General features: G+C 37.5%; 2 pseudogenes; both read left to right on the top strand.

The window, feature by feature from the left end:
* The first annotated feature begins 13,016 nt into the window (after positions 1-13,016).
* LOC133769625 (protein GOLM2-like) lies at positions 13,017-14,116 on the top strand (annotated as a pseudogene).
* Positions 14,117-597,337: 583,221 nt separating this feature from the next.
* On the top strand, positions 597,338-598,437 carry LOC133769624 (protein GOLM2-like; annotated as a pseudogene).
* Positions 598,438-1,153,433: the final 554,996 nt, after the last annotated feature.

Genomic DNA, 1,153,433 nt, shown 5'->3' with positions numbered 1-1,153,433 from the left:
TGATATTACTGTTTGTACATATGACATTTTATGCACTTGCTTGACGAAAAGACTTTGCTTTCCTCCAAAACCATTTTTACTGTGATTTTCTTAGTGCATTGCATACGAATTCTACACCAGTTTGTCCGGATATGACTGGATGAAACTGGAAATATCCGTTATTTTTTGGGTAACTGAATCCCAGATATTGCTACAGACTCTGTGTTTCTGTTTTCTGGATATTATCAGTGGACTTTATTGTTTTGAAAATTTTTTATCAGGGAACATTTAATTTTGTGCTGGGATACACTAGTTGGTTCCACATGGAGACACCAGCTGTACACATTTGTATTTTGCAGGGAGAAAGCTAGAGGAACTGCAGCAAACAAACATGATATTTCTGTTTGTATAGATGACATTTTATCCACTTCCCTAATGAAAACACTTTGCTTTTCTCCAAAACCATTTTTACTGTGATTTTCTCAGTCCATTGCATATGAATTCCTCCCCACTTTGTCCGCATAGCCCTGGATGAAAATAGAAATATCGGGTTGTGTTTTGGCTAACTCAATACGAAATATTGTGGAAGCCACTGTGTTTGTGTTTTCTGGAAATTATCAATGGACTTTATTGTTTTGAATATTTTTATCAGGGAAGATTTAATTTTGTTCCGCAAAAATACTAATTGGTTACACATGGAGACACCAGATGTACACATTTGTATTTTCTAGGGAGAAAGCTATAGGAACTGCGGCAAACAAACATGAAATTTCTGTTTGTATCGATGCCATTTTATGCACTTGCCTAATGAAAAGACTTTGCTTTTCTCCAAAACCATTTTTATTGTGATTTTCTCGATGCATTGCATACTAGTTCCACACCACTTTGTCCAGATATGCCTGGATGAAACCAGAACTATCCGGTTGTGTTTTCGCAACTGAATCCCAGATATTGCTACAGCCTCTGTGTTTTTTGTTTTCCGGATATTATCAACGGACTTTATGGTTTTGAATGCTTTTTTTTTTTAATCAGGGAACATTTAATATCGGGCTGGGAAACACTAATTGGTTCCACATGGAGACACCAGCTCTACACATTCGTATTTTCTAGGGAGAAAGATAGAGGAACTATGGCAAACAAACATGATATTTCTGTTTGTATAGATGACATTTTATGCACTTGCCTAAGTTAAAGACATTGCATTTCTCCAAAACCATTTTTACTGTGATTTTCTGGGTCCATTACATCTGAATTCCACCAAACTTTGTCTGGATATGACTGGATGAAACCAGAAATATACGGTTCTGTTTTGGATAACTCAATCCCAGATATTGCTACAACCTCTGTGTTTGTCATTTCTGGATATTATCGATGGACTTTATGGTTTTGAATGTTTTTTATCAGGGAACATTTAATTTTATGCTGGGAAACACTAACTGGATCCAGCTCTACATATTCGTTTTTTCTAGGGAGAAATCTAGAGGAAATGCGGCAAACAAACATGATATTTCTGTGTGTATAGATGACATTTTATTCACTGGCCGAAGGAAAAGTCTTTGCTTTTCTCCAAAACCATTTTTGCTGTGATTTTCTTGGTCCATTGCATACGAATTCCACCCCACTTTGTCCGGATATGACTGGATGAAACCAGAAATATCCGGTTGTGTTGTGGCTTACTATATCCCAGAGATTGCTACAGCCTTAGTTTCTGTGTTTTCTGGATATTATCAATGGATTATACAGTTTTGAATGTTTTTATCGGGGAATATTTAATTTTGTGCTGGGAAACACTATTTGGTTCCACATGGAGACACCAGCTCTACACATTCGTATTTTCTAGGGAGAAAGCTAGAAGAACTGTGACAAACAAACATGATATTTCTGTTTGTATAGATGACATTTTATGCACTTGCCTAACGAAAAGATTTTGCTTTTCTCCAAAACCATTTTTATTGTGATTTTCTCGGTGCATTGTATGCAAATTCCACCCCAGTTTACCGAATATGACTGGATGAAACTGGAAATATCCGGTTGTGTTTTGGCTAACTCAATCCCAGATATTGCTACAGCCTCTGTGTTTGTGTTTTCTGGATGTTATCAACGGACTTATTGTTTGGAATGTTTTTATCAGGGAACATGTAATTTTCTGCTTGGAAACACTAATTGGTTCCACAAGGAGACACCAGCTCTACACATTCGTATTTTCTAGGGAGAAAGCTAGAGGAACTGCGGCAAACAAACATGATATTTCCGTTTGTATACATGACATTTTATGCACTTGTCTAACGAAAAGACTTTGCTTTTTTTCCAAAACCATTTTACTGTGATTTTCTGGGTCCATTTCATACGAATTCCACACCACTTTGTCCGGATATGACTGGATGAAACCAGAAATATCCGGTTGTGTTTTGGCTTACTCAATCTGAAATATTGTGAAAGCGTCTTCGTTTGTGTTTTATGGATATTATCAATGGACTTTATGGTTTTGAATGTTTTTATCAGGGAATATTTAATTTTGTGCTTGGTAACACTAACTGGTTCCACATGCAGACACCAGCTCTACACATTCGTATTTTCTAGGGAGAAAACTAGAGGAGCTGCGGCAAACAAACACGATATTTCTGTTTGTATACATGACATTTTATGCACCTGCCTAAAGAAAAGCCTTTGCTTTTCTCCAATACCATTGTTACTGTGATTTTCTCGGTCCATTACAAACGATTTCCACACCACTTTGTCCGGATATGACTGGATGAAACCAGAAACATCCAGTTGTGTTTTTGTTAACTCATTCCCAGATATTGCTACAGCCTCTGTGTTTGTGTTTTCTGGATTTTATCGATATGCTTTATTGTTTGGAATGTTTTTATCAGGGAACATTTAATTTTGTACCACAGAAACACTAATTGGTTCCACAGGGAGACACCAGTCTACACATTTGTATTTTCTAGGGAGAAAGCTAGATGAACTGCGGCAAACAAACATGATATTTCTGTTTTTGTAGATGACATTTTATGCACCTACCTACTGAAACGACTTTGCTTTTCTCCAAAACCATTTTTACTGTGATTTTCTCATTCCATTACATCCGAATTCCACCAAACTTTGTCTGGATATGATTGGATGATACCAAAAGTATCCGGTTGTGTTTTGGGTAACTCAATCCCAGATATTGCTACAGCCTCAGTGTCTGAATTTTCTGGATATTTTCAATGGACTTTATTGTTTTGAACATTTTTATCAGGGAACATTTAATTTTGTGCTTGGAAACACTAATTGGTTCCACATGGAGACACCAGCTCTACACATTCGTATTTTCTAGGGAGAAAGCTAGAGGAACTGCGGCAAACAAACATGATATTTCTGTTTGTATAGATGACATTTTATGCAATGTCCAAAGGAAAAGTCTTTGCTTTTCTCCAAAACCATTTTTGCTGTGATTTTCTTGGTCAATTACATACAAATTCCACACCACTTTGTCCGGATATGACTGAATGAAACCAGAAATATCCGGTTGTGCTGTGGCTTACTATATCCTAGATATTGCTACAGACTCAGTTTCTGAGTTTTCTGGATATTATCAATGGACTTTATTGTTTTGAATGTGTTTATCAGCAAACAATTAATTTCATGCTGGGAAACACTAATTGGTTCCACATGGAGAAACCAGCTCTACACATTCGTATTTTCTAGGGAGAAAGCTAGATGAACTGCGGCAAACAAACATGATATTTCTGTTTGTATAGATTACATTTTATGCACTTGCCGAACAAAAGACTTTGCTTTTCTCCAAAAGCATTTTTACTGTGATTTTCTTGGTCTATTGCACAAGAATTCCACCCAACTTTGTCCGGATATGACTGGATGAAACCAGAAATATCTGGTTGTATTTTGGCTAACTCAATCCCAGCTATTGCTACAGCCTCTGTGTTTGTGTTTCCTGGATATTATCGATGGACTTTATTGTTTTGAATGTTTTTATCAGGGAACATTTAATTTTGTGCTGGGAAACACTAATTGGTTCCACACGGAGATACCAGCTCTACACATTCCTGTATTCTATGGAGAAATCTAGAGGAACTGCAGCAAACAAACATGATATTTCTGTTTGTATAGATGACATTTTATGCACTTGCCTAACGAAAAGACTTTGCTTTTCTCCAAAACCATTTTTACTGTGATTTTCTCGGTCCATTACATAGGAATTCCACAGCAGTTTGTACGGATATGACTGGATGAAACCAGAAATATCTGGTTGTTTTTTCTTACTATATCCCAGATATTGCTACAGCCTTAGTTTCTGTGTTTTCTGGATATTATCGATGGATTATACTGTTTTGAATGTTTTTATCGGGGAATATTTAATTTTGTGCTGGGAAACACTATTTGGTTCCACATGGAGACACCAGCTCTACACATTCGTATTTTCTAGGGAGAAAGCTAGAGGAACTGTGACAAACAAACATGATATTTCTGTTTGTATAGATGACATTTTATGCACTTGCCTAACGAAAAGATTTTGCTTTTCTCCAAAACCATTTTTATTGTGATTTTCTCGGTGCATTGTATGCAAATTCCACCCCAGTTTACCGAATATGACTGGATGAAACTGGAAATATCCGGTTGTGTTTTGGCTAACTCAATCCCAGATATTGCTACAGCCTCTGTGTTTGTGTTTTCTGGATGTTATCAACGGACTTTATTTTTTTGAATGTTTTTATCAGGGAACATGTAATTTTCTGCTTGGAAACACTAATTGGTTCCACAAGGAGACACCAGCTCTACACATTCGTATTTTCTAGGGAGAAAGCTAGAGGAACTGCGGCAAACAAACATGATATTTCCGTTTGTATACATGACATTTTTTGCACTTGTCTAACGAAAAGACTTTGCTTTTTTTCCAAAACCATTTTTACTGTGATTTTCTGGGTCCATTTCATACGAATTCCACACCACTTTGTCCGGATATGCCTGGATGAAACCAGAAATATCTGGTTGTGTTTTGGCTAACTCAATCCCAGCTATTGCTACAGCCTCTGTGTTTGTGTTTTATGGATATTATCAATGGACTTTATGGTTTTGAATGTTTTTTTTTATCAGGGAACATTTAATTTGTACCGTAGATACAATAATTGGTTCCGTATGGAGACACCAGCTCTACACATTCATAATTTCTAGCGAGAAAGCTAGAGGAACTGCCCCAAACAAACATGATATGTCTGTTTGTATAGATGACATTTTATGCACTTGCCTAACGAAAAGACATTGCTTTTCTCTTCCAGGATCCAGAGCAGGAGGAGCAGGTCCTGATTTGCTCCAAGCAGAGGCAGTTCTTGATTCCCTGTGTAGTAGGAGTCAAACCTTGTTAGGTTGTCGCATCCAGAAGCCATCACAGAGGGACTGTGGGTGCTGCAGAGTAACCTGCAGAGGCATGTAACCAAAGGTTGAGAGGACTGGGTGGCCGTCAAGCTATATAGACACTTCACTTGAGGACTAATGAGGCCATGATTTCCAGGGAAGGCAAAACAGCTGATAAAATCTTAAACAGCATCCAGTTTCTTTCATTCTCTCCACACAAGAATCTGCACTGCTCTCACACCATATCCATTAACACATGTGGCATTAGAGCTCTGCTAATGCTTTTTCCTGAACACAGAGTAACAAAATAATAGTAAAAAACTTTCTATCCTGGAAACCAATACTGGGCCTAAAATGAATGATTTTTGTAGTGTCATCCAGGGCAGAACCAGGGGCTAAGCACAGTGCTGGTCAGCTACAAAGGTCTTTTGTTAGAAGTGACAACCAGTTTAGAACAAAAAGTTAAAAAATATATCCCTTACATAAAACATCCCATCTGTATTTCAGAGCTTTCTGTAGAAGTCCTAACTCAGTGTGTAAAAATGGGTAAGACCTTGATTAACAAGCCAGCTTGCATAATTTTCTATTAGTTTCATTGAAGACAAAGGATCATCTCTTGTGTACCTAAACTTGTTCAGCCAGTTCTCTATTTTGTTTTTATGTGTTTGTCAGAAGAGAACAAACTGTTAGTGTGTCACCAAAAAAACCAATATACTTAGTGTAAATGAAAGCTTAACCCCAATCTTATCAGAGATGCTCATGTTCAAGCACTATTCCTTCTGCATGGTCCTTCCTGTCCCTTTTCAAGAGTCAAAGGAACATACCCTCCTTTGAAAGTTGTTTTTGTATCTGAAGTGATGAGAGTTTTAGGCAGGTAAATATAGGATTATAAGAACCAGTTATCTCATGATCCCTTTTCTCTTTCCTTCCTCCAGCTGAATCTTCACACTTATGTATATTCTTCTAGGGGAAAAAATGAGCACATACCAGGTGAGTTCACCTTTTAATAACCAGTGTGTTTTACAGTAAATTTCATAAGAGTTTCTATGTCAGTATATTTACATGGACAAGTAGAATAGAAATGGACCAGACACATACATAGAAGATACTCTTATAGAAACACACAGGTGACTAGAAGAGCAAGGGTGGCATGCAAGTAGATGCAGGGTTTTATATCTGCATTACAAATTTTACCAAATCAAACTCCAAATTATTTCTGACATTTTTGATAGTCTTAGCAGAATGGCAGACTGGAAATGATATGGGAAAAAGTTAAAAGGTTTACATTGATGAGAAAGTTAAAGCAAACCTCTTCCTCATGAGATATAATCATGAACACAAACGTGTTTGTTGTTCTTCAAGTGGTTGTTTAAATTAACTTGCTGAAATAACAGAATGTAACATCTACTTGTTCTTCATAGAAATAGAAAATGTAATGTTAAATGCAAACTTGCTCAGTACTGTTTTTCAAGAACTGAAACACAGTAATTAAATTAGATTTGTTTCCTACGAATCAACTGACTGTCCTGAAAATTACTCTCCATAAACATTTTTCTTTTTGACAGGCAGAGTGGACAGTGAGAGAGAGAGACAGAGAGAAAGGTCTCCCTTTGCCATTGGTTCACCCTCCAATGGCCGCCGCGGCTGGCGCACTGCGGCTGGTGCAGCACGCTGATCCGATGGCAGGAGCCAGGTGCTTCTCCTGGTCTCCCATGGGGTGCAGGGCCCAAGGACTTGGGCCATCCTCCACTGCACTCCCTGGCCATAGCAGAGAGCTGGCCTGGAAGAAGGGCAACCAGGACAGAATCCAGCGCCCCGACCGGGACTAGAACCTGGTGTGCTGGAGCCGCTAGGCAGAGGATTAGCCTAGTGAGCCGCGGCGCCGGCCATAAACATTTTGAGTACCCATGATACTCAGACTGTTCAGCAGATGATCTATAATTCTGGCTTTTTCAAATGTTCCCACAATTTTCATTCAACTTCAAATATCTCTGATGCCTTGGTGTCTTTTCACACTTGCCTAGAATCTCCAGTGACCCAAACTAGATTACAATCAAATCAAATGAATGTTGTCTTGTCCTTTCTTTACTTGACTTTACTATAACACTAGCCTGTACTTCTCACTCTGCCCTTCTGGAAAGTTCTCTGAGAGTGACACTATCAGTCCTTATCTTCTTTTATCATTTCACTTAAATCATCCTGTTTTCATCCTTGGCCCTTTGTCTTCTTTACTTTGACTGATTTCATCCTCTCACTTTTTTTCTACAGCTTTATTGGGTTTCAATTCACCCATTTAAAGTATAAATTTCAGTGATATTTTTTAGTATATTCACAAATATGGGCAAAAATCATCAGAGTCAAATCTAGAACATTTTTATTTCCTTAAAAAGAAACTATATACTTTAACTAACATTCCATTGTGTTGTAGCTCCAAGAAGTCAATAAACTCCTTCTTTAGATTTGCTGAACCATTTCATTAGTTCTTGTAGGACAGTTTTCTTGTGATTAATTGTCTATATTTTCCTTCATCTGAGAAGGTATTAATTTCTCTGTTCTTGCTGAATATAGAGGATTGTGGGCTAATAATCCTTTTCTTTCAGCACTTTGAATATGTCATCCCGCTGCCTTCTACTTTCTATGCTTTTTCATTAGAAACCATTTTTTTAATTTTAATTTTATTTTTTTAACTTTTATTTAATGAATAAAAATTTCCAGTGTACAGCTTATGGATTACAATGGCTTCCCCCTCCCATAACTTCCCTCCCACCCGCAACACTCCCCTCTCCCTCTCCTTCTCCCCTTCCATTTGCATCAAGATTCATTTTCAATTCTCTTTATATACAGAAGATCAATTTAGTATAAAGATTTCAACAGTTTGCACCCACATAGAAACACAAAGTGAAACATACTGTTTGAGTACTAGTTATAGCATTAAATCAAAATGTACAGCACATTAAGGACAGAGATCCCACATGAGGAGCAAGTGCACAGTGGCTCTTGTTGTTGACCCAACAAATTGACACTCTAGTTTATGGTACCAGTAACCACCCTAGGGTGTCGTCATGAGTTGCCAAAGCTATGGAAGCCTTCCAAGTTTGCCGACTCTGATCATATTTAGACAAGGTCCTAAAAGACAGGGTGAGGATAGTAACCAATGATCCTAAGAGTGGCATTTACCAGGTTTGAACAATTATACAGCATTAAGTGGGGAAGAGGACCATCAGTACACACAGGTTGGGAGTAGAGCCATTGGTGGTAGAGTAGAGGTTATGATTACAAAGGAATGAGGCCCAAGTACGCTAGACAGGGTCTAGAACAAAGGACAGAGTCATTATTAGAGGAGCTAAGAAAGGTGCTGTCTAAGCTACAATTAAGTTTTCTGATTGAGAGGCAAGTAGAACCTGATAGAAGGGGCTTGATAATAATCTGGTGGGCTTTAGGCTTTGTAAGTTAAGAGGCCCAGACCTATCTATCTCTTCACATGGGGTATATCCTAAGGGAGGTGTGAACCTCCTAGGGGAAGGCACTCTGTTGACTTTCATTACTTGGCTGGGCTAGGAGGAGAGCTGGCCAGGTAAAGGCAGGTGGCATCTCTAGCAAGAAATTTACAGTTCTGCCTGCAATGTTGCTTACCCTACTTGACCATCCCCTCAGCTGCAGTGGTCACTTTGGAAGTTGGGCTGAGTGAAGGGCTTTTCAGCTTAGAGCCAATAAGATCTGTGGCTCTGACCTGGGCATCCTTCGACTCCAGGGCAGGTCCATTTCCAGTGATCCAACTCTTGGCAGAGCTGCCAGCGCTCTTCACAAGCTGACTTCTGCTGAAGCCCAGGCTTACCACATTGAAAGCACTGCAGTGGACTGGCCTGTTGGATCTTCTTGAAGGCAGATCACTGTACAGAACAGCCATTAATAGGCCTGCCACCCATTGCTTCTGATGCCTAGCTTTCTTTTCCTCCTGGTTTGTGTTAAAGCAGACCAGAGGATGCAAGTCAAGGGAGTGCCCGTGTCCCATCTCTAATCTTCTGTGGCCTGAACTACAAGTCTATAGTCACAGGCATGTTCTGTAGTAGTTTTTCTAAGGCAGACAATGCCCATGAGGAAAATTATATTCTCACTTTAAAATTTTCTTTCCCTTTGGTCTGAAAGGGAGGTTTTTTCTACTTACTGTATACTTCACTGATGGCAAAGTAAATCTAGCTATGAGATTATTATTTAAGTTCTTATTTTGGCTATGCTATTACAGAAAAATGTTAGCCATCTCTTTTATAAGGTCTAAAGATTAAATTGGGCATCCTACAGATTCCTGCATAATAGAATTAGTTTCCTACCTTGAAGAGAATAGAGAAATGAAAGAACAAGTTGGGCTTAGAATAGAGAAATGAGGGAGCAAGTCCTAGATCGCTTCCTGAAAATAGCAATATGACATGAATACTTAGCAAACAGTTAGAAACCATTTTTTAAAAATATGATGTCATTTCTCTCTTGCTGCTTTTAAGAGTATCTGTTTGCCTTTGACTTTTTAACACTTTATCATGTGCCTAATTGTAGTTATCTTAACTCCAGGATTATCCCACTAGAGATTTATTGAGCTTTGTGAGTATATAATCATGTTCATCAAATTTAGGAACTTCTTTTTTTTAATCTAAAGATTTTTTTAAAACTTTTATTTAGTACATATAAATTTCCAAAGTACAGTTTATGGATTACAATGGCTTCCCCCCTCCCCATAACTTCCCTCCCACTTGTACCCCTTCCATCTCCCGCTCCCTCTCCCATTCCATTTACATCAAGATTCATTTTCAATTATCTTTATATACAGAAGATCGATTTAGTATATATTAAGTAAAGATTTCATCAGTTTGCACCCACACAGAACATAAAGTGTAAAATACTATTTCAGTACTAGTTATAGCATTAATTCACATTGGACAAATAATTAAGGACAGAGATCCCACATGAGGAGTAAGTGCACAGTGACTCCTGTTGTTGACTTAACAATTTGACACTCTTGTTTATGGCGTCTGTAATCTCCCTAGGCTCTAGTCATGAGTTGCCAAAGCTATGAAGCCTTTAGGGTTCACCGACTTCGATCATATTCAGACAAGGTCACAGTCAAAGTGGAAGTTCTCTCCTCCCTTCAGAGAAAGGTACCTCCTTCTTTCATGGCCCCATTCTTTCTATTGGGATCTCACTCACAGAGATCTTTCATTTATGTCCTCTTTCTTTTTTTTTTTGCCAGAGTTTCTTGACTTTCCATGCCTAAAATACTCTCATGGGCTCTTCAGCCAGATCCAAATGCCTTAAGGGCTGATTCTGAGGCCAGAGTGCTGTTTAGGACATCTGCCATTCTATGAGTCTGCTGTGTATCCCGCTTCCCATGTTGGATCATTCTCTCCCTTTTTAATTCTATCAGTTAGTATTAGCAGACACTAGTCATGTTTGTGTGATTCCTTTGACTCTTAGACCTATCAGTGTGATCAATTCTTAACCATTATTTGCCCACTGCCAGACCTTTTCTCACTCCCTCTCCAATGTGCTCATTATGCTATCCACAGCTCTTTTTTTTTTTTACCTTTTTTTTCCCAATCTGTTTCTCAGGCTGCATAATCTCACTGACTGTTTTATCTAGTTATTCATCCTTTTAGTACTCAAACCTGTTGACAGATTTTTTTGTTGTATGAGATTTTTTTTGTTTCAGTTATTATCCTTTTCAACTCTAAATTTTCTGTTTAGTTCCTTTATATAATTTCTGTCTGCTAATTGATACCTTTTATTGAATGAAATACTGATCTCATACTGTGCTTTAGCCCTGACATATCATTTCCTCTAAGTCTTTGAGCAATATAAAAGAGCTGAATTAAAGTCCTTGTATAGTTAAGTCTATTGTCTGCTTCTTCAGAAGCAGTGTCTATTGATTACCCTTTCTTTTCCTGCATGTAGGTTATAATTACTTATTTACTTTTAAAATAATTAAGTTGCAAACTAGATATTTTAAATAAAATCATGTGGCTATAGTCACCATACTGTGCAACAGAATATCAGAACTTATTTATTCTTTTTAATTTTCTTAGATTTATTTTATTTATTTGAAAGACAGCAAGACAGAGAGAAGGAGAGACAGAGAGAAGAGATCTTCCTTCTGCTGGTTCACTCTCCAAATGGCTGCAATGCCCAGGTGGGCTAGATCAAGGCCAGGAGCCAAGAATTCTATCCAGGTCTCCCATGTGGGTGGCAGGGGCCCAAGTGCTTAGGCTATCCTCTTTCCCAGCTGTATTAGCAGGGAGCTGGATTGAAAATGAAGCAACCAGGACTCAAACTGTTATTCTTATATGGGATGCTGGCATCGCAGGTTGCGATGTAACCTGTTGTGCCACAATGCCTGACTTTATTTCCCTTTTCCAACTGTAACAGTATCCTCATTGACCAGAAAGGTTGTTGTTGAATAATTTTTAAAACTAACTCTGTAGAACCTATATTTCTTGTTATTTTTAGTAGCTGAAGTCTCTATAGAAATTTCCTGAAATGCTTGAACCAGTAAGTCTCCTAGTCTATGCTAGGGGGCTTTCTGCAAGTTGGGCATTCCTTCAGCAGTCATCCAGGCAATTTACTACTTTGCTGGCCTTGATTTCCTGCTTACTTCAAACCTTGAGGTCACCCAGAGGTGACAGCTTCAAGCTTTCTCACATCTTTCCTGAGCAAGCTGACAGCTCTGGGCGTTATGTTCAGTGCTGTTCATTTAGGTGGCCATCTACAGTCTCAGGAGTGTATCAGAACTATTCAGAACCTTTATGAATATCTCACTCCTCAGATTTTCCTTTTAGTTTTTTTTTTGGACAGGCAGAATGGATAGAGAGACAGAGAGAAAGGTCTTCATTTTCACCGTTGGTTCACCCTCCAATGGCTGCTGCAGCCGGCGCATCGTGCTGATCCAAAGCCAGGAGCCAGGTGCTTTTCCTGGTCTCTCATGCGGGTGCAGGGCCCAAGGACTTGGGCCATCCTCCACTGCCTTCCCGGGCCATAGCAGAGAACTGGCCTGGAAGAGGGGCAACTGGGATAGAATCCAGTGCCCCAACCGGGACTAGAACCCTGTGTGCCAGCGCTGCAAGGCGGAGGATTAGCCTGTTAAGCCACGGCACCGGCCCCTTTTAGATTTTGATGAGCTGTTTTTTGTTATCCACCACCTCAGGTTGCTGGTTGCTCAGTTAAACAATTACCTTTAAATGTTTTGAACAAATGCCTCTAAGGAATGGGCCTCTTCATACCAAGTGAGCTCTGATTAGTTCAAATAGTCTTATAGGTAAAGTCCTCCAAAGAACCATCATCCACGTCAGATAATGACAGTGTTCTGGGGCTAAAGCTTTGACAGAACCATAACCCAGTTGACTTATTTCACAGTGTGGATTTTCAAAGCTACCATGCAGTTGGAGAGAGAGGGAAGGGTATAGGACAAGTTAAAATGCCATTGAGGCACTTTGACCATTTTGAGTAGCTATTTTTCTGGTGTATATATGTTCCATAGATTGTACAGGCCTTTAGTTAGCTTCATGTGTTCTGAAAAAGTTGATTCTATAATTATTGTAAATTTTTCACTGATATGTGGGACAGAGAATTTTCTCAGAGACCTGAGCTTCTGCTTGCAAATTGCTGTGAAGCCTTAGGGTACAGCCCAGTTTGACCCCATGCTGGGTTTTGAGGCCAACCCAAGGGCTGGCTGTCTGCCCTCCTTTATGCTGCTGGTGCTTCTGGTAGTGATTGTTTTCCTGGCCTTTACTACTAGAGCACTTCTTCCTGACACATCTTGCTTCCAGAGAAGGAGACGGAGCCGCAGGGCCAGGTTCAGTGCACAGAGATGGCCCGCAGGCATCTGAAGAAGTATATCTGAATATCTCTTGCTCTTGGTGGGCAGGCATAAGAAACAGATGTACCAGAGGGGCCAAATTATGGTCACCTCACCAGCAACCTACTGGCTGGGAGGGTCTGGGGAAGAGATGCGAAGATGACAAGGTTAAACTACAGAACAGCATTTCATATCAGGTAGCAGACCTACATCATTTAAAGGGGTAACTTGTTGAGCTTAATCAGGAGTTTCTTCCACAAGAAGATCAGCTTCAGCACTACAGACAGAAAAGTACTTTCCTTGTGCAGTGGTTAGCATATGAGACTTTTCAGTGTGGACAGCAGGTCAAGGAATTAAGAGCATGATATGAAGAAAAATTAGCAGACCAATTTTTTCAACAAAATCAAGAGACTCACAAAGTTCAAGCAAATGATGGAGAATAATCAGGTGTGAATGATTATGTAGTAGCTAAAAATATTCCAAAAGTAGCTGAGAATGAAGAACCCCCAAGTTATACTACATATGGGAAAGAACAAATCAATGAGGTGGTGATGTGGGATGGCTGGAATAGAAGAGAATGACCTAGTGATGATCTTCCCACTGCTTTAAAGAGGACTTCTATTTCAGTTTCTGAACATGGAACTCATCAAACAATTTCCCATCTTCCAAGTAGACAACCTCTGTCCACAAATTTGGCTGAAGATGCACAGGTGAACCACAGTGCAACCCTTGGTACTCAAAACAGAACCCTTCTAACATTCTTCAGCATTTAACTAGAGGCCCAAACTTGGAGAGTGAACCCAGAATTCTAACAGCTGTACTAAACAGACTTCCAAGGATAAATTTGGTGTCTTCCATAAATTGAAGCAAAACGATGAAGAATGAAAGCTTCAGGTGGACTTTGCAAACTGTGAAAAGCAGCATTTCAATGATGTCCTTTAAATCCTAAGGAAAAACTTAAAAAAACATAAAGTACTGTAAAATGAAATTTCTACTCCATCATTTTTACTTTTTTAAAATAAAGATCAGTTCTATGGGTTGTAAAGATACATTGAGATAGATTTAAGGAATATTTTAATGAATCAATATATCCATGTATATATGTGAACCTTTTCCTATTATATTCTCTAAGTAGACACTTTATTTGTTATGTTACGGTTGAGCCAAAACAGTTAATCTTTGCATTTAAAGCAAACTACTGTGTTTTTCACATTTTATTGAGCCCAATAATTCTTTCCACAAGTAGACAAGCAAGGAAAAATTGTTGTACATTTTATGTTTCACATAGTTTAATCAGAGTGAGAACAGTTACTCAGTTGAAAATTTTTTATGTAGTAATGTATTGTTAGCCCAACAGATGTTCTATATCTATCCCTTATTTCATGATCTTCAAGGAGTTATACCTATAATAATTACATAAAAAAGGGGAAATGGAAAACAAACACTGGACAACATGTGTACAAAATTCCCTCCCTACTCCTGTTATTTTACATGAGTGCTAATGTGTTTTGGCAAATAAGTTTTCAGTTGGGGCCTGCTAAGACATGACAGTATTCATGAGTTATATCTTATATCTTACTTGGTTCTTGAACTTGTGGAATGCAGGATTCATATGTATTTTCAGTTTTTATTTTTTCCTCAAGTAACACCAGTACTGCTTCACTATGGCCATCACTAGCTAATTTTTTTATATTTTCATAGTTCAGACTGGTGAAGATATTTGTGATTGAAATGCCAGATCCTGAAAGGGGCTAAATCTACTTTGAAATGAATCTGCAATCAGGATTTCAAAGCTTTTCTGATCATTTTACTGATCTTTTATGACTAGACTTTTTCAGAAGTACTACATAAAGAATTTTAGCATGTTTTTATAAATGCACAAATAAATGTAAGTACAGTGAGGTCCCCTACTATTTTATTAAAATAGCTTAAAATTTATAACAAAAATGAATCATTGTCATTAATATGTTAGTTAAGAACACATAAAGCTCATATTTGTTAGACTTACAAAATTATTTAAATGTATTTGCCTTTTATTTAACTCTATTTAATAAAATGTATAAGCTAGCTAATCCCTGTTCTCTGATTTATATCATTTTAAAAATCTTATCCCACCTCCTAAAACAAAAAGTTTTAATCATAAATAGAAATTTAAGATTGTCAACCCTGTTTTTCAGAAGGATGACTGTTAATTGCACACAAACAACATGAAATGCATTTCCCCCTAGTACTAATATTTCAGTCAAAATTCAGACTAACAGTGGCTAAGAGATAGGTCATTCACTTGCTGAGGTGCTCCAATTCTTAAACTTCAGCTTCAAATTAATTAATGACCATGAAAAGATGCAATAATCTACTGTTTTTCCCACATTGTCAAACAATCCATGACTTTATCGTAATTAGAATCAGGCCATATTTAAGAAGTATTATGGTTCACAGAATTTTTAAAATATAATTAAAGGGAAGTGACATACATCTTTTGGGCCTTAGTGTGAGGAGATGAATCTAAAAATACTCCTAGTTGTACTTCTTTCTATTTAATTTTGTAAAATCTGTACAAAAGAAAATCATGAAATTACCTTAGTTGCTTTGTCATAAAAACCATTTGGTTGTATGGTAGCTATTACATAGCAAAATTTCTTCAATTAACAACTAAGAATTTTTTAAGTTTTATTTATTTATTTGAAAGGCAGAGTTACAGAGAGAATGGAAGAGACACACAGAGAGAGAGGTCTTCCATTTACTGGTTCACTCCCCAAATGGCCACAATGGCCAGAGCAAGGCTGAGCCAGGCTAAAGCTAGGAGCCAGGAGCTTCATCCTGCACTACCATTTGGCTGTCAAGGGCCCAAGTACATGAGCCATCTTATGTTGCATTTCACAGACCATTAGCAAGGAGTTAGATTGGAGCTAGAGCTGCTGCCAGGGGGTTGAATTGGTGGCCATGTGGGTGCTGGTGTCACAGGTGGCAGCTTTACTACACTACAACACCAGCACCAGCAGCCTAGACATTTCATAACTGGAGAAATCCCAGACTAATTGATAATATTTTTGACCGTATTAACTATGTGAATCTTTTAAAAAAATATTTGTTTATTTGAAAAGCAGAGTTAGAGATGGAGGAGGCAGAGAAAGATCTTCCATCTGTTCACTCCCCATTTGGCCACAACCACTGGGGCTGGGCCAGGCCAAAGCCAAGAGCTTCTTCTAGGTCTCCCATATGGGTGTCAGGGGCCTGGATCAGAAGTAGAGCAGCTGGGACACTTACTGGCACCATATGGGATGCCAGTGTCACAGAGGATTGCTTAATCTCCTATGCGACAACAACTACCCTATGTGAATCAACATTCTACAATCTGTTTTAGACATACTGTTTTTATGTTTTACTTCTGCCTTAAGCTTTCAGGTTTTCTTGATGTATTTTTTGCCCTAATTTAGTGTTAAGTTGATGGAAATCATCTCTTGCTGGGTTCTGATAAATTAAAAATTGAAAAAAGAGGCTATTTATCTCTTTATGAAAGACAGAATCTTCCATCCACTGGTTCATTCCTCAAATGGTTGCAACAGCCAGGAGCCAGGAACTCCATCCTGGTTGCCCACATGGATGGCAGGGACCCAAGTGCTTGAGCCATTGTCTTCTCTCTTCTAGGTGCATTAGCAGGAAGCTGGATCAGAAGCAGAATACCCAGCACTCAAACCTGAACTCTAGTATGGAGTGTAGGCATCCTAAGTAGCGGCTTAACCTGATGGACCACAACATCCACCCCTGAAGTCATCTGGAATCTTTTCCTTTTATCAGTTTCCAAGTCTACTAGTTTTCATAGAATTTTTCTTTAATTTGTGGCTTGTAATTTTTTCTTCCAGCGTCTTTAATATTCATGATTCCTTGAATGGTGTTTTGCTACTTTTCTTTTCTCAATCCCCTTGTGTTCAAGGAAGTTTCTGTATCTAATAACTTCAATTTCCACCCAGATGGGCAATGATTCTCAAATTCTGTCCTCATCCTAGAGCTTCCTTCTGCATTCTGAAATAATGTTTCCTGGCAATTCTGCCTTATTTTCCAGAGAATCTTAATGTTTCCACATGAACAGTTCTGTCTCACTAAAACTTTAAAAAAAATGTAAAATGTCATCCTACTTTAAAACATATTTTATTTACTTAAAAGGCAGGGTGACAAAGAGAAAGGGAGAGACAAAGAGAGAAAGAGATCTTCTGTTCACTGGTTCACTCTCTCAAATGGCTGCTACAGCCAGGGATAGGCCAGGCTGAAGCCAGGAGCCTCAGACTGAGTCTCCCGTGTCGGTGGCAAGAGTCCAACCAAGTATGTGGGCCATCATCTAGTGCTTTTCCAGGCACATTAGTAGGGAGCTGGATTAGAAGCAGAACTAGGCCGGCACCGTGGCTTAACAGGCTAATCCTCCACCTTGAGGCACTGGCACACCAGGTTCTAGTCCCGGTTGGGGCGCCGGATTCTATCCCGGTTGCCCCTCTTCCAGGCCAGCTCTCTGCTATGGCCCGGGAAGGCCTTGGAGGATGGCCCAAGTCCTTGGACCCTGCACCCGCATGGGAGACCAGGAGAAGCACCTGGCTCCTGGCTTCGGATAAGCGAGATGCGCCGGCCTCAGAAGCCATTGGAGGGTGAACCAACGGTAAAGGAAGACCTTTCTCCCTCCCTCTCTCTCTCTCTCACTGTCTAACTCTGTCTGTCAAAAAAAAAAGAGTACATAGGAAAAGTAGTGATTTTTCAAAGATTTCTAATTCTAAATGTTTGAAATAAATTTTGTTGTCACAGGGATTGGTGTCATTTGAGGATGTGAGTGTGGACTTCAGTCAGGAAGAATGGCATAAAATGAACCCTGCTCAGAAGACCCTGTACAGAGATTTCATGCTGGAGACCTACAGCCATCTCGTCTCAGTAGGTAAGCAGACCTTATTACGTGTCTCCTTGTAGAATATATATCCTTTCTTTTTCTGTTAACTTTTTTTAAAAAATATTATTTATTTATTCGAAAGGTAAAATTCGAGAGAGGGAGAGGCAGAGGCAGAGAGCAAGAAGTCTTCCATCTGCTGATTCACTCCTAAAATGGCCACAAAGGCCAGGGCTGGGCCAGTGCAAAGCCAGGAGTCAAGATCTTTGTCCTAGCATCACACATGGGTGCAGGGGCCCAAGCACTTTTCCAGGCACATTAGCACAGAGCTGGATCAGAAGTGGAGCAGCCAGGACTAGTTCTAGTACCCATATGGGATGCCAGCACTTTAAGCGACAGCTTAACCTGCTATGCCACAATGTTGGCCCCAATATACATCCTTTTTAAAAATTATCATGACATATGGGCCCTTATAGAGATTAATATTGTACTGGCTTTGAATTAAGAGGTCTAAGGTTAAGAGACAAAAATGATGGTTTTATCCCATTGAAAACTTTGCCATGTTTTTGAATCTTCAGAATCCCAAAAGCCCATGAATCTCATCTATATATATTCTCAATTATTCTGTTTATAGGATATTGTGTTACCAAACCTGATGTGATATTCAAATTGGAACAAGGTGAAAAGCTGTGGTCCTTGGAGGACAAATTGCTAAACCAGCAGGAACCAGGTGAGTGAACACTGACAGAAAGAGATCTGGGGTTGTTTGACCTTAGAAGAACACTTTTGTTAGTTTATTTTTTAATTATTGAAATAGTTATTGAAATATAATGCATGTATCATATAATTCCTTATTTAAAGTACAAAGTTCAGTGACTTGGCATATGCACAAATTTATACAAACATCACCACAGTCAATTTTCATCACTTCAGAAAGAAACCTGTATCTTTCAGTTATCACCCTTCTAACCCCTAGCCTCTCTGGTCCTAAGCAATTACTAATATCCTTCTGTCTCTACATTTGCCTATTCTGGACATTTCATATAAATGGAATTATATAACATTTGATCATTTATTACTGGTTTCTTTTGCTTAGTTTACAAGATTGATATGTATCAGTACTTCATCCTTTTGTGGCCAGATAATATAACACTGTATGGACATACCACATTTTGTTTGCCTATTCATTAGTGATTTGCCTTTTGGCTGTTGTGAATAAAGCTGATATAAACATTCATTTACATGTTTCTATATGGATATATGTTTTTATTTTTCTTAAGTATATACTTAGGATGAAACTGCTGGGTGATACAGCACCTCTTTGTTTATATCTTTGAGGACCTAATTTTTCTGATTTATACACATCCTCACCATAGTAGGAGATTTTATTCTAACCATTCTTATGGATATGAAGTGGTCCCCTTGTGGTTTTGATTTATATTTCTGTTAGTCTGCTGGAGCTTTCATAATAAAATACCATAAGCTGAGTGGCTTAAACAACAGAAATGTATTTCTTACAGTTGTATAGGCTGGAATTCCAAGATTAGGGTGCCAGTAGGTTGATTTCTGATAAGGCCTCTCTTTTTCTTTTCTTTTTGAAAGATTTTATTTATATATTTGAGAGGCAGAGTTACAGATGGTGAGAGGGAGAGACAGAGAGGAAGGTCCTCCATCCATTGGTTCACTCCCCAAGGGGCTGCAATGGCCAGAGCTGAGCCAATCCAAAGCCAAGAACCAGGATCTTCCTCCAGGTTTCCCATGTAGGTGCAAGGGCCCAAGTGCTTGGGCCATCTCCCACTGCTTTTCCAGGCCATAGCAGGGAGCTGGATCAGAAGAGGAGCAGCTGGGACTAGATCCGGCGCCCATATGGGATGCTGATGCTGCAGGTGGAGGATTAACCTACTGTACCATAGCACCAGCCCCAGGCCTCTTTTTCAATTCTACAGTCACCTTCAGACTGTGCCTTCATATGGCCTTTCCCTTATGCACATGCAGTTGAAGAGAAAGAATATCCTAGTGTTTCTTCCTTTACTTACAAGAACTCCTGTCCTGTAAGATAAAGCCCCACGCTTATGACCTCATTTAAAACCATACTTCCTCATTACACTTGAGGGTTAGGGCAATAACATGAAATTGGGGAGGAGACATAGTTCAGTCCATAAAAATCTACTGGATCAGCCAGTGCCATGGCTCACTTGGCTAGTCCTCTGCCTGCGACACCAGCACCCTGGGTTCTAGTCCCGGTTGGGGCGCCGGATTCTGTCCTGGTTGCTCCTCTTCCAGTCCAGCTCTCTGCTATGGCCCAGGAAGGCAGTGGAGGATGGCCCAAGTGCTTGGGCCCTGCACCTGCATGGGAGACCAGGAGGAAGCACCTGGCTCCTGGCTCGGATCAGCGCAGCACATTGGCCGTAATGGCCATTTGGGGAGTGAACCAACGGAAGGAAGACCTTTTTCTCTGTCTCTCTCTCTCTCTCACTGTCTAACTATGCCTGTCAAAAAAAAAATCTACCTGATCACTTAGGACAGCAGTGACCTTTTTATATGCATATTAGCCTTTGTCTATGCTATTAAGCAATCTTGGGAATTTTCAAGTTACATTTTTAAATTATTTATTAAAAGAAAGTAAAATTATCAGAATTATTAGGAATAAAGCATACTTACCAAACATTTTTGTTATGGAGAAATATAAATAAAGGGCATAACATAAAGGTTGACATAATTTACATCAAGTCTATCTTCCAGTCAATGCAAATAATTGGATTAGTTGAAAACAATATCTCTAAATAAGTGACTTAGAAAAATTGTAATGAAAGATGTTGAATTAATAAAATAATTTAGGACTCATGTCCTGTTATTAAGATTTTAACTTAGGGAATAAGTGCATTAAATGAAAAGAGTCCCTTTTAGCTCAAGAGCACAGATTATAGAAAACCTTTAAGTATTTTAATGACTAAACCAAAAAGTATGTCAGTGTTCATAAGATAATGGAAAGAGAATTGGAAATGAAAAAAAAAAACTGGTGTTAAATTGGAAATGGCATAGAAAATTAATTAATTAAAAAATTATGTAGGATCTCTGTCTTTAATGTGCTGCACACTGTTATTTAATGCTATAACTAGTACTCCAACAGTATTTTTTAAATTTTGTGTTGCTATATGGGGGCAAACTGTTGAAATCTTTACCTAATATATACTAAACTGATCTTCTGATATAAAGAGAATTGAAAATGAATCTTGATGTGAATGGAAGGGGAGAGGGAGCGGGAAAGGGGAGGGTTGCCGGTGGGAGGGAAGTTATGGGAGGGGGGGAGCCATTGTAACCCATAAGCTGTACTTTGGAAATTTGTATTCATTAAATAAAAGTTTAATAAATAAAAAAAATGGAATTCTAATGACCTAAAGCTCAGTAGAATTAGGAACTCATACTGTCTCCTCAAATAAGGAACTCATAACTCTGTCTCACCTGAACATTAAATAAACACCCCTACAGAAGGTATTAGTGACATTTTTATTAAAGTGGACCATACATTCCATTGTATGCCATCTGCAAAAAACAAACCTTTCAAGTTCCTACAAAATAATCATACAATATTGAAAATATAAATTTTAAAGAGAATCACCACAAATCTTACTTGAACATAGTTTGTAAAATCTAGAAATTAATAATTGAGTAAACAAAAACACATGAAAAATTTTCTAAGTTATCTTTTAAACATTGTATAAAAGGAAATCAAAACCAAATTTATATAATACTTAAGAAATTATAAATGTAACTGCAAATTAGAAACCTTCAAATGCAGCCAAATTAGTGAGCATTGATTAAGCAGGAACAGTAACAAAAGTACATTGATGAAAACAGAAGACTTTGAAAGTAGAATCAGAAATTATTACATTGTAAACTGAGAAACAGAATGTTCTTAGAATAAAAAATGAGCTGACATTGTTGTGCAGCAGTAAAAGCCACCACCTGCAAAACTGGCATCCCATACAGGTGCTGGTTCATTTCTCAGCTGCTCCTCTTCCAAACCAACTCCCTACTGATAGCTTGGGAAAAGCAGTGGAAGATGGCCCAAGTGTTTGAGCCTCTGCTACCCATCCAGGTGGGAAACCCAGATGAACCTCCTGGCTCTGAGCTTCCACCTGGCCCAGCCGTCACCACTGAAACCATCTGGGGAGTGAGCCAGCAGATGGAACATGTCTCTTTCTCTGTCTCTCCCCCTTTCCTTGTAATTCTGAATTTCAAATCAGTAAATGTGTTCAAAAAAGAATAAAAAACAAAAAATAGATGACAGACAAAAAAAGGAATCATCTACATATCTATCCTTAAACTATAACCTTGATTAACTTATTAATTAGAATTAGGTTTTGGAATTAGGCAGTTTTCTTATCTTCTTTATTGATTTTAAAATGACCTTTTTAATCCTCACAAAACAAGTATTGAAGCATTTTAAGGGACTGTGTTGAATTTATAAATCAAATTAAGGAGAATTGTCATCTTAGAATTTAGAATTTAGTTTCCCAGTCCATAAACAAAATATACCTCCCACTTATTTAGGATTTCTTTCATTAATGTCTTGTGGTTTTCAGTATACTATACCAAGGCTTTGGTGCTATGATAAATGATACTGTTTCTCTCATTTCAGATTCCAGTTGATTTGTTCACAGGTGTAAGATTGTTTGTAGACCACATATTCTGCCCTTGTTAAAAATTCTTACTAGGGAGTAAGCATTTGACATAGCAGACCATATTAGAGACCTGCTTCTGATTCCAGCCTCCTACTCATGTATACCTGGGAAGCACCAAGTGATGCCTCAAGTAGTTGAGTCTCTGCTTCCTTTATGGCAGACCTGAGTTGAGTTCTAGGCCCTTGGCTTCAGCCTGGGCCAGTCCTCGGAGCACATCAGAGAATTCACACTGGAGAGAAACCCTTTGAGTGTAATGAATGTGGGAGACCTTTTGCCCATATTTCTGTACTTAGAGCACATCAAAGAATTCACACAGAGGAGAAACCATACAAATGTAATGAGTGTGGGAGATCTTTTACATATAATTCAGCCTTCAGAGCACATCTGAGAACTCACACAGGTGAGAAGCCTTATGAATGCAATAGCTGTGAGAAAACTTTTGCCCACAATTCAGCCCTAAGAGTACATCAGTGAAAACACACAGGACAGAAGCCCTATGAATGTAATGACTGTGAGAAAACATTTGCACATAATTCAACCCTCAGAGCACATCAGAAAATTCACACTAGAGAGAAACTCTATGAATGTGGTGAATGTGGAAAAACATTTTCCCAGAAGACACACATCAAAGAATTCACACAGGGGAGAAACCCTATAAATGTAATTAAAGTGTGGGAAAACTTTCTCACAGAAGTCATACCTCACTGGACATGAGAGAATTCATGCAGGGGGAAAAAACCTTATGAATGTAACATATGTGGGAAAACTTGTGTCTATAAGGCTGCTCTCATAGTGCATCAAAGAATTCACAAAGGGCAGAAACCCTATGAATGTAATGCATGTGGGGAAAGTTTCTCCCAAAGAATATACCTTTGTGCACATCAGAGAATTCATTCAGGGGAGAAACCCTATGAATGTAATGTCTTTGGGAAAACTTGAACAGATAATTTGGCCCTCAGGGGACATCACAGAATTCACACAGGGGAGAAACTGTATGAATGTAATGAATGTGGAAAGACTTTCTCAAAGACATCACATCTCAGCGCATCTGAGAACTCGCAGAGGGGAGAAAACCTACAAATGTAATCAATGTGGCAAAACTTTCTCAGAAAAGTCATATATTAGTGCACATTAAAGAATTCACACAGGGGAGAAACCCTATGAGTGTACTATATTTGGAAAAACATCTGCCCATAATTCAACACTCAGAGTACATCAGCGAATTCACACAGGTGTAAAGTCCTATGAATGTAGCGAGTGTGGAAAAACATTCTTCCAGAATTCACACCTTAGTGCACACCAGAGAATTCACACAGGGGAGAAACCTTATGACTGTATGAATGCAGGAAAGCTTTTGCTCAAAATTCAACTCTCAGAATAAACCAGAGAAATCACACAGGAGAGAAAGCTTATGAATGTGACAGATGTGGGAAAGCCTTTGTCCATAAGGCAGCTCTCAGAATACATTGCACCAGATGCACACCAGAGAGAAAACTAATGTGTAAAGAATTTGGGAAGTCCTGAATTAGTTCAAGTGTTATTAGGTAACAGAGAGTGGGGGAATTCATGTCATGAAGATGGATAAATGGTGCTACATAACAAACATGGTAGAATGCACAGTGAAAGAAGCTTGAGCACAGAACTGGATTCTCCATTTTACATCTTTACAAGTTGGTTTTCTTTTTTCCCATGCATTAAGTTTGTAGTCTGTTGAGCTCTTACAGCTGTAGTCTATTAAATGCATATATTTGATCAATTCTTTGTCCAAGTAGGTTGAAATCTTATGCATATATGTCCAAAAACTAGAAGGGATCAACTTATTGTATGTGAGAGACTTAACATGAGGAGAAAACTTTGTATTAACATCTTGAATAGTCAGAAGCCTTCTTTAAAAATCAGGGAGGTCTAGGGGTAGGCCTTGTCATGCAGTGGGTTAAGCCACTGCGTGGGATCCTGGCACCCCATATAATAGCCTGCTCAAGTCCTGTCTGCTTGCAATCCTGCTCCCTTCTAATTCTCCTGGGAAAGCAGCAGAAGATGGCCCAAGTGTTGGGCTGCTTTCTCCTACACAGGAGACCCAGATGGAGTTCCCAGCTCCTGCCTTTGGCCTTGCCTATCCCTGGCCATTGCAGCCATCTGGGGAGTAATCCAGTGGATGGAAAAAATGTTCAATAAATATATCTTTTAAAGAATCAGGTAGGACTCAGGGAGAACAGAAGACTTTATAAAAGTGAGCTGCATTAGACATCAAGTAATTATAGTAAAATTCTATATGTTGTATAAATGACTTTTTTCCACCTGTTTTCAGAAAATAATTTTCTGAGAAGATTTGTCAATCTCAGAATCAGGGATAAAATTACTAAGAACTGATGTACTAAAATAAGTACTTTCATATAATATCAAAAATTCTATATAAAATTACAAGAAAATACTTACAGACAAATTCACTGTAAAAAGTCTTTAAAGTGAAAAAAAATCACTTGAGGGGGTGGAGCCAAGATGGCGGTAAGTGCTTTAGTGCTTTAGTGTGCCTTAGTTTGGGAAAATAAAGTTTCATAAAAGTGGAATTACTGTAGCCTCAGGAAAAGACTCAAGAAAAAAACTGCAGATGAAACACTTCCGGATCTAGTGGATGTGAAACAGAGGACTTACAGGGAGCCCACCGCGTGGAAAACCAACCAAGACGAGCCAAGCGGCGGGAGACGAGCCAGAGCCACAGAATCTCGCCAGCGTGGGAACTGGAGGGGGGTAAGACAAAGACCTCAGAAACCCGAGACATTGGGGGGGGGACAGAGGCCTCTCCCTTCACTCACCAAGCAAAACAAAGAGCACCGCGATTTTACATATGTAAAGCGCAGCCAAACTCAGTAACTTTAGTGAAACTGGAGAACACAGTGAGGGCTGCATAAACTCTTTGTGTGGTCCCAGGGGTAGATCAAACGAATACTCACAGAGGCCAGATTTCAACTACCCTCAACTCCACTCCCAACTGAGTCAAAAAAAAAAAAAGAGAGAGCGAGCGAGCCAGCAAGGAGCAAGTGAGTGAGCAATCTGGGAGAGTGTCTCTTTACACAGCCTTAAACCTGAAGAATCAAGCATAGCTTTCTGGCCACACCCATCACAGCCCCTAAGGCTCCAACAAAGCAGACAGCTCACTTAGAGGAATAGTATAACGAGAAAAAAACACCACAGCAAAAAAAAAAAAAAAAACACCATAAATTATCTCCAACATGCCAAACAACAAACATAGAAGCTGAGGTAACAAGAGCAAGGAAGACACTATGACGCCCCCAAGTGAACAAGACACGCCAATGCAAGATTATGAAGATAAAGATATAGAGGAAATGCAAGAAGCAGATCTCAAAAAATTGATAAGAACATTAAGAAGTTCTCAAAAACAAATTCTTGAACTACAGAAACCCTTAATGGACAAGATAGAAAATCTCCCGTGAAAATGAAATATTAAGGAGGAATCAAAATGAACTGAAACAACTAGTAGAACAGGAAACTGAGATAGTGACAAAAAAACACAATGAAATGAAGAACTCAATAGATCAAATGGCAAACACATTAGAGAGCCTTAAAAACAGAATGGGTGAAGCAGAAGAGAGAATATCGGAATTAGAAGACAGAGAACAGGAAAGGAAACAGTCAAATCAAAGAAAAGAAGAAGAAATCAGAAATCTAAAAAATACTGTCAGGAATCTACAGGATACTATTAAAAAACCCAATATTCGGGTTCTAGGAGTTCCTGAAGGCATGGAGAGGGAGAAAGGATTAGAAGGCCTTTTTAGTGAGATACTAGCAGAAAATTTCCCAGGTTTGGAGAAGGACAGAGACATCCTAGTACAGGAAGCTCATAGAACTCCTAATATACGTGACCAAAAGAGATCCCCACCACGGCACGTCGTAATCAAACTCACCACAGTGAAACACAAAGAAAAGATCCTAAAATGTGCAAGAGAGAAACTCCAGATTACTCTCAGAGGATCTCCAATTAGACTTACAGCTGACTTCTCATCAGAAACCCCACAAGCTAGGAGAGAATGGCGAGATATAGCCCCGGTACTAAGAGAGAAAAACTGACAGCCCAGAATATTATATCCTGCAAAGCTCTCATTTATGAATGAAGGTGAAATAAAGACCTTTCACAGCAAACAGAAATTGAAATAATTTGTCGCCACTCGTCCAGCCCTGCAAAAGATGCTTAAAGATGTGTTACATACAGAAACACAGAAACACGGTCACCAATATGAAAGAAGGTAAAGGAAGGAAACCTCACAGCAAAAGACCACAAGAATCTCAAATCAGATATTAGAAAATATCTTTGGCAAATGGCAGGGCAAAGTTACTCCTTCTCAATAGTCACATTGAATGTTAATGGCTTGAACTGTCCAGTTAAAAGACACCGATTGGCTGATTGGGTTAAGGAACAAAACCCATCTATTTGCTACTTACAAGAAACTCATCTTTCCAACAATGATCCATACAGGCTGAAAGTGAAAGGCTGGAAAAAGATATACCATGCCAACAGAAATGAAAAAAGAGCGGGCGTAGCCATCTTAATATCGGACAACATAAACTTTACCACAAAAACTGTCAGGAGAGACAAAGAGGGGCACTATATAATGATTAAGGGATCCATTCAACAGGAAGATATAACAATTATCAATGAATATGCACCTAATTACAGGGCACCAGCTTATTTAAAAGACTTGTTAAGGGACTTAAAGGGAGACTTAGACCACAATACAGTAGTACTGCGGGACTTCAATACTCCACTCTCAGAGATAGACAGATCAACAGGACAGAAGATCAACAAGGAGACAGCAGATTTAAATGACACTATAGCCCAAATGGATCTAACAGATATCTACAGAACATTTCACCCTATATCTAAGGCCTTTACATTCTTCTCAGCAGTACATGGAACGTTCTCTAGGATTGACCACATACTAGGCCATAAATCAAGTCTCAGCAAATTCAAAAGAATTAGAATCATACCATGCAGCTTCTCAGACCACAAAGGAATGAAATTGGAAATTAGCAACTCGGGAATCCACAGAGCACGTGCAAACACATGGAGATTGAACAACATGCTCCTGAATGAACAATGGGTCATAGAAGAAATTAAAAGAGAGATCAAAAATTTTCTGGAAGTAAATGAGGATAACAGCACAACATACCAAAACCTATGGGATACAACAAAAGCAGTGTTAAGAGGAAAGTTTATATCAATAGGGGCCTACATCAAGAAATTGGAAAGGCACCAAATAGATGAGCTTTCAAGTCATCTCAAGGATCTAGAAAATCTGCAGCAAACCAAACCCAAACCCAGTAGGAGAAGAGAAATTATTAAAATCAAAGAAGAAATCAACAGGATTGAATCCAAAAAAAACATTTCAAAAAATAAGCCAAACGAGGAGATGGTTTTTTGAAAAAATAAACAAAATTGACACCCCATTGGCTCAACTAACTAAAAAAAGAAGAGAAAAGACCCAAATCAATAGGATCAGAGATGAAAAAGGAAACATAACAACAGACACCAGAGAAATAAAAAGAATCATCAGAAATTACTACAAGGACTTGCATGCCAGCAAACAGGGAAATCTATCAGAAATGGACAGATTCTTGGACACATACAACCTACCTAAATTGAGCCAGGAAGATATAGAAAACCTAAACAGACCCATAACTGACACAGAAATTGAAACAGTAATAAAGGCCCTCCCAACAAAGAAAAGCCCAGGACCAGATGGATTCACTGCTGAGTTCTACCAGACATTTAGAGAAGAACTAACTCCAATTCTTCTCAAACTATTCAGAGCAATCGAAAAAGAGGGAATCCTCCCAAATTCTTTCTATGAAGCCAGCATCACCTTAATTCCTAAGCCGGAAAAAGATGCAGCATTGAAAGAGAATTACAGCCCAATATCCCCGATGAACATAGATGCAAAAATACTCAATAAAATTCTGGCCAATAGAATGCAACAACACATCAGAAAGATCATCCACCCAGACCAAGTGGGATTTATCCCTGGTATGCAAGGATGGTTCAACGTTCACAAACAATCAACGTAATACACTACATTAACAGGCTGCAGAAGAGAAACCATATGATTCTCTCAATAGACACAGAGAAAGCATTTGATAAAATAGAACACCCTTTCATGATGAAAACTCTAAGCAAACTGGGTATGGAAGGAACATTCCTCAAAGCAATATATGAAAAGCCCACGGCCATAATCCTATTGAGTGGGGAAAAGTTGGAAGCATTTCCACTGAGATCTGGTACCAGACAGGGATGCCCACTCTCACCACTGCTATTCAATATAGTTCTGGAAGTTTTGGCCAGAGCTATTAGGCAAGAAAAAGAAATTAAATGGATACAAATTGGGAAGGAAGAACTCAAACTATCCCTGAGGAAGAACTGCTAAGATCAATCCCATTCACAATAGCTACAAAAACAATCAAATACCTTGGAATAAACTTAACCAAGGACGTTAAAGATCTCTACGATGAGAATTACAAAACCTTAAAGAAAGAAATAGAAGAGGATACCAAAAAATGGAGAAATCTTCCATGCTCATGGAATGGGAGGATCAATATCATCAAAATGTCCATTCTCCCAAAATCAATTTATACATTCAATGCAATACCAATCAAGATACTGAAGACATTCTTCTCAGATCTGGAAAAATTGATGCTGAAATCATATGGGGAGACAGAAGACCTCGAAGAGCCAAAGCATTCTTGTACAACAAAAACAAATCCGGAGGCATCACAATACCTGATTTCAGGACATACTACAGGGCAGTTGTTATCAAAACAGCATGGTACTGGTACAGAAACAAACGGATAGACCAATGGAACAGAATAGAAACACCAGAAATCAATCCAAACATCTACAGCCAACTTATATTTGATCCAAGATCCAAAACTAATCCCTGGAATAAGGACAGCCTATTCAATAAATGGTGCTGGGAAAATTAGATTTCCACGTGCAGAAGCTTGAAGCAAGACCCCTACTTTCCACCTTACACAAAAATTCACTCAACATGGATTAAAGACTTAAATCTACAAACCGAAACCATCAAATTATTAGAGAGCATTGGAGAAACCCTGGAAGATATAGGTACTTGCAAAGACTTCTTGGACAATAACCTGGAAGCACAGGCAGTCAAAACCAAAATTAACATTTGGGATTGCATCAAATTGAGAAGTTTCTGTACTTCAAAAGAAACAGTCAGGAAAGTGAAGAGGCAACCGACAGAATGGGAAAAAATATTTGCAAACTATACTACAGATAAAGGGTTGATAACCAGAATCTACAAAGAAATCAAGAAAATCCACAACAACAGAACAAACAACCCACTGAAGAGATGGGCCAAGGACCTCAATAGACATTTTTAGAAAGAGGAAATCCAAATGACCAACAGACACATGAAAAAATGTCCAGCATCCCTAGCAATCAGAGAAATGCAAATCAAGACCTCAATGAGGTTTCAACTCACCCCAGTTAGAATGGCTCACATTCTGAAATCCACCAACAATAGATGCTGGAGAGGAGGTGGGGAAAAATGGACAGTAACCTACTGTTGGTGGGAAGTCAAACTGGTTAAGCCACTATGGAAGTCAGTCTGGAGATTCCTCAGAAACCTGAACATAACCCTACCATACAACCCAGCCATCCCACTCCTTGGAATTTACCCAAAGGAAATTAATTTGGCTAATAAAAAATCCATCTGCACATTAATGTTTATTGCAGCTCAATTCACAATAGCTAAGACTTGGAATCCACTCAAATGCCCATCAACAGTAGACTGGATAATGAGATTATGGGACATGTACTCCATAGAATACTATACAGCAGTAGGAAACAATGAAACCCGGTCATTTGCAACAAGATGGAGGAATCTGGAAAACATCATGCTGAGTGAATTAAGCCAGTCCCAAAGAGACAAATATCATTTGTTTTCCCTGATTGGCGACAACTGAGCACCAAAGGGGAAACCTGTTGAAGTGAAATGGATACTATAAGAAACAATGACCTGATCAGCTCTTGTCCTGACTCTAGATGTACAATGTAATACTTTATCCTTTTTAGTATTTGTTGTTGTTGTTGTTGTTGTTCTAGTACTAGTGGTTGAACTCTGTAATTAACACACAATTATTCTTAGGTGTTTAAATCTTAACTGAAAAGTGATCCCTGTTAAATATAAGAGTGGAAAAAGAGAGGGAGGAGATGTACAATTTGGGACATGCTCAATCAGACTTGCCCAAATGGTGGAGTTATAAATATGCCAGAGGATTCCAATGCTGTCCACTCAGGGTGGCATGTACCGATACCATCTCACTGGTCCAAGTGATGGGTTTCAGTTCACAATTGATGGCTCTGATAGGTCTGGGAGTCAAAGGGATCACACAGGCAAGACAAGTGTCTGCTAATACTAACTGATAGAATCAAAAAGGGAGAGAAGGATCCAGCATGGGAAGTGGGATACACAGCAGACTCATAGAATGGCAGATGTCCTAAGCAGCACTCTGGCCTCAGAATCAGCCCTTAAGGCATTTGGATCTGGCTGAAGAGCCCATGAGAGTATTGTAGGCATGGAAAGCTAAGATACCATGAAAAAGAAAAAAAAAGAAGACCTAAATGAAAGATCTCTGCGAGTGAGATCCCAGTGGAAAGAATGGGGCCATCAAAGAAGGAGGTACCTTTCTCTGAAGGGAGGAGAGAACTTCCATTTTGACTATGACCCTGTCAGAATAAGATCAAAGTCAGCGAATTCTAAAGGCTTCCATAGCCTTGGCAACTCATGACTAGAGCCTAGGGAGATTACAGACGCCATAAACAAGAGTGTCAAATTGTTAAGTCAGCAACAGGAGTCATTGTGTACTTACATCTCATATGGGAGCTGTCCTTAATGTGTTGTCTAATGTGCAGTGATGCTATAACTAGTACTGAAACAGTATTTTTACACTTTGTGTTTCTCTGTGGGTGCAAACTGATGAAATCTTTACTAATTATATACAGAATCGATCTTCTGTATATAAAGATAATTGGAAATGAAAAAACAAACAAACAAACCTGGTGTTAAATTAGAAATGGCATAGAAAATTAATTAATTTAAAAAATATTATGTAGGATCTCTGTCTTTAATGTGCTGTACACTGTTATTTAATGCTATAACTAGTACTCCAACAGTATTTTTTTCACTTTGTGTTGCTATATGGGGCAAACTGTTGAAATCTTTACTTAATATGTACTAAACTGATCTTCTGTATATAAAGAGAATTGAAAATGAATCTTGATGTGAATGGAAGGGGAGAGGGAGCAGGAAAGGGGAGGGTTGCACGTGGGAGGGAGGTTACTTTGGAAATTTATATTCATTAAATAAAAGTTTAATAAATGAAAAGAAAAAAAAAAAACCTGAGTCTTGATGGACAGTATCCCTGGACAATAAGAAGTTTTGAAGATGACACAGCTGTGCACTTAACTCTAAGTCAGGCTCATACACTCAGAGAAGACCAGGGTGACAGTTACACTGGACACTGCAGCCTTCGTGCCAGGCCTAAATAAATGGGCAGAGCAGCAAAGAAACAGGCCCTTGAAGGGAAAAGACAGAATGTGGCACCAAGGTGGCAGCCTAGGGGCAGTGTGGGATGCAGGGCTAAGGAAGTGCTAGGTGAGGGCTGAGCGACTTTCCCAGGAAGACCAGGCCTTGGGAAGCCCTGGGCTCCTCCATGTGTTTTGAGCAGGGGAAAACTCATCGCTGAGGAGCCATGTATCTGATCCCAGGCTGTGGATGGGTCTTAGGTTGTTGCTGCCATGGCCAGGGTGGAACGGGCAAGAGAGGCATATCCTGGAGCCTGAGGCAGGGAGGGGCTGTAGGGGCAGGCACATCTTCTGTTCTTCCTTGTTCACCTCCCGGGTCACAGCAGATGGCAGAGTTGGAAAGAACTGATAGGTGGGGCCACCACCTAACACGGAGGGAAGAAGCCATTTCCCAGAGAGTCTTTGCTCTCCCAGGCTTCCTCAAACCCAGACCAGGTCATTAGGGGCTGTATAGCCAGCTGCCTTGTGATCCAGAGCAGGGGTTAATCCGGGCTACTTCTGTCCCCATCATCATGGGGCCATTGTCTCAACCTCACCCATGAGTGCTGCACTGAGGGCCACAAGAGTACATGAAGGGGTGTGGATTCCTGTCCTGCCAGGCCCACACACCTCATGTAACCTATGTGCCTGCTAGTATGAGTGAGCTGCCCCATGGGGCTGGGCTCTCTGCATTCTTCCACTCTCACCACCAAAACAGCCCAGCAATGTATGGTGGGAAAATTGAGGGACACCTGGTGGCATCTCAGTGCAGCAGGCATGCCATGAGGTGACAGTGACAAAGACACGAACTAGTATTTTGTGCTTCAGACGAGGAGTTTCTAGTCCTGGGGGTCTTGGAGCATGTGCATCTTGGGCACACAAGTGTAATGCAACAGAAGAACACGTGAGCATCCTAAAGCAGAAGAGAGCTCACCCTCCCCTGTGTGTGCAGTGAGGAGGCAGCCTGAGCTGGAGCCCATGAGTCTGGGCATAAGCTGCTGGGTCCCTAACTTCTGCTGAGCCAGTGGTGACCACAACAGGCCAAGGTGCTGGAAGGGCTGAGCTGCTGCTAAGAGTGACCCCTGCATCCCTCAGGAGTGGGTGTCCTTGCGATTGGCACTATGGGCAGCTGCAGGCTCCTGACCCACATGTGCTGTCCCTGTACTTTTTGTCAGCAGCAGCCGGTGTTACCAGCATGTGGACCAGGTGCCGGTGCAGAGGATTTCCCAGTGCTTTGTGCCTGAACCTCTTGTCAGTGGCCAGGACAGAGTCCTTGTTCCTGCTCTGGACAGTCTGGGTTCTGACAACTTAGACTCCTACACTGGTGGTGGTCAGCTGTGCTCCACTGCCCACTGGCAAGGATGACTGCCTGTGCCTGACACCTAAAGCACCATTGAGGAGTAGCAGGAACAGAGCAAGAAGGGACAGCTGGGTCAGCAATGCTGGTATGGGGCCTGTCAAAGGACAGGAGGTTGCACCCCCAGGAGTCCCAGTTCAAGTCATTGCAGGGGCGGCAGTGGACTTGGGGACCTCAGGAAGATGGACAGGCAGGTAGGGGGTTCCCTGTGCCATCTTGTATTCAAATAAAGAGGCCTTCACAGCTGTTCTATAATAAAATTACATCGTAGGAAAAGGAGGAGGGACAGGAAGTACAGGTTTCCTGGGACTTTGGACCTTTCCAGTAAGTGGTAGAAGGCACCTGCACCACTGGTTCATGGCACCCCTCCAAGCCCTGCCATCTCTACCTGGGCCCCAGCCCCACTTCTGGTGCCCTTTAATGAAGCCAGGGCTGACTACCCTGACTTCTCCCACAGCAGAGCACTAATTATGACTGGTTGGCAGGATTCTGTGATGTCACAGTCACTGAGGACTGCACATCTGGGGTGTGGGGCAACCAGTGGCCAGTAGTGCATCTACTGCCAAACTGACTTGTTGTTGGTAGCATAGGCAAGAGGCATGTTTGGTAGAAGTGGACGGATTTGCAACAGAGGTCAGTGGGACTTATTCTCTGCTTGTGCTGTAATGTGGGGAAGGTTGTTCCCAAGAGGATGGCACTGGTTTCAACCAACTGTTTTCCATGTGTGATGTCACTGAGCTCTCAGTGGTACCCCTGTATGCACAACATGTACAGTCATCTCAGTCCTCACCATCTGCTGGTCACGAGTTGTGAATGTGCCTTTGTGTGAGTCCATGTTGACAACAGGTCAAAGAGTAGGTGTTCTGATTAGCTGTTATCTATGGTAGGGACAATGAGGCTGGATCTAAGAGCTCCAGAGATGTGGGAGCCACGAATGGGGCAGGCAGACCCCTGTGCTTGTGCTCCCTGGAGGAGCATCCTTCTTAAAAGCAGGGGAGGTGAGACAGGGATTATCCCTACCTCATCTTCCCTAGTCCTTGTGCTCTGTTTGAGTCATCCTCCTAGGACCTGGCCACCAGGTTCTCACCTGTCTGTGGGGCTGTCTCCCCCACCCATGGGGAAGGATCTCGGGGGCAGCACTTCCTGTGGGCTCTCCTGTACTGAGGCACTATCATGTCTGTGTTTGACAGGAAGGATGTGAATGCCCTGAGGATCCAGAGGGCCCAGAATTAGCACTGATCATCGTCCAGTATGAGCAGGGTGCTGGGAAAAGGCAGGTCTCTGCCTTGGGTGTTGTGCTTGTGAGAGCAGGACCCATCCCTCCCTGGAAACTAAGAGGAGGGAGGGTGGCTCAGCTCTCCCAGTGACTGAGCACCCTGGGCTTCTCACATGGGTCCGCTGGTGGCTCAGGGATGCATAGAAGCGGCACTGTTTGAACCTCATGTAGAGGACAATGAGAGCTGTTGCCTCGTCCCAGACAGGCTTGGATTCCTGCAGTGAGTCCTCCACATCCCAGCTCACCCAAGGGCAGAGATTGGTTTTAGAAACCCTCACCATGAGGCAGCACACCTGTACCCAGGTCCTGCCCTGAGCCAAGCAGCTTTCACAAGTAAGGTAAGCATTTGCTAGAACTGAATGACCCAGCGAGTGACTTAGGACAACAGGCAAGGATGGAGTTGGATGTGGGGTTGGCACTGGGCATTCATTCTGAGGCCTGCTTCTGTTAAGTAGAGGAGGCGGTCTGAGGGTCTGGCCCTGCTCCAGGGGATACAACCTGGACAGAGCTGTGTCCACAGGGTCAGAGCACCAGCCTGGCAGGTGAGCCATTGTCCAGCAGGTGTGTGAATCTCAATGGCTGTGGTAAAGGCTTATTGAGGCTGGGCCTGAGGGACAGCCAGGGGTGTGGCCCCTGGGGTTATGATCCCACAGTACAGACTAGGGTAGGGTGGATTGTAGCTATGGGCCCTCCCCCTAGGTCATTGCAGGGTGGAGTGGGACCTGGGGGCAGAGGCCAGGCTTGAAGACTGTTCCCACAGTGGTCTAGAACAGCAGAGATGCCCTGTGGTTGGAAGGTGGGCTTCAGTGACCAGGAAAGAAGAAGCTCCGGACTGTCTCTGGTCATGTCTCAGCAGTATGCCTTAGAACTGGGATTAGGGGGTTCTGGCTCCACATTGTGACAGAACCGGGAGATAAAGAAGGGACCAACTGATGAAGAGATGGCCACGATCTCAGCTGACAGAGGGGTGAGGTGGGGAGCAGGCACCTCAGGAGGCTGTGCACAGGGGAAGAGGGTGGGTGAGGGGGAATTCTGGGGCAAGGGTGTTGGTCCCAGATGCCATGAACCAGAGTGCAAGCTCACAGAACTAAGCAGCCCTCAGGCAGGCCAGCCAGGCTCAGTTAATTCCAGGGTGACCTTTTTGGAGAGCTGATGTCAGAAGACAGCTTCCTCACCCCTGGGCAGCCTGTCTCTTCTCAGGAGAGCAACCGCACAGTAGCTGCTACACACCCAGGAAGATGTGCCTATGACAGGCCTGGAGACCCCTACTGACAGGGAAGTCATGTGCCTGGCCCTGGGCTCCCTGTGCTCAATGTCACCAGCCCCTTCTAGGTGTCTGCTGGCTTGATGGCCACAGCCTCCTTTCCCTTCTCAATCCCCTGGGCTGAGATGATCTTGTTGGTTTTACCCACTAGGGAGGTAGAAATATCTGATCTTGTCACCTGTCCTCAAGTCTACTGCCCTTGCTTTCCAGTGAGCAAAAGCTGCCTGGGACAGCACCCAGGAGGCAAACGTAAGACCAAATCCTTTCTGTGGGACAGTCATCCTGGAAGCAGAGCTGGGCAGGGGGAACGTGGGTCTCAGCAGTTGTTACATGAAGAGACATAAGATCCTGTACATGCAGAATTTACACAGCCCCTGCTGAAATCTTAACACACTCATCTGTCCCTAAACTGAGCCACAGCTCTGGGTTCTCTGCCTGTTGACTACCATAACCAATTAACATGATTGGGATTGCCTGACTGTAGCTCAGGGGCTCTGCCCTGAGGACAAGGTGTGCTTGGGTCAGAGTTCAGGGCACTGCTGTACTCCCAGAAGATCTGGGGCTCATGGCTTGTGCCTTTTCCAGTTCCTTCCATTTGAGTGCCCACACATTCCTGAGCTTCATCCAAAGGCCACTCTCAGAGGCCTGCACCTGAAATCACACTATTTTCTTTCCTTTTCCAGTGTAAACGTTATGAGTTCTACAGACTCCAAATGTAGGTGAAAATGCTGAAAAATTATAGCAAATATTGCAGCAGTGAGAAGGTACCATGGAGATGAAGGCCCCTTGGGACCACTGTGAGCAGAGTTGAGATAACTGGTGCTATTGCCGTGCTAGGCACCTCCTGCATCTCAGATGCCCAGAGGAAACTGTCCAGCCCCTAAGTACACAGGTCATCCACACCCCTTTCCCATACATGAAGGACATGGTAAAAAATCTGATGTCACTGCTGAAGACAGTTCTAGATGCAGGGCCTTGTGCCTGGTATGGAGCAGTCAGTGCACCGCAGAGCCTGTGCCTCTGAGACTTCAGCCCTCTTGTCACTATAGGTCTCACAGATCCCCTGGCTGCTAAGACAGCATGGAGCTCCTGGCTTCCCACTCCTAATGCCACATCCTGTACAGCCTCCTCAGAGAGGGCATGTCACCACCCACCAGAGGTTCCTCTTTCCTCTACTTTCATCATAGATTCTACAAAGGAATCCCTGCCCAGGCTGGAGGGAAGGTGTGGGTCCTGATTTTGGATGTGCACAACAACAAGGCCCAGAATTTGGGCAAATACATGGTATGGCTCTGACTCACCTTAGGGAGCCCAGTCTGCTCAGGCCTTGTCAGGAGTCTGTGTCTCCCATGGTGGTGGTGGGGGTCTCTCATTAAGATCTTGGAGGCCTTCTCCCCATCCTGCCTACCTCTCCCTGGACACTCCTCAAGGTCTCTTCCATGTCGCCCCAGACCCAGCTGGGCCTGGACATCTGTGCTTCCTGTCTTTCTCCCTATTTGGCTTACCAGGGCAGCTTGGTGCAAGGCGGGCTGGGAGAAATTGCTAGGTTCATGATGGGCAATGGTCTCTTGGCAGGATATCACAGTAGTGTGTGCTATAGACCCTCCCCATACTCTGTGCTAAGAAGGTCTGCACACACCTGGCCTGCCCTCCCCTAGGTCTGCTCTCACCTGGGCCTGCCCATATCTGGCCCTGCCTTCATGTGGCCCTTGCCATTGCTATTGCCAGGAGTGGCTGGTCCAATTGTCAGACTCAGTTCTCAGCTGCTGCTGGGATTTGTGGGTGCTAAGGCCTGAGTGAGCAGAGGGTTGGCAACTGCAGCTGGCTCTCATATTCACTGGCTACCATCAGGTAGCAGGGCACAACTGGCATGGCCAACTGCACCCTCCACCAAATCTCAAGTTTGGTGCTGGCCCTGGAGGCTGGACCTGGAGATAGTCATTGCCCAGGATCAGCTCAAAGACAAGGGCAGCTTCTTGTGTCTTGATGGGCCCCTCCAGCAGGGGCAGCATTGAGGAGTGTCAGGGCGTGACTTACTCCTGTAGGGCAGGGCCTGGGGTGCCCATGAGGAAGATCTGAGGCCTGATTGGGTCCAGGCTGAGTCTTGCAGGGAAGTATAGTATGCAGGCAGGGGGTAGTGCACAGGGCACTTACAGAGCCCCTGAATGATGCTGACCACAGGGGGTCCTCAGTGGTCTTCTCCGCCGTGATGCTGGCACATTGTGGGGGGGGGTTTGTAGGCACTAAGGTGAGTGAGGACCCATGAACCTCTCTCCTCTTGAGACCCTGAAGGGAATGAGCTTCCTGCAGAGATCTCTCTCACCAGGAAGAGCTGATGTGGATTTGGGATACATGTGTGGCAGAAGGGGTTTTATAGTTTTAAAGGTGGTTCCTCCCTCTTGGACCTGCCCTGCAGGAGATGAAGGAGCAGGCCAGGCTGTGATCAAACCAGATCCAGAAGACTGACTTGGCCATGACATCGACATTTAGAAATTACCTGATGTTCAAAAAAGATATGGAATCAAGTGATGGTATGAGTTGGAAGGGCCCCAGAGGATGGGGAGGAGCAAGAGTCCTGGGGTACGTGGGGTTCCTGGGAGAGACTTGGTTACAACCCTAAGCACAGTTCATTTAAGACAGAAAATAATGGATCCATGGGCCTCTTTTTTATTATGTATTCTTTACAAAAGACACTTTGGAGAGAATGAAATGAAAAGAAACACAATGAGAGACAATATTAAAAATGATATCTAATAAAAAGTTATATTTCTAGAATATACAAAGAATCCTCAAACTCAATAACAAGAAAGCAGTGGACAGCCTCCCAGCACCCTAGGGATACAGGCTCAGGAGGGACACTTCGTGAAAGCACACACAATTCATCCAATCGACATATGAACACACGCTTAGTACCTAAATCACAATCGGTACCAGTACACAGCTATTAGAAGCGATGAAATGTAACCACTGAGGATACCGGGTGCTCTTGGGAATGTGTGGTGAGCACTACTCTGGTTCATTGCTAGGAGCAGCACACAATGGTCCAGGCACTCAGCAGCACAGCAGGGCGGTTTCTCACAGATAAACACAAGCCTTCCACATTAACCCACAACACACATGTACATTTACCTGACCATTAGAAAACAGGTGCACAGAAAACCCTCATGCAAGAATCAGTGTTGTACTCACAATCAGTGCTCACAATCACAAAACACGGGAAGCAGCCTGGATGATGTTCAGCAGGAAATTGTTAAGTAATCTCTGTTACATCTAAATCTTAGAATAGCATTCAGGACAAGGCACAGGGCTCTGGGCCAACCTGAATGAATCTCAAGTACATCCTGCTAGGAGAGAAGTGTCCCTCAAAGTCTACACAGGCTGCAATCCACCCATAGGACATCTGCAAGGAGCCAAGCCCAGGGCAGAGAACAAGGCATTGGTGGCCACAGGCTTGTAGGATGTGCAGAATTTGGCCACAGAGGGCCCAGAGGAACTGGTAGGCCAGATGAACTTCTCTCTGCATGACTGAACTGGCTCTTGGAAGGCTAACTCTCCATGGCACTGAGACCCGTGGAACCCTGACACTCCCACAACAGGACACTCCCCTGTGCACCTAAAGGAAATGAAATTTCACGCAAATGCACCCCTGAGATTTGTGCGTATCATTGTAGACAGCTCTCACCTAAACAGTAGACTAACATGCAGGTGCCTTGAGGACATCATTGCTTATTTTTCAGAGAATTTCATGGACCCTGCATGTTGCTATCAGATCTTTTAGGCAGAGCTGCACTGAGAGCTTCAGCAGGAAAGCAAGAAGCATAACCTTTGTCTTCTCTCTTCCAGGCGATGGACTTTGTTTGAAATTCTAATGGCCTTCTCTGTGTACAACACTGTCAGTATTCCAGGATAATAATCCCAGGTCCTTTCTCAGGCTGAGTACCCAGGATGTCCCTTTTGAGAGAGTTCCCAGCCTGGGTTGAAGGTGCTTCTCCCAACCAAAACTCAGAGTCAGAAGCCCTAATGACTTCCTTGGACTCAACCTCAAGTTCTGGGAAGAGAGTGAAATCTGTGCTAGTCTCCAAACCTAGGAGCTTAGCAGCATTGGGATGCTCCTTGAAGTACAGGCATTCCACAAATGGAAGGATGAGATGTACAATTTGCTGTAGTCATCAAAGTTGAGTCTGGGTCCTGCTGATGCCATTGCACCCATCAGACATGTGGCAGGTGCCAAGGGCTTGAATACCACTCCACATAGTACCACTGCCATGCTGACCCACTCAGACCTTTCCAATGAGGGGAGCAGGTTCAGAACACCATGGGTGACCCCAGCAAGGCCTGTGTACCCCATCCTTCTGACCTGCCACTGTCAACCTTGCCTGGTGTCCTGGGGGATGGCACTCAGAAAGCCCAGGACTGTATACATAACAGACTCATGGCTCCCTGAACAGGCCCTTGGTAGCACTTCCTGAGTTACTTTCTCCTCACATGAGACCACCAGGACATCATCTGTAGAGCACAGGGATCCAGGGGCTGCCATGGAAATGGAGCCTGGATTTCCATAGCAGACTTACCCATGCTGACATCTTGGGGGTGCATAAGTGTCCTTGCCTCTGGTCTTCCCCTTGCAATCTCTAAGCTTAGACCCTGTGGGATTCTCTCCAAGAATTTTGTTAACTGGTATGGGCTCCAATTCTTGAAGTCCTGATACCCAAGGCATCAGTGAGGCACAGTGTCTGCATTCTCAGTATTAATGGACCCTTCAGGCTGTGACAAGTCCTGCCAGAGAGCCTGGACATCCCACGTGTGACTCATCCTAGGTAGGCAGACATCACTAAAAGGTATTCTAGGTTCTTGCAGGTGGTGGACTATAGCCATGGCCTGAGCCATGTGGTGGCCCTATTGTTGATGTGGCTGAATGCAGAAGAGGCTTTTTGGGCCCTGGTCCAGCTTATGGAGAATCACAAGCATGCAATGCATGGTAGGTGGGTGGTAGTGGTGGGTCAAGTGCATATAAGTCCACAGGTGGCCACGAAGCCAAGTGACTGGGCTTTGTCCATCATTTGTTCCAGTAGGATAATCTCTCTTTGGGAGGGTTCCCTAGAAGGAATGGCTGGCAGATACCTCCTATACCGAGCCATACTCCTAATATTCCCATCATCCAAAGGCCCCATATTCTGTATGTGGAAAACTACAGGCCAATGGGTCCTGTCCTTGTCTGGTTACTGATGTCCCTACTGGCCCTTCTGCCTCATTTCTCTCTACCTAGACTACCACCTACAAAGCCACTCCCAAGGAACTTCCTGAAGGCTACAGCCCCCTGTCCAGTCACACCCTCCTTACAACAGAGTGTTGGAATGGCCATGAAGCACCCAGTCTGGCTGTAGTCACCCCAGCAGTCACGAGGGGGCAGCCTGGACTGGACTGGACCCCATATATTATCCCACCTGTACCCAGCTTCAAATGTGGCCCCTCTGCCATGACCAGGTATATTCCCACATGCCCTTGTTAGTATCTCCCCTGACCTGAATTCTTGGGAAGACTCTGCACTATGCATTTGGTTCTCTAGCCTCCCTGGAAGAGGCTCTGATGTGAGTAGGGGAGGGAGCTGATATTCCTCAGGTTTATACAAACTGGGTTCACCAAAACTGGAGAGATTACAGAAACATGTAAAATATCGTACACTATGCATTCCCCTCACTAGAGAAACATTTGGTAAGTAAAGCATCTTCTTGCCTCCTCCCAGGGGCTGGATAAACATGGATGCAGAGGTGGGGAACGGGAGGTACACAAATGTGTCCTTATTCCTTCTTGGGTCGTGTGAGGCCATAGCCTCAACAAGGCTTTCCCTGGTTTTATTAGAGCCTACAGCAGCGTGGGCCTTTGGTTTGCTTTTCCACCACTTGGTCTGCCAGAGTTTGCATAGATTTAAGGGAGACACTCTTTCCATGGAAGAGCGGATTGATGGACATGTGTCCCTTCAGGAATCTGCATGGCTGTGAGAGTAGATGCACCTGCTGCTTGGCTTCCTACACCCTGGAGATTTTACTATAGGACTCAGATTAGTGGGAGTTCTAGGCAGGTCCTAGGCCCTGAGCTCCTCTGTCTCTTCTATAGAAGGAGGAAGTATGCCTTAGGGACTCCACTGCCCACTGGTTTACTCAGTGCCTTGTGGATGTAGTAAGTGTCCCCAGGGACTCATCGCACAGAGAAGTTCTTGCCCTAGTTCCTGGCTCTCCTGCCCTGGTGTCCTGTGGCCCTCAGGAGGACTGAGATCTCGCAGCCCCAGCAGACACAGAAGGGTCCCTGCTGTGTAGACAAGGCAGGCCCTGCCCAGCAGGGGGTGGACCAAGCTGAGACTGAGTCCTGGGGCCAGCAAGGATGTGACAGGTCCCATCAGGACATGTCTGGAGGCCTGGCAAAGCCCAGAGCCTTCCAGGAAGAGGCAGGAGATCCATAAGGCCCTGAGTGTCACAGGGTGGTGTCAGGGCAACCTGAGAATTGACTCTTTGCCCAGGTCACAGGGGAGTCTGGCATCTCCAGAGTGGTTTCTAAAGTGCACAATGCAGTTTTAGTGGCCTCCAGGGTCCTGGATGTCCTGAACAGACCTCAGTGCTCCTGCTTTCTGGGTCTGTGGCACCCTGAGTGGACTAGGATGTGGCCATTACACATGGCCCCACTGACCAATGAAATGAGTCCCCCACCCCCACCCCAAGTAGGAGCTCAGGAATTCTTATTGATGCAGCCTCTGGAAAGTCCCCTTGTGCTAGGGGCAGTGACACTGCACACCCACCCCACTGTGGGCTCTGCAGAGGCCTGGGTCAGTGGAATCCTCCAATGCCTGCTCTCCCCCAGATGCTGCTCCCCATGGCAATAAGAATATGGGATATTTACATCCTGGAAGGTGAGCATGTGCTCACTACCATGGCCTGCATGGCCCTCAAGTTTCATAGAAGTAAATCTTCAGGGCCCACAGAGGCCAGGGTACTGAGAATGGAAGAGCTGGGGGTTCCCTTCATGTCTCTAGTGAGCAGGGCTTGAGGGAAGGACAAGGAGTTTTGCAAGTGCTGTGTCCCCTTGGGGAGAGTGCTGTGAATTGCCCTGTTGAATCCCCACCCCAGCAACCCACAATCCACAGGGAGGAATGGACAGGGATCCTTCCCCAGGAAGGAGCACCTAGAAACCCCTACCAGTGCTTTGCTTGACATCCAAGTGTGTCCAAGGTGGGCCTGCAGACTCTGTCCAGTGCAAGGAAAGGGATTGGAGCAGCTGTAGTTGCTGTGTCATCCCTGGGGCCCCTGCCAGCCTGACACCCACAATTATGTCTAGAGTGCTTGCTGAAGATACCTGGGGACAACCTCCAGGAGTTCCTCTGGGTGACCCTGAAGCAGACCTGGGCCCTGGATGAGGATATGACTCTCAGGCAGCTCCAGGTCTCCACATGTGAGCTGGGGAAGCTCCAGTGCCTCCTTCCTCCCCAAGGTGGGCCTAGCAAACAGTTGTGAGTAATTGAATTACCCCAGCCCTGGCAGCCCCACTCCAGGGCCTTCACCTCTTCCTCATCCTCCTTGTTTTACCTCTGCTCCACAGTTCTGCTTTAAGAAGCTTCTGATAGCAAGGCCAGGTGGGGCCTTGGGCAACTTCCAGACCTGCTCCTGTTGTGGGGTTCGGGGGTGGTTTGTGGGGATGACAGCCCTCCCACCACAACTCTGGGGGCAGCACTGTGGAGCTATCCTCAAACCCCTGCTTGTGGCCATCACTCCTCAACTGACCTCCACTCTGAGTTGGAGTCCAATCCTGCCTTGAGTTTCCCCACCTGGGACTGGAGCAGGGGTTCTTGGCTCAGTGCACCCAGGAGCCCTAGCACATCTTGACCCCATTCTCCACCAAGATGAGAAATGTCTCTGCCTGCCTCAGGGACCCTTTCCCTATTGACCCAACACAGTTTCTGTGCCTGATTACCACAGCTGTCTTCAGACAGAACCCTCATACAGCTGTCTTCAGACAGAACCCTCATAGGACAGGTATGGGCAGGGTTCCTGCCTGTGTGTGGGTAGGTCTAGCGGAAGGTGGGCAGTGGAAGATCCTGTGCTGTGAGTGCCAAAGTCAGTTGGGAATTCAATGCTTTGTAGCCATCTGAGGAGAACCTGGAAGCCCCAGGTACTCTGACCCCATTTGTGGGGGCCAAATTTCACCCTAGTGAATAGGGGTGGGCACAGAGGCAAGGACCCATGGCAGAATCTAGTTAGCTGAGTGTAAGCGTTTGCAGTCCTAGCCTTGTGCCATCAGCTTTGAGGGCACATAGAGCAGCAGGAACTGGAGCATCACCCACCTGTGGGCTCTGGCGATGAGTACCCTGTGCTCATCCCCTGCTGGGACTGCCATAAATGACTTGAGCCTGGTTCACCATGTGGAAGAGAAATTCATTTGTCAGTGTTATAGAGGCTGGCTGTGGGGACCTCAGTTGTAGGCTATTCAGGCACTGGTGAGGCACAACTCTGCTTCCAACTGTGCCTTCCACTGGGTCATCACGGGAAGAAGCAGGGAAGGCTGAGCCTCACAGTGGAAAGGGCCAGGGTTGTGCAATCAAGTAGTAGAGGCACAGGGGCAGAGGACACAGGGTATCTCTGTCACCTCTGTATAAAAAGCACTCCCCTGTCCCTGAGGGTCTGACCCAGACTTCATGTCTTCTCAAGACTCTCAGCTCATCACCTTAGTCTCAGTTCTATTCTAGCCTTTTAGGAGGGAATCAGGCACTGGTTACTCAGCCATTCCACTGTTAGGGTACAGGGAAGTCAGGTGGAGTAGGTTATGGAAACACCTCTGGGTCTTGAGTTTGATTCAGATGTCCCCAGAGATGAGGGTGTGAAGCACAAATGGTCAGGACCTGACATCTCTACTGGGCTGTCCCAAGGAGCCAGAGGTGTCTCCATGTTCCCATGACCCAGGTTGCACAAACACTTCCCTCTGGGGTCAGCAGCCTAGAGATGTCCTTAGCATCATACTGGGTGGTAAGGATCCCAGATCAGGATGGGGCAGGCCACCCTGCAGACCAGACAGTGTCTGTGGCAAAGCAAACCATTTCTGTTCTCTTTCAGTTAAGGTGAGTGAGTATTGCACAAGATCCGTGAGGCTGGCACTTGTTTCCCAGAAGCACATTCCTGCACCCAGAGCTCTGAAGGACAAGAAGACCACTCAGGACATGGGGATCCTGTGGGAGTAGACCAGGGGTCTAGCTTCCCACCCAGAGGGATACATCCTCTAGAAAGTTCTAGAATCTAAGATTCCTTGAAAAAAGACACAAAGGGGGATGACAGGAGCTGTGATGGAGGCAGTCCAGAGTCCCCTTGGCCTCGGCTCTTCTATGGGGTTCTCAGCGTATCCACATGTGGCCAGTCCCTCCAAGACGCCAAGGAGTTCATGGGGGAAAGGAGGGCTGTGCCATTGGGCAAGTTTCCCAAATATCAGAATGCCTGTCAAAGATGAAGATTGCCAGCCTCCAGAGCTGGGAAACCAGCACCACCTCCGGACCCCTTCCCCACCTGCCCTGGCATCCCTGGGACCAGGTCCCATGCAGGCTGCTCCAGCCCTGGGCTAGGGCTGAAGACTCCCCACCTGCATGATATTGTCCCTGGAAGTCACCTGCACTTTAGGGACAGTCTGTGGCTGGGGCCTGCAGGAACCAGCCCTATGCTGAGAGAACAGTACCGGGTGCTGTCTTTTGCTAGAGACCTCCTTGCCTCCCACTGCATGGGGCAACTGGATGTTTGGAGGCTCCTGGAAGAGAGGCCAAGTCCATCATGTTCTCAGCACAGGCTGGGCAGCAGCCTGCCATGTCTCCACACTGCAACTTCTATGTTAGTCTAATCTACACAAGATTAGACTCTTCTTGGAGGCTCATTTCCCCCTTCCTGAGCAGCCCTTCCCAGACTCTTCCTGGAGCACAGGACAGAGCGACATTAGTAGTGCTGTGGGTACACCCAGAATGGAATATGACAGAGCACAGACCCATGATCCAGTGGGCTGTTCCCACCTCCACCCTCAAATCTTTAAGCCTTTATCTCTCTTTTACTAAAATTTTTATTTAGTAGATATAAATTTCCAAAGTACAGTTTATGGATTACAATGGCTTCCCCCTCCCCCATAACTTCCCACCCACCCACAACCCTCCCAGCTCCCACTCCCTCTCCCATTCCATTCACATTAAGATTCATTTTCGATTATCTTTATATACAGAAGATCAATTTAGTATACATTAAGTAAAGATTTCATCAGTTTGCCACACACGGAAGACAAATTGCCAACTACTCTTTGAGCACTAGTCATTTCATTAATTCGCATTGAATTAAGGACAGAGATCCCACATGAGCAGTAAGTGCACAGTGACTCCTGCTGTTGACTTAACAAATTGACACTCTTATTTAAGGCATCAGCAATCTCCCCAGGCTCTAGTCATGAGTTACCAAGGCCATGGAAGCCCTCTGAGCTCACAGACTTTGATCTTATTTAGACAAGCCCATAGTCAAAGTGAAAGTTCTCTCCTCCCTTCAGAGAAAGGTACCTCCTTCTTTCATGGCCCATTCTTTCCACTGGAATCTCACTCATAGAGACCTTTCATTTAGGTCCTTTTTTGCCAGAGTGTCTTGGCTTTCCATGCCTAAACTACTCGCATGGGCTCTTCAACTCTTCAGCCAGATCTGAATGCCTCAAGGGCCGATTCCGAGGCCAGAGTGCTGTTCAGGACATCTGCCATTCTATGAGTCTGCTGTGTATGCCACTTCCCATGTTGGATCATTCTTTCCATTTTTTATTCTATATTTTAGTATTAGCAGACACAAGTCTTGTTAATGTGATCCCTTTGACTTTTAGACCTATCATTATGGTCTATTGTGACCTGAAATTGATCACTTGGACTAGTGAGGTGGCATTGGTACATGCAACATTGAAGAGATTGTATTGGAATCCCCTGGCATATTTATAACTCCACCACTTGGGGAAAGTCAGCTTAAGCATGTCCCAAATTGTACATCCCCTCCCTCTCTTATTCCCACTCTTATATTTAATAGATATCACTTTTCAGTTAACTTTAAACACCTAAGAGTAATTGTGTGTTAATTACATAGCTCAACCTATCGTATTAAGTAGAACAAACAAAAGTACTAAAAGGGGTATAGTATTAAATTATACATCAACAGTGATGATAAGGGATGATTAAGTCAATGTTACTCATTGTGTCCATTTCACTTCATCAGATTTCCTTTTTGATGCTCAGTTGGGCACTGGCTTATTTCACTCAACATGTTTTGCAGATTCCTCCATTTTGTTGCAAATGACCGGATTTCATTGTGTTTTACTGCTACATAGTATTCTATAGAGTACATGTCCCATAATTTCTTTATCCAGTCTACTGTTGATGGGCATTTGAGTTGATTCCAGGTCTTAGCTATTGTGAATTGAGCTGCAATAAACATTAAAGTGCAGACAGCTTTTGTGTTTGCCAATTTAATTTCCTTTGGGTAAATTCCAAGAAGTGGTATGGCTGGGTTGTGTGGAAGGCTTATATTCAGGTTTCTGAGGAATCTCCAGACTGAATTCCATAGTGGCTTAACCAGTTTGCCTTCCCACCAACAGTAGGTTAGTGTCCTTTTTCCCCCACCTCCTCTCCAGCATCTATTGTTGGTAGATTTCAGAATGTGAGCCATTCTAACTGGGGTGAGGTGAAACCTCATTGTGGTTTTGATTTGCATTTCCCTGATTGCTAGGGATGCTGAACATTTTATCATGTGTCTGTTGGTCATTTGGATTTCCTCTTTCTAAAAATGTCTATTGAGGTCCTTGTCCCATCTCTTAAGTGGGTTGTTTGTTTTGATTTTGTGGAGTATCTTGATCTCTTAGTAGATTCTTGTTATTAACCCTTTATCTGTTGCATAGATTGCAAATATTTTTTTTCCCATTCTGTTGGTTGCCTCTTCACTTTCCTAACTGTTTCTTTTGAAGTACAGAAACTTCTCAATTTGATGCAATCCCAGTAGTTAATTTTGGCTTTGACTACCGGTGCTTCCAGGGTCTTTTCCAAGAAGTCTTTGCCTATGCCTATATCTTGCAGGGTTTCTCCAATATTCTCTAATAATTTGATGGCGTCAGGTCATAGATTTAAGTCTTTAATCCATGTTGAGTGGATTTTTGTGTAAGGTGAATGGTAGGGGTCTTGCTTCAAGCTTCTGCACGTGGAAATCCAATTTTCCCAGCGACATTTATTGAATAGACTATCCTCTTCAGGGATTGGTTTTAGATCCTTGATCAAATATAAGTTGGCTGTAGATGTTTGGATTGATTTCTGGTGTTTCTATTCTGTTCCATTGGTCAATCCGTTTGTTTCTGTACCAGTACCATGCTGTTTTGATAACAACTGCCCTGTAGTATGTCCTGAAATCTGGTATTGTGATGCCTCCAGATTTGTTTTTGTTGTACAGGATTGCTTTAGCTCTTCAAGGTCTCCTGTTTCTCCATATGATTTCAGCATCATATTTTTCCAGATCTGAGAAGAATGTCTTCGGTATCTTGATTGGTATTGCAATGAATGTATAAATTGCTTTTGGGAGAATGGACATTTTGATGATGTTGATTCTTCCAATCCATGAGCATGGAAGATTTCTCCATTTTTTGGTATCCTCTTCTATTTCTTTCTTTAAGGTTTTGTAATTCTCATCGTAGAGATCTTTAACGTCCTTGGTTAAGTTTATTCCAAGGTATTTGATTGTTTTTGTAGCTATTGTGAATGGCATTGATTTTAGAAGTTCTTCCTCAGCCGTGGCATTGCCTGTGTATACAAAGGCTGTTGATTTTTGTGCATTGATTTTATATCCTGCTACTTTGCCAAACTCTACGATGAGTTCCAGCAGTCTCTTAGTAGAGTTCTTTGGGTCCCCTAAATAAAGAATCATATCATCTGCAAAGAGGGATAGTTTGAGTTCGTCCTTCCCGATTTGTATCCCTTTAATTTCTTTTTCTTGCCTAATAGCTCTGGCCAAAACTTCCAGAACTATATTGAATAGCAGTGGTGAGAGAGGGCATCCCTGTCTGGTACCAGATTTCAGTGGAAATGCTTCCAACTTTTCCCCATTCAATAGGATGTTGGCCGTGGGTTTTTCATATATTGCTTTGATTGTATTAAGGAATGTTCCTTCCATACCCAGTTTGCTTAGAGTTTTCATCATGAAAGGGTGTTGTATTTTATCAAATGCTTTCTCTGCGTCTATTGAGAGAATCATATGGTTTTTCTTCAGCAGTCTGTTAATGTAGTGTATTACGTTGATTGTTTTGCGAATGTTGAACCATCCCTGCATACCGGGGATGAATCCCACTTGGTCTGGGTGGATGATCTTTCTGATGTGTTGTTGCATTCTATTGGCCAGAATTTTATTGAGTATTTTTGCATCTATGTTCATCAGGGATATTGGTCTGTAATTCTCTTTCAATGCTGCATCTTTTTCCGGCTTAGGAATTAAGGTGATGCTGGCTTCATAGAAAGAATTTGGGAGGATTCCCTCTTTTTCGATTGCTCTGAATAGTTTGAGAAGAATTGGAGTTAGTTCTTCTCTAAATGTCTGGTAGAACTCAGCAGTGAATCGATCTGGTCCTGGGCTTTTCTTTGTTGGGAGGGCCTTTATTACTGTTTCAATTTCTGTGTCAGTTATGGGTCTGTTTAGGTTTTCTATATCTTCCTGGTTCAATTTAGGTAGGTTGCATGTGTCCAGGAATGTATCTATTTCTGATAGATTTTAGTGTGCTATCATAGAAGTCCTTGTAGTAATTTCTGATGCTTCTTTTTTATGTCTGTGGTGTCTGTTGTTACATTTCCTTTTTCATCTCTGATTTTATTGATTTGGGTCTTTTCTCTTCTTTTTTTAGTTAGTTGGGCCAATGGGGTGTCAATTTTGTTTATTTTTTCAAAAAACCAACTCCTCATTTGGCTGATTTTTTGTAATGTTTATTTGGATTCAATCCTGTTGATTTCTTCTTTGATTTTAATTATTTCTTTCCTCCTACTAGCTTTGGGTCTGGTTTGTTACAGTTTTTCTAGATCCTTGAGATGACTTGAAAGCTCATTTATTTGGTGCATTTCCAATTTCTTCATGTAGGCACCCATTACTATAAACGTTCCTCTTACGCTGCTTTTACTGTATCCCATAAGTTTTGGTATGATGTGCTGTTATCCTCATTTACTTCCAGAAAATTTTTGATTTCTCTTTTGATTTCTTCTATGACCCAGTGTTCATTCAGGAGCATGTTGTTCAATCTGCATGTGTTTGCTTATGCTCTAGGGATTCCTGAGTTGCTAATTTCCACCTTCATTCCTTTATGGTCTGAGAAGCTGCATGGTGTGATTCTAATTCTTTTGAATTTGCTGAGACTTGCTTTATGTGTTCAATCCTAGAGAAGGTTCCATGTACTACTGAGAAGAATGCAAATTCTTTATGTGTAGGATGAAAAGTTCTGTAGATAATTGTTAGATCTATTTGGGCTAGAGTGTCGTTTAAATCTGCTGTCTCATAGTTGATCTTCTGTCCTGTTAATCTGTCTGTTTCTTAGAGTGGAGTATTGAAGTCCTGCATAACTATTGTATTGGAGTCTAAGTCTCCCTTTAAGTCCCTTAACAAGTCTTTGAAATAAACTGGTGCCCTGTAATTAGGTGCATATTCATTGATAATTGCTATATCTTCCTGTGGAGTTGATCCCTTAATCATTATATAGTGCCCCTCTTTGTCTCTCCTAACAGTTTTTGTGGTAAAGTTTATGTTGTCCGATATTAAGATGGCTACGCCTGCTCTTTTTTCATTTCTGTTGGCATGGTATATCTTTTTCCAGCCTTTCACTTTCAGTCTGCATGCATCGTTGTTGGAAAGATGAGTTTCTTGTAAGCAGCAAATAGATGGGTTTTATTCCTTAACCCATTCAGCCAATCTGTGTCTTTTAACTGGACAGTTCAAGCCATTAATGTTCAATGTGACTATTGAGAAGGAGTAAATTTGCCCTGCCATTTGCCAAAGATATTTCCTAATATATGCTTTGAACTTCCTGTGATCTTTTGCTGTGAGGTTTCCTTCCTTTACCTTCTTTCATATTGATGACCGTGTTTCTGTGTTTCTGTGTGTAACACATCTTTTGCAGGACTGGACGAGTGGCGACAAATCCTTTCAATTTCTGTTTGCTGTGAAAGGTCTTTATTTCTCCTTCATTCACAAATGAGAGCTTTGCAGGATATAATATTCTGGGCTGGCAGTTTTTCTCTCTTAGTACCTGGGCTATGTCTCGCCATTCCCTCCTAGCCTGTATGGTTTCTGATGAGAATTCTGCTATGAGTCTAATTGGAGATCCTCTGAGAGTAATCTGACATTTCTCTGTTGCACATTTTAGAATCTTTTCTTTGTGTTTCACTGTGGTGAGTTGTTTTTACAACGTGTTGTGGTGAGGATCTCTTTTGTTCATGGTTACTAGGGGCTCTAATAGCTTCCTGTACTAGGATGTCTCTGTCCTTCCCCAAACCCGGGAATTTCTCTGCTAGTATCTCACTAAAAAGGCCTTCTAATCCTTTCTCTCTTTCCATGCCTTCAGGAACTCGTAGAACCCGAATGTTGGGTTTTTAAATAGTATCCTGTAGATTCCCAACAATATTTTTTAGATTTCTAATTTCCTCTTCTTTTTTTTTTTTTTTGGTTTGACTCTATACTTTCCTGTGCTCTGTCTTCTAAGTCCGATATTCTCTCTTCTGTTTCACTGACTCTGTTTTTAAGGCTCTCTAGTGTGCTTGTCATTGGATCTATTGAGTTCTTCATTTCATTTTGATTTCTCTCCACTATCACACTTTCCTGTTCTACTAGTTTCTGCGTTTCATTTTGATTCCTCCTTAAGATTTCATTTTCATGAGAGAGATTTTCTATCCTGTCCAGAAAGGATTTCTTGAGTTCAAGAAATTGGTTTTGAAAACTTCTAAATGTTCTTATCATAATTTTTTTTGAAATCTGTATCTTGCATTTCTTCCATCTCATCATCTTCATAATCTTGGCTTGTGTCTTGTTCATTTGGGGTGTCATAATATCTTCCTTGATCTTGTTCCTTTGGTTTCAGTGTTTGTTGCTTGGCATTGTGGAGATATTCTTTGAATTCTTCTTCCCTCGCTGTTGTGTTTTTTTCTTGTTATACTATGACTGTGTTAAGTGGACTTTTTGCTTTTGGAGAAGCCTTAGAGGCTTGAGGCTTGAGATGAGTGTGGCCAGGGAGCTTGGCTTGGTTCTTCAGGGTTAAGGATGTGCCAAAGGTGACACACTCAGGTTAGGCATGGTAAATCTCTCTCTCTCTCTCTCTCTCTCTCTCTCTCTCTCTCTCTCTCTATTTATTTATAATTTTTTTATTCAGGAGGGAAGTAACACCGCACAGCTGAGCTGAGTTTAAGTTAGTCAGCTTCCGATCTCTGCCTTCTGTGGGTATATCATTTGTCTGCTTTTTCCTCAGGACCACACAAAGAATCTGTGCTGCCTTCAGTATGGGCTCAAAATCTCCTGCAGTCTCCCACTGGGTTGCCAAGTTTATCGAATTGTAGCATTCTGGAGGGTACTCACATGAACTCTGTGAGTTCTCTCACCCACTGTTTCTTTTTTCACCACCTCAGTTCATTAGCTCCACCCTTTCACTAAGTCCTAACCTCCTGTTATTCACCCCCCCACACCCAGAGTCAGGTTTTTCTGTTTGATTGGGGGTGGGCATAGCTCTCAAGTTGTGCACAGCCCTGAGGTCACTTTTTACATAAGTCCAAAATGGCTCCTCTCTTTGTCTCCTGCTAGCCTTTGTGAGGTGGGTGGAGATAGACCATACTGGTCCCTTTTTTTCTCTCTCTCTCCTGTAGTTAGTCTGGTGAACTTTCCCCAGCGGGGCTTCAAGCCAGTTTCCCCGCCGATGTTTTGGGTTACAGAGCTCACCTCCCCTTCCAGCGCAGATGTGTAGACTCCGCTATTTGGCTTCCGTGGGTGTCCTCGCTCTCCCCACAAATCATCCGTGTCACATCCACTAGATCTGGGAGAGTTTCCTCTGCAATTTTTTCCCTGAGCCTTTCCTGAGATTACTGTAATTCCACTTTTATTAACCTATCTTTTCCCGGACTATCAGTGTGTGTCCTCTCTATTCCGCCATCTTGGCTCCACCCCCAATCCTTTATCTCTTAATATTCCCTATTTATTGAATTGTTTGCTTTGAATGTAGTTGCTCCAATTTGTGGACCCCAGAGCGCAGACCTGGTGAGTGGCCAGTGACTCCACAGCACCTAACTCCAGGCTGAGCCCTGCTCAGGACACTGCAGGCAATAGCTGAAATTCACCTGTGCCCTACAATGATGCAGACAGGAATGGGAGAGCTGCAATCACGTGTGTCTGTTACCTTTGGGACACATCAGAACAATAGGGACAATTGTGGTGGGAGGGCCTGTGGTCCCTACTGTGCTTTCCCCTGGACCTGGGCTGCCATGACTCCAGCATCCATTGTTGGTCCTCATGTGTCTCTCCCAATCAACTATTCAAAAACATTCTCATTTGCAGGACAGTCAAGAAATAAATGAATGTTCTTTGGATATTGGATGATAAAGAGGAATTTTCCATTGTTGGCACTATAGTTATTTTTATCCCTATCATTTAGAAGTGTACTAGATGAGATGATCTGAAGTCAGTACATGGTTTAGAGGACAAACCATGGGTGCATATAACACATGCCTTTGGGTTTGTTAAAAACTGATGCCATCATGGCGGACATTCTATTGCATACTCTCTGTCTTTGGATGAAAGGCCGTGGAAGCCATGAGGTTCTTGTCTTCATGCAAGAAAGAATTCAAGTATGAGACACAGAGCAGAGTGATAAGGCTTTATTGGGGATAGGGCATCCATCAGAATGGAAGGGACAGAGAGAGAGTGCCCAGTCACTCAGACTGAGGGAGAGCAAGCTTACATGGTTGAATGGAGAGAATACACCTGGCAGGCCAGGTGGGCGGCTGAGCTGAGAGGCAGAGAGCTGAGCAGTCTGTTTGGAATCCTAGTTTTCAAAGGGAGTCTGTTTGCCCACCTCCCCCTCTCCTCAGGACAAAGGATGGAGAATTCTGGTGGAAGGGTTTTTTGGATGAAAATTAGAAAGTTCCTCCCCAGATTTGCTGGCACCATGCAGAGCAGAGGGGCTTCCCTTAGGGCATCTTGAGAAGGTTTTATTGCCCCATGTTGTCAGGTCATGTCCTGAGGAGAGAATTCTCCTGGGAGCTTTCCTTGTGAGAAGGGCTGGGACCATCTGGAAAGTTATCAGGATCTGAGCAGGACTTTGAAGTGCAAAATGCTGGGTTTCTGGAGTTTCCACAGTAGGTGCTGGTCTTTAGGCCTGTCTCATACACACATAGACTAAATTTCTGATTTCATACCTAACACTTCTATAGCATAAGATTTTGAGATTCTCTAGTAGCTCATTTTGTTACTGGTGAATGGCAGGGTTCTTGTCTTCATGCAAGAAAGAATTCAGGAGTGAGAGAGTAGTGGAAAGTAAAGTAACAACGTTTATTAGGGAAGGGACATCCATAAGAATGCATGGGCACCTCTCCTGACAGGACCTGAGAGAGTGCTCAGTTGCTCAGACTGGGGGGGGAGGAGCGAGGTTACATGGTTGAGTGGAGAGATTACACCTGGGCAGGCAGGCGGGCGACTCAGCATAGAGGCAGAGAGCTGAGCGTGCAGTCCAGTTAAGGCCAGGAGTTTTTAAGGAGATGGGTCTTTGTCTTCACACATCTCCTCCTGAAACAAAGAATTTTATGGATGTAAATATTATGAAGCTCCTATCTGAGTTTTCCCCTGAAGGTATCAGACAGGAGGAAACCTAGCTGGTGCTATCCTGATCTGGAGCAGGTCCAGAGCAGGGTATTTGAAATGTAGATACTGGGCTGCATCTGGAAGATTGTCAGAAGACTGTGGAAGATTGTCAGGCAGAAGGGGCAGGGACCCCCACCTAGCAGGTTATTGGGTAGAGGGGGCAGGGTAGGATGTGAATACTGAGCTGCCCCTGAAACGTTATCAGGATGACTTTGAGATGCAGATGCATATTCTGAACATAGATGTCTTTTTTTTAATTAAATTTTATTTAGTTTTAATTTAAACTTAATTTAATTTATTTAATTAAATACCCGTGGTTTGTCCTCTAAACCATGTACTGACTTCAGATCATCTCATTTAATTAAACTTAATTTAATTTAAATTTAATTAATTTTTATTTAGTAAATATAAATTTCTAAAGTACAGCTTATGGATTACAACAGCTTTTTCCCCCCATAACTTCCCTCCCACCCACAACCCTCCTGTCTCCCACTCCCTCTCCCATTCCATTCAGATCAAGATTCATTTTCAATTATCTTTATATACAGAAGATCAATTTAGTATATATTAAGTAAAGATTTCATCAGTTTGCACCCACACAGAACATAAAGTGTAAAAGACTGTTTCAGTACTAGTTATAGCATTACTTCACATTGGACAACACATTAAGGACAGAGATCCCACACGAGGAGTAAGTACACAGTGACCCCTGTTGTTGACTTAACAATTTGACAGTTGTTTGTGGCGTCAGTAATGTCCCTAGGCTCTAGTCATGATTTGCCAAGGCTATGGAAGTCTTTTGAGTTCGCCGACTTTGATCTTATTTACACAAGGTCACAGTCAAAGTGGAAGTACTCTCCTCCCTTCAGAGAAAGGCCCGTTCTTTCCACTGGGATCTCACTCACAGAGACCTTTCATTTAGGTCTTTTTTGCCATAGTGTCTTGGCTTTCCATGCCTACAATACTCTCATGGGCTCTTCAGCCAGATCCGAATGTCTTAAGGGCTGATTCTGAGGCCAGAGTGCTGTTGAGGACACATCTGCCATTCTATGAGTCTGCTGTGTATCTGGCTTCCCATTTTGTATTGTTCTTTCCCTTTTTAATTCTATCAGTTAGAGCATTTGGGAAATGCTCAATCAGACTTTCCCCAAATGGTGGAGTTAGAAATGTGCCAAGGGATTCCTAATACAATCCAATCAAGGTTGCATGTAACAATGCCATCTCACTAGTCCAAGTGATCAGTTTCAGTTCATAATTGATCATACTGATAGATGTCTTTTCTTTAGACCTTTGTCACACACACATAAGCTCATATCTGACTTCCTACCTAACAATTTCCTCCAACAACGAGGATGTATTTGTCCTCCCTAAGGTAGGTTGTTGGGGACCAATAGACATTTGAGACTCAAGTTTACATCAACATTTCTACGGAAGAGAAAATAACATCCTTTGGGTGATGCAGTAGCCATTGTAAAGGTCACTTCTAAAGGCAGAGGACAAAGCAACTTTGCTTTGAAAGGTTGTACAGTAGACCAAAGATCCAGGCAACTGGCACTTTGATAGCCTAACTATTCTTGAAAGTCATCCTGCTTCCTCACACTATATTTCCAAGCCAATGCAGTACTGATTTCAGAGTGAATTCCAAGTGTGATTTTGAAGGCTGACATCCTTGACCAAGCAGCCAGGTTGTCACTAGAACTTAAGTCTATTATGTGGTCCATGTCAGGTAAGGGGACTCCCATAAGCTCGTCTCCAGCACTCAGGTTACAGGAATCCCGTATGAGGTGAGGGCAAAAATCCCAAGGTAAAGAACTCTTGTACACTGCTTCTCACTCCACCCAGGATACAGATTTGACATAAACTGCATCTTCCTAACCCAGGTTACAGAACTCCCGTAAACTGGGGCTCCCACAATCAGGATACAGCACACTACTAAGCTGCGACTCCTACACTCAGGATACAGAAATCCCATGTATTGTGTATGCATACTCCTAGGCTAGAAAACACTTGTAAACTACTTCTCACTCCACCCAGGATACTGATTTGCCACAAACTGTGTCTCTACACCCAGCTTACAGAAACCCATAAACTATGGCTCCCACAATTAGGATAAAGAATGCTAGTAAGCTATGACTCCTACACTCAGGTTATGGAAATCCCGTATATTGTGTATGCCTACTCCCAGGATAGAAAACTCTTGTATGCTGCTTTCCATACACCCAGGATAAAGAACTGCCTTAACTTCTGTCTCTCTACACCCAGGTAACACAACTCCTGTAAACTGTATTTCCTATACTCTGGCTACAGAAGTCCTGTATATTGCGTATGCCTAATCCTTGGCTACAGAACTCTTGTAAATTGCTACTCTCTACGCCCAGGATACAGAATCCCTTTAAAGTGCATCACTCTACACCCAGGTGAGGGAAAACCCATAAGCTCGTCTGCAGCACTCAGGCTACAGGAATCCCGTATGTGGCGAATGCCAACTCCCAGGCTACAGAACTCTTATACACTGCTTCTCACTCCACCCAGAATACAGATTTGCCATAAACTGCGGCTTCCTAGCCCAGGTTACAGAACTCCAGTAAACTGGGGCTCCCACAATCAGGATACAGAACGTTACTAAGCTGCGACTTAGGCTTAAATTGTGTCTCCTACGCTCAGGCTTACGGAGGTCCCGTATATAGCGTATGCCTACTCCCAGGCTACAGAACTCTTGTACACTGCTTCTCTCTACTTCAGGACATAGAACTCCAGTAAACTGCATATCTCTACACCGAGGTTAAGGAACTCCCATAAACCTCGAATCCCACACTCAGGCTACAAAAAACCCTTATGTGGTGAATGCCAACTCCCAGGCTACAGAACTCTTGTACACTGCTTCTCACTCTACCCAGGATACTGATTTGCCACAAACTGCGTCTCTCTACACCCAGCTTATGGCAGCTTACAGAAACCCATAAACTGCAGGTCCCACAATCAGGGTAAAGAACGCTACTGACCTGCGACTCCTACACTCAGGCTAGAGAAATCCCATATATTGTGTCTGCATACTCCCAGGGTAGAAAACTCTTGTAAACTGCTTCTCACTACACCTAGGGCACAGAACTGCCGTTAATTGTGTATCTCTACACCCAGGTTACACAACTCCTATAAATTGCGTCTAATATGCTCAGGCTACAGAAGTCCCAATATAGCGTATGCCTACTCAGAGGCTACAGAACTCTTGTAAACTGCTTCTCTCTACATCAGGATATAGAACTCCAGTAACCGGCATATATCTACACTCAGGTTAAGGAACTCCAAAAAGCCTCGAATCCCACATTCAGGCTACAAAAATCACGTCAACTCCCAGGGTACAGAACTCTTGTACAAAGCTTCTCATTTCACCCAGGACACAGAACTGCCACAAAAGCATCTCTCTACACACAGCTTACAGAACTCCCATAAACTACGTCTCCCACAAACAGGATACAGAATGCTACTAGGCTTATACTCCTACACAATGCTACAGAAATACGGCAAATAGCATATGCCTACTCCCAGCCTTCAGAGCACATGTAACCTGCCTCGCTACACCCAGGATACAGAACTCCCTTAAAGAGCGTCTCTCTCCACCCAGGTGAGGGGAATCCCATAAGCTCATCTCCAGCACTCAGGCTACAGGAATCCTGCATGTGGTGAATGCCAACTCCCAGGCTACAGAACTCTTATACACTGCTTCTCACTCCACCCAGAATACAGAACTGCCATAAATTGTGTCTCTCTACACCCAGGTTACAGAAATCCCATAAACTGCGTCTCCCACGAGCAGGACACAGAACGCTACCAAGCTGCGACTCCTACTCTCAGGCTACAGAAATCCCATGTATTGTGTATGCATACTCCCAGGTAAGAAAACACTTGTAAACTGCTTCTCACTACACCCAGGATACAGAAATTCCATAAATCATGTCTCTCTACACCCAGAATACACAACTCCTATAAACTGCATCTCCTACGCTCAGGCTACAGAAGTCCCGGATATAGCGTATGCCTACTCCCAGGCTACAGAACTCTTGTAAACTGCTTCTCTCTATTTCAGGATATAGAACTCCAGTAAACTGCATATCTCTACACCCGGGTTAGGGATCTCCCATAAACCTCGAATCCCACACTCAGGCTATAAAAATCCCTTATGTGGTGAATGCCAAATCCCAGGGTACAGAACTGGTGTACACTGCTTCTCAATCTACCCAGGATACAGAACTGCCGCAAACTGCATCTCTCTACACACAGCTTAGAGAACTCCCGTAAACTGCGTCTCCCACAATCAGGATACAGAACGATACTAAGCTGGGACTCCTACACTGATGCTAGAGAAATCTTCTATATTGTGTATGCATGCATACTCCCAGGCTAGAAAACTTTTGGAAACTGCTTCTCCATACACCCAGCATACAGAACTGCCATAAATTGTGTCTCTCTACACCCAGGTTACAGAATTCCCTTAAACTGCATCTCCTATGTGCATGCTACAAAAATCCCGCACATAGCGTATGCCTACTCCCAGATTTCAGAACACTTTTAAACTGCTTCACGCTACACCCAGGATAAAGAACCCCCTTAAAGAGCATCTCTCTCCACCCAGGTGAGGGGAATCCCATAAGCTCATCTCCAGTACTCAGGTTACAGGAATACCGTATGTGGAGAATGCCAACTCCCAGGCTACAGCACTCTTGTACACTGCTTCTCACTCCACCCAGGATACTGATTGACATAAGCTGCGTCTTCCTAACCCAGGTTATAGAAATCCCATCAACTACAGCTCCCACAATCAGGATACAGAACACTACTAGCTGCGATCCTACACTCAGGCTACAGAAATCTCGTGTATTGTGTATTTATACTCCCAGGCTAGAAAACTCTTGTAAACTGCTTCTCACTCCACCCAGGATACTGATTTGCCACAAACTGCGTCTCTCTACACCCAGCTTACAGAACTCCTGTAAACTGCAGCTCCCACAATCAGGATACAGAATGCTACTAAGCTATGACTCCTACACGCAGGCAATGAAAATCCCGTATATTGTGTATGCCTATTCCCAGCCTCGAAAACTCATGTATACTGCTTTCCATACACACAGGATAAAAAACTGCCATAACTTCTCTTTCTCCACACCCAGGTAACACAACTCCTGTAAACTGTGTCTCCTATACTCTGGCTACAGAAGTTCTAGATATTGGGTATGCCTAATCCTTGGCTACAGAACTCTTGTAAACTGCTTCTCACTCCATCAAGGATACAGATTTGCCATAAACTGCGTCTTCCTAACACAGGTTACAGAACTCCCGTAAACTGTGGCTCCCACAATCAGGAAACAGAACGTTACTAAGCTGCGATTCCTACACTCTAGCTATAGAAATCCCGTGTATTGAGTATGCATACTCCCACACCACTTTGTCGGATATGCCTGGATGAAGCCAGAAATATCCGGCTGTGTTTTGGCTAACTCATTCGAAATATTGTGAAAGCTTCTGTGTTTGTGTTTTCTGAATATTATCGATGGACTATATTGTTTCGAATGCTTTTATCGGGGAACATTTACTTTTGTACCATAGAAACACTAAATGGTTGCACATGGAGACACCAGCTCTACACATTCCTATTTTCTAGGTAGAATTCTAGAGGAACTGCAGCAAACAAACATGATATTTCTGTTTGAATAGATGACATTTTATACACTTGCCTAACGAAAAGACTATGCTTTTCTCCAAAACCATTTTTACTGTGAATTTCTCGGTCCATTGCATATGAATTCCACACCACTTTGTCCGGATATGACTGGATGAAACCAGAAATATCCGGTTGTGTTTTGGCTAACTCAATCCCAGATATTGCTGCCACCTCTGTGTTCGTGTTTTCTGGACATTATCGACGGACTTTACTGTTTAGAATGTGTTTATCAGGGAACATTTAATTTTGTACCATAGAAACACTAATTGGTTCCACATGGAGACACCAGTCTCCACATTCGTATTTTCTAGGGAATAAGCTAGAGGAACTGCGGCAAACAAACATGATATTTCTGTTTGTATAGATGACATTTTATGCACTTGCCTAAAGAAAAGACATTGCTTTTTTCTAAAACCATTTTTACTGTGATTTTCAGGGTCCATTGCATAGGAATTCCACCCCAGTTTGTCCGGATATGACTGGATGAAACCAGAAATATCCGGTTGTGTTTTAGCTAACTCAATCCCAGATATTGCTACAGACTCTCTGTATGTGTTTTCCGGATGTTATCAATGGACTTTATTGTTTTGAATGTTTTTATCAGGGAACATTTAATTTTGTACGGTAGAAACACTAATTAGTTCCAAATGGAAACACCAGTTCTACACATGCGTATTTTCTAGGGAGAAAGCTAGAGGAACTGTGGCAAACAAACATATTTCTGTTTGTATGATAACATTTTATGCACTTGCCTAACGAAAAGACTTTGCTTTTTTCAAAAACCATTTTTACTGTGAATTTCAGGGTCCATTGCATACGAGTTAGACACCACATAATCAGGATATGACTGGATACAACCAGAAATATCCGGTTGTGTTTTTGCTTACCATATCCCAGGTATTGCTACATCCTTTGTGTTTGTGTTTTCCGGATATTATCAACGGACTTTATGGTTTTGAATGTTTTTTATCAGGGAACATTTAATTTTGTGCTGGGAAACACGAATTGGTTCCACATGGAGACACCAGCTCTACACATTCGTAATTTCTAGGGAGAAAGCTAGAGGAACTGCAGCAAACAAACATGACACTTCTGTATGTATAGGTGACATTTTATGCACTTGCCTAATGAAAAGACTTTGCTTTCCTCAAAATCATTTTTACTGTGAGTTTCTCGGTCCATTGCATACGAATTCCACCCCATTTTGTGCGGATATGACTGGATGATACTAGAAACATCCGGTTGTGTTTTGGCTAACACCCATCCCAGATATTGCTACAGCCACTGAGTTTGTATTTTTTGGATATTATCGACAAACTTTATTGTTTTGAATGTTTTTTATCAGGGAGCATTTAATTTTGTGCTGGGAAACTCAAATTTTTTCCACATGGAGACACCAGTCTACACATTCGTATTTTCTAGGGAGAAAGATAGATGACTGCGGCAAACAAACATGATATTTCTGTTTGTATAGATGACATTTTATTCACTTGCCTAACGAAAAGACTTTGCTTTTCTCTAAAACCATTTTTACTGTGATTTTCTGGGTCCATTACATACGAATTCCATACAACTTTGTCCGGATATGACTGGATGAAACCAGAAATATCCGGTTGTGTTTTGGCTTACTATATCCCAGATATTGCTACAGACTCTGTGTTTGTGTTTTCTGGATATTATCGACGGACATTATTGTTTAGAGTGTTTTTATCATGGAACATTTAATTTTGTACCGTATAGACACTAATTGGTTCCACATGGAGACTCCAGGTCTACACATTCATATTTTCTAGGGAGAAAGATGAGGAACTGCAGCAAACAAACATGATATTTCTGTTTGTATAGATGACATTTTATGCACAGGCCCAAGGAAAAGAGGTTCGTTTTCTCCAAAACCATTTTACTGTCATTTTCTGGGTCCATTGCATACGAATTCCACCCCACTTTGTCCTGATATGCCTGGATGAAACCAGAAATATCCGGTTCTGTTTTGGCTAACTCAATCCCAGATATTGCTACAGACTCTGTGTTTGTGGTTTCCGGATGTTATCAACGGACTTTATGGTTTTGAATGTTTTTTATCAGGGAACATTTAATTTTGTGCTGGGAAACACTAATTGGTTTCACATGGAGACACCAGTTCTACATATTCGTATTTTCTAGGGAGAAAGCTAGAGGAACTGCAGCAAACAAACATTACTTTTCTGTTTGTATAGATGACATTTTATGCACTGGCCGAAGGAAAAGACTTTGCTTTTCTCTAAAACCATTTTTACTGTGATTTTCTCGGTCCATTGCATAGGAATTCCACCCCACTTTGACTGGATATGACTGGATGAAACCAGAAATATCTGGTTGTGTTTTGGCTTACTCAATCCCAGATATTGCTACCGTCTCTGTGTTTGTGTTTTCTGGATATTATCTACGGATTTTATTGTTTTGAATGTTATTAACAGGGAACATTTAAGTTTGTACCACAGAAACACTAATTGGTTCCAAATGGAGACACCAGCTCTACACATTCGTATTTTCAAGGGAGAAGGCTAGAGGAACTGCGGCAAAGAAACATGATATTTCTGTTTGTATAGATGACATTTTATGCACTTGCCTAACGGAAAGACTTTGCTTTTCTCCAATACCATATGTACTGTGATTTTCTGGGTCTATTACGTACGAATTCCACCCCACTTTGACCGGATATGACTGGATGAAACCAGAAATATCCGGTTGTGTTTTGGCTTACTATACCCAGATATTGCTACAGGCTCTGTGTTTCTGTTTTCTGGATATTATCGACGAACTTTATTGTTTTGAATGTTTTTATCAGGGAACATTTAATATTGTACCGTAGAAACACTAATTGGTCCCACATGGAGACACCAGTGTACACATTCATATTTTCTAGGGATAAAGCTAGAGGAACTGCGGCAAACAAACATGATATTTCTGTTTGTATAACATTTTATGCACTTGCCTAACGAAAAGACTTTGCTTTTCTCCAAAATAATTTTTACTGTGATTTTCTTGGTCCATTGCATACGAATTCCACCCCACATTGTCCGGACATGACTGGATGCAACCAGAAATATCCGGTTGTGTTTTGCCTATGTCAGTCCCAGATATTGCTACAGCTACTGTGTTTGTGTTTTCTGGATATTATCTACGGACTTTATTGTTTTGAATGTTATTATCAGGGAACACTTAATTTTGTACCGTAGAAACACTAATTGGTTCCACATGGAGACACCAGTGTACACATTTGTATTTTCTAGGGATAAAGTTGAGGAACTGTGGCAAACAAACATGATATTTCTGTTTGTATGATAACATTTTATGCACTTGCCTAACGAAAAGACTTTGCTTTTTTCAAAAACCATTTTTACTGTGATTTTCAGGGTCCATTGCATACGAATTCCACCCTACATTGTCTGGATATGACTGGATACCACCAGAAATATCCGGTTGTGTATTTGCTTACTATATCCCAGATATTGCTACATCCTCTGTGTTTGTTTTTTCCGGATATTATCAACGGTCTTTATGGTTTTGAATGTTTTTTATCAGGGAACATTTAATTTTGTGCTGGGAAACACGAATTGGTTCCACATGGAGACACCAGCTCTACACATTCGTATTTTCTAGGGAGAAATCTAGAGGAACTGCGGCAAACAAACATGACCCTTCTGTATGTATAGGTGACATTTTATGCACTTGCCTAATGGAAAGACTTTCCTTTTCTCCAAAACTATTTTTACTGTGATTTTCTCGGTACATTGCATACGAATTCCACAGCAGTTTGTTCGGATATTACTGGATGAAACCAGAAATATCCCATTGTGTTTTGCCTAACTCAATCCCATATATTGCTAGAGCAACTGTGTTTGTGTTACCCGATATTATCAACGGACTTTAAGGTTTTGAAGGTTTTTTATCAGGGAACATTTAACTTTGTGCTGGGAAACACTAATTGTTTCCACATGGAGACACCAGCTCTACACATTCGTATTTTCTTGGGAGAAAGCTAGAGGAACTGCGGCAAACAAACATGATATTTCTGTTTGTATAGATGATATTTTAAGCATGGCTGAAGGAAAAGACTTTGCTTTTCTCTAAAACCATTTTTACAGTGATTTTTTCGGTCCCTTGCATACGAATTCCACCCCCTTTGTCCGGATATGACTGGATGAAACCAGAAATATCTGGTTGTGTTTTGGCTAACTCAATCCCAGATATTGCTACCGCCTGTGTGTTTGTGTTTTGTGGATATTATCAATGGACTTTATTGTTTTGAATATTTTTATCAGGGAACTTTTAATTTTGTACTGTAGAAACACTAACTGGTTCCACATGGAGACACCAGCTCTACACATTCGTATTTTCTAGGGAGAAAGCTAGAGGAACTGAGGCAAACAAACATGACATTTCTGTTTGTATAGATGACATTTTAAGCACTTGCCTAACGAAAGACTTTGCTTTTCTCCAAAACCATTTTTACTGTGATTTTCTCGTTCCATTGCATATGAATTCCACACCATTTTGTCCGGATACGACTAGATGAAACCAGAAATATCCGGTTTTTTTTTTTTTTGCTAACTCAATCCCAGATATTGCTACAGCTACTGTGTTTGTGTTTTCTGGATATGATCGACGGACTTTATTGTTTTGAATATTTTTATCAGGAAACATTTAATTTTGTACCGTAGAAACACTAATTGGTTCAACATGGAGACACCAGCTCTACACATTCGTATTTTCTAGGGAGAAATCTAGAGGAACTGAGGCAAACAAACATGATATTTCTGTTTGTATAGATGCCATTTTATGCAATGGCCTATGAATAGATTTTGCTTTTATCCAAAACCATTTTTCCTGGGATTTTTTCAGTCCATTACATACGAATTCCACACCACTTTGTTGGATATGACTTGATGAAACTAGAAATATCCGGTTGTGTTTTGGCTTACTATATCCGAGATATTGCTACAGCCTCAGTGTCTGTGTTATCTGCATATAATCGATGGATTTTATTGTTTTGAATGGTTTTATCGGGGAACACTTAATTTTGTGCTGGTATACACTAATTTGTTCCAAATGGAGACAGCAGCTCTACACATTCGTAATTTCTAGGGAGAAAGCTAGAGGAACTGGGCAAACAAACATGATATTTCTGTTTGTATAGATGACATTTTGTGCACTTGCCTAAAGAAATGATTTTGCTTTTTTTCCAAAACCATTTTTCCTCTGATTTTCTCGTTCCATTGCCTACGAATTCTACCCCATTTTGTCCGGATATGACTGGATGTAACCAGAAATAAATGGTTGTGTTTTGCCTTACTATATCCCAGATATTGCTACAGCCTTAGTGTCTGTGTTTTCTGGATATTATCGATAGATTTTATTGTTTTGAATGTTTTTTATCGGGGATCCTTTAATTTTGTGCTGGGAAACACTAATTGGTTCCACATGGAGACACCAGCTCTACACATTCGTATTTTCTAGGGAGAAAGCTAGAGGAACTCTGGCACACAAACATGATATTTCTGTTTGAAGAGATGACATTTTAAGCACTTGCCTAATGAAAAGACTTTGCTTTTCTCCAAAACCATTTTTACTCTGATTTTCTCGGTCCATTGCATACGAATTCCACACCATTTGTCCGGGTATGACTGGATGAAACCAGAAATATCCGGTTGTGTTTTGGCTAACTCAATCCCAGATATTGCTACAGCCTCTGTGTTTGTGTATTCCTGATATTATCTACGGACTTTATTGTTTTGAATATTTTTTATCAGGAAACATTTAATTTTCTACCGTTGAAACACTAATTGGTTCATCATGGGGACACCAGCTGCACACATTCATATTTTCTATGGAGCAAGCTAGAGGAACTGCGGCAAAGAAACATGATATATCTGTTTGTATAGATGACATTTTTTGCAGTTGCCTAGCGATATCACTTTGCTTTTCTCCAAAACCATTTTTACTATGATTTATTTGGTCCATTGCATAAGAATTCCAGAGCAGTTTGTACGGATATGACTGGATGAAACCAGAAATATCCGGTTGCATTTTGGCTAACTCAATCGCATATATTGCTACAGCCTCTGTGTTTGTGTTTTCTGCATATTATCGATGGACGTTATTGTTTTGAATGTTTTTTTTTTATGAGGGGACATTTAATTTTGTGCTTGGAAACACTAATTGGTTCCACATGGAGACACCAGCTCTACACAATCGTTTTTTCTAGGGAGAAAGCTAGAGGAACTGCGACAAACTAACATGATATTTCGGTTTGTATAGATGACATTTTATGCACTTGCCTAACGAAAAGACTTTGCTTTTCTCCAAAACCATTTTTACTCTGATTTTCTCACCCCATTGCATACGAATTCCTCGCCACTTTGTCCAGATATGACTGGATGAAACCAGAAATATCCAGTTGTGTTTTGGCTAACTCAATCAGAAAAATTGTGATAGCTTCTGGGTTTGTGTTTTCTGGATATTATCGATGGAATTTATTGTTTCGAATATTTTTGTCAGGGAACATTTCATTTTGTACCGTTGAAATACTAATTGGTTCATCATGGACGAATCAGCTCCAAACATTCTTATTTTCTAGGAAGAAATCTGGAATAACTGCAGCAAACAAACAGGATATTTCTGTTTTTATAGATGATATTTTTTGCACTTACCTAACGAAAAGATTTGCTTTTCTCCAAAACCATTTTTACTGTGATTTTCGCGGTCCATTGCATATGAATTCCACACCACTTTGTCCGGATACGACTGGATGAAACCAGAAATATCTGGTTTTGTTTGGTTAACTCAATCCCAGATATTGCTACAGCCTCTGTGTTTGTGTATTCCTGATATTATCAACGGACTTTATTGTTTTGAATGTTTTTTATTAGGGAATATTTTATTTTAAGCTTAGATACAGCAATTGGTTCCACATGCAGACACGAGCTCTACATATTCGTATTTTCTAGGGAGACAGCTAGAGGAACTGTGGCAAACAAACATGATATTTCTGTTTGTATAGATGACATTTTATGCACTTGCCTAACAAAAAGACTTTGCTTTTTTTCCAAAACCATTTTTACTGTGATTTTCTCAGTCCATTGGATACGAATTCCACCCCAGTTTGTCCGGATATGACTGGATGAAACTGGAAATATCCGGTTTTGCTTTGGCTAACTCAATCCCAGCTATTGCTACAGCCTCTGTGTTTTCCGGATATTATCAACGGACGTTATTGGTTTGAATGTTTTTTATCCGGGAACATTTTATTTTGAGCTTGGATACAGTAATTGGTTCCACATGGAGACACCAGCTCTACACATTCGTATTTTCTAGGGAGAAAGTTAGAGGAAGTGTAGAAAACAAACATGATATTTCTGTTTGTATATATGATATTTTATGCACTTGCCTAATGAAAAGATTTTGCTTTTCTCCAAAACCATTTGTACTGTGATTTTCTCGGTCCCTTGCATATGAATTCCACACCACTTTGTCCATATATGACTGGATGAAACCAGGACTATTGGGTTATGTTTTGGCGAACTCAATCCTAAATATTGTGAAAGCCTCTGTGTTTGTGTTTTCTGGATATTATCTATGGACTTTATTGTTTGGAATGTTTTTTATCAGGGAACATTTAATTTTGTGCTTGGAATCACTGATTGGTTCCTCATGGAGACACCAGGTCTACACATTCGTATTTTCTAGGGAGAAAGCTAGAGGAACTGCGACAAACAAACATGATATTTCTGTTTGTATAGATGACATTTTATGCACTTGCCTAACGGAAAGACTTTGCTTTTCTCCAAAACCATTTGTACTGTGATTTTCTCGGTCCATTGCATAGAAATTCCACACCACTTTGTCCCGATAGGACTGGATGAAACCGGGAATATCGGGTTATGTTTTGGCTAACTCAGTCCGAAATATTGTGAAAGCCTCTGTGTTTGTGTTTTCTGATTATTAGCGATGGACGTTATGGTTTTGAATGTTTTTATCAGGGAACATTTAATTTTGTACCGTTGAAACACTCTTTGGTTCATCATGGGGACACCAGCTCCACACATTCATATTTTCTAGGGAGAAAGCTAGAGGAACTGTGGCTAACAAACATGATATTTCTGTTTGTATAGATGACATTTTATGAACTTGCCTAATGCAAAGACTTCGCTTTTCTCCAGTACCATTTGTACTGTGATTTTCTCGGTCCATTGCATACGAATTCTACACCAGGTCGTCCGGATATGACTGGATGAAACCGGAAATATCCGGTTTTGTTTTGGCTAACTGAATCAGAAATATTGTGATAGCTTCTGTGTTTGTGTTTTCTGGATATTATCCATGGACTTATTGTTTCGAATGCTTTTATCAGGGAACATTTCATTTTGTACCATAGAAACACTAATTTTTTCACCTTGGGGATGCCAGCTCTACACATTCGTATTTTCTAGGGAGAAATCTAGAAGAAATACGGCAAACAAACATGATATTTCTGTTTGTATTGATGACATTTTATTACTTGCCTAACGAAAAAACTTTGCTTTTCTTCAAAACTATTTTTACTGTGATTTTCTCGGTCCATTGCATATGAAGTCTCCACCAGTTCACCGGATATGACTGGATGAAATCGGAAATCTGCGATTTTGTTTTCTCTAACTCAATCCCAGTTATTGCTACAGCCTCTGTGTTGGTGTTTTCTGGATATTATCGATGGACTTTATTGGTTTCAATGTTTTTTATCAGGGAACATTTAATTTATTGCTTGGATACAGTAATTGGTTCCACATGGAGACACCAGCTCTACACATTCGTATTTTCTAGGCAGAAAGTTAGAGGAACTGAGACAAACAAACATGATATTTCGGTTTGTATAGATGACATTTTATGCACTTGCCTAACGAAAAGACTTTGCTTTTCTCCAAAATCATTTGTACTGTGATTTTCTCAGGGCATTGCATACGAATTGAACACCAGTTTGTCTGGATATGACTGGATGAATCCGGACAATTCCGGTTTTGTTTTGGGTAACTCAATCCCAGATATTGCTACAGCCTCTGTGTTTGTGTATTCCTGATATTATCCATGGACGTTATTGTTTCGAATGTTTTTATCAGGTAACATTTAATTTTGTGCTTGGAAACACTAATTGGTTCCACATGGAGACACCAGCTTTACACATTCATATTTTCTAGGGAGAAAGCTAGAGGAACTGTGGCAAATAAACATGATATTTCTGTTTGTATAGATGACATTTTATGTACTGGCCGAAGGAAAAGACTTGGCTTTTCTCCACAACCATTTTTACTCTGATTTTCTCAGACCATTGCATACTAAATCCAAACCAGTTGTCCAGATATGACTGGATGAAACAAGGAATATCCGGTTGTGATTTTCTTAACTCAATCAGAAATATTGTGGTAGCTTCTGTGTTTGTTTTTTCTGGATATTATCGATGCACTTTATTGTTTTAAATGTTTTTACAGGGAACATTTCATTTTGTACCATAGATACACTAAATGGTTCATCATGGGGATGCCAGCTCTACACATTCATATTTTCTAGGGAGAAATCTAGAGGAACTGTGACAAACAAACATAATATTTTGGTTTGTATAGATGACATTATATGCACTTGCCAAACGAAAAGACTTTGCTTTTCTCCAAAATCATTTGTACTGTTATTTTCTCTGACCATTGCATACGAATTCCACACCAGTTTGTCCGGATATGACTGGATGAAACCGGAAGTATCCGGTTGTGTTTGGCTTACTCAATCCCAGATATTGCTACGGCCTCTGTGTTTGTGTTTTCCGGATATTATCGATGGACTTTATTGTTTTGAATGTTTTTTATCAGGGAACATTTAATTTTGTGCTTGGAATCACAGATTGGTTCCACATTGAGACACGAGCACAACACATTCGTATTTTCTAGGGAGAAAGCCAGAGGAACAGCGAAAAACAAACATGATATTTCTCTTTGTATAGATGACATTTTATGCACTGGCCTAACAAAAAGACTTTACTTTTCTTTAAAACCATTTGTACTGTGATTTTCTCACCCCATTGCATACGAATTCCACACCAGTTTGTCCAGATATGACTGGATGAAACCGGAAATATCTGGTTATCTTTTGGCTAACTCAATCCCAGATATTGGTACAGACTCTGAGTTTGTGTTTTTGGATATTTTCGATGGACTTTTTTGTTTTGAATGTTTGTTATCGGGGAACATTTAATTTTGGGCTTGGACACAGTAATTGGTTCCACATGGAGACACCAGATCTACATATTCGTATTTTCTAGGGAGAAAGCTAGAGGAACTGCGACAAACAAACATGATATTTCTGTTTGTATAGATGACATTTTATGCACTTACCTAACGAAAAGACTTTGCTTTTCTCCAAAATCATTTGTACTCTGTTTTTCTCAGTCCATTACATACGAATTCCACACCAGTTTGTCTGGATATGACTGGATAACACCAGAAATATCCGGTTTTCTTTTGGGTAACTGAATCCCAGATATTGCTACAGCCTCTGTGTTTGTGTTTTCTGCACATAATCAACGGGCTTTATTGTTTTGAAGGTTTGTTATTGAGGAACATTTAATTTTGGGATTGGATACAGTAATTCTTTCCACATGGAGACACCAGCTCTACACATTCGTATTTTCTAGGAAAAAGCTAGTTAACTGGGGCAAACAAACATGGTATTTCTGTTTGTATTGATGACATTTTATGCACTTGCCTAACGAAAAGACTTTGCTTTTCTCCAAAACCTTTTTTACTGTGATTTTCTCTGTCCATTGCATACGAATTCCACACCAGTTTGTTCGGATATGACTGGATGAAACCTGACATATCCGGTTGTGTTTTGGCTAACTCACTCCGAAATATCGTGAAAGACTCTGTGTTTTTGTTTTCTGGATATTATCCATGGACGTTATTGTTTTGAATGTTTTATCAGGGAACATTTAATTTTTTGCTTGGAATCACTGATTGTTTCCATATGGAAACACCAGCTCTACACATTCGTATTTTGTAGGGAGAAAGCTAGAGGAACTGCGGTAAACAAACATGATATTTCTGTTTGTTTCGATGACATTTTATGCACTTGCCTAACGAAAAGACTTTGCTTTTCTCCAAAACCATTTGTACTGTGATTTTCTCAGGTCCATTGCCTACGAATTCCATACCAGTTTGTCCGGATATGACTGGATGAAACCGGAAATATCCTTTTGTGTTTTGGCTAACTCAATCCCAGATATTGCTCCAGCCTCTTTGTTTGTGTAGTCCTTATATTATCCATGGACTTTATTATTTTGCATGTTCGTTATTCGGGAACATTTGATTTTGGGCTTGGATACAGTAATTGGTTCCACGTGGAGACACCAGCGCTACATATTCGTATTTTGTAGGGAGAAAGCTAGAGGAACTGCGGCAAACAAACATGATATTTCTGTTTGTATAGGTGACATTTTATGCACTTGCCTAACAAAAATACGTTGCTTTTCTCCAAAACCATTTGTACTGTGATATTTCTCGGTCCATTGCATACGAATTCCACAGCAGTTTGTTCGGATATGACTGGATGAAAACAGAAATATCCGGTTTTGTTTTGGCTAACTCAATCCCAGATATTGCTACAGGCACTGTGTTTGTGTTTTCCGGATATTATCAACGGACTTTATGGTTTTGAATGTTTTTTATCAGGGAACATTTAATTTTGTGCTTGGAATCACTGATTGGTTCCACATGCAGACACCAGCTCTACATATTCGTAATTTCTAGGGAGAAAGCCAGAGGAACAGCGACATACAAACATGATATTTCTGTTTGTATCGATGACAATTTATGCATTTGCCTAACAAAAAGACTTTGCTTTACTCCAAAAACATTTGTACTGTGATTTTCTCAGACCATTGCATACGAATTCCACAGCAGTTGTTCCGTCTATGACTGGACGCAAGAGGAAATATCTGGTTATGTTTTGGGTAACTCAATCCCAGATATTTCTACAGCCTCTGTGTTTGTGTTTTCTGGATATTATCCACGGACTTTATTGTTTTGAATGTTTGTTATCGGGGAACATTTAATTTTGGGCTTGGATACAGTAATTGGTTCCACATGGAGACACCAGATCTACATATTCGTATTTTGTAGGGAGAAAGCTAGAGGAACTGCGGCAAAGAAATATAATATTTCTGTTTGTATAGATGACATTTTATGCACTTGCCTAGCGATAAGACTTTGCTTTTCTCCAAAACCACTTTTACTGTGATTTTCTTGGTCCAGTGCATACGAGTCCCACAGCAGTTTGTACGGATATGACTGGATGCAACCGGAAATATCCGGTTTTGTTTAGGCTAAATCAATCGCAGATATTGCTACAGCCTCTGTGTTTGTGTATTCCTGATATTACACACGGACTTTATGGTTTTGAATGTTTTTTATCAGGAAACATTTAATTTTGTGCTTGGAATCACTGATTGGTTCCACATGCAGACACCAGCTCTACATATTCGTAATTTCTAGGGAGAAAGCCAGAGGAACAGCGACATACAAACATGATATTTCTGTTTGTATCGATGACAATTTATGCATTTGCCTAACAAAAAGACTTTGCTTTACTCCAAAAACATTTGTACTGTGATTTTCTCAGACCATTGCATACGAATTCCACAGCAGTTGTTCCGTCTATGACTGGACGCAAGAGGAAATATCTGGTTATGTTTTGGGTAACTCAATCCCAGATATTTCTACAGCCTCTGTGTTTGTGTTTTCTGGATATTATCCACGGACTTTATTGTTTTGAATGTTTGTTATCGGGGAACATTTAATTTTGGGCTTGGATACAGTAATTGGTTCCACATGGAGACACCAGATCTACATATTCGTATTTTGTAGGGAGAAAGCTAGAGGAACTGCGGCAAAGAAATATAATATTTCTGTTTGTATAGATGACATTTTATGCACTTGCCTAGCGATAAGACTTTGCTTTTCTCCAAAACCACTTTTACTGTGATTTTCTTGGTCCAGTGCATACGAGTCCCACAGCAGTTTGTACGGATATGACTGGATGCAACCGGAAATATCCGGTTTTGTTTAGGCTAAATCAATCGCAGATATTGCTACAGCCTCTGTGTTTGTGTATTCCTGATATTACACACGGACTTTATGGTTTTGAATGTTTTTTATCAGGAAACATTTAATTTTGTGCTTGGAATCACTGATTGGTTCCACATGGAGACACAAGCTCTACACATTCGTATTTTCTAGGGAAAAAGCTAGAAAACTACGGCAAACAAACTTGATATTTCTGTTTGTATAGATGACATTTTATGCACTTGCCTAAAGAAAAGACATTGCTTTTCTACAAAACCAATTTTGCTCTGATTTTCTCGGTCCCTTGCATACGAATTCCACACCAGTTCACCGGATATGACTGGATGAAACCGGAAATATCAGGTTGTGTTTTGGCTAACTCAATCCCTGATATTGCCACAGCCTCTGTGTTTGTGTTTTCTGGATATTATCGATGGACTTTATTGTTTTGAATGTTTTATCAGGGAACATATAATTTTGTGCTTGGAATCACTAATTGGTTCCACATGGAGAAACAACCTCTACACATTGGTATTTTCTAGGGAGAAAGCTAGAGGAGCTGTGACAAACAATCATGATATTACTGTTTGTATATATGACATTTTATGCACTTGCCTAACGAAAAGACTTTGCTTTTCTCCAAAACCATTTTTACTGTGATTTTCTCGGTCCATTGCATAGGAATTCCACACCAGTTTGTCCAGATATGACTGGATGAAACCAGAAATATCTAGTTTTGTTTTCGCTAACACAATCCCAGATATTGCTACAGGCTCTGTGTTTGTGTTTTACGAATATTATCGATGGACTTTATTGTTTTGAATGTTTTGATCAGGGAACATTTAAATTTGTACCATTGATACACTAATTGGTTCATCATGGAGACACCAGCCCTACATATTCGTATTTTCTAGGAAAAAGCTAGAGGAACTGCGACAAACAAACATGATATTTCTGTTTGTATAGATGACATTTTATGCACTTGCCTAATATAAAGACTTTGCTTTTCTCCAAAACCATTTGTACTCTGTTTTTCTCAGTCCATTACATATGATTCCACACCAGTTGGTCCGGATATGACTGGATAACACCAGATATATCCGGTTTTCTTTTGGGTAACTGTATCCCAGATATTGCTACAGCCTCTGTGTTTGTGTTTTCTGCACATAATCAATGGGCTTTATTGTTTTGAAGGTTTGTTATTGAGGAACATTTAATTTTGGGATTGGATACAGTAATTCTTTCCACATGGAGACACCAGCTCTACACATTCGTATTTTCTAGGAAAAAGCTAGAGGAACTGGGGCAAACAAACATGGTATTTCTTTTTGTATTGATGACATTTTATGCACTTGCCTAACGAAAAGACTTTGCTTTTCTCCAAAACCTTTTTTACTGTGATTTTCTCTGTCCATTGCATACGAATTCCACACCAGTTTGTTCGGATATGACTGGATGAAACCTGACATATCCAGTTGTGTTTTGGCTAACTCACTCCGAAATATCGTGAAAGACTCTGTGTTTGTGTTTTCTGGATATTATCCATGGACGTTATTGTTTTGAATGTTTTATCAGGGAACATTTAATTTTTTGCTTGGAATCACTGATTGTTTCCATATGGAAACACACGCTCTACACATTCGTATTTTGTAGGGAGAAAGCTAGAGGAACTGCGGTAAACAAACATGATATTTCTGTTTGTTTCGATGACATTTTATGCACTTGCCTAACGAAAAGACTTTGCTTTTCTCCAAAACCATTTGTACTGTGATTTTCTTGGTCCATTGCTTACTAATTCCACACCAGTTTGTCCGGATATGATGGATGAAACCGGAAATATCCTTTTGTGTTTTGGCTAACTCAATCCCAGATATTGCTACAGCCTCTTTGTGTGTAGTCCTGATATTATCCACGGACTTTATATTTTGCATGTTCGTTATCGGGGAACATTTGATTTTGGGCTTGGATACAGTAATTGGTTCCACGTGGAGACACCAGCACTACTGTAGTGGAATGAGAAGGCCATGCCAAGGTGGCCACTGGCAAGCGAGCGTCAGTTAGTCAGGAATGGCTTTGAAACTGCCTGGCGACAGGCTGTGATTGGATGGCTCTGGAAACTGCCTGGCGACAGGCTGTGATTGGATGGATTTGAAACTGCCTGGCGACAGGCTGTGATTGGATGGCTCTGGAAACTGCCTGGCAACAGGCTGTGATTGGTTGGGGTATAGACCGCCCCTTGACCAGATTGGCTGGTCTTGGCTATATAAGCTTTGTATCAACTGTAATAAACGAGTCTGCAGGCTGCTCGCCTCAAGCCTGCTCTCACCGGACTCCCGGGGTCTGTGTGTTGACTCCGCGCCTCTTGCCCCCACCACGCTGCTCTTCTCAGAAACGAACCCACTGCAACATTGTGGAGAAATCAACGGCAACATCTGGCGCGCCAACGTGACTGAGAAAGAAACAGCGTGTCGGACTCGGCGAGGTCCCCCCGGATTTCGGCAAGTAGGCCCCTCAGTGTTTTGTGTGCTGTTCGGTTCTGTGAGGGTGAGCACAGAACCCCCTCCTACACCCCTTTCCTTGTCCTTGTCCTCGGTCTAAGTGACCCCAGGTTAGCACACACCGCCCTGAAGCGTACGTCGCTTCTCGGCTCCTCCTTTTACTTTCGGTTCGCCCGGCGAATTCACATAAGGGACTGATCATCCCAGAATTCGGAACCAAGTCATCTTCCCTCATTCGAGAGAGGTGATGCTCCGGAGACACCGTGTGGGCATACGGCCTTGACCTAACGAATCAAGGAAGTCCCCCACTAAGCACAGGACATACGTACGATCTGATACACCACTATCTGTTTGTCTAGCATAGGAAAACCTCCCACAAAATGCCATCCACAGTTGAGGTGCTAGGAATTTGCTTTGTTACGGTAGCAGTGCTGTACGTGTCTTTCCTCTGGCTAGAGTTGGCATACCGTGCCGCTCTTAAGCGCTCAGATATGGGAAAGATACCCCCCTCTCAGAATCCTGTGCAGATTATCAAAGATCGTGAATCTGTGAGTGATAGGAGCCTGACACTCCAGGTCCCTGTCTCACAGACAACGGTTGCTGACTTAGGGAGAGGGAACTCCGACAGTGAAAAAAACAACGTAGCAAACAAGGTAGCAGTGCCTAGTCAGCTACCCCCCACATACCCGTGGGATGAACTAAGAGGACCTCTACACAATAACTCATGCGAGGTCATCCCATCCGCACCCAGTGAGGATCCCCACATTTGTGGCAGTACTCGGACACCCCAAGCTCTCAGGGCAGCCACTAGATCCCATGCCATCAGCATGTTTGCTGCTAATGTTGAAGTGTACACAAAATTCAGACCCTGGATTCCAACGCCTATAAAAAGGCTTCTGTTAACCAAGGGTCGAGGATATGCTTGTGTCTTTCCAGAGAATGCAGAACAGCCCATTTGGGTACCAGCCAGAAACATCAAGCCTGCAACTGACAGCCAACCAGAACCAGCTGTACAAGACCGAGACTCCGCCTTGTTAGCAGACGCACCTGCCCTATCATCCTACCCTAAGAAACTGCCCATAGCCACATCTGTTACCATTGTGTACCCCACTAGCTCTGGTCAGCCACTCCAATGGCCCACAGCCTGTGTGCCGTTATGCCATTCCTGATAACCATTATTCCTCATTCCTACCCCTATCTGAGCAAACAATCCTGTGGTCTCTCGATTTGAGCGCTGGTTAGTCAATGACGGGTAAGATCCCCTGGGGGACAACCTAAGACAGGCACAGCTGCGTACGGAGACCACATGGAAACGGGGTCAACAATGGTATGGCCAAGAATCATGCCTCCCGTTGCTCAAAAATAAACGAAAAGGGTGAAATGTAGTGGAATGAGAAGGCCATGCCCAGGTGGCCACTGGCAAGCGAGCGTCAGTTAGTCAGGAATGGCTTTGAAACTGCCTGGCGACAGGCTGTGATTGGATGGCTCTGGAAACTGCCTGGCAACAGGCTGTGATTGGTTGGGGTATAGACCGCCCCTTGACCAGATCGGCTGGTCTTGGCTATATAAGCTTTGTATCAACTGTAATAAACGAGTCTGCAGGCTGCTCGCCTCAAGCCTGCTCTCACCGGACTCCCGGGGTCTGTGTGTTGACTCCGCGCCTCTTGCCCCCACCACGCTGCTCTTCTCAGAAACGAACCCACTGCAACATTGTGGAGAAATCAACGGCAACACACTACATATTCGTATTTTGTAGGGAGAAAGCTAGAGGAACTAAGAGAAACAAACATGATATTTCTGTTTGTATAGGTGACATTTTATGCACTTGCCTAACAAAAAGACTTTGCTTTTCTCCAAAACCATTTTTACTGTGATTTTCTCGGTCCATTGCATATGAATTCCACACCACTTTGTCCGGATATGACTGGATGAAACCAGAAATATCGGGTTGTGTTTTGGCTAACTCAATCCCAGATATTGCTACAGCATCTGTGTTTGTGTTTTCCGGATATTATCCACGGACTTTAATTTTTTTGAATGTTTTTTATCTGGGAACATTTAATTTGTACCGTGGAAACACTAATTGGGTCATAATGTGGACACCAGCTCTACACATTCGTATTTTCTAGGGAGAAAGCTAGAGGAACTGCGACAAACAAAAATGATATTTCTGTTTGTATCAATGACATTTTATGCACTTGCCTAACGAAAAGACTTTGCTTTTCTACAAAACCATTTGTACTGTGATTTTCTCGGACCATTGCATGCGAATTCCACACCACTTTGTCCGGATATGACTGGATGAAACCAGAAATATCCGGTTTTGTTTTGGCTAACTCAATCCCAGATATTGCTACAGCCTCTGTGTTTGTGTTTTCCTGATATTATCTTCGGACTTTATTGCTTTGAATGTTTTTTATCAGGGAACAATTAATTTTGTGCTTGGAAACACTAATTTGTTCCACATGGAGACACCAGCTCTACACATTCGTATTTTCTAGGGAGAATGCTAGAGGAACTGCGGCAAACAAACCTGATATTTCTGTTTGTATCGATGACATTTTATGCTCTTGCCTAATACAAAGACTTTGCTTTTCTCCAAAACCATTTGTACTGTGATTTTCTCAGTCCATTGGATACAAATTTCACACCACTTTGTCCGGATATGACTTGATGAAACCAAAATATCCGGTTGTGTTTTGGCTAACTCAATCCGAAATATTGTGAAACACTCTGTGTTTGTGTTTTCTGGATATTATCGATAGACTTTATTGTTTTGAATGTTTTTATCAGGGAACATTTAATTTTGTACCGTTGTAACACTAATTGGTTCATCATGGGGGCACCGGCTCTACACATTCGTATTTTCTAGTGGAAAAGCTAGAGGAACTGTGGCAAAGAAACATGATATTTCTGTTTGTATCGATGACATTTTATGCAGTTCCCTAATGCAAAGATTTGCTTTTCTCCACAACCATTTTACTGTGATTTTCTCGATCCATTGCATACAAATTCCACACCACTTTGTCCAGATATGACTTGATGAAACCAGAAATATCCGGTTGTGTTTTGGCTAACTCAATCCGAAATATTCTGAAACATTCTTTGTGAGTGTTTTCTGGATATTATCAATAGACTTTATTATTTTGAATGTTTTTTATCGGGAATATTTTATTCTGAGCTTGGATACAGTAATTGGTTCCACATGGATACACCAGCTCTACATATTCGTATTTTCTAGGTAGAAAGCAAGAGGAACTGCGAAAAACAAACATGATATTTCTGTTTGTATAGATGACATTTTATGCACTTGCCTAACGAAAAGACTTTGCTTTTCTCCAAAACCATTTGTACTGTCATTTTCTCGGTACATTGCATATGAATTAAACAACACTTTGTCCGGATATGACTGGATGAAACCAGAAATATCCGGTTGTGTTTTGGCTAACTCAATCCGAAATATTCTGAAACACTCTGTGTTTGTGTTTTTTGGGTATTATCGATGGACTTTATTGTTTTGAATGTTTTTATCAGGGAACATTTAATTTTGTGCCGTAGAAACACTAATTGGTTCCACATGGAGACACCAGCTCTACACATTCGTATTTTCTAAGGAGAAAGCTAGAGGAATTATGGCAAACAAAGATGATATTTCTGTTTGTATAGATGACATTTTATGCACTTGCCTAACGAAAAGACTTTGCTTTTCTCCAAAATTTTTTACTGTGATTTTCTCGGTCCAACGCATACGAATTCCACACCAGTTTGTCTGGATATGACTGGATGAAACTGGACATATCCGGTTGTGTTTTGGCTAACTCAATCCCAGATATTGCTAAACCTCTATGTTTGTGTATTCCTGATATTATCCATGGACGTTATTGTTTTGAATGTTTTTATCAGGGAACATTTAATTTTTTGCTTGGAATCACTGATTGTTTCCATATGGAAACACCAGCTCTACACATTCGTATTTTGTAGGGAGAAAGCTAGAGGAACTGCGGCAAACAAACATGATATTTCTGTTTGTTTCGATGACATTTTAAGCACTTGCCTTACGAAAATTCTTTGCTTTTCTCCAAAACCATTTGTACTGTGATTTTTTCGGCCATTGCACATGAATTCCACACCAGTTTGTCCGGATATGACTGGATGAAACCGGAAATATCCTTTTGTGTTTTGGCTAACTCAATCCCAGATATTGCTACCGCCTCTCTTTGTGTAGTCCTGATATTATCTACGGACTTTATTATTTTGCATGTTCGTTATCGGGGAACATTTAATTTTGGGCTTGGATACAGTAATTGGTTCCACGTGGAGACACCAGCGCTACATATTCGTATTTTGTAGGGAGAAAGCTAGAGGAACTGCGGCAAACAAACATGATATTTCTGTTTGTATAAATAACATTTTATGCACTTGCCTAACAAAAATACGTTGCTTTTCTCCAAAACCATTTGTACTGTGATATTTCTCGGTCCATTCCATACGAATTCCACAGTAGTTTGTACCGATATGACTGGATGAAAGCAGAAATATCCGGTTTTGTTTTGGCTAACTCAATCCCAGATATTGCTACAGGCACTGTGTTTGTGTTTTCTGGATATTATCAACGGACTTTATTGTTTTGAATGTTTTTTATCGGGGAACATTTAATTTGTGCTTGGAATCACTGAATGGTTCCACATGCAGACACCAGCTCTACACATTCGTAATTTCTAGGGAGAAAGCCAGAGTAACTGCGACAAACAAACATGATATTTCTGTTTGTATAGATGACATTTTATGCACTTCCCAAACGAAAAAACTTTGCTTTTTTCCAAAACCATTTTTACTGTGATTTTCTCGGTCCATTGCATACGAATTCCAAACCAGTTTGTCCGGATATGACTGGATGAAACCAGAAATATCGGGTTGTGTTTTGGCTAACTCAATCCCATATATTGCTACAGCCTCTGTGTTTGTGTTTTCCGGATATTATCCACTGACTTTATTTTTTTTGAATGTTTTTTATCTGGGAACATTTAAATTTGTACCGTGGAAACACTAATTGGGTCATCATGTGGACACCAGCTCTACACATTCGTTTTTTCTAGGGAGAAAGCTAGAGGAACTGCGACAAACAAAAATGATATTTCTGTTTGTATCGATGACATTTTATGCACTTGCCTCATGAAAAGACTTTGCTTTTCTGCAAAACCATTTGTACTGTGATTTTCTCGGACCATTGCATACGAATTCCACACCACTTTGTCCGGATATGACTGGATGAAACCAGAAATATCCGTTTTTTTTTTGTTTGTTTTGTTTTTTTTTTTTTTTTTTTTGGCTAACTCAATCCCAGATATTGCTACGGCCACTGTGTTTTTTTTTTTTTTTTTTGGATATTATGGATGGACTTTTTTGTTTTGAATGTTTTTTATCAGAGAACATTTAATTTTGTGCTTGGAATCACAGATTGGTTCCACATGGAGATATCAGCGCAACACATTCGTATTTTCTAGGGAGAAAGCCAGAGGAACAGCGACAAACAAACATGATATTTCTGTTTGTATCGATGGCAATTTATGCACTTGCCTAACAAAAAGACTTTGCTTTACTCCAAAAACATTTGTACTGTGATTTTCGCGGACCATTGCATACGAATTCCACACCACTTTGTCTGGATATGACTGGACGAAACAGGAAATATCTGGTTATGTTTTAGCTAACTCAATCCCAGATATTTCTACAGCCTCTGTGTTTGTGTTTTCTGGATATTATCCACGGACTTTATTGTTTTGAATGTTTGTTATCGGGGAACATTTAATTTTGGGATTGGATACAGTAATTGTTTCCATATGGAGACACCAGCACTACACATTCGTATTTTCTAGGAAAAAGCTAGTTAACTGGGGCAAACAAACATGGTATTTCTGTTTGTATTGATGACATTTTATGCACTTGCCTAACAAAAAGACTTTGCTTTTCTCCAAAACCTTTTTTACTGTGATTTTCTCTGTCCATTGCATACGAATTCCACACCAGTTTGTTCGGATATGACTGGATGAAACCTGACATATCCGGTTGTGTTTTGGCTAACTCACTCCGAAATATTGTGAAAGACTCTGTGTTTGTGTTTTCTGGATATTATCCATGGGCATTATTGTTTTGAATGTTTTTATCAGGGAACATTTAATTTTTTGCTTGGAATCACTGATTGTTTCCATATGGAAACACCAGCTCTACACATTCGTATTTTGTAGGGAGAAAGCTAGAGGAACTGCGGTAAACAAACATGATATTTCTGTTTGTTTCGATGACATTTTATGCACTTGCCTAACGAAAAGACTTTGCTTTTCTCCAAAACCATTTCTACTGTGATTTTCTCGGTCCATTGCACATGAATTCCACACCAGTTTGTTCGGATATGACTGGATGAAACCGGAAATATCCTTTTGTGTTTTGGCTAACTCAATCCCAGATATTGCTCCAGCCTCTTTGTTTGTGTAGTCCTGATATTATCCACGGACTTTATTATTTTGCATGTTCGTTATTGGGGAACATTTGATTTTGGGCTTGGATACAGTAATTGGTTCCACGTGGAGACACCAGCGCTACATATTCGTATTTTGTAGGGAGAAAGCTAGAGGAACTGCGGCAAACAAACCTGATATTTCTGTTTGTATCGATGACATTTTAGGCTCTTTCCTAATGCAAAGACTTTGCTTTTCTCCAAAACCATTTGTACTGTGATTTTCTCGGTCCATTGCATACGAATTCCACACCACTTTGTCCGGATATGACTTGATGAAACCAGAAATATCGGGTTGTGTTTTGGCTAACTCAATCCCAGATATTGCTACAGGCACTGTGTTTGTGTTTTCCGGATATTATCCACGGACTTTTTTTTTTTTTAATGTTTTTTATCTGGGAACATTTAATTGTGTACCGTGGAAACACTAATTGGGTCATCATGTGGACACCAGCTCTACACATTCATTTTTTCTAGGGAGAAAGCTAGAGGAACTGCGACAAACAAAAATGATATTTCTGTTTGTATCGATGACATTTTATGCACTTGCCTCACGAAAAGACTTTGCTTTTCTGCAAAACCATTTGTACTGTGATTTTCTTGGACCATTGCATACGAATTCCACACCACTTTGTCCGGATATGACTGGATGAAACCAGAAATATCCGTTTTTTTTTTTTTTTGGCTAACTCAATCCCAGATATTTCTATGGCCACTGTGTTTTTTTTTTTTTTTGGATATTATGGATGGACTTTTTTGTTTTGAATGTTTTTTATCAGAGAACATTTAATTTTGTGCTTGGAATCACAGATTGGTTCCACATGGAGATATCAGTGCAACACATTCGTATTTTCTAGGGAGAAAGCCAGAGGAACAGCGACAAACAAACATGATATTTCTGTTTGTATCGATGACAATTTATGCACTTGCCTAACGAAAAGACTTTCCTTTACTCCAAAAACATTTGTACTGTGATTTTCTCAGACCATTGCATACGAATTCCACACCAGTTGGTCCGGATATGACTGGACGATACAGGAAATATCTGGTTATGTTTTAGCTAACTCAATCCCAGATATTTCTACAGCCTCTGTGTTTGTGTTTTCTGGATATTATCCACGGACTTTATTGTTTTGAATGTTTGTTATCGGGGAACATTTAATTTTGGGCTTGGATACAGTAATTGGTTCCACATGGAGACACCAGCTCTACATATTCGTATTTTGTAGGGAGAAAGCTAGAGGAACTGTGGCAAAGAATCATATTTCTGTTTGTATAGATGACATTTTATGCACTTGCCTAGCGATAAGTCTTTGCTTTTCTCCAAAACCACTTTTACTGTGATTTTATTGGTCCAGTGCATACGAATTCCAGAGCAGTTTTTACGGATATGACTGGATGCAACCGGAAATATCTGGTTTTGTTTTGGCTAAATCAATCGCAGATATTGCTACAGCCTCTGTGTTTGTGTATTCCTGATATTACACACGGATTTTATGGTTTTGAATGCTTTTTATCAGGAAACATTTAATTTTGTGCTTGGAATCACTGATTGGTTCCACATGGAGACACCAGCTCTACACATTCGTATTTTCTAGGGAGAAAGCTAGAGGAACTGCGAAAAACAAACATGATATTTCTGTTAGTATAGATGACATTTTATGCACTTGCCTAAAGAAAAGACTTTGCTTTTCTACAAAACCATTTGTACTGTGATTTTCTCGGTCCATTGCATAAGATTTCCACAACAGTTTGTCTGGATATGACTGGATGAAAGCAGAAATATCCGGTTTTGTTTTGGCTAACTCAATCCCAGGTATTGCTACAGGCACTGTGTTTGTGTTTTCCGGATATTATCAACGGACTATATTGTTTTGAATATTTTTATCAGGGGACATTTAATTTTGTGCTTGTAATCACTGATTGGTTCCACATGCAGACACCAGCTCTACACATTCGTAATTTCTAGGGAGAAAGCCAGAGTAACTGCGACAAACAAACATGATATTTCTGTTTGTAAAGATGACATTTTATGCACTTGCCTAACGAAAAAAACTTTGCTTTTCTCCAAAACCATTTTTACTCTGATTTTCTCAGTCCATTGCATACGAATTGCACACCAGTTTTTCCGGATATGACTGGATGAAACCGGAAATATCAGGTTTTGTTTTGGCTAACTCAATCCCAGATATTGCTGCAGCCTCTCTCTTTGTGTTTTCCGGATATTATCCACGGAATTTATTGTTTTGAATGTTTTTATCGGGGAACATTTAATTTTGTGCTTGGAAACACTAATTTGTTCCACATGGAGACACCAGCTCTACACATTCATATTTTCTAGGGGAAAAGCTAGAGGAACTGCGGCAAAGAAACATGATATTTCTGTTTGTATCGATGACATTTTATGCACTTGCCTAAAAAAAAGACTTTGCTTTTCTCCAAAACCATTTTTACTCTGATTTTCTCAGTCCATTGCATACGAATTCCACACCAGTTTGTCTGGATATGACTGGATGAAACCAGAAATATCGGGTTTTGTTTTGGCTAACTCAATCTCAGATATTGCCACAACCTCTGTGTTTGTGCATTCCTGATATTATCCATGGACTTTATTGTTTTGAATGTTTTTTATCAGGGAACATTTAATTTTGTGCTTGGAATCACTAACTGGATCGACATGGAGACACCGGCTCTATACATTCGTATTTTCTAGGGAGAAAGCTAGAGGAACTGCAGCAAAGAAACATGATATTTCTGTTTGTATAGATCACATTTTATGCACTTTCCTAACGAAAAGACTTTGCTTTTCTCCAAAACCATTTGTACTGTGATTTTCTCAGTCCATTGCATACTAATTCCACACCACTTTATCCACATGTGACTGGTTGAAACTGGAAAATCCGGTTTTATTTGGCTAACTAAATCCCAGATATTGCTACGGTCTCTGGTGTGTGTTTTCTGGATATTATCAATGGACTTATTGTTTTGAATGTTTTTTATCGGGGAACATTTTCTTTTGAGATCGATACAGTAATTGGTTCCATATGGAGACACCAGCTCTACACATTCGTATTTTCTAGGGAGAAAGCTAGAGGAACTCGGCAAACAAACATGATATTTCTGTTTGTACAGATGACATTTTATGCACTTTCCTAACGAAAAGACTTTGCTTTTCTCCAAAAACATTTTTACTGTGATTTTCTCGGTCCATTGCATACAAATTCCACACCAGTTTGTCCGGATATGCCTGGATGGAACCAGAAATATCCGGTTGTGTTTTGGCTAACTCAATACGAAATATTGTGAAAGCCTCTGTGTTTGTGTTTTCTGGATAGTATCGATGGACTTTATTGTTTTGAATATTTTTATGAGGGAATATTTCATTTTGTACCGTTGAAACACTAATTGGTTCATCATGGGGACAGCAGCTCTACACATTCGTATTTTCTAGGGAGAAAGCTACAGGAACTGCAGCAAACAAACATGATATTTCTGTTTGTATTGATGACATTTTATGCACTTGCCTAACGAAAAGACTTAGCTTTTCTCCAAAAGAATTTGTACTGTGTTTTTCTCGGTCCATTGTATGCGAATACCACACCAGATTGTGCGGATATGTCTGCATGAAACAGGAAATATCCCGTTTTGTTTGGCTAACTCAATAACAGATATTGCTACACCCTCTCTGTTTGTGTTTTCTGGATTTTATCGATGGAATTTATTGTTTTGAATGTTTTTAATCAGGGAACATTAAATTTTGTGCTTGGAAACACTAATTGGTTACACATGGAGACACCAGCTCTACATATTCTTATTTTCTAGGGAGAAAGCTAGAGGATCTGAGGCAAACAAACATGATATTTCTGTTTGTATAGGTGACATTTTATGCACATGCCTAACGGAAAGACTTTGCTTTTCTCCAAAACTATTTTTACTGTGATTTTCTCGGTCCATTTTATACGAATGCCACACCACTTTGTCCGGTTATGACTGGATGTAACCAGAAATATCCGGATTTGTTTTGTCTAACTCAATCCCAGATATTGCTACAGCCTCTGTGTTTGTGTTTTCTGGATATTATCGATAGACTTTATTGTTTTGAATGTTTTTATCAGGAAACATTTCATTTTGTACCGTTGAAACACTAATTGGTTCATCTTGGAGACACCAGCTCCACACATTCATATTTTCTAGGGAGAAAGCTAGAGGAACTGTGGCAAAGAAACATGATATTTCTGTTTGTATAGATGATATTTTAAGCACTTGCATAATGAAAAGACTTTGCTTTTCTCCAAAACCATTTGTACTGTGATTTTCTCGGTCCATTGCATACGAATTCCACACCACTTTGTCTGGATATGACTGGCTGAAACCAGAAATATCCGGTTGTTTTGGCTAACTTAATCCCAAATATAGTGAAAGCCTCTGAGTTCGTGTTTTCCGGATATTATCAATGGACTTTATTGTTTTGAATGTTTTTTATCAGGGAACATTTAATTTTGTGTTTGGAATCACTAATTGGTTCCACATGGTGATACTATATCTACACATTCGTATTTTCTCGGGAGAAAGCTAGAAGAACTGCAGCAAACACACATGATATTTCTATTTGTATAGATGACATTTTGTGCACTTGCCTAATGAAAGACTTTGGTATTCTCCAAAACAATTCTTACTGTGATTTTCTCGGTCCATTGCATACGAATTCCACACTACTTTCTCAGGATATGACTGCATGAAACCAGAAATATCCGTTTTTTTTTTTTTTTTTGACTAACTCAATTTGAAATATTGTAAAAGCCTCTGTGTTTGCGTTTTCTGGATATTATCGATGGAGATTATTGTTTTGAATGTTTTTATCAGGGAACATTTAATATCTTACCATTGAAGATGTAATGGGTTCATCATGGGAACACCAGTTCTACATATTCCTATTTTCTAGGGAGAAAGCTAGAGGAACTAAGAGAAACAAACATGATATTTCTGTTTGTATAGATGACAGTTTATGCACTTGCAAAATGAAAAGTCTTTGCTTTTCTCCAAAACCATTTTTACTGTGATTTTCTCAGTCCAATGCATACAAATTCCACACCACTTTGTGCGGATATGACTGGATGAAACCAGAAATATCCGGTTATGTTTTGGCTAACTAAATCCCAGATATTGCTACAGCCTCTCTGTTTGCGTTTTCCGGATATTATCAATGGATTTTATTGTTTTAGATATTTTTTATCAGGGGACATTTAATTTTCAGATTAGATACACTAATGGGTTCCACATGGAGACACCAGCTCTACACATTCGTATTTTCTAGGGAGAAAGCTAGAGGAACTGCGAAAAACAAACATGATATTTCTGTTTGTATAGATGACATTTTACCTACTTGCCTAATGAAAAGACTTTGCTTTTCTCCAAAATCATTTGTACTGTGATTTTCTAGGTCCATTGCACACAAATTCCACACCAGTTTGTTCGGATATGACTGGATTTAACCAGAAATATCGGGTTTTGTTTTGGCTAACTCAATCTGAAATATTGTGAAAGCCTCTGTGTTTGTGTTTTCTGGATATTATCGATGGACTTTATTGTTTTGAATGTTTTCATCAGGGAACACTTATTTTTGTACCGTAGAAACACTAAATGGTTCATCATGGGGACACCAGCTCTCATCATTCTTACACTGTAGGGAGAAAGCTAGAGGAACTGCGACAAACAAACCTGGTATTTCTGTTTGTATAGATGACATTTTATGCACTTTCATAATGAAAAGACTTTGCTTTTCTCCAAAACAATTTTTACTGTGATTTTCTCGGTCCATTGCATACGAATGCCACACCACTTTGTCCGCATAAGACTGGATGAAATCAGAAATATCCGGTTGTATTTTGGCTAACTCAATCCAAAATATTGCTAGAGCCTCTGTGTTTGTGTTTTCCGGATATCATCGATGGACTTTATTGTTTTGAATGTTTTTATCAGGAAACATTTATTTTTCTACCATAGAAACACTAATTGGTTCATCATGGAGACACCCGCTCTACACATTTGTATTTTCTAGGGAGAAAGCTAGAGGAACTGCGGCAAACAAACATGATATTTCTGTTTTTATAGATGATATTTTATGCACTTACCTAAGGAAAAGAATTTTCGTTTCTCAAAAAACATTTTTACTGTGATTTTCTCGGTCCATTGCATATGACTTCCACACTAGTTTGTCCGGATATGACTGGATGAAACCAGAAATATCTGGTTGTGTTTTGGCAAACTCAATCCGAAATATTGCTACAGCCTCTGTGTTTGTGTTTTCTGGATATTATCAACGGACTTTATTGCTTTCAATGTTTTTTTTTATCAGGGAACATTTAATTTTGTGCTTGGAAACACTGATTGGTTCCACATGGAGACACCAGCTCTACACATTTGTATTTTCTAGGGAGAAAGCTAGAGGAACTGCGGCAAACAAACATGATATTTCTGTTCGTATAGATGACATTTTGTGCACTGGCCGAAGGAAAAGACTTTGCTTTTCTCCAAAATCCTTTTTACTGTGATTTTCTTGGTCCATTGCATGCGAATTCCACACCAGTTTACCGGATATGACTGGATGAAACCAGGAATATCCAGTTGTGTCTTGGCTAACTCAATCCCAGATATTGCTACAGCCTCTGTGTTTGCGTTTTCTGGATATTATCGATGCAGTTTATTGTTTTGAATGTTTTTTCAGGGAACATTTATTTTTGTACCGTAGAAACACTAATTGGTTCTTCATGGGGACACCAGCTCTACACATTCGTATTTTCTAGGGAGAAAGCTAGAGGAACTGCGACAAACAAACATGATATTTCTGTTTCTACAGATGACATTTTATGCACTTTCCTAACGAAAAACTTTGCGTTTCCCCAAAACCATTTTTACTGTGATTTTCTCGGTCCATTGTATATGAATTCCACACCAGTTTACCGGATATGACTGGATGTAACCGGAAATATCAGGTTTTCTTTTGGCTAACTCAATCCCAGATATTGCTACAGCCTCTATGTTTGTGTTTTCTGGATATTATCAACGGACTTTATTGTTTTCAATATTTTTTATTGGGGAGCATTGAATTTTGAGCTTAGGTACACTGATTGGTTCCACAGGGAGACACCCGCTCTACATACTTGTATTTTCTACATACTTGGTATCGATGACATTTTATGCACTTCCCTAACAAAAAGACACTGCTTTTCTCCAAAACCATTTTTTCTGATTTTCTCGGTCCATTGCATACGAATTCCAAACCACTTTTTCATGATATGACTGGATGAAACCAGAAATATCCGGTTGTGTTTTGGCAAACTCAGTCCCAGATATTGCTACAACCTCAGTTTTTGTGTTTTCTGGATATTATCGATGGACTTTATTGTTTTGATTTTTTTTTATCAGGGAACATTTAATTTTGTGCTTGGAAACATTAAAAGGTTCCACATGGAGACACCAGCTCTACACAACCTTATTTTCTAGGGAGAAAGCTAGAGGGACTGCGGCAAAAAAACATGATATTTCTGTTTGTATCGATGATATTTTATGCACTTGCCTAATGAAAAGACTTTGCTTTTCTCCAAAACCATTGTTACTGTGATTTTCTCAGTCCATTGCATACGAATTCCACACCAGTTTGTCTGGATATGACTGGCTGAAACCAGAAATATCCGGTTGAGTTTTGGCTAACTGAATGCGAAATATTGCTACAGACACTGTGTTTGTGTATTTCTGATATTAACCACGGACTTTATTGTTTTTGAATGTTTTTTATCGAGGAACATTTAATTTTGTGCTTGGAAACACTAACTGGTTCCACATGGAATCACCAGCTCTACACATTCGTATTTTCTAGGGAGAAAGCTACAGGAACTGCGACAAACAAACATGATATTTCTGTTTGTATCGATGACATTTTATGCACTTGCCTAACGAAAAGACTTAGCTTTTCTCCAAAAGAATTTGTACTGTGATTTTCTCGGTCCATTGTATGCGAATGCCACACCAGATTGTGCGGATATGTCTGCATGAAACCGGAAATATCCCGTTTTGTTTGGCTAACTCAATAACAGATATTGCTACAGCCTCTCTGTTTGTGTTTTCTGGATTTTATCGATGGAATTTATTGTTTTGAATGTTTTTAATCAGGGAACATTAAATTTTGTGCTTGGAAACACTAATTGGTTACACATGGAGACACCAGCTCTACATATTCTTATTTTCTAGGGAGAAAGCTAGAGGATCTGAGGCAAACAAACATGATATTTCTGTTTGTATAGGTGACATTTTATGCACATGCCTAACGGAAAGACTTTGCTTTTCTCCAAAACTATTTTTACTGTGATTTTCTCGGTCCATTTTATACGAATGCCACACCACTTTGTCCGGTTATGACTGGATGTAACCAGAAATATCCAGATTTGTTTTGTCTAACTCAATCCCAGATATTGCTACAGCCTCTGTGTTTGTGTTTTCTGGATATTATCGATAGACTTTATTGTTTTGAATGTTTTTATCAGGGAACATTTCATTTTGTACCGTTGAAACACTAATTGGTTCATCTTGGAGACACCAGCTCCACACATTCATATTTTCTAGGGAAAGCTAGAGGAACTGTGGCAAAGAAACATGATATTTCTGTTTGTATAGATGATATTTTAAGCACTTGCATAATGAAAAGACTTTGCTTTTCTCCAAAACCATTTGTACTGTGATTTTCTCGGTCCATTGCATACGAATTCCACACCACTTTGTCTGGATATGACTGGCTGAAACCAGAAATATCCGGTTGTTTTGGCTAACTTAATCCCAAATATAGTGAAAGCCTCTGAGTTCGTGTTTTCCGGATATTATCAATGGACTTTATTGTTTTGAATGTTTTTTATCAGGGAACATTTAATTTTGTGTTTGGAATCACTAATTGGTTCCACATGGTGATACTATATCTACACATTCGTATTTTCTCGGGAGAAAGCTAGAAGAACTGCAGCAAACACACATGATATTTCTATTTGTATAGATGACATTTTGTGCACTTGCCTAATGAAAGACTTTGGTATTCTCCAAAACAATTCTTACTGTGATTTTCTCGGTCCATTGCATACGAATTCCACACTACTTTCTCAGGATATGACTGCATGAAACCAGAAATATCCGTTTTTTTTTTTTTTTTTGACTAACTCAATTTGAAATATTGTAAAAGCCTCTGTGTTTGCGTTTTCTGGATATTATCGATGGAGATTATTGTTTTGAATGTTTTTATCAGGGAACATTTAATATCTTACCATTGAAGATGTAATGGGTTCATCATGGGAACACCAGTTCTACATATTCCTATTTTCTAGGGAGAAAGCTAGAGGAACTAAGAGAAACAAACATGATATTTCTGTTTGTATAGATGACAGTTTATGCACTTGCAAAATGAAAAGTCTTTGCTTTTCTCCAAAACCATTTTTACTGTGATTTTCTCAGTCCAATGCATACAAATTCCACACCACTTTGTGCGGATATGACTGGATGAAACCAGAAATATCCGGTTATGTTTTGGCTAACTAAATCCCAGATATTGCTACAGCCTCTCTGTTTGCGTTTTCCGGATATTATCAATGGATTTTATTGTTTTAGATATTTTTTATCAGGGGACATTTAATTTTCAGATTAGATACACTAATGGGTTCCACATGGAGACACCAGCTCTACACATTCGTATTTTCTAGGGAGAAAGCTAGAGGAACTGCGAAAAACAAACATGATATTTCTGTTTGTATAGATGACATTTTACCTACTTGCCTAATGAAAAGACTTTGCTTTTCTCCAAAATCATTTGTACTGTGATTTTCTAGGTCCATTGCACACGAATTCCACACCAGTTTGTTCGGATATGACTGGATTTAACCAGAAATATCGGGTTTTGTTTTGGCTAACTCAATCTGAAATATTGTGAAAGCCTCTGTGTTTGTGTTTTCTGGATATTATCGATGGACTTTATTGTTTTGAATGTTTTCATCAGGGAACATTTATTTTTGTACCGTAGAAACACTAAATGGTTCATCATGGGGACACCAGCTCTCATCATTCTTACACTGTAGGGAGAAAGCTAGAGGAACTGCGACAAACAAACCTGGTATTTCTGTTTGTATAGATGACATTTTATGCACTTTCATAATGAAAAGACTTTGCTTTTCTCCAAAACAATTTTTACTGTGATTTTCTCGGTCCATTGCATACGAATGCCACACCACTTTGTCCGCATAAGACTGGATGAAATCAGAAATATCCGGTTGTATTTTGGCTAACTCAATCCAAAATATTGCTAGAGCCTCTGTGTTTGTGTTTTCCGGATATCATCGATGGACTTTATTGTTTTGAATGTTTTTATCAGGAAACATTTATTTTTCTACCATAGAAACACTAATTGGTTCATCATGGAGACACCCGCTCTACACATTTGTATTTTCTAGGGAGAAAGCTAGAGGAACTGCGGCAAACAAACATGATATTTCTGTTTTATAGATGATATTTTATGCACTTACCTAAGGAAAAGAATTTTCGTTTCTCAAAAAACATTTTTACTGTGATTTTCTCGGTCCATTGCATATGACTTCCACACTAGTTTGTCCGGATATGACTGGATGAAACCAGAAATATCTGGTTGTGTTTTGGCAAACTCAATCCGAAATATTGCTACAGCCTCTGTGTTTGTGTTTTCTGGATATTATCAACGGACTTTATTGTTTTCAATGTTTTTTTTTATCAGGGAACATTTAATTTTGTGCTTGGAAACACTGATTGGTTCCACATGGAGACACCAGCTCTACACATTTGTATTTTCTAGGGAGAAAGCTAGAGGAACTGCGGCAAACAAACATGATATTTCTGTTCGTATAGATGACATTTTGTGCACTGGCCGAAGGAAAAGACTTTGCTTTTCTCTAAAATCCTTTTTACTGTGATTTTCTTGGTCCATTGCATGCGAATTCCACACCAGTTTACCGGATATGACTGGATGAAACCAGGAATATCCAGTTGTGTCTTGGCTAACTCAATCCCAGATATTGCTACAGCCTCTGTGTTTGCGTTTTCTGGATATTATCGATGCAGTTTATTGTTTTGAATGTTTTTTCAGGGAACATTTATTTTTGTACCGTAGAAACACTAATTGGTTCTTCATGGGGACACCAGCTCTACACATTCGTATTTTCTAGGGAGAAAGCTAGAGGAACTGCGACAAACAAACATGATATTTCTGTTTCTACAGATGACATTTTATGCACTTGCCTAACGAAAAACTTTGCGTTTCCCCAAAACCATTTTTACTGTGATTTTCTCGGTCCATTGTATATGAATTCCACACCAGTTTACCGGATATGACTGGATGTAACCGGAAATATCAGGTTTTCTTTTGGCTAACTCAATCCCAGATATTGCTACAGCCTCTATGTTTGTGTTTTTTGGATATTATCAACGGACTTTATTGTTTTCAATATTTTTTATTGGGGAGCATTGAATTTTGCGCTTAGGTACACTGATTGGTTCCACAGGGAGACACCCACTCTACATACTTGTATTTTCTACATACTTGGTATCGATGACATTTTATGCACTTCCCTAACAAAAAGACACTGCTTTTCTCCAAAACCATTTTTTCTGATTTTCTCGGTCCATTGCATACGAATTCCAAACCACTTTTTCATGATATGACTGGATGAAACCAGAAATATCCGGTTGTGTTTTGGCAAACTCAGTCCCAGATATTGCTACAACCTCAGTTTTTGTGTTTTCTGGATATTATCGATGGACTTTATTGTTTTGATTTTTTTTTATCAGGGAACATTTAATTTTGTGCTTGGAAACATTAAAAGGTTCCACATGGAGACACCAGCTCTACACAACCTTATTTTCTAGGGAGAAAGCTAGAGGGACTGCGGCAAACAAACATGATATTTCTGTTTGTATCGATGATATTTTATGCACTTGCCTAACGAAAAGACTTTGCTTTTCTCCAAAACCATTGTTACTGTGATTTTCTCGGTCCATTGCATACGAATTCCACACCAGTTTGTCTGGATATGACTGGCTGAAACCAGAAATATCCGGTTGAGTTTTGGCTAACTGAATGCGAAATATTGCTACAGACACTGTGTTTGTGTATTTCTGATATTAACCACGGACTTTATTGTTTTTGAATGTTTTTTATCGAGGAACATTTAATTTTGTGCTTGGAAACACTAACTGGTTCCACATGGAATCACCAGCTCTACACATTCGTATTTTCTAGGGAGAAAGCTACAGGAACTGCGACAAACAAACATGATATTTCTGTTTGTATCGATGACATTTTATGCACTTGCCTAACGAAAAGACTTAGCTTTTCTCCAAAAGAATTTGTACTGTGATTTTCTCGGTCCATTGTATGCGAATGCCACACCAGATTGTGCGGATATGTCTGCATGAAACCGGAAATATCCCGTTTTGTTTGGCTAACTCAATAACAGATATTGCTACAGCCTCTCTGTTTGTGTTTTCTGGATTTTATCGATGGAATTTATTGTTTTGAATGTTTTTAATCAGGGAACATTAAATTTTGTGCTTGGAAACACTAATTGGTTACACATGGAGACACCAGCTCTACATATTCTTATTTTCTAGGGAGAAAGCTAGAGGATCTGAGGCAAACAAACATGATATTTCTGTTTGTATAGGTGACATTTTATGCACATGCCTAACGGAAAGACTTTGCTTTTCTCCAAAACTATTTTTACTGTGATTTTCTCGGTCCATTTTATACGAATGCCACACCACTTTGTCCGGTTATGACTGGATGTAACCAGAAATATCCAGATTTGTTTTGTCTAACTCAATCCCAGATATTGCTACAGCCTCTGTGTTTGTGTTTTCTGGATATTATCGATAGACTTTATTGTTTTGAATGTTTTTATCAGGGAACATTTCATTTTGTACCGTTGAAACACTAATTGGTTCATCTTGGAGACACCAGCTCCACACATTCATATTTTCTAGGGAAAGCTAGAGGAACTGTGGCAAAGAAACATGATATTTCTGTTTGTATAGATGATATTTTAAGCACTTGCATAATGAAAAGACTTTGCTTTTCTCCAAAACCATTTGTACTGTGATTTTCTCGGTCCATTGCATACGAATTCCACACCACTTTGTCTGGATATGACTGGCTGAAACCAGAAATATCCGGTTGTTTTGGCTAACTTAATCCCAAATATAGTGAAAGCCTCTGAGTTCGTGTTTTCCGGATATTATCAATGGACTTTATTGTTTTGAATGTTTTTTATCAGGGAACATTTAATTTTGTGTTTGGAATCACTAATTGGTTCCACATGGTGATACTATATCTACACATTCGTATTTTCTCGGGAGAAAGCTAGAAGAACTGCAGCAAACACACATGATATTTCTATTTGTATAGATGACATTTTGTGCACTTGCCTAATGAAAGACTTTGGTATTCTCCAAAACAATTCTTACTGTGATTTTCTCGGTCCATTGCATACGAATTCCACACTACTTTCTCAGGATATGACTGCATGAAACCAGAAATATCCGTTTTTTTTTTTTTTTTTGACTAACTCAATTTGAAATATTGTAAAAGCCTCTGTGTTTGCGTTTTCTGGATATTATCGATGGAGATTATTGTTTTGAATGTTTTTATCAGGGAACATTTAATATCTTACCATTGAAGATGTAATGGGTTCATCATGGGAACACCAGTTCTACATATTCCTATTTTCTAGGGAGAAAGCTAGAGGAACTAAGAGAAACAAACATGATATTTCTGTTTGTATAGATGACAGTTTATGCACTTGCAAAATGAAAAGTCTTTGCTTTTCTCCAAAACCATTTTTACTGTGATTTTCTCAGTCCAATGCATACAAATTCCACACCACTTTGTGCGGATATGACTGGATGAAACCAGAAATATCCGGTTATGTTTTGGCTAACTAAATCCCAGATATTGCTACAGCCTCTCTGTTTGCGTTTTCCGGATATTATCAATGGATTTTATTGTTTTAGATATTTTTTATCAGGGGACATTTAATTTTCAGATTACATACACTAATGGGTTCCACATGGAGACACCAGCTCTACACATTCGTATTTTCTAGGGAGAAAGCTAGAGGAACTGCGAAAAACAAACATGATATTTCTGTTTGTATAGATGACATTTTACCTACTTGCCTAATGAAAAGACTTTGCTTTTCTCCAAAATCATTTGTACTGTGATTTTCTAGGTCCATTGCACACGAATTCCACACCAGTTTGTTCGGATATGACTGGATTTAACCAGAAATATCGGGTTTTGTTTTGGCTAACTCAATCTGAAATATTGTGAAAGCCTCTGTGTTTGTGTTTTCTGGATATTATCGATGGACTTTATTGTTTTGAATGTTTTCATCAGGGAACATTTATTTTTGTACCATAGAAACACTAAATGGTTCATCATGGGGACACCAGCTCTCATCATTCTTACACTGTAGGGAGAAAGCTAGAGGAACTGCGACAAACAAACCTGGTATTTCTGTTTGTATAGATGACATTTTATGCACTTTCATAATGAAAAGACTTTGCTTTTCTCCAAAACAATTTTTACTGTGATTTTCTCGGTCCATTGCATACGAATGCCACACCACTTTGTCCACATAAGACTGGATGAAATCAGAAATATCCGGTTGTATTTTGGCTAACTCAATCCAAAATATTGCTAGAGCCTCTGTGTTTGTGTTTTCCGGATATCATCGATGGACTTTATTGTTTTGAATGTTTTTATCAGGAAACATTTATTTTTCTACCATAGAAACACTAATTGGTTCATCATGGAGACACCCGCTCTACACATTTGTATTTTCTAGGGAGAAAGCTAGAGGAACTGCGGCAAACAAACATGATATTTCTGTTTTTATAGATGATATTTTATGCACTTACCTAAGGAAAAGAATTTTCGTTTCTCAAAAAACATTTTTACTGTGATTTTCTCGGTCCATTGCATATGACTTCCACACTAGTTTGTCCGGATATGACTGGATGAAACCAGAAATATCTGGTTGTGTTTTGGCAAACTCAATCCGAAATATTGCTACAGCATCTGTGTTTGTGTTTTCTGGATATTATCAACGGACTTTATTGCTTTCAATGTTTTTTTTTATCAGGGAACATTTAATTTTGTGCTTGGAAACACTGATTGGTTCCACATGGAGACACCAGCTCTACACATTTGTATTTTCTAGGGAGAAAGCTAGAGGAACTGCGGCAAACAAACATGATATTTCTGTTCGTATAGATGACATTTTGTGCACTGGCCGAAGGAAAAGACTTTGCTTTTCTCCAAAATCCTTTTTACTGTGATTTTCTTGGTCCATTGCATACGAATTCCACACCAGTTTATCGGATATGACTGGATGAAACCAGGAATATCCAGTTGTGTCTTGGCTAACTCAATCCCAGATATTGCTACAGCCTCTGTGTTTGCGTTTTCTGGATATTATCGATGCAGTTTATTGTTTTGAATGTTTTTTCAGGGAACATTTATTTTTGTACCGTAGAAACACTAATTGGTTCTTCATGGGGACACCAGCTCTACACATTCGTATTTTCTAGGGAGAAAGCTAGAGGAACTGCGACAAACAAACATGATATTTCTGTTTCTACAGATGACATTTTATGCACTTGCCTAACGAAAAACTTTGCGTTTCCCCAAAACCATTTTTACTGTGATTTTCTCGGTCCATTGTTATATGAATTCCACACCAGTTTACCGGATATGACTGGATGTAACCGGAAATATCAGGTTTTCTTTTGGCTAACTCAATCCCAGATATTGCTACAGCCTCTATGTTTGTGTTTTCTGGATATTATCAACGGACTTTATTGTTTTCAATATTTTTTATTGGGGAGCATTGAATTTTGAGCTTAGGTACACTGATTGGTTCCACAGGGAGACACCCGCTCTACATACTTGTATTTTCTACATACTTGGTATCGATGACATTTTATGCACTTCCCTAACAAAAAGACACTGCTTTTCTCCAAAACCATTTTTTCTGATTTTCTCGGTCCATTGCATACGAATTCCAAACCACTTTTTCATGATATGACTGGATGAAACCAGAAATATCCGGTTGTGTTTTGGCAAACTCAGTCCCAGATATTGCTACAACCTCAGTTTTTGTGTTTTCTGGATATTATCGATGGACTTTATTGTTTTGATTTTTTTTTATCAGGGAACATTTAATTTTGTGCTTGGAAACATTAAAAGGTTCCACATGGAGACACCAGCTCTACACAACCTTATTTTCTAGGGAGAAAGCTAGAGGGACTGCGGCAAACAAACATGATATTTCTGTTTGTATCGATGATATTTTATGCACTTGCCTAACGAAAAGACTTTGCTTTTCTCCAAAACCATTGTTACTGTGATTTTCTCGGTCCATTGCATACGAATTCCACACCAGTTTGTCTGGATATGACTGGCTGAAACCAGAAATATCCGGTTGAGTTTTGGCTAACTGAATGCGAAATATTGCTACAGACACTGTGTTTGTGTATTTCTGATATTAACCACGGACTTTATTGTTTTTGAATGTTTTTTATCGAGGAACATTTAATTTTGTGCTTGGAAACACTAACTGGTTCCACATGGAATCACCAGCTCTACACATTCGTATTTTCTAGGGAGAAAGCTACAGGAACTGCGACAAACAAACATGATATTTCTGTTTGTATCGATGACATTTTATGCACTTGCCTAACGAAAAGACTTAGCTTTTCTCCAAAAGAATTTGTACTGTGATTTTCTCGGTCCATTGTATGCGAATGCCACACCAGATTGTGCGGATATGTCTGCATGAAACCGGAAATATCCCGTTTTGTTTGGCTAACTCAATAACAGATATTGCTACAGCCTCTCTGTTTGTGTTTTCTGGATTTTATCGATGGAATTTATTGTTTTGAATGTTTTTAATCAGGGAACATTAAATTTTGTGCTTGGAAACACTAATTGGTTACACATGGAGACACCAGCTCTACATATTCTTATTTTCTAGGGAGAAAGCTAGAGGATCTGAGGCAAACAAACATGATATTTCTGTTTGTATAGGTGACATTTTATGCACATGCCTAACGGAAAGACTTTGCTTTTCTCCAAAACTATTTTTACTGTGATTTTCTCGGTCCATTTTATACGAATGCCACACCACTTTGTCCGGTTATGACTGGATGTAACCAGAAATATCCGGATTTGTTTTGTCTAACTCAATCCCAGATATTGCTACAGCCTCTGTGTTTGTGTTTTCTGGATATTATCGATAGACTTTATTGTTTTGAATGTTTTTATCAGGGAACATTTCATTTTGTACCGTTGAAACACTAATTGGTTCATCTTGGAGACACCAGCTCCACACATTCATATTTTCTAGGGAGAAAGCTAGAGGAACTGTGGCAAAGAAACATGATATTTCTGTTTGTATAGATGATATTTTAAGCACTTGCATAATGAAAAGACTTTGCTTTTCTCCAAAACCATTTGTACTGTGATTTTCTCGGTCCATTGCATACGAATTCCACACCACTTTGTCTGGATATGACTGGCTGAAACCAGAAATATCCGGTTGTTTTGGCTAACTTAATCCCAAATATAGTGAAAGCCTCTGAGTTCGTGTTTTCCGGATATTATCAATGGACTTTATTGTTTTGAATGTTTTTTATCAGGGAACATTTAATTTTGTGTTTGGAATCACTAATTGGTTCCACATGGTGATACTATATCTACACATTCGTATTTTCTCGGGAGAAAGCTAGAAGAACTGCAGCAAACACACATGATATTTCTATTTGTATAGATGACATTTTGTGCACTTGCCTAATGAAAGACTTTGGTATTCTCCAAAACAATTCTTACTGTGATTTTCTCGGTCCATTGCATACGAATTCCACACTACTTTCTCAGGATATGACTGCATGAAACCAGAAATATCCGTTTTTTTTTTTTTTTTGACTAACTCAATTTGAAATATTGTAAAAGCCTCTGTGTTTGCGTTTTCTGGATATTATCGATGGAGATTATTGTTTTGAATGTTTTTATCAGGGAACATTTAATATCTTACCATTGAAGATGTAATGGGTTCATCATGGGAACACCAGTTCTACATATTCCTATTTTCTAGGGAGAAAGCTAGAGGAACTAAGAGAAACAAACATGATATTTCTGTTTGTATAGATGACAGTTTATGCACTTGCAAAATGAAAAGTCTTTGCTTTTCTCCAAAACCATTTTTACTGTGATTTTCTCAGTCCAATGCATACAAATTCCACACCACTTTGTGCGGATATGACTGGATGAAACCAGAAATATCCGGTTATGTTTTGGCTAACTAAATCCCAGATATTGCTACAGCCTCTCTGTTTGCGTTTTCCGGATATTATCAATGGATTTTATTGTTTTAGATATTTTTTATCAGGGGACATTTAATTTTCAGATTAGATACACTAATGGGTTCCACATGGAGACACCAGCTCTACACATTCGTATTTTCTAGGGAGAAAGCTAGAGGAACTGCGAAAAACAAACATGATATTTCTGTTTGTATAGATGACATTTTACCTACTTGCCTAATGAAAAGACTTTGCTTTTCTCCAAAATCATTTGTACTGTGATTTTCTAGGTCCATTGCACACGAATTCCACACCAGTTTGTTCGGATATGACTGGATTTAACCAGAAATATCGGGTTTTGTTTTGGCTAACTCAATCTGAAATATTGTGAAAGCCTCTGTGTTTGTGTTTTCTGGATATTATCGATGGACTTTATTGTTTTGAATGTTTTCATCAGGGAACACTTATTTTTGTACCGTAGAAACACTAAATGGTTCATCATGGGGACACCAGCTCTCATCATTCTTACACTGTAGGGAGAAAGCTAGAGGAACTGCGACAAACAAACCTGGTATTTCTGTTTGTATAGATGACATTTTATGCACTTTCATAATGAAAAGACTTTGCTTTTCTCCAAAACAATTTTTACTGTGATTTTCTCGGTCCATTGCATACGAATGCCACACCACTTTGTCCGCATAAGACTGGATGAAATCAGAAATATCCGGTTGTATTTTGGCTAACTCAATCCAAAATATTGCTAGAGCCTCTGTGTTTGTGTTTTCCGGATATCATCGATGGACTTTATTGTTTTGAATGTTTTTATCAGGAAACATTTATTTTTCTACCATAGAAACACTAATTGGTTCATCATGGAGACACCCGCTCTACACATTTGTATTTTCTAGGGAGAAAGCTAGAGGAACTGCGGCAAACAAACATGATATTTCTGTTTTTATAGATGATATTTTATGCACTTACCTAAGGAAAAGAATTTTCGTTTCTCAAAAAACATTTTTACTGTGATTTTCTCGGTCCATTGCATATGACTTCCACACTAGTTTGTCCGGATATGACTGGATGAAACCAGAAATATCTGGTTGTGTTTTGGCAAACTCAATCCGAAATATTGCTACAGCCTCTGTGTTTGTGTTTTCTGGATATTATCAACGGACTTTATTGCTTTCAATGTTTTTTTTTATCAGGGAACATTTAATTTTGTGCTTGGAAACACTGATTGGTTCCACATGGAGACACCAGCTCTACACATTTGTATTTTCTAGGGAGAAAGCTAGAGGAACTGCGGCAAACAAACATGATATTTCTGTTCGTATAGATGACATTTTGTGCACTGGCCGAAGGAAAAGACTTTGCTTTTCTCCAAAATCCTTTTTACTATGATTTTCTTGGTCCATTGCATACGAATTCCACACCAGTTTATCGGATATGACTGGATGAAACCAGGAATATCCAGTTGTGTCTTGGCTAACTCAATCCCAGATATTGCTACAGCCTCTGTGTTTGCGTTTTCTGGATATTATCGATGCAGTTTATTGTTTTGAATGTTTTTTCAGGGAACATTTATTTTTGTACCGTAGAAACACTAATTGGTTCTTCATGGGGACACCAGCTCTACACATTCGTATTTTCTAGGGAGAAAGCTAGAGGAACTGCGACAAACAAACATGATATTTCTGTTTCTACAGATGACATTTTATGCACTTGCCTAACGAAAAACTTTGCGTTTCCCCAAAACCATTTTTACTGTGATTTTCTCGGTCCATTGTATATGAATTCCACACCAGTTTACCGGATATGACTGGATGTAACCGGAAATATCAGGTTTTCTTTTGGCTAACTCAATCCCAGATATTGCTACAGCCTCTATGTGTTTTCTGGATATTATCAACGGACTTTATTGTTTTCAATATTTTTTATTGGGGAGCATTGAATTTTGAGCTTAGGTACACTGATTGGTTCCACAGGGAGACACCTGCTCTACATACTTGTATTTTCTACATACTTGGTATCGATGACATTTTATGCACTTCCCTAACAAAAAGACACTGCTTTTCTCCAAAACCATTTTTTCTGATTTTCTCGGTCCATTGCATACGAATTCCAAACCACTTTTTCATGATATGACTGGATGAAACCAGAAATATCCGGTTGTGTTTTGGCAAACTCAGTCCCAGATATTGCTACAACCTCAGTTTTTGTGTTTTCTGGATATTATCGATGGACTTTATTGTTTTGATTTTTTTTTTATCAGGGAACATTTAATTTTGTGCTTGGAAACATTAAAAGGTTCCACATGGAGACACCAGCTCTACACAACCTTATTTTCTAGGGAGAAAGCTAGAGGGACTGCGGCAAACAAACATGATATTTCTGTTTGTATCGATGATATTTTATGCACTTGCCTAACGAAAAGACTTTGCTTTTCTCCAAAACCATTGTTACTGTGATTTTCTCGGTCCATTGCATACGAATTCCACACCAGTTTGTCTGGATATGACTGGCTGAAACCAGAAATATCCGGTTGAGTTTTGGCTAACTGAATGCGAAATATTGCTACAGACACTGTGTTTGTGTATTTCTGATATTAACCACGGACTTTATTGTTTTTGAATGTTTTTTATCGAGGAACATTTAATTTTGTGCTTGGAAACACTAACTGGTTCCACATGGAATCACCAGCTCTACACATTCGTATTTTCTAGGGAGAAAGCTACAGGAACTGCGACAAACAAACATGATATTTCTGTTTGTATCGATGACATTTTATGCACTTGCCTAACGAAAAGACTTAGCTTTTCTCCAAAAGAATTTGTACTGTGATTTTCTCGGTCCATTGTATGCGAATGCCACACCAGATTGTGCGGATATGTCTGCATGAAACCGGAAATATCCCGTTTTGTTTGGCTAACTCAATAACAGATATTGCTACAGCCTCTCTGTTTGTGTTTTCTGGATTTTATCGATGGAATTTATTGTTTTGAATGTTTTTAATCAGGGAACATTAAATTTTGTGCTTGGAAACACTAATTGGTTACACATGGAGACACCAGCTCTACATATTCTTATTTTCTAGGGAGAAAGCTAGAGGATCTGAGGCAAACAAGCATGATATTTCTGTTTGTATAGGTGACATTTTATGCACATGCCTAACGGAAAGACTTTGCTTTTCTCCAAAACTATTTTTACTGTGATTTTCTCGGTCCATTTTATACGAATGCCACACCACTTTGTCCGGTTATGACTGGATGTAACCAGAAATATCCGTATTTGTTTTGTCTAACTCAATCCCAGATATTGCTACAGCCTCTGTGTTTGTGTTTTCTGGATATTATCGATAGACTTTATTGTTTTGAATGTTTTTATCAGGGAACATTTCATTTTGTACCGTTGAAACACTAATTGGTTCATCTTGGAGACACCAGCTCCACACATTCATATTTTCTAGGGAGAAAGCTAGAGGAACTGTGGCAAAGAAACATGATATTTCTGTTTGTATAGATGATATTTTAAGCACTTGCATAATGAAAAGACTTTGCTTTTCTCCAAAACCATTTGTACTGTGATTTTCTCGGTCCATTGCATACGAATTCCACACCACTTTGTCTGGATATGACTGGCTGAAACCAGAAATATCCGGTTGTTTTGGCTAACTTAATCCCAAATATAGTGAAAGCCTCTGAGTTCGTGTTTTCCGGATATTATCAATGGACTTTATTGTTTTGAATGTTTTTTATCAGGGAACATTTAATTTTGTGTTTGGAATCACTAATTGGTTCCACATGGTGATACTATATCTACACATTCGTATTTTCTCGGGAGAAAGCTAGAAGAACTGCAGCAAACACACATGATATTTCTATTTGTATAGATGACATTTTGTGCACTTGCCTAATGAAAGACTTTGGTATTCTCCAAAACAATTCTTACTGTGATTTTCTCGGTCCATTGCATACGAATTCCACACTACTTTCTCAGGATATGACTGCATGAAACCAGAAATATCCGTTTTTTTTTTTTTTGACTAACTCAATTTGAAATATTGTAAAAGCCTCTGTGTTTGCGTTTTCTGGATATTATCGATGGAGATTATTGTTTTGAATGTTTTTATCAGGGAACATTTAATATCTTACCATTGAAGATGTAATGGGTTCATCATGGGAACACCAGTTCTACATATTCCTATTTTCTAGGGAGAAAGCTAGAGGAACTAAGAGAAACAAACATGATATTTCTGTTTGTATAGATGACAGTTTATGCACTTGCAAAATGAAAAGTCTTTGCTTTTCTCCAAAACCATTTTTACTGTGATTTTCTCAGTCCAATGCATACAAATTCCACACCACTTTGTGCGGATATGACTGGATGAAACCAGAAATATCCGGTTATGTTTTGGCTAACTAAATCCCAGATATTGCTACAGCCTCTCTGTTTGCGTTTTCCGGATATTATCAATGGATTTTATTGTTTTAGATATTTTTTATCAGGGGACATTTAATTTTCAGATTAGATACACTAATGGGTTCCACATGGAGACACCAGCTCTACACATTCGTATTTTCTAGGGAGAAAGCTAGAGGAACTGCGAAAAACAAACATGATATTTCTGTTTGTATAGATGACATTTTACCTACTTGCCTAATGAAAAGACTTTGCTTTTCTCCAAAATCATTTGTACTGTGATTTTCTAGGTCCATTGCACACGAATTCCACACCAGTTTGTTTGGATATGACTGGATTTAACCAGAAATATCGGGTTTTGTTTTGGCTAACTCAATCTGAAATATTGTGAAAGCCTCTGTGTTTGTGTTTTCTGGATATTATCGATGGACTTTATTGTTTTGAATGTTTTCATCAGGGAACACTTATTTTTGTACCGTAGAAACACTAAATGGTTCATCATGGGGACACCAGCTCTCATCATTCTTACACTGTAGGGAGAAAGCTAGAGGAACTGCGACAAACAAACCTGGTATTTCTGTTTGTATAGATGACATTTTATGCACTTTCATAATGAAAAGACTTTGCTTTTCTCCAAAACAATTTTTACTGTGATTTTCTAGGTCCATTGCACACGAATTCCACACCAGTTTGTTCGGATATGACTGGATTTAACCAGAAATATCGGGTTTTGTTTTGGCTAACTCAATCTGAAATATTGTGAAAGCCTCTGTGTTTGTGTTTTCTGGATATTATCGATGGACTTTATTGTTTTGAATGTTTTCATCAGGGAACACTTATTTTTGTACCGTAGAAACACTAAATGGTTCATCATGGGGACACCAGCTCTCATCATTCTTACACTGTAGGGAGAAAGCTAGAGGAACTGCGACAAACAAACCTGGTATTTCTGTTTGTATAGATGACATTTTATGCACTTTCATAATGAAAAGACTTTGCTTTTCTCCAAAACAATTTTTACTGTGATTTTCTCGGTCCATTGCATACGAATGCCACACCACTTTGTCCGCATAAGACTGGATGAAATCAGAAATATCCGGTTGTATTTTGGCTAACTCAATCCAAAATATTGCTAGAGCCTCTGTGTTTGTGTTTTCCGGATATCATCGATGGACTTTATTGTTTTGAATGTTTTTATCAGGAAACATTTATTTTTCTACCATAGAAACACTAATTGGTTCATCATGGAGACACCCGCTCTACACATTTGTATTTTCTAGGGAGAAAGCTAGAGGAACTGCGGCAAACAAACATGATATTTCTGTTTTTATAGATGATATTTTATGCACTTACCTAAGGAAAAGAATTTTCGTTTCTCAAAAAACATTTTTACTGTGATTTTCTCGGTCCATTGCATATGACTTCCACACTAGTTTGTCCGGATATGACTGGATGAAACCAGAAATATCTGGTTGTGTTTTGGCAAACTCAATCCGAAATATTGCTACAGCCTCTGTGTTTGTGTTTTCTGGATATTATCAACGGACTTTATTGCTTTCAATGTTTTTTTTTATCAGGGAACATTTAATTTTGTGCTTGGAAACACTGATTGGTTCCACATGGAGACACCAGCTCTACACATTTGTATTTTCTAGGGAGAAAGCTAGAGGAACTGCGGCAAACAAACATGATATTTCTGTTCGTATAGATGACATTTTGTGCACTGGCCGAAGGAAAAGACTTTGCTTTTCTCCAAAATCCTTTTTACTATGATTTTCTTGGTCCATTGCATACGAATTCCACACCAGTTTATCGGATATGACTGGATGAAACCAGGAATATCCAGTTGTGTCTTGGCTAACTCAATCCCAGATATTGCTACAGCCTCTGTGTTTGCGTTTTCTGGATATTATCGATGCAGTTTATTGTTTTGAATGTTTTTTCAGGGAACATTTATTTTTGTACCGTAGAAACACTAATTGGTTCTTCATGGGGACACCAGCTCTACACATTCGTATTTTCTAGGGAGAAAGCTAGAGGAACTGCGACAAACAAACATGATATTTCTGTTTCTACAGATGACATTTTATGCACTTGCCTAACGAAAAACTTTGCGTTTCCCCAAAACCATTTTTACTGTGATTTTCTCGGTCCATTGTATATGAATTCCACACCAGTTTACTGGATATGACTGGATGTAACCGGAAATATCAGGTTTTCTTTTGGCTAACTCAATCCCAGATATTGCTACAGCCTCTATGTTTGTGTTTTCTGGATATTATCAACGGACTTTATTGTTTTCAATATTTTTTATTGGGGAGCATTGAATTTTGAGCTTAGGTACACTGATTGGTTCCACAGGGAGACACCCGCTCTACATACTTGTATTTTCTACATACTTGGTATCGATGACATTTTATGCACTTCCCTAACAAAAAGACACTGCTTTTCTCCAAAACCATTTTTTCTGATTTTCTCGGTCCATTGCATACGAATTCCAAACCACTTTTTCATGATATGACTGGATGAAACCAGAAATATCCGGTTGTGTTTTGGCAAACTCAGTCCCAGATATTGCTACAACCTCAGTTTTTGTGTTTTCTGGATATTATCGATGGACTTTATTGTTTTGATTTTTTTTTTATCAGGGAACATTTAATTTTGTGCTTGGAAACATTAAAAGGTTCCACATGGAGACACCAGCTCTACACAACCTTATTTTCTATGGAGAAAGCTAGAGGGACTGCGGCAAACAAACATGATATTTCTGTTTGTATCGATGATATTTTATGCACTTGCCTAACGAAAAGACTTTGCTTTTCTCCAAAACAATTGTTACTGTGATTTTCTCGGTCCATTGCATACGAATTCCACACCAGTTTGTCTGGATATGACTGGCTGAAACCAGAAATATCCGGTTGAGTTTTGGCTAACTGAATGCGAAATATTGCTACAGACACTGTGTTTGTGTATTTCTGATATTAACCACGGACTTTATTGTTTTTGAATGTTTTTTATCGAGGAACATTTAATTTTGTGCTTGGAAACACTAACTGGTTCCACATGGAATCACCAGCTCTACACATTCGTATTTTCTAGGGAGAAAGCTACAGGAACTGCGACAAACAAACATGATATTTCTGTTTGTATCGATGACATTTTATGCACTTGCCTAACGAAAAGACTTAGCTTTTCTCCAAAAGAATTTGTACTGTGATTTTCTCGGTCCATTGTATGCGAATGCCACACCAGATTGTGCGGATATGTCTGCATGAAACCAGAAATATCCCGTTTTGTTTGGCTAACTCAATAACAGATATTGCTACAGCCTCTCTGTTTGTGTTTTCTGGATTTTATCGATGGAATTTATTGTTTTGAATGTTTTTAATCAGGGAACATTAAATTTTGTGCTTGGAAACACTAATTGGTTACACATGGAGACACCAGCTCTACATATTCTTATTTTCTAGGGAGAAAGCTAGAGGATCTGAGGCAAACAAGCATGATATTTCTGTTTGTATAGGTGACATTTTATGCACATGCCTAACGGAAAGACTTTGCTTTTCTCCAAAACTATTTTTACTGTGATTTTCTCGGTCCATTTTATACGAATGCCACACCACTTTGTCCGGTTATGACTGGATGTAACCAGAAATATCCGTATTTGTTTTGTCTAACTCAATCCCAGATATTGCTACAGCCTCTGTGTTTGTGTTTTCTGGATATTATCGATAGACTTTATTGTTTTGAATGTTTTTATCAGGGAACATTTCATTTTGTACCGTTGAAACACTAATTGGTTCATCTTGGAGACACCAGCTCCACACATTCATATTTTCTAGGGAGAAAGCTAGAGGAACTGTGGCAAAGAAACATGATATTTCTGTTTGTATAGATGATATTTTAAGCACTTGCATAATGAAAAGACTTTGCTTTTCTCCAAAACCATTTGTACTGTGATTTTCTCGGTCCATTGCATACGAATTCCACACCACTTTGTCTGGATATGACTGGCTGAAACCAGAAATATCCGGTTGTTTTGGCTAACTTAATCCCAAATATAGTGAAAGCCTCTGAGTTCGTGTTTTCCGGATATTATCAATGGACTTTATTGTTTTGAATGTTTTTTATCAGGGAACATTTAATTTTGTGTTTGGAATCACTAATTGGTTCCACATGGTGATACTATATCTACACATTCGTATTTTCTCGGGAGAAAGCTAGAAGAACTGCAGCAAACACACATGATATTTCTATTTGTATAGATGACATTTTGTGCACTTGCCTAATGAAAGACTTTGGTATTCTCCAAAACAATTCTTACTGTGATTTTCTCGGTCCATTGCATACGAATTCCACACTACTTTCTCAGGATATGACTGCATGAAACCAGAAATATCCGTTTTTTTTTTTTTTTTGACTAACTCAATTTGAAATATTGTAAAAGCCTCTGTGTTTGCGTTTTCTGGATATTATCGATGGAGATTATTGTTTTGAATGTTTTTATCAGGGAACATTTAATATCTTACCATTGAAGATGTAATGGGTTCATCATGGGAACACCAGTTCTACATATTCCTATTTTCTAGGGAGAAAGCTAGAGGAACTAAGAGAAACAAACATGATATTTCTGTTTGTATAGATGACAGTTTATGCACTTGCAAAATGAAAAGTCTTTGCTTTTCTCCAAAACCATTTTTACTGTGATTTTCTCAGTCCAATGCATACAAATTCCACACCACTTTGTGCGGATATGACTGGATGAAACCAGAAATATCCGGTTATGTTTTGGCTAACTAAATCCCAGATATTGCTACAGCCTCTCTGTTTGCGTTTTCCGGATATTATCAATGGATTTTATTGTTTTAGATATTTTTTATCAGGGGACATTTAATTTTCAGATTAGATACACTAATGGGTTCCACATGGAGACACCAGCTCTACACATTCGTATTTTCTAGGGAGAAAGCTAGAGGAACTGCGAAAAACAAACATGATATTTCTGTTTGTATAGATGACATTTTACCTACTTGCCTAATGAAAAGACTTTGCTTTTCTCCAAAATCATTTGTACTGTGATTTTCTAGGTCCATTGCACACGAATTCCACACCAGTTTGTTCGGATATGACTGGATTTAACCAGAAATATCGGGTTTTGTTTTGGCTAACTCAATCTGAAATATTGTGAAAGCCTCTGTGTTTGTGTTTTCTGGATATTATCGATGGACTTTATTGTTTTGAATGTTTTCATCAGGGAACACTTATTTTTGTACCGTAGAAACACTAAATGGTTCATCATGGGGACACCAGCTCTCATCATTCTTACACTGTAGGGAGAAAGCTAGAGGAACTGCGACAAACAAACCTGGTATTTCTGTTTGTATAGATGACATTTTATGCACTTTCATAATGAAAAGACTTTGCTTTTCTCCAAAACAATTTTTACTGTGATTTTCTCGGTCCATTGCATACGAATGCCACACCACTTTGTCCGCATAAGACTGGATGAAATCAGAAATATCCGGTTGTATTTTGGCTAACTCAATCCAAAATATTGCTAGAGCCTCTGTGTTTGTGTTTTCCGGATATCATCGATGGACTTTATTGTTTTGAATGTTTTTATCAGGAAACATTTATTTTTCTACCATAGAAACACTAATTGGTTCATCATGGAGACACCCGCTCTACACATTTGTATTTTCTAGGGAGAAAGCTAGAGGAACTGCGGCAAACAAACATGATATTTCTGTTTTTATAGATGATATTTTATGCACTTACCTAAGGAAAAGAATTTTCGTTTCTCAAAAAACATTTTTACTGTGATTTTCTCGGTCCATTGCATATGACTTCCACACTAGTTTGTCCGGATATGACTGGATGAAACCAGAAATATCTGGTTGTGTTTTGGCAAACTCAATCCGAAATATTGCTACAGCCTCTGTGTTTGTGTTTTCTGGATATTATCAACGGACTTTATTGCTTTCAATGTTTTTTTTTATCAGGGAACATTTAATTTTGTGCTTGGAAACACTGATTGGTTCCACATGGAGACACCAGCTCTACACATTTGTATTTTCTAGGGAGAAAGCTAGAGGAACTGCGGCAAACAAACATGATATTTCTGTTCGTATAGATGACATTTTGTGCACTGGCCGAAGGAAAAGACTTTGCTTTTCTCCAAAATCCTTTTTACTGTGATTTTCTTGGTCCATTGCATACGAATTCCACACCAGTTTACCGGATATGACTGGATGAAACCAGGAATATCCAGTTGTGTCTTGGCTAACTCAATCCCAGATATTGCTACAGCCTCTGTGTTTGCGTTTTCTGGATATTATCGATGCAGTTTATTGTTTTGAATGTTTTTTCAGGGAACATTTATTTTTGTACCGTAGAAACACTAATTGGTTCTTCATGGGGACACCAGCTCTACACATTCGTATTTTCTAGGGAGAAAGCTAGAGGAACTGCGACAAACAAACATGATATTTCTGTTTCTACAGATGACATTTTATGCACTTGCCTAACGAAAAACTTTGCGTTTCCCCAAAACCATTTTTACTGTGATTTTCTCGGTCCATTGTATATGAATTCCACACCAGTTTACTGGATATGACTGGATGTAACCGGAAATATCAGGTTTTCTTTTGGCTAACTCAATCCCAGATATTGCTACAGCCTCTATGTTTGTGTTTTCTGGATATTATCAACGGACTTTATTGTTTTCAATATTTTTTATTGGGGAGCATTGAATTTTGAGCTTAGGTACACTGATTGGTTCCACAGGGAGACACCCGCTCTACATACTTGTATTTTCTACATACTTGGTATCGATGACATTTTATGCACTTCCCTAACAAAAAGACACTGCTTTTCTCCAAAACCATTTTTTCTGATTTTCTCGGTCCATTGCATACGAATTCCAAACCACTTTTTCATGATATGACTGGATGAAACCAGAAATATCCGGTTGTGTTTTGGCAAACTCAGTCCCAGATATTGCTACAACCTCAGTTTTTGTGTTTTCTGGATATTATCGATGGACTTTATTGTTTTGATTTTTTTTTTATCAGGGAACATTTAATTTTGTGCTTGGAAACATTAAAAGGTTCCACATGGAGACACCAGCTCTACACAACCTTATTTTCTATGGAGAAAGCTAGAGGGACTGCGGCAAACAAACATGATATTTCTGTTTGTATCGATGATATTTTATGCACTTGCCTAACGAAAAGACTTTGCTTTTCTCCAAAACAATTGTTACTGTGATTTTCTCGGTCCATTGCATACGAATTCCACACCAGTTTGTCTGGATATGACTGGCTGAAACCAGAAATATCCGGTTGAGTTTTGGCTAACTGAATGCGAAATATTGCTACAGACACTGTGTTTGTGTATTTCTGATATTAACCACGGACTTTATTGTTTTTGAATGTTTTTTATCGAGGAACATTTAATTTTGTGCTTGGAAACACTAACTGGTTCCACATGGAATCACCAGCTCTACACATTCGTATTTTCTAGGGAGAAAGCTACAGGAACTGCGACAAACAAACATGATATTTCTGTTTGTATCGATGACATTTTATGCACTTGCCTAACGAAAAGACTTAGCTTTTCTCCAAAAGAATTTGTACTGTGATTTTCTCGGTCCATTGTATGCGAATGCCACACCAGATTGTGCGGATATGTCTGCATGAAACCAGAAATATCCCGTTTTGTTTGGCTAACTCAATAACAGATATTGCTACAGCCTCTCTGTTTGTGTTTTCTGGATTTTATCGATGGAATTTATTGTTTTGAATGTTTTTAATCAGGGAACATTAAATTTTGTGCTTGGAAACACTAATTGGTTACACATGGAGACACCAGCTCTACATATTCTTATTTTCTAGGGAGAAAGCTAGAGGATCTGAGGCAAACAAGCATGATATTTCTGTTTGTATAGGTGACATTTTATGCACATGCCTAACGGAAAGACTTTGCTTTTCTCCAAAACTATTTTTACTGTGATTTTCTCGGTCCATTTTATACGAATGCCACACCACTTTGTCCGGTTATGACTGGATGTAACCAGAAATATCCGTATTTGTTTTGTCTAACTCAATCCCAGATATTGCTACAGCCTCTGTGTTTGTGTTTTCTGGATATTATCGATAGACTTTATTGTTTTGAATGTTTTTATCAGGGAACATTTCATTTTGTACCGTTGAAACACTAATTGGTTCATCTTGGAGACACCAGCTCCACACATTCATATTTTCTAGGGAGAAAGCTAGAGGAACTGTGGCAAAGAAACATGATATTTCTGTTTGTATAGATGATATTTTAAGCACTTGCATAATGAAAAGACTTTGCTTTTCTCCAAAACCATTTGTACTGTGATTTTCTCAGTCCATTGCATACGAATTCCACACCACTTTGTCTGGATATGACTGGCTGAAACCAGAAATATCCGGTTGTTTTGGCTAACTTAATCCCAAATATAGTGAAAGCCTCTGAGTTCGTGTTTTCCGGATATTATCAATGGACTTTATTGTTTTGAATGTTTTTTATCAGGGAACATTTAATTTTGTGTTTGGAATCACTAATTGGTTCCACATGGTGATACTATATCTACACATTCGTATTTTCTCGGGAGAAAGCTAGAAGAACTGCAGCAAACACACATGATATTTCTATTTGTATAGATGACATTTTGTGCACTTGCCTAATGAAAGACTTTGGTATTCTCCAAAACAATTCTTACTGTGATTTTCTCGGTCCATTGCATACGAATTCCACACTACTTTCTCAGGATATGACTGCATGAAACCAGAAATATCCGTTTTTTTTTTTTTTGACTAACTCAATTTGAAATATTGTAAAAGCCTCTGTGTTTGCGTTTTCTGGATATTATCGATGGAGATTATTGTTTTGAATGTTTTTATCAGGGAACATTTAATATCTTACCATTGAAGATGTAATGGGTTCATCATGGGAACACCAGTTCTACATATTCCTATTTTCTAGGGAGAAAGCTAGAGGAACTAAGAGAAACAAACATGATATTTCTGTTTGTATAGATGACAGTTTATGCACTTGCAAAATGAAAAGTCTTTGCTTTTCTCCAAAACCATTTTTACTGTGATTTTCTCAGTCCAATGCATACAAATTCCACACCACTTTGTGCGGATATGACTGGATGAAACCAGAAATATCCGGTTATGTTTTGGCTAACTAAATCCCAGATATTGCTACAGCCTCTCTGTTTGCGTTTTCCGGATATTATCAATGGATTTTATTGTTTTAGATATTTTTTATCAGGGGACATTTAATTTTCAGATTAGATACACTAATGGGTTCCACATGGAGACACCAGCTCTACACATTCGTATTTTCTAGGGAGAAAGCTAGAGGAACTGCGAAAAACAAACATGATATTTCTGTTTGTATAGATGACATTTTACCTACTTGCCTAATGAAAAGACTTTGCTTTTCTCCAAAATCATTTGTACTGTGATTTTCTAGGTCCATTGCACACGAATTCCACACCAGTTTGTTCGGATATGACTGGATTTAACCAGAAATATCGGGTTTTGTTTTGGCTAACTCAATCTGAAATATTGTGAAAGCCTCTGTGTTTGTGTTTTCTGGATATTATCGATGGACTTTATTGTTTTGAATGTTTTCATCAGGGAACACTTATTTTTGTACCGTAGAAACACTAAATGGTTCATCATGGGGACACCAGCTCTCATCATTCTTACACTGTAGGGAGAAAGCTAGAGGAACTGCGACAAACAAACCTGGTATTTCTGTTTGTATAGATGACATTTTATGCACTTTCATAATGAAAAGACTTTGCTTTTCTCCAAAACAATTTTTACTGTGATTTTCTCGGTCCATTGCATACGAATGCCACACCACTTTGTCCGCATAAGACTGGATGAAATCAGAAATATCCGGTTGTATTTTGGCTAACTCAATCCAAAATATTGCTAGAGCCTCTGTGTTTGTGTTTTCCGGATATCATCGATGGACTTTATTGTTTTGAATGTTTTTATCAGGAAACATTTATTTTTCTACCATAGAAACACTAATTGGTTCATCATGGAGACACCCGCTCTACACATTTGTATTTTCTAGGGAGAAAGCTAGAGGAACTGCGGCAAACAAACATGATATTTCTGTTTTTATAGATGATATTTTATGCACTTACCTAAGGAAAAGAATTTTCGTTTCTCAAAAAACATTTTTACTGTGATTTTCTCGGTCCATTGCATATGACTTCCACACTAGTTTGTCCGGATATGACTGGATGAAACCAGAAATATCTGGTTGTGTTTTGGCAAACTCAATCCGAAATATTGCTACAGCCTCTGTGTTTGTGTTTTCTGGATATTATCAACGGACTTTATTGCTTTCAATGTTTTTTTTTATCAGGGAACATTTAATTTTGTGCTTGGAAACACTGATTGGTTCCACATGGAGACACCAGCTCTACACATTTGTATTTTCTAGGGAGAAAGCTAGAGGAACTGCGGCAAACAAACATGATATTTCTGTTCGTATAGATGACATTTTGTGCACTGGCCGAAGGAAAAGACTTTGCTTTTCTCCAAAATCCTTTTTACTGTGATTTTCTTGGTCCATTGCATACGAATTCCACACCAGTTTACCGGATATGACTGGATGAAACCAGGAATATCCAGTTGTGTCTTGGCTAACTCAATCCCAGATATTGCTACAGCCTCTGTGTTTGCGTTTTCTGGATATTATCGATGCAGTTTATTGTTTTGAATGTTTTTTCAGGGAACATTTATTTTTGTACCGTAGAAACACTAATTGGTTCTTCATGGGGACACCAGCTCTACACATTCGTATTTTCTAGGGAGAAAGCTAGAGGAACTGCGACAAACAAACATGATATTTCTGTTTCTACAGATGACATTTTATGCACTTGCCTAACGAAAAACTTTGCGTTTCCCCAAAACCATTTTTACTGTGATTTTCTCGGTCCATTGTATATGAATTCCACACCAGTTTACCGGATATGACTGGATGTAACCGGAAATATCAGGTTTTCTTTTGGCTAACTCAATCCCAGATATTGCTACAGCCTCTATGTTTGTGTTTTCTGGATATTATCAACGGACTTTATTGTTTTCAATATTTTTTATCGGGGAGCATTGAATTTTGCGCTTAGGTACACTGATTGGTTCCACAGGGAGACACCCGCTCTACATACTTGTATTTTCTACATACTTGGTATCGATGACATTTTATGCACTTCCCTAACAAAAAGACACTGCTTTTCTCCAAATCCATTTTTACTGTGATTTTCTGAGTCCATTGCATACGATTTCCACACCACTTTTCCTGATAAGACTGGATGAAACCGGAAATATTCGGTTTTATTGTGGATAACACAATCCCAGATATTGCTACATCATCTGTATTTGTGTATTCCTGATATTATCCACAGACTTTATTGTTTTGAATGTTTTTATCAGGGAACATTTAATTTTGTATCGTTGAAACACTACTTGGTTCATCATGGGAACACCAGCTCTACACATTCGTATTTTCTAGGGGGAAAGCTAGAGGAACTGCGGAAAACAAACATGATATTTCTGTTTGTAAAGATGACATTTTATGCACTTGCCTAACGAAAAAACTTTGCTGTTCTCCAAAACCATTTTTACTGTGATTTTCTCGGTCCATTGCATACGAATTCCACACCACATTGTCCGGATATGACTGGATGAAACCAGAAATATCCGGTTGTGTTTTGGCTAACTCAATCTGAAATATTGTGAAAGCCTCTGTGTTTGTGTATTCCTCTTATTACACCCGGACTTTATTGTTTTGAATGTTTTTAATCGGGGGACATTTAATTTTGTGCTTAGAAACATTAATTGGTTCCACATGGAGACACCAGCTCTACACATTGATATTTAATAGGGAGAAATCTAGAGGACCTGCGGCAAACAAACATGATATTTCTGTTTGTATCGATGACATTTTATGCACTTGCCTAATGAAAAGACTTTGCTTTTCTCCAAAAGCATTTTTACTGTGATTTTCTCGGTCCATTGCATACGAATTCCACACCACTTTGTCTGGATATGACTGGATGAAACGGGAAATATCCAGTTTTATTTTGGCTAACTGAATCCCAGATACTGCTACAGCCTCTGTGTCTGTGTTTTCCGGATATTGTCGATGTACTTTATTGTTTTGAATGTTTGTATCAGGGAACATTTAATTTTGTACCGTTCAAACACTAATTGCTTCATCATGGGGACACCAGTTCTACACATTCCTATTTTCCATGGAAAAAGCTAGAGGAACTGCGGCAAACAAACATGATATTTCTGTTTGTATAGGTAACATTTTATGCAGTTGCCTAAGGAAAAGACTTTGCTTTTCTCCAAAACCATTTGTACTGTGATTTTCTCGGTCCATTGCATATAATTTCCACACCACTTTGTCCGGATATGAGTAGATGAAACCAGAAATATCCGGTTTTATTTTGGCTAACTCCCTCCGAAATATTGTGAATGCCTATGTGTTTGTTTTTTCTGGATATTATCAACGGACTTTATTGTTTTGAATGTTTTTTATCGGGGAACATTTAATTTTGTGCTTGGAAACATTTATTGGTTCTACATGGAGACACCAGCTCTACATATTTGTATTTTCTAGGGAGAAAGCTAGAGGAACTGCCACAAAGAAACATGATATTTGTGTTCGTATAGATGAGATTTTATGCACTTGCCTAATGAAAAGACGTTGCTTTTCTACAAAACCATTTTTACTGTGATTTTCTCGGTCTGTTGCATAGGAATTCCACACCACTTTATCCAGATATCACTGGATGAAACCAGAAATATGCGGTTGTGTTTTGGCTATCTGAATGCGAAATATTGTGAAATCCTCGGTTTTTCTGTTTTCTGGATATTATCGATGGACTTTATTGTTTTGAATGTTTTTATCAGGGAACATTGATTTTTGTACCGTAGAAACACTAATTGGTTCATCATGGGGACACCAGCTCTACACATTCCTATTTTCTAGTGAGAAATCTAGAGGAACTGGGGCAAACAAATGTGATATTTCTGTTTGTATAGATGACATTTTATGCACTTGCCTAACGAAAACAATTTGCTTTTCTCCAAAACCATTCTTACTGTGATTTTCTCGGTCCATTGCATACAAATTCCACACCAATTTGTCCGGGTATGACTGGATGAAACCAGAAATATCTGGTTTTGTTTTGGCTAACTCAATCCCAGATACTGCTACAGCCTCTGTGTTTGTGTTTTCCTGATATTATCAATGGACTTTATTGTTTTGAAAGTTTTTTATCGGGGAATATTTTATTTTGAGCTTGGATATAGTAATTGGTTGCACATGGAGACACCAGCGCTACATATTCGTGTTTTCTAGGGAGAAAGCTAGAGGGAATTCAGCAAACAAACATGATATTTCTGTTTGAATCGATGACATTTTATGCACTTGCCTAACGACAAGACTTTGCTTTTCTCCAAAACCATTTTACTGTGAGTTTCTTGGTCCATTGCATACGAATTCCACACTGGTTTGTCCGGATATGACTGGATGAACCCAGAAATATCCGGTTGTGTTTTGAGTGACACAATCCCAAATATTGCTACAGTATCTGTGTTTGTGTATTCCGGATATTATCCACGGAATTTATTGTTTTGAATGTTTTTTATCGGGGAACATTTAATTTGGGCTTAGATACACTAATTGGTTCCACATGAAGACACCAGCTCTACATATTTCTATTTTCTAGGGAGAAAGCTAGAGGAAATTCAGCAAACAAACATGATATTTCTGTTTGTATCGATGACATTTTATGCACTTGCCTAGCGAAAAGAATTTGCTTTTCTCCAAAACCATTTTTACTGTGAGTTTCTTGGTCCATTGCATACTAATTCCACACCAGTTTGTCCGGATATGACTGGACGAAACCAGAAATATCCGGTTGTGTTTTGCCTAACTGAATCCGAAATATTGTGAAAGCCTCTGTGTTTGTGTTTTCTGGATATTATCCATGGACTGTATTGTTTTGTATGTTTTATCAGGGAACATTTAATTTTGTACCGTTGAAACACTAATTGGTTCATCATGGGGACTTCAGCTCCACACAATCGTATTTTCTAGGGAGAAAGCTAGAGGAACTGCAGCAATCAAACATGATATTTCTGTTTTTATCGATGATATTTTATGCACTTGAATAATGAAAAACTTTGCTTTTCTCCAAAACCATATTTGCTCTGATTTTCTCCGTCCATTGCATATGAATTCCACACCACTTTTTCCGGATATAACTGGATGAAACTGGAAATATCCGGTTGTGTTTTGGCTAACGCAATCCCAGATTCTGCTACAGCCTCTGTGTTTGTGTTTTCCGAGATTATCAACGGACTTTATTGTTTTGAATGTTTGTTATCAGGGAACATTTAATTTTGGGCTTGGATACCGTAATTGTTTCCATATGAAGACACCACTTCTACATATTCATATTTTCTAGGGAGAAAGCTAGAGGAACTATGGCAAACAAACATGATATTTCTGTTTGTATCGATGACATTTTATGCACTTGCCTAACGACAAGACTTTGCTTTTCTCGAAAACCATTTTCCTGTGAGTTTCTTGGTCCATTGCATATGAATTCCAAATTGTTTTGTCTGGATATGACTGTATAACCCAGAAATATCCGGTTGTGTTTTGAGTAACACAATCCCAAATATTGCTACAGCATCTGTGTTTGTGTATTCCGGATATTATCCACGGAATTTATTGTTTTGAATGTTTTTTATCGGGGAACATTTAATTTTTAGCTTAGATACACTAATTGGTTCCACATGAAGACACCAGCTCTACATATTTCTATTTTCTAGGGAGAAAGCTAGAGGAACTTCGACAAAGAAACATCATATTTCTGTTTGTATTGATGACATTTTATGCACTTGCCTAACAAAAAGACTTTGCTTTTCTCCAAAACCATTTATACTGTGATTATCTCGGTCCATTGCATATGAATTCCACACCACTTTGTACGGATATGACTGGATGAAACCAGAAATATCCGGTTTTGTTTTGGCTAACTCGATCCCAGATATTGTAACAGGCTCTGTGTTTGTGTTTTCCTGATATTGTCAATGCACTTTATTGTTTTGGATGCTTTTTTATGAAGGAACATTTTATTTTGAGCTAGGATACAGTAATTGGTTCCACATGGAGACACCAGCTCTACACATTCGTATTTTCTAGGGAGAAAGCTAGAGGAACTGCGGCAAACAAACATGATATTTCTGTTTGTATCGATGACATTTTATGCACTTGCCTAACAAAAAGAATTTGCTTTTCTCCAAAACCATTTTTACTGTGAGTTTCTTGGTCCATTGCATACTAATTCCACACCAGTTTGTCCGGATATGACTGGACGAAACCAGAAATATCCGGTTGTGTTTTGCCTAACTGAATCCGAAATATTGTGAAAGCCTCTGTGTTTGTGTTTTCTGGATATTATCCATGGACTGTATTGTTTTGAATGTTTTATCAGGGAACATTTAATTTTGTACCGTAGAAACACTAATTGGTTCATCATGGGGACTTCAGCTCCACACAATCGTATTTTCTAGGGAGAAAGCTAGAGGAACTGCGGCAAACAAACATGATATTTCTGTTTTTATCGATGATATTTTATGCACTTGAATAATGAAAATCTTTGCTTTTCTCCAAAACCATATTTGCTCTGATTTTCTCCGTCCATTGCATATGAATTCCACACCACTTTGTCCGGATATAACTGGATGAAACTGGAAATATCCGGTTGTGTTTTGGCTAATGCAATCCCTGATTCTGCTACAGCCTCTGTGTTTGTGTTTTCCGACATTATCAACGGACTTTATTGTTTTGAATGTTTGTTATCAGGGAACATTTAATTTTGGGCTTGGATACCGTAATTGTTTCCATATGAAGACACCACTTCTACATATTTGTATTTTCTAGGGAGAAAGCTAGAGGAACTATGGCAAACAAACATGATATTTCTGTTTGTATCGATGACATTTTATGCACTTGCCTAACAAAAAGACCTTGGTTTTCTCCAAAACCATTTTACTGTGATTTTTCGGTCCATTGCTTATGAATTCCATACCAGTTTGTCCTGATATGACTGGATGAAAATGGAAATATCCGGTTTTGTTTTCGCTAACTCAATCCCAGAAATTGCTACAGACTCTGTGTTTGTGTTTTCCGGATATTATCAATGGACTTAATTGATTTGAATGTTTTTTATCGGGGGACAATTAATTTTCAGCTTAGATACACTAATTGGTTCCACATTGAGACAGCAGCTCTAGATATTTGTATTTTCTAGGGAGAAAGCTAGAGGAACTGCGACAAACATGACATTTCTGTTTGTATAGATGACATTTTGTGCACTTGCCTAAATAAAAGACTTTGCTTTTCTCCAAAACAATTTTTACTGTGATTTTCTCGGTCCATTGTATACGACTTCCACACCACTTTGTCCGGATATGACTGGATGAAACAAGAAATATTCGGTTGTGTTTTGCCTAACTCAATCCAAAATATTGTGAAAGCCTGTGTGTTTGTGTTTTCTTATATTATTGTCGAACTAAATGGTTTTGAATGTTTTTATCAGGGAACATTTAATTTTGTGCTTGGAAAAAGTAATTTCTTCCTCATGGGGACACCAGCTCTACACATTCGTATTTTCTAGGGAGAAAGCTAGAGGAACTGGGGCAAACAAACATGATATTTCGGTTTGTATAGATGACATTTTATGTGCTTGCCCAATGAAAAGACTTTGCTTTTCTCCAAAACCATTTTACTGTGATTTTCTCGGTCCATTTCATACGAATTCCCCACCAGTTTACCGGATATGACTGGATGAAGCTGGAAATTTGCGCTTGTGTTTTGGCTAACTCAATCCAAAATTTTGAAATGCCAATGTGTTTGTAAGCATTTTCTTTTGAGCTTGGATACAGTAATTGGTTCCACAGGGAGACTGCTTTTCTACAAAACTTTTTTACTGTGATTTCCTCGGTGCATTGCATATGAATTCCACACCACTTTGTCCGGATATGCCTGGATGATACCAGAAATATCCGGTTGTGTTTAGGCTAACTCAATCCAAAATATTGTGAAAGCCTATGTGTTTGTGTTTTCTGGATATTATCAACGGACTTTTTCTTTTGAATGTTTTTTATCAGGGAACATTTAATTTTGTGCTGGGAAACAGTAATTGGTTCCACATGCAGACACCAGCTGTACATACTTGTATTTTCTAGGGAGCAAGCTCGAGGAACTTCGGCAGACAACATGATATGGCTGTTTGCATAGATGACATTTTATGCACTTGCCTAACGAAAAGATTTGCATTCTTCCAAAACTATTTTTACTGTGAATTTTTCTTTCTATTACATATGAATTCCACACCACTTTGACCGGATACACCTGGACGGAACCAGAAGTATCCGGTTGTGTTTTGGCTAATTCAATCCCAGATATTGCTTAGAGCCTCTGTGTTTGTGTTTTCCGAATATTATCAACGGACCTTATTGTTTTTAATTTTTTTTATCAGTGAACATTTAATTTTGTGCTGGGAAACACTAATTGGTTCCACATGGAGACACCAGCTCTACACATTTTTATTTTCTAGGGAGAACGCTACAGGAACTGCAGCAAAGAAACATGATATTTTTCTATCTATAGATGACATTTTATGCACCTGCCTAAAGAAAAAACTTAGCTTTTGTCCAAAACCATATTTACTGTGATTTTCTCAGTCCATTGCATAGGCATTCCAGAGCAGTTTGTCCGGATATGACTGGATGAAACCAGAAATATCCGGTTGTGTTTTGACTAACTCAATCGAAATATTGTGAAAGACTTTGTGTTTGTGTTTTCAGGATATTATCAATGGACTTTATTGTTTTGAATGTTTTTTATCAGGGAACATTTAATTTTGTGTTGGGAAACACTAATTGGTCCACAGGGAGACACCAGCTCTACACATTCGTATTTTCTAGGGAGAAAGCTTGAGGAACTGCGGCAAACAAACATGATATTTTCGTTTGTATAGCTGATATTTAATGCACTTTCCTAATGAAAAGACTTTGCTTTTTTCCGAAACCATTTCTATTCTTATGTTCTCAGTCTATTGCATACGAATTCCACACCACTTCCTCTGCATATGGCTGGATGAAACCAGAAATATCCGGTTGTTTTTTGGCTAACTCAATCCCAGATATTGCTACAGACTCTGTGTTTGTGTTTTCCGGACATTTTCCATGGACTTTATTGTTTTGAATGTTTTTTATCAGGGAACATATAATTTTGTGCTGGGAAACACTAATTGGATCCACATGGAGAAACCAGCTCTACACATTCGTATTTTCAATGCAGAAAGCTAGAGGAACTGCGGCAAAGAAACATGATATTTCTGTTTGTATAGATGACATTTTATGCAATTGCCTAACAAAAAGTCTTTGCTTTTCTCCAAAACCATTTTTACTGTGATTTTCTCGTTCCATTTCATACGAATTCCACACCAGTTTCTCCGGATATGACTGGATGAAAGCCGAAATATCCGGTTGTGTTGTGCCTTCTATATCTCAATTATTGCTACAGCCTCAGTGTCTGAGTTTTCTGGATATTTTCAATGGACTTTATTGTTTTGAATGTTTTTTATCAGAGAACATTCAATTTTGTATGGGAAACACTAATTGGTTCCACATGGAGACACCAGCTCTACACATTCGTATTTTCTAGGGAGAAATCTAGAGGAACAGCGGCAAACAAACATGATATATCTGTTTGCATAGATGACATTTTATGCCCTTGCCTAAAAAAAAAAAAACTTTGCTTTTCTCCAAAACCATTTTTATTGTGATTTTCTTGGTCCATTGCATACGAATTCCATACCACTTTGTCCAGATAGGCCTGGATGAAACCAGAAGTATCCGGTTGTGTTTTGGTTAATTCAATCCAAAATATAGTGAAAGCCTCTGGATTTGTGTTTTATGGATATTATTGATGGACTTTATTGTTTGAAAATTTTTATCAGAGAACATTTAATTTCTACGTAGAAACACTAATTAGTTCAACAGGGAGACACCAGCTTTACACATTCGTATTTCCTAGATATAAAGCTAGAGGAACTGCGGTATAAAAACATGGCATTTCTGTTTGTATAGATGACACTTTATGCACTTGCCGAAGGAAAGACTTTGCTTTTCTCCAAAACCATTTTTACTGTGATTTTCTCAGTCCATTGCATACGAATTCCACCCCACTTTGTCCGGATACACCTGGATGAAACAAGAAATATCCAGTTGTGTTTTGGCTAACTCAATCCCAAATATTGTGAAACCTCTGTGTTTGTGTTTTAAGGATATTATCAACGGACTTTATTGTTTTGAATGTTTATTATCAGGGAACATTTAATTTTGTGCTGGGAAACAGTAATTGGTTCCACATGGAGACACCAGCTGTACATATTTGTATTTTCTAGGGAGCAAGCTAGAGGAACTTCGTCAGACAAACATGATATGTCTGTTTGCATAGATGACATTATATGCACTTGCCTATCGAAAAGATTTGCTTTTCTCCAAAACCATTTTTGCTGTGATTTTCTCTTTCCATTGCATATGAATTCCATACCACTTTGACTTGATATGCCTGGACAAAACCAGAAGTATCCGGTTGTGTTTTGGCTAATTCAATCCCAGATATTGCTAGAGCCTCTGTGTTTGTGTTTTTCGAATATTATCAATGGACCTTATTGTTTTCAATTTTTTTATCGGTGAACATTTAATTTTGAGCTGGGAAACACTAATTGGTTCCACATAGAGACACCAGCTCTACACATTTTTTTTTCTAGTGAGAAAGCTACAGGAACTGCAGCAAAGAAACATGATATTTTTCTTTCTATTGATGACATTTTATGCACCTGCCTAAAGAAAAGACTTTGCTTCTTCCAAACCCATTCTTACTGTGATTTTCTCGGTCCATTGCATACAAATTCCACACCAATTTTAGGGATATGACTGTATGAAACCAAAAATATCCAGTTGTGTTTTGGCTAACTCAATCCCAGTTATTGCTAGTGCCTCTGTGTATGTGTTTTCCTGATATTATCAATGGACTTTATTGTGTTGAATATTTTTTATCAGGGAAGATTAAATTTTGTGCTGGGAAACAATAGTTGGTTCCACTTGGAGAAATCAGCATATATATGTATATATATATATATATATATATTCTTATATTCCAGTGAGAAAGCTAGAGGAACTGCGGCAAACAAACATGATATTTCTGTTTGTATAGATGACTTTTTAAGCATTTGCCTAAGAGATAAACTTGCTTTACAGCTAAACCATTTTTACTGTGATTTTCTCGGTCTATTGCATGCGAATTCCACACCACTTTGTCCGGATATGACTGGATGAAACCAGAAATATCCGGTTGTGTTGTGGCTAATTCAATCCCAGATATTGCTACCGCCTCTGTGTTTGTTTTTTCTGGATATTATAAACGGGCTTTATTGTTTTGAATTTTTTTATCAGGGAACATTTAATTTTGTACCATAGAAACACTAATTGGTTCCACATGGAGACACCAGCTATACATATCCATATTTTCTAGGGAGAAACCTTGAGTCACTAGGGCAAAAAACATGATATTTCTGTTTGTATAGATGGCATTTTATGCACTTGCCTAAGAGAAATACTTGCTTTCCTCCAATACTATTTGTACTGTGATTTTCTCAGTCCATTGCATCTGAAATCCACTCCAGTTTGTCCGGATATCACTGTATGAAACCAGAAATATCCGGTTGTGTTTTGGCTAACTCAATTCTAAATATTGTGAAAGCATCTGTGTTTGTGTTTTCTGGATATTATCGATGTACTTTATTGTTTTGAATGTTTTGAACAGGGAACATTTGTACTGTAGGAACACTAATTGGTTCCACATGGAGACATAATCTCTACACATTCGAATTTCCTATGAGAAAGCTAGAGGAACTGCGGAAAACAAACATGATATTTCTGTTTGCATAGATGACATTTTATGCACTTGACTAACGAAAAGACTTTCCTTTTCTCCAAAACCATTTTTACTGTGATTCTCTCTGTCCATTGCATACGAATTCCACACCAGTTTACCGGATATGACTGGATGAAACCGAAGTATCCGGTTGTGTTTTGGCTAACTCAATCCCAGATATTGCTACAGCTTCTGTGTTTGTGTTTTCTGGATGTTATAGATGGACTTTATTGTTTTGAATATTTTTATCAGGGAAAATTTAATTTTGTACCGTGGAAACCCAAATTGGTTCAACATTGAGACACCAGCTCTACACATTACTGTATTCTAGGGAGAAAGCTAGAGGAACTGCGGCAAACAAACATGATATTTCTGTTTGTATAGATGACATTTTATGCACTTGTCAACGAAAAGACGTTTAATTTTGTGCTGGGAAACACTAATTCTTCCGCATGGAGACACCATCTATACACATCCGTATTTTCTAGGGAGAAAGCTAGAGGAACTGTAGCAAACAAACACGATATTTCTGTTTGTATAGATGACATTTTAAGCATTTGCCTAACGAAAAGACTTTTCTTTTCTTCAAAACCATTTTTATTGTGATTTTCTCGGTCCATTGCATAGGAATTCCAACCCATTTTGTACGGATATGACTGGATGATACCAGAAAAAACCGGTTGTGTTTTGGCTTCCTATATCCCAGATATTGCTACAGCCTCTGTGTTGCATTATTTGGGTATTATCGACGTGCTTTATTGTTTTGAATGTTTTTATCGGGGGACATTTAATTTTGTACCATTGATACACTAATTAGTTCATCACGGGAACACCAGCTCTACACATTCGTATTTTCTAGGGAGAAAGCTAGAGGAACTGCAGAAAACAAACATGATATTTCAGTTTGTATCGATGACATTTTATGCAGTTGCCTAACAAAAAGACTTTTCTTTTCTCCAAAACCTTTTTTACTGTGATTTTCTCGGTCCATTGCATACAAATTCCACAACAGTTTGTCCGGATATGACTGGATGAACCCGGAAATATCCGGTTTTGTTTTGGCTAACTCAATCCCAGATATTGCTGCAGCCTCTGTGTTTGTGTTTTCTGGATATTATCCACAGACTTTATTGTTTTGAATGATTTATATCTGGGAATATTTAATTTTGTGCTTCGAAACACTAATTGGTTCCACATGGAGATACCAGCTCTACACATTCTTGTATTCTAGGGAGAAATCTAGAGGAACTGCGACAAAGAAACACGATATTTCTTTTTGTATCGATGACATTTTATGCACTTGCCTAATGAAATGACTTTACTTTTCTCCAAAACCATTTTTAATGTTCTCTCAGTCCATTGTATGCAAATTCCACACCAGTTTGTCCGGATATGACTGGATAAAACTGGAAATATCCGGGTATGTTTTGGCTAACTCAATCCCAGATATTGCTACAGCCTTTGTGTTTTGTTTTCTGGATATTATCAGTTGACATTATTGTTTTGAATGTTTTTTATCAGGGAACATTTTATTTTTTGCTTGGAAACACTAATTGGTTCCACATGGGGACACAATCTCTACAGGTTCGTATTTTCTAGGGAGAAAGCGAGAGGAGCTTTGGGAAACAAACATGATATTTCTGTTTGCATAGATGACATTTTATGCACTTGCCTAACGAAAAGACTTAGCTTTTCTCCAAAACCATATTTACTGTGATTTCTCGGTCCATTGCATAGGCATTCCAGAGCAGTTTGTCCGGATATGACTGGATGAAACCGGAAATATCCGGTGGTGTTTTCGTTAACTCAATCCCAGATAGTGCTAGAGCCTCTGTGTTTGTGTTTTCCGGATATTATCCACGGACTTTATTGTTTTGAAAGTTTTTTATCAGGGAACATTTAATTTTGAGCTTGGAAACACTAATTGGTTCCACATGGAGACACCAGCTCTACACATTCGTATTTTCTAGAAAGAAAGCTCGAGGAACTGCGACAAACAAACATGATATTTCTGTTTGCATCGATGACATTTTATGCACTTGCCTAACGAAAAGACTTTGCTTTTCTCCAAAACCATTTGTACTGTGATTTTCTCGGTCCATTGCATAAGAATTCCACACCAGTTTATCCGGATCTGACTGGATGAAACCAGAAATATCCGGTTTTGTTTTGGCTAACTCAATCGCAGATATTGCTACAGCCTCTGTGTTTGTGTGTTTCTGATATTATATACGGAATTTGTTATTGTGAATGTTCGTTATCGGGGAACATTTAATTTTGGGCTTGGATACAGTAATTGGTTCCACCTGGAGACACCAGCTCTACATATTCGTATTTTGTAGGGAGAAAGCAAGAGGAACTGTGAAAAACAAACATGATACTTCTGTTTGTATCGATGACATTTTATGCACTTGCCTAACAAAAAGACTTTGCTTTTCTTCAAATCTTTTGCACTATTATGTTCTAGGTCCATTGCGTACGAATTAAACACCAGTATGTCTAGATACGACTGGATGAAAACAGAAATATAAGGTTCTGTTTTGGCTAACTCATTCCGAAATATTCTGAAAGCCTCTGTGTTTGTGTTTTCTGGATATTATGGATGGACTTTATTGTTTTGAATGTTTTTATCAGGGAGCATTTAATTTTGTGCTTGGAAACACTAATTGGTTCCACATGAAGACACCTGCTCTGCACGTTCGTATTTTCTAGGTACAAAGCTAGAGAAACTGCGACAAACAAACATGATATTTCTGTTTTTTTGGATGACAATTTGTGCACTTGCCTAACGAAAAGACTTTGCTTTTCTCCAAAACCAATTGTAATGTGATTTTCTCGGTCCATTGCATACGAATTCCACACCTGTTTGTCCGGATATGACTGGATGAAACCCGAAATATCCAGTTGTGTTTTGGCTAACTCAATCCCAGATATTGCTACAGCCTCTGAGTTTATGTTTTCTGGATATTGTCAACGGGCTTCATTGTTTTCTATTTTTTTTTAATCAGGGAACATTTTATTTTGAGCTTGGAATCACTTCCTGGTTCCACATGCAGACACCAATTCTACACATTCTTGTATTCTAGGGAGAAATCTAGAGGAACTGCAGCAAACAAAGACGATATTTCTCTTTGAATAGATGGCATTTTATACACTTGCCTAATGAAAAGACTTTGCTTTTCTCCAAAATCATTGTTACTGTGATTTTCTCGGTCCATTGCATATGAACTCCACACTACTTTGTCCGGATATGACTGGATGAAACCGGAAATATCTTGTTTTGTTTTGGCTAACTCAATCCCAGATATTGCTACAGCCTCTGTGTTTGTGTTTTCCTGATATTTTCCATGGACTTTATTCTTTTGAATGTTTTTTATCAGGGAATATTTTATTTTGAGCTTCGATACAGTAATTGGTTCCACATGGAGACACCAGCTCTACACATTGGTATTTTCTAGGGAGAAAGCTAGAGGAACTTCGGCAAACAAACATGATATTTCTGTTTGTATAGATGATATTGTAAGCACTTGCCTAACGAAAAGACTGCTTTTCTCCAAAACCATCTTTACTGTGTTTTTCTTAGTGCATTGCATACGAATTCCAAACCAGTTCGTCTGGATATCACTGGTGAAACCAGAACTATCCGGTTGTGTTTTGGCTAACTCAATCTGAAATATTGTGAAAGCCTCTGTGTTTGTGTTTTCTGGATATTATCGATGGACTTTATAGTTTTGAATGTTTTTATCAAGGAACATTTAATTTTGTACCGTTGAAACACTAATTGGTTCATCAAGGGGACACCAGTTTCACAAATTCGTATATTCTTCAGAGAAAGCTAGAGGAACTTCGGCAAACAAACATGATATTTCTGTTTGTATTGATGATATTTTATTACTTGCCTAACGAAAAGACTTTGCTTTTCTTCAAAACCTTTTGCACTATTATTTTCTCGGTCCATTGCATACGAATTCCACACCAGTTTGTCCAGATATGACTGGATGAAAACAGAAATATTCAGTTCTGTTTTGGCTAACTCATTCTGAATTATTGTGAAAGCCTCTCTGTTTGTGTTTTCTGGATATTATCCATGGACTTTATTGTTTTGAATGTTTTTATCAGGGAGCATTTAATTTTGTGCTTGGAAACACTAATTGGTTCCACATGAAGACACCTGCTCTGCACGTTCGTATTTTCTAGGTAGAAAGCTAGAGGAACTGCGACAAACAAACATGATATTACTGTTTGTATCAATGACATTTTATGCACTTGCCTAACGAAAAGACTTTGCTTTTCTCCAAAACCATTTCTACTGTTATTTTCTCGGTCCATTGCATACGAATTCCACACCAGTTTGTCCGAATATGACTGGATTAAACCGGAAATATCCGATTGTGTTTTGGTAAACTCAATCGCAGATGTTGCTAGAGCCTCTGTGTTTGTGTTTTCCGGATATTATCCACGGACTTTATTGTTTTGAATGTTTTTATCAGGGAACATATAATTTTTTGCTTGGAAACACTAATTGGTTCCACATGGAGACACCAGCTCTACACATTCGTATTTTCTAGGGAGAAAGCTTGAGGAACTGCGACAAACAAACATGATATTTCTCTTTGTATCGATGACATTTTTTGCACTTGCCTAACGAAAAGACTTTGCTTTTCTCCAAAACCATTTTTACTGTGATTTTCTCCGTCCATTGCATATGAATTCCACACTAGTTTGTCCGGATATGACTGGATGAAACCAGAAGTATCTGGTTTTGTTTTGGCTAACTTAATCAATAATATTGTTAAAGCCTCTGTGTTTGTGTTTTCTGGATATCATCGATGGACTTTATAGTTTTGAATATTTTTATCAAGGAACATTTAATTTTGTAATGTTGAAACAATAATTGATTCATCAAGGAGACACCAGCTCTACACATTCATATTTTCTAGGGAGAATACTATACAAACTGCAGCAAACAAACATGATAATTCTTTTTGGATAGATGACATTTTATGCACTTGCAAAACGAAAAGACGTTGCTTTTCTCCAAAACCATTTTTACTCTGATTTTCTTGGTCCACTGCATACGAATTCCACACCAGTGTGTCCGGATATGACTGGATAAAACCAGAAATATCCGGTTGTGTTTTGGCTAACTCAATCCCAGATATTGCTACAATCTCTGTGTTTGTGTTTTCTGGATATTATCGATGGAAGTTATTGTTTGAAAGTTTTTCATGGAACATTTAATTGTGTGCTTGAATCAATAATTGGTTCCACAGGGAGACACCAGCTCTACACATTCATATTTTCTAGGGAGAAAGCTAGTTGAAATGTGGAAAACAAACATGATATTTCTCTTTGTATAGGTGACATTTTATGAACTTGCCTAATGAAAAAACTTTGCTTTTCTCCAAAACCATTTTTACTGTTATTTTCTCGGTCCATTGCATACGAATTCCACACCAGTTTACCGGATATGACTGGATGAAACCCGAAATATCCAGTTGTGTTTTGGCTAACTCAATCCCAGATATTGCTACAACTTCTGATTTTGTGTTTTTTGGATATTATCAACTGACTTTATTGTTTTGAATGTTTTTTATCGGGCGACATTTTATTTTTAGCTTGGATACAGTAATTGGTTCCACATGGAGACACCAGCTCTACACATTCGTATTTTCTAGGGAGAAAGCTAGATGAACTGCGACAAACAAACATGTGATTTCTGTTTGTATAGGTGACATTTTATGTACTTGCCTAATGAAAAGACTTTGCTTTTCTCCAAAATCATTGTTACTGTGATTTTCTCGGTCCATTGCATATGAACTCCACACTACTTTGTCCGGATATGACTGGATGAAACCGGAAATATCTTGTTTTGTTTTGGCTAACTCAATCCCAGATATTCCTACAGCCTCTGTGTTTGTCTTTTGCTGATATTTTCCATGAACTTTATTCTTTTGAATGTTTTTTATCGGGGAATATTTTATTTTGAGCTTCGATACAGTAATTGGTTCCACATGGAGACACCAGCTCTACACATTCGTATTTTCTAGGGAGAAAGCTAGAGGAACTTCGGCAAACAAACATGATATTTCCTTTTGTATAGATGATATTTTAAGCACTTGCCTAACGAAAAGACTTTGCTTTTCTCCAAAACCATTTTACTGTGATTTTCTCAGTGCATTGCATACGAATTCCACACTAGTTCTTCCGGATATGATTGGTGAAACCAGAACTATCCGGTTGTGTTTTGGCTAACTCAATCCGAAATATTGTGAAAGCCTCTGTGTTTGTGTTTTCTGGATATTATCGATGGATTTTATAGTTTTGAATGTTTTTATCAAGGAACATTTAATTTTTTACCGTTGAAACACTAATTGGTTCATCATGGGGACACCAGTTTAACAATTTCGTATATTTTTCAGAGAAAGCTAGAGGAACTGCAGAAAACATACATGATATTTCAGTTTGTATTGATGACATTTTATGCACTTGCCTAACGAAAAGACTTTGCTTTTCTTCAAAACCTTTTGCACTATTATTTTCTCGGTCCATTGCATACGAATTCCACACCAGTTTGTCCAGATATGACTGGATGAAAACAGAAATATATGGTTCTGTTTTGGCTAACTCATTCTGAAATATTGTGAAAGCCTCTCTGTTTGTGTTTTCTGGATATTATCCATGGACTTTATTGTTTTGAATGTTTTTATCAGGGAGCATTTAATTCTGTGCTTGGAAACACTAATTGGTTCCAAATGAAGACACCTGCTCTGCACGTTCGTATTTTCTAGAGAGAAAGTTAGAGGAACTGCGACAAACAAACATGATATTTCTGTTTGTATAGATGACATTTTATGCAATTGCAAAACGAAAATACGTTGCTTTATCCAAAATCATTTGTAGTGTGATTTTCTCGGTCTGTTGCATATGAATTCGACACCATTTTGTCCATATGACTGGATGATACCAGAAATATCCGGTTTTTTGTTGGCTAACTCAATCCCAGATATGGCTACAGACTCTGTGTTTTTGTTTTCTGGATATTATCCATGGACTTTATTGTTTTGAATGTTTTTTTTATCAGGGAACATTTAATTTTTTGCTTGGAAACACTAATTGTTTCCACATGGAGACACCAGAACTACACATTCGTATTTTCTAGGGAGAAAGCTAGAGGAACTGCGACAAACAAACATGATATTTCTGTTTGTATAGATGACATTTTATGCAATTGCCTTACAAGATGACTCTGCTTTTCTCCAAAACCATTTTTACTGTGATTTTCTCGGTCCATTACATACAAACTCAACCCCACTTTTTCTGACTTTGACTGGATGAAACCAGAAATATCCGGTTGTGTTTTGGCTAACTCAATCCCAGATATTGCTACAGCCTCTGTGTTTGTGTTTTCCGGATATTATCGATGGAGTTTATTGTTTTGAAAGTTTTTATCATGGAACATTTAATTTTGTACCGCTGAAACACTAATTGGTTCATCAAGGGGACTCCAGCTCTTCACATTCGTATTTTCTAGGGAGAAAACTAGAGGAACTGCAGCAAACAAACATGATATTTCTGTTGTATAGATGACATTTTATGCACTTGCCCAATGAAAAGACTTTGCTTTTCTCCAAAACCATTTTTACTGTTATTCTCTCATTCCATTGCATACAAATTCCGCCTCACATTGTCCGGATATTACTGGATGAAACCAGAAATATCCGGTTCTCTTTTGGCTTACTCAATCCGAAATATTGTGAAAGCTTCTGTGTTTGTGTTTTCTGGATATTATCGATGGACTTTATTGTTTTGAATGTTTTTATCAGGGATCATTTAATTTTGTAGCGTTGTAACACTAATTTTTCATCAAGGGGACACCAGCTCTACACATTAGTATTTTCTAGGGAGAAAGCTAGAGGAAATGCAAAAAACAAACATGATATTTCTGTTTGTATAGATGACATTCTATGCACTTGCCTAACAAAAAGACATTTCTTTTCTCCAAAACCATTTTTACAGTGATTTTCTCGGTCCATTTCATACAGATTCCACACCACTTTTCTGGATATGACTGGATGAAACCGGAAATATCTGGTTTTGTTTTGGCTAACTCAATTCGAAATATTGTGAAAGCCTCGGTGTTTGTGTTTTGTGGATATTATCGATGGACTTTATTGTTTTGAATGTTTTTATCAGGGAACATTTTATTTTGTGCTTGCAAACACTAATTGGTTCCACATGGAGATACCAGCTCTACACATTCGTATTTTCTAAGGAGAAAGCTAGAGGAAATGCGAAAAACAAACATGATATTGCTTTTTGTATCGATGACATTTTTTGCACTTTTCTAAGGAAATCTTTGCTTTTCTCCAAAATCATTTTTACTGTGATTCTCTCAGTCCATTGCATAGGAATTCCACACCACTTTGTCCGGATATGACTGGATGGAAACAGAAATATCCGGTTGTGTTTTGGCTAACTCAATCTGAAATATGGTGAAATCCTCTGTTTGTGTTTTCTGGATTTTATGAACGGATTTTATTGTTTGCAATGTTTTGTATCAGGGAACACTTAATTTTGTGCTTGGATACAGTAATTGGTTCCAGATGGAGACATCAGCTCTATGTATTCGTATTATCTAGTGAGAAAGCTAGAGGAACTTTCGCAAACAAACATGATATTTCTGTTTGTATAGATGACATTTTATGCATTTCTCTAATGAAAATACTTTGCTTTTCTCTAAAACCATTTTCACTGTGATTTTCTCGGTCCATTGCATACGAATTCTACACCACTTTGTCCGGATATAACTGGAGGAAACCGGAAATATGCGGTATTGTTTTAGATTATTCAATCCCAGATATTGCTACAGACCCTGTGTTTGTGTTTTCTGGATATTATCAACGGACTTTTTTGTTTTGAATGTTTTTTATCGGGGAACATTTTATTTTGAGCTTAGATATAGTAATTGGTTCCACATGGAGACACCAGCTCTACATATTCATATTTTCTAGGTAGAAATCTAGAGGAACTGCGACAAACAAACAAGATATTTCTGTTTGTATAGATGACATTTTATGCACTTGCCTAACGAAAAGACAGCTTTTCTCCAAAACCATTTTTACTGTGATTTTCTCGGTCCATTGCATATGGATTCCATAACAGTTTGTCCAGATATCACTGGATGAAACCAGAAATATCCGGTTCTGTTTTGGCTAACTCAATCTGAAATATTGTGAAAGCCTCTGTGTTTGTGTTTTCTGGATATTATCGATGGAGTTTATTGTTTTGAATATTTTTATCAGGGAACATTTAATTTTGTACCGTGAAACACTAATTGGCTCATTATGGGGACACCACCTCCAAACATTCGTATTTTCTAGGGAGAAAGCTAGAGGAACTACGGCAAACAAACATGCTATTTCTGTTTGTACCGATGACATTTTATGCACTTGCCTAACGAATAGACTTTGCTTTTCTCCAAAATCATTTTTACTGAGATTTTCTCAGTCCATTGCATATGAATTCCTCCCCACTTTTTCCGCATAGTCCTGGATGAAAACAGAAATATACGGTTTTGTTTTGGCTAACTCAATCCCAGATATGGCTACAGCCTCTGTGTTTGTGTTTTCTGGATATTTCGATGGACTTTATTGTTTTGAATGTATTTTGTCGGGGAACATTTAATTTTGTGCTTGGAATCACTAATTGGTTCCACATGGAGACACCAGCTCTACACATTCCTATCTTCTAGGGGGAAAGCTAGAAGAACTGCGACAAACAAACATGATATTTCTGTTTGTATAGATGACATTTTGTGCACTGGCCGAAGGAAAAGACTTTGCTTTTCTCCAAAACCATTTTTACTGAGATTTTCTTGGTTCATTGCATATGAATTCCACACCAGTTTGTCCGGATATGACTGGATGAAACCAGAAATATCCGGTTGTGTTTTGGCTAACTCAATCCCAGATATTGCTACAGCCTCTGTGTGTATATTCCTGATATTATCCATGGACTTTATTGTTTTGACTGTTTTTTTCAGGGAACATTTAATTTTGTACCGTAGAAACACTAATTGCTTCATCATGGGGACACCAGCTCTACACATTCGTATTTTCTAGGGAGAAAGCTAGAGGAACTGCGACAAACAAACATGGTATCTCTGTTTGTATAGAGGACATTTTATGCAATTGCAAAATGAAAATACGTTGCTTTGATTCAAAACCATTTGTACTGTGATTTTCTCGGTCCATTGCATATGAATTCCACACCAGTTTGTCCCAATATGACTGGATGTATCCAGAAATATCCAGTTGTGTTTTCGCTAACTCAATCGGAAAAATTTCTACAGCCTCTCTGTTTGTGTATTCCTGATATTATCCATGGACTTTATTATTTTGAATGCTTTTTTATCAGGGAACATTTAATTTTGTGCTGGGAAACACTAATTCGTTCCACATGGAGACACCAGCTGTACATATTCGTATTTTCTAGGGAGAAAGCTAGAGGAAGTTCGGCAAACAAACATGATATTTCTGTTTGTATAGATGACATTTTATGGACTTGCCTAAAGAAAAGAGTTTGCTTTTCTCCACAACCATTTTTACTGTGATTTTCTCGGTCCATTGCATACAAATTCCACACCAGTTTGTCCAGATATGACTGGATGAAACCGGAAATATCCGGTTGTGTTTTGGCTAACTCAATGCCAGATATTGCTACAGCCTCTGTGTTTTTGTATTCCTGATATTATCCACGGACTTTATTGTTTTGAATGTTTTTTATCGGGGAACATTTAATTTTGTGCTTGGAATCGGTAATTGGTTCCACATGGAGACACCAGCACTACACATTCGTATTTTCTAGGGAGAAAGCTAGAGGAACTGTTGCAAACAAACATGATATTTCTGTTTGTATAGATGACATTTTATGCACTTGCCTAACGAAAAGACTTTGCTTTTCTCCAAAACCATTTTACTGTGATTTTCTCGGTCCATTGCATACGAATTCCACACCAGTTTGTCCGGATATGACTGGATGAAACAAGAAATATCCGGTTGTGTTTTGGCTAACTCAATCCAAAATATTGTGAAAGCCTCTGTGTTTGTGTTTTCTTGATATTATCGATGGACTTTATTGTTTTGAATGTTTTTTTATCAGGGAACATTTAATTTTCTACCGTTGAAACACTCATTGGTTCATCAAGGGGACACCAGCTCCACACATTCGTATTTTCTAGATAGAAAGCTAGAGGAAGTTCGGCAAACAAACATGATATTTCTGTTTGTATAGATGACATTTTATGCAATGTCTGAAGGAAAAGTCTTTGCTTCACTCTAAACCCATTTTTACTGTGATTTTCTCGGTCATTTACATACAAATTCCACACCATTTTGTCCGGATATGACTGGATGAAACCAGAAATATCCGGTTGTGCTGTGGCTTACTATATCCTAGATATTGCTACAGACTCAGTGTCTGAGTTTTCTGGATATTATCAATGGACTTTATTGTTTTTAATATGTTTATCAGCGAACATTTAATTTTGTGCTGGGAAACACTAATTGGTTGCACATGGAGTACCAGCTCTACACATTCGTATTTTCTAGGGAGAAAGTGAGAGGAACTGCGGCAAACAAACACGATATTTCTGTTTGTATAGATGACATTGTATGCTCTTGCCTAACAAAAGACTTTGCTTTTCTCCAAAACCATTTTTACTGTGATTTTCTTGGTCCATTGCAGAAGAATTCTACCCCACTTTGTCCGGATATGACTGGATGAAACCAGAAATATCCAGTTGTGTTATGGCTAACTCAATCCCAGATATTGCTACAGCCTCTGTGTTTGTGTTTTCTGGATATTATCAATGGACTTTATTGTTTTGAATGTTTTTATCAGGGAACATTTAATTTTGTGCTGGGATACACTAGTTGATTCCACATGGAGACACCAGCTCTACACATTCGTATTTTGCACGGAGAAAGCTTGAGGAACTGCGGCAAACAAACATGATATTTCTGTTTGTATAGATGACATTTTATGCACTTCCCTAACGAAAAGAATTTGCTTTTCTCCAAAACCATTTTTTCTGTGATTTTCTCAGTCCATTGCATAGTTTATGGATTACAATGCCTTCCCCTTCCCATAACTTCCCTCCCACCCACAACCCTCCCCTCTCCCGCTCCCTCTCCCCTTCCATTCACATCAAGATTAATTTGCAATTCGCTTTATATACTGAAGATCAATTTAGTATAAAGTTTTCATCAGTTTGCACCCACATAGAAACACAAAGTGAAACATACTGTTTGAGAAGTAGTTATAGCATTAAATCAAAATGTACAGCACATTATGGACAGAGATCCCACATGAGGAGCAAGTGCACAGTGACTCCTGTTGTTAACCCAACAAATTGACACTCTAGTTTATGGTGCCAGTAACCACCCTACGGTGTCGTCATGTGTTGCCAAGGCTATGGAAGCCTTCTAAGTTTGCCAACTCTGATCATATTTAGACAAGGTCATAAAAGACAGGGTGAGGATAGTAACCAATGATCCTAAGAGTGGTATTAACCAGGTTTGAACAATTATACAGTATTAAGTGGGGAAGAGGACCATCAGTACACACAGGTTGGGAGTAGAGCCATTGGTAGTAGAGTAGAGGTTATGATTACAAAGGAATGAGGCCCAAGTACGCTAGACAGCGTCTAGAACAAAGGATAGAGTCATTATTAGAGGAGCTAAGAAAGGTGCTGTCTAAGCTACAATTAAGTTTTCTGATTGAGAGGCAAGTAGAACCTGATAGAAGGGGCTTGATAATAATCTGGTGGGCTTTAGGCTTTGTAAGTTAAGAGGCCCAGACCTATCTATCTCTTCACTTGGGGTATATCCTAAGGGAGGTGTGAACCTCCTAGGGGAAGGCACTCTGTTGACTTTCATTACTTGGCTGGCCTGGGAGGAGAGCTGGCCAGGTAAAGGCAGGTGGCATCTCTAACAGGAAATTTACAGTTCTGCCTTCAATGTTGCTGACCCTACTTGGCTGTCCCCTCTGCTGCAGTAGTCACTTTGGAAGTTGGGCTGAGTGAAGGGCTTTTCAGCTTAGAGCCAATAAGTTCTCCAGGGCAGGTCCATTTCCAGTGATCCAACTCTTGGCAGAGCTGCCAGGGCTCTTCACAAGCTGATTTCTGCTGAAGCCCAGGCTTACCACCTTGAAAGCCACTGCATTGGACTGGCCTGTTGGGTCTCCTTGAGGGCAGATCACTGTACGGATCAGCCATTTATATGCCTGCCACCCATTGCTTCTGATGCCTAGCTTTCTTTTCCTCCTGGTTTTTGTTAAAGCAGACCAGAGGATGCAAGTCAAGTCCCATCTCTAATCTTCGGTGGCCTGAACTACAAGTCTATAGTCACAGGCATGTTCTGTAGTAGTTTTTCTAAGGTAGACAATGCCCATGAGGAAAATTATATTCTCACTTTAAAACTTTCTTTCCCTTTGGTCTGAAAGGGAGGTTTTTTTTCTACTTACTGTATACTTCACTGATGGCGAAGTAAATCTAGCTATGAGATTATTATTTAAGTTCTTATTTTGGCTATGCTATTACAGAAAAATGTTAGCCATCTCTTTTATAAGGTCTAAAGATGAAATTGTGCATCCTACAGATTCCTTCATAATAGAATTAGTTTCCTACCTTGAGAATAGAGAAATGAAAGAACAAGTTGGGCTTAGAATAGAGAAGTGAGGGAGCAAGTCCTAGATCACTTGCTGACATTAGCAATATCACATGAATACTTAGCAGTTTCAACCATTAGATAACAACTTAAGAAAACATTTACCATAAAGTCCAATGCCTTCTATAAATTTTAAGAATCATATATTTGAAAACACCTCTTAAATATCTAACATGGTGTAGTTTGTTTAACCAGTAAACTTAAGCACATTCATCTAAAATGCTTTTAGTTTCTTTCTACCAACAAGTTTAAAACATATGATACACAGATTCACGTCACACAAATTCAAATGTATCTTTGATTGATTTTAGCAGCTTAAATTTATGGACAATCTTATCTATAAGTCATTTAAAATAAAACTCTTAATAAAATTTCCCCATGTGGACATACAATATGTACACACATATAACATAGCATAGTAGTCCAATATAGCAATTTTAATAATAGCTTTTAAAATCTTTAACTCTTTTTGTAAATTGCCAATTGATTTGAATTGCTTTTTGTTTTTAGTAACCTCAGTTAACCATACTTTCTCTCAGTTGGTACTGTCAATACATTATTGGCTTCATCTGTTTACAGAGCCATCCCAAAGTACTGAATACAATAGAAGTGGCTGGAAAAAGTCCATAGGAACCTATAGGAGGACAGCTAAACACAGAACCAACAAGGCTTTAGTTTTATGAGCAGCAAATCATATATAACTGTGGATGACAAAAAACTTTAAGTCGCCATGTTTAAAATTATAAACTCATCAACCAACAAGAGGCACTTGCTTACTTGACAGTATTTTTGAAAGCACCTGCAGGATTTTACAAGTATTTAACCCTTTAGGCCTCTGGGGCTTTCTCATTAAGATAACTATCATGTCTAGTAACACAAGATCATTAGACTTTTTAATTCTCAATCATTTGTATTAATAGCATTTTCCATTATAGAAACTTAAAATTTGGTACCATGTCACATCTTGACAGTCCTTCTAATATAATCCAAATAGCCTGATTAGTTGGTGTCTCTATAAGATGAGAGACATAGGTCCTTCGATTTTTTTTCAGTTGGGCCCAAACTGGAAAAACCAAAGTCCAAGATTTACTGGAAATTTTAGAGTCCAGATTGTTTGGAACTTTCATTTTTTGAATGCCCGTCAAGAATGCCAAGAAGGCTCAAAATCCAAAATATCTGGTTGAAATAAGATTCCTTAAACTCATGACATAACATAGACCAAATTTGATCATTGTTACAAGGTGATTATTCAAATCTTTGAAAAGAAGCACATATTTAAATAACCCATAGCTCTTAATAAAAATTCAGCTGTTTTTGAACAATTAGAATTGAACAGACATCAAGAGAACATACTAGATTACTATAACACATTGCTCTAACAGAGCATCAGAGTTTAATTCTATGTCAAATAGAAATTGAGCTTCCTGTGATCTTTTGCTGTGAGGTTTCCTTCCTTTACCTTCTTTCATATTGATGACCATGTTTCTGTGTTTCTGTGTGTAACACATCTTTAAGCATCTTTTGCAGGGCTGGATGAGTGGCGACAAATTCTTTCAGGTTCTGTTTGCTATGAAAAGTCTTAATTTCACCTTCATTCACAAATGAGAGCTTTGCAGGATATAATATTCTGGGCTGACAGTTTTTCTCTCTTAGTACCTGGGCTATGTCTCGCCATTCCCTTCTAGCTTGTAGGGTTTCTGATGAGAAGTCTGCTGTGAGTCTAATTGGAGATCCTCTAAGAGTAATCTGACGTTTCTCTCTTGCACCTTTTAGAATCTTTTCTTTATGTTTCACTGTGGTGAGTTTGATTACAACATGTCGTGGCGAGGATCTCTTTTGATCATGTTTATTAGGGGTTCTATGAGCTTCCTGTACTAAGATGCCTCTTTCCTTCTCCAAACCTGGGAAATTTTCTGCTAGTATCTCACTGAAAATGCCTTCTAATCCTTTCTCCTTCTCCATGCCTTCAGGAACTCCTAGAACCCGGATGTTAGGTTTTTTAATAGTATCCTGTAGATTCCCGACAATATTTTTTAGATTTCTAAGTTCCTCTTCTTTTCTTTCGTTTGCCTGTTTCCTTTCCTGTTCTCTGTCTTCTAAGTCTGATATTCTCTCTTCTGCTTCACCCATTCTGTTTTTAAGGCTCTCTAATATGTTTGCCATTTGATCTATTGAGTTCTTCATTTCATTGTGGTTTTTTGTCACTATCTCAGTTTCCTGTTCTACTAGTTGTTTCATTTCATTTTGATTCCTCCTTAATATTTCATTTTCATGGGAGAGATTTTCTATCTTGTCCATTAAGGATTTCTGTAGTTCAAGAATTTGTTTTTGAGAACTTCTTAATGTTCTTATCAATTTTTTGAGATCCGCTTCTTGCATTTCTTCTATCTCATCATCTTCATAATCTTGAATTGGGGTGTCTTTTTCATTTGGGAGCGTCATAGTGTCTTCCTTGTTCTTGTTACCTTGGTTTTTGCGTTTGTTGTTTGGCATGTTGGAGATATTTGGTTTCTTCACTGTGGTGTTTTTTCTTGTTACACTATGGCTCTATATTAAGTGGACTGCCTGCTTTCGGTGGAGCCTTAGAGGCTTGAAATGAGTGTGGCCTGAGAGCTGTGTTTCTTCCTCAGGGTTGAGGGTGTGTCAAAGAGGACACTCCCAGGTTAGGCGTGGTAAATCTTTCTTTCTTTTTTTTTTTTTTGATTCAAAAGGGAAGTAATTCCACACAGCTGAACGTAATTGGAGGTAGTTAGCAGGTGAATGATATACCCACAGGAGCCAGAAATCAGAAGCTCTTTCCCAAGAACCACACAGGGAATCTCTGCTGCCCTCAGTGTGGGCTCAACTCTCCTGCAGTCTCCCACTGGGTTGCCAAGCCAGATGCCAATCTCCTGTTATTTCACCCCTCCCCCCAGAGTCAGGCTTCTCTGCTAGGCTCAGGGCCAGCGCAGACCCGAGGTCGCCCTGCTTATGACGTATGTCCAAAATGGGGACTGCTCTTTGTCTTGTTAGCCTTTGAGGGGTGAGTGGAGAGAGAGAAACTCGTGTCCGTATCGGTCACTTTTTTTTTTTCCTCTCTCTCTTCTAGTTAGCCTGGTGAACTTTTCCCCACGGAGTTTCAAGCCTCATTCCCTCTAGTCTCCTCTTTCTGCTTGCCCGCTGGTGTCTCGGGCTATTAAGGTTCGGCTCACCTCGCGTTCCAGCACTGGTGCGTTGATTCTGCCGCTGGTGTTCCGAACCTGGGCTCCCACGCTCTCCACGCAGGTCCACTGTGAATCACTAGTTCCAGAAGAGTTTCCTCTGCTGTTTCTTCCCCTACTCTTCCTTGACCCTGCAGTAACTCCACTGTTATTAACTTGTGTGTTTCCGAACTATCAATGTGATCACTTCCTATTCCACCATCTTGCCGCTCTCTCTGTTTTGAATGTTTTTATCAGGGAACATTTCATTTTGTACCGTAGAAACACTAATTGGTTCATCATGGGGACACCAGCTCTACACATTCGTATTTTCTAGGGAGAAAGCTAGAAGAACTACGGCAAACAAACATGATATTTCTGTTTGTATAGATGACATTTTATGCACTTTCCAAACGAAAAGACTTTGCTTTTCTTCAAAACCATTTTTACTGTGATTTTCTCGGTCCATCGCATACAAATTCCACACAAGTTTGTCCAGATATGACTGGATGAAACTGGAAATATCTGGTTTTGTTTTGGCTAACTCAATCGCTGATATTGCTACAGCCACTGTGTGTGTTTTCTGGATATTATCAATAGACTTTATTTTTTTTAATGTTTTTTATCGGGGAACATTTTATTCTGAGCTTGGATACAGTAATTGCTTCCACATGGATACACCAGCTCTACATATTCGTATTTTCTAGGGAGAAAGGAAGAGGAACTGCGACAAACAAACAGAATATTTCTGTTTGTATCGATGACATTTTATGCACTTGCCTAACGAAAAGACTTTGCTTTTCTCCAAAACCATTTGTACTGTGATTTTCTCGGTCCATTGCATACAAATTCCACACCAGTTTGTCCAGATATGACTGGATGAAACCGGAAATATCTGATTATGTTTTGGCTAACTCAATCCCAGATATTGCTGCAGCCTCTGTGTTTGTGTATTCCTGATATTATCGATGGACTTTACTGTTTTGAATGTTTTTTATCAGGGAACATTTAATTTTTTGCTTGGAATCACTGATTGGTTCCACATGGAGACACCAGCACTACACATTCATATTTTCTAGGGAGAAAGCTAGAGGAACTTCCACAAAACAAACATGATATTTCTGTTTTTATAGATGACATTTTGTCTACTTGCCTAATGAAAAGACTTTGCTTTTCTCCAAAACCATTTTTACTCTGATTTTCTTGGTCCATTGTATACGACTTCCACACCACTTTGTCCGGATATGACTGGATGAAACAAGAAATATACGGTTGTGTTTTGGCTAACTCAACCTGAAATATTGTGAAAGCCTCTGTGTTTGTGTTTTCTGGATATTATCCATGGACTTTATTGTTTTGAATGATTTTATCAGGGAACATTCAATTTTTTACCGTAGAAACACTAATTGGTTCATCATGGGGACACTAGCTCTACACATTCGTATTTTCTAGGGAGAAAGATAGAGGAACTGCGGCAAAGAAACATCATATTTCAGTTTGTATAGATGACATTTTATGAACTTGCCTATCGAAAAGACTTTGCTTTTCTCCAAAACCATTTTACTGTGATTTTCTCGGACCATTTCATACGAATTCCACACCAGTTTACCGGATATGACTGGATGAAACCGGAAATATCCGGTTGTGTTTTGGCTAACTCAATCCGAAGTATTGTGAAAGCCCATGTTTTTGTAAGCATTTTCTTTTGAGCTTGGATACAGTAATCGGTTCCTCATGGAGACACGAGCTCTACATACTCATATTTTCTAGGAAGAAAGCTAGAGGAACTGCGGCAAAGAAACATGATATTTCTGTTTCTATAGATGACAATTTATGCACTTGCCTAACGAAAAGACTTTGCTTTTCTGCAGAACCATTTTTACAGTGTTTTCTCAGTGCATTGCATATGAATTCCACACCAGTTTGTCCGGGTATAACTGCATGAAACTGGAAATATCGGGTTTTGTTTTGGCTAAGCAATCTCAGATATTGCCACAGCCTCTGTGTTTGTGCATTCCTCATATTATCCATGGACTTTATTGTTTTGAATGTTTTTTTATCAGGGAACATTTAATTTTGGGCTTGGAATCACTAACTGGTTCCACATGGAGACACCAGTGCTACACATTCGTATTTTCTAGGGAGAAAGCTAGAGGAACTGCGGCAAACAAACATGATATTTCTGTTTGTATAGATGACATTTTATGCACTTGCCTAACAAAAAGACTTTGCTTTTCTCCAAAACCATTTTTACTGTGATTTCCTCGTTCCATTGCAAACGAATTTCACACCAGTTTGTCCTTATATGACTGGATGAAACCAGAAATCTCTGGATTTGTTTTGGCTAACTCAATCCGAAATATTGTGAAAGCTTTTGTATTTGAGTTTTCAGGATATTATCGATGGACTTTATTGTTTTAATTGTTTTTATCAGGGAACATTTTATTTTGTATCGTAGAAATACTAATTGGTTCCACATGGAGACACCAGCTCTACACATTCGTATTTTCTAAGGAGAAAGCTAGAGGAACTGCAGCAAACAAACATATTTCTGTTTGTATCTATGACATTTTATGCACTTGCCTAATGAAAAGCCTTTACCTTTCTTCAAAACCATTTTTACTGTGATTTTCTCGGTCCATTGCATAGGAATTCCAGACCAGTTTGTGCGGATATGACTGGATGAAACCAGACATATCCAGTTGTGTTTTGGCTAACTCAATCCGAAGTATTGTGAAAGCCTATGTTTTTGTAAGGATTTTCTTTTGAGCTTGAATACAGTAATTGGTTCCTCATGGAGACACGAGCGCTATATACTCGTATTTTCTAGGGAGAAAGCTAGAGGAACTGCGGCAAAGAAACATGATATTTCTGTTTCTATAGATGACAATTTATGCACTTGCCTAACGAAAAGACTTTGCTTTTCTGCAGAACCATTTTTACAGTGATTTCTCAGTGCATTGCATATGAATTCCACACCAGTTTGTCCAGGTATAACTGCATGAAACTGGAAATATCGGGTTTTGTTTTGGCTAACTCAATCTCAGATATTACCACAGCCTCTGTGTTTGTGCATTCCTCATATTATCCATGGACTTTATTGTTTTGAATGTTTTTTTTTCAGGGAACATTTAATTTTGTGCTTGGAATCACTAACTGGTTCCACATGGAGACACCAGCGCTACACATTCGTATTTTCTAGGGAGAAAGCTAGAGGAACTGCGACAAACAAACATGATATTTCTGTTTGTATAGATGACATTTTATGCACTTGTCTAACAAAAAGACTTTGCTTATCTCCAAAACAATTTTTACTGTGATTTCCTCGTTCCATTGCAAATGAATTTCACACCAGTTTGTCCGGATATGACTGGATGAAACGAAAAATATCTGGATTTCTTTTGGCTAACTCAATCCAAAATATTGTGAAAGCTTTTGTATTTGAGTTTTCTGGATATTATCGATGGACTTTATTGTTTTAATTGTTTTTATCAGGGAACATTTAATTTTGTATCGTAGAAACACTAATTGGTTCATCATGGGGACACCAGCTCCACACATTTGTATTTTCTAAGGAGAAAGCTGGAGGAACTGCGGCAAACAAACATATTTCTGTTTGTATCGATGACATTTTATGCACTTGCCTAACAAAAAAGACTTTGCTTTTCTCCAAAACCATTGTTACTGTGCTTTTCTCAGTCCATTACATACGAATTCCACACCTGTTTGTCGAGATATGACATGATATTTCTGTTTGTATACATGAAATTTTTTGCACTTGTCTAACGAAAAGACTTTGCTTTTCTCCAAAACCATTTTTACTGTTATTTTCTGGGTCCATTGCATACGAATTACACCCCACTTTTTCTGGATATTACTGGATGAAACCAGAAATATCCGGTTTTTTTTTTTTTTTGGCTAACTCCATTACAGATATTGCTACAGCCTCTGTGTTTCTGTTTTCAGAATATTATTGATGGAGTTTATTGTTTTGAATGGTTTTTATCAGGGAACTTTTAAATTTGTACCTTAGAAACACTAATTGGTTCCACATGGAGACACAAGCTCTACACATTCGTATTTTCTAGGGAGAAAGGTAGAGGAACTAGGGCAAACAAACATGATATTTCTGTTTGTATAGATGATATTTTATGCACTTGCCTAATTAAAAGACTTTGCTTTTCTCCAAAACCATTTTTATGTTATTTTCTCGGTCCATTACCTATTAATTCCACACCACTTTGTCTGGAAATGGATGGATGAAACCAGAAATATCCAGCTGTGTTTTGGCTAACTCCATCCCAGATATTGGTTCAGCCTCTGTGTTTGTGATTTCTGGATATTATCGACGGACTTTATTGTTTTGATAATTTTTGTCAGGGAACATTTAATTTTGTACCGTAGAAACACTTATTGGTTCCACATGGAGACAAAAGCTCTTCACATTCGTATTTTCTAGGGAAAGCTAGAGGAACTGCGGCAAACAAACATGATATTTCTGTTTGTATAGATGACATTTTATGCACTTGCCTAACGAAAAGACTTTGCTTTTCTCCAAAACCATTTTTACTGTGATTTTCTGGGTCCATTTCATACGAATTCCACACCACTTTTTCCAGATACGACTGGATGAAACCAGAAATAAATGGTTGTGTTTTGGCTTGCTATATCTCAGATATATGTTTTTATCGGGGAACATTTAATTTTGTGCTGGGAAACACTAATTGGTTCCACATGGGGACACCAGATCCACACATTCGTATTTTCTAGGGAGAAAGCTAGAGGAACTGCTGCAAACAAACATGATATTTCTGTTTGTATAGATGCCATTCTATGCACTTACCTAATGAAAAGAATTTGCTTTTCTCAAAAACCATTTGTACTGTGATTTTCTCCGTCCATTGCATACGAATTCCACACCAGTTTGTCCAGATATGACTGGATGAAACCGCAAATATCCGGTTGTGTTTTGGCTAACTCAATCCCAGATATTGCTACAGCCTCTGTGTTTGTGTTTTCTGGATATTATCCACGGACTTTATTGTTTTGAATGTGTTTTATCGGGGAACATTTTATTTAGAGCTTGGATACAGTAAATGGTTCCACATGGAGACACCAGCTCTACACATTCGTATTTTCTAGGGAGAAAGCTAGAGGAACTGTGGCAAACAAACACGATATGTCTGTCTGTATCGATGACATTTTATGCACTTGCCTAACGAAAAGACTTTGCTTTTCTCCAAAACCATTTTTATGGTGATTTTCCCGGTCCACTACATACGAATTCCACACCAGTTTGTCCGGATACAACTGGATGAAACTGGAAATATCCGGTTGTTTTTTCGCTAACTCAACCCCAAATATTACTACAGCTTCTGTTTTTGTGTTTTCTGGATATTATGAACAGAGTTTATTGTTTTGAATGTTTTTTATCGGGAGACATTTTATTTTGAACTTGGGTGCAGTAATTGGTTCCACATGGAGACACCAGCTATACACATTCGTATTTTCTAGGGAGAAAGATAGAGGAACTGCAACAAACAAACATGATATTTCTGTTTGTGTAGATGACATTTTATGCACTTGCCTAACGAAAAGCCTTTGCTTTTCTCCAAAACTATTTTTACTGTGATTTTCTCGGTCCATTGCATACGAATTCCACACCAGTTTGTCCGGATATCACTGGATGAAACCAGAAATATCCGGTTGTGTTTTGGCTAACTCAGTCCGAAACATTGTGAATGCCTCTGTGTTTGTGTTTTCTGGATATTATCGATGGACTGTATTGTTTTGAATGTATTTATCAGGGAACATTTAATTTTGTACCGTAGAAACAATAATGGGTTCATCATGGGGGTACCAGCTCTACACATTCGTATTTTCTAGGGAGAAAGCTAGAGGAACTGCGGCAAACAAACCTGATATTTCTGTTTGTATCGATGACATTTTATGCACTTGCCTAACGAAAAGACTTTGCTTTTCTCCAAAACCATTTGTACTGTGATTTTCTCGGTCCATTGCATACGAATTCCACACCACTCTGTCCGGATATGAATGGATGAACCCGGAAATATTCGGTTGTGTTTTAGCTATCTCAATCCGAAATATTGTGAAAGACTCTGTGTTTGTGCACTTGCTTAACGAAAAAACTTCAAAACCATTTTATTCTGATTTTCTCAGCCCGTTGCATATGAATTCCACACCAGTTTTTCTAGATATGACTGGATGAAACCAGAAATATCCGGTTGTGTTTTGGCAAACTCAATCAGAACTATTGTGATAGCTTCTGTGTTTGTGTTTTCTGGATATTATCGATGGACTTTAATGTTTTGAATGTTTTTATCAGGGAATATTTCATTTTGTACCGTAGAACACTATTTGGTTCATCATGGGGACACCAGCTGTATACATTCGTGTTTTCTAGGTAGAAAGCTAGAGGAGCTGCGGCAAACAAACATGATATTTCTGTTTGTATAGATGACGTTTTATGCTCTTGCCTAAAGAAAATACGTTGCTTTTCTCCAAAACCATTTGTACTCTGATTTTCTCGGTCCATTGCATGCGAATTCCACAGCAGTTTGTCCGGATATGACTGGATGAAACCGGAAATATACGGATTTGTTTTGTCTAACTCAATCCCATATATTGCTACAGCCTTTGTGTTTGTGTTTTCCGGATATTATCCACGGACTTTATTGTTTTGAATGTTTTTATCAGGGAACATTAATTTTGTACCGTTGAAACACTAATTGGTTCATCATGGAGACACCAGCTCCACACATTCATATTTTCTAGGGAGAAAGCTGGAGGAACTGCGGCAAACAAACATTATACTTCTGTTTGTATAGATGACATTTTATGAACTTGCCTAATGAAAAGACTTCGCTTTTCTCCAAAACCATTTGTACTGTGATTTTCTTGGTCCACTGCATACGAATTCTACACCAGTTTGTCCGGATATGACTGGATGAAACCGGAAATATCCGGTTTTGTTTTGGCTAACAGAATCCCAGTTATTGCTGCAGCCTCTGTCCTTGTGTATTCCTGATATTATCCATGGACTTTATTGTTGTGAATGTTTTTTAACAGGGAAAATTTAATTTTGTGCTTGGAAACACTAATTAGTTCCACGTGGAGACACCAGCTCTACACATTCATATTTTCTAGGGAGAAAGCTAGAGGAACTGAACAAACAAACATGATAGTTCTTTTGGTATAGATGACATTTTATGCACTTGGCTAACGTAAATACTTTGCTTTTCCCCAAACTGTTTGTACTGTGATTTTCTCGGACCATTGCATACGAATTTACATCAGTTTGTATGGATATGATGGAACGAAATCGGAAATATCCAGTTATATTTTGGCTAACTCAATCCCTGATATTGCTGCAGCCTCTGTGTTTGTGTTTTCTGGACATTATCAATGGACTTTATTGTTTTGAATGTTTTTTATCGTGGAACATTTTATTTTGAGCTTGGATACAGTAAATGGTTCCACATGGAGACACCAGCTCTACACATTCGTATTTTCTAGGGAGAAAGCTAGAGGAACTGCGGCAAACAAACATGATATTTCTCTTTATATAGAAGACATTTTATGCACTTGCCTAACGAAAAGACTTTGCTTTTCTCCAAAACCATTTTACTGTGATTTTCTCAGTCCATTGCATACGAATTCCACACCAGTTTGTCCGGATATGACTGCATGAAACTGAAAAACTATCCGGATTTGTTTTGGCTAACTCAGTCCCAGCTATTGCTACAGCCTCTGTGTTAGTGTTTTCTGGATATTATCAATGGACTTTATTGCTTTGAATGTTTTTTATCAGGGAACATTTAGTTTTGTACTTGAATCACTAATTGGTTCCACATAGAGACACCAGCGCTACACATTCGTATTTTTTAGGGAGAAAACTAGAGGAACTGCGACAAACAAACACGATATGTCTGTCTGTATCGATGATATTCTATGCACTTGCCTAATGAAAAGACTGCTTTTCTCCAAAACCATTTTACTGTGATTTTCTCGGTCCATTGCATACGAATTCCACACCAGTTTGTCCGGATATGACTGGATGAATACAGAAATATTCGGTTGTGTTTTGGCTAACTCAATCCCAGATATTGCTACAGCCTCTGTGTTTGTGTATTCCTGATAATATCCACGCACTTTATTGTTTTGAATGTTTTTTATTAGGGAACATTTAGTTTTGTACTTGGAATCACTAATTGGTTCCACATAGAGACACCAGCTCTAAACATTCGTATTTTGCATGGAGAAAGCTAGAGGAACTGTGGCAAACAAACATGATATTTCTGTTTGTATAGAAGACATTTTATGCACTTGCCTATCGAAAAGACTTTGCTTTTTTCCAAAACCATTTTTACTGTGATTTTCTCTGACCAGTGCATACGAATTCCACACCACTTTGTCCGGATATGACTGGATGAAACTGGAAATATCCGGTTTTGTATTGGCTAACTCAATCCCAGATACTGCTACAGCCTCTGTGTTTGTGTTTTCTGGATATTATCGATGCTCTTTATTGTTTTGAATATTTTTATCAGGGAACATTATTTTTGTACCGTTGAAACACTAATTGGTTCATCATGGGGACACCAGCTCCACACATTCGTATTTTCTTGGGAGAAATCTAGAGGAACTGCGGCAAACAAACATGATATTTCTGTTTTTATAGATGATATTTTATGCACTTTGGTTTTCTCAAAAAACACTTTTGCTGTGATTTTCTCGGTCCATTGCATACGAATTCCAGACCAGTTTGTCCGGATATCACTGGATGAATACAGAAATATCCGGTTGTGTTTTGGCTAACTCAATCCAAAACATTGTGAAACCCTCTGTGATTGTGTTTTCTGTATATTATCGATGGACTGTATTGTTTTCAATGTTTTTATCAGGGAACATTTCATATTGTATTGTAGAAACACTAATTGGTTCATCATGGGGACACCAGCTCTACACATTCGTATTTCCTAGGGAGAAAGCTAGAGGAACTGCGGCAACAAACATGATATTTCTGTTTGTATAGATGACATTTTATGCACTTGCCTGACAAAAAGACTTTGCTTTTCTCCAAAACCATTTTTACTGTAATTTTCTGGTCCATTGCATACGAATTCCACACCACTTTGTCCGGATATGACTGGATGGAAACAGAAATATCCGGTTGTGTTTTGGCTAACTCAATTTGAAATATTGTGAAAGACTCTGCGTTTGTGTTTTCTGGATATTATCGATGGACTTTATTGTTTTGAATATTTTTATCAGGGAAAATTTAATTTTGTACCCTTGTAACACTAATTGGTTCATCATGGGTACACCAGCGCAACACATTCGTATTTTCTAGGGAGAAATCTAGAGGAACTGTGGCAAACAAACATGATATTTCTGTTTTTATAGATGATATTTTATGCACTTACCTAACAAAAAATTCGATTTTCTCCAAAACCATTTTTACTGTGATTTTCTTGGTCCATTGCGTACGAATTCCACACCAGTTTGTCCCGATATCACTGGATGAAACCAGAAATATCCGGTTGTGTTTTGGCTAACTCAATCCTAATCATTGTGAAACCCTCTGTGTTTGTGTTTTCTGGATATTATCAATGGACTGTATTGTTTTGAATGTTTTTATCAGGGAACATTTCATATTGTATTGTAGAAACACTCATTGGTTCATCATGGGGACACCAGCTCTACACATTCTTATTTTTAGGGAGAAAGCTAGAGGAACTGTGGCAAACAAACATGATATTTCTGTTTGTATAGATGGCATTTTATGCACTTGCCTAACGAAAAGACTTTTCTTTTCTCCAAAACCATTTTTACTGTGATTTTCACGGTCCATTGCATACGAATTCCACACCAGCTTGTCTAGATATGACTGGATGGAAACAGAAATATCCGGTTGTGTTTTGGCTAACTCAGTTCGAAATATTGTGAAAGCCTCTGTGTTTGTGTTTTCTGGATATTATCGAAGACTTTATTGTTTTCAATATTTTTATCAGGGAACATTATTTTTGTACCATTGAATCACTAGTTGGTACATCATGGGGACACCAGTTCCACACATTCGTATTTTCTAGGGAGAAATCTAGAGGAACTGCGGCAAACAAACATGATATTTCTGTTTTTATAGATGATATTTTATACTTACCTAACAAAAAGACTTTTCTTTTCTCCACAACCATTTTTACTGTGATTTTCTCGGTCCATTGCATACGAATTCCACACCAGTTTGTCCGGATATCACTGGATAAAACCAGAAATATCCGGTTGTGTTTTGGCTAACTCAATCCGAAACATTGTGAAAGCCTCTGTGTTTGTGTTTTCTGTATATTATCGATGGACTGTATTGTTTTCAATGTTTTTATCAGGGAACATTTCATATTGTATTGTAGAAACACTAATTGGTTCATCATGGGGACACCAGCTCTACACATTCGTATTTCCTAGGGAGAAAGCTAGAGGAACTTCGGCAAACAAACATGATATTTCTGTTTGTATAGATGACATATTATGCACTTGCTAAACGAAAAGACTTTGTTTTTCTCCACAACCGTTTTTACTCTGATTTTCTCAGTCCATGGCATACGAATTCCACACCAGTTTGTCCGGATATGACTGGATGAAAACGGAAATATCCAGTTGTGTTTTGGCTAACTCAATTCGAAATATTGTGAAAGCCTCTGTGTTTGTGTTTTCTGGATAATATCGATGGGCTTTATTGTTTTGAATGTTTTTTATCAGGGAACAGTTAATATTGTGCTTTGAACCACTAATTGGTTCCACATGCTGAAACCAGCTCCTCACATTCTCATTTTCTAGGGAGAAAGCTAGAGGAACTGCGGCAAACAAACATGATATTTCTGTTTGTATAGATCACATTTTATGCACTTGCCTAACGAAAAGTCTTTGCTTTTCTCCAAAACCATTTGTACTGTGATTTTCTCGGTCCATTGCATACGAATTCCACACCACTCTGTCTGGATATGACTGGATGAAACCAGAAATATTCGGTTGTGTTTTAGATATCTCAATCTGAAATATTGTGAAAGCCTCTGTGTTTGTGCACTTGCTTAATGAAAAGACTTTGCCTTTCTCCAAAACAATTTTTTCTGGTTTTCTCAGCCCGTTGCATACGAATTCCACACCAGTTAGTTCGAATATGACTGGATGAAAACAGAAATATCTGGTTGTGTTTTGGCTAACTCAATCAGAAATATAGTGATAGCTTCTGTGTTTGTGTTTTCTGGATATTATCGATGGACTTTAATGTTTTGAATGTTTTTATCAGGGAATATTTCATTTTGTACCGTAGAAACACTAATTGGTTCATCATGGGGACACCAGCTGTATACATTCGTCTTTTCTAGGTAGAAAGCTAGAGGAGCTGCGGCAAACAAACATGATATTTCTGTGTGTATAGATGACGTTTTATGCTCTTGCCTAAAGAAAATACGTTGCTTTTCTCCAAAACCATTTGTACTCTGATTTTCTCGGTCCATTGCATGCGAATTCCACAGCAGTTTGTCCGGATATGACTGGATGAAACCGGAAATATACGGATTTGTTTTGTATAACTCAATCCCAGATATTGCTACAGCCTTTGTGTTTGTGTTTTCCGGATATTATCCACGGACTTTATTGTTTTGAATGTTTTTATCAGGGAACATTTAATTTTGTACCGTTGAAACACTAATTGGTTCATCATGGAGTCACCAGCTCCACACATTCATATTTTCTAGGGAGAAAGCTGGAGGAACTGCGGCAAACAAACATTATACTTCTGTTTGTATAGATGACATTTTATGAACTTGCCTAATGAAAAGACTTCGCTTTTCTCCAAAACCATTTGTACTGTGATTTTCTTGGTCCACTGCATACGAAATCTACACCAGTTTGTCCGGATATGACTGGATGAAACCGGAAATATCCGGTTTTGTTTTGGCTAACAGAATCCCAGTTATTTCTGCAGCTTCTGTCCTTGTGGATTCCTGATATTATCCATGGACTTTATTGTTGTGAATGTTTTTTAACAGGGAAAATTTAATTTTGTGCTTGGAAACACTAATTGGTTCCACGTGGAGACACCAGCTCTACACATTCATATTTTCTAGGGAGAAAGCTAGAGGAACTGAACAAACAAACATGATAGTTCTTTTGGTATAGATGACATTTTATGCACTTGGCTAACGTAAATACTTTGCTTTTCCCCAAACTGTTTGTACTGTGATTTTCTCGGACCATTGCATACGAATTTACATCAGTTTGTATGGATATGATGGAACGAAATCGGAAATATCCGGTTATATTTTGGCTAACTCAATCCCTGATATTGCTTCAGCCTCTGTGTTTGTGTTTTCTGGACATTATCAATGGACTTTATTGTTTTGAATGTTTTTTATCGTGGAACATTTTATTTTGAGCTTGGATACAGTAAATGGTTCCACATGGAGACACCAGCTCTACACATTCGTATTTTCTAGGGAGAAAGCTAGAGGAACTGCGGCAAACAAACATGATATTTCTCTTTATATAGAAGACATTTTATGCACTTGCCTAACGAAAAGACTTTGCTTTTCTCCAAAACCATTTTACTGTGATTTTCTCAGTCCATTGCATACGAATTCCACACCAGTTTGTCCGGATATGACTGCATGAAACTGAAAAACTATCCGGATTTGTTTTGGCTAACTCAGTCCCAGCTATTGCTACAGCCTCAGTGTTAGTGTTTTCTGGATATTATCAATGGACTTTATTGCTTTGAATGTTTTTTATCAGGGAACATTTGGTTTTGTACTTGGAATCACTAATTGGTTCCACATAGAGACACCAGCGCTACACATTCGTATTTTTTAGGGAGAAAACTAGAGGAACTGCGACAAACAAACACGATAAGTCTGTCTGTATCGATGATATTCTATGCACTTGCCTAATGAAAAGACTGCTTTTCTCCAAAACCATTTTACTGTGATTTTCTCGGTCCATTGCATACGAATTCCACACCAGTTTGTCCGGATATGACTGGATGAATACAGAAATATTCGGTTGTGTTTTGGCTAACTCAATCCCAGATATTGCTACAGCCTCTGTGTTTGTGTATTCCTGATAATATCCACGCACTTTATTGTTTTGAATGTTTTTTATCAGGGAACATTTAGTTTTGTATTTGGAATCACTAATTGGTTCCACATAGAGACACCAGCGCTAAACATTCGTATTTTGCACGGAGAAAGCTAGAGGAACTGTGGCCAACAAACATGATATTTCTGTTTGTATAGAAGACATTTTATGCACTTGCCTATCGAAAAGACTTTGCTTTTTTCCAAAACCATTTGTACTCTGATTTTCTCGGACCATTGCATACGAATTCCACACCACTTTGTCGGATATGACTGGATGAAACTGGAAATATCCGGTTTTGTATTGGCTAACTCAATCCCAGATACTGCTACAGCCTCTGTGTTTGTGTTTTCTGGATATTATCGATGCTCTTTATTGTTTTGAATATTTTTATCAGGGAACATTATTTTTGTACCGTTGAAACACTAATTGGTTCATCATGGGGACACCAGCTCCACACATTCGTATTTTCTTGGGAGAAATCTAGAGGAACTGCGGCAAACAAACATGATATTTCTGTTTTTATAGATGATATTTTATGCACTTTGGTTTTGTCAAAAAACACTTTTGCTGTGATTTTCTCGGTCCATTGCATACGAATTCCACACCAGCTTGTCTAGATATGACTGGATGGAAACAGAAATATCCGGTTGTGTTTTGGCTAACTCAGTTCGAAATATTGTGAAAGCCTCTGTGTTTGTGTTTTCTGGATATTATCGAAGACTTTATTGTTTTCAATATTTTTATCAGGGAACATTATTTTTGTACCGTTGAATCACTAGTTGGTTCATCATGGGGACACCAGTTCCACACATTCGTATTTTCTAGGGAGAAATCTAGAGGAACTGCGGCAAACAAACATGATATTTCTGTTTTTATAGATGATATTTTATACTTACCTAACAAAAAGACTTTTCTTTTCTCCACAACCATTTTTACTGTGATTTTCTCGGTCCATTGCATACGAATTCCACACCAGTTTGTCCGGATATCACTGGATAAAACCAGAAATATCCGGTTGTGTTTTGGCTAACTCAATCCGAAACATTGTGAAAGCCTCTGTGTTTGTGTTTTCTGTATATTATCGATGGACTGTATTGTTTTCAATGTTTTTATCAGGGAACATTTCATATTGTATTGTAGAAACACTAATTGGTTCATCATGGGGACACCAGCTCTACACATTCGTATTTCCTAGGGAGAAAGCTAGAGGAACTTCGGCAAACAAACATGATATTTCTGTTTGTATAGATGACATATTATGCACTTGCTAAACGAAAAGACTTTGTTTTTCTCCACAACCGTTTTTACTCTGATTTTCTCAGTCCATGGCCTACGAATTCCACACCAGTTTGTCCGGATATGACTGGATGAAAACGGAAATATCCGGTTGTGTTTTGGCTAACTCAATTCGAAATATTGTGAAAGCCTCTGTGTTTGTGTTTTCTGGATAATATCGATGGGCTTTATTGTTTTGAATGTTTTTTATCAGGGAACAGTTAATATTGTGCTTTGAACCACTAATTGGTTCCACATGCTGAAACCAGCTCCTCACATTCTCAATTTCTAGGGAGAAAGCTAGAGGAACTGCGGCAAACAAACATGATATTTCTGTTTGTATAGATCACATTTTATGCACTTGCCTAACGAAAAGTCTTTGCTTTTCTCCAAAACCATTTGTACTGTGATTTTCTCGGTCCATTGCATACGAATTCCACACCACTCTGTCTGGATATGACTGGATGAAACCAGAAATATTCGGTTGTGTTTTAGATATCTCAATCTGAAATATTGTGAAAGCCTCTGTGTTTGTGCACTTGCTTAATGAAAAGACTTTGCCTTTCTCCAAAACAATTTTTTCTGGTTTTCTCAGCCCGTTGCATACGAATTCCACACCAGTTCGTTCGAATATGACTGGATGAAAACAGAAATATCTGGTTGTGTTTTGGCTAACTCAATCAGAAATATAGTGATAGCTTCTGTGTTTGTGTTTTCTGGATATTATCGATGGACTTTAATGTTTTGAATGTTTTTATCAGGGAATATTTCATTTTGTACCGTAGAAACACTAATTGGTTCATCATGGGGACACCAGCTGTATACATTCGTCTTTTCTAGGTAGAAAGCTAGAGGAGCTGCGGCAAACAAACATGATATTTCTGTGTGTATAGATGACGTTTTATGCTCTTGCCTAAAGAAAATACGTTGCTTTTCTCCAAAACCATTTGTACTCTGATTTTCTCGGTCCATTGCATGCGAATTCCACAGCAGTTTGTCCGGATATGACTGGATGAAACCGGAAATATACGGATTTGTTTTGTATAACTCAATCCCAGATATTGCTACAGCCTTTGTGTTTGTGTTTTCCGGATATTATCCACGGACTTTATTGTTTTGAATGTTTTTATCAGGGAACATTTAATTTTGTACCGTTGAAACACTAATTGGTTCATCATGGAGTCACCAGCTCCACACATTCATATTTTCTAGGGAGAAAGCTGGAGGAACTGCGGCAAACAAACATTATACTTCTGTTTGTATAGATGACATTTTATGAACTTGCCTAATGAAAAGACTTCGCTTTTCTCCAAAACCATTTGTACTGTGATTTTCTTGGTCCACTGCATACGAAATCTACACCAGTTTGTCCGGATATGACTGGATGAAACCGGAAATATCCGGTTTTGTTTTGGCTAACAGAATCCCAGTTATTTCTGCAGCTTCTGTCCTTGTGGATTCCTGATATTATCCATGGACTTTATTGTTGTGAATGTTTTTTAACAGGGAAAATTTAATTTTGTGCTTGGAAACACTAATTGGTTCCACGTGGAGACACCAGCTCTACACATTCATATTTTCTAGGGAGAAAGCTAGAGGAACTGAACAAACAAACATGATAGTTCTTTTGGTATAGATGACATTTTATGCACTTGGCTAACGTAAATACTTTGCTTTTCCCCAAACTGTTTGTACTGTGATTTTCTCGGACCATTGCATACGAATTTACATCAGTTTGTATGGATATGATGGAACGAAATCGGAAATATCCGGTTATATTTTGGCTAACTCAATCCCTGATATTGCTTCAGCCTCTGTGTTTGTGTTTTCTGGACATTATCAATGGACTTTATTGTTTTGAATGTTTTTTATCGTGGAACATTTTATTTTGAGCTTGGATACAGTAAATGGTTCCACATGGAGACACCAGCTCTACACATTCGTATTTTCTAGGGAGAAAGCTAGAGGAACTGCGGCAAACAAACATGATATTTCTCTTTATATAGAAGACATTTTATGCACTTGCCTAACGAAAAGACTTTGCTTTTCTCCAAAACCATTTTACTGTGATTTTCTCAGTCCATTGCATACGAATTCCACACCAGTTTGTCCGGATATGACTGCATGAAACTGAAAAACTATCCGGATTTGTTTTGGCTAACTCAGTCCCAGCTATTGCTACAGCCTCTGTGTTAGTGTTTTCTGGATATTATCAATGGACTTTATTGCTTTGAATGTTTTTTATCAGGGAACATTTAGTTTTGTACTTGGAATCACTAATTGGTTCCACATAGAGACACTAGCGCTACACATTCGTATTTTTTAGGGAGAAAACTAGAGGAACTGCGACAAACAAACACGATATGTCTGTCTGTATCGATGATATTCTATGCACTTGCCTAATGAAAAGACTGCTTTTCTCCAAAACCATTTTACTGTGATTTTCTCGGTCCATTGCATACGAATTCCACACCAGTTTGTCCGGATATGACTGGATGAATACAGAAATATTCGGTTGTGTTTTGGCTAACTCAATCCCAGATATTGCTACAGCCTCTGTGTTTGTGTATTCCTGATAATATCCACGCACTTTATTGTTTTGAATGTTTTTTATCAGGGAACATTTAGTTTTGTATTTGGAATCACTAATTGGTTCCACATAGAGACACCAGCGCTAAACATTCGTATTTTGCACGGAGAAAGCTAGAGGAACTGTGACCAACAAACATGATATTTCTGTTTGTATAGAAGACATTTTATGCACTTGCCTATCGAAAAGACTTTGCTTTTTTCCAAAACCATTTGTACTCTGATTTTCTCGGACCATTGCATACGAATTCCACACCACTTTGTCGGATATGACTGGATGAAACTGGAAATATCCGGTTTTGTATTGGCTAACTCAATCCCAGATACTGCTACAGCCTCTGTGTTTGTGTTTTCTGGATATTATCGATGCTCTTTATTGTTTTGAATATTTTTATCAGGGAACATTATTTTTGTACCGTTGAAACACTAATTGGTTCATCATGGGGACACCAGCTCCACACATTCGTATTTTCTTGGGAGAAATCTAGAGGAACTGCGGCAAACAAACATGATATTTCTGTTTTTATAGATGATATTTTATGCACTTTGGTTTTGTCAAAAAACACTTTTGCTGTGACTTTCTCGGTCCATTGCATACGAATTCCACACCAGCTTGTCTAGATATGACTGGATGGAAACAGAAATATCCGGTTGTGTTTTGGCTAATTCAATTCGAAATATTGTGAAAGACTCTGTGTTTGTGTTTTCTGGATATTATCGATGGACTTTATTGTTTTGAATATTTTTATCAGGGAACATTTAATTTTGTACCCTTGAAACACTAATTGGTTCATCATGGGGACACCAGCGCTACACATTCATATTTTCTAGGGAGAAAGCTAGAGGAACTGAACAAACAAACATGATAGTTCTTTTGGTATAGATGACATTTTATGCACTTGGCTAACGTAAATACTTTGCTTTTCCCCAAACTGTTTGTACTGTGATTTTCTCGGACCATTGTATACGAATTTATATCAGTTTGTACGGATATGATGGAACGAAATCGGAAATATCCAGTTATATTTTGGCTAACTCAATCCCTGATATTGCTTCAGCCTCTGTGTTTGTGTTTTCTGGACATTATCAATGGACTTTATTGTTTTGAATGTTTTTTATCGTGGAACATTTTATTTTGAGCTTGGATACAGTAAATGGTTCCACATGGAGACACCAGCTCTACACATTCATATTTTCTAGGGAGAAAGCTAGAGGAACTGCGGCAAACAAACATGATATTTCTCTTTATATAGAAGACATTTTATGCACTTGCCTAACGAGAAGACTTTGCTTTTCTCCAAAACCATTTTACCTTGATTTTCTCAGTCCATTGCATACGAATTCCACACCAGTTTGTCCGGATATGACTGCATGAAACTGAAAAACTATCCGGATTTGTTTTGGCTAACTCAATCCCAGCTATTGCTACAGCCTCTGTGTTAGTGTTTTCTGGATATTATCAACGGACTTTATTGCTTTGAATGTTTTTTTATCGCGGAACATTTTATTTTGAGCTTGGATACAGTAATTGGTTCCACATGAGACTCCAGCTCTAGACATTCGTATTTTCTAGGGAGAAAGCTATAGGATCTGCGACAAACAAAAATGATATGTCTGTCTGTATCAATGACATTTTATGCACTTGCCTAACGAAAAGACTTTGCTTTTCTCCAAAACCATTTGTACTCTGATTTTCCCGGTCCACTACATACGAATTCCACACCACTTTGTCCGGATACGACTGGATGAAACTGGAAATATCCGGTTGTGTTTTCGCTAACTCAACCCCAAATATTACTACAGCTTCTGTTTTTGTGTTTTCTGGATATTATGAACAGAGTTTATTGTTTTGAATGTTTTTTACCGGGAGACATTTTATTTTGAACTTGGGTACAGTAATTGGTTCCACATGGAGACACCAGCTATACACATTCGTATTTTCTAGGGAGAAAGATAGAGGAACTGTGGCAAAGAAACATGATATTTCTGTGTGTATAGATGACATTTTATGCACTTGCCTAAAGAAAAGACTTTGCTTTTCTCCAAAACCATTTTTATGTGATTTTCTCAGTCCATTACTTATGAATTCCACACCACTTTGTGTTTTGGCTAACTCAATCAGAAATATAGTGATAGCTTCTGTGTTTGTGTTTTCTGGATATTATCGATGGACTTTAATGTTTTGAATATTTTTATCAGGGAATATTTCATTTTGTACCGTAGAAACACTAATTGGTTCATCATGGGGACACCAGCTCTACACATTCGTATTTACTAGGGAGAAAGCTAGAGGAGCTGCGGCAAACAAACATGATATTTCTGTTTGTATCGATGACATTTTATGCAATTGCCTAACGAAAATAATTTGCTTTTCTCCAAAACCATTTGTACTGTAATTTTCTTTGTCCATTGCATACGAATTCCACAGCACTTTGTTCGGATATGACTGGATGATACTGGAAATATCCGGTTTTGTTTTGGCTCACTCAATCCCAGATATTGCTACAGCCTCTGTGTTTGTGTATTCCTGATATTATCCACGGAATTTTTGTTTTAAATGTTTTTTCTCAGGGAACATTTAATTTTGTGTTTGAAACCACTGATTTCTTCCACATGGAGAAACCAGCTCTACACATTCGTAATTTCTAGCGAGAAAGCTAGAGGAACTGTGACAAACAAACATGATATTTCTGTATGTATCGATGACATTTTATGCACTTGCCTAACGAAAACACTTTGCTTTTCTCCAAAACAATTTTAACTGTGATTTTCTTGGTCCATTGCATATGAATTCCACACCAGTTTGTCGAGATATGACAGGATGGAAACAGAAATATCCGGTTGTGGTTTAGCTAACTAAATCCGAAATATTGTGAAATACTCTTTGTTTGTTTGGACTTTATTGCTTTGAATGTTTTTTATCAGGGAACATTTAGTTTTGTACTTGGAATCACTAATTGGTTCCACATAGAGACACCAGCGCTACACATTCGTATTTTTTAGGGAGAAAACTAGAGGAACTGCGACAAACAAACACGATATGTCTGTCTGTATCGATGATATTCTATGCACTTGCCTAATGAAAAGACTGCTTTTCTCCAAAACCATTTTTACTGTGATTTTCTCGGTCCATTGCATACGAATTCCACACCAGTTTGTCCGGATATGACTGGATGAATACAGAAATATTCGGTTGTGTTTTGGCTAACTCAATCCCAGATATTGCTACAGCCTCTGTGTTTGTGTATTCCTGATAATATCCACGCACTTTATTGTTTTGAATGTTTTTTATCAGGGAACATTTAGTTTTGTATTTGGAATCACTAATTGGTTCCACATAGAGACACCAGCGCTAAACATTCGTATTTTGCACGGAGAAAGCTAGAGGAACTGTGACCAACAAACATGATATTTCTGTTTGTATAGAAGACATTTTATGCACTTGCCTATCGAAAAGACTTTGCTTTTTTCCAAAACCATTTGTACTCTGATTTTCTCGGACCATTGCATACGAATTCCACACCACTTTGTCGGATATGACTGGATGAAACTGGAAATATCCGGTTTTGTATTGGCTAACTCAATCCCAGATACTGCTACAGCCTCTGTGTTTGTGTTTTCTGGATATTATCGATGCTCTTTATTGTTTTGAATATTTTTATCAGGGAACATTATTTTTGTACCGTTGAAACACTAATTGGTTCATCATGGGGACACCAGCTCCACACATTCGTATTTTCTTGGGAGAAATCTAGAGGAACTGCGGCAAACAAACATGATATTTCTGTTTTTATAGATGATATTTTATGCACTTTGGTTTTGTCAAAAAACACTTTTGCTGTGATTTTCTCGGTCCATTGCATACGAATTCCACACCAGCTTGTCTAGATATGACTGGATGGAAACAGAAATATCCGGTTGTGTTTTGCTTAATTCAATTCGAAATATTGTGAAAGACTCTGTGTTTGTGTTTTCTGGATATTATCGATGGACTTTATTGTTTTGAATATTTTTATCAGGGAACATTTAATTTTGTACCCTTGAAACACTAATTGGTTCATCATGGGGACACCAGCTCCACACATTCGTATTTTCTAGGGAGAAAGCTAGAGGAACTGAACAAACAAACATGATAGTTCTTTTGGTATAGATGACATTTTATGCACTTGGCTAACGTAAATACTTTGCTTTTCCCCAAACTGTTTGTACTGTGATTTTCTCGGACCATTGTATACGAATTTATATCAGTTTGTACGGATATGATGGAACGAAATCGGAAATATCCAGTTATATTTTGGCTAACTCAATCCCTGATATTGCTGCAGCCTCTGTGTTTGTGTTTTCTGGACATTATCAATGGACTTTATTGTTTTGAATGTTTTTTATCGTGGAACATTTTATTTTGAGCTTGGATACAGTAAATGGTTCCACATGGAGACACCAGCTCTACACATTCATATTTTCTAGGGAGAAAGCTAGAGGAACTGCGGCAAACAAACATGATATTTCTCTTTATATAGAAGACATTTTATGCACTTGCCTAACGAAAAGACTTTGCTTTTCTCCAAAACCATTTTACTGTGATTTTCTCAGTCCATTGCATACGAATTCCACACCAGTATGTCCGGATATGACTGCATGAAACTGAAAAACTATCCGGATTTGTTTTGGCTAACTCAATCCCAGCTATTGCTACAGCCTCTGTGTTAGTGTTTTCTGGATATTATCAACGGACTTTATTGCTTTGAATGTTTTTTTATCGGGGAACATTTTATTTTGAGCTTAGATACAGTAATTGGTTCCACATGGAGACTCCAGCTCTACACATTCGTATTTTCTAGGGAGAAAGCTATAGGATCTGCGACAAACAAAAATGATATGTCTGTCTGTATCGATGACATTTTATGCACTTGCCTAACGAAAAGACTTTGCTTTTCTCCAAAACCATTTGTACTCTGATTTTCTCGGACCATTGCATACGAATTCCACACCACTTTGTCGGATATGACTGGATGAAACTGGAAATATCCGGTTTTGTATTGGCTAACTCAATCCCAGATACTGCTACAGCCTCTGTGTTTGTGTTTTCTGGATATTATCGATGCTCTTTATTGTTGTGAATATTTTTATCAGGGAACATTATTTTTGTACCGTTGAAACACTAATTGGTTCATCATGGGGACACCAGCTCTACACATTCGTATTTTCTTGGGAGAAATCTAGAGGAACTGCGGCAAACAAACATGATATTTCTGTTTTTATAGATGATATTTTATGCACTTTGGTTTTGTCAAAAAACACTTTTGCTGTGATTTTCTCGGTCCATTGCATACGAATTCCACACCAGCTTGTCTAGATATGACTGGATGGAAACAGAAATATCCGGTTGTGTTTTGGCTAATTCAATTCGAAATATTGTGAAAGACTCTGTGTTTGTGTTTTCTGGATATCATCGATGGACTTTATTGTTTTGAATATTTTTATCAGGGAACATTTAATTTTGTACCCTTGAAACACTAATTGGTTCATCATGGGGACACCAGCTCCACACATTCGTATTTTCTAGGGAGAAATATAGTGGAACTGCGGTAAACAAACATGATATTTCTGTTTTTATAGATGATATTTGATGCACTTACCGAACGAAAAAATATCCTTTTCTCAAAAAACAATATTACTGTGATTTTCTCGGTCCATTGCATATGAATTCCACACCAGTTTGTCCGGATATGACTGGATGGAAACAGAAATATCCGGTTGTGTTTTGGCTAACTCAATTCGAAATATTGTGAAAGCCTCTGTGTTTGTGTTTTCTGGATATTATCGATGGACTTTATTGTTTTCAATATTTTTATCAGGGAAAATTTAATTTTGTACCGTTGAAACACTAATTGGTTCATCATGGGGACACCAGCGCAACACATTCGTATTTTCTAGGGAGAAATCTAGAGGAACTGTGGCAAACAAACATGATATTTCTGTTTTTATAGATGATATTTTATGCACTTACCTAAGAAAAAATTCGATTTTCTCCAAAACCATTTTTACTGTGATTTTCATGGTCCATTGCCTACGAATTCCACACCAGTTTGTCCCGATATCACTGGATGAAACCAGAAATATCCGGTTGTGTTTTGGCTAACTCAATCTGAATCATTGTGAAACCCTCTGTGTTTGTGTTTTCTGGATATTATCGATGGACTGTATTGTTTTGAATGTTTTTATCAGGGAACATTTCACATTGTATTGTAGAAACACTCATTGGTTCATCATGGGAACACCAGCTCTACACATTCTTATTTTTAGGGAGAAAGCTAGAGGAACTGTGGCAAACAAACATGATATTTCTGTTTGTATAGATGGCATTTTATGCACTTGCCTAACGAAAAGACTTTTCTTTTCTCCAAAACCATTTTTACTGTGATTTTCACGGTCCATTGCATATGAATTCCACACCAGCTTGTCTAGATATGACTGGATGGAAACAGAAATATCCAGTTGTGTTTTGGCTAATTCAATTCGAAATATTGTGAAAGACTCTGTGTTTCTGTTTTCTGGATATTATCGATGGACTTTATTGTTTTGAATATTTTTATCAGGGAACATTTAATTTTGTACCCTTGAAACACTAATTGGTTCATCATGGGGACACCAGCTCCACACATTCGTATTTTCTAGGGAGAAATATAGTGGAACTGCGGTAAACAAACATGATATTTCTGTTTTTATAGATGATATTTGATGCACTTACCGAACGAAAAGAATTTCCTTTTCTCAAAAAACAATATTACTGTGATTTTCTCGGTCCATTGCATATGAATTCCACACCAGTTTGTCCGGATATGACTGGATGGAAACAGAAATATCCGGTTGTGTTTTGGCTAACTCAATTCGAAATATTGTGAATGCCTCTGTGTTTGTGTTTTCTGGATATTATCGATGGACTTTATTGTTTTCAATATTTTTATCAGGGAACATTATTTTTGTACCGTTGAAACACTAGTTCGTTCATCATGAGGACACCAGTTCCACACATTCGTATTTTCTAGGGAGAAATCTAGAGGAACTGCGGCAAACAAACATGATATTTCTGTTTTTATACATGATATTTTATACTTACCTAACAAAAAGACTTTTCTTTTCTCCACAACCATTTTTACTGTGATTTTCTCGGTCCATTGCATACGAATTCCACACCAGTTTGTCCGGATATCACTGGATAAAACCAGAAATATCCGGTTGTGTTTTGGCTAACTCAATCCGAAACATTGTGAAAGCCTCTGTGTTTGTGTTTTCTGTATATTATCGATGGACTGTATTGTTTTCAATGTTTTTATCAGGGAACATTTCATATTGTATTGTAGAAACACTAATTGGTTCATCATGGGGACACCAGCTCTACACATTCGTATTTTCTAGGGAGAAAGCTAGAGGAACTTCGGCAAACAAACATGATATTTCTGTTTGTATAGATGACATATTATGCACTTGCTAAACGAAAAGACTTTGTTTTTCTCCACAACCATTTTTACTCTGATTTTCTCAGTCCATGGCATACGAATTCCACACCAGTTTGTCCGGATATGACTGGATGAAAACGGAAATATCCGGTTGTGTTTTGGCTAACTCAATTCGAAATATTGTGAAAGCCTCTGTGTTTGTGTTTTCTGGATAATATCGATGGGCTTTATTGTTTTGAATGTTTTTTATCAGGGAACAGTTAATATTGTGCTTTGAACCACTAATTGGTTCCACATGCTGAAACCAGCTCCTCACATTCTCATTTTCTAGGGAGAAAGCTAGAGGAACTGCGGCAAACAAACATGATATTTCTGCTTGTATAGATGACATTTTATGCACTTGCCTAACAAAAAGTCTTTCCTTTTCTCCAAAACCATTTGTACTGTGATTTTCTCGGTCCATTGCATACGAATTCCACACCACTCTGTCCGGATATGACTGGATGAAACCAGAAATATTCGGTTGTGTTTTAGATCTCAATCTGAAATATTGTGAAAGCCTCTGTGTTTGTGCACTTGCTTAATGAAAAGACTTTGCCTTTCTCCAAAACCATTTTTTCTGGTTTTCTCAGCCCGTTGCATACGAATTCCACACCAGTTTGTTCGAATATGACTGGATGAAAACAGAAATATCTGGTTGTGTTTTGGCTAACTCAATCAGAAATATTGTGATAGCTTCTGTGTTTGTGTTTTCTGGATATTATCGATGGACTTTAATGTTTTGAATGTTTTTATCAGGGAATATTTCATTTTGTACCGTAGAAACACTAATTGGTTCATCATGGGGACACCAGCTGTATACATTCGTATTTTCTAGGTAGAAAGCTAGAGGAGCTGCGGCAAACAAACATGATATTTCTGTTTGTATAGATGACGTTTTATGCTCTTGCCTAAAGAAAATACGTTGCTTTTCTCCAAAACCATTTGTACTCTGATTTTCTCGGTCCATTGCATGCGAATTCCACAGCAGTTTGTCCGGATATGACTGGATGAAAACAGAAATATCCGGATTTGTTTTGTCTAACTCAATCCCAGATATTGCTACAGCCTTTGTGTTTGTGTTTTCCGGATATTATCCACGGACTTTATTGTTTTGAATGTTTTTATCAGGGAACATTTAATTTTGTACCGTTGAAACACTAATTGGTTCATCATGGAGACACTAGCTCCACACATTCATATTTTCTAGGGAGAAAGCTGGAGGAACTGCGGCAAACAAACATTATACTTCTGTTTGTATAGATGACATTTAATGAACTTGCCTAATGAAAAGACTTCGCTTTTCTCCAAAACCATTTGTACTGTGATTTTCTTGGTCCACTGCATACGAATTCTACACCAGTCTTTCCGGATATGACTGTATGAAACCGGAAATAGCCGGTTTTGTTTTGGCTAACTGAATCCCAGTTATTTCTGCAGCCTCTGTCCTTGTGTATTCCTGATATTATCCATGGACTTTATTGTTGTGAATGTTTTTTAACAGAGAAAATTTCATTTTGTGCGTGGAAACACTAATTGGTTCCACGTGGAGACACCAGCGCTACACATTCATATTTTCTAGGGAGAAAGCTAGAGGAACTGAACAAACAAACATGATAGTTCTTTTGGTATAGATGACATTTTATGCACTTGCCTAACGTAAATTCTTTGCTTTTCCCCAAACTATTTGTACTGTGATTTTCTCAGACCATTGCATAAAAATTTACACCAGTTTGTACGGATATGATGGAACGAAACCGGAAATATCCAGTTATGTTTTGGCTAACTCAATCCCTGATATTGCTACAGCCTCTGTGTTTGTGTTTAATGGACATTATCAACGGACTTTATTGTTTTGAATGTTTTTATCAGGGAACATTTAATTTAGTACCGTTGAAACACTAATTGGTTCATCATGGGAACACCAGCACTACACAGTCGTATTTTCTAGGGAGAAAGCTAGAGGAACTGCGGCAAACAAACATGATATTTCTCTTTGTAAAATGACAGTTTATGCAATTGCCTAATGAAAATACTTTGCATTTCTCCAAATCCATTCTTACTGTGATTTTCTCGGTGCATTGCATACAAATTCCACACCAGTTTGTCCGGATATGACAGGATGAAACCAGAAATATCCGGTTTTGTTTTGGCTAACTCATTCCCAGATATTGCTACAGTCTCTGTTTTTGTGTTTTCTGGATGTTATCAATGGACTTTATTGTTTTGAATGTTTTTTGACAGGGAACATTTCATTTTGTGCTTGGAAACACTAATTGGTTCCACATGGAGACACCAGCTCTACACATTCGTATTTTCTAGGGAGAAAGCTAGAGGAACTGGGCAAACAAACATGATATTTCTGTTTGTATAGATGACATTTTATGCACTGGCCTAACGAAAAGATTTTGCATTTCTCCAAAATTATTTTACTGTGATTTTCTTGGGCCATTGCTTACGAATTCCATACCAGATTGTCCTAATATGACTGCATGACACCGGAAATATCCGGTTGTGTTTTGGCTAACTCAATCCCAGATATTGCTACAGCCTCTGTGTTTGTGTTTTCTGGATATTATCATTGGACTTTATTGTTTTGGAAGTTTTTTATCAGGGAACATTTATTTTTGTGCTTGGAAACGCTAATTGGTTCCACATGGAGACACCAGTGCTACACATTGGTATTTTCTAGGGAGAAAGCTAGAGAAACTGTGGCAATCAAACATGATATTTCTGTTTGTATAGATGACATTTTATCTACTTGCCTAATGAAAAGACTTTGCTTTTTCCAAAACCATATTTACTGTGATTTTCTCGGTCCATTGCATACGAATTCCACACCACTTTCCAGAAATGACTGGATGAAACAAGAAAGATCCGGTTGTGTTTTGGCTAATTCAGTCTGAAATATCGTGAAAGCCTATGTGTTTGCTTTTTTCTTATATTATCGATGGACTTTATTGTTTTGAATGTTTTTATCAGAGAACATTTATTTTTGTACCGTAGAAACAGTAATTGGTTCATCAGGGGGACACCAGCTCTACACAATCGTATTTTCTAGGGAGAAACCTAGAGGAACTGCGGCAAACAAACATGATATTTCTGTTCGTATAGATGACATTTTATGCACTTGCCTAACGAAAAGACTTTGCTTTTCTCTAAAACCATTTTTACTGTGATTTTCTCAGACCATTGCATACGAATTCCACCCCACGTTTTCTGGATATGACTGGATGAAACCGCAAATATCGGGTTATGTTTTGGCGAACTCTACGGACTTATAGTTTTGAATGTTTTTATCAGGAAACATTTAATTTTGTATCGTAGAAACACTAATTGTCCACATGGGGACACCAGCTCTACACATTCGTATTTTCTACGGAGAAAGCTAGAGGATCTGCGGCAAACAAACATGATATTTCTGGTTGTATAGACGACATTTTATGCACTTGACTAAGGAATAGACTATATTTTTCCCTAAACAATTTTTATTGTGATTTTCTCAGTCCATTGCATACGAATTCCACTCTACTTTGTCTGTATTTGACTGAATGAAACCAGAAATATCCGATTCCCTTTTGGCTAACTATATCCCAGATATTGCTACAGCCTCAGTGTTTGTTTTTTCTGGATATTATGAACGGACTTTATTGTTTTGAATATCTTTATCAGGGAACATTTAATTTTGTGCTGAGAATCACAAATTTGTTCCACATGGAGACCCCAGCTCTACATATTCGTATTTTCTAGGGAGAAAGTTAGAGGAAATGCGGGAAAGAAACATGATATTTCTCTTTGTATAGATGATATTTTATGTATTTTCCTAACAAAAAGACTTTGCTTTTCTCCAAAACCATTTTTACTGTGATTTTCTCGGTCCGTTGCATACGAATTCCACAGCAGTTTGTCCGGATATGACTGGATGAAACCGGAAATATCCAGTTTTGTTTTGGCTAACTCAATTCCAGATATAGCTACAGGATCTGTGTTTGTGTTTTCCGGATATTATCAATGGACTTTATTGGTTGGAATCTTTTTTATCAGGGAACACGTAATTTTGTGCTTGGAAACACTAATTGGTTCTACATGGAGACACAAGCTCTACATATTTGTCTTTTCTTGGGAGAAAGCTAGAGGAACTGCGGCAAACAAACATGATATTTCTGTTTGTATAAATGACAGTTTATGCACTTGCCTAACGTAAAGACATTGCTTTTCTCCAAAACCATTTTTACTGTGATTTTCTTGGTCCATTGCATACGAATTCCACACCGTTTTTTTCCGAGTATGACTGGATGAAACCGGAAATGTCCAGTTTTTTTTTTTTTTTTTTTGGCTAACTCAAACTCAAATATTCCTACATCCTCTGTGTTTGTGTATTCCTGATATTATCCACGGAATTTATTGTTTTGAATGTTTTTTATGGGGGGACATTTAATTCTGTGTTTGGTACAGTAATTGGTTCCACATGGAGACACCAGCTCTACACATTCGTATTTTCTAGGGAGAAAGCTAGAGGAACTGCAGCAATCGAACATGATATTTCTGTTTGTATAGATGACATTTTATGCTCTTGCCTAACAAAAGACTTTGCTTTTCTCCAAAACCATTTTTACTGTGATTTTCTCGGTCCATTGCACAAGAATTCTACCCCACTTTGTCCAGATATGACTGGATGAAACCAGAAATATCCAGTTGTGTTATGGCTAACTCAATCCCAGATATTGCTACAGCCTCTGTGTTTGTGTTTTCTGGATATTATCAATGGACTTTATTGTTTTGAATGTTTTTATCAGGGAACATTTAATTTTGTGCTGGGATACACTAGTTGATTCCACATGGAGACACCAGCTCTACACATTCGTATTTTGCACGGAGAAAGCTTGAGGAACTGCGGCAAACAAACATGATATTTCTGTTTGTATAGATGACATTTTATGCACTTCCCTAACGAAAAGAATTTGCTTTTCTCCAAAACCATTTTTTCTGTGATTTTCTCAGTCCATTGCATAGTTTATGGATTACAATGCCTTCCCCTTCCCATAACTTCCCTCCCACCCACAACCCTCCCCTCTCCCGCTCCCTCTCCCCTTCCATTCACATCAAGATTCATTTGCAATTCGCTTTATATACTGAAGATCAATTTAGTATAAAGTTTTCATCAGTTTGCACCCACATAGAAACACAAAGTGAAACATACTGTTTGAGAAGTAGTTATAGCATTAAATCAAAATGTACAGCACATTATGGACAGAGATCCCACATGAGGAGCAAGTGCACAGTGACTCCTGTTGTTAACCCAACAAATTGACACTCTAGTTTATGGTGCCAGTAACCACCCTACGGTGTCGTCATGTGTTGCCAAGGCTATGGAAGCCTTCTAAGTTTGCCAACTCTGATCATATTTAGACAAGGTCATAAAAGACAGGGTGAGGATAGTAACCAATGATCCTAAGAGTGGTATTAACCAGGTTTGAACAATTATACAGCATTAAGTGGGGAAGAGGACCATCAGTACACACAGGTTGGGAGTAGAGCCATTGGTAGTAGAGTAGAGGTTATGATTACAAAGGAATGAGGCCCAAGTACGCTAGACAGCGTCTAGAACAAAGGATAGAGTCATTATTAGAGGAGCTAAGAAAGGTGCTGTCTAAGCTACAATTAAGTTTTCTGATTGAGAGGCAAGTAGAACCTGATAGAAGGGGCTTGATAATAATCTGGTGGGCTTTAGGCTTTGTAAGTTAAGAGGCCCAGACCTATCTATCTCTTCACTTGGGGTATATCCTAAGGGAGGTGTGAACCTCCTAGGGGAAGGCACTCTGTTGACTTTCATTACTTGGCTGGCCTGGGAGGAGAGCTGGCCAGGTAAAGGCAGGTGGCATCTCTAACAGGAAATTTACAGTTCTGCCTTCAATGTTGCTGACCCTACTTGGCTGTCCCCTCTGCTGCAGTAGTCACTTTGGAAGTTGGGCTGAGTGAAGGGCTTTTCAGCTTAGAGCCAATAAGTTCTCCAGGGCAGGTCCATTTCCAGTGATCCAACTCTTGGCAGAGCTGCCAGGGCTCTTCACAAGCTGATTTCTGCTGAAGCCCAGGCTTACCACCTTGAAAGCCACTGCATTGGACTGGCCTGTTGGGTCTCCTTGAGGGCAGATCACTGTACGGATCAGCCATTTATATGCCTGCCACCCATTGCTTCTGATGCCTAGCTTTCTTTTCCTCCTGGTTTTTGTTAAAGCAGACCAGAGGATGCAAGTCAAGTCCCATCTCTAATCTTCGGTGGCCTGAACTACAAGTCTATAGTCACAGGCATGTTCTGTAGTAGTTTTTCTAAGGTAGACAATGCCCATGAGGAAAATTATATTCTCACTTTAAAACTTTCTTTCCCTTTGGTCTGAAAGGGAGGTTTTTTTTCTACTTACTGTATACTTCACTGATGGCGAAGTAAATCTAGCTATGAGATTATTATTTAAGTTCTTATTTTGGCTATGCTATTACAGAAAAATGTTAGCCATCTCTTTTATAAGGTCTAAAGATGAAATTGTGCATCCTACAGATTCCTTCATAATAGAATTAGTTTCCTACCTTGAGAATAGAGAAATGAAAGAACAAGTTGGGCTTAGAATAGAGAAGTGAGGGAGCAAGTCCTAGATCACTTGCTGACATTAGCAATATCACATGAATACTTAGCAGTTTCAACCATTAGATAACAACTTAAGAAAACATTTACCATAAAGTCCAATGCCTTCTATAAATTTTAAGAATCATATATTTGAAAACACCTCTTAAATATCTAACATGGTGTAGTTTGTTTAACCAGTAAACTTAAGCACATTCATCTAAAATGCTTTTAGTTTCTTTCTACCAACAAGTTTAAAACATATGATACACAGATTCACGTCACACAAATTCAAATGTATCTTTGATTGATTTTAGCAGCTTAAATTTATGGACAATCTTATCTATAAGTCATTTAAAATAAAACTCTTAATAAAATTTCCCCATGTGGACATACAATATGTACACACATATAACATAGCATAGTAGTCCAATATAGCAATTTTAATAATAGCTTTTAAAATCTTTAACTCTTTTTGTAAATTGCCAATTGATTTGAATTGCTTTTTGTTTTTAGTAACCTCAGTTAACCATACTTTCTCTCAGTTGGTACTGTCAATACATTATTGGCTTCATCTGTTTACAGAGCCATCCCAAAGTACTGAATACAATAGAAGTGGCTGGAAAAAGTCCATAGGAACCTATAGGAGGACAGCTAAACACAGAACCAACAAGGCTTTAGTTTTATGAGCAGCAAATCATATATAACTGTGGATGACAAAAAACTTTAAGTCGCCATGTTTAAAATTATAAACTCATCAACCAACAAGAGGCACTTGCTTACTTGACAGTATTTTTGAAAGCACCTGCAGGATTTTACAAGTATTTAACCCTTTAGGCCTCTGGGGCTTTCTCATTAAGATAACTATCATGTCTAGTAACACAAGATCATTAGACTTTTTAATTCTCAATCATTTGTATTAATAGCATTTTCCATTATAGAAACTTAAAATTTGGTACCATGTCACATCTTGACAGTCCTTCTAATATAATCCAAATAGCCTGATTAGTTGGTGTCTCTATAAGATGAGAGACATAGGTCCTTCGATTTTTTTCAGTTGGGCCCAAACTGGAAAAACCAAAGTCCAAGATTTACTGGAAATTTTAGAGTCCAGATTGTTTGGAACTTTCATTTTTTGAATGCCCGTCAAGAATGCCAAGAAGGCTCAAAATCCAAAATATCTGGTTGAAATAAGATTCCTTAAACTCATGACATAACATAGACCAAATTTGATCATTGTTACAAGGTGATTATTCAAATCTTTGAAAAGAAGCACATATTTAAATAACCCATAGCTCTTAATAAAAATTCAGCTGTTTTTGAACAATTAGAATTGAACAGACATCAAGAGAACATACTAGATTACTATAACACATTGCTCTAACAGAGCATCAGAGTTTAATTCTATGTCAAATAGAAATTGAGCTTCCTGTGATCTTTTGCTGTGAGGTTTCCTTCCTTTACCTTCTTTCATATTGATGACCATGTTTCTGTGTTTCTGTGTGTAACACATCTTTAAGCATCTTTTGCAGGGCTGGATGAGTGGCGACAAATTCTTTCAGGTTCTGTTTGCTATGAAAAGTCTTAATTTCACCTTCATTCACAAATGAGAGCTTTGCAGGATATAATATTCTGGGCTGACAGTTTTTCTCTCTTAGTACCTGGGCTATGTCTCGCCATTCCCTTCTAGCTTGTAGGGTTTCTGATGAGAAGTCTGCTGTGAGTCTAATTGGAGATCCTCTAAGAGTAATCTGACGTTTCTCTCTTGCACCTTTTAGAATCTTTTCTTTATGTTTCACTGTGGTGAGTTTGATTACAACATGTCGTGGCGAGGATCTCTTTTGATCATGTTTATTAGGGGTTCTATGAGCTTCCTGTACTAAGATGCCTCTTTCCTTCTCCAAACCTGGGAAATTTTCTGCTAGTATCTCACTGAAAATGCCTTCTAATCCTTTCTCCTTCTCCATGCCTTCAGGAACTCCTAGAACCCGGATGTTAGGTTTTTTAATAGTATCCTGTAGATTCCCGACAATATTTTTTAGATTTCTAAGTTCCTCTTCTTTTCTTTCGTTTGCCTGTTTCCTTTCCTGTTCTCTGTCTTCTAAGTCTGATATTCTCTCTTCTGCTTCACCCATTCTGTTTTTAAGGCTCTCTAATATGTTTGCCATTTGATCTATTGAGTTCTTCATTTCATTGTGGTTTTTTGTCACTATCTCAGTTTCCTGTTCTACTAGTTGTTTCATTTCATTTTGATTCCTCCTTAATATTTCATTTTCATGGGAGAGATTTTCTATCTTGTCCATTAAGGATTTCTGTAGTTCAAGAATTTGTTTTTGAGAACTTCTTAATGTTCTTATCAATTTTTTGAGATCCGCTTCTTGCATTTCTTCTATCTCATCATCTTCATAATCTTGAATTGGGGTGTCTTTTTCATTTGGGAGCGTCATAGTGTCTTCCTTGTTCTTGTTACCTTGGTTTTTGCGTTTGTTGTTTGGCATGTTGGAGATATTTGGTTTCTTCACTGTGGTGTTTTTTCTTGTTACACTATGGCTCTATATTAAGTGGACTGCCTGCTTTCGGTGGAGCCTTAGAGGCTTGAAATGAGTGTGGCCTGAGAGCTGTGTTTCTTCCTCAGGGTTGAGGGTGTGTCAAAGAGGACACTCCCAGGTTAGGCGTGGTAAATCTTTCTTTCTTTTTTTTTTTTTTGATTCAAAAGGGAAGTAATTCCACACAGCTGAACGTAATTGGAGGTAGTTAGCAGGTGAATGATATACCCACAGGAGCCAGAAATCAGAAGCTCTTTCCCAAGAACCACACAGGGAATCTCTGCTGCCCTCAGTGTGGGCTCAACTCTCCTGCAGTCTCCCACTGGGTTGCCAAGCCAGATGCCAATCTCCTGTTATTTCACCCCTCCCCCCAGAGTCAGGCTTCTCTGCTAGGCTCAGGGCCAGCGCAGACCCGAGGTCGCCCTGCTTATGACGTATGTCCAAAATGGGGACTGCTCTTTGTCTTGTTAGCCTTTGAGGGGTGAGTGGAGAGAGAGAAACTCGTGTCCGTATCGGTCACTTTTTTTTTTTCCTCTCTCTCTTCTAGTTAGCCTGGTGAACTTTTCCCCACGGAGTTTCAAGCCTCATTCCCTCTAGTCTCCTCTTTCTGCTTGCCCGCTGGTGTCTCGGGCTATTAAGGTTCGGCTCACCTCGCGTTCCAGCGCTGGTGCGTTGATTCTGCCGCTGGTGTTCCGAACCTGGGCTCCCACGCTCTCCACGCAGGTCCACTGTGAATCACTAGTTCCGGAAGAGTTTCCTCTGCTGTTTCTTCCCCTACTCTTCCTTGACCCTGCAGTAACTCCACTGTTATTAACTTGTGTGTTTCCGAACTATCAAAGTGCACACTTCCTATTCCGCCATCTTGCCGCTCTCTCTGTTTTGAATGTTTTTATCAGGGAACATTTCATTTTGTACCGTAGAAACACTAATTGGTTCATCATGGGGACACCAGCTCTACAAATTCGTATTTTCTAGGGAGAAAGCTAGAAGAACTACGGCAAACAAACATGATATTTCTGTTTGTATAGATGACATTTTATGCACTTTCCAAATGAAAAGACTTTGCTTTTCTTCAAAACCATTTTTACTGTGATTTTCTCGGTCCATTGCATACAAATTCCACACAAGTTTGTCCAGATATGACTGGATGAAACTGGAAATATCCGGTTTTGTTTTGGCTAACTCAATCCCTGATATTGCTACAGCCACTGTGTGTGTGTTTTCTGGATATTATCAATAGACTTTATTTTTTTTAATGTTTTTTATCGGGGAACATTTTATTCTGAGCTTGGATACAGTAATTGCTTCCACATGGATACACCAGCTCTACATATTCGTATTTTCTAGGGAGAAAGGAAGAGGAACTGCGACAAACAAACAGAATATTTCTGTTTGTATCGATGAGATTTTATGCACTTGCCTAACGAAAAGACTTTGCTTTTCTCCAAAACCATTTGTACTGTGATTTTCTCGGTCCATTGCATACAAATTCCACACCAGTTTGTCCAGATATGACTGGATGAAACCGGAAATATCTGATTATGTTTTGGCTAACTCAATCCCAGATATTGCTGCAGCCTCTGTGTTTGTGTATTCCTGATATTATCGATGGACTTTACTGTTTTGAATGTTTTTTTATCAGGGAACATTTAATTTTGTGCTTGGAATCGGTAATTGGTTCCACATGGAGACACCAGCACTACATATTCGTATTTTCTAGGGAGAAAGCTAGAGGAACTTCCACAAAACAAACATGATATTAATGTTTTTATAGATGACATTTTGTCTACTTGCCTAATGAAAAGACTTTGCTTTTCTCCAAAACCATTTTTACTCTGATTTTCTTGGTCCATTGTATACGACTTCCACACCACTTTGTCCGGATATGACTGGATGAAACAAGAAATATACGGTTGTGTTTTGGCTAACTCAACCTGAAATATTGTGAAAGCCTCTGTGTTTGTGTTTTCTGGATATTATCCATGGACTTTATTGTTTTGAATGATTTTATCAGGGAACATTCAATTTTTTACCGTAGAAACACTAATTGGTTCATCATGGGGACACCAGCTCTACACATTCGTATTTTCTAGGGAGAAAGATAGAGGAACTGCGGCAAAGAAACATCATATTTCAGTTTGTATAGATGACATTTTATGAACTTGCCTATCGAAAAGACTTTGCTTTTCTCCAAAACCATTTTACTGTGATTTTCTCGGACCATTTCATACGAATTCCACACCAGTTTACCGGATATGACTGGATGAAACCGGAAATATCCGGTTGTGTTTTGGCTAACTCAATCCGAAGTATTGTGAAAGCCCATGTTTTTGTAAGCATTTTCTTTTGAGCTTGGATACAGTAATCGGTTCCTCATGGAGACACGAGCTCTACATACTCGTATTTTCTAGGAAGAAAGCTAGAGGAACTGCGGCAAAGAAACATGATATTTCTGTTTCTATAGATGACAATTTATGCACTTGCCTAACGAAAAGACTTTGCTTTTCTGCAGAACCATTTTTACAGTGATTTCTCAGTGCATTGCATATGAATTCCACACCAGTTTGTCCGGGTATAACTGCACGAAACTGGAAATATCGTGTTTTGTTTTGGCTAAGCAATCTCAGATATTGCCACAGCCTCTGTGTTTGTGCATTCCTCATATTATCCATGGACTTTATTGTTTTGAATGTTTTTTTATCAGGGAACATTTAATTTTGGGCTTGGAATCACTAACTGGTTCCACATGGAGACATCAGCGCTACACATTCGTATTTTCTAGGGAGAAAGCTAGAGGAACTGCGGCAAACAAACATGATATTTCTGTTTGTATAGATGACATTTTATGCACTTGCCTAACAAAAAGACTTTGCTTTTCTCCAAAACCATTTTTACTGTGATTTCCTCGTTCCATTAAAAACGAATTTCACACCAGTTTGTCCGGATATGACTGGATGAAACCAGAAATATCTGGATTTGTTTTGGCTAACTCAATCCGAAATATTGTGAAAGCTTTTGTATTTGAGTTTTCAGGATATTATCGATGGACTTTATTGTTTTAATTGTTTTTATCAGGGAACATTTTATTTTGTATCGTAGAAATACTAATTGGTTCCACATGGAGACCAGCTCTACACATTCGTATTTTCTAAGGAGAAAGCTAGAGGAACTGCAGCAAACAAACATATTTCTGTTTGTATCGATGACATTTTATGCACTTGCCTAATGAAAAGCCTTTACCTTTCTTCAAAACCATTTTTACTGTGATTTTCTCGGTCCATTGCATACGAATTCCAGACCAGTTTGTGCGTATATGACTGGATGAAACCAGACATATCCAATTGTGTTTTGGCTAACTCAATCCGAAGTATTGTGAAAGCCTATGTTTTTGTAAGGATTTTCTTTTGAGCTTGAATACAGTAATTGGTTCCTCATGGAGACACGAGCTCTATATACTCGTATTTTCTAGGGAGAAAGCTAGAGGAACTGCGGCAAAGAAACATGATATTTCTGTTTGTATAGATGACAATTTATGCACTTGCCTAACGAAAAGACTTTGCTTTTCTGCAGAACCATTTTTACAGTGATTTCTCAGTTCATTGCATATGAGTTCCACACCAGTTTGTCCGGATATGACTGCATGAAACTGGAAATATCGGGTTTTCTTTTGGCTAACTCAATCTCAGATATTACCACAGCCTCTGTGTTTGTGCATTCCTCATATTATCCATGGACTTTATTGTTTTGAATGTTTTTTATCGGGGAACATTTTATTTTGTATCGTAGAAATACTAATTGGTTCCACATGGAGACACCAGCGCTACACATTCGTATTTTCTAGGGAGAAAGCTAGAGGAACTGCGACAAACAAACATGATATTTCTGTTTGTATAGATGACATTTTATGCACTTGTCTAACAAAAAGACTTTGCTTATCTCCAAAACAATTTTTACTGTGGTTTCCTCGTTCCATTGCAAATGAATTTCACACCAGTTTGTCCGGATATGACTGGATGAAACGAGAAATATCTGGATTTCTTTTGGCTAACTCAATCCGAAATATTGTGAAAGCTTTTGTATTTGATTTTTCTGGATATTATCGATGGACTTTATTGTTTTAATTGTTTTTATCAGGGAACATTTAATTTTGTATCGTAGAAACACTAATTGGTTCATCATGGGGACACCAGCTCCACACATTCGTATTTTCTAAGGAGAAAGCTAGAGGAACTGCGGCAAACAAACATATTTCTGTTTGTATCGATGACATTTTATGCACTTGCCTAACAAAAAAGACTTTGCTTTTCTCCAAAACCATTGTTACTGTGCTTTTCTCAGTCCATTGCATACGAATTCCACACCTGTTTGTCGAGATATGACTGGATGCAACCAGAAATATCCGGTGGTGTTTTGGCTAACTCAATCACAGATATCGCTGCAGGCTCTGTGTTTATGTATTCCTGATATTATCCATGGACTTTATTGTTTTGAATGTTTTTTATCAGGGAACATTTAATTTTGTGCTTGGAATCACTAATTGGTTCCACATGGAGACAAAGCTCTAAACATTCATATTTTCTAGGGAGAAAGCTAGAGGAACTGCGGCAAACAAACATGATATTTCTGTTTGTATAGATGACATTTTATGCACTTGCCTAACGAAAAGACTTTGCTTTTCTCCACAACCATTTTTACTGTGATTTTTTCGGTCGATTGCAGAAGAATTTCACACCACTTTGTCCAGATATGACTGGATGAAACCAGAAATATCCGGTTCTGTTTTGGCTAACTCAATCCCAGTTATTGCTACAGCCTCTGTGTTTGTGTTTTCTGGATATTAACAACGGACTTTATTGTTTTGAATGTTTTTTATCAGGGAACATTTAATTTTGTACCGTGAAACACTAATTGGCTCATCATGGGGACACCAGCTCCAAACATTCGTATTTTCTAGGGAGAAAGCTAGAGGAACTGTGGCAAACTAACATGATATTTCTGTTTGTATAGATGACATTTTATGCACTGGCCTAACGAAAAACTTTGCTTTTCTCCAAAATCATTTTTACTGTGATTTTCTCATTCCATTGTATACGAATTCCATAACAGTTTGTCCTGATATGACTGGATGAAACCGGAAATATCCGGTTTTGTTTTGGCTAACTCAATCCCAGAAATTGCTGCAGCCTCTGTGCTTGTGTTTTCCGGATATTATCAACGGACTTTATTGTTTTCAATGTTTTTTATCAGGGAACATTTAATTTTGAGCTTGGAAACATTAATTGGTTCCACATGGAGACACCAGGTCTACATATTTGTATTTTGTAGGGAAAAATCTAGAGGAACTGCGACAAACAAACATGATATTTCTGTTTGTATAGATGACATTTTTCTACTTGCCTAATGAAAAGACTTTGCTTTTTAACAAAACCATTTTCACTGTGATTTTCTCGGTCCATTCTAGACGACTTCCACAACACTTTGTCCAGATATGACTGGATGAAACAAGAAATATACGGTTTTGTTTTGGCTAACTCAATCCGAAATATTGTGAAAGCCTCTGTGTTTGTGTTTTCTGGATATTATCCACGGACTTTATTGTTTTGAATGTTTTTTATCAGGGAACATTTAATTTTGAGCTTAGATAACTAATTGGTTCCACATGGAGACAACAGCTCTTCACATTTGTATTTTCTAGGGAGAAAGCTATAGGAACTGTGGCTAACACACATGATATTTCTGTTAGTTTCGATGACATTTTATGCACTTGCCTAACTAAAAGACTTTGCTTTTCTCCAAAACCATTTTTACTCTAATTTTCATGGTCCATTGCATACGAATTCCACACCACTTTGTCCCGATATGACTGGATGAACTCGGAAATATCCGGTTGTGTTTTGGCTCACTCAATCCCAAATATTGCTACAGCCTCTGTGTTTGTGTTTTCTGGATATTATCAATGGACTTTACTGTTTTGATTGTTTTTTATCGGGTAAAATTTTATTTTGAGCTTGGAAACACTAACTGGTTCCACATGGAGACACCAGCTCTACATATTCATATTTTCTAGGGAGAAAGCTAGAGGAACTGCGACAAACAAACATGATATTTCTGTTTGTATAGATGACATTTTATGCACTTGTCTAACAAAAAGACTTTGCTTATCTCCAAAACAATTTTTACTGTGATTTCCTCGTTCCATTGCAAATGAATTTCACACCAGTTTGTCCGGATATGACTGGATGAAACGAGAAATATCTGGATTTCTTTTGGCTAACTCAATCCGAAATATTGTGAAAGCTTTTGTATTTGATTTTTCTGGATATTATCGATGGACTTTATTGTTTTAATTGTTTTTATCAGGGAACATTTAATTTTGTATCGTAGAAACACTAATTGGTTCATCATGGGGACACCAGCTCCACACATTCGTATTTTCTAAGGAGAAAGCTAGAGGAACTGCGGCAAACAAACATATTTCTGTTTGTATCGATGACATTTTATGCACTTGCCTAACAAAAAAGACTTTGCTTTTCTCCAAAACCATTGTTACTGTGCTTTTCTCAGTCCATTGCATACGAATTCCACACCTGTTTGTCGAGATATGACTGGATGCAACCAGAAATATCCGGTGGTGTTTTGGCTAACTCAATCACAGATATCGCTGCAGGCTCTGTGTTTATGTATTCCTGATATTATCCATGGACTTTATTGTTTTGAATGTTTTTTATCAGGGAACATTTAATTTTGTGCTTGGAATCACTAATTGGTTCCACATGGAGACACCAGCTCTACACATTCATATTTTCTAGGGAGAAATGTAGAGGAACTGCGACAAACAAACATGATATTTCTGTTTGTATCGATGACATTTTATGCTCTTGCCTAACGAAAAGACTTTGCTTTTCTCCAAAACCATTTTTACTGTGATTTCTCGGTGCTTTACGTATGAATCCCACAACAGTTCTTATGGATATGAGTGGATGAAACCAGAAATATCCGCTTCTGTTTTGGCTAACTCAATCCCAGATATTGCTATAGCCTCTGTGTTTGTGATTTCCTCACATTATCCACGGAATTTATTGATTTCCTCGGTCCATTGCATACGATTTCCACACCACTTTGTCCGGATATGACTGAATGAAAACAGAAATATACGGTTGTGTTTTGGCTAACTCAGTCCTAAATATTGCCACAGCCTCTGGGCTTTAGTTACTGGATATTATCCGTGGTCTTTATTTTTTTGAATGTTTTTTATCAGGGAACATTTAATTTTGTACCGTTGAAGAACTAATTCGTTCATCATGGGAACACCAGCTCTACACATTCGTATTTTCTAGGGAGAAGCTAAAGGAACCGCAGCAAACAAACATGATATTTCTGTTTGCATCGATGACATTTTATGCACTTGCCTAACAAAAAGACTTTGCTTTTCTGCAAAACCATTTGTACTGTGATTTTCTCGGTCCATTGCATACGAATTCCACACCACTTTTCGGATATGACTGGATGAAACCAGATATATACGGTTGTGTTTTGGCTAACTCAAAATGAAATATTGTGAAAGCCTCTGTGTTTGTGTTTTCTGGATATTATAGATAGAGTTTATTGTTTGAATGTTTTTTATCAGGGAACATTTAATTGGGGACACCAGCTCCAAACATTCGTATTTTCTAGTGAGAAAGCTAGAGGAACTGCGGCAAACAAACATGCTATTTCTGTTTGTATAGATGACATTTTATGCACTTGCCTATCGAAAAGACTTTGCTTTTCTCCAAAACCATTTGTACTGTGATTTTATCGGTCAATTGCATTTGAATTCCACACCAGTTTGTCCCGATATGACTGGAAATCCTTAAATATCCAGTTTTGTTTTGGCTAACTCAATCCCAGATATTGCTGCAGCGTTTGTGTTTGTATATTCCTGATATCATCCATGGACTTTATTGTTTTGAATGTTTTTTATCACAGAACATTTAATTTTGTGTTTGGAAACACTAATTGGTTCCACATGGAGACACCAGCTCTACACATTCCTATTTTCTAGGGAGAAAGCTAGAGGAACTGTGACAAACAACATATTACTGTTTGTATTGATGACATTTTATGCACTTGCCTAACGAAAAGACTTTGCTTTTCTCCAAAACCATTTTTAATGTGATTTTCTCAGTCCATTGCGTACGAATTCCACAACAGTTTGTCCGGATATGACTGGATGAAACCGGAAATATCCGGTTTTGTTTTGGCTAACTCAATACCAGATATTGCTACAGCCTCTGTGTTTGTGTTTTCTGGACATTATCGATGGGCTTTATTGTTTTGAATGTTTTTTTATCGGGGAACATTTAATTTTGTGCTTGGAATCGGTAATTGGTTCCACATGGAGACACCAGCACTACACATTCGTATTTTCTAGGGAGAAACCTTAGAGGAACTGCGGCAAACAAACATGCTATTTCTCTTTGTATAGATGACATTTTATGCACTTCCCTAACGAAAAGACTTTGCTTTTCTCCAAAACCATTTTTACTGTGATTTTCTCGGTCCATTGCATACGAATTCCACACAAGTTTACCGGATATGACAGAATGAAACCAGAAATATCCAGTTGAGTTGTGGCTATCTCAATCAGGATATTGCTACAGCCTCTGTGTTTATGTTTCTGGATATTATCCATGGACTTTATTGTTTTGAATGTTTTTTTATCGGGGAACATTTAATTTTGAGCTTAGATACACTAATTGGTTCCACATGGAGACACCAGCTCTACATATTTCTATTTTCTAGGGAGAAAGCTAGAGGAACTCTGACAAACAAACATGATATTTCTGTTTTTGCAGATGACATTTTGTCTACCTGCCTAATGAAAAGACTTTGCTTTTCTCCAAAAGCATTTGTACTATGATTTTCTCGGTCCATTGCATATGAATTCCACACGAGTTTATCTGGATATGACTGAATGAAACCAGAAATATCCGGTTGTATTTTGGCTAACTGACTCCGAAATATTGTGAAAGCCTCTGTGTTTGTGTTTTCTGAATATTATCGATGGGGTTTATTGTTTTGAATGTTTCTATCAGGGAACATTTAATTTCATACCATTGAAACACTAATGGGTTCCACATGGAGACACCAGCTCTACACATTCGTATTTTCTAGGGAGAAAGCTAGAGGAACTGCGGCAAGCAAACATGATATTTCTGTTTGTATAGATGACATTATATGCACTTGCCTAACGAAAAGACTTTGCTTTTCTGCAAAACCATTTGGACTGTGATTTTCTCGGTGCATTGCATACGAATTCCACACCACTTTGTCCGGATATGACTGGATGAAACCAGAAATATCCGGTTGTGTTTTGGCTAACTCAAAACGAAATATTGTGAAAGCCTCTGTGTTTTTGTTTTCTGGATATTATAGATGGAGTTTATTGTTTTGAATGTTTTTATCAGGGAACATTTAATTTTGTACCGTAGAAACACAAATAGGTTCAACATGGGGACACCAGCTCTACACATTCGTATTTTCTAGTGAGAAAGCTAGAGGAACTGCGGCAAACAAACATGCTATTTCTGTTTGTATAGATGACATTTTATGCACTTGCCTAACGAAAAGACTTTGCCTTTCTCCAAAACCATTTGTACTGTGATTTTGTCGGTCAATTGCATTTGAATTCCACACCAGTTTGTCCGGATATGACTGGAAATCCTTAAATATCCAGTTTTGTTTTGGCTAACTCAATCCCAGATTTTGCTGCAGCGTTTGTGTTTGTATATTCCTGATATGATCCATGGACTTTATTGTTTTCAATGTTTTTTATCAGGGAACATATAATTTTGTGTTTGGAAAAACTAATTGGTTCCACATGGAGACACCAGCTCTACACATTCCTATTTTCTAGGGAGAAAGCTAGAGGAACTGTGACAAACAACATGATATTACTGTTTGTATTGATGACATTTTATGCACTTGCCTAATGAAAAGACTTTGCTTTTCTCCAAAACCATTTTTAATGTGATTTTGTCGGTCAATTGCATTTGAATTCCACACCAGTTTGTCCGGATATGACTGGATGAAACCGGAAATATCCGGTTTTTTTGGCTAACTCAATACCAGATACTGCTACAGCCTCTGTGTTTGTGTATTCCTTATATTAGATTGACTTTATTGTTTTGAATTTTTTTTATCTGGGAACATTTAATTTTGTGCTTGAAACTACTAATTGGTTCATCATGGAGACACTAGCTCTACATATTCACATTTTCTAAGTAGAAAGCTAGAGGAACTGTGACAAACAAACATGATATTTCTGTTTCTATAGATGACATTTTATGCACTTTCCTAACAAATAGAAAAGACATTGCTTTTCTCCAAAACCATTTTTACTGTGATTTTCTCGGTCCATTGCATATGAATTCCACACCACTTTGTCCAGATATGCCTGGACGAAAACAGAAATATCCGGTTGTGTTTTGGCTAACTCAATCTGAAATATTGTGAAAGTCTCTGTGTTTGTGTTTTTTGGATATTATGGATGGACTTTACTTTTTTAAATGTTCTTATCAGGGAACAATTAATTTTGTACCATGTAAACACTAATTAGTTCCACATGGTGACACCATCTATACACATTCCTATTTTCTAGGGACAAAGCTAGAGGAACTGGGCAAAGAAACATGATATTTCTGTTTTGTATAGATGACATTTTATGCACTTGCCTAAAGGAAAACTTTGTTTTTCTCCAAAACCATTTTTACTATGATTTTCTCGGTCCATTGCATATGAATTCCACACCACTTTTCCGGATATGACTGGATGAGAACAGAAATACCCGGTTGAGTTTTGGCTAACTCAATGCGAAATATTGTGAAAGCCTCTGTGTTACTCCTTTTTGGATATTATCGACGGACTTTATTCTGTTGAATGTTTTTTATCAGGGAACATTTAATTTTGTACCGTAGAAACACTAATTGGTTCCACATTGAGACACCAGCTATACACTTTCGTATTATCTAAGGAGAAAGCTAGATTAACTGCGGAAACAAACATGATATTTCTGTTTTTATAGATGACATTTTATGCACTTGCCTAACTAAAAAACTTCACTTTTCTCCAAAATCATTTTTATTCTGATTTTCTCGGTCCATTGCATACGAATTCCACACCACTTTGTCAGGATATGACTGGATGAAACCAGAAATATCCGGTTGTGTTTTGGCTAACTCAATCTGAAATATTGTGAAAGCTTCTGTGTTTGTGTTTTGTGGATATTATCAATGGACTTTTTTGTTTTGAATGTTTTATCAGGGAACATTTAATTCTGTACCATAGAAACACTAATTCTACCAAAAGGAGACACCAGCTCTACACTTTCGTATTTTCTAGGGAGAAATCAAAGGAAGTGTGGCAAACAAACATGGTATTTCTGTTTGTATAGATGACATTTTATGCACTTTCTGAAGGAAAAGACTTTGCTTTTCTTCAAAACCATTTTTACTGTGAATTTCTCGGTTAATTGCATACGAATTACACACCACTTTGTCCGGATATGCCTGGCTGAAAACTGATATATCCGGTTGTGTTTTGGCTAAGTCAATCTGAAATATTGTGAAAGACTCTGTGTTTGTGATTCCTGGATATTATCAATGGACTTTATTGTTTTAAATGTTTTTATCAGGGAACAACTAATTTTGTACCGTGTAAACACTAATTAGTTCCACATGGAGACACCATCTATACACATTCGTATTTTCTAGGGAGAAAACTAGAGGAACTGGCAAACAAACATGATATTTCTGTTTGTATAAATGACATTTTATGCACTTGCCTAATGAAAAGACTTTGCTTTTCTACAAAACCATTTTTATTGTGATTTTCTCGGTTCATTGCATACGAATTTCACACCAGATTGTCCGGATGTGACTGGATGAAACCAGAAATATCCGGTTGTGTTTTGGCTAACTCAATCCCAGATATTGCTACCGACTCTGTGTATGTGTTTTCCGGATACTATAAACGGACTTTATTATTTTGAATGCTTTTTATCAGGGAACATTGAATTTTGTGCTGGGAAACCCTAGTTGATTCCACATGCATGAACCAGCTCTATGCATTCGTATTTTCTAGTGAGAAAGCTAGAGGAACTGCGGCAAACAAACATGATATTTCTGTTTATAAAGATGACATTTTATGCCCTTGCCTAGCGAAAAGTCTTTGCATTTCTTGAAAACCGTTTTTCCTGTGATTTTTGGGTCCATTGTATACGAATTCCAGACCTCTTTGTCCGGATATGGATGGATGAAAATAGAAATATCCGTTGAGTTTTGGCTTACTATAATCCAGGTATTGCTATAGCATCTGTGTTTGTGTTTTCTGGATATTATCGATGGACTTTATTGTTTTGAATATTTTTATCGTGGAACATTTATTTTTGTACCGTAGAAACACTAATTGGTTCAACATGGAGACACCAACTCTACACATTCGTGTTTTCTAGGGAGAATGCTAGAAGAACTGCGGCAAATAAACATGATATTACTGTTGGTATAGATGACGTCTTATGCACTTGCCTAACAAAAGACTTTGCTTTTCGCCAAAACCATTTTTACTGTCATTTTCTCAGTCCATTGCACACGAATTCCACACCACTTTGTCTGTATATGACAAGATGAAATCAGAAATATCCGGTTGTGTTTTGGCTAACTCAATCCAAGATATTTCTACACGCTCTGTGTTAATGTTTTCTGGATATTATCGACAGACTTTATTGTTTTGAATATTTTTTATCAGGGAATATTTAATTTTTTGCTCGGAATCACTAGTTGTCTTTACATGAAGACACCAGCTCTACACATTCGTATCCTCTAGGGATAATCCTAGAGGAACTGCGGCAAACAAACATGATATTTCTGTTTGTATACATGACATTGTATTCACTTGCCTAATGAAAAGACTTGGCTTTTCTCCAAAACCGTCTTTACTGTTATTTTCTAGGTCCATTGCATACATATTCCACACCAGTTTGTCCGGATATGACTGGATGAAACCAGAAATATCCGGTTGGTTTTTTGCTAACTCTATCCCAGATATTGCTACAGCCTCTTTGTTTTTGTTTTCTGGATAATATCGACAGACTTTATTGTTTTGAATGTTTTTTCAGGGTACATTGAATTTTGTGCTGGGAAACACTAGTTGATTCCACATGGAGACACCAGCTCTACACATTCGTATTTTCTAGTGAGAATGCTAGAGCAACTGCGACAAACAAACATGATATTTCTGTTTGTATAGATGACATTTTATGCACTTGCCTAACGAAAATAATTTACTTTTCTCCAAAACCATTTTTACTGTGATTTTCTCGGTCCATTGCATACGAATTCCACACCACTTTGTCCAGATGACTGGATGAAACCAGAAGTATCCGGTTGTGTTTTGGCTAACTCAATCTGAAATATTGTTAAAGCCTCTGTATTTGTGTTTTCTGGATATTATCGATGGATTTTATGGTTTTGAGTGTTTTTATCAGGAAACATTTAATTTTGTGCTGGTACATAAAAATTGGTTCCACATGGAGACACCATCTCTACACATTCGTGTTTCCTAGCGAGAAAGTCGGAGGAACTGCTGCAAAGAAACATGATATTTCTGTCTCTATAGATGACATTTTATGCACTTGCCTAACGAAAAGACTTTGCTTTTCCCCGAAACCATATTTACTCCGATTGTCTTGGTTGATTGCATGCGAAATCCAAACAACTTTGTCCGGATATGCCTGGATGAAACCAGAAATATCCGGTTGTGTTTTGGCAAACTCAATCCAGATATTGCTACAAATTCTCTGTTTGTATTTTCTGGATATTATCGATGAACTATATTGTTTCGAATGTTTTTATCGGGGAATATTTACTTTTGTACCATAGAAACACTAATTTGATGCACATGGAGACACCAGCTCTACACATTCGTATTTTCTAGGTAGAATGCTAGAGGGACTGCAACAAACAAAAATGATATTTCTGTTTGAATAGATGACATTTTATACACTTGCCTAACGAAAAGACTTTGCTTTCCTCCAAAACCATTTTTAGTGTGATTTCCTCGGTCCATTGCATACTAATTCCACACCAGTTTGTCCGGATATGACTGGATGAAACCAGAAATATCCGGTTGTGTTTAGGCTAACTCAAAACGAAATATTGTGAAAGCCTCTGTGTTTGTGTTTTCTGGATATTATCAGTGGACTTTTCTTTTGAATGTTTTTTATCAGGGAACATTTAATTTTGTGCTGGGAAACACTAGTTGACTGCACATGGTGACACCAGCTATGCACATTCGTATTTTTTAGGGAGAAAGCTAGAGGAACTGCGGCAAACAAACATGATATTTCTGTTTGTATAGATGACATTTTATGCACTTGCCTAATGAAAAGACATTGCTTTTCTCCAAAACCATTTTTAATGTGATTTTCTCGGTCCATTGCATGCGAATTCCACACCATTTGTTCGGATATTACTGGATGAAACCGGAAATATCCGGTTTTGTTTTGTCTAACTCAATACCAGATATTGCTACAGCCTCTGTGTTTGTGTTTTCTGGATATTATCGATGGACTTTATTGTTTTGAATTTTTTTTATCTGGGAACATTTAATTTTGTACCGTTGAAACACTAATTGGTTCCACATGGAGACACCACCTCTACACATTCGTATTTTCTAGGGAGAAAGCAGGAGGAATTGCGGCAAACAAACATGATATTTCTGCTTGTATAGATGACATTTTATGCACTTGCCTAACGAAAAGACTTTGCTTTTGTCCAAAACCATTTTTACTGTGATTTCCTCGGTCCATTGCATACGATTTCCACACCACTTTTTCTGGATATGATTGCATGATACCAGAAATATCCGGTTGTGTTTTGGCTAACTCAATCTGAAATATTGTGAAAGCCTCTGTGCTTCTGTTCTGGATATTATACATGGACTTTATTGTTTAGAATGTTTTTTATCAGGGAACATTTAATTTTGTACCGTTGAAACACTAATTGGTTCATCATGGGGACACAAGCTCTACACATTCGTATTTTCTAGGGAGAAAGCTTGAGGAACTGCCGCAAACAAACATGATATTTCTGTTTGTATAGATGACATTTTATGCACTTGCGTAACGAAAAGACTTTGCTTTTCTCCAAAACCATTTTTACTGTGATTTTCTCGGTCCATTGCATACGAATTCTACACAAGTTTGTCCGGATTGACTGGATATAACCAGAAATATCCGGTTGTGTATTGGCTATCAATCCGAAAGATTTTTAAAGACTCTGTGTTTGTGTTTTCTGGATATTGTCAACAGACTTTATTGTTTTGAATGTTTTTATCGGGGAATATTAATTTTGTACCGTTGAAACGCTAATTGTTTCATAATGCGAACACCAGCTCTGCACATTCCTATTTTCTAGGAAGAATGCTAGAGGAACTGCGACAAACAAACATGATATATATGTTTGTACTGATGACATTTTATGCACTTGCCTAACGAAAAGACTTTGCTTTTCTCCACAACCATTTTTACTCTGATTTTCTCCTCAAATTGCATAAGAACTCCACACCACTTTTTGGATATGACTTGATGCAACCCGAAATATCCGATTGTGTTTAGGCTAACTCAATCTGAAATATTGTGAAAGACTCCGTCTTTGTGTTTTCTGGATATTATCGATGGACGTTATTGTTTTGAATGTTTTATTAGGCAACATTTAATTGTGTACCATTGAAACACTTACTAGTTCAACATGGGGACACAAGCTCCACACATTCGTATTTTCTAGTGAGAAAACTGGAGGAATTGCGGCAAACTAACATGATATTTCTGTTTGTATCGATGACATTTTATTCACTTGCCTAAAGAAAAGACTGTGCTTTTCTCCAAATCCATTTTTACTGTGATTTTCTCGATCCATTGCATACGAATTCCACAGCACTTTGTCCGGATATGACTGGATGAAACCAGAAGTATCCTGCTCTGTTTTGGCTAACTCAATCACAGATATTGCTACAGCCTCGGTGTTTGTGTTTTCCGAATATTATCGATGGACTTTATTGTTTTGATTGATTTTTTATCAGGGAACATTGAATTTTGTGCTTGGAAACACTAATTGGTCCCACATGGGGACACCAACTCTAAACATTCGTATTTTCTAGGCAGAAAGCTAGAGGAACTGCGGCAAACAAAAATGATATTTCTGTTTGTATAGATGACATTTTATGCACTTGGCTAACGAAAAGACTTTGCTTTTCTCCAAAACCATTTTTACTGTGATTTTCTCGGTCCATTGCATACGGATTCCATACCAGTTTGTCCGGATATGACTGCATGAAACTAGAAATACCCAGTTGTGTTTTGACTAACTCAAAACGAAATATTGTGAAAGCCTCTGTGTTTGTGATTTCCGCATATTATCAATGGACTTATTGTTATGAATGTTTTTCTCAGGGAACATTTAATTTTGTGCTGGGAAACACCAATTCTTTCCACATGGAGACACCAGCTCTACACATTGGTATTTTCTAGGGAGAAAGCTAGAGGAACTGCGGCAAACAAACATGATATTTCTGTTTGTATAGATGACATTTTATGCACTTGGCTAACGAAAAGACTTTGCTTTTGTCCAAAACCATTTTTACTGTGATTTTGTCGGTGAATTGCATACGAATTCCACACCAGTTTGTCCGGATATGACTGGAAAACCTTAAATATCCAGTTTTGTTTTGGCTAACTCAATCCCAGATATTGCTGCAGCGTTTCTGTTTGTATATTCCTGATATTATCCATGGACTTTATTGTTTTGAATGTTTTTTATCAGGGAACATTTAATTTTGTGTTTGGAAACACTAATTGGTTCCACATGGAGACTCCAGCTCTACACATTCCTATTTTCTAGGGAGAAAGCTAGAGGAACTGTGACAAACAACATGATATTACTGTTTGTATTGATGACATTTTATGCACTTGCCTAACGAAAAGACTTTGCTTTTCTCCAAAACCATTTTTACTGTGATTTTCTTGGTCCGTCCCATACGAATTCCACAGCGCTTTGTCCAGATATGCCTGGAGGAAAAGAGATTTTTTCCGTGTATTGCATACGAATTCCACACGAGTTTACCAGATATGACTGGATGAAACCAGAAATATCCGGTTGTGTTTTGGCTAACTCAAAACGAAATATTGAGAAAGCCTCTGTGTTTGTGATTCCTGGATATTATCGATGGACTTTATTGTTTTGAATGTTTTTATCAGGGAACATTTAATTTTGTACCGTAGAAACACTAATTAATTCACCATGGAGAAACCAGCTCTACAAATTCTTAATTTCTAAGAAGAAATCTAGAGGAACTGGGAAAAACAAACATGATATTTCTCTTTCTATAGATGATATTTTATGCACTTACCTAACGAAAAGACTTTGCTTTTCTCCAGAACGATTTTTACTCTGATTTACTCGGTCCATTGCATACGAATTCCACCCCAGTTTGCCCGGATATGAATGGATGAAACCTGAAATATCCGGTTGTGTTTTGGCTAACTCAATCCCAGATATTGCTACAGCCTCTGCGTTTGTGTTTTTTGGATATTATCAATGGACTTTATGGTTTTGAATGTTTTTTATCAGGGAACATTTAATTTTGTGCTTGTAAACACTAATTGGTTGCATATGGAGACACCAGGTCTACACATTGGTATTTTCTAGGGAGAAAGCTAGAGGAACTGCTGCAAACAAACATGATATTTCTGTTTGAATAGATGACATTTTAATGAAAAGACTTTACTTTTCTCCAAAACCATTTTTACTGTGATTTTCTCGGTCCATTGCATACGCATTCCACCACACTTTGCCGGATATTACTGGATGAAACCAGAAATATCCAGTTGTATGTTGGCTAACTCAATCTGATATTGTGAAAGCCTGTGTGTTTGTGATTTCAGGATATTATCAGCGGACTTTATTGATTTGAAATTTTTTTTTCTCAGGGAACATTTAACTTTGTGCTGGGAAACACTAGTTGACTCCACATTGTGACACCAGCTCTGCACATTCGTATTTTCTAGGGAGAAAGCTAGAGGAACTGCTGCAAACAAACATGACATTTCTGTTTATATAGATGACATTTTATGCACTTGCCTAATGAAAAGACTTTGCTTTTCTCCAAAACCATTTTTACTGTGATTTTCTCGGTCCATTGCATACGAATTCCACACCAGTTTTTCCGGATATGACTGGATGTAACCAGAAATATCCGGTTGTGTTTTGGCTAACTAAATCCAAGATATTTCTACACGCTCTGTGTTTTTGTTATCTGGATATTATCAATGGACTTTATTGTTTTGAATTTTAGTTATCAGGGAACATTTAATTCTGTGCTGGGAAACACTAGCTGACTCCACATGGAGACACCAGGCCTACACATTCGCATTTCTAGGGAGAAAGCTCGAGGAACTGCGACTAACAAACATGATATTTCTGTTTGTATCAATGACATTTTATGCACTTGCCTAATGAAAAGACTTTGCTTTTCTCCAAAACCATTTTTACTGTGATTTTCTCGGTCCATTGCATATGAATTCCACACCAGTTTGTCAGGATATGACTGGATGAAAACAGAAGTATCCGGTTGTGTTTTGGCTAACTCAATACGAAATATTGTGAAAGCCTCTGCTTTTGTATTTTCTGGATATTATCGATGGACTTTATTGTTTGAAATTTTTTACCAGAGAACATTTAATTTTGTACCACAGAAACACTAATTAGTTCAACAGGGAGACACCAGCTCTACACATTCGTATTTTCTAGGGAGAAAGCTAGAGGAACTGCGGCAAAGAAACATGGCATTTCTGTTGCTATAGATGACACTTTATGCAATTGCTGAAGGAAAAGACTTTGCTTTTCTCCAAAACCATTTTTACTCTGATTTTCTCACTCCTTTGCATACGAATTCCACCCCACTTTGTCCGGATATGCCTGTATGAAAGCAGAAATATCCGCTTTTGTTTTGGTTACTCAATCCAAAATATTCTGAAACCTCTGTGTTTGTGTTTTCTGGATATTGTCAACGGACTTTATTTTTTTCAATATTTATTATCAGGGAACATTTAATTTTGTGCTGGGAAACACTAATTTGTTCCACTTGGAGACACCAGCTGTACACATTCATATTTTCTAGGGAGAAAGCTAGAGGAACTGCGTCAGACAAACATGATATATCTGTTTGCATAGATGACATTTTATGCAATTGCCTAACGAAAAGACTTTGCTTTCCTCCAAAACCATTTTTACTGTGATTTTCTCTTTCCATTACATACGAATTCCACACCACTTGGACCAGATATGCCTGGATGAAACCAGAATTATCCTGTTGTGTTTTGGCTAATTCAATCCCAGATATTGCTAGAGCCTCTGTGTTTGTGTTTTCCGGATATTATCAACGGACCTTATTGTTTTTACTTTTTTTATCAGTGAACATTTAATTTTGTGCTGGGAAACACTAATTGGTTCCACATGGAGACACCAGCTCTACACATTTTTATTTTTTAGGGAGAAACTAGAAGAACTGCAGCAAAGAAACATGATATTTTTCTTTCTATAGATGACATTTTATGCACCTGCATAAAGAAAAGACTTTGCTTTTCTCCAAAACCATTTTTACTGTGATTTTCTTGGTCCATTGCATATGAATTCCACACCAATTTGTCCAGATATGGATGGATGAAACCAGAATTATCCGGTTGTGTTTTGGATAACTCAATCGCAGATATAGCTGTAGCCTCTGTGTATGTGTTTTCCGGATATTATCAATGGACTTTATTCTGTTGAATGTTTTTTATCAGGGAACATTTAATTTTGTGCTAGGAAATAATAGTTGGTTCCACTTGGAGAAACCAGCTCTAAACATTCGTATATTCTAGGGAGAAATCTAGAGGAACTGCGGCAAACAAACATGATATTTCTGTTTGTATAGATGAACTTTTAAGCATTTCCCTAAGAGAAAAACTTGCTTTACTGCAAAACCATTTTTACTGTGATTTTCTCGGTCCATTGCATACGAAGTCCACACCAGTTTGCAACCAGAAATATCCTGTTTTGTTTTGGCTAACTCAATGCTAAATATTGTGAAAGCCTCTGTGTTTGTGTTTTCTCCATATTATCCATGGACTTTATTGTTTTGAATGTTTTGATCAGGGAACATTTAATTTTGTACTGTAGGAACATAAAATGTTTCCACATGGTGACACAATCCCTACACATTCGTATATTCTAGGGAGAAAGGTAGAGGAACTGCGGCAAACAAACATGATATTTCTGTTTGTATAGATGACATTTTATGCACTTGCCTAACAAAAAGACTTTGCTTTTGTCCAAAACCGTTTTTCCTGTGATTTTCTCGGTTCATTGCATACTATCTCCAGAGCTGTTTGTCCGGATATGACTGGATGAAACCAGAAATATCCAGTTGTCTTTTGGCTAACTCAATCCGAAATATTGTGAAAGCCTTTGTGTTTGTGTATTCAGGATATTATTAACGGACTTTATTGTTTTGAATGTTTTTTATCAGGGAACATTTAATTTTGTGCTGGGAAACACTAATTGGTTCCACAGGGAGACACCAGCTCTACACATTCGTATTTTCTAGGGAGAAAGCTTGAGGTACTGTGGCAAAAAACATATTTCTGTTTGTATATCTTATATTTAATGCAATTTCCAAATGAAAAGACTTTGCTTTTCTCCAAAACCATTTTTACTCTTAAGTTCTCAGACTATTGCATACGAATTCCACACCACTTCCTCTGGATATGACGGGATGAAACCAGAAATATCCGGTTTTGTTTTGGCTAACTCAATCCCAGATATTGCTACAGCCTCTGTGTTTTCCGGATATTATCAATGGACTTTATTGTTCTGAATTTTTTTTCAGTGAACATTTAATTTTGTGCTGGTAAACACTAATTGGTTCCACATGGAGAAACAAGCTCTACACATTTGTATTTTCCTGGCTGAAAGCTAGAGGAACTTCGGCAGACAAACATGATATGTCTGTTTGCATAGATCACATTTTATGCACTTGCCTAACGAAAAGACTTTGCTTTTCTTCAAATCCATTTTTACTGTGATTTTCTCGGTCCATTGCATATGAATTCCACACCACTTTGTCCAAATATGACTGGAGGAAACCAGAAATATCCGGTTGTGTTTTGGGTAACTCAATCCCAGATATTGCGACTGCCTCTGTGTTTGTGTTTTTTGGATATTATCAACGGACTTTATGGTTTTGAATGTTTTTTATCAGGAAACATTTAATTTTCTGCGGAAACACTAATTGGTTCCACATGGAGACACCAGCTCTACACATTCGTATTTTCTAGGGAGAAAGCTAGAGGAACTGTGGCAAACAAACATGATATTTCTGTTTGTATACATGGCATTTTATGCACTTGCCTAACGAAAAGACTTTGCTCTTCTCCAGAACCATTTTTACTCTGATTTTCTCGGCCCATTGAATACGAATTCCACCCCACTTTGTCCAGATAGGCCTGGACGAAACCAGAAATATCCAGTTGTGTTTTGGTTAACTCAATCCCAGATATTGCTATAGCCTCATTGTTTGTGTTTTCTGGATATTAGCGATGGACTTTATTGTTTTGAAAGTTTTTATTAGGGAACATTTAATTTTCTACCATAGAAACACTAATTGGTTCCACATGGAGACAGCAGCTCTACACATTCGTATTTTCTAGGATGAAATCTAGAGGAACTGCGGCAAACAAACATGATATTTCTGTTTGTATAGATGACATTTTATGCACTTGCCTAATGAAAAGACTTTGCTTTTCTCCAAAACCATTTTTACTCTGATTTTCTCAGTCCATTACATATGTATTCCACCCCACTTTGTCCGGATATGACTGGATGAAACCAGATGTATCCGGTTGTGTTTTGGCTAACTCAATCTCAGATATTCATACAGCCTCTGTGTTTGTGTTTATAGGATATTATAAATGGACTTTTATTTTTGAATGTTTTCTATCAGGGAACATTTAATTTTGTGCTGCAAGCACTAGTTGACTCCACATGGAGACACCAGCTCTACACATTCGTATTTTCTAGGGAGAAAGCTAGAGGAACTGAGCAAACAAATATGATATACCTCTTTCTACAGATGACATTTTATGCACTTGCCTAACGAAAAGACTTTGCTCTTCTCCAGAACCATTTTTACTCTGGTTTTCTCGGCCCATTGCATACGAATTCCACACCACTTTGTCCGGATAGGCCTGGATGAAACCAGAAGTATCCGGTTGTGTTTTGGCTAACTCAATCCAAAATATTGTGAAAGCCTCTGCATTTGTGTTTTATGGATATCGTTGGACTTTATTGTTTGAAATTTTTTACCAGAGAACATTTAATTTTTACGGTAGAAACACTAATTAATTCAACAGGGAGACACCAGCTTTATACATTCGTATTCTCTAGATAGAAAGTTAGAGGAACTGTGGCAAAGAAACATGGCATTTCTGTTTGTATAGATGACAGTTTATAAACTTGCCTAACAAAAACATTTTGCTTTTCTCCAAAACCATTTTTACTCTGATTTTCTCATACCATTGCATTCGAATTCCACCCCACTTTGACCAGATATGCCTGGATGAAACCAGAAGTATCCGGTTTGGTTTTGGCTAATTCAATCCAAGATATTGCTAGAGCCTCAGTGTTTGTTTTTCAGATATTATCAACGGACCTTATTGTTTTCAATTTTTTTATCAGTGAACATTTAATTTTGTGCTGGGAAACACTAATTGGTTCCACATGGAGACACCAGCTGTTCATATTTGTATTTTCTAGGGAGCAAGCTAGAGGAACTTTGGCAGATAAACATGATATGTCTGTTTGCATAGATGACATTTTATGCACTTGCCTAACAAAAAGATTTGCTTTCCTCCAAAACCATTTTTACTGTGAATTTCTCTTTCCATTACATATGAATTCCACACCACTTTGACCAGATACGCCTGGACAAAACCAGAGTATCCGGTTGTGTTTTGGCTAATTCAATCCCAGATATTGCTAGAGCCTCTGTGTTTGTGTTTTTCGGATATTATCAATTGACCTTATTGTTTTCAATTTTTTTATCAGTGAACATTTAATTTTGTGCTGGGAAACACTAATTGGTTCCACATGGAGACACCAGCTCTACACATTTTTATTTTCTAGGGAGAAAGCTAGAGGAACTGCAGTAAAGAAACATGATATTTTTCTTTCTATAGATGACATTTTATGCACCTGCCTAAAGAAACGACTTTGCTTTTTCCAAAACCATTCTTACTGTGATTTTCTCGGTCCATTGCATACGAATTCCACACCAATTTTAGGGATATGACTGTATGAAACAAAAAATATCCAGTTGTGTTTTGGCTTACTCCATCCCATATTTTGATAAACCTCTGTGTATGTGTTTTCCGGATATTCTCCATGGACTTTATTGTTTTGAATGTTTTTTTTTATCAGGGAACATTAAATTTTGTGCTTGGAAACAGTAATTGTTTCCACATGGAGACACCAGCTCTACACATTTGTATTTTCTAGGTAGAATGCTAGAGGAACTGCGGCAAACAAGCATGATATATCTGTTTGCATAGATGACATTTTATGCCCTTGCCTAAAGAAAAGACTTTGCTTTTCTCCAAAACCATTTTTATTGTGATTTTCTCAGTCCGTTGCATACGAATTCCACACCACTTTGTGCGAATAGGCCTGGATGAAACCAGAAGTATCCGGTTGTGTTTTGGCTAACTCAATCCAAAATATTGTGAAAGCCTCTGCGTTTTTGTTTTATGGATATTATCGATGGACTTTATTGTTTGAAATTTTTTACAAGAGAACATTTAATTTTTACGGTAGAAACACTAATTAATTCAACAGGGAGACACCAGCTTTACACATTCGTATTTTCTAGATAGAAAGCTAGAGGAACTGCGGTAAAGAATCATGGCATTATTGTTTGTATAGATGACACTTTATGCACTTGCCGAAGGAAAAGACTTTGTTTTTCTCCAAAACCATATTTACTGTGATTTTCTCAGACCATTGCATACGGATTCCACCCCACTTTGTCCGCATATGCCTGGATGAAACCAGAAATATCCAGTTGTGTTTTGGCTAACTCAATCTTAAATATTGTGAAACCACTGTGTTTGTGTTTTCTGGATGTTATCAACTGACTTTATTTTTTTGAATGTTTATTATCAGGGAAAATTTAATTTTGTGCTGGGAAACAGTAATTGGTTCCACATGTAGACACCAGCTGTACATATTTGTATTTTCTAGGGAGCAAGCTAGAGGAACTTCGGCAGACAAACATGATATGTCTGTTTGCATAGATAACATTTTATGCACTGTCCGAAGGAAAAGACTTTGCTTTTCTCCAAAACCATTTTTACTCTGATTTTCTCTTTCCATTGCATATGAATTCCACACCACTTTGACCAGATATGCCTGGATGAAACAAGAAATATCCGGTTGTGTTTTGGCTAACTCAATCGAAATATTGCTACAGCTTCTGTGTTTGTGTTTTCTGGATATTATCAATGGACTTTATTGTTTTGAATGTTTTTTATCAGGGAACATTTAATTTTGTGCTGGGAAACACTAATTGGTTCCACAGGGAGACACCAGCCCTACACATTCGTATTTTCTAGGGCGAAAGCTTGAGGAACTGCGGCAAACAAACATGATATTTTTGTTTGTATAGCTGATATATAATGCAGTTTCCTAATGAAAAGACTTTGCTTTTCTCCAAAACCATTTTTACTCTTATGTTCACATCTATTGCATACGAATTCCACACCTCTTCATCTGCATATGGCTGGTTGAAACCAGAAATATCCGGTTGTGTTTTGCCTAACTCAATCCCAGATATTGCTACTGCCTCTGTGTTTGTGTTTTCCGGATATTATCAATGGACTTTATTGTTTTGCGTGTTTTTTATCAGGGAACATTTAATTTTGTGCTGGGAAACACTAATTGGATCCACATGGAGAAACCAGCTCTACACATTTGCATTTTCCAGGCAGAAAGCTAGAGGAACTGCGGCAAACAAACATGATATTTCTGTTTGTATAGATGACATTTAATGCACTTGCCTAAAGAAAAGACTTTGGTTTTCTCCAAAACCATTTTTACTGTGATTTTCTCGGTCCATTGCATATGAATTCCACCCCACTTTGTCTGGATATGACTGGATGAAACCAGAAATATCCGGTTTTGTTTTGGCTAACTCAATACCAGATATTGCTACAGCCTCTGTGTTTGTGATTTCCGGATATTATCGACGGACTTTATTGTTTTGAATATTTTTATCGGGGAACATTTAATATTGTACCGTAGAAACACTAATTGGATCCACATGGAGACATCAGGCTAGACAAGTGTATTTTCTAGGGAGAAACCTAGATGAACTGCGGCAAAGATACATGATATGTCTTTTTGTATAGATGAGATTTTATGCACATGCCTAACGAAAAGACTTTGCTTTTCTCTAAAACTATTTTTACTATGATTTTCTCGGTCCACTGCATCTGAATTGCACCCCACTTTGTCCAGATATGACTGGATGAAACCAGAAATATCCGGTAGTTTTTTGGCTTACTATATCCCAGATATTGCTACAGCCTCTGTGTTTGTGTTTTCTGGAGATTATCGAGGGACTTTATTGTTTTGAATGTTTTTATCAGGGAACATTTAATTTTGTACCGTAGATACACTAATTGGTTCCACATGGAGACACCAGCTCTACACATTCTTATTTTCTAGGGAGAAAGCGAGAGGAACTGCGGCAAAGAAACATGATATTTCCATTTATACATGACATTTTTTGCACTTGTCTAACAAAAAGACTTTGCTTTTTTCTAAAACATTTTTTTTTAATTTTTGACAGGCAGAGTGGACAGTGAGAGAGAGACAGAGAGAAAGGTCTTCCTTTTGCCGTTGGGTCACCCTCCAATGGCCGCCGCGGTAGCGCGCTGCGGCCGGCGCACCGCGCTGTTCCGATGGCAGGAGCCAGGTGCTTCTCCTGGTCTCCCATGGGGTGCAGAGCCCAAGCACTTGGGCCATCCTCCACTGCACTCCCTGGCAACAGCAGAGAGCTGGCCTGGAAGAGGGGCAACCAGGACAGGATCGGTGCCCTGACCAGGACTAGAACCCGGTGTGCCGGCGCCGCAAGGCGGAGGATTAGCCTGTTGAGCCACGGCGCCGGCCAAAACAATTTTTGCTGTGATTTTCTGTGTCCATTACATACGAATTCCACACGACTTTGTCTGGATATGACTGGATGAAACCAGAAATATCCGGTTCTAATTTGGATAACTCAATCCCAAATATTGCTACAGAACCTGTGTTTTTTTTTTTTTCCGGATATTATCAACAACTTTATGGTTTTGCATGTTTTTATCAGGGAACATTTAATTTTGTGCTGGGAAACACTAATTGGTTCCACATGGAGACACCAGCTCTACACATTCGTATTTTCTAGGGAGAAAGCTAGAGGAACTGCGGCAAACAAATATGATATTTCTGTTTATACTATGAAATTTTATGCACTTGCCTAACGAAATGACTTTGCTTTTCTCCAAAACCATTTTTAATGTGATTTTTTCGGTCCATTGCATACAAATTCCACCACATTTTGTGCAGATATGACTGGATGAAACCAGAAATATCCGGTTGGTTTTGGCTAACTCAATCCGAGATATTGCTACAGCCTCTGTGTTTGTGTTTTCTGGATATTATCGAGGGACTTCATTGTTTTGAGTGTTTTATCAGGGAACATTTAATATTGTACCGTAGAAACACTAATTGGATCCACATGGAGACATCAGGCAACACAAGTGTATTTTCTAGGGAGAAACCTAGATGAACTGCCGCAAAGATACATGATATGTACCGTAAAAACTCTAATGGTTCCACATGGAGACACCAGTCTACACATTCATATTTTCTATGGAGAAAGCTCGAGGAACTCTGCCAAATAAACATGATATTTCTGTTTGTATAGATGACATTTTATGCACTGCCTGAAGGAAAATACTTTTCTTTTCTCCAAAACCGTTTTTACTGTGATTTTCTCGGTCCATTGCATATGAATTCCACCAAACTTTGTCCCGATATGACTGCATGTAACCAGAAATATCCGGTTGTGTTTTGGCTATCAATCCGAAAGATTGTGAAAGCCTCTGTGTTTCTGTTTTCTGGATATTATCGACGTGCTTTATTGTTTTGAATATGTTTATAAGGGAACGTTTAATTTTCTGTTGGGAAACACTAATTGGTTCCACATGGAGACACCAGCTCTACACATTTATATATTCTAGCAAGAATGCTACAGGAACTGCGGCAAACAAACAAGATATTTCTGTTTGTACAGATGATATTTTATTCACTGGCCGAAGGAAAAGACTTTGCTTTTCTCCAATACCATTTTTACTGTGATTTTCTCGGTCCATTGCCTATGAATTCTACCCCACTTTTTCCGGATATGACTGGATGAAACCAGAAATATCCGGTTGTGTTTTGGCTACCTCCATCCCAGATATTGCTACAGCCTCTGTGTTTGTGTTTCCTGGATATTATCAATGGACTTTATTGTTTTGAATGTTTTTATCAGGGAACATTTAATTTTGTGCTGGAAAACACTAATTGGATCCTCATGGAGACAACACCTCTACATATTCCTTTTTTCTTGGGAGAAATCTAGATGAACTGAGGCAAACAAACATGATATTTCTGTTTGTATAGATGATATTTAATGCACTTTCCTAAAGAAAAGACTTTGCTTTTCTCCAAAACCATTTTTACTGTGATTTTCTCAGACCATTGCATACGAATTCCACCAAACTTTGTCCTGATATGACTGGATGAAACCAGAAATATCCGGTTGTGTTTTGACTAATTTAATACCAGATATTGGTACAGCCTCTGTGTTTGTGTTTTCTGGATATTATCGACGGACTTTATTGTTTTGAATGCTTTTATCAGGGAACATTTAATTTTGTACCGTAGAAACATTAAGTGGTTCAAATGGAGACACCAGTCTACACATTTGTATTTTCTAGGGAGAAAGCTAGATATAAAGCGGCAAAAAAACATGATATTGCTGTTTGTATAGATGACATTTTATGCACTTGCCTAATGAAAAGACTTTGCTTTTCTCCAAAACCATTTTTACTGTGATTTTCTCGGTCCACTGCAGAGGAATTCCACCCCATTTTGTCCGGATATGAATGGATGAAACCAGAAATATCCGGTTGTGTTTTGGCTAACTCAATCCGAAATATTGTGAAAGTTTCTGTGTTTTTGTTTTCTGGATATTATCGATGGATTTTATTGTTTTGAATGTTTTCTTCAGGGAACATTTAATTTTATACTGTAAAATACTAATTGGTTCCACATGGAGAAACCAGCTCTACACATTCGTATTTTCTAGGGAGAAAGCTAGAGGAACTGCGGCAAACTAACATGATATTTCTGTTTGTATAGATGACATTTTGTTCACTGCCCAAAGGAAATGACTTTGCTTTTCTCCAAAACCATTTTTACTGTGATTTTCTCAGACCATTGCATACGAATTCCACCAAACTTTGTCCTGATATGACTGGATGAAACCAGAAATATCCAGTTGTGTTTTGGATAACTCAATCCCAGATATTGCTATAGCCTCTGTGTTTGTGTTTTCTGGATATTATCGATGTGCTTTATTGTTTTGAATGTTTTTATCAGGGAACATTTAATTTTGTGCTGGGAAACACTAATTGGTTCCACATGGAGACACCAGCTCTACACATTTGTATTTTCTAGCAGAAAGCTAGATTAACTGCGGGAAACAAACATGATATTTCTGTTTTTATAGAAGACATTTTATGCACTTGCCTAACGAAAAAACTTCACTTTTCTCTAAAACAATTTTTACTGTGATTTTCTCGGTCCACTGCAGAGGAATTCCACCCCATTTTGTGGGTATATGACTGGATGATACCAGAAATTTCCGGTTGTGTTTTGGCTTCCTATATCCCAGATATTGCTACAGCCTCTGCGTTTGCATTTTTTGTATATTATCGATGTGCTTTATTGTTCTGAATGTTTTTATAAGAGAATATTTAATTTTGGGTTGGGAAACACTAATTCGTTCCACATGGAGACACCAGTGTACACATTCATATTTTCTAGGGAGAAACCTAGTGTAACTGCGAAAAAAAAACATGATATTTCTGTTTGTATCGATGACATTTTATGCACTTGCTTAACGAAAAGACTTTGCTTTTCCCCAACACCATTTTTACTCTGATTTTCTTGGTCCATTGCATACGAATTCCACACCAGTTTGTCCGGAAATGACTGGATGAAACCAGAAATGTCCTGTTGTGTTTTGGCTTACTCAATGTGAAAGATTGTGAAAGACTCTGTGTTTGTGTTTTCTGGATACCATCGATGGACTTTATGGTTTTGAATGTTTTTATCAGGGATCATTTAATTTTGTACCATTGAAACAATAACTGGTTCATCAAGGGGACACCAGCTCTACACATTCATATTTTCTATGTAGAAAGCTAGAGGAACTGCTACAAACAAACATGATATTTCTGTTTGTATAGATGACATTTTATGGACTTGCAAAACGAAAATATGTTGCTTTTCTCCAAAACCATTTTTACTGTGATTTTCTCGGTCCACTGCATACGAATTCCACACCACTTTGTCCGGATATGACTGGATGAAGCCGGAAATATCCGGTTTTGTTTTGGCTAACTCAATCTCAGATATTGCCACAGCCTCTGTGTTTGTGTTTTCCGGATATTATCAACGGATTTTATGGTTTTGAATGTTTTTTATCAGGGGACATTTAATTTTCTGCTTGGAAACACTAATTGGTTCAACACGGAGACAGCAGCTCTACACACTCGTATTTTCTAGGGAGAAAGCTAGAGGAACTGCGGCAAACAAACATGATATTTCTGTTTGTATAGATGACATTTTATGCACTTGCCTAACAAAAAGACTTTGCTTTTCTACAAAACCATTTTTACAGTGATTTTCACATTCCAAGGCATATGAACTCCACACCACTTTGTCCGGATATGACTGGATGAAACCAGAAATATCCGGTTGTGTTTTGGCTAACTCAATCCGAAATATTGTGAAACACTCTGTGTTTGTTTTTTCTGCATATTATGAACGGATTTTATTGTTTTGAGGGTTTTTATCAGGGAACATTTAATTTTGTACCGTTGAAACACTAATTGGTTCCACATGGAGACACCAGCTCTACACATTCGTATTTTCTAGGGAGAAAGCTAGAGGAACTGCGGCAAACAAACATGATATTTCTGTAAATATAGATGACAATTTAAGCGCTTGTCTAACGAAAAGACTTTGCTTTTCTCCAAATCCATTTTTAGTGTGATTTTCTCCGTCCATTGCATACGAATTCCACACCACTTTGTCCGGATATGACTGGTTGAAACCAGAAATAAATGGTTGCGTTTTGGCTTACTATATCCCAGATATTGCTACAGCCTCAGTGTCTGTGTTTTCTGGATATTATCAATGGATTTTATTGTTTTGAATGTTTTTATCATGAAACATTTAATTTTGTACCGTAGAAACACTAATTGGATCCACATGGAGACACCAGTTTACACATTCGTATGTTCTAGGGAGAAAGCTAGAGGAACTGCGGCAAACAAACATGATATTTCTGTTTGTATAGATGGCATTTTATGCACTTGCCTAACGAAAAGACTTTGCTTTTCTCCAAAACCATTTTTACTGCAATTTTCTTGGTCCCTTGCATACGAATTCCACACCATTTCACCGGATATGACTAGATGAAACCGGAAATATCCGGTTTTGTTTTTGCTAACTCAATCCCAGATATTGCTACAGCCTCAGTGTATGTGTTTTCTTGATATTATCAATGGATTTTATTGTTTTGAGTGTTTTTATCAGGGAACATTTAATTTTGTACCGTAGAAACACTGATTGAATCCATATGGAGACACCAGTTTACACATTCGTATGTTGTAGGGAGAAAGCTAGAGGAACTGCGGCAATCAATCATGATATTTCTGTTTGTATAGATGAAATTTAAGGACTTGGCTAACAAAAAGACTTTGCTTTTCTCCAAAACCATTTTTACTGCGATTTTCACGGTCCATTGCATATGAATTCCTCACCAGTTTCTCCGGATATGACTGCATGAAACCAGAAATATCCGGTTGTGTTTTGGCTCACTCAATCCGAAATATTGTAAAAGCCTCTGTGTTTGTGTATTCCTGATATTATCCATGGACTTTATTGTTTTGAATGTTTTTTTTTTTTGGGAACAATTAATTTTGTGCTTGGAAACACTTATTGGTTCCACATGGAGACCCCAGCTCTACACTTTCGTATTTTCTAGTGAGAAAGCTAGAGGAACTGCGACAAACAAACATGATATTTCTGTTTGTATAGATGACATTTTACCCACTTACCTAATGAAAATATGTTGCTTTTCTTCAAAACCATTTTTACTGTGATTTTCTCGGTCCATTGCATGCGAATCCCACACCACTTTGTTCGTATATGACTGGATATAACTGGAAATATCCGGTTTTGTTTTGGCTAACTCAATCCCAGATATTACTAGAGCCTCCGTGTTTGTGTTTTCTGGATATTATCAACGGACTTTATTGTTTTAATATTTGTTATCAATGAACATTTTATTTTGAGCTTAGATACAGTAATTGGTTCCACATCGGGACAGCAGCTCTACATATTTGTATTTTCTAGGGAGAAAACTAGTGTAACGGCGACAAACAAACATGATATTTCTGTTTGTATAGATGACATTTTATGAACTTGCCTAATGAAAGGACTTTGCTTTTGTACAAAACCATTTTTACTGTGATTTTCTCAGTCCATTGCATACGAATTCCACACCACTTTGTCCGGATATGACTGGATGAAACCGGAAATATCCGGTTTTGCTTTGGCTAACTCAATCCCAGATATTGTGAAAGCTTTTTGTTTGTGTTTTCTGGATATTATCAACCTACTTTATTGTTTTGAATGTTTTTTATCAGGGAACATTTAATTTTGAACTTGGATACAGTAATTGGTTCCACATGGAGACACCAGCTATACATATTCGTATTTTCTAGGGAGAAACGACAGGAAATTCGGCAAACAAACATGACATTTCTATTTGTATCGATGACATTTTATGCACTTGCTTAACGAAAAGACTTTGCTTTTCCCCAACACCATTTTTACTCTGATTTTCTCGGTCCATTGCATACGAATTCCACACCAGTTTGTCCGGAAATGACTGGATGAAACCAGAAATGTCCTGTTGTGTTTTGGCTTACTCAATGTGAAAGATTGTGAAAGACTCTGTGTTTGTGTTTTCTGGATACCATCGATGGACTTTATGGTTTTGAATGTTTTTATCAGGGATCATTTAATTTTGTACCATTGAAACAATAACTGGTTCATCAAGGGGACACCAGCTCTACACATTCATATTTTCTATGTAGAAAGCTAGAGGAACTGCTACAAACAAACATGATATTTCTGTTTGTATAGATGACATTTTATGGACTTGCAAAACGAAAATATGTTGCTTTTCTCCAAAACCATTTTTACTGTGATTTTCTCGGTCCACTGCATACGAATTCCACACCACTTTGTCCGGATATGACTGGATGAAGCCGGAAATATCCGGTTTTGTTTTGGCTAACTCAATCTCAGATATTGCCACAGCCTCTGTGTTTGTGTTTTCCGGATATTATCAACGGATTTTATGGTTTTGAATGTTTTTTATCAGGGGACATTTAATTTTCTGCTTGGAAACACTAATTGGTTCAACACGGAGACAGCAGCTCTACACACTCGTATTTTCTAGGGAGAAAGCTAGAGGAACTGCGGCAAACAAACATGATATTTCTGTTTGTATAGATGACATTTTATGCACTTGCCTAACAAAAAGACTTTGCTTTTCTACAAAACCATTTTTACAGTGATTTTCACATTCCAAGGCATATGAACTCCACACCACTTTGTCCGGATATGACTGGATGAAACCAGAAATATCCGGTTGTGTTTTGGCTAACTCAATCCGAAATATTGTGAAACACTCTGTGTTTGTTTTTTCTGCATATTATGAACGGATTTTATTGTTTTGAGGGTTTTTATCAGGGAACATTTAATTTTGTACCGTTGAAACACTAATTGGTTCCACATGGAGACACCAGCTCTACACATTCGTATTTTCTAGGGAGAAAGCTAGAGGAACTGCGGCAAACAAACATGATATTTCTGTAAATATAGATGACAATTTAAGCGCTTGTCTAACGAAAAGACTTTGCTTTTCTCCAAATCCATTTTTAGTGTGATTTTCTCCGTCCATTGCATACGAATTCCACACCACTTTGTCCGGATATGACTGGTTGAAACCAGAAATAAATGGTTGCGTTTTGGCTTACTATATCCCAGATATTGCTACAGCCTCAGTGTCTGTGTTTTCTGGATATTATCAATGGATTTTATTGTTTTGAATGTTTTTATCATGAAACATTTAATTTTGTACCGTAGAAACACTAATTGGATCCACATGGAGACACCAGTTTACACATTCGTATGTTCTAGGGAGAAAGCTAGAGGAACTGCGGCAAACAAACATGATATTTCTGTTTGTATAGATGGCATTTTATGCACTTGCCTAACGAAAAGACTTTGCTTTTCTCCAAAACCATTTTTACTGCAATTTTCTTGGTCCCTTGCATACGAATTCCACACCATTTCACCGGATATGACTAGATGAAACCGGAAATATCCGGTTTTGTTTTTGCTAACTCAATCCCAGATATTGCTACAGCCTCAGTGTATGTGTTTTCTTGATATTATCAATGGATTTTATTGTTTTGAGTGTTTTTATCAGGGAACATTTAATTTTGTACCGTAGAAACACTGATTGAATCCATATGGAGACACCAGTTTACACATTCGTATGTTGTAGGGAGAAAGCTAGAGGAACTGCGGCAATCAATCATGATATTTCTGTTTGTATAGATGAAATTTAAGGACTTGGCTAACAAAAAGACTTTGCTTTTCTCCAAAACCATTTTTACTGCGATTTTCACGGTCCATTGCATATGAATTCCTCACCAGTTTCTCCGGATATGACTGCATGAAACCAGAAATATCCGGTTGTGTTTTGGCTCACTCAATCCGAAATATTGTAAAAGCCTCTGTGTTTGTGTATTCCTGATATTATCCATGGACTTTATTGTTTTGAATGTTTTTTTTTTGGGAACAATTAATTTTGTGCTTGGAAACACTTATTGGTTCCACATGGAGACCCCAGCTCTACACTTTCGTATTTTCTAGTGAGAAAGCTAGAGGAACTGCGACAAACAAACATGATATTTCTGTTTGTATAGATGACATTTTACCCACTTACCTAATGAAAATATGTTGCTTTTCTTCAAAACCATTTTTACTGTGATTTTCTCGGTCCATTGCATGCGAATCCCACACCACTTTGTTCGTATATGACTGGATATAACTGGAAATATCCGGTTTTGTTTTGGCTAACTCAATCCCAGATATTACTAGAGCCTCCGTGTTTGTGTTTTCTGGATATTATCAACGGACTTTATTGTTTTAATATTTGTTATCAATGAACATTTTATTTTGAGCTTAGATACAGTAATTGGTTCCACATCGGGACAGCAGCTCTACATATTTGTATTTTCTAGGGAGAAAACTAGTGTAACGGCGACAAACAAACATGATATTTCTGTTTGTATAGATGACATTTTATGAACTTGCCTAATGAAAGGACTTTGCTTTTGTACAAAACCATTTTTACTGTGATTTTCTCAGTCCATTGCATACGAATTCCACACCACTTTGTCCGGATATGACTGGATGAAACCGGAAATATCCGGTTTTGCTTTGGCTAACTCAATCCCAGATATTGTGAAAGCTTTTTGTTTGTGTTTTCTGGATATTATCAACCTACTTTATTGTTTTGAATGTTTTTTATCAGGGAACATTTAATTTTGAACTTGGATACAGTAATTGGTTCCACATGGAGACACCAGCTATACATATTCGTATTTTCTAGGGAGAAACGACAGGAAATTCGGCAAACAAACATGACATTTCTATTTGTATCGATGACATTTTATGCACTTGCTTAACGAAAAGACTTTGCTTTTCCCCAACACCATTTTTACTCTGATTTTCTCGGTCCATTGCATACGAATTCCACACCAGTTTGTCCGGAAATGACTGGATGAAACCAGAAATGTCCTGTTGTGTTTTGGCTTACTCAATGTGAAAGATTGTGAAAGACTCTGTGTTTGTGTTTTCTGGATACCATCGATGGACTTTATGGTTTTGAATGTTTTTATCAGGGATCATTTAATTTTGTACCATTGAAACAATAACTGGTTCATCAAGGGGACACCAGCTCTACACATTCATATTTTCTATGTAGAAAGCTAGAGGAACTGCTACAAACAAACATGATATTTCTGTTTGTATAGATGACATTTTATGGACTTGCAAAACGAAAATATGTTGCTTTTCTCCAAAACCATTTTTACTGTGATTTTCTCGGTCCACTGCATACGAATTCCACACCACTTTGTCCGGATATGACTGGATGAAGCCGGAAATATCCGGTTTTGTTTTGGCTAACTCAATCTCAGATATTGCCACAGCCTCTGTGTTTGTGTTTTCCGGATATTATCAACGGATTTTATGGTTTTGAATGTTTTTTATCAGGGGACATTTAATTTTCTGCTTGGAAACACTAATTGGTTCAACACGGAGACAGCAGCTCTACACACTCGTATTTTCTAGGGAGAAAGCTAGAGGAACTGCGGCAAACAAACATGATATTTCTGTTTGTATAGATGACATTTTATGCACTTGCCTAACAAAAAGACTTTGCTTTTCTACAAAACCATTTTTACAGTGATTTTCACATTCCAAGGCATATGAACTCCACACCACTTTGTCCGGATATGACTGGATGAAACCAGAAATATCCGGTTGTGTTTTGGCTAACTCAATCCGAAATATTGTGAAACACTCTGTGTTTGTTTTTTCTGCATATTATGAACGGATTTTATTGTTTTGAGGGTTTTTATCAGGGAACATTTAATTTTGTACCGTTGAAACACTAATTGGTTCCACATGGAGACACCAGCTCTACACATTCGTATTTTCTAGGGAGAAAGCTAGAGGAACTGCGGCAAACAAACATGATATTTCTGTAAATATAGATGACAATTTAAGCGCTTGTCTAACGAAAAGACTTTGCTTTTCTCCAAATCCATTTTTAGTGTGATTTTCTCCGTCCATTGCATACGAATTCCACACCACTTTGTCCGGATATGACTGGTTGAAACCAGAAATAAATGGTTGCGTTTTGGCTTACTATATCCCAGATATTGCTACAGCCTCAGTGTCTGTGTTTTCTGGATATTATCAATGGATTTTATTGTTTTGAATGTTTTTATCATGAAACATTTAATTTTGTACCGTAGAAACACTAATTGGATCCACATGGAGACACCAGTTTACACATTCGTATGTTCTAGGGAGAAAGCTAGAGGAACTGCGGCAAACAAACATGATATTTCTGTTTGTATAGATGGCATTTTATGCACTTGCCTAACGAAAAGACTTTGCTTTTCTCCAAAACCATTTTTACTGCAATTTTCTTGGTCCCTTGCATACGAATTCCACACCATTTCACCGGATATGACTAGATGAAACCGGAAATATCCGGTTTTGTTTTTGCTAACTCAATCCCAGATATTGCTACAGCCTCAGTGTATGTGTTTTCTTGATATTATCAATGGATTTTATTGTTTTGAGTGTTTTTATCAGGGAACATTTAATTTTGTACCGTAGAAACACTGATTGAATCCATATGGAGACACCAGTTTACACATTCGTATGTTGTAGGGAGAAAGCTAGAGGAACTGCGGCAATCAATCATGATATTTCTGTTTGTATAGATGAAATTTAAGGACTTGGCTAACAAAAAGACTTTGCTTTTCTCCAAAACCATTTTTACTGCGATTTTCACGGTCCATTGCATATGAATTCCTCACCAGTTTCTCCGGATATGACTGCATGAAACCAGAAATATCCGGTTGTGTTTTGGCTCACTCAATCCGAAATATTGTAAAAGCCTCTGTGTTTGTGTATTCCTGATATTATCCATGGACTTTATTGTTTTGAATGTTTTTTTTTTTGGGAACAATTAATTTTGTGCTTGGAAACACTTATTGGTTCCACATGGAGACCCCAGCTCTACACTTTCGTATTTTATAGTGAGAAAGCTAGAGGAACTGCGACAAACAAACATGATATTTCTGTTTGTATAGATGACATTTTACCCACTTACCTAATGAAAATATGTTGCTTTTCTTCAAAACCATTTTTACTGTGATTTTCTCGGTCCATTGCATGCGAATCCCACACCACTTTGTTCGTATATGACTGGATATAACTGGAAATATCCGGTTTTGTTTTGGCTAACTCAATCCCAGATATTACTAGAGCCTCCGTGTTTGTGTTTTCTGGATATTATCAACGGACTTTATTGTTTTAATATTTGTTATCAATGAACATTTTATTTTGAGCTTAGATACAGTAATTGGTTCCACATCGGGACAGCAGCTCTACATATTTGTATTTTCTAGGGAGAAAACTAGTGTAACGGCGACAAACAAACATGATATTTCTGTTTGTATAGATGACATTTTATGAACTTGCCTAATGAAAGGACTTTGCTTTTGTACAAAACCATTTTTACTGTGATTTTCTCAGTCCATTGCATACGAATTCCACACCACTTTGTCCGGATATGACTGGATGAAACCGGAAATATCCGGTTTTGCTTTGGCTAACTCAATCCCAGATATTGTGAAAGCTTTTTGTTTGTGTTTTCTGGATATTATCAACCTACTTTATTGTTTTGAATGTTTTTTATCAGGGAACATTTAATTTTGAACTTGGATACAGTAATTGGTTCCACATGGAGACACCAGCTATACATATTCGTATTTTCTAGGGAGAAACGACAGGAAATTCGGCAAACAAACATGACATTTCTATTTGTATCGATGACATTTTATGCACTTGCTTAACGAAAAGACTTTGCTTTTCCCCAACACCATTTTTACTCTGATTTTCTCGGTCCATTGCATACGAATTCCACACCAGTTTGTCCGGAAATGACTGGATGAAACCAGAAATGTCCTGTTGTGTTTTGGCTTACTCAATGTGAAAGATTGTGAAAGACTCTGTGTTTGTGTTTTCTGGATACCATCGATGGACTTTATGGTTTTGAATGTTTTTATCAGGGATCATTTAATTTTGTACCATTGAAACAATAACTGGTTCATCAAGGGAACACCAGCTCTACACATTCATATTTTCTATGTAGAAAGCTAGAGGAACTGCTACAAACAAACATGATATTTCTGTTTGTATAGATGACATTTTATGGACTTGCAAAACGAAAATATGTTGCTTTTCTCCAAAACCATTTTTACTGTGATTTTCTCGGTCCACTGCATACGAATTCCACACCACTTTGTCCGGATATGACTGGATGAAGCCGGAAATATCCGGTTTTGTTTTGGCTAACTCAATCTCAGATATTGCCACAGCCTCTGTGTTTGTGTTTTCCGGATATTATCAACGGATTTTATGGTTTTGAATGTTTTTTATCAGGGGACATTTAATTTTCTGCTTGGAAACACTAATTGGTTCAACACGGAGACAGCAGCTCTACACACTCGTATTTTCTAGGGAGAAAGCTAGAGGAACTGCGGCAAACAAACATGATATTTCTGTTTGTATAGATGACATTTTATGCACTTGCCTAACAAAAAGACTTTGCTTTTCTACAAAACCATTTTTACAGTGATTTTCACATTCCAAGGCATATGAACTCCACACCACTTTGTCCGGATATGACTGGATGAAACCAGAAATATCCGGTTGTGTTTTGGCTAACTCAATCCGAAATATTGTGAAACACTCTGTGTTTGTTTTTTCTGCATATTATGAACGGATTTTATTGTTTTGAGGGTTTTTATCAGGGAACATTTAATTTTGTACCGTTGAAACACTAATTGGTTCCACATGGAGACACCAGCTCTACACATTCGTATTTTCTAGGGAGAAAGCTAGAGGAACTGCGGCAAACAAACATGATATTTCTGTAAATATAGATGACAATTTAAGCGCTTGTCTAACGAAAAGACTTTGCTTTTCTCCAAATCCATTTTTAGTGTGATTTTCTCCGTCCATTGCATACGAATTCCACACCACTTTGTCCGGATATGACTGGTTGAAACCAGAAATAAATGGTTGCGTTTTGGCTTACTATATCCCAGATATTGCTACAGCCTCAGTGTCTGTGTTTTCTGGATATTATCAATGGATTTTATTGTTTTGAATGTTTTTATCATGAAACATTTAATTTTGTACCGTAGAAACACTAATTGGATCCACATGGAGACACCAGTTTACACATTCGTATGTTCTAGGGAGAAAGCTAGAGGAACTGCGGCAAACAAACATGATATTTCTGTTTGTATAGATGGCATTTTATGCACTTGCCTAACGAAAAGACTTTGCTTTTCTCCAAAACCATTTTTACTGCAATTTTCTTGGTCCCTTGCATACGAATTCCACACCATTTCACCGGATATGACTAGATGAAACCGGAAATATCCGGTTTTGTTTTTGCTAACTCAATCCCAGATATTGCTACAGCCTCAGTGTATGTGTTTTCTTGATATTATCAATGGATTTTATTGTTTTGAGTGTTTTTATCAGGGAACATTTAATTTTGTACCGTAGAAACACTGATTGAATCCATATGGAGACACCAGTTTACACATTCGTATGTTGTAGGGAGAAAGCTAGAGGAACTGCGGCAATCAATCATGATATTTCTGTTTGTATAGATGAAATTTAAGGACTTGGCTAACAAAAAGACTTTGCTTTTCTCCAAAACCATTTTTACTGCGATTTTCACGGTCCATTGCATATGAATTCCTCACCAGTTTCTCCGGATATGACTGCATGAAACCAGAAATATCCGGTTGTGTTTTGGCTCACTCAATCCGAAATATTGTAAAAGCCTCTGTGTTTGTGTATTCCTGATATTATCCATGGACTTTATTGTTTTGAATGTTTTTTTTTTTTTGGGAACAATTAATTTTGTGCTTGGAAACACTTATTGGTTCCACATGGAGACCCCAGCTCTACACTTTCGTATTTTCTAGTGAGAAAGCTAGAGGAACTGCGACAAACAAACATGATATTTCTGTTTGTATAGATGACATTTTACCCACTTACCTAATGAAAATATGTTGCTTTTCTTCAAAACCATTTTTACTGTGATTTTCTCGGTCCATTGCATGCGAATCCCACACCACTTTGTTCGTATATGACTGGATATAACTGGAAATATCCGGTTTTGTTTTGGCTAACTCAATCCCAGATATTACTAGAGCCTCCGTGTTTGTGTTTTCTGGATATTATCAACGGACTTTATTGTTTTAATATTTGTTATCAATGAACATTTTATTTTGAGCTTAGATACAGTAATTGGTTCCACATCGGGACAGCAGCTCTACATATTTGTATTTTCTAGGGAGAAAACTAGTGTAACGGCGACAAACAAACATGATATTTCTGTTTGTATAGATGACATTTTATGAACTTGCCTAATGAAAGGACTTTGCTTTTGTACAAAACCATTTTTACTGTGATTTTCTCAGTCCATTGCATACGAATTCCACACCACTTTGTCCGGATATGACTGGATGAAACCGGAAATATCCGGTTTTGCTTTGGCTAACTCAATCCCAGATATTGTGAAAGCTTTTTGTTTGTGTTTTCTGGATATTATCAACCTACTTTATTGTTTTGAATGTTTTTTATCAGGGAACATTTAATTTTGAACTTGGATACAGTAATTGGTTCCACATGGAGACACCAGCTATACATATTCGTATTTTCTAGGGAGAAACGACAGGAAATTCGGCAAACAAACATGACATTTCTATTTGTATCGATGACATTTTATGCACTTGCTTAACGAAAAGACTTTGCTTTTCCCCAACACCATTTTTACTCTGATTTTCTCGGTCCATTGCATACGAATTCCACACCAGTTTGTCCGGAAATGACTGGATGAAACCAGAAATGTCCTGTTGTGTTTTGGCTTACTCAATGTGAAAGATTGTGAAAGACTCTGTGTTTGTGTTTTCTGGATACCATCGATGGACTTTATGGTTTTGAATGTTTTTATCAGGGATCATTTAATTTTGTACCATTGAAACAATAACTGGTTCATCAAGGGGACACCAGCTCTACACATTCATATTTTCTATGTAGAAAGCTAGAGGAACTGCTACAAACAAACATGATATTTCTGTTTGTATAGATGACATTTTATGGACTTGCAAAACGAAAATATGTTGCTTTTCTCCAAAACCATTTTTACTGTGATTTTCTCGGTCCACTGCATACGAATTCCACACCACTTTGTCCGGATATGACTGGATGAAGCCGGAAATATCCGGTTTTGTTTTGGCTAACTCAATCTCAGATATTGCCACAGCCTCTGTGTTTGTGTTTTCCGGATATTATCAACGGATTTTATGGTTTTGAATGTTTTTTATCAGGGGACATTTAATTTTCTGCTTGGAAACACTAATTGGTTCAACACGGAGACAGCAGCTCTACACACTCGTATTTTCTAGGGAGAAAGCTAGAGGAACTGCGGCAAACAAACATGATATTTCTGTTTGTATAGATGACATTTTATGCACTTGCCTAACAAAAAGACTTTGCTTTTCTACAAAACCATTTTTACAGTGATTTTCACATTCCAAGGCATATGAACTCCACACCACTTTGTCCGGATATGACTGGATGAAACCAGAAATATCCGGTTGTGTTTTGGCTAACTCAATCCGAAATATTGTGAAACACTCTGTGTTTGTTTTTTCTGCATATTATGAACGGATTTTATTGTTTTGAGGGTTTTTATCAGGGAACATTTAATTTTGTACCGTTGAAACACTAATTGGTTCCACATGGAGACACCAGCTCTACACATTCGTATTTTCTAGGGAGAAAGCTAGAGGAACTGCGGCAAACAAACATGATATTTCTGTAAATATAGATGACAATTTAAGCGCTTGTCTAACGAAAAGACTTTGCTTTTCTCCAAATCCATTTTTAGTGTGATTTTCTCCGTCCATTGCATACGAATTCCACACCACTTTGTCTGGATATGACTGGTTGAAACCAGAAATAAATGGTTGCGTTTTGGCTTACTATATCCCAGATATTGCTACAGCCTCAGTGTCTGTGTTTTCTGGATATTATCAATGGATTTTATTGTTTTGAATGTTTTTATCATGAAACATTTAATTTTGTACCGTAGAAACACTAATTGGATCCACATGGAGACACCAGTTTACACATTCGTATGTTCTAGGGAGAAAGCTAGAGGAACTGCGGCAAACAAACATGATATTTCTGTTTGTATAGATGGCATTTTATGCACTTGCCTAACGAAAAGACTTTGCTTTTCTCCAAAACCATTTTTACTGCAATTTTCTTGGTCCCTTGCATACGAATTCCACACCATTTCACCGGATATGACTAGATGAAACCGGAAATATCCGGTTTTGTTTTTGCTAACTCAATCCCAGATATTGCTACAGCCTCAGTGTATGTGTTTTCTTGATATTATCAATGGATTTTATTGTTTTGAGTGTTTTTATCAGGGAACATTTAATTTTGTACCGTAGAAACACTGATTGAATCCATATGGAGACACCAGTTTACACATTCGTATGTTGTAGGGAGAAAGCTAGAGGAACTGCGGCAATCAATCATGATATTTCTGTTTGTATAGATGAAATTTAAGGACTTGGCTAACAAAAAGACTTTGCTTTTCTCCAAAACCATTTTTACTGCGATTTTCACGGTCCATTGCATATGAATTCCTCACCAGTTCCTCCGGATATGACTGCATGAAACCAGAAATATCCGGTTGTGTTTTGGCTCACTCAATCCGAAATATTGTAAAAGCCTCTGTGTTTGTGTATTCCTGATATTATCCATGGACTTTATTGTTTTGAATGTTTTTTTTTGGGAACAATTAATTTTGTGCTTGGAAACACTTATTGGTTCCACATGGAGACCCCAGCTCTACACTTTCGTATTTTATAGTGAGAAAGCTAGAGGAACTGCGACAAACAAACATGATATTTCTGTTTGTATAGATGACATTTTACCCACTTACCTAATGAAAATATGTTGCTTTTCTTCAAAACCATTTTTACTGTGATTTTCTCGGTCCATTGCATGCGAATCCCACACCACTTTGTTCGTATATGACTGGATATAACTGGAAATATCCGGTTTTGTTTTGGCTAACTCAATCCCAGATATTACTAGAGCCTCCGTGTTTGTGTTTTCTGGATATTATCAACGGACCCTATTGTTTTAATATTTGTTATCAATGAACATTTTATTTTGAGCTTAGATACAGTAATTGGTTCCACATCGGGACAGCAGCTCTACATATTTGTATTTTCTAGGGAGAAAACTAGTGTAACGGCGACAAACAAACATGATATTTCTGTTTGTATAGATGACATTTTATGAACTTGCCTAATGAAAGGACTTTACTTTTGTACAAAACCATTTTTACTGTGATTTTCTCAGTCCATTGCATACGAATTCCACACCACTTTGTCCAGATATGACTGGATGAAACCGGAAATATCCGGTTTTGCTTTGGCTAACTCAATCCCAGATATTGTGAAAGCCTTTTTGTTTGTGTTTTCTGGATATTATCAACCTACTTTATTGTTTTGAATGTTTTTTATCAGGGAACATTTAATTTCGAACTTGGATACAGTAATTGGTTCCACATGGAGACACCAGCTATACATATTCGTATTTTCTAGGGAGAAACGACAGGAAATTCGGCAAACAAACATGACATTTCTATTTGTATCGATGACATTTTATGCACTTGCTTAACGAAAAGACTTTGCTTTTCCCCAAAACCATTTTTACTCTGATTTTCTCAGTCCATTGCATACGAATTCCACACCAGTTTGTCCGGAAATGACTGGATGAAACCAGAAATGTCCTGTTGTGTTTTGGCTTACTCAATGTGAAAGATTGTGAAAGACTCTGTGTTTGTGTTTTCTGGATACCATCGATGGACTTTATGGTTTTGAATGTTTTTATCAGGGATCATTTAATTTTGTACCATTGAAACAATAACTGGTTCATCAAGGGGACACCAGCTCTACACATTCATATTTTCTATGTAGAAAGCTAGAGGAACTGCTACAAACAAACATGATATTTCTGTTTGTATAGATGACATTTTATGGACTTGCAAAACGAAAATATGTTGCTTTTCTCCAAAACCATTTTTACTGTGATTTTCTCGGTCCACTGCATACGAATTCCACACCACTTTGTCCGGATATGACTGGATGAAGCCGGAAATATCCGGTTTTGTTTTGGCTAACTCAATCTCAGATATTGCCACAGCCTCTGTGTTTGTGTTTTCCGGATATTATCAACGGATTTTATGGTTTTGAATGTTTTTTATCAGGGGACATTTAATTTTCTGCTTGGAAACACTAATTGGTTCAACACGGAGACAGCAGCTCTACACACTCGTATTTTCTAGGGAGAAAGCTAGAGGAACTGCGGCAAACAAACATGATATTTCTGTTTGTATAGATGACATTTTATGCACTTGCCTAACAAAAAGACTTTGCTTTTCTACAAAACCATTTTTACAGTGATTTTCACATTCCAAGGCATATGAACTCCACACCACTTTGTCCGGATATGACTGGATGAAACCAGAAATATCCGGTTGTGTTTTGGCTAACTCAATCCGAAATATTGTGAAACACTCTGTGTTTGTTTTTTCTGCATATTATGAACGGATTTTATTGTTTTGAGGGTTTTTATCAGGGAACATTTAATTTTGTACCGTTGAAACACTAATTGGTTCCACATGGAGACACCAGCTCTACACATTCGTATTTTCTAGGGAGAAAGCTAGAGGAACTGCGGCAAACAAACATGATATTTCTGTAAATATAGATGACAATTTAAGCACTTGTCTAACGAAAAGACTTTGCTTTTCTCCAAATCCATTTTTAGTGTGATTTTCTCCGTCCATTGCATACGAATTCCACACCACTAGGTCCGGAAATGACTAGATGAAACCGGAAATATCCGGTTGTGTTTTGGCTAACTCAATCCCAGATATTGCTACAGCCTCTGTGTTTGTGTTTTCCGGATATTATCAATGGACTTTATTGTTTTGAATTTTTTTATCACTGAACATTTAATTTTGTGCTGGGAAACACTAACTCGTTCCACATGGAGAAACTAGCTCTACACATTTGTATTTTCCAGGCAGAAAGCTAGAGGAACTTCGGCAGACAAACATTATATGTCTGTTTGCATAGATGACATTTTATGCACTTGCCTAAAGAAAAGAGTTTGCTTTTCTTCAAATCCATTTTTACTACGATTTTCTCGGTCCATTGCATATGAATTCCACACCACTTTGTCCAGATATGACTGGAGGAACCCAGAAATATCCAGTTGTGTTTTGGGTAACTCAATCCCAGATATTGCTACTGCCTCTGTGTTTGTGTTTTCCGGATAATATCAACGGACTTTATGGTTTTGAATGTTTTTTATCAGGAAACATTTAATTTTGTGCTTGGAAACATTAATTGGTTCCACATGGAGACACCAGCTCTACATATTCGTATTTTCTAGGGAGAAAGCTAGAGGAACTGTGGCAAACAAACATGATATTTCTGTTTGTATAGATGACATTTTATGCACTTGCCTAACGAAAAGACTTTGCTCTTTTCCAGTACCATTTTTAATCTGATTTTCTCGGCCCATGAATACGAATTCCACCCCACTTTGTCCGGATAGGCCTGGGTGTAACCAGAAATATCCAGTTGTGTTTCGGTTAACTCAAACCAGATATTGCTACAGCCTCAGTGTTTGAGTTTTCTGGATATTATCGATGGACTTTATTGTTTTGAAACTTTTTATTAGGGAACATTTAATTTTGTACCATAGAAACACCAATTGGTTCCACATGGAGACACCAGCTCTACACATTCATATTTTCTAGTGAGAAAGCTAGAGGAACTGCCACACACAAACAGGATATATCGGTTTGTGTAGATGACATTTTATGCACTGTCCGAAGGAAAAGACTTTGCTTTTCTCCCAAACCATTTTTACTGTGAATTTCTCCGACCATTGCTTACGAATTCCACCCCACTTTGTCCAGATATGACTGGATGAAACCAGAAATATCCGGTTGTGTTTTGGCTAACTCAATCCCAGATATTGCTACAGCCTCTGTGTTTCAGTTTACCGGATATTATCAATGGACTGTATTGTTTTGAATGTTTTTTTTAACTTTTATTTAATGAATATAAATTTCCAGTATACAGCTTATGGATTACAATGGCTTCCCCTTCCCATAATTTCCCTCCCACCTGCAACCCTCCCCTTTCCCGCTCCCTCTCCCCCTCCCCTTCCATTCATATGAAGATTCATTTTCAATTCTCTTTATATACAGAAGATCAATTTAGTATAAAGATTTTAACAGTTTGCACCCACATAGAAACACAAAGTGAAACATACTGTTTGAGTACTAGTTATAGCATTAAATCAAAATGTACAGTACATTAAAGACAGAGATCCCACATCAGGAGCAAGTGCACAGTGACTCCTGTTGTTGACCCAACAAATTGACACTCTAGTTTATTGCACCAGTAACCACCCTAGGCTGTCATCATGAGTTGCCAAGGCTATGGAAGCCTTCCAAGTTCGCCAACTCTGATCATATTTAGACAAGGTCATAAAAGACAGGGTGAGGATAGTAACCAATGATCCTAAGAGTGGCATTAACCAGGTTTGAACAATTATACAGCATTAAGTGGGGAAGAGGACCATCGGTACACACAGGTTGGGAGTAGAGCCATTGGTGGTAGAGTAGAGGCTATGATTACAAAGGAATGAGACCCAAGTGCACTAGACAGGGTCTAGAACAAAGGACAGAGTCATTATTAGAGGAGCTAAGAAAGGTGCTGTCTAAGTTACAATTAAGTTTTCTGATTGAGAGGCAAATAGAACCTGATAGAAGGGGCTTGATAATAATCTGTTGGGCTTTAGGCCTTGTAAGTTAAGAGGCCCAGAACTATCTATCTCTTCACATGGGGTATATCCTAAGGGAGGCGTGAACCTCCTAGGGGAAGGCACTCTGTTGACTTTCATTACTTGGCTGGGCTGGGAGGAGAGCTGGCCAGGTAAAGGCAGGTGGCATCTCTAACAAGAAATTTACAGTTCTGCCTGCAATGTTGCTGACCCTACTTGATCATACCCTCAGCTGCAGTGGTCACTTTGGAAGTTGGGCTGAGTGGAGGGCTTTTCAGCTTGGAGCCAATAAGATCTGTGGCTCTGACCTGGGCATCCTTCGCCTCCAGGGCAGGTCCATTTCCAGTGATCCAACTCTTGGCAGAGCTGCCAGGGCTCTTCACAAGCTGACTTCTGCTGAAGCCCAGGCTTACCACATTGAACGCCACTGCATTGGACTGGCCTGTTGGGTCTCCTTGAGGGCAGATCGCCATTCACATCAGCCATTAATAGGCCTGCCACCCATTGCTTCTGATGCCTAGCTTTCTTTTCCTCCTGGTTTGTGTTAAAGCAGACCAGAGGATGCAAGTCAAGGGAGTGCCCAAGTCCCATCTCTAATCTTCGGTGGCCTGAACTACAAGTCTATAGTCACAGGCATGTTCTGTAGTAGTTTTTCTAAGGTAGACAATGCCCATAAGGAAAATTGTATTCTCACTTTAAAACTTTCTTTCCCTTTGGTCTGATAGGGAGGTTTTTTTTCTACTTACTGTATACTTCGCTGATGGCGATGTGAATCTAGCTATGAGATTATTAGTTAAGTTCTTATTTTGGCTATGCTATTACAGAAAAATGTTAGCCATCTCTTTTGTAAGGTCTAAAGATGAAATTGTGCGTCCTACAGATTCCTTCATAATAGAATTAGTTCCCTACCTTGAAGAGAATAGAGAAATGAAAGAACAAGTTGGGCTTAGAATAGAGAAATGAGGGAGCAAGTCCTAGATCGCTTGCTGACAATAGCAATATTGCATGAATACTTAGCAAACCGTTTCAACCATTAGATAAGAACTTAAGAAAACATTTACCAGAAGGTCCAATGCCTTCTATAAATTTTAAGAATCATGTATTTGAAAACACCTCTTAAATATCTAAGATGGTGTAGTTTGTTTAACAAGTAAACTTAAGCACAACCATCTAAAATGTTTTTAGTTTCTTTCTACCAACAAGTTTAAAATATATGATACACAGATTCAGGTCACACAAATTAAAATGTATCTTTGATTGATTTTAGCAGCTTACATTTATGGACAATCTTATCTATAAGCCATTTAAAATAAAAGTCTTAATAAAATTTCCCCATGTGGACATACAATATGTACACACATATAACATAGCATATCAAAATCCAAAATATCTGGTTGAATGTTTTTTATCAGGGAACATTTAATTTTGTGCTTGGAATTGGTAATTGGTTCCACATAGAGACACCAGCTCTACACATTCATATTATCTAGGGAGAAAGCTACAGGAACTGCGGCAAACAAACATATTTCTGTTTGTATAGATGACATTTTATGCACTTGCCTAACAAAAAGACTTTGCTTTTCTCCAAAACCATTTGTACTGTGATTTTCTCATTTCATTGCATACGAATTCCACACCAGTTTGTCCGGATATGCCTGGATGAAACCAGAAAAATCCGGTTGTGTTTTGGCTAACTCAATCCCAGATATTGCTACAGCCTCTGTGTTTGTGTATTCCTGATAATAGATGGACTTTATTGTTTTGAATGCTTTTTATCTGGGAACATTTAATTTTATGCATGGAGCCACTAATTGGTTCCACATGGAGACACCAGCTCTACACATTCCTATTTTCTAGGGGGAAAGCTAGAGGAACTGAGAAAAACAAACATAATATTTCTGTTTGTATTGATGACATTTTATGCACTTGCCTAACTAAAAGATTTTGCTTTTCTCCAAAACCATTTTTACTGTGATTTTATTGGTTTATTGCATACAAATTCCACACCAGTTTGTCCAGATATCATTCGATGAAAACAGAAATATCCGGTTGTGTTTTGGCTAACTCAATCGGAAATATTGTGAAAGACACTGTGTTTGTGCACTTGCCTAACAAAAAGACTTTGCCTTTCTTCAAAACCATTTTTACTCTAATTTTCTCAGCCCGTTTCATACCATGTCCACACCACTTTGTCCGGTATGACTTGATGAAACCAGAAATATCTGGTTGTGTTTTGGCTAATCAATCCGAAATATTGTGAAAGCCTCTGTGTTTGTGAATTCCTGATATTATCTACAGACTTTACTGTTTTGAATGCTTTTTATCGGGGGACATTTAATTTTGTGCTTGGGAACACTAATTGGTTGCACATGGAGACACCAGCTCTACACATTCGTATTTTCTAGGGAGAAAGCTATAGGAAATGCAGCAAACAATCATGATATTTCTGTTTGTATGGATGACATTTTATGCACGTGCCAAACGAAAAGACTTTGCTTTTCTCCAAAACCACTTTTACTGTGATTTTCTGGGTCCATTGCATACGAATTCCACGCTAGTTTTCCCGGATATGACTGGATGAAACCAGAAATATCCTCTTTTGTTTTGGCTAACTCAATGTGAAATATTGCTACAGCCTCTGGGTTTATGTTTCTGGATATTATCCATGGACTTTATTGTTTTTTCATGTTTTTATCAGGGAACATTTCATTTTGGACCATTGAATCACTAATTGGTTCATCATGGGAACACCAGCTCTACACATTCATATTTTCTAGGGAGAAAGCGAGAGGAACTGCGACAAACAAACATGATATTTCTGTTTGTATAGATGACATTTTATGCACTTGCCTAACGAAAAGACTTTGCTTTTCTCCAAAACCACATTTACTGTGATTTTCTCAGATGATTGCATACGAATTCCACACCAGTTTTCCGGATATGACTGGATGAAACCGGAAATATCCGGGTATTTTTTGTTTGTTTTTTGGCTAACTGAATCCTAGATATTGCGACAGCCTCTGCGTTTCTTTTTTCTGGATATTATCAATGGATTTTATTGTTTTGAATGTTTTTTATCAGGGAACATTTAATTTTGTACCGTTGAAACACTAATTTGTTCATCATGGGAACACCAGCTCTACACATTTTGATTTTCTAGGGAGAAAGCTAGAGGAACTGCAGCAAAGAAACATGATATTTTTCTTTCTATAGATGACATTTTATGAACTGGCTAAAGAAAAGACATTGCTTTTCTCCAAAACCATTTCTACTGTGATTCTCTCGGTCCATTGCATACGAATTCCACTGCAGTTTGTCCGGATATGACTGGATCAAACCGGAAATATCTGGTTGTGTTTTGGCTAACTCAATCCCAGATATTGCTACAGCTTCTGTGTTTTTGTTTTCCGGATATTATCCGTAGTCTTTATTGTTTTGAATATTTTTTATCGCGAACACTTTCTTTTGAGCTTGGATACAGTAATTGGTTCCACATGGAAACACCAGCTCTACATATTCATGTTTTCTAGGGAGAAAGCTAGAGGAGCTGTGACAAACAAATATATTTCTGTTTGTATCAATGACATTTTATGCACTTGCCTAACGAAAAGACTTTGCTTTTCTCCAAAACCATTTTTACTCTTATTTTCTCTTCACATTGCATTGGAATTCCACACTTCTTTATCCGGATACGACTAGATGAAACCCAAAATATCCAGTTGTGTTTTAGCTAACTCAATCCGAAATATTTTGAAAGATTCTGTGTTTGTGTTTTCTGGATATTATCGATGGACTTTATTGTTTTGAAAGTTTTTATTAGGCAACATTTATTTTTGTACCATTGAATCACTAATTGGTTCATCATGGGGACACCAGATCTACACATTCGTATTTTCTAGGGAGAAAACTAGAGGAACTGCGGCAAACAAACATGATATTTCTGTTTGTATGCATGACATTTTATGCACTTGCCTAACGAAAAGACTTTGCTTTTCCCCAAAAACATTTTTACTGTGATTTTCTCGATCCATTGCATACGAATTCCACACCAGTTTGTCCGGATATGACTGGATCAAACCGGAAATATCCGGTTGTGTTTTGGCTAACTCAATCCCAGATATTGCTACATCTTCTGTGCTGGTTTCTCCAGATATTATCAATGGACTTTATTGTTTTGAATGTTTTCTATCAGGAGACATTTAATTTTGTACCATAGAAACACTAAGTATTTCAACATGGAGACACCTGCTCTGCACATTCGTATTTTCTAGGGAGAATGCTAGAGGAACTGCTGCAAACAAACATGGCATTTCTGTTTGTATAGATGACATTTTATGCACTTGCCTAAAGAAAAGACTTTCCTTTTCTCCAAAACCATTCTTACTGTGATTTTCTCTGTCCATTGATTGGAATTCCACACCACTTTGTCGGATACGATTGGATGAAACCAGAACTATCCGGTTGTGTTTTGGCTAACTCAATCCTAGATATTGCGACAGCCCCTGTATTTGTGTTTTCTGGAAATTATCAACGTACTTTATTGTTTTGAATGTTTTTTATCAGGGAACATTTAATTTTGTGCTGGGAAACACTAAGTAGTTCCACATGGAGACACCAGCTCTACACATTAGTATTTTCTAGGGAGAAAGCTAGAGGAACTGTGGCCAAAAAACATGATATTTTTCTTTGAATAAATGACATTTTATGCACTTTCCTAACGAAAAGACTTTTCTTTTCTCCAAAACTATTTTTCCTGTGATTTTCTCGGTCCATTGCATACGAATTCCACACCAGTTTGTCCGGATATCACTGGAAGAAACTTGAAATATCCGTTTGTGTTTTGGCTAACTCAATCCCAGATATTGCTACAGCCTCTGTATTTGTGTATTCCTGACATTATCCACGAACTTTATTGTTTTGAATGTTTTTTTCAGGGAACTTTTAATTTTCTGCTTCGAATATCTAATTGGTTCCACATGGAGACACCAGCTGTACATATTCGAATTTTCTTGGGAGAAAGCTAGAGGACTGCGACAAACAAACATGATATTTCTCTTTGTATAGAAAACATTTTTAGCACTTGCCAAACGAAAAGACTTTGCTTTTCTCCAAAACCATTTTTATTGTGATTTACTCGGTTCGTTGCATACGAATTCCAAACCAGTTTCTTCGCATATGACTGGATGAAACCGGGAATATCGGGTTATATTTGGACTAACTCAATCCAAAGTATTGTGAAAGCCTCTGTGTTTGTGTATTCCTGATATTATCGATGGACTTTATTGTTTTGAATGTTTTTATCAGGGAACATTTAATTTCGTACCGTTCAAAAACTAATTGGTTCATCATCGGAACACCAGACCTACACATTCCTATTTTCTAGGGAGAAAGCTAGAGGAACTGCGGCAAACAAACATGATATTTCTGTTTGTATCGATGACATTTTATGCACTTGCCTAACGAAAAGACTTTGCTTTTCTCCAAATCCATTTTTACTGTGATTTCTCGGTCCACTGCATATGAATTCTATACCAGTTTGTCCCGGTATGACTGGATGAAACCGGAAATATCCAGTTTCTTTTGGCTAACACAATCCCAGATATTGCTACAGCCTCTGTGTTTGTATTTTCCGGATATTATCAATGGACTTTATTGCTTTGAATGTTTTTTATCGGGCAACATTTTATTTTGAGCTTAGATACACTAATTGGTTCCACATGAGACACCAGCTCTACATATTTGTATTTTCTAGGGAGAAAGTAGAGGAACTGCGACAAACAAACATGATATTTCTGTTTGTATAGATGACATTTTATGCACTTGCCTAAGAAAAGACTTTGCTTTTCTCCAAAACCAATTTTACTGTGATTTTCTCAGTCCCTTGCATACGTTCCACACCAGATTGTCCGCATATGACTGGATGAAACTAGAAATATCCGATTTTCTTTTGGCTAAATAAATCCCAGATATTGCTACTGCCTTGTTTTTGTGTTTTCTGGATATTATCAACATACTTTATTGTTTTGAACGTTTTTTATCAGGGAACATTTTATTTTGAACTTGGATACAGTAATTGGTTCCATATGGAGCCACCAGCTCTACATATTCGTATTTTCTAGGGAGAAACGACAGGAAATGCGGCAAACAAACATGATATTTATGTTTGTATCGATGACATTTTATGCGCTTGCCTAATGAAAAGACTTTGCTTTTCTCCAAACCATTTTTACTGTGATTTTCTCGGTCCATTGCATATGAATTCCACACCAGTTTGTCCGGATATGACTGGATGAAACCAGAAATATCCGGTTTTGTTTTGGCTAACTCAATCCCAGATATTGCTACAGTCTCTGAGTTTGTGTATTCCTGATATTATCCATTGACTTTATTGTTTTGAATGTTTTTTTATGGGGTTACATTTTATTTTGATCATGGATACAGTAATTGTTTCCACATGAAGACACCACTTCTACATATTCGTATTTTCTAGGGAGAAAGCTAGAGGAACTGCGACAAACAAACATGATATTTCTGTTTGAATAGATGTCATTTTATGCACTTGCCTAATGTAAAGACTTGGCTTTTCTCCAAAACCATTTGTACTGTGATTTTCTCGGTCCATTGCACCCGAGTTCCACACCAGTTTGTCCAGATAGGACTGGATGAAACCGGAAATATCCGGATTTTTTTTGGCTAACTCAATCGGAAATATTGTGAAAGCCTCTGTGTTTGTGTTTTCTGTATATTATCGATGGACTTTATTGTTTTGACTGTTTCTATCAGGGAACATTTAATTTTGTACCATTGAACACTTTTTAGTTCATCATGGGAACACCAGCTCTACACATTCTTATTTTCTAGGGAGAATGCTAGAGGAATTGCGGCAAACTATCATGATATTTCTGTTTGTATAGATGACATTTTATGTACTTGCCTAATGAAAAGACTTTGATTTTCTGCAAAACCATTTGTACTGTGATTTTCTCATTCCATTGCGTACTGATTCCATACAAGTTTGTCCGGATATAACTAGATTAATCCGGAAATATCCGATTTTCATTTGGCTAACTCAATCACAGATATTGCTACAGCCTCTATGTTTGTGATTTCCGGATATTACCGACAGACTTTATTGTTTTGAATGTTTTTTATCGTGGAACATTTTATTTTGAGCTTGGATACAGTAATTGGTTCCACATGGAGACACCAGATCTACGCATTCGTATTTTCTAGGCAGAATACTATAGGAACTGCGGCAAACAAACATGATACTTCAGTTTGTATAGATGATACTTTATGCACTTGCTAAACGAAAATAAGTTGCTTTTCTCCAAAATCATTTTTACTGTCATTTTCTCGGACCATTGCATACGAATTCCACAGCAGTTTGTCCGGATGACTGGATGAAACAACAAATATCTGGTTGTGTTTTGGCTAACTCAATCGGAAATATTGTGAAAGCCTCTGTCTTTCTGTTTTCTGGATATTAGCGATGGACTTTATTGTTTTGACTGTTTCTATCAGGGAACATTTAATTTTGTACCATTGAACACTTATTGGTTCATCATGGGAACACCAGCTCTACACATTCTTATTTTCTAGGGAGAATGCTAGAGGAATTGCGGCAAACTATCATGATATTTCTGTTTGTATAGATGACATTTTATGTACTTGCCTAATGAAAAGACTTTGATTTTCTGCAAAACCATTTGTACTGTGATTTTCTCATTCCATTGCGTACTGATTCCATACAAGTTTGTCCGGATATAACTAGATTAATCCGGAAATATCCGATTTTCATTTGGCTAACTCAATCACAGATATTGCTACAGCCTCTATGTTTGTGATTTCCGGATATTACCGACAGACTTTATTGTTTTGAATGTTTTTTATCGTGGAACATTTTATTTTGAGCTTGGATACAGTAATTGGTTCCACATGGAGACACCAGATCTACGCATTCGTATTTTCTAGGCAGAATACTATAGGAACTGCGGCAAACAAACATGATACTTCAGTTTGTATAGATGATACTTTATGCACTTGCTAAACGAAAATAAGTTGCTTTTCTCCAAAATCATTTTTACTGTCATTTTCTCGGACCATTGCATACGAATTCCACAGCAGTTTGTCCGGATGACTGGATGAAACAACAAATATCTGGTTGTGTTTTGGCTAACTCAATCCGAAATATTGTGAAAGCCTCTGTCTTTCTGTTTTCTGGATATTAGCGATGGACTTTATTGTTTTGAATGTTTTTATCAGGGAACATTTAATTTTGTACCGTTGAAACACTAATTGGTTCATTATGGGAACACCAGCTCTACACATTCTTATTTTCTACGGAGATAGCTAGAGGAACTACGAAAAACAAACATGATATTTCTGTTAGTTTGAATGACATTTTATGCACTTGCCTAGTGAAAAGACTTTGCTTTTCTCCAAAACCTTTTTTACTGTGATGTTCTCGGTCCATTGCATATGAATTCCACACCAGTTTGTCCGGATATGACTGGATTAAACCGGAAATATCTGGTTTTCATTTGGCTATCTCAATCCCAGATATTGCGACAGCCTCTGTGTTTGTGTATTCCTGATATTATCGATGGATTTTATTGTTTTGAATGTTTTTTATCAGGGAACATTCAATTTTGAGCTTGGAAACACTAATTGGTGCCTCATGGGAACACCAGCTATACACATTCGTATTTTCTAGGGAGAAAGCTAGAGGAACTGCGGGATACAAACATATTTCTGTTTGTATAGATGACATTTTATGCACTTGGTTAACGAAAATACTTTGATTTTCTCCAAAACCATTTTTACTGTGATTTTCTCGTTGCATTGCATACGAATTCCACACCACTTTGTCCGGATATGACTGGATGAAAACAGAAGTATCCGGTTTTTTTTTGGCTAACTCAATCCCAGATACTGCTACATCCTCTGTGTTTGTGTTTTCTGGATATTATAGATGGACTTTATTGTTTTGAATGGTTTTTATCAGGGAACATTTAATTTTGTACCGTAGAAGCACTAGTTGCTTCTAAATGGAGACAATAGCTCTACACATTCGTATTTTCTAGGTAGAAATTTAGAAGAACTGTGACAAACAACCTGATATTTCTGTTTCTATAGATGACATTTTATGCACTTGCCTAAGGAAAAGACTTTGCTTTTCTCCAAAACCATTTTTACTGTGATTCTCTCAGTCCATTGCATACGAATTCCCCACCACTTTGTCCTGATATGACTGGATGAAACCAGAAAGATGCAGTATTGTTTTTGATTATTCAATCCCAGAAATTGCTACAGCCTCTGTGTTTGTGTTTTCTAGATATTATTAATGGACTTTATTGTTTTGAATGTTTTTTCAGGGAACATTTTTTTTGAGCTTGGATAGAGTAATTGGTTCCACATGGAGAAACCACCTCTACACATTTTATTTTCTAGGGAGATAGCTAGAGGAACTGTGACAAACAAACATGATATTTTTGTTTGTATAGATGATATTTTGTGCACTTGCCTAACGAAAAGACTTTGCTTTTCTCCAAAACCATTTTTACTCTGATTATCTAGGTCCATTGCATACGAATTCCACACAAGTTTCTCCAGATATGACTGGATGAAGCAGCAAATATCCGGTTGTGTTTTGGCTACTCAATCCGAAATAGGGTGAAATCCTCTGTGTTTGTGTTTTCTGGATATTATCAATGGACTTTATTGTTTTGAATGTTTTTTATTGGGTAACATTTAATTTTGTGCTTGGAAACACTAATTGGTTCTACATGGAGACACCAGCTCTACACATTCCTATTTTCTAGGTAGAAAGCTAGAGGAACTGCGAAAAACAAACATGATATTTCTGTTTGTATAGATGACATTTTATGCACTTGCAAAATGAAAATATGTTAGTTTTCTCCAAAACCATTTGTACTGTGATTTTCTCGGTCCTTTGCATACAAATTCCACACCACTTTGTCCGGATATGACTGGATGAAACCAGAAATATCCGGTTTTGTTTTGGCTAACTCAATCCCAGATATTGCTACAGCCTCTGTGTTTCTGTATTCCTGATATTATCCACGGACTTTATTGTTTGAATGTTTTTTATCGGGGAACAGTTAATTTTGTGCTTGGAAACACTAATTGGTTCTACATGGAGATACCAGCACTACACATTTGTATTTTCTAGGGAGAAAGCTAGAGGACTGCGACAAACAAACATGATATTTCTGTTTGTATAGATGACATTTTATGCACTTGCCTAACGAAAAGACTTTGCTTTTCTCGAAAACCATTTTTCTGTGATTTTCTCGGTCCATCGCATATGAATTCCACACCACTTTCTCCGGATATGACTAGATAAAACCAGAAATATCTGGTTGTGTTTTGGCTAACTCAATTCCAGATATTGTGAAAGCCTCTGCGTTTGTGTTTTCTGGATATTATCAATGGACTTTATTGTTTTGAATGTTTTTATCAGGGAACATTTAATTTTGTATGGTTGAAACACTAATTGGTTCATCAAGGGGACTCCAACTCTACACATTTGTATTTTCTAGGGAGAATGCTATACGAACTGCGGTGAAAAAAACATGATATTTCTGTTTGTATAGATGACATTTTATGCACTTGCCTAAAGTAAAGACTTTGCTTTTCTCCAAAACCATTTTTACTATGATTTTGTCAGCCTATTGCATACGAATTCCTCACCACTTTGTCAGGATATGACTGGATGAAACCAGAAATATCTGGTTGTGTTTTGGCTAATCAATCAGGAATATAGTGAAAGCCTCTGTGATTGTGTTTTCTGGATATTATAGACGGACTTTATTGTTTTGAATGTTTTTATTAGGGAACATTTAATTTTGTACCGTTGAAACAATAATTGGTTCATCAAGGGGACACCTGCTCTACACCTTCGTATTTTCTAGGGAGAAAGCTAGAGGAACTGCGGCAAACAAGCATGATATTTCTGTTTGTATAGATGACATTTTATGGACTTGCCTAACGAAAAGACTTTGCTTTTCTCCAAAACTTTTACTTTGATTTTCTCGGTCCATTGCATACGAATTCCACACCAGTTTGTCTGGATATTACTGGATAATCCTGGAATATCGGGTTATGTTCTGGGAAACTCATTCCGAGATATTGTTACTGCCTCTGTGTTTGTGTTTTCTGGATATTATCGATGGACTTTATTGTTTTGAAAGCTTGTTATCGGGGAACATTTAATTTTGGGCTTGGATACATTAATTGGTTCCACATGAAGACACCAGCTCTACACATTCGTATTTTCTAGGGAGAAAGCTAGAGGAACTACGGCAAACAAACATGATATTTCTGTTTGTATAGATGACATTTTATGCACTTGCCTAACGAAAAGACTGCTTTTCTCCAAAACCATTTTTACAGTGATTTTCTCGGTCCATTTCATACGAATTCCACACCAGTTTCTCCAGATAAGAATGGATGAAACCAGAAATATCTGGTTGTGTTTTGGCTAACTCAATCCGAAATTTTGTGAAAGACTCTGTGTTTGTGTTTTCTGGATATTATCGATGGACTGTATTGTTTTGAATGTTTTTATCAGGGAACATTAAATATTGTACCATGGAAACACTAATTGGTTCATCATGGGGACTTCAGCTCCACACATTCGAAATTTCTTTGTTTTTTTTTTCATTTATTTATTTTTTATTAAAATTTTATTTAATGAATATAAATTTCTAAAGTATAGCTTATGGGTTACAATGGCTTCCCCCCTCCCATAACTTCCCTCCCGCCCACAACACTCCCCTTTCCCGCTCCCTCTCCCCTTCCATTCATGTAAAGATTCATTTTCAATTCTCTTTGTATACAGAAGATCAGTTTAGTATATATTAGGTAAAGATTTCAATATTTTGCCCATATAGCAACATAAAGTGAAAAAACTACCATTGGATTACTAATTATAGCATTAAATAGCAATGTACAGCACATTAAAGACAGAGATCCTACATAATTTTTTTTCAAATTAATTAATTTTCTATGCCATTTCCATTTTAACACCAGGTTGTTTTTTTTTTCATTTCCAATTCTCTTTATATACAGAAGATCACTTCAGTATATAATTAGTAAAGACCTCATCAGTTTGTGCCCACACAGAAATGCAAAGTATAAAAATACTGTTTCAGTACTAGTTATAGCATCACTTCGCTTTAGACGACACATTAGGGACAGATCCCACATGGGGTGTAAGTACACAGTGACTCCTGTTGCTGATTTAACAATTTGACACTCCTGTTCATGGCGTCAGTAATCTCCCTAGGCTCTAGTCATGAGTTGCCAGGGCTATGGAAGCCTTTAGAGTTCGCTGACTTTGATCTTATTCCGATAGGGTCATAGTCAAAGTGGAAGTTCTCTCCTCCCTTCGGAGAAGGGTACCTCCTTCTTTGATGGCCCCGTTCTTTCCACTGGGATCTCCCTCACAGAGATCATTCATTTAGGTCTTTTTTTTTCCATGATATCTTGGCTTTCCATGCCTGCTATACTCTCATGGGCTCTTCCGCCAGATCTGAATGCCTTGAGGGCTGATTCTGAGGCCAGAGTGTTGTTTAGGACATCTGCCATCCTATGAGTCTGCTGTGTATCCCACTTCCCATGTTGGATCTTTCTCTCCCTTTTTGATTCTATCAGTTAGTATTAGCAGATACTTGTCTTGTTTGTGTGATCTCTTTGACCCTTAGACCTATCAGAGCTATCAATTGTGAGCTGAAATTGATCACTTGGACTAGTGCGATGGCATTGGTACATGCCATCTTGATGGGATTGTGTTGGAATCCCCTGGCACATTTCTAACTCCACCATTTTCGGCCAGTCTGATTCAGCATGTTCCAAATTGTTCATCTCCTCCCTCTCTTTTTCCACTCTCAGATTTAACAGGGATCAATTTTCAGTTAAAATTTGAACACCTAAGGATAATTGTGTGTTAATTACTGAATTCAACCAATAGTACTAGAACAACAACAACAACAACAACAACAACAAATACTAAAAAGGATAAAGTATTACATTGTACATCTAAAGTCAGGACAGGAGCTGATCAGTTCATTGTTGCTTATAGTGTCCATTTCACTTAACAGGTTTCCCCTTTGGCGCTCAGTTGTCACCGATCAGGGAAAACAAATGATATTTGTCTCTTTGGGACTGGCTTAATTCACTCAGCATGATGTCTTCCAGATTGCTCCATCTTGTTGCAAATGACTGGGTTTCGTTGTTTCTTACTGCTGTATAGTATTCTATGGAGTACATGTCCCATAATTTCTTTATCCAGTCTACTGTTGATGGGCATTTGGGTTGGTTCCAGGTCTTAGCTATTGTGAATTGAGCTGAAATAAACATTAATGTGCAGATGGCTTTTTTATTTGCCAAATTAATTTCCTTTGGGTAAATTCCAAGGAGTGGGATGGCTGGGTTGTATGGTAGGGTTATGTTCAGGTTTCTGAGGAATCTCCAGACTGACTTCCATACTGGCTTAACCAGTTTGCATTCCCACCAACAGTGGGTTAGTGTCCCTTTTTCCCCACATCCTCTCCAGCATCTGTTGTTGGTAGATTTCTGAATGTGAGCCATTCTCACCAGGGTGAGATGGAACCTCATTGTGGTTTTGATTTGCATTTCTCTGATTGCTAGTGATCTTGAACATTTTTTCATGTGTCTGTTGGCCATTTGGATTTCCTCTTTTGAAAAATGTCTATTGAGGTCCTTGGCCCATCTCTTAAGTGGGTTGTTTTTTGTTGTTGTGGATTTTCTTGATTTCTTTGTAGATTCTGGTTATCAACCCTTTATCTGTAGTATAGATTGCGAATATTTTTTCCCATTCTGTTGGTTGCCTCTTCACTTTCCTGACTGTTTCTTTTGAAGTACAGAAACTTCTCAATTTGATGCAATCCCAAATGTTAATTTTCGTTTTGACTGCCTGTGCTGTTGGAGTATTTTCCAGGAAGTCTTTGCCTGTGCCTATATCTTGCAGGGTTTCTCCAATGCTCTCTAATAATTTGATGGTTTTGGGTCATAGATTTAAGTCTTTAATCCATGTTGAGTGAATTTTTGTGTAAGGTGATAGGTATGGGTCTTGCTTCAAGCTTCTGCATATGGAAATCCAATTTTCCCAGCACCATTTATTGAATAGACTGTCCTTATTCCAGGGATTAGATTTGGATCTTTGGTCAAATATAAGTTGGCTGTAGATGTTTGGATTGATTTCTGGTGTTTCTATTCTGTTCCATTGGTCTATCCATCTGTTTTTGTACCAGTACCATGCTGTTTTGATAACAACTGCCCTGTAGTATGTCCTGAAATCTGGTATTGTGATGCCTCCAGCTTTGTTTTTGTTGTACAGGATTGCTTTGGCTATTCGAGGTCTTCTGTGTCTCCATATGAATTTCAGCATCATTTTTTTCCAGATCTGAGAAGAGTGTCTTCGGGATCTTGATGGGTATTGCATTGAATGTATAAATTGCTTTTGGGAGAATAGACATTTTGATGATATTGATTCTTCCAATCCATGAGCATGGAAGATTTCTCCATTTTTTGGTATCCTCTTCTATTTCTTTCTGTAAGGTTTTGTAGTTTTCATCGTAGAGATCTTTAACGTCTTTGGTTAAGTTTATTCCAAGGTATTTGATTGTTTTTGTAGCTATTGTGAATGGGATTTATTTTAGAAGTTCTTCCTCAGCCATGGCATTGCCTGTGTATACAAAGGCTGTTGATTTTTGTGCATTGCTTTTATATCCTGCTACTTTGCCAAACTCTTCTATGAGTTCCAGCAGTCCCTTAGTAGAGTTCTTTGGGTCCCCTAAATAAAGAATCATATCATCTGCAAAGAGGGATAGTTTGAGTTCGTCCTTCCCGATTTGTATCCCTTTAATTTCTTTTTCTTGCCTAATAGCTCTGCCCAAAACTTCCAGAACTATATTGAATAGCAGTGGTGAGAGAGGGCATCCCTGTCTGGTACCAGATCTCAGTGGAAATGCTTCCAACTTTTCCCCATTCAATAGGATGTTGGCCGTGGGTTTTTCATATATTGCTTTGATTGTATTAAGGAATGTTCCATCCATACCCAGTTTGCTTAGAGTTTTCATCATGAAAGGGTGTTGTATTTTATCAAATGCTTTCTCTGCGTCTATTGAGAGAATCATATGGTTTTTCTTCTGCAGTCTGTTAATGTAGTGTATTACGTTGATTGTTTTGCGAATGTTGAACCATCCCTGCATACCAGGGATGAATCCCACTTGGTCTGGGTGGATGATCTTTCTGATGTGTTGTTGCATTCTATTGGCCAGAATTTTATTGAGGATTTTTGCATCTATGTTCATCAGGGATATTGGTCTGTAATTCTCTTTCAATGTTGCGTCTCTTTCTGGCTTAGGAATTAAGGTGATGGTGGCTTCATAGAAAGAATTTGGGAGGATTCCCTCTTTTTCGATTGCTCTGAATAGTTTGAGAAGAATTGGAGTTAGTTCTTCTCTAAATGTCTGGTAGAACTCAGCAGTGAATCCATCTGGCCCTGGGCTTTTCTTTGTTGGGAGGGCCTTTATTACTGTTTCAATTTCTGTGTCAGATATGGGTCTGTTTAGGTTTTCTATGTCTTCCTGGCTCAATTTAGGGAGGTTGTATGTGTCCAAGAATCTGTCCATTTCTGATAGATTTCCCTGTTTGCTGGCATACAAGTCCTTGTAGTAATTTCTGATGATTCTTTTTATTTCTGTGGCGTCTGTTGTTATGTTTCCCATTTCATCTCTGATCCTATTGATTTGGGTCTTTTCTCTTCTATTTTTAGTTAGTTGGGCCAATGGGGTGTCAATTTTGTTTATTTTTTCAAAAAACCAGCTCCTCGTTTGGCTGATTTTTTGTAATGTTTTTTTGGATTCAATCCTGTTGATTTCTTCTCTGATTTTAATTATTTCTCTTCTCCTACTGGGTTTGGGTTTGGTTTGCTGCAGATTTTCTAGATCCTTGAGATGACTTGAAAGCTCATCTATTTGGTGCCTTTCCAATTTCTTGATGTAGGCACCTATTGATATAAACTTTCCTCTTAACACTGCTTTTGTTGTATCCCATAGGTTTTGGTATGTTGTGCTGTTATCCTCATTTACTTCCAGAAAATTTTTGATTTCTCTTTTAATTTCTTCTATGACCCATTGTTCATTCAGGAGCATGTTGTTCAATCTCCATGTGTTTGCACGTGCTCTAGGGATTCCTGAGTTGCCAATTTCCAATTTCATTCCTTTGTGGTCTGAGAAGCTGCATGGTATGATTCTAATTCTTTTGAATTTGCTGAGACTTGCTTTATGGCCTAGTATGTGGTCAATCCTAGAGAGGGTTCCATGTACTGCTGAGAAGAATGTAAAGTCCTTAGATGTAGGATGAAATGTTCTGTAGATATCTGTTAGATCCATTTGGGCTATAGTGTCATTTAAATCTACTGTCTCCTTGTTGATCTTCTGTCCTGTTGATCTGTCTATCTCTGAGAGTGGAGTATTGAAGTCCCCCAGTACTATTGTATTGGGGTCTAAGTCTCCCTTTAAGTCCCTTAACAAGTCTTTTAAATAAGCTGGTGCCCTGTAATTAGGTGCATATATGTTGATAATCATTATATCTTCCTGTTGAATGGATCCCTTAATCATTATATAGTGCCCCTCTTTGTCTCTCCTAACAGTTTTTGTGGTAAAGTTTATGTTGTCCGATATTAAGATGGCTACGCCCACTCTTTTTTCATTTCTGTTGGCGTGGTATATCTTTTCCAGCCTTTCACTCTCAGCTTTTATGGATCATTGTTGGATGATGGGTTTCTTGTAAGCAGCAAAAGGATGGGTTTTGTTCCTTAACCCAATCAGCCAATCGGTGTCTTTTAACTGGACAGTTCAAGCCATTAACATTCAATGTGACTATTGAGAAGGAGTAACTTTGCCCTGCCATTAGCCAAAGATGCTTTCTAATATCTGGTTTGAGATTCCTGTGATCTTTTGCTGTGAGGTTTCCTACCTTTACCTTCTTTCATATTGGTGACCGTGTTTCTGTGTTTCTGTATGTAACACATCTTTAAGCATCTTTTGCAGGGCTGGACGAGTGGTGACAAATTCTTTCAATGTCTGTTTGCTGTGAAACGTCCTTATTTCACCTTCATTCATAAATGAGAGCTTTGCAGGATATAATATTCTGGGCTGGCAGTTTTTCTCTCTTAGCACCTGGGCTATGTCTCGCCATTCTCTCCTAGCTTGCAGGGTTTCTGAAGAGAAGTCAGCTGTGAGTCTAATTGGAGATCCTCTGAGAGTAACCTGGCGTTTCTCTCTTGCACATTTTAGGATCTTTTCTTTGTGTTTCACTGTGGTGAGTTTGATTACGACGTGTCGTGGTGAGGATCTCTTTTGGTCATGTTTATTAGGGGTTCTATGAGCTTCCTGTATTAGGATGTCTCTGTCTTTCTCCAAACCTGGGAAATTTTCTGCTAGTATCTCACTAAAAAGGCCTTCTAATCCTTTCTCTCTCTCCATGCCTTCAGGTACTCCTAGAACCCGAATGTTGGGTTTTTTAAGAGTATCCTGTAGATTCCTGACAGTATTTTTTAGATTTCTGATTTCTTCTTCTTTTCTTTGATTTGATTGTTTCCTTTCCTGTTCTCTCTCTTCTAAGTCTGATATTCTCTCTTCTGCTTCATCCATTCTGTTTTTAAGACTCTCTAATGTGTTTGTCATTAGATCTATTGAATTCTTCATTTCATTATGATTTCTCATCACTATCACCATTTCTTGTTCCACTAGTTGTTTCAATTCATTTTGATTCCTCCTTAATATTTCATTTTCACGAGAGAGATTTTCTATCTTGTCCATGAAGGATTTCTGTAGTTCAAGAATTTGTTTTTGAGAACTTCTTAATGTTCTTATCAATTTTTTGAGATCTGCTTCTTGCATTTCTTCTATCTCATTATCTTCATAATCTTGAATTGGGGTGTCTTTTTCATTTGGGGGTGTCATAGTGTCTTCCTTGTTCTTGTTACCTCGGTTTTTGCGTTTGTTGTTTGGCATTTGGAGATATTTGGTTTCTTCACTGTGGTGTTTTTTCTTGTTACACTATGGCTCTATATTAAGTGGACTGTCTGCTTTCAGTGGTGCCTTAGAGGCTTCCACACATTCGTATTTTCTAGGGAGAAAGCTGGAGGAACTGCGACAAACCAACATGATATTTCTGTTTGTATAGATGACATTTTATGCAGTTGCTGAACGAAAAGACTTTGCTTTTCTCCAAAACCATTTTTCCTGTGATTTTCTCGGCCCATTTAATACCAATTCCACACCAGTTTGTCCGGATATAACTGGATAAAACCAGAAATATCCTGCTCTGTTTTGGCTAACTCAATCGCAGATATTGCTACAGCCTCTGTGTTTGTGTTTTCTGGATATTATCCACGGACTTTATTGTTTTGAATGTTTTGTATCAGGGAACATTTTTTTGAGCTTGGATACAGTAATTGGTTCCACATGGAGACACCAGCTGTACATATTTGTATTTTCTAGGGAGAAAGCTACTGGGACTGCGGCAAACAAACATGATATTTCTGTTTGTATAGATGACATTTTATGAACTTGCCTAATGAAAAGACTTTGCTTTTCTCCAAAACCATTTGTACTGTGATTTTCTCGGTCCATTGCATACGAATTTGACAGCAGTTTGTCCGGATATGACTGGATGAAACCAGAAATATCCGTTTTTTTTTTTTTGGCTAACTCAATCCGAAATATTGTGAAAGCCTCTGTGTTTGTGTATTCCTGATATTATCCACAGACTTTATGATGTTGAATGTTTTTTATCAGGGAACATTTATTTTTGTACCCTAAATCACTAATTGTTTCATCATGGGGACACCAGCTCTACACATTTGTATTTTCTAGGAAGAAAGCTAGAGGAACTGCGACAAACAAACATGATATTTCTGTTTGTATAGATGACATTTTATCTACTTCCTAATGAAGAGACTTTGCTTTTCTCCAAAATCATTTTACTGTGATTTTCTCAGTCCATTGCATATGAATTCCACACCACTTTCTCCAGATATGAGTAGATGAAACCAGAAATATCCGGTTGTGTTTTGGCTAACTCAATCTGAAATATTGCTACAGCCTTTGTGTTTGTGTTTTCTTAATATTATCGATGGACTTTATTGTTTTGAATGTTTTTCCTCAGGGAACATTTAATTTTGTGCTTGGAATCACTGATTGTTTCCATATGGAAACACCAGCTCTACACATTCATATTTTCTAGGGAGAAAGCTAGAGGAACTGTGGCAATCAAACATGATATTTCTGTTTGTATAGATGACATTTTATGCACTTGCCTAACGAAAAGACTTTGCTTTTCCCCAAAACCATTTATACTCTCGTTTTCTGGGTCCATTACATACGAATTCCAAACCAGTTTACCGGATATGACTGGATGAAATCGGAAATATCCGGTTTTGTTTTGGCTAACTGAAGCCCAGATATTGCTACAGCCTCTGTGTTTGTGTATTCCTGATATTATCCACGGACTTTATTGTTTTCAATGTTTTTTAACAGGGAACATTTTATTTTGAGCTTATATACAGTAATTGGTTCCACATGGATACCCGAGCTCTACATATTCGGATTTTCTAGGGAGTAAGCTAGAGGAACTGAGGCAAACAAACATGATATTTCTGTTTGTATACATAACATTTTATGCACTTGCCTAACGTAAAGACTTGGCTTTTCTCCAAAACCATTTTTACTCTGATTTTCTCAGTCCAATGCATGCGAATTCCACAGCAGTTTGTCCGGATATGACTGGATGAAACCGGAAATATCCAGTTGAGTTTTGGCTAACTCAAACCGAAATATTGAGAAAACCTCTATATTTCTGTTTTCTGCATATTATCAATGGACGTTATTGTTTTGAATATTTTTATCAGGGATCATTTAATTTTATACTGTGGAAACACTAATTAGTTCATCATGGGAACACCAGCTCTACACATTCGTATTTTCTAGGGAGAAAGCGAGAGAAACTGCGGCAAACAAACATGATATTTCTGTTTGTATAGATGACATTTTATGCACTTGCCTAACGAAATGACTTTGCTTTTCTCCAAAACAATTTGTAGTGTGATTTTCTCGGTCCAGTGCATAGGAATTCCACAACAGTTTGTCCAGGTAAGTCTGGATGAAACCAGAAATATCTGGTTTTGTTTTGGCTAACTGAATCCCAGATATTGCTACAGCCTCTGTTTTTGTGCATTCCTGATATTATCCACGGACTTTATTGTTTTGAATGTTTTTTATCGTGGAACATTTTATTTTCAGCTTGGATACAGTAATTGGTTCCACATGGAGACACCAGCTCTACACATTCGTATTTTCCTGGGAGAAAGCTAGAGGAACTGCGGCAAACAAACATGATATTTGTGTTTGTGTCGATGACATTTTATGCACTTGCCTAACGAAAAGACTTTGCTTTTCTCCAAAACCATTTTTACTGTGATTTTCTCAGTAAATTGCACACGAATGCCACACCAGTTTGTCCGGATATGACTGGATGGAAACAGAAATATCTGGTTGTGTTTTGGCTAACTCCATCCCAGATATTACTACAGACTCTGGGTTTGTTTTCTCTGGATAGTATCAATGGACGTTATTGTTTTGAATGTTTTTTATTGGGAACATTTTATTTTGAGCTTGGATACAGTATTTGGTTCGACATGGAGTCACCAGCTCTACATATTTCAATTTTCTAGGAGAAAGCTAGAGGAACTGAGGCAAACAAACATGATATTTCTGCTTGTATAGATGACATTTTATGCACTTGCCTAACGAAAAGACTTTGCTTTTCCCCAAAACCATTTTTAATCTGATTATCGATCCATTGCAAAGAATTCCACAACAATTTGTCAGGATATGACTGGATGAAACCAGAAATATCCGGTTGTGTATTGGCTGTCAATCCGAAATATTGGGAAAGCCTCTGTATTTGTGTTTTTTGGATATTAACGATGGACTGTATTTTTTTGAATGTTTTTATCAGGGAACATTTAATTTTGTACCATTGAAACAATGTTTGGTTCTTCATGGGGACACCAGCTCTACACATTCGTATTTTCTAGGGAGAAAGCTAGAGGAACTGCGGAAAACAAACATGATATTTCTGTTTTTATAGATGACATTTTATGCATTTGCCTAACGAAAAGACTTTGTTTTTCTCCAAAACCATTTTTAATGTGATTTTCTTGGTCCATTTCATATGAATTCCACACCAGTTTGTCCAGATATGACTGGATGAAACCGGAAATATCCGCTTTTGTTTTGGCTAACTAAATCCAAGATACTGCTACAGCCTCTGTGTTTGTGTATTCCTGATAGTATCCACGGACTTTATTGTTTTGAAAGTTTGTTATTGTGGAACATTTTATTTTGAGCTTGGATACAGAAATTGGTTCCACATGGAGAAACCAGCTCTACACATTTGTATTTTCAAGGGAGAAAGCTAGAGGAACTGCGGCAAACAAGCATGATATTTCTGTTTTTATCGAGGACATTTTATGCACTTGCCTGACGAAAAGACTTTGCTTTTCTCCAAAACCATTTTTACTGTGATTTTCTCGGTCCATTGCATACGAATTCCACACCATTTTGTCCGGATATGACTGGAAGAAACCAGAAATATACGGTTGTGTTTTTGCTAACTCTATCCAAAATATTGCTACAGCATCTGGGTTTACGTTTCTGGATATTATCCATGGACTTTATTGTTTTGAATATTTTTATTAAGGAACATTTTGTTTTGTACCGTTGAAACACTAGCTGGTTCATCATGGAGACACCAGCTCTACATATGCTTATATTCTAAGGTGATAGCTAGAAGAACTGCGGCAAACAAACATGATATTTCTGTTTGTATCGATGACATTTTATGCACTTGCCTAACGAAAAGACTTTGCTTTTCTCCAAAACCATTTTTACTGTGATTTTCTTGGTCCATTGCATATGAATTCCAAACTGGTTTGTCCGGATATGACTGGATGAACCCAGAAATATCCGGTTGTGTTTTGAGTAACACAATCCCAAATATTCCTACAGCATCTGTGTTTGTGTATTCCGGATATTATCAACGGACTTCATTGTTTTGAGTGTTTTTATCAAGGAACATTTAATTTTGTACCGTAGAATCTATAATTGGTTCAACATGGAGAGACCAGCTCTACACATTCGTATTTTCTAGGGAGAAAGCTAGAGGACTGAGGTAAACAAACATACTATTTCTGTTTGTATAGATGACAGTTTATGCACTTGCCTATCGAAAAGACTTTGCTTTTCTCCAAAACCACATTTAATGTGATTTTCTCGGTCCACTGCATACGAATTCCACACCAGTTTATCCGGATATGACTGGATGAAACCAGAAATATCTGCTTTTGTTTTGGCTAACTCAATCCCAGATATTGCTACAGTCTGTGTTTGTGTTTTCTGGATATTATCAACGGACTTTTTTGTTTTGAATATTTTTTATTGGGGAACATTTTATTTTGAGCGTGGATAAAGTAATTGGTTCCACATAAGACACCAGCTCTACATATTCATATTTTCTAGGGAGAAAGCTAGAGGAACTGCTACACAAAAACATGATATTTCTGTTTGTATAGATGACATTTTATGCACTTGCCTAACGAAAAGACTTTGCCTTTCTCCAAAACCATTTTTACTCTGATTTTGTCAGCCTATTTTTTTTAATTTTTTTATTGAACTTTTATTTAATGAATATAAATTTCGAAAGTATAGCTTATGGGTTACAATGGCTTCCCCCCTCCCATATCTTCCCTCGCGCCCACAACACTCCCCTTTCCCACTCCCTCTCCTCTTCCATTCATGTAAAGATTCATCTTCAATTTTCTTTATATACAGAAGATCAGTTTAGTATATATTAGGTAAAGATTTCAACATTTTGCCCACATAGCAACGTAAAGTGAAAAAACTACCATTGGATTACTAATTATAGCATTAAATAGCAATGTACAGCACATTAAAGACAGAGATCCTACATAATTTTTTTTCAAATTAATTAATTTTCTATGCCATTTCCATTTTAACACCAGGTTGTTTTTTTTTTTTTTCATTTCCAATTCTCTTTATGTACAGAAGATCAATTCGGTATATAATTAGTAAAGACCTCATCAGTTTGTGCCCACACAGAAACGCAAAGTATAAAAATACTGTTTCAGTACTAGTTATAGCATCACTTCGCTTTAGACGACACATTAGGGACAGATCCCACATGGGGTGTAAGTACACAGTGACTCCTGTTGCTGATTTAACAATTTGACACTCCTGTTCATGGCGTCAGTAATCTCCCTAGGCTCTAGTCATGAGTTGCCAGGGCTATGGAAGCCTTTAGAGTTCGCTGACTTTGATCTTATTCCGACAGGGTCATAGTCAAAGTGGAGGTTCTCTCCTCCCTTCGGAGAAGGGTACCTCCTTCTTTGATGGCCCCGTTCTTTCCACTGGGATCTCCCTCACAGAGATCATTCATTTAGGTCTTTTTTTTTCCATGATATCTTGGCTTTCCATGCCTGCTATACTCTCATGGGCTCTTCCGCCAGATCCGATTGCCTTGAGGGCTGATTCTGAGGCCAGAGTGTTGTTTAGGACATCTGCCATTCTATGAGTCTGCTGTATCCCGGTTCCCATGTTGGATCTTTCTCTCCCTTTTTGATTCTATCAGTTAGTATTAGCAGACACTTGTCTTGTTTGTGTGATCTCTTTGACCCTTAGACCTATCAGAGCTATCAATTGTGAGCTGAAATTGATCACTTGGACTAGTGCGATGGCATTGGTACATGCCACCTGGGTGGGATTGTGTTGGAATCCCCTGGCACATTTCTGACTACACCATTTGCGGCCAGTCTGATTCAGCATGTTCCAAATTGTTCATCTCCTCCCTCTCTTTTTCCACTCTCAGATTTAACAGGGATCAATTTTCAGTTAAAATTTGAACACCTAAGGATAATTGTGTGTTAATTACTGAATTCAACCAATAGTACTAGAACAACAACAACAACAACAAATACTAAAAAGGATAAAGTATTACATTGTACATCTAAAGTCAGGACAGGAGCTGATCAGTTCATTGTTGCTTATAGTGTCCATTTCACTTAACAGGTTTCCCCTTTGGCGCTCAGTTGTCACCGATCAGGGAAAACAAATGATATTTGTCTCTTTGGGACTGGCTTAATTCACTCAGCATGATGTCTTCCAGATTGCTCCATCTTGTTGCAAATGACTGGGTTTCGTTGTTTCTTACTGCTGTATAGTATTCTATGGAGTACATGTCCCATAATTTCTTTATCCAGTCTACTGTTGATGGACATTGAGGTTGATTCCAGGTCTTTGCTATTGTGAATTGAGCTGCAATAAACATTAGTGTGCAGATGGCTTTTTTATGAACATAAACCTACCATACAACCCAGCCATCCCACTCCTTGGAATTTACCCAAAGGAAATTAATTTGATTTTGTCAGCCTATTGCATATGAATTCCACAACACTTTGTCCGGATATGACTGGATGATTTTCTTGGTCCATTTCATATGAATTCCACACCAGTTTGTCCAGATATGACTGGATGAAACCGGAAATATCCGGTTGTATTTTGGCTAACTCAATCCAAGATACTGCTACAGCCTCTGTGTTTGTGTATTCCTGATAGTATCCACGGACTTTATTGTTTTGAAAGTTTGTTATTGCAGAACATTTAATTTTGAGCTTGGATACAGTAATTGGTTCCACATGGAGAAACCAGCTCTACACATTTGTATTTTCAAGGGAGAAAGCTAGAGGAACTGCGGCCAACAAACATGATATTTCTGTTTGTATAGATAACATTTTATGCACTTGCCTAACGAAAAGACCTTGCTTTTCTCCAAAACCATTTGTACTGTGATTCTCACAGTCCATTGCATACGAATTCCTCACCAGTTTGTGCGAATATGACTGGATGAAACCAGAAATATCCAGTTGTGTTTTGGCTAACTCAAACCAAATTATGGTGAAATACTCTATGTTTGTGTTTTCTAGATATTATCGGTGGACTTTATTGTTTTGAATGTTTTTATCAGGGAACATTTAATTTTTTACCGTTGAAACACTAATTGGTTCATCATGGGGACACCAGCTCCACACATTCGAATATTCTATGGAGAAAGCTAGAGTAACTGCAGCAAACAAACATGATATTTCTGTTTGTATAGATGACATTTTATGCACTTGCCTAACAAAAAGACTTTGCCTTTCTCCAAAACCATTTTTACTCTGATTTTGTCAGCCTATTGCATATGAATTCCACAACACTTTGTCCGGATATGACTGGATGAAACCAGAAATATCCGGTTGTGTTTTGGCTAACTCAATCCGAAATATTGTGATAGCCTCTGTGTTTGTGTTTTCTGGATATTATCGATGGACTTTATTGTTTTGAATGCTTTTATCAGGGAACATTATATTTTGTACTGCAGAAACACTAACTGGTTCTTCAAGGGGACTCCAGCTCTACACATTCATAGTTTGTAGGGAGAATACTACGAACTGCGGCGAACAAACATGATATTTCTGTTTGTATCGATGACATTTTATACACCTGCCTAACGAAAAGACTTTGCTTCCTCCAAAACCATTTACAATGTGATTTTCACGGTCCATTGCATACGAAATCCACATCAGTTTGTGCCACGGTCCATTGCATACGAAATCCACATCAGTTTGTGCAGATATGACTGAATGAAACCAGAAATATTCCGTTTTGTATTGGCTAACTCAATCCGAAATATGGTGAAAGCGTCTGTGTTAGTGTTTTCTGAATATCATGGATGGACTTTATTGTTTTGAATGTTTTTATCAGGGAACATTTAATTTTTTACCATTAAAACACTAATTGGTTCATCATGGGGACACCAGCTCCACACATTCGTATATTCTATGGAGAAAGCTAGAATAACTGCGGCAAACAAACATGATATTTCTGTTTGTATAGATGACATTTTATGCACTTGCCTAACGAAAAGATTTTGAGTTTCTCTAAAACCATTTTTACTGTGATTTTCTCCATCCATTGCATACGAATTCCACATCACTTTGTCTGGATATGACTGGATCAAACCAGAAATATCCGGTTTTGTTTTGGCTAACTCAATCCCAGATAATTCTACAGCTTCTGTGTGTGTGATTTCTGGATATTATCAATGGACTTGATGGTTTTGAATGTTTTTTATCAGGGAACATTTAATTTTGTGCTGGGAAACACTAATTGGTTCCACATGGAGACACCAGCTCTACATATTCGTATTTACTAGGGAGAAAGCTAGAGGAGCTGCAGCAAACAAACATGACATTTCTGTGTGTATAGATGACATTTTATGCACTGGCCGAAGGAAAAGTCTTTGCTTTTCACCAAAACCATTTTTACTGTGATTTTCTCAATTCATTACTTACGAATTCCACCCCACTTTGTCCAGAAATGACTGGATGAAACTGTAAATATCCTGTTGTGTTGTGGCTTACTATATCTCAGATATTGCTAGAGCCTCAGTGTCTGAGTTTTCTGGATATTTCAATGGACTTTATTGTTTTGAATGTTTTTATCAGGGAACATTTCATTTTGTAACGTTGAATCACTAATTGGTTCATCATGGGAGCACCAGTTCTACACATTCGTATTTTCTAGGGAGAAAGCTAGAAGAACTGCGGCAAACAAGCATGATATTTCTGTTTGTATCGATGACATTTTATGCACTTGCCTAATGAAAAGACTTTGCTTTTCTCCAATACCATTACTGTGATTTTTTTGGTCCATTACAAATGATTTCCACACCACTTTGTCCGGAACTGGCTGGATGAACCCAGAAATATCCGGTTGTGTTTTGGTTAACTCAATCCAGATATTGCTACAGCCTCTGTGTTTGTGTTTTGTGGATATTATCGATGGACTTTATTGTTTTGAATGTTTTTATCAGGGAACATTTAATTTTGTGCTGGGAAACACTAATTGGTTCCACATGGGGACACCAGCTCTACACATTCGTATTTTGTAGGGAGAAAGCTAGAGGAACTGTGGCAAACAAATATATTTATGTTTGTACAGATGACATTTTATGCACTTGCCTAACAAAAAGACTTTGCTTTTCTCCAAAACAATTTTTAGTGTGATTTTCTCGGTCCAAGGCATAGGAATTCCACCACATTTTCTGCGGATATGACTGGATGATACCAGAAATATCCGGTTCTCTTTTGGCTAACTATATCCCAAATATGGCTACAGTCTCAGTGTTTGTTTTTTCTCGATATTATCAATGGACTTTATTGTTTTGAACATTTTTATGAGGGAACATTTAATTTTGTGCTTGGAATCACTAATTGGTTCCACATGGAGACACCAGCTCTACACAATCGTATTTTCTAGGGAGAAAGCTAGAGTAAATGCGGCAAACAAACGTGATATTTCTGTTTGTATAGATGATATTTTATGCACTTGCCATCAAAAAGACATTCCTTTTCTACAAAACCATTTTTACTGTGATTTCCTCCAACCATTGCATACGAATTCCACACCAATTTCTCCGGATATTCCTGGATGAAACCAGAAATATCCGTTTGTGTTTTGCTAACTCAATCTTAAATATTGTGAAAGCCTCTGTGTTTGTGTTTTCTGGATATTATCGACGTGCTTTATTGTTTTGAATGTTTTTATCAGGGAACAATAAATTTTGTACCATAGAAACACTAAATGTTCCACATGGAGACACAATCTCTACACATTCGTATTTTCTAGGGAGAAAGCTAGAAAAACAGCGGCAAACAAACATGATATTTCTGTTTGTATAGATGACATTTTATCCACTTGCCTAACAAAAAGATTTTGCGTTTCTCTAAAACCATTTTTACTGTGATTTTCTGGGTCCATTGCATACGAATTCCACCCCACTTTGTCCGGATATGACTGGATGAAAAAAGAAATATCCGGTTCTGTTTTGGCTAACTATATCCCAGATATTGCTACAGCCTCTGTGTTTATGTTTTCTGGATATTATCAACGGAATTTATTGTTTTGAATGTTTTTATCAGGGAAAATTTAATTTTGTACCGTAGAAACACTAATTGGTTCCACATGTAGACTCCAGATCTACACATACGTATTTTCTTGGGAGAAAGCTTGGGGAACTGCGGGAAACAAACATGATATTTCTGTTTGCATAGATGACATTTTACGCACTTGCCTAAGGAAAAGACTTTGCTTTTCTACAAAACCATTTTTACTGTGATTTTCTCATACCATTACATACGAATTCCACACCACTTTCTCCGGATAAGACTGGATGAAACCAGAAATATCCGTTTGTGTTTTCGCTAACTCAATCCCAGATATTGCTACAGCCTCTGTGTTTGTGTTTTCTGGATATTATGGACGTGCTTTATAGTTTTGAATGTTTTTTCAGGGAAGATTTAATTTTGTAGCATAGAAACACTATGTGGTTTCACATGGAGACACCAGCTCTACACATTCGTATTTTCTAGGGAGAAAGCTAGAGGAACTGTGGCAAACAAACATGATATTTCTGTTTGTATAGATGACGTTTTGTGCACTTGCCTAACGAAAAGACTTTGCTTTTCTCCAAAACCATTTTTACTGTGATTTTCAAGGTCTATTGCACACGAATTCCACCCCACTTCACCGGATATGACTGGATGAAACCAGAAATATCTGGTTGTGTTTTGGCTAACTCAATCCCAGATATTGCTACAGCCTCTGTGTTTGTGATTTCTGGATATTATCAATGGACTTGATGGTTTTGAATGTTTTTTATCAGGGAACAATTAATTTTGTGCTGGGAAACACTAATTGGTTCCACATGGAGACACCTGCTCTACACATTCGTATTTTCTAGGGAGAAAGCTAGAGGAACTGCGGCAAACAAACATGATATTTCTGTTTGTATAGATGACATTTTGTGCACCTACCTACCGAAACGACTTTGCTTTTCTCCAAAACCATTTTTACTGTGATTTTCTCGGTCCATTACATCCGAATTCCACCAAACTTTGTCTGGATATGACTGGAGGAAACCAGAAATATCCGGTTGTGTTTTGGCTAACTCAATCCCAGATATTGCTACAGCCTCTGTGTTTGTGATTTCTGGATATTATCAATGGACTTGATGGTTTTGAATGTTTTTTATCAGGGAACAATTAATTTTGTGCTGGGAAACCCTAATTGGTTCCACATGGAGACACCAGCTCTACATATTCGTATTTTCTAGGGAGAAAGCTAGAGGAGCTGCAGCAAACAAACATGATATTTCTGTCTGTATAGATGACATTTTAAGCACTTGCCTAAAGAAAAGTCTTTGCTTTTCAACAAAAAACATTTTACTGTGATTTTCTCGGTCCATTACATACGAATTCCACACCACTTTGGCTGGATATGACTGGATGAAACCAGAAATATCCGGTTGTGTCGTGGCTAACTCAATCCCAGATATTGCTACATCCTCAGTGTCTAAGGTTTCTGGATATTATCAATGGACTTTATTGTTTTGCATATTTTTATCAGGGAGCATTTAATTTTGTGCTGGGAAACACTAATTGCTTCCACATGGAGACACCAGCTCTACACATTCGCATTTTCTAGGGATTAAGCGAGAGGAATTGTCACAAACAATATAACATTTCTGTTTGTATAGATGACATTTTATGCACTTGCCTAACGAAAACACTTTGCTTTTTTCCAAAACCATTTTTACTGTGATTTTCTCGGTCCATTACCTATTAATTCCACACCACTTTGTCCGGATATGGATGGATGTAACCAGTAATATCCGGTTGTGTTTTGGCTAACTCCATCCCAGATATTGGTACAGCCTCTGTGTTTGTGATTTCTGGATATTATCGATGGACTTTATTGTTTTGATATTTTTTGTCAGGGAACATTTAATTTTTCCCGCTGAAACACAAATAGGTTCAACATGAGGACACCAGCTCTACATATTCGTATTTTCTAGGGAGAAATCAAGAGGAACTGAGGCAAACAAACATGATATTTCTGTTTGTATAGATGACATTTTGTGCACTTGCCTAAAGAAAAGACTTTGTTTTTTTTCCAAAACCATTTTACTGTGATTTTCTCGGTCTATTGCACACGAATTCCACCCCACTTTGTCCACATATGACTGGATTAAACCAGAAATATCTGGTTGTGTTCTTGCTAACTCAATCCAAGATATTTCTACAGCCTCTGTGTTTGTGTTTTAAAGATATTTTCAATGGACTTTATAGTTTTGAATGTTATTTCTCGGGGAACATTTAATTTTGAGCTTAGATACACTAATTGGTTCCACATGGAGACACCAGCTCTACACATTCGTATATTCTAGAGAGAAAGCTAGAGGATATGCAGCAAACAAACATGATATTTCTGGTGGTATAGATGACGTTTTAAGCACTTGCCAACAAAAAGACATTGCTTTTCTTCAAAACCATTTTTACTGTGATTTTCTCCGTCCATTGCATACGAATTGCACACAAATTTCTCCAGATATGACTGGATGAAACCAGAAATATCTGGTTGTGTTTGGCTAACTCAATCCCAGATATTCTGAAAGCCTCTGTGTTTGTGTTTTCTGGATATTATCGACGTGCTTTATTGTTTTGAATATTTTTATCAGGGAACATTTAATTTTGTACTGTAGAAACACTAATAGGATCCACATGGAGACACCAGCTCTACACATTCATATTTTCTAGGGAGAAAGCTAGAGGAACTGCCCGAAACAAACATGATATTTCTGTTTGTGTAGATGACATTTTTTGCACTTGCCTAAAGAAAAGACTTTGCATTCTCAAAAAACATTTTTACTGTGATTTTCTCGGTCCAATGCACATGAACTCCACACAATTTTCTCTGGATATGACTGGATGAAACAAGAAATATCCTGTTCTGTTTTGGCTTACTAAATACAGATAATGTTACAGCTTCTGTGTTTGTGTTTTCTGGATATTATCATTGGACTTTATTGTTTTGAATGCTTTTATCAGGGAACATTTAATTTTGTACCATAGAAACACTAATTGGTTCCACATGCAGACACAAGTCGACACATTCGTAATTTCTCAGGAGAAAGCTAGAGGAACTGTGGCAAACAAATATCATATTTATGTTTGTACAGATGACATTTTTTGCACTTGCCTAAAGAAAAGACTTTGCATTCTCCAAAACCATTTTAGTGTGATTTTCTCGGTCCAATGCACATGAACTCCACACAATTTTCTCTGGATATGACTGGATGAAACAAGAAATATCCTGTTGTGTTTTGGCTTACTAAATACAGATAATGTTACAGCTTCTGTGTTTGTGTTTTCTGGATATTATCATTGGACTTTATTGTTTTGAATGCTTTTATCAGGGAACATTTAATTTTGTACCATAGAAACACTAATTGGTTCCACATGGAGACACAAGTCGACACATTCGTAATTTCTAAGGAGAAAGCTAGAGGAACTGTGGCAAACAAAGATCATATTTATGTTTGTACAGATGACATTTTATGCACTTGCCTAACGAAAAGACTTTGCTTTTCTCCAAAACCATTTTAGTGTGATTTTCTCGGTCCATTGCATAGGAATTCCACCACATTTTCTGCGGATATGACTGGATGATACCAGAAATATCCGGTTCTCTTTTGGCTAACTGTATCCCAGATATTGCTACAGACTCAGTGTTTGTTTTTTTCTCGATATTATCAACGGACTTTATTGTTTTGAAAGTTTTTTATCGGGGAACATTTAATTTTGTGCTTGGAATCACTAATTGGTTCCACATGGAGACACCAGCTCTGCACAATCGTATTTTCTAGGGAGAAAGCTAGAGGAAATGCGGCAAACAAATATTATATTTCTGTTTGTATAGATGATATTTTATGCACTTGCCAACAAAGAGACATTCCTTTTCTACAAAACCATTTTTCCTGTGATTTTCTCCAACCATTGCATACGAATTCCACACCAATTTCTCCGGATATGACTGGATGAAACCAGAAATATCCAGTTGTGTTTTGGCTAACTCAATGCCAGATATTGCTACAGCCTCTGTGTTTGTGTTTTCTGGATATTATCGACGTGCTTTATTGTTTTGAATATTTTTATCAGGGAACATTTAATTTTGTACCATAGAAACACTAATAGGAACCACATGGAGACACCAGCTCTACACATTCGTAATTTGTATGGAGAAAGCTAGAGGAACTGCGGGAAACAAACATGATATTTCTGTTTGTATAGATGACATTTTTTGCACTTGCCTAAAGAAAAGTCTTTGCTTTTCTCAAAAACCATTTTTACTGTGATTTTCTCGGTCCAAGGCATATGAACTCCACACAATTTTCTCCGGATATGACTGGATGAAACAAGAAATATCCTGCTGTGTTTTGGCTTACTAAATACCAGATATTGCTACAGCATCTGTGTTTGTGTTTTCTGGATATTATCATTGGACTTTATTGTTTTGAATGCTTTTATCAGGGAACATTTAATTTTGTACCATAGAAACACTAATTGGTTAAACATGGAGACACAAGTCTACACATTCGTATTTTGTAGGGAGAAAGCTAGAGGAACTGTGGCAAACAAATATCATATTTATGTTTGTACAGATGACATTTTATGCACTTGCCTAACAAAAAGACTTTGCTTTTCTCCAAAACCATTTTAGTGTGATTTTCTCGGTCCATTGCATAGGAATTCCACCACATTTTCTGCGGATATGACTGGATGATACCAGAAATATCTGGTTCTCTTTTGGCTAACTATATCCCAGATAAAGCTAGTCTCAGTGTTTGTTTTTTCTCGATATTATCAACAGACTTTATTGTTTTGAATGTTTTTTATCGGGGAACATTTAATTTTGTGCTTGGAATCACTAATTGGTTCCACATGGAGACACCAGCTCTACACAATCGTATTTTGTAGGGAGAAAGCTAGAGGAAATGCGGAAAACAAACATGATATTTCTGTTTGTATAGATGATATTTTATGCACTTGCCATCAAAAAGACATTCCTTTTCTACAAAACCATTTTTACTGTGATTTTCTCCAACCATTGCATACGAATTCCACACCAATTTCTCCGGATATGACTGGATGAAACCAGAAATATCTGGTTGTTTTTTGGCTAACTCAATCCCAGATATTGCTACAGCCTCTGTGTTTGTGTTTTCTGGATATTATCGACGTGCTTTATTGTTTTGAATATTTTTATCAGGGAACATTTAATTTTGTACCGTAGAAACACAAATAGGATCCACATGGAGACACCAGCTCTACACATTCGTATTTTCTAGGGAGAAAGCTAGAGGAACTGCGGCAAACATACATGATATTTCTGTTTGTATAGATGACATTTTACGCATTTGCCTAAAGAAAAGACTTTGCTTTTCTCCAAAACCGTTTTTACTGTGATTTCCTCAGTCGATTGCATACGAATTACACCAAACTTTTTCCGGATATGCCTGGATGAAACCAGAAATATCCGTTTGTGTTTTGCTAACTCAATCTTAAATATTGTGAAAGCTTCTGTGTTTGTTTTTTTCTGCATATTATGAATGGACTTTATTGTTTTGAATGTTTTTATCAGGGAACAATAAATTTTGTACCATAGAAACACTAAATGTTCCACATGGAGACACCAGCTCTATATATTCGTATTTTCTAGGGAGAAACTAGAGGAACTGCGGCACCCAAACATGATATTTCTGTTTGTATAGATGACATTTATGCACTTGCCTAACGGAAAGACTTTCCTTTTCTCTAAAACCATTTTTACTGTGATTTTCTGGGTCCATTGCATACGAATTCCACCCCACTTTGTCCGGATATGACTGGATGAAAACAGAAATATCCGGTTCTGTTTTGGCTAACTATATCCCAGATATTGCTACAGCCTCTGTGTTTGTTTTTTTCTGGATATTATCAACGGACTTTATTGTTTTGAATGTTTTATTCAGGGAACATTTAATTTTGTACCGTAGAAACACTAATTGGTTCCACATTTAGACTCCAGCTCTACACATACGTATTTTCTTGGGACAAAGCTTGGGGAACTGCGGGAAACAAACATGATATTTCTGTTTGCATAGATGACATTTTACGCACTTGCCTAAGGAAAAGACTTTGCTTTTCTCCAAAACCGTTTTTACTGTGATTTTCTAATACCATTACATACGAATTCCACACCACTTTCTCCGGATAAGACTGGATGAAACCAGAAATATCCTGTTGTGTTTTGGATAACTCAATCCCATATATTGCTACAGCCTCTGTGTTTGTGTTTTCTGGATATTATGGACATGCTTTATAGTTTTGAATGTTTTTATCAGGGAAGATTTAATTTTGTAGCATAGAAACACTATGTGGTTTCACATGGAGACACCAGCTCTACACATTCGTATTTTCTACGAGTAATCTAGAGGAACTGCGGCAAACAAACATGATATTTCTGTTTGTATCGATGACATTTCATGCACTTGCCTAACGAAAAAACTTTGCTTTTGTCCAAAACCATTTTTACTGTGATTTTCTTAGTGCATTGCATAGAAATTACACACCACTTTGTCCGGATATGACCTTAATGAAAGTGAAAAAGTATCCGGATTTGTTTTGGCTAACTCTATCCCAGCTATTAATACAGCCTCAGTGTGTGTGCCTAAAAAAAAGACTTTGCTTTTATACAAAACCATTTTTACTGTGATTTTCTCGGTCCAAGGCATATGAACTCCACACCACTTTTTCCGGATATGCCTGGATGAAACCAGAAATATACGGTTGTGTTTATCTGACTAAATCCGAAATATTGTGAAAGCATCTGTGTTTGTTTTTTCTGCATATTATGAACAAAATTTATTGTTTTGAGTGTTTTTATCAGGGAACATTTAATTTTGTACCATACAAACACTAATTGGTTCAACATGGAGACACCAGTCTACACATTCGTATTTTCCAGGGAGAAAGCTAGAGGAACTCTGGCAACAAACATGATATTTCTGTTTGTATAGATATTTTATGCACTTGCCTAACAAAAAGACTTTGGTTTTCTCCAAAACCATTTTTACTGTGATTTTCTGTGTCCATTGTATACGAATTCCACCCCACTTTGTCCAGAAATGACTGGATGAAAACAGAAATATCCGGTTCTGTTTTCACTAACTCAATCCCAGATATTGCTACAGCCTCTGTGTTTATGTGTATTCCTGATAATAGATGGACTTTATTGTTTTGAATGTTTTTTATCTGGGAACATTTAATTTTGTGCATGGAGCCACTAATTTGTTCCACATGGAGACACCAGCTCTACACATTCCTATTTTCTAGGGAGAAAGCTAGAGGAACTGCAACAAACAAACATAATATTTCTGTTTGTATTGATGACATTTTATGCACTTGCCTAACGAAAAGACTTTGCTTTTCTCCAAAACCATTTTTACTGTGATTTTATTGGTTCATTGCATACAAATTCCACACCAGTTTGTCCTGATATCATTGGATGAAAACAGAAATATCCGGTTGAGTTTTGGCTAACTCAATCGGAAATATTTTGAAAGCCTCTGTGTTTGTACACTTGCCTAACAAAAAGACTTTGCCTTTCTTCAAAACCATTTTTACTCTGATTTTCTCAGCCCATTGCATACCAAAACCACAGCACTTTGTCCGGTATGACTTGATGAAACCAGAAATATCTGGTTGTGTTTTGGCTAACTCAATCCGAAATATTGTGAAAGCCTCTGTGTTTGTGTATTCCTGATATTATCCACGGACTTTATTGTTTTGAATGTTTTTTATCGCTGGACATTTAATTTTCTGCTTGGGAACACTAATTTTTTCCACATGGAGACACCAGCTCTACATATTCGTATTTTCTAGGGAGAAAGCTAGAGGAACTGCGGCAAACAAACATGATATTTCTGTGTGTATAGATGACATTTTATGCACTTGCCAAACGAAAAGACTTTGCTTTTCTGCAAAACCATTTTTTACTCTGATTTTCACGGTCCATTGCATACGAATTCCACACTAGTTTACCGGATATGACTGGATGAAACCAGAAATATCCTCCTTTGTTTTGGCTAACTCAATGCGAAATATTGCTACAGCCTCAGGGTTTATATTTCTGGTTATTATCCATGGACTTTATTGTTTTGAATGTTTTTATCAGGGAACATTTCATTTTGTACCGTCGAATCACTAATTGGTTCATCATGGGAACAACAGCTCTACACATTCGTATTTTCTAGGGAGAAAGCTAGAGGAACTGCGGCAAACAAACATGATATTGCTTTTTGTATCGATGACATTTTATGCACTTGCCTAACGAAAAGACTTTGCTTTTCACCAAAACCATTTTTATTGTGATTTACTCGGTTCGTTGCATACGAATTCCAAACCAGTTTCTTCGGATATGACTGGATGAAACCGGGAATATCGGATTATATTTGGACTAACTCAATCCAAAATATTGCGAAAGCCTCTGTGTTTGTGTATTCCTGATATTATCGATGGACTTTATTGTTTTGAATGTTTTTATCAGGGAACATTTAATTTCGTACCGTTGAAACACTAATTGGTTCATCATGGGAACACCAGACCTACACATTCGTATTTTCTAGTGAGAAAGCTAGAGGAACTGCGGCAAACAAACATAATATTTCTGCTTGTATCGGTGACATTTTATGCACTTGCCTAACGAAAAGACTTTGCTTTTCTCCAATTCCATTTTACTGTGATTTCTCGGTCCACTGCATATGAATTCTATACCAGTTTGTCCCTGTATGACTGGATGAAACCGGAAATATCCAGTTTCTTTTGGAGTATTTTCCAGGAAGTCTTTGCCTGCACCTATATCTTGCAGGGTTTCTCTAATGCTCTCTAATAATTTGATGGTTTTGGGTCATAGATTTAAGTCTTTAATCCATGTTGAGTGAATTTTTGTGTGAGGTGAAAGGTATGGGTCTTGCTTCAAGCTTCTGCACATGGAAATCCAATTTTCCCAGCACCATTTATTGAATAGACTGTCCTTATTCCAGGGATTAGTTTTGGATCTTTGATCAAATATAAGTTGGCTGTAGATATTTGGATTGATTTCTGGTGTTTCTATTCTGTTCCATTGGTCTATCCATCTGTCTCTGTACCAGTACCATGCTCTTTTGATAACAACTGCCCTGTAGTATGCCCTGAAATCTGGGATTGTGATGCTTCCGGCTTTGTTTTTGTTGTACAAGATTGCTTTGGCTATTCGAGGTCTTCTGTGTCTCCATATGAATTTCAGCATCATTTTTTCCAGATCTGAGAAGAATGTCTTCGGTATCTTGATTGGAATTGCATTGAATGTATAAATTGCTTTTGGGAGAATAGACATTTTGATGATATTGATTCTTCCAATCCATGAGCATGGAAGATTTCTCCATTTTTTGGTATCCTCTTCTATTTCTTTCTTTAAGGTTTTGTAGTTTTCATTGTAGAGATCTTTAACGTCCTTGGTTAAGTTTATTCCAAGGTATTTGATTGTTTTTGTAGCTATTGTGAATGGGATTGATCTTAGCAGTTCTTCCTCAGCCGTGGCATTGCCTGTGTATACAAAGGCTGTTGATTTTTGTGGATTGATTTTATATCCTGCTACTTTGCCAAACTCTTCGATGAATTCCAGTAGTCTCTTAGTAGAGTTCTTTGGGTCCCCTAAATAAAGAATCATATCATCTGCAAAGAGGGATAGTTTGAGTTCGTCCTTCCCGATTTGTATCCCTTTAATTTCTTTTTCTTGCCTAATAGCTCTGCCCAAAACTTCCAGAACTATATTGAATAGCAGTGGTGAGAGTGGGCATCCCTGTCTGGTACCAGATCTCAGTGGAAATGCTTCCAACTTTTCCCCATTCAATAGGATGTTGGCCATGGGCTTTTCATATATTGCTTTGATTGTATTGAGGAATGTTCCTTCGATACCCAGTTTGCTTAGAGTTTTCATCATGAAAGGGTGTTGTATTTTATCAAATGCTTTCTCTGCGTCTATTGAGAGAATCATATGGTTTTTCTTCTGCAGCCTGTTAATCTAGTGTATTACGTTGATTGTTTTGCGGACGTTGAACCATCCTTGCATACCAGGGATAAATCCCACTTGGTCTGGGTGGATGATCTTTCTGATGTGTTGTTGCATTCTATTGGCCAGAATTTTATTGAGTATTTTTGCATCTATGTTCATCAGGGATATTGGGCTGTAATTCTCTTTCAATGTTGCGTCTCTTTCTGGCTTAGGAATTAAGGTGATGCTGGCTTCATAGAAAGAATTGGGAGGATTCCCTCTTTTTCGATTGTTCTGAATAGTTTGAGAAGAATTGGAGTTAGTTCTTCTCTAAATGTCTGGTAGAACTCAGCAGTGAATCCATCTGGTCCTGGGCTTTTCTTTGTTGGGAGGGCCTTTATTACTGTTTCAATTTCTGTGTCAGTTATGTGTCTGTTTAGGTTTTATTTGTCTTCCTGGCTCAATTTAGGGAGGTTGTATGTGTCCAAGAATCTGTCCATTTCTGATAGATTTCCCTGTTTGCTGGCATACAAGTCCTTGTAGTAATTTCTGATGATTCTATTTATTTCTGTGGTGTCTCTTGTTATGTTTCCTTTTTCATCTCTGATCCTATTGATTTGGGTCTTTTCTCTTCTTTTTTTAGTTAGTTGGGCCAATGGGGTGTCCATTTTGTTTATTTTTTCAAAAAACCAGCTCCTCGTTTGGCTGATTTTTGTAATGTTTTTTTTTTTGGATTCAATCCTGTTGATTTCTTCTTTGATATTAATTATTTCCCTTCTTCTACTGGGTTTGGGTTTGGTTTGCTGCAGATTTTCTAGATCCTTGAGATGACTTGAAAGCTCATCTATTTGGTGCCTCTCCAATTTGTTGATGTAGGCACCTATTGATATAAACTTTCCTCTTAACACTGCTTTTGTTGTTTCCCATAGGTTTTGGTATGTTGTGGTGTTATCCTCATTTACTTCCAGAAAATTTTTGATTTCTCTTTTAATTTCTTCTATGACCCATTGTTCATTCAGGAGCATGTTGTTCAATCTCCATGTGTTTGCACGTGCTCTGGGGATTCCCGAGTTGCTAATTTCCAATTTCATTCCTTTGTGGTCTGAGAAGCTGCATGGTATGATTCTAATTCTTTTGAATTTGCTGAGACTTGCTTTATGGCCTAGTATGTGGTCAATCCTAGAGAGGGTTCCATGTACTGCTGAGAAGAATGTAAAGTCCTTACATGTAGGATGAAATGTTCTGTAGATATCTGTTAGATCCATTTGGGCTATAGTGTCATTTAAATCTGCTGTCTCCTTGTTGATCTTCTGTCCTGATGATCTGTCTATCTCTGAGAGTGGAGTATTGAAGTCCCCCATTACTATTGTATTGGGGTCTAAGTCTCCCTTTAAGTCCCTTAACAAGTCTTTTAAATAAGCTGGTGCCCTGTGATTAGGTGCATATACATTGATAATTGTTATATCTTCCTGTTGAATGGATCCCTTAATCATTATATAGTGCCCCTCTTTGTCTCTCCTAACAGTTTTTGTGGTAAAGTTTATGTTGTCCGATATTAAGATGGCTACGCCCGCTCTTTTTTCATTTCTGTTGGCGTGGTATATCTTTTTCCAGCCTTTCACTCTCAGCTTTTATGGATCATTGTTGGATGATGGGTTTCTTGTAAGCAGCAAAAGGATGGGTTTTGTTCCTTAACCCAATCAGCCAATCGGTGTCTTTTAACTGGACAGTTCAAGCCATTAACATTCAATGTGACTATTGAGAAGGAGTAACTTTGCCCTGCCATTTGCCAAAGATACTTTCTAATACATGGTTTGAGATTCCTGTGATCTTTTGCTGTGAGGTTTCCTTCCTTTACCTTCTTTCATATTGGTGACCGTGTTTCTGTGTTTCTGTATGTAACACATCTTTAAGCATCTTTTGCAGGGCTGGACGAGTGGTGACAAATTCTTTCAATTTCTGTTTGCTGTGAAAGGTCTTTATTTCACCTTCATTCACAAATGAGAGCTTTGCAGGATATAATATTCTGGGCTGGCAGTTTTTCTCTCTTAGTACCTGGGCTATATCTCGCCATTCTCTCCTGGCTTGTAGGGTTTCTGATGAGAAGTCAGCTGTAAGTCTAATTGGAGATCCTCTGAGAGTAATCTGGCGTTTCTCTCTTGCACATTTTAGGATCTTTTCTTTGTGTTTCACTGTGGTGAATTTGATTACAACGTGTCGTGGTGAGGATCTCTTTTGATCATGTTTATTAGGGGTTCTATGAGCTTCCTGTACTAGGATGTCTCTGTCCTTCTCCAAACCTGGGAAATTTTCTGCTAGTATCTCACTAAAAAGGCCTTCTAATCCTTTCTCCCTCTCCATGCCTTCAGGAACTCCTAGAACCCGAATGTTGGGTTTTTTAAGAGTATCCTGTAGATTCCTGACAGTATTTTTTAGATTTCTGATTTCTTCTTCTTTTCTTTGATTTGATTGTTTCCTTTCCTGTTCTCTGTCTTTTAATTCTGATATTCTCTCTTCTGCTTCACCCATTCTGTTTTTAAGGCTCTCTAATGTGTTTGCCATTTGATCTATTGAGTTCTTCATTTCATTGTGGTTTTTTGTCACTATCTCAGTTTCATGTTCTACTAGTTGTTTCATTTCATTTTGATTTCTCCTTAATATTTCATTTTCACGGGAGATTTTCTATCTTGTCCATTAAGGATTTCTGCAGTTCAAGAATTTGGTTTTGAGAACTTCTTAATGTTCTTATCAATTTTTTGAGATCCGCTTCTTGCATTTCTTCGATCTCATCATCTTCATAATCTTGCATTGGGGTGTCTTTCTCATTTGGGGGCGTCATAGTGTCTTCCTTGCTCTTGTTACCTCGGCTTCTATGTTTGTTGTTTGGCATGTTGGAGATAATTTATGGTGCTTTTTTTTTTTTTTTGACTCAGTTGGGAGTGGAGTTGAGGGTAGTTGAAATCTGGCCTCTGTGAGTATTCGTTTGATCTACCCCTGGGACCACACAAAGAGTTTATGCAGCCCTCAATGTGTTCTCCAGTTTTGCTAAAGTTACTGAGTTTGGCTGCGCTTTACATATGTAAAATCGTGGTGCTCTTTGTTTTGCTTGGTGAGTGAAGGGAGAGGCCTCTGTTTCCCCCCCACCACCACCAATGTCTCAGGTTTCTGAGGTCTTACCCTCCTCCGTTCGTTCCCGCGCTGGCGAGATTCTGTGGCTCGTCTCCCACTGCTCGGCTCCTCTCCCGCCGCTCGGCTCGTCTCCCGCCGCTCGGATCGTCTCCCGCGGTCCACGCGGTGGGCTCCCTGTAAGTCGTCTGTGTCACATCCACTGGATCCGGAAGCATTTCCTCTGCAGTTTTTTTCTTGAGTCTTTTCCTGAGGCTACAGTAATTCCACTTTTATGAAACTATATTTTCCCAAACTACGGCGCACGTCCGCACTATCTGCCATCTTGGCTCCATCCCCCGGTTGTGTTTTGGCTATCTCAATTCCAGATATTGCTACAGCCTCTGTGTTTGTGTTTTGTGGATATCATCAACGGACTTTATTGTTTTGAATGTTTTTTATCGGGGAACCTTATATTTTGAGCTTAGATACACTAATTGGTTCCACATGAAGACACCAGCTCTACACATTCTTATTTTTTAGGGAGAAAGCTAGAGTATCTGCGGGAAACAAACAAGATATTTCTGTTTGTATCGATGACATTTTATGCACTTGCCTAACAAAAAGACTTTGCTTATCTCCAAAACCATTTTTACTGTGATTTTCTCGGTCCATTGCATATGAATTCCACACCAGTTTCCGCGGATGTGACTGGATGAACCCAGAAATATCCATTTGTGTTTTGGCTAACTCAATCCCTAATATTGCTACAGCTTCTGTGTTTGTGTTTCTAGATATTATTAATGGACTTTATTGTTTTCAATGTTTTTTATCAGGGAACTTTTTTTGAGCTTGGATACAGTAATTGGTTCCACATGGAGACACCAGCTCTACACATTCATATTTTCTAGGCAGATAGCTGGAAGAACTGCGACAAATAAACATGATATTTCTGTTTGTACGGATGATATTTTATGAACTTGCCTAACGAAAAGACTTTGCTTTTCTCCAAAACCATTTTTAGTCTGATTTTGTCAGCCTATTGCATACGAATTCCACAGCACTTTGTCCGGATATGACTGGATGAACCCGGAAATATGCGGTATTGTTTTTGATTATTCAATCCCAGAAATTGCTACAGCCTCTGTGTTTGTGTTTTCTAGATATTATTAATGGACTTTATTGTTTTGAATGTTTTTTATCAGGGAACATTTTTTTTGAGCTTGGATACAGTAATTGGTTCCACATGGAGACACCAGCTCTACACATTTTATTTTCTAGGCAGATAGCTAGAAGAACTGTGACAAAAAAACATGATATTTCTGTTTGTATCAATGATATTTTATGAACTTGCCTAACGAAAAGACTTTGCTTTTCTCCAAAACCATTTTTACTCTGATTTTGTCAGCCTATTGCATATGAATTCCACAGCACTTTGTCCGGATATGACTGGTTGAAACCAGAAATATCCGGTTGTGTTTTGGCTAACTCAATCCGAAATATTGTGATAGCATCTGTGTTTGTGCTTTCTGGATATTATCCATGGACTTTATTGTTTTGAATGTTTTTATCAGGGAACATTTAATTTTGTACCCCTGAAACACTAATTGGTCCATCAAGGGGACTCCAGCTCTACACATTCGTATATTCTAGGGAGAATACTATACGAACTGCGGCAAACAAACATGATATTTCTGTTTGTATAGATGACATTTTTTTCACTTGCCTAACGAAAATACGTTGCTTTTCTCCAAAACTATTTTTACTGTGATTCTCTCGGTCCATTGCATACGAATTCCATACCACTTTGTGCAGATATGACTGGATCAAACCGGAAATATGAGGTTTGGTTTTGGCTAACTCAATCCCAGATATTGCTACAGCCTATGTGTTTGTGTATTCATGATATTATCCATGCACATTATTGTTTTGAATGTTTTTTTTATCAAGGAACATTTAATTTTGTGCTTGGAAACACTAATTGGTTCATCAACGGGACACCAGCTCTACACATTTGTATTTTCTAGGGAGAAAGCTAGAGGAACTGCGAAAAATAAACATGATATTTCTGTTTGTATCAATGACATTTTATGCACTTGCCTATCGAAAAGACTTCGCTTTTCTCCAAAAACATTCTTACTGTAATTTTCTCAGTCGATTGCATACGAATTCCTCACCACTTTGTACGGATATTACTGGTGAAACCAGAAATATCCGGTTGTGTTTTGGCTAACTCAATCCGAAATATGGTGAAATCCTCTGTGTTTGGGTTTTCTGGATATTATAAACGGACTTTATTGTTTTGAAAATTTTTTATTGGGGAACATAAAATTTTGTGCTTGGAAACACGAATTGGTTCTACATGGAGACACCAGCTCTACACATTCGAATTTTCTAGGGAGAAAGCTAGAGGAACTGCGACAAACAAACATGATATTTCTGTTTGTATAGATGACATTTTATGCACTTGCAAAATGAAAATACGTTGCTTTTCTCCAAAACCATTTTTACTGTGATTCTCTCAGTCCATTGCATACGAATTCCACAACACTTTGTCCAGATATGACTGGATGAAACGAAAATATCAGGTAGTGTTTTGGCAAATCAGTCAGAAATATGGTGAAAGCCTCTGTGTTTGTGTTTTCTGGATATTATCAATGGACTTTATTGTTTTGAATGTTTTTATCAGGAAACATTTAAGTTTGTACCACTGAAATACTAATTGGTCCATCATGGGGAAACCAGCTCCACACATTCGTATTTTCTAGGGAGAAAGCTAGAGGAACTGCGGTAAACCAACATGATATTTCTGTTTGTATCGATGACATTTTATGCACTTGCCTAAAAAAAAGACTTTGCTTTTCTCCAAAACCATTTGTACTGTGATTCTCTCGGTCCATTGCATACGAATTCCACACCAGTTTGTCCAGATATGACTGGATGAAACCGGAAATATCCGGTTGTGTTTTGGCTAACTCAATCCCAGATATTGCTACAGCCTCTGTGTTTTTGTATTCCTGATATTATCGTTGGACTTTACTGTTTTGAATGTTTTTTATCGGGGAACATTTAATTTTGTGCTTGGAATCGGTAATTGGTTCCACATGGAGACACCAGCACTACACATTCGTATTTTCTAGGGAGAAAGCTAGAGGAACTGTGGCAAACAAACATGATATTTCTGTTTGTATAGATGACATTTTATGCACTTGCCTAACGAAAAGACTTTGGTTTTCTCCAAAACCATTTTACTGTGATTTTCTCGGTCCATTGCATACGAATTCCACACCAGTTTGTCCGGATATGACTGGATGAAACAAGAAATATCCGGTTGTGTTTTGGCTAACTCAATCCAAAATATTGTGAAAGCCTCTGTGTTTGTGTTTTCTTAATATTATCGATGGACTTTATTGTTTTGAATGTTTTTTTATCAGGGAACATTTAATTTTCTACCGTTGAAACACTCATTGGTTCATCAAGGGGACACCAGCTCCACACATTCGTATTTTCTAGATAGAAAGCTAGAGGAAGTTCGGCAAACAAACATGATATTTCTGTTTGTATAGATGACAGTTTATGCACTTGCCTAACGAAAAGAATTTGCTTTTCTCCCAAAACATTTTTACTGTGATTTTCTCAGTCCATTGCATACGAATTCCACACCACTTTCCCGGGATATGACTGGATGATACTGGAAATATCCGGTTTTGTTTTGGCTAACTCAATCCCAGATATTGCTACAGCCTCCGTGTGTGCGTTTTCTGGATAATATCAAAGGACTTCATTGATTTGAATGGTTTTTCGGGGTACATTTTATTTTGAGCTTGGATACAGTAATTGGTTCCACATGGAGATACCAGCTCTACACATTCGTACTTTCTAGCGAGTAAGCTAGAGGAACTGCGACAAACAAACATGATATTTCTGTCTGTATAGATGACATTTTATGCACTTGCCTAAAGAAAAGACTTTACTTTTCTCCAAAACCATTTTTGCTGTGATTTCCTCCATTCATTGCATACGAATTCCACACCAGTTTGTCCAGATAAGACTGGATCAAAACTGAAATATCCGGTTGTGTTTTGGCTAACTCAATCCGAAATATTGTGAAAGCCTCTGGGTTTGTGCACTTGGTAATGAAAAGACTTTGCCTTTCCCCAAAACCATTTTTATTCTGATTTTCTCAGCCCGTTGCATACGAATTCCACACCAATTTGTCCGGATATGATTGGATGAAACCAGTCATATCCGGTTGTGTTTTGGCTAACTCAATCCGAAATATAGTGAAAGCCTCTGTGTTTGTGTTTTATGGATATTATCGTTGGACTTTATTGTTTTGAATGTTTTTTATCAGGGAACATTTAATTTTGTACCTTTGAAAAACTAATTGGTTCATCATGGGGACACCATCTCCACACATTCGTATTTTCTAGGGAGAAAGCTAGAGGAACTGCGGCAAACAAAGATGATATTTCTTTTTGTATAGATGACATTATATGCACTTGCCTAAGGAAAAGACTTTGCTTTTCCCAAAACCATTTTTACTCTGATTTTCTCAGTCCATTGCATACGAATTCGACAGCAATTTGTCTGGAAATGACTGGATGAAAACAGAAATATCCGGTTTTGTTTTGTCTAACTCAATCCCAGATATTGCTACAGCCTCCGTGTGTGCGTTTTCTGGATAATATCAAAGGACTTTATTGATTTGAATGCTTTTTCAGGGTACATTTTATTTTGAGCTTAGATACAGCAATTGGTTCCACATGGAAATACCAGCTCTACACATTCGTATTTTCTAGCGAGTAGGATAGAGGAACTGCGACAAACAAACATGATATTTCTGTTTGTATAGATGACATTTTATGCACTTGCCTAAAGAAAAGACTTTGATTTTCTCCAAAACCATTTGTACTAGGTTTTTCTCAGTTGATTGCATATGAATTCGACAGCAGTTTGTCCGGATATGACTGGATGAAAACAGAAATATCCGGTTTTGTTTTCTCTAACTCAATCCCAGATATTGCTACAGCCTCTGAGTTTGTGTATTCCTGATATTATCCAGGGAATTTATTGTTTTGAATGTTTTTTTATCAGGGAACATTTAATTTTGTGCTTGGAACCACTAGTTGGTTCCACATGGAGACACCAGCTCTACACATTCATATTTTCTTTGGAGAAAACTAGAGGAACTGTGGCAAACAAACATGATATTTCTGTTTGTATAGATGACATTTTATGGACTTGCCTAAAGAAAAGAGTTTGCTTTTCTCCACAACCATTTTTACTGTGATTTTCTCGGTCCATTGCATACAAATTCCACACCAGTTTGTCCAGATATGACTGGATGAAACCGGAAATATCCGGTTGTGTTTTGGCTAACTCAATGCCAGATATTGCTACAGCCTCTGTGTTTTTGTATTCCTGATATTTTCCACGGACTTTATTGTTTTGAATGTTTTTTATCAGGGAACATTTAATTTTGTGCTTGGAATCACTAATTGGTTCCACATGGAGACACCAGCGCTACACATTCGTATTTTCTAGGGAGAAAGCTACTGGGACTGCGGCAAACAAACATGATATATCTGTTTGTATAGATGACATTTCATGCACTTGCCTAACGAAAAGAATTTGCTTTTCTCCAAAACCATTTTTACTGTGATTTTCTCAGTGCATTGCATAGAAATTACACACCACTTTGTCCGGATATGACCTTAATGAAAGTGAAAACGTATCCGGATTTGTTTTGGCTAACTCAATCCCAGCTATTAATACAGCCTCAGTGTGTGTGTTTTCTGGATATTATCAACGGACTTTATTGTTTTGAATGTTTTTTATCGGAGAACATTTTATTTTAAGCTTGGATACAGTAATTGGTTCCACATGGAGACACCAGCTCTACACATTCGTATTTCTAGGGAGAAAGCTAGAGGAACTGTGACAAATAAACATGATATTTCTGTTTGTATTGATGACATTTTATGCACTTGCCTAACGAAAAGACTTTGCTCTTCTCCAAAATCATTTTTACTGTGATTTTCTCAACCCATTGCATGCGAATTGCACACCGGTTTCTCCGGATATGAATCGATGAAACAGAAATATACTGTTGAGTTTTGGCTAACTCAATCCGAAACATTGTGAAAGCCTGTGTGTTTGTGTTTTCTGGATATTATTGATGGACTGTATTGTTTTGAATGTTTTTATCAGGCAACATTTAATTTTGCACCTCAGAAACACTAATTGCACTTGCCTAACGAAAAGACTTTGCTTTTCTCCAAAACCATTTCTACTGTGATTCTCTCGGTCCATTGCATACGAATTCCACACCAGTTTGTCCAGATATGACTGGATGAAACCGGAAATATCCGGTTGTGTTTTGGCTAACTCAATCCCAGATATTGCTACAGCCTCTGTGTTTTTGTATTCCTGATATTATCCACGGACTTTATTGTTTTGAATGTTTTTTATCGGGGAACATTTAATTTTGGGCTTGGAATCGGTAATTGGTTCCACATGGAGACACCAGCACTACACATTCGTATTTTCTAGGGAGAAAGCTAGAGGAACTGTGGCAAACAAACATGATATTTCTGTTTGTATAGATGACATTTTATGCATTTGCCTAACGAAAAGACTTTGCTTTTCTCCAAAACTATTTTACTGTGATTTTCTCGGTCCATTGCATACGAATTCCACACCAGTTTGTCCGGATATGACTGGATGAAACAAGAAATATCCGGTTGTGTTTTGGCTAACTCAATCCAAAATATTGTGAAAGCCTCTGTGTTTGTGTTTTCTTGATATTATCGATGGACTTTATTGTTTTGAATGTTTTTTATCAGGGAACATTTAATTTTCTACCGTTGAAACACTCATTGGTTCATCAAGGGACACCAGCTCCTCACATTCGTATTTTCTAGATAGAAAGCTAGAGGAAGTTCGGCAAACAAACATGATATTTCTGTTTGTATAGATGACATTTTATGGACTTGCCTAAAGAAAAGAGTTTGCTTTTCTCCACAACCATTTTTACTGTGATTTTCTCGGTCCATTGCATACAAATTCCACACCAGTTTGTCCAGATATGACTGGATGAAACCGGAAATATCCGGTTGTGTTTTGGCTAACTCAATGCCAGATATTGCTACAGCCTCCGTGTTTTTGTATTCCTGATATTTTCCACGGACTTTATTGTTTTGAATGTTTTTTATCAGGGAACATTTAATTTTGTGCTTGGAATCACTAATTGGTTCCACATGGAGACACCAGCGCTACACATTCGTATTTTCTAGGGAGAAAGCTACTGGGACTGCGGCAAACAAACATGATATATCTGTTTGTATAGATGACATTTTATGCACTTGCAAAATGAAAATACGTTGCTTTTCTCCAAAACCATTTTTACTGTGATTCTCTCAGTCCATTGCATAGGAATTCCACAACACTTTGTCCAGATATGACTGGATGAAACGAAAATATCAGGTAGTGTTTTGGCAAATCAGTCAGAAATATGGTGAAAGCCTCTGTGTTTGTGTTTTCTGGATATTATCAATGGACTTTATTGTTTTGAATGTTTTTATCAGGAAACATTTAAGTTTGTACCGCTGAAATACTAATTGGTCCATCATGGGGACACCAGCTCCACACATTCGTATTTTCTAGGGAGAAACTAGAGGAACTGCGGTAAACCAACATGATATTTCTGTTTGTATCGATGACATTTTATGCACTTGCCTAACAAAAAGACTTTGCTTTTCTCCAAAACCATTTCTACTGTGATTCTCTCGGTCCATTGCATACGAATTCCACACCAGTTTGTCCAGATATGACTGGATGAAACCGGAAATATCCGGTTGTGTTTTGGCTAACTCAATCCCAGATATTGCTACAGCCTCTGTGTTTTTGTATTCCTGATATTATCGTTGGACTTTACTGTTTTGAATGTTTTTTATCGGGGAACATTTAATTTTGTGCTTGGAATCGGTAATTGGTTCCACATGGAGACACCAGCACTACACATTCATATTTTCTAGGGAGAAAGCTAGAGGAACTGTGGCAAACAAACATGATATTTCTGTTTGTATAGATGACATTTTATGCACTTGCCTAACGAAAAGACTTTGCTTTTCTCCAAAACCATTTTACTGTGATTTTCTCGGTCCATTGCATACGAATTCCACACCAGTTTGTCCGGATATGACTGGATGAAACAAGAAATATCCGGTTGTGTTTTGGCTAACTCAATCCAAAATATTGTGAAAGCCTCTGTGTTTGTGTTTTCTTAATATTATCGATGGACTTTATTGTTTTGAATGTTTTTTTTTATCAGGGAACATTTAATTTTCTACCGTTGAAACACTCATTGGTTCATCAAGGGGACACCAGCTCCACACATTCGTATTTTCTAGATAGAAAGCTAGAGGAAGTTCGGCAAACAAACATGATATTTCTGTTTGTATAGATGACAGTTTATGCACTTGCCTAACGAAAAGAATTTGCTTTTCTCCCAAAACATTTTTACTGTGATTTTCTCAGTCCATTGCATACGAATTCCACACCACTTTCCCGGGATATGACTGGATGTTACTGGAAATATCCGGTTTTGTTTTGGCTAACTCAATCCCAGATATTGCTACAGCCTCCGTGTGTGCGTTTTCAGGATAATATCAAAGGACTTCATTGATTTGAATGGTTTTTCGGGGTACATTTTATTTTGAGCTTGGATACAGTAATTGGTTCCACATGGAGATACCAGCTCTACACATTCGTACTTTCTAGCGAGTAAGCTAGAGGAACTGCGACAAACAAACATGATATTTCTGTCTGTATAGATGACATTTTATGCACTTGCCTAAAGAAAAGACTTTACTTTTCTCCAAAACCATTTTTGCTGTGATTTCCTCCATTCATTGCATACGAATTCCACACCAGTTTGTCCAGATAAGACTGGATCAAAACTGAAATATCCGGTTGTGTTTTGGCTAACTCAATCCGAAATATTGTGAAAGCCTCTGGGTTTGTGCACTTGGTAATGAAAAGACTTTGCCTTTCCCCAAAACCATTTTTATTCTGATTTTCTCAGCCCGTTGCATACGAATTCCACACCAATTTGTCCGGATATGATTGGATGAAACCAGTCATATCCGGTTGTGTTTTGGCTAACTCAATCCGAAATATAGTGAAAGCCTCTGTGTTTGTGTTTTATGGATATTATCGTTGGACTTTATTGTTTTGAATGTTTTTTATCAGGGAACATTTAATTTTGTACCTTTGAAAAACTAATTGGTTCATCATGGGGACACCATCTCCACACATTCGTATTTTCTAGGGAGAAAGCTAGAGGAACTGTGGCAAACAAAGATGATATTTCTGTTTGTATAGATGACATTATATGCACTTGCCTAAGGAAAAGACTTTGCTTTTCCCAAAACCATTTTTACTCTGATTTTCTCAGTCGATTGCATACGAATTCGACAGCAATTTGTCTGGAAATGACTGGATGAAAACAGAAATATCCGGTTTTGTTTTGTCTAACTCAATCCCAGATATTGCTACAGCCTCCGTGTGTGCGTTTTCTGGATAATATCAAAGGACTTTATTGATTTGAATGCTTTTTCAGGGTACATTTTATTTTGAGCTTAGATACAGCAATTGGTTCCACATGGAAATACCAGCTCTACACATTCGTATTTTCTAGCGAGTAGGATAGAGGAACTGCGACAAACAAACATGATATTTCTGTTTGTATAGATGACATTTTATGCACTTGCCTAAAGAAAAGACTTTGATTTTCTCCAAAACCATTTGTACTACGTTTTTCTCAGTTGATTGCATACGAATTCGACAGCAGTTTGTCCGGATATGACTGGATGAAAGCAGAAATATCCGGTTTTGTTTTGTCTAACTCAATCCCAGATATTGCTACAGCCTCTGAGTTTGTGTATTCCTGATATTATCCAGGGAATTTATTGTTTTGAATGTTTTTTTATCAGGGAACATTTAATTTTGTGCTTGGAACCACTAGTTGGTTCCACATGGAGACACCAGCTCTACACATTCATATTTTCTTTGGAGAAAACTAGAGGAACTGTGGCAAACAAACATGATATTTCTGTTTGTATAGATGACATTTTATGGACTTGCCTAAAGAAAAGAGTTTGCTTTTCACCACAACCCTTTTTACTGTGATTTTCTCGGTCCATTGCATACAAATTCCACACCAGTTTGTCCAGATATGACTGGATGAAACCGGAAATATCCGGTTGTGTTTTGGCTAACTCAATGCCAGATATTGCTACAGCCTCTGTGTTTTTGTATTCCTGATATTTTCCACGGACTTTATTGTTTCGAATGTTTTTTATCAGGGAACATTTAATTTTGTGCTTGGAATCACTAATTGGTTCCACATGGAGACACCAGCGCTACACATTCGTATTTTCTAGGGAGAAATCTAGAGGACCTGAGGCAAACAAACATGATATTTCTGTTTGTATAGATGACATTTTGTGCACTTGCCTAAAGAAAAGACATTGCTTTTTCTCCAAAGGCATTTTTCCTGTGATTTTCTCGGTCCATTGCATACGAATTCCACACCACTTTGTCCGGATATAATGGATGAAACCAGAAATATCTGGTTCTGTTTTGTCTAACTAAATCCCAGATATTGCTGCAGCCTCTGCGTTTGTGTTTTCCGGATATTATCAGTGGACTGTATTGTTTTGAATGTTTTTTATCAGAGAACATTTGATTTTCTCTTGGGAAACAATAATTGGTTCAACATGGAGAAACCAGCTCTACACAGTCGTATATTCTAGGGAGAAATCTAGGAAAACTGAGGCAAACAATCATATTTCTCTTTGTATAAATGACATTTTATGCACTGCCTGAAGGAAAAGACTTTGATTTTCTCCAGAACAATTTTCACTGAGATTTTCTCGGTCCATTGCATATGAATTCCACACCAGTCTGTCCGGATATGACTGGATGAAACCAGAAATATCCGGTTTTGTTTTGGCTAACTCCATACCAATATTGCTACAGCCTCTGTGTTTGTGTTTTCTGGATATTATCGATGGACTTTATGGATTTGAATGTTTTTATCTGGGAACATTTAATTTTGTACCGTAGAAAAACAAATTGGTTCCACATGAAGACACCAGCTCTACACATTCGTATTTTCTAGGGAGAAATCTAGAGGAACTGAGGAAAACAAACATGATATTGCTGTTTGTATAGATGACATTTTGTGCACTTGCCTAAAGAAAAGACTTTGCTTTTTCTCCAAAACCAATTTTCCTATGATTTTCTCGGTCCATTGCCTACGAATTCTACCCCAATTTTCCGGATATGACTGGATGAAACCAGAAATATCTGGTTGTGTTTTACTAACTGCAACCCAGATATTACTACATCTTCTGTGTTTGTGTTTTCAGGATATTATCGATGGACTTTATTGTTTTGAATGTCTTTATCAGGGAATATTTAATTTTGTACCATAGAAACACAAATTGGTTCCACATGGAGACACCAGCTCTACACATTCGTATTTTCTAGGGAGAAATCTAGAGGAACTCAGGAAAACAAACATGATATTTCTCTTTGTATCGATGACATTTTATGCACTGGCCGAACGAAAAGACTTTGCTTTTTCTCCAAAACCATTTTTACTGTGATTTTCTGGGGTCATTGCATACGAATCCCACACCATTTTGTCTCGATATGACTGGATGAAACCAGAAATACCCGGTTGTGTTTTGGCTAACTCCATCCCAGTTATTGCTACAGACGCTGTGTTTGTGTTTTCTGCATATTATCGATGGACTTTATTGTTTTGAATGTTTTTTATCAGGGAACATTTAATTTTGTACCGTAGAAACACTAATTGGTTCCTCATGGAGACACCAGCTCTACACATTCGTATTTTCTAGGGAGAAAGCTAGAGGAACTGAGGCAAACCAAGATGATATTTCTGATTGTATAGATGAAATTTTGTGCACTTGCCTAACGAAACGACTTTGCTTTTCTCCAAAGCCAATTGTAATGTGATTTTCTTGGTCCATTACATACGAATTCCACACCACTTTGTCCAGATATAACAGATGAAATCAGAAATATATGGTTGTGTTTTGGCTTACTATGTCCCAGATGTTGCTACAGCCTCTGTGTTTGTGTTTTCTGGACATTATCAACGGACTTTATTGTTTTGAATGTTTTTATCAGGGAACATTTAATTTTGTGCTTGGAAACATTAATTGGTTCCACATGGAGACACCAGCTCTACACATTTGTATTTTATAGAAAGAAAGTAGAGGAAATGCGACAAACAAACATGATATTTCTGTTTGTATAGATGACATTTTATGCACTTTCCTAACGAAAAGACTTTGCTTTTCTCTAAAACCATTTTTACTGCGATTTTCTTGGTCCATTGCATACGAATTCCACCCCACTTTGTCCGGATATGACTGGATGAAACCGGAAATATCCGGTTCTTTTTTGTTTAACTCAATCCCAGATATTCCTGCAGCCTCTGTGTTTGTGCTTTCCGGATATTATGGACGCACTTTATTGTTTTGAATGTTTTTATCAGGGTACATTTAATATTGTACCGCAGAAACACTAATTGGATCCACATGGAGACACCAGTGTACACATGCGTATTTTCTAGGGAGAAAGCTAGAGGAACTGCGGCATACAAACATGATATTTCTGTTTGTAGGGATGATATTTTAAGCACTTGCCTAACGAAAAGACTTTGCTTTTCTCCAAAACCATTTTTACTGTGATTTTCTCGGTGCATTGCATAGGAATTCCACCACATTTTCTGCGGATATGACTGGATTATAACAGAAATATCCGGTTATGTTTTGACTAACTATATCCCAGATATTGCTACTTACTCAGTGTTTGTTTTTTCTCGATATTATCAACGATTTTATATTTTTGAATGTTTTTATCAGGCAATATTTATTTTTGTGCTGGGAATCACTTATTCGTTCCACATGGAGACACCAGCGCTACACATTCGTATTTTCCAGGGAGAAAGCTAGAGGAACTGCGGCAAACAAACATGATATTTCTGTTTGTATAGATGACATTTTATGCACTTGCCTAACAAAAAGACTTTGCTTTTCTACAAAACCAATTTTATTGTGATTTTCTCGGTCCAAGGCATATGAACTCCACACCACTTTCTCCGGATATGCCGGCATGAAACCAGAAATATCCGGTTGTGTTTTGGCTAACTCAATCCGAAATATTGTGAAACCCTCTGTGTTTGTTTTTTCTACATACTATCGATGGACTTTATTGTTTTGAATGTTTTTATCAGGGAACATTTAATTTTGTACCATAGAAACACTAATTGGTTCCACATGGAGACACCAGCTGTACACATTCGTATTTTCTAGGGAGAAAGCTAGAGGAACTGCGGCAAACAAACATGATATTTCTGTTTGTATAGATGACATTTTAAGCACTTGCCTAACGAAAAGACTTTGCTTTTCTCTAAAACCATATTTACTGTGATTTTCTCGGTCCAAGGCATATGAACTCCACACCATTTTGTCCGGATATTACTGGATGAAACAAGAAATATCCTGTTGTGTTTTGGCTTACTAAATACCAGATATTGCTACAGCTTCTGTGTTTGTGTTTTCAGGATATTATCAACGGACTTCATTGTTTTGAATGTTTTTATCAGGCAATATTTAATTTTGTGCTGGGAATCACTTATTTGTTCCACATGGAGACACCAGCTCTACACATTCGTATTTTCTAGGGAGAAAACTAGAGGAACTGTGGCAAACAAACATGATATTTCTGTTTGTTTTTTTTCTTTTTTTTTATTTTTGACAGGCAGAGTGGACAGTGAGAGAGAGAGAGACAGAGAGAAAGTCTTCCTTTTGCCGTTGGTTCACCCTCCAATGGCTGCCGTGGTAGCGTGCTGTGGTCGGCGCACCACGCTGATCTGATGGCAGGAGCCAGGTGCTTCTCCTGGTCTCCCATGGGGTGCAGCACCAAAGCACTTGGGCCATCCTCCACTGCACTCCGTGGCCACAGCAGAGAGCTGGCCTGGAAGAGGGGCAACCGGGACAGGATCGGTGCCCCGACCGGGACTAGAACCCGGTGTGCCGGTGCCGCAAGGTTGAGGATTAGCCTAGCGAGCCGCGGCGCCAGCCGATATTTCTGTTTGTATAGATGACATTTTATGCATTGCTTAACAAAAAGACTTTGCTTTTCTACAAAAGCATTTTTACTGTGATTTTCTCGGTCTAAGGCATATGAACTCGAATGCAATTTGTCCGAATATGCCTGGATGAAACCAGAAATATCCAGTTGTTTTTTCTGCTAACTCAATCCAAAATATTGTGAAAGCCTCTGTGTTTGCATTTTGTGCATATTATGAAAGGACTTTATTGTTTTGAGTTTTTTTATCAGGGAACATTTAATTTTGTACTGTTGAAACACTAATTGGTTCCACATGGAGACACCAGCTCTACACATTCGAATTTTCTAGGGAGAAAGCTAGAAGAACTGCGGCATATAAACATGATATTTCTGTTCGAATAGATGACATTTTAGGCACTTGCCTAAGGAAAAGACTTTGCTTTCCTGCAAAACCATTTTTACTGTGATTTTCTCAGTCCACTGCATACGAATTCCACACCAGTTTGTCCAGATATGACTGGATGAAAACAGAAACATCCTATTTTGTTTTGGCTTACTATATCCCAGATATTGCTACACCCTCAGAGTTTGTTTTTTTTTTTTTTTTCTGGATATTATCCACGGACTTTATAGTTTTGAATGTTTTTATCAGGGAACATTTAATTTTATACCCTAGAAACACTAATTGGTTCAACATGGAGACACCAGCTCTAAACATTCGTATTTTCTAGGGAGAAATCTAGAGGAACTGCGGCAAACACACATGATATTTTTGTTTGTATAGATGATATTTTAAGCACTTGCCTAACGAAAAGACTTTGCTTTTCTCCAAAACCATTTTTACTGTGATTTTCTCAGCCTAAGGCATATGAACTCGAAACCACTTTGTCCGGATATGCCTGGATTAAACCAGAAATATCTAGTTGTTTTTTTTCTAACACAATCCAAAATATTGTGAAAGCCTCTGTGTTTGTGTTTTCTGCATATTATGAAAGGAATTTATTGTTTTCAGTGTTTTTATCAGGGAACATTTAATTTTGTACCATTGATACACTAATTGGTTCATCACGGGAACACCAGCTCTACACATTCGAATTTTCTAGGGAGAAAGCTACAGGAACTGGGGCACACAAACATGATATTTCTGTTCGTATAGATGACACTTTATGCAGTTGCCTACGAAAAGACTTTGCTTTTCTCTAAAACCATTTTTACTGTGATTTTCTCAGTCCATTGCATACGAATTCCACCCCAATTTGTCTGGGTATAACTGGATGAAACCGCAAATATCGGGTTTTGTTTTGGCTAACTCAATCCCAGATATTGCTAAAGCCTCTGTGTTTGTGTTTTCTGGATATTATCGATGGATTTTATTGTTTTGAATGTTTTTATTAGGGAACATTTAATTTTGTGCTTGGAATCACTGAATGTTTCCACATGGAGACACCAGATCTACACATTCGTATTTTCTAGGGAGAAAGCTAGATGAACCGCGACAAACAAACATGATGTTTCTGTTTGTATAGGTGACATTTTATGCACTTGCCTAATGAAAAAACTTTAATTTTCTCCAAAACCATTTTTACTCTGATTTTCTTGGTCCATTGCATACGAATTCCGAACCAGTGTGTCCGGATATGACTGGATGAAACCAGAAATATCCCGTTGTGTTTAGGGTAACTCAATCCGAAATACTGTGAAAGCCTCTGTGTTTGTGTTTTCTGGATATTATCGATGGACTTTATTGTTTTGAATGTTTTTATCAGGGAGGATTAATTTTGTACCGTTGAAACACCAATTAGTTCATTTTCGGGACACCAGCTCTATGCATTCGTATTTTCTAGGGAGGAAGCTAGAGCAACTGCGGCAAACAAACATGATATTTCTGGTTGTATAGACGATATTTTATGCACTTGCCTAAGGAATAGACTTTGCTTTTATCCAAAAGCATTTTTACTGTGATTTTCTCTGTCCATTGCATACGAATTCCACACCAGTTTACAGGACATGACTGGATGTACGCAGAAATATCCGGTTTTGTTTTGGCTAACTCAACTGAAATATTTTGAAAGCCTCTGTGTTTGTGTTTTCCAGATGTTATCGATGGACTTTATTGTTTTGCATGTTTTTTATCAGGGAATATTTAATTTTATGTTTGCAATCAAAAACTGGTTCCATATGGAGACACCAGCTCTACACATTTGTATTTTCTAGGGAGAAAGCTAGAGGAACTTCGGCAAACAAACATGATATTTCTGTTTGTATCAATGACATTTTATGCACTTGCATAACGAAAAGACTTTGCTTTTCTCCAAAACCACTTTTCATGTGATTTTCTCGGTCCATTGCATATGAATTCCACACCAGTTTGTCCAGATATGACTGGATGTATTCGGAAATATCCGGTATTGTTTTTGCTAACTCAATCCCAGAAATTGCTCCAACCTCTATGCTTGTGTTTTCCGGAGATTATCGATGGACTTTATTGTTTTGAATGTTTTTATCAGGGAACATTTATTTTTCTACCATAGAAACACTAATTGGTTCATCATGGGGACACCAGCTCTACATATTCGTATTTTCTAGTGAGAAAGCTAGAGGAACTGTGGCAAACTAACATGATATTTGTGTTTGTGCAGATGGCATTTTATGCACTGGCATAACGAAAAAATTTGCTTTTTTTTCCAAAACCATTTTTACTGTGATTTTCTCGTTCCATTGCATACGAATTCCATACCAGTTTGTCCTGATATGACTGGATGAAACCGCAAATATCGGGTTTTGTTTTGGCTAACTCATTCCCAGAAATTGCTACAGCCTCTTTGTTTTGTTTTCCGGCTATTATCAACGGATTTTATTGATTGGAATGTTTTTTATCGGGGGACAATTAATTTTCAGTTTAGATACACTAATTGGTTCCACATAGAGACACCAGCTCTAGATATTTGTATTTTCTAGGGAGAAAGCTATAGGAATTGCAACAAACAAACATGACATTTCTGTTTGTATAGATGACATTTTATAAACTGGCCTAACGAAAAGACTTTGCTTTTCTCCAAAACCATTTTTACTCTGATTTTCTCGGTCCATTGCATACGAATTCCACACCACTTTGTCCGGTTATGACTGGATGGAACAAGAAATATCCGGTTGTGTTTTGGCTAACTCAATCCGAAATATTGAGAAAGCCTCTGTGTTTGTGTTTTCTGGATATTATCAACGGACTTTATTGTTTTGAATGTTTTGTATCGGGGAACATTTATTTTTCTACCATAGAAACATTAAATCGTTCCACATGGGGACACCAGCTCTACACATTCGTATTTTCTTGGGAGAAAGCTAGAGGAACTACGACAAACAAACATGATATTTCTGTTAGTTTCGATGACATTTTATGCACTTTCCTAACAAAAAGTCTTTGCTTTTCTCCAAAACCTTTTTACTGTGATTTTCTCGGCCCATTGTGTACGACTTCCACACCACTGTGTCCGGATATGAATGAATGAAACAACAAATATACGGTTGTGTTTTGGCTAACTAAATCCGAAATATTGTGAAAGCCTCTGTGTTTGTGTTTTCTTATATTATTGACGGACTTTAATGTTTTGAATGTTTTTATCAGGGAACATTTATTTTTGTAGCGTTGAAACACTAATTGGTTCATCATGGGGACACCAGCTCTAAACATTCGTATTTTCTAGGGAGAAAGCTAGAGGAACTGGGGCAAACAAACATGATATTTAGGTTTGTATAGATGACATTTTATGCACTTGACTAACAAAAAGACTTTGGTTTTCTCCAAAACCATTTTTACTGTGATTTTCTCGGTCCATTTCATAAGAATTCCATACCAGATTACCGGATATGACTGGATGAAACCGGAAATATCCGGTTGTGTTTTGGCGAACTCAATCCGAAATATTGTGAAACCCTCTCTGTTTGTGTTTTCCGGATATTATCCACGGACTTCATTGTTTCGAATGTTTTTATCAGGGAACATTTCATTTTGTACCGTAAAAACACTAATTGGTTCATCATGGGGACACCAGCTCTACACATTCGTATTTTCTAAGCAGAAAGCTAGAGGATCAGCAACAAAAAACATGATATTTCTGTTTGTATAGATGACATTTTATGCATTTGCCTAACGAAAAGACTTTGCTTTTCTCCGAAACCATTTGTACTGTGATTTTATGGACCATTGCATACGAATTCCACTCCAGTTTGTCCGGATATGACTGGATGAAACCGGAAATATCCGGTTATGTTTTGGCTAACTCAATCCCAGATATTGCTACAGCCTCTGTGTTTGTGTTTTCTGGACATTATCAACGGACTTTATTGTTTTGAATGTTTGTTATCCGGGAACATTAAATTTTGGGCTTGGATACAGTAATTGGTTCCACATGGAGACACCAGCTCTACACATTCGTATTTTCCTGGGAGAAAGCTAGAGGAACTGCGGCAAACAAACATGATATTTCTGTTTGTATAGATGACATTTTATGCACTTGCCTAACGAAAAGACTTTGCTTTTCTCCCAAACCACTTTTACTGTGATTTTCTTGGTCCAGTGCATACGAATTCCAGAGCAGTTTATACGGATATGACTGGATGAAACCGGAAATATCCAGTTTTACTTTGGCTAACTCAATCCCAGATATTGATACAGCCTCTGTGTTTGTGTTTTCTGGATATTATCAACGGAATTTATGGTTTTTAATGTTTTTTTTATCAGGGAACATTTAATTTTGTGCTTGGAACTCTAATTGGTTCCACATGTTGAAACAAGTTCTACACATTCGTATTTTCTAGGGAGAAAACTATAGGAACTGCGGCAAACAAACATGATATTTCCTTTTGTATAGATGACATTTTATGCACTTGCCTAACGAATAAACTTTGCTTTCCTCCAAAACCATTTGTACTGTAATTTTCTCGGTCCATTGCATACGAATTCCACACCAGTTTGTCTGGATATGACTGGATGAAACCAGAAATATACGGTTGTGTTTGGCTAACTCAATCAGAAATATTGTGATAGCTTCTGGGTTTGTGTTTTCTATATATTATCGATGGAATTTATTGTTTTGAATGTTTTTATCAGGGAACTTTAAATTTTGTACCATTGATACTCTAATTGGTTCATCATGGGAACACCAACTCTAAACATTTGTATTTTCCAGGGATAAAGCTAGTTTAACTGAGGCAACAAACATGATATTTCTGTTTGTACAGATGACATTTTATGCACTTGCCTAACGAAAAGACTTTGCTTTTCTCCAAAACCATTTTCACTCTGTTTTTCTCTGTCCATTACATACGAATTCCACACCAGTTTGTCCGGATATGACTGGATGTAAACAGAAATATCCGTTTGTGTTTTGGGTAACTCAATCAGAAATATTGTGAAAGCCTCCGTGTTTGTGTTTTCTGGATATTACCCATGGACTTTATTGTTTTGAATGTTTTTCTCAGGGAACATTCAATGTTTTACCGTAGAAACACTAACTGGTTCATCATGGGGACACCAGCTCTACACATTCGTATTTTGTAAGGAGAAAGCTATTAGAAGTGCGACAAACAAACATGGCATTTCTGTTTGTATCGATGACATTTTATGCACTTGCCTAATGAAAAGACTTTGCTTTTCTCCAAAACCTTATTTACTGTGATTTTCTCAGTCCATTGCATACGAATTCCACACCAGTTTGTCTGGATATGACTGGATGAAACCGGAAATATCCAGTTTTGTTTTGGCTAACTCAATCCCAGATATTGCTACAGCCTCTATTTTTGTGTACTCCTGATATCATCCATGGACGTTATTGTTTTGAATGTTTTTTATCAGGGAACATTTAATTTTGTGCTTGGAAACACTAATTGGTTCCACATGGAGACACCAGCACTACACATTCGTATTTTCTAGGGAGAAAGCTAGAGGAACTGTGGCAAACAAACATGATATTTCTGTTTGTATAGATGACATTTTATACAGTTGCCTAAAGAAAAGACTTTGCTTTTCTTTAAAACCACTTTTACTGTGATTTTCTCGGTCCATTGCATACGAATTCCACACCAGTTTGTACAGATATGTCTGGATGAAACCGGAAATATCCGGTTTTGTTTTGGCTAACTCAATCCCAGATATTGCTACAGCCTCTGTGTGTGTGTTTTCTGGATATTATCAATGGACTTTATTGTTTTGAATGTTTTTTATTGGGGAACATTTTATTTTGGGCTTGGATACAGTAATTGGTTCCACCTGGAGACCCCAGCTCTACATATTCATATTTTCTGGGTAGATAGCAAGAGGAACTGCGACAAACAAACATGATATTTCTGTTTGTATAGACGACATTTTATGCACTTGCATAAAGAAAAGATTTTGCTTTTCTCCAAAACCATTTGTACTGTGATTTTCTCAGTCCATTACATACGAATTCCACACAAGTTTGTCCGGATATGACTGGATGAAACCAGAAATATCCGGTTTTCTTTTGGCTAACTCAATCCGAAATATTGTGAAACCCTCTCTGTTTGTGTTTTCCGGATATTATCCACGGACTTCATTGTTTCGAATGTTTTTATCAGGGAACATTTCATTTTGTACCGTAAAAACACTAATTGGTTCATCATGGGGACACCAGCTCTACACATTCGTATTTTCTAAGAAGAAAGCTAGAGGATCTGCAACAAAAAACATGATATTTCTGTTTGTATAGATGACATTTTATGCATTTGCCTAACGAAAAGACTTTGCTTTTCTCCGAAACCATTTGTACTGTGATTTTATGGACCATTGCATACGAATTCCACTCCAGTTTGTCCGGATATGACTGGATGAAACCGGAAATATCCGGTTATGTTTTGGCTAACTCAATCCCAGATATTGCTACAGCCTCTGTGTTTGTGTTTTCTGGACATTATCAACGGACTTTATTGTTTTGAATGTTTGTTATCCGGGAACATTAAATTTTGGGCTTGGATACAGTAATTGGTTCCACATGGAGACACCAGCTCTACACATTCGTATTTTCCTGGGAGAAAGCTAGAGGAACTGCGGCAAACAAACATGATATTTCTGTTTGTATAGATGACATTTTATGCACTTGCCTAACGAAAAGACTTTGCTTTTCTCCAAAACCATTTGTACTGTAATTTTCTCGGTCCATTGCATACGAATTCCACACCAGTTTGTCTGGATATTACTGGATGAAACCAGAAATATCCGCTTGTATTTTGGCTAAGTCAATCCGAAATATTGTGAAAGCCTCTGTGTTTGTGTTTTCTGGATATTATCCATGGACTTCATTGTTTTGAATGCTTTTATCAGGGAACATTCAATTTTTTACCATAGAAACACTAACTGGTTCATCATGGGGACACCAGCTCTACACATTTGTATTTTCTAAGGAGAACCCTAGAGGAACTGCGACAAAGAAATATGATATTTCTGTTTGTATAGATGACATTTTATGCACTTGCCTAACGAAAAGACTTTGCTTTTCTCCAAAACCATTTTTTCTCTGTTTTTCTCAGTCCATTACATACGAATTCCACACCAGTTTGTCCGGATATGACTGGATGAAAATAGAAATATACGGTTGTGTTTTGGGTAACTCAATCAGAAATATTGTGAAAGCCTCCGTGTTTGTGTTTTCTGGATATTACCCATGGACTTTATTGTTTTGAATGTTTTTATCAGGGAACATCCAATTTTTTACCGTAGAAACACTAACTGGTTCATCATGGGGACACCAGCTCTACACATTCGTATTTTCTTAGGAGAGAACTATTGGAAGTGCGACAAACAAACATGGCATTTCTGTTTGTATCGCTGACATTTTATGCACTTGCCTAATGAAAAGACTTTGCTTTTCTCCAAAACCTTATTTACTGTGATTTTCTCAGTCCATTGCATACGAATTCCACACCAGTTTGTCTGGATATGACTGGATGAAACTGGAAATATCCAGTTTTATTTTGGCTAACTCAATCCCAGATATTGCTACAGCCTCTATTTTTGTGTATTCCTGATATCATCCATGGACGTTATTGTTTTGAATGTTTTTTATCAGGGAACATTTAATTTTGTGCTTGGAAACACTAATGGGTTCCAAATGGAGACACCAGCTCTACACATTCGTATTTTCCAGGGAGAAAGCTAGAGGAACTGCGGCAAACAAACATGATATTTCTGTTTGTATAGATGACATTTTACGCACTTGCCTAATGAAAATACGTTGCTTTTCTACAAAACCATTTGTACTGTGATTTTCTCGGACCATTGCATACGAATTCCACACCAGTTTGTCCGGATATGACTGGAAGAAACCAGAAATATCCGGTTGTGTTTTGGCTAACTCAATCCCAGATATTTGTACAGCCTCTGTGTTTGTGTATTCCTGATTTTATCTATGGACTTTATTATTTTGAATGTTCGTTATCGGGGAACATTTAATTTTGGGCCTGGATACAGTAATTGGTTCCACCAGGAGACACCAGTTCTAAACATTCGTATTTTCTAGGGAGAAAGCCAGAGGAACAGCGAGAAACAAACATGATATTTCTGTTTGTATAGATGACATTTTATGCACTTGCCTAACGAAAAGACTTTGCTTTTCTCCAAAACCAGTTGTATTGTGATTATCTCGGTCCATGGCATACGAATTCCACACCACTTTGTCCGGATATTACTGGATGAAACTGGAAATATCCGGTTTTGTTTTGGCTATCTCAATCCCAGCTATTGCTACAGCCTCTGTGTTTTCTGGATATTATCAACGGACTTTACTGTTTTGAATGTTTTTATCAGGGAACATTTCATTTTGTACCGTAGAAACACTAATTGGTTCATCATGGGGACACCATCTCTACACATTAGTATTTTCTATGGAGAAAGCTAGAGGATCTGCGGCAAACAAACATGATATTTCTGTTTGTATAGATGACATTTTATGCACTTGCCTAACGAAAAGACGTTGCTTTTCTCCAAAACCATTTTTACTGTGATTTGCTCGGTCCATTGCATACGAATTCCATACCAGTTCACCGGATATGACTGGATGAAACCGGAAATATCCAGTTGTATTTTGGCTAACTGAATCCCTGATATTGCTACAGCCTCTGATGTTTGTGTTTTCTGGATATTATTGATTGACTTTATTCTTTTGAATGTTTTATCAGGGAACATATAATTTTGTGCTTAGAATCACTAATTGGCTCCACATGGAGAAACCAGATCTACACATTCGTATTTTCTAGGGAGAAAGCTAGAGGACCTGCGACAAACAATCATGATATTACTGTTTGTATAGATGACATTTTATGCACTTACCTAACGAAAAGACTTTGCTTTTCTCCAAAACAACTTTTACTGTGATTTTCTTGGTCCAGTGCATACGAATTCCAGAGCAGTTTGTATGGATATGACTGGATGAAACCGGAAATATCCGGTTTTTCTTTGACTAACTCAATCACAGATATTGATACAGCCTGTGTGTTTGTGTTTTCTGGATATTATCAACGGACTTTATGGTTTTTACTGTTTCTTTTTTTTCAGGGAACATTTAATTTTGTGCTTGGAAACACTAATTGGTTCAACATTTTGTAACAAGCTCTACACATTCGTATTTTCTAGGGAGAAAGCAATAGGAACTGCGACAAACAAACATGATATTTCTGTTTGTATAGATGACATTTTATGCACTTGCATAACGAATAAACTTTGCTTTCCTCCAAAACCATTTCTACTGTGATTTTCTTGGTCCATTACATACGAATTCCACACAAGTTTGTCTTGATATGACTGGATGTAACCAGAAATATCCGGTTTTCTTTTGGCTAACTCAATCCAAAATATTGTGAAAGCCTCTCTGTTTGTGTTTTCCGGATATTATCCACGGACTTCATTGTTTCGAATGTTTTTATCAGGGAAAATTTCATTTTGTATTGTAAAAACACTAATTGGTTCATCATGGGGACACCAGCTCTACATATTGGTATTTTCTAAGAAGAAAGCTAGAGGATCTGCAACAAACAAACATGATATTTCTGTTTGTATAGATGACATTTTATGCACTTGCCTAACGAAAAGACTTTGCTTTTCTCCAAAACCATTTTTACTGTGATTTTCTCCATCCATTGCATACAAATTCCACACTACTTTGTTCAGATGAGACTGGATGAAACCAGAAATGTCCAGTTTTGTGTTGGCTAACTCAATCCCAGATATTGGTACAGCCTCTGAGTTTGTGTTTTCTGTATATTATCAACGGACGTTATTCTTTTGAATTTTTGTTATCGGGGAACATTTAATTTTGGCCTTGGATACAGTAATTGGTTCCACCTGGAGACACCAGCTCTACATATTCGTATTTTCCAGGGAGAAAGCAATAGGGACTGTGACAAACAAACATGATATTTCTGTTTGTATAGATGACATTTTATGCACTTGCATAATGAATAAACTTTGCTTTCCTCCAAAACCATTTTTACTGTGATTTTCTCGGTCCATTACATATGAATTCCACACAAGTTTGTCCGGATATGACTGGATGAAACCAGAAATATCTGGTTTTCTTTTGGCTAAGTCAATCCAAAATATTGTGAAAGCCTCTGTGTTTGTGTTTTCTGGATATTATCCATGGACTTCATTGTTTTGAATGCTTTTATCAGGGAACATTCAATTTTTTACCATAGAAACACTAACTGGTTCATCATGGGGACACCAGCTCTACACATTTGTATTTTCTAAGGAGAACCCTAGAGGAACTGCGACAAAGAAATATGATATTTCTGCTTGTATAGATGACATTTATGCACTTGCCTAACGAAAAGACTTTGCTTTTCTCCAAAACCATTTTTTCTCTGTTTTTCTCAGTCCATTACATACGAATTCCACACCAGTTTGTCCGGATATGACTGGATGAAAATAGAAATATACGGTTGTGTTTTGGGTAACTCAATCAGAAATATTGTGAAAGCCTCCGTGTTTGTGTTTTCTGGATATTACCCATGGACTTTATTGTTTTGAATGTTTTTATCAGGGAACATCCAATTTTTTACCGTAGAAACACTAACTGGTTCATCATGGGGACACCAGCTCTACACATTCGTATTTTCTTAGGAGAGAGCTATTGGAAGTGCGACAAACAAACATGGCATTTCTGTTTGTATCGCTGACATTTTATGCACTTGCCTAATGAAAAGACTTTGCTTTTCTCCAAAACCTTATTTACTGTGATTTTCTCAGTCCATTGCATACGAATTCCACACCAGTTTGTCTGGATATGACTGGATGAAACTGGAAATATCCAGTTTTATTTTGGCTAACTCAATCCCAGATATTGCTACAGCCTCTATTTTTGTGTACTCCTGATATCATCCATGGACGTTATTGTTTTGAATGTTTTTTATCAGGGAATATTTAATTTTGTGCTTGGAAACACTAATGGGTTCCAAATGGAGACACCAGCTCTACACATTCGTATTTTCTAGGGAGAAAGCAAGAGGAACTGCGGCAAACAAACATGATATTTCTGTTTGTATAGATGACATTTTATACAGTTGCCTAACGAAAAGACTTTGCTTTTCTTTAAAACCATTTTTACTGTGATTTTCTCGGTCCATTGCATACGAATTCCACACCAGTTTGTCCAGATATGACTGGATGAAACTGGAAATATCCGGTTTTGTTTTGGCTAACTCAATCCCAGATATTGCTACAGCCTCTGTGTGTGTGTTTTCTGGATATTATCAATGGACTTTATTGTTTTGAATGTTTTTTATCTGGGAATATTTAATTTTTTGCTTGGAATCACTGAATGTTTCCACATGGAGACACCAGCTCTACACATTCGTATTTTCTAGGGAGAAAGCAAGAGGAACTGCGGCAAACAAACATGATATTTCTGTTTGTATAGATGACATTTTATACAGTTGCCTAAAGAAAAGACTTTGCTTTTCTTTAAAACCACTTTTACTGTGATTTTCTCGGTCCATTGCATACGAATTCCACACCAGTTTGTACAGATATGTCTGGATGAAACCGGAAATATCCGGTTTTGTTTTGGCTAACTCAATCCCAGATATTGCTACAGCCTCTGTGTGTGTGTTTTCTGGATATTATCTATGGACTTTATTGTTTTGAATGTTTTTTATTGGGGAACATTTTATTTTGGGCTTGGATACAGTAAATGGTTCCACCTGGAGACCCCAGCTCTACATATTCATATTTTCTGGGTAGATAGCAAGAGGAACTGCGACAAACAAACATGATATTTCTGTTTCTATAGACGACATTTTATGCACTTGCATAAAGAAAAGATTTTGCTTTTCTCCAAAACCATTTGTACTGTGATTTTCTCAGTCCATTACATACGAATTCCACACAAGTTTGTCCGGATATGACTGGATGAAACCAGAAATATCCGGTTTTCTTTTGGCTAACTCAATCCGAAATATTGTGAAACCCTCTCTGTTTGTGTTTTCCGGATATTATCCACGGACTTCATTGTTTCGAATGTTTTTATCAGGGAACATTTCATTTTGTACCGTAAAAACACTAATTGGTTCATCATGGGGACACCAGCTCTACACATTCGTATTTTCTAAGAAGAAAGCTAGAGGATCTGCAACAAAAAACATGATATTTCCGTTTGTATAGATGACATTTTATGCATTTGCCTAACGAAAAGACTTTGCTTTTCTCCGAAACCATTTGTACTGTGATTTTATGGACCATTGCATACGAATTCCACTCCAGTTTGTCCGGATATGACTGGATGAAACCGGAAATATCCGGTTATGTTTTGGCTAACTCAATCCCAGATATTGCTACAGCCTCTGTGTTTGTGTTTTCTGGACATTATCAACGGACTTTATTGTTTTGAATGTTTGTTATCCGGGAACATTAAATTTTGGGCTTGGATACAGTAATTGGTTCCACATGGAGACACCAGCTCTACACATTCGTATTTTCCTGGGAGAAAGCTAGAGGAACTGCGGCAAACAAACATGATATTTCTGTTTGTATAGATGACATTTTATGCACTTGCCTAACGAAAAGACTTTGCTTTTCTCCAAAACCATTTTACTGTGATTTTCTCGGTCCATTGCATACGAATTCCACACCAGTTTGTCCGTATACGACTGGATGAAACAAGAAATATCCGGTTGTGTTTTGGCTAACTCAATCCGAAATATTGTGAAAGCCTCTGTGTTTGTGTTTTCTTGATATTATCGATGGACTTTATTGTTTTGAATGTTTTTTATCAGGGAACATTTAATTTTCTACCGTTGAAACACTCATTGGTTCATCAAGGGGACACCAGCTCCACACATTCGTATTTTCTAGATAGAAAGCTAGAGGAAGTTCGGCAAACAAACATGATATTTCTGTTTGTATAGATGACATTTTATGGACTTGCCTAAAGAAAAGAGTTTGCTTTTCTCCACAACCATTTTTACTGTGATTTTCTCGGTCCATTGCATACAAATTCCACACCAGTTTGTCCAGATATCACTGGATGAAACCGGAAATATCCGGTTGTGTTTTGGCTAACTCAATCCCAGATATTGCTACAGCCTCTGTGTTTTTGTATTCCTGATATTTTCCACGGACTTTATTGTTTTGAATGTTTTTTATCAGGGAACATTTAATTTTGTGCTTTTAATCACTACTTGGTTCCACATGGAGACACCAGCGCTACACATTCGTATTTTCTAGGGAGAAAGCTACTGGGACTGTGGCAAACAAACATGATATATCTGTTTGTATAGATGACATTTCATGCACTTGCCTAACGAAAAGACTTTGCTTTTCTCCAAAACCATTTTTACTGTGATTTTCTCAGTGCATTGCATAGAAATTACACACCACTTTGTCCGGATATGACCTTAATGAAAGTGAAAAAGTATCCGGATTTGTTTTGGCTAACTCAATCCCAGCTATTAATACAGCCTCAGTGTGTGTGTTTTCTGGATATTATCAACGGACTTTATTGTTTTGAATGTTTTTTATCGGAGAACATTTTATTTTAAGCTTGGATACAGTAATTGGTTCCACATGGAGACACCAGCTCTACACATTCGTATTTCTAGGGAGAAAGCTAGAGGAACTGTGAGAAATAAACATGATATTTCTGTTTGTATTGATGACATTTTATGCACTTGCCTAACGAAAAGACTTTGCTCTTCTCCAAAATCATTTTTACTGTGGTTTTCTCAATCCATTGCATACGAATTCCACACCAGTTTGTCCGGATATGATTCGATGAAACAGAAATATACTGTTGAGTTTTGGCTAACTCAATCCGAAACATTGTGAAAGCCTGTGTGTTTGTGTTTTCTGGATATTATTGATGGACTGTATTGTTTTGAATGTTTTTATCAGGCAACATTTAATTTTGCACCTCAGAAACACTAATTGCACTTGCCTAACGAAAAGACTTTGCTTTTCTCCAAAACCATTTCTACTGTGATTCTCTCGGTCCATTGCATACGAATTCCACACCAGTTTGTCCAGATATGACTGGATGAAACCGGAAATATCCGGTTGTGTTTTGGCTAACTCAATCCCAGATATTGCTACAGCCTCTGTGTTTTTGTATTCCTGATATTATCGTTGGACTTTACTGTTTTGAATGTTTTTTATCGGGGAACATTTAATTTTGTGCTTGGAAAACTAATTGGTTCCACATGGAGACACCAGCGCTACACATTCGTATTTTCTAGGGAGAAAGCTACTGGGACTGCGGCAAGCAAACATGATATTTCTGTTTGTATAGATGACATTTTATGCACTTGCAAAATAAAATTACGTTGCTTTTCTCCAAAACCATTTTTACTGTGATTCTCTCAGTCCATTGCATACGAATTCCACAACACTTTGTCCAGATATGACTGGATGAAACGAAAATATCAGGTAGTGTTTTGGCAAATCAGTCAGAAATATGGTGAAAGCCTCTGTGTTTGTGTTTCCTGGATATTATCAATGGACTTTATTGTTTTGAATGTTTTTATCAGGAAACATTTAAGTTTGTACCGCTGAAATACTAATTGGTCCATCATGGGGACACCAGCTCCACACATTCGTATTTTCTAGGAGAAAGCTACTGGGACTGCGGCAAACAAACATGATATTTCTGTTTGTATAGATGACATTTTATGCACTTGCCTAACAAAAAGACTTTGCTTTTCTCCAAAACCATTTTTACTGTGATTCTCTCGGTCCATTGCTTACGAATTCCACACCAGTTTGTCCAGATATGACTGGATGAAACCGGAAATATCTGGTTGTGTTTTGGCTAACTCAAGCCCAGATATTGCTACAGCCTCTGTGTTTCTGTATTCCTGATATTATCGTTGGACTTTACTGTTTTGAATGTTTTTTATCGGGGAACATTTAATTTTGTGCTTGGAATCGGTAATTGGTTCCACATGGAGACACCAGCACTACACATTCGTATTTTCTAGGGAGAAAGCTAGAGGAACTGTGGCAAACAAACATGATATTTCTGTTTGTATAGATGACATTTTATGCACTTGCCTAACGAAAAGACTTTGCTTTTCTCCAAAACCATTTTACTGTGATTTTCTCGGTGCATTGCATACGAATTCCACACCAGTTTGTCCGGATATGACTGGATGAAACAAGAAATATCCGGTTGTGTTTTGGCTAACTCAATCCAAAATATTGTGAAAGCCTCTGTGTTTGTGTTTTCTTAATATTATCGATGGACTTTATTGTTTTGAATGTTTTTTTATCAGGGAACATTTAATTTTCTACCGTTGAAACACTCATTGGTTCATCAAGGGGACACCAGCTCCACACATTCGTATTTTCTAGATAGAAAGCTAGAGGAAGTTCGGCAAACAAACATGATATTTCTGTTTGTATAGATGACAGTTTATGCACTTGCCTAACGAAAAGAATTTGCTTTTCTCCCAAAACATTTTTACTGTGATTTTCTCAGTCCATTGCATACGAATTCCACACCACTTTCCCGGGATATGACTGGATGATACTGGAAATATCCGGTTTTGTTTTGGCTAACTCAATCCCAGATATTGCTACAGCCTCCGTGTGTGCGTTTTCAGGATAATATCAAAGGACTTCATTGATTTGAATGGTTTTTCGGGGTACATTTTATTTTGAGCTTGGATACAGTAATTGGTTCCACATGGAGATACCAGCTCTACACATTCGTACTTTCTAGCGAGTAAGCTAGAGGAACTGCGACAAACAAACATGATATTTCTGTCTGTATAGATGACATTTTATGCACTTGCCTAAAGAAAAGAATTTACTTTTCTCCAAAACCATTTTTGCTGTGATTTCCTCCATTCATTGCATGCGAATTCCACACCAGTTTGTCCAGATAAGACTGGATCAAAACAGAAATATCCGGTTGTGTTTTGGCTAACTCAATCCGAAATATTGTGAAAGCCTCTGGGTTTGTGCACTTGATAATGAAAAGACTTTGCCTTTCCCCAAAACCATTTTTACTCTGATTTTCTCAGCCCGTTGCATACGAATTCCACACCAATTTGTCCGGATATGATTGGATGAAACCAGTCATATCCGGTTGTGTTTTGGCTAACTCAATCCGAAATATAGTGAAAGCCTCTGTGTTTGTGTTTTATGGATATTATCGTTGGACTTTATTGTTTTGAATGTTTTTTTATCAGGGAACATTTAATTTTGTACCTTTGAAAAACTAATTGGTTCATCATGGGGACACCATTTCCACACATTCGTATTTTCTAGGGAGAAAGCTAGAGGAACTGCGGCAAACAAAGATGATATTTCTGTTTGTATAGATGACATTATATGCACTTGCCTAAGGAAAAGACTTTGCTTTTCCCAAAACCATTTTTACTCTGATTTTCTCAGTCGATTGCATACGAATTCGACAGCAATTTGTCTGGAAATGACTGGATGAAAACAGAAATATCCGGTTTTGTTTTGTCTAACTCAATCCCAGATATTGCTACAGCCTCCGTGTGTGCGTTTTCTGGATAATATCAAAGGACTTTATTGATTTGAATGCTTTTTCAGGGTACATTTTATTTTGAGCTTAGATACAGCAATTGGATCCACATGGAAATACCAGCTCTACACATTCGTATTTTCTAGCGAGTAGGATAGAGGAACTGCGACAAACAAACATGATATTTCTGTTTGTATAGATGACATTTTATGCACTTGCCTAAAGAAAAGACTTTGATTTTCTCCAAAACCATTTGTACTAGGTTTTTCTCAGTTGATTGCATACGAATTCGACAGCAGTTTGTCCGGATATGACTGGATGAAAACAGAAATATCCGGTTTTGTTTTGTCTAACTCAATTCCAGATATTGCTACAGCCTCCGAGTTTGTGTATTCCTGATATTATCCAGGGAATTTATTGTTTTGAATGTTTTTTTATCAGGGAACATTTAATTTTGTGCTTGGAACCACTAGTTGGTTCCACATGGAGACACCAGCTCTACACATTCATATTTTCTTTGGAGAAAACTAGAGGAACTGTGGCAAACAAACATGATATTTCTGTTTGTATAGATGACATTTTATGGACTTGCCTAAAGAAAAGAGTTTGCTTTTCTCCACAACCATTTTTACTGTGATTTTCTCGGTCCATTGCATACAAATTCCACACCAGTTTGTCCAGATATGACTGGATGAAACCGGAAATATCCGGTTGTGTTTTGGCTAACTCAATGCCAGATATTGCTACAGCCTCTGTGTTTTTGTATTCCTGATATTTTCCACGGACTTTATTGTTTTGAATGGTTTTTATCAGGGAACATTTAATTTTGTGCTTGGAATCACTAATTGGTTCCACATGGAGACACCAGCGCTACACATTCGTATTTTCTAGGGAGAAAGCTACTGGGACTGCGGCAAACAAACATGATATATCTGTTTGTATAGATGACATTATATGCACTTGCCTAACGAAAAGATTTTGCTTTTCTCCAAAACCATTTTTACTGTGATTTTCTCAGTGCATTGCATAGAAATTACACACCACTTTGTCCGGATATGACCTTAATGAAAGTGAAAACGTATCCGGATTTGTTTTGGCTAACTCAATCCCAGCTATTAATACAGCCTCAGTGTGTGTGTTTTCTGGATATTATCAACGGACTTTATTGTTTTGAATGTTTTTTATTGGAGAACATTTTATTTTAAGCTTGGATACAGTAATTGGTTCCACATGGAGACACCAGCTCTACACATTCGTATTTCTAGGGAGAAAGCTAGAGGAACTGTGACAAATAAACATGATATTTATGTTTGTATTGATGACATTTTATGCACTTGCCTAACGAAAAGACTTTGCTCTTCTCCAAAATCATTTTTACTGTGATTTTCTCAACCCATTGCATGCGAATTGCACACCAGTTTGTCCGGATATGATTCGATGAAACAGAAATATACTGTTGAGTTTTGGCTAACTCAATCCGAAACATTGTGAAAGCCTGTGTGTTTGTGTTTTCTGGATATTATTGATGGACTGTATTGTTTTGAATGTTTTCATCAGGCAACATTTAATTTTGCACCTCAGAAACACTAATTGCACTTGCCTAACGAAAAGACTTTGCTTTTCTCCAAAACCATTTCTACTGTGATTCTCTCGGTCCATTGCATACGAATTCCACACCAGTTTGTCCAGATATGACTGGATGAAACCGGAAATATCCGGTTGTGTTTTGGCTAACTCAATCCCAGATATTGCTACAGCCTCTGTGTTTTTGTATTCCTGATATTATCCACGGACTTTATTGTTTTGAATATTTTTTATCGGGGAACATTTAATTTTGTGCTTGGAATCGGTAATTGGTTCCACATGGAGACACCAGCACTACACATTCGTATTTTCTAGGGAGAAAGCTAGAGGAACTGTGGCAAACAAACATGATATTTCTGTTTGTATAGATGACATTTTATGCACTTGCCTAACGAAAAGACTTTGCTTTTCTCCAACACCATTTTACTGTGATTTTCTCGGTCCATTGCATACGAATTCCACACCAGTTTGTCCGGATATGACTGGATGAAACAAGAAATATCCGGTTGTGTTTTGGCTAACTCAATCCAAAATATTGTGAAAGCCTCTGTGTTTGTGTTTTCTTGATATTATCGATGGACTTTATTGTTTTGAATGTTTTTTATCAGGGAACATTTAATTTTCTACCGTTGAAACACTCATTGGTTCATCAAGGGGACACCAGCTCCACACATTCGTATTTTCTAGATAGAAAGCTAGAGGAAGTTCGGCAAACAAACATGATATTTCTGTTTGTATAGATGACATTTTATGGACTTGCCTAAAGAAAAGAGTTTGCTTTTCTCCACAACCATTTTTACTGTGATTTTCTCGGTCCATTGCATACAAATTCCACACCGGTTTGCCCAGATATGACTGAATGAAACCGGAAATATCCGGTTGTGTTTTGGCTAACTCAATGCCAGATATTGCTACAGCCTCTGTGTTTTTGTATTCCTGATATTTTCCACGCACTTTATTGTTTTGAATGTTTTTTATCAGGGAACATTTAATTTTGTGCTTGGAATCACTAATTGGTTCCACATGGAGACACCAGCGCTACACATTCGTATTTTCTAGGGAGAAAGCTACTGGGACTGCGGCAAACAAACATGATATATCTGTTTGTATAGATGACATTTCATGCACTTGCCTAACGAAAAGACTTTGCTTTTCTCCAAAACCATTTTTACTGTGATTTTCTCAGTGCATTGCATAGAAATTACACACCACTTTGTGCGGATATGACCTTAATGAAAGTGAAAAAGTATCCGGATTTGTTTTGGCTAACTCAATCCCAGCTATTAATACAGCCTCAGTGTGTGTGTTTTCTGGATATTATCAACGGACTTTATTGTTTTGAATGTTTTTTATCGGAGAACATTTTATTTTAAGCTTGGATACAGTAATTGGTTCCACATGGAGACACCAGCTCTACACATTCGTATTTCTAGGGAGAAAGCTAGAGGAACTTTGACAAATAAACATGATATTTCTCTTTGTATTGATGACATTTTATGCACTTGCCTAACGAAAAGACTTTGCTCTTCTCCAAAATCATTTTTACTGTGATTTTCTCAATCCATTGCATACGAATTCCACACCAGTTTGTCCGGATATGATTCGATGAAACAGAAATATACTGTTGAGTTTTGGCTAACTCAATCCGAAACATGGTGAAAGCCTGTGTGTTTGTGTTTTCTGGATATTATTGATGGACTGTATTGTTTTGAATGTTTTCATCAGGCAACATTTAATTTTGCACCTCAGAAACACTAATTGCACTTGCCTAACGAAAAGACTTTGCTTTTCTCCAAAAGCATTTTTACTGTGATTCTCTCGGTCCATTGCATACGAATTCCACACCAGTTTGTCCAGATATGACTGGATGAAACCGGAACTATCCGGTTGTGTTTTGGCTAACTCAATCCCAGATATTGCTACAGCCTCTGTGTTTTTGTATTCCTGATATTATCCACGGACTTTATTGTTTTGAATGCTTTTTATCGGGGAACATTTAATTTTGTGCTTGGAATCGGTAATTGGTTCCACATGGAGACACCAGCACTACACATTCGTATTTTCTAGGGAGAAAGCTAGAGGAACTGTGGCAAACAAACATGATATTTCTGTTTGTATAGATGACATTTTATGCACTTGCCTAACGAAAAGACTTTGCTTTTCTCCAAAACCATTTTACTGTGATTTTCTCGGTCCATTGCATACAAATTCCACACCAGTTTGTCCAGATATGACTGGATGAAACAAGAAATATCCGGTTGTGTTTTGGCTAACTCAATCCAAAATATTGTGAAAGCCTCTGTGTTTGTGTTTTCTTGATATTATCGATGGACTTTATTGTTTTGAATGTTTTTTATAAGGGAACATTTAATTTTCTACCGTTGAAACACTCATTGGTTCATCAAGGGGACACCAGCTCCACACATTCGTATTTTCTAGATAGAAAGCTAGAGGAAGTTCCGCAAACAAACATGATATTTCTGTTTGTATAGATGACATTTTATGGACTTGCCTAAAGAAAAGAGTTTGCTTTTCTCCACAACCATTTTTACTGTGATTTTCTCGGTCCATTGCATACAAATTCCACACCAGTTTGTCCAGATATGACTGGATGAAACCGGAAATATCCGGTTGTGTTTTGGCTAACTCAATCCCAGATATTGCTACAGCCTCTGTGTTTTTGTATTCCTGATATTTTCCACGGACTTTATTGTTTTGAATGGTTTTTATCAGGGAACATTTAATTTTGTGCTTGGAATCACTAATTGGTTCCACATGGAGACACCAGCGCTACACATTCGTATTTTCTAGGGAGAAAGCTACTGGGACTGCGGCAAACAAACATGATATATCTGTTTGTATAGATGACATTTCATGCACTTGCCTAACGAAAAGACTTTGCTTTTCTCCAAAACCATTTTTACTGTGATTTTCTCAGTGCATTGCATAGAAATTACACACCATTTTGTCCGGATATGACCTTAATGAAAGTGGAAAAGTATCCGGATTTGTTTTGGCTAACTCAATCCCAGCTATGAAAACAGCCTCAGTGTGTGTGTTTTCTGGATATTATCAACGGACTTTATTGTTTTGAATGTTTTTTTATCGGAGAACATTTTATTTTAAGCTTGGATACAGTAATTGGTTCCACATGGAGACACCAGCTCTACACATTCGTATTTCTAGGGAGAAAGCTAGAGGAACTGTGACAAATAAACATGATATTTCTGTTTGTATTGATGACATTTTATGCACTTGCCTAACGAAAAGACTTTGCTCTTCTCCAAAATCATTTTTACTGTGATTTTCTCAATCCATTGCATATGAATTCCACACCAGTTTGTCCGGATATGATTCGATGAAACAGAAATATACTGTTGAGTTTTGGCTAACTCAATCCGAAACATGGTGAAAGCCTGTGTGTTTGTGTTTTCTGGATATTATTGATGGACTGTATTGTTTTGAATGTTTTCATCAGGCAACATTTAATTTTGCACCTCAGAAACACTAATTGCACTTGCCTAACGAAAAGACTTTGCTTTTCTCCAAAACCATTTCTACTGTGATTCTCTCGGTCCATTGAATACGAATTCCACACCAGTTTGTCCAGATATGACTGGATGAAACCGGAACTATCCGGTTGTGTTTTGGCTAACTCAATCCCAGATATTGCTACAGCCTCTGTGTTTTTGTATTCCTGATATTATCCACGGACTTTATTGTTTTGAATGCTTTTTATCGGGGAACATTTAATTTTGTGCTTGGAATCGGTAATTGGTTCCACATGGAGACACCAGCACTACACATTCGTATTTTCTAGGGAGAAAGCTAGAGGAACTGTGGCAAACAAACATGATATTTCTGTTTGTATAGATGACATTTTATGCACTTGCCTAACGAAAAGACTTTGCTTTTCTCCAAAACCATTTTACTGTGATTTTCTCGGTCCATTGCATACAAATTCCACACCAGTTTGTCCAGATATGACTGGATGAAACAAGAAATATCCGGTTGTGTTTTGGCTAACTCAATCCAAAATATTGTGAAAGCCTCTGTGTTTGTGTTTTCTTGATATTATCGATGGACTTTATTGTTTTGAATGTTTTTTATAAGGGAACATTTAATTTTCTACCGTTGAAACACTCATTGGTTCATCAAGGGGACACCAGCTCCACACATTCGTATTTTCTAGATAGAAAGCTAGAGGAAGTTCCGCAAACAAACATGATATTTCTGTTTGTATAGATGACATTTTATGGACTTGCCTAAAGAAAAGAGTTTGCTTTTCTCCACAACCATTTTTACTGTGATTTTCTCGGTCCATTGCATACAAATTCCACACCGGTTTGTCCAGATATGACTGGATGAAACAAGAAATATCCGGTTGTGTTTTGGCTAACTCAATGCCAGATATTGCTACAGCCTCTGTGTTTTTGTATTCCTGATATTTTCCACGGACTTTATTGTTTTGAATGTTTTTTATCAGGGAACATTTAATTTTGTGCTTGGAATCACTAATTGGTTCCACATGGAGACACCAGCGCTACACATTCGTATTTTCTAGGGAGAAAGCTACTGGGACTGCGGCAAACAAACATGATATATCTGTTTGTATAGATGACATTTCATGCACTTGCCTAACGAAAAGACTTTGCTTTTCTCCAAAACCATTTTTACTGTGATTTTCTCAGTGCATTGCATAGAAATTACACACCACTTTGTCCGGATATGACCTTAATGAAAGTGAAAAAGTATCCGGATTTGTTTTGGCTAACTCAATCCCAGCTATTAATACAGCCTCAGTGTGTGTGTTTTCTGGATATTATCAACGGACTTTATTGTTTTGAATGTTTTTTATCGGAGAACATTTTATTTTAAGCTTGGATACAGTAATTGGTTCCACATGGAGACACCAGCTCTACACATTCGTATTTCTAGGGAAAAAGCTAGAGGAACTTTGACAAATAAACATGATATTTCTCTTTGTATTGATGACATTTTATGCACTTGCCTAACGAAAAGACTTTGCTCTTCTCCAAAATCATTTTTACTGTGATTTTCTCAATCCATTGCATACGAATTCCACACCAGTTTGTCCGGATATGATTCGATGAAACAGAAATATACTGTTGAGTTTTGGCTAACTCAATCCGAAACATGGTGAAAGCCTGTGTGTTAGTGTTTTCTGGATATTATTGATGGACTGTATTGTTTTGAATGTTTTCATCAGGCAACATTTAATTTTGCACCTCAGAAACACTAATTGCACTTGCCTAACGAAAAGACTTTGCTTTTCTCCAAAAGCATTTTTACTGTGATTCTCTCGGTCCATTGCATACGAATTCCACACCAGTTTGTCCAGATATGACTGGATGAAACCGGAACTATCCGGTTGTGTTTTGGCTAACTCAATCCCAGATATTGCTACAGCCTCTGTGTTTTTGTATTCCTGATATTATCCACGGACTTTATTGTTTTGAATGCTTTTTATCGGGGAACATTTAATTTTGTGCTTGGAATCGGTAATTGGTTCCACATGGAGACACCAGCACTACACATTCGTATTTTCTAGGGAGAAAGCTAGAGGAACTGTGGCAAACAAACATGATATTTCTGTTTGTATAGATGACATTTTATGCACTTGCCTAACGAAAAGACTTTGCTTTTCTCCAAAACCATTTTACTGTGATTTTCTCGGTCCATTGCATACAAATTCCACACCAGTTTGTCCAGATATGACTGGATGAAACAAGAAATATCCGGTTGTGTTTTGGCTAACTCAATCCAAAATATTGTGAAAGCCTCTGTGTTTGTGTTTTCTTGATATTATCGATGGACTTTATTGTTTTGAATGTTTTTTATAAGGGAACATTTAATTTTCTACCGTTGAAACACTCATTGGTTCATCAAGGGGACACCAGCTCCACACATTCGTATTTTCTAGATAGAAAGCTAGAGGAAGTTCCGCAAACAAACATGATATTTCTGTTTGTATAGATGACATTTTATGGACTTGCCTAAAGAAAAGAGTTTGCTTTTCTCCACAACCATTTTTACTGTGATTTTCTCGGTCCATTGCATACAAATTCCACACCAGTTTGTCCAGATATGACTGGATGAAACCGGAAATATCCGGTTGTGTTTTGGCTAACTCAATGCCGGATATTGCTACAGCCTCTGTGTTTTTGTATTCCTGATATTTTCCACGGACTTTATTGTTTTGAATGTTTTTTATCAGGGAACATTTAATTTTGTGCTTGGAATCACTAATTGGTTCCACATGGAGACACCAGCGCTACACATTCGTATTTTCTAGGGAGAAAGCTACTGGGACTGCGGCAAACAAACATGATATATCTGTTTGTATAGATGACATTTCATGCACTTGCCTAACGAAAAGACTTTGCTTTTCTCCAAAACCATTTTTACTGTGATTTTCTCAGTGCATTGCATAGAAATTACACACCACTTTGTCCGGATATGACCTTAATGAAAGTGAAAAAGTATCCGGATTTGTTTTGGCTAACTCAATCCCAGCTATTAATACAGCCTCAGTGTGTGTGTTTTCTGGATATTATCAACGGACTTTATTGTTTTGAATGTTTTTTATCGGAGAACATTTTATTTTAAGCTTGGATACAGTAATAGGTTCCACATGGAGACACCAGCTCTACACATTCGTATTTCTAGGGAGAAAGCTAGAGGAACTGTGACAAATAAACATGATATTTCTCTTTGTATTGATGACATTTTATGCACTTGCCTAACGAAAAGACTTTGCTCTTCTCCAAAATCATTTTTACTGTGATTTTCTCAATCCATTGCATACGAATTCCACACCAGTTTGTCCGGATATGATTCGATGAAACAGAAATATACTGTTGAGTTTTGGCTAACTCAATCCGAAACATGGTGAAAGCCTGTGTGTTTGTGTTTTCTGGATATTATTGATGGACTGTATTGTTTTGAATGTTTTCATCAGGCAACATTTAATTTTGCACCTCAGAAACACTAATTGCACTTGCCTAACGAAAAGACTTTGCTTTTCTCCAAAACCATTTTTACTGTGATTCTCTCGGTCCATTGCATACGAATTCCACACCAGTTTGTCCAGATATGACTGGATGAAACCGGAAATATCCGGTTGTGTTTTGGCTAACTCAATCCCAGATATTGCTACAGCCTCTGTGTTTTAGTATTCCTGATATTATCCACGGACTTTATTGTTTTGAATGTTTTTTATCGGGGAACATTTAATTTTGTGCTTGGAATCGGTAATTGGTTCCACATGGAGACACCAGCACTACACATTCGTATTTTCTAGGGAGAAAGCTAGAGGAACTGTGGCAAACAAACATGATATTTCTGTTTGTATAGATGACATTTTATGCACTTGCCTAACGAAAAGACTTTGCTTTTCTCCAAAACCATTTTACTGTGATTTTCTCGGTCCATTGCATACGAATTCCACACCAGTTCGTCCGGATATGACTGGATGAAACAAGAAATATCCGGTTGTGTTTTGGCTATCTCAATGCGAAATATTGTGAAAGCCTCTGTGTTTGTGTTTTCTTGATATTATCGATGGACTTTATTGTTTTGAATGTTTTTTATCAGGGAACATTTAATTTTCTACCGTTGAAACACTCATTGGTTCATCAAGGGGACACCAGCTCCACACATTCGTATTTTCTAGATAGAAAGCTAGAGGAAGTTCGGCAAACAAACATGATATTTCTGTTTGTATAGATGACATTTTATGGACTTGCCTAAAGAAAAGAGTTTGCTTTTCTCCACAACCATTTTTACTGTGATTTTCTCGGTCCATTGCATACAAATTCCACACCAGTTTGTCCAGATATGACTGGATGAAACCGGAAATATCCGGTTGTGTTTTGGCTAACTCAATGCCGGATATTGCTACAGCCTCTGTGTTTTTGTATTCCTGATATTTTCCACGGACTTTATTGTTTTGAATGTTTTTTATCAGGGAACATTTAATTTTGTGCTTGGAATCACTAATTGGTTCCACATGGAGACACCAGCGCTACACATTCGTATTTTCTAGGGAGAAAGCTACTGGGACTGCGGCAAACAAACATGATATATCTGTTTGTATAGATGACATTTCATGCACTTGCCTAACGAAAAGAATTTGCTTTTCTCCAAAACCATTTTTACTGTGATTTTCTCAGTGCATTGCATAGAAATTACACACCACTTTGTCCGGATATGACCTTAATGAAAGTGAAAAAGTATCCGGATTTGTTTTGGCTAACTCAATCCCAGCTATTAATACAGCCTCAGTGTGTGTGTTTTCTGGATATTATCAACGGACTTTATTGTTTTGAATGTTTTTTATCGGAGAACATTTTATTTTAAGCTGGGATACAGTAATTGGTTCCACATGGAGACACCAGCTCTACACATTCGTATTTCTAGGGAGAAAGCTAGAGGAACTGTGACAAATAAACATGATATATCTGTTTGTATTGATGACATTTTATGCACTTGCCTAACGAAAAGACTTTGCTCTTCTCCAAAATCATTTTTACTGTGATTTTCTCAATCCATTGCATACGAATTCCACACCAGTTTGTCCGGATATGATTCGATGAAACAGAAATATACGGTTGAGTTTTGGCTAACTCAATCCGAAACATGGTGAAAGCCTGTGTGTTTGTGTTTTCTGGATATTATTGATGGACTGTATTGTTTTGAATGTTTTCATCAGGCAACATTTAATTTTGCACCTCAGAAACACTAATTGCACTTGCCTAACGAAAAGACTTTGCTTTTCTCCAAAACCATTTTTACTGTGATTCTCTCGGTCCATTGCATACGAATTCCACACCAGTTTGTCCAGATATGACTGGATGAAACCGGAAATATCCGGTTGTGTTTTGGCTAACTCAATCCCAGATATTGTTACAGCCTCTGTGTTTTTGTATTCCTGATATTATCCATGGACTTTATTGTTTTGAATGTTTTTTATCGGGGAACATTTAATTTTGTGCTTGGAATCGGTAATTGGTTCCACATGGAGACACCAGCACTACACATTCGTATTTGCTAGGGAGAAAGCTAGAGGAACTGTGGCAAACAAACATGATATTTCTGTTTGCATAGATGACATTTTATGCACTTGCCTAACGAAAAGACTTTGCTTTTCTCCAAAAGCATTTTACTGTGATTTTCTCGGTCCATTGCATACGGATTCCACACCAGTTTGTCCGGATATGACTGGATGAAACAAGAAATATCCGGTTGTGTTTTGGCTAACTCAATCCAAAATATTGTGAAAGCCTCTGTGTTTGTGTTTTCTTGATATTATCGATGGACTTTATTGTTTTGAATGTTTTTTATCAGGGAACATTTAATTTTCTACCGTTGAAACACTCATTGGTTCATCCAGGGGACACCAGCTCCACACATTCGTATTTTCTAGATAGAAAGCTAGAGGAAGTTCGGCAAACAAACATGATATTTCTGTTTGTATAGATGACATTTTATGGACTTGCCTAAAGAAAAGAGTTTGCTTTTCTCCACAACCATTTTCACTGTGATTTTCTCGGTCCATTGCATACAAATTCCACACCGGTTTGTCCAGATATGACTGGATGAAACCGGAAATATCCGGTTGTGTTTTGGCTAACTCAATGCCAGATATTGCTACAGCCTCTGTGTTTTTGTATTCCTGATATTTTCCACGGACTTTATTGTTTTGAATGTTTTTTATCAGGGAACATTTAATTTTGTGCTTGGAATCACTAATTGGTTCCACATGGAGACACCAGCGCTACACATTCGTATTTTCTAGGGAGAAAGCTACTGGGACTGCGGCAAACAAACATGATATATCTGAAATGTCATGCACTTGCCTAACGAAAATACTTTGCTTTTCTCCAAAACCATTTTTACTGTGATTTTCTCAGTGCATTGCATAGAAATTACACACCACTTTGTCCGGATATGACCTTAATGAAAGTGAAAAAGTATCCGGATTTGTTTTGGCTAACTCAATCCCAGCTATTAATACAGCCTCAGTGTGTGTGTTTTCTGGATATTATCAATGGACTTTATTGTTTTGAATGTTTTTTATCGGAGAACATTTGATTTTAAGCTTGGATACAGTAATAGGTTCCACATGGAGACACCAGCTCTACACATTCGTATTTCTAGGGAGAAAGCTAGAGGAACTGTGACAAATAAACATGATATTTCTGTTTGTATTGATGACATTTTATGGACTTGCCTAAAGAAAAGAGTTTGCTTTTCTCCACAACCATTTTTACTGTGATTTTCTCAGTCCATTGCATACAAATTCCACAACAGTTTGTCTAGATATGACTGGATGAAACCGGAAATATCCGGTTGTGTTTTGGCTGACTCAATGCCAGATATTGCTACAGCCTCTGTGTTTTTGTATTCCTCATATTTTCCACGGACTTTATTGTTTTGAATATTTTTTATCAGGGAACATTTAATTTTCTACCGTTGAAACACTCATTGGTTCATCAAGGGGACACCAGCTCCACAAATTCGTATTTTCTAGATAGAAAGCTAGAGGAAGTTCGGCAAACAAACATGATATTTCTGTTTGTATAGATGACATTTTATGGACTTGCCTAAAGAAAAGAGTTTGCTTTTCTCCACAACCATTTTTACTGTGATTTTCTCAGTCCATTGCATACAAATTCCACACCAGTTTGTCCAGATATGACTGGATGAACCCGGAAATATCCGGTTGTGTTTTGGCTATCTCAATGCGAAATATTGTGAAAGCCTCTGTGTTTGTGTTTTCTTGATATTATCGATGGACTTTATTGTTTTGAATGTTTTTTATCAGGGAACATTTAATTTTCTACCGTTGAAACACTCATTGGTTCATCAAGGGGACACCAGCTCCACACATTCGTATTTTCTAGATAGAAAGCTAGAGGAAGTTCCGCAAACAAACATGATATTTCTGTTTGTATAGATGACATTTTATGGACTTGCCTAAAGAAAAGAGTTTGCTTTTCTCCACAACCATTTTTACTGTGATTTTCTCGGTCCATTGCATACAAATTCCACACCAGTTTGTCCAGATATGACTGGATGAAACCGGAAATATCCGGTTGTGTTTTGGCTAACTCAATGCCGGATATTGCTACAGCCTCTGTGTTTTTGTATTCCTGATATTTTCCACGGACTTTATTGTTTTGAATGTTTTTTATCAGGGAACATTTAATTTTGTGCTTGGAATCACTAATTGGTTCCACATGGAGACACCAGCGCTACACATTCGTATTTTCTAGGGAGAAAGCTACTGGGACTGCGGCAAACAAACATGATATATCTGTTTGTATAGATGACATTTCATGCACTTGCCTAACGAAAAGAATTTGCTTTTCTCCAAAACCATTTTTACTGTGATTTTCTCAGTGCATTGCATAGAAATTACACACCACTTTGTCCGGATATGACCTTAATGAAAGTGAAAATTATCCGGATTTGTTTTGGCTAACTCAATCCCAGCTATTAATACAGCCTCAGTGTGTGTGTTTTCTGGATATTATCAACGGACTTTATTGTTTTGAATGTTTTTTATCGGAGAACATTTTATTTTAAGCTGGGATACAGTAATTGGTTCCACATGGAGACACCAGCTCTACACATTCGTATTTCTAGGGAGAAAGCTAGAGGAACTGTGACAAATAAACATGATATTTCTCTTTGTATTGATGACATTTTATGCACTTGCCTAACGAAAAGACTTTGCTCTTCTCCAAAATCATTTTTACTGTGATTTTCTCAATCCATTGCATATGAATTCCACACCAGTTTGTCCGGATATGATTCGATGAAACAGAAATATACTGTTGAGTTTTGGCTAACTCAAACCGAAACATGGTGAAAGCCTGTGTGTTTGTGTTTTCTGGATATTATTGATGGACTGTATTGTTTTGAATGTTTTCATCAGGCAACATTTAATTTTGCACCTCAGAAACACTAATTGCACTTGCCTAACGAAAAGACTTTGCTTTTCTCCAAAACCATTTCTACTGTGATTCTCTCGGTCCATTGCATACGAATTCCACACCAGTTTGTCCAGATATGACTGGATGAAACCAGAAATATCCGGTTGTGTTTTGGCTAACTCAATCCCAGATATTGCTACAGCCTCTGTGTTTTTGTATTCCTGATATTATCCACGGACTTTATTGTTTTGAATGTTTTTTTATCGGGGAACATTTAATTTTGTGCTTGGAATCGGTAATTGGTTCCACATGGAGACACCAGCACTACACATTCGTATTTTCTAGGGAGAAAGCTAGAGGAACTGTGGCAAACAAACATGATATTTCTGTTTGTATAGATGACATTTTATGCACTTGCCTAACGAAAAGACTTTGCTTTTCTCCAACACCATTTTACTGTGATTTTCTTGGTCCATTGCATACGAATTCCACACCAGTTTGTCCAGATATGACTGGATGAAACAAGAAATATCCGGTTGTGTTTTGGCTAACTCAATCCAAAATATTGTGAAAGCCTCTGTGTTTGTGTTTTCTTGATATTATCGATGGACTTTATTGTTTTGAATGTTTTTTATCAGGGAACATTTAATTTTCTACCGTTGAAACCCTCATTGGTTCATCAAGGGGACACCAGCTCCACACATTCGTATTTTCTAGATAGAAAGCTAGAGGAAGTTCGGCAAACAAACATGATATTTCTGTTTGTATAGATGACATTTTATGGACTTGCCTAAAGAAAAGAGTTTGCTTTTCTCCACAACCATTTTTACTGTGATTTTCTCGGTCCATTGCATACAAATTCCACACCGGTTTGTCCAGATATGACTGGATGAAACCGGAAATATCCGGTTGTGTTTTGGCTAACTCAATGCCAGATATTGCTACAGCCTCTGTGTTTTTGTATTCCTGATATTTTCCACGGACTTTATTGTTTTGAATGGTTTTTATCAGGGAACATTTAATTTTGTGCTTGGAATCACTAATTGGTTCCACATGGAGACACCAGCGCTACACATTCGTATTTTCTAGGGAGAAAGCTACTGGGACTGCGGCAAACAAACATGATATATCTGTTTGTATAGATGACATTTCATGCACTTGCCTAACGAAAAGACTTTGCTTTTCTCCAAAACCATTTTTACTGTGATTTTCTCAGTGCATTGCATAGAAATTACACACCACTTTGTCCGGATATGACCTTAATGAAAGTGAAAAAGTATCCGGATTTGTTTTGGCTAACTCAATCCCAGCTATTAATACAGCCTCAGTGTGTGTGTTTTCTGGATATTATCAACGGACTTTATTGTTTTGAATGTTTTTTATCGGAGAACATTTTATTTTAAGCTGGGATACAGTAATTGGTTCCACATGGAGACACCAGCGCTACACATTCGTATTTCTAGGGAGAAAGCTAGAGGAACTGTGACAAATAAACATGATATTTCTGTTTGTATTGATGACATTTTATGCACTTGCCTAACGAAAAGACTTTGCTCTTCTCCAAAATCATTTTTACTGTGATTTTCTCAATCCATTGCATATGAATTCCACACCAGTTTGTCCGGATATGATTCGATGAAACAGAAATATACTGTTGAGTTTTGGCTAACTCAAACCGAAACATGGTGAAAGCCTGTGTGTTTGTGTTTTCTGGATATTATTGATGGACTGTATTGTTTTGAATGTTTTCATCAGGCAACATTTAATTTTGCACCTCAGAAACACTAATTGCACTTGCCTAACGAAAAGACTTTGCTTTTCTCCAAAACCATTTCTACTGTGATTCTCTCGGTCCATTGCATACGAATTCCACACCAGTTTGTCCAGATATGACTGGATGAAACCAGAAATATCCGGTTGTGTTTTGGCTAACTCAATCCCAGATATTGCTACAGCCTCTGTGTTTTTGTATTCCTGATATTATCCACGGACTTTATTGTTTTGAATGTTTTTTTATCGGGGAACATTTAATTTTGTGCTTGGAATCGGTAATTGGTTCCACATGGAGACACCAGCACTACACATTTGTATTTTCTAGGGAGAAAGCTAGAGGAACTGTGGCAAACAAACATGATATTTCTGTTTGCATAGATGACATTTTATGCACTTGCCTAACGAAAAGACTTTGCTTTTCTCCAAAACCATTTTACTGTGATTTTCTCGGTCCATTGCATACGGATTCCACACCAGTTTGTCCGGATATGACTGGATGAAACAAGAAATATCCGGTTGTGTTTTGGCTAACTCAATCCAAAATATTGTGAAAGCCTCTGTGTTTGTGTTTTCTTGATATTATCGATGGACTTTATTGTTTTGAATGTTTTTATCAGGGAACATTTAATTTTCTACCGTTGAAACACTCATTGGTTCATCAAGGGGACACCAGCTCCACACATTCGTATTTTCTAGATAGAAAGCTAGAGGAAGTTCGGCAAACAAACATGATATTTCTGTTTGTATAGATGACATTTTATGGACTTGCCTAAAGAAAAGAGTTTGCTTTTCTCCACAACCATTTTTACTGTGATTTTCTCGGTCCATTGCATACAAATTCCACACCGGTTTGTCCAGATATGACTGGATGAAACCGGAAATATCCGGTTGTGTTTTGGCTAACTCAATGCCAGATATTGCTACAGCCTCTGTGTTTTTGTATTCCTGATATTTTCCACGGACTTTATTGTTTTGAATGTTTTTTATCAGGGAACATTTAATTTTGTGCTTGGAATCACTAATTGGTTCCACATGGAGACACCAGCGCTACACATTCGTATTTTCTAGGGAGAAAGTTACTGGGACTGCGGCAAACAAACATGATATATCTGTTTGTATAGATGACATTTCATGCACTTGCCTAACGAAAAGACTTTGCTTTTCTCCAAAACCATTTTTACTGTGATTTTCTCAGTGCATTGCATAGAAATTACACACCACTTTGTCCGGATATGACCTTAATGAAAGTGAAAAAGTATCCGGATTTGTTTTGGCTAACTCAATCCCAGCTATTAATACAGCCTCAGTGTGTGTGTTTTCTGGATATTATCAATGGACTTTATTGTTTTGAATGTTTTTTATCGGAGAACATTTTATTTTAAGCTTGGATACAGTAATAGGTTCCACATGGAGACACCAGCTCTACACATTCGTATTTCTAGGGAGAAAGCTAGAGGAACTGTGACAAATAAACATGATATTTCTGTTTGTATTGATGACATTTTATGGACTTGCCTAAAGAAAAGAGTTTGCTTTTCTCCACAACCATTTTTACTGTGATTTTCTCAGTCCATTGCATACAAATTCCACAACAGTTTGTCCAGATATGACTGGATGAAACCGGAAATATCCGGTTGTGTTTTGGCTGACTCAATGCCAGATATTGCTACAGCCTCTGTGTTTTTGTATTCCTCATATTTTCCACGGACTTTATTGTTTTGAATATTTTTTATCAGGGAACATTTAATTTTCTACCGTTGAAACACTCATTGGTTCATCAAGGGGACACCAGCTCCACACATTCGTATTTTCTAGATAGAAAGCTAGAGGAAGTTCGGCAAACAAACATGATATTTCTGTTTGTATAGATGACATTTTATGGACTTGCCTAAAGAAAAGACTTTGCTCTTCTCCAAAATCATTTTTACTGTGATTTTCTCAAACCATTGCATACGAATTCCACACCAGTTTGTCCGGATATGACTGGATGAAACCGGAAATATCCGGTTGTGTTTTGGCTGACTCAATGCCAGATATTGCTACAGCCTCTGTGTTTTTGTATTCCTGATATTTTCCACGGACTTTATTGTTTTGAATGTTTTTTATCAGGGAACATTTAATTTTGTGCTTGGAATCCCTAATTGGTTCCACATGGAGACACCAGCGCTACACATTCGTATTTTCTAGGGAGAAAGCTACTGGGACTATGGCAAACAAACATGATATATCTGTTTGTATAGATGACATTTCATGCACTTGCCTAACGAAAAGACTTTGCTTTTCTCCAAAACCAATTTTACTGTGATTTTCTCAGTGCATTGCATAGAAATTACACACCACTTTGTCCGGATATGACCTTAATGAAAGTGAAAATTATCCGGATTTGTTTTGTCTAACTCAATCCCAGCTATTAATACAGCCTCAGTGTGTGTGTTTTCTGGATATTATCAACGGACTTTATTGTTTTGAATGTTTTTTATCAGAGAACATTTTATTTTAAGCTTGGATACAGTAATTGGTTCCACATGGAGACACCAGCTCTACACATTCGTATTTCTAGGGAGAAAGCTAGAGGAACTGTGACAAATAAACATGATATTTCTGTTTGTATTGATGACATTTTATGCACTTGCCTAACGAAAAGACTTTGCTCTTCTCCAAAATCATTTTTTCTGTGATTTTCTCATACCATTGCATACGAATTCCACACCAGTTTGTCCGGATATGATTCGATGAAACAGAAATATACTGTTGAGTTTTGGCTAACTCAATCCGAAACATGGTGAAAGCCTGTGTGTTTGTGTTTTCTGGATATTATTGATGGACTGTATTGTTTTGAATGTTTTTATCAGGCAACATTTAATTTTGCACCTCAGAAACACTAATTGCACTTGCCTAACGAAAAGACTTTGCTTTTCTCCAAAACCATTTTTACTGTGATTCTCTCGGTCCATTGCATACGAATTCCACACCAGTTTGTCCAGATATGACTGGATGAAACCGGAAATATCCGGTTGTGTTTTGGCTAACTCAATCCCAGATATTGCTACAGCCTCTGTGTTTTTGTATTCCTGATATTATCCACGGACTTTATTGTTTTGAATGTTTTTTATCGGGGAACATTTAATTTTGTGCTTGGAATCGGTAATTGGTTCCACATGGAGACACCAGCACTACACATTCGTATTTTCTAGGGAGAAAGCTAGAGGAACTGTGGCAAACAAACATGATATTTCTGTTTGTATAGATGACATTTTATGCACTTGCCTAACAAAAAGACTTTGCTTTTCTCCAAAACCATTTTACTGTGATTTTCTCGGTCCATTGCATACGGATTCCACACCAGTTTGTCCGGATATGACTGGATGAAACAAGAAATATCCGGTTGTGTTTTGGCTAACTCAATCCAAAATATTGTGAAAGCCTCTGTGTTTGTGTTTTCTTGATATTATCGATGGACTTTATTGTTTTGAATATTTTTTATCAGGGAACATTTAATTTTCTACCGTTGAAACACTCATTGGTTCATCAAGGGGACACCAGCTCCACACATTCGTATTTTCTAGATAGAAAGCTAGAGGAAGTTCGGCAAACAAACATGATATTTCTGTTTGTATAGATGACATTTTATGGACTTGCCTAAAGAAAAGAATTTGCTTTTCTCCACAACCATTTTTACTGTGATTTTCTCGGTCCATTGCATACAAATTCCACACCAGTTTGTCCAGATATGACTGGATGAAACCGGAAATATCCGGTTGTGTTTTGGCTGACTCAATGCCAGATATTGCTACAGCCTCTGTGTTTTTGTATTCCTGATATTTTCCACGGACTTTATTGTTTTGAATGTTTTTCATCAGGGAACATTTAATTTTGTGCTTGGAATCACTAATTGGTTCCACATGGAGACACCAGCACTACACATTCGTATTTTCTAGGGAGAAAGCTACTGGGACTGCGGCAAACAAACATGATATATCTGTTTGTATAGATGACATTTCATGCACTTGCCTAACGAAAAGAATTTGCTTTTCTCCAAAACCATTTTTACTGTGATTTTCTCAGTGCATTGCATAGAAATTACACACCACTTTGTCCGGATATGACCTTAATGAAAGTGAAAATTATCCGGATTTGTTTTGGCTAACTCAATCCCAGCTATTAATACAGCCTCAGTGTGTGTGTTTTCTGGATATTATCAACGGACTTTATTGTTTTGAATGTTTTTTATCGGAGAACATTTTATTTTAAGCTTGGATACAGTAATTGGTTCCACATGGAGACACCAGCTCTACACATTCGTATTTCTAGGGAGAAAGCTAGAGGAACTGTGACAAATAAACATGATATTTCTGTTTGTATTGATGACATTTTATGCACTTGCCTAACGAAAAGACTGCTCTTCTCCAAAATCATTTTTACTGTGATTTTCTCTATCCATTGCATACGAATTCCACACCAGTTTGTCTGGATATGATTCGATGAAACAGAAATATACTGTTGAGTTTTGGCTAACTCAATCCGAAACATTGTGAAAGCCTGTGTGTTTGTGTTTTCTGGATATTATTGATGGACTGTATTGTTTTGAATGTTTTTATCAGGCAACATTTAATTTTGCACCTCAGAAACACTAATTGCACTTGCCTAACGAAAAGACTTTGCTTTTCTCCAAAACCATTTTTACTGTGATTCTCTTGGTCCATTGCATATGAATTCCACACCAGTTTGTCCAGATATGACTGGATGAAACCGGAAATATCCGGTTGTGTTTTGGCTAACTCAATGCCAGATATTGCTACAGCCTCTGTGTTTTTGTATTCCTGATATTATCCACGGACTTTATTGTTTTGAATGTTTTTTATCGGGAAACATTTAATTTTGTGCTTGGAATCGGTAATTGGTTCCACATGGAGACACCAGCACTACACATTCGTATTTTCTAGGGAGAAAGCTAGAGGAACTGTGGCAAACAAACATGATATTTCTGTTTGTATAGATGACATTTTATGCACTTGCCTAACGAAAAGACTTTGCTCTTCTCCAAAATCATTTTTACTGTGATTTTCTATATCCATTGCATACGAATTCCACACCAGTTTGTCCGGATATGATTCATGAAACAGAAATATACTGTTGAGTTTTGGCTAACTCAATCCGAAACATGGTGAAAACCTGTGTGTTTGTATTTTCTGGATATTATTGATGGACTGTATTGTTTTGAATGTTTTTGTCAGGCAACATTTAATTTTGCACCTCAGAAACACTAATTGCACTTGCCTAACGAAAAGACTTTGCTTTTCTCCAAAACCATTTTTACTGTGATTCTCTCGGTCCATTGCATACGAATTCCACACCAGTTTGTCCAGATATGACTGGATGAAACCGGAAATATCCGGTTGTGTTTTGGCTAACTCAATCCCAGATATTGCTACAGCCTCTGTGTTTTTGTATTCCTGATATTATCCACGGACTTTATTGTTTTGAATGTTTTTTATCGGGGAACATTTAATTTTGTGCTTGGAATCGGTAATTGGTTCCACATGGAGACACCAGCACTACACATTCGTATTTTCTAGGGAGAAAGCTAGAGGAACTGTGGCAAACAAACATGATATTTCTGTTTGTATAGATGACATTTTATGCACTTGCCTAACAAAAAGACTTTGCTTTTCTCCAAAACCATTTTACTGTGATTTTCTCGGTCCATTGCATACGGATTCCACACCAGTTTGTCCGGATATGACTGGATGAAACAAGAAATATCCGGTTGTGTTTTGGCTAACTCAATCCAAAATATTGTGAAAGCCTCTGTGTTTGTGTTTTCTTGATATTATCGATGGACTTTATTGTTTTGAATATTTTTTATCAGGGAACATTTAATTTTCTACCGTTGAAACACTCATTGGTTCATCAAGGGGACACCAGCTCCACACATTCGTATTTTCTAGATAGAAAGCTAGAGGAAGTTCGGCAAACAAACATGATATTTCTGTTTGTATAGATGACATTTTATGGACTTGCCTAAAGAAAAGAGTTTGCTTTTCTCCACAACCATTTTTACTGTGATTTTCTCGGTCCATTGCATACAAATTCCACACCAGTTTGTCCAGATATGACTGGATGAAACCGGAAATATCCGGTTGTGTTTTGGCTAACTCAATGCCGGATATTGCTACAGCCTCTGTGTTTTTGTATTCCTGATATTTTCCACGGACTTTATTGTTTTGAATGGTTTTTATCAGGGAACATTTAATTTTGTGCTTGGAATCACTAATTGGTTCCACATGGAGACACCAGCGCTACACATTCGTATTTTCTAGGTAGAAAGATACTGGGACTGTGGCAAACAAACATGATATATCTGTTTGTATAGATGACATTTCATGCACTTGCCTAACAAAAAGACTTTGCTTTTCTCCAAAACCATTTTTACTGTGATTTTCTCAGTGCATTGCATAGAAATTACACACCACTTTGTCCGGATATGACCTTAATGAAAGTGAAAAAGTATCCGGATTTGTTTTGGCTAACTCAATCCCAGCTATTAATACAGCCTCAGTGTGTGTGTTTTCTGGATATTATCAACGGACTTTATTGTTTTGAATGTTTTTTATCGGAGAACATTTTATTTTAAGCTTGGATACAGTAATTGGTTCCACATGGAGACACCAGCTCTACACATTCGTATTTCTAGGGAGAAAGCTAGAGGAACTGTGACAAATAAACATGATATTTCTGTTTGTATTGATGACATTTTATGCACTTGCCTAACGAAAAGACTGCTCTTCTCCAAAATCATTTTTACTGTGATTTTCTCTATCCATTGCATACGAATTCCACACCAGTTTGTCTGGATATGATTCGATGAAACAGAAATATACTGTTGAGTTTTGGCTAACTCAATCCGAAACATTGTGAAAGCCTGTGTGTTTGTGTTTTCTGGATATTATTGATGGACTGTATTGTTTTGAATGTTTTTATCAGGCAACATTTAATTTTGCACCTCAGAAACACTAATTGCACTTGCCTAACGAAAAGACTTTGCTTTTCTCCAAAACCATTTTTACTGTGATTCTCTCGGTCCATTGCATACGAATTCCACACCAGTTTGTCCAGATATGACTGGATGAAACCGGAAATATCCGGTTGTGTTTTGGCTAACTCAATGCCAGATATTGCTACAGCCTCTGTGTTTTTGTATTCCTGATATTATCCACGGACTTTATTGTTTTGAATGTTTTTTATCGGGAAACATTTAATTTTGTGCTTGGAATCGGTAATTGGTTCCACATGGAGACACCAGCACTACACATTCGTATTTTCTAGGGAGAAAGCTAGAGGAACTGTGGCAAACAAACATGATATTTCTGTTTGTATAGATGACATTTTATGCACTTGCCTAACGAAAAGACCTTGCTTTTCTCCAAAATCATTTTTACTGTGATTTTCTATATCCATTGCATACGAATTCCACACCAGTTTGTCCGGATATGACTGGATGAAACAAGAAATATCCGGTTGTGTTTTGGCTAACTCAATTCGAAATATTGTGAAAGCCTCTGTGTTTGTGTTTTCTTGATATTATCGATGGACTTTATTGTTTTGAATATTTTTTATCAGGGAACATTTAATTTTCTACCGTTGAAACACTCATTGGTTCATCAAGGGGACACCAGCTCCACACATTCGTATTTTCTAGATAGAAAGCTAGAGGAAGTTTGGCAAACAAACATGATATTTCTGTTTGTATTGATGACATTTTATGGACTTGCCTAAAGAAAAGAGTTTGCTTTTCTCCACAACCATTTTTACTGTGATTTTCTCAGTCCATTGCATACAAATTCCACAACAGTTTGTCCAGATATGACTGGATGAAACCGGAAATATCCGGTTGTGTTTTGGCTGACTCAATGCCAGATATTGCTACAGCCTCTGTGTTTTTGTATTCCTCATATTTTCCACGGACTTTATTGTTTTGAATATTTTTTATCAGGGAACATTTAATTTTCTACCGTTGAAACACTCATTGGTTCATCAAGGGGACACCAGCTCCACACATTCGTATTTTCTAGATAGAAAGCTAGAGGAAGTTCGGCAAACAAACATGATATTTCTGTTTGTATAGATGACATTTTATGGACTTGCCTAAAGAAAAGAGTTTGCTTTTCTCCACAACCATTTTTACTGTGATTTTCTCAGTCCATTGCATACAAATTCCACACCAGTTTGTCCAGATATGACTGGATGAAACCGGAAATATCCGGTTGTGTTTTGGCTGACTCAATGCCAGATATAGCTACAGCCTCTGTGTTTTTGTATTCCTCATATTTTCCACGGATTTATTGTTTTGAATGTTTTTTATCAGGGAACATTTAATTTTGTGCTTGGAATCCCTAATTGGTTCCACATGGAGACACCAGCGCTACACATTCGTATTTTCTAGGGAGAAAGCTACTGGGACTATGGCAAACAAACATGATATATCTGTTTGTATAGATGACATTTCATGCACTTGCCTAACGAAAAGACTTTGCTTTTCTCCAAAACCAATTTTACTGTGATTTACTCAGTGCATTGCATAGAAATTACACACCACTTTGTCCGGATATGACCTTAATGAAAGTGAAAATTATCCGGATTTGTTTTGTCTAACTCAATCCCAGCTATTAATACAGCCTCAGTGTGTGTGTTTTCTGGATATTATCAACGGACTTTATTGTTTTGAATGTTTTTTATCAGAGAACATTTTATTTTAAGCTTGGATACAGTAATTGGTTCCACATGGAGACACCAGCTCTACACATTCGTATTTCTAGGGAGAAAGCTAGAGGAACTGTGACAAATAAACATGATATTTCTGTTTGTATTGATGACATTTTATGCACTTGCCTAACGAAAAGACTTTGCTCTTCTCCAAAATCATTTTTTCTGTGATTTTCTCAAACCATTGCATACGAATTCCACACCAGTTTGTCCGGATATGATTCGATGAAACAGAAATATACTGTTGAGTTTTGGCTAACTCAATCCGAAACATTGTGAAAGCCTGTGTGTTTGTGTTTTCTGGATATTATTGATGGACTGTATTGTTTTGAATGTTTTCATCAGGCAACATTTAATTTTGCACCTCAGAAACACTAATTGCACTTGCCTAACGAAAAGACTTTGCTTTTCTCCTAAAGCATTTCTACTGTGATTCTCTCGGTCCATTGCATACGAATTCCACACCAGTTTGTCCAGATATGACTGGATGAAACCGGAAATATCCGGTTGTGTTTTGGCTAACTCAATCCCAGATATTGCTACAGCCTCTGTGTTTTTGTATTCCTGATATTATCCACGGACTTTATTGTTTTGAATGTTTTTTATCGGGGAACATTTAATTTTGTGCTTGGAATTGGTAATTGGTTCCACATGGAGACACCAGCACTACACATTCGTATTTTCTAGGGAGAAAGCTAGAGGAACTGTGGCAAACAAACATGATATTTCTGTTTGTATAGATGACATTTTATGCACTTGCCTAACGAAAAGAATTTGCTTTTCTCCAAAACCATTTTACTGTGATTTTCTCGGTCCATTGCATACGAATTCCACACCAGTTTGTCCGGATATGACTGGATGAAACAAGAAATATCCGGTTGTGTTTTGGCTAACTCAATTCGAAATATTGTGAAAGCCTCTGTGTTTGTGTTTTCTTGATATTATCGATGGACTTTATTGTTTTGAATGTTTTTTATCAGGGAACATTTAATTTTCTTCCGTTGAAACACTCATTGGTTCATCAAGGGGACACCAGCTCACACATTCGTATTTTCTAGATAGAAAGCTAGAGGAAGTTCGGCAAACAAACATGATATTTCTGTTTGTATAGATGACATTTTATGGACTTGCCTAAAGAAAAGAGTTTGCTTTTCTCCACAACCATTTTTACTGTGATTTTCTCGGTCCATTGCATACAAATTCCACACCGGTTTGTCCAGATATGACTGGATGAAACCGGAAATATCCGGTTGTGTTTTGGCTAACTCAATGCCAGATATTGCTACAGCCTCTGTGTTTTTGTATTCCTGATATTTTCCACGGACTTTATTGTTTTGAATGTTTTTCATCAGGGAACATTTAATTTTGTGCTTGGAATCACTAATTGGTTCCACATGGAGACACCAGCGCTACACATTCGTATTTTCTAGGGAGAAAGCTACTGGGACTGCGGCAAACAAACATGATATATCTGTTTGTATAGATGACATTTCATGCACTTGCCTAACGAAAAGAATTTGCTTTTCTCCAAAACCATTTTTACTGTGATTTTCTCAGTGCATTGCATAGAAATTACACACCACTTTGTCCGGATATGACCTTAATGAAAGTGAAAATTATCCGGATTTGTTTTGGCTAACTCAATCCCAGCTATTAATACAGCCTCAGTGTGTGTGTTTTCTGGATATTATCAACGGACTTTATTGTTTTGAATGTTTTTTATCGGAGAACATTTTATTTTAAGCTTGGATACAGTAATTGGTTCCACATGGAGACACCAGCTCTACACATTCGTATTTCTAGGGAGAAAGCTAGAGGAACTGTGACAAATAAACATGATATTTCTGTTTGTATTGATGACATTTTATGCACTTGCCTAACAAAAAGATTTGCTCTTCTCCAAAATCATTTTTTCTGTGATTTTCTCAATCCATTGCATACGAATTCCACACCAGTTTGTCCGGATATGATTCGATGAAACAGAAATATACTGTTGAGTTTTGGCTAACTCAATCCGAAACATTGTGAAAGCCTGTGTGTTTGTGTTTTCTGGATATTATTGATGGATTGTATTGTTTTGAATGTTTTATCAGGCAACATTTAATTTTGCACCTCAGAAACACTAATTGCACTTGCCTAACGAAAAGACTTTGCTTTTCTCCAAAACCATTTTTACTGTGATTCTCTCGGTCCATTGCATACGAATTCCACACCAGTTTGTCCAGATATGACTGGATGAAACCGGACATATCCGGTTGTGTTTTGCTTAACTCAATCCCAGATATTGCTACAGCCTCTGTGTTTTTGTATTCCTGATATTATCCACGGACTTTATTGTTTTGAATGTTTTTTATCGGGGAACATTTAATTTTGTGCTTGGAATCGGTAATTGGTTCCACATGGAGACACCAGCACTACATATTCGTATTTTCTAGGGAGAAAGCTAGAGGAACTGTGGCAAACAAACATGATATTTCCGTTTGTATAGATGACATTTTATGCACTTGCCTAACGAAAAGACTTTGCTTTTCTCCAAAACCATTTTACTGTGATTTTCTCGGTCCATTGCATACGAATTCCACACCAGTTTGTCCGGATATGACTGGATGAAACAAGAAATATCCGGTTGTGTTTTGGCTAACTCAATTCGAAATATTGTGAAAGCCTCTGTGTTTGTGTTTTCTTGATATTATCGATGGACTTTATTGTTTTGAATATTTTTTATCAGGGAACATTTAATTTTCTACCGTTGAAACACTCATTGGTTCATCAAGGGGACACCAGCTCCACACATTCGTATTTTCTAGATAGAAAGCTAGAGGAAGTTTGGCAAACAAACATGATATTTCTGTTTGTATTGATGACATTTTATGGACTTGCCTAAAGAAAAGAGTTTGCTTTTCTCCACAACCATTTTTACTGTGATTTTCTCAGTCCATTGCATACAAATTCCACAACAGTTTGTCCAGATATGACTGGATGAAACCGGAAATATCCGGTTGTGTTTTGGCTGACTCAATGCCAGATATTGCTACAGCCTCTGTGTTTTTGTATTCCTCATATTTTCCACGGACTTTATTGTTTTGAATATTTTTTATCAGGGAACATTTAATTTTCTACCGTTGAAACACTCATTGGTTCATCAAGGGGACACCAGCTCCACACATTCGTATTTTCTAGATAGAAAGCTAGAGGAAGTTCGGCAAACAAACATGATATTTCTGTTTGTATAGATGACATTTTATGGACTTGCCTAAAGAAAAGAGTTTGCTTTTCTCCACAACCATTTTTACTGTGATTTTCTCAGTCCATTGCATACAAATTCCACACCAGTTTGTCCAGATATGACTGGATGAAACCGGAAATATCCGGTTGTGTTTTGGCTGACTCAATGCCAGATATAGCTACAGCCTCTGTGTTTTTGTATTCCTCATATTTTCCACGGATTTATTGTTTTGAATGTTTTTTATCAGGGAACATTTAATTTTGTGCTTGGAATCACTAATTGGTTCCACATGGAGACACCAGCGCTACACATTCGTATTTTCTAGGGAGAAAGCTACTGGGACTATGGCAAACAAACATGATATATCTGTTTGTATAGATGACATTTCATGCACTTGCCTAACGAAAAGACTTTGCTTTTCTCCAAAACCAATTTTACTGTGATTTACTCAGTGCATTGCATAGAAATTACACACCACTTTGTCCGGATATGACCTTAATGAAAGTGAAAATTATCCGGATTTGTTTTGTCTAACTCAATCCCAGCTATTAATACAGCCTCAGTGTGTGTGTTTTCTGGATATTATCAACGGACTTTATTGTTTTGAATGTTTTTTATCAGAGAACATTTTATTTTAAGCTTGGATACAGTAATTGGTTCCACATGGAGACACCAGCTCTACACATTCGTATTTCTAGGGAGAAAGCTAGAGGAACTGTGACAAATAAACATGATATTTCTGTTTGTATTGATGACATTTTATGCACTTGCCTAACGAAAAGACTTTGCTCTTCTCCAAAATCATTTTTTCTGTGATTTTCTCAAACCATTGCATACGAATTCCACACCAGTTTGTCCGGATATGATTCGATGAAACAGAAATATACTGTTGAGTTTTGGCTAACTCAATCCGAAACATTGTGAAAGCCTGTGTGTTTGTGTTTTCTGGATATTATTGATGGACTGTATTGTTTTGAATGTTTTCATCAGGCAACATTTAATTTTGCACCTCAGAAACACTAATTGCACTTGCCTAACGAAAAGACTTTGCTTTTCTCCTAAAGCATTTCTACTGTGATTCTCTCGGTCCATTGCATACGAATTCCACACCAGTTTGTCCAGATATGACTGGATGAAACCGGAAATATCCGGTTGTGTTTTGGCTAACTCAATCCCAGATATTGCTACAGCCTCTGTGTTTTTGTATTCCTGATATTATCCACGGACTTTATTGTTTTGAATGTTTTTTATCGGGGAACATTTAATTTTGTGCTTGGAATTGGTAATTGGTTCCACATGGAGACACCAGCACTACACATTCGTATTTTCTAGGGAGAAAGCTAGAGGAACTGTGGCAAACAAACATGATATTTCTGTTTGTATAGATGACATTTTATGCACTTGCCTAACGAAAAGACTTTGCTTTTCTCCAAAACCATTTTACTGTGATTTTCTCGGTCCATTGCATACGAATTCCACACCAGTTTGTCCGGATATGACTGGATGAAACAAGAAATATCCGGTTGTGTTTTGGCTAACTCAATTCGAAATATTGTGAAAGCCTCTGTGTTTGTGTTTTCTTGATATTATCGATGGACTTTATTGTTTTGAATGTTTTTTATCAGGGAACATTTAATTTTCTTCCGTTGAAACACTCATTGGTTCATCAAGGGGACACCAGCTCACACATTCGTATTTTCTAGATAGAAAGCTAGAGGAAGTTCGGCAAACAAACATGATATTTCTGTTTGTATAGATGACATTTTATGGACTTGCCTAAAGAAAAGAGTTTGCTTTTCTCCACAACCATTTTTACTGTGATTTTCTCGGTCCATTGCATACAAATTCCACATCCGTTTGTCCAGATATGACTGGATGAAACCGGAAATATCCGGTTGTGTTTTGGCTAACTCAATGCCAGATATTGCTACAGCCTCTGTGTTTTTGTATTCCTGATATTTTCCACGGACTTTATTGTTTTGAATGTTTTTTATCAGGGAACATTTAATTTTGTGCTTGGAATCCCTAATTGGTTCCACATGGAGACACCAGCGCTACACATTCGTATTTTCTAGGGAGAAAGCTACTGGGACTGCGGCAAACAAACATGATATATCTGTTTGTATAGATGACATTTCATGCACTTGCCTAACGAAAAGAATTTGCTTTTCTCCAAAACCATTTTTACTGTGATTTTCTCAGTGCATTGCATAGAAATTACACACCACTTTGTCTGGATATGACCTTAATGAAAGTGAAAATTATCCGGATTTGTTTTGGCTAACTCAATCCCAGCTATTAATACAGCCTCAGTGTGTGTGTTTTCTGGATATTATCAACGGACTTTATTGTTTTGAATGTTTTTTATCGGAGAACATTTTATTTTAAGCTTGGATACAGTAATTGGTTCCACATGGAGACACCAGCTCTACACATTCGTATTTCTAGGGAGAAAGCTAGAGGAACAGTGACAAATAAACATGATATTTCTGTTTGTATTGATGACATTTTATGCACTTGCCTACGAAAAGACTGCTCTTCTCCAAAATCATTTTTACTGTGATTTTCTCTATCCATTGCATATGAATTCCACACCAGTTTGTCCGGATATGATTCGATGAAACAGAAATATACTGTTGAGTTTTGGTTAACTCAATCAGAAACATTGTGAAAGCCTGTGTGTTTGTGTTTTCTGGATATTATTGATGGACTGTATTGTTTTGAATGTTTTCATCAGGCAACATTTAATTTTGCACCTCAGAAACACTAATTGCACTTGCCTAACGAAAAGACTTTGCTTTTCTCCAAAACCATTTGTACTGTGATTCTCTCGGTCCATTGCATACGAATTCCACACCATTTTGTCCAGATATGACTGGATGAAACCGGAAATATCCGGTTATGTTTTGGCTAACTCAATGCCAGATATTGCTACAGCCTCTGTGTTTTTGTATTCCTGATATTATCCACGGACTTTATTGTTTTGAATGTTTTTTATCGGGAAACATTTAATTTTGTGCTTGGAATCGGTAATTGGTTCCACATGCAGACACCAGCACTACACATTCGTATTTTCTAGGGAGAAAGCTAGAGGAACTGTGGCAAACAAACATGATATTTCTGTTTGTATAGATGACATTTTATGCACTTGCCTAACGAAAAGACTTTGCTTTTCTCCAACACCATTTTACTGTGATTTTCTTGGTCCATTGCATACGAATTCCACACCAGTTTGTCCGGATATGACTGGATGAAACAAGAAATATCCGGTTGTGTTTTGGCTAACTCAATTCGAAATATTGTGAAAGCCCCTGTGTTTGTGTTTTCTTGATATTATCGATGGACTTTATTGTTTTGAATATTTTTTATCAGGGAACATTTAATTTTCTACCGTTGAAACCCTCATTGGTTCATCAAGGGGACACCAGCTCCACACATTCGTATTTTCTAGATAGAAAGCTAGAGGAAGTTCGGCAAACAAACATGATATTTCTGTTTGTATAGATGACATTTTATGGACTTGCCTAAAGAAAAGAATTTGCTTTTCTCCACAACCATTTTTACTGTGATTTTCTCGGTCCATTGCATACAAATTCCACACCAGTTTGTCCAGATATGACTGGATGAAACCGGAAATATCCGGTTGTGTTTTGGCTGACTCAATGCCAGATATTGCTACAGCCTCTGTGTTTTTGTATTCCTGATATTTTCCACGGACTTTATTGTTTTGAATGTTTTTCATCAGGGAACATTTAATTTTGTGCTTGGAATCACTAATTGGTTCCACATGGAGACACCAGCACTACACATTCGTATTTTCTAGGGAGAAAGCTACTGGGACTGCGGCAAACAAACATGATATATCTGTTTGTATAGATGACATTTCATGCACTTGCCTAACGAAAAGAATTTGCTTTTCTCCAAAACCATTTTTACTGTGATTTTCTCAGTGCATTGCATAGAAATTACACACCACTTTGTCCGGATATGACCTTAATGAAAGTGAAAATTATCCGGATTTGTTTTGGCTAACTCAATCCCAGCTATTAATACAGCCTCAGTGTGTGTGTTTTCTGGATATTATCAACGGACTTTATTGTTTTGAATGTTTTTTATCGGAGAACATTTTATTTTAAGCTTGGATACAGTAATTGGTTCCACATGGAGACACCAGCTCTACACATTCGTATTTCTAGGGAGAAAGCTAGAGGAACTGTGACAAATAAACATGATATTTCTGTTTGTATTGATGACATTTTATGCACTTGCCTAACGAAAAGACTGCTCTTCTCCAAAATCATTTTTACTGTGATTTTCTCTATCCATTGCATACGAATTCCACACCAGTTTGTCCGGATATGATTCGATGAAACAGAAATATACTGTTGAGTTTTGGCTAACTCAATCCGAAACATTGTGAAAGCCTGTGTGTTTGTGTTTTCTGGATATTATTGATGGACTGTATTGTTTTCAATGTTTTTATCAGGCAACATTTAATTTTGCACCTCAGAAACACTAATTGCACTTGCCTAACGAAAAGACTTTGCTTTTCTCCAAAACCATTTTTACTGTGATTCTCTCGGTCCATTGCATATGAATTCCACACCAGTTTGTCCAGATATGACTGGATGAAACCGGAAATATCCGGTTGTGTTTTGGCTAACTCAATGCCAGATATTGCTACAGCCTCTGTGTTTTTGTATTCCTGATATTATCCACGGACTTTATTGTTTTGAATGTTTTTTATCGGGAAACATTTAATTTTGTGCTTGGAATCGGTAATTGGTTCCACATGGAGACACCAGCACTACACATTCGTATTTTCTAGGGAGAAAGCTAGAGGAACTGTGGCAAACAAACATGATATTTCTGTTTGTATAGATGACATTTTATGCACTTGCCTAACGAAAAGACTTTCCTCTTCTCCAAAATCATTTTTACTGTGATTTTCTATATCCATTGCATACGAATTCCACACCAGTTTGTCCGGATATGATTCATGAAACAGAAATATACTGTTGAGTTTTGGCTAACTCAATCCGAAACATTGTGAAAGCCTGTGTGTTTGTGTTTTCTGGATATTATTGATGGACTGTATTGTTTTGAATGTTTTTATCAGGCAACATTTAATTTTGCACCTCAGAAACACTAATTGCACTTGCCTAACGAAAAGACTTTGCTTTTCTCCAAAACCATTTCTACTGTGATTCTCTCGGTCCATTGCATATGAATTCCACACCAGTTTGTCCAGATATGACTGGATGAAACCGGAAATATCCGGTTGTGTTTTGGCTAACTCAATGCCAGATATTGCTACAGACTCTGTGTTTTTGTATTCCTGATATTATCCACGGACTTTATTGTTTTGAATGTTTTTTATCGGGAAACATTTAATTTTGTGCTTGGAATCGGTAATTGGTTCCACATGGAGACACCAGCACTACACATTCGTATTTTCTAGGGAGAAAGCTAGAGGAACTGTGGCAAACAAACATGATATTTCTGTTTGTATAGATGACATTTTATGCACTTGCCTAACGAAAGACTTTGCTTTTCTCCAAAACCATTTTACTGTGATTTTCTCGGTCCATTGCATACGAATTCCACACGTTTGTCCGGATATGACTGGATGAAACAAGAAATATCCGGTTGTGTTTTGGCTAACTCAATTCGAAATATTGTGAAAGCCTCTGTGTTTGTGTTTTCTTGATATTATCGATGGACTTTATTGTTTTGAATGTTTTTTATCAGGGAACATTTAATTTTCTTCCGTTGAAACACTCATTGGTTCATCAAGGGGACACCAGCTCCACACATTCGTATTTTCTAGATAGAAAGCTAGAGGAAGTTCGGCAAACAAACATGATATTTCTGTTTGTATAGATGACATTTTATGGACTTGCCTAAAGAAAAGAATTTGCTTTTCTCCACAACCATTTTTACTGTGATTTTCTCGGTCCATTGCATACAAATTCCACACCAGTTTGTCCAGATATGACTGGATGAAACCGGAAATATCCGGTTGTGTTTTGGCTAACTCAATCCCAGATATTGCTACAGCCTCTGTGTTTTTGTATTCCTGATATTTTCCACGGACTTTATTGTTTTGAATGGTTTTTATCAGGGAACATTTAATTTTGTGCTTGGATTCCTAATTGGTTCCACATGGAGACACCAGCGCTACACATTCGTATTTTCTAGGGAGAAAGCTACTGGGACTGCGGCAAACAAACATGATATATCTGTTTGTATAGATGACATTTCATGCCCTTGCCTAACAAAAAGACTTTGCTTTTCTCCAAAATCATTTTTACTGTGATTTTCTCAGTGCATTGCATAGAAATTACACACCACTTTGTCCGGATATGACCTTAATGAAAGTGAAAAAGTATCCGGATTTGTTTTGGCTAACTCAATCCCAGCTATTAATACAGCCTCAGTGTGTGTGTTTTCTGGATATTATCAACGGACTTTATTGTTTTGAATGTTTTTTATCGGAGAACATTTTATTTTAAGCTTGGATACAGTAATTGGTTCCACATGGAGACACCAACTCTACACATTCGTATTTCTAGGGAGAAAGCTAGAGGAACTGTGACAAATAAACATGATATTTCTGTTTGTATTGATGACATTTTATGCACTTGCCTAACGAAAAGACTTTGCTCTTCTCCAAAATCATTTTTACTGTGGTTTTCTCAATCCATTGCATACGAATTCCACACCAGTTTGTCCGGATATGATTCGATGAAACAGAAATATACTGTTGAGTTTTGGCTAACTCAATCTGAAACATTGTGAAAGCCTGTGTGTTTGTGTTTTCTGGATATTATTGATGGACTGTATTGTTTTGAATGTTTTTATCAGGCAACATTTAATTTTGCACCTCAGAAACACTAATTGCACTTGCCTAACGAAAAGACTTTGCTTTTCTCCAAAACCATTTCTACTGTGATTCTCTCGGTCCATTGCATACGAATTCCACACCAGTTTGTCCAGATATGACTGGATGAAACCGGAAATATCCGGTTGTGTTTTGGCTAACTCAATCCCAGATATTGCTACAGCCTCTGTGTTTTTGTATTCCTGATATTATCCACGGACTTTATTGTTTTGAATGTTTTTTATCGGGGAACATTTAATTTTGTGCTTGGAATCGGTAATTGGTTCCACATGGAGACACCAGCACTACACATTCGTATTTTCTAGGGAGAAAGCTAGAGGAACTGTGGCAAACAAACATGATATTTCTGTTTGTATTGATGACATTTTATGCACTTGCCTAACGAAAAGACTTTGCTTTTCTCCAAAACCATTTTTACGGTGCTTTTCCCGGTCCACTACATACGAATTCCACACCAGTTTGTCCGGATACGACTGGATGAAACTGGAAATATCCGGTTGTGTTTTCGCTAACTCAACCCCAAATATTACTACAGCTTCTGTTTTTGTGTTTTCTGGATATTATGAACAGAGTTTATTGTTTTGAATGTTTTTTATTGGGAGACATTTTATTTTGAACTTGGGTACAGTAATTGGTTCCACATGGAGACACCAGCTATACACATTCGTATTTTCTAGGGAGAAAGATAGAGGAACTGCGACAAACAAACATGATATTTCTGTTTGTGTAGATGACATTTTATGCACTTGCCTAACGAAAAGCCTTTGCTTTTCTCCAAAACTATTTTTACTGTGATTTTCTCAGACCATTGCATTCGGATTCCACACCAGTGTGTCCGGATATAACTGGATGAAACCAGAAATATCCGGTTGTGTTTTGGCTAACTCAGTCCGAAACATTGTGAATGCCTCTGTGTTTGTGTTTTCTGGATATTATCGATGGACTGTATTGTTTTGAATGTATTTATCAGGGAACATTTAATTTTGTACCGTAGAAACAATAATTGGTTCATCATGGGGGTACCAGCTCTACACATTCGTATTTTCTAGGGAGAAAGCTAGAGGAACTGCGGCAAACAAACCTGATATTTCTGTTTGTATCGATGACATTTTATGCACTTGCCTAACGAAAAGACTTTGCTTTTCTCGAAAACAATTTGTACTGTGATTTTCTCGGTCCATTGCATACGAATTCCACACCACTCTGTCCGGATATGAACGGATGAACCCGGAAATATCCGGTTGTGTTTTAGCTATCTCAATCCGAAATATTGTGAAAGACTCTGTGTTTGCGCACTTGCTTAACGAAAAAACTTCAAAACCATTTTATTCTGATTTTCTCAGCCCGTTGCATACGAATTCCACACCAGTTTTTCTAGATATGACTGGATGAAACCAGAAATATCCGGTTGTGTTTTGGCTAACTCAATCAGAAATATTGTGATAGCTTCTGTGTTTGTGTTTTCTGGATATTATCGATGGACTTTAATGTTTTGAATGGTTTTATCAGGGAATATTTCATTTTGTACCGTAGAAACACTAATTGGTTCATCATGGGGACACCAGCTCTACACATTCGTATTTACTAGGGAGAAAGCTAGAGGAGCTGCGGCAAACAAACATGATATTTCTGTTTGTATCTATGACATTTTATGCACTTGCCTAACGAAAAGACTTTGCTTTTCTCCAAAACCATTTGTACTGTAATTTTCTCGGTCCATTGCATACGAATTCCACACCAGTTTGTCCGGATATGACTGGATGATACTGGAAATATCCGGTTTTGTTTTGGCTCACTCAATCCCAGATATTGCTACAGCCTCTGTGTTTGTGTATTCCTGATATTATCCACGGAATTTTTGTTTTAAATGTTTTTTCTCAGGGAACATTTAATTTTGTGTTTGGAACCACTGATTTCTTCCACATGGAGAAACCAGCTCTACACATTCGTAATTTCTAGCGAGAAAGCTAGAGGAACTGTGACAAACAAACATGATATTTCTGTATGTATCGATGACATTTTATGCACTTGCCTAACGAAAACACTTTGCTTTTCTCCAAAACAATTTTAACTGTGATTTTCTTGGTCCATTGCATATGAATTCCACACCAGTTTGTCGAGATATGACAGGATGGAAACAGAAATATCCGGTTGTGGTTTAGCTAACTAAATCCGAAATATTGTGAAATCCTCTTTGTTTGTGCACTTGCTTAACGAAAAGAATTTGCCTTTCTCCAAAACCATTTTTACTCTGGTTTTCTCAGCCCGTTGCATACAAATTCCACACCAGTTTGTTCGAATATGACTGGATGAAAACAGAAATATCCGGTTGTGTTTTGGCTAACTCAATCAGAAATATTGTGATAGCTTCTGTGTTTTTGTTTTCTGGATATTATCGATGGACTTTAATGTTTTGAATGTTTTTATCAGGGAATATTTCATTTTGTACCGTAAAATACTAATTGGTTCATCATGGGGACACCAGCTGTATACATTCGTATTTTCTAGGTAGAAAGCTAGAGGAGCTGCGGCAAACAAACATGATATTTCTGTTTGTATAGATGACATTTTATGCACTTGCCTAAAGAAAATACGTTGCTTTTCTCCAAAACCATTTGTACTCTGATTGTCTCGGTCCATTGCATGCGAATTCCACAGCAGTTTGTCCGGATATGACTGGATGAAACCGGAAATATCCGGATTTGTTTTGTCTAACTCAATCCCAGATATTGCTACAGCCTTTGTGTTTGTGTTTTCCAGATATTATCCACGGACTTTATTGTTTTGAATGTTTTTATCAGGGAACATTTAATTTTGTACCGTTGAAACACTAATTGGTTCATCATGGAGACACCAGCTCCACACATTCATATTTTCTAGGGAGAAAGCTGGAGGAACTGCGGTAAACAAACATTATATTTCTGTTTGTATAGATGGCATTTTATGAACTTGCCTAATGAAAAGACTTCGCTTTTCTCCAAAACCATTTGTACTGTGATTTTCTTGGTCCACTGCATACGAATTCTACACCAGTTTGTCCGGATATGACTGGATGAAACCGGAAATATCCGGTTTTGTTTTGGCTAACAGAATCCCAGTTATTGCTGCAGCCTCTGTCCTTGTGGATTCCTGATATTATCCATGGACTTCATTGTTGTGAATGTTTTTTAACAGAGAAAATTTCATTTTGTTCTTGGAAACACTAATTGGTTCCACATGGAGACACCAGCGCTACACATTCATATTTTCTAGGGAGAAAGCTAGAGGAACTGAACAAACAATCATGATAGTTCTTTTGGTATAGATGACATTTTATGCACTTGCCTAAAGTAAATTATTTGGTTTTCCCCAAACTATTTGTACTGTGATTTTCTCAGACCATTGCATAAAAATTTACACCAGTTTGTACGGATATGATGGAACGAAACCGGAAATATCCAGTTATGTTTTGGCTAACTCAATCCCTGATATTGCTACAGCCTCTGTGTTTGTGTTTTCTGGACATTATCAACGGACTTTATTGTTTGAATGTTTTTATCAGGGAACATTTAATTTTGTACCGTTGAAACACTAATTGGTTCATCATGGGAACACCAGCACTACACATTCGTATTTTCTAGGGAGAAAGCTAGAGGAACTGCGGCAAACAAACATGATATTTCTGTTTGTACAAATGACAGTTTATGCACTTGCCTAACGAAAATACTTTCATTTCTCCAAATCCATTCTTACTGTGATTTTCTCGGTGCATTGCATACAAATTCCACACCAGTTTGTCCGGATATGACTGGATGAAACCAGAAATATCCGGTTTTGTTTTGGCTAACTCATTCCCAGATATTGCTACAGTCTCTGTTTTTGTGTTTTCTGGATATTATCCATGGACTTTATTATTTGAATGTTTTTTATCCCGGATTATTTCATTTTGTGCTTGGAAACACTAATTGGTTCCACATGGAGACACCAGCTGTACACATTCGTATTTTCTAGGGAGAAAGCTAGAGGAACGGGGCAAACAAACATGATATTTCTGTTTGTATAGATGACATTTTATGCACTGGCCTAACGAAAAGATTTTGCATTTCTCCAAAATCATTTTACTGTGATTTTCTTGGGCCATTGCTTACGAATTCCATACCAGATTGTCCTAATATGACTGGATGACACCGGAAATATCCGGTTGTGTTTTGGCTAAGTCAATCCCAGATATTGCTACAGCCTCTGTGTTTGTGTTTTCTGGATATTATCAATGGACTTTATTGTTTTGGATGTTTTTTATCAGGGAAGATTTATTTTTGTGCTTGGAAACGCTAATTGGTTCCACATGGAGACACCAGCGCTACACGTTGGTATTTTCTAGGGAGAAAGCTAGAGGAACTGTGGCAATCAAACATGATATTTCTGTTTGTATAGATGACATTTTATCTACTTGCCTAATGAAAAGACTTCGCTTTTTCCAAAACCATATTTACTGTGATTTTCTCGGTCCATTGCATACGAATTCCACACCACTTTCCAGAAATGACTGGATGAAACAAGAAAGATCCGGTTGTGTTTTGGCTAATTCAATCTGAAATATCGTGAAAGCCTATGTGTTTGCTTTTTTCTTATATTATCGATGGACTTTATTGTTTTGAATGTTTTTATCAGAGAACATTTATTTTTGTACCGTCGAAACAGTAATTGGTTCATCAGGGGGACACCCGCTCTACACAATCGTATTTTCTAGGTAGAAACCTAGAGGAACTGCGGCAAACAAACATGATATTTCTGTTCGTATAGATGACATTTTATGCACTTGCCTAACGAAAAGACTTTGCTTTTCTCTAAAACCATTTTTACTGTGATTTTCTCAGACCATTGCATACGAATTCCACCCCACGTTGTCTGGATATGACTGGATGAAACCGCAAATATCGGGTTATGTTTTGGCGAACTCTACGGACTTATAGTTTTGAATGTTTTTATCAAGAAACATTTAATTTTGTACCGTAGAAACACTAATTGTCCACATGGAGACACCAGCTCTACACATTCGTATTTTCTACGGTGATAGCTGGAGGATCTGCGGCAAACAAACATGATATTTCTGGTTGTATAGACGACATTTTATGCACTTGACTAAGGAATAGACTATATTTTTCCCTAAACAATTTTTATTGTGATTTTCTCGGTCCATTGCATACGAATTCCACTCTACTTTGTCTGTATTTGACTGAATGAAACCAGAAATATCCGATTCCCTTTTGGCTAACTATATCCCAGATATTGCTACAGCCTCAGTGTTTGTTTTTTCTGGATATTATAAACGGACTTTATTGTTTTGAATATCTTTATCAGGGAACATTTAATTTTGTGCTGAGAATCACAAATTCGTTCCACATGGAGACCCCAGCTCTACATATTCGTATTTTCTAGGGAGAAAGTTAGAGGAAATGCGGGAAAGAAACATGATATTTCTCTTTGTATAGATGATATTTTATGTACTTTCCTAACAAAAAGACTTTCCTTTTCTCCAAAACCATTTTTACTGTGATTTTCTCGGTCCGTTGCATACGAATTCCACAGCAGTTTGTCCAGATATGACTGGATGAAACCGGAAATATCCAGTTTTGTTTTGGCTAACTCAATTCCAGATATAGCTACAGGATCTGTGTTTGTGTTTTCTGGATATTATCAATGGACTTTATTGGTTGGAATCTTTTTTATCAGGGAACATTTAATTTTGTGCTTGGAAACACTAATTTGTTCTACATGGAGACACAAGCTCTACATATTTGTCTTTTCTTGGGAGAAAGCTAGAGGAACTGCGGCAAACAAACATGATATTTCTGTTTGTATAAATGACAGTTTATGCACTTGCCTAACGTAAAGACATTGCTTTTCTCCAAAACCATTTTTACTGTGATTTTCTTGGTCCATTGCATACGAATTCCACACCCTTTTTTTCCGGGTATGACTGGATGAAACCGGAAATATCCGTTTTTTTTTTTTTTTTTTTTTGGCTAACTCAAACTCAAATATTCCTACATCCTCTGTGTTTGTGTATTCCTGATATTATCCACGGAATTTATTGTTTTGAATGTTTTTTATGGGGGGACATTTAATTCTGTGTTTGGTACAGTAATTGGTTCCACATGGAGACACCAGCTCTACACATTCGTATTTCTAGGGAGAAAGCTAGAGGAACTGCAGCAATCAAACATGATATTTCTGTTTGTATAGATGACATTTTATGCACTTGCCTGACGAAAAGACTTTGCTTTTCTCCAAAACCATTTTTACTGTGATTTCCTTGGTACATTGCATACGAATTCCACACCACTTTGTCCGGATATCACTGGATAAAACCAGAAATATCCTGTTGTGTTCTGGATTATTCAATCCCAGATATTTCTACAGCTTCTGTGTTTGTTTATTCCTGATATTATCCATTGACTTTATTGTTTTGAATGTTTTTTATCGGGGAACATTTAATTTTGGGCTTCAATACAGTAATTGGTTCCACATGGAGACACCAGCTCTACATATCCGTATTTTCTAGGTAGATAGCAAGTGGATCTCTGACAAACAAACATGATATTTCTGTTTGTATAGAAGACATTTTATGCACTTGCCTAACGAAAAGACTTTGCTTTTCTGCAATACCATTTGTACTGTGATTTTCTCGGTCCATTGCATACGAATTCCTCACCAGTTTGTCCAGATATGACTGGAAGAAACCAGAAATATCCGGTTGTGTTTTGGCTAACTCAATCCCAGATTGCTACACCTCTGTGTTTGTGTATTCCTGATATTATCTATGGACTTTATTATTTTGAATGTTCGTTATCGGGGAACATTTAATTTTGTGCTTGGAATCACTAACTGGTTCCACATGGAGACACCAGCTCTACATATTCGTATTTTGTAGGGAGAAAGCTAGAGGAACTGTGACAAATAAACATGATATTTCTGTTTGTATAGATGACATTTTATGCACTTGCCTAACGAAAATACATTGCTTTTCTCCAAAACCATTTTTACTGTGCTTTTTCTCGGTGCATTCCATACGAATTCCATACCCGTTTGTCCGGATATGACTGGATGAAATCGGAATTATCGGGTTTTGTTTTGGCTAACTCAATCCCAGATATTGCTACAGCCTCTGTGCTTGTGTTTTCCGGATATTATCAATGGACTTTATGGTTGTGAATTTTTTTTATGAGGGAACATTTAATTTTGTGCTTGGAAACACTAATTGGTTCCACATGGAGACACCAGCTCTACACATTCGTATTTTCTAGGGAGAAAGCTAGAGGAACTGCGACAAACAAACATGATATTTCTGTTTTATAGATGACATTATATGCACTTGCCTAACAGAAACACTTTGCTTTTCTCCAAAACTATTTTCACTCTGATTTTCTCAGCCCATTGCATACGAATTCCACACCACTTTGTCCGGATATGACTGGATGAAACCAGAAATATCCGGTTGTGTTTTGGCTAACTCAATCAGAAATATTGTGATAGCTTCTGGGTTTGTGTTTTCTGCATATTATCCATGGACTTTATTGTTTTGAATGTTTTTTTTAACTTTTATTTAATGAATATAAATTTCCAGTGTATAGTTTATTGATTACAATGCCTTCCCCTTCCCATAACTTCCCTCCCACCCACAACCCTCCCCTCTCCCGCTCCCTCTCCCCTTCCATTCACATCAAGATTCATTTGCAATTCGCTTTATATACTGAAGATCAATTTAGTATAAAGTTTTCATCAGTTTGCACCCACATAGAAACACAAAGTGAAACATACTGTTTGAGAAGTAGTAATAGCATTAAATCAAAATGTACAGCACATTATGGACAGAGATCCCACATGAGGAGCAAGTGCACAGTGACTCCTGTTGTTAACCCAACAAATTGACACTCTAGTTTATGGTGCCAGTAACCACCCTAGGGTGTCGTCATGTGTTGCCAAGGCTATGGAAGCCTTCTAAGTTTGCCAACTCTGATCATATTTAGACAAGGTCATAAAAGACAGGGTGAGGATAGTAACCAATGATCCTAAGAGTGGTATTAACCAGGTTTGAACAATTATACAGCATTAAGTGGGGAAGAGGACCATCAGTACACACAGGTTGGGAGTAGAGCCATTGGTAGTAGAGTAGAGGTTATGATTACAAAGGAATGAGGCCCAAGTACGCTAGACAGGGTCTAGAACAAAGGACAGAGTCATTATTAGAGGAGCTAAGAAAGGTGCTGTCTAAGCTACAATTAAGTTTTCTGATTGAGAGGCAAGTAGAATCTGATAGAAGGGGCTTGATAATAATCTGGTGGGCTTTAGGCTTTGTAAGTTAAGAGGCCCAGACCTATCTATCTCTTCACTTGGGGTATATCCTAAGGGAGGTGTGAACCTCCTAGGGGAAGGCACTCTGTTGACTTTCATTACTTGGCTGGCCTGGGAGGAGAGCTGGCCAGGTAAAGGCAGGTGGCATCTCTAACAGGAAATTTACAGTTCTGCCTGCAATGTTGCTGACCCTACTTGGCTGTCCCCTCTGCTGCAGTAGTCACTTTGGAAGTTGGGCTGAGTGAAGGGCTTTTCAGCTTAGAGCCAATAAGTTCTCCAGGGCAGGTCCATTTCCAGTGATCCAACTCTTGGCAGAGCTGCCAGGGCTCTTCACAAGCTGATTTCTGCTGAAGCCCAGGCTTACCACCTTGAAAGCCACTGCAGTGGACTGGCCTGTTGGGTCTCCTTGAGGGCAGATCACCGTACAGATCAGCCATTTATATGCCTGCCACCCATTGCTTCTGATGCCTAGCTTTCTTTTCCTCCTGGTTTGTGTTAAAGCAGACCAGAGGATGCAAGTCAAGGGAGTGCCCAAGTCCCATCTCTAATCTTCGGTGGCCTGAACTACAAGTCTATAGTCACAGGCATGTTCTGTAGTAGTTTTTCTAAGGTAGACAATGCCCATGAGGAAAATTATATTCTCACTTTAAAACTTTCTTTCCCTTTGGTCTGAAAGGGAGTTTTTTTTTCTACTTACTGTATACTTCACTGATGGCGAAGTAAATCTAGCTATGAGATTATTATTTAAGTTCTTATTTTGGCTATGCTATTACAGAAAAATGTTAGCCATCTCTTTTATAAGGTCTAAAGATTAAATTGTGCATCCTACAGATTCCTTCATAATAGAATTAGTTTCCTACCTAGAGAATAGAGAAATGAAAGAACAAGTTGGGCTTAGAATAGAGAAATGAGGGAGCAAGTCCTAGATCACTTGCTGACATTAGCAATATCACATGAATACTTAGCAGTTTCAACCATTAGATAACAACTAAAGAAAACATTTACCATAAAGTCCAATTCCTTCTATAAATTTTAAAAATCATATATTTGAAAACACCTCTTAAATATCTAACATGGTGTAGTTTGTTTAACCAGTAAACTTAAGCACATTCATCTAAAATGCTTTTAGTTTCTTTCTACCAACAAGTTTAAAACATATGATACACAGATTCATGTCACACAAATTCAAATGTACTTTGATTGATTTTAGCAGCTTAAATTTATGGACAATCTTATCTATAAGTCATTTAAAATAAAACTCTTAATAAAATTTCCCCATGTGGACATACAATATGTACACACATATAACATAGCATAGTAGTCCAATATAGCAATTTTAATAATAGCTTTTAAAATCTTTAACTCTTTTTGTAAATTGCCAATTGATTTGAATTGCTTTTTGTTTTTAGTAACCTCAGTTAACCATACTTTCTCTCAGTTGGTACTGTCAATACATTATTGGCTTCATCTGTTTACAGAGCCATCCCAAAGTACTGAATACAATAGAAGTGGCTGGAAAAAGTCCATAGGAACCTATAGGAGGACAGCTAAACACAGAACCAACAAGGCTTTAGTTTTATGAGCAGCAAATCATATATAACTGTGGATGACAAAAAACTTTAAGTCGCCATATTTAAAATTATAAACTCATCAACCAACAAGAGGCACTTGCTTACTTGACAGTATTTTTGAAAGCACCTGCAGGATTTTACAAGTATTTAACCCTTTAGGCCTCTGGGGCTTTCTCATTAAGATAACTATCATGTCTAGTAACACAAGATCATTAGACTTTTTAATTCTCAATCATTTGTATTAATAGCATTTTCCATTATAGAAACTTAAAATTTGGTACCATGTCACATCTTGACAGTCCTTCTAATATAATCCAAATAGCCTGATTAGTTGGTGTCTCTATAAGATGAGAGACATAGGTCCTTCGATTTTTTTCAGTTGGGCCCAAACTGGAAAAACCAAAGTCCGAGATTTACTGGAAATTTTAGAGTCCAGATTGTTTGGAACTTTCATTTTTTGAATGCCCGTCAAGAATGCCAAGAAGGCTCAAAGTCCAAAATATCTGGTTGAAATAAGATTCCTTAAACTCATGACATAACATAGACCAAATTTGATCATTGTTACAAGGTGATTATTCAAATCTTTGAAAAGAAGCACATATTTAAATAACCCATAGCTCTTAATAAAAATTCAGCTGTTTTTGAACAATTAGAATTGAACAGACATCAAGAGAACATAATAGATTACTATAACACATTGCTCTAACAGAGCATCAGAGTTTAATTCTATGTCAAAGAGAAATTGAGCTTCCTGTGATCTTTTGCTGTGAGGTTTCCTTCCTTTACCTTCTTTCATATTGATGACCATGTTTCTGTGTTTCTGTGTGTAACACATCTTTAAGCATCTTTTGCAGGGCTGGATGAGTGGTGACAAATTCTTTCAGGTTCTGTTTGCTATGAAAAGTCTTAATTTCACCTTCATTCACAAATGAGAGCTTTGCAGGATATAATATTCTGGGCTGACAGTTTTTCTCTCTTAGTACCTGGGCTATGTCTCGCCATTCCCTTCTAGCTTGTAGGGTTTCTGATGAGAAGTCTGCTGTGAGTCTAATTGGAGATCCTCTAAGAGTAATCTGACGTTTCTCTCTTGCACCTTTTAGAATCTTTTCTTTATGTTTCACTGTGGTGAGTTTGATTACAACATGTCGTGGTGAGGATCTCTTTTGATCATGTTTATTAAGGGTTCTATGAGCTTCCTGTACTAAGATGACTCTTTCCTTCTCCAAACCTGGGAAATTTTCTGCTAGTATCTCACTGAAAATGCCTTCTAATCCTTTCTCCTTCTCCATGCCTTCAGGAACTCCTAGAACCCGGATGTTAGGTTTTTTAATAGTATCCTGTAGATTCCCGACAATATTTTTTAGATTTCTAAGTTCCTCTTCTTTTCTTTCGTTTGCCTGTTTCCTTTCCTGTTCTCTGTCTTCTAAGTCTGATATTCTCTCTTCTGCTTCACCCATTCTGTTTTTAAGGCTCTCTAATATGTTTGCCATTTGATCTATTGAGTTCTTCATTTCATTGTGGTTTTTTGTCACTATCTCAGTTTCCTGTTCTACTAGTTGTTTCATTTCATTTTGATTCCTCCTTAATATTTCATTTTCATGGGAGAGATTTTCTATCTTGTCCATTAAGGATTTCTGTAGTTCAAGAATTTGTTTTTGAGAACTTCTTAATGTTCTTATCAATTTTTTGAGATCCGCTTCTTGCATTTCTTCTATCTCATCATCTTCATAATCTTGAATTGGGGTGTCTTTTTCATTTGGGAGCGTCATAGTGTCTTCCTTGTTCTTGTTACCTTGGTTTTTGCGTTTGTTGTTTGGCATGATGGAGATATTTGGTTTCTTCACTGTGGTGTTTTTTCTTGTTACACTATGGCTCTATATTAAGTGGACTGCCTGCTTTCGGTGGAGCCTTAGAGGCTTGAAATGAGTGTGGCCTGAGAGCTGTGTTTCTTCCTCAGGGTTGAGGGTGTGTCAAAGAGGACACTCCCAGGTTAGGCGTGGTAAATCTTTCTTTCTTTTTTTTTTTTTTTTTGATTCAAAAGGGAAGTAATTCCACACAGCTGAACGTAATTGGAGGTAGTTAGCAGGTGAATGATATACCCACAGGAGCCAGAGATCAGAAGCTCTTTCCCAAGAACCACACAGGGAATCTCTGCTGCCCTCAGTGTGGGCTCAACTCTCCTGCAGTCTCCCACTGGGTTGCCAAGCCAGATGCCAATCACCTGTTATTTCACCCCTCCCCCCAGAGTCAGGCTTCTCTGCTAGGCTCAGGGCCAGCGCAGACCCAAGGTCGCCCTGCTTATGACGTATGTCCAAAATGGGGACTGCTCTTTGTCTTGTTAGCCTTTGAGGGGTGAGTGGAGAGAGAGAAACTCGTGTCCGTATCGGTCACTTTTTTTTTTCCTCTCTCTCTTCTAGTTAGCCTGGTGAACTTTTCCCCACGGAGTTTCAAGCCTCATTCCCTCTAGTCTCTTCTTTCTGCTTGCCCGCTGGTGTCTCGGGCTATTAAGGTTCGGCTCACCTCGCGTTCCAACGCTGGTGCGTTGATTCTGCCGCTGGTGTTCCGAACCTGGGCTCCCACGCTCTCCACGCAGGTCCACTGTGAATCACTAGTTCCAGAAGAGTTTCCTCTGCTGTTTCTTCCCCTACTCTTCCTTGACCCTGCAGTAACTCCACTGTTATTAACTTGTGTGTTTCCGAACTATCAATGTGCTCACTTCCTATTCCGCCATCTTGCCGCTCTCTCTGTTTTGAATGTTTTTATCAGGGAACATTTCATTTTGTACTGTAGAAACACTAATTGGTTCATCATGGGGACACCAGCTCTACAAATTCGTATTTTCTAGGGAGAAAGCTAGAAGAACTACGGCAAACAAACATGATATTTCTGTTTGTATAGATGACATTTTATGCACTTTCCAAATGAAAAGACTTTGCTTTTCTTCAAAACCATTTTTATTGTGATTTTCTCGGTCCATTGCATACAAATTCCACACAAGTTTGTCCAGATATGACTGGATGAAACTGGAAATATCCGGTTTTGTTTTGGCTAACTCAATCCCTGATATTGCTACAGCCACTGTGTGTGTGTTTTCTGGATATTATCAATAGACTTTATTTTTTTGAATGTTTTTTATCGGGGAACATTTTATTCTGAGCTTGGATACAGTAATTGCTTCCACATGGATACACCAGCTCTACATATTCGTATTTTCTAGGGAGAAAGGAAGAGGAACTGCGGCAAACAAACAGAATATTTCTGTTTGTATCGATGACATTTTATGAACTTGGCTATCGAAAAGACTTTGCTTTTCTCCAAAACCATTTTACTGTGATTTTCTCGGACCATTTCATACGAATTCCACACCAGTTTACCGGATATGACTGGATGAAACCGGATATATCCGGTTGTGTTTTGGCTAACTCAATCCGAAGTATTGTGAAAGCCCATGTTTTTGTAAGCATTTCCTTTTGAGCTTGGATACAGTAATTGGTTCCTCATGGACACACGAGCTCTACATACTCGTATTTTCTAGGAAGAAAGCTAGAGGAACTGTGGCAAAGAAACATGATATTTCTGTTTCTATAGATGACAATTTATGCACTTGCCTAACGAAAAGACTTTGCTATTCTGCAGAACCATTTTTACAGTGATTTCTCAGTGCATTGCATATGAATTCCACACCAGTTTGTCCGGGTATAACTGCATGAAACTGGAAATATCGGGTTTTGTTTTGGCTAAGCAATCTCAGATATTGCCACAGCCTCTGTGTTTGTGCATTCCTCATATTATCCATGGACTTTATTGTTTTCAATGTTTTTTTATCAGGGAACATTTAATTTTGGGTTTGGAATCACTAACTGGTTCCACATGGAGACACCAGCGCTACACATTCGTATTTTCTAGGGAGAAAGGTAGAGGAACAAGGCAAAGAAACATGATATTTCTGTTTGTATAGATGACATTTTATGCACTTGCCTAACAAAAAGACTTTGATTTTCTCCAAAACCATTTTTACTGTGATTTCCTTGTTCCATTGCAAACGAATTTCACACCAGTTTGTCCTTATATGACTGGATGAAACCAGAAATATCTGGATTTGTTTTGGCTAACTCAATCCAAAATATTGTGAAAGCTTTTGTATTTGAGTATTCTGGATATTATCGATGGACTTTATTGTTTTAATTGTTTTTATCAGGGAACATTTTATTTTGTATCGTAGAAATACTAATTGGTTCCACATGGAGACACCAGCTCTACACATTCGTATTTTCTAAGGAGAAAGCTAGAGGAACTGCAGCAAACAAACATATTTCTGTTTGTATCGATGACATTTTATGCACTTGCCTAATGAAAAGCCTTTACCTTTCTTCAAAACCATTTTTACTGTGATTTTCTCGGTCCATTGCATACGAATTCCAGACCAGTTTGTGCGGATATGACTGGATGAAACCAGACATATCCAGTTGTGTTTTGGCTAACTCAATCCGAAGTATTGTGAAAGCCTATGTTTTTGTAAGGATTTTCTTTTGAGCTTGAATACAGTAATTGGTTCCTCATGGAGACACGAGCTCTATATACTCGTATTTTCTAGGGAGAAAGCTAGAGGAACTGCGGTAAAGAAACATGATATTTCTGTTTGTATAGATGACAATTTATGCACTTGCCTAACGAAAAGACTTTGCTTTTCTGCAGAACCATTTTTACAGTGATTTCTCAGTGCATTGCATATGAATTCCACACCAGTTTGTCCGGGTATAACTGCATGAAACTGGAAATATCGGGTTTTGTTTTGGCTAACTCAATCTCAGATATTGCCACAGCCTCTGTGTTTGTGCATTCCTCATATTATCCATGGACTTTATTGATTTGAATGTTTTTTTTTCAGGGAACATTTAATTTTGTGCTTGGAATCACTAACTGGTTCCACATGGAGACACTAGCGCTACACATTCGTATTTTCTAGGGAGAAAGCTAGAGGAACTGCGACAAACAAACATGATATTTCTGTTTGTATAGATGACATTTTATGCACTTGTCTAACAAAAAGACTTTGCTTATCTCCAAAACAATTTTTACTGTGATTTCCTCGTTCCATTGCAAATGAATTTCACACCAGTTTGTCCGGATATGACTGGATGAAACGAGAAATATCTGGATTTGTTTTGATAACTCAATCCGAAATATTGTGAAAGCTTTTGTATTTGAGTTTTCTGGATATTATCGATGGACTTTATTGTTTTAATTGTTTTTATCAGGGAACATTTAATTTTGTATCATAGAAACACTAATTGGTTCATCATGGGGACACCAGTTCCACACATTCGTATTTTCTAAGGAGAAAGCTAGAGGAACTGCGGCAAACAAACATATTTCTGTTTGTATCGGTGACATTTTATGCACTTGCCTAACAAAAAAGACTTTGCTTTTCTCCAAAACCATTGTTACTGTGCTTTTCTCAGTCCATTGCATACGAATTCCACACCTGTTTGTCGAGATATGACTGGATGCAACCAGAAATATCCGGTTGTGTTTTGGCTAACTCAATCACAGATATCGCTGCAGGCTCTGTGTTTGTGTATTCCTGATATTATCCATGGACTTTATTGTTTTGAATGTTTTTTATCAGGGAACATTTAATTTTGTGCTTGGAATCACTAATTGGTTCCACATGGAGAATAAGCTCTAAACATTCATATTTTCTAGGGAGAAAGCTAGAGGAACTGCGGCAAACAAACGATATTTCTGTTTGTATAGATGACATTTTATGCACTTGCCTAACGAAAACACTATGCTTTTTTCCACAACCATTTTTACTGTGATTTTTTCGGTTGATTGCAGAAGAATTTCACACCACTTTGTCTAGATATGACTGGATGAAACCAGAAATATACTGTTGAGTTTTGGCTAACTCAATCCCAGTTATTGCTACAGACTCTGTGTTTGTGTTTTCTGGATATTAACAACGGACTTTATTGTTTTGAATGTTTTTTATCAGGGAACATTTCATTTTATACCATAGATATACTAATTGCTTCATCATGGGAACACCAGCCCAACATATTGGTTTTTTCCTGGTAGAAATCGCGAGGAACTGTGGCAAACAAACATGATATTTCTGTTGTATAGATGACATTTTATGCAATTTCCTAACGAATATACTTTGCTTTTCTCCAAAATCATTTTTACTGTGATTTTCTCATTCCATTGCATACGAATTCCATAACAATTTGTCCTGATATGACTGGATGAAACCAGAAATATCCGGTTTTGTTTTGGCTAACTCAATCCCAGAAATTGCTACAGCCTCTGTGCTTGTGTTTTCCAGATATTATCAACGGACTTTATTGTTTTGAATGTTTTTTATCAGGGAACATTTAATTTTGAGCTTGGAAACATTAATTGGTTCCACATGGAGACACCAGGTCTACATATTTGAATTTTGTAGGGAAAAATCTAGAGGAACTGCGACAAACAAACATGATATTTCTGTTTGTATCGATGACATTTTATCTACTTGCCTAATGAAAAGACTTTGCTTTTTAACAAAACCATTTTCACTGTGATTTTCTCTGTCCATTGCATACGAATTCCACACCACTTTGTCCGGATATGACTGGATGAAACAAGAAATATACGGTTGTGTTTTGGCTAACTCAATCCGAAATATTGTGAAAGCCTCTGTGTTTGTGTTTTCTGGATATTATCCATGGACTTTATTGTTTTGAATGTTTTTATCAGGGAATATTCAATTTTTTACCGTAGAAACACTAATTGATTCATCATGGGGACATCAGTTCTACACATTCTTATTTTCTAGGGAGAAAGCTAGAGGAACTGCGGCAAAGAAACATGATATTTCTGTTTGTATAGATGATATTTTATGCACTTGCCTAACGAAAAGACTTTGCTTTTCTGCAGAACCACTTTTACTGTGATTTCTCAGTGCATTCCATATGAATTCCATCCCAGTTTGTCCGGGTATAACTGCATGAAACTGGAAATATCCGGTTTTGTTTTGGATAACTCTATCCGAAATATTGCTACAGTGTCTGTGTTTGTGTTTTCAGGTATTATCAATAGACTTTATTGTTTTGAATGTTTTTTATCAGGGAACATTTAATTTTGAGCTTAGATAACTAATTGGTTCCACATGGAGACAACAGCTCTTCACATTTGTATTTTCTAGGGAGAAAGCTATAGGAACTGTGGCTAACACACATGATATTTCTGTTAGTTTCGATGACATTTTATGCACTTGCCTAACTAAAAGACTTTGCTTTTCTCCAAAACCATTTTTACTCTAATTTTCACGGTCCATTGCATACGAATTCCACACCACTTTGTCCGGATATGACTGGATGAACTCGGAAATATCCGGGTGTGTTTTGGCTCACTCAATCCCAAATATTGCTACAGCCTCTGTGTTTGTGTTTTCTGGATATTATCAATGGACTTTACTGTTTTGAATGTTTTTTATCGGGGAAAATTTTATTTTGAGCTTGGAAACACTAACTGGTTCCACATGGAGACACCAGCTCTACATATTCATATTTTCTAGGGAGAAAGCTAGAGAAACTGCGGCAAACAAACATGATATTTCTGTTTGTATAGATGATATTTTAAGCACTTGCCTAATGAAAAGACTTTGCATTTCTCCAAAACCATTTTAGTGTGATTTTCTTGGTCGATTGCATAAAAATTCCACACCACTTTGTCTAGATATGACTGGATGAAACCAGAAATATCCGGTTCTGTTTTGGCTAACTCAATCCGAAATATTGATACAGCCTTTGTGTTGGTGTTTTCTTGATATTATCCTTGGACTTTAATATTTTGAATGTATTTTATCAGGGAACATTAAATTTTGTGCTTGGAAACACTAATTGGTTCCACATGGAGACACCAGCTCTACACATTCGTATTTTCTAGGGAGAAAGGTAGAGGAACTGCGACAAACAAACATGATATTTCTGTTTGTATCGATGACATTTTATGCTCTTGCCTAACGAAAAGACTTTGCTTTTCTCCAAAACCATTTTTACTGTGATTTCTCGGTGCTTTACGTATGAATCCCACAACAGTTCTTACGGATATGAGTGGATGAAACCAGAAATATCCGCTTGTGTTTTGGCTAACTCAATCCCAGGTATTGCTACAGCCTCTGTGTTTGTGTTTTCCTCACATTATCCACGGAATTTATTGATTTCCTCGGTCCATTGCATACGAATTCCACACCACTTTGTCTGGATATGACTGAATGAAAACAGAAATATACGGTTGTGTTTTGGCTAACTCAGTCCTAAATATTGCCACAGCCTCTGGGCTTTTGTTACTGGATATTATCCGTGGTCTTTATTTTTTTGAATGTTTTTTATCAGGGAACATTTAATTTTGTACCGTTGAAGAACTAATTAGTTCATCATGGGAACACCAGTTCTACACATTCGTATTTTCTAGGGAGAAGCTAAAGGAACCGCAGCAAACAAACATGATATTTCTGTTTGCATCGATGACATTTTATGCACTTGCCTAACAAAAAGACTTTGCTTTTCTGCAGAACCATTTGTACTGTGATTTTCTCGGTCCATTGCATACGAATTCCACACCACTTTTCGGATATGACTGGATGAAACCAGATATATCCGGTTGTGTTTTGGCTAACTCAAAATGAAATATTGTGAAAGCCTCTGTGTTTGTGTTTTCTGGATATTATCGATAGAGTTTATTGTTTGAATGTTTTTTATCAGGGAACATTTAATTGGGGACACCAGCTCCAAACATTCGTATTTTCTAATGAGAAAGCTAGAGGAACTGCGGCAAACAAACATGCTATTTCTGTTTGTATAGATGACATTTTATGCACTTGCCTATCGAAAAGACTTTGCTTTTATCCAAAACCATTTGTACTGTGATTTTATTGGTCAATTGCATTTGAATTCCACACCAGTTTGTCCGGCTATGACTGGAAATCCTTAAATATCCAGTTTTGTTTTGGCTAACTCAATCCCAGATATTGCTGCAGCGTTTGTGTTTGTATATTCCTGATATTATCCATGGACTTTATTGTTTTGAATGTTTTTTAGCACGGAACATTTATTTTGTGTTTGGAAACACTAATTGGTTCCACATGGAGACACCAGCTCTACACATTCCTATTTTCTAGGGAGAAAGCTACAGGAACTGTGACAAACAACATGATATTACTGTTTGTATTGATGACATTTTATGCACTTGCCTAACAAAAAGACTTTGCTTTTCTCCAAAACCATTTTTAATGTGATTTTCTCGGTCCATTGCATATGAATTCCACACCAGTTTGTCCGGATATGACTGGATGAAACCGGAAATATCCGGTTTTTTTTGGCTAACTCAATACCAGATATTGCTACAGCCTCTGTGTTTGTGTTTTCTGGACATTATCGATGGACTTTATTGTTTTGAATGTTTTTTACCTGGGAACATTTAATTTTGTACCGTTGAAACACTAATTGGTTCCACATGGAGACACCACCTCTACACATTCATATTTTCTAGGGAGAAAGCTAGAGGAACTGCGGCAAACAAACATGATTTTTCTGCTTGTATAAATGACATTTTATGCACTTGCCTAACGAAAATACTTTGCTTTTCTCCAAAATCATTTTTACTGTGATTTTCTCAGTCCATTGCATACAAATTCCACACCAGTTTGTCCTGATTTGACTGGATGAAACGGGAAATATCCGGTTATATTTTGGCTAACTCAATCCCAGATATTGCTACAGCCTCTGTGTTTCTGTATTCCTTATATTAGATTGTCTTTATTGTTTTGAATTTTTTTTATCTGGGAACATTTAATTTTGTGCTTGAAACCACTAATTAGTTCATCATGGAGACACTAGCTCTACATATTCACATTTTCAAAGTAGAAAGCTAGAGGAACTGTGACAAACAAACATGATATTTCTATTTCTATAGATGACATTTTATGCACTTTCCTAACAAATAGACTTTGCTTTTCTTCAAAACCATTTTTACTGTGATTTTCTCTGTCCATTGCATACGAATTCCACACCATTTTGTCCGGATATGACTGAATGAAAACAGAAATATACGGTTGTGTTTTGGCTAACTCAGTCCTAAATATTGCTACAGCCTCTGGGTTTATGTTTCTGGATATTATCCGTGGTCTTTATTTTTTTGAATGTTTTTTATCAGGAAATATTTAATTTTGTACCATGAAATACTAATTGGCTCATCATGGGGACACCAGCTCCAAACATTCGTATTTTCTAGAGAGAAGCTAGAGGAACCGCAGCAAACAAACATGATATTTCTGTTTGCATCGATGACATTTTATGCACTTGCCTAACAAAAAGACTTTGCTTTTCTGCAAAACCTGTAAGACCCCCGACAGGTGTCTCACACTTTTACCGACCCCAGAAACACGATTTCCAGTCCAATCGCTGCAAGTGCATGAGGAAGTTTATTACATCTGCGCAGATGGGCCAACTCTTAAGCACAACAGCACCCTCTAGTGCAGTGCGAGAAGAGAGGCGCCGATCATCAACCGCACAGCGTATTTAAAATTTAAAACCACAACATTAGCATATCTCCACATCATTGCCAAGAATCACAAGATAAACCACAGCATGACGAATACATCACAAAATAAAGGTTTTTCCAGGGTGAGGGGTCAAAAAACCTTGAGCAAGCATAAACACGGGGTCATCATGACCAAAAACTCAACATAGCTCTTAAAATAATTATCACATGCTCCATTATCTCATAAAAGCATTAGCACAATCATCACATGTTACAAGGTCAGCTAAAGTCTAGTTATCTTAAACAAAATGCATTTTGCAAGCCAAAGCATTTTGTACAAAAGCAGAACAATATGCAGTTAGCTCATAAGCAACTCCAATTTAACCCCATCCTGCCTCAATTTCACAAACCATTTGTACTGTGATTTTCTCAGTCCATTGCATACGAATTCCACACCACTTTTCGGATATGACTGGATGAAACCAGAAATATCCGGTTTCTTTTGGCTAACTCAATCCGAAATATTGTGAAAGCCTCTGTGTTTATGTTTTCTGGATATTACCGATTGACTTTTTTGTTTTGAATGCTTTTATCAGGGAACATTTAATTTCGTACTGTTGAAACACAAATAGGTTCATCATGGGGACACCGGTTCCACACATTCTTATTTTCTAGGGAGAAAGCTAGAGGAACTGCGGCAAACAAACATGCTATTTCTCTTTGTATAGATGACATTTTATGCACTTGCCTAATGAAAAGACTTTGATTTTCCCCAAAACCATTTTCACTGTGATTTTCTCCGTGTATTGCATACAAATTCCACACGAGTTCACCGGATATGACTGGATGAAACTGGAAATATCCAGTTTAGTTGTGGCTATCTCAATCAGGATATTGCTACAGCCTCTGTGTTTAAGTTTCTGGATATTATCCATGGACTTTATTGTTTTGAATGTTTTTTTATCGGGGAACATTTAATTTTGAGCTTAGATACACTAATTGGTTCCACATGGAGACACCAGCTCTACATATTTCTATTTTCTAGGGAGAAAGCTAGAGGAACTCTGACAAACAAACATGATATTTCTGTTTTTGCAGATGACATTTAGTCTACCTGCCTAATGAAAAGACTTTGCTTTTCTCCAAAAGCATTTTTACTATGATTTTCTCGGTCCATTGCATATGAATTCCACACGAGTTTATCCGGATATGACTGAATGAAAGCAGAAATATCCGGTTGTATTTTGGCTAACTCACTCCGAAATATTGTGAAAGCCTCTGTGTTTGTGTTTTCCGAATATTATCGATGGAGTTTATTGTTTTGAATGTTTCTATCAGGGAACATTTAATTTCATACCATTGAAACACTAATTGGTTCCACATGGAGACACCAGCTCTACACATTCGTATTTTCTAGGGAGAAAGCTAGAGGAACTGCGGCAAGCAAACATGATATTTCTGTTTGTATCGATGATTTTGTATGCACTAGCCTAACGAAAAGACTTTGCTTTTCCCCAAAACCATTTTTACTGTGATTTTCAGGGTCCATTGCATACGATTTCCATACCAGTTTGTCCTGATATGACTGGATGAAACCAGAAATATCCGGTTTTATTTTGGCTAACTCAATCCCAGATATTGCTACAGCATCTGTGTTTCTGTTTTCCAGATATTATCAATGGACTTTATTGTTTGAATGTTTTTTTATCGGGGAACATTTAATTTTGAACTTAGATACACTAATTGGTTCCACATGGAGACACCAGCTCTATACATTCGTATAATCTAGGGAGAAAGCTAGAGGAACTACGGCAAACAAAAATGATATTTCTGTTTGTATAGATGACATTATATGCACTTGCCTAACGAAAAGAATTTGCTTTTCTGCAAAACCATTTGTACTGTGATTTTCTCGGTGCATTGCATACGAATCCCACACCACTTTGTCTGGATATGACTGGATGAAACCAGAAATATCCGGTTGTGTTTTGGCTAACTCAAAACGAAATATTGTGAAAGCCTCTGTGTTTGTGTTTTCTGGATATTATAGATGGAGTTTATTGTTTTGAATGTTTTTTATCAGGGAACATTTAATTTTGTACCGTAGAAACACAAATAGGTTCAACATGGGGACACCAGCTCCAAATATTCGTATTTTCTAGTGAGAAAGCTAGAGGAACTGCGGCAAACAAACATGCTATTTCTGTTTGTATAGATGACATTTTATTCACTTGCCTAACGAAAAGACTTTGCTTTTCTCCAAAACCATTTGTACTGTGATTTTGTCGGTCAATTGCATTTGAATTACACACCAGTTTGTCCGGATATGACTGGAAATCCTTAAATATCCAGTTTTGTTTTGGCTAACTCAATCCCAGATTTTGCTGCAGCGTTTATGTTTGTATATTCCTGATATGATCCATGGACTTTATTGTTTTCAATGTTTTTTATCAGGGAACATTTAATTTTGTGTTTGGAAACACTAATTGGTTCCACATGGAGACTCCAGCTCTACACATTCCTATTTTCTAGGGAGAAAGCTAGAGGAACTGTGACAAACAACATGATATTACTGTTTGTATTGATGACATTTTATGCACTTGCCTAACGAAAAGACTTTGCTTTTCTCCAAAACCATTTTTAATGTGATTTTGTCGGTCAATTGCATTTGAATTCCACACCAGTTTGTCCGGATATGACTGGAAGAAACCGGAAATATCCGGTTTTTTTTGGCTAACTCAATACCAGATATTGCTACAGCCTCTGTGTTTGTGTATTCCTTATATTAGATTGACTTTATTGTTTTGAATTTTTTTTATCTGGGAACATTTAATTTTGTGCTTGAAACTACTAATTGTTTCATCATGGAGACACCAGCTCTACATATTCACATTTTCTAAGTAGAAAGCTAGAGGAACTGTGACAAACAAACATGATATTTCTGTTTCTATAGATGACATTTTGTGCACTTTCCTAACAAATAGACTTTGCTTTTCTTCAAAACTGTTTTTACTATGATTTTCTCTGTCCATTGCATACGAATTCCACACCATTTTGTCCAGATATGACTGAATGAAAACAGAAATATACGGTTGTGTTTTGGCTAACTCAGTCCTAAATATTTCTACAGCCTCTGGGTTTATGTTTCTGGATATTATCCGTGGTCTTTATTTTTTTGAATGTTTTTTTATCAGGGAACATTTAATTTTGTACCGTTGAGAACTAATTGGCTCATCATGGGGACACCAGCTCCAAACATTCGTATTTTCTAGGGAGAAGCTAGAGGAAACTCAGCAAACAAACGTGATATTTCTGTTTGCATCGATGACATTTTATGCACTTGCCTAACAAAAAGACTTTGCTTTTCTGCAAAACCATTTGTACTGTGATTTCTCGGTCCATTGCATACGAATTCCACACCACATTTCGGATATGACTGGACGAAACCAGAAATACCCGGGTTTTTTTGGCTAACTCAATCCGAAATATTGTGAAAGCCTCTGTGTTTGTGTTTTCTGGATGTTATCAATGGACTTTATTGTTTTGAATGCTTTTATCAGGGAACATTTAATTTTGTACCGTAGAAACACAAATAGGTTCATCATGGGAACACCAGCTCTACACATTCGTATTTTCTAGGGAGAAAGCTAGAGGAACTGCGGCAAACAAACATGCAATTTCTCCTTGTATAGATGACATTTTATGCACTTGCCTAATGAAAAGACTTTCCTTTTCCCCAAAACCATTTTCACTGTGATTTTCTCCATGTATTGCATACGAATTCCACACGAGTTTACCGGATATGACTGGATGAAACCGAAAATATCCGGTTTAGTTGTGGCTAACTCAATCAGGATATTGCTACAGCCTCTGTGTTTATGTTTCTGGATATTATCCATGGACTTTATTGTTTTGAATGTTTTTTTATTGGGGAGCATTTAATTTTGAGCTTAGATACACAAATTGGTTCCACATGGAGACACCAGCTCTACATATTTCTATTTTCTAGGGAGAAAGCTAGAGGAACTCTGACAAACAAACATGATATTTCTGTTTTTGCAGATGACATTTTGTCTACCTACCTAATGAAAAGACTTTGCTTTTCTCCAAAAGCATTTGTACTATGATTTTCTCGGTCCATTGCATACGAATTCCACACCATTTTATCCGGATATGACTGGATGATACCAGAAATATCCAGTTGTATTTTGGCTAACTCACTCCGAAATATTGTGAAAGCCTCTGTGTTTGTGTTTTCCAAATATTATCAATGGAGTTTATTGTTTTGAATGTTTCTATCAGGGAACATTTAATTTCATACCATTGAAACACTAATTGGTTCATCATGGGAATACCAGCTCTACACATTCGTATTTTCTAGTGAGAAAGCTAGAGGAACTGCGGCAAGCAAACATGATATTTCTGTTTGTATCGATGATTTTGTATGCACTGGCCTAATGAAAAGACTTTGGTTTTCTCCAAAACCAATTTTACTGTGATTTTCACAGTCCATTGCATACGATTTCCATACCAGTTTATCCTGATATGACTGGATGTAACCAGAAATAACCGGTTTTTTTTTTTGGCTAACTCAATCCCAGATATTGCTGCAGCGTTTCTGTTTGTATATTCCTGATATTATCCATGGACTTTATTGTTTTGAATGTTTTTTATCAGGGAACATTTAATTTTGTGTTTGGAAACACTAATTGGTTCCACATGGAGACTCCAACTCTACACATTCCTATTTTCTAGGGAGAAAGCTAGAGGAACTGTGACAAACAACATGATATTACTGTTTGTATTAATGACATTTTATGCACTTGCCTAACGAAAAGACATTGCTTTTCTCCAAAACCATTTTTAATGTTATTTTCTCGGTCCATTGCATGCGAATTCCACACCGTTTGTTCGGATATTACTGGATGAAACCGGAAATATCTGGTTTTGTTTTGTCTAACTCAATACCAGATATTGCTACAGCCTCTGTGTTTGTGTTTTCTGGATATTATCGATGGATTTATTGTTTTGAATTTTTTTTATCTGGGAACATTTAATTTTGTACTATTGAAACACTAATTGGTTCCACATGGAGACACCACCTCTACACATTCGTATTTTCTAGGGAGAAAGCAGGAGGATCTGCGGCAAAGAAACATGATATTTCTGCTTGTATAGATGACATTTTATGCACTTGCCTAACGAAAAGACTTTGCTTTTCTCCAAAACCATTTTTACTGTGATTTCCTCGGTCCATTGCATACGATTTCCACGCCACTTTGTCGGGATATGATTGCATGTTACCAGAAATATCCGGTTGTGTTTTGGCTAACTCAATCTGAAATATTGTGAAAGCCTCTGTGCTTCTGTTCTGGATATTATACATGGACTTTATTGTTTAGAATGTTTTTTATCAGGGAACATTTAATTTTGTACTGTTGAAACACTAATTGGTTCATCATGGGGACACAAGCTCCACACATTCGTATTTTCTAGGGAGAAAGCTTGAGGAACTGCCGCAAACAAACATGATATTTCTGTTTGTATAGATGACATTTTACGCACTTGCGTAACGAAAAGACTTTGCTTTTCTCCAAAACCATTTTTACTGTGATTTTCTCAGTCCATTGCATACGAATTCTACACAAGTTTGTCCGGATTGACTGGATATAACCAGAAATATCCGGTTGTGTATTGGCTATCAATCCAAAAGATTTTTAAAGCCTCTGTGTTTGTGTTTTCTGGATATTGTCAACAGACTTTATTGTTTTGAATGTTTTTATCGGGGAATATTAATTTTGTACCGTTGAAACGCTAATTGTTTCATAATGCGAACACCAGCTCTGCACATTCCTATTTTCTAGGAAGAATGCTAGAGGAACTGCGACAAACAAACATGATATATATGTTTGTACCGATGACATTTTATGCACTTGCCTAACGAAAAGACTTTGCTTTTCTCCACAACCATTTTTACTCTGATTTTCTCCTCACATTGCATAGGAACTCCACACCACTTTTTGGATATGACTTGATGCAACCCGAAATATCCGGTTGTGTTTAGGCTAACTCAATCTGAAATATTGTGAAAGACTCCGTGTTTGTGTTTTCTGGATATTATCGATGGACGGTATTTTTTTGAATGTTTTATTAGGCAACATTTAATTGTGTACCATTGAAACACTTACTGGTTCAACATGGGGACACAAGCTCCACACATTCGTATTTTCTAGGGAGAAAACTGGAGGAACTGCGGCAAACTAACATGATATTTCTGTTTGTATCGATGACATTTTATTCACTTGCCTAAAGAAAAGACTGTGCTTTTCTCCAAATCCATTTTTACTGTGATTTTCTCGATCCATTGCATACGAATTCCACAGCACTTTGTCCGGATATGACTGGATGAAACCAGAAATATCCTGCTCTGTTTTGGCTAACTCAATCGCAGATATTGCTACAGCCTCGGTGTTTGTGTTTTCCGAATATTATCGATGGACTTTATTGTTTTGAGTGTTTTTTTTATCAGGGAACATTGAATTTTGTGCTTGGAAACACTAATTGGTCCCACATGGGGACACCAGCTCTAAACATTCATATTTTCTAGGCAGAAAGCTAGAGGAACTGCGGCAAACAAAAATGATATTTCTGTTTGTATAGATGACATTTTATGCACTTGGCTAACGAAAAGACTTTGCTTTTCTCCAAAACCATTTTTACTGTGATTTTCTCGGTCCATTGCATACGGATTCCATACCAGTTTGTCCGGATATGACTGCATGAAACTAGAAATACCCAGTTGTGTTTTGACTAACTCAAAACGAAATATTGTGAAAGCCTCTGTGTTTGTGATTTCCGCATATTATCAACGGACTTATTGTTTTGAATGTTTTTCTCAGGGAACATTTAATTTTGTGCTGGGAAACACCAATTCTTTCCACATGGAGACACCAGCTATACACATTCGTATTTTCTAGGGAGAAAGCTAGAGGAACTGCGGAAAACAAACATGCTATTTCTGTTTGTATAGATGACATTTTATGCACTTGCCTAAAGAAAGACTTTGCTTTTCTCCAAAACCATTTTTACTGTGATTTTGTCGGTCAATTGCGTATGAATTCCACACCAGTTTGTCCGGATATGACTGGAAAACCTTAAATATCCAGTTTTGTTTTCGCTAACTCAATCCCAGATATTGCTGCAGTGTTGCTGTTCGTATATTCCTGATATTATCGATGGACTTTATTGTTTTGAATGTTTTTTATCAGGGAACATTTAATTTTGTGTTTGGAAACACTAATTGGTTCCACATGGAGACTCCAGCTCTACACATTCCTATTTTCTAGGGAGAAAGCTAGAGGAACTGTGACAAACAACATGATATTACTGTTTGTATTAATTACATTTTATGCACTTGCCTAACGAAAAGACTTTGCTTTTCTCCAAAACCATTTTTAATGTGATTTTCTCGGTCCATTGTATACGATTTCCACCCCACTTTGTCCAGATATGCCTGGATGAAACCAGAAATATCCGGTTGTGTTGCCTAACTCAATCCTAAATATTGTGAAAGCCTCTGTGTTTGTGATTCCTGGATATTATCGATGGACTTTATTGTTTTGAATGTTTTTATCAGGGAACGTTTAATTTTGTGCTGGGAAACACTAATTTGTTGCACATGGAGACACCAGTTCTACACATTCATATTTTCTGGGGACAAAGCTAGAGGAACTGTGGCCAACAAACATGATATTTCTGTTTGTAAAGATGACATTTTATGCCCTTGCCTAGCGAAAATTCTTTGCTTTTTTTCGAAAACCGTTTTTACTGTGATTTTTCTGTCCATTGTATACGAATTCCACAACACTTTGTCCGGATATGACTGGATGAAACCAGAAATACCCATTGTGTTTTGGCTTACTATATCACAGATATTATTACAGCGTCTGTGTTTGTGTTTGCTGGATATTATCATCGGAGTTTATGGTTTTGAATGTTTATTATCAGGGAACATTTATTTTTGTGCTGGGAAACACTAATTGGTTCCACATGGAGACACCAGCTCTAGATATTTGTATTTTCTAGGTTGGAAGCTAGAGGAACTGCGGCAAACATGATATTTCTGTTTGAATAGATGACATTTTAATGAAAAGACTTTGCTTTTGTCCAAAACCATTTTTACTGTGATTTTCTCGGTCCATTGCATACGAATTCCACCCCACTTTTGCCCGTATATGACTGGATGAAACCAGAAATATCCAGTTGTATTTTGGCTAATACAATCTGAAATATTGTGAAATCCTATGTGTTTGTGTTTTCTGGATATTATCAACGGACTTTAAGGATTTGAATATTTTTTATCAGGGAACATTTAATTTTGTGCTGGGAAACACTAGATGACTGCACATTGTGACACCAGCTCTGCACATTCATATTTTCTAGGGAGAAAGCTAGAGGAACTGTGGCAAACAAACATGATATTTCTGTTTGTATAGATGAGATTTCATGCACTTGCCTAACGAAGAGACTTTGCTTTTCTCCAAAACCATTTTTACTGTGATTTTCTCGGTCCATTGCATACGAATTCCCCACCAGTTTGTGGGGATATGACTGGATGTAACCAGAAATAACCGGTTTTTTTTTGGCTAACTCAATCCCAGATATTGCTACAGCCACTGTGTTTGTGTTTTCCGGATATTATAAACGGACTTTTTTGTTTGAATTTTTTTTATCAGGGAACATTGAAGTTTGTGCCGTAGAAACACTAGTTGACTCCACATTGAGACACCAGCTCTACACATTCATATTTTCTAGGGAGAAAGCTAGAGGAACTGCGGCAAACAAACATGATATTTCTTTTTGTATAGATGATATTTTATGGACTTGCCTAAAGAAAAGACTTTGCTTTTCTCCAAAACCATTTTTACTGTGATTTGCTCGGTCCGTCCCATACGAATTCCACAGCACTTTGTCCAGATATGCCTGGAGGAAAACAGATTTTCTCCGTGTATTGCATACGAATTCCACACGAGTTTACCGGATATGACTGGATGAAACCACAAATATCCGGTTGTGTTTTGGCTAACTCAAAACGAAATATTGAGAAAGCCTCTGTGTTTGTGATTGCTGGATATTATCGATGGACTTTATTGTTTTGAATGTTTTTATCAGGGAACATTTAATTTTGTACCATAGAAACACTAATTAATTCACCAAGGAGAAACCAGCTCTACAAATTCTTAATTTCTCAGAAGAAAACTAGAGGAACTGGGAAAAACCAACATGATATTTCTCTTTCTATAGATGACATTTTATGCACTTACCTAATGAAAAGACTTTGCTTTTCTCCAGAACGATTTTTACTCTGATTTACTCGGTCCATTGCATACGAATTCCACCCCAGTTTGCCCGGATATGAATGGATGAAACCAGAAATATCCGGTTGTGTTTTGGCTAACTCAATCCCAGATATTGCTACAGCCTCTGCGTTTGTGTTTTCTGGATATTATCAATGGACTTTATGGTTTTGAATGTTTTTTATCAGGGAACATTTAATTTTGTGCTTGTAAACACTAATTGGTTGCATATGGAGACTCCAGGTCTACACATTGGTATTTTCTAGGGAGAAAGCTAGAGGAACTGCTGCAAACAAACATGATATTTCTGTTTGAATAGATGACATTTTAATGAAAAGACATTACTTTTCTCCAAAACTTTTTTTACTGTGATTTTCTCGGTCCATTGCATACGAATTCCACCCCACTTTGCCGGATATTACTGGATGAAACCAGAAATATCCAGTTGTATGTTGGCTAACTCAATCTGAAATATTGTGAAAGCCTGTGTGTTTGTGTTTTCAGGATATTATCAGCGGACTTTATTGATTTGATTTTTTTTTCCTCAGGGAACATTTAACTTTGTGCTGGGAAACACTAGTTGACTCCACATTGTGACACCAGCTCTGCACATTCGTATTTTCTAGGGAGAAAGCTAGAGGAACTGCTGCAAACAAACATGACATTTCTGTTTATATAGATGACATTTTATGCACTTGCCTAATGAAAAGACTTTGCTTTTCTCCAAAACCATTTTTACTGTGATTTTCTCACTCCATTGCATACGAATTCCACACCAGTTTTTCTGGATATGACTGGATGTAACCAGAAATATCCGGTTGTGTTTTGGCTAACTCAATCCCAGATATTCCTACAGCCTCTGTGTTTTTGTTTTCTGGATATTATCAATGGACTTTATTGTTTTGAATTTTATTTATCAGGGAACATTTAATTCTGTGCTGGGAAACACTAGCTGACTCCAAATGGAGACACCAGGTCTACACATTCGCATTTTCTAGGGAGAAAGCTCGAGGAACTGCGACTAACAAACATGATATTTCTGTTTGTATCGATGACATTTTATGCACTTGCCTAATGAAAAGACTTTGCTTTTCTCCAAAACCATTTTTACTGTGATTTTCTTGGTCCATTGCATATGAATTCCACACCAGTTTGTCAGGATATGACTGGATGAAAACAGAAGTATCCGGTTGTGTTTTGGCTAACTCAATACGAAATATTGTGAAAGCCTCTGCTTTTGTATTTTCTGGATATTATCGATGGACTTTATTGTTTGAAATTTTTTACCAGAGAACATTTAATTTTGTACCACAGAAATACTAATTAGTTCAACAGGGAGACACCAGCTCTACACATTCGTATTTTCTAGGGAGAAAGCTAGAGGAACTGCGGCAAAGAAACATGGCATTTCTGTTGCTATAGATGACACTTTATGCAATTGCTGAAGGAAAAGACTTTGCTTTTCTCCAAAACCATTTTTACTCTGATTTTCTCAGTCCATTGCATACGAATTCCACCCCACTTTATCCGGATTTGCCTGGATGAAAGCAGAAATATCCGCTTTTGTTTTGGTTACTCAATCCAAAATATTCAGAAACCTCTGTGTTTGTGTTTTCTGGAGATTATCGAGGGACTTTATTTTTTTCAATATTTATTATCAGGGAACATTTAATTTTGTGCTGGGAAACACTAATTGGTTCCACATGGAGACACCAGCTGTACACATTCATATTGTCTAGGGAGAAAGCCTGAGGAACTGTGTCAGACAAACATGATATATCTGTTTGCATAGATGACATTTTATGCAATTGCCTAACGAAAAGACTTTGCTTTCCTCCAAAACCATTTGTACTGTGATTTTCTCTGACCATTACATACGAATTCCACACCACTTGGCCAGATATGCCTGGATGAAACCAGAATTATCCTGTTGTGTTTTCGCTAATTCAATCCCAGATATTGCTAGAGCCTCTGTGTTTGTGTTTTCCGGATATTATCAACGGACCTTATTGTTTTCACTTTTTTTATCAGTGAACATTTAATTTTGTGCTGGGAAACACTAATTGGTTCCACATGGAGACACAAGCTCTACACATTTTTATTTTCTAGGGAGAAACTAGAAGAACTGCAGCAAAGAAACATGATATTTTTCTTTCTATAGATGACATTTTATGCACCTGCATAAAGAAAAGACTTTGCTTTTCTCCAAAACCATTTTTACTGTGATTTTCTTGGTCCATTGCATATGAATTCCACGCCAATTTGTCTGGATATGGATGGATGAAACCAGAATTATCCGGTTGTGTTTTGGATAACTCAATCGCAGATATAGCTGTAGCCTCTGTGTATGTGTTTTCCGGATATTATCAATGGACTTTATTCTGTTGAATGTTTTTTATCAGGGAACATTTAATTTTGTGCTAGGAAATAATAGTTGGTTCCACTTGGAGAAACCAGCTCTAAACATTCGTATTTTCTAGGCAGAAAGCTAGAGGAACTGCGGCAAACAAACATGATATTTCTGTTTGTATAGATGAACTCTTAAGCATTTCCCTAAGAGAAAAACTTGCTTTACTGCAAAACCATTTTTACTGTGATTTTCTCGGTCCATTGCATACGAAGTCCACACCAGTTTGCAACCAGAAATATCCTGTTTTGTTTTGGCTAACTCAATGCTAAATATTGTGAAAGCCTCTGTGTTTGTGTTTTCTCCATATTATCCATGGACTTTATTGTTTTGAATGTTTTGATCAGGGGACATTTAATTTTGTACTGTAGGAACATTAAATGTTTCCACATGGTGACACAATCCCTACACATTCGTATATTCTAGGGAGAAAGGTAGAGGAACTCAGGCAAACAAACATGATATTTCTGTTTGTATAGATGACATTTTATGCACTTGCCTAACAAAAAGACTTTGCTTTTGTCCAAAACCGTTTTTCCTGTGATTTTCTCGGTTCATTGCATACGATCTCCAGAGCTGTTTGTCCGGATATGACTGGATGAAACCAGAAATATCCAGTTGTGTTTTGGCTAACTCAATCCGAAATATTGTGAAAGCCTTTGTGTTTGTGTTTTCAGGATATTATTAACGGACTTTATTGTTTTGAATGTTTTTTATCAGGGAACATTTAATTTTGTGCTGGGAAACACTAATTGGTTCCACAGGGAGACACCAGCTCTACACATTCATATTTTCTAGGGAGAAAGCTTGAGGTACTGCGGCAAAAAACATATTTCTGTTTGTATAGCTTATATTTAATGCAATTTCCAAATGAAAAGACTTTGCTTTTCTCCAAAACCATTTTTACTGTTATGTTCTCAGACTATTGCATACGAATTCCACACCACTTCCTCTGGATATGACGGGATGAAACCAGAAATATCCGGTTGTGTTTTGGCTAACTCAATCCCAGATATTGCTACAGCCTCTGTGTTTTCCGGATATTATCAATGGACTTTATTGTTCTGAATTTTTTTTTCAGTGAACATTTAATTTTGTGCTGGTAAACACTAAATGGTTCCACATGGAGAAACAAGCTCTACACATTTGTATTTTCCAGGCAGAAAGCTAGAGGAACTTCGGCAGACAAACATGATATGTCTGTTTGCATAGATCACATTTTATGCACTTGCCTAACGAAAAGACTTTGCTTTTCTTCAAATCCATTTTTACTGTCATTTTCTCGGTCCATTGCATATGAATTCCACACCACTTTGTCCAAATATGACTGGAGGAACCCAGAAATATCCGGTTGTGTTTTGGGTAACTCAATCCCAGATATTGCTACTGCCTCTGTGTTTATGTTTTTTGGATATTATCAACGGACTTTATTGTTTTGAATGTTTTTTATCAGGAAACATTTAATTTTCTGCGGAAACACTAATTGGTTCCACATGGAGACACCAGCTCTACACATTCGTATTTTCTAGGGAGAAAGCTAGAGGAACTGTGGCAAACAAACATGATATTTCTGTTTGTATACATGGCATTTTATGCACTTGCCTAACGAAAAGACTTTGCTCTTCTCCAGAACCATTTTTACTCTGATTTTCTCGGCCCATTGAATACGAATTCCACCCCACTTTGTCCAGATAGGCCTGGACGAAACCAGAAATATCCAGTTGTGTTTTGGCTAACTCAATCCCAGATATTGCTATAGCCTCAGTGTTTGTGTTTTCTGGATATTATCGATGGACTTTATTGTTTTGAAAGTTTTTATTAGGGAACATTTAATTTTCTACCATAGAAACACTAATTGGTTCCACATGGAGACAGCAGCTCTACACATTCGTATTTTCTAGGATGAAATCTAGAGGAACTGCGGCAAAAAACATGACATTTCTGTTTGTATAGATGACATTTTATGCACTTGCCTAATGAAAAGACTTTGCTTTTCTCCAAAACCATTTTTACTCTGATTTTCTCAGTCCATTACATATGTATTCCACCCCACTTTGTCCGGATATGACTGGATGAAACCAGATGTATCCGGTTGTGTTTTGGCTAACTCAATCTCAGATATTGATACAGCCTCTGTGTTTGTGTTTATAGGATATTATCAATGGACTTTTATTTTTGAATGTTTTCTATCAGGGAACATTTAATTTTGTGCTGCAAACACTAGTTGACTCCACATGGAGACACCAGCTCTACACATTCGTATTTTCTAGGGAGAAAGCTAGAGGAACTGAGCAAACAAATATGATATACCTCTTTCTATAGATGACATTTTATGCACTTGCCTAACGAAAAGACTTTGCTTTTCTCCAAAACCATTTTTACTCTGGTTTTCTCGGCACATTGCATAGGAATTCCACACCACTTTGTCCGGATAGGCCTGGATGAAACCAGAAGTATCCGGTTGTGTTTTGGCTAACTCAATCCAAAATATTGTGAAAGCCTCTGCATTTGTGTTTTATGGATATTATCGTTGGACTTTATTGTTTGAAATTTTTTACCAGAGAACATTTAATTTTGTACCACAGAAACACTAATTAGTTCAACAGGGAGCCACCAGCTTTACACATTCGTATTCTCTAGATACAAAGTTTGAGGAACTGTAGCAAAGAAACATGGCATTTCTGTTTGTATAGATGACAGTTTATAAACTTGCCAAACAAAAATTTTTTGCTTTTCTCCAAAACCATATTTACTGTGATTTTCTCATACCATTGCATACGAATTCCACCCCACTTTGACCAGATATGCCTGGATGAAACCAGAAGTATCCGGTTTTGTTTTGGCTAATTCAATCCAAGATATTGCTAGAGCCTCAGTGTTTGTGTTTTTCGGATATTATCAACGGACCTTATTGTTTTCAATTTTTTTATCAGTGAACATTTAATTTTGTGCTGGGAAACACTAATTGGTTCCACATGGAGACACCAGCTGTACATATTTGTATTTTCTAGGGAGCAAGCTAGAGGAACTTCGGCAGATAAACATGATATGTCTGTTTGCATAGATGACATTTTATGCACTTGCCTAACAAAAAGATTTGCTTTCCTCCAAAACCATTTTTACTGTGAATTTCTCTTTCCATTACATATGAATTCCACACCACTTTGACCAGATACGCCTGGACAAAACCAGAGTATCTGGTTGTGTTTTGGCTAATTCAATCCCAGATATTGCTAGAGTCTCTGTGTTTGTGTTTTTCGGATATTATCAATTGACCTTATTGTTTTCAATTTTTTTATCAGTGAACATTTAATTTTGTGCTGGGAAACACTAATTGGTTCCACATGGAGACACCAGCTCTACACATTTTTATTTTCTAGGGAGAAAGCTAGAGGAACTGCAGTAAAGAAACATGATATTTTTCTTTCTATAGATGACATTTTATGCACCTGCCTAAAGAAACGACTTTGCTTTTTCCAAAACCATTCTTACTGTGATTTTCTCGGTCCATTGCATACGAATTCCACACCAATTTTAGGGATATGACTGTATGAAACAAAAAATATCCAGTTGTGTTTTGGCTTACTCCATCCCAGATTTTGATAAACCTCTGTGTATGTGTTTTCCGGATATTCTCCATGGACTTTATTGTTTTGAATGTTTTTTTTTTATCAGGGAACATTAAATTTTGTGCTTGGAAACAGTAATTGTTTCCACATGGAGACACCAGCTCTACACATTTGTATTTTCTAGGTAGAATGCTAGAGGAACTGCGGCAAACAAGCATGATATATCTGTTTGCATAGATGGCATTTTATGCCCTTGCCTAAAGAAAAGACTTTGCTTTTCTCCAAAACCATTTTTATTGTGATTTTCTCAGTCCATTGCATACGAATTCCACACCACTTTGTGCGAATAGGCCTGGATGAAACCAGAAGTATCCGGTTGTGTTTTGGCTAACTCAATCCAAAATATTGTGAAAGCCTCTGCGTTTTTGTTTTATGGATATTATCGATGGACTTTATTGTTTGAAATTTTTTACCAGAGAACATTTAATTTTTACGGTAGAAACACTAATTAATTCAACAGGGAGACACCAGCTTTACACATTCATATTTTCTAGATAGAAAGCTAGAGGAACTGCGGTAAAGAATCATGGCATTATTGTTTGTATAGATGACATTTTATGCACTTGCCGAAGGAAAAGACTTTGTTTTTCTCCAAAACCATATTTACTGTGATTTTCTCAGACCATTGCATACGGATTCCACCCCACTTTGTCCGCATATGCCTGGATGAAACCAGAAATATCCAGTTGTGTTTTGGCTAACTCAATTCTAAATATTGTGAAACCATTGTGTTTGTGTTTTCTGGATATTATCGACGGACTTTATTGTTTTGAATGCTTTTATCAGGGAACATTTAATTTTGTACCGTAGAAACACTAAGTGGTTCAAATGGAGACACCAGTCTACACATTTGTATTTTCTAGGGAGAAAGCTAGATGTAAAGCGGCAAAAAAACATGATATTGCTGTTTGTATAGATGACATTTTATGGACTTGCCTAACGAAAAGACTTTGCTTTTCTCCAAAACCATTTTTACTGTGATTTTCTCGGTCCACTGCAGAGGAATTCCACCCCATTTTGTCCGGATATGAATGGATGAAACCAGAAATATCCGGTTGTGTTTGGGCTAACTCAATCCGAAATATTGTGAAAGATTCTGTGTTTTTGTTTTCTGGATATTATCGATGGATTTTATTTTTTTGAATGTTTTCTTCAGGGAACATTTAATTTTATACTGTAAAATACTAATTGGTTCCACATGGAGAAACCAGCTCTACACATTCGTATTTTCTAGGGAGAAAGCTAGAGGAACTGCGGCAAACTAACATGATATTTCTGTTTGTATAGATGACATTTTATGCACTGCCCAAAGGAAAAGACTTTGCTTTTCTCCAAAACCATTTTTACTGTGATTTTCTCAGACCATTGCATACGAATTCCACCAAACTTTGTCCGGATATGACTGGATGAAACCAGAAATATCCGGTTGTGTTTTGGATAACTCAATCCCAGATATTGCTACAGCCTCTGTGTTTGTGTTTTCTGGATATTATCGATGTGCTTTATTGTTTTGAATTTTTTTATCAGGGAACATTTAATTTTGTGCTTGGAAACACTAATTGGTTCCACATGGAGACACCAGCTCTACACATTTGTATTTTCTAGCAGAAAGCTAGATTAACTGCGGGAAACAAACATGATATTTCTGTTTTTATAAAAGACATTTTATGCACTTGCCTAACGAAAAAACTTCACTTTTCTCTAAAACAATTTTTACTGTGATTTTCTCGGTCCACTGCAGAGGAATTCCACCCCATTTTGTGGGTATATGACTGGATGATACCAGAAATTTCCGGTTGTGTTTTGGCTTCCTATATCCCAGATATTGCTACAGCCTCTGTGTTTGCAGTTTTTGTATATTATCGACGTGCTTTATTGTTCTGAATGTTTTTATAAGAGAATATTTAATTTTGGGTTGGGAAACACTAATTCGTTCCACATGGAGACACCAGTGTACACATTCGTATTTTCTAGGGAGAAACCTAGTGTAACTGCGGCAAACATACATGATATTTCTGTTTGTATAGATCACATTTTTTGCACTTGCCTAACGAAAAGACTTTGCTTTTCTCCAAAACCATTTCTACTGTGATTTTCTCGGTCCATTGCATACGAATTCCACACCACTTTGTCCGGATATGACTGCATGAAACCAGAAATATCTGGTTGTTTTTTTGGCTAACTCAATCTCAGATATTGCTACAGCCTCTCTGTTTGTGTTTTCTGGATATTATCAATGGACTTTATTGTTTTGAATGTTTTTATCAGGAAATATTTAATTTTGTACCGTAGAAACACTAATAGGTTCAACAGGGAGACACCAGCTCTACACATTCGTATTTTCTAGGGAGAAAGCTAGAGGAACTGCGGCAAACAAACATGATATTTCTGTTTGTATAGATCACATTTTATGCACTTGCCTAACGAAAAGAATTTGCTTTTCTCCAAAACCATTTTTACTGTGATTTTCTCCGTCCATTGCATACGAATTCCACACCAGTTTGTCCCGATATCACTGGATGAAACCAGAAATATCTGGGTTTTTTTTGGCTAACTCAATCCCAGATATTGCTACAGCCTCTGCGTTTGTGTTTTCTGGATATTATCAATGGACTTTATAGTTTTGAATGTTTTTATAACGGAATATTTAATTTTGTACCATAGAAAAACTAATTGGATCCACATGCAGTAACCAGTCTACACATTCGTATGTGCTGTGGAGAAAGCTAGAGGAACTGCAGCAAACAAACATGATATTTCTCTTTGTGTTGATGACATTTTATTCACTTGGCTAAGGAAAAGACTTTGCTTTTCTCCAAAACCATTTATAGTGTGATTTTCTCGGTCCATTGCATACGAATTCCACACCAGTTTGTCTGGATATGACTGGATGAAAACGGAAATATCCGGTTTTGTTTTGGCTAACTCAATCCCAGATATTGCTACAGCCACTGTGTTTGTGTTTTCAGGATATTATCGATGACTTTATTTTTTTGAATGTTTTATATCAGGGAACATTTGATTTTGTACCATAGAAACACTAATTGGTTCCACATGCAGACACCAGCTCTACACATTCGTATATTCTAGGGAGAAATCTAGAGGAACTGAGGCAAACAAACATGATATTTCTGTTTGTATAGAAAACATTTTATGAACTTGCCTAAAGAAAGATTTTGCTTTTCTCCAAAACCTTTTTTACTGTGATTTTCTCGGTCCATTACATACGAATTCCAACCTAGTTTGGCCTGATATGACTGGATGAAACCGGAAATAGATGGTTGTGTTTTGGCTTACTATATCTGAGATATTGCTGCAGCCTCTGTGTTTGTGTTTTCTGGATATTATCGATGGATTTTATTGTTTTTAATGTTTTTATCATGGAACATTTAATTTTGTGCTGGGAAACACTAATTGGTTCCACATGGAGACACCAGCTCTACACATTCGTATTTTCTAGGAAGAAAGTTAGAGGAACTGCGGCAAATAAACATGGTATTTCTGGTTGTATAGACGACATTTTATGCACTTGCCTAAGGAATAGACTATATTTTCCCCAAAACAATTTTTATTGTGATTTTGTCGGTCCATTGCATACGGATTCCAAACTACTTTGTCTGTGTATGACTGAATGAAACCAGAAATATCCGGTTCTCTTTTGGCTAACTATATCGCAGATATTGCTACAGCCTCAGTGTTGGTTATTTCTAGATATTATCAATGGACTTTATTGTTTTGAATGTTTTTATCAGGGAACATTTAATTTTCTGCTGGGAATCACGAATTCGTTCCACATGGAGACACCAGCTCTACACATTCGTATGTTCTAGGGAGAAAGCTAGAGGAACTGCGGCAATCAAACATGATATTTCTGTTTGTATAGTTGACCTTTTATGCACTTGCCTAACGAAAAGACTTTGCTTTTCTCCAAAACCATTTTTACTGCGATTTTCTTGGTCCATTGCATATGAATTCCACACCAGTTCACCGGATATGACTGGATGAAACCAGAAATAAATGGTTGTGTTTTGGCTTACTATATCCCAGATATTGCTACTGCCTCCGTGTCTGTGTTTTCTGGATATTACCAACGGACTTTATTGTTTTAATATTTGTTATCGATGAACATTTTATTTTGAGCTTGGATACAGTAATTGGTTCCACATGGGGACACCAGCTCTACATATTTGAATTTTCTATGGAGAAAGCTAGTGTAACGATGACAAACAAACATGATATTTCTGTTTGTATAGATGACATTTTATGCAGTTGCCTAATGCAAAGACTTTGCTTTTCTCCAAATCCATTTTTACTGTGATGTTCTCGGTCCATTGCATAGGAATTCCACACCACTTTGTCCGGATATGACTGGATGAAACCGGAAATATCCGGTTTTGCTTTGGCTAACTCAATCCCAGATATTGTGAAAGACCTTTTGTTTGTGTTTTCTGCATATTATCAACGTACTTTATTGTTTTGGATGTTTTTTATCAGGGAACATTTAATTTTGAACTTGGATACAGTCATTGGTTCCACATGGAGACACCAGCGCTACATATTCGTATTTCCTAGGGAGAAACAACAGGAAATTCGGCAAACTTGACATTTCTTTTTGTATCGATGACATTTTATGCACTTGCTTAACGAAAAGACTTTGCTTTTCCCCAAAACCATTTTTACTCCGATTTTCTCGGTACATTGCATACGAATTCCACACCAGTTTGTCCGGATATGACTGGATGAAACCAGAAATATCCGGTTTTGCTTTGGCTAACTCAATCCCAGATATTGTGAAAGCCTTTTTGTTTGTGTTTTCTGCATATTATCAACCTACTTTATTGTTTTGAATGTTTTTGATCAGGGAACATTTAATTTTGAACTTGGATACAGTAATTGGTTCCACATGGAGACACCAGCTATACATATTCGTATTTTCTAGGGAGAAACGACAGGAAATTCGGCAAACAAACATGACAGTTCTATTTGTATCGATGACATTTTATGCACTTGCTTAACGAAAAGACTTTGCTTTTCCCCAAAACCATTTTTACTCTGATTTTCTCTGTCCATTGCATACAAATTCCACACCAGTTTGTCCGGATATGACTGGATGAAACCAGAAATATCCGATTTTGCTTTGGCTAACTCAATCCCAGATATTGTGAAAGCCTTTTTGTTTGTGTTTTCAGCATATTATCAACCTACTTTATTGTTTTGAATGTTTTTGATCAGGGAACATTTAATTTTGAACTTGGATACAGTAATTGGTTCACATGGAGACACCAGCTATACATATTCGTATTTTCTAGGGAGAAACGACAGGAAATTCGGCAAACAAACATGACATTTCTATTTGTATCGATGACATTTTATGCACTTGCTTAACGAAAAGACTTTGCTTTTCCCCAAAACCATTTTTACTCTGATTTTCTCTGTCCATTTCATACAAATTCCACACCAGTTTGTCCGGAAATGACTGGATGAAACCAGAAATGTCCTGTTGTGTTTTGGCTTACTCAATGTGAAAGATTGTGAAAGACTCTGTGTTTGTGTTTTCTGGATACCATCGATGGACTTTATTGTTTCGAATGTTTTTATCAGGGATCATTTAATTTTGTACCATTGAAACAATAACTGGTTCATCAAGGGGACACCAGCTCTACACATGCATATTTTCTATGTAGAAAGCTAGAGGAAGTTCGGCAAACAAACATGATATTTCTGTTTGTATAGATGACATTTTATGGACTTGCAAAACGAAAATATGTTGCTTTTCTCCAAAACCATTTTTACTGTGATTTTCTCGGTCCACTGCATACGAATTCCACAACACTTTGTCCGGATATGACTGGATGAAGCCGGAAATATCCGGTTTTGTTTTGGCTAACTCAATCTCAGATATTGCCACAGCCTCTGTGTTTGTGTTTTCCGGATATTATCAACGGACTTTATGGTTTTGAATGTTTTTTATCAGGGGACATTTAATTTTCTGCTTGGAAACACTAATTGGTTCAACATGGAGACAGCAGCTCTACACACGCGTATTTTCTAGGTAGAAAGCTAGAGGAACTGCGGCAAACAAACATGATATTTCTGTTTGTATAGATGACATTTTATGCACATGCCTAACAAAAAGACTTTGCTGTTCTACAAAACCATTTTTACTGTGATTTTCACATTCCAAGGCATATGAACTCCACACCACTTTGTCCGGATATGACTGGATGAAACCAGAAATATCCGGTTGTGTTATGGCTAACTCAATCCAAAATATTCTGAAACACTCTGTGTTTGTTTTTTCTGCATATTATGAAAGGATTTTATTGTTTTGAGGGTTTTTATCAGGGAACATTTAATTTTGTACCGTTGAAACACTAATTGGTTCCACATGGAGACACCAGCTCTACACATTCGTATTTTCTAGGGAGAAAGCTAGAGGAACTGCGGCAAACAAACATGTTATTTCTGTAAATATAGATGACAATTTAAGCACTTGTCTAACGAAAAGACTTTGCTTTTCTCCAAATCCATTTTTAGTGTGATTTTCTCCGTCCATTGCATACGAATTCCACACCACTTTGTCCTGATATTACTGGTTGAAACCAGAAATAAATGGTTGCGTTTTGGCTTACTATATCCCAGATATTGCTACAGCCTCAGTGTCTGTGTTTTCTGGATATTATCAATGGATTTTATTGTTTTGCATGTTTTTATCATGAAACATTGAATTTTGTACCGTAGAAACACTAATTGGATCCACATGGAGACACCAGTTTACACATTCGTATGTTCTAGGGAGAAAGCTAGAGGAACTGTTTGTATAGATGGCATTTTATGCACTTGCCTAACGAAAGGACTTTGCTTTTCTCCAAAACCATTTTTACTGCAATTTTCTTGCATACGAATTCAACATCATTTCACCGGATATGACTAGATGAAACCGGAAATATCCGGTTTTGTTTTTGCTAACTCAATCCCAGATATTGCTACAGCCTCAGTGTATGTGTTTTCTTGATATTATCAATGGATTTTATTGTTTTGTGTGTTTTTATCAGGGAACATTTAATTTTGTACCGTAGAAACACTAATTGAATCCATATGGAGACACCAGTTTACACATTCGTATGTTGTAGGGAGAAAGCTAGAGGAACTGCAGCAATCAATCATGATATTTCTGTTTGTATAGATGAAATTTAAGGACTTGGCTAACAAAAAGACTTTGCTTTTCTCCAAAACCATTTTTACTGCAATTTTCACGGTCCATTGCATATGAATTCCTCACCAGTTTCTCCGGATATGACTGCATGAAACCAGAAATATCCGTTTGTGTTTTGGCTCACTCAATCCGAAATATTGTAAGGCCTCTGTGTTTGTGTATGCCTGATATTATCCATGGACTTTATTGTTTTGAATGTTTTTTTGGGGGGAACTATTAATTTTGTGCTTGGAAACACTTATTGTTTCCACATGGAGACCCCAGCTCTACACTTTCGTATTTTCTAGTGAGAAAGCTAGAGGAACTGTGACAAACAAACATGATATTTCTGTTTGTATAGATGACATTTTACCCACTTATCTAATGAAAATATGTTGCTTTTCTTCAAAACCATTTTTACTGTGATTTTCTCGGTCCATTGCATGCGAATCCCACACCACTTTGTTCGTATATGACTGGATGAAACAAGAAATATCCGGTTTTGTTTTGGCTAACTCAATCCCAGATATTACTAGAGCCTCCGTGTTTGTGTTTTCTGGATATTATCAATGGACTTTATTGTTTTAAAATTTGTTATCAATGAACATTTTATTTTGAGCTTAGATACAGTAATTGGTTCCACATGGGGACAGCAGCTCTACATATTTGTATTTTCTAGGGAGAAAACTAGTGTAACGGCGACAAACAAACATGATATTTCTGTTTGTATAGATGACATTTTATGAACTTGCCTAATGAAAGGACTTTGCTTTTGTACAAAACCATTTTTACTGTGATTTTCTCAGTCCATTGCATACGAATTAAACACCACTTTGTCCGGATATGACTGGATGAAACCAGAAATATCCGGTTTTGCTTTGGCTAACTCAATCCCAGATATTGTGAAAGCCTTTTTCTTTGTGTTTTCTGCATATTATCAACCTACTTTATTGTTTTGAATGTTTTTTATCAGGGAACATTTAATTTTGAACTTGGATACAGTAATTGGTTCCACATGGAGACACCAGCTATACATATTCGTATTTTCTAGGGAGAAACGACAGGAAATTCGGCAAACAAACATGACATTTCTATTTGTATCGATGACATTTTATGCACTTGCTTAACAAAAAGACTTTGCTTTTCCCCAAAACCATTTTTACTCTGATTTTCTCTGTCCATTGCATACGAATTCCACACCAGTTTGTCCGGAAATGACTGGATGAAACCAGAAATGTCCTGTTGTGTTTTGGCTTACTCAATGTGAAAGATTGTGAAAGACTCTGTGTTTGTGTTTTCTGGATACCATCGATGGACTTTATTGTTTTGAATGTTTTTATCAGGGATCATTTAATTTTGTACCATTGAAACAATAACTGGTTCATCAAGGGGACACCAGCTCTACACATTCATATTTTCTATGTAGAAAGCTAGAGGAAGTTCGGCAAACAAACATGATATTTCTGTTTGTATAGATGACATTTTATGGACTTGCAAAACGAAAATATGTTGCTTTTCTCCAAAACCATTTTTACTGTGATTTTCTCGGTCCACTGCATACGAATTCCACAACACTTTGTCCGGATATGACTGGATGAAGCCGGAAATATCCGGTTTTGTTTTGGCTAACTCAATCTCAGATATTGCCACAGCCTCTGTGTTTGTGTTTTCCGGATATTATCAACGGACTTTATGGTTTTGAATGTTTTTTATCAGGGGACATTTAATTTTCTGCTTTGAAACACTAATTGGTTCCACATGGAGACCCCAGCTCTACACATTCATATTTTCTACAGAGAAAGCTAGAGGAACTACGACAAACAAACATGATATTTCTGTTTGTATCGATGACATTTTATGCACTTTCCTAATGAAAAGACTGTGCTTTTCTCCAAAACCATTGTTACTGTGATTTTCTCGGTCCATTGCATATGAATTACACACAACTTTGTCCGGATATGACTTGATGTAACTGGAAATATCCAGTTTTGTTTTGGCTACCTCAATCCCAGATATACTTACAGCCTCTGTGTTGTGTTTTCTGGATATTATCGATGGACTTTATTGTTTTGAATGTTTTTATCAGGGAACATTTAATTTTGTACCATTCAAACACTAATTGTTTCATAATGGGAACACCAGCTCTACACATTCGAATTTTCTAGGGGGAAAGCTAGAGGAACTGTGGCAAACAAACATGATATTTCTGTTTGTATAGATGACATTTTACACAGTTTCCTATCAAAACGACTTTGCTTTTCTCCAAAACCATTTTTACTGTGATTTTCTCGGTCCATTGCATAAGAATTCCACACCACTTTGTCCGGATATGACTGGATGAAACCGGAAATATCCGGTTGTGTTTTGGCTAACTCAATCCCAGATATTGCTACAGCCTCTGTGTTTGTGTTTTCCGGATATTATCAATGGACTTTATTGTTTTGAATTTTTTTATCACTGAACATTTAATTTTGTGCTGGGAAACACTAACTCGTTCCACATGGAGAAACCAGCTCTACACATTTGTATTTTCCAGGCAAAAAGCTAGAGGAACTTCGGCAGACAAACATGATATGTCTGTTTGCATAGATGACATTTTATGCACTTGCCTAAAGAAAAGACTTTGCTTTTCTTCAAATCCATTTTTACTACGATTTTCTCGGTCCATTGCATATGAATTCCACACCACTTTGTCCAGATATGACTGGAGGAACCCAGAAATATCCGGTTGTGTTTTGGGTAACTCAATTCCTGATATTGCTACTGCCTCTGTGTTTGTGTTTTCCGGATAATATCAACGGACTTTATGGTTTTGAATGTTTTTTATCAGGAAACATTTAATTTTTTGCTTGGAAACACTAATTGGTTCCACATGGAGACACCAGCTCTACATATTCGTATTTTCAAGGGAGAAAGCTAGAGGAACTGTGGCAAACAAACATGATATTTCTGTTTGTATACATGGCATTTTATGCACTTGCCTAACGAAAAGACTTTGCTCTTTTCCAGTACCATTTTTAATCTGATTTTCTCGGCCCATTGAATACGAATTCCACCCCACTTTGTCCGGATAGGCCAGGGTGTAACCAGAAATATCCAGTTGTGTTTCGGTTAACTTAAACCAGATATTGCTACAGCTTCAGTGTTTGTGTTTTCTGGATATTATCGATGGACTTTATTGTTTTGAAACTTTTTATTAGGGAACATTTAATTTTGTACCATAGAAACACCAATTGGTTCCACATGGAGACAGCAGCTCTACACATTCATATTTTCTAGTGAGAAAGCTAGAGGAACTGTGGCAAACAAACATCATATTTCTGTTTGTATAGATGACATTTTATGCACTGTCCGAAGGAAAAGACTTTGCTTTTCTCCCATACCATTTTCACTGTGAATTTCTCTGTCCATTGCTTACGAATTCCACCCCACTTTGTCCGGATAGGCCTGGGTGTAACCAGAAATATCCAGTTGTGTTTCGGTTAACTCAAACCAGATATTGCTACAGCTTCAGTGTTTGTGTTTTCTGGATATTATCGATGGACTTTATTGTTTTGAAACTTTTTATTAGGGAACATTTAATTTTGTACCATAGAAACACCAATTGGTTCCACATGGAGACAGCAGCTCTACACATTCATATTTTCTAGTGAGAAAGCTAGAGGAACTGCCACACACAAACAGGATATATCGGTTTTCGTAGATGACATTTTATGCACTGTCTGAAGGAAAAGACTTTGCTTTTCTCCCAAACCATTTTTACTGTGAATTTCTCCGTCCATTGCTTACGAATTCCACCCCACTTTGTCCAGATATGACTGGATGAAACCAGAAATATCCGGTTGTGTTTTGGCTAACTCAATCCCAGATATCGCTACAGGCTCTGTATTTCTGTTTACCGGATATTATCAACGGACTGTATTGTTTTGAAAGTTTTTTATCAGGGAACATTTAATTTTGTACTGTGAAACACTAGTTGACTATATGGAGACACCATCTCTACACATTCTTCTTTTCTAGGATAAAATCTAGAGGAACTCCGGCAAACAAACATAATATTTTTGTTTGTATAGGTGACATTTTATGCACTTGCCTAAAAAAAAGACTTTGCTTTTCTCCAAAACCATTTTTACTGTGATTTTCTCGGTCCTTGCATACGAATTCCACACCACTTTGTCCGGATATGACTGGATGAAACCAGAAATATCCTGTTTTCTTTTGGCTAACTCAATCCCAGATGTTGCTACAGCCTCTGTGTTTGTGTTTTCCGGATATTATCAACAGACTTTATTGTTTTGAATGTTTTTATCAGAAAACATTTAATTTTGCGGTTGGAAACACTAATTGGTTCCATATGTAGACACCAGCTCTACACATTCGTATGTTTAAGGGAGAATGCTAGAGGAACTGCGGCAAACAAACATGATATTTCTGTTTGTATAGATGACATTTTATGCACTTGCCTAACGAAAAGACTTTGCTTTCCTCCAAAACCATTTTTACTGTGATTTTCTTGGTCCATTGCATATGAATTCCACCAAACTTTGTCCGGATATGACTGGATGAAATCAGAAATATCCGGTTGTGTTTTGGCTAACTCAATCCCAGATATTGCTACAGCCTCTGTGTTTCAGTTTACCGGATATTATCAATGGACTGTATTGTTTTGAATGTTTTTTTTAACTTTTATTTAATGAATATAAATTTCCAGTATACAGCTTATGGATTACAATGGCTTCCCCTTCCCATAATTTCCCTCCCACCTGCAACCCTCCTCTCTCCCGCTCCCTCTCCCCTTCCATTCATATTAAGATTCATTTTCAATTCTCTTTATATGCAGAAGATCAATTTAGTATAAAGATTTTAACAGTTTGCACCCACATAGAAACACAAAGTGAAACATACTGTTTGAGTACTAGTTATAGCATTAAATCAAAATGTACAGTACATTAAGGACAGAGATCCCACATCAGGAGCAAGCGCACAGTGACTCCTGTTGTTGACCCAACAAATTGACACTCTAGTTTATTGCACCAGTAACCACCCTAGGCTGTCATCATGAGTTGCCAAGGCTATGGAAGCCTTCCAAGTTCGCCGACTCTGATCATATTTAGACAAGGTCATAAAAGACAGGGTGAGGATAGTAACCAATGATCCTAAGAGTGGCATTAACCAGGTTTGAACAATTATACAGCATTAAGTGGGGAAGAGGACCATCGGTACACACAGGTTGGGAGTAGAGCCATTGGTGGTAGAGTAGAGGTTATGATTACAAAGGAATGAGACCCAAGTGCACTAGACAGGGTCTAGAACAAAGGACAGAGTCATTATTAGAGGAGCTAAGAAAGGTGCTGTCTAAGCTACAATTAAGTTTTCTGATTGAGAGGCAAATAGAACCTGATAGAAGGGGCTTGATAATAATCTGGTGGGCTTTAGGCCTTGTAAGTTAAGAGGCCCAGAACTATCTATCTCTTCACATGGGGTATATCCTAAGGGAGGTGTGAACCTCCGAGGGGAAGGCACTCTGTTGACTTTCATTACTTGGCTGGGCTGGGAGGAGAGCTGGCCAGGTAAAGGCAGGTGGCATCTCTAACAAGAAATTTACAGTTCTGCCTGCAATGTTGCTGACCCTACTTGATCATACCCTCAGCTGCAGTGGTCACTTTGGAAGTTGGGCTGAGTGGAGGGCTTTTCAGCTTGGAGCCAATAAGATCTGTGGCTCTGACCTGGGCATCCTTCGACTCCAGGGCAGGTCCATTTCCAGTGATCCAACTCTTGGCAGAGCTGCCAGGGCTCTTCACAAGCTGACTTCTGCTGAAGCCCAGGCTTACCACATTGAACGCCACTGCATTGGACTGGCCTGTTGGGTCTCCTTGAGGGCAGATCGCCATTCACATCAGCCATTAATAGGCCTGCCACCCATTGCTTCTGATGCCTAGCTTTCTTTTCCTCCTGGTTTGTGTTAAAGCAGACCAGAGGATGCAAGTCAAGGGAGTGCCCGTGTCCCATCTCTAATCTTCGGTGGCCTGAACTACAAGTCTATAGTCACAGGCATGTTCTGTAGTAGTTTTTCTAAGGTAGACAATGCCCATGAGGAAAATTATATTCTCACTTTAAAACTTTCTTTCCCTTTGGTCTGATAGGGAGGTTTTTTTTTCTACTTACTGTATACTTCGCTGATGGCGATGTGAATCTAGCTATGAGATTATTAGTTAAGTTCTTATTTTGGCTATGCTATTACAGAAAAATGTTAGCCATCTCTTTTGTAAGGTCTAAAGATTAAATTGTGCGTCCTACAGATTCCTTCATAATAGAATTAGTTCCCTACCTTGAAGAGAATAGAGAAATGAAAGAACAAGTTGGGCTTAGAATAGAGAAATGAGGGAGCAAGTCCTAGATCGCTTGCTGACAATAGCAATATTACATGAATACTTAGCAAACCGTTTCAACCATTAGATAAGAACTTAAGAAAACATTTACCAGAAGGTCCAATGCCTTCTATAAATTTTAAGAATCATGTATTTGAAAACACCTCTTAAATATCTAAGATGGTGTAGTTTGTTTAACAAGTAAACTTAAGCACAACCATATAAAATGTTTTTAGTTTCTTTCTACCAACAAGTTTAAAATATATGATACACAGATTCAGGTCACACAAATTAAAATGTATCTTTGATTGATTTTAGCAGCTTAAATTTATGGACAATCTTATCTATAAGCCATTTAAAATAAAACTCTTAATAAAATTTCCCCATGTGGACATACAATATGTACACACCTATAACATAGCATATCAAAATCCAAAATATCTGGTTGAATGTTTTTTATCAGGGAATATTTAATTTTGTGCTGGGAAACACTAATTGGTTCCACATAGAGACACCAGCTCTACACATTCATATTTTCTAGGGAGAAAGCTACAGGAACTGCAGCAAACAAACATATTTCTGTTTGTATAGATGACATTTTATGCACTTGCCTAACAAAAAGACTTTGCTTTTCTCCAAAACCATTTGTACTGTGATTTTCTCATTCCATTGCATACGAATTCCACACCACTTTGTCCGGATATGACTGGATGAAACCAGAAATATCCGGTTGTGTTTTGGCTAACTCAATCCCAGATATTGCTACAGCCTCTGTGTTTGTGTTTTCTGGATATTATCGATGGACTATATTGTTTTGAATGTTTTTATCAGGGAACATTTAATTTTGTACCATTGAAACACTAATTGGTTCATCATGGGAACACCAGCTGTACACGTTCGAATTTTCTAGGGAGAAAGCTCGAAGAACTGCGGCAAAGAAACATGATATTTCTGTTTGTATCGATGACATTTTATGCACTTGCCCAATGAAAATACTTTGCTTTTCTCCGAAACCATTTGTACTGTGATTTTTTCATTCCATTGCATACGAATTCCACACCACTTTGTCCGGATATGACTGGATGAAACCGGAAATATGCGGTATTGTTTTGGATTATTCTATCCCAGATATTGCTACAGCCTCTGTGTTTGTGTTTTCCGGATATTATCCAAGGACTTTATTGTTTTGAATGTTTTTATCAAGGAACATTTAATTTTGTACCGCTGAAACTCTAATTGGTTCATCATGGGGACACCAGCTCTACACATTCAAATTTTCTCAGGAGAAAGCTAGAGGAACTGCGGCAAATAAACATGATATTTCTGTTTGTATAGATGACATTTTATGAACTTGCCTAACGAAAAGTCTTTGCTTTTCTCCAAAACCATTTTTACTGTGATTTTCCTGGTCCATTTAATACGAATTCCACAGTAGTTTGTCCGGATGTGCCTGGTTGGAACCGGAAATATCCGGTTTTGTTTTGGCTAACTGAATCCCAGATATTGCTACAGCATCTCTGTTTTGTTTGCTTTCTGGATATTATCAACGGACTTTATTGTTTTGAATGCATTTTATCAGGGAAGATTTTATTTTGAGTTTGGATACAGTAATTGGTTCCACATGGAGACACCAGCTCTACACATTCGTATTTTCTAGGGAGAAACTAGAGGAACTGCGGCAAACAAACATGATATTTCTGTTTGTATAGATGACATTTTATGCACTTGCCTAACGAAAAGACTGATTTTCTGCAAAGCCATTTTTCTCTGTTTTTCTCAGTCCATTACATAGGAATTCCACACGAGTTTGTCCGGATATGACTGGATGAAACCGGAAATATCCGGTTGTGTTTTGGGTAACTCAATCTGAAATATTGTGAAAGACTATGTGTTTGTGTTTTCTGGATATTATCAATGGAATTTATTATTTTGTATATTTTTAATCAGGGAACGTTTAATTTTGTGCTTGGAAACACTAATTGGTTCATCATGGGAACACCAGCTCTACACATTCATATTTTCTAGGGAGAAAGCTAGAGGAACTGTGACAAACAAACATGTTTCTGTTTGTATAGATGACATTTTATGCACTTGCCTAACGAAAATACTTTGCTTTTCTAAAAAACCATTTTTACTGTGATTTTCTCGGTCCATTGCATACGAATTCCACACCACTTTGTCCGGATATGTCTTGTAGAAACCGGAAATATCCGGTTGTGTTTTGGCTAATTCAATCCCAGATATTGCTACAGCCTTTGTGTTTGTGTTTTCTGGATATTATCGATGGACTTTATTGTTTTAAATTTTTTTATTAGGGAACATTTAATTTTGTACTGTTGAAACACAAATTGGTAGATCATGGGAACACCAGCTCTACACATTTGTATTTTCTATGTAGAAAGCTAGAGGAACTGCGGCAAACAAACATGATATTTCTGTTTGTATAGATGAGATTTAATGCACTTGCCTAATGAAAAGACTTTGCTTTTCTCCAAAACCATTTTTAATGTGATATTCTCGGTCCATTGCTTATGGATTGCACACCAGTTTGTCCGGATATGACTGGATGAAACCGGAAATATCCGGGTTTGTTTTGGCTAACTCAATCCCAGATATTGCTACAGCCTGTGTGTTTGTGTATTCCTGATATTATCCATGGACTTTATTGTTTTGAATGTTTTTTTTAATCAGGGAACATTTAATTTTTTGCTTGGAAACACTAATTGGTTCCACAAGGAGACACCAGCTCTACACATTTGTATATTCTATAGAGAAAGCTAGAGGAACTGTGACAAACAAACATGATATTTCTGTTTGTATAGATGACACTTTATGCACTTGCGTAATGAAAATACTTTGCTTTTCTCCAAAACTATTTTTATTCTGATTTTGTCATACTATTACATACGAATTCCACCTCACGTTATCCAGATATGACTGGATGAAACCAGAAATATCCGGTTGTGTTTTGGCTAACTGACTCCGAAATATTGTGAAAGACTCTGTGTTATTGTTTTCTGGATATTATCGATGGACTGTATTGTTTTGAATTTTTTTATTAGGGAACATTTAATTTTGTACCGTTGAAACACTAATTGGTTCATCAAGGGAACACCAGCTCTGCACATTCGTATTTTCTAGGGAGAAAGCTAGAGGAAGTTCGGCAAACAAACATGATATTTCTGTTTGTATCGATGACATTTTTTGCACTTATCTAAGGAAAAGACTTTGCTTTCCTCCCAAACCATTTTTACTATGATTCTCTCAGTCCATTACATATGAATTCCACACAACTTTGTCCGGATATGACTGGATGAAACCAGAAATATCCGGTTGTTTTTTGGCTAATTCAATCCGAAATATTGTGAAATCCTCTGTGTTTGTGTTTTCTGGATATTATCAACGGACTTTATTGTTTTGAATGTTTTTTATCAGGGAACATTTAATTTTGTGCTTGGAAACACTAATTGGTTCATCATGGGAACACCAGCTCTACACATTCATATTTTCTAGGGAGAAACCTAGAGGAACTGCGACAAACAAACATGTTTCTGTTTGTATAGATGACATTTTATGCACTTGCCTAAGGATAAGACTTTGCTTTTGACCAAAACCATTTTTACTGTGATTTTCTCGGTACATTACATACGAATTCCACACCACTTTGGCCGGTTATGACTGGATGAAACCAGAAATATCCGGTTGTGTTGTGGCTAACTCAATCCCAGATATTGCTACATCCTCAGTGTCTGAGTATTCTGGATATTATCAATGGACTTTATTGTTTTGCATATTTTTATCAGGGAGCATTTAATTTTGTGCTGGGAAACACTAATTGCTTCCACATGGAGACACCAGCTCTACACATTCGTATTTTCTAGGGATTAAGGGAGAGGAACTGTGGCAAACAAACATAATATTTCTGTTTGTATAGATGACATTTTATGCACTTGCCTAACGAAAAGACTTTGCTTTTCTCAAAAACCATTTTTACTGTGATTTTCTCGGTCCATTACCTACTAATTCCACACCACTTTGTCCGGATATGGATGGATGAAACCGGAAATATCCGGTTGTGTTTTGGCTAATTCAATCCCAGATATTGCTACAGCCTTTGTGTTTGTGTTTTCTGGATATTATCGATGGACTTTATTGTTTTAAATTTTTTTATTAGGGAACATTTAATTTTGTACTGTTGAAACACAAATTGGTAGATCATGGGAACACCAGCTCTACACATTTGTATTTTCTATGTAGAAAGCTAGAGGAACTGCGGCAAACAAACATGATATTTCTGTTTGTATAGATGAGATTTAATGCACTTGCCTAATGAAAAGACTTTGCTTTTCTCCAAAACCATTTTTAATGTGATATTCTCGGTCCATTGCTTATGGATTGCACACCAGTTTGTCCGGATATGACTGGATGAAACCGGAAATATCCGGGTTTGTTTTGGCTAACTCAATCCCAGATATTGCTACAGCCTGTGTGTTTGTGTATTCCTGATATTATCCATGGACTTTATTGTTTTGAATGTTTTTTTTAATCAGGGAACATTTAATTTTTTGCTTGGAAACACTAATTGGTTCCACAAGGAGACACCAGCTCTACACATTTGTATATTCTATAGAGAAAGCTAGAGGAACTGTGACAAACAAACATGATATTTCTGTTTGTATAGATGACACTTTATGCACTTGCGTAATGAAAATACTTTGCTTTTCTCCAAAACTATTTTTATTCTGATTTTGTCATACTATTACATACGAATTCCACCTCACGTTATCCAGATATGACTGGATGAAACCAGAAATATCCGGTTGTGTTTTGGCTAACTGACTCCGAAATATTGTGAAAGACTCTGTGTTATTGTTTTCTGGATATTATCGATGGACTGTATTGTTTTGAATTTTTTTATTAGGGAACATTTAATTTTGTACCGTTGAAACACTAATTGGTTCATCAAGGGAACACCAGCTCTGCACATTCGTATTTTCTAGGGAGAAAGCTAGAGGAAGTTCGGCAAACAAACATGATATTTCTGTTTGTATCGATGACATTTTTTGCACTTATCTAAGGAAAAGACTTTGCTTTCCTCCCAAACCATTTTTACTATGATTCTCTCAGTCCATTACATATGAATTCCACACAACTTTGTCCGGATATGACTGGATGAAACCAGAAATATCCGGTTGTTTTTTGGCTAATTCAATCCGAAATATTGTGAAATCCTCTGTGTTTGTGTTTTCTGGATATTATCAACGGACTTTATTGTTTTGAATGTTTTTTATCAGGGAACATTTAATTTTGTGCTTGGAAACACTAATTGGTTCATCATGGGAACACCAGCTCTACACATTCATATTTTCTAGGGAGAAACCTAGAGGAACTGCGACAAACAAACATGTTTCTGTTTGTATAGATGACATTTTATGCACTTGCCTAAGGATAAGACTTTGCTTTTGACCAAAACCATTTTTACTGTGATTTTCTCGGTACATTACATACGAATTCCACACCACTTTGGCCGGTTATGACTGGATGAAACCAGAAATATCCGGTTGTGTTGTGGCTAACTCAATCCCAGATATTGCTACATCCTCAGTGTCTGAGTATTCTGGATATTATCAATGGACTTTATTGTTTTGCATATTTTTATCAGGGAGCATTTAATTTTGTGCTGGGAAACACTAATTGCTTCCACATGGAGACACCAGCTCTACACATTCGTATTTTCTAGGGATTAAGGGAGAGGAACTGTGGCAAACAAACATAATATTTCTGTTTGTATAGATGACATTTTATGCACTTGCCTAACGAAAAGACTTTGCTTTTCTCAAAAACCATTTTTACTGTGATTTTCTCGGTCCATTACCTACTAATTCCACACCACTTTGTCCGGATATGGATGGATGAAACCAGAAATATCCGGTTGTGTTTTGGCTAACTCCATCCCAGATATTGGTACAGCCTCTGTGTTTGTGATTTCTGGATATTATCGACGGACTTTATTGTTTTGATATTTTTTGTCACGGAACATTTAATTTTTACCGCAGAAACACAAATAGGTTCAACATGAGGACACCAGCTCTACATTTTCGTATTTTCTAGGGAGAAATCAAGAGGAACTGAGGCAAACAAACATGATATTTCTGTTTGTATAGATGACATTTTGTGGACTTGCCTAAAGAAAAGACTTTGCTTTTCTCAAAAACCATTTTTACTGTGATTTTCTCGGTCTATTGTACACGAATTCCACCCCACTTTGTCCACATATGACTGGATGAAACCAGAAATATCCGCTTGTGTTCTGGCTAACTCAATCCCAGATATTGCTACAGCCTCTGTGTTTGTGTTTTCCAGATATTTTCAAAGGACCTTATAGTTTTGAATGTTATTTATCGGGGAGCATTTAATTTTGAGCTTAGATACACTAATTGGTTCGACAGGGAGACACCAGTCTACACATTCGTATTTTCTCGAGAGAAAGCTAGAGGAAATGCGGCAAACAAACATGATATTTCTGTTTGTATAGATGAGATTTTAAACACTTGCCAACACAGAAACATTGCATTTCTACAAAACCATTTTTACTGTGATTTTCTCCGTCCATTGCATACGAATTCCACACCAATTTCTCCGGATATGACTGGATGAAACCAGAAATATCTGGTTGTGTTTGGCTAATCAATCCCAGATATTGTGAAAGCCTCTGTGTTTGTGTTTTCTGGATATTATCGACGTGCTTTATTGTTTTGAATATTTTTATCAGGGAACATTTAAATTTGTACCATAGAAACACTAATTAGTTCAACAGGGAGACACCAGCTCTACACATTCTTATTTTCTAGGGAGAAAGCTAGAGGAACTGCGGCAAACAAACATGATATTTCTGTTTGTATAGATGACATTTTATGCACTTGCCTAAAGAAAAGACTTTGCTTTTCTCAAAAACCATTTTTACTGTGATTTTCTCAGTCCAAGGCATATGAACTCCACACCACTTTTTCCGGAAATGCCTGGATGAAACCAGAAATATCCGGTTGTGTTTTGGCTAACTAAATCCGAAATATTGTGAAAGACTATGTGTTTGTTTTTTCTGCATATTATGAACAGACTTTATTCTTTTGAGTGTTTTTATCAGGGAACATTTAATTTTGTACCATACAAACACTAAATGGTTCAACATGGAGACACTAATCTACACATTCGTATTTTCCAGGGAGAAAGCTAGAGGAACTCTGGCAACAAACATGATTTTTCTGTTTGTATAGATGATATTTTATGCACTTGCCTAACGAAAAGACTTTGCTTTTCTCCAAAACCATTTTTACTGTGATTTTCTGGGTCCATTGCATACGAATTCCACCCCACTAGGTCCGGAAATGACTGGATGAAACCGGAAATATCCGGTTGTGTTTTGGCTAACTCAATCCCAGATATTGCTACAGCCTCTGTGTTTGTGTTTTCCGGATATTATCAATGGACTTTATTGTTTTGAATTTTTTTATCACTGAACATTTAATTTTGTGCTGGGAAACACTAAATGGTTCCACATGGAGAAACCAGCTCTACACATTTGTATTTTCCAGGCAGAAAGCTAGAGGAACTTCGGCAGACAAACATGATATGTCTGTTTGCATAGATGACATTTTATGCACTTGCCTAAAGAAAAGACTTTGCTTTTCTTCAAATCCATTTTTACTACGATTTTCTCGGTCCATTGCATATGAATTCCACACCACTTTGTCCAGATATGACTGGAGGAACCCAGAAATATCCGGTTGTGTTTTGGGTAACTCAATCCCAGATATTGCTACTGCCTCTGTGTTTGTGTTTTCCGGATAATATCAACGGACTTTATGGTTTTGAATGTTTTTTATCAGGAAACACTTAATTTTTTGCTTGGAAACACTAATTGGTTCCACATGGAGACACCAGCTCTACATATTCGTATTTTCAAGGGAGAAAGCTAGAGGAACTGTGGCAAACAAACATGATATTTCTGTTTGTATACATGGCATTTTATGCACTAGCCTAACGAAAAGACTTTGCTCTTTTCCAGTACCATTTTTAATCTGATTTTCTCGGCCCATTGAATACGAATTCCACCCCACTTTGTCCGGATAGGCCTGGGTGTAACCAGAAATATCCAGTTGTGTTTCGGTTAACTCAAACCAGATATTGCTACAGCTTCAGTGTTTGTGTTTTCTGGATATTATCGATGGACTTTATTGTTTTGAAACTTTTTATTAGGGAACATTTAATTTTGTACCATAGAAACACCAATTGGTTCCACATGGAGACAGCAGCTCTACACATTCATATTTTCTAGTGAGAAAGCTAGAGGAACTGCCACACACAAACAGGATATATCGGTTTGTGTAGATGACATTTTATGCACTGTCTGAAGGAAAAGACTTTGCTTTTCTCCCAAACCATTTTTACTGTGAATTTCTCCGTCCATTGCTTACGAATTCCACCCCACTTTGTCCAGATATGACTGGATGAAACCAGAAATATCCGGTTGTGTTTTGGCTAACTCAATCCCAGATATCGCTACAGGCTCTGTATTTCTGTTTACCGGATATTATCAACGGACTGTATTGTTTTGAAAGTTTTTTATCAGGGAACATTTAATTTTGTACTGTGAAACACTAGTTGACTATATGGAGACACCATCTCTACACATTCTTCTTTTCTAGGATAAAATCTAGAGGAACTCCGGCAAACAAACATAATATTTTTGTTTGTATAGGTGACATTTTATGCACTTGCCTAAAAAAAAGACTTTGCTTTTCTCCAAAACCATTTTTACTGTGATTTTCTCGGTCCTTGCATACGAATTCCACACCACTTTGTCCGGATATGACTGGATGAAACCAGAAATATCCTGTTTTCTTTTGGCTAACTCAATCCCAGATGTTGCTACAGCCTCTGTGTTTGTGTTTTCCGGATATTATCAACAGACTTTATTGTTTTGAATGTTTTTATCAGAAAACATTTAATTTTGCGGTTGGAAACACTAATTGGTTCCATATGTAGACACCAGCTCTACACATTCGTATGTTTAAGGGAGAATGCTAGAGGAACTGCGGCAAACAAACATGATATTTCTGTTTGTATAGATGACATTTTATGCACTTGCCTAACGAAAAGACTTTGCTTTCCTCCAAAACCATTTTTACTGTGATTTTCTTGGTCCATTGCATATGAATTCCACCAAACTTTGTCCGGATATGACTGGATGAAATCAGAAATATCCGGTTGTGTTTTGGCTAACTCAATCCCAGATATTGCTACAGCCTCTGTGTTTCAGTTTACCGGATATTATCAATGGACTGTATTGTTTTGAATGTTTTTTTTAACTTTTATTTAATGAATATAAATTTCCAGTATACAGCTTATGGATTACAATGGCTTCCCCTTCCCATAATTTCCCTCCCACCTGCAACCCTCCTCTCTCCCGCTCCCTCTCCCCTTCCATTCATATTAAGATTCATTTTCAATTCTCTTTATATGCAGAAGATCAATTTAGTATAAAGATTTTAACAGTTTGCACCCACATAGAAACACAAAGTGAAACATACTGTTTGAGTACTAGTTATAGCATTAAATCAAAATGTACAGTACATTAAGGACAGAGATCCCACATCAGGAGCAAGCGCACAGTGACTCCTGTTGTTGACCCAACAAATTGACACTCTAGTTTATTGCACCAGTAACCACCCTAGGCTGTCATCATGAGTTGCCAAGGCTATGGAAGCCTTCCAAGTTCGCCGACTCTGATCATATTTAGACAAGGTCATAAAAGACAGGGTGAGGATAGTAACCAATGATCCTAAGAGTGGCATTAACCAGGTTTGAACAATTATACAGCATTAAGTGGGGAAGAGGACCATCGGTACACACAGGTTGGGAGTAGAGCCATTGGTGGTAGAGTAGAGGTTATGATTACAAAGGAATGAGACCCAAGTGCACTAGACAGGGTCTAGAACAAAGGACAGAGTCATTATTAGAGGAGCTAAGAAAGGTGCTGTCTAAGCTACAATTAAGTTTTCTGATTGAGAGGCAAATAGAACCTGATAGAAGGGGCTTGATAATAATCTGGTGGGCTTTAGGCCTTGTAAGTTAAGAGGCCCAGAACTATCTATCTCTTCACATGGGGTATATCCTAAGGGAGGTGTGAACCTCCGAGGGGAAGGCACTCTGTTGACTTTCATTACTTGGCTGGGCTGGGAGGAGAGCTGGCCAGGTAAAGGCAGGTGGCATCTCTAACAAGAAATTTACAGTTCTGCCTGCAATGTTGCTGACCCTACTTGATCATACCCTCAGCTGCAGTGGTCACTTTGGAAGTTGGGCTGAGTGGAGGGCTTTTCAGCTTGGAGCCAATAAGATCTGTGGCTCTGACCTGGGCATCCTTCGACTCCAGGGCAGGTCCATTTCCAGTGATCCAACTCTTGGCAGAGCTGCCAGGGCTCTTCACAAGCTGACTTCTGCTGAAGCCCAGGCTTACCACATTGAACGCCACTGCATTGGACTGGCCTGTTGGGTCTCCTTGAGGGCAGATCGCCATTCACATCAGCCATTAATAGGCCTGCCACCCATTGCTTCTGATGCCTAGCTTTCTTTTCCTCCTGGTTTGTGTTAAAGCAGACCAGAGGATGCAAGTCAAGGGAGTGCCCGTGTCCCATCTCTAATCTTCGGTGGCCTGAACTACAAGTCTATAGTCACAGGCATGTTCTGTAGTAGTTTTTCTAAGGTAGACAATGCCCATGAGGAAAATTATATTCTCACTTTAAAACTTTCTTTCCCTTTGGTCTGATAGGGAGGTTTTTTTTTCTACTTACTGTATACTTTGCTGATGGCGATGTGAATCTAGCTATGAGATTATTAGTTAAGTTCTTATTTTGGCTATGCTATTACAGAAAAATGTTAGCCATCTCTTTTGTAAGGTCTAAAGATTAAATTGTGCGTCCTACAGATTCCTTCATAATAGAATTAGTTCCCTACCTTGAAGAGAATAGAGAAATGAAAGAACAAGTTGGGCTTAGAATAGAGAAATGAGGGAGCAAGTCCTAGATCGCTTGCTGACAATAGCAATATTACATGAATACTTAGCAAACCGTTTCAACCATTAGATAAGAACTTAAGAAAACATTTACCAGAAGGTCCAATGCCTTCTATAAATTTTAAGAATCATGTATTTGAAAACACCTCTTAAATATCTAAGATGGTGTAGTTTGTTTAACAAGTAAACTTAAGCACAACCATATAAAATGTTTTTAGTTTCTTTCTACCAACAAGTTTAAAATATATGATACACAGATTCAGGTCACACAAATTAAAATGTATCTTTGATTGATTTTAGCAGCTTAAATTTATGGACAATCTTATCTATAAGCCATTTAAATAAAACTCTTAATAAAATTTCCCCATGTGGACATACAATATGTACACACCTATAACATAGCATATCAAAATCCAAAATATCTGGTTGAATGTTTTTTATCAGGGAATATTTAATTTTGTGCTGGGAAACACTAATTGGTTCCACATAGAGACACCAGCTCTACACATTCATATTTTCTAGGGAGAAAGCTACAGGAACTGCAGCAAACAAACATATTTCTGTTTGTATAGATGACATTTTATGCACTTGCCTAACAAAAAGACTTTGCTTTTCTCCAAAACCATTTGTACTGTGATTTTCTCATTCCATTGCATACGAATTCCACACCACTTTGTCCGGATATGACTGGATGAAACCAGAAATATCCGGTTGTGTTTTGGCTAACTCAATCCCAGATATTGCTACAGCCTCTGTGTTTGTGTTTTCTGGATATTATCGATGGACTATATTGTTTTGAATGTTTTTATCAGGGAACATTCAATTTTGTACCATTGAAACACTAATTGGTTCATCATGGGAACACCAGCTGTACACGTTCGAATTTTCTAGGGAGAAAGCTCGAAGAACTGCGGCAAAGAAACATGATATGTCTGTTTGTATCGATGACATTTTATGCACTTGCCCAATGAAAATACTTTGCTTTTCTCCGAAACCATTTGTACTGTGATTTTTTCATTCCATTGCATACGAATTCCACACCACTTTGTCCGGATATGACTGGATGAAACCGGAAATATGCGGTATTGTTTTGGATTATTCTATCCCAGATATTGCTACAGCCTCTGTGTTTGTGTTTTCCGGATATTATCCAAGGACTTTATTGTTTTGAATGTTTTTATCAAGGAACATTTAATTTTGTACCGCTGAAACTCTAATTGGTTCATCATGGGGACACCAGCTCTACACATTCAAATTTTCTCAGGAGAAAGCTAGAGGAACTGCGGCAAATAAACATGATATTTCTGTTTGTATAGATGACATTTTATGAACTTGCCTAACGAAAAGTCTTTGCTTTTCTCCAAAACCATTTTTACTGTGATTTTCCTGGTCCATTTAATACGAATTCCACAGTAGTTTGTCCGGATGTGCCTGGTTGGAACCGGAAATATCCGGTTTTGTTTTGGCTAACTGAATCCCAGATATTGCTACAGCATCTCTGTTTTGTTTGCTTTCTGGATATTATCAACGGACTTTATTGTTTTGAATGCATTTTATCAGGGAAGATTTTATTTTGAGTTTGGATACAGTAATTGGTTCCACATGGAGACACCAGCTCTACACATTCGTATTTTCTAGGGAGAAACTAGAGGAACTGCGGCAAACAAACATGATATTTCTGTTTGTATAGATGACATTTTATGCACTTGCCTAACGAAAAGACTGATTTTCTGCAAAGCCATTTTTCTCTGTTTTCTCAGTACATTACATAGGAATTCCACACGAGTTTGTCCGGATATGACTGGATGAAACCGGAAATATCCGGTTGTGTTTTGGGTAACTCAATCTGCAATATTGTGAAAGACTCTGTGTTTGTGTTTTCTGGATATTATCAATGGAATTTATTGTTTTGTATATTTTTAATCAGGGAACGTTTAATTTTGTGCTTGGAAACACTAATTGGTTCATCATGGGAACACCAGCTCTACACATTCATATTTTCTAGGGAGAAAGCTAGAGGAACTGTGACAAACAAACATGTTTCTGTTTGTATAGATGACATTTTATGCACTTGCCTAACGAAAATACTTTGCTTTTCTACAAAACCATTTTTACTGTGATTTTCTCGGTCCATTGCATACGAATTCCACACCACTTTGTCCGGATATGACTTGTAGAAACCGGAAATATCCGGTTGTGTTTTGGCTAATTCAATCCCAGATATTGCTACAGCCTCTGTGTTTGTGTTTTCTGGATATTATCGATGGACTTTATTGTTTTAAATTTTTTTATTAGGGAACATTTAATTTTGTACTGTTGAAACACAAATTGGTAGATCATGGGAACACCAGCTCTACACATTTGTATTTTCTGTGTAGAAAGCTAGAGGAACTGCGGCAAACAAACATGATATTTCTGTTTGTATAGATGAGATTTAATGCACTTGCCTAATGAAAAGACTTTGCTTTTCTCCAAAACCATTTTTAATGTGATATTCTCGGTCCATTGCATATGGATTGCACACCAGTTTGTCCGGATATGACTGGATGAAACCGGAAATATCCGGGTTTGTTTTGGCTAACTCAATCCCAGATATTGCTATAGCCTCTGTGTTTCTGTACTCCTGATATTATCCATGGACTTTATTATTTTGAATGTTTTTTTAAATCAGGGAACATTTAATTTTTTGCTTGGAAATACTAATTGGTTCCACAAGGAGACACCAGCTCTACACATTTGTATTTTCTATAGAGAAATCTAGAGGAACTGTGACAAACAAACATGATATTTCTGTTTGTATAGATGACACTTTATGCACTTGCGTAATGAAAATACTTTGCTTTTCTCCAAAACTATTTTTATTCTGATTTTGTCAGACTATTACATACGAATTCCACCTCACGTTATCCGGATATGACTGGATGAAACCAGAAATATCCGGTTGTCTTTTGGCTAACTGATTCCGAAATATTGTGAAAGACTCTGTGTTATTGTTTTCTGGATATTATCGATGGACTGTATTGTTTTGAATTTTTTTATTAGGGAACATTTAACTTTGTACCATTGAAACACTAATTGGTTCATCAAGGGAACACCAGCTCTACACATTCGTATTTTCTAGGGAGAAAGCTAGAGGAAGTTCGGCAAACAAACATGATATTTCTGTTTGTATCGATGACATTTTTTGCACTTATCTAAGGAAAAGACTTTGCTTTCCTCCCAAACCATTTTTACTATGATTCTCTCAGTCCATTACATATGAATTCCACACAACTTTGTCCGGATATGACTGGATGAAACCAGAAATATCCGGTTGTTTTTTGGCTAATTCAATCCGAAATATTGTGAAATCCTCTGTGTTTGTGTTTTCTGGATATTATCAACGGACTTTATTGTTTTGAATGTTTTTTATCAGGGAACATTTAATTTTGTGCTTGGAAACACTAATTGGTTCATCATGGGAACACCAGCTCTACACATTCATATTTTCTAGGGAGAAACCTAGAGGAACTGCGACAAACAAACATGTTTCTGTTTGTATAGATGACATTTTATGCACTTGCCTAAGGATAAGACTTTGCTTTTGACCAAAACCATTTTTACTGTGATTTTCTCGGTACATTACATACGAATTCCACACCACTTTGGCCGGTTATGACTGGATGAAACCAGAAATATCCGGTTGTGTTGTGGCTAACTCAATCCCAGATATTGCTACACCTCAGTGTCTGAGTTTTCTGGATATTATCAATGGACTTTATTGTTTTGCATATTTTTATCAGGGAGCATTTAATTTTGTGCTGGGAAACACTAATTGCTTCCACATGGAGACACCAGCTCTACACATTCGTATTTTCTAGGGATTAAGGGAGAGGAACTGTGGCAAACAAACATAATATTTCTGTTTGTATAGATGACATTTTATGCACTTGCCTAACGAAAAGACTTTGCTTTTCTCAAAAACCATTTTTACTGTGATTTTCTCGGTCCATTACCTATTAATTCCTCACCACTTTGTCTGGATATGGATGGATGAAACCAGAAATATCCAGTTGTGTTTTGGCTAACTCCATCCCAGATATTGGTACAGCCTCTGTGTTTGTGATTTCTGGATATTATCGACTGACTTTATTGTTTTGATATTTTTTGTCACAGAACATTTAATTTTTACCGCAGAAACACAAATAGGTTCAACATGAGGACACCAGCTCTACATTTTCGTATTTTCTAGGGAGAAATCAAGAGGAACTGAGGCAAACAAACATGATATTTCTGTTTGTATAGATGACATTTTGTGGACTTGCCTAAAGAAAAGATTTTGCTTTTCTCAAAAACCATTTTTACTGTGATTTTCTCCATCTATTGCACACGAATTCCACCCCACTTTGTCCACATATGACTGGATGAAACCAGAAATATCCGCTTGTGTTCTGGCTAACTCAATCCCAGATATTGCTACAGCCTCTGTGTTTGTGTTTTCCAGATATTTTCAAAGGACCTTATAGTTTTGAATGTTATTTATCGGGGAGCATTTAATTTTGAGCTTAGATACACTAATTGGTTCGACAGGGAGACACCAGTCTACACATTCATATTTTCTCGAGAGAAAGCTAGAGGAAATGCGGCAAACAAACATGATATTTCTGTTTGTATAGATGAGATTTTAAACACTTGCCAACACAGAAACATTGCATTTCTACAAAACCATTTTTACTGTGATTTTCTCCATCCATTGCATACGAATTCCACACCAATTTCTCCGGATATGACTGGATGAAACCAGAAATATCTGGTTGTGTTTGGCTAATCAATCCCAGATATTGTGAAAGCCTCTGTGTTTGTGTTTTCTGGATATTATCGACGTGCTTTATTGTTTTGAATATTTTTATCAGGGAACATTTAATTTTGTACCATAGAAACACTAATTAGTTCAACAGGGAGACACCAGCTCTACACATTCTTATTTTCTAGGGAGAAAGCTAGAGGAACTGCGGCAAACAAACATGATATTTCTGTTTGTATAGATGACATTTTATGCACTTGCCTAAAGAAAAGACTTTGCTTTTCTCAAAAACCATTTTTACTGTGATTTTCTCAGTCCAAGGCATATGAACTCCACACCACTTTTTCCGGAAATGCCTGGATGAAACCAGAAATATCCGGTTGTGTTTTGGCTAACTAAATCCGAAATATTGTGAAAGACTATGTGTTTGTTTTTTCTGCATATTATGAACAGACTTTATTCTTTTGAGTGTTTTTATCAGGGAACATTTAATTTTGTACCATACAAGCACTAATTGGTTCAACATGGAGACACTAATCTACACATTTGTATTTTCCAGGTAGAAAGCTAGAGGACTCTGGCAACAAACATGATTTTTCTGTTTGTATAGATGATATTTTATGCACTTGCCTAACGAAAAGGCTTTGCTTTTCTCCAAAACCATTTTTACTGTGATTTTCTGGGTCCATTGCATACAAATTCCACCCCACTAGGTCCGGAAATGACTGGATGAAACTGGAAATATCCGGTTGTGTTTTGGCTAACTCAATCCCAGATATTGCTACAGCCTCTGTGTTTGTGTTTTCCGGATATTATCAATGGACTTTATTGTTTTGAATTTTTTTATCACTGAACATTTAATTTTGTGCTGGGAAACACTAACTCATTCCACATGGAGAAACCAGCTCTACACATTTGTATTTTCCAGGCAGAAAGCTAGAGGAACTTCGGCAGACAAACATGATATGTCTGTTTGCATAGAAGACATTTTATGCACTTGCCTAAAGAAAAGACTTTTCTTTTCTTCAAATCCATTTTACTACGATTTTCTCGGTCCATTGCATATGAATTCCACACCACTTTGTCCAGATATGACTGGAGGAACCCAGAAATATTCGGTTTTGTTTTGTCTAACTCAATCCCAGATATTGCAACTGCCTCTGTGTTTGTGTTTTCCGGATAATATCAACGGACTTTATGGTTTTGAATGTTTTTTATCAGGAAACATTTAATTTTTTGCTTGGAAACACTAATTGGTTCCACATGGAGACACCAGCTCTACATATTCGTATTTTCTAGGGAGAAAGCTAGAGGAACTGTGGCAAACAAACATGATATTTCTGTTTGTATACATGGCATTTTATGCACTTGCCTAACAAAAAGAGTTTGCTTTTCTCCAAAACCATTTTTACTATGATTTTCTGGGTCCATTAAATGCGAATTCCACGCCACTAGGTCCGGTAATGACTGGATGAAACTAGAAATACCCGGTTGTGTTCTGGCTAACTCAATCCCAGATATTGGTACAGCCTCTGTGTTTGTGTATTCCTGATGATAGATGGACATTATTGTTTTGAATGCTTTTTATCTGGGAACATTTAATTTTATGCATGGAGCCACTAATTTGTTCCACATGGAGACACCATCTCTACACATTCCTATTTTCTAGGGGGAAAGCTAGAGGAACTGCGAAAAACAAACATAATATTTCTGTTTGTATTGATGACATTTTATGCACTTGCCTAACGAAAAGATTTTGCTTTTCTCCAAAACCATTTTTACTGTGATTTTATTGTTTCATTGCATACGAATTCCACACCAGTTTGTCCAGATATAATTCGATGAACACAGAAATATCCGGTTGTGTTTTGGCTAACTCAATTGGAAATATTGTGAAAGACACTGTGTTTGTGCACTTGCCTAACAAAAAGACTTTGCCTTTCTTCAAAACCAGTTTTACTCTAATTTTCTCAGCCCGTTTCATGCCATGTCCACACCACTTTGTCCGGTATGACTTGATGAAACCAGAAATATCTGGTTGTGTTTTGGCTAACTCAATCCCAGATATTGCTACAGCCTCTGTGTTTGTGTATTCCTGATATTATCTACAGACTTTATGGTTTTGAATGCTTTTTATCGGGGGACATTTAATTTTGTGCTTGGGAACACTAATTGGTTCCACATGGACACCAGCTCTACACATTCGTATTTTCTAGGGAGAAAGCTAGAGGAACTGCAGCAAACAATCATGATATTTCTGTTTGTATGCATGACATTTTATGCACGTGCCAAACGAAAAGACTTTGCTTTTCTCCAAAACCACTTTTACTGTGATTTTCTTGGTCCATTGCATACGAATTCCACGCTAGTTTTCCTGGATATGACTGGATGAAACCAGAAATATCCTCTTTTGTTTTGGCTAACTCAATGTGAAATATTGCTACAGCCTCTGGGTTTATGTTTCTGGATATTATCCATGGACTTTATTGTTTTGAATGTTTTTATCAGGGAACATTTCATTTTGGACCATTGAATCACTAATTGGTTCATCATGGGAACACCAGCTCTACACATTCATATTTTCTAGGGAGAAAGCTACTGGGACTGCGGCAAACAAACATGATATTTCTGTTTGTATAGATGACAGTTTATGCACTTGCCTAACGAAAAGACTTTGCTTTTCTCCAAAACCACTTTTACTGTGATTTTCTCGGACCATTCCATACGAATTCCACACCAGTTTACCGGATATGACTGGATGAAACCGGAAATATCCGGTTGTGTTTTGGCTAACTCAATCCTAGATATTTCGACAGCCTCTGTATTTGTGTTTTCTGGAAATTATCAACGTACTTTATTGTTTTGAATGTTTTTTATCAGGGAACATTTAATTTTGTGCTGGGGAACACTAAGTAGTTCCACATGGAGACACCAGCTCTACACATTAGTATTTTCTAGGGAGAAAGCTAGAGGAACTGTGGCCAAAAAACATGATATTTTTCTTTGAATAAATGACATTTTATGCACTTTCCTAACGAAAAGACTTTGCTTTTCTCCAAAACTATATTTCCTGTGATTTTCTCGGTCCATTGCATACGAATTCCACACCAGTTTGTCCGGATATCACTGGAAGAAACTTGAAATATCCGTTTGTGTTTTGGCTAACTCAATCCCAGATATTGCTACAGCCTCTGTGTTTGTGTATTCCTGACATTATCCACGAACTTTATTGTTTTGAATGTTTTTTTCAGGGAACTTTTAATTTTCTGCTTCGAATACCTAATTGGTTCCACATGGAGACACCAGCTGTACATATTCGAATTTTCTAGGGAGAAAGCTTGAGGACTGCGACAAACAAACATGATATTTCTCTTTGTATAGAAGACATTTTTAGCACTTGCCAAACGAAAAGACTTTGCTTTTCTCCAAAACCATTTTTATTGTGATTTACTCGGTTCGTTGCATACGAATTCCAAACCAGTTTCTTCGGATATGACTGGATGAAACCGGGAATATCGGGTTATATTTGGACTAACTCAGTCCAAAATATTGTGAAAGCCTCTGTGTTTGTGTATTCCTGATATTATTGATGGACTTTATTGTTTTGAATGTTTTTATCAGGGAACATTTAATTTCGTACCGTTGAAAAACTAATTGGTTCATCATCGGAACACCAGACCTACACATTCGTATTTTCTAGGGAGAAAGCTAGAGGAACTGCGGCAAACAAACATGATATTTCTGTTTGTATCGATGACATTTTATGCACTTGCCTAACGAAAAGACTTTGCATTTCACCAAATCCATTTTTACTGTGATTTCTCGGTCCACTGCATATGAATTCTATACCAGTTTGTCCCGGTATGACTGGATGAAACCGGAAATATCCAGTTTCTTTTGGCTAACACAATCCCAGATATTGCTACAGCCTCTGTGTTTGTATTTTCCAGATATTATCAACGGACTTTATTGCTTTGAATGTTTTTTATCGGGCAACATTTTATTTTGAGCTTAGATACACTAATTGGTTCCACATGAGACACCAGCTCTACATATTTGTATTTTCTAGGGAGAAAGTAGAGGAACTGCGACAAACAAACATGATATTTCTGTTTGTATAGATGACATTTTATGCACTTGCCTAACGAAAAGACTTTGCTTTTCTCCAAAACCATTTTACTGTGATTTTCTCGGTCCATTGCATATGAATTCCACACCAGTTTGACCGGATATGACTGGATGAAACAAGAAATATCCGGTTGTGTTTTGGCTAACTCAATTCGAAATATTGTGAAAGCCTCTGTGTTTGTGTTTTCTTGATATTATCGATGGACTTTATTGTTTTGAATGTTTTTTATCAGGGAACATTTAATTTTCTACCGTTGAAACACTCATTGGTTCATCAAGGGGACACCAGCTCCACACATTCGTATTTTCTAGATAGAAAGCTAGAGGAAGTTCGGCAAACAAACATGATATTTCTGTTTGTATAGATGACATTTTATGGACTTGCCTAAAGAAAAGAGTTTGCTTTTCTCCACAACCATTTTTACTGTGATGTTCTCGGTCCATTGCATACAAATTCCACACCAGTTTGTCCAGATATGACTGGATGAAACCGGAAATATCCGGTTGTGTTTTGGCTAACTCAATGCCAGATATTGCTACAGCCTCTGTGTTTTTGTATTCCTGATATTTTCCACGCACTTTATTGTTTTATCAGGGAACATTTAATTTTGTGCTTGGAATCACTAATTGGTTCCACATGGAGACACCAGTGCTACACATTCGTATTTTCTAGGGAGAAAGCTACTGGGACTGCGGCAAACAAACATGATATATCTGTTTGTATAGATGACATTTCATGCACTTGCCTAACGAAAAGACTTTGCTTTTCTCCAAAACCATTTTTACTGTGATTTTCTCAGTGCATTGCATAGAAATTACACACCACTTTGTCCAGATATGACCTTAATGAAAGTGAAAAAGTATCCGGATTTGTTTTTGCTAACTCAATCCCAGCTATTAATACAGCCTCAGTGTGTGTGTTTTCTGGGTATTATCAACGGACTTTATTGTTTTGAATGTTTTTTATCGGAGAACATTTTATTTTAAGCTTGGATACAGTAATTGGTTCCACATGGAGACACCAGCTCTACACATTCGTATTTCTAGGGAGAAAGCTAGAGGAACTGTGACAAATAAACATGATATTTCTGTTTGTATTGATGACATTTTATGCACTTGCCTAACGAAAAGACTTTGCTCTTCTCCAAAATCATTTTTACTGTGATTTTCTCAATCCATTGCATACGAATTCCACACCAGTTTGTCCGGATATGATTCGATGAAACAGAAATATACTGCTGAGTTTTGGCTAACTCAATCCGAAACATTGTGAAAGCCTGTGTGTTTGTGTTTTCTGGATATTATTGATGGACTGTATTGTTTTGAATGTTTTCATCAGGCAACATTTAATTTTGCACCTCAGAAACACTAATTGCACTTGCCTAACGAAAAGACTTTGCTTTTCTCCAAAACCATTTCTACTGTGATTCTCTCGGTCCATTGCATACGAATTCCACACCAGTTTGTCCAGATATGACTGGATGAAACCGGAAATATCCGGTTGTGTTTTGGCTAACTCAATCCCAGATATTGCTACAGCCTCTGTGTTTTTGTATTCCTGATATTATCCACGGACTTTATTGTTTTGAATGTTTTTTATTGGGGAACATTTAATTTTGTGCTTGGAATCGGTAATTGGTTCCACATGGAGACACCAGCACTACACATTCGTATTTTCTAGGGAGAAAGCTAGAGGAACTGTGGCAAACAAACATGATATTTCTGTTTGTATAGATGACATTTTATGCACTTGCCTAACGAAAAGACTTTGCTTTTCTCCAAAACCATTTTACTGTGATTTGCTCAGTCCATTGCATACGAATTCCACACCAGTTTGTCCGGATATGACTGGATGAAACAAGAAATATCCGGTTGTGTTTTGGCTAACTCAATTCGAAATATTGTGAAAGCCTCTGTGTTTGTGTTTTCTTGATATTATCGATGGACTTTATTGTTTTGAATGTTTTTTATCAGGGAACATTTAATTTTCTACCGTTGAAACACTCATTGGTTCATCAAGGGGACACCAGCTCCACACATTCGTATTTTCTAGATAGAAAGCTAGAGGATGTTCGGCAAACAAACATGATATTTCTGTTTGTATAGATGACATTTTATGGACTTGCCTAAAGAAAAGAGTTTGCTTTTCTCCACAACCATTTTTACTGTGATGTTCTCGGTCCATTGCATACAAATTCCACACCAGTTTGTCCAGATATGACTGGATGAAACCGGAAATATCCGGTTGTGTTTTGGCTAACTCAATGCCAGATATCGAACAGCCTCTGTGTTTTTGTATTCCTGATATTTTCCACGGACTTTTGTTTTGAATGTTTTTTATCAGGGAACATTTAATTTTGTGCTTGGAATCACTAATTGGTTCCACATGGAGACACCAGCGCTACACATTCGTATTTTCTAGGGAGAAAGCTACTGGGACTGCGGCAAACAAACATGATATATCTGTTTGTATAGATGACATTTCATGCACTTGCCTAACGAAAAGACTTTGCTTTTCTCCAAAACCATTTTTACTGTGATTTTCTCAGTGCATTGCATAGAAATTACACACCACTTTGTCCGGATATGACCTTAATGAAAGTGAAAAAGTATCCGGATTTGTTTTGGCTAACTCAATCCCAGCTATTAATACAGCCTCAGTGTGTGTGTTTTCTGGATATTATCAACGGACTTTATTGTTTTGAATGTTTTTTTATCGGAGAACATTTTATTTTAAGCTTGGATACAGTAATTGGTTCCACATGGAGACACCAGCTCTACACATTCGTATTTCTAGGGAGAAAGCTAGAGGAACTGTGACAAATAAACATGATATTTCTGTTTGTATTGATGACATTTTATGCACTTGCCTAACGAAAAGACTTTGCTCTTCTCCAAAATCATTTTTACTGTGATTTTCTCAATCCATTGCATACGAATTCCACACCAGTTTGTCCGGATATGATTCGATGAAACAGAAATATACTGCTGAGTTTTGGCTAACTCAATCCGAAACATTGTGAAAGCCTGTGTGTTTGTGTTTTCTGGATATTATTGATGGACTGTATTGTTTTGAATGTTTTTATCAGGCAACATTTAATTTTGCACCTCAGAAACACTAATTGCACTTGCCTAACGAAAAGACTTTGCTTTTCTCCAAAACCATTTCTACTGTGATTCTCTCGGTCCATTGCATACGAATTCCACACCAGTTTGTCCAGATATGACTGGATGAAACCGGAAATATCCGGTTGTGTTTTGGCTAACTCAATCCCAGATATTGCTACAGCCTCTGTGTTTTTGTATTCCTGATATTATCCACGGACTTTATTGTTTTGAATGTTTTTTATCGGGGAACATTTAATTTTGTGCTTGGAATCGGTAATTGGTTCCACATGGAGACACCAGCACTACACATTCGTATTTTCTAGGGAGAAAGCTAGAGGAACTGTGGCAAACAAACATGATATTTCTGTTTGTATAGATGACATTTTATGCACTTGCCTAACGAAAAGACTTTGCTTTTCTCCAAAACCATTTTACTGTGATTTGCTCAGTCCATTGCATACGAATTCCACACCAGTTTGTCCGGATATGACTGGATGAAACAAGAAATATCCAGTTGTGTTTTGGCTAACTCAATTCGAAATATTGTGAAAGCCTCTGTGTTTGTGTTTTCTTGATATTATCGATGGACTTTATTGTTTTGAATGTTTTTTATCAGGGAACATTTAATTTTCTACCGTTGAAACACTCATTGGTTCATCAAGGGGACACCAGCTCCACACATTCGTATTTTCTAGATAGAAAGCTAGAGGAAGTTCGGCAAACAAACATGATATTTCTGTTTGTATAGATGACATTTTATGGACTTGCCTAAAGAAAAGAGTTTGCTTTTCTCCACAACCATTTTTACTGTGATGTTCTCGGTCCATTGCATACAAATTCCACACCAGTTTGTCCAGATATGACTGGATGAAACTGGAAATATCCGGTTGTGTTTTGGCTAACTCAATGCCAGATATTGCTACAGCCTCTGTGTTTTTGTATTCCTGATATTTTCCACGGACTTTATTGTTTTGAATGTTTTTTATCAGGGAACATTTAATTTTGTGCTTGGAATCACTAATTGGTTCCACATGGAGACACCAGCGCTACACATTCGTATTTTCTAGGGAGAAAGCTACTGGGACTGCGGCAAACAAACATGATATATCTGTTTGTATAGATGACATTTCATGCACTTGCCTAACGAAAAGACTTTGCTTTTCTCCAAAACCATTTTTACTGTGATTTTCTCAGTGCATTGCATACGAATTCCACAGCACTTTGTCCGGATATGACCTTAATGAAAGTGAAAAAGTATCCGGATTTGTTTTGGCTAACTCAATCCCAGCTATTAATACAGCCTCAGTGTGTGTGTTTCTGGATATTATCAACGGACTTTATTGTTTTGAATGTTTTTTATCGGAGAACATTTTATTTTAAGCTGGGATACAGTAATTGGTTCCACATGGAGACACCAGCTCTACACATTCGTATTTCTAGGGAGAAAGCTAGAGGAACTGTGAGAAATAAACATGATATTTCTGTTTGTATTGATGACATTTTATGCACTTGCCTAACGAAAAGACTTTGCTCTTCTCCAAAATCATTTTTACTGTGGTTTTCTCAATCCATTGCATACGAATTCCACACCAGTTTGTCCGGATATGATTCGATGAAACAGAAATATACTGTTGAGTTTTGGCTAACTCAATCCGAAACATTGTGAAAGCCTGTGTGTTTGTGTTTTCTGGATATTATTGATGGACTGTATTGTTTTGAATGTTTTTATCAGGCAACATTTAATTTTGCACCTCAGAAACACTAATTGCACTTGCCTAACGAAAAGACTTTGCTTTTCTCCAAAACCATTTCTACTGTGATTCTCTCGGTCCATTGCATACAAATTCCACACCAGTTTGTCCAGATATGACTGGATGAAACCGGAAATATCCGGTTGTGTTTTGGCTAACTCAATGCCAGATATTGCTACAGCCTCTGTGTTTTTGTATTCCTGATATTATCCACGGACTTTATTGTTTTGAATGTTTTTTATCGGGGAACATTTAATTTTGTGCTTGGAATCGGTAATTGGTTCCACATGGAGACACCAGCACTACACATTCGTATTTTCTAGGGAGAAAGCTAGAGGAACTGTGGCAAACAAACCTGATATTTCTGTTTGTATAGATGACATTTTATGCACTTGCCTCACGAAAAGACTTTGCTTTTCTCCAAAACCATTTTACTGTGATTTTCTCGGTCCATTGCACACGGATTCCACACCAGTTTGTCCGGATATGACTGGATGAAACAAGAAATATCCGGTTGTGTTTTGGCTAACTCAATCCAAAATATTGTGAAAGCCTCTGTGTTTGTGTTTTCTTGATATTATCGATGGACTTTATTGTTTTGAATGTTTTTTATCAGGGAACATTTAATTTTCTACCGTTGAAACACTCATTGGTTCATCAAGGGGACACCAGCTCCACACGTTCGTATTTTCTAGATAGAAAGCTAGAGGAAGTTCGGCAAACAAACATGATATTTCTGATTGTATAGATGACATTTTATGGACTTGCCTAAAGAAAAGAGTTTGCTTTTCTCCACAACCATTTTTACTGTGATTTTCTCGGTCCATTGCATACAAATTCCACACCGGTTTGTCCAGATATGACTGGATGAAACTGGAAATATCCGGTTGTGTTTTGGCTAACTCAATGCCAGATATTGCTACAGCCTCTGTGTTTTTGTATTCCTGATATTTTCCACGCACTTTATTGTTTTGAATGTTTTTTATCAGGGAACATTTAATTTTGTGCTTGGAATCACTAATTGGTTCCACATGGAGACACCAGCGCTACACATTCGTATTTTCTAGGGAGAAAGCTACTGGGACTGTGGCAAACAAACATGATATATCTGTTTGTATAGATGACATTTCATGCACTTGCCTAACGAAAAGAATTTGCTTTTCTCCAAAACCATTTTTACTGTGATTTTCTCAGTGCATTGCATAGAAATTACACACCACTTTGTCCGGATATGACCTTAATGAAAGTGAAAAAGTATCCGGATTTGTTTTGGCTAACTCAATCCCAGCTATTAATACAGCCTCAGTGTGTGTGTTTTCTGGATATTATCAACAGACTTTATTGTTTTGAATGTTTTTTACCGGAGAACATTTTATTTTAAGCTTGGATACAGTAATTGGTTCCACATGGAGACACCAGCTCTACACATTCATATTTCTAGGGAGAAAGCTAGAGGAACTGTGAGAAATAAACATGATATTTCTGTTTGTATTGATGACATTTTATGCACTTGCCTAACGAAAAGACTTTGCTCTTCTCCAAAATCATTTTTACTGTGGTTTTCTCAATCCATTGCATACGAATTCCACACCAGTTTGTCCGGATATGATTCGATGAAACAGAAATATACTGTTGAGTTTTGGCTAACTCAATCCGAAACATTGTGAAAGCCTGTGTGTTTGTGTTTTCTGGATATTATTGATGGACTGTATTGTTTGGAATGTTTTTATCAGGCAACATTTAATTTTGCACCTCAGAAACACTAATTGCACTTGCCTAACGAAAAGACTTTGCTTTTCTCCAAAACCATTTCTACTGTGATTCTCTCGGTCCATTGCATACGAATTCCACACCAGTTTGTCCAGATATGACTGGATGAAACCGGAAGTATCCGGTTGTGTTTTGGCTAACTCAAGCCCAGATATTGCTACAGCCTCTGTGTTTTTGTATTCCTGATATTATCCACGGACTTTATTGTTTTGAATGTTTTTTATCGGGGAACATTTAATTTTGTGCTTGGAATCGGTAATTGGTTCCACATGGAGACACCAGCACTACACATTCGTATTTTCTAGGGAGAAAGCTAGAGGAACTGTGGCAAACAAACATGATATTTCTGTTTGTATAGATGACATTTTATGCACTTGCCTAACGAAAAGACTTTGCTTTTCTCCAAAACCATTTTACTGTGATTTTCTCGGTCCATTGCATACGGATTCCACACCAGTTTGTCCGGATATGACTGGATGAAACAAGAAATATCCGGTTGTGTTTTGGCTAACTCAATCCAAAATATTGTGAAAGCCTCTGTGTTTGTGTTTTCTTGATATTATCGATGGACTTTATTGTTTTGAATGTTTTTTATCAGGGAACATTTAATTTTCTACCGTTGAAACACTCATTGGTTCATCAAGGGGACACCAGCTCCACACGTTCGTATTTTCTAGATAGAAAGCTAGAGGAAGTTCGGCAAACAAACATGATATTTCTGTTTGTATAGATGACATTTTATGGACTTGCCTAAAGAAAAGAGTTTGCTTTTCTCCACAACCATTTTTACTGTGATTTTCTCGGTCCATTGCATACAAATTCCACACCGGTTTGTCCAGATATGACTGGATGAAACCGGAAATATCCGGTTGTGTTTTGGCTAACTCAATGCCAGATATTGCTACAGCCTCTGTGTTTTTGTATTCCTGATATTTTCCATGCACTTTATTGTTTTGAATGTTTTTTATCAGGGAACATTTAATTTTGTGCTTGGAATCACTAATTGGTTCCACATGGAGACACCAGTGCTACACATTCGTATTTTCTAGGGAGAAAGCTACTGGGACTGCGGCAAACAAACATGATATATCTGTTTGTATAGATGACATTTCATGCACTTGCCTAACGAAAAGACTTTGCTCTTCTCCAAAATCATTTTTACTGTGGTTTTCTCAATCCATTGCATACGAATTCCACACCAGTTTGTCCGGATATGATTCGATGAAACAGAAATATACTGTTGAGTTTTGGCTAACTCAATCCGAAACATTGTGAAAGCCTGTGTGTTTGTGTTTTCTGGATATTATTGATGGACTGTATTGTTTGGAATGTTTTTATCAGGCAACATTTAATTTTGCACCTCAGAAACACTAATTGCACTTGCCTAACGAAAAGACTTTGCTTTTCTCCAAAACCATTTCTACTGTGATTCTCTCGGTCCATTGCATACGAATTCCACACCAGTTTGTCCAGATATGACTGGATGAAACCGGAAGTATCCGGTTGTGTTTTGGCTAACTCAAGCCCAGATATTGCTACAGCCTCTGTGTTTTTGTATTCCTGATATTTTCCACGCACTTTATTGTTTTGAATGTTTTTTATCAGGGAACATTTAATTTTGTGCTTGGAATCACTAATTGGTTCCACATGGAGACACCAGCGCTACACATTCGTATTTTCTAGGGAGAAAGCTACTGGGACTGCGGCAAACAAACATGATATATCTGTTTGTATAGATGACATTTCATGCACTTGCCTAACGAAAAGAATTTGCTTTTCTCCAAAACCATTTTTACTGTGATTTTCTCAGTGCATTGCATAGAAATTACACACCACTTTGTCCGGATATGACCTTAATGAAAGTGAAAAAGTATCCGGATTTGTTTTGGCTAACTCAATCCCAGCTATTAATACAGCCTCAGTGTGTGTGTTTTCTGGATATTATCAACGGACTTTATTGTTTTGAATGTTTTTTATCGGAGAACATTTTATTTTAAGCTTGGATACAGTAATTGGTTCCACATGGAGACACCAGCTCTACACATTCGTATTTCTAGGGAGAAAGCTAGAGGAACTGTGAGAAATAAACATGATATTTCTGTTTGTATTGATGACATTTTATGCACTTGCCTAACGAAAAGACTTTGCTCTTCTCCAAAATCATTTTTACTGTGGTTTTCTCAATCCATTGCATACGAATTCCACACCAGTTTGTCCGGATATGATTCGATGAAACAGAAATATACTGTTGAGTTTTGGCTAACTCAATCCGAAACATTGTGAAAGCCTGTGTGTTTGTGTTTTCTGGATATTATTGATGGACTGTATTGTTTTCAATGTTTTTATCAGGCAACATTTAATTTTGCACCTCAGAAACACTAATTGCACTTGCCTAATGAAAAGACTTTGCTTTCCTCCAAAACCATTTGTACTGTGATTCTCTCGGTCCATTGCATACGAATTCCACACCAGTTTGTCCAGATATGACTGGATGAAACCGGAAGTATCCGGTTGTGTTTTGGCTAACTCAAGCCCAGATATTGCTACAGCCTCTGTGTTTTTGTATTCCTGATATTATCCACGGACTCTATTGTTTTGAATGTTTTTTATCGGGGAACATTTAATTTTGTGCTTGGAATCGGTAATTGGTTCCACATGGAGACACCAGCACTACACATTCGTATTTTCTAGGGAGAAAGCTAGAGGAACTGTGGCAAACAAACATGATATTTCTGTTTGTATAGATGACATTTTATGCACTTGCCTAACGAAAAGACTTTGCTTTTCTCCAAAACCATTTTACTGTGATTTTCTCGGTCCATTGCATACGGATTCCACACCAGTTTGTCCGGATATGACTGGATGAAACAAGAAATATCCGGTTGTGTTTTGGCTAACTCAATCCAAAATATTGTGAAAGCCTCTGTGTTTGTGTTTTCTTGATATTATCGATGGACTTTATTGTTTTGAATGTTTTTTATCAGGGAACATTTAATTTTCTACCGTTGAAACACTCATTGGTTCATCAAGGGGACACCAGCTCCACACATTCGTATTTTCTAGATAGAAAGCTAGAGGAAGTTCGGCAAACAAACATGATATTTCTGTTTGTATAGATGACATTTTATGGACTTGCCTAAAGAAAAGAGTTTGCTTTTCTCCACAACCATTTTACTGTGATTTTCTCGGTCCATTGCATACGAATTCCACACCAGTTTGTCCAGATATGACTGGATGAAACCGGAAGTATCCGGTTGTGTTTTGGCTAACTCAAGCCCAGATATTGCTACAGCCTCTGTGTTTTTGTATTCCTGATATTATCCACGGACTCTATTGTTTTGAATGTTTTTTATCGGGGAACATTTAATTTTGTGCTTGGAATCGGTAATTGGTTCCACATGGAGACACCAGCACTACACATTTGTATTTTCTAGGGAGAAAGCTAGAGGAACTGTGGCAAACAAACCTGATATTTCTGTTTGTATAGATGACATTTTATGCACTTGCCTAACGAAAAGACTTTGCTTTTCTCCAAAACCATTTTACTGTGATTTTCTCGGTCCATTGCATACGGATTCCACACCAGTTTGTCCGGATATGACTGGATGAAACAAGAAATATCCGGTTGTGTTTTGGCTAACTCAATCCAAAATATTGTGAAAGCCTCTGTGTTTGTGTTTTCTTGATATTATCGATGGACTTTATTGTTTTGAATTTTTTTTATCAGGGAACATTTAATTTTCTACCGTTGAAACACTCATTGGTTCATCAAGGGGACACCAGCTCCATACGTTCGTATTTTCTAGATAGAAAGCTAGAGGAAGTTCGGCAAACAAACATGATATTTCTGTTTGTATAGATGACATTTTATGGACTTGCCTAAAGAAAAGAGTTTGCTTTTCTCCACAACCATTTTTACTGTGATTTTCTCGGTCCATTGCATACAAATTCCACACCGGTTTGTCCAGATATGACTGGATGAAACCGGAAATATCCGGTTGTGTTTTGGCTAACTCAATGCCAGATATTGCTACAGCCTCTGTGTTTTTGTATTCCTGATATTTTCCACGGACTTTATTGTTTTGAATGTTTTTTATCAGGGAACATTTAATTTTGTGCTTGGAATCACTAATTGGTTCCACATGGAGACACCAGCGCTACACATTCATATTTTCTAGGGAGAAAGCTACTGGGACTGCGGCAAACAAACATGATATATCTGTTTGTATAGATGACATTTCATGCACTTGCCTAACGAAAATAATTTGCTTTTCTCCAAAACCATTTTTACTGTGATTTTCTCAGTGCATTGCATAGAAATTACACACCACTTTGTCCGGATATGACCTTAATGAAAGTGAAAAAGTATCCGGATTTGTTTTGGCTAACTCAATCCCAGCTATTAATACAGCCTCAGTGTGTGTGTTTTCTGGATATTATCAACGGACTTTATTGTTTTGAATGTTTTTTATCGGAGAACATTTTATTTTAAGCTTGGATACAGTAATTGGTTCCACATGGAGACACCAGCGCTACACATTCGTATTTCTAGGGAGAAAGCTAGAGGAACTGTGAGAAATAAACATGATATTTCTGTTTGTATTGATGACATTTTATGCACTTGCCTAACGAAAAGACTTTGCTCTTCTCCAAAATCATTTTTACTGTGGTTTTCTCAATCCATTGCATACGAATTCCACACCAGTTTGTCCGGATATGATTCGATGAAACAGAAATATACTGTTGAGTTTTGGCTAACTCAATCCGAAACATTGTGAAAGCCTGTGTGTTTGTGTTTTCTGGATATTATTGATGGACTGTATTGTTTTCAATGTTTTTATCAGGCAACATTTAATTTTGCACCTCAGAAACACTAATTGCACTTGCCTAACGAAAAGACTTTGCTTTTCTCCAAAACCATTTCTACTGTGATTCTCTCGGTCCATTGCATACGAATTCCACACCAGTTTGTCCAGATATGACTGGATGAAACCGGAAGTATCCGGTTGTGTTTTGGCTAACTCAAGCCCAGATATTGCTACAGCCTCTGTGTTTTTGTATTCCTGATATTATCCACGGACTCTATTGTTTTGAATGTTTTTTATCGGGGAACATTTAATTTTGTGCTTGGAATCGGTAATTGGTTCCACATGGAGACAACAGCACTACACATTCGTATTTTCTAGGGAGAAAGCTAGAGGAACTGTGGCAAACAAACATGATATTTCTGTTTGTATAGATGACATTTTATGCACTTGCCTAACGAAAAGACTTTGCTTTTCTCCAAAACCATTTTACTGTGATTTTCTCGGTCCATTGCATACGAATTCCACACCAGTTTGTCCGGATATGACTGGATGAAACAAGAAATATCCGGTTGTGTTTTGGCTAACTCAATCCAAAATATTGTGAAAGCCTCTGTGTTTGTGTTTTCTTGATATTATCGATGGACTTTATTGTTTTGAATGTTTTTTATCAGGGAACATTTAATTTTCTACCATTGAAACACTCATTGGTTCATCAAGGGGACACCAGCTCCACACATTCGTATTTTCTAGATAGAAAGCTAGAGGAAGTTCGGCAAACAAACATGATATTTCTGTTTGTATAGATGACATTTTATGGACTTGCCTAAAGAAAAGAGTTTGCTTTTCTCCACAACCATTTTTACTGTGATTTTCTCGGTCCATTGCATACAAATTCCACACCGGTTTGTCCAGATATGACTGGATGAAACCGGAAATATCCGGTTGTGTTTTGGCTAACTCAATGCCAGATATTGCTACAGCCTCTGTGTTTTTGTATTCCTGATATTTTCCACGGACTTTATTGTTTTGAATGTTTTTTATCAGGGAACATTTAATTTTGTGCTTGGAATCCCTAATTGGTTCCACATGGAGACACCAGCGCTACACATTCGTATTTTCTAGGGAGAAAGCTACTGGGACTGCGGCAAACAAACATGATATATCTGTTTGTATAGATGACATTTCATGCACTTGCCTAACGAAAAGAATTTGCTTTTCTCCAAAACCATTTTTACTGTGATTTTCTCAGTGCATTGCATAGAAATTACACACCACTTTGTCCGGATATGACCTTAATGAAAGTGAAAAAGTATCCGGATTTGTTTTGGCTAACTCAATCCCAGCTATTAATACAGCCTCAGTGTGTGTGTTTTCTGGATATTATCAACAGACTTTATTGTTTGAATGTTTTTTATCGGAGAACATTTTATTTTAAGCTTGGATACAGTAATTGGTTCCACATGGAGACACCAGCTCTACACATTCGTATTTCTAGGGAGAAAGCTAGAGGAACTGTGAGAAATAAACATGATATTTCTGTTTGTATTGATGACATTTTATGCACTTGCCTAACGAAAAGACTTTGCTCTTCTCCAAAATCATTTTTACTGTGGTTTTCTCAATCCATTGCATACGAATTCCACACCAGTTTGTCCGGATATGATTCGATGAAACAGAAATATACTGTTGAGTTTTGGCTAACTCAATCCGAAACATTGTGAAAGCCTGTGTGTTTGTGTTTTCTGGATATTACTGATGGACTGTATTGTTTTCAATGTTTTTATCAGGCAACATTTAATTTTGCACCTCAGAAACACTAATTGCACTTGCCTAACGAAAAGACTTTGCTTTCCTCCAAAACCATTTCTACTGTGATTCTCTCGGTCCATTGCATACGAATTCCACACCAGTTTGTCCAGATATGACTGGATGAAACCGGAAGTATCCGGTTGTGTTTTGGCTAACTCAAGCCCAGATATTGCTACAGCCTCTGTGTTTTTGTATTCCTGATATTATCCACGGACTTTATTGTTTTGAATGTTTTTTATCGGGGAACATTTAATTTTGTGCTTGGAATCGGTAATTGGTTCCACATGGAGACACCAGCACTACACATTCGTATTTTCTAGGGAGAAAGCTAGAGGAACTGTGGCAAACAAACATGATATTTCTGTTTGTATAGATGACATTTTATGCACTTGCCTAACGAAAAGACTTTGCTTTTCTCCAAAACCATTTCTACTGTAATTCTCTCGGTCCATTGCATACGAATTCCACACCAGTTTGTCCAGATATGACTGGATGAAACCGGAAGTATCCGGTTGTGTTTTGGCTAACTCAAGCCCAGATATTGCTACAGCCTCTGTGTTTTTGTATTCCTGATATTATCCACGGACTCTATTGTTTTGAATGTTTTTTATCGGGGAACATTTAATTTTGTGCTTGGAATCGGTAATTGGTTCCACATGGAGACACCAGCACTACACATTCGTATTTTCTAGGGAGAAAGCTAGAGGAACTGTGGCAAACAAACCTGATATTTCTGTTTGTATAGATGACATTTTATGCACTTGCCTAACGAAAAGACTTTGCTTTTCTCCAAAACCATTTTACTGTGATTTTCTCGGTCCATTGCATACGGATTCCACACCAGTTTGTCCGGATATGACTGGATGAAACAAGAAATATCCGGTTGTGTTTTGGCTAACTCAATCCAAAATATTGTGAAAGCCTCTGTGTTTGTGTTTTCTTGATATTATCGATGGACTTTATTGTTTTGAATGTTTTTTATCAGGGAACATTTAATTTTCTACCGTTGAAACACTCATTGGTTCATCAAGGGGACACCAGCTCCACACGTTCGTATTTTCTAGATAGAAAGCTAGAGGAAGTTCGGCAAACAAACATGATATTTCTGTTTGTATAGATGACATTTTATGGACTTGCCTAAAGAAAAGAGTTTGCTTTTCTCCACAACCATATTACTGTGATTTTCTCGGTCCATTGCATACAAATTCCACACCGGTTTGTCCAGGTATGACTGGATGAAACCGGAAATATCCGGTTGTGTTTTGGCTAACTCAATGCCAGATATTGCTACAGCCTCTGTGTTTTTGTATTCCTGATATTTTCCACGGACTTTATTGTTTTGAATGGTTTTTATCAGGGAACATTTAATTTTGTGCTTGGAATCACTAATTGGTTCCACATGGAGACACCAGCGCTACACATTCATATTTTCTAGGGAGAAAGCTACTGGGACTGCGGCAAACAAACATGATATATCTGTTTGTATAGATGACATTTCATGCACTTGCCTAACGAAAAGAATTTGCTTTTCTCCAAAACCATTTTTACTGTGATTTTCTCAGTGCATTGCATGGAAATTACACACCACTTTGTCCGGATATGACCTTAATGATAGTGAAAAAGTATCCGGATTTGTTTTGGCTAACTCAATCCCAGCTATTAATACAGCCTCAGTGTGTGTGTTTTCTGGATATTATCAACAGACTTTATTGTTTTGAATGTTTTTTATCGGAGAACATTTTATTTTAAGCTTGGATATAGTAATTGGTTCCACATTGGGACACCAGCTCTACACATTCGTATTTCTAGGGAGAAAGCTAGAGGAACTGTGACAAATAAACATGATATTTCTGTTTGTATTGATGACATTTTATGCACTTGCCTAACGAAAAGACTTTGCTCTTCTCCAAAATCATTTTTACTGTGGTTTTCTCAATCCATTGCATACGAATTCCACACCAGTTTGTCCGGATATGATTTGATGAAACAGAAATATACTGCTGAGTTTTGGCTAACTCAATCCGAAACATTGTGAAAGCCTGTGTGTTTGTGTTTTCTGGATATTATTGATGGACTGTATTGTTTTGAATGTTTTTATCAGGCAACATTTAATTTTGCACCTCAGAAACACTAATTGCACTTGCCTAACGAAAAGACTTTGCTTTTCTCCAAAACCATTTCTACTGTGATTCTCTCGGTCCATTGCATACGAATTCCACACCAGTTTGTCCAGATATGACTGGATGAAACCGGAAGTATCCGGTTGTGTTTTGGCTAACTCAAGCCCAGATATTGCTACAGCCTCTGTGTTTTTGTATTCCTGATATTATCCACGGACTCTATTGTTTTGAATGTTTTTTATCGGGGAACATTTAATTTTGTGCTTGGAATCGGTAATTGGTTCCACATGGAGACACCAGCACTACACATTCGTATTTTCTAGGGAGAAAGCTAGAGGAACTGTGGCAAACAAACCTGATATTTCTGTTTGTATAGATGACATTTTATGCACTTGCCTAACGAAAAGACTTTGCTTTTCTCCAAAACCATTTTACTGTGATTTTCTCGGTCCATTGCATACGAATTCCACACCAGTTTGTCCGGATATGACTGGATGAAACAAGAAATATCCGGTTGTGTTTTGGCTAACTCAATCCAAAATATTGTGAAAGCCTCTGTGTTTGTGTTTTCTTGATATTATCGATGGACTTTATTGTTTTGAATGTTTTTTATCAGGGAACATTTAATTTTCTACCGTTGAAACACTCATTGGTTCATCAAGGGGACACCAGCTCCACACGTTCGTATTTTCTAGATAGAAAGCTAGAGGAAGTTCGGCAAACAAACATGATATTTCTGTTTGTATAGATGACATTTTATGGACTTGCCTAAAGAAAAGAGTTTGCTTTTCTCCACAACCATTTTTACTGTGATTTTCTCGGTCCATTGCATACAAATTCCACACCGGTTTGTCCAGGTATGAGTGGATGAAACCGGAAATATCCGGTTGTGTTTTGGCTAACTCAATGCCAGATATTGCTACAGCCTCTGTGTTTTTGTATTCCTGATATTTTCCACGCACTTTATTGTTTTGAATGTTTTTTATCAGGGAACATTTAATTTTGTGCTTGGAATCACTAATTGGTTCCACATGGAGACACCAGCGCTACACATTCGTATTTTCTAGGGAGAAAGCTACTGGGACTGCGGCAAACAAACATGATATATCTGTTTGTATAGATGACATTTCATGCACTTGCCTAACGAAAAGACTTTGCTTTTCTCCAAAGCCATTTTTACTGTGATTTTCTCAGTGCATTGCATAGAAATTACACACCACTTTGTCCAGATATGACCTTAATGAAAGTGAAAAATTATCCGGATTTGTTTTGGCTAACTCAATCCCAGCTATTAATACAGCCTCAGTGTGTGTGTTTTCTGGATATTATCAACGGACTTTATTGTTTTGAATGTTTTTTATCGGAGAACATTTTATTTTAAGCTTGGATACAGTAATTGGTTCCACATGGAGACACCAGCGCTACACATTCGTATTTCTAGGGAGAAAGCTAGAGGAACTGTGACAAATAAACATGATATTTCTGTTTGTATTGATGACATTTTATGCACTTGCCTAACGAAAAGACTTTGCTCTTCTCCAAAATCATTTTTACTGTGGTTTTCTCAATCCATTGCATACGAATTCCACACCAGTTTGTCCGGATATGATTCGATGAAACAGAAATATACTGTTGAGTTTTGGCTAACTCAATCCGAAACATTGTGAAAGCCTGTGTGTTTGTGTTTTCTGGATATTATTGATGGACTGTATTGTTTTGAATGTTTTTATCAGGCAACATTTAATTTTGCACCTCAGAAACACTAATTGCACTTGCCTAACGAAAAGACTTTGCTTTTCTCCAAAACCATTTCTACTGTGATTCTCTCGGTCCATTGCATACGAATTCCACACCAGTTTGTCCAGATATGACTGGATGAAACCGGAAATATCCGGTTGTGTTTTGGCTAACTCAAGCCCAGATATTGCTACAGCCTCTGTGTTTTTGTATTCCTGATATTATCCACGGACTCTATTGTTTTGAATGTTTTTTATCGGGGAACATTTAATTTTGTGCTTGGAATCGGTAATTGGTTCCACATGGAGACACCAGCACTACACATTCGTATTTTCTAGGGAGAAAGCTAGAGGAACTGTGGCAAACAAACATGATATTTCTGTTTGTATAGATGACATTTTATGCACTTGCCTAACGAAAAGACTTTGCTTTTCTCCAAAACCATTTTACTGTGATTTTCTCGGTCCATTGCATACGAATTCCACACCAGTTTGTCCGGATATGACTGGATGAAACAAGAAATATCCGGTTGTGTTTTGGCTAACTCAATCCAAAATATTGTGAAAGCCTCTGTGTTTGTGTTTTCTTGATATTATCGATGGACTTTATTGTTTTGAATGTTTTTTATCAGGGAACATTTAATTTTCTACCGTTGAAACACTCATTGGTTCATCAAGGGGACACCAGCTCCACACATTCGTATTTTCTAGATAGAAAGCTAGAGGAAGTTCGGCAAACAAACATGATATTTCTGTTTGTATAGATGACATTTTATGGACTTGCCTAAAGAAAAGAGTTTGCTTTTCTCCACAACCATATTACTGTGATTTTCTCGGTCCATTGCATACAAATTCCACACCGGTTTGTCCAGGTATGACTGGATGAAACCGGAAATATCCGGTTGTGTTTTGGCTAACTCAATGCCAGATATTGCTACAGCCTCTGTGTTTTTGTATTCCTGATATTTTCCACGGACTTTATTGTTTTGAATGGTTTTTATCAGGGAACATTTAATTTTGTGCTTGGAATTACTAATTGGTTCCACATGGAGACACCAGCGCTACACATTCGTATTTTCTAGGGAGAAAGCTACTGGGACTGCGGCAAACATGATATATCTGTTTGTATAGATGACATTTCATGCACTTGCCTAACGAAAAGACTTTGCTTTTCTCCACAACCATTTTTACTGTGATTTTCTCAGTGCATTGCATAGAAATTACACACCACTTTGTCCGGATATGACCTTAATGAAAGTGAAAAAGTATCCGGATTTGTTTTGGCTAACTCAATCCCAGCTATTAATACAGCCTCAGTGTGTGTGTTTTCTGGATATTATCAACGGACTTTATTGTTTTGAATGTTTTTTATCGGAGAACATTTTATTTTAAGCTTGGATACAGTAATTGGTTCCACATTGGGACACCAGCTCTACACATTCGTATTTCTAGGGAGAAAGCTAGAGGAACTGTGAGAAATAAACATGATATTTCTGTTTGTATTGATGACATTTTATGCACTTGCCTAACGAAAAGACTTTGCTCTTCTCCAAAATCATTTTTACTGTGGTTTTCTCAATCCATTGCATACGAATTCCACACCAGTTTGTCCGGATATGATTCGATGAAACAGAAATATACTGTTGAGTTTTGGCTAACTCAATCCGAAACATTGTGAAAGCCTGTGTGTTTGTGTTTTCTGGATATTATTGATGGACTGTATTGTTTTCAATGTTTTTATCAGGCAACATTTAATTTTGCACCTCAGAAACACTAATTGCACTTGCCTAACGAAAAGACTTTGCTTTTCTCCAAAACCATTTCTACTGTGATTCTCTCGGTCCATTGCATACGAATTCCACACCAGTTTGTCCAGATATGACTGGATGAAACCGGAAGTATCCGGTTGTGTTTTGGCTAACTCAAGCCCAGATATTGCTACAGCCTCTGTGTTTTTGTATTCCTGATATTATCCACGGACTCTATTGTTTTGAATGTTTTTTATCGGGGAACATTTAATTTTGTGCTTGGAATCGGTAATTGGTTCCACATGGAGACACCAGCACTACACATTCGTATTTTCTAGGGAGAAAGCTAGAGGAACTGTGGCAAACAAACCTGATATTTCTGTTTGTATAGATGACATTTTATGCACTTGCCTAACGAAAAGACTTTGCTTTTCTCCAAAACCATTTTACTGTGATTTTCTCGGTCCATTGCATACGGATTCCACACCAGTTTGTCCGGATATGACTGGATGAAACAAGAAATATCCGGTTGTGTTTTGGCTAACTCAATCCAAAATATTGTGAAAGCCTCTGTGTTTGTGTTTTCTTGATATTATCGATGGACTTTATTGTTTTGAATGTTTTTTATCAGGGAACATTTAATTTTCTACCGTTGAAACACTCATTGGTTCATCAAGGGGACACCAGCTCCACACATTCGTATTTTCTAGATAGAAAGCTAGAGGAAGTTCGGCAAACAAACATGATATTTCTGTTTGTATAGATGACATTTTATGGACTTGCCTAAAGAAAAGAGTTTGCTTTTCTCCACAACCATTTTTACTGTGATTTTGTCGGTCCATTGCATACAAATTCCACACCGGTTTGTCCAGATATGACTGGATGAAACCGGAAATATCCGGTTGTGTTTTGGCTAACTCAATGCCAGATATTGCTACAGCCTCTGTGTTTTTGTATTCCTGATATTTTCCACGCACTTTATTGTTTTGAATGTTTTTTATCAGGGAACATTTAATTTTGTGCTTGGAATCACTAATTGGTTCCACATGGAGACACCAGCGCTACACATTCGTATTTTCTAGGGAGAAAGCTACTGGGACTGCGGCAAACAAACATGATATATCTGTTTGTATAGATGACATTTCATGCACTTGCCTAACGAAAAGACTTTGCTTTTCTCCACAACCATTTTTACTGTGATTTTCTCAGTGCATTGCATAGAAATTACACACCACTTTGTCCGGATATGACCTTAATGAAAGTGAAAAAGTATCCGGATTTGTTTTGGCTAACTCAATCCCAGCTATTAATACAGCCTCAGTGTGTGTGTTTTCTGGATATTATCAACAGACTTTATTGTTTGAATGTTTTTTATCGGAGAACATTTTATTTTAAGCTTGGATACAGTAATTGGTTCCACATGGAGACACCAGCTCTACACATTCGTATTTCTAGGGAGAAAGCTAGAGGAACTGTGACAAATAAACATGATATTTCTGTTTGTATTGATGACATTTTATGCACTTGCCTAACGAAAAGACTTTGCTCTTCTCCAAAATCATTTTTACTGTGGTTTTCTCAATCCATTGCATACGAATTCCACACCAGTTTGTCCGGATATGATTCGATGAAACAGAAATATACTGTTGAGTTTTGGCTAACTCAATCCGAAACATTGTGAAAGCCTGTGTGTTTGTGTTTTCTGGATATTATTGATGGACTGTATTGTTTTCAATGTTTTTATCAGGCAACATTTAATTTTGCACCTCAGAAACACTAATTGCACTTGCCTAACGAAAAGACTTTGCTTTTCTCCAAAACCATTTCTACTGTGATTCTCTCGGTCCATTGCATACGAATTCCACACCAGTTTGTCCAGATATGACTGGATGAAACCGGAAGTATCCGGTTGTGTTTTGGCTAACTCAAGCCCAGATATTGCTACAGCCTCTGTGTTTTTGTATTCCTGATATTATCCACGGACTTTATTGTTTTGAATGTTTTTTATCGGGGAACATTTAATTTTGTGCTTGGAATCGGTAATTGGTTCCACATGGAGACACCAGCACTACACATTCGTATTTTCTAGGGAGAAAGCTAGAGGAACTGTGGCAAACAAACATGATATTTCTGTTTGTATAGATGACATTTTATGCACTTGCCTAACGAAAAGACTTTGCTTTTCTCCAAAACCATTTTACTGTGATTTTCTCGGTCCATTGCATACGGATTCCACACCAGTTTGTCCGGATATGACTGGATGAAACAAGAAATATCCGGTTGTGTTTTGGCTAACTCAATCCAAAATATTGTGAAAGCCTCTGTGTTTGTGTTTTCTTGATATTATCGATGGACTTTATTGTTTTGAATTTTTTTTATCAGGGAACATTTAATTTTCTACCGTTGAAACACTCATTGGTTCATCAAGGGGACACCAGCTCCACACATTCGTATTTTCTAGATAGAAAGCTAGAGGAAGTTCGGCAAACAAACATGATATTTCTGTTTGTATAGATGACATTTTATGGACTTGCCTAAAGAAAAGAGTTTGCTTTTCTCCACAACCATTTTTACTGTGATTTTCTCGGTCCATTGCATACAAATTCCACACCGGTTTGTCCAGATATGACTGGATGAAACCGGAAATATCCGGTTGTGTTTTGGCTAACTCAATGCCAGATATTGCTACAGCCTCTGTGTTTTTGTATTCCTGATATTTTCCACGCACTTTATTGTTTTGAATGTTTTTTATCAGGGAACATTTAATTTTGTGCTTGGAATCACTAATTGGTTCCACATGGAGACACCAGCGCTACACATTCGTATTTTCTAGGGAGAAAGCTACTGGGACTGCGGCAAACAAACATCATATATCTGTTTGTATAGATGACATTTCATGCACTTGCCTAACGAAAAGAATTTGCTTTTCTCCAAAACCATTTTTACTGTGATTTTCTCAGTGCATTGCATAGAAATTACACACCACTTTGTCCGGATATGACCTTAATGAAAGTGAAAAAGTATCCGGATTTGTTTTGGCTAACTCAATCCCAGCTATTAATACAGCCTCAGTGTGTGTGTTTTCTGGATATTATCAACAGACTTTATTGTTTGAATGTTTTTTATCGGAGAACATTTTATTTTAAGCTTGGATACAGTAATTGGTTCCACATGGAGACACCAGCTCTACACATTCGTATTTCTAGGGAGAAAGCTAGAGGAACTGTGACAAATAAACATGATATTTCTGTTTGTATTGATGACATTTTATGCACTTGCCTAACGAAAAGACTTTGCTCTTCTCCAAAATCATTTTTACTGTGGTTTTCTCAATCCATTGCATACGAATTCCACACCAGTTTGTCCGGATATGATTCGATGAAACAGAAATATACTGTTGAGTTTTGGCTAACTCAATCCGAAACATTGTGAAAGCCTGTGTGTTTGTGTTTTCTGGATATTATTGATGGACTGTATTGTTTTCAATGTTTTTATCAGGCAACATTTAATTTTGCACCTCAGAAACACTAATTGCACTTGCCTAACGAAAAGACTTTGCTTTTCTCCAAAACCATTTCTACTGTGATTCTCTCGGTCCATTGCATACGAATTCCACACCAGTTTGTCCAGATATGACTGGATGAAACCGGAAGTATCCGGTTGTGTTTTGGCTAACTCAAGCCCAGATATTGCTACAGCCTCTGTGTTTTTGTATTCCTGATATTATCCACGGACTTTATTGTTTTGAATGTTTTTTATCGGGGAACATTTAATTTTGTGCTTGGAATCGGTAATTGGTTCCACATGGAGACACCAGCACTACACATTCGTATTTTCTAGGGAGAAAGCTAGAGGAACTGTGGCAAACAAACATGATATTTCTGTTTGTATAGATGACATTTTATGCACTTGCCTAACGAAAAGACTTTGCTTTTCTCCAAAACCATTTTACTGTGATTTTCTCGGTCCATTGCATACGGATTCCACACCAGTTTGTCCGGATATGACTGGATGAAACAAGAAATATCCGGTTGTGTTTTGGCTAACTCAATCCAAAATATTGTGAAAGCCTCTGTGTTTGTGTTTTCTTGATATTATCGATGGACTTTATTGTTTTGAATTTTTTTTATCAGGGAACATTTAATTTTCTACCGTTGAAACACTCATTGGTTCATCAAGGGGACACCAGCTCCATACGTTCGTATTTTCTAGATAGAAAGCTAGAGGAAGTTCGGCAAACAAACATGATATTTCTGTTTGTATAGATGACATTTTATGGACTTGCCTAAAGAAAAGAGTTTGCTTTTCTCCACAACCATTTTTACTGTGATTTTCTCGGTCCATTGCATACAAATTCCACACCGGTTTGTCCAGGTATGACTGGATGAAACCGGAAATATCCGGTTGTGTTCTGGCTAACTCAATGCCAGATATTGCTACAGCCTCTGTGTTTTTGTATTCCTGATATTTTCCACGGACTTTATTGTTTTGAATGTTTTTTATCAGGGAACATTTAATTTTGTGCTTGGAATCACTAATTGGTTCCACATGGAGACACCAGCGCTACACATTCGTATTTTCTAGGGAGAAAGCTACTGGGACTGCGGCAAACAAACATGATATATCTGTTTGTATAGATGACATTTCATGCACTTGCCTAAAGAAAAGACTTTGCTTTTCTCCAAAACCATTTTTACTGTGATTTTCTCAGTGCATTGCATAGAAATTACACACCACTTTGTCCGGATATGACCTTAATGAAAGTGAAAAAGTATCCGGATTTGTTTTGGCTAACTCAATCCCAGCTATTAATACAGCCTCAGTGTGTGTGTTTTCTGGATATTATCAACGGACTTTATTGTTTTGAATGTTTTTTATCGGAGAACATTTTATTTTAAGCTTGGATACAGTAATTGGTTCCACGTGGAGACACCAGCGCTACACATTCGTATTTCTAGGGAGAAAGCTAGAGGAACTGTGAGAAATAAACATGATATTTCTGTTTGTATTGATGACATTTTATGCACTTGCCTAACGAAAAGACTTTGCTCTTCTCCAAAATCATTTTTACTGTGGTTTTCTCAATCCATTGCATACGAATTCCACACCAGTTTGTCCGGATATGATTCGATGAAACAGAAATATACTGTTGAGTTTTGGCTAACTCAATCCGAAACATTGTGAAAGCCTGTGTGTTTGTGTTTTCTGGATATTATTGATGGACTGTATTGTTTTGAATGTTTTTATCAGGCAACATTTAATTTTGCACCTCAGAAACACTAATTGCACTTGCCTAACGAAAAGACTTTGCTTTTCTCCAAAACCATTTCTACTGTGATTCTCTCGGTCCATTGCATACGAATTCCACACCAGTTTGTCCAGATATGACTGGATGAAACCGGAAATATCCGGTTGTGTTTTGGCTAACTCAAGCCCAGATATTGCTACAGCCTCTGTGTTTTTGTATTCCTGATATTATCCACGGACTTTATTGTTTTGAATGTTTTTTATCGGGGAACATTTAATTTTGTGCTTGGAATCGGTAATTGGTTCCACATGGAGACACCAGCACTACACATTCGTATTTTCTAGGGAGAAAGCTAGAGGAACTGTGGCAAACAAACATGATATTTCTGTTTGTATAGATGACATTTTATGCACTTGCCTAACGAAAAGACTTTGCTTTTCTCCAAAACCATTTTACTGTGATTTTCTCAGTCCATTGCATACGAATTCCACACCAGTTTGTCCGGATATGACTGGATGAAACAAGAAATATCCGGTTGTGTTTTGGCTAACTCAATCCAAAATATTGTGAAAGCCTCTGTGTTTGTGTTTTCTTGATATTATCGATGGACTTTATTGTTTTGAATGTTTTTTATCAGGGAACATTTAATTTTCTAGCATTGAAACACTCATTGGTTCATCAAGGGGACACCAGCTCCACACATTCGTATTTTCTAGATAGAAAGCTAGAGGAAGTTCGGCAAACAAACATGATATTTCTGTTTGTATAGATGACATTTTATGGACTTGCCTAAAGAAAAGAGTTTGCTTTTCTCCACAACCATTTTTACTGTGATTTTCTCGGTCCATTGCATACAAATTCCACACCGGTTTGTCCAGATATGACTGGATGAAACCGGAAATATCCGGTTGTGTTTTGGCTAACTCAATGCCAGATATTGCTACAGCCTCTGTGTTTTTGTATTCCTGATATTTTCCACGGACTTTATTGTTTTGAATGTTTTTTATCAGGGAACATTTAATTTTGTGCTTGGAATCACTAATTGGTTCCACATGGAGACACCAGCGCTACACATTCGTATTTTCTAGGGAGAAAGCTACTGGGACTGCGGCAAACAAACATGATATATCTGTTTGTATAGATGACATTTCATGCACTTGCCTAACGAAAAGAATTTGCTTTTCTCCAAAACCATTTTTACTGTGATTTTCTCAGTGCATTGCATAGAAATTACACACCACTTTGTCCGGATATGACCTTAATGAAAGTGAAAAAGTATCCGGATTTGTTTTGGCTAACTCAATCCCAGCTATTAATACAGCCTCAGTGTGTGTGTTTTCTGGATATTATCAACAGACTTTATTGTTTTGAATGTTTTTTATCGGAGAACATTTTATTTTAAGCTTGGAATCACTAATTGGTTCCACATGGAGACACCAGCTCTACACATTCGTATTTCTAGGGAGAAAGCTAGAGGAACTGTGAGAAATAAACATGATATTTCTGTTTGTATTGATGACATTTTATGCACTTGCCTAACGAAAAGACTTTGCTCTTCTCCAAAATCATTTTTACTGTGGTTTTCTCAATCCATTGCATACGAATTCCACACCAGTTTGTCCGGATATGATTCGATGAAACAGAAATATACTGTTGAGTTTTGGCTAACTCAATCCGAAACATTGTGAAAGCCTGTGTGTTTGTGTTTTCTGGATATTATTGATGGACTGTATTGTTTTGAATGTTTTTATCAGGCAACATTTAATTTTGCACCTCAGAAACACTAATTGCACTTGCCTAACGAAAAGACTTTGCTTTCCTCCAAAACCATTTCTACTGTGATTCTCTCGGTCCATTGCATACGAATTCCACACCAGTTTGTCCAGATATGACTGGATGAAACCGGAAGTATCCGGTTGTGTTTTGGCTAACTCAAGCCCAGATATTGCTACAGCCTCTGTGTTTTTGTATTCCTGATATTATCCACGGACTTTATTGTTTTGAATGTTTTTTATCGGGGAACATTTAATTTTGTGCTTGGAATCGGTAATTGGTTCCACATGGAGACACCAGCACTACACATTCGTATTTTCTAGGGAGAAAGCTAGAGGAACTGTGGCAAACAAACATGATATTTCTGTTTGTATAGATGACATTTTATGCACTTGCCTAACGAAAAGACTTTGCTTTTCTCCAAAACCATTTTACTGTGATTTTCTCGGTCCATTGCATACGGATTCCACACCAGTTTGTCCGGATATGACTGGATGAAACAAGAAATATCCGGTTGTGTTTTGGCTAACTCAATCCAAAATATTGTGAAAGCCTCTGTGTTTGTGTTTTCTTGATATTATCGATGGACTTTATTGTTTTGAATGTTTTTTATCAGGGAACATTTAATTTTCTACCGTTGAAACACTCATTGGTTCATCAAGGGGACACCAGCTCCATACGTTCGTATTTTCTAGATAGAAAGCTAGAGGAAGTTCGGCAAACAAACATGATATTTCTGTTTGTATAGATGACATTTTATGGACTTGCCTAAAGAAAAGAGTTTGCTTTTCTCCACAACCATTTTTACTGTGATTTTCTCGGTCCATTGCATACAAATTCCACACCGATTTGTCCAGATATGACTGGATGAAACCGGAAATATCCGGTTGTGTTTTGGCTAACTCAATGCCAGATATTGCTACAGCCTCTGTGTTTTTGTATTCCTGATATTTTCCACGGACTTTATTGTTTTGAATGTTTTTTATCAGGGAACATTTAATTTTGTGCTTGGAATCACTAATTGGTTCCACATGGAGACACCAGCGCTACACATTCGTATTTTCTAGGGAGAAAGCTACTGGGACTGCGGCAAACAAACATGATATATCTGTTTGTATAGATGACATTTCATGCACTTGCCTAATGAAAAGACTTTGCTTTTCTCCAAAACCATTTTTACTGTGATTTTCTCAGTGCATTGCATAGAAATTACACACCACTTTGTCCGGATATGACCTTAATGAAAGTGAAAAAGTATCCGGATTTGTTTTGGCTAACTCAATCCCAGCTATTAATACAGCCTCAGTGTGTGTGTTTTCTGGATATTATCAACAGACTTTATTGTTTTGAATGTTTTTTATCGGAGAACATTTTATTTTAAGCTTGGATACAGTAATTGGTTCCACATGGAGACACCAGCTCTACACATTCGTATTTCTAGGGAGAAAGCTAGAGGAACTGTGACAAATAAACATGATATTTCTGTTTGTATTGATGACATTTTATGCACTTGCCTAACGAAAAGACTTTGCTCTTCTCCAAAATCATTTTTACTGTGGTTTTCTCAATCCATTGCATACGAATTCCACACCAGTTTGTCCGGATATGATTCGATGAAACAGAAATATACTGTTGAGTTTTGGCTAACTCAATCCGAAACATTGTGAAAGCCTGTGTGTTTGTGTTTTCTGGATATTATTGATGGACTGTATTGTTTTGAATGTTTTTATCAGGCAACATTTAATTTTGCACCTCAGAAACACTAATTGCACTTGCCTAACGAAAAGACTTTGCTTTTCTCCAAAACCATTTCTACTGTGATTCTCTCGGTCCATTGCATACGAATTCCACACCAGTTTGTCCAGATATGACTGGATGAAACCGGAAGTATCCGGTTGTGTTTTGGCTAACTCAAGCCCAGATATTGCTACAGCCTCTGTGTTTTTGTATTCCTGATATTATCCACGGACTTTATTGTTTTGAATGTTTTTTATCGGGGAACATTTAATTTTGTGCTTGGAATCGGTAATTGGTTCCACATGGAGACACCAGCACTACACATTCGTATTTTCTAGGGAGAAAGCTAGAGGAACTGTGGCAAACAAACATGATATTTCTGTTTGTATAGATGACATTTTATGCACTTGCCTAACGAAAAGACTTTGCTTTTCTCCAAAACCATTTTACTGTGATTTTCTCGGTCCATTGCATACGGATTCCACACCAGTTTGTCCGGATATGACTGGATGAAACAAGAAATATCCGGTTGTGTTTTGGCTAACTCAATCCAAAATATTGTGAAAGCCTCTGTGTTTGTGTTTTCTTGATATTATCGATGGACTTTATTGTTTTGAATGTTTTTTATCAGGGAACATTTAATTTTCTACCGTTGAAACACTCATTGGTTCATCAAGGGGACACCAGCTCCATACGTTCGTATTTTCTAGATAGAAAGCTAGAGGAAGTTCGGCAAACAAACATGATATTTCTGTTTGTATAGATGACATTTTATGGACTTGCCTAAAGAAAAGAGTTTGCTTTTCTCCACAACCATTTTTACTGTGATTTTCTTGGTCCATTGCATACAAATTCCACACCAGTTTGTCCAGATATGACTGGATGAAACCGGAAATATCCGGTTGTGTTTTGGCTAACTCAATGCCAGATATTGCTACAGCCTCTGTGTTTTTGTATTCCTGATATTTTCCACGCACTTTATTGTTTTGAATGTTTTTTATCAGGGAACATTTAATTTTGTGCTTGGAATCACTAATTGGTTCCACATGGAGACACCAGCGCTACACATTCGTATTTTCTAGGGAGAAAGCTACTGGGACTGCGGCAAACAAACATGATATATCTGTTTGTATAGATGACATTTCATGCACTTGCCTAACGAAAAGACTTTGCTTTTCTCCAGAACCATTTTTACTGTGATTTTCTCAGTGCATTGCATAGAAATTACACACCACTTTGTCCGGATATGACCTTAATGAAAGTGAAAAATTATCCAGATTTGTTTTGGCTAACTCAATCCCAGCTATTAATACAGCCTCAGTGTGTGTGTTTTCTGGATATTATCAATGGACTTTATTGTTTTGAATGTTTTTTATCGGAGAACATTTTATTTTAAGCTTGGATACAGTAATTGGTTCCACATGGAGACACCAGCTCTACACATTCGTATTTCTAGGGAGAAAGCTAGAGGAACTGTGAGAAATAAACATGATATTTCTGTTTGTATTGATGACATTTTATGCACTTGCCTAACGAAAAGACTTTGCTCTTCTCCAAAATCATTTTTACTGTGGTTTTCTCAATCCATTGCATACGAATTCCACACCAGTTTGTCCGGATATGATTCGATGAAACAGAAATATACTGTTGAGTTTTGGCTAACTCAATCCGAAACATTGTGAAAGCCTGTGTGTTTGTGTTTTCTGGATATTATTGATGGACTGTATTGTTTTCAATGTTTTTATCAGGCAACATTTAATTTTGCACCTCAGAAACACTAATTGCACTTGCCTAACGAAAAGACTTTGCTTTTCTCCAAAACCATTTCTACTGTGATTCTCTCGGTCCATTGCATACGAATTCCACACCAGTTTGTCCAGATATGACTGGATGAAACCGGAAGTATCCGGTTGTGTTTTGGCTAACTCAAGCCCAGATATTGCTACAGCCTCTGTGTTTTTGTATTCCTGATATTATCCACGGACTCTATTGTTTTGAATGTTTTTTATCGGGGGACATTTAATTTTGTGCTTGGAATCGGTAATTGGTTCCACATGGAGACACCAGCACTACACATTCGTATTTTCTAGGGAGAAAGCTAGAGGAACTGTGGCAAACAAACATGATATTTCTGTTTGTATAGATGACATTTTATGCACTTGCCTAACGAAAAGACTTTGCTTTTCTCCAAAACCATTTTACTGTGATTTTCTCAGTCCATTGCATACGAATTCCACACCAGTTTGTCCGGATATGACTGGATGAAACAAGAAATATCCGGTTGTGTTTTGGCTAACTCAATCCAAAATATTGTGAAAGCCTCTGTGTTTGTGTTTTCTTGATATTATCGATGGACTTTATTGTTTTGAATGTTTTTTATCAGGGAACATTTAATTTTCTAGCATTGAAACACTCATTGGTTCATCAAGGGGACACCAGCTCCACACATTCGTATTTTCTAGATAGAAAGCTAGAGGAAGTTCGGCAAACAAACATGATATTTCTGTTTGTATAGATGACATTTTATGGACTTTCCTAAAAAAAAGAGTTTGCTTTTCTCCACAACCATTTTTACTGTGATTTTCTCGGTCCATTGCATACAAATTCCACACCGGTTTGTCCAGATATGACTGGATGAAACCGGAAATATCCGGTTGTGTTTTGGCTAACTCAATGCCAGATATTGCTACAGCCTCTGTGTTTTTGTATTCCTGATATTTTCCACGGACTTTATTGTTTTGAATGTTTTTTATCAGGGAACATTTAATTTTGTGCTTGGAATCACTAATTGGTTCCACATGGAGACACCAGCGCTACACATTCGTATTTTCTAGGGAGAAAGCTACTGGGACTGCGGCAAACAAACATGATATATCTGTTTGTATAGATGACATTTCATGCACTTGCCTAACGAAAAGAATTTGCTTTTCTCCAAAACCATTTTTACTGTGATTTTCTCAGTGCATTGCATAGAAATTACACACCACTTTGTCCGGATATGACCTTAATGAAAGTGAAAAAGTATCCGGATTTGTTTTGGCTAACTCAATCCCAGCTATTAATACAGCCTCAGTGTGTGTGTTTTCTGGATTTTATCAACAGACTTTATTGTTTTGAATGTTTTTTATCGGAGAACATTTTATTTTAAGCTTGGATACAGTAATTGGTTCCACATGGAGACACCAGCTCTACACATTCGTATTTCTAGGGAGAAAGCTAGAGGAACTGTGAGAAATAAACATGATATTTCTGTTTGTATTGATGACATTTTATGCATTTGCCTAACGAAAAGACTTTGCTCTTCTCCAAAATCATTTTTACTGTGGTTTTCTCAATCCATTGCATACGAATTCCACACCAGTTTGTCCGGATATGATTCGATGAAACAGAAATATACTGTTGAGTTTTGGCTAACTCAATCTGAAACATTGTGAAAGCCTGTGTGTTTGTGTTTTCTGGATATTATTGATGGACTGTATTGTTTTGAATGTTTTTATCAGGCAACATTTAATTTTGCACCTCAGAAACACTAATTGCACTTGCCTAACGAAAAGACTTTGCTTTTCTCCAAAACCATTTCTACTGTAATTCTCTCGGTCCATTGCATACGAATTCCACACCAGTTTGTCCAGATATGACTGGATGAAACCGGAAGTATCCGGTTGTGTTTTGGCTAACTCAAGCCCAGATATTGCTACAGCCTCTGTGTTTTTGTATTCCTGATATTATCCACGGACTCTATTGTTTTGAATGTTTTTTATCGGGGAACATTTAATTTTGTGCTTGGAATCGGTAATTGGTTCCACATGGAGACACCAGCACTACACATTCGTATTTTCTAGGGAGAAAGCTAGAGGAACTGTGGCAAACAAACATGATATTTCTGTTTGTATAGATGACATTTTATGCACTTGCCTAACGAAAAGACTTTGCTTTTCTCCAAAACCATTTTACTGTGATTTTCTCGGTCCATTGCATACGGATTCCACACCAGTTTGTCCGGATATGACTGGATGAAACAAGAAATATCCGGTTGTGTTTTGGCTAACTCAATCCAAAATATTGTGAAAGCCTCTGTGTTTGTGTTTTCTTGATATTATCGATGGACTTTATTGTTTTGAATGTTTTTTATCAGGGAACATTTAATTTTCTACCGTTGAAACACTCATTGGTTCATCAAGGGGACACCAGCTCCACACGTTCGTATTTTCTAGATAGAAAGCTAGAGGAAGTTCGGCAAACAAACATGATATTTCTGTTTGTATAGATGACATTTTATGGACTTGCCTAAAGAAAAGAGTTTGCTTTTCTCCACAACCATTTTTACTGTGATTTTCTCGGTCCATTGCATACAAATTCCAGACCGGTTTGTCCAGGTATGACTGGATGAAACCGGAAATATCCGGTTGTGTTTTGGCTAACTCAATGCCAGATATTGCTACAGCCTCTGTGTTTTTGTATTCCTGATATTTTCCACGCACTTTATTGTTTTGAATGTTTTTTATCAGGGAACATTTAATTTTGTGCTTGGAATCACTAATTGGTTCCACATGGAGACACCAGCGCTACACATTCGTATTTTCTAGGGAGAAAGCTACTGGGACTGCGGCAAACAAACATGATATATCTGTTTGTATAGATGACATTTCATGCACTTGCCTAACGAAAAGACTTTGCTTTTCTCCAGAACCATTTTTACTGTTTTATTTTCTCAGTGCATTGCATAGAAATTACACACCACTTTGTCCGGATATGACCTTAATGAAAGTGAAAAAGTATCCGGATTTGTTTTGGCTAACTCAATCCCAGCTATTAATACAGCCTCAGTGTGTGTGTTTTCTGGATATTATCAATGGACTTTATTGTTTTGAATGTTTTTTATCAGAGAACATTTTATTTTAAGCTTGGATACAGTAATTGGTTCCACATGGAGACACCAGCTCTACAGATTCGTATTTCTAGGGAGAAAGCTAGAGGAACTGTGAGAAATAAACATGATATTTCTGTTTGTATTGATGACATTTTATGCACTTGCCTAACGAAAAGACTTTGCTCTTCTCCAAAATCATTTTTACTGTGGTTTTCTCAATCCATTGCATACGAATTCCACACCAGTTTGTCCGGATATGATTCGATGAAACAGAAATATACTGTTGAGTTTTGGCTAACTCAATCCGAAACATTGTGAAAGCCTGTGTGTTTGTGTTTTCTGGATATTATTGATGGACTGTATTGTTTTGAATGTTTTTATCAGGCAACATTTAATTTTGCACCTCAGAAACACTAATTGCACTTGCCTAACGAAAAGACTTTGCTTTTCTCCAAAACCATTTCTACTGTGATTCTCTCGGTCCATTGCACACGAATTCCACACCAGTTTGTCCAGATATGACTGGATGAAACCGGAAATATCCGGTTGTGTTTTGGCTAACTCAAGCCCAGATATTGCTACAGCCTCTGTGTTTTTGTATTCCTGATATTATCCACGGACTCCATTGTTTTGAATGTTTTTTATCGGGGAACATTTAATTTTGTGCTTGGAATCGGTAATTGGTTCCACATGGAGACACCAGCACTACACATTCGTATTTTCTAGGGAGAAAGCTAGAGGAACTGTGGCAAACAAACATGATATTTCTGTTTGTATAGATGACATTTTATGGACTTGCCTAAAGAAAAGAGTTTGCTTTTATCCACAACCATTTTTACTGTGATGTTCTCGGTCCATTGCATACAAATTCCACACCGGTTTGTCCAGATATGACTGGATGAAACCGGAAATATCCGGTTGTGTTTTGGCTAACTCAATGCCAGATATTGCTACAGCCTCTGTGTTTTTGTATTCCTGATATTTTCCACGGACTTTATTGTTTTGAATGTTTTTTATCAGGGAACATTTAATTTTGTGCTTGGAATCACTAATTGGTTCCACATGGAGACACCAGTGCTACACATTCGTATTTTCTAGGGAGAAAGCTACTGGGACTGCGGCAAACAAACATGATATATCTGTTTGTATAGATGACATTTCATGCACTTGCCTAACGAAAAGAATTTGCTTTTCTCCAAAACCATTTTTACTGTGATTTTCTCAGTGCATTGCATAGAAATTACACACCACTTTGTCCGGATATGACCTTAATGAAAGTGAAAAAGTATCCGGATTTGTTTTGGCTAACTCAATCCCAGCTATTAATACAGCCTCAGTGTGTGTGTTTTCTGGATATTATCAACGGACTTTATTGTTTTGAATGTTTTTTATCGGAGAACATTTTATTTTAAGCTTGGATACAGTAATTGGTTCCACATGGAGACACCAGCTCTACACATTCGTATTTCTAGGGAGAAAGCTAGAGGAACTGTGAGAAATAAACATGATATTTCTGTTTGTATTGATGACATTTTATGCACTTGCCTAATGAAAAGACTTTGCTCTTCTCCAAAATCATTTTTACTGTGATTTTCTCAATCCATTGCATACGAATTCCACACCATTTTGTCCGGATATGATTCGATGAAACAGAAATATACTGTTGAGTTTTGGCTAACTCAATCCGAAACATTGTGAAAGCCTGTGTGTTTGTGTTTTCTGGATATTATTGATGGACTGTATTGTTTTGGATGTTTTTATCAGGCAACATTTAATTTTGCACCTCAGAAACACTAATTGCACTTGCCTAACGAAAAGACTTTGCTTTTCTCCAAAACCATTTCTACTGTGATTCTCTCGGTCCATTGCATACGAATTCCACACCAGTTTGTCCAGATATGACTGGATGAAACCGGAAATATCCGGTTGTGTTTTGGCTAACTCAATCCCAGATATTGCTACAGCCTCTGTGTTTTTGTATTCCTGATATTATCCACAGACTTTATTGTTTTGAATGTTTTTTATCGGGGAACATTTAATTTTGTGCTTGGAATCGGTAATTGGTTCCACATGGAGACACCAGCACTACACATTCGTATTTTCTAGGGAGAAAGCTAGAGGAACTGTGGCAAACAAACATGATATTTCTGTTTGTATAGATGACATTTTATGCACTTGCCTAACAAAAAGACTTTGCTTTTCTCCAAAACCATTTTACTGTGATTTTCTCGGTCCATTGCATACGAATTCCACACCAGTTTGTCCGGATATGACTGGATGAAACAAGAAATATCCGGTTGTGTTTTGGCTAACTCAATCCAAAATATTGTGAAAGCCTCTGTGTTTGTGTTTTCTTGATATTATCGATGGACTTTATTGTTTTGAATGTTTTTTATCATGGAACATTTAATTTTCTAGCATTGAAACATTCATTGGTTCATCAAGGGGACACCAGCTCCACACATTCGTATTTTCTAGATAGAAAGCTAGAGGAAGTTCGGCAAACAAACATGATATTTCTGTTTGTATAGATGACATTTTATGGACTTGCCTAAAGAAAAGAGTTTGCTTTTCTCCACAACCATTTTTACTGTGATTTTGTCGGTCCATTGCATACAAATTCCACACCAGTTTGTCCAGATATGACTGGATGAAACCGGAAATATCCGGTTGTGTTTTGGCTAACTCAATGCCAGATATTGCTACAGCCTCTGTGTTTTTGTATTCCTGATATTTTCCACGCACTTTATTGTTTTGAATGTTTTTTATCAGGGAACATTTAATTTTGTGCTTGGAATCACTAATTGGTTCCACATGGAGACACCAGCGCTACACATTCGTATTTTCTAGGGAGAAAGCTACTGGGACTGCGGCAAACAAACATGATATATCTGTTTGTATAGATGACATTTCATGCACTTGCCTAACGAAAAGACTTTGCTTTTCTCCAAAACCATTTTTACTGTGATTTTCTCAGTGCATTGCATAGAAATTACACACCAGTTTGTCCGGATATGACCTTAATGAAAGTGAAAAAGTATCCGGATTTGTTTTGGCTAACTCAATCCCAGCTATTAATACAGCCTCAGTGTGTGTGTTTTCTGGATATTATCAATGGACTTTATTGTTTTGAATGTTTTTTATCAGAGAACATTTTATTTTAAGCTTGGATACAGTAATTGGTTCCACATGGAGACACCAGCTCTACAGATTCGTATTTCTAGGGAGAAAGCTAGAGGAACTGTGACAAATAAACATGATATTTCTGTTTGTATTGATGACATTTTATGCACTTGCCTAACGAAAAGACTTTGCTCTTCTCCAAAATCATTTTTACTGTGGTTTTCTCAATCCATTGCATACGAATTCCACACCAGTTTGTCCGGATATGATTCGATGAAACAGAAATATACTGTTGAGTTTTGGCTAACTCAATCCGAAACATTGTGAAAGCCTGTGTGTTTGTGTTTTCTGGATATTATTGATGGACTGTATTGTTTTGAATGTTTTTATCAGGCAACATTTAATTTTGCACCTCAGAAACACTAATTGCACTTGCCTAACGAAAAGACTTTGCTTTTCTCCAAAACCATTTCTACTGTGATTCTCTCAGTCCATTGCATACGAATTCCACACCAGTTTGTCCAGATATGACTGGATGAAACCGGAAATATCCGGTTGTGTTTTGGCTAACTCAATCCCAGATATTGCTACAGCCTCTGTGTTTTTGTATTCCTGATATTATCCACGGACTTTATTGTTTTGAATGTTTTTTATCGGGGAACATTTAATTTTGTGCTTGGAATCGGTAATTGGTTCCACATGGAGACACCAGCACTACACATTCGTATTTTCTAGGGAGAAAGCTAGAAGAACTGTGGCAAACAAACATGATATTTCTGTTTGTATAGATGACATTTTATGCACTTGCCTAACGAAAAGACTTTGCTCTTCTCCGAAACCATTTTACTGTGATTTTCTCGGTCCATTGCATACGAATTCCACACCAGTTTGTCCGGATATGACTGGATGAAACAAGAAATATCCGTTTGTGTTTTGGCTAACTCAATCCAAAATATTGTGAAAGCCTCTGTGTTTGTGTTTTCTTGATATTATCGATGGACTTTATTGTTTTGAATGTATTTATCAGGGAACATTTAATTTTCTACCGTTGAAACACTCATTGGTTCATCAAGGGGACACCAGCTCCACACATTCGTATTTTCTAGATAGAAAGCTAGAGGAAGTTCGGCAAACAAACATGATATTTCTGTTTGTATAGATGACATTTTATGGACTTGCCTAAAGAAAAGAGTTTGCTTTTCTCCACAACCATTTTTACTGTGATTTTCTCGGTCCATTGCATACAAATTCCACACCGGTTTGTCCACGTATGACTGGATGAAACAAGAAATATCCGGTTGTGTTTTGGCTAACTCAATGCCAGATATTGCTACAGCCTCTGTGTTTTTGTATTCCTGATATTTTCCACGGACTTTATTGTTTTGAATGCTTTTTATCAGGGAACATTTAATTTTGTGCTTGGAATCACTAATTGGTTCCACATGGAGACACCAGCTCTACACATTCGTATTTCTAGGGAGAAAGCTAGAGGAACTGTGAGAAATAAACATGATATTTCTGTTTGTATTGATGACATTTTATGCACTTGCCTAACGAAAAGACTTTGCTCTTCTCCAAAATCATTTTTACTGTGGTTTTCTCAATCCATTGCATACGAATTCCACACCAGTTTGTCCGGATATGATTCGATGAAACAGAAATATACTGTTGAGTTTTGGCTAACTCAATCCGAAACATTGTGAAAGCCTGTGTGTTTGTGTTTTCTGGATATTATTGATGGACTGTATTGTTTTCAATGTTTTTATCAGGCAACATTTAATTTTGCACCTCAGAAACACTAATTGCACTTGCCTAACGAAAAGACTTTGCTTTTCTCCAAAACCATTTCTACTGTGATTCTCTCGGTCCATTGCACACGAATTCCACACCAGTTTGTCCAGATATGACTGGATGAAACCGGAAATATCCGGTTGTGTTTTGGCTAACTCAAGCCCAGATATTGCTACAGCCTCTGTGTTTTTGTATTCCTGATATTATCCACGGACTCTATTGTTTTGAATGTTTTTTATCGGGGAACATTTAATTTTGTGCTTGGAATCGGTAATTGGTTCCACATGGAGACACCAGCACTACACATTCGTATTTTCTAGGGAGAAAGCTAGAGGAACTGTGGCAAACAAACATGATATTTCTGTTTGTATAGATGACATTTTATGCACTTGCCTAACGAAAAGACTTTGCTTTTCTCCAAAACCATTTTACTGTGATTTTCTCGGTCCATTGCATACGAATTCCACACCAGTTTGTCCGGATATGACTGGATGAAACAAGAAATATCCGGTTGTGTTTTGGCTAACTCAATCCAAAATATTGTGAAAGCCTCTGTGTTTGTGTTTTCTTGATATTATCGATGGACTTTATTGTTTTGAATGTATTTATCAGGGAACATTTAATTTTCTACCGTTGAAACACTCATTGGTTCATCAAGGGGACACCAGCTCCACACATTCGTATTTTCTAGATAGAAAGCTAGAGGAAGTTCGGCAAACAAACATGATATTTCTGTTTGTATAGATGACATTTTATGGACTTGCCTAAAGAAAAGAGTTTGCTTTTCTCCACAACCATTTTTACTGTGATTTTCTCGGTCCATTGCATACAAATTCCACACCGGTTTGTCCACGTATGACTGGATGAAACAAGAAATATCCGGTTGTGTTTTGGCTAACTCAATGCCAGATATTGCTACAGCCTCTGTGTTTTTGTATTCCTGATATTTTCCACGGACTTTATTGTTTTGAATGCTTTTTATCAGGGAACATTTAATTTTGTGCTTGGAATCACTAATTGGTTCCACATGGAGACACCAGCTCTACACATTCGTATTTCTAGGGAGAAAGCTAGAGGAACTGTGAGAAATAAACATGATATTTCTGTTTGTATTGATGACATTTTATGCACTTGCCTAACGAAAAGACTTTGCTCTTCTCCAAAATCATTTTTACTGTGGTTTTCTCAATCCATTGCATACGAATTCCACACCAGTTTGTCCGGATATGATTCGATGAAACAGAAATATACTGTTGAGTTTTGGCTAACTCAATCCGAAACATTGTGAAAGCCTGTGTGTTTGTGTTTTCTGGATATTATTGATGGACTGTATTGTTTTCAATGTTTTTATCAGGCAACATTTAATTTTGCACCTCAGAAACACTAATTGCACTTGCCTAACGAAAAGACTTTGCTTTTCTCCAAAACCATTTCTACTGTGATTCTCTCGGTCCATTGCACACGAATTCCACACCAGTTTGTCCAGATATGACTGGATGAAACCGGAAATATCCGGTTGTGTTTTGGCTAACTCAAGCCCAGATATTGCTACAGCCTCTGTGTTTTTGTATTCCTGATATTATCCACGGACTCTATTGTTTTGAATGTTTTTTATCGGGGAACATTTAATTTTGTGCTTGGAATCGGTAATTGGTTCCACATGGAGACACCAGCACTACACATTCGTATTTTCTAGGGAGAAAGCTAGAGGAACTGTGGCAAACAAACATGATATTTCTGTTTGTATAGATGACATTTTATGCACTTGCCTAACGAAAAGACTTTGCTTTTCTCCAAAACCATTTTACTGTGATTTTCTCGGTCCATTGCATACGAATTCCACACCAGTTTGTCCGGATATGACTGGATGAAACAAGAAAGATCCGGTTGTTTTTTGGCTAACTCAATCCAAAATATTGTGAAAGCCTCTGTGTTTGTGTTTTCTTGATATTATCGATGGACTTTATTGTTTTGAATGTATTTATCAGGGAACATTTAATTTTCTACCGTTGAAACACTCATTGGTTCATCAAGGGGACACCAGCTCCACACATTCGTATTTTCTAGATAGAAAGCTAGAGGAAGTTCGGCAAACAAACATGATATTTCTGTTTGTATAGATGACATTTTATGGACTTGCCTAAAGAAAAGAGTTTGCTTTTCTCCACAACCATTTTTACTGTGATTTTGTCGGTCCATTGCATACAAATTCCACACCAGTTTGTCCAGATATGACTGGATGAAACCGGAAATATCCGGTTGTGTTTTGGCTAACTCAATGCCAGATATTGCTACAGCCTCTGTGTTTTTGTATTCCTGATATTTTCCACGCACTTTATTGTTTTGAATGTTTTTTATCAGGGAACATTTAATTTTGTGCTTGGAATCACTAATTGGTTCCACATGGAGACACCAGCGCTACACATTCGTATTTTCTAGGGAGAAAGCTACTGGGACTGCGGCAAACAAACATGATATATCTGTTTGTATAGATGACATTTCATGCACTTGCCTAACGAAAAGAATTTGCTTTTCTCCAAAACCATTTTTACTGTGATTTTCTCAGTGCATTGCATAGAAATTACACACCACTTTGTCCGGATATGACCTTAATGAAAGTGAAAAAGTATCCGGATTTGTTTTGGCTAACTCAATCCCAGCTATTAATACAGCCTCAGTGTGTGTGTTTTCTGGATATTATCAACGGACTTTATTGTTTTGAATGTTTTTTATCGGAGAACATTTTATTTTAAGCTTGGATACAGTAATTGGTTCCACATGGAGACACCAGCTCTACACATTCGTATTTCTAGGGAGAAAGCTAGAGGAACTGTGACAAATAAACATGATATTTCTGTTTGTATTGATGACATTTTATGCACTTGCCTAACGAAAAGACTTTGCTCTTCTCCAAAATCATTTTTACTGTGGTTTTCTCAATCCATTGCATACGAATTCCACACCAGTTTGTCCGGATATGATTCGATGAAACAGAAATATACTGTTGAGTTTTGGCTAACTCAATCCGAAACATTGTGAAAGCCTGTGTGTTTGTATTTTCTGGATATTATTGATGGACTGTATTGTTTTCAATGTTTTTATCAGGCAACATTTAATTTTGCACCTCAGAAACACTAATTGCACTTGCCTAACGAAAAGACTTTGCTTTTCTCCAAAACCATTTCTACTGTGATTCTCTCGGTCCATTGCACACGAATTCCACACCAGTTTGTCCAGATATGACTGGATGAAACCGGAAATATCCGGTTGTGTTTTGGCTAACTCAAGCCCAGATATTGCTACAGCCTCTGTGTTTTTGTATTCCTGATATTATCCACGGACTCTATTGTTTTGAATGTTTTTTATCGGGGAACATTTAATTTTGTGCTTGGAATCGGTAATTGGTTCCACATGGAGACACCAGCACTACACATTCGTATTTTCTAGGGAGAAAGCTAGAGGAACTGTGGCAAACAAACATGATATTTCTGTTTGTATAGATGACATTTTATGCACTTGCCTAACGAAAAGACTTTGCTTTTCTCCAAAACCATTTTACTGTGATTTTCTCGGTCCATTGCATACGGATTCCACACCAGTTTGTCCGGATATGACTGGATGAAACCGGAAATATCCGGTTGTGTTTTGGCTAACTCAATCCCAGATATTGCTACAGCCTCTGTGTTTTTGTATTCCTGATATTATCCACGGACTCTATTGTTTTGAATGTTTTTTATCGGGGAACATTTAATTTTGTGCTTGGAATCGGTAATTGGTTCCACATGGAGACACCAGCACTACACATTCGTATTTTCTAGGGAGAAAGCTAGAGGAACTGTGGCAAACAAACATGATATTTCTGTTTGTATAGATGACATTTTATGCACTTGCCTAACAAAAAGACTTTGCTTTTCTCCAAAACCATTTTACTGTGATTTTCTCGGTCCATTGCATACGAATTCCACACCAGTTTGTCCGGATATGACTGGATGAAACAAGAAATATCCGGTTGTGTTTTGGCTAACTCAATCCAAAATATTGTGAAAGCCTCTGTGTTTGTGTTTTCTTGATATTATCGATGGACTTTATTGTTTTGAATGTTTTTTATCAGGGAACATTTAATTTTCTAGCATTGAAACACTCATTGGTTCATCAAGGGGACACCAGCTCCACACATTCGTATTTTCTAGATAGAAAGCTAGAGGAAGTTCGGCAAACAAACATGATATTTCTGTTTGTATAGATGACATTTTATGGACTTGCCTAAAGAAAAGAGTTTGCTTTTCTCCACAACCATTTTTACTGTGATTTTCTCGGTCCATTGCATACAAATTCCACACCAGTTTGTCCAGATATGACTGGATGAAACCGGAAATATCCGGTTGTGTTTTGGCTAACTCAATGCCAGATATTGCTACAGCCTCTGTGTTTTTGTATTCCTGATATTTTCCACGCACTTTATTGTTTTGAATGTTTTTTATCAGGGAACATTTAATTTTGTGCTTGGAATCACTAATTGGTTCCACATGGAGACACCAGCGCTACACATTCGTATTTTCTAGGGAGAAAGCTACTGGGACTGCGGCAAACAAACATGATATATCTGTTTGTATAGATGACATTTCATGCACTTGCCTAAGGAAAAGACTTTGCTTTTCTCCAAAAGCATTTTTACTGTGATTTTCTCAGTGCATTGCATAGAAATTACACACCACTTTGTCCGGATATGACCTTAATGAAAGTGAAAAAGTATCCGGATTTGTTTTGGCTAACTCAATCCCAGCTATTAATACAGCCTCAGTGTGTGTGTTTTCTGGATATTATCAACGGACTTTATTGTTTTGAATGTTTTTTATCGGAGAACATTTTATTTTAAGCTTGGATACAGTAATTGGTTCCACATGGAGACACCAGCTCTACACATTCGTATTTCTAGGGAGAAAGCTAGAGGAACTGTGACAAATAAACATGATATTTCTGTTTGTATTGATGACATTTTATGCACTTGCCTAACGAAAAGACTTTGCTCTTCTCCAAAATCATTTTTACTGTGGTTTTCTCAATCCATTGCATACGAATTCCACACCAGTTTGTCCGGATATGATTCGATGAAACAGAAATATACTGTTGAGTTTTGGCTAACTCAATCCGAAACATTGTGAAAGCCTGTGTGTTTGTATTTTCTGGATATTATTGATGGACTGTATTGTTTTCAATGTTTTTATCAGGCAACATTTAATTTTGCACCTCAGAAACACTAATTGCACTTGCCTAACGAAAAGACTTTGCTTTTCTCCAAAACCATTTCTACTGTGATTCTCTCGGTCCATTGCACACAAATTCCACACCAGTTTGTCCAGATATGACTGGATGAAACCGGAAATATCCGGTTGTGTTTTGGCTAACTCAAGCCCAGATATTGCTACAGCCTCTGTGTTTTTGTATTCCTGATATTATCCACGGACTCTATTGTTTTGAATGTTTTTTATCGGGGAACATTTAATTTTGTGCTTGGAATCGGTAATTGGTTCCACATGGAGACACCAGCACTACACATTCGTATTTTCTAGGGAGAAAGCTAGAGGAACTGTGGCAAACAAACATGATATTTCTGTTTGTATAGATGACATTTTATGCACTTGCCTAACGAAAAGACTTTGCTTTTCTCCAAAACCATTTTACTGTGATTTTCTTGGTCCATTGCATACGAATTCCACACCAGTTTGTCCGGATATGACTGGATGAAACAAGAAATATCCGGTTGTGTTTTGGCTAACTCAATCCAAAATATTGTGAAAGCCTCTGTGTTTGTGTTTTCTTGATATTATCGATGGACTTTATTGTTTTGAATGTTTTTTATCAGGGAACATTTAATTTTCTACCGTTGAAACACTCATTGGTTCATCAAGGGGACACCAGCTCCACACATTCGTATTTTCTAGATAGAAAGCTAGAGGAAGTTCGGCAAACAAACATGATATTTCTGTTTGTATAGATGACATTTTATGGACTTGCGTAAAGAAAAGAGTTTGCTTTTCTCCACAACCATTTTTACTGTGATTTTCTCGGTCCATTGCATACAAATTCCACACCAGTTTGTCCAGATATGACTGGATGAAACCGGAAATATCCGGTTGTGTTTTGGCTAACTCAATGCCAGATATTGCTACAGCCTCTGTGTTTTTGTATTCCTGATATTTTCCACGGACTTTATTGTTTTGAATGTTTTTTATCAGGGAACATTTAATTTTGTGCTTGGAATCACTAATTGGTTCCACATGGAGACACCAGCGCTACACATTCGTATTTTCTAGGGAGAAAGCTACTGGGACTGCGGCAAACAAACATGATATATCTGTTTGTATAGATGACATTTCATGCACTTGCCTAACGAAAAGACTTTGCTTTTCTCCAAAACCATTTTTACTGTGATTTTCTCAGTGCATTGCATAGAAATTACACACCACTTTGTCCGGATATGACCTTAATGAAAGTGAAAAAGTATCCGGATTTGTTTTGGCTAACTCAATCCCAGCTATTAATACAGCCTCAGTGTGTGTGTTTTCTGAATATTATCAACGGACTTTATTGTTTTGAATGTTTTTTATCGGAGAACATTTTATTTTAAGCTTGGATACAGTAATTGGTTCCACATGGAGACACCAGCTCTACACATTCGTATTTCTAGGGAGAAAGCTAGAGGAACTGTGAGAAATAAACATGATATTTCTGTTTGTATTGATGACATTTTATGCACTTGCCTAACGAAAAGACTTTGCTCTTCTCCAAAATCATTTTTACTGTGGTTTTCTCAATCCATTGCATACGAATTCCACACCAGTTTGTCCGGATATGATTCGATGAAACAGAAATATACTGTTGAGTTTTGGCTAACTCAATCCGAAACATTGTGAAAGCCTGTGTGTTTGTGTTTTCTGGATATTATTGATGGACTGTATTGTTTTGAATGTTTTTATCAGGCAACATTTAATTTTGCACCTCAGAAACACTAATTGCACTTGCCTAACGAAAAGACTTTGCTTTTCTCCAAAACCATTTCTACTGTGATTCTCTCAGTCCATTGCATACGAATTCCACACCAGTTTGTCCAGATATGACTGGATGAAACCGGAAATATCCGGTTGTGTTTTGGCTAACTCAATCCCAGATATTGCTACAGCCTCTGTGTTTTTGTATTCCTGATATTATCCACGGACTTTATTGTTTTGAATGTTTTTTATCGGGGAACATTTAATTTTGTGCTTGGAATCGGTAATTGGTTCCACATGGAGACACCAGCACTACACATTCGTATTTTCTAGGGAGAAAGCTAGAAGAACTGTGGCAAACAAACATGATATTTCTGTTTGTATAGATGACATTTTATGCACTTGCCTAACGAAAAGACTTTGCTTTTCTCCGAAACCATTTTACTGTGATTTTCTCGGTCCATTGCATACGAATTCCACACCAGTTTGTCCGGATATGACTGGATGAAACAAGAAAGATCCGGTTGTGTTTTGGCTAACTCAATCCAAAATATTGTGAAAGCCTCTGTGTTTGTGTTTTCTTGATATTATCGATGGACTTTATTGTTTTGAATGTATTTATCAGGGAACATTTAATTTTCTACCGTTGAAACACTCATTGGTTCATCAAGGGGACACCAGCTCCACACATTCATATTTTCTAGATAGAAAGCTAGAGGAAGTTCGGCAAACAAACATGATATTTCTGTTTGTATAGATGACATTTTATGGACTTGCCTAAAGAAAAGAGTTTGCTTTTCTCCACAACCATTTTTACTGTGATTTTCTCGGTCCATTGCATACAAATTCCACACTGGTTTGTCCACGTATGACTGGATGAAACCGGAAATATCCGGTTGTGTTTTGGCTAACTCAATGCCAGATATTGCTACAGCCTCTGTGTTTTTGTATTCCTGATATTTTCCACGGACTTTATTGTTTTGAATGTTTTTTATCAGGGAACATTTAATTTTGTGCTTGGAATCACTAATTGGTTCCACATGGAGACACCAGCGCTACACATTCGTATTTTCTAGGGAGAAAGCTACTGGGACTGCGGCAAACAAACATGATATATCTGTTTGTATAGATGACATTTCATGCACTTGCCTAACGAAAAGACTTTGCTTTTCTCCAAAACCATTTTTACTGTGATTTTCTCAGTGCATTGCATAGAAATTACACACCAGTTTGTCCGGATATGACCTTAATGAAAGTGAAAAAGTATCCGGATTTGTTTTGGCTAACTCAATCCCAGCTATTAATACAGCCTCAGTGTGTGTGTTTTCTGAATATTATCAACGGACTTTATTGTTTTGAATGTTTTTTATCGGAGAACATTTTATTTTAAGCTTGGATACAGTAATTGGTTCCACATGGAGACACCAGCTCTACACATTCGTATTTCTAGGGAGAAAGCTAGAGGAACTGTGACAAATAAACATGATATTTCTGTTTGTATTGATGACATTTTATGCACTTGCCTAACGAAAAGACTTTGCTCTTCTCCAAAATCATTTTTACTGTGGTTTTCTCAATCCATTGCATACGAATTCCACACCAGTTTGTCCGGATATGATTCGATGAAACAGAAATATACTGTTGAGTTTTGGCTAACTCAATCCGAAACATTGTGAAAGCCTGTGTGTTTGTGTTTTCTGGATATTATTGATGGACTGTATTGTTTTGAATGTTTTTATCAGGCAACATTTAATTTTGCACCTCAGAAACACTAATTGCACTTGCCTAACGAAAAGACTTTGCTTTTCTCCAAAACCATTTCTACTGTGATTCTCTCAGTCCATTGCATACGAATTCCACACCAGTTTGTCCAGATATGACTGGATGAAACCGGAAATATCCGGTTGTGTTTTGGCTAACTCAATCCCAGATATTGCTACAGCCTCTGTGTTTTTGTATTCCTGATATTATCCACGGACTTTATTGTTTTGAATGTTTTTTATCGGGGAACATTTAATTTTGTGCTTGGAATCGGTAATTGGTTCCACATGGAGACACCAGCACTACACATTCGTATTTTCTAGGGAGAAAGCTAGAAGAACTGTGGCAAACAAACATGATATTTCTGTTTGTATAGATGACATTTTATGCACTTGCCTAACGAAAAGACTTTGCTTTTCTCCGAAACCATTTTACTGTGATTTTCTCGGTCCATTGCATACGAATTCCACACCAGTTTGTCCGGATATGACTGGATGAAACAAGAAAGATCCGGTTGTGTTTTGGCTAACTCAATCCAAAATATTGTGAAAGCCTCTGTGTTTGTGTTTTCTTGATATTATCGATGGACTTTATTGTTTTGAATGTATTTATCAGGGAACATTTAATTTTCTACCGTTGAAACACTCATTGGTTCATCAAGGGGACACCAGCTCCACACATTCATATTTTCTAGATAGAAAGCTAGAGGAAGTTCGGCAAACAAACATGATATTTCTGTTTGTATAGATGACATTTTATGGACTTGCCTAAAGAAAAGAGTTTGCTTTTCTCCACAACCATTTTTACTGTGATTTTCTCGGTCCATTGCATACAAATTCCACACTGGTTTGTCCACGTATGACTGGATGAAACAAGAAATATCCGGTTGTGTTTTGGCTAACTCAATGCCAGATATTGCTACAGCCTCTGTGTTTTTGTATTCCTGATATTTTCCACGGACTTTATTGTTTTGAATGTTTTTTATCAGGGAACATTTAATTTTGTGCTTGGAATCACTAATTGGTTCCACATGGAGACACCAGCGCTACACATTCGTATTTTCTAGGGAGAAAGCTACTGGGACTGCGGCAAACAAACATGATATATCTGTTTGTATAGATGACATTTCATGCACTTGCCTAACGAAAAGACTTTGCTTTTCTCCAAAACCATTTTTACTGTGATTTTCTCAGTGCATTGCATAGAAATTACACACCACTTTGTCCGGATATGACCTTAATGAAAGTGAAAAAGTATCCGGATTTGTTTTGGCTAACTCAATCCCAGCTATTAATACAGCCTCAGTGTGTGTGTTTTCTGGATATTATCAATGGACTTTATTGTTTTGAATGTTTTTTATCAGAGAACATTTTATTTTAAGCTTGGATACAGTAATTGGTTCCACATGGAGACACCAGCTCTACAGATTCGTATTTCTAGGGAGAAAGCTAGAGGAACTGTGAGAAATAAACATGATATTTCTGTTTGTATTGATGACATTTTATGCACTTGCCTAACGAAAAGACTTTGCTCTTCTCCAAAATCATTTTTACTGTGATTTTCTCAATCCATTGCATACGAATTCCACACCAGTTTGTCCGGATATGATTCGATGAAACAGAAATATACTGTTGAGTTTTGGCTAACTCAATCCGAAACATTGTGAAAGCCTGTGTGTTTGTGTTTTCTGGATATTATTGATGGACTGTATTGTTTTGAATGTTTTTATCAGGCAACATTTAATTTTGCACCTCAGAAACACTAATTGCACTTGCCTAACGAAAAGACTTTGCTTTTCTCCAAAACCATTTCTACTGTGATTCTCTCGGTCCATTGCATACGAATTCCACACCAGTTTGTCCAGATATGACTGGATGAAACCGGAAATATCCGGTTGTGTTTTGGCTAACTCAATCCCAGATATTGCTACAGCCTCTGTGTTTTTGTATTCCTGATATTATCCACGGACTTTATTGTTTTGAATGTTTTTTATCGGGGAACATTTAATTTTGTGCTTGGAATCGGTAATTGGTTCCACATGGAGACACCAGCACTACACATTCGTATTTTCTAGGGAGAAAGCTAGAGGAACTGTGGCAAACAAACATGATATTTCTGTTTGTATAGATGACATTTTATGCACTTGCCTAACGAAAAGACTTTGCTTTTCTCCAAAACCATTTTACTGTGATTTTCTCGGTCCATTGCATACGAATTCCACACCAGTTTGTCCGGATATGACTGGATGAAACAAGAAATATCCGGTTGTGTTTTGGCTAACTCAATCCAAAATATTGTGAAAGCCTCTGTGTTTGTGTTTTCTTGATATTATCGATGGACTTTATTGTTTTGAATGTTTTTTATCAGGGAACATTTAATTTTCTACCGTTGAAACACTCATTGGTTCATCAAGGGGACACCAGCTCCACACATTCGTATTTTCTAGATAGAAAGCTAGAGGAAGTTCGGCAAACAAACATGATATTTCTGTTTGTATAGATGACATTTTATGGACTTGCCTAAAGAAAAGAGTTTGCTTTTCTCCACAACCATTTTTACTGTGATGTTCTCGGTCCATTGCATACAAATTCCACACCAGTTTGTCCAGATATGACTGGATGAAACCGGAAATATCCGGTTGTGTTTTGGCTAACTCAATGCCAGATATTGCTACAGCCTCTGTGTTTTTGTATTCCTGATATTTTCCACGGACTTTATTGTTTTGAATGTTTTTTATCAGGGAACATTTAATTTTGTGCTTGGAATCACTAATTGGTTCCACATGGAGACACCAGCGCTACACATTCGTATTTTCTAGGGAGAAAGCTACTGGGACTGCGGCAAACAAACATGATATATCTGTTTGTATAGATGACATTTCATGCACTTGCCTAACGAAAAGACTTTGCTTTTCTCCAAAACCATTTTTACTGTGATTTTCTCAGTGCATTGCATAGAAATTACACACCAGTTTGTCCGGATATGACCTTAATGAAAGTGAAAAAGTATCCGGATTTGTTTTGGCTAACTCAATCCCAGCTATTAATACAGCCTCAGTGTGTGTGTTTTCTGAATATTATCAACGGACTTTATTGTTTTGAATGTTTTTTATCGGAGAACATTTTATTTTAAGCTTGGATACAGTAATTGGTTCCACATGGAGACACCAGCTCTACACATTCGTATTTCTAGGGAGAAAGCTAGAGGAACTGTGAGAAATAAACATGATATTTCTGTTTGTATTGATGACATTTTATGCACTTGCCTAACGAAAAGACTTTGCTCTTCTCCAAAATCATTTTTACTGTGGTTTTCTCAATCCATTGCATACGAATTCCACACCAGTTTGTCCGGATATGATTCGATGAAACAGAAATATACTGTTGAGTTTTGGCTAACTCAATCCGAAACATTGTGAAAGCCTGTGTGTTTGTGTTTTCTGGATATTATTGATGGACTGTATTGTTTTGAATGTTTTTATCAGGCAACATTTAATTTTGCACCTCAGAAACACTAATTGCACTTGCCTAACGAAAAGACTTTGCTTTTCTCCAAAACCATTTCTACTGTGATTCTCTCAGTCCATTGCATACGAATTCCACACCAGTTTGTCCAGATATGACTGGATGAAACCGGAAATATCCGGTTGTGTTTTGGCTAACTCAATCCCAGATATTGCTACAGCCTCTGTGTTTTTGTATTCCTGATATTATCCACGGACTTTATTGTTTTGAATGTTTTTTATCGGGGAACATTTAATTTTGTGCTTGGAATCGGTAATTGGTTCCACATGGAGACACCAGCACTACACATTCGTATTTTCTAGGGAGAAAGCTAGAAGAACTGTGGCAAACAAACATGATATTTCTGTTTGTATAGATGACATTTTATGCACTTGCCTAACGAAAAGACTTTGCTTTTCTCCGAAACCATTTTACTGTGATTTTCTCGGTCCATTGCATACGAATTCCACACCAGTTTGTCCGGATATGACTGGATGAAACAAGAAAGATCCGGTTGTGTTTTGGCTAACTCAATCCAAAATATTGTGAAAGCCTCTGTGTTTGTGTTTTCTTGATATTATCGATGGACTTTATTGTTTTGAATATATTTATCAGGGAACATTTAATTTTCTACCGTTGAAACACTCATTGGTTCATCAAGGGGACACCAGCTCCACACATTCATATTTTCTAGATAGAAAGCTAGAGGAAGTTCGGCAAACAAACATGATATTTCTGTTTGTATAGATGACATTTTATGGACTTGCCTAAAGAAAAGAGTTTGCTTTTCTCCACAACCATTTTTACTGTGATTTTCTCGGTCCATTGCATACAAATTCCACACTGGTTTGTCCACGTATGACTGGATGAAACAAGAAATATCCGGTTGTGTTTTGGCTAACTCAATGCCAGATATTGCTACAGCCTCTGTGTTTTTGTATTCCTGATATTTTCCACGGACTTTATTGTTTTGAATGTTTTTTATCAGGGAACATTTAATTTTGTGCTTGGAATCACTAATTGGTTCCACATGGAGACACCAGCGCTACACATTCGTATTTTCTAGGGAGAAAGCTACTGGGACTGCGGCAAACAAACATGATATATCTGTTTGTATAGATGACATTTCATGCACTTGCCTAACGAAAAGACTTTGCTTTTCTCCAAAACCATTTTTACTGTGATTTTCTCAGTGCATTGCATAGAAATTACACACCACTTTGTCCGGATATGACCTTAATGAAAGTGAAAAAGTATCCGGATTTGTTTTGGCTAACTCAATCCCAGCTATTAATACAGCCTCAGTGTGTGTGTTTTCTGGATATTATCAATGGACTTTATTGTTTTGAATGTTTTTTATCAGAGAACATTTTATTTTAAGCTTGGATACAGTAATTGGTTCCACATGGAGACACCAGCTCTACAGATTCGTATTTCTAGGGAGAAAGCTAGAGGAACTGTGAGAAATAAACATGATATTTCTGTTTGTATTGATGACATTTTATGCACTTGCCTAACGAAAAGACTTTGCTCTTCTCCAAAATCATTTTTACTGTGATTTTCTCAATCCATTGCATACGAATTCCACACCAGTTTGTCCGGATATGATTCGATGAAACAGAAATATACTGTTGAGTTTTGGCTAACTCAATCCGAAACATTGTGAAAGCCTGTGTGTTTGTGTTTTCTGGATATTATTGATGGACTGTATTGTTTTGAATGTTTTTATCAGGCAACATTTAATTTTGCACCTCAGAAACACTAATTGCACTTGCCTAACGAAAAGACTTTGCTTTTCTCCAAAACCATTTCTACTGTGATTCTCTCGGTCCATTGCATACGAATTCCACACCAGTTTGTCCAGATATGACTGGATGAAACCGGAAATATCCGGTTGTGTTTTGGCTAACTCAATCCCAGATATTGCTACAGCCTCTGTGTTTTTGTATTCCTGATATTATCCACGGACTTTATTGTTTTGAATGTTTTTTATCGGGGAACATTTAATTTTGTGCTTGGAATCGGTAATTGGTTCCACATGGAGACACCAGCACTACACATTCGTATTTTCTAGGGAGAAAGCTAGAGGAACTGTGGCAAACAAACATGATATTTCTGTTTGTATAGATGACATTTTATGCACTTGCCTAACGAAAAGACTTTGCTTTTCTCCAAAACCATTTTACTGTGATTTTCTCGGTCCATTGCATACGGATTCCACACCAGTTTGTCCGGATATGACTGGATGAAACAAGAAATATCCGGTTGTGTTTTGGCTAACTCAATCCAAAATATTGTGAAAGCCTCTGTGTTTGTGTTTTCTTGATATTATCGATGGACTTTATTGTTTTGAATGTTTTTTATCAGGGAACATTTAATTTTCTACCGTTGAAACACTCATTGGTTCATCAAGGGGACACCAGCTCCACACATTCGTATTTTCTAGATAGAAAGCTAGAGGAAGTTCGGCAAACAAACATGATATTTCTGTTTGTATAGATGACATTTTATGGACTTGCCTAAAGAAAAGAGTTTGCTTTTCTCCACAACCATTTTTACTGTGATTTTCTCGGTCCATTGCATACAAATTCCACACTGGTTTGTCCACGTATGACTGGATGAAACAAGAAATATCCGGTTGTGTTTTGGCTAACTCAATGCCAGATATTGCTACAGCCTCTGTGTTTTTGTATTCCTGATATTTTCCACGGACTTTATTGTTTTGAATGTTTTTTATCAGGGAACATTTAATTTTGTGCTTGGAATCACTAATTGGTTCCACATGGAGACACCAGCGCTACACATTCGTATTTTCTAGGGAGAAAGCTACTGGGACTGCGGCAAACAAACATGATATATCTGTTTGTATAGATGACATTTCATGCACTTGCCTAACGAAAAGACTTTGCTTTTCTCCAAAACCATTTTTACTGTGATTTTCTCAGTGCATTGCATAGAAATTACACACCACTTTGTCCGGATATGACCTTAATGAAAGTGAAAAAGTATCCGGATTTGTTTTGGCTAACTCAATCCCAGCTATTAATACAGCCTCAGTGTGTGTGTTTTCTGGATATTATCAATGGACTTTATTGTTTTGAATGTTTTTTATCAGAGAACATTTTATTTTAAGCTTGGATACAGTAATTGGTTCCACATGGAGACACCAGCTCTACAGATTCGTATTTCTAGGGAGAAAGCTAGAGGAACTTTGACAAATAAACATGATATTTCTGTTTGTATTGATGACATTTTATGCACTTGCCTAACGAAAAGACTTTGCTCTTCTCCAAAATCATTTTTACTGTGATTTTCTCAATCCATTGCATACGAATTCCACACCAGTTTGTCCGGATATGATTCGATGAAACAGAAATATACTGTTGAGTTTTGGCTAACTCAATCCGAAACATTGTGAAAGCCTGTGTGTTTGTGTTTTCTGGATATTATTGATGGACTGTATTGTTTTGAATGTTTTTATCAGGCAACATTTAATTTTGCACCTCAGAAACACTAATTGCACTTGCCTAACGAAAAGACTTTGCTTTTCTCCAAAACCATTTCTACTGTGATTCTCTCGGTCCATTGCATACGAATTCCACACCAGTTTGTCCAGATATGACTGGATGAAACCGGAAATATCCGGTTGTGTTTTGGCTAACTCAATCCCAGATATTGCTACAGCCTCTGTGTTTTTGTATTCCTGATATTATCCACGGACTTTATTGTTTTGAATGTTTTTTATCGGGGAACATTTAATTTTGTGCTTGGAATCGGTAATTGGTTCCACATGGAGACACCAGCACTACACATTCGTATTTTCTAGGGAGAAAGCTAGAGGAACTGTGGCAAACAAACATGATATTTCTGTTTGTATAGATGACATTTTATGCACTTGCCTAACGAAAAGACTTTGCTTTTCTCCAAAACCATTTTACTGTGATTTTCTCGGTCCATTGCATACGGATTCCACACCAGTTTGTCCGGATATGACTGGATGAAACAAGAAATATCCGGTTGTGTTTTGGCTAACTCAATCCAAAATATTGTGAAAGCCTCTGTGTTTGTGTTTTCTTGATATTATCGATGGACTTTATTGTTTTGAATGTTTTTTATCAGGGAACATTTAATTTTCTACCGTTGAAACACTCATTGGTTCATCAAGGGGACACCAGCTCCACACATTCGTATTTTCTAGATAGAAAGCTAGAGGAAGTTCGGCAAACAAACATGATATTTCTGTTTGTATAGATGACATTTTATGGACTTGCCTAAAGAAAAGAGTTTGCTTTTCTCCACAACCATTTTTACTGTGATTTTCTCGGTCCATTGCATACAAATTCCACACTGGTTTGTCCACGTATGACTGGATGAAACAAGAAATATCCGGTTGTGTTTTGGCTAACTCAATGCCAGATATTGCTACAGCCTCTGTGTTTTTGTATTCCTGATATTTTCCACGGACTTTATTGTTTTGAATGTTTTTTATCAGGGAACATTTAATTTTGTGCTTGGAATCACTAATTGGTTCCACATGGAGACACCAGCGCTACACATTCGTATTTTCTAGGGAGAAAGCTACTGGGACTGCGGCAAACAAACATGATATATCTGTTTGTATAGATGACATTTCATGCACTTGCCTAACGAAAAGACTTTGCTTTTCTCCAAAACCATTTTTACTGTGATTTTCTCAGTGCATTGCATAGAAATTACACACCACTTTGTCCGGATATGACCTTAATGAAAGTGAAAAAGTATCCGGATTTGTTTTGGCTAACTCAATCCCAGCTATTAATACAGCCTCAGTGTGTGTGTGTTTTCTGGATATTATCAATGGACTTTATTGTTTTGAATGTTTTTTATCAGAGAACATTTTATTTTAAGCTTGGATACAGTAATTGGTTCCACATGGAGACACCAGCTCTACAGATTCGTATTTCTAGGGAGAAAGCTAGAGGAACTTTGACAAATAAACATGATATTTCTGTTTGTATTGATGACATTTTATGCACTTGCCTAACGAAAAGACTTTGCTCTTCTCCAAAATCATTTTTACTGTGATTTTCTCAATCCATTGCATACGAATTCCACACCAGTTTGTCCGGATATGATTCGATGAAACAGAAATATACTGTTGAGTTTTGGCTAACTCAATCCGAAACATTGTGAAAGCCTGTGTGTTTGTGTTTTCTGGATATTATTGATGGACTGTATTGTTTTGAATGTTTTTATCAGGCAACATTTAATTTTGCACCTCAGAAACACTAATTGCACTTGCCTAACGAAAAGACTTTGCTTTTCTCCAAAACCATTTCTACTGTGATTCTCTCGGTCCATTGCATACGAATTCCACACCAGTTTGTCCAGATATGACTGGATGAAACCGGAAATATCCGGTTGTGTTTTGGCTAACTCAATCCCAGATATTGCTACAGCCTCTGTGTTTTTGTATTCCTGATATTATCCACGGACTTTATTGTTTTGAATGTTTTTTATCGGGGAACATTTAATTTTGTGCTTGGAATCGGTAATTGGTTCCACATGGAGACACCAGCACTACACATTCGTATTTTCTAGGGAGAAAGCTAGAGGAACTGTGGCAAACAAACATGATATTTCTGTTTGTATAGATGACATTTTATGCACTTGCCTAACGAAAAGACTTTGCTTTTCTCCAAAACCATTTTACTGTGATTTTCTCGGTCCATTGCATACGAATTCCACACCAGTTTGTCCGGATATGACTGGATGAAACAAGAAATATCCGGTTGTGTTTTGGCTAACTCAATCCAAAATATTGTGAAAGCCTCTGTGTTTGTGTTTTCTTGATATTATCGATGGACTTTATTGTTTTGAATGTTTTTTATCAGGGAACATTTAATTTTCTAGCATTGAAACACTCATTGGTTCATCAAGGGGACACCAGCTCCACACATTCGTATTTTCTAGATAGAAAGCTAGAGGAAGTTCGGCAAACAAACATGATATTTCTGTTTGTATAGATGACATTTTATGGACTTGCCTAAAGAAAAGAGTTTGCTTTTCTCCACAACCATTTTTACTGTGATGTTCTCGGTCCATTGCATACAAATTCCACACCAGTTTGTCCAGATATGACTGGATGAAACCGGAAATATCCGGTTGTGTTTTGGCTAACTCAATGCCAGATATTGCTACAGCCTCTGTGTTTTTGTATTCCTGATATTTTCCACGGACTTTATTGTTTTGAATGTTTTTTATCAGGGAACATTTAATTTTGTGCTTGGAATAACTAATTGGTTCCACATGGAGACACCAGCGCTACACATTCGTATTTTCTAGGGAGAAAGCTACTGGGACTGCGGCAAACAAACATGATATATCTGTTTGTATAGATGACATTTCATGCACTTGCCTAACGAAAAGAATTTGCTTTTCTCCAAAACCATTTTTACTGTGATTTTCTCAGTGCATTGCATAGAAATTACACACCACTTTGTCCGGATATGACCTTAATGAAAGTGAAAATTATCCGGATTTGTTTTGGCTAACTCAATCCCAGCTATTAATACAGCCTCAGTGTGTGTGTTTTCTGGATATTATCAACGGACTTTATTGTTTTGAATGTTTTTTATCGGAGAACATTTTATTTTAAGCTTGGATACAGTAATTGGTTCCACATGGAGACACCAGCTCTACACATTTGTATTTCTAGGGAGAAAGCTAGAGGAACTGTGAGAAATAAACATGATATTTCTGTTTGTATTGATGACATTTTATGCACTTGCCTAACGAAAAGACTTTGCTCTTCTCCAAAATCATTTTTACTGTGGTTTTCTCAATCCATTGCATACGAATTCCACACCATTTTGTCCGGATATGATTCGATGAAACAGAAATATACTGTTGAGTTTTGGCTAACTCAATCCGAAACATTGTGAAAGCCTGTGTGTTTGTGTTTTCTGGATATTATTGATGGACTGTATTGTTTTCAATGTTTTTATCAGGCAACATTTAATTTTGCACCTCAGAAACACTAATTGCACTTGCCTAACGAAAAGACTTTGCTTTTCTCCAAAACCATTTCTACTGTGATTCTCTCGGTCCATTGCATACGAATTCCACACCAGTTTGTCCAGATATGACTGGATGAAACCGGAAATATCCGGTTGTGTTTTGGCTAACTCAATCCCAGATATTGCTACAGCCTCTGTGTTTTTGTATTCCTGATATTATCCACGGACTTTATTGTTTTGAATGTTTTTTATCGGGGAACATTTAATTTTGTGCTTGGAATCGGTAATTGGTTCCACATGGAGACACCAGCACTACACATTCGTATTTTCTAGGGAGAAAGCTAGAGGAACTGTGGCAAACAAACATGATATTTCTGTTTGTATAGATGACATTTTATGCACTTGCCTAACGAAAAGACTTTGCTTTTCTCCAAAACCATTTTACTGTGATTTTCTCGGTCCATTGCATACGAATTCCACACCAGTTTGTCCGGATATGACTGGATGAAACAAGAAATATCCGGTTGTGTTTTGGCTAACTCAATCCAAAATATTGTGAAAGCCTCTGTGTTTGTGTTTTCTTGATATTATCGATGGACTTTATTGTTTTGAATGTTTTTTATCAGGGAACATTTAATTTTCTAGCATTGAAACACTCATTGGTTCATCAAGGGGACACCAGCTCCACACATTCGTATTTTCTAGATAGAAAGCTAGAGGAAGTTCGGCAAACAAACATGATATTTCTGTTTGTATAGATGACATTTTATGGACTTGCCTAAAGAAAAGAGTTTGCTTTTCTCCACAACCATTTTTACTGTGATTTTCTCGGTCCATTGCATACAAATTCCACACCAGTTTGTCCAGATATGACTGGATGAAACCGGAAATATCCGGTTGTGTTTTGGCTAACTCAATGCCAGATATTGCTACAGCCTCTGTGTTTTTGTATTCCTGATATTTTCCACGCACTTTATTGTTTTGAATGTTTTTTATCAGGGAACATTTAATTTTGTGCTTGGAATCACTAATTGGTTCCACATGGAGACACCAGCGCTACACATTCGTATTTTCTAGGGAGAAAGCTACTGGGACTGCGGCAAACAAACATGATATATCTGTTTGTATAGATGACATTTCATGCACTTGCCAAACGAAAAGACTTTGCTTTTCTCCAAAACCATTTTTACTGTGATTTTCTCAGTGCATTGCATAGAAATTACACACCACTTTGTCCGGATATGACCTTAATGAAAGTGAAAAAGTATCCGGATTTGTTTTGGCTAACTCAATCCCAGCTATTAATACAGCCTCAGTGTGTGTGTTTTCTGGATATTATCAACGGACTTTATTGTTTTGAATGTTTTTTATCGGAGAACATTTTATTTTAAGCTTGGATACAGTAATTGGTTCCACATGGAGACACCAGCGCTACACATTCGTATTTCTAGGGAGAAAGCTAGAGGAACTGTGAGAAATAAACATGATATTTCTGTTTGTATTGATGACATTTTATGCACTTGCCTAACGAAAAGACTTTGCTCTTCTCCAAAATCATTTTTACTGTGATTTTCTCAATCCATTGCATATGAATTCCACACCAGTTTGTCCGGATATGATTCGATGAAACAGAAATATACTGTTGAGTTTTGGCTAACTCAATCCGAAACATTGTGAAAGCCTGTGTGTTTGTGTTTTCTGGATATTATTGATGGACTGTATTGTTTTGAATGTTTTTATCAGGCAACATTTAATTTTGCACCTCAGAAACACTAATTGCACTTGCCTAACGAAAAGACTTTGCTTTTCTCCAAAACCATTTCTACTGTGATTCTCTCGGTCCATTGCATACGAATTCCACACCAGTTTGTCCAGATATGACTGGATGAAACCGGAAATATCCGGTTGTGTTTTGGCTAACTCAAGCCCAGATATTGCTACAGCCTCTGTGTTTTTGTATTCCTGATATTATCCACGGACTTTATTGTTTTGAATGTTTTTTATCGGGGAACATTTAATTTTGTGCTTGGAATCGGTAATTGGTTCCACATGGAGACACCAGCACTACACATTCGTATTTTCTAGGGAGAAAGCTAGAGGAACTGTGGCAAACAAACATGATATTTCTGTTTGTATAGATGACATTTTATGCACTTGCCTAACGAAAAGACTTTGCTTTTCTCCAAAACCATTTTACTGTGATTTTCTCGGTCCATTGCATACGAATTCCACACCAGTTTGTCCGGATATGACTGGATGAAACAAGAAATATCCGGTTGTGTTTTGGCTAACTCAATCCAAAATATTGTGAAAGCCTCTGTGTTTGTGTTTTCTTGATATTATCGATGGACTTTATTGTTTTGAATGTTTTTTATCAGGGAACATTTAATTTTCTAGCATTGAAACACTCATTGGTTCATCAAGGGGACACCAGCTCCACACATTCGTATTTTCTAGATAGAAAGCTAGAGGAAGTTCGGCAAACAAACATGATATTTCTGTTTGTATAGATGACATTTTATGGACTTGCCTAAAGAAAAGAGTTTGCTTTTCTCCACAACCATTTTTACTGTGATGTTCTCGGTCCATTGCATACAAATTCCACACCAGTTTGTCCAGATATGACTGGATGAAACCGGAAATATCCGGTTGTGTTTTGGCTAACTCAATGCCAGATATTGCTACAGCCTCTGTGTTTTTGTATTCCTGATATTTTCCACGGACTTTATTGTTTTGAATGTTTTTTATCAGGGAACATTTAATTTTGTGCTTGGAATAACTAATTGGTTCCACATGGAGACACCAGCGCTACACATTCGTATTTTCTAGGGAGAAAGCTACTGGGACTGCGGCAAACAAACATGATATATCTGTTTGTATAGATGACATTTCATGCACTTGCCTAACGAAAAGAATTTGCTTTTCTCCAAAACCATTTTTACTGTGATTTTCTCAGTGCATTGCATAGAAATTACACACCACTTTGTCCGGATATGACCTTAATGAAAGTGAAAATTATCCGGATTTGTTTTGGCTAACTCAATCCCAGCTATTAATACAGCCTCAGTGTGTGTGTTTTCTGGATATTATCAACGGACTTTATTGTTTTGAATGTTTTTTATCGGAGAACATTTTATTTTAAGCTTGGATACAGTAATTGGTTCCACATGGAGACACCAGCTCTACACATTTGTATTTCTAGGGAGAAAGCTAGAGGAACTGTGAGAAATAAACATGATATTTCTGTTTGTATTGATGACATTTTATGCACTTGCCTAACGAAAAGACTTTGCTCTTCTCCAAAATCATTTTTACTGTGGTTTTCTCAATCCATTGCATACGAATTCCACACCATTTTGTCCGGATATGATTCGATGAAACAGAAATATACTGTTGAGTTTTGGCTAACTCAATCCGAAACATTGTGAAAGCCTGTGTGTTTGTGTTTTCTGGATATTATTGATGGACTGTATTGTTTTCAATGTTTTTATCAGGCAACATTTAATTTTGCACCTCAGAAACACTAATTGCACTTGCCTAACGAAAAGACTTTGCTTTTCTCCAAAACCATTTCTACTGTGATTCTCTCGGTCCATTGCATACGAATTCCACACCAGTTTGTCCAGATATGACTGGATGAAACCGGAAATATCCGGTTGTGTTTTGGCTAACTCAATCCCAGATATTGCTACAGCCTCTGTGTTTTTGTATTCCTGATATTATCCACGGACTTTATTGTTTTGAATGTTTTTTATCGGGGAACATTTAATTTTGTGCTTGGAATCGGTAATTGGTTCCACATGGAGACACCAGCACTACACATTCGTATTTTCTAGGGAGAAAGCTAGAGGAACTGTGGCAAACAAACATGATATTTCTGTTTGTATAGATGACATTTTATGCACTTGCCTAACGAAAAGACTTTGCTTTTCTCCAAAACCATTTTACTGTGATTTTCTCGGTCCATTGCATACGAATTCCACACCAGTTTGTCCGGATATGACTGGATGAAACAAGAAATATCCGGTTGTGTTTTGGCTAACTCAATCCAAAATATTGTGAAAGCCTCTGTGTTTGTGTTTTCTTGATATTATCTATGGACTTTATTGTTTTGAATGTTTTTTATCAGGGAACATTTAATTTTCTAGCATTGAAACACTCATTGGTTCATCAAGGGGACACCAGCTCCACACATTCGTATTTTCTAGATAGAAAGCTAGAGGAAGTTCGGCAAACAAACATGATATTTCTGTTTGTATAGATGACATTTTATGGACTTGCCTAAAGAAAAGAGTTTGCTTTTCTCCACAACCATTTTTACTGTGATTTTCTCGGTCCATTAGATACAAATTCCACACCAGTTTGTCCAGATATGACTGCATGAAACAGGAAATATCCGGTTGTGTTTTGGCTAACTCAATGCCAGATATTGCTACAGCCTCTGTGTTTTTGTATTCCTGATATTTTCCACGCACTTTATTGTTTTGAATGTTTTTTATCAGGGAACATTTAATTTTGTGCTTGGAATCACTAATTGGTTCCACATGGAGACACCAGCGCTACACATTCGTATTTTCTAGGGAGAAAGCTACTGGGACTGCGGCAAACAAACATGATATATCTGTTTGTATAGATGACATTTCATGCACTTGCCAAACGAAAAGACTTTGCTTTTCTCCAAAACCATTTTTACTGTGATTTTCTCAGTGCATTGCATAGAAATTACACACCACTTTGTCCGGATATGACCTTAATGAAAGTGAAAAAGTATCCGGATTTGTTTTGGCTAACTCAATCCCAGCTATTAATACAGCCTCAGTGTGTGTGTTTTCTGGATATTATCAACGGACTTTATTGTTTTGAATGTTTTTTATCGGAGAACATTTTATTTTAAGCTTGGATACAGTAATTGGTTCCACATGGAGACACCAGCGCTACACATTCGTATTTCTAGGGAGAAAGCTAGAGGAACTGTGAGAAATAAACATGATATTTCTGTTTGTATTGATGACATTTTATGCACTTGCCTAACGAAAAGACTTTGCTCTTCTCCAAAATCATTTTTACTGTGATTTTCTCAATCCATTGCATACGAATTCCACACCAGTTTGTCCGGATATGATTCGATGAAACAGAAATATACTGTTGAGTTTTGGCTAACTCAATCCGAAACATTGTGAAAGCCTGTGTGTTTGTGTTTTCTGGATATTATTGATGGACTGTATTGTTTTGAATGTTTTTATCAGGCAACATTTAATTTTGCACCTCAGAAACACTAATTGCACTTGCCTAACGAAAAGACTTTGCTTTTCTCCAAAACCATTTCTACTGTGATTCTCTCGGTCCATTGCATACGAATTCCACACCAGTTTGTCCAGATATGACTGGATGAAACCGGAAATATCCGGTTGTGTTTTGGCTAACTCAAGCCCAGATATTGCTACAGCCTCTGTGTTTTTGTATTCCTGATATTATCCACGGACTTTATTGTTTTGAATGTTTTTTATCGGGGAACATTTAATTTTGTGCTTGGAATCGGTAATTGGTTCCACATGGAGACACCAGCACTACACATTCGTATTTTCTAGGGAGAAAGCTAGAGGAACTGTGGCAAACAAACATGATATTTCTGTTTGTATAAATGACATTTTATGCACTTGCCTAACGAAAAGACTTTGCTTTTCTCCAAAACCATTTTACTGTGATTTTCTCGGTCCATTGCATACGGATTCCACACCAGTTTGTCCGGATATGACTGGATGAAACAAGAAATATCCGGTTGTGTTTTGGCTAACTCAATCCAAAATATTGTGAAAGCCTCTGTGTTTGTGTTTTCTTGATATTATCGATGGACTTTATTGTTTTGAATGTTTTTTATCAGGGAACATTTAATTTTCTAGCATTGAAACACTCATTGGTTCATCAAGGGGACACCAGCTCCACTCATTCGTATTTTCTAGATAGAAAGCTAGAGGAAGTTTGGCAAACAAACATGATATTTCTGTTTGTATAGATGACATTTTATGGACTTGCCTAAAGAAAAGAGTTTGCTTTTCTCCACAACCATTTTTACTGTGATTTTCTCGGTCCATTGCATACAAATTCCACACTGGTTTGTCCACGTATGACTGGATGAAACAAGAAATATCCGGTTGTGTTTTGGCTAACTCAATGCCAGATATTGCTACAGCCTCTGTGTTTTTGTATTCCTGATATTTTCCACGGACTTTATTGTTTTGAATGTTTTTTATCAGGGAACATTTAATTTTGTGCTTGGAATCACTAATTGGTTCCACATGGAGACACCAGCGCTACACATTCGTATTTTCTAGGGAGAAAGCTACTGGGACTGCGGCAAACAAACATGATATATCTGTTTGTATAGATGACATTTCATGCACTTGCCTAACGAAAAGACTTTGCTTTTCTCCAAAACCATTTTTACTGTGATTTTCTCAGTGCATTGCATAGAAATTACACACCACTTTGTCCGGATATGACCTTAATGAAAGTGAAAAAGTATCCGGATTTGTTTTGGCTAACTCAATCCCAGCTATTAATACAGCCTCAGTGTGTGTGTTTTCTGGATATTATCAATGGACTTTATTGTTTTGAATGTTTTTTATCAGAGAACATTTTATTTTAAGCTTGGATACAGTAATTGGTTCCACATGGAGACACCAGCTCTACACATTCGTATTTCTAGGGAGAAAGCTAGAGGAACTGTGAGAAATAAACATGATATTTCTGTTTGTATTGATGACATTTTATGCACTTGCCTAACGAAAAGACTTTGCTCTTCTCCAAAATCATTTTTACTGTGGTTTTCTCAATCCATTGCATACGAATTCCACACCATTTTGTCCGGATATTATTCGATGAAACAGAAATATACTGTTGAGTTTTGGCTAACTCAATCCGAAACATTGTGAAAGCCTGTGTGTTTGTGTTTTCTGGATATTATTGATGGACTGTATTGTTTTGAATGTTTTTATCAGGCAACATTTAATTTTGCACCTCAGAAACACTAATTGCACTTGCCTAACGAAAAGACTTTGCTTTTCTCCAAAACCATTTCTACTGTGATTCTCTCGGTCCATTGCATACGAATTCCACACCAGTTTGTCCAGATATGACTGGATGAAACCGGAAATATCCGGTTGTGTTTTGGCTAACTCAATCCCAGATATTGCTACAGCCTCTGTGTTTTTGTATTCCTGATATTATCCAAGGACTTTATTGTTTTGAATGTTTTTTATCGGGGAACATTTAATTTTGTGCTTGGAATCGGTAATTGGTTCCACATGGAGACACCAGCACTACACATTCGTATTTTCTAGGGAGAAAGCTAGAGGAACTGTGGCAAACAAACATGATATTTCTGTTTGTATAGATGACATTTTATGCACTTGCCTAACGAAAAGACTTTGCTTTTCTCCAAAACCATTTTACTGTGATTTTCTCGGTCCATTGCATACGAATTCCACACCAGTTTGTCCGGATATGACTCGATGAAACAAGAAATATCCGGTTGTGTTTTGGCTAACTCAATCCAAAATATTGTGAAAGCCTCTGTGTTTGTGTTTTCTTGATATTATCGATGGACTTTATTGTTTTGAATGTTTTTTATCAGGGAACATTTAATTTTCTAGCATTGAAACACTCATTGGTTCATCAAGGGGACACCAGCTCCACACATTCGTATTTTCTAGGGAGAAAGCTAGAGGAAGTTCGGCAAACAAACATGATATTTCTGTTTGTATAGATGACATTTTATGGACTTGCCTAAAGAAAAGAGTTTGCTTTTCTCCACAACCATTTTTACTGTGATTTTCTCGGTCCATTGCATACAAATTCCACACCAGTTTGTCCAGATATGACTGGATGAAACCGGAAATATCCGGTTGTGTTTTGGCTAACTCAATGCCAGATATTGCTACAGCCTCTGTGTTTTTCTATTCCTGATATTTTCCACGGACTTTATTGTTTTGAATGTTTTTTATCAGGGAACATTTAATTTTGTGCTTGGAATAACTAATTGGTTCCACATGGAGACACCAGCGCTACACATTCGTATTTTCTAGGGAGAAAGCTACTGGGACTGCGGCAAACAAACATGATATATCTGTTTGTATAGATGACATTTCATGCACTTGCCAAACGAAAAGACTTTGCTTTTCTCCAAAACCATTTTTACTGTGATTTTCTCAGTGCATTGCATAGAAATTACACACCACTTTGTCCGGATATGACCTTAATGAAAGTGAAAAAGTATCCGGATTTGTTTTGGCTAACTCAATCCCAGCTATTAATACAGCCTCAGTGTGTGTGTTTTCTGGATATTATCAACGGACTTTATTGTTTTGAATGTTTTTTATCGGAGAACATTTTATTTTAAGCTTGGATACAGTAATTGGTTCCACATGGAGACACCAGAGCTACACATTCGTATTTCTAGGGAGAAAGCTAGAGGAACTGTGAGAAATAAACATGATATTTCTGTTTGTATTGATGACATTTTATGCACTTGCCTAACGAAAAGACTTTGCTCTTCTCCAAAATCATTTTTACTGTGATTTTCTCAATCCATTGCATACGAATTCCACACCAGTTTGTCCGGATATGATTCGATGAAACAGAAATATACTGTTGAGTTTTGGCTAACTCAATCCGAAACATTGTGAAAGCCTGTGTGTTTGTGTTTTCTGGATATTATTGATGGACTGTATTGTTTTGAATGTTTTTATCAGGCAACATTTAATTTTGCACCTCAGAAACACTAATTGCACTTGCCTAACGAAAAGACTTTGCTTTTCTCCAAAACCATTTCTACTGTGATTCTCTCGGTCCATTGCATACGAATTCCACACCAGTTTGTCCAGATATGACTGGATGAAACCGGAAATATCCGGTTGTGTTTTGGCTAACTCAAGCCCAGATATTGCTACAGCCTCTGTGTTTTTGTATTCCTGATATTATCCACGGACTTTATTGTTTTGAATGTTTTTTATCGGGGAACATTTAATTTTGTGCTTGGAATCGGTAATTGGTTCCACATGGAGACACCAGCACTACACATTCGTATTTTCTAGGGAGAAAGCTAGAGGAACTGTGGCAAACAAACATGATATTTCTGTTTGTATAGATGACATTTTATGCACTTGCCTAACGAAAAGACTTTGCTTTTCTCCAAAACCATTTTACTGTGATTTTCTCGGTCCATTGCATACGGATTCCACACCAGTTTGTCCGGATATGACTGGATGAAACAAGAAATATCCGGTTGTGTTTTGGCTAACTCAATCCAAAATATTGTGAAAGCCTCTGTGTTTGTGTTTTCTTGATATTATCGATGGACTTTATTGTTTTGAATGTTTTTTATCAGGGAACATTTAATTTTCTAGCATTGAAACACTCATTGGTTCATGAAGGGGACACCAGCTCCACTCATTCGTATTTTCTAGATAGAAAGCTAGAGGAAGTTCGGCAAACAAACATGATATTTCTGTTTGTATAGATGACATTTTATGGACTTGCCTAAAGAAAAGAGTTTGCTTTTCTCCACAACCATTTTTACTGTGATTTTCTCGGTCCATTGCATACAAATTCCACACCAGTTTGTCCAGATATGACTGGATGAAACCGGAAATATCCGGTTGTGTTTTGGCTAACTCAATGCCAGATATTGCTACAGCCTCTGTGTTTTTGTATTCCTGATATTTTCCACGCACTTTATTGTTTTGAATGTTTTTTATCAGGGAACATTTAATTTTGTGCTTGGAATCACTAATTGGTTCCACATGGAGACACCAGCGCTACACATTCGTATTTTCTAGGGAGAAAGCTACTGGGACTGCGGCAAACAAACATGATATATCTGTTTGTATAGATGACATTTCATGCACTTGCCAAACGAAAAGACTTTGCTTTTCTCCAAAACCATTTTTACTGTGATTTTCTCAGTGCATTGCATAGAAATTACACACCACTTTGTCCGGATATGACCTTAATGAAAGTGAAAAAGTATCCGGATTTGTTTTGGCTAACTCAATCCCAGCTATTAATACAGCCTCAGTGTGTGTGTTTTCTGGATATTATCAACAGACTTTATTGTTTTGAATGTTTTTTATCGGAGAACATTTTATTTTAAGCTTGGATACAGTAATTGGTTCCACATGGAGACACCAGCTCTACACATTCGTATTTCTAGGGAGAAAGCTAGAGGAACTGTGAGAAATAAACATGATATTTCTGTTTGTATTGATGACATTTTATGCACTTGCCTAACGAAAAGACTTTGCTCTTCTCCAAAATCATTTTTACTGTGGTTTTCTCAATCCATTGCATACGAATTCCACACCAGTTTGTCCGGATATGATTCGATGAAACAGAAATATACTGTTGAGTTTTGGCTAACTCAATCCGAAACATTGTGAAAGCCTGTGTGTTTGTGTTTTCTGGATATTATTGATGGACTGTATTGTTTTGAATGTTTTTATCAGGCAACATTTAATTTTGCACCTCAGAAACACTAATTGCACTTGCCTAACGAAAAGACTTTGCTTTTCTCCAAAACCATTTCTACTGTGATTCTCTCGGTCCATTGCATACGAATTCCACATCAGTTTGTCCAGATAAGACTGGATGAAACCGGAAATATCCGGTTGTGTTTTGGCTAACTCAATCCCAGATATTGCTACAGCCTCTGTGTTTTTGTATTCCTGATATTATCCACGGACTTTATTGTTTTGAATGTTTTTTATCGGGGAACATTTAATTTTGTGCTTGGAATCAGTAATTGGTTCCACATGGAGACACCAGCACTACACATTCGTATTTTCTAGGGAGAAAGCTAGAGGAACTGTGGCAAACAAACATGATATTTCTGTTTGTATAGATGACATTTTATGCACTTGCCTAACGAAAAGACTTTGCTTTTCTCCAAAACGATTTTACTGTGATTTTCTCGGTCCATTGCATACGAATTCCACACCAGTTTGTCAGGATATGACTGGATGAAACAAGAAATATCCGGTTGTGTTTTGGCTAACTCAATCCAAAATATTGTGAAAGCCTCTGTGTTTGTGTTTCCTTGATATTATCGATGGACTTTATTGTTTTGAATGTTTTTTATCAGGGAACATTTAATTTTCTACCGTGAAACACTCATTGGTTCATCAAGGGGACACCAGCTCCACACATTCGTATTTTCTAGATAGAAAGCTAGAGGAAGTTCGGCAAACAAACATGATATTTCTGTTTGTATAGATGACATTTTATGGACTTGCCTAAAGAAAAGAGTTTGCTTTTCTCCACAACCATTTTTACTGTGATTTTCTCGGTCCATTGCATACAAATTCCACACCAGTTTGTCCAGATATGACTGGATGAAACCGGAAATATCCGGTTGTGTTTTGGCTAACTCAATGCCAGATATTGCTACAGCCTCTGTGTTTTTCTATTCCTGATATTTTCCACGGACTTTATTGTTTTGAATGTTTTTTATCAGGGAACATTTAATTTTGTGCTTGGAATAACTAATTGGTTCCACATGGAGACACCAGCGCTACACATTCGTATTTTCTAGGGAGAAAGCTACTGGGACTGCGGCAAACAAACATGATATATCTGTTTGTATAGATGACATTTCATGCATTTGCCTAACGAAAAGACTTTGCTTTTCTCCACAACCATTTTTACTGTGATTTTCTCAGTGCATTGCATAGAAATTACACACCACTTTGTCCGGATATGACCTTAATGAAAGTGAAAAAGTATCCGGATTTGTTTTGGCTAACTCAATCCCAGCTATTAATACAGCCTCAGTGTGTGTGTTTTCTGGATATTATCAATGGACTTTATTGTTTTGAATGTTTTTTATCAGAGAACATTTTATTTTAAGCTTGGATACAGTAATTGGTTCCACATGGAGACACCAGCTCTACAGATTCGTATTTCTAGGGAGAAAGCTAGAGGAACTGTGACAAATAAACATGATATTTCTGTTTGTATTGATGACATTTTATGCACTTGCCTAACGAAAAGACTTTGCTCTTCTCCAAAATCATTTTTACTGTGGTTTTCTCAATCCATTGCATACGAATTCCACACCAGTTTGTCCAGATATGACTGGATGAAACCGGAAATATCCGGTTGTGTTTTGGCTAACTCAATCCCAGATATTGCTACAGCCTCTGTGTTTTTATATTCCTGATATTATCCACGGACTTTATTGTTTTGAATGTTTTTTATCGGGGAACATTTAATTTTGTGCTTGGAATCGGTAATTGGTTCCACATGGAGACACCAGCACTACACATTCGTATTTTCTAGGGAGAAAGCTAGAGGAACTGTGGCAAACAAACATGATATTTCTGTTTGTATAGATGACATTTTATGCACTTGCCTAACGAAAAGACTTTGCTTTTCTCCAAAACCATTTTACTGTGATTTTCTCGGTCCATAGCACACGGATTCCACACCAGTTTGTCCGGATATGACTGGATGAAACAAGAAATATCCGGTTGTGTTTTGGCTAACTCAATCCAAAATATTGTGAAAGCCTCTGTGTTTGTGTTTTCTTGATATTATCGATGGACTTTATTGTTTTGAATGATTTTTATCAGGGAACATTTAATTTTGTGCTTGGAATCACTAATTGGTTCCACATGGAGACACCAGCGCTACACATTCGTATTTTCTAGGGAGAAAGCTACTGGGACTGCGGCAAACAAACATGATATATCTGTTTGTATAGATGACATTTCATGCACTTGCCTAACGAAAAGAATTTGCTTTTCTCCAAAACCATTTTTACTGTGATTTTCTCAGTGCATTGCATAGAAATTACACACCACTTTGTCCGGATATGACCTTAATGAAAGTGAAAAAGTATCCGGATTTGTTTTGGCTAACTCAATCCCAGCTATTAATACAGCCTCAGTGTGTGTGTTTTCTGGATATTATCAACGGACTTTATTGTTTTGAATGTTTTTTATCGGAGAACATTTTATTTTAAGCTTGGATACAGTAATTGGTTCCACATGGAGACACCAGCGCTACACATTCGTATTTCTAGGGAGAAAGCTAGAGGAACTGTGAGAAATAAACATGATATTTCTGTTTGTATTGATGACATTTTATGCACTTGCCTAACGAAAAGACTTTGCTCTTCTCCAAAGTCATTTTTACTGTGGTTTTCTCAATCCATTGCATACGAATTCCACACCAGTTTGTCCGGATATGATTCGATGAAACAGAAATATACTGTTGAGTTTTGGCTAACTCAATCCGAAACATTGTGAAAGCCTGAGTGTTTGTGTTTTCTGGATATTATTGATGGACTGTATTGTTTTGAATGTTTTTATCAGGCAACATTTCATTTTGCACCTCAGAAACACTAATTGCACTTGCCTAACGAAAAGACTTTGCTTTTCTCCAAAACCATTTCTACTGTGATTCTCTCGGTCCATTGCATACGAATTCCACACCAGTTTGTCCAGATATGACTGGATGAAACCGGAAATATCCGGTTGTGTTTTGGCTAACTCAATCCCAGATATTGCTACAGCCTCTGTGTTTTTGTATTCCTGATATTATCCACGGACTTTATTGTTTTGAATGTTTTTTATCGGGGAACATTTAATTTTGTGCTTGGAATCGGTAATTGGTTCCACATGGAGACACCAGCGCTACACATTCGTATTTCTAGGGAGAAAGCTAGAGGAACTGCGGCAAACAAACATGATATTTCTGTTTGTATAGATGACATTTCATGCACTTGCCTAACGAAAAGACTTTGCTCTTCTCCAAAATCATTTTTACTGTGATTTTCTCAATCCATTGCATACGAATTCCACACCAGTTTGTCCGGATATGATTCGATGAAACAGAAATATTCTGTTGAGTTTTGGCTAACTCAATCCGAAACATTGTGAAAGCCTGTGTGTTTGTGTTTTCTGGATATTATTGATGGACTGTATTGTTTTGAATGTTTTTATCAGGCAACATTTAATTTTGCACCTCAGAAACACTAATTGCACTTGCCTAACGAAAAGACTTTGCTTTTCTCCAAAACCATTTCTACTGTGATTCTCTCGGTCCATTGCATACGAATTCCACACAAGTTTGTCCAGATATGACTGGATGAAACCGGAAATATCCGGTTGTGTTTTGGGTAACTCAATCCCAGATATTGCTACAGCCTCTGTGTTTTTGTATTCCTGATATTATCCACGGACTTTATTGTTTTGAATGTTTTTTATCGGGGAACATTTAATTTTGTGCTTGGAATCGGTAATTGGTTCCACATGGAGACACCAGCACTACACATTCGTATTTTCTAGGGAGAAAGCTAGAGGAACTGTGGCAAACAAACATGATATTTCTGTTTGTATGGATGACATTTTATGCACTTGCCTAACGAAAAGACTTTGCTTTTCTCCAAAACCATTTTACTGTGATTTTCTCGGTCCATTGCATACGGATTCCACACCAGTTTGTCCGGATATGCCTGGATGAAACAAGAAATATCCGGTTGTGTTTTGGCTAACTCAATCCAAAATATTGTGAAAGCCTCTGTGTTTGTGTTTTCTTGATATTATCGATGGACTTTATTGTTTTGAATGTTTTTTATCAGGGAACATTTAATTTTCTACCGTTGAAACACTCATTGGTTCATCAAGGGGACACCAGCTCCACACATTCGTATTTTCTAGATAGAAAGCTAGAGGAAGTTCGGCAAACAAACATGATATTTCTGTTTGTATAGATGACATTTTATGGACTTGCCTAAAGAAAAGAGTTTGCTTTTCTCCACAACCATTTTTACTGTGATTTTCTCGGTCCATTGCATACAAATTCCACACCGGTTTGTCCAGATATGACTGGATGAAACCGGAAATATCCGGTTGTGTTTTGGCTAACTCAATGCCAGATATTGCTACAGCCTCTGTGTTTTTGTATTCCTGATATTTTCCATGGACTTTATTGTTTTGAATATTTTTTATCGGGGAACATTTAATTTTGTGCTTGGAATCACTAATTGGTTCCACATGGAGACACCAGCGCTACACATTCGTATTTTCTAGGGAGAAAGCTACTGGGACTGCGGCAAACAAACATGATATATCTGTTTGTATAGATGACATTTCATGCACTTGCCTAACGAAAAGACTTTGCTTTTCTCCAAAACCATTTTTACTGTGATTTTCTCAGTGCATTGCATAGAAATTACACACCACTTTGTCCGGATATGACCTTAATGAAAGTGAAAAAGTATCCGGATTTGTTTTGGCTAACTCAATCCCAGCTATTAATACAGCCTCAGTGTGTGTGTTTTCTGGATATTATCAACGGACTTTATTGTTTTGAATGTTTTTTATCGGAGAACATTTTATTTTAAGCTTGGATATAGTAATTGGTTCCACATGGAGACACCAGCTCTACACATTCGTATTTCTAGGGAGAAAGCTAGAGGAACTGTGAGAAATAAACATGATATTTCTGTTTGTATTGATGACATTATATGCACTTGCCTAATGAAAAGACTTTGCTCTTCTCCAAAATCATTTTTACTGTGGTTTTCTCAATCCATTGCATACGAATTCCACACCAGTTTGTCCGGATATGATTCGATGAAACAGAAATATACTGTTGAGTTTTGGCTAACTCAATCCGAAACATTGTGAAAGCCTGTGTGTTTGTGTTTTCTGGATATTATTGATGGACTGTATTGTTTTGAATGTTTTTATCAGGCAACATTTAATTTTGCACCTCAGAAACACTAATTGCACTTGCCTAACGAAAAGACTTTGCTTTTCTCCAAAACCATTTCTACTGTGATTCTCTCGGTCCATTGCATACGAATTCCACACCAGTTTGTCCAGATATGACTGGATGAAACCGGAAATATCCGGTTGTGTTTTGGCTAACTCAATCCCAGATATTGCTACAGCCTCTGTGTTTTTGTATTCCTGATATTATCCACGGACTTTATTGTTTTGAATGTTTTTTATCGGGGAACATTTAATTTTGTGCTTGAAATCACTAATTGGTTCCACATGGAGACAACAGCACTACACATTCGTATTTTCTAGGGAGAAAGCTAGAGGAACTGTGGCAAACAAACATGATATTTCTGTTTGTATAGATGACATTTTATGCACTTGCCTAACGAAAAGACTTTGCTTTTCTCCAAAACCATTTTACTGTGATTTTCTCGGTCCATTGCATACGAATCCACACCAGTTTGTCCGGATATGACAGGATGAAACAAGAAATATCCGGTTGTGTTTTGGCTAACTCAATCCAAAATATTGTGAAAGCCTGTGTTTGTGTTTTCTTGATATTATCGATGGACTTTATTGTTTTGAATGTTTTTTATCAGGCAACATTTAATTTTGTGCTTGGAATCACTAATTGGTTCCACATGGAGACACCAGCGCTACACATTCGTATTTTCTAGGGAGAAAGCTACTGGGACTGCGGCAAACAAACATGATATATCTGTTTGTATAGATGACATTTCATGCACTTGCCTAACGAAAAGACTTTGCTTTTCTCCAAAACCATTTTTACTGTGATTTTCTCAGTGCATTGCATAGAAATTACACACCACTTTGTCCAGATATGACCTTAATGAAAGTGAAAAAGTATCCGGATTTGTTTTGGCTAACTCAATCCCAGCTATTAATACAGCCTCAGTGTGTGTGTTTTCTGGATATTATCAATGGACTTTATTGTTTTGAATGTTTTTTATCGGAGAACATTTTATTTTAAGCTTGGATACAGTAATTGGTTCCACATGGAGACACCAGCGCTACACATTCGTATTTCTAGGGAGAAAGCTAGAGGAACTCTGAGAAATAAACATGATATTTCTGTTTGTATTGATGACATTTTATGCACTTGCCTAACGAAAAGACTTTACACTTCTCCAAAATCATTTTTACTGTGATTTTCTCAATCCATTGCATACGAATTCCACACCAGTTTGTCCGGATATGATTCGATGAAACAGAAATATACTGTTGAGTTTTGGCTAACTCAATCCGAAACATTGTGAAAGCCTGTGTGTTTGTGTTTTCTGGATATTATTGATGGACTGTATTGTTTTGAATGTTTTTATCAGGCAACATTTAATTTTGCACCTCAGAAACACTAATTGCACTTGCCTAACGAAAAGACTTTGCTTTTCTCCAAAACCATTTCTACTGTGATTCTCTCGGTCCATTGCATACGAATTCCACACCAGTTTGTCCAGATATGACTGGATGAAACCGGAAATATCCGGTTGTGTTTTGGCTAACTCAATCCCAGATATTGCTACAGCCTCTGTGTTTTTGTATTCCTGATATTATCCACGGACTTTATTGTTTTGAATGTTTTTTATCGGGGAACATTTAATTTTGTGCTTGGAATCGGTAATTGGTTCCACATGGAGACACCAGCGCTACACATTCGTATTTCTAGGGAGAAAGCTAGAGGAACTGCGGCAAACAAACATGATATTTCTGTTTGTATAGATGACGTTTCATGCACTTGCCTAACGAAAAGACTTTGCTCTTCTCCAAAATCATTTTTACTGTGATTTTCTCAATCCATTGCATACGAATTCCACACCAGTTTGTCTGGATATGATTCGATGAAACAGAAATATACTGTTGAGTTTTGGCTAACTCAATCCGAAACATTGTGAAAGCCTGTGTGTTTGTGTTTTCTGGATATTATTGATGGACTGTATTGTTTTGAATGTTTTTATCAGGCAACATTTAATTTTGCACCTCAGAAACACTAATTGCACTTGCCTAACGAAAAGACTTTGCTTTTCTCCAAAACCATTTCTACTGTGATTCTCTCGGTCCATTGCATACGAATTCCACACAAGTTTGTCCAGATATGACTGGATGAAACCGGAAATATCCGGTTGTGTTTTGGCTAACTCAATCCCAGATATTGCTACAGCCTCTGTGTTTTTGTATTCCTGATATTATCCACGGACTTTATTGTTTTGAATGTTTTTTATCGGGGAACATTTAATTTTGTGCTTGGAATCGGTAATTGGTTCCACATGGAGACACCAGCACTACACATTCGTATTTTCTAGGGAGAAAGCTAGAGGAACTGTGGCAAACAAACATGATATTTCTGTTTGTATAGATGACATTTTATGCACTTGCCTAACGGAAAGACTTTGCTTTTCTCCAAAACCATTTTACTGTGATTTTCTCGGTCCATTGCATACGAATTCCACACCAGTTTGTCCGGATATGACTGGATGAAACAAGAAATATCCGGTTGTGTTTTGGCTAACTCAATCCAAAATATTGTGAAAGCCTCTGTGTTTGTGTTTCCTTGATATTATCGATGGACTTTATTGTTTTGAATGTTTTTTATCAGGGAACATTTAATTTTCTACCGTTGAAACACTCATTGGTTCATCAAGGGGACACCAGCTCCACACATTCGTATTTTCTAGATAGAAAGCTAGAGGAAGTTCGGCAAACAAACATGATATTTCTGTTTGTATAGATGACATTTTATGGACTTGCCTAAAGAAAAGAGTTTGCTTTTCTCCACAACCATTTTTACTGTGATTTTCTCGGTCCATTGCATACAAATTCCACACCGGTTTGTCCAGATATGACTGGATGAAACCGGAAATATCCGGTTGTGTTTTGGCTAACTCAATGCCAGATATTGCTACAGCCTCTGTGTTTTTGTATTCCTGATATTTTCCATGGACTTTATTGTTTTGAATATTTTTTATCGGGGAACATTTAATTTTGTGCTTGGAATCACTAATTGGTTCCACATGGAGACACCAGCGCTACACATTCGTATTTTCTAGGGAGAAAGCTACTGGGACTGCGGCAAACAAACATGATATATCTGTTTGTATAGATGACATTTCATGCACTTGCCTAACGAAAAGACTTTGCTTTTCTCCAAAACCATTTTTACTGTGATTTTCTCAGTGCATTGCATAGAAATTACACACCACTTTGTCCGGATATGACCTTAATGAAAGTGAAAAAGTATCCGGATTTGTTTTGGCTAACTCAATCCCAGCTATTAATACAGCCTCAGTGTGTGTGTTTTCTGGATATTATCAACGGACTTTATTGTTTTGAATGTTTTTTATCGGAGAACATTTTATTTTAAGCTTGGATATAGTAATTGGTTCCACATGGAGACACCAGCTCTACACATTCGTATTTCTAGGGAGAAAGCTAGAGGAACTGTGAGAAATAAACATGATATTTCTGTTTGTATTGATGACATTATATGCACTTGCCTAATGAAAAGACTTTGCTCTTCTCCAAAATCATTTTTACTGTGATTTTCTCAATCCATTGCATACGAATTCCACACCAGTTTGTCCGGATATGATTCGATGAAACAGAAATATACTGTTGAGTTTTGGCTAACTCAATCCGAAACATTGTGAAAGCCTGTGTGTTTGTGTTTTCTGGATATTATTGATGGACTGTATTGCTTTGAATGTTTTTATCAGGCAACATTTAATTTTGCACCTCAGAAACACTAATTGCACTTGCCTAACGAAAAGACTTTGCTTTTCTCCAAAACCATTTCTACTGTGATTCTCTCGGTCCATTGCATACGAATTCCACACAAGTTTGTCCAGATATGACTGGATGAAACCGGAAATATCCGGTTGTGTTTTGGCTAACTCAATCCCAGATATTGCTACAGCCTCTGTGTTTTTGTATTCCTGATATTATCCACGGACTTTATTGTTTTGAATGTTTTTTATCGGGGAACATTTAATTTTGTGCTTGAAATCACTAATTGGTTCCACATGGAGACAACAGCACTACACATTCGTATTTTCTAGGGAGAAAGCTAGAGGAACTGTGGCAAACAAACATGATATTTCTGTTTGTATAGATGACATTTTATGCACTTGCCTAACGAAAAGACTTTGCTTTTCTCCAAAACCATTTTACTGTGATTTTCTCGGTCCATTGCATACGAATCCACACCAGTTTGTCCGGATATGACTGGATGAAACAAGAAATATCGGTTGTGTTTTGGCTAACTCAATCCAAAATATTGTGAAAGCCTCTGTGTTTGTGTTTTCTTGATATTATCGATGGACTTTATTGTTTTGAATGTTTTTTATCAGGGAACATTTAATTTTGTGCTTGGAATCACTAATTGGTTCCACATGGAGACACCAGCGCTACACATTCGTATTTTCTAGGGAGAAAGCTACTGGGACTGCGGCAAACAAACATGATATATCTGTTTGTATAGATGACATTTCATGCACTTGCCTAACGAAAAGACTTTGCTTTTCTCCAAAACCATTTTTACTGTGATTTTCTCAGTGCATTGCATAGAAATTACACACCACTTTGTCCGGATATGACCTTAATGAAAGTGAAAAAGTATCCGGATTTGTTTTGGCTAACTCAATCCCAGCTATTAATACAGCCTCAGTGTGTGTGTTTTCTGGATATTATCAACGGACTTTATTGTTTTGAATGTTTTTTATCGGAGAACATTTTATTTTAAGCTTGGATACAGTAATTGGTTCCACATGGAGACACCAGCGCTACACATTCGTATTTCTAGGGAGAAAGCTAGAGGAACTGTGAGAAATAAACATGATATTTCTGTTTGTATTGATGACATTTCATGCACTTGCCTAACGAAAAGACTTTGCTCTTCTCCAAAATCATTTTTACTGTGATTTTCTCAATCCATTGCATACGAATTCCACACCAGTTTGTCCGGATATGATTCGATGAAACAGAAATATTCTGTTGAGTTTTGGCTAACTCAATCCGAAACATTGTGAAAGCCTGTGTGTTTGTGTTTTCTGGATATTATTGATGGACTGTATTGTTTTGAATGTTTTTATCAGGCAACATTTAATTTTGCACCTCAGAAACACTAATTGCACTTGCCTAACGAAAAGACTTTGCTTTTCTCCAAAACCATTTCTACTGTGATTCTCTCGGTCCATTGCATACGAATTCCACACAAGTTTGTCCAGATATGACTGGATGAAACCGGAAATATCCGGTTGTGTTTTGGGTAACTCAATCCCAGATATTGCTACAGCCTCTGTGTTTTTGTATTCCTGATATTATCCACGGACTTTATTGTTTTGAATGTTTTTTATCGGGGAACATTTAATTTTGTGCTTGGAATCGGTAATTGGTTCCACATGGAGACACCAGCACTACACATTCGTATTTTCTAGATAGAAAGCTAGAGGAACTGTGGCAAACAAACATGATATTTCTGTTTGTATAGATGACATTTTATGCACTTGCCTAACGAAAAGACTTTGCTTTTCTCCAAAACCATTTTACTGTGATTTTCTCGGTCCATTGCATACGAATTCCACACCAGTTTGTCCGGATATGACTGGATGAAACCGGAAATATCCGGTTGTGTTTTGGCTAACTCAATCCAAAATATTGTGAAAGCCTCTGTGTTTGTGTTTTCTTGATATTATCGATGGACTTTATTGTTTTGAATGTTTTTTATCAGGGAACATTTAATTTTCTACCATTGAAACACTCATTGGTTCATCAAGGGGACACCAGCTCCACACATTCGTATTTTCTAGATAGAAAGCTAGAGGAAGTTCGGCAAACAAACATGATATTTCTGTTTGTATAGATGACATTTTATGGACTTGCCTAAAGAAAAGAGTTTGCTTTTCTCCACAACCATTTTTACTGTGATTTTCTCGGTCCATTGCATACAAATTCCACACCAGTTTGTCCAGATATGACTGGATGAAACCGGAAATATCCGGTTGTGTTTTGGCTAACTCAATGCCAGATATTGCTACAGCCTCTGTGTTTTTGTATTCCTGATATTTTCCATGGACTTTATTGTTTTGAATGTTTTTTATCAGGGAACATTTAATTTTGGGCTTGGAATCACTAATTGGTTCCACATGGAGACACCAGCGCTACACATTCGTATTTTCTAGGGAGAAAGCTACTGGGACTGCGGCAAACAAACATGATATATCTGTTTGTATAGATGACATTTCATGCACTTGCCTAACGAAAAGACTTTGCTTTTCTCCAAAACCATTTTTACTGTGATTTTCTCAGTGCATTGCATAGAAATTACACACCACTTTGTCCGGATATGACCTTAATGAAAGTGAAAAAGTATCCGGATTTGTTTTGGCTAACTCAATCCCAGCTATTAATACAGCCTCAGTGTGTGTGTTTTCTGGATATTATCAACGGACTTTATTGTTTTGAATGTTTTTTATCGGAGAACATTTTATTTTAAGCTTGGATACAGTAATTGGTTCCACATGGAGACACCAGCGCTACACATTCGTATTTCTAGGGAGAAAGCTAGAGGAACTGTGACAAATAAACATGATATTTCTGTTTGTATTGATGACATTTTATGCACTTGCCTAACGAAAAGACTTTGCTCTTCTCCAAAATCATTTTTACTGTGATTTTCTCAATCCATTGCATACGAATTCCACACCAGTTTGTCCGGATATGATTCGATGAAACAGAAATATACTGTTGAGTTTTGGCTAACTCAATCCGAAACATTGTGAAAGCCTGTGTGTTTGTGTTTTCTGGATATTATTGATGGACTGTATTGCTTTGAATGTTTTTATCAGGCAACATTTAATTTTGCACCTCAGAAACACTAATTGCACTTGCCTAACGAAAAGACTTTGCTTTTCTCCAAAACCATTTCTACTGTGATTCTCTCGGTCCATTGCATACGAATTCCACACCAGTTTGTCCAGATATGACTGGATGAAACCGGAAATATCCGGTTGTGTTTTGGCTAACTCAATCCCAGATATTGCTACAGCCTCTGTGTTTTTGTATTCCTGATATTATCCACGGACTTTATTGTTTTGAATGTTTTTTATCGGGGAACATTTAATTTTGTGCTTGGAATCGGTAATTGGTTCCACATGGAGACACCAGCACTACACATTCGTATTTTCTAGGGAGAAAGCTAGAGGAACTGTGGCAAACAAACATGATATTTCTGTTTGTATAGATGACATTTTATGCACTTGCCTAACGAAAAGACTTTGCTTTTCTCCAAAACCATTTTACTGTGATTTTCTCGGTCCATTGCATACGAATTCCACACCAGTTTGTCCGGATATGACTGGATGAAACAAGAAATATCCGGTTGTGTTTTGGCTAACTCAATCCAAAATATTGTGAAAGCCTCTGTGTTTGTGTTTTCTTGATATTATCGATGGACTTTATTGTTTTGAATGTTTTTTATCAGGGAACATTTAATTTTCTACCGTTGAAACACTCATTGGTTCATCAAGGGGACACCAGCTCCACACATTCGTATTTTCTAGATAGAAAGCTAGAGGAAGTTCGGCAAACAAACATGATATTTCTGTTTGTATACATGACATTTTATGGACTTGCCTAAAGAAAAGAGTTTGCTTTTCTCCACAACCATTTTTACTGTGATTTTCTCGGTCCATTGCATACAAATTCCACACCAGTTTGTCCAGATATGACTGGATGAAACCGGAAATATCCGGTTGTGTTTTGGCTAACTCAATGCCAGATATTGCTACAGCCTCTGTGTTTTTGTATTCCTGATATTTTCCATGGACTTTATTGTTTTGAATGTTTTTTATCGGGGAACATTTAATTTTGGGCTTGGAATCACTAATTGGTTCCACATGGAGACACCAGCGCTACACATTCGTATTTTCTAGGGAGAAAGCTACTGGGACTGCGGCAAACAAACATGATATATCTGTTTGTATAGATGACATTTCATGCACTTGCCTAATGAAAAGACTTTGCTTTTCTCCAAAACCATTTTTACTGTGATTTTCTCAGTGCATTGCATAGAAATTACACACCACTTTGTCCAGATATGACCTTAATGAAAGTGAAAAAGTATCCGGATTTGTTTTGGCTAACTCAATCCCAGCTATTAATACAGCCTCAGTGTGTGTGTTTTCTGGATATTATCAACGGACTTTATTGTTTTGAATGTTTTTTATCGGAGAACATTTTATTTTAAGCTTGGATACAGTAATTGGTTCCACATGGAGACACCAGCGCTACACATTCGTATTTCTAGGGAGAAAGCTAAAGGAACTGTGACAAATAAACATGATATTTCTGTTTGTATTGATGACATTTTATGCACTTGCCTAACGAAAAGACTTTGCTCTTCTCCAAAATCATTTTTACTGTGATTTTCTCAATCCATTGCATACGAATTCCACACCAGTTTGTCCGGATATGATTCGATGAAACAGAAATATACTGTTGAGTTTTGGCTAACTCAATCCGAAACATTGTGAAAGCCTGTGTGTTTGTGTTTTCTGGATATTATTGATGGACTGTATTGCTTTGAATGTTTTTATCAGGCAACATTTAATTTTGCACCTCAGAAACACTAATTGCACTTGCCTAACGAAAAGACTTTGCTTTTCTCCAAAACCATTTCTACTGTGATTCTCTCGGTCCATTGCATACGAATTCCACACCAGTTTGTCCAGATATGACTGGATGAAACCGGAAATATCCGGTTGTGTTTTGGCTAACTCAATCCCAGATATTGCTACAGCCTCTGTGTTTTTGTATTCCTGATATTATCCACGGACTTTATTGTTTTGAATGTTTTTTATCGGGGAACATTTAATTTTGTGCTTGAAATCACTAATTGGTTCCACATGGAGACAACAGCACTACACATTCGTATTTTCTAGGGAGAAAGCTAGAGGAACTGTGGCAAACAAATATGATATTTCTGTTTGTATAGATGACATTTTATGCACTTGCCTAACGAAAAGACTTTGCTTTTCTCCAAAACCATTTTACTGTGATTTTCTCGGTCCATTGCATACGAATCCACACCAGTTTGTCCGGATATGACTGGATGAAACAAGAAATATCCGGTTGTGTTTTGGCTAACTCAATCCAAAATATTGTGAAAGCCTCTGTGTTTGTGTTTTCTTGATATTATCGATGGACTTTATTGTTTTGAATGTTTTTTATCAGGGAACATTTAATTTTGTGCTTGGAATCACTAATTGGTTCCACATGGAGACACCAGCGCTACACATTCGTATTTTCTAGGGAGAAAGCTACTGGGACTGCGGCAAACAAACATGATATATCTGTTTGTATAGATGACATTTCATGCACTTGCCTAATGAAAAGACTTTGCTTTTCTCCAAAACCATTTTTACTGTGATTTTCTCAGTGCATTGCATAGAAATTACACACCACTTTGTCCAGATATGACCTTAATGAAAGTGAAAAAGTATCCGGATTTGTTTTGGCTAACTCAATCCCAGCTATTAATACAGCCTCAGTGTGTGTGTTTTCTGGATATTATCAATGGACTTTATTGTTTTGAATGTTTTTTATCGGAGAACATTTTATTTTAAGCTTGGATACAGTAATTGGTTCCACATGGAGACACCAGCGCTACACATTCGTATTTCTAGGGAGAAAGCTAGAGGAACTCTGAGAAATAAACATGATATTTCTGTTTGTATTGATGACATTTTATGCACTTGCCTAACGAAAAGACTTTGCTCTTCTCCAAAATCATTTTTACTGTGATTTTCTCAATCCATTGCATACGAATTCCACACCAGTTTGTCCAGATATGATTCGATGAAACAGAAATATACTGTTGAGTTTTGGCTAACTCAATCTGAAACATTGTGAAAGCCTGTGTGTTTGTGTTTTCTGAATATTATTGATGGACTGTATTGTTTTGAATGTTTTTATCAGGCAACATTTAATTTTGCACCTCAGAAACACTAATTGCACTTGCCTAACGAAAAGACTTTGCTTTTCTCCAAAACCATTTCTACTGTTATTCTCTCGGTCCATTGCATACGAATTCCACACCAGTTTGTCCAGATATGACTGGATGAAACTGGAAATATCCGGTTGTGTTTTGGCTAACTCAATCCCAGATATTGCTACAGCCTCTGTGTTTTTGTATTCCTGATATTATCCATGGACTTTATTGTTTTGAATGTTTTTTATTGGGGAACATTTAATTTTGTGCTTGGAATCGGTAATTGGTTCCACATGGAGACACCAGCACTACACATTCGTATTTTCTAGATAGAAAGCTAGAGGAACTGTGGCAAACAAACATGATATTTCTGTTTGTATAGATGACATTTTATGCACTTGCCTAACGAAAAGACTTTGCTTTTCTCCAAAACCATTTTACTGTGATTTTCTCGGTCCATTGCATACGAATTCCACACCAGTTTGTCCGGATATGACTGGATGAAACCGGAAATATCCGGTTGTGTTTTGGCTAACTCAATCCAAAATATTGTGAAAGCCTCTGTGTTTGTGTTTTCTTGATATTATCGATGGACTTTATTGTTTTGAATGTTTTTTATCAGGGAACATTTAATTTTCTACCATTGAAACACTCATTGGTTCATCAAGGGGACACCAGCTCCACACATTCGTATTTTCTAGATAGAAAGCTAGAGGAAGTTCGGCAAACAAACATGATATTTCTGTTTGTATAGATGACATTTTATGGACTTGCCTAAAGAAAAGAGTTTGCTTTTCTCCACAACCATTTTTACTGTGATTTTCTCGGTCCATTGCATACAAATTCCACACCGGTTTGTCCAGATATGACTGGATGAAACCGGAAATATCCGGTTGTGTTTTGGCTAACTCAATGCCAGATATTGCTACAGCCTCTGTGTTTTTGTATTCCTGATATTTTCCACGGACTTTATTGTTTTGAATGTTTTTTATCAGGGAACATTTAATTTTGGGCTTGGAATCACTAATTGGTTCCACATGGAGACACCAGCGCTACACATTCGTATTTTCTAGGGAGAAAGCTACTGGGACTGCGGCAAACAAACATGATATATCTGTTTGTATAGATGACATTTCATGCACTTGCCTAACGAAAAGACTTTGCTTTTCTCCAAAACCATTTTTACTGTGATTTTCTCAGTGCATTGCATAGAAATTACACACCACTTTGTCCGGATATGACCTTAATGAAAGTGAAAAAGTATCCGGATTTGTTTTGGCTAACTCAATCCCAGCTATTAATACAGCCTCAGTGTGTGTGTTTTCTGGATATTATCAACGGACTTTATTGTTTTGAATGTTTTTTATCGGAGAACATTTTATTTTAAGCTTGGATACAGTAATTGGTTCCACATGGAGACACCAGCGCTACACATTCGTATTTCTAGGGAGAAAGCTAGAGGAACTGTGACAAATAAACATGATATTTCTGTTTGTATTGATGACATTTTATGCACTTGCCTAACGAAAAGACTTTGCTCTTCTCCAAAATCATTTTTACTGTGATTTTCTCAATCCATTGCATACGAATTCCACACCAGTTTGTCCGGATATGATTCGATGAAACAGAAATATACTGTTGAGTTTTGGCTAACTCAATCCGAAACATTGTGAAAGCCTGTGTGTTTGGGTTTTCTGGATATTATTGATGGACTGTATTGCTTTGAATGTTTTTATCAGGCAACATTTAATTTTGCACCTCAGAAACACTAATTGCACTTGCCTAACGAAAAGACTTTGCTTTTCTCCAAAACCATTTCTACTGTGATTCTCTCGGTCCATTGCATACGAATTCCACACAAGTTTGTCCAGATATGACTGGATGAAACCGGAAATATCCGGTTGTGTTTTGGCTAACTCAATCCCAGATATTGCTACAGCCTCTGTGTTTTTGTATTCCTGATATTATCCACGGACTTTATTGTTTTGAATGTTTTTTATCGGGGAACATTTAATTTTGTGCTTGGAATCGGTAATTGGTTCCACATGGAGACACCAGCACTACACATTCGTATTTTCTAGGGAGAAAGCTAGAGGAACTGTGGCAAACAAACATGATATTTCTGTTTGTATAGATGACATTTTATGCACTTGCCTAACGAAAAGACTTTGCTTTTCTCCAAAACCATTTTACTGTGATTCTCTCGGTCCATTGCATACGAATTCCACACCAGTTTGTCCGGATATGACTGGATGAAACAAGAAATATCCGGTTGTGTTTTGGCTAACTCAATCCAAAATATTGTGAAAGCCTCTGTGTTTGTGTTTTCTTGATATTATCGATGGACTTTATTGTTTTGAATGTTTTTTATCAGGGAACATTTAATTTTCTACCGTTGAAACACTCATTGGTTCATCAAGGGGACACCAGCTCCACACATTCGTATTTTCTAGATAGAAAGCTAGAGGAAGTTCGGCAAACAAACATGATATTTCTGTTTGTATAGATGACATTTTATGGACTTGCCTAAAGAAAAGAGTTTGCTTTTCTCCACAACCATTTTTACTGTGATTTTCTCGGTCCATTGCATACAAATTCCACACCGGTTTGTCCAGATATGACTGGATGAAACCGGAAATATCCGGTTGTGTTTTGGCTAACTCAATGCCAGATATTGCTACAGCCTCTGTGTTTTTGTATTCCTGATATTTTCCATGGACTTTATTGTTTTGAATGGTTTTTATCAGGGAACATTTAATTTTGTGCTTGGAATCACTAATTGGTTCCACATGGAGACACCAGCGCTACACATTCGTATTTTCTAGGGAGAAAGCTACTGGGACTGCGGCAAACAAACATGATATATCTGTTTGTATAGATGACATTTCATGCACTTGCCTAACGAGAAGACTTTGCTTTTCTCCAAAACCATTTTTACTGTGATTTTCTCAGTGCATTGCATAGAAATTACACACCACTTTGTCCAGATATGACCTTAAAGAAAGTGAAAAAGTATCCGGATTTGTTTTGGCTAACTCAATCCCAGCTATTAATACAGCCTCAGTGTGTGTGTTTTCTGGATATTATCAATGGACTTTATTGTTTTGAATGTTTTTTATCGGAGAACATTTTATTTTAAGCTTGGATACAGTAATTGGTTCCACATGGAGACACCAGCGCTACACATTCGTATTTCTAGGGAGAAAGCTAGAGGAACTCTGAGAAATAAACATGATATTTCTGTTTGTATTGATGACATTTTATGCACTTGCCTAACGAAAAGACTTTGCTCTTCTCCAAAATCATTTTTACTGTGATTTTCTCAATCCATTGCATACGAATTCCACACCAGTTTGTCCAGATATGATTCGATGAAACAGAAATATACTGTTGAGTTTTGGCTAACTCAATCTGAAACATTGTGAAAGCCTGTGTGTTTGTGTTTTCTGAATATTATTGATGGACTGTATTGTTTTGAATGTTTTTATCAGGCAACATTTAATTTTGCAGCTCAGAAACACTAATTGCACTTGCCTAACGAAAAGACTTTGCTTTTCTCCAAAACCATTTCTACTGTGATTCTCTCGGTCCATTGCATACGAATTCCACACCAGTTTGTCCAGATATGACTGGATGAAACTGGAAATATCCGGTTGTGTTTTGGCTAACTCAATCCCAGATATTGCTACAGCCTCTGTGTTTTTGTATTCCTGATATTATCCATGGACTTTATTGTTTTGAATGTTTTTTATTGGGGAACATTTAATTTTGTGCTTGGAATCGGTAATTGGTTCCACATGGAGACACCAGCACTACACATTCGTATTTTCTAGGGAGAAAGCTAGAGGAACTGTGGCAAACAAACATGATATTTCTGTTTGTATAGATGACATTTTATGCACTTGCCTAACGAAAAGACTTTGCTTTTCTCCAAAACCATTTTACTGTGATTTTCTCGGTCCATTGCATACGAATTCCACACCAGTTTGTCCGGATATGACTGGATGAAACCGGAAATATCCGGTTGTGTTTTGGCTAACTCAATCCAAAATATTGTGAAAGCCTCTGTGTTTGTGTTTTCTTGATATTATCGATGGACTTTATTGTTTTGAATGTTTTTTATCAGGGAACATTTAATTTTCTACCATTGAAACACTCATTGGTTCATCAAGGGGACACCAGCTCCACACATTCGTATTTTCTAGATAGAAAGCTAGAGGAAGTTCGGCAAACAAACATGATATTTCTGTTTGTATAGATGACATTTTATGGACTTGCCTAAAGAAAAGAGTTTGCTTTTCTCCACAACCATTTTTACTGTGATTTTCTCGGTCCATTGCATACAAATTCCACACCAGTTTGTCCAGATATGACTGGATGAAACCGGAAATATCCGGTTGTGTTTTGGCTAACTCAATGCCAGATATTGCTACAGCCTCTGTGTTTTTGTATTCCTGATATTTTCCACGGACTTTATTGTTTTGAATGTTTTTTATCAGGGAACATTTAATTTTGTGCTTGGAATCACTAATTGGTTCCACATGGAGACACCAGCGCTACACATTCGTATTTTCTAGGGAGAAAGCTACTGGGACTGCGGCAAACAAACATGATATATCTGTTTGTATAGATGACATTTCATGCACTTGCCTAACGAAAAGACTTTGCTTTTCTCCAAAACCATTTTTACTGTGATTTTCTCAGTGCATTGCATAGAAATTACACACCACTTTGTCCGGATATGACCTTAATGAAAGTGAAAAAGTATCCGGATTTGTTTTGGCTAACTCAATCCCAGCTATTAATACAGCCTCAGTGTGTGTGTTTTCTGGATATTATCAACGGACTTTATTGTTTTGAATGTTTTTTATCGGAGAACATTTTATTTTAAGCTTGGATACAGTAATTGGTTCCACATGGAGACACCAGCGCTACACATTCGTATTTCTAGGGAGAAAGCTAGAGGAACTGTGACAAATAAACATGATATTTCTGTTTGTATTGATGACATTTTATGCACTTGCCTAACGAAAAGACTTTGCTCTTCTCCAAAATCATTTTTACTGTGATTTTCTCAATCCATTGCATACGAATTCCACACCAGTTTGTCCGGATATGATTCGATGAAACAGAAATATACTGTTGAGTTTTGGCTAACTCAATCCGAAACATTGTGAAAGCCTGTGTGTTTGTGTTTTCTGGATATTATTGATGGACTGTATTGCTTTGAATGTTTTTATCAGGCAACATTTAATTTTGCACCTCAGAAACACTAATTGCACTTGCCTAACGAAAAGACTTTGCTTTTCTCCAAAACCATTTCTACTGTGATTCTCTCGGTCCATTGCATACGAATTCCACACAAGTTTGTCCAGATATGACTGGATGAAACCGGAAATATCCGGTTGTGTTTTGGCTAACTCAATCCCAGATATTGCTACAGCCTCTGTGTTTTTGTATTCCTGATATTATCCACGGACTTTATTGTTTTGAATGTTTTTTATCGGGGAACATTTAATTTTGTGCTTGGAATCGGTAATTGGTTCCACATGGAGACACCAGCACTACACATTCGTATTTTCTAGGGAGAAAGCTAGAGGAACTGTGGCAAACAAACATGATATTTCTGTTTGTATAGATGACATTTTATGCACTTGCCTAACGAAAAGACTTTGCTTTTCTCCAAAACCATTTTACTGTGATTTTCTCGGTCCATTGCATACGAATTCCACACCAGTTTGTCCGGATATGACTGGATGAAACAAGAAATATCCGGTTGTGTTTTGGCTAACTCAATCCAAACTATTGTGAAAGCCTCTGTGTTTGTGTTTTCTTGATATTATCGATGGACTTTATTGTTTTGAATGTTTTTTATCAGGGAACATTTAATTTTCTACCGTTGAAACACTCATTGGTTCATCAAGGGGACACCAGCTCCACACATTCGTATTTTCTAGATAGAAAGCTAGAGGAAGTTCGGCAAACAAACATGATATTTCTGTTTGTATAGATGACATTTTATGGACTTGCCTAAAGAAAAGAGTTTGCTTTTCTCCACAACCATTTTTACTGTGATTTTCTCGGTCCATTGCATACAAATTCCACACCAGTTTGTCCAGATATGACTGGATGAAACCGGAAATATCCGGTTGTGTTTTGGCTAACTCAATGCCAGATATTGCTACAGCCTCTGTGTTTTTGTATTCCTGATATTTTCCATGGACTTTATTGTTTTGAATGTTTTTTATCGGGGAACATTTAATTTTGTGCTTGGAATCACTAATTGGTTCCACATGGAGACACCAGCGCTACACATTCGTATTTTCTAGAGAGAAAGCTACTGGGACTGCGGCAAACAAACATGATATATCTGTTTGTATAGATGACATTTCATGCACTTGCCTAACGAAAAGACTTTGCTTTTCTCCAAAACCATTTTTACTGTGATTTTCTCAGTGCATTGCATAGAAATTACACACCACTTTGTCCGGATATGACCTTAATGAAAGTGAAAAAGTATCCGGATTTGTTTTGGCTAACTCAATCCCAGCTATTAATACAGCCTCAGTGTGTGTGTTTTCTGGATATTATCAACGGACTTTATTGTTTTGAATGTTTTTTATCGGAGAACATTTTATTTTAAGCTTGGATATAGTAATTGGTTCCACATGGAGACACCAGCTCTACACATTCGTATTTCTAGGGAGAAAGCTAGAGGAACTGTGAGAAATAAACATGATATTTCTGTTTGTATTGATGACATTATATGCACTTGCCTAATGAAAAGACTTTGCTCTTCTCCAAAATCATTTTTACTGTGATTTTCTCAATCCATTGCATACGAATTCCACACCAGTTTGTCCGGATATGATTCGATGAAACAGAAATATACTGTTGAGTTTTGGCTAACTCAATCCAAAACATTGTGAAAGCCTGTGTGTTTGTGTTTTCTGGATATTATTGATGGACTGTATTGTTTTGAATGTTTTTATCAGGCAACATTTAATTTTGCACCTCAGAAACACTAATTGCACTTGCCTAACGAAAAGACTTTGCTTTTCTCCAAAACCATTTCTACTGTGATTCTCTCGGTCCATTGCATACGAATTCCACACCAGTTTGTCCAGATATGACTGGATGAAACCGGAAATATCCGGTTGTGTTTTGGCTAACTCAATCCCAGATATTGCTACAGCCTCTGTGTTTTTGTATTCCTGATATTATCCACGGACTTTATTGTTTTGAATGTTTTTTATCGGGGAACATTTAATTTTGTGCTTGGAATCGGTAATTGGTTCCACATGGAGACACCAGCACTACACATTCGTATTTTCTAGGGAGAAAGCTAGAGGAACTGTGGCAAACAAACATGATATTTCTGTTTGTATAGATGACATTTTATGGACTTGCCTAAAGAAAAGAGTTTGCTTTTCTCCACAACCATTTTTACTGTGATTTTCTCGGTCCATTGCATACAAATTCCACACCGGTTTGTCCAGATATGACTGGATGAAACCGGAAATATCCGGTTGTGTTTTGGCTAACTCAATGCCAGATATTGCTACAGCCTCTGTGTTTTTGTATTCCTGATATTTTCCATGGACTTTATTGTTTTGAATGGTTTTTATCAGGGAACATTTAATTTTGTGCTTGGAATCACTAATTGGTTCCACATGGAGACACCAGCGCTACACATTCGTATTTTCTAGGGAGAAAGCTACTGGGACTGCGGCAAACAAACATGATATATCTGTTTGTATAGATGACATTTCATGCACTTGCCTAACGAAAAGACTTTGCTTTTCTCCAAAACCATTTTTACTGTGATTTTCTCAGTGCATTGCATAGAAATTACACACCACTTTGTCCGGATATGACCTTAATGAAAGTGAAAAAGTATCCGGATTTGTTTTGGCTAACTCAATCCCAGCTATTAATACAGCCTCAGTGTGTGTGTTTTCTGGATATTATCAACGGACTTTATTGTTTTGAATGTTTTTTATCGGAGAACATTTTATTTTAAGCTTGGATATAGTAATTGGTTCCACATGGAGACACTAGCTCTACACATTCGTATTTCTAGGGAGAAAGCTAGAGGAACTGTGAGAAATAAACATGATATTTCTGTTTGTATTGATGACATTATATGCACTTGCCTAATGAAAAGACTTTGCTCTTCTCCAAAATCATTTTTACTGTGATTTTCTCAATCCATTGCATACGAACTCCACACCAGTTTGTCCGGATATGATTCGATGAAACAGAAATATACTGTTGAGTTTTGGCTAACTCAATCCGAAACATTGTGAAAGCCTGTGTGTTTGTGTTTTCTGGATATTATTGATGGACTGTATTGTTTTCAATGTTTTTATCAGGCAACATTTAATTTTGCACCTCAGAAACACTAATTGCACTTGCCTAACGAAAAGACTTTGCTTTTCTCCAAAACCATTTCTACTGTGATTCTCTCGGTCCATTGCATACGAATTCCACACCAGTTTGTCCAGATATGACTGGATGAAACCGGAAATATCCGGTTGTGTTTTGGCTAACTCAATCCCAGATATTGCTACAGCCTCTGTGTTTTTGTATTCCTGATATTATCCATGGACTTTATTGTTTTGAATGTTTTTTATTGGGGAACATTTAATTTTGTGCTTGGAATCGGTAATTGGTTCCACGTGGAGACACCAGCACTACACATTCGTATTTTCTAGGGAGAAAGCTAGAGGAACTGTGGCAAACAAACATGATATTTCTGTTTGTATAGATGACATTTTATGCACTTGCCTAACGAAAAGACTTTGCTTTTCTCCAAAACCATTTTACTGTGATTTTCTCTGTCCATTGCATACGAATTCCACACCAGTTTGTCCGGATATGACTGGATGAAACCGGAAATATCCGGTTGTGTTTTGGCTAACTCAATCCAAAATATTGTGAAAGCCTCTGTGTTTGTGTTTTCTTGATATTATCGATGGACTTTATTGTTTTGAATGTTTTTTATCAGGGAACATTTAATTTTCTAGCATTGAAACACTCATTGGTTCATCAAGGGGACACCAGCTCCACACATTCGTATTTTCTAGATAGAAAGCTAGAGGAAGTTCGGCAAACAAACATGATATTTCTGTTTGTATAGATGACATTTTATGGACTTGCCTAAAGAAAAGAGTTTGCTTTTCTCCACAACCATTTTTACTGTGATTTTCTCGGTCCATTGCATACAAATTCCACACCGGTTTGTCCAGATATGACTGGATGAAACCGGAAATATCCGGTTGTGTTTTGGCTAACTCAATGCCAGATATTGCTACAGCCTCTGTGTTTTTGTATTCCTGATATTTTCCACGGACTTTATTGTTTTGAATGTTTTTTATCAGGGAACATTTAATTTTGTGCTTGGAATCACTAATTGGTTCCACATGGAGACACCAGCGCTACACATTCGTATTTTCTAGGGAGAAAGCTACTGGGACTGCGGCAAACAAACATGATATATCTGTTTGTATAGATGACATTTCATGCACTTGCCTAACGAAAAGACTTTGCTTTTCTCCAAAACCATTTTTACTGTGATTTTCTCAGTGCATTGCATAGAAATTACACACCACTTTGTCCGGATATGACCTTAATGAAAGTGAAAAAGTATCCGGATTTGTTTTGGCTAACTCAATCCCAGCTATTAATACAGCCTCAGTGTGTGTGTTTTCTGGATATTATCAACGGACTTTATTGTTTTGAATGTTTTTTATCGGAGAACATTTTATTTTAAGCTTGGATACAGTAATTGGTTCCACATGGAGACACCAGCGCTACACATTCGTATTTCTAGGGAGAAAGCTAGAGGAACTGTGAGAAATAAACATGATATTTCTGTTTGTATTGATGACATTTTATGCACTTGCCTAACGAAAAGACTTTGCTCTTCTCCAAAATCATTTTTACTGTGATTTTCTCAATCCATTGCATACGAATTCCACACCAGTTTGTCCGGATATGATTCGATGAAACAGAAATATACTGTTGAGTTTTGGCTAACTCAATCCGAAACATTGTGAAAGCCTGTGTGTTTGTGTTTTCTGAATATTATTGATGGACTGTATTGTTTTGAATGTTTTTATCAGGCAACATTTAATTTTGCACCTCAGAAACACTAATTGCACTTGCCTAACGAAAAGACTTTGCTTTTCTCCAAAACCATTTCTACTGTGATTCTCTCGGTCCATTGCATACGAATTCCACACCAGTTTGTCCAGATATGACTGGATGAACCCGGAAATATCCGGTTGTGTTTTGGCTAACTCAATCCCAGATATTGCTACAGCCTCTGTGTTTTTGTATTCCTGATATTATCCACGGACTTTATTGTTTTGAATGTTTTTTATCGGGGAACATTTAATTTTGTGCTTGGAATCGGTAACTGGTTCCACATGGAGACACCAGCACTACACATTCGTATTATCTAGGGAGAAAGCTAGAGGAACTGTGGCAAACAAACATGATATTTCTGTTTGTATAGATGACATTTTATGCACTTGCCTAACGAAAAGACTTTGCTTTTCTCCAAAACCATTTTACTGTGATTTTCTCTGTCCATTGCATACGAATTCCACACCAGTTTGTCCGGATATGACTGGATGAAACCGGAAATATCTGGTTGTGTTTTGGCTAACTCAATCCAAAATATTGTGAAAGCCTCTGTGTTTGTGTTTTCTTGATATTATCGATGGACTTTATTGTTTTGAATGTTTTTTATCAGGGAACATTTAATTTTCTACCGTTGAAACACTCATTGGTTCATCAAGGGGACACCAGCTCCACACATTCGTATTTTCTAGATAGAAAGCTAGAGGAAGTTCGGCAAACAAACATGATATTTCTGTTTGTATAGATGACATTTTATGGACTTGCGTAAAGAAAAGAGTTTGCTTTTCTCCACAACCATTTTTACTGTGATTTTCTCGGTCCATTGCATACAAATTCCACACCGGTTTGTCCAGATATGACTGGATGAAACCGGAAATATCCGGTTGTGTTTTGGCTAACTCAATGCCAGATATTGCTACAGCCTCTGTGTTTTTGTATTCCTGATATTTTCCACGGACTTTATTGTTTTGAATGTTTTTTATCAGGGAACATTTAATTTTCTGCTTGGAATCACTAATTGGTTCCACATGGAGACACCAGCGCTACACATTCGTATTTTCTAGGGAGAAAGCTACTGGGACTGCGGCAAACAAACATGATATATCTGTTTGTATAGATGACATTTCATGCACTTGCCTAAAGAAAAGACTTTGCTTTTCTCCAAAACCATTTTTACTGTGATTTTCTCAGTGCATTGCATAGAAATTACACACCACTTTGTCCGGATATGACCTTAATGAAAGTGAAAAAGTATCCGGATTTGTTTTGGCTAACTCAATCCCAGCTATTAATACAGCCTCAGTGTGTGTGTTTTCTGGATATTATCAACGGACTTTATTGTTTTGAATGTTTTTTATCGGAGAACATTTTATTTTAAGCTTGGATACAGTAATTGGTTCCACATGGAGACACCAGCGCTACACATTCGTATTTCTAGGGAGAAAGCTAGAGGAACTGTGAGAAATAAACATGATATTTCTGTTTGTATTGATGACATTTTATGCACTTGCCTAACGAAAAGACTTTGCTCTTCTCCAAAATCATTTTTACTGTGATTTTCTCAATCCATTGCATACGAATTCCACACCAGTTTGTCCGGATATGATTCGATGAAACAGAAATATACTGTTGAGTTTTGGCTAACTCAATCTGAAACATTGTGAAAGCCTGTGTGTTTGTGTTTTCTGAATATTATTGATGGACTGTATTGTTTTGAATGTTTTTATCAGGCAACATTTAATTTTGCACCTCAGAAACACTAATTGCACTTGCCTAACGAAAAGACTTTGCTTTTCTCCAAAACCATTTCTACTGTGATTCTCTCGGTCCATTGCATACGAATTCCACACCAGTTTGTCCAGATATGACTGGATGAAACCGGAAATATCCGCTTGTGTTTTGGCTAACTCAATCCCAGATATTGCTACAGCCTCTGTGTTTTTGTATTCCTGATATTATCCATGGACTTTATTGTTTTGAATGTTTTTTATTGGGGAACATTTAATTTTGTGCTTGGAATCGGTAATTGGTTCCACATGGAGACACCAGCACTACACATTCGTATTTTCTAGGGAAAAAGCTAGAGGAACTGTGGCAAACAAACATGATATTTCTGTTTGTATAGATGACATTTTATGCACTTGCCTAACAAAAAGACTTTGCTTTTCTCCAAAACCATTTTACTGTGATTTTCTCTGTCCATTGCATACGAATTCCACACCAGTTTGTCCGGATATGACTGGATGAAACCGGAAATATCCGGTTGTGTTTTGGCTAACTCAATCCAAAATATTGTGAAAGCCTCTGTGTTTGTGTTTTCTTGATATTATCGATGGACTTTATTGTTTTGAATGTTTTTTATCAGGGAACATTTAATTTTCTACCGTTGAAACACTCATTGGTTCATCAAGGGGACACCAGCTCCACACATTCGTATTTTCTAGATAGAAAGCTAGAGGAAGTTCGGCAAACAAACATGATATTTCTGTTTGTATAGATGACATTTTATGGACTTGCCTAAAGAAAAGAGTTTGCTTTTCTCCACAACCATTTTTACTGTGATTTTCTCGGTCCATTGCATACAAATTCCACACCGGTTTGTCCAGATATGACTGGATGAAACCGGAAATATCCGGTTGTGTTTTGGCTAACTCAATGCCAGATATTGCTACAGCCTCTGTGTTTTTGTATTCCTGATATTTTCCACGGACTTTATTGTTTTGAATGTTTTTTATCAGGGAACATTTAATTTTGTGCTTGGAATCACTAATTGGTTCCACATGGAGACACCAGCGCTACACATTCGTATTTTCTAGGGAGAAAGCTACTGGGACTGCGGCAAACAAACATGATATATCTGTTTGTATAGATGACATTTCATGCACTTGCCTAACGAAAAGACTTTGCTTTTCTCCAAAACCATTTTTACTGTGATTTTCTCAGTGCATTGCATAGAAATTACACACCACTTTGTCCGGATATGACCTTAATGAAAGTGAAAAAGTATCCGGATTTGTTTTGGCTAACTCAATCCCAGCTATTAATACAGCCTCAGTGTGTGTGTTTTCTGGATATTATCAACGGACTTTATTGTTTTGAATGTTTTTTATCGGAGAACATTTTATTTTAAGCTTGGATACAGTAATTGGTTCCACATGGAGACACCAGCGCTACACATTCGTATTTCTAGGGAGAAAGCTAGAGGAACTGTGAGAAATAAACATGATATTTCTGTTTGTATTGATGACATTTTATGCACTTGCCTAACGAAAAGACTTTGCTCTTCTCCAAAATCATTTTTACTGTGATTTTCTCAATCCATTGCATACGAATTCCACACCAGTTTGTCCGGATATGATTCGATGAAACAGAAATATACTGTTGAGTTTTGGCTAACTCAATCCGAAACATTGTGAAAGCCTGTGTGTTTGTGTTTTCTGGATATTATTGATGGACTGTATTGTTTTGAATGTTTTTATCAGGCAACATTTAATTTTGCACCTCAGAAACACTAATTGCACTTGCCTAACGAAAAGACTTTGCTTTTCTCCAAAACCATTTCTACTGTGATTCTCTCGGTCCATTGCATACGAATTCCACACCAGTTTGTCCAGATATGACTGGATGAACCCGGAAATGTCCGGTTGTGTTTTGGCTAACTCAATCCCAGATATTGCTACAGCCTCTGTGTTTTTGTATTCCTGATATTATCCACGGACTTTATTGTTTTGAATGTTTTTTATCGGGGAACATTTAATTTTCTACCGTTGAAACACTCATTGGTTCATCAAGGGGACACCAGCTCCACACATTCGTATTTTCTAGATAGAAAGCTAGAGGAAGTTCGGCAAACAAACATGATATTTCTGTTTGCATAGATGACATTTTATGGACTTGCCTAAAGAAAAGAGTTTGCTTTTCTCCACAACCATTTTTACTGTGATTTTGTCGGTCCATTGCATACAAATTCCACACCGGTTTGTCCAGATATGACTGGATGAAACCGGAAATATCCGGTTGTGTTTTGGCTAACTCAATGCCAGATATTGCTACAGCCTCTGTGTTTTTGTATTCCTGATATTTTCCACGGACTTTATTGTTTTGAATGTTTTTTATCAGGGAACATTTAATTTTGTGCTTGGAATCACTAATTGGTTCCACATGGAGACACCAGCACTACACATTCGTATTTTCTAGGGAGAAAGCTACTGGGACTGCGGCAAACAAACATGATATATCTGTTTGTATAGATGACATTTCATGCACTTGCCTAACGAAAAGACTTTGCTTTTTTCCAAAACCATTTTTACTGTGATTTTCTCAGTGCATTGCATAGAAATTACACACCACTTTGTCCGGATATGACCTTAATGAAAGTGAAAGTGTATCCGGATTTGTTTTGGCTAACTCAATCCCAGCTATTAATACAGCCTCAGTGTGTGTGTTTTCTGGATATTATCAACGGATTTTATTGTTTTGAATGTTTTTTATCGGAGAACATTTTATTTTAAGCTTGGATACAGTAATTGGTTCCACATGGAGACACCAGCTCTACACATTCGTATTTCCAGGGAGAAAGCCAGAGGAACTGTGACAAATAAACATGATATTTCTGTTTGTATTGATGACATTTTATGCACTTGCCTAACGAAAAGACTTTGCTCTTCTCCAAAATCATTTTTACTGTGATTTTCTCAATCCATTGCATACGAATTCCACACCAGTTTGTCCGGATATGATTCGATGAAACAGAAATATACTGTTGAGTTTTGGCTAACTCAATCCGAAACATTGTGAAAGCCTGTGTGTTTGTGTTTTCTGGATATTATTGATGGACTGTATTGTTTTGAATGTTTTTATCAGGCAATATTTAATTTTGCACCTCAGAAACACTAATTGCACTTGCCTAACAAATAGACTTTGCTTTTCTCCAAAACCATTTTACTGTGATTTTCTCTGTCCATTGCATGCGAATTCCACACCAGTTTGTCCGGATATGACTGGATGAAACCGGAAATATCCGGTTGTGTTTTGGCTAACTCAATCCAAAATATTGTGAAAGCCTCTGTGTTTGTGTTTTCTTGATATTATCGATGGACTTTATTGTTTTGAATGTTTTTTATCAGGGAACATTTAATTTTCTACCGTTGAAACACTCATTGGTTCATCAAGGGGACACCAGCTCCACACATTCGTATTTTCTAGATAGAAAGCTAGAGGAAGTTCGGCAAACAAACATGATATTTCTGTTTGTATAGATGACATTTTATGGACTTGCGTAAAGAAAAGAGTTTGCTTTTCTCCACAACCATTTTTACTGTGATTTTCTCGGTCCATTGCATACAAATTCCACACCGGTTTGTCCAGATATGACTGGATGAAACCGGAAATATCCGGTTGTGTTTTGGCTAACTCAATGCCAGATATTGCTACAGCCTCTGTGTTTTTGTATTCCTGATATTTTCCACGGACTTTTTTGTTTTGAATGATTTTTTATCGGGGAACATTTAATTTTGTGCTTGGAATCACTAATTGGTTCCACATGGAGACACCAGCGCTACACATTCGTATTTTCTAGGGAGAAAGCTACTGGGACTGCGGCAAACAAACATGATATATCTGTTTGTATAGATGACATTTCATGCACTTGCCTAACGAAAAGACTTTGCTTTTCTCCAAAACCATTTTTACTGTGATTTTCTCAGTGCATTGCATAGAAATTACACACCACTTTGTCCGGATATGACCTTAATGAAAGTGAAAAAGTATCCGGATTTGTTTTGGCTAACTCAATCCCAGCTATTAATACAGCCTCAGTGTGTGTGTTTTCTGGATATTATCAACGGACTTTATTGTTTTGAATGTTTTTTATCGGAGAACATTTTATTTTAAGCTTGGATACAGTAATTGGTTCCACATGGAGACACCAGCGCTACACATTCGTATTTCTAGGGAGAAAGCTAGAGGAACTGTGAGAAATAAACATGATATTTCTGTTTGTATTGATGACATTTTATGCACTTGCCTAACGAAAAGACTTTGCTCTTCTCCAAAATCATTTTTACTGTGATTTTCTCAATCCATTGCATACGAATTCCACACCAGTTTGTCCGGATATGATTCGATGAAACAGAAATATACTGTTGAGTTTTGGCTAACTCAATCTGAAACATTGTGAAAGCCTGTGTGTTTTTGTTTTCTGAATATTATTGATGGACTGTATTGTTTTGAATGTTTTTATCAGGCAACATTTAATTTTGCACCTCAGAAACACTAATTGCACTTGCCTAACGAAAAGACTTTGCTTTTCTCCAAAACCATTTCTACTGTGATTCTCTCGGTCCATTGCATACGAATTCCACACCAGTTTGTCCAGATATGACTGGATGAACCCGGAAATGTCCGGTTGTGTTTTGGCTAACTCAATCCCAGATATTGCTACAGCCTCTGTGTTTTTGTATTCCTGATATTATCCACGGACTTTATTGTTTTGAATGTTTTTTATCGGGGAACATTTAATTTTGTGCTTGGAATCGGTAACTGGTTCCACATGGAGACACCAGCACTACACATTCGTATTTTCTAGGGAGAAAGCTAGAGGAACTGTGGCAAACAAACATGATATTTCTGTTTGTATAGATGACATTTTATGCACTTGCCTAACGAAAAGACTTTGCTTTTCTTCAAAACCATTTTACTGTGATTTTCTCTGTCCATTGCATACGAATTCCACACCAGTTTGTCCGGATATGACTGGATGAAACCGGAAATATCTGGTTGTGTTTTGGCTAACTCAATCCAAAATATTGTGAAAGCCTCTGTGTTTGTGTTTTCTTGATATTATCGATGGATTTTATTGTTTTGAATGTTTTTTATCAGGGAACATTTAATTTTCTACCGTTGAAACACTCATTGGTTCATCAAGGGGACACCAGCTCCACACATTCGTATTTTCTAGATAGAAAGCTAGAGGAAGTTCGGCAAACAAACATGATATTTCTGTTTGTATAGATGACATTTTATGGACTTGCCTAAAGAAAAGAGTTTGCTTTTCTCCACAACCATTTTTACTGTGATTTTCTCGGTCCATTGCATACAAATTCCACACCGGTTTGTCCAGATATGACTGGATGAAACCGGAAATATCCGGTTGTGTTTTGGCTAACTCAATGCCAGATATTGCTACAGCCTCTGTGTTTTTGTATTCCTGATATTTTCCACGGACTTTATTGTTTTGAATGTTTTTTATCAGGGAACATTTAATTTTGTGCTTGGAATCACTAATTGGTTCCACATGGAGACACCAGCGCTACACATTCGTATTTTCTAGGGAGAAAGCTACTGGGACTGCGGCAAACAAACATGATATATCTGTTTGTATAGATGACATTTCATGCACTTGCCTAACGAAAAGACTTTGCTTTTCTCCAAAACCATTTTTACTGTGATTTTCTCAGTGCATTGCATAGAAATTACACACCACTTTGTCCGGATATGACCTTAATGAAAGTGAAAAAGTATCCGGATTTGTTTTGGCTAACTCAATCCCAGCTATTAATACAGCCTCAGTGTGTGTGTTTTCTGGATATTATCAACGGACTTTATTGTTTTGAATGTTTTTTATCGGAGAACATTTTATTTTAAGCTTGGATACAGTAATTGGTTCCACATGGAGACACCAGCGCTACACATTCGTATTTCTAGGGAGAAAGCTAGAGGAACTGTGAGAAATAAACATGATATTTCTGTTTGTATTGATGACATTTTATGCACTTGCCTAACGAAAAGACTTCGCTCTTCTCCAAAATCATTTTTACTGTGATTTTCTCAATCCATTGCATACGAATTCCACACCAGTTTGTCCGGATATGATTCGATGAAACAGAAATATACTGTTGAGTTTTGGCTAACTCAATCCGAAACATTGTGAAAGCCTGTGTGTTTGTGTTTTCTGGATATTATTGATGGACTGTATTGTTTTGAATGTTTTTATCAGGCAACATTTAATTTTGCACCTCAGAAACACTAATTGCACTTGCCTAACGAAAAGACTTTGCTTTTCTCCAAAACCATTTCTACTGTGATTCTCTCGGTCCATTGCATACGAATTCCACACCAGTTTGTCCAGATATGACTGGATGAACCCGGAAATGTCCGGTTGTGTTTTGGCTAACTCAATCCCAGATATTGCTACAGCCTCTGTGTTTTTGTATTCCTGATATTATCCACGGACTTTATTGTTTTGAATGTTTTTTATCGGGGAACATTTAATTTTGTGCTTGGAATCGGTAACTGGTTCCACATGGAGACACCAGCACTACACATTCGTATTTTCTAGGGAGAAAGCTAGAGGAACTGTGGCAAACAAACATGATATTTCTGTTTGTATAGATGACATTTTATGCACTTGCCTAACGAAAAGACTTTGCTTTTCTTCAAAACCATTTTACTGTGATTTTCTCTGTCCATTGCATACGAATTCCACACCAGTTTGTCCGGATATGACTGGATGAAACCGGAAATATCTGGTTGTGTTTTGGCTAACTCAATCCAAAATATTGTGAAAGCCTCTGTGTTTGTGTTTTCTTGATATTATCGATGGATTTTATTGTTTTGAATGTTTTTTATCAGGGAACATTTAATTTTCTACCGTTGAAACACTCATTGGTTCATCAAGGGGACACCAGCTCCACACATTCGTATTTTCTAGATAGAAAGCTAGAGGAAGTTCGGCAAACAAACATGATATTTCTGTTTGTATAGATGACATTTTATGGACTTGCCTAAAGAAAAGAGTTTGCTTTTCTCCACAACCATTTTTACTGTGATTTTCTTGGTCCATTGCATACAAATTCCACACCGGTTTGTCCAGATATGACTGGATGAAACCGGAAATATCCGGTTGTGTTTTGGCTAACTCAATGCCAGATATTGCTACAGCCTCTGTGTTTTTGTATTCCTGATATTTTCCACGGACTTTATTGTTTTGAATGTTTTTTATCAGGGAACATTTAATTTTGTGCTTGGAATCACTAATTGGTTCCACATGGAGACACCAGCGCTACACATTCGTATTTTCTAGGGAGAAAGCTACTGGGACTGCGGCAAACAAACATGATATATCTGTTTGTATAGATGACATTTCATGCACTTGCCTAACGAAAAGACTTTGCTTTTCTCCAAAACCATTTTTACTGTGATTTTCTCAGTGCATTGCATAGAAATTACACACCACTTTGTCCGGATATGACCTTAATGAAAGTGAAAAAGTATCCGGATTTGTTTTGGCTAACTCAATCCCAGCTATTAATACAGCCTCAGTGTGTGTGTTTTCTGGATATTATCAACGGACTTTATTGTTTTGAATGTTTTTTATCGGAGAACATTTTATTTTAAGCTTGGATACAGTAATTGGTTCCACATGGAGACACCAGCGCTACACATTCGTATTTCTAGGGAGAAAGCTAGAGGAACTGTGAGAAATAAACATGATATTTCTGTTTGTATTGATGACATTTTATGCACTTGCCTAACGAAAAGACTTTGCTCTTCTCCAAAATCATTTTTACTGTGATTTTCTCAATCCATTGCATACGAATTCCACACCAGTTTGTCCGGATATGATTCGATGAAACAGAAATATACTGTTGAGTTTTGGCTAACTCAATCTGAAACATTGTGAAAGCCTGTGTGTTTGTGTTTTCTGAATATTATTGATGGACTGTATTGTTTTGAATGTTTTTATCAGGCAACATTTAATTTTGCACCTCAGAAACACTAATTGCACTTGCCTAACGAAAAGACTTTGCTTTTCTCCAAAACCATTTCTACTGTGATTCTCTCGGTCCATTGCATACGAATTCCACACCAGTTTGTCCAGATATGACTGGATGAAACCGGAAATATCCGCTTGTGTTTTGGCTAACACAATCCCAGATATTGCTACAGCCTCTGTGTTTTTGTATTCCTGATATTATCCATGGACTTTATTGTTTTGAATGTTTTTTATTGGGGAACATTTAATTTTGTGCTTGGAATCGGTAATTGGTTCCACATGGAGACACCAGCACTACACATTCGTATTTTCTAGGGAGAAAGCTAGAGGAACTGTGGCAAACAAACATGATATTTCTGTTTGTATAGATGACATTTTATGCACTTGCCTAACAAAAAGACTTTGCTTTTCTCCAAAACCATTTTACTGTGATTTTCTCTGTCCATTGCATACGAATTCCACACCAGTTTGTCCGGATATGACTGGATGAAACCGGAAATATCCGGTTGTGTTTTGGCTAACTCAATCCAAAATATTGTGAAAGCCTCTGTGTTTGTGTTTTCTTGATATTATCGATGGACTTTATTGTTTTGAATGTTTTTTATCAGGGAACATTTAATTTTCTACCGTTGAAACACTCATTGGTTCATCAAGGGGACACCAGCTCCACACATTCGTATTTTCTAGATAGAAAGCTAGAGGAAGTTCGGCAAACAAACATGATATTTCTGTTTGTATAGATGACATTTTATGGACTTGCCTAAAGAAAAGAGTTTGCTTTTCTCCACAACCATTTTTACTGTGATTTTCTCGGTCCATTGCATACAAATTCCACACCGGTTTGTCCAGATATGACTGGATGAAACCGGAAATATCCGGTTGTGTTTTGGCTAACTCAATGCCAGATATTGCTACAGCCTCTGTGTTTTTGTATTCCTGATATTTTCCACGGACTTTATTGTTTTGAATGTTTTTTATCAGGGAACATTTAATTTTGTGCTTGGAATCACTAATTGGTTCCACATGGAGACACCAGCGCTACACATTCGTATTTTCTAGGGAGAAAGCTACTGGGACTGCGGCAAACAAACATGATATATCTGTTTGTATAGATGACATTTCATGCACTTGCCTAACGAAAAGACTTTGCTTTTCTCCAAAACCATTTTTACTGTGATTTTCTCAGTGCATTGCATAGAAATTACACACCACTTTGTCCGGATATGACCTTAATGAAAGTGAAAAAGTATCCGGATTTGTTTTGGCTAACTCAATCCCAGCTATTAATACAGCCTCAGTGTGTGTGTTTTCTGGATATTATCAACGGACTTTATTGTTTTGAATGTTTTTTATCGGAGAACATTTTATTTTAAGCTTGGATACAGTAATTGGTTCCACATGGAGACACCAGCGCTACACATTCGTATTTCTAGGGAGAAAGCTAGAGGAACTGTGAGAAATAAACATGATATTTCTGTTTGTATTGATGACATTTTATGCACTTGCCTAACGAAAAGACTTTGCTCTTCTCCAAAATCATTTTTACTGTGATTTTCTCAATCCATTGCATACGAATTCCACACCAGTTTGTCCGGATATGATTCGATGAAACAGAAATATACTGTTGAGTTTTGGCTAACTCAATCCGAAACATTGTGAAAGCCTGTGTGTTTGTGTTTTCTGGATATTATTGATGGACTGTATTGTTTTGAATGTTTTTATCAGGCAACATTTAATTTTGCACCTCAGAAACACTAATTGCACTTGCCTAACGAAAAGACTTTGCTTTTCTCCAAAACCATTTCTACTGTGATTCTCTCGGTCCATTGCATACGAATTCCACACCAGTTTGTCCAGATATGACTGGATGAACCCGGAAATGTCCGGTTGTGTTTTGGCTAACTCAATCCCAGATATTGCTACAGCCTCTGTGTTTTTGTATTCCTTATATTATCCACGGACTTTATTGTTTTGAATGTTTTTTATCGGGGAACATTTAATTTTCTACCGTTGAAACACTCATTGGTTCATCAAGGGGACACCAGCTCCACACATTCGTATTTTCTAGATAGAAAGCTAGAGGAAGTTCGGCAAACAAACATGATATTTCTGTTTGTATAGATGACATTTTATGGACTTGCCTAAAGAAAAGAGTTTGCTTTTCTCCACAACCATTTTTACTGTGATTTTGTCGGTCCATTGCATACAAATTCCACACCGGTTTGTCCAGATATGACTGGATGAAACCGGAAATATCCGGTTGTGTTTTGGCTAACTCAATGCCAGATATTGCTACAGCCTCTGTGTTTTTGTATTCCTGATATTTTCCACGGACTTTATTGTTTTGAATGTTTTTTATCAGGGAACATTTAATTTTGTGCTTGGAATCACTAATTGGTTCCACATGGAGACACCAGCGCTACACATTCGTATTTTCTAGGGAGAAAGCTACTGGGACTGCGGCAAACAAACATGATATATCTGTTTGTATAGATGACATTTCATGCACTTGCCTAACGAAAAGACTTTGCTTTTCTCCAAAACCATTTTTACTGTGATTTTCTCAGTGCATTGCATAGAAATTACACACCACTTTGTCCGGATATGACCTTAATGAAAGTGAAAAAGTATCCGGATTTGTTTTGGCTAACTCAATCCCAGCTATTAATACAGCCTCAGTGTGTGTGTTTTCTGGATATTATCAACGGACTTTATTGTTTTGAATGTTTTTTATCGGAGAACATTTTATTTTAAGCTTGGATACAGTAATTGGTTCCACATGGAGACACCAGCGCTACACATTCGTATTTCTAGGGAGAAAGCTAGAGGAACTGTGAGAAATAAACATGATATTTCTGTTTGTATTGATGACATTTTATGCACTTGCCTAACGAAAAGACTTTGCTCTTCTCCAAAATCATTTTTACTGTGATTTTCTCAATCCATTGCATACGAATTCCACACCAGTTTGTCCGGATATGATTCGATGAAACAGAAATATACTGTTGAGTTTTGGCTAACTCAATCCGAAACATTGTGAAAGCCTGTGTGTTTGTGTTTTCTGGATATTATTGATGGACTGTATTGTTTTGAATGTTTTTATCAGGCAACATTTAATTTTGCACCTCAGAAACACTAATTGCACTTGCCTAACGAAAAGACTTTGCTTTTCTCCAAAACCATTTCTACTGTGATTCTCTCGGTCCATTGCATACGAATTCCACACCAGTTTGTCCAGATATGACTGGATGAACCCGGAAATGTCCGGTTGTGTTTTGGCTAACTCAATCCCAGATATTGCTACAGCCTCTGTGTTTTTGTATTCCTTATATTATCCACGGACTTTATTGTTTTGAATGTTTTTTATCGGGGAACATTTAATTTTCTACCGTTGAAACACTCATTGGTTCATCAAGGGGACACCAGCTCCACACATTCGTATTTTCTAGATAGAAAGCTAGAGGAAGTTCGGCAAACAAACATGATATTTCTGTTTGTATAGATGACATTTTATGGACTTGCGTAAAGAAAAGAGTTTGCTTTTCTCCACAACCATTTTTACTGTGATTTTGTCGGTCCATTGCATACAAATTCCACACCGGTTTGTCCAGATATGACTGGATGAAACCGGAAATATCCGGTTGTGTTTTGGCTAACTCAATGCCAGATATTGCTACAGCCTCTGTGTTTTTGTATTCCTGATATTTTCCACGGACTTTATTGTTTTGAATGTTTTTTATCAGGGAACATTTAATTTTGTGCTTGGAATCACTAATTGGTTCCACATGGAGACACCAGCGCTACACATTCGTATTTTCTAGGGAGAAAGCTACTGGGACTGCGGCAAACAAACATGATATATCTGTTTGTATAGATGACATTTCATGCACTTGCCTAACGAAAAGACTTTGCTTTTTTCCAAAACCATTTTTACTGTGATTTTCTCAGTGCATTGCATAGAAATTACACACCACTTTGTCCGGATATGACCTTAATGAAAGTGAAAGTGTATCCGGATTTGTTTTGGCTAACTCAATCCCAGCTATTAATACAGCCTCAGTGTGTGTGTTTTCTGGATATTATCAACGGATTTTATTGTTTTGAATGTTTTTTATCGGAGAACATTTTATTTTAAGCTTGGATACAGTAATTGGTTCCACATGGAGACACCAGCTCTACACATTCGTATTTCCAGGGAGAAAGCCAGAGGAACTGTGACAAATAAACATGATATTTCTGTTTGTATTGATGACATTTTATGCACTTGCCTAACGAAAAGACTTTGCTCTTCTCCAAAATCATTTTTACTGTGGTTTTCTCAATCCATTGCATACGAATTCCACACCAGTTTGTCCGGATATGATTCGATGAAACAGAAATATACTGTTGAGTTTTGGCTAACTCAATCCGAAACATTGTGAACGCTTGTGTGTTTGTGTTTTCTGGATATTATTGATGGACTGTATTGTTTTGAATGTTTTTATCAGGCAATATTTAATTTTGCACCTCAGAAACACTAATTGCACTTGCCTAACAAACAGACTTTGCTTTTCTCCAAAACCATTTTACTGTGATTTTCTCTGTCCATTGCATGCGAATTCCACACCAGTTTGTCCGGATATGACTGGATGAAACCGGAAATATCCGGTTGTGTTTTGGCTAACTCAATCCAAAATATTGTGAAAGCCTCTGTGTTTGTGTTTTCTTGATATTATCGATGGACTTTATTGTTTTGAATGTTTTTTATCAGGGAACATTTAATTTTCTACCGTTGAAACACTCATTGGTTCATCAAGGGGACACCAGCTCCACACATTCGTATTTTCTAGATAGAAAGCTAGAGGAAGTTCGGCAAACAAACATGATATTTCTGTTTGTATAGATGACATTTTATGGACTTGCGTAAAGAAAAGAGTTTGCTTTTCTCCACAACCATTTTTACTGTGATTTTCTCGGTCCATTGCATACAAATTCCACACCGGTTTGTCCAGATATGACTAGATGAAACCGGAAATATCCGGTTGTGTTTTGGCTAACTCAATGCCAGATATTGCTACAGCCTCTGTGTTTTTGTATTCCTGATATTTTCCACGCACTTTATTGTTTTGAATGTTTTTTATCAGGGAACATTTAATTTTGTGCTTGGAATCACTAATTGGTTCCACATGGAGACACCAGCGCTACACATTCGTATTTTCTAGGGAGAAAGCTACTGGGACTGCGGCAAACAAACATGATATATCTGTTTGTATAGATGACATTTCATGCACTTGCCTAATGAAAAGACTTTGCTTTTCTCCAAAACCATTTTTTACTGTGATTTTCTCAGTGCATTGCATAGAAATTACACACCACTTTGTCCGGATATGACCTTAATGAAAGTGAAAAAGTATCCGGATTTGTTTTGGCTAACTCAATCCCAGCTATTAATACAGCCTCAGTGTGTGTGTTTTCTGGATATTATCAACGGACTTTATTGTTTTGAATGTTTTTTATCGGAGAACATTTTATTTTAAGCTTGGATACAGTAATTGGTTCCACATGGAGACACCAGCTCTACACATTCGTATTTCTAGGGAGAAAGCTAGAGGAACTGTGACAAATAAACATGATATTTCTGTTTGTATTGATGACATTTTATGCACTTGCCTAACGAAAAGACTTTGCTCTTCTCCAAAATCATTTTTACTGTGATTTTCTCAATCCATTGCATACGAATTCCACACCAGTTTGTCCGGATATGATTCGATGAAACAGAAATATACTGTTGAGTTTTGGCTAACTCAATCCGAAACATTGTGAAAGCTTGTGTGTTTGTGTTTTCTGGATATTATTGATGGACTGTTTTGTTTTGAATGTTTTTATCAGGCAACATTTAATTTTGCACCTCAGAAACACTAATTGCACTTGCCTAACGAAAAGACTTTGCTTTTCTCCAAAACCATTTCTACTGTGATTCTCTCGGTCCATTGCATACGAATTCCACACCAGTTTGTCCGGATATGACTGGATGAAACAAGAAATATCCGGTTGTGTTTTGGCTAACTCAATCCAAAATATTGTGAATGCCTCTGTGTTTGTGTTTTCTTGATATTATCGATGGACTTTATTGTTTTGAATGTTTTTTATCAGGGAACATTTAATTTTCTACCGTTGAAACACTCATTGGTTCATCAAGGGGACACCAGCTCCACACATTCGTATTTTCTAGATAGAAAGCTAGAGGAAGTTCGGCAAACAAACATGATGTTTCTGTTTGTATAGATGACATTTTAAGGACTTGCCTAAAGAAAAGAGTTTGCTTTTCTCCACAACCATTTCTACTGTGATTCTCTCGGTCCATTGCATACGAATTCCACACCAGTTTGTCCAGATATGACTGGATGAAACCGGAAATATCCGGTTGTGTTTAGGCTAACTCAAGCCCAGATATTGCTACAGCCTCTGTGTTTTTGTATTCCTGATATTATCCACGGACTTTATTGTTTTGAATGTTTTATATCGGGGAACATTTAATTTTGGGCTTGGAATCGGTAATTGGTTCCACATGGAGACACCAGCACTACACATTCGTATTTTCTAGGGAGAAAACTAGAGGAACTGTGGCAAACAAACATGATATTTCTGTTTGTATAGATGACATTTTATGCACTTGCCTAACGAAAAGACTTTGCTTTTCTCCAAAACCATTTTACTGTGATTTTCTCGGTCCATTGCATACGAATTCCACACCAGTTTGTCCGGATATGACTGGATGAAACAAGAAATATCCGGTTGTGTTTTGGCTAACTCAATCCAAAATATTGTGAAAGCCTCTGTGTTTGTGTTTTCTTGATATTATCGATGGACTTTATTGTTTTGAATGTTTTTTATCAGGGAACATTTAATTTTCTACCGTTGAAACACTCATTGGTTCATCAAGGGGACACCAGCTCCACACATTCGTATTTTCTAGATAGAAAGCTAGAGGAAGTTCGGCAAACAAACATGATATTTCTGTTTGTATAGATGACATTTTATGGACTTGCCTAAAGAAAAGAGTTTGCTTTTCTCCACAACCATTTTTACTGTGATTTTCTCGGTCCATTGCATACAAATTCCACACCGGTTTGCCCAGATATGACTGGATGAAACCGGAAATATCCGGTTGTGTTTTGGCTAACTCAATGCCAGATATTGCTACAGCCTCTGTGTTTTTGTATTCCTGATATTTTCCACGGACTTTATTGTTTTGAATGTTTTTTATCAGGGAACATTTAATTTTGTGCTTGGAATCACTAATTGGTTCCACATGGAGACACCAGCGCTACACATTCGTATTTTCTAGGGAGAAAGCTACTGGGACTGCGGCAAACAAACATGATATATCTGTTTGTATAGGTGACATTTCATGCACTTGCCTAACGAAAAGACTTTGCTTTTCTCCAAAACCATATTTACTGTGATTTTCTCAGTGCATTGCATAGAAATTACACACCACTTTGTCCGGATATGACCTTAATGAAAGTGAAAAAGTATCCGGATTTGTTTTGGCTAACTCAATCCCAGCTATTAATACAGCCTCAGTGTGTGTGTTTTCTGGATATTATCAACGGACTTTATTGTTTTGAATGTTTTTTATCGGAGAACATTTTATTTTAAGCTTGGATACAGTAATTGGTTCCACATGGAGACACCAGCTCTACACATTCGTATTTCTAGGGAGAAAGCTAGAGGAACTGTGACAAATAAACATGATATTTCTGTTTGTATTGATGACATTTTATGCACTTGCCTAACGAAAAGACTTTGCTCTTCTCCAAAATCATTTTTACTGTGGTTTTCTCAATCCATTGCATACGAATTCCACACCAGTTTGTCCGGATATGATTCGATGAAACAGAAATATACTGTTGAGTTTTGGCTAACTCAATCTGAAACATTGTGAAAGCCTGTGTGTTTGTGTTTTCTGGATATTATTGATGGACTGTATTGTTTTGAATGTTTTTATCAGGCAACATTTAATTTTGCACCTCAGAAACACTAATTGCACTTGCCTAACGAAAAGACTTTGCTTTTCTCCAAAACCATTTCTACTGTGATTCTCTCGGTCCATTGCATACGAATTCCACACCAGTTTGTCCAGATATGACTGGATGAACCCGGAAATGTCCGGTTGTGTTTTGGCTAACTCAATCCCAGATATTGCTACAGCCTCTGTGTTTTTGTATTCCTGATATTATCCACGGACTTTATTGTTTTGAATGTTTTTTATCGGGGAACATTTAATTTTGTGCTTGGAATCGGTAACTGGTTCCACATGGAGACACCAGCACTACACATTCGTATTATCTAGGGAGAAAGCTAGAGGAACTGTGGCAAACAAACATGATATTTCTGTTTGTATAGATGACATTTTATGCACTTGCCTAACGAAAAGACTTTGCTTTTCTCCAAAACCATTTTACTGTGATTTTCTCTGTCCATTGCATACGAATTCCACACCAGTTTGTCCGGATATGACTGGATGAAACCGGAAATATCTGGTTGTGTTTTGGCTAACTCAATCCAAAATATTGTGAAAGCCTCTGTGTTTGTGTTTTCTTGATATTATCGATGGACTTTATTGTTTTGAATGTTTTTTATCAGGGAACATTTAATTTTCTACCGTTGAAACACTCATTGGTTCATCAAGGGGACACCAGCTCCACACATTCGTATTTTCTAGATAGAAAGCTAGAGGAAGTTCGGCAAACAAACATGATATTTCTGTTTGTATAGATGACATTTTATGGACTTGCGTAAAGAAAAGAGTTTGCTTTTCTCCACAACCATTTTTACTGTGATTTTCTCGGTCCATTGCATACAAATTCCACACCGGTTTGTCCAGATATGACTGGATGAAACCGGAAATATCCGGTTGTGTTTTGGCTAACTCAATGCCAGATATTGCTACAGCCTCTGTGTTTTTGTATTCCTGATATTTTCCACGGACTTTATTGTTTTGAATGTTTTTTATCAGGGAACATTTAATTTTCTGCTTGGAATCACTAATTGGTTCCACATGGAGACACCAGCGCTACACATTCGTATTTTCTAGGGAGAAAGCTACTGGGACTGCGGCAAACAAACATGATATATCTGTTTGTATAGATGACATTTCATGCACTTGCCTAAAGAAAAGACTTTGCTTTTCTCCAAAACCATTTTTACTGTGATTTTCTCAGTGCATTGCATAGAAATTACACACCACTTTGTCCGGATATGACCTTAATGAAAGTGAAAAAGTATCCGGATTTGTTTTGGCTAACTCAATCCCAGCTATTAATACAGCCTCAGTGTGTGTGTTTTCTGGATATTATCAACGGACTTTATTGTTTTGAATGTTTTTTATCGGAGAACATTTTATTTTAAGCTTGGATACAGTAATTGGTTCCACATGGAGACACCAGCGCTACACATTCGTATTTCTAGGGAGAAAGCTAGAGGAACTGTGAGAAATAAACATGATATTTCTGTTTGTATTGATGACATTTTATGCACTTGCCTAACGAAAAGACTTTGCTCTTCTCCAAAATCATTTTTACTGTGATTTTCTCAATCCATTGCATACGAATTCCACACCAGTTTGTCCGGATATGATTCGATGAAACAGAAATATACTGTTGAGTTTTGGCTAACTCAATCTGAAACATTGTGAAAGCCTGTGTGTTTGTGTTTTCTGGATATTATTGATGGACTGTATTGTTTTGAATGTTTTTATCAGGCAACATTTAATTTTGCACCTCAGAAACACTAATTGCACTTGCCTAACGAAAAGACTTTGCTTTTCTCCAAAACCATTTCTACTGTGATTCTCTCGGTCCATTGCATACGAATTCCACACCAGTTTGTCCAGATATGACTGGATGAAACCGGAAATATCCGCTTGTGTTTTGGCTAACTCAATCCCAGATATTGCTACAGCCTCTGTGTTTTTGTATTCCTGATATTATCCATGGACTTTATTGTTTTGAATGTTTTTTATTGGGGAACATTTAATTTTGTGCTTGGAATCGGTAATTGGTTCCACATGGAGACACAAGCACTACACATTCGTATTTTCTAGGGAGAAAGCTAGAGGAACTGTGGCAAACAAACATGATATTTCTGTTTGTATAGATGACATTTTATGCACTTGCCTAACAAAAAGACTTTGCTTTTCTCCAAAACCATTTTACTGTGATTTTCTCTGTCCATTGCATACGAATTCCACACCAGTTTGTCCGGATATGACTGGATGAAACCGGAAATATCCGGTTGTGTTTTGGCTAACTCAATCCAAAATATTGTGAAAGCCTCTGTGTTTGTGTTTTCTTGATATTATCGATGGACTTTATTGTTTTGAATGTTTTTTATCAGGGAACATTTAATTTTCTACCGTTGAAACACTCATTGGTTCATCAAGGGGACACCAGCTCCACACATTCGTATTTTCTAGATAGAAAGCTAGAGGAAGTTCGGCAAACAAACATGATATTTCTGTTTGTATAGATGACATTTTATGGACTTGCCTAAAGAAAAGAGTTTGCTTTTCTCCACAACCATTTTTACTGTGATTTTCTCGGTCCATTGCATACAAATTCCACACCGGTTTGTCCAGATATGACTGGATGAAACCGGAAATATCCGGTTGTGTTTTGGCTAACTCAATGCCAGATATTGCTACAGCCTCTGTGTTTTTCTATTCCTGATATTTTCCACGGACTTTATTGTTTTGAATGTTTTTTATCAGGGAACATTTAATTTTGTGCTTGGAATCACTAATTGGTTCCACATGGAGACACCAGCGCTACACATTCGTATTTTCTAGGGAGAAAGCTACTGGGACTGCGGCAAACAAACATGATATATCTGTTTGTATAGATGACATTTCATGCACTTGCCTAACGAAAAGACTTTGCTTTTCTCCAAAACCATTTTTACTGTGATTTTCTCAGTGCATTGCATAGAAATTACACACCACTTTGTCCGGATATGACCTTAATGAAAGTGAAAAAGTATCCGGATTTGTTTTGGCTAACTCAATCCCAGCTATTAATACAGCCTCAGTGTGTGTGTTTTCTGGATATTATCAACGGACTTTATTGTTTTGAATGTTTTTTATCGGAGAACATTTTATTTTAAGCTTGGATACAGTAATTGGTTCCACATGGAGACACCAGCGCTACACATTCGTATTTCTAGGGAGAAAGCTAGAGGAACTGTGAGAAATAAACATGATATTTCTGTTTGTATTGATGACATTTTATGCACTTGCCTAACGAAAAGACTTTGCTCTTCTCCAAAATCATTTTTACTGTGATTTTCTCAATCCATTGCATACGAATTCCACACCAGTTTGTCCGGATATGATTCGATGAAACAGAAATATACTGTTGAGTTTTGGCTAACTCAATCCGAAACATTGTGAAAGCCTGTGTGTTTGTGTTTTCTGGATATTATTGATGGACTGTATTGTTTTGAATGTTTTTATCAGGCAACATTTAATTTTGCACCTCAGAAACACTAATTGCACTTGCCTAACGAAAAGACTTTGCTTTTCTCCAAAACCATTTCTACTGTGATTCTCTCGGTCCATTGCATACGAATTCCACACCAGTTTGTCCAGATATGACTGGATGAACCCGGAAATGTCCGGTTGTGTTTTGGCTAACTCAATCCCAGATATTGCTACAGCCTCTGTGTTTTTGTATTCCTGATATTATCCACGGACTTTATTGTTTTGAATGTTTTTTATCGGGGAACATTTAATTTTCTACCGTTGAAACACTCATTGGTTCATCAAGGGGACACCAGCTCCACACATTCGTATTTTCTAGATAGAAAGCTAGAGGAAGTTCGGCAAACAAACATGATATTTCTGTTTGCATAGATGACATTTTATGGACTTGCCTAAAGAAAAGAGTTTGCTTTTCTCCACAACCATTTTTACTGTGATTTTCTCGGTCCATTGCATACAAATTCCACACCGGTTTGTCCAGATATGACTGGATGAAACCGGAAATATCCGGTTGTGTTTTGGCTAACTCAATGTCAGATATTGCTACAGCCTCTGTGTTTTTGTATTCCTGATATTTTCCACGGACTTTATTGTTTTGAATGTTTTTTATCAGGGAACATTTAATTTTGTGCTTGGAATCACTAATTGGTTCCACATGGAGACACCAGCACTACACATTCGTATTTTCTAGGGAGAAAGCTACTGGGACTGCGGCAAACAAACATGATATATCTGTTTGTATAGATGACATTTCATGCACTTGCCTAACGAAAAGACTTTGCTTTTCTCCAAAACCATTTTTACTGTGATTTTCTCAGTGCATTGCATAGAAATTACACACCACTTTGTCCGGATATGACCTTAATGAAAGTGAAAGTGTATCCGGATTTGTTTTGGCTAACTCAATCCCAGCTATTAATACAGCCTCAGTGTGTGTGTTTTCTGGATATTATCAACGGATTTTATTGTTTTGAATGTTTTTTATCGGAGAACATTTTATTTTAAGCTTGGATACAGTAATTGGTTCCACATGGAGACACCAGCTCTACACATTCGTATTTCCAGGGAGAAAGCCAGAGGAACTGTGACAAATAAACATGATATTTCTGTTTGTATTGATGACATTTTATGCACTTGCCTAACGAAAAGACTTTGCTCTTCTCCAAAATCATTTTTACTGTGGTTTTCTCAATCCATTGCATACGAATTCCACACCAGTTTGTCCGGATATGATTCGATGAAACAGAAATATACTGTTGAGTTTTGGCTAACTCAATCCGAAACATTGTGAAAGCTTGTGTGTTTGTGTTTTCTGGATATTATTGATGGACTGTATTGTTTTGAATGTTTTTATCAGGCAATATTTAATTTTGCACCTCAGAAACACTAATTGCACTTGCCTAACAAACAGACTTTGCTTTTCTCCAAAACCATTTTACTGTGATTTTCTCTGTCCATTGCATGCGAATTCCACACCAGTTTGTCCGGATATGACTGGATGAAACCGGAAATATCCGGTTGTGTTTTGGCTAACTCAATCCAAAATATTGTGAAAGCCTCTGTGTTTGTGTTTTCTTGATATTATCGATGGACTTTATTGTTTTGAATGTTTTTTATCAGGGAACATTTAATTTTCTACCGTTGAAACACTCATTGGTTCATCAAGGGGACACCAGCTCCACACATTCGTATTTTCTAGATAGAAAGCTAGAGGAAGTTCGGCAAACAAACATGATATTTCTGTTTGTATAGATGACATTTTATGGACTTGCGTAAAGAAAAGAGTTTGCTTTTCTCCACAACCATTTTTACTGTGATTTTCTCGGTCCATTGCATACAAATTCCACACCGGTTTGTCCAGATATGACTGGATGAAACCGGAAATATCCGGTTGTGTTTTGGCTAACTCAATGTCAGATATTGCTACAGCCTCTGTGTTTTTGTATTCCTGATATTTTCCACGGACTTTATTGTTTTGAATGTTTTTTATCAGGGAACATTTAATTTTGTGCTTGGAATCACTAATTGGTTCCACATGGAGACACCAGCACTACACATTCGTATTTTCTAGGGAGAAAGCTACTGGGACTGCGGCAAACAAACATGATATATCTGTTTGTATAGATGACATTTCATGCACTTGCCTAACGAAAAGACTTTGCTTTTTTCCAAAACCATTTTTACTGTGATTTTCTCAGTGCATTGCATAGAAATTACACACCACTTTGTCCGGATATGACCTTAATGAAAGTGAAAGTGTATCCGGATTTGTTTTGGCTAACTCAATCCCAGCTATTAATACAGCCTCAGTGTGTGTGTTTTCTGGATATTATCAACGGATTTTATTGTTTTGAATGTTTTTTATCGGAGAACATTTTATTTTAAGCTTGGATACAGTAATTGGTTCCACATGGAGACACCAGCTCTACACATTCGTATTTCCAGGGAGAAAGCCAGAGGAACTGTGACAAATAAACATGATATTTCTGTTTGTATTGATGACATTTTATGCACTTGCCTAACGAAAAGACTTTGCTCTTCTCCAAAATCATTTTTACTGTGGTTTTCTCAATCCATTGCATACGAATTCCACACCAGTTTGTCCGGATATGATTCGATGAAACAGAAATATACTGTTGAGTTTTGGCTAACTCAATCCGAAACATTGTGAAAGCTTGTGTGTTTGTGTTTTCTGGATATTATTGATGGACTGTATTGTTTTGAATGTTTTTATCAGGCAATATTTAATTTTGCACCTCAGAAACACTAATTGCACTTGCCTAACAAACAGACTTTGCTTTTCTCCAAAACCATTTTACTGTGATTTTCTCTGTCCATTGCATGCGAATTCCACACCAGTTTGTCCGGATATGACTGGATGAAACCGGAAATATCCGGTTGTGTTTTGGCTAACTCAATCCAAAATATTGTGAAAGCCTCTGTGTTTGTGTTTTCTTGATATTATCGATGGACTTTATTGTTTTGAATGTTTTTTATCAGGGAACATTTAATTTTCTACCGTTGAAACACTCATTGGTTCATCAAGGGGACACCAGCTCCACACATTCGTATTTTCTAGATAGAAAGCTAGAGGAAGTTCGGCAAACAAACATGATATTTCTGTTTGTATAGATGACATTTTATGGACTTGCGTAAAGAAAAGAGTTTGCTTTTCTCCACAACCATTTTTACTGTGATTTTCTCGGTCCATTACATACAAATTCCACACCGGTTTGTCCAGATATGACTGGATGAAACCGGAAATATCCGGTTGTGTTTTGGCTAACTCAATGCCAGATATTGCTACAGCCTCTGTGTTTTTGTATTCCTGATATTTTCCACGGACTTTTTTGTTTTGAATGATTTTTTATCGGGGAACATTTAATTTTGTGCTTGGAATCACTAATTGGTTCCACATGGAGACACCAGCGCTACACATTCGTATTTTCTAGGGAGAAAGCTACTGGGACTGCGGCAAACAAACATGATATATCTGTTTGTATAGATGACATTTCATGCACTTGCCTAAAGAAAAGACTTTGCTTTTCTCCAAAACCATTTTTACTGTGATTTTCTCAGTGCATTGCATAGAAATTACACACCACTTTGTCCGGATATGACCTTAATGAAAGTGAAAAAGTATCCGGATTTGTTTTGGCTAACTCAATCCCAGCTATTAATACAGCCTCAGTGTGTGTGTTTTCTGGATATTATCAACGGACTTTATTGTTTTGAATGTTTTTTATCGGAGAACATTTTATTTTAAGCTTGGATACAGTAATTGGTTCCACATGGAGACACCAGCGCTACACATTCGTATTTCTAGGGAGAAAGCTAGAGGAACTGTGAGAAATAAACATGATATTTCTGTTTGTATTGATGACATTTTATGCACTTGCCTAACGAAAAGACTTTGCTCTTCTCCAAAATCATTTTTACTGTGATTTTCTCAATCCATTGCATACGAATTCCACACCAGTTTGTCCGGATATGATTCGATGAAACAGAAATATACTGTTGAGTTTTGGCTAACTCAATCTGAAACATTGTGAAAGCCTGTGTGTTTTTGTTTTCTGAATATTATTGATGGACTGTATTGTTTTGAATGTTTTTATCAGGCAACATTTAATTTTGCACCTCAGAAACACTAATTGCACTTGCCTAACGAAAAGACTTTGCTTTTCTCCAAAACCATTTCTACTGTGATTCTCTCGGTCCATTGCATACGAATTCCACACCAGTTTGTCCAGATATGACTGGATGAAACCGGAAATATCCGCTTGTGTTTTGGCTAACTCAATCCCAGATATTGCTACAGCCTCTGTGTTTTTGTATTCCTGATATTATCCATGGACTTTATTGTTTTGAATGTTTTTTATTGGGGAACATTTAATTTTGTGCTTGGAATCGGTAATTGGTTCCACATGGAGACACCAGCACTACACATTCGTATTTTCTAGGGAGAAAGCTAGAGGAACTGTGGCAAACAAACATGATATTTCTGTTTGTATAGATGACATTTTATGCACTTGCCTAACAAAAAGACTTTGCTTTTCTCCAAAACCATTTTACTGTGATTTTCTCTGTCCATTGCATACGAATTCCACACCAGTTTGTCCGGATATGACTGGATGAAACCGGAAATATCCGGTTGTGTTTTGGCTAACTCAATCCAAAATATTGTGAAAGCCTCTGTGTTTGTGTTTTCTTGATATTATCGATGGACTTTATTGTTTTGAATGTTTTTTATCAGGGAACATTTAATTTTCTACCGTTGAAACACTCATTGGTTCATCAAGGGGACACCAGCTCCACACATTCGTATTTTCTAGATAGAAAGCTAGAGGAAGTTCGGCAAACAAACATGATATTTCTGTTTGTATAGATGACATTTTATGGACTTGCCTAAAGAAAAGAGTTTGCTTTTCTCCACAACCATTTTTACTGTGATTTTCTCGGTCCATTGCATACAAATTCCACACCGGTTTGTCCAGATATGACTGGATGAAACCGGAAATATCCGGTTGTGTTTTGGCTAACTCAATGCCAGATATTGCTACAGCCTCTGTGTTTTTGTATTCCTGATATTTTCCACGGACTTTATTGTTTTGAATGTTTTTTATCAGGGAACATTTAATTTTGTGCTTGGAATCACTAATTGGTTCCACATGGAGACACCAGCGCTACACATTCGTATTTTCTAGGGAGAAAGCTACTGGGACTGCGGCAAACAAACATGATATATCTGTTTGTATAGATGACATTTCATGCACTTGCCTAACGAAAAGACTTTGCTTTTCTCCAAAACCATTTTTACTGTGATTTTCTCAGTGCATTGCATAGAAATTACACACCACTTTGTCCGGATATGACCTTAATGAAAGTGAAAAAGTATCCGGATTTGTTTTGGCTAACTCAATCCCAGCTATTAATACAGCCTCAGTGTGTGTGTTTTCTGGATATTATCAACGGACTTTATTGTTTTGAATGTTTTTTATCGGAGAACATTTTATTTTAAGCTTGGATACAGTAATTGGTTCCACATGGAGACACCAGCGCTACACATTCGTATTTCTAGGGAGAAAGCTAGAGGAACTGTGAGAAATAAACATGATATTTCTGTTTGTATTGATGACATTTTATGCACTTGCCTAACGAAAAGACTTTGCTCTTCTCCAAAATCATTTTTACTGTGATTTTCTCAATCCATTGCATACGAATTCCACACCAGTTTGTCCGGATATGATTCGATGAAACAGAAATATACTGTTGAGTTTTGGCTAACTCAATCTGAAACATTGTGAAAGCCTGTGTGTTTGTGTTTTCTGGATATTATTGATGGACTGTATTGTTTTGAATGTTTTTATCAGGCAACATTTAATTTTGCACCTCAGAAACACTAATTGCACTTGCCTAACGAAAAGACTTTGCTTTTCTCCAAAACCATTTCTACTGTGATTCTCTCGGTCCATTGCATACGAATTCCACACCAGTTTGTCCAGATATGACTGGATGAAACCGGAAATATCCGCTTGTGTTTTGGCTAACTCAATCCCAGATATTGCTACAGCCTCTGTGTTTTTGTATTCCTGATATTATCCATGGACTTTATTGTTTTGAATGTTTTTTATTGGGGAACATTTAATTTTGTGCTTGGAATCGGTAATTGGTTCCACATGGAGACACCAGCACTACACATTCGTATTTTCTAGGGAGAAAGCTAGAGGAACTGTGGCAAACAAACATGATATTTCTGTTTGTATAGATGACATTTTATGCACTTGCCTAACAAAAAGACTTTGCTTTTCTCCAAAACCATTTTACTGTGATTTTCTCTGTCCATTGCATACGAATTCCACACCAGTTTGTCCGGATATGACTGGATGAAACCGGAAATATCCGGTTGTGTTTTGGCTAACTCAATCCAAAATATTGTGAAAGCCTCTGTGTTTGTGTTTTCTTGATATTATCGATGGACTTTATTGTTTTGAATGTTTTTTATCAGGGAACATTTAATTTTCTACCGTTGAAACACTCATTGGTTCATCAAGGGGACACCAGCTCCACACATTCGTATTTTCTAGATAGAAAGCTAGAGGAAGTTCGGCAAACAAACATGATATTTCTGTTTGTATAGATGACATTTTATGGACTTGCCTAAAGAAAAGAGTTTGCTTTTCTCCACAACCATTTTTACTGTGATTTTCTCGGTCCATTGCATACAAATTCCACACCGGTTTGTCCAGATATGACTGGATGAAACCGGAAATATCCGGTTGTGTTTTGGCTAACTCAATGCCAGATATTGCTACAGCCTCTGTGTTTTTGTATTCCTGATATTTTCCACGGACTTTATTGTTTTGAATGTTTTTTATCAGGGAACATTTAATTTTGTGCTTGGAATCACTAATTGGTTCCACATGGAGACACCAGCGCTACACATTCGTATTTTCTAGGGAGAAAGCTACTGGGACTGCGGCAAACAAACATGATATATCTGTTTGTATAGATGACATTTCATGCACTTGCCTAACGAAAAGACTTTGCTTTTCTCCAAAACCATTTTTACTGTGATTTTCTCAGTGCATTGCATAGAAATTACACACCACTTTGTCCGGATATGACCTTAATGAAAGTGAAAAAGTATCCGGATTTGTTTTGGCTAACTCAATCCCAGCTATTAATACAGCCTCAGTGTGTGTGTTTTCTGGATATTATCAACGGACTTTATTGTTTTGAATGTTTTTTATCGGAGAACATTTTATTTTAAGCTTGGATACAGTAATTGGTTCCACATGGAGACACCAGCGCTACACATTCGTATTTCTAGGGAGAAAGCTAGAGGAACTGTGAGAAATAAACATGATATTTCTGTTTGTATTGATGACATTTTATGCACTTGCCTAACGAAAAGACTTTGCTCTTCTCCAAAATCATTTTTACTGTGATTTTCTCAATCCATTGCATACGAATTCCACACCAGTTTGTCCGGATATGATTCGATGAAACAGAAATATACTGTTGAGTTTTGGCTAACTCAATCCGAAACATTGTGAAAGCCTGTGTGTTTGTGTTTTCTGGATATTATTGATGGACTGTATTGTTTTGAATGTTTTTATCAGGCAACATTTAATTTTGCACCTCAGAAACACTAATTGCACTTGCCTAACGAAAAGACTTTGCTTTTCTCCAAAACCATTTCTACTGTGATTCTCTCGGTCCATTGCATACGAATTCCACACCAGTTTGTCTAGATATGACTGGATGAACCCGGAAATGTCCGGTTGTGTTTTGGCTAACTCAATCCCAGATATTGCTACAGCCTCTGTGTTTTTGTATTCCTGATATTATCCACGGACTTTATTGTTTTGAATGTTTTTTATCGGGGAACATTTAATTTTCTACCGTTGAAACACTCATTGGTTCATCAAGGGGACACCAGCTCCACACATTCGTATTTTCTAGATAGAAAGCTAGAGGAAGTTCGGCAAACAAACATGATATTTCTGTTTGCATAGATGACATTTTATGGACTTGCCTAAAGAAAAGAGTTTGCTTTTCTCCACAACCATTTTTACTGTGATTTTCTCGGTCCATTGCATACAAATTCCACACCGGTTTGTCCAGATATGACTGGATGAAACCGGAAATATCCGGTTGTGTTTTGGCTAACTCAATGCCAGATATTGCTACAGCCTCTGTGTTTTTGTATTCCTGATATTTTCCACGGACTTTATTGTTTTGAATGTTTTTTATCAGGGAACATTTAATTTTGTGCTTGGAATCACTAATTGGTTCCACATGGAGACACCAGCGCTACACATTCGTATTTTCTAGGGAGAAAGCTACTGGGACTGCGGCAAACAAACATGATATATCTGTTTGTATAGATGACATTTCATGCACTTGCCTAACGAAAAGACTTTGCTTTTTTCCAAAACCATTTTTACTGTGATTTTCTCAGTGCATTGCATAGAAATTACACACCACTTTGTCCGGATATGACCTTAATGAAAGTGAAAGTGTATCCGGATTTGTTTTGGCTAACTCAATCCCAGCTATTAATACAGCCTCAGTGTGTGTGTTTTCTGGATATTATCAACGGATTTTATTGTTTTGAATGTTTTTTATCGGAGAACATTTTATTTTAAGCTTGGATACAGTAATTGGTTCCACATGGAGACACCAGCTCTACACATTCGTATTTCCAGGGAGAAAGCCAGAGGAACTGTGACAAATAAACATGATATTTCTGTTTGTATTGATGACATTTTATGCACTTGCCTAACGAAAAGACTTTGCTCTTCTCCAAAATCATTTTTACTGTGGTTTTCTCAATCCATTGCATACGAATTCCACACCAGTTTGTCCGGATATGATTCGATGAAACAGAAATCTACTGTTGAGTTTTGGCTAACTCAATCCGAAACATTGTGAAAGCTTGTGTGTTTGTGTTTTCTGGATATTATTGATGGACTGTATTGTTTTGAATGTTTTTATCAGGCAATATTTAATTTTGCACCTCAGAAACACTAATTGCACTTGCCTAACAAACAGACTTTGCTTTTCTCCAAAACCATTTTACTGTGATTTTCTCTGTCCATTGCATGCGAATTCCACACCAGTTTGTCCGGATATGACTGGATGAAACAAGAAATATCCGGTTGTGTTTTGGCTAACTCAATCCAAAATATTGTGAATGCCTCTGTGTTTGTGTTTTCTTGATATTATCGATGGACTTTATTGTTTTGAATGTTTTTTATCAGGGAACATTTAATTTTCTACCGTTGAAACACTCATTGGTTCATCAAGGGGACACCAGCTCCACACATTCGTATTTTCTAGATAGAAAGCTAGAGGAAGTTCGGCAAACAAACATGATGTTTCTGTTTGTATAGATGACATTTTAAGGACTTGCCTAAAGAAAAGAGTTTGCTTTTCTCCACAACCATTTCTACTGTGATTCTCTCGGTCCATTGCATACGAATTCCACACCAGTTTGTCCAGATATGACTGGATGAAACCGGAAATATCCGGTTGTGTTTTGGCTAACTCAAGCCCAGATATTGCTACAGCCTCTGTGTTTTTGTATTCCTGATATTATCCACGGACTTTATTGTTTTGAATGTTTTATATCGGGGAACATTTAATTTTGGGCTTGGAATCGGTAATTGGTTCCACATGGAGACACCAGCACTACACATTCGTATTTTCTAGGGAGAAAACTAGAGGAACTGTGGCAAACAAACATGATATTTCTGTTTGTATAGATGACATTTTATGCACTTGCCTAACGAAAAGACTTTGCTTTTCTCCAAAACCATTTTACTGTGATTTTCTCGGTCCATTGCATACGAATTCCACACCAGTTTGTCCGGATATGACTGGATGAAACAAGAAATATCCGGTTGTGTTTTGGCTAACTCAATCCAAAATATTGTGAAAGCCTCTGTGTTTGTGTTTTCTTGATATTATCGATGGACTTTATTGTTTTGAATGTTTTTTATCAGGGAACATTTAATTTTCTACCGTTGAAACACTCATTGGTTCATCAAGGGGACACCAGCTCCACACATTCGTATTTTCTAGATAGAAAGCTAGAGGAAGTTCGGCAAACAAACATGATATTTCTGTTTGTATAGATGACATTTTATGGACTTGCCTAAAGAAAAGAGTTTGCTTTTCTCCACAACCATTTTTACTGTGATTTTCTCGGTCCATTGCATACAAATTCCACACCGGTTTGCCCAGATATGACTGGATGAAACCGGAAATATCCGGTTGTGTTTTGGCTAACTCAATGCCAGATATTGCTACAGCCTCTGTGTTTTTGTATTCCTGATATTTTCCACGGACTTTATTGTTTTGAATGTTTTTTATCAGGGAACATTTAATTTTGTGCTTGGAATCACTAATTGGTTCCACATGGAGACACCAGCGCTACACATTCGTATTTTCTAGGGAAAAAGCTACTGGGACTGCGGCAAACAAACATGATATATCTGTTTGTATAGGTGACATTTCATGCACTTGCCTAACGAAAAGACTTTGCTTTTCTCCAAAACCATATTTACTGTGATTTTCTCAGTGCATTGCATAGAAATTACACACCACTTTGTCCGGATATGACCTTAATGAAAGTGAAAAAGTATCCGGATTTGTTTTGGCTAACTCAATCCCAGCTATTAATACAGCCTCAGTGTGTGTGTTTTCTGGATATTATCAACGGACTTTATTGTTTTGAATGTTTTTTATCGGAGAACATTTTATTTTAAGCTTGGATACAGTAATTGGTTCCACATGGAGACACCAGCTCTACACATTCGTATTTCTAGGGAGAAAGCTAGAGGAACTGTGACAAATAAACATGATATTTCTGTTTGTATTGATGACATTTTATGCACTTGCCTAACGAAAAGACTTTGCTCTTCTCCAAAATCATTTTTACTGTGGTTTTCTCAATCCATTGCATACGAATTCCACACCAGTTTGTCCGGATATGATTCGATGAAACAGAAATATACTGTTGAGTTTTGGCTAACTCAATCCGAAACATTGTGAAAGCCTGTGTGTTTGTGTTTTCTGGATATTATTGATGGACTGTATTGTTTTGAATGTTTTTATCAGGCAACATTTAATTTTGCACCTCAGAAACACTAATTGCACTTGCCTAACGAAAAGACTTTGCTTTTCTCCAAAACCATTTCTACTGTGATTCTCTCGGTCCATTGCATAGGAATTCCACACAAGTTTGTCCAGATATGACTGGATGAAACCGGAAATATCCGGTTGTGTTTTGGCTAACTCAATCCCAGTTATTGCTACAGCCTCTGTGTTTTTGTATTCCTGATATTATCCACGGACTTTATTGTTTTGAATGTTTTTTATCGGGGAACATTTAATTTTGTGCTTGTAATCGGTAATTGGTTCCACATGGAGACACCAGCACTACACATTCGTATTTTCTAGGGAGAAAGCTAGAGGAACTGTGGCAAACAAACATGATATTTCTGTTTGTATAGATGACATTTTATGCACTTGCCTAACGAAAAGACTTTGCTTTTCTCCAAAACCATTTTACTGTGATTTTCTCGGTCCATTGCATACGAATTCCACACCAGTTTGTCCGGATATGACTGGATGAAACAAGAAATATCCGGTTGTGTTTTGGCTAACTCAATCCAAAATATTGTGAAAGCCTCTGTGTTTGTGTTTTCTTGATATTATCGATGGACTTTATTGTTTTGAATGTTTTTTATCAGGGAACATTTAATTTTCTACCGTTGAAACACTCATTGGTTCATCAAGGGGACACCAGCTCCACACATTCGTATTTTCTAGATAGAAAGCTAGAGGAAGTTCGGCAAACAAACATGATATTTCTGTTTGTATAGATGACATTTTATGGACTTGCCTAAAGAAAAGAGTTTGCTTTTCTCCACAACCATTTTTACTGTGATTTTCTCGGTCCATTGCATACAAATTCCACACCGGTTTGTCCAGATATGACTGGATGAAACCAGAAATATCCGGTTGTGTTTTGGCTAACTCAATGCCAGATATTGCTACAGCCTCTGTGTTTTTGTATTCCTGATATTTTCCACGGACTTTATTGTTTTGAATGTTTTTTATCAGGGAACATTTAATTTTGTGCTTGGAATCACTAATTGGTTCCACATGGAGACACCAGCCCTACACATTCGTATTTTCTAGGGAGAAAGCTACTGGGACTGCGGCAAACAAACATGATATATCTGTTTGTATAGATGACATTTCATGCACTTGCCTAACGAAAAGACTTTGCTTTTCTCCACAACCATTTTTACTGTGATTTTCTCAGTGCATTGCATAGAAATTACACACCACTTTGTCCGGATATGACCTTAATGAAAGTGAAAAAGTATCCGGATTTGTTTTGGCTAACTCAATCCCAGCTATTAATACAGCCTCAGTGTGTGTGTTTTCTGGATATTATCAACGGACTTTATTGTTTTGAATGTTTTTTATCGGAGAACATTTTATTTTAAGCTTGGATACAGTAATTGGTTCCACATGGAGACACCAGCGCTACACATTCGTATTTCTAGGGAGAAAGCTAGAGGAACTGTGACAAATAAACATGATATTTCTGTTTGTATTGATGACATTTTATGCACTTGCCTAACGAAAAGACTTTGCTCTTCTCCAAAATCATTTTTACTGTGGTTTTCTCAATCCATTGCATACGAATTCCACACCAGTTTGTCCGGATATGATTCGATGAAACAGAAATATACTGTTGAGTTTTGGCTAACTCAATCCGAAACATTGTGAAAGCCTGTGTGTTTGTGTTTTCTGGATATTATTGATGGACTGTATTGCTTTGAATGTTTTTATCAGGCAAAATTTAATTTTGCACCTCAGAAACACTAATTGCACTTTCCTAACGAAAAGACTTTGCTTTTCTCCAAAACCATTTCTACTGTGATTCTCTCGGTCCATTGCATACGAATTCCACACCAGTTTGTCCAGATATGACTAGATGAAACCGGAAATATCCGGTTGTGTTTTGGCTAACTCAATCCCAGATATTGCTACAGCCTCTGTGTTTTTGTATTCCTGATATTATCCACGGACTTTATTGTTTTGATTGTTTTTTATCGGGGAACATTTAATTTTGTGCTTGGAATCGGTAATTGGTTCCACATGGAGACACCAGCACTACACATTCGTATTTTCTAGGGAGAAAGCTAGAGGAACTGTGGCAAACAAACATGATATTTCTGTTTGTATAGATGACATTTTATGCACTTGCCTAACGAAAAGACTTTGCTTTTCTCCAAAACCATTTTACTGTGATTTTCTCGGTCCATTGCATACGAATTCCACACCAGTTTGTCCGGATATGACTGGATGAAACAAGAAATATCCGGTTGTGTTTTGGCTAACTGAATCCAAAATATTGTGAAAGCCTCTGTGTTTGTGTTTTCTTGATATTATCGATGGACTTTATTGTTTTGAATGTTTTTTATCAGGGAACATTTAATTTTCTACCGTTGAAACACTCATTGGTTCATCAAGGGGACACCAGCTCCACACATTCGTATTTTCTAGATAGAAAGCTAGAGGAAGTTCGGCAAACAAACATGATATTTCTGTTTGTATACATGACATTTTATGGACTTGCCTAAAGAAAAGAGTTTGCTTTTCTCCAAAACCATTTTTACTGTGATTTTCTCAGTGCATTGCATAGAAATTACACACCACTTTGTCCGGATATGACCTTAATGAAAGTGAAAAAGTATCCGGATTTGTTTTGGCTAACTCAATCCCAGCTATTAATACAGCCTCAGTGTGTGTGTTTTCTGGATATTATCAACGGACTTTATTGTTTTGAATGTTTTTTATCGGAGAACATTTTATTTTAAGCTTGGATACAGTAATTGGTTCCACATGGAGACACCAGCTCTACACATTCGTATTTCTAGGGAGAAAGCTAGAGGAACTGTGACAAATAAACATGATATTTCTGTTTGTATTGATGACATTTTATGCACTTGCCTAACGAAAAGACTTTGCTCTTCTCCAAAATCATTTTTACTGTGGTTTTCTCAATCCATTGCATACGAATTCCACACCAGTTTGTCCGGATATGTTTCGATGAAACAGAAATATACTGTTGAGTTTTGGCTAACTCAATCCGAAACATTGTGAAAGCCTGTGTGTTTGTGTTTTCTGGATATTATTGATGGACTGTATTGTTTTGAATGTTTTTATCAGGCAACATTTAATTTTGCACCTCAGAAACACTAATTGCACTTGCCTAATGAAAAGACTTTGCTTTTCTCCAAAACCATTTCTACTGTGATTCTCTCGGTCCATTGCATACGAATTCCACACCAGTTTGTCCAGATATGACTGGATGAAACCGGAAATATCCGGTTGTGTTTTAGCTAACTCAATCCCAGATATTGCTACAGCCTCTGTGTTTTTGTATTCCTGATATTATCCACGGACTTTATTGTTTTGAATGTTTTTTATCGGGGAACATTTAATTTTGTGCTTGGAATCGGTAATTGGTTCCACATGGACACCAGCACTACACATTCATATTTTCTAAGGAGAAAGCTAGAGGAACTGTGGCAAACAAACATGATATTTCTGTTTGTATAGATGACATTTTATGCACTTGCCTAACGAAAAGACTTTGCTTTTCTCCAAAACCATTTTACTGTGATTTTCTCGGTCCATTGCATACGAATTCCACACCAGTTTGTCCGGATATGACTGGATGAAACAAGAAATATCCGGTTGTGTTTTGGCTAACTCAATCCAAAATATTGTGAAAGCCTCTGTGTTTGTGTTTTCTTGATATTATCGATGGACTTTATTGTTTTGAATGTTTTTTATCAGGGAACATTTAATTTTCTACCGTTGAAACACTCATTGGTTCATCAAGGGGACACCAGCTCCACACATTCGTATTTTCTAGATAGAAAGCTAGAGGAAGTTCGGCAAACAAACATGATATTTCTGTTTGTATAGATGACACTTTATGGACTTGCCTAAAGAAAAGAGTTTGCTTTTCTCCACAACCATTTTTACTGTGATTTTCTCGGTCCATTGCATACAAATTCCACACCAGTTTGTCCAGATATGACTGGATGAAACCGGAAATATCCGGTTGTGTTTTGGCTAACTCAATGCCAGATATTGCTACAGCCTCTGTGTTTTTGTATTCCTGATATTTTCCACGCACTTTATTGTTTTGAATGTTTTTTATCAGGGAACATTTAATTTTGTGCTTGGAATCACTAATTGGTTCCACATGGAGACACCAGCGCTACACATTCGTATTTTCTAGGGAGAAAGCTACTGGGACTGCGGCAAACAAACATGATATATCTGTTTGTATAGATGACATTTCATGCACTTGCCTAACGAAAAGACTTTGCTTTTCTCCACAACCATTTTTACTGTGATTTTCTCAGTGCATTGCATAGAAATTACACACCACTTTGTCCGGATATGACCTTAATTCAAGTGAAAAAGTATCCGGATTTGTTTTGGCTAACTCAATCCCAGCTATTAATACAGCCTCAGTGTGTGTGTTTTCTGGATATTATCAACGGACTTTATTGTTTTGAATATTTTTTATCGGAGAACATTTTATTTTAAGCTTGGATACAGTAATTGGTTCCACATGGAGACACCAGCTCTACACATTCGTATTTCTAGGGAGAAAGCTAGAGGAACTGTGACAAATAAACATGATATTTCTGTTTGTATTGATGACATTTTATGCACTTGCCTAACGAAAAGACTTTGCTCTTCTCCAAAATCATTTTTACTGTGATTTTCTCAATCCATTGCATACGAATTCCACACCAGTTTGTCCGGATATGATTCGATGAAACAGAAATATACTGTTGAGTTTTGGCTAACTCAATCCGAAACATTGTGAAAGCCTGTGTGTTTGTGTTTTCTGGATATTATTGATGGACTGTATTGTTTTGAATGTTTTTATCAGGCAACATTTAATTTTGCACCTCAGAAACACTAATTGCACTTGCCTAACGAAAAGACTTTGCTTTTCTCCAAAACCATTTCTACTGTGATTCTCTCAGTCCATTGCATACGAATTCCACACCAGTTTGTCCAGATATGACTGGATGAAACCGGAAATATCCGGTTGTGTTTTGGCTAACTCAATCCAAAATATTGTGAAAGCCTCTGTGTTTGTGTTTTCTTGATATTATCGATGGACTTTATTGTTTTGAATGTTTTTTATCAGGGAACATTTAATTTTCTACCGTTGAAACACTCATTGGTTCATCAAGGGGACACCAGCTCCACACATTCGTATTTTCTAGATAGAAAGCTAGAGGAAGTTCGGCAAACAAACATGATATTTCTGTTTGTATAGATGACATTTTATGGACTTGCCTAAAGAAAAGAGTTTGCTTTTCTCCACAACCATTTTTACTGTGATTTTCTCGGTCCATTGCATACAAATTCCACACCGGTTTGTCCAGATATGACTGGATGAAACCAGAAATATCCGGTTGTGTTTTGGCTAACTCAATGCCAGATATTGCTACAGCCTCTGTGTTTTTGTATTCCTGATATTTTCAACGGACTTTATTGTTTTGAATGTTTTTTATCAGGGAACATTTAATTTTGTGCTTGGAATCACTACTTGGTTCCACATGGAGACACCAGCGCTACACATTCGTATTTTCTAGGGAGAAAGCTACTGGGACTGCGGCAAACAAACATGATATATCTGTTTGTATAGATGACATTTCATGCACTTGCCTAACGAAAAGACTTTGCTTTTCTCCAAAACCATATTTACTGTGATTTTCTCAGTGCATTGCATAGAAATTACACACCACTTTGTCCGGATATGACCTTAATGAAAGTGAAAAAGTATCCGGATTTGTTTTGGCTAACTCAATCCCAGCTATTAATACAGCCTCAGTGTGTGTGTTTTCTGGATATTATCAACGGACTTTATTGTTTTGAATGTTTTTTATCGGAGAACATTTTATTTTAAGCTTGGATACAGTAATTGGTTCCACATGGAGACACCAGCGCTACACATTCGTATTTCTAGGGAGAAAGCTAGAGGAACTGTGACAAATAAACATGATATTTCTGTTTGTATTGATGACATTTTATGCACTTGCCTAACGAAAAGACTTTGCTCTTCTCCAAAATCATTTTTACTGTGGTTTTCTCAATCCATTGCATACGAATTCCACACCAGTTTGTCCGGATATGATTCGATGAAACAGAAATATACTGTTGAGTTTTGGCTAACTCAATCCGAAACATTGTGAAAGCCTGTGTGTTTGTGTTTTCTGGATATTATTGATGGACTGTATTGCTTTGAATGTTTTTATCAGGCAAAATTTAATTTTGCACCTCAGAAACACTAATTGCACTTGCCTAACGAAAAGACTTTGCTTTTCTCCAAAACCATTTCTACTGTGATTCTCTCGGTCCATTGCATACGAATTCCACACCAGTTTGTCCAGATATGACTGGATGAAACCGGAAATATCCGGTTGTGTTTTGGCTAACTCAATCCCAGTTATTGCTACAGCCTCTGTGTTTTTGTATTCCTGATATTATCCACGGACTTTATTGTTTTGAATGTTTTTTATCGGGGAACATTTAATTTTGTGCTTGGAATCGGTAATTGGTTCCACATGGAGACACCAGCACTACACATTCGTATTTTCTAGGGAGAAAGCTAGAGGAACTGTGGCAAACAAACATGATATTTCTGTTTGTATAGATGACATTTTATGCACTTGCCTAACGAAAAGACTTTGCTTTTCTCCAAAACCATTTTACTGTGATTTTCTCGGTCCATTGCATACGAATTCCACACCAGTTTGTCCGGATATGACTGGATGAAACAAGAAATATCCGGTTGTGTTTTGGCTAACTCAATCCAAAATATTGTGAAAGCCTCTGTGTTTGTGTTTTCTTGATATTATCGATGGACTTTATTGTTTTGAATGTTTTTTATCAGGGAACATTTAATTTTCTACCGTTGAAACACTCATTGGTTCATCAAGGGGACACCAGCTCCACACATTCGTATTTTCTAGATAGAAAGCTAGAGGAAGTTCGGCAAACAAACATGATATTTCTGTTTGTATAGATGACATTTTATGGACTTGCCTAAAGAAAAGAGTTTGCTTTTCTCCACAACCATTTTTACTGTGATTTTCTCGGTCCATTGCATACAAATTCCACACCGGTTTGTCCAGATATGACTGGATGAAACCAGAAATATCCGGTTGTGTTTTGGCTAACTCAATGCCAGATATTGCTACAGCCTCTGTGTTTTTGTATTCCTGATATTTTCCACGGACTTTATTGTTTTGAATGTTTTTTATCAGGGAACATTTAATTTTGTGCTTGGAATCACTAATTGGTTCCACATGGAGACACCAGCGCTACACATTCATATTTTCTAGGGAGAAAGCTACTGGGACTGCGGCAAACAAACATGATATATCTGTTTGTATAGGTGACATTTCATGCACTTGCCTAACGAAAAGACTTTGCTTTTCTCCACAACCATTTTTACTGTGATTTTCTCAGTGCATTGCATAGAAATTACACACCACTTTGTCCGGATATGACCTTAATGAAAGTGAAAAAGTATCCGGATTTGTTTTGGCTAACTCAATCCCAGCTATTAATACAGCCTCAGTGTGTGTGTTTTCTCGATATTATCAACGGACTTTATTGTTTTGAATGTTTTTTATCGGAGAACATTTTATTTTAAGCTTGGATACAGTAATTGGTTCCACATGGAGACACCAGCTCTACACATTCGTATTTCTAGGGAGAAAGCTAGAGGAACTGTGAGAAATAAACATGATATTTCTGTTTGTATTGATGACATTTTATGCATTTGCCTAACGAAAAGACTTTGCTCTTCTCCAAAATCATTTTTACTGTGGTTTTCTCAATCCATTGCATACGAATTCCACACCAGTTTGTCCGGATATGATTCGATGAAACAGAAATATACTGTTGAGTTTTGGCTAACTCAATCCGAAACATTGTGAAAGCCTGTGTGTTTGTGTTTTCTGGATATTATTGATGGACTGTATTGTTTTGAATGTTTTTATCAGGCAACATTTAATTTTGCACCTCAGAAACACTAATTGCACTTGCCTAATGAAAAGACTTTGCTTTTCTCCAAAACCATTTCTACTGTGATTCTCTCGGTCCATTGCATACGAATTCCACACCAGTTTGTCCAGATATGACTGGATGAAACCGGAAATATCCGGTTGTGTTTTGGCTAACTCAATCCCAGATATTGCTAGAGCCTCTGTGTTTTTGTATTCCTGATATTATCCACGGACTTTATTGTTTTGAATGTTTTTTATCGGGGAACATTTAATTTTGTGCTTGGAATCGGTAATTGGTTCCACATGGACACCAGCACTACACATTCGTATTTTCTAAGGAGAAAGCTAGAGGAACTGTGGCAAACAAACATGATATTTCTGTTTGTATAGATGACATTTTATGCACTTGCCTAACGAAAAGACTTTGCTTTTCTCCAAAACCATTTTACTGTGATTTTCTCGGTCCATTGCATACAAATTCCACACCAGTTTGTCCGGATATGACTGGATGAAACGGGATATATCCGGTTGTGTTTTGGCTAACTCAATCCAAAATATTGTGAAAGCCTCTGTGTTTGTGTTTTCTTGATATTATCGATGGACTTTATTGTTTTGAATGTTTTTTATCAGGGAACATTTAATTTTCTACCGTTGAAACACTCATTGGTTCATCAAGGCGACACCAGCTCCACACATTCGTATTTTCTAGATAGAAAGCTAGAGGAAGTTCGGCAAACAAACATGATATTTCTGTTTGTATAGATGACATTTTATGGACTTGCCTAAAGAAAAGAGTTTGCTTTTCTCCACAACCATTTTTACTGTGATTTTCTCGGTCCATTGCATACAAATTCCACACCGGTTTGTCCAGATATGACTGGATGAAACCGGAAATATCCGGTTGTGTTTTGGCTAACTCAATGCCAGATATTGCTACAGCCTCTGTGTTTTTGTATTCCTGATATTTTCCATGGACTTTATTGTTTTGAATGTTTTTTATCAGGGAACATTTAATTTTGTGCTTGGAATCACTAATTGGTTCCACATGGAGACACCAGCGCTACACATTCGTAATTTCTAGGGAGAAAGCTACTGGGACTGCGGCAAACAAACATGATTTGTTTTGGCTAACTCAATCCCAGCTATTAATACAGCCTCAGTGTGTGTGTTTTCTGGATATTATCAACGGACTTTATTGTTTTGAATGTTTTTTATCGGAGAACATTTTATTTTAAGCTTGGATACAGTAATTGGTTCCACATGGAGACACCAGCTCTACACATTCGTATTTCTAGGGAGAAAGCTAGAGGAACTGTGAGAAATAAACATGATATTTCTGTTTGTATTGATGACATTTTATGCACTTGCCTAATGAAAAGACTTTGCTCTTCTCCAAAATCATTTTTACTGTGGTTTTCTCAATCCATTGCATACGAATTCCACACCAGTTTGTCCGGATATGATTCGATGAAACAGAAATATACTGTTGAGTTTTGGCTAACTCAATCCGAAACATTGTGAAAGCCTGTGTGTTTGTGTTTTCTGGATATTATTGATGGACTGTATTGTTTTGAATGTTTTTATCAGGCAACATTTAATTTTGCACCTCAGAAACACTAATTGCACTTGCCTAACGAAAAGACTTTGCTTTTCTCCAAAACCATTTCTACTGTGATTCTCTCGGTCCATTGCATACGAATTCCACACCAGTTTGTCCAGATATGACTGGATGAAACCGGAAATATCCGGTTGTGTTTTGGCTAACTCAACCCCAGATATTGCTACAGCCTCTGTGTTTTTGTATTCCTGATATTATCCACGGACTTTATTGTTTTGAATGTTTTTTATCGGGGAACATTTAATTTTGTGCTTGGAATCGGTAATTGGTTCCACATGGAGACACCAGCACTACACATTCGTATTTTCTAGGGAGAAAGCTAGAGGAACTGTGGCAAACAAACATGATATTTCTGTTTGTATAGATGACATTTTATGCACTTGCCTAACGAAAAGACTTTGCTTTTCTCCAAAACCATTTTACTGTGATTTTCTCGGTCCATTGCATACGAATTCCACACCAGTTTGTCCGGATATGACTGGATGAAACAAGAAATATCCGGTTGTGTTTTGGCTAACTCAATCCAAACTATTGTGAAAGCCTCTGTGTTTGTGTTTTCTTGATATTATCGATGGACTTTATTGTTTTGAATGTTTTTTATCAGGGAACATTTAATTTTCTACCGTTGAAACACTCATTGGTTCATCAAGGGGACACCAGCTCCACACATTCGTATTTTCTAGATAGAAAGCTAGAGGAAGTTCGGCAAACAAACATGATATTTCTGTTTGTATAGATGACATTTTATGGACTTGCCTAAAGAAAAGAGTTTGCTTTTCTCCACAACCATTTTTACTGTGATTTTCTCGGTCCATTGCATACAAATTCCACACCGGTTTGTCCAGATATGACTGGATGAAACCAGAAATATCCGGTTGTGTTTTGGCTAACTCAATGCCAGATATTGCTACAGCCTCTGTGTTTTTGTATTCCTGATATTTTCCACGGACTTTATTGTTTTGAATGTTTTTTATCAGGGAACATTTAATTTTGTGCTTGGAATCACTAATTGGTTCCACATGGAGACACCAGCGCTACACATTCATATTTTCTAGGGAGAAAGCTACTGGGACTGCGGCAAACAAACATGATATATCTGTTTGTATAGGTGACATTTCATGCACTTGCCTAACGAAAAGACTTTGCTTTTCTCCACAACCATTTTTACTGTGATTTTCTCAGTGCATTGCATAGAAATTACACACCACTTTGTCCGGATATGACCTTAATGAAAGTGAAAAAGTATCCGGATTTGTTTTGGCTAACTCAATCCCAGCTATTAATACAGCCTCAGTGTGTGTGTTTTCTCGATATTATCAACGGACTTTATTGTTTTGAATGTTTTTTATCGGAGAACATTTTATTTTAAGCTTGGATACAGTAATTGGTTCCACATGGAGACACCAGCTCTACACATTCGTATTTCTAGGGAGAAAGCTAGAGGAACTGTGAGAAATAAACATGATATTTCTGTTTGTATTGATGACATTTTATGCATTTGCCTAACGAAAAGACTTTGCTCTTCTCCAAAATCATTTTTACTGTGGTTTTCTCAATCCATTGCATACGAATTCCACACCAGTTTGTCCGGATATGATTCGATGAAACAGAAATATACTGTTGAGTTTTGGCTAACTCAATCCGAAACATTGTGAAAGCCTGTGTGTTTGTGTTTTCTGGATATTATTGATGGACTGTATTGTTTTGAATGTTTTTATCAGGCAACATTTAATTTTGCACCTCAGAAACACTAATTGCACTTGCCTAATGAAAAGACTTTGCTTTTCTCCAAAACCATTTCTACTGTGATTCTCTCGGTCCATTGCATACGAATTCCACACCAGTTTGTCCAGATATGACTGGATGAAACCGGAAATATCCGGTTGTGTTTTGGCTAACTCAATCCCAGATATTGCTAGAGCCTCTGTGTTTTTGTATTCCTGATATTATCCACGGACTTTATTGTTTTGAATGTTTTTTATCGGGGAACATTTAATTTTGTGCTTGGAATCGGTAATTGGTTCCACATGGACACCAGCACTACACATTCGTATTTTCTAAGGAGAAAGCTAGAGGAACTGTGGCAAACAAACATGATATTTCTGTTTGTATAGATGACATTTTATGCACTTGCCTAACGAAAAGACTTTGCTTTTCTCCAAAACCATTTTACTGTGATTTTCTCGGTCCATTGCATACAAATTCCACACCAGTTTGTCCGGATATGACTGGATGAAACGGGATATATCCGGTTGTGTTTTGGCTAACTCAATCCAAAATATTGTGAAAGCCTCTGTGTTTGTGTTTTCTTGATATTATCGATGGACTTTATTGTTTTGAATGTTTTTTATCAGGGAACATTTAATTTTCTACCGTTGAAACACTCATTGGTTCATCAAGGCGACACCAGCTCCACACATTCGTATTTTCTAGATAGAAAGCTAGAGGAAGTTCGGCAAACAAACATGATATTTCTGTTTGTATAGATGACATTTTATGGACTTGCCTAAAGAAAAGAGTTTGCTTTTCTCCACAACCATTTTTACTGTGATTTTCTCGGTCCATTGCATACAAATTCCACACCGGTTTGTCCAGATATGACTGGATGAAACCGGAAATATCCGGTTGTGTTTTGGCTAACTCAATGCCAGATATTGCTACAGCCTCTGTGTTTTTGTATTCCTGATATTTTCCATGGACTTTATTGTTTTGAATGTTTTTTATCAGGGAACATTTAATTTTGTGCTTGGAATCACTAATTGGTTCCACATGGAGACACCAGCGCTACACATTCGTAATTTCTAGGGAGAAAGCTACTGGGACTGCGGCAAACAAACATGATTTGTTTTGGCTAACTCAATCCCAGCTATTAATACAGCCTCAGTGTGTGTGTTTTCTGGATATTATCAACGGACTTTATTGTTTTGAATGTTTTTTATCGGAGAACATTTTATTTTAAGCTTGGATACAGTAATTGGTTCCACATGGAGACACCAGCTCTACACATTCGTATTTCTAGGGAGAAAGCTAGAGGAACTGTGAGAAATAAACATGATATTTCTGTTTGTATTGATGACATTTTATGCACTTGCCTAATGAAAAGACTTTGCTCTTCTCCAAAATCATTTTTACTGTGGTTTTCTCAATCCATTGCATACGAATTCCACACCAGTTTGTCCGGATATGATTCGATGAAACAGAAATATACTGTTGAGTTTTGGCTAACTCAATCCGAAACATTGTGAAAGCCTGTGTGTTTGTGTTTTCTGGATATTATTGATGGACTGTATTGTTTTGAATGTTTTTATCAGGCAACATTTAATTTTGCACCTCAGAAACACTAATTGCACTTGCCTAACGAAAAGACTTTGCTTTTCTCCAAAACCATTTCTACTGTGATTCTCTCGGTCCATTGCATACGAATTCCACACCAGTTTGTCCAGATATGACTGGATGAAACCGGAAATATCCGGTTGTGTTTTGGCTAACTCAACCCCAGATATTGCTACAGCCTCTGTGTTTTTGTATTCCTGATATTATCCACGGACTTTATTGTTTTGAATGTTTTTTATCGGGGAACATTTAATTTTGTGCTTGGAATCGGTAATTGGTTCCACATGGAGACACCAGCACTACACATTCGTATTTTCTAGGGAGAAAGCTAGAGGAACTGTGGCAAACAAACATGATATTTCTGTTTGTATAGATGACATTTTATGCACTTGCCTAACGAAAAGACTTTGCTTTTCTCCAAAACCATTTTACTGTGATTTTCTCGGTCCATTGCATACGAATTCCACACCAGTTTGTCCGGATATGACTGGATGAAACAAGAAATATCCGGTTGTGTTTTGGCTAACTCAATCCAAACTATTGTGAAAGCCTCTGTGTTTGTGTTTTCTTGATATTATCGATGGACTTTATTGTTTTGAATGTTTTTTATCAGGGAACATTTAATTTTCTACCGTTGAAACACTCATTGGTTCATCAAGGGGACACCAGCTCCACACATTCGTATTTTCTAGATAGAAAGCTAGAGGAAGTTCGGCAAACAAGCATGATATTTCTGTTTGTATAGATGACATTTTATGGACTTGCCTAAAGAAAAGAGTTTGCTTTTCTCCACAACCATTTTTACTGTGATTTTCTCGGTCCATTGCATACAAATTCCACACCGGTTTGTCCAGATATGACTGGATGAAACCGGAAATATCCGGTTGTGTTTTGGCTAACTCAATGCCAGATATTGCTACAGCCTCTGTGTTTTTGTATTCCTGATATTTTCCACGGACTTTATTGTTTTGAATGTTTTTTATCAGGGAACATTTAATTTTGTGCTTGGAATCACTAATTGGTTCCACATGGAGACACCAGCGCTACACATTCGTATTTTCTAGGGAGAAAGCTACTGGGACTGCGGCAAACAAACATGATATATCTGTTTGTATAGATGACATTTCATGCACTTGCCTAACGAAAAGAATTTGCTTTTCTCCAAAACCATTTTTACTGTGATTTTCTCAGTGCATTGCATAGAAATTACACACCACTTTGTCCGGATATGACCTTAATGAAAGTGAAAAAGTATCCGGATTTGTTTTGGCTAACTCAATCCCAGCTATTAATACAGCCTCAGTGTGTGTGTTTTCTGGATATTATCAACGGACTTTATTGTTTTGAATGTTTTTTATCGGAGAACATTTTATTTTAAGCTTGGATACAGTAATTGGTTCCACATGGAGACACCAGCTCTACACATTCGTATTTCTAGGGAGAAAGCTAGAGGAACTGTGACAAATAAACATGATATTTCTGTTTGTATTGATGACATTTTATGCACTTGCCTAACGAAAAGACTTTGCTCTTCTCCAAAATCATTTTTACTGTGATTTTCTCAATCCATTGCATACGAATTCCACACCAGTTTGTCTGGATATGATTCGATGAAACAGAAATATACTGTTGAGTTTTGGCTAACTCAATCTGAAACATTGTGAAAGCCTGTGTGTTTGTGTTTTCTGGATATTATTGATGGACTGTATTGTTTTGAATGTTTTTATCAGGCAACATTTAATTTTGCACCTCAGAAACACTAATTGCACTTGCCTAACGAAAAGACTTTGCTTTTCTCCAAAACCACATCTACTGTGATTATCTCGGTCCATTGCATACGAATTCCACACCAGTTTGTCCAGATATGACTGGATGAACCCGGAAATATCCGGTTGTGTTTTGGCTAACTCAAGCCCAGATATTGCTACAGCCTCTGTGTTTTTGTATTCCTGATATTATCCACGGACCCTATTGTTTTGAATGTTTTTTATCGGGGAACATTTAATTTTGTGCTTGGAATCGGTAATTGGTTCCACATGGAGACACCAGCACTACACATTCGTATTTTCTAGGGAGAAAGCTAGAGGAACTGTGGCAAACAAACCTGATATTTCTGTTTGTATAGATGACATTTTATGCACTTGCCTAACGAAAAGACTTTGCTTTTCTCCAAAACCATTTTACTGTGATTTTCTCGGTCCATTGCATACGAATTCCACACCAGTTTGTCCGGATATGACTGGATGAAACAAGAAATATCCGGTTGTGTTTTGGCTAACTCAATCCAAAATATTGTGAAAGCCTCTGTGTTTGTGTTTTCTTGATATTATCGATGGACTTTATTGTTTTGAATGTTTTTTATCAGGGAACATTTAATTTTCTACCGTTGAAACACTCATTGGTTCATCAAGGGGACACCAGCTCCACACATTCGTATTTTCTAGATAGAAAGCTAGAGGAAGTTCGGCAAACAAGCATGATATTTCTGTTTGTATAGATGACATTTTATGGACTTGCCTAAAGAAAAGAGTTTGCTTTTCTCCACAACCATTTTTACTGTGATTTTCTCGGTCCATTGCATACAAATTCCACACCGGTTTGTCCAGATATGACTGGATGAAACCGGAAATATCCGGTTGTGTTTTGGCTAACTCAATGCCAGATATTGCTACAGCCTCTGTGTTTTTGTATTCCTGATATTTTCCACGGACTTTATTGTTTTGAATGTTTTTTATCAGGGAACATTTAATTTTGTGCTTGGAATCACTACTTGGTTCCACATGGAGACACCAGCGCTACACATTCGTATTTTCTAGGGAGAAAGCTACTGGGACTGCGGCAAACAAACATGATATATCTGTTTGTATAGATGACATTTCATGCACTTGCCTAACGAAAAGAATTTGCTTTTCTCCAAAACCATTTTTACTGTGATTTTCTCAGTGCATTGCATAGAAATTACACACCACTTTGTCCGGATATGACCTTAATGAAAGTGAAAAAGTATCCGGATTTGTTTTGGCTAACTCAATCCCAGCTATTAATACAGCCTCAGTGTGTGTGTTTTCTGGATATTATCAACGGACTTTATTGTTTTGAATGTTTTTTATCGGAGAACATTTTATTTTAAGCTTGGATACAGTAATTGGTTCCACATGGAGACACCAGCTCTACACATTCGTATTTCTAGGGAGAAAGCTAGAGGAACTGTGACAAATAAACATGATATTTCTGTTTGTATTGATGACATTTTATGCACTTGCCTAACGAAAAGACTTTGCTCTTCTCCAAAATCATTTTTACTGTGATTTTCTCAATCCATTGCATACGAATTCCACACCAGTTTGTCTGGATATGATTCGATGAAACAGAAATATACTGTTGAGTTTTGGCTAACTCAATCTGAAACATTGTGAAAGCCTGTGTGTTTGTGTTTTCTGGATATTATTGATGGACTGTATTGTTTTGAATGTTTTTATCAGGCAACATTTAATTTTGCACCTCAGAAACACTAATTGCACTTGCCTAACGAAAAGACTTTGCTTTTCTCCAAAACCACATCTACTGTGATTATCTCGGTCCATTGCATACGAATTCCACACCAGTTTGTCCAGATATGACTGGATGAACCCGGAAATATCCGGTTGTGTTTTGGCTAACTCAAGCCCAGATATTGCTACAGCCTCTGTGTTTTTGTATTCCTGATATTATCCACGGACCCTATTGTTTTGAATGTTTTTTATCGGGGAACATTTAATTTTGTGCTTGGAATCGGTAATTGGTTCCACATGGAGACACCAGCACTACACATTCGTATTTTCTAGGGAGAAAGCTAGAGGAACTGTGGCAAACAAACCTGATATTTCTGTTTGTATAGATGACATTTTATGCACTTGCCTAACGAAAAGACTTTGCTTTTCTCCAAAACCATTTTACTGTGATTTTCTCGGTCCATTGCATACGAATTCCACACCAGTTTGTCCGGATATGACTGGATGAAACAAGAAATATCCGGTTGTGTTTTGGCTAACTCAATCCAAAATATTGTGAAAGCCTCTGTGTTTGTGTTTTCTTGATATTATCGATGGACTTTATTGTTTTGAATGTTTTTTATCAGGGAACATTTAATTTTCTACCGTTGAAACACTCATTGGTTCATCAAGGGGACACCAGCTCCACACATTCGTATTTTCTAGATAGAAAGCTAGAGGAAGTTCGGCAAACAAGCATGATATTTCTGTTTGTATAGATGACATTTTATGGACTTGCCTAAAGAAAAGAGTTTGCTTTTCTCCACAACCATTTTTACTGTGATTTTCTCGGTCCATTGCATACAAATTCCACACCGGTTTGTCCAGATATGACTGGATGAAACCGGAAATATCCGGTTGTGTTTTGGCTAACTCAATGCCAGATATTGCTACAGCCTCTGTGTTTTTGTATTCCTGATATTTTCCACGGACTTTATTGTTTTGAATGTTTTTTATCAGGGAACATTTAATTTTGTGCTTGGAATCACTACTTGGTTCCACATGGAGACACCAGCGCTACACATTCGTATTTTCTAGGGAGAAAGCTACTGGGACTGCGGCAAACAAACATGATATATCTGTTTGTATAGATGACATTTCATGCACTTGCCTAACGAAAAGACTTTGCTTTTCTCCAAAACCATATTTACTGTGATTTTCTCAGTGCATTGCATAGAAATTACACACCACTTTGTCCGGATATGACCTTAATGAAAGTGAAAAAGTATCCGGATTTGTTTTGGCTAACTCAATCCCATCTATTAATACAGCCTCAGTGTGTGTGTTTTCTGGATATTATCAATGGACTTTATTGTTTTGAATGTTTTTTATCGGAGAACATTTTATTTTAAGCTTGGATACAGTACTTGGTTCCACATGGAGACACCAGCTCTACACATTCGTATTTCTAGGGAGAAAGCTAGAGGAACTGTGAGAAATAAACATGATATTTCTGTTTGTATTGATGACATTTTATGCACTTGCCTAACGAAAAGACTTTGCTCTTCTCCAAAATCATTTTTACTGTGATTTTCTCAATCCATTGCATACGAATTCCACACCAGTTTGTCCGGATATGATTCGATGAAACAGAAATATACTGTTGAGTTTTGGCTAACTCAATCCGAAACATTGTGAAAGCCTGTGTGTTTGTGTTTTCTGGATATTATTGATGGACTGTATTGTTTTGAATGTTTTTATCAGGCAACATTTAATTTTGCACCTCAGAAACACTAATTGCACTTGCCTAACGAAAAGACTTTGCTTTTCTCCAAAACCATTTCTACTGTGATTCTCTCGGTCCATTGCATACGAATTCCACACCAGTTTGTCCAGATATGACTGGATGAACCCGGAAATATCCGGTTGTGTTTTGGCTAACTCAAGCCCAGATATTGCTACAGCCTCTGTGTTTTTGTATTCCTGATATTATCCACGGACCCTATTGTTTTGAATGTTTTTTTATCGGGGAACATTTAATTTTGTGCTTGGAATCGGTAATTGGTTCCACATGGAGACACCAGCACTACACATTCGTATTTTCTAGGGAGAAAGCTAGAGGAACTGTGGCAAACAAACATGATATTTCTGTTTGTATAGATGACATTTTATGCACTTGCCTAACGAAAAGACTTTGCTTTTCTCCAAAACCATTTTACTGTGATTTTCTCGGTCCATTGCATACGAATTCCACACCAGTTTGTCCGGATATGACTGGATGAAACAAGAAATATCCGGTTGTGTTTTGGCTAACTCAATCCAAACTATTGTGAAAGCCTCTGTGTTTGTGTTTTCTTGATATTATCGATGGACTTTATTGTTTTGAATGTTTTTTATCAGGGAACATTTAATTTTCTACCGTTGAAACACTCATTGGTTCATCAAGGGGACACCAGCTCCACACATTCGTATTTTCTAGATAGAAAGCTAGAGGAAGTTCGGCAAACAAGCATGATATTTCTGTTTGTATAGATGACATTTTATGGACTTGCCTAAAGAAAAGAGTTTGCTTTTCTCCAAAACCATTTTTACTGTGATTTTCTCGGTCCATTGCATACAAATTCCACACCGGTTTGTCCAGATATGACTGGATGAAACCGGAAATATCCGGTTGTGTTTTGGCTAACTCAATGCCAGATATTGCTACAGCCTCTGTGTTTTTGTATTCCTGATATTTTCCACGGACTTTATTGTTTTGAATGTTTTTTATCAGGGAACATTTAATTTTGTGCTTGGAATCACTAATTGGTTCCACATGGAGACACCAGCGCTACACATTCGTATTTTCTAGGGAGAAAGCTACTGGGACTGCGGCAAACAAACATGATATATCTGTTTGTATAGATGACATTTCATGCACTTGCCTAACGAAAAGACTTTCCTTTTCTCCACAACCATTTTTACTGTGATTTTCTCAGTGCATTGCATAGAAATTACACACCACTTTGTCCGGATATGACCTTAATGAAAGTGAAAAAGTATCCGGATTTGTTTTGGCTAACTCAATCCCAGCTATTAATACAGCCTCAGTGTGTGTGTTTTCTGGATATTATCAACGGACTTTATTGTTTTGAATGTTTTTTATCGGAGAACATTTTATTTTAAGCTTGGATACAGTAATTGGTTCCACATGGAGACACCAGCTCTACACATTCGTATTTCTAGGGAGAAAGCTAGAGGAACTGTGAGAAATAAACATGATATTTCTGTTTGTATTGATGACATTTTATGCACTTGCCTAACGAAAAGACTTTGCTCTTCTCCAAAATCATTTTTACTGTGGTTTTCTCAATCCATTGCATACGAATTCCACACCAGTTTGTCCGGATATGATTCCATGAAACAGAAATATACTGTTGAGTTTTGGCTAACTCAATCCGAAACATTGTGAAAGCCTGTGTGTTTGTGTTTTCTGGATATTATTGATGGACTGTATTGTTTTGAATGTTTTTATCAGGCAACATTTAATTTTGCACCTCAGAAACACTAATTGCACTTGCCTAACGAAAAGACTTTGCTTTTCTCCAAAACCATTTCTACTGTGATTCTCTCGGTCCATTGCATACGAATTCCACACCAGTTTGTCCAGATATGACTGGATGAACCCGGAAATATCCGGTTGTGTTTTGGCTAACTCAAGCCCAGATATTGCTACAGCCTCTGTGTTTTTGTATTCCTGATATTATCCACGGACCCTATTGTTTTGAATGTTTTTTTATCGGGGAACATTTAATTTTGTGCTTGGAATCGGTAATTGGTTCCACATGGAGACACCAGCACTACACATTCGTATTTTCTAGGGAGAAAGCTAGAGGAACTGTGGCAAACAAACATGATATTTCTGTTTGTATAGATGACATTTTATGCACTTGCCTAACGAAAAGACTTTGCTTTTCTCCAAAACCATTTTACTGTGATTTTCTCGGTCCATTGCATACGAATTCCACACCAGTTTGTCCGGATATGACTGGATGAAACAAGAAATATCCGGTTGTGTTTTGGCTAACTCAATCCAAACTATTGTGAAAGCCTCTGTGTTTGTGTTTTCTTGATATTATCGATGGACTTTATTGTTTTGAATGTTTTTTATCAGGGAACATTTAATTTTCTACCGTTGAAACACTCATTGGTTCATCAAGGGGACACCAGCTCCACACATTCGTATTTTCTAGATAGAAAGCTAGAGGAAGTTCGGCAAACAAACATGATATTTCTGTTTGTATAGATGACATTTTATGGACTTGCCTAAAGAAAAGAGTTTGCTTTTCTCCACAACCATTTTTACTGTGATTTTCTCGGTCCATTGCATACAAATTCCACACCGGTTTGTCAAGATATGACTGGATGAAACCGGAAATATCCGGTTGTGTTTTGGCTAACTCAATGCCAGATATTGCTACAGACTCTGTGTTTTTGTATTCCTGATATTTTCCACGGACTTTATTGTTTTGAATGTTTTTTATCAGGGAACATTTAATTTTGTGCTTGGAATCACTAATTGGTTCCACATGGAGACACCAGCGCTACACATTCGTATTTTCTAGGGAGAAAGCTACTGGGACTGCGGCAAACAAACATGGTATATCTGTTTGTATAGATGACATTTCATGCACTTGCCTAACGAAAAGAATTTGCTTTTCTCCACAACCATTTTTACTGTGATTTTCTCAGTGCATTGCATAGAAATTACACACCACTTTGTCCGGATATGACCTTAATGAAAGTGAAAAAGTATCCGGATTTGTTTTGGCTAACTCAATCCCAGCTATTAATACAGCCTCAGTGTGTGTGTTTTCTGGATATTATCAACGGACTTTATTGTTTTGAATGTTTTTTATCGGAGAACATTTTATTTTAAGCTTGGATACAGTAATTGGTTCCACATGGAGACACCAGCTCTACACATTCGTATTTCTAGGGAGAAAGCTAGAGGAACTGTGACAAATAAACATGATATTTCTGTTTGTATTGATGACATTTTATGCACTTGCCTAACGAAAAGACTTTGCTCTTCTCCAAAGTCATTTTTACTGTGGTTTTCTCAATCCATTGCATACGAATTCCACACCAGTTTGTCCGGATATGATTCGATGAAACAGAAATATACTGTTGAGTTTTGGCTAACTCAATCCGAAACATTGTGAAAGCCTGTGTGTTTGTGTTTTCTGGATATTATTGATGGACTGTATTGTTTTGAATGTTTTTATCAGGCAACATTTAATTTTGCACCTCAGAAACACTAATTGCACTTGCCTAACGAAAAGACTTTGCTTTTCTCCAAAACCATTTCTACTGTGATTCTCTCGGTCCATTGCATACGAATTCCACACCAGTTTGTCCAGATATGACTGGATGAAACCGGAAATATCCGGTTGTGTTTTGGCTAACTCAAGCCCAGATATTGCTACAGCCTCTGTGTTTTTGTATTCCTGATATTATCCACGGACTTTATTGTTTTGAATGTTTTTTATCGGGGAACATTTAATTTTGTGCTTGGAATCGGTAATTGGTTCCACATGGAGACACCAGCACTACACATTCGTATTTTCTAGGGAGAAAGCTAGAGGAACTGTGGCAAACAAACATGATATTTCTGTTTGTATAGATGACATTTTATGCACTTGCCTAACGAAAAGACTTTGCTTTTCTCCAAAACCATTTTACTGTGATTTTCTCGGTCCATTGCATACGAATTCCACACCAGTTTGTCCGGATATGACTGGATGAAACAAGAAATATCCGGTTGTGTTTTGGCTAACTCAATCCAAACTATTGTGAAAGCCTCTGTGTTTGTGTTTTCTTGATATTATCGATGGACTTTATTGTTTTGAATGTTTTTTATCAGGGAACATTTAATTTTCTACCGTTGAAACACTCATTGGTTCATCAAGGGGACACCAGCTCCACACATTCGTATTTTCTAGATAGAAAGCTAGAGGAAGTTCGGCAAACAAACATGATATTTCTGTTTGTATAGATGACATTTTATGGACTTGCCTAAAGAAAAGAGTTTGCTTTTCTCCACAACCATTTTTACTGTGATTTTCTCGGTCCATTGCATACAAATTCCACACCGGTTTGTCCAGATATGACTGGATGAAACCGGAAATATCCGGTTGTGTTTTGGCTAACTCAATGCCAGATATTGCTACAGCCTCTGTGTTTTTGTATTCCTGATATTTTCCACGGACTTTATTGTTTTGAATGTTTTTTATCAGGGAACATTTAATTTTGTGCTTGGAATCACTAATTGGTTCCACATGGAGACACCAGCGCTACACATTCGTATTTTCTAGGGAGAAAGCTACTGGGACTGCGGCAAACAAACATGATATATCTGTTTGTATAGATGACATTTCATGCACTTGCCTAACGAAAAGACTTTGCTTTTCTCCACAACCATTTTTACTGTGATTTTCTCAGTGCATTGCATAGAAATTACACACCACTTTGTCCGGATATGACCTTAATGAAAGTGAAAAAGTATCCGGATTTGTTTTGGCTAACTCAATCCCAGCTATTAATACAGCCTCAGTGTGTGTGTTTTCTGGATATTATCAACGGACTTTATTGTTTTGAATGTTTTTTAACGGAGAACATTTTATTTTAAGCTTGGATACAGTAATTGGTTCCACATGGAGACACCAGCTCTACACATTCGTATTTCTAGGGAGAAAGCTAGAGGAACTGTGACAAATAAACATGATATTTCTGTTTGTATTGATGACATTTTATGCACTTGCCTAACGAAAAGACTTTGCTCTTCTCCAAAATCATTTTTACTGTGATTTTCTCAATCCATTGCATACGAATTCCACATCAGTTTGTCCGGATATGATTCGATGAAACAGAAATATACTGTTGAGTTTTGGCTAACTCAATCCGAAACATTGTGAAAGCCTGTGTGTTTGTGTTTTCTGGATATTATTGATGGACTGTATTGTTTTCAATGTTTTTATCAGGCAACATTTAATTTTGCACCTCAGAAACACTAATTGCACTTGCCTAACGAAAAGACTTTGCTTTTCTCCAAAACCATTTCTACTGTGATTCTCTCGGTCCATTGCATACGAATTCCACACCAGTTTGTCCAGATATGACTGGATGAAACCGGAAATATCCGGTTGTGTTTTGGCTAACTCAAGCCCAGATATTGCTACAGCCTCTGTGTTTTTGTATTCCTGATATTATCCACGGACTTTATTGTTTTGAATGTTTTTTATCGGGGAACATTTAATTTTGTGCTTGGAATCGGTAATTGGTTCCACATGGAGACACCAGCACTACACATTCGTATTTTCTAGGGAGAAAGCTAGAGGAACTGTGGCAAACAAACATGATATTTCTGTTTGTATAGATGACATTTTATGCACTTGCCTAACGAAAAGACTTTGCTTTTCTCCAAAACCATTTTACTGTGATTTTCTCGGTCCATTGCATACGAATTCCACACCAGTTTGTCCGGATATGACTGGATGAAACAAGAAATATCCGGTTGTGTTTTGGCTAACTCAATCCAAACTATTGTGAAAGCCTCTGTGTTTGTGTTTTCTTGATATTATCGATGGACTTTATTGTTTTGAATGTTTTTTATCAGGGAACATTTAATTTTCTACCGTTGAAACACTCATTGGTTCATCAAGGGGACACCAGCTCCACACATTCGTATTTTCTAGATAGAAAGCTAGAGGAAGTTCGGCAAACAAACATGATATTTCTGTTTGTATAGATGACATTTTATGGACTTGCCTAAAGAAAAGAGTTTGCTTTTCTCCACAACCATTTTTACTGTGATTTTCTCGGTCCATTGCATACAAATTCCACACCGGTTTGTCCAGATATGACTGGATGAAACCGGAAATATCCGGTTGTGTTTTGGCTAACTCAATGCCAGATATTGCTACAGCCTCTGTGTTTTTGTATTCCTGATATTTTCCACGGACTTTATTGTTTTGAATGTTTTTTATCAGGGAACATTTAATTTTGTGCTTGGAATCACTAATTGGTTCCACATGGAGACACCAGCGCTACACATTCGTATTTTCTAGGGAGAAAGCTACTGGGACTGCGGCAAACAAACATGATATATCTGTTTGTATAGATGACATTTCATGCACTTGCCTAACGAAAAGACTTTGCTTTTCTCCACAACCATTTTTACTGTGATTTTCTCAGTGCATTGCATAGAAATTACACACCACTTTGTCCGGATATGACCTTAATGAAAGTGAAAAAGTATCCGGATTTGTTTTGGCTAACTCAATCCCAGCTATTAATACAGCCTCAGTGTGTGTGTTTTCTGGATATTATCAACGGACTTTATTGTTTTGAATGTTTTTTATCGGAGAACATTTTATTTTAAGCTTGGATACAGTAATTGGTTCCACATGGAGACACCAGCTCTACACATTCGTATTTCTAGGGAGAAAGCTAGAGGAACTGTGACAAATAAACATGATATTTCTGTTTGTATTGATGACATTTTATGCACTTGCCTAACGAAAAGACTTTGCTCTTCTCCAAAATCATTTTTACTGTGATTTTCTCAATCCATTGCATACGAATTCCACATCAGTTTGTCCGGATATGATTCGATGAAACAGAAATATACTGTTGAGTTTTGGCTAACTCAATCCGAAACATTGTGAAAGCCTGTGTGTTTGTGTTTTCTGGATATTATTGATGGACTGTATTGTTTTCAATGTTTTTATCAGGCAACATTTAATTTTGCACCTCAGAAACACTAATTGCACTTGCCTAACGAAAAGACTTTGCTTTTCTCCAAAACCATTTCTACTGTGATTCTCTCGGTCCATTGCATACGAATTCCACACCAGTTTGTCCAGATATGACTGGATGAAACCGGAAATATCCGGTTGTGTTTTGGCTAACTCAAGCCCAGATATTGCTACAGCCTCTGTGTTTTTGTATTCCTGATATTATCCACGGACCCTATTGTTTTGAATGTTTTTTATCGGGGAACATTTAATTTTGTGCTTGGAATCGGTAATTGGTTCCACATGGAGACACCAGCACTACACATTCGTATTTTCTAGGGAGAAAGCTAGAGGAACTGTGGCAAACAAACATGATATTTCTGTTTGTATAGATGACATTTTATGCACTTGCCTAACGAAAAGACTTTGCTTTTCTCCAAAACCATTTTACTGTGATTTTCTCGGTCCATTGCATACGGACTCCACACCAGTTTGTCCGGATATGACTGGATGAAACAAGAAATATCCGGTTGTGTTTTGGCTAACTCAATCCAAAATATTGTGAAAGCCTCTGTGTTTGTGTTTTCTTGATATTATCGATGGACTTTATTGTTTTGAATGTTTTTTATCAGGGAACATTTAATTTTCTACCGTTGAAACACTCATTGGTTCATCAAGGGGACACCAGCTCCACACATTCGTATTTTCTAGATAGAAAGCTAGAGGAAGTTCGGCAAACAAACATGATATTTCTGTTTGTACAGATGACATTTTATGGACTTGCCTAAAGAAAAGAGTTTGCTTTTCTCCACAACCATTTTTACTGTGATTTTCTCGGTCCATTGCATACAAATTCCACACCGGTTTGTCCAGGTATGACTGGATGAAACCGGAAATATCCGGTTGTGTTTTGGCTAACTCAATGCCAGATATTGCTACAGCCTCTGTGTTTTTGTATTCCTGATATTTTCCACGGACTTTATTGTTTTGAATGTTTTTTATCAGGGAACATTTAATTTTGTGCTTGGAATCACTAATTGGTTCCACAAGGAGACACCAGTGCTGCACATTCGTATTTTCTAGGGAGAAAGCTACTGGGACTGCGGCAAACAAACATGATATATCTGTTTGTATAGATGACATTTCATGCACTTGCCTAACGAAAAGAATTTGCTTTTCTCCACAACCATTTTTACTGTGATTTTCTCAGTGCATTGCATAGAAATTACACACCACTTTGTCCGGATATGACCTTAATGAAAGTGAAAAAGTATCTGGATTTGTTTTGGCTAACTCAATCCCAGCTATTAATACAGCCTCAGTGTGTGTGTTTTCTGGATATTATCAACGCACTTTATTGTTTTGAATGTTTTTTATCGGAGAACATTTTATTTTAAGCTTGGATACAGTAATTGGTTCCACATGGAGACACCAGCTCTACACATTCGTATTTCTAGGGAGAAAGCTAGAGGAACTGTGACAAATAAACATGATATTTCTGTTTGTATTGATGACATTTTATGCACTTGCCTAACGAAAAGACTTTGCTCTTCTCCAAAATCATTTTTACTGTGATTTTCTCAATCCATTGCATACGAATTCCACACCAGTTTGTCCGGATATGATTCGATGAAACAGAAATATACTGTTGAGTTTTGGCTAACTCAATCCGAAACATTGTGAAAGCCTGTGTGTTTGTGTTTTCTGGATATTATTGATGGACTGTATTGTTTTGAATGTTTTTATCAGGCAACATTTAATTTTGCACCTCAGAAACACTAATTGCACTTGCCTAACGAAAAGACTTTGCTTTTCTCCAAAACCATTTCTACTGTGATTCTCTCGGTCCATTGCATACGAATTCCACACCAGTTTGTCCAGATATGACTGGATGAAACCGGAAATATCCGGTTGTGTTTTGGCTAACTCAAGCCCAGATATTGCTACAGCCTCTGTGTTTTTGTATTCCTGATATTATCCACGGACTTTATTGTTTTGAATGTTTTTTATCGGGGAACATTTAATTTTGTGCTTGGAATCGGTAATTGGTTCCACATGGAGACACCAGCACTACACATTCGTATTTTCTAGGGAGAAAGCTAGAGGAACTGTGGCAAACAAACATGATATTTCTGTTTGTATAGATGACATTTTATGCACTTGCCTAACGAAAAGACTTTGCTTTTCTCCAAAACCATTTTACTGTGATTTTCTCGGTCCATTGCATACGAATTCCACACCAGTTTGTCCGGATATGACTGGATGAAACAAGAAATATCCGGTTGTGTTTTGGCTAACTCAATCCAAACTATTGTGAAAGCCTCTGTGTTTGTGTTTTCTTGATATTATCGATGGACTTTATTGTTTTGAATGTTTTTTATCAGGGAACATTTAATTTTCTACCGTTGAAACACTCATTGGTTCATCAAGGGGACACCAGCTCCACACATTCGTATTTTCTAGATAGAAAGCTAGAGGAAGTTCGGCAAACAAACATGATATTTCTGTTTGTACAGATGACATTTTATGGACTTGCCTAAAGAAAAGAGTTTGCTTTTCTCCACAACCATTTTTACTGTGATTTTCTCGGTCCATTGCATACAAATTCCACACCGGTTTGTCCAGGTATGACTGGATGAAACCGGAAATATCCGGTTGTGTTTTGGCTAACTCAATGCCAGATATTGCTACAGCCTCTGTGTTTTTGTATTCCTGATATTTTCCACGGACTTTATTGTTTTGAATGTTTTTTATCAGGGAACATTTAATTTTGTGCTTGGAATCACTAATTGGTTCCACATGGAGACACCAGCGCTACACATTCGTATTTTCTAGGGAGAAAGCTACTGGGACTGCAGCAAACAAACATGATATATCTGTTTGTATAGATGACATTTCATGTACTTGCCTAACGAAAAGAATTTGCTTTTCTCCACAACCATTTTTACTGTGATTTTCTCAGTGCATTGCATAGAAATTACACACCACTTTGTCCGGATATGACCTTAATGAAAGTGAAAAACTATCCAGATTTGTTTTGGCTAACTCAATCCCAGCTATTAATACAGCCTCAGTGTGTGTGTTTTCTGGATATTATCAACGGACTTTATTGTTTTGAATGTTTTTTATCGGAGAACATTTTATTTTAAGCTTGGATACAGTAATTGGTTCCACATGGAGACACCAGCTCTACACATTCGTATTTCTAGGGAGAAAGCTAGAGGAACTGTGACAAATAAACATGATATTTCTGTTTGTATTGATGACATTTTATGCACTTGCCTAACGAAAAGACTTTGCTCTTCTCCAAAATCATTTTTACTGTGGTTTTCTCAATCCATTGCATACGAATTCCACACCAGTTTGTCCGGATATGATTCGATGAAACAGAAATATACTGTTGAGTTTTGGCTAACTCAATCGAAACATTGTGAAAGCCTGTGTGTTTGTGTTTTCTGGATATTATTGATGGACTGTATTGTTTTGAATGTTTTTATCAGGCAACATTTAATTTTGCACCTCAGAAACACTAATTGCACTTGCCTAACGAAAAGACTTTGCTTTTCTCCAAAACCATTTCTACTGTGATTCTCTCGGTCCATTGCATACGAATTCCACAGCAGTTTGTCCAGATATGACTGGATGAACCCGGAAATATCCGGTTGTGTTTTGGCTAACTCAATCCCAGATATTGCTACAGCCTCTGTGTTTTTGTATTCCTGATATTATCCACGGACTTTATTGTTTTGAATGTTTTTAATCGGGGAACATTTAATTTTGGGCTTGGAATCGGTAATTGGTTCCACATGGAGACACCAGCACTACACATTCGTATTTTCTAGGGAGAAAGCTAGAGGAACTGTGGCAAACAAACATGATATTTCTGTTTGTATAGATGACATTTTATGCACTTGCCTAACGAAAAGACTTTGCTTTTCTCCAAAACCATTTTACTGTGATTTTCTCGTTCCATTGCATATGAATTCCACACCAGTTTGTCCGGATATGACTGGATGAAACAAGAAATATCCTGTTGTGTTTTGGCTAACTCAATCCAAACTATTGTGAAAGCCTCTGTGTTTGTGTTTTCTTGATATTATCGATGGACTTTATTGTTTTGAATGTTTTTTATCAGGGAACATTTAATTTTCTACCGTTGAAACACTCATTGGTTCATCAAGGGGACACCAGCTCCACACATTCGTATTTTCTAGATAGAAAGCTAGAGGAAGTTCGGCAAACAAACATGATATTTCTGTTTGTATAGATGACATTTTATGGACTTGCCTAAAGAAAAGAGTTTGCTTTTCTCCACAACCATTTTTACTGTGATTTTCTCGGTCCATTGCATACAAATTCCACACCGGTTTGTCCAGATATGACTGGATGAAACCGGAAATATCCGGTTGTGTTTTGGCTAACTCAATGCCAGATATTGCTACAGCCTCTGTGTTTTTGGATTCCTGATATTTTCCACGGACTTTATTGTTTTGAATGTTTTTTATCAGGGAACATTTAATTTTGTGCTTGGAATCACTAATTGGTTCCACATGGAGACACCAGCGCTACACATTCGTATTTTCTAGGGAGAAAGCTACTGGGACTGCAGCAAACAAACATGATATATCTGTTTGTATAGATGACATTTCATGCACTTGCCTAACGAAAAGAATTTGCTTTTCTCCACAACCATTTTTACTGTGATTTTCTCAGTGCATTGCATAGAAATTACACACCACTTTGTCCGGATATGACCTTAATGAAAGTGAAAAAGTATCCGGATTTGTTTTGGCTAACTCAATCCCAGCTATTAATACAGCCTCAGTGTGTGTGTTTTCTGGATATTATCAACGGACTTTATTGTTTTGAATGTTTTTTATCGGAGAACATTTTATTTTAAGCTTGGATACAGTAATTGGTTCCACATGGAGACACCAGCTCTACACATTCGTATTTCTAGGGAGAAAGCTAGAGGAACTGTGACAAATAAACATGATATTTCTGTTTGTATTGATGACATTTTATGCACTTGCCTAACGAAAAGACTTTGCTCTTCTCCAAAGTCATTTTTACTGTGATTTTCTCAATCCATTGCATACGAATTCCACACCAGTTTGTCCGGATATGATTCGATGAAACAGAAATATACTGTTGAGTTTTGGCTAACTCAATCGAAACATTGTGAAAGCCTGTGTGTTTGTATTTTCTGGATATTATTGATGGACTGTATTGTTTTGAATGTTTTTATCAGGCAACATTTAATTTTGCACCTCAGAAACACTAATTGCACTTGCCTAACGAAAAGACTTTGCTTTTCTCCAAAACCATTTCTACTGTGATTCTCTCGGTCCATTGCATACGAATTCCACACCAGTTTGTCCAGATATGACTGGATGAAACCGGAAATATCCGGTTGTGTTTTGGCTAACTCAAGCCCAGATATTGCTACAGCCTCTGTGTTTTTGTATTCCTGATATTATCCACGGACTTTATTGTTTTGAATGTTTTTTATCGGGGAACATTTAATTTTGTGCTTGGAATCGGTAATTGGTTCCACATGGAGACACCAGCACTACACATTCGTATTTTCTAGGGAGAAAGCTAGAGGAACTGTGGCAAACAAACATGATATTTCTGTTTGTATAGATGACATTTTATGCACTTGCCTAACGAAAAGACTTTGCTTTTCTCCAAAACCATTTTACTGTGATTTTCTCGGTCCATTGCATATGAATTCCACACCAGTTTGTCCGGATATGACTGGATGAAACAAGAAATATCCGGTTGTGTTTTGGCTAACTCAATCCAAAATATTGTGAAAGCCTCTGTGTTTGTGTTTTCTTGATATTATCGATGGACTTTATTGTTTTGAATGTTTTTTATCAGGGAACATTTAATTTTCTACCGTTGAAACACTCATTGGTTCATCAAGGGGACACCAGCTCCACACATTCGTATTTTCTAGATAGAAAGCTAGAGGAAGTTCGGCAAACAAACATGATATTTCTGTTTGTATAGATGACATTTTATGGACTTGCCTAAAGAAAAGAGTTTGCTTTTCTCCACAACCATTTTTACTGTGATTTTCTCGGTCCATTGCATACAAATTCCACACCGGTTTGTCCAGATATGACTGGATGAAACCGGAAATATCCGGTTGTGTTTTGGCTAACTCAATGCCAGATATTGCTACAGCCTCTGTGTTTTTGTATTCCTGATATTTTCCACGGACTTTATTGTTTTGAATGTTTTTTATCAGGGAACATTTAATTTTGTGCTTGGAATCACTAATTGGTTCCACATGGAGACACCAGCGCTACACATTCGTATTTTCTAGGGAGAAAGCTACTGGGACTGCAGCAAACAAACATGATATATCTGTTTGTATAGATGACATTTCATGCACTTGCCTAACGAAAAGACTTTGCTTTTCTCCACAACCATTTTTACTGTGATTTTCTCAGTGCATTGCATAGAAATTACACACCACTTTGTCCGGATATGACCTTAATGAAAGTGAAAAAGTATCCGGATTTGTTTTGGCTAACTCAATCCCAGCTATTAATACAGCCTCAGTGTGTGTGTTTTCTGGATATTATCAACGGACTTTATTGTTTTGAATGTTTTTTATCGGAGAACATTTTATTTTAAGCTTGGATACAGTAATTGGTTCCACATGGAGACACCAGCTCTACACATTCGTATTTCTAGGGAGAAAGCTAGAGGAACTGTGACAAATAAACATGATATTTCTGTTTGTATTGATGACATTTTATGCACTTGCCTAACGAAAAGACTTTGCTCTTCTCCAAAATCATTTTTACTGTGATTTTCTCAATCCATTGCATACGAATTCCACACCAGTTTGTCCGGATATGATTCGATGAAACAGAAATATACTGTTGAGTTTTGGCTAACTCAATCCGAAACATTGTGAAAGCCTGTGTGTTTGTGTTTTCTGGATATTATTGATGGACTGTATTGTTTTGAATGTTTTTATCAGGCAACATTTAATTTTGCACCTCAGAAACACTAATTGCACTTGCCTAACGAAAAGACTTTGCTTTTCTCCAAAACCATTTCTACTGTGATTCTCTCGGTCCATTGCATACGAATTCCACACCAGTTTGTCCAGATATGACTGGATGAAACCGGAAATATCCGGTTGTGTTTTGGCTAACTCAAGCCCAGATATTGCTACAGCCTCTGTGTTTTTGTATTCCTGATATTATCCACGGACTTTATTGTTTTGAATGTTTTTTATTGGGGAACATTTAATTTTGTGCTTGGAATCGGTAATTGGTTCCACATGGAGACACCAGCACTACACATTCGTATTTTCTAGGGAGAAAGCTAGAGGAACTGTGGCAAACAAACATGATATTTCTGTTTGTATAGATGACATTTTATGCACTTGCCTAACGAAAAGACTTTGCTTTTCTCCAAAACCATTTTACTGTGATTTTCTCGGTCCATTGCATACGGATTCCACACCAGTTTGTCCGGATATGACTGGATGAAACAAGAAATATCCGGTTGTGTTTTGGCTAACTCAATCCAAACTATTGTGAAAGCCTCTGTGTTTGTGTTTTCTTGATATTATCGATGGACTTTATTGTTTTGAATGTTTTTTATCAGGGAACATTTAATTTTCTACCGTTGAAACACTCATTGGTTCATCAAGGGGACACCAGCTCCACACATTCGTATTTTCTAGATAGAAAGCTAGAGGAAGTTCGGCAAACAAACATGATATTTCTGTTTGTATAGATGACATTTCATGCACTTGCCTAACGAAAAGACTTTGCTTTTCTCCAAAACCATTTTTACTGTGATTTTCTCAGTGCATTGCATAGAAATTACACACCACTTTGTCCGGATATGACCTTAATGAAAGTGAAAAAGTATCCGGATTTGTTTTGGCTAACTCAATCCCAGCTATTAATACAGCCTCAGTGTGTGTGTTTTATGGATATTATCAACGGACTTTATTGTTTTGAATGTTTTTTATCGGAGAACATTTTATTTTAAGCTTGGATACAGTAATTGGTTCCACATGGAGACACCAGCTCTACACATTCGTATTTCTAGGGAGAAAGCTAGAGGAACTGTGACAAATAAACATGATATTTCTGTTTGTATTGATGACATTTTATGCACTTGCCTAACGAAAAGACTTTGCTCTTCTCCAAAGTCATTTTTACTGTGATTTTCTCAATCCATTGCATACGAATTCCACACCAGTTTGTCCGGATATGATTCGATGAAACAGAAATATACTGTTGAGTTTTGGCTAACTCAATCCGAAACATTGTGAAAGCCTGTGTGTTTGTGTTTTCTGGATATTATTGATGGACTGTATTGTTTTGAATGTTTTTATCAGGCAACATTTAATTTTGCACCTCAGAAACACTAATTGCACTTGCCTAACGAAAAGACTTTGCTTTTCTCCAAAACCATTTCTACTGTGATTCTCTCGGTCCATTGCATACGAATTCCACACCAGTTTGTCCAGATATGACTGGATGAAACCGGAAATATCCGGTTGTGTTTTGGCTAACTCAATCCCAGATATTGCTACAGCCTCTGTGTTTTTGTATTCCTGATATTATCCACGGACTTTATTGTTTTGAATGTTTTTTATTGGGGAACATTTAATTTTGTGCTTGGAATCGGTAATTGGTTCCACATGGAGACACCAGCACTACACATTCGTATTTTCTAGGGAGAAAGCTAGAGGAACTGTGGCAAACAAACCTGATATTTCTGTTTGTATAGATGACATTTTATGCACTTGCCTAACGAAAAGACTTTGCTTTTCTCCAAAACCATTTTACTGTGATTTTCTCGGTCCATTGCATATGAATTCCACACCAGTTTGTCCGGATATGACTGGATGAAACAAGAAATATCCGGTTGTGTTTTGGCTAACTCAATCCAAAATATTGTGAAAGCCTCTGTGTTTGTGTTTTCTTGATATTATCGATGGACTTTATTGTTTTGAATGTTTTTTATCAGGGAACATTTAATTTTCTACCGTTGAAACACTCATTGGTTCATCAAGGGGACACCAGCTCCACACATTCGTATTTTCTAGATAGAAAGCTAGAGGAAGTTCGGCAAACAAACATGATATTTCTGTTTGTATAGATGACATTTTATGGACTTGCCTAAAGAAAAGAGTTTGCTTTTCTCCACAACCATTTTTACTGTGATTTTCTCGGTCCATTGCATACAAATTCCACACCGGTTTGTCCAGATATGACTGGATGAAACCGGAAATATCCGGTTGTGTTTTGGCTAACTCAATGCCAGATATTGCTACAGCCTCTGTGTTTTTGTATTCCTGATATTTTCCACGGACTTTATTGTTTTGAATGTTTTTTATCAGGGAACATTTAATTTTGTGCTTGGAATCACTAATTGGTTCCACATGGAGACACCAGCGCTACACATTCGTATTTTCTAGGGAGAAAGCTACTGGGACTGCAGCAAACAAACATGATATATCTGTTTGTATAGATGACATTTCATGCACTTGCCTAACGAAAAGACTTTGCTTTTCTCCACAACCATTTTTACTGTGATTTTCTCAGTGCATTGCATAGAAATTACACACCACTTTGTCCGGATATGACCTTAATGAAAGTGAAAAAGTATCCGGATTTGTTTTGGCTAACTCAATCCCAGCTATTAATACAGCCTCAGTGTGTGTGTTTTCTGGATATTATCAATGGACTTTATTGTTTTGAATGTTTTTTTATTGGAGAACATTTTATTTTAAGCTTGGATACAGTAATTGGTTCCACATGGAGACACCAGCTCTACACATTCGTATTTCTAGGGAGAAAGCTAGAGGAACTGTGACAAATAAACATGATATTTCTGTTTGTATTGATGACATTTTATGCACTTGCCTAACGAAAAGACTTTGCTCTTCTCCAAAATCATTTTTACTGTGATTTTCTCAATCCATTGCATACGAATTCCACACCAGTTTGTCCGGATATGATTCGATGAAACAGAAATATACTGTTGAGTTTTGGCTAACTCAATCCGAAACATTGTGAAAGCCTGTGTGTTTGTGTTTTCTGGATATTATTGATGGACTGTATTGTTTTGAATGTTTTTATCAGGCAACATTTAATTTTGCACCTCAGAAACACTAATTGCACTTGCCTAACGAAAAGACTTTGCTTTTCTCCAAAACCATTTCTACTGTGATTCTCTCGGTCCATTGCATACGAATTCCACACCAGTTTGTCCAGATATGACTGGATGAAACCGGAAATATCCGGTTGTGTTTTGGCTAACTCAAGCCCAGATATTGCTACAGCCTCTGTGTTTTTGTATTCCTGATATTATCCACGGACTCTATTGTTTTGAATGTTTTTTATCGGGGAACATTTAATTTTGGGCTTGGAATCGGTAATTGGTTCCACATGGAGACACCAGCACTACACATTCGTATTTTCTAGGGAGAAAGCTAGAGGAACTGTGGCAAACAAACATGATATTTCTGTTTGTATAGATGACATTTTATGCACTTGCCTAACGAAAAGACTTTGCTTTTCTCCAAAACCATTTTACTGTGATTTTCTCGGTCCATTGCATACGAATTCCACACCAGTTTGTCCGGATATGACTGGATGAAACAAGAAATATCCGGTTGTGTTTTGGCTAACTCAATCCAAACTATTGTGAAAGCCTCTGTGTTTGTGTTTTCTTGATATTATCGATGGACTTTATTGTTTTGAATGTTTTTTATCAGGGAACATTTAATTTTCTACCGTTGAAACACTCATTGGTTCATCAAGGGGACACCAGCTCCACACATTCGTATTTTCTAGATAGAAAGCTAGAGGAAGTTCGGCAAACAAACATGATATTTCTGTTTGTATAGATGACATTTTATGGACTTGCCTAAAGAAAAGAGTTTGCTTTTCTCCACAACCATTTTTACTGTGATTTTCTCGGTCCATTGCATACAAATTCCACACCGGTTTGTCCAGATATGACTGGATGAAACCGGAAATATCCGGTTGTGTTTTGGCTAACTCAATGCCAGATATTGCTACAGCCTCTGTGTTTTTGTATTCCTGATATTTTCCACGGACTTTATTGTTTTGAATGTTTTTTATCAGGGAACATTTAATTTTGTGCTTGGAATCACTAATTGGTTCCACATGGAGACACCAGCGCTACACATTCGTATTTTCTAGGGAGAAAGCTACTGGGACTACGGCAAACAAACATGATATATCTGTTTGTGTAGAAGACATTTCATGCACATGCCTAACGAAAAGACTTTGCTTTTCTCCACAACCATTTTTACTGTGATTTTCTCAGTGCATTGCTTAGAAATTACACACCACTTTGTCCGGATATGACCTTAATGAAAGTGAAAAAGTATCCGGATTTGTTTTGGCTAACTCAATCCCAGCTATTAATACAGCCTCAGTGTGTGTGTTTTCTGGATATTATCAACGGACTTTATTGTTTTGAATGTTTTTTATCGGAGAACATTTTATTTTAAGCTTGGATACAGTAATTGGTTCCACATGGAGACACCAGCACTACACATTCGTATTTCTAGGGAGAAAGCTAGAGGAACTGTGAGAAATAAACATGATATTTCTGTTTGTATTGATGACATTTTATGCACTTGCCTAACGAAAAGACTTTGCTCTTCTCCAAAGTCATTTTTACTGTGATTTTCTCAATCCATTGCATACGAATTCCACACCAGTTTGTCCACATATGATTCGATGAAACAGAAATATACTGTTGAGTTTTGGCTACTCAATCTGAAACATTGTGAAAGCCTGTGTGTTTGTGTTTTCTGGATATTATTGATGGACTGTATTGTTTTGAATGTTTTTATCAGGCAACATTTAATTTTGCACCTCAGAAACACTAATTGCACTTGCCTAACGAAAAGACTTTGCTTTTCTCCAAAACCATTTCTACTGTGATTCTCTCGGTCCATTGCATACGAATTCCACACCAGTTTGTCCAGATATGACTGGATGAAACCGGAAATATCCGGTTGTGTTTTGGCTAACTCAATCCCAGATATTGCTACAGCCTCTGTGTTTTTGTATTCCTGATATTATCCACGGACTTTATTGTTTTGAATGTTTTTTATCGGGGAACATTTAATTTTGTGCTTGGAATCGGTAATTGGTTCCACATGGAGACACCAGCACTACACATTCGTATTTTCTAGGGAGAAAGCTAGAGGAACTGTGGCAAACAAACCTGATATTTCTGTTTGTATAGATGACATTTTATGCACTTGCCTAACGAAAAGACTTTGCTTTTCTCCAAAACCATTTTACTGTGATTTTCTCGGTCCATTGCATACGAATTCCACACCAGTTTGTCCGGATATGACTGGATGAAACAAGAAATATCCGGTTGTGTTTTGGCTAACTCAATCCAAAATATTGTGAAAGCCTCTGTGTTTGTGTTTTCTTGATATTATCGATGGACTTTATTGTTTTGAATGTTTTTTATCAGGGAACATTTAATTTTCTACCGTTGAAACACTCATTGGTTCATCAAGGGGACACCAGCTCCACACATTCGTATTTTCTAGATAGAAAGCTAGAGGAAGTTCGGCAAACAAACATGATATTTCTGATTGTATAGATGACATTTTATGGACTTGCCTAAAGAAAAGAGTTTGCTTTTCTCCACAACCATTTTTACTGTGATTTTCTCAGTCCATTGCATACAAATTCCACACCGGTTTGCCCAGATATGACTGGATGAAACCAGAAATATCCGGTTGTGTTTTGGCTAACTCAATGCCAGATATTGCTACAGCCTCTGTGTTTTTGTATTCCTGATATTTTCCACGGACTTTATTGTTTTGAATGTTTTTTATCAGGGAACATTTAATTTTGTGCTTGGAATCACTAATTGGTTCCACATGGAGACACCAGCGCTACACATTCGTATTTTCTAGGGAGAAAGCTACTGGGACTGCGGCAAACAAACATGATATATCTGTTTGTATAGATGACATTTCATGCACTTGCCTAACGAAAAGACTTTGCTTTTCTCCAAAACCATTTTTACTGTGATTTTCTCAGTGCATTGCATAGAGATTACACACCACTTTGTCCGGATATGACCTTAATGAAAGTGAAAAAGTATCCGGATTTGTTTTGGCTAACTCAATCCCAGCTATTAATACAGCCTCAGTGTGTGTGTTTTCTGGATATTATCAACGGACTTTATTGTTTTGAATGTTTTTTATCGGAGAACATTTTATTTTAAGCTTGGATACAGTAATTGGTTCCACATGGAGACACCAGCTCTACACATTCGTATTTCTAGGGAGAAAGCTAGAGGAACTGTGAGAAATAAACATGATATTTCTGTTTTTATTGATGACATTTTATGCACTTGCCTAACGAAAAGACTTTACTCTTCTCCAAAGTCATTTTTACTGTGATTTTCTCAATCCATTACATACGAATTCCACACCAGTTTGTCCAGATATGATTCGATGAAACAGAAATATACTGTTGAGTTTTGGCTAACTCAATCTGAAACATTGCGAAAGCCTGTGTGTTTGTGTTTTCTGGATATTATTGATGGACTGTATTGTTTTGAATGTTTTTATCAGGCAACATTTAATTTTGCACCTCAGAAACACTAATTGCACTTGCCTAACGAAAAGACTTTGCTTTTCTCCAAAACCATTTCTACTGTGATTCTCTCGGTCCATTGCATACGAATTCCACACCAGTTTGTCCAGATATGACTGGATGAAACCGGAAATATCCGGTTGTGTTTTGGCTAACTCAATCCCAGATATTGCTACAGCCTCTGTGTTTTTGTATTCCTGATATTATCCACGGACTTTATTGTTTTGAATGTTTTTTATCGGGGAACATTTAATTTTGGGCTTGGAATCGGTAATTGGTTCCACATGGAGACACCAGCACTACACATTCGTATTTTCTAGGGAGAAAGCTAGAGGAACTGTGGCAAACAAACATGATATTTCTGTTTGTATAGATGACATTTTATGCACTTGCCTAACGAAAAGACTTTGCTCTTCTCCAAAACCATTTTACTGTGATTTTCTCGGTCTATTGCATACGAATTCCACACCAGTTTGTCCGGATATGACTGGATGAAACAAGAAATATCCGGTTGTGTTTTGGCTAACTCAATCCAAAATATTGTGAAAGCCTCTGTGTTTGTGTTTTCTTGATATTATCGATGGACTTTATTGTTTTGAATGTTTTTTATCAGGGAACATTTAATTTTCTACCGTTGAAACACTCATTGGTTCATCAAGGGGACACCAGCTCCACACATTCGTATTTTCTAGATAGAAAGCTAGAGGAAGTTCGGCAAACAAACATGATATTTCTGTTTGTATAGATGACATTTTATGGACTTGCCTAAAGAATGAGTTTGCTTTTCTCCACAACCATTTTTACTGTGATTTTCTCAGTCCATTGCATACAAATTCCACACCGGTTTGTCCAGATATGACTGGATGAAACCGGAAATATCCGGTTGTGTTTTGGCTAACTCAATGCCAGATATTGCTACAGCGTCCGTGTGTGCGTTTTCTCGATAATATGAAATGACTTCATTGATTTGAATGGTTTTTTTGGGTACATTTTATTTTGAGCTATATACAGTAATTGGTTCCACATGGAGATACCAGCTCTACACATTTGTACTTTCTAGCGAGTAAGCTAGAGGAACTGCAAAAAACAAACATGATATTTCTGTCTGTATAGATGACATTTTATGCACTTGCCTAAAGAAAAGACTTTACTTTTCTCCAAAACCATTTTTGCTGCGATTTTCTCCGTTCATTGCATATGAATGCCCCACCAGTTTGTCCAGATATGACTGGATGAAAACAGAAATATCCGGTTGTGTTTTGGCTAACTCAATCCGAAATATTGTGAAAGCCTCTGGCTTTGTGCACTTGATAATGAAAAGACTTTGCCTTTCTCCAAAACCATTTTTATTCTGATTTTCTCAGCCCGTTGCATACGAATTCCACACCACTTTGTCCGGATATGATTGGATGAAACCAGTCATATCCGGTTGTGTTTTGGCTAACTCAATCCGAAATATAGTGAAAGCCTCTGTGTTTGTGTTTTATGGATATTATCGTTGGACTTTATTGTTTTGAATATTTTTATCAGGGAACATTAATTTTGTACCTTTAAAAAACTAATTGGTTCATCATGGGGACACCATCTCCACACATTCGTATTTTCTAGGGAGAAAGCTAGAGGAACTGCGGCAAACAAAGATGATATTTCAGTTTGTATAGATGACATTTTATGCACTTGCCTAAGGAAAAGACTTTGCTTTTCTCCAAAACCATTTTTACTCTGATTTTCTCAGTCGATTGCATACAAATTCGACAGCAATTTGTCCGGAAATGACTGGATGAAAACAGAAATATCCGGTTTTGTTTTGTCTAACTCAATCCCAGATATTGCTACAGCCTCTGAGTTTGTGTATTCCTGATATTTTCCACGGACTTTATTGTTTTGAATGTTTTTTATCAGGGAACATTTAATTTTGTGCTTGGAATCACTAATTGGTTCCACATGGAGACACCAGCTCTACACATTCATATTTTCTTGGGAGAAAGCTAGAGGAACTGCGGCAAACAAACATGATATTTCTGTTTGTATAGATGACATTTTATGCACTTGCCTAATAAAAGACTTTGATTTTCTCCAAAACCATTTTTATTGTGATTTCCTCGGTCCATTGCATACAAATTACACAGCAGTTTTTCCGGATATGACTGGATGAAACAGGAAATATCCGGTTGTGTTTTGGCTAACTCAATGCCAGATATTGCTACAGCCTCTGTGTTTTTGTATTCCTGATATTTTCCACGGACTTTATTGTTTTGAATGTTTTTTATCAGGGAACATTTAATTTTGTGCTTGGAATCACTAATTGGTTCCACATGGAGACACCAGCGCTACACATTCGTATTTTCTAGGGAGAAAGCTACTGGGACTGCGGCAAACAAACATGATATATCTGTTTGTATAGATGACATTTCATGCACTTGCCTAACGAAAAGAATTTGCTTTTCTCCAAAACCATTTTTACTGTGATTTTCTCAGTGCATATCGTACAAATTCCACACCAGTTTCTCCGGATATGACTGGATGAAACCAGAAATATCCGGTTGTGTTTTGGCTAACTCAATCCCAGATATTGCTACAGCCTCTGTGTTTGTGTTTTCTGGATATTATCGATGGACTTTATTGTTTTGATTTTTTTTTCATCAGGGTACATTTAATTTTGTGCTTGGAAACATAAAATGGTTCCACATGGAGGCAACAGCTTTACACATTCTTATTTTCTGCGGAGAAAGCTAGAGGATGTGTGACAAAGAAACATGATATTTCTTTTTGTATAGATGACATTTTATGCAACTGCCTAACAAAAAGACTGCTTTTCTCCAAAACCATTTGTGCTGTGATTTTCTCGGTCCATTGCATACGAATTCCACACCACTTTGTCCAGATATTACTGGATGAAACCAGAAATATCCGGTTTTGTTTTGGCTAACTCCGTCCGAAATATTATGAAAGGCTCTGCTTTTGTGTTCTCTGGAATTTCTCGATGGACTTTATTGTTTTGAATGTTTTTATCAGGGAACATTTAATTTTGTACCATTGAAACATTAATTGGTTCATCATGGGGACACCAGCTTTACACATTAGTATCTTCTAGGGAGAAAGCTAGAGGAACTGCAGCAAACAAACATGATATTTCTGTTTGTATAGATGACATTTTATGCAATTTCCTAATGAAAAGACTTTGCTTTTCTAAGAAACCATTTTTATTGTGATTTTCTCGGTCCATTGCATACAAATTGTACACCAGTTTGAATGGATATGACTGGATGAAACCAGAAATATTGGGTTGTGTTTTGGCTAACTCACTCTTAAATATTGTGAAAGACTCTGTGTTTGTATTTTCTGGATATTATCGATGGACTTTATTGTTTTGAATATTTTCATTAGGGAACATTTAATTTTGTGCTTGGAATCACTGATTGGTTCCACATGGAGACAGCTCCTCTACACATTCATATTTTCTAGGGAGAAACCTAGAGTAAGTGCGGCAAACAAACTTGATATTTCTGTTTGTATAGATGACAGTTTATGCACTTGCATAATGAAAAGACTTTGCTTTTCTCCAGAACCATTTGTACTGTGATTTTCTCGGCCCATTGCATACGAATTCCACAGCAGATTTTCCGGATATGACCGGATGAAACCGGAAATACCCGGTTTTGTTTTGACTAATTCAATCGCAGATATTGCTGCAGCCTCTGTGTTTGTGTTTTCCGGATTTTATCAACGGACTTTCCTGTTTTTAATGTTTTTTATCGTGGAACATTTAATTTTATGATTGGAAACACTAATTGGTTCCACATGGAGACACCAGCTCTACAGATTCGTATTTTCTAGGGAGAAAGCTACAGGAACTGCGACAAACAAACGTGATATTTCTGTTTGTATCGATGACATTTTATGCACTTGCCTTAGGAAAAGACTTTGCTTTTCTCCAAAACCTTTTTTACTGTGATTTTCTAGGTCCATTGCATACGAATTCCTGACCACTTTGACCGGATAGACTGGATGAAACCAGAAATATCCGGTAGTGTTTAGGCTAACTCAATCCGAAATATTGTTAAAGCCTCTGTGTTTGTGTTTTCTGGATATTGTCGATGGACTTTATTGTTTTGAATGTTTTTATCAGGGAACATTTAATTTTGTACCGTTGAAACACTAATTGTTTCATCATGGGGGCACCACCTCTTCACATTCGTATTTCTAGGGAGAAATCTAGAAGAACTGCAGCAAACAAACATGATATTACTGTTTCCATATATGACATTTTATGCACTTGCCTAAGGAAAAGACTTTGCTTTTCTCCAAAACCATTTTTACTGTGATTTTCTCGGGTATTGCATACGAATTCCACACCTATTTGTCCGGATACGACTGGATGAACCCGGAAATATCCGGTTTTGTTTTGGCTAACTGAATCCCAGATATTGCTACAGCCTCTGTGTTTGTGTATTCCACATTATCCATGGACGTTATTGTTTTGAATGTTTTTTTATCAGGGAACATTTAATTTTGTGCTTGGAAACACTAATTGGTTCCACATGGAGACACCAGCTCTACACACTCGTATTTTCCAGGGAGAAAGCTAGAGGAACTGCGACAAACAAACCTGATATATCTGTTTGTATCAATGACATATTATGCACTTGCCTAACGAAAAGACTTTGCTTTTCTCCAAAACCATTTGTACTGTGATTTTCTCAGTCCATTGCATACGATTTCCACACCACTTTGTCCGGATATGACTGGATGAAACAAGAAATATCCGGTTGTGTTTTGGCTTACTCAATCCAAAATATTGTGAAAGCCACTGTGTTTGTGTTTTCTTGATATTATCGATGGACTTTATTGTTTTGAATGTTTTTTTCAGGGAACATTTATTTTTCTTCCGTAGAAACACTAACTGGTTCCACATGCAGACACCAGCTCTACACATTCGTATTTTCTAGGGAGAAAACTAGAGGAACTGTGACAAACAAACATGATATTCCTGTTTGTATAGATGACATTTTATGCACTTGCCTAAGGAAAAGACTTTGCTTTTCTCCAAAACCATTTGTACTGTGATTTTTTCGGTCCATTGCATATGAATTCCACACCACTTTGTCTGGATATGTCTGAATGAAACCAGAAATATTCGGTTGTGTATTGGCTAACTCAAACCGAAAAATTGCTACAGCCTCTGTGTTTTGTGTTTTCCTGATATTATACATGGACTTTGTTGTTTTGAATGTTTTTCCTCCGGGAACATTTACTTTTGTGCTTGGAAACATTAATTGGTTCCACCTGGAGACACCAGCTCTACACATTCATATTTTCTAGGGAGAAATCTAGAGGAACTGCGGCAAACAAACATGATATTTCTGTTTGTATAGATGACGTTTTATGCACTTGCCTAACGAAAAGGCTTTGCTTTTCTCCAAAACCATTTTCACTGTGATTTTCTCGGTCCATTGCATACGAATTCCACACCAGTTTGTCCAGATATGACTGGGTGAAACCGGAAATATCCGGTTTTGTTTTGGCTAACTCACTCCGAAATATTGTGAAAGCCTATGTTTTTCTGTTTTTTGGATATTATAGATGGACTTTATTGTTCTGAATGTTTTTATCAGGGAATATTTAATGTTGTGTTGGGAAACACTAATTCGTTCCACATGGAGATACCAGTGTACACATTCGTATTTTCTAGGGAGAAAGCTAGTGGAACTGCGGCAAACAAACATGATATTTCTGTTTGTATAGATGACATTTTATGCACTTGCCTAACGAAAAGACTTTGCTTTTCACCAAAACCATTTTGACTGTGATTTTCTCGGTCCATTGCATACGAATTCCACACCACTTTTTCCGTATATGACTGGATGAAAGGAGAAATATCTGGTTGTTTTTTGGCTAACTCAATCCCAGATATTGCTACAGCATCTGTGTTTGTGTTTTCTGCATATTATGAATGGACTTTATTGTTTTGAGGGTTTTTATCAGGGAACATTTAATGTTTTATCGTAGAAACACTAATTGGTTCATCATGGGGACACAAGCTGTACGTATTCCTAATTTGTAGGGAGAAAGCTAGAGGAAATGCGGCAAACAAACATTATATTTCTGTTTGTATAGATGATATTTCAAGCACTTGCCAACGAAACGACATTGCTTTTCTCCAAAACCATTTTTACTGTGATTTTCTCAGTCCATTGCATAGGAGTTCCACCAAAGTTGGTCTGGAAATGACTGGATGAAACCAGAAATATCCGGTTGTGTTTTTCCTAACTCAATCCCAGATATTGTGAAAGCCTCTGTGTTTGTGTTTTCTGGATATTATCGGTGGACTTTATTGTGTTGAATATTTTTATCAGGGAACATTTAATTTTCTACCGTAGAAACACTAATAGGATCCACATGGAGAAACCAGCTCTACACATTCGTATTTTCTAGGGAGGAAGCTAGAGGAACTGTGGCAAACAAACATGATATTTCTGTTTGTATAGATGACATTTTAAGCACTTGCCCAACGAAAAGACTTTGCTTTTCTCCAAAACCATTTTTACTGTGACTTTCTCAGTCCATTGCATACGAATCCCACACTAGTTTTTCCGGATATGAATGGATGAACCAGAAATATCCGGTTGTGTTTTGGCTTACTATATCCCAGATATTGTGAAAGACTCTGTGTTTGTGTTTTCTGGATATTATCAACGTGCTTTATTGTTTTGAATATTTTTAATAGGGAACATTTAATTTTGTACTGTAGAAACACTAATAGGATCCACATGGAGACATTAGCTCTACACATTCTTATTTTCTAGGGAGAAAGCTAGAGGAAGTTCGGCAAACAAACATGATATTTCTGTTTGTATAGATGACATTTTATGCACTTGGCTAACGAAAAGACTTTGCTTTTCTCCAAATACATTTTTACTATGATTTTCTCCGTCCATTACATACGAATTCCACATCACTTTGTCTGGATATGACTGGATGAAACCAGAAATATCTGGTTGTGTTTTGGCTTACTATATCCCAGATATTGCTACAGCCTCAGTGTCTGTGTTTTCTGGATATTATCAATGGATTTTATTGTTTTGAATGTTTTTATCATGGAACATTTAATATTGTACCGTAGAAACACTAATTGGATCCATATAGAGACACCAGTTTACACATTCGTATGTTCTAGGGACAAAGCTAGAGGAACTGCGGCAAAGAAACATGATATTTCTGTTTGTATAGATGACATTTTATGCACTTGCCTAACGAAAACACTTTGCTTTTCTCCAAAACCATTTTTACTGCGATTTTCTCGGTCCATTGCATACGAATTCCACACCAGTTCACCGGATATGACTGAATGAAACCGGAAATATCCGGTTTTGCTTTAGCTAACTCAATCCCAGATATTGCTACAACCTCAGTGTCTGTGTTTTCTGGATATTATCAATGGATTTCATTGTTTTGAGTGTTTTTATCAGGTAACATTTAATTTTGTACCATAGAAACACTAATTGCATCCATATGGAGATACCAGTTTACAGATTTGCATGTTCTAGGGAGAAAGCTAGAGGAACTGTGGCAAACAAACATGATATTTCTTTTTGTATAGATGACATTTTAAGCACTTGGCTAACAAAAAGACTTTGCTTTTCTACAAAACCATTTTTACTGCGATTTTCTCGGTCCATTACATACAAATTGCACACCAGTTTGTCCGGATATGGCTGGATGAAACCAGAAATAAATGGTTGTGTTTCGGCTTACTATATCCGAGATATTGCTACAGCCTCAGTGTCTGTGTTTTCTGGATATTATCGATGGATTTTATTATTTTGAATGCTTTTTATCAGGGAACATTTAATTTTGTGCTGGGAAACACTAATTGGTTCCACATGGAGACACCAGCTCTACACATTCATATTTTCTAGGGAGAAATCTAGAGGAAATGCGGCAAACAAACATTATATTTCTGTTTGTATAGATGACATTTTATGCACTGGCCTAACGAAAAGACTTTGCTTTTCTCCAAAACCATTTTTGCTGTGATTTTCTCGGTGCATTGCATACGAATTCCACACCACTTTGTCCAGATATGACTGGATGAAACCAGAAATATCCCGTTGTTTTTGGCTTACTAATTCCCAGATATTGTGAAAGACTCTGTGTTTGTGTTTTCTGTATATTACAACGTGCTTATTGTTTTGAATGTTTTTTATTTGGGAACATTGTATTTTGTGCTTCGAAACACTAATTGGTTCCACATGGAGACAACACCTCTACTCATTCGTATATTCTAGGGAGAAAGATAGAGGAACTGCGACAAAAAAACCTGATATTTCTCTTTGTATGGATGACATTTTATGCACTTGCCTAACGAAAAGACTTTGGTTTGATCCAAAACCATTTGTACTGTGATTTTCTCGGTCCGTTGCATAGGAATTCCACACCGGTTTGTCCGGATATGACTGGTTGAAACCAGAAATATCGGTTGTGTTTTGGCTAACTCAATACGAAATATTGTGGAAGCCTCTGTGTTTGTGTTTTCAGGATATTATCGATGGACTTTATTGTTTTGAATATTTTTATCAGGGAACATATAATTTTGTGCTTGGAAACACTAATTGGTTCCACATGAAAACACCAGCTCTACACATTCGTATTTTCTAGGGAGAATGCTAGAGGAACTGCCGCAATCAAACATGATATTTCTGTTTGTATCGATGACAATTTATGCACCTGCCTAACGAAAATACTTTGCTTTTCTCCAAAACCATTTTTACTCTGATTTTCTCAATCCATTGCATAAGAATTCCAGCACACTTTGTCCGGATATGACTGGATGAAACTGAAAAACTATCGGGATTTGTTTTGGCTAACGCAAATCCAGCTATTGCTTCAGCCTCTGTGTTTGTGTTTTCAAGATATTATTAATGGACTTTATTGTTTTGAATGTTTTTTATTGGGGAACATTTAATTTTGTACCATAGAAACACTAATTGGTTCCACATGCAGACACCAGCTCTATACATTCGTATTTTCTAGGGAGAAAGCTAGAGGAACTGCGGCAAACAAACATTATATTTCTGTTTGTATAGATGACATTTTATGCACTTGCATAACGAAAAGACTGCATTTCTCCAAAGCCATTTTTACTCTGATTTTCTCAGTCCATTGCATAAGAATTCTACACCAGTTTGTCTGGATATGACTGGATGAAAACAGAAATATCCGGTTTTGTTTTGGCTAACTCAATCCCAGATATTGCTACAGAATCTGTGTGTATTCCTGATGTTATCCACGGACTTTATTGTTTTGCATGTTTTTTATCAGGGAACATTTAATTTTGTGCTTGGAATCACTAATTGGTTCCACATGCAGACACCAGCTCTACACATTCATATTTTCTAGGGTGAAAGCTACAGTAACTGCGAAAAAAATACATGATATTTCTGTTTGTATAGATGACATTTTACACAGTTTCCTAACGAAAAGACTTTGCTTTTTTCCAAATCCATTTTTACTCTGAATTTCTCGGTCCATTGCATAGGAATTCCACACCACTTTGTTCGCATATGACTGGAAGTAACCGGAAATATCCGGTTTTTTTTTTTTTGGCTAACTCAATCCCAGATATTGCTACAGCATCTCTGTTTGTGTTTTCTGGATATTATCAATGGACTTCATTGTTTTGAATGTTTTTTATGGGGGAACATTTAATTTTGGGCTTGGAAACACTAATTGGTTGTACATGGGGACACTAGATCTACACATTCCTATTTTCTAGGTAGAAAGCTAGAGGAACTGTGACAAACAATCATGATATTTCTTTTTGTATAGATGACATTTTATGCACTATCCTAAGGAAAAGACTTTGCTTTTCTCCGAAACCATTTTTACTGTGATTCTCTCAGTCTACTGTATATAAATTCCACACCAGTTTGTCCAGATATGACTGGATGAAACCAGAAATATCCGGTTGGTTTTTGGCTAACTCAATCAGAAATATTGTGAAATGCTCTGTGTATGTTTTTTTCTGGATATTATCGACGGACTTTATTATTTTGAATGTTTGTTATCAGGGAACATTTAATTTTGTACCGTTGAAACACTAATTGGTTCATCAAGGGGACACCAGCTCTACACATTCGTATATTCTAGGGAGAAAGCTAGAGGAACTCTGGCAAACAAACATGATATTTCTGTTTGTATATATGACATTTTACTCACTTGCCTAACGAAAATACAATGGTTTTCTTCAAAACCATTTTTACTGTCATTTTCTCGGACCATTTTTTAGAAATTCCACACAACTTTGTCCGGATATGACTGAATGTAACTGGAAATATCCGGTTTTGGTTTGGCTAACTCAATCCCAGATAATGCTTCAGCCTCTGTGTTTGTGTTTTCTGAATATTATCACGGACTTTATTGTTTTGAATGTTTTTTTTTTAATCGGGGAACATTTTCTTTTGAGCTTGGATACAGTAATTGGTTCCACATGCAGACCCAAGCTGTACACATTTGTATTTTCTAGGGAGAAACCTAAAGGAATGGCAACAAACAAACATGATATTTCTGTTTGTATAGATGACATTTTATGCACTTGCCTAACGAAAAGACTGTGCTTTTCTCAAAATCAGGTTTATTCTGATTTTCTCGGTCCATTTCATATGAATTCCAGACCAGTTTGTCCGGATATGAGTGGATGTAACTAGAAATATCCAGTTTTGTTTTGGCTAAAGAATCCCAGATATTGCTGCAGCCTCTGTGTTTGTGTTTTCCAGATATTATCCACAGACTTATATTGTTTTGAATGTTTTTTATCTGGGAACATTTAATTTTGTACCATAGAAACACCAATTGGTTCATCATGGGAACATCAGCTCTACATTTTCGTATTTTCTAGGGAGAAAGCTAGAGGAACTGCGGCAAACAAACATGATATTTCTGTTTGTATAGATGACATTTTATGCACTTGCCTAAAGAAGAGACTTTGCTTTTGTCCAAAACCATTTTTACTGTGATTGTCTCTGTTCATTTCATACGAATTGCACACCACTTTGTCCGGATATGACTGGATGAAACCAGAAATATCCAGTTGTGTTTTGGCTAACTCAATCCGAAATATTGTGAAAGCCTTTGTGTTTGTGTTTTCAGGATATTATCAACGGACTTTATTGTTTTGAATGTTTTTTATCAGGGAACATTTAATTTTGTGCTGGGAAACTCTAATTGGTTCCACAGGGAGACACCAGCTCTACACATTCCTATTTTCTAGGGAGAAAGCTTGAGGAACTGCGGATAAAACATGATATTTTTGTTTGTATAGCTGATATTTAATGCAATTTCCAAATGAAAAAACTTTGCTTTTCTCCAAAACCATTTTTACTCTTATGTTCTCAGACTATTCCATACGAATTCCACACCACTTCGTCTGGATATGACTGGATGAAACCAAAAATATCCGGTTGAGTTTTGGCTAACTCAATCCCAGATATTGCTACAGCCTGTGTGTTTGTGTTTTCCGGATAGTATCAATGGACTTTATTGTTTTGAATATTTTTATCAGGGAACATTTAATTTTGTACCATTGAAACACTAATTGGGTCATCATGGGAACACCAGCTCTACACATTCGTATTTTTAGGGAGAGAGCTAGAGGAACTTTGGCAGACAAACATGATATGTCTGTTTGCATAGATGATATTTTATGCACTTGCCTAACGAAAAGACTTTGCTTTTCTTCAAATCCATTTTTACTGTGATTTTCTCGGTCCATTGCATATGAATTCCACACCACTTTTTCCAGGTATGACGGGATGAAACTAGAAATATCCGGTTGTGTTTTGGCTAACTCTATCCCAGATATTGCTACTGCCTCTGTGTTTGTGTTTTCTGGGTATTATCAACGGACTTTATGGTTTTGAATGTTGTATATCAGGAAACATTTAATTTTCTGCTGGGAAACACTAGTTGACTCCACATGCAGACACCAGCTCTACACATTCGTATTTTCTAGGGAGAAAGCTAGAGGAACTGTGGCAAACAAACATGATATTTCCGTTTGTATACATGACATTTTATGCACTTGCCTAACGAAAAGACTTTGCTCTTCTCCAGAACCATTTTTAATCTGATTTTAACGGCCCATTGAATACGAATTCCACCCCACTTTGTCCGAATAGGCTTGGAATAAACCAGAAATATCCAGTTGTGTTTTGGTAACTCAATTCCAGATATTGCTACAGCCTCAGTGTTTGTGTTTTCTGTATATTATCGATGGACTTTATTGATTTGAAAGTTTTTATTAGGAACATTTAATTTTGTATCATAGAAACACCAATTGGTTCCACATGGAGACAGCAGCTCTACACATTCGTATTTTCTAGTGAGAAAGCTAGAGGAACTGCCGCAAACTCTCAGGATATATCGGTTTGTGTAGATGACATTTTATGCACTTGCCAAAAGAAAAGACTTTATTTTCCCCGAAACCATTTTTATTTTGATTTTCTCGGTCCATTGCATACGAATTCCACACCACTTTGTCCAGATAGGCCTGGATGTAACCAGAAGTATCCGGTTGTGTTTTGGCTAATTCAATCCGAAATACTGTGAAAGCTTCTGCGTTTGTGTTTTATGGATATTATCGATGGACTTTATTGTTTGAAATTTTAGAAGAGAACATTTAATTTTTACCCTAGAAACACTAATTAGTTCAACAGGGAGACACCAGCTTTACACATTCGTATTTTCTAGATAGAAAGTTAGAGGAACTGCGGCAAAGAAACATGGCATTTCTGTTTGTATAGATGACACTTTATGCAGTTGCCAAAGGAAAAGACTTTGCTTTTCTCCAAAACCATTTTTACTGTGATTTTCTCAGTCCATTGCATACAAATTCCACCCCACTTTGTCCGGATATGCCTGGATGAAACCAGAAATATCCAGTTGCGTTTTGGCTAACTCAATCCGAAATATTGTGAAACCTGTGTGTTTGTGTTTTCTGGATATTATCAACGGACTTTATTGTTTTGAATATTTATTATCAGGGAACATTTAATTTTATGCTGGGAAACAGTAATTGGTTCCACATGGAGACACCAGCTGTACATATTTGTATTTTCTAGGGAGCAAGCTAGAGGAACATCAGCAGACAAACAGGTTATGTCTGTTTGCATAGATGATATTTTATGCATTTGCCTAACGAAAAGATTTGCTTTCCTCCAAAACCATTTTTACTGTGAATTTCTCTTTCCATTACATATGAAATCCACACCACTTTGATGGGATACGCCTGGACGAAACCAGAAGTATCCGGTTGTGTTTTGGCTAATTCATTCCAGATATTGCTAGAGACTCTGTGTTTTATAGGGGGAAAGCTAGAGGAACTGCCACAAACAAACATGATATTTCTGTTTGTATTGATAACATTTTAAACACTTGCCAAATGAAAATACTTTGCTTTTCTCCAAAACCATTTTTACTGTGATTTTATTGGGTCATTGCATACTAATTCCACACCAGTTTGTCCAGATATCACTGCATGAAAACAGAAATGTCCAGTTGTGTTTTGGCTAACTCAATCGGAAATATTGTGAAAGCCTCTGTGTTTTTGTATTCCTGATATTTTCCACGGACTTTATTGTTTTGAATGTTTTTTATCAGGGAACATTTAATTTTGTGCTTGTGTTTGTGCACTTGCCTAACAAAAAGATTTGCCTTTCTCCAGAACCATTTTTACACTGATTTTCTCAGCCCGTTGCATACCAAATCCACACCACTTTGTCCAGTATTACTTAATGAAACCAGAAATATCCGGATGTGTTTTGGCTAACTCAATCCGAAATATTGTGAAACCCTATGTGTTTGTGTATTCCTGATATTATCTACGGACTTTATTGTTTTGAATGCTTTTTATCGGAGGACATTAAATTTTGTGCTTGGGAACACTAATTGGTTCCACATGGAGACACCAGCTCTACACATTCTTATTTTCTAGGAATAAAGCTAGAGGAACTGCGGCAAACAAACATATTTTTGTTTGTATAGATGACATTTTATGCACTTGCCTAACGAAAAGACTTTACTTTTCTCTAAAACCATTTTTACTGCGATTTTCTCGGTCCGTTGCATACGAATTCCACACTAGTTTACCGGATATGAACGGATGAAACCGGAAATATCCGGTTTTGTTGTGGATTACTCAATCTCAATATTGCTACAGCCTCTGTGTTTGTGTTTTTTTGAATATTAACAACGGACTTTATTGTTTTGAATGTTTTTTATCGGGGAACATTTTATTTTGAGCTTGGATACAGTAATGGTTCCTCATGGAGACACGAGCTCTACATATTCGTATTTTCTAGGGAGAAAGCTAGAGGAACTGCGACAAACAAACATGATATTTCTCTTTGTATCGATGACATTTTATGCACTTGCATAACGAAAGACTTTGCTTTTCTCCAAAACAATTTTTACTGTGATTTTCTTGGTCCATAGCATATGAATTCCAAAACAGTTTGTTCAGATATGACTGGATGAAACTGGAACTATCCGGGTTTGTTTTGGCTAACTCAATCCCAGATATTGCTACAGCCTCTGAGTTTGTGTATTCCTGATATCCACGGAATTTATTGTTTTGAATGTTTTTATCACGGAACATTTAATTTTGTACCGTAGAAACACTAATTGGTTCCACATGCAGACACCAGCTCTACACATTCGTATTCTCTAGGGAGAAAGCTAGAGGATCTGTGACAAACAAACATGATATTTCTGCTTGTATAGATGACATTTTATGCACTTCCCAAAGGAAACGACTTTGCTTTACTACAAAACTATTTTTACTGTGATTTTCTGGGTCCATTGCATATGAACTCCACACCACTTTGTCCGGATATGACTGGATGAAACCAGAAATATCCGGTTGTGTTTTGGCTAACTCAATGTGAAATATTGCTACAGCCTCTGGTTTTATGTTTCTGGATATTATCCATGGAGTTTATTGTTTTGAATGTTTTTATCAGGGAACATTTCATTTTGTACCGTTGAATCACTAATTGGTTCTTCATGGGAACACCAGCACTACACATTCATATTTTCTAGGGAGAATGCTAGAGGAACTGCGACAAACAAGCATGATATTTCTGTTTCTATAGATGACATTTTATGCACTTGCCTAACGAAAAGACTTTGCTTTTCTCCAAAACCATTTTACTGTGATTTTCTCGGTCCATTGCATACGAATTCCACACCAGTTTGTCCGGATATGACTGTATGAAACCAGAAATATCCGGTTTTGTTTTAGCTAACTGAATCAAAAATATTGCTACAGACTCTGTGTTTATGTTTCTGGATATTATCGATGGACTTTATTGTTTTGAATGTTTTTATCAGGGAACATTTAATTTTGTACCATAGAAACACTAATTGGTTCATCATGGGAACAACAGCTCTACAGATTCATATTTTCTAGGGATAAAGCTAGAGGAACTGCGGCAAACAAACATGATATTTCTGTTTGTATAGATGACATTTTATGCACTTGCCTAACGATTAGACTTTGCTTTCTCCATCCCCATTTTTATGGTGATTTTCTCAGTCGACTGCATACGAATTCCACAGCAGTTTGTCCGGGGATGACTGGATGAAACCGGAAATATCCGGTTGTGTTTTGGCTAACTCAATCCCAGATATTCCAACAGCCTTAGTATTTGTTTATTCCTGATATTATCCACGGACTTTATTGTTTTGAATGTTGTTTTCAGAGAACATTTAATTTTGTGCTTGGAAACACTAATTGGTTCCACATGGAGACACCAGCTCTACACATTCGTATTTTCTAGGGAGAAAGCTAGAGGAAATGCGACACACACATAATTTTTTTGTTTGTATAGATGGCATTTTATGCACTTGCCTAAGGAAAAGACTTTGCTTTTCTCCAAAACCATTTTACTGTGGTTTTCTCGGTCCATTGCATACGAATTCCACACCAGTTTGTCCGGATATGACTGGATGAAACCAGAAATATCCGGTTGTGTTTTGGCTAACTCAATCTGAAATATTGCTACAGTCTCTGGTTTTATGTTTCTGGATAATATCCATGGAGTTTATTGTTTGAATGTTTTTATCAGGGAACATTTTATTTTGTACCGTTGAAACACTAATTGGTTCATCATGGTTACACCAGCTCTACAGATTCGTATTTTCTAGGGAGAAAGCGAGAGGCTCTGCGGCAAACAAACGTGATATTTCTGTTTGTATAGATGACATTTTATGCATTTGCCTAATGAAAATACTTTGCTTTATTCCATAACCATTTTTACTGTGATTTTCTAATTCCATTGCGTACAAATAAGACACCACTTTGTCCAGATATGACTGGATGAAACCAGAAATATCTGGTTGTGTTTTGGCTAACTCAATCCTAATTATTGTGAAAGCCTCTGTGTTTGGGTTTTCTGGATATAATCGTTGGACTTTATTGTTTTGAATATTTTTATCAGGGAACATTTAATTTTGTGCTTGGAAATACTAATTAGTTCCACATGGAGACAACAGCTCTACACATTCGTATTTTCGATGGAGAAAGCTAGAGGAATTCGGGAAACAAACATGATATTACTGTTTGTACATATGACATTTTATGCACTTGCTTGACGAAAAGACTTTGCTTTCCTCCAAAACCATTTTTACTGTGATTTTCTTAGTGCATTGCATACGAATTCTACACCAGTTTGTCCGGATATGACTGGATGAAACCGGAAATATCCGTTATTTTTTGGGTAACTCAATCCCAGATATTGCTACAGACTCTGTGTTTCTGTTTTCTGGATATTATCAGTGGACTTTATTGTTTTGAAAATTTTTTATCAGGGAACATTTAATTTTGTGCTGGGATACACTAGTTGGTTCCACATGGAGACACCAGCTGTACACATTTGTATTTTGCAGGGAGAAAGCTAGAGGAACTGCAGCAAACAAACATGATATTTCTGTTTGTATAGATGACATTTTATCCACTTCCCTAATGAAAAGACTTTGCTTTTCTCCAAAACCATTTTTACTGTGATTTTCTCAGTCCATTGCATATGAATTCCTCCCCACTTTGTCCGCATAGGCCTGGATGAAAATAGAAATGTCGGGTTGTGTTTTGGCTAACTCAATACGAAATATTGTGGAAGCCACTGTGTTTGTGTTTTCTGGAAATTATCAATGGACTTTATTGTTTTGAATATTTTTATCAGGGAAGATTTAATTTTGTTCCGCAAAAATACTAATTGGTTACACATGGAGACACCAGATGTACACATTTGTATTTTCTAGGGAGAAAGCTAGAGGAACTGCGGCAAACAAACATGAAATTTCTGTTTGTATCGATGCCATTTTATGCACTTGCCTAATGAAAAGGCTTTGCTTTTCTCCAAAACCATTTTTATTGTGATTTTCTCGATGCATTGCATACTAGTTCCACACCACTTTGTCCAGATATGCCTGGATGAAACCAGAACTATCCGGTTGTGTTTTCGCAACTGAATCCCAGATATTGCTACAGCCTCTGTGTTTTTTGTTTTCCGGATATTATCAACGGACTTTATGGTTTTGAATGCTTTTTTTTTTTAATCAGGGAACATTTAATATCGGGCTGGGAAACACTAATTGGTTCCACATGGAGACACCAGCTCTACACATTCGTATTTTCTAGGGAGAAAGATAGAGGAACTACGGCAAACAAACATGATATTTCTGTTTGTATAGATGACATTTTATGCACTTGCCTAAGTTAAAGACTTTGCATTTCTCCAAAACCATTTTTACTGTGATTTTCTGGGTCCATTACATCTGAATTCCACCAAACTTTGTCTGGATATGACTGGATGAAACCAGAAATATACGGTTCTGTTTTGGATAACTCAATCCCAGATTGCTACAACCTCTGTGTTTGTCATTTCTGGATATTATCGATGGACTTTATGGTTTTGAATGTTTTTTATCAGGGAACATTTAATTTTGTGCTGGGAAACACTAACTGGATCCAGCTCTACATATTCGTTTTTTCTAGGGAGAAATCTAGAGGAAATGCGGCAAACAAACATGATATTTCTGTGTGTATAGATGACATTTTATTCACTGGCCGAAGGAAAAGTCTTTGCTTTTCTCCAAAACCATTTTTGCTGTGATTTTCTTGGTCCATTGCATACTAATTCCACCCCACTTTGTCCGGATATGACTGGATGAAACCAGAAATATCCGGTTGTGTTGTGGCTTACTATATCCCAGAGATTGCTACAGCCTCTGTGTTTATGTTTTCTGGATATTATCGATGGACTTTATTGTTTCGAATGATATTATCAGGGAACATTTAATTTTGTACCGTAGAAACACAAATAGGTTCAACATGGGGACACCAGCTCTACACATTCCTGTATTCTAGGGAGAAATATAGAGGAACTGCAGCAAACAAACATGATATTTCTGTTTGTATAGATGACATTTTATGCACTTGCCTAAAGAAAAGACTTTGCTTTTCTCCAAAATCATTTTTACTGTGATTTTCTCTGTCCATTACATACGAATGCCACACCACTTTGTCCGGATATGACTGGATGAAACCAGAAATATCTGGTTGTGTTTTATCTTACTATATCCCAGATATTGCTACAGCCTTAGTGTCTGTGTTTTCTGGATATTATCGATGGATTATACTGTTTTGAATGTTTTTATCATGGAACATTTAATTTTGTGCTGGGAAACACTATTTGGTTCCATATGGAGACACCAGCTCTACACATTCGCATTTTCTAGGGAGAAAACTAGATGAACTGCGGCAAACAAGCATGATATTTCTCTTTGTATAGATGTCATATTATGCACTTGCCTAACGAAAAACTTTGCTTTTCTCCAAAACCATTTTTATTGTGATTTTCTCGGTGCATTGTATGCGAATTCCACCCCAGTTTACCGGATATGACTGGATGAAACTGGAAATAACCGGTTTTGTTGTATCTAACTCAATCCCAGATATTGTTACAGCCTTAGTGTCTGTGTTTTCTGGATGTTATCAATGGACTTTATTTTTTTGAATGTTTTTATCAGGGAACATGTAATTTTCTGCTTGGAAACACTAATTGGTTCCACAAGGAGACACCAGCTCTACACATTCGTATTTTCTAGGGAGAAAGCTAGAGGAACTGCGGCAAACAAACATGATATTTCCGTTTGTATACATGACATTTTTTGCACTTGTCTAACGAAAAGACTTTGCTTTTTTTCCAAAACCATTTTTACTGTGATTTTCTGGGTCCATTTCATACGAATTCCACACCACTTTGTCCGGATATGACTGGATGAAACCAGAAATATCCGGTTGTGTTTTGGCTAACTCAATCTGAAATATTGTGAAAGCTTCTTCGTTTGTGTTTTATGGATATTATCAATGGACTTTATGGTTTTGAATGTTTTTATCAGGGAATATTTAATTTTGTGCTTGGTAACACTAACTGGTTCCACATGCAGACACCAGCTCTACACATTCGTATTTTCTAGGGAGAAAACTAGAGGAACTGCGGCAAACAAACACGATATTTCTGTTTGTATACATGACATTTTATGCACCTGCCTAAAGAAAAGACTTTGCTTTTCTCCAATACCATTGTTACTGTGATTTTCTCGGTCCATTACAAACGATTTCCACAACACTTTGTCCGGATATGACTGGATGAAACCAGAAACATCCAGTTGTGTTTTTGTTAACTCATTCCCAGATATTGCTACAGCCTCTGTGTTTGTGTTTTCTGGATTTTATCGATATGCTTTATTGTTTGGAATGTTTTTATCAGGGAACATTTAATTTTGTACCACAGAAACACTAATTGGTTCCACAGGGAGACACCAGTCTACACATTTGTATTTTCTAGGGAGAAAGCTAGATGAACTGCGGCAAACAAACATGATATTTCTGTTTTTGTAGATGACATTTTATGCACCTACCTACTGAAACGACTTTGCTTTTCTCCAAAACCATTTTTACTGTGATTTTCTCATTCCATTACATCCGAATTCCACCAAACTTTGTCTGGATATGATTGGATGAAACCAAAAGTATCCGGTAGTGTTTTGGGTAACTCAATCCCAGATATTGCTACAGCCTCAGTGTCTGAATTTTCTGGATATTTTCAATGGACTTTATTGTTTTGAACATTTTTATCAGGGAACATTTAATTTTGTGCTTGGAAACACTAATTGGTTCCACATGGAGACACCAGCTCTACACATTCGTATTTTCTAGGGAGAAAGCTAGAGGAACTGCAGCAAACAAACATGATATTTCTGTTTGTATAGATGACATTTTATGCAATGTCCGAAGGAAAAGTCTTTGCTTTTCTCCAAAACCATTTTTGCTGTGATTTTCTCGGTCAATTACATACAAATTCCACACCACTTTGTCTGGATATGACTGAATGAAACCAGAAATATCCGGTTGTGCTGTGGCTTACTATATCCTAGATATTGCTACAGACTCAGTTTCTGAGTTTTCTGGATATTATCAATGGACTTTATTGTTTTGAATGTGTTTATCAGCAAACATTTAATTTCGTGCTGGGAAACACTAATTGGTTCCACATGGAGAAACCAGCTCTACATATTCGTATTTTCTAGGGAGAAATATAGAGGAACTGCGGCAAACAAACATGATATTTCTGTTGGTATAGATGACATTTTATGCACTTGCCTAACAAAAGACTGCTTTTCTCCAAAAGCATTTTTACTGTGATTTTCTTGGTCTATTGCACAAGAATTCCACCCAACTTTGTCCGGATATGACTGGATGAAACCAGAAATATCTGGTTGTATTTTGGCTAACTCAATCCCAGCTATTGCTACAGCCTCTGTGTTTGTGTTTCCTGGATATTATCGATGGACTTTATTGTTTTGAATGTTTTTATCAGGGAACATTTAATTTTGTGCTGGGAAACACTAATTGGTTCCACACGGAGATACCAGCTCTACACATTCCTGTATTCTATGGAGAAATCTAGAGGAACTGCAGCAAACAAACATGATATTTCTGTTTGTATAGATGACATTTTATGCACTTGCCTAACGAAAAGACTTTGCTTTTCTCCAAAACCATTTTTACTGTGATTTTCTCGGTCCATTACATAGGAATTCCACAGCAGTTTGTACGGATATGACTGGATGAAACCAGAAATATCTGGTTGTGTTTTTTCTTACTATATCCCAGATATTGCTACAGCATTAGTTTCTGTGTTTTCTGGATATTATCGATGGATTATACTGTTTTGAATGTTTTTATCGGGGAATATTTAATTTTGTGCTGGGAAACACTATTTGGTTCCACATGGAGACACCAGCTCTACACATTCGTATTTTCTAGGGAGAAAGCTAGAGGAACTGTGACAAACAAACATGATATTTCTGTTTGTATAGATGACATTTTATGCACTTGCCTAACGAAAAGATTTTGCTTTTCTCCAAAACCATTTTTATTGTGATTTTCTCGGTGCATTGTATGCAAATTCCACCCCAGTTTACCGAATATGACTGGATGAAACTGGAAATATCCGGTTGTGTTTTGGCTAACTCAATCCCAGATATTGCTACAGCCTCTGTGTTTGTGTTTTCTGGATGTTATCAACGGACTTTATTTTTTTGAATGTTTTTATCAGGGAACATGTAATTTTCTGCTTGGAAACACTAATTGGTTCCACTGGAGACACCAGCTCTACACATTCGTATTTTCTAGGGAGAAAGCTAGAGGAACTGCGGCAAACAAACATGATATTTCCGTTTGTATACATGACATTTTTTGCACTTGTCTAACGAAAAGACTTTGCTTTTTTTCCAAAACCATTTTTACTGTGATTTTCTGGGTCCATTTCATACGAATTCCACACCACTTTGTCCGGATATGACTGGATGAAACCAGAAATATCTGGTTGTGTTTTGGCTAACTCAATCTGAAATATTGTGAAAGCTTCTTCGTTTGTGTTTTATGGATATTATCAATGGACTTTATGGTTTTGAATGTTTTTATCAGGGAATATTTAATTTTGTGCTTGGTAACACTAACTGGTTCCACATGCAGACACCAGCTCTACACATTCGTATTTTCTAGGGAGAAAACTAGAGGAACTGCGGCAAACAAACACGATATTTCTGTTTGTATACATGACATTTTATGCACCTGCCTAAAGAAAAGACTTTGCTTTTCTCCAATACCATTGTTACTGTGATTTTCTCGGTCCATTACAAACGATTTCCACAACACTTTGTCCGGATATGACTGGATGAAACCAGAAACATCCAGTTGTGTTTTTGTTAACTCATTCCCAGATATTGCTACAGCCTCTGTGTTTGTGTTTTCTGGATTTTATCGATATGCTTTATTGTTTGGAATGTTTTTATCAGGGAACATTTAATTTTGTACCACAGAAACACTAATTGGTTCCACAGGGAGACACCAGTCTACACATTTGTATTTTCTAGGGAGAAAGCTAGATGAACTGCGGCAAACAAACATGATATTTCTGTTTTTGTAGATGACATTTTATGCACCTACCTACTGAAACGACTTTGCTTTTCTCCAAAACCATTTTTACTGTGATTTTCTCATTCCATTACATCCGAATTCCACCAAACTTTGTCTGGATATGATTGGATGAAACCAAAAGTATCCGGTAGTGTTTTGGGTAACTCAATCCCAGATATTGCTACACTCTCAGTGTCTGAATTTTCTGGATATTTTCAATGGACTTTATTGTTTTGAACATTTTTATCAGGGAACATTTAATTTTGTGCTTGGAAACACTAATTGGTTCCACATGGAGACACCAGCTCTACACATTCGTATTTTCTAGGGAGAAAGCTAGAGGAACTGCGGCAAACAAACATGATATTTCTGTTTGTATAGATGACATTTTATGCAATGTCCGAAGGAAAAGTCTTTGCTTTTCTCCAAAACCATTTTTGCTGTGATTTTCTTGGTCAATTACATACAAATTCCACACCACTTTGTCCGGATATGACTGAATGAAACCAGAAATATCCGGTTGTGCTGTGGCTTACTATATCCTAGATATTGCTACAGACTCAGTTTCTGAGTTTTCTGGATATTATCAATGGACTTTATTGTTTTGAATGTGTTTATCAGCAAACATTTAATTTCGTGCTGGGAAACACTAATTGGTTCCACATGGAGAAACCAGCTCTACACATTCGTATTTTCTAGGGAGAAATATAGAGGAACTGCGGCAAACAAACATGATATTTCTGTTGGTATAGATGACATTTTATGCACTTGCCTAACAAAAGACTTTGCTTTTCTCCAAAAGCATTTTTACTGTGATTTTCTTGGTCTATTGCACAAGAATTCCACCCAACTTTGTCCGGATATGACTGGATGAAACCAGAAATATCTGGTTTTATTTTGGCTAACTCAATCCCAGCTATTGCTACAGCCTCTGTGTTTGTGTTTCCTGGATATTATCGATGGACTTTATTGTTTTGAATGTTTTTATCAGGGAACATTTAATTTTGTGCTGGGAAACACTAATTGGTTCCACACGGAGATACCAGCTCTACACATTCCTGTATTCTATGGAGAAATCTAGAGGAACTGCAGCAAACAAACATGATATTTCTGTTTGTATAGATGACATTTTATGCACTTGCCTAACGAAAAGACTTTGCTTTTCTCCAAAACCATTTTTACTGTGATTTTCTCAGTCCATTACATAGGAATTCCACAGCAGTTTGTACGGATATGACTGGATGAAACCAGAAATATCTGGTTGTGTTTTTTCTTACTATATCCCAGATATTGCTACAGCATTAGTTTCTGTGTTTTCTGGATATTATCGATGGATTATACTGTTTTGAATGTTTTTATCGGGGAATATTTAATTTTGTGCTGGGAAACACTATTTGGTTCCACATGGAGACACCAGCTCTACACATTCGTATTTTCTAGGGAGAAAGCTAGAGGAACTGTGACAAACAAACATGATATTTCTGTTTGTATAGATGACATTTTATGCACTTGCCTAACGAAAAGATTTTGCTTTTCTCCAAAACCATTTTTATTGTGATTTTCTCGGTGCATTGTATGCAAATTCCACCCCAGTTTACCGAATATGACTGGATGAAACTGGAAATATCCGGTTGTGTTTTGGCTAACTCAATCCCAGATATTGCTACAGCCTCTGTGTTTGTGTTTTCTGGATGTTATCAACGGACTTTATTTTTTTGAATGTTTTTATCAGGGAACATGTAATTTTCTGCTTGGAAACACTAATTGGTTCCACATGGAGACACCAGCTCTACACATTCGTATTTTCTAGGGAGAAAGCTAGAGGAACTGCGGCAAACAAACATGATATTTCCGTTTGTATATATGACATTTTTTGCACTTGTCTAACGAAAAGACTTTGCTTTTTTTCCAAAACCATTTTTACTGTGATTTTCTGGGTCCATTTCATACGAATTCCACACCACTTTGTCCGGATATGCCTGGATGAAACCAGAAATATCCGGTTGTGTTTTGGCTAACTCAATCCCAGCTATTGCTACAGCCTCTGTGTTTGTGTTTTATGGATATTATCAATGGACTTTATGGTTTTGAATGTTTTTTTTATCAGGGAACATTTAATTTGTACCGTAGATACAATAATTGGTTCCGTATGGAGACACCAGCTCTACACATTCATAATTTCTAGCGAGAAAGCTAGAGGAACTGCCCCAAACAAACATGATATGTCTGTTTGTATAGATGACATTTTATGCACTTGCCTAACGAAAAGACATTGCTTTTCTCTTCCAGGATCCAGAGCAGGAGGAGCAGGTCCTGATTTGCTCCAAGCAGAGGCAGTTCTTGATTCCCTGTGTAGTAGGAGTCAAACCTTGTTAGGTTGTCGCATCCAGAAGCCATCACAGAGGGACTGTGGGTGCTGCGGAGTAACCTGCAGAGGCATGTAACCAAAGGTTGAGAGGACTGGGTGGCCGTCAAGCTATATAGACACTTCACTTGAGGACTAATGAGGCCATGGTTTCCAGGGAAGGCAAAACAGCTGATAAAATCTTAAACAGCATCCAGTTTCTTTCATTCTCTCCACACAAGAATCTGCACTGCTCTCACACCATATCCATTAACACATGTGGCATTAGAGCTCTGCTAATGCTTTTTCCTGAACACAGAGTAACAAAATAATAGTAAAAAACTTTCTATCCTGGAAACCAATACTGGGCCTAAAATGAATGATTTTTGTAGTGTCATCCAGGGCAGAACCAGGGGCTAAGCACAGTGCTGGTCACCTACAAAGGTCTTTTGTTAGAAGTGACAACCAGTTTAGAACAAAAAGTTAAAAAATATATCCCTTACATAAAACATCCCATCTGTATTTCAGAGCTTTCTGTAGAAGTCCTAACTCAGTGTGTAAAAATGGGTAAGACCTTGATTAACAAGCCAGCTTGCATAATTTTCTATTAGTTTCATTGAAGACAAAGGATCATCTCTTGTGTACCTAAACTTGTTCAGCCAGTTCTCTATTTTGTTTTTATGTGTTTGTCAGAAGAGAACAAACTGTTAGTGTGTCACCAAAAAAACCAATATACTTAGTGTAAATGAAAGCTTAACCCCAATCTTATCAGAGATGCTCATGTTCAAGCACTATTCCTTCTGCATGGTCCTTCCTGTCCCTTTTCAAGAGTCAAAGGAACATGCCCTCCTTTGAAAGTTGTTTTTGTATCTGAAGTGATGAGAGTTTTAGGCAGGTAAATATAGGATTATAAGAACCAGTTATCTCATGATCCCTTTTCTCTTTCCTTCCTCCAGCTGAATCTTCACACTTATGTATATTCTTCTAGGGGAAAAAAATGAGCACATACCAGGTGAGTTCACCTTTTAATAACCAGTGTGTTTTACAGTAAATTTCATAAGAGTTTCTATGTCAGTATATTTACATGGACAAGTAGAATAGAAATGGACCAGACACATACATAGAAGATACTCTTATAGAAACACACAGGTGACTAGAAGAGCAAGGGTGGCATGCAAGTAGATGCAGGGTTTTATATCTGCATTACAAATTTTACCAAATCAAACTCCAAATTATTTCTGACATTTTTGATAGTCTTAGCAGAATGGCAGACTGGAAATGATATGGGAAAAAGTTAAAAGGTTTACATTGATGAGAAAGTTAAAGCAAACCTCTTCCTCATGAGATATAATCATGAACACAAACGTGTTTGTTGTTCTTCAAGTGGTTGTTTAAATTAACTTGCTGAAATAACAGAATGTAACATCTACTTGTTCTTCATAGAAATAGAAAATGTAATGTTAAATGCAAACTTGCTCAGTACTGTTTTTCAAGAACTGAAACACAGTAATTAAATTAGATTTGTTTCCTACGAATCAACTGACTGTCCTGAAAATTACTCTCCATAAACATTTTTCTTTTTGACAGGCAGAGTGGACAGTGAGAGAGAGAGAGAGACAGAGAGAAAGGTCTCCCTTTGCCGTTGGTTCACCCTCCAATGGCCGCCGCGGCTGGCGCACTGCGGCTGGTGCAGCACGCTGATCCGATGGCAGGAGCCAGGTGCTTCTCCTGGTCTCCCATGGGGTGCAGGGCCCAAGGACTTGGGCCATCCTCCACTGCACTCCCTGGCCATAGCAGAGAGCTGGCCTGGAAGAAGGGCAACCAGGACAGAATCCAGCGCCCCGACCGGGACTAGAACCTGGTGTGCTGGAGCCGCTAGGCAGAGGATTAGCCTAGTGAGCCGCGGCGCCGGCCATAAACATTTTGAGTACCCATGATACTCAGACTGTTCAGCAGATGATCTATAATTCTGGCTTTTTCAAATGTTCCCACAATTTTCATTCAACTTCAAATATCTCTGATGCCTTGGTGTCTTTTCACACATGCCTAGAATCTCCAGTGACCCAAACTAGATTACAATCAAATCAAATGAATGTTGTCTTGTCCTTTCTTTACTTGACTTTACTATAACACTAGCCTGTACTTCTCACTCTGCCCTTCTGGAAAGTTCTCTGAGAGTGACACTATCAGTCCTTATCTTCTTTTATCATTTCACTTAAATCATCCTGTTTTCATCCTTGGCCCTTTGTCTTCTTTACTTTGATTTCATCCTCTCACTTTTTTTCTACAGCTTTATTGGGTTTCAATTCACCCATTTAAAGTATAAAGTTCAGTGATATTTTTAGTATATTCACAAATATGGGCAAAAATCATCAGAGTCAAATCTAGAACATTTTTATTTCCTTAAAAAGAAACTATATACTTTAACTAACATTCCATTGTGTTGTAGCTCCAAGAAGTCAATAAACTCCTTCTTTAGATTTGCTGAACCATTTCATTAGTTCTTGTAGGACAGTTTTCTTGTGATTAATTGTCTATATTTTCCTTCATCTGAGAAGGTATTAATTTCTCTGTTCTTGCTGAATATAGAGGATTGTGGGCTAATAATCCTTTTCTTTCAGCACTTTGAATATGTCATCCCGCTGCCTTCTACTTTCTATGCTTCTTCATTAGAAACCATTTTTTAATTTTAATTTTATTTTTTTTTAACTTTTATTTAATGAATAAAAATTTCCAGTGTACAGCTTATGGATTACAATGGCTTCCCCCTCCCATAACTTCCCTCCCACCCGCAACCCTCCCCTCTCCCTCTCCTTCTCCCCTTCCATTCACATCAAGATTCATTTTCAATTCTCTTTATATACAGAAGATCAATTTAGTATAAAGATTTCAACAGTTTGCACCCACATAGAAACACAAAGTGAAACATACTGTTTGAGTACTAGTTATAGCATTAAATCAAAATGTACAGCACATTAAGGACAGAGATCCCACATGAGGAGCAAGTGCACAGTGGCTCTTGTTGTTGACCCAACAAATTGACACTCTAGTTTATGGTACCAGTAACCACCCTAGGCTGTCGTCATGAGTTGCCAAAGCTATGGAAGCCTTCCAAGTTTGCCGACTCTGATCATATTTAGACAAGGTCCTAAAAGACAGGGTGAGGATAGTAACCAATGATCCTAAGAGTGGCATTTACCAGGTTTGAACAATTATACAGCATTAAGTGGGGAAGAGGACCATCAGTACACACAGGTTGGGAGTAGAGCCATTGGTGGTAGAGTAGAGGTTATGATTACAAAGGAATGAGGCCCAAGTACGCTATACAGGGTCTAGAACAAAGGACAGAGTCATTATTAGAGGAGCTAAGAAAGGTGCTGTCTAAGCTACAATTAAGTTTTCTGATTGAGAGGCAAGTAGAACCTGATAGAAAGGGCTTGATAATAATCTGGTGGGCTTTAGGCTTTGTAAGTTAAGAGGCCCAGACCTATCTATCTCTTCACTTGGGGTATATCCTAAGGGAGGTGTGAACCTCCTAGGGGAAGGCACTCTGTTGACTTTCATTACTTGGCTGGGCTAGGAGGAGAGCTGGCCAGGTAAAGGCAGGTGGCATCTCTAACAAGAAATTGACAGTTCTGCCTGCAATGTTGCTTACCCTACTTGACCATACCCTCAGCTGCAGTGGTCACTTTGGAAGTTGGGCTGAGTGAAGGACTTTTCAGCTTAGAGCCAATAAGATCTGTGGCTCTGACCTGGGCATCCTTCAACTCCAGGGCAGGTCCATTTCCAGTGATCCAACTCTTGGCAGAGCTGCCAGCGCTCTTCACAAGCTGACTTCTGCTGAAGCCCAGGCTTACCACATTGAAAGCCACTGCAGTGGACTGGCCTGTTGGATCTTCTTGAAGGCAGATCACTGTACAGAACAGCCATTAATAGGCCTGCCACCCATTGCTTCTGATGCCTAGCTTTCTTTTCCTCCTGGTTTGTGTTAAAGCAGACCAGAGGATGCAAGTCAAGGGAGTGCCCGTGTCCCATCTCTAATCTTCTGTGGCCTGAACTACAAGTCTATATTCACAGGCATGTTCTGTAGTAGTTTTTCTAAGGCAGACAATGCCCATGAAGAAAATTATATTCTCACTTTAAAATTTTCTTTCCCTTTGGTCTGAAAGGGAGGTTTTTTCTACTTACTGTATACTTCACTGATGGCGAAGTAAATCTAGCTATGAGATTATTATTTAAGTTCTTATTTTGGCTATGCTATTACAGAAAAATGTTAGCCATCTCTTTTATAAGGTCTAAAGATTAAATTGGGCATCCTACAGATTCCTGCATAATAGAATTAGTTTCCTACCTTGAAGAGAATAGAGAAATGAAAGAACAAGTTGGGCTTAGAATAGAGAAATGAGGGAGCAAGTCCTAGATCGCTTCCTGAAAATAGCAATATGACATGAATACTTAGCAAACAGTTAGAAACCATTTTTTAAAAATATGATGTCATTTCTCTCTTGCTGCTTTTAAGAGTATCTGTTTGCCTTTGACTTTTTAACACTTTATCATGTGCCTAATTGTAGTTATCTTAACTCCAAGATTATCCCACTAGAGATTTATTGAGCTTTGTGAGTATATAATCATGTTCATCAAATTTAGGAACTTCTTTTTTTTAATCTAAAGATTTTTTTAAAACTTTTATTTAGTACATATAAATTTCCAAAGTACAGTTTATGGATTACAATGGCTTCCCCCCTCCCCATAACTTCCCTCCCACTTGTACCCCTTCCATCTCCCGCTCCCTCTCCCATTCCATTTACATCAAGATTCATTTTCAATTATCTTTATATACAGAAGATCGATTTAGTATATATTAAGTAAAGATTTCATCAGTTTGCACCCACACAGAACATAAAGTGTAAAATACTATTTCAGTACTAGTTATAGCATTAATTCACATTGGACAAATAATTAAGGACAGAGATCCCACATGAGGAGTAAGTGCACAGTGACTCCTGTTGTTGACTTAACAATTTGACACTCTTGTTTATGGCGTCTGTAATCTCCCTAGGCTCTAGTCATGAGTTGCCAAAGCTATGAAGCCTTCAGGGTTCACCGACTTCGATCATATTCAGACAAGGTCACAGTCAAAGTGGAAGTTCTCTCCTCCCTTCAGAGAAAGGTACCTCCTTCTTTCATGGCCCCATTCTTTCTATTGGGATCTCACTCACAGAGATCTTTCATTTATGTCCTCTTTCTTTTTTTTTGCCAGAGTTTCTTGACTTTCCATGCCTAAAATACTCTCATGGGCTCTTCAGCCAGATCCAAATGCCTTAAGGGCTGATTCTGAGGCCAGAGTGCTGTTTAGGACATCTGCCATTCTATGAGTCTGCTGTGTATCCCGCTTCCCATGTTGGATCATTCTCTCCCTTTTTAATTCTATCAGTTAGTATTAGCAGACACTAGTCATGTTTGTGTGATTCCTTTGACTCTTAGACCTATCAGTGTGATCAATTCTTAACCATTATTTGCCCACTGCCAGACCTTTTCTCACTCCCTCTCCAATGTGCTCATTATGCTATCCACAGCTCTTTTTTTTTACCTTTTTTTCCCAATCTGTTTCTCAGGCTGCATAATCTCACTGACTGTTTTATCTAGTTATTCATCCTTTTAGTACTCAAACCTGTTGACAGATTTTTTTGTTGTATGAGATTTTTTTGTTTCAGTTATTATCCTTTTCAACTCTAAATTTTCTGTTTAGTTCCTTTTTATAATTTCTGTCTGCTAATTGATACCTTTTATTGAATGAAATACTGATCTCATACTGTGCTTTAGCCCTGACATATCATTTCCTCTAAGTCTTTGAGCAATATATAAAAGAGCTGAATTAAAGTCCTTGTATAGTTAAGTCTATTGTCTGCTTCTTCAGAAGCAGTGTCTATTGATTACCCTTTCTTTTCCTGCATGTAGGTTATAATTACTTATTTACTTTTAAAATAATTAAGTTGCAAACTAGATATTTTAAATAAAATCATGTGGCTATAGTCACCATACTGTGCAACAGAATATCAGAACTTATTTATTCTTTTTAATTTTCTTAGATTTATTTTATTTATTCGAAAGACAGCAAGACAGAGAGAAGGAGACAGAGAGAAGAGATCTTCCTTCTGCTGGTTCACTCTCCAAATGGCTGCAATGCCCAGGTGGGCTAGATCAAGGCCAGGAGCCAAGAATTCTATCCAGGTCTCCCATGTGGGTGGCAGGGGCCCAAGTGCTTAGGCTATCCTCTTTCCCAGCTATATTAGCAGGGAGCTGGATTGAAAATGAAGCAACCAGGACTCAAACTGTTATTCTTATATGGGATGCTGGCATCGCAGGTTGCGATGTAACCTGTTGTGCCACAATGCCTGACTTTATTTCCCTTTTCCAACTGTAACAGTATCCTCATTGACCAGAAAGGTTGTTGTTGAATAATTTTTAAAACTAACTCTGTAGAACCTATATTTCTTGTTATTTTTAGTAGCTGAAGTCTCTATAGAAATTTCCTGAAATGCTTGAACCAGTAAGTCTCCTAGTCTATGCTAGGGGGCTTTCTGCAAGTTGGGCATTCCTTCAGCAGTCATCCAGGCAATTTACTACTTTGCTGGCCTTGATTTCCTGCTTACTTCAAACCTTGAGGTCACCCAGAGGTGACAGCTTCAAGCTTTCTCACATCTTTCCTGAGCAAGCTGACAGCTCTGGGCGTTATGTTCAGTGCTGTTCATTTAGGTGGCCATCTGCAGTCTCAGGAGTGTATCAGAACTATTCAGAACCTTTATGAATATCTCACTCCTCAGATTTTCCTTTTAGTTTTTTTTTTTTTTGGACAGGCAGAATGGATAGAGAGACAGAGAGAAAGGTCTTCCTTTTCACCGTTGGTTCACCCTCCAATGGCTGCTGCAGCCGGCGCATCGTGCTGATCCGAAGCCAGGAGCCAGGTGCTTTTCCTGGTCTCTCATGCGGGTGCAGGGCCCAAGGACTTGGGCCATCCTCCACTGCCTTCCCGGGCCATAGCAGAGAACTGGCCTGGAAGAGGGGCAACTGGGATAGAATCCAGTGCCCCAACCGGGACTAGAACCCTGTGTGCCAGCGCTGCAAGGCGGGGGATTAGCCTGTTAAGCCACGGCACCGGCCCCTTTTAGTTTTTGATGAGCTGTTTTTTGTTATCCACCACCTCAGGTTGCTGGTTGCTCAGTTAAACAATTACCTTTAAATGTTTTGAACAAATGCCTCTAAGGAATGGGCCTCTTCATACCAAGTGAGCTCTGATTAGTTCAAATAATCTTATAGGTAAAGTCCTCCAAAAAACCATCATCCACGTCAGATAATGACAGTGTTCTGGGGCTAAAGCTTTGACAGAACCATAACCCAGTTGACTTATTTCACAGTGTGGTTTTTCAAAGCTACCATGCAGTTGGAGAGAGAGGGATGGGTATAGGACAAGTTAAAATGCCATTGAGGCACTTTGACCATTTTGAGTAGCTATTTTTCTGGTGTATATATGTTCCATAGATTGTACAGGCCTTTAGTTAGCTTCATGTGTTCTGAAAAAGTTGATTCTATAATTATTGTAAATTTTTCACTGATATGTGGGACAGAGAATTTTCTCAGAGACCTGAGCTTCTGCTTGCAAATTGCTGTGAAGCCTTAGGGTACAGCCCAGTTTGACCCCATGCTGGGTTTTGAGGCCAACCCAAGGGCTGGCTGTCTGCCCTCCTTTATGCTGCTGGTGCTTCTGGTAGTGATTGTTTTCCTGGCCTTTACTACTAGAGCACTTCTTCCTGACACATCTTGCTTCCAGAGAAGGAGACGGAGCCGCAGGGCCAGGTTCAGTGCACAGAGATGGCCCGCAGGCATCTGAAGAAGTATATCTGAATATCTCTTGCTCTTGGTGGGCAGGCATAAGAAACAGATGTACCAGAGGGGCCAAATTATGGTCACCTCACCAGCAACCTACTGGCTGGGAGGGTCTGGGGAAGAGATGCGAAGATGACAAGGTTAAACTACAGAACAGCATTTCATATCAGGTAGCAGACCTACATCATTTAAAGGGGTAACTTGTTGAGCTTAATCAGGAGTTTCTTCCACAAGAAGATCAGCTTCAGCACTACAGACAGAAAAGTACTTTCCTTGTGCAGTGGTTAGCATATGAGACTTTTCAGTGTGGACAGCAGGTCAAGGAATTAAGAGCATGATATGAAGAAAAATTAGCAGACCAATTTTTTCAACAAAATCAAGAGACTCACAAAGTTCAAGCAAATGATGGAGAATAATCAGGTGTGAATGATCATGTAGTAGCTAAAAATATTCCAAAAGTAGCTGAGAATGAAGAACCCCCAAGTTATACTACATATGGGAAAGAACAAATCAATGAGGTGGTGATGTGGGATGGCTGGAATAGAAGAGAATGACCTAGTGATGATCTTCCCACTGCTTTAAAGAGGACTTCTATTTCAGTTTCTGAACATGGAACTCATCAAACAATTTCCCATCTTCCAAGTAGACAACCTCTGTCCACAAATTTGGCTGAAGATGCACAGGTGAACCACAGTGCAACCCTTGGTACTCAAAACAGAACCCTTCTAACATTCTTCAGCATTTAACTAGAGGCCCAAACTTGGAGAGTGAACCCAGAATTCTAACAGCTGTACTAAACAGACTTCCAAGGATAAATTTGGTGTCTTCCATAAATTGAAGCAAAACGATGAAGAATGAAAGCTTCAGGTGGACTTTGCAAACTGTGAAAAGCAGCATTTCAATGATGTCCTTTAAATCCTAAGGAAAAACTTAAAAAAACATAAAGTACTGTAAAATGAAATTTCTACTCCATCATTTTTACTTTTTTAAAATAAAGATCAGTTCTATGGGTTGTAAAGATACATTGAGATAGATTTAAGGAATATTTTAATGAATCAATATATCCATGTATATATGTGAACCTTTTCCTATTATATTCTCTAAGTAGACACTTTATTTGTTATGTTACGGTTGAGCCAAAACAGTTAATCTTTGCATTTAAAGCAAACTACTGTGTTTTTCACATTTTATTGAGCCCAATAATTCTTTCCACAAGTAGACAAGCAAGGAAAAATTGTTGTACATTTTATGTTTCACATAGTTTAATCAGAGTGAGAACAGTTACTCAGTTGAAAACTTTTTATGTAGTAATGTATTGTTAGCCCAACAGATGTTCTATATCTATCCCTTATTTCATGATCTTCAAGGAGTTATACCTATAATAATTACATAAAAAAGGGGAAATGGAAAACAAACACTGGACAACATGTGTACAAAATTCCCTCCCTACTCCTGTTATTTTACATGAGTGCTAATGTGTTTTGGCAAATAAGTTTTCAGTTGGGGCCTGCTAAGACATGACAGTATTCATGAGTTATATCTTATATCTTACTTGGTTCTTGAACTTGTGGAATGCAGGATTCATATGTATTTTCAGTTTTTATTTTTTCCTCAAGTAACACCAGTACTGCTTCACTATGGCCATCACTAGCTAATTTTTTTATATTTTCATAGTTCAGACTGGTGAAGATATTTGTGATTGAAATGCCAGATCCTGAAAGGGGCTAAATCTACTTTGAAATGAATCTGCAATCAGGATTTCAAAGCTTTTCTGATCATTTTACTGATCTTTTATGACTAGACTTTTTCAGAAGTACTACATAAAGAATTTTAGCATGTTTTTATAAATGCACAAATAAATGTAAGTACAGTGAGGTCCCCTACTATTTTATTAAAATAGCTTAAAATTTATAACAAAAATGAATCATTGTCATTAATATGTTAGTTAAGAACACATAAAGCTCATATTTGTTAGACTTACAAAATTATTTAAATGTATTTGCCTTTTATTTAACTCTATTTAATAAAATGTATAAGCTAGCTAATCCCTGTTCTCTGATTTATATCATTTTAAAAATCTTATCCCACCTCCTAAAACAAAAAGTTTTAATCATAAATAGAAATTTAAGATTGTCAACCCTGTTTTTCAGAAGGATGACTGTTAATTGCACACAAACAACATGAAATGCATTTCCCCCTAGTACTAATATTTCGGTCAAAATTCAGACTAACAGTGGCTAAGAGATAGGTCATTCACTTGCTGAGGTGCTCCAATTCTTAAACTTCAGCTTCAAATTAATTAATGACCATGAAAAGATGCAATAATCTACTGTTTTTCCCACATTGTCAAACAATCCATGACTTTATCGTAATTAGAATCAGGCCATATTTAAGAAGTATTATGGTTCACAGAATTTTTAAAATATAATTAAAGGGAAGTGACATACATCTTTTGGGCCTTAGTGTGAGGAGATGAATCTAAAAATACTCCTAGTTGTACTTCTTTCTATTTAATTTTGTAAAATCTGTACAAAAGAAAATCATGAAATTACCTTAGTTGCTTTGTCATAAAAACCATTTGGTTGTATGGTAGCTATTACATAGCAAAATTTCTTCAATTAACAACTAAGAATTTTTTAAGTTTTATTTATTTATTTGAAAGGCAGAGTTACAGAGAGAATGGAAGAGACACAGAGAGAGAGAGGTCTTCCATTTACTGGTTCACTCCCCAAATGGCCACAATGGCCAGAGCAAGGCTGAGCCAGGCTAAAGCTAGGAGCCAGGAGCTTCATCCTGCACTACCATTTGGCTGTCAAGGGCCCAAGTACATGAGCCATCTTATGTTGCATTTCACAGACCATTAGCAAGGAGTTAGATTGGAGCTAGAGCTGCTGCCAGGGGGTTGAATTGGTGGCCATGTGGGTGCTGGTGTCACAGGTGGCAGCTTTACTACACTACAACACCAGCACCAGCAGCCTAGACATTTCATAACTGGAGAAATCCCAGACTAATTGATAATATTTTTGACCGTATTAACTATGTGAATCTTTTAAAAAAATATTTGTTTATTTGAAAAGCAGAGTTAGAGATGGAGGAGGCAGAGAAAGATCTTCCATCTGTTCACTCCCCATTTGGCCACAACCACTGGGGCTGGGCCAGGCCAAAGCCAAGAGCTTCTTCTAGGTCTCCCATATGGGTGTCAGGGGCCTGGATCAGAAGTAGAGCAGCTGGGACACTTACTGGCACCCATATGGGATGCCAGTGTCACAGAGGATTGCTTAATCTCCTATGCGACAACAACTACCCTATGTGAATCAACATTCTACAATCTGTTTTAGACATACTGTTTTTATGTTTTACTTCTGCCTTAAGCTTTCAGGTTTTCTTGATGTATTTTTTGCCCTAATTTAGTGTTAAGTTGATGGAAATCATCTCTTGCTGGGTTCTGATAAATTAAAAATTGAAAAAAGAGGCTATTTATCTCTTTATGAAAGACAGAATCTTCCATCCACTGGTTCATTCCTCAAATGGTTGCAACAGCCAGGAGCCAGGAACTCCATCCTGGTTGCCCACATGGATGGCAGGGACCCAAGTGCTTGAGCCATTGTCTTCTCTCTTCTAGGTGCATTAGCAGGAAGCTGGATCAGAAGCAGAATACCCAGCACTCAAACCTGAACTCTAGTATGGAGTGTAGGCATCCTAAGTAGCGGCTTAACCTGATGGACCACAACATCCACCCCTGAAGTCATCTGGAATCTTTTCCTTTTATCAGTTTCCAAGTCTACTAGTTTTCATAGAATTTTTCTTTAATTTGTGGCTTGTAATTTTTTCTTCCAGCGTCTTTAATATTCATGATTCCTTGAATGGTGTTTTGCTACTTTTCTTTTCTCAATCCCCTTGTGTTCAAGGAAGTTTCTGTCTCTAATAACTTCAATTTCCACCCAGATGGGCAATGATTCTCAAATTCTGTCCTCATCCTAGAGCTTCCTTCTGCATTCTGAAATAATGTTTCCTGGCAATTCTGCCTTATTTTCCAGAGAATCTTAATGTTTCCACATGAACAGTTCTGTCTCACTAAAACTTTAAAAAAAAAATGTAAAATGTCATCCTACTTTAAAACATATTTTATTTACTTAAAAGGCAGGGTGACAAAGAGAAATGGAGAGACAAAGAGAGAAAGAGATCTTCTGTTCACTGGTTCACTCTCTCAAATGGCTGCTACAGCCAGGGATAGGCCAGGCTGAAGCCAGGAGCCTCAGACTGAGTCTCCCGTGTTGGTGGCAAGAGTCCAACCAAGTATGTGGGCCATCATCTAGTGCTTTTCCAGGCACATTAGTAGGGAGCTGGATTAGAAGCACAACTAGGCCGGCACTGTGGCTTAACAGGCTAATCCTCCACCTTGAGGCACTGGCACACCAGGTTCTAGTCCCGGTTGGGGCGCCGGATTCTATCCCAGTTGCCCCTCTTCCAGGCCAGCTCTCTGCTATGGCCCGGGAAGGCCTTGGAGGATGGCCCAAGTCCTTGGACCCTGCACCCGCATGGGAGACCAGGAGAAGCACGTGGCTCCTGGCTTCGGATAAGCGAGATGCGCCGGCCTCAGAAGCCATTGGAGGGTGAACCAACGGTAAAGGAAGACCTTTCTCCCTCCCTCTCTCTCTCTCTCACTGTCTAACTCTGCCTGTCAAAAAAAAAAAAGAGTACATAGGAAAAGTAGTGATTTTTCAAAGATTTCTAATTCTAAATGTTTGAAATAAATTTTGTTGTCACAGGGATTGGTGTCATTTGAGGATGTGAGTGTGGACTTCAGTCAGGAAGAATGGCATAAAATGAACCCTGCTCAGAAGACCCTGTACAGAGATTTCATGCTGGAGACCTACAGCCATCTCGTCTCAGTAGGTAAGCAGACCTTATTACGTGTCTCCTTGTAGAATATATATCCTTTCTTTTTCTGTTAACTTTTTTTAAAAAATATTATTTATTTATTCGAAAGGTAAAATTCGAGAGAGGGAGAGGCAGAGGCAGAGAGCAAGAAGTCTTCCATCTGCTGATTCACTCCTAAAATGGCCACAAAGGCCAGGGCTGGGCCAGTGCAAAGCCAGGAGTCAAGATCTTTGTCCTAGCATCACACATGGGTGCAGGGGCCCAAGCACTTTTCCAGGCACATTAGCACAGAGCTGGATCAGAAGTGGAGCAGCCAGGACTAGTTCTAGTACCTATATGGGATGCCAGCACTTTAAGCGACAGCTTAACCTGCTATGCCACAATGTTGGCCCCAATATACATCCTTTTTAAAAATTATCATGACATATGGGCCCTTATAGAGATTAATATTGTACTGGCTTTGAATTAAGAGGTCTAAGGTTAAGAGACAAAAATGATGGTTTTATCCCATTGAAAACTTTGCCATGTTTTTGAATCTTCAGAATCCCAAAAGCCCATGAATCTCATCTATATATATTCTCAATTATTCTGTTTATAGGATATTGTGTTACCAAACCTGATGTGATATTCAAATTGGAACAAGGTGAAAAGCTGTGGTCCTTGGAGGACAAATTGCTAAACCAGCAGGAACCAGGTGAGTGAACACTGACAGAAAGAGATCTGGGGTTGTTTGACCTTAGAAGAACACTTTTGTTAGTTTATTTTTTAATTATTGAAATAGTTATTGAAATATAATGCATGTATCATATAATTCCTTATTTAAAGTACAAAGTTCAGTGACTTGGCATATGCACAAATTTATACAAACATCACCACAGTCAATTTTCATCACTTCAGAAAGAAACCTGTATCTTTCAGTTATCACCCTTCTAACCCCTAGCCTCTCTGGTCCTAAGCAATTACTAATATCCTTCTGTCTCTACATTTGCCTATTCTGGACATTTCATATAAATGGAATTATATAACATTTGATCATTTATTACTGGTTTCTTTTGCTTAGTTTACAAGATTGATATGTATCAGTACTTCATCCTTTTGTGGCCAGATAATATAACACTGTATGGACATACCACATTTTGTTTGCCTATTCATTAGTGATTTGCCTTTTGGCTGTTGTGAATAAAGCTGATATAAACATTCATTTACATGTTTCTATATGGATATATGTTTTTATTTTTCTTAAGTATATACTTAGGATGAAACTGCTGGGTGATACAGCACCTCTTTGTTTATATCTTTGAGGACCTAATTTTTCTGATTTATACACATCCTCACCATAGTAGGAGATTTTATTCTAACCATTCTTATGGATATGAAGTGGTCCCCTTGTGGTTTTGATTTATATTTCTGTTAGTCTGCTGGAGCTTTCATAATAAAATACCATAAGCTGAGTGGCTTAAACAACAGAAATGTATTTCTTACAGTTGTATAGGCTGGAATTCCAAGATTAGGGTGCCAGTAGGTTGATTTCTGATAAGGCCTCTCTTTTTCTTTTCTTTTTGAAAGATTTTATTTATATATTTGAGAGGCAGAGTTACAGATGGTGAGAGGGAGAGACAGAGAGGAAGGTCCTCCATCCATTGGTTCACTCCCCAAGGGGCTGCAATGGCCAGAGCTGAGCCAATCCAAAGCCAAGAACCAGGATCTTCCTCCAGGTTTCCCATGTAGGTGCAAGGGCCCAAGTGCTTGGGCCATCTCCCACTGCTTTTCCAGGCCATAGCAGGGAGCTGGATCAGAAGAGGAGCAGCTGGGACTAGATCCGGCGCCCATATGGGATGCTGATGCTGCAGGTGGAGGATTAACCTACTGTACCATAGCACCAGCCCCAGGCCTCTTTTTCAATTCTACAGTCACCTTCAGACTGTGCCTTCATATGGCCTTTCCCTTATGCACATGCAGTTGAAGAGAAAGAATATCCTAGTGTTTCTTCCTTTACTTACAAGAACTCCTGTCCTGTAAGATAAAGCCCCACGCTTATGACCTCATTTAAAACCATACTTCCTCATTACACTTGAGGGTTAGGGCAATAACATGAAATTGGGGAGGAGACATAGTTCAGTCCATAAAAATCTACTGGATCAGCCAGTGCCATGGCTCACTTGGCTAGTCCTCTGCCTGCGACACCAGCACCCTGGGTTCTAGTCCCGGTTGGGGCGCCGGATTCTGTCCTGGTTGCTCCTCTTCCAGTCCAGCTCTCTGCTATGGCCCAGGAAGGCAGTGGAGGATGGCCCAAGTGCTTGGGCCCTGCACCTGCATGGGAGACCAGGAGGAAGCACCTGGCTCCTGGCTCGGATCAGCGCAGCACATTGGCCGTAATGGCCATTTGGGGAGTGAACCAACGGAAGGAAGACCTTTTTCTCTGTCTCTCTCTCTCTCTCACTGTCTAACTATGCCTGTCAAAAAAAAAATCTACCTGATCACTTAGGACAGCAGTGACCTTTTTATATGCATATTAGCCTTTGTCTATGCTATTAAGCAATCTTGGGAATTTTCAAGTTACATTTTTAAATTATTTATTAAAAGAAAGTAAAATTATCAGAATTATTAGGAATAAAGCATACTTACCAAACATTTTTGTTATGGAGAAATATAAATAAAGGGCATAACATAAAGGTTGACATAATTTACATCAAGTCTATCTTCCAGTCAATGCAAATAATTGGATTAGTTGAAAACAATATCTCTAAATAAGTGACTTAGAAAAATTGTAATGAAAGATGTTGAATTAATAAAATAATTTAGGACTCATGTCCTGTTATTAAGATTTTAACTTAGGGAATAAGTGCATTAAATGAAAAGAGTCCCTTTTAGCTCAAGAGCACAGATTATAGAAAACCTTTAAGTATTTTAATGACTAAACCAAAAAGTATGTCAGTGTTCATAAAATAATGGAAAGAGAATTGGAAATGAAAAAAAAAAAAACTGGTGTTAAATTGGAAATGGCATAGAAAATTAATTAATTAAAAAATTATGTAGGATCTCTGTCTTTAATGTGCTGCACACTGTTATTTAATGCTATAACTAGTACTCCAACAGTATTTTTTAAATTTTGTGTTGCTATATGGGGGCAAACTGTTGAAATCTTTACCTAATATATACTAAACTGATCTTCTGATATAAAGAGAATTGAAAATGAATCTTGATGTGAATGGAAGGGGAGAGGGAGCGGGAAAGGGGAGGGTTGCCAGTGGGAGGGAAGTTATGGGAGGGGGGGAGCCATTGTAACCCATAAGCTGTTCTTTGGAAATTTGTATTCATTAAATAAAAGTTTAATAAATAAAAAAAATGGAATTCTAACGACCTAAAACTCAGTAGAATTAGGAACTCATACTGTCTCCTCAAATAAGGAACTCATAATTCTGTCTCACCTGAACATTAAATAAACACCCCTACAGAAGGTATTAGTGACATTTTTATTAAAGTGGACCATACATTCCATTGTATGCCATCTGCAAAAAACAAACCTTTCAAGTTCCTACAAAATAATCATACAATATTGAAAATATAAATTTTAAAGAGAATCACCACAAATCTTACTTGAACATAGTTTGTAAAATCTAGAAATTAATAATTGAGTAAACAAAAACACATGAAAAATTTTCTAAGTTATCTTTTAAACATTGTATAAAAGGAAATCAAAACCAAATTTATATAATACTTAAGAAATTATAAATGTAACTGCAAATTAGAAACCTTCAAATGCAGCCAAATTAGTGAGCATTGATTAAGCAGGAACAGTAACAAAAGTACATTGATGAAAACAGAAGACTTTGAAAGTAGAATCAGAAATTATTACATTGTAAACTGAGAAACAGAATGTTCTTAGAATAAAAAATGAGCTGACATTGTTGTGCAGCAGTAAAAGCCACCACCTGCAAAACTGGCATCCCATACAGGTGCTGGTTCATTTCTCAGCTGCTCCTCTTCCAAACCAACTCCCTACTGATAGCTTGGGAAAAGCAGTGGAAGATGGCCCAAGTGTTTGAGCCTCTGCTACCCATCCAGGTGGGAAACCCAGATGAACCTCCTGGCTCTGAGCTTCCATCTGGCCCAGCCGTCACCACTGAAACCATCTGGGGAGTGAGCCAGCAGATGGAACATGTCTCTTTCTCTGTCTCTCCCCCTTTCCTTGTAATTCTGAATTTCAAATCAGTAAATGTGTTCAAAAAAGAATAAAAAACAAAAAATAGATGACAGACAAAAAAAGGAATCATCTACATATCTATCCTTAAACTATAACCTTGATTAACTTATTAATTAGAATTAGGTTTTGGAATTAGGCAGTTTTCTTATCTTCTTTATTGATTTTAAAATGACCTTTTTAATCCTCACAAAACAAGTATTGAAGCATTTTAAGGGACTGTGTTGAATTTATAAATCAAATTAAGGAGAATTGTCATCTTAGAATTTAGAATTTAGTTTCCCAGTCCATAAACAAAATATACCTCCCACTTATTTAGGATTTCTTTCATTAATGTCTTGTGGTTTTCAGTATACTATACCAAGGCTTTGGTGCTATGATAAATGATACTGTTTCTCTCATTTCAGATTCCAGTTGATTTGTTCACAGGTGTAAGATTGTTTGTAGACCACATATTCTGCCCTTGTTAAAAATTCTTACTAGGGAGTAAGCATTTGACATAGCAGACCATATTAGAGACCTGCTTCTGATTCCAGCCTCCTACTCATGTATACCTGGGAAGCACCAAGTGATGCCTCAAGTAGTTGAGTCTCTGCTTCCTTTATGGCAGACCTGAGTTGAGTTCTAGGCCCTTGGCTTCAGCCTGGGCCAGTCCTCGGAGCACATCAGAGAATTCACACTGGAGAGAAACCCTTTGAGTGTAATGAATGTGGGAGACCTTTTGCCCATATTTCTGTACTTAGAGCACATCAAAGAATTCACACAGAGGAGAAACCATACAAATGTAATGAGTGTGGGAGATCTTTTACATATAATTCAGCCTTCAGAGCACATCTGAGAACTCACACAGGTGAGAAGCCTTATGAATGCAATAGCTGTGAGAAAACTTTTGCCCACAATTCAGCCCTAAGAGTACATCAGTGAAAACACACAGGACAGAAGCCCTATGAATGTAATGACTGTGAGAAAACATTTGCACATAATTCAACCCTCAGAGCACATCAGAAAATTCACACTAGAGAGAAACTCTATGAATGTGGTGAATGTGGAAAAACATTTTCCCAGAAGACACACATCAAAGAATTCACACAGGGGAGAAACCCTATAAATGTAATTAAAGTGTGGGAAAACTTTCTCACAGAAGTCATACCTCACTGGACATGAGAGAATTCATGCAGGGGGAAAAAACCTTATGAATGTAACATATGTGGGAAAACTTGTGTCTATAAGGCTGCTCTCATAGTGCATCAAAGAATTCACAAAGGGCAGAAACCCTATGAATGTAATGCATGTGGGGAAAGTTTCTCCCAAAGAATATACCTTTGTGCACATCAGAGAATTCATTCAGGGGAGAAACCCTATGAATGTAATGTCTGTGGGAAAACTTGAACAGATAATTTGGCCCTCAGGGGACATCACAGAATTCACACAGGGGAGAAACAGTATGAATGTAATGAATGTGGAAAGACTTTCTCAAAGACATCACATCTCAGCGCATCTGAGAACTCGCAGAGGGGAGAAAACCTACAAATGTAATCAATGTGGCAAAACTTTCTCAGAAAAGTCATATATTAGTGCACATTAAAGAATTCACACAGGGGAGAAACCCTATGAGTGTACTATATTTGGAAAAACATTTGCCCATAATTCAACACTCAGAGTACATCAGCGAATTCACACAGGTGTAAAGTCCTATGAATGTAGCGAGTGTGGAAAAACATTCTTCCAGAATTCACACCTTAGTGCACACCAGAGAATTCACACAGGGGAGAAACCTTATGACTGTATGAATGCAGGAAAGCTTTTGCTCAAAATTCAACTCTCAGAATAAACCAGAGAAATCACACAGGAGAGAAAGCTTATGAATGTGACAGATGTGGGAAAGCCTTTGTCCATAAGGCAGCTCTCAGAATACATTGCACCAGATGCACACCAGAGAGAAAACTAATGTGTAAAGAATTTGGGAAGTCCTGAATTAGTTCAAGTGTTATTAGGTAACAGAGAGTGGGGGAATTCATGTCATGAAGATGGATAAATGGTGCTACATAACAAACATGGTAGAATGCACAGTGAAAGAAGCTTGAGCACAGAACTGGATTCTCCATTTTACATCTTTACAAGTTGGTTTTCTTTTTTCCCATGCATTAAGTTTGTAGTCTGTTGAGCTCTTACAGCTGTAGTCTATTAAATGCATATATTTGATCAATTCTTTGTCCAAGTAGGTTGAAATCTTATGCATATATGTCCAAAAACTAGAAGGGATCAACTTATTGTATGTGAGAGACTTAACATGAGGAGAAAACTTTGTATTAACATCTTGAATAGTCAGAAGCCTTCTTTAAAAATCAGGGAGGTCTAGGGGTAGGCCTTGTCATGCAGTGGGTTAAGCCACTGCGTGGGATCCTGGCACCCCATATAATAGCCTGCTCAAGTCCTGTCTTCTTGCAATCCTGCTCCCTTCTAATTCTCCTGGGAAAGCAGCAGAAGATGGCCCAAGTGTTGGGCTGCTTTCTCCTACACAGGAGACCCAGATGGAGTTCCCAGCTCCTGCCTTTGGCCTTGCCTATCCCTGGCCATTGCAGCCATCTGGGGAGTAATTCAGTGGATGGAAAAAATGTTCAATGAATATATCTTTTAAAGAATCAGGTAGGACTCAGGGAGAACAGAAGACTTTATAAAAGTGAGCTGCATTAAACATCAAGTAATTATAGTAAAATTCTATATGTTGTATAAATGACTTTTTTCCACCTGTTTTCAGAAAATAATTTTCTGAGAAGATTTGTCAATCTCAGAATCAGGGATAAAATTACTAAGAACTGATGTACTAAAATAAGTACTTTCATATAATATCAAAAATTCTATATAAAATTACAAGAAAATACAGACAAATTCACTGTAAAAAGTCTTTAAAGTGAAAAAAAATCACTTGAGGGGGTGGAGCCAAGATGGCGGTAAGTGCTTTAGTGCTTTAGTGTGCCTTAGTTTGGGAAAATAAAGTTTCATAAAAGTGGAATTACTGTAGCCTCAGGAAAAGACTCAAGAAAAAAACTGCAGAGGAAACACTTCCGGATCTAGTGGATGTGAAACAGAGGACTTACAGGGAGCCCACCGCGTGGAAAACCAACCAAGACGAGCCAAGCGGCGGGAAACGAGCCAGAGCCACAGAATCTCCCCAGCGTGGGAACTGGAGGGGGGTAAGACAAAGACCTCAGAAACCCGAGACATTGGGGGGGGGGGACAGAGGCCTCTCCCTTCACTCACCAAGCAAAACAAAGAGCACCGCGATTTTACATATGTAAAGCGCAGCCAAATTCAGTAACTTTAGGGAAACTGGAGAACACATTGAGGGCTGCATAAACTCTTTGTGTGGTCCCAGGGGTAGATCAAACGAATACTCACAGAGGCCAGATTTCAACTACCCTCAACTCCACTCCCAACTGAGTCAAAAAAAAAAAAAAAGAGAGAGAGCGAGCAAGCCAGCAAGGAGCAAGTGAGTGAGCAATCTGGGAGAGTGTCTCTTTACACAGCCTTAAACCTGAAGAATCAAGCATAGCTTTCTGGCCACACCCATCACAGCCCCTAAGGCTCCAACAAAGCAGACAGCTCACTTAGAGGAATAGTATAACGAGAAAAAAACACCACAGCAAAAAAAAAAAAAAAAACACCATAAATTATCTCCAACATGCCAAACAACAAACATAGAAGCTGAGGTAACAAGAGCAAGGAAGACACTATGACGCCCCCAAGTGAACAAGACACGCCAATGCAAGATTATGAAGATAAAGATATAGAGGAAATGCAAGAAGCAGATCTCAAAAAATTGATAAGAACATTAAGAAGTTCTCAAAAACAAATTCTTGAACTACAGAAACCCTTAATGGACAAGATAGAAAATCTCCCGTGAAAATGAAATATTAAGGAGGAATCAAAATGAACTGAAACAACTAGTAGAACAGGAAACTGAGATAGTGACAAAAAAACACAATGAAATGAAGAACTCAATAGATCAAATGGCAAACACATTAGAGAGCCTTAAAAACAGAATGGGTGAAGCAGAAGAGAGAATATCGGAATTAGAAGACAGAGAACAGGAAAGGAAACAGTCAAATCAAAGAAAAGAAGAAGAAATCAGAAATCTAAAAAATACTGTCAGGAATCTACAGGATACTATTAAAAAACCCAACATTCGGGTTCTAGGAGTTCCTGAAGGCATGGAGAGGGAGAAAGGATTAGAAGGCCTTTTTAGTGAGATACTAGCAGAAAATTTCCCAGGTTTGGAGAAGGACAGAGACATCCTAGTACAGGAAGCTCATAGAACTCCTAATAAACGTGACCAAAAGAGATCCCCACCACGGCACGTCGTAATCAAACTCACCACAGTGAAACACAAAGAAAAGATCCTAAAATGTGCAAGAGAGAAACTCCAGATTACTCTCAGAGGATCTCCAATTAGACTTACAGCTGACTTCTCATCAGAAACCCCACAAGCTAGGAGAGAATGGCGAGATATAGCCCCGGTACTAAGAGAGAAAAACTGCCAGCCCAGAATATTATATCCTGCAAAGCTCTCATTTATGAATGAAGGTGAAATAAAGACCTTTCACAGCAAACAGAAATTGAAATAATTTGTCGCCACTCGTCCAGCCCTGCAAAAGATGCTTAAAGATGTGTTACATACAGAAACACAGAAACACGGTCACCAATATGAAAGAAGGTAAAGGAAGGAAACCTCACAGCAAAAGACCACAAGAATCTCAAATCAGATATTAGAAAATATCTTTGGCAAATGGCAGGGCAAAGTTACTCCTTCTCAATAGTCACATTGAATGTTAATGGCTTGAACTGTCCAGTTAAAAGACACCGATTGGCTGATTGGGTTAAGGAACAAAACCCATCTATTTGCTACTTACAAGAAACTCATCTTTCCAACAATGATCCATACAGGCTGAAAGTGAAAGGCTGGAAAAAGATATACCATGCCAACAGAAATGAAAATAGAGCGGGCGTAGCCATCTTAATATCGGACAACATAAACTTTACCACAAAAACTGTCAGGAGAGACAAAGAGGGGCACTATATAATGATTAAGGGATCCATTCAACAGGAAGATATAACAATTATCAATGAATATGCACCTAATTACAGGGCACCAGCTTATTTAAAAGACTTGTTAAGGGACTTAAAGGGAGACTTAGACCACAATACAGTAGTACTGCGGGACTTCAATACTCCACTCTCAGAGATAGACAGATCAACAGGACAGAAGATCAACAAGGAGACAGCAGATTTAAATGACACTATAGCCCAAATGGATCTAACAGATATCTACAGAACATTTCACCCTATATCTAAGGCCTTTACATTCTTCTCAGCAGTACATGGAACCCTCTCTAGGATTGACCACATACTAGGCCATAAAGCAAGTCTCAGCAAATTCAAAAGAATTAGAATCATACCATGCAGCTTCTCAGACCACAAAGGAATGAAATTGGAAATTAGCAACTCGGGAATCCCCAGAGCATGTGCAAACACATGGAGATTGAACAACATGCTCCTGAATGAACAATGGGTCATAGAAGAAATTAAAAGAGAGATCAAAAATTTTCTGGAAGTAAATGAGGATAACAGCACAACATACCAAAACCTATGGGATACAACAAAAGCAGTGTTAAGAGGAAAGTTTATATCAATAGGGGCCTACATCAATAAATTGGAGAGGCACCAAATAGATGAGCTTTCAAGTCATCTCAAGGATCTAGAAAATCTGCAGCAAACCAAACCCAAACCCAGTAGGAGAAGAGAAATAATTAAAATCAGAGAAGAAATCAACAGGATTGAATCCAAAAAAACATTACAAAAAATCAGCCAAATGAGGAGATGGTTTTTTGAAAAAATAAACAAAATTGACACCCCATTGGCTCAACTAACTAAAAAAAGAAGAGAAAAGACCCAAATCAATAGGATCAGAGATGAAAAAGGAAACATAACAACAGACACCACAGAAATGAAAAGAATCATCAGAAATTACTACAAGGACTTGCATGCCAGCAAACAGGGAAATCTATCAGAAATGGACAGATTCTTGGACACATACAACCTACCTAAATTGAGCCAGGAAGATATAGAAAACCTAAACAGACCCATAACTGACACAGAAATTGAAACAGTAATAAAGGCCCTCCCAACAAAGAAAAGCCCAGGACCAGATGGATTCACTGCTGAGTTCTACCAGACATTTAGAGAAGAACTAACTCCAATTCTTCTCAAACTATTCAGAGCAATCGAAAAAGAGGGAATCCTCCCAAATTCTTTCTATGAAGCCAGCATCACCTTAATTCCTAAGCCGGAAAAAGATGCAGCATTGAAAGAGAATTACAGCCCAATATCCCCGATGAACATAGATGCAAAAATACTCAATAAAATTCTGGCCAATAGAATGCAACAACACATCAGAAAGATCATCCACCCAGACCAAGTGGGATTTATCCCTGGTATGCAAGGATGGTTCAACGTTCACAAACAATCAACGTAATACACTACATTAACAGGCTGCAGAAGAGAAACCATATGATTCTCTCAATAGACACAGAGAAAGTATTTGATAAAATAGAACACCCTTTCATGATGAAAACTCTAAGCAAACTGGGTATGGAAGGAACATTCCTCAAAGCAATATATGAAAAGCCCACGGCCATAATCCTATTGAGTGGGGAAAAGTTGGAAGCATTTCCACTGAGATCTGGTACCAGACAGGGATGCCCACTCTCACCACTGCTATTCAATATAGTTCTGGAAGTTTTAGCCAGAGCTATTAGGCAAGAAAAAGAAATTAAATGGATACAAATTGGGAAGGAAGAACTCAAACTATCCCTGAGGAAGAACTGCTAAGATCAATCCCATTCACAATAGCTACAAAAACAATCAAATACCTTGGAATAAACTTAACCAAGGACGTTAAAGATCTCTACGATGAGAATTACAAAACCTTAAAGAAAGAAATAGAAGAGGATACCAAAAAATGGAGAAATCTTCCATGCTCATGGAATGGGAGGATCAATATCATCAAAATGTCCATTCTCCCAAAATCAATTTATACATTCAATGCAATACCAATCAAGATACTGAAGACATTCTTCTCAGATCTGGAAAAATTGATGCTGAAATCATATGGGGAGACAGAAGACCTCGAAGAGCCAAAGCATTCTTGTACAACAAAAACAAATCCGGAGGCATCACAATACCTGATTTCAGGACATACTACAGGGCAGTTGTTATCAAAACAGCATGGTACTGGTACAGAAACAAACGGATAGACCAATGGAACAGAATAGAAACACCAGAAATCAATCCAAACATCTACAGCCAACTTATATTTGATCCAAGATCCAAAACTAATCCCTGGAATAAGGACAGCCTATTCAATAAATGGTGCTGGGAAAATTAGATTTCCACGTGCAGAAGCTTGAAGCAAGACCCCTACCTTCCACCTTACACAAAAATTCACTCAACATGGATTAAAGACTTAAATCTACAAACCGAAACCATCAAATTATTAGAGAGCATTGGAGAAACCCTGGAAGATATAGGTACTTGCAAAGACTTCTTGGAAAATAACCTGGAAGCACAGGCAGTCAAAACCAAAATTAACATTTGGGATTGCATCAAATTGAGAAGTTTCTGTACTTCAAAAGAAACAGTCAGGAAAGTGAAGAGGCAACCGACAGAATGGGAAAAAATATTTGCAAACTATACTACAGATAAAGGGTTTATAACCAGAATCTACAAAGAAATCAAGAAAATCCACAACAACAGAACAAACAACCCACTGAAGAGATGGGCCAAGGACCTCAATAGACATTTTTAGAAAGAGGAAATCCAAATGACCAACAGACACATGAAAAAATGTCCAGCATCCCTAGCAATCAGAGAAATGCAAATCAAGACCTCAATGAGGTTTCAACTCACCCCAGTTAGAATGGCTCACATTCAGAAATCTTCCAACAATAGATGCTGGAGAGGAGGTGGGGAAAAATGGACAGTAACCTACTGTTGGTGGGAAGTCAAACTGGTTAAGCCACTATGGAAGTCAGTCTGGAGATTCCTCAGAAACCTGAACATAACCCTACCATACAACCCAGCCATCCCAGTCCTTGGAATTTACCCAAAGGAAATTAATTTGGCTAATAAAAAAGCCATCTGCACATTAATGTTTATTGCAGCTCAATTCACAATAGCTAAGACTTGGAATCCACTCAAATGCCCATCAACAGTAGACTGGATAATGAGATTATGCGACATGTACTCCATAGAATACTATACAGCAGTAGGAAACAATGAAACCCGGTCATTTGCAACAAGATGGAGGAATCTGGAAAACATCATGCTGAGTGAATTAAGCCAGTCCCAAAGAGACAAATATCATTTGTTTTCCCTGATTGGCGACAACTGAGCACCAAAGGGGAAACCTGTTGAAGTGAAATGGATACTATAAGAAGCAATGACCTGATCAGCTCTTGTCCTGACTCTAGATGTACAATGTAATACTTTATCCTTTTTAGTATTTGTTGTTGTTGTTGTTGTTGTTCTAGTACTAGTGGTTGAACTCTGTAATTAACACACAATTATTCTTAGGTGTTTAAATCTTAACTGAAAAGTGATCCCTGTTAAATATAAGAGTGGAAAAAGAGAGGGAGGAGATGTACAATTTGGGACATGCTCAATCAGACTTGCCCAAATGGTGGAGTTATAAATATGCCAGAGGATTCCAATGCAGTCCACTCAGGGTGGCATGTACCGATACCATCTCACTGGTCCAAGTGATGGGTTTCAGTTCACAATTGATGGCTCTGATAGGTCTGGGAGTCAAAGGGATCACACAGGCAAGACAAGTGTCTGCTAATACTAACTGATAGAATCAAAAAGGGAGAGAAGGATCCAGCATGGGAAGTGGGATACACAGCAGACTCATAGAATGGCAGATGTCCTAAGCAGCACTCTGGCCTCAGAATCAGCCCTTAAGGCATTTGGATCTGGCTGAAGAGCCCATGAGAGTATTGTAGGCATGGAAAGCTAAGATACCATGAAAAAGAAAAAAAAAGAAGACCTAAATGAAAGATCTCTGCGAGTGAGATCCCAGTGGAAAGAATGGGGCCATCAAAGAAGGAGGTACCTTTCTCTGAAGGGAGGAGAGAACTTCCATTTTGACTATGACCCTGTCAGAATAAGATCAAAGTCAGCGAATTCTAAAGGCTTCCATAGCCTTGGCAACTCATGACTAGAGCCTAGGGAGATTACTGACGCCATAAACAAGAGTGTCAAATTGTTAAGTCAGCAACAGGAGTCATTGTGTACTTACATCTCATATGGGAGCTGTCCTTAATGTGTTGTCTAATGTGCAGTGATGCTATAACTAGTACTGAAACAGTATTTTTACACTTTGTGTTTCTCTGTGGGTGCAAACTGATGAAATCTTTACTAATTATATACAGAATCGATCTTCTGTATATAAAGATAATTGGAAATGAAAAAACAAACAAACAAACCTGGTGTTAAATTAGAAATGGCATAGAAAATTAATTAATTTAAAAAAATATTATGTAGGATCTCTGTCTTTAATGTGCTGTACACTGTTATTTAATGCTATAACTAGTACTCCAACAGTATTTTTTTCACTTTGTGTTGCTATATGGGTCAAACTGTTGAAATCTTTACTTAATATGTACTAAACTGATCTTCTGTATATAAAGAGAATTGAAAATGAATCTTGATGTGAATGGAAGGGGAGAGGGAGCGGGAAAGGGGAGGGTTGCACGTGGGAGGGAGGTTACTTTGGAAATTTATATTCATTAAATAAAAGTTTAATAAATGAAAAGAAAAAAAAAACCTGAGTCTTGATGGACAGTATCCCTGGACAATAAGAAGTTTTGAAGATGACACAGCTGTGCACTTAACTCTAAGTCAGGCTCATACACTCAGAGAAGACCAGGGTGACAGTTACACTGGACCCTGCAGTCTTCGTGCCAGGCCTAAATAAATGGGCAGAGCAGCAAAGAAACAGGCCCTTGAAGGGAAAAGACAGAATGTGGCACCAAGGTGGCAGCCTAGGGGCAGTGTGGGATGCAGGGCTAAGGAAGTGCTAGGTGAGGGCTGAGCGACTTTCCCAGGAAGACCAGGCCTTGGGAAGCCCTGGGCTCCTCCATGTGTTTTGAGCAGGGGAAAACTCATCGCTGAGGAGCCATGTATCTGATCCCAGGCTGTGGATGGGTCTTAGGTTGTTGCTGCCATGGCCAGGGTGGAACGGGCAAGAGAGGCATATCCTGGAGCCTGAGGCAGGGAGGGGCTCTAGGGGCAGGCACATCTTCTGTTCTTCCTTGTTCACCTCCCGGGTCACAGCAGATGGCAGAGTTGGAAAGAACTGATAGGTGGGGCCACCACCTAACACGGAGGGAAGAAGCCATTTCCCAGAGAGTCTTTGCTCTCCCAGGCTTCCTCAAACCCAGACCAGGTCATTAGGGGCTGTATAGCCAGCTGCCTTGTGATCCAGAGCAGGGGTTAATCCGGGCTACTTCTGTCCCCATCATCATGGGGCCATTGTCTCAACCTCACCCATGAGTGCTGCACTGAGGGCCACAAGAGTACATGAAGGGGTGTGGATTCCTGTCCTGCCAGGCCCACACACCTCATGTAACCTATGTGCCTGCTAGTATGAGTGAGCTGCCCCATGGGGCTGGGCTCTCTGCATTCTTCCACTCTCACCACCAAAACAGCCCAGCAATGTATGGTGGGAAAATTGAGGGACACCTGGTGGCATCTCAGTGCAGCAGGCATGCCATGAGGTGACAGTGACAAAGACACGAACTAGTATTTTGTGCTTCAGACGAGGAGTTTCTAGTCCTGGGGGTCTTGGAGCATGTGCATCTTGGGCACACAAGTGTAATGCAACAGAAGAACACGTGAGCATCCTAAAGCAGAAGAGAGCTCACCCTCCCCTGTGTGTGCAGTGAGGAGGCAGCCTGAGCTGGAGCCCATGAGTCTGGGCATAAGCTGCTGGGTCCCTAACTTCTGCTGAGCCAGTGGTGACCACAACAGGCCAAGGTGCTGGAAGGGCTGAGCTGCTGCTAAGAGTGACCCCTGCATCCCTCAGGAGTGGGTGTCCTTGCGATTGGCACTATGGGCAGCTGCAGGCTCCTGACCCACATGTGCTGTCCCTGTACTTTTTGTCAGCAGCAGCCGGTGTTACCAGCATGTGGACCAGGTGCCGGTGCAGAGGATTTCCCAGTGCTTTGTGCCTGAACCTCTTGTCAGTGGCCAGGACAGAGTCCTTGTTCCTGCTCTGGACAGTCTGGGTTCTGACAACTTAGACTCCTACACTGGTGGCGGTCAGCTGTGCTCCACTGCCCACTGGCAAGGATGACTGCCTGTGCCTGACACCTAAAGCACCATTGAGGAGTAGCAGGAACAGAGCAAGAAGGGACAGCTGGGTCAGCAATGCTGGTATGGGGCCTGTCAAAGGACAGGAGGTTGCACCCCCAGGAGTCCCAGTTCAAGTCATTGCAGGGGCGGCAGTGGACTTGGGGACCTCAGGAAGATGGACAGGCAGGTAGGGGGTTCCCTGTGCCATCTTGTATTCAAATAAAGAGGCCTTCACAGCTGTTCTATAATAAAATTACATCGTAGGAAAAGGAGGAGGGACAGGAAGTACAGGTTTCCTGGGACTTTGGACCTTTCCAGTAAGTGGTAGAAGGCACCTGCACCACTGGTTCATGGCACCCCTCCAAGCCCTGCCATCTCTACCTGGGCCCCAGCCCCACTTCTGGTGCCCTTTAATGAAGCCAGGGCTGACTACCCTGACTTCTCCCACAGCAGAGCACTAATTATGACTGGTTGGCAGGATTCTGTGATGTCACAGTCACTGAGGACTGCACATCTGGGGTGTGGGGCAACCAGTGGCCAGTAGTGCATCTACTGCCAAACTGACTTGTTGTTGGTAGCATAGGCAAGAGGCATGTTTGGTAGAAGTGGACGGATTTGCAACAGAGGTCAGTGGGACTTATTCTCTGCTTGTGCTGTAATGTGAGGAAGGTTGTTCCCAAGAGGATGGCACTGGTTTCAACCAACTGTTTTCCATGTGTGATGTCACTGAGCTCTCAGTGGTACCCCTGTATGCACAACATGTACAGTCATCTCAGTCCTCACCATCTGCTGGTCACGAGTTGTGAATGTGCCTTTGTGTGAGTCCATGTTGACAACAGGTCAAAGAGTAGGTGTTCTGATTAGCTGTTATCTATGGTAGGGGCAATGAGGCTGGATCTAAGAGCTCCAGAGATGTGGGAGCCACGAATGGGGCAGGCAGACCCCTGTGCTTGTGCTCCCTGGAGGAGCATCCTTCTTAAAAGCAGGGGAGGTGAGACAGGGATTATCCCTACCTCATCTTCCCTAGTCCTTGTGCTCTGTTTGAGTCATCCTCCTAGGACCTGGCCACCAGGTTCTCACCTGTCTGTGGGGCTGTCTCCCCCACCCATGGGGAAGGATCTCGGGGGCAGCACTTCCTGTGGGCTCTCCTGTACTGAGGCACTATCATGTCTGTGTTTGACAGGAAGGATGTGAATGCCCTGAGGATCCAGAGGGCCCAGAATTAGCACTGATCATCGTCCAGTATGAGCAGGGTGCTGGGAAAAGGCAGGTCTCTGCCTTGGGTGTTGTGCTTGTGAGAGCAGGACCCATCCCTCCCTGGAAACTAAGAGGAGGGAGGGTGGCTCAGCTCTCCCAGTGACTGAGCACCCTGGGCTTCTCACATGGGTCCGCTGGTGGCTCAGGGATGCATAGAAGCGGCACTGTTTGAACCTCATGTAGAGGACAATGAGAGCTGTTGCCTCGTCCCAGACAGGCTTGGATTCCTGCAGTGAGTCCTCCACATCCCAGCTCACCCAAGGGCAGAGATTGGTTTTAGAAACCCTCACCATGAGGCAGCACACCTGTCCCCAGGTCCTGCCCTGAGCCAAGCAGCTTTCACAAGTAAGGTAAGCATTTGCTAGAACTGAATGACCCAGCGAGTGACTTAGGACAACAGGCAAGGATGGAGTTGGATGTGGGGTTGGCACTGGGCATTCATTCTGAGGCCTGCTTCTGTTAAGTAGAGGAGGCAGTCTGAGGGTCTGGCCCTGCTCCAGGGGATACAACCTGGACAGAGCTGTGTCCACAGGGTCAGAGCACCAGCCTGGCAGGTGAGCCATTGTCCAGCAGGTGTGTGAATCTCAATGGCTGTGGTAAAGGCTTATTGAGGCTGGGCCTGAGGGACAGCCAGGGGTGTGGCCCCTGGGGTTATGATCCCACAGTACAGACTAGGGTAGGGTGGATTGTAGCTATGGGCCCTCCCCCTAGGTCATTGCAGGGTGGAGTGGGACCTGGGGGCAGAGGCCAGGCTTGAAGACTGTTCCCACAGTGGTCTAGAACAGCAGAGATGCCCTGTGGTTGGAAGGTGGGCTTCAGTGACCAGGAAAGAAGAAGCTCCGGACTGTCTCTGGTCATGTCTCAGCAGTATGCCTTAGAACTGGGATTAGGGGGTTCTGGCTCCACATTGTGACAGAACCGGGAGATAAAGAAGGGACCAACTGATGAAGAGATGGCCACGATCTCGGCTGACAGAGGGGTGAGGTGGGGAGCAGGCACATCAGGAGGCTGTGCACAAGGGAAGAGGGTGGGTGAGGGGGAATTCTGGGGCAAGGGTGTTGGTCCCAGATGCCATGAACCAGAGTGCAAGCTCACAGAACTAAGCAGCCCTCAGGCAGGCCAGCCAGGCTCAGTTAATTCCAGGGTGACCTTTTTGGAGAGCTGATGTCAGAAGACAGCTTCCTCACCCCTGGGCAGCCTGTCTCTTCTCAGGAGAGCAACCGCACAGTAGCTGCTACACACCCAGGAAGATGTGCCTATGACAGGCCTGGAGACCCCTACTGACAGGGAAGTCATGTGCCTGGCCCTGGGCTCCCTGTGCTCAATGTCACCAGCCCCTTCTAGGTGTCTGCTGGCTTGATGGCCACAGCCTCCTTTCCCTTCTCAATCCCCTGGGCTGAGATGATCTTGTTGGTTTTACCCACTAGGGAGGTAGAAATATCTGATCTTGTCACCTGTCCTCAAGTCTACTGCCCTTGCTTTCCAGTGAGCAAAAGCTGCCTGGGACAGCACCCAGGAGGCAAACGTAAGACCAAATCCTTTCTGTGGGACAGTCATCCTGGAAGCAGAGCTGGGCAGGGGGAACGTGGGTCTCAGCAGTTGTTACATGAAGAGACATAAGATCCTGTACATGCAGAATTTACACAGCCCCTGCTGAAATCTTAACACACTCATCTGTCCCTAAACTGAGCCACAGCTCTGGGTTCTCTGCCTGTTGACTACCATAACCAATTAACATGATTGGGATTGCCTGACTGTAGCTCAGGGGCTCTGCCCTGAGGACAAGGTGTGCTTGGGTCAGAGTTCAGGGCACTGCTGTACTCCCAGAAGATCTGGGGCTCATGGCTTGTGCCTTTTCCAGTTCCTTCCATTTGAGTGCCCACACATTCCTGAGCTTCATCCAAAGGCCACTCTCAGAGGCCTGCACCTGAAATCACACTATTTTCTTTCCTTTTCCAGTGTAAACGTTATGAGTTCTACAGACTCCAAATGTAGGTGAAAATGCTGAAAAATTATAGCAAATATTGCAGCAGTGAGAAGGTACCATGGAGATGAAGGCCCCTTGGGACCACTGTGAGCAGAGTTGAGATGACTGGTGCTATTGCCGTGCTAGGCACCTCCTGCATCTCAGATGCCCAGAGGAAACTGTCCAGCCCCTAAGTACACAGGTCATCCACACCCCTTTCCCATACATGAAGGACATGGTAAAAAATCTGATGTCACTGCTGAAGACAGTTCTAGATGCAGGGCCTGGTGCCTGGTATGGAGCAGTCAGTGCACCGCAGAGCCTGTGCCTCTGAGACTTCAGCCCTCTTGTCACTATAGGTCTCACAGATCCCCTGGCTGCTAAGACAGCATGGAGCTCCTGGCTTCCCACTCCTAATGCCACATCCTGTACAGCCTCCTCAGAGAGGGCATGTCACCACCCACCAGAGGTTCCTCTTTCCTCTACTTTCATCATAGATTCTACAAAGGAATCCCTGCCCAGGCTGGAGGGAAGGTGTGGGTCCTGATTTTGGATGTGCACAACAACAAGGCCCAGAATTTGGGCAAATACATGGTATGGCTCTGACTCACCTTAGGGAGCCCAGTCTGCTCAGGCCTTGTCAGGAGTCTGTGTCTCCCATGGTGGTGGTGGGGGTCTCTCATTAAGATCTTGGAGGCCTTCTCCCCATCCTGCCTACCTCTCCCTGGACACTCCTCAAGGTCTCTTCCATGTCGCCCCAGACCCAGCTGGGCCTGGACATCTGTGCTTCCTGTCTTTCTCCCTATTTGGCTTACCAGGGCAGCTTGGTGCAAGGCGGGCTGGGAGAAATTGCTAGGTTCATGATGGGCAATGGTCTCTTGGCAGGAGATCACAGTAGTGTGTGCTATAGACCCTCCCCATACTCTGTGCTAAGAAGGTCTGCACACACCTGGCCTGCCCTCCCCTAGGTCTGCTCTCACCTGGGCCTGCCCATATCTGGCCCTGCTTTCATGTGGCCCTTGCCATTGCTATTGCCAGGAGTGGCTGGTCCAATTGTCAGACTCAGTTCTCAGCTGCTGCTGGGATTTGTGGGTGCTAAGGCCTGAGTGAGCAGAGGGTTGGCAACTGCAGCTGGCTCTCATATTCACTGGCTACCATCAGGTAGCAGGGCACAACTGGCATGGCCAACTGCACCCTCCACCAAATCTCAAGTTTGGTGCTGGCCCTGGAGGCTGGACCTGGTGATAGTCATTGCCCAGGATCAGCTCAAAGACAAGGGCAGCTTCTTATGTCTTGATGGGCCCCTCCAGCAGGGGCAGCATTGAGGAGTGTCAGGGCGTGACTTACTCCTGTAGGGCAGGGCCTGGGGTGCCCATGAGGAAGATCTGAGGCCTGATTGGGTCCAGGCTGAGTCTTGCAGGGAAGTATAGTATGCAGGCAGGGGGTAGTGCACAGGGCACTTACAGAGCCCCTGAATGATGCTGACCACAGGGGGTCCTCAGTGGTCTTCTCCGCCGTGATGCTGGCACATTGTGGGGGGGGTGGTTTGTAGGCACTAAGGTGAGTGAGGACCCATGAACCTCTCTCCTCTTGAGACCCTGAAGGGAATGAGCTTCCTGCAGAGATCTCTCTCACCAGGAAGAGCTGATGTGGATTTGGGATACATGTGTGGCAGAAGGGGTTTTATAGTTTTAAAGGTGGTTCCTCCCTCTTGGACCTGCCCTGCAGGAGATGAAGGAGCAGGCCAGGCTGTGATCAAACCAGATCCAGAAGACTGACTTGGCCATGACATCGACATTTAGAAATTACCTGATGTTCAAAAAAGATATGGAATCAAGTGATGGTATGAGTTGGAAGGGCCCCAGAGGATGGGGAGGAGCAAGAGTCCTGGGGTACGTGGGGTTCCTGGGAGAGACTTGGTTACAACCCTAAGCACAGTTCATTTAAGACAGAAAATAATGGATCCATGGGCCTCTTTTTTATTATGTATTCTTTACAAAAGACACTTTGGAGAGAATGAAATGAAAAGAAACACAATGAGAGACAATATTAAAAATGATATCTAATAAAAAGTTATATTTCTAGAATATACAAAGAATCCTCAAACTCAATAACAAGAAAGCAGTGGACAGCCTCCCAGCACCCTAGGGATACAGGCTCAGGAGGGACACTTCGTGAAAGCACACACAATTCATCCAATCGACATATGAACACACGCTTAGTACCTAAATCACAATCGGTACCAGTACACAGCTATTAGAAGCGATGAAATGTAACCACTGAGGATACCGGGTGCTCTTGGGAATGTGTGGTGAGCACTACTCTGGTTCATTGCTAGGAGCAGCACACAATGGTCCAGGCACTCAGCAGCACAGTAGGGCGGTTTCTCACAGATAAACACAAGCCTTCCACATTAACCCACAACACACATGTACATTTACCTGACCATTAGAAAACAGGTGCACAGAAAACCCTCATGCAAGAATCAGTGTTGTACTCACAATCAGTGCTCACAATCACAAAACACGGGAAGCAGCCTGGATGATGTTCAGCAGGAAATTGTTAAGTAATCTCTGTTACATCTAAATCTTAGAATAGCATTCAGGACAAGGCACAGGGCTCTGGGCCAACCTGAATGAATCTCAAGTACATCCTGCTAGGAGAGAAGTGTCCCTCGAAGTCTACACAGGCTGCAATCCACCCATAGGACATCTGCAAGGAGCCAAGCCCAGGGCAGAGAACAAGGCATTGGTGGCCACAGGCTTGTAGGATGTGCAGAATTTGGCCACAGAGGGCCCAGAGGAACTGGTAGGCCAGATGAACTTCTCTCTGCATGACTGAACTGGCTCTTGGAAGGCTAACTCTCCATGGCACTGAGACCCGTGGAACCCTGACACTCCCACAACAGGACACTCCCCTGTGCACCTAAAGGAAATGAAATTTCACGCAAATGCACCCCTGAGATTTGTGCGTATCATTGTAGACAGCTCTCACCTAAACAGTAGACTAACATGCAGGTGCCTTGAGGACATCATTGCTTATTTTTCAGAGAATTTCATGGACCCTGCATGTTGCTATCAGATCTTTTAGGCAGAGCTGCACTGAGAGCTTCAGCAGGAAAGCAAGAAGCATAACCTTTGTCTTCTCTCTTCCAGGCGATGGACTTTGTTTGAAATTCTAATGGCCTTCTCTGTGTACAACACTGTCAGTATTCCAGGATAATAATCCCAGGTCCTTTCTCAGGCTGAGTACCCAGGATGTCCCTTTTGAGAGAGTTCCCAGCCTGGGTTGAAGGTGCTTCTCCCAACCAAAACTCAGAGTCAGAAGCCCTAATGACTTCCTTGGACTCAACCTCAAGTTCTGGGAAGAGAGTGAAATCTGTGCTAGTCTCCAAACCTAGGAGCTTAGCAGCATTGGGATGCTCCTTGAAGTACAGGCATTCCACAAATGGAAGGATGAGATGTACAATTTGCTGTAGTCATCAAAGTTGAGTCTGGGTCCTGCTGATGCCATTGCACCCATCAGACATGTGGCAGGTGCCAAGGGCTTGAATACCACTCCACATAGTACCACTGCCATGCTGACCCACTCAGACCTTTCCAATGAGGGGAGCAGGTTCAGAACACCATGGGTGACCCCAGCAAGGCCTGTGTACCCCATCCTTCTGACCTGCCACTGTCAACCTTGCCTGGTGTCCTGGGGGATGGCACTCAGAAAGCCCAGGACTGTATACATAACAGACTCATGGCTCCCTGAACAGGCCCTTGGTAGCACTTCCTGAGTTACTTTCTCCTCACATGAGACCACCAGGACATCATCTGTAGAGCACAGGGATCCAGGGGCTGCCATGGAAATGGAGCCTGGATTTCCATAGCAGACTTACCCATGCTGACATCTTGGGGGTGCATAAGTGTCCTTGCCTCTGGTCTTCCCCTTGCAATCTCTAAGCTTAGACCCTGTGGGATTCTCTCCAAGAATTTTGTTAACTGGTATGGGCTCCAATTCTTGAAGTCCTGATACCCAAGGCATCAGTGAGGCACAGTGTCTGCATTCTCAGTATTAATGGACCCTTCAGGCTGTGACAAGTCCTGCCAGAGAGCCTGGACATCCCACGTGTGACTCATCCTAGGTAGGCAGACATCACTAAAAGGTATTCTAGGTTCTTGCAGGTGGTGGACTATAGCCATGGCCTGAGCCATGTGGTGGCCCTATTGTTGATGTGGCTGAATGCAGAAGAGGCTTTTTGGGCCCTGGTCCAGCTTATGGAGAATCACAAGCATGCAATGCATGGTAGGTGGGTGGTAGTGGTGGGTCAAGTGCATATAAGTCCACAGGTGGCCACGAAGCCAAGTGACTGGGCTTTGTCCATCATTTGTTCCAGTAGGATAATCTCTCTTTGGGAGGGTTCCCTAGAAGGAATGGCTGGCAGATACCTCCTATACCGAGCCATACTCCTAATATTCCCATCATCCAAAGGCCCCATATTCTGTATGTGGAAAACTACAGGCCAATGGGTCCTGTCCTTGTCTGGTTACTGATGTCCCTACTGGCCCTTCTGCCTCATTTCTCTCTACCTAGACTACCACCTACAAAGCCACTCCCAAGGAACTTCCTGAAGGCTACACCCCCCTGTCCAGTCACACCCTCCTTACAACAGAGTGTTGGAATGGCCATGAAGCACCCAGTCTGGCTGTAGTCACCCCAGCAGTCACGAGGGGGCAGCCTGGACTGGACTGGACCCCATATATTATCCCACCTGTACCCAGCTTCAAATGTGGCCCCTCTGCCATGACCAGGTATATTCCCACATGCCCTTGTTAGTATCTCCCCTGACCCGAATTCTTGGGAAGACTCTGCACTATGCATTTGGTTCTCTAGCCTCCCTGGAAGAGGCTCTGATGTGAGTAGGGGAGGGAGCTGATATTCCTCAGGTTTATACAAACTGGGTTCACCAAAACTGGAGAGATTACAGAAACATGTAAAATATCGTACACTATGCATTCCCCTCACTAGAGAAACATTTGGTAAGTAAAGCATCTTCTTGCCTCCTCCCAGGGGCTGGATAAACATGGATGCAGAGGTGGGGAACGGGAGGTACACAAATGTGTCCTTATTCCTTCTTGGGTCGTGTGAGGCCATAGCCTCAACAAGGCTTTCCCTGGTTTTATTAGAGCCTACAGCAGCGTGGGCCTTTGGTTTGCTTTTCCACCACTTGGTCTGCCAGAGTTTGCATAGATTTAAGGGAGACACTCTTTCCATGGAAGAGCGGATTGATGGACATGTGTCCCTTCAGGAATCTGCATGGCTGTGAGAGTAGATGCACCTGCTGCTTGGCTTCCTACACCCTGGAGATTTTACTATAGGACTCAGATTAGTGGGAGTTCTAGGCAGGTCCTAGGCCCTGAGCTCCTCTGTCTCTTCTATAGAAGAAGGAGGAAGTATGCCTTAGGGACTCCACTGCCCACTGGTTTACTCAGTGCCTTGTGGATGTAGTAAGTGTCCCCAGGGACTCATCGCACAGAGAAGTTCTTGCCCTAGTTCCTGGCTCTCCTGCCCTGGTGTCCTGTGGCCCTCAGGAGGACTGAGATCTTGCAGCCCCAGCAGACACAGAAGGGTCCCTGCTGTGTAGACAAGGCAGGCCCTGCCCAGCAGGGGGTGGACCAAGCTGAGACTGAGTCCTGGGGCCAGCAAGGATGTGACAGGTCCCATCAGGACATGTCTGGAGGCCTGGCAAAGCCCAGAGCCTTCCAGGAAGAGGCAGGAGATCCATAAGGCCCTGAGTGTCACAGGGTGGTGTCAGGGCAACCTGAGAATTGACTCTTTGCCCAGGTCACAGGGGAGTCTGGCATCTCCAGAGTGGTTTCTAAAGTGCACAATGCAGTTTTAGTGGCCTCCAGGGTCCTGGATGTCCTGAACAGACCTCAGTGCTCCTGCTTTCTGGGTCTGTGGCACCCTGAGTGGACTAGGATGTGGCCATTACACATGGCCCCACTGACCAATGAAATGAGTCCCCCACCCCCACCCCAAGTAGGAGCTCAGGAATTCTTATTGATGCAGCCTCTGGAAAGTCCCCTTGTGCTAGGGGCAGTGACACTGCACACCCACCCCACTGTGGGCTCTGCAGAGGCCTGGGTCAGTGGAATCCTCCAACGCCTGCTCTCCCCCAGATGCTGTTCCCCATGGCAATAAGAATATGGGATATTTACATCCTGGAAGGTGAGCATGTGCTCACTACCATGGCCTGCATGGCCCTCAAGTTTCATAGAAGTAAATCTTCAGGGCCCACAGAGGCCAGGGTACTGAGAATGGAAGAGCTGGGGGTTCCCTTCATATCTCTAGTGAGCAGGGCTTGAGGGAAGGACAAGGAGTTTTGCAAGTGCTGTGTCCCCTTGGGGAGAGCGCTGTGAATTGCCCTGTTGAATCCCCACCCCAGCAACCCACAATCCACAGGGAGGAATGGACAGGGATCCTTCCCCAGGAAGGAGCACCTAGAAACCCCTACCAGTGCTTTGCTTGACATCCAAGTGTGTCCAAGGTGGGCCTGCAGACTCTGTCCAGTGCAAGGAAAGGGATTGGAGCAGCTGCAGTTGCTGTGTCATCCCTGGGGCCCCTGCCAGCCTGACACCCACAATTATGTCTAGAGTGCTTGCTGAAGATACCTGGGGACAACCTCCAGGAGTTCCTCTGGGTGACCCTGAAGCAGACCTGGGCCCTGGATGAGGATATGACTCTCAGGCAGCTCCAGGTCTCCACATGTGAGCTGGGGAAGCTCCAGTGCCTCCTTCCTCCCCAAGGTGGGCCTAGCAAACAGTTGTGAGTAATTGAATTACCCCAGCCCTGGCAGCCCCACTCCAGGGCCTTCACCTCTTCCTCATCCTCCTTGTTTTACCTCTGCTCCACAGTTCTGCTTTAAGAAGCTTCTGATAGCAAGGCCAGGTGGGGCCTTGGGCAACTTCCAGACCTGCTCCTGTTGTGGGGTTCGGGGGTGGTTTGTGGGGATGACAGCCCTCCCACCACAACTCTGGGGGCAGCACTGTGGAGCTATCCTCAAACCCCTGCTTGTGGCCATCACTCCTCAACTGACCTCCACTCTGAGTTGGAGTCCAATCCTGCCTTGAGTTTCCCCACCTGGGACTGGATCAGGGGTTCTTGGCTCAGTGCACCCAGGAGCCCTAGCACATCTTGACCCCATTCTCCACCAAGATGAGAAATGTCTCTGCCTGCCTCAGGGACCCTTTCCCTATTGACCCAACACAGTTTCTGTGCCTGATTACCACAGCTGTCTTCAGACAGAACCCTCATACAGCTGTCTTCAGACAGAACCCTCATAGGACAGGTATGGGCAGGGTTCCTGCCTGTGTGTGGGTAGGTCTAGCGGAAGGTGGGCAGTGGAAGATCCTGTGCTGTGAGTGCCAAAGTCAGTTGGGAATTCAATGCTTTGTAGCCATCTGAGGAGAACCTGGAAGCCCCAGGTACTCTGACCCCATTTGTGGGGGCCAAATTTCACCCTAGTGAATAGGGGTGGGCACAGAGGCAAGGACCCATGGCAGAATCTAGAGTTAGCTGAGTGTAAGCGTTTGCAGTCCTAGCCTTGTGCCATCAGCTTTGAGGGCACATAGAGCAGCAGGAACTGGAGCATCACCCACCTGTGGGCTCTGGCGATGAGTACCCTGTGCTCATCCCCTGCTGGGACTGCCATAAATGACTTGAGCCTGGTTCACCATGTGGAAGAGAAATTCATTTGTCAGTGTTATAGAGGCTGGCTGTGGGGACCTCAGTTGTAGGCTATTCAGGCACTGGTGAGGCACAACTCTGCTTCCAACTGTGCCTTCCACTGGGTCATCACGGGAAGAAGCAGGGAAGGCTGAGCCTCACAGTGGAAAGGGCCAGGGTTGTGCAATCAAGTAGTAGAGGCACAGGGGCAGAGGACACAGGGTATCTCTGTCACCTCTGTATAAAAAGCACTCCCCTGTCCCTGAGGGTCTGACCCAGACTTCATGTCTTCTCAAGACTCTCAGCTCATCACCTTAGTCTCAGTTCTATTCTAGCCTTTTAGGAGGGAATCAGGCACTGGTTACTCAGCCATTCCACTGTTAGGGTACAGGGAAGTCAGGTGGAGTAGGTTATGGAAACACCTCTGGGTCCTGAGTTTGATTCAGATGTCCCCAGAGATGAGTGTGTGCAGCACAAATGGTCAGGACCTGACATCTCTACTGGGCTGTCCCAAGGAGCCAGAGGTGTCTCCAAGTTCCCATGACCCAGGTTGCACAAACACTTCCCTCTGGGGTCAGCAGCCTAGAGATGTCCTTAGCATCATACTGGGTGGTAAGGATCCCAGATCAGGATGGGGCAGGCCACCCTGCAGACCAGACAGTGTCTGTGGCAAAGCAAACCATTTCTGTTCTCTTTCAGTTAAGGTGAGTGAGTATTGCACAAGATCCGTGAGGCTGGCACTTGTTTCCCAGAAGCACATTCCTGCACCCATAGCTCTGAAGGACAAGAAGACCACTCAGGACATGGGGATCCTGTGGGAGTAGACCAGGGGTCTAGCTTCCCACCCAGAGGGATACATCCTCTAGAAAGTTCTAGAATCTAAGATTCCTTGAAGAAAGACACAAAGGGGGATGACAGGAGCTGTGATGGAGGCAGTCCAGAGTCCCCTTGGCCTCGGCTCTTCTATGGGGTTCTCAGCGTATCCACATGTGGCCAGTCCCTCCAAGACGCCAAGGAGTTCATGGGGGAAAGGAGGGCTGTGCCATTGGGCAAGTTTCCCAAATATCAGAATGCCTGTCAAAGATGAAGATTGCCAGCCTCCAGAGCTGGGAAACCAGCACCACCTCCGGACCCCTTCCCCACCTGCCCTGGCATCCCTGGGACCAGGTCCCATGCAGGCTGCTCCAGCCCTGGGCTAGGGCTGAAGACTCCCCACCTGCATGATATTGTCCCTGGAAGTCACCTGCACTTTAGGGACAGTCTGTGGCTGGGGCCTGCAGGAACCAGCCCTATGCTGAGAGAACAGTACCGGGTGCTGTCTTTTGCTAGAGACCTCCTTGCCTCCCACTGCATGGGGCAACTGGATGTTTGGAGGCTCCTGGAAGAGAGGCCAAGTCCATCATGTTCTCAGCACAGGCTGGGCAGCAGCCTGCCATGTCTCCACACTGCAACTTCTATGTTAGTCTAATCTACACAAGATTAGACTCTTCTTGGAGGCTCATTTCCCCCTTCCTGAGCAGCCCTTCCCAGACTCTTCCTGGAGCACAGGACAGAGCGACATTAGTAGTGCTGTGGGTACCCCCAGAATGGAATATGACAGAGCACAGACCCATGATCCAGTGGGCTGTTCCCACCTCCACCCTCAAATCTTTAAGCCTTTATCTCTCTTTTACTAAAATTTTTATTTAGTAGATATAAATTTCCAAAGTACAGTTTATGGATTACAATGGCTTCCCCCTCCCCCATAACTTCCCACCCACCCACAACCCTCCCAGCTCCCACTCCCTCTCCCATTCCATTCACATTAAGATTCATTTTCGATTATCTTTATATACAGAAGATCAATTTAGTATACATTAAGTAAAGATTTCATCAGTTTGCCACACACGGAAGACAAATTGCCAACTACTCTTTGAGCACTAGTCATTTCATTAATTCGCATTGAATTAAGGACAGAGATCCCACATGAGCAGTAAGTGCACAGTGACTCCTGCTGTTGACTTAACAAATTGACACTCTTATTTAAGGCATCAGCAATCTCCCCAGGCTCTAGTCATGAGTTACCAAGGCCATGGAAGCCCTCTGAGCTCACAGACTTTGATCTTATTTAGACAAGCCCATAGTCAAAGTGAAAGTTCTCTCCTCCCTTCAGAGAAAGGTACCTCCTTCTTTCATGGCCCATTCTTTCCACTGGAATCTCACTCATAGAGACCTTTCATTTAGGTCCTTTTTTTGCCAGAGTGCCTTGGCTTTCCATGCCTAAACTACTCGCATGGGCTCTTCAACTCTTCAGCCAGATCTGAATGCCTCAAGGGCCGATTCCGAGGCCAGAGTGCTGTTCAGGACATCTGCCATTCTATGAGTCTGCTGTGTATGCCACTTCCCATGTTGGATCATTCTTTCCATTTTTTATTCTATATTTTAGTATTAGCAGACACAAGTCTTGTTAATGTGATCCCTTTGACTTTTAGACCTATCATTATGGTCTATTGTGACCTGAAATTGATCACTTGGACTAGTGAGGTGGCATTGGTACATGCAACATTGAAGAGATTGTATTGGAATCCCCTGGCATATTTATAACTCCACCACTTGGGGAAAGTCAGCTTAAGCATGTCCCAAATTGTACATCCCCTCCCTCTCTTATTCCCACTCTTATATTTAATAGATATCACTTTTCAGTTAACTTTAAACACCTAAGAGTAATTGTGTGTTAATTACATAGCTCAACCTATCGTATTAAGTAGAACAAACAAAAGTACTAAAAGGGGTATAGTATTAAATTATACATCAACAGTGATGATAAGGGATGATTAAGTCAATGTTACTCATTGTGTCCATTTCACTTCATCAGATTTCCTTTTTGATGCTCAGTTGGGCACTGGCTTATTTCACTCAACATGTTTTGCAGATTCCTCCATTTTGTTGCAAATGACCGGATTTCATTGTGTTTTACTGCTACATAGTATTCTATAGAGTACATGTCCCATAATTTCTTTATCCAGTCTACTGTTGATGGGCATTTGAGTTGATTCCAGGTCTTAGCTATTGTGAATTGAGCTGCAATAAACATTAAAGTGCAGACAGCTTTTGTGTTTGCCAATTTAATTTCCTTTGGGTAAATTCCAAGAAGTGGTATGGCTGGGTTGTGTGGAAGGCTTATATTCAGGTTTCTGAGGAATCTCCAGACTGAATTCCATAGTGGCTTAACCAGTTTGCCTTCCCACCAACAGTAGGTTAGTGTCCTTTTTCCCCCACCTCCTCTCCAGCATCTATTGTTGGTAGATTTCAGAATGTGAGCCATTCTAACTGGGGTGAGGTGAAACCTCATTGTGGTTTTGATTTGCATTTCCCTGATTGCTAGGGATGCTGAACATTTTATCATGTGTCTGTTGGTCATTTGGATTTCCTCTTTCTAAAAATGTCTATTGAGGTCCTTGTCCCATCTCTTAAGTGGGTTGTTTGTTTTGATTTTGTGGAGTATCTTGATCTCTTAGTAGATTCTTGTTATTAACCCTTTATCTGTTGCATAGATTGCAAATATTTTTTTCCCATTCTGTTGGTTGCCTCTTCACTTTCCTAACTGTTTCTTTTGAAGTACAGAAACTTCTCAATTTGATGCAATCCCAGTAGTTAATTTTGGCTTTGACTACCGGTGCTTCCAGGGTCTTTTCCAAGAAGTCTTTGCCTATGCCTATATCTTGCAGGGTTTCTCCAATATTCTCTAATAATTTGATGGCGTCAGGTCATAGATTTAAGTCTTTAATCCATGTTGAGTGGATTTTTGTGTAAGGTGAATGGTAGGGGTCTTGCTTCAAGCTTCTGCACGTGGAAATCCAATTTTCCCAGCGACATTTATTGAATAGACTATCCTCTTCAGGGATTGGTTTTAGATCCTTGATCAAATATAAGTTGGCTGTAGATGTTTGGATTGATGTCTGGTGTTTCTATTCTGTTCCATTGGTCAATCCGTTTGTTTCTGTACCAGTACCATGGTGTTTTGATAACAACTGCCCTGTAGTATGTCCTGAAATCTGGTATTGTGATGCCTCCAGATTTGTTTTTGTTGTACAGGATTGCTTTAGCTCTTCAAGGTCTCCTGTTTCTCCATATGATTTCAGCATCATATTTTTCCAGATCTGAGAAGAATGTCTTCGGTATCTTGATTGGTATTGCAATGAATCTATAAATTGCTTTTGGGAGAATGGACATTTTGATGATGTTGATTCTTCCAATCCATGAGCATGGAAGATTTCTCCATTTTTTGGTATCCTCTTCTATTTCTTTCTTTAAGGTTTTGTAATTCTCATTGTAGAGATCTTTAACGTCCTTGGTTAAGTTTATTCCAAGGTATTTGATTGTTTTTGTAGCTATTGTGAATGGGATTGATCTTAGAAGTTCTTCCTCAGCCATGGCATTGCCTGTGTATACAAAGGCTGTTGATTTTTGTGCATTGCTTTTATATCCTGCTACTTTGCCAAACTCTTCGATGAGTTTCAGTAGTCTCTTAGTAGAGTTCTTTGGGTCCCCTAAATAAAGAATCATATCATCTGCAAAGAGGGATAGTTTGAGTTCTTCCTTCCCAATTTGTATCCCTTTAATTTCTTTTTCTTGCCTAATAGCTCTGGCTAAGACTTCCAGAACTATATTGAATAGCAGTGGTGAGAGTGGGCAACCCTGTCTGGTACCAGATCTCAGTGGAAATGCTTCCAACTTTTCCCCACTCAATAGGATTATGGCCGTGGGCTTTTCATATATTGCTTTGATTGTATTGAGGAATGTTCCTTCTATACCCAGTTTGCTTAGAGTTTTCATCATGAAAGGGTGTTGTATTTTATCAAATGCTTTCTCTGTGTCTATTGAGAGAATCATATGGTTTTTCTTCTGCAGTCTGTTAACGTGGTGTATCACATAGATTGGCTTGCAAACATTGAACCATCCTTGCATACCAGGGATAAATCCCACTTGGTCTGGGTGGATGATCTTTCTGATGTGTTGTTGCATTCTATTGGCCAGAATTTTATTGAGTATTTTTGCATCTATGTTCATCAGGGATATTGGTCTGTAATTCTCTTTCAATGCTGCATCTTTTTCCGGCTTAGGAATTAAGGTGATGCTGGCTTCATAGAAAGAATTTGGGAGGATTCCCTCTTTTTCGATTGCTCTGAATAGTTTGAGAAGAATTGGAGTTAGTTCTTCTCTAAATGTCTGGTAGAACTCAGCAGTGAATCCATCTGGTCCTGGGCTTTTCTTTGTTGGGAGGGCCTTTATTACTGTTTCAATTTCTGTGTCAGTTATGGGTCTGTTTAGGTTTTCTATATCTTCCTGGTTCAATTTAGGTAGGTTGCATGTGTCCAGGAATGTATCTATTTCTGATAGATTTTAGTGTGCTATCATAGAAGTCCTTGTAGTAATTTCTGATGCTTCTTTTTTATGTCTGTGGTGTCTGTTGTTACATTTCCTTTTTCATCTCTGATTTTATTGATTTGGGTCTTTTCTCTTCTTTTTTTAGTTAGTTGGGCCAATGGGGTGTCAATTTTGTTTATTTTTTCAAAAAACCAACTCCTCATTTGGCTGATTTTTTGTAATGTTTATTTGGATTCAATCCTGTTGATTTCTTCTCTGATTTTAATTATTTCTTTCCTCCTACTAGCTTTGGGTCTGGTTTGTTACAGTTTTCCTAGATCCTTGAGATGACTTGAAAGCTCATTTATTTGGTGCATTTCCAATTTCTTCATGTAGGCACCCATTACTATAAACGTTCCTCTTACGCTGCTTTTACTGTATCCCATAAGTTTTGGTATGATGTGCTGTTATCCTCATTTACTTCCAGAAAATTTTTGATTTCTCTTTTGATTTCTTCTATGACCCAGTGTTCATTCAGGAGCATGTTGTTCAATCTGCATGTGTTTGCTTATGCTCTAGGGATTCCTGAGTTGCTAATTTCCACCTTCATTCCTTTATGGTCTGAGAAGCTGCATGGTGTGATTCTAATTCTTTTGAATTTGCTGAGACTTGCTTTATGTGTTCAATCCTAGAGAAGGTTCCATGTACTACTGAGAAGAATGCAAATTCTTTATGTGTAGGATGAAAAGTTCTGTAGATAATTGTTAGATCTATTTGGGCTAGAGTGTCGTTTAAATCTGCTGTCTCATAGTTGATCTTCTGTCCTGTTAATCTGTCTGTTTCTGAGAGTGGAGTATTGAAGTCCTGCATAACTATTGTATTGGAGTCTAAGTCTCCCTTTAAGTCCCTTAACAAGTCTTTGAAATAAACTGGTGCCCTGTAATTAGGTGCATATTCATTGATAATCGCTATATCTTCCTGTGGAGTTGATCCCTTAATCATTATATAGTGCCCCTCTTTGTCTCTCCTAACAGTTTTTGTGGTAAAGTTTATGTTGTCCGATATTAAGATGGCTACGCCTGCTCTTTTTTCATTTCTGTTGGCATGGTATATCTTTTTCCAGCCTTTCACTTTCAGTCTGCATGCATCGTTGTTGGAAAGATGAGTTTCTTGTAAGCAGCAAATAGATGGGTTTTGTTCCTTAACCCAATCAGCCAATCTGTGTCTTTTAACTGGACAGTTCAAGCCATTAATGTTCAATGTGACTATTGAGAAGGAGTAAATTTGCCCTGCCATTTGCCAAAGATATTTCCTAATATATGCTTTGAACTTCCTGTGATCTTTTGCTGTGAGGTTTCCTTCCTTTACCTTCTTTCATATTGATGACCGTGTTTCTGTGTTTCTGTGTGTAACACATCTTTTGCAGGACTGGACGAGTGGCGACAAATCCTTTCAATTTCTGTTTGCTGTGAAAGGTCTTTATTTCACCTTCATTCACAAATGAGAGCTTTGCAGGATATAATATTCTGGGCTGGCAGTTTTTCTCTCTTAGTACCTGGGCTATGTCTCGCCATTCCCTCCTAGCCTGTATGGTTTCTGATGAGAAGTCTGCTATGAGTCTAATTGGAGATCCTCTGAGAGTAATCTGACATTTCTCTGTTGCACATTTTAGAATCTTTTCTTTGTGTTTCACTGTGGTGAGTTTTTTTTACAACGTGTTGTGGTGAGGATCTCTTTTGTTCAAGGTTACTAGGGGCTCTAGCTTCCTGTACTAGGATGTCTCTGTCCTTCCCCAAACCCGGGAATTTCTCTGCTAGTATCTCACTAAAAAGGCCTTCTAATCCTTTCTCTCTTTCCATGCCTTCAGGAACTCATAGAACCCGAATGTTGGGTTTTTAAATAGTATCCTGTAGATTCCCAACAATATTTTTTAGATTTCTAATTTCCTCTTCTTTTTTTTTTTTGGTTTGACTCTATACTTTCCTGTGCTCTGTCTTCTAAGTCCGATATTCTCTCTTCTGTTTCACTGACTCTGTTTTTAAGGCTCTCTAGTGTGCTTGTCATTGGATCTATTGAGTTCTTCATTTCATTTTGATTTCTCTCCACTATCACACTTTCCTGTTCTACTAGTTTCTGCGTTTCATTTTGATTCCTCCTTAAGATTTCATTTTCATGAGAGAGATTTTCTATCCTGTCCAGAAAGGATTTCTTGAGTTCAAGAAATTGGTTTTGAAAACTTCTAAATGTTCTTATCATAATTTTTTTTGAAATCTGTATCTTGCATTTCTTCCATCTCATCATCTTCATAATCTTGGCTTGTGTCTTGTTCATTTGGGGTGTCATAATATCTTCCTTGATCTTGTTCCTTCGGTTTCAGTGTTTGTTGCTTGGCATTGTGGAGATATTCTTTGAATTCTTCTTCCCTCGCTGTTGTGTTTTTTTCTTGTTATACTATGACTGTGTTAAGTGGACTTTTTGCTTTTGGAGAAGCCTTAGAGGCTTGAGGCTTGAGATGAGTGTGGCCAGGGAGCTTTGCTTGGTTCTTCAGGGTTAAGGATGTGCCAAAGGTGACACACTCAGGTTAGGCATGGTAAATCTCTCTCTCTCTCTCTCTCTCTCTCTCTCTCTCTCTCTCTCTCTCTCTTTATTTATTTATAATTTTTTTATTCAGGAGGGAAGTAACACCGCACAGCTGAGCTGAGTTTAAGTTAGTCAGCTTCCGATCTCTGCCTTCTGTGGGTATATCATTTGTCTGCTTTTTCCTCAGGACCACACAAAGAATCTGTGCTGCCTTCAGTATGGGCTCAAAATCTCCTGCAGTCTCCCACTGGGTTGCCAAGTTTATCGAATTGTAGCATTCTGGAGGGTACTCACATGAACTCTGTGAGTTCTCTCACCCACTGTTTCTTTTTTCACCACCTCAGTTCATTAGCTCCACCCTTTCACTAAGTCCTAACCTCCTGTTATTCACCCCCCCACCCAGAGTCAGGTTTTTCTGTTTGATTGGGGGTGGGCATAGCTCTCAAGTTGTGCACAGCCCTGAGGTCACTTTTTACATAAGTCCAAAATGGCTCCTCTCTTTGTCTCCTGCTAGCCTTTGTGAGGTGGGTGGAGATAGACCATACTGGTCCCTTTTTTTCTCTCTCTCTCCTGTAGTTAGTCTGGTGAACTTTCCCCAGCGGGGCTTCAAGCCAGTTTCCCCGCCGATGTTTTGGGTTACAGAGCTCACCTCCCCTTCCAGCGCAGATGTGTAGACTCCGCTATTTGGCTTCCGTGGGTGTCCTCGCTCTCCCCACAAATCATCCGTGTCACATCCACTAGATCCGGGAGAGTTTCCTCTGCAATTTTTTCCCTGAGCCTTTCCTGAGATTACTGTAATTCCACTTTTATTAACCTATCTTTTCCCGGACTATCAGTGTGTGTCCTCTCTATTCCGCCATCTTGGCTCCACCCCCAAGCCTTTATCTCTTAATATTCCCTATTTATTGAATTGTTTGCTTTGAATGTAGTTGCTCCAATTTGTGGACCCCAGAGCGCAGACCTGGTGAGTGGCCAGTGACTCCACAGCACCTAACTCCAGGCTGAGCCCTGCTCAGGACACTGCAGGCAATAGCTGAAATTCACCTGTGCCCTACAATGATGCAGACAGGAATGGGAGAGCTGCAATCACGTGTGTCTGTTACCTTTGGGACACATCAGAACAATAGGGACAATTGTGGTGGGAGGGCCTGTGGTCCCTACTGTGCTTTCCCCTGGACCTGGGCTGCCATGACTCCAGCATCCATTGTTGGTCCTCATGTGTCTCTCCCAATCAACTATTCAAAAACATTATCATTTGCAGGACAGTCAAGAAATAAATGAATGTTCTTTGGATATTGGATGATAAAGAGGAATTATCCATTGTTGGCACTATAGTTATTTTTATCCCTATCATTTAGAAGTGTACTAGATGAGATGATCTGAAGTCAGTACATGGTTTAGAGGACAAACCATGGGTGCATATAACACATGCCTTTGGGTTTGTTAAAAACTGATGCCATCATGGCGGACATTCTATTGCATACTCTCTGTCTTTGGATGAAAGGCCGTGGAAGCCATGAGGTTCTTGTCTTCATGCAAGAAAGAATTCAAGTATGAGACACAGAGCAGAGTGATAAGGCTTTATTGGGGATAGGGCATCCATCAGAATGGAAGGGACAGAGAGAGAGTGCCCAGTCACTCAGACTGAGGGAGAGCAAGCTTACATGGTTGAATGGAGAGAATACACCTGGCAGGCCAGGTGGGTGGCTGAGCTGAGAGGCAGAGAGCTGAGCAGTCTGTTTGGAATCCTAGTTTTCAAAGGGAGTCTGTTTGCCCACCTCCCCCTCTCCTCAGGACAAAGGATGAAGAATTCTGGTGGAAGGGTTTTTTGGATGAAAATTAGAAAGTTCCTCCCCAGATTTGCTGGCACCATGCAGAGCAGAGGGGCTTCCCTTAGGGCATCTTGAGAAGGTTTTATTGCCCCATGTTGTCAGGTCATGTCCTGAGGAGAGAATTCTCCTGGGAGCTTTCCTTGTGAGAAGGGCTGGGACCATCTGGAAAGTTATCAGGATCTGAGCAGGACTTTGAAGTGCAAAATGCTGGGTTTCTGGAGTTTCCACAGTAGGTGCTGGTCTTTAGGCCTGTCTCATACACACATAGACTAAATTTCTGATTTCATACCTAACACTTCTATAGCATAAGATTTTGAGATTCTCTAGTAGCTCATTTTGTTACTGGTGAATGGCAGGGTTCTTGTCTTCGTGCAAGAAAGAATTCAGGAGTGAGAGAGTAGTGGAAAGTAAAGTAACAACGTTTATTAGGGAAGGGACATCCATAAGAATGCATGGGCACCTCTCCTGACAGGACCTGAGAGAGTGCTCAGTTGCTCAGACTGGGGGGGGAGGAGCGAGGTTACATGGTTGAGTGGAGAGATTACACCTGGGCAGGCAGGCGGGCGACTCAGCATAGAGGCAGAGAGCTGAGCGTGCAGTCCAGTTAAGGCCAGGAGTTTTTAAGGAGATGGGTCTTTGTCTTCACACATCTCCTCCTGAAACAAAGAATTTTATGGATGTAAATATTATGAAGCTCCTATCTGAGTTTTCCCCTGAAGGTATCAGACAGGAGGAAACCTAGCTGGTGCTATCCTGATCTGGAGCAGGTCCAGAGCAGGGTATTTGAAATGTAGATACTGGGCTGCATCTGGAAGATTGTCAGAAGACTGTGGAAGATTGTCAGGCAGAAGGGGCAGGGACCCCCACCTAGCAGGTTATTGGGTAGAGGGGGCAGGGTAGGATGTGAATACTGAGCTGCCCCTGAAACGTTATCAGGATGATTTTGAGATGCAGATGCATATTCTGAACATAGATGTCTTTTTTTTATTAAATTGTATTTAGTTTTAATTTAAACTTAATTTAATTTATTTAATTAAATACCCGTGGTTTGTCCTCTAAACCATGTACTGACTTCAGATCATCTCATTTAATTAAACTTAATTTAATTTAAATTTAATTAATTTTTATTTAGTAAATATAAATTTCTAAAGTACAGCTTATGGATTACAACAGCTTTTTCCCCCCATAACTTCCCTCCCACCCACAACCCTCCTGTCTCCCACTCCCTCTCCCATTCCATTCAGATCAAGATTCATTTTCAATTATCTTTATATACAGATGATCAATTTAGTATATATTAAGTAAAGATTTCATCAGTTTGCACCCACACAGAACATAAAGTGTAAAAGACTGTTTCAGTACTAGTTATAGCATTACTTCACATTGGACAACATATTAAGGACAGAGATCCCACACGAGGAGTAAGTACACAGTGACCCCTGTTGTTGACTTAACAATTTGACACTGTTGTTTGTGGCGTCAGTAATGTCCCTAGGCTCTAGTCATGATTTGCCAAGGCTATGGAAGTCTTTTGAGTTCGCCGACTTTGATCTTATTTACACAAGGTCACAGTCAAAGTGGAAGTACTCTCCTCCCTTCAGAGAAAGGCCCGTTCTTTCCACTGGGATCTCACTCACAGAGACCTTTCATTTAGGTCTTTTTTGCCATAGTGTCTTGGCTTTCCATGCCTACAATACTCTCATGGGCTCTTCAGCCAGATCCGAATGTCTTAAGGGCTGATTCTGAGGCCAGAGTGCTGTTGAGGACACATCTGCCATTCTATGAGTCTGCTGTGTATCCGGCTTCCCATTTTGGATTGTTCTTTCCCTTTTTAATTCTATCAGTTAGAGCATTTGGGAAATGCTCAATCAGACTTTCCCCAAATGGTGGAGTTAGAAATGTGCCAAGGGATTCCTAATACAATCCAATCAAGGTTGCATGTAACAATGCCATCTCACTAGTCCAAGTGATCAGTTTCAGTTCATAATTGATCATACTGATAGATGTCTTTTCTTTAGACCTTTGTCACACACACATAAGCTCATATCTGACTTCCTACCTAACAATTTCCTCCAACAACGAGGATGTATTTGTCCTCCCTAAGGTAGGTTGTTGGGGACCAATAGACATTTGAGACTCAAGTTTACATCAACATTTCTACGGAAGAGAAAATAACATCCTTTGGGTGATGCAGTAGCCATTGTAAAGGTCACTTCTAAAGGCAGAGGACAAAGCAACTTTGCTTTGAAAGGTTGTACAGTAGACCAAAGATCCAGGCAACTGGCACTTTGATAGCCTAACTATTCTTGAAAGTCATCCTGCTTCCTCACACTATATTTCCAAGCCAATGCAGTACTGATTTCAGAGTGAATTCCAAGTGTGATTTTGAAGGCTGACATCCTTGACCAAGCAGCCAGGTTGTCACTAGAACTTAAGTCTATTATGTGGTCCATGTCAGGTAAGGGGACTCCCATAAGCTCGTCTCCAGCACTCAGGTTACAGGAATCCCGTATGAGGTGAGTGCAAAAATCCCAAGGTAAAGAACTCTTGTACACTGCTTCTCACTCCACCCAGGATACAGATTTGACATAAACTGCATCTTCCTAACCCAGGTTACAGAACTCCCGTAAACTGGGGCTCCCACAATCAGGTTACAGCACACTACTAAGCTGCGACTCCTACACTCAGGATACAGAAATCCCATGTATTGTGTATGCATACTCCTAGGCTAGAAAACACTTGTAAACTACTTCTCACTCCACCCAGGATACTGATTTGCCACAAACTGTGTCTCTCTACACCCAGCTTACAGAAACCCATAAACTATGGCTCCCACAATTAGGATAAAGAATGCTAGTAAGCTATGACTCCTACACTCAGGTTATGGAAATCCCGTATATTGTGTATGCCTACTCCCAGGATAGAAAACTCTTGTATGCTGCTTTCCATACACCCAGGATAAAGAACTGCCTTAACTTCTGTCTCTCTACACCCAGGTAACACAACACCTGTAAACTGTATTTCCTATACTCTGGCTACAGAAGTCCTGTATATTGCGTATGCCTAATCCTTGGCTACAGAACTCTTGTACATTGCTACTCTCTATACCCAGGATACAGAACCCCTTTAAAGTGCATCACTCTACACCCAGGTGAGGGAAAACCCATAAGCTCGTCTGCAGCACTCAGGCTACAGGAATCCCGTATGTGGCGAATGCCAACTCCCAGGCTACAGAACTCTTATACACTGCTTCTCACTCCACCCAGAATACAGATTTGCCATAAACTGCGGCTTCCTAGCCCAGGTTACAGAACTCCAGTAAACTGGGGCTCCCACAATCAGGATACAGAACGTTACTAAGCTGCGACTTAGGCTTAAATTGTGTCTCCTACGCTCAGGCTTACGGAGGTCCCGTATATAGCGTATGCCTACTCCCAGGCTACAGAACTCTTGTACACTGCTTCTCTCTACTTCAGGACATAGAACTCCAGTAAACTGCATATCTCTACACCGAGGTTAAGGAACTCCCATAAACCTCGAATCCCACACTCAGGCTACAAAAAACCCTTATGTGGTGAATGCCAACTCCCAGGCTACAGAACTCTTGTACACTGCTTCTCACTCTACCCAGGATACTGATTTGCCACAAACTGCGTCTCTCTACACCCAGCTTATGGCAGCTTACAGAAACCCATAAACTGCAGCTCCCACAATCAGGGTAAAGAACGCTACTGACCTGCGACTCCTACACTCAGGCTAGAGAAATCCCATATATTGTGTCTGCATACTCCCAGGGTAGAAAACTCTTGTAAACTGCTTCTCACTACACCTAGGGCACAGAACTGCCGTTAATTGTGTATCTCTACACCCAGGTTACACAACTCCTATAAATTGCGTCTAATATGCTCAGGCTACAGAAGTCCCAATATAGCGTATGCCTACTCAGAGGCTACAGAACTCTTGTAAACTGCTTCTCTCTACATCAGGATATAGAACTCCAGTAACCGGCATATATCTACACTCAGGTTAAGGAACTCCAAAAAGCCTCGAATCCCACATTCAGGCTACAAAAATCACGTCAACTCCCAGGGTACAGAACTCTTGTACAAAGCTTCTCATTTCACCCAGGACACAGAACTGCCACAAAAGCATCTCTCTACACACAGCTTACAGAACTCCCATAAACTACGTCTCCCACAAACAGGATACAGAATGCTACTAGGCTTATACTCCTACACAATGCTACAGAAATACGGCAAATAGCATATGCCTACTCCCAGCCTTCAGAGCACATGTAACCTGCCTCGCTACACCCAGGATACAGAACTCCCTTAAAGAGCGTCTCTCTCCACCCAGGTGAGGGGAATCCCATAAGCTCATCTCCAGCACTCAGGCTACAGGAATCCCGCATGTGGTGAATGCCAACTCCCAGGCTACAGAACTCTTATACACTGCTTCTCACTCCACCCAGAATACAGAACTGCCATAAATTGTGTCTCTCTACACCCAGGTTACAGAAATCCCATAAACTGCGTCTCCCACGAGCAGGACACAGAACACTACCAAGCTGCGACTCCTACTCTCAGGCTACAGAAATCCCATGTATTGTGTATGCATACTCCCAGGTAAGAAAACACTTGTAAACTGCTTCTCACTACACCCAGGATACAGAAATTCCATAAATCATGTCTCTCTACACCCAGAATACACAACTCCTATAAACTGCATCTCCTACGCTCAGGCTACAGAAGTCCCGGATATAGCGTATGCCTACTCCCAGGCTACAGAACTCTTGTAAACTGCTTCTCTCTATTTCAGGATATAGAACTCCAGTAAACTGCATATCTCTACACCCGGGTTAGGGATCTCCCATAAACCTCGAATCCCACACTCAGGCTATAAAAATCCCTTATGTGGTGAATGCCAAATCCCAGGGTACAGAACTCGTGTACACTGCTTCTCAATCTACCCAGGATACAGAACTGCCGCAAACTGCATCTCTCTACACACAGCTTAGAGAACTCCCGTAAACTGCGTCTCCCACAATCAGGATACAGAACGATACTAAGCTGGGACTCCTACACTGACGCTAGAGAAATCTTCTATATTGTGTATGCATGCATACTCCCAGGCTAGAAAACTTTTGGAAACTGCTTCTCCATACACCCAGCATACAGAACTGCCATAAATTGTGTCTCTCTACACCCAGGTTACAGAATTCCCTTAAACTGCATCTCCTATGTGCATGCTACAAAAATCCCGCATATAGCGTATGCCTACTCCCAGATTTCAGAACACTTTTAAACTGCTTCACGCTACACCCAGGATAAAGAACCCCCTTAAAGAGCATCTCTCTCCACCCAGGTGAGGGGAATCCCATAAGCTCATCTCCAGTACTCAGGTTACAGGAATACCGTATGTGGAGAATGCCAACTCCCAGGCTACAGCACTCTTGTACACTGCTTCTCACTCCACCCAGGATACTGATTGACATAAGCTGCGTCTTCCTAACCCAGGTTATAGAAATCCCATCAACTACAGCTCCCACAATCAGGATACAGAACACTACTAGCTGCGATCCTACACTCAGGCTACAGAAATCTCGTGTATTGTGTATTTATACTCCCAGGCTAGAAAACTCTTGTAAACTGCTTTTCACTCCACCCAGGATACTGATTTGCCACAAACTGCGTCTCTCTACACCCAGCTTACAGAACTCCCGTAAACTGCAGCTCCCACAATCAGGATACAGAATGCTACTAAGCTATGACTCCTACACGCAGGCAATGAAAATCCCGTATATTGTGTATGCCTATTCCCAGCCTCGAAAACTCGTGTATACTGCTTTCCATACACCCAGGATAAAAAACTGCCATAACTTCTCTTTCTCCACACCCAGGTTACACAACTCCTGTAAACTGTCTCCTATACTCTGGCTACAGAAGTTCTAGATATTGGGTATGCCTAATCCTTGGCTACAGAACTCTTGTAAACTGCTTCTCACTCCATCAAGGATACAGATTTGCCATAAACTGCATCTTCCTAACACAGGTTACAGAACTCCCGTAAACTGTGGCTCCCACAATCAGGAAACAGAACGTTACTAAGCTGCGATTCCTACACTCTAGCTACAGAAATCCCGTGTATTGAGTATGCATACTCCCACACCACTTTGTCGGATATGCCTGGATGAAGCCAGAAATATCAGGTTGTGTTTTGGCTAACTCATTCGAAATATTGTGAAAGCTTCTGTGTTTGTGTTTTCTGAATATTATCGATGGACTATATTGTTTCGAATGCTTTTATCGGGGAATATTTACTTTTGTACCATAGAAACACTAAATGGTTGCACATGGAGACACCAGCTCACACATTCCTATTTTCTAGGTAGAATTCTAGAGGAACTGCAGCAAACAAACATGATATTTCTGTTTGAATAGATGACATTTTATACACTTGCCTAACGAAAAGACTTTGCTTTTCTCCAAAACCATTTTTACTGTGAATTTCTCGGTCCATTGCATACGAATTCCACACCACTTTGTCCGGATATGACTGGATGAAACCAGAAATATCCGGTTGTGTTTTGGCTAACTCAATCCCAGATATTGCTGTCACCTCTGTGTTCGTGTTTTCTGGACATTATCGACGGACTTTACTGTTTAGAATGTGTTTATCAGGGAACATTTAATTTTGTACCATAGAAACACTAATTGGTTCCACATGGAGACACCAGTCTCCACATTCGTATTTTCTAGGGAATAAGCTAGAGGAACTGCGGCAAACAAACATGATATTTCTGTTTGTATAGATGACATTTTATGCACTTGCCTAAAGAAAAGACATTGCTTTTTTCTAAAACCATTTTTACTGTGATTTTCAGGGTCCATTGCATAGGAATTCCACCCCAGTTTGTCCGGATATGACTGGATGAAACAAGAAATATCCGGTTGTGTTTTAGCTAACTCAATCCCAGATATTGCTACAGACACTCTGTATGTGTTTTCCGGATGTTATCAATGGACTTTATTGTTTTGAATGTTTTTATCAGGGAACATTTAATTTTGTACGGTAGAAACACTAATTGGTTCTAAATGGAAACACCAGCTCTACACATGCATATTTTCTAGGGAGAAAGATAGAGGAACTGTGGCAAACAAACATATTTCTGTTGGTATGATAACATTTTATGCACTTGCCTAACGAAAAGACTTTGCTTTTTTCAAAAACCATTTTTACTGTGAATTTCAGGGTCCATTGCATACGAATTAGACACCACATTGTCAGGATATGACTGGATACAACCAGAAATATCCGGTTGTGTTTTTGCTTACCATATCCCAGGTATTGCTACATCCTTTGTGTTTGTGTTTTCCGGATGTTATCAACGGACTTTATGGTTTTGAATGTTTTTTATCAGGGAACATTTAAATTTGTGCTGGGAAACACTAATTGGTTCCACATGGAGACACCAGCTCTACACATTCGTATTTTCTAGGGAGAAAGCTAGAGGAACTGCGGCAAACAAACATGACACTTCTGTATGTATAGGTGACATTTTATGCACTTGCCTAATGAAAAGACTTTGCTTTCCTCAAAATCATTTTTACTGTGAGTTTCTTGGTCCATTGCATACGAATTCCACCCCATTTTGTGCGGATATGACTGGATGATACTAGAAACATCCGGTTGTGTTTTGGCTAACACCCATCCCAGATATTGCTACAGCCACTGAGTTTGTATTTTTTGGATATTATCGACGACCTTTATTGTTTTGAATGTTTTTTATCAGGGAGCATTTAATTTTGTGCTGGGAAACACAAATTTTTTCCACATGGAGACACCAGTCTACACATTCGTATTTTCTAGGGAGAAAGATAGATGACTGCGGCAAACAAACATGATATTTCTGTTTGTATAGATGACATTTTATTCACTTGCCTAACGAAAAGACTTTGCTTTTCTCTAAAACCATTTTACTGTGATTTTCTCGGTCCATTGCATACGAATTCCACACCAGTTTGTCCGGATATGACTGGATGAAACCAGAAATATCCGGTTGTGTTTTGGCTTACTATATCCCAGATATTGCTACAGCTACCGTGTTTGTGTTTTCTGGATATTATCGACGGACATTATTGTTTAGAGTGTTTTTATCATGGAACAATTAATTTTGTACCGTAGAGACACTAATTGGTTCCACATGGAGACACCAGGTCTACACATTTATATTTTCTAGGGAGAAAGATGAGGAACTGCAGCAAACAAACATGATATTTCTGTTTGTATAGATGACGTTTTATGCACTGGCCCAAGGAAAAGAGGTTCGTTTTCTCCAAAACCATTTTACTGTCATTTTCTGGGTCCATTGCATACGAATTCCACCCCACTTTGTCCTGATATGCCTGGATGAAACCAGAAATATCCGGTTCTGTTTTGGCTATCTCAATCCCAGATATTGCTACAGACTCTGTGTTTGTGGTTTCCGGATGTTATCAACCGACTTTATGGTTTTGAATGTTATTATCAGGGAACATTTAATTTTGTGCTGGCAAACACTAATTGGTTTCACATGGAGACACCAGTTCTACATATTCGTATTTTCTAGGGAGAAAGCTAGAGGAACTGCAGCAAACAAACATTACTTTTCTGTTTGTATAGATGACATTTTATGCACTGGCCGAAGGAAAAGACTTTGCTTTTCTCTAAAACCATTTTTACTGTGATTTTCTCGGTCCATTGCATAGGAATTCCACCCCACTTTGACCGGATATGACTGGATGAAACCAGAAATATCTGGTTGTGTTTTGGCTTACTCAATCCCAGATATTGCTACCGTCTCTGTGTTTGTGTTTTCTGGATATTATCTACGGATTTTATTGTTTTGAATGTTATTAACAGGGAACATTTAAGTTTGTCCCACAGAAACACTAATTGGTTCCAAATGGAGACACCAGCTCTACACATTCGTATTTTCAAGGGAGAAGGCTAGAGGAACTGCGGCAAAGAAACATGATATTTCTGCTTGTATAGATGACATTTTATGCACTTGCCTAACGGAAAGACTTTGCTTTTCTCCAATACCATATGTACTGTGATTTTCTGGGTCTATTGCGTACGAATTCCACCCCACTTTGACCGGATATGACTGGATGAAACCAGAAATATCCGGTTGTGTTTTTGCTTACTATACCCAGATATTGCTACAGGCTCTGTGTTTCTGTTTTCTGAATATTATCGATGAACTTTATTGTTTTGAATGTTTTTTTCAGGGAACATTTAATATTGTACCGTAGAAACACTAATTGGTTCCACATGGAGACACCAGTGTACACATTCATATTTTCTAGGGATAAAGCTAGAGGAACTGCGGCAAACAAACATGATATTTCTGTTTGTATAACATTTTATGCACTTGCCTAACGAAAAGACTTTGCTTTTCTCCAAAATAATTTTTACTGTGATTTTCTTGGTCCATTGCATACGAATTCCACCCCACATTGTCCAGACATGACTGGATGCAACCAGAAATATCCGGTTGTGTTTTGCCTATGTCAGTCCCAGATATTGCTACAGCTACTGTGTTTGTGTTTTCTGGATATTATCTAAGGACTTTATGGTTTTGAATGTTATTATCAGGGAACACTTAATTTTGTACCGTAGAAACACTAATTGGTTCCACATGGAGACACCAGTGTACACATTTGTATTTTCTAGGGATAAAGGTAGAGGAACTGTGGCAAACAAACATGATATTTCTGTTTGTATGATAACATTTTATGCACTTGCCTAACGAAAAGACTTTGCTTTTTTCAAAAAACATTTTTACTGTGATTTTCAGGGTCCATTGCATACGAATTCCACCCCACATTGTCCGGATATGACTGGATACCACCAGAAATATCCGGTTGTGTATTTGCTTACTATATCCCAGATATTGCTACATCCTCTGTGTTTGTGTTTTCCGGATATTATCAACGGACTTTATGGTTTTGAATGTTTTTTATCAGGGAACATTTAATTTTGTGCTGGGAAACACTAATTGGTTCCACATGGAGACACCAGCTCTACACATTCGTATTTTCTAGGGAGAAAGCTAGAGGAACTGCGGCAAACAAACATGACACTTCTGTATGTATAGGTGACATTTTATGCACTTGCCTAATGAAAAGACTTTCCTTTTCTCCAAAACTATTTTTACTGTGATTTTCTCGGTACATTGCATACGAATTCCACAGCAGTTTGTTCGGATATTACTGGATGAAACCAGAAATATCCGGTTGCATTTTGGCTAACTCAATCGCATATATTGCTACAGCCTCTGTGTTTGTGTTTTCTGCATATTATCGATGGACGTTATTGTTTTGAATGTTTTTTTTTATGAGGGGACATTTAATTTTGTGCTTGGAAACACTAATTGGTTCCACATGGAGACACCAGTGCTACACATTCGTATTTTCTAGGGAGAAAGCTAGAGGAACTGTGGCAAACAAACATGATATTTCTGTTTGTATAGATGACATTTTATGCACTTAACTAACGAAAAGACTTTGCTTTTCTCCAAAACCATTAGTACTCTGTTTTACATTACATACGAATTCCACACCAGTTTTCTGGATATGACTGGATAACACCAGATATATCCGGTTTTCTTTTGGGTAACTGAATCCCAGATATTGCTACAGCCTCTATGTTTGTGTTTTCTGCACATAATCAACGGGCTTTATTGTTTTGAAGGTTTGTTATTGAGGAACATTTAATTTTGGGCTTGGATACAGTAATTGTTTCCACATGGAGACACCAGCTCTACACATTCGTATTTTCTAGGAAAAAGCTAGTTAACTGGGGCAAACAAACATGGTATTTCTGTTTGTATTGATGACATTTTATGCACTTGCCTAACGAAAAGACTGCTTTTCTCCAAAACCTTTTTTACTGTGATTTTCTCTGTCCATTGCATACGAATTCCACACGAGTTTGTTCGGATATGACTGGATGAAACCTGACATATCCGGTTGTGTTTTGGCTAACTCACTCCGAAATATTGTGAAAGACTCTGTGTTTGTGTTTTCTGGATATTATCCATGGGCGTTATTGTTTTGAATGTTTTTATCAGGGAACATTTAATTTTTTGCTTGGAATCACTGATTGTTTCCATATGGAAACACCAGCTCTACACATTCATATTTTGTAGGGAGAAAGCTAGAGGAACTGCGGTAAACAAACATGATATTTCTGTTTGTTTCGATGACATTTTAAGCACTTGCCTAACGAAAAGACTTTGATTTTCTCCAAAACCATTTGTACTGTGATTTTCTCAGGTCCATTGCCTACGAATTCCATAACAGTTTGTCCGGATATGACTGGATGAAACCGGAAATATCCTTTTGTGTTTTGGCTAATTCAATCCCAGATATTGCTCCAGCCTCTTTGTTTGTGTAGTCCTGATATTATCCATGGACTTTATTATTTTGCATGTTCGTTATTGGGGAACATTTGATTTTGGGCTTGGATACAGTAATTGGTTCCACGTGGAGACACCAGCGCTACATATTCGTATTTTGTAGGGAGAAAGCTAGAGGAACTGCGGCAAACATCATGATATTTCTGTTTGTATAGATGACATTTTATGCACTTGCCTAACAAAAATACATTGCTTTTCTCCAAAACCATTTGTACTGTGATATTTCTCGGTCCATTGCATACGAATTCCACAGCAGTTTGTTCGGATATGACTGGATGAAAACAGAAATATGCGGTTTTGTTTTGGCTAACTCAATCCCAGATATTGCTACAGGCACTGTGTTTGTGTTTTCCGGATATTATCAACGGACTTTATGGTTTTGAATGTTTTTTATCAGGGAACATTTAATTTTGTGCTTGGAATCACTGATTGGTTCCACATGCAGACACCAGCTCTACATATTCGTAATTTCTAGGGAGAAAGCCAGAGGAACAGCGACATACAAACATGATATTTCTGTTTGTATATATGACATTTTATGCACTTGCCTAAAGAAAAGAGTTTGCTTTTCTCCAAAATCATTTTTACTGTGATTTTCTCGGTCCATTGCATACAAATTCCACACCAGTTTGTCCAGATATGACTGGATGAAACTGGAAATATCCGGTTGTGTTTTGGCTAACTCAATCCGAAACATTGTGAAAGCCTCTGTGTTTGTGTTTTCTTGATATTATCGATGGACTTTATTGTTTTGAATGTTTTTATCAGGCAACATTTAATTTTGCACCTCAGAAACACTAATTGCACTTGCCTAACGAAAAGACTTTGCTTTACTCCAAAAACATTTGTACTGTGATTTTCTCAGACCATTGCATACGAATTCCACAGCAGTTGTTCCGTCTATGACTGGACGCAAGAGGAAATATCTGGTTATATTTTGGGTAACTCAATCCCAGATATTTCTACAGCCTCTTTGTTTGTGTTTTCTGGATATTATTCACGGACTTTATTGTTTTGAATGTTTGTTATCGGGGAACGTTTAATTTTGGGCTTGGATACAGTAATTGGTTCCACATGGAGACACCAGCTCTACATATTCGTATTTTGTAGGGAGAAAGCTAGAGGAACTGTGGCAAAGAAATATAATATTTCTGTTTGTATAGATGACATTTTATGCACTTGCCTAGCGATAAGACTTTGCTTTTCTCCAAAACCACTTTTACTGTGATTTTCTTGGTCCAGTGCATACGAATCCCAGAGCAGTTTGTATGGATATGACTGGATGCAACCGGAAATATCCGGTTTTGTTTAGGCTAAATCAATCGCAGATATTGCTACAGCCTCTGTGTTTGTGTATTCCTGATATTACACACGGACTTTATGGTTTTGAATGTTTTTTATCAGGAAACATTTAATTTTGTGCTTGGAATCACTGATTGGTTCCACATGGAGACACAAGCTCTACACTTTCGATTTTCTAGGGAGAAAGCTAGAAAACTACGGCAAACAAACTTGATATTTCTGTTTGTATAGATGACATTTTATGCACTTGCCTAAAGAAAAGACATTGCTTTTCTCCAAAACCAATTTTGCTCTGATTTTCTCGGTCCCTTGCATAAGAATTCCACACCAGTTCACCGGATATGACTGGATGAAACCGGAAATATCAGGTTGTGTTTTGGCTAACTCAATCCCTGATATTGCCACAGCCTCTGTGTTTGTGTTTTCTGGATATTATCGATGGACTTTATTGTTTTGAATGTTTTATCAGGGAACATATAATTTTGTGCTTGGAATCACTAATTGGTTCCACATGGAGAAACAAGCTCTACACATTGGTATTTTCTAGGGAGAAAGCTAGAGGAGCTGTGACAAACAATCATGATATTACTGTTTGTATATAAGACATTTTATGCACTTGCCAAACGAAAAGACTTTGCTTTTCTCCAAAACCATTTTTACTGTGATTTTCTCAGTCCATTGCATAGGAATTCCACACCAGTTTGTCCAGATATGACTGGATGAAACCATAAATATCTAGTTTTGTTTTCGCTAACACAATCCCAGATATTGCTACAGGCTCTGTGTTTGTGTTTTCCGAATATTATCGATGGACTTTATTGTTTTGAATGTTTTGATCAGGGAACATTTAAATTTGTACCATTGATACACTAATTGGTTCATCATGGAGACTCCAGCCCTACATATTCGTATTTTCTAGGAAAAAGCTAGAGGAACTGCGACAAACAAACATGATATTTCTGTTTGTATAGATGACATTTTATGCACTTGCCTAATATAAAGACTTTGCTTTTCTCCAAAACCATTTCTACTCTGTTTTTCTCAGTCCATTACATATGAATTCCACACCAGTTGGTCCAGATATGACTGGATAACACCAGATATATCCGGTTTTCTTTTGGGTAACTGAATCCCAGATATTGCTACAGCCTCTGTGTTTGTGTTTTCTGCACATAATCAATGGGCTTTATTGTTTTGAAAGTTTGTTATTGAGGAACATTTAATTTTGGGCTTGGATACAGTAATTGTTTCCACATGGAGACACCAGCTCTACACATTCGTATTTTCTAGGAAATAGCTAGAGGAACTGGGGCAAACAAACATGGTATTTCTGTTTGTATTGATGACATTTTATGCACTTGCCTAACGAAAAGACTTTGCTTTTCTCCAAAACCTTTTTTACTGTGATTTTCTCTGTCCATTGCATACGAATTCCACACCAGTTTGTTCGGATATGACTGGATGAAACCTGACATATCCAGTTGTGTTTTGGCTAACTCACTCCGAAATATTGTGAAAGACTCTGTGTTTGTGTTTTCTGGATATTATCCATGGACGTTATTGTTTTGAATGTTTTTTATCAGGGAACATTTAATTTTTTGCTTGGAATCACTGATTGTTTCCATATGGAAACACAAGCTCTACACATTCGTATTTTATAGGGAGAAAGCTAGAGGAACTGCGGTAAACAAACATGATATTTCTGTTTGTTTCGATGACATTTTATGCACTTGGCTAACGAAAAGACTTTGCTTTTCTCCAAAACCATTTGTACTGTGATTTTCTCAGGTCCATTGCCTACTAATTCCACACCAGTTTGTCCGGATATGATGGATGAAACCGGAAATATCCTTTTGTGTTTTGGCTAACTCAATCCCAGATATTGCTACAGCCTCTTTGTGTGTAGTCCTGATATTATCCACGGACTTTATATTTTGCATGTTCGTTATTGGGGAACAGTTGATTTTGGGCTTGGATACAGTAATTGGTTCCACGTGGAGACACCAGCACTACTGTAGTGGAATGAGAAGGCCATGCCAAGGTGGCCACTGGCAAGCGAGCGTCAGTTAGTCAGGAATGGCTTTGAAACTGCCTGGCGACAGGCTGTGATTGGATGGCTCTGGAAACTGCCTGGCGACAGGCTGTGATTGGATGGATTTGAAACTGCCTGGCGACAGGCTGTGATTGGATGGCTCTGGAAACTGCCTGGCAACAGGCTGTGATTGGTTGGGGTATAGACCGCCCCTTGACCAGATTGGCTGGTCTTGGCTATATAAGCTTTGTATCAACTGTAATAAACGAGTCTGCAGGCTGCTCGCCTCAAGCCTGCTCTCACCGGACTCCCGGGGTCTGTGTGTTGACTCCGCGCCTCTTGCCCCCACCACGCTGCTCTTCTCAGAAACGAACCCACTGCAACATTGTGGAGAAATCAACGGCAACATCTGGCGCGCCAACGTGACTGAGAAAGAAACAGCGTGTCGGACTCGGCGAGGTCCCCCCGGATTTCGGCAAGTAGGCCCCTCAGTGTTTTGTGTGCTGTTTGGTTCTGTGAGGGTGAGCACAGAACCCCCTCCTACGCCCCTTTCCTTGTCCTTGTCCTCGGTCTAAGTGACCCCAGGTTAGCACACACCGCCCTGAAGCGTACGTCGCTTCTCGGCTCCTCCTTTTACTTTCGGTTCGCCCGGCGAATTCACATAAGGGACTGATCATCCCAGAATTCGGAACCAAGTCATCTTCCCTCATTCGAGAGAGGTGACGCTCCGGAGACACCGTGTGGGCATACGGCCTTGACCTAATGAATCAAGGAAGTCCCTCACTAAGCACAGGACATACGTACGATCTGATACACCACTATCTGTTTGTCTAGCATAGGGAAACCTCCCACAAAATGCCATCCACAGTTGAGGTGCTAGGAATTTGCTTTGTTACGGTAGCAGTGCTGTACGTGTCTTTCCTCTGGCTAGAGTTGGCATACCGTGCCGCTCTTAAGCGCTCAGATATGGGAAAGATACCCCCCTCTCAGAATCCTGTGCAGATTATCAAAGATCGTGAATCTGTGAGTGATAGGAGCCTGACACTCCAGGTCCCTGTCTCACAGACAACGGTTGCTGACTTAGGGAGAGGGAACTCCGACAGTGAAAAAAACAACGTAGCAAACAAGGTAGCAGTGCCTAGTCAGCTACCCCCCACATACCCGTGGGATGAACTAAGAGGACCTCTACACAATAACTCATGCGAGGTCATCCCATCCGCACCCAGTGAGGATCCCCACATTTGTGGCAGTACTCGGACACCCCAAGCTCTCAGGGCAGCCGCTAGATCCCATGCCATCAGCATGTTTGCTGCTAATGTTGAAGTGTACACAAAATTCAGACCCTGGATTCCAATGCCTATAAAAAGGCTTCTGTTAACCAAGGGTCGAGGATATGCTTGTGTCTTTCCAGAGAATGCAGAACAGCCCATTTGGGTACCAGCCAGAAACATCAAGCCTGCAACTGACAGCCAACCAGAACCAGCTGTACAAGACCGAGACTCCGCCTTGTTAGCAGACGCACCTGCCCTATCATCCTACCCTAAGAAACTGCCCATAGCCACATCTGTTACCATTGTGTACCCCACTAGCTCTGGTCAGCCACTCCAATGGCCCACAGCCTGTGTGCCGTCATGCCATTCCTGATAACCATTATTCCTCATTCCTACCCCTATCTGAGCAAGCAATCCTGTGGCCTCTCAATTTGAGCGCTGGTTAGTCAATGACGGGTAAGATCCCCTGGGGGACAACCTAAGACAGGCACAGCTGCGTACGGAGACCACATGGAAACGGGGTCAACAATGGTATGGCCAAGAATCATGCCTCCCGTTGCTCAAAAATAAACGAAAAGGGGGAAATGTAGTGGAATGAGAAGGCCATGCCAAGGTGGCCACTGGCAAGCGAGCGTCAGTTAGTCAGGAATGGCTTTGAAACTGCCTGGCGACAGGCTGTGATTGGATGGCTCTGGAAACTGCCTGGCGACAGGCTGTGATTGGATGGATTTGAAACTGCCTGGCGACAGGCTGTGATTGGATGGCTCTGGAAACTGCCTGGCAACAGGCTGTGATTGGTTGGGGTATAGACCGCCCCTTGACCAGATTGGCTGGTCTTGGCTATATAAGCTTTGTATCAACTGTAATAAACGAGTCTGCAGGCTGCTCGCCTCAAGCCTGCTCTCACCGGACTCCCGGGGTCTGTGTGTTGACTCCGCGCCTCTTGCCCCCACCACGCTGCTCTTCTCAGAAACGAACCCACTGCAACATTGTGGAGAAATCAACGGCAACACACTACATATTCGTATTTTGTAGGGAGAAAGCTAGAGGAACTGCGGCAAACAAACATGATATTTCTGTTTGTATAGGTGACATTTTATGCACTTGCCTAACAAAAAGACTTTGCTTTTCTCCAAAACCATTTTTACTGTGATTTTCTCGGTCCATTGCATATGAATTCCACACCACTTTGTCCGGATATGACTGGATGAAACCAGAAATATCGGGTTGTGTTTTGGCTAACTCAATCCCAGATATTGCTACAGCATCTGTGTTTGTGTTTTCCGGATATTATCCACGGACTTTAATTTTTTTGAATGTTTTTTATCTGGGAACATTTAATTTGTACCGTGGAAACACTAATTGGGTCATCATGTGGACACCAGCTCTACACATTCGTATTTTCTAGGGAGAAAGCTAGAGGAACTGCGACAAACAAAAATGATATTTCTGTTTGTATCGATGACATTTTATGCACTTGCCTCACGAAAAGACTTTGCTTTTCTGCAAAACCATTTGTACTGTGATTTTCTCGGACCATTGCATGCGAATTCCACACCACTTTGTCCGGATATGACTGGATGAAACCAGAAATATCCGGTTTTGTTTTGGCTAACTCAATCCCAGATATTGCTACAGCCTCTGTGTTTGTGTTTTCCTGATATTATCTTCGGACGTTATTGCTTTGAATGTTTTTTATCGGGGAACAATTAATTTTGTGCTTGGAAACACTAATTTGTTCCACATGGAGACACCAGCTCTACACATTCGTATTTTCTAGGGAGAATGCTAGAGGAACTGCGGCAAACAAACCTGATATTTCTGTTTGTATAGATGACATTTTATGCTCTTGCCTAATACAAAGACTTTGCTTTTCTCCAAAACCATTTGTACTGTGATTTTCTCAGTCCATTGCATACGAATTCCACACCACTTTGTCCGGATATGACTTGATGAAACCAGAAATATCCGGTTGTGTTTTGGCTAACTCAATCCAAAATATTGTGAAACACTCTGTGTTTGTGTTTTCTGGATATTATCGATAGACTTTATTGTTTTGAATGTTTTTATCAGGGAACATTTAATTTTGTACCGTTGTAAAACTAATTGGTTCATCATGGGGGCACCGGCTCTACACATTCGTATTTTCTAGTGGAAAAGCTAGAGGAACTGAGGCAAAGAAACATGATATTTCTGTTTGTATCGATGACATTTTATGCAGTTCCCTAATGCAAAGACTTTGCTTTTCTCCACAACCATTTTTACTGTGATTTTCTCGATCCATTGCATACAAATTCAACACCACTTTGTCCAGATATGACTTGATGAAACCAGAAATATCCGGTTGTGTTTTGGATAACTCAATCCGAAATATTCTGAAACACTCTTTGTGTGTGTTTTCTGGATATTATCAATAGACTTTATTATTTTGAATGTTTTTTATCGGGAATATTTTATTCTGAGCTTGGATACAGCAATTGGTTCCACATGGATACACCAGCTCTACATATTCGTATTTTCTAGGTAGAAAGCAAGAGGAACTGCGAAAAACAAACATGATATTTCTGTTTGTATAGATGACATTTTATGCACTTGCCTAACGAAAAGACTTTGCTTTTCTCCAAAACCATTTGTACTGTCATTTTCTCGGTACATTGCATATGAATTCCACACCAGTTTGTCCGGATATGACTGGATGAAACCAGAAATATCCGGTTGTGTTTTGGCTAACTCAATCCGAAATACTCTGAAACACTCTGTGTTTGTGTTTTTTGGATATTATCGATGGACTTTATTGTTTTGAATGTTTTTATCAGGGAACATTTAATTTTGTGCCGTAGAAACACTAATTGGTTCCACATGGAGACACCAGCTCTACATATTCGTATTTTCTAAGGAGAAAGCTAGAGGAATTATGGCAAACAAAGATGATATTTCTGTTTGTATAGATGACATTTTATGCACTTGCATAACGAAAAGACTTTGCTTTTCTCCAAAATTTTTTACTGTGATTTTCTCGGTCCATTGCATACGAATTCCACACCAGTTTGTCTGGATATGACTGGATGAAACTGGACATATCCGGTTGTGTTTTGGCTAACTCAATCCCAGATATTGCTAAACCTCTATGTTTGTGTATTCCTGATATTTTCCATGGACATTATTGTTTTGAATGTTTTTATCAGGGAACATTTAATTTTTTGCTTGGAATCACTGATTGTTTCCATATGGAAACACCAGCTCTACACATTCGTATTTTCTAGGGAGAAAGCTAGAGGAACTGCGGCAAACAAACATGATATTTCTGTTTGTTTCGATGACATTTTAAGCACTTACCTTACGAAAAGTCTTTGCTTTTCTCCAAAACCATTTGTACTGTGATTTATTCGGCCATTGCACATGAATTCCACACCAGTTTGTCCGGATATGACTGGATGAAACCGGAAATATCCTTTTGTGTTTTGGCTAACTCAATCCCAGATATTGCTACCGCCTCTGTTTGTGTAGTCCTGATATTATCTACGGACTTTATTATTTTGCATGTTCGTTATCGGGGAACATTTAATTTTGGGCTTGGATACAGTAATTGGTTCCACGTGGAGACACCAGCGCTACATATTCGTATTTTGTAGGGAGAAAGCTAGAGCAACTGCGGCAAACAAACATGATATTTCTGTTTGTATAGATAACATTTTATGCACTTGCCTAACAAAAATACGTTGCTTTTCTCCAAAACCATTTGTACTGTGATATTTCTCGGTCCATTGCATACGAATTCCACAGTAGTTTGTACCGATATGACTGGATGAAAGCAGAAATATCCGGTTTTGTTTTGGCTAACTCAATCCCAGATATTGCTACAGGCACTGTGTTTGTGTTTTCCGGATATTATCAACGGACTTTATTGTTTTGAATGTTATTTATCGGGGAACATTTAATTTGTGCTTGGAATCACTGATTGGTTCCACATGCAGACACCAGCTCTACACATTCGTAATTTCTAGGGAGAAAGCCAGAGTAACTGCGACAAACAAACATGATATTTCTGTTTGTATAGATGACATTTTATGCACTTCCCTAACGAAAAAACTTTGCTTTTTTCCAAAACCATTTTTACTGTGATTTTCTCGGTCCATTGCATATGAATTCCACACCAGTTTGTCCGGATATGACTGGATGAAACCAGAAATATCGGGTTGTGTTTTGGCTAACTCAATCCCAGCTATTGCTACAGCCTCTGTGTTTGTGTTTTCCGGATATTATCCACGGACTTTATTTTTTTTGAATGTTTTTTATCTGGGAATATTTAATTTTGTACCGTGGAAACACTAATTGGGTCATCATGTGGACACCAGCTCTACACATTCGTTTTTTCTAGGGAGAAAGCTAGAGGAACTGCGACAAAAAAAAATGATATTTCTGTTTGTATCGATGACATTTTATGCACTTGCCTCACGAAAAGACTTTGCTTTTCTGCAAAACCATTTGTACTGTGATTTTCTCAGACCATTGCATACGAATTCCACACCACTTTGTCCGGATATGACTGGATGAAACCAGAAATATCCGTTTGTTTTTTTTTTTTTTTTTTTTTTTTTTTGGCTAACTCAATCCCAGATATTGCTACGGCCACTGTGGTTTTTTTTTTTTTTTTCTTTTGGATATTATGGATGGACTTTTTTGTTTTGAATGTTTTTATCAGAGAACATTTAATTTTGTGCTTGGAATCACAGACTGGTTCCACATGGAGATATCAGCGCAACACATTCGTATTTTCTAGGGAGAAAGCCAGAGGAACAGCGACAAACAAACATGATATTTCTGTTTGTATCGATGGCAATTTATGCACTTGCCTAAGGAAAAGACTTTGCTTTACTCCAAAAACATTTGTACTGTGATTTTCGCGGACCATTGCATACGAATTCCACACCAGTTGGTCTGGATATGACTGGACGAAACAGGAAATATCTGGTTATGTTTTAGCTAACTCAATCCCAGATATTTCTACAGCCTCTGTGTTTGTGTTTTCTGCACATAATCAACGGGCTTTATTGTTTTGAAGGTTTGTTATTGAGGAACATTTAATTTTGGGCTTGGATACAGTAATTGTTTCCACATGGAGACACCAGCTCTACACATTCGTATTTTCTAGGAAAAAGCTAGTTAACTGGGGCAAACAAACATGGTATTTCTGTTTGTATTGATGACATTTTATGCACTTGCCTAACGAAAAGACTTTGCTTTTCTCCAAAACCTTTTTTACTGTGATTTTCTCTGTCCATTACATACGAATTCCACACCAGTTTGTTCGGATATGACTGGATGAAACCTGACATATCCGGTTTTGTTTTGGCTAACTCACTCCGAAATATTGTGAAAGACTCTGTGTTTGTGTTTTCTGGATATTATCCATGGGCGTTATTGTTTTGAATGTTTTTATCAGGGAACATTTAATTTTGTGCTTGGAATCACTGATTGTTTCCATATGGAAACACCAGCTCTACAAATTCGTATATTGTAGGGAGAAAGCTAGAGGAACTGCGGTAAACAAACATGATATTTCTCTTTGTTTCGATGACATTTTATGCACTTGCCTAATGAAAAGACTTTGCTTTTCTCCAAAACCATTTGTACTGTGATTTTCTCGGTCCATTGCACATGAATTCCACACCAGTTTGTTCGGATATGACTGGATGAAACCGGAAATATCCTTTTGTGTTTTGGCTAACTCAATCCCAGATATTGCTCCAGCCTCTTTGTTTGTGTAGTCCTGATATTATCCACGGACTTTATTATTTTGCATGTTCGTTATCGGGGAACATTTGATTTTGGGCTTGGATACAGTAATTGGTTCCACGTGGAGACACCAGCGCTACATATTCGTATTTTGTAGGGAGAAAGCTAGAGCAACTGCGGCAAACAAACATGATATTTATGTTTGTATAGGTGACATTTTATAAACTTGCCTAACAAAAATACGTTGCTTTTCCAAAACCATTTGTACTGTGATATTTCTCGGTCCATTGCATACGAATTCCACAGCAGTTTGTTCAGATATGACTGGATGAAAACAGAAATATCCGGTTTTGTTTTGGCTAACTCAATCCCAGATATTGCTACAGGCACTGTGTTTGTGTTTTCCGGATATTATCAACGGACTTTATGGTTTTGAATGTTTTTTATCAGGGGACATTTAATTTTGTGCTTGTAATCACTGATTGGTTCCACATGGAGACACCAGCTCTACACATTCGTTTTTTCTAGGGAGAAAGCTAGAGGAACTGCGACAAACAAAAATGATTTTTCTGTTTGTATCGATGACATTTTATGCACTTGCCTCACGAAAAGACTTTGCCTTTCTCCAAAACCATTTTTAATGTGATTTTGTCATTCCTTTGCATACGATTTCCACACCAGTTTGTTCGGATATGACTGGATGAAACCAGAAATATCGGGTTGTGTTTTGGCTAACTGAATCCCAGATATTGCTACATCCTCTGTGCTTGTGTTTTCCTGATATTATCTTCGGACTTTATTGCTTTGAATGTTTTTTATCAGGGAACAATTAATTTTGTACCGTGGAAACACTAATTTGTTCCACATGGAGACACCAGCTCTACACATTCGTATTTTCTAGGGAGAATGCTAGAGGAACTGCGGCAAACAAACCTGATATTTCTGTTTGTATCGATGACATTTTAGGCTCTTTCCTAATGCAAAGACTTTGCTTTTCTCCAAAACCATTTGTACTGTGATTTTCTCGGTCCATTTCATACGAATTCCACACCACTTTGTCCGGATATGACTTGATGAAACCAGAAATATCGGGTTGTGTTTTGGCTAACTCAATCCCAGATATTGCTACAGGCACTGTGTTTGTGTTTTCCGGATATTATCCACGGACTTTTTTTTTTTTGAATGTTTTTTATCTGGGAACATTTAATTGTGTACCGTGGAAACACTAATTGTGTCATCATGTGGACACCAGCTCTACACATTCGTTTTTTCTAGGGAGAAAGCTAGAGGAACTGCGACAAAAAAAAAATGATATTTCTGTTTGTATCGATGACATTTTATGCACTTGCCTCACGAAAAGACTTTGCTTTTCTGCAAAACCATTTGTACTGTGATTTTCTTGGACCATTGCATACGAATTCCACACCACTTTGTCCGGATATGACTGGATGAAACCAGAAATATCCGTTTTTTTTTTTTTTTTTTTGGCTAACTCAATCCCAGATATTTCTATGGCCACTGTGTTTTTTTTTTTTTTTTTGGATATTATGGATGGACTTTTTTGTTTTGAATGTTTTTTATCAGAGAACATTTAATTTTGTGCTTGGAATCACAGATTGGTTCCACATGGAGATATCAGTGCAACACATTCGTATTTTCTAGGGAGAAATCCAGAGGAACAGCGACAAACAAACATGATATTTCTGTTTGTATCGATGACAATTTATGCACTTGCCTAACGAAAAGACTTTCCTTTACTCCAAAAACATTTGTACTGTGATTTTCTCAGAACATTGCATACAAATTCCACACCAGTTGGTCCGGATATGACTGGACGATACAGGAAATATCTGGTTATGTTTTAGCTAACTCAATCCCAGATATTTCTACAGCCTCTGTGTTTGTGTTTTCTGGATATTATCCACGGACTTTATTGTTTTGAATGTTTGTTATCGGGGAACATTTAATTTAGGGCTTGGATACAGTAATTGGTTCCACATGGAGACACCAGCTCTACATATTCGTATTTTGTAGGGAGAAAGCTAGAGGAACTGTGGCAAAGAATCATGATATTTCTGTTTGTATAGATGACATTTTATGCACTTGCCTAGCGATAAGACTTTGCTTTTCTCCAAAACCACTTTTACTGTGATTTTCTTGGTCCAGTGCATACGAATTCCAGAGCAGTTTTTACGGATATGACTGGATGCAACCGGAAATATCTGGTTTTGTTTTGGCTAAATCAATCGCAGATATTGCTACAGCCTCTGTGTTTGTGTATTCCTGATATTACACACGGACTTTATTGGTTTTGAATGTTTTTTATCAGGAAACATTTAATTTTGTGCTTGGAATCACTGATTGGTTCCACATGGAGACACCAGCTCTACACATTCGAATTTTCTAGGGAGAAAGCTAGAGGAACTGCAAAAAACAAACATGATATTTCTGTTAGTATAGATGACATTTTATGCACTTGCGTAAAGAAAAGACTTTGCTTTTCTCCAAAACCATTTGTACTGTGATTTTCTCGGTCCATTGCATAAGAATTCCACACCAGTTTGTCTGGATATGACTGGATGAAAGCAGAAATATCCAGTTTTGTTTTGGCTAACTCAATCCCAGATATTGCTACAGGCACTGTATTTGTGTTTTCCGGATATTATCAACGGACTATATTGTTTTGAATATTTTTTGTCAGGGGACATTTAATTTTGTGCTTGTAATCACTGATTGGTTCCACATGCAGACACCAGCTCTACACATTCGTAATTTCTAGGGAGAAAGCCAGAGTAACTGCGACAAACAAACATGATATTTCTGTTTGTATAGATGACATTTTATGCACTTGCCTAACGAAAAAAACTTTGCTCTTCTCCAAAATCATTTTTACTGTGATTTTCTATATCCATTGCATACGAATTCCACACCAGTGTGTCCGGATATAACTGGATGAAACCAGAAATATCCGGTTGTGTTTTGGCTAACTCAGTCCAAAACATTGTGAATGCCTCTGTGTTTGTGTTTTCTGGATATTATCGATGGACTGTATTGTTTTGAATGTATTTATCAGGGAACATTTAATTTTGTACCGTAGAAACAATAATTGTTTCATCATGGGGGTACCAGCTCTACACATTCGTATTTTCTAGGGAGAAAGCTAGAGGAACTGCGGCAAACAAACCTGATATTTCTGTTTGTATCGATGACATTTTATGCACTTGCCTCACGAAAAGACTTTGCTTTTCTGCAAAACCATTTGTACTGTGATTTTCTCGGACGATTGCATACAAATTCCACACCACTTTGTCCGGATATGACTGGATGAAACCAGAAATATCCGTTTTTTTTTTTTTTTTTTTTTTTTTTTTTGGGTAACTCAATCACAGATATTGCTACGGCCACTGTGTTTTTTTTTTTTTTTGGATATTATGGATGGACTTTTTTGTTTTGAATGTTTTTTATCAGAGAACATTTAATTTTGTGCTTGGAATCACAGATTGGTTCCACATGGAGATATCAGCCAACATATTCGTATTTTCTAGGGAGAAATCCAGAGGAACAGCGACAAACAAACATGATATTTCTGTTTGTATCGATGACAATTTATGCACTTGCCTAACGAAAAGACTTTGCTTTACTCCAAAAACATTTCTACTGTGATTTTCTCGGACCATTGCATACGAATTCCACACCAGTTGGTCCGGATATGACTGGACGAAACAGGAAATATCTGGTTATGTTTTAGCTAACTCAATCCCAGATATTTCTACAGCCTCTGTGTTTGTGTTTTCTGGATATTATCCATGGACTTTATTGTTTTGAATGTTTGTTATCGGGGAACATTTAATTTTGGGCTTGGATACAGTAATTGGTTCCACATGGAGACACCAGCTCTACATATTCGTATCATTGTAGGGAGAAAGCTAGAGGAACTGTGGCAAAGAATCATGATATTTCTGTTTGTATAGATGACATTTTATGCACTTGCCTAGCGATAAGACTTTGCTTTTCTCCAAAACCACTTTTACTGTGATTTTCTTGGTCCAGTGCACACGAATTCCAGAGCAGTTTGTACGGATATGACTGGATGCAACCGGAAATATCCGGTTGTGTTTTGGCTAAATGAATCGTAGATTGCTACAGCCTCTGTGTTTGTGTATTCCTGATATTACACACGGACTTTATGGTTTTGAATGTTTTTTATCAGGAAACATTTAATTTTGTGCTTGGAATCACTGATTGGTTCCACATGGAGACACCAGCTCTACACATTCGTATTTTCTAGGGAGAAAGCTAGAGGAACTGCGAAAAACAAACATGATATTTCTGTTAGTATAGATGACATTTTATGCACTTGTCTAACGAAAAGATTTTGCTTTTCTCCAAAACCATTTGTACTGTGATTTTCTCGGTCCATTGCATAAGAATTCCACACCAGTTTGTCTGGATATGACTGGATGAAACTGGAAATATCCGGTTTTGTTTTGGCTAACTCAATCGCAGATATTGCTGCAGCCTCTGTGTTTGTGTTTTCTGGATGTTATCCACGGACTTTATTGTTTTGAATGTTTTTATCTGGAAACATTTAATTTTGTACCGTTGAAACACTAATCGGTTCAGCATGGAGACACCAGCTCTACACATTCGTAATTTCTAGGGAGAAAGCCAGAGTAACTGCGACAAACAAACATGATATTTCTGTTTGTATAGATGACATTTTATGCACTTGCCTAACGAAAAAAACTTTGCTCTTCTCCAAAATCATTTTTACTGTGATTTTCTATATCCATTGCATACGAATTCCACACCAGTGTGTCCGGATATAACTGGATGAAACCAGAAATATCCGGTTGTGTTTTGGCTAACTCAGTCCAAAACATTGTGAATGCCTCTGTGTTTGTGTTTTCTGGATATTATCGATGGACTGTATTGTTTTGAATGTATTTATCAGGGAACATTTAATTTTGTACCGTAGAAACAATAATTGTTTCATCATGGGGGTACCAGCTCTACACATTCGTATTTTCTAGGGAGAAAGCTAGAGGAACTGCGGCAAACAAACCTGATATTTCTGTTTGTATCGATGACATTTTATGCACTTGCCTCACGAAAAGACTTTGCTTTTCTGCAAAACCATTTGTACTGTGATTTTCTCGGACGATTGCATACAAATTCCACACCACTTTGTCCGGATATGACTGGATGAAACCAGAAATATCCGTTTTTTTTTTTTTTTTTTTTTTTTTTTGGGTAACTCAATCACAGATATTGCTACGGCCACTGTGTTTTTTTTTTTTTTTTGGATATTATGGATGGACTTTTTTGTTTTGAATGTTTTTTATCAGAGAACATTTAATTTTGTGCTTGGAATCACAGATTGGTTCCACATGGAGATATCAGCCAACATATTCGTATTTTCTAGGGAGAAATCCAGAGGAACAGCGACAAACAAACATGATATTTCTGTTTGTATCGATGACAATTTATGCACTTGCCTAACGAAAAGACTTTGCTTTACTCCAAAAACATTTCTACTGTGATTTTCTCGGACCATTGCATACGAATTCCACACCAGTTGGTCCGGATATGACTGGACGAAACAGGAAATATCTGGTTATGTTTTAGCTAACTCAATCCCAGATATTTCTACAGCCTCTGTGTTTGTGTTTTCTGGATATTATCCATGGACTTTATTGTTTTGAATGTTTGTTATCGGGGAACATTTAATTTTGGGCTTGGATACAGTAATTGGTTCCACATGGAGACACCAGCTCTACATATTCGTATCATTGTAGGGAGAAAGCTAGAGGAACTGTGGCAAAGAATCATGATATTTCTGTTTGTATAGATGACATTTTATGCACTTGCCTAGCGATAAGACTTTGCTTTTCTCCAAAACCACTTTTACTGTGATTTTCTTGGTCCAGTGCACACGAATTCCAGAGCAGTTTGTACGGATATGACTGGATGCAACCGGAAATATCCGGTTGTGTTTTGGCTAAATGAATCGTAGATTGCTACAGCCTCTGTGTTTGTGTATTCCTGATATTACACACGGACTTTATGGTTTTGAATGTTTTTTATCAGGAAACATTTAATTTTGTGCTTGGAATCACTGATTGGTTCCACATGGAGACACCAGCTCTACACATTCGTATTTTCTAGGGAGAAAGCTAGAGGAACTGCGAAAAACAAACATGATATTTCTGTTAGTATAGATGACATTTTATGCACTTGTCTAACGAAAAGATTTTGCTTTTCTCCAAAACCATTTGTACTGTGATTTTCTCGGTCCATTGCATAAGAATTCCACACCAGTTTGTCTGGATATGACTGGATGAAACTGGAAATATCCGGTTTTGTTTTGGCTAACTCAATCGCAGATATTGCTGCAGCCTCTGTGTTTGTGTTTTCTGGATGTTATCCACGGACTTTATTGTTTTGAATGTTTTTATCTGGAAACATTTAATTTTGTACCGTTGAAACACTAATCGGTTCAGCATGGAGACACCAGCTCTACACATTCGTAATTTCTAGGGAGAAAGCTAGAGGAACTGCGGCAAACAAACATGATATTTCTGTTTGTATAGATGACATTTTATGCACTTGCCTAAAGGAAAGACTTTGCTTTTTTCCAAACCATTTTTACTGTGATTTTCTAGGTCCACTGCATACAAATTCCAAACCACTTTGTCAAGGTATGGCTGGGTGAAACCAGAAGTTTCTGGTTGTGTTTTCGCTAACTCAATGCGAAATATTGTGAAAGTCTCTGTGTTTGTTTTTTCTGAATATTATCGTAGGACTTTATTGTTTTGAATGTTTTATCAGGGAACATTTCATATTGTACCATTGAAACACTAATTGGTTCATCCTGGGGACACCAGCTCTACACATGCATATTTTCTACGGAGAAAGCTAGAGGAACTGTGGGAAACAAACATGATATTTCTGTTTGTATCGATGATATTTTATGCACTTGCCTAACGAAAAGACTTTGCTTTCCAAAACCATTTTTCCTCTGATTTTCTTGGTCCATTGCATAGGAATTCCACACCAGTTTGTCCTGATATGAGTGGGTGAAACCGGAAATATCTGGTATTGTTTTGGCTAACACAATCCCAGATATGGCTACAGCCACTGTGTTTGTGTTTTCCGGATATTATCAACGGACTTTATTGTTTTGAATGTTTTTATCAGGGAACATTTAATTTTGAGCTTAAATACACTAATTGGTTCCAAATGGATACACCAGCTCTACAGATTTGTATTTTCTAGGGAGAAAGCTAGAGGAACTGCGGCAAACAAACATGATATTTCTGTTTTTATAGATGATATTTTATGCACTTACCTAAGGAAAAGAATTTTCGTTTCTCAAAAAACATTTTTACTGTGATTTTCTCGGTCCATTGCATATGACTTCCACACTAGTTTGTCCGGATATGACAGGATGAAACCAGAAATATCTGGTTGTGTTTTGGCAAACTCAATCCGAAATATTGCTACAGCCTCTGTGTTTGTGTTTTCTGGATATTATCAACGGACTTTATTGTTTTCAATGTTTTTTTTTTATCAGGGAACATTTAATTTTGTGCTTGGAAACACTGATTGGTTCCACATGGAGACACCAGCTCTACACATTTGTATTTTCTAGGGAGAAAGCTAGAGGAACTGCGGCAAACAAACATGATATTTCTGTTCGTATAGATGACATTTTGTGCACTGGCCGAAGGAAAAGACTTTGCTTTTCTCCAAAATCCTTTTTACTGTGATTTTCTTGGTCCATTGCATACGAATTCCACACCAGTTTACCGGATATGACTGGACGAAACCAGGAATATCCAGTTGTGTCTTGGCTAACTCAATCCCAGATATTGCTACAGCCTCTGTGTTTGCGTTTTCTGGATATTATCGATGCAGTTTATTGTTTTGAATGTTTTTTCAGGGAACATTTATTTTTGTACCGTAGAAACACTAATTGGTTCTTCATGGGGACACCAGCTCTACACATTCGTATTTTCTAGGGAGAAAGCTAGAGGAACTGCGACAAACAAACATGATATTTCTGTTTCTACAGATGACATTTTATGCACTTGCCTAACGAAAAACTTTGCGTTTCCCCAAAACCATTTTTACTGTGATTTTCTCGGTCCATTGTATATGAATTCCACACCAGTTTACCGGATATGACTGGATGTAACCGGAAATATCAGGTTTTCTTTTGGCTAACTCAATCCCAGATATTGCTACAGCCTCTATGTTTGTGTTTTCTGGATATTATCAACGGACTTTATTGTTTTCAATATTTTTTATTGGGGAGCATTGAATTTTGAGCTTAGGTACACTGATTGGTTCCACAGGGAGACACCCGCTCTACATACTTGTATTTTCTACATACTTGGTATCGATGACATTTTATGCACTTCCCTAACAAAAAGACACTGCTTTTCTCCAAAACCATTTTTTTCTGATTTTCTCGGTCCATTGCATACGAATTCCAAACCACTTTTTCATGATATGACTGGATGAAACCAGAAATATCCGGTTGTGTTTTGGCAAACTCAGTCCCAGATATTGCTACAACCTCAGTTTTTGTGTTTTCTGGATATTATCGATGGACTTTATTGTTTTGATTTTTTTTATCAGGGAACATTTAATTTTGTGCTTGGAAACATTAAAAGGTTCCACATGGAGACACCAGCTCTACACAACCTTATTTTCTAGGGAGAAAGCTAGAGGGACTGCGGCAAACAAACATGATATTTCTGTTTGTATCGATGATATTTTATGCACTTGCCTAACGAAAAGACTTTGCTTTTCTCCAAAACCATTGTTACTGTGATTTTCTCGGTCCATTGCATATGAATTCCACACCAGTTTGTCTGGATATGACTGGATGAAACCAGAAATATCCGGTTGAGTTTTGGCTAACTGAATGCGAAATATTGCTACAGACACTGTGTTTGTGTATTTCTGATATTAACCACGGACTTTATTGTTTTTGAATGTTTTTTATCGGGGAACATTTAATTTTGTGCTTGGAAACACTAACTGGTTCCACATGGAATCACCAGCTCTACACATTCGTATTTTCTAGGGAGAAAGCTACAGGAACTGCGACAAACAAACATCATATTTCTGTTTGTATCGATGACATTTTATGCACTTGCCTAACGAAAAGACTTAGCTTTTCTCCAAAAGAATTTGTACTGTGATTTTCTCGGTCCATTGTATGCGAATGCCACACCAGATTGTGCGGATATGTCTGCATGAAACCGGAAATATCCCGTTTTGTTTGGCTAACTCAATAACAGATATTGCTACAGCCTCTCTGTTTGTGTTTTCTGGATTTTATCGATGGAATTTATTGTTTTGAATGTTTTTAATCAGGGAACATTAAATTTTGTGCTTGGAAACACTAATTGGTTACACATGGAGACACCAGCTCTACATATTCTTATTTTCTAGGGAGAAAGCTAGAGGATCTGAGGCAAACAAACATGATATTTCTGTTTGTATAGGTGACATTTTATGCACATGCCTAACGGAAAGACTTTGCTTTTCTCCAAAACTATTTTTACTGTGATTTTCTCGGTCCATTTTATACGAATGCCACACCACTTTGTCCGGTTATGACTGGATGTAACCAGAAATATCCGGATTTGTTTTGTCTAACTCAATCCCAGATATTGCTACAGCCTCTGTGTTTGTGTTTTCTGGATATTATCGATAGACTTTATTGTTTTGAATGTTTTTATCAGGGAACATTTCCTTTTGTACCGTTGAAACACTAATTGGTTCATCTTGGAGACAACAGCTCCACACATTGATATTTTCTAGGGAGAAAGCTAGAGGAACTGTGGCAAAGAAACATGATATTTCTGTTTGTATAGATGATATTTTAAGCACTTGCATAATGAAAAGACTTTGCTTTTCTCCAAAACCATTTGTACTGTGATTTTCTCGGTCCATTGCATACGAATTCCACACCACTTTGTCTGGATATGACTGGCTGAAACCAGAAATATCCGGTTGTTTTGGCTAACTTAATCCCAAATATAGTGAAAGCCTCTGAGTTCGTGTTTTCCGGATATTATCAATGGACTTTATTGTTTTGAATGTTTTTTATCAGGGAACATTTAATTTTGTGTTTGGAATCACTAATTGGTTCCACATGGTGATACTATATCTACACATTCGTATTTTCTCGGGAGAAAGCTAGAAGAACTGCAGCAAACACACATGATATTTCTATTTGTATAGATGACATTTTGTGCACTTGCCTAATGAAAGACTTTGGTATTCTCCAAAACAATTTTTACTGTGATTTTCTCGGTCCATTGCATACGAATTCCACACTACTTTCTCAGGATATGACTGCATGAAACCAGAAATATCCGTTGTTTTTTTTTTTTGACTAACTCAATTTGAAATATTGTAAAAGCCTCTGTGTTTGCGTTTTCTGGATATTATCGATGGAGATTATTGTTTTGAATGTTTTTATCAGGGAACATTTAATATCTTACCATTGAAGATGTAATGGGTTCATCATGGGAACACCAGTTCTACATATTCCTATTTTCTAGGGAGAAAGCTAGAGGAACTAAGAGAAACAAACATGATATTTCTGTTTGTATAGATGACAGTTTATGCACTTGCAAAATGAAAAGTCTTTGCTTTTCTCCAAAACCATTTTTACTGTGATTTTCTCAGTCCAATGCATACGAATTCCACACCACTTTGTGCGGATATGACTGGATGAAACCAGAAATATCCGGTTATGTTTTGGCTAACTAAATCCCAGATATTGCTACAGCCTCTCTGTTTGCGTTTTCCGGATATTATCAATGGATTTTATTGTTTTAGATATTTTTTATCAGGGGACATTTAATTTTCAGATTAGATACACTAATGGGTTCCACATGGAGACACCAGCTCTACACATTCGTATTTTCTAGGGAGAAAGCTAGAGGAACTGCGAAAAACAAACATGATATTTCTGTTTGTATAGATGACATTTTACCTACTTGCCTAATGAAAAGACTTTGCTTTTCTCCAAAATCATTTGTACTGTGATTTTCTAGGTCCATTGCACACGAATTCCACACCAGTTTGTTCGGATATGACTGGATTTAACCAGAAATATCGGGTTTTGTTTTGGCTAACTCAATCTGAAATATTGTGAAAGCCTCTGTGTTTGTGTTTTCTGGATATTATCGATGGACTTTATTGTTTTGAATGTTTTCATCAGGGAACATTTATTTTTGTACCATAGAAACACTAAATGGTTCATCATGGGGACACCAGCTCTCATCATTCTTACACTGTAGGGAGAAAGCTAGAGGAACTGCAGCAAACAAACCTGGTATTTCTGTTTGTATAGATGACATTTTATGCACTTTCATAATGAAAAGACTTTGCTTTTCTCCAAAACAATTTTTACTGTGATTTTCTCGGTCCATTGCATACGAATGCCACACCACTTTGTCCGCATAAGACTGGATGAAATCAGAAATATCCGGTTGTATTTTGGCTAACTCAATCCAAAATATTGCTAGAGCCTCTGTGTTTGTGTTTTCCGGATATCATCGATGGACTTTATTGTTTTGAATGTTTTTATCAGGAAACATTTATTTTTCTACCATAGAAACACTAATTGGTTCATCATGGAGACACCCGCTCTACACATTTGTATTTTCTAGGGAGAAAGCTAGAGGAACTGCAGCAAACAAACATGATATTTCTGTTTTTATAGATGATATTTTATGCACTTACCTAAGGAAAAGAATTTTCGTTTCTCAAAAAACATTTTTACTGTGATTTTCTCAGTCCATTGCATATGACTTCCACACTAGTTTGTCCGGATATGACTGGATGAAACCAGAAATATCTGGTTGTGTTTTGGCAAACTCAATCCGAAATATTGCTACAGCTCTGTGTTTGTGTTTTCTGGATATTATCAACGGACTTTATTGTTTTCAATGTTTTTTTTTTTATCAGGGAACATTTAATTTTGTGCTTGGAAACACTGATTGGTTCCACATGGAGACACCAGCTCTACACATTTGTATTTTCTAGGGAGAAAGCTAGAGGAACTGCGGCAAACAAACATGATATTTCTGTTCGTATAGATGACATTTTGTGCACTGGCCGAAGGAAAAGACTTTGCTTTTCTCCAAAATCCTTTTTACTGTGATTTTCTTGGTCCATTGCATACGAATTCCACACCAGTTTACCGGATATGACTGGATGAAACCAGGAATATCCAGTTGTGTCTTGGCTAACTCAATCCCAGATATTGCTACAGCCTCTGTGTTTGCGTTTTCTGGATATTATCGATGCAGTTTATTGTTTTGAATGTTTTTTCAGGGAACATTTATTTTTGTACCGTAGAAACACTAATTGGTTCTTCATGGGGACACCAGCTCTACACATTCGTATTTTCTAGGGAGAAAGCTAGAGGAACTGCGACAAACAAACATGATATTTCTGTTTCTACAGATGACATTTTATGCACTTGCCTAACGAAAAACTTTGCGTTTCCCCAAAACCATTTTTACTGTGATTTTCTCGGTCCATTGTATATGAATTCCACACCAGTTTACCAGATATGACTGGATGTAACCAGAAATATCAGGTTTTCTTTTGGCTAACTCAATCCCAGATATTGCTACAGCCTCTATGTTTGTGTTATCTGGATATTATCAACGGACTTTATTGTTTTCAATATTTTTTATCAGGGAGCATTGAATTTTGAGCTTAGATACACTGATTGGTTCCACAGGGAGACACCCGCTCTACATACTTGTATTTTCTACATACTTGGTATCGATGACATTTTATGCACTTCCCTAACAAAAAGACACTGCTTTTCTCCAAAACCATTTTTTCTGATTTTCTCGGTCCATTGCATACGAATTCCAAACCACTTTTTCATGATATGACTGGATGAAACCAGAAATATCCGGTTGTGTTTTGGCAAACTCAGTCCCAGATATTGCTACAACCTCAGTTTTTGTGTTTTCTGGATATTATCGATGGACTTTATTGTTTTGATTTTTTTTTATCAGGGAACATTTAATTTTGTGCTTGGAAACATTAAAAGGTTCCACATGGAGACACCAGCTCTACACATCCTTATTTTCTAGGGAGAAAGCTAGAGGGACTGCGGCAAACAAACATGATATTTCTGTTTGTATCGATGATATTTTATGCACTTGCCTAACGAAAAGACTTTGCTTTTCTCCAAAACCATTGTTACTGTGATTTTCTCGGTCCATTGCATACGAATTCCACACCAGTTTGTCTGGATATGACTGGATGAAACCAGAAATATCCGGTTGAGTTTTGGCTAACTGAATGCGAAATATTGCTACAGACACTGTGTTTGTGTATTTCTGATATTAACCACGGACGTTATTGTTTTTGAATGTTTTTTATCGGGGAACATTTAATTTTGTGCTTGGAAACACTAACTGGTTCCACATGGAATCACCAGCTCTACACATTCGTATTTTCTAGGGAGAAAGCTACAGGAACTGCGACAAACAAACATCATATTTCTGTTTGTATCGATGACATTTTATAAACTTGCCTAATAAAAAGACTTAGCTTTTCTCCAAAAGAATTTGTACTGTGATTTTCTCGGTCCATTGCATACGAATTCCACACCACTTTGTACGGATATGACTGGATGAAACCAGAAAAATGCTGTTGTGTTTGGCTAACTCAATCCGAAATAATATGAAAGCCGCTGTGTTTGTGTTTTCTGGATATTATCGATGGAATTTACTGTTTTGAATGTTTTTATCAGGGAACATTTAATTTCGTACCGTTGAAACATAAATTGGTTCATCATGGGAACAACAGCTCTACAAATTTGTGTTTTCTAGGGAGAAAGCTAGAGAAACTGTGGAAACACGCATGATATTTCTGTTTGTATAGATGACATTTTGTGCACTGGCCTAACGAAAAGACTGTTTTCTGCAAAACCATTTTTACTGTGATTTTCTCGGTCCATTGCATACGAAGTCCATACCAGTTTGTCTTGATATGACTGGATGAAAGCGGAAATATCCAGTTTTGTTTTGGCTATCTCAATCCCAGCTATTTCTACAGCCTCTGTGTTTGTGTATTCCTCATATTATTACACAGACTTTATTATTTTGAATGTTTTTTTATCAGGGAACATTTAATTTTGTGCTTGGAAACACTAATTGGTTCCACATGGAGACACCAGCTCAACACATTCGTATTTTCTCGGGAGAAAGCTAGAGGAACTCAGGCAAACAAACATGATATTTCTGTTTCTATAGATGACAGTTTATGCACTTGCCTAATGAAAAGACTTTGCTTTTCTCCAAATCCATTTTTACTGTGATTTTCTCGGTCCATTGCATACGAATTCCACACCAGTTTGTCTGGATATGACTGGATGAAACCAGAAATATCCGGTTGAGTTTTGGCTAACTGAATGCGAAATATTGCTACAGACACTGTGTTTGTGTATTTCTGATATTAACCACGGACTTTATTGGTTTTGAATGTTTTTTTATCGGGGAACATTTAATTTTGTGCTTGGAAACACTAACTGGTTCCACATGGAATCACCAGCTCTACACATTCGTATTTTCTAGGGAGAAAGCTACAGGAACTGCGACAAACAAACATCATATTTCTGTTTGTATCTATGACATTTTATGCACTTGCCTAACGAAAAGACTTAGCTTTTCTCCAAAAGAATTTGTACTGTGATTTTCTCGGTCCATTGTATGCGAATGCCACACCAGATTGTGTGGATATGTCTGCATGAAACCGGAAATATCCCGTTTTGTTTGGCTAACTCAATAACAGATATTGCTACAGCCTCTCTGTTTGTGTTTTCTGGATTTTATCGATGGAATTTATTGTTTTGAATGTTTTTAATCAGGGAACATTAAATTTTGTGCTTGGAAACACTAATTGGTTACACATGGAGACACCAGCTCTACATATTCTTATTTTCTAGGGAGAAAGCTAGAGGATCTGAGGCAAACAAACATGATATTTCTGTTTGTATAGATGATATTTTAAGCACTTGCATAATGAAAAGACTTTGCTTTTCTCCAAAACCATTTGTACTGTGATTTTCTCGGTCCATTGCATAGGAATTCCACACCACTTTGTCTGGATATGACTGGCTGAAACCAGAAATATCCGGTTGTTTTGGCTAACTTAATCCCAAATATAGTGAAAGCCTCTGAGTTCGTGTTTTCCGGATATTATCAATGGACTTTATTGTTTTGAATGTTTTTTATCAGGGAACATTTAATTTTGTGTTTGGAATCACTAATTGGTTCCACATGGTGATACTATATCTACACATTCGTATTTTCTCGGGAGAAAGCTAGAAGAACTGCAGCAAACACACATGATATTTCTATTTGTATAGATGACATTTTGTGCACTTGCCTAATGAAAGACTTTGGTATTCTCCAAAACAATTTTTACTGTGATTTTCTCGGTCCATTGCATACGAATTCCACACTACTTTCTCAGGATATGACTGCATGAAACCAGAAATATCCGTTTTTTTTTTTTTTTGACTAACTCAATTTGAAATATTGTAAAAGCCTCTGTGTTTGCGTTTTCTGGATATTATCGATGGAGATTATTGTTTTGAATGTTTTTATCAGGGAACATTTAATATCTTACCATTGAAGATGTAATGGGTTCATCATGGGAACACCAGTTCTACATATTCCTATTTTCTAGGGAGAAAGCTAGAGGAACTAAGAGAAACAAACATGATATTTCTGTTTGTATAGATGACAGTTTATGCACTTGCAAAATGAAAAGTCTTTGCTTTTCTCCAAAACCATTTTTACTGTGATTTTCTCAGTCCAATGCATACGAATTCCACACCACTTTGTGCGGATATGACTGGATGAAACCAGAAATATCCGGTTATGTTTTGGCTAACTAAATCCCAGATATTGCTACAGCCTCTCTGTTTGCGTTTTCCGGATATTATCAATGGATTTTATTGTTTTAGATATTTTTTATCAGGTGACATTTAATTTTCAGATTAGATACACTAATGGGTTCCACATGGAGACACCAGCTCTACACATTCGTATTTTCTAGGGAGAAAGCTAGAGGAACTGCGAAAAACAAACATGATATTTCTGTTTGTATAGATGACATTTTACCTACTTGCCTAATGAAAAGACTTTGCTTTTCTCCAAAATCATTTGTACTGTGATTTTCTAGGTCCATTGCACACGAATTCCACACCAGTTTGTTCGGATATGACTGGATTTAACCAGAAATATCGGGTTTTGTTTTGGCTAACTCAATCTGAAATATTGTGAAAGCCTCTGTGTTTGTGTTTTCTGGATATTATCGATGGACTTTATTGTTTTGAATGTTTTCATCAGGGAATATTTATTTTTGTGTCGTAGAAACACTAAATGGTTCATCATGGGGACACCAGCTCTCATCATTCTTACACTGTAGGGAGAAAGCTAGAGGAACTGCAGCAAACAAACCTGGTATTTCTGTTTGTATAGATGACATTTTATGCACTTTCATAATGAAAAGACTTTGCTTTTCTCCAAAACAATTTTTACTGTGATTTTCTCGGTCCATTGCATACGAATGCCACACCACTTTGTCCGCATAAGACTGGATGAAATCAGAAATATCCGGTTGTATTTTGGCTAACTCAATCCAAAATATTGCTAGAGCCTCTGTGTTTGTGTTTTCCGGATATCATCGATGGACTTTATTGTTTTGAATGTTTTTATCAGGAAACATTTATTTTTCTACCATAGAAACACTAATTGGTTCATCATGGAGACACCCGCTCTACACATTTGTATTTTCTAGGGAGAAAGCTAGAGGAACTGCGGCAAACAAACATGATATTTCTGTTCGTATAGATGACATTTTGTGCACTGGCCGAAGGAAAAGACTTTGCTTTTCTCCAAAATCCTTTTTACTGTGATTTTCTTGGTCCATTGCATACGAATTCCACACCAGTTTACCGGATATGACTGGATGAAACCAGGAATATCCAGTTGTGTCTTGGCTAACTCAATCCCAGATATTGCTACAGCCTCTGTGTTTGCGTTTTCTGGATATTATCGATGCAGTTTATTGTTTTGAATGTTTTTTCAGGGAACATTTATTTTTGTACCGTAGAAACACTAATTGGTTCTTCATGGGGACACCAGCTCTACACATTCGTATTTTCTAGGGAGAAAGCTAGAGGAACTGCGACAAACAAACATGATATTTCTGTTTCTACAGATGACATTTTATGCACTTGCCTAACGAAAAACTTTGCGTTTCCCCAAAACCATTTTTACTGTGATTTTCTCGGTCCATTGTATATGAATTCCACACCAGTTTACCGGATATGACTGGATGTAACCGGAAATATCAGGTTTTCTTTTGGCTAACTCAATCCCAGATATTGCTACAGCCTCTATGTTTGTGTTTTCTGGATATTATCAACGGACTTTATTGTTTTCAATATTTTTTATTGGGGAGCATTGAATTTTGAGCTTAGGTACACTGATTGGTTCCACAGGGAGACACCCGCTCTACATACTTGTATTTTCTACATACTTGGTATCGATGACATTTTATGCACTTCCCTAACAAAAAGACACTGCTTTTCTCCAAAACCATTTTTTTCTGATTTTCTCGGTCCCTTGCATACGAATTCCAAACCACTTTTTCATGATATGACTGGATGAAACCAGAAATATCCGGTTGTGTTTTGGCAAACTCAGTCCCAGATATTGCTACAACCTCAGTTTTTGTGTTTTCTGGATATTATCGATGGTCTTAATTGTTTTGATTTTTTTTTATCAGGGAACATTTAATTTTGTGCTTGGAAACATTAAAAGGTTCCACATGGAGACACCAGCTCTACACAACCTTATTTTCTAGGGAGAAAGCTAGAGGGACTGCGGCAAACAAACATGATATTTCTGTTTGTATCGATGATATTTTATGCACTTGCCTAACGAAAAGACTTTGCTTTTCTCCAAAACAATTGTTACTGTGATTTTCTTGGTCCATTGCATACGAATTCCACACCAGTTTGTCTGGATATGACTGGATGAAACCAGAAATATCCGGTTGAGTTTTGGCTAACTGAATGCGAAATATTGCTACAGACACTGTGTTTGTGTATTTCTGATATTAACCACGGACTTTATTGTTTTTGAATGTTTTTTATCGGGGAACATTTAATTTTGTGCTTGGAAACACTAACTGGTTCCACATGGAATCACCAGCTCTACACATTCGTATTTTCTAGGGAGAAAGCTACAGGAACTGCGACAAACAAACATCATATTTCTGTTTGTATCGATGACATTTTATGCACTTGCCTAACGAAAAGACTTAGCTTTTCTCCAAAAGAATTTGTACTGTGATTTTCTCGGTCCATTGTATGCGAATGCCACACCAGATTGTGCGGATATGTCTGCATGAAACCGGAAATATCCCGTTTTGTTTGGCTAACTCAATAACAGATATTGCTACAGCCTCTCTGTTTGTGTTTTCTGGATTTTATCGATGGAATTTATTGTTTTGAATGTTTTTAATCAGGGAACATTAAATTTTGTGCTTGGAAACACTAATTGGTTACACATGGAGACACCAGCTCTACATATTCTTATTTTCTAGGGAGAAAGCTAGAGGATCTGAGGCAAACAAACATGATATTTCTGTTTGTATAGGTGACATTTTATGCACATGCCTAACGGAAAGACTTTGCTTTTCTCCAAAACTATTTTTACTGTGATTTTCTCGGTCCATTTTATACGAATGCCACACCACTTTGTCCGGTTATGACTGGATGTAACCAGAAATATCCAGATTTGTTTTGTCTAACTCAATCCCAGATATTGCTACAGCCTCTGTGTTTGTATTTTCTGGATATTATCGATAGACTTTATTGTTTTGAATGTTTTTATCAGGGAACATTTCATTTTGTACCGTTGAAACACTAATTGGTTCATCTTGGAGACACCAGCTCCACACATTCATATTTTCTAGGGAGAAAGCTAGAGGAACTGTGGCAAAGAAACATGATATTTCTGTTTGTGTAGATGATATTTTAAGCATTTGCATAATGAAAAGACTTTGGTTTTCTCCAAAACCATTTGTACTGTGATTTTCTCGGTCCATTGCATACGAATTCCACACCACTTTGGATATGACTGGCTGAAACCAGAAATATCCGGTTGTTTTGTCTAACTTAATCCCAAATATAGTGAAAGCCTCTGAGTTCGTGTTTTCCGGATATTATCAATGGACTTTATTGTTTTGAATGTTTTTTATCAGGGAACATTTAATTTTGTGTTTGGAATCACTAATTGGTTCCACATGGTGATACTATATCTACACATTCGTATTTTCTCGGGAGAAAGCTAGAAGAACTGCAGCAAACACACATGATATTTCTATTTGTATAGATGACATTTTGTGCACTTGCCTAATGAAAGACTTTGGTATTCTCCAAAACAATTTTTACTGTGATTTTCTCGGTCCATTGCATACGAATTCCACACTACTTTCTCAGGATATGACTGCATGAAACCAGAAATATCCGTTTTTTTTTTTTTTTGACTAACTCAATTTGAAATATTGTAAAAGCCTCTGTGTTTGCGTTTTCTGGATATTATCGATGGAGATTATTGTTTTGAATGTTTTTATCAGGGAACATTTAATATCTTACCATTGAAGATGTAATGGGTTCATCATGGGAACACCAGTTCTACATATTCCTATTTTCTAGGGAGAAAGCTAGAGGAACTAAGAGAAACAAACATGATATTTCTGTTTGTATAGATGACAGTTTATGCACTTGCAAAATGAAAAGTCTTTGCTTTTCTCCAAAACCATTTTTACTGTGATTTTCTCAGTCCAATGCATACGAATTCCACACCACTTTGTGCGGATATGACTGGATGAAACCAGAAATATCCGGTTATGTTTTGGCTAACTAAATCCCAGATATTGCTACAGCCTCTCTGTTTGCGTTTTCCGGATATTATCAATGGATTTTATTGTTTTAGATATTTTTTATCAGGGGACATTTAATTTTCAGATTAGATACACTAATGGGTTCCACATGGAGACACCAGCTCTACACATTCGTATTTTCTAGGGAGAAAGCTAGAGGAACTGCGAAAAACAAACATGATATTTCTGTTTGTATAGATGACATTTTACCTACTTGCCTAATGAAAAGACTTTGCTTTTCTCCAAAATCATTTGTACTGTGATTTTCTAGGTCCATTGCACACGAATTCCACACCAGTTTGTTCGGATATGACTGGATTTAACCAGAAATATCGGGTTTTGTTTTGGCTAACTCAATCTGAAATATTGTGAAAGCCTCTGTGTTTGTGTTTTCTGGATATTATCGATGGACTTTATTGTTTTGAATGTTTTCATCCGGGAACATTTATTTTTGTACCGTAGAAACACTAAATGGTTCATCATGGGGACACCAGCTCTCATCATTCTTACACTGTAGGGAGAAAGCTAGAGGAACTGCAACAAACAAACCTGGTATTTCTGTTTGTATAGATGACATTTTATGCACTTTCATAATGAAAAGACTTTGCTTTTCTCCAAAACAATTTTTACTGTGATTTTCTCGGTCCATTGCATACGAATGCCACACCACTTTGTCCGCATAAGACTGGATGAAATCAGAAATATCCGGTTGTATTTTGGCTAACTCAATCCAAAATATTGCTAGAGCCTCTGTGTTTGTGTTTTCCGGATATCATCGATGGACTTTATTGTTTTGAATGTTTTTATCAGGAAACATTTATTTTTCTACCATAGAAACACTAATTGGTTCATCATGGAGACACCCGCTCTACACATTTGTATTTTCTAGGGAGAAAGCTAGAGGAACTGTGGCAAACAAACATGATATTTCTGTTTTTATAGATGATATTTTATGCACTTACCTAAGGAAAAGAATTTTCGTTTCTCAAAAAACATTTTTACTGTGATTTTCTCGGTCCATTGCATATGACTTCCACACTAGTTTGTCCGGATATGACTGGATGAAACCAGAAATATCTGGTTGTGTTTTGGCAAACTCAATCCGAAATATTGCTACAGCCTCTGTGTTTGTGTTTTCTGGATATTATCAACGGACTTTATTGTTTTGAATGTTTTTTATCGGAGAACATTTTATTTTAAGCTTGGATACAGTAATTGGTTCCACATGGAGACACCAGCTCTACACATTCGTATTTTCTAGGGAGAAAGCTAGAGGAACTGCGGCAAACAAACATGATATTTCTGTTCGTATAGATGACATTTTGTGCACTGGCCGAAGGAAAAGACTTTGCTTTTCTCCAAAATCCTTTTTACTGTGATTTTCTTGGTCCATTGCATACGAATTCCACACCAGTTTACCGGATATGACTGGATGAAACCAGGAATATCCAGTTGTGTCTTGGCTAACTCAATCCCAGATATTGCTACAGCCTCTGTGTTTGCGTTTTCTGGATATTATCGATGCAGTTTATTGTTTTGAATGTTTTTTCAGGGAACATTTATTTTTGTACCGTAGAAACACTAATTGGTTCTTCATGGGGACACCAGCTCTACACATTCGTATTTTCTAGGGAGAAAGCTAGAGGAACTGCGACAAACAAACATGATATTTCTGTTTCTACAGATGACATTTTATGCACTTGCCTAACGAAAAACTTTGCGTTTCCCCAAAACCATTTTTACTGTGATTTTCTCGGTCCATTGTATATGAATTCCACACCAGTTTACTGGATATGACTGGATGTAACCGGAAATATCAGGTTTTCTTTTGGCTAACTCAATCCCAGATATTGCTACAGCCTCTATGTTTGTGTTTTCTGGATATTATCAACGGACTTTATTGTTTTCAATATTTTTTATCGGGGAGCATTGAATTTTGAGCTTAGATACACTGATTGGTTCCACAGGGAGACACCCGCTCTACATATTTGTATTTTCTACATACTTGGTATCGATGAGATTTTATGCACTTCCCTAACAAAAAGACACTGCTTTTCTCCAAAACCATTTTTTCTGATTTTCTCGGTCCATTGCATACGAATTCCAAACCACTTTTTCATGATATGACTGGATGAAACCAGAAATATCCGGTTGTGTTTTGGCAAACTCAGTCCCAGATATTGCTACAACCTCAGTTTTTGTGTTTTCTGGATATTATCGATGGACTTTATTGTTTTGATTTTTTTTATCAGGGAACATTTAATTTTGTGCTTGGAAACATTAAAAGGTTCCACATGGAGACACCAGCTCTACACAACCTTATTTTCTAGGGAGAAAGCTAGAGGGACTGCGGCAAACAAACATGATAATTCTGTTTGTATCGATGATATTTTATGCACTTGCCTAACGAAAAGACTTTGCTTTTCTCCAAAACCATTGTTACTGTGATTTTCTCGGTCCATTGCATACGAATTCCACACCAGTTTGTCTGGATATGACTGGATGAAACCAGAAATATCCGGTTGAGTTTTGGCTAACTGAATGCGAAATATTGCTACAGACACTGTGTTTGTGTATTTCTGATATTAACCACGGACTTTATTGTTTTTGAATGTTTTTTATCGGGGAACATTTAATTTTGTGCTTGGAAACACTAACTGGTTCCACATGGAATCACCAGCTCTACACATTCGTATTTTCTAGGGAGAAAGCTACAGGAACTGCGACAAACAAACATCATATTTCTGTTTGTATCGATGACATTTTATAAACTTGCCTAATAAAAAGACTTTGCTTTTCTCCAACCATTTTTACTGTGATTTTCTCGGTCCATTGCATACGAATTCCACACCACTTTGTACGGATATGACTGGATGAAACCAGAAAAATGCTGTTGTGTTTGGCTAACTCAATCCGAAATAATATGAAAGCCGCTGTGTTTGTGTTTTCTGGATATTATCGATGGAATTTACTGTTTTGAATGTTTTTATCAGGGAACATTTAATTTCGTACCGTTGAAACATAAATTGGTTCATCATGGGAACAACAGCTCTACAAATTTGTATTTTCTAGGGAGAAAGCTAGAGAAACTGTGGAAACACGCATGATATTTCTGTTTGTATAGATGACATTTTGTGCACTGGCCTAACGAAAAGACTGTTTTCTGCAAAACCATTTTTACTGTGATTTTCTCAGTCCATTGCATACGGAGTCCATACCAGTTTGTCTTGATATGACTGGATGAAAGCGGAAATATCCAGTTTTGTTTTGGCTATCTCAATCCCAGCTATTTCTACAGCCTCTGTGTTTGTGTATTCCTCATATTATTACACAGACTTTATTATTTTGAATGTTTTTTTATCAGGGAACATTTAATTTTGTGCTTGGAAACACTAATTGGTTCCACATGGAGACACCAGCTCAACACATTCGTATTTTCTCGGGAGAAAGCTAGAGGAACTCAGGCAAACAAACATGATATTTCTGTTTCTATAGATGACATTTTATGCACTTGCCTAATGAAAAGACTTTGCTTTTCTCCAAATCCATTTTTACTGTGATTTTCTCAGTCCATTGCATACGATTTCCACACCACTTTTCCTGATAATACTGGATGAAACCGGAAATATTCGGTTTTATTTTGGATAACACAATCCCAGATATTGCTACAACATCTGTATTTGTGTATTCCTGATATTATCCACAGACTTTATTGTTTTGAATGTTTTTATCAGGGAACATTTAATTTTGAATCGTTGAAACACTACTTGGTTCATCATGGGAACACCAGCTCTACACATTCGTATTTTCTAGGGGGAAAGCTAGAGGAACTGCGGCAAACAAAAATGATATTTCTGTTTATTTAGATGACATTTTATGCACTTGCCTAACGAAAAAACTTTGCTTTTCTCCAAAACCATTTTTACTGTGATTTTCTCGGTCCATTGCATACGAATTCCACACCACATTGTCCGGATATGACTGGATGAAACCAGAAATATCCGGTTGTGTTTTGGCTAACTCAATCCGAAATATTGTGAAAGCCTCTGTGTTTGTGTATTCCTCTTATTACACCCGGACTTTATTGTTTTGAATGTTTTTAATCGGGGGACATTTAATTTTGTGCTTAGAAACTTTAATTGGTTCCACATGGAGACACCAGCTCTACACATTGATATTTAATAGGGAGAAAGCTAGAGGACCTGCGGCAAACAAACATGATATTTCTGTTTGTATCGATGACATTTTATGCACTTGCCTAATGAAAAGACTTTGCTTTTCTCCAAAAGCATTTTTACTGTGATTTTCTCGGTCCATTGCATACGAATTCCACACCAGTTTGTCTGGATATGACTGGATGAAACGGGAAATATCCGGTTTTATTTTGGCTAACTGAATCCCAGATACTGCTACAGCCTCTGTGTCTGTGTTTTCCGGATATTGTCGATGTACTTTATTGTTTTGAATGTTTGTATCAGGGAACATTTAATTTTGTACCGTTCAAACACTAATTGCTTCATCATGGGGACACCAGTTCTACACATTCCTATTTTCTAGGGAAAAAGCTAGAGGAACTGCGGCAAACAAACATGATATTTCTGTTTGTATAGGTGACATTTTATGCAGTTGCCTAAGGAAAAGACTTTGCTTTTCTCCAAAACCATTTGTACTGTGATTTTCTCGGTCCATTGCATATGATTTCCACACCACTTTGTCCGTATATGAGTAGATGAAACCAGAAATATCCGGTTTTATTTTGGCTAACTCCCTCCGAAATATTGTGAAAGCCTATGTGTTTGTTTTTTCTGGATATTATCAACGGACTTTATTGTTTTGAATGTTTTTTATCAGGGAACATTTAATTTTGTGCTTGGAAACATTTATTGGTTCTACATGGAGACACTAGCTCTACATATTTGTATTTTCTAGGGAGAAAGCTAGAGGAACTGCCACAAAGAAACATGATATTTGTGTTCGTATAGATGAGATTTTATGCACTTGCCTAATGAAAAGACGTTGCTTTTCTCCAAAACCATTTTTACTGTGATTTTTTCGGTCTGTTGCATAGGAATTCCACACCACTTTATCCAGATATCACTGGATGAAACCAGAAATATCCGGTTGTGTTTTGGCTAACTCAATCCCAGATACTGCTACAGCCTCTGTGTTTGTGTTTTCCTGATATTATCAATGGACTTTATTGTTTTGAAAGTTTTTTTATCGGGGAATATTTTATTTTGAGCTTGGATATAGTAATTGGTTGCACATGGAGACACCAGCGCTACATATTCATGTTTTCTAGGGAGAAAGCTAGAGGAAATTCAGCAAACAAACATGATATTTCTGTTTGTATCGATGACATTTTATGCACTTGCCTAACGACAAGACTTTGCTTTTCTCCAAAACCATTTTACTGTGAGTTTCTTGGTCCATTGCATACGAATTCCACACTGGTTTGTCCGGATATGACTGGATGAACCCAGAAATATCCGGTTTTGTTTTGAGTAACACAATCCCAAATATTGCTACAGCATCTGTGTTTGTGTATTCCGGATATTATCCACGGAATTTATTGTTTTGAATGTTTTTTATCAGGGAACATTTAATTTGGGCTTAGATACATTAATTGGTTCCACATGAAGACACCAGCTCTACATATTTCTATTTTCTAGGGAGAAAGCTAGAGGAAATTCAGCAAACAAACATGATATTTCTGTTTGTATCGATGAAATTTTATGCACTTCCCTAACGAAAAGACTTTGCTTTTCTCCAAAACCATTTGTACTGTGATTTTCTCGGTCCATTGCATATGAATTCCACACTGGTTTGTCCGGATATGACTGGATGAAACCAGAAATATCCGGTTTTGTTTTGGCTAACTCGATCCCAGATATTGCTACAGGCTCTGTGTTTGTGTTTTCCTGATATTGTCAATGCACTTTATTGTTTTGGATGTTTTTTATCAAGGAACATTTTATTTTGAGCTTGGATACAGTAATTGGTTCCACATGGAGACACCAGCACTACAAATTCGTATTTTCTAGGGAGAAAGCTAGAGGAACTTCGGCAAACAAACATGATATTTCTGTTTGTATCGATGACATTTTATGCACTTGCCTAGCGAAAAGAATTTGCTTTTCTCCAAAACCATTTTTACTGTGAGTTTCTTGGTCCATTGCATACTAATTCCACACCAGTTTGTCCGGATATGACTGGACGAAACCAGAAATATCCGGTTGTGTTTTGCCTAACTGAATCCGAAATATTGTGAAAGCCTCTGTGTTTGTGTTTTCTGGATATTATCCATGGACTGTATTGTTTTGAATGTTTTATCAGGGAACATTTAATTTTGCACCGTTTAAACACTAATTGGTTCATCATGGGGACTTCATCTCCACACAATCGTATTTTCTAGGGAGAAAGCTAGAGGAACTGTGGCAATCAAACATGATATTTCTGTTTGTATCGATGATATTTTATGCACTTGAATAATGAAAAACTTTGCTTTTCTCCAAAACCATATTTGCTCTGATTTTCTCCGTCCATTGCATATGAATTCCACACCACTTTGTCTGGATATAACTGGATGAAACTGGAAATATCCGGTTGTGTTTTGGCTAACGCAATCCCAGATTCTGCTACAGCCTCTGTGTTTGTGTTTTCCGACATTATCAACGGACTTTATTGTTTTGAATGTTTGTTATCAGGGAACATTTAATTTTGGGCTTGGATACAGTAATTGTTTCCATATGAAGACACCACTTCTACATATTCGTATTTTCTAGGGACAAAGCTAGAAGAACTGCGGCAAACAAACATGATATTTCTGTTTGTATCGATGACATTTTATGCACTTGCCTAACGAAAAGACTTTGGTTTTCTCCAAAACCATTTTTACTGTGATTTTCTCGGTCCATTGCATACGAATTCCACACCAGTTTGTCCGGATATGACGGGATGAAACTGGAAATATCCGGTTTTCTTTTGGCTAACTCAATTCGAAATATTGTGAAAGCCTCTGTGTTTGTGTTTTCTATATATTATCGTTGGACTTTATTGTTTTGAATGTTTTTATCAGGGAACATTTAATTTTGTACCATTGAAACACTTATTGGTTCATCATGGGGACACCAGTTCTACACATTCGTATTTTCTAGCTAGAATGCTAGAAGAACTGCGGCGAACAATCATGATATTTCTGTTTGTATAGATGACATTTTATGCACTTGCCTAACGAAAAAACTTTGCTCTTCTCCAAAACCGTTTGTACTGCGAATTTCTCGGTCCATTGCATACTGATTCCACAACAGTTTGTCCGGATATGACTGGATGAAACCAGAAATATCCGGTTGTGTTTTGGCTAACTCAATCCGAAATATTGTGAAAGCCTCTGTGTTTGTGTATTCCTCTTATTACACCCGGACTTTATTGTTTTGAATGTTTTTAATCGGGGGACATTTAATTTTGTGCTTAGAAACTTTAATTGGTTCCACATGGAGACACCAGCTCTACACATTGATATTTAATAGGGAGAAAGCTAGAGGACCTGCAGCAAACAAACATGATATTTCTGTTTGTATCGATGACATTTTATGCACTTGCCTAATGAAAAGACTTTGCTGTTCTCCAAAAGCATTTTTACTGTGATTTTCTCGGTCCATTGCATACGAATTCCACACCAGTTTGTCTGGATATGACTGGATGAAACGGGAAATATCCAGTTTTATTTTGGCTAACTGAATCCCAGATACTGCTACAGCCTCTGTGTCTGTGTTTTCCGGATATTGTCGATGTACTTTATTGTTTTGAATGTTTGTATCAGGGAACATTTAATTTTGTACCGTTCAAACACTAATTGCTTCATCATGGGGACACCAGTTCTACACATTCCTATTTTCTAGGGAAAAAGCTAGAGGAACTGCGGCAAACAAACATGATATTTCTGTTTGTATAGGTGACATTTTATGCAGTTGCCTAAGGAAAAGACTTTGCTTTTCTCCAAAACCATTTGTACTGTGATTTTCTCGGTCCATTGCATATGATTTCCACACCACTTTGTCCGTATATGAGTAGATGAAACCAGAAATATCCGGTTTTATTTTGGCTAACTCCCTCCGAAATATTGTGAAAGCCTATGTGTTTGTTTTTTCTGGATATTATCAACGGACTTTATTGTTTTGAATGTTTTTTATCAGGGAACATTTAATTTTGTGCTTGGAAACATTTATTGGTTCTACATGGAGACACCAGCTCTACATATTTGTATTTTCTAGGGAGAAAGCTAGAGGAACTGCCACAAAGAAACATGATATTTCTGTTCGTATAGATGAGATTTTATGCACTTGCCTAATGAAAAGACGTTGCTTTTCTACAAAAACATTTTTTAATGTGATTTTCTCGGTCTGTTGCATAGGAATTCCACACCACTTTATCCAGATATCACTGGATGAAACCAGAAATATCCGGTTGTGTTTTGGCTATCTGAATGCGAAATAATGTGAAAGCCTCGGTTTTTCTGTTTTCTGGATATTATCAATGGACTTTATTGTTTTGAATGTTTTTATCAGGGAACATTTATTTTTGTACCGTAGAAACACTAATTGGTTCATCATGGGGACACCAGCTCTACACATTCCTATTTTCTAGGGAGAAATCTAGAGGAACTGGGGCAAAAAAACGTGATATTTCTGTTTGTATAGATGACATTTTATGCACTTGCCTAACGAAAACTATTTGCTTTTCTCCAAAACTATTCTTACTGTGATTTTCTCGGTCCATTGCATATGAATTCCACACCAATTTGTCCGGGTATGACTGGATGAAACCAGAAATATCCGGTTTTGTTTTTGCTAACTCAATCCCAGATACTGCTACAGCCTCTGTGTTTGTGTTTTCCTGATATTATCAATGGACTTTATTGTTTTGAAAGTTTTTTATCGGGGAATATTTTATTTTGAGCTTGGATATAGTAATTGGATGCACATGGAGACACCAGCGCTACATATTCGTGTTTTCTAGGGAGAAAGCTAGAGGAAATTCAGCAAACAAACATGATATTTCTGTTTGTATCGATGACATTTTATGCACTTGCCTAACGACAAGACTTCGCTTTTCTTGAAAACCATTTTACTGTGAGTTTCTTGGTCCATTGCATATGAATTCCAAATTGTTTTGTCTGGATATGACTGTATAACCCAGAAATATGCGGTTGTGTTTTGAGTAACACAATCCCAAATATTGCTACAGCATCTGTGTTTGTGTATTCCGGATATTATCCACGGAATTTATTGTTTTGAATGTTTTTTATCGGGGAACATTTAATTTTTAGCTTAGATACACTAATTGGTTCCACATGAAGACACCAGCTCTACATATTTCTATTTTCTAGGGAGAAAGCTAGAGGAACTTCGACAAAGAAACATCATATTTCTGTTTGTATTGATGACATTTTATGCACTTGCCTAACGAAAAGACTTTGCTTTTCTCCAAAACCATTTGTACTGTGATTTTCTCGGTCCATTGCATATGAATTCCACACCACTTTGTCCGGATATGACTGGATGAAACCAGAAATATCCGGTTTTGTTTTGGCTAACTCGATCCCAGATATTGTAACAGGCTCTGTGTTTGTGTTTTCCTGATATTGTCAATGCACTTTATTGTTTTGGATGCTTTTTTATGAAGGAACATTTTATTTTGAGCTAGGATACAGTAATTGGTTCCACATGGAGACACCAGCTCTACACATTCGTATTTTCTAGGGAGAAAGCTAGAGGAACTGTGGCAAACAAACATGATATTTCTGTTTGTATCGATGACATTTTATGCACTTGCCTAACAAAAAGAATTTGCTTTTCTCCAAAACCATTTTTACTGTGAGTTTCTTGGTCCACTGCATACTAATTCCACACCAGTTTGTCCGGATATGACTGGACGAAACCAGAAATATCTGGTTGTGTTTTGCCTAACTGAATCCGAAATATTGTGAAAGCCTCTGTGTTTGTGTTTTCTGGATATTATCCATGGACTGTATTGTTTTGAATATTTTATCAGGGAACATTTAATTTTGTACCGTTGAAACACTAATTGGTTCATCATGGGGACTTCAGCTCCACACAATCGTATTTTCTAGGGAGAAAGCTAGAGGAACTGCGGCAATCAAACATGATATTTCTGTTTTTATCGATGATATTTTATGCACTTTAATAATGAAAAACTTTGCTTTTCTCCAAAACCATATTTGCTCTGATTTTCTCCGTCCATTGCATATGAATTCCACACCACTTTGTCCGGATATAACTGGATGAAACTGGAAATATCCGGTTGTGTTTTGGCTAACGCAATCCCAGATTCTGCTACAGCCTCTGTGTTTGTATTTTCCGACATTATCAACGGACTTTATTGTTTTGAATGTTTGTTATCAGGGAACATTTAATTTTGGGCTTGGATACCGTAATTGTTTCCATATGAAGACACCACTTCTACATATTCGTATTTTCTAGGGAGAAAGCTAGAGGAACTATGGCAAACAAACATGATATTTCTGTTTGTATCGATGACATTTTATGCACTTGCCTAACAAAAAGACCTTGGTTTTCTACAAAACCATTTTTACTGTGATTTTTCGGTCCATTGCTTATGAATTCCATACCAGTTTGTCCTGATATGACTGGATGAAAAAGGAAATATCCGGTTTTGTTTTCGCTAACTCAATCCCAGAAATTGCTACAGACTCTGTGTTTGTGTTTTCCGGATATTATAAATGGACTTAATTGATTTGAATGTTTTTTATCGGGGGACAATTAATTTTCAGCTTAGATACACTAATTGGTTCCACATTGAGACAGCAGCTCTAAATATTTGTATTTTCTAGGGAGAAAGCTAGAGGAACTGCGACAAACAAACATGACATTTCTGTTTGTATAGATGACATTTTGTGCACTTGCCTAAATAAAAGACTTTGCTTTTCTCCAAAACAATTTTTACTGTGATTTTCTCGGTCCATTGTATACGACTTCCACACCACTTTGTCCGGATATGACTGGATGAAACAAGAAATATTCGGTTGTGTTTTGCCTAACTCAATCCAAAATAATGTGAAAGCCTGTGTGTTTGTGTTTTCTTATATTATTGTCGAACTAAATGGTTTTGAATGTTTTTATCAGGGAACATTTAATTTTGTGCTTGGAAAAAGTAATTTGTTCCTCATGGGGACACCAGCTCTACACATTCGTATTTTCTAGGGAGAAAGCTAGAGGAACTGGGGCAAACAAACATGATATTTCGGTTTGTATAGATGACATTTTATGTGCTTGCCCAATGAAAAGACTTTGCTTTTCTCCAAAACCATTTTACTGTGATTTTCTCGGTCCATTTCATACGAATTCCCCACCAGTTTACCGGATATGACTGGATGAAGCCGGAAATATGCGCTTGTGTTTTGCTTAACTCAATCCAAAATTTTGAAATGCCAATGTGTTTGTAAGCATTTTCTTTTGAGCTTGGATACAGTAATTGGTTCCACAGGGAGACTTTGCTTTTCTACAAAACGTTTTTACTGTGATTTCCTCGGTGCATTGCATATGAATTTCACACCACTTTGTCCGGATATGCCTGGATGATACCAGAAATATCCGGTTGTGTTTAGGCTAACTCAATCCAAAATATTGTGAAAGCCTATGTGTTTGTGTTTTCTGGATATTATCAACGGACTTTTTCTTTTGAATGTTTTTTATCAGGGAACATTTAATTTTGTGCTGGGAAACAGTAATTGGTTCCACATGCAGACACCAGCTGTACATACTTGTATTTTCTAGGGAGCAAGCTAGAGGAACTTCGGCAGACAACATGATATGGCTGTTTGCATAGATGACATTTTATGCACTTGCCAAACAAAAGATTTGCTTTCTTCCAAAACCATTTTTACTGTGAATTTTTCTTTCTATTACATATGAATTCCACACCACTTTGACTGGATACACCTGGACGGAACCAGAAGTATCCGGTTGTGTTTTGGCTAATTCAATCCCAGATATTGCTAGAGACTCTGTGTTTGTGTTTTCCGAATATTATCAACGGACCTTATTGTTTTCAATTTTTTTTATCAGTGAACATTTAATTTTGTGCTGGGAAACACTAATTGGTTCCACATGGAGACACCAGCTCTACACATTTTTATTTTCTAGGGAGAAAGCTACAGGAACTGCAGCAAAGAAACATGATATTTTTCTTTCTATAGATGACATTTTATGCACCTGCCTAAAGAAAAGACTTAGCTTTTGTCCAAAACCATATTTACTGTGATTTTCTCGGTCCATTGCATAGGCATTCCAGAGCAGTTTGTCCGGATATGACTGGATGAAACCAGAAATATCCGGTTGTGTTTTGACTAACTCAATCGAAATATTGTGAAAGACTTTGTGTTTGTGTTTTCAGGATATTATCAATGGACTTTATTGTTTTGAATGTTTTTTATCAGGGAACATTTAATTTTGTGTTGGGAAACACTAATTGGTCCACAGGGAGACACCAGCTCTACACATTCGTATTTTCTAGGGAGAAAGCTTGAGGAACTGCGGCAAACAAACATGATATTTTTGTTTGTATAGCTGATATTTAATGCACTTTCCTAATGAAAAGACTTTGCTTTTTTCCGAAACCATTTCTATTCTTATGTTCTCAGTCTATTGCATACGAATTCCACACCACTTCCTCTGCATATGGCTGGATGAAACCAGAAATATCCGGTTGTTTTTTGGCTAACTCAATCCCAGATATTGCTACAGACTCTGTGTTTGTGTTTTCCGGACATTTTCCATGGACTTTATTGCTTTGAATGTTTTTTATCAGGGAACATATAATTTTGTGCTGGGAAACACTAATTGGATCCACATGGAGAAACCAGCTCTACACATTCGTATTTTCAATTCAGAAAGCTAGAGGAACTGCGGCAAAGAAACATGATATTTCTCTTTGTATAGATGACATTTTATGCAATTGCCTAACAAAAAGTCTTTGCTTTTCTCCAAAACCATTTTTACTGTGATTTTTTCGGTCCATTGCATACGAATTCCACACCACTTCGTCCGGATATGACTGGATGAAAGTCGAAATATCCGGTTGTGTTGTGGCTTACTATATCTCAATTATTGCTACAGCCTCAGTGTCTGAGTTTTCTGGATATTTTCAATGGACTTTATTGTTTTGAATATTTTTTATCAGAGAACATTTAATTTTGTATGGGAAACACTAATTGGTTCCACATGGAGACACCAGCTCTACACATTCGTATTTTCTAGGGAGAAATCTAGAGGAACAGCGGCAAACAAACATGATATATCTGTTTGCATAGATGACATTTTATGCCCTTGCCTAAAAAAAAAAACTTTGCTTTTCTCCAAAACCATTTTTATTGTGATTTTCTTGGTCCATTGCATACCAATTCCATACCACTTTGTCCAGATAGGCCTGGATGAAACCAGAAGTATCCGGTTGTGTTTTGGTTAATTCAATCCAAAATATAGTGAAAGCCTCTGGATTTGTGTTTTATGGATATAATCGATGGACTTTATTGTTTGAAAATTTTTATCAGAGAACATTTAATTTCTACCGTAGAAACACTAATTAGTTCAACAGGGAGACACCAGCTTTACACATTCGTATTTCCTAGAAATAAAGCTAGAGGAACTGCGCTATAAAAACATGGCATTTCTGTTTGTATAGATGACACTTTATGCACTTGCCGAAGGAAAGACTTTGCTTTTCTCCAAAACCATTTTTACTGTGATTTTCTCAGTCCATTGCATACGAATTCCACCCCACTTTGTCCGGATACACCTGGATGAAACCAGAAATATCCAGTTGTGTTTTGGCTAACTCAATCCCAAATATTGTGAAACCTCTGTGTTTGTGTTTTAAGGATATTATCAACGGACTTTATTGTTTTGAATGTTTATTATCAGGGAACATTTAATTTTGTGCTGGGAAACAGTAATTGGTTCCACATGGAGACACCAGCTGTACATATTTCTATTTTCTAGGGAGCAAGCTAGAGGAACTTCGTCAGACAAACATGATATGTCTGTTTGCATAGATGACATTATATGCACTTGCCTATCGAAAAGATTTGCTTTTCTCCAAAACCATTTTTGCTGTGATTTTCTCTTTCCATTGCATATGAATTCCATACCACTTTGACCAGATACGCCTGGACAAAACCAGAAGTATCCGGTTGTGTTTTGGCTAATTCAATCCCAGATATTGCTAGAGCCTCTGTGTTTGTGTTTTTCAAATATTATCAATGGACCTTATTGTTTTCAATTTTTTTATCAGTGAACATTTAATTTTGAGCTGGGAAACACTAATTGGTTCAACATGGAGACACCAGCTCTACACATTTTTTTTTCTAGTGAGAAAGCTACAGGAACTGCAGCAAAGAAACATGATATTTTTCTTTCTATTGATGACATTTTATGCACCTGCCTAAAGAAAAGACTTTGCTTCTTCCAAACCCATTCTTACTGTGATTTTCTCGGTCCATTGCATACAAATTCCACACCAATTTTAGGGATATGACTGTATGAAACCAAAAATATCCAGTTGTGTTTTGGCTAACTCAATCCCAGATATTGCTAGTGCCTCTGTGTATGTGTTTTCCTGATATTATCAATGGACTTTATTGTGTTGAATATTTTTTATCAGGGAAGATTAAATTTTGTGCTGGGAAACAATAGTTGGTTCCACTTGGAGAAATCAGCTTATATATATATATATATATATATATATATATATATTCTTATATTCCAGTGAGAAATCTAGAGGAACTGCGGCAAACAAACATGATATTTCTGTTTGTATAGATGACTTTTTAAGCATTTGCCTAAGAGATAAACTTGCTTTACAGCTAAACCATTTTTACTGTGATTTTCTCGGTCTATTGCATGCGAATTCCACACCACTTTGTCCGGATATGACTGGATGAAACCAGAAATATCCGGTTGTGTTGTGGCTAATTCAATCCCTTATATTGCTACCGCCTCTGTGTTTGTTTTTTCTGGATATTATAAACGGGCTTCATTGTTTTGAATGCTTTTTTATCAGGGAACATTAATTTTGTACCATAGAAACACTAATTGGTTCCACATGGAGACACCAGCTATACATATCCATATTTTCTAGGGAGAAACCTTGAGTCACTAGGGCAAAAAACATGATATTTCTGTTTGTATAGATGACATTTTATGCACTTGCCTAAGAGAAATACTTGCTTTCCTCCAATACCATTTGTACTGTGATTTTCTCAGTCCATTGCATCTGAAATCCACTCCAGTTTGTCCGGATATCACTGTATGAAACCAGAAATATCCGGTTGTGTTTTGGCTAACTCAATTCTAAATACTGTGAAAGCATCTGTGTTTGTGTTTTCTGGATATTATCGATGTACTTTATTGTTTTGAATGTTTTGATCAGGGAACATTTGTACTGTAGGAACACTAATTGGTTCCACATGGAGACATAATCTCTACACATTCGAATTTCCTATGAGAAAGCTAGAGGAACTGCGGAAAACAAACATGATATTTCTGTTTGCATAGATGACATTTTATGCACTTGCCTAACGAAAAGACTTTGCTTTTCTCCAAAACCATTTTTACTGTGATTCTCTCTGTCCATTGCATACGAATTCCACACCAGTTTACCGGATATGACTGGATGAAACCGAAGTATCCGGTTGTGTTTTGGCTAACTCAATCCCAGATATTGATCCAGCTTCTGTGTTTGTGTTTTCTGGATATTATAGATGGACTTTATTGTTTTGAATATTTTTATCAGGGAAAATTTAATTTTGTACCGTGGAAACCCAAATTGGTTCAACATTGAGACACCAGCTCTACACATTACTGTATTCTAGGGAGAAAGCTAGAGGAACTGCGGCAAACAAACATGATATTTCTGTTTGTATAGATGACATTTTATGCACTTGTCAACGAAAAGACGTTTAATTTTGTGCTGGGAAACACTAATTGTTCCGCATGGAGACACCATCTATACACATCCGTATTTTCTAGGGAGAAAGCTAGAGGAACTGTAGCAAAAAAACACGATATTTCTGTTTGTATAGATGACATTTTAAGCATTTGCCTAACGAAAAGACTTTTCTTTTCTTCAAAACCATTTTTATTGTGATTTTCTCGGTCCATTGCATAGGAATTCCAACCCATTTTGTACGGATATGACTGGATGATACCAGAAATATCCGGTTGCATTTTGGCTTCCTATATCCCAGATATTCCTACAGCCTCTGTGTTGCATTATTTGGGTATTATCGACGTGCTTTATTGTTTTGAATGTTTTTATCGGGGGACATTTAATTTTGTACCATTGATACACTAATTAGTTCATCACGGGAACACCAGCTCTACACATTCGTATTTTCTAGGGAGAAAGCTAGAGGAACTGCGGAAAACAAACATGATATTTCAGTTTGTATTGATGACATTTTATGCACTTGCCTAACGAAAAGACTTTTCTTTTCTCCAAAACATTTTTTACTGTGATTTTCTCGGTCCATTGCATACAAATTCCACAGCAGTTTGTCCGGATATGACTGGATGAACCCGGAAATATCCGGTTTTGTTTTGGCTAACTCAATCCCTGATATTGCTGCAGCCTCTGTGTTTGTGTTTTCCGGATATTATCCACAGACTTTATTGTTTTGAATGTTTTATATCTGGGAATATTTAATTTTGTGCTTGGAAACACTAATTGGTTCCACATGGAGATACCAGCTCTACACATTCTTGTATTCTAGGGAGAAATCTAGAGGAACTGCGACAAAGAAACACGATATTTCTTTTTGTATCGATGACATTTTATGCACTTGCCTAATGAAATGACTTTGCTTTTCTCCAAAACCATTTTTAATGTTCTCTCAGTCCATTGTATGCAAATTCTACACCAGTTTGTCCAGATATGACTGGATAAAACTGGAAATATCCGGGTATGTTTTGGCTAACTCAATCCCAGATATTGCTACAGCCTTTGTGTTTGTGTTTTCTGGATATTATCAATTGACATTATTGTTTTGAATGTTTTTTATCAGGGAACATTTTATTTTTTGCTTGGAAACACTAATTGGTTCCACATGGGGACACAATCTCTACAGGTTCGTATTTTCTAGGGAGAAAGCGAGAGGAACTTTGGGAAACAAACATGATATTTCTGTTTGCATAGATGACATTTTATGCACTTGCCTAACGAAAAGACTTATCTTTTCTCCAAAACCATATTTACTGTGATTTTCTCGGTCCATTGCATAGGCATTCCAGAGCAGTTTGTCCGGATATGACTGGATGAAACCGGAAATATCCGGTTGTGTTTTGGTTAACTCAATGCCAGATAGTGCTAGAGCCTCTGTGTTTGTGTTTTCCGTATATTATCCACGGACTTTATTGTTTTGAATGTTTTTTATCGGGGAACATTTAATTTTGGGCTTGGATACAGTAATTGGTTCCACCTGGAGACACCAGCTCTACATATTCGTATTTTGTAGGGAGAAAGCAAGAGGAACTGTGACAAACAAACATGATACTTCTGTTTGTATCGATGACATTTTATGCACTTGCCTAACAAAAAGACTTTGCTTTTCTTCAAATCTTTTGCACTATTATTTTCTAGGTCCATTGCATACGAATTAAACACCAGTATGTCTAGATACGACTGGATGAAAACAGAAATATAAGGTTCTGTTTTGGCTAACTCATTCCGAAATATTCTGAAAGCCTCTGTGTTTGTGTTTTCTGGATATTATGGACTTTATTGTTTTGAATGTTTTTATCAGGGAGCATTTAATTTTGTGCTTGGAAACACTAATTGGTTCCACATGAAGACACCTGCTCTGCACGTTCGTATTTTCTAGGTACAAAGCTAGAGAAACTGCGACAAACAAACATGATATTTCTGTTTTTTTGGATGACATTTTGTGCACTTGCCTAACGAAAAGACTTTGCTTTTCTCCAAAACCAATTGTAATGCGATTTTCTCCGTCCATTGCATACGAATTCCACACCTGTTTGTCCGGATATGACTGGATGAAACCCGAAATATCCAGTTGTGTTTTGGCTAACTCAATCCCAGATATTGCTACAGCCTCTGAGTTTATGTTTTCTGGATATTGTCAACGGGCTTTATTGTTTTCTATTTTTTTTTAATCAGGGAACATTTTATTTTGAGCTTGGAATCACTTCCTGGTTCCACATGCAGACACCAATTCTACACATTCTTGTATTCTAGGGAGAAATCTAGAGGAACTGCAGCAAACAAAGACGATATTTCTCTTTGAATAGATGGCATTTTATACACTTGCCTAATGAAAAGACTTTGCTTTTCTCCAAAATCATTGTTACTGTGATTTTCTCGGTCCATTGCATATGAACTCCACACTACTTTGTCCGGATATGACTGGATGAAACCGGAAATATCTTGTTTTGTTTTGGCTAACTCAATCCCAGATATTCCTACAGCCTCTGTGTTTGTGTTTTCCTGATATTTTCCATGGACTTTATTCTTTTGAATGTTTTTTATCAGGGAATATTTTATTTTGAGCTTCGATACAGTAATTGGTTCCACATGGAGACACCAGCTCTACACATTGGTATTTTCTAGGGAGAAAGCTAGGGGAACTTCGGTAAACAAACATGATATTTCTGTTTGTATAGATGATATTGTAAGCGCTTGCCTAACGAAAAGACTGCTTTTCTCCAAACCCATCTTTACTGTGTTTTTCTTAGTGCATTGCATACGAATTCCAAACCAGTTCGTCCGGATATCACTGGTGAAACCAGAACTATCCGGTTGTGTTTTGGCTAACTCAATCTGAAATATTTTGAAAGCATCTGTGTTTGTGTTTTCTGGATATTATCGATGGACTTTATAGTTTTGAATGTTTTTATCAAGGAACATTTAATTTTGTACCGTTGAAACACTAATTGGTTCATCATGGGGACACCAGTTCCACAAATTCGTATATTCTTCAGAGAAAGCTAGAGGAACTTAGGCAAACAAACATTATATTTCTGTTTGTATTGATGATATTTTATTACTTGCCTAACGAAAAGACTTTGCTTTTCTTCAAAACCTTTTGTATTATTATATTCTCGGTCCATTGCGTACGAATTCCACACCAGTTTGTCCAGATATGACTGGATGAAAACAGAAATATTCAGTTCTGTTTTGGCTAACTCATTCTGAAATATTGTGAAAGCCTCTCTGTTTGTGTTTTCTGGATATTATCCATGGACTTTATTGTTTTGAATGTTTTTATCAGGGAGCATTTAATTTTGTGCTTGGAAACACTAATTGGTTCCACATGAAGACACCTGCTCTGCACGTTCGTATTTTCTAGGTAGAAAGCTAGAGGAACTGCGACAAACAAACATGATATTTCTGTTTGTATCAATGACATTTTATGCACTTGCCTAACGAAAAGACTTTGCTCTTCTCCAAAACCATTGTTACTGTGCTTTTCTCAGTCCATTGCATACGAATTCCACACCAGTTTGTCCGAATATGACTGGATTAAACCGGAAATATCCGGTTGTGTTTTGGCTAACTCAATCCCAGATATTGCTACAGCCTCTGTGTTTTTGTATTCCTGATATTATCCACGGACTTTATTGTTTTGAATGTTTTTTATCGGGGAACATTTAATTTTGTGCTTGGAATCGGTAATTGGTTCCACATGGAGACACCAGCTCTACACATTCGTATTTTCTAGGGAGAAAGCTTGAGGAACTGCGACAAACAAACATGATATTTCTCTTTGTATTGATGACATTTTTTGCACTTGCCTAACAAAAAGACTTTGCTTTTCTCCAAAACCATTTTTACTGTGATTTTCTCCGTCCATTGCATATGAATTCCACACTAGTTTGTCCGGATATGACTGGATGAAACCAGAAGTATCTGGTTTTGTTTTGGCTAACTCAATCTATAATATTGTGAAAGCCTCTGTGTTTGTGTTTTCTGGATATCATCGATGGACTTTATAGTTTTGAATGTTTTTATCAAGGAACATTTAATTTTGTAATGTTGAAAAAATAATTGATTCATCAAGGATACACCAGCTCTACACATTCATATTTTCTAGGGAGAATACTATACGAACTGCAGCAAACAAACATGATAATTCTTTTTGTATAGATGACATTTTATGCACTTGCAAAACGAAAAGACGTTGCTTTTCTCCAAAACCATTTTTATTCTGATTTTCTTGGTCCACTGCATACGAATTCCACACCAGTGTGTCCGGATATGACTGGATAAAACCAGAAATATCCGGTTGTGTTTTGGCTAACTCAATCCCAGATATTGCTACAATCTCTGTGTTTGTGTTTTCTGGATATTATCGATGGAAATTATTGTTTGAAAGTTTTTATCATGGAACATTTAATTGTGTGCTTGAATCAATAATTGGTTCCACAGGGAGACACCAGCTCTACACATTCATATTTTCTAGGGAGAAAGCTAGTTGAAATGTGGAAAACAAACATGATATTTCTCTTTGTATAGGTGACATTTTATGAACTTGCCTAATGAAAAAACTTTGCTTTTCTCCAAAACCATTTTTACTGTTATTTTCTCGGTCCATTGCATACAAATTCCACACCAGTTTACCGGATATGACTGGACGAAACCCGAAATATCCAGTTGTGTTTTGGCTAACTCAATCCCAGATATTGCTACAACTTCTGATTTTGTGTTTTTTGGATATTATCGATGGACTTTATTGTTTTGAATGTTTTTTATCGGGCGACATTTTATTTTTAGCTTTGATACAGTAATTGGTTCTACATGGAGACACCAGCTCTACACATTCGTATTTTCTAAGGAGAAAGCTAGAGGAAATGCGACAAACAAACATGATATTGCTTTTTGTATCGATGACATTTTTTGCACTTTTCTAAGGAAATCTTTGCTTTTCTCCAAAATCATTTTTACTGTGATTCTCTCAGTCCATTGCATAGGAATTCCACACCACTTTGTCCGGATATGACTGGATGGAAACAGAAATATCCGGTTGTGTTTTGGCTAACTCAATCTGAAATATGGTGAAATCCTCTGTGTTTGTGTTTTCTGGATTTTATGAATGGATTTTATTGTTTGCAATGTTTTGTATCAGGGAACACTTAATTTTGTGCTTGGATACAGTAATTGGTTCCAGATGGAGACATCAGCTCTATGTATTCGTATTATCTAGTGAGAAAGCTAGAGGAACTGTCGCAAACAAACATGATATTTCTGTTTGTATAGATGACATTTTATGCATTTCCCTAATGAAAATACTTTGCTTTTCTCTAAAACCATTTTCACTGTGATTTTCTCGGTCCATTGCATACGAATTCTACACCACTTTGTCCGGATATAACTGGAGGAAACCGGAAATATGCGGTATTGTTTTAGATTATTCAATCCCAGATATTGCTACAGACCCTGTGTTTGTGTTTTCTGGATATTATCAACGGACTTTTTTGTTTTGAATGTTTTTTATCGGGGAACATTTTATTTTGAGCTTGGATATAGTAATTGGTTCCACATGGAGACACCAGCTCTACACATTCGTATTTTCTAGGGAGAAAGCTAGAGGAACTGCGAAAAACAAACATGATATTTCTGTTTGTATAGATGACATTTTACCTACTTGCCTAATGAAAAGACTTTGCTTTTCTCCAAAATCATTTGTACTGTGATTTTCTAGGTCCATTGCACACGAATTCCACACCAGTTTGTTCGGATATGACTGGATTTAACCAGAAATATCGGGTTTTGTTTTGGCTAACTCAATCTGAAATATTGTGAAAGCCTCTGTGTTTGTGTTTTCTGGATATTATCGATGGAGTTTATTGTTTTGAATATTTTTATCAGGGAACATTTAATTTTGTACCGTGAAACACTAATTGGCTCATTATGGGGATACCACCTCCAAACATTCGTATTTTCTAGGGAGAAAGCTAGAGGAACTGCGGCAAACAAACATGCTATTTCTGTTTGTACCGATGACATTTTATGCACTTGCCTAACGAATAGACTTTGCTTTTCTCCAAAATCATTTTTACTGAGATTTTCTCAGTCCATTGCATATGAATTCCTCCCCACTTTTCCGCATAGTCCTGGATGAAAACAGAAATATACGGTTTTGTTTTGGCTAACTCAATCCCAGATATGGCTACAGCCTCTGTTTTTGTGTTTTCTGGATATTTCGATGGACTTTATTGTTTTGAATGTATTTTGTCGGGGAATATTTTATTTTGAGCTTGGATACACTAATTGGTTCCAGATGGAGACAGCAGCTCTACATATTCGTATTTTCTAGGGAGAAAGGTTGAGGAACTGCGAAAAAACAAAGATGATATTTCTGAGAGTATAGATGACATTGTACGCAGTTGCGTAACGAAAAGACTTTGCTTTTCTCCACAACCATTTTTACTGTGATTTTCTCGGTCCATTACATACGAATTCCAGACCAGTTTGTCCGGATATCACTGGATGAAACCAGCAATATCCGATTGTGTTTTGGCGAACTCAATCCAAAATATTGCTACAACCTCTGTGTTTTTGTTTTCTGAATATTATGAACAGACTTTATTGTTTTAAGTTTTCGTTATCAGGGAACATTTAATTTTGGGCTTGGAATCACTAATTGGTTCCACATGGAGACACCAGCTCTACACATTCCTATTTTCTAGGGGGAAGGCTAGAAGAACTGCGACAAACAAACATGATATTTCTGTTTGTATAGATGACATTTTAAGCACTTGTAAACGAAAATACTTTGCTTTTCCCCAAAACCATTTTTACTGAGATTTTCTTGGTTCATTGCATACGAATTCCACACCAGTTTGTCCAGATATGACTGGATGAAATCAGAAATATCCGGTTGTGTTTTGGCTAACTCAATCCCAGATATTGCTACAGCCTCTGTGTGTATATTCCTGATATTATCCATGGACTTTATTGTTTTGACTGTTTTTATCAGGGAACATTTAATTTTGTACCGTAGAAACACTAATTGCTTCATCATGGGGACACCAGCTCTACACATTCGTATTTTCTAGGGAGAAAGCTAGAGGAACTGCGACAAACAAACATGGTATCTCTGTTTGTATAGATGACATTTTATGCAATTGCAAAATGAAAATACGTTGCTTTGATTCAAAACCATTTGTACTGTGAGTTTCTCGGTCCATTGCATATGAATTCCACACCAGTTTGTCCCAATATGACTGGATGTATCCAGAAATATCCAGTTGTGTTTTCGCTAACTCAATCGGAAAAATTGCTACAGCCTCTCTGTTTGTGTATTCCTGATATTATCCATGGACTTTATTGTTTTGAATGCTTTTTTATCAGGGAACATTTAATTTTGTGCTGGGAACACTAATTCGTTCCACATGGAGACACCAGCTGTACATATTCGTATTTTCTAGGGAGAAAGCTAGAGGAACTGCGGCAAACAAACATGATATTTCTGTTTGTATAGATGACATTTTATGCAATGTCCGAAGGAAAAGTCTTTGCTTCACTCTAAACCCATTTTTACTGTGATTTTCTCGGTCCATTGCACAAGAATTCTACCCCACTTTGTCCGGATATGACTGGATGAAACCAGAAATATCCGGTTGTGTTATGGCTAACTCAATCCCAGATATTGCTACAGCCTCTGTGTTTGTGTTTTCTGGATATTATCAATGGACTTTATTGTTTTGAATGTTTTTATCAGGGAACATTTAATTTTGTGCTTGGAAACACTAATTGGTTCCACATGGAGACACCAGCTCTACACATTCGTATTTTAAACGGAGAAAGCTTGAGGAACTGCGGCAAACAAACATGATATTTCTGTTTGTATAGATGACATTTTATGCACTTCCCTAACGAAAAGAATTTGCTTTTCTCCAAAACCATTTTTTCTGTGATTTTCTCAGTCCATTGCATATTAATTCCTCCCCACTTTGTTCGCATAGGCCTGGATGATAACAGAAATATCGGGTTGTGTTTTGGCTAACTCAATACAAAATATTGTGGAAGCCACTGCGTGTTTTCTAGAAATTATCAATGGACTTTATTGTTTTGAATGTTTTTATCAGGGAACATTTAATTTTGTACCGTAAAAACACTAATTGGTTCCAAATGGAGACACCAGCTCTACACATTCGTATTTTCTAGGGAGAAAGCTAGAGGAACTGCAGCAAACAAATATGGTAGATCTGTTTCTATAGATGATATTTTATGCACTTGCCTAAAGAAAAGACTTTGCTTTTCTCCAAAACCATTTTTACTGTGATATTCTCGGTCCATTGCATACGAATTCCACACAACTTTGTCCTCATTTGACTGGATGAAACCAGAAATATCCAGTTGTGTTTTGGCTAACTGAATACGACACATTGTGAAAACCTCTGTGTTGGTGTTTTCTGGACATTATCGATGCACTTTATTTTTTTGAAATTTTTTACCAGTTAACATTTAATTTTGTGCTGGGAAATACTAATTGCTTTCACATGGAGACACTAGCTCTACACATTCGTATTTTCTAAGGAGAAAGCTAGAGGAACTGCAGCAAACAAGCATGATATTTCTGTTTGTATAGATGATATTTTATGCACTTGCTGAAGCAAAAGACTTTGCTATTCTCCTAAAGATTTTTACTGTGAATTTCTCGGTACATGCATAGGAATTCCACACCGCTTTGTCCGGATATGACGGGATGAAACCAGAAGTATCCCGTTGTGTTTTGGCTAACTCAATCCCAGATATTGCTACAGCCTCTGTGTTGGTGATTTCCGGATATTATAAACGGACTTTATTGTTTGAATGTTTTTTAACAGGGAACATTTAATTTTGTGCTGGGAAACACTAACTCGTTCAACATGGAGACACCAGCTCTACACATTTCCATTTTCTAGGGATAAAGCTAGAGAAACTGCGGCAAACATATAAGATATATATGTTTGTATAGATGACATTTTATGCACTTGCCTAACAAAAAGACTTTGCTATTCTCCGAAATCACTTTTAGTCTGATTTTCTCAGTCCATTGCATATGAATTCCACACCAGTTTGTCCAGATATGACTGGATGAAAACAGAAATATCTGCTTGGGTTTTGGCAAGCTCAATCCCAGATATTGTGAAAGCCTCTGTGTTTGTGTTTTCTGAATATTATCGATTGACTTTATTGTTTTGAATGTTTTTATAAGGGAACATTTAATTTTGTGCTTGGAAACACTAATTGGTTCCACATGCAGACACCAGCTCTACACATTTGTCTTTTCAAGGGAGAAAGCTAGAGGAACTGCGGCAAACAAACATGATATTTCTGTTTGTATAGATGACATTTTATGCACTTTCCTAATGAAAAATCTTTGCTTTTCTCCAAAACCATTTTTACTGTGATTTTCTCCATCCATTGCATACGCATTCCAGACAAGTTTGTCCGGATATGACTGGATGAAACCAGAAATATGCGGTTGTGTTTTGGCTAACTCAAGCCGAAATATTGGGAAAGCCTCTGTGTTTCTGTTTCTGGATATTATCAACGGTCTTTAATGTTTTGAATTTTTTTTTATCAGGGAACATTTAATTTTGTGCTTGGAAACACTAGTTGACTCCAGATTGAGACACCATCTCTACACATTCGTATATTCTAGGGAGAAAGCTAGAGGAACTGTGGCAAACAAAGATGATATATCTGTTTGTACAGATGACATTTTATGCACTTTCCTAACAAAAAACTTTGCTTTTCTACAAAACCATTTTTACTGTGATTTTCTCGGTCCATTGCATACGAATTCCACACCACTCTGTCCGGATATGACTGGATGAAACCAGAAATATTTGGTTGTGTTTTGGCTAACTCAATCCCAGATATTGCTACAGCCTCTGTGTTTGTGTTTTCTGGATATTATCAACGGATTTTATGGTTTTGCAATTTTTTTATGAGGGAACATTTAATTTTGTGTTGGGAATCACTAATTGGTTCCACATGGAGACAACAGCTCTACACATTCATAATTTGTAGAGAAAGATACAGGAACTGCGGCAAACAAACATGATATTTCTGTTTGTATACATGACATTTTATGCACTGGCCGAAGGAAAAGACTTTGCTTTTATCCAAACAATTTTTACTGTGTTTTTCTCAGCCCATTACATACGAATTCCACACCACTTTGTCCGGATATGACTGGATGAAACAAGAAATATCCGGTTGTGTTTGGGCTTACTATATCCCAGATATTGCTACAGCCTCAGTGTTTGTGTTTTCTGGATGTTATCAACGGACCTTATTGTTTTGAATGTTTTTATCAGGGAACATTTAATTTTGTACCGCAGAAACACTAATTGGTTCCACATGGAGACACCAGCTCTACACATTCGTATTTTCTAGGGAGAAAGCTAGAGGAACTTCGGCAAACAAACAAGATATTTCTGTTTGTATAGATGACATTTTATGCACTTGCCTAACAAAAAGATATTCTTTTCTCCAAAAGGATTTTTACTGTGATTTTTCTCGGTCCATTGCATACCAATTCCATGTCACGTTGTCTGGATATGACTGGATGAAACCAGAAATATCTGGTTGTGTTCTGGCTAACTCAATCCCAGATATTGCTACAGCCTCTGTGTTTGCGTTTTCCGGATATTATCGACAGAATTTATGCTTTTGAAAGTTTATCATCAGTGAACATTTAATTTTGTACAGTAGATACACTAATTGGTTCCACATGGAGACACCAGCTCTACATATTCGTATTTTCTAGGGAGAAAGCTGGAGGAACTGTGGCAAACAAACATGATATTTCTGTGTGTATAGATGACATTTTATGCACTTGCCTAAAGAAAAGACTTTGCTTTTCTCCAAAACCATTTTTACTGTGATTTTCTCGGTCCATTACTTATGAATTCCACACCACTTTGTCCGGATATGGATGAATGAAACCAGAAATATCCGGTTGTGTTGTGGCTTACTATATCTCAGATATTGCTACAGCCTCAGTGTCTGAGTTTTCTGGATATTTTCAATTGACTTTATGGTTTTGAACATTTTTATCTGGGAACATTTAATTTTGTGCTGGGAAACACTAATTGGTTCCACATGCAGACACCAGCTCTACACATTCGTATTTTCTAGGGAGAAAGCGAGAGGAACTGCGGCAAACAAACATGATATTTCTGTTTGTATAGATGACATTTTATGCACCTACCTACTGAAAAAATTTGGTTTTCTCCAAAACCATTTTTACTGTGATTGTCTCGGTCCATTACATCCGAATTCCACCAAACTTTGTCTGGATATGATTGGATGAAACCAAAAGTATCCGGTTGTGTTTTGGGTAACTCAATCCCAGATATTGCTACAGCCTCTGTGTTTGTGATTTCTGGATATTATCAACGGACTTTATTGTTTTGAATGCTTTTTTATCAGGGAACATTTAATTTTGTGCTGGGAAACACTAATTCGTTCCACATGGAGACACCAGCTGTACATATTCGTATTTTCTAGGGAGAAAGCTAGAGGAACTGTGGCAAACAAACATGATATTTCTGTTTGTATAGATGACATTTTATGCAATGTCCGAAGGAAAAGTCTTTGCTTCACTCTAAACCCATTTTTACTGTGATTTTATCGGTCAATTACATACAAATTCTACACCATTTTGTCTGGATATGACTGGATGAAACCAGAAATATCCGGTTGTGCTGTGGCTTACTATTTCCTAGATATTGCTACAGACTCAGTGTCTGAGTTTTCCGGATATTATCAATGGTCTTTGTTGTTTTTAATATGTTTATCAGCGAACATTTAATTTTGGGCTTGGATACAGTAATTGGTTGCACATGGAGACACCAGCTCTACACATTCGTATTTTCTAGGGAGAAAGTGAGAGGAACTGCGGCAAACAAACACGATATTTCTGTTTGTATAGATGACATTTTATGCTCTTGCCTAACAAAAGACTTTGCTTTTCTCCAAAACCATTTTTACTGTGATTTTCTCGGTCTATTGCACAAGAATTCCACCCCACTTTGTCCGGATATGACTGGATGAAACCAGAAGTATCTGGTTGTGTTTTGGCTAACTCAATCCCAGATATTGCTACAGCCTCTGTGTTAGTGTTTTCCGGATATTATCAATGGACTTTATGGTTTTGCAATTTTTTTATCAGGGAACATTTAATTTTGTGCTGGGAATCACTAATTGATTCCACATGGAGACACCAGCTCTACACATTCGTAATTTCTAGAGAGAAACCTACAGGAACTGCGGCAAACAAACATGATATTGCTGTTTGTATACATGACATTTTATGCTTTGGCTAATGAAAGACTTTGCTTTTCTCCAAAACCATTTTTACTGTGTTTTTCTCAGCCCATTACATACGAATTCCACACCACTTTGTCCGGATATGACTGGATGAAACAAGAAATATCCGGTTGTGTTTGGGCTTACTATATCCCAGATATTGCTACAGCCTCAGTGTTTGTGTTCTCTGGATGTTATCAACGGACCTTATTGTTTTGAATGTTTTTATCAGGGAACATTTAATTTTGTACCGCAGAAACACTAATTGGTTCCACATGGAGACACCAGCTCTACACATTCGTATTTTCTAGGGAGAAAGCTAGAGGAACTTCGGCACACAAACATGATATATCTGTTTGTATAGATGACATTTTATGCACTTACCTAACGAAAAGATTTTCTTTTCTCCAAAAGCATTTTTACTGTGATTTTTCTCGGTCCATTGCATACCAATTCCACGTCACGTTGTCTGGATATGAATGGATGAAACCAGAAATATCCGGTTGTGTTTTGGCTAACTCAATCCCAGATATCGCTACAGCCTCTGTGTTTGTGTTTTCCGGATATTATCGACAGAATTTATGCTTTTGAAAGTTTTTCATAAGTGAACATTTAATTTTGTACAGTAGATACACTAATTGGTTCCACATGGAGACACCAGCTCTACACATTCGTATTTTCTAGGGAGAAAGCAGGAGGAACTGCGGCAAACAAACATGATATTTCTGTGTGTATAGATGACAATTTAAGCACTTGTCTAACGAAAAGACTTTGCTTTTCTCCAATACCATTTTTACTGTGATTTTTTCAGTCTACTGCACACAAATTCCACCCCACTTAACTGGATATGACTGGATGAAACAAGAAATATCCGGTTGTGTTTTGTCTAACTCCATCCCAGATATTGCTACAGCCTCAGTGTCTGTGTTTTCTGGATATTATGGATGGATTTTATTGTTTTGAATGTTTTTATCAGGGAACATTTAATTTTTTGCTGGGAAACACTAATTGGTTCCACATGGGGACACCAGCTCTACATATTCGTATTTTCTAGGGAGAAAGCTGGAGGAACTGTGGCAAACAAACATGATATTTCTGTTTGTGTAGATGACATTTTATGCACTTGCCTAAAGAAAAGACTTTGCTTTTCTCCAAAACCATTTTTACTGTGATTTTCTCGGTCCATTACTTATGAATTCCACACCACTTTGTCCGGATATGGATGGATGAAACCAGAAATATCCGGTTGTGTTTTGGCTAACTCCATCCCAGATGTTGCTACAGCCTCTGTGTTTGTGTTTTCCGGATATTTTCCATGGAATTTATTGATTTGAATGTTTTTATCATGGAACATTTAATTTTTTACCTTAGAAACAAAAATAGGTTCAACATGGGGACACCAGCTCTACACATTCCTGTATTCTAGGGAGAAATCTAGAGGAACTGTGGCAAACAAAGATGATATTTCTGTTTGTATAGATGACATTTTATGCACTTGCCAAACGAAAAGACTTTGCTTTTCTCCAAAACCATTTTTACTGTGATTTTCTCGGTCCATTGCATAAGAATTCCACACCACTTCGTCCGGATATGACTGGATGAAACCAGAAATATCTGGTTGTGTTGTGGCTTACTATATCTCAGATATTGCTACAGCCTCAGTGTCTGAGTTTTCTGGATATTTTCAATGGACTTTATGGTTTTCATCATTTTTATCAGGGAACATTTAATTTTGTACCGCAGAAACACTAATTTGTTCCACATGCAGACACCAGCTCTACACATTCATATTTTCTTGGGAGAAAGCGAGAGGAACTGCGGCAAACACGATATTTTTGTTTGTATAGATGACATTTTTTGCACCTACCTACTGAAACGATTTTGCTTTTCTCCACAACCATTTTTACTGTGATTTTCTCGGTCCATTACATCTGAATTCCACCAAACTTTGTCAGGATATGATTGGATGAAACCAAAAGTATCCGGTTGTGTTTTGGGTAACTCAATCCCAGATATTGCTACAGCCTCTGTGTTTGTGATTTCTGGATATTATCGATGGACTTTATTGTTTTGAATGCTTTTTTATCAGGGAACATTAATTTTGTGCTGGGAAACACTAATTCGTTCCACATGGAGACACCAGCTCTACATATTCGTGTTTTCTAGGGAGAAAGCTAGAGGAACTGCGGCAAACAAACATGATATTTCTGTTTGTATAGATGACATTTTATGCAATGTCCGAAGGAAAAGTCTTTGCTTTTCTCCAAACCCATTTTTACTGTGATTTTCTCGGTCAATTACATACAAATTCCACACTATTTTGTCCGGATATGACTGGATGAAACCAGAAATATCCGGTTGTGCTGTGGCTTACTATATCCTAGATATTGCTACAGACTCAGTGTCTGAGTTTCCTGGATATTATCAATGGACTTTATTGTTTTTAATATGTTTATCAGCGAACATTTAATTTTGTGCTGGGAAACACGAATTGGTTCCACATGGAGACACCAGCTCTACACATTCGTATTTCTAGCGGGAAAGCTAGATGAACTGCTGCAAACAAAAATGATATTGCTGTTTGTATAGATGACATATTATGCACTTGCCTTACGAAAAACTTTGCTTTTCTCCAATACCATTTTTACTGTGATTTTCTCGGTGCATTGTATGCGAATTCCACCACAGTTTACCGGATATGACTGGATGAAACTAGAAATAACCGGTTTTGTTGTGGCTAACTCAATCCGAAATATTGCTACAGCCTCTGTGTTTGTGTTTTCTTGATGTTATCAATGGACATTATTTTTTTGAATGTTTTTATCAGGGAACATGTAATTTTCTGCTTGGAAACACTAATTGTTTCCACAAGGGGACACCAGCTCTACAGATTTGTATTTCCTAGGGAGAAAGCTAGAGGAACTGCGGCAAACAAACATGATATTTCTGTTTGTATACATGACATTTTTTGCACTTGTCTAACGAAAACACTGCTTTTTTCCCAAAACTATTCTCACTGTGATTTTCTGGGTCCATTTCATACGAATTCCTCACCACTTTTTCCAGATATGACTGGAGGAAACCAGAAATATCCGGTTGTGTTTTGGCAAACTCAATCCCAGATATTGCTACAGCCTCTGTGTATGTGTTTTCTGGATTTTATCAAAGGACTTTATGGTTTTGAATGTTTTTTATCAGGGAACATTTAATTTTGTACCATAGATACAATAATTGGTTCCACATGGAGACACCAGCTCTACACATTCATATTTTCTAGCAAGAAAGCTAGAGGAACTGCCGTAAACAAACATGATATTGCTGTTTGTATAGATGACATTTTATGCACTTGCCTAACAAAAAGACATTGCTTTTCTCCAAAATCATTTTTACTGTGATTTTCTCGGTCTATTGCAAATGAATTCCACCCAATATTGTGCGGATATGATGGGATGAAACCAGAAATATCCCGTTGTGGTTTGGCAATCTCCATCCCAGATATTGCTACAGCCTCTGTGTTTGTGTTTATTGGATATTATGGACGTGCTTTATAGTTTTGAATGTTTTTGTCAGGGAACATTTAATTTTGTACCGTAGATGCACTAATTGGTTCCACATGGAGACACCAGCTCTACACATTCGTATTTTCTAGGGAGAAAGCTAGAGGAACTGTGGCAAACAAACATGATATTTCTGTTTCTATACATGACGTTTTTTGCACTTGTCTAATGAAAAGACTTTGCTTTTTTTCCAAAACCAATTTTACTGTGATTTTCTGGGTCCATTTCATACGAATTCCTCACCACTTTGTCCGGATATGACTGGATGAAACCAGAAATTTCCAGTTGTGTTTTGGCTAACTCAATCCCAGATATTGCTACAGCCTCTGTGTATGTGTTTTCTGGTTATTATCAATGGACTTTATGGTTTTGAATGCTTTTTATCAGGGATCATTTAATTTTGACCGTAGATACAATAATTGGTTCCATATGGAGACACCAGCTCTACATATTCGTATTTTCTAGCGAGAAAGCTAGAGGAACTGCCACAAACAAACATGATATTGCTGTTTGTATAGATGATATTTTATGCACTTGCCTAATGAAAAGACTTTGCTTTTCTCCAAAATCATTTTTACTGTGATTTTCTCGGTCCATTGCAAATGAATTCCACACCATTGGGTGCAGATATGACGGGATGAAACCAGAAATATCCGGTTGTGGTTTGGCAAACTCCATCCCAGATATTGCTACAGCCTCTGTGTTTGTGTTTATTGGATATTATGGACGTGCTTTATAGTTTTGAATATTTTTGTCATGGAACATTTAATTTTGTACCGTAGATACACTAATCGGTTCCACATGGAGACACCAGCTCTACATATTCGTATTTTCTAGGGAGAAAGCTAGATGAACTGCGGCAAACAAACATGATATTTCTGTTTGTATACATGAAATTTTTTGCACTTGTCTAACGAAAAGACTTTGCTTTTCTCCAAAACCATTTTTACTGTTATTTTCTGGGTCCATTGCATACGAATTACACCCCACTTTTTCTGGATATTACTGGATGAAACCAGAAATATCCGTGTTTTTTTGGCTAACTCCATTACAGATATTGCTACAGCCTCTGTGTTTCTGTTTTCAGAATATTATTGATGGAGTTTATTGTTTTGAATGGTTTTTATCAGGGAACTTTTAAATTTGTACCTTAGAAACACTAATTGGTTCCACATGGAGACACAAGCTCTACACATTCGTATTTTCTAGGGAGAAAGGTAGAGGAACTAGGGCAAACAAACATGATATTTCTGTTTGTATAGATGATATTTTATGCACTTGCCTAATTAAAAGACTTTGCTTTTCTCCAAAACCATTTTTATGTTATTTTCTCGGTCCATTACCTATTAATTCCACACCACTTTGTCCGGATATGGATGGATGAAACCAGAAATATCCAGCTGTGTTTTGGCTAACTCCATCCCAGATATTGGTTCAGCCTCTGTGTTTGTGATTTCTGGATATTATCGACAGACTTTATTGTTTTGATAATTTTTGTCAGGGAACATTTAATTTTGTACCGTAGAAACACTTATTGGTTCCACATGGAGACAAAAGCTCTTCACATTCGTATTTTCTAGGGAAAGCTAGAGGAACTGCGGCAAACAAACATGATATTTCTGTTTGTATAGATGACATTTCATGCACTTGCCTAACGAAAAGACTTTGCTTTTCTCCAAAACCATTTTTACTGTGATTTTCTGGGTCCATTTCATATGAATTCCACACCACTTTTTCCAGATACGACTGGATGAAACCAGAAATAAATGGTTGTGTTTTGGCTTGCTATATCTCAGATACTGCTACAGGCTCAGTGTCTGTGTTTTCCGGACATTATGAACGGACTTTATTCTTTTGAATGTTTTTATCGGGGAACATTTAATTTTGTGCTGGGAAACACTAATTGGTTCCACATGGGGACACCAGATCCACACATTCGTATTTTCTAGGGAGAAAGCTAGAGGAACTGCTGCAAACAAACATGATATTTCTGTTTGTATAGATGCCATTCTATGCACTTACCTAATGAAAAGAATTTGCTTTTCTCAAAAACCATTTGTACTGTGATTTTCTCGGTCCATTGCATACGAATTCCACACCATTTTGTCCAGATATGACTGGATGAAACCGCAAATATCCGGTTGTGTTTTGGCTAACTCAATCCCAGATATTGCTACAGCCTCTGGGTTTGTGTTTTCTGGATATTATCCACGGACTTTATTGTTTTGAATGTGTTTTATCGGGGAACATTTTATTTAGAGCTTGGATACAGTAAATGGTTCCACATGGAGACACCAGCTCTACACATTCGTATTTTCTAGGGAGAAAGCTAGAGGAACTGCGGCAAACAAACATGATATTTCTCTTTATATAGAAGACATTTTATGCACTTGCCTAACGAAAAGACTTTGCTTTTCTCCAACACCATTTTACTGTGATTTTCTCAGTCCATTGCATACGAATTCCACACCAGTTTGTCCAGATATGACTGGATGAAACCGCAAATATCCAGTTGTGTTTTGGCTAACTCAATCCCAGCTATTGCTACAGCCTCTGTGTTAGTGTTTTCTGGATATTATCAACGGACTTTATTGCTTTGAATGTTTTTTTATCGGGGAACATTTTATTTTGAGCTTGGATACAGTAATTGGTTCCACATGGAGACTCCAGCTCTACACATTCGTATTTTCTAGGGAGAAAGCTATAGGAACTGCGACAAACAAACACGATATGTCTGTCTGTATCGATGACATTTTATGCACTTGCCTAACGAAAAGACTTTGCTTTTCTCCAAAACCATTTTTATGGTGATTTTCCCGGTCCACTACATACGAATTCCACACAACTTTGTCCGGATACAACTGGATGAAACTGGAAATATCCGGTTGTGTTTTCGCTAACTCAACCCCAAATATTACTACAGCTTCTGTTTTTGTGTTTTCTGGATATTATGAACAGAGTTTATTGTTTTGAATGTTTTTTATCGGGAGACATTTTATTTTGAACTTGGGTGCAGTAATTTGTTCCACATGGAGACACCAGCTATACACATTCGTATTTTCTAGGGAGAAAGATAGAGGAACTGCGACAAACAAACATGATATTTCTGTTTGTGTAGATGACATTTTATGCACTTGCCTAACAAAAAGCCTTTGCTTTTCTCCAAAACTATTTTTACTGTGATTTTCTCGGTCCATTGCATACGAATTCCAAACCAGTGTGTCCGGATATAACTGGATGAAACCAGAAATATCCGGTTGTGTTTTGGCTAACTCAGTCCGAAACATTGTGAATGCCTCTGTGTTTGTGTTTTCTGGATATTATCGATGGACTGTATTGTTTTGAATGTATTTATCAGGGAACATTTAATTTTGTACCGTAGAAACAATAATTGGTTCATCATGGGGGTACCAGCTCTACACATTCGTATTTTCTAGGGAGAAAGCTAGAGGAACTGCGGCAAACAAACCTGATATTTCTGTTTGTATCGATGACATTTTATGCACTTGCCTAACAAAAAGACTTTGCTTTTCTCCAAACCATTTGTACTATGATTTTCTCGGTCCATTGCATACGAATTCCACACCACTCTGTCCGAATATGAATGGATGAACCCGGAAATATTCGGTTGTGTTTTAGCTATCTCAATCCGAAATATTGTGAAAGACTCTGTGTTTGCGCACTTGCTTAACGAAAAAACTTCAAAACCATTTTATTCTGATTTTCTCAGCCCGTTGCATACGAATTCCACACCAGTTTTTCTAGATATGACTGGATGAAACCAGAAATATCCGGTTGTGTTTTGGCTAACTCAATCAGAACTATTGTGATAGCTTCTGTGTTTGTGTTTTCTGGATATTATCGATGGACTTTAATGTTTTGAATGTTTTTATCAGGGAATATTTCATTTTGTACCGTAGAAACACTAATTGGTTCATCATGGGGACACCAGCTCTACACATTCGTATTTACTAGGGAGAAAGCTAGAGGAGCTGCGGCAAACAAACATGATATTTCTGTTTGTATAGATGACATTTTATGCACTTGCCTAACGAAAAGTCTTTGCTTTTCTCCAAAACCATTTGTACTGTGATTTTCTCGGTCCATTGCATACGAATTCCACACCACTCTGTCCGGATATGACTGGATGAAACCAGAAATATTCAGTTGTGTTTTAGATATCTCAATCTGAACTATTGTGAAAGCCTCTGTGTTTGTGCACTTGCTTAATGAAAAGACTTTGCCTTTCTCCAAAACCATTTTTTCTGGTTTTCTCAGCCCGTTGCATACGAATTCCACACCAGTTTGTTCGAATATGACTGGATGAAAACAGAAATATCTGGTTGTGTTTTGGCTAACTCAATCAGAAATATTGTGATAGCTTCTGTGTTTGTGTTTTCTGGATATTATCGATGGACTTTAATGTTTTGAATGTTTTTATCAGGGAATATTTCATTTTGTACCGTAGAAACACTAATTGGTTCATCATGGGGACACCAGCTGTATACATTCATGTTTTCTAGGTAGAAAGCTAGAGGAGCTGCGGCAAACAAACAAGATATTTCTGTTTGTATAGATGACGTTTTATGCAGTTGCCTAAAGAAAATACGTTGCTTTCCTCCAAAGCCATTTGTACTCTGATTTTCTCGGTCCATTGCATGCGAATTCCACAGCAGTTTGTCCGGATATGACTGGATGAAACCGGAAATATCCGGATTTGTTTTGTCTAACTCAATCCCAGATATTGCTACAGCCTTTGTGTTTGTGTTTTCTGGATATTATCCACGGACTTTATTGTTTTGAATGTTTTTATCAGGGAACATTTAATTTTGTACCATTGAAACACTAATTGGTTCATCATGGAGACACCAGTTCCACACATTCATATTTTCTAGGGAGAAAGCTGGAGGAACTGCGGTAAACAAACATTATATTTCTGTTTGTATAGTTGACATTTTATGAACTTGCCTAATGAAAGACTTTGCTTTTCTCCAAAACCATTTGTACTGTGATTTTCTTGGTCCACTGCATACGAATTCTACACCAGTCTTTCCGGATATGACTGTATGAAACCGGAAATATCCGGTTTTGTTTTGGCTAACTGAATCCCAGTTATTTCTGCAGCCTCTTTCCTTGTGTATTCCTGATATTATCCATGGACTTTATTGTTGTGAATGTTTTTTAACAGAGAAAATTTCATTTTGTGTTTGGAAACACTAATTGGTTCCACGTGGAGACACCAGCGCTACACATTCATATTTTCTAGGGAGAAAGCTAGAGGAACTGAACAAACAAACATGATAGTTCTTTTGGTATAGATGACATTTTATGCACTTGCCTAACGTAAATTCTTTGCTTTTCCCCAAACTATTTGTACTGTGATTTTCTCAGACCATTGCATAAAAATTTACACCAGTTTGTACGGATATGATGGAACGAAACCGGAAATATCCAGTTATGTTTTGGCTAACTCAATCCTTGATATTGCTACAGCCACTGTGTTTGTGTTTTCTGGACATTATCAACGGACTTTATTGTTTTGAATGTTTTTATCAGGGAACATTTAATTTTGTACCGTTGAAACACTAATTGGTTCATCATGGGAACACCAGCACTACACATTCGTATTTTCTAGGGAGAAAGCTAGAGGAACTGCGGCAAACAAACATGATATTTCTGTTTGTACAAATGACAGTTTATGCACTTGCCTAACGAAAATACTTTGCATTTCTCCAAATCCATTCTTACTGTGATTTTCTCGGTGCATTGCATACAAATTCCACACCAGTTTGTCCGGATATGACTGGATGAAACCAGAAATATCCGGTTTTGTTTTGGCTAACTCATTCCCAGATATTGCTAGAGTCTCTGTTTTTGTGTTTTCTGGATATTATCCATGGACTTTATTATTTGAATGTTTTTTGACAGGGAACATTTCATTTTGTGCTTGGAAACACTAATTGGTTCCACATGGAGACACCAGCTCTGCACATTCGTATTTTCTAGGGAGAAAGCTAGAGGAACTGGGCAAACAAACATGATATTTCTGTTGGTATAGATGACATTTTATGCACTGGCCTAACGAAAAATTTTGCATTTCTCCAAAATCATTTTACTGTGATTTTCTTGGGCCATTGCTTACGAATTCCATACCAGATTGTCCTAATATGACTGGATGACACCGGAAATATCCGGTTGTGTTTTGGCTAACTCAATCCCAGATATTGCTACAGCCTCTGTGTTTGTGTTTTCTGGATATTATCATTGGACTTTATTGTTTTGGAAGTTTTTTATCAGGGAACATTTATTTTTGTGCTTGGAAATGCTAATTGGTTCCACATGGAGACACCAGCGCTACACATTGGTATTTTCTAGGGAGAAAGCTATAGGAACTGTGGCAATCAAACATGATATTTCTGTTTGTATAGATGACATTTTATCTACTTGCCTAATGAAAAGACTTTGCTTTTTCCAAAACCATATTTACTGTGATTTTCTCGGTCCATTGCATACGAATTCCACACCAGCTTGTCTAGATATGACTGGATGGACACAGAAATATCCGGTTGTGTTTTGGCTAATTCAATCTGAAATATCGTGAAAGCCTATGTGTTTGCTTTTTTCTTATATTATCGATGGACTTTATTGTTTTGAATGTTTTTATCAGAGAACATTTATTTTTGTACCGTAGAAACAGTAATTGGTTCATCAGGGGGACACCAGCTCTACACAATCGTATTTTCTAGGGAGAAACCTAGAGGAACTGCGGCAAACAAACATGATATTTCTGTTCGTATAGATGACATTTTATGCACTTGCCTAACGAAAAGACTTTGCTTTTCTCCACAACCATTTTTACTGTGATTTTCTCAGACCATTGCATACGAATTCCACCCCACGTTGTCTGGATATGACTGGATGAAACCGCAAATATCGGGTTATGTTTTGGCAAACTCTACGGACTTATAGTTTTGAATGTTTTTATCAGGAAACATTTAATTTTGTATCGTAGAAACACTAATTGTCCACATGGGGACACCAGCTCTACACATTCGTATTTTCTACGGAGAAAGCTAGAGGATCTGCGGCAAACAAAAATGATATTTCTGGTTGTATAGACGACATTTTATGCACTTGACTAAGGAATAGACTATATTTTTCCCTACACAATTTTTATCGTGATTTTCTCGGTCCATTGCATACGAATTCCACTCTACTTTGTCTGTATTTGACTGAATGAAACCAGAAATATCCGATTCCCTTTTGGCTAACTATATCCCGGATATTGCTACAGCCTCAGTGTTTGTTTTTTCTGGATATTATAAACAGACTTTATTGTTTTGAATATCTTTATCAGGGAACATTTAATTTTGTGCTGAGAATCACAAATTCGTTCCACATGGAGACCCCAGCTCTACATATTCGTATTTTCTAGGGAGAAAGTTAGAGGAAATGCGGGAAAGAAACATGATATTTCTCTTTGTATAGATGATATTTTATGTACTTTCCTAACAAAAAGACTTTGCTTTTCTCCAAAACCATTTTTACTGTGATTTTCTCGGTCCGTTGCATACGAATTCCACAGCAGTTTTTCCGGATATGACTGGATGAAACCGGAAATATCCAGTTTTGTTTTGGCTAACTCAATTCCAGATATAGCTACAGGATCTGTGTTTGTGTTTTCCGGATATTATCAATGGACTTTATTGGTTGGAATCTTTTTTATCAGGGAACACTTAATTTTGTGCTTGGAAACACTAATTGGTTCTACATGGAGACACAGCTCTACATATTTGTCTTTTCTTGGGAGAAAGCTAGAGGAACTGCGGCAAACAAACATGATATTTCTGTTTGTATAAATGACAGTTTATGCACTTGCCTAACGTAAAGACATTGCTTTTCTCCAAAACCATTTTTACTGTGATTTTCTGGGTCCATTGCATACGAATTCCACACCGTTTTTTTCCGGGTATGACTGGATGAAACCGGAAATATCCGTTTGTTTTTTTTTTTTTTTTTTTGGCTAACTCAAACTCAAATATTCCTACATCCTCTGTGTTTGTGTATTCCTGATATTATCCACGGAATTTATTGTTTTGAATGTTTTTATGGGGGGACATTTAATTCTGTGTTTGGTACAGTAATTGGTTCCACATGGAGACACCAGCTCTACACATTCGTATTTTCTAGGGAGAAAGCTAGAGGAACTGGGCAAACAAACATGATATTTCTGTTGGTATAGATGACATTTTATGCACTGGCCTAACGAAAAGATTTTGCATTTCTCCAAAATCATTTTACTGTGATTTTCTTGGGCCATTGCTTACGAATTCCATACCAGATTGTCCTAATATGACTGGATGACACCGGAAATATCCGGTTGTGTTTTGGCTAACTCAATCCCAGATATTGCTACAGCCTCTGTGTTTGTGTTTTCTGGATATTATCATTGGACTTTATTGTTTTGGAAGTTTTTTATCAGGGAACATTTATTTTTGTGCTTGGAAATGCTAATTGGTTCCACATGGAGACACCAGCGCTACACATTGGTATTTTCTAGGGAGAAAGCTATAGGAACTGTGGCAATCAAACATGATATTTCTGTTTGTATAGATGACATTTTATCTACTTGCCTAATGAAAAGACTTTGCTTTTTCCAAAACCATATTTACTGTGATTTTCTCGGTCCATTGCATACGAATTCCACACCAGCTTGTCTAGATATGACTGGATGGACACAGAAATATCCGGTTGTGTTTTGGCTAATTCAATCTGAAATATCGTGAAAGCCTATGTGTTTGCTTTTTTCTTATATTATCGATGGACTTTATTGTTTTGAATGTTTTTATCAGAGAACATTTATTTTTGTACCGTAGAAACAGTAATTGGTTCATCAGGGGGACACCAGCTCTACACAATCGTATTTTCTAGGGAGAAACCTAGAGGAACTGCGGCAAACAAACATGATATTTCTGTTCGTATAGATGACATTTTATGCACTTGCCTAACGAAAAGACTTTGCTTTTCTCCACAACCATTTTTACTGTGATTTTCTCAGACCATTGCATACGAATTCCACCCCACGTTGTCTGGATATGACTGGATGAAACCGCAAATATCGGGTTATGTTTTGGCAAACTCTACGGACTTATAGTTTTGAATGTTTTTATCAGGAAACATTTAATTTTGTATCGTAGAAACACTAATTGTCCACATGGGGACACCAGCTCTACACATTCGTATTTTCTACGGAGAAAGCTAGAGGATCTGCGGCAAACAAAAATGATATTTCTGGTTGTATAGACGACATTTTATGCACTTGACTAAGGAATAGACTATATTTTTCCCTACACAATTTTTATCGTGATTTTCTCGGTCCATTGCATACGAATTCCACTCTACTTTGTCTGTATTTGACTGAATGAAACCAGAAATATCCGATTCCCTTTTGGCTAACTATATCCCGGATATTGCTACAGCCTCAGTGTTTGTTTTTTCTGGATATTATAAACAGACTTTATTGTTTTGAATATCTTTATCAGGGAACATTTAATTTTGTGCTGAGAATCACAAATTCGTTCCACATGGAGACCCCAGCTCTACATATTCGTATTTTCTAGGGAGAAAGTTAGAGGAAATGCGGGAAAGAAACATGATATTTCTCTTTGTATAGATGATATTTTATGTACTTTCCTAACAAAAAGACTTTGCTTTTCTCCAAAACCATTTTTACTGTGATTTTCTCGGTCCGTTGCATACGAATTCCACAGCAGTTTTTCCGGATATGACTGGATGAAACCGGAAATATCCAGTTTTGTTTTGGCTAACTCAATTCCAGATATAGCTACAGGATCTGTGTTTGTGTTTTCCGGATATTATCAATGGACTTTATTGGTTGGAATCTTTTTTATCAGGGAACACTTAATTTTGTGCTTGGAAACACTAATTGGTTCTACATGGAGACACAGCTCTACATATTTGTCTTTTCTTGGGAGAAAGCTAGAGGAACTGCGGCAAACAAACATGATATTTCTGTTTGTATAAATGACAGTTTATGCACTTGCCTAACGTAAAGACATTGCTTTTCTCCAAAACCATTTTTACTGTGATTTTCTTGGTCCATTGCATACAAATTCCACACCGTTTTTTTCCGGGTATGACTGGATGAAACCGGAAATGTCGGGTTTTTTTTTTTTTTTTTTTTTTAGCTAACTCAAACTCAAATATTCCTAAATCCTCTGTGTTTGTGTATTCCTGATACTATCCACGGAATTTATTGTTTTGAATGTTTTTATGGGGGGACATTTAATTCTGTGTTTGGTACAGTAATTGGTTCCACATGGAGACACCAGCTCTACACATTCGTATTTTCTAGGGAGAAAGCTAGAGGAACTGCAGCAATCAAACATGATATTTCTGTTTGTATAGATGACATTTTATGCACTTGCCTGACGAAAAGACTTTGCTTTTCTCCAAAACCATTTTTACTGTGATTTCCTTGGTCCATTGCATATGAATTCCACAACACTTTGTCCGGATATCACTGGATAAAACCAGAAATATCCTGTTGTGTTCTGGATTATTCAATCCCAGATATTTCTACAGCCTCTGTGTTTGTTTATTCCTGATATTATCCATTGACTTCATTGTTTTGAATGTTTTTTATCAGGGAAAATTGCATTTTGTGCTTGGAAACACTAATTGGTTCCACATGGAGACACCAGCTCTACACATTCGTATTTTCTAGGGAGAAAGCTAGAGGAAATGAGGCAAGCAAACATGATATTTCTGTTTGTATAGATGACATTTTATGCACTTGCCTAACGAAAATACATTGCTTTTCTCTAAAACCATTTTTACTGTGATTTTCTCGGTCCATTGCATACGAATTCCATACTCGTTTGTCCAGATATGACTGGATGAAACCAGAAATATCCGGTTGTGTTTTGGCTAACTCAATCCCAGATATTGCTACAGCCTCTGTGCTTGTGTTTTCCGGATATTATCAATGGACTTTATGGTTGTGAATGTTTTTTATGAGGGAACATTTAATTTTGTGCTTGGAAACACTAATTGGTTCCACATGGAGACACCAGCTCTACACATTCGTATTTTCTAGGGAGAATGCTAGAGGAACTGCGACAAACAAACATGATATTTCTGTTTTATAGATGACATTATATGCACTTGCCTAACAGAAACACTTTGCTTTTCTCCAAAACTATTTTCACTCTGATTTTCTCAGCCCATTGCATACGAATTCCACACCACTTTGTCCGGATATGACTGGATGAAACCAGAAATATCCGGTTGTGTTTTGGCTAACTCAATCAGAAATATTGTGATAGCTTCTGGGTTTGTGTTTTCTGCATATTATCGATGGACTTTATTGTTTTGCATGTTTTTTTTAACTTTTATTTAATGAATATAAATTTCCAGTGTATAGTTTATGGATTACAATGCCTTCCCCTTCCCATAACTTCCCTCCCACCCACAACCCTCCCCTCTCCCGCTCCCTCTCCCCTTCCATGCACATCAAGATTCATTTGCAATTCGCTTTATATACTGAAGATCAATTTAGTATAAAGTTTTCATCAGTTTGCACCCACATAGAAACACAAAGTGAAACATACTGTTTGAGAAGTAGTTATAGCATTAAATCAAAATGTACAGCACATTATGGACAGAGATCCCACATGAGGAGCAAGTGCACAGTGACTCCTGTTGTTAACCCAACAAATTGACACTCTAGTTTATGGTGCCAGTAACCACCCTAGGGTGTCGTCATGTGTTGCCAAGGCTATGGAAGCCTTCTAAGTTTGCCAACTCTGATCATATTTAGACAAGGTCATAAAAGACAGGGTGAGGATAGTAACCAATGATCCTAAGAGTGGTATTAACCAGGTTTGAACAATTATACAGCATTAAGTGGGGAAGAGGACCATCAGTACACACAGGTTGGGAGTAGAGCCATTGGTAGTAGAGTAGAGGTTATGATTACAAAGGAATGAGGCCCAAGTACGCTAGACAGGGTCTAGAACAAAGGACAGAGTCATTATTAGAGGAGCTAAGAAAGGTGCTGTCTAAGCTACAATTAAGTTTTCTGATTGAGAGGCAAGTAGAACCTGATAGAAGGGGCTTGATAATAATCTGGTGGGCTTTAGGCTTTGTAAGTTAAGAGGCCCAGACCTATCTATCTCTTCACTTGGGGTATATCCTAAGGGAGGTGTGAACCTCCTAGGGGAAGGCACTCTGTTGACTTTCATTACTTGGCTGGCCTGGGAGGAGAGCTGGCCAGGTAAAGGCAGGTGGCATCTCTAACAGGAAATTTACAGTTCTGCCTGCAATGTTGCTGACCCTACTTGGCTGTCCCCTCTGCTGCAGTAGTCACTTTGGAAGTTGGGCTGAGTGAAGGGCTTTTCATCTTAGAGCCAATAAGTTCTCCAGGGCAGGTCCATTTCCAGTGATCCAACTCTTGGCAGAGCTGCCAGGGCTCTTCACAAGCTGATTTCTGCTGAAGCCCAGGCTTACCACCTTGAAAGCCACTGCATTGGACTGGCCTGTTGGGTCTCCTTGAGGGCAGATCACTGTACAGATCAGCCATTTATATGCCTGCCACCCATTGCTTCTGATGCCTAGCTTTCTTTTCCTCCTGGTTTTTGTTAAAGCAGACCAGAGGATGCAAGTCAAGTCCCATCTCTAATCTTCGGTGGCCTGAACTACAAGTCTATAGTCACAGGCATGTTCTGTAGTAGTTTTTCTAAGGTAGACAATGCCCATGAGGAAAATTATATTCTCACTTTAAAACTTTCTTTCCCTTTGGTCTGAAAGGGAGGTTTTTTTTCTACTTACTGTATACTTCACTGATGGCGAAGTAAATCTAGCTATGAGATTATTATTTAAGTTCTTATTTTGGCTATGCTATTACAGGAAAATGTTAGCCATCTCTTTTATAAGGTCTAAAGATGAAATTGTGCATCCTACAGATTCCTTCATAATAGAATTAGTTTCCTACCTTGAGAATAGAGAAATGAAAGAACAAGTTGGGCTTAGAATAGAGAAATGAGGGAGCAAGTCCTAGATCACTTGCTGACATTAGCAATATCACATGAATACTTAGCAGTTTCAACCATTAGATAACAACTTAAGAAAACATTTACCATAAAGTCCAATGCCTTCTATAAATTTTAAGAATCATATATTTGAAAACACCTCTTAAATATCTAACATGGTGTAGTTTGTTTAACCAGTAAACTTAAGCACATTCATCTAAAATGCTTTTAGTTTCTTTCTACCAACAAGTTTAAAACATATGATACACAGATTCACGTCACACAAATTCAAATGTATCTTTGATTGATTTTAGCAGCTTAAATTTATGGACAATCTTATCTATAAGTCATTTAAAATAAAACTCTTAATAAAATTCCCCCATTGGACATACAATATGTACACACATATAACATAGCATAGTAGTCCAATATAGCAATTTTAATAATAGCTTTTAAAATCTTTAACTCTTTTTGTAAATTGCCAATTGATTTGAATTGCTTTTTGTTTTTAGTAACCTCAGTTAACCATACTTTCTCTCAGTTGGTACTGTCAATACATTATTGGCTTCATCTGTTTACAGAGCCATCCCAAAGTACTGAATACAATAGAAGTGGCTGGAAAAAGTCCATAGGAACCTATAGGAGGACAGCTAAACACAGAACCAACAAGGCTTTAGTTTTATGAGCAGCAAATCATATATAACTGTGGATGACAAAAAACTTTAAGTCGCCATGTTTAAAATTATAAACTCATCAACCAACAAGAGGCACTTGCTTACTTGACAGTATTTTTGAAAGCACCTGCAGGATTTTACAAGTATTTAACCCTTTAGGCCTCTGGGGCTTTCTCATTAAGATAACTATCATGTCTAGTAACACAAGATCATTAGACTTTTTAATTCTCAATCATTTGTATTAATAGCATTTTCCATTATAGAAACTTAAAATTTGGTACCATGTCACATCTTGACAGTCCTTCTAATATAATCCAAATAGCCTGATTAGTTGGTGTCTCTATAAGATGAGAGACATAGGTCCTTCGATTTTTTTCAGTTGGGCCCAAACTGGAAAAACCAAAGTCCGAGATTTACTGGAAATTTTAGAGTCCAGATTGTTTGGAACTTTCATTTTTTGAATGCCCGTCAAGAATGCCAAGAAGGCTCAAAGTCCAAAATATCTGGTTGAAATAAGATTCCTTAAACTCATGACATAACATAGACCAAATTTGATCATTGTTACAAGGTGATTATTCAAATCTTTGAAAAGAAGCACATATTTAAATAACCCATAGCTCTTAATAAAAATTCAGCTGTTTTTGAACAATTAGAATTGAACAGACATCAAGAGAACATAATAGATTACTATAACACATTGCTCTAACAGAGCATCAGAGTTTAATTCTATGTCAAATAGAAATTGAGCTTCCTGTGATCTTTTGCTGTGAGGTTTCCTTCCTTTATCTTCTTTCATATTGATGACCATGTTTCTGTGTTTCTGTGTGTAACACATCTTTAAGCATCTTTTGCAGGGCTGGATGAGTGGCGACAAATTCTTTCAGTTTCTGTTTGCTATGAAAAGTCTTAATTTCACCTTCATTCACAAATGAGAGCTTTGCAGGATATAATATTCTGGGCTGACAGTTTTTCTCTCTTAGTACCTGGGCTATGTCTCGCCATTCCCTTCTAGCTTGTAGGGTTTCTGATGAGAAGTCTGCTGTGAGTCTAATTGGAGATCCTCTAAGAGTAATCTGACGTTTCTCTCTTGCACCTTTTAGAATCTTTTCTTTATGTTTCACTGTGGTGAGTTTGATTACAACATGTCGTGGCGAGGATCTCTTTTGATCATGTTTATTAGGGGTTCTATGAGCTTCCTGTACTAAGATGCCTCTTTCCTTCTCCAAACCTGGGAAATTTTCTGCTAGTATCTCACTGAAAATGCCTTCTAATCCTTTCTCCTTCTCCATGCCTTCAGGAACTCCTAGAACCCGGATGTTAGGTTTTTTAATAGTATCCTGTAGATTCCCGACAATATTTTTTAGATTTCTAAGTTCCTCTTCTTTTCTTTCGTTTGCCTGTTTCCTTTCCTGTTCTCTGTCTTCTAAGTCTGATATTCTCTCTTCTGCTTCGCCCATTCTGTTTTTAAGGCTCTCTAATATGTTTGCCATTTGATCTATTGAGTTCTTCATTTCATTGTGGTTTTTTGTCACTATCTCAGTTTCCTGTTCTACTAGTTGTTTCATTTCATTTTGATTCCTCCTTAATATTTCATTTTCATGGGAGAGATTTTCTATCTTGTCCATTAAGGATTTCTGTAGTTCAAGAATTTGTTTTTGAGGACTTCTTAATGTTCTTATCAATTTTTTGAGATCCGCTTCTTGCATTTCTTCTATCTCATCATCTTCATAATCTTGAATTGGGGTGTCTTTTTCATTTGGGAGCGTCATAGTGTCTTCCTTGTTCTTGTTACCTTGGTTTTTGCGTTTGTTGTTTGGCATGTTGGAGATATTTGGTTTCTTCACTGTGGTGTTTTTTCTTGTTACACTATGGCTCTATATTAAGTGGACTGCCTGCTTTCGGTGGAGCCTTAGAGGCTTGAAATGAGTGTGGCCTGAGAGCTGTGTTTCTTCCTCAGGGTTGAGGGTGTGTCAAAGAGGACACTCCCAGGTTAGGCGTGGTAAATCTTTCTTTCTTTTTTTTTTTTTGATTCAAAAGGGACGTAATTCCACACAGCTGAACGTAATTGGAGGTAGTTTGCAGGTGAATGATATACCCACAGGAGCCAGAGATCAGAAGCTCTTTCCCAAGAACCACACAGGGAATCTCTGCTGCCCTCAGTGTGGGCTCAACTCTCCTGCAGTCTCCCACTGGGTTGCCAAGCCAGATGCCAATCTCCTGTTATTTCACCCCTCCCCCCAGAGTCAGGCTTCTCTGCTAGGCTCAGGGCCAGCGCAGACCCGAGGTCGCCCTGCTTATGACGTATGTCCAAAATGGGGACTGCTCTTTGTCTTGTTAGCCTTTGAGGGGTGAGTGGAGAGAGAGAAACTCGTGTGCATATCGGTCACTTTTTTTTTTTTCCTCTCTCTCTTCTAGTTAGCCTGGTGAACTTTTCCCCATGGAGTTTCAAGCCTCATTCCCTCTAGTCTCCTCTTTCTGCTTGCCCGCTGGTGTCTCGGGCTATTAAGGTTCGGCTCACCTCGCGTTCCAGCACTGGTGCGTTGATTCTGCCGCTGGTGTTCCGAACCTGGGCTCCCACGCTCTCCACGCAGGTCCACTGTGAATCACTAGTTCCGGAAGAGTTTCCTCTGCTGTTTCTTCCCCTACTCTTCCTTGACCCTGCAGTAACTCCACTGTTATTAACTTATGTGTTTCTGAACTATCAATGTGCTCACTTCCTATTCCGCCATCTTGCCGCTCTCTCTATTTTGAATGTTTTTATCAGGGAACATTTCATTTTGTACCGTAGAAACACTAATTGGTTCCTCATGGGGACACCAGCTCTACACATTCGTATTTTCTAGGGAGAAAGCTAGAAGAACTACGGCAAACAAACATGATATTTCTGTTTGTATAGATGACATTTTATGCACTTTCCCAACGAAAAGACTTTGCTTTTCTTCAAAACCATTTTTACTGTGATTTTCTCGGTCCATTGCATACAAATTCCACACAAGTTTGTCCAGATATGACTGGATGAAACTGGAAATATCTGGTTTTGTTTTGGCTAACTCAATCCCTGATATTGCTACAGCCATTGTGTGTGTGTTTTCTGGATATTATCAATAGATTTTATTTTTTTTTAATGTTTTTTATCGGGGAACATTTTATTCTGAGCTTGGATACAGTAATTGCTTCCACATGGATACACCAGCTCTACATATTCGTATTTTCTAGGGAGAAAGGAAGAGGAACTGCGACAAACAGAATATTTCTGTTTGTATCGATGACATTTTATGCACTTGCCTAACGAAAAGACTTTGCGCTTCTCCAAAACCATTTGTACTGTGATTTTTTCAATCCATTGCATACAAATTCCACACCAGTTTGTCCAGATATGACTGGATGAAACCAGAAATATCTGATTATGTTTTGGCTAACTCAATCCCAGATATTGCTGCAGCCTCTGTGTTTGTGTATTCCTGATATTATCGATGGACTTTACTGTTTTGAATGTTTTTTATCAGGGAACATTTAATTTTTTGCTTGGAATCACTGATTGGTTCCACATGGAGACACCAGCACTACACATTCGTATTTTCTAGGGAGAAAGCTAGAGGAACTTCCACAAAACAAACATGATATTTCTGTTTGTACAGATGACATTTTGTCTACTTGCCTAATGAAAAGACTTTGCTTTTCTCCAAAACCATTTTTACTCTGATTTTCTTGGTCCATTGTATACGACTTCCACACCACTTTGTCCGGATATGACTGGATGAAACAAGAAATATACGGTTGTGTTTTGGCTAACTCAACCTGAAATATTGTGAAAGCCTCTGTGTTTGTGTTTTCTGGATATTATCCATGGACTTTATTGTTTTGAATGATTTTATCAGGGAACATTCAATTTTTTACCGTAGAAACACTAATTGGTTCATCATGGGGACACCAGCTCTACACATTCGTATTTTCTAGGGAGAAAGCTAGAGGAACTGCGGCAAAGAAACATCATATTTCAGTTTGTATAGATGACATTTTATGAACTTGCCTATCGAAAAGACTTTGCTTTTCTCCAAAACCATTTTACAGTGATTTTTTTGGACCATTTCATACGAATTCCACACCAGATTACCGGATATGACTGGATGAAACCGGAAATATCCGGTTGTGTTTTGGCTAACTCAATCCGAAGTATTGTGAAAGCCCATGTTTTTGTAAGCATTTTCTTTTGAGCTTGGATACAATAATTGGTTCCTCATGGAGACACGAGCTCTACATACTCGTATTTTCTCGGAAGAAAGCTAGAGGTACTGCGGCAAAGAAACATGATATTTCTGTTTCTATAGATGACAATTTATGCACTTGCCTAAAGAAAAGACTTTGCTTTTCTGCAGAACCATTTTTACAGTGATTTCTCAGTGCATTGCATATGAATTCCACACCAGTTTGTCCGGGTATAACTGCATGAAACTGGAAATATCGGGTTTTGTTTTGGCTAAGCAATCTCAGATATTGCCACAGCCTCTGTGTTTGTGCATTCCTCATATTATCCATGGACTTTATTGTTTTGAATGTTTTTTTTATCAGGGAACATTTAATTTTGGGCTTGGAATCACTAACTGGTTCCACATGGAGACACCAGCGCTACACATTCGTATTTTCTAGGGAGAAAGCTAGAGGAACTGCGGCAAACAAACATTTTATTTCTGTTTGTATAGATGACATTTTATGCACTTGCCTAACAAAAAGACTTTGCTTTTCTCCAAAACCATTTTTACTGTGATTTCCTCGTTCCATTGCAAACGAATTTCACACCAGTTTGTCCTTATATGATTGGATGAAACCAGAAATATCTGGATTTGTTTTGGCTAACTCAATCCGAAATATTGTGAAAGCTTTTGTATTTGAGTTTTCAGGATATTATCGATGGACTTTATTGTTTTAATTGTTTTTATCAGGGAACATTTTATTTTGTATCGTAGAAATACTAATTGGTTCCACATGGAGACACCAGCTCTACACATTCGTATTTTCTAAGGAGAAAGCTAGAGGAACTGCAGCAAACAAACATATTTCTGTTTGTATCGATGACATTTTATGCACTTGCCTAATGAAAAGCCTTTACCATTCTTCAAAACCATTTTTACTGTGATTTTCTCGGTCCATTGCATAGGAATTCCAGACCAGTTTGTGCGGATATGACTGGATGCAACCAGAAATATCCAGTTGTGTTTTGGCTAACTCAATCACAGATATCGCTGCAGGCTCTGTGTTTGTGTATTCCTGATATTATCCATGGACTTTATTGTTTTGAATGTTTTTTATCAGGGAACATTTAATTTTGTGCTTGGAATCACTAATTGGTTCCACATGGAGACAAAGCTCTAAACATTCATATTTTCTAGGGAGAAAGCTAGAGGAACTGCGGCAAACAAACATGATATTTCTGTTTGTATAGATGACATTTTATGCACTTGCCTAACGAAAAGACTTTGCTTTTCTCCAAAACCATTTTACTGTGATTTTCTCGGTCCATTGCATACGAATTCCACACCAGTTTGTCCGGATATGACTGGATGAAACCAGAAATATCCGGTTGTGTTTTGGCTAACTCCATCCCAGTTATTGCTACAGCCTCTGTGTTTGTGTTTTCTGGATATTAACAACGGACTTTATTGTTTTGAATGTTTTTTATCAGTGAACATTTCATTTTATACCATAGATATACTAATTACTTCATCATGGGAACACCAGCCCAACATATTCGTTTTTTCCTGGTAGAAATCGCGAGGAACTGCGGCAAACAAACATGATGTTTCTGTTGTATAGATGACATTTTATGCAATTTCCTAACGAATATACTTTGCTTTTCTCCAAAACCATTTTTACTGTGATTTTCTCGGTCCATTGCATGGGAATTCCACACCAGTTTGTCCGGATATGACTGGATGAAACTGGAAATATCCGGTTTTGTTTCTGCTAACTCAATCCCAGATATTGCTACAGCCTCTGTGTTTGTGTGTTCCGGATATTATCCATGGACATTATTGTTTTGAATGTTTTTTTTTTTCAGGAAACATTTAATTTTGTGCTGGGAAACAATAGTTGATTCCACATGGAGACACCAGATATTCACATTCATATTTTCTAGGGAGAAAGCTAGAGGAACTGCCGCAAACAACAGGATATATCTTTTTGTATAGATGACATTTTATGCACTTTCCTAACGAAAAGCCTTTGCTTTTCTCGAAAATCATTTTTACTGTGATTTTCTCAGTGCATATAGTACGAATTCCACACCAGTTTGTCCGGATATGACTGGATGAAACCAGAAATATCCGGTTATGTTTTGGCTAACGCAATCCGAAATATTGTGAATGCTTCTGAGTTTGTGTTTTCGGGATATTATCAACGGACATTATTGTTTTGAATGTTTGTTACGGGGAACATTTAATTTTGGGCTTAGATACAGTAATTGGTTCCACATGAAGGCACCAGCTCTACATATTCGTATTTTCTAGGGAGAATGCTAGAGGAACTGCGACAAAAAACATGATATTACTGTTTTTTATAGGAAGATATTTTATGCACTTGCCAAACGAAAAGACTGCTTTTCTCCAAAACCATTTTTACTGTGATTTTCTCGGTTCACTGCATACGAATTCCACACCAGTTTGTCCGGATTTGACTTGATGAACCTTGGAAATATCGGGTTTTGTTTTAGCTAACTCAATCCCAGATATTGCTAAAGATTCTGTGTTTAGGTATTCTTCATATTATCCACGGACTTTATTGTTTTGAATGTTTTTTAACCAGAAACATTTAATTTGGTGCTTGGAATCACTAATTTATTCCACATGGAGACACCAGCTCTACACATTCGTATTTTCTAGGGAGAAAGCTAGAGGAACTGCGATAAACAAACATGATATTTCTGTTTGTATAGATGACATTTTATGCAATGTCCGAAGGAAAAGTCTTTGCTTCACTCCAAAACCATTTTTACTCTGATTTTCTCGGTCCATTGCATACGAATTGCACACCACTTTGTCCGGATATGACTGGATTAAACCAGAAATATCGGGTTGTCTTTTTGCTGACTCAATCCGAAATATTGTGAAAGTCTATGTGTTTGTGTTTTCTGGATATTATCGATGGACTTTATTGTTTTAAATGTTTTTATCAGGGAACATTTAATTTTGTACCGTGAAACACTAATTGGCTCATCATGGGGACACCAGCTCCAAACATTCGTATTTTCTAGGGAGAAAGCTAGAGGAACTGCGGCAAACTAACATGATATTTCTGTTTGTATAGATGACATTTTATGCACTGGCCTAACGAAAAACTTTGCTTTTCTCCAAAATCATTTTTACTGTGATTTTCTCATTCCATTGCATACGAATTCCATAACAGTTTGTCCTGATATGACTGGATGAAACCGGAAATATCCGGTTTTTTTTTGGCTAACTCAATCCCAGAAATTGCTACAGCCTCTGTGCTTGTGTTTTCCGGATATTATCAACGGACTTTATTGTTTTGAATGTTTTTTATCAGGGAACATTTAATTTTGAGCTTGGAAACATTAATTGGTTCCACATGGAGACACCAGGTCTACATATTTGTATTTTGTAGGGAAAAATCTAGAGGAACTGCGACAAACAAACATGATATTTCTGTTTGTATCGATGACATTTTATCTACTTGCCTAATGAAAAGACTTTGCTTTTTAACAAAACCATTTTCACTGTGATGTTCTCGGTCCATTCTAGACGACTTCCACACCACTTTGTCCGGATATAACTGGATAAAACAAGAAATATACGGTTGTGTTTTGGCTAACTCAATCCGAAATATTGTGAAAGCCTCTGTGTTTGTGTTTTCTGGATATTATCCATGGACTTTATTGTTTTGAATGTTTTTATCAGGGAACATTCAATTTTTTACCGTAGAAACACTAATTGGTTCATCATGGGGACATCAGTTCTACACATTCTTATTTTCTAGGGAGAAAGCTAGAGGAACTGCGGCAAAGAAACATGATATTTCTGTTTGTATAGATGATATTTTATGCACTTGCAAAACGAAAAGACTTTGCTTTTCTGCAGAACCACTTTTACTGTGATTTCTCAGTGCATTCCATATGAATTCCATCCCAGTTTCTCCGGGTATAACTGCATGAAACTGGAAATATCCGTTTTTTTTTTTTTTGGATAACTCAATCTGAAATATTGCTACAGTGTCTGTGTTTGTGTTTTCAGGTATTATCAATGGACTTTATTGTTTTGAATGTTTTTTATCAGGGAACATTTAATTTGAGCTTAGATAACTAATTGGTTCCACATGGAGACAATAGCTCTTCACATTTGTATTTTCTAGGGAGAAAGCTATAGGAACTATCGCTAACACACATGATATTTCTGTTAGTTTTGATGACATTTTATGCACTTGCCTAACTAAAAGACTTTGCTTTTCTCCAAAACCATTTTTACTCTAATTTTCACGGTCCATTGCATACGAATTCCACACCACTTTGTCCGGATATGACTGGATGAACTCGGAAATATCCGGTTGTGTTTTGGCTCACTCAATCCCAAATATTGCTACAGCCTCTGTGTTTGTGTTTTCTGGATATTATCAATGGACTTTACTGTTTTGAATGTTTTTTATCGGGGAAAATTTTATTTTTAGCTTGGAAACACTAACTGGTTCCACATGGAGACACCAGCTCTACATATTCATATTTTCTAGGGAGAAAGCTAGAGAAACTGTGGCAAACAAACATGATATTTCTGTTTGTATAGATGATATTTTAAGCACTTGCCTAATGAAAAGACTTTGCTTTTCTCCAAAACCATTTTAGTGTGATTTACTTGGTCCATTGCATAAAAATTCCACACCACTTTGTCTAGATATGACTGGATGAAACCAGAAATATCCGGTTCTGTTTTGGCTAACTCAATCCGAAATATTGATACAGCCTTTGTGTTGGTGTTTTCTTGATATTATCCTTGGACTTTATTATTTTGAATGTATTTTATCAGGGAACATTAAATTTTGTGCTTGGAAACACTAATTTGTTCCACATGGAGACACCAGCTCTACACATTCATGTTTTCTAGGGAGAAAGGTAGAGGAACTGCGACAAACAAACATGATATTTCTGTTTGTATCGATGACATTTTATGCTCTTGCCTAACGAAAAGACTTTGCTTTTCTCCAAAACCATTTTTACTGTGATTTCTCGGTGCTTTACGTATGAATCCCACAACAGTTCTTATGGATATGAGTGGATGAAACCAGAAATATCCGCTTGTGTTTTGGCTAACTAAATTCCAGATATTGCTACAGCCTCTGTGTTTGTGTTTTCCTCACATTATCCACAGAATTTATTGATTTCCTCGGTCCATTGCATACGATTTCCACACCACTTTGTCCGCATATGACTGAATGAAAACAGAAATATACGGTTGTATTTTGGCTAACTTAGTCCTAAATATTGCCACAGCATCTGGGCTTTAGTTACTGGATATTATCCGTGGTCTTTATTTTTTGAATGTTTTTTATCAGGGAACATTTAATTTTGTACCGTTGAAGAACTAATTAGTTCATCATGGGAACACCAGCTCTACACATTCGTATTTTCTAGGGAGAAGCTAAAGGAACCGCAGCAAACAAACATGATATTTCTGTTTGCATCGATGACATTTTATGCACTTGCCTAACAAAAAGACTTTGCTTTTCTGCAAAACCATTTGTACTGTGATTTTCTCGGTCCATTGCATACGAATTCCACACCACTTTTCGGATATGACTGGATGAAACCAGATATATACGGTTGTGTTTTGGCTAACTCAAAATGAAATATTGTGAAAGCCTCTGTGTTTTTGTTTTCTGGATATTATTGATAGAGTTATGGTTTGAATGTTTTTTTATCAGGGAACATTTAATTGGGGACACCAGCTCCAAACATTCGTATTTTCTAGTGAGAAAGCTAGAGGAACTGCGGCAAACAAACATGCTATTTCTGTTTGTATAGATGACATTTTATGCACTTGCCTATCGAAAAGACTTTGCTTTTCTCCAAAACCATTTGTACTGTGATTTTATCGGTCAATTGCATTTGAATTCCAGACTAGTTTGTCCGGATATGACTGGAAATCCTTAAATATCCAGTTTTGTTTTGGCTAACTCAATCCCAAATATTGCTGCAGCATTTGTGTTTGTATATTCCTGATATCATCCATGGACTTTATTGTTTTGAATGTTTTTTATCACAGAACATTTAATTTTGTGTTTGGAAACACTAATTGGTTCCACATGGAGACACCAGCTCTACACATTCCTATTTTCTAGGGAGAAAGCTAGAGGAACTGTGACAAACAACAAGATATTACTGTTTGTATTGATGACATTTTATGCACTTGCCTAACGAAAAGACTTTGCTTTTCTTTAAAACCATTTTTAATGTGATTTTCTCGGTCCATTGCATACGAATTCCACACCAGTTTGTCCGGATATGACTGGATGAAACCGGAAATATCCGGTTTTGTTTTGGCTAACTCAATACCAGATATTGCTACAGCCTCTGTGTTTGTGTTTTCTGGACATTATCGATGGGCTTTATTGTTTTGAATTTTTTTTTACCTGGGAACATTTAATTTTGTACCGTTGAAACACTAATTGGTTCCACATGGAGACACCACCTCTACACATTTGTATTTTCTCGGGAGAAACCTGGAGGATCTGCGGCACACAAACATGATATTTCTGCTTGTATAAATGACATTTTATGCACTTGCCTAACGAAAATACTTTACTTTTCTCCAAAATCATTTTTACTGTTTATTTTCTCAGTCCATTGCATACAAATTCCACACCAGTTTGTCCTGATTTGACTGGATGAAACCGGAAATATCCGGTTATATATTGGCTAACTCAATCCTAGATATTGCTACAGCCTCTGTGTTTGTGTATTCCTTATATTAGATTGACTTTATTGTTTTGAATTTTTTTTATCTGGGAACATTTAATTTTGTGCTTGAAACCACTAATTGGTTCATCATGGAGACACCAGCTCTACATATTCACATTTTCTAAGTAGAAAGCTAGAGGAACTGTGACAAGCAAACATGATATTTCTGTTTCTATAGATGACATTTTATGCACTTTCCTAACAAATAGACTTTGCTTTTCTTCCAAACCATTTTTACTGTGATTTTCTCTGTCCATTGCATACGAATTCCACACCATTTTGTCCGGATATGACGGAATGAAAACAGAAATATACGGTTGTGTTTTGGCTAACTCAGTCCTAAATATTGCTACAGCCTCTGGGTTTATGTTTCTGGATATTATCCGTGGTCTTTATTTTTTTGAATGTTTTTTATCAGGAAATATTTAATTTTGTACCATGAAATACTAATTGGCTCATCATGGGGACACCAGCTCCAAACATTCGTATTTTCTAGAGAGAAGCTAGAGGAACCGCAGCAAACAAACATGATATTTCTGTTTGCATCGATGACATTTTATGCACTTGCCTAACAAAAAGACTTTGCTTTTCTGCAAAACCATTTTTACTGTGATTTTCTCAGTCCATTGCATACGAATTCCACACCACTTTTCGGATATGACTGGATGAAACCAGAAATATCCGGTTGTGTTTTGGCTAACTCAATCCGAAATATTGTGAAAGCCTCTGTGTTTGTGTTTTCTGGATATTACCGATGGACTTTTTTGTTTTGAATGCTTTTATCAGGGAACATTTAATTTCGTACTGTTGAAACACAAATTGGTTCATCATGGGAACACAAGCTCTACACATTCGTATTTTCTAGGGTGAAAGCTAGAGGAACTGCGGCAAACAAACATGCTATTTCTCTTTGTATAGATGACATTTTATGCACTTGCCTAATGAAAAGACTTTGCTTTTCCCCAAAACCATTTTCACTGTGATTTTCTCCGTGTATTGCATACGAATTCCACACGAGTTTACCGGATATGACAGGATGAAACCGGAAATATCCAGTTTAGTTGTGGCTATCTCAATCAGGATATTGCTACAGCCTCTGTGTTTATGTCTGGATATTATCCATGGACTTTATTGTTTTGAATGTTTTTTTATCGGGGAACATTTAATTTTGAGCTTAGATACACTAATTGGTTCCACATGGAGACACCAGCTCTACATATTTCTATTTTCTAGGGAGAAAGCTAGAGGAACTCTGACAAACAAACATGATATTTCTGTTTTGCAGATGACATTTTGTCTACCTGCCTAATGAAAAGACTTTGCTTTTCTCCAAAAGCATTTGTACTATGATTTTCTCGGTCCATTGCATATGAATTCCACACGAGTTTATCCGGATATGACTGAATGAAACCAGAAATATCCGGTTGTATTTTGGCTGACTCCGAAATATTGTGAAAGCCTCTGTGTTTGTGTTTTCCGAATATTATCGATGGAGTTTATTGTTTTGAATGTTTCTATCAGGGAACATTTAATTTCATACCATTGAAACACTAATGGGTTCCACATGGAGACACCAGCTCTACACATTCGTATTTTCTAGGGAGAAAGCTAGAGGAACTGCGGCAAGCAAACATGATATTTCTGTTTCTATCGATGATTTTGTATGCACTAGCCTAACGAAAAGACTTTGCTTTTCTCCAAAACCATTTTTACTGTGATTTTCATGGTCTATTGCATACGATTTCCACACCAGTTTGTCCTGATATGACTGGATGAAACCAGAAATATCCGGTTTTATTTTGGCTAACTCAATCCCAGATATTGCTACAGCATCTGTGTTTCTGTTTTCCAGATATTATCAACGGACTTTATTGTTTGAATGTTTTTTATCAGGGAACATTTAATTTTGAACTTAGATACACTAATTGGTTCCACATGGAGACACCAGCTCTATACATTCGTATAATCTAGGGAGAAAGCTAGAGGACCTACGGCAAACAAACATGATATTTCTGTTTGTATAGATGACATTATATGCACTTGCCTAACGAAAAGACTTTGCTTTTCTGCAAAACCATTTGGACTGTGATTTTCTCGGTGCATTGCATACGAATTCCACACCACTTTTCGGATATGACTGGATGAAACCAGAAATATCCGGTTGTGTTTTGGCTAACTCAAAACGAAATATTGTGAAAGCCTCTGTGTTTGTGTTTTCTGGATATTATAGATGGAGTTTATTGTTTTGAATGTTTTTTATCAGGGAACATTTAATTTTGTACCGTAGAAACACAAATAGGTTCAACATGGGGACACCAGCTCCAAATATTCGTATTTTCTAGTGAGAAAGCTAGAGGAACTGTGACAAACAAACATGCTATTTCTGTTTGTATAGATGACCTTTTATGCACTTGCCTAACGAAAAGACTTTGCTTTTCTCCAAAACCATTTGTACTGTGATTTTGTCGGTCAATTGCATTTGAATTCCACACCAGTTTGTCCGGATATGACTGGAAATCCTTAAATATCCAGTTTTGTTTTGGCTAACTCAATCCCAGATTTTGCTGCAGCGTTTGTGTTTGTATATTCCTGATATTATCCATGGACTTTATTGTTTTGAATGTTTTTTATCAGGGAACATTTAATTTTGTGTTTGGAAACACTAATTGGTTCCACATGGAGACACCACCTCTACACATTCCTATTTTCTAGGGAGAAAGCTAGAGGAACTGTGACAAACAACATGATATTACTGTTTGTATTGATGACATTTTATGCACTTGCCTAATGAAAAGACTTTGCTTTTCTCCAAAACCATTTTTAATGTGATTTTGTCGGTCAATTGCATTTGAATTCCACACCAGTTTGTCTGGATATGACTGGATGAAACCGGAAATATCCGGGTTTTTTTTGGCTAACTCAATACCAGATATTGCTACAGCCTCTGTGTTTGTGTATTCCTTATATTAGATTGACTTTATTGTTTTGAATTTTTTTTATCTGGGAACATTTAATTTTGTGCTTGAAACCACTAATTGGTTCATCATGGAGACACCAGCTCTACATATTCACATTTTCTAAGTAGAAAGCTAGAGGAACTATGACAAGCAAACATGATATTTCTGTTTCTATAGATGACATTTTATGCACTTTCCTAACAAATAGACTTTGCTTTTCTTCCAAACCATTTTTACTGTGATTTTCTCTGTCCATTGCATACGAATTCCACACCATTTTGTCCGGATATGACGGAATGAAAACAGAAATATACGGTTGTGTTTTGGCTAACTCAGTCCTAAAAATTGCTACAGCCTCTGGGTTTATGTTTCTGGATATTATCCATGGTCTTTATTTTTTTGAATGTTTTTTATCAGGAAATATTTAATTTTGTACCATGAAATACTAATTGGCTCATCATGGGGACACCAGCTCCAAACATTCGTATTTTCTAGAGAGAAGCTAGAGGAACCGCAGCAAACAAACATGATATTTCTGTTTGCATCGATGACATTTTATGCACTTGCCTAACAAAAAGACTTTGCTTTTCTGCAAAACCATTTTTACTGTGATTTTCTCAGTCCATTGCATACGAATTCCACACCACTTTTCGGATATGACTGGATGAAACCAGAAATATCCGGTTGTGTTTTGGCTAACTCAAAATGAAATATTGTGAAAGCCTCTGTGTTTGTGTTTTCTGGATATTATAGATGGAGTTTATTGTTTTGAATGTTTTTTATCAGGGAACATTTAATTTTGTACCGTAGAAACACAAATAGGTTCAACATGGGGACACCAGCTCCAAATATTCGTATTTTCTAGTGAGAAAGCTAGAGGAACTGTGACAAACAAACATGCTATTTCTGTTTGTATAGATGACATTTTATGCACTTGCCTAACGAAAAGACTTTGCTTTTCTCCAAAACCATTTGTACTGTGATTTTGTCGGTCAATTGCATTTGAATTCCACACCAGTTTGTCCGGATATGACTGGAAATCCTTAAATATCCAGTTTTGTTTTGGCTAACTCAATCCCAGATTTTGCTGCAGCGTTTGTGTTTGTATATTCCTGATATTATCCATGGACTTTATTGTTTTGAATGTTTTTTATCAGGGAACATTTAATTTTGTGTTTGGAAACACTAATTGGTTCCACATGGAGACACCACCTCTACACATTCCTATTTTCTAGGGAGAAAGCTAGAGGAACTGTGACAAACAACATGATATTACTGTTTGTATTGATGACATTTTATGCACTTGCCTAATGAAAAGACTTTGCTTTTCTCCAAAACCATTTTTAATGTGATTTTGTCGGTCAATTGCATTTGAATTCCACACCAGTTTGTCCGGATATGACTGGATGAAACCGGAAATATCCGGGTTTTTTTTGGCTAACTCAATACCAGATATTGCTACAGCCTCTGTGTTTGTGTATTCCTTATATTAGATTGACTTTATTGTTTTGAATTTTTTTTATCTGGGAACATTTAATTTTGTGCTTGAAACCACTAATTGGTTCATCATGGAGACACCAGCTCTACATATTCACATTTTCTAAGTAGAAAGCTAGAGGAACTGTGACAAGCAAACATGATATTTCTGTTTCTATAGATGACATTTTATGCACTTTCCTAACAAATAGACTTTGCTTTTCTTCCAAACCATTTTTACTGTGATTTTCTCTGTCCATTGCATACGAATTCCACACCATTTTGTCCGGATATGACGGAATGAAAACAGAAATATACGGTTGTGTTTTGGCTAACTCAGTCCTAAATATTGCTACAGCCTCTGGGTTTATGTTTCTGGATATTATCCGTGGTCTTTATTTTTTTGAATGTTTTTTATCAGGAAATATTTAATTTTGTACCATGAAATACTAATTGGCTCATCATGGGGACACCAGCTCCAAACATTCGTATTTTCTAGAGAGAAGCTAGAGGAACCGCAGCAAACAAACATGATATTTCTGTTTGCATCGATGACATTTTATGCACTTGCCTAACAAAAAGACTTTGCTTTTCTGCAAAACCATTTTTACTGTGATTTTCTCAGTCCATTGCATACGAATTCCACACCACTTTTCGGATATGACTGGATGAAACCAGAAATATCCGGTTGTGTTTTGGCTAACTCAAAACGAAATATTGTGAAAGCCTCTGTGTTTGTGTTTTCTGGATATTATAGATGGAGTTTATTGTTTTGAATGTTTTTTATCAGGGAACATTTAATTTTGTACCGTAGAAACACAAATAGGTTCAACATGGGGACACCAGCTCCAAATATTCGTATTTTCTAGTGAGAAAGCTAGAGGAACTGTGACAAACAAACATGCTATTTCTGTTTGTATAGATGACATTTTATGCACTTGCCTAACGAAAAGACTTTGCTTTTCTCCAAAACCATTTGTACTGTGATTTTGTCGGTCAATTGCATTTGAATTCCACACCAGTTTGTCCGGATATGACTGGAAATCCTTAAATATCCAGTTTTGTTTTGGCTAACTCAATCCCAGATTTTGCTGCAGCGTTTGTGTTTGTATATTCCTGATATTATCCATGGACTTTATTGTTTTGAATGTTTTTTATCAGGGAACATTTAATTTTGTGTTTGGAAACACTAATTGGTTCCACATGGAGACACCACCTCTACACATTCCTATTTTCTAGGGAGAAAGCTAGAGGAACTGTGACAAACAACATGATATTACTGTTTGTATTGATGACATTTTATGCACTTGCCTAATGAAAAGACTTTGCTTTTCTCCAAAACCATTTTTAATGTGATTTTGTCGGTCAATTGCATTTGAATTCCACACCAGTTTGTCTGGATATGACTGGATGAAACCGGAAATATCCGGGTTTTTTTTGGCTAACTCAATACCAGATATTGCTACAGCCTCTGTGTTTGTGTATTCCTTATATTAGATTGACTTTATTGTTTTGAATTTTTTTTATCTGGGAACATTTAATTTTGTGCTTGAAACCACTAATTGGTTCATCATGGAGACACCAGCTCTACATATTCACATTTTCTAAGTAGAAAGCTAGAGGAACTGTGACAAGCAAACATGATATTTCTCTTTCTATAGATGACATTTTATGCACTTTCCTAACAAATAGACTTTGCTTTTCTTCCAAACCATTTTTACTGTGATTTTCTCTGTCCATTGCATACGAATTCCACACCATTTTGTCCGGATATGACGGAATGAAAACAGAAATATACGGTTGTGTTTTGGCTAACTCAGTCCTAAAAATTGCTACAGCCTCTGGGTTTATGTTTCTGGATATTATCCATGGTCTTTATTTTTTTGAATGTTTTTTATCAGGAAATATTTAATTTTGTACCATGAAATACTAATTGGCTCATCATGGGGACACCAGCTCCAAACATTCGTATTTTCTAGAGAGAAGCTAGAGGAACCGCAGCAAACAAACATGATATTTCTGTTTGCATCGATGACATTTTATGCACTTGCCTAACAAAAAGACTTTGCTTTTCTGCAAAACCATTTTTACTGTGATTTTCTCAGTCCATTGCATACGAATTCCACACCACTTTTCGGATATGACTGGATGAAACCAGAAATATCCGGTTGTGTTTTGGCTAACTCAAAACGAAATATTGTGAAAGCCTCTGTGTTTGTGTTTTCTGGATATTATAGATGGAGTTTATTGTTTTGAATGTTTTTTATCAGGGAACATTTAATTTTGTACCGTAGAAACACAAATAGGTTCAACATGGGGACACCAGCTCCAAATATTCGTATTTTCTAGTGAGAAAGCTAGAGGAACTGTGACAAACAAACATGCTATTTCTGTTTGTATAGATGACATTTTATGCACTTGCCTAACGAAAAGACTTTGCTTTTCTCCAAAACCATTTGTACTGTGATTTTGTCGGTCAATTGCATTTGAATTCCACACCAGTTTGTCCGGATATGACTGGAAATCCTTAAATATCCAGTTTTGTTTTGGCTAACTCAATCCCAGATTTTGCTGCAGCGTTTGTGTTTGTATATTCCTGATATTATCCATGGACTTTATTGTTTTGAATGTTTTTTATCAGGGAACATTTAATTTTGTGTTTGGAAACACTAATTGGTTCCACATGGAGACACCACCTCTACACTTTCCTATTTTCTAGGGAGAAAGCTAGAGGAACTGTGACAAACAACATGATATTACTGTTTGTATTGATGACATTTTATGCACTTGCCTAATGAAAAGACTTTGCTTTTCTCCAAAACCATTTTTAATGTGATTTTGTCGGTCAATTGCATTTGAATTCCACACCAGTTTGTCCGGATATGACTGGATGAAACCGGAAATATCCGGGTTTTTTTTGGCTAACTCAATACCAGATATTGCTACAGCCTCTGTGTTTGTGTATTCCTTATATTAGATTGACTTTATTGTTTTGAATTTTTTTTATCTGGGAACATTTAATTTTGTGCTTGAAACCACTAATTGGTTCATCATGGAGACACCAGCTCTACATATTCACATTTTCTAAGTAGAAAGCTAGAGGAACTGTGACAAGCAAACATGATATTTCTGTTTCTATAGATGACATTTTATGCACTTTCCTAACAAATAGACTTTGCTTTTCTTCCAAACCATTTTTACTGTGATTTTCTCTGTCCATTGCATACGAATTCCACACCATTTTGTCCGGATATGACGGAATGAAAACAGAAATATACGGTTGTGTTTTGGCTAACTCAGTCCTAAATATTGCTACAGCCTCTGGGTTTATGTTTCTGGATATTATCCGTGGTCTTTATTTTTTTGAATGTTTTTTATCAGGAAATATTTAATTTTGTACCATGAAATACTAATTGGCTCATCATGGGGACACCAGCTCCAAACATTCGTATTTTCTAGAGAGAAGCTAGAGGAACCGCAGCAAACAAACATGATATTTCTGTTTGCATCGATGACATTTTATGCACTTGCCTAACAAAAAGACTTTGCTTTTCTGCAAAACCATTTTTACTGTGATTTTCTCAGTCCATTGCATACGAATTCCACACCACTTTTCGGATATGACTGGATGAAACCAGAAATATCCGGTTTCTTTTGGCTAACTCAATCCGAAATATTGTGAAAGCCTCTGTGTTTGTGTTTTCTGGATATTACCGATGGACTTTTTTGTTTTGAATGCTTTTATCAGGGAACATTTAATTTCGTACTGTTGAAACACAAATTGGTTCATCATGGGAACACAAGCTCTACACATTCGTATTTTCTAGGGTGAAAGCTAGAGGAACTGCGGCAAACAAACATGCTATTTCTCTTTGTATAGATGACATTTTATGCACTTGCCTAATGAAAAGACTTTGCTTTTCCCCAAAACCATTTTCACTGTGATTTTCTCCGTGTATTGCATACGAATTCCACACGAGTTTACCGGATATGACAGGATGAAACCGGAAATATCCAGTTTAGTTGTGGCTATCTCAATCAGGATATTGCTACAGCCTCTGTGTTTATGTCTGGATATTATCCATGGACTTTATTGTTTTGAATGTTTTTTTATCGGGGAACATTTAATTTTGAGCTTAGATACACTAATTGGTTCCACATGGAGACACCAGCTCTACATATTTCTATTTTCTAGGGAAAAGCTAGAGGAACTCTGACAAACAAACATGATATTTCTGTTTTGCAGATGACATTTTGTCTACCTGCCTAATGAAAAGACTTTGCTTTTCTCCAAAAGCATTTGTACTATGATTTTCTCGGTCCATTGCATATGAATTCCACACGAGTTTATCCGGATATGACTGAATGAAACCAGAAATATCCGGTTGTATTTTGGCTAACTGACTCCGAAATATTGTGAAAGCCTCTGTGTTTGTGTTTTCCGAATATTATCGATGGAGTTTATTGTTTTGAATGTTTCTATCAGGGAACATTTAATTTCATACCATTGAAACACTAATGGGTTCCACATGGAGACACCAGCTCTACACATTCGTATTTTCTAGGGAGAAAGCTAGAGGAACTGCGGCAAGCAAACATGATATTTCTGTTTCTATCGATGATTTTGTATGCACTAGCCTAACGAAAAGACTTTGCTTTTCTCCAAAACCATTTTTACTGTGATTTTCATGGTCTATTGCATACGATTTCCACACCAGTTTGTCCTGATATGACTGGATGAAACCAGAAATATCCGGTTTTATTTTGGCTAACTCAATCCCAGATATTGCTACAGCATCTGTGTTTCTGTTTTCCAGATATTATCAACGGACTTTATTGTTTGAATGTTTTTTATCAGGGAACATTTAATTTTGAACTTAGATACACTAATTGGTTCCACATGGAGACACCAGCTCTATACATTCGTATAATCTAGGGAGAAAGCTAGAGGACCTACGGCAAACAAACATGATATTTCTGTTTGTATAGATGACATTATATGCACTTGCCTAACGAAAAGACTTTGCTTTTCTGCAAAACCATTTGGACTGTGATTTTCTCGGTGCATTGCATACGAATTCCACACCACTTTTCGGATATGACTGGATGAAACCAGAAATATCCGGTTGTGTTTTGGCTAACTCAAAACGAAATATTGTGAAAGCCTCTGTGTTTGTGTTTTCTGGATATTATAGATGGAGTTTATTGTTTTGAATGTTTTTTATCAGGGAACATTTAATTTTGTACCGTAGAAACACAAATAGGTTCAACATGGGGACACCAGCTCCAAATATTCGTATTTTCTAGTGAGAAAGCTAGAGGAACTGTGACAAACAAACATGCTATTTCTGTTTGTATAGATGACATTTTATGCACTTGCCTAACGAAAAGACTTTGCTTTTCTCCAAAACCATTTGTACTGTGATTTTGTCGGTCAATTGCATTTGAATTCCACACCAGTTTGTCCGGATATGACTGGAAATCCTTAAATATCCAGTTTTGTTTTGGCTAACTCAATCCCAGATTTTGCTGCAGCGTTTGTGTTTGTATATTCCTGATATTATCCATGGACTTTATTGTTTTGAATGTTTTTTATCAGGGAACATTTAATTTTGTGTTTGGAAACACTAATTGGTTCCACATGGAGACACCACCTCTACACATTCCTATTTTCTAGGGAGAAAGCTAGAGGAACTGTGACAAACAACATGATATTACTGTTTGTATTGATGACATTTTATGCACTTGCCTAATGAAAAGACTTTGCTTTTCTCCAAAACCATTTTTAATGTGATTTTGTCGGTCAATTGCATTTGAATTCCACACCAGTTTGTCTGGATATGACTGGATGAAACCGGAAATATCCGGGTTTTTTTTTGGCTAACTCAATACCAGATATTGCTACAGCCTCTGTGTTTGTGTATTCCTTATATTAGATTGACTTTATTGTTTTGAATTTTTTTTATCTGGGAACATTTAATTTTGTGCTTGAAACCACTAATTGGTTCATCATGGAGACACCAGCTCTACATATTCACATTTTCTAAGTAGAAAGCTAGAGGAACTATGACAAGCAAACATGATATTTCTGTTTCTATAGATGACATTTTATGCACTTTCCTAACAAATAGACTTTGCTTTTCTTCCAAACCATTTTTACTGTGATTTTCTCTGTCCATTGCATACGAATTCCACACCATTTTGTCCGGATATGACGGAATGAAAACAGAAATATACGGTTGTGTTTTGGCTAACTCAGTCCTAAAAATTGCTACAGCCTCTGGGTTTATGTTTCTGGATATTATCCGTGGTCTTTATTTTTTTGAATGTTTTTTATCAGGAAATATTTAATTTTGTACCATGAAATACTAATTGGCTCATCATGGGGACACCAGCTCCAAACATTCGTATTTTCTAGAGAGAAGCTAGAGGAACCGCAGCAAACAAACATGATATTTCTGTTTGCATCGATGACATTTTATGCACTTGCCTAACAAAAAGACTTTGCTTTTCTGCAAAACCATTTTTACTGTGATTTTCTCAGTCCATTGCATACGAATTCCACACCACTTTTCGGATATGACTGGATGAAACCAGAAATATCCGGTTGTGTTTTGGCTAACTCAAAACGAAATATTGTGAAAGCCTCTGTGTTTGTGTTTTCTGGATATTATAGATGGAGTTTATTGTTTTGAATGTTTTTTATCAGGGAACATTTAATTTTGTACCGTAGAAACACAAATAGGTTCAACATGGGGACACCAGCTCCAAATATTCGTATTTTCTAGTGAGAAAGCTAGAGGAACTGTGACAAACAAACATGCTATTTCTGTTTGTATAGATGACATTTTATGCACTTGCCTAACGAAAAGACTTTGCTTTTCTCCAAAACCATTTGTACTGTGATTTTGTCGGTCAATTGCATTTGAATTCCACACCAGTTTGTCCGGATATGACTGGAAATCCTTAAATATCCAGTTTTGTTTTGGCTAACTCAATCCCAGATTTTGCTGCAGCGTTTGTGTTTGTATATTCCTGATATTATCCATGGACTTTATTGTTTTGAATGTTTTTTATCAGGGAACATTTAATTTTGTGTTTGGAAACACTAATTGGTTCCACATGGAGACACCACCTCTACACATTCCTATTTTCTAGGGAGAAAGCTAGAGGAACTGTGACAAACAACATGATATTACTGTTTGTATTGATGACATTTTATGCACTTGCCTAATGAAAAGACTTTGCTTTTCTCCAAAACCATTTTTAATGTGATTTTGTCGGTCAATTGCATTTGAATTCCACACCAGTTTGTCCGGATATGACTGGATGAAACCGGAAATTTCCGGGTTTTTTTTGGCTAACTCAATACCAGATATTGCTACAGCCTCTGTGTTTGTGTATTCCTTATATTAGATTGACTTTATTGTTTTGAATTTTTTTTATCTGGGAACATTTAATTTTGTGCTTGAAACCACTAATTGGTTCATCATGGAGACACCAGCTCTACATATTCACATTTTCTAAGTAGAAAGCTAGAGGAACTGTGACAAGCAAACATGATATTTCTGTTTCTATAGATGACATTTTATGCACTTTCCTAACAAATAGACTTTGCTTTTCTTCCAGACCATTTTTACTGTGATTTTCTCTGTCCATTGCATACGAATTCCACACCATTTTGTCCGGATATGATGGAATGAAAACAGAAATATACGGTTGTGTTTTGGCTAACTCAGTCCTAAATATTGCTACAGCCTCTGGGTTTATGTTTCTGGATATTATCCGTGGTCTTTATTTTTTTGAATGTTTTTTATCAGGAAATATTTAATTTTGTACCATGAAATACTAATTGGCTCATCATGGGGACACCAGCTCCAAACATTCGTATTTTCTAGAGAGAAGCTAGAGGAACCGCAGCAAACAAACATGATATTTCTGTTTGCATCGATGACATTTTATGCACTTGCCTAACAAAAAGACTTTGCTTTTCTGCAAAACCATTTTTACTGTGATTTTCTCAGTCCATTGCATACGAATTCCACACCACTTTTCGGATATGACTGGATGAAACCAGAAATATCTGGTTTCTTTTGGCTAACTCAATCCGAAATATTGTGAAAGCCTCTGTGTTTGTGTTTTCTGGATATTACCGATGGACTTTTTTGTTTTGAATGCTTTTATCAGGGAACATTTAATTTCGTACTGTTGAAACACAAATTGGTTCATCATGGGAACACAAGCTCTACACATTCGTATTTTCTAGGGTGAAAGCTAGAGGAACTGCGGCAAACAAACATGCTATTTCTCTTTGTATAGATGACATTTTATGCACTTGCCTAATGAAAAGACTTTGCTTTTCCCCAAAACCATTTTCACTGTGATTTTCTCCGTGTATTGCATACGAATTCCACACGAGTTTACCGGATATGACAGGATGAAACCGGAAATATCCAGTTTAGTTGTGGCTATCTCAATCAGGATATTGCTACAGCCTCTGTGTTTATGTTTCTGGATATTATCCATGGACTTTATTGTTTTGAATGTTTTTTTATCGGGGAACATTTAATTTTGAGCTTAGATACACTAATTGGTTCCACATGGAGACACCAGCTCTACATATTTCTATTTTCTAGGGAGAAAGCTAGAGGAACTCTGACAAACAAACATGATATTTCTGTTTTTGCAGATGACATTTTGTCTACCTGCCTAATGAAAAGACTTTGCTTTTCTCCAAAAGCATTTGTACTATGATTTTCTCGGTCCATTGCATATGAATTCCACACGAGTTTATCCGGATATGACTGAATGAAACCAGAAATATCCGGTTGTATTTTGGCTAACTGACTCCGAAATATTGTGAAAGCCTCTGTGTTTGTGTTTTCCGAATATTATCGATGGAGTTTATTGTTTTGAATGTTTCTATCAGGGAACATTTAATTTCATACCATTGAAACACTAATGGGTTCCACATGGAGACACCAGCTCTACACATTCGTATTTTCTAGGGAGAAAGCTAGAGGAACTGCGGCAAGCAAACATGATATTTCTGTTTGTATCGATGATTTTGTATGCACTAGCCTAACGAAAAGACTTTGCTTTTCTCCAAAACCATTTTTACTGTGATTTTCATGGTCTATTGCATACGATTTCCACACCAGTTTGTCCTGATATGACTGGATGAAACCAGAAATATCCGGTTTTATTTTGGCTAACTCAATCCCAGATATTGCTACAGCATCTGTGTTTCTGTTTTCCAGATATTATCAACGGACTTTATTGTTTGAATGTTTTTTATCAGGGAACATTTAATTTTGAACTTAGATACACTAATTGGTTCCACATGGAGACACCAGCTCTATACATTCGTATAATCTAGGGAGAAAGCTAGAGGACCTACGGCAAACAAACATGATATTTCTGTTTGTATAGATGACATTATATGCACTTGCCTAACGAAAAGACTTTGCTTTTCTGCAAAACCATTTGGACTGTGATTTTCTCGGTGCATTGCATACGAATTCCACACCACTTTGTCGGATATGACTGGATGAAACCAGAAATATCCGGTTGTGTTTTGGCTAACTCAAAACGAAATATTGTGAAAGCCTCTGTGTTTGTGTTTTCTGGATATTATAGATGGAGTTTATTGTTTTGAATGTTTTTTATCAGGGAACATTTAATTTTGTACCGTAGAAACACAAATAGGTTCAACATGGGGACACCAGCTCCAAATATTCGTATTTTCTAGTGAGAAAGCTAGAGGAACTGTGACAAACAAACATGCTATTTCTGTTTGTATAGATGACATTTTATGCACTTGCCTAACGAAAAGACTTTGCTTTTCTCCAAAACCATTTGTACTGTGATTTTGTCGGTCAATTGCATTTGAATTCCACACCAGTTTGTCCGGATATGACTGGAAATCCTTAAATATCCAGTTTTGTTTTGGCTAACTCAATCCCAGATTTTGCTGCAGCGTTTGTGTTTGTATATTCCTGATATTATCCATGGACTTTATTGTTTTGAATGTTTTTTATCAGGGAACATTTAATTTTGTGTTTGGAAACACTAATTGGTTCCACATGGAGACACCACCTCTACACATTCCTATTTTCTAGGGAGAAAGCTAGAGGAACTGTGACAAACAACATGATATTACTGTTTGTACTGATGACATTTTATGCACTTGCCTAATGAAAAGACTTTGCTTTTCTCCAAAACCATTTTTAATGTGATTTTGTCGGTCAATTGCATTTGAATTCCACACCAGTTTGTCCGGATATGACTGGATGAAACCGGAAATATCCGGGTTTTTTTTGGCTAACTCAATACCAGATATTGCTACAGCCTCTGTGTTTGTGTATTCCTTATATTAGATTGACTTTATTGTTTTGAATTTTTTTTATCTGGGAACATTTAATTTTGTGCTTGAAACCACTAATTGGTTCATCATGGAGACACCAGCTCTACATATTCACATTTTCTAAGTAGAAAGCTAGAGGAACTGTGACAAGCAAACATGATATTTCTGTTTCTATAGATGACATTTTATGCACTTTCCTAACAAATAGACTTTGCTTTTCTTCCAAACCATTTTTACTGTGATTTTCTCTGTCCATTGCATACGAATTCCACACCATTTTGTCCGGATATGACGGAATGAAAACAGAAATATACGGTTGTGTTTTGGCTAACTCAGTCCTAAATATTGCTACAGCCTCTGGGTTTATGTTTCTGGATATTATCCGTGGTCTTTATTTTTTTGAATGTTTTTTATCAGGAAATATTTAATTTTGTACCATGAAATACTAATTGGCTCATCATGGGGACACCAGCTCCAAACATTCGTATTTTCTAGAGAGAAGCTAGAGGAACCGCAGCAAACAAACATGATATTTCTGTTTGCATCGATGACATTTTATGCACTTGCCTAACAAAAAGACTTTGCTTTTCTGCAAAACCATTTTTACTGTGATTTTCTCAGTCCATTGCATACGAATTCCACACCACTTTTCGGATATGACTGGATGAAACCAGAAATATCTGGTTTCTTTTGGCTAACTCAATCCGAAATATTGTGAAAGCCTCTGTGTTTGTGTTTTCTGGATATTACCGATGGACTTTTTTGTTTTGAATGCTTTTATCAGGGAACATTTAATTTCGTACTGTTGAAACACAAATTGGTTCATCATGGGAACACAAGCTCTACACATTCGTATTTTCTAGGGTGAAAGCTAGAGGAACTGCGGCAAACAAACATGCTATTTCTCTTTGTATAGATGACATTTTATGCACTTGCCTAATGAAAAGACTTTGCTTTTCCCCAAAACCATTTTCACTGTGATTTTCTCCGTGTATTGCATACGAATTCCACACGAGTTTACCGGATATGACAGGATGAAACCGGAAATATCCAGTTTAGTTGTGGCTATCTCAATCAGGATATTGCTACAGCCTCTGTGTTTATGTTTCTGGATATTATCCATGGACTTTATTGTTTTGAATGTTTTTTTATCGGGGAACATTTAATTTTGAGCTTAGATACACTAATTGGTTCCACATGGAGACACCAGCTCTACATATTTCTATTTTCTAGGGAGAAAGCTAGAGGAACTCTGACAAACAAACATGATATTTCTGTTTTTGCAGATGACATTTTGTCTACCTGCCTAATGAAAAGACTTTGCTTTTCTCCAAAAGCATTTGTACTATGATTTTCTCGGTCCATTGCATATGAATTCCACACGAGTTTATCCGGATATGACTGAATGAAACCAGAAATATCCGGTTGTATTTTGGCTAACTGACTCCGAAATATTGTGAAAGCCTCTGTGTTTGTGTTTTCCGAATATTATCGATGGAGTTTATTGTTTTGAATGTTTCTATCAGGGAACATTTAATTTCATACCATTGAAACACTAATGGGTTCCACATGGAGACACCAGCTCTACACATTCGTATTTTCTAGGGAGAAAGCTAGAGGAACTGCGGCAAGCAAACATGATATTTCTGTTTGTATCGATGATTTTGTATGCACTAGCCTAACGAAAAGACTTTGCTTTTCTCCAAAACCATTTTTACTGTGATTTTCATGGTCTATTGCATACGATTTCCACACCAGTTTGTCCTGATATGACTGGATGAAACCAGAAATATCCGGTTTTATTTTGGCTAACTCAATCCCAGATATTGCTACAGCATCTGTGTTTCTGTTTTCCAGATATTATCAACGGACTTTATTGTTTGAATGTTTTTTATCAGGGAACATTTAATTTTGAACTTAGATACACTAATTGGTTCCACATGGAGACACCAGCTCTATACATTCGTATAATCTAGGGAGAAAGCTAGAGGACCTACGGCAAACAAACATGATATTTCTGTTTGTATAGATGACATTATATGCACTTGCCTAACGAAAAGACTTTGCTTTTCTGCAAAACCATTTGGACTGTGATTTTCTCGGTGCATTGCATACGAATTCCACACCACTTTGTCGGATATGACTGGATGAAACCAGAAATATCCGGTTGTGTTTTGGCTAACTCAAAACGAAATATTGTGAAAGCCTCTGTGTTTGTGTTTTCTGGATATTATAGATGGAGTTTATTGTTTTGAATGTTTTTTATCAGGGAACATTTAATTTTGTACCGTAGAAACACAAATAGGTTCAACATGGGGACACCAGCTCCAAATATTCGTATTTTCTAGTGAGAAAGCTAGAGGAACTGTGACAAACAAACATGCTATTTCTGTTTGTATAGATGACATTTTATGCACTTGCCTAACGAAAAGACTTTGCTTTTCTCCAAAACCATTTGTACTGTGATTTTGTCGGTCAATTGCATTTGAATTCCACACCAGTTTGTCCGGATATGACTGGAAATCCTTAAATATCCAGTTTTGTTTTGGCTAACTCAATCCCAGATTTTGCTGCAGCGTTTGTGTTTGTATATTCCTGATATTATCCATGGACTTTATTGTTTTGAATGTTTTTTATCAGGGAACATTTAATTTTGTGTTTGGAAACACTAATTGGTTCCACATGGAGACACCACCTCTACACATTCCTATTTTCTAGGGAGAAAGCTAGAGGAACTGTGACAAACAACATGATATTACTGTTTGTATTGATGACATTTTATGCACTTGCCTAATGAAAAGACTTTGCTTTTCTCCAAAACCATTTTTAATGTGATTTTGTCGGTCAATTGCATTTGAATTCCACACCAGTTTGTCCGGATATGACTGGATGAAACCGGAAATTTCCGGGTTTTTTTTGGCTAACTCAATACCAGATATTGCTACAGCCTCTGTGTTTGTGTATTCCTTATATTAGATTGACTTTATTGTTTTGAATTTTTTTTATCTGGGAACATTTAATTTTGTGCTTGAAACCACTAATTGGTTCATCATGGAGACACCAGCTCTACATATTCACATTTTCTAAGTAGAAAGCTAGAGGAACTGTGACAAGCAAACATGATATTTCTGTTTCTATAGATGACATTTTATGCACTTTCCTAACAAATAGACTTTGCTTTTCTTCCAAACCATTTTTACTGTGATTTTCTCTGTCCATTGCATACGAATTCCACACCATTTTGTCCGGATATGACGGAATGAAAACAGAAATATACGGTTGTGTTTTGGCTAACTCAGTCCTAAATATTGCTACAGCCTCTGGGTTTATGTTTCTGGATATTATCCGTGGTCTTTATTTTTTTGAATGTTTTTTATCAGGAAATATTTAATTTTGTACCATGAAATACTAATTGGCTCATCATGGGGACACCAGCTCCAAACATTCGTATTTTCTAGAGAGAAGCTAGAGGAACCGCAGCAAACAAACATGATATTTCTGTTTGCATCGATGACATTTTATGCACTTGCCTAACAAAAAGACTTTGCTTTTCTGCAAAACCATTTTTACTGTGATTTTCTCAGTCCATTGCATACGAATTCCACACCACTTTTCGGATATGACTGGATGAAACCAGAAATATCTGGTTTCTTTTGGCTAACTCAATCCGAAATATTGTGAAAGCCTCTGTGTTTGTGTTTTCTGGATATTACCGATGGACTTTTTTGTTTTGAATGCTTTTATCAGGGAACATTTAATTTCGTACTGTTGAAACACAAATTGGTTCATCATGGGAACACAAGCTCTACACATTCGTATTTTCTAGGGTGAAAGCTAGAGGAACTGCGGCAAACAAACATGCTATTTCTCTTTGTATAGATGACATTTTATGCACTTGCCTAATGAAAAGACTTTGCTTTTCCCCAAAACCATTTTCACTGTGATTTTCTCCGTGTATTGCATACGAATTCCACACGAGTTTACCGGATATGACAGGATGAAACCGGAAATATCCAGTTTAGTTGTGGCTATCTCAATCAGGATATTGCTACAGCCTCTGTGTTTATGTTTCTGGATATTATCCATGGACTTTATTGTTTTGAATGTTTTTTTATCGGGGAACATTTAATTTTGAGCTTAGATACACTAATTGGTTCCACATGGAGACACCAGCTCTACATATTTCTATTTTCTAGGGAGAAAGCTAGAGGAACTCTGACAAACAAACATGATATTTCTGTTTTTGCAGATGACATTTTGTCTACCTGCCTAATGAAAAGACTTTGCTTTTCTCCAAAAGCATTTGTACTATGATTTTCTCGGTCCATTGCATATGAATTCCACACGAGTTTATCCGGATATGACTGAATGAAACCAGAAATATCCGGTTGTATTTTGGCTAACTGACTCCGAAATATTGTGAAAGCCTCTGTGTTTGTGTTTTCCGAATATTATCGATGGAGTTTATTGTTTTGAATGTTTCTATCAGGGAACATTTAATTTCATACCATTGAAACACTAATGGGTTCCACATGGAGACACCAGCTCTACACATTCGTATTTTCTAGGGAGAAAGCTAGAGGAACTGCGGCAAGCAAACATGATATTTCTGTTTGTATCGATGATTTTGTATGCACTAGCCTAACGAAAAGACTTTGCTTTTCTCCAAAACCATTTTTACTGTGATTTTCATGGTCTATTGCATACGATTTCCACACCAGTTTGTCCTGATATGACTGGATGAAACCAGAAATATCCGGTTTTATTTTGGCTAACTCAATCCCAGATATTGCTACAGCATCTGTGTTTCTGTTTTCCAGATATTATCAACGGACTTTATTGTTTGAATGTTTTTTATCAGGGAACATTTAATTTTGAACTTAGATACACTAATTGGTTCCACATGGAGACACCAGCTCTATACATTCGTATAATCTAGGGAGAAAGCTAGAGGACCTACGGCAAACAAACATGATATTTCTGTTTGTATAGATGACATTATATGCACTTGCCTAACGAAAAGACTTTGCTTTTCTGCAAAACCATTTGGACTGTGATTTTCTCGGTGCATTGCATACGAATTCCACACCACTTTGTCCGGATATGACTGGATGAAACCAGAAATATCCGGTTGTGTTTTGGCTAACTCAAAACGAAATATTGTGAAAGCCTCTGTGTTTGTCTTTTCTGGATATTATAGATGGAGTTTATTGTTTTGCATGTTTTTTATCAGGGAACATTTAATTTTGTACCGTAGAAACACAAATAGGTTCAACATGGGGACACCAGCTCCAAATATTCGTATTTTCTAGTGAGAAAGCTAGAGGAACTGTGACAAACAAACATGCTATTTCTGTTTGTATAGATGACATTTTATGCACTTGCCTAACGAAAAGACTTTGCTTTTCTACAAAACCATTTGTACTGTGATTTTGTCGGTCAATTGCATTTGAATTCCACACCAGTTTGTCCGGATATGACTGGAAATCCTTAAATATCCAGTTTTGTTTTGGCTAACTCAATCCCAGATTTTGCTGCAGCGTTTGTGTTTGTATATTCCTGATATTATCCATGGACTTTATTGTTTTGAATGTTTTTTATCAGGGAACATTTAATTTTGTGTTTGGAAACACTAATTGGTTCCACATGGAGACACCACCTCTACACATTCCTATTTTCTAGGGAGAAAGCTAGAGGAACTGTGACAAACAACATGATATTACTGTTTGTATTGATGACATTTTATGCACTTGCCTAATGAAAAGACTTTGCTTTTCTCCAAAACCATTTTTAATGTGATTTTGTCGGTCAATTGCATTTGAATTCCACACCAGTTTGTCCGGATATGACTGGATGAAACCGGAAATATCCGGGTTTTTTTTGGCTAACTCAATACCAGATATTGCTACAGCCTCTGTGTTTGTGTATTCCTTATATTAGATTGACTTTATTGTTTTGAATTTTTTTTATCTGGGAACATTTAATTTTGTGCTTGAAACCACTAATTGGTTCATCATGGAGACACCAGCTCTACATATTCACATTTTCTAAGTAGAAAGCTAGAGGAACTGTGACAAGCAAACATGATATTTCTGTTTCTATAGATGACATTTTATGCACTTTCCTAACAAATAGACTTTGCTTTTCTTCCAAACCATTTTTACTGTGATTTTCTCTGTCCATTGCATACGAATTCCACACCATTTTGTCCGGATATGACGGAATGAAAACAGAAATATACGGTTGTGTTTTGGCTAACTCAGTCCTAAATATTGCTACAGCCTCTGGGTTTATGTTTCTGGATATTATCCGTGGTCTTTATTTTTTTGAATGTTTTTTATCAGGAAATATTTAATTTTGTACCATGAAATACTAATTGGCTCATCATGGGGACACCAGCTCCAAACATTCGTATTTTCTAGAGAGAAGCTAGAGGAACCGCAGCAAACAAACATGATATTTCTGTTTGCATCGATGACATTTTATGCACTTGCCTAACAAAAAGACTTTGCTTTTCTGCAAAACCATTTTTACTGTGATTTTCTCAGTCCATTGCATACGAATTCCACACCACTTTTCGGATATGACTGGATGAAACCAGAAATATCCGGTTGTGTTTTGGCTAACTCAATCCGAAATATTGTGAAAGCCTCTGTGTTTGTGTTTTCTGGATATTACCGATGGACTTTTTTGTTTTGAATGCTTTTATCAGGGAACATTTAATTTCGTACTGTTGAAACACAAATTGGTTCATCATGGGAACACAAGCTCTACACATTCGTATTTTCTAGGGTGAAAGCTAGAGGAACTGCGGCAAACAAACATGCTATTTCTCTTTGTATAGATGACATTTTATGCACTTGCCTAATGAAAAGACTTTGCTTTTCCCCAAAACCATTTTCACTGTGATTTTCTCCGTGTATTGCATATGAATTCCACACGAGTTTACCGGATATGACAGGATGAAACCGGAAATATCCAGTTTAGTTGTGGCTATCTCAATCAGGATATTGCTACAGCCTCTGTGTTTATGTCTGGATATTATCCATGGACTTTATTGTTTTGAATGTTTTTTTATCGGGGAACATTTAATTTTGAGCTTAGATACACTAATTGGTTCCACATGGAGACACCAGCTCTACATATTTCTATTTTCTAGGGAGAAAGCTAGAGGAACTCTGACAAACAAACATGATATTTCTGTTTTTGCAGATGACATTTTGTCTACCTGCCTAATGAAAAGACTTTGCTTTTCTCCAAAAGCATTTGTACTATGATTTTCTCGGTCCATTGCATATGAATTCCACACGAGTTTATCCGGATATGACTGAATGAAACCAGAAATATCCGGTTGTATTTTGGCTAACTGACTCCGAAATATTGTGAAAGCCTCTGTGTTTGTGTTTTCCGAATATTATCGATGGAGTTTATTGTTTTGAATGTTTCTATCAGGGAACATTTAATTTCATACCATTGAAACACTAATGAGTTCCACATGGAGACACCAGCTCTACACATTCGTATTTTCTAGGGAGAAAGCTAGAGGAACTGCGGCAAGCAAACATGATATTTCTGTTTGTATCGATGATTTTGTATGCACTAGCCTAACGAAAAGACTTTGCTTTTCTCCAAAACCATTTTTACTGTGATTTTCATGGTCTATTGCATACGATTTCCACACCAGTTTGTCCTGATATGACTGGATGAAACCAGAAATATCCGGTTTTATTTTGGCTAACTCAATCCCAGATATTGCTACAGCATCTGTGTTTCTGTTTTCCAGATATTATCAACGGACTTTATTGTTTGAATGTTTTTTATCAGGGAACATTTAATTTTGAACTTAGATACACTAATTGGTTCCACATGGAGACACCAGCTCTATACATTCGTATAATCTAGGGAGAAAGCTAGAGGACCTACGGCAAACAAACATGATATTTCTGTTTGTATAGATGACATTATATGCACTTGCCTAACGAAAAGACTTTGCTTTTCTGCAAAACCATTTGGACTGTGATTTTCTCGGTGCATTGCATACGAATTCCACACCACTTTTCGGATATGACTGGATGAAACCAGAAATATCCGGTTGTGTTTTGGCTAACTCAAAACGAAATATTGTGAAAGCCTCTGTGTTTGTGTTTTCTGGATATTATAGATGGAGTTTATTGTTTTGAATGTTTTTTATCAGGGAACATTTAATTTTGTACCGTAGAAACACAAATAGGTTCAACATGGGGACACCAGCTCCAAATATTCGTATTTTCTAGTGAGAAAGCTAGAGGAACTGTGACAAACAAACATGCTATTTCTGTTTGTATAGATGACATTTTATGCACTTGCCTAACGAAAAGACTTTGCTTTTCTCCAAAACCATTTGTACTGTGATTTTGTCGGTCAATTGCATTTGAATTCCACACCAGTTTGTCCGGATATGACTGGAAATCCTTAAATATCCAGTTTTGTTTTGGCTAACTCAATCCCAGATTTTGCTGCAGCGTTTGTGTTTGTATATTCCTGATATTATCCATGGACTTTATTGTTTTGAATGTTTTTTATCAGGGAACATTTAATTTTGTGTTTGGAAACACTAATTGGTTCCACATGGAGACACCACCTCTACACATTCCTATTTTCTAGGGAGAAAGCTAGAGGAACTGTGACAAACAACATGATATTACTGTTTGTATTGATGACATTTTATGCACTTGCCTAATGAAAAGACTTTGCTTTTCTCCAAAACCATTTTTAATGTGATTTTGTCGGTCAATTGCATTTGAATTCCACACCAGTTTGTCCGGATATGACTGGATGAAACCGGAAATTTCCGGGTTTTTTTTGGCTAACTCAATACCAGATATTGCTACAGCCTCTGTGTTTGTGTATTCCTTATATTAGATTGACTTTATTGTTTTGAATTTTTTTTATCTGGGAACATTTAATTTTGTGCTTGAAACCACTAATTGGTTCATCATGGAGACACCAGCTCTACATATTCACATTTTCTAAGTAGAAAGCTAGAGGAACTGTGACAAGCAAACATGATATTTCTCTTTCTATAGATGACATTTTATGCACTTTCCTAACAAATAGACTTTGCTTTTCTTCCAGACCATTTTTACTGTGATTTTCTCTGTCCATTGCATACGAATTCCACACCATTTTGTCCGGATATGATGGAATGAAAACAGAAATATACGGTTGTGTTTTGGCTAACTCAGTCCTAAATATTGCTACAGCCTCTGGGTTTATGTTTCTGGATATTATCCGTGGTCTTTATTTTTTTGAATGTTTTTTATCAGGAAATATTTAATTTTGTACCATGAAATACTAATTGGCTCATCATGGGGACACCAGCTCCAAACATTCGTATTTTCTAGAGAGAAGCTAGAGGAACCGCAGCAAACAAACATGATATTTCTGTTTGCATCGATGACATTTTATGCACTTGCCTAACAAAAAGACTTTGCTTTTCTGCAAAACCATTTTTACTGTGATTTTCTCAGTCCATTGCATACGAATTCCACACCACTTTTCGGATATGACTGGATGAAACCAGAAATATCCGGTTTCTTTTGGCTAACTCAATCCGAAATATTGTGAAAGCCTCTGTGTTTGTGTTTTCTGGATATTACCGATGGACTTTTTTGTTTTGAATGCTTTTATCAGGGAACATTTAATTTCGTACTGTTGAAACACAAATTGGTTCATCATGGGAACACAAGCTCTACACATTCGTATTTTCTAGGGTGAAAGCTAGAGGAACTGCGGCAAACAAACATGCTATTTCTCTTTGTATAGATGACATTTTATGCACTTGCCTAATGAAAAGACTTTGCTTTTCCCCAAAACCATTTTCACTGTGATTTTCTCCGTGTATTGCATACGAATTCCACACGAGTTTACCGGATATGACAGGATGAAACCGGAAATATCCAGTTTAGTTGTGGCTATCTCAATCAGGATATTGCTACAGCCTCTGTGTTTATGTTTCTGGATATTATCCATGGACTTTATTGTTTTGAATGTTTTTTTATCGGGGAACATTTAATTTTGAGCTTAGATACACTAATTGGTTCCACATGGAGACACCAGCTCTACATATTTCTATTTTCTAGGGAGAAAGCTAGAGGAACTCTGACAAACAAACATGATATTTCTGTTTTTGCAGATGACATTTTGTCTACCTGCCTAATGAAAAGACTTTGCTTTTCTCCAAAAGCATTTGTACTATGATTTTCTCGGTCCATTGCATATGAATTCCACACGAGTTTATCCGGATATGACTGAATGAAACCAGAAATATCCGGTTGTATTTTGGCTAACTGACTCCGAAATATTGTGAAAGCCTCTGTGTTTGTGTTTTCCGAATATTATCGATGGAGTTTATTGTTTTGAATGTTTCTATCAGGGAACATTTAATTTCATACCATTGAAACACTAATGGGTTCCACATGGAGACACCAGCTCTACACATTCGTATTTTCTAGGGAGAAAGCTAGAGGAACTGCGGCAAGCAAACATGATATTTCTGTTTGTATCGATGATTTTGTATGCACTAGCCTAACGAAAAGACTTTGCTTTTCTCCAAAACCATTTTTACTGTGATTTTCATGGTCTATTGCATACGATTTCCACACCAGTTTGTCCTGATATGACTGGATGAAACCAGAAATATCCGGTTTTATTTTGGCTAACTCAATCCCAGATATTGCTACAGCATCTGTGTTTCTGTTTTCCAGATATTATCAACGGACTTTATTGTTTGAATGTTTTTTATCAGGGAACATTTAATTTTGAACTTAGATACACTAATTGGTTCCACATGGAGACACCAGCTCTATACATTCGTATAATCTAGGGAGAAAGCTAGAGGACCTACGGCAAACAAACATGATATTTCTGTTTGTATAGATGACATTATATGCACTTGCCTAACGAAAAGACTTTGCTTTTCTGCAAAACCATTTGGACTGTGATTTTCTCGGTGCATTGCATACGAATTCCACACCACTTTTCGGATATGACTGGATGAAACCAGAAATATCCGGTTGTGTTTTGGCTAACTCAAAACGAAATATTGTGAAAGCCTCTGTGTTTGTGTTTTCTGGATATTATAGATGGAGTTTATTGTTTTGCATGTTTTTTATCAGGGAACATTTAATTTTGTACCGTAGAAACACAAATAGGTTCAACATGGGGACACCAGCTCCAAATATTCGTATTTTCTAGTGAGAAAGCTAGAGGAACTGTGACAAACAAACATGCTATTTCTGTTTGTATAGATGACATTTTATGCACTTGCCTAACGAAAAGACTTTGCTTTTCTCCAAAACCATTTGTACTGTGATTTTGTCGGTCAATTGCATTTGAATTCCACACCAGTTTGTCCGGATATGACTGGAAATCCTTAAATATCCAGTTTTGTTTTGGCTAACTCAATCCCAGATTTTGCTGCAGCGTTTGTGTTTGTATATTCCTGATATTATCCATGGACTTTATTGTTTTGAATGTTTTTTATCAGGGAACATTTAATTTTGTGTTTGGAAACACTAATTGGTTCCACATGGAGACACCACCTCTACACATTCCTATTTTCTAGGGAGAAAGCTAGAGGAACTGTGACAAACAACATGATATTACTGTTTGTATTGATGACATTTTATGCACTTGCCTAATGAAAAGACTTTGCTTTTCTCCAAAACCATTTTTAATGTGATTTTGTCGGTCAATTGCATTTGAATTCCACACCAGTTTGTCCGGATATGACTGGATGAAACCGGAAATATCCGGGTTTTTTTTGGCTAACTCAATACCAGATATTGCTACAGCCTCTGTGTTTGTGTATTCCTTATATTAGATTGACTTTATTGTTTTGAATTTTTTTTATCTGGGAACATTTAATTTTGTGCTTGAAACCACTAATTGGTTCATCATGGAGACACCAGCTCTACATATTCACATTTTCTAAGTAGAAAGCTAGAGGAACTGTGACAAGCAAACATGATATTTCTGTTTCTATAGATGACATTTTATGCACTTTCCTAACAAATAGACTTTGCTTTTCTTCCAAACCATTTTTACTGTGATTTTCTCTGTCCATTGCATACGAATTCCACACCATTTTGTCCGGATATGACGGAATGAAAACAGAAATATACGGTTGTGTTTTGGCTAACTCAGTCCTAAATATTGCTACAGCCTCTGGGTTTATGTTTCTGGATATTATCCGTGGTCTTTATTTTTTTGAATGTTTTTTATCAGGAAATATTTAATTTTGTACCATGAAATACTAATTGGCTCATCATGGGGACACCAGCTCCAAACATTCGTATTTTCTAGAGAGAAGCTAGAGGAACCGCAGCAAACAAACATGATATTTCTGTTTGCATCGATGACATTTTATGCACTTGCCTAACAAAAAGACTTTGCTTTTCTGCAAAACCATTTTTACTGTGATTTTCTCAGTCCATTGCATACGAATTCCACACCACTTTTCGGATATGACTGGATGAAACCAGAAATATCTGGTTTCTTTTGGCTAACTCAATCCGAAATATTGTGAAAGCCTCTGTGTTTGTGTTTTCTGGATATTACCGATGGACTTTTTTGTTTTGAATGCTTTTATCAGGGAACATTTAATTTCGTACTGTTGAAACACAAATTGGTTCATCATGGGAACACAAGCTCTACACATTCGTATTTTCTAGGGTGAAAGCTAGAGGAACTGCGGCAAACAAACATGCTATTTCTCTTTGTATAGATGACATTTTATGCACTTGCCTAATGAAAAGACTTTGCTTTTCCCCAAAACCATTTTCACTGTGATTTTCTCCGTGTATTGCATACGAATTCCACACGAGTTTACCGGATATGACAGGATGAAACCGGAAATATCCAGTTTAGTTGTGGCTATCTCAATCAGGATATTGCTACAGCCTCTGTGTTTATGTTTCTGGATATTATCCATGGACTTTATTGTTTTGAATGTTTTTTTATCGGGGAACATTTAATTTTGAGCTTAGATACACTAATTGGTTCCACATGGAGACACCAGCTCTACATATTTCTATTTTCTAGGGAGAAAGCTAGAGGAACTCTGACAAACAAACATGATATTTCTGTTTTTGCAGATGACATTTTGTCTACCTGCCTAATGAAAAGACTTTGCTTTTCTCCAAAAGCATTTGTACTATGATTTTCTCGGTCCATTGCATATGAATTCCACACGAGTTTATCCGGATATGACTGAATGAAACCAGAAATATCCGGTTGTATTTTGGCTAACTGACTCCGAAATATTGTGAAAGCCTCTGTGTTTGTGTTTTCCGAATATTATCGATGGAGTTTATTGTTTTGAATGTTTCTATCAGGGAACATTTAATTTCATACCATTGAAACACTAATGGGTTCCACATGGAGACACCAGCTCTACACATTCGTATTTTCTAGGGAGAAAGCTAGAGGAACTGCGGCAAGCAAACATGATATTTCTGTTTGTATCGATGATTTTGTATGCACTAGCCTAACGAAAAGACTTTGCTTTTCTCCAAAACCATTTTTACTGTGATTTTCATGGTCTATTGCATACGATTTCCACACCAGTTTGTCCTGATATGACTGGATGAAACCAGAAATATCCGGTTTTATTTTGGCTAACTCAATCCCAGATATTGCTACAGCATCTGTGTTTCTGTTTTCCAGATATTATCAACGGACTTTATTGTTTGAATGTTTTTTATCAGGGAACATTTAATTTTGAACTTAGATACACTAATTGGTTCCACATGGAGACACCAGCTCTATACATTCGTATAATCTAGGGAGAAAGCTAGAGGACCTACGGCAAACAAACATGATATTTCTGTTTGTATAGATGACATTATATGCACTTGCCTAACGAAAAGACTTTGCTTTTCTGCAAAACCATTTGGACTGTGATTTTCTCGGTGCATTGCATACGAATTCCACACCACTTTGTCCGGATATGACTGGATGAAACCAGAAATATCCGGTTGTGTTTTGGCTAACTCAAAACGAAATATTGTGAAAGCCTCTGTGTTTGTGTTTTCTGGATATTATAGATGGAGTTTATTGTTTTGAATGTTTTTTATCAGGGAACATTTAATTTTGTACCGTAGAAACACAAATAGGTTCAACATGGGGACACCAGCTCCAAATATTCGTATTTTCTAGTGAGAAAGCTAGAGGAACTGTGACAAACAAACATGCTATTTCTGTTTGTATAGATGACATTTTATGCACTTGCCTAACGAAAAGACTTTGCTTTTCTCCAAAACCATTTGTACTGTGATTTTGTCGGTCAATTGCATTTGAATTCCACACCAGTTTGTCCGGATATGACTGGAAATCCTTAAATATCCAGTTTTGTTTTGGCTAACTCAATCCCAGATTTTGCTGCAGCGTTTGTGTTTGTATATTCCTGATATTATCCATGGACTTTATTGTTTTGAATGTTTTTTATCAGGGAACATTTAATTTTGTGTTTGGAAACACTAATTGGTTCCACATGGAGACACCACCTCTACACATTCCTATTTTCTAGGGAGAAAGCTAGAGGAACTGTGACAAACAACATGATATTACTGTTTGTATTGATGACATTTTATGCACTTGCCTAATGAAAAGACTTTGCTTTTCTCCAAAACCATTTTTAATGTGATTTTGTCGGTCAATTGCATTTGAATTCCACACCAGTTTGTCCGGATATGACTGGATGAAACCGGAAATATCCGGGTTTTTTTTGGCTAACTCAATACCAGATATTGCTACAGCCTCTGTGTTTGTGTATTCCTTATATTAGATTGACTTTATTGTTTTGAATTTTTTTTATCTGGGAACATTTAATTTTGTGCTTGAAACCACTAATTGGTTCATCATGGAGACACCAGCTCTACATATTCACATTTTCTAAGTAGAAAGCTAGAGGAACTGTGACAAGCAAACATGATATTTCTGTTTCTATAGATGACATTTTATGCACTTTCCTAACAAATAGACTTTGCTTTTCTTCCAAACCATTTTTACTGTGATTTTCTCTGTCCATTGCATACGAATTCCACACCATTTTGTCCGGATATGACGGAATGAAAACAGAAATATACGGTTGTGTTTTGGCTAACTCAGTCCTAAATATTGCTACAGCCTCTGGGTTTATGTTTCTGGATATTATCCGTGGTCTTTATTTTTTTGAATGTTTTTTATCAGGAAATATTTAATTTTGTACCATGAAATACTAATTGGCTCATCATGGGGACACCAGCTCCAAACATTCGTATTTTCTAGAGAGAAGCTAGAGGAACCGCAGCAAACAAACATGATATTTCTGTTTGCATCGATGACATTTTATGCACTTGCCTAACAAAAAGACTTTGCTTTTCTGCAAAACCATTTTTACTGTGATTTTCTCAGTCCATTGCATACGAATTCCACACCACTTTTCGGATATGACTGGATGAAACCAGAAATATCCGGTTTCTTTTGGCTAACTCAATCCGAAATATTGTGAAAGCCTCTGTGTTTGTGTTTTCTGGATATTACCGATGGACTTTTTTGTTTTGAATGCTTTTATCAGGGAACATTTAATTTCGTACTGTTGAAACACAAATTGGTTCATCATGGGAACACAAGCTCTACACATTCGTATTTTCTAGGGTGAAAGCTAGAGGAACTGCGGCAAACAAACATGCTATTTCTCTTTGTATAGATGACATTTTATGCACTTGCCTAATGAAAAGACTTTGCTTTTCCCCAAAACCATTTTCACTGTGATTTTCTCCGTGTATTGCATACGAATTCCACACGAGTTTACCGGATATGACAGGATGAAACCGGAAATATCCAGTTTAGTTGTGGCTATCTCAATCAGGATATTGCTACAGCCTCTGTGTTTATGTTTCTGGATATTATCCATGGACTTTATTGTTTTGAATGTTTTTTTATCGGGGAACATTTAATTTTGAGCTTAGATACACTAATTGGTTCCACATGGAGACACCAGCTCTACATATTTCTATTTTCTAGGGAGAAAGCTAGAGGAACTCTGACAAACAAACATGATATTTCTGTTTTGCAGATGACATTTTGTCTACCTGCCTAATGAAAAGACTTTGCTTTTCTCCAAAAGCATTTGTACTATGATTTTCTCGGTCCATTGCATATGAATTCCACACGAGTTTATCCGGATATGACTGAATGAAACCAGAAATATCCGGTTGTATTTTGGCTAACTGACTCCGAAATATTGTGAAAGCCTCTGTGTTTGTGTTTTCCGAATATTATCGATGGAGTTTATTGTTTTGAATGTTTCTATCAGGGAACATTTAATTTCATACCATTGAAACACTAATGGGTTCCACATGGAGACACCAGCTCTACACATTCGTATTTTCTAGGGAGAAAGCTAGAGGAACTGCGGCAAGCAAACATGATATTTCTGTTTGTATCGATGATTTTGTATGCACTAGCCTAACGAAAAGACTTTGCTTTTCTCCAAAACCATTTTTACTGTGATTTTCATGGTCTATTGCATACGATTTCCACACCAGTTTGTCCTGATATGACTGGATGAAACCAGAAATATCCGGTTTTATTTTGGCTAACTCAATCCCAGATATTGCTACAGCATCTGTGTTTCTGTTTTCCAGATATTATCAACGGACTTTATTGTTTGAATGTTTTTTATCAGGGAACATTTAATTTTGAACTTAGATACACTAATTGGTTCCACATGGAGACACCAGCTCTATACATTCGTATAATCTAGGGAGAAAGCTAGAGGACCTACGGCAAACAAACATGATATTTCTGTTTGTATAGATGACATTATATGCACTTGCCTAACGAAAAGACTTTGCTTTTCTGCAAAACCATTTGGACTGTGATTTTCTCAGTGCATTGCATACGAATTCCACACCACTTTGTCCGGATATGACTGGATGAAACCAGAAATATCCGGTTGTGTTTTGGCTAACTCAAAACGAAATATTGTGAAAGCCTCTGTGTTTGTGTTTTCTGGATATTATAGATGGAGTTTATTGTTTTGCATGTTTTTTATCAGGGAACATTTAATTTTGTACCGTAGAAACACAAATAGGTTCAACATGGGGACACCAGCTCCAAATATTCGTATTTTCTAGTGAGAAAGCTAGAGGAACTGTGACAAACAAACATGCTATTTCTGTTTGTATAGATGACATTTTATGCACTTGCCTAACGAAAAGACTTTGCTTTTCTCCAAAACCATTTGTACTGTGATTTTGTCGGTCAATTGCATTTGAATTCCACACCAGTTTGTCCGGATATGACTGGAAATCCTTAAATATCCAGTTTTGTTTTGGCTAACTCAATCCCAGATTTTGCTGCAGCGTTTGTGTTTGTATATTCCTGATATTATCCATGGACTTTATTGTTTTGAATGTTTTTTATCAGGGAACATTTAATTTTGTGTTTGGAAACACTAATTGGTTCCACATGGAGACACCACCTCTACACATTCCTATTTTCTAGGGAGAAAGCTAGAGGAACTGTGACAAACAACATGATATTACTCTTTGTATTGATGACATTTTATGCACTTGCCTAATGAAAAGACTTTGCTTTTCTCCAAAACCATTTTTAATGTGATTTTGTCGGTCAATTGCATTTGAATTCCACACCAGTTTGTCCGGATATGACTGGATGAAACCGGAAATATCCGGGTTTTTTTTGGCTAACTCAATACCAGATATTGCTACAGCCTCTGTGTTTGTGTATTCCTTATATTAGATTGACTTTATTGTTTTGAATTTTTTTTATCTGGGAACATTTAATTTTGTGCTTGAAACTACTAATTGGTTCATCATGGAGACACCAGCTCTACATATTCACATTTTCTAAGTAGAAAGCTAGAGGAACTGTGACAAACAAACATGATATTTCTGTTTCTATAGATGACATTTTATGCACTTTCCTAACAAATAGACTTTGCTTTTCTTCAAAACTATTTTTAGTATGATTTTCTCTGTCCATTGCATACGAGTTCCACACCACTTTGTCCGGATATGACTGAATGAAAACAGAAATATACGGTTGTGTTTTGGCTAACTCAGTCCTAAATATTTCTACAGCCTCTGGGTTTATGTTTCTGGATATTATCCGTGGTCTTTATTTTTTTGAATGTTTTTTTATCGGGGAACATTTAGTTTTGTACCGTTGAAGAACTAATTGGCTCATCATGGGGACACCACCTCCAAACATTCGTATTTTCTAGGGAGAAGCTAGAGGAACCGCAGCAAACAAACATGATATTTCTGTTTGCATCGATGACATTTTATGCACTTGCCTAACAAAAAGACTTTGCTTTTCTGCAAAACCATTTGTACTGTGATTTTCTCGGTCCATTGCATACGAATTCCATACCACATTTCGGATATGACTGGATGAAACCAGAAATATCCGGTTGTGTTTTGGCTAACTCAATCCGAAATATTGTGAAAGCCTCTGTGTTTGTGTTTTCTGGATGATATCAATGGACTTTATTGTTTTGAATGCTTTTATCAGGGAACATTTAATTTTGTACCGTAGAAACACAAATAGGTTCATCATGGGAACACAAGCTCTACACATTCGTATTTTCTAGGGAGAAAGCTAGAGGAACTGCGGCAAACAAACATGCTATTTCTCCTTGTATAGATGGCATTTTATGCACTTGCCTAATGAAAAGACTTTGCTTTTCCCCAAAACCATTTTCACTGTGATTTTCTCCATGTATTGCATACGAATTCCACACGAGTTTTCCGGATATGACTGGATGAAACCGGAAATATCCGGTTTAGTTGTGGCTAACTCAATCAGGATATTGCTACAGCCTCTGTGTTTATGTTTCTGGATATTATCCATGGACTTTATTGTTTTGAATGTTTTTTTATTGGGGAGCATTTAATTTTGAGCTTAGATACACAAATTGGTTCCACATGGAGACACCAGCTCTACATATTTATATTTTCTAGCGAGAAATCTAGAGGAACTCTGACAAACAAACATGATATTTCTGTTTTTGCAGATGACATTTTGTCTACCTACCTAATGAAAAGACTTTGCTTTTCTCCAAAAGCATTTGTACTATGATTTTCTCGGTCCATTGCATACGAATTCCACACCATTTTATCCGGATATGACTGGATGAAACCAGAAATATCCGGTTGTATTTTGGCTAACTCACTCCGAAATATTGTGAAAGCCTCTGTGTTTGTGTTTTCTGGATATTATCGATGGACTCTATTGTTTTGAATGTTTTTCATCTGGGAACATTTAATTTTGTACCGTTGAAACACTAATTGGTACGACATGGAGACACCAGCTCTACACATTTGTATTTTCTAGGGAGAAAGCTAGAGGAACTGCGGCACACAAGCATGATATTTCTGTTTGTATAGATGACATTTTATGCACTTGCTGAAGTAAAAGACTTTGCTTTCTCTACAATCCATTTTTACTGTGATTCTCTACACCATTGCATACGAATTCCACACTACTTTATCTGCATATGCCTTGATGAAAACAGAAATTTCCGGTTGTGTTTTGGCTAACTGAATCTGAAATATTGCGAATTCATCTGTGTTTGTGTGTTCTGGAAATTATCGATGGAATTTATGGTTTTGAAGGTTTTTTATCAGGGAACATTTAATTTTGTACTGTTCAAATGCTAATTTGTTCCACATGGAGACACCAGCTCTACACATTCGTATTTTCTAGGGAGAAAGCTAGAGGAACTGTGATAAACAAACATGATATTTCTGTTTGTATAGATGACTTTTTATACACTTGCCTAAAGAAAAGACTGTGCTTTTCTCCAAATCCATTTTTACTGTGATTTTCTCATTCCATTGCATATGAATTCCACAGCACTTTGTCCGGATATGACTGGATGAAACCAGAAATATCCTGCTCTGTTTTGGCTAACTCAATCGCAGATATTGCTACAGCCTCAGTGTTTGTGTTTTCCGAATATTATCGATGGACTTTATTGTTTTGAGTGTTTTTTTATCAGGGAACATTGAATTTTGTGCTTGGAAACACTAATTGGTCCCACATGGGGACACCAGCTCTAAACATTCGTATTTTCTAGGCAGAAAGCTAGAGGAACTGCGGCAAACAAACATGATGTTTCTGTTTGTATAGATGACATTTTATGCACTTCCCTAACGAAAAGACTTTGCTTTTCTCCAAAACCATTTTTACTGTGATTTTCTCGGTCCATTGCATACGGATTCCATACCAGTTTGTCCGGATATGACTGCATGAAACCAGAAATATCCAGTTGTGTTTTGACTAACTCAATCCCAGATATTGCTACAGCCTCTGTGTTTGTGATTTCCGCATATTATCAACGGACTTACTGTTTTGAATGTTTTTCTCAGGGAACATTTAATTTTGTGCTGGGAAACACCAATTCGTTCCACATGGAGACACCAGCTCTACACATTGGTATTTTCTAGGGAGAATGCTAAAGGAACTGCGGCAAACAAACATGATATTTCTGTTTATATAGATGACATTTCATGCACTTGCCTAACGAAGAGACTTTGCTTTTCTCCAAAACCATTTTTACTGTGATTTTCTCGGTCCATTGCATATGAATTCCACACCACTTTGTCCAGATATGCCTGGATGAAACACTAGTTGATTCCACATGCATGAACCAGCTCTATGCATTCGTATTTTCTAGGGTGAAAGCTAGAGGAACTGCGGCAAACAAACATGCTATTTCTCTTTGTATAGATGACATTTTATGCACTTGCCTAATGAAAAGACTTTGCTTTTCCCCAAAACCATTTTCACTGTGATTTTCTCCGTGTATTGCATACGAATTCCACACGAGTTTACCGGATATGACAGGATGAAACCGGAAATATCCAGTTTAGTTGTGGCTATCTCAATCAGGATATTGCTACAGCCTCTGTGTTTATGTTTCTGGATATTATCCATGGACTTTATTGTTTTGAATGTTTTTTTATCGGGGAACATTTAATTTTGAGCTTAGATACACTAATTGGTTCCACATGGAGACACCAGCTCTACATATTTCTATTTTCTAGGGAGAAAGCTAGAGGAACTCTGACAAACAAACATGATATTTCTGTTTTGCAGATGACATTTTGTCTACCTGCCTAATGAAAAGACTTTGCTTTTCTCCAAAAGCATTTGTACTATGATTTTCTCGGTCCATTGCATATGAATTCCACACGAGTTTATCCGGATATGACTGAATGAAACCAGAAATATCCGGTTGTATTTTGGCTAACTGACTCCGAAATATTGTGAAAGCCTCTGTGTTTGTGTTTTCCGAATATTATCGATGGAGTTTATTGTTTTGAATGTTTCTATCAGGGAACATTTAATTTCATACCATTGAAACACTAATGGGTTCCACATGGAGACACCAGCTCTACACATTCGTATTTTCTAGGGAGAAAGCTAGAGGAACTGCGGCAAGCAAACATGATATTTCTGTTTGTATCGATGATTTTGTATGCACTAGCCTAACGAAAAGACTTTGCTTTTCTCCAAAACCATTTTTACTGTGATTTTCATGGTCTATTGCATACGATTTCCACACCAGTTTGTCCTGATATGACTGGATGAAACCAGAAATATCCGGTTTTATTTTGGCTAACTCAATCCCAGATATTGCTACAGCATCTGTGTTTCTGTTTTCCAGATATTATCAACGGACTTTATTGTTTGAATGTTTTTTATCAGGGAACATTTAATTTTGAACTTAGATACACTAATTGGTTCCACATGGAGACACCAGCTCTATACATTCGTATAATCTAGGGAGAAAGCTAGAGGACCTACGGCAAACAAACATGATATTTCTGTTTGTATAGATGACATTATATGCACTTGCCTAACGAAAAGACTTTGCTTTTCTGCAAAACCATTTGGACTGTGATTTTCTCAGTGCATTGCATACGAATTCCACACCACTTTGTCCGGATATGACTGGATGAAACCAGAAATATCCGGTTGTGTTTTGGCTAACTCAAAACGAAATATTGTGAAAGCCTCTGTGTTTGTGTTTTCTGGATATTATAGATGGAGTTTATTGTTTTGCATGTTTTTTATCAGGGAACATTTAATTTTGTACCGTAGAAACACAAATAGGTTCAACATGGGGACACCAGCTCCAAATATTCGTATTTTCTAGTGAGAAAGCTAGAGGAACTGTGACAAACAAACATGCTATTTCTGTTTGTATAGATGACATTTTATGCACTTGCCTAACGAAAAGACTTTGCTTTTCTCCAAAACCATTTGTACTGTGATTTTGTCGGTCAATTGCATTTGAATTCCACACCAGTTTGTCCGGATATGACTGGAAATCCTTAAATATCCAGTTTTGTTTTGGCTAACTCAATCCCAGATTTTGCTGCAGCGTTTGTGTTTGTATATTCCTGATATTATCCATGGACTTTATTGTTTTGAATGTTTTTTATCAGGGAACATTTAATTTTGTGTTTGGAAACACTAATTGGTTCCACATGGAGACACCACCTCTACACATTCCTATTTTCTAGGGAGAAAGCTAGAGGAACTGTGACAAACAACATGATATTACTCTTTGTATTGATGACATTTTATGCACTTGCCTAATGAAAAGACTTTGCTTTTCTCCAAAACCATTTTTAATGTGATTTTGTCGGTCAATTGCATTTGAATTCCACACCAGTTTGTCCGGATATGACTGGATGAAACCGGAAATATCCGGGTTTTTTTTGGCTAACTCAATACCAGATATTGCTACAGCCTCTGTGTTTGTGTATTCCTTATATTAGATTGACTTTATTGTTTTGAATTTTTTTTATCTGGGAACATTTAATTTTGTGCTTGAAACTACTAATTGGTTCATCATGGAGACACCAGCTCTACATATTCACATTTTCTAAGTAGAAAGCTAGAGGAACTGTGACAAACAAACATGATATTTCTGTTTCTATAGATGACATTTTATGCACTTTCCTAACAAATAGACTTTGCTTTTCTTCAAAACTATTTTTAGTATGATTTTCTCTGTCCATTGCATACGAGTTCCACACCACTTTGTCCGGATATGACTGAATGAAAACAGAAATATACGGTTGTGTTTTGGCTAACTCAGTCCTAAATATTTCTACAGCCTCTGGGTTTATGTTTCTGGATATTATCCGTGGTCTTTATTTTTTTGAATGTTTTTTTATCGGGGAACATTTAGTTTTGTACCGTTGAAGAACTAATTGGCTCATCATGGGGACACCACCTCCAAACATTCGTATTTTCTAGGGAGAAGCTAGAGGAACCGCAGCAAACAAACATGATATTTCTGTTTGCATCGATGACATTTTATGCACTTGCCTAACAAAAAGACTTTGCTTTTCTGCAAAACCATTTGTACTGTGATTTTCTCGGTCCATTGCATACGAATTCCATACCACATTTCGGATATGACTGGATGAAACCAGAAATATCCGGTTGTGTTTTGGCTAACTCAATCCGAAATATTGTGAAAGCCTCTGTGTTTGTGTTTTCTGGATGATATCAATGGACTTTATTGTTTTGAATGCTTTTATCAGGGAACATTTAATTTTGTACCGTAGAAACACAAATAGGTTCATCATGGGAACACAAGCTCTACACATTCGTATTTTCTAGGGAGAAAGCTAGAGGAACTGCGGCAAACAAACATGCTATTTCTCCTTGTATAGATGGCATTTTATGCACTTGCCTAATGAAAAGACTTTGCTTTTCCCCAAAACCATTTTCACTGTGATTTTCTCCATGTATTGCATACGAATTCCACACGAGTTTTCCGGATATGACTGGATGAAACCGGAAATATCCGGTTTAGTTGTGGCTAACTCAATCAGGATATTGCTACAGCCTCTGTGTTTATGTTTCTGGATATTATCCATGGACTTTATTGTTTTGAATGTTTTTTTATTGGGGAGCATTTAATTTTGAGCTTAGATACACAAATTGGTTCCACATGGAGACACCAGCTCTACATATTTATATTTTCTAGCGAGAAATCTAGAGGAACTCTGACAAACAAACATGATATTTCTGTTTTTGCAGATGACATTTTGTCTACCTACCTAATGAAAAGACTTTGCTTTTCTCCAAAAGCATTTGTACTATGATTTTCTCGGTCCATTGCATACGAATTCCACACCATTTTATCCGGATATGACTGGATGAAACCAGAAATATCCGGTTGTATTTTGGCTAACTCACTCCGAAATATTGTGAAAGCCTCTGTGTTTGTGTTTTCTGGATATTATCGATGGACTCTATTGTTTTGAATGTTTTTCATCTGGGAACATTTAATTTTGTACCGTTGAAACACTAATTGGTACGACATGGAGACACCAGCTCTACACATTTGTATTTTCTAGGGAGAAAGCTAGAGGAACTGCGGCACACAAGCATGATATTTCTGTTTGTATAGATGACATTTTATGCACTTGCTGAAGTAAAAGACTTTGCTTTCTCTACAATCCATTTTTACTGTGATTCTCTACACCATTGCATACGAATTCCACACTACTTTATCTGCATATGCCTTGATGAAAACAGAAATTTCCGGTTGTGTTTTGGCTAACTGAATCTGAAATATTGCGAATTCATCTGTGTTTGTGTGTTCTGGAAATTATCGATGGAATTTATGGTTTTGAAGGTTTTTTATCAGGGAACATTTAATTTTGTACTGTTCAAATGCTAATTTGTTCCACATGGAGACACCAGCTCTACACATTCGTATTTTCTAGGGAGAAAGCTAGAGGAACTGTGATAAACAAACATGATATTTCTGTTTGTATAGATGACTTTTTATACACTTGCCTAAAGAAAAGACTGTGCTTTTCTCCAAATCCATTTTTACTGTGATTTTCTCATTCCATTGCATATGAATTCCACAGCACTTTGTCCGGATATGACTGGATGAAACCAGAAATATCCTGCTCTGTTTTGGCTAACTCAATCGCAGATATTGCTACAGCCTCAGTGTTTGTGTTTTCCGAATATTATCGATGGACTTTATTGTTTTGAGTGTTTTTTTATCAGGGAACATTGAATTTTGTGCTTGGAAACACTAATTGGTCCCACATGGGGACACCAGCTCTAAACATTCGTATTTTCTAGGCAGAAAGCTAGAGGAACTGCGGCAAACAAACATGATGTTTCTGTTTGTATAGATGACATTTTATGCACTTCCCTAACGAAAAGACTTTGCTTTTCTCCAAAACCATTTTTACTGTGATTTTCTCGGTCCATTGCATACGGATTCCATACCAGTTTGTCCGGATATGACTGCATGAAACCAGAAATATCCAGTTGTGTTTTGACTAACTCAATCCCAGATATTGCTACAGCCTCTGTGTTTGTGATTTCCGCATATTATCAACGGACTTACTGTTTTGAATGTTTTTCTCAGGGAACATTTAATTTTGTGCTGGGAAACACCAATTCGTTCCACATGGAGACACCAGCTCTACACATTGGTATTTTCTAGGGAGAATGCTAAAGGAACTGCGGCAAACAAACATGATATTTCTGTTTATATAGATGACATTTCATGCACTTGCCTAACGAAGAGACTTTGCTTTTCTCCAAAACCATTTTTACTGTGATTTTCTCGGTCCATTGCATATGAATTCCACACCACTTTGTCCAGATATGCCTGGATGAAACACTAGTTGATTCCACATGCATGAACCAGCTCTATGCATTCGTATTTTCTAGTGAGAAAGCTAGAGGAACTGCGGCAAACAAACATGATATTTCTGTTTATAAAGATGACATTTTATGCCCTTGCCTAGCGAAAAGTCTTTGCATTTCTTGAAAACCGTTTTTCCTGTGATTTTTCGGTCCATTGTATATGAATTCCAGACCTCTTTGTCCGGATATGGATGGATGAAAATAGAAATATCCGTTGAGTTTTGGCTTACTATAATCCAGGTATTGCTATAGCATCTGTGTTTGTGTTTTCTGGATATTATCGATGGACTTTATTGTTTTGAATATTTTTATCGTGGAACATTTATTTTTGTACCGTAGAAACACTGATTGGTTCAACATGGAGACACCAGCTCTACACATTCGTGTTTTCTAGGGAGAATGCTAGAAGAACTGCAGCAAATAAACATGATATTACTGTTGGTATAGATGACGTCTTATGCACTTGCCTAACAAAAGACTTTGCTTTTCTCCAAAACCATTTTTACTGTCATTTTCTCAGTCCATTGCACACGAATTCCACACCACTTTGTCCGTATATGACAAGATGAAATCAGAAATATCCGGTTGTGTTTTGGCTAACTCAATCCAAGATATTTCTACACGCTCTGTGTTAATGTTTTTTGGATATTATGGACAGACTTTATTGTTTTGAATATTTTTTTCAGGGAATATTTAATTTTTTGCTCGGAATCACTAGTTGTCTTTACATGAAGACACCAGCTCTACATATTCGTATCCTCTAGGGATAATCCTAGAGGAACTGCGGCAAACAAACATGATATTTCTGTTTGTATACATGACATTGTATTCACTTGCCTAATGAAAAGACTTGGCTTTTCTCCAAAACCGTCTTTACTGTTATTTTCTAGGTCCATTGCATACATATTCCACACCAGTTTGTCCGGATATGACTGGATGAAACCAGAAATATCCGGTTGGTTTTTTGCTAACTCTATCCCAGATATTGCTACAGCCTCTTTGTTTTTGTTTTCTGGATAATATCGACAGACTTTATTGTTTTGAATATTTTTTCAGGGTACATTGAATTTTGTGCTGGGAAACACTAGTTGATTCCACATGGAGACACCAGCTCTACACATTCGTATTTTCTAGTGAGAATGCTAGAGCAACTGCGACAAACAAACATGATATTTCTGTTTGTATAGATGACATTTTATGCACTTGCCTAACGAAAATACTTTACTTTTCTCCAAAACCATTTTCACTGTGATTTTCTCGGTCCATTGCATACGCATTCCACACCACTTTGTCCAGATGACTGGATGAAACCAGAAGTATCCAGTTGTGTTTTGGCTAACTCAATCTGAAATATTGTTAAAGCCTCTGTATTTGTGTTTTCTGGATATTATCGATGGATTTTATTGTTTTGAGTGTTTTTATCAGGAAACATTTAATTTTGTGCTGGTACATAAAAATTGGTTCCACATGGAGACACCATCTCTACACATTCGTGTTTCCTAGCGAGAAAGTCGGAGGAACTGCTGCAAAGAAACATGATATTTCTGTCTCTATAGATGACATTTTATGCACTTGCCTAACGAAAAGACTTTGCTTTTCCCCGAAACCATATTTACTCCGATTGTCTTGGTTGATTGCATACGAAATCCAAACAACTTTGTCCGGATATGCCTGGATGAAACCAGAAATATCCGGTTGTGTTTTGGCAAACTCAATCCAGATATTGCTACAAATTCTCTGTTTGTATTTTCTGGATATTATCGATGAACTATATTGTTTCGAATGTTTTTATCGGGGAATATTTACTTTTGTACCATAGAAACACTAATTTGATGCACATGGAGACACCAGCTCTACACATTCGTATTTTCTAGGTAGAATGCTAGAGGAACTGCAACAAACAAACATGATATTTCTGTTTGAATAGATGACATTTTATACACTTGCCTAACGAAAAGACTTTGCTTTCCTCCGAAACCATTTTGAGTGTGATTTCCTCGGTCCATTGCATACTAATTCCACACCAGTTTGTCCGGATATGACTGGATGAAACCAGAAATATCCGGTTGTGTTTAGGCTAACTCAAAACGAAATATTGTGAAAGCCTCTGTGTTTGTGTTTTCTGGATATTATCAGTGGACTTTTCTTTTGAATGTTTTTTATCAGGGAACATTTAATTTTGTGCTGGGAAACACTAGTTGACTCCACATGGTGACACCAGCTATGCATATTCGTATTTTTTAGGGAGAAAGCTAGAGGAACTGCGGCAAACAAACATGATATTTCTGTTTGTATAGATGACATTTTATGCACTTCCCTAACGAAAAGACTTTGCTTTTCTCCAAAACCATTTTTACTGTGATTTTTCGGTCAATTGCGTATGAATTCCACACCAGTTTGTCCGGATATGACTGGAAAACCTTAAATATCCAGTTTTGTTTTGGCTAACTCAATCCCAGATATTGCTGCAGCGTTTCTGTTTGTATATTCCTGATATTATCCATGGACTTTATTGTTTTGAATGTTTTTTATCAGGGAACATTTAATTTTGTGTTTGGAAACACTAATTGGTTCCACATGGAGACTCCAGCTCTACACATTCCTATTTTCTAGGGAGAAAGCTAGAGGAACTCTGACAAACAAACATGATATTACTGTTTGTATTAATGACATTTTATGCACTTGCCTAACGAAAAGACATTGCTTTTCTCCAAAACCATTTTTAATGTGATTTTCTCGGTCCATTGCATGCGAATTCCACACCATTTGTTCAGATATTACTGGATGAAACCGGAAATATCCGGTTTTGTTTTGTCTAACTCAATACCAGATATTGCTACAGCCTCTGTGTTTGTGTTTTCTGGATATTATCGATGGACTTTATTGTTTTGAATTTTTTTTATCTGGGAACATTTAATTTTGTACCGTTGAAACACTAATTGGTTCCACATGGAGACACCATGTCTACACATTCGTATTTTCTAGGGAGAAAGCAGGAGGAACTGCGGCAAACAAACATGATATTTCTGCTTGTATAGATGACATTTTATGCACTTGCCTAACGAAAAGACTTTGCTTTTCTCCAAAACCATTTTTACTGTGATTTCCTCGGTCCATTGCATACGATTTCCACGCCACTTTGTCTGGATATGAATGCATGATACCAGAAATATCCGGTTGTGTTTTGCCTAACTCAATCTGAAATATTGTGAAAGCCTCTGTGCTTCTGTTCTGGATATTATACATGGACTTTATTGTTTAGAATGTTTTTTATCAGGGAACATTTAATTTTGTACCGTTGAAACACTAATTGGTTCATCATGGGGACACAAGCTCCACACATTCGTATTTTCTAGGGAGAAAGCTTGAGGAACTGCCACAAACAAACATGATATTTCTGTTTGTATAGATATCATTTTATGCACTTGCGTAACGAAAAGACTTTGCTTTTCTCCAAAATCATTTTTACTGTGATTTTCTCGGTCCATTGCATACGAATTCTACACAAGTTTGTCCGGATTGACTGGATATACCCAGAAATATCCGGTTGTGTATTGGCTATCAATCCGAAAGATTTTTAAAGCCTCTGTGTTTGTGTTTTCTGGATATTGTCAACAGACTTTATTGTTTTGAATGTTTTTATCGGGGAATATTAATTTTGTACCGTTGAAACGCTAATTGTTTCATAATGCGAACACCAGCTCTGCACATTCCTATTTTCTAGGAAGAATGCTAGAGGAACTGCGACAAACAAACATGATATATATGTTTGTACCGATGACATTTTATGCACTTGCCTAACGAAAAGACTTTGCTTTTCTCCACAACCATTTTTACTCTGATTTTCTCCTCACATTGCATAGGAACTCCACACCACTTTTTGGATATGACTTGATGCAACCCGAAATATCCGGTTGTGTTTAGGCTAACTCAATCTGAAATATTGTGAAAGACTCCGTCTTTGTGTTTTCTGGATATTATCGATGGACGTTATTGTTTTGAATGTTTTATTAGGCAACATTTAATTGTGTACCATTGAAACACTTACTGGTTCAACAAGGGGACACAAGCTCCACACATTCGTATTTTCTGGGGAGAAAACTGGAGGAACTGCGGCAAACTAACATGATATTTCTGTTTGTATCGATGACATTTTATTCACTTGCCTAAAGAAAAGACTGTGCTTTTCTCCAAATCCATTTTTACTGTGATTTTCTCGATCCATTGCATACGAATTCCACAGCACTTTGTCCGGATATGACTGGATGAAACCAGAAATATCCTGCTCTGTTTTGGCTAACTCAATCACAGATATTGCTACAGCCTCGGTGTTTGTGTTTTCCGAATATTATCGATGGACTTTATTGTTTTGAGTGTTTTTTTATCAGGGAACATTGAATTTTGTGCTTGGAAACACTAATTGGTCCCACATGGGGACACCAGCTCTAAACATTCGTATTTTCTAGGCAGAAAGCTAGAGGAACTGCGGCAAACAAAAATGATATTTCTGTTTGTATAGATGACATTTTATGCACTTGGCTAACGAAAAGACTTTGCTTTTCTCCAAAACCATTTTTACTGTGATTTTCTCGGTCCATTGCATACGGATTCCATACCAGTTTGTCCGGATATGACTGCATGAAACTAGAAATACCCAGTTGTGTTTTGACTAACTCAAAACGAAATATTGTGAAAGCCTCTGTGTTTGTGATTTCCGCATATTATCAACGGACTTATTGTTTTGAATGTTTTTCTCAGGGAACATTTAATTTTGTGCTGGGAAACACCAATTCTTTCCACATGGAGACACCAGCTCTACACATTGGTATTTTCTAGGGAGAAAGCTAGAGGAACTGCGGCAAACAAACATGATATTTCTGTTTGTATAGATGACATTTTATGCACTTCCCTAACGAAAAGACTTTGCTTTTCTCCAAAACCATTTTTACTGTGATTTTGTCGGTCAATTGCATATGAATTCTACACCAGTTTGTCCAGGTATGACTGGAAAACCTTAAATATCCGGTTTTGTTTTGGCTAACTCAATTCCAGATATTGCTGCAGTGTTTCTGTTTGTATATTCCTGATATTATCCATGGACTTTATTGTTTTGAATGTTTTTTATCAGGGAACATTTAATTTTGTGTTTGGAAACACTAATTGGTTCCACATGGAGACTCCAGCTCTACACATTCCTATTTTCTAGGGAGAAAGCTAGAGGAACTGTGACAAACAACATGATATTACTGTTTGTATTGATGACATTTTATGCACTTGCCTAATGAAAAGACTTTGCTTTTCTCCAAAACCATTTTTAATGTGATTTTCTCGGTCCATTGCATACGATATCCACCCCACTTTGTCCGGATATGCCTGGATGAAACCAGAAATATCCGGTTGTGTTGCCTAACTCAATCCTAAATATTGTGAAAGCCTCTGTGTTTGTGATTCCTGGATATTATCGATGGACTTTATTGTTTTGAATGTTTTTATCAGGGAACGTTTAATTTTGTGCTGGGAAACACTAATTTGTTGCACATGGAGACACCAGTTCTACACATTCATATTTTCTGGGGACAAAGCTAGAGGAACTGCGGCCAACAAACATGATATTTCTGTTTGTAAAGATGACATTTTATGCCCTTGCCTAGCGAAAATTCTTTGCTTTTCTCGAAAACCGTTTTTACTGTGATTTTTCTGTCCATTGTATACGAATTCCACACCACTTTGTCCGGATATGACTGGATGAAACCAGAAATTTCCGGTTGTGTTTTGGCTTCCTATATCCCAGATATTGCTACAGCCTCTGTGTTTGCGTTCTTTGGATGTTATCGACGTGCTTTATTGTTCTGAATGTTTTTCTCAGGGAACATTTAATTTTGTTTTGGGAAACACTAATTCCTTCCACATGGAGATACCAGTGTACACATTCGTATTTTCTAGGGAGAAAGCTAGAGGAACTGCAGCAAACAAACATGATATTTCTGTTTGTATAGATGACATTTTATGCACTTGCCTAACGAAAAGACTTTGCTTTTCTCCAAAACCATTTTTACTGTGATTTTCTCGGTCCGTCCCATATGAATTGCACAACACTTTGTCCAGATATGCCTGGAGGAAAACAGATTTTCTCCGTGTATTGCATACGAATTCCACACGAGTTTACCGGTATGACTGGATGAAACCAGAAATATCCGGTTGTGTTTTGGCTAACTCAAAACGAAATATTGAGAAAGCCTCTGTGTTTGTGATTCCTGGATATTATCGATGGACTTTATTGTTTTGAATGTTTTTATCAGGGAACATTTAATTTTGTACCGTATAAACACTAATTAATTCACCATGGAGAAACCAGCTCTACAAATTCTTAATTTCTAAGAAGAAATCTAGAGGAACTGGGAAAAACAAACATGATATTTCTCTTTCGATAGATGATATTTTATGCACTTACCTAACGAAAAGACTTTCCTTTTCTCCAGAACGATTTTTACTCTGATTTACTCGGTCCATTGCATACGAATTCCACCCCAGTTTGCCCGGATATGAATGGATGAAACCAGAAATATCCGGTTGTGTTTTGGCTAACTCAATCCCAGATATTGCTACAGCCTCTGCGTTTGTGTTTTCTGGATATTATCAATGGACTTTATGGTTTTGAATGTTTTTTATCAGGGTACATTTAATTTTGTGCTTGTAAACACTAATTGGTTGCATATGGAGACACCAGGTCTACACATTGGTATTTTCTAGGGAGAAAGCTAGAGGAACTGCTGCAAACAAACATGATATTTCTGTTTGAATAGATGACATTTTAATGAAAAGACTTTACTTTTCTCCAAAACCATTTTTACTGTGATTTTCTCTGTCCATTGCATACGCATTCCACCACACTTTGCCGGATATTACTGGATGAAACCAGAAATATCCAGTTGTATGTTGGCTAACTCAATCTGATATTGTGAAAGCCTGTGTGTTTGTGTTTTCAGGATATTATCAGCGGACTTTATTGATTTGAATTTTGTTTTTCTCAGGGAACATTTAACTTTGTGCTGGGAAACACTAGTTGACTCCACATTGTGACACCAGCTCTGCACATTCGTATTTTCTAGGGAGAAAGCTAGAGGAACTGCTGCAAACAAACATGACATTTCTGTTTATATAGATGACATTTTATGCACTTGCCTAATGAAAAGACTTTGCTTTTCTCCAAAACCATTTTTACTGTGATTTTCTCGGTCCATTGCATACGAATTCCACACCAGTTTTTCCGGATATGACTGGATGTAACCAGAAATATCCGGTTGTGTTTTGGCTAACTCAATCCAAGATATTTCTACACGCTTTGTGTTTTTGTTTTCTGGATATTATCAATGGACTTTATTGTTTTGAATTTTAGTTATCAGGGAACATTTAATTCTGTGCTGGGAAACACTAGCTGACTCCACATGGAGACACGAGGTCTACACATTCGCATTTTCTAGGGAGAAAGCTCGAGGAACTGCGACTAACAAACATGATATTTCTGTTTGTATCGATGACATTTTATGCACTTGCCTAATGAAAAGACTTTGCTTTTCTCCAAAACCATTTTTACTGTGATTTTCTCGGTCCATTGCATATGAATTCCACACCAGTTTGTCAGGATATGACTGGATGAAACCAGAAGTATCCGGTTGTGTTTTGGCTAACTCAATACAAAATATTGTGAAAGCCTCTGCTTTTGTATTTTCTGGATATTATCGATGGACTTTATTGTTTGAAATTTTTTACCAGAGAACATTTAATTTTGTACCACAGAAACACTAATTGGTTCCACATGGAGACACCAGCTCTACACATTCGTATTTTCTAGGGAGAAAGCTAGAGGAACTGCGGCAAAGAAACATGGCATTTCTGTTGCTATAGATGACACTTTATGCAATTGCTGAAGGAAAAGACTTTGCTTTTCTCCAAAACCATTTTTACTCTGATTTTCTCAGTCCATTGCATACGAATTCCACCCCACTTTGTCCGGATATGCCTGGATGAAAGCAAAAATATCCGCTTTTGTTTTGGTTACTCAATCTGAAATATTCTGAAACCTCTGTGTTTGTGTTTTCTGGATATTATCAACGGACTTTATTTTTTTCAATATTTATTATCAGGGAACATTTAATTTTGTGCTGGGAAACACTAATTGGTTCCACATGGAGACACCAGCTGTACACATTCATATTTTCTAGGGAGAAAGCTAGAGGAACTGCGTCAGACAAACATGATATATCTGTTTGCGTAGATGACATTTTATGCAATTGCCTAACGAAAAGACTTTGCTTTCCTCCAAAACCATTTTTACTGTGATTTTCTCTTTCCATTACATACGAATTCCACACCACTTGGACCAGATATGCCTTGATGAAACCAGAATTATCCTGTTGTGTTTTGGCTCTTTCAATCCCAGATATTGCTAGAGCCTCTGTGTTTGTGTTTTCCGGATATTATCAACGGACCTTATTGTTTTTACTTTTTTTATCAGTGAACATTTAATTTTGTGCTGGGAAACACTAATTGGTTCCACATGGAGACACCAGCTCTACACATTTTTATTTTTTAGGGAGAAACTAGAAGAACTGCAGCAAAGAAACATGATATTTTTCTTTCTATAGATGACATTTTATGCACCTGCATAAAGAAAAGACTTTGCTTTTCTCCAAAACCATTTTTACTGTGATTTTCTTGGTCCATTGCATATGAATTCCACACCAATTTGTCCGGATATGGATGGATGAAACCAGAATTATCCGGTTGTGTTTTGGATAACTCAATCGCAGATATAGCTGTAGCCTCTGTGTATGTGTTTTCCGGATATTATCAATGGACTTTATTCTGTTGAATGTTTTTTATCAGGGAACATTTAATTTTGTGCTAGGAAATAATAGTTGGTTCCACTTGGAGAAACCAGCTCTAAACATTCGTATATTCTAGGGAGAAATCTAGAGGAACTGCGGCAAACAAACATGATATTTCTGTTTGTATAGATGAACTTTTAAGCATTTCCCTAAGAGAAAAACTTGCTTTACTGCAAAACCATTTTTACTGTGATTTTCTCGGTCCATTGCATACGAAGTCCACACCAGTTTGCAACCAGAAATATCCTGTTTTGTTTTGGCTAACTCAATGCTAAATATTGTGAAAGCCTCTGTGTTTGTGTTTTCTCCATATTATCCGTGGACTTTATTGTTTTGAATGTTTTGATCAGGGAACATTTAATTTTGTACTGTAGGAACATAAAATGTTTCCACATGGTGACACAATCCCTACACATTCGTATATTCTAGGGAGAAAGCTAGAGGAACTGCGGCAAACAAACATGATATTTCTGTTTGTATAGATGACATTTTATGCACATGCCTAACAAAAAGACTTTGCTTTTGTCCAAAACCGTCTTTCCTGTGATTTTCTCGGTTCATTGCATACGATCTCCAGAGCTGTTTGTCCGGATATGACTGGATGAAACCAGAAATATCCAGTTGTCTTTTGGCTAACTCAATCCGAAATATTGTGAAAGCCTTTGTGTTTGTGTTTTCAGGATATTATTAACGGACTTTATTGTTTTGAATGTTTTTTATCAGGGAACATTTAATTTTGTGCTGGGAAACACTAATTGGTTCCACAGGGAGACACCAGCTCTACACATTCGTATTTTCTAGGGAGAAAGCTTGAGGTACTGCGGCAAAAAACATATTTCTGTTTGTATAGCTTATATTTAATGCAATTTCCAAATGAAAAGGCTTTGCTTTTCTCCAAAACCATTTTTACTCTTATGTTCTCAGACTATTGCATACGAATTCCACACCACTTCCTCTGGATATGACGGGATGAAACCAGAAATATCCGGTTGTGTTTTGGCTAACTCAATCCCAGATATTGCTACAGCCTCTGTGTTTTCCGGATATTATCAATGGACTTTATTGTTCTGAATTTTTTTTCAGTGAACATTTAATTTTGTGCTGGTAAACACTAATTGGTTCCACATGGAGAAACAAGCTCTACACATTTGTATTTTCCTGGCTGAAAGCTAGAGGAACTTCGGCAGACAAACATGATATGTCTGTTTGCATAGATCACATTTTATGCACTTGCCTAACGAAAAGACTTTGCTTTTCTTCAAATCCATTTTTACTGTGATTTTCTCAGTCCATTGCATATGAATTCCACACCACTTTGTCCAAATATGACTGGAGGAAACCAGAAATATCCGGTTGTGTTTTGGGTAACTCAATCCCAGATATTGCTACTGCCTCTGTGTTTGTGTTTTTTGGATATTATCGATGGACTTTATTGTTTTGAAAGTTTTTATTAGGGAACATTTAATTTTCTACCATAGAAACACTAATTGGTTCCACATGGAGACAGCAGCTCTACACATTCGTATTTTCTAGGATGAAATCTAGAGGAACTGCGGCAAACAAACATGATATTTCTGTTTGTATAGATGACATTTTATGCACTTGCCTAATGAAAAGACTTTGCTTTTCTCCAAAACCATTTTTACTCTGATTTTCTCAGTCCATTACATATGTATTCCACCCCACTTTGTCCGGATATGACTGGATGAAACCAGATGTATCCGGTTGTGTTTTGGCTAACTCAATCTCAGATATTGATACAGCCTCTGTGTTTGTGTTTATAGGATATTATAAATGGACTTTTATTTTTGAATGTTTTCTATCAGGGAACATTTAATTTTGTGCTGCAAACACTAGTTGACTCCACAAGGAGACACCAGCTCTACACATTCGTATTTTCTAGGGAGAAAGCTAGAGGAACTGAGCAAACAAATATGATATACCTCTTTCTACAGATGACATTTATGCACTTGCCTAACGAAAAGACTTTGCTCTTCTCCAGAACCATTTTTACTCTGGTTTTCTCGGCCCATTGCATACGAATTCCACACCACTTTGTCCAGATAGGCCTGGATGAAACCAGAAGTATCCGGTTGTGTTTTGGCTAACTCAATCCAAAATATTGTGAAAGCCTCTGCATTTGTGTTTTATGGATATTATCGTTGGACTTTATTGTTTGAAATTTTTTACCAGAGAACATTTAATTTTGTACCACAGAAACACTAATTAGTTCAACAGGGAGACACCAGCTTTACACATTCGTATTCTCTAGATAGAAAGTTAGAGGAACTGTGGCAAAGAAACACGGCATTTCTGTTTGTATAGATGACAGTTTATAAACTTGCCTAACAAAAATATTTTGCTTTTCTCCAAAACCATTTTTACTCTGATTTTCTCATACCATTGCATACGAATTCCACCCCACTTTGACCAGATATGCCTGGATGAATCCAGAAGTATCCGGTTTTGTTTTGGCTAATTCAATCCAAGATATTGCTAGAGCCTCAGTGTTTGTGTTTTTCAGATATTATCAACGGACCTTATTGTTTTCAATTTTTTTATCAGTGAACATTTAATTTTGTGCTGGGAAACACTAATTGGTTCCACATGGAGACACCAGCTGTACATATTTGTATTTTCTAGGGAGCAAGCTAGAGGAACTTTGGCAGATAAACATGATATGTCTGTTTGCATAGATGACATTTTATGCACTTGCCTAACAAAAAGATTTGCTTTCCTCCAAAACCATTTTTACTGTGAATTTCTCTTTCCATTACATATGAATTCCACACCACTTTGACCAGATACGCCTGGACAAAACCAGAGTATCCGGTTGTGTTTTGGCTAATTCAATCCCAGATATTGCTAGAGCCTCTGTGTTTGTGTTTTTCGGATATTATCAATTGACCTTATTGTTTTCAATTTTTTTATCAGTGAACATTTAATTTTGTGCTGGGAAACACTAATTGGTTCCACATGGAGACACCAGCTCAACACATTTTAATTTTCTAGGGAGAAAGCTAGAGGAACTGCAGTAAAGAAACATGATATTTTTCTTTCTATAGATGACATTTTATGCACCTGCCTAAAGAAACGACTTTGCTTTTTCCAAAATCATTCTTACTGTGATTTTCTCGGTCCATTGCATACGAATTCCACACCAATTTTAGGGATATGACTGTATGAAACAAAAAATATCCAGTTGTGTTTTGGCTTACTCCATCCCAGATTTTGATAAACCTCTGTGTATGTGTTTTCCGGATATTCTCCATGGACTTTATTGTTTTGAATGTTTTTTTTTTTTTTTTAATCAGGGAACATTAAATTTTGTGCTTGGAAACAGTAATTGTTTCCACATGGAGACACCAGCTCTACACATTTGTATTTTCTAGGTGGAATGCTAGAGGAACTGCGGCAAACAAGCATGATATATCTTATTGCATAGATGACATTTTATGCCCTTGCCTAAAGAAAAGACTTTGCTTTTCTCCAAAACCATTTTTATTGTGATTTTCTCAGTCCGTTGCATACGAATTCCACACCACTTTGTGCGAATAGGCCTGGATGAAACCAGAAGTATCCGGTTGTGTTTTGGCTAACTCAATCCAAAATATTGTGAAAGCCTCTGCATTTTTGTTTTATGGATATTATCGATGGACTTTATTGTTTGAAATTTTTTACCAGAGAACATTTAATTTTTACGGTAGAAACACTAATTAATTCAACAGGGAGACACCAGCTTTACACATTCGTATTTTCTAGATAGAAAGCTAGAGGAACTGCGGTAAAGAATCATGGCATTATTGTTTGTATAGATGACACTTTATGCACTTGCCGAAGGAAAAGACTTTGTTTTTCTCCAAAACCATATTTACTGTGATTTTCTCAGACCATTGCATACGGATTCCACCCCACTTTGTCCGCATATGCCTGGATGAAACCAGAAATATCCAGTTGTGTTTTGGCTAACTCAATCCTAAATATTGTGAAACCACTGTGTTTGTGTTTTCTGGATATTATCAACGGACTTTATTGTTTTGAATGTTTATTTTCAGGGAAAATTTAATTTTGTGCTGGGAAACAGTAATTGGTTCCACATGGAGACACCAGCTGTACAAATTTGTATTTTCTAGGGAGCAAGCTACAGGAACTTCGGCAGACAAACATGATATGTCTGTTTGCATAGATGACATTTTATGCACTGTCCGAAGGAAAAGACTTTGCTTTTCTCCAAAACCATTTTTACTCTGATTTTCTCTTTCCATTGCATATGAATTCCACACCACTTTGACCGGATATGCCTGGATGAAACCAGAAGTATCCGGTAGGGTTTTGGCTAATTCAATCCCAGATATTGCTAGAGCCTCAGTGTTTGTGTTTTTCGGATATTATCAACAGACCTTATTGTTTTCAATTTTTTTATCAGTGAACATTTAATTTTGTGCTGAGAAACACTAATTGGTTCCACATGGAGACACCAGCTATACATATTCATATTTTCTAGGGAGAAACCTAGAGTCACTGCGGCAAACAAACATGATAATTCTGTTTGTATAGATGACCATTATGCTCTTGCCTAAGAGAAATACTTGCTTTTCTCCAAAACCATTTGTACTGTTATTTTCTCAGTCCAATGCATACGATTTCCGCACCAGTTTGTCCAGATATCACTGGATGAAACCAGAAATATCCGGCTGTTTTTTGGCTAACTCAATCCTAAATATTGTGAAAGCCTCTGTGTTTGTGTTTTCTGGATATTATCGATGGACTTTATTATTTTGAATGTTTTGATCAGGGAACTGTTAATTTTGTACTGTAGGTACACTAATTGGTTCCACATGGAGACACAATCTCTACACATTCGTATATTCTAGGGAGAAAGCTAGAAGAACAGCGGCAAACAAACATGATATTTCTGTTTGCATAGATGACATTTTATGCACTTGCCTAACGAAAAGACTTTGCTTTTGTCCAAAACCGTATTTACTGTGATTTTCTCGGTCCATTGCATAGGCATTCCAGAGCAGTTTGTCCGGATATGACTGGATGAAACCAGAAATATCCGGTTGTGTTTTGGCTAACTCAATCGAAATATTGCTACAGCTTCTGTGTTTGTGTTTTCAGGATATTATCAACGGACTTTATTGTTTTGAATGTTTTTTATCAGGGAACATTTAATTTTGTGCTGGGAAACACTAATTGGTTCCACAGGGAGACACCAGCCCTACACATTCGTATTTTCTAGGGAGAAAGCTTGAGGAACTGCGGCAAACAAACATGATATTTTTGTTTGTATAGCTGATATATAATGCAGTTTCCTAATGAAAAGACTTTGCTTTTCTCCAAAACCATTTTTACTCTTATGTTCACATCTATTCCATACGAATTCCACACCTCTTCGTCTGCATATGGCTGGTTGAAACCAGAAATATCCGGTTGTGTTTTGCCTAACTCAATCCCAGATATTGCTACTTCCTCTGTGTTTGTGTTTTCCGGATATTATCAATGGACTTTATTGTTTTGCGTGTTTTTTATCAGGGAACATTTAATTTTGTGCTGGGAAACACTAATTGGATCCACATGGAGAAACCAGCTCTACACATTTGCATTTTCCAGGCAGAAAGCTAGAGGAACTGCGGCAAACAAACATGATATTTCTGTTTGTATAGATGACATTTAATGCACTTGCCTAAAGAAAAGACTTTGGTTTTCTCCAAAACCATTTTTACTGTGATTTTCTCGGTCCATTGCATATGAATTCCACCCCACTTTGTCTGGATATGACTGGATGAAACCAGAAATATCCGGTTTTGTTTTGGCTAACTCAATACCAGATATTGCTACAGCCTCTGTGTTTGTGATTTCCGGATATTATCAACGGACTTTATTGTTTTGAATATTTTTATCAGGGAACATTTAATATTGCAAAGTAGAAACACTAATCGGATCCACATGGAGACATCAGTCTACACAAGTGTATTTTCTAGGGAGAAACCTAGATGAACTGCGGCAAAGATACATGATATGTCTTTTTGTATAGATGAGATTTTATGCACATGCCTAACGAAAAGACTTTGCTTTTCTCTAAAACTATTTTTACTATGATTTTCTCGGTCCACTGCATCTGAATTGCACCCCACTTTGTCCAGATATGACTGGATGAAACCAGAAATATCCGGTAGTTTTTTGGCTTACTATATCCCAGATATTGCTACAGCCTCTGTGTTTGTGTTTTCTGGAGATTATCTAGGGACTTTATTGTTTTGAATGTTTTTATCAGGGAACATTTAATTTTGTACCGTAGATACACTAATTGGTTCCACATGGAGACACCAGCTCTACACATTCTTATTTTCTAGGGAGAAAGCGAGAGGAACTGCGGCAAACAAACATGATATTTCCATTTATACATGACATTTTTTGCACTTGTCTAACAAAAAGACTTTGCTTTTTTCTAAAACAATTTTTTTTTTTAATTTTTGACAGGCAGAGTGGACAGTGAGAGAGAGACAGAGAGAAAGGTCTTCCTTTTGCTGTTGGGTCACCCTCCAATGGCCGCCGCGATAGCGCGCTGCGGCCGGCGCACCGCGCTGTTCCGATGGCAGGAGCCAGGTGCTTCTCCTGGTCTCCCATGGGGTGCAGAGCCCAAGCACTTGGGCCATCCTCCACTGCACTCCCTGGCCACAGCAGAGAGCTGGCCTGGAAGAGGGGCAACCAGGACAGGATCGGTGCCCTGACCGGGACTAGAACCCGGTGTGCCGGCGCCGCAAGGCGGAGGATTAGCCTGTTGAGCCACGGCACCGGCCAAAACAATTTTTGCTGTGATTTTCTGTGTCCATTACATACGAATTCCACACGACTTTGTCTGGATATGACTGGATGAAACCAGAAATATCCGGTTCTAATTTGGATAACTCAATCCCAGATATTGCTACAGAACCTGTGTTTTTTTTTTTTCCGGATATTATCAACAACTTTATGGTTTTGCATGTTTTTATCAGGGAACATTTAATTTTGTGCTGGGAAACACTTATTGGTTCCACATGGAGACACCAGCTCTACACATTCGTATTTTCTAGGGAGAAAGCTAGAGGAACTGCGGCAAACAAATATGATATTTCTGTTTGTACTATGAAATTTTATGCACTTGCCTAACGAAATGACTTTGCTTTTCTCCAAAACCATATTTAATGTGATTTTTTCGGTCCATTGCATACAAATTCCACCAAATTTTGTCCTGATATGACTGGATGAAACCAGAAATATCCGGTTGTGTTTTGACTAATTCAATACCAGATATTGGTACAGCCTCTGTGTTTGTGTTTTCTGGATATTATCGATGGACTTTATTGTTTTGAATGCTTTTTTCAGGGAACATTTAATTTTGTACCGTAGAAACACTAAGTGGTTCAAATGGAGACACCAGTCTACACATTTGTTTTTTCTAGGGAGAAAGCAAGATGTAAAGCGGCAAAAAAACATGATATTGCTGTTTGTATAGATGACATTTTATGCACTTGCCTAACGAAAAGACTTTGCTTTTCTCCAAAACCATTTGTACTGTGATTTTCTCGGTCCACTGCAGAGGAATTCCACCCCATTTTGTCCGGATATGACTGGATGAAACCAGAAATATCCGGTTGTGTTTTGGCTAACTCAATCCCAGATATTGCTACAGCCTCTGTGTTTGTGTTTTCTTGATATTATCGATGGACTATATTGTTTTGAATGTTTTTATCAGGGAACATTTAATTTTGTACCATTGAAACACTAATTGGTTCATCATGGGAACACCAGCTGTACACGTTCGAATTTTCTAGGGAGAAAGCTCGAAGAACTGCGGCAAAGAAACATGATATTTCTGTTTGTATCGATGACATTTTATGCACTTGCCCAATGAAAATACTTTGCTTTTCTCCGAAACCATTTGTACTGTGATTTTTTCATTTCTTGCATACGAATTCCACACCATTTTGTCCGGATATGACTGGATGAAACCGGAAATATGCGGTATTGTTTTGGATTATTCTATCCCAGATATTGCTACAGCCTCTGTGTTTGTGTTTTCCGGATATTATCCAAGGACTTTATTGTTTTGAATGTTTTTATCAAGGAACATTTAATTTTGTACCGCTGAAACTCTAATTGGTTCATCATGGGGACACCAGCTCTACACATTCAAATTTTCTCAGGAGAAAGCTAGAGGAACTGCGGCAAATAAACATGATATTTCTGTTTGTATAGATGACATTTTATGAACTTGCCTAACGAAAAGTCTTTGCTTTTCTCCAAAACCATTTTTACTGTGATTTTCCTGGTCCATTTAATACGAATTCCACAGTAGTTTGTCCGGATGTGCCTGGTTGGAACCGGAAATATCCGGTTTTGTTTTGGCTAACTGAATCCCAGATATTGCTACAGCATCTCTGTTTTGTTTGCTTTCTGGATATTATCAACGGACTTTATTGTTTTGAATGTATTTTATCAGGGAAGATTTTATTTTGAGTTTGGATACAGTAATTGGTTCCACATGGAGACACCAGCTCTACACATTCGTATTTTCTAGGGAGAAACTAGAGGAACTGCGGCAAACAAACATGATAATTCTGTTTGTATAGATGACATTTTATGCACTTGCCTAACAAAAAGACTGATTTTCTCCAAAGCCATTTTTCTCTGTTTTTCTCAGTCCATTACATAGGAATTCCACACGAGTTTGTCCGGATATGACTGGATGAAACCGGAAATATCCGGTTGTGTTTTGGGTAACTCAATCTGAAATATTGTGAAATCCTCTGTGTTTGTGTTTTCTGGATATTATCAATGGAATTTATTGTTTTGTATATTTTTAATCAGGGAACGTTTAATTTTGTGCTTGGAAACACTAATTGGTTCCACAAGGAGACACCAGCTCTACACATTTGTATATTCTATAGAGAAAGCTAGAGGAACTGTGACAAACAAACATGATATTTCTGTTTGTATAGATGACACTTTATGCACTTGCGTAATGAAAATACTTTGCTTTTCTCCAAAACTATTTTTATTCTGATTTTGTCAGACTATTACATACGAATTCCACCTCACGTTATCCGGATATGACTGGATGAAACCAGAAATATCCGGTTGTCTTTTGGCTAACTGACTCCGAAATATTGTGAAAGACTCTGTGTTATTGTTTTCTGGATATTATCGATGGACTGTATTGTTTTGAATTTTTTTATTAGGGAACATTTAATTTTGTACCGTTGAAACACTAATTGGTTCATCAAGGGGACACCAGCTCTACACATTCGTATTTTCTAGGGAGAAAGCTAGAGGAAGTTCGGCAAACAAACATGATATTTCTGTTTGTATCGATGACATTTTTTGCACTTATCTAAGGAAAAGACTTTGCTTTCCTCCCAAACCATTTTTACTATGATTCTCTCAGTCCATTACATATGAATTCCACACAACTTTGTCCGGATATGACTGGATGAAACCAGAAATATCCGGTTGTTTTTTGGCTAATTCAATCCGAAATATTGTGAAATCCTCTGTGTTTGTGTTTTCTGGATATTATCAACGGACTTTATTATTTTGAATGTTTTTTATCAGGGAACATTTAATTTTGTGCTTGGAAACACTAATTGGTTCATCATGGGAACACCAGCTCTACACATTCATATTTTCTAGGGAGAAACCTAGAGGAACTGCGGCAAACAAACATGTTTCTGTTTGTATAGATGACATTTTATGCACTTGCCTAAGGATAAGACTTTGCTTTTGACCAAAACCATTTTTACTGTGATTTTCTCGGTACATTACATACGAATTCCACACCACTTTGGCCGGTTATGACTGGATGAAACCAGAAATATCCGGTTGTGTTGTGGCTATCTCAATCCCAGATATTGCTACATCCTCAGTGTCTGAGTTTTCTGGATATTATCAATGGACTTTATTGTTTTGCATATTTTTATCAGGGAGCATTTAATTTTGTGCTGGGAAACACTAATTGCTTCCACATGGAGACACCAGCTCTACACATTCGTATTTTCTAGGGATTAAGGGAGAGGAACTGTGGCAAACAAACATAATATTTCTGTTTGTATAGATGACATTTTATGCACTTGCCTAACGAAAAGACTTTGCTTCTCTCAAAAACCATTTTTACTGTGATTTTCTCGGTCCATTACCTATTAATTCCACACCACTTTGTCCAGATATGGATGGATGAAACCAGAAATATCCGGTTGTGTTTTGGCTAACTCCATCCCAGATATTGGTACAGCCTCTGTGTTTGTGATTTCTGGATATTATCGACGGACTTTATTGTTTTGATATTTTTTGTCACGGAACATTTAATTTTTTTTTCTTTCTTTTTTTTTTTTTGACAGGCAGAGTGGACAGTGAGAGAGAGACAGAGAGAAAGGTCTTCCTTTTGCCGTTGGTTCACCCTCCAATGGCCGCCGCGTTAGCGCGCTGCTGCCTGCGCACCGCGCTGTTCCGATGGCAGGAGCCAGGTGCTTATCCTGGTCTCCCATGGGGTGCAGGGCCCAAGCACTTGGGCCATCCTCCACTGCACTCCCTGGCCACAGCAGAGAGCTGGCCTGGAAGAGGGGCAACCGGGACAGGATCGGTGCCCCGACTGGGACTAGAACCCGGTGTGCCGGCGCCGCAAGGCGGAGGATTAGCCTGTTGAGCCACAGCGCCAGCCGGAACATTTAATTTTTACCGCAGAAACACAAATAGGTTCAACATGAGGACACCAGCTCTACATTTTCGTATTTTCTAGGGAGAAATCAAGAGGAACTGAGGCAACAAACATGATATTTCTGTTTGTATAGATGACATTTTGTGGACTTGCCTAAAGAAAAGTCTTTGCTTTTCTCAAAAAACATTTTTACTGTGATTTTCTCGGTCTATTGCACACGAATTCCACCCCACTTTGTCCACATATGACTGGTTGAAACCAGAAATATCCGCTTGTGTTCTGGCTAACTCAATCCCAGATATTGCTACAGCCTCTGTGTTTGTGTTTTCCGGATATTTTCAAAGGACCTTATAGTTTTGAATGTTATTTATCGGGGAGCATTTAATTTTGAGCTTAGATACACTAATTGGTTTGACAGGGAGACACCAGTCTACACATTCATATTTTCTAGAGAGAAAGCTAGAGGAAATGCGGCAAACAAACATGATATTTCTGTTTGTATAGATGAGATTTTAAACACTTGCCAACACAGAGACATTGCATTTCTACAAAACCATTTGGACTATGATTTTCTCGGTGCATTGCATACGAATTCCACACCAATTTCTACGGATATGACTGGATGAAACCAGAAATATCTGGTTGTGTTTGGCTAATCAATCCCAGATATTGTGAAAGCCTCTGTGTTTGTGTTTTCTGGATATTATCAACGTGCTTTATTGTTTTGAATATTTTTATCAGGGAACATTTAATTTTGTACCATAGAAACACTAATTAGTTCAACAGGGAGACACCAGCTCTACACATTCTTATTTTCTAGGGAGAAAGCTAGAGGAACTGCGGCACACAAACATGATATTTCTGTTTGTATAGATGACATTTTATGCACTTGCCTAAAGAAAAGACTTTACTTTTCTCAAAAACCATTTTTACTGTGATTTTCTCAGTCCAAGGCATATGAACTCCACACCACTTTTTCCGGAAATGCCTGGATGAAACCAGAAATATCCGGTTGTGTTTTGGCTAACTAAATCCGAAATATTGTGAAAGACTATGTGTTTGTTTTTTCTGCATATTATGAACAGACTTTATTCTTTTGAGTGTTTTTATCAGGGAACATTTAATTTTGTACCATACAAACACTAAATGGTTCAACATGGAGACACTAATCTACACATTCGTATTTTCCAGGGAGAAAGCTAGAGGAACTCTGGCAACAAACATGATATTTTATGCACTTGCCTAACGAAAAGACTTTGCTTTTCTCCAAAACCATTTTTACTGTGATTTTGTGGGTCCATTTTATACGAATTCCACCCCACTAGGTCCGGAAATGACTGGATGAAACCGGAAATATCCGGTTGTGTTTTGGCTAACTCAATCCCAGATATTGCTACAGCCTCTGTGTTTGTGTTTTCCGGATATTATCAATGGACTTTATTGTTTTGAATTTTTTTATCACTGAACATTTAATTTTGTGCTGGGAAACACTAACTCGTTCCACATGGAGAAACCAGCTCTACACATTTGTATTTTCCAGGCAGAAAGCTAGAGGAACTTCGGCAGACAAACATGATATTTCTGTTTGCATAGATGACATTTTATGCACTTGCCTAAAGAAAAGACTTTGCTTTTCTTCAAATCCATTTTTACTACGATTTTCTCGGTGCATTGCATATGAATTCCACACCACTTTGTCCAGATATGACTGGAGGAACCCAGAAATATCCGGTTGTGTTTTGGGTAACTCAATCCCAGATATTGCTACTGCCTCTGTGTTTGTGTTTTCCGGATAATATCAACGGACTTTATGGTTTTGAATGTTTTTTATCAGGAAACATTTAATTTTTTGCTTGGAAACACTAATTGGTTCCACATGGAGACACCAGCTCTACATATTCGTATTTTCTAGGGAGAAAGCTAGAGGAACTGTGGCAAACAAACATGATATTTCTGTTTGTATACATGGCATTTTATGCACTTGCCTAACGAAAAGACTTTGCTCTTTTTCAGTACCATTTTTAATCTGATTTTCTCGGCCCATTGAATACGAATTCCACCCCACTTTGTCCGGATAGGCCTGGGTGTAACCAGAAATATCCAGTTGTGTTTCGGTTAACTCAAACCAGATATTGCTACAGCCTCAGTGTTTGTGTTTTCTGGATATTATCGATGGACTTTATTGTTTTGAAACTTTTTCTTAGGGAACATTTAATTTTGTACCATAGAAACACCAATTGGTTCCACATGGAGACAGCAGCTCTACACATTCATATTTTCTAGTGAGAAAGCTAGAGGAACTGCCACACACAAACAGGATATATCGGTTTGTGTAGATGAGATTTTATGCACTGTCCGAAGGAAAAGACTTTGCTTTTCTCCCAAACCATTTTTACTGTGAATTTCTCCGTCCATTGCTTACGAATTCCACCCCACTTTGTCCAGATATGACTGGATGAAACCAGAAATATCCGGTTGTGTTTTGGCTAACTCAATCCCAGATATCGCTACAGGCTCTGTATTTCTGTTTACCGGATATTATCAACGGACTGTATTGTTTTGAAAGTTTTTTATCAGGGAACATTTAATTTTGTACTGTGAAACACTAGTTGACTATATGGAGACACCAGCTCTACACATTCTTCTTTTCTAGGATAAAAACTAGAGGAACTCCGGCAAACAAACATAATATTTTTGTTTGTATAGGTGACATTTTATGCACTTGCCTAAAAAAAAGACTTTGCTTTTCTCCAAAACCATTTTTACTGTGATTTTCTCGGTCCTTGCATACGAATTCCACACCACTTTGTCCGGATATGACTGGATGAAACCAGAAATATCCTGTTTTCTTTTGGCTAACTCAATCCCAGATGTTGCTACAGCCTCTGTGTTTGTGTTTTCCGGATATTATCAACAGACTTTATTGTTTTGAATGTTTTTATCAGAAAACATTTAATTTTGCGGTTGGAAACACTAATTGGTTCCATATGTAGACACCAGCTCTACACATTCGTATGTTTAAGGGAGAATGCTAGAGGAACTGCGGCAAACAAACATGATATTTCTGTTTGTATAGATGACATTTTATGCACTTGCCTAACGAAAAGACTTTGCTTTCCTCCAAAACCATTTTTACTGTGATTTTCTTGGTCCATTGCATATGAATTCCACCAAACTTTGTCCGGTTATGACTGGATGAAATCAGAAATATCCGGTTGTGTTTTGGCTAACTCAATCCCAGATATTGCTACAGCCTCTGTGTTTCAGTTTACAGGATATTATCAATGGACTGTATTGTTTTGAATGTTTTTTTTAACTTTTATTTAATGAATATAAATTTCCATTATACAGCTTATGGATTACAATGGCTTCCCCTTCCCATAATTTCCCTCCCACCTGCAACCCTCCTCTCTCCAGCTCCCTCTCCCCTTCCATTCATATTAAGATTCATTTTCAATTCTCTTTATATGCAGAAGATCAATTTAGTATAAAGATTTTAACAGTTTGCACCCACATAGAAACACAAAGTGAAACATACTGTTTGAGTACTAGTTATAGCATTAAATCAAAATGTACAGTACATTTAGGACAGAGATCCCACATCAGGAGCAAGCGCACAGTGACTCCTGTTGTTGACCCAACAAATTGACACTCTAGTTTATTGCACCAGTAACCACCCTAGGCTGTCATCATGAGTTGCCAAGGCTATGGAAGCCTTCCAAGTTCGCCGACTCTGATCATATTTAGACAAGGTCATAAAAGACAGGGTGAGGATAGTAACCAATGATCCTAAGAGTGGCATTAACCAGGTTTGAACAATTATACAGCATTAAGTGGGGAAGAGGACCATCGGTACACACAGGTTGGGAGTAGAGCCATTGGTGGTAGAGTAGAGGTTATGATTACAAAGGAATGAGACCCAAGTGCACTAGACAGGGTCTAGAACAAAGGACAGAGTCATTATTAGAGGAGCTAAGAAAGGTGCTGTCTAAGCTACAATTAAGTTTTCTGATTGAGAGGCAAATAGAACCTGATAGAAGGGGCTTGATAATAATCTGGTGGGCTTTAGGCCTTGTAAGTTAAGAGGCCCAGAACTATCTATCTCTTCACATGGGGTATATCCTAAGGGAGGTGTGAACCTCCTAGGGGAAGGCACTCTGTTGACTTTCATTACTTGGCTGGGCTGGGAGGAGAGCTGGCCAGGTAAAGGCAGGTGGCATCTCTAACAAGAAATTTACAGTTCTGCCTGCAATGTTGCTGACCCTACTTGATCATACCCTCAGCTGCAGTGGTCACTTTGGAAGTTGGGCTGAGTGGAGGGCTTTTCAGCTTGGAGCCAATAAGATCTGTGGCTCTGACCTGGGCATCCTTCGACTCCAGGGCAGGTCCATTTCCAGTGATCCAACTCTTGGCAGAGCTGCCAGGGCTCTTCACAAGCTGACTTCTGCTGAAGCCCAGGCTTACCACATTGAACGCCACTGCATTGGACTGGCCTGTTGGGTCTCCTTGAGGGCAGATCGCCATTCACATCAGCCATTAATAGGCCTGCCACCCATTGCTTCTGATGCCTAGCTTTCTTTTCCTCCTGGTTTGTGTTAAAGCAGACCAGAGGATGCAAGTCAAGGGAGTGCCCAAGTCCCATCTCTAATCTTCGGTGGCCTGAACTACAAGTCTATAGTCACAGGCATGTTCTGTAGTAGTTTTTCTAAGGTAGACAATGCCCATGAGGAAAATTATATTCTCACTTTAAAACTTTCTTTCCCTTTGGTCTGATAGGGAGGTTTTTTTTCTACTTACTGTATACTTCGCTGATGGCGATGTGAATCTAGCTATGAGATTATTAGTTAAGTTCTTATTTTGGCTATGCTATTACAGAAAAATGTTAGCCATCTCTTTTGTAAGGTCTAAAGATGAAATTGTGCATCCTACAGATTCCTTCATAATAGAATTAGTTCCCTACCTTGAAGAGAATAGAGAAATGAAAGAACAAGTTGGGCTTAGAATAGAGAAATGAGGGAGCAAGTCCTAGATCGCTTGCTGACAATAGCAATATTACATGAATACTTAGAAACCGTTTCAGCCATTAGATAAGAACTTAAGAAAACATTTACCAGAAGGTCCAATGCCTTCTATAAATTTTAAGAATCATGTATTTGAAAACACCTCTTAAATATCTAAGATGGTGTAGTTTGTTTAACAAGTAAACTTAAGCACAACCATATAAAATGTTTTTAGTTTCTTTCTACCAACAAGTTTAAAATATATGATACACAGATTCAGGTCCCACAAATTAAAATGTATCTTTGATTGATTTTAGCAGCTTAAATTTATGGACAATCTTATCTATAAGCCATTTAAAATAAAACTCTTAATAAAATTTCCCCATGTGGACATACAATATGTACACACCTATAACATAGCATATCAAAATCCAAAATATCTGGTTGAATGTTTTTTATCAGGGAATATTTAATTTTGTGCTGGGAAACACTAATTGGTTCCACATAGAGACACCAGCTCTAAACATTCATATTTTCTAGGGAGAAAGCTACAGGAACTGCAGCAAACAAACATATTTCTGTTTGTATAGATGACATTTTATGCACTTGCCTAACAAAAAGACGTTGCTTTTCTCCAAAACCATTTGTACTGTGATTTTCTCATTCCATTGCATACGAATTCCACACCACTTTGTCCGGATATGACTGGATGAAACCGGAAATATCCGGGTTTGTTTTGGCTAACTCAATCCCAGATATTGTTACAGCCTCTGTGTTTGTGTATTCCTGATATTATCCATGGACTTTATTGTTTTGAATGTTTTTTTTTATCAGGGAACATTTAATTTTTTGCTTGGAAACACTAATTGGTTCCACAAGGAGACACCAGCTCTACACATTTGTATTTTCTATAGAGAAAGCTAGAGGAACTGTGACAAACAAACATGATATTTCTGTTTGTATAGATGACACTTTATGCACTTGCATAATGACAATACTTTGCTTTTTTCCAAAACTATTTTTATTCTGATTTTGTCAGACTATTACATACGAATTCCACCTCACGTTATCCGGATATGACTGGATGAAACCAGAAATATCCGGTTGTCTTTTGGCTAACTGACTCCGAAATATTGTGAAAGACTCTGTGTTATTGTTTTCTGGATATTATCGACGGACTTTATTGTTTTGAATTTTTTTATTAGGGAACATTTAATTTTGTACCGTTGAAACACTAATTGGTTCATCAAGGGGACACTAGCTCTACACATTCTTATTTTCTATGGAGAAAGCTAGAGGAAGTTCGGCAAACAAACATGATATTTCTGTTTGTATCGATGACATTTTTTGCACTTATCTAAGGAAAAGACTTTGCTTTCCTCCAAAACCAATTTTACTATGATTCTCTCAGTCCATTACATACGAATTCCACACAACTTTGTCCGGATATGACTGGATGAAACCAGAAATATCCGGTTGTTTTTTGGCTAATTCAATCCGAAATATTGTGAAATCCTCTGTGTTTGTGTTTTCTGGATATTATCAACGGACTTTATTGTTTTGAATGTTTTTTATCAGGGAACATTTAATTTTGTGCTTGGAAACACTAATTGGTTCTACATGGAGACACCAGCTCTACACATTCGTAATATCTAGGTAGAAATCTCGAGGAACTGCGGCAAACAAACATGATATTTCTGTTTGTATCGATGACATTTTATGCACTTGCCTAAGGATAAGACTTTGCTTTTGACCAAAACCATTTTTACTGTGATTTTCTCGGTACATTACATACGAATTCCACGCTAGTTTTCCCGGATATGACTGGATGAAACCACAAATATCCGGTTGTGTTGTGGCTAACTCAATCCCAGATATTGCTACATCCTCAGTGTCTCAGTTTTCTGGATATTATCAACGGACTTTATTGTTTTGCATATTTTTATCAGGTAGCATTTAATTTTGTGCTGGGAAACACTAATTGCTTCCACATGGAGACACCAGCTCTACACATTCGTATTTTCTAGGGATTAAGGGAGAGGGACTGTGGCAAACAAACATAATATTTCTGTTTGTATAGATGACATTTTATGCACTTGCCTAAAGAAAAGACTTTGCTTTTCTCAAAAACCATTTTTACTGTGATTTTCTCAGTCCAAGGCATATGAACTCCACACCACTTTTTCCGGAAATGCCTGGATGAAACCAGAAATATCCGGTTGTGTTTTGGCTAACTAAATCCGAAATATTGTGAAAGACTATGTGTTTGTTTTTTCTGCATATTATGAACAGACTTTCTTCTTTTGAGTGTTTTTATCAGGGAACATTTAATTTTGTTCCATACAAGCACTAATTGGTTCAACATGGAGACAATAATCTACACATTCGTATTTTCCAGGTAGAAAGCCAGAGGAACTCTGGCAACAAACATGATTTTTCTGTTTGTATAGATGATATTTTATGCACTTGCCTAACGAAAATGCTTTGCTTTTCTCCAAAACCATTTCTACTGTGATTTTCTGAGTCCATTGCATACAAATTCCACCCCACTAGATCCGGAAATGACTGGATGAAACCGGAAATATCCGGTTGTGTTTTGGCTAACTCAATCCCAGATATTGCTACAGCCTCTGTGTTTGTGTTTTCCGGATATTATCAATGGACTTTATTGTTTTGAATTTTTTTATCACTGAACATTTAATTTTGTGCTGGGAAACACTAACTCGTTCCACATGGAGAAACCAGCTCTACACATTTGTATTTTCCAGGCAGAAAGCTAGAGGAACTTCGGCAGACAAACATGATATGTCTGTTTGCATAGATGACATTTTATGCACTTGCCTAAAGAAAAGACTTTGCTTTTCTTCAAATCCATTTTTACTACGATTTTCTCGGTCCATTGCATATGAATTCCACACCAGTTTGTCCAGATATGACTGGAGGAACCCAGAAATATCCGGTTGTGTTTTGGGTAACTCAATCCCAGATATTGCTACTGCCTCTGTGTTTGTGTTTTCCGGATAATATCAACGGACTTTATGGTTTTGAATGTTTTTTATCAGGAAACATTTAATTTTTTGCTTGGAAACACTAATTGGTTCCACATGGAGACACCAGCTCTACATATTCGTATTTTCTAGGGAGAAAGCTAGAGGAACTGTGGCAAACAAACATGATATTTCTGTTTGTATACATGGCATTTTATGCACTTGCCTAACAAAAAGACTTTGCTTTACTCCAAAACCATTTTTACTGTGATTTTCTCGGTCCATTGCATACGGATTCCATACCAGTTTGTCCGGATATGACTGGATGAAACCAGAAATACCCGGTTGTGTTCTGGCTAACTCAATCCCAGATATTGCTACAGCCTCTGTGTTTGTGTATTCCTGATAATAGATGGACTTTATTGTTTTGAATGCTTTTTATCTGGGAACATTTAATTTTATGCATGGAGCCACTAATTTGTTCCACATGGAGACACCAGCTCTACACATTCCTATTTTCTAGGGGGAAAGCTAGAGGAACTGCGAAAAACAAACATAATATTTCTGTTTGTATTGATGACATTTTATGCACTTGCCTAACGAAAAGATTTTGCTTTTCTCCAAAACCATTTTTACTGTGATTTTATTGTTTCATTGCATACGAATTCCACACCAGTTTGTCCAGATATCATTCGATGAAAACAGAAATATCCGGTTGTGTTTTGGCTAACTCAATCAGAAATATTGTGAAAGACACTGTGTTTGTGCACTTGCCTAACAAAAAGACTTTGCCTTTCTTCAAAACCAGTTTTACTCTAATTTTCTCAGCCCGTTTCATGCCATGTCCACACCACTTTGTCCGGTATGACTTGATGAAACCAGAAATATCTGGATGTGTTTTGGCTAACTCAATCCCAGATATTGCTACAGCCTCTGTGTTTGTGTATTCCTGATATTATCTACAGACTTTATGGTTTTGAATGCTTTTTATCAGGGGACATTTAATTTTGTGCTTGGGAACACTAATTGGTTGCACATGGAGACACCAGCTCTACACATTCGTATTTTCTAGGGAGAAAGCTAGAGGAACTGCAGCAAACAATCATGATATTTCTGTTTGTATGCATGACATTTTATGCACGTGCCAAACGAAAAGACTTTGCTTTTCTCCAAAACCACTTTTACTGTGATTTTCTGGGTCCATTGCATACGAATTCCACGCTAGTTTTCCCGGATATGACTGGATGAAACCAGAAATATCCTCTTTTGTTTTGGCTAACTCAATGTGAAATATTGCTACAGCCTCTGGGTTTATGTTTCTGGATATTATCCATGGACTTTATTGTTTTGAATGTTTTTATCAGGGAACATTTCATTTTGGACCATTGAATCACTAATTGGTTCATCATGGGAACACCAGCTCTACACATTCATATTTTCCAGGGAGAAAGCGAGAGGAACTGTGACAAACAAACATGATATTTCTGTTTGTATAGATGACATTTTATGCACTTGCCTAACGAAAAGACTTTGCTTTTCTCCAAAGCCACTTTTACTGTGATTTTCTCGGACCATTCCATACGAATTCCACACCAGTTTACCGGATATGACTGGATGAAACCGGAAATATCCGGGTTTTTTTTTGTTTGTTTTTTGGCTAACTGAATCCCAGATAGTGCTACAGCCTCTGTGTTTCTTTTTTCTGGATATTATCAATGGATTTTATTGTTTTGAATGTTTTTTATCAGGGAACATTTAATTTTGTACCGTTGAAACACTGATTTGTTCATCATTGGAACACCAGCTCTACACATTTTGATTTTCTAGGGAGAAAGCTAGAGGAACTGCAGCAAAGAAACACGATATTTTTCTTTCTATAGATGACATTTTATGAACCTGGCTAAAGAAAAGACATTGCTTTTCTCCAAAAGCATTTTAACTGTGATTTTCTCGGTCCATTGCATACGAATTCCACCGCAGTTTGTCCGGATATGACTGGATCAAACCGGAAATATCTGGTTGTGTTTTGGCTAACTCAATCCCAGATATTGCTACAGCCTCTGTGTTTGTGTTTTCCGGATATTATCCATAGTCTTTATTGTTTTGAATGTTTTCTTTCGCGAACACTTTCTTTTGAGCTTGGATACAGTAATTGGTTCCACATGGAAACACCAGCTCTACATATTCATATTTTCTAGGGAGAAAGCTAGAGGAACTGCGACAAACAAATATGATATTTCTGTTTGTATCAATGACATTTTATGCACTTGCCTAACGAAAAGACTTTGCTTTTCTCCAAAACCATTTTTACCCTTATTTTCTCTTCACATTGCATAGGAATTCCACACTTCTTTATCCAGATACGACTAGATGAAACCCAAAATATCCAGTTGTGTTTTGGCTAACTCAATCCGAAATATTGTGAAAGATTCTATGTTTGTGTTTTCTGGATATTATCGATGGACTTTATTGTTTTGAAAGTTTTTATTAGGCAACATTTATTTTTGTACCATTGAATCACTAATTGGTTCATCATGGGGACACCAGATCTACACATTCGTATTTTCTAGCGAGAAAACTAGAGGAACTGCGGCAAACAAACATGATATTTCTGTTTGTATGCATGACATTTTATGCACTTGCCTAACGAAAAGACTTTGCTTTTCCCCAAAAACATTTTTACTGGGATTTTCTTGATCCATTGCATACGAATTCCACACCAGTTTGTCTGGATATGACTGGATCAAACCGGAAATATCCGGTTCTGTTTTGGCTAACTCAAACCCAGATATTGCTACATCTTCTGTGCTGGTTTCTCCAGATATTATCAATGGACTTTATTGTTTTGAATGTTTTCTATCAGGGGACATTTAATTTTGTACCTTAGAAACACTAAGTATTTCAACATGGAGACACCTGCTCTGCACATTCGTATTTTCTAGGGAGAATGCTAGAGGAACTGCGGCAAACAAACATGGCATTTCTGTTTGTATAGATGACATTTTATGCACTTGCCTAAAGAAAAGACTTTGCTTTTCTCCAAAACCATTCTTACTGTGATTTTCTCTGTCCATTGATTGGAATTCCACACCACTTTGTCGGATACGATTGGATGAAACCAGAACTATCCGGTTGTGTTTTGGCTAACTCAATCCTAGATATTTCGACAGCCTCTGTATTTGTGTTTTCTGGAAATTATCAACGTACTTTATTGTTTTCAATGTTTTTTATCAGGGAACATTTAATTTTGTGCTGGGGAACACTAAGTAGTTCCACATGGAGACACCAGCTCTACACATTAGTATTTTCTAGGGAGAAAGCTAGAGGAACTGTGGCCAAAAAACATGATATTTTTCTTTGAATAAATGACATTTTATGCACTTTCCTAACGAAAAGACTTTGCTTTTCTCCAAAACCATTTTACTGTGATTTTCTCGGTCCATTGCATACGAATTCCACACCAGTTTGTCCGGATATGACTGGATGAAACAAGAAATATCCGGTTGTGTTTTGGCTAACTCAATCCAAAATATTGTGAAAGCCTCTGTGTTTGTGTTTTCTTGATATTATCGATGGACTTTATTGTTTTGAATGTTTTTTATCAGGGAACATTTAATTTTCTACCGTTGAAACACTCATTGGTTCATCAAGGGGACACCAGCTCCACACATTCGTATTTTCTAGATAGAAAGCTAGAGGAAGTTCGGCAAACAAACATGATATTTCTGTTTGTATAGATGACATTTTATGGACTTGCCTAAAGAAAAGAGTTTGCTTTTCTCCACAACCATTTTTACTGTGATTTTCTCGGTCCATTGCATACAAATTCCACACCAGTTTGTCCAGATATGACTGGATGAAACCGGAAATATCCGGTTGTGTTTTGGCTAACTCAATGCCAGATATTGCTACAGCCTCTGTGTTTTTGTATTCCTGATATTTTCCACGGACTTTATTGTTTTGAATGTTTTTTATCAGGGAACATTTAATTTTGTGCTTGGAATCACTAATTGGTTCCACATGGAGACACCAGCGCTACACATTCGTATTTTCTAGGGAGAAAGCTACTGGGACTGTGGCAAACAAACATGATATATCTGTTTGTATAGATGACATTTCATGCACTTGCCTAACGAAAAGACTTTGCTTTTCTCCAAAACCATTTTTACTGTGATTTTCTCAGTGCATTGCATAGAAATTACACACCACTTTGTCCGGATATGACCTTAATGAAAGTGAAAAAGTATCCGGATTTGTTTTGGCTAACTCAATCCCAGCTATTAATACAGCCTCAGTGTGTGTGTTTTCTGGATATTATCAACGGACTTTATGGTTTTGAATGCTTTTTATCGGAGAACATTTTATTTTAAGCTTGGATACAGTAATTGGTTCCACATGGAGACACCAGCTCTACACATTCGTATTTCTAGGGAGAAAGCTAGAGGAACTGTGACAAATAAACATGATATTTCTGTTTGTATTGATGACATTTTATGCACTTGCCTAACGAAAAGACTTTGCTCTTCTCCAAAATCATTTTTACTGTGATTTTCTCGGTCCATTGCACACGAATTCCACACCAGTTTGTCCGGATATGATTCGATGAAACAGAAATATACTGTTGAGTTTTGGCTAACTCAATCCGAAACATTGTGAAAGCCTGTGTGTTTGTGTTTTCTGGATATTATTGATGGACTGTATTGTTTTGAATGTTTTTATCAGGCAACATTTAATTTTGCACCTCCGAAACATTAATTGCACTTGCCTAACGAAAAGACTTTGCTTTTCTCCAAAACCATTTCTACTGTGATTCTCTCAGTCCATTGCATACGAATTCCACACCAGTTTGTCCTGATATGACTGGATGAAACCGGAAATATCCGGTTGTGTTTCGGCTAACTCAATCCCAGATATTGCTACAGCCTCTGTATTTTTGTATTCCTGATATTATCCACGGACTTTATTGTTTTGAATGTTTTTTTATCGGGGAACATTTAATTTTGTGCTTGGAATTGGTAATTGGTTCCACATGGAGACACCAGCACTACACATTCGTATTTTCTAGGGAGAAAGCTAGAGGAACTGTGGCAAACAAACATGATATTTCTGTTTGTATAGATGACATTTTATGCACTTGCCTAACGAAAAGACTTTGCTTTTCTCCAAAACCATTTTACTGTGATTTTCTCGGTCCATTGCATATGAATTCCACACCAGTTTGTCCGGATATGACTGGATGAAACAAGAAATATCCGGTTGTGTTTTGGCTAACTCAATCCAAAATATTGTGAAAGCCTCTGTGTTTGTTTTTTCTTGATATTATCGATGGACTTTATTGTTTTGAATGTTTTTTATCAGGGAACATTTAATTTTCTACCGTTGAAACACTCATTGGTTCATCAAGGGGACACCAGCTCCACACATTCGTATTTTCTAGATAGAAAGCTAGAGGAAGTTCGGCAAACAAACATGATATTTCTGTTTGTATAGATGACATTTTATGGACTTGCCTAAAGAAAAGAGTTTGCTTTTCTCCACAACCATTTTTACTGTGATTTTCTCGGTCCATTGCATACAAATTCCACACCAGTTTGTCCAGATATGACTGGATGAAACCGGAAATATCCGGTTGTGTTTTTGCTAACTCAATCCCAGATATTGCTACAGCCTCTGTGTTTTTGTATTCCTGATATTTTCCACGGACTTTATTGTTTTGAATGTTTTTTATCAGGGAACATTTAATTTTGTGCTTGGAATCACTAATTGGTTCCACACGGAGACACCAGCGCTACACATTCGTATTTTCTAGGGAGAAAGCTACTGGGACTGTGGCAAACAAACATGATATATCTGTTTGTATAGATGACATTTCATGCACTTGCCTAACGAAAAGACTTTGCTTTTCTCCAAAACCATTTTTACTGTGATTTTCTCAGTGCATTGCATAGAAATTACACACCACTTTGTCCGGATATGACCTTAATGAAAGTGAAAAAGTATCCGGATTTGTTTTGGCTAACTCAATCCCAGCTATTAATACAGCCTCAGTGTGTGTGTTTTCTGGATATTATCAACGGACTTTATGGTTTTGAATGCTTTTTATCGGAGAACATTTTATTTTAAGCTTGGATACAGTAATTGGTTCCACATGGAGACACCAGCTCTACACATTCCTATTTCTAGGGAGAAAGCTAGAGGAACTGTGACAAATAAACATGATATTTCTGTTTGTATTGATGACATTTTATGCACTTGCCTAACGAAAAGACTTTGCTCTTCTCCAAAATCATTTTTACTGTGATTTTCTCGGTCCATTGCACACGAATTCCACACCAGTTTGTCCGGATATGATTCGATGAAACAGAAATATACTGTTGAGTTTTGGCTAACTCAATCCGAAACATTGTGAAAGCCTGTGTGTTTGTGTTTTCTGGATATTATTGATGGACTGTATTGTTTTGAATGTTTTTATCAGGCAACATTTAATTTTGCACCTCAGAAACACTAATTGCACTTGCCTAACGAAAAGACTTTGCTTTTCTCCAAAACCATTTCTACTGTGATTCTCTCGGTCCATTGCATACGAATTCCACACCAGTTTGTCCAGATATGACTGGATGAAACCGGAAATATCCGCTTGTGTTTTGGCTAACTCAATCCCAGATATTGCTACAGCCTCTGTGTTTTTGTATTCCTGATATTATCCACGGACTTTATTGTTTTGAATGTTTTTTATCGGGGAACATTTAATTTTGTGCTTGGAATCGGTAATTGGTTCCACATGGAGACACCAGCACTACACATTCGTATTTTCTAGGGAGAAAGCTAGAGGAACTGTGGCAAACAAACATGATATTTCTGTTTGTATAGATGACATTTTATGCACTTTCCTAACGAAAAGACTTTGCTTTTCTCCAAAACCATTTTACTGTGATTTTCTCGGTCCATTGCATACGAATTCCACACCAGTTTGTCCGGATATGACTGGATGAAACAAGAAATATCCGGTTGTGTTTTGGCTAACTCAATCCAAAATATTGTGAAAGCCTCTGTGTTTGTGTTTTCTTGATATTATCGATGGACTTTATTGTTTTGAATGTTTTTTATCAGGGAACATTTAATTTTCTACCGTTGAAACACTCATTGGTTCATCAAGGGGACACCAGCTCCACACATTCGTATTTTCTAGATAGAAAGCTAGAGGAAGTTCGGCAAACAAACATGATATTTCTGTTTGTATAGATGACATTTTATGGACTTGCCTAAAGAAAAGAGTTTGCTTTTCTCCACAACCATTTTTACTGTGATTTTCTCGGTCCATTGCATACAAATTCCACACCAGTTTGTCCAGATATGACTGGATGAAACCGGAAATATCCGGTTGTGTTTTGGCTAACTCAATGCCAGATATTGCTACAGCCTCTGTGTTTTTGTATTCCTGATATTTTCCACGGACTTTATTGTTTTGAATGTTTTTTATCAGGGAACATTTAATTTTGTGCTTGGAATCACTAATTGGTTCCACACGGAGACACCAGCGCTACACATTCGTATTTTCTAGGGAGAAAGCTACTGGGACTGTGGCAAACAAACATGATATTTCTGTTTGGATAGATGACATTTCATGCACTTGCCTAACGAAAAGACTTTGCTTTTCTCCAAAACCATTTTTACTGTGATTTTCTCAGTGCATTGCATAGAAATTACACACCACTTTGTCCGGATATGACCTTAATGAAAGTGAAAAAGTATCCGGATTTGTTTTGGCTAACTCAATCCCAGCTATTAATACAGCCTCAGTGTGTGTGTTTTCTGGATATTATCAACGGACTTTATGGTTTTGAATGCTTTTTATCGGAGAACATTTTATTTTAAGCTTGGATACAGTAATTGGTTCCACATGGAGACACCAGCTCTACACATTCGTATTTCTAGGGAGAAAGCTAGAGGAACTGTGACAAATAAACATGATATTTCTGTTTGTATTGATGACATTTTATGCACTTGCCTAACGAAAAGACTTTGCTCTTCTCCAAAATCATTTTTACTGTGATTTTCTCAATCCATTGCATACGAATTCCACACCAGTTTGTCCGGATATGATTCGATGAAACAGAAATATACTGTTGAGTTTTGGCTAACTCAATCCGAAACATTGTGAAAGCCTGTGTGTTTGTGTTTTCTGGATATTATTGATGGACTGTATTGTTTTGAATGTTTTTATCAGGCAACATTTAATTTTGCACCTCAGAAACACTAATTGCACTTGCCTAATGAAAAGACTTTGCTTTTCTCCAAAACCATTTCTACTGTGATTTTCTCGGTCCATTGCATACGAATTCCACACCAGTTTGTCCAGATATGACTGGATGAAACCGGAAATATCCGCTTGTGTTTTGGCTAACTCAATCCCAGATATTGCTACAGCCTCTGTGTTTTTGTATTCCTGATATTATCCACGGACTTTATTGTTTTGAATGTTTTTTATCGGGGAACATTTAATTTTGTGCTTGGAATCGGTAATTGGTTCCACATGGAGACACCAGCACTACACAGTCGTATTTTCTAGGGAGAAAGCTAGAGGAACTGTGGCAAACAAACATGATATTTCTGTTTGTATAGATGACATTTTATGCACTTGCCTAACGAAAAGACTTTGCTTTTCTCCAAAACCATTTTACTGTGATTTTCTCGGTCCATTGCATACGAATTCCACACCAGTTTGTCCGGATATGACTGGATGAAACAAGAAATATCCGGTTGTGTTTTGGCTAACTCAATCCAAAATATTGTGAAAGCCTCTGTGTTTGTGTTTTCTTGATATTATCGATGGACTTTATTGTTTTGAATGTTTTTTATCAGGGAACATTTAATTTTCTACCGTTGAAACACTCATTGGTTCATCAAGGGGACACCAGCTCCACACATTCGTATTTTCTAGATAGAAAGCTAGAGGAAGTTCGGCAAACAAACATGATATTTCTGTTTGTATAGATGACATTTTATGGACTTGCCTAAAGAAAAGAGTTTGCTTTTCTCCACAACCATTTTTACTGTGATTTTCTCGGTCCATTGCATACAAATTCCACACCAGTTTGTCCAGATATGACTGGATGAAACCGGAAATATCCGGTTGTGTTTTGGCTAACTCAATGCCAGATATTGCTACAGCCTCTGTGTTTTTGTATTCCTGATATTTTCCACGGACTTTATTGTTTTGAATGTTTTTTATCAGGGAACATTTAATTTTGTGCTTGGAATCACTAATTGGTTCCACACGGAGACACCAGCGCTACACATTCGTATTTTCTAGGGAGAAAGCTACTGGGACTGTGGCAAACAAACATGATATTTCTGTTTGGATAGATGACATTTCATGCACTTGCCTAACGAAAAGACTTTGCTTTTCTCCAAAACCATTTTTACTGTGATTTTCTCAGTGCATTGCATAGAAATTACACACCACTTTGTCCGGATATGACCTTAATGAAAGTGAAAAAGTATCCGGATTTGTTTTGGCTAACTCAATCCCAGCTATTAATACAGCCTCAGTGTGTGTGTTTTCTGGATATTATCAACGGACTTTATGGTTTTGAATGCTTTTTATCGGAGAACATTTTATTTTAAGCTTGGATACAGTAATTGGTTCCACATGGAGACACCAGCTCTACACATTCCTATTTCTAGGGAGAAAGCTAGAGGAACTGTGACAAATAAACATGATATTTCTGTTTGTATTGATGACATTTTATGCACTTGCCTAACGAAAAGACTTTGCTCTTCTCCAAAATCATTTTTACTGTGATTTTCTCAATCCATTGCATACGAATTCCACACCAGTTTGTCCGGATATGATTCGATGAAACAGAAATATACTGTTGAGTTTTGGCTAACTCAATCCGAAACATTGTGAAAGCCTGTGTGTTTGTGTTTTCTGGATATTATTGATGGACTGTATTGTTTTGAATGTTTTTATCAGGCAACATTTAATTTTGCACCTCAGAAACACTAATTGCACTTGCCTAATGAAAAGACTTTGCTTTTCTCCAAAACCATTTCTACTGTGATTTTCTCGGTCCATTGCATACGAATTCCACACCAGTTTGTCCAGATATGACTGGATGAAACCGGAAATATCCGCTTGTGTTTTGGCTAACTCAATCCCAGATATTGCTACAGCCTCTGTGTTTTTGTATTCCTGATATTATCCACGGACTTTATTGTTTTGAATGTTTTTTATCGGGGAACATTTAATTTTGTGCTTGGAATCGGTAATTGGTTCCACATGGAGACACCAGCACTACACATTCGTATTTTCTAGGGAGAAAGCTAGAGGAACTGTGGCAAACAAACATGATATTTCTGTTTGTATAGATGACATTTTATGCACTTGCCTAACGAAAAGACTTTGCTTTTCTCCAAAACCATTTTACTGTGATTTTCTCGGTCCATTGCATACGAATTCCACACCAGTTTGTCCGGATATGACTGGATGAAACAAGAAATATCCGGTTGTGTTTTGGCTAACTCAATCCAAAATATTGTGAAAGCCTCTGTGTTTGTGTTTTCTTGATATTATCGATGGACTTTATTGTTTTGAATGTTTTTTATCAGGGAACATTTAATTTTCTACCGTTGAAACACTCATTGGTTCATCAAGGGGACACCAGCTCCACACATTCGTATTTTCTAGATAGAAAGCTAGAGGAAGTTCGGCAAACAAACATGATATTTCTGTTTGTATAGATGACATTTTATGGACTTGCCTAAAGAAAAGAGTTTGCTTTTCTCCACAACCATTTTTACTGTGATTTTCTCGGTCCATTGCATACAAATTCCACACCAGTTTGTCCAGATATGACTGGATGAAACCGGAAATATCCGGTTGTGTTTTGGCTAACTCAATGCCAGATATTGCTACAGCCTCTGTGTTTTTGTATTCCTGATATTTTCCACGGACTTTATTGTTTTGAATGTTTTTTATCAGGGAACATTTAATTTTGTGCTTGGAATCACTAATTGGTTCCACACGGAGACACCAGCGCTACACATTCGTATTTTCTAGGGAGAAAGCTACTGGGACTGTGGCAAACAAACATGATATATCTGTTTGTATAGATGACATTTCATGCACTTGCCTAACGAAAAGAATTTGCTTTTCTCCAAAACCATTTTTACTGTGATTTTCTCAGTGCATTGCATAGAAATTACACACCACTTTGTCCGGATATGACCTTAATGAAAGTGAAAAAGTATCCGGATTTGTTTTGGCTAACTCAATCCCAGCTATTAATACAGCCTCAGTGTGTGTGTTTTCTGGATATTATCAACGGACTTTATGGTTTTGAATGCTTTTTATCGGAGAACATTTTATTTTAAGCTTGGATACAGTAATTGGTTCCACATGGAGACACCAGCTCTACACATTCCTATTTCTAGGGAGAAAGCTAGAGGAACTGTGACAAATAAACATGATATTTCTGTTTGTATTGATGACATTTTATGCACTTGCCTAACGAAAAGACTTTGCTCTTCTCCAAAATCATTTTTACTGTGATTTTCTCGGTCCATTGCACACGAATTCCACACCAGTTTGTCCGGATATGATTCGATGAAACAGAAATATACTGTTGAGTTTTGGCTAACTCAATCCGAAATATTGTGAAAGCCTGTGTGTTTGTGTTTTCTGGATATTATTGATGGACTGTATTGTTTTGAATGTTTTTATCAGGCAACATTTAATTTTGCACCTCAGAAACACTAATTGCACTTGCCTAACGAAAAGACTTTGCTTTTCTCCAAAACCATTTCTACTGTGATTCTCTCGGTCCATTGCATACGAATTCCACACCAGTTTGTCCAGATATGACTGGATGAAACCGGAAATATCCGGTTGTGTTTTGGCTAACTCAATCCCAGATATTGCTACAGCCTCTGTGTTTTTGTATTCCTGATATTATCCACGGACTTTATTGTTTTGAATGTTTTTTACCGGGGAACATTTAATTTTGTGCTTGGAATCGGTAATTGGTTCCACATGGACACACCAGCACTACACATTCGCATTTTCTAGGGAGAAAGCTAGAGGAACTGTGGCAAACAAACATGATATTTCTGTTTGTATAGATGACATTTTATGCACTTGCCTAACGAAAAGACTTTGCTTTTCTCCAAAACCATTTTACTGTGATTTTCTCGGTCCATTGCATACGAATTCCACACCAGTTTGTCCGGATATGACTGGATGAAACAAGAAATATCCGGTTGTGTTTTGGCTAACTCAATCCAAAATATTGTGAAAGCCTCTGTGTTTGTGTTTTCTTGATATTATCGATGGACTTTATTGTTTTGAATGTTTTTTATCAGGGAACATTTAATTTTCTACCGTTGAAACACTCATTGGTTCATCAAGGGGACACCAGCTCCACACATTCGTATTTTCTAGATAGAAAGCTAGAGGAAGTTCGGCAAACAAACATGATATTTCTGTTTGTATAGATGACATTTTATGGACTTGCCTAAAGAAAAGAGTTTGCTTTTCTCCACAACCATTTTTACTGTGATGTTCTCGGTCCATTGCATACAAATTCCACACCAGTTTGTCCAGATATGACTGGATGAAACCGCAAATATCCGGTTGTGTTTTGGCTAACTCAATGCCAGATATTGCTACAGCCTCTGTGTTTTTGTATTCCTGATATTTTCCACGGACTTTATTGTTTTGAATGTTTTTTATCAGGGAACATTTAATTTTGTGCTTGGAATCACTAATTGGTTCCACATGGAGACACCAGCGCTACACATTCGTATTTTCTAGGGAGAAAGCTACTGGGACTGCGGCAAACAAACATGATATATCTGTTTGTATAGATGACATTTCATGCACTTGCCTAACGAAAAGACTTTGCTTTTCTCCAAAACCATTTTTACTGTGATTTTCTCAGTGCATTGCATAGAAATTACACACCACTTTGTCCGGATATGACCTTAATGAAAGTGAAAAAGTATCCGGATTTGTTTTGGCTAACTCAATCCCAGCTATTAATACAGCCTCAGTGTGTGTGTTTTCTGGATATTATCAACGGACTTTATGGTTTTGAATGCTTTTTATCGGAGAACATTTTATTTTAAGCTTGGATACAGTAATTGGTTCCACATGGAGACACCAGCTCTACACATTCGTATTTCTAGGGAGAAAGCTAGAGGAACTGTGACAAATAAACATGATATTTCTGTTTGTATTGATGACATTTTATGCACTTGCCTAACGAAAAGACTTTGCTCTTCTCCAAAATCATTTTTACTGTGATTTTCTCGGTCCATTGCACACGAATTCCACACCAGTTTGTCCGGATATGATTCGATGAAACAGAAATATACTGTTGAGTTTTGGCTAACTCAATCCGAAATATTGTGAAAGCCTGTGTGTTTGTGTTTTCTGGATATTATTGATGGACTGTATTGTTTTGAATGTTTTTATCAGGCAACATTTAATTTTGCACCTCAGAAACACTAATTGCACTTGCCTAACGAAAAGACTTTGCTTTTCTCCAAAACCATTTCTACTGTGATTCTCTGGGTCCATTGCATACGAATTCCACACCAGTTTGTCCAGATATGACTGGATGAAACCGGAAATATCCGGTTGTGTTTTGGCTAACTCAATCCCAGATATTGCTACAGCCTCTGTGTTTTTGTATTCCTGATATTATCCACGGACTTTATTGTTTTGAATGTTTTTTATCGGGGAACATTTAATTTTGTGCTTGGAATCGGTAATTGGTTCCACATGGAGACACCAGCACTACACATTCGTATTTTCTAGGGAGAAAGCTAGAGGAACTGTGTTAAACAAACATGATATATCTGTTTGTATAGATGACATTTCATGCACTTGCCTAACGAAAAGACTTTGCTTTTCTCCAAAACCATTTTACTGTGATTTTCTCGGTCCATTGCATACGAATTCCACCCCACTAGGTCCGGTAATGACTGGATGAAACCAGAAATACCCGGTTGTGTTCTGGCTAACTCAATCCCAGATATTGCTACAGCCTCTGTGTTTGTGTATTCCTGATAATAGATGGACTTTATTGTTTTGAATGCTTTTTATCTGGGAACATTTAATTTTATGCATGGAGCCACTAATTTGTTCCACATGGAGACACCAGCTCTACACATTCCTATTTTCTAGGGGGAAAGCTAGAGGAACTGCGAAAAACAAACATAATATTTCTGTTTGTATTGATGACATTTTATGCACTTGCCTAACGAAAAGATTTTGCTTTTCTCCAAAACCATTTTTACTGTGATTTTATTGTTTCATTGCATACGAATTCCACACCAGTTTGTCCAGATATCATTCGATGAAAACAGAAATATCCGGTTGTGTTTTGGCTAACTCAATCAGAAATATTGTGAAAGACACTGTGTTTGTGCACTTGCCTAACAAAAAGACTTTGCCTTTCTTCAAAACCAGTTTTACTCTAATTTTCTCAGCCCGTTTCATGCCATGTCCACACCACTTTGTCCGGTATGACTTGATGAAACCAGAAATATCTGGATGTGTTTTGGCTAACTCAATCCCAGATATTGCTACAGCCTCTGTGTTTGTGTATTCCTGATATTATCTACAGACTTTATGGTTTTGAATGCTTTTTATCAGGGGACATTTAATTTTGTGCTTGGGAACACTAATTGGTTGCACATGGAGACACCAGCTCTACACATTCGTATTTTCTAGGGAGAAAGCTAGAGGAACTGCAGCAAACAATCATGATATTTCTGTTTGTATGCATGACATTTTATGCACGTGCCAAACGAAAAGACTTTGCTTTTCTCCAAAACCACTTTTACTGTGATTTTCTGGGTCCATTGCATACGAATTCCACGCTAGTTTTCCCGGATATGACTGGATGAAACCAGAAATATCCTCTTTTGTTTTGGCTAACTCAATGTGAAATATTGCTACAGCCTCTGGGTTTATGTTTCTGGATATTATCCATGGACTTTATTGTTTTGAATGTTTTTATCAGGGAACATTTCATTTTGGACCATTGAATCACTAATTGGTTCATCATGGGAACACCAGCTCTACACATTCATATTTTCCAGGGAGAAAGCGAGAGGAACTGTGACAAACAAACATGATATTTCTGTTTGTATAGATGACATTTTATGCACTTGCCTAACGAAAAGACTTTGCTTTTCTCCAAAGCCACTTTTACTGTGATTTTCTCGGACCATTCCATACGAATTCCACACCAGTTTACCGGATATGACTGGATGAAACCGGAAATATCCGGGTTTTTTTTTGTTTGTTTTTTGGCTAACTGAATCCCAGATAGTGCTACAGCCTCTGTGTTTCTTTTTTCTGGATATTATCAATGGATTTTATTGTTTTGAATGTTTTTTATCAGGGAACATTTAATTTTGTACCGTTGAAACACTGATTTGTTCATCATTGGAACACCAGCTCTACACATTTTGATTTTCTAGGGAGAAAGCTAGAGGAACTGCAGCAAAGAAACACAATATTTTTCTTTCTATAGATGACATTTTATGAACCTGGCTAAAGAAAAGACATTGCTTTTCTCCAAAAGCATTTTAACTGTGATTTTCTCGGTCCATTGCATACGAATTCCACCGCAGTTTGTCCGGATATGACTGGATCAAACCGGAAATATCTGGTTGTGTTTTGGCTAACTCAATCCCAGATATTGCTACAGCCTCTGTGTTTGTGTTTTCCGGATATTATCCATAGTCTTTATTGTTTTGAATGTTTTCTTTCGCGAACACTTTCTTTTGAGCTTGGATACAGTAATTGGTTCCACATGGAAACACCAGCTCTACATATTCATATTTTCTAGGGAGAAAGCTAGAGGAACTGCGACAAACAAATATGATATTTCTGTTTGTATCAATGACATTTTATGCACTTGCCTAACGAAAAGACTTTGCTTTTCTCCAAAACCATTTTTACCCTTATTTTCTCTTCACATTGCATAGGAATCCACACTTCTTTATCCAGATACGACTAGATGAAACCCAAAATATCCAGTTGTGTTTTGGCTAACTCAATCCGAAATATTGTGAAAGATTCTATGTTTGTGTTTTCTGGATATTATCGATGGACTTTATTGTTTTGAAAGTTTTTATTAGGCAACATTTATTTTTGTACCATTGAATCACTAATTGGTTCATCATGGGGACACCAGATCTACACATTCGTATTTTCTAGCGAGAAAACTAGAGGAACTGCGGCAAACAAACATGATATTTCTGTTTGTATGCATGACATTTTATGCACTTGCCTAACGAAAAGACTTTGCTTTTCCCCAAAAACATTTTTACTGGGATTTTCTTGATCCATTGCATACGAATTCCACACCAGTTTGTCTGGATATGACTGGATCAAACCGGAAATATCCGGTTCTGTTTTGGCTAACTCAAACCCAGATATTGCTACATCTTCTGTGCTGGTTTCTCCAGATATTATCAATGGACTTTATTGTTTTGAATGTTTTCTATCAGGGGACATTTAATTTTGTACCCTAGAAACACTAAGTATTTCAACATGGAGACACCTGCTCTGCACATTCGTATTTTCTAGGTAGAATGCTAGAGGAACTGCGGCAAACAAACATGGCATTTCTGTTTGTATAGATGACATTTTATGCACTTGCCTAAAGAAAAGACTTTGCTTTTCTCCAAAACCATTCTTACTGTGATTTTCTCTGTCCATTGATTGGAATTCCACACCACTTTGTCGGATACGATTGGATGAAACCAGAACTATCCGGTTGTGTTTTGGCTAACTCAATCCTAGATATTTCGACAGCCTCTGTATTTGTGTTTTCTGGAAATTATCAACGTACTTTATTGTTTTCAATGTTTTTTATCAGGGAACATTTAATTTTGTGCTGGGGAACACTAAGTAGTTCCACATGGAGACACCAGCTCTACACATTAGTATTTTCTAGGGAGAAAGCTAGAGGAACTGTGGCCAAAAAACATGATATTTTTCTTTGAATAAATGACATTTTATGCACTTTCCTAACGAAAAGACTTTGCTTTTCTCCAAAACCATTTTACTGTGATTTTCTCGGTCCATTGCATACGAATTCCACACCAGTTTGTCCGGATATGACTGGATGAAACAAGAAATATCCGCTTGTGTTTTGGCTAACTCAATCCAAAATATTGTGAAAGCCTCTGTGTTTGTGTTTTCTTGATATTATCGATGGACTTTATTGTTTTGAATGTTTTTTATCAGGGAACATTTAATTTTCTACCATTGAAACACTCATTGGTTCATCAAGGGGACACCAGCTCCACACATTCGTATTTTCTAGATAGAAAGCTAGAGGAAGTTCGGCAAACAAACATGATATTTCTGTTTGTATAGATGACATTTTATGGACTTGCCTAAAGAAAAGAGTTTGCTTTTCTCCACAACCATTTTTACTGTGATTTTCTCGGTACATTGCATACAAATTCCACACCAGTTTGTCCAGATATGACTGGATGAAACCGGAAATATCCGGTTGTGTTTTGGCTAACTCAATGCCAGATATTGCTACAGCCTCTGTGTTTTTGTATTCCTGATATTTTCCACGGACTTTATTGTTTTGAATGTTTTTTATCAGGGAACATTTAATTTTGTGCTTGGAATCACTAATTGGTTCCACATGGAGACACCAGCGCTACACATTCGTATTTTCTAGGGAGAAAGCTACTGGGACTGTGGCAAACAAACATGATATATCTGTTTGTATAGATGACATTTCATGCACTTGCCTAACGAAAAGACTTTGCTTTTCTCCAAAACCATTTTTACTGTGATTTTCTCAGTGCATTGCATAGAAATTACACACCACTTTGTCCGGATATGACCTTAATGAAAGTGAAAAAGTATCCGGATTTGTTTTGGCTAACTCAATCCCAGCTATTAATACAGCCTCAGTGTGTGTGTTTTCTGGATATTATCAACGGACTTTATGGTTTTGAATGCTTTTTATCGGAGAACATTTTATTTTAAGCTTGGATACAGTAATTGGTTCCACATGGAGACACCAGCTCTACACATTCGTATTTCTAGGGAGAAAGCTAGAGGAACTGTGACAAATAAACATGATATTTCTGTTTGTATTGATGACATTTTATGCACTTGCCTAACGAAAAGACTTTGCTCTTCTCCAAAATCATTTTCACTGTGATTTTCTCGGTCCATTGCACACGAATTCCACACCAGTTTGTCCGGATATGATTCGATGAAACAGAAATATACTGTTGAGTTTTGGCTAACTCAATCCAAAACATTGTGAAAGCCTGTGTGTTTGTGTTTTCTGGATATTATTGATGGACTGTATTGTTTTGAATGTTTTTATCAGGCAACATTTAATTTTGCAAATCAGAAACACTAATTGCACTTGCCTAACGAAAAGACTTTGCTTTTCTCCAAAACCATTTCTACTGTGATTCTCTCGGTCCATTGCATACGAATTCCACACCAGTTTGTCCAGATATGACTGGATGAAACCGGAAATATCCGGTTGTGTTTCGGCTAACTCAATCCCAGATATTGCTACAGCCTCTGTGTTTTTGTATTCCTGATATTATCCACGGACTTTATTGTTTTGAATGTTTTTTTATCGGGGAACATTTAATTTTGTGCGTGGAATTGGTAATTGCTTCCACATGGAGACACCAGCACTACACATTCGTATTTTCTAGGGAGAAAGCTAGAGGAACTGTGGCAAACAAACATGATATTTCTGTTTGTATAGATGACATTTTATGCAGTTGCCTAACGAAAAGACTTTGCTTTTCTCCAAAACCATTTTACTGTGATTTTCTCGGTCCATTGCATAGGCATTCCACACCAGTTTGTCCGGATATGACTGGATGAAACAAGAAATATCCGGTTGTGTTTTGGCTAACTCAATCCAAAATATTGTGAAAGCCTCTGTGTTTGTGTTTTCTTGATATTATCGATGGACTTTATTGTTTTGAATGTTTTTTATCAGGGAACATTTAATTTTCTACCGTTGAAACACTCATTGGTTCATCAAGGGGACACCAGCTCCACACATTCGTATTTTCTAGATAGAAAGCTAGAGGAAGTTCGGCAAACAAACATGATATTTCTGTTTGTATAGATGACATTTTATGGACTTGCCTAAAGAAAAGAGTTTGCTTTTCTCCACAACCATTTTTACTGTGATTTTCTCGGTCCATTGCATACAAATTCCACACCGGTTTGTCCAGATATGACTGGATGAAACCGGAAATATCCGGTTGTGTTTTGGCTAACTCAATGCCAGATATTGCTACAGCCTCTGTGTTTTTGTATTCCTGATATTTTCCACGGACTTTATTGTTTTGAATGTTTTTTATCAGGGAACATTTAATTTTGTGCTTGGAATCACTAATTGGTTCCACATGGAGACACCAGCGCTACACATTCGTATTTTCTAGGGAGAAAGCTACTGGGACTGCGGCAAACAAACATGATATATCTGTTTGGATAGATGACATTTCATGCACTTGCCTAACGAAAAGACTTTGCTTTTCTCCAAAACCATTTTTACTGTGATTTTCTCAGTGCATTGCATAGAAATTACACACCACTTTGTCCGGATATGACCTTAATGAAAGTGAAAAAGTATCCGGATTTGTTTTGGCTAACTCAATCCCAGCTATTAATACAGCCTCAGTGTGTGTGTTTTCTGGATATTATCAACGGACTTTATTGTTTTGAATGTTTTTTATCGGAGAACATTTTATTTTAAGCTTGGATACAGTAATTGGTTCCACATGGAGACACCAGCTCTACACATTCCTATTTCTAGGGAGAAAGCTAGAGGAACTGTGACAAATAAACATGATATTTCTGTTTGTATTGATGACATTTTATGCACTTGCCTAACGAAAAGACTTTGCTCTTCTCCAAAATCATTTTTACTGTGATGTTCTCGGTCCATTGCACACGAATTCCACACCAGTTTGTCCGGATATGATTCGATGAAACAGAAATATACTGTTGAGTTTTGGCTAACTCAATCCGAAACATTGTGAAAGCCTGTGTGTTTGTGTTTTCTGGATATTATTGATGGACTGTATTGTTTTGAATGTTTTTATCAGGCAACATTTAATTTTGCACCTCAGAAACACTAATTGCACTTGCCTAACGAAAAGACTTTGCTTTTCTCCAAAACCATTTCTACTGTGATTCTCTCGGTCCATTGCATACGAATTCCACACCAGTTTGTCCAGATATGACTGGATGAAACCGGAAATATCCGGTTGTGTTTTGGCTAACTCAATCCCAGATATTGCTACAGCCTCTGTGTTTTTGTATTCCTGATATTATCCACGGACTTTATTGTTTTGAATGTTTTTTATCGGGGAACATTTAATTTTGTGCTTGGAATCGGTAATTGGTTCCACATGGAGACACCAGCACTACACATTCGTATTTTCTAGGGAGAAAGCTAGAGGAACTGTGGCAAACAAACATGATATTTCTGTTTGTATAGATGACATTTTATGCACTTGCCTAACGAAAAGACTTTGCTTTTCTCCAAAACCATTTTACTGTGATTTTCTCGGTCCATTGCATACGAATTCCACACCAGTTTGTCCGGATATGACTGGATGAAACAAGAAATATCCGGTTGTGTTTTGGCTAACTCAATCCAAAATATTGTGAAAGCCTCTGTGTTTGTGTTTTCTTGATATTATCGATGGACTTTATTGTTTTGAATGTTTTTTATCAGGGAACATTTAATTTTCTACCGTTGAAACACTCATTGGTTCATCAAGGGGACACCAGCTCCACACATTCGTATTTTCTAGATAGAAAGCTAGAGGAAGTTTGGCAAACAAACATGATATTTCTGTTTGTATAGATGACATTTTATGGACTTGCCTAAAGAAAAGAGTTTGCTTTTCTCCACAACCATTTTTACTGTGATTTTCTCGGTCCATTGCATACAAATTCCACACCAGTTTGTCCAGATATGACTGGATGAAACCGGAAATATCCGGTTGTGTTTTGGCTAACTCAATGCCAGATATTGCTACAGCCTCTGTGTTTTTGTATTCCTGATATTTTCCACGGACTTTATTGTTTTGAATGTTTTTTATCAGGGAACATTTAATTTTGTGCTTGGAATCACTAATTGGTTCCACACGGAGACACCAGCGCTACACATTCGTATTTTCTAGGGAGAAAGCTACTGGGACTGCGGCAAACAAACATGATATATCTGTTTGGATAGATGACATTTCATGCACTTGCCTAACGAAAAGACTTTGCTTTTCTCCAAAACCATTTTTACTGTGATTTTCTCAGTGCATTGCATAGAAATTACACACCACTTTGTCCGGATATGACCTTAATGAAAGTGAAAAAGTATCCGGATTTGTTTTGGCTAACTCAATCCCAGCTATTAATACAGCCTCAGTGTGTGTGTTTTCTGGATATTATCAACGGACTTTATGGTTTTGAATGCTTTTTATCGGAGAACATTTTATTTTAAGCTTGGATACAGTAATTGGTTCCACATGGAGACACCAGCTCTACACATTCGTATTTCTAGGGAGAAAGCTAGAGGAACTGTGACAAATAAACATGATATTTCTGTTTGTATTGATGACATTTTATGCACTTGCCTAACGAAAAGACTTTGCTCTTCTCCAAAATCATTTTTACTGTGATTTTCTCAATCCATTGCATACGAATTCCACACCAGTTTGTCCGGATATGATTCGATGAAACAGAAATATACTGTTGAGTTTTGGCTAACTCAATCCGAAACATTGTGAAAGCCTGTGTGTTTGTGTTTTCTGGATATTATTGATGGACTGTATTGTTTTGAATGTTTTTATCAGGCAAAATTCAATTTTGCACCTCAGAAACACTAATTGCACTTGCCTAATGAAAAGACTTTGCTTTTCTCCAAAACCATTTCTACTGTGATTCTCTCGGTCCATTGCATACGAATTCCACACCAGTTTGTCCAGATATGACTGGATGAACCCGGAAATATCCGCTTGTGTTTTGGCTAACTCAATCCCAGATATTGCTACAGCCTCTGTGTTTTTGTATTCCTGATATTATCCACGGACTTTATTGTTTTGAATGTTTTTTATCGGGGAACATTTAATTTTGTGCTTGGAATCGGTAATTGGTTCCACATGGAGACACCAGCACTACACATTCGTATTTTCTAGGGAGAAAGCTAGAGGAACTGTGGCAAACAAACATGATATTTCTGTTTGTATAGATGACATTTTATGCACTTGCCTAACGAAAAGACTTTGATTTTCTCCAAAACCATTTTACTGTGATTTTCTCGGTCCATTGCATACGAATTCCACACCAGTTTGTCCGGATATGACTGGATGAAACAAGAAATATCCGGTTGTGTTTTGGCTAACTCAATCCAAAATATTGTGAAAGCCTCTGTGTTTGTGTTTTCTTGATATTATCGATGGACTTTATTGTTTTGAATGTTTTTTATCAGGGAACATTTAATTTTCTACCGTTGAAACACTCATTGGTTCATCAAGGGGACACCAGCTCCACACATTCGTATTTTCTAGATAGAAAGCTAGAGGAAGTTCGGCAAACAAACATGATATTTCTGTTTGTATAGATGACATTTTATGGACTTGCCTAAAGAAAAGAGTTTGCTTTTCTCCACAACCATTTTTACTGTGATTTTCTCGGTCCATTGCATACAAATTCCACACCAGTTTGTCCAGATATGACTGGATGAAACCGGAAATATCCGGTTGTGTTTTGGCTAACTCAATGCCAGATATTGCTACAGCCTCTGTGTTTTTGTATTCCTGATATTTTCCACGGACTTTATTGTTTTGAATGTTTTTTATCAGGGAACATTTAATTTTGTGCTTGGAATCACTAATTGGTTCCACATGGAGACACCAGCGCTACACATTCGTATTTTCTAGGGAGAAAGCTACTGGGACTGCGGCAAACAAACATGATATATCTGTTTGTATAGATGACATTTCATGCACTTGCCTAACGAAAACACTTTGCTTTTCTCCAAAACCATTTTTACTGTGATTTTCTCAGTGCATTGCATAGAAATTACACACCACTTTGTCCGGATATGACCTTAATGAAAGTGAAAAAGTATCCGGATTTGTTTTGGCTAACTCAATCCCAGCTATTAATACAGCCTCAGTGTGTGTGTTTTCTGGATATTATCAACGGACTTTATTGTTTTGAATGTTTTTTGTTGGTTCCACATGGAGACACCAGCTCTACACATTCGTATTTCTAGGGAGAAAGCTAGAGGAACTGTGACAAATAAACATGATATTTCTGTTTGTATTGATGACATTTTATGCACTTGCCTAACGAAAAGACTTTGCTCTTCTCCAAAATCATTTTTATTGTGGTTTTCTCAATCCATTGCATACGAATTCCACACCAGTTTGTCCGGATATGATTCGATGAAACAGAAATATACTGTTGAGTTTTGGCTAACTCAATCCGAAACATTGTGAAAGCCTGTGTGTTTGTGTTTTCTGGATATTATTGATGGACTGTATTGTTTTGAATGTTTTTATCAGGCAACATTTAATTTTGCACCTCAGAAACACTAATTGCACTTGCCTAACGAAAAGACTTTGCTTTTCTCCAAAACCATTTCTACTGTGATTCTCTCGGTCCATTGCATACGAATTCCACACCAGTTTGTCCAGATATGACTGGATGAAACCGGAAATATCCGGTTGTGTTTTGGCTAACTCAAGCCCAGATATTGCTACAGCCTCTGTGTTTTTGTATTCCTGATATTATCCACGGACTTTATTGTTTTGAATGTTTTTTATCGGGGAACATTTAATTTTGTGCTTGGAATCGGTAATTGGTTCCACATGGAGACACCAGCACTACACATTCGTATTTTCTAGGGAGAAAGCTAGAGGAACTGTGGCAAACAAACATGATATTTCTGTTTGTATAGATGACATTTTATGCACTTGCCTAACGAAAAGACTTTGCTTTTCTCCAAAACCATTTTACTGTGATTTTCTCGGTCCATTGCATACGAATTCCACACCAGTTTGTCCGGATATGACTGGATGAAACAAGAAATATCCGGTTGTGTTTTGGCTAACTCAATCCAAAATATTGTGAAAGCCTCTGTGTTTGTGTTTTCTTGATATTATCGATGGACTTTATTGTTTTGAATGTTTTTTATCAGGGAACATTTAATTTTCTACCGTTGAAACACTCATTGGTTCATCAAGGGGACACCAGCTCCACACATTCGTATTTTCTAGATAGAAAGCTAGAGGAAGTTCGGCAAACAAACATGATATTTCTGTTTGTATAGATGACATTTTATGGACTTGCCTAAAGAAAAGAGTTTGCTTTTCTCCACAACCATTTTTACTGTGATTTTCTCGGTCCATTGCATACAAATTCCACACCGGTTTGTCTAGATATGACTGGATGAAACCGGAAATATCCGGTTGTGTTTTGGCTAACTCAATGCCAGATATTGCTACAGCCTCTGTGTTTTTGTATTCCTGATATTTTCCACGGACTTTATTGTTTTGAATGTTTTTTATCAGGGAACATTTAATTTTGTGCTTGGAATCACTAATTGGTTCCACATGGAGACACCAGCGCTACACATTCGTATTTTCTAGGGAGAAAGCTACTGGGACTGCGGCAAACAAACATGATATATCTGTTTGTATAGATGACATTTCATGCACTTGCCTAAGGAAAAGACTTTGCTTTTCTCCAAAAGCATTTTTACTGTGATTTTCTCAGTGCATTGCATAGAAATTACACACCACTTTGTCCGGATATGACCTTAATGAAAGTGAAAAAGTATCCGGATTTGTTTTGGCTAACTCAATCCCAGCTATTAATACAGCCTCAGTGTGTGTGTTTTCTGGATATTATCAACGGACTTTATTGTTTTGAATGTTTTTTATCGGAGAACATTTTATTTTAAGCTTGGATACAGTAATTGGTTCCACATGGAGACACCAGCTCTACACATTCGTATTTCTAGGGAGAAAGCTAGAGGAACTGTGACAAATAAACATGATATTTCTGTTTGTATTGATGACATTTTATGCACTTGCCTAACGAAAAGACTTTGCTCTTCTCCAAAATCATTTTTACTGTGGTTTTCTCAATCCATTGCATACGAATTCCACACCAGTTTGTCCGGATATGATTCGATGAAACAGAAATATACTGTTGAGTTTTGGCTAACTCAATCCGAAACATTGTGAAAGCCTGTGTGTTTGTGTTTTCTGGATATTATTGATGGACTGTATTGTTTTGAATGTTTTTATCAGGCAACATTTAATTTTGCACCTCAGAAACACTAATTGCACTTGCCTAACGAAAAGACTTTGCTTTTCTCCAAAACCATTTCTACTGTGATTCTCTCGGTCCATTGCATACGAATTCCACACCAGTTTGTCCAGATATGACTGGATGAAACCGGAAATATCCGGTTGTGTTTTGGCTAACTCAATCCCAGATATTGCTATAGCCTCTGTGTTTTTGTATTCCTGATATTATCCACGGACTTTATTGTTTTGAATGTTTTTTATCGGGGAACATTTAATTTTGTGCTTGGAATCGGTAATTGGTTCCACATGGAGACACCAGCACTACACATTCGTATTTTCTAGGGAGAAAGCTAGAGGAACTATGGCAAACAACATGATATTTCTGTTTGTATAGATGACATTTTATGCACTTGCCAAACGAAAAGACTTTGCTTTTCTCCAAAACCATTTTACTGTGATTTTCTCGGTCCATTGCATACGAATTCCCCACCAGTTTGTCCGGATATGACTGGATGAAACAAGAAATATCCGGTTGTATTTTGGCTAACTCAATCCAAAATATTGTGAAAGCCTCTGTGTTTGTGTTTTCTTGATATTATCGATGGACTTTATTGTTTTGAATGTTTTTTATCAGGGAACATTTAATTTTCTACCGTTGAAACACTCATTGGTTCATCAAGGGGACACCAGCTCCACACATTCGTATTTTCTAGATAGAAAGCTAGAGGAAGTTCGGCAAACAAACATGATATTTCTGTTTGTATAGATGACATTTTATGGACTTGCCTAAAGAAAAGAGTTTGCTTTTCTCCACAACCATTTTTACTGTGATGTTCTCGGTCCATTGCATACAAATTCCACACCAGTTTGTCCAGATATGACTGGATGAAACCGGAAATATCCGGTTGTGTTTTGGCTAACTCAATGCCAGATATTGCTACAGCCTCTGTGTTTTTGTATTCCTGATATTTTCCACGGACTTTATTGTTTTGAATGTTTTTTATCAGGGAACATTTAATTTTGTGCTTGGAATCACTAATTGGTTCCACATGGAGACACCAGCGCTACACATTCGTATTTTCTAGGGAGAAAGCTACTGGGACTGCGGCAAACAAACATGATATATCTGTTTGTATAGATGACATTTCATGCACTTGCCTAACGAAAAGACTTTGCTTTTCTCCAAAACCATTTTTACTGTGATTTTCTCAGTGCATTGCATAGAAATTACACACCACATTGTCCGGATAAGACCTTAATGAAAGTGAAAAAGTATCCGGATTTGTTTTGGCTAACTCAATCCCAGCTATTAATACAGCCTCAGTGTGTGTGTTTTCTGGATATTATCAACGGACTTTATTGTTTTGAATGTATTTTATCGGAGAACATTTTATTTTAAGCTTGGATACAGTAATTGGTTCCACATGGAGACACCAGCTCTACACATTCGTATTTCTAGGGAGAAAGCTAGAGGAACTGTGGCAAATAAACATGATATTTCTGTTTGTATTGATGACATTTTATGCACTTGCCTAACGAAAAGACTTTGCTCTTCTCCAAAATCATTTTTACTGTGATTTTCTCAATCCATTGCATACGAATTCCACACCAGTTTGTCCGGATATGATTCAATGAAACAGAAATATACTGTTGAGTTTTGGCTAACTCAATCCGAAACATTGTGAAAGCCTGTGTGTTTGTGTTTTCTGGATATTATTGATGGACTGTATTGTTTTGAATGTTTTTATCAGGCAACATTTAATTTTGCACCTCAGAAACACTAATTGCACTTGCCTAACAAAAAGACTTTGCTTTTCTCCAAAACCATTTCTACTGTGATTCTCTCGGTCCATTGCATACGAATTGCACACCAGTTTGTCCAGATATGACTGGATGAAACCGGAAATATCCGGTTGTGTTTTGGCTAACTCAATCCCAGATATTGCTACAGCCTCTGTGTTTTTGTATTCCTGATATTATCCACGGACTTTATTGTTTTGAATGTTTTTTTATCGGGGAACATTTAATTTTGTGCTTGGAATCGGTAATTGGTTCCACATGGAGACACCAGCGCTACACATTCGTATTTTCTAGGGAGAAAGCTAGAGGAACTGTGGCAAACAAACATGATATTTCTGTTTGTATAGATGACATTTTATGCACTTGCCTAACGAAAAGATTTTGCTTTTCTCCAAAACCATTTTACTGTGATTTTCTCGGTCCATTGCATACGAATTCCACACCAGTTTGTCCGGATATGACAGGATGAAACAAGAAATATCCAGTTGTGTTTTGGCTAACTCAATCCAAAATATTGTGAAAGCCTCTGTGTTTGTGTTTTCTTAATATTATCGATGGACTTTATTGTTTTGAATGTTTTTTATCAGGGAATATTTAATTTTCTACCGTTGAAACACTCATTGGTTCATCAAGGGGACACCAGCTCCACACATTCGTATTTTCTAGATAGAAAGCTAGAGGAAGTTCGGCAAACAAACATGATATTTCTGTTTGTATAGATGACATTTTATGGACTTGCCTAAAGAAAAGAGTTTGCTTTTCTCCACAACCATTTTTACTGTGATTTTCTCGGTCCATTGCATACAAATTCCACACCAGTTTGTCCAGATATGACTGGATGAAACCGGAAATATCCGGTTGTGTTTTGGCTAACTCAATGCCAGATATTGCTACAGCCTCTGTGTTTTTGTATTCCTGATATTTTCCACGGACTTTATTGTTTTGAATGTTTTTTATCAGGGAACATTTAATTTTGTGCTTGGAATCACTAATTGGTTCCACATGGAGACTCCAGCGCTACACATTCGTATTTTCTAGGGAGAAAGCTACTGGGACTGCGGCAAACAAACATGATATATCTGTTTGTATAGATGACATTTCATGCACTTGCCTAACGAAAAGACTTTGCTTTTCTCCAAAACCATTTTTACTGTGATTTTCTCAGTGCATTGCATAGAAATTACACACCACTTTGTCAGGATATGACCTTAATGAAAGTGAAAAAGTATCCGGATTTGTTTTGGCTAACTCAATCCCAGCTATTAATACAGCCTCAGTGTGTGTGTTTTCTGGATATTATCAACGGACTTTATTGTTTTGAATGTTTTTTATCGGAGAACATTTTATTTTAAGCTTGGATACAGTAATTGGTTCCACATGGAGACACCAGCTCTACACATTCGTATTTCTAGGGAGAAAGCTAGAGGAACTGTGACAAATAAACATGATATTTCTGTTTGTATTGATGACATTTTATGCACTTGCCTAACGAAAAGACTTTGCTCTTCTCCAAAATCATTTTTACTGTGGTTTTCTCAATCCATTGCATACGAATTCCACACCAGTTTGTCCGGATATGATTCGATGAAACAGAAATATACTGTTGAGTTTTGGCTAACTCAATCCGAAACATTGTGAAAGCCTGTGTGTTTGTGTTTTCTGGATATTATTGATGGACTGTATTGTTTTGAATGTTTTTATCAGGCAACATTTAATTTTGCACCTCAGAAACACTAATTGCACTTGCCTAACGAAAAGACTTTGCTTTTCTCCAAAACCATTTCTACTGTGATTGTCTCGGTCCATTGCATACGAATTCCACACCAGTTTGTCCAGATATGACTGGATGAACCCGGAAATATCCGGTTGTGTTTTGGCTAACTGAAGCCCAGATATTGCTACAGCCTCTGTGTTTTTGTATTCCTGATATTATCCAGGGACTTTATTGTTTTGAATGTTTTTTATCGGGGAACATTTAATTTTGTGCTTGGAATCGGTAATTGGTTCCACATGGAGACACCAGCACTACACATTCGTATTTTCTAGGGAGAAAGCTAGAGGAACTGTGACAAACAAACATGATATTTCTGTTTGTATAGATGACATTTTATGCACTTGCCTAATGAAAAGACTTTGCTTTTCTCCAAAACCATTTTACTGTGATTTTCTCGGTCCATTGCATACGAATTCCACACCAGTTTGTCCGGATATGACTGGATGAAACAAGAAATATCCGGTTGTGTTTTGGCTAACTCAATCCAAAATATTGTGAAAGCCTCTGTGTTTGTGTTTTCTTGATATTATCGATGGACTTTATTGTTTTGAATGTTTTTTATCAGGGAACATTTAATTTTCTACCGTTGAAACACTCATTGGTTCATCAAGGGGACACCAGCTCCACACATTCGTATTTTCTAGATAGAAAGCTAGAGGAAGTTCGGCAAACAAACATGATATTTCTGTTTGTATAGATGACATTTTATGGACTTGCCTAAAGAAAAGAGTTTGCTTTTCTCCACAACCATTTTTACTGTGATTTTCTCGGTCCATTGCATACAAATTCCACACCAGTTTGTCCAGATATGACTGGATGAAACCGGAAATATCCGGTTGTGTTTTGGCTAACTCAATGCCAGATATTGCTACAGCCTCTGTGTTTTTGTATTCCTGATATTTTCCACGGACTTTATTGTTTTGAATGTTTTTTATCAGGGAACATTTAATTTTGTGCTTGGAATCACTAATTGGTTCCACATGGAGACACCAGCGCTACACATTCGTATTTTCTAGGGAGAAAGCTACTGGGACTGCGGCAAACAAACATGATATATCTGTTTGTATAGATGACATTTCATGCACTTGCCTAACGAAAAGACTTTGCTTTTCTCCAAAACCATTTTTACTGTGATTTTCTCAGTGCATTGCATAGAAATTACACACCACTTTGTCCGGATATGACCTTAATGAAAGTGAAAAAGTATCCGGATTTGTTTTGGCTAACTCAATCCCAGCTATTAATACAGCCTCAGTGTGTGTGTTTTCTGGATATTATCAACGGACTTTATTGTTTTGAATGTTTTTTGTTGGTTCCACATGGAGACACCAGCTCTACACATTCGTATTTCTAGGGAGAAAGCTAGAGGAACTGTGACAAATAAACATGATATTTCTGTTTGTATTGATGACATTTTATGCACTTGCCTAACGAAAAGACTTTGCTCTTCTCCAAAATCATTTTTATTGTGGTTTTCTCAATCCATTGCATACGAATTCCACACCAGTTTGTCCGGATATGATTCGATGAAACAGAAATATACTGTTGAGTTTTGGCTAACTCAATCCGAAACATTGTGAAAGCCTGTGTGTTTGTGTTTTCTGGATATTATTGATGGACTGTATTGTTTTGAATGTTTTTATCAGGCAACATTTAATTTTGCACCTCAGAAACACTAATTGCACTTGCCTAATGAAAAGACTTTGCTTTTCTCCAAAACCATTTCTACTGTGATTCTCTCGGTCCATTGCATACGAATTCCACACCAGTTTGTCCAGATATGACTGGATGAAACCGGAAATATCCGGTTGTGTTTTGGCTAACTCAAGCCCAGATATTGCTACAGCCTCTGTGTTTTCGTATTCCTGATATTATCCACGGACTTTATTGTTTTGAATGTTTTTTATCGGGGAACATTTAATTTTGTGCTTGGAATCGGTAATTGGTTCCACATGGAGACACCAGCACTACACATTCGTATTTTCTAGGGAGAAAGCTAGAGGAACTGTGGCAAACAAACATGATATTTCTGTTTGTATAGATGACATTTTATGCACTTGCCTAACGAAAAGACTTTGCTTTTCTCCAAAACCATTTTACTGTTATTTTCTCGGTCCATTGCATACGAATTCCACACCAGTTTGTCCGGATATGACTGGATGAAACAAGAAATATCCGGTTGTGTTTTGGCTAACTCAATCCAAAATATTGTGAAAGCCTCTGTGTTTGTGTTTTCTTGATATTATCGATGGACTTTATTGTTTTGAATGTTTTTTATCAGGGAACATTTAATTTTCTACCGTTGAAACACTCATTGGTTCATCAAGGGGACACCAGCTCCACACATTCGTATTTTCTAGATAGAAAGCTAGAGGAAGTTCGGCAAACAAACATGATATTTCTGTTTGTATAGATGACATTTTATGGACTTGCCTAAAGAAAAGAGTTTGCTTTTCTCCACAACCATTTTTACTGTGATTTTCTCGGTCCATTGCATACAAATTCCACACCGGTTTGTCTAGATATGACTGGATGAAACCGGAAATATCCGGTTGTGTTTTGGCTAACTCAATGCCAGATATTGCTACAGCCTCTGTGTTTTTGTATTCCTGATATTATCCATGGACTTTATTGTTTTGAATGTTTTTTATCAGGGAACATTTAATTTTGTGCTTGGAATCACTAATTGGTTCCACATGGAGACACCAGCGCTACACATTCGTATTTTCTAGGGAGAAAGCTACTGGGACTGCGGCAAACAAACATGATATATCTGTTTGTATAGATGACATTTCATGCACTTGCCTAACGAAAAGACTTTGCTTTTCTCCAAAATCATTTTTACTGTGATTTTCTCAGTGCATTGCATAGAAATTACACACCACTTTGTCCGGATATGACCTTAATGAAAGTGAAAAAGTATCCGGATTTGTTTTGGCTAACTCAATCCCAGCTATTAATACAGCCTCAGTGTGTGTGTTTTCTGGATATTATCAACGGACTTTATTGTTTTGAATGTTTTTTATCGGAGAACATTTTATTTTAAGCTTGGATACAGTAATTGGTTCCACATGGAGACACCAGCTCTACACATTCGTATTTCTAGGGAGAAAGCTAGAGGAACTGTGAGAAATAAACATGATATTTCTGTTTGTATTGATGACATTTTATGCACTTGCCTAACGAAAAGACTTTGCTCTTCTCCAAAATCATTTTTACTGTGGTTTTCTCAATCCATTGCATACAAATTCCACACCAGTTTGTCCGGATATGATTCGATGAAACAGAAATATACTGTTGAGTTTTGGCTAACTCAATCCGAAACATTGTGAAAGCCTGTGTGTTTGTGTTTTCTGGATATTATTGATGGACTGTATTGTTTTGAATGTTTTTATCAGGCAACATTTAATTTTGCACCTCAGAAACACTAATTGCACTTGCCTAACGAAAAGACTTTGCTTTTCTCCAAAACCATTTCTACTGTGATTCTCTCGGTCCATTGCATACGAATTCCACACCAGTTTGTCCAGATATGACTGGATGAAACCGGAAATATCCGGTTGTGTTTTGGCTAACTCAATCCCAGATATTGCTACAGCCTCTGTGTTTTTGTATTCCTGATATTATCCACGGACTTTATTGTTTTGAATGTTTTTTATCGGGGAACATTTAATTTTGTGCTTGGAATCGGTAATTGGTTCCACATGGAGACACCAGCACTACACATTCGTATTTTCTAGGGAGAAAGCTAGAGGAACTGTGGCAAACACACATGATATTTCTGTTTGTATAGATGACATTTTATGCACTTGCCTAACGAAAAGACTTTGCTTTTCTCCAAAACCATTTTACTGTGATTTTCTCGGTCCATTGCATACGAATTCCACACCAATTTGTCCGGATATGACTGGATGAAACAAGAAATATCCGGTTGTGTTTTGGCTAACTCAATCCAAAATATTGTGAAAGCCTCTGTGTTTGTGTTTTCTTGATATTATCGATGGACTTTATTGTTTTGAATGTTTTTTATCAGGGAACATTTAATTTTCTACCGTTGAAACACTCATTGGATCATCAAGGGGACACCAGCTCCACACATTCGTATTTTCTAGATAGAAAGCTAGAGGAAGTTCGGCAAACAAACATGATATTTCTGTTTGTATAGATGACATTTTATGGACTTGCCTAAAGAAAAGAGTTTGCTTTTCTCCACAACCATTTTTACTGTGATGTTCTCGGTCCATTGCATACAAATTCCACACCAGTTTGTCCAGATATGACTGGATGAAACCGGAAATATCCGGTTGTGTTTTGGCTAACTCAATGCCAGATATTGCTACAGCCTCTGTGTTTTTGTATTCCTGATATTTTCCACGGACTTTATTGTTTTGAATGTTTTTTATCAGGGAACATTTAATTTTGTGCTTGGAATCGGTAATTGGTTCCACATGGAGACACCAGCGCTACACATTCGTATTTTCTAGGGAGAAAGCTACTGGGACTGCGGCAAACAAACATGATATATCTGTTTCTATAGATGACATTTCATGCACTTGCCTAACGAAAAGACTTTGCTTTTCTCCAAAACCATTTTTACTGTGATTTTCTCAGTGCATTGCATAGAAATTACACACCACTTTGTCCGGATATGACCTTAATGAAAGTGAAAAAGTATCCGGATTTGTTTCGGCTAACTCAATCCCAGCTATTAATACAGCCTCAGTGTGTGTGTTTTCTGGATATTATCAACGGACTTTATTGTTTTGAATGTTTTTTATCGGAGAACATTTTATTTTAAGCTTGGATACAGTAATTGGTTCCACATGGAGACACCAGCTCTACACATTCGTATTTCTAGGGAGAAAGCTAGAGGAACTGTGACAAATAAACATGATATTTCTGTTTGTATTGATGACATTTTATGCACTTGCCTAACGAAAAGACTTTGCTCTTCTCCAAAATCATTTTTACTGTGGTTTTCTCAATCCATTGCATACGAATTCCACACCAGTTTGTCCGGATATGATTCGATGAAACAGAAATATACTGCTGAGTTTTGGCTAACTCAATCCGAAACATTGTGAAAGCCTGTGTGTTTGTGTTTTCTGGATATTATTGATGGACTGTATTGTTTTGAATGTTTTTATCAGGCAACATTTAATTTTGCACCTCAGAAACACTAGTTGCACTTGCCTAACGAAAAGACTTTGCTTTTCTCCAAAACCATTTCTACTGTGATTGTCTCGGTCCATTGCATACGAATTCCACACCAGTTTGTCCAGATATGACTGGATGAACCCGGAAATATCCGGTTGTGTTTTGGCTAACTCAAGCCCAGATATTGCTACAGCCTCTGTGTTTTTGTATTCCTGATATTATCCACGGACTTTATTGTTTTGAATGTTTTTTATCGGGGAACATTTAATTTTGTGCTTGGAATCGGTAATTGGTTCCACATGGAGACACCAGCACTACACATTCGTATTTTCTAGGGAGAAACCTAGAGGAACTGTGACAAACAAACATGATATTTCTGTTTGTATAGATGACATTTTATGCACTTGCCTAATGAAAAGACTTTGCTTTTCTCCAAAACCATTTTACTGTGATTTTCTCGGTCCATTGCATACGAATTCCACACCAGTTTGTCCGGATATGACTGGATGAAACAAGAAATATCCGGTTGTGTTTTGGCTAACTCAATCCAAAATATTGTGAAAGCCTCTGTGTTTGTGTTTTCTTGATATTATCGATGGACTTTATTGTTTTGAATGTTTTTTATCAGGGAACATTTAATTTTCTACCGTTGAAACACTCATTGGTTCATCAAGGGGACACCAGCTCCACACATTCGTATTTTCTAGATAGAAAGCTAGAGGAAGTTCGGCAAACAAACATGATATTTCTGTTTGTATAGATGACATTTTATGGACTTGCCTAAAGAAAAGAGTTTGCTTTTCTCCACAACCATTTTTACTGTGATGTTCTCGGTCCATTGCATACAAATTCCACACCAGTTTGTCCAGATATGACTGGATGAAACCGGAAATACCCGGTTGTGTTTTGGCTAACTCAATGCCAGATATTGCTACAGCCTCTGTGTTTTTGTATTCCTGATATTTTCTACGGACTTTATTGTTTTGAATGTTTTTTATCAGGGAACATTTAATTTTGTGCTTGGAATCACTAATTGGTTCCACATGGAGACACCAGTGCTACACATTCGTATTTTCTAGGGAGAAAGCTACTGGGACTGCGGCAAACAAACATGATATATCTGTTTGTATAGATGACATTTCATGCACTTGCCTAACGAAAAGACTTTGCTTTTCTCCAAAACCATTTTCACTGTGATTTTCTCAGTGCATTGCATAGAAATTACACACCACTTTGTCCGGATATGACCTTAATGAAAGTGAAAAGGTATCCGGATTTGTTTTGGCTAACTCAATCCCAGCTATTAATACAGCCTCAGTGTGTGTGTTTTCTGGATATTATCAACGGACTTTATTGTTTTGAATGCTTTTTATCGGAGAACATTTTATTTTAAGCTTGGATACAGTAATTGGTTCCACATGGAGACACCAGCTCTACACATTCGTATTTCTAGGGAGAAAGCTAGAGGAACTGTGACAAATAAACATGATATTTCTGTTTGTATTGATGACATTTTATGCACTTCCCTAACGAAAACACTTTGCTCTTCTCCAAAATCATTTTTACTGTGGTTTTCTCAATCCATTGCATACGAATTCCACACCAGTTTGTCCGGATATGATTCGATGAAACAGAAATATAGTGCTGAGTTTTGGCTAACTCAATCCAAAACATTGTGAAAGCCTGTGTGTTTGTGTTTTGGATATTATTGATGGACTGTATTGTTTTGAATGTTTTTATCAGGCAACATTTAATTTTGCACCTCAGAAACACTAATTGCACTTGCCTAACGAAAAGACTTTGCTTTTCTCCAAAACCATTTCTACTGTGATTCTCTCGGTCCATTGCATACGAATTCCACACCAGTTTGTCCAGATATGACTGGATGAAACCGGAAATATCCAGTTGTGTTTTGGCTAACTCAATGCCAGATATTGCTACAGCCTCTGTGTTTTTGTATTCCTGATATTATCCACGGACTTTATTGTTTTGAATGTTTTTTATCGGGGAACATTTAATTTTGTGCGTGGAATCGGTAATTGCTTCCACATGGAGACACCAGCACTACACATTTGTATTTTCTAGGGAGAAAGCTAGAGGAACTGTGGCAAACAAACATGATATTTCTGTTTGTATAGATGACATTTTATGCAGTTGCCTAACGAAAAGACTTTGCTTTTCTCCAAAACCATTTTACTGTGATTTTCTCGGTCCATTGCATAGGCATTCCACAGCAGTTTGTCCGGATATGACTGGATGAAACAAGAAATATCCGGTTGTGTTTTGGCTAACTCAATCCAAAATATTGTGAAAGCCTCTGTGTTTGTGTTTTCTTGATATTATCGATGGACTTTATTGTTCTGAATGTTTTTTATCAGGGAACATTTAATTTTCTACCGTTGAAACACTCATTGGTTCATCAAGGGGACACCAGCTCCACACATTCGTATTTTCTAGATAGAAAGCTAGAGGAAGTTCGGCAAACAAACATGATATTTCTGTTTGTATAGATGACATTTTATGGACTTGCCTAAAGAAAAGAGTTTGCTTTTCTCCACAACCATTTTTACTGTGATGTTCTCGGTCCATTGCATACAAATTCCACACCGGTTTGTCCAGATATGACTGGATGAAACCGGAAATATCCGGTTGTGTTTTGGCTAACTCAATGCCAGATATTGCTACAGCCTCTGTGTTATTGTATTCCTGATATTTTCCACGGACTTTATTGTTTTGAATGTTTTTTATCAAGGAACATTTAATTTTGTGCTTGGAATCACTAATTGGTTCCACATGGAGACACCAGCGCTACACATTCGTATTTTCTAGGGAGAAAGCTACTGGGACTGCGGCAAACAAACATGATATATCTGTTTGTATAGATGACATTTCATGCACTTGCCTAACGAAAAGAATTTGCTTTTCTCCAAAACCATTTTTACTGTGATTTTCTCAGTGCATTGCATAGAAATTCCACACCAGTTTGTCCGGATATGACCTTAATGAAAGTGAAAAAGTATCCGGATTTGTTTTGGCTAACTCAATCCCAGCTATTAATACAGCCTCAGTGTGTGTGTTTTCTGGATATTATCAACGGACTTTATTGTTTTGAATGTTTTTTATCGGAGAACATTTTATTTTAAGCTTGGATACAGTAATTGGTTCCACATGGAGACACCAGCTCTACACATTCGTATTTCTAGGGAGAAAGCTAGAGGAACTGTGACAAATAAACATGATATTTCTGTTTGTATTGATGACATTTTATGCACTTGCCTAACGAAAAGACTTTGCTCTTCTCCAAAATCATTTTTACTGTGATTTTCTCAATCCATTGCATAGGAATTCCACACCAGTTTGTCCGGATATGATTCGATGAAACAGAAATATACTGCTGAGTTTTGGCTAACTCAATCCGAAACATTGTGAAAGCCTGTGTGTTTGTGTTTTCTGGATATTATTGATGGACTGTATTGTTTTGAATGTTTTTATCAGGCAACATTTAATTTTGCACCTCAGAAACACTAATTGCACTTGCCTAATGAAAAGACTTTGCTTTTCTCCAAAACCATTTCTACTGTGATTCTCTCGGTCCATTGCATACAAATTCCACACCAGTTTGTCCAGATATGACTGGATGAAACCGGAAATATCCGGTTGTGTTTTGGCTAACTCAATCCCAGATATTGCTACAGCCTCTGTGTTTTTGTATTCCTGATATTATCCACGGACTTTATTGTTTTGAATGTTTTTTATCGGGGAACATTTAATTTTGTGCGTGGAATCGGTAATTGGTTCCACATGGAGACACCAGCGCTACACATTCGTATTTTCTAGGGAGAAAGCTAGAGGAACTGTGGCAAACAAACATGATATTTCTGTTTGTATAGATGACATTTTATGCACTTGCCTAACGAAAAGACTTTGCTTTTCTCCAAAACCATTTTACTGTGATTTTCTCAGTCCATTGCATACGAATTCCACACCAGTTTGTCCGGATATGACTGGATGAAACAAGAAATATCCGGTTGTGTTTTGGCTAACTCAATCCAAAATATTGTGAAAGCCTCTGTGTTTGTGTTTTCTTGATATTATCGATGGACTTTATTGTTTTGAATGTTTTTTATCAGGGAACATTTAATTTTCTACCGTTGAAACACTCATTGGTTCATCAAGGGGACACCAGCTCCACACATTCGTATTTTCTAGATAGAAAGCTAGAGGAAGTTCCGCAAACAAACATGATATTTCTGTTTGTATAGATGACATTTTATGGACTTGCCTAAAGAAAAGAGTTTGCTTTTCTCCACAACCATTTTTACTGTGATGTTCTCGGTCCATTGCATACACATTCCACACCAGTTTGTCCAGATATGACTGGATGAAACCGGAAATATCCGGTTGTGTTTTGGCTAACTCAATGCCAGATATTGCTACAGCCTCTGTGTTATTGTATTCCTGATATTTTCCACGGACTTTATTGTTTTGAATGTTTTTTATCAAGGAACATTTAATTTTGTGCTTGGAATCACTAATTGGTTCCACATGGAGACACCAGCGCTACACATTCGTATTTTCTAGGGAGAAAGCTACTGGGACTGCGGCAAACAAACATGATATATCTGTTTGTATAGATGACATTTCATGCACTTGCCTAACGAAAAGAATTTGCTTTTCTCCAAAACCATTTTTACTGTGATTTTCTCAGTGCATTGCATAGAAATTCCACACCAGTTTGTCCGGATATGACCTTAATGAAAGTGAAAAAGTATCCGGATTTGTTTTGGCTAACTCAATCCCAGCTATTAATACAGCCTCAGTGTGTGTGTTTTCTGGATATTATCAACGGACTTTATTGTTTTGAATGTTTTTTATCGGAGAACATTTTATTTTAAGCTTGGATACAGTAATTGGTTCCACATGGAGACACCAGCTCTACACATTCGTATTTCTAGGGAGAAAGCTAGAGGAACTGTGACAAATAAACATGATATTTCTGTTTGTATTGATGACATTTTATGCACTTGCCTAACGAAAAGACTTTGCTCTTCTCCAAAATCATTTTTACTGTGATTTTCTCAATCCATTGCATAGGAATTCCACACCAGTTTGTCCGGATATGATTCGATGAAACAGAAATATACTGCTGAGTTTTGGCTAACTCAATCCGAAACATTGTGAAAGCCTGTGTGTTTGTGTTTTCTGGATATTATTGATGGACTGTATTGTTTTGAATGTTTTTATCAGGCAACATTTAATTTTGCACCTCAGAAACACTAATTGCACTTGCCTAATGAAAAGACTTTGCTTTTCTCCAAAACCATTTCTACTGTGATTCTCTCGGTCCATTGCATACAAATTCCACACCAGTTTGTCCAGATATGACTGGATGAAACCGGAAATATCCGGTTGTGTTTTGGCTAACTCAATCCCAGATATTGCTACAGCCTCTGTGTTTTTGTATTCCTGATATTATCCACGGACTTTATTGTTTTGAATGTTTTTTATCGGGGAACATTTAATTTTGTGCGTGGAATCGGTAATTGGTTCCACATGGAGACACCAGCGCTACACATTCGTATTTTCTAGGGAGAAAGCTAGAGGAACTGTGGCAAACAAACATGATATTTCTGTTTGTATAGATGACATTTTATGCACTTGCCTAACGAAAAGACTTTGCTTTTCTCCAAAACCATTTTACTGTGATTTTCTCAGTCCATTGCATACGAATTCCACACCAGTTTGTCCGGATATGACTGGATGAAACAAGAAATATCCGGTTGTGTTTTGGCTAACTCAATCCAAAATATTGTGAAAGCCTCTGTGTTTGTGTTTTCTTGATATTATCGATGGACTTTATTGTTTTGAATGTTTTTTATCAGGGAACATTTAATTTTCTACCGTTGAAACACTCATTGGTTCATCAAGGGGACACCAGCTCCACACATTCGTATTTTCTAGATAGAAAGCTAGAGGAAGTTCCGCAAACAAACATGATATTTCTGTTTGTATAGATGACATTTTATGGACTTGCCTAAAGAAAAGAGTTTGCTTTTCTCCACAACCATTTTTACTGTGATGTTCTCGGTCCATTGCATACAAATTCCACACCAGTTTGTCCAGATATGACTGGATGAAACCGGAAATATCCGGTTGTGTATTGGCTAACTCAATGCCAGATATTGCTACAGCCTCTGTGTTTTTGTATTCCTGATATTTTCCACGGACTTTATTGTTTTGAATGTTTTTTATCAAGGAACATTTAATTTTGTGCTTGGAATCACTAATTGGTTCCACATGGAGACACCAGCGCTACACATTCGTATTTTCTAGGGAGAAAGCTACTGGGACTGCAGCAAACAAACATGATATATCTGTTTGTATAGATGACATTTCATGCACTTGCCTAACGAAAAGACTTTGCTTTTCTCCAAAACCATTTTTACTGTGATTTTCTCAGTGCATTGCATAGAAATTACACACCACTTTGTCCGGATATGACCTTAATGAAAGTGAAAAAGTATCCGGATTTGTTTTGGCTAACTCAATCCCAGCTATTAATACAGCCTCAGTGTGTGTGTTTTCTGGATATTATCAACGGACTTTATTGTTTTGAATGTTTTTTATCGGAGAACATTTTATTTTAAGCTTGGATACAGTAATTGGTTCCACATGGAGACACCAGCTCTACACATTCGTATTTCTAGGGAGAAAGCTAGAGGAACTGTGACAAATAAACATGATATTTCTGTTTGTATTGATGACATTTTATGCACTTGCCTAACGAAAAGACTTTGCTCTTCTCCAAAATCATTTTTACTGTGATTTTCTCAATCCATTGCATACGAATTCCACACCAGTTTGTCCGGATATGATTCGATGAAACAGAAATATACTGTTGAGTTTTGGCTAACTCAATCCGAAACATTGTGAAAGCCTGTGTGTTTGTGTTTTCTGGATATTATTGATGGACTGTATTGTTTTGAATGTTTTTATCAGGCAACATTTAATTTTGCACCTCAGAAACACTAATTGCACTTGCCTAACGAAAAGACTTTGCTTTTCTCCAAAACCATTTCTACTGTGATTCTCTCGGTCCATTGCATACGAATTCCACACCAGTTTGTCCAGATATGACTGGATGAAACCGGAAATATCCGGTTGTGTTTTGGCTAACTCAATCCCAGATATTGCTACAGCCTCTGTGTTTTTGTATTCCTGATATTATCCACGGACTTTATTGTTTTGAATGTTTTTTATCGGGGAACATTTAATTTTGTGCTTGGAATCGGTAATTGGTTCCACATGGAGACACCAGCACTACACATTCGTATTTTCTAGGGAGAAAGCTAGAGGAACTGTGGCAAACAAACATGATATTTCTGTTTGTATAGATGACATTTTATGCACTTGCCTAACGAAAAGACTTTGCTTTTCTCCAAAACCATTTTACTGTGATTTTCTCGGTCCATTGCATACGAATTCCACACCAGTTTGTCCGGATATGACTGGATGAAACAAGAAATATCCGGTTGTGTTTTGGCTAACTCAATCCAAAATATTGTGAAAGCCTCTGTGTTTGTGTTTTCTTGATATTATCGATGGACTTTATTGTTTTGAATGTTTTTTATCAGGGAACATTTAATTTTCTACCATTGAAACACTCATTGGTTCATCAAGGGGACACCAGCTCCACACATTCGTATTTTCTAGATAGAAAGCTAGAGGAAGTTCGGCAAACAAACATGATATTTCTGTTTGTATAGATGACATTTTATGGACTTGCCTAAAGAAAAGAGTTTGCTTTTCTCCACAACCATTTTTACTGTGATTTTCTCGGTCCATTGCATACAAATTCCACACCAGTTTGTCCAGATATGACTGGATGAAACCGGAAATATCCGGTTGTGTTTTGGCTAACTCAATGCCAGATATTGCTACAGCCTCTGTGTTTTTGTATTCCTGATATTTTCCACGGACTTTATTGTTTTGAATGTTTTTTATCAAGGAACATTTAATTTTGTGCTTGGAATCACTAATTGGTTCCACATGGAGACACCAGCGCTACACATTCGTATTTTCTAGGGAGAAAGCTACTGGGACTGCGGCAAACAAACATGATATATCTGTTTGTATAGATGACATTTCATGCACTTGCCTAACGAAAAGACTTTGCTTTTCTCCAAAACCATTTTACTGTGATTTTCTCGGTCCATTGCATAGGCATTCCAGAGCAGTTTGTCCGGATATGACTGGATGAAACAAGAAATATCCGGTTGTGTTTTGGCTAACTCAATCCAAAATATTGTGAAAGCCTCTGTGTTTGTGTTTTCTTGATATTATCGATGGACTTTATTGTTCTGAATGTTTTTTATCAGGGAACATTTAATTTTCTACCGTTGAAACACTCATTGGTTCATCAAGGGGACACCAGCTCCACACATTCGTATTTTCTAGATAGAAAGCTAGAGGAAGTTCGGCAAACAAACATGATATTTCTGTTTGTATAGATGACATTTTATGGACTTGCCTAAAGAAAAGAGTTTGCTTTTCTCCACAACCATTTTTACTGTGATGTTCTCGGTCCATTGCATACAAATTCCACACCGGTTTGTCCAGATATGACTGGATGAAACCGGAAATATCCGGTTGTGTTTTGGCTAACTCAATGCCAGATATTGCTACAGCCTCTGTGTTATTGTATTCCTGATATTTTCCACGGACTTTATTGTTTTGAATGTTTTTTATCAAGGAACATTTAATTTTGTGCTTGGAATCACTAATTGGTTCCACATGGAGACACCAGCGCTACACATTCGTATTTTCTAGGGAGAAAGCTACTGGGACTGCGGCAAACAAACATGATATATCTGTTTGTATAGATGACATTTCATGCACTTGCCTAACGAAAAGAATTTGCTTTTCTCCAAAACCATTTTTACTGTGATTTTCTCAGTGCATTGCATAGAAATTCCACACCAGTTTGTCCGGATATGACCTTAATGAAAGTGAAAAAGTATTGGATTTGTTTTGGCTAACTCAATCCCAGCTATTAATACAGCCTCAGTGTGTGTGTTTTCTGGATATTATCAACGGACTTTATTGTTTTGAATGTTTTTTATCGGAGAACATTTTATTTTAAGCTTGGATACAGTAATTGGTTCCACATGGAGACACCAGCTCTACACATTCGTATTTCTAGGGAGAAAGCTAGAGGAACTGTGACAAATAAACATGATATTTCTGTTTGTATTGATGACATTTTATGCACTTGCCTAACGAAAAGACTTTGCTCTTCTCCAAAATCATTTTTACTGTGATTTTCTCAATCCATTGCATACGAATTCCACACCAGTTTGTCCGGATATGATTCGATGAAACAGAAATATACTGCTGAGTTTTGGCTAACTCAATCCGAAACATTGTGAAAGCCTGTGTGTTTGTGTTTTCTGGATATTATTGATGGACTGTATTGTTTTGAATGTTTTTATCAGGCAACATTTAATTTTGCACCTCAGAAACACTAATTGCACTTGCCTAATGAAAAGACTTTGCTTTTCTCCAAAACCATTTCTACTGTGATTCTCTCGGTCCATTGCATACAAATTCCACACCAGTTTGTCCAGATATGACTGGATGAAACCGGAAATATCCGGTTGTGTTTTGGCTAACTCAATCCCAGATATTGCTACAGCCTCTGTGTTTTTGTATTCCTGATATTATCCACGGACTTTATTGTTTTGAATGTTTTTTATCGGGGAACATTTAATTTTGTGCGTGGAATCGGTAATTGGTTCCACATGGAGACACCAGCGCTACACATTCGTATTTTCTAGGGAGAAAGCTAGAGGAACTGTGGCAAACAAACATGATATTTCTGTTTGTATAGATGACATTTTATGCACTTGCCTAACGAAAAGACTTTGCTTTTCTCCAAAACCATTTTACTGTGATTTTCTCAGTCCATTGCATACGAATTCCACACCAGTTTGTCCGGATATGACTGGATGAAACAAGAAATATCCGGTTGTGTTTTGGCTAACTCAATCCAAAATATTGTGAAAGCCTCTGTGTTTGTGTTTTCTTGATATTATCGATGGACTTTATTGTTTTGAATGTTTTTTATCAGGGAACATTTAATTTTCTACCGTTGAAACACTCATTGGTTCATCAAGGGGACACCAGCTCCACACATTCGTATTTTCTAGATAGAAAGCTAGAGGAAGTTCCGCAAACAAACATGATATTTCTGTTTGTATAGATGACATTTTATGGACTTGCCTAAAGAAAAGAGTTTGCTTTTCTCCACAACCATTTTTACTGTGATGTTCTCGGTCCATTGCATACAAATTCCACACCAGTTTGTCCAGATATGACTGGATGAAACCGGAAATATCCGGTTGTGTATTGGCTAACTCAATGCCAGATATTGCTACAGCCTCTGTGTTTTTGTATTCCTGATATTTTCCACGGACTTTATTGTTTTGAATGTTTTTTATCAAGGAACATTTAATTTTGTGCTTGGAATCACTAATTGGTTCCACATGGAGACACCAGCGCTACACATTCGTATTTTCTAGGGAGAAAGCTACTGGGACTGCAGCAAACAAACATGATATATCTGTTTGTATAGATGACATTTCATGCACTTGCCTAACGAAAAGACTTTGCTTTTCTCCAAAACCATTTTTACTGTGATTTTCTCAGTGCATTGCATAGAAATTACACACCACTTTGTCCGGATATGACCTTAATGAAAGTGAAAAAGTATCCGGATTTGTTTTGGCTAACTCAATCCCAGCTATTAATACAGCCTCAGTGTGTGTGTTTTCTGGATATTATCAACGGACTTTATTGTTTTGAATGTTTTTTATCGGAGAACATTTTATTTTAAGCTTGGATACAGTAATTGGTTCCACATGGAGACACCAGCTCTACACATTCGTATTTCTAGGGAGAAAGCTAGAGGAACTGTGACAAATAAACATGATATTTCTGTTTGTATTGATGACATTTTATGCACTTGCCTAACGAAAAGACTTTGCTCTTCTCCAAAATCATTTTTACTGTGATTTTCTCAATCCATTGCATACGAATTCCACACCAGTTTGTCCGGATATGATTCGATGAAACAGAAATATACTGTTGAGTTTTGGCTAACTCAATCCGAAACATTGTGAAAGCCTGTGTGTTTGTGTTTTCTGGATATTATTGATGGACTGTATTGTTTTGAATGTTTTTATCAGGCAACATTTAATTTTGCACCTCAGAAACACTAATTGCACTTGCCTAACGAAAAGACTTTGCTTTTCTCCAAAACCATTTCTACTGTGATTCTCTCGGTCCATTGCATACGAATTCCACACCAGTTTGTCCAGATATGACTGGATGAAACCGGAAATATCCGGTTGTGTTTTGGCTAACTCAATCCCAGATATTGCTACAGCCTCTGTGTTTTTGTATTCCTGATATTATCCACGGACTTTATTGTTTTGAATGTTTTTTATCGGGGAACATTTAATTTTGTGCTTGGAATCGGTAATTGGTTCCACATGGAGACACCAGCACTACACATTCGTATTTTCTAGGGAGAAAGCTAGAGGAACTGTGGCAAACAAACATGATATTTCTGTTTGTATAGATGACATTTTATGCACTTGCCTAACGAAAAGACTTTGCTTTTCTCCAAAACCATTTTACTGTGATTTTCTCGGTCCATTGCATACGAATTCCACACCAGTTTGTCCGGATATGACTGGATGAAACAAGAAATATCCGGTTGTGTTTTGGCTAACTCAATCCAAAATATTGTTTAAGCCTCTGTGTTTGTGTTTTCTTGATATTATCGATGGACTTTATTGTTTTGAATGTTTTTTATCAGGGAACATTTAATTTTCTACCATTGAAACACTCATTGGTTCATCAAGGGGACACCAGCTCCACACATTCGTATTTTCTAGATAGAAAGCTAGAGGAAGTTCGGCAAACAAACATGATATTTCTGTTTGTATAGATGACATTTTATGGACTTGCCTAAAGAAAAGAGTTTGCTTTTCTCCACAACCATTTTTACTGTGATTTTCTCGGTCCATTGCATACAAATTCCACACCAGTTTGTCCAGATATGACTGGATGAAACCGGAAATATCCGGTTGTGTTTTGGCTAACTCAATGCCAGATATTGCTACAGCCTCTGTGTTTTTGTATTCCTGATATTTTCCACGGACTTTATTGTTTTGAATGTTTTTTATCAAGGAACATTTAATTTTGTGCTTGGAATCACTAATTGGTTCCACATGGAGACACCAGCGCTACACATTCGTATTTTCTAGGGAGAAAGCTACTGGGACTGCGGCAAACAAACATGATATATCTGTTTGTATAGATGACATTTCATGCACTTGCCTAACGAAAAGACTTTGCTTTTCTCCAAAACCATTTTTACTGTGATTTTCTCAGTGCATTGCATAGAAATTACACACCACTTTGTCCGGATATGACCTTAATGAAAGTGAAAAAGTATCCGGATTTGTTTTGGCTAACTCAATCCCAGCTATTAATACAGCCTCAGTGTGTGTGTTTTCTGGATATTATCAACGGACTTTATTGTTTTGAATGTTTTTTATCGGAGAACATTTTATTTTAAGCTTGGATACAGTAATTGGTTCCACATGGAGACACCAGCTCTACACATTCGTATTTCTAGGGAGAAAGCTAGAGGAACTGTGACAAATAAACATGATATTTCTGTTTGTATTGATGACATTTTATGCACTTGCCTAACGAAAAGACTTTGCTCTTCTCCAAAATCATTTTTACTGTGATTTTCTCAATCCATTGCATACGAATTCCACACCAGTTTGTCCGGATATGATTCGATGAAACAGAAATATACTGCTGAGTTTTGGCTAACTCAATCCGAAACATTGTGAAAGCCTGTGTGTTTGTGTTTTCTGGATATTATTGATGGACTGTATTGTTTTGAATGTTTTTATCAGGCAACATTTAATTTTGCACCTCAGAAACACTAATTGCACTTGCCTAACGAAAAGACTTTGCTTTTCTCCAAAACCATTTCTACTGTGATTCTCTCGGTCCATTGCATACGAATTCCACACCAGTTTGTCCAGATATGACTGGATGAAACCGGAAATATCCGGTTGTGTTTTGGCTAACTCAATCCCAGATATTGCTACAGCCTCTGTGTTTTTGTATTCCTGATATTATCCACGGACTTTATTGTTTTGAATGTTTTTTATCGGGGAACATTTAATTTTGTGCTTGGAATCGGTAATTGGTTCCACATGGAGACAAGAGCACTACACATTCGTATTTTCTAGGGAGAAAGCTAGAGGAACTGTGGCAAACAAACATGATATTTCTGTTTGTATAGATGACATTTTATGCACTTGCCTAACGAAAAGACTTTGCTTTTCTCCAAAACCATTTTACTGTGATTTTCTCGGTCCATTGCATACAAATTCCACACCAGTTTGTCCGGATATGACTGGATGAAACAAGAAATATCCGGTTGTGTTTTGGCTAACTCAATCCAAAATATTGTGAAAGCCTCTGTGTTTGTGTTTTCTTGATATTATCGATGGACTTTATTGTTTTGAATGTTTTTTGTCAGGGAACATTTAATTTTCTACCGTTGAAACACTCATTGGTTCATCAAGGGGACACCAGCTCCACACATTCGTATTTTCTAGATTGAAAGCTAGAGGAAGTTCGGCAAACAAACATGATATTTCTGTTTGTATAGATGACATTTTATGGACTTGCCTAAAGAAAAGAGTTTGCTTTTCTCCACAACCATTTTTACTGTGATGTTCTCGGTCCATTGCATACAAATTCCACACCAGTTTGTCCAGATATGACTGGCTGAAACCGGAAATATCCGGTTGTGTTTTGGCTAACTCAATGCCAGATATTGATACAGCCTCTGTGTTTTTGTATTCCTGATATTTTCCACGGACTTTATTGTTTTGAATGTTTTTTATCAGGGAACATTTAATTTTGTGCTTGGAATCACTAATTGGTTCCACATGGAGACACCAGTGCTACACATTCGTATTTTCTAGGGAGAAAGCTACTGGGACTGCGGCAAACAAACATGATATATCTGTTTGTATAGATGACATTTCATGCACTTGCCTAACGAAAAGACTTTGCTTTTCTCCAAAACCATTTTTACTGTGATTTTCTCAGTGCATTGCATAGAAATTACACACCACTTTGTCCGGATATGACCTTAATGAAAGTGAAAAAGTATCCGGATTTGTTTTGGCTAACTCAATCCCAGCTATTAATACAGCCTCAGTGTGTGTGTTTTCTGGATATTATCAACGGACTTTATTGTTTTGAATGTTTTTTATCGGAGAACATTTTATTTTAAGCTTGGATACAGTAATTGGTTCCACATGGAGACACCAGCTCTACACATTCGTATTTCTAGGGAGAAAGCTAGAGGAACTGTGACAAATAAACATGATATTTCTGTTTGTATTGATGACATTTTATGCACTTGCCTAACGAAAAGACTTTGCTCTTCTCCAAAATCATTTTTACTGTGATTTTCTCAATCCATTGCATACGAATTCCACACCAGTTTGTCCGGATATGATTCGATGAAACAGAAATATACTGCTGAGTTTTGGCTAACTCAATCCGAAACATTGTGAAAGCCTGTGTGTTTGTGTTTTCTGGATATTATTGATGGACTGTATTGTTTTGAATGTTTTTATCAGGCAACATTTAATTTTGCACCTCAGAAACACTAATTGCACTTGCCTAACGAAAAGACTTTGCTTTTCTCCAAAACCATTTCTACTGTGATTCTCTCGGTCCATTGCATACGAATTCCACACCAGTTTGTCCAGATATGACTGGATGAAACCGGAAATATCCGGTTGTGTTTTGGCTAACTCAATCCCAGATATTGCTACAGCCTCTGTGTTTTTGTATTCCTGATATTATCCACGGACTTTATTGTTTTGAATGTTTTTTATCGGGGAACATTTAATTTTGTGCGTGGAATTGGTAATTGGTTCCACATGGAGACACCAGCACTACACATTTGTATTTTCTAGGGAGAAAGCTAGAGGAACTGTGGCAAACAAACATGATATTTCTGTTTGTATAGATGACATTTTATGCACTTGCCTAACGAAAAGACTTTGCTTTTCTCCAAAACCATTTTACTGTGATTTTCTCGGTCCATTGCATACGAATTCCACACCAGTTTGTCCGGATATGACTGGATGAAACAAGAAATATCCGGTTGTGTTTTGGCTAACTCAATCCAAAATATTGTGAAAGCCTCTGTGTTTGTGTTTTCTTGATATTATCGATGGACTTTATTGTTTTGAATGTTTTTTATCAGGGAACATTTAATTTTCTACCGTTGAAACACTCATTGGTTCATCAAGGGGACACCAGCTCCACACATTCGTATTTTCTAGATAGAAAGCTAGAGGAAGTTCGGCAAACAAACATGATATTTCTGTTTGTATAGATGACATTTTATGGACTTGCCTAAAGAAAAGAGTTTGCTTTTCTCCACAACCATTTTTACTGTGATTTTCTCGGTCCATTGCATACAAATTCCACACCGGTTTGTCCAGATATGACTGGATGAAACCGGAAATATCCGGTTGTGTTTTGGCTAACTCAATGCCAGATATTGCTACAGCCTCTGTGTTTTTGTATTCCTGATATTTTCCACGGACTTTATTGTTTTGAATGTTTTTTATCAGGGAACATTTAATTTTGTGCTTGGAATCACTAATTGGTTCCACATGGAGACACCAGCGCTACACATTCGTATTTTCTAGGGAGAAAGCTACTGGGACTGCGGCAAACAAACATGATATATCTGTTTGTATAGATGACATTTCATGCACTTGCCTAACGAAAAGAATTTGCTTTTCTCCAAAACCATTTTTACTGTGATTTTCTCAGTGCATTGCATAGAAATTACACACCACTTTGTCCGGATATGACCTTAATGAAAGTGAAAAAGTATCCGGATTTGTTTTGGCTAACTCAATCCCAGCTATTAATACAGCCTCAGTGTGTGTGTTTTCTGGATATTATCAACGGACTTTATTGTTTTGAATGTTTTTTATCGGAGAACATTTTATTTTAAGCTTGGATACAGTAATTGGTTCCACATGGAGACACCAGCTCTACACATTCGTATTTCTAGGGAGAAAGCTAGAGGAACTGTGACAAATAAACATGATATTTCTGTTTGTATTGATGACATTTTATGCACTTGCCTAACGAAAAGACTTTGCTCTTCTCCAAAATCATTTTTACTGTGATTTTCTCAATCCATTGCATACGAATTCCACACCAGTTTGTCCAGATATGATTCGATGAAACAGAAATATACTGCTGAGTTTTGGCTAACTCAATCCGAAACATTGTGAAAGCCTGTGTGTTTGTGTTTTCTGGATATTATTGATGGACTGTATTGTTTTGAATGTTTTTATCAGGCAACATTTAATTTTGCACCTCAGAAACACTAATTGCACTTGCCTAACGAAAAGACTTTGCTTTTCTCCAAAACCATTTCTACTGTGATTCTCTCGGTCCATTGCATACGAATTCCACACCAGTTTGTCCAGATATGACTGGATGAAACCGGAAATATCCGGTTGTGTTTTGGCTAACTCAATCCCAGATATTGCTACAGCCTCTGTGTTTTTGTATTCCTGATATTATCCACGGACTTTATTGTTTTGAATGTTTTTTATCGGGGAACATTTAATTTTGTGCTTGGAATCGGTAATTGGTTCCACATGGAGACACCAGCACTACACATTCGTATTTTCTAGGGAGAAAGCTAGAGGAACTGTGGCAAACAAACATGATATTTCTGTTTGTATAGATGACATTTTATGCACTTGCCTAACGAAAAGACTTTGCTTTTCTCCAAAACCATTTTACTGTGATTTTCTCGGTCCATTGCATACGAATTCCACACCAGTTTGTCCGGATATGACTGGATGAAACAAGAAATATCCGGTTGTGTTTTGGCTAACTCAATCCAAAATATTGTGAAAGCCTCTGTGTTTGTGTTTTCTTGATATTATCGATGGACTTTATTGTTTTGAATGTTTTTTGTCAGGGAACATTTAATTTTCTACCGTTGAAACACTCATTGGTTCATCAAGGGGACACCAGCTCCACACATTCGTATTTTCTAGATAGAAAGCTAGAGGAAGTTTGGCAAACAAACATGATATTTCTGTTTGTATAGATGACATTTTATGGACTTGCCTAAAGAAAAGAGTTTGCTTTTCTCCACAACCATTTTTACTGTGATGTTCTCGGTCCATTGCATACAAATTCCACACCGGTTTGTCCAGATATGACTGGATGAAACCGGAAATATCCGGTTGTGTTTTGGCTAACTCAATGCCAGATATTGCTACAGCCTCTGTGTTTTTGTATTCCTGATATTTTCCACGGACTTTATTGTTTTGAATGTTTTTTATCAGGGAACATTTAATTTTGTGCTTGGAATCACTAATTGGTTCCACATGGAGACACCAGCGCTACACATTCGTATTTTCTAGGGAGAAAGCTACTGGGACTGCGGCAAACAAACATGATATATCTGTTTGTATAGATGACATTTCATGCACTTGCCTAACGAAAAGACTTTGCTTTTCTCCAAAACCATTTTACTGTGATTTTCTCGGTCCATTGCATACGAATTCCACACCAGTTTGTCCGGATATGACTGGATGAAACAAGAAATATCCGGTTGTGTTTTGGCTAACTCAATCCAAAATATTGTGAAAGCCTCTGTGTTTGTGTTTTCTTGATATTATCGATGGACTTTATTGTTTTGAATGTTTTTTGTCAGGGAACATTTAATTTTCTACCGTTGAAACACTCATTGGTTCATCAAGGGGACACCAGCTCCACACATTCGTATTTTCTAGATAGAAAGCTAGAGGAAGTTCGGCAAACAAACATGATATTTCTGTTTGTATAGATGACATTTTATGGACTTGCCTAAAGAAAAGAGTTTGCTTTTCTCCACAACCATTTTTACTGTGATGTTCTCGGTCCATTGCATACAAATTCCACACCGGTTTGTCCAGATATGACTGGATGAAACCGGAAATATCCGGTTGTGTTTTGGCTAACTCAATGCCAGATATTGCTACAGCCTCTGTGTTTTTGTATTCCTGATATTTTCCACGGACTTTATTGTTTTGAATGTTTTTTATCAGGGAACATTTAATTTTGTGCTTGGAATCACTAATTGGTTCCACATGGAGACACCAGCGCTACACATTCGTATTTTCTAGGGAGAAAGCTACTGGGACTGCGGCAAACAAACATGATATATCTGTTTGTATAGATGACATTTCATGCACTTGCCTAACGAAAAGACTTTGCTTTTCTCCAAAACCATTTTTACTGTGATTTTCTCAGTGCATTGCATAGAAATTACACACCACTTTGTCCGGATATGACCTTAATGAAAGTGAAAAAGTATGCGGATTTGTTTTGGCTAACTCAATCCCAGCTATTAATACAGCCTCAGTGTGTGTGTTTTCTGGATATTATCAACGGACTTTATTGTTTTGAATGTTTTTTATCGGAGAACATTTTATTTTAAGCTTGGATACAGTAATTGGTTCCACATGGAGACACCAGCTCTACACATTCGTATTTCTAGGGAGAAAGCTAGAGGAACTGTGACAAATAAACATGATATTTCTGTTTGTATTGATGACATTTTATGCACTTGCCTAACGAAAAGACTTTGCTCTTCTCCAAAATCATTTTTACTGTGATTTTCTCAATCCATTGCATACGAATTCCACACCAGTTTGTCCGGATATGATTCGATGAAACAGAAATATACTGCTGAGTTTTGGCTAACTCAATCCGAAACATTGTGAAAGCCTGTGTGTTTGTGTTTTCTGGATATTATTGATGGACTGTATTGTTTTGAATGTTTTTATCAGGCAACATTTAATTTTGCACCTCAGAAACACTAATTGCACTTGCCTAACGAAAAGACTTTGCTTTTCTCCAAAACCATTTCTACTGTGATTCTCTCGGTCCATTGCATACAAATTCCACACCAGTTTGTCCAGATATGACTGGATGAAACTGGAAATATCCGGTTGTGTTTTGGCTAACTCAATCCCAGATATTGCTACAGCCTCTGTGTTTTTGTATTCCTGATATTATCCACGGACTTTATTGTTTTGAATGTTTTTTATCGGGGAACATTTAATTTTGTGCGTGGAATCGGTAATTGGTTCCACATGGAGACACCAGCACTACACATTCGTATTTTCTAGGGAGAAAGCTAGAGGAACTGTGGCAAACAAACATGATATTTCTGTTTGTATAGATGACATTTTATGCACTTGCCTAACAAAAAGACTTTGCTTTTCTCCAAAACCATTTTACTGTGATTTTCTCGGTCCATTGCATACGAATTCCACACCAGTTTGTCCGGATATGACTGGATGAAACAAGAAATATCCGGTTGTGTTTTGGCTAACTCAATCCAAAATATTGTGAAAGCCTCTGTGTTTGTGTTTTCTTGATATTATCGATGGACTTTATTGTTTTGAATGTTTTTTATCAGGGAACATTTAATTTTCTACCGTTGAAACACTCATTGGTTCATCAAGGGGACACCAGCTCCACACATTCGTATTTTCTAGATTGAAAGCTAGAGGAAGTTCGGCAAACAAACATGATATTTCTGTTTGTATAGATGACATTTTATGGACTTGCCTAAAGAAAAGAGTTTGCTTTTCTCCACAACCATTTTTACTGTGATGTTCTCGGTCCATTGCATACACATTCCACACCAGTTTGTCCAGATATGACTGGATGAAACCGGAAATACCCGGTTGTGTTTTGGCTAACTCAATGCCAGATATTGCTACAGCCTCTGTGTTTTTGTATTCCTGATATTTTCCACGGACTTTATTGTTTTGAATGTTTTTTATCAAGGAACATTTAATTTTGTGCTTGGAATCACTAATTGGTTCCACATGGAGACACCAGCGCTACACATTCGTATTTTCTAGGGAGAAAGCCACTGGGACTGTGGCAAACAAACATGATATATCTGTTTGTATAGATGACATTTCATGCACTTGCCTAACGAAAAGACTTTGCTTTTCTCCAAAACCATTTTTACTGTGATTTTCTTAGTGCATTGCATAGAAATTACACACCACTTTGTCCGGATATGACCTTAATGAAAGTGAAAAAGTATCCGGATTTGTTTTGGCTAACGCAATCCCAGCTATTAATACAGCCTCAGTGTGTGTGTTTTCTGGATATTATCAACGGACTTTATTGTTTTGAATGTTTTTTATCGGAGAACATTTTATTTTAAGCTTGGATACAGTAATTGGTTCCACATGGAGACACCAGCTCTACACATTCGTATTTCTAGGGAGAAAGCTAGAGGAACTGTGACAAATAAACATGATATTTCTGTTTGTATTGATGACATTTTATGCACTTGCCTAACGAAAAGACTTTGCTCTTCTCCAAAATCATTTTTACTGTGATTTTCTCAATCCATTGCATACGAATTCCACACCAGTTTGTCCGGATATGATTCGATGAAACAGAAATATACTGCTGAGTTTTGGCTAACTCAATCCGAAACATTGTGAAAGCCTGTGTGTTTGTGTTTTCTGGATATTATTGATGGACTGTATTGTTTTGAATGTTTTTATCAGGCAACATTTAATTTTGCACCTCAGAAACACTAATTGCACTTGCCTAACGAAAAGACTTTGCTTTTCTCCAAAACCATTTCTACTGTGATTCTCTCGGTCCATTGCATACGAATTCCACACCAGTTTGTCCAGATATGACTGGATGAAACCGGAAATATCCGGTTGTGTTTTGGCTAACTCAATCCCAGATATTGCTACAGCCTCTGTGTTTTTGTATTCCTGATATTATCCACGGACTTTATTGTTTTGAATGTTTTTTATCGGGGAACATTTAATTTTGTGCGTGGAATCGGTAATTGGTTCCACATGGAGACACCAGCACTACACATTCGTATTTTCTAGGGAGAAAGCTAGAGGAACTGTGGCAAACAAACATGATATTTCTGTTTGTATAGATGACATTTTATGCACTTGCCTAACGAAAAGACTTTGCTTTTCTCCAAAACCATTTTACTGTGATTTTCTCGGTCCATTGCATACGAATTCCACACCAGTTTGTCCGGATATGACTGGATGAAACAAGAAATATCCGGTTGTGTTTTGGCTAACTCAATCCAAAATATTGTGAAAGCCTCTGTGTTTGTGTTTTCTTGATATTATCCACGGACTTTATTGTTTTGAATGTTTTTTATCGGGGAACATTTAATTTTGTGCTTGGAATCGGTAATTGGTTCCACATGGAGACACCAGCACTACACATTCGTATTTTCTAGGGAGAAAGCTAGAGGAACTGTGGCAAACAAACATGATATTTCTGTTTGTATAGATGACATTTTATGCACTTGCCTAACGAAAAGACTTTGCTTTTCTCCAAAACCATTTTACTGTGATTTTCTCGGTCCATTGCATACGAATTCCACACCAGTTTGTCCGGATATGACTGGATGAAACAAGAAATATCCGGTTGTGTTTTGGCTAACTCAATTCGAAATATTGTGAAAGCCTCTGTGTTTGTGTTTTCTTGATATTATCGATGGACTTTATAGTTTTGAATGTTTTTTATCAGGGAACATTTAATTTTCTACCGTTGAAACACTCATTGGTTCATCAAGGTGACACCAGCTCCACACATTCGTATTTTCTAGATAGAAAGCTAGAGGTAGTTCGGCAAACAAACATGATATTTCTGTTTGTATAGATGACATTTTATGGACTTGCCTAAAAAAAGAGTTTGCTTTTCTCCACAACCATTTTTACTGTGATTTTCTCGGTCCATTGCATACAAATTCCACACCGGTTTGTCCAGATATGACTGGATGAAACCGGAAATATCCGGTTGTGTTTTGGCTAACTCAATGCCAGATATTGCTACAGCCTCTGTGTTTTTGTATTCCTGATATTTTCCACGGACTTTATTGTTTTGAATGTTTTTTATCGGGGAACATTTAATTTTGTGCTTGGAATCACTAATTGGTTGCACATGGAGACACCAGCGCTACACATTCGTATTTTCTAGGGAGAAAGCTACTGGGACTGCGGCAAACAAACATGATATATCTGTTTGTATAGATGACATTTCATGCACTTGCCTAACGAAAAGACTTTGCTTTTCTCCAAAACCATTTTTACTGTGATTTTCTCAGTGCATTGCATAGAAATTACACACCACTTTGTCCGGAAATGACCTTAATGAAAGTGAAAAAGTATCCGGATTTGTTTTGGCTAACTCAATCCCAGCTATTAATACAGCCTCAGTGTGTGTGTTTTCTGGATATTATCAACGGACTTTATTGTTTTGAATGTTTTTTATCGGAGAACATTTTATTTTAAGCTTGGATACAGTAATTGGTTCCACATGGAGACACCAGCTCTACACATTCGTATTTCTAGGGAGAAAGCTAGAGGAACTGTGACAAATAAACATGATATTTCTGTTTGTATTGATGACATTTTATGCACTTGCCTAACGAAAAGACTTTGCTCTTCTCCAAAATCATTTTTACTGTGATTTTCTCAATCCATTGCATACGAATTCCACACCAGTTTGTCCGGATATGATTCGATGAAACAGAAATATACTGCTGAGTTTTGGCTACCTCAATCCGAAACATTGTGAAAGCCTGTGTGTTTGTGTTTTCTGGATATTATTGATGGACTGTATTGTTTTGAATGTTTTTATCAGGCAACATTTAATTTTGCACCTCAGAAACACTAATTGCACTTGCCTAACGAAAAGACTTTGCTTTTCTCCAAAACCATTTCTACTGTGATTCTCTCGGTCCATTGCATACGAATTCCACACCAGTTTGTCCAGATATGACTGGATGAAACCGGAAATATCCGGTTGTGTTTTGGCTAACTCAAGCCCAGATATTGCTACAGCCTCTGTGTTTTTGTATTCCTGATATTATCCACGGACTTTATTGTTTTGAATGTTTTTTATCGGGGAACATTTAATTTTGTGCTTGGAATCGGTAATTGGTTCCACATGGAGACACCAGCACTACACATTCGTATTTTCTAGGGAGAAAGCTAGAGGAAGTTCGGCAAACAAACATGATATTTCTGTTTGTATAGATGACATTTTGTGCACTTGCCTAACGAAAAGACTTTGCTTTTCTCCAAAACCATTTTACTTTGATTTTCTCGGTCCATTGCATACGAATTCCACACCAGTTTGTCCGGATATGACTGGATGAAACAAGAAATATCCGGTTGTGTTTTGGCTAATCAATCCAAAATATTGTGAAAGCCTCTGTGTTTGTGTTTTCTTGATATTATCGATGGACTTTATTGTTTTGAATGTTTTTTATCAGGGAACATTTAATTTTCTACCGTTGAAACACTCATTGGTTCATCAAGGGGACACCAGCTCCACACATTCGTATTTTCTAGATAGAAAGCTAGAGGAAGTTCGGCAAACAAACATGATATTTCTGTTTGTATAGATGACATTTTATGGACTTGCCTAAAGAAAAGAGTTTGCTTTTCTCCACAACCATTTTTACTGTGATTTTCTCGGTCCATTGCATACAAATTCCACACCGGTTTGTCCAGATATGACTGGATGAAACCGGAAATACCCGGATGTGTTTTGGCTAACTCAATGCCAGATATTGCTACAGCCTCTGTGTTTTTGTATTCCTGATATTTTCCACGGACTTTATTGTTTTGAATGTTTTTTATCAGGGAACATTTAATTTTGTGCTTGGAATCACTAATTGGTTCCACATGGAGACACCAGCGCTACACATTCGTATTTTCTAGGGAGAAAGCTACTGGGACTGCGGCAAACAAACATGATATATCTGTTTGTATAGATGACATTTCATGCACTTGCCTAACGAAAAGACTTTGCTTTTCTCCAAAACCATTTTTAATGTGATTTTCTCAGTGCATTGCATAGAAATTACACACCACTTTGTCCGGATATGACCTTAATGAAAGTGAAAAAGTATCCAGATTTGTTTTGGCTAACTCAATCCCAGCTATTAATACAGCCTCAGTGTGTGTGTTTTCTGGATATTATCAACGGACTTTATTGTTTTGAATGTTTTTTATCGGAGAACATTTTATTTTAAGCTTGGATACAGTAATTGGTTCCACATGGAGACACCAGCTCTACACATTCGTATTTCTAGGGAGAAAGCTAGAGGAACTGTGACAAATAAACATATTTCTGTTTGTATTGATGACATTTTATGCACTTGCCTAACGAAAAGACTTTGCTCTTCTCCAAAATCATTTTTAATGTGATTTTCTCAATCCATTGCATACGAATTCCACACCAGTTTGTCCGGATATGATTCGATGAAACAGAAATATACTGCTGAGTTTTGGCTAACTCAATCCGAAACATTGTGAAAGCCTGTGTGTTTGTGTTTTCTGGATATTATTGATGGACTGTATTGTTTTGAATGTTTTTATCAGGCAACATTTAATTTTGCACCTCAGAAACACTAATTGCACTTGCCTAACGAAAAGACTTTGCTTTTCTCCAAAACCATTTCTACTGTGATTCTCTCGGTCCATTGCATACGAATTCCACACCAGTTTGTCCAGATATGACTGATGAAACCGGAAATATCCGGTTGTGTTTTGGCTAACTCAATCCCAGGTATTGCTACAGCCTCTGTGTTTTTGTATTCCTGATATTATCCACGGACTTTATTGTTTTGAATGTTTTTTATCGGGGAACATTTAATTTTGTGCTTGGAATCGGTAATTGGTTCCACATGGAGACACCAGCGCTACACATTCGTATTTTCTAGGGAGAAAGCTAGAGGAACTGTGGCAAACAAACATGATATTTCTGTTTGTATAGATGACATTTTATGCACTTGCCTAATGAAAAGACTTTGCTTTTCTCCAAAACCATTTTACTGTGATTTTCTCGGTCCATTGCATACGAATTCCACACCAGTTTGTCCGGATATGACTGGATGAAACAAGAAATATCCGGTTGTGTTTTGGCTAACTCAATTCGAAATATAGTGAAAGACTCTGTGTTTGTGTTTTCTTGATATTATCGATGGACTTTATTGTTTTGAATGTTTTTTATCAGGGAACATTTAATTTTCTACCGTTGAAACACTCATTGGTTCATCAAGGGGACACCAGCTCCACACATTCGTATTTTCTAGATAGAAAGCTAGAGGAAGTTCGGCAAACAAACATGATATTTCTGTTTGTATAGATGACATTTTATGGACTTGCCTAAAGAAAAGAGTTTGCTTTTCTCCACAACCATTTTTACTGTGATTTTCTCGGTCCATTGCATACAAATTCCACACCGGTTTGTCCAGATATGACTGGATGAAACCGGAAATATCCGGTTGTGTTTTGGCTAACTCAATGCCAGATATTGCTACAGCCTCTGTGTTTTTGTATTCCTGATATTTTCCATGGACTTTATTGTTTTGAATGTTTTTTATCAGGGAACATTTAATTTTGTGCTTGGAATCACTAATTGGTTCCACATGGAGACACCAGTGCTACACATTCGTATTTTCTAGGGAGAAAGCTACTGGGACTGCGGCAAACAAACATGATATATCTGTTTGTATAGATGACATTTCATGCACTTGCCTAACGAAAAGACTTTGCTTTTCTCCAAAACCATTTTTACTGTGATTTTCTCAGTGCATTGCATAGAAATTACACACCACTTTGTCCGGATATGACCTTAATGAAAGTGAAAAAGTATCAGGATTTGTTTTGGCTAACTCAATCCCAGCTATTAATACAGCCTCAGTGTGTGTGTTTTCTGGATATTATCAACGGACTTTATTGTTTTGAATGTTTTTTATCGGAGAACATTTTATTTTAAGCTTGGATACAGTAATTGGTTCCACATGGAGACACCAGCTCTACACATTCGTATTTCTAGGGAGAAAGCTAGAGGAACTGTGACAAATAAACATGATATTTCTGTTTGTATTGATGACATTTTATGCACTTGCCTAACGAAAAGACTTTGCTCTTCTCCAAAATCATTTTTACTGTGGTTTTCTCAATCCATTGCATACGAATTCCACACCAGTTTGTCCGGATATGATTCGATGAAACAGAAATATACTGTTGAGTTTTGGCTAACTCAATCCGAAACATTGTGAAAGCCTGTGTGTTTGTGTTTTCTGGATATTATTGATGGACTGTATTGTTTTGAATGTTTTTATCAGGCAACATTTAATTTTGCACCTCAGAAACACTAATTGCACTTGCCTAACGAAAAGACTTTGCTTTTCTCCAAAACCATTTCTACTGTGATTCTCTCGGTCCATTGCATACGAATTCCACACCAGTTTGTCCAGATATGACTGGATGAAACCGGAAGTATCCGGTTGTGTTTTGGCTAACTCAATCCCAGATATTGCTACAGCCTCTGTGTTTTTGTATTCCTGATATTATCCACGGACTTTATTGTTTTGAATGTTTTTTATCGGGGAACATTTAATTTTGTGCTTGGAATCGGTAATTGGTTCCACATGGAGACACCAGCACTACACATTCGTATTTTCTAGGGAGAAAGCTAGAGGAACTGTGGCAAACAAACATGATATTTCTGTTTGTATAGATGACATTTTATGCACTTGCCTAACGAAAAGACTTTGCTTTTCTCCAAAACCATTTTACTGTGATTTTCTAGGTCCATTGCATACGAATTCCACACCAGTTTCTCCGGATAAGACTGGATGAAACAAGAAATATCCGGTTGTGTTTTGGCTAACTCAATTCGAAATATTGTGAAAGCCTCTGTGTTTGTGTTTTCTTGATATTATCGATGGACTTTATAGTTTTGAATGTTTTTTATCAGGGAACATTTAATTTTCTACCGTTGAAACACTCATTGGTTCATCAAGGGGACACCAGCTCCACACATTCATATTTTCTAGATAGAAAGCTAGAGGAAGTTCGGCAAACAAACATGATATTTCTGTTTGTATAGATGACATTTTATGGACTTGCCTAGAGAAAAGAGTTTGCTTTTCTCCACAACCATTTTTACTGTGATTTTCTCGGTCCATTGCATACAAATTCCACACCGGTTTGTCCAGATATGACTGGATGAAACCGGAAATATCCGGTTGTGTTTTGGCTAACTCAATGCCAGATATTGCTACAGCCTCTGTGTTTTTGTATTCCTGATATTATCCACGGACTTTATTGTTTTGAATGTTTTTTTATCGGGGAACATTTAATTTTGTGCTTGGAATCGGTAATTGGTTCCACATGGAGACACCAGCACTACACATTCGTATTTTCTAGGGAGAAAGCTAGAGGAACTGTGGCAAACAAACATGATATTTCTGTTTGTATAGATGACATTTTATGCACTTGCCTAACGAAAAGACTTTGCTTTTCTCCAAAACCATTTTACTGTGATTTTCTCGGTCCATTGCATACGAATTCCACACCAGTTTGTCCGGATATGACTGGATGAAACTAGAAATATCCGGTTGTGTTTTGGCTAATCAATCCAAAATATTGTGGAAGACTCTGTGTTTGTGTTTTCTTGATATTATCGATGGACTTTATTGTTTTGAATGTTTTTTATCAGGGAACATTTAATTTTCTACCGTTGAAACACTCATTGGTTCATCAAGGGGACACCAGCTCCACACATTCATATTTTCTAGATAGAAAGCTAGAGGAAGTTCGGCAAACAAACATGATATTTCTGTTTGTATAGATAACATTTTATGGACTTGCCTAAAGAAAAGAGTTTGCTTTTCTCCACAACCATTTTTACTGTGATTTTCTCGGTCCATTGCATACAAATTCCACACCGGTTTGTCCAGATATGACTGGATGAAACCGGAAATATCCGGTTGTGTTTTGGCTAACTCAATCCCAGATATTGCTACAGCTTCTGTGTTTTTGTATTCCTGATATTTTCCACGGACTTTATTGTTTTGAATGTTTTTTATCAGGGAACATTTAATTTTGTGCTTGGAATCACTAATTGGTTCCACATGGAGACACCAGCGCTACACATTCGTATTTTCTAGGGAGAAAGCTACTGGGACTGCGGCAAACAAACATGATATATCTGTTTGTATAGATGACATTTCATGCACTTGCCTAACGAAAAGACTTTGCTTTTCTCCAAAACCATTTTTACTGTGATTTTCTCAGTGCATTGCATAGAAATTACACACCACTTTGTCCGGAAATGACCTTAATGAAAGTGAAAAAGTATCCGGATTTGTTTTGGCTAACTCAATCCCAGCTATTAATACAGCCTCAGTGTGTGTGTTTTCTGGATATTATCAACGGACTTTATTGTTTTGAATGTTTTTTATCGGAGAACATTTTATTTTAAGCTTGGATACAGTAATTGGTTCCACATGGAGACACCAGCTCTACACATTCGTATTTCTAGGGAGAAAGCTAGAGGAACTGTGACAAATAAACATGATATTTCTGTTTGTATTGATGACATTTTATGCACTTGCCTAACGAAAAGACTTTGCTCTTCTCCAAAATCATTTTTACTGTGATTTTCTCAATCCATTGCATACGAATTCCACACCAGTTTGTCCGGATATGATTCGATGAAACAGAAATATACTGCTGAGTTTTGGCTAACTCAATCCGAAACATTGTGAAAGCCTGTGTGTTTGTGTTTTCTGGATATTATTGATGGACTGTATTGTTTTGAATGTTTTTATCAGGCAACATTTAATTTTGCACCTCAGAAACACTAATTGCACTTGCCTAACGAAAAGACTTTGCTTTTCTCCAAAACCATTTCTACTGTGATTCTCTCGGTCCATTGCATACGAATTCCACACCAGTTTGTCCAGATATGACTGGATGAACCCGGAAATATCCGGTTGTGTTTTGGCTAACTCAATGCCAGATATTGCTACAGCCTCTGTATTTTTGTATTCCTGATATTATCCACGGACTTTATTGTTTTGAATGTTTTTTATCGGGGAACATTTAATTTTGTGCTTGGAATCGGTAATTGGTTCCACATGGAGACACCAGCACTACACATTCGTATTTTCTAGGGAGAAAGCTAGAGGAACTGTGGCAAACAAACATGATATTTCTGTTTGTATAGATGACATTTTATGCACTTGCCTAACGAAAAGACTTTGCTTTTCTCCAAAACCATTTTACTGTGATTTTCTTGGTCCATTGCATACAAATTCCACACCAGTTTGTCCGGAAATGACTGGATGAAACTAGAAATATCCGGTTGTGTTTTGGCTAATCAATCCAAAATATTGTGAAAGCCTCTGTGTTTGTGTTTTCTTGATATTATCGATGGACTTTATTGTTTTGAATGTTTTTTATCAGGGAACATTTAATTTTCTTCCGTTGAAACTCTCATTGGTTCATCAAGGGGACACCAGCTCCACACATTCGTATTTTCTAGATAGAAAGCTAGAGGAAGTTCGGCAAACAAACATGATATTTCTGTTTGTATAGATGACATTTTATGGACTTGCCTAAAGAAAAGAGTTTGCTTTTCTCCACAACCATTTTTACTGTGATTTTCTCGGTCCATTGCATACAAATTCCACACCAGTTTGTCCAGATATGACTGGATGAAACCGGAAATACCCGGATGTGTTTTGGCTAACTCAATGCCAGATATTGCTACAGCCTCTGTGTTTTTGTATTCCTGATATTTTCCACGGACTTTATTGTTTTGAATGTTTTTTATCAGGGAACATTTAATTTTGTGCTTGGAATCACTAATTGGTTCCACATGGAGACACCAGCGCTACACATTCGTATTTTCTAGGGAGAAAGCTACTGGGACTGCGGCAAACAAACATGATATATCTTTTGTATAGATGACATTTCATGCACTTGCCTAACGAAAAGACTTTGCTTTTCTCCAAAACCATTTTTACTGTGATTTTCTCAGTGCATTGCATAGAAATTACACACCACTTTGTCCGGATATGACCTTAATGAAAGTGAAAAAGTATCCGGATTTGTTTTGGCTAACGCAATCCCAGCTATTAATACAGCCTCAGTGTGTGTGTTTTCTGGATATTATCAATGGACTTTATTGTTTTGAATGTTTTTTATCGGAGAACATTTTATTTTAAGCTTGGATACAGTAATTGGTTCCACATGGAGACACCAGCTCTAAACATTCGTATTTCTAGGGAGAAAGCTAGAGGAACTGTGACAAATAAACATGATATTTCTGTTTGTATTGATGACATTTTATGCACTTGCCTAACGAAAAGACTTTGCTCTTCTCCAAAATCATTTTTACTGTGATTTTCTCAATCCATTGCATATGAATTCCACACCAGTTTGTCCGGATATGATTCGATGAAACAGAAATATACTGTTGAGTTTTGGCTAACTCAATCCGAAACATTGTGAAAGCCTGTGTGTTTGTGTTTTCTGGATATTATTGATGGACTGTATTGTTTTGAATGTTTTTATCAGGCAACATTTAATTTTGCACCTCAGAAACACTAATTGCACTTGCCTAACGAAAAGACTTTGCTTTTCTCCAAAACCATTTCTACTGTGATTCTCTCGGTCCATTGCATACGAATTCCACACCAGTTTGTCCAGATATGACTGGATGAACCCGGAAATATCCGGTTGTGTTTTGGCTAACTCAAGCCCAGATATTGCTACAGCCTCTGTGTTTTTGTATTCCTGATATTATCCACGGACTTTATTGTTTTGAATGTTTTTTATCGGGGAACATTTAATTTTGTGCTTGGAATCGGTAATTGGTTCCACATGGAGACACCAGCACTACACATTCGTATTTTCTAGGGAGAAAGCTAGAGGAACTGTGGCAAACAAACATGATATTTCTGTTTGTATAGATGACATTTTATGCACTTGCCTAACGAAAAGACTTTGCTTTTCTCCAAAACCATTTTACTGTGATTTTCTCGGTCCATTGCATACAAATTCCACACCAGTTTGTCCGGAAATGACTGGATGAAACTAGAAATATCCGGTTGTGTTTTGGCTAATCAATCCAAAATATTGTGAAAGCCTCTGTGTTTGTGTTTTCTTGATATTATCGATGGACTTTATTGTTTTGAATGTTTTTTATCAGGGAACATTTAATTTTCTTCCGTTGAAACTCTCATTGGTTCATCAAGGGGACACCAGCTCCACACATTCGTATTTTCTAGAAAGAAATCTAGAGGAAGTTCGGCAAACAAACATGATATTTCTGTTTGTATAGATGACATTTTATGGACTTGCCTAAAGAAAAGAGTTTGCTTTTCTCCACAACCATTTTTACTGTGATTTTCTCGGTCCATTGCATACAAATTCCACACCGGTTTGTCCAGATATGACTGGATGAAACCGGAAATACCCGGATGTGTTTTGGCTAACTCAATGCCAGATATTGCTACAGCCTCTGTGTTTTTGTATTCCTGATATTTTCCACGGACTTTATTGTTTTGAATGTTTTTTATCAGGGAACATTTAATTTTGTGCTTGGAATCACTAATTGGTTCCACATGGAGACACCAGCGCTACACATTCGTATTTTCTAGGGAGAAAGCTACTGGGACTGCGGCAAACAAACATGATATATCTGTTTGTATAGATGACATTTCATGCACTTGCCTAACGAAAAGACTTTGCTTTTCTCCAAAACCATTTTTACTGTGATTTTCTCAGTGCATTGCATAGAAATTACACACCACTTTGTCCGGATATGACCTTAATGAAAGTGAAAAAGTATCCGGATTTGTTTTGGCTAATGCAATCCCAGCTATTAATACAGCCTCAGTGTGTGTGTTTTCTGGATATTATCAACGGACTTTATTGTTTTGAATGTTTTTTATCGGAGAACATTTTATTTTAAGCTTGGATACAGTAATTGGTTCCACATGGAGACACCAGCTCTACACATTCGTATTTCTAGGGAGAAAGCTAGAGGAACTGTGACAAATAAACATGATATTTCTGTTTGTATTGATGACATTTTATGCACTTGCCTAACAAAAAGACTTTGCTCTTCTCCAAAATCATTTTTACTGTGATTTTCTCAATCCATTGCATATGAATTCCACACCAGTCTGTCCGGATATGATTCGATGAAACAGAAATATACTGTTGAGTTTTGGCTAACTCAATCCGAAACATTGTGACAGCCTCTGTGTTTGTGTTTTCTTGATATTATCGATGGACTTTATTGTTTTGAATGTTTTTTATCAGGGAACATTTAATTTTCTACCGTTGAAACACACATTGGTTCATCAAGGGGACACCAGCTCCACACATTCGTATTTTCTAGATAGAAATCTAGAGGAAGTTCGGCAAACAAACATGATATTTCTGTTTGTATAGATGACATTTTATGGACTTGCCTAAAGAAAAGAGTTTGCTTTTCTCCACAACCATTTTTACTGTGATTTTCTCCGTCCATTGCATACAAATTCCACACCAGTTTGTCCAGATATGACTGGATGAAACCGGAAATACCCGGTTGTGTTTTGGCTAACTCAATGCCAGATATTGCTACAGCCTCTGTGTTTTTTTTATTCCTGATATTTTCCACGGACTTTATTGTTTTGAATGTTTTTTATCAGGGAACATTTAATTTTGTGCTTGGAATCACTAATTGGTTGCACATGGAGACACCAGCGCTACACATTCGTATTTTCTAGGGAGAAAGCTACTGGGACTGCGGCAAACAAACATGATATATCTGTTTGTATAGATGACATTTCATGCACTTGCCTAACGAAAAGACTTTGCTTTTCTCCAAAACCATTTTTACTGTGATTTTCTCAGTGCATTGCATAGAAATTACACACCACTTTGTCCGGATATGACCTTAATGAAAGTGAAAAAGTATCCGGATTTGTTTTGGCTAACGCAATCCCAGCTATTAATACAGCCTCAGTGTGTGTGTTTTCTGGATATTATCAATGGACTTTATTGTTTTGAATGTTTTTTATCGGAGAACATTTTATTTTAAGCTTGGATACAGTAATTGGTTCCACATGGAGATACCAGCTCTACACATTCGTATTTCTAGGGAGAAAGCTAGAGGAACTGTGACAAATAAACATGATATTTCTGTTTGTATTGATGACATTTCATGCACTTGCCTAACGAAAAGACTTTGCTTTTCTCCAAAACCATTTTTACTGTGATTTTCTCAGTGCATTGCATAGAAATTACACACCACTTTGTCCGGATATGACCTTAATGAAAGTGAAAAAGTATCCGGATTTGTTTTGGCTAACTCAATCCCAGCTATTAATACAGCCTCAGTGTGTGTGTTTTCTGGATATTATCAACGGACTTTATTGTTTTGCATGTTTTTTATCGGAGAACATTTTATTTTAAGCTTGGATACAGTAATTGGTTCCACATGGAGACACCAGCTCTACACATTCGTATTTCTAGGGAGAAAGCTAGAGGAACTGTGACAAATAAACATGATATTTCTGTTTGTATTGATGACATTTTATGCACTTGCCTAACGAATAGACTTTGCTCTTCTCCAAAATCATTTTTACTGTGATTTTCTCAATCCATTGCATACGAATTCCACACCAGTTTGTCTGGATATGATTCGATGAAACAGAAATATACTGTTGAGTTTTGGCTAACTCAATCCGAAACATTGTGAAAGCTTGTGTGTTTGTGTTTTCTGGATATTATTGATGGACTGTATGGTTTTGAATGTTTTTATCAGGCAACATTTAATTTTGCACCTCAGAAACACTAATTGCACTTGCCTAACGAAAAGACTTTGCTTTTCTCCAAAACCATTTCTACTGTGATTCTCTCGGTCCATTGCATACGAATTCCACACCAGTTTGTCCAGAAATGACTGGATGAAACTAGAAATATCCGGTTGTGTTTTGGCTAATCAATCCAAAATATTGTGAAAGCCTCTGTGTTTGTGTTTTCTTGATATTATCGATGGACTTTATTGTTTTGAATGTTTTTTATCAGGGAACATTTAATTTTCTTCCATTGAAACACTCATTGGTTCATCAAGGGGACACCAGCTCCACACATTCGTATTTTCTAGATAGAAATCTAGAGGAAGTTCGGCAAACAAACATGATATTTCTGTTTGTATAGATGACATTTTATGGACTTGCCTAAAGAAAAGAGTTTGCTTTTCTCCACAACCATTTTTACTGTGATTTTCTCGGTCCATTGCATACAAATTCCACACCGGTTTGTCCAGATATGACTGGATGAAACCGGAAATACCCGGATGTGTTTTGGCTAACTCAATGCCAGATATTGCTACAGCCTCTGTGTTTTTGTATTCCTGATATTTTCCACGGACTTTATTGTTTTGAATGTTTTTTATCAGGGAACATTTAATTTTGTGCTTGGAATCACTAATTGGTTCCACATGGAGACACCAGCGCTACACATTCGTATTTTCTAGGGAGAAAGCTACTGGGACTGCGGCAAACAAACATGATATATCTGTTTGTATAGATGACATTTCATGCACTTGCCTAACGAAAAGACTTTGCTTTTCTCCAAAACCATTTTTACTGTGATTTTCTCAGTGCATTGCATAGAAATTACACACCACTTTGTCCGGATATGACCTTAATGAAAGTGAAAAAGTATCCGGATTTGTTTTGACTAACGCAATCCCAGCTATTAATACAGCCTCAGTGTGTGTGTTTTCTGGATATTATCAACGGACTTTATTGTTTTGAATGTTTTTTATCGGAGAACATTTTATTTTAAGCTTGGATACAGTAATTGGTTCCACATGGAGACACCAGCTCTACACATTCGTATTTCTAGGGAGAAAGCTAGAGGAACTGTGACAAATAAACATGATATTTCTGTTTGTATTGATGACATTTTATGCACTTGCCTAACAAAAAGACTTTGCTCTTCTCCAAAATCATTTTTACTGTGATTTTCTCAATCCATTGCATACGAATTCCACACCAGTTTGTCCGGATATGATTCGATGAAACAGAAATATACTGTTGAGTTTTGGCTAACTCAATCCGAAACATTGTGAAAGCCTGTGTGTTTGTGTTTTCTGGATATTATTGATGGACTGTATTGTTTTGAATGTTTTTATCAGGCAACATTTAATTTTGCACCTCAGAAACACTAATTGCACTTGCCTAACGAAAAGACTTTGCTTTTCTCCAAAACCATTTCTACTGTGATTCTCTCGGTCCATTGCATACGAATTCCACACCAGTTTGTCCAGATATGACTGGATGAAACCGGAAATATCCAGTTGTGTTTTGGCTAACTCAATCCCAGATATTGCTACAGCCTCTGTGTTTTTGTATTCCTGATATTATCCACGGACTTTATTGTTTTGAATGTTTTTTATCGGGGAACATTTAATTTTGTGCTTGGAATCGGTAATTGGTTCCACATGGAGACACCAGCACTACACATTCGTATTTTCTAAGGAGAAAGCTAGAGGAACTGTGGCAAACAAACATGATATTTCTGGTTGTATAGATGACATTTTATGCACTTGCCTAACGAAAAGACTTTGCTTTTCTCCAAAACCATTTTACTGTGATTTTCTCGGTCCATTGCATACGAATTCCACACCAGTTTGTCCGGATATGACTGGATGAAACAAGAAATATCCGGTTGTGTCTTGGCTAATCAATCCAAAATATTGTGAAAGCTTCTGTGTTTGTGTTTTCTTGATATTATCGATGGACTTTATTGTTTTGAATGTTTTTTATCAGGGAACATTTAATTTTCTACCGTTGAAACACTCATTGGTTCATCAAGGGGACACCAGCTCCACACATTCGTATTTTCTAGATAGAAAGCTAGAGGAAGTTCGGCAAACAAACATGATATTTCTGTTTGTATAGATGACATTTTATGGACTTGCCTAAAGAAAAGAGTTTGCTTTTCTCCACAACCATTTTTACTGTGATTTTCTCGGTCCATTGCATACAAATTCCACACCGGTTTGTCCAGATATGACTGGATGAAACAGGAAATACCCGGATGTGTTTTGGCTAACTCAATGCCAGATATTGCTACAGCTTCTGTGTTTTTGTATTCCTGATATTTTCCACGGACTTTATTGTTTTGAATGTTTTTTATCAGGGAACATTTAATTTTGTGCTTGGAATCACTAATTGGTTGCACATGGAGACACCAGCGCTACACATTCGTATTTTCTAGGGAGAAAGCTACTGGGACTGCGGCAAACAAACATGATATATCTGTTTGTATAGATGACATTTCATGCACTTGCCTAACGAAAAGACTTTGCTTTTCTCCAAAACCATTTTTACTGTGATTTTCTCAGTGCATTGCATAGAAATTACACACCACTTTGTCCGGATATGACCTTAATGAAAGTGAAAAAGTATCCGGATTTGTTTTGGCTAACTCAATCCCAGCTATTAATACAGCCTCAGTGTGTGTGTTTTCTGGATATTATCAACGGACTTTATTGTTTTGAATGTTTTTTATCGGAGAACATTTTATTTTAAGCTTGGATACAGTAATTGGTTCCACATGGAGACACCAGCTCTACACATTCGTATTTCTAGGGAGAAAGCTAGAGGAACTGTGACAAATAAACATGATATTTCTGTTTGTATTGATGACATTTTATGCACTTGCCTAAAGAAAAGAGTTTGCTTTTCTCCACAACCATTTTTACTGTGATTTTCTCGGTCCATTGCATACAAATTCCACACCGGTTTGTCCAGATATGACTGGATGAAACAGGAAATACCCGGATGTGTTTTGGCTAACTCAATGCCAGATATTGCTACAGCTTCTGTGTTTTTGTATTCCTGATATTTTCCACGGACTTTATTGTTTTGAATGTTTTTTATCAGGGAACATTTAATTTTGTGCTTGGAATCACTAATTGGTTGCACATGGAGACACCAGCGCTACACATTCGTATTTTCTAGGGAGAAAGCTACTGGGACTGCGGCAAACAAACATGATATATCTGTTTGTATAGATGACATTTCATGCACTTGCCTAACGAAAAGACTTTGCTTTTCTCCAAAACCATTTTTACTGTGATTTTCTCAGTGCATTGCATAGAAATTACACACCACTTTGTCCGGATATGACCTTAATGAAAGTGAAAAAGTATCCGGATTTGTTTTGGCTAACTCAATCCCAGCTATTAATACAGCCTCAGTGTGTGTGTTTTCTGGATATTATCAACGGACTTTATTGTTTTGAATGTTTTTTATCGGAGAACATTTTATTTTAAGCTTGGATACAGTAATTGGTTCCACATGGAGACACCAGCTCTACACATTCGTATTTCTAGGGAGAAAGCTAGAGGAACTGTGACAAATAAACATGATATTTCTGTTTGTATTGATGACATTTTATGCACTTGCCTAACGAAAAGACTTTGCTCTTCTCCAAAGTCATTTTTACTGTGATTTTCTCAATCCATTGCATACGAATTCCACACCAGTTTGTCCGGATATGATTCGATGAAACAGAAATATACTGTTGAGTTTTGGCTAACTCAATCCGAAACATTGTGAAAGCCTGTGTGTTTGTGTTTTCTGGATATTATTGATGGACTGTATTGTTTTGAATGTTTTTATCAGGCAACATTTAATTTTGCACCTCAGAAACACTAATTGCACTTGCCTAACGAAAAGACTTTGCTTTTCTCCAAAACCATTTCTACTGTGATTCTCTCGGTCCATTGCATACGAATTCCACACCAGTTTGTCCAGATATGACTGGATGAAACCGGAAATATCCGGTTGTGTTTTGGCTAACTCAATCCCAGATATTGCTACAGCCTCTGTGTTTTTGTATTCCTGATATTATCCACGGACTTTATTGTTTTGAATGTTTTTTATCGGGGAACATTTAATTTTGTGCTTGGAATCGGTAATTGGTTCCACATGGAGACACCAGCGCTACACATTCGTATTTTCTAGGGAGAAAGCTAGAGGAACTGTGGCAAACAAACATGATATTTCTGTTTGTATAGATGACATTTTATGCACTTGCCTAACGAAAAGACTTTGCTTTTCTCCAAAACCATTTTACTGTGATTTTCTCGGTCCATTGCATACGAATTCCACACCAGTTTGTCCGGATATGACTGGATGAAACAAGAAATATCCGGTTGTGTTTTGGCTAACTCAATCCGAAATATTGTGATAGCCTCTGTGTTTGTGTTTTCTTGATATTATCGATGGACTTTATTGTTTTGAATGTTTTTTATCAGGGAACATTTAATTTTCTACCGTTGAAACACTCATTGGTTCATCAAGGGGACACCAGCTCCACACATTAGTATTTTCTAGATAGAAAGCTAGAGGAAGTTCGGCAAACAAACATGATATTTCTCTTTGTATAGATGACATTTTATGGACTTGCCTAAAGAAAAGAGTTTGCTTTTCTCCACAACCATTTCTACTGTGATTTTCTCGGTCCATTGCATACAAATTCCACACCAGTTTGTCCAGATATGACTGGATGAAACCGGAAATATCTGGTTGTGTTTTGGCTAACTCAATGCCAGATATTGCTACAGCCTCTGTGTTTTTGTATTCCTGATATTTTCCACGGACTTTATTGTTTTGAATGTTTTTTATCAGGGAACATTTAATTTTGTGCTTGGAATCACTAATTGGTTCCACATGGAGACACCAGCGCTACACATTCGTATTTTCTAGGGAGAAAGCTACTGGGACTGCGGCAAACAAACATGATATTTCTGTTTGTATAGATGACATTTCATGCACTTGCCTAACGAAAAGACTTTGCTTTTCTCCAAAACCATTTTTACTGTGATTTTCTCAGTGCATTGCATAGAAATTACACACCACTTTGTCCGGATATGACCTTAATGAAAGTGAAAAAGTATCCGGATTTGTTTTGGCTAACGCAATCCCAGCTATTAATACAGCCTCAGTGTGTGTGTTTTCTGGATATTATCAACGGACTTTATTGTTTTGAATGTTTTTTATCGGAGAACATTTTATTTTAAGCTTGGATACAGTAATTGGTTCCACATGGAGACACCAGCTCTACACATTCGTATTTCTAGGGAGAAAGCTAGAGGAACTGTGACAAATAAACATGATATTTCTGTTTGTATTGATGACATTTTATGCACTTGCCTAACGAAAAGACTTTGCTCTTCTCCAAAGTCATTTTTACTGTGGTTTTCTCAATCCATTGCATACGAATTCCACACCAGTTTGTCCGGATATGATTCGATGAAACAGAAATATACTGTTGAGTTTTGGCTAACTCAATCCGAAACATTGTGAAAGCCTGTGTGTTTGTGTTTTCTGGATATTATTGATGGACTGTATTGTTTTGAATGTTTTTATCAGGCAACATTTAATTTTGCACCTCAGAAACACTAATTGCACTTGCCTAACGAAAAGACTTTGCTTTTCTCCAAAACCATTTCTACTGTGATTCTCTCGGTCCATTGCATACGAATTCCACACCAGTTTGTCCAGATATGACTGGATGAAACCGGAAATATCCGGTTGTGTTTTGGCTAACTCAATCCCAGATATTGCTACAGCCTCTGTATTTTTGTATTCCTGATATTATCCACGGACTTTATTGTTTTGAATGTTTTTTATCGGGGAACATTTAATTTTGTGCTTGGAATCGGTAATTGGTTCCACATGGAGACACCAGCACTACACATTCGTATTTTCTAGGGAGAAAGCTAGAGGAACTGTGGCAAACAAACATGATATTTCTGTTTGTATAGATGACATTTTATGCACTTGCCTAACGAAAAGACTTTGCTTTTCTCCAAAACCATTTTACTGTGATTTTCTCGGTCCATTGCATACGAATTCCACACCAGTTTGTCCGGATATGACTGGATGAAACAAGAAATATCCGGTTGTGTTTTGGCTAACTCAATCCGAAATATTGTGATAGCCTCTGTGTTTGTGTTTTCTTGATATTATCGATGGACTTTATTGTTTTGAATGTTTTTTATCAGGGAACATTTAATTTTCTACCGTTGAAACACTCATTGGTTCATCAAGGGGACACCAGCTCCACACATTAGTATTTTCTAGATAGAAAGCTAGAGGAAGTTCGGCAAAGAAACATGATATTTCTGTTTGTATAGATGACATTTTATGGACTTGCCTAAAGAAAAGAGTTTGCTTTTCTCTACAACCATTTCTACTGTGATTTTCTCGGTCCATTGCATACAAATTCCACACCAGTTTTTCCAGATATGACTGGATGAAACCGGAAATATCCGGTTGTGTTTTGGCTAACTCAATGCCAGATATTGCTACAGCCTCTGTGTTTTTGTATTCCTGATATTTTCCACGGACTTTATTGTTTTGAATGTTTTTTATCAGGGAACATTTAATTTTGTGCTTGGAATCACTAATTGGTTCCACATGGAGACACCAGCGCTACACATTCGTATTTTCTAGGGAGAAAGCTACTGGGACTGCGGCAAACAAACATGATATTTCTGTTTGTATAGATGACATTTCATGCACTTGCCTAACGAAAAGACTTTGCTTTTCTCCAAAACCATTTTTACTGTGATTTTCTCAGTGCATTGCATAGAAATTACACACCACTTTGTCCGGATATGACCTTAATGAAAGTGAAAAAGTATCCGGATTTGTTTTGGCTAACGCAATCCCAGCTATTAATACAGCCTCAGTGTGTGTGTTTTCTGGATATTTTCCACGGACTTTATTGTTTTGAATGTTTTTTATCGGAGAACATTTTATTTTAAGCTTGGATACAGTAATTGGTTCCACATGGAGACACCAGCTCTACACATTCGTATTTCTAGGGAGAAAGCTAGAGGAACTGTGACAAATAAACATGATATTTCTGTTTGTATTGATGACATTTTATGCACTTGCCTAACGAAAAGACTTTGCTCTTCTCCAAAGTCATTTTTACTGTGGTTTTCTCAATCCATTGCATACGAATTCCACACCAGTTTGTCCGGATATGATTCGATGAAACAGAAATATACTGTTGAGTTTTGGCTAACTCAATCCAAAACATTGTGAAAGCCTGTGTGTTTGTGTTTTCTGGATATTATTGATGGACTGTATTGTTTTGAATGTTTTTATCAGGCAACATTTAATTTTGCACCTCAGAAACACTAATTGCACTTGCCTAACGAAAAGACTTTGCTTTTCTCCAAAACCATTTCTACTGTGATTCTCTCGGTCCATTGCATACGAATTCCACACCAGTTTGTCCAGATATGACTGGATGAAACCGGAAATATCCGGTTGTGTTTTGGCTAACTCAATCCCAGATATTGCTACAGCCTCTGTATTTTTGTATTCCTGATATTATCCACGGACTTTATTGTTTTGAATGTTTTTTATCGGGGAACATTTAATTTTGTGCTTGGAATCGGTAATTGGTTCCACATGGAGACACCAGCGCTACACATTCGTATTTTCTAGGGAGAAAGCTAGAGGAACTGTGGCAAACATACATGATATTTCTGTTTGTATAGATGACATTTTATGCACTTGCCTAACGAAAAGACTTTGCTTTTCTCCAAAACCATTTTACTGTGATTTTCTCGGTCCATTGCATACGAATTCCACACCAGTTTGTCCGGATATGACTGGATGAAACAAGAAATATCCGGTTGTGTTTTGGCTAACACAATCCAAAATATTGTGAAAGCCTCTGTGTTTGTGTTTTCTTGATATTATCGATGGACTTTATTGTTTTGAATGTTTTTTATCAGGGAACATTTAATTTTCTACCGTTGAAACACTCCTTGGTTCATCAAGGGGACACCAGCTCCACACATTCGTATTTTCTAGATAGAAAGCTAGAGGAAGTTCGGCAAACAAACATGATATTTCTGTTTGTATAGATGACATTTTATGGACTTGCCTAAAGAAAAGAGTTTGCTTTTCTCCACAACCATTTTTACTGTGATTTTCTCAGTGCATTGCATAGAAATTACACACCACTTTGTCCGGATATGACCTTAATGAAAGTGAGAAAGTATCCGGATTTGTTTTGGCTAACTCAATCCCAGCTATTAATACAGCCTCAGTGTGTGTGTTTTCTGGATATTATCAACGGACTTTATTGTTTTGAATGTTTTTTATCGGAGAACATTTTATTTTAAGCTTGGATACAGTAATTGGTTCCACATGGAGACACCAGCGCTATACATTCGTATTTTCTAGGGAGAAAGCTACTGGGACTGCGGCAAACAAACATGATATATCTGTTTGTATAGATGACATTTTATGCACTTGCCTAACGAAAAGACTTTGCTCTTCTCCAAAATCATTTTTACTGTGATTTTCTCAATCCATTGCATACGAATTCCACACCAGTTTGTCCGGATATGATTCGATGAAACAGAAATATACTGCTGAGTTTTGGCTAACTCAATCCGAAACATTGTGAAAGCCTGTGTGTTTGTGTTTTCTGGATATTATTGATGGACTGTATTGTTTTGAATGTTTTTATCAGGCAACATTTAATTTTGCACCTCAGAAACACTAATTGCACTTGCCTAACGAAAAGACTTTGCTTTTCTCCAAAACCATTTCTACTGTGTTCCTCTCGGTCCATTGCATACGAATTCCACACCAGTTTGTCCAGATATGACTGGATGAAACCGGAAATATCCGGTTGTGTTTTGGCTAACTCAATCCCAGAATTTGCTATAGCCTCTGTGTTTTTGTATTCCTGATATTATCCACGGACTTTATTGTTTTGAATGTTTTTTTATCGGGGAACATTTAATTTTGTGCTTGGAATCGGTAATTGGTTCCACATGGAGACACCAGCACTACACATTCGTATTTTCTAGGGAGAAAGCTAGAGGAACTATGGCAAACAAACATGATATTTCTGTTTGTATAGATGACATTTTATGCACTTGCCTAACGAAAAGACTTTGCTTTTCTCCAAAACCATTTTACTGTGATTTTCTCGGTCCATTGCATACGAATTCCACACCAGTTTGTCCGGATATGACTGGATGAAACAAGAAATATCCGGTTGTGTTTTGGCTAACTCAATCCAAAATATTGTGAAAGCCTCTGTGTTTGTGTTTTCTTGATATTATCGATGGACTTTATTGTTTTGAATGTTTTTTATCAGGGAACATTTAATTTTCTACCGTTGAAACACTCATTGGTTCATCAAGGGGACACCAGCTCCACACATTAGTATTTTCTAGATAGAAAGCTAGAGGAAGTTCGGCAAACAAACATGATATTTCTGTTTGTATAGATGACATTTTATGGACTTGCCTAAAGAAAAGAGTTTGCTTTTCTCCACAACCATTTTTACTGTGATTTTCTCGGTCCATTGCATACAAATTCCCCACCAGTTTGTCCAGATATGACTGGATGAAACCGGAAATATCCGGTTGTGTTTTGGCTAACTCAATGCCAGATATTGCTACAGCCTCTGTGTTTTTGTATTCCTGATATTTTCCACGGACTTTATTGTTTTGAATGTTTTTTATCAGGGAACATTTAATTTTGTGCTTGGAATCACTAATTGGTTCCACATGGAGACACCAGCGCTACACATTCGTATTTTCTAGGGAGAAAGCTACTGGGACTGCGGCAAACAAACATGATATATCTGTTTGTATAGATGACATTTCATGCACTTGCCTAACGAAAAGACTTTGCTTTTCTCCAAAACCATTTTTACTGTGATTTTCTCAGTGCATTGCATAGAAATTACACACCACTTTGTCCGGATATGACCTTAATGAAAGTGAAAAAGTATCCGGATTTGTTTCGGCTAACTCAATCCCAGCTATTAATACAGCCTCAGTGTGTGTGTTTTCTGGATATTATCAACGGACTTTATTGTTTTGAATGTTTTTTATCGGAGAACATTTTATTTTAAGCTTGGATACAGTAATTGGTTCCACATGGAGACACCAGCTCTACACATTCGTATTTCTAGGGAGAAAGCTAGAGGAACTGTGACAAATAAACATGATATTTCTGTTTGTATTGATGACATTTTATGCACTTGCCTAACGAAAAGACTTTGCTCTTCTCCAAAATCATTTTTACTGTGATTTTCTCAATCCATTGCATTCGAATTCCACACCAGTTTGTCCGGATATGATTCGATGAAACAGAAATATACTGTTGAGTTTTGGCTACCTCAATCCGAAACATTGTGAAAGCCTGTGTGTTTGTGTTTTCTGGATATTATTGATGGACTGTATTGTTTTGAATGTTTTTATCAGGCAACATTTAATTTTGCACCTCAGAAACACTAATTGCACTTGCCTAACGAAAAGACTTTGCTTTTCTCCAAAACCATTTCTACTGTGATTCTCTCGGTCCATTGCATAAGAATTCCACACCAGTTTGTCCAGATATGATGGATGAAACCGGAAATATCCGGTTGTGTTTTGGCTAACTCAATCCCTGATATTGTTACTGCCTCTGTGTTTTTGTATTCCTGATATTATCCACGGACTTTATTGTTTTGAATGTTTTTTATCGGGGAACATTTAATTTTGTGCTTGGAATCGGTAATTGGTTCCACATGGAGACACCAGCACTACACATTCGTATTTTCTAGGGAGAAAGCTAGAGGAACTGTGGCAAACAAACATGATATTTCTGTTTGTATAGATGACATTTTATGCACTTGCCTAACGAAAAGACTTTGCTTTTCTCCAAAACCATTTTACTGTGATTTTCTCGGTCCATTGCATACGAATTCCACACCAGTTTGTCTGGATATGACTGGATGAAACAAGAAATATCCGGTTGTGTTTTGGCTAACTCAATCCAAAATATTGTGAAAGCCTCTGTGTTTGTGTTTTCTTGATATTATCGATGGACTTTATTGTTTTGAATGTTTTTTATCAGGGAACATTTTATTTTCTACCGTTGAAACACTCATTGGTTCATCAAGGGGACACCAGCTCCACACATTCGTATTTTCTAGATAGAAAGCTAGAGGAAGTTCGGCAAACAAACATGATATTTCTGTTTGTATAGATGACATTTTATGGACTTGCCTAAAGATAAGAGTTTGCTTTTCTCCACAACCATTTTTACTGTGATTTTCTCGGTCCATTGCATACAAATTCCACACCGGTTTGTCTAGATATGACTGGATGAAACCGGAAATATCCGGTTGTGTTTTGGCTAACTCAATGCCAGATATTGCTACAGCCTCTGTGTTTTTGTATTCCTGATATTTTCCACGGACTTTATTGTTTTGAATGTTTTTTATCAGGGAACATTTAATTTTGTGCTTGGAATCCCTAATTGGTTCCACATGGAGACACCAGCGCTACACATTCGTATTTTCTAGGGAGAAAGCTACTGGGACTGCGGCAAACAAACATGATATATCTGTTTGTATAGATGACATTTCATGCACTTGCCTAACGAAAAGACTTTGCTTTTCTCCAAAACCATTTTTACTGTGATTTTCTCAGTGCATTGCATAGAAATTACACACCACTTTGCCCGGATATGACCTTAATGAAAGTGAAAAAGTATCCGGATTTGTTTTGGCTAACTCAATCCCAGCTATTAATACAGCCTCAGTGTGTGTGTTTTCTGGATATTATCAACGGACTTTATTGTTTTGAATGTTTTTTATCGGAGAACATTTTATTTTAAGCTTGGATACAGTAATTGGTTCCACATGGAGACACCAGCTCTACACATTCGTATTTCTAGGGAGAAAGCTAGAGGAACTGTGACAAATAAACATGATATTTCTGTTTGTATTGATGACATTTTATGCACTTGCCTAACGAAAAGACTTTGCTCTTCTCCAAAATCATTTTTACTGTGGTTTTCTCAATCCATTGCATACGAATTCCACACCAGTTTGTCCGGATATGATTCGATGAAACAGAAATATACTGTTGAGTTTTGGCTAACTCAATCTGAAACATTGTGAAAGCCTGTGTGTTTGTGTTTTCTGGATATTATTGATGGACTGTATTGTTTTGAATGTTTTTATCAGGCAACATTTAATTTTGCACCTCAGAAACACTAATTGCACTTGCCTAACGAAAAGACTTTGCTTTTCTCCAAAACCATTTCTACTGTGATTCTCTCGGTCCATTGCATACGAATTCCACACCAGTTTGTCCAGATATGACTGGATGAAACCAGAAATATCCGGTTGTGTTTTGGCTAACTCAATCCCAGATATTGCTACAGCCTCTGTGTTTTTGTATTCCTGATATTATCCACGGACTTTATTGTTTTGAATGTTTTTTATCGGGGAACATTTAATTTTGTGCTTGGAATCGGTAATTGGTTCCACATGGAGACACCAGCGCTACACATTCGTATTTTCTAGGGAGAAAGCTAGAGGAACTGTGGCAAACAAACATGATATTTCTGTTTGTATAGATGACATTTTATGCACTTGCCTAACGAAAAGACTTTGCTTTTCTCCAAAACCATTTTACTGTGATTTTCTCGGTCCATTGCATACGAATTCCACACCAGTTTGTCCGGATATGACTGGATGAAACAAGAAATATCCGGTTGTGTTTTGGCTAACACAATCCAAAATATTGTGAAAGCCTCTGTGTTTGTGTTTTCTTGATATTATCGATGGACTTTATTGTTTTGAATGTTTTTTATCAGGGAACATTTAATTTTCTACCGTTGAAACACTCCTTGGTTCATCAAGGGGACACCAGCTCCACACATTCGTATTTTCTAGATAGAAAGCTAGAGGAAGTTCGGCAAACAAACATGATATTTCTGTTTGTATAGATGACATTTTATGGACTTGCCTAAAGAAAAGAGTTTGCTTTTCTCCACAACCATTTTTACTGTGATTTTCTCAGTGCATTGCATAGAAATTACACACCACTTTGTCCGGATATGACCTTAATGAAAGTGAGAAAGTATCCGGATTTGTTTTGGCTAACTCAATCCCAGCTATTAATACAGCCTCAGTGTGTGTGTTTTCTGGATATTATCAACGGACTTTATTGTTTTGAATGTTTTTTATCGGAGAACATTTTATTTTAAGCTTGGATACAGTAATTGGTTCCACATGGAGACACCAGCGCTATACATTCGTATTTTCTAGGGAGAAAGCTACTGGGACTGCGGCAAACAAACATGATATATCTGTTTGTATAGATGACATTTTATGCACTTGCCTAACGAAAAGACTTTGCTCTTCTCCAAAATCATTTTTACTGTGATTTTCTCAATCCATTGCATACGAATTCCACACCAGTTTGTCCGGATATGATTCGATGAAACAGAAATATACTGCTGAGTTTTGGCTAACTCAATCCGAAACATTGTGAAAGCCTGTGTGTTTGTGTTTTCTGGATATTATTGATGGACTGTATTGTTTTGAATGTTTTTATCAGGCAACATTTAATTTTGCACCTCAGAAACACTAATTGCACTTGCCTAACGAAAAGACTTTGCTTTTCTCCAAAACCATTTCTACTGTGATTCTCTCGGTCCATTGCATACGAATTCCACACCAGTTTGTCCAGATATGACTGGATGAAACCGGAAATATCAGGTTGTGTTTTGGCTAACTCAATCCCAGATATTGCTATAGCCTCTGTGTTTTTGTATTCCTGATATTATCCACGGACTTTATTGTTTTGAATGTTTTTTATCGGGGAACATTTAATTTTGTGCTTGGAATCGGTAATTGGTTCCACATGGAGATACCAGCACTACACATTCGTATTTTCTAGGGAGAAAGCTAGAGGAACTATGGCAAACAAACATGATATTTCTGTTTGTATAGATGACATTTTATGCACTTGCCTAACGAAAAGACTTTGCTTTTCTCCAAAACCATTTTACTGTGATTTTCTCGGTCCATTGCATACGAATTCCACACCAGTTTGTCCGGATATGACTGGATGAAACAAGAAATATCCGGTTGTGTTTTGGCTAACACAATCCAAAATATTGTGAAAGCCTCTGTGTTTGTGTTTCCTTGATATTATCGATGGACTTTATTGTTTTGAATGTTTTTTATCAGGGAACATTTAATTTTCTACCGTTGAAACACTCCTTGGTTCATCAAGGGGACACCAGCTCCACACATTCGTATTTTCTAGATAGAAAGCTAGAGGAAGTTCGGCAAACAAACATGATATTTCTGTTTGTATAGATGACATTTTATGGACTTGCCTAAAGAAAAGAGTTTGCTTTTCTCCACAACCATTTTTACTGTGATTTTCTCGGTCCATTGCATACAAATTCCACACCAGTTTGTCCAGATATGACTGGATGAAACCGGAAATATCCGGTTGTGTTTTGGCTAACTCAATGCCAGATATTGCTACAGCCTCTGTGTTTTTGTATTCCTGATATTTTCCACGGACTTTATTGTTTTGAATGTTTTTTATCAGGGAACATTTAATTTTGTGCTTGGAATCACTAATTGGTTCCACATGGAGACACCAGCGCTACACATTCGTATTTTCTAGGGAGAAAGCTACTGGGACTGCGGCAAACAAACATGATATATCTGTTTGTATAGATGACATTTCATGCACTTGCCTAACGAAAAGACTTTGCTTTTCTCCAAAACCATTTTTACTGTGATTTTCTCAGTGCATTGCATAGAAATTACACACCACTTTGTCCGGATATGACCTTAATGAAAGTGAGAAAGTATCCGGATTTGTTTTGGCTAACTCAATCCCAGCTATTAATACAGCCTCAGTGTGTGTGTTTTCTGGATATTATCAACGGACTTTATTGTTTTGAATGTTTTTTATCGGAGAACATTTTATTTTAAGCTTGGATACAGTAATTGGTTCCACATGGAGACACCAGCTCTACACATTCGTATTTCTAGGGAGAAAGCTAGAGGAACTGTGACAAATAAACATGATATTTCTGTTTGTATTGATGACATTTTATGCACTTGCCTAACGAAAAGACTTTGCTCTTCTCCAAAATCATTTTTACTGTGATTTTCTCAATCCATTGCATACGAATTCCACACCAGTTTGTCCGGATATGATTCGATGAAACAGAAATATACTGCTGAGTTTTGGCTAACTCAATCCGAAACATTGTGAAAGCCTGTGTGTTTGTGTTTTCTGGATATTATTGATGGACTGTATTGTTTTGAATGTTTTTATCAGGCAACATTTAATTTTGCACCTCAGAAACACTAATTGCACTTGCCTAACGAAAAGACTTTGCTTTTCTCCAAAACCATTTCTACTGTGATTGTCTCGGTCCATTGCATACGAATTCCACACCAGTTTGTCCAGATATGACTGGATGAAACCAGAAATATCCGGTTGTGTTTTGGCTAACTCAATGCCAGATATTGCTACAGCCTCTGTGTTTTTGTATTCCTGATATTATCCACGGACTTTATTGTTTTGAATGTTTTTTATCGGGGAACATTTAATTTTGTGCTTGGAATCGGTAATTGGTTCCACATGGAGACACCAGCGCTACACATTCGTATTTTCTAGGGAGAAAGCTAGAGGAACTGTGGCAAACAAACATGATATTTCTGTTTGTATAGATGACATTTTATGCACTTGCCTAACGAAAAGACTTTGCTTTTCTCCAAAACCATTTTACTGTGATTTTCTCGGTCCATTGCATACGAATTCCACACCAGTTTGTCCGGATATGACTGGATGAAACAAGAAATATCCGGTTGTGTTTTGGCTAACTCAATCCAAAATATTGTGAAAGCCTCTGTGTTTGTGTTTCCTTGATATTATCGATGGACTTTATTGTTTTGAATGTTTTTTATCAGGGAACATTTAATTTTCTACCGTTGAAACACTCATTGGTTCATCAAGGGGACACCAGCTCCACACATTCGTATTTTCTAGATAGAAAGCTAGAGGAAGTTCGGGAAACAAACATGATATTTCTGTTTGTGTAGATGACATTTTATGGACTTGCCTAAAGAAAAGAGTTTGCTTTTCTCCACAACCATTTTTACTGTGATTTTCTCGGTCCATTGCATACAAATTCCACACCGGTTTGTCCAGATATGACTGGATGAAACCGGAAATATCCGGTTGTGTTTTGGCTAACTCAATGCCAGATATTGCTACAGCCTCTGTGTTTTTGTATTCCTGATATTTTCCACGGACTTTATTGTTTTGAATGTTTTTTATCAGGGAACATTTAATTTTGTGCTTGGAATCGGTAATTGGTTCCACATGGAGACTCCAGCGCTACACATTCGTATTTTCTAGGGAGAAAGCTACTGGGACTGCGGCAAACAAACATGATATATCTGTTTGTATAGATGACATTTCATGCACTTGCCTAACGAAAAGACTTTGCTTTTCTCCAAAACCATTTTTACTGTGATTTTCTCAGTGCATTGCATAGAAATTACACACCACTTTGTCCGGATATGACCTTAATGAAAGTGAAAAATATCCGGATTTGTTTTGGCTAACTCAATCCCAGCTATTAATACAGCCTCAGTGTGTGTGTTTTCTGGATATTATCAACGGACTTTATTGTTTTGAATGTTTTTTATCGGAGAACATTTTATTTTAAGCTTGGATACAGTAATTGGTTCCACATGGAGACACCAGCTCTACACATTCGTATTTCTAGGGAGAAAGCTAGAGGAACTGTGACAAATAAACATGATATTTCTGTTTGTATTGATGACATTTTATGCACTTGCCTAACGAAAAGACTTTGCTCTTCTCCAAAATCATTTTTACTGTGATTTTCTCAATCCATTGCATACGAATTCCACACCAGTTTGTCCGGATATGATTCGATGAAACAGAAATATACTGTTGAGTTTTGGCTACCTCAATCCGAAACATTGTGAAAGCCTGTGTGTTTGTGTTTTCTGGATATTATTGATGGACTGTATTGTTTTGAATGTTTTTATCAGGCAACATTTAATTTTGCACCTCAGAAACACTAATTGCACTTGCCTAACGAAAAGACTTTGCTTTTCTCCAAAACCATTTCTACTGTGATTCTCTCGGTCCATTGCATACGAATTCCACACCAGTTTGTCCAGATATGAATGGATGAAACCAGAAATATCCGGTTGTGTTTTGGCTAACTCAATCCCAGATATTGCTACAGCCTCTGTGTTTTTGTATTCCTGATATTATCCACGGACTTTATTGTTTTGAATGTTTTTTATCGGGGAACATTTAATTTTGTGCTTGGAATCGGTAATTGGTTCCACATGGAGACACCAGCACTACACATTCGTATTTTCTAGGGAGAAAGCTAGAGGAACTGTGGCAAACAAACATGATATTTCTGTTTGTATAGATGACATTTTATGCACTTGCCTAACGAAAAGACTTTGCTTTTCTCCAAAACCATTTTACTGTGATTTTCTCGGTCCATTGCATACGAATTCCACACCAGTTTGTCCGGATATGACTGGATGAAACAAGAAATATCCGGTTGTGTTTTGGCTAACACAATCCAAAATATTGTGAAAGCCTCTGTGTTTGTGTTTCCTTGATATTATCGATGGACTTTATTGTTTTGAATGTTTTTTATCAGGGAACATTTAATTTTCTACCGTTGAAACACTCCTTGGTTCATCAAGGGGACACCAGCTCCACACATTCGTATTTTCTAGATAGAAAGCTAGAGGAAGTTCGGCAAACAAACATGATATTTCTGTTTGTATAGATGGCATTTTATGGACTTGCCTAAAGAAAAGAGTTTGCTTTTCTCCACAACCATTTTTACTGTGATTTTCTCGGTCCATTGCATACAAATTCCACACCAGTTTGTCCAGATATGACTGGATGAAACCGGAAATATCCGGTTGTGTTTTGGCTAACTCAATGCCAGATATTGCTACAGCCTCTGTGTTTTTGTATTCCTGATATTTTCCACGGACTTTATTGTTTTGAATGTTTTTTATCAGGGAACATTTAATTTTGTGCTTGGAATCAGTAATTGGTTCCACATGGAGACACCAGCGCTACACATTCGTATTTTCTAGGGAGAAAGCTACTGGGACTGCGGCAAACAAACATGATATATCTGTTTGTATAGATGACATTTCATGCACTTGCCTAACGAAAAGACTTTGCTTTTCTCCAAAACCATTTTTACTGTGATTTTCTCAGTGCATTGCATAGAAATTACACACCACTTTGTCCGGATATGACCTTAATGAAAGTGAAAAAGTATCCGGATTTGTTTTGGCTAACTCAATCCCAGCTATTAATACAGCCTCAGTGTGTGTGTTTTCTGGATATTATCAACGGACTTTATTGTTTTGAATGTTTCTTTTCGGAGAACATTTTTTTTAAGCTTGGATACAGTAATTGGTTCCACATGGAGACACCAGCTCTACACATTCGTATTTCTAGGGAGAAAGCTAGAGGAACTGTGACAAATAAACATGATATTTCTGTCTGTATTGATGACATTTAATGCACTTGCCTAACGAAAAGACTTTGCTCTTCTCCAAAATCATTTTTACTGTGATTTTCTCAATCCATTGCATACGAATTCCACACCAGTTTGTCCGGATATGATTCGATGAAACAGAAATATACTGTTGAGTTTTGGCTACCTCAATCTGAAACATTGTGAAAGCCTGTGTGTTTGTGTTTTCTGGATATTATTGATGGACTGTATTGTTTTGAATGTTTTTATCAGGCAACATTTAATTTTGCACCTCAGAAACACTAATTGCACTTGCCTAACGAAAAGACTTTGCTTTTCTCCAAAACCATTTCTACTGTGATTCTCTCGGTCCATTGCATACGAATTCCACACCAGTTTGTCCAGATATGACTGGATGAAACCGGAAATATCCGGTTGTGTTTTGGCTAACTCAATCCCAGATATTGCTACAGCCTCTGTGTTTTTGTATTCCTGATATTATCCACGGACTTTATTGTTTTGAATGTTTTTTATCGGGGAACATTTAATTTTGTGCTTGGAATCGGTAATTGGTTCCACATGGAGACACCAGCGCTACACATTCGTATTTTCTAGGGAGAAAGCTAGAGGAACTGTGGCAAACAAACATGATATTTCTGTTTGTATAGATGACATTTTATGCACTTGCCTAACGAAAAGACTTTGCTTTTCTCCAAAACCATTTTACTGTGATTTTCTCGGTCCATTGCATACGAATTCCACACCAGTTTGTCCGGATATGACTGGATGAAACAAGAAATATCCGGTTGTGTTTTGGCTAACTCAATCCAAAATATTGTGAAAGCCTCTGTGTTTGTGTTTTCTTGATATTATCGATGGACTTTATTGTTCTGAATGTTTTTTATCAGGGAACATTTAATTTTCTACCGTTGAAACACTCATTGGTTCATCAAGGGGACACCAGCTCCACACATTCGTATTTTCTAGATAGAAAGCTAGAGGAAGTTCGGCAAACAAACATGATATTTCTGTTTGTATAGATGGCATTTTATGGACTTGCCTAAAGAAAAGAGTTTGCTTTTCTCCACAACCATTTTTACTGTGATTTTCTCGGTCCATTGCATACAAATTCCACACCAGTTTGTCCAGATATGACTGGATGAAACCGGAAATATCCGGTTGTGTTTTGGCTAACTCAATGCCAGATATTGCTACAGCCTCTGTGTTTTTGTATTCCTGATATTTTCCACGGACTTTATTGTTTTGAATGTTTTTTATCAGGGAACATTTAATTTTGTGCTTGGAATCACTAATTGGTTCCACATGGAGACACCAGCGCTACACATTCGTATTTTCTAGGGAGAAAGCTACTGGGACTGCGGCAAACAAACATGATATATCTGTTTGTATAGATGACATTTCATGCACTTGCCTAACGAAAAGACTTTGCTTTTCTCCAAAACCATTTTTACTGTGATTTTCTCAGTGCATTGCATAGAAATTACACACCACTTTGTCCGGATATGACCTTAATGAAAGTGAAAAAGTATCCGGATTTGTTTTGGCTAACTCAATCCCAGCTATTAATACAGCCTCAGTGTGTGTGTTTTCTGGATATTATCAACGGACTTTATTGTTTTGAATGTATTTTATCGGAGAACATTTTTTTTTAAGCTTGGATACAGTAATTGGTTCCACATGGAGACACCAGCTCTACACATTCGTATTTCTAGGGAGAAAGCTAGAGGAACTGTGACAAATAAACATGATATTTCTGTCTGTATTGATGACATTTTATGCACTTGCCTAACGAAAAGACTTTGCTCTTCTCCAAAATCATTTTTACTGTGATTTTCTCAATCCATTGCATACGAATTCCACACCAGTTTGTCCGGATATGATTCGATGAAACAGAAATATACTGTTGAGTTTTGGCTAACTCAATCCGAAACATTGTGAAAGCCTGTGTGTTTGTGTTTTCTGGATATTATTGATGGACTGTATTGTTTTGAATGTTTTTATCAGGCAACATTTAATTTTGCACCTCAGAAACACTAATTGCACTTGCCTAACGAAAAGACTTTGCTTTTCTCCAAAACCATTTCTACTGTGATTCTCTCGGTCCATTGCATACGAATTCCACACCAGTTTGTCCAGATATGACTGGATGAAACCGGAAATATCCGGTTGTGTTTTGGCTAACTCAATCCCAGATATTGCTACAGCCTCTGTGTTTTTGTATTCCTGATATTATCCACGGACTTTATTGTTTTGAATGTTTTTTATCGGGGAACATTTAATTTTGTGCTTGGAATCGGTAATTGGTTCCACATGGAGACACCAGCGCTACACATTCGTATTTTCTAGGGAGAAAGCTAGAGGAACTGTGGCAAACACACATGATATTTCTGTTTGTATAGATGACATTTTATGCACTTGCCTAACGAAAAGACTTTGCTTTTCTCCAAAACCATTTTACTGTGATTTTCTCGGTCCATTGCATACGAATTCCACACCAGTTTGTCCGGATATGACTGGATGAAACAAGAAATATCCGGTTGTGTTTTGGCTAACTCAATCCAAAATATTGTGAAAGCCTCTGTGTTTGTGTTTTCTTGATATTATCGATGGACTTTATTGTTTTGAATGTTTTTTATCAGGGAACATTTAATTTTCTACCGTTGAAACACTCATTGGTTCATCAAGGGGACACCAGCTCCACACATTCGTATTTTCTAGATAGAAAGCTAGAGGAAGTTCGGCAAACAAACATGATATTTCTGTTTGTATAGATGACATTTTATGGACTTGCCTAAGAAAAGAGTTTGCTTTTCTCCACAACCATTTTTACTGTGATTTTCTCGGTCCATTGCATACAAATTCCACACCAGTTTTTCCAGATATGACTGGATGAAACCGGAAATATCTGGTTGTGTTTTGGCTAACTCAATGCCAGATATTGCTACAGCCTCTGTGTTTTTGTATTCCTGATATTTTCCACGGACTTTATTGTTTTGAATGTTTTTTATCAGGGAACATTTAATTTTGTGCTTGGAATCACTAATTGGTTCCACATGGAGACACCAGCGCTACACATTCGTATTTTCTAGGGAGAAAGCTACTGGGACTGCGGCAAACAAACATGATATATCTGTTTGTATAGATGACATTTCATGCACTTGCCTAACGAAAAGACTTTGCTTTTCTCCAAAACCATTTTTACTGTGATTTTCTCAGTGCATTGCATAGAAATTACACACCACTTTGTCCGGATATGACCTTAATGAAAGTGAAAAAGTATCCGGATTTGTTTTGGCTAACTCAATCCCAGCTATTAATACAGCCTCAGTGTGTGTGTTTTCTGGATATTATCAACGGACTTTATTGTTTTGAATGTATTTTATCAGAGAACATGTTATTTTAAGCTTGGATACAGTAATTGGTTCCACATGGAGACACCAGCTCTACACATTCGTATTTCTAGGGTGAAAGCTAGAGGAACTGTGACAAATAAACATGATATTTCTGTTTGTATTGATGACATTTTATGCACTTGCCTAACGAAAAGACTTTGCTCTTCTCCAAAATCATTTTTACTGTGATTTTCTCAATCCATTGCATACGAATTCCACACCAGTTTGTCCGGATATGATTCGATGAAACAGAAATATACTGTTGAGTTTTGGCTAACTCAATCCGAAACATTGTGAAAGCCTGTGTGTTTGTGTTTTCTGGATATTATTGATGGACTGTATTGTTTTGAATGTTTTTATCAGGCAACATTTAATTTTGCACCTCAGAAACACTAATTGCACTTGCCTAACGAAAAGACTTTGCTTTTCTCCAAAACCATTTCTACTGTGATTCTCTCGGTCCATTGCATACGAATTCCACACCAGTTTGTCCAGATATGACTGGATGAAACCGGAAATATCCGGTTGTGTTTTGGCTAACTCAATCCCAGATATTGCTACAGCCTCTGTGTTTTTGTATTCCTGATATTATCCACGGACTTTATTGTTTTGAATGTTTTTTATCGGGGAACATTTAATTTTGTGCTTGGAATCGGTAATTGGTTCCACATGGAGACACCAGCGCTACACATTCGTATTTTCTAGGGAGAAAGCTAGAGGAACTGTGGCAAACACACATGATATTTCTGTTTGTATAGATGACATTTTATGCACTTGCCTAACGAAAAGACTTTGCTTTTCTCCAAAACCATTTTACTGTGATTTTCTCGGTCCATTGCATACGAATTCCACACCAGTTTGTCCGGATATGACTGGATGAAACAAGAAATATCCGGTTGTGTTTTGGCTAACTCAATCCAAAATATTGTGAAAGCCTCTGTGTTTGTGTTTTCTTGATATTATCGATGGACTTTATTGTTTTGAATGTTTTTTATCAGGGAACATTTAATTTTCTACCGTTGAAACACTCATTGGTTCATCAAGGGGACACCAGCTCCACACATTCGTATTTTCTAGATAGAAAGCTAGAGGAAGTTCGGCAAACAAACATGATATTTCTGTTTGTATAGATGGCATTTTATGGACTTGCCTAAAGAAAAGAGTTTGCTTTTCTCCACAACCATTTTTACTGTGATTTTCTCGGTCCATTGCATACAAATTCCACACCGGTTTGTCCAGATATGACTGGATGAAACCGGAAATATCCGGTTGTGTTTTGGCTAACTCAATGCCAGATATTGCTACAGCCTCTGTGTTTTTGTATTCCTGATATTTTCCACGGACTTTATTGTTTTGAATGTTTTTTATCAGGGAACATTTAATTTTGTGCTTGGAATCGGTAATTGGTTCCACATGGAGACTCCAGCGCTACACATTCGTATTTTCTAGGGAGAAAGCTACTGGGACTGCGGCAAACAAACATGATATATCTGTTTGTATAGATGACATTTCATGCACTTGCCTAACGAAAAGACTTTGCTTTTCTCCAAAACCATTTTTACTGTGATTTTCTCAGTGCATTGCATAGAAATTACACACCACTTTGTCCGGATATGACCTTAATGAAAGTGAAAAAGTATCCGGATTTGTTTTGGCTAACTCAATCCCAGCTATTAATACAGCCTCAGTGTGTGTGTTTTCTGGATATTATCAACGGACTTTATTGTTTTGAATGTATTTTATCGGAGAACATTTTTTTTTAAGCTTGGATACAGTAATTGGTTCCACATGGAGACACCAGCTCTACACATTCGTATTTCTAGGGAGAAAGCTAGAGGAACTGTGACAAATAAACATGATATTTCTGTCTGTATTGATGACATTTTATGCACTTGCCTAACGAAAAGACTTTGCTCTTCTCCAAAATCATTTTTACTGTGATTTTCTCAATCCATTGCATACGAATTCCACACCAGTTTGTCCGGATATGATTCGATGAAACAGAAATATACTGTTGAGTTTTGGCTAACTCAATCCGAAACATTGTGAAAGCCTGTGTGTTTGTGTTTTCTGGATATTATTGATGGACTGTATTGTTTTGAATGTTTTTATCAGGCAACATTTAATTTTGCACCTCAGAAACACTAATTGCACTTGCCTAACGAAAAGACTTTGCTTTTCTCCAAAACCATTTCTACTGTGATTCTCTCGGTCCATTGCATACGAATTCCACACCAGTTTGTCCAGATATGACTGGATGAAACCGGAAATATCCGGTTGTGTTTTGGCTAACTCAATCCCAGATATTTCTACAGCCTCTGTGTTTTTGTATTCCTGATATTATCCACGGACTTTATTGTTTTGAATGTTTTTTATCGGGGAACATTTAATTTTGTGCTTGGAATCGGTAATTGGTTCCACATGGAGACACCAGCGCTACACATTCGTATTTTCTAGGGAGAAAGCTAGAGGAACTGTGGCAAACACACATGATATTTCTGTTTGTATAGATGACATTTTATGCACTTGCCTAACGAAAAGACTTTGCTTTTCTCCAAAACCATTTTACTGTGATTTTCTCGGTCCATTGCATACGAATTCCACACCAGTTTGTCCGGATATGACTGGATGAAACAAGAAATATCCGGTTGTGTTTTGGCTAACTCAATCCAAAATATTGTGAAAGCCTCTGTGTTTGTGTTTTCTTGATATTATCGATGGACTTTATTGTTTTGAATGTTTTTTATCAGGGAACATTTAATTTTCTACCGTTGAAACACTCATTGGTTCATCAAGGGGACACCAGCTCCACACATTCGTATTTTCTAGATAGAAAGCTAGAGGAAGTTCGGCAAACACACATGATATTTCTGTTTGTATAGATGACATTTTATGGACTTGCCTAAGAAAAGAGTTTGCTTTTCTCCACAACCATTTTTACTGTGATTTTCTCGGTCCATTGCATACAAATTCCACACCAGTTTTTCCAGATATGACTGGATGAAACCGGAAATATCTGGTTGTGTTTTGGCTAACTCAATGCCAGATATTGCTACAGCCTCTGTGTTTTTGTATTCCTGATATTTTCCACGGACTTTATTGTTTTGAATGTTTTTTATCAGGGAACATTTAATTTTGTGCTTGGAATCACTAATTGGTTCCACATGGAGACACCAGCGCTACACATTCGTATTTTCTATGGAGAAAGCTACTGGGACTGCGGCAAACAAACATGATATATCTGTTTGTATAGATGACATTTCATGCACTTGCCTAACGAAAAGACTTTGCTTTTCTCCAAAACCATTTTTACTGTGATTTTCTCAGTGCATTGCATAGAAATTACACACCACTTTGTCCGGATATGACCTTAATGAAAGTGAAAAAGTATCCGGATTTGTTTTGGCTAACTCAATCCCAGCTATTAATACAGCCTCAGTGTGTGTGTTTTCTGGATATTATCAACGGACTTTATTGTTTTGAATGTATTTTATCAGAGAACATGTTATTTTAAGCTTGGATACAGTAATTGGTTCCACATGGAGACACCAGCTCTACACATTCGTATTTCTAGGGAGAAAGCTAGAGGAACTGTGACAAATAAACATGATATTTCTGTTTGTATTGATGACATTTTATGCACTTGCCTAACGAAAAGACTTTGCTCTTCTCCAAAATCATTTTTACTGTGGTTTTCTCAATCCATTGCATACGAATTCCACACCAGTTTGTCCGGATATGATTCGATGAAACAGAAATATACTGTTGAGTTTTGGCTAACTCAATCCGAAACATTGTGAAAGCCTGTGTGTTTGTGTTTTCTGGATATTATTGATGGACTGTATTGTTTTGAATGTTTTTATCAGGCAACATTTAATTTTGCACCTCAGAAACACTAATTGCACTTGCCTAACGAAAAGACTTTGCTTTTCTCCAAAACCATTTCTACTGTGATTCTCTCGGTCCATTGCATACGAATTCCACACCAGTTTGTCCAGATATGACTGGATGAAACCGGAAATATCCGGTTGTGTTTTGGCTAACTCAATCCCAGATATTGCTACAGCCTCTGTGTTTTTGTATTCCTGATATTATCCACGGACTTTATTGTTTTGAATGTTTTTTATCGGGGAACATTTAATTTTGTGCTTGGAATCGGTAATTGGTTCCACATGGAGACACCAGCGCTACACATTCGTATTTTCTAGGGAGAAAGCTAGAGGAACTGTGGCAAACACACATGATATTTCTGTTTGTATAGATGACATTTTATGCACTTGCCTAACGAAAAGACTTTGCTTTTCTCCAAAACCATTTTACTGTGATTTTCTCGGTCCATTGCATACGAATTCCACACAAGTTTGTCCGGATATGACTGGATGAAACAAGAAATATCCGGTTGTGTTTTGGCTAACTCAATCCAAAATATTGTGAAAGCCTCTGTGTTTGTGTTTTCTTGATATTATCGATGGACTTTATTGTTTTGAATGTTTTTTATCAGGGAACATTTAATTTTCTACCGTTGAAACACTCATTGGTTCATCAAGGGGACACCAGCTCCACACATTCGTATTTTCTAGATAGAAAGCTAGAGGAAGTTCGGCAAACACACATGATATTTCTGTTTGTATAGATGACATTTTATGGACTTGCCTAAGAAAAGAGTTTGCTTTTCTCCACAACCATTTTTACTGTGATTTTCTCGGTCCATTGCATACAAATTCCACACCAGTTTTTCCAGATATGACTGGATGAAACCGGAAATATCTGGTTGTGTTTTGGCTAACTCAATGCCAGATATTGCTACAGCCTCTGTGTTTTTGTATTCCTGATATTTTCCACGGACTTTATTGTTTTGAATGTTTTTTATCAGGGAACATTTAATTTTGTGCTTGGAATCACTAATTGGTTCCACATGGAGACACCAGCGCTACACATTCGTATTTTCTAGGGAGAAAGCTACTGGGACTGCGGCAAACAAACATGATATATCTGTTTGTATAGATGACATTTCATGCACTTGCCTAACGAAAAGACTTTGCTTTTCTCCAAAACCATTTTTACTGTGATTTTCTCAGTGCATTGCATAGAAATTACACACCACTTTGTCCGGATATGACCTTAATGAAAGTGAAAAAGTATCCGGATTTGTTTTGGCTAACTCAATCCCAGCTATTAATACAGCCTCAGTGTGTGTGTTTTCTGGATATTATCAACGGACTTTATTGTTTTGAATGTATTTTATCAGAGAACATGTTATTTTAAGCTTGGATACAGTAATTGGTTCCACATGGAGACACCAGCTCTACACATTCGTATTTCTAGGGAGAAAGCTAGAGGAACTGTGACAAATAAACATGATATTTCTGTTTGTATTGATGACATTTTATGCACTTGCCTAACGAAAAGACTTTGCTCTTCTCCAAAATCATTTTTACTGTGGTTTTCTCAATCCATTGCATACGAATTCCACACCAGTTTGTCCGGATATGATTCGATGAAACAGAAATATACTGTTGAGTTTTGGCTAACTCAATCCGAAACATTGTGAAAGCCTGTGTGTTTGTGTTTTCTGGATATTATTGATGGACTGTATTGTTTTGAATGTTTTTATCAGGCAACATTTAATTTTGCACCTCAGAAACACTAATTGCACTTGCCTAACGAAAAGACTTTGCTTTTCTCCAAAACCATTTCTACTGTGATTCTCTCGGTCCATTGCATACGAATTCCACACCAGTTTGTCCAGATATGACTGGATGAAACCGGAAATATCCGGTTGTGTTTTGGCTAACTCAATCCCAGATATTTCTACAGCCTCTGTGTTTTTGTATTCCTGATATTATCCACGGACTTTATTGTTTTGAATGTTTTTTATCGGGGAACATTTAATTTTGTGCTTGGAATCGGTAATTGGTTCCACATGGAGACACCAGCGCTACACATTCGTATTTTCTAGGGAGAAAGCTAGAGGAACTGTGGCAAACACACATGATATTTCTGTTTGTATAGATGACATTTTATGCACTTGCCTAACGAAAAGACTTTGCTTTTCTCCAAAACCATTTTACTGTGATTTTCTCGGTCCATTGCATACGAATTCCACACCAGTTTGTCCGGATATGACTGGATGAAACAAGAAATATCCGGTTGTGTTTTGGCTAACTCAATCCAAAATATTGTGAAAGCCTCTGTGTTTGTGTTTTCTTGATATTATCGATGGACTTTATTGTTTTGAATGTTTTTTATCAGGGAACATTTAATTTTCTACCGTTGAAACACTCATTGGTTCATCAAGGGGACACCAGCTCCACACATTCGTATTTTCTAGATAGAAAGCTAGAGGAAGTTCGGCAAACAAACATGATATTTCTGTTTGTATAGATGGCATTTTATGGACTTGCCTAAAGAAAAGAGTTTGCTTTTCTCCACAACCATTTTTACTGTGATTTTCTCAGTCCATTGCATACAAATTCCACACCAGTTTGTCCAGATATGACTGGATGAAACCGGAAATATCCAGTTGTGTTTTGGCTAACTCAATGCCAGATATTGCTACAGCCTCTGTGTTTTTGTATTCCTGATATTTTCCACGGACTTTATTGTTTTGAATGTTTTTTATCAGGGAACATTTAATTTTGTGCTTGGAATCACTAATTGGTTCCACATGGAGACACCAGCGCTACACATTCGTATTTTCTAGGGAGAAAGCTACTGGGACTGCGGCAAACAAACATGATATATCTGTTTGTATAGATGACATTTCATGCACTTGCCTAACGAAAAGACTTTGCTTTTCTCCAAAACCATTTTTACTGTGATTTTCTCAGTGCATTGCATAGAAATTACACACCACTTTGTCCGGATATGACCTTAATGAAAGTGAAAAAGTATCCGGATTTGTTTTGGCTAACTCAATCCCAGCTATTAATACAGCCTCAGTGTGTGTGTTTTCTGGATATTATCAACGGACTTTATTGTTTTGAATGTATTTTATCGGAGAACATTTTTTTTTAAGCTTGGATACAGTAATTGGTTCCACATGGAGACACCAGCTCTACACATTCGTATTTCTAGGGAGAAAGCTAGAGGAACTGTGACAAATAAACATGATATTTCTGTCTGTATTGATGACATTTTATGCACTTGCCTAACGAAAAGACTTTGCTCTTCTCCAAAATCATTTTTACTGTGATTTTCTCAATCCATTGCATACGAATTCCACACCAGTTTGTCCGGATATGATTCGATGAAACAGAAATATACTGTTGAGTTTTGGCTAACTCAATCCGAAACATTGTGAAAGCCTGTGTGTTTGTGTTTTCTGGATATTATTGATGGACTGTATTGTTTTGAATGTTTTTATCAGGCAACATTTAATTTTGCACCTCAGAAACACTAATTGCACTTGCCTAACGAAAAGACTTTGCTTTTCTCCAAAACCATTTCTACTGTGATTCTCTCGGTCCATTGCATACGAATTCCACACCAGTTTGTCCAGATATGACTGGATGAAACCGGAAATATCCGGTTGTGTTTTGGCTAACTCAATCCCAGATATTTCTACAGCCTCTGTGTTTTTGTATTCCTGATATTATCCACGGACTTTATTGTTTTGAATGTTTTTTATCGGGGAACATTTAATTTTGTGCTTGGAATCGGTAATTGGTTCCACATGGAGACACCAGCGCTACACATTCGTATTTTCTAGGGAGAAAGCTAGAGGAACTGTGGCAAACACACATGATATTTCTGTTTGTATAGATGACATTTTATGCACTTGCCTAACGAAAAGACTTTGCTTTTCTCCAAAACCATTTTACTGTGATTTTCTCGGTCCATTGCATACGAATTCCACACCAGTTTGTCCGGATATGACTGGATGAAACAAGAAATATCCGGTTGTGTTTTGGCTAACTCAATCCAAAATATTGTGAAAGCCTCTGTGTTTGTGTTTTCTTGATATTATCGATGGACTTTATTGTTTTGAATGTTTTTTATCAGGGAACATTTAATTTTCTACCGTTGAAACACTCATTGGTTCATCAAGGGGACACCAGCTCCACACATTCGTATTTTCTAGATAGAAAGCTAGAGGAAGTTCGGCAAACACACATGATATTTCTGTTTGTATAGATGACATTTTATGGACTTGCCTAAGAAAAGAGTTTGCTTTTCTCCACAACCATTTTTACTGTGATTTTCTCGGTCCATTGCATACAAATTCCACACCAGTTTTTCCAGATATGACTGGATGAAACCGGAAATATCTGGTTGTGTTTTGGCTAACTCAATGCCAGATATTGCTACAGCCTCTGTGTTTTTGTATTCCTGATATTTTCCACGGACTTTATTGTTTTGAATGTTTTTTATCAGGGAACATTTAATTTTGTGCTTGGAATCACTAATTGGTTCCACATGGAGACACCAGCGCTACACATTCGTATTTTCTATGGAGAAAGCTACTGGGACTGCGGCAAACAAACATGATATATCTGTTTGTATAGATGACATTTCATGCACTTGCCTAACGAAAAGACTTTGCTTTTCTCCAAAACCATTTTTACTGTGATTTTCTCAGTGCATTGCATAGAAATTACACACCACTTTGTCCGGATATGACCTTAATGAAAGTGAAAAAGTATCCGGATTTGTTTTGGCTAACTCAATCCCAGCTATTAATACAGCCTCAGTGTGTGTGTTTTCTGGATATTATCAACGGACTTTATTGTTTTGAATGTATTTTATCAGAGAACATGTTATTTTAAGCTTGGATACAGTAATTGGTTCCACATGGAGACACCAGCTCTACACATTCGTATTTCTAGGGTGAAAGCTAGAGGAACTGTGACAAATAAACATGATATTTCTGTTTGTATTGATGACATTTTATGCACTTGCCTAACGAAAAGACTTTGCTCTTCTCCAAAATCATTTTTACTGTGATTTTCTCAATCCATTGCATACGAATTCCACACCAGTTTGTCCGGATATGATTCGATGAAACAGAAATATACTGTTGAGTTTTGGCTAACTCAATCCGAAACATTGTGAAAGCCTGTGTGTTTGTGTTTTCTGGATATTATTGATGGACTGTATTGTTTTGAATGTTTTTATCAGGCAACATTTAATTTTGCACCTCAGAAACACTAATTGCACTTGCCTAATGAAAAGACTTTGCTTTTCTCCAAAACCATTTCTACTGTGATTCTCTCGGTCCATTGCATACGAATTCCACACCAGTTTGTCCAGATATGACTGGATGAAACCGGAAATATCCGGTTGTGTTTTGGCTAACTCAATCCCAGATATTGCTACAGCCTCTGTGTTTTTGTATTCCTGATATTATCCACGGACTTTATTGTTTTGAATGTTTTTTATCGGGGAACATTTAATTTTGTGCTTGGAATCGGTAATTGGTTCCACATGGAGACACCAGCGCTACACATTCGTATTTTCTAGGGAGAAAGCTAGAGGAACTGTGGCAAACAAACATGATATTTCTGTTTGTATAGATGACATTTTATGCACTTGCCTAACGAAAAGACTTTGCTTTTCTCCAAAACCATTTTACTGTGATTTTCTCGGTCCATTGCATACGAATTCCACACCAGTTTGTCCGGATATGACTGGATGAAACAAGAAATATCCGGTTGTGTTTTGGCTAACTCAATCCAAAATATTGTGAAAGCCTCTGTGTTTGTGTTTTCTTGATATTATCGATGGACTTTATTGTTTTGAATGTTTTTTATCAGGGAACATTTAATTTTCTACCGTTGAAACACTCATTGGTTCATCAAGGGGACACCAGCTCCACACATTCGTATTTTCTAGATAGAAAGCTAGAGGAAGTTCGGCAAACAAACATGATATTTCTGTTTGTATAGATGGCATTTTATGGACTTGCCTAAAGAAAAGAGTTTGCTTTTCTCCACAACCATTTTTACTGTGATTTTCTCGGTCCATTGCATACAAATTCCACACCAGTTTGTCCAGATATGACTGGATGAAACCGGAAATATCCGGTTGTGTTTTGGCTAACTCAATGCCAGATATTGCTACAGCCTCTGTGTTTTTGTATTCCTGATATTTTCCACGGACTTTATTGTTTTGAATGTTTTTTATCAGGGAACATTTAATTTTGTGCTTGGAATCACTAATTGCTTCCACATGGAGACACCAGCGCTACACATTCGTATTTTCTAGGGAGAAAGCTACTGGGACTGCGGCAAACAAACATGATATATCTGTTTGTATAGATGACATTTCATGCACTTGCCTAACGAAAAGACTTTGCTTTTCTCCAAAACCATTTTTACTGTGATTTTCTCAGTGCATTGCATAGAAATTACACACCACTTTGTCCGGATATGACCTTAATGAAAGTGAAAAAGTATCCGGATTTGTTTTGGCTAACTCAATCCCAGCTATTAATACAGCCTCAGTGTGTGTGTTTTCTGGATATTATCAACGGACTTTATTGTTTTGAATGTATTTTATCGGAGAACATTTTTTTTTAAGCTTGGATACAGTAATTGGTTCCACATGGAGACACCAGCTCTACACATTCGTATTTCTAGGGAGAAAGCTAGAGGAACTGTGACAAATAAACATGATATTTCTGTCTGTATTGATGACATTTTATGCACTTGCCTAACGAAAAGACTTTGCTCTTCTCCAAAATCATTTTTACTGTGATTTTCTCAATCCATTGCATACGAATTCCACACCAGTTTGTCCGGATATGATTCGATGAAACAGAAATATACTGTTGAGTTTTGGCTAACTCAATCCGAAACATTGTGAAAGCCTGTGTGTTTGTGTTTTCTGGATATTATTGATGGACTGTATTGTTTTGAATGTTTTTATCAGGCAACATTTAATTTTGCACCTCAGAAACACTAATTGCACTTGCCTAACGAAAAGACTTTGCTTTTCTCCAAAACCATTTCTACTGTGATTCTCTCGGTCCATTGCATACGAATTCCACACCAGTTTGTCCAGATATGACTGGATGAAACCGGAAATATCCGGTTGTGTTTTGGCTAACTCAATCCCAGATATTGCTACAGCCTCTGTGTTTTTGTATTCCTGATATTATCCACGGACTTTATTGTTTTGAATGTTTTTTATCGGGGAACATTTAATTTTGTGCTTGGAATCGGTAATTGGTTCCACATGGAGACACCAGCGCTACACATTCGTATTTTCTAGGGAGAAAGCTAGAGGAACTGTGGCAAACACACATGATATTTCTGTTTGTATAGATGACATTTTATGCACTTGCCTAACGAAAAGACTTTGCTTTTCTCCAAAACCATTTTACTGTGATTTTCTCGGTCCATTGCATACGAATTCCACACCAGTTTGTCCGGATATGACTGGATGAAACAAGAAATATCCGGTTGTGTTTTGGCTAACTCAATCCAAAATATTGTGAAAGCCTCTGTGTTTGTGTTTTCTTGATATTATCGATGGACTTTATTGTTTTGAATGTTTTTTATCAGGGAACATTTAATTTTCTACCGTTGAAACACTCATTGGTTCATCAAGGGGACACCAGCTCCACACATTCGTATTTTCTAGATAGAAAGCTAGAGGAAGTTCGGCAAACACACATGATATTTCTGTTTGTATAGATGACATTTTATGGACTTGCCTAAGAAAAGAGTTTGCTTTTCTCCACAACCATTTTTACTGTGATTTTCTCGGTCCATTGCATACAAATTCCACACCAGTTTTTCCAGATATGACTGGATGAAACCGGAAATATCTGGTTGTGTTTTGGCTAACTCAATGCCAGATATTGCTACAGCCTCTGTGTTTTTGTATTCCTGATATTTTCCACGGACTTTATTGTTTTGAATGTTTTTTATCAGGGAACATTTAATTTTGTGCTTGGAATCACTAATTGGTTCCACATGGAGACACCAGCGCTACACATTCGTATTTTCTATGGAGAAAGCTACTGGGACTGCGGCAAACAAACATGATATATCTGTTTGTATAGATGACATTTCATGCACTTGCCTAACGAAAAGACTTTGCTTTTCTCCAAAACCATTTTTACTGTGATTTTCTCAGTGCATTGCATAGAAATTACACACCACTTTGTCCGGATATGACCTTAATGAAAGTGAAAAAGTATCCGGATTTGTTTTGGCTAACTCAATCCCAGCTATTAATACAGCCTCAGTGTGTGTGTTTTCTGGATATTATCAACGGACTTTATTGTTTTGAATGTATTTTATCAGAGAACATGTTATTTTAAGCTTGGATACAGTAATTGGTTCCACATGGAGACACCAGCTCTACACATTCGTATTTCTAGGGTGAAAGCTAGAGGAACTGTGACAAATAAACATGATATTTCTGTTTGTATTGATGACATTTTATGCACTTGCCTAACGAAAAGACTTTGCTCTTCTCCAAAATCATTTTTACTGTGATTTTCTCAATCCATTGCATACGAATTCCACACCAGTTTGTCCGGATATGATTCGATGAAACAGAAATATACTGTTGAGTTTTGGCTAACTCAATCCGAAACATTGTGAAAGCCTGTGTGTTTGTGTTTTCTGGATATTATTGATGGACTGTATTGTTTTGAATGTTTTTATCAGGCAACATTTAATTTTGCACCTCAGAAACACTAATTGCACTTGCCTAATGAAAAGACTTTGCTTTTCTCCAAAACCATTTCTACTGTGATTCTCTCGGTCCATTGCATACGAATTCCACACCAGTTTGTCCAGATATGACTGGATGAAACCGGAAATATCCGGTTGTGTTTTGGCTAACTCAATCCCAGATATTGCTACAGCCTCTGTGTTTTTGTATTCCTGATATTATCCACGGACTTTATTGTTTTGAATGTTTTTTATCGGGGAACATTTAATTTTGTGCTTGGAATCGGTAATTGGTTCCACATGGAGACACCAGCGCTACACATTCGTATTTTCTAGGGAGAAAGCTAGAGGAACTGTGGCAAACAAACATGATATTTCTGTTTGTATAGATGACATTTTATGCACTTGCCTAACGAAAAGACTTTGCTTTTCTCCAAAACCATTTTACTGTGATTTTCTCGGTCCATTGCATACGAATTCCACACCAGTTTGTCCGGATATGACTGGATGAAACAAGAAATATCCGGTTGTGTTTTGGCTAACTCAATCCAAAATATTGTGAAAGCCTCTGTGTTTGTGTTTTCTTGATATTATCGATGGACTTTATTGTTTTGAATGTTTTTTATCAGGGAACATTTAATTTTCTACCGTTGAAACACTCATTGGTTCATCAAGGGGACACCAGCTCCACACATTCGTATTTTCTAGATAGAAAGCTAGAGGAAGTTCGGCAAACAAACATGATATTTCTGTTTGTATAGATGGCATTTTATGGACTTGCCTAAAGAAAAGAGTTTGCTTTTCTCCACAACCATTTTTACTGTGATTTTCTCGGTCCATTGCATACAAATTCCACACCAGTTTGTCCAGATATGACTGGATGAAACCGGAAATATCCGGTTGTGTTTTGGCTAACTCAATGCCAGATATTGCTACAGCCTCTGTGTTTTTGTATTCCTGATATTTTCCACGGACTTTATTGTTTTGAATGTTTTTTATCAGGGAACATTTAATTTTGTGCTTGGAATCACTAATTGGTTCCACATGGAGACACCAGCGCTACACATTCGTATTTTCTAGGGAGAAAGCTACTGGGACTGCGGCAAACAAACATGATATATCTGTTTGTATAGATGACATTTCATGCACTTGCCTAACGAAAAGACTTTGCTTTTCTCCAAAACCATTTTTACTGTGATTTTCTCAGTGCATTGCATAGAAATTACACACCACTTTGTCCGGATATGACCTTAATGAAAGTGAAAAAGTATCCGGATTTGTTTTGGCTAACTCAATCCCAGCTATTAATACAGCCTCAGTGTGTGTGTTTTCTGGATATTATCAACGGACTTTATTGTTTTGAATGTATTTTATCGGAGAACATTTTTTTTTAAGCTTGGATACAGTAATTGGTTCCACATGGAGACACCAGCTCTACACATTCGTATTTCTAGTGAGAAAGCTAGAGGAACTGTGACAAATAAACATGATATTTCTGTTTGTATTGATGACATTTTATGCACTTGCCTAACGAAAAGACTTTGCTCTTCTCCAAAATCATTTTTACTGTGATTTTCTCAATCCATTGCATACGAATTCCACACCAGTTTGTCCGGATATGATTCGATGAAACAGAAATATACTGTTGAGTTTTGGCTAACTCAATCCGAAACATTGTGAAAGCCTGTGTGTTTGTGTTTTCTGGATATTATTGATGGACTGTATTGTTTTGAATGTTTTTATCAGGCAACATTTAATTTTGCACCTCAGAAACACTAATTGCACTTGCCTAACGAAAAGACTTTGCTTTTCTCCAAAACCATTTCTACTGTGATTCTCTCGGTCCATTGCATACGAATTCCACACCAGTTTGTCCAGATATGACTGGATGAAACCGGAAATATCCGGTTGTGTTTTGGCTAACTCAATCCCAGATATTGCTACAGCCTCTGTGTTTTTGTATTCCTGATATTATCCACGGACTTTATTGTTTTGAATGTTTTTTATCGGGGAACATTTAATTTTGTGCTTGGAATCGGTAATTGGTTCCACATGGAGACACCAGCGCTACACATTCGTATTTTCTAGGGAGAAAGCTAGAGGAACTGTGGCAAACACACATGATATTTCTGTTTGTATAGATGACATTTTATGCACTTGCCTAACGAAAAGACTTTGCTTTTCTCCAAAACCATTTTACTGTGATTTTCTCGGTCCATTGCATACGAATTCCACACCAGTTTGTCCGGATATGACTGGATGAAACAAGAAATATCCGGTTGTGTTTTGGCTAACTCAATCCAAAATATTGTGAAAGCCTCTGTGTTTGTGTTTTCTTGATATTATCGATGGACTTTATTGTTTTGAATGTTTTTTATCAGGGAACATTTAATTTTGTACCGTTGAAACACTCATTGGTTCATCAAGGGGACACCAGCTCCACACATTCGTATTTTCTAGATAGAAAGCTAGAGGAAGTTCGGCAAACACACATGATATTTCTGTTTGTATAGATGACATTTTATGGACTTGCCTAAGAAAAGAGTTTGCTTTTCTCCACAACCATTTTTACTGTGATTTTCTCGGTCCATTGCATACAAATTCCACACCAGTTTTTCCAGATATGACTGGATGAAACCGGAAATATCTGGTTGTGTTTTGGCTAACTCAATGCCAGATATTGCTACAGCCTCTGTGTTTTTGTATTCCTGATATTTTCCACGGACTTTATTGTTTTGAATGTTTTTTATCAGGGAACATTTAATTTTGTGCTTGGAATCACTAATTGGTTCCACATGGAGACACCAGCGCTACACATTCGTATTTTCTATGGAGAAAGCTACTGGGACTGCGGCAAACAAACATGATATATCTGTTTGTATAGATGACATTTCATGCACTTGCCTAACGAAAAGACTTTGCTTTTCTCCAAAACCATTTTTACTGTGATTTTCTCAGTGCATTGCATAGAAATTACACACCACTTTGTCCGGATATGACCTTAATGAAAGTGAAAAAGTATCCGGATTTGTTTTGGCTAACTCAATCCCAGCTATTAATACAGCCTCAGTGTGTGTGTTTTCTGGATATTATCAACGGACTTTATTGTTTTGAATGTATTTTATCAGAGAACATGTTATTTTAAGCTTGGATACAGTAATTGGTTCCACATGGAGACACCAGCTCTACACATTCGTATTTCTAGGGTGAAAGCTAGAGGAACTGTGACAAATAAACATGATATTTCTGTTTGTATTGATGACATTTTATGCACTTGCCTAACGAAAAGACTTTGCTCTTCTCCAAAATCATTTTTACTGTGATTTTCTCAATCCATTGCATACGAATTCCACACCAGTTTGTCCGGATATGATTCGATGAAACAGAAATATACTGTTGAGTTTTGGCTAACTCAATCCGAAACATTGTGAAAGCCTGTGTGTTTGTGTTCTGGATATTATTGATGGACTGTATTGTTTTGAATGTTTTTATCAGGCAACATTTAATTTTGCACCTCAGAAACACTAATTGCACTTGCCTAACGAAAAGACTTTGCTTTTCTCCAAAACCATTTCTACTGTGATTCTCTCGGTCCATTGCATACGAATTCCACACCAGTTTGTCCAGATATGACTGGATGAAACCGGAAATATCCGGTTGTGTTTTGGCTAACTCAATCCCAGATATTGCTACAGCCTCTGTGTTTTTGTATTCCTGATATTATCCACGGACTTTATTGTTTTGAATGTTTTTTATCGGGGAACATTTAATTTTGTGCTTGGAATCGGTAATTGGTTCCACATGGAGACACCAGCACTACACATTCGTATTTTCTAGGGAGAAAGCTAGAGGAACTGTGGCAAACAAACATGATATTTCTGTTTGTATAGATGACATTTTATGCACTTGCCTAACGAAAAGACTTTGCTTTTCTCCAAAACCATTTTACGGTGATTTTCTCGGTCCATTGCATATGAAAGCCACACCAGTTTGTCCGGATATGACTGGATGAAACAAGAAATATCCGGTTGTGTTTTGGCTAACTCAATCCAAAATATTGTGAAAGCCTCTGTGTTTGTGTTTTCTTGATATTATCGATGGACTTTATTGTTTTGAATGTTTTTTATCAGGGAACATTTAATTTTGTACCGTTGAAACACTCATTGGTTCATCAAGGGGACACCAGCTCCACACATTCGTATTTTCTAGATAGAAAGCTAGAGGAAGTTCGGCAAACACACATGATATTTCTGTTTGTATAGATGACATTTTATGGACTTGCCTAAGAAAAGAGTTTGCTTTTCTCCACAACCATTTTTACTGTGATTTTCTCGGTCCATTGCATACAAATTCCACACCAGTTTTTCCAGATATGACTGGATGAAACCGGAAATATCCGGTTGTGTTTTGGCTAACTCAATGCCAGATATTGCTACAGCCTCTGTGTTTTTGTATTCCTGATATTATCCACGGACTTTATTGTTTTGAATGTTTTTTATCGGGGAACATTTAATTTTGTGCTTGGAATCGGTAATTGGTTCCACATGGAGACACCAGCACTACACATTCGTATTTTCTAGGGAGAAAGCTAGAGGAACTGTGGCAAACAAACATGATATTTCTGTTTGTATAGATGACATTTTATGCACTTGCCTAACGAAAAGACTTTGCTTTTCTCCAAAACCATTTTACGGTGATTTTCTCGGTCCATTGCATATGAAAGCCACACCAGTTTGTCCGGATATGACTGGATGAAACAAGAAATATCCGGTTGTGTTTTGGCTAACTCAATCCAAAATATTGTGAAAGCCCCTGTGTTTGTGTTTTCTTGATATTATCGATGGACTTTATTGTTTTGAATGTTTTTTATCAGGGAACATTTAATTTTGTACCGTTGAAACACTCATTGGTTCATCAAGGGGACACCAGCTCCACACATTCGTATTTTCTAGATAGAAAGCTAGAGGAAGTTCGGCAAACAAACATGATATTTCTGTTTGTATAGATGACATTTTATGGACTTTCCTAAAAAAAAGAGTTTGCTTTTCTCCACAACCATTTTTACTGTGATTTTCTCGGTCCATTGCATACAAATTCCACACCGGTTTGTCCAGATATGACTGGATGAAACCGGAAATATCCGGTTGTGTTTTGGCTAACTCAATGCCAGATATTGCTACAGCCTCTGTGTTTTTGTATTCCTGATATTTTCCACGGACTTTATTGTTTTGAATGTTTTTTATCAGGGAACATTTAATTTTGTGCTTGGAATCACTAATTGGTTCCACATGGAGACACCAGCGCTACACATTCGTATTTTCTAGGGAGAAAGCTACTGGGACTGCGGCAAACAAACATGATATATCTGTTTGTATAGATGACATTTCATGCACTTGCCTAAGGAAAAGACTTCGCTTTTCTCCAAAAGCATTTTTACTGTGATTTTCTCAGTGCATTGCATAGAAATTACACACCACTTTGTCCGGATATGACCTTAATGAAAGTGAAAAAGTATCCGGATTTGTTTTTGCTAACTCAATCCAAGCTATTAATACAGCCTCAGTGTGTGTGTTTTCTGGATATTATCAACGGACTTTATTGTTTTGAATGTTTTTTATCGGAGAACATGTTATTTTAAGCTTGGATACAGTAATTGGTTCCACATGGAGACACCAGCTCTACACATTCGTATTTCTAGGGAGAAAGCTAGAGGAACTGTGACAAATAAACATGATATTTCTGTTTGTATTGATGACATTTTATGCACTTGCCTAACGAAAAGACTTTGCTCTTCTCCAAAATCATTTTTACTGTGATTTTCTCAATCCATTGCATACGAATTCCACACCAGTTTGTCCGGATATGATTCGATGAAACAGAAATATACTGTTGAGTTTTGGCTAACTCAATCTGAAACATTGTGAAAGCCTGTGTGTTTGTGTTTTCTGGATATTATTGATGGACTGTATTGTTTTGAATGTTTTTATCAGGCAACATTTAATTTTGCACCTCAGAAACACTAATTGCACTTGCCTAACGAAAAGACTTTGCTTTTCTCCAAAACCATTTCTACTGTGATTCTCTCGGTCCATTGCATACGAATTCCACACCAGTTTGTCCAGATATGACTGGATGAAACCGGAAATATCCGGTTGTGTTTTGGCTAACTCAATCCCAGATATTCCTACAGCCTCTGTGTTTTTGTATTCCTGATATTATCCACGGACTTTATTGTTTTGAATGTTTTTTATCGGGGAACATTTAATTTTGTGCTTGGAATCGGTAATTGGTTCCACATGGAGACACCAGCACTACACATTCGTATTTTCTAGGGAGAAAGCTAGAGGAACTGTGGCAAACAAACATGATATTTCTGTTTGTATAGATGACATTTTATGCACTTGCCTAACGAAAAGACTTTGCTTTTCTCCAAAACCATTTTACTGTGATTTTCTCGGTCCATTGCATACGAATTCCACACCAGTTTGTCCGGATATGACTGGATGAAACAAGAAATATCCGGTTGTGTTTTGGCTAACTCAATCCAAAATATTGTGAAAGCCTCTGTGTTTGTGTTTTCTTGATATTATCGATGGACTTTATTGTTTTGAATGTTTTTTATCAGGGAACATTTAATTTTGTACCGTTGAAACACTCATTGGTTCATCAAGGGGACACCAGCTCCACACATTCGTATTTTCTAGATAGAAAGCTAGAGGAAGTTCGGCAAACAAACATGATATTTCTGTTTGTATAGATGACATTTTATGGACTTGCCTAAAAAAAAGAGTTTGCTTTTCTCCACAACCATTTTTACTGTGATTTTCTCGGTCCATTGCATACCAATTCCACACCGGTTTGTCCAGATATGACTGGATGAAACCGGAAATATCCGGTTGTGTTTTGGCTAACTCAATGCCAGATATTGCTACAGCCTCTGTGTTTTCGTATTCCTGATATTTTCCACGGACTTTATTGTTTTGAATGTTTTTTATCAGGGAACATTTAATTTTGTGCTTGGAATCACTAATTGGTTCCACATGGAGACACCAGCGCTACACATTCGTATTTTCTAGGGAGAAAGCTACTGGGACTGCGGCAAACAAACATGATATATCTGTTTGTATAGATGACATTTCATGCACTTGCCTAACGAAAAGACTTTGCTTTTCTCCACAACCATTTTTACTGTGATTTTCTCAGTGCATTGCATAGAAATTACACACCACTTTGTCCGGATATGACCTTAATGAAAGTGAAAAAGTATCCGGATTTGTTTTGGCTAACTCAATCCCAGCTATTAATACAGCCTCAGTGTGTGTGTTTTCTGGATATTATCAACGGACTTTATTGTTTTGAATGTATTTTATCAGAGAACATGTTATTTTAAGCTTGGATACAGTAATTGGTTCCACATGGAGACACCAGCTCTACACATTCGTATTTCTAGGGAGAAAGCTAGAGGAACTGTGACAAATAAACATGATATTTCTGTTTGTATTGATGACATTTTATGCACTTGCCTAACGAAAAGTCTTTGCTCTTCTCCAAAATCATTTTTACTGTGATTTTCTCAATCCATTGCATACGAATTCCACACCAGTTTGTCCGGATATGATTCGATGAAACAGAAATATACTGTTGAGTTTTGGCTACCTCAATCCGAAACATGGTGAAAGCCTGTGTGTTTGTGTTTTCTGGATATTATTGATGGACTGTATTGTTTTGAATGTTTTTATCAGGCAACATTTAATTTTGCACCTCAGAAACACTAATTGCACTTGCCTAACGAAAAGACTTTGCTTTTCTCCAAAACCATTTCTACTGTGATTCTCTCGGTCCATTGCATACGAATTCCACACCAGTTTGTCCAGATATGACTGGATGAAACCGGAAATATCCGGTTGTGTTTTGGCTAACTCAATCCCAGATATTGCTACAGCCTCTGTGTTTTTGTATTCCTGATATTATCCACGGACTTTATTGTTTTGAATGTTTTTTATCGGGGAACATTTAATTTTGTGCTTGGAATCGGTAATTGGTTCCACATGGAGACACCAGCACTACACATTCGTATTTTCTAGGGAGAAAGCTAGAGGAACTGTGGCAAACAAACATGATATTTCTGTTTGTATAGATGACATTTTATGCACTTGCCTAACGAAAAGACTTTGCTTTTCTCCAAAACCATTTTACTGTGATTTTCTCGGTCCATTGCATACGAATTCCACACCAGTTTGTCCGGATATGACTGGATGAAACAAGAAATATCCGGTGGTGTTTTGGCTAACTCAATCCAAAATATTGTGAAAGCCTCTGTGTTTGTGTTTTCTTGATATTATCGATGGATTTTATTGTTTTGAATGTTTTTTATCAGGGAACATTTAATTTTCTACCGTTGAAACACTCATTGGTTCATCAAGGGGACACCAGCTCCACACATTCGTATTTTCTAGATAGAAAGCTAGAGGAAGTTCGGCAAACAAACATGATATTTCTGTTTGTATAGATGACATTTTATGGACTTGCCTAAAGAAAAGAGTTTGCTTTTCTCCACAACCATTTTTACTGTGATTTTCTCGGTCCATTGCATACAAATTCCACACCGGTTTGTCCAGATATGACTGGATGAAACCGGAAATATCCGGTTGTGTTTTGGCTAACTCAATGCCAGATATTGCTACAGCCTCTGTGTTTTTGTATTCCTGATATTTTCCACGGACTTTATTGTTTTGAATGTTTTTTATCAGGGAACATTTAATTTTGTGCTTGGAATCACTAATTGGTTCCACATGGAGACACCAGCGCTACACATTCGTATTTTCTAGGGAGAAAGCTACTGGGACTGCGGCAAACAAACATGATATATCTGTTTGTATAGATGACATTTCATGCACTTGCCTAACGAAAAGACTTTGCTTTTCTCCAAAACCATTTTTACTGTGATTTTCTCAGTGCATTGCATAGAAATTACACACCACTTTGTCCGGATATGACCTTAATGAAAGTGAAAAAGTATCCGGATTTGTTTTGGCTAACTCAATCCCAGCTATTAATACAGCCTCAGTGTGTGTGTTTTCTGGATATTATCAACGGACTTTATTGTTTTGAATGTTTTTTATCGGAGAACATTTTATTTTAAGCTTGGATACAGTAATTGGTTCCACATGGAGACACCAGCTCTACACATTCGTATTTCTAGGGAGAAAGCTAGAGGAACTGTGACAAATAAACATGATATTTCTGTTTGTATTGATGACATTTTATGCACTTGCCTAACGAAAAGACTTTGCTCTTCTCCAAAATCATTTTTACTGTGATTTTCTCAATCCATTGCATACGAATTCCACACCAGTTTGTCCGGATATGATTCGATGAAACAGAAATATACTGTTGAGTTTTGGCTAACTCAATCCGAAACATTGTGAAAGCCTGTGTGTTTGTGTTCTGGATATTATTGATGGACTGTATTGTTTTGAATGTTTTTATCAGGCAACATTTAATTTTGCACCTCAGAAACACTAATTGCACTTGCCTAACGAAAAGACTTTGCTTTTCTCCAAAACCATTTCTACTGTGATTCTCTCGGTCCATTGCATACGAATTCCACACCAGTTTGTCCAGATATGACTGGATGAAACCGGAAATATCCGGTTGTGTTTTGGCTAACTCAATGCCAGATATTGCTACAGCCTCTGTGTTTTTGTATTCCTGATATTATCCACGGACTTTATTGTTTTGAATGTTTTTTATCGGGGAACATTTAATTTTGTGCTTGGAATCGGTAATTGGTTCCACATGGAGACACCAGCACTACACATTCGTATTTTCTAGGGAGAAAGCTAGAGGAACTGTGGCAAACACACATGATATTTCTGTTTGTATAGATGACATTTTATGCACTTGCCTAACGAAAAGACTTTGCTTTTCTCCAAAACCATTTTACTGTGATTTTCTCGGTCCATTGCATATGAATTCCACACCAGTTTGTCCGGATATGACTGGATGAAACAAGAAATATCCGGTTGTGTTTTGGCTAACTCAATCCGAAATATTGTGAAAGCCTCTGTGTTTGTGTTTTCTTGATATTATCGATGGACTTTATTGTTTTGAATGTTTTTTATCAGGGAACATTTAATTTTGTACCGTTGAAACACTCATTGGTTCATCAAGGGGACACCAGCTCCACACATTCGTATTTTCTAGATAGAAAGCTAGAGGAAGTTCGGCAAACACACATGATATTTCTGTTTGTATAGATGACATTTTATGGACTTGCCTAAAGAAAAGAGTTTGCTTTTCTCCACAACCATTTTTACTGTGATTTTCTCGGTCCATTGCATACAAATTCCACACCGGTTTGTCCAGATATGACTGGATGAAACCGGAAATATCCGGTTGTGTTTTGGCTAACTCAATGCCAGATATTGCTACAGCCTCTGTGTTTTTGTATTCCTGATATTTTCCACGGACTTTATTGTTTTGAATGTTTTTTATCAGGGAACATTTAATTTTGTGCTTGGAATCACTAATTGGTTCCACATGGAGACACCAGCGCTACACATTCGTATTTTCTAGGGAGAAAGCTACTGGGACTGCGGCAAACAAACATGATATATCTGTTTGTATAGATGACATTTCATGCACTTGCCTAACGAAAAGACTTTGCTTTTCTCCAAAACAATTTTTACTGTGATTTTCTCAGTGCATTGCATAGAAATTACACACCACTTTGTCCGGATATGACCTTAATGAAAGTGAAAAAGTATCCGGATTTGTTTTGGCTAACTCAATCCCAGCTATTAATACAGCCTCAGTGTGTGTGTTTTCTGGATATTATCCACGGACTTTATTGTTTTGAATGTTTTTTATCGGAGAACATTTTATTTTAAGCTTGGATACAGTAATTGGTTCCACATGGAGACACCAGCTCTACACATTCGTATTTCTAGGGAGAAAGCTAGAGGAACTGTGACAAATAAACATGATATTTCTGTTTGTATTGATGACATTTTATGCACTTGCCTAACGAAAAGACTTTGCTCTTCTCCAAAATCATTTTTACTGTGATTTTCTCAATCCATTGCATACGAATTCCACACCAGTTTGTCCGGATATGATTCGATGAAACAGAAATATACTGTTGAGTTTTGGCTACCTCAATCCGAAACATGGTGAAAGCCTGTGTGTTTGTGTTTTCTGGATATTATTGATGGACTGTATTGTTTTGAATGTTTTTATCAGGCAACATTTAATTTTGCACCTCAGAAACACTAATTGCACTTGCCTAACGAAAAGACTTTGCTTTTCTCCAAAACCATTTCTACTGTGATTCTCTCGGTCCATTGCATACGAATTCCACACCAGTTTGTCCAGATATGACTGGATGAAACCGGAAATATCCGGTTGTGTTTTGGCTAACTCAATCCCAGATATTGCTACAGCCTCTGTGTTTTTGTATTCCTGATATTATCCACGGACTTTATTGTTTTGAATGTTTTTTATCGGGGAACATTTAATTTTGTGCTTGGAATCGGTAATTGGTTCCACATGGAGACACCAGCGCTACACATTCGTATTTTCTAGGGAGAAAGCTAGAGGAACTGTGGCAAACACACATGATATTTCTGTTTGTATAGATGACATTTTATGCACTTGCCTAACGAAAACACTTTGCTTTTCTCCAAAACCATTTTACTGTGATTTTCTCGGTCCATTGCATACGAATTCCACACCAGTTTGTCCGGATATGACTGGATGAAACAAGAAATATCCGGTGGTGTTTTGGCTAACTCAATCCAAAATATTGTGAAAGCCTCTGTGTTTGTGTTTTCTTGATATTATCGATGGATTTTATTGTTTTGAATGTTTTTTATCAGGGAACATTTAATTTTCTACCGTTGAAACACTCATTGGTTCATCAAGGGGACACCAGCTCCACACATTCGTATTTTCTAGATAGAAAGCTAGAGGAAGTTCGGCAAACAAACATGATATTTCTGTTTGTATAGATGACATTTTATGGACTTGCCTAAAGAAAAGAGTTTGCTTTTCTCCACAACCATTTTTACTGTGATTTTCTCGGTCCATTGCATACAAATTCCACACCGGTTTGTCCAGATATGACTGGATGAAACCGGAAATATCCGGTTGTGTTTTGGCTAACTCAATGCCAGATATTGCTACAGCCTCTGTGTTTTTGTATTCCTGATATTTTCCACGGACTTTATTGTTTTGAATGTTTTTTATCAGGGAACATTTAATTTTGTGCTTGGAATCACTAATTGGTTGCACATGGAGACACCAGCGCTACACATTCGTATTTTCTAGGGAGAAAGCTACTGGGACTGCGGCAAACAAACATGATATATCTGTTTGTATAGATGACATTTCATGCACTTGCCTAACGAAAAGACTTTGCTTTTCTCCAAAACCATTTTTACTGTGATTTTCTCAGTGCATTGCATAGAAATTACACACCACTTTGTCCGGATATGACCTTAATGAAAGTGAAAAAGTATCCGGATTTGTTTTGGCTAACTCAATCCCAGCTATTAATACAGCCTCAGTGTGTGTGTTTTCTGGATATTATCAACGGACTTTATTGTTTTGAATGTTTTTTATCGGAGAACATTTTATTTTAAGCTTGGATACAGTAATTGGTTCCACATGGAGACACCAGCTCTACACATTCGTATTTCTAGGGAGAAAGCTAGAGGAACTGTGACAAATAAACATGATATTTCTGTTTGTATTGATGACATTTTATGCACTTGCCTAACGAAAAGACTTTGCTCTTCTCCAAAATCATTTTTACTGTGATTTTCTCAATCCATTGCATACGAATTCCACACCAGTTTGTCCGGATATGATTCGATGAAACAGAAATATACTGTTGAGTTTTGGCTAACTCAATCTGAAACATTGTGAAAGCCTGTGTGTTTGTGTTTTCTGGATATTATTGATGGACTGTATTGTTTTGAATGTTTTTATCAGGCAACATTTAATTTTGCACCTCAGAAACACTAATTGCACTTGCCTAACGAAAAGACTTTGCTTTTCTACAAAACCATTTCTACTGTGATTCTCTCGGTCCATTGCATACGAATTCCACACCAGTTTGTCCAGATATGACTGGATGAAACCGGAAATATCCGGTTGTGTTTTGGCTAACTCAATCCCAGATATTGCTACAGCCTCTGTGTTTTTGTATTCCTGATATTATCCACGGACTTTATTGTTTTGAATGTTTTTTATCGGGGAACATTTAATTTTGTGCTTGGAATCGGTAATTGGTTCCACATGGAGACACCAGCACTACACATTCGTATTTTCTAGGGTGAAACCTGGAGGAACTGTGGCAAACAAACATGATATTTCTGTTTGTATAGATGACATTTTATGCACTTGCCTAACGAAAAGACTTTGCTTTTCTCCAAAACCATTTTACTGTGATTTTCTCGGTCCATTGCATACGAATTCCACACCAGTTTGTCCGGATATGACTGGATGAAACAAGAAATATCCGGTTGTGTTTTGGCTAACTCAATCCAAAATATTGTGAAAGCCTCTGTGTTTGTGTTTTCTTGATATTATCGATGGACTTTATAGTTTTGAATGTTTTTTATCAGGGAACATTTAATTTTCTACCGTTGAAACACTCATTGGTTTATCAAGGGGACACCAGCTCCACACATTCGTATTTTCTAGATAGAAAGCTAGAGGAAGTTCGGCAAACAAACATGATATTTCTGTTTGTGTAGATGACATTTTATGGACTTGCCTAAAGAAAAGAGTTTGCTTTTCTCCACAACCATTTTTACTGTGATTTTCTCGGTCCATTGCATACAAATTCCACACCAGTTTGTCCAGATATGACTGGATGAAACCGGAAATATCCGGTTGTGTTTTGGCTAACTCAATGCCAGATATTGCTACAGCCTCTGTGTTTTTGTATTCCTGATATTTTCCACGGACTTTATTGTTTTGAATGTTTTTTATCAGGGAACATTTAATTTTGTGCTTGGAATCACTAATTGGCTGCACATGGAGACACCAGCGCTACACATTCGTATTTTCTAGGGAGAAAGCTACTGGGACTGCGGCAAACAAACATGATATATCTGTTTGTATAGATGACATTTCATGCACTTGCCTAATGAAAAGACTTTGCTTTTCTCCACAACCATTTTTACTGTGATTTTCTCAGTGCATTGCATAGAAATTACACACCACTTTGTCCGGATATGACCTTAATGAAAGTGAAAAAGTATCCGGATTTGTTTTGGATAACTCAATCCCAGCTATTAATACAGCCTCAGTGTGTGTGTTTTCTGGATATTATCAACGGACTTTATTGTTTTGAATGTTTTTTATCGGAGAACATTTTATTTTAAGCTTGGATACAGTAATTGGTTCCACATGGAGACACCAGCTCTACACATTCGTATTTCTAGGGAGAAAGCTAGAGGAACTGTGACAAATAAACATGATATTTCTGTTTGTATTGATGACATTTTATGCACTTGCCTAACGAAAAGACTTTGCTCTTCTCCAAAATCATTTTTACTGTGATTTTCTCAATCCATTGCATACGAATTCCACACCAGTTTGTCCGGATATGATTCGATGAAACAGAAATATACTGTTGAGTTTTGGCTAACTCAATCTGAAATATTGTGAAAGCCTGTGTGTTTGTGTTTTCTGGATATTATTGATGGACTGTATTGTTTTGAATGTTTTTATCAGGCAACATTTAATTTTGCACCTCAGAAACACTAATTGCACTTGCCTAACAAAAAGACTTTGCTTTTCTCCAAAACCATTTCTACTGTGATTCTCTCGGTCCATTGCATACGAATTCCACACCAGTTTGTCCAGATATGACTGGATGAAACCGGAAATATCCGGTTGTGTTTTGGCTAACTCAATCCCAGATATTGCTACAGCCTCTGTGTTTTTGTATTCCTGATATTATCCACGGACTTTATTGTTTTGAATGTTTTTTATCGGGGAACATTTAATTTTGTGCTTGGAATCGGTAATTGGTTCCACATGGAGACACCAGCACTACACATTCGTATTTTCTAGGGTGAAACCTGGAGGAACTGTGGCAAACAAACATGATATTTCTGTTTGTATAGATGACATTTTATGCACTTGCCTAACGAAAAGACTTTGCTTTTCTCCAAAACCATTTTACTGTGATTTTCTCGGTCCATTGCATACGAATTCCACACCAGTTTGTCCGGATATGACTGGATGAAACAAGAAATATCCGGTTGTGTTTTGGCTAACTCAATCCAAAATATTGTGAAAGCCTCTGTGTTTGTGTTTTCTTGATATTATCGATGGACTTTATAGTTTTGAATGTTTTTTATCAGGGAACATTTAATTTTCTACCGTTGAAACACTCATTGGTTTATCAAGGGGACACCAGCTCCACACATTCGTATTTTCTAGATAGAAAGCTAGAGGAAGTTCGGCAAACAAACATGATATTTCTGTTTGTGTAGATGACATTTTATGGACTTGCCTAAAGAAAAGAGTTTGCTTTTCTCCACAACCATTTTTACTGTGATTTTCTCGGTCCATTGCATACAAATTCCACACCAGTTTGTCCAGATATGACTGGATGAAACCGGAAATATCCGGTTGTGTTTTGGCTAACTCAATGCCAGATATTGCTACAGCCTCTGTGTTTTTGTATTCCTGATATTTTCCACGGACTTTATTGTTTTGAATGTTTTTTATCAGGGAACATTTAATTTTGTGCTTGGAATCACTAATTGGTTCCACATGGAGACACCAGCGCTACACATTCGTATTTTCTAGGGAGAAAGCTACTGGGACTGCGGCAAACAAACATGATATATCTGTTTGTATAGATGACATTTCATGCACTTGCCTAACGAAAAGACTTTGCTTTGCTCCAAAACCATTTTTACTGTGATTTTCTCAGTGCATTGCATAGAAATTACACACCACTTTGTCCGGATATGACCTTAATGAAAGTGAAAAAGTATCCGGATTTGTTTTGGCTAACTCAATCCCAGCTATTAATACAGCCTCAGTGTGTGTGTTTTCTGGATATTATCAACGGACTTTATTGTTTTGAATGTTTTTTATCGGAGAACATTTTATTTTAAGCTTGGATACAGTAATTGGTTCCACATGGAGACACCAGCGCTACACATTCGTATTTTCTAGGGAGAAAGCTACTGGGACTGCGGCAAACAAACATGATATATCTGTTTGTATAGATGACATTTCATGCACTTGCCTAACGAAAAGAATTTGCTTTTCTCCAAAACCATTTTTACTGTGATTTTCTCAGTGCATTGCATAGAAATTACACACCACTTTGTCCGGATATGACCTTAATGAAAGTGAAAAAGTATCCGGATTTGTTTTGGCTAACTCAATCCCAGCTATTAATACAGCCTCAGTGTGTGTGTTTTCTGGATATTATCAACGGACTTTATTGTTTTGAATGTATTTTTTCAGAGAACATGTTATTTTAAGCTTGGATACAGTAATTGGTTCCACATGGAGACACCAGCTCTACACATTCGTATTTCTAGGGAGAAAGCTAGAGGAACTGTGACAAATAAACATGATATTTCTGTTTGTATTGATGACATTTTATGCACTTGCCTAACGAAAAGTCTTTGCTCTTCTCCAAAATCATTTTTACTGTGATTTTCTCAATCCATTGCATACGAATTCCACACCAGTTTGTCCGGATATGATTCGATGAAACAGAAATATACTGTTGAGTTTTGGCTAACTCAATCCGAAACATTGTGAAAGCCTGTGTGTTTGTGTTTTCTGGATATTATTGATGGACTGTATTGTTTTGAATGTTTTTATCAGGCAACATTTAATTTTGCACCTCAGAAACACTAATTGCACTTGCCTAACGAAAATACTTTGCTTTTCTCCAAAACCATTTCTACTGTGATTCTCTCGGTCAATTGCATACAAATTCCACACCAGTTTGTCCAGATATGACTGGATGAAACCGGAAATATCCGGTTGTGTTTTGGCTAACTCAATGCCAGATATTGCTACAGCCTCTGTGTTTTTGTATTCCTGATATTATCCACGGACTTTATTGTTTTGAATGTTTTTTATCGGGGAACATTTAATTTTGTGCTTGGAATCGGTAATTGGTTCCACATGGAGACACCAGCGATACACATTCGTATTTTCTAGGGAGAAAGCTAGAGGAACTGTGGCAAACACACATGATATTTCTGTTTGTATAGATGACATTTTATGCACTTGCCTAACGAAAAGACTTTGCTTTTCTCCAAAACCATTTTACTGTGATTTTCTCGGTCCATTGCATACGAATTCCACACCAGTTTGTCCGGATATGACTGGATGAAACAAGAAATATCCGGTTGTGTTTTGGCTAACTCAATCCAAAATATTGTGAAAGCCTCTGTGTTTGTGTTTTCTTGATATTATCGATGGACTTTATAGTTTTGAATGTTTTTTATCAGGGAACATTTAATTTTCTACCGTTGAAACACTCATTGGTTCATCAAGGGGACACCAGCTCCACACATTCGTATTTTCTAGATAGAAAGCTAGAGGAAGTTCGGCAAACAAACATGATATTTCTGTTTGTATAGATGACATTTTATGGACTTGCCTAAAGAAAAGAGTTTGCTTTTCTCCACAACCATTTTTACTGTGATTTTCTCGGTCCATTGCATACAAATTCCACACCAGTTTGTCCAGATATGACTGGATGAAACCGGAAATATCCGGTTGTGTTTTGGCTAACTCAATGCCAGATATTGCTACAGCCTCTGTGTTTTTGTATTCCTGATATTTTCCACGGACTTTATTGTTTTGAATGTTTTTTATCAGGGAACATTTAATTTTGTGCTTGGAATCACTAATTGGTTCCACATGGAGACACCAGCGCTACACATTCGTATTTTCTAGGGAGAAAGCTACTGGGACTGCGGCAAACAAACATGATATATCTGTTTGTATAGATGACATTTCATGCACTTGCCTAACGAAAAGACTTTGCTTTTCTCCAAAACCATTTTTACTGTGATTTTCTCAGTGCATTGCATAGAAATTACACACCACTTTGTCCGGATATGACCTTAATGAAAGTGAAAAAGTATCCGGATTTGTTTTGGCTAACTCAATCCCAGCTATTAATACAGCCTCAGTGTGTGTGTTTTCTGGATATTATCAACGGACTTTATTGTTTTGAATGTTTTTTATCGGAGAACATTTTATTTTAAGCTTGGATACAGTAATTGGTTCCACATGGAGACACCAGCGCTACACATTCGTATTTTCTAGGGAGAAAGCTACTGGGACTGCGGCAAACAAAGATGATATATCTGTTTGTATAGATGACATTTCATGCACTTGCCTAACGAAAAGACTTTGCTTTTCTCCAAAACCATTTTTACTGTGATTTTCTCAGTGCATTGCATAGAAATTACACACCACTTTGTCCGGATATGACCTTAATGAAAGTGAAAAAGTATCCGGATTTGTTTTGGCTAACTCAATCCCAGCTATTAATACAGCCTCAGTGTGTGTGTTTTCTGGATATTATCAACGGACTTTATTGTTTTGAATGTTTTTTATCGGAGAACATTTTATTTTAAGCTTGGATACAGTAATTGGTTCCACATGGAGACACCAGCGCTACACATTCGTATTTTCTAGGGAGAAAGCTACTGGGACTGCGGCAAACAAACATGATATATCTGTTTGTATAGATGACGTTTCATGCACTTGCCTAACGAAAAGACTTTGCTTTTCTCCACAACCATTTTTACTGTGATTTTCTCAGTGCATTGCATAGAAATTACACACCACTTTGTCCGGATATGACCTTAATGAAAGTGAAAAAGTATCCGGATTTGTTTTGGCTAACTCAATCCCAGCTATTAATACAGCCTCAGTGTGTGTGTTTTCTGGATATTATCAACGGACTTTATTGTTTTGAATGTATTTTATCAGAGAACATGTTATTTTAAGCTTGGATACAGTAATTGGTTCCACATGGAGACACCAGCTCTACACATTCGTATTTCTAGGGAGAAAGCTAGAGGAACTGTGACAAATAAACATGATATTTCTGTTTGTATTGATGACATTTTATGCACTTGCCTAACGAAAAGTCTTTGCTCTTCTCCAAAATCATTTTTACTGTGATTTTCTCAATCCATTGCATACGAATTCCACACCAGTTTGTCCGGATATGATTCGATGAAACAGAAATATACTGTTGAGTTTTGGCTAACTCAATCCGAAACATTGTGAAAGCCTGTGTGTTTGTGTTTTCTGGATATTATTGATGGACTGTATTGTTTTGAATGTTTTTATCAGGCAACATTTAATTTTGCACCTCAGAAACACTAATTGCACTTGCCTAACGAAAAGACTTTGCTTTTCTCCAAAACCATTTCTACTGTGATTCTCTCGGTCCATTGCATACGAATTCCACACCAGTTTGTCCAGATATGACTGGATGAAACCGGAAATATCCGGTTGTGTTTTGGCTAACTCAATCCCAGATATTGCTACAGCCTCTGTGTTTTTGTATTCCTGATATTATCCACGGACTTTATTGTTTTGAATGTTTTTTATCGGGGAACATTTAATTTTGTGCTTGGAATCGGTAATTGGTTCCACATGGAGACACCAGCGCTACACATTCGTATTTTCTAGGGTGAAAGCTAGAGGAACTGTGGCAAACACACATGATATTTCTGTTTGTATAGATGACATTTTATGCACTTGCCTAACGAAAAGACTTTGCTTTTCTCCAAAACCATTTTACTGTGATTTTCTCGGTCCATTGCATACGAATTCCACACCAGTTTGTCCGGATATGACTGGATGAAACAAGAAATATCCGGTTGTGTTTTGGCTAACTCAATCCAAAATATTGTGAAAGCCTCTGTGTTTGTGTTTTCTTGATATTATCGATGGACTTTATAGTTTTGAATGTTTTTTATCAGGGAACATTTAATTTTCTACCGTTGAAACACTCATTGGTTCATCAAGGGGACACCAGCTCCACACATTCGTATTTTCTAGATAGAAAGCTAGAGGAAGTTCGGCAAACAAACATGATATTTCTGTTTGTATAGATGACATTTTATGGACTTGCCTAAAGAAAAGAGTTTGCTTTTCTCCACAAACATTTTTACTGTGATTTTCTCGGTCCATTGCATACAAATTCCACACCGGTTTGTCCAGATATGACTGGATGAAACCGGAAATATCCGGTTGTGTTTTGGCTAACTCAATCCCAGATATTGCTACAGCCTCTGTGTTTTTGTATTCCTGATATTTTCCACGGACTTTATTGTTTTGAATGTTTTTTATCAGGGAACATTTAATTTTGTGCTTGGAATCACTAATTGGTTCCACATGGAGATACCAGCGCTACACATTCGTATTTTCTAGGGAGAAAGCTACTGGGACTGCGGCAAACAAACATGATATATCTGTTTGTATAGATGACATTTCATGCACTTGCCTAACGAAAAGACTTTGCTTTTCTCCAAAACCATTTTTACTGTGATTTTCTCAGTGCATTGCGTAGAAATTACACACCACTTTGTCCGGATATGACCTTAATGAAAGTGAAAAAGTATCCGGATTTGTTTTGGCTAACTCAATCCCAGCTATTAATACAGCCTCAGTGTGTGTGTTTTCTGGATATTATCAACGGACTTTATTGTTTTGAATGTTATTTATCGGAGAACATTTTATTTTAAGCTTGGATACAGTAATTGGTTCCACATGGAGACACCAGCTCTACACATTCGTATTTCTAGGGAGAAAGCCAGAGGAACTGTGACAAATAAACATGATATTTCTGTTTGTATTGATGACATTTTATGCACTTGCCTAACGAAAAGACTTTGCTCTTCTCCAAAATCATTTTTACTGTGATTTTCTCGGTCCATTGCATACGAATTCCACACCAGTTTGTCCGGATATGATTCGATGAAACAGAAATATACTGTTGAGTTTTGGCTAACTCAATCCGAAACATTGTGAAAGCCTGTGTGTTTGTGTTTTCTGGATATTATTGATGGACTGTATTGTTTTGAATGTTTTTATCAGGCAACATTTAATTTTGCACCTCAGAAACACTAATTGCACTTGCCTAACGAAAAGACTTTGCTTTTCTCCAAAACCATTTCTACTGTGATTCTCTCGGTCCATTGCATACGAATTCCACACCAGTTTGTCCAGATATGACTGGATGAAACCAGAAATATCCGGTTGTGTTTTGGCTAACTCAATGCCAGATATTGCTACAGCCTCTGTGTTTTTGTATTCCTGATATTATCCACGGACTTTATTGTTTTGAATTTTTTTTATCGGGGAACATTTAATTTTGTGCTTGGAATCGGTAATTGGTTCCACATGGAGACACCAGCGCTACACATTCGTATTTTCTAGGGTGAAAGCTAGAGGAACTGTGGCAAACACACATGATATTTCTGTTTGTATAGATGACATTTTATGCACTTGCCTAACGAAAAGACTTTGCTTTTCTCCAAAACCATTTTACTGTGATTTTCTCGGTCCATTGCATACGAATTCCACACCAGTTTGTCCGGATATGACTGGATGAAACAAGAAATATCCGGTTGTGTTTTGGCTAACTCAATCCAAAATATTGTGAAAGCCTCTGTGTTTGTGTTTTCTTGATATTATCGATGGACTTTATTGTTTTGAATGTTTTTTATCAGGGAACATTTAATTTTCTACCGTTGAAACACTCATTGGTTCATCAAGGGGACACCAGCTCCACACATTCGTATTTTCTAGATAGAAAGCTAGAGGAAGTTCGGCAAACAAACATGATATTTCTGTTTGTATAGATGACATTTTATGGACTTGCCTAAAGAAAAGAGTTTGCTTTTCTCCACAACCATTTTTACTGTGATTTTCTCGGTCCATTGCATACAAATTCCACACCAGTTTGTCCAGATATGACTGGCTGAAACCGGAAATATCCGGTTGTGTTTTGGCTAACTCAATGCCAGATATTGCTACAGCCTCTGTGTTTTTGTATTCCTGATATTTTCCACGGACTTTATTGTTTTGAATGTTTTTTATCAGGGAACATTTAATTTTGTGCTTGGAATCACTAATTGGTTCCACATGGAGACACCAGCGCTACACATTCGTATTTTCTAGGGAGAAAGCTACTGGGACTGCGGCAAACAAACATGATATATCTGTTTGTATAGATGACATTTCATGCACTTGCCTAACGAAAAGACTTTGCTTTTCTCCAAAACCATTTTTACTGTGATTTTCTCAGTGCATTGCATAGAAATTACACACCACTTTGTCCGGATATGACCTTAATGAAAGTGAAAAAGTATCCGGATTTGTTTTGGCTAACTCAATCCCAGCTATTAATACAGCCTCAGTGTGTGTGTTTTCTGGATATTATCAACGGACTTTATTGTTTTGAATGTTCTTTATCGGAGAACATTTTATTTTAAGCTTGGATACAGTAATTGGTTCCACATGGAGACACCAGCTCTACACATTCGTATTTCTAGGGAGAAAGCTAGAGGAACTGTGAGAAATAAACATGATATTTCTGTTTGTATTGATGACATTTTATGCACTTGCCTAACGAAAAGACTTTGCTCTTCTCCAAAATCATTTTTACTGTGGTTTTCTCAATCCATTGCATACGAATTCCACACCAGTTTGTCCGGATATGATTCGATGAAACAGAAATATACTGTTGAGTTTTGGCTAACTCAATCCGAAACATTGTGAAAGCCTGTGTGTTTGTGTTTTCTGGATATTATTGATGGACTGTATTGTTTTGAATGTTTTTATCAGGCAACATTTAATTTTGCACCTCAGAAACACTAATTGCACTTGCCTAACGAAAAGACTTTGCTTTTCTCCAAAACCATTTCTACTGTGATTCTCTCGGTCCATTGCATATGAATTCCACACCAGTTTGTCCAGATATGACTGGATGAAACCGGAAATATCCGGTTGTGTTTTGGCTAACTCAATCCCAGATATTGCTACAGCCTCTGTGTTTTTGTATTCCTGATATTATCCACGGACTTTATTGTTTTGAATGTTTTTTATCGGGGAACATTTAATTTTGTGCTTGGAATCGGTAATTGGTTCCACATGGAGACACCAGCGCTACACATTCGTATTTTCTAGGGAGAAAGCTAGAGGAACTGTGGCAAACAAACATGATATTTCTGTTTGTATAGATGACATTTTATGCACTTGCCAAACGAAAAGACTTTGCTTTTCTCCAAAACCATTTTACTGTGATTTTCTCGGTCCATTGCATACGAATTCCACACCAGTTTGTCCGGATATGACTGGATGAAACAAGAAATATCCGGTTGTGTTTTGGCTAACTCAATCCAAAATATTGTGAAAGCCTCTGTGTTTGTAATTTCTTGATATTATCGATGGACTTTATTGTTTTGAATGTTTTTTATCAGGGAACATTTAATTTTCTACCGTTGAAACACTCATTGGTTCATCAAGGGGACACCAGCTCCACACATTCGTATTTTCTAGATAGAAAGCTAGAGGAAGTTCGGCAAACAAACATGATATTTCTGTTTGTGTAGATGACATTTTATGGACTTGCCTAAAGAAAAGAGTTTGCTTTTCTCCACAACCATTTTTACTGTGATTTTCTCGGTCCATTGCATACAAATTCCACACCAGTTTGTCCAGATATGACTGGATGAAACCGGAAATATCCGGTTGTGTTTTGGCTAACTCAATGCCAGATATTGCTACAGCCTCTGTGTTTTTGTATTCCTGATATTTTCCACGGACTTTATTGTTTTGAATGGTTTTTATCAGGGAACATTTAATTTTGTGCTTGGAATCACTAATTGGTTCCACATGGAGACACCAGCGCTACACATTCGTATTTTCTAGGGAGAAAGCTACTGGGACTGCGGCAAACAAACATGATATATCTGTTTGTATAGATGACATTTCATGCACTTGCCTAACGAAAAGATTTTGCTTTTCTCCAAAACCATTTTTACTGTGATTTTCTCAGTGAATTGCATAGAAATTACACACCACTTTGTCCGGATATGACCTTAATGAAAGTGAAAAAGTATCCGGATTTGTTTTGGCTAACTCAATCCCAGCTATTAATACAGCCTCAGTGTGTGTGTTTTCTGGATAATATCAACGGACTTTATTGTTTTGAATGTTTTTTATCGGAGAACATTTTATTTTAAGCTTGGATACAGTAATTGGTTCCACATGGAGACACCAGCTCTACACATTCGTATTTCTAGGGAGAAAGCCAGAGGAACTGTGACAAATAAACATGATATTTCTGTTTGTATTGAAGACATTTTATGCACTTGCCTAACGAAAAGACTTTGCTCTTCTCCAAAATCATTTTTACTGTGATTTTCTCAATCCATTGCATACGAATTCCACACCAGTTTGTCCGGATATGATTCGATGAAACAGAAATATACTGTTGAGTTTTGGCTAACTCAATCCGAAACATTGTGAAAGCCTGTGTGTTTGTGTTTTCTGGATATTATTGATGGACTGTATTGTTTTGAATGTTTTTATCAGGCAACATTTAATTTTGCACCTCAGAAACACTAATTGCACTTGCCTAACGAAAAGACTTTGCTTTTCTCCAAAACCATTTCTACTGTGATTCTCTCGGTCCATTGCATACGAATTCCATACCAGTTTGTCCAGATATGACTGGATGAAACCAGAAATATCCGGTTGTGTTTTGGCTAACTCAATCCCAGATATTGCTACAGCCTCTGTGTTTTTGTATTCCTGATATTTTCCACGGACTTTATTGTTTTGAATGGTTTTTATCAGGGAACATTTAATTTTGTGCTTGGAATCACTAATTGGTTCCACATGGAGACACCAGCGCTACACATTCGTATTTTCTAGGGAGAAAGCTACTGGGACTGCGGCAAACAAACATGATATATCTGTTTGTATAGATGACATTTCATGCACTTGCCTAACGAAAAGACTTTGCTTTTCTCCAAAACCATTTTTACTGTGATTTTCTCAGTGCATTGCATAGAAATTACACACCACTTTGTCCGGATATGACCTTAATGAAAGTGAAAAAGTATCCGGATTTGTTTTGGCTAACTCAATCCCAGCTATTAATACAGCCTCAGTGTGTGTGTTTTCTGGATATTATCAACGGACTTTATTGTTTTGAATGTTATTTATCGGAGAACATTTTATTTTAAGCTTGGATACAGTAATTGGTTCCACATGGAGACACCAGCTCTACACATTCGTATTTCTAGGGAGAAAGCCAGAGGAACTGTGACAAATAAACATGATATTTCTGTTTGTATTGATGACATTTTATGCACTTGCCTAACGAAAAGACTTTGCTCTTCTCCAAAATCATTTTTACTGTGATTTTCTCAATCCATTGCATACGAATTCCACACCAGTTTGTCCGGATATGATTCGATGAAACAGAAATATACTGTTGAGTTTTGGCTAACTCAATCCGAAACATTGTGAAAGCCTGTGTGTTTGTGTTTTCTGGATATTATTGATGGACTGTATTGTTTTGAATGTTTTTATCAGGCAACATTTAATTTTGCACCTCAGAAACACTAATTGCACTTGCCTAACGAAAAGACTTTGCTTTTCTCCAAAACCATTTCTACTGTGATTCTCTCGGTCCATTGCATACGAATTCCACACCAGTTTGTCCAGATATGACTGGATGAAACCGGAAATATCCGGTTGTGTTTTGGCTAACTCAATGCCAGATATTGCTACAGCCTCTGTGTTTTTGTATTCCTGATATTATCCACGGACTTTATTGTTTTGAATGTTTTTTATCGGGGAACATTTAATTTTGTGCTTGGAATCGGTAATTGGTTCCACATGGAGACACCAGCACTACACATTCGTATTTTCTAGGGAGAAAGCTAGAGGAACTGTGGCAAACAAACATGATATTTCTGTTTGTATAGATGACATTTTATGCACTTGCCTAACGAAAAGACTTTGCTTTTCTCCAAAACCATTTTACTGTGATTTTCTCGGTCCATTGCATACGAATTCCACACCAGTTTGTCCGGATATGACTGGATGAAACAAGAAATATCCGGTTGTGTTTTGGCTAACTCAATCCAAAATATTGTGAAAGCCTCTGTGTTTGTGTTTTCTTGATATTATCGATGGACTTTATTGTTTTGAATGTTTTTTTATCAGGGAACATTTAATTTTCTACCGTTGAAACACTCATTGGTTCATCAAGGGGACACCAGCTCCACACATTCGTATTTTCTAGATAGAAAGCTAGAGGAAGTTCGGCAAACAAACATGATATTTCTGTTTGTGTAGATGACATTTTATGGACTTGCCTAAAGAAAAGAGTTTGCTTTTCTCCACAACCATTTTTACTGTGATTTTCTCGGTCCATTGCATACAAATTCCACACCAGTTTGTCCAGATATGACTGGATGAAACCGGAAATATCCGGTTGTGTTTTGGCTAACTCAATGCCAGATATTGCTACAGCCTCTGTGTTTTTGTATTCCTGATATTTTCCACGGACTTTATTGTTTTGAATGTTTTTTATCAGGGAACATTTAATTTTGTGCTTGGAATCACTAATTGGTTGCACATGGAGACACCAGCGCTACACATTCGTATTTTCTAGGGAGAAAGCTACTGGGACTGCGGCAAACAAACATGATATATCTGTTTGTATAGATGACATTTCATGCACTTGCCTAACGAAAAGATTTTGCTTTTCTCCAAAACCATTTTACTGTGATTTTCTCAGTGAATTGCATAGAAATTACACACCACTTTGTCCGGATATGACCTTAATGAAAGTGAAAAAGTATCCGGATTTGTTTTGGCTAACTCAATCCCAGCTATTAATACAGCCTCAGTGTGTGTGTTTTCTGGATATTATCAACGGACTTTATTGTTTTGAATGTTTTTTATCGGAGAACATTTTATTTTAAGCTTGGATACAGTAATTGGTTCCACATGGAGACACCAGCTCTACACATTCGTATTTCTAGGGAGAAAGCCAGAGGAACTGTGACAAATAAACATGATATTTCTGTTTGTATTGAAGACATTTTATGCACTTGCCTAACGAAAAGACTTTGCTCTTCTCCAAAATCATTTTTACTGTGATTTTCTCAATCCATTGCATACGAATTCCACACCAGTTTGTCCGGATATGATTCGATGAAACAGAAATATACTGTTGAGTTTTGGCTAACTCAATCCGAAACATTGTGAAAGCCTGTGTGTTTGTGTTTTCTGGATATTATTGATGGACTGTATTGTTTTGAATGTTTTTATCAGGCAACATTTAATTTTGCACCTCAGAAACACTAATTGCACTTGCCTAACGAAAAGACTTTGCTTTTCTCCAAAACCATTTCTACTGTGATTCTCTCGGTCCATTGCATACGAATTCCATACCAGTTTGTCCAGATATGACTGGATGAAACCAGAAATATCCGGTTGTGTTTTGGCTAACTCAATCCCAGATATTGCTACAGCCTCTGTGTTTTTGTATTCCTGATATTTTCCACGGACTTTATTGTTTTGAATGGTTTTTATCAGGGAACATTTAATTTTGTGCTTGGAATCACTAATTGGTTCCACATGGAGACACCAGCGCTACACATTCGTATTTTCTAGGGAGAAAGCTACTGGGACTGCGGCAAACAAACATGATATATCTGTTTGTATAGATGACATTTCATGCACTTGCCTAACGAAAAGACTTTGCTTTTCTCCAAAACCATTTTTACTGTGATTTTCTCAGTGCATTGCATAGAAATTACACACCACTTTGTCCGGATATGACCTTAATGAAAGTGAAAAAGTATCCGGATTTGTTTTGGCTAACTCAATCCCAGCTATTAATACAGCCTCAGTGTGTGTGTTTTCTGGATATTATCAACGGACTTTATTGTTTTGAATGTTATTTATCGGAGAACATTTTATTTTAAGCTTGGATACAGTAATTGGTTCCACATGGAGACACCAGCTCTACACATTCGTATTTCTAGGGAGAAAGCCAGAGGAACTGTGACAAATAAACATGATATTTCTGTTTGTATTGATGACATTTTATGCACTTGCCTAACGAAAAGACTTTGCTCTTCTCCAAAATCATTTTTACTGTGATTTTCTCAATCCATTGCATACGAATTCCACACCAGTTTGTCCGGATATGATTCGATGAAACAGAAATATACTGTTGAGTTTTGGCTAACTCAATCCGAAACATTGTGAAAGCCTGTGTGTTTGTGTTTTCTGGATATTATTGATGGACTGTATTGTTTTGAATGTTTTTATCAGGCAACATTTAATTTTGCACCTCAGAAACACTAATTGCACTTGCCTAACGAAAAGACTTTGCTTTTCTCCAAAACCATTTCTACTGTGATTCTCTCGGTCCATTGCATACGAATTCCACACCAGTTTGTCCAGATATGACTGGATGAAACCGGAAATATCCGGTTGTGTTTTGGCTAACTCAATGCCAGATATTGCTACAGCCTCTGTGTTTTTGTATTCCTGATATTATCCACGGACTTTATTGTTTTGAATGTTTTTTATCGGGGAACATTTAATTTTGTGCTTGGAATCGGTAATTGGTTCCACATGGAGACACCAGCACTACACATTCGTATTTTCTAGGGAGAAAGCTAGAGGAACTGTGGCAAACAAACATGATATTTCTGTTTGTATAGATGACATTTTATGCACTTGCCTAACGAAAAGACTTTGCTTTTCTCCAAAACCATTTTACTGTGATTTTCTCGGTCCATTGCATACGAATTCCACACCAGTTTGTCCGGATATGACTGGATGAAACAAGAAATATCCGGTTGTGTTTTGGCTAACTCAATCCAAAATATTGTGAAAGCCTCTGTGTTTGTGTTTTCTTGATATTATCGATGGACTTTATTGTTTTGAATGTTTTTTATCAGGGAACATTTAATTTTCTACCGTTGAAACACTCATTGGTTCATCAAGGGGACACCAGCTCCACACATTCGTATTTTCTAGATAGAAAGCTAGAGGAAGTTCGGCAAACAAACATGATATTTCTGTTTGTATAGATGACATTTTATGGACTTGCCTAAAGAAAAGAGTTTGCTTTTCTCCACAACCATTTTTACTGTGATTTTCTCGGTCCATTGCATACAAATTCCACACCAGTTTGTCCAGATATGACTGGATGAAACCGGAAATATCCGGTTGTGTTTTGGCTAACTCAATGCCAGATATTGCTACAGCCTCTGTGTTTTTGTATTCCTGATATTTTCCACGGACTTTATTGTTTTGAATGGTTTTTATCAGGGAACATTTAATTTTGTGCTTGGAATCACTAATTGGTTCCACATGGAGACACCAGCGCTACACATTCGTATTTTCTAGGGAGAAAGCTACTGGGACTGCGGCAAACAAACATGATATATCTGTTTGTATAGATGACATTTCATGCACTTGCCTAACGAAAAGACTTTGCTTTTCTCCAAAACCATTTTTACTGTGATTTTCTCAGTGCATTGCATAGAAATTACACACCAGTTTGTCCGGATATGACCTTAATGAAAGTGAAAAAGTATCCGGATTTGTTTTGGCTAACTCAATCCCAGCTATTAATACAGCCTCAGTGTGTGTGTTTTCTGGATATTATCAACGGACTTTATTGTTTTGAATGTTATTTATCGGAGAACATTTTATTTTAAGCTTGGATACAGTAATTGGTTCCACATGGAGACACCAGCTCTACACATTCGTATTTCTAGGGAGAAAGCCAGAGGAACTGTGACAAATAAACATGATATTTCTGTTTGTATTGATGACATTTTATGCACTTGCCTAACGAAAAGACTTTGCTCTTCTCCAAAATCATTTTTACTGTGATTTTCTCAATCCATTGCATACGAATTCCACACCAGTTTGTCCGGATATGATTCGATGAAACAGAAATATACTGTTGAGTTTTGGCTAACTCAATCCGAAACATTGTGAAAGCCTGTGTGTTTGTGTTTTCTGGATATTATTGATGGACTGTATTGTTTTGAATGTTTTTATCAGGCAACATTTAATTTTGCACCTCAGAAACACTAATTGCACTTGCCTAACGAAAAGACTTTGCTTTTCTCCAAAACCATTTCTACTGTGATTCTCTCGGTCCATTGCATACGAATTCCACACCAGTTTGTCCAGATATGACTGGATGAAACCGGAAATATCCGGTTGTGTTTTGGCTAACTCAATGCCAGATATTGCTACAGCCTCTGTGTTTTTGTATTCCTGATATTATCCACGGACTTTATTGTTTTGAATGTTTTTTATCGGGGAACATTTAATTTTGTGCTTGGAATCGGTAATTGGTTCCACATGGAGACACCAGCACTACACATTCGTATTTTCTAGGGAGAAAGCTAGAGGAACTGTGGCAAACAAACATGATATTTCTGTTTGTATAGATGACATTTTATGCACTTGCCTAACGAAAAGACTTTGCTTTTCTCCAAAACCATTTTACTGTGATTTTCTCGGTCCATTGCATACGAATTCCACACCAGTTTGTCCGGATATGACTGGATGAAACAAGAAATATCCGGTTGTGTTTTGGCTAACTCAATCCAAAATATTGTGAAAGCCTCTGTGTTTGTGTTTTCTTGATATTATCGATGGACTTTATAGTTTTGAATGTTTTTTATCAGGGAACATTTAATTTTCTACCGTTGAAACACTCATTGGTTCATCAAGGGGACACCAGCTCCACACATTCGTATTTTCTAGATAGAAAGCTAGAGGAAGTTCGGCAAACAAACATGATATTTCTGTTTGTATAGATGACATTTTATGGACTTGCCTAAAGAAAAGAGTTTGCTTTTCTCCACAACCATTTTTACTGTGATTTTCTCGGTCCATTGCATACAAATTCCACACCAGTTTGTCCAGATATGACTGGATGAAACCGGAAATATCCGGTTGTGTTTTGGCTAACTCAATGCCAGATATTGCTACAGCCTCTGTGTTTTTGTATTCCTGATATTTTCCACGGACTTTATTGTTTTGAATGGTTTTTATCAGGGAACATTTAATTTTGTGCTTGGAATCACTAATTGGTTCCACATGGAGACACCAGCGCTACACATTCGTATTTTCTAGGGAGAAAGCTACTGGGACTGCGGCAAACAAACATGATATATCTGTTTGTATAGATGACATTTCATGCACTTGCCTAACGAAAAGACTTTGCTTTTCTCCAAAACCATTTTTACTGTGATTTTCTCAGTGCATTGCATAGAAATTACACACCAGTTTGTCCGGATATGACCTTAATGAAAGTGAAAAAGTATCCGGATTTGTTTTGGCTAACTCAATCCCAGCTATTAATACAGCCTCAGTGTGTGTGTTTTCTGGATATTATCAACGGACTTTATTGTTTTGAATGTTATTTATCGGAGAACATTTTATTTTAAGCTTGGATACAGTAATTGGTTCCACATGGAGACACCAGCTCTACACATTCGTATTTCTAGGGAGAAAGCCAGAGGAACTGTGACAAATAAACATGATATTTCTGTTTGTATTGATGACATTTTATGCACTTGCCTAACGAAAAGACTTTGCTCTTCTCCAAAATCATTTTTACTGTGATTTTCTCAATCCATTGCATACGAATTCCACACCAGTTTGTCCGGATATGATTCGATGAAACAGAAATATACTGTTGAGTTTTGGCTAACTCAATCCGAAACATTGTGAAAGCCTGTGTGTTTGTGTTTTCTGGATATTATTGATGGACTGTATTGTTTTGAATGTTTTTATCAGGCAACATTTAATTTTGCACCTCAGAAACACTAATTGCACTTGCCTAACGAAAAGACTTTGCTTTTCTCCAAAACCATTTCTACTGTGATTCTCTCGGTCCATTGCATACGAATTCCACACCAGTTTGTCCAGATATGACTGGATGAAACCGGAAATATCCGGTTGTGTTTTGGCTAACTCAATGCCAGATATTGCTACAGCCTCTGTGTTTTTGTATTCCTGATATTATCCACGGACTTTATTGTTTTGAATGTTTTTTATCGGGGAACATTTAATTTTGTGCTTGGAATCGGTAATTGGTTCCACATGGAGACACCAGCACTACACATTCGTATTTTCTAGGGAGAAAGCTAGAGGAACTGTGGCAAACAAACATGATATTTCTGTTTGTATAGATGACATTTTATGCACTTGCCTAACGAAAAGACTTTGCTTTTCTCCAAAACCATTTTACTGTGATTTTCTCGGTCCATTGCATACGAATTCCACACCAGTTTGTCCGGATATGACTGGATGAAACAAGAAATATCCGGTTGTGTTTTGGCTAACTCAATCCAAAATATTGTGAAAGCCTCTGTGTTTGTGTTTTCTTGATATTATCGATGGACTTTATTGTTTTGAATGTTTTTTATCAGGGAACATTTAATTTTCTACCGTTGAAACACTCATTGGTTCATCAAGGGGACACCAGCTCCACACATTCGTATTTTCTAGATAGAAAGCTAGAGGAAGTTCGGCAAACAAACATGATATTTCTGTTTGTATAGATGACATTTTATGGACTTGCCTAAAGAAAAGAGTTTGCTTTTCTCCACAACCATTTTTACTGTGATTTTCTCGGTCCATTGCATACAAATTCCACACCAGTTTGTCCAGATATGACTGGATGAAACCGGAAATATCCGGTTGTGTTTTGGCTAACTCAATGCCAGATATTGCTACAGCCTCTGTGTTTTTGTATTCCTGATATTTTCCACGGACTTTATTGTTTTGAATGGTTTTTATCAGGGAACATTTAATTTTGTGCTTGGAATCACTAATTGGTTCCACATGGAGACACCAGCGCTACACATTCGTATTTTCTAGGGAGAAAGCTACTGGGACTGCGGCAAACAAACATGATATATCTGTTTGTATAGATGACATTTCATGCACTTGCCTAACGAAAAGACTTTGCTTTTCTCCAAAACCATTTTTACTGTGATTTTCTCAGTGCATTGCATAGAAATTACACACCACTTTGTCCGGATATGACCTTAATGAAAGTGAAAAAGTATCCGGATTTGTTTTGGCTAACTCAATCCCAGCTATTAATACAGCCTCAGTGTGTGTGTTTTCTGGATATTATCAACGGACTTTATTGTTTTGAATGTTATTTATCGGAGAACATTTTATTTTAAGCTTGGATACAGTAATTGGTTCCACATGGAGACACCAGCTCTACACATTCGTATTTCTAGGGAGAAAGCCAGAGGAACTGTGACAAATAAACATGATATTTCTGTTTGTATTGATGACATTTTATGCACTTGCCTAACGAAAAGACTTTGCTCTTCTCCAAAATCATTTTTACTGTGATTTTCTCAATCCATTGCATACGAATTCCACACCAGTTTGTCCGGATATGATTCGATGAAACAGAAATATACTGTTGAGTTTTGGCTAACTCAATCCGAAACATTGTGAAAGCCTGTGTGTTTGTGTTTTCTGGATATTATTGATGGACTGTATTGTTTTGAATGTTTTTATCAGGCAACATTTAATTTTGCACCTCAGAAACACTAATTGCACTTGCCTAACGAAAAGACTTTGCTTTTCTCCAAAACCATTTCTACTGTGATTCTCTCGGTCCATTGCATACGAATTCCACACCAGTTTGTCCAGATATGACTGGATGAAACCGGAAATATCCGGTTGTGTTTTGGCTAACTCAATGCCAGATATTGCTACAGCCTCTGTGTTTTTGTATTCCTGATATTATCCACGGACTTTATTGTTTTGAATGTTTTTTATCGGGGAACATTTAATTTTGTGCTTGGAATCGGTAATTGGTTCCACATGGAGACACCAGCACTACACATTCGTATTTTCTAGGGAGAAAGCTAGAGGAACTGTGGCAAACAAACATGATATTTCTGTTTGTATAGATGACATTTCATGCACTTGCCTAACGAAAAGACTTTGCTTTTCTCCAAAACCATTTTACTGTGATTTTCTCGGTCCATTGCATACGAATTCCACACCAGTTTGTCCGGATATGACTGGATGAAACAAGAAATATCCGGTTGTGTTTTGGCTAACTCAATCCAAAATATTGTGAAAGCCTCTGTGTTTGTGTTTTCTTGATATTATCGATGGACTTTATTGTTTTGAATGTTTTTTATCAGGGAACATTTAATTTTCTACCGTTGAAACACTCATTGGTTCATCAAGGGGACACCAGCTCCACACATTCGTATTTTCTAGATAGAAAGCTAGAGGAAGTTCGGCAAACAAACATGATATTTCTGTTTGTATAGATGACATTTTATGGACTTGCCTAAAGAAAAGAGTTTGCTTTTCTCCACAACCATTTTTACTGTGATTTTCTCGGTCCATTGCATACAAATTCCACACCAGTTTGTCCAGATATGACTGGATGAAACCGGAAATATCCGGTTGTGTTTTGGCTAACTCAATGCCAGATATTGCTACAGCCTCTGTGTTTTTGTATTCCTGATATTTTCCACGGACTTTATTGTTTTGAATGGTTTTTATCAGGGAACATTTAATTTTGTGCTTGGAATCACTAATTGGTTCCACATGGAGACACCAGCGCTACACATTCGTATTTTCTAGGGAGAAAGCTACTGGGACTGCGGCAAACAAACATGATATATCTGTTTGTATAGATGACATTTCATGCACTTGCCTAACGAAAAGACTTTGCTTTTCTCCAAAACCATTTTTACTGTGATTTTCTCAGTGCATTGCATAGAAATTACACACCACTTTGTCCGGATATGACCTTAATGAAAGTGAAAAAGTATCCGGATTTGTTTTGGCTAACTCAATCCCAGCTATTAATACAGCCTCAGTGTGTGTGTTTTCTGGATATTATCAACGGACTTTATTGTTTTGAATGTTATTTATCGGAGAACATTTTATTTTAAGCTTGGATACAGTAATTGGTTCCACATGGAGACACCAGCTCTACACATTCGTATTTCTAGGGAGAAAGCTAGAGGAACTGTGACAAATAAACATGATATTTCTGTTTGTATTGATGACATTTTATGCACTTGCCTAACGAAAAGACTTTGCTCTTCTCCAAAATCATTTTTACTGTGATTTTCTCAATCCATTGCATACGAATTCCACACCAGTTTGTCCGGATATGATTTGATGAAACAGAAATATACTGTTGAGTTTTGGCTAACTCAATCCGAAACATTGTGAAAGCCTGTGTGTTTGTGTTTTCTGGATATTATTGATGGACTGTATTGTTTTGAATGTTTTTATCAGGCAACATTTAATTTTGCACCTCAGAAACACTAATTGCACTTGCCTAACGAAAAGACTTTGCTTTTCTCCAAAACCATTTCTACTGTGATTCTCTCGGTCCATTGCATACGAATTCCACACCAGTTTGTCCAGATATGACTGGATGAAACCGGAAATATCCGGTTGTGTTTTGGCTAACTCAATGCCAGATATTGCTACAGCCTCTGTGTTTTTGTATTCCTGATATTATCCACGGACTTTATTGTTTTGAATGTTTTTTATCGGGGAACATTTAATTTTGTGCTTGGAATCGGTAATTGGTTCCACATGGAGACACCAGCACTACACATTCGTATTTTCTAGGGAGAAAGCTAGAGGAACTGTGGCAAACAAACATGATATTTCTGTTTGTATAGATGACATTTTATGCACTTGCCTAACGAAAAGACTTTGCTTTTCTCCAAAACCATTTTACTGTGATTTTCTCGGTCCATTGCATACGAATTCCACACCAGTTTGTCCGGATATGACTGGATGAAACAAGAAATATCCGGTTGTGTTTTGGCTAACTCAATCCAAAATATTGTGAAAGCCTCTGTGTTTGTGTTTTCTTGATATTATCGATGGACTTTATTGTTTTGAATGTTTTTTATCAGGGAACATTTAATTTTCTACCGTTGAAACACTCATTGGTTCATCAAGGGGACACCAGCTCCACACATTCGTATTTTCTAGATAGAAAGCTAGAGGAAGTTCGGCAAACAAACATGATATTTCTGTTTGTATAGATGACATTTTATGGACTTGCCTAAAGAAAAGAGTTTGCTTTTCTCCACAACCATTTTTACTGTGATTTTCTCGGTCCATTGCATACAAATTCCACACCAGTTTGTCCAGATATGACTGGATGAAACCGGAAATATCCCGTTGTGTTTTGGCTAACTCAATGCCAGATATTGCTACAGCCTCTGTGTTTTTGTATTCCTGATATTTTCCACGGACTTTATTGTTTTGAATGTTTTTTATCAGGGAACATTTAATTTTGTGCTTGGAATCACTAATTGGTTCCACATGGAGACACCAGCGCTACACATTCGTATTTTCTAGGGAGAAAGCTACTGGGACTGCGGCAAACAAACATGATATATCTGTTTGTATAGATGACATTTCATGCACTTGCCTAACGAAAAGACTTTGCTTTTCTCCAAAACCATTTTTACTGTGATTTTCTCAGTGCATTGCATAGAAATTACACACCACTTTGTCCGGATATGACCTTAATGAAAGTGAAAAAGTATCCGGATTTGTTTTGGCTAACTCAATCCCAGCTATTAATACAGCCTCAGTGTGTGTGTTTTCTGGATATTATCAACGGACTTTATTGTTTTGAATGTTATTTATCGGAGAACATTTTATTTTAAGCTTGGATACAGTAATTGGTTCCACATGGAGACACCAGCTCTACACATTCGTATTTCTAGGGAGAAAGCCAGAGGAACTGTGACAAATAAACATGATATTTCTGTTTGTATTGATGACATTTTATGCACTTGCCTAACGAAAAGACTTTGCTCTTCTCCAAAATCATTTTTACTGTGATTTTCTCAATCCATTGCATACGAATTCCACACCAGTTTGTCCGGATATGATTTGATGAAACAGAAATATACTGTTGAGTTTTGGCTAACTCAATCCGAAACATTGTGAAAGCCTGTGTGTTTGTGTTTTCTGGATATTATTGATGGACTGTATTGTTTTGAATGTTTTTATCAGGCAACATTTAATTTTGCACCTCAGAAACACTAATTGCACTTGCCTAACGAAAAGACTTTGCTTTTCTCCAAAACCATTTCTACTGTGATTCTCTCGGTCCATTGCATACGAATTCCATACCAGTTTGTCCAGATATGACTGGATGAAACCAGAAATATCCGGTTGTGTTTTGGCTAACTCAATCCCAGATATTGCTACAGCCTCTGTGTTTTTGTATTCCTGATATTATCCACGGACTTTATTGTTTTGAATGTTTTTTATCGGGGAACATTTAATTTTGTGCTTGGAATCGGTAATTGGTTCCACATGGAGACACCAGCACTACACATTCGTACATTCTAGGGAGAAAGCTAGAGGAACTGTGGCAAACAAACATGATATTTCTGATTGTATTGATGACATTTTATGCACTTGCCTAACGAAAAGACTTTGCTTTTCTCCAAAACCATTTTACTGTGATTTTCTCGGTCCATTGCATACGAATTCCACACCAGTTTGTTCAGATATGACTGGATGAAACAAGAAATATCCGGTTGTGTTTTGGCTAACTCAATCCAAAATATTGTGAAAGCCTCTGTGTTTGTGTTTTCTTGATATTATCGATGGACTTTATTGTTTTGAATGTTTTTTATCAGGAAACATTTAATTTTCTACCGTTGAAACACTCATTGGTTCATCAAGGGGACACCAGCTCCACACATTCGTATTTTCTAGATAGAAAGCTAGAGGAAGTTCGGCAAACAAACATGATATTTCTGTTTGTATAGATGACATTTTATGGACTTGCCTAAAGAAAAGAGTTTGCTTTTCTCCACAACCATTTTTACTGTGATTTTCTCGGTCCATTGCATACAAATTCCACACCAGTTTGTCCAGATATGACTGGATGAAACCGGAAATATCCGGTTGTGTTTTGGCTAACTCAATGCCAGATATTGCTACAGCCTCTGTGTTTTTGTATTCCTGATATTTTCCACGGACTTTATTGTTTTGAATGTTTTTTATCAGGGAACATTTAATTTTGTGCTTGGAATCACTAATTGGTTCCACATGGAGACACCAGCTCTACACATTCGTATTTTCTAGGGAGAAAGCTACTGGGACTGCGGCAAACAAACATGATATATCTGTTTGTATAGACGACATTTCATGCACTTGCCTAACGAAAAGACTTTGCTTTTCTCCAAAACCATTTTTACTGTGATTTTCTCAGTGCATTGCATAGAAATTACACACCTCTTTGTCCGGATATGACCTTAATGAAAGTGAAAAAGTATCCGGATTTGTTTTGGCTAACTCAATCCCAGCTATTAATACAGCCTCAGTGTGTGTGTTTTCTGGATATTATCAACGGACTTTATTGTTTTGAATGTTATTTATCGGAGAACATTTTATTTTAAGCTTGGATACAGTAATTGGTTCCACATGGAGACACCAGCGCTACACATTCGTATTTTCTAGGGAGAAAGCTACTGGGACTGCGGCAAACAAACATGATATATCTGTTTGTATAGATGACATTTCATGCACTTGCCTAACGAAAAGACTTTGCTTTTCTCCAAAACCATTTTTACTGTGATTTTCTCAGTGCATTGCATAGAAATTACACACCACTTTGTCCGGATATGACCTTAATGAAAGTGAAAAAGTATCCGGATTTGTTTTGGCTAACTCAATCCCAGCTATTAATACAGCCTCAGTGTGTGTGTTTTCTGGATATTATCAACGGACTTTATTGTTTTGAATGTTTTTTATCAGAGAACATTTTATTTTAAGCTTGGATACAGTAATTGGTTCCACATGGAGACACCAGCTCTACACATTCGTATTTCTAGGGAGAAAGCTAGAGGAACTGTGACAAATAAACATGATATTTCTGTTTGTATTGATGACATTTTATGCACTTGCCTAACGAAAAGACTTTGCTCTTCTCCAAAATCATTTTTACTGTGATTTTCTCAATCCATTGCATACGAATTCCACACCAGTTTGTCCGGATATGATTCGATGAAACAGAAATATACTGTTGAGTTTTGGCTAACTCAATCCGAAACATTGTGAAAGCCTGTGTGTTTGTGTTTTCTGGATATTATTGATGGACTGTATTGTTTTGAATGTTTTTATCAGGCAACATTTAATTTTGCACCTCAGAAACACTAATTGCACTTGCCTAACGAAAAGACTTTGCTTTTCTCCAAAACCATTTCTACTGTGATTCTCTCGGTCCATTGCATACGAATTCCACACCAGTTTGTCCAGATATGACTGGATGAAACCGGAAATATCCGGTTGTGTTTTGGCTAACTCAATCCCAGATATTGCTACAGCCTCTGTGTTTTTGTATTCCTGATATTATCCACGGACTTTATTGTTTTGAATGTTTTTTATCGGGGAACATTTCATTTTGTGCTTGGAATCGGTAATTGGTTCCACATGGAGACACCAGCACTACACATTCGTATTTTCTAGGGAGAAAGCTAGAGGAACTGTGGCAAACAAACATGATATTTCTGTTTGTATAGATGACATTTTATGCACTTGCCTAACGAAAAGACTTTGCTTTTCTCCAAAACCATTTTACTGTGATTTTCTCGGTCCATTGCATACGAATTCCACACCAGTTTGTCCGGATATGACTGGATGAAACAAGAAATATCCGGTTGTGTTTTGGCTAACTCAATCCAAAATATTGTGAAAGCCTCTGTGTTTGTGTTTTCTTGATATTATCGATGGACTTTATTGTTTTGAATGTTTTTTATCAGGGAACATTTAATTTTCTACCGTTGAAACACTCATTGGTTCATCAAGGGGACACCAGCTCCACACATTCGTATTTTCTAGATAGAAAGCTAGAGGAAGTTCGGCAAACAAACATGATATTTCTGTTTGTATAGATGACATTTTATGGACTTGCCTAAAGAAAAGAGTTTGCTTTTCTCCACAACCATTTTTACTGTGATTTTCTCGGTCCATTGCATACAAATTCCACACCAGTTTGTCCAGATATGACTGGATGAAACCGGAAATATCCGGTTGTGTTTTGGCTAACTCAATGCCAGATATTGCTACAGCCTCTGTGTTTTTGTATTCCTGATATTTTCCACGGACTTTATTGTTTTGAATGTTTTTTATCAGGGAACATTTAATTTTGTGCTTGGAATCACTAATTGGTTCCACATGGAGACACCAGCGCTACACATTCGTATTTTCTAGGGAGAAAGCTACTGGGACTGCGGCAAACAAACATGATATATCTGTTTGTATAGATGACATTTCATGCACTTGCCTAACGAAAAGACTTTGCTTTTCTCCAAAACCATTTTTACTGTGATTTTCTCAGTGCATTGCATAGAAATTACACACCACTTTGTCCGGATATGACCTTAATGAAAGTGAAAAAGTATCCGGATTTGTTTTGGCTAACTCAATCCCAGCTATTAATACAGCCTCAGTGTGTGTGTTTTCTGGATATTATCAACGGACTTTATTGTTTTGAATGTTCTTTATCGGAGAACATTTTATTTTAAGCTTGGATACAGTAATTGGTTCCACATGGAGACACCAGCTCTACACATTCGTATTTCTAGGGAGAAAGCTAGAGGAACTGTGAGAAATAAACATGATATTTCTGTTTGTATTGATGACATTTTATGCACTTGCCTAACGAAAAGACTTTGCTCTTCTCCAAAATCATTTTTACTGTGGTTTTCTCAATCCATTGCATACGAATTCCACACCAGTTTGTCCGGATATGATTCGATGAAACAGAAATATACTGTTGAGTTTTGGCTAACTCAATCCGAAACATTGTGAAAGCCTGTGTGTTTGTGTTTTCTGGATATTATTGATGGACTGTATTGTTTTGAATGTTTTTATCAGGCAACATTTAATTTTGCACCTCAGAAACACTAATTGCACTTGCCTAACGAAAAGACTTTGCTTTTCTCCAAAACCATTTCTACTGTGATTCTCTCGGTCCATTGCATATGAATTCCACACCAGTTTGTCCAGATATGACTGGATGAAACCGGAAATATCCGGTTGTGTTTTGGCTAACTCAATCCCAGATATTGCTACAGCCTCTGTGTTTTTGTATTCCTGATATTATCCACGGACTTTATTGTTTTGAATGTTTTTTATCGGGGAACATTTAATTTTGTGCTTGGAATCGGTAATTGGTTCCACATGGAGACACCAGCGCTACACATTCGTATTTTCTAGGGAGAAAGCTAGAGGAACTGTGGCAAACAAACATGATATTTCTGTTTGTATAGATGACATTTTATGCACTTGCCAAACGAAAAGACTTTGCTTTTCTCCAAAACCATTTTACTGTGATTTTCTCGGTCCATTGCATACGAATTCCACACCAGTTTGTCCGGATATGACTGGATGAAACAAGAAATATCCGGTTGTGTTTTGGCTAACTCAATCCAAAATATTGTGAAAGCCTCTGTGTTTGTAATTTCTTGATATTATCGATGGACTTTATTGTTTTGAATGTTTTTTATCAGGGAACATTTAATTTTCTACCGTTGAAACACTCATTGGTTCATCAAGGGGACACCAGCTCCACACATTCGTATTTTCTAGATAGAAAGCTAGAGGAAGTTCGGCAAACAAACATGATATTTCTGTTTGTGTAGATGACATTTTATGGACTTGCCTAAAGAAAAGAGTTTGCTTTTCTCCACAACCATTTTTACTGTGATTTTCTCGGTCCATTGCATACAAATTCCACACCAGTTTGTCCAGATATGACTGGATGAAACCGGAAATATCCGGTTGTGTTTTGGCTAACTCAATGCCAGATATTGCTACAGCCTCTGTGTTTTTGTATTCCTGATATTTTCCACGGACTTTATTGTTTTGAATGGTTTTTATCAGGGAACATTTAATTTTGTGCTTGGAATCACTAATTGGTTCCACATGGAGACACCAGCGCTACACATTCGTATTTTCTAGGGAGAAAGCTACTGGGACTGCGGCAAACAAACATGATATATCTGTTTGTATAGATGACATTTCATGCACTTGCCTAACGAAAAGATTTTGCTTTTCTCCAAAACCATTTTTACTGTGATTTTCTCAGTGAATTGCATAGAAATTACACACCACTTTGTCCGGATATGACCTTAATGAAAGTGAAAAAGTATCCGGATTTGTTTTGGCTAACTCAATCCCAGCTATTAATACAGCCTCAGTGTGTGTGTTTTCTGGATAATATCAACGGACTTTATTGTTTTGAATGTTTTTTATCGGAGAACATTTTATTTTAAGCTTGGATACAGTAATTGGTTCCACATGGAGACACCAGCTCTACACATTCGTATTTCTAGGGAGAAAGCCAGAGGAACTGTGACAAATAAACATGATATTTCTGTTTGTATTGAAGACATTTTATGCACTTGCCTAACGAAAAGACTTTGCTCTTCTCCAAAATCATTTTTACTGTGATTTTCTCAATCCATTGCATACGAATTCCACACCAGTTTGTCCGGATATGATTCGATGAAACAGAAATATACTGTTGAGTTTTGGCTAACTCAATCCGAAACATTGTGAAAGCCTGTGTGTTTGTGTTTTCTGGATATTATTGATGGACTGTATTGTTTTGAATGTTTTTATCAGGCAACATTTAATTTTGCACCTCCGAAACACTAATTGCACTTGCCTAACGAAAAGACTTTGCTTTTCTCCAAAACCATTTCTACTGTGATTCTCTCGGTCCATTGCATACGAATTCCATACCAGTTTGTCCAGATATGACTGGATGAAACCAGAAATATCCGGTTGTGTTTTGGCTAACTCAATCCCAGATATTGCTACAGCCTCTGTGTTTTTGTATTCCTGATATTTTCCACGGACTTTATTGTTTTGAATGGTTTTTATCAGGGAACATTTAATTTTGTGCTTGGAATCACTAATTGGTTCCACATGGAGACACCAGCGCTACACATTCGTATTTTCTAGGGAGAAAGCTACTGGGACTGCGGCAAACAAACATGATATATCTGTTTGTATAGATGACATTTCATGCACTTGCCTAACGAAAAGACTTTGCTTTTCTCCAAAACCATTTTTACTGTGATTTTCTCAGTGCATTGCATAGAAATTACACACCACTTTGTCCGGATATGACCTTAATGAAAGTGAAAAAGTATCCGGATTTGTTTTGGCTAACTCAATCCCAGCTATTAATACAGCCTCAGTGTGTGTGTTTTCTGGATATTATCAACGGACTTTATTGTTTTGAATGTTATTTATCGGAGAACATTTTATTTTAAGCTTGGATACAGTAATTGGTTCCACATGGAGACACCAGCTCTACACATTCGTATTTCTAGGGAGAAAGCCAGAGGAACTGTGACAAATAAACATGATATTTCTGTTTGTATTGATGACATTTTATGCACTTGCCTAACGAAAAGACTTTGCTCTTCTCCAAAATCATTTTTACTGTGATTTTCTCAATCCATTGCATACGAATTCCACACCAGTTTGTCCGGATATGATTCGATGAAACAGAAATATACTGTTGAGTTTTGGCTAACTCAATCCGAAACATTGTGAAAGCCTGTGTGTTTGTGTTTTCTGGATATTATTGATGGACTGTATTGTTTTGAATGTTTTTATCAGGCAACATTTAATTTTGCACCTCAGAAACACTAATTGCACTTGCCTAACGAAAAGACTTTGCTTTTCTCCAAAACCATTTCTACTGTGTTTCTCTCGGTCCAATGCATACGAATTCCACACCAGTTTGTCCAGATATGACTGGATGAAACCGGAAATATCCGGTTGTGTTTTGGCTAACTCAATGCCAGATATTGCTACAGCCTCTGTGTTTTTGTATTCCTGATATTATCCACGGACTTTATTGTTTTGAATGTTTTTTATCGGGGAACATTTAATTTTGTGCTTGGAATCGGTAATTGGTTCCACATGGAGACACCAGCACTACACATTCGTATTTTCTAGGGAGAAAGCTAGAGGAACTGTGGCAAACAAACATGATATTTCTGTTTGTATAGATGACATTTTATGCACTTGCCTAACGAAAAGACTTTGCTTTTCTCCAAAACCATTTTACTGTGATTTTCTCGGTCCATTGCATACGAATTCCACACCAGTTTGTCCGGATATGACTGGATGAAACAAGAAATATCCGGTTGTGTTTTGGCTAACTCAATCCAAAATATTGTGAAAGCCTCTGTGTTTGTGTTTTCTTGATATTATCGATGGACTTTATTGTTTTGAATGTTTTTTATCAGGGAACATTTAATTTTCTACCGTTGAAACACTCATTGGTTCATCAAGGGGACACCAGCTCCACACATTCGTATTTTCTAGATAGAAAGCTAGAGGAAGTTCGGCAAACAAACATGATATTTCTGTTTGTGTAGATGACATTTTATGGACTTGCCTAAAGAAAAGAGTTTGCTTTTCTCCACAACCATTTTTACTGTGATTTTCTCGGTCCATTGCATACAAATTCCACACCAGTTTGTCCAGATATGACTGGATGAAACCGGAAATATCCGGTTGTGTTTTGGCTAACTCAATGCCAGATATTGCTACAGCCTCTGTGTTTTTGTATTCCTGATATTTTCCACGGACTTTATTGTTTTGAATGTTTTTTATCAGGGAACATTTAATTTTGTGCTTGGAATCACTAATTGGTTGCACATGGAGACACCAGCGCTACACATTCGTATTTTCTAGGGAGAAAGCTACTGGGACTGCGGCAAACAAACATGATATATCTGTTTGTATAGATGACATTTCATGCACTTGCCTAACGAAAAGATTTTGCTTTTCTCCAAAACCATTTTACTGTGATTTTCTCAGTGAATTGCATAGAAATTACACACCACTTTGTCCGGATATGACCTTAATGAAAGTGAAAAAGTATCCGGATTTGTTTTGGCTAACTCAATCCCAGCTATTAATACAGCCTCAGTGTGTGTGTTTTCTGGATAATATCAACGGACTTTATTGTTTTGAATGTTTTTTATCGGAGAACATTTTATTTTAAGCTTGGATACAGTAATTGGTTCCACATGGAGACACCAGCTCTACACATTCGTATTTCTAGGGAGAAAGCCAGAGGAACTGTGACAAATAAACATGATATTTCTGTTTGTATTGAAGACATTTTATGCACTTGCCTAACGAAAAGACTTTGCTCTTCTCCAAAATCATTTTTACTGTGATTTTCTCAATCCATTGCATACGAATTCCACACCAGTTTGTCCGGATATGATTCGATGAAACAGAAATATACTGTTGAGTTTTGGCTAACTCAATCCGAAACATTGTGAAAGCCTGTGTGTTTGTGTTTTCTGGATATTATTGATGGACTGTATTGTTTTGAATGTTTTTATCAGGCAACATTTAATTTTGCACCTCAGAAACACTAATTGCACTTGCCTAACGAAAAGACTTTGCTTTTCTCCAAAACCATTTCTACTGTGATTCTCTCGGTCCATTGCATACGAATTCCATACCAGTTTGTCCAGATATGACTGGATGAAACCAGAAATATCCGGTTGTGTTTTGGCTAACTCAATGCCAGATATTGCTACAGCCTCTGTGTTTTTGTATTCCTGATATTTTCCACGGACTTTATTGTTTTGAATGGTTTTTATCAGGGAACATTTAATTTTGTGCTTGGAATCACTAATTGGTTCCACATGGAGACACCAGCGCTACACATTCGTATTTTCTAGGGAGAAAGCTACTGGGACTGCGGCAAACAAACATGATATATCTGTTTGTATAGATGACATTTCATGCACTTGCCTAACGAAAAGACTTTGCTTTTCTCCAAAACCATTTTTACTGTGATTTTCTCAGTGCATTGCATAGAAATTACACACCACTTTGTCCGGATATGACCTTAATGAAAGTGAAAAAGTATCCGGATTTGTTTTGGCTAACTCAATCCCAGCTATTAATACAGCCTCAGTGTGTGTGTTTTCTGGATATTATCAACGGACTTTATTGTTTTGAATGTTATTTATCGGAGAACATTTTATTTTAAGCTTGGATACAGTAATTGGTTCCACATGGAGACACCAGCTCTACACATTCGTATTTCTAGGGAGAAAGCCAGAGGAACTGTGACAAATAAACATGATATTTCTGTTTGTATTGATGACATTTTATGCACTTGCCTAACGAAAAGACTTTGCTCTTCTCCAAAATCATTTTTACTGTGATTTTCTCAATCCATTGCATACGAATTCCACACCAGTTTGTCCGGATATGATTCGATGAAACAGAAATATACTGTTGAGTTTTGGCTAACTCAATCCGAAACATTGTGAAAGCCTGTGTGTTTGTGTTTTCTGGATATTATTGATGGACTGTATTGTTTTGAATGTTTTTATCAGGCAACATTTAATTTTGCACCTCAGAAACACTAATTGCACTTGCCTAACGAAAAGACTTTGCTTTTCTCCAAAACCATTTCTACTGTGATTCTCTCGGTCCATTGCATACGAATTCCACACCAGTTTGTCCAGATATGACTGGATGAAACCGGAAATATCCGGTTGTGTTTTGGCTAACTCAATGCCAGATATTGCTACAGCCTCTGTGTTTTTGTATTCCTGATATTATCCACGGACTTTATTGTTTTGAATGTTTTTTATCGGGGAACATTTAATTTTGTGCTTGGAATCGGTAATTGGTTCCACATGGAGACACCAGCACTACACATTCGTATTTTCTAGGGAGAAAGCTAGAGGAACTGTGGCAAACAAACATGATATTTCTGTTTGTATAGATGACATTTTATGCACTTGCCTAACGAAAAGACTTTGCTTTTCTCCAAAACCATTTTACTGTGATTTTCTCGGTCCATTGCATACGAATTCCACACCAGTTTGTCCGGATATGACTGGATGAAACAAGAAATATCCGGTTGTGTTTTGGCTAACTCAATCCAAAATATTGTGAAAGCCTCTGTGTTTGTGTTTTCTTGATATTATCGATGGACTTTATTGTTTTGAATGTTTTTTATCAGGGAACATTTAATTTTCTACCGTTGAAACACTCATTGGTTCATCAAGGGGACACCAGCTCCACACATTCGTATTTTCTAGATAGAAAGCTAGAGGAAGTTCGGCAAACAAACATGATATTTCTGTTTGTATAGATGACATTTTATGGACTTGCCTAAAGAAAAGAGTTTGCTTTTCTCCACAACCATTTTTACTGTGATTTTCTCGGTCCATTGCATACAAATTCCACACCAGTTTGTCCAGATATGACTGGATGAAACCGGAAATATCCGGTTGTGTTTTGGCTAACTCAATGCCAGATATTGCTACAGCCTCTGTGTTTTTGTATTCCTGATATTTTCCACGGACTTTATTGTTTTGAATGGTTTTTATCAGGGAACATTTAATTTTGTGCTTGGAATCACTAATTGGTTCCACATGGAGACACCAGCGCTACACATTCGTATTTTCTAGGGAGAAAGCTACTGGGACTGCGGCAAACAAACATGATATATCTGTTTGTATAGATGACATTTCATGCACTTGCCTAACGAAAAGACTTTGCTTTTCTCCAAAACCATTTTTACTGTGATTTTCTCAGTGCATTGCATAGAAATTACACACCACTTTGTCCGGATATGACCTTAATGAAAGTGAAAAAGTATCCGGATTTGTTTTGGCTAACTCAATCCCAGCTATTAATACAGCCTCAGTGTGTGTGTTTTCTGGATATTATCAACGGACTTTATTGTTTTGAATGTTATTTATCGGAGAACATTTTATTTTAAGCTTGGATACAGTAATTGGTTCCACATGGAGACACCAGCTCTACACATTCGTATTTCTAGGGAGAAAGCCAGAGGAACTGTGACAAATAAACATGATATTTCTGTTTGTATTGATGACATTTTATGCACTTGCCTAACGAAAAGACTTTGCTCTTCTCCAAAATCATTTTTACTGTGATTTTCTCAATCCATTGCATACGAATTCCACACCAGTTTGTCCGGATATGATTCGATGAAACAGAAATATACTGTTGAGTTTTGGCTAACTCAATCCGAAACATTGTGAAAGCCTGTGTGTTTGTGTTTTCTGGATATTATTGATGGACTGTATTGTTTTGAATGTTTTTATCAGGCAACATTTAATTTTGCACCTCAGAAACACTAATTGCACTTGCCTAACGAAAAGACTTTGCTTTTCTCCAAAACCATTTCTACTGTGATTCTCTCGGTCCATTGCATACGAATTCCACACCAGTTTGTCCAGATATGACTGGATGAAACCGGAAATATCCGGTTGTGTTTTGGCTAACTCAATGCCAGATATTGCTACAGCCTCTGTGTTTTTGTATTCCTGATATTATCCACGGACTTTATTGTTTTGAATGTTTTTTATCGGGGAACATTTAATTTTGTGCTTGGAATCGGTAATTGGTTCCACATGGAGACACCAGCACTACACATTCGTATTTTCTAGGGAGAAAGCTAGAGGAACTGTGGCAAACACACATGATATTTCTGTTTGTATAGATGACATTTTATGCACTTGCCTAACGAAAAGACTTTGCTTTTCTCCAAAACCATTTTACTGTGATTTTCTCGGTCCATTGCATACGAATTCCACACCAGTTTGTCCGGATATGACTGGATGAAACAAGAAATATCCGGTTGTGTTTTGGCTAACTCAATCCAAAATATTGTGAAAGCCTCTGTGTTTGTGTTTTCTTGATATTATCGATGGACTTTATTGTTTTGAATGTTTTTTATCAGGGAACATTTAATTTTCTACCGTTGAAACACTCATTGGTTCATCAAGGGGACACCAGCTCCACACATTCGTATTTTCTAGATAGAAAGCTAGAGGAAGTTCGGCAAACAAACATGATATTTCTGTTTGTATAGATGACATTTTATGGACTTGCCTAAAGAAAAGAGTTTGCTTTTCTCCACAACCATTTTTACTGTGATTTTCTCGGTCCATTGCATACAAATTCCACACCAGTTTGTCCAGATATGACTGGATGAAACCGGAAATATCCGGTTGTGTTTTGGCTAACTCAATGCCAGATATTGCTACAGCCTCTGTGTTTTTGTATTCCTGATATTTTCCACGGACTTTATTGTTTTGAATGGTTTTTATCAGGGAACATTTAATTTTGTGCTTGGAATCACTAATTGGTTCCACATGGAGACACCAGCGCTACACATTCGTATTTTCTAGGGAGAAAGCTACTGGGACTGCGGCAAACAAACATGATATATCTGTTTGTATAGATGACATTTCATGCACTTGCCTAACGAAAAGATTTTGCTTTTCTCCAAAACCATTTTTACTGTGATTTTCTCAGTGCATTGCATAGAAATTACACACCAGTTTGTCCGGATATGACCTTAATGAAAGTGAAAAAGTATCCGGATTTGTTTTGGCTAACTCAATCCCAGCTATTAATACAGCCTCAGTGTGTGTGTTTTCTGGATATTATCAACGGACTTTATTGTTTTGAATGTTATTTATCGGAGAACATTTTATTTTAAGCTTGGATACAGTAATTGGTTCCACATGGAGACACCAGCTCTACACATTCGTATTTCTAGGGAGAAAGCCAGAGGAACTGTGACAAATAAACATGATATTTCTGTTTGTATTGATGACATTTTATGCACTTGCCTAACGAAAAGACTTTGCTCTTCTCCAAAATCATTTTTACTGTGATTTTCTCAATCCATTGCATACGAATTCCACACCAGTTTGTCCGGATATGATTCGATGAAACAGAAATATACTGTTGAGTTTTGGCTAACTCAATCCGAAACATTGTGAAAGCCTGTGTGTTTGTGTTTTCTGGATATTATTGATGGACTGTATTGTTTTGAATGTTTTTATCAGGCAACATTTAATTTTGCACCTCAGAAACACTAATTGCACTTGCCTAACGAAAAGACTTTGCTTTTCTCCAAAACCATTTCTACTGTGATTCTCTCGGTCCATTGCATACGAATTCCACACCAGTTTGTCCAGATATGACTGGATGAAACCGGAAATATCCGGTTGTGTTTTGGCTAACTCAATGCCAGATATTGCTACAGCCTCTGTGTTTTTGTATTCCTGATATTATCCACGGACTTTATTGTTTTGAATGTTTTTTATCGGGGAACATTTAATTTTGTGCTTGGAATCGGTAATTGGTTCCACATGGAGACACCAGCACTACACATTCGTATTTTCTAGGGAGAAAGCTAGAGGAACTGTGGCAAACAAACATGATATTTCTGTTTGTATAGATGACATTTTATGCACTTGCCTAACGAAAAGACTTTGCTTTTCTCCAAAACCATTTTACTGTGATTTTCTCGGTCCATTGCATACGAATTCCACACCAGTTTGTCCGGATATGACTGGATGAAACAAGAAATATCCGGTTGTGTTTTGGCTAACTCAATCCAAAATATTGTGAAAGCCTCTGTGTTTGTGTTTTCTTGATATTATCGATGGACTTTATTGTTTTGAATGTTTTTTATCAGGGAACATTTAATTTTCTACCGTTGAAACACTCATTGGTTCATCAAGGGGACACCAGCTCCACACATTCGTATTTTCTAGATAGAAAGCTAGAGGAAGTTCGGCAAACAAACATGATATTTCTGTTTGTATAGATGACATTTTATGGACTTGCCTAAAGAAAAGAGTTTGCTTTTCTCCACAACCATTTTTACTGTGATTTTCTCGGTCCATTGCATACAAATTCCACACCAGTTTGTCCAGATATGACTGGATGAAACCGGAAATATCCGGTTGTGTTTTGGCTAACTCAATGCCAGATATTGCTACAGCCTCTGTGTTTTTGTATTCCTGATATTTTCCACGGACTTTATTGTTTTGAATGGTTTTTATCAGGGAACATTTAATTTTGTGCTTGGAATCACTAATTGGTTCCACATGGAGACACCAGCGCTACACATTCGTATTTTCTAGGGAGAAAGCTACTGGGACTGCGGCAAACAAACATGATATATCTGTTTGTATAGATGACATTTCATGCACTTGCCTAACGAAAAGACTTTGCTTTTCTCCAAAACCATTTTTACTGTGATTTTCTCAGTGCATTGCATAGAAATTACACACCACTTTGTCCGGATATGACCTTAATGAAAGTGAAAAAGTATCCGGATTTGTTTTGGCTAACTCAATCCCAGCTATTAATACAGCCTCAGTGTGTGTGTTTTCTGGATATTATCAACGGACTTTATTGTTTTGAATGTTATTTATCGGAGAACATTTTATTTTAAGCTTGGATACAGTAATTGGTTCCACATGGAGACACCAGCTCTACACATTCGTATTTCTAGGGAGAAAGCTAGAGGAACTGTGACAAATAAACATGATATTTCTGTTTGTATTGATGACATTTTATGCACTTGCCTAACGAAAAGACTTTGCTCTTCTCCAAAATCATTTTTACTGTGATTTTCTCAATCCATTGCATACGAATTCCACACCAGTTTGTCCGGATATGATTTGATGAAACAGAAATATACTGTTGAGTTTTGGCTAACTCAATCCGAAACATTGTGAAAGCCTGTGTGTTTGTGTTTTCTGGATATTATTGATGGACTGTATTGTTTTGAATGTTTTTATCAGGCAACATTTAATTTTGCACCTCAGAAACACTAATTGCACTTGCCTAACGAAAAGACTTTGCTTTTCTCCAAAACCATTTCTACTGTGATTCTCTCGGTCCATTGCATACGAATTCCACACCAGTTTGTACAGATATGACTGGATGAAACCGGAAATATCCGGTTGTGTTTTGGCTAACTCAATGCCAGATATTGCTACAGCCTCTGTGTTTTTGTATTCCTGATATTATCCACGGACTTTATTGTTTTGAATGTTTTTTATCGGGGAACATTTAATTTTGTGCTTGGAATCGGTAATTGGTTCCACATGGAGACACCAGCACTACACATTCGTATTTTCTAGGGAGAAAGCTAGAGGAACTGTGGCAAACAAACATGATATTTCTGTTTGTATAGATGACATTTTATGCACTTGCCTAACGAAAAGACTTTGCTTTTCTCCAAAACCATTTTACTGTGATTTTCTCGGTCCATTGCATACGAATTCCACACCAGTTTGTCCGGATATGACTGGATGAAACAAGAAATATCCGGTTGTGTTTTGGCTAACTCAATCCGAAATATTGTGAAAGCCTCTGTGTTTGTGTTTTCTTGATATTATCGATGGACTTTATTGTTTTGAATGTTTTTTATCAGGGAACATTTAATTTTCTACCGTTGAAACACTCATTGGTTCATCAAGGGGACACCAGCTCCACACATTCGTATTTTCTAGATAGAAAGCTAGAGGAAGTTCGGCAAACAAACATGATATTTCTGTTTGTATAGATGACATTTTATGGACTTGCCTAAAGAAAAGAGTTTGCTTTTCTCCACAACCATTTTTACTGTGATTTTCTCGGTCCATTGCATACAAATTCCACACCAGTTTGTCCAGATATGACTGGATGAAACCGGAAATATCCGGTTGTGTTTTGGCTAACTCAATGCCAGATATTGCTACAGCCTCTGTGTTTTTGTATTCCTGATATTTTCCACGGACTTTATTGTTTTGAATGTTTTTTATCAGGGAACATTTAATTTTGTGCTTGGAATCACTAATTGGTTCCACATGGAGACACCAGCGCTACACATTCGTATTTTCTAGGGAGAAAGCTACTGGGACTGCGGCAAACAAACATGATATATCTGTTTGTATAGATGACATTTCATGCACTTGCCTAACGAAAAGACTTTGCTTTTCTCCAAAACCATTTTTACTGTGATTTTCTCAGTGCATTGCATAGAAATTACACACCACTTTGTCCGGATATGACCTTAATGAAAGTGAAAAAGTATCCGGATTTGTTTTGGCTAACTCAATCCCAGCTATTAATACAGCCTCAGTGTGTGTGTTTTCTGGATATTATCAACGGACTTTATTGTTTTGAATGTTATTTATCGGAGAACATTTTATTTTAAGCTTGGATACAGTAATTGGTTCCACATGGAGACACCAGCTCTACACATTCGTATTTCTAGGGAGAAAGCCAGAGGAACTGTGACAAATAAACATGATATTTCTGTTTGTATTGATGACATTTTATGCACTTGCCTAACGAAAAGACTTTGCTCTTCTCCAAAATCATTTTTACTGTGATTTTCTCAATCCATTGCATACGAATTCCACACCAGTTTGTCCGGATATGATTTGATGAAACAGAAATATACTGTTGAGTTTTGGCTAACTCAATCCGAAACATTGTGAAAGCCTGTGTGTTTGTGTTTTCTGGATATTATTGATGGACTGTATTGTTTTGAATGTTTTTATCAGGCAACATTTAATTTTGCACCTCAGAAACACTAATTGCACTTGCCTAACGAAAAGACTTTGCTTTTCTCCAAAACCATTTCTACTGTGATTCTCTCGGTCCATTGCATACGAATTCCATACCAGTTTGTCCAGATATGACTGGATGAAACCAGAAATATCCGGTTGTGTTTTGGCTAACTCAATCCCAGATATTGCTACAGCCTCTGTGTTTTTGTATTCCTGATATTATCCACGGACTTTATTGTTTTGAATGTTTTTTATCGGGGAACATTTAATTTTGTGCTTGGAATCGGTAATTGGTTCCACATGGAGACACCAGCACTACACATTCGTACATTCTAGGGAGAAAGCTAGAGGAACTGTGGCAAACAAACATGATATTTCTGATTGTATTGATGACATTTTATGCACTTGCCTAACGAAAAGACTTTGCTTTTCTCCAAAACCATTTTACTGTGATTTTCTCGGTCCATTGCATACGAATTCCACACCAGTTTGTTCAGATATGACTGGATGAAACAAGAAATATCCGGTTGTGTTTTGGCTAACTCAATCCAAAATATTGTGAAAGCCTCTGTGTTTGTGTTTTCTTGATATTATCGATGGACTTTATTGTTTTGAATGTTTTTTATCAGGAAACATTTAATTTTCTACCGTTGAAACACTCATTGGTTCATCAAGGGGACACCAGCTCCACACATTCGTATTTTCTAGATAGAAAGCTAGAGGAAGTTCGGCAAACAAACATGATATTTCTGTTTGTATAGATGACATTTTATGGACTTGCCTAAAGAAAAGAGTTTGCTTTTCTCCACAACCATTTTTACTGTGATTTTCTCGGTCCATTGCATACAAATTCCACACCAGTTTGTCCAGATATGACTGGATGAAACCGGAAATATCCGGTTGTGTTTTGGCTAACTCAATGCCAGATATTGCTACAGCCTCTGTGTTTTTGTATTCCTGATATTTTCCACGGACTTTATTGTTTTGAATGTTTTTTATCAGGGAACATTTAATTTTGTGCTTGGAATCACTAATTGGTTCCACATGGAGACACCAGCTCTACACATTCGTATTTTCTAGGGAGAAAGCTACTGGGACTGCGGCAAACAAACATGATATATCTGTTTGTATAGACGACATTTCATGCACTTGCCTAACGAAAAGACTTTGCTTTTCTCCAAAACCATTTTTACTGTGATTTTCTCAGTGCATTGCATAGAAATTACACACCTCTTTGTCCGGATATGACCTTAATGAAAGTGAAAAAGTATCCGGATTTGTTTTGGCTAACTCAATCCCAGCTATTAATACAGCCTCAGTGTGTGTGTTTTCTGGATAATATCAACGGACTTTATTGTTTTGAATGTTATTTATCGGAGAACATTTTATTTTAAGCTTGGATACAGTAATTGGTTCCACATGGAGACACCAGCGCTACACATTCGTATTTTCTAGGGAGAAAGCTACTGGGACTGCGGCAAACAAACATGATATATCTGTTTGTATAGATGACATTTCATGCACTTGCCTAACGAAAAGACTTTGCTTTTCTCCAAAACCATTTTTACTGTGATTTTCTCAGTGCATTGCATAGAAATTACACACCACTTTGTCCGGATATGACCTTAATGAAAGTGAAAAAGTATCCGGATTTGTTTTGGCTAACTCAATCCCAGCTATTAATACAGCCTCAGTGTGTGTGTTTTCTGGATATTATCAACGGACTTTATTGTTTTGAATGTTTTTTATCAGAGAACATTTTATTTTAAGCTTGGATACAGTAATTGGTTCCACATGGAGACACCAGCTCTACACATTCGTATTTCTAGGGAGAAAGCTAGAGGAACTGTGACAAATAAACATGATATTTCTGTTTGTATTGATGACATTTTATGCACTTGCCTAACGAAAAGACTTTGCTCTTCTCCAAAATCATTTTTACTGTGATTTTCTCAATCCATTGCATACGAATTCCACACCAGTTTGTCCGGATATGATTCGATGAAACAGAAATATACTGTTGAGTTTTGGCTAACTCAATCCGAAACATTGTGAAAGCCTGTGTGTTTGTGTTTTCTGGATATTATTGATGGACTGTATTGTTTTGAATGTTTTTATCAGGCAACATTTAATTTTGCACCTCAGAAACACTAATTGCACTTGCCTAACGAAAAGACTTTGCTTTTCTCCAAAACCATTTCTACTGTGATTCTCTCGGTCCATTGCATACGAATTCCACACCAGTTTGTCCAGATATGACTGGATGAAACCGGAAATATCCGGTTGTGTTTTGGCTAACTCAATCCCAGATATTGCTACAGCCTCTGTGTTTTTGTATTCCTGATATTATCCACGGACTTTATTGTTTTGAATGTTTTTTATCGGGGAACATTTCATTTTGTGCTTGGAATCGGTAATTGGTTCCACATGGAGACACCAGCACTACACATTCGTATTTTCTAGGGAGAAAGCTAGAGGAACTGTGGCAAACAAACATGATATTTCTGTTTGTATAGATGACATTTTATGCACTTGCCTAACGAAAAGACTTTGCTTTTCTCCAAAACCATTTTACTGTGATTTTCTCGGTCCATTGCATACGAATTCCACACCAGTTTGTCCGGATATGACTGGATGAAACAAGAAATATCCGGTTGTGTTTTGGCTAACTCAATCCAAAATATTGTGATAGCCTCTGTGTTTGTGTTTTCTTGATATTATCGATGGACTTTATTGTTTTGAATGTTTTTTATCAGGGAACATTTAATTTTCTACCGTTGAAACACTCATTGGTTCATCAAGGGGACACCAGCTCCACACATTCGTATTTTCTAGATAGAAAGCTAGAGGAAGTTCGGCAAACAAACATGATATTTCTGTTTGTATAGATGACATTTTATGGACTTGCCTAAAGAAAAGAGTTTGCTTTTCTCCACAACCATTTTTACTGTGATTTTCTCGGTCCATTGCATACAAATTCCACACCAGTTTGTCCAGATATGACTGGATGAAACCGGAAATATCCGGTTGTGTTTTGGCTAACTCAATGCCAGATATTGCTACAGCCTCTGTGTTTTTGTATTCCTGATATTTTCCACGGACTTTATTGTTTTGAATGTTTTTTATCAGGGAACATTTAATTTTGTGCTTGGAATCACTAATTGGTTCCACATGGAGACACCAGCGCTACACATTCGTATTTTCTAGGGAGAAAGCTACTGGGACTGCGGCAAACAAACATGATATATCTGTTTGTATAGATGACATTTCATGCACTTGCCTAACGAAAAGACTTTGCTTTTCTCCAAAACAATTTTTACTGTGATTTTCTCAGTGCATTGCATAGAAATTACACACCACTTTGTCCGGATATGACCTTAATGAAAGTGAAAAAGTATCCGGATTTGTTTTGGCTAACTCAATCCCAGCTATTAATACAGCCTCAGTGTGTGTGTTTTCTGGATATTATCAACGGACTTTATTGTTTTGAATGTTTTTTATCGGAGAACATTTTATTTTAAGCTTGGATACAGTAATTGGTTCCAATGGAGACACCAGCTCCACACATTCGTATTTCTAGGGAGAAAGCCAGAGGAACTGTGACAAATAAACATGATATTTCTGTTTGTATTGATGACATTTTATGCACTTGCCTAACGAAAAGACTTTGCTCTTCTCCAAAATCATTTTTACTGTGGTTTTCTCAATTCATTGCATACGAATTCCACACCAGTTTGTCCGGATATGATTCGATGAAACAGAAATACACTGTTGAGTTTTGGCTAACTCAATCCGAAACATTGTGAAAGCCTGTGTGTTTGTGTTTTCTGGATATTATTGATGGACTCTATTGTTTTGAATGTTTTTCATCAGGCAACATTTAATTTTGCACCTCAGAAACACTAATTGCACTTGCCTAACGAAAAGACTTTGCTTTTCTCCAAAACCATTTCTACTGTGATTGTCTCGGTCCATTGCATACGAATTCCACACCAGTTTGTCCAGATATGACTGGATGAAACCGGAAATATCCGGTTGTGTTTTGGCTAACTCAATCCCAGATATTGCTACAGCCTCTGTGTTTTTGTATTCCTGATATTATCCACGGACTTTATTGTTTTGAATGTTTTTTATCGGGGAACATTTACTTTTGTGCTTGGAATCGGTAATTGGTTCCACATGGAGACACCAGCACTACACATCGTATTTTCTAGGGAGAAAGCTGGAGGAACTGTGGCAAACAAACATGATATTTCTGTTTGTATAGATGACATTTTATGCACTTGCCTAATGAAAAGACTTTGCTTTTCTCCAAAACCATTTTACTGTGATTTTCTCGGTCCATTGCATACGAATTCCACACCAGTTTGCCAGATATGACTGGATGAAACAAGAAATATCCGGTTGTGTTTCGGCTAACTCAATCCGAAATATTGTGATAGCCTCTGTGTTTGTGTTTTCTTGATATTATCGATGGACTTTATTGTTTTGAATATTTTTTATCAGGGAACATTTAATTTTCTACCGTTGAAACACTCATTGGTTCATCAAGGGGACACCAGCTCCACACATTCGTATTTTCTAGATAGAAAGCTAGAGGAAGTTCGGCAAACAAACATGATATTTCTGTTTGTATAGATGACATTTTATGGACTTGCCTAAAGAAAAGAGTTTGCTTTTCTCCACAACCATTTTTACTGTGATTTTCTCGGTCCATTGCATACAAATTCCACACCAGTTTTTCCAGATATGACTGGATGAAACCGGAAATATCTGGTTGTGTTTTGGCTAACTCAATGCCAGATATTGCTACAGCCTCTGTGTTTTTGTATTCCTGATATTTTCCACGGACTTTATTGTTTTGAATGTTTTTTATCAGGGAACATTTAATTTTGTGCTTGGAATCACTAATTGGTTCCACATGGAGACACCAGCGCTACACATTCGTATTTTCTAGGGAGAAAGCTACTGGGACTGCGGCAAACAAACATGATATATCTGTTTGTATAGATGACATTTCATGCACTTGCCTAACGAAAAGACTTTGCTTTTCTCCAAAACCATTTTTACTGTGATTTTCTCAGTGCATTGCATAGAAATTACACACCACTTTGTCTGGATATGACCTTAATGAAAGTGAAAAAGTATCCGGATTTGTTTTGGCTAACGCAATCCCAGCTATTAATACAGCCTCAGTGTGTGTGTTTTCTGGATATTATCCACGGACTTTATTGTTTTGAATGTTTTTTATCAGAGAACATTTTATTTTAAGCTTGGATACAGTAATTGGTTCCACATGGAGACACCAGCTCTACACATTCGTATTTCTAGGGAGAAAGCTAGAGGAACTGTGACAAATAAACATGATATTTCTGTTTGTATTGATGACATTTTATGCACTAGCCTAACGAAAAGACTTTGCTCTTCTCCAAAGTCATTTTTACTGTGGTTTTCTCAATCCATTGCATACGAATTCCACACCAGTTTGTCCGGATATGATTCGATGAAACAGAAATATACTGTTGAGTTTTGGCTAACTCAATCCGAAACATTGTGAAAGCCTGTGTGTTTGTGTTTTCTGGATATTATTGATGGACTGTATTGTTTTGAATGTTTTTATCAGGCAACATTTAATTTTGCACCTCAGAAACACTAATTGCACTTGCCTAACGAAAAGACTTTGCTTTTCTCCAAAACCATTTCTACTGTGATTCTCTCGGTCCATTGCATACGAATTCCACACCAGTTTGTCCAGATATGACTGGATGAAACCGGAAATATCCGGTTGTGTTTTGGCTAACTCAATGCCAGATATTGCTACAGCCTCTGTGTTTTTGTATTCCTGATATTATCCACGGACTTTATTGTTTTGAATGTTTTTTATCGGGGAACATTTAATTTTGTGCTTGGAATCGGTAATTGGTTCCACATGGAGACACCAGCACTACACATTCGTATTTTCTAGGGAGAAAGCTAGAGGAACTGTGGCAAACAAACATGATATTTATGTTTGTATAGATGACATTTTATGCACTTGCCTAACGAAAAGACTTTGCTTTTCTCCAAAACCATTTTACTGTGATTTTCTCGGTCCATTGCATACGAATTCCACACCAGTTTGCCAGATATGACTGGATGAAACAAGAAATATCCGGTTGTGTTTCGGCTAACTCAATCCGAAATATTGTGATAGCCTCTGTGTTTGTGTTTTCTTGATATTATCGATGGACTTTATTGTTTTGAATGTTTTTTATCAGGGAACATTTAATTTTCTACCGTTGAAACACTCATTGGTTCATCAAGGGGACACCAGCTCCACACATTCGTATTTTCTAGATAGAAAGCTAGAGGAAGTTCGGCAAACAAACATGATATTTCTGTTTGTATAGATGACATTTTATGGACTTGCCTAAAGAAAAGAGTTTGCTTTTCTCCACAACCATTTTTACTGTGATGTTCTCGGTCCATTGCATACAAATTCCACACCAGTTTTTCCAGATATGACTGGATGAAACCGGAAATATCTGGTTGTGTTTTGGCTAACTCAATGCCAGATATTGCTACAGCCTCTGTGTTTTTGTATTCCTGATATTTTCCACGGACTTTATTGTTTTGAATGTTTTTTATCAGGGAACATTTAATTTTGTGCTTGGAATCACTAATTGGTTCCACATGGAGACACCAGCGCTACACATTCGTATTTTCTAGGGAGAAAGCTACTGGGACTGCGGCAAACAAACATGATATATCTGTTTGTATAGATGACATTTAATGCACTTGCCTAACGAAAAGACTTTGCTTTTCTCCAAAACCATTTTTACTGTGATTTTCTCAGTGCATTGCATAGAGATTACACACCACTTTGTCCGGATATTACCTTAATGAAAGTGAAAAAGTATCCGGATTTGTTTTGGCTAATGCAATCCCAGCTATTAATACAGCCTCAGTGTGTGTGTTTTCTGGATATTATCAACGGACTTTATTGTTTTGAATGTTTTTTATCGGAGAACATTTTATTTTAAGCTTGGATACAGTAATTGGTTCCACATGGAGACACCAGCTCTACACATTCGTATTTCTAGGGAGAAAGCTAGAGGAACTGTGACAAATAAACATGATATTTCTGTTTGTATTGATGACATTTTATGCACTAGCCTAACGAAAAGACTTTGCTCTTCTCCAAAGTCATTTTTACTGTGGTTTTCTCAATCCATTGCATACGAATTCCACACCAGTTTGTCCGGATATGATTCGATGAAACAGAAATATACTGTTGAGTTTTGGCTAACTCAATCCGAAACATTGTGAAAGCCTGTGTGTTTGTGTTTTCTGGATATTATTGATGGACTGTATTGTTTTGAATGTTTTTATCAGGCAACATTTAATTTTGCACCTCAGAAACACTAATTGCACTTGCCTAACGAAAAGACTTTGCTTTTCTCCAAAACCATTTCTACTGTGTTTCTCTCGGTCCAATGCATACGAATTCCACACCAGTTTGTCCAGATATGACTGGATGAAACCGGAAATATCCGGTTGTGTTTTGGCTAACTCAATCCCAGATATTGCTACAGCCTCTGTGTTTTTGTATTCCTGATATTATCCACGGACTTTATTGTTTTGAATGTTTTTTATCGGGGAACATTTACTTTTGTGCTTGGAATCGGTAATTGGTTCCACATGGAGACACCAGCACTACACATTCGTATTTTCTAGGGAGAAAGCTAGAGGAACTGTGGCAAACAAACATGATATTTCTGTTTGTATAGATGACATTTTATGCACTTGCCTAACGAAAAGACTTTGCTTTTCTCCAAAACCATTTTACTGTGATTTTCTCGGTCCATTGCATACGAATTCCACACCAGTTTGCCAGATATGACTGGATGAAACAAGAAATATCCAGTTGTGTTTCGGCTAACTCAATCCGAAATATTGTGATAGCCTCTGTGTTTGTGTTTTCTTGATATTATCGATGGACTTTATTGTTTTGAATGTTTTTTATCAGGGAACATTTAATTTTCTACCGATGAAACACTCATTGGTTCATCAAGGGGACACCAGCTCCACACATTCGTATTTTCTAGATAGAAAGCTAGAGGAAGTTCGGCAAAAAAACATGATATTTCTGTTTGTATAGATGACATTTTATGGACTTGCCTAAAGAAAAGAGTTTGCTTTTCTCCACAACCATTTTTACTGTGATTTTCTCGGTCCATTGCATACAAATTCCACACCAGTTTTTCCAGATATGACTGGATGAAACCGGAAATATCTGGTTGTGTTTTGGCTAACTCAATGCCAGATATTGCTACAGGCTCTGTGTTTTTGTATTCCTGATATTTTCCACGGACTTTATTGTTTTGAATGTTTTTTATCAGGGAACATTTAATTTTGTGCTTGGAATCACTAATTGGTTGCACATGGAGACACCAGCGCTACACATTCGTATTTTCTAGGGAGAAAGCTACTGGGACTGCGGCAAACAAACATGATATATCTGTTTGTATAGATGACATTTCATGCACTTGCCTAACGAAAAGACTTTGCTTTTCTCCAAAACCATTTTTACTGTGATTTTCTCAGTGCATTGCATAGAAATTACACACCACTTTGTCCGGATATGACCTTAATGAAAGTGAAAAAGTATCCGGATTTGTTTTGGCTAACGCAATCCCAGCTATTAATACAGCCTCAGTGTGTGTGTTTTCTGGATATTATCAACGGACTTTATTGTTTTGAATGTTTTTTATCGGAGAACATTTTATTTTAAGCTTGGATACAGTAATTGGTTCCACATGGAGACACCAGCTCCACACATTCGTATTTCTAGGGAGAAAGCTAGAGGAACTGTGACAAATAAACATGATATTTCTGTTTGTATTGATGACATTTTATGCACTAGCCTAACGAAAAGACTTTGCTCTTCTCCAAAGTCATTTTTACTGTGGTTTTCTCAATCCATTGCATACGAATTCCACACCAGTTTGTCCGGATATGATTCGATGAAACAGAAATATACTGTTGAGTTTTGGCTAACTCAATCCGAAACATTGTGAAAGCCTGTGTGTTTGTGTTTTCTGGATATTATTGATGGACTGTATTGTTTTGAATGTTTTTATCAGGCAACATTTAATTTTGCACCTCAGAAACACTAATTGCACTTGCCTAACGAAAAGACTTTGCTTTTCTCCAAAACCATTTCTACTGTGTTTCTCTCGGTCCATTGCATACGAATTCCACACCAGTTTGTCCAGATATGACTGGATGAAACCGGAAATATCCGGTTGTGTTTTGGCTAACTCAATCCCAGATATTGCTACAGCCTCTGTGTTTTTGTATTCCTGATATTATCCACGGACTTTATTGTTTTGAATGTTTTTTATCGGGGAACATTTACTTTTGTGCTTGGAATCGGTAATTGGTTCCACATGGAGACACCAGCACTACACATTCGTATTTTCTAGGGAGAAAGCTAGAGGAACTGTGGCAAACAAACATGATATTTCTGTTTGTATAGATGACATTTTATGCACTTGCCTAACGAAAAGACTTTGCTTTTCTCCAAAACCATTTTACTGTGATTTTCTCGGTCCATTGCATACGAATTCCACACCAGTTTGCCAGATATGACTGGATGAAACAAGAAATATCCGGTTGTGTTTTGGCAAACTCAACCCAAAATATTGTGAAAGCCTCTGTGTTTGTGTTTTCTTGATATTATCGATGGACTTTATTGTTTTGAATGTTTTTTATCAGGGAACATTTAATTTTCTACCGATGAAACACTCATTGGTTCATCAAGGGGACACCAGCTCCACACATTCGTATTTTCTAGATAGAAAGCTAGAGGAAGTTCGGCAAACAAACATGATATTTCTGTTTCTATAGATGACATTTTAGCTATTTTCCTCACGAAAAGGATTTGCTTTTCTCCACAACCATTTTTACTCTGATTCTCTTGGTCCATTGCATACGAATTCCACACCAGTTTGTCCAGATATGACTGGATGAAACCGGAAATATCTGGTTGTGTTTTGGCTAACTCAATGCCAGATATTGCTACAGCCTCTGTGTTTTTGTATTCCTGATATTTTCCACGGACTTTATTGTTTTGAATGTTTTTTATCAGGGAACATTTAATTTTGTGCTTGGAATCACTAATTGGTTCCACATGGAGACACCAGCACTACACATTCGTATTTTCTAGGGAGAAAGCTACTGGGACTGCGGCAAACAAACATGATATATCTGTTTGTATAGATGACATTTCATGCACTTGCCTAACGAAAAGACTTTGCTTTTCTCCAAAACCATTTTTACTGTGATTTTCTCAGTGCATTGCATAGAAATTACACACCAGTTTGTCCGGATATGACTGGATGAAACAAGAAATATCCGGTTGTGTTTTGGCAAACTCAACCCAAAATATTGTGAAAGCCTCTGTGTTTGTGTTTTCTTGATATTATCGATGGACTTTATTGTTTTGAATGTTTTTTATCAGGGAACATTTAATTTTCTACCGTTGAAACACTCATTGGTTCATCAAGGGGACACCAGCTCCACACATTCGTATTTTCTAGATAGAAAGCTAGAGGAAGTTCGGCAAACAAACATGATATTTCTGTTTGTATAGATGACATTTTATGGACTTGCCTAAAGAAAAGAGTTTGCTTTTCTCCACAACCATTTTTACTGTGATGTTCTCGGTCCATTGGATACAAATTCCACACCAGTTTGTCCAGATATGACTGGATGAAACCGGAAATATCCGGTTGTGTTTTGGCTAACTCAATGCCAGATATTGCTACAGCCTCTGTGTTTTTGTATTCCTGATATTGTCCACGGACTTTATTGTTTTGAATGTTTTTTATCAGGGAACATTTAATTTTGTGCTTGGAATCACTAATTGGTTGCACATGGAGACACCAGCGCTACACATTCGTATTTTCTAGGGAGAAAGCTACTGGGACTGCGGCAAACAAACATGATATATCTGTTTGTATAGATGACATTTCATGCACTTGCCTAACGAAAAGACTTTGCTTTTCTCCAAAACCATTTTTACTGTGATTTTCTCAGTGCATTGCATAGAAATTACACACCACTTTGTCCGGATATGACCTTAATGAGAGTGAAAAAGTATCCGGATTTGTTTTGGCTAACTCAATCCCAGCTATTAATACAGCCTCAGTGTGTGTGTTTTCTGGATATTATCAACGGACTTTATTGTTTTGAATGTATTTTATCGGAGAACATGTTATTTTAAGCTTGGATACAGTAATTGGTTCCACATGGAGACACCAGCGCTACACATTCGTATTTTCTAGGGAGAAAGCTAGAGGAACTGTGGCAAACAAACATGATATTTCTGTTTGTATAGATGACATTTTATGCACTTGCCTAACGAAAAGACTTTGCTTTTCTCCAAAACCATTTTACTGTGATTTTCTCGGTCCATTGCATACGAATTCCCCACCAGTTTGTCCGGATATGACTGGATGAAACAAGAAATATCCGGTTGTGTTTTGGCTAACTCAATCCAAAATATTGTGAAAGCCTCTGTGTTTGTGTTTTCTTGATATTATCGATGGACTTTATTGTTTTGAATGTTTTTTATCAGGGAACATTTAATTTTGTACCGTTGAAACACTCATTGGTTCATCAAGGGGACACCAGCTCCACACATTCGTATTTTCTAGATAGAAAGCTAGAGGAAGTTCGGCAAACAAACATGATATTTCTGTTTGTATAGATGACATTTTATGGACTTGCCTAAAGAAAAGAGTTTGCTTTTCTCCACAACCATTTTTACTGTGATTTTCTCGGTCCATTGCATACAAATTCCACACCGGTTTGTCCAGATATGACTGGATGAAACCGGAAATATCCAGTTGTGTTTTGGCTAACTCAATGCCAGATATTGCTACAGCCTCTGTGTTTTTGTATTCCTGATATTTTCCACGGACTTTATTGTTTTGAATGTTGTTTATCAGGGAACATTTAATTTTGTGCTTGGAATCACTAATTGGTTCCACATGGAGACACCAGCGCTACACATTCGTATTTTCTAGGGAGAAAGCTACTGGGACTGCGGCAAACAAACATGATATATCTGTTTGTATAGATGACATTTCATGCACTTGCCTAACGAAAAGACTTTGCTTTTCTCCAAAACCATTTTTACTGTGATTTTCTCAGTGCATTGCATAGAAATTACACACCACTTTGTCCGGATATGACCTTAATGAAAGTGAAAAAGTATCCGGATTTGTTTTGGCTAACTCAATCCCAGCTATTAATACAGCCTCAGTGTGTGTGTTTTCTGGATATTATCAACGGACTTTATTGTTTTGAATGTTTTTTATCGGAGAACATTTTATTTTAAGCTTGGATACATTAATTGTTTCCACATGGAAACACCAGCTCTACACATTCGTATTTCTAGGGAGAAAGCTAGAGGAACTGTGACAAATAAACATGATATTTCTGTTTGTATTGATGACATTTTATGCACTTGCCTAACGAAAAGACTTTGCTCTTCTCCAAAATCATTTTTACTGTGGTTTACTCAATCCATTGCATACGAATTCCACACCAGTTTGTCCGGATATGATTCGATGAAACAGAAATATACTGTTGAGTTTTGGCTAACTCAATCCGAAACATTGTGAAAGCCTGTGTGTTTGTGTTTTCTGGATATTATTGATGGACTGTATTGTTTTGAATGTTTTTATCAGGCAACATTTAATTTTGCACCTCAGAAACACTAATTGCACTTGCCTAACGAAAAGACTTTGCTTTTCTCCAAAACCATTTCTACTGTGATTCTCTCGGTCCATTGCATACGAATTCCACACCAGTTTGTCCAGATATGACTGGATGAAACCGGAAATATCCGGTTGTGTTTTGGCTAAATCAATCCCAGATATTGCTACAGCCTCTGTGTTTTTGTATTCCTGATATTATCCACGGACTTTATTGTTTTGAATGTTTTTTGTCGGGGAACATTTAATTTTGTGCTTGGAATCGGTAATTGGTTCTACATGGAGACACCAGCACTACACATTCGTATTTTCTAGGGTGAAAGCTGGAGGAACTGTGGCAAACAAACATGATATTTCTGTTTGTATAGATGACATTTTATGCACTTGCCTAACGAAAAGACTTTGCTTTTCTCCAAAACCATTTTACTGTGATTTTCTCGGTCCATTGCATACGAATTCCACACCAGTTTGTCCGGATATGACTGGATGAAACAAGAAATATCCGGTTGTGTTTTGGCTAATCAATCCAAAATATTGTGAAAGCCTCTGTGTTTGTGTTTTCTTGATATTATCGATGGACTTTATTGTTTTGAATGTTTTTTATCAGGGAACATTTAATTTTGTACCGTTGAAACACTCATTGGTTCATCAAGGGGACACCAGCTCCACACATTCGTATTTTCTAGATAGAAAGCTAGAGGAAGTTCGGCAAACAAACATGATATTTCTGTTTGTATAGATGACATTTTATGGACTTGCCTAAAAAAAAGAGTTTGCTTTTCTCCACAACCATTTTTACTGTGATTTTCTCGGTCCATTGCATACAAATTCCACACCGGTTTGTCCAGATATGACTGGATGAAACCGGAAATATCCGGTTGTGTTTTGGCTAACTCAATGCCAGATATTGCTACAGCCTCTGTGTTTTTGTATTCCTGATATTGTCCACGGACTTTATTGTTTTGAATGTTGTTTATCAGGGAACATTTAATTTTGTGCTTGGAATCACTAATTGGTTGCACATGGAGACACCAGCGCTACACATTCGTATTTGCTAGGGAGAAAGCTACTGGGACTGCGGCAAACAAACATGATATATCTGTTTGTATAGATGACATTTCATGCACTTGCCTAACGAAAAGACTTTGCTTTTCTCCAAAACCATTTTTACTGTGATTTTCTCAGTGCATTGCATAGAAATTACACACCACTTTGTCCGGATATGACCTTAATGAGAGTGAAAAAGTATCCGGATTTGTTTTGGCTAACTCAATCCCAGCTATTAATACAGCCTCAGTGTGTGTGTTTTCTGGATATTATCAACGGACTTTATTGTTTTGAATGTTTTTTATCGGAGAACATTTTATTTTAAGCTTGGATACAGTAATTGGTTCCACATGGAGACACCAGCTCTACACATTCGTATTTCTAGGGAGAAAGCTAGAGGAACTGTGACAAATAAACATGATATTTCTGTTTGTATTGATGACATTTTATGCACTTGCCTAACGAAAAGACTTTACTCTTCTCCAAAATCATTTTTACTGTGATTTTCTCAATCCATTGCATACGAATTCCACACCAGTTTGTCCGGATATGATTCGATGAAACAGAAATATACTGTTGAGTTTTGGCTAACTCAATCCGAAATATTGTGAAAGCCTGTGTGTTTGTGTTTTCTGGATATTATTGATGGACTGTATTGTTTTGAATGTTTTTATCAGGCAACATTTAATTTTGCACCTCAGAAACACTAATTGCACTTGCCTAACGAAAAGACTTTGCTTTTCTCCAAAACCATTTCTACTGTGATTCTCTCGGTCCATTGCATACGAGTTCCACACCAGTTTGTCCAGATATGACTGGATGAAACCGGAAATATCCGGTTGTGTTTGGGCTAACTCAATCCCAGATATTGCTACAGCCTCTGTGTTTTTGTATTCCTGATATTATCCACGGACTTTATTGTTTTGAATGTTTTTTGTCGGGGAACATTTAATTTTGTGCTTGGAATCGGTAATTGGTTCCACATGGAGACACCAGCACTACACATTCGTATTTTCTAGGGTGAAAGCTGGAGGAACTGTGGCAAACAAACATGATATTTCTGTTTGTATAGATGACATTTTATGCACTTGCCTAACGAAAAGACTTTGCTTTTCTCCAAAACCATTTTACTGTGATTTTCTCGGTCCATTGCATACGAATTCCACACCAGTTTGTCCGGATATGACTGGATGAAACAAGAAATATCCGGTTGTGTTTTGGCTAACTCAATCCAAAATATTGTGAAAGCCTCTGTGTTTGTGTTTTCTTGATATTATCGATGGACTTTATTGTTTTGAATGTTTTTTATCAGGGAACATTTAATTTTGTACCGTTGAAACACTCATTGGTTCATCAAGGGGACACCAGCTCCACACATTCGTATTTTCTAGATAGAAAGCTAGAGGAAGTTCGGCAAACAAACATGATATTTCTGTTTGTATAGATGACATTTTATGGACTTGCCTAAAGAAAAGAGTTTGCTTTTCTCCACAACCATTTTTACTGTGATTTTCTCGGTCCATTGCATACAAATTCCACACCAGTTTGTCCAGATATGATTGGATGAAACCGGAAATATCCGGTTGTGTTTTGGCTAACTCAATGCCAGATATTGCTACAGCCTCTGTGTTTTTGTATTCCTGATATTTTCCACGGACTTTATTGTTTTGAATGTTTTTTATCAGGGAACATTTAATTTTGTGCTTGGAATCACTAATTGGTTCCACATGGAGACACCAGCTCTACACATTCGTATTTCTAGTGAGAAAGCTAGAGGAACTGTGACAAATAAACATGATATTTCTGTTTGTATTGATGACATTTTATGCACTTGCCTAACGAAAAGACTTTGCTCTTCTCCAAAGTCATTTTTACTGTGGTTTTCTCAATCCATTGCATACGAATTCCACACCAGTTTGTCCGGATATGATTCGATGAAACAGAAATATACTGTTGAGTTTTGGCTAACTCAATCCGAAACATTGTGAAAGCCTGTGTGTTTGTGTTTTCTGGATATTATTGATGGACTGTATTGTTTTGAATGTTTTTATCAGGCAACATTTAATTTTGCACCTCAGAAACACTAATTGCACTTGCCTAACGAAAAGACTTTGCTTTTCTCCAAAACCATTTCTACTGTGATTCTCTCGGTCCATTGCATACGAATTCCACACCAGTTTGTCCAGATATGACTGGATGAAACCGGAAATATCCGGTTGTGTTTTGGCAAACTCAATCCCAGATATTGCTACAGCCTCTGTGTTTTTGTATTCCTGATATTATCCACGGACTTTATTGTTTTGAATGTTTTTTATCGGGGAACATTTAATTTTGTGCTTGGAATCGGTAATTGGTTCTACATGGAGACACCAGCACTACACATTCGTATTTTCTAGGGTGAAAGCTGGAGGAACTGTGGCAAACAAACATGATATTTCTGTTTGTATAGATGACATTTTATGCACTTGCCTAACGAAAAGACTTTGCTTTTCTCCAAAACCATTTTACTGTGATTTTCTAGGTCCATTGCATACGAATTCCACACCAGTTTGGCCGTATATGACTGGATGAAACAAGAAATATCCGGTTGTGTTTTGGCTAATCAATCCAAAATATTGTGAAAGCCTCTGTGTTTGTGTTTTCTTGATATTATCGATGGACTTTATTGTTTTGAATGTTTTTTATCAGGGAACATTTAATTTTGTACCGTTGAAACACTCATTGGTTCATCAAGGGGACACCAGCTCCACACATTCGTATTTTCTAGATAGAAAGCTAGAGGAAGTTCGGCAAACAAACATGATATTTCTGTTTGTATAGATGACATTTTATGGACTTGCCTAAAAAAAAGAGTTTGCTTTTCTCCACAACCATTTTTACTGTGATTTTCTCGGTCCATTGCATACAAATTCCACACCGGTTTGTCCAGATATGACTGGATGAAACCGGAAATATCCGGTTGTGTTTTGGCTAACTCAATGCCAGATATTGCTACAGCCTCTGTGTTTTTGTATTCCTGATATTTTCCACGGACTTTATTGTTTTGAATGTTGTTTATCAGGGAACATTTAATTTTGTGCTTGGAATCACTAATTGGTTGCACATGGAGACACCAGCGCTACACATTCGTATTTGCTAGGGAGAAAGCTACTGGGACTGCGGCAAACAAACATGATATATCTGTTTGTATAGATGACATTTCATGCACTTGCCTAACGAAAAGACTTTGCTTTTCTCCAAAACCATTTTTACTGTGATTTTCTCAGTGCATTGCATAGAAATTACACACCACTTTGTCCGGATATGACCTTAATGAGAGTGAAAAAGTATCCGGATTTGTTTTGGCTAACTCAATCCCAGCTATTAATACAGCCTCAGTGTGTGTGTTTTCTGGATATTATCAACGGACTTTATTGTTTTGAATGTTTTTTATCGGAGAACATTTTATTTTAAGCTTGGATACAGTAATTGGTTCCACATGGAGACACCAGCTCTACACATTCGTATTTCTAGGGAGAAAGCTAGAGGAACTGTGACAAATAAACATGATATTTCTGTTTGTATTGATGACATTTTATGCACTTGCCTAACGAAAAGACTTTACTCTTCTCCAAAATCATTTTTACTGTGATTTTCTCAATCCATTGCATACGAATTCCACACCAGTTTGTCCGGATATGATTCGATGAAACAGAAATATACTGTTGAGTTTTGGCTAACTCAATCCGAAATATTGTGAAAGCCTGTGTGTTTGTGTTTTCTGGATATTATTGATGGACTGTATTGTTTTGAATGTTTTTATCAGGCAACATTTAATTTTGCACCTCAGAAACACTAATTGCACTTGCCTAACGAAAAGACTTTGCTTTTCTCCAAAACCATTTCTACTGTGATTCTCTCGGTCCATTGCATACGAGTTCCACACCAGTTTGTCCTGATATGACTGGATGAAACCGGAAATATCCGGTTGTGTTTGGGCTAACTCAATCCCAGATATTGCTACAGCCTCTGTGTTTTTGTATTCCTGATATTATCCACGGACTTTATTGTTTTGAATGTTTTTTGTCGGGGAACATTTAATTTTGTGCTTGGAATCGGTAATTGGTTCCACATGGAGACACCAGCACTACACATTCGTATTTTCTAGGGTGAAAGCTGGAGGAACTGTGGCAAACAAACATGATATTTCTGTTTGTATAGATGACATTTTATGCACTTGCCTAACGAAAAGACTTTGCTTTTCTCCAAAACCATTTTACTGTGATTTTCTCGGTCCATTGCATACGAATTCCACACCAGTTTGTCCGGATATGACTGGATGAAACAAGAAATATCCGGTTGTGTTTTGGCTAACTCAATCCAAAATATTGTGAAAGCATCTGTGTTTGTGTTTTCTTGATATTATCGATGGACTTTATTGTTTTGAATGTTTTTTATCAGGGAACATTTAATTTTGTACCGTTGAAACACTCATTGGTTCATCAAGGGGACACCAGCTCCACACATTCGTATTTTCTAGATAGAAAGCTAGAGGAAGTTCGGCAAACAAACATGATATTTCTGTTTGTATAGATGACATTTTATGGACTTGCCTAAAGAAAAGAGTTTGCTTTTCTCCACAACCATTTTTACTGTGATTTTCTCGGTCCATTGCATACAAATTCCACACCAGTTTGTCCAGATATGATTGGATGAAACCGGAAATATCCGGTTGTGTTTTGGCTAACTCAATGCCAGATATTGCTACAGCCTCTGTGTTTTTGTATTCCTGATATTTTCCACGGACTTTATTGTTTTGAATGTTTTTTATCAGGGAACATTTAATTTTGTGCTTGGAATCACTAATTGGTTCCACATGGAGACACCAGCTCTACACATTCGTATTTCTAGTGAGAAAGCTAGAGGAACTGTGACAAATAAACATGATATTTCTGTTTGTATTGATGACATTTTATGCACTTGCCTAAAGAAAGGACTTTGCTCTTCTCCAAAATCATTTTTACTGTGATTTTCTCAACCCATTGCATACGAATTCCACACCAGTTTGTCCGGATATGATTCGATGAAACAGAAATATACTGTTGAGTTTTGGCTACCTCAATCCGAAACATTGTGAAAGCCTGTGTGTTTGTGTTCTGGATATTATTGATGGACTGTATTGTTTTGAATGTTTTTATCAGGCAACATTTAATTTTGCACCTCAGAAACACTAATTGCACTTGCCTAACGAAAAGACTTTGCTTTTCTCCAAAACCATTTCTACTGTGATTCTCTCGGTCCATTGCATACGAATTCCACACCAGTTTGTCCAGATATGACTGGATGAAACCGGAAATATCCGGTTGTGTTTTGGCTAACTCAATCCCAGATATTGCTACAGCCTCTGTGTTTTTGTATTCCTGATATTATCCACGGACTTTATTGTTTTGAATGTTTTTTATCGGGGAACATTTAATTTTGTGCTTGGAATCGGTAATTGGTTCCACATGGAGACACCAGCACTACACATTCGTATTTTCTAGGGAGAAAGCTAGAGGAACTGTGGCAAACAAACATGATATTTCTGTTTGTATAGATGACATTTTATGCACTTGCCTAACGAAAAGACTTTGCTTTTCTCCAAAACCATTTTACTGTGATTTTCTCGGTCCATTGCATACGAATTCCACACCAGTTTGTCCGGATATGACTGGATGAAACAAGAAATATCCGGTTGTGTTTTGGCTAACTCAATCCAAAATATTGTGAAAGCCTCTGTGTTTGTGTTTTCTGGATATTATTGATGGACTGTATTGTTTTGAATGTTTTTATCAGACAACATTTAATTTTGCACCTCAGAAACACTAATTGCACTTGCCTAACGAAAAGACTTTGCTTTTCTCCAAAACCATTTCTACTGTGATTCTCTCGGTCCATTGCATACGAATTCCACACCAGTTTGTCCAGATATGACTGGATGAAACCGGAAATATCCGGTTGTGTTTTGGCAAACTCAATCCCAGATATTGCTACAGCCTCTGTGTTTTTGTATTCCTGATATTATCCACGGACTTTATTGTTTTGAATGTTTTTTATCGGGGAACATTTAATTTTGTGCTTGGAATCGGTAATTGGTTCTACATGGAGACACCAGCACTACACATTCGTATTTTCTAGGGTGAAAGCTGGAGGAACTGTGGCAAACAAACATGATATTTCTGTTTGTATAGATGACATTTTATGCACTTGCCTAACGAAAAGACTTTGCTTTTCTCCAAAACCATTTTACTGTGATTTTCTAGGTCCATTGCATACGAATTCCACACCAGTTTGGCCGTATATGACTGGATGAAACAAGAAATATCCGGTTGTGTTTTGGCTAATCAATCCAAAATATTGTGAAAGCCTCTGTGTTTGTGTTTTCTTGATATTATCGATGGACTTTATTGTTTTGAATGTTTTTTATCAGGGAACATTTAATTTTGTACCGTTGAAACACTCATTGGTTCATCAAGGGGACACCAGCTCCACACATTCGTATTTTCTAGATAGAAAGCTAGAGGAAGTTCGGCAAACAAACATGATATTTCTGTTTGTATAGATGACATTTTATGGACTTGCCTAAAAAAAAGAGTTTGCTTTTCTCCACAACCATTTTTACTGTGATTTTCTCGGTCCATTGCATACAAATTCCACACCGGTTTGTCCAGATATGACTGGATGAAACCGGAAATATCCGGTTGTGTTTTGGCTAACTCAATGCCAGATATTGCTACAGCCTCTGTGTTTTTGTATTCCTGATATTTTCCACGGACTTTATTGTTTTGAATGTTGTTTATCAGGGAACATTTAATTTTGTGCTTTGAATCACTAATTGGTTGCACATGGAGACACCAGCGCTACACATTCGTATTTGCTAGGGAGAAAGCTACTGGGACTGCGGCAAACAAACATGATATATCTGTTTGTATAGATGACATTTCATGCACTTGCCTAACGAAAAGACTTTGCTTTTCTCCAAAACCATTTTTACTGTGATTTTCTCAGTGCATTGCATAGAAATTACACACCACTTTGTCCGGATATGACCTTAATGAGAGTGAAAAAGTATCCGGATTTGTTTTGGCTAACTCAATCCCAGCTATTAATACAGCCTCAGTGTGTGTGTTTTCTGGATATTATCAACGGACTTTATTGTTTTGAATGTTTTTTATCGGAGAACATTTTATTTTAAGCTTGGATACAGTAATTGGTTCCACATGGAGACACCAGCTCTACACATTCGTATTTCTAGGGAGAAAGCTAGAGGAACTGTGACAAATAAACATGATATTTCTGTTTGTATTGATGACATTTTATGCACTTGCCTAACGAAAAGACTTTACTCTTCTCCAAAATCATTTTTACTGTGATTTTCTCAATCCATTGCATACGAATTCCACACCAGTTTGTCCGGATATGATTCGATGAAACAGAAATATACTGTTGAGTTTTGGCTAACTCAATCCGAAATATTGTGAAAGCCTGTGTGTTTGTGTTTTCTGGATATTATTGATGGACTGTATTGTTTTGAATGTTTTTATCAGGCAACATTTAATTTTGCACCTCAGAAACACTAATTGCACTTGCCTAACGAAAAGACTTTGCTTTTCTCCAAAACCATTTCTACTGTGATTCTCTCGGTCCATTGCATACGAGTTCCACACCAGTTTGTCCAGATATGACTGGATGAAACCGGAAATATCCGGTTGTGTTTGGGCTAACTCAATCCCAGATATTGCTACAGCCTCTGTGTTTTTGTATTCCTGATATTATCCACGGACTTTATTGTTTTGAATGTTTTTTGTCGGGGAACATTTAATTTTGTGCTTGGAATCGGTAATTGGTTCCACATGGAGACACCAGCACTACACATTCGTATTTTCTAGGGTGAAAGCTGGAGGAACTGTGGCAAACAAACATGATATTTCTGTTTGTATAGATGACATTTTATGCACTTGCCTAACGAAAAGACTTTGCTTTTCTCCAAAACCATTTTACTGTGATTTTCTCGGTCCATTGCATACGAATTCCACACCAGTTTGTCCGGATATGACTGGATGAAACAAGAAATATCCGGTTGTGTTTTGGCTAACTCAATCCAAAATATTGTGAAAGCATCTGTGTTTGTGTTTTCTTGATATTATCGATGGACTTTATTGTTTTGAATGTTTTTTATCAGGGAACATTTAATTTTGTACCGTTGAAACACTCATTGGTTCATCAAGGGGACACCAGCTCCACACATTCGTATTTTCTAGATAGAAAGCTAGAGGAAGTTCGGCAAACAAACATGATATTTCTGTTTGTATAGATGACATTTTATGGACTTGCCTAAAGAAAAGAGTTTGCTTTTCTCCACAACCATTTTTACTGTGATTTTCTCGGTCCATTGCATACAAATTCCACACCAGTTTGTCCGGATATGATTGGATGAAACCGGAAATATCCGGTTGTGTTTTGGCTAACTCAATGCCAGATATTGCTACAGCCTCTGTGTTTTTGTATTCCTGATATTTTCCACGGACTTTATTGTTTTGAATGTTTTTTATCAGGGAACATTTAATTTTGTGCTTGGAATCACTAATTGGTTCCACATGGAGACACCAGCTCTACACATTCGTATTTCTAGTGAGAAAGCTAGAGGAACTGTGACAAATAAACATGATATTTCTGTTTGTATTGATGACATTTTATGCACTTGCCTAAAGAAAGGACTTTGCTCTTCTCCAAAATCATTTTTACTGTGATTTTCTCAATCCATTGCATACGAATTCCACACCAGTTTGTCCGGATATGATTCGATGAAACAGAAATATACTGTTGAGTTTTGGCTACCTCAATCCGAAACATTGTGAAAGCCTGTGTGTTTGTGTTCTGGATATTATTGATGGACTGTATTGTTTTGAATGTTTTTATCAGGCAACATTTAATTTTGCACCTCAGAAACACTAATTGCACTTGCCTAACGAAAAGACTTTGCTTTTCTCCAAAACCATTTCTACTGTGATTCTCTCGGTCCATTGCATACGAATTCCACACCAGTTTGTCCAGATATGACTGGATGAAACCGGAAATATCCGGTTGTGTTTTGGCTAACTCAATCCCAGATATTGCTACAGCCTCTGTGTTTTTGTATTCCTGATATTATCCACGGACTTTATTGTTTTGAATGTTTTTTATCGGGGAACATTTAATTTTGTGCTTGGAATCGGTAATTGGTTCCACATGGAGACACCAGCACTACACATTCGTATTTTCTAGGGAGAAAGCTAGAGGAACTGTGGCAAACAAACATGATATTTCTGTTTGTATAGATGACATTTTATGCACTTGCCTAACGAAAAGACTTTGCTTTTCTCCAAAACCATTTTACTGTGATTTTCTCGGTCCATTGCATACGAATTCCACACCAGTTTGTCCGGATATGACTGGATGAAACAAGAAATATCCGGTTGTGTTTTGGCTAACTCAATCCAAAATATTGTGAAAGCCTCTGTGTTTGTGTTTTCTTGATATTATCGATGGACTTTATTGTTTTGAATGTTTTTTATCAGGGAACATTTAATTTTCTACCGTTGAAACACTCATTGGTTCATCAAGGGGACACCAGCTCCACACATTCGTATTTTCTAGATAGAAAGCTAGAGGAAGTTCGGCAAACAAACATGATATTTCTGTTTGTATAGATGACATTTTATGGACTTGCCTAAAGAAAAGAGTTGGCTTTTCTCCACAACCATTTTTACTGTGATGTTCTCGGTCCATTGCATACAAATTCCACACCGGTTTGTCCAGATATGACTGGATGAAACCGGAAATATCCGGTTGTGTTTTGGCTAACTCAATGCCAGATATTGCTACAGCCTCTGTGTTTTTGTATTCCTGATATTGTCCACGGACTTTATTGTTTTGAATGTTTTTTATCAGGGAACATTTAATTTTGTGCTTGGAATCACTAATTGGTTCCACATGGAGACACCAGCGCTACACATTCGTATTTTCTAGGGAGAAAGCTACTGGGACTGCGGCAAACAAACATGATATATCTGTTTGTATAGATGACATTTCATGCACTTGCCTAACGAAAAGACTTTGCTTTTCTCCAAAACCATTTTTACTGTGATTTTCTCAGTGCATTGCATAGAAATTACACACCACTTTGTCCGGATATGACCTTAATGAAAGTGAAAAAGTATCCGGATTTGTTTTGGCTAACTCAATCCCAGCTATTAATACAGCCTCAGTGTGTGTGTTTTCTGGATATTATCAACGGACTTTATTGTTTTGAATGTTTTTTATCGGAGAACATTTTATTTTAAGCTTGGATACAGTAATTGGTTCCACATGGAGACACCAGCTCTACACATTCGTATTTCTAGGGAGAAAGCTAGAGGAACTGTGACAAATAAACATGATATTTCTGTTTGTATTGATGACATTTTATGCACTTGCCTAACGAAAAGACTTTGCTCTTCTCCAAAGTCATTTTTACTGTGGTTTTCTCAATCCATTGCATACGAATTCCACACCAGTTTGTCCGGATATGATTCGATGAAACAGAAATATACTGTTGAGTTTTGGCTAACTCAATCCGAAACATTGTGAAAGCCTGTGTGTTTGTGTTTTCTGGATATTATTGATGGACTGTATTGTTTTGAATGTTTTTATCAGGCAACATTTAATTTTGCACCTCAGAAACACTAATTGCACTTGCCTAACGAAAAGACTTTGCTTTTCTCCAAAACCATTTCTACTGTGATTCTCTCGGTCCATTGCATACGAATTCCACACCAGTTTGTCCAGATATGACTGGATGAAACCGGAAATATCCGGTTGTGTTTTGGCAAACTCAATCCCAGATATTGCTACAGCCTCTGTGTTTTTGTATTCCTGATATTATCCACGGACTTTATTGTTTTGAATGTTTTTTATCGGGGAACATTTAATTTTGTGCTTGGAATCGGTAATTGGTTGCACATGGAGACACCAGCGCTACACATTCGTATTTTCTAGGGAGAAAGCTACTGGGACTGCGGCAAACAAACATGATATATCTGTTTGTATAGATGACATTTTATGCACTTGCCTAACGAAAAGACTTTGCTTTTCTCCAAAACCATTTTACTGTGATTTTCTCGGTCCATTGCATACGAATTCCACACCAGTTTGTCCGGATATGACTGGATGAAACAAGAAATATCCGGTTGTGTTTTGGCTAACTCAATCCGAAATATTGTGATAGCCTCTGTGTTTGTGTTTTCTTGATATTATCGATGGACTTTATTGTTTTGAATGTTTTTTATCAGGGAACATTTAATTTTCTACCGTTGAAACACTCATTGGTTCATCAAGGGGACACCAGCTCCACACATTCGTATTTTCTAGATAGAAAGCTAGAGGAAGTTCGGCAAACAAACATGATATTTCTGTTTGTATAGATGACATTTTATGGACTTGCCTAAAGAAAAGAGTTTGCTTTTCTCCACAACCATTTTTACTGTGATTTTCTCGGTCCATTGCATACGAATTCCACACCAGTTTGTCCGGATATGACTGGATGAAACAAGAAATATCCGGTTGTGTTTTGGCTAACTGAATCCAAAATATTGTGAAAGCCTCTGTGTTTGTGTTTTCTTGATATTATCGATGGACTTTATTGTTTTGAATGTTTTTTATCAGGGAACATTTAATTTTCTACCGTTGAAACACTCATTGGTTCATCAAGGGGACACCAGCTCCACACATTCGTATTTTCTAGATAGAAAGCTAGAGGAAGTTCGGCAAACAAACATGATATTTCTGTTTGTATAGATGACATTTTATGGACTTGCCTAAAGAAAAGAGTTTGCTTTTCTCCACAACCATTTTTACTGTGATGTTCTCGGTCCATTGCATACAAATTCCACACCAGTTTGTCCAGATATGACTGGATGAAACCGGAAATATCCGGTTGTGTTTTGGCTAACTCAATGCCAGATATTGCTACAGCCTCTGTGTTTTTGTATTCCTGATATTTTCCACGGACTTTATTGTTTTGAATGTTTTTTATCAGGGAACATTTAATTTTGTGCTTGGAATCACTAATTGGTTGCACATGGAGACACCAGCGCTACACATTCGTATTTTCTAGGGAGAAAGCTACTGGGACTGCGGCAAACAAACATGATATATCTGTTTGTATAGATGACATTTCATGCACTTGCCTAACGAAAAGACTTTGCTTTTCTCCAAAACCATTTTTACTGTGATTTTCTCAGTGCATTGCATAGAAATTACACACCACTTTGTCCGGATATGACCTTAATGAGAGTGAAAAAGTATCCGGATTTGTTTTGGCTAACTCAATCCCAGCTATTAATACAGCCTCAGTGTGTGTGTTTTCTGGATATTATCCACGGACTTTATTGTTTTGAATGTTTTTTATCGGAGAACATTTTATTTTAAGCTTGGATACAGTAATTGGTTCCACATGGAGACACCAGCTCTACACATTCGTATTTCTAGGGAGAAAGCTAGAGGAACTGTGACAAATAAACATGATATTTCTGTTTGTATTGATGACATTTTATGCACTTGCCTAACGAAAAGACTTTGCTCTTCTCCAAAGTCATTTTTACTGTGGTTTTCTCAATCCATTGCATACGAATTCCACACCAGTTTGTCCGGATATGATTCGATGAAACAGAAATATACTGTTGAGTTTTGGCTAACTCAATCCGAAACATTGTGAAAGCCTGTGTGTTTGTGTTTTCTGGATATTATTGATGGACTGTATTGTTTTGAATGTTTTTATCAGGCAACATTTAATTTTGCACCTCAGAAACACTAATTGCACTTGCCTAACGAAAAGACTTTGCTTTTCTCCAAAACCATTTCTACTGTGATTCTCTCGGTCCATTGCATACGAATTCCACACCAGTTTGTCCAGATATGACTGGATGAAACCGGAAATATCCGGTTGTGTTTTGGCTAACTCAATCCCAGATATTGCTACAGCCTCTGTGTTTTTGTATTCCTGATATTATCCACGGACTTTATTGTTTTGAATGTTTTTTATCGGGGAACATTTAATTTTGTACTTGGAATCGGTAATTGGTTTCACATGGAGACACCAGCACTACACATTCGTATTTTCTAGGGAGAAAGCTAGAGGAACCGTGGCAAACAAACATGATATTTCTGTTTGTATAGATGACATTTTATGCACTTGCCTAACGAAAAGACTTTGCTTTTCTCCAAAACCATTTTACTGTGATTTTCTCGGTCCATTGCATACGAATTCCACACCAGTTTGTCCAGATATGACTGGATGAAACCGGAAATATCCGGTTGTGTTTTGGCTAACTCAATCCCAGATATTGCTACAGCCTCTGTGTTTTTGTATTCCTGATATTATCCACGGACTTTATTGTTTTGAATGTTTTTTATCGGGGAACATTTAATTTTGTGCTTGGAATCGGTAATTGGTTCCACATGGAGACACCAGCACTACACATTCGTATTTTCTAGGGAGAAAGCTAGAGGAACTGTGGCAAACAAACATGATATTTCTGTTTGTATAGATGACATTTTATGCACTTGCCTAACGAAAAGACTTTGCTTTTCTCCAAAACCATTTTACTGTGATTTTCTCGGTCCATTGCATACGAATTCCACACCAGTTTGTCCGGATATGACTGGATGAAACAAGAAATATCCGGTTGTGTTTTGGCTAACTCAATCCGAAATATTGTGAAAGCCTCTGTGTTTGTGTTTTCTTGATATTATCGATGGACTTTATTGTTTTGAATGTTTTTTATCAGGGAACATTTAATTTTCTACCGTTGAAACACTCATTGGTTCATCAAGGGGACACCAGCTCCACACATTCGTATTTTCTAGATAGAAAGCTAGAGGAAGTTCGGCAAACAAACATGATATTTCTGTTTGTATAGATGACATTTTATGGACTTGCCTAAAGAAAAGAGTTTGCTTTTCTCCACAACCATTTTTACTGTGATTTTCTCGGTCCATTGCATACAAATTCCACACCGGTTTGTCCAGATATGACTGGATGAAACCGGAAATATCCGGTTGTGTTTTGGCTAACTCAATGCCAGATATTGCTACAGCCTCTGTGTTTTTGTATTCCTGATATTTTCCACGGACTTTATTGTTTTGAATGTTTTTTATCAGGGAACATTTAATTTTGTGCTTGGAATCACTAATTGGTTCCACATGGAGACACCAGCGCTACACATTCGTATTTTCTAGGGAGAAAGCTACTGGGACTGCGGCAAACAAACATGATATATCTGTTTGTATAGATGACATTTCATGCACTTGCCTAACGAAAAGACTTTGCTTTTCTCCAAAACCATTTTTACTGTGATTTTCTCAGTGCATTGCATAGAAATTACACACCACTTTGTCCGGATATGACCTTAATGAAAGTGAAAAAGTATCCGGATTTGTTTTGGCTAACTCAATCCCAGCTATTAATACAGCCTCAGTGTGTGTGTTTTCTGGATATTATCAACGGACTTTATTGTTTTGAATGTTTTTTATCGGAGAACATTTTATTTTAAGCTTGGATACAGTAATTGGTTCCACATGGAGACACCAGCTCTACACATTCGTATTTCTAGGGAGAAAGCTAGAGGAACTGTGAGAAATAAACATGATATTTCTGTTTGTATTGATGACATTTTATGCACTTGCCTAACGAAAACACATTGCTCTTCTCCAAAGTCATTTTTACTGTGGTTTTCTCAATCCATTGCATACGAATTCCACACCAGTTTGTCCGGATATGATTCGATGAAACAGAAATATACTGTTGAGTTTTGGCTAACTCAATCCGAAACATTGTGAAAGCATGTGTGTTTGTGTTTTCTGGATATTATTGATGGACTGTATTGTTTTGAATGTTTTTATCAGGCAACATTTAATTTTGCACCTCAGAAACACTAATTGCACTTGCCTAACGAAAAGACTTTGCTTTTCTCCAAAACCATTTCTACTGTGATTCTCTCGGTCCATTGCATACGAATTCCACACCAGTTTGTCCAGATATGACTGGATGAAACCGGAAATATCCGGTTGTGTTTTGGCTAACTCAATCCCAGATATTGCTACAGCCTCTGTGTTTTTGTATTCCTGATATTATCCACGGACTTTATTGTTTTGAATGTTTTTTATCGGGGAACATTTAATTTTGTGCTTGGAATCGGTAATTGGTTCCACATGGAGACACCAGCACTACACATTCGTATTTTCTAGGGAGAAAGCTAGAGGAACTGTGGCAAACAAACATGATATTTCTGTTTGTATAGATGACATTTTATGCACTTGCCTAACGAAAAGACTTTGCTTTTCTCCAAAACCATTTTACTGTGATTTTCTCGGTCCATTGCATACGAATTCCACACCAGTTTGTCCGGATATGACTGGATGAAACAAGAAATATCCGGTTGTGTTTTGGCTAACTCAATCCAAAATATTGTGAAAGCCTCTGTGTTTGTGTTTTCTTGATATTATCGATGGACTTTATTGTTTTGAATGTTTTTTATCAGGGAACATTTAATTTTCTACCGTTGAAACACTCATTGGTTCATCAAGGGGACACCAGCTCCACACATTCGTATTTTCTAGATAGAAAGCTAGAGGAAGTTCGGCAAACAAACATGATATTTCTGTTTGTATAGATGACATTTTATGGACTTGCCTAAAGAAAAGAGTTTGCTTTTCTCCACAACCATTTTTACTGTGATTTTCTCGGTCCATTGCATACAAATTCCACACCAGTTTGTCCAGATATGACTGGATGAAACCGGAAATATCCGGTTGTGTTTTGGCTAACTCAATGCCAGATATTGCTACAGCCTCTGTGTTTTTGTATTCCTGATATTTTCCACGGACTTTATTGTTTTGAATGTTTTTTATCAGGGAACATTTAATTTTGTACTTGGAATCACTAATTGGTTCCACATGGAGACACCAGCGCTACACATTCGTATTTTCTAGGGAGAAAGCTACTGGGACTGCGGCAAACAAACATGATATATCTGTTTGTATAGATGACATTTCATGCACTTGCCTAACGAAAAGACTTTGCTTTTCTCCAAAACCATTTTTACTGTGATTTTCTCAGTGCATTGCATAGAAATTACACACCACTTTGTCCGGATATGACCTTAATGAAAGTGAAAAAGTATCCGGATTTGTTTTGGCTAACTCAATCCCAGCTATTAATACAGCCTCAGCGTGTGTGTTTTCTGGATATTATCAACGGACTTTATTGTTTTGAATGTTTTTTATCGGAGAACATTTTATTTTAAGCTTGGATACAGTAATTGGTTCCACATGGAGACACCAGCTCTACACATTCGTATTTCTAGGGAGAAAGCTAGAGGAACTGTGACAAACAAACATGATATTTCTGTTTGTATTGATGACATTTTATGCACTTGCCTAACGAAAAGACTTTGCTTTTCTCCAAAACCATTTTACTGTGATTTTCTCGGTCCATTGCATACGAATTCCACACCAGTTTGTCCGGATATGACTGGATGAAACAAGAAATATCCGGTTGTGTTTTGGCTAACTCAATCCGAAATATTGTGAAAGCCTCTGTGTTTGTGTTTTCTTGATATTATCGATGGATTTTATTGTTTTGAATGTTTTTTATCAGGGAACATTTAATTTTCTACCGTTGAAACACTCATTGGTTCATCAAGGGGACACCAGCTCCACACATTCGTATTTTCTAGATAGAAAGCTAGAGGAAGTTCGGCAAACAAACATGATATTTCTGTTTGTATAGATGACATTTTATGGACTTGCCTAAAGAAAAGAGTTTGCTTTTCTCCACAACCATTTTTACTGTGATTTTCTCGGTCCATTGCATACAAATTCCACACCAGTTTGTCCAGATATGACTGGATGAAACCGGAAATATCCGGTTGTGTTTTGGCTAACTCAATGCCAGATATTGCTACAGCCTCTGTGTTTTTGTATTCCTGATATTTTCCACGGACTTTATTGTTTTGAATGTTTTTTATCAGGGAACATTTAATTTTGTGCTTGGAATCACTAATTGGTTGCACATGGAGACACCAGCGCTACACATTCGTATTTTCTAGGGAGAAAGCTACTGGGACTGCGGCAAACAAACATGATATATCTGTTTGTATAGATGACATTTCATGCACTTGCCTAACGAAAAGACTTTGCTTTTCTCCACAACCATTTTTACTGTGATTTTCTCAGTGCATTGCATAGAAATTACACACCACATTGTCCGGATATGACGTTAATGAAAGTGAAAAAGTATCCGGATTTGTTTTGGCTAACTCAATCCCAGCTATTAATACAGCCTCAGTGTGTGTGTTTTCTGGATATTATCAACGGACTTTATTGTTTTGAATGTTTTTTATCGGAGAACATTTTATTTTAAGCTTGGATACAGTAATTGGTTCCACATGGAGACACCAGCTCTACACATTCGTATTTCTAGGGAGAAAGCCAGAGGAACTGTGACAAATAAACATGATATTTCTGTTTGTATTGATGACATTTTATGCACTTGCCTAACGAAAAGACTTTGCTCTTCTCCAAAATCATTTTTACTGTGGTTTTCTCAATGCATTGCATACGAATTCCACACCAGTTTGTCCGGATATGATTCGATGAAACAGAAATATACTGTTGAGTTTTGGCTAACTCAATCCGAAACATTGTGAAAGCCTGTGTGTTTGTGTTTTCTGGATATTATTGATGGACTGTATTGTTTTGAATGTTTTTATCAGGCAACATTTAATTTTGCACCTCAGAAACACTAATTGCACTTGCCTAACGAAAAGACTTTGCTTTTCTCCAAAACCATTTCTACTGTGATTCTCTCGGTCCATTGCATACGAATTCCACACCAGTTTGTCCAGATATGACTGGATGAAACCGGAAATATCCGGTTGTGTTTTGGCTAACTCAATCCCAGATATTGCTACAGCCTCTGTGTTTTTGTATTCCTGATATTATCCACGGACTTTATTGTTTTGAATGTTTTTTATCGGGGAACATTTAATTTTGTGCTTGGAATCGGTAATTGGTTCCACATGGAGACACCAGCACTACACATTCGTATTTTCTAGGGAGAAAGCTAGAGGAACTGTGGCAAACAAACATGATATTTCTGTTTGTATAGATGACATTTTATGCACTTGCCTAACGAAAAGACTTTGCTTTTCTCCAAAACCATTTTACTGTGATTTTCTCGGGCCATTGCATACGAATTCCACACCAGTTTGTCCGGATATGACTGGATGAAACAAGAAATATCCGGTTGTGTTTTGGCTAACTCAATCCGAAATATTGTGAAAGCCTCTGTGTTTGTGTTTTCTTGATATTATCGATGGACTTTATTGTTTTGAATGTTTTTTATCAGGGAACATTTAATTTTCTACCGTTGAAACACTCATTGGTTCATCAAGGGGACACCAGCTCCACACATTCGTATTTTCTAGATAGAAAGCTAGAGGAAGTTCGGCAAACAAACATGATATTTCTGTTTGTATAGATGACATTTTATGGACTTGCCTAAAGAAAAGAGTTTGCTTTTCTCCACAACCATTTTTACTGTGATGTTCTCGGTCCATTGCATACAAATTCCACACCAGTTTGTCCAGATATGACTGGATGAAACCGGAAATATCCGGTTGTGTTTTGGCTAACTCAATGCCAGATATTGCTACAGCCTCTGTGTTTTTGTATTCCTGATATTTTCCACGGACTTTATTGTTTTGAATGTTTTTTATCAGGGAACATTTAATTTTGTGCTTGGAATCACTAATTGGTTCCACATGGAGACACCAGCGCTACACATTCGTATTTTCTAGGGAGAAAGCTACTGGGACTGCGGCAAACAAACATGATATATCTGTTTGTATAGATGACATTTCATGCACTTGCCTAACGAAAAGACTTTGCTTTTCTCCAAAACCATTTTTACTGTGATTTTCTCAGTGCATTGCATAGAAATTACACAACACATTGTCCGGATATGACCTTAATGAAAGTGAAAAAGTATCCGGATTTGTTTTGGCTAACTCAATCCCAGCTATTAATACAGCCTCAGTGTGTGTGTTTTCTGGATATTATCAACGGACTTTATTGTTTTGAATGTTTTTTATCGGAGAACATTTTATTTTAAGCTTGGATACAGTAATTGGTTCCACATGGAGACACCAGCTCTACACATTCGTATTTCTAGGGAGAAAGCTAGAGGAACTGTGAGAAATAAACATGATATTTCTGTTTGTATTGATGACATTTTATGCACTTGCCTAACGAAAAGACTTTGCTCTTCTCCAAAATCATTTTTACTGTGGTTTTCTCAATCCATTGCATACGAATTCCACACCAGTTTGTCCGGATATGATTCGATGAAACAGAAATATACTGTTGAGTTTTGGCTAACTCAATCCGAAACATTGTGAAAGCCTGTGTGTTTGTGTTTTCTGGATATTATTGATGGACTGTATTGTTTTGAATGTTTTTATCAGGCAACATTTAATTTTGCACCTCAGAAACACTAATTGCACTTGCCTAACGAAAAGACTTTGCTTTTCTCCAAAACCATTTCTACTGTGATTCTCTCGGTCCATTGCATACGAATTCCACACCAGTTTGTCCAGATATGACTGGATGAAACCGGAAATATCCGGTTGTGTTTTGGCTAACTCAATCCCGGATATTGCTTCAGCCTTTGTGTTTTTGTATTCCTGATATTATCCACGGACTTTATTGTTTTGAATGTTTTTTATCGGGGAACATTTAATTTTGTGCTTGGAATCGGTAATTGGTTCCACATGGAGACACCAGCACTACACATTCGTATATTTTCTAGGGAGAAAGCTAGAGGAACTGTGGCAAACAAACATGATATTTCTGTTTGTATAGATGACATTTTATGCACTTGCCTAACGAAAAGATTTTGCTTTTCTCCAAAACCATTTTACTGTGATTTTCTCGGTCCATTGCATACGAATTCCACACCAGTTTGTCCGGATATGACTGGATGAAACAAGAAATATCCGGTTGTGTTTTGGCTAACTCAATCCGAAATATTGTGAAAGCCTCTGTGTTTGTGTTTTCTTGATATTATCGATGGACTTTATTGTTTTGAATGTTTTTTATCAGGGAACATTTAATTTTCTACCGTTGAAACACTCATTGGTTCATCAAGGGGACACCAGCTCCACACATTCGTATTTTCTAGATAGAAAGCTAGAGGAAGTTCGGCAAACAAACATGATATTTCTGTTTGTATAGATGACATTTTATGGACTTGCCTAAAGAAAAGAGTTTGCTTTTCTCCACAACCATTTTTACTGTGATTTTCTCGGTCCATTGCATACAAATTCCACACCAGTTTGTCCAGATATGACTGGATGAAACCGGAAATATCCGGTTGTGTTTTGGCTAACTCAATGCCAGATATTGCTACAGCCTCTGTGTTTTTGTATTCCTGATATTTTCCACGGACTTTATTGTTTTGAATGTTTTTTATCAGGGAACATTTAATTTTGTGCTTGGAATCACTAATTGGTTCCACATGGAGACACCAGCGCTACACATTCATATTTTCTAGGGAGAAAGCTACTGGGACTGCGGCAAACAAACATGATATATCTGTTTGTATAGATGACATTTCATGCACTTGCCTAACGAAAAGACTTTGCTTTTCTCCAAAACCATTTTTACTGTGATTTTCTCAGTGCATTGCATAGAAATTACACACCAGTTTGTCCGGATATGACCTTAATGAAAGTGAAAAAGTATCCGGATTTGTTTTGGCTAACTCAATCCCAGCTATTAATACAGCCTCAGTGTGTGTGTTTTCTGGATATTATCAACGGACTTTATTGTTTTGAATGTTTTTTATCGGAGAACATTTTAAGCTTGGATACAGTAATTGGTTCCACATGGAGACACCAGCTCTACACATTCGTATTTCTAGGGAGAAAGCTAGAGGAACTGTGACAAATAAACATGATATTTCTGTTTGTATTGATGACATTTTATGCACTTGCCTAACGAAAAGACTTTGCTCTTCTCCAAAATCATTTTTACTGTGGTTTTCTCAATCCATTGCATACGAATTCCACACCAGTTTGTCCGGATATGATTCGATGAAACAGAAATATACTGTTGAGTTTTGGCTAACTCAATCCGAAACATTGTGAAAGCCTGTGTGTTTGTGTTTTCTGGATATTATTGATGGACTGTATTGTTTTGAATGTTTTTATCAGGCAACATTTAATTTTGCACCTCAGAAACACTAATTGCACTTGCCTAACGAAAAGACTTTGCTTTTCTCCAAAACCATTTCTACTGTGATTCTCTCGGTCCATTGCATACGAATTCCACACCAGTTTGTCTAGATATGACTTGATGAAACCGGAAATATCCGGTTGTGTTTTGGCTAACTCAATCCCAGATATTGCTACAGCCTCTGTGTTTTTGTATTCCTGATATTATCCACGGACTTTATTGTTTTGAATGTTTTTTATCGGGGAACATTTAATTTTGTGCTTGGAATCGGTAATTGGTTCCACATGGAGACACCAGCACTACACATTCGTATTTTCTAGGGAGAAAGCTAGAGGAACTGTGGCAAACAAACATGATATTTCTGTTTGTATAGATGACATTTTATGCACTTGCCTAACGAAAAGACTTTGCTTTTTTCCAAAACCATTTTACTGTGATTTTCTCGGTCCATTGCATACGAATTCCACACCAGTTTGTCCGGATATGACTGGATGAAACAAGAAATATCCGGTTGTGTTTTGGCTAACTCAATCCAAAATATTGTGAAAGCCTCTGTGTTTGTGTTTTCTTGATATTATCGATGGACTTTATTGTTTTGAATGTTTTTTATCAGGGAACATTTAATTTTCTACCGTTGAAACACTCATTGGTTCATCAAGGGGACACCAGCTCCACACATTCGTATTTTCTAGATAGAAAGCTAGAGGAAGTTCGGCAAACAAACATGATATTTCTGTTTGTATAGATGACATTTTATGGACTTGCCTAAAGAAAAGAGTTTGCTTTTCTCCACAACCATTTTTAATGTGATTTTCTCGGTCCATTGCATACAAATTCCACACCAGTTTGTCCAGATATGACTGGATGAAACCGGAAATATCCGGTTGTGTTTTGGCTAACTCAATGCCAGATATTGCTACAGCCTCTGTGTTTTTGTATTCCTGATATTTTCCACGGACTTTATTGTTTTGAATGTTTTTTATCAGGGAACATTTAATTTTGTGCTTGGAATCACTAATTGGTTCCACATGGAGACACCAGCGCTACACATTCGTATTTTCTAGGGAGAAAGCTACTGGGACTGCGGCAAACAAACATGATATATCTGTTTGTATAGATGACATTTCATGCACTTGCCTAACGAAAAGACTTTGCTTTTCTCCAAAACCATTTTTACTGTGATTTTCTCAGTGCATTGCATAGAAATTACACACCAGTTTGTCCGGATATGACCTTAATGAAAGTGAAAAAATATCCGGATTTGTTTTGGCTAACTCAATCCCAGCTATTAATACAGCCTCAGTGTGTGTGTTTTCTGGATATTATCAACGGACTTTATTGTTTTGAATGTTTTTTATCGGAGAACATTTTATTTTAAGCTTGGATACAGTAATTGGTTCCACATGGAGACACCAGCTCTACACATTCGTATTTCTAGGGAGAAAGCTAGAGGAACTGTGAGAAATAAACATGATATTTCTGTTTGTATTGATGACATTTTATGCACTTGCCTAACGAAAAGACTTTGTTCTTCTCCAAAATCATTTTTACTGTGGTTTTCTCAATCCATTGCATACGAATTCCACACCAGTTTGTCCGGATATGATTCGATGAAACAGAAATATACTGTTGAGTTTTGGCTAACTCAATCCGAAACATTGTGAAAGCCTGTGTGTTTGTGTTTTCTGGATATTATTGATGGACTGTATTGTTTTGAATGTTTTTATCAGGCAACATTTAATTTTGCGCCTCAGAAACACTAATTGCACTTGCCTAACGAAAAGACTTTGCTTTTCTCCAAAACCATTTCTACTGTGATTCTCTCGGTCCATTGCATACGAATTCCACACCAGTTTGTCCAGATATGACTGGATGAAACCGGAAATATCCGGTTGTGTTTTGGCTAACTCAATCCCAGATATTGCTACAGCCTCTGTGTTTTTGTATTCCTGATATTATCCACGGACTTTATTGTTTTGAATGTTTTTTATCGGGGAACATTTAATTTTGTGCTTGGAATCGGTAATTGGTTCCACATGGAGACACCAGCACTACACATTCGTATTTTCTAGGGAGAAAGCTAGAGGAACTGTGGCAAACAAACATGATATTTCTGTTTGTATAGATGACATTTTATGCACTTGCCTAACGAAAAGACTTTGCTTTTCTCCAAAACCATTTTACTGTGATTTTCTCGGGCCATTGCATACGAATTCCACACCAGTTTGTCCGGATATGACTGGATGAAACAAGAAATATCCGGTTGTGTTTTGGCTAACTCAATCCGAAATATTGTGAAAGCCTCTGTGTTTGTGTTTTCTTGATATTATCGATGGACTTTATTGTTTTGAATGTTTTTTATCAGGGAACATTTAATTTTCTACCGTTGAAACACTCATTGGTTCATCAAGGGGACACCAGCTCCACACATTCGTATTTTCTAGATAGAAAGCTAGAGGAAGTTCGGCAAACAAACATGATATTTCTGTTTGTATAGATGACATTTTATGGACTTGCCTAAAGAAAAGAGTTTGCTTTTCTCCACAACCATTTTTACTGTGATTTTCTCGGTCCATTGCATACAAATTCCACACCAGTTTGTCCAGATATGACTGGATGAAACCGGAAATATCCGGTTGTGTTTTGGCTAACTCAATGCCAGATATTGCTACAGCCTCTGTGTTTTTGTATTCCTGATATTTTCCACGGACTTTATTGTTTTGAATGTTTTTTATCAGGGAACATTTAATTTTGTGCTTGGAATCACTAATTGGTTCCACATGGAGACACCAGCGCTACACATTCGTATTTTCTAGGGAGAAAGCTACTGGGACTGCGGCAAACAAACATGATATATCTGTTTGTATAGATGACATTTCATGCACTTGCCTAACGAAAAGACTTTGCTTTTCTCCAAAACCATTTTTACTGTGATTTTCTCAGTGCATTGCATAGAAATTACACAACACATTGTCCGGATATGACCTTAATGAAAGTGAAAAAGTATCCGGATTTGTTTTGGCTAACTCAATCCCAGCTATTAATACAGCCTCAGTGTGTGTGTTTTCTGGATATTATCAACGGACTTTATTGTTTTGAATGTTTTTTATCGGAGAACATTTTATTTTAAGCTTGGATACAGTAATTGGTTCCACATGGAGACACCAGCTCTACACATTCGTATTTCTAGGGAGAAAGCTAGAGGAACTGTGAGAAATAAACATGATATTTCTGTTTGTATTGATGACATTTTATGCACTTGCCTAACGAAAAGACTTTGCTCTTCTCCAAAATCATTTTTACTGTGGTTTTCTCAATCCATTGCATACGAATTCCACACCAGTTTGTCCGGATATGATTCGATGAAACAGAAATATACTGTTGAGTTTTGGCTAACTCAATCCGAAACATTGTGAAAGCCTGTGTGTTTGTGTTTTCTGGATATTATTGATGGACTGTATTGTTTTGAATGTTTTTATCAGGCAACATTTAATTTTGCACCTCAGAAACACTAATTGCACTTGCCTAACGAAAAGACTTTGCTTTTCTCCAAAACCATTTCTACTGTGATTCTCTCGGTCCATTGCATACGAATTCCACACCAGTTTGTCCAGATATGACTGGATGAAACCGGAAATATCCGGTTGTGTTTTGGCTAACTCAATCCCGGATATTGCTTCAGCCTTTGTGTTTTTGTATTCCTGATATTATCCACGGACTTTATTGTTTTGAATGTTTTTTATCGGGGAACATTTAATTTTGTGCTTGGAATCGGTAATTGGTTCCACATGGAGACACCAGCACTACACATTCGTATATTTTCTAGGGAGAAAGCTAGAGGAACTGTGGCAAACAAACATGATATTTCTGTTTGTATAGATGACATTTTATGCACTTGCCTAACGAAAAGATTTTGCTTTTCTCCAAAACCATTTTACTGTGATTTTCTCGGTCCATTGCATACGAATTCCACACCAGTTTGTCCGGATATGACTGGATGAAACAAGAAATATCCGGTTGTGTTTTGGCTAACTCAATCCGAAATATTGTGAAAGCCTCTGTGTTTGTGTTTTCTTGATATTATCGATGGACTTTATTGTTTTGAATGTTTTTTATCAGGGAACATTTAATTTTCTACCGTTGAAACACTCATTGGTTCATCAAGGGGACACCAGCTCCACACATTCGTATTTTCTAGATAGAAAGCTAGAGGAAGTTCGGCAAACAAACATGATATTTCTGTTTGTATAGATGACATTTTATGGACTTGCCTAAAGAAAAGAGTTTGCTTTTCTCCACAACCATTTTTACTGTGATTTTCTCGGTCCATTGCATACAAATTCCACACCAGTTTGTCCAGATATGACTGGCTGAAACCGGAAATATCCGGTTGTGTTTTGGCTAACTCAATGCCAGATATTGCTACAGCCTCTGTGTTTTTGTATTCCTGATATTTTCCACGGACTTTATTGTTTTGAATGTTTTTTATCAGGGAACATTTAATTTTGTGCTTGGAATCACTAATTGGTTCCACATGGAGACACCAGCGCTACACATTCGTATTTTCTAGGGAGAAAGCTACTGGGACTGCGGCAAACAAACATGATATATCTGTTTGTATAGATGACATTTCATGCACTTGCCTAACGAAAAGACTTTGCTTTTCTCCAAAACCATTTTTACTGTGATTTTCTCAGTGCATTGCATAGAAATTACACACCAGTTTGTCTGGATATGACCTTAATGAAAGTGAAAAAGTATCCGGATTTGTTTTGGCTAACTCAATCCCAGCTATTAATACAGCCTCAGTGTGTGTGTTTTCTGGATATTATCAACGGACTTTATTGTTTTGAATGTTTTTTATCGGAGAACGTTTTAAGCTTGGATACAGTAATTGGTTCCACATGGAGACACCAGCTCTACACATTCGTATTTCTAGGGAGAAAGCTAGAGGAACTGTGACAAATAAACATGATATTTCTGTTTGTATTGATGACATTTTATGCACTTGCCTAACGAAAAGACTTTGCTCTTCTCCAAAATCATTTTTACTGTGGTTTTCTCAATCCATTGCATACGAATTCCACACCAGTTTGTCCGGATATGATTCGATGAAACAGAAATATACTGTTGAGTTTTGGCTAACTCAATCCGAAACATTGTGAAAGCCTGTGTGTTTGTGTTTTCTGGATATTATTGATGGACTGTATTGTTTTGAATGTTTTTATCAGGCAACATTTAATTTTGCACCTCAGAAACACTAATTGCACTTGCCTAACGAAAGGACTTTGCTTTTCTCCAAAACCATTTCTACTGTGATTCTCTCGGTCCATTGCATACGAATTCCACACCAGTTTGTCTAGATATGACTTGATGAAACCGGAAATATCCGGTTGTGTTTTGGCTAACTCAATCCCAGATATTGCTACAGCCTCTGTGTTTTTGTATTCCTGATATTATCCACGGACTTTATTGTTTTGAATGTTTTTTATCGGGGAACATTTAATTTTGTGCTTGGAATCGGTAATTGGTTCCACATGGAGACACCAGCACTACACATTCGTATTTTCTAGGGAGAAAGCTAGAGGAACTGTGGCAAACAAACATGATATTTCTGTTTGTATAGATGACATTTTATGCACTTGCCTAACGAAAAGACTTTGCTTTTCTCCAAAACCATTTTACTGTGATTTTCTCGGTCCATTGCATACGAATTCCACACCAGTTTGTCCGGATATGACTGGATGAAACAAGAAATATCCGGTTGTGTTTTGGCTAACTCAATCCAAAATATTGTGAAAGCCTCTGTGTTTGTGTTTTCTTGATATTATCGATGGACTTTATTGTTTTGAATGTTTTTTATCAGGGAACATTTAATTTTCTACCGTTGAAACACTCATTGGTTCATCAAGGGGACACCAGCTCCACACATTCGTATTTTCTAGATAGAAAGCTAGAGGAAGTTCGGCAAACAAACATGATATTTCTGTTTGTATAGATGACATTTTATGGACTTGCCTAAAGAAAAGAGTTTGCTTTTCTCCACAACCATTTTTAATGTGATTTTCTCGGTCCATTGCATACAAATTCCACACCAGTTTGTCCAGATATGACTGGATGAAACCGGAAATATCCGGTTGTGTTTTGGCTAACTCAATGCCAGATATTGCTACAGCCTCTGTGTTTTTGTATTCCTGATATTTTCCACGGACTTTATTGTTTTGAATGTTTTTTATCAGGGAACATTTAATTTTGTGCTTGGAATCACTAATTGGTTCCACATGGAGACACCAGCGCTACACATTCGTATTTGCTAGGGAGAAAGCTACTGGGACTGCGGCAAACAAACATGATATATCTGTTTGTATAGATGACATTTCATGCACTTGCCTAACGAAAAGACTTTGCTTTTCTCCAAAACCATTTTTACTGTGATTTTCTCAGTGCATTGCATAGAAATTACACACCAGTTTGTCCGGATATGACCTTAATGAAAGTGAAAAAGTATCCGGATTTGTTTTGGCTAACTCAATCCCAGCTATTAATACAGCCTCAGTGTGTGTGTTTTCTGGATATTATCTACGGACTTTACTGTTTTGAATGTTTTTTATCGGAGAACATTTTATTTTAAGCTTGGATACAGTAATTGGTTCCACATGGAGACACCAGCTCTACACATTCGTATTTCTAGGGAGAAAGCTAGAGGAACTGTGAGAAATAAACATGATATTTCTGTTTGTATTGATGACATTTTATGCACTTGCCTAACGAAAAGACTTTGCTCTTCTCCAAAATCATTTTTACTGTGGTTTTCTCAATCCATTGCATACGAATTCCACACCAGTTTGTCCGGATATGATTCGATGAAACAGAAATATACTGTTGAGTTTTGGCTAACTCAATCCGAAACATTGTGAAAGCCTGTGTGTTTGTGTTTTCTGGATATTATTGATGGACTGTATTGTTTTGAATGTTTTTATCAGGCAACATTTAATTTTGCACCTCAGAAACACTAATTGCACTTGCCTAACGAAAAGACTTTGCTTTTCTCCAAAACCATTTCTACTGTGATTCTCTCGGTCCATTGCATACGAATTCCACACCAGTTTGTCCAGATATGACTGGATGAAACCGGAAATATCCGGTTGTGTTTTGGCTAACTCAATCCCAGATATTGCTACAGCCTCTGTGTTTTTGTATTCCTGATATTATCCACGGACTTTATTGTTTTGAATGTTTTTTATCGGGGAACATTTAATTTTGTGCTTGGAATCGGTAATTGGTTCCACATGGAGACACCAGCACTACACATTCGTATTTTCTAGGGAGAAAGCTAGAGGAACTGTGGCAAACAAACATGATATTTCTGTTTGTATAGATGACATTTTATGCACTTGCCTAACGAAAAGACTTTGCTTTTCTCCAAAACCATTTTACTGTGATTTTCTCGGTCCATTGCATACGAATTCCACACCAGTTTGTCCGGATATGACTGGATGAAACAAGAAATATCCGGTTGTGTTTTGGCTAACTCAATCCAAAATATTGTGAAAGCCTCTGTGTTTGTGTTTTCTTGATATTATCGATGGACTTTATTGTTTTGAATGTTTTTTATCAGGGAACATTTAATTTTCTACCGTTGAAACACTCATTGGTTCATCAAGGGGACACCAGCTCCACACATTCGTATTTTCTAGATAGAAAGCTAGAGGAAGTTCGGCAAACAAACATGATATTTCTGTTTGTATAGATGACATTTTATGGACTTGCCTAAAGAAAAGAGTTTGCTTTTCTCCACAACCATTTTTACTGTGATTTTCTCGGTCCATTGCATACAAATTCCACACCAGTTTGTCCAGATATGACTGGATGAAACCGGAAATATCCGGTTGTGTTTTGGCTAACTCAATGCCAGATATTGCTACAGCCTCTGTGTTTTTGTATTCCTGATATTTTCCACGGACTTTATTGTTTTGAATGTTTTTTATCAGGGAACATTTAACTTTGTGCTTGGAATCACTAATTGGTTCCACATGGAGACACCAGCGCTACACATTCGTATTTTCTAGGGAGAAAGCTACTGGGACTGCGGCAAACAAACATGATATATCTGTTTGTATAGATGACATTTCATGCACTTGCCTAACGAAAAGACTTTGCTTTTCTCCAAAACCATTTTTACTGTGATTTTCTCAGTGCATTGCATAGAAATTACACACCACTTTGTCCGGATATGACCTTAATGAAAGCGAAAAAGTATCCGGATTTGTTTTGGCTAACTCAATCCCAGCTATTAATACAGCCTCAGTGTGTGTGTTTTCTGGATATTATCAACGGACTTTATTGTTTTGAATGTTTTTTATCGGAGAACATTTTATTTTAAGCTTGGATACAGTAATTGGTTCCACATGGAGACACCAGCTCTACACATTCGTATTTCTAGGGAGAAAGCTAGAGGAACTGTGACAAATAAACATGATATTTCTGTTTGTATTGATGACATTTTATGCACTTGCCTAACGAAAAGACTTTGCTCTTCTCCAAAATCATTTTTACTGTGGTTTTCTCAATCCATTGCATACGAATTCCACACCAGTTTGTCCGGATATGATTCGATGAAACAGAAATATACTGTTGAGTTTTGGCTAACTCAATCCGAAACATTGTGAAAGCCTGTGTGTTTGTGTTTTCTGGATATTATTGATGGACTGTATTGTTTTCAATGTTTTTATCAGGCAACATTTAATTTTGCACCTCAGAAACACTAATTGCACTTGCCTAACGAAAAGACTTTGCTTTTCTCCAAAACCATTTCTACTGTGATTCTCTCAGTCCATTGCATACGAATTCCACACCAGTTTGTCCAGATATGACTGGATGAAACCGGAAATATCCGGTTGTGTTTTGGCTAACTCAATGCCAGATATTGCTACAGCCTCTGTGTTTTTGTATTCCTGATATTATCCACGGACTTTATTGTTTTGAATGTTTTTTATCGGGGAACATTTAATTTTGTGCTTGGAATCGGTAATTGGTTCCACATGGAGACACCAGCACTACACATTCGTATTTTCTAGGGAGAAAGCTAGAGGAACTGTGGCAAACAAACATGATATTTCTGTTTGTATAGATGACATTTTATGCACTTGCCTAACGAAAAGACTTTGCTTTTCTCCAAAACCATTTTACTGTGATTTTCTCGGTCCATTGCATAGGAATTCCACACCAGTTTGTCCGGATATGACTGGATGAAACAAGAAATATCCGGTTGTGTTTTGGCTAACTCAATCCGAAATATTGTGAAAGCCTCTGTGTTTGTGTTTTCTTGATATTATCGATGGACTTTATGGTTTTGAATGTTTTTTATCAGGGAACATTTAATTTTCTACCGTTGAAACACTCATTGGTTCATCAAGGGGACACCAGCTCCACACATTCGTATTTTCTAGATAGAAAGCTAGAGGAAGTTCGGCAAACAAACATGATATTTCTGTTTGTATAGATGACATTTTATGGACTTGCCTAAAGAAAAGAGTTTGCTTTTCTCCACAACCATTTTTACTGTGATTTTCTCGGTCCATTGCATACAAATTCCACACCAGTTTGTCCAGATATGACTGGATGAAACCGGAAATATCCGGTTGTGTTTTGGCTAACTCAATGCCAGATATTGCTACAGCCTCTGTGTTTTTGTATTCCTGATATTTTCCACGGACTTTATTGTTTTGAATGTTTTTTATCAGGGAACATTTAATTTTGTGCTTGGAATCACTAATTGGTTCCACATGGAGACACCAGCGCTACACATTCGTATTTTCTAGGGAGAAAGCTACTGGGACTGCGGCAAACAAACATGATATATCTGTTTGTATAGATGACATTTCATGCACTTGCCTAACGAAAAGAATTTGCTTTTCTCCAAAACCATTTTTACTGTGATTTTCTCAGTGCATTGCATAGAAATTACACACCACTTTGTCCGGATATGACCTTAATGAAAGTGAAAAAGTATCCGGATTTGTTTTGGCTAACTCAATCCCAGCTATTAATACAGCCTCAGTGTGTGTGTTTTCTGGATATTATCAACGGACTTTATTGTTTTGAATGTTTTTTATCGGAGAACATTTTATTTTAAGCTTGGATACAGTAATTGGTTCCACATGGAGACACCAGCTCTACACATTCGTATTTCTAGGGAGAAAGCTAGAGGAACTGTGACAAATAAACATGATATTTCTGTTTGTATTGATGACATTTTATGCACTTGCCTAACGAAAAGACTTTGCTCTTCTCCAAAATCATTTTTACTGTGGTTTTCTCAATCCATTGCATACGAATTCCACACCAGTTTGTCCGGATATGATTCGATGAAACAGAAATATATTGTTGAGTTTTGGCTAACTCAATCTGAAACATTGTGAAAGCCTGTGTGTTTGTGTTTTCTGGATATTATTGATGGACTGTATTGTTTTGAATGTTTTTATCAGGCAACATTTAATTTTGCACCTCAGAAACACTAATTGCACTTGCCTAACGAAAAGACTTTGCTTTTCTCCAAAACCATTTCTACTGTGATTCTCTCAGTCCATTGCATACGAATTCCACACCAGTTTGTCCAGATATGACTGGATGAAACCGGAAATATCCGGTTGTGTTTTGGCTAACTCAATGCCAGATATTGCTACAGCCTCTGTGTTTTTGTATTCCTGATATTATCCACGGACTTTATTGTTTTGAATGTTTTTTATCGGGGAACATTTAATTTTGTGCTTGGAATCGGTAATTGGTTCCACATGGAGACACCAGCACTACACATTCGTATTTTCTAGGGAGAAAGCTAGAGGAACTGTGGCAAACAAACATGATATTTCTGTTTGTATAGATGACATTTTATGCACTTGCCTAACGAAAAGACTTTGCTTTTCTCCAAAACCATTTTACTGTGATTTTCTCGGTCCATTGCATAGGAATTCCACACCAGTTTGTCCGGATATGACTGGATGAAACAAGAAATATCCGGTTGTGTTTTGGCTAACTCAATCCGAAATATTGTGAAAGCCTCTGTGTTTGTGTTTTCTTGATATTATCGATGGACTTTATGGTTTTGAATGTTTTTTATCAGGGAACATTTAATTTTCTACCGTTGAAACACTCATTGGTTCATCAAGGGGACACCAGCTCCACACATTCGTATTTTCTAGATAGAAAGCTAGAGGAAGTTCGGCAAACAAACATGATATTTCTGTTTGTATAGATGACATTTTATGGACTTGCCTAAAGAAAAGAGTTTGCTTTTCTCCACAACCATTTTTACTGTGATTTTCTCGGTCCATTGCATACAAATTCCACACCAGTTTGTCCAGATATGACTGGATGAAACCGGAAATATCCGGTTGTGTTTTGGCTAACTCAATGCCAGATATTGCTACAGCCTCTGTGTTTTTGTATTCCTGATATTTTCCACGGACTTTATTGTTTTGAATGTTTTTTATCAGGGAACATTTAATTTTGTGCTTGGAATCACTAATTGGTTCCACATGGAGACACCAGCGCTACACATTCGTATTTTCTAGGGAGAAAGCTACTGGGACTGCGGCAAACAAACATGATATATCTGTTTGTATAGATGACATTTCATGCACTTGCCTAACGAAAAGAATTTGCTTTTCTCCAAAACCATTTTTACTGTGATTTTCTCAGTGCATTGCATAGAAATTACACACCACTTTGTCCGGATATGACCTTAATGAAAGTGAAAAAGTATCCGGATTTGTTTTGGCTAACTCAATCCCAGCTATTAATACAGCCTCAGTGTGTGTGTTTTCTGGATATTATCAACGGACTTTATTGTTTTGAATGTTTTTTATCGGAGAACATTTTATTTTAAGCTTGGATACAGTAATTGGTTCCACATGGAGACACCAGCTCTACACATTCGTATTTCTAGGGAGAAAGCTAGAGGAACTGTGACAAATAAACATGATATTTCTGTTTGTATTGATGACATTTTATGCACTTGCCTAACGAAAAGACTTTGCTCTTCTCCAAAATCATTTTTACTGTGGTTTTCTCAATCCATTGCATACGAATTCCACACCAGTTTGTCCGGATATGATTCGATGAAACAGAAATATACTGTTGAGTTTTGGCTAACTCAATCCGAAACATTGTGAAAGCCTGTGTGTTTGTGTTTTCTGGATATTATTGATGGACTGTATTGTTTTGAATGTTTTTATCAGGCAACATTTAATTTTGCACCTCAGAAACACTAATTGCACTTGCCTAACGAAAAGACTTTGCTTTTCTCCAAAACCATTTCTACTGTGATTCTCTCGGTCCATTGCATACGAATTCCACACCAGTTTGTCCAGATATGACTGGATGAAACCGGAAATATCCGGTTGTGTTTTGGCTAACTCAATCCCAGATATTGCTACAGCCTCTGTGTTTTTGTATTCCTGATATTATCCACGGACTTTATTGTTTTGAATGTTTTTTATCGGGGAACATTTAATTTTGTGCTTGGAATCGGTAATTGGTTCCACATGGAGACACCAGCACTACACATTCGTATTTTCTAGGGAGAAAGCTAGAGGAACTGTGGCAAACAAACATGATATTTCTGTTTGTATAGATGACATTTTATGCACTTGCCTAACAAAAAGACTTTGCTTTTCTCCAAAACCATTTTACTGTGATTTTCTCGGTCCATTGCATACGAATTCCACACCAGTTTGTCCGGATATGACTGGATGAAACAAGAAATATCCGGTTGTGTTTTGGCTAACTCAATCCGAAATATTGTGAAAGCCTCTGTGTTTGTGTTTTCTTGATATTATCGATGGACTTTATGGTTTTGAATGTTTTTTATCAGGGAACATTTAATTTTCTACCGTTGAAACACTCATTGGTTCATCAAGGGGACACCAGCTCCACACATTCGTATTTTCTAGATAGAAAGCTAGAGGAAGTTCGGCAAACAAACATGATATTTCTGTTTGTATAGATGACATTTTATGGACTTGCCTAAAGAAAAGAGTTTGCTTTTCTCCACAACCATTTTTACTGTGATTTTCTCAGTCCATTGCATACAAATTCCACACCAGTTTGTCCAGATATGACTGGATGAAACCGGAAATATCCGGTTGTGTTTTGGCTAACTCAATGCCAGATATTGCTACAGCCTCTGTGTTTTTGTATTCCTGATATTTTCCACGGACTTTATTGTTTTGAATGTTTTTTATCAGGGAACATTTAATTTTGTGCTTGGAATCACTAATTGGTTCCACATGGAGACACCAGCGCTACACATTCGTATTTTCTAGGGAGAAAGCTACTGGGACTGCGGCAAACAAACATGATATATCTGTTTGTATAGATGACATTTCATGCACTTGCCTAACGAAAAGACTTTGCTTTTCTCCAAAACCATTTTTACTGTGATTTTCTCAGTGCATTGCATAGAAATTACACACCACATTGTCCGGATATGACCTTAATGAAAGTGAAAAAGTATCCGGATTTGTTTTGGCTAACTCAATCCCAGCTATTAATACAGCCTCAGTGTGTGTGTTTTCTGGATATTATCCACGGACTTTATTGTTTTGAATGTTTTTTATCGGAGAACATTTTATTTTAAGCTTGGATACAGTAATTGGTTCCACATGGAGACACCAGCTCTACACATTCGTATTTCTAGGGAGAAAGCTAGAGGAACTGTGACAAATAAACATGATATTTCTGTTTGTATTGATGACATTTTATGCACTTGCCTAACGAAAAGACTTTGCTCTTCTCCAAAATCATTTTTACTGTGGTTTTCTCAATCCATTGCATACGAATTCCACACCAGTTTGTCCGGATATGATTCGATGAAACAGAAATATACTGTTGAGTTTTGGCTAACTCAATCCGAAACATTGTGAAAGCCTGTGTGTTTGTGTTTTCTGGATATTATTGATGGACTGTATTGTTTTGAATGTTTTTATCAGGCAACATTTAATTTTGCACCTCAGAAACACTAATTGCACTTGCCTAACGAAAAGACTTTGCTTTTCTCCAAAACCATTTCTACTGTGATTCTCTCGGTCCATTGCATACGAATTCCACACCAGTTTGTCCAGATATGACTGGATGAAACCGGAAATATCCGGTTGTGTTTTGGCTAACTCAATGCCAGATATTGCTACAGCCTCTGTGTTTTTGTATTCCTGATATTATCCACGGACTTTATTGTTTTGAATGTTTTTTATCGGGGAACATTTAATTTTGTGCTTGGAATCGGTAATTGGTTCCACATGGAGACACCAGCACTACACATTCGTATTTTCTAGGGAGAAAGGTAGAGGAACTGTGGCAAACAAACATGATATTTCTGTTTGTATAGATGACATTTTATGCACTTGCCTAACGAAAAGACTTTGCTTTTCTCCAAAACCATTTTACTGTGATTTTCTCGGTCCATTGCATACGAATTCCACACCAGTTTGTCCGGATATGACTGGATGAAACAAGAAATATCCGGTTGTGTTTTGGCTAACTCAATCCAAAATATTGTGAAAGCCTCTGTGTTTGTGTTTTCTTGATATTATCGATGGACTTTATTGTTTTGAATGTTTTTTATCAGGGAACATTTAATTTTCTACCGTTGAAACACTCATTGGTTCATCAAGGGGACACCAGCTCCACACATTCGTATTTTCTAGATAGAAAGCTAGAGGAAGTTCGGCAAACAAACATGATATTTCTGTTTGTATAGATGACATTTTATGGACTTGCCTAAAGAAAAGAGTTGGCTTTTCTCCACAACCATTTTTACTGTGATTTTCTCAGTCCATTGCATACAAATTCCACACCAGTTTGTCCAGATATGACTGGCTGAAACCGGAAATATCCGGTTGTGTTTTGGCTAACTCAATGCCAGATATTGCTACAGCCTCTGTGTTTTTGTATTCCTGATATTTTCCACGGACTTTATTGTTTTGAATGTTTTTTATCAGGGAACATTTAATTTTGTGCTTGGAATCACTAATTGGTTCCACATGGAGACACCAGCGCTACACATTCGTATTTTCTAGGGAGAAAGCTACTGGGACTGCGGCAAACAAACATGATATATCTGTTTGTATAGATGACATTTCATGCACTTGCCTAACGAAAAGACTTTGCTTTTCTCCAAAACCATTTTTACTGTGATTTTTTCAGTGCATTGCATAGAAATTACACACCACATTGTCCGTATATGACCTTAATGAAAGTGAAAAAGTATCCGGATTTGTTTTGGCTAACTCAATCCCAGCTATTAATACAGCCTCAGTGTGTGTGTTTTCTGGATATTATCCACGGACTTTATTGTTTTGAATGTTTTTTATCGGAGAACATTTTATTTTAAGCTTGGATACAGTAATTGGTTCCACATGGAGACACCAGCTCCACACATTCGTATTTCTAGGGAGAAAGCTAGAGGAACTGTGACAAATAAACATGATATTTCTGTTTGTATTGATGACATTTTATGCACTTGCCTAACGAAAAGACTTTGCTCTTCTCCAAAATCATTTTTACTGTGGTTTTCTCAATCCATTGCATACGAATTCCACACCAGTTTGTCCGGATATGATTCGATGAAACAGAAATATACTGTTGAGTTTTGGCTAACTCAAATCGAAACATTGTGAAAGCCAGTGTGTTTGTGTTTTCTGGACATTATTGATGGACTGTATTGTTTTGAATGTTTTTATCAGGCAACATTTAATTTTGCACCTCAGAAACACTAATTGCACTTGCCTAACGAAAAGACTTTGCTTTTCTCCAAAACCATTTTACTGTGATTTTCTCGGTCCATTGCATACGAATTCCACACCAGTTTGTCCGGATATGACTGGATGAAACAAGAAATATCCGGTTGTGTTTTGGCTAACTCAATCCGAAATATTGTGAAAGCCTCTGTGTTTGTGTTTTCTTGATATTATCGATGGACTTTATTGTTTTGAATGTTTTTTATCAGGGAACATTTAATTTTCTACCGTTGAAACACTCATTGGTTCATCAAGGGGACACCAGCTCCACACATTCGTATTTTCTAGATAGAAAGCTAGAGGAAGTTCGGCAAACAAACATGATATTTCTGTTTGTATAGATGACATTTTATGGACTTGCCTAAAGAAAAGAGTTTGCTTTTCTCCACAACCATTTTTACTGTGATTTTCTCGGTCCATTGCATACAAATTCCACACCGGTTTGTCCAGATATGACTGGATGAAACCGGAAATATCCGGTTGTGTTTTGGCTAACTCAATGCCAGATATTGCTACAGCCTCTGTGTTTTTGTATTCCTGATATTTTCCACGGACTTTATTGTTTTGAATGTTTTTTATCAGGGAACATTTAATTTTGTGCTTGGAATCACTAATTGGTTCCACATGGAGACACCAGCGCTACACATTCGTATTTTCTAGGGAGAAAGCTACTGGGACTGCGGCAAACAAACATGATATATCTGTTTGTATAGATGACATTTCATGCACTTGCCTAACGAAAAGACTTTGCTTTTCTCCAAAACCATTTTTACTGTGATTTTCTCAGTGCATTGCATAGAAATTACACACCAGTTTGTCTGGATATGACCTTAATGAAAGTGAAAAAGTATCCGGATTTGTTTTGGCTAACTCAATCCCAGCTATTAATACAGCCTCAGTGTGTGTGTTTTCTGGATATTATCAACGGACTTTATTGTTTTGAATGTTTTTTATCGGAGAACGTTTTAAGCTTGGATACAGTAATTGGTTCCACATGGAGACACCAGCTCTACACATTCGTATTTCTAGGGAGAAAGCTAGAGGAACTGTGACAAATAAACATGATATTTCTGTTTGTATTGATGACATTTTATGCACTTGCCTAACGAAAAGACTTTGCTCTTCTCCAAAATCATTTTTACTGTGGTTTTCTCAATCCATTGCATACGAATTCCACACCAGTTTGTCCGGATATGATTCGATGAAACAGAAATATACTGTTGAGTTTTGGCTAACTCAATCCGAAACATTGTGAAAGCCTGTGTGTTTGTGTTTTCTGGATATTATTGATGGACTGTATTGTTTTGAATGTTTTTATCAGGCAACATTTAATTTTGCACCTCAGAAACACTAATTGCACTTGCCTAACGAAAAGACTTTGCTTTTCTCCAAAACCATTTCTACTGTGATTCTCTCGGTCCATTGCATACGAATTCCACACCAGTTTGTCTAGATATGACTTGATGAAACCGGAAATATCCGGTTGTGTTTTGGCTAACTCAATCCCAGATATTGCTACAGCCTCTGTGTTTTTGTATTCCTGATATTATCCACGGACTTTATTGTTTTGAATGTTTTTTATCGGGGAACATTTAATTTTGTGCTTGGAATCGGTAATTGGTTCCACATGGAGACACCAGCACTACACATTCGTATTTTCTAGGGAGAAAGCTAGAGGAACTGTGGCAAACAAACATGATATTTCTGTTTGTATAGATGACATTTTATGCACTTGCCTAACGAAAAGACTTTGCTTTTCTCCAAAACCATTTTACTGTGATTTTCTCGGTCCATTGCATACGAATTCCACACCAGTTTGTCCGGATATGACTGGATGAAACAAGAAATATCCGGTTGTGTTTTGGCTAACTCAATCCAAAATATTGTGAAAGCCTCTGTGTTTGTGTTTTCTTGATATTATCGATGGACTTTATTGTTTTGAATGTTTTTTATCAGGGAACATTTAATTTTCTACCGTTGAAACACTCATTGGTTCATCAAGGGGACACCAGCTCCACACATTCGTATTTTCTAGATAGAAAGCTAGAGGAAGTTCGGCAAACAAACATGATATTTCTGTTTGTATAGATGACATTTTATGGACTTGCCTAAAGAAAAGAGTTTGCTTTTCTCCACAACCATTTTTAATGTGATTTTCTCGGTCCATTGCATACAAATTCCACACCAGTTTGTCCAGATATGACTGGATGAAACCGGAAATATCCGGTTGTGTTTTGGCTAACTCAATGCCAGATATTGCTACAGCCTCTGTGTTTTTGTATTCCTGATATTTTCCACGGACTTTATTGTTTTGAATGTTTTTTATCAGGGAACATTTAATTTTGTGCTTGGAATCACTAATTGGTTCCACATGGAGACACCAGCGCTACACATTCGTATTTTCTAGGGAGAAAGCTACTGGGACTGCGGCAAACAAACATGATATATCTGTTTGTATAGATGACATTTCATGCACTTGCCTAACGAAAAGACTTTGCTTTTCTCCAAAACCATTTTTACTGTGATTTTCTCAGTGCATTGCATAGAAATTACACACCAGTTTGTCCGGATATGACCTTAATGAAAGTGAAAAAGTATCCGGATTTGTTTTGGCTAACTCAATCCCAGCTATTAATACAGCCTCAGTGTGTGTGTTTTCTGGATATTATCAACGGACTTTACTGTTTTGAATGTTTTTTATCGGAGAACATTTTATTTTAAGCTTGGATACAGTAATTGGTTCCACATGGAGACACCAGCTCTACACATTCGTATTTCTAGGGAGAAAGCTAGAGGAACTGTGAGAAATAAACATGATATTTCTGTTTGTATTGATGACATTTTATGCACTTGCCTAACGAAAAGACTTTGCTCTTCTCCAAAATCATTTTTACTGTGGTTTTCTCAATCCATTGCATACGAATTCCACACCAGTTTGTCCGGATATGATTCGATGAAACAGAAATATACTGTTGAGTTTTGGCTAACTCAATCCGAAACATTGTGAAAGCCTGTGTGTTTGTGTTTTCTGGATATTATTGATGGACTGTATTGTTTTGAATGTTTTTATCAGGCAACATTTAATTTTGCACCTCAGAAACACTAATTGCACTTGCCTAACGAAAAGACTTTGCTTTTCTCCAAAACCATTTCTACTGTGATTCTCTCGGTCCATTGCATACGAATTCCACACCAGTTTGTCCAGATATGACTGGATGAAACCGGAAATATCCGGTTGTGTTTTGGCTAACTCAATCCCAGATATTGCTACAGCCTCTGTGTTTTTGTATTCCTGATATTATCCACGGACTTTATTGTTTTGAATGTTTTTTATCGGGGAACATTTAATTTTGTGCTTGGAATCGGTAATTGGTTCCACATGGAGACACCAGCACTACACATTCGTATTTTCTAGGGAGAAAGCTAGAGGAACTGTGGCAAACAAACATGATATTTCTGTTTGTATAGATGACATTTTATGCACTTGCCTAACGAAAAGACTTTGCTTTTCTCCAAAACCATTTTACTGTGATTTTCTCGGTCCATTGCATACGAATTCCACACCAGTTTGTCCGGATATGACTGGATGAAACAAGAAATATCCGGTTGTGTTTTGGCTAACTCAATCCAAAATATTGTGAAAGCCTCTGTGTTTGTGTTTTCTTGATATTATCGATGGACTTTATTGTTTTGAATGTTTTTTATCAGGGAACATTTAATTTTCTACCGTTGAAACACTCATTGGTTCATCAAGGGGACACCAGCTCCACACATTCGTATTTTCTAGATAGAAAGCTAGAGGAAGTTCGGCAAACAAACATGATATTTCTGTTTGTATAGATGACATTTTATGGACTTGCCTAAAGAAAAGAGTTTGCTTTTCTCCACAACCATTTTTACTGTGATTTTCTCGGTCCATTGCATACAAATTCCACACCAGTTTGTCCAGATATGACTGGATGAAACCGGAAATATCCGGTTGTGTTTTGGCTAACTCAATGCCAGATATTGCTACAGCCTCTGTGTTTTTGTATTCCTGATATTTTCCACGGACTTTATTGTTTTGAATGTTTTTTATCAGGGAACATTTAACTTTGTGCTTGGAATCACTAATTGGTTCCACATGGAGACACCAGCGCTACACATTCGTATTTTCTAGGGAGAAAGCTACTGGGACTGCGGCAAACAAACATGATATATCTGTTTGTATAGATGACATTTCATGCACTTGCCTAACGAAAAGACTTTGCTTTTCTCCAAAACCATTTTTACTGTGATTTTCTCAGTGCATTGCATAGAAATTACACACCACTTTGTCCGGATATGACCTTAATGAAAGTGAAAAAGTATCCGGATTTGTTTTGGCTAACTCAATCCCAGCTATTAATACAGCCTCAGTGTGTGTGTTTTCTGGATATTATCCACGGACTTTATTGTTTTGAATGTTTTTTATCGGAGAACATTTTATTTTAAGCTTGGATACAGTAATTGGTTCCACATGGAGACACCAGCTCTACACATTCGTATTTCTAGGGAGAAAGCTAGAGGAACTGTGACAAATAAACATGATATTTCTGTTTGTATTGATGACATTTTATGCACTTGCCTAACGAAAAGACTTTGCTCTTCTCCAAAATCATTTTTACTGTGGTTTTCTCAATCCATTGCATACGAATTCCACACCAGTTTGTCCGGATTTGATTCGATGAAACAGAAATATACTGTTGAGTTTTGGCTAACTCAATCCGAAACATTGTGAAAGCCTGTGTGTTTGTGTTTTCTGGATATTATTGATGGACTGTATTGTTTTGAATGTTTTTATCAGGCAACATTTAATTTTGCACCTCAGAAACACTAATTGCACTTGCCTAACGAAAAGACTTTGCTTTTCTCCAAAACCATTTCTACTGTGATTCTCTCAGTCCATTGCATACGAATTCCACACCAGTTTGTCCAGATATGACTGGATGAAACCGGAAATATCCGGTTGTGTTTTGGCTAACTCAATGCCAGATATTGCTACAGCCTCTGTGTTTTTGTATTCCTGATATTATCCACGGACTTTATTGTTTTGAATGTTTTTTATCGGGGAACATTTAATTTTGTGCTTGGAATCGGTAATTGGTTCCACATGGAGACACCAGCACTACACATTCGTATTTTCTAGGGAGAAAGCTAGAGGAACTGTGGCAAACAAACATGATATTTCTGTTTGTATAGATGACATTTTATGCACTTGCCTAACGAAAAGACTTTGCTTTTCTCCAAAACCATTTTACTCTGATTTTCTCGGTCCATTGCATAGGAATTCCACACCAGTTTGTCCGGATATGACTGGATGAAACAAGAAATATCCGGTTGTGTTTTGGCTAACTCAATCCGAAATATTGTGAAAGCCTCTGTGTTTGTGTTTTCTTGATATTATCGATGGACTTTATGGTTTTGAATGTTTTTTATCAGGGAACATTTAATTTTCTACCGTTGAAACACTCATTGGTTCATCAAGGGGACACCAGCTCCACACATTCGTATTTTCTAGATAGAAAGCTAGAGGAAGTTCGGCAAACAAACATGATATTTCTGTTTGTATAGATGACATTTTATGGACTTGCCTAAAGAAAAGAGTTTGCTTTTCTCCACAACCATTTTTACTGTGATTTTCTCGGTCCATTGCATACAAATTCCACACCAGTTTGTCCAGATATGACTGGATGAAACCGGAAATATCCGGTTGTGTTTTGGCTAACTCAATGCCAGATATTGCTACAGCCTCTGTGTTTTTGTATTCCTGATATTTTCCACGGACTTTATTGTTTTGAATGTTTTTTATCAGGGAACATTTAATTTTGTGCTTGGAATCACTAATTGGTTCCACATGGAGACACCAGCGCTACACATTCGTATTTTCTAGGGAGAAAGCTACTGGGACTGCGGCAAACAAACATGATATATCTGTTTGTATAGATGACATTTCATGCACTTGCCTAACGAAAAGAATTTGCTTTTCTCCAAAACCATTTTTACTGTGATTTTCTCAGTGCATTGCATAGAAATTACACACCACTTTGTCCGGATATGACCTTAATGAAAGTGAAAAAGTATCCGGATTTGTTTTGGCTAACTCAATCCCAGCTATTAATACAGCCTCAGTGTGTGTGTTTTCTGGATATTATCAACGGACTTTATTGTTTTGAATGTTTTTTATCGGAGAACATTTTATTTTAAGCTTGGATACAGTAATTGGTTCCACATGGAGACACCAGCTCTACACATTCGTATTTCTAGGGAGAAAGCTAGAGGAACTGTGACAAATAAACATGATATTTCTGTTTGTATTGATGACATTTTATGCACTTGCCTAACGAAAAGACTTTGCTCTTCTCCAAAATCATTTTTACTGTGGTTTTCTCAATCCATTGCATACGAATTCCACACCAGTTTGTCCGGATATGATTCGATGAAACAGAAATATACTGTTGAGTTTTGGCTAACTCAATCCGAAACATTGTGAAAGCCTGTGTGTTTGTGTTTTCTGGATATTATTGATGGACTGTATTGTTTTGAATGTTTTTATCAGGCAACATTTAATTTTGCACCTCAGAAACACTAATTGCACTTGCCTAACGAAAAGACTTTGCTTTTCTCCAAAACCATTTCTACTGTGATTCTCTCAGTCCATTGCATACGAATTCCACACCAGTTTGTCCAGATATGACTGGATGAAACCGGAAATATCCGGTTGTGTTTTGGCTAACTCAATGCCAGATATTGCTACAGCCTCTGTGTTTTTGTATTCCTGATATTATCCACGGACTTTATTGTTTTGAATGTTTTTTATCGGGGAACATTTAATTTTGTGCTTGGAATCGGTAATTGGTTCCACATGGAGACACCAGCACTACACATTCGTATTTTCTAGGGAGAAAGCTAGAGGAACTGTGGCAAACAAACATGATATTTCTGTTTGTATAGATGACATTTTATGCACTTGCCTAACGAAAAGACTTTGCTTTTCTCCAAAACCATTTTACTGTGATTTTCTCGGTCTATTGCATAGGAATTCCACACCAGTTTGTCCGGATATGACTGGATGAAACAAGAAATATCCGGTTGTGTTTTGGCTAACTCAATCCGAAATATTGTGAAAGCCTCTGTGTTTGTGTTTTCTTGATATTATCGATGGACTTTATGGTTTTGAATGTTTTTTATCAGGGAACATTTAATTTTCTACCGTTGAAACACTCATTGGTTCATCAAGGGGACACCAGCTCCACACATTCGTATTTTCTAGATAGAAAGCTAGAGGAAGTTCGGCAAACAAACATGATATTTCTGTTTGTATAGATGACATTTTATGGACTTGCCTAAAGAAAAGAGTTTGCTTTTCTCCACAACCATTTTTACTGTGATTTTCTCGGTCCATTGCATACAAATTCCACACCAGTTTGTCCAGATATGACTGGATGAAACCGGAAATATCCGGTTGTGTTTTGGCTAACTCAATGCCAGATATTGCTACAGCCTCTGTGTTTTTGTATTCCTGATATTTTCCACGGACTTTATTGTTTTGAATGTTTTTTATCAGGGAACATTTAATTTTGTGCTTGGAATCACTAATTGGTTCCACATGGAGACACCAGCGCTACACATTCGTATTTTCTAGGGAGAAAGCTACTGGGACTGCGGCAAACAAACATGATATATCTGTTTGTATAGATGACATTTCATGCACTTGCCTAACGAAAAGAATTTGCTTTTCTCCAAAACCATTTTTACTGTGATTTTCTCAGTGCATTGCATAGAAATTACACACCACTTTGTCCGGATATGACCTTAATGAAAGTGAAAAAGTATCCGGATTTGTTTTGGCTAACTCAATCCCAGCTATTAATACAGCCTCAGTGTGTGTGTTTTCTGGATATTATCAACGGACTTTATTGTTTTGAATGTTTTTTATCGGAGAACATTTTATTTTAAGCTTGGATACAGTAATTGGTTCCACATGGAGACACCAGCTCTACACATTCGTATTTCTAGGGAGAAAGCTAGAGGAACTGTGACAAATAAACATGATATTTCTGTTTGTATTGATGACATTTTATGCACTTGCCTAACGAAAAGACTTTGCTCTTCTCCAAAATCATTTTTACTGTGGTTTTCTCAATCCATTGCATACGAATTCCACACCAGTTTGTCCGGATATGATTCGATGAAACAGAAATATACTGTTGAGTTTTGGCTAACTCAATCCGAAACATTGTGAAAGCCTGTGTGTTTGTGTTTTCTGGATATTATTGATGGACTGTATTGTTTTGAATGTTTTTATCAGGCAACATTTAATTTTGCACCTCAGAAACACTAATTGCACTTGCCTAACGAAAAGACTTTGCTTTTCTCCAAAACCATTTCTACTGTGATTCTCTCGGTCCATTGCATACGAATTCCACACCAGTTTGTCCAGATATGACTGGATGAAACCGGAAATATCCGGTTGTGTTTTGGCTAACTCAATCCCAGATATTGCTACAGCCTCTGTGTTTTTGTATTCCTGATATTATCCACGGACTTTATTGTTTTGAATGTTTTTTATCGGGGAACATTTAATTTTGTGCTTGGAATCGGTAATTGGTTCCACATGGAGACACCAGCACTACACATTCGTATTTTCTAGGGAGAAAGCTAGAGGAACTGTGGCAAACAAACATGATATTTCTGTTTGTATAGATGACATTTTATGCACTTGCCTAACAAAAAGACTTTGCTTTTCTCCAAAACCATTTTACTGTGATTTTCTCGGTCCATTGCATACGAATTCCACACCAGTTTGTCCGGATATGACTGGATGAAACAAGAAATATCCGGTTGTGTTTTGGCTAACTCAATCCGAAATATTGTGAAAGCCTCTGTGTTTGTGTTTTCTTGATATTATCGATGGACTTTATGGTTTTGAATGTTTTTTATCAGGGAACATTTAATTTTCTACCGTTGAAACACTCATTGGTTCATCAAGGGGACACCAGCTCCACACATTCGTATTTTCTAGATAGAAAGCTAGAGGAAGTTCGGCAAACAAACATGATATTTCTGTTTGTATAGATGACATTTTATGGACTTGCCTAAAGAAAAGAGTTTGCTTTTCTCCACAACCATTTTTACTGTGATTTTCTCAGTCCATTGCATACAAATTCCACACCAGTTTGTCCAGATATGACTGGATGAAACCGGAAATATCCGGTTGTGTTTTGGCTAACTCAATGCCAGATATTGCTACAGCCTCTGTGTTTTTGTATTCCTGATATTTTCCACGGACTTTATTGTTTTGAATGTTTTTTATCAGGGAACATTTAATTTTGTGCTTGGAATCACTAATTGGTTCCACATGGAGACACCAGCGCTACACATTCGTATTTTCTAGGGAGAAAGCTACTGGGACTGCGGCAAACAAACATGATATATCTGTTTGTATAGATGACATTTCATGCACTTGCCTAACGAAAAGACTTTGCTTTTCTCCAAAACCATTTTTACTGTGATTTTCTCAGTGCATTGCATAGAAATTACACACCACATTGTCCGGATATGACCTTAATGAAAGTGAAAAATATCCGGATTTGTTTTGGCTAACTCAATCCCAGCTATTAATACAGCCTCAGTGTGTGTGTTTTCTGGATATTATCCACGGACTTTATTGTTTTGAATGTTTTTTATCGGAGAACATTTTATTTTAAGCTTGGATACAGTAATTGGTTCCACATGGAGACACCAGCTCTACACATTCGTATTTCTAGGGAGAAAGCTAGAGGAACTGTGACAAATAAACATGATATTTCTGTTTGTATTGATGACATTTTATGCACTTGCCTAACGAAAAGACTTTGCTCTTCTCCAAAATCATTTTTACTGTGGTTTTCTCAATCCATTGCATACGAATTCCACACCAGTTTGTCCGGATATGATTCGATGAAACAGAAATATACTGTTGAGTTTTGGCTAACTCAATCCGAAACATTGTGAAAGCCTGTGTGTTTGTGTTTTCTGGATATTATTGATGGACTGTATTGTTTTGAATGTTTTTATCAGGCAACATTTAATTTTGCACCTCAGAAACACTAATTGCACTTGCCTAACGAAAAGACTTTGCTTTTCTCCAAAACCATTTCTACTGTGATTCTCTCGGTCCATTGCATACGAATTCCACACCAGTTTGTCCAGATATGACTGGATGAAACCGGAAATATCCGGTTGTGTTTTGGCTAACTCAATCCCAGATATTGCTACAGCCTCTGTGTTTTTGTATTCCTGATATTATCCACGGACTTTATTGTTTTGAATGTTTTTTATTGGGGAACATTTAATTTTGTGCTTGGAATCGGTAATTGGTTCCACATGGAGACACCAGCACTACACATTCGTATTTTCTAGGGAGAAAGGTAGAGGAACTGTGGCAAACAAACATGATATTTCTGTTTGTATAGATGACATTTTATGCACTTGCCTAACGAAAAGACTTTGCTTTTCTCCAAAACCATTTTACTGTGATTTTCTCGGTCCATTGCATACGAATTCCACACCAGTTTGTCCGGATATGACTGGATGAAACAAGAAATATCCGGTTGTGTTTTGGCTAACTCAATCCAAAATATTGTGAAAGCCTCTGTGTTTGTGTTTTCTTGATATTATCGATGGACTTTATGGTTTTGAATGTTTTTTATCAGGGAACATTTAATTTTCTACCGTTGAAACACTCATTGGTTCATCAAGGGGACACCAGCTCCACACATTCGTATTTTCTAGATAGAAAGCTAGAGGAAGTTCGGCAAACAAACATGATATTTCTGTTTGTATAGATGACATTTTATGGACTTGCCTAAAGAAAAGAGTTGGCTTTTCTCCACAACCATTTTTACTGTGATTTTCTCAGTCCATTGCATACAAATTCCACACCAGTTTGTCCAGATATGACTGGCTGAAACCGGAAATATCCGGTTGTGTTTTGGCTAACTCAATGCCAGATATTGCTACAGCCTCTGTGTTTTTGTATTCCTGATATTTTCCACGGACTTTATTGTTTTGAATGTTTTTTATCAGGGAACATTTAATTTTGTGCTTGGAATCACTAATTGGTTCCACATGGAGACACCAGCGCTACACATTCGTATTTTCTAGGGAGAAAGCTACTGGGACTGCGGCAAACAAACATGATATATCTGTTTGTATAGATGACATTTCATGCACTTGCCTAACGAAAAGAATTTGCTTTTCTCCAAAACCATTTTTACTGTGATTTTCTCAGTGCATTGCATAGAAATTACACACCACTTTGTCCGGATATGACCTTAATGAAAGTGAAAAAGTATCCGGATTTGTTTTGGCTAACTCAATCCCAGCTATTAATACAGCCTCAGTGTGTGTGTTTTCTGGATATTATCAACGGACTTTATTGTTTTGAATGTTTTTTATCGGAGAACATTTTATTTTAAGCTTGGATACAGTAATTGGTTCCACATGGAGACACCAGCTCTACACATTCGTATTTCTAGGGAGAAAGCTAGAGGAACTGTGACAAATAAACATGATATTTCTGTTTGTATTGATGACATTTTATGCACTTGCCTAACGAAAAGACTTTGCTCTTCTCCAAAATCATTTTTACTGTGGTTTTCTCAATCCATTGCATACGAATTCCACACCAGTTTGTCCGGATATGATTCGATGAAACAGAAATATACTGTTGAGTTTTGGCTAACTCAATCCGAAACATTGTGAAAGCCTGTGTGTTTGTGTTTTCTGGATATTATTGATGGACTGTATTGTTTTGAATGTTTTTATCAGGCAACATTTAATTTTGCACCTCAGAAACACTAATTGCACTTGCCTAACGAAAAGACTTTGCTTTTCTCCAAAACCATTTCTACTGTGATTCTCTCGGTCCATTGCATACGAATTCCACACCAGTTTGTCCAGATATGACTGGATGAAACCGGAAATATCCGGTTGTGTTTTGGCTAACTCAATCCCAGATATTGCTACAGCCTCTGTGTTTTTGTATTCCTGATATTATCCACGGACTTTATTGTTTTGAATGTTTTTTATCGGGGAACATTTAATTTTGTGCTTGGAATCGGTAATTGGTTCCACATGGAGACACCAGCACTACACATTCGTATTTTCTAGGGAGAAAGGTAGAGGAACTGTGGCAAACAAACATGATATTTCTGTTTGTATAGATGACATTTTATGCACTTGCCTAACGAAAAGACTTTGCTTTTCTCCAAAACCATTTTACTGTGATTTTCTCGGTCCATTGCATACGAATTCCACACCAGTTTGTCCGGATATGACTGGATGAAACAAGAAATATCCGGTTGTGTTTTGGCTAACTCAATCCGAAATATTGTGAAAGCCTCTGTGTTTGTGTTTTCTTGATATTATCGATGGACTTTATGGTTTTGAATGTTTTTTATCAGGGAACATTTAATTTTCTACCGTTGAAACACTCATTGGTTCATCAAGGGGACACCAGCTCCACACATTCGTATTTTCTAGATAGAAAGCTAGAGGAAGTTCGGCAAACAAACATGATATTTCTGTTTGTATAGATGACATTTTATGGACTTGCCTAAAGAAAAGAGTTTGCTTTTCTCCACAACCATTTTTACTGTGATTTTCTCAGTCCATTGCATACAAATTCCACACCAGTTTGTCCAGATATGACTGGATGAAACCGGAAATATCCGGTTGTGTTTTGGCTAACTCAATGCCAGATATTGCTACAGCCTCTGTGTTTTTGTATTCCTGATATTTTCCACGGACTTTATTGTTTTGAATGTTTTTTATCAGGGAACATTTAATTTTGTGCTTGGAATCACTAATTGGTTCCACATGGAGACACCAGCGCTACACATTCGTATTTTCTAGGGAGAAAGCTACTGGGACTGCGGCAAACAAACATGATATATCTGTTTGTATAGATGACATTTCATGCACTTGCCTAACGAAAAGACTTTGCTTTTCTCCAAAACCATTTTTACTGTGATTTTCTCAGTGCATTGCATAGAAATTACACACCACATTGTCCGGATATGACCTTAATGAAAGTGAAAAAGTATCCGGATTTGTTTTGGCTAACTCAATCCCAGCTATTAATACAGCCTCAGTGTGTGTGTTTTCTGGATATTATCCACGGACTTTATTGTTTTGAATGTTTTTTATCGGAGAACATTTTATTTTAAGCTTGGATACAGTAATTGGTTCCACATGGAGACACCAGCTCTACACATTCGTATTTCTAGGGAGAAAGCTAGAGGAACTGTGACAAATAAACATGATATTTCTGTTTGTATTGATGACATTTTATGCACTTGCCTAACGAAAAGACTTTGCTCTTCTCCAAAATCATTTTTACTGTGGTTTTCTCAATCCATTGCATACGAATTCCACACCAGTTTGTCCGGATATGATTCGATGAAACAGAAATATACTGTTGAGTTTTGGCTAACTCAATCCGAAACATTGTGAAAGCCTGTGTGTTTGTGTTTTCTGGATATTATTGATGGACTGTATTGTTTTGAATGTTTTTATCAGGCAACATTTAATTTTGCACCTCAGAAACACTAATTGCACTTGCCTAACGAAAAGACTTTGCTTTTCTCCAAAACCATTTCTACTGTGATTCTCTCGGTCCATTGCATACGAATTCCACACCAGTTTGTCCAGATATGACTGGATGAAACCGGAAATATCCGGTTGTGTTTTGGCTAACTCAATCCCAGATATTGCTACAGCCTCTGTGTTTTTGTATTCCTGATATTATCCACGGACTTTATTGTTTTGAATGTTTTTTATCGGGGAACATTTAATTTTGTGCTTGGAATCGGTAATTGGTTCCACATGGAGACACCAGCACTACACATTCGTATTTTCTAGGGAGAAAGGTAGAGGAACTGTGGCAAACAAACATGATATTTCTGTTTGTATAGATGACATTTTATGCACTTGCCTAACGAAAAGACTTTGCTTTTCTCCAAAACCATTTTACTGTGATTTTCTCGGTCCATTGCATACGAATTCCACACCAGTTTGTCCGGATATGACTGGATGAAACAAGAAATATCCGGTTGTGTTTTGGCTAACTCAATCCAAAATATTGTGAAAGCCTCTGTGTTTGTGTTTTCTTGATATTATCGATGGACTTTATTGTTTTGAATGTTTTTTATCAGGGAACATTTAATTTTCTACCGTTGAAACACTCATTGGTTCATCAAGGGGACACCAGCTCCACACATTCGTATTTTCTAGATAGAAAGCTAGAGGAAGTTCGGCAAACAAACATGATATTTCTGTTTGTATAGATGACATTTTATGGACTTGCCTAAAGAAAAGAGTTGGCTTTTCTCCACAACCATTTTTACTGTGATTTTCTCAGTCCATTGCATACAAATTCCACACCAGTTTGTCCAGATATGACTGGCTGAAACCGGAAATATCCGGTTGTGTTTTGGCTAACTCAATGCCAGATATTGCTACAGCCTCTGTGTTTTTGTATTCCTGATATTTTCCACGGACTTTATTGTTTTGAATGTTTTTTATCAGGGAACATTTAATTTTGTGCTTGGAATCACTAATTGGTTCCACATGGAGACACCAGCGCTACACATTCGTATTTTCTAGGGAGAAAGCTACTGGGACTGCGGCAAACAAACATGATATATCTGTTTGTATAGATGACATTTCATGCACTTGCCTAACGAAAAGACTTTGCTTTTCTCCAAAACCATTTTTACTGTGATTTTTTCAGTGCATTGCATAGAAATTACACACCACATTGTCCGGATATGACCTTAATGAAAGTGAAAAAGTATCCGGATTTGTTTTGGCTAACTCAATCCCAGCTATTAATACAGCCTCAGTGTGTGTGTTTTCTGGATATTATCAACGGACTTTATTGTTTTGAATGTTTTTTATCGGAGAACATTTTATTTTAAGCTTGGATACAGTAATTGGTTCCACATGGAGACACCAGCTCCACACATTCGTATTTCTAGGGAGAAAGCTAGAGGAACTGTGACAAATAAACATGATATTTCTGTTTGTATTGATGACATTTTATGCACTTGCCTAACGAAAAGACTTTGCTCTTCTCCAAAATCATTTTTACTGTGGTTTTCTCAATCCATTGCATACGAATTCCACACCAGTTTGTCCGGATATGATTCGATGAAACAGAAATATACTGTTGAGTTTTGGCTAACTCAAATCGAAACATTGTGAAAGCCAGTGTGTTTGTGTTTTCTGGACATTATTGATGGACTGTATTGTTTTGAATGTTTTTATCAGGCAACATTTAATTTTGCACCTCAGAAACACTAATTGCACTTGCCTAACGAAAAGACTTTGCTTTTCTCCAAAACCATTTTACTGTGATTTTCTCGGTCCATTGCATACGAATTCCACACCAGTTTGTCCGGATATGACTGGATGAAACAAGAAATATCCGGTTGTGTTTTGGCTAACTCAATCCGAAATATTGTGAAAGCCTCTGTGTTTGTGTTTTCTTGATATTATCGATGGACTTTATTGTTTTGAATGTTTTTTATCAGGGAACATTTAATTTTCTACCGTTGAAACACTCATTGGTTCATCAAGGGGACACCAGCTCCACACATTCGTATTTTCTAGATAGAAAGCTAGAGGAAGTTCGGCAAACAAACATGATATTTCTGTTTGTATAGATGACATTTTATGGACTTGCCTAAAGAAAAGAGTTTGCTTTTCTCCACAACCATTTTTACTGTGATTTTCTCGGTCCATTGCATACAAATTCCACACCAGTTTGTCCAGATATGACTGGATGAAACCGGAAATATCCGGTTGTGTTTTGGCTAACTCAATGCCAGATATTGCTACAGCCTCTGTGTTTTTGTATTCCTGATAATTTCCACGGACTTTATTGTTTTGAATGTTTTTTATCAGGGAACATTTAATTTTGTGCTTGGAATCACTAATTGGTTCCACATGGAGACACCAGCGCTACACATTCGTATTTTCTAGGGAGAAAGCTACTGGGACTGTGGCAAACAAACATGATATATCTGTTTGTATAGATGACATTTCATGCACTTGCCTAACGAAAAGAATTTGCTTTTCTCCAAAACCATTTTTACTGTGATTTTCTCAGTGCATTGCATAGAAATTACACACCACATTGTCCGGATATGACCTTAATGAAAGTGAAACTGTATCCGGATTTGTTTTGGCTAACTCAATCCCAGCTATTAATACAGCCTCAGTGTGTGTGTTTTCTGGATATTATCAACGGACTTTATTGTTTTGAATGTTTTTTTTCGGAGAACATTTTATTTTAAGCTTGGATACAGTAATTGGTTCCACATGGAGACACCAGCTCTACACATTCGTATTTCTAGGGAGAAAGCTAGAGGAACTGTGACAAATAAACATGATATTTCTGTTTGTATTGATGACATTTTATGCACTTGCCTAACGAAAAGACTTTGCTCTTCTCCAAAATCATTTTTACTGTGGTTTTCTCAATCCATTGCATACGAATTCCACACCAGTTTGTCCGGATATGATTCGATGAAACAGAAATATACTGTTGAGTTTTGGCTAACTCAATCCGAAACATTGTGAAAGCCTGTGTGTTTGTGTTTTCTGGATATTATTGATGGACTGTATTGTTTTGAATGTTTTTATCAGGCAACATTTAATTTTGCACCTCAGAAACACTAATTGCACTTGCCTAACGAAAAGACTTTGCTTTTCTCCAAAACCATTTCTACTGTGATTCTCTCGGTCCATTGCATACGAATTCCACACCAGTTTGTCCAGATATGACTGGATGAAACCGGAAATATCCGGTTGTGTTTTGGCTAACTCAATCCCAGATATTGCTACAGCCTCTGTGTTTTTGTATTCCTGATATTATCCACGGACTTTATTGTTTTGAATGTTTTTTATCGGGGAACATTTAATTTTGTGCTTGGAATCGGTAATTGGTTCCACATGGAGACACCAGCACTACACATTCGTATTTTCTAGGGAGAAAGCTAGAGGAACTGTGGCAAACAAACATGATATTTCTGTTTGTATAGATGACATTTTATGCACTTGCCTAACGAAAAGACTTTGCTTTTCTCCAAAACCATTTTACTGTGATTTGCTCAGTCCATTGCATACGAATTCCACACCAGTTTGTCCGGATATGACTGGATGAAACAAGAAATATCCGGTTGTGTTTTGGCTAACTCAATCCGAAATATTGTGAAAGCCTCTGTGTTTGTGTTTTCTTGATATTATCGATGGACTTTATTGTTTTGAATGTTTTTTATCAGGGAACATTTAATTTTCTACCGTTGAAACACTCATTGGTTCATCAAGGGGACACCAGCTCCACACATTCGTATTTTCTAGATAGAAAGCTAGAGGAAGTTCGGCAAACAAACATGATATTTCTGTTTGTATAGATGACATTTTATGGACTTGCCTAAAGAAAAGAGTTTGCTTTTCTCCACAACCATTTTTACTGTGATTTTCTCGGTCCATTGCATACAAATTCCACACCAGTTTGTCCAGATATGACTGGATGAAACCGGAAATATCCGGTTGTGTTTTGGCTAACTCAATGCCAGATATTGCTACAGCCTCTGTGTTTTTGTATTCCTGATATTTTCCACGGACTTTATTGTTTTGAATGTTTTTTATCAGGGAACATTTAATTTTGTGCTTGGAATCACTAATTGGTTCCACATGGAGACACCAGCGCTACACATTCGTATTTTCTAGGGAGAAAGCTACTGGGAATGCGGCAAACAAACATGATATATCTGTTTGTATAGATGACATTTCATGCACTTGCCTAACGAAAAGACTTTGCTTTTCTCCAAAACCATTTTTACTGTGATTTTCTCAGTGCATTGCATAGAAATTACACACCACTTTGTCCGGATATGACCTTAATGAAAGTGAAAAAGTATCCGGATTTGTTTTGGCTAACTCAATCCCAGCTATTAATACAGCCTCAGTGTGTGTGTTTTCTGGATATTATCAACGGACTTTACTGTTTTGAATGTTTTTTATTGGAGAACATTTTAAGCTTGGATACAGTAATTGGTTCCACATGGAGACACCAGCTCTACACATTCGTATTTCTAGGGAGAAAGCTAGAGGTACTGTGACAAATAAACATGATATTTCTGTTTGTATTGATGACATTTTATGCACTTGCCTAACGAAAAGACTTTGCTCTTCTCCAAAATCATTTTTACTGTGGTTTTCTCAATCCATTGCATACGAATTCCACACCAGTTTGTCCGGATATGATTCGATGAAACAGAAATATACTGTTGAGTTTTGGCTAACTCAATCCGAAATATTGTGAAAGCCTGTGTGTTTGTGTTTTCTGGATATTATTGATGGACTGTATTGTTTTGAATGTTTTCATCAGGCAACATTTAATTTTGCACCTCAGAAACACTAATTGCACTTGCCTAACGAAAAGACTTTGCTTTTCTCCAAAACCATTTCTACTGTGATTCTCTCGGTCCATTGCATACGAATTCCACCCCAGTTTGTCCAGATATGACTGGATGAAACCGGAAATATCCGGTTGTGTTTTGGCTAACTCAATGCCAGATATTGCTACAGCCTCTGTGTTTTTGTATTCCTGATATTATCCACGGACTTTATTGTTTTGAATGTTTTTTATCGGGGAACATTTAATTTTGTGCTTGGAATCGGTAATTGGTTCCACATGGAGACACCAGCACTACACATTCGTATTTTCTAGGGAGAAAGCTAGAGGAACTGTGGCAAACAAACATGATATTTCTGTTTGTATAGATGACATTTTATGCACTTGCCTAACGAAAAGACTTTGCTTTTCTCCAAAACCATTTTACTGTGATTTTCTCGGTCCATTGCATACGAATTCCACACCAGTTTGTCCGGATATGACTGGATGAAACAAGAAATATCCGGTTGTGTTTTGGCTAACTCAATCCAAAATATTGTGAAAGCCTCTGTGTTTGTGTTTTCTTGATATTATCGATGGACTTTATTGTTTTGAATGTTTTTTATCAGGGAACATTTAATTTTCTACCGTTGAAACACTCATTGGTTCATCAAGGGGACACCAGCTCCACACATTCGTATTTTCTAGATAGAAAGCTAGAGGAAGTTCGGCAAACAAACATGATATTTCTGTTTGTATAGATGACATTTTATGGACTTGCCTAAAGAAAAGAGTTTGCTTTTCTCCACAACCATTTTTACTGTGATTTTCTCGGTCCATTGCATACAAATTCCACACCAGTTTGTCCAGATATGACTGGATGAAACCGGAAATATCCGGTTGTGTTTTGGCTAACTCAATGCCAGATATTGCTACAGCCTCTGTGTTTTTGTATTCCTGATATTTTCCACGGACTTTATTGTTTTGAATGTTTTTTATCAGGGAACATTTAATTTTGTGCTTGGAATCACTAATTGGTTCCACATGGAGACACCAGCGCTACACATTCGTATTTTCTAGGGAGAAAGCTACTGGGACTGCGGCAAACAAACATGATATATCTGTTTGTATAGATGACATTTTTGCACTTGCCTAACGAAAAGACTTTGCTTTTCTCCAAAACCATTTTTACTGTGATTTTCTCAGTGCATTGCATAGAAATTACACACCACTTTGTCCGGATATGACCTTATTGAAAGTGAAAAAGTATCCGGATTTGTTTTGGCTAACTCAATCCCAGCTATTAATACAGCCTCAGTGTGTGTGTTTTCTGGATATTATCAACGGACTTTACTGTTTTGAATGTTTTTTATCGGAGAACATTTTAAGCTTGGATACAGTAATTGGTTCCACATGGAGACACCAGCTCTACACATTCGTATTTCTAGGGAGAAAGCTAGAGGTACTGTGACAAATAAACATGATATTTCTGTTTGTATTGATGACATTTTATGCACTTGCCTAACGAAAAGACTTTGCTCTTCTCCAAAATCATTTTTACTGTGGTTTTCTCAATCCATTGCATACGAATTCCACACCAGTTTGCCCGGATATGATTCGATGAAACATAAATATACTGTTGAGTTTTGGCTAACTCAATCCGAAATATTGTGAAAGCCTGTGTGTTTGTGTTTTCTGGATATTATTGATGGACTGTATTGTTTTGAATGTTTTTATCAGGCAACATTTAATTTTGCACCTCAGAAACACTAATTGCACTTGCCTAACGAAAAGACTTTGCTTTTCTCCAAAACCATTTCTACTGTGATTCTCTCGGTCCATTGCATACAAATTCCACACCAGTTTGTCCAGATATGACTGGATGAAACCGGAAATATCCGGTTGTGTTTTGGCTAACTCAATCCCAGATATTGCTACAGCCTCTGTGTTTTTGTATTCCTGATATTATCCACGGACTTTATTGTTTTGAATGTTTTTTATCGGGGAACATTTAATTTTGTGCTTGGAATCGGTAATTGGTTCCACATGGAGACACCAGCACTACACATTCGTATTTTCTAGGGAGAAAGCTAGAGGAACTGTGGCAAACAAACATGATATTTCTGTTTGTATAGATGACATTTTATGCACTTGCCTAACGAAAAGACTTTGCTTTTCTCCAAAACCATTTTACTGTGATTTTCTCGGTCCATTGCATACGAATTCCACACCAGTTTGTCCGGATATGACTGGATGAAACAAGAAATATCCGGTTGTGTTTTGGCTAACTCAATCCGAAATATTGTGAAAGCCTCTGTGTTTGTGTTTTCTTGATATTATCGATGGACTTTATTGTTTTGAATGTTTTTTATCAGGGAACATTTAATTTTCTACCGTTGAAACACTCATTGGTTCATCAAGGGGACACCAGCTCCACACATTCGTATTTTCTAGATAGAAAGCTAGAGGAAGTTCGGCAAACAAACATGATATTTCTGTTTGTATAGATGACATTTTATGGACTTGCCTAAAGAAAAGAGTTTGCTTTTCTCCACAACCATTTTTACTGTGATTTTCTCGGTCCATTGCATACGAATTCCACACCAGTTTGTCCGGATATGACTGGATGAAACAAGAAATATCCGGTTGTGTTTTGGCTAACTCAATCCAAAATATTGTGAAAGCCTCTGTGTTTGTGTTTTCTTGATATTATCGATGGACTTTATTGTTTTGAATGTTTTTTATCGGAGAACATTCTAAGCTTGGATACAGTAATTGGTTCCACATGGAGACACCAGCTCTACACATTCGTATTTCTAGGGAGAAAGCTAGAGGTACTGTGACAAATAAACATGATATTTCTGTTTGTATTGATGACATTTTATGCACTTGCCTAACGAAAAGACTTTGCTCTTCTCCAAAATCATTTTTACTGTGGTTTTCTCAATCCATTGCATACGAATTCCACACCAGTTTGTCCGGATATGATTCGATGAAACAGAAATATACTGTTGAGTTTTGGCTAACTCAATCCGAAATATTGTGAAAGCCTGTGTGTTTGTGTTTTCTGGATATTATTGATGGACTGTATTGTTTTGAATGTTTTTATCAGGCAACATTTAATTTTGCACCTCAGAAACACTAATTGCACTTGCCTAACGAAAAGACTTTGCTTTTCTCCAAAACCATTTCTACTGTGATTCTCTCGGTCCATTGCATACGAATTCCACACCAGTTTGTCCAGATATGACTGGATGAAACCGGAAATATCCGGTTGTGTTTTGGCTAACTCAATCCCAGATATTGCTACAGCCTCTGTGTTTTTGTATTCCTGATATTATCCACGGACTTTATTGTTTTGAATGTTTTTTATCGGGGAACATTTAATTTTGTGCTTGGAATCGGTAATTGGTTCCACATGGAGACACCAGCACTACACATTCGTATTTTCTAGGGAGAAAGCTAGAGGAACTGTGGCAAACAAACATGATATTTCTGTTTGTATAGATGACATTTTATGCACTTGCCTAACGAAAAGACTTTGCTTTTCTCCAAAACCATTTTACTGTGATTTTCTCGGTCCATTGCATACGAATTCCACACCAGTTTGTCCGGATATGACTGGATGAAACAAGAAATATCCGGTTGTGTTTTGGCTAACTCAATCCAAAATATTGTGAAAGCCTCTGTGTTTGTGTTTTCTTGATATTATCGATGGACTTTATTGTTTTGAATGTTTTTTATCAGGGAACATTTAATTTTCTACCGTTGAAACACTCATTGGTTCATCAAGGGGACACCAGCTCCACACATTCGTATTTTCTAGATAGAAAGCTAGAGGAAGTTCGGCAAACAAACATGATATTTCTGTTTGTATAGATGACATTTTATGGACTTGCCTAAAGAAAAGAGTTTGCTTTACTCCACAACCATTTTTACTGTGATTTTCTCGGTCCATTGCATACAAATTCCACACCAGTTTGTCCAGATATGACTGGATGAAACCGGAAATATCCGGTTGTGTTTTGGCTAACTCAATGCCAGATATTGCTACAGCCTCTGTGTTTTTGTATTCCTGATATTTTCCACGGACTTTATTGTTTTGAATGTTTTTTATCAGGGAACATTTAATTTTGTGCTTGGAATCACTAATTGGTTCCACATGGAGACACCAGCGCTACACATTCGTATTTTCTAGGGAGAAAGCTACTGGGACTGCGGCAAACAAACATGATATATCTGTTTGTATAGATGACATTTTTGCACTTGCCTAACGAAAAGACTTTGCTTTTCTCCAAAACCATTTTTACTGTGATTTTCTCAGTGCATTGCATAGAAATTACACACCAGTTTGTCCGGATATGACCTTAATGAAAGTGAAAAAGTATCCGGATTTGTTTTGGCTAACTCAATCCCAGCTATTAATACAGCCTCAGTGTGTGTGTTTTCTGGATATTATCCACGGACTTTATTGTTTTGAATGTTTTTTATCGGAGAACATTTTATTTTAAGCTTGGATACAGTAATTGGTTCCACATGGAGACACCAGCTCTACACATTCGTATTTCTAGGGAGAAAGCTAGAGGAACTGTGACAAATAAACATGATATTTCTGTTTGTATTGATGACATTTTATGCACTTGCCTAACGAAAAGACTTTGCTCTTCTCCAAAATCATTTTTACTGTGATTTACTCAATGCATTGCATACGAATTCCACACCAGTTTGTCCGGATATGATTCGATGAAACAGAAATATACTGTTGAGTTTTGGCTAACTCAATCCGAAACATTGTGAAAGCCTGTGTGTTTGTGTTTTCTGGATATTATTGATGGACTGTATTGTTTTGAATGTTTTTTATCGGGGAACATTTAATTTTGTGCTTGGAATCGGTAATTGGTTCCACATGGAGACACCAGCACTACACATTCGTATTTTCTAGGGAGAAAGCTAGAGGAACTGTGGCAAACAAACATGATATTTCTGTTTGTATAGATGACATTTTATGCACTTGCTTAACGAAAAGACTTTGCTTTTCTCCAAAACCATTTTACTGTGATTTTCTCGGTCCATTGCATACGAATTCCACACCAGTTTGGCCGTATATGACTGGATGAAACAAGAAATATCCGGTTGTGTTTTGGCTAACTCAATCCGAAATATTGTGAAAGCCTCTGTGTTTGTGTTTTCTTGATATTATCGATGGACTTTATTGTTTTGAATGTTTTTTATCAGGGAACATTTAATTTTCTACCGTTGAAACACTCATTGGTTCATCAAGGGGACACCAGCTCCACACATTCGTATTTTCTAGATAGAAAGCTAGAGGAAGTTCGGCAAACAAACATGATATTTCTGTTTGTATAGATGACATTTTATGGACTTGCCTAAAGAAAAGAGTTTGCTTTTCTCCACAACCATTTTTACTGTGATTTTCTCGGTCCATTGCATACGAATTCCACACCAGTTTGTCCGGATATGACTGGATGAAACAAGAAATATCCGGTTGTGTTTTGGCTAACTCAATCCAAAATATTGTGAAAGCCTCTGTGTTTGTGTTTTCTTGATATTATCGATGGACTTTATTGTTTTGAATGTTTTTTATCGGAGAACATTCTAAGCTTGGATACAGTAATTGGTTCCACATGGAGACACCAGCTCTACACATTCGTATTTCTAGGGAGAAAGCTAGAGGTACTGTGACAAATAAACATGATATTTCTGTTTGTATTGATGACATTTTATGCACTTGCCTAACGAAAAGACTTTGCTCTTCTCCAAAATCATTTTTACTGTGGTTTTCTCAATCCATTGCATACGAATTCCACACCAGTTTGTCCGGATATGATTCGATGAAACAGAAATATACTGTTGAGTTTTGGCTAACTCAATCCGAAATATTGTGAAAGCCTGTGTGTTTGTGTTTTCTGGATATTATTGATGGACTGTATTGTTTTGAATGTTTTTATCAGGCAACATTTAATTTTGCACCTCAGAAACACTAATTGCACTTGCCTAACGAAAAGACTTTGCTTTTCTCCAAAACCATTTCTACTGTGATTCTCTCGGTCCATTGCATGCGAATTCCACACCAGTTTGTCCAGATATGACTGGATGAAACCGGAAATATCCGGTTGTGTTTTGGCTAACTCAATCCCAGATATTGCTACAGCCTCTGTGTTTTTGTATTCCTGATATTATCCACGGACTTTATTGTTTTGAATGTTTTTTATCGGGGAACATTTAATTTTGTGCTTGGAATCGGTAATTGGTTCCACATGGAGACACCAGCACTACACATTCGTATTTTCTAGGGAGAAAGCTAGAGGAACTGTGGCAAACAAACATGATATTTCTGTTTGTATAGATGACATTTTATGCACTTGCCTAACGAAAAGACTTTGCTTTTCTCCAAAACCATTTTACTGTGATTTTCTCGGTCCATTGCATACGGATTCCACACCAGTTTGTCCGGATATGACTGGATGAAACAAGAAATATCCGGTTGTGTTTTGGCTAACTCAATCCAAAATATTGTGAAAGCCTCTGTGTTTGTGTTTTCTTGATATTATCGATGGACTTTATTGTTTTGAATGTTTTTTATCAGGGAACATTTAATTTTCTACCGTTGAAACACTCATTGGTTCATCAAGGGGACACCAGCTCCACACATTCGTATTTTCTAGATAGAAAGCTAGAGGAAGTTCGGCAAACAAACATGATATTTCTGTTTGTATAGATGACATTTTATGGACTTGCCTAAAGAAAAGAGTTTGCTTTTCTCCACAACCATTTTTACTGTGATTTTCTCGGTCCATTGCATACAAATTCCACACCAGTTTGTCCAGATATGACTGGATGAAACCGGAATTATCCGGTTGTGTTTTGGCTAACTCAATGCCAGATATTGCTACAGCCTCTGTGTTTTTGTATTCCTGATATTTTCCACGGACTTTATTGTTTTGAATGTTTTTTATCAGGGAACATTTAATTTTGTGCTTGGAATCACTAATTGGTTCCACATGGAGACACCAGCGCTACACATTCGTATTTTCTAGGGAGAAAGCTACTGGGACTGCGGCAAACAAACATGATATATCTGTTTGTATAGATGACATTTTTGCACTTGCCTAACGAAAAGACTTTGCTTTTCTCCAAAACCATTTTTACTGTGATTTTCTCAGTGCATTGCATAGAAATTACACACCACTTTGTCCGGATATGACCTTAATGAAAGTGAAAAAGTATCCGGATTTGTTTTGGCTAACTCAATCCCAGCTATTAATACAGCCTCAGTGTGTGTGTTTTCTGGATATTATCCACGGACTTTATTGTTTTGAATGTTTTTTATCGGAGAACATTTTATTTTAAGCTTGGATACAGTAATTGGTTCCACACGGAGACACCAGCTCTACACATTCGTATTTCTAGGGAGAAAGCTAGAGGAACTGTGACAAATAAACATGATATTTCTGTTTGTATTGATGACATTTTATGCACTTGCCTAACGAAAATACTTTGCTCTTCTCCAAAATCATTTTTACTGTGATTTACTCAATGCATTGCATACGAATTCCACACCAGTTTGTCCGGATATGATTCGATGAAACAGAAATATACTGTTGAGTTTTGGCTAACTCAATCCGAAACATTGTGAAAGCCTGTGTGTTTGTGTTTTCTGGATATTATTGATGGACTGTATTGTTTTGAATGTTTTTTATCGGGGAACATTTAATTTTGTGCTTGGAATCGGTAATTGGTTCCACATGGAGACACCAGCACTACACATTCGTATTTTCTAGGGAGAAAGCTAGAGGAACTGTGGCAAACAAACATGATATTTCTGTTTGTATAGATGACATTTTATGCACTTGCTTAACGAAAAGACTTTGCTTTTCTCCAAAACCATTTTACTGTGATTTTCTCGGTCCATTGCATACGAATTCCACACCAGTTTGGCCGTATATGACTGGATGAAACAAGAAATATCCGGTTGTGTTTTGGCTAACTCAATCCGAAATATTGTGAAAGCCTCTGTGTTTGTGTTTTCTTGATATTATCGATGGACTTTATTGTTTTGAATGTTTTTTATCAGGGAACATTTAATTTTCTACCGTTGAAACACTCATTGGTTCATCAAGGGGACACCAGCTCCACACATTCGTATTTTCTAGATAGAAAGCTAGAGGAAGTTCGGCAAACAAACATGATATTTCTGTTTGTATAGATGACATTTTATGGACTTGCCTAAAGAAAAGAGTTTGCTTTTCTCCACAACCATTTTTACTGTGATTTTCTCGGTCCATTGCATACAAATTCCACACCAGTTTGTCCAGATATGACTGGATGAAACCGGAAATATCCGGTTGTGTTTTGGCTAACTCAATGCCAGATATTGCTACAGCCTCTGTGTTTTTGTATTCCTGATATTTTCCACGGACTTTATTGTTTTGAATGTTTTTTATCAGGGAACATTTAATTTTGTGCTTGGAATCACTAATTGGTTCCACATGGAGACACCAGCGCTACACATTCGTATTTTCTAGGGAGAAAGCTACTGGGACTGCAGCAAACAAACATGATATATCTGTTTGTATAGATGACATTTCATGCACTTGCCTAACGAAAAGACTTTGCTTTTCTCCAAAACCATTTTTACTGTGATTTTCTCAGTGCATTGCATAGAAATTACACACCACTTTGTCCGGATATGACCTTAATGAAAGTGAAAAAGTATCCGGATTTGTTTTGGCTAACTCAATCCCAGCTATTAATACAGCCTCAGTGTGTGTGTTTTCTGGATATTATCCACGGACTTTATTGTTTTGAATGTTTTTTATCGGAGAACATTTTTTTTAAGCTTGGATACAGTAATTGGTTCCACATGGAGACACCAGCTCTACACATTCGTATTTCTAGGGAGAAAGCTAGAGGAACTGTGGCAAATAAACATGATATTTCTGTTTGTATTGATGACATTTTATGCACTTGCCTAACGAAAAGACTTTGCTCTTCTCCAAAACCATTTCTACTGTGATTCTCTCGGTCCATTGCATACGAATTCCACACCAGTTTGTCCAGATATGACTGGATGAAACCGGAAATATCCGGTTGTGTTTTGGCTAACTCAATCCCAGATATTGCTACAGCCTCTGTGTTTTTGTATTCCTGATATTATCCACGGACTTTATTGTTTTGAATGTTTTTTATCGGGGAACATTTAATTTTGTGCTTGGAATCGGTAATTGGTTCCACATGGAGACACCAGCACTACACATTCGTATTTTCTAGGGAGAAAGCTAGAGGAACTGTGGCAAACAAACATGATATATCTGTTTGTATAGATGACATTTTATGCACTTGCCTAACGAAAAGACTTTGCTTTTCTCCAAAACCATTTTACTGTGATTTTCTCGGTCCATTGCATACGAATTCCACACCAGTTTGGCCGTATATGACTGGATGAAACAAGAAATATCCGGTTGTGTTTTGGCTAACTCAATCCGAAATATTGTGAAAGCCTCTGTGTTTGTGTTTTCTTGATATTATCGATGGACTTTATTGTTTTGAATGTTTTTTATCAGGGAACATTTAATTTTCTACCGTTGAAACACTCATTGGTTCATCAAGGGGACACCAGCTCCACACATTCGTATTTTCTAGATAGAAAGCTAGAGGAAGTTCGGCAAACAAACATGATATTTCTGTTTGTATAGATGACATTTTATGGACTTGCCTAAAGAAAAGAGTTTGCTTTTCTCCACAACCATTTTTACTGTGATTTTCTCGGTCCATTGCATACAAATTCCACACCAGTTTGTCCAGATATGACTGGATGAAACCGGAAATATCCGGTTGTGTTTTGGCTAACTCAATGCCAGATATTGCTACAGCCTCTGTGTTTTTGTATTCCTGATATTTTCCACGGACTTTATTGTTTTGAATGTTTTTTATCAGGGAACATTTAATTTTGTGCTTGGAATCACTATTTGGTTCCACATGGAGACACCAGCGCTACACATTCGTATTTTCTAGGGAGAAAGCTACTGGGACTGCGGCAAACAAATATGATATATCTGTTTGTATAGATGACATTTCATGCACTTGCCTAACGAAAAGACTTTGCTTTTCTCCAAAACCATTTTTACTGTGATTTTCTCAGTGCATTGCATAGAAATTACACACCACTTTGTCCGGATATGACCTTAATGAAAGTGAAAAAGTATCCGGATTTGTTTTGGGTAACTCAATCCCAGCTATTAATACAGCCTCAGTGTGTGTGTTTTCTGGATATTATCAACGGAGTTTATTGTTTTGAATGTTTTTTTTCGGAGAACATTTTAAGCTTGGATACAGTAATTGGTTCCACATGGAGACACCAGCTCTACACATTCGTATTTCTAGGGAGAAAGCTAGAGGAACTGTAACAAATAAACATGATATTTCTGTTTGTATTGATGATATTTATGCACTTGCCTAACGAAAAGACTTTGCTCTTCTCCAAAATCATTTTTACTATGGTTTTCTCAATCCATTGCATACGAATTCCACACCAGTTTGTCCGGATATGATTCGATGAAACAGAAATATACTGTTGAGTTTTGGCTAACTCAATCCGAAACATTGTGAAAGCCTGTGTGTTTGTGTTTTCTGGATATTATTGATGGACTGTATTGTTTTGAATATTTTTATCAGGCAACATTTAATTTTGCACCTCAGAAACACTAATTGCACTTGCCTAACGAAAAGACTTTGCTTTTCTCCAAAACCATTTCTACTGTGATTCTCTCGGTCCATTGCATACGAATTCCACACCAGTTTGTCCAGATATGACTGGATGAAACCGGAAATATCCGGTTGTGTTTTGGCTAACTCAATCCCAGATATTGCTACAGCCTCTGTGTTTTTGTATTCCTATTATCCACGGACTTTATTGTTTTGAATGTTTTTTATCGGGGAACATTTAATTTTGTGCTTGGAATCGGTAATTGGTTCCACATGGAGACACCAGCACTACACATTCGTATTTTCTAGGGAGAAAGCTAGAGGAACTGTGGCAAACAAACATGATATTTCTGTTTGTATAGATGACATTTTATGCACTTGCCTAACGAAAAGACTTTGCTTTTCTCCAAAACCATTTTACTGTGATTTTCTCGGTCCATTGCATACGAATTCCACACCAGTTTGGCCGTATATGACTGGATGAAACAAGAAATATCCGGTTGTGTTTTGTCTAACTCAATCCGAAATATTGTGAAAGCCTCTGTGTTTGTGTTTTCTTGATATGATCGATGGACTTTATTGTTTTGAATGTTTTTTATCAGGGAACATTTAATTTTGTGCTTGGAATCGGTCATTGGTTCCACATGGAGACACCAGCACTACACATTCGTATTTTCTAGGGAGAAAGCTAGAGGAACTGTGGCAAACAAACATGATATTTCTGTTTGTATAGATGACATTTTATGCACTTGCCTAACGAAAAGACTTTGCTTTTCTCCAAAACCATTTTACTGTGATTTTCTCGGTCCATTGCATACGAATTCCCCACCAGTTTGGCCGTATATGACTGGATGAAACAAGAAATATCCGGTTGTGTTTTGGCTAACTCAATCCGAAATATTGTGAAAGCCTCTGTGTTTGTGTTTTCTTGATATTATCGATGGACTTTATTGTTTTGAATGTTTTTTATCAGGGAACATTTAATTTTCTACCGTTGAAACACTCATTGGTTCATCAAGGGGACACCAGCTCCACACATTCGTATTTTCTAGATAGAAAGCTAGAGGAAGTTCGGCAAACAAACATGATATTTCTGTTTGTATAGATGACATTTTATGGACTTGCCTAAAGAAAAGAGTTTGCTTTTCTCCACAACCATTTTTACTGTGATTTTCTCGGTCCATTGCATACAAATTCCACACCAGTTTGTCCAGATATGACTGGATGAAACCGGAAATATCCGGTTGTGTTTTGGCTAACTCAATGCCAGATATTGCTACAGCCTCCGTGTTTTTGTATTCCTGATATTTTCCACGGACTTTATTGTTTTGAATGTTTTTTATCAGGGAACATTTAATTTTGTGCTTGGAATCACTAATTGGTTCCACATGGAGACACCAGCGCTACACATTCGTATTTTCTAGGGAGAAAGCTACTGGGACTGTGGCAAACAAACATGATATATCTGTTTGTATAGATGACATTTCATGCACTTACCTAACGAAAAGAATTTGCTTTTCTCCAAAACCATTTTTACTGTGATTTTCTCAGTGCATTGCATAGAAATTACACACCACTTTGTCCGGATATGACCTTAATGAAAGTGAAAAAGTATCCGGATTTGTTTTGGCTAACTCAATCCCAGCTATTAATACAGCCTCAGTGTGTGTGTTTTCTGGATATTATCAACTGACTTTATTGTTTTGAATATTTTTTTTCGGAGAACATTTTAAGCTTGGATACAGTAATTGGTTCCACATGGAGACACCAGCTCTACACATTCGTATTTCTAGGGAGAAAGCTAGAGGAACTGTGAGAAATAAACATGATATTTCTGTTTGTATTGATGACATTTTATGCACTTGCCTAACGAAAAGACTTTGCTCTTCTCCAAATTCATTTTTACTGTGGTTTTCTCAATCCATTGCATACGAATTCCACACCAGTTTGTCCGGATATGATTCGATGAAACAGAAATATACTGTTGAGTTTTGGCTAACTCAATCCGAAACATTGTGAAAGCCTGTGTGTTTGTGTTTTCTGGATATTATTGATGGACTGTATTGTTTTGAATGTTTTTATCAGGCAACATTTAATTTTGCACCTCAGAAACACTAATTGCACTTGCCTAACGAAAAGACTTTGCTTTTCTCCAAAACCATTTCTACTGTGATTCTCTCGGTCCATTGCATACGAATTCCACACCAGTTTGTCCAGATATGACTGGATGAAACCGGAAATATCCGGTTGTGTTTTGGCTAACTCAATCCCAGATATTGCTATAGCCTCTGTGTTTTTGTATTCCTGATATTATCCACGGACTTTATTGTTTTGAATGTTTTTTATCGGGGAACATTTAATTTTGTGCTTGGAATCGGTAATTGGTTCCACATGGAGACACCAGCACTACACATTCGTATTTTCTAGGGAGAAAGCTAGAGGAACTGTGGCAAACAAACATGATATATCTGTTTGTATAGATGACATTTTATGCACTTGCCTAACGAAAAGACTTTGCTTTTCTCCAAAACCATTTTACTGTGATTTTCTCGGTCCATTGCATACGAATTCCACACCAGTTTGGCCGTATATGACTGGATGAAACAAGAAATATCCGGTTGTGTTTTGTCTAACTCAATCCGAAATATTGTGAAAGCCTCTGTGTTTGTGTTTTCTTGATATTATCGATGGACTTTATTGTTTTGAATGTTTTTTATCAGGGAACATTTAATTTTCTACCGTTGAAACACTCATTGGTTCATCAAGGGGACACCAGCTCCACACATTCGTATTTTCTAGATAGAAAGCTAGAGGAAGTTCGGCAAACAAACATGATATTTCTGTTTGTATAGATGACATTTTATGGACTTGCCTAAAGAAAAGAGTTTGCTTTTCTCCACAACCATTTTTACTGTGATTTTCTCGGTCCATTGCATACAAATTCCACACCAGTTTGTCCAGATATGACTGGATGAAACCGGAAATATCCGGTTGTGTTTTGGCTAACTCAATGCCAGATATTGCTACAGCCTCTGTGTTTTTGTATTCCTGATATTTTCCACGGACTTTATTGTTTTGAATGTTTTTTATCAGGGAACATTTAATTTTGTGCTTGGAATCACTAATTGGTTCCACATGGAGACACCAGCGCTACACATTCGTATTTTCTAGGGAGAAAGCTACTGGGACTGCGGCAAACAAACATGATATATCTGTTTGTATAGATGACATTTCATGCACTTGCCTAACGAAAAGACTTTGCTTTTCTCCAAAACCATTTTTACTGTGATTTTCTCAGTGCATTGCATAGAAATTACACACCACTTTGTCCGGATATGACCTTAATGAAAGTGAAAAAGTATCCGGATTTGTTTTGGCTAACTCAATCCCAGCTATTAATACAGCCTCAGTGTGTGTGTTTTCTGGATATTATCAACGGACTTTATTGTTTTGAATGTTTTTTATCGGAGAACATTTTTTTTTAAGCTTGGATACAGTAATTGGTTCCACATGGAGACACCAGCTCTACACATTCGTATTTCTAGGGAGAAAGCTAGAGGAACTGTGACAAATAAACATGATATTTCTGTTTGTATTGATGACATTTTATGCACTTGCCTAACGAAAAGACTTTGCTCTTCTCCAAAATCATTTTTACTGTGATTTTCTCAATCCATTGCATACGAATTCCACACCAGTTTGTCCGGATATGATTCGATGAAACAGAAATATACTGTTGAGTTTTGGCTAACTCAATCCGAAACATTGTGAAAGCCTGTGTGTTTGTGTTTTCTGGATATTATTGATGGACTGTATTGTTTTGAATGTTTTTATCAGGCAACATTTAATTTTGCACCTCAGAAACACTAATTGCACTTGCCTAACGAAAAGACTTTGCTTTTCTCCAAAACCATTTCTACTGTGATTCTCTCGGTCCATTGCATACGAATTCCACACCAGTTTGTCCAGATATGACTGGATGAAACCGGAAATATCCGGTTGTGTTTTGGCTAACTCAATCCCAGATATTGCTACAGCCTCTGTGTTTTTGTATTCCTATTATCCACGGACTTTATTGTTTTGAATGTTTTTTATCGGGGAACATTTAATTTTGTGCTTGGAATCGGTAATTGGTTCCACATGGAGACACCAGCACTACACATTCGTATTTTCTAGGGAGAAAGCTAGAGGAACTGTGGCAAACAAACATGATATTTCTGTTTGTATAGATGACATTTTATGCACTTGCCTAACGAAAAGACTTTGCTTTTCTCCAAAACCATTTTACTGTGATTTTCTCGGTCCATTGCATACGAATTCCACACCAGTTTGGCCGTATATGACTGGATGAAACAAGAAATATCCGGTTGTGTTTTGGCTAACTCAATCCGAAATATTGTGAAAGCCTCTGTGTTTGTGTTTTCTTGATATTATCGATGGACTTTATTGTTTTGAATGTTTTTTATCAGGGAACATTTAATTTTCTACCGTTGAAACACTCATTGGTTCATCAAGGGGACACCAGCTCCACACATTCGTATTTTCTAGATAGAAAGCTAGAGGAAGTTCGGCAAACAAACATGATATTTCTGTTTGTATAGATGACATTTTATGGACTTGCCTAAAGAAAAGAGTTTGCTTTTCTCCACAACCATTTTTACTGTGATTTTCTCGGTCCATTGCATACAAATTCCACACCGGTTTGTCCAGATATGACTGGATGAAACCGGAAATATCCGGTTGTGTTTTGGCTAACTCAATGCCAGATATTGCTACAGCCTCTGTGTTTTTGTATTCCTGATATTTTCCACGGACTTTATTGTTTTGAATGTTTTTTATCAGGGAACATTTAATTTTGTGCTTGGAATCACTAATTGGTTCCACATGGAGACACCAGCGCTACACATTCGTATTTTCTAGGGAGAAAGCTACTGGGACTGCGGCAAACAAACATGATATATCTGTTTGTATAGATGACATTTCATGCACTTGCCTAACGAAAAGACTTTGCTTTTCTCCAAAACCATTTTTACTGTGATTTTCTCAGTGCATTGCATAGAAATTACACACCACTTTGTCCGGATATGACCTTAATGAAAGTGAAAAAGTATCCGGATTTGTTTTGGCTAACTCAATGCCAGCTTTTAATACAGCCTCAGTGTGTGTGTTTTCTGGATATTATCAACGGAGTTTATTGTTTTGAATGTTTTTTTTCGGAGAACATTTTAAGCTTTTATACAGTAATTGGTTCCACATGGAGACACCAGCTCTACACATTCGTATTTCTAGGGAGAAAGCTAGAGGAACTGTGACAAATAAACATGATATTTCTGTTTGTATTGATGATATTTATGCACTTGCCTAACGAAAAGACTTTGCTCTTCTCCAAAATCATTTTTACTATGGTTTTCTCAATCCATTGCATACGAATTCCACACCAGTTTGTCCGGATATGATTCGATGAAACAGAAATATACTGTTGAGTTTTGGCTAACTCAATCCGAAACATTGTGAAAGCCTGTGTGTTTGTGTTTTCTGGATATTATTGATGGACTGTATTGTTTTGAATGTTTTTATCAGGCAACATTTAATTTTGCACCTCAGAAACACTAATTGCACTTGCCTAACGAAAAGACTTTGCTTTTCTCCAAAACCATTTCTACTGTGATTCTCTCGGTCCATTGCATACGAATTCCACACCAGTTTGTCCAGATATGACTGGATGAAACCGGAAATATCCGGTTGTGTTTTGGCTAACTCAATCCCAGATATTGCTACAGCCTCTGTGTTTTTGTATTCCTGATATTATCCACGGACTTTATTGTTTTGAATGTTTTTTATCGGGGAACATTTAATTTTGTGCTTGGAATCGGTAATTGGTTCCACATGGAGACACCAGCACTACACATTCGTATTTTCTAGGGAGAAAGCTAGAGGAACTGTGGCAAACAAACATGATATTTCTGTTTGTATAGATGACATTTTATGCACTTGCCTAACGAAAAGACTTTGCTTTTCTCCAAAACCATTTTACTGTGATTTTCTCGGTCCATTGCATACGAATTCCACACCAGTTTGGCCGTATATGACTGGATGAAACAAGAAATATCCGGTTGTGTTTTGTCTAACTCAATCCGAAATATTGTGAAAGCCTCTGTGTTTGTGTTTTCTTGATATGATCGATGGACTTTATTGTTTTGAATGTTTTTTATCAGGGAACATTTAATTTTGTGCTTGGAATCGGTAATTGGTTCCACATGGAGACACCAGCACTACACATTCGTATTTTCTAGGGAGAAAGCTAGAGGAACTGTGGCAAACAAACATGATATTTCTGTTTGTATAGATGACATTTTATGCACTTGCCTAACGAAAAGACTTTGCTTTTCTCCAAAACCATTTTACTGTGATTTTCTCGGTCCATTGCATACGAATTCCGCACCAGTTTGGCCGTATATGACTGGATGAAACAAGAAATATCCGGTTTTGTTTGGGCTAACTCAATCCGAAATATTGTGAAAGTCTCTGTGTTTGTGTTTTCTTGATATTATCGATGGACTTTATTGTTTTGAATGTTTTTTATCAGGGAACATTTAATTTTCTACCGTTGAAACACTCATTGGTTCATCAAGGGGACACCAGCTCCACACATTCGTATTTTCTAGATAGAAAGCTAGAGGAAGTTCGGCAAACAAACATGATATTTCTGTTTGTATAGATGACATTTTATGGACTTGCCTAAAGAAAAGAGTTTGCTTTTCTCCACAACCATTTTTACTGTGATTTTCTCGGTCCATTGCATACAAATTCCACACCAGTTTGTCCAGATATGACTGGATGAAACCGGAAATATCCGGTTGTGTTTTGGCTAACTCAATGCCAGATATTGCTACAGCCTCTGTGTTTTTGTATTCCTGATATTTTCCACGGACTTTATTGTTTTGAATGTTTTTTATCAGGGAACATTTAATTTTGTGCTTGGAATCACTAATTGGTTCCACATGGAGACACCAGCGCTACACATTCGTATTTTCTAGGGAGAAAGCTACTGGGACTGTGGCAAACAAACATGATATATCTGTTTGTATAGATGACATTTCATGCACTTACCTAACGAAAAGAATTTGCTTTTCTCCAAAACCATTTTTACTGTGATTTTCTCAGTGCATTGCATAGAAATTACACACCACTTTGTCCGGATATGACCTTAATGAAAGTGAAAAAGTATCCGGATTTGTTTTGGCTAACTCAATCCCAGCTATTAATACAGCCTCAGTGTGTGTGTTTTCTGGATATTATCAACGGAGTTTATTGTTTTGAATGTTTTTTTTCGGAGAACATTTTAAGCTTGGATACAGTAATTGGTTCCACATGGAGACACCAGCTCTACACATTCGTATTTCTAGGGAGAAAGCTAGAGGAACTGTGACAAATAAACATGATATTTCTGTTTGTATTGATGACATTTTATGCACTTGCCTAACGAAAAGACTTTGCTCTTCTCCAAAATCATTTTTACTGTGGTTTTCTCAATCCATTGCATACGAATTCCACACCAGTTTGTCCGGATATGATTCGATGAAACAGAAATATACTGTTGAGTTTTGGCTAACTCAATCCGAAACATTGTGAAAGCCTGTGTGTTTGTGTTTTCTGGATATTATTGATGGACTGTATTGTTTTGAATGTTTTTATCAGGCAACATTTAATTTTGCACCTCAGAAACACTAATTGCACTTGCCTAACGAAAAGACTTTGCTTTTCTCCAAAACCATTTCTACTGTGATTCTCTCGGTCCATTGCATACGAATTCCACACCAGTTTGTCCAGATATGACTGGATGAAACCGGAAATATCCGGTTGTGTTTTGGCTAACTCAATGCCAGATATTGCTACAGCCTCTGTGTTTTTGTATTCCTGATATTTTCCACGGACTTTATTGTTTTGAATGTTTTTTATCAGGGAACATTTAATTTTGTGCTTGGAATCACTAATTGGTTCCACATGGAGACACCAGCGCTACACATTCGTATTTTCTAGGGAGAAAGCTACTGGGACTGTGGCAAACAAACATGATATATCTGTTTGTATAGATGACATTTCATGCACTTACCTAACGAAAAGAATTTGCTTTTCTCCAAAACCATTTTTACTGTGATTTTCTCAGTGCATTGCATAGAAATTACACACCACTTTGTCCGGATATGACCTTAATGAAAGTGAAAAAGTATCCGGATTTGTTTTGGCTAACTCAATCCCAGCTATTAATACAGCCTCAGTGTGTGTGTTTTCTGGATATTATCAACGGACTTTATTGTTTTGAATGTTTTTTATCGGAGAACATTTTATTTTAAGCTTGGATACAGTAATTGGTAGCAGATGGAGACACCAGCTCTACACATTCGTATTTCTAGGGAGAAAGCTAGAGGAACTGTGACAAATAAACATGATATTTCTGTTTGTATTGATGACATTTTATGCACTTGCCTAACGAAAAGACTTTGCTCTTCTCCAAAATCATTTTTACTGTGATTTTCTCGGTCCATTGCACACGAATTCCACACCAGTTTGTCCGGATATGACTGGATGAAACAAGAAATATCCGGTTGTGTTTTGGCTAACTCAATCCAAAATATTGTGAAAGCCTCTGTGTTTGTGTTTTCTTGATATTATCGATGGACTTTATTGTTTTGAATGTTTTTTATCAGGGAACATTTAATTTTCTACCGTTGAAACACTCATTGGTTCATCAAGGGGACACCAGCTCCACACATTCCTATTTTCTAGATAGAAAGCTAGAGGAAGTTCGGCAAACAAACATGATATTTCTGTTTGTATAGATGACATTTTATGGACTTGCCTAAAGAAAAGAGTTTGCTTTTCTCCACAACCATTTTTACTGTGATTTTCTCGGTCCATTGCATACAAATTCCACACCAGTTTGTCCAGATATGACTGGATGAAACCGGAAATATCCGGTTGTGTTTTGGCTAACTCAATGCCAGATATTGCTACAGCCTCTGTGTTTTTGTATTCCTGATATTTTCCACGGACTTTATTGTTTTGAATGTTTTTTATCAGGGAACATTTAATTTTGTGCTTGGAATCACTAATTGGTTCCACATGGAGACACCAGCGCTACACATTCGTATTTTCTAGGGAGAAAGCTACTGGGACTGCGGCAAACAAACATGATATATCTGTTTGTATAGATGATATTTCATGCACTTGCCTAACAAAAAGACTTTGCTTTTCTCCAAAACCATTTTTACTGTGATTTTCTCAGTGCATTGCATAGAAATTACACACCACTTTGTCCGGATATGACCTTAATGAAAGTGAAAAAGTATCCGGATTTGTTTTGGCTAACTCAATCCCAGCTATTAATACAGCCTCAGTGTGTGTGTTTTCTGGATATTATCAACGGACTTTATTGTTTTGAATGTTTTTTTTCGGAGAACATTTTTTTTTAAGCTTGGATACAGTAATTGGTTCCACATGGAGACACCAGCTCTACACATTCGTATTTCTAGGGAGAAAGCTAGAGGAACTGTGACAAATAAACATGATATTTCTGTTTGTATTGATGACATTTTATGCACTTGCCTAACGAAAAGACTTTGCTCTTCTCCAAAATCATTTTTTACTGTGGTTTTCTCAATCCATTGCATACGAATTCCACACCAGTTTGTCCGGATATGATTCGATGAAACAGAAATATACTGTTGAGTTTTGGCTAACTCAATCCGAAACATTGTGAAAGCCTGTGTGTTTGTGTTTTCTGGATATTATTGATGGACTGTATTGTTTTGAATGTTTTTATCAGGCAACATTTAATTTTGCACCTCAGAAACACTAATTGCACTTGCCTAACGAAAAGACTTTGCTTTTCTCCAAAACCATTTCTACTGTGATTCTCTCGGTCCATTGCATACGAATTCCACACCAGTTTGTCCAGATATGACTGGATGAAACCGGAAATATCCGGTTGTGTTTTGGCTAACTCAATCCCAGATATTGCTACAGCCTCTGTGTTTTTGTATTCCTGATATTATCCACGGACTTTATTGTTTTGAATGTTTTTTATCTGGGAACATTTAATTTTGTGCTTGGAATCGGTAATTGGTTCCACATGGAGACACCAGCACTACACATTCGTATTTTCTAGGGAGAAAGCTAGAGGAACTGTGGCAAACACACATGATATTTCTGTTTGTATAGATGACATTTTATGCACTTGCCTAACGAAAAGACTTTGCTTTTCTCCAAAACCATTTTACTGTGATTTTCTCAGTCCATTGGATACGAATTCCACACCAGTTTGTCCGTATATGACTGGATGAAACAAGAAATATCCGGTTGTGTTTTGTCTAACTCAATCCGAAATATTGTGAAAGCCTCTGTGTTTGTGTTTTCTTGATATTATCGATGGACTTTATTGTTTTGAATGTTTTTTATCAGGGAACATTTAATTTTCTACCGTTGAAACACTCATTGGTTCATCAAGGGGACACCAGCTCCACACATTCGTATTTTCTAGATAGAAAGCTAGAGGAAGTTCGGCAAACAAACATGATATTTCTGTTTGTATAGATGACATTTTATGGACTTGCCTAAAGAAAAGAGTTTGCTTTTCTCCACAACCATTTTTACTGTGATGTTCTCGGTCCATTGCATACAAATTCCACACCAGTTTGTCCAGATATGACTGGATGAAACCGGAAATATCCGGTTGTGTTTTGGCTAACTCAATGCCAGATATTGCTACAGCCTCTGTGTTTTTGTATTCCTGATATTTTCCACGGACTTTATTGTTTTGAATGTTTTTTATCAGGGAACATTTAATTTTGTGCTTGGAATCACTAATTGGTTCCATATGGAGACACCAGCGCTACACATTCGTATTTTCTAGGGAGAAAGCTACTGGGACTGCGGCAAACAAACATGATATATCTGTTTGTATAGATGACATTTCATGCACTTGCCTAACGAAAAGACTTTGCTTTTCTCCAAAACCATTTTTACTGTGATTTTCTCAGTGCATTGCATAGAAATTACACACCACATTGTCCGGATATGACCTTAATGAAAGTGAAAAAGTATCCGGATTTGTTTTGGCTAACTCAATCCCAGCTATTAATACAGCCTCAGTGTGTGTGTTTTCTGGATATTATCAACGGACTTTATTGTTTTGAATGTTTTTTATCGGAGAACATTTTATTTTAAGCTTGGATACAGTAATTGGTTCCACATGGAGACACCAGCTCTACACATTCGTATTTCTAGGGAGAAAGCTAGAGGAACTGTGAGAAATAAACATGATATTTCTGTTTGTATTGATGACATTTTATGCACTTGCCTAACGAAAAGACTTTGCTCTTCTCCAAAATCATTTTTACTGTGGTTTTCTCAATCCATTGCATACGAATTCCACACCAGTTTGTCCGGATATGATTCGATGAAACAGAAATATACTGTTGAGTTTTGGCTAACTCAATCCGAAACATTGTGAAAGCCTGTGTGTTTGTGTTTTCTGGATATTATTGATGGACTGTATTGTTTTGAATGTTTTTATCAGGCAACATTTAATTTTGCACCTCAGAAACACTAATTGCACTTGCCTAACGAAAAGACTTTGCTTTTCTCCAAAACCATTTCTACTGTGATTCTCTCGGTCCATTGCATACGAATTCCACACCAGTTTGTCCAGATATGACTGGATGAAACCGGAAATATCCGGTTGTGTTTTGGCTAACTCAATCCCAGATATTGCTACAGCCTCTGTGTTTTTGTATTCCTGATATTATCCACGGACTTTATTGTTTTGAATGTTTTTTATCGGGGAACATTTAATTTTGTGCTTGGAATCGGTAATTGGTTCCACATGGAGACACCAGCACTACACATTCGTATTTTCTAGGGAGAAAGCTAGAGGAACTGTGGCAAACAAACATGATATTTCTGTTTGTATAGATGACATTTTATGCACTTGCCTAACGAAAAGACTTTGCTTTTCTCCAAAACCATTTTACTGTGATTTTCTCGGTCCATTGCATACGAATTCCACACCAGTTTGTCTGGTTATGACTGGATGAAACAAGAAATATCCGGTTGTGTTTTGGCTAACTCAATCCGAAATATTGTGAAAGCCTCTGTGTTTGTGTTTTCTTGATATTATCGATGGACTTTATTGTTTTGAATGTTTTTTATCAGGGAACATTTAATTTTCTACCGTTGAAACACTCATTGGTTCATCAAGGGGACACCAGCTCCACACATTCGTATTTTCTATATAGAAAGCTAGAGGAAGTTCGGCAAACAAACATGATATTTCTGTTTGTATAGATGACATTTTATGGACTTGCCTAAAGAAAAGAGTTTGCTTTTCTCCACAACCATTTTTACTGTGATGTTCTCGGTCCATTGCATACAAATTCCACACCAGTTTGTCCAGATATGACTGGATGAAACCGGAAATATCCGGTTGTGTTTTGGCTAACTCAATGCCAGATATTGCTACAGCCTCTGTGTTTTTGTATTCCTGATATTTTCCACGGACTTTATTGTTTTGAATGTTTTTTATCAGGGAACATTTAATTTTGTGCTTGGAATCACTAATTGGTTCCATATGGAGACACCAGCGCTACACATTCGTATTTTCTAGGGAGAAAGCTACTGGGACTGCGGCAAACAAACATGATATATCTGTTTGTATAGATGACATTTCATGCACTTGCCTAACGAAAAGACTTTGCTTTTCTCCAAAACCATTTTTACTGTGATTTTCTCAGTGCATTGCATAGAAATTACACACCACATTGTCCGGATATGACCTTAATGAAAGTGAAAAAGTATCCGGATTTGTTTTGGCTAACTCGATCCCAGCTATTAATACAGCCTCAGTGTGTGTGTTTTCTGGATATTATCAACGGACTTTATTGTTTTGAATGTTTTTTATCGGAGAACATTTTATTTTAAGCTTGGATACAGTAATTGGTTCCACATGGAGACACCAGCTCTACACATTCGTATTTCTAGGGAGAAAGCTAGAGGAACTGTGACAAATAAACATGATATTTCTGTTTGTATTGATGACATTTTATGCACTTGCCTAACGAAAAGACTTTGCTCTTCTCCAAAATCATTTTTACTGTGGTTTTCTCAATCCATTGCATACGAATTCCACACCAGTTTGTCCGGATATGATTCGATGAAACAGAAATATACTGTTGAGTTTTGGCTAACTCAATCCGAAACATTGTGAAAGCCTGTGTGTTTGTGTTTTCTGGATATTATTGATGGACTGTATTGTTTTGAATGTTTTTATCAGGCAACATTTAATTTTGCACCTCAGAAACACTAATTGCACTTGCCTAACGAAAAGACTTTGCTTTTCTCCAAAACCATTTCTACTGTGATTCTCTCGGTCCATTGCATACGAATTCCACACCAGTTTGTCCAGATATGACTGGATGAAACCGGAAATATCCGGTTGTGTTTTGGCTAACTCAATCCCAGATATTGCTACAGCCTCTGTGTTTTTGTATTCCTGATATTATCCACGGACTTTATTGTTTTGAATGTTTTTTATCGGGGAACATTTAATTTTGTGCTTGGAATCGGTAATTGGTTCCACATGGAGACACCAGCACTACACATTCGTATTTTCTAGGGAGAAAGCTAGAGGAACTGTGGCAAACAAACATGATATTTCTGTTTGTATAGATGACATTTTATGCACTTGCCTAACGAAAAGACTTTGCTTTTCTCCAAAACCATTTTACTGTGATTCTCTCGGTCCATTGCATACGAATTCCACACCAGTTTGTCCGGATATGACTGGATGAAACAAGAAATATCCGGTTGTGTTTTGGCTAACTCAATCCAAAATATTGTGAAAGCCTCTGTGTTTGTGTTTTCTTGATATTATCGATGGACTTTATTGTTTTGAATGTTTTTTATCAGGGAACATTTAATTTTCTACCGTTGAAACACTCATTGGTTCATCAAGGGGACACCAGCTCCACACATTCGTATTTTCTAGATAGAAAGCTAGAGGAAGTTCGGCAAACAAACATGATATTTCTGTTTGTATAGATGGCATTTTATGGACTTGCCTAAAGAAAAGAGTTTGCTTTTCTCCACAACCATTTTTACTGTGATTTTCTCGGTCCATTGCATACAAATTCCACACCAGTTTGTCCAGATATGACTGGATGAAACCGGAAATATCCGGTTGTGTTTTGGCTAACTCAATGCCAGATATTGCTACAGCCTCTGTGTTTTTGTATTCCTGATATTTTCCACGGACTTTATTGTTTTGAATGTTTTTTATCAGGGAACATTTAATTTTGTGCTTGGAATCACTAATTGGTTCCACATGGAGACACCAGCGCTACACATTCGTATTTTCTAGGGAGAAACCTACTGGGACTGCGGCAAACAAACATGATATATCTGTTTGTATAGATGACATTTCATGCACTTGCCTAAGGAAAAGACTTTGCTTTTCTCCAAAACCATTTTTACTGTGATTTTCTCAGTGCATTGCATAGAAATTACACACCACTTTGTCCGGATATGACCTTAATGAAAGTGAAAAAGTATCCGGATTTGTTTTGGCTAACTCAATCCCAGCTATTAATACAGCCTCAGTGTGTGTGTTTTCTGGATATTATCAACGGACTTTATTGTTTTGAATGTTTTTTATCGGAGAACATTTTATTTTAAGCTTGGATACAGTAATTGGTTCCACATGGAGACACCAGCTCTACACATTCGTATTTCTAGGGAGAAAGCTAGAGGAACTGTGAGAAATAAACATGATATTTCTGTTTGTATTGATGACATTTTATGCACTTGCCTAACGAAAAGACTTTGCTCTTCTCCAAAATCATTTTTACTGTGGTTTTCTCAATCCATTGCATACGAATTCCACACCAGTTTGTCCGGATATGATTCGATGAAACAGAAATATACTGTTGAGTTTTGGCTAACTCAATCCGAAACATTGTGAAAGCCTGTGTGTTTGTGTTTTCTGGATATTATTGATGGACTGTATTGTTTTGAATGTTTTTATCAGGCAACATTTAATTTTGCACCTCAGAAACACTAATTGCACTTGCCTAACGAAAAGACTTTGCTTTTCTCCAAAACCATTTATACTGTGATTCTCTCGGTCCATTGCATACGAATTCCACACCAGTTTGTCCAGATATGACTGGATGAAACCGGAAATATCCGGTTGTGTTTTGGCTAACTCAATCCCAGATATTGCTATAGCCTCTGTGTTTTTGTATTCCTGATATTATCCACGGACTTTATTGTTTTGAATGTTTTTTATCGGGGAACATTTAATTTTGTGCTTGGAATCGGTAATTGGTTCCACATGGAGACACCAGCACTACACATTCGTATTTTCTAGGGAGAAAGCTAGAGGAACTGTGGCAAACAAACATGATATTTCTGTTTGTATAGATGACATTTTATGCACTTGCCTAACGAAAAGACTTTGCTTTTCTCCAAAACCATTTTACTGTGATTTTCTCGGTCCATTGCATACGAATTCCACACCAGTTTGTCCGGATATGACTGGATGAAACAAGAAATATCCGGTTGTGTTTTGGCTAACTCAATCCAAAATATTGTGAAAGCCTCTGTGTTTGTGTTTTCTTGATATTATCGATGGACTTTATTGTTTTGAATGTTTTTTATCAGGGAACATTTAATTTTCTACCGTTGAAACACTCATTGGTTCATCAAGGGGACACCAGCTCCACACATTCGTATTTTCTAGATAGAAAGCTAGAGGAAGTTCGGCAAACAAACATGATATTTCTGTTTGTATAGATGGCATTTTATGGACTTGCCTAAAGAAAAGAGTTTGCTTTTCTCCACAACAATTTTTACTGTGATTTTCTCGGTCCATTGCATACAAATTCCACACCAGTTTGTCCAGATATGACTGGATGAAACCGGAAATATCCGGTTGTGTTTTGGCTAACTCAATGCCAGATATTGCTACAGCCTCTGTGTTTTTGTATTCCTGATATTTTCCACAGACTTTATTGTTTTGAATGTTTTTTATCAGGGAACATTTAATTTTGTGCTTGGAATCGGTAATTGGTTCCACATGGAGACACCAGCGCTACACATTCGTATTTTCTAGGGAGAAAGCTACTGGGACTGCGGCAAACAAACATGATATATCTGTTTGTATAGATGACATTTCATGCACTTGCCTAACGAAAAGACTTTGCTTTTCTCCAAAACCATTTTTACTGTGATTTTCTCAGTGCATTGCATAGAAATTACACACCACTTTGTCCGGATATGACCTTAATGAAAGTGAAAAAGTATCCGGATTTGTTTTGGCTAACTCAATCCCAGCTATTAATACAGCCTCAGTGTGTGTGTTTTCTGGATATTATCCACGGACTTTATTGTTTTGAATGTTTTTTATCGGAGAACATTTTATTTTAAGCTTGGATACAGTAATTGGTTCCACATGGAGACACCAGCTCTACACATTCGTATTTCTAGGGAGAAAGCTAGAGGAACTGTGACAAATAAACATGATATTTCTGTTTGTATTGATGACATTTTATGCACTTGCCTAACGAAAAGACTTTGCTCTTCTCCAAAATCATTTTTACTGTGGTTTTCTCAATCCATTGCATACGAATTCCACACCAGTTTGTCCGGATATGATTCGATGAAACAGAAATATACTGTTGAGTTTTGGCTAACTCAATCCAAAACATTGTGAAAGCCTGTGTGTTTGTGTTTTCTGGATATTATTGATGGACTGTATTGTTTTGAATGTTTTTATCAGGCAACATTTAATTTTGCACCTCAGAAACACTAATTGCACTTGCCTAACGAAAAGACTTTGCTTTTCTCCAAAACCATTTCTACTGTGATTCTCTCGGTCCATTGCATACGAATTCCACACCAGTTTGTCCAGATATGACTGGATGAAACCGGAAATATCCGGTTGTGTTTTGGCTAACTCAAGCCCAGGTATTGCTACAGCCTCTGTGTTTTTGTTTTCCTGATATTATCCACGGACTCTATTGTTTTGAATGTTTTTTATCGGGGAACATTTAATTTTGTGCTTGGAATCGGTAATTGGTTCCACATGGAGACACCAGCACTACACATTCGTATTTTCTAGGGAGAAAGCTAGAGGAACTGTGGCAAACAAACATGATATTTCTGTTTGTATAGATGACATTTTATGCACTTGCCTAACGAAAAGACTTTGCTTTTCTCCAAAACCATTTTACTGTGATTTTCTCGGTCCATTGCATACGAATTCCACACCAGTTTGTCCGGATATGACTGGATGAAACAAGAAATATCCGGTTGTGTTTTGGCTAACTCAATCCAAAATATTGTGAAAGCCTCTGTGTTTGTGTTTTCTTGATATTATCGATGGACTTTATTGTTTTGAATGTTTTTTATCAGGGAACATTTAATTTTCTACCGTTGAAACACTCATTGGTTCATCAAGGGGACACCAGCTCCACACATTCGTATTTTCTAGATAGAAAGCTAGAGGAAGTTCGGCAAACAAACATGATATTTCTGTTTGTATAGATGGCATTTTATGGACTTGCCTAAAGAAAAGAGTTTGCTTTTCTCCACAACCATTTTTACTGTGATTTTCTCGGTCCATTGCATACAAATTCCACACCAGTTTGTCCAGATATGACTGGATGAAACCGGAAATATCCGGTTGTGTTTTGGCTAACTCAATGCCAGATATTGCTACAGCCTCTGTGTTTTTGTATTCCTGATATTTTCCACAGACTTTATTGTTTTGAATGTTTTTTATCAGGGAACATTTAATTTTGTGCTTGGAATCGGTAATTGGTTCCACATGGAGACACCAGCGCTACACATTCGTATTTTCTAGGGAGAAAGCTACTGGGACTGCGGCAAACAAACATGATATATCTGTTTGTATAGATGACATTTCATGCACTTGCCTAACGAAAAGACTTTGCTTTTCTCCAAAACCATTTTTACTGTGATTTTCTCAGTGCATTGCATAGAAATTACACACCACTTTGTCCGGATATGACCTTAATGAAAGTGAAAAAGTATGCGGATTTGTTTTGGCTAACTCAATCCCAGCTATTAATACAGCCTCAGTGTGTGTGTTTTCTGGATATCATCCACGGACTTTATTGTTTTGAATGTTTTTTATCGGAGAACATTTTATTTTAAGCTTGGATACAGTAATTGGTTCCACATGGAGACACCAGCTCTACACATTCGTATTTCTAGGGAGAAAGCTAGAGGAACTGTGAGAAATAAACATGATATTTCTGTTTGTATTGATGACATTTTATGCACTTGCCTAACGAAAAGACTTTGCTCTTCTCCAAAATCATTTTTACTGTGGTTTTCTCAATCCATTGCATACGAATTCCACACCAGTTTGTCCGGATATGATTCGATGAAACAGAAATATACTGTTGAGTTTTGGCTAACTCAATCCGAAACATTGTGAAAGCCTGTGTGTTTGTGTTTTCTGGATATTATTGATGGACTGTATTGTTTTGAATGTTTTTATCAGGCAACATTTAATTTTGCACCTCAGAAACACTAATTGCACTTGCCTAACGAAAAGACTTTGCTTTTCTCCAAAACCATTTCTACTGTGATTCTCTCGGTCCATTGCATACGAATTCCACACCAGTTTGTCCAGATATGACTGGATGAAACCGGAAATATCCGGTTGTGTTTTGGCTAACTCAATCCCAGATATTGCTATAGCCTCTGTGTTTTTGTATTCCTGATATTATCCACGGACTTTATTGTTTTGAATGTTTTTTATCGGGGAACATTTAATTTTGTGCTTGGAATCGGTAATTGGTTCCACATGGAGACACCAGCACTACACATTCGTATTTTCTAGGGAGAAAGCTAGAGGAACTGTGGCAAACAAACATGATATTTCTGTTTGTATAGGTGACATTTTATGCACTTGCCTAACGAAAAGACTTTGCTTTTCTCCAAAACCATTTTACTGTGATTTTCTCGGTCCATTGCATACGAATTCCACACCAGTTTGTCCGGATATGACTGGATGAAACAAGAAATATCCGGTTGTGTTTTGGCTAACTCAATCCAAAATATTGTGAAAGCCTCTGTGTTTGTGTTTTCTTGATATTATCGATGGACTTTATTGTTTTGAATGTTTTTTATCAGGGAACATTTAATTTTCTACCGTTGAAACACTCATTGGTTCATCAAGGGGACACCAGCTCCACACATTCGTATTTTCTAGATAGAAAGCTAGAGGAAGTTCGGCAAACAAACATGATATTTCTGTTTGTATAGATGGCATTTTATGGACTTGCCTAAAGAAAAGAGTTTGCTTTTCTCCACAACAATTTTTACTGTGATTTTCTCGGTCCATTGCATACAAATTCCACACCAGTTTGTCCAGATATGACTGGATGAAACCGGAAATATCCGGTTGTGTTTTGGCTAACTCAATGCCAGATATTGCTACAGCCTCTGTGTTTTTGTATTCCTGATATTTTCCACAGACTTTATTGTTTTGAATGTTTTTTATCAGGGAACATTTAATTTTGTGCTTGGAATCGGTAATTGGTTCCACATGGAGACACCAGCGCTACACATTCGTATTTTCTAGGGAGAAAGCTACTGGGACTGCGGCAAACAAACATGATATATCTGTTTGTATAGATGACATTTCATGCACTTGCCTAACGAAAAGACTTTGCTTTTCTCCAAAACCATTTTTACTGTGATTTTCTCAGTGCATTGCATAGAAATTACACACCACTTTGTCCGGATATGACCTTAATGAAAGTGAAAAAGTATCCGGATTTGTTTTGGCTAACTCAATCCCAGCTATTAATACAGCCTCAGTGTGTGTGTTTTCTGGATATCATCCACGGACTTTATTGTTTTGAATGTTTTTTATCGGAGAACATTTTATTTTAAGCTTGGATACAGTAATTGGTTCCACATGGAGACACCAGCTCTACACATTCGTATTTCTAGGGAGAAAGCTAGAGGAACTGTGACAAATAAACATGATATTTCTGTTTGTATTGATGACATTTTATGCACTTGCCTAACGAAAAGACTTTGCTCTTCTCCAAAATCATTTTTACTGTGGTTTTCTCAATCCATTGCATACGAATTCCACACCAGTTTGTCCGGATATGATTCGATGAAACAGAAATATACTGTTGAGTTTTGGCTAACTCAATCCGAAACATTGTGAAAGCCTGTGTGTTTGTGTTTTCTGGATATTATTGATGGACTGTATTGTTTTGAATGTTTTTATCAGGCAACATTTAATTTTGCACCTCAGAAACACTAATTGCACTTGCCTAACGAAAAGACTTTGCTTTTCTCCAAAACCATTTCTACTGTGATTCTCTCGGTCCATTGCATACGAATTCCACACCAGTTTGTCCAGATATGACTGGATGAAACCGGAAATATCCGGTTGTGTTTTGGCTAACTCAAGCCCAGATATTGCTACAGCCTCTGTGTTTTTGTTTTCCTGATATTATCCACGGACTCTATTGTTTTGAATGTTTTTTATCGGGGAACATTTAATTTTGTGCTTGGAATCGGTAATTGGTTCCACATGGAGACACCAGCACTACACATTCGTATTTTCTAGGGAGAAAGCTAGAGGAACTGTGGCAAACAAACATGATATTTCTGTTTGTATAGATGACATTTTATGCACTTGCCTAACGAAAAGACTTTGCTTTTCTCCAAAACCATTTTACTGTGATTTTCTCGGTCCATTGCATACGAATTCCACACCAGTTTGTCCGGATATGACTGGATGAAACAAGAAATATCCGGTTGTGTTTTGGCTAACTCAATCCAAAATATTGTGAAAGCCTCTGTGTTTGTGTTTTCTTGATATTATCGATGGACTTTATTGTTTTGAATGTTTTTTATCAGGGAACATTTAATTTTCTACCGTTGAAACACTCATTGGTTCATCAAGGGGACACCAGCTCCACACATTCGTATTTTCTAGATAGAAAGCTAGAGGAAGTTCGGCAAACAAACATGATATTTCTGTTTGTATAGATGGCATTTTATGGACTTGCCTAAAGAAAAGAGTTTGCTTTTCTCCACAACAATTTTTACTGTGATTTTCTCGGTCCATTGCATACAAATTCCACACCAGTTTGTCCAGATATGACTGGATGAAACCGGAAATATCCGGTTGTGTTTTGGCTAACTCAATGCCAGATATTGCTACAGCCTCTGTGTTTTTGTATTCCTGATATTTTCCACGGACTTTATTGTTTTGAATGTTTTTTATCAGGGAACATTTAATTTTGTGCTTGGAATCGGTAATTGGTTCCACATGGAGACACCAGCGCTACACATTCGTATTTTCTAGGGAGAAAGCTACTGGGACTGCGGCAAACAAACATGATATATCTGTTTGTATAGATGACATTTCATGCACTTGCCTAACGAAAAGACTTTGCTTTTCTCCAAAACCATTTTTACTGTGATTTTCTCAGTGCATTGCATAGAAATTACACACCACTTTGTCCGGATATGACCTTAATGAAAGTGAAAAAGTATCCGGATTTGTTTTGGCTAACTCAATCCCAGCTATTAATACAGCCTCAGTGTGTGTGTTTTCTGGATATCATCCACGGACTTTATTGTTTTGAATGTTTTTTATCGGAGAACATTTTATTTTAAGCTTGGATACAGTAATTGGTTCCACATGGAGACACCAGCTCTACACATTCGTATTTCTAGGGAGAAAGCTAGAGGAACTGTGAGAAATAAACATGATATTTCTGTTTGTATTGATGACATTTTATGCACTTGCCTAACGAAAAGACTTTGCTCTTCTCCAAAATCATTTTTACTGTGGTTTTCTCAATCCATTGCATACGAATTCCACACCAGTTTGTCCGGATATGATTCGATGAAACAGAAATATACTGTTGAGTTTTGGCTAACTCAATCCGAAACATTGTGAAAGCCTGTGTGTTTGTGTTTTCTGGATATTATTGATGGACTGTATTGTTTTGAATGTTTTTATCAGGCAACATTTAATTTTGCACCTCAGAAACACTAATTGCACTTGCCTAACGAAAAGACTTTGCTTTTCTCCAAAACCATTTCTACTGTGATTCTCTCGGTCCATTGCATACGAATTCCACACCAGTTTGTCCAGATATGACTGGATGAAACCGGAAATATCCGGTTGTGTTTTGGCTAACTCAAGCCCAGATATTGCTACAGCCTCTGTGTTTTTGTTTTCCTGATATTATCCACGGACTCTATTGTTTTGAATGTTTTTTATCGGGGAACATTTAATTTTGTGCTTGGAATCGGTAATTGGTTCCACATGGAGACACCAGCACTACACATTCGTATTTTCTAGGGAGAAAGCTAGAGGAACTGTGGCAAACAAACATGATATTTCTGTTTGTATAGATGACATTTTATGCACTTGCCTAACGAAAAGACTTTGCTTTTCTCCAAAACCATTTTACTGTGATTTTCTCGGTCCATTGCATACGAATTCCACACCAGTTTGTCTGGATATGACTGGATGAAACAAGAAATATCCGGTTGTGTTTTGGCTAACTCAATCCAAAATATTGTGAAAGCCTCTGTGTTTGTGTTTTCTTGATATTATCGATGGACTTTATTGTTTTGAATGTTTTTTATCAGGGAACATTTAATTTTCTACCGTTGAAACACTCATTGGTTCATCAAGGGGACACCAGCTCCACACATTCGTATTTTCTAGTTAGAAAGCTAGAGGAAGTTCGGCAAACAAACATGATATTTCTGTTTGTATAGATGGCATTTTATGGACTTGCCTAAAGAAAAGAGTTTGCTTTTCTCCACAACCATTTTTACTGTGATTTTCTCGGTCCATTGCATACAAATTCCACACCAGTTTGTCCAGATATGACTGGATGAAACCGGAAATATCCGGTTGTGTTTTGGCTAACTCAATGCCAGATATTGCTACAGCCTCTGTGTTTTTGTATTCCTGATATTTTCCACGGACTTTATTGTTTTGAATGTTTTTTATCAGGGAACATTTAATTTTGTGCTTGGAATCGGTAATTGGTTCCACATGGAGACACCAGCGCTACACATTCGTATTTTCTAGGGAGAAAGCTACTGGGACTGCGGCAAACAAACATGATATATCTGTTTGTATAGATGACATTTCATGCACTTGCCTAACGAAAAGAATTTGCTTTTCTCCAAAACCATTTTTACTGTGATTTTCTCAGTGCATTGCATAGAAATTACACACCACTTTGTCCGGATATGACCTTAATGAAAGTGAAAAAGTATCTGGATTTGTTTTGGCTAACTCAATCCCAGCTATTAATACAGCCTCAGTGTGTGTGTTTTCTGGATATTATCAACGGACTTTATTGTTTTGAATGTTTTTTATCGGAGAACATTTTATTTTAAGCTTGGATACAGTAATTGGTTCCACATGGAGACACCAGCTCTACACATTCGTATTTCTAGGGAGAAAGCTAGAGGAACTGTGACAAATAAACATGATATTTCTGTTTGTATTGATGACATTTTATGCACTTGCCTAACGAAAAGACTTTGCTCTTCTCCAAAATCATTTTTACTGTGGTTTTCTCAATCCATTGCATACGAATTCCACACCAGTTTGTCCGGATATGATTCGATGAAACAGAAATATACTGTTGAGTTTTGGCTAACTCAATCCGAAACATTGTGAAAGCCTGTGTGTTTGTGTTTTCTGGATATTATTGATGGACTGTATTGTTTTGAATGTTTTTATCAGGCAACATTTAATTTTGCACCTCAGAAACACTAATTGCACTTGCCTAACGAAAAGACTTTGCTTTTCTCCAAAACCATTTCTACTGTGATTCTCTCGGTCCATTGCATACGAATTCCACACCAGTTTGTCCAGATATGACTGGATGAAACCGGAAATATCCGGTTATGTTTTGGCTAACTCAATCCCAGATATTGCTACAGCCTCTGTGTTTTTGTATTCCTGATATTATCCACGGACTCTATTGTTTTGAATGTTTTTTATCGGGGAACATTTAATTTTGTGCTTGGAATCGGTAATTGGTTCCACATGGAGACACCAGCACTACACATTCGTATTTTCTAGGGAGAAAGCTAGAGGAACTGTGGCAAACACACATGATATTTCTGTTTGTATAGATGACATTTTATGCACTTGCCTAACGAAAAGACTTTGCTTTTCTCCAAAACCATTTTACTGTGATTTTCTCAGTCCATTGCATACGAATTCCACACCAGTTTGTCTGGATATGACTGGATGAAACAAGAAATATCCGGTTGTGTTTTGGCTAACTCAATCCAAAATATTGTGAAAGCCTCTGTGTTTGTGTTTTCTTGATATTATCGATGGACTTTATTGTTTTGAATGTTTTTTATCAGGGAACATTTAATTTTCTACCGTTGAAACACTCATTGGTTCATCAAGGGGACACCAGCTCCACACATTCGTATTTTCTAGTTAGAAAGCTAGAGGAAGTTCGGCAAACAAACATGATATTTCTGTTTGTATAGATGGCATTTTATGGACTTGCCTAAAGAAAAGAGTTTGCTTTTCTCCACAACCATTTTTACTGTGATTTTCTCGGTCCATTGCATACAAATTCCACACCAGTTTGTCCAGATATGACTGGATGAAACCGGAAATATCCGGTTGTGTTTTGGCTAACTCAATGCCAGATATTGCTACAGCCTCTGTGTTTTTGTATTCCTGATATTTTCCACGGACTTTATTGTTTTGAATGTTTTTTATCAGGGAACATTTAATTTTGTGCTTGGAATCGGTAATTGGTTCCACATGGAGACTCCAGCGCTACACATTCGTATTTTCTAGGGAGAAAGCTACTGGGACTGCGGCAAACAAACATGATATATCTGTTTGTATAGATGACATTTCATGCACTTGCCTAACGAAAAGAATTTGCTTTTCTCCAAAACCATTTTTACTGTGATTTTCTCAGTGCATTGCATAGAAATTACACACCACTTTGTCCGGATATGACCTTAATGAAAGTGAAAAAGTATCTGGATTTGTTTTGGCTAACTCAATCCCAGCTATTAATACAGCCTCAGTGTGTGTGTTTTCTGGATATCATCAACGGACTTCATTGTTTTGAATGTTTTTTATCGGAGAACATTTTATTTTAAGCTTGGATACAGTAATTGGTTCCACATGGAGACACCAGCTCTACACATTCGTATTTCTAGGGAGAAAGCTAGAGGAACTGTGAGAAATAAACATGATATTTCTGTTTGTATTGATGACATTTTATGCACTTGCCTAACGAAAAGACTTTGCTCTTCTCCAAAATCATTTTTACTGTGGTTTTCTCAATCCATTGCATACGAATTCCACACCAGTTTGTCCGGATATGATTCGATGAAACAGAAATATACTGTTGAGTTTTGGCTAACTCAATCCGAAACATTGTGAAAGCCTGTGTGTTTGTGTTTTCTGGATATTATTGATGGACTGTATTGTTTTGAATGTTTTTATCAGGCAACATTTAATTTTGCACCTCAGAAACACTAATTGCACTTGCCTAACGAAAAGACTTTGCTTTTCTCCAAAACCATTTCTACTGTGATTCTCTCGGTCCATTGCATACGAATTCCACACCAGTTTGTCCAGATATGACTGGATGAAACCGGAAATATCCGGTTATGTTTTGGCTAACTCAATGCCAGATATTGCTACAGCCTCTGTGTTTTTGTATTCCTGATATTATCCACGGACTCTATTGTTTTGAATGTTTTTTATCGGGGAACATTTAATTTTGTGCTTGGAATCGGTAATTGGTTCCACATGGAGACACCAGCACTACACATTCGTATTTTCTAGGGAGAAAGCTAGAGGAACTGTGGCAAACACACATGATATTTCTGTTTGTATAGATGACATTTTATGCACTTGCCTAACGAAAAGACTTTGCTTTTCTCCAAAACCATTTTACTGTGATTTTCTCAGTCCATTGCATACGAATTCCACACCAGTTTGTCCGGATATGACTGGATGAAACAAGAAATATCCGGTTGTGTTTTGGCTAACTCAATCCAAAATATTGTGAAAGCCTCTGTGTTTGTGTTTTCTTGATATTATCGATGGACTTTATTGTTTTGAATGTTTTTTATCAGGGAACATTTAATTTTCTACCGTTGAAACACTCATTGGTTCATCAAGGGGACACCAGCTCCACACATTCGTATTTTCTAGATAGAAAGCTAGAGGAAGTTCGGCAAACAAACATGATATTTCTGTTTGTATAGATGGCATTTTATGGACTTGCCTAAAGAAAAGAGTTTGCTTTTCTCCACAACCATTTTTACTGTGATTTTCTCGGTCCATTGCATACAAATTCCACACCAGTTTGTCCAGATATGACTGGATGAAACCGGAAATATCCGGTTGTGTTTTGGCTAACTCAATGCCAGATATTGCTACAGCCTCTGTGTTTTTGTATTCCTGATATTTTCCACGGACTTTATTGTTTTGAATGTTTTTTATCAGGGAACATTTAATTTTGTGCTTGGAATCGGTAATTGGTTCCACATGGAGACACCAGCGCTACACATTCGTATTTTCTAGGGAGAAAGCTACTGGGACTGCGGCAAACAAACATGATATATCTGTTTGTATAGATGACATTTCATGCACTTGCCTAACGAAAAGAATTTGCTTTTCTCCAAAACCATTTTTACTGTGATTTTCTCAGTGCATTGCATAGAAATTACACACCACTTTGTCCGGATATGACCTTAATGAAAGTGAAAAAGTATCTGGATTTGTTTTGGCTAACTCAATCCCAGCTATTAATACAGCCTCAGTGTGTGTGTTTTCTGGATATTATCAACGGACTTTATTGTTTTGAATGTTTTTTATCGGAGAACATTTTATTTTAAGCTTGGATACAGTAATTGGTTCCACATGGAGACACCAGCTCTACACATTCGTATTTCTAGGGAGAAAGCTAGAGGAACTGTGACAAATAAACATGATATTTCTGTTTGTATTGATGACATTTTATGCACTTGCCTAACGAAAAGACTTTGCTCTTCTCCAAAATCATTTTTACTGTGGTTTTCTCAATCCATTGCATACGAATTCCACACCAGTTTGTCCGGATATGATTCGATGAAACAGAAATATACTGTTGAGTTTTGGCTAACTCAATCCGAAACATTGTGAAAGCCTGTGTGTTTGTGTTTTCTGGATATTATTGATGGACTGTATTGTTTTGAATGTTTTTATCAGGCAACATTTAATTTTGCACCTCAGAAACACTAATTGCACTTGCCTAACGAAAAGACTTTGCTTTTCTCCAAAACCATTTCTACTGTGATTCTCTCGGTCCATTGCATACGAATTCCACACCAGTTTGTCCAGATATGACTGGATGAAACCGGAAATATCCGGTTATGTTTTGGCTAACTCAATCCCAGATATTGCTACAGCCTCTGTGTTTTTGTATTCCTGATATTATCCACGGACTCTATTGTTTTGAATGTTTTTTATCGGGGAACATTTAATTTTGTGCTTGGAATCGGTAATTGGTTCCACATGGAGACACCAGCACTACACATTCGTATTTTCTAGGGAGAAAGCTAGAGGAACTGTGGCAAACACACATGATATTTCTGTTTGTATAGATGACATTTTATGCACTTGCCTAACGAAAAGACTTTGCTTTTCTCCAAAACCATTTTACTGTGATTTTCTCAGTCCATTGCATACGAATTCCACACCAGTTTATCTGGATATGACTGGATGAAACAAGAAATATCCGGTTGTGTTTTGGCTAACTCAATCCAAAATATTGTGAAAGCCTCTGTGTTTGTGTTTTCTTGATATTATCGATGGACTTTATTGTTTTGAATGTTTTTTATCAGGGAACATTTAATTTTCTACCGTTGAAACACTCATTGGTTCATCAAGGGGACACCAGCTCCACACATTCGTATTTTCTAGTTAGAAAGCTAGAGGAAGTTCGGCAAACAAACATGATATTTCTGTTTGTATAGATGGCATTTTATGGACTTGCCTAAAGAAAAGAGTTTGCTTTTCTCCACAACCATTTTTACTGTGATTTTCTCGGTCCATTGCATACAAATTCCACACCAGTTTGTCCAGATATGACTGGATGAAACCGGAAATATCCGGTTGTGTTTTGGCTAACTCAATGCCAGATATTGCTACAGCCTCTGTGTTTTTGTATTCCTGATATTTTCCACGGACTTTATTGTTTTGAATGTTTTTTATCAGGGAACATTTAATTTTGTGCTTGGAATCGGTAATTGGTTCCACATGGAGACTCCAGCGCTACACATTCGTATTTTCTAGGGAGAAAGCTACTGGGACTGCGGCAAACAAACATGATATATCTGTTTGTATAGATGACATTTCATGCACTTGCCTAACGAAAAGAATTTGCTTTTCTCCAAAACCATTTTTACTGTGATTTTCTCAGTGCATTGCATAGAAATTACACACCACTTTGTCCGGATATGACCTTAATGAAAGTGAAAAAGTATCTGGATTTGTTTTGGCTAACTCAATCCCAGCTATTAATACAGCCTCAGTGTGTGTGTTTTCTGGATATCATCAACGGACTTTATTGTTTTGAATGTTTTTTATCGGAGAACATTTTATTTTAAGCTTGGATACAGTAATTGGTTCCACATGGAGACACCAGCTCTACACATTCGTATTTCTAGGGAGAAAGCTAGAGGAACTGTGAGAAATAAACATGATATTTCTGTTTGTATTGATGACATTTTATGCACTTGCCTAACGAAAAGACTTTGCTCTTCTCCAAAATCATTTTTACTGTGGTTTTCTCAATCCATTGCATACGAATTCCACACCAGTTTGTCCGGATATGATTCGATGAAACAGAAATATACTGTTGAGTTTTGGCTAACTCAATCCGAAACATTGTGAAAGCCTGTGTGTTTGTGTTTTCTGGATATTATTGATGGACTGTATTGTTTTGAATGTTTTTATCAGGCAACATTTAATTTTGCACCTCAGAAACACTAATTGCACTTGCCTAACGAAAAGACTTTGCTTTTCTCCAAAACCATTTCTACTGTGATTCTCTCGGTCCATTGCATACGAATTCCACACCAGTTTGTCCAGATATGACTGGATGAAACCGGAAATATCCGGTTATGTTTTGGCTAACTCAATGCCAGATATTGCTACAGCCTCTGTGTTTTTGTATTCCTGATATTATCCACGGACTCTATTGTTTTGAATGTTTTTTATCGGGGAACATTTAATTTTGTGCTTGGAATCGGTAATTGGTTCCACATGGAGACACCAGCACTACACATTCGTATTTTCTAGGGAGAAAGCTAGAGGAACTGTGGCAAACACACATGATATTTCTGTTTGTATAGATGACATTTTATGCACTTGCCTAACGAAAAGACTTTGCTTTTCTCCAAAACCATTTTACTGTGATTTTCTCAGTCCATTGCATACGAATTCCACACCAGTTTGTCTGGATATGACTGGATGAAACAAGAAATATCCGGTTGTGTTTTGGCTAACTCAATCCAAAATATTGTGAAAGCCTCTGTGTTTGTGTTTTCTTGATATTATCGATGGACTTTATTGTTTTGAATGTTTTTTATCAGGGAACATTTAATTTTCTACCGTTGAAACACTCATTGGTTCATCAAGGGGACACCAGCTCCACACATTCGTATTTTCTAGTTAGAAAGCTAGAGGAAGTTCGGCAAACAAACATGATATTTCTGTTTGTATAGATGGCATTTTATGGACTTGCCTAAAGAAAAGAGTTTGCTTTTCTCCACAACCATTTTTACTGTGATTTTCTCGGTCCATTGCATACAAATTCCACACCAGTTTGTCCAGATATGACTGGATGAAACCGGAAATATCCGGTTGTGTTTTGGCTAACTCAATGCCAGATATTGCTACAGCCTCTGTGTTTTTGTATTCCTGATATTTTCCACGGACTTTATTGTTTTGAATGTTTTTTATCAGGGAACATTTAATTTTGTGCTTGGAATCGGTAATTGGTTCCACATGGAGACTCCAGCGCTACACATTCGTATTTTCTAGGGAGAAAGCTACTGGGACTGCGGCAAACAAACATGATATATCTGTTTGTATAGATGACATTTCATGCACTTGCCTAACGAAAAGAATTTGCTTTTCTCCAAAACCATTTTTACTGTGATTTTCTCAGTGCATTGCATAGAAATTACACACCACTTTGTCCGGATATGACCTTAATGAAAGTGAAAAAGTATCTGGATTTGTTTTGGCTAACTCAATCCCAGCTATTAATACAGCCTCAGTGTGTGTGTTTTCTGGATATCATCAACGGACTTCATTGTTTTGAATGTTTTTTATCGGAGAACATTTTATTTTAAGCTTGGATACAGTAATTGGTTCCACATGGAGACACCAGCTCTACACATTCGTATTTCTAGGGAGAAAGCTAGAGGAACTGTGAGAAATAAACATGATATTTCTGTTTGTATTGATGACATTTTATGCACTTGCCTAACGAAAAGACTTTGCTCTTCTCCAAAATCATTTTTACTGTGGTTTTCTCAATCCATTGCATACGAATTCCACACCAGTTTGTCCGGATATGATTCGATGAAACAGAAATATACTGTTGAGTTTTGGCTAACTCAATCCGAAACATTGTGAAAGCCTGTGTGTTTGTGTTTTCTGGATATTATTGATGGACTGTATTGTTTTGAATGTTTTTATCAGGCAACATTTAATTTTGCACCTCAGAAACACTAATTGCACTTGCCTAACGAAAAGACTTTGCTTTTCTCCAAAACCATTTCTACTGTGATTCTCTCGGTCCATTGCATACGAATTCCACACCAGTTTGTCCAGATATGACTGGATGAAACCGGAAATATCCGGTTATGTTTTGGCTAACTCAATGCCAGATATTGCTACAGCCTCTGTGTTTTTGTATTCCTGATATTATCCACGGACTCTATTGTTTTGAATGTTTTTTATCGGGGAACATTTAATTTTGTGCTTGGAATCGGTAATTGGTTCCACATGGAGACACCAGCACTACACATTCGTATTTTCTAGGGAGAAAGCTAGAGGAACTGTGGCAAACACACATGATATTTCTGTTTGTATAGATGACATTTTATGCACTTGCCTAACGAAAAGACTTTGCTTTTCTCCAAAACCATTTTACTGTGATTTTCTCAGTCCATTGCATACGAATTCCACACCAGTTTGTCCGGATATGACTGGATGAAACAAGAAATATCCGGTTGTGTTTTGGCTAACTCAATCCAAAATATTGTGAAAGCCTCTGTGTTTGTGTTTTCTTGATATTATCGATGGACTTTATTGTTTTGAATGTTTTTTATCAGGGAACATTTAATTTTCTACCGTTGAAACACTCATTGGTTCATCAAGGGGACACCAGCTCCACACATTCGTATTTTCTAGATAGAAAGCTAGAGGAAGTTCGGCAAACAAACATGATATTTCTGTTTGTATAGATGGCATTTTATGGACTTGCCTAAAGAAAAGAGTTTGCTTTTCTCCACAACCATTTTTACTGTGATTTTCTCGGTCCATTGCATACAAATTCCACACCAGTTTGTCCAGATATGACTGGATGAAACCGGAAATATCCGGTTGTGTTTTGGCTAACTCAATGCCAGATATTGCTACAGCCTCTGTGTTTTTGTATTCCTGATATTTTCCACGGACTTTATTGTTTTGAATGTTTTTTATCAGGGAACATTTAATTTTGTGCTTGGAATCGGTAATTGGTTCCACATGGAGACACCAGCGCTACACATTCGTATTTTCTAGGGAGAAAGCTACTGGGACTGCGGCAAACAAACATGATATATCTGTTTGTATAGATGACATTTCATGCACTTGCCTAACGAAAAGAATTTGCTTTTCTCCAAAACCATTTTTACTGTGATTTTCTCAGTGCATTGCATAGAAATTACACACCACTTTGTCCGGATATGACCTTAATGAAAGTGAAAAAGTATCTGGATTTGTTTTGGCTAACTCAATCCCAGCTATTAATACAGCCTCAGTGTGTGTGTTTTCTGGATATTATCAACGGACTTTATTGTTTTGAATGTTTTTTATCGGAGAACATTTTATTTTAAGCTTGGATACAGTAATTGGTTCCACATGGAGACACCAGCTCTACACATTCGTATTTCTAGGGAGAAAGCTAGAGGAACTGTGACAAATAAACATGATATTTCTGTTTGTATTGATGACATTTTATGCACTTGCCTAACGAAAAGACTTTGCTCTTCTCCAAAATCATTTTTACTGTGGTTTTCTCAATCCATTGCATACGAATTCCACACCAGTTTGTCCGGATATGATTCGATGAAACAGAAATATACTGTTGAGTTTTGGCTAACTCAATCCGAAACATTGTGAAAGCCTGTGTGTTTGTGTTTTCTGGATATTATTGATGGACTGTATTGTTTTGAATGTTTTTATCAGGCAACATTTAATTTTGCACCTCAGAAACACTAATTGCACTTGCCTAACGAAAAGACTTTGCTTTTCTCCAAAACCATTTCTACTGTGATTCTCTCGGTCCATTGCATACGAATTCCACACCAGTTTGTCCAGATATGACTGGATGAAACCGGAAATATCCGGTTATGTTTTGGCTAACTCAATCCCAGATATTGCTACAGCCTCTGTGTTTTTGTATTCCTGATATTATCCACGGACTCTATTGTTTTGAATGTTTTTTATCGGGGAACATTTAATTTTGTGCTTGGAATCGGTAATTGGTTCCACATGGAGACACCAGCACTACACATTCGTATTTTCTAGGGAGAAAGCTAGAGGAACTGTGGCAAACACACATGATATTTCTGTTTGTATAGATGACATTTTATGCACTTGCCTAACGAAAAGACTTTGCTTTTCTCCAAAACCATTTTACTGTGATTTTCTCAGTCCATTGCATACGAATTCCACACCAGTTTATCTGGATATGACTGGATGAAACAAGAAATATCCGGTTGTGTTTTGGCTAACTCAATCCAAAATATTGTGAAAGCCTCTGTGTTTGTGTTTTCTTGATATTATCGATGGACTTTATTGTTTTGAATGTTTTTTATCAGGGAACATTTAATTTTCTACCGTTGAAACACTCATTGGTTCATCAAGGGGACACCAGCTCCACACATTCGTATTTTCTAGTTAGAAAGCTAGAGGAAGTTCGGCAAACAAACATGATATTTCTGTTTGTATAGATGGCATTTTATGGACTTGCCTAAAGAAAAGAGTTTGCTTTTCTCCACAACCATTTTTACTGTGATTTTCTCGGTCCATTGCATACAAATTCCACACCAGTTTGTCCAGATATGACTGGATGAAACCGGAAATATCCGGTTGTGTTTTGGCTAACTCAATGCCAGATATTGCTACAGCCTCTGTGTTTTTGTATTCCTGATATTTTCCACGGACTTTATTGTTTTGAATGTTTTTTATCAGGGAACATTTAATTTTGTGCTTGGAATCGGTAATTGGTTCCACATGGAGACTCCAGCGCTACACATTCGTATTTTCTAGGGAGAAAGCTACTGGGACTGCGGCAAACAAACATGATATATCTGTTTGTATAGATGACATTTCATGCACTTGCCTAACGAAAAGAATTTGCTTTTCTCCAAAACCATTTTTACTGTGATTTTCTCAGTGCATTGCATAGAAATTACACACCACTTTGTCCGGATATGACCTTAATGAAAGTGAAAAAGTATCTGGATTTGTTTTGGCTAACTCAATCCCAGCTATTAATACAGCCTCAGTGTGTGTGTTTTCTGGATATCATCAACGGACTTTATTGTTTTGAATGTTTTTTATCGGAGAACATTTTATTTTAAGCTTGGATACAGTAATTGGTTCCACATGGAGACACCAGCTCTACACATTCGTATTTCTAGGGAGAAAGCTAGAGGAACTGTGAGAAATAAACATGATATTTCTGTTTGTATTGATGACATTTTATGCACTTGCCTAACGAAAAGACTTTGCTCTTCTCCAAAATCATTTTTACTGTGGTTTTCTCAATCCATTGCATACGAATTCCACACCAGTTTGTCCGGATATGATTCGATGAAACAGAAATATACTGTTGAGTTTTGGCTAACTCAATCCGAAACATTGTGAAAGCCTGTGTGTTTGTGTTTTCTGGATATTATTGATGGACTGTATTGTTTTGAATGTTTTTATCAGGCAACATTTAATTTTGCACCTCAGAAACACTAATTGCACTTGCCTAACGAAAAGACTTTGCTTTTCTCCAAAACCATTTCTACTGTGATTCTCTCGGTCCATTGCATACGAATTCCACACCAGTTTGTCCAGATATGACTGGATGAAACCGGAAATATCCGGTTATGTTTTGGCTAACTCAATGCCAGATATTGCTACAGCCTCTGTGTTTTTGTATTCCTGATATTATCCACGGACTCTATTGTTTTGAATGTTTTTTATCGGGGAACATTTAATTTTGTGCTTGGAATCGGTAATTGGTTCCACATGGAGACACCAGCACTACACATTCGTATTTTCTAGGGAGAAAGCTAGAGGAACTGTGGCAAACACACATGATATTTCTGTTTGTATAGATGACATTTTATGCACTTGCCTAACGAAAAGACTTTGCTTTTCTCCAAAACCATTTTACTGTGATTTTCTCAGTCCATTGCATACGAATTCCACACCAGTTTGTCCGGATATGACTGGATGAAACAAGAAATATCCGGTTGTGTTTTGGCTAACTCAATCCAAAATATTGTGAAAGCCTCTGTGTTTGTATTTTCTTGATATTATCGATGGACTTTATTGTTTTGAATGTTTTTTATCAGGGAACATTTAATTTTCTACCGTTGAAACACTCATTGGTTCATCAAGGGGACTCCAGCTCCACACATTCGTATTTTCTAGTTAGAAAGCTAGAGGAAGTTCGGCAAACAAACATGATATTTCTGTTTGTATAGATGGCATTTTATGGACTTGCCTAAAGAAAAGAGTTTGCTTTTCTCCACAACCATTTTTACTGTGATTTTCTCGGTCCATTGCATACAAATTCCACACCAGTTTGTCCAGATATGACTGGATGAAACCGGAAATATCCGGTTGTGTTTTGGCTAACTCAATGCCAGATATTGCTACAGCCTCTGTGTTTTTGTATTCCTGATATTTTCCACGGACTTTATTGTTTTGAATGTTTTTTATCAGGGAACATTTAATTTTGTGCTTGGAATCGGTAATTGGTTCCACATGGAGACACCAGCGCTACACATTCGTATTTTCTAGGGAGAAACCTACTGGGACTGCGGCAAACAAACATGATATATCTGTTTGTATAGATGACATTTCATGCACTTGCCTAACGAAAAGAATTTGCTTTTCTCCAAAACCATTTTTACTGTGATTTTCTCAGTGCATTGCATAGAAATTACACACCACTTTGTCCGGATATGACCTTAATGAAAGTGAAAAAGTATCTGGATTTGTTTTGGCTAACTCAATCCCAGCTATTAATACAGCCTCAGTGTGTGTGTTTTCTGGATATTATCAACGGACTTTATTGTTTTGAATGTTTTTTATCGGAGAACATTTTATTTTAAGCTTGGATACAGTAATTGGTTCCACATGGAGACACCAGCTCTACACATTCGTATTTCTAGGGAGAAAGCTAGAGGAACTGTGACAAATAAACATGATATTTCTGTTTGTATTGATGACATTTTATGCACTTGCCTAACGAAAAGACTTTGCTCTTCTCCAAAATCATTTTTACTGTGGTTTTCTCAATCCATGGCATACGAATTCCACACCAGTTTGTCCGGATATGATTCGATGAAACAGAAATATACTGTTGAGTTTTGGCTAACTCAATCCGAAACATTGTGAAAGCCTGTGTGTTTGTGTTTTCTGGATATTATTGATGGACTGTATTGTTTTGAATGTTTTTATCAGGCAACATTTAATTTTGCACCTCAGAAACACTAATTGCACTTGCCTAACGAAAAGACTTTGCTTTTCTCCAAAACCATTTCTACTGTGATTCTCTCGGTCCATTGCATACGAATTCCACACCAGTTTGTCCAGATATGACTGGATGAAACCGGAAATATCCGGTTATGTTTTGGCTAACTCAATGCCAGATATTGCTACAGCCTCTGTGTTTTTGTATTCCTGATATTATCCACGGACTCTATTGTTTTGAATGTTTTTTATCGGGGAACATTTAATTTTGTGCTTGGAATCGGTAATTGGTTCCACATGGAGACACCAGCACTACACATTCGTATTTTCTAGGGAGAAAGCTAGAGGAACTGTGGCAAACACACATGATATTTCTGTTTGTATAGATGACATTTTATGCACTTGCCTAACGAAAAGACTTTGCTTTTCTCCAAAACCATTTTACTGTGATTTTCTCAGTCCATTGCATACGAATTCCACACCAGTTTGTCCGGATATGACTGGATGAAACAAGAAATATCCGGTTGTGTTTTGGCTAACTCAATCCAAAATATTGTGAAAGCCTCTGTGTTTGTGTTTTCTTGATATTATCGATGGACTTTATTGTTTTGAATGTTTTTTATCAGGGAACATTTAATTTTCTACCGTTGAAACACTCATTGGTTCATCAAGGGGACACCAGCTCCACACATTCGTATTTTCTAGATAGAAAGCTAGAGGAAGTTCGGCAAACAAACATGATATTTCTGTTTGTATAGATGACATTTTATGGACTTGCCTAAAGAAAAGAGTTTGCTTTTCTCCACAACCATTTTTACTGTGATTTTCTCGGTCCATTGCATACAAATTCCACACCAGTTTGTCCAGATATGACTGGATGAAACCGGAAATATCCGGTTGTGTTTTGGCTAACTCAATGCCAGATATTGCTACAGCCTCTGTGTTTTTGTATTCCTGATATTTTCCACGGACTTTATTGTTTTGAATGGTTTTTATCAGGGAACATTTAATTTTGTGCTTGGAATCACTAATTGGTTCCACATGGAGACAGAGCGCTACACATTCGTATTTTCTAGGGAGAAAGCTACTGGGACTGCGGCAAACAAACATGATATATGTGTTTGTATAGATGACATTTCATGCACTTGCCTAACGAAAAGAATTTGCTTTTCTCCAAAACCATTTTTACTGTGATTTTCTCAGTGCATTGCATAGAAATTACACACCACTTTGTCCGGATATGACCTTAATGAAAGTGAAAAAGTATCCGGATTTGTTTTGGCTAACTCAATCCCAGCTATTAATACAGCCTCAGTGTGTGTGTTTTCTGGATATTATCAACGGACTTTATTGTTTTGAATGTTATTTATCGGAGAACATTTTATTTTAAGCTTGGATACAGTAATTGGTTCCACATGGAGACACCAGCTCTACACATTCGTATTTCTAGGGAGAAAGCTAGAGGAACTGTGAGAAATAAACATGATATTTCTGTTTGTATTGATGACATTTTATGCACTTGCCTAACGAAAAGACTTTGCTCTTCTCCAAAATCATTTTTACTGTGGTTTTCTCAATCCATTGCATACGAATTCCACACCAGTTTGTCCGGATATGATTCGATGAAACAGAAATATACTGTTGAGTTTTGGCTAACTCAATCCGAAACATTGTGAAAGCCTGTGTGTTTGTGTTTTCTGGATATTATTGATGGACTGTATTGTTTTGAATGTTTTTATCAGGCAACATTTAATTTTGCACCTCAGAAACACTAATTGCACTTGCCTAACGAAAAGACTTTGCTTTTCTCCAAAACCATTTCTACTGTGATTCTCTCGGTCCATTGCATACGAATTCCACACCAGTTTGTCCAGATATGACTGGATGAAACCGGAAATATCCGGTTGTGTTTTGGCTAACTCAATCCCAGATATTGCTACAGCCTCTGTGTTTTTGTATCCCTGATATTATCCACGGACTTTATTGTTTTGAATGTTTTTTATCGGGGAACATTTAATTTTGTGCTTGGAATCGGTAATTGGTTCCACATGGAGACACCAGCACTACACATTCATATTTTCTAGGGAGAAAGCTAGAGGAACTGTGGCAAACAAACATGATATTTCTGTTTGTATAGATGACATTTTATGCACTTGCCTAACGAAAAGACTTTGCTTTTCTCCAAAACCATTTTTACTGTGATTTTCTCAGTGCATTGCATAGAAATTACACACCACTTTGTCCGGATATGACCTTAATGAAAGTGAAAAAGTATCCGGATTTGTTTTGGCTAACTCAATCCCAGCTATTAATACAGCCTCAGTGTGTGTGTTTTCTGGATATTATCAACGGACTTTATTGTTTTGAATGTTTTTTATCGGAGAACATTTTATTTTAAGCTTGGATACAGTAATTGGTTCCACATGGAGACACCAGCTCTACACATTCGTATTTCTAGGGAGAAAGCTAGAGGAACTGTGACAAATAAACATGATATTTCTGTTTGTATTGATGACATTTTATGCACTTGCCTAACGAAAAGACTTTGCTCTTCTCCAAAATCATTTTTACTGTGGTTTTCTCAATCCATGGCATACGAATTCCACACCAGTTTGTCCGGATATGATTCGATGAAACAGAAATATACTGTTGAGTTTTGGCTAACTCAATCCGAAACATTGTGAAAGCATGTGTGTTTGTGTTTTCTGGATATTATTGATGGACTGTATTGTTTTGAATGTTTTTATCAGGCAACATTTAATTTTGCACCTCAGAAACACTAATTGCACTTGCCTAACGAAAAGACTTTGCTTTTCTCCAAAACCATTTCTACTGTGATTGTCTCGGTCCATTGCATACGAATTCCACACCAGTTTGTCCAGATATGACTGGATGAAACCGGAAATATCCGGTTGTGTTTTGGCTAACTCAATCCCAGATATTGCTACAGCCTCTGTGTTTTTGTATTCCTGATATTATCCACGGACTTTATTGTTTTGAATGTTTTTTATCGGGGAACATTTAATTTTGTGCTTGGAATCGGTAATTGGTTCCACATGGAGACACCAGCACTACACATTCGTATTTTCTAGGGAGAAAGCTAGAGGAACTGTGGCAAACAAACATGATATTTCTGTTTGTATAGATGACATTTTATGCACTTGCCTAACGAAAAGACTTTGCTTTTCTCCAAAACCATTTTACTGTGATTTTCTCGGTCCATTGCATACGAATTCCACACCAGTTTGTACGGATATGACTGGATGAAACAAGAAATATCCGGTTGTGTTTTGGCTAACTCAATCCGAAATATTGTGAAAGCCTCTGTGTTTGTGTTTTCTTGATATTATCGATGGACTTTATTGTTTTGAATGTTTTTTATCAGGGAACATTTAATTTTCTACCGTTGAAACACTCATTGGTTCATCAAGGGGACACCAGCTCCACACATTCGTATTTTCTAGATAGAAAGCTAGAGGAAGTTCGGCAAACAAACATGATATTTCTGTTTGTATAGATGACATTTTATGGACTTGCCTAAAGAAAAGAGTTTGCTTTTCTCCACAACCATTTTTACTGTGATTTTCTCGGTCCATTGCATACAAATTCCACACCAGTTTGTCCAGATATGACTGGATGAAACCGGAAATATCCGGTTGTGTTTTGGCTAACTCAATGCCAGATATTGCTACAGCCTCTGTGTTTTTGTATTCCTGATATTTTCCACGGACTTTATTGTTTTGAATGGTTTTTATCAGGGAACATTTAATTTTGTGCTTGGAATCACTAATTGGTTCCACATGGAGACAGAGCGCTACACATTCGTTTTTTCTAGGGAGAAAGCTACTGGGACTGCGGCAAACAAACATGATATATCTGTTTGTATAGATGACATTTCATGCACTTGCCTAACGAAAAGACTTTGCTTTTCTCCAAAACCATTTTTACTGTGATTTTCTCAGTGCATTGCATAGAAATTACACACCACTTTGTCCGGATATGACCTTAATGAAAGTGAAAAAGTATCCGGATTTGTTTTGGCTAACTCAATCCCAGCTATTAATACAGCCTCAGTGTGTGTGTTTTCTGGATATTATCAACGGACTTTATTGTTTTGAATGTTTTTTATCGGAGAACATTTTATTTTAAGCTTGGATACAGTAATTGGTTCCACATGGAGACACCAGCTCTACACATTCGTATTTCTAGGGAGAAAGCTAGAGGAACTGTGACAAATAAACATGATATTTCTGTTTGTATTGATGACATTTTATGCACTTGCCTAACGAAAAGACTTTGCTCTTCTCCAAAATCATTTTTACTGTGGTTTTCTCAATCCATTGCATACGAATTCCACACCAGTTTGTCCGGATATGATTCGATGAAACAGAAATATACTGTTGAGTTTTGGCTAACTCAATCCGAAACATTGTGAAAGCCTGTGTGTTTGTGTTTTCTGGATATTATTGATGGACTGTATTGTTTTGAATGTTTTTATCAGGCAACATTTAATTTTGCACCTCAGAAACACTAATTGCACTTGCCTAACGAAAAGACTTTGCTTTTCTCCAAAACCATTTCTACTGTGATTCTCTCGGTCCATTGCATACGAATTCCACACCAGTTTGTCCAGATATGACTGGATGAAACCGGAAATATCCGGTTGTGTTTTGGCTAACTCAATCCCAGATATTGCTACAGCCTCTGTGTTTTTGTATTCCTGATATTATCCACGGACTTTATTGTTTTGAATGTTTTTTATCGGGGAACATTTAATTTTGTGCTTGGAATCGGTAATTGGTTCCACATGGAGACACCAGCACTACACATTCGTATTTTCTAGGGAGAAAGCTAGAGGAACTGTGGCAAACAAACATGATATTTCTGTTTGTATAGATGACATTTTATGCACTTGCCTAACGAAAAGACTTTGCTTTTCTCCAAAACCATTTTACTGTGATTTTCTCGGTCCATTGCATACGAATTCCACACCAGTTTGTCCGGATATGACTGGATGAAACAAGAAATATCCGGTTGTGTTTTGGCTAACTCAATCCAAAATATTGTGAAAGCCTCTGTGTTTGTGTTTTCTTGATATTATCGATGGACTTTATTGTTTTGAATGTTTTTTATCAGGGAACATTTAATTTTCTACCGTTGAAACACTCATTGGTTCATCGAGGGACACCAGCTCCACACATTCGTATTTTCTAGATAGAAAGCTAGAGGAAGTTCGGCATACATACATGATATATCTGTTTGTATAGATGGCATTTTATGGACTTGCCTAAAGAAAAGAGTTTGCTTTTCTCCACAACCATTTTTACTGTGATTTTCTCGGTCCATTGCATACAAATTCCACACCAGTTTGTCCAGATATGACTGGATGAAACCGGAAATATCCGGTTGTGTTTTGGCTAACTCAATGCCAGATATTGCTACAGCCTCTGTGTTTTTGTATTCCTGATATTTTCCACGGACTTTATTGTTTTGAATGTTTTTTATCAGGGAACATTTAATTTTGTGCTTGGAATCACTAATTGGTTCCACATGGAGACACCAGCGCTACACATTCGTATTTTCTAGGGAGAAAGCTACTGGGACTGCGGCAAACAAACATGATATATGTGTTTGTATAGATGACATTTCATGCACTTGCCTAAAGAAAAGAGTTTGCTTTTCTCCAAAACCATTTTTACTGTGATTTTCTCAGTGAATTGCATAGAAATTACACACCACTTTGTCCGGATATGACCTTAATGAAAGTGAAAAAGTATCCGGATTTGTTTTGGCTAACTCAATCCCAGCTATTAATACATCCTCAGTGTGTGTGTTTTCTGGATATTATCAACGGACTTTATTGTTTTGAATATTTTTTATCGGAGAACATTTTATTTTAAGCTGGGATACAGTAATTGGTTCCACATGGAGACACCAGCTCTACACATTCGTATTTCTAGGGAGAAAGCTAGAGGAACTGTGACAAATAAACATGATATTTCTGTTTGTATTGATGACATTTTATGCACTTGCCTAACGAAAGGCTTTGCTCTTCTCCAAAGTCATTTTTACTGTGGTTTTCTCAATCCATTGCATACGAATTCCACACCAGTTTGTCCGGATATGATTCGATGAAACAGAAATATGCTGTTGAGTTTTGGCTAACTCAATCCGAAACATTGTGAAAGCCTGTGTGTTTGTGTTTTCTGGATATTATTGATGGACTGTATTGTTTTGAATGTTTTTATCAGGCAACATTTAATTTTGCACCTCAGAAACACTAATTGCACTTGCCTAACGTAAAGACTTTGCTTTTCTCCAAAACCATTTCTACTGTGATTGTCTCGGTCCATTGCATACGAATTCCACACCAGTTTGTCCAGATATGACTGGATGAAACCGGAAATATCCGATTGTGTTTGGGTAACTCAATCCCAGATATTGCTACAGCCTCTGTGATTTTGTATTCCTGATATTATCCACGGACTTTATTGTTTTGAATGTTTTTTATCGGAGAACATTTTATTTTAAGCTTGGATACAGTAATTGGTTCCACATGGAGACACCAGCACTACACATTCGTATTTTCTAGGGAGAAAGCTAGAGGAACTGTGACAAATAAACATGATATTTCTGTTTGTATAGATGACATTTTATGCACTTAGCTAACGAAAAGACTTTGCTTTTCTCCAAAACCATTTTACTGTGATTTTCTCGGTCCATTGCATACGAATTCCACACCAGTTTGTCCGGATATGATTCGATGAAACAGAAATATACTGTTGAGTTTTGGCTAACTCAATCCGAAACATTGTGAAAGCCTGTGTGTTTGTGTTTTCTGGATATTATTGATGGACTGTATTGTTTTGAATGTTTTTATCAGGCAACATTTAATTTTGCACCTCAGAAACACTAATTGCACTTGCCTAACAAAAGACTTTGCTTTTCTCCAAAACCATTTCTACTGTGATTCTCTCGGTCCATTGCATACGAATTCCACACCAGTTTGTCCAGATATGACTGGATGAAACCGGAAATATCCGGTTGTGTTTTGGCTAACTCAATCCCAGATATTGCTACAGCCTCTGTGTTTTTGTATTCCTGATATTATCCATGGACTTTATTGTTTTGAATGTTTTTTATCGGGGAACATTTAATTTTGTGCTTGGAATCGGTAATTGGTTCCACATGGAGACACCAGCACTACACATTCGTATTTTCTAGGGAGAAAGCTAGAGGAACTGTGGCAAACACACATGATATTCCTGTTTGTATAGATGACATTTTATGCACTTGCCTAACGAAAAGACTTTGCTTTTCTCCAAAACCATTTTACTGTGATTTTCTCGGTCCATTGCATACGAATTCCACACCAGTTTGTCCGGATATGACTGGATGAAACAAGAAATATCCGGTTGTGTTTTGGCTAACTCAATCCAAAATATTGTGAAAGCCTCTGTGTTTGTGTTTTCTTGATATTATCGATGGACTTTATTGTTTTGAATGTTTTTTATCAGGGAACATTTAATTTTCTACCATTGAAACACTCATTGGTTCATCAAGGGGACACCAGCTCCACACATTCGTATTTTCTAGATAGAAAGCTAGAGGAAGTTCGGCAAACAAACATGATATTTCTGTTTGTATAGATGGCATTTTATGGACTTGCCTAAAGAAAAGAGTTTGCTTTTCTCCACAACCATTTTTACTGTGATTTTCTCGGTCCATTGCATACAAATTCCACACCAGTTTGTCCAGATATGACTGGATGAAACCGGAAATATCCGGTTGTGTTTTGGCTAACTCAATGCCAGATATTGCTACAGCCTCTGTGTTTTTGTATTCCTGATATTTTCCATGGACTTTATTGTTTTGAATGTTTTTTATCAGGGAACATTTAATTTTGTGCTTGGAATCACTAATTGGTTCCACATGGAGACACCAGCGCTACACATTCGTATTTTCTAGGGAGAAAGCTACTGGGACTGCGGCAAACAAACATGATATATCTGTTTGTATAGATGACATTTCATGCACTTGCCTAAGGAAAAGACTTTGCTTTTCTCCAAAACCATTTTTACTGTGATTTTCTCAGTGAATTGCATAGAAATTACACACCACTTTGTCCGGATATGACCTTAATGAAAGTGAAAAAGTATCCGGATTTGTTTTGGCTAACTCAATCCCAGCTATTAATACAGCCTCAGTGTGTGTGTTTTCTGGATATTATCAACGGACTTTATTGTTTTGAATGTTTTTTATCGGAGAACATTTTATTTTAAGCTTGGATACAGTAATTGGTTCCACATGGAGACACCAGCTCTACACATTCGTATTTCTAGGGAGAAAGCTAGAGGAACTGTGACAAATAAACATGATATTTCTGTTTGTATTGATGACATTTTATGCACTTGCCTAACGAAAAGACTTTGCTCTTCTCCAAAGTCATTTTTACTGTGGTTTTCTCAATCCATTGCATACGAATTCCACACCAGTTTGTCCGGATATGATTCGATGAAACAGAAATATGCTGTTGAGTTTTGGCTAACTCAATCCGAAACATTGTGAAAGCCTGTGTGTTTGTGTTTTCTGGATATTATTGATGGACTGTATTGTTTTGAATGTTTTTATCAGGCAACATTTAATTTTGCACCTCAGAAACACTAATTGCACTTGCCTAACGAAAAGACTTTGCTTTTCTCCAAAACCATTTCTACTGTGATTCTCTCGAACCATTGCATACGAATTCCACACCAGTTTGTCCAGATATGACTGGATGAAACCGGAAATATCCGGTTGTGTTTTGGCTAACTCAATGCCAGATATTGCTACAGCCTCTGTGTTTTTGTATTCCTGATATTATCCACGGACTTTATTGTTTTGAATGGTTTTTATCAGGGAACATTTAATTTTGTGCTTGGAATCACTAATTGGTTCCACATGGAGACACCAGCGCTAAACATTCATATTTTCTAGGGAGAAAGCTACTGGGACTGCGGCAAACAAACATGATATATGTGTTTGTATAGATGACATTTCATGCACTTGCCTAACGAAAAGAATTTGCTTTTCTCCAAAACCATTTTTACTGTGATTTTCTCAGTGCATTGCATAGAAATTACACACCACTTTGTCCGGATATGACCTTAATGAAAGTGAAAAAGTATCCGGATTTGTTTTGGCTAACTCAATCCCAGCTATTAATACAGCCTCAGTGTGTGTGTTTTCTGGATATTATCAACGGACTTTATTGTTTTGAATGTTTTTTATCGGAGAACATTTTATTTTAAGCTTGGATACAGTAATTGGTTCCACATGGAGACACCAGCTCTACACATTCGTATTTCTAGGGAGAAAGCTAGAGGAACTGTGAGAAATAAACATGATATTTCTGTTTGTATTGATGACATTTTATGCACTTGCCTAACGAAAAGACTTTGCTCTTCTCCAAAATCATTTTTACTGTGGTTTTCTCAATCCATTGCATACGAATTCCACACCAGCTTGTCCGGATATGATTCGATGAAACAGAAATATACTGTTGAGTTTTGGCTAACTCAATCCGAAACATTGTGAAAGCCTGTGTGTTTGTGTTTTCTGGATATTATTGATGGACTGTATTGTTTTGAATGTTTTTATCAGGCAACATTTAATTTTGCACCTCAGAAACACTAATTGCACTTGCCTAACGAAAAGACTTTGCTTTTCTCCAAAACCATTTCTACTGTGATTCTCTCGGTCCATTGCATACGAATTCCACACCAGTTTGTCCAGATATGACTGGATGAAACCGGAAATATCCGGTTGTGTTTTGGCTAACTCAATCCCAGATATTGCTACAGCCTCTGTGTTTTTGTATCCCTGATATTATCCACGGACTTTATTGTTTTGAATGTTTTTTATCGGGGAACATTTAATTTTGTGCTTGGAATCGGTAATTGGTTCCACATGGAGACACCAGCACTACACATTCATATTTTCTAGGGAGAAAGCTAGAGGAACTGTGGCAAACAAACATGATATTTCTGTTTGTATAGATGACATTTTATGCACTTGCCTAACGAAAAGACTTTGCTTTTCTCCAAAACCATTTTTACTGTGATTTTCTCAGTGCATTGCATAGAAATTACACACCACTTTGTCCGGATATGACCTTAATGAAAGTGAAAAAGTATCCGGATTTGTTTTGGCTAACTCAATCCCAGCTATTAATACAGCCTCAGTGTGTGTGTTTTCTGGATATTATCAACGGACTTTATTGTTTTGAATGTTTTTTATCGGAGAACATTTTATTTTAAGCTTGGATACAGTAATTGGTTCCACATGGAGACACCAGCTCTACACATTCGTATTTCTAGGGAGAAAGCTAGAGGAACTGTGAGAAATAAACATGATATTTCTGTTTGTATTGATGACATTTTATGCACTTGCCTAACGAAAAGACTTTGCTCTTCTCCAAAATCATTTTTACTGTGGTTTTCTCAATCCATTGCATACGAATTCCACACCAGATTGTCCGGATATGATTCGATGAAACAGAAATATACTGTTGAGTTTTGGCTAACTCAATCCGAAACATTGTGAAAGCCTGTGTGTTTGTGTTTTCTGGATATTATTGATGGACTGTATTGTTTTGAATGTTTTTATCAGGCAACATTTAATTTTGCACCTCAGAAACACTAGTTGCACTTGCCTAACGAAAAGACTTTGCTTTTCTCCAAAACCATTTCTACTGTGATTCTCTCGGTCCATTGCATATGAATTCCACACCAGTTTGTCCAGATATGACTGGATGAAACCGGAAATATCCGGTTGTGTTTTGGCTAACTCAATCCCAGATATTGCTACAGCCTCTGTGTTTTTGTATTCCTGATATTATCCACGGACTTTATTGTTTTGAATGTTTTTTATCGGGGAACATTTAATTTTGTGCTTGGAATCGGTAATTGGTTCCACATGGAGACACCAGCACTACACATTCGTATTTTCTAGGGAGAAAGCTAGAGGAACTGTGGCAAACAAACATGATATTTCTGTTTGTATAGATGACATTTTATGCACTTGCCTAACGAAAAGACTTTGCTTTTCTCCAAAACCATTTTACTGTGATTTTCTCGGTCCATTGCATACGAATTCCACACCCGTTTGTCCGGATATGACTGGATGAAACAAGAAATATCCGGTTGTGTTTTGGCTAACTCAATCCAAAATATTGTGAAAGCCTCTGTGTTTGTGTTTTCTTGATATTATCGATGGACTTTATTGTTTTGAATGTTTTTTATCAGGGAACATTTAATTTTCTACCGTTGAAACACTCATTGGTTCATCGAGGGACACCAGCTCCACACATTCGTATTTTCTAGATAGAAAGCTAGAGGAAGTTCGGCATACATACATGATATATCTGTTTGTATAGATGGCATTTTATGGACTTGCCTAAAGAAAAGAGTTTGCTTTTCTCCACAACCATTTTTACTGTGATTTTCTCGGCAATTGCATACAAATTCCACACCAGTTTGTCCAGATATGACTGGATGAAACCGGAAATATCCGGTTGTGTTTTGGCTAACTCAATGCCAGATATTGCTACAGCCTCTGTGTTTTTGTATTCCTGATATTTTCCACGGACTTTATTGTTTTGAATGTTTTTTATCAGGGAACATTTAATTTTGTGCTTGGAATCACTAATTGGTTCCACATGGAGACACCAGCGCTACACATTCGTATTTTCTAGGGAGAAAGCTACTGGGACTGCGGCAAACAAACATGATATATGTGTTTGTATAGATGACATTTCATGCACTTGCCTAAAGAAAAGAGTTTGCTTTTCTCCAAAACCATTTTTACTGTGATTTTCTCAGTGAATTGCATAGAAATTACACACCACTTTGTCCGGATATGACCTTAATGAAAGTGAAAAAGTATCCGGATTTGTTTTGGCTAACTCAATCCCAGCTATTAATACATCCTCAGTGTGTGTGTTTTCTGGATATTATCAACGGACTTTATTGTTTTGAATATTTTTTATCGGAGAACATTTTATTTTAAGCTGGGATACAGTAATTGGTTCCACATGGAGACACCAGCTCTACACATTCGTATTTCTAGGGAGAAAGCTAGAGGAACTGTGACAAATAAACATGATATTTCTGTTTGTATTGATGACATTTTATGCACTTGCCTAACGAAAGGCTTTGCTCTTCTCCAAAGTCATTTTTACTGTGGTTTTCTCAATCCATTGCATACGAATTCCACACCAGTTTGTCCGGATATGATTCGATGAAACAGAAATATGCTGTTGAGTTTTGGCTAACTCAATCCGAAACATTGTGAAAGCCTGTGTGTTTGTGTTTTCTGGATATTATTGATGGACTGTATTGTTTTGAATGTTTTTATCAGGCAACATTTAATTTTGCACCTCAGAAACACTAATTGCACTTGCCTAACGTAAAGACTTTGCTTTTCTCCAAAACCATTTCTACTGTGATTGTCTCGGTCCATTGCATACGAATTCCACACCAGTTTGTCCAGATATGACTGGATGAAACCGGAAATATCCGATTGTGTTTGGGTAACTCAATCCCAGATATTGCTACAGCCTCTGTGATTTTGTATTCCTGATATTATCCACGGACTTTATTGTTTTGAATGTTTTTTATCGGAGAACATTTTATTTTAAGCTTGGATACAGTAATTGGTTCCACATGGAGACACCAGCACTACACATTCGTATTTTCTAGGGAGAAAGCTAGAGGAACTGTGACAAATAAACATGATATTTCTGTTTGTATAGATGACATTTTATGCACTTGCCTAACGAAAAGACTTTGCTTTTCTCCAAAACCATTTTACTGTGATTTTCTCGGTCCATTGCATACGAATTCCACACCAGTTTGTCCGGATATGATTCGATGAAACAGAAATATACTGTTGAGTTTTGGCTAACTCAATCCGAAACATTGTGAAAGCCTGTGTGTTTGTGTTTTCTGGATATTATTGATGGACTGTATTGTTTTGAATGTTTTTATCAGGCAACATTTAATTTTGCACCTCAGAAACACTAATTGCACTTGCCTAACAAAAGACTTTGCTTTTCTCCAAAACCATTTCTACTGTGATTCTCTCGGTCCATTGCATACGAATTCCACACCAGTTTGTCCAGATATGACTGGATGAAACCGGAAATATCCGGTTGTGTTTTGGCTAACTCAATCCCAGATATTGCTACAGCCTCTGTGTTTTTGTATTCCTGATATTATCCATGGACTTTATTGTTTTGAATGTTTTTTATCGGGGAACATTTAATTTTGTGCTTGGAATCGGTAATTGGTTCCACATGGAGACACCAGCACTACACATTCGTATTTTCTAGAGAGAAAGCTAGAGGAACTGTGGCAAACACACATGATATTTCTGTTTGTATAGATGACATTTTATGCACTTGCCTAACGAAAAGACTTTGCTTTTCTCCAAAACCATTTTACTGTGATTTTCTCGGTCCATTGCATACGAATTCCACACCAGTTTGTCCGGATATGACTGGATGAAACAAGAAATATCCGGTTGTGTTTTGGCTAACTCAATCCAAAATATTGTGAAAGCCTCTGTGTTTGTGTTTTCTTGATATTATCGATGGACTTTATTGTTTTGAATGTTTTTTATCAGGGAACATTTAATTTTCTACCATTGAAACACTCATTGGTTCATCAAGGGGACACCAGCTCCACACATTCGTATTTTCTAGATGGAAAGCTAGAGGAAGTTCGGCAAACAAACATGATATTTCTGTTTGTATAGATGGCATTTTATGGACTTGCCTAAAGAAAAGAGTTTGCTTTTCTCCACAACCATTTTTACTGTGATTTTCTCGGTCCATTGCATACAAATTCCACACCAGTTTGTCCAGATATGACTGGATGAAACCGGAAATATCCGGTTGTGTTTTGGCTAACTCAATGCCAGATATTGCTACAGCCTCTGTGTTTTTGTATTCCTGATATTTTCCATGGACTTTATTGTTTTGAATGTTTTTTATCAGGGAACATTTAATTTTGTGCTTGGAATCACTAATTGGTTCCACATGGAGACACCAGCGCTACACATTCGTATTTTCTAGGGAGAAAGCTACTGGGACTGCGGCAAACAAACATGATATATCTGTTTGTATAGATGACATTTCATGCACTTGCCTAAGGAAAAGACTTTGCTTTTCTCCAAAACCATTTTTACTGTGATTTTCTCAGTGAATTGCATAGAAATTACACACCACTTTGTCCGGATATGACCTTAATGAAAGTGAAAAAGTATCCGGATTTGTTTTGGCTAACGCAATCCCAGCTATTAATACAGCCTCAGTGTGTGTGTTTTCTGGATATTATCAACGGACTTTATTGTTTTGAATGTTTTTTATCGGAGAACATTTTATTTTAAGCTTGGATACAGTAATTGGTTCCACATGGAGACACCAGCTCTACACATTCGTATTTCTAGGGAGAAAGCTAGAGGAACTGTGACAAATAAACATGATATTTCTGTTTGTATTGATGACATTTTATGCACTTGCCTAACGAAAAGACTTTGCTCTTCTCCAAAGTCATTTTTACTGTGGTTTTCTCAATCCATTGCATACGAATTCCACACCAGTTTGTCCGGATATGATTCGATGAAACAGAAATATGCTGTTGAGTTTTGGCTAACTCAATCCGAAACATTGTGAAAGCCTGTGTGTTTGTGTTTTCTGGATATTATTGATGGACTGTATTGTTTTGAATGTTTTTATCAGGCAACATTTAATTTTGCACCTCAGAAACACTAATTGCACTTGCCTAACGAAAAGACTTTGCTTTTCTCCAAAACCATTTCTACTGTGATTCTCTCGAACCATTGCCTACGAATTCCACACCAGTTTGTCCAGATATGACTGGATGAAACCGGAAATATCCGGTTGTGTTTTGGCTAACTCAATGCCAGATATTGCTACAGCCTCTGTGTTTTTGTATTCCTGATATTATCCACGGACTTTATTGTTTTGAATGTTTTTTATCGGGGAACATTTAATTTTGTGCTTGGAATCGGTAATTGGTTCCACATGGAGACACCAGCACTACACATTCGTATTTTCTAGGGAGAAAGCTAGAGGAACTGTGGCAAACAAACATGATATTTCTGTTTGTATAGATGACATTTTATGCACTTGCCTAACGAAAAGACTTTGCTTTTCTCCAAAACCATTTTACTGTGATTTTCTCGGTCCATTGCATAGGAATTCCACACCAGTTTGTCCGGATATGACTGGATGAAACAAGAAATATCCGGTTGTGTTTTGGCTAACTCAATCCAAAATATTGTGAAAGCCTCTGTGTTTGTGTTTTCTTGATATTATCGATGGACTTTATTGTTTTGAATGTTTTTTATCAGGGAACATTTAATTTTCTACCGTTGAAACACTCATTGGTTCATCAAGGGGACACCAGCTCCACACATTCGTATTTTCTAGATAGAAAGCTAGAGGAAGTTCGGCAAACAAACATGATATTTCTGTTTGTATAGATGACATTTTATGGACTTGCCTAAAGAAAAGAGTTTGCTTTTCTCCACAACCATTTTTACTGTGATTTTCTCGGTCCATTGCATACAAATTCCACACCAGTTTGTCCAGATATGACTGGATGAAACCGGAAATATCCGGTTGTGTTTTGGCTAACTCAATGCCAGATATTGCTACAGCCTCTGTGTTTTTGTATTCCTGATATTTTCCACGGACTTTATTGTTTTGAATGTTTTTTATCAGGGAACATTTAATTTTGTGCTTGGAATCACTAATTGGTTCCACATGGAGACACCAGCGCTACACATTCGTATTTTCTAGGGAGAAAGCTACTGGGACTGTGGCAAACAAACATGATATATCTGTTTGTATAGATGACATTTCATGCACTTGCCTAACGAAAAGAATTTGCTTTTCTCCAAAACCATTTTTACTGTGATTTTCTCAGTGCATTGCATAGAAATTACACACCACTTTGTCCGGATATGACCTTAATGAAAGTGAAAAAGTATCCGGATTTGTTTTGGCTAACTCAATCCCAGCTATTAATACAGCCTCAGTGTGTGTGTTTTCTGGATATTATCAACGGACTTTATTGTTTTGAATGTTTTTTATCGGAGAACATTTTTTTTAAGCTTGGATACAGTAATTGGTTCCACATGGAGACACCAGCTCTACACATTCGTATTTCTAGGGAGAAAGCTAGAGGAACTGTGAGAAATAAACATGATATTTCTGTTTGTATTGATGACATTTTATGCACTTGCCTAACGAAAAGACTTTGCTCTTCTCCAAAATCATTTTTACTGTGGTTTTCTCAATCCATTGCATACGAATTCCACACCAGTTTGTCCGGATATGATTCGATGAAACAGAAATATACTGTTGAGTTTTGGCTAACTCAATCCGAAACATTGTGAAAGCCTGTGTGTTTGTGTTTTCTGGATATTATTGATGGACTGTATTGTTTTGAATGTTTTTATCAGGCAACATTTAATTTTGCACCTCAGAAACACTAATTGCACTTGCCTAACGAAAAGACTTTGCTTTTCTCCAAAACCATTTCTACTGTGATTCTCTCGGTCCATTGCATACGAATTCCACACCAGTTTGTCCAGATATGACTGGATGAAACCGGAAATATCCGGTTGTGTTTTGGCTAACTCAAGCCCAGATATTGCTACAGCCTCTGTGTTTTTGTATTCCTGATATTATCCACGGACTTTATTGTTTTGAATGTTTTTTATCGGGGAACATTTAATTTTGTGCTTGGAATCGGTAACTGGTTCCACATGGAGACACCAGCTCTACACATTCGTATTTTCTAGGGAGAAAGCTAGAGGAACTGTGGCAAACAAACATGATATTTCTGTTTGTATAGATGACATTTTATGCACTTGCCTAACGAAAAGACTTTGCTCTTCTCCAAAATCATTTTTACTGTGGTTTTCTCAATCCATTGCATACGAATTCCACACCAGTTTGTCCGGATATGATTCGATGAAACAGAAATATACTGTTGAGTTTTGGCTAACTCAATCCGAAACATTGTGAAAGCCTGTGTGTTTGTGTTTTCTGGATATTATTGATGGACTGTATTGTTTTGAATGTTTTTATCAGGCAACATTTAATTTTGCACCTCAGAAACACTAATTGCACTTGCCTAACGAAAAGACTTTGCTTTTCTCCAAAACCATTTCTACTGTGATTCTCTCGGTCCATTGCATACGAATTCCACACCAGTTTGTCCAGATATGACTGGATGAAACCGGAAATATCCGGTTGTGTTTTGGCTAACTCAATCCCAGATATTGCTACAGCCTCTGTGTTTTTGTATTCCTGATATTATCCACGGACTTTATTGTTTTGAATGTTTTTTATCGGGGAACATTTAATTTTGTGCTTGGAATCGGTAATTGGTTCCACATGGAGACAGGAGCACTACACATTCGTATTTTCTAGGGAGAAAGCTAGAGGAACTGTGGCAAACAAACATGATATTTCTGTTTGTATAGATGACATTTTATGCACTTGCCTAACGAAAAGACTTTGCTTTTCTCCAAAACCATTTTACTGTGATTTTCTCGGTCCATTGCATACGAATTCCACACCAGTTTGGCCGTATATGACTGGATGAAACAAGAAATATCCGCTTGTGTTCTGTCTAACTCAATCTGAAATATTGTGAAAGCCTCTGTGTTTGTGTTTTCTTGATATTATCGATGGACTTTATTGTTTTGAATGTTTTTTATCAGGGAACATTTAATTTTCTACCGTTGAAACACTCATTGGTTCATCAAGGGGACACCAGCTCCACACATTCGTATTTTCTAGATAGAAAGCTAGAGGAAGTTCGGCAAACAAACATGATATTTCTGTTTGTATAGATGACATTTTATGGACTTGCCTAAAGAAAAGAGTTTGCTTTTCTCCACAACCATTTTTACTGTGATTTTATCGGTCCTTTGAATACAAATTCCACACCAGTTTGTCCAGATATGACTGGATGAAACCGGAAATATCCGGTTGTGTTTTGGCTAACTCAATGCCAGATATTGCTACAGCCTCTGTGTTTTTGTATTCCTGATATTTTCCACGGACTTTATTGTTTTGAATGTTTTTTATCACGGAACATTTAATTTTGTGCTTGGAATCACTAATTGGTTCCACATGGAGACACCAGTGCTACACATTCGTATTTTCTAGGGAGAAAGCTACTGGGACTGCGGCAAACAAACATGATATATCTGTTTGTATAGATGACATTTCATGCACTTGCCTAACGAAAAGACTTTGCTTTTCTCCAAAATCATTTTTACTGTGATTTTCTCAGTGCATTGCATAGAAATTACACACCACTTTGTCCGGATATGACCTTAATGAAAGTGAAAAAGTATCCGGATTTGTTTTGGCTAACTCAATCCCAGCTATTAATACAGCCTCAGTGTGTGTGTTTTCTGGATATTATCAACGGAGTTTATTGTTTTGAATGTTTTTTATCGGAGAACATTTTATTTTAAGCTTGGATACAGTAATTGGTTCCTCATGGAGACACCAGCTCTACACATTCGTATTTCTAGGGAGAAAGCTAGAGGAACTGTGACAAATAAACATGATATTTCTGTTTGTATTGATGACATTTTATGCACTTGCCTAACGAAAAGACTTTGCTCTTCTCCAAAGTCATTTTTACTGTGGTTTTCTCAATCCATTGCATACGAATTCCACACCAGTTTGTCCGGATATGATTCGATGAAACAGAAATATGCTGTTGAGTTTTGGCTAACTCAATCCGAAACATTGTGAAAGCCTGTGTGTTTGTGTTTTCTGGATATTATTGATGGACTGTATTGTTTTGAATGTTTTTATCAGGCAACATTTAATTTTGCACCTCAGAAACACTAATTGCACTTGCCTAACGAAAAGACTTTGCTTTTCTCCAAAACCATTTCTACTGTGATTCTCTCGAACCATTGCATACGAATTCCACACCAGTTTGTCCAGATATGACTGGATGAAACCGGAAATATCCGGTTGTGTTTTGGCTAACTCAATGCCAGATATTGCTACAGCCTCTGTGTTTTTGTATTCCTGATATTATCCACGGACTTTATTGTTTTGAATGTTTTTTATCGGGGAACATTTAATTTTGTGCTTGGAATCGGTAATTGGTTCCACATGGAGACACCAGCACTACACATTCGTATTTTCTAGGGAGAAAGCTAGAGGAACTGTGGCAAACAAACATGATATTTCTGTTTGTATAGATGACATTTTATGCACTTGCCTAACGAAAAGACTTTGCTTTTCTCCAAAACCATTTTACTGTGATTTTCTCGGTCCATTGCATACGAATTCCACACCCGTTTGTCCGGATATGACTGGATGAAACAAGAAATATCCGGTTGTGTTTTGGCTAACTCAATCCAAAATATTGTGAAAGCCTCTGTGTTTGTGTTTTCTTGATATTATCGATGGACTTTATTGTTTTGAATGTTTTTTATCAGGGAACATTTAATTTTCCACCGTTGAAACACTCATTGGTTCATCAAGGGGACACCAGCTCCACACATTCGTATTTTCTAGATAGAAAGCTAGAGGAAGTTCGGCAAACAAACATGATATTTCTGTTTGTATAGATGACATTTTATGGACTTGCCTAAAGAAAAGAGTTTGCTTTTCTCCACAACCATTTTTACTGTGATTTTCTCGGTCCATTGCATACAAATTCCACACCAGTTTGTCCAGATATGACTGGATGAAACCGGAAATATCCGGTTGTGTTTTGGCTAACTCAATGCCAGATATTGCTACAGCCTCTGTGTTTTTGTATTCCTGATATTTTCCACGGACTTTATTGTTTTGAATGTTTTTTATCAGGGAACATTTAATTTTGTGCTTGGAATCACTAATTGGTTCCACATGGAGACACCAGCGCTACACATTCGTATTTTCTAGGGAGAAAGCTACTGGGACTGTGGCAAACAAACATGATATATCTGTTTGTATAGATGACATTTCATGCACTTGCCTAACGAAAAGAATTTGCTTTTCTCCAAAACCATTTTTACTGTGATTTTCTCAGTGCATTGCATAGAAATTACACACCACTTTGTCCGGATATGACCTTAATGAAAGTGAAAAAGTATCCGGATTTGTTTTGGCTAACTCAATCCCAGCTATTAATACAGCCTCAGTGTGTGTGTTTTCTGGATATTATCAACGGACTTTATTGTTTTGAATGTTTTTTATCGGAGAACATTTTTTTTAAGCTTGGATACAGTAATTGGTTCCACATGGAGACACCAGCTCTACACATTCGTATTTCTAGGGAGAAAGCTAGAGGAACTGTGAGAAATAAACATGATATTTCTGTTTGTATTGATGACATTTTATGCACTTGCCTAACGAAAAGACTTTGCTCTTCTCCAAAATCATTTTTACTGTGGTTTTCTCAATCCATTGCATACGAATTCCACACCAGTTTGTCCGGATATGATTCGATGAAACAGAAATATACTGTTGAGTTTTGGCTAACTCAATCCGAAACATTGTGAAAGCCTGTGTGTTTGTGTTTTCTGGATATTATTGATGGACTGTATTGTTTTGAATGTTTTTATCAGGCAACATTTAATTTTGCACCTCAGAAACACTAATTGCACTTGCCTAACGAAAAGACTTTGCTTTTCTCCAAAACCATTTCTACTGTGATTCTCTCGGTCCATTGCATACGAATTCCACACCAGTTTGTCCAGATATGACTGGATGAAACCGGAAATATCCGGTTGTGTTTTGGCTAACTCAAGCCCAGATATTGCTACAGCCTCTGTGTTTTTGTATTCCTGATATTATCCACGGACTTTATTGTTTTGAATGTTTTTTATCGGGGAACATTTAATTTTGTGCTTGGAATCGGTAACTGGTTCCACATGGAGACACCAGCTCTACACATTCGTATTTTCTAGGGAGAAAGCTAGAGGAACTGTGGCAAACAAACATGATATTTCTGTTTGTATAGATGACATTTTATGCACTTGCCTAACGAAAAGACTTTGCTCTTCTCCAAAATCATTTTTACTGTGGTTTTCTCAATCCATTGCATACGAATTCCACACCAGTTTGTCCGGATATGATTCGATGAAACAGAAATATACTGTTGAGTTTTGGCTAACTCAATCCGAAACATTGTGAAAGCCTGTGTGTTTGTGTTTTCTGGATATTATTGATGGACTGTATTGTTTTGAATGTTTTTATCAGGCAACATTTAATTTTGCACCTCAGAAACACTAATTGCACTTGCCTAACGAAAAGACTTTGCTTTTCTCCAAAACCATTTCTACTGTGATTCTCTCGGTCCATTGCATACGAATTCCACACCAGTTTGTCCAGATATGACTGGATGAAACCGGAAATATCCGGTTGTGTTTTGGCTAACTCAATCCCAGATATTGCTACAGCCTCTGTGTTTTTGTATTCCTGATATTATCCACGGACTTTATTGTTTTGAATGTTTTTTATCGGGGAACATTTAATTTTGTGCTTGGAATCGGTAATTGGTTCCACATGGAGACACCAGCACTACACATTCGTATTTTCTAGGGAGAAAGCTAGAGGAACTGTGGCAAACAAACATGATATTTCTGTTTGTATAGATGACATTTTATGCACTTGCCTAACGAAAAGACTTTGCTTTTCTCCAAAACCATTTTACTGTGATTTTCTCGGTCCATTGCATACGAATTCCACACCAGTTTGGCCGTATATGACTGGATGAAACAAGAAATATCCGCTTGTGTTCTGTCTAACTCAATCTGAAATATTGTGAAAGCCTCTGTGTTTGTGTTTTCTTGATATTATCGATGGACTTTATTGTTTTGAATGTTTTTTATCAGGGAACATTTAATTTTCTACCGTTGAAACACTCATTGGTTCATCAAGGGGACACCAGCTCCACACATTCGTATTTTCTAGATAGAAAGCTAGAGGAAGTTCGGCAAACAAACATGATATTTCTGTTTGTATAGATGACATTTTATGGACTTGCCTAAAGAAAAGAGTTTGCTTTTCTCCACAACCATTTTTACTGTGATTTTATCGGTCCTTTGCATACAAATTCCACACCAGTTTGTCCAGATATGACTGGATGAAACCGGAAATATCCGGTTGTGTTTTGGCTAACTCAATGCCAGATATTGCTACAGCCTCTGTGTTTTTGTATTCCTGATATTTTCCACGGACTTTATTGTTTTGAATGTTTTTTATCACGGAACATTTAATTTTGTGCTTGGAATCACTAATTGGTTCCACATGGAGACACCAGTGCTACACATTCGTATTTTCTAGGGAGAAAGCTACTGGGACTGCGGCAAACAAACATGATATATCTGTTTGTATAGATGACATTTCATGCACTTGCCTAACGAAAAGACTTTGCTTTTCTCCAAAATCATTTTTACTGTGATTTTCTCAGTGCATTGCATAGAAATTACACACCACTTTGTCCGGATATGACCTTAATGAAAGTGAAAAAGTATCCGGATTTGTTTTGGCTAACTCAATCCCAGCTATTAATACAGCCTCAGTGTGTGTGTTTTCTGGATATTATCAACGGAGTTTATTGTTTTGAATGTTTTTTATCGGAGAACATTTTATTTTAAGATTAAATACAGTAATTGGTTCCTCATGGAGACACCAGCTCTACACATTCGTATTTCTAGGGAGAAAGCTAGAGGAACTGTGACAAATAAACATGATATTTCTGTTTGTATTGATGACATTTTATGCACTTGCCTAACGAAAAGACTTTGCGCTTCTCCAAAGTCATTTTTACTGTGGTTTTCTCAATCCATTGCATACGAATTCCACACCAGTTTGTCCGGATATGATTCGATGAAACAGAAATATACTGTTGAGTTTTGGCTAACTCAATCCGAAACATTGTGAAAGCCTGTGTGTTTGTGTTTTCTGGATATTATTGATGGACTGTATTGTTTTGAATGTTTTTATCAGGCAACATTTAATTTTGTACCTCAGAAACACTAATTGCACTTGCCTAGCGAAAAGACTTTGCTTTTCTCCAAAACCATTTCTACTGTGATTCTCTCGGTCCATTGCATACAAATTCCACACCAGTTTGTCCAGATATGACTGGATGAAACCGGAAATATCCGGTTGTGTTTTGGCTAACTCAATCCCAGATATTGCTACAGCCTCTGTGTTTTTGTATTCCTGATATTATCCACCGACTTTATTGTTTTGAATGTTTTTTATCGGGGAACATTTAATTTTGTGCTTGGAATCGGTAATTGGTTCCACATGGAGACACCAGCACTACACATTCGTATTTTCTAGGGAGAAAGCTAGAGGAACTGTGGCAAACAAACATGATATTTCTGTTTGTATAGATGACATTTTATGCACTTGCCTAACGAAAAGACTTTGCTTTTCTCCAAAACCATTTTACTGTGATTTTCTCGGTCCATTGCATACGAATTCCACACCCGTTTGTCCGGATATGACTGGATGAAACAAGAAATATCCGGTTGTGTTTTGGCTAACTCAATCCAAAATATTGTGAAAGCCTCTGTGTTTGTGTTTTCTTGATATTATCGATGGACTTTATTGTTTTGAATGTTTTTTATCAGGGAACATTTAATTTTCTACCGTTGAAACACTCATTGGTTCATCAAGGGGACACCAGCTCCACACATTCGTATTTTCTAGATAGAAAGCTAGAGGAAGTTCGGCAAACAAACATGATATTTCTGTTTGTATAGATGACATTTTATGGACTTGCCTAAAGAAAAGAGTTTGCTTTTCTCCACAACCATTTTTACTGTGATTTTCTCGGTCCATTGCATACAAATTCCACACCAGTTTGTCCAGATATGACTGGATGAAACCGGAAATATCCGGTTGTGTTTTGGCTAACTCAATGCCAGATATTGCTACAGCCTCTGTGTTTTTGTATTCCTGATATTTTCCACGGACTTTATTGTTTTGAATGTTTTTTATCAGGGAACATTTAATTTTGTGCTTGGAATCACTAATTGGTTCCACATGGAGACACCAGCGCTACACATTCGTATTTTCTAGGGAGAAAGCTACTGGGACTGCGGCAAACAAACATGATATATCTGTTTGTATAGATGACATTTCATGCACTTGCCTAACGAAAAGAATTTGCTTTTCTCCAAAACCATTTTTACTGTGATTTTCTCAGTGCATTGCATAGAAATTACACACCACTTTGTCCGGATATGACCTTAATGAAAGTGAAAAAGTATCCGGATTTGTTTTGGCTAACTCAATCCCAGCTATTAATACAGCCTCAGTGTGTGTGTTTTCTGGGTATTATCCACGGACTTTATTGTTTTGAATGTTTTTTATCGGAGAACATTTTATTTTAAGCTTGGATACAGTAATTGGTTCCACATGGAGACATCAGCTCTACACATTCGTATTTCTAGGGAGAAAGCCAGAGGAACTGTGAGAAATAAACATGATATTTCTGTTTGTATTGATGACATTTTATGCACTTGCCTAACGAAAAGACTTTGCTCTTCTCCAAAATCATTTTTACTGTGGTTTTCTCAATCCATTGCATACGAATTCCACACCAGTTTGTCCGGATATGATTCGATGAATCAGAAATATACTGTTGAGTTTTGGCTAACTCAATCCGAAACATTGTGAAAGCCTGTGTGTTTGTGTTTTCTGGATATTATTGATGGACTGTATTGTTTTGAATGTTTTTATCAGGCAACATTTAATTTTGCACCTCAGAAACACTAATTGCACTTGCCTAACGAAAAGACTTTGCTTTTCTCCAAAACCATTTCTACTGTGATTCTCTTGGTCCATTGCATACGAATTCCACACCAGTTTGTCCAGATATGACTGGATGAAACCGGAAATATCCGGTTGTGTTTTGGCTAACTCAATCCCAGATATTGCTACAGCCTCTGTGTTTTTGTATTCCTGATATTATCCACGGACTTTATTGTTTTGAATGTTTTTTATCGGGGAACATTTAATTTTGTGCTTGGAATCGGTAATTGGTTCCACATGGAGACACCAGCACTACACTTTCGTATTTTCTAGGGAGAAAGCTAGAGGAACTGTGGCAAACAAACATGATATTTCTGTTTGTATAGATGACATTTTATGCACTTGCCTAACGAAAAGACTTTGCTTTTCTCCAAAACCATTTTACTGTGATTTTCTCGGTCCATTGCATACGAATTCCACACCAGTTTGTCTGGATATGACTGGATGAAACAAGAAATATCCGGTTGTGTTTTGGCTAACTCAATCCGAAATATTGTGAAAGCCTGTGTGTTTGTGTTTTCTTGATATTATCGATGGACTTTATTGTTTTGAATGCTTTTTATCAGGGAACGTTTAATTTTCTACCGTTGAAACACTCATTGGTTCATCAAGGGGACACCAGCTCCACACATTCGTATTTTCTAGATAGAAAGCTAGAGGAAGTTTGGCAAACAAACATGATATTTCTGTTTGTATAGATGACATTTTATGGACTTGCCTAAAGAAAAGAGTTTGCTTTTCTCCACAACCATTTTTACTGTGATTTTCTCCGTCCATTGCATACAAATTCCACACCAGTTTGTCCAGATATGACTGGATGAAACCGGAAATATCCGGTTGTGTTTTGGCTAACTCAATGCCAGATATTGCTACAGCCTCTGTGTTTTTGTATTCCTGATATTTTCCACGGACTTTATTGTTTTGAATGTTTTTTATCAGGGAACATTTAATTTTGCGCTTGGAATCACTAATTGGTTCCACATGGAGACACCAGCGCTACACATTCGTATTTTCTAGGGAGAAAGCTACTGTGACTGCGGCAAACAAACATGATATATCTGTTTGTATAGATGACATTTCATGCACTTGCCTAAGGAAAAGAGTTTGCTTTTCTCCAAAACCATTTTTACTGTGATTTTCTCAGTGCATTGCATACGAATTCCACACCAGTTTGTCCAGATATGACTGGATGAAACCGGAAATATCCGGTTGTGTTTTGGCTAACTCAATCCCAGATATTGCTACAGCCTCTGTGTTTTTGTATTCCTGATATTATCCACGGACTTTATTGTTTTGAATGTTTTTTATCGGGGAACATTTAATTATGTGCTTGGAATCGGTAATTGGTTCCACATGGAGACACCAGCACTACACATTCGTATTTTCTAGGGAGAAAGCTAGAGGAACTGTGGCAAACAAACATGATATTTCTGTTTGTATTGATGACATTTTATGCACTTGCCTAACGAAAAGACTTTGCTCTTCTCCAAAGTCATTTTTACTGTGGTTTTCTCAATCCATTGCATACGAATTCCACACCAGTTTGTCCGGATATGATTCGATGAAACAGAAATATACTGTTGAGTTTTGGCTAACTCAATCCGAAACATTGTGAAAGCCTGTGTGTTTGTGTTTTCTGGATATTATTGATGGACTGTATTGTTTTGAATGTTTTTATCAGGCAACATTTAATTTTGCACCTCAGAAACACTAATTGCACTTGCCTAACGAAAAGACTTTGCTTTTCTCCAAAACCATTTCTACTGTGATTCTCTCGGTCCATTGCATACGAATTCCACACCAGTTTGTCCAGATATGACTGGATGAAACCGGAAATATCTGGTTGTGTTTTGGCTAACTCAATCCCAGATATTGCTACAGCCTCTGTGTTTTTGTATTCCTGATATTATCCACGGACTTTATTGTTTTGAATGTTTTTTATCGGGGAACATTTAATTTTGTGCTTGGAATCACTAATTGGTTCCACATGGAGACACCAGCACTACACATTCGTATTTTCTAGGGAGAAAGCTAGAGGAACTGTGGCAAACAAACATGATATTTCTGTTTGTATAGATGACATTTTATGCACTTGCCTAACGAAAAGACTTTGCTTTTCTCCAAAACCATTTTACTGTGATTTTCTCGGTCCATTGCATACGAATTCCACACCAGTTTGTCCGGATATGACTGGATGAAACAAGAAATATCCGGTTGTGTTTTGGCTAACTCAATCCAAAATCTTGTGAAAGCCTCTGTGTTTGTGTTTTCTTGATATTATCGATGGACTTTATTGTTTTGAATGTTTTTTATCAGGGAACATTTAATTTTCTACCGTTGAAACACTCATTGGTTCATCAAGGGGACACCAGCTCCACACATTCGTATTTTCTAGATAGAAAGCTAGAGGAAGTTCGGCAAACAAACATGATATTTCTGTTTGTATAGATGACATTTTATGGACTTGCCTAAAGAAAAGAGTTTGCTTTTCTCCACAACCATTTTTACTGTGATTTTCTCGGTCCATTGCATACAAATTCCACACCAGTTTGTCCAGATATGACTGGATGAAACCGGAAATATCCGGTTGTGTTTTGGCTAACTCAATGCCAGATATTGCTACAGCCTCTGTGTTTTTGTATTCCTGATATTTTCCACGGACTTTATTGTTTTGAATGTTTTTTATCAGGGAACATTTAATTTTGTGCTTGGAATCACTAATTGGTTCCACATGGAGACACCAGTGCTACACATTCGTATTTTCTAGGGAGAAAGCTACTGGGACTGCGGCAAACAAACATGATATATCTGTTTGTATAGATGACATTTCATGCACTTGCCTAACGAAAAGAATTTGCTTTTCTCCAAAACCATTTTTACTGTGATTTTCTCAGTGCATTGCATAGAAATTACACACCACTTTGTCCGGATATGACCTTAATGAAAGTGAAAAAGTATCCGGATTTGTTTTGGCTAACTCAATCCCAGCTATTAATACAGCCTCAGTGTGTGTGTTTTCTGGATATTATCCACGGACTTTATTGTTTTGAATGTTTTTTATCGGAGAACATTTTATTTTAAGCTTGGATACAGTAATTGGTTCCACATGGAGACACCAGCTCTACACATTCGTATTTCTAGGGAGAAAGCTAGAGGAACTGTGACAAATAAACATGATATTTCTGTTTGTATTGATGACATTTTATGCACTTGCCTAACGAAAAGACTTTGCTCTTCTCCAAAGTCATTTTTACTGTGGTTTTCTCAATCCATTGCATACGAATTCCACACCAGTTTGTCCGGATATGATTCGATGAAACAGAAATATACTGTTGAGTTTTGGCTAACTCAATCCGAAACATTGTGAAAGCCTGTGTGTTTGTGTTTTCTGGATATTATTGATGGACTGTATTGTTTTGAATGTTTTTATCAGGCAACATTTAATTTTGCACCTCAGAAACACTAATTGCACTTGCCTAACGAAAAGACTTTGCTTTTCTCCAAAACCATTTCTACTGTGATTCTCTCAGTCCATTGCATACAAATTCCACACCAGTTTGTCCAGATATGACTGGAGGAAACCGGAAATATCCGGTTGTGTTTTGGCTAACTCAATCCCAGATATTGCTACAGCCTCTGTGTTTTTGTATTCCTGATATTATCCACCGACTTTATTGTTTTGAATGTTTTTTATCGGGGAACATTTAATTTTGTGCTTGGAATCGGTAATTGGTTCCACATGGAGACACCAGCCCTACACATTCGTATTTTCTAGAGAGAAAGCTAGAGGAACTGTGGCAAACAAACATGATATATCTGTTTGTATAGATGACATTTTATGCACTTGCCTAACGAAAAGACTTTGCTTTTCTCCAAAACCATTTTACTGTGATTTTCTCGGTCCATTGCATACGAATTCTACACCAGTTTGTCCGGATATGACTGGATGAAACAAGAAATATCCGGTTGTGTTTTGGCTAACTCAATCCAAAATATTGTGAAAGCCTCTGTGTTTGTGTTTTCTTGATATTATCGATGGACTTTATTGTTTTGAATGTTTTTTATCAGGGAACATTTAATTTTCTACCGTTGAAACACTCATTGGTTCATCAAGGGGACACCAGCTCCACACATTCGTATTTTCTAGATAGAAAGCTAGAGGAAGTTCGGCAAACAAACATGATATTTCTGTTTGTATAGATGACATTTTATGGACTTGCCTAAAGAAAAGAGTTTGCTTTTCTCCAAAACCATTTTTACTGTGATTTTCTCAGTCCATTGCATACAAATTCCACACCAGTTTGTCCAGATATGACTGGATGAAACCGGAAATATCCGGTTGTGTTTTGGCTAACTCAATGCCAGATATTGCTACAGCCTCTGTGTTTTTGTATTCCTGATATTTTCCACGGACTTTATTGTTTTGAATGTTTTTTATCAGGGAACATTTAATTTTGTGCTTGGAATCACTAATTGGTTCCACATGGAGACACCAGCGCTACACATTCGTATTTTCTAGGGAGAAAGCTACTGGGACTGCGGCAAACAAACATGATATATCTGTTTGTATAGATGACATTTCATGCACTTGCCTAAGGAAAAGACTTTGCTTTTCTCCAAAACCATTTTTACTGTGATTTTCTCAGTGCATTGCATAGAAATTACACACCACTTTGTCCGGATATGACCTTAATGAAAGTGAAAAAGTATCCGGATTTGTTTTGGCTAACTCAATCCCAGCTATTAATACAGCCTCAGTGTGTGTGTTTTCTGGATATTATCCACGGACTTTATTGTTTTGAGTGTTTTTTATCGGAGAACATTTTTTTTTAAGCTTGGATACAGTAATTGGTTCCACATGGAGACACCAGCTCTACACATTCGTATTTCTAGGGAGAAAGCTAGAGGAACTGTGACAAATAAACATGATATTTCTGTTTGTATTGATGACATTTTATGCACTTGCCTAACGAAAAGACTTTGCTCTTCTCCAAAATCATTTTTACTGTGATTTTCTCAATCCATTGCATACGAATTCCACACCAGTTTGTCCGGATATGATTCGATGAATCAGAAATATACTGTTGAGTTTTGGCTAACTCAATCCGAAACATTGTGAAAGCCTGTGTGTTTGTGTTTTCTGGATATTATTGATGGACTGTATTGTTTTGAATGTTTTTATCAGGCAACATTTAATTTTGCACCTCAGAAACACTAATTGCACTTGCCTAACGAAGAGACTTTGCTTTTCTCCAAAACCATTTCTACTGTGATTCTCTCGGTCCATTGCATACGAATTCCACACCAGTTTGTCCAGATATGACTGGATGAAACCGGAAATATCCGGTTGTGTTTTGGCTAACTCAATCCCAGATATTGCTACAGCCTCTGTGTTTTTGTATTCCTGATATTATCCACGGACTTTATTGTTTTGAATGTTTTTTATCGGTGAACATTTAATTTTGTGCTTGGAATCGGTAATTGGTTCCACATGGAGACACCAGCACTACACTTTCGTATTTTCTAGGGAGAAAGCTAGAGGAACTGTGGCAAACAAACATGATATTTCTGTTTGTATAGATGACATTTTATGCACTTGCCTAATGAAAAGACTTTGCTTTTCTCCAAAACCATTTTACTGTGATTTTCTCGGTCCATTGCATACGAATTCCACACCAGTTTGTCTGGATATGACTGGATGAAACAAGAAATATCCGGTTGTGTTTTGGCTAACTCAATCCGAAATATTGTGAAAGCCTGTGTGTTTGTGCTTTCTTGATATTATCGATGGACTTTATTGTTTTGAATGCTTTTTATCAGGGAACGTTTAATTTTCTACCGTTGAAACACTCATTGGTTCATCAAGGGGACACCAGCTCCACACATTCGTATTTTCTAGATAGAAAGCTAGAGGAAGTTTGGCAAACAAACATGATATTTCTGTTTGTATAGATGACATTTTATGGACTTGCCTAAAGAAAAGAGTTTGCTTTTCTCCACAACCATTTTTACTGTGATTTTCTCCGTCCATTGCATGCAAATTCCACACCAGTTTGTCCAGATATGACTGGATGAAACCGGAAATATCCGGTTGTGTTTTGGCTAACTCAATGCCAGATATTGCTACAGCCTCTGTGTTTTTGTATTCCTGATATTTTCCACGGACTTTATTGTTTTGAATGTTTTTTATCAGGGAACATTTAATTTTGCGCTTGGAATCACTAATTGGTTCCACATGGAGACACCAGCGCTACACATTCGTATTTTCTAGGGAGAAAGCTACTGGGACTGCGGCAAACAAACATGATATATCTGTTTGTATAGATGACATTTCATGCACTTGCCTAAGGAAAAGAGTTTGCTTTTCTCCAAAACCATTTTTACTGTGATTTTCTCAGTGCATTGCATACAAATTCCACACCAGTTTGTCCAGATATGACTGGATGAAACCGGAAATATCCGGTTGTGTTTTGGCTAACTCAATCCCAGATATTGCTACAGCCTCTGTGTTTTTGTATTCCTGATATTATCCACGGACTTTATTGTTTTGAATGTTTTTTATCGGGGAACATTTAATTTTGTGCTTGGAATCGGTAATTGGTTCCACATGGAGACACCAGCACTACACATTCGTATTTTCTAGGGAGAAAGCTAGAGGAACTGTGGCAAACAAACATGATATTTCTGTTTGTATTGATGACATTTTATGCACTTGCCTAACGAAAAGACTTTGCTCTTCTCCAAAGTCATTTTTACTGTGGTTTTCTCAATCCATTGCATACGAATTCCACACCAGTTTGTCCGGATATGATTCGATGAAACAGAAATATACTGTTGAGTTTTGGCTAACTCAATCCGAAACATTGTGAAAGCCTGTGTGTTTGTGTTTTCTGGATATTATTGATGGACTGTATTGTTTTGAATGTTTTTATCAGGCAACATTTAATTTTGCACCTCAGAAACACTAATTGCACTTGCCTAACGAAAAGACTTTGCTTTTCTCCAAAACCATTTCTACTGTGATTCTCTCGGTCCATTGCATACGAATTCCACACCAGTTTGTCCAGATATGACTGGATGAAACCGGAAATATCCGGTTGTGTTTTGGCTAACTCAATCCCAGATATTGCTACAGCCTCTGTGTTTTTGTATTCCTGATATTATCCACGGACTTTATTGTTTTGAATGTTTTTTATCGGGGAACATTTAATTTTGTGCTTGGAATCACTAATTGGTTCCACATGGAGACACCAGCACTACACATTCGTATTTTCTAGGGAGAAAGCTAGAGGAACTGTGGCAAACAAACATGATATTTCTGTTTGTATAGATGACATTTTATGCACTTGCTTAACGAAAAGACTTTGCTTTTCTCCAAAACCATTTTACTGTGATTTTCTCGGTCCATTGCATACGAATTCCACACCAGTTTGGCCGTATATGACTGGATGAAACAAGAAATATCCGGTTGTGTTTTGGCTAACTCAATCCGAAATCTTGTGAAAGCCTCTGTGTTTGTGTTTTCTTGATATTATCGATGGACTTTATTGTTTTGAATGTTTTTTATCAGGGAACATTTAATTTTCTACCGTTGAAACACTCATTGGTTCATCAAGGGGACACCAGCTCCACACATTCGTATTTTCTAGATAGAAAGCTAGAGGAAGTTCGGCAAACAAACATGATATTTCTGTTTGTATAGATGACATTTTATGGACTTGCCTAAAGAAAAGAGTTTGCTTTTCTCCACAACCATTTTTACTGTGATTTTCTCGGTCCATTGCATACAAATTCCACACCAGTTTGTCCAGATATGACTGGATGAAACCGGAAATATCCGGTTGTGTTTTGGCTAACTCAATGCCAGATATTGCTACAGCCTCTGTGTTTTTGTATTCCTGATATTTTCCACGGACTTTATTGTTTTGAATGTTTTTTATCAGGGAACATTTAATTTTGTGCTTGGAATCACTAATTGGTTCCACATGGAGACACCAGTGCTACACATTCGTATTTTCTAGGGAGAAAGCTACTGGGACTGCGGCAAACAAACATGATATATCTGTTTGTATAGATGACATTTCATGCACTTGCCTAACGAAAAGAATTTGCTTTTCTCCAAAACCATTTTTACTGTGATTTTCTCAGTGCATTGCATAGAAATTACACACCACTTTGTCCGGATATGACCTTAATGAAAGTGAAAAAGTATCCGGATTTGTTTTGGCTAACTCAATCCCAGCTATTAATACAGCCTCAGTGTGTGTGTTTTCTGGATATTATCCACGGACTTTATTGTTTTGAATGTTTTTTATCGGAGAACATTTTATTTTAAGCTTGGATACAGTAATTGGTTCCACATGGAGACACCAGCTCTACACATTCATATTTCTAGGGAGAAAGCTAGAGGAACTGTGAGAAATAAACATGATATTTCTGTTTGTATTGATGACATTTTATGCACTTGCCTAACGAAAAGACTTTGCTCTTCTCCAAAGTCATTTTTACTGTGGTTTTCTCAATCCATGGCATACGAATTCCACACCAGTTTGTCCGGATATGATTCGATGAAACAGAAATATGCTGTTGAGTTTTGGCTAACTCAATCCGAAACATTGTGAAAGGCTGTGTGTTTGTGTTTTCTGGATATTATTGATGGACTGTATTGTTTTGAATGTTTTTATCAGGCAACATTTAATTTTGCACCTCAGAAACACTAATTGCACTTGCCTAACGAAAAGACTTTGCTTTTCTCCAAAACCATTTCTACTGTGATTCTCTCAGTCCATTGCATACAAATTCCACACCAGTTTGTCCAGATATGACTGGAGGAAACCGGAAATATCCGGTTGTGTTTTGGCTAACTCAATCCCAGATATTGCTACAGCCTCTGTGTTTTTGTATTCCTGATATTATCCACGGACTTTATTGTTTTGAATGTTTTTTATCGGGGAACATTTAATTTTGTGCTTGGAATCGGTAATTGGTTCCACATGGAGACACCAGCCCTACACATTCGTATTTTCTAGGGAGAAAGCTAGAGGAACTGTGGCAAACAAACATGATATATCTGTTTGTATAGATGACATTTTATGCACTTGCCTAACGAAAAGACTTTGCTTTTCTCCAAAACCATTTTACTGTGATTTTCTCGGTCCATTGCATACGAATTCCACACCAGTTTGTCCGGATATGACTGGATGAAACAAGAAATATCCGGTTGTGTTTTGGCTAACTCAATCCAAAATATTGTGAAAGCCTCTGTGTTTGTGTTTTCTTGATATTATCGATGGACTTTATTGTTTTGAATGTTTTTTATCAGGGAACATTTAATTTTCTACCGTTGAAACACTCATTGGTTCATCAAGGGGACACCAGCTCCACACATTCGTATTTTCTAAATAGAAAGCTAGAGGAAGTTCGGCAAACAAACATGATATTTCTGTTTGTATAGATGACATTTTATGGACTTGCCTAAAGAAAAGAGTTTGCTTTTCTCCACAACCATTTTTACTGTGATTTTCTCGGTCCATTGCATACAAATTCCACACCAGTTTGTCCAGATATGACTGGATGAAACCGGAAATATCCGGTTGTGTTTTGGCTAACTCAATCCCAGATATTGCTACAGCCTCTGTGTTTTTGTATTCCTGATATTATCCACGGAATTTATTGTTTTGAATGTTTTTTATCAGGGAACATTTAATTTTGTGCTTGGAATCGGTAATTGGTTCCACATGGAGACACCAGCGCTACACATTCGTATTTTCTAGGGAGAAAGCTAGAGGAACTGTGGCAAACAAACATGATATTTCTGTTTGTATAGATGACATTTTATGCACTTGCCTAACGAAAAGACTTTGCTTTTCTCCAAAACCATTTTACTGTGATTTTCTCGGTCCATTGCATACGAATTCCACACCAGTTTGTCTGGATATGACTGGATGAAACAAGAAATATCCGGTTGTGTTTTGGCTAACTCAATCCAAAATCTTGTGAAAGCCTCTGTGTTTGTGTTTTCTTGATATTATCGATGGACTTTATTGTTTTGAATGTTTTTTATCAGGGAACATTTAATTTTCTACCGTTGAAACACTCATTGGTTCATCAAGGGGACACCAGCTCCACACATTCGTATTTTCTAGATAGAAAGCTAGAGGAAGTTCGGCAAACAAACATGATATTTCTGTTTGTATAGATGACATTTTATGGACTTGCCTAAAGAAAAGAGTTTGCTTTTCTCCACAACCATTTTTACTGTGATTTTCTCGGTCCATTGCATACAAATTCCACACCAGTTTGTCCAGATATGACTGGATGAAACCGGAAATATCCGGTTGTGTTTTGGCTAACTCAATGCCAGATATTGCTACAGCCTCTGTGTTTTTGTATTCCTGATATTTTCCACGGACTTTATTGTTTTGAATGTTTTTTATCAGGGAACATTTAATTTTGTGCTTGGAATCACTAATTGGTTCCACATGGAGACACCAGCGCTACACATTCGTATTTTCTAGGGAGAAAGCTACTGGGACTGCGGCAAACAAACGTGATATATCTGTTTGTATAGATGACATTTCATGCACTTGCCTAACGAAAAGAATTTGCTTTTCTCCAAAACCATTTTTACTGTGATTTTCTCAGTGCATTGCATAGAAATTACACACCACTTTGTCCGGATATGACCTTAATGAAAGTGAAAAAGTATCCGGATTTGTTTTGGCTAAATCAATCCCAGCTATTAATACAGCCTCAGTGTGTGTGTTTTCTGGATATTATCCACGGACTTTATTGTTTTGAATGTTTTTTATCGGAGAACATTTTTTTTTTAAGCTTGGATACAGTAATTGGTTCCACATGGAGACACCAGCTCTACACATTCGTATTTCTAGGGAGAAAGCTAGAGGAACTGTGAGAAATAAACATGATATTTCTGTTTGTATTGATGACATTTTATGCACTTGCCTAACGAAAAGACTTTGCTCTTCTCCAAAGTCATTTTTACTGTGGTTTTCTCAATCCATTGCAAACGAATTCCACACCAGTTTGTCCGGATATGATTCGATGAAACAGAAATATACTGTTGAGTTTTGGCTAACTCAATCCGAAACATTGTGAAAGCCTGTGTGTTTGTGTTTTCTGGATATTATTGATGGACTGTATTGTTTTGAATGTTTTTATGAGGCAACATTTAATTTTGCACCTCAGAAACACTAATTGCACTTGCCTAACGAAAAGACTTTGCTTTTCTCCAAAACCATTTCTACTGTGATTCTCTTGGTCCATTGCATACGAATTCCACACCAGTTTGTCCAGATATGACTGGATGAAACCGGAAATATCCGGTTTTGTTTTGGCTAACTCAATCCCAGATATTGCTACAGCCTCTGTGTTTTTGTATTCCCAATATTATCCACCGACTTTATTGTTTTGAATGTTTTTTATCGGGGAACATTTAATTTTGTGCTTGGAATCGGTAATTGGTTCCACATGGAGACACCAGCACTACACATTCGTATTTTCTAGGGAGAAAGCTAGAGGAACTGTGGCAAACAAACATGATATTTCTGTTTGTATAGATGACATTTGATGCACTTGCCTAACGAAAAGACTTTGCTTTTCTCCAAAACCATTTTACTGTGATTTTCTCGGTCCATTGCATACGAATTCCACACCAGTTTGTCCGGATATGACTAGATGAAACAAGAAATATCCGGTTGTGTTTTGGCTAACTCAATCCAAAATATTGTGAAAGCCTCTGTGTTTGTGTTTTCTTGATATTATCAATGGACTTTATTGTTTTGAATGTTTTTTATCAGGGAACATTTAATTTTCTACCGTTGAAACACTCATTGGTTCATCAAGGGGACACCAGCTCCACACATTCGTATTTTCTAGATAGAAAGCTAGAGGAAATTCGGCAAACAAACATGATATTTCTGTTTGTATAGATGACATTTTATGGACTTGCCTAAAGAAAAGAGTTTGCTTTTCTCCACAACTATTTTTACTGTGATTTTCTCGGTCCATTGCATACAAATTCCACACCAGTTTGTCCAGATATGACTGGATGAAACCGGAAATATCCGGTTGTGTTTTGGCTAACTCAATGCCAGATATTGCTACAGCCTCTGTGTTTTTGTATTCCTGATATTATCCACGGACTTTATTGTTTTGAATGTTTTTTATCGGGGAACATTATTTTTGTGCTTGGAATCGGTAATTGGTTCCACATGGAGACACCAGCGCTACACATTCGTATTTTCTAGGGAGAAAGCTAGAGGAACTGTGGCAAACAAACATGATATTTCTGTTTGTATAGATGACATTTCATGCACTTGCCTAACGAAAAGACTTTGCTTTACTCCAAAACCATTTTACTGTGATTTTCTCGGTCCATTGCATACGAATTCCACACCAGTTTGTCTGGATATGACTGGATGAAACAAGAAATATCCGGTTGTGTTTTGGCTAACTCAATCCAAAATATTGTGAAAGCCTCTGTGTTTGTGTTTTCTTGATATTATCGATGGACTTTATTGTTTTGAATGTTTTTTATCAGGGAACATTTAATTTTCTACCGTTGAAACACTCATTGGTTCATCAAGGGGACACCAGCTCCACACATTCGTATTTTCTAGATAGAAAGCTAGAGGAAGTTCGGCAAACAAACATGATATTTCTGTTTGTATAGATGACATTTTATGGACTTGCCTAAAGAAAAGAGTTTGCTTTTCTCCACAACCATTTTTACTGTGATTTTCTCGGTCCATTGCATACAAATTCCACACCAGTTTGTCCAGATATGACTGGATGAAACCGGAAATATCCGGTTGTGTTTTGGCTAACTCAATGCCAGATATTGCTACAGCCTCTGTGTTTTTGTATTCCTGATATTTTCCACGGACTTTATTGTTTTGAATGTTTTTTATCAGGGAACATTTAATTTTGTGCTTGGAATCACTAATTGGTTCCACATGGAGACACCAGCGCTACACATTCGTATTTTCTAGGGAGAAAGCTACTGGGACTGCGGCAAACAAACATGATATATCTGTTTGTATAGATGACATTTCATGCACTTGCCTAACGAAAAGACTTTGCTTTTCTCCAAAACCATTTTTACTGTGATTTTCTCAGTGCATTGCATAGAAATTACACACCACTTTGTCCGGATATGACCTTAATGAAAGTGAAAAAGTATCCGGATTTGTTTTGGCTAACTCAATCCCAGCTATTAATACAGCCTCAGTGTGTGTGTTTTCTGGATATTATCCACGGACTTTATTGTTTTGAATGTTTTTTATCGGAGAACATTTTTTTTAAGCTTGGATACAGTAATTGGTTCCACATGGAGACACCAGCTCTACACATTCGTATTTCTAGGGAGAAAGCTAGAGGAACTGTGACAAATAAACATGATATTTCTGTTTGTATTGATGACATTTTATGCACTTGCCTAACGAAAAGACTTTGCTCTTCTCCAAAGTCTTTTTACTGTAGTTTTCTCAATCCATTGCATACGAATTCCACACCAGTTTGTCCGGATATGATTCGATGAAACAGAAATATACTGTTGAGTTTTGGCTAACTCAATCCGAAACATTGTGAAAGCCTGTGTGTTTGTGTTTTCTGGATATTATTGATGGACTGTATTGTTTTGAATGTTTTTATCAGGCAACATTTAATTTTGCACCTCAGAAACACTAATTGCACTTGCCTAATGAAAAGACTTTGCTTTTCTCCAAAACCATTTCTACTGTGATTCTCTCGGTCCATTGCATACGAATTCCACACCAGTTTGTCCAGATATGACTGGATGAAACCGGAAATATCCGGTTGTGTTTTGGCTAACTCAATGCCAGATATTGCTACAGCCTCTGTGTTTTTGTATTCCCGATATTATCTACGGACTTTATTGTTTTGAATGTTTTTTATCGGGGAACATTTAATTTTGTGCTTGGAATCGGTAATTGGTTCCACATGGAGACACCAGCACTACACATTCATATTTTCTAGGGAGAAAGCTAGAGGAACTGTGGCAAACAAACATGATATTTCTGTTTGTATAGATGACATTTCATGCACTTGCCTAACGAAAAGACTTTGCTTTTCTCCAAAACCATTTTACTGTGATTTTCTCGGTCCATTGCATACGAATTCCACACCAGTTTGTCCGGATATGACTGGATGAAACAAGAAATATCCGGTTGTGTTTTGGCTAACTCAATCCAAAATATTGTGAAAGCCTCTGTGTTTGTGTTTTCTTGATATTATCGATGGACTTTATTGTTTTGAATGTTTTTTATCAGGGAACATTTAATTTTCTACCGTTGAAACACTCATTGGTTCATCAAGGGGACACCAGCTCCACACATTCGTATTTTCTAGATAGAAAGCTAGAGGAAGTTCGGCAAACAAACATGATATTTCTGTTTGTATAGATGGCATTTTATGGACTTGCCTAAAGAAAAGAGTTTGCTTTTCTCCACAACCATTTTTACTGTGATTTTCTCGGTCCATTGCATACAAATTCCACACCAGTTTGTCCAGATATGACTGGATGAAACCGGAAATATCCGGTTGTGTTTTGGCTAACTCAATGCCAGATATTGCTACAGCCTCTGTGTTTTTGTATTCCTGATATTTTCCACGGACTTTATTGTTTTGAATGTTTTTTATCAGGGAACATTTAATTTTGTGCTTGGAATCACTAATTGGTTCCACATGGAGACACCAGCGCTACACATTCGTATTTTCTAGGGAGAAAGCTACTGGGACTGCGGCAAACAAACATGATATATCTGTTTGTATAGATGACATTTCATGCACTTGCCTTAGGAAAAGACTTTGCTTTTCTCCAAAACCATTTTTACTGTGATTTTCTCAGTGCATTGCATAGAAATTACACACCACTTTGTCCGGATATGACCTTAATGAAAGTGAAAAAGTATCCGGATTTGTTTTGGCTAACTCAATCCCAGCTATTAATACAGCCTCAGTGTGTGTGTTTTCTGGATATTATCCACGGACTTTATTGTTTTGAATGTTTTTTATCGGAGAACATTTTATTTTAAGCTTGGATACAGTAATTGGTTCCACATGGAGACACCAGCTCTACACATTCGTATTTCTAGGGAGAAAGCTAGAGGAACTGTGACAAATAAACATGATATTTCTGTTTGTATTGATGACATTTTATGCACTTGCCTAACGAAAAGACTTTGCTCTTCTCCAAAATCATTTTTACTGTGGTTTTCTCAATCCATTGCATACGAATTCCACACCAGTTTGTCCGGATATGATTCGATGAAACAGAAATATACTGTTGAGTTTTGGCTAACTCAATCCGAAACATTGTGAAAGCCTGTGTGTTTGTGTTTTCTGGATATTATTGATGGACTGTATTGTTTTGAATGTTTTTATCAGGCAACATTTAATTTTGCACCTCAGAAACACTAATTGCACTTGCCTAACGAAAAGACTTTGCTTTTCTCCAAAACCATTTCTACTGTGATTCTCTCGGTCCATTGCATACGAATTCCACACCAGTTTGTCCAGATATGACTGGATGAAACCGGAAATATCCGGTTGTGTTTTGGCTAACTCAATCCCAGATATTGCTACAGCCTCTGTGTTTTTGTATTCCCGATATTATCCACGGACTTTATTGTTTTGAATGTTTTTTATCGGGGAACATTTAATTTTGTGCTTGGAATCGGTAATTGGTTCCACATGGAGACAGGAGCACTACACATTCGTATTTTCTAGGGAGAAAGCTAGAGGAACTGTGGCAAACAAACATGATATTTCTGTTTGTATAGATGACATTTTATGCACTTGCCTAACGAAAAGACTTTGCTTTTCTCCAAAACCATTTTACTGTGATTTTCTCGGTCCATTGCATACGAATTCCACACCAGTTTGTCCGGATATGACTGGATGAAACAAGAAATATCCGGTTGTGTTTTGGCTAACTCAATCCAAAATATTGTGAAAGCCTCTGTGTTTGTGTTTTCTTGATATTATCGATGGACTTTATTGTTTTGAATGTTTTTTATCAGGGAACATTTAATTTTCTACCGTTGAAACACTCATTGGTTCATCAAGGGGACACCAGCTCCACACATTCGTATTTTCTAGATAGAAAGCTAGAGGAAGTTCGGCAAACAAACATGATATTTCTGTTTGTATAGATGACATTTTATGGACTTGCCTAAAGAAAAGAGTTTGCTTTTCTCCACAACCATTTTTACTGTGATTTTCTCGGTCCATTGCATACAAATTCCACACCAGTTTGTCCAGATATGACTGGATGAAACCGGAAATATCCGGTTGTGTTTTGGCTAACTCAATGCCAGATATTGCTACAGCCTCTGTGTTTTTGTATTCCTGATATTTTCCACGGACTTTATTGTTTTGAATGTTTTTTATCAGGGAACATTTAATTTTGTGCTTGGAATCACTAATTGGTTCCACATGGAGACACCAGCGCTACACATTCGTATTTTCTAGGGAGAAAGCTACTGGGACTGCGGCAAACAAACATGATATATCTGTTTGTATAGATGACATTTCATGCACTTGCCGAAGGAAAAGACTTTGCTTTTCTCCAAAACCATTTTTACTGTGATTTTCTCAGTGCATTGCATAGAAATTACACACCATTTTGTCCGGATATGACCTTAATGAAAGTGAAAAAGTATCCGGATTTGTTTTGGCTAACTGAATCCCAGCTATTAATACAGCCTCAGTGTGTGTGTTTTCTGGATATTATCCACGGACTTTATTGTTTTGAATGTTTTTTATCGGAGAACATTTTATTTTAAGCTTGGATACAGTAATTGGTTCCACATGGAGACACCAGCTCTACACATTCGTATTTCTAGGGAGAAAGCTAGAGGAACTGTGAGAAATAAACATGATATTTCTGTTTGTATTGATGACATTTTATGCACTTGCCTAACGAAAAGACTTTGCTCTTCTCCAAAGTCATTTTTACTGTGGTTTTCTCAATCCATGGCATACGAATTCCACACCAGTTTGTCCGGATATGATTCGATGAAACAGAAATATACTGTTGAGTTTTGGCTAACTCAATCCGAAACATTGTGAAAGCCTGTGTGTTTGTGTTTTCTGGATATTATTGATGGACTGTATTGTTTTGAATGTTTTTATCAGGCAACATTTAATTTTGCACCTCAGAAACACTAATTGCACTTGCCTAACGAAAAGACTTTGCTTTTCTCCAAAACCATTTCTACTGTGATTCTCTCGGTCCATTGCATACGAATTCCACACCAGTTTGTCCAGATATGACTGGATGAAACCGGAAATATCCGGTTGTGTTTTGGCTAACTCAATCCCAGATATTGCTACAGCCTCTGTGTTTTTGTATTCCTGATATTATCCACGGACTTTATTGTTTTGAATGTTTTTTATCGGGGAACATTTAATTTTGTGCTTGGAATCGGTAATTGGTTCCACATGGAGACACCAGCACTACACATTCGTATTTTCTAGGGAGAAAGCTAGAGGAACTGTGGCAAACAAACATGATATTTCTGTTTGTATAGATGACATTTTATGCACTTGCCTAACGAAAAGACTTTGCTTTTCTCCAAAACCATTTTACTGTGATTTTCTCGGTCCATTGCATACGAATTCCACACCAGTTTGTCCGGATATGACTGGATGAAACAAGAAATATCCGGTTGTGTTTTGGCTAACTCAATCCGAAATATTGTGATAGCCTCTGTGTTTGTGTTTTCTTGATATTATCGATGGACTTTATTGTTTTGAATGTTTTTTATCAGGGAACATTTAATTTTCTACCGTTGAAACACTCATTGGTTCATCAAGGGGACACCAGCTCCACACATTCGTATTTTCTAGATAGAAAGCTAGAGGAAGTTCGGCAAACAAACATGATATTTCTGTTTGTATAGATGACATTTTATGGACTTGCCTAAAGAAAAGAGTTTGCTTTTCTCCACAACCATTTTTACTGTGATTTTCTCAGTGCATTGCATAGAAATTACACACCACTTTGTCCGGATATGACCTTAATGAAAGTGAAAAAGTGTCCGGATTTGTTTTGGCTAACTCAATCCCAGCTATTAATACAGCCTCAGTGTGTGTGTTTTCTGGATATTATCCACGGACTTTATTGTTTTGAATGTTTTTTATCGGAGAACATTTTATTTTAAGCTTGGATACAGTAATTGGTTCCACATGGAGACATCAGCTCTACACATTCGTATTTCTAGGGAGAAAGCCAGAGGAACTGTGAGAAATAAACATGATATTTCTGTTTGTATTGATGACATTTTATGCACTTGCCTAACGAAAAGACTTTGCTCTTCTCCAAAATCATTTTTACTGTGGTTTTCTCAATCCATTGCATACGAATTCCACACCAGTTTGTCCGGATATGATTCGATGAAACAGAAATATACTGTTGAGTTTTGGCTAACTCAATCCGAAACATTGTGAAAGCCTGTGTGTTTGTGTTTTCTGGATATTATTGATGGACTGTATTGTTTTGAATGTTTTTATGAGGCAACATTTAATTTTGCACCTCAGAAACACTAATTGCACTTGCCTAACGAAAAGACTTTGCTTTTCTCCAAAACCATTTCTACTGTGATTCTCTCGGTCCATTGCATACGAATTCCACACCAGTTTGTCCAGATATGACTGGATGAAACCGGAAATATCCGGTTGTGTTTTGGCTAACTCAATCCCAGATATTGCTACAGCCTCTGTGTTTTTGTATTCCCGATATTATCCACGGACTTTATTGTTTTGAATGTTTTTTATCGGGGAACATTTAATTTTGTGCTTGGAATCGGTAATTGGTTCCACATGGAGACACCAGCACTACACATTCGTATTTTCTAGGGAGAAAGCTAGAGGAACTGTGGCAAACACACATGATATTTCTGTTTGTATAGATGACATTTTATGCACTTGCCTAACGAAAAGACTTTGCTTTTCTCCAAAACCATTTTACTGTGATTTTCTCGGTCCATTGCATACGAATTCCACACCAGTTTGTCCGGATATGACTGGATGAAACAAGAAATATCCGGTTGTGTTTTGGCTAACTCAATCCAAAATATTGTGAAAGCCTCTGTGTTTGTGTTTTCTTGATATTATCGATGGACTTTATTGTTTTGAATGTTTTTTATCAGGGAACATTTAATTTTCTACCGTTGAAACACTCATTGGTTCATCAAGGGGACACCAGCTCCACACATTCGTATTTTCTAGATAGAAAGCTAGAGGAAGTTCGGCAAACAAACATGATATTTCTGTTTGTATAGATGACATTTTATGGACTTGCCTAAAGAAAAGAGTTTGCTTTTCTCCACAACCATTTTTACTGTGATTTTCTCAGTGCATTGCATAGAAATTACACACCACTTTGTCCGGATATGACCTTAATGAAAGTGAAAAAGTGTCCGGATTTGTTTTGGCTAACTCAATCCCAGCTATTAATACAGCCTCAGTGTGTGTGTTTTCTGGATATTATCCACGGACTTTATTGTTTTGAATGTTTTTTATCGGAGAACATTTTATTTTAAGCTTGGATACAGTAATTGGTTCCACATGGAGACATCAGCTCTACACATTCGTATTTCTAGGGAGAAAGCCAGAGGAACTGTGAGAAATAAACATGATATTTCTGTTTGTATTGATGACATTTTATGCACTTGCCTAACGAAAAGACTTTGCTCTTCTCCAAAATCATTTTTACTGTGGTTTTCTCAATCCATTGCATATGAATTCCACACCAGTTTGTCCGGATATGATTCGATGAAACAGAAATATACTGTTGAGTTTTGGCTAACTCAATCCGAAACATTGTGAAAGCCTGTGTGTTTGTGTTTTCTGGATATTATTGATGGACTGTATTGTTTTGAATGTTTTTATGAGGCAACATTTAATTTTGCACCTCAGAAACACTAATTGCACTTGCCTAACGAAAAGACTTTGCTTTTCTCCAAAACAATTTCTACTGTGATTCTCTCGGTCCATTGCATACGAATTCCACACCAGTTTGTCCAGATATGACTGGATGAAACCGGAAATATCCGGTTGTGTTTTGGCTAACTCAATCCCAGATATTGCTACAGCCTCTGTGTTTTTGTATTCCCGATATTATCCACGGACTTTATTGTTTTGAATGTTTTTTATCGGGGAACATTTAATTTTGTGCTTGGAATCGGTAATTGGTTCCACATGGAGACACCAGCACTACACATTCGTATTTTCTAGGGAGAAAGCTAGAGGAACTGTGGCAAACACACATGATATTTCTGTTTGTATAGATGACATTTTATGCACTTGCCTAACGAAAAGACTTTGCTTTTCTCCAAAACCATTTTACTGTGATTTTCTCGGTCCATTGCATACGAATTCCACACCAGTTTGTCCGGATATGACTGGATGAAACAAGAAATATCCGGTTGTGTTTTGGCTAACTCAATCCAAAATCTTGTGAAAGCCTCTGTGTTTGTGTTTTCTTGATATTATCGATGGACTTTATTGTTTTGAATGTTTTTTATCAGGGAACATTTAATTTTCTACCGTTGAAACACTCATTGGTTCATCAAGGGGACACCAGCTCCACACATTCGTATTTTCTAGATAGAAAGCTAGAGGAAGTTCGGCAAACAAACATGATATTTCTGTTTGTATAGATGACATTTTATGGACTTGCCTAAAGAAAAGAGTTTGCTTTTCTCCACAACCATTTTTACTGTGATTTTCTCGGTCCATTGCATACAAATTCCACACCAGTTTGTCCAGATATGACTGGATGAAACCGGAAATATCCGGTTGTGTTTTGGCTAACTCAATGCCAGATATTGCTACAGCCTCTGTGTTTTTGTATTCCTGATATTTTCCACGGACTTTATTGTTTTGAATGTTTTTTATCAGGGAACATTTAATTTTGTGCTTGGAATCACTAATTGGTTCCACATGGAGACACCAGCGCTACACATTCATATTTTCTAGGGAGAAAGCTACTGGGACTGCGGCAAACAAACATGATATATCTGTTTGTATAGATGACATTTCATGCACTTGCCGAAGGAAAAGACTTTGCTTTTCTCCAAAACCATTTTTACTGTGATTTTCTCAGTGCATTGCATAGAAATTACACACCATTTTGTCCGGATATGACCTTAATGAAAGTGAAAAAGTATCCGGATTTGTTTTGGCTAACTCAATCCCAGCTATTAATACAGCCTCAGTGTGTGTGTTTTCTGGATATTATCCACGGACTTTATTGTTTTGAATGTTTTTTATCGGAGAACATTTTATTTTAAGCTTGGATACAGTAATTGGTTCCACATGGAGACACCAGCTCTACACATTCGTATTTCTAGGGAGAAAGCTAGAGGAACTGTGAGAAATAAACATGATATTTCTGTTTGTATTGATGACATTTTATGCACTTGCCTAACGAAAAGACTTTGCTCTTCTCCAAAGTCATTTTTACTGTGGTTTTCTCAATCCATTGCATACGAATTCCACACCAGTTTGTCCGGATATGATTCGATGAAACAGAAATATACTGTTGAGTTTTGGCTAACTCAATCCGAAACATTGTGAAAGCCTGTGTGTTTGTGTTTTCTGGATATTATTGATGGACTGTATTGTTTTGAATGTTTTTATCAGGCAACATTTAATTTTGCACCTCAGAAACACTAATTGCACTTGCCTAACGAAAAGACTTTGCTTTTCTCCAAAACCATTTCTACTGTGATTCTCTCGGTCCATTGCATACGAATTCCACACCAGTTTGTCCAGATATGACTGGATGAAACCGGAAATATCCGGTTGTGTTTTGGCTAACTCAATCCCAGATATTGCTACAGCCTCTGTGTTTTTGTATTCCTGATATTATCCACGGACTTTATTGTTTTGAATGTTTTTTATCGGGGAACATTTAATTTTGTGCTTGGAATCGGTAATTGGTTCCACATGGAGACACCAGCACTACACATTCGTATTTTCTAGGGAGAAAGCTAGAGGAACTGTGGCAAACAAACATGATATTTCTGTTTGTATAGATGACATTTTATGCACTTGCCTAACGAAAAGACTTTGCTTTTCTCCAAAACCATTTTACTGTGATTTTCTCGGTCCATTGCATACGAATTCCACACCAGTTTGTCCGGATATGACTGGATGAAACAAGAAATATCCGGTTGTGTTTTGGCTAACTCAATCCGAAATATTGTGATAGCCTCTGTGTTTGTGTTTTCTTGATATTATCGATGGACTTTATTGTTTTGAATGTTTTTTATCAGGGAACATTTAATTTTCTACCGTTGAAACACTCATTGGTTCATCAAGGGGACACCAGCTCCACACATTCGTATTTTCTAGATAGAAAGCTAGAGGAAGTTCGGCAAACAAACATGATATTTCTGTTTGTATAGATGACATTTTATGGACTTGCCTAAAGAAAAGAGTTTGCTTTTCTCCACAACCATTTTTACTGTGATTTTCTCAGTGCATTGCATAGAAATTACACACCACTTTGTCCGGATATGACCTTAATGAAAGTGAAAAAGTATCCGGATTTTTTTGGCTAACTCAATCCCAGCTATTAATACAGCCTCAGTGTGTGTGTTTTCTGGATATTATCCACGGACTTTATTGTTTTGAATGTTTTTTATCGGAGAACATTTTATTTTAAGCTTGGATACAGTAATTGGTTCCACATGGAGACATCAGCTCTACACATTCGTATTTCTAGGGAGAAAGCTAGAGGAACTGTGAGAAATAAACATGATATTTCTGTTTGTATTGATGACATTTTATGCACTTGCCTAACGAAAAGACTTTGCTCTTCTCCAAAGTCATTTTTACTGTGGTTTTCTCAATCCATTGCATACGAATTCCACACCAGTTTGTCCGGATATGATTCGATGAAACAGAAATATACTGTTGAGTTTTGGCTAACTCAATCCGAAACATTGTGAAAGCCTGTGTGTTTGTGTTTTCTGGATATTATTGATGGACTGTATTGTTTTGAATGTTTTTATCAGGCAACATTTAATTTTGCACCTCAGAAACACTAATTGCACTTGCCTAACGAAAAGACTTTGCTTTTCTCCAAAACCATTTCTACTGTGATTCTCTCGGTCCATTGCATACGAATTCCACACCAGTTTGTCCAGATATGACTGGATGAAACCGGAAATATCCGGTTGTGTTTTGGCTAACTCAATCCCAGATATTGCTACAGCCTCTGTGTTTTTGTATTCCCGATATTATCCACGGACTTTATTGTTTTGAATGTTTTTTATCGGGGAACATTTAATTTTGTGCTTGGAATCGGTAATTGGTTCCACATGGAGACACCAGCACTACACATTCGTATTTTCTAGGGAGAAAGCTAGAGGAACTGTGGCAAACACACATGATATTTCTGTTTGTATAGATGACATTTTATGCACTTGCCTAACGAAAAGACTTTGCTTTTCTCCAAAACCATTTTACTGTGATTTTCTCGGTCCATTGCATACGAATTCCACACCAGTTTGTCCGGATATGACTGGATGAAACAAGAAATATCCGGTTGTGTTTTGGCTAACTCAATCCAAAATATTGTGAAAGCCTCTGTGTTTGTGTTTTCTTGATATTATCGATGGACTTTATTGTTTTGAATGTTTTTTATCAGGGAACATTTAATTTTCTACCGTTGAAACACTCATTGGTTCATCAAGGGGACACCAGCTCCACACATTCGTATTTTCTAGATAGAAAGCTAGAGGAAGTTCGGCAAACAAACATGATATTTCTGTTTGTATAGATGACATTTTATGGACTTGCCTAAAGAAAAGAGTTTGCTTTTCTCCACAACCATTTTTACTGTGATTTTCTCGGTCCATTGCATACAAATTCCACACCAGTTTGTCCAGATATGACTGGATGAAACCGGAAATATCCGGTTGTGTTTTGGCTAACTCAATGCCAGATATTGCTACAGCCTCTGTGTTTTTGTATTCCTGATATTTTCCACGGACTTTATTGTTTTGAATGTTTTTTATCAGGGAACATTTAATTTTGTGCTTGGAATCACTAATTGGTTCCACATGGAGACACCAGCGCTACACATTCGTATTTTCTAGGGAGAAAGCTACTGGGACTGCGGCAAACAAACATGATATATCTGTTTGTATAGATGACATTTTATGGACTTGCCTAAAGAAAAGAGTTTGCTTTTCTCCACAACCATTTTTACTGTGATTTTCTCAGTGCATTGCATAGAAATTACACACCACTTTGTCCGGATATGACCTTAATGAAAGTGAAAAAGTATCCGGATTTGTTTTGGCTAATTCAATCCCAGCTATTAATACAGCCTCAGTGTGTGTGTTTTCTGGATATTATCCACGGACTTTATTGTTTTGAATGTTTTTTATCGGAGAACATTTTATTTTAAGCTTGGATACAGTAATTGGTTCCACATGGAGACATCAGCTCTACACATTCGTATTTCTAGGGAGAAAGCTAGAGGAACTGTGAGAAATAAACATGATATTTCTGTTTGTATTGATGACATTTTATGCACTTGCCTAACGAAAAGACTTTGCTCTTCTCCAAAGTCATTTTTACTGTGGTTTTCTCAATCCATTGCATACGAATTCCACACCAGTTTGTCCGGATATGATTCGATGAAACAGAAATATACTGTTGAGTTTTGGCTAACTCAATCCGAAACATTGTGAAAGCCTGTGTGTTTGTGTTTTCTGGATATTATTGATGGACTGTATTGTTTTGAATGTTTTTATGAGGCAACATTTAATTTTGCACCTCAGAAACACTAATTGCACTTGCCTAACGAAAAGACTTTGCTTTTCTCCAAAACCATTTCTACTGTGATTGTCTCGGTCCATTGCATACGAATTCCACACCAGTTTGTCCAGATATGACTGGATGAAACCGGAAATATCCGGTTGTGTTTTGGCTAACTCAATCCCAGATATTGCTACAGCCTCTGTGTTTTTGTATTCCCGATATTATCCACGGACTTTATTGTTTTGAATGTTTTTTATCGGGGAACATTTAATTTTGTGCTTGGAATCGGTAATTGGTTCCACATGGAGACACCAGCACTACACATTCGTATTTTCTAGGGAGAAAGCTAGAGGAACTGTGGCAAACACACATGATATTTCTGTTTGTATAGATGACATTTTATGCACTTGCCTAACGAAAAGACTTTGCTTTTCTCCAAAACCATTTTACTGTGATTTTCTCGGTCCATTGCATACGAATTCCACACCAGTTTGTCCGGATATGACTGGATGAAACAAGAAATATCCGGTTGTGTTTTGGCTAACTCAATCCAAAATATTGTGAAAGCCTCTGTGTTTGTGTTTTCTTGATATTATCGATGGACTTTATTGTTTTGAATGTTTTTTATCAGGGAACATTTAATTTTCTACCGTTGAAACACTCATTGGTTCATCAAGGGGACACCAGCTCCACACATTCGTATTTTCTAGATAGAAAGCTAGAGGAAGTTCGGCAAACAAACATGATATTTCTGTTTGTATAGATGACATTTTATGGACTTGCCTAAAGAAAAGAGTTTGCTTTTCTCCACAACCATTTTTACTGTGATTTTCTCGGTCCATTGCATACAAATTCCACACCAGTTTGTCCAGATATGACTGGATGAAACCGGAAATATCCGGTTGTGTTTTGGCTAACTCAATGCCAGATATTGCTACAGCCTCTGTGTTTTTGTATTCCTGATATTTTCCACGGACTTTATTGTTTTGAATGTTTTTTATCAGGGAACATTTAATTTTGTGCTTGGAATCACTAATTGGTTCCACATGGAGACACCAGCGCTACACATTCGTATTTTCTAGGGAGAAAGCTACTGGGACTGCGGCAAACAAACATGATATATCTGTTTGTATAGATGACATTTCATGCACTTGCCTAACGAAAAGAATTTGCTTTTCTCCAAAACCATTTTTACTGTGATTTTCTCAGTGCATTGCATAGAAATTACACACCACTTTGTCCGGATATGACCTTAATGAAAGTGAAAAAGTATCCGGATTTGTTTTGGCTAACTCAATCCCAGCTATTAATACAGCCTCAGTGTGTGTGTTTTCTGGATATTATCCACGGACTTTATTGTTTTGAATGTTTTTTATCGGAGAACATTTTTTTTTAAGCTTGGATACAGTAATTGGTTCCACATGGAGACACCAGCTCTACACATTCGTATTTCTAGGGAGAAAGCTAGAGGAACTGTGACAAATAAACATGATATTTATGTTTGTATTGATGACATTTTATGCACTTGCCTAACGAAAAGACTTTGCTCTTCTCCAAAGTCATTTTTACTGTGGTTTTCTCAATCCATTGCATACGAATTCCACACTAGTTTGTCCGGATATGATTCGATGAAACAGAAATATACTGTTGAGTTTTGGCTAACTCAATCCGAAACATTGTGAAAGCCTGTGTGTTTGTGTTTTCTGGATATTATTGATGGACTGTATTGTTTTGAATGTTTTTATGAGGCAACATTTAATTTTGCACCTCAGAAACACTAATTGCACTTGCCTAACGAAAAGACTTTGCTTTTCTCCAAAACCATTTCTACTGTGATTCTCTCGGTCCATTGCATACGAATTCCACACCAGTTTGTCCAGATATGACTGGATGAAACCGGAAATATCCGGTTGTGTTTTGGCTAACTCAATCCCAGATATTGCTACAGCCTCTGTGTTTTTGTATTCCTGATATTATCCACGGACTTTATTGTTTTGAATGTTTTTTATCGGGGAACATTTAATTTTGTGCTTGGAATCGGTAATTGGTTCCACATGGAGACACCAGCACTACACATTCGTATTTTCTAGGGAGAAAGCTAGAGGAACTGTGGCAAACACACATGATATTTCTGTTTGTATAGATGACATTTTATGCACTTGCCTAACGAAAAGACTTTGCTTTTCTCCAAAACCATTTTACTGTGATTTTCTCGGTCCATTGCATACGAATTCCACACCAGTTTGTCCGGATATGACTGGATGAAACAAGAAATATCCGGTTGTGTTTTGGCTAACTCAATCCAAAATATTGTGAAAGCCTCTGTGTTTGTGTTTTCTTGATATTATCGATGGACTTTATTGTTTTGAATGTTTTTTATCAGGGAACATTTAATTTTCTACCGTTGAAACACTCATTGGTTCATCAAGGGGACACCAGCTCCACACATTCGTATTTTCTAGATAGAAAGCTAGAGGAAGTTCGGCAAACAAACATGATATTTCTGTTTGTATAGATGACATTTTATGGACTTGCCTAAAGAAAAGAGTTTGCTTTTCTCCACAACCATTTTTACTGTGATTTTCTCGGTCCATTGCATACAAATTCCACACCAGTTTGTCCAGATATGACTGGATGAAACCGGAAATATCCGGTTGTGTTTTGGCTAACTCAATGCCAGATATTGCTACAGCCTCTGTGTTTTTGTATTCCTGATATTTTCCACGGACTTTATTGTTTTGAATGTTTTTTATCAGGGAACATTTAATTTTGTGCTTGGAATCACTAATTGGTTCCACATGGAGACACCAGCGCTACACATTCGTATTTTCTAGGGAGAAAGCTACTGGGACTGCGGCAAACAAACATGATATATCTGTTTGTATAGATGACATTTCATGCACTTGCCTAACGAAAAGAATTTGCTTTTCTCCAAAACCATTTTTACTGTGATTTTCTCAGTGCATTGCATAGAAATTACACACCACTTTGTCCGGATATGACCTTAATGAAAGTGAAAAAGTATCCGGATTTGTTTTGGCTAACTCAATCCCAGCTATTAATACAGCCTCAGTGTGTGTGTTTTCTGGATATTATCCACGGACTTTATTGTTTTGAATGTTTTTTATCGGAGAACATTTTTTTTTAAGCTTGGATACAGTAATTGGTTCCACATGGAGACACCAGCTCTACACATTCGTATTTCTAGGGAGAAAGCTAGAGGAACTGTGACAAATAAACATGATATTTATGTTTGTATTGATGACATTTTATGCACTTGCCTAACGAAAAGACTTTGCTCTTCTCCAAAGTCATTTTTACTGTGGTTTTCTCAATCCATTGCATACGAATTCCACACTAGTTTGTCCGGATATGATTCGATGAAACAGAAATATACTGTTGAGTTTTGGCTAACTCAATCCGAAACATTGTGAAAGCCTGTGTGTTTGTGTTTTCTGGATATTATTGATGGACTGTATTGTTTTGAATGTTTTTATGAGGCAACATTTAATTTTGCACCTCAGAAACACTAATTGCACTTGCCTAACGAAAAGACTTTGCTTTTCTCCAAAACCATTTCTACTGTGATTCTCTCGGTCCATTGCATACGAATTCCACACCAGTTTGTCCAGATATGACTGGATGAAACCGGAAATATCCGGTTGTGTTTTGGCTAACTCAATCCCAGATATTGCTACAGCCTCTGTGTTTTTGTATTCCTGATATTATCCACGGACTTTATTGTTTTGAATGTTTTTTATCGGGGAACATTTAATTTTGTGCTTGGAATCGGTAATTGGTTCCACATGGAGACACCAGCACTACACATTCGTATTTTCTAGGGAGAAAGCTAGAGGAACTGTGGCAAACAAACATGATATTTCTGTTTGTATAGATGACATTTTATGCACTTGCCTAACGAAAAGACTTTGCTTTTCTCCAAAACCATTTTACTGTGATTTTCTCGGTCCATTGCATACGGATTCCACACCAGTTTGTCCGGATATGCCTGGATGAAACAAGAAATATCCGGTTCTGTTTTGGCTAACTCAATCCGAAATATTGTGAAAGCCTCTGTGTTTGTGTTTTCTTGATATTATCGATGGACTTTATTGTTTTGAATGTTTTTTTATCAGGGAACATTTAATTTTCTACCGTTGAAACACTCATTGGTTCATCAAGGGGACACCAGCTCCACACATTCGTATTTTCTAGATAGAAAGCTAGAGGAAGTTCGGCAAACAAACATGATATTTCTGTTTGTATAGATGACATTTTATGGACTTGCCTAAAGAAAAGAGTTTGCTTTTCTCCACAACCATTTTTACTGTGATTTTCTCGGTCCATTGCATACAAATTCCACACCAGTTTGTCCAGATATGACTGGATGAAACCGGAAATATCCGGTTGTGTTTTGGCTAACTCAATGCCAGATATTGCTACAGCCTCTGTGTTTTTGTATTCCTGATATTTTCCACGGACTTTATTGTTTTGAATGTTTTTTATCAGGGAACATTTAATTTTGTGCTTGGAATCACTAATTGGTTCCACATGGAGACACCAGCGCTACACATTCGTATTTTCTAGGGAGAAAGCTACTGGGACTGCGGCAAACAAACATGATATATCTGTTTGTATAGATGACATTTCATGCACTTGCCTAACGAAAAGACTTTGCTTTTCTCCAAAACCATTTTTACTGTGATTTTCTCAGTGCATTGCATAGAAATTACACACCACTTTGTCCGGATATGACCTTAATGAAAGTGAAAAAGTATCCGGATTTGTTTTGGCTAACTCAATCCCAGCTATTAATACAGCCTCAGTGTGTGTGTTTTCTGGATATTATCCACGGACTTTTTTGTTTTGAATGTTTTTTATCGGAGAACATTTTTTTTTAAGCTTGGATACAGTAATTGGTTCCACATGGAGACACCAGCTCTACACATTCGTATTTCTAGGGAGAAAGCTAGAGGAACTGTGACAAATAAACATGATATTTCTGTTTGTATTGATGACATTTTATGCACTTGCCTAACGAAAAGACTTTGCTCTTCTCCAAAGTCATTTTTACTGTGGTTTTCTCAATCCATTGCATACGAATTCCACACTAGTTTGTCCGGATATGATTCGATGAAACAGAAATATACTGTTGAGTTTTGGCTAACTCAATCCGAAACATTGTGAAAGCCTGTGTGTTTGTGTTTTCTGGATATTATTGATGGACTGTATTGTTTTGAATGTTTTTATCAGGCAACATTTAATTTGGCACCTCAGAAACACTAATTGCACTTGCCTAACGAAAAGACTTTGCTTTTCTCCAAAACCATTTCTACTGTGATTCTCTCGGTCCATTGCATACGAATTCCACACCAGTTTGTCCAGATATGACGGGATGAAACCGGAAATATCCGGTTGTGTTTTGGCTAACTCAATCCCAGATATTGCTACAGCCTCTGTGTTTTTGTATTCCTGATATTATCCACGGACTTTATTGTTTTGAATGTTTTTTATCGGGGAACATTTAATTTTGTGCTTGGAATCGGTAATTGGTTCCACATGGAGACACCAGCACTACACATTCGTATTTTCTAGGGAGAAAGCTAGAGGAACTGTGGCAAACAAACATGATATTTCTGTTTGTATAGATGACATTTTATGCACTTGCCTAACGAAAAGACTTTGCTTTTCTCCAAAACCATTTTACTGTGATTTTCTCGGTCCATTGCATACGGATTCCACACCAGTTTGTCCGGATATGACTGGATGAAACAAGAAATATCCGGTTGTGTTTTGGCTAACTCAATCCGAAATATTGTGAAAGCCTCTGTGTTTGTGTTTTCTTGATATTATCGATGGACTTTATTGTTTTGAATGTTTTTTTATCAGGGAACATTTAATTTTCTACCGTTGAAACACTCATTGGTTCATCAAGGGGACACCAGCTCCACACATTCGTATTTTCTAGATAGAAAGCTAGAGGAAGTTCGGCAAACAAACATGATATTTCTGTTTGTATAGATGACATTTTATGCACTTGCCTAAAGAAAAGAGTTTGCTTTTCTCCACAACCATTTTTACTGTGATTTTCTCGGTCCATTGCATACAAATTCCACACCAGTTTGTCCAGATATGACTGGATGAAACCGGAAATATCCGGTTGTGTTTTGGCTAACTCAATGCCAGATATTGCTACAGCCTCTGTGTTTTTGTATTCCTGATATTTTCCACGGACTTTATTGTTTTGAATGTTTTTTATCAGGGAACATTTAATTTTGTGCTTGGAATCACTAATTGGTTCCACATGGAGACACCAGCGCTACACATTCGTATTTTCTAGGGAGAAAGCTACTGGGACTGCGGCAAACAAACATGATATATCTGTTTGTATAGATGACATTTCATGCACTTGCCTAACGAAAAGAATTTGCTTTTCTCCAAAACCATTTTTACTGTGATTTTCTCAGTGCATTGCATAGAAATTACACACCACTTTGTCCGGATATGACCTTAAAGAAAGTGAAAAAGTATCCGGATTTGTTTTGGCTAACTCAATCCCAGCTATTAATACAGCCTCAGTGTGTGTGTTTTCTGGATATTATCCACGGACTTTATTGTTTTGAATGTTTTTTATCGGAGAACATTTTTTTTTAAGCTTGGATACAGTAATTGGTTCCACATGGAGACACCAGCTCTACACATTCGTATTTCTAGGGAGAAAGCTAGAGGAACTGTGACAAATAAACATGATATTTCTGTTTGTATTGATGACATTTTATGCACTTGCCTAACGAAAAGACTTTGCTCTTCTCCAAAGTCATTTTTACTGTGGTTTTCTCAATCCATTGCATACGAATTCCACACCAGTTTGTCCGGATATGATTCGATGAAACAGAAATATACTGTTGAGTTTTGGCTAACTCAATCCGAAACATTGTGAAAGCCTGTGTGTTTGTGTTTTCTGGATATTATTGATGGACTGTATTGTTTTGAATGTTTTTATGAGGCAACATTTAATTTTGCACCTCAGAAACACTAATTGCACTTGCCTAACGAAAAGACTTTGCTTTTCTCCAAAACCATTTCTACTGTGATTCTCTCGGTCCATTGCATACGAATTCCACACCAGTTTGTCCAGATATGACTGGATGAAACCGGAAATATCCGGTTGTGTTTTGGCTAACTCAATCCCAGATATTGCTACAGCCTCTGTGTTTTTGTATTCCTGATATTATCCACGGACTTTATTGTTTTGAATGTTTTTTATCGGGGAACATTTAATTTTGTGCTTGGAATCGGTAATTGGTTCCACATGGAGACACCAGCACTACACATTCGTATTTTCTAGGGAGAAAGCTAGAGGAACTGTGGCAAACAAACATGATATTTCTGTTTGTATAGATGACATTTTATGCACTTGCCTAACGAAAAGACTTTGCTTTTCTCCAAAACCATTTTACTGTGATTTTCTCGGTCCATTGCATACGGATTCCACACCAGTTTGTCCGGATATGACTGGATGAAACAAGAAATATCCGGTTGTGTTTTGGCTAACTCAATCCGAAATATTGTGAAAGCCTCTGTGTTTGTGTTTTCTTGATATTATCGATGGACTTTATTGTTTTGAATGTTTTTTTATCAGGGAACATTTAATTTTCTACCGTTGAAACACTCATTGGTTCATCAAGGGGACACCAGCTCCACACATTCGTATTTTCTAGATAGAAAGCTAGAGGAAGTTCGGCAAACAAACATGATATTTCTGTTTGTATAGATGACATTTTATGCACTTGCCTAAAGAAAAGAGTTTGCTTTTCTCCACAACCATTTTTACTGTGATTTTCTCGGTCCATTGCATACAAATTCCACACCAGTTTGTCCAGATATGACTGGATGAAACCGGAAATATCCGGTTGTGTTTTGGCTAACTCAATGCCAGATATTGCTACAGCCTCTGTGTTTTTGTATTCCTGATATTTTCCACGGACTTTATTGTTTTGAATGTTTTTTATCAGGGAACATTTAATTTTGTGCTTGGAATCACTAATTGGTTCCACATGGAGACACCAGCGCTACACATTCGTATTTTCTAGGGAGAAAGCTACTGGGACTGCGGCAAACAAACATGATATATCTGTTTGTATAGATGACATTTCATGCACTTGCCTAAGGAAAAGACTTTGCTTTTCTCCAAAACCATTTTTACTGTGATTTTCTCAGTGCATTGCATAGAAATTACACACCACTTTGTCCGGATATGACCTTAATGAAAGTGAAAAAGTATCCGGATTTGTTTTGGCTAACTCAATCCCAGCTATTAATACAGCCTCAGTGTGTGTGTTTTCTGGATATTATCAACGGACTTTATTGTTTTGAATGCTTTTTATCGGAGAACATTTTATTTTAAGCTTGGATACAGTAATTGGTTCCACATGGAGACACCAGCTCTACACATTCGTATTTCTAGGGAGAAAGCTAGAGGAACTGTGACAAATAAACATGATATTTCTGTTTGTATTGATGACATTTTATGCACTTGCCTAACGAAAAGACTTTGCTCTTCTCCAAAATCATTTTTACTGTGGTTTTCTCAATCCATTGCATACGAATTCCACACCAGTTTGTCCGGATATGATTCGATGAAACAGAAATATACTGTTGAGTTTTGGCTAACTCAATCCGAAACATTGTGAAAGCCTGTGTGTTTGTGTTTTCTGGATATTATTGATGGACTGTATTGTTTTGAATGTTTTTATGAGGCAACATTTAATCTTGCACCTCAGAAACACTAATTGCACTTGCCTAACGAAAAGACTTTGCTTTTCTCCAAAACCATTTCTACTGTGATTCTCTCAGTCCATTGCATACGAATTCCACACCAGTTTGTCCAGATATGACTGGATGAAACCGGAAATATCCGGTTGTGTTTTGGCTAACTCAATCCCAGATATTGCTACAGCCTCTGTGTTTTTGTATTCCTGATATTATCCACGGACTTTATTGTTTTGAATGTTTTTTATCGGGGAACATTTAATTTTGTGCTTGGAATCGGTAATTGGTTCCACATGGAGACACCAGCACTACACATTCGTATTTTCTAGGGAGAAAGCTAGAGGAACTGTGGCAAACAAACATGATATTTCTGTTTGTATAGATGACATTTTATGCACTTGCCTAACGAAAAGACTTTGCTTTTCTCCAAAACCATTTTACTGTGATTTTCTCGGTCCATTGCATACGGATTCCACACCAGTTTGTCCGGATATGCCTGGATGAAACAAGAAATATCCGGTTCTGTTTTGGCTAACTCAATCCAAAATATTGTGAAAGCCTCTGTGTTTGTGTTTTCTTGATATTATCGATGGACTTTATTGTTTTGAATGTTTTTTTATCAGGGAACATTTAATTTTCTACCGTTGAAACACTCATTGGTTCATCAAGGGGACACCAGCTCCACACATTCGTATTTTCTAGATAGAAAGCTAGAGGAAGTTCGGCAAACAAACATGATATTTCTGTTTGTATAGATGACATTTTATGGACTTGCCTAAAGAAAAGAGTTTGCTTTTCTCCACAACCATTTTTACTGTGATTTTCTCGGTCCATTGCATACAAATTCCACACCAGTTTGTCCAGATATGACTGGATGAAACCGGAAATATCCGGTTGTGTTTTGGCTAACTCAATGCCAGATATTGCTACAGCCTCTGTGTTTTTGTATTCCTGATATTTTCCACGGACTTTATTGTTTTGAATGTTTTTTATCAGGGAACATTTAATTTTGTGCTTGGAATCACTAATTGGTTCCACATGGAGACACCAGCGCTACACATTCGTATTTTCTAGGGAGAAAGCTACTGGGACTGCGGCAAACAAACATGATATATCTGTTTGTATAGATGACATTTCATGCACTTGCCTAAGGAAAAGACTTTGCTTTTCTCCAAAACCATTTTTACTGTGATTTTCTCAGTGCATTGCATAGAAATTACACACCACTTTGTCCGGATATGACCTTAATGAAAGTGAAAAAGTATCCGGATTTGTTTTGGCTAACTCAATCCCAGCTATTAATACAGCCTCAGTGTGTGTGTTTTCTGGATATTATCCACGGACTTTATTGTTTTGAATGTTTTTTATCGGGGAACATTTAATTTTGTGCTTGGAATCGGTAATTGGTTCCACATGGAGACACCAGCACTACACATTCGTATTTTCTAGGGAGAAAGCTAGAGGAACTGTGGCAAACAAACATGATATTTCTGTTTGTATTGATGACATTTTATGCACTTGCCTAACGAAAAGACTTTGCTCTTCTCCAAAATCATTTTTACTGTGGTTTTCTCAATCCATTGCATACGAATTCCACACCAGTTTGTCCGGATATGATTCGATGAAACAGAAATATACTGTTGAGTTTTGGCTAACTCAATCCGAAACATTGTGAAAGCCTGTGTGTTTGTGTTTTCTGGATATTATTGATGGACTGTATTGTTTTGAATGTTTTTATCAGGCAACATTTAATTTGGCACCTCAGAAACACTAATTGCACTTGCCTAACGAAAAGACTTTGCTTTTCTCCAAAACCATTTCTACTGTGATTCTCTCGGTCCATTGCATACGAATTCCACACCAGTTTGTCCAGATATGACTGGATGAAACCGGAAATATCCGGTTGTGTTTTGGCTAACTCAATCCCAGATATTGCTACAGCCTCTGTGTTTTTGTATTCCTGATATTATCCACGGACTTTATTGTTTTGAATGTTTTTTATCGGGGAACATTTAATTTTGTGCTTGGAATCGGTAATTGGTTCCACATGGAGACACCAGCACTACACATTCGTATTTTCTAGGGAGAAAGCTAGAGGAACTGTGGCAAACAAACATGATATTTCTGTTTGTATAGATGACATTTTATGCACTTGCCTAACGAAAAGACTTTGCTTTTCTCCAAAACCATTTTACTGTGATTTTCTCGGTCCATTGCATACGGATTCCACACCAGTTTGTCCGGATATGCCTGGATGAAACAAGAAATATCCGGTTGTGTTTTGGCTAACTCAATCCGAAATATTGTGAAAGCCTCTGTGTTTGTGTTTTCTTGATATTATCGATGGACTTTATTGTTTTGAATGTTTTTTATCAGGGAACATTTAATTTTCTACCGTTGAAACACTCATTGGTTCATCAAGGGGACACCAGCTCCACACATTCGTATTTTCTAGATAGAAAGCTAGAGGAAGTTCGGCAAACAAACATGATATTTCTGTTTGTATAGATGACATTTTATGGACTTGCCTAAAGAAAAGAGTTTGCTTTTCTCCACAACCATTTTTACTGTGATTTTCTCGGTCCATTGCATACAAATTCCACAGCAGTTTGTCCAGATATGACTGGATGAAACCGGAAATATCCGGTTGTGTTTTGGCTAACTCAATGCCAGATATTGCTACAGCCTCTGTGTTTTTGTATTCCTGATATTTTCCACGGACTTTATTGTTTTGAATGTTTTTTATCAGGGAACATTTAATTTTGTGCTTGGAATCACTAATTGGTTCCACATGGAGACACCAGCGCTACACATTCGTATTTTCTAGGGAGAAAGCTACTGGGACTACGGCAAACAAACATGATATATGTGTTTGTATAGATGACATTTCATGCACTTGCCTAACGAAAAGACTTTGCTTTTCTCCAAAACCATTTTTACTGTGATTTTCTCAGTGCATTGCATAGAAATTACACACCACTTTGTCCGGATATGACCTTAATGAAAGTGAAAAAGTATCCGGATTTGTTTTGGCTAACTCAATCCCAGCTATTAATACAGCCTCAGTGTGTGTGTTTTCTGGATATTATCAACGGACTTTATTGTTTTGAATGTTTTTTATCGGAGATCATTTTATTTTAAGATTGGATACAGTAATTGGTTCCTCATGGAGACACCAGCTCTACACATTCGTATTTCTAGGGAGAAAGCTAGAGGAACTGTGACAAATAAACATGATATTTCTGTTTGTATTGATGACATTTTATGCACTTGCCTAACGAAAAGACTTTGCGCTTCTCCAAAGTCATTTTTACTGTGGTTTTCTCAATCCATTGCATACGAATTCCACACCAGTTTGTCCGGATATGATTCGATGAACAGAAATATACTGTTGAGTTTTGGCTAACTCAATCCGAAACATTGTGAAAGCCTGTGTGTTTGTGTTTTCTGGATATTATTGATGGACTGTATTGTTTTGAATGTTTTTATCAGGCAACATTTAATTTTGCACCTCAGAAACACTAATTGCACTTGCCTAACGAAAAGACTTTGCTTTTCTCCAAAACCATTTCTACTGTGATTCTCTCGGTCCATTGCATACAAATTCCACACCAGTTTGTCCAGATATGACTGGATGAAACCGGAAATATCCGGTTGTGTTTTGGCTAACTCAATCCCAGATATTGCTACAGCCTCTGTGTTTTTGTATTCCTGATATTATCCACCGACTTTATTGTTTTGAATGTTTTTTATCGGGGAACATTTAATTTTGTGCTTGGAATCGGTAATTGGTTCCACATGGAGACACCAGCACTACACATTCGTATTTTCTAGGGAGAAAGCTAGAGGAACTGTGGCAAACAAACATGATATTTCTGTTTGTATAGATGACATTTTATGCACTTGCCTAACGAAAAGACTTTGCTTTTCTCCAAAACCATTTTACTGTGATTTTCTCGGTCCATTGCATACGAATTCCACACCAGTTTGTCCGGATATGACTGGATGAAACAAGAAATATCCGGTTGTGTTTTGGCTAACTCAATCCAAAATCTTGTGAAAGCCTCTGTGTTTGTGTTTTCTTGATATTATCGATGGACTTTATTGTTTTGAATGTTTTTTATCAGGGAACATTTAATTTTCTACCGTTGAAACACTCATTGGTTCATCAAGGGGACACCAGCTCCACACATTCTTATTTTCTAGATAGAAAGCTAGAGGAAGTTCGGCAAACAAACATGATATTTCTGTTTGTATAGATGACATTTTATGGACTTGCCTAAAGAAAAGAGTTTGCTTTTCTCCACAACCATTTTTACTGTGATTTTCTCGGTCCATTGCATACAAATTCCACACCAGTTTGTCCAGATATGACTGGATGAAACCGGAAATATCCGGTTGTGTTTTGGCTAACTCAATGCCAGATATTGCTACAGCCTCTGTGTTTTTGTATTCCTGATATTTTCCACGGACTTTATTGTTTTGAATGTTTTTTATCAGGGAACATTTAATTTTGTGCTTGGAATCACTAATTGGTTCCACATGGAGACACCAGCGCTACACATTCGTATTTTCTAGGGAGAAAGCTACTGGGACTGCGGCAAACAAACATGATATATCTGTTTGTATAGATGACATTTCATGCACTTGCCTAACGAAAAGACTTTGCTTTTCTCCAAAACCATTTTTACTGTGATTTTCTCAGTGCATTGCATAGAAATTACACACCACTTTGTCCGGATATGACCTTAATGAAAGTGAAAAAGTATCCGGATTTGTTTTGGCTAACTCAATCCCAGCTATTAATACAGCCTCAGTGTGTGTGTTTTCTGGATATTATCAACGGACTTTATTGTTTTGAATGTTTTTTATCGGAGAACATTTTATTTTAAGCTTGGATACAGTAATTGGTTCCACATGGAGACACCAGCTCTACACATTCGTATTTCTAGGGAGAAAGCCAGAGGAACTGTGAGAAATAAACATGATATTTCTGTTTGTATTGATGACATTTTATGCACTTGCCTAACGAAAAGACTTTGCTCTTCTCCAAAGTCATTTTTACTGTGGTTTTCTCAATCCATTGCATACGAATTCCACACCAGTTTGTCCGGACATGATTCGATGAAACAGAAATATACTGTTGAGTTTTGGCTAACTCAATCCGAAACATTGTGAAAGCCTGTGTGTTTGTGTTTTCTGGATATTATTGATGGACTGTATTGTTTTGAATGTTTTTATCAGGCAACATTTAATTTTGCACCTCAGAAACACTAATTGCACTTGCCTAACGAAAAGACTTTGCTTTTCTCCAAAACCATTTCTACTGTGATTCTCTCGGTCCATTGCATACGAATTCCACACCAGTTTGTCCAGATATGACTGGATGAAACCGGAAATATCCGGTTGTGTTTTGGCTAACTCAATCCCAGATATTGCTACAGCCTCTGTGTTTTTGTATTCCTGATATTATCCACGGACTTTATTGTTTTGAATGTTTTTTATCGGGGAACATTTAATTTTGTGCTTGGAATCACTAATTGGTTCCACATGGAGACACCAGCACTACACATTCGTATTTTCTAGGGAGAAGGCTAGAGGAACTGTGGCAAACAAACATGATATTTCTGTTTGTATTGATGACATTTTATGCACTTGCCTAACGAAAAGACTTTGCTCTTCTCCAAAATAATTTTTACTGTGTTTTTCTCAATCCATGGCATACGAATTCCACACCAATTTGTCCGGATATGATTCGATGAAACAGAAATATACTATTGAGTTTTGGCTAACTCAATCCGAAACATTGTGAAAGCCTGTGTGTTTGTGTTTTCTGGATATTATTGATGGACTGTATTGTTTTGAATGTTTTTATCAGGCAACATTTAATTTTGCATCTCAGAAACAATAATTGCACTTGCCTAACGAAAAGACTTTGCTTTTCTCCAAAACCATTTCTACTGTGATTCTCTCGGTCCATTGCATACGAATTCCACACCAGTTTGTCCGGATATGACTGGATGAAACAAGAAATAGCCGGTTGTGTTTTGGCTAACTCAATCCAAAATATTGTGAAAGCCTCTGTGTTTGTGTTTTCTTGATATTATCAATGGACTTTATTGTTTTGAATGTTTTTTATCAGGGAACATTTAATTTTCTACCGTTGAAACACTCATTGGATCATCAAGGGGACACCAGCTCCACACATTCGTATTTTCTAGATAGAAAGCTAGAGGAAGTTCGGCAAACAAACATGATATTTCTGTTTGTATAGATGACATTTTATGTACTTGCCTAAAGAAAAGAGTTTGCTTTTCTCCACAACCATTTTTACTGTGATTTTCTCGGTCCATTGCATACAAATTCCACACCAGTTTGTCCAGATATGACTGGATGAAACCGGAAATATCCGGTTGTGTTTTGGCTAACTCAATGCCAGATATTGCTACAGCCTCTGTGTTTTTGTATTCCTGATATTTTCCACGGACTTTATTGTTTTGAATGTTTTTTATCAGGGAACATTTAATTTTGTGCTTGGAATCACTAATTGGTTCCACATGGAGACACCAGCGCTACACATTCGTATTTTCTAGGGAGAAAGCTACTGGGACTGCGGCAAACAAACATGATATATCTGTTTGTATAGATGACATTTCATGCACTTGCCTAAGGAAAAGACTTTGCTTTTCTCCAAAACCATTTTTACTGTGATTTTCTCAGTGCATTGCATAGAAATTACACACCACTTTGTCCGGATATGACCTTAATGAAAGTGAAAAAGTATCCGGATTTGTTTTGGCTAACTCAATCCCAGCTATTAATACAGCCTCAGTGTGTGTGTTTTCTGGATATTATCCACGGACTTTATTGTTTTGAATGTTTTTTATCGGAGAACATTTTATTTTAAGCTTGGATACAGTAATTGGTTCCACATGGAGACACCAGCTCTACACATTCGTATTTCTAGGGAGAAAGCTAGAGGAACTGTGACAAATAAACATGATATTTCTGTTTGTATTGATGACATTTTATGCACTTGCCTAACGAAAAGACTTTGCTCTTCTCCAAAATCATTTTTACTGTGGTTTTCTCAATCCATTGCATACGAATTCCACACCAGTTTGTCCGGATATGATTCGATGAAACAGAAATATACTGTTGAGTTTTGGCTAACTCAATCCGAAACATTGTGAAAGCCTGTGTGTTTGTGTTTTCTGGATATTATTGATGGACTGTATTGTTTTGAATGTTTTTATCAGGCAACATTTAATTTTGCACCTCAGAAACACTAATTGCACTTGCCTAAGAAAGAGACTTTGCTTTTCTCCAAAACCATTTCTACTGTGATTCTCTCGGTCCATTGCATACGAATTCCACACCAGTTTGTCCAGATATGACTGGATGAAACCGGAAATATCCGGTTGTGTTTTGGCTAACTCAATCCCAGATATTGCTACAGCCTCTGTGTTTTTGTATTCCTGATATTTTCCACGGACTTTATTGTTTTGAATGTTTTTTATCAGGGAACATTTAATTTTGCGCTTGGAATCACTAATTGGTTCCACATGGAGACACCAGCGCTACACATTCGTATTTTCTAGGGAGAAAGCTACTGGGACTGCGGCAAACAAACATGATATTTCTGTTTGTATAGATGACATTTCATGCACTTGCCTAAGGAAAAGACTTTGCTTTTCTCCAAAACCATTTTTACTGTGATTTTCTCAGTGCATTGCATACGAATTCCACACCAGTTTGTCCAGATATGACTGGATGAAACCGGAAATATCCGGTTGTGTTTTGGCTAACTCAATCCCAGATATTGCTACAGCCTCTGTGTTTTTGTATTCCTGATATTATCCACGGACTTTATTGTTTTGAATGTTTTTTATCGGGGAACATTTAATTTTGTGCTTGGAATCGGTAATTGGTTCCACATGGAGACACCAGCACTACACATTCGTATTTTCTAGGGAGAAAGCTAGAGGAACTGTGGCAAACAAACATGATATTTCTGTTTGTATTGATGACATTTTATGCACTTGCCTAACGAAAAGACTTTGCTTTTCTCCAAAACCATTTTTACTGTGATTTTCTCAGTGCATTGCATAGAAATTACACACCACTTTGTCCGGATATGACCTTAATGAAAGTGAAAAAGTATCCGGATTTGTTTTGGCTAACTCAATCCCAGCTATTAATACAGCCTCAGTGTGTGTGTTTTCTGGATATTATCCACAGACTTTATTGTTTTGAATGTTTTTTATCGGAGAACATTTTTTTTTAAGCTTGGATACAGTAATTGGTTCCACATGGAGACACCAGCTCTACACATTCGTATTTCTAGGGAGAAAGCTAGAGGAACTGTGACAAATAAACATGATATTTCTGTTTGTATTGATAACATTTTATGCACTTGCCTAACGAAAAGACTTTGCTCTTCTCCAAAGTCATTTTTACTGTGGTTTTCTCAATCCATTGCATACGAATTCCACACCAGTTTGTCCGGATATGATTCGATGAAACAGAAATATACTGTTGAGTTTTGGCTAACTCAATCCGAAACATTGTGAAAGCCTGTGTGTTTGTGTTTTCTGGATATTATTGATGGACTGTATTGTTTTGAATGTTTTTATGAGGCAACATTTAATTTTGCACCTCAGAAACACTAATTGCACTTGCCTAACGAAAAGACTTTGCTTTTCTCCAAAACCATTTCTACTGTGATTGTCTCGGTCCATTGCATACGAATTCCACAACAGTTTGTCCAGATATGACTGGATGAAACCGGAAATATCCGGTTGTGTTTTGGCTAACTCAATCCCAGATATTGCTACAGCCTCTGTGTTTTTGTATTCCTGATATTATCCACGGACTTTATTGTTTTGAATGTTTTTTATCGGGGAACATTTAATTTTGTGCTTGGAATCGGTAATTGGTTCCACATGGAGACACCAGCACTACACATTCGTATTTTCTAGGGAGAAAGCTAGAGGAACTGTGGCAAACAAACATGATATTTCTGTTTGTATAGATGACATTTTATGCACTTGCCTAACGAAAAGACTTTGCTTTTCTCCAAAACCATTTTACTGTGATTTTCTCGGTCCATTGCATAGGAATTCCACACCAGTTTGTCCGGATATGACTGGATGAAACAAGAAATATCCGGTTGTGTTTTGGCTAACTCAATCCAAAATATTGTGAAAGCCTCTGTGTTTGTGTTTTCTTGATATTATCGATGGACTTTATTGTTTTGAATGTTTTTTATCAGGGAACATTTAATTTTCTACCGTTGAAACACTCATTGGTTCATCAAGGGGACACCAGCTCCACACATTCGTATTTTCTAGATAGAAAGCTAGAGGAAGTTCGGCAAACAAACATGATATTTCTGTTTGTATAGATGACATTTTATGGACTTGCCTAAAGAAAAGAGTTTGCTTTTCTCCACAACCATTTTTACTGTGATTTTCTCGGTCCATTGCATACAAATTCCACACCAGTTTGTCCAGATATGACTGGATGAAACCGGAAATATCCGGTTGTGTTTTGGCTAACTCAATGCCAGATATTGCTACAGCCTCTGTGTTTTTGTATTCCTGATATTTTCCACGGACTTTATTGTTTTGAATGTTTTTTATCAGGGAACATTTAATTTTGTGCTTGGAATCACTAATTGGTTCCACATGGAGACACCAGCGCTACACATTCGTATTTTCTAGGGAGAAAGCTACTGGGACTGCGGCAAACAAACATGATATATCTGTTTGTATAGATGACATTTCATGCACTTGCCTAACGAAAAGACTTTGCTTTTCTCCAAAACCATTTTTACTGTGATTTTCTCAGTGCATTGCATAGAAATTACACACCACTTTGTCCGGATATGACCTTAATGAAAGTGAAAAAGTATCCGGATTTGTTTTGGCTAACTCAATCCCAGCTATTAATACAGCCTCAGTGTGTGTGTTTTCTGGATATTATCCACGGACTTTATTGTTTTGAATGTTTTTTATCGGAGAACATTTTTTTTTAAGCTTGGATACAGTAATTGGTTCCACATGGAGACACCAGCTCTACACATTCGTATTTCTAGGGAGAAAGCTAGAGGAACTGTGACAAATAAACATGATATTTCTGTTTGTATTGATGACATTTTATGCACTTGCCTAACGAAAAGACTTTGCTCTTCTCCAAAGTCATTTTTACTGTGGTTTTCTCAATCCATTGCACACGAATTCCACACCAGTTTGTCCGGATATGATTCGATGAAACAGAAATATACTGTTGAGTTTTGGCTAACTCAATCCGAAACATTGTGAAAGCCTGTGTGTTTGTGTTTTCTGGATATTATTGATGGACTGTATTGTTTTGAATGTTTTTATGAGGCAACATTTAATTTTGCACCTCAGAAACACTAATTGCACTTGCCTAACGAAAAGACTTTGCTTTTCTCCAAAACCATTTCTACTGTGATTGTCTCGGTCCATTGCATACGAATTCCACACCAGTTTGTCCAGATATGACTGGATGAAACCGGAAATATCCGGTTGTGTTTTGGCTAACTCAATCCCAGATATTGCTACAGCCTCTGTGTTTTTGTATTCCTGATATTATCCACGGACTTTATTGTTTTGAATGTTTTTTATCGGGGAACATTTAATTTTGTGCTTGGAATCGGTAATTGGTTCCACATGGAGACACCAGCACTACACATTCGTATTTTCTAGGGAGAAAGCTAGAGGAACTGTGGCAAACAAACATGATATTTCTGTTTGTATAGATGACATTTTATGCACTTGCCTAACGAAAAGACTTTGCTTTTCTCCAAAACCATTTTACTGTGATTTTCTCGGTCCATTGCATACGAATTCCACACCAGTTTGTCCGGATATGACTGGATGAAACAAGAAATATCCGGTTGTGTTTTGGCTAACTCAATCCAAAATATTGTGAAAGCCTCTGTGTTTGTGTTTTCTTGATATTATCGATGGACTTTATTGTTTTGAATGTTTTTTATCAGGGAACATTTAATTTTCTACCGTTGAAACACTCATTGGTTCATCAAGGGGACACCAGCTCCACACATTCGTATTTTCTAGATAGAAAGCTAGAGGAAGTTCGGCAAACAAACATGATATTTCTGTTTGTATAGATGACATTTTATGGACTTGCCTAAAGAAAAGAGTTTGCTTTTCTCCACAACCATATTTACTGTGATTTTCTCGGTCCATTGCATACAAATTCCACACCAGTTTGTCCAGATATGACTGGATGAAACCGGAAATATCCGGTTGTGTTTTGGCTAACTCAATGCCAGATATTGCTACAGCCTCTGTGTTTTTGTATTCCTGATATTTTCCACGGACTTTATTGTTTTGAATGTTTTTTATCAGGGAACATTTAATTTTGTGCTTGGAATCACTAATAGGTTCCACAAGGAGACACCAGCGCTACACATTTGTATTTTCTAGGGAGAAAGCTACTGGGACTGCGGCAAACAAACATGATATATCTGTTTGTATAGATGACATTTCATGCACTTGCCTAAGGAAAAGATTTTGCTTTTCTCCAAAACCATTTTTACTGTGATTTTCTCAGTGCATTGCATAGAAATTACACACCACTTTGTCCGGATATGACCTTAATGAAAGTGAAAAAGTATCCGGATTTGTTTTGGCTAACTCAATCCCAGCTATTAATACAGCCTCAGTGTGTGTGTTTTCTGGATATTATCCACGGACTTTATTGTTTTGAATGTTTTTTATCGGAGAACATTTTTTTTTAAGCTTGGATACAGTAATTGGTTCCACATGGAGACACCAGCTCTACACATTCGTATTTCTAGGGAGAAAGCTAGAGGAACTGTGACAAATAAACATGATATTTCTGTTTGTATTGATGACATTTTATGCACTTGCCTAACGAAAAGACTTTGCTCTTCTCCAAAATCATTTTTACTGTGGTTTTCTCAATCCATTGCATACGAATTCCACACCAGTTTGTCCGGATATGATTCGATGAAACAGAAATATACTGTTGAGTTTTGGCTAACTCAATCCGAAACATTGTGAAAGCCTGTGTGTTTGTGTTTTCTGGATATTATTGATGGACTGTATTGTTTTGAATGTTTTTATCAGGCAACATTTAATTTGGCACCTCAGAAACACTAATTGCACTTGCCTAACGAAAAGACTTTGCTTTTCTCCAAAACCATTTCTACTGTGATTCTCTCGGTCCATTGCATACGAATTCCACACCAGTTTGTCCAGATATGACTGGATGAAACCGGAAATATCCGGTTGTGTTTTGGCTAACTCAATCCCAGATATTGCTACAGCCTCTGTGTTTTTGTATTCCTGATATTATCCACGGACTTTATTGTTTTGAATGTTTTTTATCGGGGAACATTTAATTTTGTGCTTGGAATCGGTAATTGGTTCCACATGGAGACACCAGCACTACACATTCGTATTTTCTAGGGAGAAAGCTAGAGGAACTGTGGCAAACAAACATGATATTTCTGTTTGTATAGATGACATTTTATGCACTTGCCTAACGAAAAGACTTTGCTTTTCTCCAAAACCATTTTACTGTGATTTTCTCGGTCCATTGCATACGGATTCCACACCAGTTTGTCCGGATATGACTGGATGAAACAAGAAATATCCGGTTGTGTTTTGGCTAACTCAATCCGAAATATTGTGAAAGCCTCTGTGTTTGTGTTTTCTTGATATTATCGATGGACTTTATTGTTTTGAATGTTTTTTTATCAGGGAACATTTAATTTTCTACCGTTGAAACACTCATTGGTTCATCAAGGGGACACCAGCTCCACACATTCGTATTTTCTAGATAGAAAGCTAGAGGAAGTTCGGCAAACAAACATGATATTTCTGTTTGTATAGATGACATTTTATGCACTTGCCTAAAGAAAAGAGTTTGCTTTTCTCCACAACCATTTTTACTGTGATTTTCTCGGTCCATTGCATACAAATTCCACACCAGTTTGTCCAGATATGACTGGATGAAACCGGAAATATCCGGTTGTGTTTTGGCTAACTCAATGCCAGATATTGCTACAGCCTCTGTGTTTTTGTATTCCTGATATTTTCCACGGACTTTATTGTTTTGAATGTTTTTTATCAGGGAACATTTAATTTTGTGCTTGGAATCACTAATTGGTTCCACATGGAGACACCAGCGCTACACATTCGTATTTTCTAGGGAGAAAGCTACTGGGACTGCGGCAAACAAACATGATATAACTGTTTGTATAGATGACATTTCATGCACTTGCCTAAGGAAAAGACTTTGCTTTTCTCCAAAACCATTTTTACTGTGATTTTCTCAGTGCATTGCATAGAAATTACACACCACTTTATCCGGATATGACCTTAATGAAAGTGAAAAAGTATCCGGATTTGTTTTGGCTAACTCAATCCCAGCTATTAATACAGCCTCAGTGTGTGTGTTTTCTGGATATTATCAACGGACTTTATTGTTTTGAATGCTTTTTATCGGAGAACATTTTATTTTAAGCTTGGATACAGTAATTGGTTCCACATGGAGACACCAGCTCTACACATTCGTATTTCTAGGGAGAAAGCTAGAGGAACTGTGAGAAATAAACATGATATTTCTGTTTGTATTGATGACATTTTATGCACTTGCCTAACGAAAAGACTTTGCTCTTCTCCAAAGTCATTTTTACTGTGGTTTTCTCAATCCATTGCATACGAATTCCACACCAGTTTGTCCGGATATGATTCGATGAAACAGAAATATACTGTTGAGTTTTGGCTAACTCAATCCGAAACATTGTGAAAGCCTGTGTGTTTGTGTTTTCTGGATATTATTGATGGACTGTATTGTTTTGAATGTTTTTATGAGGCAACATTTAATCTTGCACCTCAGAAACACTAATTGCACTTGCCTAACGAAAAGACTTTGCTTTTCTCCAAAACCATTTCTACTGTGATTCTCTCGGTCCATTGCATACGAATTCCACACCAGTTTGTCCAGATATGACTGGATGAAACCGGAAATATCCGGTTGTGTTTTGGCTAACTCAATCCCAGATATTGCTACAGCCTCTGTGTTTTTGTATTCCTGATATTATCCACGGACTTTATTGTTTTGAATGTTTTTTATCGGGGAACATTTAATTTTGTGCTTGGAATCGGTAATTGGTTCCACATGGAGACACCAGCACTACACATTCGTATTTTCTAGGGAGAAAGCTAGAGGAACTGTGGCAAACAAACATGATATTTCTGTTTGTATAGATGACATTTTATGCACTTGCCTAACGAAAAGACTTTGCTTTTCTCCAAAACCATTTTACTGTGATTTTCTCGGTCCATTGCATACGGATTCCACACCAGTTTGTCAGGATATGCCTGGATGAAACAAGAAATATCCGGTTGTGTTTTGGCTAACTCAATCCAAAATAGTGTGAAAGCCTCTGTGTTTGTGTTTTCTTGATATTATCGATGGACTTTATTGTTTTGAATGTTTTTTTATCAGGGAACATTTAATTTTCTACCGTTGAAACACTCATTGGTTCATCAAGGGGACACCAGCTCCACACATTCGTATTTTCTAGATAGAAAGCTAGAGGAAGTTCGGCAAACAAACATGATATTTCTGTTTGTATAGATGACATTTTATGGACTTGCCTAAAGAAAAGAGTTTGCTTTTCTCCACAACCATTTTTACTGTGATTTTCTCGGTCCATTGCATACAAATTCCACACCAGTTTGTCCAGATATGACTGGATGAAACCGGAAATATCCAGTTGTGTTTTGGCTAACTCAATGCCAGATATTGCTACAGCCTCTGTGTTTTTGTATTCCTGATATTTTCCACGGACTTTATTGTTTTGAATGTTTTTTATCAGGGAACATTTAATTTTGTGCTTGGAATCACTAATTGGTTCCACATGGAGACACCAGCGCTACACATTCGTATTTTCTAGGGAGAAAGCTACTGGGACTGCGGCAAACAAACATGATATATCTGTTTGTATAGATGACATTTCATGCACTTGCCTAAGGAAAAGACTTTGCTTTTCTCCAAAACCATTTTTACTGTGATTTTCTCAGTGCATTGCATAGAAATTACACACCACTTTGTCCGGATATGACCTTAATGAAAGTGAAAAAGTATCCGGATTTGTTTTGGCTAACTCAATCCCAGCTATTAATACAGCCTCAGTGTGTGTGTTTTCTGGATATTATCAACGGACTTTATTGTTTTGAATGTTTTTTATCGGAGAACATTTTATTTTAAGCTTGGATACAGTAATTGGTTCCACATGGAGACACCAGCTCTACACATTCGTATTTCTAGGGAGAAAGCTAGAGGAACTGTGACAAATAAACATGATATTTCTGTTTGTATTGATGACATTTTATGCACTTGCCTAACGAAAAGACTTTGCTCTTCTCCAAAATCATTTTTACTGTGGTTTTCTCAATCCATTGCATACGAATTCCACACCAGTTTGTCCGGATATGATTCGATGAAACAGAAATATACTGTTGAGTTTTGGCTAACTCAATCCGAAACATTGTGAAAGCCTGTGTGTTTGTGTTTTCTGGATATTATTGATGGACTGTATTGTTTTGAATGTTTTTATCAGGCAACATTTAATTTTGCACCTCAGAAACACTAATTGCACTTGCCTAATGAAAAGACTTTGCTTTTCTCCAAAACCATTTCTACTGTGATTCTCTCGGTCCATTGCATACGAATTCCACACCAGTTTGTCCAGATATGACTGGATGAAACCGGAAATATCCGGTTGTGTTTTGGCTAACTCAATCCCAGATATTGCTACAGCCTCTGTGTTTTTGTATTCCTGATATTATCCACGGACTTTATTGTTTTGAATGTTTTTTATCGGGGAACATTTAATTTTGTGCTTGGAATCGGTAATTGGTTCCACATGGAGACACCAGCACTACACATTCGTATTTTCTAGGGAGAAAGCTAGAGGAACTGTGGCAAACAAACATGATATTTCTGTTTGTATAGATGACATTTTATGCACTTGCCTAACGAAAAGACTTTGCTTTTCTCCAAAACCATTTTACTGTGATTTTCTCGGTCCATTGCATACGAATTCCACACCAGTTTGTCCGGATATGCCTGGATGAAACAAGAAATATCCGGTTGTGTTTTGGCTAACTCAATCCAAAATATTGTGAAAGCCTCTGTGTTTGTGTTTTCTTGATATTATCGATGGACTTTATTGTTTTGAATGTTTTTTTATCAGGGAACATTTAATTTTCTACCGTTGAAACACTCATTGGTTCATCAAGGGGACACCAGCTCCACACATTCGTATTTTCTAGATAGAAAGCTAGAGGAAGTTCGGCAAACAAACATGATATTTCTGTTTGTATAGATGACATTTTATGCACTTGCCTAAAGAAAAGAGTTTGCTTTTCTCCACAACCATTTTTACTGTGATTTTCTCGGTCCATTGCATACAAATTCCACACCAGTTTGTCCAGATATGACTGGATGAAACCGGAAATATCCGGTTGTGTTTTGGCTAACTCAATGCCAGATATTGCTACAGCCTCTGTGTTTTTGTATTCCTGATATTTTCCACGGACTTTATTGTTTTGAATGTTTTTTATCAGGGAACATTTAATTTTGTGCTTGGAATCACTAATTGGTTCCACATGGAGACACCAGCGCTACACATTCGTATTTTCTAGGGAGAAAGCTACTGGGACTGCGGCAAACAAACATGATATATCTGTTTGTATAGATGACATTTCATGCACTTGCCTAAGGAAAAGACTTTGCTTTTCTCCAAAACCATTTTTACTGTGATTTTCTCAGTGCATTGCATAGAAATTACACACCACTTTATCCGGATATGACCTTAATGAAAGTGAAAAAGTATCCGGATTTGTTTTGGCTAACTCAATCCCAGCTATTAATACAGCCTCAGTGTGTGTGTTTTCTGGATATTATCAACGGACTTTATTGTTTTGAATGCTTTTTATCGGAGAACATTTTATTTTAATCTTGGATACAGTAATTGGTTCCACATGGAGACACCAGCTCTACACATTCGTATTTCTAGGGAGAAAGCTAGAGGAACTGTGAGAAATAAACATGATATTTCTGTTTGTATTGATGACATTTTATGCACTTGCCTAACGAAAAGACTTTGCTCTTCTCCAAAGTCATTTTTACTGTG

Source organism: Lepus europaeus, chromosome 11 (genome assembly GCF_033115175.1).
Source record: "Lepus europaeus isolate LE1 chromosome 11, mLepTim1.pri, whole genome shotgun sequence".
Taxonomy (NCBI): Eukaryota; Metazoa; Chordata; class Mammalia; order Lagomorpha; family Leporidae; genus Lepus; species Lepus europaeus.
This window is presented reverse-complemented; position numbering and strand designations above follow the sequence as displayed.